The 1,153,433-nt window shown below is 33.7% G+C and overlaps 47 protein-coding genes, 11 long non-coding RNA genes, 1 other non-coding gene and 1 pseudogene across 118 annotated transcripts in view; 29 read left to right on the top strand and 31 right to left on the bottom strand.

Annotated features, from left to right (window-relative positions):
* The window catches only part of LOC117219149 (uncharacterized), a 118,114-nt gene extending 2,704 nt beyond the window's left edge, over positions 1–115,410 (bottom strand). Inside the window, exons 1-10 of one of the 3 annotated variants that reach the window (XM_033468076.2) lie at positions 115,132–115,410; positions 91,009–91,571; positions 87,966–88,160; positions 87,441–87,695; positions 86,916–87,051; positions 86,681–86,794; positions 64,615–64,793; positions 53,768–53,987; positions 35,689–35,803; positions 1–12,511 (exon numbers count right to left, since the gene is read on the bottom strand). The exon at positions 1–12,511 is cut by the window's left edge and continues 2,704 nt beyond it. In XM_033468076.2, the coding sequence (XP_033323967.1) occupies positions 12,460–12,511; positions 35,689–35,803; positions 53,768–53,987; positions 64,615–64,793; positions 86,681–86,794; positions 86,916–87,051; positions 87,441–87,695; positions 87,966–88,160; positions 91,009–91,197 (1,455 nt within the window). In that variant the 5' untranslated portion in view covers positions 91,198–91,571; positions 115,132–115,410 and the 3' untranslated portion in view covers positions 1–12,459. Of the gene's footprint in view, positions 12,572–35,688; positions 35,804–53,767; positions 53,988–64,614; positions 64,794–72,798; positions 84,533–86,680; positions 86,795–86,915; positions 87,052–87,440; positions 87,696–87,965; positions 88,161–91,008; positions 91,585–115,131 lie in introns of those variants that run through there. The other 2 variants (XM_033468077.2, XM_033468078.2) reach the window with 2 other exon arrangements.
* Positions 91,540–92,397, top strand: LOC143260381 (uncharacterized). Its single transcript, XR_013034527.1, has 2 exons — positions 91,540–91,680; positions 91,765–92,397. It is a non-coding gene; the product is annotated as an uncharacterized LOC143260381 (long non-coding RNA).
* Positions 93,674–195,904, top strand: milt (trafficking kinesin-binding protein milt). Of its 9 annotated transcripts, none has more exons than XM_033468073.2 (13): positions 93,674–93,867; positions 112,456–112,678; positions 128,042–128,146; positions 132,888–132,992; positions 186,475–186,551; positions 188,508–188,883; positions 190,014–190,249; positions 190,872–191,062; positions 191,488–191,724; positions 192,079–192,416; positions 192,687–193,034; positions 193,303–193,505; positions 193,725–195,904. In XM_033468073.2, exons 1-13 carry the CDS (start codon positions 93,853–93,855, stop codon positions 194,211–194,213), a joined length of 2,943 nt encoding a protein of 980 aa, XP_033323964.1. In that variant the 5' UTR covers positions 93,674–93,852; the 3' UTR covers positions 194,214–195,904. The 9 variants fall into 9 exon arrangements, with proteins under 9 accessions (XP_033323964.1, XP_033323963.1, XP_033323965.1 ...); XM_033468072.2 differs by lacking the exon at positions 93,674–93,867 and adding an exon at positions 96,192–96,770; XM_033468074.2 differs by lacking the exons at positions 93,674–93,867; positions 112,456–112,678 and adding an exon at positions 123,491–124,167.
* Positions 195,905–197,812: 1,908 nt separating this feature from the next.
* Positions 197,813–198,326, bottom strand: LOC143260444 (uncharacterized). Its single transcript, XR_013034606.1, has 2 exons — positions 198,230–198,326; positions 197,813–197,995 (listed from the first exon to the last, which is right to left on the bottom strand). It is a non-coding gene; the product is annotated as an uncharacterized LOC143260444 (long non-coding RNA).
* LOC117219084 (alpha-ketoglutarate-dependent dioxygenase alkB homolog 4) lies at positions 197,933–201,409 on the top strand. 3 transcript variants are annotated; one of them, XM_076525796.1, is made up of 6 exons: positions 198,328–198,585; positions 199,344–199,469; positions 199,928–200,020; positions 200,277–200,484; positions 200,554–200,707; positions 201,217–201,409. In XM_076525796.1, the coding sequence occupies exons 1-6, from the start codon at positions 198,484–198,486 to the stop codon at positions 201,365–201,367; spliced, it is 834 nt and encodes a 277-aa protein (XP_076381911.1). In that variant the 5' UTR covers positions 198,328–198,483; the 3' UTR covers positions 201,368–201,409. The 3 variants fall into 3 exon arrangements, with proteins under 3 accessions (XP_076381912.1, XP_076381911.1, XP_076381910.1); XM_076525797.1 differs by lacking the exon at positions 198,328–198,585 and adding an exon at positions 197,933–197,974 and having other exon boundaries at positions 200,277–200,707; XM_076525795.1 differs by having other exon boundaries at positions 200,277–200,707.
* LOC117219085 (uncharacterized) lies at positions 201,126–234,378 on the bottom strand. The gene is made up of 8 exons (XM_033467981.2): positions 234,117–234,378; positions 225,854–226,042; positions 223,773–223,943; positions 221,277–221,522; positions 203,372–203,560; positions 203,020–203,190; positions 202,541–202,780; positions 201,126–202,347 (listed from the first exon to the last, which is right to left on the bottom strand). The coding sequence occupies exons 1-8, from the start codon at positions 234,192–234,194 to the stop codon at positions 202,159–202,161; spliced, it is 1,473 nt and encodes a 490-aa protein (XP_033323872.2). The 5' UTR covers positions 234,195–234,378; the 3' UTR covers positions 201,126–202,158.
* On the bottom strand, positions 204,833–215,431 carry LOC143260442 (uncharacterized). Its single transcript, XR_013034604.1, has 2 exons — positions 214,430–215,431; positions 204,833–214,361 (listed from the first exon to the last, which is right to left on the bottom strand). It is a non-coding gene; the product is annotated as an uncharacterized LOC143260442 (long non-coding RNA).
* Positions 216,459–220,075, top strand: LOC143260441 (uncharacterized). Its single transcript, XR_013034603.1, has 3 exons — positions 216,459–217,675; positions 219,064–219,229; positions 219,366–220,075. It is a non-coding gene; the product is annotated as an uncharacterized LOC143260441 (long non-coding RNA).
* TRNAS-UGA (transfer RNA serine (anticodon UGA)) lies at positions 232,701–232,782 on the top strand. The gene has a single exon. It is a non-coding gene; the product is annotated as a tRNA-Ser (tRNA).
* A 5,435-nt stretch (positions 234,379–239,813) lies between the features above and the next one.
* Positions 239,814–249,667, top strand: LOC117219141 (CD63 antigen). Its single transcript, XM_033468058.2, has 6 exons — positions 239,814–240,018; positions 242,987–243,175; positions 243,681–243,851; positions 244,198–244,419; positions 244,769–244,830; positions 246,905–249,667. The coding sequence occupies exons 1-6, from the start codon at positions 239,956–239,958 to the stop codon at positions 246,921–246,923; spliced, it is 726 nt and encodes a 241-aa protein (XP_033323949.2). The 5' UTR covers positions 239,814–239,955; the 3' UTR covers positions 246,924–249,667.
* Positions 249,668–250,759: 1,092 nt separating this feature from the next.
* Positions 250,760–257,205, bottom strand: Ubc2 (ubiquitin conjugating enzyme 2). The gene is made up of 7 exons (XM_033468050.2): positions 256,995–257,205; positions 256,126–256,234; positions 255,852–255,986; positions 255,724–255,774; positions 254,971–255,103; positions 253,907–254,054; positions 250,760–253,633 (listed from the first exon to the last, which is right to left on the bottom strand). The coding sequence occupies exons 3-7, from the start codon at positions 255,980–255,982 to the stop codon at positions 253,536–253,538; spliced, it is 561 nt and encodes a 186-aa protein (XP_033323941.1). The 5' UTR covers positions 255,983–255,986; positions 256,126–256,234; positions 256,995–257,205; the 3' UTR covers positions 250,760–253,535.
* A 1,446-nt stretch (positions 257,206–258,651) lies between these two features.
* On the top strand, positions 258,652–260,862 carry PGRP-S3 (peptidoglycan recognition protein S3). Of its 2 annotated transcripts, XM_076525799.1 has the most exons (5): positions 258,652–258,670; positions 258,914–259,054; positions 259,598–259,817; positions 259,960–260,078; positions 260,533–260,862. In XM_076525799.1, exons 2-5 carry the CDS (start codon positions 259,000–259,002, stop codon positions 260,715–260,717), a joined length of 579 nt encoding a protein of 192 aa, XP_076381914.1. In that variant the 5' UTR covers positions 258,652–258,670; positions 258,914–258,999; the 3' UTR covers positions 260,718–260,862. The 2 variants fall into 2 exon arrangements, with proteins under 2 accessions (XP_076381914.1, XP_076381915.1); XM_076525800.1 differs by lacking the exon at positions 258,652–258,670 and having other exon boundaries at positions 258,895–259,054.
* A 5,414-nt stretch (positions 260,863–266,276) lies between these two features.
* On the top strand, positions 266,277–267,891 carry LOC143260440 (uncharacterized). Its single transcript, XR_013034602.1, has 3 exons — positions 266,277–266,430; positions 266,951–267,078; positions 267,670–267,891. It is a non-coding gene; the product is annotated as an uncharacterized LOC143260440 (long non-coding RNA).
* Positions 267,892–268,407: 516 nt separating this feature from the next.
* On the bottom strand, positions 268,408–273,458 carry Rcd5 (microspherule protein Rcd5). Of its 4 annotated transcripts, none has more exons than XM_033467988.2 (6): positions 273,298–273,458; positions 271,435–271,807; positions 271,145–271,345; positions 270,392–270,811; positions 269,799–270,014; positions 268,408–269,458 (listed from the first exon to the last, which is right to left on the bottom strand). In XM_033467988.2, the coding sequence occupies exons 1-6, from the start codon at positions 273,315–273,317 to the stop codon at positions 269,369–269,371; spliced, it is 1,320 nt and encodes a 439-aa protein (XP_033323879.1). In that variant the 5' UTR covers positions 273,318–273,458; the 3' UTR covers positions 268,408–269,368. The 4 variants fall into 4 exon arrangements, with proteins under 4 accessions (XP_033323879.1, XP_033323878.1, XP_033323880.1 ...); XM_033467987.2 differs by having other exon boundaries at positions 273,001–273,346; XM_033467989.2 differs by having other exon boundaries at positions 273,071–273,346.
* A 429-nt stretch (positions 273,459–273,887) lies between these two features.
* On the bottom strand, positions 273,888–274,937 carry LOC143260445 (uncharacterized). Its single transcript, XR_013034607.1, has 2 exons — positions 274,797–274,937; positions 273,888–274,665 (listed from the first exon to the last, which is right to left on the bottom strand). It is a non-coding gene; the product is annotated as an uncharacterized LOC143260445 (long non-coding RNA).
* A 266-nt stretch (positions 274,938–275,203) lies between these two features.
* LOC117219138 (protein decapentaplegic) lies at positions 275,204–283,441 on the top strand. The gene is made up of 4 exons (XM_033468055.2): positions 275,204–275,755; positions 279,396–279,754; positions 280,353–280,797; positions 281,009–283,441. Exons 2-4 carry the CDS (start codon positions 279,427–279,429, stop codon positions 281,406–281,408), a joined length of 1,173 nt encoding a protein of 390 aa, XP_033323946.1. The 5' UTR covers positions 275,204–275,755; positions 279,396–279,426; the 3' UTR covers positions 281,409–283,441.
* A 126-nt stretch (positions 283,442–283,567) lies between these two features.
* Positions 283,568–292,470, bottom strand: arr (low-density lipoprotein receptor-related protein 6). The gene is made up of 11 exons (XM_033468140.2): positions 292,330–292,470; positions 291,851–291,962; positions 290,543–291,568; positions 289,299–290,229; positions 288,893–289,177; positions 288,454–288,734; positions 288,117–288,368; positions 287,044–287,899; positions 286,724–286,959; positions 286,119–286,628; positions 283,568–285,948 (listed from the first exon to the last, which is right to left on the bottom strand). Exons 2-11 carry the CDS (start codon positions 291,915–291,917, stop codon positions 285,575–285,577), a joined length of 4,818 nt encoding a protein of 1,605 aa, XP_033324031.1. The 5' UTR covers positions 291,918–291,962; positions 292,330–292,470; the 3' UTR covers positions 283,568–285,574.
* Positions 292,346–296,965, top strand: Pp4-19C (protein phosphatase 19C). Of its 2 annotated transcripts, none has more exons than XM_033468146.2 (6): positions 292,346–292,480; positions 294,694–294,860; positions 294,930–295,082; positions 295,165–295,416; positions 295,888–296,126; positions 296,608–296,965. In XM_033468146.2, the coding sequence occupies exons 2-6, from the start codon at positions 294,711–294,713 to the stop codon at positions 296,735–296,737; spliced, it is 924 nt and encodes a 307-aa protein (XP_033324037.1). In that variant the 5' UTR covers positions 292,346–292,480; positions 294,694–294,710; the 3' UTR covers positions 296,738–296,965. The 2 variants fall into 2 exon arrangements, with proteins under 2 accessions (XP_033324037.1, XP_076381909.1); XM_076525794.1 differs by lacking the exon at positions 292,346–292,480 and adding an exon at positions 293,691–293,927.
* Positions 296,966–297,113: 148 nt separating this feature from the next.
* Positions 297,114–301,556, top strand: LOC117219196 (complex III assembly factor LYRM7). 4 transcript variants are annotated; one of them, XM_076525803.1, is made up of 6 exons: positions 297,114–298,487; positions 298,566–298,742; positions 300,059–300,131; positions 300,199–300,269; positions 301,065–301,146; positions 301,251–301,556. In XM_076525803.1, the coding sequence occupies exons 2-6, from the start codon at positions 298,632–298,634 to the stop codon at positions 301,367–301,369; spliced, it is 456 nt and encodes a 151-aa protein (XP_076381918.1). In that variant the 5' UTR covers positions 297,114–298,487; positions 298,566–298,631; the 3' UTR covers positions 301,370–301,556. The 4 variants fall into 4 exon arrangements, with proteins under 4 accessions (XP_076381918.1, XP_076381917.1, XP_033324038.2 ...); XM_076525802.1 differs by having other exon boundaries at positions 298,563–298,742; XM_033468147.2 differs by lacking the exons at positions 297,114–298,487; positions 298,566–298,742 and adding exons at positions 298,794–299,021; positions 299,110–299,152.
* On the bottom strand, positions 301,459–308,964 carry LOC117219194 (glycerol-3-phosphate dehydrogenase [NAD(+)], cytoplasmic). Of its 2 annotated transcripts, none has more exons than XM_033468143.2 (8): positions 308,734–308,963; positions 308,017–308,197; positions 304,342–304,482; positions 304,116–304,257; positions 302,789–302,901; positions 302,483–302,713; positions 302,061–302,260; positions 301,459–301,702 (listed from the first exon to the last, which is right to left on the bottom strand). In XM_033468143.2, exons 1-8 carry the CDS (start codon positions 308,781–308,783, stop codon positions 301,672–301,674), a joined length of 1,089 nt encoding a protein of 362 aa, XP_033324034.1. In that variant the 5' UTR covers positions 308,784–308,963; the 3' UTR covers positions 301,459–301,671. The 2 variants fall into 2 exon arrangements, with proteins under 2 accessions (XP_033324034.1, XP_076381908.1); XM_076525793.1 differs by lacking the exon at positions 301,459–301,702 and adding an exon at positions 301,818–301,995 and having other exon boundaries at positions 308,734–308,964.
* Positions 308,965–309,231: 267 nt separating this feature from the next.
* On the bottom strand, positions 309,232–318,791 carry Gpdh1 (Glycerol-3-phosphate dehydrogenase 1). 2 transcript variants are annotated; one of them, XM_033468141.2, is made up of 8 exons: positions 318,632–318,791; positions 317,863–318,040; positions 314,411–314,551; positions 313,701–313,842; positions 312,832–312,944; positions 311,915–312,145; positions 311,617–311,816; positions 309,232–309,787 (listed from the first exon to the last, which is right to left on the bottom strand). In XM_033468141.2, the coding sequence occupies exons 1-8, from the start codon at positions 318,673–318,675 to the stop codon at positions 309,730–309,732; spliced, it is 1,107 nt and encodes a 368-aa protein (XP_033324032.1). In that variant the 5' UTR covers positions 318,676–318,791; the 3' UTR covers positions 309,232–309,729. The 2 variants fall into 2 exon arrangements, with proteins under 2 accessions (XP_033324032.1, XP_033324033.1); XM_033468142.2 differs by lacking the exon at positions 309,232–309,787 and having other exon boundaries at positions 310,033–311,816; positions 318,632–318,790.
* Positions 318,792–320,073: 1,282 nt separating this feature from the next.
* Vha100-1 (V-type ATPase subunit a family protein Vha100-1) lies at positions 320,074–354,823 on the bottom strand. 4 transcript variants are annotated; one of them, XM_033468118.2, is made up of 11 exons: positions 354,497–354,823; positions 350,088–350,393; positions 339,377–339,489; positions 323,830–323,956; positions 323,572–323,748; positions 323,230–323,442; positions 322,373–323,141; positions 322,057–322,286; positions 321,090–321,306; positions 320,836–321,007; positions 320,074–320,710 (listed from the first exon to the last, which is right to left on the bottom strand). In XM_033468118.2, the coding sequence occupies exons 1-11, from the start codon at positions 354,611–354,613 to the stop codon at positions 320,608–320,610; spliced, it is 2,544 nt and encodes an 847-aa protein (XP_033324009.2). In that variant the 5' UTR covers positions 354,614–354,823; the 3' UTR covers positions 320,074–320,607. The 4 variants fall into 4 exon arrangements, with proteins under 4 accessions (XP_033324009.2, XP_033324011.2, XP_033324012.2 ...); XM_033468120.2 differs by having other exon boundaries at positions 339,377–339,462; XM_033468121.2 differs by lacking the exon at positions 339,377–339,489 and adding an exon at positions 338,650–338,702.
* On the top strand, positions 327,242–330,119 carry LOC143260443 (uncharacterized). Its single transcript, XR_013034605.1, has 2 exons — positions 327,242–328,906; positions 328,989–330,119. It is a non-coding gene; the product is annotated as an uncharacterized LOC143260443 (long non-coding RNA).
* Positions 354,824–358,575: 3,752 nt separating the features above from the next.
* LOC117219177 (sphingomyelin phosphodiesterase) lies at positions 358,576–366,835 on the top strand. 6 transcript variants are annotated; one of them, XM_076525601.1, is made up of 10 exons: positions 358,576–359,180; positions 359,270–359,310; positions 359,383–359,583; positions 362,735–363,045; positions 363,130–363,513; positions 364,757–364,929; positions 365,021–365,221; positions 365,394–365,739; positions 365,839–366,029; positions 366,124–366,835. In XM_076525601.1, exons 3-10 carry the CDS (start codon positions 359,511–359,513, stop codon positions 366,275–366,277), a joined length of 1,833 nt encoding a protein of 610 aa, XP_076381716.1. In that variant the 5' UTR covers positions 358,576–359,180; positions 359,270–359,310; positions 359,383–359,510; the 3' UTR covers positions 366,278–366,835. The 6 variants fall into 6 exon arrangements, with proteins under 6 accessions (XP_076381716.1, XP_033324002.2, XP_033323999.2 ...); XM_033468111.2 differs by lacking the exon at positions 359,270–359,310 and having other exon boundaries at positions 358,576–358,922; positions 359,420–359,583; XM_033468108.2 differs by lacking the exon at positions 359,270–359,310 and having other exon boundaries at positions 358,576–358,922.
* Uqcc1 (Ubiquinol-cytochrome c reductase complex assembly factor 1) lies at positions 366,341–368,297 on the bottom strand. The gene is made up of 6 exons (XM_033468116.2): positions 368,127–368,297; positions 367,670–367,873; positions 367,131–367,203; positions 366,852–367,018; positions 366,571–366,765; positions 366,341–366,497 (listed from the first exon to the last, which is right to left on the bottom strand). The coding sequence occupies exons 1-6, from the start codon at positions 368,157–368,159 to the stop codon at positions 366,414–366,416; spliced, it is 756 nt and encodes a 251-aa protein (XP_033324007.1). The 5' UTR covers positions 368,160–368,297; the 3' UTR covers positions 366,341–366,413.
* A 210-nt stretch (positions 368,298–368,507) lies between these two features.
* Positions 368,508–372,291, top strand: Rabex-5 (Rabaptin-5-associated exchange factor for Rab5). Of its 2 annotated transcripts, none has more exons than XM_033468114.2 (10): positions 368,508–368,660; positions 368,993–369,247; positions 369,525–369,640; positions 369,740–369,997; positions 370,074–370,203; positions 370,267–370,364; positions 370,443–370,699; positions 370,784–370,915; positions 370,990–371,235; positions 371,580–372,291. In XM_033468114.2, exons 2-10 carry the CDS (start codon positions 369,069–369,071, stop codon positions 371,970–371,972), a joined length of 1,809 nt encoding a protein of 602 aa, XP_033324005.1. In that variant the 5' UTR covers positions 368,508–368,660; positions 368,993–369,068; the 3' UTR covers positions 371,973–372,291. The 2 variants fall into 2 exon arrangements, with proteins under 2 accessions (XP_033324005.1, XP_033324006.1); XM_033468115.2 differs by having other exon boundaries at positions 368,515–368,660; positions 368,982–369,247.
* On the bottom strand, positions 372,172–373,984 carry sicily (NADH dehydrogenase (ubiquinone) complex I, assembly factor 6 homolog sicily). Of its 5 annotated transcripts, XM_033468106.2 has the most exons (5): positions 373,731–373,984; positions 373,239–373,461; positions 372,923–373,124; positions 372,729–372,814; positions 372,172–372,613 (listed from the first exon to the last, which is right to left on the bottom strand). In XM_033468106.2, exons 1-5 carry the CDS (start codon positions 373,862–373,864, stop codon positions 372,434–372,436), a joined length of 825 nt encoding a protein of 274 aa, XP_033323997.1. In that variant the 5' UTR covers positions 373,865–373,984; the 3' UTR covers positions 372,172–372,433. The 5 variants fall into 5 exon arrangements, with proteins under 5 accessions (XP_033323997.1, XP_076381721.1, XP_076381723.1 ...); XM_076525606.1 differs by having other exon boundaries at positions 372,729–373,124; positions 373,731–373,966; XM_076525608.1 differs by having other exon boundaries at positions 372,729–373,124; positions 373,820–373,951.
* A 157-nt stretch (positions 373,985–374,141) lies between these two features.
* On the top strand, positions 374,142–379,553 carry LOC117219176 (uncharacterized). Its single transcript, XR_004489963.2, has 3 exons — positions 374,142–374,506; positions 374,983–376,948; positions 377,023–379,553. It is a non-coding gene; the product is annotated as an uncharacterized LOC117219176 (long non-coding RNA).
* On the bottom strand, positions 374,604–382,609 carry LOC117219173 (uncharacterized). 2 transcript variants are annotated; one of them, XM_076525611.1, is made up of 3 exons: positions 382,471–382,609; positions 382,005–382,305; positions 374,604–375,140 (listed from the first exon to the last, which is right to left on the bottom strand). In XM_076525611.1, exons 1-3 carry the CDS (start codon positions 382,526–382,528, stop codon positions 374,909–374,911), a joined length of 591 nt encoding a protein of 196 aa, XP_076381726.1. In that variant the 5' UTR covers positions 382,529–382,609; the 3' UTR covers positions 374,604–374,908. The 2 variants fall into 2 exon arrangements, with proteins under 2 accessions (XP_076381726.1, XP_033323996.2); XM_033468105.2 differs by lacking the exon at positions 374,604–375,140 and adding an exon at positions 381,648–381,879.
* Positions 376,613–378,661, bottom strand: LOC117219105 (piggyBac transposable element-derived protein 4). Its single transcript, XM_033467999.2, has 2 exons — positions 378,522–378,661; positions 376,613–378,415 (listed from the first exon to the last, which is right to left on the bottom strand). The coding sequence occupies exon 2, from the start codon at positions 378,409–378,411 to the stop codon at positions 376,633–376,635; it is 1,779 nt and encodes a 592-aa protein (XP_033323890.2). The 5' UTR covers positions 378,412–378,415; positions 378,522–378,661; the 3' UTR covers positions 376,613–376,632.
* Positions 382,610–383,193: 584 nt separating the features above from the next.
* LOC117228273 (coatomer subunit beta-like) lies at positions 383,194–390,138 on the bottom strand. 4 transcript variants are annotated; one of them, XM_076525600.1, is made up of 10 exons: positions 387,952–388,107; positions 387,377–387,790; positions 386,977–387,310; positions 386,622–386,910; positions 386,204–386,544; positions 385,870–386,131; positions 385,433–385,800; positions 384,930–385,374; positions 384,576–384,811; positions 383,194–384,508 (listed from the first exon to the last, which is right to left on the bottom strand). In XM_076525600.1, exons 2-10 carry the CDS (start codon positions 387,742–387,744, stop codon positions 384,278–384,280), a joined length of 2,874 nt encoding a protein of 957 aa, XP_076381715.1. In that variant the 5' UTR covers positions 387,745–387,790; positions 387,952–388,107; the 3' UTR covers positions 383,194–384,277. The 4 variants fall into 4 exon arrangements, with proteins under 4 accessions (XP_076381715.1, XP_076381714.1, XP_076381711.1 ...); XM_076525599.1 differs by lacking the exon at positions 387,952–388,107 and adding an exon at positions 390,010–390,138 and having other exon boundaries at positions 385,433–386,131; XM_076525596.1 differs by having other exon boundaries at positions 385,433–386,131.
* Positions 389,087–390,594, bottom strand: LOC143258736 (uncharacterized). Its single transcript, XM_076525612.1, has 4 exons — positions 390,463–390,594; positions 389,994–390,297; positions 389,740–389,868; positions 389,087–389,554 (listed from the first exon to the last, which is right to left on the bottom strand). Exons 1-3 carry the CDS (start codon positions 390,518–390,520, stop codon positions 389,865–389,867), a joined length of 366 nt encoding a protein of 121 aa, XP_076381727.1. The 5' UTR covers positions 390,521–390,594; the 3' UTR covers positions 389,087–389,554; positions 389,740–389,864.
* A 1,160-nt stretch (positions 390,595–391,754) lies between these two features.
* LOC143260409 (coatomer subunit beta-like) lies at positions 391,755–394,115 on the bottom strand. Of its 2 annotated transcripts, none has more exons than XM_076525604.1 (4): positions 393,967–394,115; positions 393,392–393,805; positions 392,992–393,325; positions 391,755–392,925 (listed from the first exon to the last, which is right to left on the bottom strand). In XM_076525604.1, the coding sequence occupies exons 2-4, from the start codon at positions 393,757–393,759 to the stop codon at positions 392,551–392,553; spliced, it is 1,077 nt and encodes a 358-aa protein (XP_076381719.1). In that variant the 5' UTR covers positions 393,760–393,805; positions 393,967–394,115; the 3' UTR covers positions 391,755–392,550. The 2 variants fall into 2 exon arrangements, with proteins under 2 accessions (XP_076381719.1, XP_076381720.1); XM_076525605.1 differs by having other exon boundaries at positions 393,897–394,075.
* On the top strand, positions 393,993–394,705 carry LOC143260410 (uncharacterized). 2 transcript variants are annotated; one of them, XR_013034564.1, is made up of 2 exons: positions 393,993–394,132; positions 394,222–394,705. It is a non-coding gene; the product is annotated as an uncharacterized LOC143260410 (long non-coding RNA). The 2 variants fall into 2 exon arrangements; XR_013034565.1 differs by having other exon boundaries at positions 393,994–394,132; positions 394,219–394,705.
* Positions 394,706–395,272: 567 nt separating this feature from the next.
* On the bottom strand, positions 395,273–397,303 carry LOC117219171 (uncharacterized). Its single transcript, XM_033468101.2, has 5 exons — positions 397,075–397,303; positions 396,701–396,986; positions 396,493–396,622; positions 396,075–396,406; positions 395,273–395,958 (listed from the first exon to the last, which is right to left on the bottom strand). Exons 2-5 carry the CDS (start codon positions 396,899–396,901, stop codon positions 395,857–395,859), a joined length of 765 nt encoding a protein of 254 aa, XP_033323992.2. The 5' UTR covers positions 396,902–396,986; positions 397,075–397,303; the 3' UTR covers positions 395,273–395,856.
* Positions 397,304–399,096: 1,793 nt separating this feature from the next.
* Positions 399,097–400,016, bottom strand: LOC117219170 (formylglycine-generating enzyme-like; annotated as a pseudogene). Its single transcript, XR_013034542.1, has 3 exons — positions 399,638–400,016; positions 399,374–399,567; positions 399,097–399,302 (listed from the first exon to the last, which is right to left on the bottom strand). The product of XR_013034542.1 is annotated as a formylglycine-generating enzyme-like (transcript).
* Positions 400,017–404,930: 4,914 nt separating this feature from the next.
* LOC143260395 (uncharacterized) lies at positions 404,931–406,045 on the top strand. Its single transcript, XR_013034541.1, has 4 exons — positions 404,931–405,086; positions 405,152–405,261; positions 405,378–405,410; positions 405,580–406,045. It is a non-coding gene; the product is annotated as an uncharacterized LOC143260395 (long non-coding RNA).
* A 1,527-nt stretch (positions 406,046–407,572) lies between these two features.
* Positions 407,573–423,493, bottom strand: LOC117219169 (transcription factor HES-4). Of its 4 annotated transcripts, none has more exons than XM_033468097.2 (5): positions 423,254–423,493; positions 420,971–421,077; positions 420,573–420,662; positions 409,994–410,278; positions 407,573–408,476 (listed from the first exon to the last, which is right to left on the bottom strand). In XM_033468097.2, exons 2-5 carry the CDS (start codon positions 421,022–421,024, stop codon positions 408,147–408,149), a joined length of 759 nt encoding a protein of 252 aa, XP_033323988.1. In that variant the 5' UTR covers positions 421,025–421,077; positions 423,254–423,493; the 3' UTR covers positions 407,573–408,146. The 4 variants fall into 4 exon arrangements, with proteins under 4 accessions (XP_033323988.1, XP_033323989.1, XP_033323991.1 ...); XM_033468098.2 differs by lacking the exon at positions 423,254–423,493 and adding an exon at positions 420,727–420,835; XM_033468100.2 differs by lacking the exon at positions 423,254–423,493 and adding an exon at positions 420,727–420,803.
* A 55,487-nt stretch (positions 423,494–478,980) lies between these two features.
* On the bottom strand, positions 478,981–487,445 carry LOC117219089 (tubulin monoglutamylase TTLL4). Its single transcript, XM_033467983.2, has one exon. The coding sequence runs from the start codon at positions 485,378–485,380 to the stop codon at positions 483,683–483,685; it is 1,698 nt and encodes a 565-aa protein (XP_033323874.2). The 5' UTR covers positions 485,381–487,445; the 3' UTR covers positions 478,981–483,682.
* A 144-nt stretch (positions 487,446–487,589) lies between these two features.
* On the bottom strand, positions 487,590–528,627 carry LOC143258724 (tubulin monoglutamylase TTLL4). Of its 2 annotated transcripts, none has more exons than XM_076525809.1 (3): positions 528,358–528,627; positions 491,355–491,411; positions 487,590–489,566 (listed from the first exon to the last, which is right to left on the bottom strand). In XM_076525809.1, the coding sequence occupies exon 3, from the start codon at positions 489,545–489,547 to the stop codon at positions 487,844–487,846; it is 1,704 nt and encodes a 567-aa protein (XP_076381924.1). In that variant the 5' UTR covers positions 489,548–489,566; positions 491,355–491,411; positions 528,358–528,627; the 3' UTR covers positions 487,590–487,843. The 2 variants fall into 2 exon arrangements, with proteins under 2 accessions (XP_076381924.1, XP_076381923.1); XM_076525808.1 differs by lacking the exon at positions 528,358–528,627 and adding an exon at positions 522,050–522,208.
* On the bottom strand, positions 499,932–501,483 carry LOC117219090 (enhancer of split mgamma protein). The gene has a single exon (XM_033467984.2). The coding sequence runs from the start codon at positions 501,182–501,184 to the stop codon at positions 500,546–500,548; it is 639 nt and encodes a 212-aa protein (XP_033323875.1). The 5' UTR covers positions 501,185–501,483; the 3' UTR covers positions 499,932–500,545.
* Positions 528,628–551,278: 22,651 nt separating the features above from the next.
* On the bottom strand, positions 551,279–878,617 carry LOC117219088 (uncharacterized). 6 transcript variants are annotated; one of them, XR_013034608.1, is made up of 6 exons: positions 878,546–878,617; positions 875,232–875,288; positions 751,454–751,508; positions 704,004–704,065; positions 619,965–620,001; positions 551,279–551,316 (listed from the first exon to the last, which is right to left on the bottom strand). XR_013034608.1 is itself a non-coding variant. In XM_076525810.1 (4 exons), the coding sequence occupies exons 1-4, from the start codon at positions 878,286–878,288 to the stop codon at positions 652,459–652,461; spliced, it is 204 nt and encodes a 67-aa protein (XP_076381925.1). In that variant the 5' UTR covers positions 878,289–878,537; the 3' UTR covers positions 652,185–652,458. The 6 variants fall into 6 exon arrangements, 1 of the variants encoding a protein (XP_076381925.1); XR_013034609.1 differs by lacking the exon at positions 878,546–878,617 and adding an exon at positions 878,274–878,537; XR_013034612.1 differs by lacking the exons at positions 875,232–875,288; positions 878,546–878,617 and adding an exon at positions 765,523–766,062.
* Positions 769,722–771,359, top strand: LOC117219092 (uncharacterized). Its single transcript, XM_033467986.2, has one exon. The coding sequence runs from the start codon at positions 770,101–770,103 to the stop codon at positions 770,596–770,598; it is 498 nt and encodes a 165-aa protein (XP_033323877.1). The 5' UTR covers positions 769,722–770,100; the 3' UTR covers positions 770,599–771,359.
* Positions 872,203–875,011, top strand: LOC117219091 (enhancer of split m7 protein). Its single transcript, XM_033467985.2, has 2 exons — positions 872,203–873,242; positions 873,461–875,011. Exons 1-2 carry the CDS (start codon positions 873,168–873,170, stop codon positions 874,007–874,009), a joined length of 624 nt encoding a protein of 207 aa, XP_033323876.1. The 5' UTR covers positions 872,203–873,167; the 3' UTR covers positions 874,010–875,011.
* A 1,885-nt stretch (positions 878,618–880,502) lies between the features above and the next one.
* Positions 880,503–889,145, top strand: LOC117219133 (uncharacterized). Of its 2 annotated transcripts, none has more exons than XM_033468049.2 (9): positions 880,503–881,018; positions 881,922–882,065; positions 882,648–882,842; positions 883,651–883,835; positions 883,906–884,026; positions 884,789–884,996; positions 885,789–886,117; positions 887,499–887,666; positions 887,847–889,145. In XM_033468049.2, exons 1-9 carry the CDS (start codon positions 880,929–880,931, stop codon positions 887,979–887,981), a joined length of 1,575 nt encoding a protein of 524 aa, XP_033323940.2. In that variant the 5' UTR covers positions 880,503–880,928; the 3' UTR covers positions 887,982–889,145. The 2 variants fall into 2 exon arrangements, with proteins under 2 accessions (XP_033323940.2, XP_076381664.1); XM_076525549.1 differs by having other exon boundaries at positions 881,907–882,065.
* Positions 889,146–889,266: 121 nt separating this feature from the next.
* Positions 889,267–896,423, top strand: LOC117219161 (mitochondrial 2-oxoglutarate/malate carrier protein). Its single transcript, XM_033468089.2, has 6 exons — positions 889,267–889,733; positions 890,104–890,319; positions 892,471–892,607; positions 894,008–894,178; positions 895,024–895,123; positions 895,967–896,423. Exons 1-6 carry the CDS (start codon positions 889,666–889,668, stop codon positions 896,178–896,180), a joined length of 906 nt encoding a protein of 301 aa, XP_033323980.2. The 5' UTR covers positions 889,267–889,665; the 3' UTR covers positions 896,181–896,423.
* Positions 896,424–896,460: 37 nt separating this feature from the next.
* Positions 896,461–900,237, bottom strand: LOC117219160 (mitochondrial 2-oxoglutarate/malate carrier protein). The gene is made up of 6 exons (XM_033468088.2): positions 900,153–900,237; positions 899,773–899,982; positions 898,900–899,033; positions 898,184–898,354; positions 897,604–897,703; positions 896,461–896,806 (listed from the first exon to the last, which is right to left on the bottom strand). Exons 1-6 carry the CDS (start codon positions 900,221–900,223, stop codon positions 896,602–896,604), a joined length of 891 nt encoding a protein of 296 aa, XP_033323979.2. The 5' UTR covers positions 900,224–900,237; the 3' UTR covers positions 896,461–896,601.
* A 1,021-nt stretch (positions 900,238–901,258) lies between these two features.
* Positions 901,259–909,236, bottom strand: LOC117219104 (IQ motif-containing protein H). Its single transcript, XM_076525682.1, has 7 exons — positions 908,703–909,236; positions 907,759–908,200; positions 906,466–906,952; positions 904,729–905,899; positions 903,897–904,155; positions 902,702–902,903; positions 901,259–901,521 (listed from the first exon to the last, which is right to left on the bottom strand). Exons 1-7 carry the CDS (start codon positions 908,866–908,868, stop codon positions 901,264–901,266), a joined length of 2,985 nt encoding a protein of 994 aa, XP_076381797.1. The 5' UTR covers positions 908,869–909,236; the 3' UTR covers positions 901,259–901,263.
* A 79-nt stretch (positions 909,237–909,315) lies between these two features.
* On the top strand, positions 909,316–914,509 carry LOC117219159 (dymeclin). Of its 2 annotated transcripts, XM_076525547.1 has the most exons (13): positions 909,316–909,668; positions 909,925–910,228; positions 910,339–910,542; positions 910,770–911,014; positions 911,158–911,373; positions 911,462–911,637; positions 911,735–911,860; positions 911,959–912,072; positions 912,148–912,366; positions 912,447–912,629; positions 912,713–912,829; positions 913,132–913,356; positions 914,230–914,509. In XM_076525547.1, exons 2-12 carry the CDS (start codon positions 909,942–909,944, stop codon positions 913,324–913,326), a joined length of 2,082 nt encoding a protein of 693 aa, XP_076381662.1. In that variant the 5' UTR covers positions 909,316–909,668; positions 909,925–909,941; the 3' UTR covers positions 913,327–913,356; positions 914,230–914,509. The 2 variants fall into 2 exon arrangements, with proteins under 2 accessions (XP_076381662.1, XP_076381663.1); XM_076525548.1 differs by lacking the exon at positions 914,230–914,509 and having other exon boundaries at positions 913,150–914,058.
* Positions 914,510–916,457: 1,948 nt separating this feature from the next.
* Positions 916,458–965,785, bottom strand: Cals (calsyntenin 1). The gene is made up of 4 exons (XM_033468082.2): positions 965,524–965,785; positions 938,932–939,211; positions 923,287–924,098; positions 916,458–922,784 (listed from the first exon to the last, which is right to left on the bottom strand). The coding sequence occupies exons 1-4, from the start codon at positions 965,627–965,629 to the stop codon at positions 921,130–921,132; spliced, it is 2,853 nt and encodes a 950-aa protein (XP_033323973.1). The 5' UTR covers positions 965,630–965,785; the 3' UTR covers positions 916,458–921,129.
* LOC117219157 (uncharacterized) lies at positions 932,272–948,103 on the top strand. The gene is made up of 2 exons (XR_004489953.2): positions 932,272–932,460; positions 947,667–948,103. It is a non-coding gene; the product is annotated as an uncharacterized LOC117219157 (long non-coding RNA).
* Positions 965,786–967,218: 1,433 nt separating the features above from the next.
* Fer1HCH (ferritin 1 heavy chain) lies at positions 967,219–970,748 on the bottom strand. The gene is made up of 5 exons (XM_033468086.2): positions 970,497–970,748; positions 968,515–968,630; positions 968,287–968,448; positions 968,051–968,185; positions 967,219–967,961 (listed from the first exon to the last, which is right to left on the bottom strand). The coding sequence occupies exons 1-5, from the start codon at positions 970,564–970,566 to the stop codon at positions 967,815–967,817; spliced, it is 630 nt and encodes a 209-aa protein (XP_033323977.2). The 5' UTR covers positions 970,567–970,748; the 3' UTR covers positions 967,219–967,814.
* A 112-nt stretch (positions 970,749–970,860) lies between these two features.
* Fer2LCH (ferritin 2 light chain) lies at positions 970,861–972,645 on the top strand. 2 transcript variants are annotated; one of them, XM_033468084.2, is made up of 4 exons: positions 970,861–970,999; positions 971,569–971,698; positions 971,779–972,056; positions 972,134–972,645. In XM_033468084.2, exons 2-4 carry the CDS (start codon positions 971,593–971,595, stop codon positions 972,437–972,439), a joined length of 690 nt encoding a protein of 229 aa, XP_033323975.1. In that variant the 5' UTR covers positions 970,861–970,999; positions 971,569–971,592; the 3' UTR covers positions 972,440–972,645. The 2 variants fall into 2 exon arrangements, with proteins under 2 accessions (XP_033323975.1, XP_033323976.1); XM_033468085.2 differs by having other exon boundaries at positions 970,864–970,999; positions 971,589–971,698.
* Positions 972,646–972,785: 140 nt separating this feature from the next.
* Positions 972,786–982,570, bottom strand: sl (small wing phospholipase C gamma 1). 3 transcript variants are annotated; one of them, XM_033468046.2, is made up of 20 exons: positions 982,309–982,570; positions 981,327–981,522; positions 980,442–980,591; positions 980,153–980,291; positions 979,045–979,207; positions 978,382–978,695; positions 977,977–978,183; positions 977,485–977,905; positions 977,105–977,416; positions 976,843–977,024; positions 976,595–976,772; positions 976,456–976,521; positions 976,203–976,394; positions 975,915–976,136; positions 975,629–975,835; positions 975,166–975,547; positions 974,959–975,098; positions 974,775–974,882; positions 974,625–974,705; positions 972,786–974,537 (listed from the first exon to the last, which is right to left on the bottom strand). In XM_033468046.2, exons 2-19 carry the CDS (start codon positions 981,499–981,501, stop codon positions 974,685–974,687), a joined length of 3,579 nt encoding a protein of 1,192 aa, XP_033323937.2. In that variant the 5' UTR covers positions 981,502–981,522; positions 982,309–982,570; the 3' UTR covers positions 972,786–974,537; positions 974,625–974,684. The 3 variants fall into 3 exon arrangements, with proteins under 3 accessions (XP_033323937.2, XP_076381660.1, XP_076381659.1); XM_076525545.1 differs by lacking the exons at positions 980,153–980,291; positions 981,327–981,522; positions 982,309–982,570 and having other exon boundaries at positions 980,442–980,574; XM_076525544.1 differs by lacking the exons at positions 980,153–980,291; positions 980,442–980,591; positions 981,327–981,522; positions 982,309–982,570 and adding an exon at positions 979,844–979,997.
* Positions 982,571–983,603: 1,033 nt separating this feature from the next.
* On the bottom strand, positions 983,604–986,359 carry LOC117219132 (rac guanine nucleotide exchange factor JJ). Its single transcript, XM_076525550.1, has 8 exons — positions 985,945–986,359; positions 985,748–985,878; positions 985,446–985,667; positions 985,181–985,367; positions 984,684–985,096; positions 984,460–984,597; positions 984,186–984,350; positions 983,604–984,114 (listed from the first exon to the last, which is right to left on the bottom strand). The coding sequence occupies exons 1-8, from the start codon at positions 986,039–986,041 to the stop codon at positions 983,947–983,949; spliced, it is 1,521 nt and encodes a 506-aa protein (XP_076381665.1). The 5' UTR covers positions 986,042–986,359; the 3' UTR covers positions 983,604–983,946.
* Positions 986,360–986,821: 462 nt separating this feature from the next.
* LOC117219113 (membralin) lies at positions 986,822–1,145,611 on the top strand. Of its 4 annotated transcripts, none has more exons than XM_033468011.2 (13): positions 986,822–986,999; positions 987,977–988,385; positions 988,481–988,716; positions 988,794–988,947; positions 990,129–990,267; positions 990,388–990,622; positions 990,719–990,809; positions 995,710–995,767; positions 1,015,758–1,015,841; positions 1,045,138–1,045,270; positions 1,118,667–1,118,766; positions 1,131,766–1,132,159; positions 1,137,308–1,145,611. In XM_033468011.2, exons 2-13 carry the CDS (start codon positions 988,113–988,115, stop codon positions 1,137,487–1,137,489), a joined length of 2,079 nt encoding a protein of 692 aa, XP_033323902.2. In that variant the 5' UTR covers positions 986,822–986,999; positions 987,977–988,112; the 3' UTR covers positions 1,137,490–1,145,611. The 4 variants fall into 4 exon arrangements, with proteins under 4 accessions (XP_033323902.2, XP_033323901.2, XP_033323900.2 ...); XM_033468010.2 differs by having other exon boundaries at positions 988,794–989,019; positions 1,137,314–1,145,611; XM_033468009.2 differs by having other exon boundaries at positions 988,794–989,019.
* LOC117219115 (cytochrome P450 9e2) lies at positions 997,667–999,392 on the top strand. Its single transcript, XM_076525569.1, has one exon. It carries the CDS (start codon positions 997,744–997,746, stop codon positions 999,277–999,279), a length of 1,536 nt encoding a protein of 511 aa, XP_076381684.1. The 5' UTR covers positions 997,667–997,743; the 3' UTR covers positions 999,280–999,392.
* LOC143260401 (putative cytochrome P450 9h1) lies at positions 999,900–1,005,577 on the top strand. Its single transcript, XM_076525571.1, has one exon. The coding sequence runs from the start codon at positions 1,002,353–1,002,355 to the stop codon at positions 1,003,031–1,003,033; it is 681 nt and encodes a 226-aa protein (XP_076381686.1). The 5' UTR covers positions 999,900–1,002,352; the 3' UTR covers positions 1,003,034–1,005,577.
* On the top strand, positions 1,005,892–1,011,221 carry LOC117219116 (cytochrome P450 9e2). The gene has a single exon (XM_076525570.1). The coding sequence runs from the start codon at positions 1,005,912–1,005,914 to the stop codon at positions 1,007,433–1,007,435; it is 1,524 nt and encodes a 507-aa protein (XP_076381685.1). The 5' UTR covers positions 1,005,892–1,005,911; the 3' UTR covers positions 1,007,436–1,011,221.
* A 1,578-nt stretch (positions 1,145,612–1,147,189) lies between the features above and the next one.
* LOC117219114 (cytochrome P450 9e2) lies at positions 1,147,190–1,149,493 on the top strand. The gene is given in 2 exon segments (XM_033468012.2): positions 1,147,190–1,147,574; positions 1,147,576–1,149,493. Coding segments are annotated over 2 exon segments (1,554 nt in total). The 5' UTR covers positions 1,147,190–1,147,238; the 3' UTR covers positions 1,148,794–1,149,493.
* The last annotated feature ends 3,940 nt before the right edge of the window (positions 1,149,494–1,153,433 follow it).

Genomic DNA, 1,153,433 nt, shown 5'->3' with positions numbered 1-1,153,433 from the left:
AATTATGTTACAATTTTCAACGAAGAAACAGTAAAAAATTTGGGGTAAGCAACAATCTTCACTTATTCGCTAATTAATCGCAGATTAATCGATGAACCAATAATACAACGCCATCAGCCGATTATATTTCATCAAAAACTGGTTATTTAGTTGTTCGATCAAACGCGAAGCCGCGGGGGGCTTCGCCTTTGAATCATCATTCTCCGCGCCAAAACGACTTAACGCTAATCGCCTATTTAGCCTATTACAATTAAAACGTTTTACCAGAGAACTATTTAAATTATTAAGAAATCAATAAATTAATGAAGAAAGGATTGCTCTTTTTAAATATTTCCACGGCATAAATAAACAATGGTATACGGTAAATAAATATTCGTTATTTGTAATTGTCTTATCACACGGTAACTATGCAGAAGTCTTTCTTTGGGGAAATTAATCAGCTTTTTAAACGTAACCGAACCCTTAAATGTATTATTTAGGCAATGGTTGTTTTGTTCAGAGAATTCTCGTTAAATGAAGACGTTCGCATTAAACGACGTGCGTACCTTCGGGGGGGGGGGGGCAACAACTCTTTCTTTCTTTTTATTCTCTCTCGATTCGGTTTACCGATCGAATACTCTGTTTAACAAATTTATTAATCGTTATTCTTAGAAAATGTTTACGCGGTTTTCACTGTTTCCGTTTTGTTTTTGTTTTTTATTTTTTTTTGTTTGTTTTTTTTTCTATTTTTGGAGACTTTCTAGTATTTCATTACAAACGCGACGAACGCGACTGTCGGATCTCGAACAGTTTCATGAGACAAACGAAAGCACGGGGAAAAAGTTTTCTATGAAACGGTCGGTGGTTTAAAATCTCTCTCTCTCTCTCTTTCCTTCACGAAAAAACCTCGGAATTTAGAAAAGTCTACGATTACTCTTGTTAATCAGCGCCACTCTCCACTCTAATTAGGGTTACAAATTGATTGGAGGAAAAGCGTGGCCAACGACGGGGATCGAACGCGTTCAATTTCCTATCCACGATTTTTGCTCTCGGTAACAATTTCAATCTAAAAGTATACAAATATTCTCAACTATTGTGCACTCGTCGGTGGAAAATCGTGGATGGAAACGCTTTCCTCGAACGGCCGCGCGGTTCGTAGGTCGCAATCGTTTCGCTTCGAATCGTTGAATCGCTCTAAACACCGCACGTAGAATCGTTGAAAACGCTCTTGAACACCGTATGGGATCGTTGACACCAAACCTACCGAGCAGTAAAATTGACTGGTGTGCATCGACTCGTGGAAGCGAGAAGATCCAACTTATTTAGATCCTGTACAGTTTTTATTATAACAGTCGCCCCGGTAATGTAATCTATACGATCGTTTCCAGTGACAGCGTTCTTATAATTTTCGTAATCGTGAAACGGAGAACCGGTCGTTTCACCGCGGCAAGTTTAGACTGCGGATTTTTACGCAAAATAAAAATCGTTGGCATCGATTACAAGATGCGGTAGACATTTATTTCCTTTTTTTTTTAAATCTTAATCAACCGCGAACATAATCGAATATTACTTTTAAATTCTTTCAATGTTTTCACCCTGTTTAATTTTATCCACGCGATTTTTTCATAAACATATAAAATCCGCGATCTAATTACAACGTTCTAAACACCGCACGCGACCATTAGACAGCGGATGTTTATGCAAAATAAAAATTGTCTCTGCCCCGATTGAAAGAAATATAAACGAAATAGTAAGTTCTTTTATTTCGTGATAATTTTATTCTTCTCTTGGTAATTTTAATCGATCGAACGTGATAAAACATTATTTTCAAATTCTTTAAATATTTTCACCCTGTTTAATTTTATGTTTCATAAATATAATATAATATAATATAATATAATATAATATAATATAATATAATATAATATAATATAATATAATATAATATAATATAATATAATATAATATAATATAATATAATATATAAAATCCGCAGTCCAATTATAACGTTCTAAACATCGTACGCGACCATTAGACAGCGGATGTTTATGCAAGATAAAGATCGTCTGCCTCGATCGCAGAAACAAAACAGCGAGTCCTTTTCCTTTCGTAATGATTTGATTAAATTGAAAACGATGCATCGACATTCTCACGTTCTCCCGATCTTTCCGCGATTTGAAGTCGCGACTACCCGATTTCGCGACGAACGCATAAAATCCGCAGTCCGATGATCGTTAAAACGCTCCGAGCGACTCGTGCGAACAGAACAGCACGCGCGCGCGCTTGTTCCGATTCCGAACTTTGAAAATTCAAGCCGGCGAAGTTTCGCGATCAAAGAGACGCGTTTCACGGCGTGCCGGCTAACGAGCTCGTTTCCCATGCAGACGGATCTGAAAAATCTCTGGAAACGATCGGTACGACACCGGGCGGTTCTTAGAAGACCCTGGAGAAACGTGCCGCGTGCTCGTGGATCGCGTCGATCCGTCGTTGACCCGGTCGCGTTTCCTTCGTCGATTTCGATTAATACGTCTAATTAGATACGTCTACTTAGGCTTAGATAATTCTATGTAAGGCATGGAGTATGTCATCTCGTTATCTGGTATCTAGATTATTCGTATATCTTCGTCTCGAAAACATCTTTTCGCTCGTCCGACGTTACACGCGCGTTACGCGCGTCTCCCTCCCACCCTTTGTATTATACGGTTTTGTCTCTCGTGCAACGAAACGATCAATTCTCATCCCGCTAGAAAAGCTTCGCTCCCCCTCGCAAACAATCACGGGGACGAGCGCGCGTCCGTTTCTCGTATCCCTCGAAATATTCTTCGCCCTCGTAAATGTCTACTAACTGTATTTGAACTTTTTTTTACCGTTTACTTTCACTGACACTCGATCCGCGTTTCAATACCACCACGTCCAAATCGCCTGCTCGTCTCTAGCCCGAACACGATTCTTTTTTTTTCTCTTTTGTTTTTTTTTTAACCGGTTCCGTCGAACACGGTCCGCGTACGACGGGCTTCGCCAGAGAAATTCGTTTTCGCGAGATGGGAGTCGCGGGCCCCGATATCGTGTCTTTGCTGAATTCGTTATCGGCGATTTTTCAAACGGTGTGCACGCGCGAACGCGTCCCACGGCAGAGAACAGAGCAGAGAACACGAATCGTTCGGCAACTAAGTTGTTACTTCTAATCGTGCGAGCGTCGCCCGGTCGACTGTCGAACATCACCGGAAATACTTTGTCGGCGAACGGCGGACGCCGGGGTTGTCGATCTGGTTACTTTCGAACACGATTTCTTTGGATCCGCGACGCTCGGAGTTTCGGTTAGGTCAAGGTACACGAGTTCGTTTTCATCGATTGTTATATTATGTGCTGAATTAGAATGAGATAGCATATAGGAGAAGAAATGTCTATTGTTTATATATTATTTATATGCATTTATGTTGTATTCGTGTTGTACAGATTTTGCACTCAGAATTTATTGTTTTGCGGATAATGCAGTAAATTCTCGCAAATTCTCGATTTTTTGTACACCAGCTGGGAGACAATTTCGGAGAATTTCGTGTATTATTTTTCTGCAAATAAGATATTAATTCTTTCGCAGACCATATTCATCTTTTCGCGCTCCGAATTGATCTTTTCAGATCGCATTCATGTTCTTGCAAATGAAATTCAACCTTTTGCTAATTAAATTCACCTATTTCTAGTTATTTGCAATTTAACAGTCACATCAATTTGAAAAATTGAATGACATTTTGTAAATAATCGTTGAAGATAAATTATTTGCTATAGAACTTTTGTTATTTCATAAATAAGTATAGAAATTCGTATTAAATTAAAAAATTGAATGACATCTTCTAACTAACCATTAGTACATTAATTATTTGTGGTAGAATTCGTGTTATTTTATAAACAAGTATAGAAATTCATATAAAATTCAAAAATTGAATAATTAAAGATTGAACGACATTCTATAAATAATCATTATAGATTAATTATTTGTAATGAAATTTGTATTATTTTACAAATAAGTACGTAAATTCATTTTAAATTCAAAAATTGAATGACATTTTACAAATAATCATCGCAGATTAATTCATTGCAATGAAATTTGCATTATTTTATGAATAAGCAGACAAGTTCGTATTAAATTTAAAAATTCAATAAAAAAGACGGCTAAATTAGGTCTGTGAAAGGATTAATTTTATTTGCAAGAAGGTGAATTTGATTTGCAAACAAGTGAATATGATTTTTAGAAAGCATTAATTTTTAGTGCAAAGAGATGAATATTAATATTATATATTAGTATTAATTTTGAGTGCTAAATCTCTGCATAAATGTTATGCTGATCACGATACTTTTACTTACACGGTATTATAAATTATATGATTTACGGTATTTCAAATGTTTTACAAATACCGGAAATTAAACGACGTGCTGATCGAACACTTAAAAAGACAATCTACAATTCTTGGTTCAACCGAAATTCCAAATGAAATATTCCTCTAACACACGAATGCTTGGAAGTGTTGCTTGCATACTAATTATTGAACTGCGGATCTGTTTTTGCAAAATGAAAATTCGTTTTGCATCAATTGAAAAGAACATAAACACTGTGATACAGATTTTTGTCTTCTGTCCACTGTATTAAATGCATCGAATGCCTCTCTACTAATCTACTCTCTCCACTACTCACTTTTAATCTATAATTCCGGACGCACGTTTCGGGAAGTTCCCTAATCCTAATTAATTACGTAGTTGCCGGTTTGAGCGAAGGATTGATTTCGACTGAAATTAGAGGTACATCAAAGGCGAACGTGACAACATAATTGAAAGCAGTAATAGCTTCCTGTTAATTGGACATCGGCTTGACAAAAGAAGTTTATTTTCATCGGTTTGTAAACGAATTTTCATTGCAAACATATAAATTCGTTGGTTCGTCATAATTCACTCGTATACCATTCTAATAAATATAAGAACTAGATCAAGCGCAATAAAATGTAATCATCAGAACGACAGGGAGAATAATTAAAAATAAATTGTTTCGTTAAATTTCACAGTTTTCTGCAACAATATTTCCAAGCATTTTTATTACAGCGTTTATTAGAGTGTTTTATTAAAGCGTTTCGCTTCGAAGAAATTGTACACTAAATCGATTAATTCTGTGTGCAAGAAATTGAATGAAATGCAAAGAAGGTAGGATATACAACAGCAAATTTCTTGAAAACAATGTCTACTTTGATCTAAACCCCGGATCAGCTTGGTTAACATCGAAACGTTTCGCATTTCGCTGATGAAAAGACGACAACCCCGGCTATGACACCCCCCGTTCCGCTTCAATTTCCATTTAACCTAGAGTAAAAGACCCCGCGAATTCTCTGCCCTAAGTAAATTAGCTCGTTGATCAATGACTAATTTGTTGGCGGCCCATTAATTAATAACTAACAACAATTGAAACCCGGCAACGGCCGCGTGCGCCAATATTAATCGTTATTTATCAATCACCGGGCGCGGCCATCCATCACAAAGGTTTCCGTCTTTCGTTATCTCTAATTGTTGTTATTATTAATATTATTATTATTATATTATGTACAATTTATTTAGTCTTATAAAAAATAATTGTAGAGAATTCTATTAATCGATTCTAATAACGGAAATCATTCCTCCGCGAACGTTTGTTTCGAACGAAATTAGGAATTTTGGTCGAATGCCTCGTAACGAATCAATTGATCTCAGAACGGTGCTTCTAGCAAATTTACAAACTATCTTGGAAGATTTAACAATACAACGAACGAGAATATTTATCCACATATCAAATGATTTCGTTTCTACGGTTTTAAGCAATTGAATTATTTACAAAACGGTCTAGAAGAAATCGGAAATTATAATATTGCACGTGAAATCGCTTGAAACTGTTTACATGAAAAGTAAATTATGGAATTATCGAATTTGCAAGGATCGGGCTATCCCCGGGCGGAAAAGAACGCTTGCAAACAGTGGAGAACAACTTAAAAAACGAGGATGCAAGAACAGCTGAAAAGTAACGAAACGTTCACTAAATTTTCACCTAATTTCCTTGACAATTTTAAAGACTATCTACGAATTTAGAAAATTTATTGCTACCTTCGGTTTTTCCTTATTTCGTAAAACATTTCGTGAAAATCCTTTTTCGATATTCGTTTGTCCGTTTGTTCCGTAACAAAACCGACGAATTTCTCGTTAATTCGAATCGAACGCCGATTGTAAACGAATTCCGAAGAAATTATTTATAAACGTTCCGTGTCTCTTCTTGCGAACGTTTACACGAATTATCGAACCCTATTTACGAGCGGTCAATAAATGTTTAGGTTCTTCTACAAATCAGTTCTAATTTATGGCGACTGAAGAATTAATAAATCTGTTAAATCGAAATACGATATTAAAAACGTTTTATCGTTTTACGTAGTACCGTTATGAAATTAATTTATGCAAGAATTTCAATGAAATTATGATGCGTAACAATTTAACGATTGCACTGTCCCAATTTTAAATAAATCATATTTGTACAGTTTAATAGATTTAAAAGGATTCGTGAGATGCTGGTTTGCTGTCGTTGACGTAACACTTTCTACGATGGCAAATTTTTACTGGTTTCTTTTTTTAAATCAGTAAATTAACAACACTTTCCAGTGATATTATACACTAATGGTTTCACTGATTAAATTGCACAACATTATAAATGATCTTATTTGAATCATTTTCTGTGAGAAAAATTCATAAGGTTAAGTATCACATAGTACATTTAAATGTTTGTATTAGTTGAATTAAAAATTTAAAATACATAATTCTAATCGAATGTTCTCTATCTTCAAAAGGATTCCTTGTATTGTATTGCAACTCGTATATAATAAAAATAAATAAACGATATGAACATACGTTTTTTATAAAATTTAATAAAAATGGTAAAAAGCTCCTTTTCCAAATCATAAAAAAAGAAATTAAATTTTAGAAAATCAATTTCAGAAACAGAAAATTAAAATCTATCTATGTCCTTTAGTCTTTGTTTTTTCATTTACCAAAACATATCCGTTCAGTTAATTTTCGTTACTTGTAAATGAATGATACAGAAATTGTTTTTAAATGTTACATTAATCAATTTATAAAAGTAGATATTTAAACAATATAACAACAGGGTTTTGTAGTCACCAATTATGTAATTCTTCTAGCAAACGATATTAATTCCTTTCATACTCACCAATAAATAATGCAAACGTAACAATCCTATATAATAATTTGTTTTGGAATACTAAATTCACTACTAAGTGATTTTGCAACGAATTAAATTTTTCCTTTCACGAATTAAGAAAAACAAAAAACAAATAATACTAATAATTCGATAGTAAAATGTAATAAATAATTATATCGATAATGAAATCCCAATGTTTTTATAACTTTGAATGACGGTAAGTTCGAAAATGCTATGTTAGATTTTTTGTACAACATTAATATAAAGATTTATATTTTTATTCTACGAATGAAATTATTGTTACAAATTTTACTAACACAACAAAATCGATGTTTTGTAGAACGATATGTACATAAAGTGTTCGCGTACATTTATTGAAATATATAGAAAGTTTTTAATAACCAAAGAATTTCTGCTGAGATTTCAAGAATTTCTTGCATAAACTATTGTGCAATTTATACAGGTGCAAATAATTCCTATGAAATAGTGTTTACGCGTGAACCGCTAACTCAATTATTATTGTTGGGCCATCTCGTTAGATAAAAGACGCAAACCAGACTCTAGAGACCTTTTTAAACGTTCCCGGCGTATTATAATTGCTAAACAAAATCTACCGAGATCGACTAATCTCCCGACAAAGTTTCCTTACCCCATCGCATTAAAATTAAAAACTAACATTGTTTCAGCTTAACAGATACACTAGACAATATCATGCGGAAAGAAAATATTATCAGGATAAATGAATGCTCGATCTTTCGTGTAAAATTTGATTATAATGAATTTATATTATAAATTTGAATGATAATAGTTTATTCGAAACGCGTCTATTCTCTCCGTCGAGAATTCAAATATCGGTAGCAGTTAATTTGTTAGCAATTAATCCTGTTACTAATAGTCCTGCAGAAGGTTACAAAGCATACAATAAAGAAAAAAAAAAGAAAACACAGAATTCATACATAATATATCGCTAACGAATATTTCACGGCACTGAACAATTCGTGAAATCTTTCAGTGCACAAGAAACGCGGGAGTAACAGTCGATCTCAGCGGAAGATTTAACGAAACGCAAATAATCGAAACACGACTCCGGCTTTAATCGAAACCTAAAACAATCGACAGGCGGCGGCAAATTAAAAAAAAACGAAGAAATTGACCTCGTGAAAGTGAATAATTGATTATTTCCCCGTCGAAATACCATGTTTTGTTTGTTTAAACCTTTCATAGGCCTTGTAAAAATTATTTAGCTATTTATGTATATATATATATATTTATCTATGTATATTATATATATATATTATCACCAAATCAACAAATAAATATCCTAAATATATTAAATATCGTATAATATATGCTCTCCCAACAAATAATATATAAGTTCTCATCTATTCTCGTTAATAATAATTCAATATAATCAATATGTACGCATACGTATCTGCATATGTACTGTACACATATACATATACCCATACTATACACATATAAATTCATTTATTTATTTATTCATTTATTTATTTATTTATTTATTTGTATTTATATATTTATATATATACTTTTCTCATTTCTTTAATTCTTCGGTTCATTTGTCTATTTATTCTTTTAAACCTTAGGCGTTTATCTATACGAAAACGACTACCCTTGTATCCCGGTAGCTTTGCTTTTACTTCTCTCCCCTCGTTACGTAATTTTCGCAGGGACGCGAAATCATTCAAGAATCAACGGAAAGATGGCGTTCACTTTTTCGATTTTTTTTTTGCTTTTTTTAAACAGCGTCGTCGCTCTTTCGTCGACCAATGGAGGACACAAACAAATCAAATTCATCTATATATATATAAAAAAAAAAAGAAAAAAAAACGGGAAAAGAAGCTACACGGACATATTCCCAGCGCCGTTCTATCTCGAACGCGCTCGTTTGTTGCTCGTTCGTTTCAATGGAAAATCGAGATCGCGTAGCGTTCATCGTATCTCTGAACGTAGAAATCGAACCGGTAAGCGTGGCTCCGATCTCGTCGACGACGCTACCAATCAATCGGTCGGCGTTCCAATAAAATTTATACAAAAAACCTATATCTTAAAACCACTTTCGGCCGCGCCTCGCCGAAGCGTCGAACGCTACGGCAACTGAACCGCCTACGTTTTCAATGTTTCTTCCATCGGTAATCTAAATGAAGCGGGGACATATCCATTGAGAAAAAAAGAAATTAAAACGATTAGATTGATTCTGAATATCTTAGATATTTTATCGCTAATTCAACAGGCCCAGTGTACAGTCGGCTAAGAAACGTTTGCCCGGGCCGCGCGGCTGCACGCTGAAGAACCGCTGACGCGCGGAATCTGTCGGCGCGCGTTCGCTCGCTTCCTTCATGAAAGCTTGTTATACTTCGCGAGAAGGTATTATACATTGACGAACACAAATAGCTGTCCTGTTGCTATCATGCTAGGAATGATCGGAGTGCCACAGACTGCTATAGCGATCGCCGTGCCGCGGGCCTCGATCGATTCAAAATTACTCTCGCTTGCTGGTAGATATCGAGTTTAGTGACATAATTGCGGCATTAATTGGTAACTTCGCGTATTAATCGGTGACTTCGCATACTAATCGGTGACTTGGGGTACTAATCGGTGACTTCGCATACTAATCGGAGAGTTTCGACGCGCAACGACCGCGAGATTTCGGAGATTGGAGCGCGTCCACGGCCTCGGGAATCGAATAATTGAAACTCAAGAGATTGCACTTAGACGTGTTTTATACTTGGAGCTCACGTTCTTCTAATTGTCACGTGTCTAGCCAGTCTTCCGGCGAATCTGTAAAGCTCGATCACTTTTTCAGCCAGTCGTTCCAATGCGTTCGCGCGTTCGCAAAGACGAACGTTTCTCAAACCGACTGTACCTGGTTTTATGCTACGCTCGTGTATCGGTTACTCAAGCAACGGTTCTCCCTTAACGTTTCATTATTCGAAAACAAAAAATAGATCGTTATTAGTTCTCCCTAGAAATCAAGTTGATTAAGAATTAATCAGGCATAAGTTCAATCCGTCTCATCGCCTCCCTAATTAACTCGTTTAATGCCTTTTCTAAGGGGGTTGCTAAGTGCTACGCCGTTCACGTATCATCGCGAACAAAATCTTTCTCTCACCTCCCTTACGGTTTTCGCGTCGATTGAATTTCATCCCGACAATCGCTTCAGTTTCGTCGATTTCTCACGGGACTCGGTAATCAGTTGGTTCGAGGATGGATACGCCAAAAGTGGCGTTCACTTTCTCGCGTTTATCGGAGCTTATTGCACGCTGATTAGATGGGGCGTCTCTCTTCTCGACAGAACTTCCTCGTCCAGCGATTTAGGTCTCGTCTCTTTCCGCGGTCTTCGTTATAGGCGTTTGCAGTTACGCTTCGAATTTTAAGCTTTCCGTTTAAAATGATTATACTTTTACAGATTTTTCTCGTTGCGAAACGTTTGTTTCGCGTTGCGTGAAATTTTTACTGCGAACGCGTCGCGTTTAACACGATCTCAAATTTGCTTTTGTCGCGAATTCGCCTCGTTCGAAGCCGATTTTACTGTTTGTTCCAAGCAATTTTGCTTTATTCGAAGCGGCTGTTTCAATATCGTTTCGTTTTTAAAAGCGCCGGATTAAATTTCATTTATTCCCGGATTTCGCCGCGGATTTCATCTTCCGTTTAAGATGATTAACTAGTTTTCGCGATTTCGTTAATTAAACGAATTCACGCGACCGATACAAATGTTTTCGTATACGCGGAAAGTAGCAAGCATTTTATCATCTAAACAATTTAGCGGGACTCACGGCGTCTGACTAAACATTTACGACGTTCGGGAAGCGACGTTGCAAACGCAGATCCGTAAATGCAGATACTGCAAATTCTGTGCACTCGTCGACGAAGATAAAGAAACTTTCGTTACTCGTGCAAGATGCTGTTTGAACACAGTAGGAAAGGAAGTGTGAGAAGTCGGTTCGCTTTGGAACGAAATTTGTCAACGAAAAAGGAACTAATGGAACGATATAGAAGTTATATCGAATCGAAAGAAAAGTATTGGAAATTCACTTTCATGTATTCTTGCACAAGTTGCGAAATACGTCGGAAATGTTTTGCCAGAAACGATTTATCCGAGCCCCGAGTAAAACGAAAAAAAACATTAATTACTGTCATAAAAGAACTTTAACCATCGTGTTCCCGCGATATTTGTGTCCAAAATGATGGCTACTTTCCAAATTTGTAATTAGACGATTCGTAACAAAAACGGCCTGAAAATTGCATTGGTATTACATCGAACGCTGTATCCGTTTCACTCGATGATACGAAAATTTCCTGGGTAAACGTCATTAATTCGCATTGACTTTGATAATTATACGCTTCGCGCATTATTGACGCGTCATTGAATGACGCTAATGTAGCATTCGCGAATAAATGAAGTGTATAAACAGATCAAGTACACCTGTTGACGCTAGTAATTAAATGCTACATACGTACATACATGTACAGTGATTCCCCTTAATATTTGGACACTTTTTAAAACGCAAGAACTCTTTTAAAACTGGAACAAACGATTTGACTTCTTTTAATTTAGATGATAGAGGGACCAGTATACTAGACAATGACTAAACTACATTGTTACAATTTTGTTATTACTTGGAATGGTAAAACAAAATAGAAGACTCTCATTTTTTAACTTTTTTTTATCTAAGCCTATAACGAAAATTTAAAAAATGCGTTTTGCAGATCTCGGTAAGTTATGTGCACGCTGAAGCATTCTAGTTATGGTCTAGTAGACTGGTAGCTCGATCATCTAAAAAAGAAAAAAAAAGAATTCAAGTCGTTTAGACCAGTTCTAAAAAAGTTATTGCGTTTTGAAAATTGTCCGAATATTAACGGGAGTCGCTATATGTATATGCCGATAAGTCAAGCCAATTTTCCGGAACCAAATTATTTGCTTAATTATGGACAGTTTTCGTTACGAATCCCAGAATCGAAACGACTCGAATATATAAAGCATCAATTCTCGAAGTAATTGCTGGAACTTCTCGACAGATCTCGATGGTTCCGGTCGAGTGCTTCGAGTAACGCAAAGAGCAGGGGCCGGATTAAGCTACCGAAGCAGCTCAGCCGAAGAAAGTAATTTGAAGAGACGATTGACGAGAAAGGTTGATGAATGCAGGCAGGTTAGTCGCGAGAAGCCTTTGGAGTCAAATGAACGCTCCGAAGTTCTTCAAATGTCCGAAGTTCCATGCTCAATGCACTCCTACCACCTCTCACTTATCCTCCTGATTCGCTCTCGGCGATCTTTCCGTTTCCTGTCTCTCACTGTGAACAGACATCAATCCTTCCAAACATCTTTTCCTTTATTTCTATGCCGTATCCTCGCTGAAACACAAGAATTATTTACTCCGGGTCAAACGTGTGCCACGTGAACCCTCAGTGTTCACGAACAGTATAGCAATAAATTGTTCCATATATATGTACATTAATGAATTGTCTAACATACATGTGTAACAATAAATTATCTAATATACATATATAATTATAAAGTGTCTATTATATATATTTAATAATAAATAGTCTAATATATATTAGACTATTTATTATTAAATATGTATAATATACATTATATATAATAATAATAATAATAATAATAATAATAACTAATAATATATACAATAATAACTTGTCTTAGACATACACATGTATAATAGTAAATTGTCTGATATATATATATATATGTAGTAATAAACTAGGTAATATACATGTATAGTAGTAAATTTTCTAACATGGATGTATAATAATAAATGGATATATAACAAAATAATATATGTATACACATAATAATAACTTGTCTAATATACGTGTAAAAATATATATGTGCAGCATTTTCTAATATACATGTATAACAGTAAATTATCTAATATACATGTGTAACAATAAATTGTCTAACATACGTGTATGATAATAAAGTCAAGTAAGACAGTCAAGTCACTATTACTTATATTATCAAGTGGACATATTTATAAATAAATATAAATACATATATATATAATTAATTATATATATTATTAAATTATATATAAATATATATAAATAATAAAATATATATATAAAAATATATAAATAAATATATATATATAAATTATTATTATTTAATATATATATTATATATATATTATAATTATAAATATATTAATAATTATTCAAAATACATCTGCTACAAAGATTAGCAGTATTGTTGTAAGATAAACTTTATACACTTTCTTTTATGAAAAAATACACGGTGTTTAACAATAAAGCGTAGGCATATTTTTAATTAACGACCATGTGTGTCGAAGCGACACGAAAATCAATGAAATTGCGCTTTCGGGTTGGTTTCCAAACGAAAAATCTCTTCGTTTTGAATTAAAAATTAATGTGTTGTGAGTTGAATCACTAGTATCACGAACATCGTATCGATCGCATACCAAGTGAAACACACACACACACACACACTAATATTACCTTTGCAGTTATAATTAAAGGCACCTCTTTATTCCTACGTTTGTTGAGCGACGTTAGTCTTATACATGCGTAACGATTCGATTTGTAACAATGTTTTCTATGCATTACGATAAATTGATATTTTAGAGAACTCTTGTCTGTTAATTAACAAAAGCCATTAGATCATTTGAATTAGATTGGGGCATGTAAATCGTTTTCTATGAAAGAAATATTGTGCGTTGAACAAATAAAATAGATCGCATAGAAACAAGTGGTTAATTTAAACAACCGTTTGCTGCCTGAATTGGCAACACGCTTCATCCGCGTAAGATTTGATTTGAACACCAAATCGTTTGATGATTACAGTGCTCCAATCAAAGTTGTGCAAAATTTTATTTTTATCCTATTCGAGATTTTAATCGATTGATCAACACTGGCACCTAGCACAAAGATATATAATAGAAGACCATGATCGACGTACAATTAACTACACTAAAATATTCGGACGCCTTTTAAAATAAAATAACTTTTTCAAAATTTGACCGAATGAACTTTTTTTAGTTGTTAGAGAAATTGGTTTACTCGAACAAATGTAGATGAAATTTTCAACGTTTATATAACTTAACTCGGATAAAAAAAGTTTAAAAAAAACATCTATTTTTATTTTTGTTGTCATTCCAACCAATTGCAATTTTCGCAAAAATTATTTTAGACATTTTCCTCTGACAACTCAACAACAACAAAATTGAGATCATTTGGTCGAATTTTTAAAAAATTATTCCATTTTAAAAGGTGTCCGAATATTTTCGTGAGCGCGATTGTACTTTATTCAAAGTTAGAAAAGCAAATGTTAGTTTTGCAGAATCGTGCAACGTTGACGGTACGAAAGATATAAAATTCGCGAAAATCGTAGCGAATGCATTTCATGTAAAGAATTCTCGAAAACAGGAATTAGAACACTGTTTACACTGTACAGGATTGAAAATGGAATCAATATACGCGAACGTGACAATCGCGGTGTGTGTACAACATACGTTAACATTTGCTAACGAGTTTGCACTGCGTGTGCGTATGATGTAGATATTTACGAACGGAACGATTACAATGCACATATGTTGACAGTTGGATATCGAGGATAAATATGTACGTATACCAAAAAGACCATTCATGATCCTCTCTCGTAAATGGAATAGGTCTGTACTTTCATGAGTTTCGATATGTAAACAGGCACGAAGATCGAATTTGCGAGAAAATTGCAAAATTAGGGCGAAGATGGATCGTAGAAATTGATTTTCGATATTGCTGTTAACGAAAAATGTTTAACAGAGTATGATCGTAAAAATGAGAAATGCGCGTAAACCTTTCAATATTGTCATATTTTGAATATTGTTAAATGTAGTCAGCTATATTTATTTATAAATAAGTATTTAATAAAAAAATTTAAATTCATATATTTTATTATATAATAACATATTAATTTGATTAAGTATTTCGACAATTTACACATCTATTCAGAGTTGGGCAAAATTTTATTCGGATGACGGATAAGCCATAAAGACTAACGAATAAAATAAATCCATTGCAATTTTTCAAAACAATCTTTTAGCCATTGTTTAATAAACTAATCCTTGTAACATTCCAAAAGAAATTTAAATCGCTCGGCCCAATTATAAACAATTTATTCCGTTCGAAAAGGTATGTGAATACTGTTTGCGCGGACTGTATAAGACGTATACCCCGTTAAAATTTATCGTTGACAGTAAGCTCCAAATTGGCCGATATCTGCCACATGATTTTGAAGATATAAAACTGCTATTACAATGAATGCGTTTTCTGACGAACCAACGTTGTCGCAAATCGGTCCGAATTGCTCATTGAACAAAAGTAACAAGCGTGTTTCAACGAACTGAATGGAGGTGTAAAAAGGTTGCGAACATTCGTTAAAATCTGTCGACCTAACATGGAAAATCTGTTTTCACACGTTATTTGTTTCAGTGATAGGAAGAGAAACGTGAACATGTTCGCTTCGGAAACTCTGAAAATGTAAAGAAATTCATATACAGGGTGTCCCATAATTATGTTACATAATTAACATTTGTCGTTAATAATAAATATTGGTTGGTAAACATGATAAAATAATAAACATTGAGTGTTAAACATTTGTCTCCTAAAAGTATAGCTATAATTTCTTAATTTTTAATTTTTATTTCATTTTTGTATCTTATTTGAGTGTTTTTTTATTTTTGTTCATTTTTATTATCTTTTTTTTATTCGTCGTATGCACTAAATAAGACAATATTGCAATGCAAACGATGTGTTATATGCTTCACTGTACTATGTACTTTTAATTTAATAAACTATATAGGGTGAGTCGCGTAACATAACATCAAATAACTTGGAAAATATTTAATGTACACATTTGTCCCCTAAAATTTCGATTAAAAAAGATATTTAATAATATTATCAAAAACAAGTAAAATATATATTCAAAGTGGTCAAGTTATTTTGCTCGCATCACCATCTCATTTATTAACAGGACCTTTTGGACCTTTTTAACAACAATGTAACTAATGCGAGTGTGCTTAGGATCGTTTATAATATTATTTAGCTATTTATAATGATAATTCTCGAGGTGCTCCCCTTCTAAACACGTTAGTTTTTCTGTTAGGTTTTCATGAAACACGTCAAGATTTTAATTAATTATCAGACTCCGGGTATTTTAAATAACGATTGTTATGCCGTGGGTCAAGATAGACCCGTCGTTCGATCCTCGTTGACCCTCGTTCTTCGAACATTAAGAGAGACTTCTAAAGCAAACGCGCGCCTTGTGCAATACGGTAAGACAATAACAAAGCAAGATCGCATTATTCCAGTGAAAACCAGTAAAGTAAATTAAACGCGTTAGCAGTCACGATAGTCGATTCAAATTGTGGTGTCGACAATAGAAGAGGTAAGAGTCAATTAGAATGTTTGAGATTGTTGCCACAAACTGCTGGTGCAAACAGAGTTGCCACCAAAGAAAAGATCCTAAGTGCAGCCAACGAATACGTCGACGGTCAGATGAGGCCGAGAGGATGAAAGGCAGCTAATGGCCTAGTCATTAGAAAAGTGCTTAAAGCTAACGACTGCAATCTTAAGCCATTGCCGCTCGCGTATTTTTACGTTTATTGGTTTTTGCATCATTCTATTAAAGTGAAGGTTTCACGCGTAAGACTATTCGGAACCGCCTTGTATTAGAGGATTAGTAAGAGAACGATGTCCTAGTAGAAATTCTACTGTTTTCCATTTGCATCTTATTTTAGTTTCGTAGAATCTACTAACAAAATGACTACTAACAAACCACTATATACAAAAGAGATCAAGAAAACAACGATACATGTGATTTACATAATCAATAATGAAAATGTTCCTTCAACTTCTTTTGAATTTGTTTCTCTTTTATATAATCATAAATAAGATCAATATAATTGATAAGTATAGATGAGATAATTTGCAAGTGATAATTATAAATAAAGTCCGTATCATTGATAATTATGAACAAAATCGTTACAAGTGATAATTATTAATAAAGTCAGTATAATTGGTAATTATAAACAAGATCGTTACAAGTGATAATTATTAATAAAGTCGGTATAATTGAGAATTGTCAATAAGATCATTATAAGTGATAACTATAAATAAAGTAGGCATAATTAATAATTATCAATAAGATTATTATAAGTGATAACTATATAAATAAAGTAAACCTAATTTATATAATTGTCAATAAGATCTTTATAATTGGTAATTATTAATAAGATGATTATGATTGATAACTACAAATAATATAATTATAATTGATAAAAATAAATAAAATCATTATAATTGACAATTATAAACAAAACGTCTGTAATAAGATTTAAATAAAATTAATGTAATCTTCCTCTTCCCTTTACTGTGTCCATCTCAGTTTCAATTTCAATTTTGGATCTAACGGAGAATCGTCAAAGAATCAAGTCACGTATCTCTGGTTGCTCACGTATCTCTGGTGCTCACGTATCAGATTTGACCGTTTGTAATACACATTTTGCTTCCAAAAATGAAATTGAAATTGCAAGCAATGCAAGCGGCACTGAAATTTCGAGACAGTTTCTTTTTTATTATTGCCTTCAAAAGTCTTATCCCACGTGGACATTTTCAACAAATTTCCATGTGAAATATTCGCATGAATGTCGATCGAATGTTACAAACAAAAGAGATACAAATGTAGTTAATCTTGAATATTTATTTAGTTTTTTACTTATACATACATGTGTATAGTAAAATATTGGAGAGAAAGTTCAGATAAAAATTGTTCTGCCTTTAATGGTTTATGTTCCGAATGTGCGAAATAGTTCTTAAAATTCAATCACACCCCCTATAATTTGTTGAAGTTTCAGATGCTGCAATACAGGCCGTAAACAACGCTGGATCTTTTAATTTAATTACAATAGATACTTCTCAGTTGAAAAGAAGGGCCACCAAACATAATTTGAGACATGGCAGAAACAATGGTGTCGTTGTATATGAATATCTGTATCGATCTGTCTGTTATAAACATAGATTATTGTACCAATAAAATCTTGATAGACTTCGTCATAATACCTTAGAAGCGTAAGATAAAGTACTAAACTTGAATCTATTTTTTCAATTTATGATTTCATTATTAATTGTGTCCACATTTAACTGCTACTTTATCGTTAATCATTTCTTGGATAGAAATCAGCTTCGATATAGTTCTCCTATTCTCCCATGTCAGTCGTTATGTTAAACGTGAAGTCTAAATTGTTACGTTAAACGTATATCCGCACGTACGTCGAAGCATAGATATCGATGAAAAAGTAGCTTCTCTCAAACCGTAAAGGCTAAATAATATCCGTAATTATTAAATTCTGTTCGAAATTTCTGCTGTACGATGAATTCGATATAAAAATACAAATTCCGATTGTATAATGCAAAACACTTTGAAAAATATTATACGGTTTTTTTCTTGAACAGCAATTTTGAAACGAAACCGACAGATGGCCCACCGTTTAGCATTTTTTAAAAGTGGCCGAGCTCGGCGTGATACTGATCCATAAAGCGAGATCGTAGAGGAAATTTAGAGTTGACATGTGCCATGGTCCCGAAGTCAAAACGACCCATGAGCATACTAGGATTTACGGAAGGGTGAGTTCAGAACGACGTATAGCTGTTCATGTGTGAATTATTGTCAACCGTGGTCACCATGGAATCATCGTGATCAGAAATGAAGGTAGCTGGAACGAGACATGGAGAACGAGGAAATATAAACAAGTCCACGTTGTAGTCGAGAGGAAATAAATAAGATTCTGGATAAATCAGAGTAATACATTTCAGTCATTTTGAAGTAACTTTCTCCTTTGCGAAAATGCAATCTGCGGCTTTGTTTACGAGTTATTAACGGAAAAACACTGACCAATGAGAGGTGACGGCGCGAAGTTCGAGAGCCCGCAGAACGAGGCTTTGACAGAAGGTCGGGACGGCCTCGAGTCGCGTTCGAAGTATTGAACAAGTCACGAAGCGAAAACTATCCGGATTTTTTTTTTACTACGTAACAGTGATATTTTTAAGAAAAACGCTGTTCACCTTTACTTTAGAACGTCCGAAGAATATTTACTAATTTTTCGGACCCGAAATAGTAAGTAATTTAACCGTGACGGCGGTCTTAATTTTCTAGTGTGCACGACACCTTGTGTGTAACATATGAAATTTTTAAGCAAGGTGTACAGTGAAGATTAACAAAGTACGTAAATGGTATTTTAATTTAAATAATTCCGAGTCCGAACACAGTTCAACGAATGATTCGCAAAGCTAATTTAATAAATAATAATCGTGTTAAGGGACGTAAGGGATATGTTTGTTAGAGAAATATGAAGGATATTATCAATAAGCTTGACATAACCTTGACATAACCTTGATATGTCAAGGTTATGTCAAGGACGATTATTATTTATTAAATTAGCTTTGTGAATCATTCATTGAACTGTGTTCGGACACAGAATTACTTAAATTAAAATATCATTTACGTACTTTGTTAATCTTCACCAAGGTGTCATGCACACTAGAAGATTAAAACGACCGTCACGGTTAAATTACTTACTATTTCGGGTCCGAAAAATTAGTAAATATTCTTCGGACGTTCTAAAGTAAAGGTGAACAGCGTTTTTCTTAAAAATATCACTGTTACGTAGTAAATAAAAATCCGGAAAATTATCGCTTCGTGATTTGTTCAATACTTCGAACGCGGCTCGAGTCCGTCCCGGCCATCTGTCAAAGCCTCGTGCTGCGGGCTCTCGAACTTCGCGCCGTCACCTCTCATTGGTCAGTGTTTTTCCGTTAATAACTCGTAAACAAAGCCGCAGATTGCATTTTCGCAAAGGAGAAAGTTACTTCAAAATGACCGCAGCTACCCCTCATTTTCGGCTGTTAAAATAATTGTGGAACACCCTGTATACATTCTTTTGATGCTTTGATACTTATTAATACATATATTGGTGTTTTCGATAGTAGTTCTTATTGACCTACCCTGTACATGCATTAACCAACAAGAATCAAGAAACAGAAGTTACGCAGATGCATATTCTTAGATGTAGCAAACCTATCTGACGTAGAATAAAAATGAATACTGTGTCAACGAAAATATTAATGTTATTTCTTATAATTTTTTAATTTTTAATTCTCGTTTTATTTTCGTATCTTATTTGAGTGTTTTTTATTTATTCATTTTTATTATTTTTTTTATTCTGTACTTTGAGTCTGTACTTTATAATTATTATAAAAAGTATCGATGTTGTACATGTACATATCGAGACAAAAGCGAAGAACATTTTGCCATTGATGCAAAACTATAGCATCACCTTGGTTCCCAATAGACTTAAGAATTTTGTGCGTCGTATTTTGATACAAGAAAGATTTGTTAGTTAATTTATAATATAACGCCACGTGGATAGTTGCTTTCGTGAAACAGTCTAAAGATATCTCGCAGTCAATATTCTCCCAATGTTGTTTCCTAGATTATTGTTTCCGATGACAAAAGATTCGATAATGACGGCCCAAATGGATTTCATTTATGCTGGATAAAATTCATTCGCACTTCATTTAGAATTCAGTATGCGAAGTCCGAAACTCTCGAAAATTGTCGCTATAATTTTCGCCACAACTTGCTTCGCAGTGGATAATTGACGACCGCATCGACGTTATATGGTAATAATATAACGCCATAAAAATAACCTCTTATCGAAGTCAGTCATCCGTTACAGCGCAGTGGCCACAAGAAAATTACACGAGAAGCACGGTTCCAATGAATCGACTTGTGAAAGTACCATTCGACTTCTGGTTAAAAGACTCGAGGAAATTGGATCGGTGATTGAGGGGTCAAGATCTGGACATCCTCGAAAGCATGTAATTTCAGCGGAACGGTCCTACACCTCGTAATACGAATAAAAAAAAAAGAAACAATTTGCCGAGGAAAGTACATACCTCTTCACCATGCAATTTTACTCAATTGCTATGTCGGCTGTCCGCTAAAATCGTGCCATTTAACCGCCTTAAATTTTTGTCTTCCAGTGTTATCGAAAAGACCAGCTTCGCGTGGATGGTCCTCGCACGATTGAGCATCTCAAACACAGGATTCGCGTTGCTATTGGAGTGCACGAAGTATTGTTGTTTACTAACGTGTGCATTGTTTACCGATCAAATTTGTTCTTAAGGTAATTTAGAGTTAAGTTAATTTATAGTAACTTTATATATATCATTTATATCACTTGTCCTTTTAACATTTTGCCATGCAGAGATTACGTTTTAAGATATAAAACAAAATTTTCGAAAATTAGATTCGAAAATCATTACGATTCTAACCCAGTCAAATGCCAGTGATAAGTTTTTTACAGACTTTAAGTGACTCACTTTAAGTGACGATCAGTTTTACTTTTTATTTCTAAAAAAGTCAAATTAGAGGTGACCGCAAGAAAAAAAGCCATTACTTGCACATAAAATAATGTTGCTTTAGGGTACCGAAATGTTATTTTGACGATTATTACACTGTCAACAAATTTACTTATAATTCCGTGAAAAGGAATTTTTCAATTTTTATTTTATTTTTGTATTTTATTTGGTTTTTATTTATTCATTTTTATTATATATTTCTTTTATTTGTCGTATGCATTAGTAAGACAATAAAAAGAAAAATGTTCATCAAACAATGTTAGTTTCATCATCAGTCATTTTTGACCCCGTTCTCCCGTACTAAATACGTATTCGGCGACTAACAAAGGAACAAACAAAGAAAAGCCTTAATACAAATAGAACCAGTTATTCTGCATGCGTTTCGTTCAATCGTGCCAATTCGTTCATATATCTAAGTCGTTCAAATCAGTTTGATTTATGATTCGATCGATTGCGGCTGGAGCTACAAAAACTTCAAATGAATAAGAAACAACTCATAAATCTCATGTTTTCTGAAAACACCACGCACAGCATGAAAAACAAAAAAACTATCTCGATGAAAACAGGAAATGGAGTTTCTCTTCTAAAGAAATGCATACTCGATGATTCGATTGATTCGTTTACTTTGTACTAAAGCAAATGCTTCAGAATTCATTGGAAAATATTTTAGAAATTTATTCAGTTCACATTCGTATATGGAATACGATATTCTATGGAGAAATCGGAAATTTAATTTATACCGATTTAATATCTATATTTCTTCATGACATTTGTAATATAAAGGATTTACCAAAAGATGGAAATAATCAGACGAAGCCATGTTTATTTTTTACAACATTGTCAATGTTGTAAATAAATAAATTTACTTGTGGATACAATTTCATGATAAATTTTACTTTTAAAAGTCATTAATGGACAGTTGACCTTTATGCAAAATAAAAATGGTTTGCATTAATTGCAAGATAAAAAAACTGCATAAAAATTTCTTTCTTTTGTTAATTGCTCAAGTTGAACATACCACAACAGTATTTTTAAATTCTTTAAATGTTGTAATTGTTCTGAATTTAATCATATTTGTCATAAATGCATAAAATATAATTAATTATATATATATATATATATTAATATAAATTTAATGTAAATTAATAGTGAGAATGGAGAACGTAAATAAGAGTGCAGCGTTCGACATACTGATTTTCGTCACGTATCAATATGAAGGAAAGATCTTATCGAGAAATCAGTGTCTCTCACTTTTCGAAGTTGGTCAGTGATCGCGATAATTATAATATTTTAATAAAAGTGAGAAAAAAGATACTAATCTGAATGCTTAAAAATTAATATTAACCCTCAACTGGTACAATGACGTTCACAAAAATAATTAAGGTCATCATAGACCCTAAATAATAAATGCAATAAAATATATTAATCTAATTAATATATTATAACTAATCTAATAAAATATAAGAACATAGAAAATTAAACGTTCACTGCTCAATAAAATAAAAATGCAATGTTGCGATCACTCGTAACTACACTGCGGATTCTATGCATTTATTACAAAATTGTTGCAATTTGAAACGACAGAAAGTTTAAAACAATTTTAAAATATCGATGTATTATTTTTAATCTATTAAAATGATTAAAGAAAGAATAAACCTGTTATTTATTCTCTACACATAATCCCATTATGCCAGTTAAGGGTGAAAATTGTTTTACCAGACTGCAGGGTTTATATTGATCTACTTTGGAATCATTAGATGATATACAGATGCATAAAAACAATGAAATTTATTCAAATAAATATACTATGTATAATCAAGATATTTATCAACATTTGCAACACGTACCTGTCGCATAAACCGCGACTTTTGCAGGGATAATAAAACGTAGCAAGAAGTGCTGTAGCGGAATATACTTATCCGAGATGAGATCAGCTTTAATATTTTTGGGTTTGATGAACAAAAACTAATTTGGCGGGAAGCGTACTGAGCAGCTTTGTGCTGAAAATTTCAGGCCACTGAAACGCATAATGCAAAGAAGTGCAAGCAAATTTAATATTTTATGACGGCCGCAGCAACGTACGAATTAGATTCCATTGTCGAGAATTTTTATGAGAACAAATATTCGGATACTCCGAAAGAAAATTAAATTCAAATACTTATTAACACAAACGTCGGAAATTCATGTTTCAAGCGTAATCATTAGTAATTTCTGAAGCAGAATTTAAATTACGTGTGAATAAGAATAAGAAATGTTTTCGCAGTCGATTAGAATTAATAAAGTTTTTTTTCTAAAAACATGTTCAAATTATGTACATAATCGAAATGAAAATCAAAAGAAAATAATAAATTGATACAACTTTATAAGACACGCATGAAATATTCATATTTCGAGTAAATACATTATGCTTCTTCGAGTCAATATCAAAGCAATATTTTTACGACATCGAGATGAATTGTTGTTTGAAACAGACGAATGTTTCACCGTTAATGAAACGAGTTGATTGATTCCATAAATAGCAGAGCTATATAACTATAATTACTAAGCTACCAAAATATCTGAATATTAATGGTAGTCACTGTATCTCACGGTTGCTTCTTATTATGCAACGTTTGTAATTGGCAGGGTAGTTCCCTTGGAAATTTATTAACTTGATATTTCATAATTTTCCTTGTTGGGAACATTAATGGATCGGTTGTTACTGCACACGCTTTGTATTAAGGATCTTTCGGTAGTTCAAAATTAAATAGACTAGAGAACTTTCAAATTAAGATTGTAAATCTAAACCGTAATAATAAATCGCAAACCTATTCTTGCTTTCTGCTATGAACATATTCGCTGCTCTAATTCAATACTGACACATGTAAAAAACGTGATTTAGAGATATTTTACTATTTTATACTAAATAGTATTATCTGTGGATAACGCAATACTGATATATCTTTAAATTTTTTCAATATATATATTAGTACAAAATTTAGTGAAAATTATATTTCATTATTTTCGAGAGCCAGTAAGCCCATATATAGTTACCAACAACAATTAAGAAACACTGGGTGTACTAAACCTTCTTAACACAGGATAAAACTTTGTATTGTGTCATCGAAAATAGTAATTTTATCTTTTTGTAATTTTATAATTCTGTATCTTTATTTTATTTGTCGTAAGCACTAAACAAAACAATACTGCAATATAGACAATGTGTAATATGCTTCACTATAGTATGTATTTCTAATTTAACAAGACGTTAAAACGAGAAGACGAGATGAACAAATTAAAAATAGAAAATAAAATAAAAAATAAAAAGTAGAAAAATAAATAGAAAAAAAATATAATAAATAATATAATATAATAAATATAAAATATAACATACAATAAAACGATATGTAAATAAAATATGTAAATAAAACGATATGTAAAGTTTTTTTAACTTTTATCGGAAAGTGTATATTTGTCCAAGGCAACCTTCCATCGTTACAATTACAACGCGACGTCCTCTAAAATGTACAACTGCACTAAAAAGTACGGCGCAAATAAAACATCGCGTTATTAGATCCGAACATTAAAATACCACAGCTTCTAAATTAGCATAAATTTCGCACGAATAGCATTAGAACGCGAGAACATTAAAAAATGAACATCGCATTAATATCCTGCCTTTTTATAGGAACTGATTTCCAACGTAGCGACTGCGCAGAAATTCTTTTGATGCAATGTCTCGTAAACCGTGGAACATTTCAGCGATAATATTCGTACGGTAGACCGCAACGTTTCATCCCTTTTCCAATGAAAAATGATTAATGAGGCATTTTTCTCTCGTTTCATCAGTTTAAATATACGACGTTTTTTCTTTTTTTAGCGTTGCGCTTTGACGACCAACATCTCATTCATATTCCGAGGTAAACTTTCAATAAAGAGTACTAACGACGTGCAAGAGTGAAACACAACAAAAGCGAGCACAAGCATTTAGGATAGCACTCCGTTTTTTATGCAGACTCGTTGACCCTCGCAAGGCGGCGGCCAGGTCAATTTTGACCCAGACTATTTAAATCGTTCGGTTACTAAATTTTCGGCAATTAAAGAAAAGAAATTGCTGTTACATTAGGAACAACGGGAAGGCTGATAAATTTGCGAGAAATATCTTGAAAAATATGTTTCGAGAAATTGCCGAATGTGAAGCTCGGAGTTGTTATAAACATCATGAATAGTACAGTCGTGAAAATGGTCCGCCGGCCGAGGCTTAATGCTTCGGACCGTAATGCACGGTCTCGTAGCTAAGGTCTCATTATCCAAAGTAAGTACGGTTGCGTGGTGTTTCAGTTCTACGAATGCATATTTTTAGTACGAACATGTGCAATGGTTTATTTGGGTACAGAATAAATTGCAATTGCGTTTGGATAGGGACTGTTGCGGAAAGGAACACACGATGAAAACGCGAAGCTGTATTTCGCACTCTAATAACGGACCTTCACGACGAAAATACAGCCAAGTGTAACACTCCGAACTAAATGAGATCTTAGTATATTATAGTTTGTTGAAAAATATTTGACACGCGTACTCATATGCGTGTAAAATGTATCAGAAAGATAATCGCTAGTAAGAAGAGGGGGTAACGTAAGCAAAATTCGACGAAAAGGAAGCTGATTAATGATCAACGATTATAACTCGTTAGTTGCTATAATTAATTTATAACAATTGGGCAAAATGGAATCTGATTAATAATTAACAATTATAACTCGCTAGTTATCGTAACTAATTATAGCTTACGCTATACAATTATACACGACAGTTAAGGCATCTTCGATATAACGTGAAATCAACTTTGTCACGAAAACCAAATGTCTCCCTTAATTACTGATCACAACGTATTAATCGATAATAATAATTAATCTTGTATTCATTACATTAACAAATATTGTGTTAGTCAAGTAAAGGGAACGGTGGTGATAACAATTGTACTAGTAAAAGTGACTCTGTAAGCCTCACAAATTTAAAGTTTCACGTATTAAAGTAGAATTATTTATAACATAAGAGTAGAATCAGTACAAACACTGTGCATTTAAATATCAGATAAAACGATTACTTAATGTCCAGTGAAATAACATAATAATAATAATTCCCGGGAAAATCTTTTCATCATATGTATATACATGTACATGTATATATATGTATTAGGTCTACCGGAAAGTTCTGTCCGTTTTTGAATGGAAATATAACACAATTTTCATACATTTAATAATATTTATTGCAGAATATACTTTCCATCGTTACTTATGACTTCTTGCCAGCGTGATGGCAACTTGTAAATGCCATTTTTAAAAAATGATTTAATTTTAGAGGCAAAGAATTCAACTAGTGCTTGATTGACATCAGCTTCAGTTTTGAATTTTTTTTCCTGTAAAAAGTTTTGCAAAGAGAGAAACAAGTGATAATCGGAGGGTGCTAGGTCTGGGGAGTATGGTGGATGTGACAGAATTTCCCAGCCTAGCTCTGCGATTTTCTGCCGAGTCGCCAAAGCAGCATGTGGTCTGGCATTATCATCGGTAGCCATGTTTTCACGATCGCGTCTCACTTAATGATGACATTAGACATCTTTGTTTCAGTTTATTTAGGAGAGTACATGTGTGTAAATGCAATGATAAAGAGAGATAGTCATATGTCTCAAATCAACGTGTGCATATGGATTGAAACTTGAAGTGACACTATCAGACAGAACTTTCCGGTAGACCTAATATATGTATATATGTTTATGTATATATATATATATGTATATATATCTGTAATTACTTGCGAAGGATAACGTTTCGTTCGAATAATTATATACAGAGTACCGTATTAAAATAATGACTAAACCCGTCCGAGATTGGTTGTAAACGTAAACAGTTCGGCTACTGTGTGCGTTATCGCTCCGAAAATTAGTGGATCCCCCGATAACCCAGTTTCGAACACGCGAGGATTAGTCTTTTCATTCTGCTAGAAATAATTATTAAAGCATATATATCTCTCTCAACTTTCGCGCTGGACGCGGCGTCACACGTACACGAAAATCTCATACACGGAGACCACATATTTCCGAAAAATTGGTTGCACGGACAGACAACAAAATAGAAACAACGATTTTTATAAATAACAGAGTCAAGCGTAACGAACGTAGAAAATATGGCACAATTAAAAGTGGACCGTGCAACCAGGTTCTGTAGCTCGTAGATATCCAATACATCGAACGATTTATGGTGATAAATGCTTCTCCTTCTTCAACAAAAGAATCTGTCAAATATTTCAGGCCTTTAACCGTGACGTGTTGGTAGCACAGAACCGTGTAAAATAATATATGATAGCATCTACGAACCGCGTTCAGATTTTAACTGGCCCATCAATCATATGCACACGAATAACGCACGATTCGCCGTTGAAATTCAGCTCTCGTATTGTATTTAAGTCAGCATGACTTCGTAATCTTTAACTTCCTACTATTCAATATAAAACTTTGTGTTCTAATTTTTCTTTATAGATCGCAAACCAATCACAGATTAAACAAATTTTCAATTCGTCAGGCAATTAGACGATTATATCATTAGACGTATCGATGAAGTAAATACAGTATTTGAAAGAATTAGATATTAATTTTTATTATTTCGAATTTGACATATTCGTATGAAATAACAAATATAATAAATATATTAAACAGTTGATACGAAATGATTAGTACGTGAAAGTGAAAAGCGTAAGGACCATGATGAATCTTGATATTTCAGTTTTTATATATATATGTTACTGCTAATAATAATTACTATTAATTATAATTAATAATTTAACCTAGCATATCAATTTTGAGTAAAAATTGTATTACCTGCCTGCAGAATCTACATCGACAGACGCCATTAAATTATATACAGATGCACGAAAACAATGAAATTAATTGAACCAGATATACCATGTATAATTGAAACATTTAGCAAAATTGATAACACATATATCTGTCATATAAATCACGACCTTTGCAGAGTTAATAAAACGAAGCAAAAGGTTGCTGTTATCGAAATGCAAAATTAACGATGGGCAGTGCTACAGAACTCCTTTGTTTTCAGAAAACAAATCTATCCATCTAGGACAATACTGTTCAAGTTCGCGATGCAAACAAAAATAATAGCGGATGCGATTTTACGATCGTTTCATTAAACGAGAGTTTCAGTTCTGTTCACGTCCGATCTTCTCTCTCGATAGCCGTTTTGCTTGCCGTCAGCGAAAATGAAAAAAAGGACCGTCTACTCTTGAATTGGCTTGGTTATTGAAATCGATATTATTGAGACCCTTTGACCCTCTCGTGCACTATTCAAATTTTCGTTACGCTCGTGCTCCTCGGGTGAATTTTATTAATCCAATATTTTCGATTTTATCGGATCTCAGCAAAATTTCGTGCGGCTTTCTTATTAGAAGCATACTCCCGAGGAAAAGTTTCCGATCGCTAGTAACCTAAACTCCGGACGTTTATGCACGATAAATATACAAAATGCGTATGACATTTATGCAGGAACAATGTGCAAAATATGTACGAAAGTATGTAAATATACACGATATTAAATATATGCTACTTCGTATATACTTTAGCACATAAAGTAATTTATAAATTAGTATACAAAAATATATTATATACTTCTAGTATATCAATTAATATATAAATTAGTATATCAAAATATGGTATATACTTTTAGTATATAAATTAATATAGAAATTAGTATATAACAATATAGTATATACTTTTAGTATATAAATTAATATATGGTATATACTTTTAGTATATAAATTAATATATGGTATATACTTTTAGTATATATAAATTAATATATGGTATATACTTTTAGTTTATAAATTAATATATGGTATAATATATGGTAGGGTACTTTTAGTATATATAAATTAATGCTTAGACTAAAAAGAAAGTTCCAAAAAAAAAAAAATGTTTGATCCCTATAACTGAGGACCACTCAACACAGCTACCTTTTCATCGTATCACAAGAGATACTATACAAAATCCTAAGCGAAAGCAGTTTCCGGTACATTGCGTTAAACGACTTTCTAAAAAGATCCAGTTTATCTGAAAATGTAAAAGGAACGTGCAATGTGCATAAAAAACGCGCCGTATTATTACTTGGAAAATGGAGACCGATAATAGATATCAATCGTATTATACGAGTGCGTAAAACCTTTAGCGAAGTAAACATTTCGATGACGACTGTCCGTGGCGGTTAGGAAAGAGTAGCAATAAGAAAGAAATCAGAACTTGGATGCCACACGTTCTCATAAAGCAAGATGGCCTGGATCTCGCGATAGCATACACTCCGCGACAAAACGATAAGAATTATGATTTAAAAAAGCCAACAATTTTGTTTCTATGCGCTTGTTTCAAAACACATGCGGTGTGTGGCGACGTACACAGTCGAATCAAACAATGACAAAAATGATATTCTACAAATCCAGACAATTAAAATTATAATTTCTCATCCATGGATTCTGTCATTTTTTCTTTTTTTTATCAAGACACATTCGTTTTTGAGGTAGATAATTCCTGGAAGATATACCTTGCACTATAACAACGAGTCGACGAAGGAAATAAAAAAAGAACTTTGGCTCTTCTGTTGTAAAAATCTAGGATTTAAAGTAAATTCGTAAATTAAAGAAATTAATAAATTAGAAATAAAATAAAAAAATAAAAAAGAATTGACTGATTTTAGCAGGAGATTCATTAAGAACGAAGCAGTGCTAACCAATGTATTTATTGGTAAGAAAAAGAGAGTTGGACAAAAAGTGATTCGATTAATGATTATAACTCGTTAGTGATTATGACTAATTTATAATAATTGAACAAAAAGTAGTTCAGCAAAAAGTAATACGACGAATGATTAACGATTATAACTCGTTAGTCATTAGCTATAATCATGATTATTTTAATAGTTATCAGTTAGTTGTAACAACTAACGAATTACAATCGTTAATCACTAATCAGATTAATTTTTGCATAACAATCGTAAGGAATCCTAGTGCAAATGGCTAAAACAGTTAACATTTGTTCATAAATTACCAAGGAAGCGATACTCTATATTAATTTATCTATATACATATATATATTTTCGCCCACATTTCGGTGGTTTTAAAAAAAACCCAAAAAATCCAAGGCGCATGGTATCGTTTTGTCGCGGACTGTACTACGCGCTTTTATGTCCTAACGATACGGAACGATTTTTAAAATGAATCCTGACCAAGAATGAGAAGCGAGAGTTCTTTGAGAATTCGAAACGAGAACGGAGAGCTTTGAAACAACTGACACGTCTAAAACAGTGGTGGAAGCGGGATTAAAAAGGAGAACATTTCCCGAACACAGGAGGAGTCGATTTACCGGAAGAAAATTTGTTAAACAAACAAACACAAAATTGCACGCAAGCGGTATCGCAGTGCTACCTGATACACGGGAAAGACTTGTCGAAGAAAACGAGGACTGTGTTCCATCGTAAAAGAGGATACGAAGTAAGAAATAAAAAGCAGAATTGCGCATATAAAACGGCACGAATTTTCCGGGCTATTTAATTACCGCTTTGTCCTCGGTTTCAGTAGATTGCATTTGTGCACAGAGATGTAACCAAGGGTTGACAACGGCTGCGATATCGATTCCGGTTTTTGAAACGGTTATGGCTAATCGAAAAGATCTCGAAAATAGTATAATAAAACGGTATAATATTTTTTAAACTGGACTACACGAATCGAATTTTTCTTTTAACATTAGAGTAACTAGTTCACTGTGCAATGACTAAAATACCTTTGTTTCTTAATTTTGCTATTACTTGTAATTAAAAAGAAAAAGAAATGAAGAACTCTCTCGTTCAAACGTTTTTATCTGAGCTTATAACGAAAATTTCAAAAATGCATTTTGTAGATCTCGATACCTTATATGAACGATGAGAATCCTTATATGAAAAAAATCCGCAGATTTCTTACAACTTCTGATCGAAAGTGTTAAAACAGAACTGCGATTCTCGGGATTTTTAATTATTTATAATACGTTGAAACAGTAAAAAGTACAGGAAAAATACTTTTTGTCATCCGTAAGACTAGGAAGCACTCTTTAATTACAGGCAGACTATGACTTTCAATTATGTACTTTAAGGTCAAGGTGTCGAGCAATTGGAGCTGCTAACTTTCTTCAAGGCTATAAAGGTAATGTACGTTGCAATGTGCACCAGGTGTGAAGGGGTTAATCTTTTATGCGCTAATTCCCTGTCCCGGGAACGCTTGGCCTTGAAACTCGCTCGATAGGCAGAAAAGTTCACACGTAACCAGTCGCTTTTGAGGGTAGCAGGACTAATAACGAAATCCAAAACGATTACTCATCCCTTATAGCTATAAGAAATCAACGAGTTAAAGTTATTATTAAGAATTTCTAACGCATGTGGTAGCTTTGCCATCATCGTAGGAAGAAATTACCTCCGAAACATTTGATCGCTCTCAGAGAAACCCTAATTTTATCATCCAATTACAATTCAGGATGAATCGGACAAGAGATTCCATCAGAAATACGATTGAACTTCGATACGCGTCCGAGAATAATATTGTTTGCCAATCCCGACTTCGTCAATGCTTAGGAGACTTAGCAGATGTGTAACCCTTATTTTTCAATTTTTAGTATACTTTTAATATTTGGTTGGTTTTTTACGTGGTCTATGACGTGGAGCATGGCATACCTCATCAATTCTTAAATTATCAAGCTGCTTTAAACAAAATGACAATAATAATATAAAATAAATAAATAGTATTATAAATAATATTATAATATAAAATAATAAATAGTATTATATTATAATATATTATATTATATTATATTATAATATATTTTATAATATAATAAATAGTATTATATGAATTAAAATTTCCTTATTAATCCTTTGCACTCGAAGCCATTTTAACTCTGAATTTTTTCTGTATATCGTAAGTGCATCTTATATATTATTATATTATTATTTTATAGTATATATATCTCGCGGATCGCATTTTCGCTGAGGAAAAAGTTACTTCAAATGACCTCAGGAATCTTCCATTTCTGAATTGCGCGACATTTTTGGGACACCCTCTATATTGTAAGTAAACTAAGCGTATACGTCACACAATGAAAATTCAATACTTTTCTAAGTTACCGTTGACGCTATCAATCAATGTATTAAAAAATACATCGCGAACAATAAAGCCATGTAACCATTTCGCTTTGTATTGCAGACAGTAATACAATAGACTGCGAATTTTTATGCAAAATCAAAGTTTCCCCTCATTAATTGCTGCCTTTAACTAAAATTTGTTACAATGTTATCGTATAATCGATGCGCACTACAACGAAATCGATGTATCGCATCGTCGTTTGTAAATCGTTATCTACACGTCGTTGTTCTCATCAATATTGCATTCGTTCGGCCTCGTTCAATGTATTATTGTTTATTCATCGTTTTTATTGCATTGCATTTAATATATTTAATCGCACCGCACGAATTCTGTTAACTGCAAAACGCAAGAGCAACGTAGATGTTCATTTTTCTTCTCGATAATTTTAATAACTTGCAAAAACGTGTTCTCAATAACAGATGAGAAGTGAGAGTTGAGAAGGTGAGAAGTGTTCTCAATAACGACAGAACTCTTAAATTCTCTTTGGTATTCTTACGATTTTGTGTTAACCTAAATCCATAATATTCGCAGTCCAATAACGAGTTATCAGCGATGCATCTAAAGATTAAATTCTCGGAGTTTGTAGTTGCTCGATCGCAGATTTCGTGTATTTATGGTCAAAGTGGGTGAAGAAAAACTGAGAACAGTGAAAAGATTCAAAGAAACCGAGAAATTTGGTGTATTCATTTCATGTGATTAAAATCGCGAAAAAAGAAATGAAATTATACTTGCTCCTAAATCTTGCAATTAATGCGGAGAATTTTTATTTCGCACAAAGAATCGCACAGTCTTGTGTGATTATTCTTTCCTCGACGAAGTATCCGTAAAGAAAGATGGCGTGCGAACTATTAGAACCAGCACGCGAAACAAAGAAAAATGGTGTTTCTCACATTTTAAAAACCCTTTACCGCTAACAAAGAGTACTTAGCGCCATGATAGTCCGATTTACTATTCAAACCGAAAAAATAAAAGAGGAAACGAAAGCGCAATCTCATGCAAAATGTATAAGGGTTGGTCGTTAGGTAACGTGTAACGGATGTGCGTTCTCCTGTACACGATAAATTATTGAGCAAGTGCTTTTAAGTGAGTCTTCTAGCTTAGGAGCAGTTTTCAGTCTTTGGAATTTTTCTTCGAAGAATTTGAGGGAACTCCGATTCGTTCCTTCTGTACATCGTTTTAATAAAAATTGGAGATCATAGGATTTGCGATGCTCGTCGAAAGGTATCGAAATTTCAATGTTGTTGCTCATCGAAATGTCCGTAATTACAATTATACTTGCAAGCTCTCGATAAATATAAAAAGCACAAAAGCACGATCGTCGTTGCTCATTGAAATTATTGGCAATCGCAATTGTACTTGCAAGTTTTGGAATGTATCGAATCTCCGATGTTCGGCGAAAAATATCAAAGGTTCAACATTTTTGCACATTGAGATATGTATGGAAAAGTTGCGAAACTTTAAATTATCGAATTCGTGATAAAAGACGAAACATATCAAAGATTCAACATCGTATCTCATTAATAGACTGCGGATTTTATGCATTTATGACAGGAAGTGAATAGATCAAATTTAAAACTGTGACGGCATTAGAAGAATTTTTAAGGACATTGTTACATTATTGTCAATTTCTTATGATTATTAAAAGAAAAAATGCATTCTCATCCAATTTATGTTCCACAAAATTCACTTGGACAATTTTTATTTTGCATGAAGATCCGCAGTCCACTCATTATAATATTCGAAATTGTAATTGCACTTGCAAATTTTTAAGTAAGAGTTTAATATCTACGTAATCTCGATCAAAAAACATAAAATCTTCTGTCTAAAGATCTGAAAATTATTGTACAACTTTGTTGTCTGTGCGAAGAAAAATATAATCTCCGTAAGCCTATGTAGGTGCCATTAAGACCATGTAGATTTGCATGAAATCTTGTTTGTATGATCAAAAATTGACTAGTTGTATGAACCTCTTTCTCAGACACAGTTGGTCCAAGATGAAAAACTAGTAAAATGTAAATAATACATTTTTAGTTAATAGGTTCGCTAAGTTTTGTCAAATTGGTGCAAAATCGATCACAATTATAGAAAAAAGTATAAATTACTGACCTCTGTAATAAGTATGTGTATTGATTAGAGTGATAAAACATATTAGGCTGTCATACATGGAATGTCCGATTTTATAATAACAATGTTCTAAATTGTTTTCATCAAGAAACACTACCATATCTCAAAAGTGCATAATATGTAGACTGCAGATTTGATGCATTTATGGCAAAATTGGATAGTTACAATTTAAAATAGTGTAAAAATTACAAGCACCTTAAAACGTCAATGTATCATTTTTGATGTGTTGAAACGATTCAAGGAGTAATGAAATTGCTACTTGATTTCCATTGCTTGCAATTAAGACAGACAATTTTTATTTTGCATAAAAATCCGCAATCTAATAATGCATCACAGCAAAGCCTAAAATCAAAGTTTCGAAGTGCAGTCTTCATTTCTTTATTTAGATACCATTGTGACTTTTAAGTGGAATTTATTAAATGTTAATCAATCGTCAAATATCTTGATAAATAATGTGTATCGACGAAAACGTCAAAATAGGGGTCAGCTTATTTTTACCCTAGATTTGTCACAAAAAGTTTGATGAAACTCGATGATCCAACGATCGCACACAATGCAATTGTTAGTGGTTCAAAAAGATCTTCGTCTGCAACGGATTAAGAAACTTGAAACTCATATAAAGTTACCGTTAAAAATCGGACGTTCGACACGTAGAAACCTAATAAATAAGATAGTAGAAGATAAATCGAGAATGAAATTGGACTCACCAAATGTATCTGATGGATTTCATCTTGAGTGCTGTCGAATTCTCCTTGCACTTGTAAGCTAGCACTTGCTTCACACTGCTCACGTCCACTGTTGGAAACCTCGATGTCACGTAGGCTTTAAAATTCCAATAAAACATGTACTGAGTGAGGAAATAAAAAACATTCTGTCGCAATGACGCACAGTGGCCAATTTTAACTGGTCAGCAAGTTCCGTCCGCGAAAAAGAAGATATTTATGGAATCACTATTAGAAAGAACATCGAATACCGTAATATGGGTTGAAACATGTTCGAAAATTGAAGCTAATCAATTATTTTGCGAGAAACAACTACAAATTCTGTAATAAAGATTTGAAGATTCAAATATTTCACAAACAATTTTGCTAATAAATCATTCACAAATATATGACAAAAGCAAAGTACTTATCGATCGATATTTTTATATAAAATTGCTAACCAAGTGTAAGAATTGAATATTAAAGTGACGATATCTTCAAAAATTCGGCTCTCTTCCGAAAATTATTCTTACACAATTTTACATCTATTAAAGAAAGGAACAGAAAAACAACCCACGAGCTAATATTCATATATCTTAATTCTCAGTGATTCGACAGAATAGCAAAACTGCAATTTCGCATTATTACAAAATATTCTGATCCGCAGAATTGTCTTGCACGATACTTGTTACGATAATCGCGTTACCGATACATGCGACGTCTTTGAGACCAGGAGATATTGTACATTATAATTCAGTATGAATAATTCGAAGATAGTGAGCAGTGTTTGAGTATGCAGATATAGGTAAAGCTACAGCTCCGAGCATCCTGCATATTTTTCGCAAAAACGATTCTTCCATTTTCACCGCGAATATACCAACTAAAAATTCGCCACAATGCATCAACAATTCTTATATTACATATTTTGCAATGCATCCAGTTCGAGAATACCCTTTACTTACATAAGGAATAGAATGGAACAGCTTATTTAAAATCAATAATTATTAATACGTGGGTTTTCCCTTATAACATTGTCGAATATGCGACCGACCCTGATTAAAAGTACGCAAGGACGTCGGTATGACGTTCCCAACGAAGTCTTCTAGGTCAATTTTCCCAATATAGCTGTTTAGCCAGATCACTTGTGCGATCATCTAATCTCGACGCAACTGATTTGATCACGAGATATTTTCGTATTTCGTTGTTACGTGCTTGATGCATTTACTATGGTTCTGTGTATAATAGATTGCATTGATTTCAGTTTAGTTTCGTGGTTTCGGCGTCGTGAGTTCTGATGTAATCCGAAGTGTTCGACCACCTTGGTTTGAGGAACGATGACGCTGCTTAGGGTTATTAACAGAACGATGGCTTCGTTTAGAGTGAACGCGATATGCTTGCATTTGTCAGCGCTCGTCATTACTTTCCACATGTTTATCCATCGATCCATTTTTAGCCGATGGATCAACTTAGACGGAAGTATTTACTAATACTTCTGATAAAGCTAATTCAGTCATCAAAGGTTTGGTTAATCCATTAACTGCCAAATCTTCTTTTTTAATTTTTGACGGGAAAAATTGCACAAAATATATAGTATATAGTATACAGTAAATATATAGTATATGCACAAAAAGTTGTGTAACAATATAATTATATTCAAATTATGTTTTGTTGTTGAAATATTTTATATTTTTTAAAAAGTCTCAAATGGGGATTGTGTCAGGTTGCATGAATAAGAAAAAGAAGAAAAAATTTCTATTATTGTATGAAAAACAACAGACTGTGAGAGAGAGTAAGTAACACATAGTTACTACAACCTCTAAATTATATATTTATGTATTTAATTATAATATAAAAACCAAACCAAAGATATCATACCTAAAATATGATAATTTTATTGCGTTCAATTTACAGATGATTTCTAAATTTGTTCACTCGTTGAAAAGAAACGAAACACAAAATACACACCGACTGCTATAAACAATATTGATTGATATATATAAAATTACATTAAACTGTCAAACGCACCTGATATATTCTTCGCGCCAAATGGTGTACGTAAAATTCCAAAATCCCCAAACGGGGATCGTGGCAGTTAATGGGTTAATCGAGGTACTACTAAAATATCGTGCGTTTTAGAAGCTCTTTCTACCGCGATCATGTTCTCCATCTTATTATTTGCCTTTGCATGAATTAGATTAATTTGCGTGCTTATATCTTGATTTCTGATTCTCGAAAGATTGTCGACATGTAAACATTAAAATAAGTATTTTAGATAACAAACAGTAAATAAATATTTTATCTTAGATTTTGCATGTATTTCTGAAAATGGAATATTTGATTTGTTCGATAGAATATACTTTTGAAAATTAAATATTCGACTCTTTGTAAAAAAAATGTGTAAGACGATATTTGTGAAAGTATTTTATTTGAGAAGCGGTGAAAATATTTCTGCCATAGTTCGAAATATTTTATTTATTTAATTTTTTAACTTCAAATAAAATATTTTTATTTCACTAAATCATAGTGTAGAATATAATTATTTTAGTAATCGAAAAAGAAAAGAAGAACTATTCCTATTATTATAAACGTACATAAAAGATACAGTTTGTTACGTGCAAATATTTTCTGTAATTACGTATTACACATAGTATTTAAAAGAACCTAATATTGAACGTGATAATAATAAATTTCATTTGCAATTATTATGATTTCTTACATGATCTCGTTTTACGTTACGTTAATCATTTTGACAATTTATTTTCAGGTTAAGAACTATAGGAAGTATTCGATTTTACGCTTTATGTTATTAAATTAACAAATATTTTATTTTACGTTTTAGATTATCAAAATGAAATATTTATTTTCTATTATCTATTATCAAAATAAATATTTTATTTATTGAAATTTTATGTCCTATTTAAAGTACTATTTTATTTTGAATTGTGGACAATTTATTATTTAAAATAATATTTCAAATATATTCTCCACAAATGTCGCCTAGCTTCGATTTAAATTGTTATAATTTCGTAAGAAATAATCGCAGAACAATAAATCTGGACTCATTTTAAAGCTTGGAGCGTCTACCTACTTTAATTTCCTTCGAACATGGTTTTCTGTAATATGTCAATATATTCTATAACATTAAATAAGAAAAAAGAATGAAGAAGATGACTTAGAGCTTTGTTAACAAGTTATATATAATATGCAATACAAACAGTTATAACTTGACGCTTCCACGAGAAATCAGGTAATATTACAATAATATTTTTTTCTTATTTAGTGCCATAGTATATGTATACTGACAAAGTTTGAATATTAAAACGTAGGCAGTCTGCAGTTGCCGAGATACCGAAGACGCTTCAGTTGCTGAGAAATCAACGACGTTTCTTTTCGAAAATATTACCGATTGAAGGGTCTCGAAAACAATTGGAAAATACTTTCTTTGACCAGTGACTGTCATTAATTCGAAGATGAAAGCTTCGTTAAAACTTGCGCTGCGATTCTTTTCAACAGTTTTAATGCGAACTGCGAATGAAAGGTACTCGAAGGCTTTACACGACCGAACTTGTTCCCGAGGATCGACTAATCTTGTACCTGGAGATGGCATGATCCTCCTCATTTCTGTCCGTTAAAACAGCGAAGAAATCATAGATCAAGTTTTACGGGGACATCGTAAAAGAGAAGCTCCAACCTTCGAATCTATGGCAGATTTAACGACAAAAGGAAATCTTCGCCATGCTTTTAGAGACGTCTCAATTTGTAGCATTTTTTAAACGACGAGAGTCTTCAGTTCCTACTTCATCGTATTAATGTAAACAAAAAGGGATTACAATGTATAAAAGTAAAAGCTCCAAGCTTCGGAATGAGTGAAGATTTACTGTTGTACGATTCTTTCCCACGAAATTCTGACAACTTAATAATACCAATTAATAATTTGTAGAAATCGAAAAAGTGCCTAATGGAGTATACAGACTGTCTGGCCATGACTGTCTGGACTGACTCATTAACACTAAATTAATAGTTTGGTGTAATTTATGAATTAAGTATTACATGGCCGATGTTAATGTAATAGCGAATTGGTATAGCAGTATTTTGTCGATACGAATATTTTGTCCATCCAATATTGATGTAACAACTCATTGATATAGTAATGTAATATTTTATCGATATGGATGCAATATACGTCCACTATTGATGTAATAACAAATCGATACAGTCGTATTTTGTCGATATGAATATGATATACGATACATCCGATATTGTTTTGTTATTTATATGTATAGTATGAATATAATATACATATGTTCAATATTGATGTAATACCGACGTAATATTTTGTTCATATGAATATAATATACAACCAATATTAATAAACTACCAGCGAATTGATATATGTAATGGTATTTTGTCGATATAAATATGACACCAGATTGATGCAACAGAGCATTGATATAGTAGTATACAGTGTATACATTCAATATTGATGTAACAGCAAATTAATATCGGAATATTTTGTTAATATTAATATAATATTCATACGTCCAATATTGATATAATAGCAAATTGGTAACGTAATATTTTGTCGATATTAATGTAATATACACATGTTCGATATTGATGTAATAGCAAATCGGTATAATAGTACTTTGTCATTATGAACATACTGTACATTTGTCTAATAGTGATGTAATAGCTAATTGATATGGTAGTACTTTGTCGATAGGAATATATTATACATACACGTCCAATATTGATGTAATAACTAATTGATATAATAGTATTTTGTCGATAAGGATATGCTATACACGTCCAATATTAATGTAATATATATAGCTAATAGATATAGTAGTATTTTGTCGATTGGAATATATTATACATATATTAACCCTTTACACTCGAGTGGTGATTCTGAGGCACCATTAAAATTTATGATGTCACGTTCTAAAATAATTTTTACATTAGCAAAGTCTAAATTTAAAAAGATTGTTAAGAGCGTAACCGTTGTGTGAGTCACAAGAGTCACAATCTCATGTGCATAAAATGCACTTTGTCATGTAAGATAAAAATACTGTAAGTCAGAAAAATTATTTCAGATTTACAGTTGAAATAGCTTCGAGTGCAAAGGGTTAACAATGTTGATGTAAACAGCTAATTAATATAGTAATATTTTACCGATAGGAATATAATACCGATGTAATACCAATATAATAGTATTATGTCAATATGAGTACAATACTCGTCCAATATCCATGTAATAGCAAATTGGTATAGTAGCATTTTCTTAATTCTCTGCCAATATCGATGTAATAAAGAATTGGATGCAGTAGTCTGTTTTAAATCGAAAGAATCCGCGCACCATAGTATTCTGCACCTGGTTTTCATTTTACGTGTAGCTATCTGCCTGTCACTTTTATTACAAACAAACAAGATAAATTGTCCTTCGTGACAGGGACAACGTAATACTTCACGCGATTTAACGCGATTTATTTTTTCAAGGTTTTATCTCTTTTCAGATCGTTATCTGAAGAGAATTTTATTACCGGCAAAGAAAGAATTATTGTTACACTTACAATTTTAGCCATATAACGAATACGGCAGTCTTTACAATCTTTTATGTTCCACACATTTGTGTTGAATACTTAATAAACATTTTTAGGTTTTATTCAACGATGTAGAGTTATCAAAGATATAGAAATAAAAATGATATCCGTCACATGGCTCGAAAATTAAACAGGTCATTTTGTACGTCACTTATTATTGTCATTTTAAACTTAATTATTAAGTGTGCTAATTAATCCTCATACAGATCAATCGATTACAGTTCTGTTTCAAATTTAACATTATTTTTACCATAGAAGACTAAAGACACGTTTTGTAATTTTAATTTAACACTGTATTTGCCAAAGGTGATAAAAGACAAGTTTTATCACTTTAATTTCACATTATTTTTACCAACGGTGTCAGAGGGCTCCTCACAAAATGGCCCAAAGACATTCGTCAAAATTTTAATTCAAAATTATTCTCTTCAAATCAACTCATCCTATGACGAATACAAAATTAATTCCGTACAAGTAGGTATATACAAGAGACAAAAATAGTGTTAAATAACTATCAATACTGTTACAGTTATAAAGTGCTAAATCTAATACTTCAAAACCATTAATCATCGGACTATAGTTACTGGGACATTTTGACCCAGTGCATTCAATTAACCTGTTAATTGGGCTTGACGACATTTTCGTCGTGGAAATTTTTAATAGTAATATATGGAGCGCAATATATTTCACGTCGTTCTTACCCATTGAAAAGTAGCGCGACCATATGTTAACACTTCGAATTTGCACAGTTTAGTTTCAAACACCCCTGGAACGTTTTTTATATGCAGTAGACTAAGGTTGTCAAAAAATGTTCAAGAAAACTGTGTAAAAATTAACATGATATATATGTATATTTAACATTATTTCTACCGATATCTTTCATTATACAATTTACTGAATTAATTTTGTCATGATTATAACAATAGAAAACATAGAACATAGGATATAATTGTTACGAAAAATTATAAAAAGATGTCCTTCAACCCCTTTGGTAAATATAGTGTTCAAATTATTACTGAAAATTATTAAAAGCTGTATTTCGACGCTTTTGGTCGAAATAATGTTAACAACTAAGAGACATTGAAAACATTTAATTGAAACATTTTCCAAACATGACATCGGATATTTTGTCAAAATAAATAATCAACAAATGAAAATAGATTCTTTTTTATTACTTTATTACTATATTTATTACTTTAAACGTGATAATGTCTCGCTGCGAAGAATAAGTGTTCCCATTGTGAAACGGGTTGAACAACAATTAATTCATCAATTAACAAATTAAAACATCAGCTACATACACATTTTTTGGCTATTAAAATAAACAAATTGCTGTTAGGCATATGATATCTTCAATATTATATATAATATATAATATATAATATATAATATATAATATATGATATATAATATATAATATATGATATATAATATATAATATATAATATATAATATATAATATATAATATATATTATATATATATTATTTATAATATATATTATATATATATTATTTATAATACTGATATCTTCAAAAATGTGTTTTAAAAAATCGATCCGATAAGATGGGATACATCTGTGCCCAAGATGGCACGATTTGAAGAACTCCTTGCAGAAAATTGTCACCGATGATCTAACGTGAGATCAACAGAAAGGTATTATCGTGTTTTTAGTGGGATATTAAGGGTCCCGTAAATCACGAGTTACTACGATCTGATGAGACTGTTACTTCAGAGCGTCACCAACAGCAACTCACTCGCACGAACGATGAAATCGGGCGGAAAAAAACTAGATTTACTGGCAGCAGAACTCAAATACATAAGTCATTCTCCAGAATCCGGAAATTTCTCGCTACTAAACCATGGAAGAAATCGACCAAATTCATTGGCGATCTTTCCTTGCAAATACGTTCATCAATTTCTAATTAAACAATGAAACTGTTCCAAATAATAGAAGAAACCACAACAACATCATTTTAACACAATATCACTCGACATCCTAATTAGGTCAATTAATTCGTCCCCTTTCCTCATAAAGTTGTTCATTTACAAACAACTAAATACAATCTATGAAAAGTATTCGATCAAACTAAGTGGTAATAATATAAATAAGCGTATAATCATTATCCTTGCATCTCATGTGGAAAAAAATCTAATGACAGAACTCGTCATGCATGTATCAACAAAATGTTAATACAGTCATGAATATATTTGCTTTTACGTCAGTAGACTGTGCATGTTATGCACACACAGTGTTGCATTATTTTTGGCTTATTAAAATTATTAGACGAATAAATTCGTTTTTCTTTCATTTCTGCTTGTTAGAACAGACTTAGCAGACTTTTATTATGCAGAAATAGAATACAAATATCTTATAATTCGATAATATAATAATTGCAAGATCTTACGTTTTCATTATTGGCGATATAAAATTGTAGATGAATCTTGCAAAGAGTAATTATTTAATCTCAAATAAAAGCGTATTTGATCAGAATTTCGTACGTTCTCTTTTTGTCTTGCTTTAATAATATACAAAATAATAATAATAATAATAATAATAATAATAATAATAATAATAATAATATACATACAATTGCAAAGTCTTGCGTTTTCATTATTGGCGATATAAAATTGAAGAGGAATCTTGCAAAGAGTAATTATTTAATCTCAAATAAAAGCGTATTTGATCAGAATTTCGTACGTTCTCTTTTCGTCTTGCTTTAATAATATACAAAATAATAATAATACTAATAATAATAATAATAATAATAATAATAATAATAATAATATACATACAATTGCAAGGTCTTGCGTTTTCATTATTGGCGATATAAAATTGTAGATGAATCTTGCAAAGAGTAATTATTTAATCTCAAATAAAAGCGTATTTGATCAGAATTTCGTACGTTCTCTTTTCGTCTTGCTTTAATAATATACAAAATAATAATAATAATAATAATAATAATAATAATAATAATAATAATAATAATAATAATATACAAACAATTGCAAGGTCTTACGTTTTCATTATTGGCGATATAAAATTGTAGATGAATCTTGCAAAGAGTAATTATTTAATCATCAAATACATTCTCTTTTTCATCTTGCTTTAAATTAAGCCACGCTGAAAGCAATAAACGAGTGACAACGCAACGTGACATTGTTATACGCATAACACCATTAAACGGATCTCATTTGTTTGTTTCGAATACTAAAACCCGCGTTGAAAAAATGTGCACGACCGACAGAAGCTAGATTTTTCCTTGGATGAATACAACGATTTTATAAACTGTAATCCCGTTGCAGGAACGACCTATTTTCGTCCCAAGTAAATATTTAGACATCGCCCAGAGTAGTCACCGCTTTATTCTCGGATATCCTGTGCTCACCGTGTTTCTTGATTCGCGCATTTCGCGTTCCTTTCCCATGTTTTCGTTCAACCTCGCCCGGATCAATTGTTCCGCGAATCGTGCGAGATTCCGATACCTCCTGCCGTTTCGCAAGCAACACTCGAATATTCGCAATAGCAACGGATTAAAGGAGTACGATCTTTCGTATTTTTCGAAAGCATGATATCCTTTTTTTTAACGCGTTAAGGGAAAAGGCATTCGGGCGAAAATCAACGACCAGTAGTAATTTGCCAGATAAAATTTTGAAAATATGCATTTTGGTAGCAATTTTTACGCTGATTCGTATCACGTGCAAATTATTTTGCCAACTAATGTCCTTGACAATAAAAAGATTATTTTTATGGAAGAAAAGATCGGGATTGAAAAATCTGTACCCAAATCTCTTTAATATACCGTACACAAACTGCAGCAAAAATTTAAGCTCAAAAGCTTTATTATTGTTAGAGTTACATACTTCAATTTTAGTAATAATTATTGACATTATGACTGTTTTTATAGCTATCAGAGTTGGGCAAATTTCTGTTCAGATGACGAATAAGAGACTAACGAACAAAATTTGATCCAGATAGTAGCGGTTAGTTGCCTGGATGCCCTCTCTTAAGTGCCGAAAATCAACCCCAGATATTCCTACAAAATCGAAGTAATTTGATTAATTGAATTGAAACTGGAGAGTTAGAATTTGTCACAGGGGATGGTATTTCAACTACTTCGCATCCTAAACAGTCTAGTAAAATACAGTATGGTCGAATATATTAAGTGCCGAAAATCAAACCCAGATATTCCCACAAAATCGAAGTAATTTGATTAATGAAATTGAAACTGGAGAGTTAAAATTTGTCACAGGGGATGGTATTTCAACTACTTCGCATCCTGAACAGTCTAGTAAATTACAGTGTGGTCGAATATATTATAATGAAAATGAATTTTGAAAACTGTTAAATAATTAGCACCACCCAAAAGCATTATGAAGTCCAGTTTCATAATTATCCTCTGAATTAAAAAAAAAAAAACTGCACAGGTAGTTCACTGAACATTTGGGTCACAATCTGGTATAAATTTGGTTCATTTGTATTAATTATTAACATGGCTGCACGATGCCATAAAATTCCATCGGAAATTGACGGAAATGTGGGATTGTTATTTATAGTGCTTTTATTTTCTTAATGTAACTAATTGCCGATAGGAATAAGAGTACTAGGCATGTATTTGAATTCTGCAAAATTTCCTTTCGATAGCATACATTTTTGTTGATTTACACGTTATTTAATATCTTCATTTCCATTCTCGATTTTTCAGAACATATTCTGGAAAATTCAGTAATTTAATTGATGCCATTGTGTGGAGATAATATGCAAAATAATATGCAAAAAATAGTTGCTGTTAGATGCTATTAGAGTAGTTAGAGGAATTGTTACGTTTATTTATCGACGCTATTTGCAATCTTAATTGCAAAGCTCGTAACGACGTTAATCTTCCAGATTTTCAAAACTTATTTTTTAAATTTTCGTTATAGACTCAGATAAAAAAGGTTGAAAAAACATTCATTTTTAATTATTGCATCAGCCCGACCAATTGCAATTTTTTAACATTGTCTAGCAAAGTAACTCCTCGAAAATCGTAAAAAAGTTTAGATCGCTTAGTCCAATTATAAAGAAGTTATTCCGTTTTAAAAGTGTGTACTGTCAATTGACTATAATTAAATAGCATTTTATTAGATAGAATAATATATAAAACAATATTAGTATTATCGAAATTCAAATTTTCATACTGTACTGAAAGGTTATTCCTTACTTATCGATTTTAAATATTTTCTCGGATGAAATCCTCATCTCTGCCCCAAGGGTACGTTATTCTCTTATGAATTCTTATCAACTGATTCGCTTCCGTCCCGAACATCAAAGAATAACAAACCTTCAATTTCCGGTAAATAAGTAATTTGATAAGTTCGGTATGAGAGAATTTGTAACCCTATAAAATTCTCTCGAGATGCAGTCCTAGAGGTATTCGTGCCTGCACTGTCTCTAAAAAAAATTCTTGCAACAAACTGTTTACTGCAAATAGACACCAAATTTCGACAAAATTGAGTAACGTATAAAGAAAATATCTGAAACTGCCTTTGCTAAGTGTGGTACAAATACTTTCGTTGATGATATTATACATATGTAGCAACGGGATTACAGTTCAAATATTTTGAAACAATTTTAACAATCGTGAAATAAAATAACACGTTATAAAAGACTATATATTTCAAATAATGTTATTTCAAAAGTGATCACAAACACGGAAATAATTACGAAATAAAATAGCACGTTATTTGAAACAATATTTCAAGTAGTAACGCCACTTCAAGTGTGCACAGGTTTTAACTATACATACATATGTATGCTTCTGTACCTTGTAATTACTGTTCTAATTACTTTGCATGAAAGTTCGCAGTCTGCTCATAGCATTAAAATAATACAAAACGCAAGTCCAGTAAAAATAAATTATTCTTTTCTCATGTTTCATAATAGTCGTTAATGGACTACGGAATTTTTCTGCAAAATAAAAGCTGCCTGCATGAAAATTGATGCAGACAGTAATTGCAAGACCCGGGAGCCCGGTAAAAATTTGTTTCTTTTCACAACAAATTTACTGGATTGAAAATGCTACACCGGTATTTTCGAATTCTTCGAGTGTTTCCAGTCGAGTTCGAGTGTTACTATATTCCATTTGATATAGTCATTTTTTTCATAAATCCATGAAATCTGCAATCTAGACACTAATAACGTTTATTCGTTGATTGCTGGTATGTATTCATTTAATATAAAATGACAGCGTGATACTAGTATGGATTCTCTCAACGGAGGGAATCAGTCCTGAAGCCATTACACGTGCGTACACAAAGATAGCGTTTTCAAAACACGTTACCCCAGTGATGAGTTCATAAAATTTTATGCTATAACATGAAAGTGTTACGACTATACTTTACCCATGGTGCATGAAAACACCGAAATTATTGAATCTGAAGTGTGTGAGACTGTATGAGTTTGTTCGGATCAACGACTGTACGCGTCTCGAACAGTGTTATTTAAAAACTTTTATTGCATTGTATCAGCTGCGATAAAAAGACATCTAATTTAACAGCAGCAGATGAACAAGCACGTTTAATTTCATCAATACGAGCTTCTCTTAACAAATCCTTTTGTTGATAATATTTTATTAATAATATAATATAATACAATATAACTATATAATTATTAATATAATAATATAATTATTATATTATATATATATAATGTAATATAATAATTCCACACTTTTTTCACAACACGTTGCTAACACAAATCTATCATACAATAATGAATTACAAGATTTAATCATGTGAAGATTTTGATTTTATCCACTCAAATTTTATTATTCAACGTATACTTTTAAAGCAAAATAACTTTGCTCAGAATTGGACAAAACAACTAGAGTTTGTTTGAAACGTTAGACTGGCTAATTTATGAAACAATAATTTTAAAAAATCATCGCAGAAATTGCAATTGATTTAAATGACAAAGAAAAAGATAAAAAAATTACATTCATTAACTATTTTCTCAGAGCCCAACTGTAATAGATACATAGACGGCCGTAGAGTGTCAATAATTATCACTAAAATCTAAATAATTTTCCAAACCAATTTTCTTTATGTAAAAGAAAAATTTCTGTATTGTCTAAAAAATTTATTGGCAAAATAATTTACACATAATTCGAATCAGCGTAAAAATTGCTCTATCAAAATGCACATTTTCAAAATTTCATCCGGAAAATTACTGGCAGTTGATTTTCGCCTGAATATCCTCCCTTAATTTCTGTTTGCTGCAAATTTGCTGCAAGTTTGCTGCAGAATCTTCGCTATGAGCAAGTATCCGCAGTGTAATCATGAGTGTTAGATGTACAGTAACAGTTGTAACAAACGACATTTATGCTGGTCATGGAAAAGATGTTTATCGTCCCATACGTGCAGAAAATGAAAAATTGTTTTCATAAAGGAAATATTGATCTTGAAGGAGAACCACGTTCCACACGTCTATCTGAGGCAACCGGTGATAAATTTCGAAATTTAGCAGAGGAAAGCACGGTTCGAGAGCTGTCCGAAATTTTGAGTGCCCCGAGATCCACTAACAGCTGTAGAAAATATTGCTGCAGGTTACGAAACAGAGCAAATTAAATTTTTTCTCATCAAAAATTATAATATTTTTCCATTTTATATCCCAGAACATATGATTTCGAGCGAAATCTAATCTTGCGTTTCTCTAGTGTTTCGTAAGGGGTGGTTTCACTGCTTTTTTGTCCACCTCAATCGCCTAACTTTTTGAAGTATCTCGTGCACTCGTCGTACAGTCGCTGGCAAGTCTAAAGTTCTTTTTTACTCTGCTAGAACTTTTATCTACAATTTTTATTTCGTGAAAAAATCGCGAATGATCACGCCTTGTGAGCTTATTATTAATTATTCACCTTATTATTCACCTTGCATGGTCTCTGCCATAGTCTCCACCAAGTTTTAAGAAATTATGAATATAAAATTAACAGATTTATTGACTTTTTTACCTATTTTTCGGAGAGAAAGTCATACATCATGATATGTTTCTATTTTTATTTGTTCTTCCGAGCTTAGAACTTTTCCTAGTGGCATTCTAATAGAAGCGGAATTGTTTTCAATTATTAAATTATTAAATAACCATTAAATAATTAACTGAATAATTAACTGAAGTAGCTATTAATTATTAAAATAAAATATTAAACACTCCTAATACTTACAATTCTCTGAACTACGAACGATGTTTCTCGTGTCAATGATGCTACTGTGCCAAGCAAGTGTCACTGTCCTTATACAAATTTCGTACCTACCTCGGCAGATATCCTTGAATCTGTTTTTGCAGACTCGGAAATCCGGATTTTGTTTACAACATCGCTTCACAGGAAACGCACTGTGGTATTACTAAAATTTCCGATTTATAACCAGTGAAAATACAATGGATTAATTTTTTTTAGTAAATTCTAGTGTTCTTATACAAATTTCGTCCACTGTACAGTAAATTCTCCCTAATAGATGCTCAGATTGTACACAAAAAAATGGACAATTTGGGGAAAGGAGATACAATTATTCGAGCCTTGCAACTCGTTTTTATTTAACTGTTAATAATTATACGTTGTCACTGAAGATTCGACATCGTATCTCATTATTAGATTTTATATATGCGGATTTATATTATATTATATATTATATGCGGATTTTATGCATTTATGGCAGAAAATGAATAGATCAAATGCAAAACTGTGATGACATTAGAAGAATTATTAAAACAAGAAATACATTCCACTCATTATAATATTCGAAATTGTAATTATACTTGCAAATTTTTTAGTAAGAGTTTAATATCTACGTAATCTCGATCAAAAAACATAAAATCTTCTGTCAAAAGAACTGAAAATTATTGTACAACTTTGTTGTGTGTGCGAAGAAAAATATAATCTCCATAAGTAGGTGCCATTAACCCCTTAACGCGCAGAAACGTATTAACACGGGCGTGCAAAACCGGCCAAAATGTGCAGACCCGTATATATACGGGTTTTTCAATATTAATTGAAAAACAGTACGATGGGTACAAAATTCGATCTGCAATGCGATTCAATATTCACTATAATTATTTATCCACTATTTTTATTGAATTTTTAGTAATTTTTGCATTTTTTTTACATATTTATTGAAATTAAGGTCCAAATATGTATATTTTCTCAGATAAAAAAAATTGATTTTTTTTGGTCGGTTTTTTTTTAAATTGTGCATTAAGGGGTTAAAACTATGTAGATTTTCGTGAAATCTTGTATATACGATTAAAAATTGACTAGTTGTATAAACCTCTTTCTTAGAAAAAATTGGTCCAAGATGAAAAACTAGTAAAATGTAAGTACTACATTTTTAGATAATAGGTTCACTAATTTTTGTCAAATTGGTGCAAAACCGATCACAATTATAGAAAAAAGTATAAATTACTGACCTCTGTAATAAGTATGTGTATTGATTAGAGTGATAAAACATATTAGGCTGTCATACATGGAATGTCCGATTTTATAATAACAATGTTCTAAATTGTTTTCATCAAGAAACACTACCATATCTGAAAGTGCATAATATGTAGACTGCAGATTTGATGCATTTATGGCAAAATTGGATAGTTACAATTTAAAATAGTGTAAAAATTACAAGCATCTTAAAACGTCAATGTATCATTTTTAATGTGTTGAAACGATTCAAGGAAGAATGAAATTCCTACTTGGTTTCCATTTCTTGCAATTAACACAGACAATTTTGATTTTGCATAAAAATCCGCAGCCTAATAATGCATCACTTTAAAGTCTAAATCAAAGTTTCGCAGTGCGGTCTTCTATAAAAACGAATAATCGTATCTCCTCTTCCCAAATTGTCCATTTTTGTGCGCAATCTTAGTGTCAATTAGGAAGAAAATACTGTAGTTAGAAGACAGTTGGAGATCACATAAGGCACCAACACCGAATACCAAAAATCGAAAAACGAGACCTGCATCGGCTAAAGCTCATGAACATTGAACGAATTCAGGATCGGCAAAAAATATTATTCTCAGACGATTCGAGAAGTTCGATTGTATTTCTTCCGATAAATTTCGATACGGGAGATGTCGTTCTGGAGTATATTTGCATTCACAGCGCATTTTACCAATCTCTCTCTCTCTCTTGCCTACTTTTCGCCTTAATCTTTTGTCAGCAACTACACGTAACCGAGTGTGTGCTCTACAGCTTTTAGTTAAAGGACATGTTCTTTGAGGGGCCAAGTGCAGCCGATAGTTTCGAAACTTTGGAGCGCATCTGGTTGCTATAGAATCGATGGATAAGTGCTCGAGCGGGAGCCTCGAAAGGGTGAACTGGTAAGCCAGTGATTGAAGGAATGTTTTGGATAGATTCAAGTTGTAGACACCGCTATTGGAATAACATTAGCTGAATGCTGTAGTGCTGCGAACTTCTTAAGACTCCGAGATAGACTACGATTCTCAAGAAATGCGAGTGAAAAGTTTTTCGGTGATCCCGATAACGATCCTTAGAAAACAAACTACAGACGCTCAATAAAATATTCGAATACGGTCTAACACGGAATAACTTTTTGAGAATGGGACCAATTAACTGCAACGTCTTTTTTTTAAACGCTAAACTGACTAGTTTATAGGACGAAATTTTTGTAGAATTACAATTGGTTGGACTGACAAAGGAGATAAATAAATAAATAGATAAGATAGATAGATAAATAATAATAAATAAGATAGATAATAAATAATAAATAAGATAGATAAATTCTTATCTACACATGGAACGAAAATTTAAACAATGCGTTTCATCAAAATCGGTGAACACGGAAAACAAGCTACGATTATTGTAATATGTAACAATCAGCAGGTTTGTTAGAATTATTGGTAAAAAAGGAAACTGCGATTTTTAATTGTTTGTGTACTTTTAATTCTTTGTTCGATGAAATTGTCAACCTATATGTTAATTACGGAGCCTTCGATAAGCAATGTAGCGTTATTACCAGACCGTGGAATTTTATGCAAAATAAGAATTGTCTGAAAATTGTACAGAACAGAAGTTAAAGAAACATGTGTTTCTTCTTTTAATAGCCTCAATAAATTATGAACTGCCTTTTTTATACTAGACTTATAGTCTAAAAATTGAATATGCGAAATAAATAAACAGAACCAGCCAATTGAAAATCTAGGATTAATAAGCCATAAGAAAAGATAATATTTGTACAGATTTCTTTCACATACGTTGAAATAAGTTATCTAAAACTATATTGATCTAAAAATTGAGTTAATTGCAATTGCATAAAAACAGAGCCATTGTCTTGTAACACAAAATGGAACGAACTTTCTACTCGACCTAATTAGTCTGTCATTATGAAAAGAACTCAACGAAGATTCCCAGGAACCCGGGCTTATTTTGCATTAGAAAAAATTTGCAAAAATAACAAGTAATATTGCAGCCAATTATAAATGAGAGGGTCAAAATAGTAGCAGTGTAAGTCATGTTTTCCGCATTGTAAAAAGGATGTGTATCGTTCGCTGATCAAATTCACTGCTAAGATAATTTAGAGTCAAGTTAATTGAAAGTAACTTTATAATTTATTTCATTTGTCTTTTTAACATTCTGGCATGTACAGATCATATTTTAAGAGAAAATGTGAATCACGTTTTTTCATTTTTTTACCTTTCCGAATTATGAAAGTGGCTATATATAATTTTTTGCATATTTAGTTAGCAGACGTTATTTGGAATGAAAATGATATCTTGTTAAAAACTGCTACTACGCGTCCACAATATAACTGGCATAAATTAAAATATCAAACTTATAAGTGAATTTATAAGAGGATTAAATTTATTTATAGATTTATAGTAAAATTATGTATAAATATGAGATCGATAAATGAAATTATAGAAGTTTATAATAAAATTTGCGATTTTATAGGAATCTATAATAAACTTTAAGATTATGTATTAATTTATGCGAAACTTTAAATATAAATTTATGCATTGAATTATATGAAAATATAAAATTTATAAATAAGTTCATATTCTTGAAAACAAAGTTGATATTGAGAGGTTCGGCAGTTGCAGAGAGAGTTCTAGCTTTAAAGACCTAAAAGAAGCTTAAGGACATTTATATAACGTCGATTTAAACAGCCTGAAAATATGCCAGTATACTATATAAAAAATCGAAAAAGCGTTAAACATCGGAGCAATTAAAATATCCGATAATTCACACTCGTTGGCATGAATAATTGAATCGGTTCGTTAAATGCATTATTCATACTCAGAAGAACCGTAAATTATTGGCTGAATTTTAATCAAGTCATTATAAACGACAACATCGCGTTTGTTCCTTCAGTTGGAAAGTTTCCAGGCGGGCAAACCGCGCATTGTGTCTTTTCTTTCCGATGGACGCTTTCAGCTGCGTTCCGGCCGATTGCGAAAATTCACGTTTTGCTAGTTAGAGAGCGGCGAGGAAAAATAGGTGAAAAACTTACATATGATGGCCTGCACTTTGGCTTTATCTAGCGCAGGTTTCACGGGTCTCTCGGTGGCGGTCCCGGCGCGGCTCCATCGTTGTCCGGTGACCGAGCAGGTGGCTAACTCGGTAGGACTGAACAAAATTGCCGCTAGACCGCGAGTCAATTTTCTGTAATCGCTCCATTTCACAGCCCTCAGTTGTTCCTCGCAAACCGCTATTCCCTCCCCTAAGTGCACCTAGCAATCATCACACAGTTTCGTCAGAAATTGATAATAAAACCAGACGCTCGATCGTCTAACCCGAAAAACTACCGAGTGCTAAAGGGAAACTGGAGCGTGATGCTTTTCAAGAATAACAAGACAGAATTTATTTAAGCTTCTCGTCCAGTTTGTTTGTAACGCAGGCTTGACTTTAAAAATTTGGTCATTTATCTCCTGCAGTGTCGGACAAAGAAATGGTACACTTTAAAATTAACTTAATCTTTATTTATTTAACGTTGCAACCAGAGTCTCGTTTTTTATGCAAATTTGTAAATTACCGCTATAAACATACATGAATGAGACAGAATTGAATTTCGCCGGTTTGAAGAATTTTATTTAAAAGAAAAAGAATTCTTTTGGAAATACAGTGAGACAAAATGATGGCAAATTTAACTAAAAATTATGTATAGCAATAAATCAACGAATGATATTTAATGCTTAATATTTCGTGGTTCCTTCTTTACGTTTATTAACAATCGTTATTATCTTTGACTTAATTGCAAATAAAGAAAATTACCGCAATCATGGTCACTATGGGACGATTCCTTTGAAATTCGATTATGTTTCAAAGCAGCCGATGCTAACATTTTCAATCTTTTTTTTTATCCGAAAAAAATTGTTAAATATTATCGGAACATGCATGAATAAAACTCGTGAATGTGACTGCTAAAGGTGTTAGTTTTTTCGCAAGAAAATCACAAGAAAAGTGAAACAAAAACGCAATTTACACTAAAATACAAACACTGAAAAGATGTCTAGAAAATTTGATTGATAACTGACTCTATCAGAGATTTGAACGTTGAACATCCTCCTTTGTAACGACCCCCTGAAATTCGACGTACCATATTTATTTGGTCGTTCCATCGAGCTTTGTACGAAACTTTAATGCCGACTTTACAGGAATATAATGTACACGGCGATGTTACACGGCCGAACTTGTTCTTCATTTTTGTTCCTCAAAATAACCAACTAGAGAATGTATATCAAGTTTCAGGGAGTCGTTGTTAAGGGGAAGCTTCGATGTTCAAGACTACGAATAACGTTCCAGATACGAGACAAATTTGCCGATGTGTCTGGAGATGTCGCAATTTGTAGTATTTTTAACAAGAAGAGAGCCTTCAGAGTTTTTCACTTTGTCGTATTATATAAAAAGATCACAGAAAAACGAATGGATGATGAAAAACGTAAGTAGAGGACTCAAGCTTTAAAATAAGTCCGGCTTCATGGTTTCACGATACATTTTAACGACATTATAGCAGCTTCAATAGGGACACTTTATCGAGAATTATGCAATTACGAAATTACCCACAATTATAGAAAAATGAAAAAATTGTACAGTATTTGGAAAATAGCAAATTATCAAATCATTTTGCAAATGACTGCTTGTAGAATGTTTTTTCTTCCTTTAGTCTGAAGTTATTTTGAAACTGTTTCTCCTATGAGTTGCAATTATAGAGAACCGTATAGAAAAATATATACAAGTATACGTACATATACAACTGTATAAAAGTATATAAAGCTACATTCAACTATATAGAACTATATACACGTAAGAATATAGATCTATACATAATCGTCGCAATCATATAAATGTATATAAATATGTAGAACAATCCAAGGAAAAAAAACTTTAGAGAACTATATGAAATTGTTGTAATAACTATATGTATAGATCTGTATACATAGATCGATGTAGTATTGTATAGAACTACATAGAACCCATATAATTGTGTACAACTAGATAGAAAAAAGAATGTTAAAAATATAAATATAGGACATTATATACATAGTTCTATATAGTTTTATAGTACTCTAAAGTTCTCTTTTTCTATTGTAGTTCTACATAATTATATGGAGTTCTATATAGTTCTATACAGATGTACAGACGGATCTATATAGTTTTATATAGGTCTATAGTTGTAAATAGTTCTATGTAAACGTATATAGCTCTATGTAGTTTTCTATGCTTATATGTAGAACGATATAGCTGTACATATAAGTATTTTAGTATACATAAGTATAGAGAACTATACAGTAGTATATGTAACTATACAGGGTGTTCCACAATTATTTTAATAGCCGAAAATGAGGGGTAGCTGAGGTCATTTGAAGTAACTTTTTCCTTTGCGAAAATGCGACCTGCGGCTTTGTTCACGAGTTATTAACAGAAAACACTGACCAATGGGAGGTGACGGAGCGAAGTTCGAGAGCCCGCAGCACGAGGCTTCGACAGATGGTCGGAACGGACTCGAGCCGCGTTCGAAGTATTGAACAAATCACGAAGCGAGAACTTTCCGGATTTTTTTTTTACTACGTAACAGTGATATTTTTAAGAAAAACACTGTTCACCTTTACTTTAGAACGTCTGAAGAATATTAACTAATTTTTCGGACCCCGAATAGTAAGTAATTTAACCGTGACAGCCGTTTTAATTTTCTAGTGTGCACGACACCTTGTGTGTAACATATGAAATTTTTAAGCAAGGTGTACAGTGAATATTAACAAAGTACGTAAATGATATTTTAATTTAAATAATTCCGAGTCCGAACACAGTTCAACAAATGATTCGCAAAGCTAATTTAAAAAATAATAATCGTGTTAAAGGACGTAAGGGATATGTTTGTTAGAGAAGTATGAAGAATATTATCAATAAGAAACTCACCCATTTAGTTCTAAAATCCACTTCATGTATCCGACGGCGACGAAAAAAGGATATCTCCGGGCAAGCAATTTCAACGTTTACTTTCACGGCATTATCACTAAACACTAATCACTTGCTTAAAAATCTCATATGTTGAACTTGACATAACCTTGATATGACCTTGATATGACCTTGATATGTCAAGGTTATGTCAAGGTTATGTGAAGGTCATTGTTCATATTTCTGTAACAAACATATCCCATACGTCCTTTAACGCGATTATTATTTATTAAATTAGCTTTGCGAATCATTCATTGAACTGTGTTCGGACACGGAATTATTTAAATTACAATATCATTTACGTACTTTGTTAATCTTCACTGTACACCTTGCTTAAAAATTTCATATGTTACACACAAGGTGTCATGCACACTAGAAAATTAAAACGGCCGTCACGGTTAAATTACTTACTATTTCGGGTCCGAAAAATTAGTAAATATTCTTCAGACGTTCTAAAGTAAAGGTGAACAGCGTTTTTCTTAAAAATATCACTGTTACGTAGTTAAAAAAAATCCGGAAAGTTCTCGCTTCGTGATTTGTTCAATACTTCGAACGCGGCTCGAGTCCGTCCCGACCATCTGTCAAAGCCTCCTGCTGCGGGCTCTCGAACCTCGCGCCGTCACCTCTCATTGGTCAGTGTTTTCCGTTAATAATTCGTAAACAAAGCCGCAGATTGCATTTTCGCAAAGGAAAAAGTTGCTTCAAATGACCTCAGTTACCCCTCATTTTCGGCTGTTAAAATAATTGTGGAACACCCTGTATAGTTCTATATACAAGTATAAAGAGAGAGAGAACTGCACATATAACTATATACAATCATATAGAACTATATGTATGCAGCTACATATATACAGACTACAAGAATTACTACCACAAATTAATATTAAACTATGAAACTACTAGAGTCACTATCAGAGATTATTTAATTGTTAATTTATAGATCCTCTGTTGCTGCTTTATAATACTTCTTTCCACATTTTAATGTCACGTCTTTAAATTGTAAAATCGTTTCTCGTAATGGAAAAACAAACTTTATAACGTTGGGATATAAAGCTATTTTAGGGACCTAAGTCGCAGTATGAGGCAGGGATTGAAACGATTCCGAAAATAACTGTTAATAATCGTTACGCAAATATTCTGATTGCAACAGTTGTAGAGAAACGAGATCATGTCGTCACTGTTGATAAAGAAAGAGATTCCTATCTACTACATGTGTAACCTCGGTGAATAAGATAACATTTTCATGAAATTGTTCTGAAAAATTCAGTAAAGAAAACAATCGGAATTAAAATATCGGTATGAATTCGCGGATAAATCGATAAATATTAATTTTATCGATAATCATTTGCACTCGGAGAGTTTTCTCGACTCACTTAACAACAACTGTAACGTAATCAATTCGCTAAGTATTGAGTAACACTTCAAATAAAATATAAAATAATACAACGTTGGAAGTATTTATTCTATTTCTATAGAATTTAGTGTGAAATTGTATTCACACAGATTTTATAACAAATTTTGAATTTTGAAGGTACCATAAGTCTTGTTAGGTCTCCTGAGAGCAGGCATTCGAGTGCGAAGTGTTAAACCAAATTAAGAATTTTTAAAAAATTGTTCAAATGTTAGAATAATCTCATTGCTAAACCATCGAATTATTTAGATTAACATAATTATTAAAATATAACGAACTGAAATATAGAAAATTAGCGAGCTTCTCGAGGTGAATATGTATCAGTTCATTTTTCTAGACATATATATATAACAATATCGGGGGGGGGGGGTACCATTTTGAATGAAACCCTCATTACGAAGCCTGCAACTTGATACGTAAACAACATTTATCAAGTACAACAATGCAACGTCACGAACGTAATTGCAAACAAATTTATTTCCTGTGGTTCATGTCGTACGTGGAATAACAATTACGTGATTGACTTATCGATGCATTCTCGTCTGGTTTTCACGACGTTAATACGGTGGTCCATTCGAATCGATCAATGTAACGAATTGCGGTGTTGACAGTATCGAAATAAATTTGGAATCAAAAACTGATTTTTGGGTAGAGAAAATTCTGTACAATACTGCGTTGATACATTGCATTGTACTGCAATATATTTTTATTTCAAATATTGTCGACAGTCAGTTCCGAATGTGATAACTTTGCATGACATCAGGAGGACTACACCTGCTTGTTTTATATTTACACACCGAAAATTTAACAGAAATTCATAAAGAACGCCGCTCGTGAACCTTTTCAATGAATCTTAGCGAAATTGAAACAGATATGAGGAAAAAATAACGATCATTTGTACAATATAAAATATACATACGTATATCTACAACAAGAATCTGAGCTCACTTGTGTTATTCAATAATCTTGTACCTTTGTGATAAAAAGAACACGAAGTTACGTTTAGTATACATATTTTATCTCATCAATATCACTGTTCGCTAATAATTTCATAAATGAAAGACTATCATAGAAAAGATATTTCAGAGACAGAAAAGATATTTAAGATTATTATAGCTTTACGTGTTTCCTGTTTAGCTGAATAACTTCTTTTCATAGTTCTCATAAGATTTGTTGAAAAATCAATTTGCAGCTTTTTTAACATTCCACGCACGATATTTGGGACGATCTACTTACATTTTTCAATCAGCTTTATCCGAAGAATTATTTCGACTGCATAAAAGAACGTATTAAACGAATAAATGATCGAAATATTCACTTATTCAATCGTGATCTTATTAGTAAAAATGTTACGATTATATAAATGAGAACGATAAACGATTTACAGAGATGTACGCAGATTTGGAATGTTAATATGAAACGTGTGCTAATCTGACACTTGTGTCTAACAAGGAACTAAATAAATCTGAGATAGAGATCGATAATACAGGTCAATAGTGATAGAAAAACCCATATTTTCCACCTGTATAATTTTAACATAGTGAACAATTGAAGTACATAATCAAATGGTTATAATCATGCGGTCAAAATAACCACCGCAATTATTAAATCTTGAAATGTTAACTTATTAATACTAAATGTAGCGTGCCTGTCAAAATGACCAATTTCACATTTTTTATTTAATAGTTGACATTACAAAGTCTCTTTCACAGAAAATGATTGAATACATTTCTTGATTCAAGCATAACATTACAATAAAACTGGCGAAATGTCTAAATAAATTCTCTATCATTCTTATAAAGCGTCGCACACATTAATCATTTTTAGTGCTCAATAGGTTTAACGTTAATCCACACATACAAATGTCAAACTCAATGTCAAACATAACTTTTCAATTTTACGTATCCTGCTTTTTTATAAGTCAATACGTTTTTGTCATTAATAACCTGCAGATTTCATGCATTTATGACGAACAAAGACCTTTGAACAATTTGAAAATGTTACTGCATTATTATCAGTTCGTTACATTTATTTAAAAAACGCAATGAATGTGAACGTAGTTTCTGCATCTTGCAATAAATGAAGACAATTTTTATTTTACATGAAGATCCGAAGTCTAAGTGATTGACTAAAAAACATTCAATTACGCTCATGTTTATAACGGACGTTGACATTGTTCAGATACAATAACTATCCAGACTGCAGCGAAATTGAAACCACGAATTGTGGCCTAAGGCCAGGCAAATACTTTTAAGAAGGTTTCAAAAGAGTTACGGAAGTTTTTAATAAGTTCTATTTAAAACGCGAACCATGGAAGTTTTTTTAAAAAAAAAAAACGATCTCACCTTGTAAGTTTCGATAAGAAGAGATAAAAGGAAAGTTCTTGAAAGTAGCATTTTTAGTTTAAATGGAACTCGTAAAACACGAAACTTTGTTTGTTATAGGTACACGTATCTTGTGCATCAATATGAAAAAGTTCTCGAGCATTGTAACAAATACTGAATACTATTATTACACTTATCTGATTATAATTATATTATGAGATATATATTAATAATATTACATTAATATATATTAATAATATTATATTAATATATATTTAATATAATATTTATTTTTTATTATTTATCTCATAAAATCATTTTCAACAGACGTTCCTAAAATAATTTGTTTCGTGGAACCTTTAGTATACTGATTCCAAAATATCTATTTCAAGAGAACAAAGAAGACGGTACGATCACGGAAGAGGATAAAAATACGAGACACCAAGCTTTTAGATTGTACAGTGTATAATAGTATGTGACAACTATTGTGCATCAAGTATTACAACGACCAAAACAACCTCTCAAAGAAATAATACACGTTTTATCTTTTGATCAAAATAAGATTGAAATAAATAATTGAAATTTACTTTATCAGATGGTAGAATTAATTTATCGTAGTTTCTTAAAAAATTGTTTTAGGGAGATAATAGCTGGGAATTTTGGTTAATTGTTCAAAATCAATGTCCTTTATAACTGTGTCAATGAAATGACAATTATTTTCGGAGTCGTTTCAAGCCTCGATTCTAGGGGTAGATGTAATTCCTTGGGTAAAATTACATAAAGGTATCACATGATAATCTATAGCTGTAAAACCAAGCTACTATATAAAGAAATTTTAGTAAACCTATAAGTATATAATAATACTTTGATTGACAAATTTTTTAAGCATTCATACACGTTATGATTGAACTAAATAATAAGTAGTATTATGTCAATAAGATGTGTTGAGATACAAAGAGAAATGTATTATTTATTTGGTAAACCTGAAGTGTGTCATTCTAAACTGAAAGATAAGGTGTATGATGAAATTAATAAATAAAGAAGATCGTGTTGCATTGAATATACATGTATGTATATTTTTCGTATTGCTTCATTTAATATAAAGTTAACGTCACTATTGGACGCTAAATCATTAAAGTTAAAAAAAAGGAAACTATTGTTTGTAAAATGTTATTATTAAATCAATCCAGCTCTGTAAGTTACTTGTTCAAATTCAGCAACCTAGTTTTAAACGCAAACGAACAATTTGATATGTAAACTTCTGTGTTGAATATTCAGCAAGCTTACTATATATTTTGGGTAAAATTACGTACGCAGTAACTTTTTACCTTTACAAATCTAACGCTTCAAACATACTAAATCGCTAAGATTCGTGTTCATTCAAGACAGTATAAGCGGATAAGAGAACGAAATAGTATTCTCGAAGAAAATTGGATTGTCGATGGACCGTTCAATGGATTACCAGGAAAGAACATTTTCTATCAAGTTTAAACTGCTTTCCATCACCGAAGAGCTAACAATAGAGGAAAATCTGGTTATTCGGTTTTATTTGATTTCTCTTGTTCCACCGAATGTTATTATTTCGAATGAAAATTTGAAACATTATAATCCGCTAGAGAGTCTTCTCTGAATTTTCGATTAAAAAGTGCACAAAATTGAAAATACGAAATAATATGCAGTTTGTTTTTTATGCTAAATAATAATTTTGTTCGACAATTGTATAAAACAAGAGTTAAATAAAAATATATTTGTTCCTTTAACAGTATTTTAATCAATTGAAAATAACGTAACAATATTCTTAAATTCTGTATCAGCTATTAAATTCTGTATTTCTCCTGTCAGCTTTTGCAGCTTTCATAGAAAATGATTGAATTTTCTTATCTCCGGCATACAATATAATAAAAATGGCAAAAGGTTTAAATAAATATAGTCTTTGTATCGTTAAACGTAACACAGGTTAGTCACTTTTAGGGCTCGGTCGGTTCAGCGTTAAAAATGTTGAATTAAAATTTTCATCTGCAGAATTTTTGAAGAAATAAATAAATAAATAAATCTCTAAATAAATGACACCAAGGAATCCTCGGAATAAAGTGTGACTCATTTCTTGGGTGAATTAGTACATGAAATTAATGTAATTAAATTAATAGGATCAACAACGTTTATTTGTATATATATATATTATATAATATATATTTATATTATAGCTCGTAATCATTGTATGAATCATTTTTCGGAATTTTCTACATGTGATTGAATTTTAATTGGTTCAGTTTCTCATTTTATTTCTGCCAGAGGATTGAACGGTTTCAAAACAAATTGTTAACAAATGTTACGCAAAGATTCGAACTGTGACAGTTATGAAGATAGAAAACAATGTTATGACAATTACTAATAAAATTGGTTCCACTTTATTTTGTTCACCTACAATGCACTTTTTAGTGAAACTTTAGAGAAGTTGGAAGAATTAGTAAGGAACATTTTCGTTATTAATTTTTCATAATCGAAATTTTCATACAAAAGCCATAAAAATGTATACAATCTGTTAACAATTCTCATCTGTAACAACACCAAGAACTTTAAAGTAAAGGTATGAATTGAAATAAAATTATATTATATTAATCATTCTCAATTAATAATATAATATACTTATATTATTAATAATATATAAGTATATTATGATATATTATATAATATTAATTATATAAGTATATTATAGTATATTATATTAATAATTCTCATTTAATAATGTAACTTCTTCGCAATTTTTGAATGTGATTGAATAAACAAGAAAATTTTGTATTATCTCTATTCCTATTGTTACACTTTCTCAAAGGATAGAGGATTGGAACTTGGCATAAAATATTAATGTTTATGTTTATGAAGTTATTGGGTCAGTTCATATTTTATTTCATATCGATAAAACTGTAAAATCTGACAAGAAAGTTTGGAAGAATAGTCACGATAATTTCAATAAAAATCTATCAATGAATTTTTATAAAGTTCATTGTATAATTTTACTATATTTCATATAAAAATCTTCAGCGTATGTCAGCTTGAAATACTTCGGGTCCGCTAAGGGTTAATTTTACTTTATTATCGACCCAAGTTTTCATTTGATTTTATTCTACGCAATTAATTGTCCGCGCTACAAAAAAGCGAACTCTGAGTGGAACAGCGATGAGCGGATAAAGGAAAAGACAAATGATAAAGCGATGTATATTTTTAGGTTCTTTAGGACTGCAATCACGAAATTAATTTTTTATATGGCTAAGCAGACGGTGGCAGCTATTTATCAGAGGTAATCGATTAGTCGGATCAGCTTTTCCAAGCAGACGAAATAAAATGTAATGATATTCGAAACAATTAGAATAAAAGCTTGAAACTTTGGCTGTTACATTGTATTAAGAAAATAAAAAGAATTGAATAAAAACATTCGAAAGCTTTTGTAGAAAAAGAATGTCAGACCGATTCGTTTCTATATTAAAGAGTTTTCTATCGATTTGAAAATTCAGGACATTGTTTATAACAATTTAGAATCTACATTGATAGATATTATATTTGTTTATATACACTGCAAAGTTTTACGCATAATATTTCGTTTGTCTCATGTTAATTTCTGCAATATCGTTGGAATTACATTTTCTTTTTTAAAGTTATTCTTACCTTTTTTCTATTTAAAATTGTGTTATTTATCATGACAATGAATTATTAGAACATAAACAATATTAGAAAAGAATTTAAATAGTTTGTAAATCTTGTTCACAATAATTTCAATGATGATGAGAATTTTCCTTAATTTAATTCTATCTTAAAAATATTTTTTAATTTTTATTCAATATTAGCATTACTTCATTAATCTGTTCTATTACAAATTAAATAGTGCCCTCATTGTATATAAATACATTATATAAAAACGGAAATATTTTAATTCTGAACTGTGTCCAAGAGAAGCTCAATAATTTTCTTTTTAATAACAATGTCGAAGGAACTTTATATTATTTAACTATTTAAATTTTATTATCATTGTGGTCTCTTCAAGAAATTCTTGACTGTCGATCTTTGATTTTAACAAAACTATTTTGAAAAAAACTGTCGGTAAATGAAGTGTTAAGCAGGACAAGATGTTGAAAAAAGTGAAGGAATGAAAAAGATAGAGAAAATATTTACCACGCCGTCAGAGGAGGACTCTTCGAATCCACGGAAAGCAGACATTGCAGCTGGAGGTGTAGTCCTCATGTCCAAGGGTAGCCATTCACTCCTAGAAGGCGAGCTACCCTGCACCGATGGGGATCCATGCTTTCCACCCCTTGTCCCAAGTCGCGGTCTGCCACGACGTACCTTTCGACCTGAACAAGTATTATTACATCATATACGCTTTTCTTATGCTATACATATCCTCTATAAACATCGTGATCATTAAATGCATACGATTGCAGAAATGCAACACAGTCATTTTCAGGTATTAACGCTACGACTGCCGCGTCGACAACCTTACAAATTTCGTACAGTTTAAAGTATTTGAATCAATTCAAATTTCATTATTTTTACTTTTTACGAATCCTAATAAAATTAAGAAGATGTATTGGATTAGCGTAAAAATTAATTTTCAGATCTAAGCAAATAATTCTGTCCGACACTTATGGGTGTGTGACGCGGCAGTCGAAATGTTAAATACACGTCTGAAATTATTCAGGAATTATTACTTCGAGTACCTTCCCCTCTCCTTGCAATCCCCAACATGTGCAATACATGTTATTATTTAAATACTATGTAAAAATTAATATCATATCCCTTTTTATATACAATACATTTTAGTGAGTAGCTGTCGCAAACAGCAACGTCCGTAGTTAAAGGTTGTTCCCCTCTCCTTGTCATCCCTAACATGTGCAATACATGTTATTATTTAAATACTATGCAAAAATTAATATCATATTCGTTTTATATACAATGCATTTTAGTGAGTAGCTGTCGAATATTGTAACGTCCGTAGTTAAGGGTTGTTCCGTTTTAGCCCGCTCACCAGAAAAATATCGATTCGCGGAAACCGGTGAGAACCAGATGAATCCCATCACAGGTTAAATTGTGCACAAGGCCGCCCAAATTGGGAACACGAACATCAAAGGTTGAAATAGAAGTTTCATCTCTGGTATAATAATCTGCGCTTCTACATATGTATGTGTGACGCCAGCAAAAGAGTAAACAGGTAGCCAGCTGGTAAACTACGTGTGTAATTGATCATTCAATATACATTATTTACAGATTAAGTCACATCTCATGGATGCCTGAGGCTGAGGCTGCAATTATAGGCGGTGTATTTTCTAACAAATAGACTGCGGATTTTATGCACTTATGCAGAAAATGAGTCGATGAAATACGTAACAGAAAAACATCAGAAGCGCTTAATGTTACTGCTATATTATTTATACAAACCGACTAGAATTATTAACCGACAAAATCATTTTCTAATCAACTTCCGTTTCATGCAATGAATGCAGGCCATTTTTATTCAGCATAAAGATTTGCAGTCTACTGCTAATTTCCCTATTACGAAAAACGAGAAATGTTATTGTTTAGTAATGCGTGTATGGTTTAATGACCAATATTAAACCAATATATATATGGTTTAATGACCTCATTATTAAGATAATTTAGAGTTAAGTTAATTTATGGTAACTCTACAATTTATTTCACTTGCCTTTTCAACATTTTGGCATTTATAGACTACATTTCAAGACATAACTCAACATTTTCGAAAATATGGCTTACACCGTTATGATTGTAACCCACTCCGCGCTGTTCGTCGTATGATCATAATAGATGATGGTTATTACATCTACGTTCTGACGCACCGTATGTAGATATAAAGAGGCTGCAAACGTCTCATAAAACGTTGGACCGTCATAACTATGGATTTTATGACCTTGTGATTAAACTACAGATTTTATGCACTTATGATTAAATTGCGGACTTTATGCACTTATGACTGAGTTGCGGATTTTATGCACTTATGGGAAAATTGAAATAGTAAAATTTGAAACAATCAAGGATTAAACAAATTAGAAACGACTATTTTTATATTACTTTATAAGAGTAACGACAACATAGCTGTTCGGAATGTTTAGCGATTTTTATTGTAATATTTGTTCCAAGTAACAGATTTCACGAATAAATAATTGCTGAACGTATCTTTACAATCTCAATAATCGTAAATTAACAAATTTGTAACCCGTGATATTGACAATGGAAATAATTAGTCTGTTTAAATAAAGTTTGATAAAAGATCGTATCGATACAGATTTAATACAGATTGTTAATTTTCAAAGTATCATAATTATCAGCATTTTTGTAATGTTTCCTCACAGATGGCCTCCGAGTACAGAGGGATAAAATTGATAAGGAAAGAGAGAAATTGTATTTTACATAAATATTTGCAGTCTACTTAGGACAAAATTCAGCAGACGAAATTAGTTAAACAATTAAAAGAATTTCAATATATTACTGGAAACATATTAAAATTGTTAAAGAAAGAGACAACTCTCTTTATTCGATTCTATTTATTGCAAGTTAAATGTATTATTTTTAATCGATTAAGATTGTTGAAGAAAAAAGCATCTTTCTACTCACATTCTATTTACCGCCATTTTTATTTAATTAATAAAAATTGTTGGAGAATCCTAACAAAATTAGGAAGATGCAATGAGTTAACATAAAAATGAATTTGAAAATCTGGACAAACAATTCCATCGCGTATCAGTCAAATTGTTAAGGGGCAAAAGAAATTTAAAAATCGAAAGACATTAATTTCCTAAAAACTCCCGCATTAGTTTAAACAAAAAATATTGTCGATACCAATTGTGATATCAAAGAAAATATAATGGTTTTACTGGCAAATTCCACGTGGTATATAAAAATCGAAATATTGGAAGGTTGAAATCCGTGATTTCCCTCCTATAACTAGTTTTATAGTAGCAGTACGAAAGTCTGTAAAAACGAAGGTTCTTTCATATTACCCTGCCATTCTCGAAAAATTCTGCCCGCGACAGTTGGAACTTTCGAAACTCTGAACCATTTCTGTTCATATATTGGCAGTTTTTATTATTGACACAGGTTTCGCCACGCATTCACCATCGAGCAAAATTAAAAAACGTGAAACATCGATAGCGCCGATGCAAAATAATACGATGTAAATAAACTCAATATATGTACCTACAATTCAGGAAATTTCAAAGCGGTGCATACATAAATGTAATGTACAATATCGATTTCTAGATATTTGAAACGAGATCCAGAGGAATATTATTCTGATGATATTTAGTCCAAAATATACAGTGCACATGCCTCGATGCAGCACTATATTGGATTTGATCTAATTGTCGTGTGAAAGATTAAATATTAATAAAATTGAGAGATCAGTTAATTATTTATAGTTAATACAATTTCAAATTCGAACAGAGACCATTAATGCTTTATAACTACATGTTACTATCCGCTTTATGTAGGTTTTATAACATTTTAATACTTTTAATCGATTGAAAATAATGGAAAAATATTCATAGTTTCTTCTAATGCCTCCACTATTTTATATTGTCCATATCAATTTTTGCAATAAATGCATAAAATCTATTGACCAGTTATTATACATAATTTACTATAGAAAAGTTAAAAATAATATTTCAAATTTAAACAGAGTGCATTGATGTTTTATAATTACGCATATTTATCTACTTTATATAGGTTTGACATAGCACTAATTTTTAGATCAAAATAGCAACAGATAACAGCAATTATATGCCAATTTAATACTTTTATGAGAGTTCTTGACATATGCAGATACAGGAACGATTTTTAATACGAATCTCATTACAGGTGATAATACTTTTCGTAATTATTCTAAATGAGAAATCGTCAGTTGAAATTAATTACACGAGCACCCGACCTGATAGAATTGCCCTAAAAGAGTGCAAAAATTGTAGAATGATTTTAATTGCAAAAAGGAGGCAGATTCAAAAGAATTAATCAAAGGGAAGATCCTCTATCATAATTATAGAACGAAGAGGAAGAGAAGAGATGAAGGACACGAGTCGGAAAGTACTCCTCTGTAATTATTATTTTTTAAAAATACAATCCGATGTCTACAGACGCAAGTTCTTTAAAAATTTCTTTTACGTGTCAGATATTAAATCACTCGAAATTACAAATGTCTCGTCAAAAACACAGTAAATATTTTCTCTTATCCTGTTAGAAGGATAAATATTCAGGTTTTACAAGAGTATTTTTTTACTTTTCTAAGTATTGTTTTAAAGTGCACCAAAGGAAGAAAAACAAATTTTATAATAATAAAATAATAACATTTCCTTGATAGCGATAGTATTATTATTATATAAAAATATCGTTTTCACAACAGTGAAGAGACACAACATACTTTTAACAACGATACTATACTTAAATGTTTGCTCCTCTGTCGAAATTGTTATTTAGTCATTTCAAGTCAAGATAATTTAATGTATATGTAATCTACTCAAGCTGACTTGTAACATTAACATTTCCCCGGCAACTTTCAAGTTTTTATTGCTTTTATTTCAAATTTTTAAGCTAAATCAGAGCTTAAGTAGATTACATATATACATTAAATTATCCTAACTTATAACATTAACATTTCCTCGGAAATTCTCAAGTTTTTATTACTATAAATGTCTAAACAACGATGTCGGCAGAGGAGCAAACATTTAAGAGTATATATACCCAAACACTCCGCGTATGGATAGTGCAATAAAATAATAATAATAAAGGTAATAAAAATTTTAAGATTCTGTTTTTCACCAAGATAAAAATGACAATTTTTTTTAAATTCTAACAAATGAGAGCGCCGAATTCTGAAAGTTTTACCTTGGTCTTTTAATAGTGCCTGCATATTGACAGTGTTTAATTTACACTTTGAGTCAGTTTAGATCTAGATGGCAAATAGTTCAGACCTAAAGTCGACGTAAAAAGGACGTTTTTAAGACGTCGTGTGCCCGTTGTACTCGCACATGGCTCTCGAAACAATTAGAGATCGCTAAAGAGAAGATTAGGAGAAATCGGAACATTCGAAAAGTTCACCCTGTAAACTGCCAGCTATGCTGCCATTCCCACTACACAGGGAATAATATATTTTAGAGCTCTTCGAACGGCAAAGCATTCTCCCGCGAATATGTTAAATACTTGTGCAGCACCGGTTTTCGATAGTTGCAGGCTGCAGATGGTGTTACAATTGCAACCGTTGCTTTTTGTTCGGTCTTGGATGCATCTGTGTACGTGTATTGGTACAGAGTTTGCATATTCTGCACATATTTCATGAAATAAGGGCCTGCGTACTACTGAACTGATTAGCATTTCGTTGTATATGTATAACAAGTTCCGCGTTGACATTCGGTACATTCATGATCTAATAGTGCTATCTTGTATCAGAATATTTGTTCTATAGTAAATTTGTTGTTGGAGACGTTGTTGCATGCTTGGTTAGTATCTCACTGTAAATACATAGCGTTTCATTGGTAATGTGAACTTTCTTTCATGTGACGGAGAACAAAATTGTAGTCGTAATTGCTCATCTTCTAAATACCATTTTATAAGTTGTAGAAAATGCCGAAGAATGTATAGAAACTTAATGACCGTGATTACGATTTTGTATGTCACTTTTGAAACGTGCAGAGCATTAAACTTTTCGCCATTTCTATTGTAATGTGCGCTCGAATCAAGGCGACAACGGGAATAGTGCTATATAACTATTTTAAAAAAATTAAAATTGATGAAAAACTGTAAAAACAACATATGCATAACAACATATGTATTCATTATGTGCTGAGTAATACGATACACTATCGGCCTATTTTTTCTCAAGATTCATCCCAAAAAAGTTTGATCAAAATCGATCCGATGGTCCCTCGGGAGAGTGACCTTGACAACATACATCTAGGTCAAGGTCATCACAAAATGGTGCATTTTATTTTAAATATTGTAAATGTTATAAAAAAAATTTGATATATCCTCGTAGTACCGAAAATTATTTTCTTAGAATGTGCATTCTTCTATCTGCATTATTTTTATTTATACAGTGAGATTTAATTATAATAGATTTTCAATATAAAATTTAACATATTTTTTAATATATTTTATAACATAATATATTTAAAATTTAATATATTTTCGGTAAAAATCTATATCCTATCCTCTATGGAACATATTTATTCGAATACGGGATTTTGATATTAATATTGAAATGGAACATTTAAAAACTGTTACTTACGTGTACCAATGGGCAAATCATTTAAATAAATGCACCAACGATTACGCAGTCTTAGATTACTTCGATTCAAAGTATTTGAAATAGTCAGTGCACCCTAAAATGTTTTTTATAGTCGTCGTATTCTACCGGACCGAGAAAATGTTTCAACGACCCCCGTTTTATGCTCGAATGAACAATGGACACACTTTCCCAATGATTTTCCAATCTTTCAAGAAGCTATACAACGAGATTTTTCCAATTTCGTTTCCTATTCAACATCTTTGAAATATTCAATTTCATCCGAAAAATATTAGTTCTATGTCTCGAAATTATTGGTTAATACAACAGCATTTGTAAAATAAATTAAATGAATTTTGTAACACAATTTGTAAGAATATTACATCAAGAAGTCTTGATAACTTTTCCCACCTCAAAAGCTGTTGACATTTCAAGCGACAGTAATGATATTAAAAATTGCTGTTCCATTTTTTTAAATAATTTACATATTATTAAACTTTTGCATTCGATAAATTTTTAAGAAATAGAAATCTTCTGTAAGCAAACAGATTAAATTTCCAATGCATCGAATAATACCGAATGGAAATACAGTAGCTTGAAACAAATGCTTTCATTTTGGAGTTGAAATAGCTTGTCGACTGCAATGTGGGTTAATTTTTATAAATATATCTAAATATTTAAAGTCGCTCAGCCTCGTTTTACAGTACAATTTGTTATAGCTGAACGGTGGATTTTATGCATTTGTAACAAAAATCAATAGATGAAAGTTCAGTCGGAGAAGTAAGAAAGACATTTCTTACGTCCCACCAGTTTCACGGAGGAACGCGTTCACGTGTGATAAACGTAAAAGAAAAAAATGGTAGCATGTATGTGGTTCGAAGTCAGGGGCTGGAAACAGTTCTGTGATATCGGCTTCGATTCTTGAAACAGTTGTGTAGAACCGAATTCTCATAATCAAATTCAATAAAAAGTTGAAGTTTCTTATTTTTGGTTTTTCATCGATGAAACTTTCATCGCCGTACCTGTCTCACTTTTCTGATTACAGTGATACCAAACTTGATATAATTGCGATCACGACTACTAGCGTAACAAGCAACTCAAGTAATTAAAATCGCAATTATATCGTGTTTAATGTTTCCTAGTTTTAATTTTTCGTCGATGAATCTTTCATCGCCGTATCTGTCTCACTTTTCTGATTAAAGTGGCATCAAACACGATATAATTACGATCACCACGACTACTTGCATAACAAGCGACTCAAGTAATTAAAATCGAAATTACATCGAGTTTTTAATGTTATTTTAATCAGAAAAACGAGACGACTAGGACGGTAAAAGTTTCATCGATGAAAAACTAAAAATAAGGAATTTTGATTTCTCAATTTAAAAGGCTGAGGCACATTGTTTCTCTTTTTTCTAAACAATACGTAATCTAATCATTAAAAAGAGTCTTTTGAACGAGTACTGTAGTTATTTTTCACCACCTAATTCCAAAATAATTGTCTTAAAACTTTAAAAATGTACGTTTATATAACATTTACGAAATGACAAGTTTGACAAATTGTCAAAACATCATTTAAATAACGTGAGAATATTAGTGAAAGTTCATTGAAAATTATTGTGATACATAGCTGTGAAAAAAATCATAGTACAAAGAGTTAAGGCCTACAGAAAAAGTAACGCATCCAGAAGGAGTACCTTAAAATATACGTCGAACGAAATTGCTAAACGAAATGATAAATGATCTACATATAAACAAGTTATATTTTTGCAAGAACAGGTCGCCGTTCGATTGTTAATCCAAAGTTACTAACCGTACTTCGTCTGCACCAGTCTTGTAGCAGAGAAATGTTTCACAATCACAGTCGAACCGAAATATACCCCCACCCATGCTTTCATATATGTATACCCGAGTCATAATCAATGGAAATCATACAGCACGTAATTCTTTTGCATTCGAAAGGGTGATTTTCAGTTGAATAAGACACACGCCGATGGATGGTGTGCCGAGCACACACGTCGCCCGCAAAGGTTTCGTAAGAAAATAACAGCTTGACAAACTCTCACAAATCGAATAAAAAAACATGGTCATTTATTTTCACAATTTTTGGCTTAAACAGTATACGTAGATCGAAGAGTCGAGTAAAATAGGAACCTAATGTAATAAACGTAAAATGATTGAATGTTCCGTTACGGTGAAAAGAATTTCTCAAAAAACATTTGAAGTTCGTCTGGTATTAAATATGCCTCGTTCTAATGATCGTCCATTAGTGAAAATGTTTGATTAAGCATCGAAGACAACGCTTTCTCTTAATTAACAGAACGATTAATGGAACGATTAATTAGTTAGCTAAGCGGCTTAATGAGCGACCAGAAAAAGGAACTCTATAGAAAAACGTCCCAACCATTTGCAGTCTAAGAATGTAACTTAACAACTCATTCAAGTCTTCTATGGCTCGGTATTATACGATTCTTGCTGTTGACGTTTTCGAAATTACGTGTCCGCGTGTCTTTTTCTCTATTGTAATTCTTGACGAACGACACCAAGTTTTTCCAAAAAGACGCCTTCGACAGTCAGAATCGTACGAACACCTTCGCAGCCGACGATTTTTCCAAGTTCCGAAAATCTGTCTCTTAGATTCTTTGATTTCTCGTAAGTTGACTGCGGATCTTTATGCAAAATAAAAATTGTTCGAGTCCACTGTAAAGAACAGAAATTAAAAATAAAATAAATCGCTTCTTTTAATGATTTCAGTAAGTCGAAAATAGTGCGATAACGTTATCACATTCTTCTAATCTCTAGTATCTTTTTCACATGCTCATTTTTATTATAAAGGCATAAAATCCGCAGTCTATGTCAGTGCAATCAACTGTTTCTACGCCATCGTCTGCGAACGTGTTTGGATGCGTGTGTGTGTGTATGTGTATTGGATGCGCGAGAATCTAAATTTTTTTCAGTTCGACAATAAATAATTAAATGCTGGCAAGAATTGTCTGAATATCTTCGAGAAACTTGAAAGATCATTCACAATGGAAATCGAGTTTCGATGAAAAGATTTTCTTCCGATTGGTATGATTCTGGTATAATCACCGCTTAATCATTTATTGTTCACAAATGAAATTATAAAGAGGAAATGGAATCGCGCATAAATCAGTTTACAATAACACAGAAACGTTTTACAAACGACTGCAAAAGGTTTACAATATTATCATCCCTGTTATTATTGCGAAGGTCAATCTGCACAGATAATTGCTCACAGATAAGTGGACAAAGACGAATTTTACGACCGCGATAGAAACAATATTAATAATTATAATACTTGTAACGCAAACGACGTTTAGTTGCTACTTATCACATTGTTTTCATTTAAATCGAACTGAAGCCATTCCAATGTTATCATTTTGGAAAGATCCTACGTTTAAAGTTTGTCAAAAAATACTTTTAACTTGTCCACTTAGAAAAATACATTATTTTTTTTCCCTTCGCCACGTTTCGTTTTTTTACACTTGATTCAAACGACAATTTGCAAATGAAACACTCGCATACATCGGAGGCCCGCAATTATCTGTTCAGAAATTTGTCTAATCGTAAGTACAAAATCTTATTACCATCTGTTATCGTCGACATTTAATGTTTCTTTCACACAGCAAAAAAAGGACAGAAAGCGATTATTCAGTCGTTCGTGTGAATAATTATGAATTATTATTATTTTGTATATATACGCTATGTCACTCGGGACAGTATATAATAATAGGTCCTACTAAATAAAGTCACTTAGATTAAAGCGAGAAAAATTTCTACGTCAGAAGCGAGAAAATTCGAAGAAAATCCACTCGAAGTGTTTCCCCTTTATGTACATGCAAACTTTTGTTTCTCAATGCGAAAATACATTATGTTGTAAAACTTCCATTACCGATTTCGTTTCCGCTCGGCTTCTCCCTTGTTCATTTGTTTTCGTTTTTCATTCGTAATTTTTTATTCACTCCTGGTAGAAATTTTAGAAACAATTTTAATCAAAGATTTCAGCGTCTAATACATGGACTTGTTTCAGATACCTTTACGTAACTGTCAGAAAAGAATTCAATTCATACTTCGTTTTCCTTTGGCAAAATAACGTTGCAAGCATCGCGGATGAACAATTTTCTGTCGCGTACAATTTTGTTCGGAACCTATTCTCGCACCAAGAGCATCCTCCGCGATATACATATATATATATATGTGTGTCTGAATTCTTCGTACCAAATGCTAAAAGAATTGTGCACACGTAAAACTCTTCGTGGACTTTTGCAAATAAACCCCGTTTTCCATATTTTGTTCACACACTTGCATTCAATAGTTCAATTATTTTAAATACTTCACATCTCGAACAAAACTAGACGGTCATTTTGTCCTCGACCTGGCGGTAAAAATTCTATACTCTAGTTCCCCATGACTTTTCGTAAAAATTGTTTGGATCTAATGTTCGCAATCTGATGCAAAGATCTTCGGGTACGATATTTGCAATTATACTCCCCCAAAAAACATGTCAGACGCTTGGTAATTTAGTGTCCAATGTGTGTCTTTTTTTTTCTCTTTCATTCGTACAAATGTTTGCTTGCAATTCGAATTGCAATCCTAATTTCCTTCAGACTCTCTGCAAGAACTTCGAAGGCCCGTTGTTCCTAATCGTTTCGCGAAATCATCCGGAGAAGTTCCATCGGCTTCTCGTGCAATCTTCCTGAGAAACGTTCGGAGAGAAAGTTCTCGGCGTTTATATTCAAAACTCGAAAACTTTCCTTGCTCGCTCGTTTCATTCCCTATGAACTCTGATCTTTCAATGTACACGGGCGCGTTTCCGAAGAACAACAGCCTTTGTTTATTGCAGAGATCTTCAGCTAGCCTAATTGACGAACGCAGAAGTTCCGTTTACCTTAGCCAACAAAGTTTGACTCGTACATTTAGCACTTTCATTCTTCACTTGTAACATCCACTTCTCCTTTAACTCTTTCTCCTTTAACTCTGTCCTTCCCCTTTTTTCGGTTTCTTTCGTAAAAATGTTTGTCAAGTTGAAGATGAAATAGACAGGCGAAGATTTCTCAGAAAACTGTTTGAAAGCGTAGGAAGACGAATTTTTTAAAAAGTGTACGATTCAAAAGTGTAAGTCCGCTTTTCTTTGAAAATGAGTTAGAAAGTCCAAACGCAACAGATAACGGCATTTTGTTCACAAAATTGTTAGAGGGAATTGTTTTCTCTTTAAAAAAAACATTGATATTTTTCTTTTGTTTCTTTTCTGGTTACGTTCATTTGTATGTCATCTTATAATAAAAATTGTGCTTCGCATTATTATTGGCATTGCTATTTCTGTACAGCTATATAATTTTCAAAATCCTTATTTATCTCAATTTTAAGGTTAATGATCTTACATTATTATTATATGTTATCTTATGATTGGCTTCTGTGCCGTCCATATACGACGACGTTTTCAACATTGCTGAAGTATTTGTCAAAGATCTGCACGCGCACAAGTAATTAATAAAATCGTTAAACGTTCGAGTCACGCTTTGTCGTTGAAAATCGGCAGAACTTTCGCGTTCGCCGAATACAAAAATTCCGTAGGTCTACTCGTTTTGTTTGTAGGGATATTTAAGGACATTGTGTAAGTACAATTATCCCAAATAGTTGGAAGAAAAGTATAAAGCAGAATGTTTCCTCCACTGCGATCCCCTCTGCAGCGAGCAGGGGTTAAACGACTTTGGGAATGAATTCGATTGGCCATCGAACATCCGAAAGTTCTGAACATTCTGACTTCTCGTTTTTGTTTCTCGTGAAAAATTCTGAAGTATCGTGGAATCCATTTTTTGCAAAAATCTGAAGCTCTTCGAATTCACAGAAGAAGGTGTTCCGACCGTCGACGTTCCTACCAGCGAACGGAGAACGTCTCTCTCGCGATAATCGGTCTGCAATGAGACTCTCAGTTCAATGAAACTGCAGTTTCGAACGCGTGCTTTTTGCAAAAAGAAGGATTTCCTAAAATAGATTTGCAAAAACTGTTGGAATCTATCACCTTGGATTCTCGTTCGGCGAATGTTCTCTCTCACTGAAATTCGCAACCGGGCTCTTATACAACGCAGAAAGCTAGAATTTACAGCTCGATAATTTTACGTTACCTTTAGATAAATATTAATAGATAGACATCTTACTAGTAGTGCTTAACTTCATTGTAAAATGGTTCGTATGCATTGTTTTCGGAAACAATACCTAGTCAAAGGTTCGTTCAAATAAATAACGATCGAACGTTCGTGATCAATTAAAGGTAGCGACAAAATGCATGCGCCTCGTGAAAAGTCCTTTCGAAATTCAGTAGAATCTTTTAACGAACAGAACACAGAATGTTATTAACGTTGCCAACGGTTAATCAATTATTGCCTGTTCATTATTACCGCACGTAATTTGAAAAAGCTTTCTCATCCGCGAAAGGTGAAATTATCAGCTAGAACGGTTCCTGATCATCTTGATTCAACGAATTAAGTGTAACGAAATTACATGCTATTCTTCATCCTTTATCAATTTAACGCTGATTGCGAGTAATTGAAGCAATTCACGTTCTTAGAAACACGGCGATACGAACATAAGCGGGCATCGAAAACATTTTTACTCAGAAATCTGTCTCAATGACACTTAATATTGTCGACACGTTAACTAACGTGGAGAGGTTGCATTTGTTGAGGTCACTCGATTCAATGAAACATTTTCGTGAACGATCTAGTACGAAACTAAGCGCTCTCATAATCGAACACTTGTGCGTATTGATTTGTAAATTCAACGATGTAAAAGAATTCGTACATTAATGGCGTAAATAAGAGTCTAAAGTTCGTGTGTCCACGTTGCTGGATACGCGATACATCGTTCGACAATTTCTTCAATTTGTACATCATTTCTGGCAGTCATCAAAACACGAAGCAGCTTCTGTCATTTTTAGTTATTGTTATATGTATATCAGTTTTACCAATAAAACGCTTCATATAATCATTTGAACGACTTATATATGGGTATCGTTAATTATTGCTTTTTATTAGGCTTCCATTAGTACCAACTGCTAATAAATGACACTTCTATTATTCACTGCGGTATTATTTAATGTTTTCCGGAATATTATTTGTCGACAAACTCGAATCGCCAACTTCAGAATTGAATGATTTTGTGATCAAGTTCGCTCTAGATTCACTGGAAAAGGTTTCATTGATATCAGTTGCCCGGCTGATTTTATATACCTCTCTCCTTTTAAGCTGATTCATAAATTGCATTTTGGAAAAACTGCGAAGAAAAAATCGAATGCATGAAAACTATTCAAACGAACAATCGCTATTTGATTAATAACATGACGTTAGCGTGCTGATACCTTTAAGCATGTGATTAATATATAATTGCTCATCGATCAATTAACAAATTAATCGACAGATGTAAGTTTTGTAACACTTCAATCGATCTATTATTTCAGTTTCTTTGCTGTCGTAAGGCCGAACATAATTCAGATATACAGTAGACATGTGAAAGGACGAACACAAACCTAGTACGGTCTGTAAATAAAACTGTACACAAAATCGACTGGTTCGAAATAAGCAATAATCAGTTTGTATTCTGAACTGAGACAACAATGTACGACGATGTATCTTTAGAAAAAAGAAGTATATGCGTTTAACAGCATGAAATAAAAAGCAAACAAGATTACAAAAGATTGCACGAAAATTACGTATACCTCTACGTATTTTAATACTGATGAACTAACTACGCTTACGTTCGAAAGATTGCACTATCGATTACTGTTCCTTTACAGTTATAAAAATCACTATTAAAAAATATAGTGAAATACTGGTCGTTTGAGTACGCTATCAAGTAGAAAATCCCTTTTTATATTAGACACAAAAACGAGGGATATAGATACTATGATGAGGAAGAGAAAGAGAGAGAGAGAGAATGTGAGAGATAGAGAGAGAGAGAGAGAGAGAGAGAGAGAGAGAGAGAGAGAGAGAGAGAGAACTAAGAAATATTAGATTAATTTGCAGTACAATTTGCGAATTCTTCGGTCGCAATTTCAGTGAAGTATATTTTAGAAATATACTCTTCCTATCCATGGAGCTCGTTTTCGTCTTATAAAAATTTGTCCTTTCGTTTAATATCACTCATTCGAAAAAGCATTAAAATTATCGTTCGTCCTGCAGACGGTGTCAAAAACTCGAAACGAATTCGCTCGACTACAATTGTTTGCCATCGTCACGTAAATCCTTTCATATCTTATATTATTTTACTCACTAGCATAAAACGCCGGCGTTTCTTCTCGATCGTACACAATTACGATTGACGACGACACGTCCGAAACGCCGGCATTCGTTACAACGAAATAACTTCAATTTCCGAAACGTTTATCATCGTTTTACAATTGTTTTCCCTATTTTTTGATCTTTCTATCATTTTACGTACGCACGCTTCCGTAACATAAAATGATGCGCATAGTGCGATGATCTAACGCTGACTAATTTGATCTTCGGATATTCTGGCAAGACGACAATTCGGCAAATCATGCGCGCATACAAAATTTATAATGTGTAATTTGTAATAGAAGAATCCTCCGGTGGATAAAACCGGGGCATGCTGCAGAATTTTTCCGGAAGTTTCTTGCCAGACGTTTTGTCAGTAATAAACGCGTATACGAGCATACATAACGATACATTTTATTCATGAACAATTTAGAATTTTCTATTTCCTTCTTCTTTCTTTCTTTTTTTTTGACACCCTGTAGAAGTTGCTAGAACGTTTCGAAATCATTTTGCGAATCATCTTTCACCCTGACTAGATTTCATTTCGAGGAAATGAAAAAACGAAAATACTCCGAACGAGAAACCAACCTCCTTCTCCGATTACCCCTAATTCTAGTGCTACAGTTAATTACTAGCTCTCGAATACACGAATCGCTGTAATTTACAATATGTACAACAAATAAACAAATGCACTTCCCTTGAAAAAAAAGAGAAAACTAGACGAAACTAAAGAGAAATTGAAAGTTTCGTCGAAAAGTTTCATTCGAATGCATCTTAAACATTACTTTCAGTAGTGCTACGTTCTGAATAAATAATAATAATAATAATATTATTATTAATAATAATAATAATAATAATAATAATAATAATAATAATAGTAATAATAATGATCATGATAATAGTAAAAATCAATAACAATTCAAATGAATCGATCGATGAAACACAGGAATGTTAATATCCGTATCTACTCGTCGAATGTATGTACTTATTCTTTTCGTTTGTTTGGCTGATTTAATAAAAGATAGTTGAATCGAAAATTAGAAAGTTCGTGAATGATTCCATGCACGATCGTTTGAATTTTCATTGAAAATTTTTCTATGCTCCGTTATGCGCTTTCGATCGAATATTTCAAGCTTACTCATGTCGAAGCCTAAGTACTACAAATCTGTGAAAGTATAATCCGATACTCTCTGATTTCCGTTTTGTCTGAATATTTCCCACGTTCACCTCGTAATCGCGACGAAGCGTTTCAACTTTCCAATTTTCAAATCTCCCACCCATGAGAAGAAAAAGAGTCATATATGTAAGTAAAAAATGAAGAGGACTTTGAAAATGTTGCGAAAAGGTGCTTTCTCCTGACTGAGACATTTCCTAGACAATGAATTTCTGTTTATCTTTCAACGTTTTCACTCTTGCTGTTAGTCAGTTGATTATTCAGCGGTTTCGGTTTGGAGAAATGGAAAAACTGTATTACTCTGTTGGAATGTTTCAATGAATCAATCAATCAATCAATCAACTAATCGGCTGATCGGTATATCACTTTTAATGCCCAGCGAAAGATTGCAAGTTAGAAAAATGGTATCCCTGTAAACTGTCTTTGTTTCATTTTCTTTCTGTTCCGAATCCCGGTTTATGCGGTTCATTGCTTTATCCATTCTATTTCTCTATCATTGCGGTTCGCTGTTTGATTCTGCTTATTGTGTGATATATGTATATGTATATGAGCCTCGGTCCGTAAATCCAATCGATCGATCGATCGCGTCTAAACTTAGAAACCGAAGTGATTCACAAATAAAACTGTAATTTCAGTTGCATCACTGCGATCAATTATAAAACAACTATAAAAGTTCTGTTAAATAACCAAACAAGTGTGCACGTGATTACTAAAAAGAAACAATAGATTTTTATGAATCGATGTGATTATCTAATAACGATAAATGTCCTTTAGAAACGATGGTGTTCGTCAAATTCGATAAAGACACAAGAAAGTTTGAACACCGAAAATCTTTTATAAAATTCGAAGACTTTGTTCGCTTTTTTTGAAATAACAAAAACGGCATTTACTTGAATTTTTGTAAAAATCGCTTGAAATTTAAATGACATTTTTGCATATTGCTGTTCAAGAATTTTCACCAACATAAAGACACAATTATGCACGTGAATATAAATCGTTCGCATAAGAGATCGATACGAAATCGATAAGTCGGATTTTGGAGAAATCAGGATGTCTTGAAGTGAAACTGTAAATCATGATCGAGAAAGGATCGACAGACCGAGGTTTGCAACAGGCTGTCTGTACAACAATCTTAATAACATGATATGCAACATTTATATTCTAATCTTAGATTGAGTAAAAACTATGCGCTGGGCACGAAGCTCTCTCTCTGTTCCACGCGTTGGAAAAAAGAAGAATAGAAGAATCCTCGGAAAAAGTGCGTAACGATAAAAAAAAGACCTGTCCACGTACGAGACGAAAAAATTGGAATTAGTTTGTTTTTCCCATCTCTTTCGTGGTTAATGCTTGTGTAGCTTCAGTTAAAAATTTGATCGGTCGCAGTCGTTGCGACCCCGGCACTGTTGTAAAACGGTATGTAAATATACTTATTATAATAATATATAGCTGCATCTGTGATTTGATTGTAAATCGTGAGGTAAGGAGCCTGTGTGAACGGCGCGATTAATTCGCGAAACATTTCGATTTTCCTCGAACACGGGAGTCTAGACGACGATTCTCAATAATTTGATTATTATAAGCCTAACTACAATCGAGTCTCAATCGCAACAGAACAACAAAATCGCTTGAACACTAATTAATAATCACTCGGTCAATAATTTCAATAAACACCATTAGAGAAGATACATAAAAAAAATCATTTCGAAGACAATCATTTAATATTGACTCTGAAGATACTGAGAGTGAAATAATATTGAAATTCCGATGGAATGAAATTATTGGAAGTCCTAGACTCGGCATGCCGAGAAAAATTTATCGAACACATCGCGCTCACGGAACTATTGTCATCTGTAAAATATAATATAAAAGATCCTGAGTTGTACTGTGTGGTACTATGGCTATGGAGTTCGGCGGTATCTGAGACGGCTCCATCTTCTTCGTATCATCAAATCAATGCGTCTACGTGAATTTATTGAAAAATTTCCTTGCGAACTAATGTCGAACAAGTCGTAAGCCAAACGTTGGACGCTACTCTAAGGTTTACCATTGCAGACTATAAAATTGTTAAGATACTGCTCAACAAAGGTGAATCTGCGTATAAAAATGTATGCGATATTAATCAGTATCTTAAAATGTTATAGTACTATCTGCACAAAGGAATACTCAAAAGGACAAATATTTGAAACATAAAATTCTCCAAAGCGAAATCATAACAATAATAAAATTCAATGTAGTTGACATTAGCTGAACTCAAAATCTCACGAAAGAAGAATACAAAGATTTTTTTATAAAAAAAAAAGAAATTTTATCAGAAATTTGATCAGAATCTTGAAAATGAATGTCCATAATATTAAAATTCTTAGCTGAAAAGAAAAGATTTCGAACTACTAATTGTTGAATGACAAATATTTGTTGTCTGCATGTTTGTATTGTGAAAAGTGAATACTGAATTCAGTAGCAAAGTTATAATAATAATGCTTTATGACTAATAAATTCTCTCGAGTAATATAAGCTAAAAATACTTCTGCAATAAAAAGAAAGTGCTCGCTACAAATACTTTACGATGACATTAAAATAGAAAATCACTAAGAAAAATGAAAGTTCATAAATATAAAAGAAACGTAAGTGAGTTGTATAGCTCTGTAATATCACATTAGAGCATGTAACAGAATTCTACTTAAGAATTCTATGTATGTAAGAAAAGCCATCTCAGACACAAGCCTCTTATAATATATTAAATTCAATCTGCTGCATCACGGTGGTTTCCCATCGATAACTGTCAATAATAAATCCTCTGTAAATCTGCTTGAGCTGTAAAATCGGTTGGCTGTCTATCGCACCGTTAAACTGCTACGTGGTGAAAAATATATTATAATATGTTCGTACGTCATCCTGGGAGTTTCTGTGCGTTGCACCCAGTCGTGTGACGTAATCAATAAAGTAAATATAATCCTCTGTAAGAATATAATATCGTTGTAAATATCTGTAGTTTATATAACACTGTATAGCATCAAATAAAACAACAAGTTATCCTGGCTCGCGGAATAATCAGTACGAGGTGGGATGGCTGCTCCACTTGCGGCAATTGTTTGTAGTTTCTTTCGTGGTATTTTTTAAGGAATACGCTCGCTTTTCCTTACGACGACGAATAGGCACGGCACCTTTTGCGAGTTGTCCTTGACATCTTGTCACTCTTCTTGTCAAGGACATCTATTTTATCAATTACTGCAAGATGCTGCGAGAGACTAATATTTTGAGCACTGTGCTGTATGGAATTTGAAAATAATATTTTCAGCAATTACTCCATCTTAAGTCTGTAAAACATATTTTCTCATTGAACAAAAGAATCATTTTAAAAATATAAAAAGCTCAAATAGTTTTACAAATATTCTCTGCTTTAAAAAAATTGTTAAAGCATATTAGAATGTTCAAATAACTTTTTTTTGTATCTAAAAAGATACAAAAAGAAGACGAAATTGAAATGTATAATATTTCAATTAAACATTGCTTTAAATACCTAATTATATTTAAATTATTATGTCTGCTGTGAACAGAAGCAAATAAAGAGTTTCTGTCAAAATTAAAATGAAAATGTTCTTTTTCGATTAATATGCTCTTAAAATCAGATTAAAAAAATGTTTATCCAACATTAGTGTTATGTTACTGTTCATGCATTAAAAATTTGGTTAAATTCCATTTTCCACTACAGCACAATCTCTTAATCTCTCTGCCGCACCTTGGTCTTTCTTGGAAAGATCACGCTCGACTCCCTTAAGAGTTTATGATTGCCAGAAATAACTGGCATTAATTCTACTCAACCAAAAAACTATCACAAATGGGCCAAAAAAACTAAGGCGCATTAGTGGTATGCTGCATCGAATTGCATCATGTTGCTCTGAAAGTGCTTTGATTCAACACTGGTCTGATTGACCTCATAAGCACCATCTTGAAATGCTCTTGATTTATTTTCCAGAGTCACTGCGGTTGTGCCCTCTTCTGTAGAAACTCTGGGCACAAGGGGTTTGATATTGTCTGTTTGCTGCGCCTGAATTTGCAGATGTGTTTGCGATCCAGTTTGCTGTTGTGCCTTTGGCTGCTGTTGTTGGTAGAGTTCTTCTTGACGGTGTCTCTCTGTGATGCCTAGGTCGTGGAAGCTGACCAGGTGGCGTTTCAGGTAGAGCTCGGTCTTGAATGGCTTCTTACAAAGGGGGCATGTGACACTCTGGGGGTTGTGGATGAGGCGCATGTGCTGACGCAGGTTCGACAAGTTACTGTACATGCGGTTGCAGACAGGACAGGGGCGTGGGTCCAGCGAGTGCAGTTTGCGTAGGTCAGCTGCAACACACACACAACTTGCTCTAACCCGGTAGAGGCAGCACGGAGAAGGAAGTTGTTCTTTTTTCTTTTTGTTTTGTTGAGTGGATTTATGGGTGGGGTCTCCGATTTGCCAGCCACCACCGGACAGCAACAACCAGCTGAGAAACCCTAGCTGCACGATTGTTGTACGCTCTATCTAGTTTAACAATGGGATCGCTTTGAAATTTCAATTACATTCTTTAAATTGTCATTGTTCAAATTTAATTTCTATGGTAATCATGTACTTTTTTTTATTAAAATCTTTTCCCCTTTAATATTTATGATATTTAGAATGTTTTATTTACGTTATTTAAATTCAACTTTGAATGTCTAAAGAACTTTATTACAATTTCAATATGAAGGATAACTTAAATGAATCTTCATATATTGGATTATTGCAAAAATATTTTAAGTATTGTAACGAAAAAATTATATGAATTTTTCATAGTTTTACAATATCATAAATTTTTAAGGTTGGGAAATCGTATTGGTTGATCCCATTGCTACCTATCGTGCGCACTACGATGTCGCGCATCACCAACGTACACACATCGGAGACAAATGGTAAGCGTGTTGTTATTGGGTATATGAGGCGTGAGAGTTCGCGCAGTATCCTCCGACATTTCAATAACTGCTCTTCGACAATAACACCCTTTCGTGTTGAATATTTTTCGCATTATACTTGAATCTGCTAGTACTGAAATATTTCAATTACTACTCATCAATATCGTAACATTATTAATAATCATTTTCAAATCAATATATCTGTTTGAAATACTTTTTCTTACGGATTATGAATTACATCATTGATGATAACAGAGTCAATGATAATAATTAAATTTTATAGTACGCGACTACAAATTACTAACAGTTGCTAATAAAGATTTACTGTAATATTAAATCCTTTATTTAAATTTAACAATTGTAATTTATGGACATGTATTTTGTAATATGATATTTTGATATGTTGAATGTTTTTATGAAACCATCAATTATGAGTACTTTACTTCTTTAAATATGTAATTTATACTGTAAAATATTTATAATGAATTATAATACAATTAGTGAAGCCAATGATATTAAGTTTTTTTTAATTACAACACAGTGATCAAACACAGACCTTGACCGAAAAGCTTAAGTATATTATAGCATCAAGCTCTTGCTTTGTTGTATATATATGTCAAAGTAGGGTGTTCTGCCGTGAGATATACATGGATACATAGAACAAATCACGCCAATTAGACAAAAATAAAATATATATCATAAATGTTAGAATTTATAGAATTTATGAGCATCATAAATATAGTAAAAATTAACATTAATTATTAAGTTTACAAAATATCCAAAATTTTGTTATAAATAAAAACTAATTGGCGTGTCATCTAACGGACAAGAACGGAAAACGTGGAAGCAACGGACAGGTTTACCAGACGGAGGGAATTCATTCCTTGTCTTTCAAAAAGTATTCAAAACTTCCTTCGCTTTATTTTTTCTTTAATGTGCAAATCTTTCGAATTTGAGAAAGTATGATTTAAACTGTTAAGACATTGATAAAAACCTTCAGGTCTTCTCATTTCAAAAAGAATAAATTTACATTTATTTTAAAACTAGAGCTGATCATAATTTAAAATGTAAAGAACTTTTTCTCGATAAATTTTGAGATATGCAACTTCTAACTGAATTAACTAACTATTACTATTGAACTATAATTCTGAGATATACCCTCCAACTCTGGCAAACAAAATGGACAGGTAGAGCCCGAGTATGTACACGCAGCTGACTTTCTCCACACATACAGCCGCAAACTGCACTCCGCCTGGATAATATTATCAAAAGATCGCCTCCGAGTGTCAAATGTCTCTCTCTTTCCTTCTTTTCCTCCCTCTCTCTCTCTTTCTCTCGCTCTCTTTCTCACTCGATCTCTTTCTCTCACTTTCTCTCTCCTACCGCCTAGCAAGAGCTACCGAGCTACACGAGCTTACCATTTCAAACCGAGGTTCCCCTTCTCCTTCCATGTTTCTACTCGCATCCAAAAAATTCTCTCCGACATGATCGGCTAGGTTGTTGCTGTTTGTAATGGTGCTCGCAACTACCAAAGAATTAGGGTTGGGATGGGTGGTCACTTACCTTGTTGTTCTTGATTTAGCTCCATATTGCTGGCATGTGATGGTCCAGGCTGTCCTCCTTCCAATGATCCGCCACCTCCGCCTCCACCACCTCCTCCTCCCCCTGCTCCTCCTCCTAAAAACATTTTTTGATTAGAAATTATTATCCTTAGAATACACACCTAATATATTCTTCTTATATAACTGAGTTTTTCATTAACTTTGAATATCTAAAACGTCTAAAAACATATAATTACCTTGATAAGAAGGCGGATACGATGGCACAACCTCCATGCCACCATCAAGGCTAAGGAAACGACTTGGCAGTGTGTTAACCTCCTGCTTTGGAGAACAATCGTCATCGCTTCCATATTCTGGTAATTCTATTTTTGGCTGGAGTACAAAAAAGTTATTATAAGTATCTGCATGTACTTTTGTTACAAATTACGATTTATCAATATATGTTAGTTTTTCATTATAAACGTGATAAATGTACTTAAATTATAAAAGAAATGAGTTAACGGCTCTACTTTAGTAAGCTACTCCTATTTATGTAACTAATATATCTTATACAAAAAATATCTCATTGGTTTGGAAGGATGAATTGGAATGATCAATTTAAAAAAAAATAGTACGAAAAATACATTAATGATACAAAAGATACATTATGGTACACTATCACTAAGATGAATAAGGAGATTTCAAATCTCTTATGTAAACCACTGGTGATTAGTCACTTTAGAACATAATTTTTATCCCAAAATGATTGAAATAAAACTAACCTCAACAATATCGAGATCTTTGTAGCAGTCGAGTTGAACTTGTGGCTCAATTAATGGCCGTGTGCGTGGCGTTCCAGGAGCACAGGCCACTGCAGCTGGTACTGGACTAGATATCTGAGGCGAATCACTTCGTTTGCACAGCCTTTTCAATGGTGGAGGACTTGAGGCTGGTGGTGTTTTGCTACGGTCCTCCTCCAAACTTGGTGAGATCAACCCACGGCCATTTGATGTATGTATGTTGTTTGTTTTCAAATGCTGAAATTATTGAATTGAAACGAAATTAGCACATTATAACCAATTTTTTACAACAATCATATAATTGAAAGCAACAAATTCAACCATCTAGCATAACATTTATCTTTTACATTGATTCAAATACATTTAAGCTCTCCAAATGTGTCTCAATTGATGATGAAATTATTCAAATAATTTTATATATAACATTACCCAGAAACCTTGAAAGTATTAAAATATGAATTATCATAAACTAAAAGTTTATCTTTATCATCTTTCTAATCTACAAACCTTTTCGTTGTTGTGCTGAATATTTTGAGAGTCGGTGAGGCCACGGATTTGCAGAGACTCAGCAGTTCGTAGAAATGTAGGCAATTCAGCTTGAGATATGTTAACTTCCCCAGCATACATGAACTCCAAAAGTGACTGTAGGTGTTCGAACTCTACATCTCGCATGAATATTATTGGATGCTTGCATGGATTTGTCTATAAAAGTAAATTCATATGGAAATATAAGTATAAGAATGAAATCATATTTTCCTTTTTTATATCTTTTTGATAATAATACATAGATCTATGATCTTAATAAATTTAAGAATAAGTTATCTACATAAAAATAAAACAAATTTTTTGTATAAATCACTCCAACTTCAGACTCTGATTTTACAAGAATTCTATTATGTAAATCAGTATATATAATAGTTATTACTAGTCAATCATACTAAATGTAGATACAAATATGAATAATTTAAACATAAATTCAAACAAGATTGATATCTGATTACTTATATGTATATTGATTCCTGATTACTTAGCTATTACATAGCTATGTTACTTTTCAAATATATATAAGATAAATAACAACAATACATATCAGAACATAAAATTATATATGCAGAGCACATTAAATTATTAATATTTCTACAAAATACTAACTGTACTGAAACAAACAAAAGTTTCTATATTTTGAGAGATAATAAAGTTAAAGAAACTATTAACTTTTGGAAAGACATAAATTATTTTTTATAGACAAAAAATTCATAAAAATTTACGGGAATAAAATTCTGTATACTTGTTTTTTAGAAAAACTGTTGCTGCCATATTAATATCTTTCAATACATGATAACATAATACATGATAACTTATTTCGATTACACATAATAATATTTTCACAAAACTCTTTTCTTTTATGTACAAAAACTATCTTCTTTCAAATATATTTTGTTTTTTTGTTTTAATTTCAAGTAGTATGATAAGTATACTAATGGTATTCTTCATGTTTAAATATACTTAAGATAAAATTTTTGTTTTCATGTAATTCAACATAAAAATGTTTCATTGGAGGAAGCCTATCTATGTAAGATTCATATATATTATATGTAATAGTATAAAGGTAATAAACTAACAAATTAAATTTGTGGAATATTTAGTTTCAAGAATTTATTATTAATTTTAAATTTTAGCAGATACTACATAAACTTAAATATCTCAACAAACACCTTAGCCAATACACTTGAAGATAGTAATACAATGAGATAGTAAATTTGATGGATATCATGAGAGCAGAAAAATGACATCTCATGCAGTGATGTGCAAAACAGCTCCCTTATAAATTAATGACTTATTCCAATCAATTCAAAAAATTTTTGAAATTACAGTTTTATTAAGCCTACGGCTTCAATATATTTACATAGAAATTCTTAAGTTTACAAAAATAAAGCACTCTTATCTCAAATTGTGCATTATATATAGTTAATACGGAGAGTTATATATAGTCTGTATAGTTAACAGAAAGTAATATGGCTTTTATTATCAAAACAATTTCGAGTACAAAAAGTGTAAAATCGCTTATAATTTAAATTTTTTCTATACATAACATTGTTTAAATATCTTAAACATAATATTAAAGTTAATAAGAAAGAAAAGTCCAAAAAAATTATATAGTCCTCTGATGAATGTTCAGTGTACCAAAATAACGTTATTATTACTAATTAGTTAAAAAAGTCATAACTCACAACCTGGTATATATCTATATACTACATTATTTGAAAAGTAAGTATAATAGTAAATTAATCCGACAATTTATAATTAATGAAGAAAATTTATACTTATTAAATTAAAAAATTTTAATCATAATTGTTAACATACATTGAAAAATTAAAGAACTAATTAAAAATTTCAAATAATTACTTATATATTTTATAAATATCAACAATATTGTATCCTACAGTTTACAAAACGTATGTTTTTAAAGTATTAACTTTAGGGGAATTTAATAACATTAATAAGCATCATTTGTACTACTTTATATTTTTATGTTTAATTCTTGTTACTATATTTTTTGAATATATACATACAATGCAATATATATCTCAATAATAAATCTTAAATCTTTATAGCAAATAAATTTGAACATTTTACTAATACTATGGTTAATATATGTATATTACTGCGATAAGTACCTTTCTTTTTAAATATACAAACTTGTATTTTTTCTGCAAAGTTATATAATTTAATATGTTTTCAAGTACAATATGAGATAAAAGGAACAAAATACATATTAACTTTCATCAGTTTATAATCTAATGTATAAGAATATAGCGTTACGATACAACTAAGCTAGAAATTAATGACAGTTTTAGCATACAACACTGTAAATATGTAACGTAATTAAATAAAATTCTACTAAAATGTCATAAAGGTTTTATTTCATTTTCAATACAATAAAATTTGTAGCTAAGAAGATAGGTATCTAATGAATGTAAGTTCCTGTAAATTTGTTTATACGTAAGATTGCTTATATAAACATCCATAATAGACTTATCAAAATTTCTGATACTAGATTTAAAATTTTATTTGAAAAGAATAAGACATTCTATAAATATTGTAAAAATGTTCATACGTATCAAAAGCATATATTGCACATGAATGAAAGACTATCTCAGTAACTATATTTTTATGTTTCACATTTCATAATCATTTTAGTATTCATAGAATCATTGTGGCATACATGTAAAGAATATATTAACGATGCGTTATAGTAAAATCAATCAAAACAAACTTGAATTACTACCAAACAAATAATGTGCAAAAACATGTATCTTATGCAAAACATATATGAGACTACTGCACGAGACGTCACGCATACACATACGGAGCTATACACATATACACGTATAGATGAGAATTTTGGGCAAGTACTTTAATTTCACCGCATCAAATCCAAAGCATGATTCTCAAAGAAGGTAAGAATGCACAGGCGAGGGATGGGGAGGGGGGTGATATCAAGCAAGTCGCATTGAAGAGAGAAGCAAGGCGGGGAAGGTTTTCTAACCTTGAACAACTCCTTGAAGTAAGGGCTGCACGCGGAGAGGACAACCTTGTGCGCCTGGAGACGCCTACCATCGCAAGCGAAGGTGACATCGACGAAGTCCTCGTCATCTCTGAGGGCCTCGAATTGGCTGGTGATGTTAGCTTGAAAGTTGTTCCAACGCAAGCAAAACTGCTGCTGACTATCCGTCATTCTCCTCGCTCGACTCCCTTCGACCTCCTCTGTCTCTCTCTCTTTCTCTCTCTCTCTCTTAAGCTGAGAACCCCCCACCACCCACCCTCTATCCGTCTCTCTTTTACTTTCACCTTCTTCTATTTCTATCCTTGTTCCGCTTTTTCCTTCTTACTGACGGCACCGCTGTTCTTTCCTCGTCGCACACTTTGACTTCTCGAATGTGTATCTTTCTCTGTCTTTTTTCCTTCCAGGAGACACTTTAAGATTTTTTGAAAAATATTCAATTATGGAAGATTCATTGAGACGAAGAGGGTGAGGGTGGCTTCACAGGTTAGGGTAGCCTGTTTTAATGCACCCTCGTGCCAGTAGTTTCAGATGAGGCTCCCATTACTCTGGAAAAAAAATGGCAGGTGCAAAAAGTGCAATCGATGACTGAAGAGGAGATGTGTGCGTGGGGAGAATCGATAGACGGCTTACCAACGTTCCAACGACAAATGTAAAGTGAGAAAGTAAATCCTCTATGTATAGTTTATTTTATTCATTTTTTCATGTACCAATATTTTTCTTAATTTACTTAATTTTCAGAGAAAGTAGTTTACTGTATTTTTGATTATATTTAGAATCATACATCAAAATAAACAAAATAATAGCTTTTAATTTAAAAAAAAAATGTAGGCCTTCCAAGTTACTAGATCTTCATCTAGAGATTTCCTGTGATCTTTACGTATTTGATCATTGACTACATACGGAAGAATCTCATAAAATAAGATATTTTTTAATGATTTAAAGCCGTAATAAATAATAGCAGTTATCATTATTAATGTTGCATTAACCACAAATAATCTGTAATGGATATTGCGCATATGTATAATGTGATATAATATTATATAGAATTTTCTAAAATAAAAATATGTATAGGTGTTTCTAAAAGTTAGAATTAATTATTATACTTATTAACATATACACTGAAAGAAATAATATTTTTTATCATATTAATTAATTAAATTTATAACATTTATATTATTGTTCTATACGCATTGTTAAGTAATTACATTTATGACATCATTTATTGAAAAGTTATATAAACTGCAGAAAAAGTGCGCCATTGTAATTATTTTTGACAATCAATATTTTGAACCATCCTTTTATTACAAGGAGCTACAAATTATCAATACTTTTTATGTTTTTATTGGTTCTCAATAAAAATAATAAACTAAATGCGCTTGATTGCTTAAATTATTTCCCTATCCATATTCATTACATATCTAAAATAAACATTTACTATTACAGAAGAAACTAATATTAAAATAAGTTTAAACTTAACAGTTTGTATGCTATGTTTTTTGTTTTTATACATTTTCGAAAGTATACATACAAATTATTCGATGTTATTTATTTTAACGATTTGTTTTTATTTTTCGTATATATAATAACACTAAATTCTTCTTATGTATAGATATACAACACTGAGGCTGAAATTATAGACAATTAAATATTAAGTAAGATATATGATACAAACAAATTATCGTCTTCGAAATGTATTAGATAATTTCATAAAGCACAACATGTTTCCGAAAATTATGACTAAAACAAGATAACTGTAATTATCAATCCTTTATTTAATATACATATATATTGCATTAGATAAAAGTATATATTTATTCCTCATATTTCTTCAGAAGTTTATAAGAGTACATTGAATTTTTCAATTATTATAAAAATTTGTAAGTAACTGTAGCAAAAGAATATATATGTAGTATGTACGTTAGACTAGTGTCACTAATAAAATAATGGATATGTTGGAATAGTAAATACGTATTTCGAAAATAAAGAAATTATAAATACAAAACCACATTGTAAATAATTTTAAAAAATTTGAAATATGAAACCACCATCTTGTCAATAATCTTCAAAACGAAAAGATGTTAAACGACTTGTTATTTATGCAAATTCATTAGTCATTATTGAAAAGTTGTAAAAAATGTATCAGACATATTACGAAATAAACGTTGATAAAAATTTATTTATTTGTACCTACAGTACATATGAAAGAAACATAATATATCTTCACTAACACAAATAATGATATAGAATATATAATAAGTAATGATATAGAAATAGATTAGCTTAGTAAATATTTTATTTTAAATATATAATAAAAAGTTAACAAAATCTCAATTATTTGTCACTTCTTATTTAGCAGATACTATATACATAAAATAGACAACATCTAGATCCATTAGCATTCTATTTAAAGGAAAGTTAAAATTCTATTAGAAAAGATAAATAACTATAACCAAAAAAGGAATATTTAGATATAATATAAATGTTTCAGTTTATCTATATCTCTTTAGCTACATAAAATATATATATGTACAACTTTGAAGTTGTGTAACAACTGATAAATGAAACAGGACCGAAGGAAAATCTTCCGTGATTATAGAACTATAGGTAGTTTCCACATCCTGTGAATTCAAATACGTTTCATCACCCGGTATATGTTCGTCTTCGCAGCTTCGGACAGCTTCGGCCGTCATGGACGCTCGAAATTTCTTTGGAAAATAATTCTTCAGGGAAATTTTCATATTGTTCTGTTGTGGCAAATGTGAGAAATATTTGATGATAAATCAACCAAATTCCAGACAATTTTCAGTTATGTGACACAAGCAGAAAATGTCGGAAAGACAGGTGAGTCAGATCTTCTTGTTTTCCACTCAATTTCCTTGCTTTGTAACATGTTTTCTTTTCCCCTTCTTGACATTTTATAACTGAAAACTTGTCAAATATTGACAAAATGTATTGGAAAAGAAAAATCAATGCGAATATTATGATTATTGTTTTTAACCTCGTTTCGAAAGGTTACTGCGGACAACTTAATCGATACATTGTCCTCCAATTTCATTTCCTCGTGTAATAACGAACATGATCAACTATTTCCTAATCATTATATTTAATTATATTATTTTTTAAACTTTTTAAAATGAGAATATGTTGAGTTTTCGCGTCTAAATGGTGCATGTTAGAGGTTGAAACGTCGCTGTAACTTTTATTAGGTTAACCTTTCTTCCAAGTATACTTTTATGTTTAATTTCATTCAAATGAATTCAAATATGACCGAAGTTTTATTCATATTTATAAAAGAATATGTAATTTTTTAGAATTTATTGTCATTAAGTATTTTAATATGATTCAATAGATTTGAATTAGGTGGATAGGTATTAAGTTGTGTGTTGTGATGAATAAAAAAATACAAAATCTAATGTACCTAGTTCATCCAATAAAAATAGTGCAGTATATATCATATTATCATGTTTCACAAATATAAGATTGTATGTTATGTTTGCATGATTATTATTTGAACTAGTTCATATCAACTGTTGACAAGGTATATATATTTAGTTTTTATTAATGTATACTAGTTATTTTATATCTATACAGTGTCTTTGCTTACTTACTCTACATTTGATTTTTGTTCTATATGCACAGAAACATATGATCTTAATCTTTTGAAGTACATATTGAAATATTCTATTACTTCAATAACAACATTATTAGGTTGGTATTCTTATTATTTCATTGTGCATATAATTTAATTGTCCTTTACTTTTACAATATCAGTGTTTCACAATATAGAAAATGCATCAGATATCGAAGATCTAATCATTTAGATCTAAAGGTTCTTCTGTAGATAATGAGATTTATATCTATAGACTCCATTCATAAGGCTTATACCTGAGTTAGTTCTGTTTAGTGTCCATGTAACTTAATCAGTATAAATGCTAGATTGTTTAATTTACTTTTTTGAGATAGTTTTAAATATTTAGTTTTTATAAGTTTTGGAATATTTATGAATTATTTTATTTTAATTATTAAATATTTTTCTTTGTGTTTCCAGAATTTGTACAGTGTCTTCTTTTGGTGATCGTTGTGGTTTCCCTAGTGGAAACCAAAAATTACATACTACGCCACGGTGAGTTTATGATTATTTTCTTTTATTTTTTGTGGGATTTGAAATTATTGAACTAATTAAAAATTATTTCATATTTATTAAACAATTCAAAAATTATTTGTGCTTTTTATGATACTTTATCAAAAGTAACTAACATTTGTGTGTGTGTGAACAGGCTATATTTCTAATTCTAATATTTTTTATTGTTTGCATTTATTTAATTTCCTATATTATTTAACTTTGTGTTTGCATATATTGAATAGTACGATTGAGTCATTAATTAAAAATGAGAAGTCGCTAACTATCAGGAAATATAGATACAATGTAGACAACACAACATTCAATAACCAAACTGTTGCGTCTTATCAAACAACTGTCATTTTAATCTTAATATGGACTTCTCTCGCAATTAGAATAGTATCACCTCCAAGAACAGAACGGAAACCATACTGAATCATTCAAATGGTGAACGAATACTAAATTTTCAATATTATTCTATTATTTATTGTATATTAGGATTTCTACAGTTTAGCAATAAATTTGTCTTATAATAGTAAGATACAAAATATTATAATATATTCATATAATATTAACTTAATTAAAACTTTCGGTAAATTCCATTATAAATTTAATGCGCACATTGTTATATCATAGACTTTGTTTATATTGTATTGTATCATATATATTGTTTATATTAACCGGTCTCTACTTTTTTATCATTTTGTATTTGTTTGGTTTAATTGAAATCTCGAACATCACCGTTTTGCTAAATTAGATGTATATCCCGATCATTTTGAACGGGATAGACATTACGAAAATGTTACCAGAGTTTCGAATCTAACTGTACAATTGTTATCAGCATATACATATTAAATGATAACACGGAGGAAAAGATAGAGTGATTTGTAGGGATCGATAAATTGTTCAGAAGGTAGCCAGTTGCTTGTTCGTAAGTTTCGGGATATCTGTGTCCGCATTTCAACGTGATATTTTTATGATACGCGCAATTGCACGTCGCCATTACAAGTGAAATCCATATCCGGAAACCAACAATTTTGCGACAGCGAATCTTACATTTTTTTTTGCTTTCGTAAATGCAAAAGCGTTTATAAACGGATAATTGCCTGTGCGTTCAGTAATCTTCTGCGAACGCGGTAATCCATAACTTTTAGTTTCACGGTTTCAAGTGAAACACGCACGTTTTCGATCGCGAATTATCAAAGAAGCAATCAAAGGCAACTAAAGCGTTTCGCTTTAGCGGGAAAAATTTCTTTCAAAATTTTCCACCCTCCGTTATCGTCAGCAATTATTGAGACAATAGATCTACGCGCGTGTGAAAACATCCCAATCGTAAATCGGGACCAGAGACGAATTTTTATGTCGGAGGATCGGTACTTCTGCAGTGGAAAATATTCTCTAAGGTGACACTCTCGTGATCAGTTCGTCCGAAATGATACTCAGAGGAATCGCGTTCGCCGAAGCCAGGCGGAACTCCGCCAGACGCATTCTGAAACCTCAAAATTCGAGTTGCGAAAAAGACAACGCTGAATTGACCTACGACGGAGTGTTTCATCGTAATTTGGGGACAAAGCCGACATTTTCGCAGTCGTTCGGCGAACATGGCTCAGCATCTTTCGGCTTTGTAAGTTCTTTTACTTGTTTTGCCTTCTTTTTTCAACACGATCTAACCGTCTTTGTTCAAGCAATGGAACTGTTTTCGTTCTCGTACCTTTATGGGACATGTTATTGGTCGAGATATTGCGGTTTGCGAAAGATACGGTGACGTTGCCTTTCATTTGTGTTGTATCTAGTGTTTAGAAACAATGTTCTGTTCTTTGCAATTCGACGAAGCAGAGGTTTTAACGTGAATTGAGGAAAGGTTGAAGCATGCGATCTTCACACGAGATATCAACTAATAAGTAGATTATAAATTCTTTGTGAGAAACTTCGGGAATTTTTCGACAGATGCACCTTTGTTCGTATGGTATGTTTAATCGGTATTATGCAACTTTTCCTGGTTCTCTAATACTATATTAATAGAAACATAATACCGAGAAATATGGAAGTGCTATTCAGATTAATATTCTGTGAACTTAAATGGCCTGCAAGCGATTCATATCTTCGATCTAACCAGTTTCTACAGGTCGATTCGTTGAGCATGCCGTCTCTGTTTCTGTTATCGCGAATTTATATTCCTGATATGTTCGAATTAATTAAAACAGCGGTTTTGTAGCGGTCGGTGTATGGACGAGAAAATTTCATTTTATTACGCATGTGACATTTACGTTGTTGTATTCGTAAATTCGTTAATATTCTAAAGTATCGCTTCGTACAAATATTTTTAGGTATCTGGGCAACTCATGCCTTACATATGCTATAATTACAGAATTCATTAGAAGATGGTTTCTCCAGGATATATTCTTTTAATAACGGTGAACACCTCATGGGGTGTTCAGGTGAAAAATGTATTATGCCGCACCGATATCTATTCATTTCTGTATATTCATGTACGTATATTTAATTTCATCTTAGCCTTCCCAGGCGTGAGATGGGTGAACACATTTTACATATCTTATTTCTAGTATTTTTACTTCTTTTGCTATCTTTTATGGTAGTCTTTTTGTGTCTCTGATACCGCAAATGATTATACCATTCGTACATAATAATTATTTACCAAAAATCGTGAAAGTTTGCTACGTTTTCCATGATTATCCCTGGATTTATTACTGAAACGTGTATCTGCAGTATAATTTTTATTTGGGGAGATATACATCTACGATCCCGTTTTGGAAATTTCCAAGAGAATGTAGCGATTAGTACACCCCCACTCTCGATTGTATTAATTGAGTTGAGTCAGAAGCTTCCACTTCCAATTTTCATGTTTCTCTCCATTGAAGACAATTAACAATTAACTTCTCCCGTATCATATGTCTCTGATTACACAGCCCGATGAATTTGAACGTTCACTGTTTGCGTTTCGATAAATGGCAGATAATTCTTATAAATTTTGTCACGTTGAAACGTAAAATCGTTGTTGGACAATGTTACCATTACATTTAGTAGTTATGGTTAATTTAAAACAATCAGATCAATCGTTATTTTGTTGCAAAAATTTCACATAGAAGCCAAGAATAATTTAATTTCTTTCATTAACACTTTGCCACGTTACAAGCAAAACAATTTTATACAATTAGAGTATTTTATTTAATCAAATTAGAATTGAGAAGTTAAGCTGTATGGCATCAATTACTTTTTCAATATGTTTATGTTTTGCGGATCTTGATAAAATTAGGAAGTTATAATAGATTAGCGTAACAATTAATTTTCAAATCTCAGCAAATTCTATTCCGTCAGTGTGTTAATAATTTGAATAGCTTGAAATTAGTGCATCAACATTCTTAGTCTTTTTTAATCTTATCATGGTTTTCAGTTTTTTATTCAGAGTCCAGTTATTATTTTTTCTTTCTGAGCAACTTGTTCGTGGAAACAATTACAATTATTATATAATAATCGTGTGATTGACATAGATTTGTAATAGTTTCAAGCATACTCACATGTAACAAAATGATTGCTGCTGCCTTTCCAGATTTTGACACTGCTCAACTCTTATTTAACAATTTTCGTACTCTAATTTCTATAGTTTGAAAAATATAAGATATATACACAGGAAATGCATACATCTAACAATACAGGTTTGATGTATCCAAAAATATTTATGTCACTGTGCAATTCTTACGTGACAATTTTCGTACTGATTTTTCCGTTTAGAAGAAGAAATTTGTCATAGAAGAATTCTATGAAAATCACAAACGTTCACACTTGTTAACTCGATACTCCAAAAATTAATCCCTTTATTACGTATTTAATCGTACAGCAAAACATGTCAAAGATGCACATTCTTATTAACTCGACACACCATAGTTTTCAAAAGATGAATCACTTTATTACTCATACAGAACGAATAGGTAAACAATCGCACAACGGGAGAAAACCAAAGCTATCGAATGACGTATGGGACATAACTGTTGAGCAATTGTTATGTGGGAAATTTAAATCGAAATTAAAACCGCGCGAACCTATCCAATAGTTATAATTAATTAAGCGAAACCGAAGAAACACGTTTCTAGCGTTGATCGTTAATCATTGTCCGAATCGTACGAAGTTACGTTCTGACGTCTTTAATTAGCTGTCCAGCGTTTTTACATATTTTAACCATCTGTAACTAGATGTAACTTCGAAGTCACGTACCTATTTATCATGTCTTTTAGCCTAATTTGCAAAGATATCTTGTCCTGTTCCTTCATAATCGAAAGTATTATCCATCATGATCTTCAACTTTTACTTCACACAACAGACAAGATTCGAACTCTTCGAATTAGTTAAGTTGTTGTTAATGTACATGCAAGGTTTAATGTTTCTCGAGTTACATCAATGTCTGTGTACCCATATACAAATTTTGGACTATAGAGAGTCCAAATTTTTGGCGTGTTAGAAATTCGTGTTGTAGGAGAACATGAGTTATACGGGAGCCTGCTGTACCAAATTTTCTCATAAACGGATAAAATCCGCAGTCTACCGATCTGAAGAGAGATCTCTGGAAGATGGAAACTGGTTCGGGCGTGAGAAATTTATTACAGCATGCTACACCTGGGAAGACTTCGCTAACCTTCGAAAGACGAGCGATTTCACCGACATGCAAACTGGGCGATGGTTCCAAACTGACTCATCACGAAATTATCGCTTTTTATGTATCGTCGAACGAGTATTATGCATACATTAGAATCTCAAACACAGCGAGTCGTATTTATGAGTAACATGTTCTTTGAAATCACTACTGTTATTGGCGCAATATTTTTAGGGAGGGTCTGCGATAAAAAGCGGATTTTGAACTGATATAAAGATCACTCCTCATGTTTTCAATGAAAGAGCATATCCATTTTGTATTATTCACGTAACTGTTGTCAAACTGTACGATATTTACTTGAAATTAGAGTTGTGCTAAGATAACGAAGTCGGTTACTGTGGGGGTGATCAATTTTGGCTTTAATTAACTTTATATTTATCGAATAACACATACTGAATCTTTTTATTACGAAGTAAACGAAATAAAAGAATTGTCGCGTTTTTAATGTGAATTTACTCTAATATATGTGGCAGAATTAAAAAATTGCAATGCATAATCTCCTTGATTACGGAGGAGAAATGAAGAACATGGATAAATGAATATGCGATTTCAAAGTTACAGTCGGCTATAGAGAATTAACACTAACAGGTAGGTGCCTCGACTAAAAAAGATCTACATAAAATTGTTCTCAATCAAATTTTCTTTGTCGTTTTACGTTATTAAGTCGAAAAAATAATATCCATATTAGCGTGATCCTTGAGCTTGATCTGCGCTGTAAAGTGTCTTTATTTGAGGTACTAATGTAGTCGATTTTAATCTCATTCCAAATGATTCCATTTTTTTCAGTGATGATAATAATATGATAATAATTGTCTTGCAGAACTAGTTGAAATTAAATATTACGTTTCCGTCCCGTCACAGAGCCATGTCATTGTTCCCTTCATGTTGAATATTGAATAGCGTTTTGACCTCCGACAGCGGATGTGGAGTCACCACGCTGACCCGATCTGTTTGTATAAATTATGTAGCAACTTCTCTGAAATGAGCGAAAGCTATTTATTTATATGCACATAGATAAAATACGTGCTTTATTTCAACGCGCTGAAAATATATGTTTCATTTTAATGTTATGCAGTCTGAACAATGTAATACCCGATGTAATAAAAAATGCGATTTGCATCATACGTACTCAAATAATTTTTTTACTGGGTCGTTTGTGTCCCTGTATCCGCCGTGCGTTCGGTTACAATGACTATCCGAGGGTTAATTTACTGGTCGTTTTGCACAGTGCACACGAACTAGCTCACATTTACCGTCTGATCGATTATAATGTTGCCATCTCATTCTCGGAACGTTGGAATCGCAACATCAATCATTTATTCGCGATAATTATTTTCGAATTGCCCCTGAAATATTTCAAGTTGCCCCTCGATGAGACGTACACGTTGGAAAACACCGCTCTATAGGTCGGTGCAACTTTGAAGTCACATATCGATTTATCAATGTTCTTTTATTTTATTTTATTTTTAGTCATGTTGCAGTAGAAGGAGTAATGCCTAATCAAAGAGATAATGCATCGCAATTTTCAAATTGTACTTACGCTTTCTCTTTCAATCTTGAATTTGCATCTTCTCGTTTCGGAAGTTATTTAGTTACGGAGATTATTTTGGATCCTTGTGTATAACAAATTCGGACTATAGGGGCTCTCGGCACGCCGTAACTAAGTTGCGGATTTTCTGCAGTTATGGTAGATATAAGTTAGTATAGACAGTAGAAGAATTGAAAAATGTTGTTATATTATCCTCGAGCTATGAAACTTGCTAAAAAATAAGACAGGTTTTTACTTTACACCGGTTCGTCGCAATTGAGCTAGAAAATTTTTATTTTGCACAAAGATCCTCAGTCTAATTATAACTATCGAACGCGGCTGAATATTTTTACTTCGAATTTTGCTTGAAGGTCTAGGGTACTGATCTCTATAAAACGGAACTCTGAGATTTTGTCGTAAAAGATACAAAAAGCAATTGTTTTCTAACTGCCACAATATTTGTACAAATTCGAGCAACGAGCGATCAACTTTCTAACTTTCAGTAAAAAGATTATACAGACCAAAAAGCAAAATTGACCTTCCATCCTCGCCTACATCAGAATATTTACAATCGATAGGAAGTAATACTGGGGACTGGTTGATATTCTATAAGCTAATAAATCATCAATACTTTTACTAAAATTGATAGGAATATTCTTCTAACTTCTCATAAATCTTATAAAAATTTCATACACAAATTTAGGAAAGGTTAAAGAAATTCACGCGTATGACACAATTGAAATATGCACATATACAGTGACTTAAAATGAAACTCGGACGCCTATATTTTTTCACTTTCTCAGGTTATTATTAGCATCAAAAAACAAATTAAATAAATAATAGAATTAATTGAAATCTGCACATGTCTCATTAAGGTCTCTAGAAAAATTAATATGTCTAGAAGGAATGCTTAGAATATTGTTAAATAAAATTATAAATGATCCTCGACGAACTTATTGTCAGTTATAGACATTTTTGAATTTCTAAAATTTCGCTGCTGCTATAAATTTTATTCACTCATTTTCATCATAAATGCATTAAATCCACGGTCTAATTATTATGCAAACATAATATGAAAATAATGCGAATCTATACTGTGGCACATATTCTGGCAGTAATGAGAGGAAATTATACTGATATTGTTAAACAAATACGGACGATAACAAATCTAGTACATACAGATTATTCACGCAATTAACCTTCATTCAGCGGATGCCGAGTTCATCTGTGTTCAAACTATTACGTTTATGTCGTACTACGATTTATCTATTATAAGTGAATTTGCTATTAAGAGAATAGACAGAATAGTTTAGTATTTCAATTATCATTCGCGAAATTCTTTTGACACTCCCACGGCGGGCCATGGGTCCATTTGACCCCAAGTATGAACATAGTTATATCACTGTCTAGCTTGTGACAATTGCAATGTTCGCATGCTTCATTAAGTTCCATAGAAACTATTGGGATTATGGCTTGGATTATTTCTCAAATGAATATGATATTAATTCTTTTTCTTAAAAGTTTTATTTTTACTTTTATTTGAGAGAAGGTATATGTACGAAATGACTGAGCGACCGGCGACTGAAAATCGCCTGCTTATATGTATACCCTTTTTGGTGTGGTCTTCTCCACCAATCAAAGACGGTCATTCATCGCGTTTTACATTGTATACGCGATACTGGGATCACTAACAGTCAGAGCACGATGTGCTCTAACAACACCGGCGATGATATATCGCGGTATCTATAATATGCAGTTTACATCACCATCGGTGCGCGCTAACGGAACCGGCGGAAATGTAAACTGATATTTTCGAATCTCAGTCCTAAGTAAACTATAGATTAATTTTTGTCCGAGGCTAAAGTTTCTTTTTCAACAGAAACACCAACATGTGTTGTTTTAAGATATTGATCTGTAAAACTGAGAATGTAATAAACGTTGTCAATTCTGATTATAATAGTTATGAAAATGGGTCGTTGTCCGAGGGTTATGGATTATGTCATACGTCTGGTTTAGCCGTGTATCTTTCGGAAGGCAAATATTTACGGTGTTATCAGTGGTGTTAGTTGACTATGAATTGTAAGTTAGGCTTAACCTAGGCACTGACCCAAAGACAATTTTCTTCTATATTGTTTCACAATAATGACAAGAGCACGTTTTTTTTCAGATTCTCTACCATTTTTATAAAGCTAGACTGGCATAGTTCGACGATATTTTGGAAATGGATTTCTAGACCTTTATCATTTTTGGCAATCTAACGCAGCACTCACAAATAAATTAAAATGGTTGCATTAATTTTTTAATGTGACCGATCTTGAAAAGTAACAAAATATAGCTTACGAAAGATATGATCCATGAAGAAATGATTTAATATATCAGATTTTATTTTATTTATATTTTCTACAATTACGGTTTCTAAACCGCGAATGTTCCCTTTTCTTTGGAACATCCATCGTTAAATCGACATTTATTGTACCATTTTTTCATTTTATGTGTAACTCTGGAATGGTCGCGTGGGGTGCTTAACACCCGAGCTATTTGTTTCTTTATTTTGTAGCGAAATGTTAAGTGGTGTCACCTAGCTGCCAATAGCTGCATGAGCTTTTAATTAAGAGCCACAGCAGCGTGATTGTGTTCTCGGTATTATTTGTGCAAGCCTCTTGGGGTGTCGCGCACCCCACGCGTCGCTTTATGTAATTTTAACTGACGCGTCCGGTCCAGGGTTAAGGATTCAACGCTTCATTCGAGACGTGGCCTTAAATGCAACAAATTTAGATGCCGATGATCTTAAAATCACAAACAGAAAATGATCTTGAAAGAAGAAATTCCTGTTTTTCACAAGTAGACCGCGGATCATCGCGCATTTATGGAATGTGCAGATTTTCAAAATGCTTTTAGTTGATAAAGTAAACTGTTCTTTGATTCTGATTTTTCTAAAATAACGTGTGAAAATGAGAATTTCCATATAGATCCGCAAATTATATAAGACTATATAAGTCCGATCGACTTTCATTAGTGGTAAGAGTAGGCAAACATTTTCATAATCGTTTCAGTAACATCTACGCTTTTAAACTAAAAAATCTTTCAGTCTCGAAAGACAGTTATGAAAGACAAGTCAAATATACGAAGCGATCAAATGATTTTGTTCATCCTGTATATGCTTCATTAAGCAAGTGCATGCAAAATTACCGATTCGCAAAATATGAACGAACAAGAATTTATATTTTTAAGATGAAAGGTTATTGTGTCGGAGAACTTTTTGCGAGAACTCAATTGTAACGATTGCAACAGTATCCCCTTTTGAACAAATGTTCGCTGTTAGTTCCGTGTAATGAAAAAATACATTTCTGCTAATTACAGTGTTCTTGTACCTCCGGCATTGTGCAAAGCTATTTCACCGAACATGTTTTTCACTGATCGTTTTTCACTTTCAACATCGAAAGTATTATTTTGCTCAGAAAGTGTAACATATTCTTCGGAATTAATGAACCCGCAGGGTGTAATTAGAAACGAGTTTTGTACAAGTCATTTAAAAGTTAATGCGCTGGTACCAGGCGTATCTACAAAGTCTTAAGGTCGGCGGTACTATAATTTCTTACGTATAATTGGATTGTATAATTAACAATATTCTATTCAAAACAACTGTCTTCGGTTGGTCCGTCACGATGACTTTGATATTGTCCACAAATAATTAACGTACAAATAACTAACGTGACTAACCACAATTATTCGGGTTAAGCAAAGTGACATAAATGCTCGGACAACAGAACAGTTATGTAGTTAAAATACCAGATGCCATGTTTATTAATTTGTACAATAAATCGTTTTGTATATGATTCGCTTTTGATTGAGCTGATTACAGGTAAAACGTATTTAAATATTTCGCAATAGATTCTGATATTGGAGGATCTATTCGAGGTTCTATCGTGTGCTTTATGTTTGGATTAAGAAATTTATTCAATAATTTTCTATGCAAGAATGTTTATAATTTCAATAATACCAAAAGAAACCATGTGAGAACGATTGTTTTGATCGACTCTGTAGGTTTAATGCTTTCGTGTAATTTTACAAAATTCATTTGCAATCATTGTGACTGTTTGTCGTCGATTGGACGTCAAGAGTTCTCACATTAGTCATATTTTTCTCTGATTTTGAACTTCATAGTCCTGAAAAACGTTTTACACGCGTTCTACATTTTACAACGAAAAACTGAAGACACAGAATATATTACAAATTCAAACGTCTCCAATATCATTGAGAAATTTTGTTCGCGAATAAATCGACCACGGATTTGAAGACTGATGCTTCCCATTTACAATGACCTCTCAAAAGTAGGTGTACGACTATTTTTAGTCGTTTTATGAAACAGAAACGAGGAACAAGTTCGGTCGTATAAAGCACTCGTGAACCTTGTGTTGCTGTAAAGTAGGCACAGTACACCTTTTATTCGAAGCTCAATAGAGTGGCTAAAAACAAATCGTACATCCATGTTTAAGGGGTCATTGTAAAGGGAAGGCTTCAATCTTGAAATCTATGTTAGGATCAGTAGTGAACAAAATTTTTCAGCGTATTTAGACACTCTTCGATTCATAAGAGAATTTCCAGAAAGAACGTATCTCGCAGCTTTCCAGCCGTTAGATTATGCAAAGATCACGTTACAGGAAAATGATTAAGAGTCACAGTCAGTTTTTCAATTTGTCAACAAATCGGAAATACCGTGTTCGAATACTTTTTACGCTGACTGTACCTCGAAATTAGAATAACCGAGGTATTTCGAATTTTCACCGAATTTTGCTACTGTCCCTGGCAAAATGTATTCGAACACTTTTTAAATCATTGTAAATTTTTTTAAACTGGATTAAATGACTCGAATTTTTCTTGTAATATTGAAGGGACCAGATTAGTGTACAATGACTAAAGTATATATTTTTTTAAATATGCTATAACCTGGGATGATAAAAAAAGGTAAAATAACGCTGGTTTTTCAACTTTTTTATCTAAACTTGGAACGAAAATTTGAAAAATGCGTTTCGCAGAACTTGGTAACTTATGTGCATGCTGAAAATTTCATTGGATCCGGTTGACGTTATCAGTAGAGTGCGGATCTTTATGCAAAATAAAAATGTTCTGCATTTATTGAAAAAAGCAGGACTCGTTTAAAAGTCAGCTTCTTTCTTTATTCATTTTCGCTGGTTGAAATATTTACATTTGTAGTCGTAATTTATTCAAATGTTTCTATCAGTTTAGATAACACATACTCAATTTTCTCATAAATGCATAAAATCCTCAGTCTAGTTATCGATTATTTCAATCAAGATCAGGTAATTTTTGCATGTTTTAGTGGTCGACCGATTTCAATGAAATGTTCAGTGTGCATATAAGTTATCGAGACCTACGAAACGCATTGTTTAAATTTTCGTTATAGTCTCGGATAAAATATCTAAAAAACGAGGGTTCTTTATTTTGTTGTTGTCATTCTAAGTAATAGGAAAATTAAAAGGGAAACGTTTCAGTCATTGTAAAGTAGCACAGTCGCTCTATCATTTAAAAACAAATTCAAGTCGAGCCCGTCATTGTATTTCGAATTTTCACCGAATTTTACTGGAGACCTTCGAAACGGTATAACGGAGACAAACAAAGTGCGACTAAAGGAAACGATGTGTGCAATAATGTGTGCTACCAGCTGTTCGTGCGAATATCCATGATAGAGTGAATAATTTCGACGCGTTTCGCCTAGCTCGACTCTCTCTCGGGCTAAGCAGTTTCGCACTTGACGCTCGGCCCGAGCATCTCTCGCATTAAACTGCAAAGAGGCCACTATAAGCAGAGTCCTGTTTTTCAGTCGAATATCTTCGGTCTTGTAACACTGAAGTCTCATCTGAGGGCCTGTACTTCACCGGTTACTCGTCAGTGGGTCTGTATTTTACAAAATTCCGCGATCATAATTTAGTCTGAGACTAAAGAAAGAACCAGAGTCGGGCGGAATTACAATTGAAATACTCGAGGAATTATAATTAGAAAGCGATTTAATTGCATTTTAAATTGATCACATTGTAATTCAGATCTCCATTAAATTAAATTACGATGTAGTTGGTAATCGCAATTGGAGTACAATTACAAAATACTAATTAAATTACATTGATTATAACGTACGAAGTAATTAAATTACATTAATTATAACGTACGAAGTAATTAAATTACATTAACTACAAAATATGAGGGAATTAATTTGAATTAAGATTACGAATTATGATGTAACTGAATTACGATTACAGATTACGAATTACGATGTAACTGAACTAAGATTACGGATTATGAATTACGATGTAACTGAATTAAGATTACGGATTACGATGAAATTGAATTCAAATTACGAATTACGATGTAATTGAATTATCTCTTCACAAAAAGGTGGCAGAGATATCTTTTTTAAAGATGTAATATAAATTTCATTTCTTATATTTTTATACTTTGATGAAGGTTTTAAACATTTTTTTATTTTGTTTCCCTATATCATTTCAACTCGAAATTATCCGTCTTTTATCTGTAGCTTATTTTCTTAATATTATCGCTCGTTCACTTCGGTGTGTTTGTAATCAGCTGCAATATTGAAATTGTATTCATCGAAACAGTAGAAAATGTATAGCATACTATCAATTAACACGCATCTTAATTGACTATAAATTCGTAACACGTTTGCAACAGTGCTGCCCGTTGATTTACAATGTACGCAAAGGTGGAGTCTCGCCCCCTTATTGCATCAGCCCTTGCAATCGTCAATCGATACTTCGTACGTCGAAATTAAATAATTAAGGAAATGTCTCGTTCCGTGTAGTTCTATATTAAATGATAATTTATCAACAGCATAATATTTTATAACAGCACAAAAGAACGTGTAACTTTTTAAAACTGATTATATTCTTTTTACAATGTAGGAATTTTTTCTTAACCTTTGCACTTTGTCGAGCACTTTTATTAATCTGACAAAGAAATGGTTACCAACGAAAGTTTATCGGTTTATCGGCTACATGATACAATATTCAATAAACAAAATTATTACTTTTTCAATAAAAAATCGAGGTGCATTTTTTAAATTGGCATTGCATATTCTTTACCTCATTTACTACACTCCGTGTCAACGCGAGTTCAACGGCCTGCTATAACGCGACCTATAAAATGATGGAATAAATTACAATAAAAAGGAATTTCAAAATCTACCGAATCAACTCTGACCGGCAATTTAAATTGTGTCAGATTTTTAACAGAAACTTTAATTATAATGTATTCTTGTGCATCACGAATTCGATGCATTCATGACAAAAATGAATAGATCAAATACGAAACTGTCGAGACATAAGAAGAACTCGAGGATATATTATTACACTAATATCTAGCTTATTAAAATTTTTTTTAAATAATAGTAATTACGCGAAGTAATAGCGTTCGGTAATTAACATAATCATTTAGCTCTTTGGTTAGTAGTCCTTTTGATTATACTGAAGTAACTGGAAACGATCGGAGGTGCTGCACCGTCAGGTGTACTATATCATTGCAATTACGTAGAGCCCACTTAGTATCGTCATACTGTTGCATGAGTCGAAGGTGATATTTCCTCACTTCGTTCTTATCACGGCGAGATAACAAGCCGACGATAAAATCGCTAGGAAAATTTCGACAAGTGCTTTACACAGTAATAATTAATTACTATTTGTTACCAAGGTATCGTTAATTCGCTATCTTCTACTGCCCACCCAGCAAAAAGATCGGGCTAATTGCGTTTGTCGTAGTTATTACGCTTATCTATCGGGCGTAGAAAATATTTTCACAGTATTTTCGATCAAAGGCAAATAGGTACAGGGTGCCAATAATACAAGTAACATACCACAAAATTCACTTTGATCATGACAATACAAGGACAAAATTAGAGAACATTTTGTTCACATAAATTACATTATTTATAGAAATTTATGAGTAGAATAGAATGACGAGTAGAATACGGTACGGCTAAAAAAATTTTCGATTTTTGACTTTAAATTGTCATGGTCGAGTGCAATTTCCCGAGAGAACGAATGGAAATGCACATGTTCAAAAACATAGTATGCATGTTTTGTTCGTAAATTCTAACGAATGATTTATATAACAATTTTGTCATAAACTGCATCGTTCATTTACATTTAACAATTGTACGCTCAACGTCGTGTTACAAGAATTAAAGTTCACCTTTTCTTTTTTTATTCAATATAAATGCATAGTTCGTTTCATTAAAAAAAATTTTCACCCAATTTTCTGGGTAACCGCAATTTTGTAACATCCTGTACAACGATAACGGTCGTCGTGCATAAATCCAATGTTAATACGAACGCGACTACGTTTGCTTTTCGAATACGTGCAGAATAAGAAAACTGGATATCGATTCGGGGAAGCATTTAATTATCTCCAGGCGATGCGGATGTTTTCTGACATCTCGCCGTCACCATCGTTTATAGTATTACAGGTGCACTTTGTGATATTACGTAACAACTTTTTTATCATTTTTTTCATATGGTCTATCTATGTTTTCTTGAAGCATAGTCAACGCTACTTAGGTGGTTTTGAAGCGCAACGAGATCATTTTCTGCTTTAGGTGTACACGCAAATCATTTCTTTTGCAATAGTGTCCACGATTTTGACGCAACAATGTGGATCTAGTACCGTTCTTCTCGATTTTCTTCACTTCGGTATTGGAATTCTGCAGAATTACAATTGGATTGTTCAAGGAATTATAATTACGAAGTAATTCAATCACATTGTAATTCGCAATTCAGCTCTCCATATAATTAAATTACAATGTATGTAATTCATATGGATATTTTGTACATTAATTTTACAAATAAAATGCTTTTTTTTTATTCGATTTTAAGGGAAAAGCAAATAATAAGCAATTTTTGTTTTCTTTTCGTTTATCGTGTAATAGGTATTAATTTTTGTTTATTATTATAGAAGAATTTATTTCCGAATTCCGATCATTGCCGAATGAATAAATAATAATTAAGAGGTAACAATTGAAATTGTATTTATAAGTAAGAAATCAATTTTATTATTTTAAATAATAGTCTCTCATTTCATCTTCCAGTTAACAAATAATTTTGTATTTAAATAATCGTTTAAATGAACGATATTTTATTCAAAAGATTTCTCAATGCTGTCTGTAATCGACCGGCAGTGATTAAATCTAATTAATATTTCAGATACCATTGATCAGAGTTCAGAAAGAATTGTGTGACAAATTGAAGTTTTTCGTCGGATTTTATTCCTCGACGCTGCGAATGTCTGGAAGCGTGAACTTGGTGTTCGAGCATGGTTCATCGGAAGCGACCATATGTACACTTTTCTTTATTTATAGATCAAGTTTGTTCTTTTGCACATTCCAGCAATGTTTCGTCCTTGCACGAGGCTCGACAGCGACCAACAAGTATTACTACTGTTCGACTGAAGATTCCGTGAAATAAATTTCAGTATTTAGGGAAGCTCGTTTAACATTTTTATTCAACTTTCAGTGCTACTATTTCTTTAATTAGGTATACGGAGCCCTAAAAGCAGAGTTATGCATCATTTAAGTAAATGCTCTTTTAAATGATTATTTAAGTAAAAAATTATTTTCTATTTGGAAGTGTAAATAAAAGGCAAAATTAATTACTTTTTGTTTACATAGATCTCTACATAAATTATTTAAAATAATAAGATTTATAGTAATTCAACGTGGACTATTTAGGTATCATCATTTTTATATTATGTTTCTATTTGGAAAATTCAGGATAAGTTACTTATGTGTATTAAACAGGATATTTTGTCGTATAGCGTAATTTTTACAAGAGCGATTCAAATCGCGGCGTTGCTGGAAGAATTTAGGACGTAGGAGAAAGTAATATTCATTTCGCGCTATATAAAATGTATTCGACTATATATTTCGCGAGAAACTAAGCGCAACTAATCTATATTCTTTTATAACAATGATAAGGTTAAATGTATTTAAACTGAATTGAACTTTTAGAAGATGTTAGACGAACTAGTTTGCTAAGAATTTCTACAAAAATTGCAATTAGTTGAAATCGTAAAAAAGGATTCAAAAATGGTGTTGTTTAACCTTAAATATTTTCCTCATACTTTTGGGATCTCGTGCACTCAAAAATGATTAATTTGTGGTTTAAAATTCTAATTTAGTAATTCGAATAGAAAATTGTAATCTGAGCACAGTTTTCAATGTGTAGGATCGTTCTCTAGGCCTTTCGCTTTCGGCGACCGAACGTTTCGTTGTCGCCAGGGTATAATACCGAAATGAATTTCATGGAACCGACACGCGTTTGTGCTCCTGTTTCTATTTCACCAGCGGGTAAAAGTAGGCGTGTTAGAAGCAATTTTAGGCTCGCGCGTTTGTGAATCAGAGATTTCTAAGGGATGATGCACGCTTAGGGCATGCAAAAGTTAGAATGTACTTTGCAAATTTCTTCGCGGATGGTGGGAAATGATTTTTTATCGAAAAGTTATTTTCGGAACCTTTACAATTCCAGATTTAACATAAATATTTAGTAATACGGTTCTAGCATAAAATAAGCGTGTATTGAAAATTATAGCAAGACTTCAAAGAGCAGTTATAAAAGAAAACACTTAGGGTAGTGGATTTGGTTTGTTCTCGGGCATTAGTAACGTTACAGTTATCGAATAAGACTTACTATATTTTTGTATTCTTTTATTTCATTTATTTTTTAATTAAAACATTTTTTATTATTTTATCTTCTTTTCTTTTCTTTATTTCTTTTTATTTTGACATATTAAATTTTCTTATCTTTCTATTTTATTTATTTTGAATATATTATATTTTTGTATTCTTTTATTTTCTTTGTTTTTGACACATCAAATTTTTTTTTTTTCTTCGTTTACTTTTAAGTAGAAAAATTTGATATGTTTTATTCGTTAAGTATAAAGTCAAAACGAAGGGCACGATTAGCCACTCCACAGTAACTGGCTCCACAAATCCCAGCACCTCAGGGTGCTGTAGTTCAGTCGAGCTGAATAAGTGAAAGATTTCAAAAGAACTAATTGATTTCGTTTATTGTGCACGCATGATTGGTGATAAAGGACGGAGAGGCGAAATCCTTCGTCGCCACAGCGTCCAAGCTGGCCGCCGTGGAAGATGCGGCTCCGAAGGGGCCCGAGGCTTCGATTCGATCGAAGACCACCGCACTCAAAGTATCGCCAACGGCAAAGGCTGCCCTTCAGGCCCTCAGAACCTCGAGAGGCAAAATACCACACCCACTTACCTCACCGTCGGTCACCACCAAAGACGCTGAAACTATCACGGGTGAGTACACGAAATTATTTCTGAAGCGCGTAGATATATTACAGACATGCATAGGGTAAGGATCCCAATTACCGAGGTTCTCTGGAATACCGCCACTTTCATTTATTTTAATGATAATCGTAATAATATGACAAAGAATAATAAACAAAAAATTTTTTTCTCGAGTTCATGTCGCATCGACTTTGAAGAAATGTTAATTTTAACGTTTGTTATTATTTTAATAGAATGTAACCATTTAAATAGTCCATTGTTTTACTGTAAATTCTGAACAAAATTATTAAATGGTACTAGTACCAAATGGTTCCGCTTTACCCTCCGTTTACCGATATGGCTGAGAAATCGAATTTTTTGTAAATGGACATGGTTTTAAATAGCTAGCATTTAGTCGACTAAAATAATGTTCTTATACTATAAGAATCATTTGATTTTATAAAGAAAGTATAAATGTTAATATTTCTTTTGCACTCTAGAGAACTGAGCAATACAAAATGAAATCAAAACTTAATTTTTACGTAAATTTCAGCTAAAAAAATATATAGTATATATAATATATATATAATATACTACATATCATATATATTATAGTATATATACTATATATACTAAAAAATATATACATATATGAACGGAAAATTATCCTTAATGTGTCGGTAATTAGGACTCTTGCCCTAGAGTAATTCGTCCAATCAGTGAACACTTAAGCTGCAGATTAACAGATCTGCATATTTTTTATTAAAAATAAATTTTTTCGTTTCTATAAATAATCATTCCCTAATAATAGTGCATTAAAATTGCCTAGAAGTTTGTATATTATTTAGTAAACGTTTCTTACAAATAAAGCTTGACAATTGTTGAAATTATAAAGATTCTTTTATAATTCTTTTATAATTCAAAATCGCGAAAAGAAAGAATTAAAGAAGAAAAGAAATATTTTCACATTTTACATTTGGTCCTTGTAAATTTAAGTTAGGCACCTTGTCCCTACCACAGGAAATAAAATCGAGCCTACTTTCCACTTTACATACGTTGATAATGAAATTGTGAATATGCAGAAAAACATCTGCAGTCTAGCGATGAGTGTGCAGATGTCAATCGCCATGAGTGACGATTGCGAATAAGATTATACAAAAACGGAGATACATACATAGTTGCGCGTGTAAAGTTAATCTGAAAGCATGGTAATTGAGACGGGGCAAGAAACAAGGTTCGTAGTCCATGTCATAGTAGTTGAGTAGCGAAATAACGAGAGATTATTATAATGAGCGTTCTTACATAGTGGAAAGTGAGTAACGAGAACGATACAGAAAATCTAGTCGTATGTCAAGCATCTGTCCGGAAGAGAATCGAGATTTTTAATCAATTTTGATCACTGTACTTGCATTTTGAACATTTACTGCGTTCTTAATATGTAAATATTAATCAATATAAGAATTTATATTTATATTATTTATTATATTATATTATATTTATGTAAATTAAAATTTGTATATATAAAAAGTATATTGTATATATAAAATATTGTATATATATATATACAAACATATACAAAAATATATATTTTTTTATATATAAAAATTCTAATTCTATACAAATTTTAATTTACATAAATATAATATAAATTTAGATATAAATAATATACATATACATAATATAGAGTTTTATCCGGAAATCCAGAATATCTCAGGAATATTTTATTTATCTCAGTATATATATATATATAAAATACTTTATCAAAAGTTGTTTGGTGTGACAAACAGTTTCTTTGTTGGCGAAAAACTGAAGGAGTTTACAAGGTCATGTTGGTTTTTTTAAGTACAATGCTGTATTCTCGTATAGACTGTATTATAGTACAATTTAATACGAATCCATCGAAGTCATTTATGTCAAAGGAACCGTGGAAAATCGTCGCCTAATCGAGCCATTTTTGGATACGAATTTCTGTAATCTAATTTCGAAAATCTGTATTTGCATGAACCTTGCACGAGATCTTTAGCATGCGAACAAGTTATCAAGGACTTATAATGCCTGCAAGACATTTATACCGCGTGTCACGTCACTTTGCTTCAGTCTATCTGTTTATTCATTTTTTTTATACGTGCTATTACAAATATTATTTACCTTTCAAATTAGTTTCTTACTGAATCCTAAAAAAAAATGCTGAATAGAAGCGGTAAAATTATTATTCTAGCTTATAAAAGGCTCAGAGAAATGATTATACATTATTATATGTAGCTGTTCCAAATGATTTTCTTTTCAAATGTCATTTTTATTGAATTTTGATAAAAAATCCTGAACAGAAGCGCTGAAATTGTAATTACAATTTAGCTGTCACTTTAGGGAAACTTATGCATATTCAATTCTAGGCTGACATCTGGATAGTATTATCAGTGTAGCATAGATCGAATTTTAATTAATTGAATTTTAAGCGTTTGCAGTAATTGATAAGGACTCACCTGTTTTAAAATTAACCACGTTGCACACGTAAACACAGCAAACAGTTGAGATTCACGTAACAATGATATTATAATTATCCTTTTCTCATTCCTGCAGCGATTCCTTCGAACAATTTACACAAGCACCGCACGTTCGCACCAAATGAACATGTTAAATTTTTAATTAGACGTTCCCCAGAAATTCGAGTATACACCGGAAAGAAATGTTCTATGCTTAGTGAAGTCGAAGAAGGTACTATCCTCTCCGATCTTGAGTACGAGTATTTTATGGTAGCCCGTGAACCTCCATGGCGCACAGCATTCTCCGCTGACAAATGATGATTACTTTTCTCGATCATTGTCATCATTATTATCGTTAGGGTCGTCGCCGTCGTAGTCGTCATCATCATCATCATCATCATCATCATCATCATCATCATCGCCACTACCATCATCATCATCATCATCATCATCATCATCATCTCTCTCATCCACGTCGTCGTCATCATCATCATCATCATCATTGTTGTTGTTATTGTTATTTTTGAAGTCATCAAACTGAGATATCCGCTTAACCTTCCTTTTGATTGAAAACAAAAGTGAAAAAGAATTTAGAATATTTTCTTGTTTTAGGAATAATCCATAGTTATATTAATCCAATAATCCTTATTATTTCATAGGAAACAGTTGTTTCTTCATATATAGGGTGCGAAGGAAATTGTCCCTATGTCTGTAAAGCGACGTGCATAATTATAGACATCTGAATGCATAATTATAGATATCTGAACGAAAACTTATCAAAATATTATTTTTCTATATTTCTATGTTTCTATATTCTCATATTTCTATTTTCTATATTTCTATTATTTATATATTGCTATATTTTTATTATTTCTATTATTTATATATCTTTATATTTCTATTTTCTATATTTCTATACTTCTATATACCTACATATCTATTTTCTATATTTCTATTATTTCTATATTGCAATATTTCTATATTTCTATTACTTCTAACATAAAACTGAACGAAACATCATGTTTGTACATTTCTGTTTGAATGCTTACCAAGGAAAAGAGTGCCATAGAATTCGATCGAGAAACATTGAAATTCCGAGTCGTAATTGTTATGATTTTACAATGACGATGTAAGCTCTCGTATCTGAACATCTATTATACAATCATCTTAATAACTGAATGCCCTGCTGCCGGCGTACCTTCCTCTATTCGACCGAGTGAATTCTAATCACCTCGACTTACAGAACGTGACAAAACGATAGCGCATACCACGAAATTACTTGTTTTATCATTTCGAGATAGCGTATATTGTCTTGCTATTTTTAGTAGTGTTTAATAGAGGTAACGCATTATTTTTGACCTTATTACTAGACTGCAGATTTTTACGTATCTATAGTTTAATTATGCGCTTAAAATATAGAAAAACTCGTATTTTTTTATAGAAAAATATGATTAAACGTTAATGACATTTCGAATTCTACTTAGTATGAAACTTTTAATTTTAACATAATTCATCTAATTATTATACCTTTCTACTTTTACCGTAAGGTATTTTCTGATTGGAATTTGTTCCGTATTTTTATCAAATTATCAATAGTAAGTAATTTGAATTTTTAAAAATTATAGTAATTATTTATAATAATAGCTTAATCGCTGATGGCAAATCTTAATAAAAATCCTGCATAGAAGCGTTGAAATTATTACTACAATTCAGTTGCCTCTTCAAGAAATCTTACTCATAACGTTAACAATATTTTGTAAAATTTGTTACATATTATATATTATTTTAATATAATTTTATTATTGTAATATATATTATATATTACAAATTATTTATTTTACTTTTTTATTTATTTATTAATAACTTTACTGAATATTAAGGTACATTAAATGAAAGCAAATTACACAGCTAAGAGAACATATAACGCAGGAGAAGATTTCTGAGAGAAAAGCCAACCTTTTTTGTTCGTTTAAGTAAATAACATTCACCGCGAGTAATACGATTGTTATGCTTAGACTGCGGATTTTATGCATTTATGAAAAAAAGAACAGAAGATCAAATGCAAAACTATGAAAATATTTGTAGAGTTTCAAAGTGTCTACGTAACACCTGTATTTTGTAATTAATACAAACAGTTTTTATTTTTTAACAGTTTTTTAAAAATCCGCAGTATAATTATGATACTTCGAAATGCATTTGGCACGGGTTAATATGGGAAACCTTGGCAATTATGGCGTCAACGAAATTGCTACGAAAAGATAAAATGGTGCATGAAAGCTCTTAATCAACGTCGCCGCGTGATACAATATAAATGAGGCTAGCAAATCCTCTATCGCATCAGTACGTATATTAAGTCATTTTAGATTGTTTTCCTAGACTTTTATCGTACGAAGGCTAACATTACTTATCTCATTAGACGTATTTCTAACGCGAACTTGATAAATGCACTTTTCGCTTCGTTTTATCTTCTTTATCAACGATTCCGGATACGCTACATTTCGCCACAGTTGGGTAAAATCTTACAATTTATTCATAGAGGAATTCACGCGGAAAATATTCGATTTGAATAAACATGATGGAATGTAAAGCGTGAATATAAACGATTTGCAATAGTGGTTTCCTTTCTTAAATCAGTGTGTACTGGCACGATTTATATAAATAACAATTTCTACAAATAACGATTTATATAGATAACGATTTATATAAATAACGATTTATATAAATAATGATGTATATAAATAACGATTTATTTAAGTAACGATTTATATGAATCCTCCCGATGTATATAAATAATGATGTATATAAATAATGATGTATATAAATAACGATTTATATAAATAATGATTTATATAAATAACAATTTATATAAATACTGATTTATATAAATAACGATTTATATAAATAACGATTTATATAAATAACGATTTATATAAATACTGATTTATATAAATCATGCCAGTATATATTGTAAGAAAAATGATAACCTTTAAGAAAATGTGCTGAAGAAGAGAAAACGATGTTTTTGATTTTACAATAGAAAGTCTCCTTCATATCTCCAAAACAATTCAAGTAATTTGATTGAATTTGACAGACGTTATTCCGTGCTCACTTCTGTACGTCGTACTGTACTTACAAATTATTAATACTTCCCATAATAACTGTAATACAACAACAATGTAATCGTGAAGGGATCGTTTCTTTGCAGTGTACACGACGTTTCGAATCAGCTGACGAGATAATTTTACGAATCTGACGGCGGTGCAGAAATAACTAACGCACTTTGTTGCGTGGCTCCGAAAATAGCCGACCTATAAAGGGTGGGTCATTTCATGTTCTCCTAATGTGATATCCATTTGCCCATTCCGTCGCTATCGGTACAGCCCAACTGTTACATGAATGGACTAGAAACTTTGGGGCTAATTTCGTAACATTAAGTAATTACCAATTATGAAGGATCCAAAACGATCCGAAAGCTATTTTAACGGATTCATTCAGCGTAGCGTCGATCTGAACTCATTCAAAATTTTATGTACTCTTTTTGTGTAAGGGTCCATATTTTAAATAATGGGTCGGTGGGAATATAATGACTGTTTTCGACGCTTTAAATTTTAGTACATTGTTTTGACAATATTTGTAAAAATACCAGTCTACCTACGTATCTTTAACAAATTAATTTAATTATCGTTATAGGGAAAATTGAAGAATTTTAAAAAGTGTCTTTTGACCTTATGATAACAATAGTATTATGCAATATTATTTGCTTTTATCGTTTGATGATGTCCATTTGACATTTTTGATTTAAAAATGTAAGAATGCAAATTAAATCAGTTCAACATAAGAAAAAAATATCGAAGCCAAACAATTTTAACGAAGAAACACTTAAAATTGATTTTAAACACTCCATTCGATATATCAAGAATTATTTGATATTTTCAAAATTCTATGAAAATAACAGAATAGACTTATTGTTCGCAATATTATACTCATGTGATTGGTTCTAAGTTATGTACATAACATGTATAGCAACTTGGAACATGAATTTCAATATTTTTTCAACAAACATCAGTTTCACTGTTGTTTCAATGAACATAAGTTTCATTGTTTCAATGAACACAAGTTTCAATGTTGTTTTAGTGAAAAAATGTTGAACAATTGTTGGACAATTGTAACAACGTTAATACTTCAAAGGCCCAATTATTTTTGTACGATCCAAATACGTTAAAAACTTGATCAAGAGATCTAGAAACTTGATTTAACAAGATAGAAATATCTTGTTTTCCGAATTTGATAAAGGTACGTTCCAGAAGATGGAGATTAGGGAATTTGTAAAGTGAATTATGATTCAATTCTTTCCACTTTATATGTCAAGCGAGTCACCATACATTTAATAAATATTACATTAAAGCAAGTTGACATAATGTTATTGAAATGATAAAATAATTAAATAATTAACGAACAAGCTTAAATATTCTATTGACTTGTTTTCAATGCTTCAGATTTATTTAATTTGGTTCACCAGACACAGTGTTTGGTTGGGGAAAATTAAAAGGCGCGGAAGTCTTATCATAATTCCTGTAATTTTTCAAAGTGAATACTTATATTTTTGACGGCATTTGCAATATTTTTAATAGTGACTGAAGATTAGTGTTGGATGACGTTGAACCAATGCATATCTACATTCATGCACTTCTGGGCCTAATGCCATCTTTCAATTATGTAAAACCGCGAGCACATTCATCTTCTATTAAAGAGAAAGAACGTCTATTAAAAGAAATAACACAAAGTTGCATTTTTACAAATAATTACATTTCATTCAAGATAAATATAAGTCAGGCGATGTTTCAATTACATGCACCCACTAATTTCGTTATACATTATAAATTGCTTAATAAAATATCATGTTCGATCAAAACGGTGTCTTCATATAATTCTACCAAAAATTTATTACATAAAGCGTACAGGCAGAATAGTCCAACAAATTCAGCTATCGGTTTAAAGTTGCAAATTTAAATTTGAAAAATATTTCGATGTCTATTACATATTTATACATAGTTCGTATTCATTTTCTTATGAAAATATAGTTTGAATCTTTGGAAATAAATTATAAACATTGTAAGTAACAGATCGAATACGGTCATTTTTAAATGAATAATTAAAAAATAAATATTCAAGCTTCGATAAACATTCTTTCACGTGCTCACTTGATAATAGAGTACTGTTGGTCCTTCGAACTTTCCACGATGTGTACATAAACATGCATTACCTTTTTAACTTGTTTTTTACCTGGTTGATAGAATTTTTATAAAACTTTCATACTAAACAGGACTATTAATAATTCTTGCGTGAATATAGCCGTGAAAAATATATAAAGAAAAAACCATTCAACAATCAAAACTACAATGTTGTATTTTGCCTCATGGTTACACAGGGAAAAGTTTCTAGTTTCAAAACATGTTCGTTTCATTTTATCTATATTTGAGGTAAAACATTGCGGCAGTAACCTGCCAATCATTTTACTTTGTGTTACTGCAAGGTCTGTGTCGAGTATTTCTCTGTAGACTAGAATAGAATACTACCATAACATTAGCATACCAAATACACGTAATACCATGATGCAATGTAAAAAATTGTGTGCAAAACGATATATTTCAGGAATAAATTTAACAATGTCGTTAAGTTATTTTCAATGTATAAAAACTGTTAATAATGAAAAGCTTGATTTATTTCACCGTTGTTTATTGCAATCGCGGTAAAGCATTTTTATTTTGCACGAAAATCCACGGTCTAACAATGGAGAATGTTTTTTTTTCATATCTTTGTCCAAGTGAACGAACAATTGTTAAACATTCGTATGTGCGAGGATTTTCTATTTCAATAAAAAAGAAAAAAATGCGGACGATTATTAGTACTAATAGTGGGAGGTAATTGTGACAAATCAGAATAGAGATCTGTGCTTTCATTTTAAATACATTTGCTGAATTTGATAGACTTTTAATGCGTTCTTTGCAGAAGTAATGTATCTTTGTAGCTCATGTCCGATACGTTTACTGTCTAAATTTGCTTCACAGTTGAAGCAAATAAACGTGATGTTGCTAAAATTTACAATTCCATTATATAATATTACTTTTCATAGCGTTCGGTTCTGCGTCTAATTTAAACGCTAGATTATATAAAAGTCACCTTCGACATAAAGGAATTATTACATGGGCTTAAAGTGCGAAAAGGAACATTAAAGAAACATTACTATTATTATATATATTGTTATTATTATCATTACTTATTATATACGGGTAATATAACCTATTGGTCACATCAGAGGTACAATTCGACTAATAATAGTGATCATACTTTTATTTCAGTCTATACTTTTACATTAAAGTTTTCGATTTTACAAACACATGTACAGTGTGTTGTACATTACGTGTACAAACATACAATATATATATTATATATTTCATATACACTTACAAGTATATAATACAATATATTATACATTCCATATACGCATAGAATATACATATTATATCATACATTATACATATTCACGGAAATTAACGTGAGCCGTACTTTAAACACACGCATAAAACTTTATTTAAAATAACTAACTGGTACAAAACGGTATAATTTACATAATTACAAAACACAAATATGGACGTATGCCGTGCACACAAGACACGAAAAACGTATCGACAAACAAAGAAGAGCGATATCATGAACATACGACAATATTCACGTCGCCATACATGTATAACTAAAATATACATACATATATACATACAAACAATAAAAATCGATAAAAAAATTGTTTATTGACTTATTGTTAGAGCATTTACAATCAATTCCCTCATAGAGTTATGAGTAAATAGACTAGTATAATATTATATAATATATTAAAATATATAATGTACTAGTATAACATGCAATAATAAAAAATCAACTAGCATATAGAAAATAAAAGGAATTAAGAAAACTACATAAAAAAGGAAGATACGTAAGAGATAGATAAACTAATAGAGGTGTGATCGCGGTGCAATAAATTATTGGGTTATTAATGTTAAAAGCAAATACGGTTTAGATCAGGATGTTGGGTAGTATAGCAAGTTCTATGGGATGTTATATGTAAATAATCGATAAGAAAAGTAGCATTATTAAAAATACTGTTATTAAAACAATCAATGTTTTGTATTATCAACTGTGATTATGACATGTGTAAGGTATAAATGTTACATGTGTAATGAAATGAAATTTATCAATCTACATATGTCTAATTCTAGCATATCAGAAGTAGAAATTCACGATAACGTAACCGGGGACGATATATTCATCGAATCGAGATTTAGAAACTGATCAAAGATACGAAGCGCTTGCTCTTCGTATTCTAATATTCTAATATTGAAATTAATATTTCAATATTAATTATTTTATTAATTTAATATTGTGTGGAATATAATATTGGTCAGAAGTTTCATAATACTGACTAAACATCGTTTATTTGTACAAAACCAACGGATTAATACTTACGAGCGGAGGTGTAGTTGTACGAAAATTCTCGATGTTTCTCGTAAACAATTTTAATCTACTTATTAGCTGATAATCAGGTATGTGTTCCTGTAGTTGTAATCAACAATGATCCTCGGAGTGAAGAACACGTACAGTCGGTGTAAAAAGTATTCGTAGTACATCTTTTAAAATGGAATAAGATTTTTTAAATCCGGCCAAGCGATCTAAATTTTATTGCGACATTAGAAGGATTAGTTTACTAGATGATGGCTACAAAATTGTCTTCAAAAAATTGCAATTGATTGGGATGAGAAAAAAAATTAAAATGACATTTTTTCTACTTTCTTATCTGAGCTTATAACGATAATTTGAAAAATGATCGGCGTCGTTACGAGCTGTTAATATTGCAAATTCGCGAAAATAGCTGTTTTTCACGAATTTCAATCGCAAATACGGTTTTTATAATAATTAATTGTTATATTTATATCAACATATTTTCTATATTGTTTTAGCTCAATTGTGAAAAAGTTATTCAGTTTTAAAAGGTGTAACCGATTATCTTTTAAATCGACTGCAAATGTTTTCGCAATTAACATTCTTGCTCTCTCTCTCTCTCTCATTTTGAGTCACGCTTGAAAATTCTTTCAGCATCGCGGTGTCATTACCACGAGCGGTTGATCATAACGATCGAAAATATTTATAGAAATCGATCTTTTTCTGATGGATCTATTCGGGGTTCGGTAAAGAAACTGTATTGGCTGGCGGCCAATAGATTCGTTCTATTTTCTTCTCTCTCTCTCACTGTGTGGAGGACTAAGTTCTATCCCGACTTGTGGATCCACATTGCACGTTTCCTTGACTCTCTCGGGTTTTGCAAGTTTCGCTCTCCGCAAACCGTTCAACACCTGTTAGAAACAATTATCGATGGTGTTCGAATTCCTTCGCGAACACGATAACGTCGCCGGGTCCGGCTATTCGCAAATACTAGGAGTGTTCAGTGACTTGTTCGAAATTTCCATCACAATCGAAAAGTGCAATTGATCGATCGCCGAATCGCAACGAAAATACCGTCCGATAGATCTCCGACGCGTTGTAACGCGCAGGAAATTCTACTACTTTGTTGCTAATTGTAACGCTTGCTAATTGTTATTTTCTGATTAGAGGAGAGCCGGAGGCACTACTCCGCACAGTTACGCAATTTTTCGGTTTATTCAAAATCGGTTGATCTTCTGCCCGACACGGTAAACACTGAGGAATACGACGCGAAATGGATTTTTAAAAGAGAAGCGAACGGAAAGGAAATCGCAGGACAATTATCGTATGCGAATGTGCCCGCGTTTGTGTCGACACGAATTGGAATAATCGAGTGCACGACCTGGGTAGAAGAGACGCAAGTATCCGAAAGATGAGTGGGGATTATTAGCGCGGAAAAAGAGATTATGTACAGTGGTGGTGCATCGACTCGGCCTAGTGGCCCGGCAAAGCTGAAAAAGTTTCTCGAAAAAAGGGATAGGATTCTTAACAAATGGAGAGACGGTACGACCTGTTTCGAAGACGTAGTCGATAAGATTCGTTGAACCAGAAGTCCATTTTGACGACAAGTTGATCGAATTATAAATGCAGATTCTGAGACATTTTCGATCATGCGTTTATAGAACTTGTATAAATTTTATACAATTTTATAGAGCTTGTGCAAATTCTATACGATTTTATAGTACTTGTACAAATTTTGTGCAATTTTATAGTTCTTATATAAATTTTATACGATTGCATAGTAATGATATAAATTTTATATGGTTTTATAGAATTTGTGCATATTTTATACAATTTTATAGAATTTTGCAAATTTTATACGATTTTATAGTACTTGTACAAATTTTATACGATTGCATAGTAATGATATAAATTTTATACGGTTTTACAGAATTTGTGCATATTTTATACAATTTTATAGAATTTGTGCAAATTTTATACGATTTTATAGTACTTATACAAATTTTGTGCAATTTTATAGATCTTATATAAATTTTATACGATTGCATAGTAATGATATAAATTTTATATGGTTTTATAGAATTTGTGCGTATTTTATACAATTTTATAGAATTTGTGCAAATTTTATACGATTTTATAGTACTTGTACAAATTTTGTGCAATTTTATAGATCTTATATAAATTTTATACGATTGCATAGTAATGATATAAATTTTATATGGTTTTATAGAATTTGTGCGTGTTTTATACAATTTTATAGAATTTGTGCAAATTTTATACGATTTTATAGTACTTGTACAAATTTTGTGCAATTTTATAGATCTTATATAAATTTTATACAAATTTTATATAATTTCATAGAATGATACAAATTTTATACAATTTTATAGATCTCATATAAAATTTATACAATTTTATAGATTTCATATAAAATTTATACAATTTTATAGAACTTGCAATTTTATTCGATTTTATAGAACGTATAATTTTATTTAATTTTATAGTAGTTATAACAAAACTGAAGTCTTTCAATTTTTTAAATATCTCTTCAAAGATTAGTGGAAATCACATCGAAAAATGTTTTTAACGAGACCATTTCAAGTTTCCTTCGTGATATTTGTTAAAATGAACTAGCGAGAGTTAAACGGTTAATTTTATAGAACTGCTTAACGTTATTTTTACACATCTTTTGTTTATACCTATTTTGACTAAATTGATTGTATAGTCATTACAGGAACAGTTGGGAACTGATTAAACTTAGAAAATAATTTTTAATTAAAATGTTACAAGCTGTTTTTCTCACTCCTTTGGTAAAAATATTGTTTAAAATATTTTTGAAACGATTTTTTAATTTGTACACTTCTATTACCATTGGAGATAATGATGAATATGTCTCGTGCTTGCTGCAACGACTGCTATGTGGCAGCACCAACAGTATTGTTACATCGACATTAGTCTTACTCGTATTTATAAATGTTACTAATACCTCGATGAACATGCAATTAGTTTAAAATGATGTTAGTTATGTATTTAGTACTCATATAAATATTGTATTATATAATAAATGTATAAAATTGTGTGTTATAATATTAAAATATAAAATATTTATAAAATATTATATATATAATATTATATTCATAATATAATATATCGTAAACTTAATATTTTCATAAATTTAATGTAAATTTAATGTAAACTTAATATTACGATTATAAACATAAATTTAATATAAACTTAATATTTCTATAAATTTAATGTGAACTTAATATTTCTATGAATTTAGTGTAAAGTTATTATAAATTTGAATTTAATTCTACCATATAAAACTCTCATTTTGATATATAACAATGACTTTTAACTTCTCAAAATATGTGCGAACATTAACACTAATGATTTTTCCCTCCGATATCAACGATATTATAAAACTCATGTTGTGTCATTAATCGTTCATTAGAAATGTAAATTCCTAACAGAAAATATTTGATCAAAGTTAAATTTATTATACGATAAATATAGATCCTGAAGTAACCGGCACCGCTACCCTGTAATTCTAAATAAAACAATGGTGCTAACTGGTTCCAATTCAAACCGGGGGTTGAAAACGGCCATCTTATTGATTTCTGTTCTTATATCAGTTCTTTAGGATGAAGGACACTCGAGATGAAGGTTCTTCGTAAGTTTCGACAGCGTACGTGTTAGACGTCTCTACGTCCTGTCCTTCGATTAAAAGAGCGATTCCAATATACAATTTTGTTACAGTATACGATCTGACCAAATTCGTTTTCGACAAATATGTAATTCACATATGTAATTACACACATGTGATTCACACTGTAATTCACATATAAACTTGTTGCTGTAAAATTTCATGTATTATTGATTACAATATTCGCAGTAACCGAAATATTTATTTTATTAAGAAATGTTAAATTATATTTTCTTGATACAGTATATCAATTGATATCTTGATAGAAGAAGCTGATAATCCTAATATTTCATATTTTGATTAGATAAATGCTACTGTTTTCAGAATTGGTCGTTATTATTTTGATTTATTTGAACAGTTATTTCGGACTATAAAACTTAGCACGCTAAATTATATTAACGAAACATTTCTATATCAATGTTATAAAAATTGGATACGTAATCGTTTAATGCATAATTAATTATAATAACGAATAAAATCCGCAGTCTAGTCAATAAACAACGACAACTGGACAATCTGATTAATCCGCTCGAAGTGTTTCGAAAATAATCTTCCAATAAACTCAGATTTTGTTCGATTAATTTAACGTTTACGAAACACTGGTCAATAATACTTGAAGAAGTCGAACGGAGACAATCGAATAAACTGGCATGACTGTAAAAGGATAATAGTAAACCGACACACAGTAGCCGATCAGATTGAGTGTCGGTGCAAGTGGCTTTATGTTTCCAGTTAATTTAGCTCGACAGAATGTGCACGAATCGATTACACCAGTGTTTCTCATAAAGCAGGTACCCTCGTAAACAATGAAAGTTCCCCCCTGATAGGTCGCTCGTTTATTTAAATATCTTCGCAGTCATCCAAACACCACCACTTTTATTTTCTCATTCGACTGGTCACACTCGCTCGGTTCCTCCTTTGTCGATAGGCTCTACACTTTTTCTCCGAATGACCTGTAATAACAGGCACATTTTAAAGCTTCTTCCAGACTCGTAATACCACATCCGCGATAGTTCTTGTCTCGGAGAGCTCGTATATCACGGTTCGACGACCGTATTACAACTAATCGAGCAGTTGTGTAGAAAATAGCCACTTTCTAGTCTCGCTACTGATATTATTCGAGGGAGTATCTCAGCTTCGTTAACAGTCGAACAGTGAACCATTTTGGTTGAACAAATTTTACTACGCTCAGGATCATTTGTCAACTTATTTATCGATTTTTTGTTTGTCAATATATTTGTTAAGCTACGAGAGTTGAGGATTATTCGAATAGAATTTCAAATGAATTCTTCGAATGAAATTTTATTCGGAATTTATTAAATAAACCAAAATTACGAGAAAGGATTCCTCACTCTTTGTCTTTACATTATTTCAGTAAATATTTCCGATAAGAATAACATTTTATACGAAATATTCAGAGAATATATGCGAAATATTCGAAGAATATATTTAGAACATTACAATTATATATTTAAACAATGAAAAACAAAACTAATCTACAGTTAAGCTATATTATCATTTTCTTTTATTTCACTGTGCTGTTGTTTGAACTTGTAATTATCTTTCTTTGGTTTCTACCTATATTCAGAAGGCAAAATATTTAAAATACAAATTACGATAAAAGCTGTGATTGGAATAACGAATGTGTCAATTTTAGAATTAAACGTGAGAACAATATCGAGATGTTTAACGGTTTCATGTTTATTACAGAGGTCTGCAGCGGTGGCGAGCTACCAGAAGTTGAGATCATCAGTTTGTTAGAGGAACAAATACCTAGGTACCGTCTGCGTGCCGATACCCTCACTCAATTCCAAGGTAAACATGTGCACAAAAACTTAGTTGCGATGTGGAAAAGTTCGACGTCGATGCTCGTGCTCGGCGAAGTTCATTGCTTGAAATGAAATCATGGCATCCACCTATGATTGCGAAAATGAATGAAAAATCGGACGTATTTCATTGGTACTTACGATTCTTAGATTTTGTACACAAGATAACCGAAATTGTTCTACTATGTTGTAGAAATTGTGCTTATATGGACTGAACGTTTGCATAGTCGAACCACAAAAAGAATTTTATTTAACCACTTAGCTGTTTTTGACGCGTATACCCGTCGTAATGCAAATGTTGCCACTCCTTCATTACGAGTATACTCATGAAAAACAGCTAATCGGTTAAAAAGGATATAAATGATCTTCCATAAGGCCTTCCATTAGGTCTTCCACCTAAATATCTCTCCCAATAGCTATCTTGCAAAATGTATTGTATAAATATCGTATATCGAGAGACGAATATGATGCAAGAATGTTCTTTTTTGAAGGACATTTTTTTCTATATTTTCTAAGGTCATCGATGTTAATTTGCATATAGGTGCATAACGTTTTTATTAGTTATTTAAGCTTCCAAGCTTCCGTTGTTTAGGCAACGACATTTTCTCGGTGTAAAAAAACAAATTCCATTTGCGTTGTCAGATGCAAAATCATTTTGCCTAACACATAAATTAATTCCAACGGCCAAGTTGCGACAATTTATACGTTATATCTAATTAGAAATCATTTTGATAAGACTTACGTGTTACATGCAATTTTTGTATCGTAATTAATTTATTTATTCAAGCCGTTATAGGCCTAGAATTATTTCTACTTATTATTTCTACTTTCTATTTCCTAATTATTATTACATTTTGGTTTCATTATACATTGAGCTTTCATCTTATTTTATTTCTAATTATTTCCTACAATATACTACCCAAGATTTTTCGGCCAAGCAGGCGAAAATGTTATATGAACATTGGCTAAAAAATGCTTAATTAATAAATTGTTAGAAAAATACAAGATAAGAACGAACTGATTTTCGTTCGATGTACAAAAATAAATGATAGTATTTTTCTTATCTGTATTTAGTTATCTAAGCTATGCTTACTAATTCATTCAATTTTTTGCCTTAACATTTCTCTGTTATTTCGAATTTTTCTTATAAGTTTCTAATAAAGTATTTTTACATCTATGTTTATATGACATTTTTTTATTCTCGTAGAATATGATGATAACTGTTCAGTCGAATAAACCTAGGACATCCTGTATATACAATTTTGCAAAATGGCTCCAAGCAATCATGTACTATATTTATAGGATCATTTTACATTTACATAGGTAGAAAAGTATGAAAACTTCCACGATATTTCCCCCAAAAGAAACACAGGATCCATGGAATAGTTTCAGAACAATTTGTGAATCTATATTAAGATATCTGAGAAGAACTCTTAAAATAAAGTAAAGCAAAAGAAATAACCGAGTTCTTGAAAAAAGAAACCAGAGTGCTGCAAACGGAAGTTGCAGATTATTATTCTACAGCAATGATATTAGTCTTGTTTTAAGGTGTTTACCAGTGCTAAAAGCATATTGTAACAAACAACATTATCTATCATTGATGTGTCAATTAATTTGTCAATTATTGATTTTGGTATAGGAGTCATTTTACATCAAATCAATAATTTTTTGCAGACGATGCCAAAATTTTGACCAAAATTGAATATATGATATAATAGATGTGAAACTGAGGAAATTTTTAGTCATTATGGTGACTATTTTGAATTCGTTTATACAATAACAATTTTAGAACTTTAGATTTTGATCTCGGTAATTACTTATCGAAATAATCGATAATCTTTTTATTTTAATTAAAAAAGTTCAAACTATATGTTGTAGATATATTCGATTATATTGATCACTTAATAATTACGGTAGTGAAAATATCTTAATATTACGTGTAGGCAAACTATAATGTTATATAAAATCTATGTGTAACATTATACATTTAAATGTTGAAAGAAGTAATTATTACGAGATTATTAATATTCTCGATAATTTAAAAATTTTTTACAATACAAAAACAAAGACTAAATTAAAAAGTTCAAACGTTTTTGCTTTTTAAAATTCCCTTTAAAATATAATCAATAAAAATTCTAGTATATACTAATTATGGACATACTTTTAACCTAACAATATATTTTATAATATACATGTTTAATAATAGATTATCTATCATACATATATAATAATAATTTGTTTAATATAAACGTATAATAATAAATTATCTAATATAAGCGTATAATAATAAATTCTCTCATATAAATCTATAATAATAAATTATCTGATGTACATGTATAATAATAAATTCTTTAATATACATATATAATAATAAATTATCTAATACACGTGTATAATAATAGTCTAATATACATGAATGGTAATATATTTTCTAATATATATATATATACAACAATGAATTATCCAATACACACCAAAAATATTTTTCTAATTTTATGTCGTTAAGTCCACCACTAAGAAAATAAATAGAAATAGCTAAGAGTCAATGAAAAGCTTCGACACTCTAATTTCTCAAATTTTAATAAACTCGTCGATTTCGTCTGTGAATTGTTCTGCAATTATGAAGATTTCCAGACGACTACAGTCGTCCTTACATTTTACATTCGCTGGAACAACCGTGGAGTGTCGTCGACAGACCCCCCAGACGGCGATATTGCGGCGATCGCAGAATCGTTATATTTTGGGTGTGTACCACAGTAGTCCTACGTTAAATATAAGTCAAGAGTCGTCACACTTTTCCAGCAACAATACTCACCCACGCAACCACACGTTCGAATCTAACGACAGCGAACAGCTCGTATGAATATTGTACGTCTATGCAAAAGGTTTGGACATTTTGTGTTTCAATATCCGATATTACAATGCAAGAAATTAAAAATATGAAAAGCTAAGAGTTCAGCAACTGTTTTGATACTAAGATTTTAAGAAATTCAAAATGCGGAGTCAATCGATTTGGCTTGTCAACAAATCTTTTAAAACAGAATAACTTTTTTTAAAGTGGACGAAATTACTTGCATTTTATTAGATGTTAGGCAATGCCTTTAAAATTACTTTAGAAATTGCAATTGGTTGTAATGAAAAAATAAAATAAAACTTGCGTTCTCTTAATTATTTTACCCGAGCTTGAAACGAAAATTTAAACAATGCGTTTCGTAGATCTCTATAACTTATTATATGCGTGCTGAAAATTGCATCGAAATCAACCAAAAAATCCAGTCATTTCGTTCAATTCACGAATCACTGTATCATAAATTGATCATTATTGAAAATCAGGTATTCGAATCTAAAATATAATTTCGGTTCGCTTCAGTTTTTGAATTTCATCTCAGAAATATGATAACGATTTGGAAGCAATCAAGTCATTAGGCCACTCTTATATTTCGACACAATACATATTTCGAAAGTAATGTCGTGTTAAAGTGTGCCGCATCGATCGGAACAGATGCATTGTGGAAGACAATACCTTCACCCAATAAAGAACCGATCCATTGACATGCAAGAACCCAATAAATTGACTAACATGCTTGAGTACCGTTTCCCTTTGTTGAAACTCGTACAGATTGTAGTAGTATCGGATGTACAGCTTCCTGTCGCTCATCGTGTTTAACACAACCACCGATCTTTTGTGTATACCTACTCAGGCAAACTTTTATTTTAAACAACAAATAACAAATTACAAATTAAATTAATAAAATAATTTAATGTATTCCACAAATAATTTACTTATTATTTCGTATTTGACAATAAAATAGTATTTCTCATTTGGATTTTAGGAACGGGCAGATAATAAATAACTTTTGCTCTTCTTTCGTCTGTTATATATTATTTTGTATCTTAATTTTTGCAAATAAAATGTTATTAACTTGTGTTTTTTCGCGATCTCATTACATATATGTATCGCTCAAAGCGATTCGAGACTATTATTTCTTGACTGTGGCATATGCTCGACACGTTGTGCCTAATAAATAATAAACAATTAAATGATAATTAATAAGTAACAATTGAAATTATATTTATGACATTTATATAGAATTTTCATATGTTGGATTAATATTTTATATAATACCCTTATGTACAATTTTTATTTCACAAATATCCGATACAAAATAATTTAAAATACAGTTAATCGAATCGAATTATCGAAATGCTTAAAGTAAAGCAATTCCGATTGAAATAAACAAATATCCTTGAAATGGAGCAATTTCGATTTAATCAGACAAATACTTCAAATAAAGTAATCTCGATTAAATTCGACAAATGCTTAAGTAATCTTGATTTGATTAGACAAATACTTGAAATGAAATAATGTCGATTGAAGTATGCAAATACTTCGATTTAATTGTACAAATGATTCAAGTCAAATGGAAAATAAGCATGTAACACACATGCTTGGATGAATGAAAGAATGAATGGGAGAGAAAGAGTGGGAGTAAGATAGTTTAAGCAACTTAGTTGTTTAAGTCAAATTCCTTTTCATAGTTGGAAGGCTGGAAATAAATATTCTATGCGATACTACATATTTATTACGATTTAATTGTAGAAACGTTTCGAATCAAATCATTTCTATCTAATGATACAAAAATTTGAAATCGCACGATGTCCGTTGAACTTTTCACAAACAAATACAAATGACAAATATTTTAACGAATTGTTTTGTTTGTTTTGCACAGGCTACGAAAACGCTGACTGGTTTATTCCGTCACCGGCACTAAAGTCAATTGACACTGATTTGAAATTGTCACCGGACCAAATCCGGGAAACCCTCAACTACTTCAGTAAGTACATGCCACGTTTAATGTTTAGTATTCTTCTGTCATCTGTATCTTTGTGCCCGCGTCATTAATTTTGCTAAATGTTGCTCGTTTCATGTTTCTGTCAAATTTGTGCATTGCACACCGTGCACTCTGTGAAACCTTATACTGTTTTGAAAACAGTGTTTCCACGATTATCAGAATTAACTCGGGTAGGAATTAACAAATTTATTAAGACTTTCGATTACGTGGCGACATAAATAATATAGGTCTGTAAAATCTGTTCTAAAAGACAACCAAGTAGACCCCAACTAATTGGAAATGCCACGTCTTAAAATTTGGTAAAAAAAGCCGCATCAATCATTTATCTACCTCGTAAATCAAATTACAAACCAATATTTTCGTCGATAAAAATCGCAATTTATCGTTCCCTGATAGTACCCATAACGATAATTGGTATTTGATAATAAATGTATTAATATATTCTACATTATTTCTCGTCTGTATTATGCTCCTTTTGCAATCGTCATATCTAACTGAGCAGATGATAATTAGTAGACTGCGGATATTTATGCAGAACAAAAATATTCTCAGACAAGTGCGAGACACAGTTTTGAAATAAGAGTTAATTCGTTGTCTCAATTCTTCTGATAAGTGGAAAATGAAATCATGATACTATTTCTAATATTTCTAATAATACTAATAATATTTTTATGAAATCATTATTATGTAAGTCGCTGCACATCACTGTAAATATTTATATTCATTGTGATCGCAGTTGGTATGGTAGTAGTTAATCAGACTTTTGTAATAAACAATTTAAAACAAACATACAATTTTTCTAAAGTCATTATTATGTAAACTACTGCATAAATATTTATATTTTTCGTGATTGCTAATGACATAGCTCATCAGATTTTTATAAATGAATAACGTAAAAAGATATTTTATTCTGCAATTGTTCTGAAGTCTGTATTACTTTCTATTTAAAATAAACACTTCGGCCATGAATGCATAAAATCCGCAGTCTTATTATTAGCATATATAACAAAATGAACCGTTACGTATCGACCGAGCGTAATTTACTTAGTTGAACTATCAACCTTCGAACAGAAAACGGTAAAGATTACTGAAGCGTCACACGCATGCCGCTGCAATAATTTGCATCTCGGATCATGAATTGCTCAATGCTACTAATATGCAGCTTTTACATCACATTCTCAACCATAACATTTGGCTTTATGAAATAACTAGTTACTAAAATCATGCCTTATCAAATATTTCGGTTTCTCTAGTCAAATATTAAATATTCTGTCTCATATGGTATCTGTATAATGACCAAGGGGATTTTTTCACAATTTTACAGTTTTATAAAACCTAAATTAATTATATTTATGTATTTATATACTTATAATTTTGTATATTATTCATATAATATACAGCATAATATATAAAGTATATTTGCAATTCTGCTCGAATTAATCGCCTTTGAAGATTGTTTAAAAATATTTAAAAGAATAAGAATTCCATAAAAGCATGTTTTCAAAAATATCGAAAACAATGCATTATCTTTTGAGCATCAAAAATTCTGACTAGTTACCGAATACAGTAATTAAACGGTAACTATTGCGGTAATTTTTTAGTTACCGAAGAAGGTAAGCCAAAATGTAAACCAAAATTGTAAGAGACTATACTTATAATACCAAACAAATCTTACATATATATCTACTATAGATACAAAACCATATTCTGAGGAGACTTTCTTTGATAATGTGATATCTTTTAAATTCTTCTGATGTTCATACTGTTGTGTTCCTTGTACTCATTTCTGTTATAAATGCCTAAAATCCACAGTCTCGTCGTAAGTATAAAAATCTATAACTATACGTTATAGTTAGACTGTGGATCTTCATTGCAAAATAAAAATTGTCTGCATCTATTATAAGAAACACAAGACACATAGGAGTTTCTTTCTGTCTTTAATTATTTTAGTAGGTCAAAAGTAGTGTATCGATACCCTCCAGTTCTTTTTCTCTGCCTACTGTTTAAAATTACAGCTATCCATTTTTGTCATAGATGCATAAAGTCGCTAGTCTAGAAATGTGTAACTATAAGCTACAGTTAGACTACGAATCTCCATGCAAAATAAAAATTGTCTAGGTCCATTCTTTCTATCCTTAATTATTTTAGTAAGTCAAAAGTAATGTATCGATACCCTCCAGTTCTTTTCCTTTGTCTACTGTTTAAAATTACAGCTGCACATTTTCGTCATAGATACATAAAGTCCTCAGTCTAGAAATGTGTAACTATAAGCTACAGTTAGACTGCGAATCTCCATGCAAAATAAAAATTGTCTAGGTCCATTCTTTCTATCCTTAATTATTTTAGTAGGTCAAAAGTAATGTACCGGTACTCTCCGATTCTTTTACTCTATCTACTGTTTAAAATTCCATGTAGTCATTTTTGTCATAAATGCACAAAATCCACAGTTTATTTATAGCATTGTCGAGAAGTGTGCATTGGTAAATATTTTGTAGGTAAAACAGTATTTGCGAATCCGTTAAGGAAGCGCAGATCATTCTTTATTTGAACCGCTACTTTACGCGTCATTGATAACGAGTGACGTCTAATTAGCCAGTTTTTCGTTGACCGGCCAATCGTAGCCACCGCCCGGAAGAGTTCTCGACCAATGAGAGCGCTCGACCCGGCACTGCACTGGAAGTTCCATAGTTCGGTTTAGTCGCCGCTCATTCTCCAAGTTGGGAGGGTGTTCTGCGTCTGTTTTCCTGTCATGTAAAGGGACTTGTTCTGTGCTTTTCACAAGTCTAGCGAGAACGTGCGCTTTCCTCTGGAATGTTGTTTATGAAGAGGGGACAAAACGCGTCTGTGGGCATCGTGGAAATATCGTGAAATAACAGTTGAAAAGTGAATCGATGTTTTACTAGTGCATTGTTATTCTACATGTGTTCGTTCATGGCATATACTGGTAATCCATACGTAATATGTTCTTTGTTCTGTTAAATGTTTAACGCAACGAGGAATATAATAAACCGACTCCAATAATGCAAACGTGTCGGCGTAGATTTTCGTAAATGAATCGTTAGTATGGAACTTGAAGAGATATGATCGGTCATTCCACGAGAACCACGAAACGTGTAGTAGTGTTATTATTTACATTATATCCAACTGTAAATGTTATCGTTCAAGGGAGTGCCTGATTGAATTTGTGCTTTAATGGAAACAGCTGCTATAAAATTATTTTGCAACATTGTAATAGCTTCCTCTTATCAAAATTAATACTAATGCGGAATATCATTCAATTAAGACATGTATACGTGATTCGCGTAAGAAAGCATTGACATTTAGGTTAGACTCGGACTTTCTAATAGCAACGCTTTTTGCCGTTCGTTTGAATTAACTTCTACGTTTTCTCCGTCATTTAGGTACTATTATTACATAAAAATGTACCTATAATAGAATTTAATAAAGACGTGAGTTAGAACTCGTAAAAAAAGATGAATTTTGAACGCACGCGCTGTACAGGTTATGTTAGGTTCGATGTGCAAGGGATCGTTGCACAACTTCTTTGCACTCGTTGTTCGTTTCTAATTCAATTCTTTTATGTTTCTATCTTGCATTTTAAAATATGTCGCTGTTTGTATTCTTATGCGATTCGTAATTAATGTTTTCTTTGATCATTTTAGAAATTTTCTCGCACTCTAAGATTCTTTGTAGCAACATCATCGTTATTACATAAGCGTAGAAGATCCTTTTATCTCAATGAATTCATCTTTGATAACAGTACGACAAAATTTATCACTTCTAATTTTAGTAGCATCAGGATATGAATATTTCTTCGAATAAATATCAAGAAAGGAAACATAAATTTTCCATTTTTAACGTAGCAGAATATATAATAAATTTTTCGTGATTCAGAGATGACAACGTTACTCTTACTTTTCAAATATACAAACAGAGGGAAGCAAATTCGTTGCGTTTGAATATTCGATAAAATGACGGTCGTTCGCAAGGCTGTATCACATTGGTTTCATTTTTCCGAGGCGTTTACAATGGTAATCCGAACTTTCAGCTTTTCAACCGTAAATGAAATCAAAACCAAGGACTTTTCATCGAGCATATTAAGCGAGTCGTTTAATAATTGATAGGATTGGTAATTGGACTGTTTATTTAGATGCTTCGCGATTATGCAGGCCGTCTTCGTGATACGGTTATTCATTAACCGACTATATTCATGCGCTCTGATTATTTGATGCATTTAAACACGTGTTACGTTTGATGAACAAGCCGGCGCAAAAATTCAGATGCCTAATCGAGATTTAATACTAGACTGCGGATCTTGATGCAAAATATTAATTGTCTGCATCAATTGCAAGGGATAGATGCTAGATACACGTTTAATTCTTTCTTTAAACTCGTGTCATTTTCTTTACAGTTAAAATGATTAGTACTTTTTGAGTGTGAACAATCTCTTAGAGGGAAAAGAAAATTTATTTTTATTGCGAAAAAATCTGCATTTACTTAAGAGACCAAAATTTTCTTCCGATTTAAAAGAAAAGAACAACATTGGTACTTAACACGTTATTACTGGAAATCTCCATCACGCGGCAGACTTGTCGAAATACGGCGAGATGTTAATCATTTTCACAACCTGAAAACGGGGATTCAAAATAATTGTTATTTGATAAATTTTTGCGAAAAATATCGGTAACAAAATCATGTTTATTATTTAAGTTCGAGCTGTTTATCACGAAATATAAAATATTATCATTACAATATTATCATTACAAATAACAATTACAGTTAACCGAAAATTTTATTCGATGCCAATAATTATTATTAAATGACGGAAATTCTATATTGATCCATTGTACAATAATTTTCGGACAAGGAAATTTATTCCATTTATTCATGACAATTATTGGTGAGGGAGATTCTGCTTTGGTCACTCATGAATAGTTATGAGTGAGGGAAACTGTATCTCGGTCATTAATGCAACTATACCAACGTGTACAATTTATTTAAATTGTTCATAAATATTATCAATAAAAGATATATATTTTATATAAGGACACTATCATATTGTTACGCATTCACAGAATTTAAAACGAATACATTCTTTCTTCCGTGATACTGAACTTTATTAATTCAAAATAAATTCCTTTTTTTTTAAATCGGCAATGAATTTACAAAAACAGAAAATTAAAGATGTGTCTCGTACAACGCATGATCGCACATAGTACATATGTACATACAACATTTTTGACTTGTTTTGATGTGTAGATTTACTCCCCGAAGCATTAACGCGCATTTATAAAGCACTCTGTATAATACGTGATCGGAATACAATTTTTCTCATCTGTTATAAGCAACTGAAATAAATTTTCTTATGGATAATTATTATAAGCAATCAAAATAAATTTCCTCATCAGCAACAAAACTAAATTTTCGTATAGATAACAATTATAAGCAACCGGAATGTCTCTCAACGATAACTATTGTAATGAAAACAATTTTTTACCATCAATAATAATTATTTATAATTAAAAACATTTGCATCAAAATAACAATCGCTACGACTTTGTGCATGTTGATTATAACAATTATGGTACCCGATGGAAAATAGTACATCAATACTCTTCAGTTATTTCGGTTATTTCAATTTGTTCGCTCTTCTAAACCGCATCTATTCGTTTCTGTCACAAGTGCATAAAATCCGCAGTCTACTTATTGCATTCTTCGCGCGTACGAAAGTATTGGTTCAAATTGCTTTCGAAAATGTTTCGAAACTCGCCGGGTTACCGCAGTGCATCTACACGGCGTTTCATAACTATACAACCATCCCGCACTTCCTGCGTCCCACCGAATTGTCTTCCACGATTCAGAATACATAATTGAATAGCAACATTGTTACGTGAAAGTAAACGCACGCACATGGTTTCTTAGAGTCATTATCAGTTTCGTCTATTATTTACCCTATGGTGTGCGAAGCAGAGTTGGAATAAATTTTTTTCGGATGACGAATAGAAGATAAGGTTAATGAATCAAATTTTATCCGACATTATCAAATAAATATTCAACCGAATAAAAGCTTATCTAGACAACAATTTTTCCGATTAAGATTTTATTCGAATAAGAAGTTATTCGTTAATGGAATAAGAATTTATTTGTACGGAAACTAATTCAGAAAATAATCGATTTAAATAAAAATTATAGAATATAATGTTTTTCCATAGTTTATTAATAATTAATTTCCTTCATGTTAATTTTTCCACTTATCTTTTTTCCATCGGAAAGAAATTACGTAAAAAAGGAATAGTCAACAATTAGTAGCAATATTATTTATTCGAATAATTTTACAATCCCGATACGAATAATTTATTGAAATAAAAAGTAACCAATTATTCGAATAATTATTATTGTTATAAATATATTAATTGTAATGCTTCAAGTATATTAATCATTTACTTAACGCTACTAATTAACTCGTTAATACAAAATAATACATAACGATAGAAGAGTTCCGAGAACCATAAGCGTTAGTATAAAATTCTAATGTTGAATACTTACGATGCTTTCATGACTGTAATTTCCGGGGAAATCGTCAGATTCAATGGTGATGTTCATTGCTTGTGTGTGGTTGGTCGATAAATTCATCAAAATGAAAGTCATTCTAAAGCAATTTACTAATGAGCAAACGATTGTAAATATACTGCGAAGTGATCACTCATGCGGAAAATTGCTAAGATAATGGGACAAAGCCTTGAGTTAATCCTCCGAATACAGTGACAAGATAAGAAATAGAAATAATGTCGAAGTTATTGTTGATCAATATGACCCGTATAAGAATTTTCAATCATCTATTTGCATCGAAGCATAAAATTTAATGACTAAATAATATTTTATAGAAATAATATCATCGCATTGTTCTCAGAAAAATTTATTTTTGTAAGGGCGTCTTCTACAAGCACAAGATTTTAAAGCTACCAGAAAAATGTTGCAAAGGTATAGAACAATACACCATTAAATAATATTTAGTGTAAACATTAAAACATCGTCTTTCATTTTCTCGTAGAAGAATGGAATTAATTTCCGAACAATTCAATATTTTCGTTACATTTTCCTTTAATCATCATCACTATTGTATCATTTGTAAATTTTTTTAATGCAAGGAAATGTACAAATTAACAAGCTTTACTAGTATTTTTAGTCGACTTAAAACTCGAATGATCTACATTAGAATTCGGATCGTCGTAACTGGAGTTTTCCCGACAATCAGAATTTAAGACAATTGGATGTTTTCCTGAAGGTACACGCTATGCGGTAACGCGGTTAAATGTGAGAAACAATTTTTCACGTGTTCTGTGATATTCGTCGTTCAGACCCTTGGAAAAATGATGTAACAATCGTCAGACGGTGAATTAAGCCGACCCCGTTATAAAAAGACCGTGTAATTTTTTAAACGTGCTCCTTCTCGCGTGGTTCAACGCTTTCCCATAAAAGCGATCCGCGAATTAAAAGGCGCCCGGGAGAAAATGCGAATCATAAAAGACTTATTGTTTTCTAGACGCTGCCGCGCTGTTAGCGCTCTTTCACACCGGCATATATATATTCCAAATCTAATTACGGCGTGTGATTAATCGGTAACCGTGTTCACTCGATTTTCACTTGCGCCTTATGTCCACGAACGTGTTCAATAATAGAAAATGCTGAGAAAGTATTTTAATTAGGTAGAAAATTGCACGGGCATTTGCATGTTTCTGCGGAAGTACACGTGTCCTTAATTAAAGTAATAATCCTTACTGAATTCGATCAAAATTGTGCAATAATAGTTCTCCACCTTGTATCGCAAAAAATTTTATTTGCACAGGGGTCCAGTTACTCTAAGGTCAGGTTTACGATGATATTAAATTTAAAGATTTTCACTAATATTTCATTATTTGTCCGTATAATAATTAATGTTTAGTTTATATCAGTTTAGTTTCTTCGAGTCCTTAGTTTATTGGAATTAAGAAATTTTCTGGGAAATTTGTTGCTACTTTTAGGTCATTTTCGACAAATCAACACGTTCGTAAGAATTCTCTTTGGAGATATGAATAATTTCTGAATAAATGAAAAAAAAGAAGAAATTTCGAATATTTATACGGTTTCTAACTTTGATGATATGCGCGCGCGCGCGTTGATGATATCAAATACTCAGAATGGTATTTAGAATATCCGTGATTCGGTGTTGAGTTATGTATCTACATTGAAATGTAATTATTTGCGAATATATTTTAAATCGATATGAAATTTGATTCGTTGGCAGATTACATTCCAGGACGGATTGTTGATTGAATGTAAATAATTGATAAATAGAATACAAATAATGTTTGTAATTAAAAAAGCAAACATTTCAGTGTTACGTAAAGATATTAAATTAAAGAATAGTGTTAATATAATATATACGATAATATCGTTGAGTAATAGAGACAAATAATAAACATTACGCAACGATATTAACAATATTAAATATTATGAAAAACAGAGTATACAAAAATGGAGTAGACGAATTACAAAATAGCAAACACATCAGAATAATTTAAGGATTTGCATGTCAGAAGAATTTATTCGATATATTAATTTATATTATTCAAACTTTTCGTGCAAAGAATTTTACTCGATGTAACGATCTTTTAAAATCTAATCTTTTTGTTGCATATTATTTCAAGAATTATTTCTTTTGTCATATCTGAAATAAAAAATAACGAGAAAATTCATTATACTTGAAATTGCAAGTATTTCAAACGGTTCGATAGTGTTTTTATTCTGGAATAAAAGCATTGAAAATAACGATTCGAAATATGGATTCTCTAAAGTAATTGTTTCTTATTTTCATTTCGAATATATATATAAAATTTGCCCGACTCTGGTGCCTACTTGCACACAAAAAAAATTGTTTCGGTAGCACGAGACTTTAGAACATGAAATTCCGGCTATGGTACTTCTTTTACTGTAGCTTCACCTCTCGAAAGTTGTCCTGGCAATTTGTTGGCAGAGATTCGCGACACGTACCATTATATTACAGGTGCATTGACAAAACGACAGTCTAGCAAGGGTAAAAGCATTGTCGTCTTAGTATTCTGTACGGCATGCGATAGATCTTGGTGCATTGCGACAGGTTTCCATCGCGTACCGATGCAAGGATTCGTAGCAACTGCTCCGGAGCACTGCAATCTCTAATGCTTGTGAGCGTTTGCTGCAACGACGATGTTGCAGATGTTCCTGCGAAGCACAAAATTCGCAACATTTAACCCTCTATGGGCCCGTGTAACTTTCAAGTCACAAGCTAATATATCCATATTTTGCCTAATAGTTTTAGTTTTTTTCAGAAGATGATGTATACGTTTTAATTATATAATGCCTCTGAAATAACCAATAACAATATTGACGATGGTTGGCAGCACCATCAATCTGAAATGTCAAAATAAATACCTTGCAAGTTGTCTGCAGATAAAAGCCAAAGGGACCATCTTGTGCAATTGAGATTATTTGTGCTTTCGTCGGTGTTTACTAAATAGAAGAAAGCGTATATAATAGTTCTAGGTTCGTATATCAATAACAATTTATTTATTCGCATTTCAATAATCATTTTGCTACTATTTGTATATGATACCGTTTTGTAACTTCCAGGTTACATTGGGATATTGTGGTAGATTCGAGTGTATTTAGGATAATAGTTGTGCTTTCTTCTATTTTCAAAAAAAAGAGGATTAGAATTAGACGAATTAGCGGTAATAGATCCAAAGATTCTTTATTAGATTCTGAGTCCGATGAAGATCATCCGGTAGCATTTACCAGACGACGCATAAATATTATTGACAGCGACGATGAATTTAGTACCGAATTATCGTCGGACGAGGAAAATTCAGGGCCACAAAAAACTATTTGGCAACCACTTCCAAATGCAACGTACATCGATGTTTAACGCCAAATTCAAACTGCTTTATGGAACTTCACGCTTAAGCATTTATGCACCGAAGTGGAAACATTGCAAGCCGTTGTTACTTCAAAGTTACAAATTGAATTAATTATAATAAAGTTGTTCAAACTGTTAAATATTTTTTTAATTAGCATATATAGGTTTATAATAATAGATTTTCCGTTGCGTAAATCTTTTTATATTTAAGAAAAAAATTCGGCCCATAGAGGGTTAATGATCGCATGACTTCACTAGAAATGATTCGAGGACCTCTGCTCAATAAATGACGAACTCCCTATGAGGGCGACAAACACAGTCGACAATTGAGTCCTTCGTTAAATGCATCGATACATCTTCCGATGTACATTCCATTCGAATATTTGATTAGGCTTCGAACAGTTAATCAAGACGTGAAAGTATAGGAAGAGGATCTGCTCATTTATTTAAATTAGAACTTAAATTGGATTTAGTACCTGCAACTTCCTGGATTGTTGCGTCTGCTTCCGGAAATATAACGTATAATCTTTTCTCATAATTTTTTGCTGTACATGAATAAGCCTAATTAGACACGAATAAAACAGAGAATTATATATGGTTCAAATGAAGTATTGTTTTAATCAATGAGAAGAAATTTCGTCGAACGACAAAATCTTTCTATTTTAACAATCGGATGTACAAAATAGTTATTTTTATTCGATTGTCATTGTACAATATGCCCCCTAATGCAGTACAACGTTCGTTCGACATTCGTTTCAGGATTTTTCGTAAATTATGATTTGGTACAAAACTGTAGTACTTGTCGCATGGTTTATAGTCTATGAGACACTGCTTGAAATACCTGGCGTACAGATATTGTTGAACACTCGAACAATTAATAAAATTATCAGATGTTTATTACCATTTTCAAGATACTTCTTGTAGACCTATTAGTGTTCCTTCTATTTCTAGTTGAACAGTAATTGATTTAACTGAATTTATGTTAAATTAAAAATATGAATAAATGACGGTCAATTTTGTTCTGTGAACGGATTAATTTGATTTTCACGAAGGGTGAATTTATTTTGCAAAAGAATGAAGGAGAACCTGCGAAAGGATAACTTTGTTCTGCGAAAAATTTTTATTCCGATAAACTGTTATCTCGATGAATTTTTATTCGATTAGATATGCGATAATATCGAATAAAATTTGATTCGTTAGTCTTTATCCCTTATTCGTTATCGAAATAAAATTTTACCCAACTCTGACTATAGTATGTTGAATTACTATAGACTGCAGATTTTTGCGTAAAATAAAAATTGTTCGTATTAATTGCAAGATACAGAATCTACATTGCCATTAATTTTTTTGCTTAATAATTTGAATAAGTTGATAGTACCGCAACAGTATCCTCAAATTCTTCAAATACGTTTCCATTTAAACCCTCGAACATGTTTATAGATTCGATGAAGAATGTATGGTTCGCGCTTCGTTTAAATTCATCTTCGGATCGCTTCTAACAGAGAAACGAGGTCGTTCGAACGAAAACCTAAAGCATTAAGATCCGTTGAATAACGAATAATGCGCTATAGCTGTCTGGTATTGCTACAGTAGCCCACAAAAGTGTTCATACACCTTTTAAAACACAATAACTTTTATAAAATTGGACTAAGTGACTTGAATTTTTTTTAGATGACAGAAGGGTTAGTATATTAGACGATGACTAAAATGCTTTTTTAAAATTTTGCTATTACTTGGAATGACAAAAAAATATATAAAAGCTCTCGTCTTTTTAACTTTTTTATCTGAGCCTGTAATGAAAATTTAGAAAATGTCTTTCGTAGATCTCGGTAACTTATATGTGCGCTGAGAATTTTATCGCAATCGATTGACGTTGTTACGAGTTGCAACAAATTAAAGATGTCAAAAATCGCAGTTTTGTCACGATTTTGACCAAAAACTGTAAGAAATCTGCAATTTTTTCAATCTTTCAACGCCTATATCTCGACTATTGGTTAAACAATTTCGATCAAATTTTCAGCACCCATATAAGTTGCCGAGATCTACGAAAGGCATTTTTTAAATTTTCGTTATAGGCTCCTATACAAAAATTAAAAAACGAGAGTCTATTACTTCTTTTCAAGAAGTAACAGCAAAATTTTAAATAAGTATCTTAATTATCATCTAGTAGAGTAGTCCCTTCATCATCTAAAAAAATTCAAGTCACGTAGTCACTTAAAGACGCTTTAAAAAAGTTATTGCGTTTTAAAAGGTGTGTATGAACACTTTTGTGGCCCACTCTATGTCTCAGCACTGACATAAATTCTTTCTGTTTTGGCACGTTAGACGTGCGAATATTTGAGTCCTTCACAGTTTATTTGCACGTTGCGATAGAAGAAATACATGACAGATAACAAGAACAATGATAATGTTATCGGTGCCAGCACACGTCTTATCGTTTCATTGATTGCACGTATTCGACGTTTTGATCGATTGTTCTTTTTATCGATATTACTGCGCATTCTTGCTTGTAGAAATCGAAATGTATGTATTATTGGAATAGTGCCAATGCATCATTGTTTCGCGATAATTTTTTAATGGTACGCGCGACAAATTCGAGTACCGCGATCTCAACTGAGATTAATGCTTTTGTAGCGATGGAATAAAGCTTCAGTGTTTCTTTCCAGTAGTTATTTTGTTTTTCTTTTTTAAATATCGAGTCGATACCAGCAGAGCTTGCCAATATTTATTTATCTCCATGCAATAGTTATCTAATCTAATTGCGCGATATCTCATGTAATGATCGTTTGTAAAGTGTAGACGATCGTTGAACAATTTAAAACATACTTAATTCTGTAACAACCATAACTGAAATGTTTCTTGCATAAGCAAGTGTTTTATTAAAACTGTTATTTTTTTATAATGAACAAATACTTAGGGTATAGGTTGTCTGTGCGTTCCTATGTTGCAAGATTATGATAACAGAAATTTTTATTTATAATAATAAAAACGACTATAAATTCGATATTGTATACAGTAGGAACATACAACACGGTACTATGTCTTATATTTTATAATTTTCGATGAAATTCGGTTTAAACGAAATTTTGAAAAATATATAAGAGGAAATATAACCTTCAGCGATAAATCTTGATCTTAGGAGTATGGCGAAGACGGTGATTATAATTTTAGGAATATACCAGTTCTTTCAAGTTCACAAATAAAAATATGAATCAAATACAATTCAATAATATGAATCAATATGATAATAAATATGAAAAAGTGCCGACACGTTTGCATATATATTTATTTATCAATTTGACACGTTCGCCGTCAAGTTGCTTAGTGGTAATCGAAGTCGAGTTTAATTATTGGCGTTGTATAGTCTCCGACGAGAATTTTATGCAAAATATTCTTTTATCAACCATCATTCATGCTGAAAAGGTGAACACAGCCTCTAAATGTACTTTTTATCGTTACTCGATACCACCCTAATGTTCGTTGATATATGCCAGATCCTACCAACAAGACAAAAACCTCGATTCAATTACCATTTCGAGCACAACCCTGCATAACAACCACAGCGACGAACGTGTCGAGGGAAGGCGTCCAGATGAAAATGAACTAGCAGTAATTTTCCAGATGAAATTTTGAAAATGTAAACAAATCTTTCTTTATAAGAAAAGGTTGGATTAAAAAATCCGTACCCAAATCTCTTCAACATTGTGCACATAAACCACAGTAAAAATTTCAGCACAAAAATTTGATTATTGTTCGAGTTATTAAAATTTATATTTTAAAAAATATATTTAAACATTTTATTTATCATCAGAAAAATTAGTCGGCAAAATAATTCGCATATAATTCGAGTCAGTGTAAGAGATAACATCGATATACATATTCTCAAAATTCTATTTATAAGATTACTTGTATTAAGCCGAGGCATGAATGACTTCCGATATAGCTACGTAGAATCTATTCTTATCTGTCCACTATGAGTCATCGAGACAAACGAGTGTTTGCTTTCATTAAATAGATAAGGGTTCAAAATAAATGAAATTAAAAAAGATCGAAGAAAAATAAATGCGTGACAAAAAGAAAACGGAAGTTATTTATGACTCGACCTAATGGTTGATTTTCTCCTGAACGCGCTCCCTTAAAATAACGGCAACAGAACAAAGCGACTCACGTAAAACTACTGTCCCTTAAAGAGTGTGAATCTGAATAGCGAATAAATATACAGTGTGCATTCGATCAGCGTCGCCGTGAACAGAGAAATGTCGATGAGCGCGCTATCGAGTTGAGGATCGGGCGGTGGTAATGGTGACATGAGCAACGAGCGCGATTTCGAGAAATCCTTCTGGAAGCGAAGCGAGAGGTCCGAGGGAGCTTCATGCCCGGGAACAGGCAGGCAAGGAGCAACGAGCGAAGATCATTCTTCGAGAACGATTGACGGTGTTGATCAGCATGCGTTCCGGGCTCCGAATGAGACAACGCCGTCGGAACGGTACGCGGAAACCTTTGTCGAACCGAGGAATCGTTCCCAGGGATCGCTCGATGATTCCCAGGGAGATTCATCCTGCGAGACAATCGACCGGGCCGCTCCGGTCGCGGCTGGTTCAAGACCGAGCGAAAGTCTTTCGGGAAACGTCGCGGTACCAGGAAGCTCTTCTTGGAGCTGCACGGATTTTTACCAGCGAGTCGGTGCTCTAGACAACGTCTGGTCGTCCGGCGGAGCCTTCGGGAAGCCGTACGGATTCGAGCATCTATTGGGGATCCCGGATAACCAGTCCGCGCGAAACGTTTGGAGAACCGAAGCGGGTTCCAACGATTTCTCGAGAATGAGCGAGGAGGACGGTCAGCAATCTGGCGACTCCTGGAGCCTCAGGAGTCCCGAGAGTCCTCGTCGGAGGTTGGAGACCGGCTCTCCCAGAACCCCGATGTTCACCAGCTTGGCTTTGGACGTCTCCTACGCCGGTCTAGACTCGTCCGGTCTCCTGGATGTGAGAACGCCCAGAAGGACTCGGGAGAACGATCCGCAAGAGTTCTGGCAGGAGTGCAGCGTCGTCGATTATCTGGACAGAAAGTTAGCCGCGAACGACGAGAGCACCCCGGAGGAACGAGTCGAGACTCTGAAAGAGATCCTAGCCGAGACCGACATCCACGAGGGCGACGGAGTCGTCTCGGATTTTTTATTCCACGTCGCCAAGACGAAGCACGGCAAGATTTATATCAGGGTCATTAGAACGATGCTGCTCAATCGAGGTAGGATTATTAATAATGTCTGGAGATTTATTGTAATCGTGGTGAGCGCGTGTAAGTAACGTTGTGCGCGACGTACGGGAGATCGACAGACGGACTGCGAGGCCGAGCTATGAAAGGAAACAATCGCGTTTCATCGGTAAATTAGAATCTTGCAATCGTGATAACGCTAATTGATATTAATACTTTTCAATAAATAACTGGACTTGCGGATTTTAGGCATTGATGGCAAAAATGAGTTGTTTCGATTTGAAATAGTAGGGGGGTTAAACGAATTTAAAAGCAGCTGTTGAAACGGTTACGAAATTAATTGTTCCGATTGGTCCTATATCGGTTCTGAATTGGAACAATTATGCGAACCGAAAGAATTTTATAACTAGACTGCGGATTTTATGCATTTATGATAGAAGTGTGCAATTGAAATATGAAATTGTTTTAATAGTATATTAACAGTATATTGGATAATATAGTCACACCGTTTTCAGTTTATTAAAATGATTGAAAGAAACGGTTTGTGTTTTTATTTAATTTCTTCTTCTTTAATTTCATAATCTTCTTGGAAAATTTTTATTTTGCGCAAAGATCGTCAGTCTAGTTACAACTGTTGTGATAAAATAAAAATTGTCTGCGTCAATTGAAAGAAATAGAAATTGAATAGAAAGTTTTTTCATTTTTAAAATAATTTTAGTTGGTTATAAATAATTCAGTGACACTTTTAAACAGGCGTTAAAAAGATATTATATCGGTTCTAAAATATCATAACCGAAACCGATATTGTACATAACAGTTATAACATTTTTTGTTATTTCCATAACTGTTTCAAGAATCGGAACCGATCTTATAACTGTTTTCAACCCCTGTCTAAAAGTGTCACTGCATCACTTATGATGTAGTAAAATTAATTAAAAAGGAAAAAAGCTTTCCATTTAGTTTCTATTTCTTGCAATTGATGGTAGACAATTTTTATTTTGCGTAAAAATCCCCAGTCTATTAATAACGATTGCTTATCGATTGTTTCGACGTCTCTGCTCATCCGCGCGAATTTAGCGACATAAGTGGGTCGAATATTTCGCCCGAACGATCGGAAAAGGAACGACATCGCAGTACCTATTCTAAAATGTCAGAAAGCTGGCCAATATTCTATACTTATGCTGGAAGAACATTTAAGTGATCGCTGATCACGAATGTGATGTTAACTTTTTGTTTTCATTGAGCGTTCATGTATCAAATGGAAATGTTTTTTTTAAATTAATTTCTCGAAAAGTCTACTTAGTAAACTAAAAATAAAAGCCTTATAAGCTGCCTGGAAATCGCAGATCACGAATATGACAGTAGGAAATAAAGAACAAAGGCCAGATCAATAGAAGTAAAATAAAAATAATTCTTAATTTATTTTATTTATATTGTACTTCATTTTCGGAATCTGACTTAATACATTGTTTGTCTATATAATCAATAATAATATTAATTATTATAGTAATTGTTTATTTATTGTCCATAGTCGAAGCAGTAAATATTTGTCGATTTTTAATGAAAAATAATATAAATCAAGAAAATTATGTGATACTTCCACTTGAAATATTAATTATTTTCGGGTCAGTTATGTTGAAATATAAGTATTATAAAATCTCTAAGGTTTCACTACAATTGGACAACCCTTGGCCATCATTTTCTATAAACATTAGTTCCTACAAACATCTTTTGTTCATAAAACAACGTAAACATGTTACGTTGCGAACCGGTGTACTATTCGATCTTTTCAACTCTCACTTGCAGAACACGCTTCGGATCAGTCTTCTATTAAATTTTACTGTAATTGAACATAATTGTTTAGACATTTCAACGTAGTATAGAGATAATTTTTTGAGTCACTGCGAAGCAGCAGTGACCTTACCGATTTTTATCGTTGATTCGGGACACTGCGCGGCCGAGGGAAATTGGGTTGCAATAGGAAATGCTTGATTGGAACTGGTTTTCTCGGGCGTCAAACGAGGGATCAAATATTATTCGACGTTATGTAACTGGTTGTTCCAATTTGCGACTCGTTCTCGATCGCTCTACTTGAGAGGTCCGTTGAAAAATGAAATTCGCACCATGGTTGCGGCACTGCGCGACGTATAGCGGTGTGAATAATTATAGACTCAAAGTAACTTTAGTGATATTTAAACGAAAACTTAACAAAGCATATTTGTATATTTCTGTGTTAAATATAATGGAAAACAGGAATACACAAATGTAGCTTTTTTCAGTTCTTGTTTAAATATCAGTGAAAGTGTAAAAGTTACTTTGACTTTATAATTATTCACAGCACTGTAGGTGGCCTCGTATAATTAAAAAAAACTTAACAAAATATTATATTTGTATATTTCTATATTAGAAGTAATGGAAAAACAAGAATATACAAATAGGATATTTTTTCGTTTAGATATCGGTAATAATGTAATAATTACTTTGAGTCTATAATCATGCACACTATCGTATTTAGTCGTTATAAGAAACAATAACGTGATTATCTTTTCCATTTTTCCTTATTTTGTACACGATATGTACGTGTATGTTGTGGAGTTCATCGATGCGAAGGATACGTTACGACCAATATCGCGTTATTGTTTCTTTTGTTTGCAGATAAAATCGAGAGATCGCAACTTTTGCGTACACCCAATACACATTTAGAAAAGAGTTTTCGGTGTCTCGGATCGAAGTTGAGAGCATTTGTCGAACGTTGTTTCGCGCAATTCTGTTCCCACCGTTTCGCACCGTCTCAATTTCGGCGAGCACCGCGATACATATTCACACTTGACTGGTCTTACGATCTCTGAATCTTTGTACCCGTGACACCATTTGGCGTCATCAGTTCTAAGCGTGTCAAGACGATTACATTCACAATCCTCTGTCGCACCATTTCTTAAATTCTTAAGAGTATTCTTAGTTGCGACGATCATTTGCAAGCATTATCGTTCTAAAATTATCGATTTAACGCTTTGCATACAATTAAAATATTTATTTAATGAAATACAGTAAAATATTTATTTAACAAAATACAGTAACGTATTTATTTAATAAAATGTAGTGAAGTATTTTATTTAATCAAGTACAGTACTTCATTTAATCAAATACAGTAAAGTATTTATTTAATCAAGTACAGTATTTCACTTAATTAAATACAATAAAGTATTTTATTTAATCAAATGCAAAATAGAAAAGTCAAATGGTACGACATTAATTACTTATTTAACGTTCTTACATTTTTCGAAATCTAATCAAATTAGGGAGACATCATAAGTTATCGTAAAAGTGATCTAGTAGACAGTGGAAATGTATATCCACAGTCATACAACGAAACTACAAGCGATTCATCCGATACTGACAGTGAAAATGAAAGATTTCGTCACGTTTGCATAGAAAAGGAAAAAAAAGTATAAGTTTTCTCTAGCTGTTATTATTAGACTGCGGATTTTTATGCGGAATAAAAGTTGTTTGCATTGATTGGAGGAAACTGCACCCTTGCAGTTTCGTTATGCTTTCGTTATGCTAATGTTAGGTTTTTTCTGAAATGACTTGTTGATTAAAAAAAAGAAAAACAAGTCATTTCGATCAGTTAGGTAGAAATAGGTATACGTGAATCGTCGTTAGTTCGGCTGTTAAAAAGCTGGAATTCTGTATCGTGAGAAACACCGTCGAATACGACCATGAATTAGAATGTATTTGCAGGCAATAGATTGTCAGTGAAGTCCACTTTGACTCTAGGTTTCGCGTTACGTACTACCGTATCACTTATTTACACGTTAGCCTGCCGTTCATACGAGTCTTACAATCTCGTACGTGGGAATTGCGAAGTAAGTGATGCAAAGTCCACTGTCGTACTATATACTCAGTTATTTGTAAAAACTTCGAATTTATGCTCGTATCGAACAGAGCCCTAAAAAGTAGCGATTCAGAACGAAGTAGCAACGCATCGATGACCATACCAACGTGTCTCTTTTTACTGTTTTGAAAAACGTTGAGAAAGAACAAAAAAGAATATAGAATAAAAATTGCGACGCTTCCACGAATTTTAGCAAAATAGAAAAGGTATCGCAGTTTTGATAATGGCAAGAATTAAATTTGATAAATACTTATCAAAATAATTGCATCACTCTAAATAATTTTAAACCGGGCCAAGTTTTATTTGAAATGAAAATAAGAAATATGCGCAAATAAAATTATTCAATTATTTATTCACTCGAATAATAATCTAGATAAATAGTTATTCGAATAATGCCGAACTCTGCGTATAATTCCTAGACAAATTAATGGAAGATCGAAAAATTGCACTGATCGGAAGTAGAAAATTGCACAGCGAGTATAAAATTAGAAATGAACGATCGCATGTATAGTTTTCAAAGGGACCGAACTTATTTTAGTTACGCATTTCGATTGAGTCGTTATGAGACAGATTCAATAGTTATTTTATCTCATTAGTAATCGCGCTTGTCAGCTCTCGTTCATAATCGCGTGGCGTCAGAGGATGACGATCTCTTTGTGCGAAAAATGTTATCCATGAGAAAGATCTTAAATCTTGTGAATCTTGTATTTAACCTTTTTTCCCCATTTCAGTTTTATTTGTGAGCGAATTCGTAATTATCTGCGACACTTTCATTTTGTAATCAATTTAAGAGAATCAGTGCATCCAATATTCGGATCTTGTAGTAAACTGATCGAACGGTCTGTAAATTAAAGCAATCGTCTTGCAATAATTTCAATTTGAATGTGTCTTTATTTTCTGTCTAATCTCGTTGCTTTTATTTATAAGAACAAATTATTCAACTTCATGGACTTGATTTTTATTCTTCGATAGATTTTATAAAATTAAATAACCTTTTAGGAATAAAGTTCACGAACTGAGGTTCTCTTTTTTTGAATAATAAGCTTTATGAATGAAGTTCACTCCAATTGAGTGATCATCGAAGATGATAAAAATAGTGAAGAGTGCCTTGTCTGATCAACAAAGTCACGCAGTTTATGATTCATAGAGGCGCACATTGTTCGAAACTAGCTAGCAATCTCTAAAGCAGTTTGTCAAAAATTGTTGAAGCAATATTATGCAAAATACTGCAAAAGATTGATCAAGGACGAGGATTGTTATGAAAAAAAAGATATAATTCAAACAAGTCTAAGCTATTTAATACTGGCGGCGGACCGGCGATTTTTTAAAATAAAAATATAACTAAATGTGTTTAGGATCATTGCAAATTGAATCTGAACTTGCAAAATAATGTAGTTGGCTTGGAGAAAGGTGAATACGATTTGCAAAAGGATTAGTTTAATTTTGAAAAAGGACTAATTTGGTTTGAAAAAGGAACTAGCTTGATTTGAAAAGAGGATTAATTTAATTTGAGAAAAAGGATTAATTCGATTTAAAAAGAGGATGAATATGATTCGAGAAAAGGATTAATTTGATTTGAGAAAAGGATCAATCCGATTTCAAAAAAGGATCAATCCGATTTCAAAAAAAGATTAATGTGATTTGAAAAAAAGACGAATTTGATTTAAAAAAAAAAATTAGTTTGATTTGAAAAAGGTGAATTTAATTTGCAAACAGATGAAGTTGATTTGGAAAAAGGTGATCATGACCTCCAATTCGATGAATTTGGAGTGAAAAAACTCTGTAATTCGTAGAAGAATTTGAACAAGTTCGATCAGTGTACGAACCCATTACTACCTATGTTTTATTGTCAGCGGAAGAGGAAGGTAGGGCGGGAACGACAGACGGCTCGCAGGTCGACAGTTCATCAGCCCCGGCGGCGTGCGCCATAATCTTATAAAGCGTGCATTTTCCAGGGCTGGCGGCGTTAATGAGCGCATTTGAAAAATTCATTACGCTCTTGATCGTGCATAATTTCGGTATATCCTTCGAGACTTGATTAACGTTTTTGTAGCGGGGATCGAAAACGTTGTATGTATAACTTGTTAACAGCTTCTGTTCTAAACATACATCGTAGAACTTTTCCGAAACACGTACTCGCGTTACATTTGCAGAAAAATGCAGCAAACTGGTTGAAGAGGATATATACATTTGATATTCTTTAATAAATTATATATTCTATAATATAATATAAATCTTATTGTTTTATTTATATATACATTATATTATGTAATGTAAGTATTAAATTATTTATGTATATATTTTGTTATATATATTATTGTATAAATCACATATACTTTATAAAAATGTTGCATTTAAACAAAATGTGAAGATCAAATATATACAGCATTATTACAGTAACTTACACACTTTTCAAGAGAACTGGTTTAAAAAAAATTTAAGTAACATGACAGAATTTGTTGGCAACATTTTCGTAGCGAATCTCCTAAGAGGATAGAAATATTTGTAGGGAATAACCGTTCTACTGTATCCAATAATAAACGACCTTTACGAAGTATCAGAAATATCTTCTAGAGACCATTCTTCCTCCAATTTCTCGCTCATCGGTGGGCACTCTAACTTCGAAAGTGTAAAGTGAAATTATTTGTTATATTATTTTGTTGAATTAATGTTACCGATTAAATATTTGCACTATATAAGAACGAGATAAAAATTTCATAGACAATTTACTAAATACGAATACTATTCATTTCTGTTAAATTGAAACAAAAATGGATCCTAAATATTTTGTTTAAATATAATGCTTTTATAATATATATGTAATTTATACAATAAATTATATTATATAATATTTACATTATACAATGAAATATATGTATCTATAACGTAATAAAATTTATATTATATGTATAATAAAATATATAATTTAATAAAGAATATCTATACATATGTATACTTCTTTAAACAATTAGCCGTTTTTGACGAGTATTCTAGTGACGAAGAAATGACATTTTGTGGTTAAAGACAACCTCACAAGTTAAAAAATACACCGTCTTACAAATTCTCTGTAAGTCGAATTTTCGTTTGTTGAACCTCCCTTACTCGAGAGTCCCATCCCTCGAAGTCGTAGTTATCAAGGTTGCACTGTAGTAATAGTAATCGATACTAGGTAATACCGCCACCACGATTCGAAGCACAACGAAAGTTGTGTTACCATCAGTCAATTGAATTACAAGAAAGTAGGATCAAGCGGGATTACTCTAGCTAATCCTTTTGGCCGACTGACAATAACTATGGTCGATTGTTGCTCTAGTAGGAACAGTAGACGAATAACTTTTTTTTACGTTATTTGAAGTTTTGGTAAAAAAATCTCATTAGTTTTCAAGTGTCATCGTCGCAAATTTTTAAACCAGGATTTAATGAAAATTCATTTCAAAGTTACGAAAATTGAATCTCACGTAACGCGTACTCTTTGTGCCGAAACTTTTACCATTTCGTCGGCGGTGTCGTATTATTTCTCTTTCGCGAGTTTTGGTAGGGGTTTTTTTATGCTTTGTCGTTAGCAAGAAAGAAGAGGAAAGCGACGAGTAAATAGCAGAGAGGAAGTGGAACATCAGGGTGTTTAGAAGAAAAGTTTATATTAGAAACTCTTTCGTTTCTAGTAAAACTTTTGATTTTTCTGTAGTTGAACGAAAATGTTTTCGTCATTTTAAAAGAAAAGTGATTTTTAGAATGACTATCTATATATCTACTTTTATATAGCGTGTCTATTTTGCAAGATTGCGACTGCGTCAGAAAATAAAATTTATTGCTCGACCAAGATTCTATGCACTTGAAACGCGGGCCTCTCTGATAAAAACATAACTGGGAACGCTTTGGATTATTTACAATTTTATTTAGCAATTATTTTCAATATGTTCTTCAAAGCTATCTTAATAAAACGTGTGAAAATTTCAATTAATTGACAGAATCCAAATGATCAAATATATACCAATGTTTCAAAATCTATCAATCACAAAAGAATCTTGCCAAGTGTCTATTGAGATTATGGCTTGGATTATTTCTTAAATAAATATGATATTAATTCTTTTTTTTTAAAGTTTTATTTTTACTTTTATTTGAAAGAAAGTATATATGTATAAAATGACTGAGCGACCAAATTCAACTAAGAGACCGGCGACTGAATGTCGCCTGCTTATATACCCTTTTTGGTGTGGTCTTCGATTTTATTCGATTGAGTTTTAAACTTTTCCTAAATTGATTATACAATTAATTTGGTAAAAATAGATTAATACTAAAGATGTTCTTAGCAATTATATTTTGTAGAAACAAATGTCACAGTCAATAAATGAAATACACACTTATGCAAAAGCATGATAATAATTAAATTGTATATAAAATCATATCGTGCAAAAGTTACTCGTGATATCGTTTTGCCTCGAAAGGAGATTAGATTGTAGTTACTTATTAGCAAAGATGGAAAGATGGATATTGATTTAAAGCTTAACACCTGCGTATGATTATATTATTATGTTATGTATTTCTTTTTTTTTAAGATTAGAAGCGATAAATTAATACATTATACATAAATCATTAGCCAAAAGTAGTATTAGCAGTGCAAAAGAAAATTGTATAAATAGATCACAATTTCAAATAATCAGGTTTTGATCAATATCATTAAGCAAAAAAATTACTAATTCTGCAAATTTTATAAAAATATATTCATCAGTTAAGAAAAGGATAATATTAAAATATTCGAAACAATGGATGGAATTTTTTTCAGTTTTTATTGAAAATATAAATTTGTGTGATACATTTTTATCCATAACTATAATAATATTTACATTTATTGGTACAAAATACTTACATTCATTCACATTCTTCAATATTAAATTACTGTTGCAGATTTGCTTCGTTGTTTCAATTAGTATATTCGACTGTTACAATCTACGTATATAGTATAGTTTCGATTTAACGATTTTGAATATGTGTCAGATAAAAGATTATATTTTTATGAATTTATCAGAAAAATGTACGAAAACACAATCTCTTATTAAACGGATAGCAGGACAATGACGTGTTATATTGTGTGTTTATATACACAGTGCGCACTGATGAATTTAATAAAGCCACTTTTATTTCAAATCAGATAAGCTGTGTTGATAAGCATCCGTTGAAAATCTCACCTAATAATCAAGAAAGCAAGTCGAAACGATATGTTGTACAACGAAATGAGTATAAATTAATGGAAGTGTAGAAATATTCGGTGCGCATTGATAAAATAATTATGACACACCTGGGTTCTTTGTCCTTGTATTTTGTACTTACTCGACGTTTAATTATATAATGTTTATGATAAATTATGAATTGATATAGATCACTTTTTTAAACCATGCATTGCTCTTCGAATATATTTCTTTGACTATTTAACAGCGCCAATTACCGATAACCGATATCGCAGCTGATATTTCAACACATCACCAGATTGCGCATTTAATACATTTACGACATGAATGATTATATTAAATTAAAATCAGCGAACGCATTTCAAGGAGTTAGAGATACCGTCCTACTGTGTTCAACTCATTAACTCTCTATATTCCAACATTTGTATGTAGTAACAACGAAGTTACTGACTAAAAAATTATATTTTAGAACTATGTTTCAATATAATTAAAAAACTTCACATATCGTTAACTATTGCGTAAAATTTGATATTTTAACAAATATACGTCTTATTAAATTAAAAGTATATATTATAGTAAGGTATATAACACATTATTTATATTGCAATATTGCTTTATTTAGTGCATACGACAGATATAAAAAATAATAATACTAAAACAGAATATAAAAAATACAGAAATAGAATAAAAATTAAAAATTAGGAAATTATAAAGAATGAAACTATATTCGTTAACGCAATAGAAATTTTTAACCTATGCGTCTGTGTAACATATTTCTTAACTTTCGTTGGTATGTGTCTATATAATGAAAGAAATTTATTGAATAAATCCCCTCAAAATGTATCTTTTTAATAATCATAAATTAAACAGCTTGAAACGCATCATTCTGACGAGTTCCGTAACTCTGGCGTTAAGAACGAAAAAGAGAGGGTTGATGTTTACGGTAATATAAGAATTTAAATCGCGAATATGATTGGAAATCGGTTAATCACGTTCCAAAGGCAGCATGCCAGAGATTCCTGGCGTATTATTAATAGTATTGCCTTGAGAAGAGAGCCTGGTCTAACTTATTGTAAAACTGTCGAACGAATTGAAAGCGGACAAGCTCGGTTTGCGGAAATCTCCACGTGGAGCTTTGCACGTGTTATCGACAAACGTTAATTCATCGGAGTTCCTTTTCAATGTGCTTACATTTTTCCGTTTGATGCTGCGCAGTAAAAAATAGTCAAGGTGCCCACATTCAGAAATTAAAATTTCATTATTAAGTAATAAATATTTTTTTATTCTGTATTCAAGAGACTTTCGAATAGTGTGATTAAACGTTGCACATTCTAGTTAAACAACTGAAGGGTGACCCTTATATTTCGATACGAAAAGAAAATAGCAACGGTAGAGTAAAAAGCAACAGTAAAATATACGAGTAAAAATATAAAGCAAAAAACAAAAGTGTTTTTAATATACGAATTAATTGTACACTTTTTTGTCATTTTACTTTGTAGTTTGTTCGCTTTACGTCTTAATTTAATCAAATAATTGAACAGAAATGCGCGCAGGATCATGTTCAATAACTAGGTCCTGCACATATTTCTGTCCCAATCACTGGGCCATCGAAAGGGTCTCACATTTTTTACAATTAAAGAGTTCTACCGCATACGAAGGTTTCTTTTGACATGCATTTTGAAAAATAAACGATTTACCCTTCTTGAGAAGCCTGTCCACATATAAATGTGGACTTTAATCTTATTAGTCTAATAAGTGACTTACAACCGGAATTCTTTCTCCAATCGTTCAATCGCTGGGAACATTTACCTTTCCCGTTCGAATTTCCCTCTCGGGCGGCAATACGCTTGTTGCGCGCGCAGCCAACTTCTGACAGCTTCACGTTATGGCGCCGTAACAATTCCGCCTGTGTTTCGCATCGCGCCCCCTCCATGCTCTGTCACGAAAGGAAACGATCCTCCGGTAGAAAATGTGCTCGAACATCACGCTAGTGCACCGACCAATGTTCGCGTAAACAATTCGCGGTTTATCTCGATCGACTGACCGAAAGCTTGTGAAATGTGCCCGGTGACTCCTCTGACGTCAGAGGCGTAAAACCAAGTGTGTTGAATGGTAAGTATTTACTTCGACAATTCACGCGATAAATGGTCCGCGGTGCGGACCGATCGATTAACGAACGCACGTTTCGCGATCTCTCGGTGTATTTCTTAAGTGCACGTTCGCTGACGATACAGTTCGTATCGCTCACGGACAACTTCCATACACCTCGTCGCAATCGGAAATATACTTGGACAAGGATAAATCCGCGTTCTCGCCAGCGGTCACATGTTTTATCCAATTGACGTTTTTAAAGATTCTTGGGAAGTCGACAGCGTCCCACGGCTCCGGGACATGTGATTCCTCCGAGCAGACAGCAACTGGTCATGCCTCCGACTTTCGGGCTACGTCACTGCGTAACCTTTGCAACCGGACGCCATTTTTAAAAGCCGCAGCCTATAATCCGTTCGTCGCGAGGTTCTCTTTTCGTTTATTTCTACTCTTGTTTATTCCACGATGAGAATTACCACACGATCTTCCTGCAAATCCTACCAGAGATACATTTTGTCGTTGCTTAATTAAGCCGATGCATTATGCGGTAGGAGGCATCCACAAGCGATAAAATGTCCCATCTTCCACAGGTATCCTTAAAATGAAAAAAGAAAAAAAAGAAGAAACTATAAGGGTAGTTAATTAATCATTAGAGTCACAATGTGGTACGATTATTTCTTATTTGTATCAATTATTAACACGATGATGGGAATAAGTGTACTTAAACATATGTATTTGAATTGTACAAAATTTCGTTGCGATGGTATTCGTTTTTGTTGATGTACATGCCATTTAATATTTTTATTTTCATTCTTAATTTGTGATACATGTTTAGTGGAATTTAGTTATTTTAATTGTTGGGCGACGTCTTAACCTATTGACGTCACTGCACGCTGCAGGAGTTTCGTATAAAAATGTTTTGCAATACTGGAATTAAGTTCTTTCAAAATTCATTTATATTGTATATTGAATATTTGTTCTGCTATACATAATATTTGTGTTTTATAGTAATATTGTTATTTATAAATATTATGAGATTAATTTCATTATCTATTCTGTTAATAAGTCTATGGAATAGATAAATAATATAAATTTAATAATATGGAACAAAGACTCGTTGTAAAAGATGAAAAAATTAGGCATAAATATGTGATTTCAATTGGAAAATATTATAGTGAGACGTTCAATGTGATTTCACGGTTTACAGGTGACCATAAACCAGGGGTTGAAAACAGTTATGATATTGGTTTCAATTCTAGGAACAGTTATAATATCGGTTTCAATTCTAGGAACAGTTATGAAAAACTGAAATATTTTGATACCTGTTACAAGGTATATCGGTTCTGGCTTATACATATAGGCTTCGGTTTGAGTTCTTCAAAACCATTATTATTTTCAAAACCATTTTTTTAATTTTCAAACCATATTTATTTTCGGTTATGGATTTCGGTCAGAACCTTCTTAATTCCTGCCATAAACGCCTGCTTTGAATGTCGTTCAGATTCTAAATCCTCTTCGGCCTTTCTTTCTTCTCACTTTATTTCGCAAAAAAGGAAATGTTAAGATTGTGCTGATTTTATAATCACCTGTCGTGAACGATTCATTTGGAGGAATATTCTCGCGGGTACTCGGGATGATGTAATTTTGCAAGAGGATGCATACGTCCAATTATTATCAGTGTTTGATCGTTTTTATATAATTCGGTGGTTGTCGCACGCGATTACCGAAGCACGTGAACTAAGTACATACTTCGTTTTAGCTGGACCGTGTTAATGTTTGTTTATTGTTCTTGCAACTTCATTTGCGATGACACTTCTACGGGTTTTCAGGAACATTTTTGTTTAGCTTGATCGCGTATGTGCTTTAGTTAACACTATTCTTACCAGATCTATGTCGAAGTCAGGAACACCTTACAAAATTGTAATTTAAAATTATCTTCGAAATTTAAATGCTTTCCCACTTGTCCATAAAATGATCATAAAATTAATTTGTTAAAGATATACAAACGGTTTGTAAACATAGCGTTAAATAAAAACGAATATTTCCAAGCAACGAAACACTGTTATTAAAGTGTCATGTGAAACGTCAGCGTTGCAGGTGATTCAAAGAAAGGAAATAAAAAAACGCAAGGTTCGTTTCTTTCCGTCGTAGTAAATCGTAGGAACATGTTCAACGAATTGTGACGAACACGCTGGCTTAATTTGGAGGTCGTTTGTCTCGGTATGATTTGTTATGCAACAAATTGTTGCACTCTTCCACGCGGTCTGTCCACAGCCGCGAAGTTCTAATTGCTCTTATTTGTCATTCGATAAAGCTATCGTATCGGTTTGCAGAAAAAACTGTAGATTCCAGCCCGTCTTTTAACCTCGCGATTTCATTGTTCTATCAAACACGTTGTTCTACAGGTGTTTGCATTTTTCACACGCTTCTAACAGAATAGAAAAAAAATCCAGAGAAAGATAAGGTCAATCGATAATGCATACGCCGTGTCAACAAGATAATTTTTGAGTTTACAATATTTGTTTTGTTTTTTCCTGAGTATCGCAATAATATCCTCAAAATTAATTCGATTAGTAAAGCTGTTAACAATCGAACGGCGGATCTTTTTGATAAAAATATAACCGGCTTAAATGCTTAGCATGATTTATAATTTTATTTATCAGTTGTTTCAACATATTCTTTAAACTATATTATTGTAACGTGAAACCCGTGAAAATTTAACATAATTGTCAAAAGTCGAGTAGTAGAACAACGATGTTTATACTCTGGGTCAGATATGAGCATATTTTATTCATTGAATTTATTCGAATATTAATAAATTTATTCGAAATGTTGTTCGAATAAATTATTGTTCGAAAAATTTTATTCGAAGTATTGGAATAAAATATTATTCGAATAATGCCCAACTCTGTTCTGGATCTAAATGGACCCGCTATTCGAATGTGAAATATATGAGGAAGTCTTGAAATTGTTTAATTTAGTATTTTTATGATCACAGAATCGTTGTTGCTCCATGTTATATTGGAATTAATGCTTACGCAATGTTGCATGACTTAATGGGACTTCGGCAGCTTCCGCGCATCCCGGAAAAAGCAAAGCTATGCTCATCCAATTATTGTTGATCTGTAATATTGGGTTATTCGGAAACTGATTTTGTTTTCTTACCAACAGAGGTATTGGTTGTATTTTTAACCAGTCGACTTTATTCTACAACGTAAATTGTTATTACTCGATTGCGAATTCGGTAGTATAAGTTCGTAAATTAACATTACAATTTTTCTGACTTTCATTTATGGATCTCGAGAGAGATCAATTATTTCAATTATTGTAATTACTTAACTTACTTTGCTTATTTATCTTCTCAGTAACTGTTATTTTACATTGAAATTATGAGGACGATTTAAAGCATGGAAAATCTATTCAGTTAATTAGCTCCGCTAATGCAATTATAAGACATCTTGATTAATAGATAAATAGATTCTATGCATTTATGACTAAAGTGAATGGTCTGGTATTCAGAACAGTAAATGCAAGGAATAGATTAAACACTGGAACTACCAAACCAGGCAAAATGACTTTTTTCTGATCTTTTTCTTTCTCGGTTACGGAAATTAGAGGAACGTTTCTACGGGAAATTGTATACTAACCTTCTTCACTAAACCATACACCGTGATGCAAGCAATCATATGAAGTAAATCGAATCTTGTCATTGTTATAGAACAATACTAGTTATAGTTATAGAACAATAGTAGTCGCGTCTCGATAGATCCATTGTTAATACTAGAAATACGAGCGGCAAACGTGATTAGTATGTGTTGCCTAGTAAAAATTTCAAGATAAAATGTATATTGATTTCTTGAAATTTTTATAACAATATATGTTCGAATGAAGAAATTTATTAATTTTAGCAATTGTCCAATAAAATATATAAAATCAGCCTTTTGTCTGGCAATTATTTTCGAATTATTCATATATAAAACCAATCTTTTGCCTAGCAATTATCTTCGAATTATTCAAAATATTCGCATCGAAAATAAATGTTCATTAATCTCCTGCTTGTCGCAATAGAGGTGCAGAATTTCCATTCTGCTTAAAAATCCGCAGTTTACCAATTGATATTCTGATCGCTAGGAAGTTTTACATTAACAATTAACATACGTCTAACATCGAAATGTGATTATTATTTATTTAGTAAATGAGCTAATTACCCTCTAGATTACAAAATACAGTACAAACAATGATTCAATTGTAGAGTACAAAAGTTCGGTGTAAAAGTTTATATTTCTAATCATTCTGTTGATACAATTATATTGACCATAAAGGGTCGAACAACTATGTATTGACATAGTTGCAGTGTGCTGATATAGCAGAGGTAGATAGTAACGTGCGAACAAAGAGCTCTGACGAAATTGGTACATTCGGAGATCAGCAGAATTTATTGGCAAAAGTTAAACACAGTTCGCAGAGAGGTTTGTCCAGCGATTGCATCTCTGTTCTTTTAATAAAAGATGAGAGTCGCGGACACGGTTTATCACTTCGGTACATGGTCTTATGCAAGCCTGAACCTGTGGAAAAATCAATAATCACCTGCGACGTCTCTACTCAAGACACCACGTCAGAATAGTTCGGGGGTTTAGCTTCCAGCTCAGGTTGCTCGCACGACTGTCTTGCTTAATCGAGCGTCTATTCTCGATTGTCATTTTCGGAGTATATGTTGGTATTTTCTTTCAAATAAACCAATCAAATAACTAAACTTATTTACATGTATTTACAGTTTGTTAGAACAAAACAATTGTGTATTTCGTTATTCTTAACTCCTTAAGGATGTCTTCCGGTTTAGAGGGTTATTTTCTTCAGCTTCTTTTCGTTAAATCAGTGGATTGTGTGGTTCTGTGATCTTATTGCACATATTTGGCAATGTTTCAAAAGTGTAAGATTATTTTTTCATGCAAACATTTTATTCGAGTAACATTTCGATATAAATTCGCAATATTCGAACAAAATTCGATTCGAATTTATTCGAAAGGTTACTCGGATGAAATTTTACTCGACGAATTGATCCGAAACATTGCCGAAATAAAGCTTTATTCGAAATATTACTCGAATCAAATTTGATATCGAAATGTTATTCGAATAAAATTTATATAAAGTCCATCTAAAAAAATGTAGCTTCGTGGACGCCATGATTCAACAAACGAAGTAATTTCGGCAGTTTAAATTTGAATGTACGATTTTTTAACGTTTCTCCGGCCCTCGACATATAAGAAAAAAAATGGTAAACGTCAATATTTGATTTGATTTTATGCTCAGCGAACAACACTTTGCAAATTCGAAGGTAATTGGCCGAGAATTCGAAGGTAACATCGTGCGAGTCATCCGAGCGGAATTTTTTCTTCTTGGTAGAATAATTGCTACAGTTTCCTAACGTATGAAAATTCATGACTAATACTCGAATGCATATAGATTAGCCTGCAACGTTTCGAGGAACAGCATCTTCATTTTATTAATCCTAGCATGCTTAAGGGAGGGTCAAAAAATGTCCACGAAAATTTAAACATGTATTTTTGTCCTAATAGTTTTCATTTTGGAATATTTTATATTTTACTTCGGAAATTAATAGCTACATCAATGAATTATTTAACGGTATTTTGTAAATAAATATACCGCAAACAAAAGAAATAATATTTATAGCACGTTTTCTTACATGAATAAGAAATGACCGTCCCCCTTGGGCAGACTCTTTAAATCTTCCAACACCTTAAGCGCCCTAGGATTAACAGAACGAGGGTAAAATGCATTGTTGAGATTGTTCGAGGATCTGGAATGACCCCTTCGAGAAGCGGAACTTAAGACGGGTCTGACCTTTGTACTTAGAAAATAGGATTTATAAGAACAGTTATTCCTAGATGGGATCGAATGGGATCCTTTCTCTTCGCGCAGCTGCTTAACATGCATACGTTACAAGATTGCTTCTTCTATCGACTTCATCATCCTGCAACGCGAACTGTGAAATTTCCTTCACAACGTGGAAAAAAGGAACAATGAAAGAACCACGACGATTTTCCTGGTTCATGATCCGTTGTTGCTAATTGCCGTTGTTAACACATTCAAGAAAACGACGTAATTAATTTACTAAGACGCGTTGCCACGATGAACACTAAATCTAACCGTGTCTATCAAAATGGCTTGTTTCGCATTGTTTATACAAAATTGTTAAAACCATAAAGATTCTTTGCACGGTATGAATGAATTTCTTAATTCAAGAATACTTCATAATAAAAAACGAAAAGTCTAAATCAATTCAGTCTTGTTTTCAAGGGGGCATTCTAGTATAAATTGCGTTCTAGTGTAAATTTCTTTTGGATCTTTTTTTGCGAAGAAACTATAACATTCTTTGTAGTCACATTTGCAAGGTTTATTTATGCATATTTCGATAACGTCTAAACATGTTTTGGGATAAAAAAAAGTTAAAGTTGGTGGCAATGGCTGCTTTGAAACGTAGTCGAATTTCGAGAAGATCGTCCCACGGTGACCATGATTGCAGCCATTTTGTTTATCTGAAATGGAAAGACGTGCAAGATTCTTAATTAGTTTGGCTATAGCCGGTACTGGAATAAAAGAGAAATGGCGATATTTTGAAATTTGATTATCGATTTTTCCTGATTAATAATATTTCAATATTAGGAGCTTAAAAAAATGTTGAAGATAGAAAATTTGACTGAATTTATTGGAACCTCTCGCCATTTTTATTGTAGTACACTTAATCATTTTTTATAAGAGAATAATTTCGGAAAGTTTCAAGTGGAAAATGTAAAATCGGTCATTTTGATTGACACACGATAGGTTTAGTGTTAAATGTTTTTAAATTCAGCTTTTGTCTCGTCAAATTATACGACCTTACTAAAGTCTTATTTTCATAATCGTAAATTATTTATTCTATCGCCGATATTTCTGTCAGATTAAACTATGCGTTACTTAGGCCACTTAAACCTGATGTAACTAAATGCACTGAATTTGCATGAAAATTATCGTTGACAATAGCAAGCTGTGAATTTAACGGATTTCTGTCGTTCCTGCGAGCGAAAACATTTTTGAAGATATCGAATTATTTGCTACCTTTCATTAAAGAACGTGAATGCTAACATATACATGGAATTACACTTTTTCTCGTTATTTGGTTTGATCTTTTTAAGAAAGGCTTTTACGATAGTTTCGTACTTAGAGAAAGCCTTAGCAGAAAGAAATATTTACTTTTACTCAAGTATTTTACGGGTGTGTACGGTATCATAAATATCTGGAGTTCGCCAATTACGGAACCCTGTAAAAGTTGCAGAGGTAGATCATCGGCGAAGAACGGCAATTTTACAAAACACAGTATTAAATGTTGCACGATAATAACGTAAATCAAAGTAACTTGACGTAAATTAAAAAAACCGTGTCATCCGATATGCCAGTGAATATGTGGCTTATAATATGTTAAGGTACATAACATACCAAATGTGTTAAATAATAAACAATTTTAGTGGCTCGCAATCAGAGAATTTAACGCTTAATAATACTGCTACACAATGCTCTGGGAATTTTCCTTTTCTGTGACCAAAATTATTTTAACGTTATTTCGGAGTTTAAGGTCGTAGCATAATAGGTTGATGAATTCGTCTCGTCTCCAGCTTGAATATTATCAAGTCTATAATACGTGTTTACACTTAAAAAAATACTGGTGATTAGTATTTTTTACGAAAAAAAATTTCTTTCCAAGAGTTGTTGTATTCTGATTTGTAGAAAAGTGAATACCGACCAACTTTGGTTGGAAACATTTTTTTTGCCGTATCATCAAAAATGTCCGAAAAATTGTGATTTTCTTTTTTCAATTGGATATAAAAGTTCGGTGAGGATCTCGTACTGAAAATTATTCTACACGCGAAGGTGCAAGAGGTTGCACCTAACCTTAATATTCTCTTCTTGGCAATTGTTTAAGCTTTCATATGAGAAAGCTCCGATGATACAACTTTTTATAGTTTCGTTTTAAAATCTCCTAAAAATTTGAATTCTTATGCATTTCACGCTGTTTGTACATGGATTAAGAAATGATTAAAACTAGATTCTTTTTATAATATTTCTAGTACTTTCTACAGTTGGTGATTAATTTTTCATTGAATTTTGTGATCTCGTATATTTTTTGTTCGTCATCCAATAATAAACGATTGGATGTGTTTCGTTTAATTCAGAACCAGATTTCATTTAAGTGGTCGCATGAAAGAAATTCTCAAGATTTTAGAAAAATATCCTAATCTTTCTTTTTGATACACTTAACATACCAATAACCAGTAATTCTTAATAAAAAAAACATTTCTGATAAAAATTGCACAGTTTTTAACAAATGACAATGCTAAAAATTGATAAAAGATTTGTCTATCCGATAAAAAACCAAGATCATCTTTTTTCACAGAACTGCATATTATTTATGTAGAAATCGATGCATCTTGTCTAAAGTTATCTAATTAGTCTAAAAGTTATTATTTTCGTTCTGAAACAAGAATTGTTTTGTTCTCAGCACAGAATCATATGAAACGAAAAATATTTTGGATTTAGAAGGTCTAGAGTGCTCTCAGTTTACAGCAGAACGATTTTTTTCAATATATTCAACTTGAGAAATTGAATTTTGGCCACGGAAAGCGGGTTATCAGGCCATTGTGCGCTGGCGCGTGGGAAATTTATCCGCTAAAAGTTTCACGATGAAAGCGCAACTGTGAACTTTACGAATCGGCGCTCGACTTGATCTTGCACGTCTCGCTACAGCCACGAGGAGAGAATCGTGCAACGGAAACGTATCTCGTTGCTTTGAAGACTGTTCTGCGGCTCTATGCTGGTCAATAATTGCAACGTTCCAAGCGAGTTCGCACCCCAATGCACGTTGCGTCGCATTTCCATGGGGGAGCGTACGTAAACGAAGGGTGTATTAAGATAAGCGCCGGCTAAAATAGCGTGCGGACTATCGATCTTATGGAAAAGATGGAGAGAAAGCACCACACGACATCAAACGCAGTAGTACACTGTGAAACATGACCGTAACACCAATCTTAAAAGTTTCGGCCAGTCGCATGGGGTGGTTCTAGTAACTTTGCCGAGCTACAGCTCTGTTCCAGGTGAATTCAGAAAAATATTGTACAGGACTATTTTACGCTATTTAACAAGCTCTGTTATCCCGTAGTACAGGTTTTTTCACAAGTGCATCGGTGCGCTTGCAAAGTGCAACTGCACTTTAAAAAAATAGAATTGCATATTTTATTGCAGATCGATTCTCTGGAACATTCTCGATGAAAAAGTATACGGGTACGATGCCGAAAAGATTAATATTTCCCAAGATACGTCAAATTTTATACAGAATTTCCTACGTCGAAACTTTACGATAATAAAAGTAAAATATTTTATAAAATATTAATCTTTTTGGTATTGTGTACCTTAATACTTTTTTACCAAGGATGTTTTGGGGAATCAAACCACTTTGCAAAAAAATATGCAGTTCCATTTTTTTCTTTAAGTGCAGCTGCACTTCGCAAATTCATTATAAGAATGTTCTATTGGAGGATAATTATTAAATCATTTTAATGAGGACTGATGAAATTTAAGTATGATCGTTCGTTTTCTAATTAAAATGTCTAAAGTAATAGAAATGAGTAAAATTGTTCTATTGAATGAGACCAGTAAACCAATGGACGAAATAATATTTCGGCAATAATAAATAATAATAATAAATGTCCCTGGACACAGTTCTAGCATCTTATTTGTGGTTATAGCTTTTGTAAAAAGTGAAACATAATGTTGACTGCGGATTCTTACGCAAGATAAAAATCGTTTACGCATCATCAGCAAGAAATATATATATATAGAAACCAATTTTTCTTTCTTCCTTTAATCATTTTAATAGCTGAGACTGATACATGCTTGTCCGCTTTTTCATTTCATAATAATTAATAATAATTATTATTGTCAATTACAAAGGTAGTTGATTACGTTCTCGTACAAATTCTATAGACGTCTTTTTAATTCGTTTCAAGATTGTTTTCAACATCTGTCTGTCACTTGAGTTTGCGGGGCGAAGATTTACCGCGCGCTGAATCATATCGCGATTAGAGTTTATGATGCGTTAATTGGTTTCACACGAGGACTTCTGAGAATCAAAATTAACTGGTCTCCATACGCATTGCAACAACGACAGAACTACGTTTATTCTGATTTCGCGGGATTTTGATTGCAATTTATGCTCGATTAACATAACTCCAAGTGAAATCGTTCAAATTTCAGTGATCGTAAATTAGTAAATCTAATCAACGCGTTTGTTACAATTTCTTTCACGAAGAATCTTCGTGCAATTACACCACAGTTAGCAACAACAGGTTCCGTTGCATCATATTTCGCTTCGCAGAATTAGTTGCGTTTTGTTTGAAATGCCAATAAAAGAACGACAATAATGAATTGGTGAGATAATGATTCCACATAAATGTATTCGAACCTTCAACGTAACACAGTGCTGAATATTACTTACTTGTAGATTATAATAGTATTTCCCGTTTGCAAAACATTTTATTGCTCTGAGGCAATAATCTATAATAATAAACACAATTCGTTTTCGAATGCGATTGAAGAATGTTTAAAGGAAAATTGATTCGCACAACGGCGTTGCCTTGGTATCGTCTTAGGTCACGTGAATACTTTATCAGCGCTTCAAGACCGACGTGTTACTTGTTAATGAAATAATTCCTTGTGAATCGATAAAGCTTCGTTCACGCCAGTCGATCGAAAGTTTAAAATTTCAGGTGTACCTCACTATAGCACCCATATTAATTCGCTCAATTTACGTTATTTCTTCATTAGCCTTCTACGGTTCGAATTTTGTAATATGGATATGAAAAGGTTGCAATTATCAATTGCGGTGCATAAGTTTCTTGGTCATTTAGGAGTAACAGCAAAATGCGATATTGCTCAAAATGAAATTTGATTTAATAATCTGACACATTTGTATGTAAATACAAAATTATAATGATCTATAGAGGGAGCGTTTAGTTGAAAACCAAATATGTACTAGTAATTCTCCAGATACAATTTTGAGAAGATACATTTTTATAGCATTTTTTATACTCAATCGAATCATGTAGAAATTGATTTTCCACCTTTTTTTTTTATTAAAGAAAATATTTTCTGTGAGAAAATTATCGGATTGAAAAATCCACATACAATTCTCTCTTTAAAAAAAGTGGAAGTTGGAAATTTACTATTTCTGCATAATTTGATCGAGTGCAATAAAAATACATATTTTCAAAATTTGATTACCAAACAATTATCGGTACTTTGTTTTCAAGCTAAATGCGCTCCTTTAAAAGTACACTATGGAAATACAATTCGCGTCGAGAATAAAATAATGCACAATGTTTATTCCACATAACAATTCACCCTCTGATTTATAATTAATTATCCATATACCCTTTCCTCCATTGTATGGAGAATTAAACATTGTCGGCCGTTTGAATATCTTCGTTTCAATTATGACTGTCTGCGTTTGTAAGTATTGTTCCCTCTTGTACATGTGAACAGCTGGCGGATGTACAATAACATCGATTACGAGCACGATAATAGTAAATGAATATTAATGGTATTATGAATATTATTAAACACGTCTTTGTCCAAGTATATTTTCTGGCACACAGTTCCGGGACCTTCGTATTCTGTGGAACTATTACAAAAAAGAAATGCCTTCTCGCACTATATTCTAATTGCCGTGCGAACATTAGGGGTTTATGTCTGTGTCGTAAATGCGACGAATATAGCCAACGAAATTCTCGATTATATGCAAGCGGTGCATGTGACGATGGTACACGTGCAGAACGAGTTACCTAAGACTGGAATTTCTATTTCTATCGATTTGAGCAGTGTGTGCTGTCGGAAGGGGTCAAAGGACACCTTTCGAAATTTTAATTTAGAGCTATTTTTTAATGGAAGGGTTAAAAGACAGCCTCTGAGATTTCAATTTAATACTATTTTCAGCAAAGGGGTCAAAAGTCACCTTCTGAAATTTTAATTTCACTCTATTTTCAGCAAAGGAGTCACAAGACATCTTTTAAGATCTGAATTGAACACCACACATTTTCACCAAAAGGGTCAAAAACCACCGTATAAAATTTTAATTTGACATCATTTTTATCAAAGTGGTCAAAGTTCGAAATAACTCTAAAATTGTGCTTTTTATGAAAAATTCTTATGAATATTCTATAAAATTATTAATATTATTAATACTAAGAATACTCTAGAAAACGCATTATCTACAATTAGAATGCTGGTTTCGCTATAATAAGAAGCAAATATTAATGTCTACGCACTAATTGTTCTTGCAATTAATGCAAGCAAATTTTCTTTTGCATAAAAATTCGTGTAATCTATTTATAAGTTATTTAAACTTGAGTTTATTACAATTGTTCAAAATTGGGATCATGTCCTCGTAACGCGACACTCTGCTCACCCCAATGATTCAATTCCACGTTTTATTTCGTAAGGGAAACGGACATAAGGCCATCGTCTTCAAACTAGTTCCCTCGAGACTATACATCTATGTATGGAATCCAGCGTGGGATCCATTGATCGCAACGTTTCTAGTACACACATTCTCGTACGTTTTAATCCTCAAATAACGAATCGTTTGCAGACGGGTCATGCGAGGTGGATCTAATAGGTTCCTAGTGAAATTTCGATGTTTAAGATTCTTCAGGTACAAAAATGCATTAGAATTTTATCCGTCTGCTTTTTATGCACAGTCGGCAAGAAAATTATACTATCAATTTTCGTTTTTCGAAAATTATACCATCAACACGAGCTTTATTTGTTATATATCCTCACAGTGCGTATACAATTTAATGAATAATTGGAAATCATATTTTATAGATAAAGTGAACAATTGGAGATAATATTGGAAAAATAGTTTTATGAATAATTGGAAATAATATCGTATAAATAAAGTGAACAATTGGAAATAATATTGCATAGATAAAGTCAGTAATTGAAAATAATATTGTACAGATAAAGTGAGTAATTGGAAATAATATTGCATAAATAATTTAGCGAGTAATTGGAAATAATATTGCATAGATAATTTTGCGAGTAATTGGAAATAATATTGTATAGATAAAATCTCAGTAATTGGAAATAATATTGTATAGATAAAGTAAGTAATTGGAAATAATATTGTATAGATAAAGTGAACAATTGGAAATAATATTGTATAGATAAAGTGAACAATTGGAAATAGATAATTTAGTGAGTAATCGAAAATAATATTGCACAGATAATTTAGTGTGAGCAATTGGAAATAATATTGTATAGATAAAGTGAACAATTGGAAATAGATAATTTAGTGAGTAATCGAAAATAATATTGCATAGATAATTTAATGAGTAATTGGAAATAATATTTATTATATAGATAATTTAGTGAATAATTGGAAATTATTCAATGAGGAAGTTTCTAAAATTTTTAGAAATATTTTTCTTTTGAAATTTGGAGAACATATTTTTGTCCCTCGACGAACAGTTGACATCTTCGTTAGACATAGTTTATTTATCCAAAAGTGTAAATGTTACTTTAAATTCACTAAACAATATTGGAAGCATATAAGGATAATAAAGGAAACTTAGACCTATGACAGTAATATTAATTCGATTTAATTTTCTCTTTCAATTGTACAGTATTCGTACAGTATATTGTACAGTATATTGGATAGCCGGTAGTACTGATTGGACAGAAACTGCTCGTTTGTAACGACGATGAAAATATCGGAAGGAGACATTTGTTTCAAATCAGAGATTATCGTAACGTCAAATTTTCTTAAGTCTTCTCTTGAAGATCTTAAAGTCATCTATCTGTCTATTTAACGTGATGGTATCATCATTGACGTCAAGGCTAGTTCAACGACCTATGATAACATGACGTTTATGTAGCTTCGAGCTCGATTATTTTCAATTTAATAACTTCATTCGGAATATTCCTAATCGCTTCCATTATTTTTCGATATTTTTCCAAAAAATGATTACATACTACAAGACTCAGCATTTTATGCATTTAAAAATGCATTTTGTAGATCTTGGTAACTTATATAGTTGTTTGTATTTCTCTTATGTTTCCGTCGAATTGTGGTTCATCTATTCAGTTTCCTCATAAACTCAAAATCCATAGTCTGCATGTAATGTATGCAAACAAATACGAGACACGTGTAGAAACATTAGTAATTTCTCGTGGGAATAGGTGTGTAATAGTAGGTGTATAAACTGACAACCACAATGGCTAATTACTTTCTGAATTAATAACCAGATACTAGATACTAATACTAGAAGCATACGTTGCTTGATCAAGCTCGTCTATTGTTTCCATAAAATAACGACGATAACGGTACCACGTATTTGAGGGGATATTGTATTGCAAATTGTGTTTTTGTTGAACTTTCTTTGGGATTTTTTTGCGAAGAAACTATAACACAGTTTGTAACTTAAAATAGTAAAAAGATTAAAAGAATTTCAAAGTGTCAATGTATTATTTCCAATCTATTCAAATGATCGAAGAGAAAACGAACATATTATATCATGAACATCATATTCCCTATATTATTTCGTTAATTTTAAGCCTATATTCTTCAATAAATTAAAAAAACATCGTTTTTTTCGAAGGTTCACATTAGAATGCCCCTTTTAAAAATTCAACAAAATTGTTAATACTCACAAAACGAATACGAAACGTTCAATCGAGGTAACGAATAGAAAGCTTAAGAATGCTTTGTTTTTGATAATGTAATTTAAAAAATGCTGCATTAAGAAATATGACTTTCTCTAATCGGTTAATTGCGTTCACTTTTGAATATGCGGACAAGTTGCACCCGTAAATTTTGTAGAAAAGATTGAATCGAGCTTAATTATACATCGTTGCCGCTTTCACAAATCAGCATATCGATTTTTTATACCGGAGAAAATTGACCCAACGGTGAGAACTGTGGATTGTGGAGTTTATGCATATATGATAAAAACAAAAACTAGTAGAAAATATTGAAAATCGTGTAAAATTATTTTCAATTTATTAAAAGCTATCAAGAGACAATATAAATGTTTATTTAATTCCTGTTTCTCGCACTTTACACGGGAAATTTGCACAACGATCCGCACTCCAATTATAATTATCAAAATTCAGTAAGTGTTAAACATGTACGATGTCAAAAAAATGTTCTCGTTCGAACAAAGAAAATATCGGTGATTTTGTTTAACGATAAAAAGCAATTCACTCTTGCTGAAATATATGAGGTGTTAAAATCATGTAAAAAAGAAGACGTATCATTAAAAAACCAGTCTTAGGTAATTTATTATGCACGTCGAAATCCTATTTTAGGTACCACGTGAGAGACACCGCAGATTATGTAACGATTAACAACGTAATCTTCGCAATGCATACATGTAGTAATACGAACTACCAATTTGAAAACTGCGCATACATTTTTCCGTTTACAATAGACCATCGAGCAACACGAGTGTACTTAACGACACATGTAACCATTGATTATGGGTGTACAGTATTTACATTTTTACGAAACAACTAAACAAGATACGGCGTGCTATTAGTAACACATTGTTGATCGAAGATGTCATTTGTGGTCTTCCGATTGTCGAAAAATTGGAGACCGAAGACGCTAATTGCAACCTTTTATTTGTAGAACATTAACCCCTTGCACTCGAGACTATTTTAACTGCAAAATGAAGACACGCCCGCATTCATTTTTACGATTCTGATAAAAATGTGCAGATTTCGCGTTGTGGCATCAGATGCGCAATGTGTTAACTATGGTTATTTCAGCTATGGCTGAACATAATTTTATTCGGATGACGGATTCGAGATAAAGGCTAACGATTAAAATGTTATTCGACACACTATTGAATAATTTATATATATAGATAACAATTGATCCGAATTTATTCGATTAAAAGAAATACATTCGTAGAGGAATTCATTCAGAAATTAATCGATTCGAACATTAACTTTTCATCTTTTGAAAAAAATGCGATATAGCTAAAAAAAAACCCAGCTATTTAATGTGTCGAAAATTCCGGATGTCACTTTAACCCCTTGAGCGACATGGTTCACTAGTGCAAGTCATAACCACTATACGAGAGTGTCCTGTACGTCACAGCCACTACGGAAAAAAGATTTATGCATTTTATAGGCACGAAAACACAATACAATCTCGCAAATAAACAGATCTAACATAAATATTGAGATATACATAGAATATCATTGCATATGTATACGTCATTGCCGCTGTGAATAGACTTTGACCATGACGTATACATATATATACGACATAAACGCTCAAGGGGTTAATGGGCACAGTAAGTGATACACTTATCCTACTCCGTAAATTTTGTACGAGATCCTGATCACCGACTCGTTACAGCGCAAGGGTTTTAAAAAAAAAAGTTACTCCACTTCGGAAATCGTCTGGACACTTTTTGGGACGGTGCATGTTCACGATGCATTTGCCGGTGAATCGGTAGACGTGTTAGGAGTGCGTTCGGCGATAAAAACGCAAACAAAACAGGTATCAGAGCGTATAACCTGCGCGCGTTTTGTGTAACACGCGATTCTCAACGATCGAACGCGAATCGTGTTTTTTCTCGTGTTGCGCGAGAAGGTCTGTTGTACACACGTTGGCGAATTGTCACGACACGCGGCACAGGTGCGGGAGAAACGGAAGGTAATTAGTGCCCGAGGGTCCCGGAGGATAGTAGCAGAGTAACATTTAAGTACAGCTAACGAATCAGCCGTTGCTCCCGATCCTCCCTGGGTTCCCGGCCGATCCTGGCGGAGGAAGAAAGACCCGGTTCGAAAAACTCGCTCCTGGCAACGGAAGATACTTCCGACCAGGAGCAACAGGATTCTCAGGAGGATGATCCTTACGAGTACGATGAGGACATCAGACCCTCGAACAGGGTGTCGCCGGAGAACGAGACTTGCCTGGCCGGGAATTATCCCAGTTCCTCTAGGATACCCGCGCCGTATTGGGGATGCAGCGATGCAACCGGATTACGAACGCCGATCTTCTTCCTGGCTACGTCTCCGACGGAGCTGCCTTGCACGTGCGCCTCCTGTCAGTAATTCTTTTAACTTTCAGGACCGTCTGAGATATGGCTTTGAGCTTCTTTTTCTTTTGTCGTTTCCTTGTTTTGCGAGAGGACCGCGATCGCTTCGACACGAGCGGAGTACCGCCGATTCGATTACATTGTAATTCAATGTTGCAATTTGATTACATTGTATCTCGATTGCACGAACTACATTGTAATTCAATGTTGCAATTTAATTACATTGTATCTCGATTACACGGACTGCATTGTAATTCGAATACATAATTCAGAAACTCTCGGTTCATTCGATTGTTAATTATTTGAATTACGAGCGTGATTCGAAGCACAGATTGTGCACACAAAAAATGGACAATTCGAGAAGAGGAGCATATCCTTGCGGCTCGTTTTTACAGTTATCGATTGTTAACAACTATAAAAACGAGCCGCAGGGCTCGAATAATCGTATCTCCTCTTCCCGAATTGTTCGTCTTTGCGTACAATCTGAGCGTCAATTAGCGAGAATTTACTGTAATTCGAATAAAAAGCGATTGAAATACAATGATATTGGGAAACAATGTAATTCAAATGCATATAGTGTAATTCAAATGCAAAATAATTGAAATACAATGCAATTGAAATGCAGTTCTTCAAATTACAGCTCAGAACTTTGAAGAAGCGAGATATATTTTGACGTTTTTCTTTCGTATACTCATTTCTTGTTATTTATTTCCGCTACATCTATTAATTTATTATTTTTTAAATCGTAATTTTAATTCAATTACATCGTAATTCGTAATTAATGTAATTCCAATCACTTACTATTTTGTAATTAATGTAATTCAATTGGTTACTATTTTATAATCAATGTAATTCAATTGGTTACTATTTTGTAATCAATGTAATTCAATTACTTACTATTTTATAATCGTACTCCAATTGCAATTACGAATTACATTGTAATTTAATTGAACGGAAATCCGAATTACAGATTATAATGTAATTAAATTACTTCGTTATTATAATTTCTTGAGTAATCCAGTCGTAATTTCACGCAGCTCTGAACACGAGTCGCTTGATATGATTTCTGCACTCCGCGACGAAACGATAGCACGCTTTTAAATAAAAAAAAACACGATTTGGTAACCGATCGTGTTCGCAAGCATTTATGAAGTGACTGTATTACGTTTGCTTCCTGAATAAATATGAAAGGTGATCCACAGCCGCATAGTAAATATAACAGCAGACATTTAGAACGTCGGACACCACCCTGTACGTTGCGGCGTCGAAAGGTTAGAGTTCATTACTTCAAAGGTTCCAATAGGGATCATCTGAACTTCTGATAACTCTGGCAGCGATGACGTAGCCCGATGCCGTAGCTTTTACACGACGGTGTAACGAGATTTCTGTTCGCCCCGCAACATGATCCTTCCGCGGTAAATACTGAAGGATGTATACCGACAACTTGCTTTTAAAAGGTTCTCACATTTTCGCAAGAGTACATCCAAAGATCATCCCTCTCGCCAGAAAATTTCTGGTAAATTTCTTTGCCTCCGCAGCTACGAAATTCGTCTGTTAAGTATACAGTCGCTGTAAAAAGTATTCCTACACTCTATTCCCTATTTTTGACAGATTGTCAGTACTGTTATAATTTCATAGAAAAGAATCATACCACGATAAATATATGAAATACATACTCCATACATTTATGGAGAGTTTATTCGATAAATTTGTTTCATTGGCCATATATATGGAGGGCTCAGAAGGCAATTAGTGCAAGTCCATTAAGCTTAAAATTGTAATAAATTAGGATTTCGCAAATTAACTGTAAAAAAATAACAATGCCACTAATAAAGTGCTGTTTATTTTATTTTTTGTTGAAAAAGAAACTTCAGCCTCGGACACAGAAATTAATCTATAGTTTACTTAGGACTGAGATTCGAAAATATCAGATTACGTTTCCGCCGGTTCCCTCAGCGAGCATCGACAGTGATGTAAACTGTATCGTTAGATACTGTAAACAGTATCGTATACAATGTAAGACGCGATGAATGACCGTCTTTAATTGGTGGAGAAGACCGCACCAAAAAGGGGATATAAAGCAGGCGATTTTCAGTTGCCGGTCTCTCAGTTGATTTTGGTCGCTCAAACAGTTTGTACATATACCTTCTCTCAAATAAAAGTAAAAATAAAACTTTTCAGAAAAAGAATTAATATCATATTCATTTGAGAAATAATCCAAGCCATAATCCCAATATTTTTAATTTCATTTTATATTACAAAAAAAAAAAGATAGAAAGTGTCAGATATAGAACAGACAAAAGTAAGTGTAAAGTGACAAGCGGTAATAAATATAATTCACTACGACAAAAAAAAACAGAATAAAAAAATACAATGCCAAAAGTTGCAGAATTATTGCTTATCCTAATTTGATGAGTGTGATACGGTTAAATGCTTCTGTCAGGTCACCAGATAAAAACGATGTACTATCCGCGATCCGTTATATCGACAGCCTTGTACCGATCTTTAGAAATCACTACACGCACTTCAACTCGACGTGTCGTCCGATTGTAAAGCTTATCACGTTCTCTTGCAGCATCCGCGTGTAAGCGACGTTTCCCCAATTGACTTCTACAATTCCACAAAGGAAATTGACATAAGCGACTACTTTTTGACAGTGAAAATCATACTTGCACCTTTTTAACCGTTCCTGTACGGATGCCGATGTAGCAACAACATCAGGATTATGTGTCTTATTCTAAAATGTGGTGCCAAACGTATACAATAAACTCTCCCTAACTGACGCTCAGATTGTACACAAAAGTGGACAATTTGGGAAGAGGAGATACGATTATTCGAGCCTTGCGACTCGTTTTTATAGTTACTGATTGTCAACAACTATAAAAACGAGCCGCAAGATTATTTTTGTGCACGATCTCAGCGTCGATTAAGGAGAATTTACTGTAATTAAATTACAGTGAGGCGCCCGATAATTAAATTCTAATAACTAAATTTCTAAAACTACATCATTTTCAAAACAGGTGAATACGACAATCGAACATTATTACCAAATATGCGGCACAGTTATTACTAAACTGCGGATTTTTATGCAAAATGAAAATTATCTTCATTAATTACAAGATGTAGAAACTATATTGATATTTATTAACAATTAGACACAAGAACATTTTGAAATTGTATAAATGTTTCTGCTGTTTTGCATTTGATCTATGCATTCATTTTTATCGTAATTGCATTAAATCCGCAGCGTTTAATAATTAACGAATACAATGATTTCACGTAAAATAGGATAAATTTAAAAAGAACGTGAGAGAACATGCAAATATACATACCTACTGTTTCAACAGTGTGGTGGCTCTCGCCCGTAGCATGTATAGACTAAACATTGAAAGGGTTGACCGAAAGAAACCAGAAACGAACAGCTGTTTCGCTTTTGTTAACGTCGAACATTTATACGACACAAAAATAGAACTTATCCCGTTCGAAGTGTTATTACAGCTTGAAGCTTCGTTCCCTTTCTTGATGGTGAAAACGAGTTCATTATCTCGAAAAATTCCAACTGACTAAATGCAGCTCTAGGTGGTAGCTGTCGGACGACATTCCTTGAGGAGTGTATGCCTCAGAGGCATGTTTTCTTCGGTTACTAACTAGACACTTCTTGTCCGTGGTATGCGAAGACCACGGTCAAGAGTGTCCCATTTTGATCCGTAAACGTGTAGTATCTGATAAAATAGACTAACTCCATGAACAATTATTTTGTCGACTCGGAAACTATCAACATTAGAACTAGCGAGATTGTTCTAATACATATATATATATATATATATATATATATATATATATATATATATATATATATATATTTTCTTTCTATATTTTTTGTCGATCACTTTGAAGCTTCCGTGGAGGGTAACTTCGTCTCTTAAAATGGAAATCTATATTTTTATTTACAGATTTTTATTCTCCTCGAGAAAAGAATAAACTTTTGTATGAAATATCTTTTAATCAGATTTTATCTTGCAAGAATATTTAATTAAATGAAAAATTTGTATACATACATTAGAATAATCATCGCATAATTCTTGCAATAATTCTTAATAATTTCAACTTTGCGCATCCGAAATCTACGTTTCTTTAGAATAATTGGAAAAATCGATGTCTCTTTAGACTAATAAAAAAAGATCGACATTTTCGTAGAGTAATTATAAAATCGCCTATTGTATGAAATAGTTATAAAATCGAAGTTTCTTTAGAATAATTGAGAAGTCAACGTTTCACACACACACACACACACATTGGAATGATTCAGAAATCAACGTTTCTTTGGGATAATTAAGAGATCAACGTTTTGTTCGAATAATTGAAAAGTGATCGTCTCATTTATACTAAATAAATAGTCGACGTTTAGTTAAAATAATTGAAAACCCGACATTTCATCGGAATAATTGAAAAATCGATGTTTGTTTGGAACATTTGATAAATCTTTCGGTACACAGTTCTTCGAATCATCGAAACAGAAAGAAGATACGTAATTCTCAAAGTGCCGAAACTCTTGTAATTGCAACGATTCGGATGGCAACTTTCTAATTACTAATCGTCGAAAACTGATTGCTCGTCGTTGAATGCAATTCGAAAGGAAAAGCGGATGCAGCGCATTCATTCGCTGAAAGCGTCGCGAGTTATCTCGGTCTTTTCTTGGTATTCGTAGATGACTCATTTGAGTACGGTATTCGACTTTTAGTATCCCTGTTTCTTCTCCGAAAGTTCGCACTTGACCTTGTACCAGCCATTTTGTGCTGTCGCATAGAACGATCAGAAAAGCACCATTTTGCTACAAATTGCGACACTGGAGCTTTTAAAAGTCTCCTTCAATCTTGAATCCCTTTCACAACCTCTGCAGTGGAATTTTACTGTTCGGCAGATTCCATTCTATCGCACGAATATTCCACGCGAATAATAATTTTATTTTATTGAATGCGTGGTCCATCGATTTGCCGAATACTTTTGGTAATTTCAATAAGCAAAACAAATTGCGATAGCGAAGCTTTTAAAAATCACTGTCAACCTTGAAACCATTTCACGGACTTTTATCAGTTGAATAATAGTAATAGGAGATCGGAAATAAACAAAAATATAATTAATAATAACAATGCAGACACAAAACTAATTGTATACCACAATATAACACAGATCAATTAAATAATTTGAGAAAACGACTGTCGGTATCGCGAATTTTTGTTATTAAAAATGTGTACCACCGTCCAAACACGTGGTAGTAAAATCATAATTCATTCCCTCTTTCGATCTCTTATGCTATAATAATAACGATAATACCTTATTTAGTGTATAATGCATCAACTTGCCAACAAATATTTTTAGTCATTTTCAATAAATCTCTCTTGATCCCGAATCCCTTTCACGAATTCTGTCAGTGGACTTTTACTAATCAGCACATTTCCATTCTAGGCAGCTTTTACGTGAATAATAATAATCATAATAATATTTTATTTATTTCGCAGTCCATCGATTTCACTTTGTCGGCCATTTTCCTATTTAGGATAAACGTATACTCTGTGTCTATCGAAAACACGTAGTAAAAAGTGTGATAAATATTGAATTATGTAAATGCTGTGATGAAAAAGAAACCGCGAAAAGCATTTACGTCCGCTGGTTTCAATATGGCTGCCGTCTCTTACGTAAAGTCTAATTCACTGGAAAAAAGTGACCGACGTGCTTTGTATAGACGCTATGCTAGTTTAAGAAATTTAATTTTCCCATTTCGTCATCGTATATAAATAATTATGCATTTGATGCGTAATTACTAGGCTATGAATTTTATGTATTTACGACAAAAAATGAGTTGATCGAACACGAAGCGGTAAACACATTTGAAGACCTTAAAAATATGTACTGTTGCGCTATTGTCGCTTTATTACAATGATTAAAATAAGTGTTAGTAATAACATTTGATCAATTTATTAAATATAGTATCGAAATGTAAACATAAGTTACTACGCTATTTTTGCACGCAATTTTACATTCAACAATTTCAATCGTTTCTCACTTCATTCACACCATTCGATCATTCAATTAATATCAACTTAATAGAAGTAACCATACAACAAATGTCTCTGTAGCTCCTGTATCTTGTAATTAGTGTAGAGTATTTTTGTTACGCATAAAAATTCGCAATCGAATAATTACAATTTGTCTTCATTGTTATTTTGTTTTTGCGAATTTAGTGCATCGCAAGCAACGCCAATTCTGACCATTTACGCACGCTTTTAAGTAGAAAAATATCGCTTTTACTATCATAACTGAACATTTTGCATAAATTGAATTCATCGAATGTTTAGTTGTCCGTACGTTTTTCTCAGCACTTGCATAGAACTTTTTAATGCAAGCTTTCAATAGAATGTAATCATTAATTATCGATCTGGACAAGATATAGTTAATGTTATAATTAGTTCGACGTCTGACATTAATTTCTACCGTTTATTGTTTCGCTAATGTAGGTTTTGCACTCGAAATGAATCTTTTCGTAGCTCATATTCACCGTTGGACTTCAAATTAATCCATTCACCTTTATAGATATTCACTTTTTCCAAATAAAATTAACCCTCTCACAGTTCAAAATTGGCTGTCTTTTATTGATTTAATATGAATTTATGCACTTAGCATAAAATAATTCAAATTATTTAATTTAAGGACTTCAAAATAACATCTTGAATAGAAATTTTTAAATTCTACCACAAGATTAATTTTGTAGAAATGTACATAAATAAATAATTTTCATTATTTCATGCTAAAATAAATATCATTGCAAGCAAACGATCTTCATTGCTAAGTTAATTTCATCTGCAAAAGGGTGAATTTCATTTGTAAAAAAACCATTAATTTGTAAAGACCTTTTAAAAGAATTAATTCGATTTGCAAAAGGTTGAATACGATCTACGGAAGGATTCGTTTGGAGGAGAAAAATGTGAATATAATTTACAAAAGGAGATTAATTTGAAGTGCAGTTTGATACCTTGTTATAGCAATTATATCGATGCTCGGGAAGTCGAATAAATCTCGCGTATCAGATTACTTGTAGTCGACTGTGTGCACACAGTTCTATGCAGGGAGTTATTAATTACTGCACTGAACTTGTCGCATGAACCGAAGTAATATGTTCGTCAAACAAGTTCTGCTACGCTCGAGAAACGCAACGACCATTACCGCGACCTGTAACGTGATTACCGATCGGTGTTTTGATACGATCGATTCGAGCAAGTCAAATAATCGATTAGAACCGCGAGTTCGAGGAAACCAGATACGTATAAGAAATATTTTTAAAAACGTCGTTTGAAATTGTAAATTAGTTTCCGGAGGTAAATCATACGAGCAAATTACACTTAAGGTAATTATACTAGGTGAAAAAGCAAGAATGAACATTGTCATTTATTTGTACTTTCTCACTGAAAGTGTTACTTCGAGATGTTACTTGTGGGAAGCTATAAAATTCTTTTTTGTCGTTGTTATTTTAGAGGCTAGAAAGTAGACATTGCTGCACATTGCAATAATTAAAAAACAATGTGACATTTATTAGACATTTTCTCCTGTTTTGTCTATATTTGACTTCTCCGATGGTTCTAGTAAAAATGTATAAAAATATTGTGTTAAATAACATTTTCAATCGTTGGTATTACTCAGATTAGTAATAATAAATAATACGATACAAATTTCCATAAATTATTTGTGATTCGATATTTGAATACGCAATGTATTATTAATCGCAAGATGCGATACAATGATCAAGCAAAGAGTGATTATTAAGCGATTAATCGTTAATATTAATGTTATATTTTGTTGAGATTTCGTATTCACGTTTCACATATTCAAGTGACACAAAACGACAAAATATATTAATGGTTCAACTCTCCTTTGTTTATAATTTTTCAATCATATGCCAATTGATAATGATGATTATTAATGGAAACGCTCACACATACTTCTCACACATACGATACCAATTAAATAATATGAAAAAATTATACGTTTTCTTATAATCGTTATAGTATGCAAGGTTTCTTGATCCTATTGTTAATTGTAAGTTTTTCAACCTATTATTAACTCTTCCAAATAATATCCTCATATTTTACACGATCTGATTATTCTATTATCGATTCATCACACTGTGCAATGGTTGGGTCGAAGCGAATACGTTTTTTTCTTTATATTTTTCTTACGGTTGATCAGCATGCTGTATCTCGAAAAAATAATATTCCACGTGGATAAAAAAATAGTATGATAAAAATAATATTCCAAATGCTTATTCGAATCAAATAAATCTGTGATCCATTTAGGGTAAATCGCCAAAATTGGATGTGTTATTGATCGATTATCTTACTATTTTATCGAAAATATATCTCTATGCCTTTTTAAAGAAACAAATTCATAACACTATTCGATAAATTTCACTTGTTCACTAACGAATTCTAACTTAAAATTTGCCGAGCTAAATTGTGCCGAGCAGTAAAACGTAACTTGATGTGCATTGCCTCTTAAAAATGAGAAGATTCAATTTATTTAGATTTTCTACAAGTTTAGTATTCAATTATATAATTTATTCAATGATTTCCCATGGAAGTGTATATAATTTGTATAATTGTACAGTAAGAAACCGTAGTAAGAAACAGTAAATCTAGAGAGTCGGTTAAAATCGATAGGTTTCACGTTCTTCGTTTTGCAACAGTCTTTAATACGATATTTAATTCTAATGAATTGTTAGAATTACAATAGATTTTTAATAGAGAATTTAGTCTTATTACATTTTCAATAGAAATTTAAATTAGAATTAATTTTAAATAGGGATGAAATTGATTATATATTTTATATAAAATTTAATTGTAACGAATTTTTATTATACATTGAAATTATGATAGATTTTTAATAGAAATTTAATTAAAAATTTCAAATTATGATAGAATTTTAATAGAAATTAAAATTTTATAATAGTATAATAGTATATTTTATAATAGTTATAATAGTTTTTTTTTTAATAGAAATTTAAATTTTAAGTTATAATAGAGTTTCAACAGAAACTTAAATTTTTGCATTCTTTTTAATAGAAATTAAAATTTTAGCATATATTTATAACAGAAATCAGAAATTTTTAATTACAACAGAGTTTTAATAGAAAAAATTAATTGATTTTAAATGGAATTGTAATAAATTTTTAATATGAAGTTCACCAAAAAAAAATTGCCGGAATGATGAAGACTCTTTCATAGAAAATAATTGAGAGAATAATTTCTTAATCCAAATTCTAAAAATTACAGTAGGTCTATATAACTACAGTCTATCGTCGTCATAAAGCAACACACCTTAGTTACTTTTAAGGCTTGGTATCTATAAAATTATCAATTGTACATGTATAGATGATATTTGAAACGATCTGGACACCTTTAACGCACCAATTTTGTCGGATATTTTTCAATAAATTTTGAAAACTAAGGGTTGCTTTTTAACCAGACTACAGATTTTACATCGAATTAATAAAATACAATATATCAATCTTACAAAGTCCGTGATTCGAATTTGTTAATTACTGAAATAACAATGTTTTTATCGTAATTTTTATGTCAACGCCAACGAACACAATTAAACCACGGCGCGCTTTATAATTGCAAACGTATTAAAAATAATGGTAAATTCGATCCATGAAATTGTACATCAATTAGTATTATTAGGACAGAATGTTAGTTACGAATGCTATTTAAGTTAGTATACAGATTAAATTAAATTACTGTGAATTTCACGTACTTAATTTTTTGTCGCTCCCGTTACGTTACTTTGATTGTACTGCTTCATCGTTACCAAATACCAGCTTGCCAATCGTTTTACGTATATGTATATAATATGTCAGTTTCTATCGATTTGATTCATTATGAAATTATATTATTGTTATAGTGCACTACAACGCTGCTTATTTTTTTCCTTTCAGTTCTATGTAGCAGCCGGGTGAGCCAAATGACCAAGACGTATAATGACATAGAAGCAGTTACACGGCTTCTGGAAGAGGTAAATTACATCAGTTTGTAATTGACATATCTACGGGGTGATGTTAAGAGTAGTGTACCGTTCGAAAGTACGGAAAATACAGAACAATGGGGACATTAATTTCAGTTGTTCGAGTGGTCGTGAAGGAACGTACATTTGCATGTGCGCCGTTTCAAATGGAAATTGCTAATCATTATTATTATTAGACTGTGGAGTTTTACGCGAAATAAAAATTGTCCAAGTTAATTGTAAGAAACGTAAGTCTGATCAAAATATCTTTCCCCTTGTAGTCATTTTAATAAGTTGCATATAATATAAAGATATTCTCAAATTCATGTAATGTCTTCAGTTTTATATTTCACCTAATCATTCTTGCCAAAAGTGCATAAAATTCGTAGTCTAATTATTATATTTGTTACAAAAACTTTTCATTCACTTTTTTTTTGTTAGATTTTAACTGATTTTATCAGATTTTAACACAATTTCTTAAATATGAAACGACATATATATTAAATATAATTAATAATATTTCCACTCGATTGTTGAAACTATAGGAATTTTCTAATTGGAAAATTTAATTTGCTCCTCGTCCTGCATTTTATGATATAATCATCAAAAATTGAGATATCCACATAAGTATCCACAGTCTAATATTCACCGTTATTATTATATTACATCATATGTAACTGTTTTTGGAACACCCTTTATAAAATAAGAAAACTTATTAATTAGCAAGGTCTGGTACCATCTTCATTTTGTTTTTACAAGGAGTAGTCGTTTAGTTGACGAAGCAAACTTTTCCATAATTCTAATTTTTGTAAAGTGGCGTATAAAATTGAAAATTTGCATAAAGATCGAAGGTCTATTTATTATTCCTGAAGAAGAATGGGTATCGATCTTTTCGCTTTTATCTGAAATATTTTTGTTTGATCATAGCAACTGTACTAGCAATTGTTTCAAAGGTGTACATAAAATAAATCTAGACTTATTGCAGCAACCACGTGGAAATTTTCTAATATAATATCTTCCATTTTGAGAATCAAGAAACATCATCTTATGGTCACATTTGAAAATTCTATTCTTTAGGGAAATGCAGAAAAATCGATTTCTTTAAACATCCTGATTACAATAACTCTTCAAGACTATATTATCTCGTAAAATTAAAATCCCAATTAAACTTCATTGGAGCTACTAATACCTCAACATCTATATAATAAAATTGCATCAAATGAACTATTCAACGTTGATGTCCTCGAATCCTTCGGTTAATGGACCGATTGAAACATTTCTTTCTTGACTGTGATTTTACAGAGAGCTCATCAAAATAATTACACTTTATTCGTCTATAATAATGATGTATATATTACTTTTACGGCCTTGTAACTTTTTATACTCATCTTTCAGCAGTAATTAAACGGAGTATAGTTAGTGTCAGGAAATAGTTCTTTTGCAATCGATGTGTTCGATAGAACATTATTATGTGTGTTCGGTAGAACATTATTATTTATGGGCAGAGTAATCTAATCGAATTTAAATTTCTATTCGGTCCAGTAATATCATAATTTGTAAAAATTCTTTGCATATACTTGTTTTGATCAAATTAATTTTATGATCAACAGGAAAAAAGAGATTAGAGTTAAAAAATTATTTTAAATTTAAATTTTAAAAGATTTCTTTTAAATTCTTCGCTTTAATATTACTTGTAAATAATGTTAACATTTTTATGAAAAATAAAAATGTTGATGAAATTTAAATTAATAAAAGGATCGAAAGCATTTAAAAATTTCAATGTGTTAAGGAAAGAATGGTGTTTCTATTTGGCTCTTGTTCCTTATACTTGATGCGCACAATTTTCATAAAGTTAACAAATATAGAGAGCATATATAATATTAGAGCAAATATAATTATAATTAACATCCTTATCTATAAGAATTCGAATACGTGATTTTATTGTCAAATTGTGTTTCTATTTTGCAGAAAGAGAAGGATTTGGAACTAACCGCGCGCATTGGAAAGGAACTGTTATCGCACAACCAGAAACTCGAGACTACGGTTACGAGTTTGGAGTCCGATTTGAAGGAAGCTAACGAAAGGATCACTCAACTAACGCACGAGCTTACGAAGAAAACCGAGATCATCCAAATTTTAACAAATGACACCGAAGAAACAAACTCTGAAGCCGGTACGCCCACCGGACTTCGTAGTATCAATCTTGAAATGATGCAGAAGAAAATAAACAGTCTCGAGGACGAGAATAAACACTTACGGACGGAATTCGCGAAATTAGTACACGACACCGACAATTCGGAGGAACAAGAAGCGAAACTTGTCAAGGACATTGCAGCTCAACTTGGTTAGTCAATTGTAACGTTCGTAAAGTTCAGTGAAATACCTGGCTTATTTGCATAATTATCTTGAGAGTCAAGATCATCATATTATAGATTGCTGAGTTTGTCTTTGCAACGTGGCATTGAAAATAAATGTGCATTGCCTTTGAGAAAACTCAAAACCGCCTTGATACAGATATAAAAAAGATTTTTTGATGCAACCAATTCATACAGAGTTATTTTTAATAGTTGTTCTCACTAGCTGACCCCGTATAACCCTCGTTAGCTGCAACAGTAGCATTACACAAAACTTATAGTTTTTGAGTTATTGATCCAGATGAATCTATTTTTGTTTATACTTTGCACAAGTAGAATTGTGCGAGTTCCCTAAATTCACATTAATACGTTCAATCCAATTGAAAATAACATTTTTTAATTTTTTTTACATTTAAATTTCAAGAGAAGTGTCACATTTCATATCATTATTTTCTTCATCATAATATAATTGTATAGCTTAATGTTAAGTTAGCCCATTATATTTTGTTTAAATGGATTTAAGCAAACAAGTAATGCAAGTTGAGAAAATGTTATGATTCATAATAATAAGTATACACAAAAAGAAGTATGTATATTTTATGGATCTCAAAGATTATACATTGGATAGCTAGGGACCACCCAGTATGAAATGTGTTATTCAATACTACATTGTTCACCGGTGATCCAGAGAGATGTGAAACCATGTGACACGGTTCAACTGAAATAATCAATTACATAGCTGTGCATGTTATATTATAGTAGAGTTAGTGATTGTCCATTAACTATCTCCGTACCTTGAATATTAACTTAAGTTTTTCAATTAAAAAATAAGTTAGTTATATTTCATCTTTTCTTAACCTTTATACTGTTAAGAATATCTCTGTAAAGCAATTTTATAACAGTTAATTTTGACATTACCAGATACTATTTAGTTACCATGCAATTTGATTATTATACCTGTTCATTACTATTAAATTAAGGTTGTAGTGATACAAAAATAAATACACATGCTTCATATTGATAATTGGTGACCTACACGGAATATACGTATTTGAACTACTAAATTATTGTTTTTCGTTTATAATGAGCCAACATTATTAAAAATAAATTCTTGATACAGCGAGTGCAAACATGGAGGTAGACGGGATTGCAGAGGAGCTCGACAGGCAGAAAGAAGAAAATCGATTACAACACGAACAAATTATTAGTTTGACGGCAAAACTGGCGGAAACGGAATTGAGATTGGCACAGTTGATGGCTGAACATGACGACGTTGGAGCAACTTTGCTCATCACAAGGGACAACCAAAATACTCTCGCGAGTGAGCTGGCTGAATTTAAGGATCGATATGCGGAGGTATATCACCTAATTCGAATCAATTCCCAATTTCGTATATTTGTCTCATTCTTTCCTATATTTAATTTACGTTATAATCTGAATTTTTGGAAGCGCTTAAGAGACTAATTGAAACTAAGAAAAAAATTTATGAATTCGATGTCAATGTTAATAGTAAGATTAATAATAATTGCAAATGCTAGTAGATTTGATAGTTACATAAAATAGTGAATGGTTTCAATTTTCAATATTTTATTTTGGCTTTAAACAGGAAATTGGGATTGTGCATCAACAATTTTAGTTATTCAGTTAATTAGACGAATAAGTTACCAACAGCAATAATTATTCAATCCATATTATGAAATATGAAAGACGTTACTTAATATCATTAATTAGTTTGTAAAATGTTAACGATACTGGTTGAAAGTACTATTATTGATCATGTTTTATATAATATATATAAGTTCTTCTAGGAATCGTAAATTTAAAATATTTCTCTTAACTATTCACAATATTTCTATACTTGTTTTACTGTTATCATTTTTACTACAATGTTAATAAAGTATGCTATCAACGTGAATAAAAGTAATTCATGTAAAAGAAATGTTATATGTTCAATAACATTATAATTTTCTTGTTAAAGGTGGTGAATTTGTTAGCGGAAACTCAAGAACAATTACGAAAACAGAGGAAGAGAGGAATGCCAACTGTCAGAGGAGGATCTTTGTTTCCTTCAATGGGGGCTGCTCCGCAACCGGATTCCATTGCATCAGAATTAGAATCCTCTCTTTATTCCGAACTCAGCTTAGATTCCGGTATCAGCACTGACAGAGTGTACGTTATTTTATTTATTTACATTGAACCCGTTATAGCATTTTAAGCTACTATTGTATACTGTTAAAAAGCTAAGAAGTCTTCTTTCTAAGCTTACTTTACTTTTGAATAATGATTAGGCTTGTAACTGTTTTGAAGATTTATTTAACGCAATTATTTTTGTATAGTATAATACATTCGATTATACACGTATTGAATTTAAATTTAAAATTACTTTGTATTGAATAACATCTCAGCATTAGAGAATATAGATAAAAACTTCTTTAATTCAGTAAGCTACTATAAGTTCAACAATATGTCTATTGAAAGATACAAACCTATCCTGGCTTATTTAAAATAGATGTATTTAACATAAGTAAAAGAGGTATTAGTATTTGTCATTTATTATCTGATGTTAATTGATTTACATGTTTGTCATCATACAGGCCTACATACAAGAAAGTTTTCGAAACTGTTAGAAGCGCTTCAAGGAATTCTTATGCAGCTGATAATAATCAATTCCCAAGAATAGGATCGATGACTACCTCAACATTATCAACTGGTTCTACTGGACCTAGAATGAGTTGTGGGCAAATTAGACCTCCAGCGTCGACGTTCCCCAGTTTGGATTCTGGCCACAGCGATTCGGAAGGCTCTCTGCTTACAGATTCTGAAGAATATCCGTAAGTTTGTGAATTCTCCTTAGAACTTCTTCTGTGGTAATATTTTGTACCAACAATTGATTATCAAAAGACAGTTGACATCGTTCGATTCCTTGTGTAATCTTTGCTAAATTGTGTATTTCTGTAAGACATGTAGTGTTGCAGGGCTAATTAAATAGGAAATGTAAATACATTCAGTGAAATATTTTCGTAAATATATCACTAATTTAAAGCATAACTAAAGTTATTAATTATCTATAGAAGATCGATTCTGATAGTTTGAATTTCTATAATTTTTGATCTAAATATTTCAATACGTTTTTAACAGAGTGATAGTGATAGAGATTTATAAGAAGAATTCGAATGAACTTTCAGAGGACCTCAAAAAGCGGGAATACCCGGAGCTCCTGGTGCAGCAGATCTCGAAGCAGCTCTTCGAAGATTAACACCTGCAGAAGTTATAGCTCGACGTGCTTGCCTTAGCACCGGTACAGGATACACATACGATTATGATGCTGGAGTAAATTCGCCGTCAGCCTTCGTGCCTCTTGGTTGTAGAACTCCAGACAGCATCATGTCCACAGGAAGTAGCGCCAATTTAAGTGGTTATAGCGGAAATGCTTGGAGACTTCCTGAAAAATTGCAAATAGTCAAGCCGATTGAAGGTTCACAAACGTTGCACCATTGGACACAATTAGCTACACCAACATTGGGTAAACATCATATACTCATTTGTCTCAAGTATTCTTAACACTTCCTTTTTTATATCAGAAAGTATGTAAATGTGAATAAACATATAAATTAAATAGTTTCGAACTAATAGAAAATTTGATAAACACAGTTTGGTAAACAAATCAACAAGACATTTTGTTATACTTTTCAATAATAGTGGGACTTTTATCCTAACTAGTATTTATCACTATGGTGTTATATATCATTTTTGCTGGGGATTTAAGATATGAAATGCGTGTCGTATTTTTCAGGTGGACTGTTGGAGGAACGACCTGGGGTGATGACTCGAGGAGGTCGTGGTCTGGAAGATTTAGGCCTAGTCACATTTACTTTAAGCGATCTTGAGGAAGATGAAGAATATACCAATCCTGGAAAACTCTTCCAAGACACAGGCTCCGTGTACACATACACTAATAGTACGGTTCTCCATCCAGACGATCATACTAATGTAACTTCAAGTCTCGTTGGTAGCAGAGTTGCGACTGCACCTAGTAGTGCTTTAAATTCCGGAATGAGTACTCCAAGAACTTTAAGTAGAAGGAACTCGACTTCAACATTTTCGACAACACTTGGACTTGCGAAGATGCTGAATGAAAGAGGTAGATGTACAGTAAATTCTCTTTTCAATTGTCCCCCAGCTTATAAACAAAAATGGACAATTTAGGAAGAGGAGATGCGATTATTCGAGTCTCGAACCTCGTTCTTATAGTTGTTAACAATCGGCGACTACAAAAACGAGCCGCGAGGCTCTTCTCAAATTGTTCATTGGAGAAAATTTACTGTACATACAATCTTTTCAAGAATTTACACGAATTATTGAAAATGTTATACTATATAAATTTTGTATTATTTATTTTGTTAAAATAGGTATAAAAGCTGTAACGCCTTCTTGCGTTGGTACTCCAAGTGGAGAGAGAAATTACACACCTACTGCAACACCTTGCAATAGTCCTGATGCTAGTCCGCCAGATAGTCGATCCAGTTCACCAACTCCAGAGAGTGGGATTTCTCTTGGATTGTTATCCACTGGAGCAGAATTATTAAAAAGAACGTTTGGTGGAGAGACAGTGGTACGTACAGTATTTTGTTGACCTTCTCGTAAAAACATGTTTAAAATAATTCAAATACAAATGAACGATATACAATTAAAAATAAAAATTTCTAATTTAACGACAAAAACATCTAAATAAAGAAAAACTTACCTATTTATTAGAGCTCAACTCATAAATTTTGTTACGTGGCGCTAATTTCATTGTAATTCGAACAAAAATTTTAATTTTATTTTGCAGCAGTCGAAAAAGAAGCGGACAGTACTTTCAAGATCCGAGAAGAAGGCTCTCACTGGTATTCGGCTAGTAGAGAAGCTCGAACGGATTGGCATTGATACTATTATGGCTACAACAATTGGTTCTTCTATCTCTCCGTTAGCTTTTCAAGGTTCTTTATACACCAGGCGTGCTACTGACAGTCCCATGACTCAGTTAACTTTCCTAAGAAGCTCCATGTCCTCAAGTGGAAGTCAGGAGAAACTTTCACCTTCTTCCTCTGTAAGTGATTCCTCATCAACCAAACGACAACTTGCTGACAAGAAACAAAATGAGTCCACATCGGGCAGGGAGACAAACAGACAAAGGAGAACTGGTGCTAGGGCCACGAGGCCCGATCTTGGACAGGTTACACCTGCGGTCCCTGTCACTGTTACGAAAGAATCACCTGCGCAATCCGCTTTGGGAACTATTAGTTCGCTTTTATTTGGGCGGAAGGGTGGTTTACTTTGAAACCACTGTTCCTTGCGTGTTATATATATTAATACGGAAATCTTACTTAGATAAAATTTCAAGAGAATCAAATAAAAGATTGTCGGAGCGATGAGAAAATTGATTATTTGTTTTCTTCCATGAAGTTGTTTCGCAGTATTCTTCAGCATAAAATAAAAAAGATTTTACATTTTAAATGTAAACAGAAATATAAGATAAAATATCGTATTACAGAGAATGAATGATGTAAGCCTTAAATCTTTACTTTTCATATAATATATATATAAGATAATTTGTTCTGTGATCAATATTTTAACATTTTTTGGACATCCGGTAACATAATATATTTTTAAAGATTACTTTGCATACAAAATATTATGCATGTTCTCTAACATTTGTTTCAAGATACAGTACTTTGTATCGAATTTGAAAGTCTGATGGTTTTGTTGTGCAGTGAAATAATTTTCACCACAAGATGTAACTTTTTATGTATTAATTATTAATATTTACATATTTTAATTCATATCATGAGGTATCAACATACATACAAGTCATACTGGTACTACTGAGTAGTGACTAAACATTCCTTATAATGCTAGTGTTGACAAATATATTTTAAATAATGCTTTTATTAAAAAATGGGTTTTCTAATCAAATACTTACGGATTACGTTTTAATCCTCGCGATACTACCAGGATCCGTACACATTCTCGTTTAAAGAGGTACTTTCTTACGTTTCATGTCGTCGCTCAAATCGATAAAAGTTTAGTTATATCTTTTAAAAATCTTATTAATGTGATAACTCTTTCATGAATTTTGGGCAAAAATAGCCATAGTTTAAATTATCAAATTAAAGGATAAACTAAAATTCAAAATATAACAAATCAATTATATGTTTTTTTCTGAAATTATATTCTACACTGTCTATATCTGCATTTCGATTCAAATAGATCCTAAAGTCATACGGTGAGGGTTAATAGTGTGTATGAAAACTAAAAATGGTTTGTTTCTACAAGAGAACGTAGTTCAGTACAGAGTAAACTTATAGTCAGTTCCAAAAATTACAGTATTATATGTAATCTACATAATTTTATATTCTCTAGATAATTAATTTTTCAACGCTCCGACAGTTGACAATTTGGGGAAATTTAACAACATCTTTTAATCGTTTTATTTCTCAAACATGAATTATTTCATTTTGTAAATGATTTATTGTACATAAGCGATTCATATTTGAAAAAAAAGAATAAAAATATTCCGTAGTTACTGCGTAGCATGAAAACCAAAAAAAATGTATATGATTACTTTTAGTGCTCTTTGGATTAGTAAAGATTAATTCAAGCACGTACAATAAAATAATTTGAAATTGTTAGTTTCTACATATTCAAGGATGCCGAAGGCTAGGGAAGTGTATTATGTAAATTAATTTACATTGTATAGAGAATATCACGATGTAGAAATTAATACTTAAAAAAATGACTTAGGACGTTGCAGTCATTAAGTAATTATGAAATGCTACAATTTATTCAATACGAATTTTATGAATGATAGTGATGTTTTGTGTTACCGCAGAATACAAGTAATTTCTTTTTAAGTGAAAGTGTTCAATTTAATCAATAGTATATATTAGCTTGATTTACTGAAAAAGTCACCTCTTGCGAAAATTCAAATATTAGTAGTGTACAAATAAAACAAAATTAGTTAGCGTTAAATTGGTGATCTATTTTATATATTTAGTTATTTTTTAATTTCGTACGCGCCGGTGTGTCAACAATGACACAACAAAAACTACGAAGAAATGCAACAATTAATATTGCACTTTCATGTAAAAGCAGATACGTGACTTTACGTCTGAAAAATAACCACGATAAATAGAAATGAATTTGTAACCGAAACGATGTGCAAATTACAAGAAGAAACATCCTCAAAACAAATATCGAAAATATTTGAATAAAGTTGCAGCGAGTTTTGTACGTCGGAGCACAATTTTTAGGGACAGAAATTTTAGGGTGCTTTAAATTAATTTATCTTTGGTTCCTTAGTAGTAGGAATTTACTATATATTGATCAATTATGGTTTAGATTAATTGGTTAATTGGATTACTACTGTTGGTCTTTTGTCTAGAGATCGCACAGATAGTACTGATAATTAATTAATTATCGGTTAATTAATGATCGTTCGACTGAAAGTAATTATTTTTAATTATGTCGCTAATATATTCCTTTTAGAAAATGATCTCTTGTAAATAATCTAATAATGAATTATTACTAATTAATGTTTTCAACACAGACTGGATAATACGTCCAAAGTTGACTTTTACAAAAACTGTAGAGATATTTGCATCCAAATGCAGCTATCAACGCTGAAATTTTATGCGACTTATAATCACAATTATAATCAACTTTTTTATTTCAAAAGACACTTCTCAAAAAGATTAAATTATAACTTGATTATAATAAACCGTTCAAAGAGTATTTGAAAGGAAAGTAGTGATACTGATTACTTTTATAAAATTAAATGAAATTAATTTTATAATTATGTATTGTTAAATTAATTGATCAATAATTAATCGATCAATGATTGATCAATTGCTTCTGTAAATAATAATGTGGGATTTTCCTTTTACTTTGCCTCTTTTTTTTAATCGATTTTGATTAAAAAAATTGATTGCGATGTTTGTAGCGTGTTTAATCGTGAACCGCTGTTGTATTCGTGGAAGGACCTCTGTCTTGTATTATAGGGAAGAGGAATGTTTAGCAGGCGCAGCCTTGTACATAGACAAGTATCGATTAATAAATTAAATTGAAAAAATCTTGCAGTGTTTTTATTTTTCTCCGAAATATTAGGTGGATTGGAAAATTTTTTCGTTTCTTTTTTCCAAGAAAAGAAACTAATTTTGTTAATGACTAATATACTTATTAATTTTGAATTCAAACTCCATTATTGTGTGATTCTTTTTCAGGATTCATATCATTTGATTGAAATATTTTGAGCCATTTCTTGCAGTTGCATATGACATTCTGGTAGGAAATACAACATAATTTGTCCACCACTTTCAACACAGATTTCATCGCTAGATATTTTTACTGTGTAGATATTAAATACAATATTAAAATATATTGTCTCATAAAATACCCATGTTTTTTGCCTAAAGCTATTACTTAAGTTAAGACTATAATAAATTTAATAGACACATGGTGTAAAAAGACAAGCTGATACACATCTTGCAGTATTTTAAATAGAGATACTAGTTCTTTATACGTAAATGTTTTCAAAATCATCTTGCTTTTTTATTGTGAATCTATATTTTTTATTTCGAAATCACATTCTATGTTGACAAATGCACAACATTTGTTTGTAAGTCCAATATTTTTTAAGATATACAGGATATTCAACGAAAAGTGATACAATGCAATATCTCCGTTATCATTAACGATACTTAAAAATGCTGAAGTGGTGATGAAATGCCATGGTAAAACTGTAGTCTACATACGAGTATAAAAGAAAATATCCTGTTGCGTATTGTTCGGGGGGATTAGGGGATTTTGAGAGATTTGGATGCCCGTGGAATTCTACTCGTGAAGGATTACTGTGACAACAAAATTAAACGAGAAAATAAATTGAGAGAATTAAAAAAAGACTTTATTGTCGAAACTTTAAGATGTGTATTCTATGATCATAAAGTTTGACGTTTTTCGCGGAGCCTTGAATCTTCTTCCAGCTTCTTTTCGACAGGAAGCAAAATTGGAGTCCTGATGATTGGTGGTAGTGGTGCCTCGACGGTGCATGCACGAGGGTGAAACCTGCCAAAACGAAAGTTACGGCAATTTTTATTTAGATAAACATTTTGCCCAACTCTGTCCACCAAATGCTATTTTGATCGGCCATAGGTCTTCTTCGAAAGTACAGCCAATAACACACTTACAAAAAACAATACATAAAATTACTTATAGAAAAACATAGATATGTATGTAATTAGCATTCTATTATTCATTTGTAGTGTACAGTATAGTATAGGTATGTAACTACATATATACATGTTCTAAGAGAGTGATGTTTTGAAAATAAACACAATCATATGTTACATCTTCATACATATCTTCATATCCCTCTGGTTTATGAAGGAGAATTACAATTACGAGTGCGAGTGTGACATACAAATATACAATATACGATACATATGTCATATATGTAACATAACAGTGGTTGACTATGTTATCTGTAATTGATTCTATGATAATGCTTTGTGAGGATATTTTGTTGATTGTGTAACTAAATAATTATTTTGATAATGGAAACAGTTCGACCTTGTGGTTGTAAAGGAATAAGATCTTGTCTTTTCTGTGAAAAAGAATATAACATAACGAAACCGAATCTAAAACTTCAATTAGAGGTTAGAGTTTCTTAAAATTTAAATAATATATTTTTTTTTGTATCAAATGAATTATAAAAAATTTGTTCCTTACATGAAACTTTATTTTGACCGTATTTAAGATATTTATTTTATTTATGCGTTTAAATGTTTTATAAAATATTCAATGTACTTATAGTACAATTTATATGTTAATGTATAGGTTATGTTTAATATGAGTAACGTATCATTATTTTTAATAATAAATTCATGAAATTGTTTAAATGATATTGAATAGTTTTACTGTTACAAAGTACAAGAGTATAATATAATGTTCTCCATTCCGAGTATTTAAATTAGTAATTAATAACATCATGTAAATAATACACTCTTTTTGCTAGAAAGGCTTTTATAATGCTTGCAATTAATTTCAAATTTTCCAATTCTTCTTTCCAATTCTTTTGTACATATTAAACAATATAAAAACATGCACGTTCATTCTATTAGGTACATACTTCTGGTAGCAATAAAATAAGCTTATAACTCAACATCAAACATCGATTTTAAAATTTATATGTAATTCAACAAGTACAAAGTGAATTCTAGAAACAACAACTATACAATATTAACATTAATAATTTCTGTAACACTGTAGAATTCTTAAACTTATTAAACAATATAATTATATTTCAATTGTCTTTAAAAATTATAGAAATATTATAAGTAGATTTGTTTTCTTTTTAACTTCTTTGATGCATTCATTTTCTTACATAATAAATATGTATTCTTTCTTATTGTAGAAATGGACTTCTTATGTCTATTGTGTACATTGTGACAAAGCATGGCCTGGCTGGGACATTGATCTTTATAAAAATCACCCAAATCACCAGGGTAATCCTATAGAATTTCCTGGAGTCTATATAAAGGTATTTATTTATAAAATTAGAAAAACTGGTTGCAAATACTTATAATTACTATTTATAAATTACTATGTGAGTATTACTACTACAAAGGGAACTGAAATACAAGAAATAAAAGTGTTTGTCTTAGGTATTCTTCCAAGCAATATTAACTTTCATTAAATTAGGTAAATTATTTACTTCTCAAATTAATATAGGTACACAGTATAATAACAATCACACAGTATAATACTAATACAATTATAATACAATAATCTATCAATTATTTATATAATAATTTTTAAATAAAGCCTGAAGTTAATCATATTATTTGGAACGATATATTCTGTGGTAAGATTAAAAAAATGTAAAAATTAATTTAGCAATAGAGAATCCCATCACTTGACCTACAATATACCCTAACTATTCAAATATGTTGATCCTAAAATGTTAAAGAAGTTGTATTTTTCTTCTTTAATACATAGCTGAATTTCTTAAATTCCCATGAAATTGCTTCACTGATGGAAGCCCTGAATAATATTCCTTGGGAAGCTTCACAAAGCGGAAGAAGAAAACAGGTATTTTCAACATAATTATTTTTGTAAACATCACTAGAATAATGTGCAGAGTCTTAAAGTACTGTTGAAACTCTTTTTATACAATAAATACAGTCCTGAAAAAAAAAATAATCACACAAAACCTATAACTTTAAAATTAGATTTAAAAGATATGAAAAAGACTTCACTGAGTTCTAATATCAATGACTAGCGTATAATATTAAATTAATATTAAGTAAACAAAAAATCATATAGCGAAATAATTTTATGAATTTAGAATTTTGGTCCAAAATGCAATTTTAAGAAGAAGAAATTACGTTTGGGTTCCTTTAATGGTTTTCCACATCCTACTCAATTTGTGCAACAAAAATTCTTAGAAGAGCCTGTACTTAAGGATTTTCAAACAGTGGAGCAATGTACTTTAGAATATGATCCATTACGAGGAGCTTCTATAGATCCACATATTGATGATTGCTGGATTTGGGGTGAAAGAATAGTTACTGTCAATGTAAAGGCTGATTCAGTTTTGACAATGACTCCTTATCTTGGTCCAGATACAAAATATAATTTGGAAAGTGTTGCTGAGTATTCTACATCACATGACAATGTAAAATTTGTTGAAATGAATGAAAACAAAGATATTCACAACATAACTGTGAGATTACCAATGCCAGAAGGATCTCTTATGGTTCTTTACGGTGCTGCAAGGTAATAAAATTTATCATATAACTGCAGTAAGGATACATTTCTTGCATGGTTAAATATTTTCATGATTCTTTAGAGATACAATTAGGATTGGCTGTGTTTTAAAATATTTATTTCTATAGACAAACTAAAACATTACCTTAATATCAATTTTCAGTGCATGATAACAATTTTATTACATTAAATGTAGAACATATGTATTGCTAACATTTATTAAAGTTTTTATTTTTTCATATTTTGTATATTTACATATAATACAAAATTTTAACAATAATTTAAAAGGATCTTTTTTAAAGGCATTTTTGTAATCTAAAATAACTACATTTTGTAGTACTTATAACAACATATTAGTAGCTTAGAATATATTTATTTAATAATATCGAGTTTACGAAGAATAATTTATAAAACCTGTGAGGTAAAATACAATTGAAAAAAATTTATTGTTTCATAACCATTAATAAATAATTGTTACATTGTTGAAACAGATATTAGATCTTAATTTTTTTTTGTAGGTACAAGTGGGAACATTGCGTTCTGAGGGAAGATGTAAACTCTCGACGAATTTGTTTAGCTTATCGTGAACTTACACCTCCTTATCTAAAAAATTTATCAGAGAATGAAGAAATAAAAACAATTTTACAAAGAGCATTAATTTTTCAATGAGATTGGAAACAATTTTTACTAGTAAAGAATGCAATTTTAAAATGTCGAAAGTTATTTAATCACACATTTCATTGTATAATCTAGAAACATAATTCATTTTATTATGTATATTCTCTACATGGTAAAAGACATTACCGAAAGAACAAGAATGGAAAAGCATTAATGTACAAGAAAAGAAAGTGCAACAGTTGTTGATTTGCTATATTAAAAATGTACTTGGGCTTAAGGTAAGTATTTTAGAAAAGTGGACCTTTATAGGAATGTTATTCTAACTAAAAAATTTAAAATATTCTGAAATGTGACCATTTTGAATCTATGATTTATATTTATACACTTGGAAAAAGTTCTTTTCAGCATATGTTGCAAAAATTATTCATGATTTTTTTTTAATTATTGTATTTAAGAATAGAGAAAAAGCGTGTAGCACAAGGTTTTCACGTCATTACCTTTTAGGTGAAAACGGTAAATTGAAAGTTGGTACAAAATGTTTCTTTATAAAATGGTTTACTTTAACATGCAATTTGGTTTAAGAATAACTTTTATTCTGTTATCCGATTTATCTAGTTTTTAATTGTATAACATATTAGCAATTGAAATTTATACTATTCAAACTTGAATGTAAAGAAACGATTTTTTAACGTTTACCTTTTGAATAAATGAAGAGCTTAGAAAGTACAGGATAATGCTAATATACTTTCGGAATTTAAATATACGGCATAATAGGAGGTTTATGACAAATGATTAAATAAAAAAGTATTCAATGAAAAATCTATAAAGAGAAGAGAAAAATACTAGGCGGCATTTTTTGTAGGTTCAGGGTACATATAAACGACAGGAAAAGTTGTTAAAGGATCTGATTTCCCCAATGGTTCATAGCCATTAACCAAGCTTTCTCGAAGTTCCCATCTACGACGCTCTCTTTCAGTTTTCTGTTTCCTAATTGCTTTACCTAATATGCAAGCAAACATTATTCCAGTGAACTGAAAATAATAATATACAATTAATTTTCACGTACAGATAAGTAAAAGTACGAAATATATAAGAAAAAGGATTTTTCTAATAATTTTTAAAACCTTGATTGTTAAAGTTAATTAGTTTCGAATTCATCTTTCAAAATTTTACTAGGATGTAATTTGTTATACAGCAAGAAATAAAAAATCTACATATATTTACCTGAATAAGAGCGATGGCCACAGCACCAGTACCAATGTAAAGTACACTTCTATGAATGAGAACCGAAAGGTTTCTAACACATCCTATTCCGTAGACATTACATCCATCGCCAGTAACATAATCACATGGTATGTTGTCACTAAATATTCCGTGAGGACGACAAGATTCTGGTAAACGATCTCCTGTCTCTTTCATAATTTCATCCCAATCGTGATAGTCATTGTATCCGCAACAATAAAGCTATAATTACCAGAAAAAAGATTTATTTAATGATTTTACGATTATGTATAATGTTCATAGAAAGGTAGTGATAGTTGTGATAGATATCACAAAATGCCTTATTGGCTGAGATAAATGCATTATGTTAGAACAGGCTCCAATTAATATTACAAACGTTAAAAATTTGATGTATATTCTGTACATGGTAAAAATACAAGCTACCTATGTACTCCTATTCGTTAATGAACCATATACATTACCCTTGACTGTAAAAAGTCAATAGCTTTTTTAGCATCTTTATCCGTTGAATATTCGTGCATAGTAGCATTAATATTTTCAGCTAAGACACTTTTTATGTCATCCTGAAGAGCATAAGCTGTAATTGCAGCAGCTAATTCCAGTATGAGAACTACAGAGAGCGATACTGCAAACTATAAAAATACTTACTATTATCAAACTTGTTTACGTTATATGTATAGACCATATAAAAGTATATTAAAAAATTTTGATAAATCCAATAGAAAGAAACGGAGAGAATTGATCCAAGTGAAGTTAAAAGCGAATATTTAAATAAAGAATGTCAATTATTAAAGTAAATTGAAGGGTACTTACTATAAGAACCATGCAAGTACTTTCTTTAAGAGCTCCAAAACATCCTAGAAATGCGATTACAAACACAAGGATGCCTACTATGATCAAAAGAGTTGCTGGAGATATGTATTTTGGATCAAGAAACTTCGAGAAGTCGTCATTAACTGCATAAATTGTTGTTCCAACAGATATTATCATAATACCTGTTAACTGCAATAATGAAAAAGAAATTATAGGACTTTGAATTAAACATATCACACATAAAATATCCAATAAAATGAATTCAAAATTAAGTAAACTTGAATTTGAATTTTGGTAACAATTTTGTGATTGTAAGCATGCCAAGCATAGTATGAAATAGATAATTATTTTAAATATATATATTCAATTACCAGTATACACATATTTAGTAACTTGTATAAGACAGAAATATGAATATTCTTTATCTGTCTTACAAGACGTGATATTATTGTAAAACGTGATATTATTCTTCAAAATGTCAGTGTTTATACTGTTTGAGAGAAAACAATGATTTTTTAATTGCTTTGTGTAAAGACTACATCATAAGTTAACGATTGTGCTGAGTTTATTGTCGAGTTTCATTACATAAACTTAATTTTCAAATATTTGTGTAATAAAATCTTTATTTATCTCAACATTTATTTTTTGCAAAATATCTCATTGACGATATGACTTTGTTCAACAGTCTTTTAATACATAATACTTTATTTTTAATTACAATCAAAACTTGTATAACATTTTTTTCGCTTTGAGATAGCTTTAAGGTGTGAGGTTGAATTGGTCTAATGAGATCACTCATTATTTAAGCGCAAAAGTTTACTAATGAACAGTTCTATTAATTAAAATGATTGTCATATACGTTTTTAATGATCCAAAGAAATAGTGCAATCGTATTTTAATGTGGTACTGTTAATAGACATTACTTTCACATCAAGAACAATCATTTTATATAGCATTGGCAATATTATAACGTTATACTAGAATGCAATCACTTTGTTAACGTTCAAGGCCGCTTCAAAGTCATAACTCGGACATTCTTGAACTCATTTTAATACCCGCCGTAAGATAATATGCAAGAAAAATGATACCGCCTTGAAAAAACAACGCCGGCCTTAAAAAGCTTGGAATAACATTAATTTAAAAAGGTGTTTATATTAAATCGCGGACGATGCATGAAAACGTGGGAACAATTTGTTCTCTATAGAAACATTATTTTGAAAGCTTTTTACGGCAATATTGAAATACGTAGATTGTAATATAACATTAAAACAACAGCTGCAATATATGCTATTTAAGAGAAAACACTATACCATTTTTTTTATTACTTCTGTGTATAATTTTTGAATTTTTAAGAGTTTTATCATATGGATATTATTCGCTGCAGTGTTAATACTTTATTTTAAGTTGAAAAATAGAGATAGGAACGCAAATTATTAATTATTAATAATAAAAATAAATAAATTCAAATTATTAATCATTTTTATTTAAAATTAAGGCTCCCACCGAATCCTACCGATATTTTTCTCCAGTTAAAACCATATGTACCACATTTAACTCTTTGCAGTCGTATTAAGTTTATACATAGGTATCAAGATCAATATGGAGGGGAGGGGTTAAACATTCGGGTTTCAGTTCTGACGAGCTAGTAGGTTTACGTTATTAATCGGTACGAACTATTCGTGATAATCAACAATTATGACATTCATGCTAATTGCATGTTTTGTGCAGTATCGTGCAGTCTAATCCAGCAGACTACACATATCCAAGAAATTATGCATATCTTAAATTACGGGTACGCGCAAACTATTAGACTTGGGCTATGATATGAACTATTTTACATTGCTACAAATTATATATATAATATAATTTTATATTATATAATATATAACATTTCATCATGGAACTCCAATACAGGCAATTTTTAAATAAAAAATATTAAAAACGCATCTCACAGAAAAGTGAAATAATTGCCAAACTAAATACAATAACAATCAAAGTTCACATGCGAAAGTTCACATACGAAACAGTGTGTCGACCAATCAATTTCTGACAGCTCGCTTCGGACATATTTATCTTATCCGAATGCAATATTATAGTATTAAGAACAATACTTTTCGTTAGTCACTGAGATATTGTTTTCAAATTGAGGATAACTTGGAAATTTTGCATGTGCGCATCGCTCGAAAGTTGGATGAACGGAAACACGACGGTTCCATCGTTTCGTGTGTGCAACACGACCCGATGATTCGTCGGTTTGGTTTTTCGCAAACGGCACGGGGATAGGAAATGGCGAACGCTTGGGCGAAAGAAAGATTGTAAAGAAGCAGAGACATCGACGAGTTGCGGCGTTGCAAACTGTAATAATCTGCACGGTAATAATTCATCGGGTCGACCTCGCCCAGCCGATATCGATCCTGCTGGCCGTCCGAACAATACCGTGGAGCTCTATGATCCACGTCCATATCGAGGGTTGACCTAACTTGTTGAATCTCAGGGCCGAGTATGGTTATTCTCGTTACCTTTCCTCCTCGGCCGGCAGGAAAAATCGACGTCGCCTGCGGTTATCGTCGCCATCGGCCTCGACCGCATTTATTGTTCTCCTTTTCTCGGCTACGACTTGATTAATATAATGCGCATACACGTACATAGTATTTCATGCAGCACCGACGAGAACCAAATACGATCGTGGAACACAGGCCTCGCGAAATGAGCGAACGACTCGTTCGTTCGCGGGCAAATGGCAGAAAGTGCGACGTACGTGGCGGAAACAACCCTCTGAAAGTACTTGTGCATTTGAACGCATTTCAAAACGGAATGAATTTTTCTAAATTGGAAATTATCCCAATAATATTTCCAGTTAATGCAAAGAATAATAATAATTGTGTGAAACGAATACCATAGCCTACATCAATCGAATATTTATTTCATTTTCAACTTAATATATTCTTTACTGAAAAACAAGTTGCTTTGTTGAAAATTAGTAAACAAAAATAGTGCAAATATCTCATTTTGTCGGTTGATTATGAACAGTTATTTTTGTTGACAATTGTAAGCGATCATGTTCTTTATTCTTAACACGTTATTTACCAATAGCTTTCTACCAGGCCTTAGAACATTGAAAATCCGCTTTAGAAATTTCGATAAAAAAGTTGAAAAGTTTTTGAAAGATTGTCCAAAGGCAGCAATGATTTCATCCATGATCGAATATATCGTTTGAATTAATATAATGTAACAATTATTATTAAATTATTATTTTATACTATTGAATTATTATTTTATATTATTAAATTATTACTTTACACCGTTGAATTATTATTCAAAAGCAAAATATTGAGCTTCTCGTTAGGCACATTTCAGTCATTGAAAAGCGTGCTAATAGGCATCCGATAAATAGAGTATTAAGATATGCCCATGCTGTGTGTGTGTGAAAGATATTTCTAGATTACTTCGGTTTCAAGGTAATATTTATCGCTGGCAACAAGGTGCTCACAGACAAGCGAGCTTATTCCAAGCTGGTAACAATGATCGACGAAGATTTCTTTCTAACACGTACGGTTATCTATCGTTAATAATGGACTGCAATCTTTACGTCAAAATAAAAATTGTTCGCATCAATGATACGGAACAGAAGTTACAAATAAAGATGCATTTCCTTCTTTCAGTCGTTCCAATTGAATTGAAAATTGTGTAACAACATTTTCGCCATAAACGCAGAGAATATCTGCAGTCTGGTTGTTAGTTAATAAAAACGAAAGAAACGGACAGCGTACACTTCGTGAATGTATGAAGATTCGATGGCTGTACTGTCTAATTGGAATGGACAACACTTTCGAAACTTCTCAACAACACTTTTTCAACTGTGTTTTTCAATTGCCGATCTAACACGTCCGCTTCAACGCTTTTTGATTCTATTATGCGGAAAGCTGGCAGAGATTGCAAACATTCGCGTAGTCCGCGCACTTCCATTAACTTGATAATGAGATCATTATCCCACTTCGCTGTTCCAGACATTTTATCATACCGTAGTCGGCATTGATGTCGACTGCGATCATGCATAAGTTAGAATGAACGTAGTCGTAGAGTCGTAATCCAACATGAATACTCGAGGAAGGAATAGTAGTTTCCGTTGCTACGAGTTTCCGTGTATTTCTTTTTTTTCTTTGGTTATAGAAAATAAGTGTTTTGGGCAGGTCTATGAAATACCAGCAAAACGTGTAAACGGAATAATGTTGCACTTATCAGTTGCTAATTCAATTAATTTGCAAAACTGTTAAGTTCCCTTTTAACACCCTGACTGCCGTGTCACTCGTACGTGGGTGACGGAATTATCACTCTCAGATTTGAAACTGAATTTTTAAGCTAATTTATTAGGATCCTTCCTAATTTTATTAGGATCTGAACAACGGAAGAATCGTTTAGTTTTAATTTGATTATATAAGATACATTAATTTTATGAATTTTTTTGGTTCGATGGCGTGACAAGGGAGGTTGTTAACCCTCATTCATCCCTCACTGCTACAGTTTAATTCTGTCTCTCTCAACCATTTTTGGACAATGCCCAATCTCAATGATTCAATGATATCAATGTTTCCTTTCTGACGTAATAGTAGACCGAGTTCTGAACAGAAGGCACTTCAAATAAAAAAGGCGAAAGTTAATTCAGATTTTTATAAAGTAAGGTACACAGCTGGGAGAACTTACAGTGGTGTGTATAATTATAGACTCGAAGTAACTTTTACATTGCTGCTGATATTTAAACGTGGACTTAACAAAGTACCATATTTCTATATTTCTATATTTCATTGTTTCCAATATAGAAATATACAAATATTTTGTTAAGCTCTTTGTTTCGAATATACTGGGGATCTCAGCTAAAGGTGGCCACCTATAGTATTGTAAATAATTATAAACTCAGAGTACCTTTGACATTTTTACTGATATTTAAACAAAAACAGAAAGAGAGATTATATTACTATATTTCCATTTTTTAGTATTTCTAACATGGAAATATACAAATATGATGTTTTTTTAACTTTTTGTTTAAATATTAGTAAAATATTGTACACATTATTGTACATAAATGTTCATAGCCCAGTAATTATTGGAAATGGCTTCTGTTTATTCTCACTTTAACGACTTTGTTTTAATGTCTGAATTGCAAGTGAATTTCGGTTTCGCACTTTCACTTTTTTATCTCCGAGTCGAACAACACAATCTTCTTGCAAGCAATGTCGTTGAAGATAATAGAAGGAAGGCTCTACTTGAAAACATTACGTAAAAGAAAAAGTTTTTATTTCATTTCTTGGAATTAAGAAAAAAATCAATTTTGCAGTGGTTTAACATGATTCATATAAGGAATTGAAACACTTTAAAAAATCGGTTTTTCATTTTTATGTCACAGTGTCTAATTCAATTTCTAATATTTCGTTATATTGAATTGAAATTTTCACTGTTTTATGAGCTTGGAATCGATTCAGGTATCTCGTTTCGGGACATTAAAGCAGGGGTTCGAAAAAATTTAAAATACTGTGATATAAAATCGTAAACATTGAGATATTTGCATAAATAAATATTATTTGGAAATACCATTCCGTTTAATCTTTAAATGAAGAAATGAAATAGTATTTCCAAATGGTCCTAACTTCTGTAAATATTTTAATGTCTTCTATTTTATATCGCAGTACGCGTCAAATTTTCCCCAGTCCTACGTTAAAGTAACAAATTCGAACTTTAAAGCTTGTTTTCCAAAACTGATATTTTTTAAACCGACAGCATTAAATATATCATGCTAAATATTTAAACTTTCTTTAGCTTCGGATAGTTTCATAATTCATTTCTTCGTGAAATAAATTAATTTTTCATTGAAATATAGCTATCCATTGTAAAAACGAACAGAAAAATGAGAAGTCCAGAAAAGTAATATTAAAGAGTTGCTTAACGAAAGCTATACTCTAAGTTCTTCTCGCAAAAAATTGTAACAGAATTTTGCACATTGAAGGTGGCTCAACCCCCTAAATGAAAACATTCGTGAACTGAAGAGTTGGCTACCCAAGGGAACAATCGCAGTGAAACATCGCATAGGTTGCCCGTGCGCCCTACCATTTAATGCTTAATACATAAGTTCACGAAAACAAGGGATTGCACTTATAACCACCAACCCGGAGGTAATTTTATGCCACTGTCAACGTGGTCATATTAATCCATGCACTGAAAGCTTCAACGTTGCGACCGAAGTTTACAAGGGCCGTTTAATTCAGTAAACTTGTTCAAGCCTTTTCTACTTGAACAATACCAAAAACTCGGACGTATTTATTCGTGAAATAGTAAACGACGTTTCAAGTCTTCTGCATATGTAGTAATTTCTCCCTAATTGACGCTCAGATTGTACACAAAAATGGATAATTTGGGAAGAGGAGATACGATTATTCGAGCCTTGCGTCTCGTTTTTATAATTACCGATTGTCAACAACTATAAAAACGGGCCGCAGGGCTCGAATAATCGTATCTCCTCTTCCCAAATTGTCCATTTCCACGTACAATGTGAGCGTCAATTAGGGAGAAATTACTGTAATCGATCCAGAACGTGTATCAGGTTCATACAATCTTTCTCATTATCACCTTATTGGAGTTTTTATCGAATTCTACAAATAAGAAAACCGGAAAAACGCTCTTGTAATGCTGATAGTCAATATCTTGTCGTCCAAGGTCAAGTTCCAACATCTCCGTGTAATTTGCTGTAAATAATCTCGGTGTAATTAGCTGTTCCTTTTTATTTCTTTTCATTTCATCGTTTTCTTTGAAACGTTGCAGGAACTCGCGTTGTAGGATCACGTTATACGGGAGTCTACCGTGTTCATTTCGGTTACGCCCGCCATTTTGGATACGTCTTTTTCCTTCAATTTTGAACGAATATCGCGCTAATGACAGCTTATGCGTGCAATTACATGACTCGATCAATTAACGAGCATGAGGTGTCGATTCTTCAAGTCCTTAATTACGATATTATCACGATTTCGAGGCAATATTTATTAAAATCGTCAAAGCGATGTCATTGTCTCCTTGCGAAAGGATTCATCCTTTGTTATCGATCACTGTTTTTGCAGGATCGGGGAAATAATGAGTATTAGATGTTATTACTAGTAATCGCAACTAACCAATTTTTCCATAAATGCAGTCTGATTATTACCGTTTAAACGAGATTTTTGTTAGAATCGTCGTGGTTGTATCGGTGTTTTTGCGAAAGGACCAATTCTTTGTTATCGATCACTATTTCTGTAAGATCAGAAAAATAATAAGCATTAGGTGCTAATTCTTTGAGTCCTTAACCCCTTGCCGCATCATTTTCTTCTCAGTCACAATAATTAGATTGTTTTTCGATTGTAATAATTTCTAAGAAGAAAAAAGACAATTTAGATTTATCGCGTGTCTACATTTAGATAAATGTTTAAACACTGACGACAATAAATTAGAATTTTATTCAGACTAAAACGAACGGAAGCATTAACAAATTATTACTAGAAATCTTCGTCAGACTGTTAATTAGTAGACTGCGGATCTTTATGCAGATTAAAAATTGTCCACATTAATTTCAACATACAGAAGCTATACAGATATTTCTTCCTTGCTTTAATCAATTTATTCAGTTAAGAGTAACGCAGCGGTTTTTCTAAATTCTCCAAATGTTTCTGATATTTTTGTATTTGATTCGCTCATTGTTATCGTAAATTGCGTCAAAACCGCGGTCTACTAATTACTATATCATTACTAATAATGAAACGCAATTTTTATTAGAATTATCGAACCGATGTCACGGTTTGCTCATGATGGAATTCATCCTTTGTTATCGATTATAGTAAATTCTCCCTAATTTTCCTTCAGCTTGTAAACAAATTTACAATTATTACGATTTATTATATTATATTATTTTTATATTTTATTATTATTATTATTTTATTTTTATATATTATTTTTATATTTCATTTAATTATACGATTATCCAAGCCTCGCACCTCGATTTTATAATTGTTGACAATCGGCAACTATAAAAATGAGCCACGAGACTCGAATAATCGTATCTCCTCTTTCCGAATTGTCTATTTTTGTTTAAAAGCTGAAGAAAAATTGGGAAGAATTTACTGTTCTACTTTCGCAGGATTTGGGAAAGGATACAAAGTTACCGGTGACCGATTCCGATGTCTGCAATCCATTTGCGGCCGTTTGTAACGCTAAGACACGACGTCTAGACGGGATATCCCTGTTTCCCGCGAGTCAACCATCTTCGCTTTCGCTTGGCCTCAAAATGTCATTTCGAACTAATCGCCGGCACTCTATTGTCCGATTCTCTCCGTTTTTTACACCGTGACGATACAAATCGAAGGATCGAAATCAATCGATTTCATCGCACCCGAATATCAATATTTACACATTTTGGTAAGCAAACTCTTCTTTATCTGTATTTACTTTAATTGGCCGTACGATGTGAACCGGTGGAAGTTTATCGTAGCTGAAAGTCGGGGCAGTACCGACTTCTGTATAGCATATTACGCAGCCGGATTGTTTATATCCCATTGTCTCCGCTGTTACGACGCGTTAAACGTATTGTAATTCTAAGGAGGGACGTTTGTTAATCAATAAAATCCAATAATTACTGGAAACTTTGCTCGCAAACAGAAGTTAACCCTTGAACGAATTTCGATATTGTCTTTTGCGGAAGCTGTCTCAAGAACAGTGAATGATATTAACCTTTGGACGACGAACAATTTTGAGCATTTATGACAGCCACAATTAGATCCGTTCAAACCTTTACGATTCATTTTCATCTGTATATTATTATAAAATTTTTGTTGAGACTAAAGTTAATTCTTTTAATAGTTTCAATATTAATAGTTAATAATTACATATGATTGTCACAAAATTAGAATTTAGATGGAATGTTTGCAAATCCAGGTCCAAATGGACCCGGCACCTGCCATGCGAGGGCTAAAAACAGTCGAGACACGAAGTTACATCGATTGAAACGATTTGACGCAATAAAATTGTCTGCTGTTCTCAAAATGTTTCGCGAAAAATACAGAATTGAAATTTTTTCAAGGGCTGATTTTAGCCCTTTAAAAACAGTGTATCGGCACCGAAAAGATACAGATATATTAGGTATAATTATAAATAAAAGACATTTCACACAGAAATGTGTCTGAAATTACATAAATGAATAAAGGCAATTGCATTTCGAAAACATTGGTTGATCGAAGCGCAAGGTTTGTAGAACTGAAGTTGAAGTAAAAATCATTTATTGCGACAATTATATTAATATTTTATTTTAACATTATTAATGGTTTAGATCGAGAAAATTTACTAATTAAACAATCGATCGGTACTGCCCGACAATTTTTCGTTTCCTTTCAAATTACAACCCTTTTACCCCTGCGAATTGCCAATGCTTATTATAAATTTCGCAAAATTAATTTCTGCCCTTTTATTAACCCCTTGATATATATATACCATTTTCTTCGCACTTACTGTGATTAGAAATCTTTCGATTGCAATAATTTCTTAGAATAGGAAGAAAATCGCTGCTTATTGCGTGCCTTTTGCTTGAATGCTTAAATATTGATGACAAAAGATTAGAATTTTATTCAAATTTTAAAGGACAGAATAACATCTATACACAATATATTATTACTAGAAATTTTCATGACGAGATGGACTCGTCAAAGTACGGCAAGGGGTTAAGTGACTTTTGCACAACAGATTCGTTTTTCTAATTTTGATTTTCATCGACTTTAGCTCAAGATAAAATCTAGGTCGGTATCGTTCGATCATCCCCTATTTCATTTGATCCGTTCGCATGAGTTTTTATTCACTTTCCGTCATAATTATTCGTCCGTATGTTAACACAAAACGGTTTTACAACGCAGATAACCAGATTAACGAGTTATATTGTACAAACCGATCCACGAATTGTACTTAAACAGAGTCTTCAGAAAGATTTCAATTTCAAGAAAGAAGAAGAGATATCGCAATCTGCGAGCTTTTATAAAGATTCCAAGAATCAAGAAGTGATATCGCACACTGAACGAGTTTTATTAGACCAAAAATAAAATAATGATCTTATTAAAGTTCTTTGAAGCTACAATTTTATCACAATTAGCCTGCAGATTTTATGCGTTTTCGACAAAACTGACTTTCGTTTCTTCCAGTTAAGTTGGAGGATTTTTACATTTCGCATAAAAATCCATATTCTAGTCACAACGAATACTTCAAAGTAAGATAAAAGTTCCTAAGTATCTTTAGAGATTAACCAATTTTAAGGCTTCATGCGGGTAGCTATTCTTTTTTCATCCAAAAGTCAATCCGAATGATGCAATCGTGGCGACAGTTTGTACGTTCACGCTACGTAATACTACAGAGTGTTCCAAAAGTTATTTAAAATCTGATGAGAGAAACAGCTTTCTGTAGCCATTCGAAGTAACTTTTTCCTTAGCGCAAATGCAATCCGCGGCTTCGTTTACGAGTTATTAACGAGAAAACAGTGGCCAATGAGAGCCGCGATCAGCTGACGCGAAGCGGCCGAGCTCGCGTCTCGTTGGTCAGTGTTTTTCGTTAATAACTCGTAAACAGAGCCGCGGATTGCATTTGCGCTAAGGAAAAAGTTACTTCGAATGACCTCAGGAACCCCTACTTTCCCGACTTTGAGTAACTTTTGGGACACCCTGTACCAATAGCGCTAAATTGAACGAGCAGGTGTCACAATTGAATCTTCGGCGTATAAGCATTCGGTACACACATTCGAATCCCGTGTACACTCCAGTATAAAATTAATCCTCGCGTCACCTTGTATACGCCAATTACTTGCATTTGTCATACCTGAAGTCATTCTCATTTCTGACTCTGGATACGTGTGCGTAACCGAGCACCTATTCCCGTGCCTTATTCTTGCGAGGCACGCACTTTTATCGCTTAGTAAATACAGGCGTTTATCTGCGCCCCTTATCTATATACATTTATCCGTTCAAATGAAACGTTTCACGAACCGTTGTAAATATATGTATTGCGACGTACCTGCGAGCTCCGAGTGCTTGAAACGAGTCATTGTACTCGAACAACAATCGTTCATTCGCACGTTTGTGTTGCACGACCTCGAGTCGTATACACATGGAACACGTAAAATCGAAGGAACGTCGCAAATGTACACGAATATACAGGGTGAGCCACGTAGAAACAGGCCGCCCGAACAGCTGTTGGTCTGCTGGCAGAAAACAATGCATTAGCTGAAACTCAGTTGACCACCACGTGTGTTCACCTAATCAAGAACTATTAACATCAGGTTATACGTCCTTCGATATGCCGAGCATGTTCAGCCTAATGTATGTTTTATTCCATCAAAAAGTGGCCTGTTTCAGACGGCTCACCCTGTATACACGTACAATAACGGCGGCAAATAAAAGATAGTGTAAAACACGAAGATGGTAGTTAAACGCAACTATAATGGATAGGCTGCGGATTTGTTGGATTCGTGGTAAAATGAAATAATCGTAATTTGAAACGATGACAAGATTAAATGAATTCAAGAATTTGTTAGAATCATTCAGGTGGGAATGAAATTTCTATTCCTCTGTATTATATGAAATTAGTGCGGCTAATTATTGTTCTGTTATTTCGAAATGGAGTCAACAAATTGACTGATAAATGAAAATATGTTATTGTGAAAACGACGACGGAGAACGATACATCGATGAGATCAAATAAGAATAAGAATTATATTACGTTAGAGAGGTATTATTAATTTCAGTAAGAGGATATTATCGATTTCAAGAAAAAAAGAAGCTAGTAATTTTTGTTAGACATGTGTAATATACACTTGCCAACAAAAATTAAGAAACTTCACGTATCGTTAACGTTCGAGTAAAATTTGATATATGAATAAATATACGTCTTATTCGATTAAAAAGTACAGTATTTAATGCATTTTATTTAATGCTGCGGATATTATGGATTTATAGCAAAATTGAGTTGCAGCAATTTCAAATAGTAGAAACATTTGAAGAATTTAAATATGTCCATGTATTATTTTTAATCCGTTGCATTTATTAAAGAAAAAAGAAACAGTTTTCTTTCCAGTTTCTATTCCTTGCGATCGTAACAGACTTATGTTTCGTTGAAATCTACAATCTAATAATGAAGATGATAATAACGATTGAAGATGATAATAAAGATTCTATCGAACTGTCAATTATAGTTTATACCGCGCGTGAAAGTGGCAAAACGCGAACTCTATTTCTACAATATGGGAAGACAAAAAAATATATAGCAAATTAGCTGGATGCTAAATTGACGCATCGCCGAGGAAAAGTATGTTTAACGTATGCCTCGTTCGCGTCGGTAGCTCGAACGCAGAGTTTCGCGTATTATATTGCCACGTGTTATCGTTCGAAGAACTGAACGTCTCTGCCGACAAAGGAGCGAAGCCAGACGTTAAAGACGATTGTTTCGGAGAGCGCAACTCGCGTTCGTGCAGCCCAAAGCAGGAAAAAGTCGCGGCTTCTACGAGAACCATTTTCCGTCTCCTTCTTCCGAGCGCGCAAACAACGAAGCTGTCTCTGTCACTCCGGGTTCCATGACGAAAACCGCAACGTTAAGAAGGGAAGCATTTTTTCCGTTGTTCGTTCGTAATCAACGAACGAAATTAAAAGCACGAACGCGCGCGATTGTTGCAACGGATCGGCAAACGTAAAACGATTGTGGATTGTATTTAAACTTTGGTTATTGATAATACGTAGGAAGCGCTATCTCGATACAAGTATCGATCGACAAGGCTGTTGGTGACGTAATTTCAAGGAGAGGATCCGGCGATCTCTGGCGCAATAGAATTTCGCTGAATCCGTGACCGACCAGGGCGAAAGAGACGTTCGCGAAAAATTGGCTCGCGATTAAGCTGACAGGTACCGTTTCCGTCGAACTGCGACCAAACGAGTGCTCCCGCGTTCCCGTGGCCCGGAGTAATTCGACGGAACGATTCGTCCGACCGTAAAATTTCAAGCGGCACGGATTTTCGTTAAACGGGCGACGAAAATGATTAAAGATCACGGGCTACAGACCACAAATAGCGAGTTGACTGCGCATAGCAGGTATTTGATACAACGTAGCCCAACGTCGAGGTGCGTGGCAGCCATTTTGGTGCACGTTCGCCGTGAATCCTCTTGCACGCAGGTGCACTACAGAACGATACTGCTCCTTCTCTCTCCCGTGCCACGAGGAAGAACCGACTGAACGCGGAAAACACCTAAACTCGATTCGATATATCGCATTATCTACTGATAAAGACGTTCACATTCCGGCGACACACGTAACGCTGTTTAGTTACCAGTTTTTACAATGGTTTTTGCGACACTTTTCGATCCGTGCTCCGTATCAGGCGTTACCTTCTCTCGTATAACGTAGTTTTGTCAACAAGACGTGAATTGAGATTCGAAAGAGACACGACAATTTGGACTATTGGATACTACTGTTCAATTATTGGGCATTTCTGGATATTAATGATACGGATTATTTAGTTTTTGAATGTTCGACAGTACCTATCATGCTTCGTGGAATCGAATTTGTATCGATATCTTATCTACGTGCTTCTCATTCAAATGCAACAAATAATCTTTTGATTACTGATAGAGCCGCGATACGCGATATTAAACAAACCGATGTTTCTAATTTATGTATTTCATATAAACACGCGTAAGTGCTAGAAACATTGGGAAAATAAATCGTGGTTGTATTGCTTTTATTTTCAATTTCATTTTTTCATTGACAATTGCATCAACTGATGTAATTATAGTATATCCAGTGTCATACTTGGGTTTTGCCAAATGTAATTTAGCAAAATAAATTATAATTTATTCTCTGAAATTGATGATATAATTCTATAAGAAGCTAAACAACGAAATCGTTTCACGAATAATCGCTTTTGATCAACAACAATTATTGACGATATTTTTAGCAGAGGGATCAAGAGGCACGTTTTAAAATTGTAATTTAAAAATTACTCGATCGATTATTGTAACGCCTATAAAATTAATTATGAGAAGTATATGTGTACAGAGAAGATCGGCAAAAATAACGTTAATGTAGGAAATAAAAAATTATATTTTATTTCAGTCGTACAACTGTACACTATAATAATGTACGTATGCATGAAATTCGTAGCTCAGCAGCTTCGAAGGTAATACAGTTTTCTTTATTACACAGCGAGACGTTATCGAGGAGCAAACGTTGTTTCCTATTGTCTAACGAGTTGGTGATGTTTATTGGTCAGAGGTAAAGAAAAGTGCCATTGGATGCGCTATGAAACGAGGAAAATACTACTAAACGATATGCTCGTTTTAATATCGATGAACATAATTTGTAATTCGTTAATGTAATAATAAATCGTATGTCGTGTAGTAACACTCCTCTTCTCGGAAGTCATGACTTGTACTCTTTTGTATAAGGAATATAAAATCATAAATGTACTACATTGAAGGAAATAGATGGAAATAATTATTTAAATTATGTATAAATCAACTAAAGAATAATTTGATGTTAACATACATTTTTCAAGACTTCTTAATAATTTTGAATACCTTTTCGGAAACACAAATTTATTTTACCACATGTTTGAATCTTTGTATTACTTTATATGCCAATGAATAAATTTTTAGTAATCAACGAAGTTAAAATATCTGCTTAATGAAAACTATATAACTTCAAGATACTTTCGCTGCAGTAATTTTATAATGCACTAACATTAAGATCGTCAGTCTTGTTATAAAATAAATATTAAATTTAATATTCTTCATCCAAGTTGTTAGCAAAGAAAACATATTTCAAACATGGCTTTCCTGTTGGTAATAATTGTTGCGTCATGGTAGTGAAATTATAAGTTTCTTTGTTATAACTAATTATACATATCTGAGTAAAAATGATCGCTCAAAATCATTAGTCGCATTTCAAACAAAAGTCTATCTATTGTATATAAAATTCTACAGGTTTCATCAATACAATATTGAGAACAAAATAAAATTGAGAGTGTACTGAAAATGGCTTCAACTGAATTGTTGAGAAAATGAGTAAAGTTTCATACATAAAAATAAAAATTGTTCTGTAGGACAACAATTATTATACACATAAAGAAAGGAGTTTTATATGCTGATTATTAGCCATACTCGAAAACAAACATATAACCATTACATAGTGGATATCCGTGTGAAATAAAAGTTAACAAAACACAAAGTTAACATTGAATTTTTCTAATCAACCATATATGTTTAAATTCACAATAGTATTGTCATTGTTTAATTTGTTAACATATATTGTATAATTTTTCTAAATTTTTATAGTATTCTTTTCGTTATGCAACGGAGGTATGATATTTTATGTTAAACATTAAGATGTACTGTTACTATCTACTGCAAATACGTATGTGCATACTAAACGCTAAATTCTTAAAAAAGAACATGCAAAATCGTAAAAATACGTGGCGCATAAGAAAATGAAAGATTAGTTTTAAAAGTTTATTTTGAACAAATTCATATTAAAATATTAAATTACTCTTTTCATGGTTTTCATTGACTTAATTAATAAATTTTCATTCATTGATTAATAAAATTATAGAATTAACATTGAGATAAAAAATATATGTATATAACTATGCATTCTATTTCTAGTTACACTTCGCACATCGAGTAATTATAATGTATAATGTGAATCCCTTTTGCATTTTTGCAAGCTAAAATATACAGACATTATCTCAGCCATTAGAATTTTATAAAAAGACTAATGTTGATGAATATGTATATGTATTTCGCCTTCCAAAAACATGAGATATTAAAGGTATCCATAAATAATATTTTTTTTTTTATATTTATGCATACTTTATGTGACATTTAGTGCAAATTAATTTTACAATAAACACTCTAAATGTCAATAAATCTAATCATGGTTACGCAATAATGAATCACATATTTAGGTACCCCTAATTAAATTGCGCTGTACATAATTATGGAATGACGTAATGCAGAGAATTTGAGAGTCACCAAAATATTATAATGGTAATATAAGCATTCCAAATGTATAAAAACTCCATTGATGGATTACATGTAAATGAAAAAAAAATCTCTCCGTTGGGAAACGTTCCTCTTCTACCACTAGGGGCCTCGAAATGGTCGGCACTGGCACATCGACCGGTTCCTACTTCCATGCGTGAAAAATATACAGAATATGACTCATGCGTATCGTCGTGTGGGTAATTCAGCACACGTTTATTATTCATAGGTAGGTATGAATTACGGGCACGTATTACAAACCACGGTAAACTTTATTTCAAATTAGGAATCTTTCCTTCGCTACAATATTGCCTCTCGTGTGAATCAGCTTTTGCACACCGGATACGAAATTATCTTGGTTCGATATGTTTTATCAACTCTATCCTAAAATGAGAAGGCAGCACACATGTAGAATGTCGGTACTATTCCTCGGTACTAGTTTTAACAAATTTACTCGAGAAACTCGTGAGAAAACAATCTGAGGGAATAAACAATTGATACTGTATAAGTTGTATTGGTAACTTTGATTAGAAATAAAAAAAAACTGATTATTCCCAAGCCTAAAATTACATTTTTCTGTTCAAATAACCAGTATACATTTAAATATTGTTTATTCAGAGAAGAATTCACAAAAGAGATTCTGATTTCAAGAAACTTCCCAAAACCGCTACGTGTACGCCAATTTTCCTAATGAAATTTTCAAAAGTTACTTTCGAAAGTATACACTTTTGAATGTCTTATATGTAATATCAATAGCTTTAACGAAGTACAATGTTTATAAAAAAAAAACACAATTTTAAACATAGACTAGTAGAAGACTAGTTATTACAAGAATCTTTTCTTATGAAATTCAATGCAGAACATGGTAACATTATACCTATAATAAAACATGGCAGTTTGCTTGTCGCAAATATCGTGTTTCATATACCGCACATGTAGTGAAAGGTTAGTAGATCTACAGCTAAGCAAATGATAATAGTTTTATTTATCATAATAGTTTTAACAGAATACAAGAAAAGTAAACTAAAAGCCTGAGAAGAAATATCTGAGATTTCCATACAAAATAATTCTTTGAAAGGATTACTCGACGATTTCCGAGAACATTTGAAGAAATTCGTGCATAGATTGATTAAATGGTTTGTAGCAGCAGAATTGTCAAGTCGCACTGTACAAATCCAAGGTTTGCGAGGATATTTGTTGTAAAAGTAATTATTTATCAATCGCATACTTAAAAGGAACAACTTGAAAGGCTCCGTGCAATTTTTCTTACAAAATACCACGAATAAGTTTCGTATTGTTTATTGATAAGAGATCCTCTTACATACAGATTCGTTCTTAGCTTTTCTTATCAAAACGAAAAAAAAAGAACAGTCTACGTAGTCTACTTTTTCGAGCACGATTACACATACATTACGCATACATCTCGACTGCTCCTATGGATTAAAAAACGGAGAATTTTCGTATTCTACTTTTGGAAATACAAAACATCTTACTGCTAATACACAATATTTAGTATGTAATTTAATATAGTTTGGAATAGACATTTTTTAAATCCTTCTGCATTATCATTCGAATTATCTATACTTGATATGCAGATAGTCTACAAGCTCGTTGCTTCCACTCTTAAACGCTCTCGTAGGTGTTTTTAATCGACCGCGCCAAGTAACTTGAAAACCAAATCCCGATTGCCTGAAACAGAATTAGAAGAAATGTCGAGTTAGTGACGATCGTCTTTTTTTTTTAAATAGGAACACGCTATCGACGCAAGAATAAAGAAATTAGAAGTCGCGAAACGCGGTTTTTTGAACGACGGGAATATGTTACGAGTGAATTACCTGAACAATGGCAATACCAATGCCAACGCCGCCGAGTTGCATGGCATGAGCCGCGATGTAAGCCAGGAAACTCTTGTAACAGCCCTTCTGGTGCAGAGTCGGCGTGGTAAGGGTGCAATTTACCGATCCTACGGTTCCCATTTTGAAGTCGCAACACGAAATGGGAAGGTTTTTCACGGTTGAATTAGATGAGGGATTCAAAATGTCGCTCCAATCGGTCGCATTTTTAGTACCGCAACAGTCGAACTAGAGAAAGATTCACGACATTAATTCCACTTCGTAAACGGTTCACTTCAAGTTTCGCTCTTTACCCCTTGCCCTAGGATTTTTATCGCAGACACAGTGACAACTAGTATTTATTTTATTTCTACAACTAATTTTTTGAAAATTGAATCAATGGTAGAATTGTTATCTCTGATTAAAAGATTAATTGACCTAAGCTGAAGATGTTATTCAGTTTTGGTGAAATAAGGAATTTCTAGTATGTCATTTTGCACTTGCAATAAATGCATAAAAATCCATAAATGCGTAAAACATAATATTAAAAAATTCGTACAACTTGAAACCAATCACTAAATGTAATTTTTAAGAGAATTGAATTTACCTTGATGCATGAATTAAGGATTTGAAGATCGCGATGTATAACTATCTTGATTACGTATGAACAATAAGAGAACAAAATAACACTTTTGCCACACTGTGGCTAAAAGTGAAATTAGGCTTAAAGACATGATGAATCAGTTCGTGACCTCAAAGGTACGCCGAACTATACGTATATGAAGGGTTAACAACTAGACTACGAGTCTTCGTGTATTTATCGAATAGTATCATGTTTATCTTACAATGTAATCTTTTAATCGATGAAGGGAACCTTTTTCGAATTCCAATTTTTTAAAAGTAAGATAATCGATTATCCTCTAGTAAAAACAAGAAATTTGTATAATTATCTGAATTTAAGATAATAAATGTACACAATTAAACTAAATGAAACCAAGTAACTGTTCCATTATCCGAACATGCATGTCACTCTCCTTAGCCCGAATAATCAACGTTTTCCGTTGTATTTTATGTCTACATTTATCACGATGCTTATATATTGATAAAAAAAAATTTGTTTCTTACGATTTGACAAAACATTAATAACATTCATATTTGGAAGGTTCTAATTAAGGCAAGGGTTGAATAATCCTAAGTCGTGAATAATCCTAAAATTTTGTATTTCTATTTTATTATGTAGTAAAAGCTTAATTTTCCGGGTTGTTTATTATATTATGCACTAGCTAAGAACAAAATATAAATGATAAGTTTATTCTAGAATTAGATTAACACATTTCTCACACTTTTATTCTGGGGTCTATCGTGATCCCAGTATATGAGTCATTTTTGTGAAAATCATTAAAACAGTTAAGGGTTGCCAAGTATGTCGTATTTTTTCAAAATGTAAGGAAAAATCTGAACAGTTAAGAATTTCTTAATCAATTTTTCAATAACAGTAATAATTTCAATTGTAAACTGTGAAGTCGAACTCCAATGGCGTAGGTCAATCGTTTCTTTCGATATTATCATGTAAAAGAAACCTGTTAAGCCCCCTTTTGAGGTAACACAATCATTGATAGTTCTATTAATAGATCACCGGTAGGTAAAGTTACATGAAAACTGCAGAACATTTCATAACATGACGAAATTGTTCCTACAGCACAGTTGTATAATCGTAAAAGTATTACGTTAGCCGGACAGATAAATATCCATCACGTTAATTATCCCCACTCTGTTCGAACAAACAATCGAACAGTCGACAGTTCGACAGTCTTTCTTTCTCATCGCTCCCCACTTGCTTTGTTCTAGCAAAGATACGACGAACAAACGATCGATATGAAATAAAATGTTACCCGTTATTCGTCGATTCGTTGTAACCTAACGCGAATTTGATCCGACACCGGTACACAATATTTTGCGATGATATCGAGTGATGATATTTGTGATCGTATTTTCTCGCTGCGATTTCGTGTGAAAATTCGATGCAAATTCGATGAAAATTCAATGAAAATTCGATTGCCAACTAATCGTATAACAACGGTAATTGTGGAACCGCCGATTTTATGCATTTCCGAATGCATAAAAGCATGCAAAGCATTAAAAGCAATCAAATAATTTAAACACGTTATTGCAATATGTTCAACGTATCGAATTAATTAGAGAATGAAATGTATCTTGCAATTAATGCAGACAATTTTTATTTTGCACGAACGTACGTTTTTCTATATATTATCTGTCTGCTAATTATATATATTATTGAGATTTAATGTTTAATATGTTTCAAGATATTCGTGAAATTTAATGGCAAAGAAAAAGCTTAGAAGAAAACTCAATTGTTAATTGAAACTAATTATTGAAGCGAACTATAATTAACGCGAGAAAATATCATATTCTTATATTTTCATATTCCTCAAGAAGACCATGTTAAAAAGGTAACGTGTAAAAAGTAAAATATATTACTTTGCGTTGCAGGTTGTCCCAAATCTCTGTTATGCCTTCGGTAGTCTGGTATTCCTTCATAGTCTGCTCCATTTTGCCTTCAATGATAGAGGACGCCCTGGCCCTCAAAACATATCCAGAAATACCACCTGCAAGTTCCAAAATGAAAACGATGACCAGCAAAGAGGTAAACTGCGAACAAAAAGCAAACACAACGACCGATTAAAGTGTGGTGGATAATTCATTCGATTTGCAGAAAGTGTGTCCACTTATGCGGAACCTAGAACACTTCGTGGAAGAACATCTCATAAACATGTCGATATTAGTTATTACTAGTATTTATTTATTCTTTTAATTATTAGTCATATAGTTAACGCTTCGATGCTAAATCAGGAAACGAGAAATAAATAAAAATTAAATTCTGCACTGTCTGTCTACGCACGGAACGCCATTTTCAAGGTTCCGTAGTTCCGAAACAATGCAGTTATGGGGAGAGAGCAACGTAAAAATAGATTTTTATCAGGACACGAAACTTACGCGAATCGATACCTGACGATTCCTCATTGAGAAACATGTGCGGTGGCGGACAGTGTCCACACGAGCTTACGAATAATTATATTTCCATAATCTCTATTATTCTGCCTATACGATGGCCCCCATCTTTTAAAACGCAATAACTATTTTAAAACTGAACCAAATGACTCGAATGTTTTTTTGGATGATAGAGAGACTAGTCTACTAGACGATGACTGAAATGATTTTCTTTTTTAATTTCGCTATTATTTGGAATGACAAAAAAATAAAAATCTCTAAATTTTTAAATTTTTCATCTGAACCTATAACGATAATTTAAAAAATGTCTTTTGTAGATCTCGATAACTTATATACATGTTAAAAAGTTTATCGAAATCGATTCACGTTGTTACAAGTTACAACAAATTAAAGGTCGCAAAAATCACAGTTTTATCACGATTTTGACCAAAAACTGTAAAAAAATCTGCAGTTTTTACAATCCTTCAACGTTTGTAGCTCGACTCTGGATTAATCGATTTCGATCAAATTCAGCACGCATATAAGTTACTGAGATCTACAAAAGGTATTTTCTAAATCTTTGTTATAGCCTCGGATAAAAAGTTAAAAAACGAGGGTTTTCAATTCTTCCTTTTCATTCCAAGTAATAGCAAAATGTGAAAAAAAGCTTTTTAGTCATCGTCTAGTAGACTAGTCCCTCTATCATATAAAAAAAATTCAAGTCATTTAGTTCAGTACGAGCACTTTTGTGGGTCACTGTATGTATTTCTCTAGTCGTTTCTGGCTACGCATACGTTGCGAAAAGTTACGACATTTTAATAAGGAATAACTTGAATCTTTTTTCTCAGATGACAGACATTACGTTCTTTTTGTAATAGGTACTAACTTAGTTGGCGAACGAAACATTTCTTTAATTCTAATTTTTGTTAATGCTACAAAAAATTATTATTTTTTCTTACGTTTTCGTAATTTCAAAGTTATAAGAATTCAATATTTTCTTTGTAGTCTCATTATTTGAATCTTTGATTATAGTTCTCTGCGGAAAGTATTCTTAGAACATCGAAAAATCCTCGATCGCAAAGGGTTAATTTCCAAAAATGTACGTCATTTAAATCCTGTTGATCCACGAGGCAATAAAGATTTTTAGGTGGTCGGAAACTTTTCACTGATAGCGGCATGCCATTTTGTTTATCAATACTTATTCAAGTCTGCGGGGAACATTAATCTCCTTTCAAGGGTATCAAGAATTATGCTCGATTCTATGTACAGTAAATTATTCCTAATTAACGCTCAGATTGTCAACAAAAATGGAAAATTTGGAAAGAGGTGATACTATTATTCGAGCCTTGCGGCTCGTTTTTATAATTACCGACTGTCGACAACTATAAAAACGAGCCGAAAGTACCTCCTTTTTCCAAATTGTCCATTTCTGTGTACAAGCTGAGCGTCAATTAGGGAGACTTCACTGTACACACATACATTATACAGATAATTGTATCTAGAGTGCTGCAATAATACTTAATTAATATTATCGGAGGTGGTCAATTAATACAATATAAGGAATACATTACCGTCACGATCATGCAATAATTTTCACGAGCAGCGCCGCAGCATCCGAAAAATGCGATGAAGAAAATAATGGCTCCGATTGCGATGAGCAGCGACGGCACTGATAAGAATTTGCTATCCAAGAAGTGCTGGTAGCTATGGTAGATGCCATGCATCCCCACGCCAATCGATAATAAAATTATGCCCGTTATCTGAAACCAACAACGTTCGAATTTGTAAGTCAAATTGCAAGAGTCCTGTATAAATAAAAATGATGTTGCAACAATTATAAAAAATATAATTTGAATGTTCTTTCTTGTTTTCGCAATTTTTAGTAAATTTATAACAGCATAATGACATTCATAAATTATTCGGCTGTTTTTGCTATTTTGCAATTCCTTTACTCATTTTTGTCGTACAAAATGGAAGTGGAAATGTAGTCTGTGAAAATGTAGCCTGCTCCATGAATTATTTAATTTCTTTAATTTCTCTTAACAATGGGGATTACATATTTTTTGTAATCAATCTTTTCAAGCAGTCCTCGGATAAAAATTCTGGCGGAATAAATTGAAATTCATGAAAATTGACGTAGTTTCATATATTAACTAAAAGTGAGACTCGTGGTGGAATTTTCACACAGAATCTATTAAATACGAAAGTTATTTATTCCTTCTAAATCGAAATAAAATTTGATTCTTCTTGGATTTAGTGGTATCGACTGCCGCATTATCATGTGGCCGAAATACATTCATTACCCGACAATTAAATAAATAATAAATCAATCAATCAAATCCGCAATCTAGTGATGACTTTTGTTCGACATGTATAAACTTTCCTTTCGCAGTGCGAATGAACAGTGTTGTATGGCGTATTTTAAATGAGAAAACTTTATGTTGACCCGTTGTCGTTGTTCACAGCAATTGGCATTTTTTTCATTTCGACACGTGCCTGACAACGTACCACGTATTTATTAACACGGTGAAATATGATGTTCCAACATCATTAAAAGTTACTCAGACTATTTTAGACGCTATATCCATGTTTGCTCTTTAAGGACTTTTCTTTACAAAAGTTCATAATGCTTTTTTGTATAGATTTATTGGCTGAAGTATGTACAGTGGTGTTGCATAATTATAAACTCAAAAGTAATTTTTACATTGTTACTGATGTCTGAACGAAAACTTAACAAATTATTATGTTCGTATATATTCAGTTTGTCATTTTTAAACGGTTAAAAAATTATCAACACTCTTTCATAGAAAATAATTGAATAAGATTTTCCACTCAAGCATACATTGTAATAAAATTGACGGAAGATTTAAATAAATATAGCCTTTTCATCGTTATAAAGCTACACGCGTTAGTTACTTTTCGAGCTAAAAGTGGATTTAGTGTTAAGTAATCTGAAGATTTTTATATCTGTAGCTTTTTGAATCCGCGTCAATCGATTTCGATGAAATTGTCAACATGAATGTACACGTATAATGTGTGTATGAATGCATATGTAAAGACATTTTTTTTTTAAATATCTCAAGAACTAATGATCTTTTTGCAATCATACCCTAATCATTTTTTACACAGAACAAAAAGAGGAATCGATCTGCGTAATAAAAAATATGCATTTCCATTTAAGGAATTGACACAATTGTTAATTGTACATGCACCGATGCGCTTAAGAAAGATCTAAGGCCCTACAAGTGTAGTGCTGTTCGAGCCATTTATCTTTCTCCTTTGGCATTTGTTCGTAAATGCATTAATAACGTAGTTACGACCTCAAATAATTGCATAGACCACCCTGTATGTATATGGACGGTTCAGAAGACAATCAGTGTCTTTCCTTCGTAACCACTTTTCTATGAAAATGATTTACACAGTGTAAATACATCTATCATCATATAATCGATTTATATATCGACCACGGAATGACAAAACAAAATAAAATAAAAAATGATAAGAGAAATGAAAAAATTAAATAAAATAATTATATAAATATTAACATTAAAATAATTTCTTTTTATTTATTTATAATAAAAATTGTGCTTTGCATTATTAGCGACATCGTTATTCTTTTACAGCTAATTTGCAAAATCCTTACTTATCTGAATTTTAAGCTTAATGGACTTGCCACTGATTGGCTTCCGAGCCATCCACATGACCGAGATCTACGATAAGTATTGTGTATGTATGTATGCTCGTCGTGTAGGCTCAGATAGAAAAATTGAGGACACATCATTTTCTTATTCTTTCAATTTTTACAAAAATCTTTGCACTCATTGTCTAGTAAACTAGCCCCTCTAACAGCTCGAAAGGGTTTAAGTCGGTTGATCCAATTTGAAAACAGGTTATCGCGTTTTTAAAGGGTGTCCACGAATATTATCGCTACCCACTGTATGTTCGTTGTACTGCGCAAAATCTATCGGTATTTTTTGAACTACACATTCACGAATTTTCGCAGGTCGTTGTTATTTACAGTATTAAGAAGAGAATCCCGAGATATATACATATTCTCGCAACTGACAGAGAAAGAGGATTACTTCTTTAGAGGCTTCCACGGTTGAATGACCAGTAGGCTTTTCTTATCAAAGCTGAGCATCGATTCCGTCGTGAACGTACGGTAATATTTGTAATGCGATTTATCATTACTCGTGTTTGCAAATACCGAACATCTGTCATCAACCAGTTAGACATGGCGTCCTCTTTAAAAAGTGCATATCTAAAATATGTCGCAAAATGTAAGCGATGTAGCGATGACTAATACAATATATGACCATACAGGGTGTTCCATAATTATGTTAACACCCGGAAATGGGGGTCCCTGAAGTCATTTAAAGTAACGTTTTTCTTGGCGAAAATGCAATTCGTGGCTTTGTTTACGAGTTATTAACGAAAAACACCGACCAATGAGAGGTCAGCTCGCCTAGCGCTAAGCGGCCGAGCCAATCGGCGGAACTGGGTTTCGACAGTTCGTTGGTTCGGTCGCCTTGCGCCAGCTGAGCTCGTCTCTCATTGGTCAGTGTTTTTTAAGTTATTTCAAATCACCTCAGGAATCACCCCTTTCTGTATGTTCACATAATTATAGGATACCCTGTATACAGTTCTTTCATAATAATTATTTATATTTTTTTATTCGTTCGTTTCATTTTGTTTTGGCATCCAAATATTCAGAACGTCTTAGAATCTACGAATATATTTTAGTTTTCAGTAAAATGACAATTTAAACAGCAAATTGCATCTACTTTTTACGCACTACGAGTGTACTCGTCGTAACTAGACTGAGGACTTTATGCATTTATGACAAAAATGAATACGTGATATGCAAAATAGGTAACAAATAACAAACAACTAGAAATGTAGAGATGCATGAATTCCAACTTATTCAAATTATTTAATTCTGATCGATGAAAATAATTTTTATTTTGCGTTAAGATCCGCAATCTAGTCATAACCCAAAATATTGCCATTTCTTCATGACAAGCATTCTCGTCAAAAACAGATAACTGGTTAACTCTTTTATAAAACTGCTTAATTGAAATGTTCTTGCAAGTTTTTCTGTGATCCCTAAATCATTGAAAAGCTAAATACAAAAATTCTCTATTAATTACTTCGCCAGTAAAACGCTCTGATTTAGCCATATTCTACGTAGATGTGCATTCATACAATTCAAACAATAGAATGGACAGATAAATTTACTGCCAGGCATTAGGGTATTAAGACGCCTGGAGCCAAAACGCCAAATACATAGTGGTTGTTATTAACTTTCTTGTCGAAACGTATGCACTTTACACGTTCGCTACCAGCTGAAGCTAAAATGCTTCGTTGAACGCAATCTGCCTTCTTCATAAATCAATACAATTTTCTTTTTTATAATATCCTAGAACCCTCATAATTTATCCCACGGGAATATTTTGTAAATTGAAATAGATAGTATGAAAAATAGAAAAACGAAAATTCAGAGTATCCCAAAAATGTTGTAAGCCAATAAAAGAGGTAATTGCTGACGTGATTTCAAGTAACTACACGGGACTAAAACTCCACCCCAGAACAAGTAAAAAGTGTCTTATGAGTATGATATGTATGAACTTGTGCTGTACGAGGTATATTTTTTATTTTACATTTTTGTAAATTCATTGAAAATTTAAGGAGATTTATTTTGTATTATTTGGTATTATTATTGTATTATTTATAAATTGTTTCAATCCCAAAACTACAAACCAAGTTGTTAAGTCGCATCATATATGTACAGGGTAAAATTTTCGATGTATTGGAATTGTTATTTGCAATCGAAAATTGTAGCTGTTTGAACAATTTATTTTATATTTTGCAATTAGTAGTTCCAACTTGAATGACGAACATTATATTCAGGGCCTCGAAACAAAAAAAACGGTTTCACCATTATTGTTTAATTATTTTTATAATTATAAGAAAAGTTAAATAGTCAATTAGGTTTATGACCATCCCAGCTTTTTTCATTATCTTTTTCAAACATATTTTTGAAGATACTTCTTGCAGACCTAATGGTCTTTCTGTTGTTTCTAGCGCAAACGAAATTTATGTTATTTAATTGCCAAAAATTAAGTAATTGGGTAACGAATTATATACACCGGGTCAAAATGACCCGGTTGCCGCAGTACAAAGGTAAAATGTAGAAAATTATTTTACATTAAGTATTTCATAGGTTTCTTTTGACCCTTTTGGTGGAAACACTGTTAAATATAAATTGCGAAAGGTATCTTTTGACCTCTTTTTGGTGAAAGCAGTGTTGAATCAAAAGTTTGAACGGTGTCTTTTGACCCCTTTGGTAGAAAGTGTTGAATTAAAATTTGAGAAGGAATCTCTAGCCCTCTGGTAAAAATAGTGTTAAGTACTTATTGATCGTCGGCGAGACTGCTCGCGCCGTCCATTTATTCATCTTCATTATCACTAGACTGCGGATCTTTATGAAAAATAAAAATTTCCCGCGCCGAAAAAATTGTTCGGGACGTTGAGTTTTAGATACGACATATTTAATTTCTTTCAAAATCGATGAGGTGCAATCTTTTATGAATAATTACCCTTGCATGCGTACATATATACCTACGTACCCCACGCATTAAATATTAGCAGTTTGCGAGAGTTTCCATAATACTTGCGTGAATTTCAATGTATGCAACATTTCTTAAGGATTAAACCAAAAAGTAGACGTGTGGGGTTAGGTGAAAACGCACGAATGGTTGAACCGATGGGACATCGCTGCGCAACTCGTATTAATAGCTTTCTAAATCACTCTAATACAGAATAATTTATCAAAATTTGCTCCGAACAACTTATGTTTCTCTTGTAGAGGCTATAAAAATTAATTTAATTCGATTGTTAAACAATCGCTATTCCTTCTTCGAAACTATACAATAGAACATTAAAGATCGTCTTTTTCTTGCATGCTGTACTTCGATATTTATTTCAAATTAGTTTGAATTTTCGATTGTCAATAATTTGAGATAATTATAAAATGTATTTATGTACAGGTATAAATAAGTCCGTAGCTCTTGCAAAAATATTAGGGATGTCAAAAAGAAGATCATAATTTTCGTACATTTAGTTTGTTTATATAAATAGAATTACTTTTATTTTCCTCATACTGTACTGAAAGGAATCATAAATGGAAAAATGTTTTGGATTAATATCTAAATGCTTATATATAATAAGACAAGTTTTCTGTTTTGACCAGGAATAATGAATTTCTTTCCGATCACCCTACATGTTACGTAGCTTATCAAAAATTACTTAGACGCTTGCAAAGAAAAGACCCCAAATATATGTATACAATATACATATTGTACCATTTAATATTGGTACAATATGAAATATTGATACAGGCCGAGAAGTGTGAATACACGCATATTTCTCCCTCACTTGAAAGTTAATATCAATTAGTGTCAATTTAAGCGTTGAACTGATTCAGTTGCTTTACGGTAAACCGTCGGTCTCAATAGGTTTTGCATCGCAAATTGGATCAATTCGAAATGAGATTGAAAGTTCTCTATATCCAATTACTAGCAGTAAGAATGCGGCTAAAACACAGTCGTGTCTAATAAAAATGAAACGTTTTATTTAAATGCATCTAATTTTTCTATTACACGATGATTTGTTTATTCAAAGTAACTGTATCACATTAACAATTTCGTTACGTACATATATATACTGCTAATAATTGTATAGTTCAAGGTATAATACATAGAAAATAATAAATAAGTTGTTAAACGATATTGAATTTGATTTTTAAAATACCTTCCGTAGATAAGAGCTTCTTTTACGTTATAAAACTTTAATTTCCAAAATATTCTGCATTTCTCATTGAAAAATAACGATAACATTTACCTGAATCAATACACGAAATAGTACTTTCTGTTACACGCGTCCATTCATTTTCTCCCAAGGCTAATTTTTTATTTATCGTTACATTCACAATTAACAGCGTCTGGTATGCATAAATACATAGAACATGAACATTATTGTATAATTCAACATATACAGATTTATCGATTACTGATATGTTTAAAATATTCCCATTTTACCAGTGTCATATTTAAATATTTTTTGTATCTCCATTTCTTTTATTTATATAGATTCATAAAATCATTTCACAATTTGTTTTATTCATAAAGCTCAAAATATATCTGAGAAAATCTAATTGCGAATAATAGTTTGCATATTTCTTTATTTCGGTAAATAAACTTATTCATATATTATTTTCTTAGAAAACGAAAATAATTGTCCACGTTTAGAAGCAAAATCAATAATAAAATACAATATACCGAGGCGTATAAACATAAACGTAGAATGGTGAACGTGCACGCGAATAATATCGCGAAAAATGGCCACGAAATTTCATCTGCTGTGGTGTCCGAGCGGTTAAGGAGGTGGACTTGAAATCCACTGGGTTCTACCCGCGCAGGTTCGAATCCTGCCCGCAGCGAATTAATTTTTTTTTCCGGCAAAAAGATTTAACGGCAACTAAATCGCTGTAGATCAACTACAATGTATATGAAACAACGTTATCACTTGAAATTCTTTGTTAAATATTCGTTATATAGTGTCGAAGTTGATAAACGAAATAAAAACTCATGCAGTGGCAAACTCAGTAAAAACTGAGTCTCCAATTATGATTATGGCTGCGATCCATGTGTAATTTTTTGTGTTATCTTCTTAGCAGATACCTTTCTACAAGGAGAAAAACAAAAAGTTTGAAATATAGATGAAAAATTGCGTGATTTATTGGATCTGTAATATTCCTTTGTTTACGCAGACTGTCACACAGATAAAATGACGTTAAATTGCGTGTAGAACTTCCTCGTTGAAATACAACGCAAAAATGGCATTCGTTCTACCGGTCCAGTATGTTTTACTAAAGTGTAGAATAATATTTAATGAACAAACGTATAGAAATTATGGACACATAATCTCTTAGCGAGTTTTGCATTTATGTTTATTTTTATTATCTATTCTACGTCTGCGATACTAAAATTTTACGTGTCAGACATCTTTCCCTATCTTAAGAGAAGAAAACAAGATTCAAGTGCGTACGCATGTGTGTATGCTATAGCTATAAGATGCATCGATATATCGGATACAGCATGACGCATCGTTGTATGATCTACGACGATAAATGGATCATTTACCATTTTACCATATCGGCCATCTGTCGTTTGATAAATTTACATCTGTAATTTTTAATTTACATATCTCTATTAATCTTATTTATAAAATGTTTTAGCAATAATAACAAAATCATCTTACATTGTTCGGACCTAAATTTAGGTTATACTCGGTTTAACACATGTCATACTTACTAAGATCAAATGTAATAAAGTATGTATTTGATAAGTATTACCAAATTGGTATGAAAATGATCACTAACTATGTTAAATTACGAAAACATGAACAAAAAATGAGGAATGCTAGTATATGTTCGTCCTAGATGAACTTATTATCCATGAAGTATTTAGTAAAAGAAAATTTCTGATACGTAATATCGAAATATTCAACCACAATTTTCACATCATTACAGAATAAACCAGTATACATGTGTATTTCTAATTGTATACGTGATTGAAAGGCAATTAAAAAATAAATTCGATCGGACTAACATTTTCCGCGTAAGATATAACACATAAGACGGAAACTTATCTGGCATATGCGTTAACGATCTTCTAAACTTGTCTATATGGCTATATGCATACGCATTTATAGGAATAGACAACGATATAAATGTAAACATTATATAAAAAAAACAAAATAGATGGTACTTACGACGAAGAGCAGATTGAACAGAAAGAGCAATAATTTGACACATTGTGAACCAAGAGGCAATTTCATGGTACCAATCATTAGATCTAACGAACTAACTATATTTAATTAACGATCGCGAGGATCACTATTTAATGGTTTGTAAAAAAAGAAATAGAACGATGGAAGTACGTCGGAGATTTTCGCGGTTTTTCAAACCGTTAACAGAAAACGAAGAGACCGGCCGAGAACATCGCAACAACGATTCACTGCTTTCAGACAGTTATCGCGTGGCTGCGTGTCCGCGCGCATGCGCCGTGCGTAGCGTTTAGCCAAGGTTGCGAAACTTCAAAGATTGCCAATCACAAATCTGTTTTCATAGTTCAGGATTTTCAAATTCTCTGTTGTGCTGCCAATGGTTTCGAACGCTCGAGATTTCTACACATTCGATCGCTTTTATTCTCAATCATAACGTAGGTTATACGTAACGGAAACTTAAAATTTCATATTTCGTTGAAGCAAAATTTATAAATTTCAATGTTGAATTAAATTGAACAAACCCTTTCTGTTTACACTATTTACTGTCGCCTATAATTACGGACTCTGCCTCTAAACATATGTGCATATGATCATACTTTTACTGTAATTTCGAATTACATTTCGAATTATCCATACATGATAATTTATTTGATGCTTTCAAATTTCTGTAGACAATGAAGCTTCGAGTAACTTTATCTTTATATTAATGTGAAATATGATATTTTATTATTATAGAATTCATCAATATAGTGATAATTTATAATCTATTGTGTAATTTTGTAGACATACATGTCTGTCTTCTGCAATATCTCCCAGGTTTCATAATTTTTTTCGAATTTGCAAAGAAGAAAGAAAAATAATTTGTTTTATGTGCCACTTCGCACGGTAAATTTTCTTTTCTTAAAAATGTTTTGTGTTCGTTACGCTGTCTGCCTTAAGTAGATGCTCAAGTCTATCTCCTTAAATATATCTCATTTTTATTGGCGATAATGAAAAATGTAAAGAAATATTGATAATGTAAGTAAGGAATTTTTGTCGAAGTCAGCGATTGAGATTTTATCATATAGTGATAAGAAAAGGCAAATAATTTCCACAAAATAATGGTCGCATTAACTTCCCGGATATCACGATATTATCATTAAGATGATCATTAAGATCATAATATTACACCTTGAGATATTTTGTTTACTCGTTAAAATTGACCCTTTGCCCTTAGTCATGTTTTCCTTCGGTATATTTTTCTATTGTCAATAACGTGCGAAACAATCAAGATGCTCAAACAGGGCGAGTTATCCTATAAATAGTTAAAATGAATACAATGATATCTTTGTTCAATGTGAATTAATATAATTTGATCGATATTTTAATACTATTATTTTTAGGGGAAATAGTTATTGTATAATTATGATCACAATTATGATTATGGTTATGATTATTGTCGTATAATTATGATAATTATGAATATATCATTCTTAAATATTTAATCGAAGAAAGATTTTACTTTATTTAGATGAAAAAACAAATTAAATTCTCATTTTTGTATACAAATAACTATCCAATGATTAATGCAAAGAATATTGTTCACTTAACATTCGGGTTATTATTATGTTTCGCGTAATTGTAATTGCTAGAACTACACTCTGTGACAAAATACTAGGACTTCTCAAAACCAATTGTCTGATTGAAGATTTTTTTTATGCAATGTATGTGAGATTTCAAATTCTTTATTTTATAATTATTGAGATTGTAATAATGCTTTTGTACATACATCTATTTATTTAAGGTATATTTTATGATAAAACTGGTGCAACAGCTTGATGAATACGGTCTTATTATGTTTAAACGAAAACATTGATAAAACAAATGTCTAAAAGATACTGTTGTTACAACAATCATTGTATCATTGCATTAAAAATCGCAGCAATGGGCCGCACAGTTAAGCAGAACCAACATAAACGTTTTAATTATATATATTTAAATATAATTCGAGTTTATATTTTCTAATTAAAGATGTTCAATTTTTAATAATATACAGAGCTAAATTCTCACTCAGTAGCGAGATAGAAGCATGCAAGATAAATCATTAATATAAATTAACTATTAGTTGTGTATCTAGGCACCACTACAATTAATTAAAAATAAAAATGTATTCAAAGAAACGGCATGACGTCCCGTCAAACTTTTCTATGATATGAAAACGTAACTCGTAACTTTGTGTCTCAATGTTTACAAAATGGTTGAGAATTATGTTGTTTGTTCCTTTTAAAGCCTCACTTTCTGAAAAATTGATTGCTGACCATCTTTATTACAAAAGACTGAAACATCTCAACTACAAAATAATAATCACAGCTAGAAATGGAAGAACTTATTTTTACTGAAAAAAAATCAAGTTTAAATGTTTCTAAATAATTACACAATTGAAACACGGAAAAAACATGAACAACATTGCAGAATATTTTCTCCAAACGTCAGAATCGAACATGTAATAGAATTTTTGCGTCGACCAATCCAAAAGACATAGTTTCGAAAAAAGCATAAGAGAAGTTTATTACTATCGTCTATTATGATATACTACGTTTCCTTATATGTGTGTACATTACTATAGATTCCTCAACATACCGGACAAAATGACAGGTTTCATATGTTTTATTTTGCAATTTTTAGATTTCATTAGGCATATACTGTTGAAAAACCTTAATAAACAAATTTCTGTTACTTTTATAAGGTAATACATACTAGTCGCTTTTAGTGCTCAGAAGATTTAGCGTTAGACGTAAGAACTTTGAAAAATCATTTTAAAAGAACTTTGTTCTTGATCTACATATAATATGTTTGTGTCAAATTTCTCTTTGCAACTTATTCATTTCTACACTCAGTTATTTTCAACGAGCTTATTATTGTTGTCTTTTTTTCTTTTCTTTAAAAAATTGTTAACAGTTTCAAATTTTGTATCAACTTATTTCTATAACATGTTTCCTCCTTGAATCGTATACTTCGCAAACAAATATAAATATAAATCATATACTTCGAAACCGCAAAATATAAAAAAGAAACATGTATTGAATTTATTTTAATAATTTAAGATTAATAATTTCAGTTATTCGAATTTATTTGCGGTTTATTTTTTTTACTACCGTATTTTTGTATGTTCTAATGATTCTGTAACTATTTTCTGTATATAGGGTGTCCCAGATAATAGAGACCACCTAAATATCTCTATTGTTTTCCATGTTATGAAAAATGTTTAGGGCACAATTTAAATGATTTTCAACCAGGAATATCGTAGAATAAAAATGATTTCTTTACGTTCAGTTTTTCTATTGCATCTTGTAGCCGGTAAAGAATATATTTGATTATGCATTTAATTCGAGCATACATTTGAAATGACTTTGAACATTAGACGGAATAGGACAAGGGAATGGTGTTAGAACTTGTATATTACTTACATATGTGTTATTATTTAACAACGGGTTTTATACATTTGTAGAAATATGAAAGGAAATTTTATAAAGTCAATGCAATTTAACATCTTCGGTCAGTGGCAGATTAAGTAATGGACATACCTCGCCTAAGATTCTGAAATCTAGGAAGGAAGCCGACGAATGTCGTCAAATAACATTTTATTTGCATTTGAATTGTAAAAAGAATCCATGTCGTGAAACGATCGATGAACTTGTCGTGGTGGGGCCCCAGGACATATGGGGTCCGAACTGACTGCCTCCACCAGCTGCGCCGTAATCTACCACTATTGTTAGCCTATCTTTTCTTTGCATGTAACCCATCAAAACTGAAAAAATTAATTATAACCAAACAGATTATGTGACCTACACGTTGTTCAAATAATTTTTTTTATAGCACTATTAACATAACGATACTGGAATTTTAATAATTATTTCCCAATAAGATACTTCATACTTCCTGTGGAATGGACCCTTTTGGACTCATCTTCCGGAAGAAACTACTAATTTGAAAAACAACTCTTATTTTTATAAAATAATGTACAAGCACTTTAACTCTCACGAACACTTATCCTTTTGCTACTGTTATATGGTTATAGTTTTCATGTACATTTTAATACTCGACTTATAACTAACATAAACAGTAAAATAATTTCAGACTCATATAAGGTAAGCGTTGTATTGAACTAGCAAAGGTGACGTGCAGTGCATCGTCCCTACTGCTACGCAGAGAATCAATGTTAACAGATCGTATAAGGACAAACCGAAATATAGATTATTATACCACAGCTATACAAACACTCTATTCCCGCGTTCATTTTTCATCCTGCTGTTTTATTACAGACTTAGGGTTCGTGAAAATTTCTTCTTAGAAACGAAATAAATTATGTCTGTGTGTATAAAGGAAACATTAATTTTGTGACACCAAAGTGTACAATCTAAGAAGATTGTACAAATTCTCAGTACAAACACAAGAGTGTTTGTTAATTCATTGGCATCAGTGTTTGCACTAAGAATTTGTTTATGAAAAATATATGTTATCTAGGGCGATTTTGATTTATAATAGAATTCATCGCTTTTGTGTTGCAGCAAGCGAGTAAACATTACTGTTTCTTGATATGTTTAAATATAATATTCTTTATTTAGTTTGTATTTGTTTAAGCTGAACGCATTATAGTTAATCAGAAATCGTCTCCTATCCATTCCTTCAAGTTTCCGATTACAGGTAGAACAAGGAAAAATATTTTAACGGAAACACGACGATTAATCTCTCTCTCTCTCTCTCTCTCTCTCTCTCTCTCTCTCTCTCTCTCTTTCTTTCTTTCTTTCTTTCTTTCTCACACAAGTTAAAATTAATTTTAGGACTAGTGGAAAATCAATCGGAAAATGTTACAAAAGCTATAAAACAACAAGACAACAAGATTTAATTGAAGAATCAGTTTTCATTGACATTGTCTTTTTAATACGTAACGCTAGAGAGACAGTTTCCATTGACACAGTCTTCTTAGTGACGAAGGCCATGACAGAAAGACACCGCAAAAGGTACTCATTTACAAAGTAAACTGGTTTAGAGTTTGCAAAAAGGTAGGATATAAATTATTATTAGAACTTTTGAGATAACATATTATTTTTGGATACAGTAAAATGTCTAAAATTCTGCTACCAAAAATTTCAAGAATGTCTATAGTAACTGTTCGTTTTTTATTGATCGCAATAAAATAGCAATGGCATCATAGTATTTTTTATTTCGAACTCGTGTGAGTTGTAAATCTGAGGACTTCGGTCTGGGTTAGGTCTCGAACGCACAAAAAAACAATCTAAAACATTAGATTGTAACTTTCTTTGCGAATATCTCAAAAGCTAAAAGAGAGCGCCTATTATATCTATAAGAAAATGTTGTTTAGAATGAAGAGATCTTGACAACATGCTACATACGTATGTATTTCAAAGTCATGGAAATCGAAAGTGACTCCTATAAACTGCATATTTATCGTTATCTCTATTCTAATATTATTTTGAATATGCGGATAATTTAATTGAGTTAATAATATAAAATTTGTCGAAAATATATGAAATTAAATTTCAGATTTATTTCGGAATGAAAAAAGTTGTCATTAAACCCTGGTTCCAGAACGTGTGTGGTCGGTTCTGAGTAAATTACGGGAAAGGTGCGCACGCATCCGAGTCAGCCTGGGAGGACCGATGAAAATACGATTATTCCTTAGCGAGCCCCCGAAGTGAAGAAAGCCTCTTCGACTATAGAAACGACTCGCACGGTTCTTGTTTCGTTACCTTTCGCCAATACCAGTACGTTTTGTACTCGATTTTTCTTCTGATTGAAACCAGTGAATCAGTGAGTGGCAAAAATGGTGTCCGGTGGAATGACGTGTATTAAATACCTGACGTTTCTCTTCAACTTGATATTCGCTGTAAGTACTCCATGTTGTATTCGCGCCTTCCGTCAATCTTTATGTTATTTCCTGTCACGTTACCCTTTCTATCGAGGAAACGTATTTCCTCAAGCGTTACGAATGTCTAAAGAACTAGTACTACTACTTGATAAACTCAGTTCATTATTTGTATTGGAAACTTCGTCGATATAAATTATTCAGTTTATTTAAATTTGTTATTCAACTACACTTGCTTTGATCAAAATTATTGCTTCACGAACTTGTAAATATTCGAATGTTCTTTTCTCTTTTTTGTTTGAAATACGTTTCATAAATTTTTAATATTTGTAGAATTTTCAATACAACATTTATGATTCATTGACAAACATTATATTCGTATATTTAAAAACAAATTTGGTAAAACTAAGTTAAATCCAAGTAATTGTGAATACATGTATACACACAGTCAATTTTACATTAATTTTGCTCCTACTATAGTTGAAATACTTCAAATACAATGTCTTTACGTTTCTCCGCGTCAGTCGATCGTCAAATTGGAACAAAAACATTCGCTACCTACATACTTGTATCAAGTATATAAGATGTATACCTATACCTGGCATACGACATACATACACGTATGGGCAGTATTACTGGCTAAACATCTCAAAGCTCATAAGATTTTTAATCATGAATTGTTTTCATTATGCAACTAAGGGTAAAATAGTTTACGCACAAACATATGAATATTTGTTTAGTCTCGATTGCGCGTAGCAAAAACTAATATAATTAGTATTTTAATGATTTGCAGGATAATCGTGACTAATTCCAACAGCTTTTAAATAACGAGAAATCAACTTAATTAATATTTTTTCAAGTAGTAGTTCTATTTGTGATATACATTCCTTAACTTATATTAAGGAATTTATAATACATGCAACCTGATATTTATTTTAGTGTGACCATATGTGTTCAATAACACCAATATATGGTGATTGTGGTATTATTTTTATTTCTTTTGAGCAATTATACCGATATTCATGCATTTACCAATAAAAATTCCAAACTCTCCGCACATTATATTATTTTTTAATATATATTTTATTATTTTATTTTCTCTGTGCTGTAATCTTATCATAAATTATAAGATATAAAGCACATTAGATCATGATTCATCTTAAAAAATAACACGTTTTAGAAGATTAAATTGTTCATTTAAACTTTCCTTAAAAAGTATTTAATAACTTCAATTCGCTTTTCCCATTTCGTTTATCAATACACACTTTATTTTAGTAACTTGGGCGTGATTACTGCTTGTTTCAAATAACCTTCTGACACTTGCATCATTATTATTCTTCACTTCAACAGCTATAATTTTAATTCAATAACATAAGAATAATTTTTGATATTTTCGTAACTCACCGCACATTTCGAAATTTATCTTTTTATATAAATCTTGTATTTACTTCTTTTTATATATTATATTTTAATATTTTGAAATTCATAAACGTATGTAATAAGTATTATTATATTTATAATTTCTAGAGTAACGAAGAACCAATTTTGGTTTCCTAAAACTAATTTGCACAAATATATTTTAATATTAAATAAAACCGTTCGAATAAAATAGAAAACGAAAATTATCAACTAATAAAGATAAAGAAACCGAACGTTATTGCAGCTTTGCCACACTGTACGAATTTTCAGAAATCGACGATTTTGACACTTTGTTTCCAAATGTTATTTAATTAATTTTATATAAATTAATTCTTATTTTGCAATGTATTCCTATTGAATAAAAATATGTTAATATCTATGCGTGTAAACTATTTTTTCCTAATGATATAATGAACAAAAGTTTACGATGTGTGTACGATCACAAATGACATTCGCTGTACATATACATACATATGTGAATTATTCTCATGTTGCGTGGGTTAGTGCTTCTATGCACTTCTTACGTGCATTCAGCTTTACAAATCATCTTTACAACTCTATGAATTACATTATATCAACTTCTTCCTATCCAAACATGTTTCATACTAAATATCAGTTTCGTCGTTAGCAATTTCAGAAATTTGAACAAATCGACAATTTTACTTTGTTATTTTCCAAAATTATTAATTTTTGAATGGATAACGGGATACTAATGTAACCGGATTCGGTTACTGTGGGGTAACCAATTACTGTGTCTCTGGGTTGTTTTCGGACGTAATTAACTTTATATTTCTCGAATAAGACATATGACATTTTTTTATGCAAAAATGAACAAAAGAAAAAAGTAAACAATGTTAATATGTCTATTCGCTAAATATAATGTTAAGTATGATCAAAAACAAATCAAAGGCACAGCAATTGGTCACGCCACAGTAACCGGCTCCACTACCTTATAGTTACCCTTTTCTTCTAATTTTTGTTAACAAACATTTTTAAAAAATTTATTTATTTACTTTATGATTTTTTAATAAAAATGAATGCTCTTACGCTCTGGAAATATTTATACACTTTGCTTGCCCGCGCCAGAATAAATATTTATATTACACAAAAAAAGATTAATGAGCATATGCACACAAAGGTTTAAATTAAAATCGTGTTAAATATTCGTGTTTAATATTTAATATTGTCAGTAAACCATGAATATTTATGCAACATAACTTTGTTGTAAATTAGGTTGCAACATTTGTTTTCTATATCAATAATTTTATTAGGTTTAAAATGAAACTAAAATAGTCAGTTTTTGTTGTATTTCATTTTTACTTTTTTCATAATAAATCGAAGAATTTGTCTATTAAAATTGTATTATATGTTTCCTTGTAAAAATTTGTATGTAAATATTTAAAATCTGTATTTTTTTTTTTTTAATTTTATGAAACTATTTTAACATGTAGATATATGTTAATATATTTGTAACAGTAAAATTAAAACGCTAAATATTATTTAAGTTTATCACAAATATTTTGTATATAAAATATTATTAAAAACAGTCATCAAATTTCTATGATTACAGATAACAGGAATTGTGTTCATAGCTGTTGGCACTGTAATCCTAGTAGTTTACAAAGGATATAATAATTTTATGGATAGTTGGTTCTTTGCAGCACCAGTTTTCATGATCGTAATAGGTGCTGTAGTATTTATTGTATCATTCTTTGGATGCTGTGGAGCTGTGAAAGAGAATCATTGCATGATAATAACGGTATGAATACATTTATGATTATTATTATTATTATCATTTTAATATTTTATTTTAGTCATCTTTTTAAGCATAGTACAAATTAAGTCTACAGTTATATTCTTTGATTAAAATAATTTTAGTACTAAAGCTGTGGAATTTTAAGTATTTTTCAAATTTGACGAAGCAAATAGTTCATTGCCAAGTTAGTTTTTCATTGAGTACTCTCGTATTTTCTTATTTAATATAATCATTAATAGAGTAACTATATGCTATAGAAAAATTGAAGACTTTAATTGTCACCCTATGCAACTTTTGAAATATACTTTAAAGTTATTTACTTTTGTGTAATTAAAAGACTAAATATAACATAATAATTGGTTCAATTTTTATATATTATAAATAATTCTTAGAAGTATTATAATTTAGCATAAAAAAAAACTTGAACTGTATTATATGAGTTTAAAAGAAATGTACTTGGAAATACAATTAAAAGAATACATTATATATATAGAATTTTGTTATATAGTTTTCAGTATTACTACTCCTAATCTTTGTACTGGAGCTCGTTGCCGGTATTTCCGGATATTTGATGCAGAGTGAAGTTCGGCAAATGGTAGAAAATAGAATGACCAGTACTATGAAGGAATATCAAACTGAAGCAAGCACTCGCAAGTCATGGGATATTGTACATCACGATGTAAATATACACAATATATGTTTTCAAAAATTAAATTGAATTTCTGTTCCAGATAAGTATACATTATTAATAGAAAGAGTGTATTTATGTTAACATAATTATTTATTTGTCTACAATTCATACTTTTCTAGTAATATTTAACTTGTAGTATTTAATTTAATATGATATAGATTGATAAAATATACCTAGTCGAAAAAATATCTGTAACTCGCAAGAAAACTGAAATACAATGTTAACAATGTATGAAACCCTTAAAAAACTAATAGTTAATTGATAAATTATTTTGTTCAAATTTCGCTATCTAAGTGAACATACAATTAATACAAAATTGATCATAAAATTATAGCTCCAATGTTGTGGAAAGAATGGTCCTCTGGATTGGGCTGAAGTTGGTTTCTCAGACAATACTTTACCAAATTCCTGCTGTAGGGAAGTACCAAAAGGAAGCAAATGTGACATAAATTCAATTTACATATATGAAGGTGGATGTATGCACAGTCTCCAAAATGCTATTGAGCATAATGCATTAATTTTGGGTGGTGTAGGCATTGGCATTGCTATTATTCAGGTAATTATTTTATCTACATGTGATAATGGATATTAATTTTCTACAGTTCGCGTAATTGTTGTTTTCAATAACAGGAGTTTAACTGAATTGCTATTATAATCTTTTGGATATAGTTTCTTTTACCATTTTTTATCCTTTGTGTTCTCAATTTTGTTTGAAACTTTATAATAGCATACTTTTTAGATGTACATTATAGAAAATCTCTTCTAATATGTTTATATACATTCAGAGTACTTATATTGTATGTATTTATCAGCTCAATGGTTAAACTAATTAAAAATAGACAGTAAACTAATATTAACAACTGTATGTTAAATTAACTAATATAATACAATTTTTATGATTATAGTTGGTTGGAGTAATCTTCGCATGTTGTTTGGCACGTTCAATACGTCGCGAATACGAAACTGTGTAAGCAGACAGTTATCCACAGTTATAATGCCTAAAAATTGCACTGAATCTTCAAAATGTGCTCTCTGTCTTTCGCTGTTACACATTCATGTATCAATTTTCTTATCTTTCTTTTTAAGTAACAGAATATTGCACAAATTGCACATTGTACTCTTCATTTATCATGCTGCACAAAAATGGTAAAACAGAAAAATCAAATGGCCAATACACTAGTGGCAACATTGGATTTTATTTTATGAAGTTATTATAATGATTTGCTTTTATTGTACTTTTATCTACATCATTGCCATTATTACTATATCCATTCTCAGTCATAGCAACGTTAATACAAACGAAATATTAGTACTGTTGGTACTTTTTAGTACTTTTTAGTACTGTTAATATATTACTTTAGATGTTGAAAATTTAATGTAAGGAACAGGAAGTATTTTTGTGCAGTATGTTGTCTTTATGACTGTTTCTTTAAGACTGATCATTTTTATACTATAACAGTGGGAAAGATTTTGTACTTTGTTAACAAACTGCACGCGGATACACAAGATTTATAAATGGAAAGTAATATATTTATGTTAAGATTTCAGTGTTACATACATGAATATTAATGTATTCTTTGTTACAACTAAGTTTCTACAATCTGGTTTAATTTTATGGAAAATGATCTTCAATGTCAAAGTATGTTATTTCATTCTTGTTTTATTGAACTTAATACAAAGAAATATTGTAATGGTTAAAAGTACTATGCTTTCGTTATTTAGTATTTTTAGCTTTCTTTCAGTGAGCCTAAGCTTACAAGCTTTTTAAATTATGTTTTTTTAAACTTTGTATGATACTTTTTCATTTACCTACGATTTTGAAAAAATGTCAAACAAAAATAATAACAATGAAGGCAACATCTAAAAGTAAACAAGCATAATATATACACAGGGCATTATGGTTTAATCATCAGACTAATTAAACATTTCTAACACAATAGTTACAAAATATTTATACATTATTTCAAGATGTTTACACCATCATGTTACCTGTAATTCAGTGAATGGGTTTTACTTTAATAATATAGATAAATAGACATCACACAATAAGGAAGCGTTCTATTGTTCATACAAAGTTTACATAGTGTTTACACTATAAATTATTATTGAACTTGTAAATTGACAATATGATTACACAATTGTACGTTGGAGAAACTTCAAACTCTATATGGAAATGGAATAGCATGATTTTTACATTCATGCAATTTCAATACAATTATTAAACAGTCTTGTTAAATTGACAGTACCTAACGCTATTTGTTTCTTTAGAAACTTAATTCTCATATCTACGCTTTCCTTAATCTGGACATAGAATTAATTTTAATTTTTAAAACTATATTATTTTAATTTTGTTTTCAAAATTATATTCTTTGCTAGGATATGAATTTGGTTTATCATATACACGTGATGAAATATTTAATTATATACACTCTTCAAAATTATACTTGCATTATTTGAAAAGTGCATAGAAATTTGTATTAAAGGTATAGACATACATTTATTTGTACAAATTATATTTCAAAATTATTAAAAGATTGGTAACTTGAAATATATAGATTGTACAGCATGTTCTATGTAACTTTATCTTTTAAAGCATTTTACTTTCATAATTTCATATTATATGGTAGAAGAAATGCAACAAGTCTGTGACAATTAGGTAGTAAGAATAGTTCTATACTTCAAGTCATTCTTGAAAGGCTTACAGTGTACTTTACTTGAATGTAAATAATGTATTAATTAAAAAGAAGAAAATATTTACAAACAATTTAATCACATGAAACATGCTGTATATGATATCTATGTATATTTTTGAGATGTTGATAGTTTATAGTAAATTAAAAATTTTAATGTTAACAATGAAACGAAAGCGCAAACGATGTGTAATTAATAATATGATACAAATGATTCTAATTGTCATTGTCTTATTTTGGAAAGCGTAAACTGTATATGCACCTTCTTGCTTTGCCACGTGCGACACTTGGTGTGTTTTATCAGAAAAACGGTGTTCTGTTACGGACGATTTAATTAATTTATACTTGCAGCGAGACCGCAGCGCACTGATCTGACACCAATTAGGAGGTATTATAACTCTAAGTATTGTTCGTCGTGAATTCATTCAAAGAATAATTCTAGAGTCGTCGCAAAACCATTTACTTAGAACCTTGGCTGCAGAATAACGAACATTTATCTGCGCAGTCTAGATTCAGAAGAAAGCAAATCATTGGAGAATCTAATTCAAATTACTGCCATTATATGCCAAATGGTTGAAACCAAACTTCTTCTTAGATTGTGTTTTACGTGGAGCTTATTACCATACAAGAATATTTCAAAGGAAATTGGATAATTATAGATTTGGTTTTAGACGTCTGTCGCAGTCTAAAAGACTCTTTCAGTGCCTCGATTTGTCGCAAAGAAAAACACTTTATGCATCCTCACTCTATAGAACATTTTATATTCATATAGTCAGTCATAGATGTATGAAATATATTTTCATCGTGCACAGCAGAGCTGGATAAGTATATCATCCTAATATACATATATATTTCGATTTAAGCAATAATTCATTTTCGATATTCTTTTTACTTTAATCATTAATACTAATAATTAACGGAAATACTTTATCTTATTAACAACCATTACCATTTAATATAATATGTATACCTCATTGTTCTCACATTTTCACATATCCTCAGTATTCTATACCATTTTGTTGATCTCTTCTAAAGTTGAAAAATCATAAATGAAATATACTTTCTAGGCGATATGAGTTTATCTACAAATAAAGTCATACATAATAGATGAACATAATAAGTTACATAACTGAATATTAAACACATACGTATACATGAAATGCTGCAATGCAAACACATTAGTCTTGAATAGTTCAAAATTTATTTGTACTTATTTCCATAAATATCAGAAATGTTTTTTACTAGCCCTAGAAATTGAAACATTACCATAGATATTATTTAGAGAATAGCCTATACCATATACAATAGTCAAACAAATGTTTGTAAATTCGTTGCACATAGCACACAATATGTTAAATGTATATTGTTGAAACAATTTTATACATTATAATTGTAAGTACTAAATAATGCTTTGTATATGACTTTAATTTAAAATTGACAACCAAAAATTAGCTTCATCATTTTCAAAATAATAACGTGTCGAGATATTGCGAAGTCTGGATTCAAATATTTTTTTCTTGTAAAATCATTCTACGTTGAGACCAGAATTGTTTCAGTTTTTACAAGCAAATACATTTAAAACAAAATTCATTAAACAGTCGGCTGGCACGAAAGAACCAATATTTCGCGACAACAGATTTTTGTCATTCTTTTATGCGAAACTACTAACCGAAGTAGAAAATAAAAATATGAGCTCATGGCATTGCGTCGATTTGAAGAATTTTATTATAATCATTGCAATTGTAATTGCAGTCCGTTAATTACAACTTTGAAATCTCGCATATTTTGGTACAGTAAATTAATTACAACGAGATAGTAGTTTAACTAATTCCGGAAATATACACAATTCGAATGTAATCGTTATTTTTAATGAAAATAATGATTACTCTTTTTGCTGGCCATGATAGTGTAATGTATTACAAATCATTAGAAATAATTGTACTCTTATTTTATTATTAATTTTCAATATTTTAAAACATTTAGCTTACACGTCTCACAAAACTAGGTAATACCTAAATAATAATTTTGATTATTTAGACGATTTCGATATATGTATTTGTTTTACTGGCTAAATAATAGAGTAATGAGAGAGTAATGATTGATTATAAAAAGTTAATAAACATTATTATTACAATATAATTATTTTGGAGCGATTAATGTTGCACATTGTACCAATAAATAAGCGAGGTTTCAATGAATGATATATTATTTACAAGAGACAAAATTGGGATGAATATATTTAATAGGTAATACTGAGATTTTCAAGTGTGCCTAATGTTTAGCGATGTGTTTGAATTGTTAAATAATTCATTAGCATTAATTTGAATAATTGATTAATTGTTCAAAACTTAGAAGTTAAAATTAAGTGTTCCTTTAAGCTATACATTAATTAGGTATGAAAATTTCCTTTTTTATTCTTTGTTTTAATATCAGTTCGTTAATTCTTTGGTTACAAGATTGTTAAAAAGTAATAATTTTTTCATATTTTAATTCTGTTGAAGTTCTTTGGAACCATTTACACAATTATACCAATCATTTTGATTCATTTTTAACTTGTTTATTTAATTATTGTAATTTCTGTTATTTGATACGTTCTCTCTCATTAATATTACATAATGATATTTTAAACCATAGTATTAAGTCATATAAACTTATATATATATAGGATGTCCATGTTAAATTAATTTTGGTGTATATGCATTTAATTTTAAACTATATAAAATTCTACACATTGTTAAATTATAGAATTTTTATATGCGATAGCGAATGTTCTCATTTAAGAGGAAATCTGACCAATATTAATTTATATAATTTCGTGCAAAAAAATTGTATACAATGCGAAGCGTAATGGAAACAAAAATCTTATCCGGATGTTATACTTTTCATAATCGGCTAATAAGAGAAGACTGACGATAACGTAAGAAATACAAAAACAAAATCAGTATTAAATGAGAAGAAAACGTTTGCTTTTGTGGCGTTTAGTCTCTTACGATATTTTTGTACTTGTAATTTAATTAATTAATGGATATATTATTATCGTCCTTTAGGAGCTGATCACTTTAGCACATTTTGTCGTATAGCTTTTATCTATATTAATAAAATATATTAAATAAATATTGTGTTTATTTATTGTAGGCCACAAACGTTATTTTTACTAATAAATAGTATGACCTGAATTGATGTAATAATTTTGAATCATTTATTATGTCTCATCTATTCATCCTTATTTACAACTATTATTAATGCGATAACTGTAAATAGCAAATTTTGATACGAGTTCTCAATTTCACGTTTAATTTTCTGAAAATTCAAATTTAAAAGAACTATTTTCCCTTGGCTGGAAGATTTATTGTAGTAAAAGTCAAGTAAAGATATCATTAATTTTTATTCGTGTAGACATTATCTTCTATTTTAAAAATTTGAATAAATCATAAATGCATAAATATTCGCACTCTACAGATAACATCACAAATTTTAATTTCAACACATTTAATTACTTAAAAAATTTGTTTATGTTTATATATAAAATATACTTTGAAATCCAGTTTCTTAAATATAAGAAAGTAAAAATCGCGCTATTCCAGTATCTAAATATAATTATTGCAGGTTTAGTTTTGCGGTAGTCTGCAAAACTCTCAAGAACTTTAGGCAATAAAGCGAATGATGTAGTCAGTCAACATTTTTTCGTTTCTCAGAGCATGAAATGCGGTTTTTGTTCAATAGTTGAGGTAACAATAGCACACGGATCCAGCAAAGGATGTTGTCTAATTTTGTTGAAACTGAAATATTTTGTATTTTGAAGATTTTTATATAATACAAGCTCAGTTATTTTTTACATTGGATAAAATTTGAAGTTTTACTTTTGAAAGAATAACTACTCAAACTTTATTACTAAATAAATCCAATTCATGTCTTTCTCTTACAAAAATTGTAAATAAACTCTCTTCCTTCTTTTATCATGTGAATGTCACTTATGCAAGAATCTCACAATTTTACCTACTTTGTTTTGTTATTTTAATGTAGACAATTTATAAATTATCATCTGCACTAAGATACAACTTAATTGAATTTTTGAGGAAAAGATTAGTATGATAAATAACATATTATTTGAATCACTCATAGTTATTTATATAGATTGAAGAATAAAAAGATGTTTAATTTAAATAAAATTCAATTGGTAATAAAAAAAAGAAAGGACAAAAACTCTTTACAATCAGTTTTTTTTTCTTTTATTTCGCTCTATATTCACTTATAGGATTAGCAGACTAACATTCAATAATTATATAGGATGCTCTCTTGCACAGTTCTATAACTATATTTATCGTTAAAAGGAATCAGGACAGAAATGAATTCGCAAAAGATAAGAGGGTAGGACTCCGTTTAAACGATCTTTTCTTTTTAACTTAAAGACATTTCAGAATAGTTTTGAATAATCTTGAAACAATACAACGATTACAAAATTTTCCGAGTAATTACTTTTGCATGCCACAGTTAAGATCTAAGTTATATTACTTGTAAATTTGTTGAACAATTAGTCGCTTTTGATTTTCACACCAATTCAAAGACTCGTTTAAACAATTTCCCTCACAAAAATATTTTAATGAAACGCTGTATGAATAAAAATCATTCCTTTTTTGTTGTATACTTTTAATTACAAAAGAGCAGATTCTACGTGCAATTTATATACAGTTTCAGAGGTCTAAAAGATCTATATATATAGATCATTTCTTCAAGAACTTCACAGAATATATTTACAAGAACCTTAACGATAGTAACTGAAATCAAATAAAAAATTAAAGTTGTTTGCGCGATATGAACTGTACAATTAAATCATGAATTAAAATAGTAAATACATCCTTTCTGTTATCATTAATTCTGCTTGTGATATAGTCGTATTAATCAACGTATATTTTTTTCTGGAGATCGATTTTTCACCAGAAGGAACCATTAATAACGTTTCATAATCTGTTAAAAATATTTGAATGATGAATTAATATAAAACTTCATTACTTTCATAATTCAAATAGTTAATTTCTTTGTTCATTTAATGCAGTTTTAACAAAAAGAAAAATTCTATGAGAAGACCTTTTAGAAGACATCACATCTGTATTCAGTTTGTTAATATAATAATCAATACAAATTTGATGAGAATTATGGTTATGATTTGTCACTAATATACAGAAAATTATGTTTATTTACAATCGCAACAATTTAAATATTACGGGCCCGATTAACACATAAATTTGAAGAGGAACCCAAGTGAGCGAAATTCTATTTTTGTTTAATTACTCAAGTGCTACGCCTATTTAATTACAATGATCACTCGTGTATGATTTATCACTAAATTTGTAATAAATCAGTAAAAAGTAATTTATTATGATTAACATTATTGTTTAATAAACGTAACTGCAGTTACATTTTTGTCAAATGAACTTAAATTATAGACAATTTCTGCCAAAAAGTCAGATTTCTTTTTCCTTTCGGTACCTGTCTATAAAGAATAAATATTATTTTGTACAACAAAATTTTCGTTCGCTTAATGCAAAGGTAAGTTAGTAAAAAAAATGAATAGGGCCCCTTAACTAGTAGCCTAATTACTTACTTACATTCGGATTATTCATATTGTTCATAATATTGCCTAAACTATCAATATTATCTGGTACTGTCATTGGATGTACCCTTTTAAATACTATTTCATCACGAGTTCTTAAAACGATCAGATGAACAGAACAAACAAAAGGCAAAAGAAAAATAACTAAGGGCCCTCACTTTTCACCCTTTTCACTCTCGAGTCACATTTTTCACAAACTAGTAAGAATTCAGAGTTTCTCACAATTAGTAAAACAATTGATTGTACTAAAACTCAGAATTTTTATTATTTTAAAAAATCTGAAGAAACAAACTACTTCTATTTTTGGAAGACATTCTGCAATTATTTTTATCGAAATACTTTTAAACGTTACACTTCTTGTTATATCTGATGTAAAAAATATTACTTTCTTTTTAAATGGGTATATTAGAAATGTAAATTAATGTATTTAGTAAAAATGTATAATTCTATTAGAAAGCACTGTTTACAAAAGTTTCTAGGGTCCTTGCAACACTTCGAATTGACTGCATATAAATTTTGATTCATTATCAAAAGGATTAAAGAAGAGAGTGTAACAATGAAAACACAAATAAATGTCTTATCAAATGTATGATAAAATAAATGAAAAAAGTGAGCCAATATCATAGATATAAACATAAATTGTGGAAGATGTACTGCTTTTCTCAAGAGTTACAGAGTGAAAAAGAGAGTATAGGTTACACATACACGCACATTCATTCATCTTAGGCACATTTACATACTCGATATAAAAGCACATCACAATGATCGAATCGACGATCTTGAAGAGTCTTTCGTTTAAAGCGATCCTTCGGTCGATATACATATACATACAATAAGTTTCTCGAAGATGCGGAGAGCCAAAATTGACTATTCGAACGATCAATATTAATGATTTATTACTTCTGATCGCTTCGTAAAACATAGTTTAATATAAGAAACAAATTAATTAGATTAAACATATTTTTCGACATCTGTACTAATGTCATATTTGCAAGTGTTCATTAATAAAATAAATATTATTGACCTTACATCGAGATCGAGTAAATAAAACCTTTTCGAGAGACTCAGTCTTATGTTGGTAAATTATGAATATATTTTAAACAATTTTAAATGTTTTTATTTGTATGTGAACGAACAAAAATAATAATAATATTTGGACCAAGATATAATTTTAAAATTGAAGTGAAGAAAATGTCTCAGAAATAGTAAGTGAAATATATATCCAACTAATCGAAGAAAACTGCTTTTAATTTATTAAAAACAATTGATCAATTCGAATATTCAAAATCTGAATATAATTAGGTTGGCTCCCTTAAGTGGCCGTTCTTTGTTTTGAAGGAATGAAAAGGGCAGCGCTTTTGAAAAAATCGTTCATGTTGCATAACGTTTAGTCCAAAGTCGTGCTATACGATCGTGCTCTTCTCTATTCTGAAGATACTGTGTTGCTATACTTCCTACTAGAGGATCCGCTAAAAATGTAACAGTGAACAGTGTTACATACACATTTATTTCTAAAGACGTATGCTATAAATTGTGCAAAAATCTTTCAATTTACATTTAACGTTTTCCTATATAGTATTTAAAAAAATATGTAATATTTCTCGTGAATTATATCAGATGATTAATAAAAATAACTAATTAATTAGATATATAATAATTTCTTTCTCTTCAATATTCACATAATGTTGACCACTATAATACAAAAAATTAATAATGTAACACTTATATATGTTAGAATTTACCTGGATTGCAGTCCGTCAGAAGTGAACAAATAGACAATAAGACTTTAGAAATAGTAAGTGCAGGCGACCAATTGTCTTTTAATATGTCCAAACAAATGACGCCTTGACTGTTTATATTACAATGATAGATACGTGTTCGGAATGTGACCTAAAACAATTTTAAAAAATTTGATTACTCATTACTGTTATTTTCTTGTTATATTTTGATTTTCCATTAATCTATACAGGGCGCCTCACGGATGGTAACTATACAGAACATAAGTCTTTGTGAAAAAATAAAATGTTATGCACAACACAATTTTCTTCTGTATTCCACAAACAATTTTTGTCTGTATTTTCGACTTATTTTTTCATATGAAATCATACTCCTCATGGTTGTATCATCATCCATTCGATAATATAAATTTAGCAATATTGAAGCTACTTCCACACCTTTAACATGGATATTCGTCGATGTAAAATTTTATGCATGTACTATAAAAGCATTAAAATCGCAAATCAATTGGCTAATGTCCCTTATTAGTTGATCTTAAAAGACTTCTATCAAGTAGTTTCTGGTAGTAATGGTATAGCAGTAAATGCTAGCAGCTTACTTATATTTCGTTCAGGAAGCAAACATTGACTGATTATGGAATTCATACAATTTGAAATGACAATAACTTTTATATAGTGCACTAATAAATCCAACATGTCTCTTAACACTCGAATGGTAGATCTTTTTATTATTTATAACTTTGTTTATCAATGTTCTCGAACGTATTTTCTAAGATGTTCCTTCTAGAAACTTTAATTTTTCTATAGACCTTAATGAAACATTTGAAAATTAATATTAATTGCCTATAACTAGATATTTATACTTTTGATCCAAATAGACCCGAATTCTGCAGTCTGAATATTAATACATATGTCATACAATGCTATAAGATATATGAACTATATATGTCTTCTAATATAATTTATTAATTAAAGAACTCAACTTTTTCGATTTATATTGAAGTTGTATAGTATATCATAAAGTAATCACAGGAAAAGATTAATAATTAATTACATTATTACTACAATACCTTTGGTGGTTTGAAAGGGTATTCCGGGGAAAAATGTATGTCTAGGAAGAACACTCCTCCTTCATAAACTGAACCTGGTGGTCCAAGTATAGTTGATACCCATTCATATAAATTATCCCCTTTAGGTCCTGCACTATAAAACACAGAAAATAATGATTAAATATTTATAAAATGTATAGTAAAATATATGAAGTTTCCATGAAAAAAATTTCCTAAAAGATCACCTATATCAAACAAAATCAAATTTTCATTCGCTTTGAAATAATGCTATATGGAAATAGAATGAAGTATCTATTAAAGACTAAATAAATAGAACATATTACATATTTGCCTTATTCTAATAATTTAGGTAATTAACGACTTAATACATTGTTTTTATAATATCTTTTTAGTTTTTTTGAAATGAAGTCATGAATCAAATTGTGGCAAGATTCCGGATATTGTAGACACATCAAAACTAATTCTAAATCTGAAAGTTTTCGTCTTAATTAAGTGACAAATGGAAACGTGAAATGGAGTGTCTACCTATTCATATAATATTGTATATGAATATAGATACTGTTTGCAGATATGCATGTTGTCATTGAAGTAGACTGCTGTAAACAATTATCAAATCTGTTATGTCTATTTTGTATTTTTTAAATACCATGTTTGCCATTAATTCCTCTATTGTAATTCAAACTCTTAGAGTCTTACTCATTACTTCTAAGAATAAAATTTACATTGGTTAAAAGTTAATTAATGAGTGCGAACCTGCAATTTGGAGGAGGGTCTAATGTGATTTCTGCCAACTCTTTTTGTATCCTGTAATAGAAGATTAATTTCACAATTACAGATTTTTATAGCAAACATGTCTTGATTTTTTATTATAATTGTGGTACCTTTTGGCAGACGTTCCTAAAGCTTTCGACATCTTTGGATTTGGCTTTGCTTCTTTGTTCTCTGGTTTATTGTCTGCTAACGATGAACCACGCCCTCTGCTAGTTCCACTAGAACCTGCACCCGATGACATGGCTCTAAAATAATTTGTATTATACTACACAATTAAAGAAGAGTTGATAAATAACTACAACTTGGTACGTAACAAGATTGTGACTCAATCAGAAATTCTAAAATAATATATTAATAAATCAAACAAGAAAAATGTAAATATACCTGATGCCCTGAGCTATGGGTGTTGAGAACTTCTTACGATGATGTCTAAGTGCTCTTATAACAAATCCTATATTTTCAACAAGAACCTCTAAGTGAACAATCCTCTTACCTAAAATCAAGATATAAGAGATAATGAAAGTATAGTCCCTAATGTTTAATATACATTAATTTGTATTAGGATTGAAGATATTATTTGGAAAATGACTACCAAATGAAAACACAATAAGCATATACAAGGAATAATCAACAAAATTTATTTATTTATTTACTAAAGTTTTCAAAACAATTTCATGTTATTTAATTTACACTATTGACAGAAGTAAATATTTAATAAGGTTATACTTTCTACTGTGATTTTTACTAATCCAAGAATATTAGATTATTAATACAAAAATACAAAAACTATTTATAATATTAACATAACGTTATAATGAAATAAATCGGCATATACAAATATAAATTATGTCTATTTTCTAAATTAAAGAAGGAAATAATTGCCAAATTTTACAAAAAGAAAATTTATTGTAGCAGTACAAATGGCACAAAATAGAAGCTGAGGACAATGTCAAATAGGATAAATTAAGATCAATCCATTACCAAATTAACGTTATAAAGCCATTTGAATAGAATTAACATGGTAATAGAAAAAATAATAGGAAAATATCAAAATCTATAAAAATGGTACTGACTTTACAATGGAACAAGTGGAAATGCATTAAATGAACTTAATCATCAGCATTGATAGAAGTTTCATAAAAGATATTATTTCTAAAAAACAAAGGGATTTAGTGATTGGTAGTCAACAATAATTCCTGTTTGAAAAAGACTATTATAGAGCCATATACGATCAAGAGGAAGAGGTGTGTTACCTCGTTGATAGAAAGGGTAGCTTCCCAATCGTTTCGGGATCAAGTTTATAATTGTAGGTTGATCCTATGTAAATTCTGCGTAAACCAGCCGGTTCCGGTTTCGTGCGTACTGCTAGACGCAATTGTGCTACTCAGGTGCTGCTCTGCAGGCTGGCGGGCTTCATCGTCGCTCTCATGTCCCAAAGTCACGATCGCGGCGTCCCTTTTCCCTCGGCGAGCGCCGAAACGTGCGCATCTCTGCGTCGCCGGATGTTGACTCTGTCGCCGCTGCGGCGGACGTTGGTAGCCGACATTCCTAGATGGCTGTACTATCGACTTCAGTATTTAGGGATATACAATACCAATACCTCCACAAAAATCTCCTAGGACAACTTATCCTTTTTCTATTTTTTTACTATTACATAAATCATAAAGAATACCACAAGGAAAACTTCAATGTTTTTTGAAAATCATTTTCCATCGTGAATTAATCTCACATTCCGCATTCAATGAACATATTTTTATGAGACATTATTCATTGTTTTTTGTACTTATCTATATACAATATACTTTTATTACTTAAGTAAATCGTCTATAGAGTTGTAACTCTGAATAGAACTTGAGAAATACGACACTGTACAAAGTACAGTGTACATAGTACAAAAGTACATGCATACATACATATATATTTTTGTTAATATTGCATAATATAGTCATATAGTACATATATGCAATTGCATACATACACATATACACGCCTTTGTGGAAAAATTATGTTAAAGGTATTACATAGGTCCTTTTAATAATATTGTTAAACAATATGTAAACATGCAACCAACGTAATTATTTTCTCGTTAATAATGTATTACGCATTAAGGTTTTGCTTATTTAATCACACAATTTATTTCGTCCAAAAACTATTCTGAATTCATAATGTAATTCATACTCAAAATTTGTTCCACCATCGCCGATTTCACATTTAAGTAAAAAGTATTCAAAAGTTAACCGAAAGATCAATAGGAAATGCAGTATCTAAAATGAATAACAAAATTAAACAAACATAGAAAGGGAGAAAAAATAATGAAGAAAGGATAATAAATTTGATACAGTAAAAAATAACATACACGTTAAAAATCATTTCTCGAGTAATATTCAATTCATGAAATTGTCCATATCTTTTTAGACATGACTTTCTATCAAGTCATACTTCAAATATTACCGCGCTTTTTAGCATTTTCAAATTCTCATGAGCAACTTTTTCTTTATTTTTCATCTGAAGCAATAAGCACGTCTGTATGCAAGTTGTCAAGGTCACTCAATTAAAAGATACAAATATTAAAGGTTTGAAGAAGAATTTCATCTTTGATAATTCTATTTTATAAAATAAAAATACAAATAACAAACGAACTCGATATATGTTAAAGTGCATACATAATAATGACGAATGCATTCTCATCACGTGATGTATTTGTTATTAGCACATTCAATTCTAATCGCTAATATTAAATTGTACTGTCATTACTTAAGACTTAAGTCTTAAATAATGTATATGTCTATCCCTTCTATTAAACCGAAGTAATATGTTCTTTCAAAACTACAATTTCCACGTTCATTGACGTACTAACTACATATTGTACTGCGTCACGAAAAGATGAAACAAATTATTGAAACTATAAATAATCTACAGTTTAATTCTTGTTAAGTATACATAAATATAAATAATTTTGCGCATAAGTATTGCTCATCTTAAGTTGCTCTATTATGATGTGTAATACGTAACAATTTTAAATTTAATAAATTCTTCGCTTATTCGAAATATGCAACGTTTTATTAATAACAAGCAAAGTAGCAAAACATATGAAGAGTTCGAGACTGATTGACCTATGAACTTATATTACACAATTATCTGTAGCAATATAACGATAATTCATTACTTACAGATTTCACTTAATCGACGTTATTCAGATCACTAGGTAGTATAGTTTTAAATTTTAACAAATAAAAAGTTTGTTATAATTATTGAAACATGATAAACAAAATTTGGACAACTTTTTTCTTGGTACTTTATACTTATACAGCAAGTAAGTTTTTTATTTAATTTTTAGGGATACAATAAAATTATGTTACATATTATTTAATTTTAATAGTTTTTAAGGTTTTACAATTACTGACCCTTATGTAAACCAAATTTATAGAGAGTTTTCCTGAAAAAGTGTAGAGCCCAGAAACAGCTACATAACTTCAGAGGTGTTTATGTACATGTATATGTACATATATTATCTCATAATGCAAAATATGTAATTTTTTAGAATATTCTTCCAGTGAAATTTGAAATTGTAAAGATACCTATTATATAATTATCGTACTACAGTGTTAATAAAAGAGTTGATTATTTCCAAATACAACAATGATATTATGAATTACACATAAATTAAATTTTAGTGTACTAAACTATATACACTTTGTTGAATTAAAAGAGATAGTAATGTCTTTGATGTTTTAAGAATATTATTAAAATTAAATAAGTACAATCTCTTGAAATAGCATGTGATATAATGTTTCTTATTGTACTTGATAAGAGCGAATATATATTTGTTATAACATATTTAATATAATTAATACAGAAATAGATGCAGATAATAATTGTCCTTCAATTATTAAACGAAGCGAATGGAGTACTGTAGAAGCAAAAAGCATCAATTATTTAATTCTTCCTATTCCTTATGCTATCATTCAACATACTGTTACTCCAGAGTGTGACACTAAAGATGCATGTAGTACAACCATTGAAAGTATACGTTCTTATCATATGGAGAGTTTGGGATGGCACGATATAGGATATTCGTAAGTATCTTTTACTTAATTTCTTCTAATTTTTTTATCTAATTTCTTTTAGTTAATTAAGTATTTTGGGAAACGATGTCATATAATTAATCATTTATCATACTACATAAGAACTCATTTCAATTTTATATTCAATTAACAGATTTCTAATTGGTGGTGATGGAAATGTGTATGAAGGCGTTGGTTGGAATCGAGAAGGAGCTCATACATACAGATATAATAAAAAATCAGTTGGAATTGCTTTTATAGGAAATTTTCAAGGTAATGCATTATATTTTGTTACACTTTGAAGTTTTTTCATATTCCTTTATAGATTACTCATCTTCAGCATTGAGCATTTTACTTAATAATATTGTCGCTACAGCATTTATTTTATTTTTGCAAATGTTTTTCATTTAAAAAATATTAAAGAATTAATAAATAAATAATTTTTTCATACGCAGTAAATAATGCTGGAACTAGATTAGACAATAATGTGCTAGATTGTAGTTAATTAACTGATGTTTAATAATTTAAATATGTACACATGTGCATTGTATTATATGTATATATGAAATTAAAACAAAATTAATATATATATATATTAATTATGAACAAATGATTACAACACTCTAACTATGAACAAATGTGATTTTAATAATATATATTCTATAATATATAATTTATTTAATATTTATAACATTATTTTCTTTGAACACTCTTTTTACAATTTTAGATAAACGTGCAAGTGATAAAATGCTTAATGCAGCTCATAAATTAATTATTTGTGGTAAGTCACAAGGGGTACTTAGAAATGATGTCCGTGTAATTGGTGCTAGACAAGTTATAGCCACTGAAAGTCCAGGAATTAAACTTTATAAACAAATTAAAGAGTGGCCAGAATGGTCTACGAATTCTTAACTTTCCTTATATTTCTATAATTGAAGTTATACGCAGTTCTTTAGGCTATGGATATAATTAAAGGTTAATATTTTGATACGAATATAATATAGAATTTTAAAAAAATGTTAAACAGTGAACATTAAATAAATTTACGAGATGCATACTTATTGTGTTTTTTTTCGCAGATATATAACTAATTACATATTCCTTAAGCAGCTATTTCTTTAAGAACTTTATTGTTATTTATTAAATTATTAGTTCAAATTTATTTAAAAACTGTGCACTTTACAATAAAAGTTTGCCTTCTGATTTATTATTATTTATTATTAACCAAATGATTTATTTAGCTTCGTTGGAGTTCTAAAAGTACAACAACGATAACCATATTAAATTTCGGGAAATGTTAACTTGAACGAAAAATATCATACATCGTAATATTAATTGCCGCACCTCACAGTGTATCATTTATATGAGTGTCCAGGATAAAAATCATAACTTCAAAGTTAAATTAATTCTCGACCAAAATGCCTTAATAATTTGTCAAAGAAAACACAAACATGCTTCGATTTGCATACAAAAATTACACGATCTTATAAAAAAATTCCCTTTTATTGAATAAAAACTACTTTCATGCAAATTTTCATTAATACAATTTATTGTTAGCCAAATGCTAAATAACTTTTGTCGGAAAGATTTTTTCATTAATTTAGCATTAGTGTTTGAAAATTCGTTATTTGTTAAATAACTCTAAAAATCGCAACTTTTCGCAAAAAAAGTTTTTATAATACCAAAATGTACTATCTGACGAATAGAATCGAAATAGAATCGAAATAGAATCGAAACGAATAGTCGGAATAAAAATCCTAGGGTATTTTCAGCCGTTTTTTTTAAAACCTTATCTGAACTGTAGAAAAATAAATTTAATTTAATTATTTAATTTCGGAATAATTATTATATTGCATATAAGTATTATAAAATTTTTGTAGATTAATTACAATCATATAATGCCTGACCATCACTTTCTACACAGATTACTTCGTAAAATGACCTTTTGTTCGTAAGACAAGTTGCGTTGTGAACTAACGCACTATTTACGTTCCTAATAATCACTCGATAAACTCACTTCAAATTAATCTCCTACTGAATTTTTTCATCATTCTAATATGATTATTTAAATGTTTTAATACGTCATACATATAATTTTTAATAATTATTATTTTTAAATTTTGTCCATTGACGGCCTCACTGTGCATCGAATGGACATATTTTCCTTTATATACATTTTCCTATATTATAAAAAACAATCGAGATATTTCAGGTGAAGATGCTATGCGTAGGTAACTCAACTTGAATAGACGCGTACAGTACTATGTTTCATTAACACTATAACACGACGATACCTCGTTACATTTAGTGATAGGCAGAAATACCAAAGGAGGAAATTGTTTGGTTCCATTCGATAAATATTATGAGAAGCACGTTTTTCATGAACATATTTTTAGAAATTTTGTACCTACTCCTATCATTATTATGCTGGAGGTAAATGAACTTATACCATTATGATCTCAGCGTGATCTTGAATATATAAATTTGAAAATTCTTGATAATACATACAAACCGGTAAATTAGTATTAAGTGTAACGAATCTATGTATAATGTCCTACATCCTATGAAAATAACAGGAATGTGTTTATTAAACATTTGTATGATTATATTTTGAATACGTACACGGATAAATAAATTCATTTAATAATTCTCTACGAAAGTATTTCACAATTTTATTTGTTCTATAGTTCTTTATAAAAATATTAGTGTTTATTACAATCTTTGATATTTATGAGGAATACATACTCATAGTTAACGTGATATTTTATAAATAAATATTGAAAATTTCAACAAAAAATTTCAATTGGTTTCATACCACTGTGTAGTAATTATTTATATCGCAGTCGTACTCGAACTGCGTGAATTATATATTTTTATTACTACCATAGTAATTGTAATCTGTAATCTGCGAAAAACTCGGTACAAATATAACTACGAATTGTTTGCGTTAATTTTAAACATAAAACCAATACGATTTAAATTAGGACATCATAATTTATTAATCTACAATTATATATCATTGTTTATAAAAATGACATGTTTTCTACTGATCTCATTTAGTGTTTTATTCCATTTTCGATTATTTTCTTTTTACAAATAATCTTTTTCCTTTGTACAGTTCTCTCACCTTCCGCTGTTTTTTCCTTATTTTCATTAGTTTGATAAGCATTTCACACCTTCCTCGTATAAATCTCTTTTCGCTTTAATTTTTCTTGCTCGTCTTTCTTATCTCGCTACCACTGCCACAGATGTTCAACGAGAAGAATTTATCATTTTTTCGGGTCAATATCCTCTTTCAAACTTTTGTCGAAACAAATATTGGTAGCTAAAGATTTATATGTATCTATTTTATTCTATTTCTTTTTGCTGCATTTACTGATGAATATAAATCCAAAAATAACAGAATTTAGAATAAATTATTCTGCCATTTATATATAGTGGAATCGTCGATTTCAATATAAAATTGGAAATAATTTTTTACGCAGAAATATCAGATCCTCGTTTTCTGTTTCGTTAAATCCAACGTTCGACTCTTTGATGGGCTGTATATAAATCTGAACATCAATCTCGACGAAAGATAAATTTTCGACTTTCACAATTTTCTTTTTTGTATTTCAATCGTAAAAGCTATATAAATGTTATTTACAGAAAATGGTTTCATCCAGGACTCTGATATAGCTTTTCAAAACATTGTAAATATTTCAACGTTTTTAAACAATATTTTAGGCAAACGTGCACAATGAACTCGTCAATTTTGTCAGGTACACTTTTATATTTTTTTAAAAGTAAAGTTCTAAGGCAGCATCGAACTACACCGTTCAACAGAGCCGACCTTCCTCCATATAGAAACCATTAAAGCAATCATAAAATAGTTTTTATATTCGATTGAGAAAATAAAATAATTCTGCAAGAGACGCAACGTCGTCAGTGATCCTCAATGTCAACAGTCGATTCGTGTTCTCTGCAACAATCATTAATGTTTACTGTTGGATCATCTTCAGCGGTTGTTAAAACAAAGTGACAACAGCTATGTATAAAACTTACAAGTGCATGTGTAATGTCGATACACTGCGGTGAACACAAGTGAAATGATAGCATTGAGGATCACTGATGGTACCCGGTCTTCTGCGAAACTATTTTATTTTCTTCAACGAAAACAAACCTGCCTTGTTGTTTTCTCAACCGTTATACAGGGTGATCCACGTTAAGATAATCACCTAAGTAAATACACATCACCTTTTATTCTAACGTACAAAATATAGTTTACCGATATTTTTCCTTGTATATTGTAGTTGAGATTGAAATACGTTCCAAGATGTCAGTGACTTAGCATAACGTTTTTTAAATACTTGTAGATGGAGGACACATATTTACACCTATAATATGTATACATTCGAATATTCACAGTTCGCATAGTATTGCCAACGGTTACTTCAACGTCGTGTCATTAACATACAGACACAAAAATATTCTTTATAGCGTAATCGCAAATAAACGCAATAAATTCAGAAAATATATTTTGTATCGTCACGACTTGTATCGCACCTTCGGATGAGGCACCCTGTATATGCAGTATGAAGGCGGTCTGGGATTCCCTCTTATAAAAAGGGTCCGTTATATTGTGCGGTAGAGTTGTGTTTTGTTTGGGACTCTTAATTTTCAGATTAAATTAAAAAATGTTGAAGAAAATTGTTTCATTGTAGTATTACAAAAAGATGTATCGTCCAATACCAAACAAAATGGCTAAACTCATTGTGTACAGGATCACTATCAACCAATATTTATGCAAACCAATATTCAATAACAAAAAATTAGACTACGGATCTTTAAGTAAAATAAAAATTATTTGCATCGATTATACGAAGCATGAGTTTAATAAAAATGCATTTCTACTCTTGATGATTTTAATAAGTTGAGAATAACATAACAATGTTCGCCGATTCTTCTAATCTTTATAAGTCTACTTATAATTTGATTAAGGACATATTTGCGAATATACTTAATCAAATAATAAACTTTTAAAAAATGTATTTTAAAATACGGCAAATTAAGCCGTGAACCGTAAATAATTAAACACATATTAACAAACACACACAACTTTTCCAAATATATTTTCCATATACATTTTGGGGGCATACAAAATTGTTGTGACTGCACTGCGTAATAAAAATCAATGAGGAAAAATGTCCATCCTTGAGACTGACCGTTGATTTTTCTTTTAGAACGTATTTTACGTACACTGCAATGTACAGGGTGATTCTACTGTTTGTCAAATATTCGAAATAGTACACATGGTATTTTTCCGTCTTTCAGAAAACTGTTTTTATTTCGAAATAGAACGCAGAGTTGATTTCGATTTTGTGGGCATCATTAGCGAAAATGTGTCACTTAATTTAACGAAGTGAACAGAGAAATGTTTTCGGTGAATCATAACAATGGCGGATTTAAATCTATTTCTTAAAATATCTAACGCATATTGAATTATTTTCAGTTCTTTGTTTCCATCACCACTTTGGTTTTTCGTCGGTTCGATGAGATGAGAGTATACTATTCGAAAATGAGAAGATCATTAGGGATTCATTATATATTTTATGCAGAATCACCCATAGACAATTTTTATGTGCTGTCAGAAAAAGCATAGTTATACATATCTTCCACCACCCTTAAAAAAACAAACGAGTTTGACTGAACAAAGCTGGAATGTAACCAGCCTACCTTGAAATCTGGCGCGTATTCGCTTAATATATTGACCCTGAGTATGTTTAAAACAATTTAGAAAAAAATGTTTGTTAAAGTTGATAGTGGCGATTTTCTTTTCTTTATTAAATTTCAAACTTGAACATCGCGTAATCATTTTGGTATTATTTCTTATTTATCGTATTAATGTTTTGCTACTCCGGTAAATGAAGCAGAATACAATAAACAAATGAAAACGTGCTTATATATACATTGTTTAAAATAAAATATTACATTATTTTATCACAGCTATAACGATGATATTATAATTACGAGTACACACTATCATTTAACTCAATCATATTAGTGTGTTATAAATTACATTGTCAACGAATAGTAAATTGAGTTTTTTTAAACAATACTTATACTATAAATATTGCTTTACGACATTTTAGAACAATATTTCCCAATATACAATGCACCTACGATCGCCCCCTTAGAAATTCAAAATTATGTTACTTCTGTACGCAAAGTTTTATTTCAAGAAATATACTTTGTAAATCAAATAATTCGTTATAATCCAAGATACTACTCTCCAGATACAAACTCCAAATACTACATAGTCCATAAACTTGTTGAATAAATTCGAAATTTAGAAGAAATTTACAACTAATTGTAAATAACTCAAACAAGAATTACTTCGGATAATGATTGCAGATGGAAACTTTTGAAGGATCGTATAAAATGATGCGACCGACTGACAAACAAAGTTGTTCTTATTTGGAAATTATAAAAGCAAAAAGATGCTGCTCTTTTAATGTATTCAGAAGCTCAGGCACGTTCTCAGTGATCCTCCGCAACTCTTTGTGGTCAAGGCGCATATATAAATCCCGCCTTGACCGATCAGAACTCAGTTCTCACAGTCAGAATGTTGCGACCGGTGCACTTGGTGAGTTAACAAACCCCCGAGATTTCACAATTTGTTCACTGCTACATGTCACATTTTGACGAGAAAATTTTCTATAATTTTTCTTTTTCATATTCTTTTACACATTTACCGCAGTCAGCGAGTACGGAAACTAGATAAAATCAAAACATTTATTTAACACTTTTCACCGATCTTCTGTATATACCTATGTGTACCAAATTAATTTTATAATCATTCTAGAAAAATCCGAAAAGTTAAGCGAGGAAAGTGATTCAACTTAGAAAATCAATTTAGATTGAAATTTTCAGTGGTGTTCTTTTTATCATTTTTGTGATTATGTAATTCATTTAGTCAGTTGTTTAAAATTGTTTTAATACGTGCATCTTCTTAGTTAATCTGATTTTGTATAGTAACGTTCATAAAAAAATTATTTTATATTATTATGCATATAATATAAATATTATCAAATAATATAAATCTACCTTACACAGTTGTAAAAGTATCCAATTAAATAGAATAATATGTATCCTTTTGTAATAAGGTTGTTCTCCTCTTCATGGTGGTTTTGGTAGCGTCGTTGGAAGAACAAGTAGATCCTGGCCGTCCAGAAAATGAACCACCAGCCGTAAATGCACCGAACGATTTAGAAGCTGAGCCATCCAGTTGGGGGTATGTTTTATTCAGATAATAAATAATAAGAAACGTAAACAATACAGATGATAATATGTAATGATGAAGACATCAATTCAAATAATAGATCTTTTTAATTGGTGCGAGTAGATAAATATTACATTGTTTATAAAAATATATAATATTGTTAGTAACAAATATAAAATGTAAAACAAAATGTTGTATGTCGAACTTCATTTCCAGAAAAAACTAATGTATATCAAAATATACCTACTACTTGCTATTTCTATTGGTAAAAAATACAGCGACGATATACGCGTAGTTATTTGTTTCTCCTTGTTTTGTTATTAACTTTTTCATTAAAATTTGGTGCTTTCGATCGAAATTGGAGTTTTAAGAATGTGTTAGTTTTCTATCTATTGAGATGTATTTAAATATGCGCTTAATTTATATTTAGTTATAAATAGTTAGAATAATTATATATATAATTAATATTATTATATTAATATTATTAATATAATAATTATATATTATAATTATATATTATATTAATATTATTATTAATATTATTATTACATATATAGTAAATATTTAGTTATTTAATGCATTTTGCACATTACTGTTTTTAAGGTATTCTGCACCGTGGCGTTATGGTTGGAGGAATGGCTGGAATGGATGGAAAGGAGCTGGTTGGGGTTGGGGAGGAAGAGGATGGGTCGGAAGAGGTGGTTGGTGGTGAACGTGGGACAAATTATAAATTCAATCATGCAGATGAAAAGAACCAGAACACATTTGTAACTTCATATTTCTCAATCATTGCTAAATAAAGTTGGAAACCTAATTACATATAAACATTGTTTCAAATCGATTTTAATTTTTCATTACCACTTTTCTTAGTACGTTTTCGCCTACAATATGTCTGCTTTAAATGTACACATATGTATGGTCACAGGAAGAAGTCGCATGGCGAATAGCCAAAATTAAGAATTGTTTCAAAAACACCGTAACAACAAATGACATGGTACCGCGTCAAAATGCGTATTGCTTTCTATTACGAATGACACGATAGGTCAAATTGCATCAAGTACAAAAAAATAACCTTCTTGAATACTGGCCCAGGGATCCAGTGATAAATACTTCAATTTTTTATAACACAATGTCTCGGTGTAGATTTTAATAAATTAGGCGATATCTGCATTTTTCAAATCCTGTTGAAGACTCATATAACACAAAGAGGCTATTCAAAGTTCGGAAACTAATTGATTATTTTATACATTTTGTTACGAACGTGGAACAATTACAAAAATAAAAGTGTAAATAAAGCAACAAATATTACTGATTATAATAAATAAATGAAAAACGTTGATGTTATAGACCAATATTTAAAATTTATTGTATATTTCGGAAGACAAGAATATGGCATAAGAAGCTGCAATGTTTATCTTTAACTGCGTACTATTCAATTCTTATCGAGTCTTTATAAGAATAAATCAATCACAAGAAACTACATACACCACTTTTTCATGAAAAGTCCTTAAATCTTTACTGGAATATCACAAAAAAAGACAATATCGAGTTTGTTATATTAATAAAAAAACGAACTACACAAAATATAAATGCTTCTTCTGTAAAGTTCCATTACATGTGAAATTTGTTTTTATGAATATCATATAAAAAAGAAGTATTATGGAATAACCTATTATTATTCTCAAATGTGTTCGCGTACCTGGTTATACACATGCATCATTTCTATTATATTTGCAAATACAAATAATTTTCCTCTTTAGACATAAATTCAATAAATTATGAGTTTTTCTATTAAAAGATTCCGCAGCACATTTTTGTATATTTTACCTTCTCATAATAGATAAAGTAAAACTCGTAATCAAGGCGTTGACACGCTATATACATACGTAAAAATATACCGCAAAAATAAAAGGCTAGAATATACAAAATTGAGCAAATTTATTATTTTCTTAATTTAATAATTATAGACTACTTTATACAAAACTTTCATTTATTATATTAAATACGTCTGAGATAATATTTTACTTATAATAATGTGGTGAGTCCTAATTAACCTGTTAACTGAATGATTTTTTAAATCTAAACACTTATAAAGATGTAACATAAGTAAAACAATGTTTTGTTCCAATGAATGTAAATACCATATAGTTTATATCAATTGCGACTTCTATGAAGGTGCAACATGAAAGAATTATTGCTTGAATTACGAAGAAAATGAAAATGTTGAAAAGCGACAACGAATGCGAATAACGAGTTAATTCATTTTTCCTGGTTAACAGGTTAAAAAATTAAATTAGAATATTCACGGCTTCAAATTTAGTTTCACTGCTTCCTGACGTATGACAGAAATAAGTTCTTGATTTATTAAAAATATAAACCTGAGACCTGCAATCTGAAAAAGAACGAAATATTTTTAAAATAGAAATATTGTTAACGAACTATTTTATAATTAATTTTGATCTTTTTGCTGTGACGCACTTAAATTAAAACTTAGAGACAATTTATTAAGAAATATTCACACAACGATTACTAATTATATATTGAATTCTTTTAAAAATTATACGTATTTTAAACAAAATTGCAGAAATGATTACTAAAACTTTCCGTGTTGTTATTTTACATAATATCTAACCATTATACGTATACTAATCAGTGATTTTTTAGATTAATATAATCGGCATTCACAACAGAAAGTTATCTGATATAAAATACTATAAGTGAAATATGAATACCTCTATTACACTATTATTATTAAGTTTCATTTTATTTCCAGCAAGTATAGGCCTACTGTCCACAAAAATAGGTCGCTTTCCTTCTGAAGAAAGAAAGAAGTCTCCGTTATTTCTTAAACGAATTGTTCCTTGTCTACGAGAAACTTTCCAGGCAGGTCCTTCCAATGTCAAATCTACGTCTACATTGTGGTCTTTTGCTGAACGACCTACAGTAATCTAAGAATAAAAAAAAATAAAACATAAATTTATGAGCTATGTAAGAAGTACATTTTAATAAAATCTATAAAATATACATAATATCTCCAAAGAAATAGTACTTCATATAAATTATTCAAACATACTTCTTGAAATAACTTCTTCATTTTAAATATTACGAGGAAATGTGTAATATAAAAGCTTCCCTAGTTAGTATTCAAAAAGTAATAGTAATCATTAATTGCTGTAACAAATGAATGCAGGTGGTTTATCATGGATACAGAGGAGTTAATTATTTTCTTGTAACGTTAAAAATGAAAGAGTTATTATAAAATGCTAAACCATGTGTATTGAAATAAAATATTACTAGTAATAATTTTTATTTATTCTGTAATTACCTCTCGTGACCTCATTAAATATCTAACAAGTCTTCCTCTAAGTATTGCTAAAGTTTGATTATCAAAATCTGGTGGATTTACTCCTGTTACACTGTCAACTAAAACCTGCCACCTACTTAGTTCGTTTTCTAACACTCTTATTTCTCTTTTATTTCTTCTATCAGCTGCAACCAGTTCCGCATCCACAAACTCATCCTTCTGTTCCAGTAACTCTGTGTCATTGATCATTTCTTCCGCATCAGAAAAATTAAGAACATGTTCACCACGGGGTAAACTTTGTGCAGTTTGATCAGGAAGAAGGTGATACTGTTTCATTAACTGCCAATGAGCTAATAAAGCTTTAGCAGTTCTTGCTGAGTAAAATGTGTGTGCATTTGCTTCAAGCAGTTCCTGAAAGACTTCTAATGTTGGTTGAGAAGTCTGAAAAAACATAAATAGTATAAAATATAAATAAACTGAAAATTTGAAAGATGCACATTTCTGATGAACACATGATCTTGAGAGTATATAGATACAGACTTAAGTAAGGTATTATGAACTGAAAGATTGACTAAGGTTCTTAAATGCATCAAAATGAATATCTGAACAACATGAAAATAATATCATCTGTCAGCACTTTTTATATTTTTTATATATGAAATAAATATTTTATTTTATTTTTAATCAAACAAAACTCTAAGTAAAGCATTAATATCAATCTCAATAAAGATGCCCTAAACTATAGTTTTCTCAAACTAAACAAAATTTCATTACCGATTTTACAGTACCAAGAAGATCTTCTTCTGCTTTACTGTATAAAGTTCTTGCTTGTACACTAGCAATTAATTCTGGATGTAAATTACGCATGGCTTGTACTGCCACTCTTGAAACTGCACTATCATATAATAGAGCATACCACCTCTGCTGTATTTCTTGCAATGTGAACCGACATGAAAATTTTGTACCTCTGTGAACCTGTTTTATGAAATAATTGCTTACAATAGAAAAATAGAGTAAAAAATTACAAACAATTTATATATATTTAATAAAATACAAATAAATACCATTCTCAAATCATTTGTCTGCTGTACGCCAGTAATTAATGCTAAATCATCTGTAGGTTTCCATCTTCCCAGATCTTTCGTAGCATTTACAGAATGTGAGTGGTTTTTATTCTTTTTGTTTTTTCTGCCAGGAGCATTTGAACCCCCTGGTCTACTTGTTCGTCGATTGCATCTATCTGGATGAGATACATTTGCAGAAATTGGAATGGGACTTGGTACATTTTGTTGTGGAAGACATTCCATTGGAGCAGTAGAAATTGAAACAGTTCTAGACCTGGAGGCAGACTTTGCACTCGTAGCAGGTGGTTGTAAGTTGAATGTTGTTTCAACAAGCTCATCATCAAACTTTCTGCGTTTTATTGTACGTGAAGAACTATAATTTTAATAACAATACCATATAATTACCAGCACTCTTACATATTATATAAATAATATTAGAGCACTAATAATTAGATAGAGAAATATCTACTTTAAAATATTTCATATTTTGATTAATTTCTTTATATTAATATACAAGATAATTTGTATAACTAGAATAAAGTATATTATCTCTTGTCTAATTACAATCAGAAAGAATTTTTAAATAAGAAGATAAATAGAAAACAACACTTTCAAGATTCACATTTCTATTGTACAACATGTGTATAGAATATCACTTTACATATGGGGAGTACAATAGAAGCAAATTCAACATACTAAAATAAGCTCAAGAGTTTGTATGAACATATACCCGGGGTGATTTTGTCTTCAAGTTACAATATATTTTATGTATAAACAAATGATAAAAAATGTATCATTGCAAATCAATGCAATTAATCCAAAAATTGTAATTCTGATTTCTTTTAAATTTTATTTTTCAATCAGAATCAGAAAAGCGATATAATTTGATCCAGTTAAATTAATTTTTCTGCATATACAAAGAAATAATATGCCAACAGAATATTTTTTATATTAATCATAAAAGTGGCTTTTAAATCAATGATACAAACAATTTTCTGATTATTTTACACAAGTTAATGTTCGTGACAATAGAAAATGTAGATAATAAGACAACTAAGATATATAAAAAATGTCTCATTGCATTCTATATGTCGCATTATTTTGAAGTTCATTGTACTGTACAAGATTATTAACAAAGATCTTCAATACTCTGATAATCTTGTAAACAACTGTTTTCGAATGGTTCATCACAGGCATCTATTAATAAATACAATTAAATCTTACACAAATATAGTGTTCATTTCAAAATTTAGTTAATATTACTTTTTAATTATTACACAATAGAGTAAATTATTAACATTTTTTTAATATCAACTATTTTACTTTCACATATTGAAATTACTATTAATAATTTTAATTGTCGTAATTATTATTAGATTTTATTATTGCAAACAATTCTTTGAAAATGATAATTAAATAACATTTTTAGAAGTTTTTAACATCATTTAAGTTTAATGATACGTTCATTTACTATTTGAAAATTATACACTTCTTTGTATACAACAATATTCAAAATAAAGCATATAATTAATGATTACGTATAATTTGTTAAAAATTTATAGGCACCTTCTACGCTTTGTAGACAATGAATCCAAACTTGTTGATTCAATCGGTATATTTAAAAATCCATCATTACCGTGAGAAAACCCATGATTTATATTCGAAGGAGTTGGAATATCCATACTTTGCTTTTTATGAAGCAAGAAGGTTAGTTTAACATAAACAAAATACTACGACTACGCATAAATGAATTACGCTATGACACAAATACTGATATTATATTCACAATAATTTAAAGCATAAAACGGGAGTAGAACTTTATTGCATAATACTGAGCATTAATTTAAGTAAAAAATCTTTTACGCTTTATGTATTGTAGGCATTTACAGTGATTTACAGTTTGGAATTTCGACAGAACGACACGGTACGAACACTCCAGTAACTACAATTGTGGTCGTGGTTTGTAGTAGATTAATGTGATATGGTAAGTTTGTTCATTATTTTGTTAAGACGTCTCGAATTCCCTCTACCGACATGTATTAATATTAAATCATCAATGGCAGCATTTTGAAATTTGTGTGAATGCGAAAGTACAATTTATTTATAAAATTTTTTCTGGAATGAGTGTGTATATATTGATTTTTAAATAGAAAGTTTTTACTTTTTTAATATTGAGACATTGTACATAAATACTTCACTTGATATTGTGTACAAATACGTCCTGAAATATTAAATAAATAATATTATAAGAATATTAAAATTTCAGATTCTATATAATAAAATATGCATGTTACATTTACAACAATTTTAATTTAAGCAAGAGATAAGACAATAGAATTTGCATTTTTATATTTTTTAAAGTCAAAAACATTGTGGATTCGTGAAATTAATTACATACGTCCGATCGAGGAGGGTTAGGTGGGGCTAGGTCTCCTCAAATTTATAATCCAATATTAACTTAAAAAATTTATTTGTTGCTGTACATATCAGTGTTCATTTCAACTTATAACATTCCGTGCCTTTTATATTCAGTTTAGCTAAAGTATTTGTATAACTAACATGTTTTACAAGCATTATATATAAATAATATCTTTTATTGCCAAAAGTGTCCCATAAAATTGTTTATATTCAAGGATAAAGTAAATTCCATTTAATTTCATTCAGTTGTTAGTAATTATATATATATATGTACCTAAAGTAAAATCCTTAATAATTAGATTTTGTAGGTTAAGAACTTTACTTTAATTAGATGTACTAATAATATTGCATGAAAATATTTTTTGCTATCAATTTACCATTGTGGTACAAACACTATTATGGGCCACTATAGTTAATAATAATAATACAAATATCTTAATTTAATACTATGTGAAAACTAGTAATATTTAGGAAAAGAAAACAGTAAAATTTAAAAAGAAAAATATAGTGGGTGTAGAAGGTATTGACTAATGTGTTATATACAATAAAAACCACTGCCTAGTATTATATAAAGTATGTCTTGGATCACCGTGATGACTCTTTACATTTCATGAATGGTATCATGAATCACAGCGTCTATATTGACATTCTTAAAAACCACTTCCATTCTAGCGTAAATAAAATGGAACTTGACAACATATTTTATATACACCCATCTATTCATATAATGTTAGGCAGTGGCATTTATATCATATACCACAATATTTGAAAACTTTACCAGACATGGATCCTATTGAACGTCTATGGAATTATCTGTAAAAAATAATTTAAAGGAAGTTTAAAAGCTGCTAGAACACTGAAGATTAATATCTAACTTAGTAAATATCATGTCAAGAAAAGCTATTACAAAATCAAAAGACAATCCCACAGATTATAAAACTTACATATTTAGTTTAGTTTCATAGTCTATTTCTGTACATTTGCCTGTTTTTGTTCATACAATTTTGTTTACAGTAAATTTATTCTACAAACATTTAAGAACATTTATTAATAATTTTGACTCTTAAAATTGATTACTATTTATTATAAAAATGTGAATATACAGTTTTATTTTAAATTGGTCACTGTATGAATACTGTCCACACAGACTGTATATTAATTAAAATACATTATTTTCAATATACAAAAATAATTATTATTATTATCTTTTTCTATCCGCTATAATAGCAGTAAACAAACGAAGTCATAGTGATGAATATAGAATAGTAAAATATATAAAACTTCGTAATAATGAAGAATCATTTAAAATTTAAATCGTAACCATGTTAGAATACTGGATCTTTAGTTTACAGACTATTCGCACGCGGCGCTAAACTTGTAACGTCTACTATTAGAGGAGATTGTACATAGTGTCTTTTTACAAATCTCTTGCTCCATCTCCATCTGACTCCCTCTTTTTCTATCTCCCCCTTCCAATATCCTACAGTTCTACTCTTCCTCTCAACTTCTCGAAGATTTCCGCGTATGTATTGAGTTAAGCTTAAGATCAGTGCGTACCATCTTAAATGTTCTCCATTTGCACAACAATCACAGTGTTTGGAAAACTAGTCATTACGTAGACCACGTTCACGGTCCCTCGTGAACCACCCTATATAGAAAGTTTCAACAATAATTTTTACAGACTTTTTTTGTCTCTCTGTCTGCTTTCTGTTTGTCTCGGTTCCTCTTTCTCTTTGGGTGCGTGAGTGCGAAAATATCAGACAGTGCAAAGGAGTTCCACATCGATGTATCGATACTAAGGACTCCCGGGGGCGAGGTTTTGAGACAATAGTTCCTGAGTGAGGTTACATGGACTCGTTGAAATGTCGTGGTTCCTTAAACGGCGGACTTACGATTAGCTCGGGTGAGTTTAATTTTCATTAAATTACAGTGCGGTAGATTCTGTGCAACGGGAAAATGCGCGGTTTCCATTGGTTCAATGGAGTAGATTTACCCGATCGTGGCTGGCCCGATTATTTTAGACGATGACGTGCTGCTTATGTACACTCAACACCTTGTATCCTTACTCTACCCGTGCCGCATTCCTTTGGCGATTTCAACTGTGCGATATTTCAGTTAAACGGGATATTACCACTCGCTGCTCTTTTCTATTCTTCGATGTGTGGACGAAAAGTCGAACAAATGATAACTGCTCGATATCACATCATAAATGTAACAGCAAAAGAATTACGAACAGAGATATAAACATTTTAAGATACGTGTAATTTCAAATAATTTGTGTGTGCTGATATTATTTAAAGAATTTATACTAATGCAAAACAATTAAACATATTATCATTAAATGTTTCATTATAATTATTTTTATATTATTTGTGATATAAATGCACTGAAACATTCAGCATCACATTCACCATACCCTTAGCTACATATCAATATAAAGTATCATGTTGAGTAACATCTTTGACAAGTATATTTTTTCTGTTTATTTTGACATTGTTTACGTTTGGTAACCTACAAATTCATTCATTAACTTTTTACTTCGTTTTCTAAATTATAATGACGTGTAATATATTGAATTAATAAATGTAAAAAATGAATGAAAAATAATAGGTACCATATTATTTATTTGTTACTAATGCATACATATTTAACTATCTTATATCCATTCATTATGTTTATATTACTCGCATAGTAATAGTTAATACGTTCGTCAAATTATTAAGAGAATTCTTCAAAACAAAAGTAAACATTGATCACGGAATACAGAAGCTTTGATCGAAAATTATTAAATAAACCAACTCATGTCATCGTATTGTATAAAAAAAATATGTGAAATAAAATGTAATGTAAAATAAATATGTGCACTATTATAATTTATACGAAGATTACATCTTAATTGGTTATTTTATTACTAAAAAGTTTATTTTTTATACATAGAAATTCAAATTTGTTTTATCTTCGCTGAAGATTTTACTTCCGAATTGTCAGAAATATTTAAATTACATTTATTAATTTAATTCTTTTGTAACATGTAATTAATACCAGGTTAATATTTCGTTTTATAACGGAAATATTCAATCGGTGTTGTTCAACATAACATGTTATTTTATGATTACTATGCCGAGTAGGTACTTCCTACGTTCAATTTATTCTTATCAATGAAATTATTCACTACCATCCACATCGTCTCGTTAAATCTTCAGACTTGATTAGTTTGTCAACCTATTCTTTGTTTGAAGAAAGATTCAATTTTATTTAAAAAGGCTTGAATTTTTATTTAATTGTAAATTAAAATTAATTTAATTATAACTTCAGATTTCTGTTTTACGATAATATATATTTTTAATTAATTGATGCAAATTTGAATGAAAAATTTGTATCTTATTAAAATTTTTGCAAAATGGACTTTTTAATAAACATTACGCATAATAAAGATTCAAAGTATTCAAATGTGAAGAGTTGCATTATCGCCGTGTTTCAATAAAATCTAGTATTATTTTAAATTGTAACAAAAATTTTTTCATTTGAATAGCAAAAAAAAAGTAGACAATCTACGATTGTCTATAATAAATAAATTCTCCCTAGTTGACGCTCAGATTGTGCACAAAAATGAACAATTTGGGAAGAGAAGATTCAAGCCTTTGTTAGTTGTTGACAATCGGTAATTACCGATTTATAGTTATAAAAACGAGCCGCAAGGCTCGAATAATCATATTTTCTCTTCCCAAATTGTCCATTTGTGTGTACAATCTGAGCGTCAATTAGGGAGAATTTACTGTAATCGGAAAGCATCTGTTATTACGATCTATTTTCGAAAAAAGATAGCTCTAATCATAATAGCAGTCCTCTCTAGCCTCATATCGCAAATTTGAAGTAATAAGAGAGAGCTTGCCAATTATTATGACTAAAGCAATTTTCTTTCAAAAAATAGACATTAAACAATATTGTGCGAAGAGTAGAATATTTGGGTGTAGAAAGCTTCTCCAGTAGTTTCTACCTGCTCCTTTACGAAAAAAACCGAAAGGGTCGAAAAGAAATATGGGAATAGTCGGTTGAATTGTTTCCTATGTAGGGAGCAGGTAAAGTTCGATTCCTGAAAGCAGAAAGGTTTCCCCAATACAATCCTAATAGATTTAAGTTGAAGTCGTGTTAGGTATGTCGAATATTTTGGGTGGTCCTGTATTTCCATACCTCGGAAATAATACGTGCTCTTTTGTGTTATTTTAAACGACATTCCTTTTTTGGCTGTTTAATATTTATTTTTTGTTTGTCAACCATAAATTTAACTCACTTAAATGCAATTAATGGGAAGAAACAACACGTGTTAGAAAAGAATGCGTACTGTTTCAAGATTTAACTAACGGTTAGAAATACATATTTCGGGTATCGTAAATACTGTTTTTATATATCTATATTATATATTATTTTAATATACGCTCAAATCTTTAAAATGTATTTAATGCAGTTACAAATTAAGATAATTAGAAATAGTGCAATTAAATAACTGAGAAATGTTTCACGACATAGATTCAGACAAAATATTTTATCGGACATTATCATTAACATTCCTCGTTTTCGTTTTAAATAGTTAATTACACAGATTAAGTATTCTTGAAAATTCAATCTAAACAATGCTCTATTATATTATTTTATCTTTAAAAGTATGAATTGACCAACTTCTGAGAAAGACGCGTGAAATCGAAATATTTCAGTTCGAGAAAATTGTAAATGTTATCAATTATGTTCTTTAAACATACATTTTTTCAAGTTTGCAAATTTTACGAAATTGTTCTTAGATTCGTTAAATTTGAATTGTATTCAATGCTCAAAGCAATTCAACGATTTTCTTTGTCATGTGATATGTAAATTGTACGTATAAAATATATTTGAGAAAATTTTGTCGCAACTTATTTGATTTACTGTTACTCTAATAGTAAATTGAGCTCCTCAAAATCATACTTTGAAGATCCTTAATACTATTTTTATAAATTCACTCTTGAAACTTTTCAGATAATGCAAAATATACATGTTCATATTCATTATACCTGATTAAGCAAATGTAATGATCTTTTCCTGATTTGTACAATTCCCAAAACAAAAATAATGTTCTTATTAGCTAAAATATGTTAAGTTAATCTTTCATTATTGAAAAATTATCTATTATGCAGTTTTAATAGATTTACAGTCTAGTAATTTGATAGAAACTCAAAGGATTAATTTAAGGTTTTGTTTATAACAAAAGTACTATTAATTTTAATTATTAATGACTACATATTTTTTAATTAATACTAAAATTCTATTAATAAATTGCTGCAAATAAGTTTGAAATAAGTTACATAAATAAAATACTCAGGCATGTATATAATTTTAAAGCAGACATACTCTGATCTACATGTTTATCTTGCTATTAATATATTTGTTAGGAAAACATGCAAAACATGCAATTAGATTATCAAAATATTATTACTAACAAATACAATACATTATTTTCTGCTTTCAAGAAAATTTATGTCAAGGTAAATGATTTATTTATTTGTTATTAGGGAGGCAACATCCGTGAGCAACGACATCACAATGCGCATGTTGCTGCCACTGAGATTGGTTTTCGTCGCAGCAAATTTGCTGCTGGCAGCTACCAAAGCAAATGTTCATATGCACTTGCATTCTGACACTGCCAAACATTTTTCGATTGGAGAACATGAACAAGCAATTGCTGGAATAGAGGCTAGCCTATTGTCACTTCTTGGTTTTGCTAAAAGGCCAAAACCACAAGGTCCAGCTTATGTTCCAGAATCTTTAAAAAAACTTTTTGTTAAACAAAATTCCATTGGTATGGCTGATATTGCTAGACCAGGTATTAACGCTAGATCTGCTAATACAGTTCGCTCCTTTTCTCATATTGGTAAGTATAGTTTATATTAATAGAATATATTTTACGTATATTTAAAATAAATTAACATTTTATTTACTATTGCAATGTACAATACTTATTAATAAGCTATGAAAGTAGTAGTCTAAAAGTGTTATAACAGCATTATATTAGTTACTCTTGTATTTATTATATCAAAATTGATAATGAAAGAGCAGAAATCTGGGAATTTGAATTTTTATTGCAAATAATTTATTTTTATGTCATCAATGGTGTATTTGTTTTCACTAGTTAAAACTTAATAAATGAAAGTTTTAATGCTATTTTCAATCATATAAAACTATCTATAGGTATGGACAAAGTTTCTTTATACTGTTTGCTTCTATAATTTTATCTATACAATATTATATTAGCATAAATCGACGATCTAGATGTAATATTATGCTACCTTACCCTAGAGATTTGACCACCTCTATTATAAAGGAAGTACTTTTATTTAAAATCTTTAGATATTTATTTATATAAGCAGCTACTTACGTATTAGTTTAATTATTAAATGTACAATGCAAAACATTCTTATGAATACTACTAATTACAATAACGAATAAAGTGTTTCTTTTTTTTATTACAGAAAGTGACTTGGATCATAAATTTCAATCTCCAAATCGCTTTCGTCTTTCTTTTGACTTAAGCAGTATACCTTCAGGAGAGAAATTACAAGCTGCTGAATTAAGTGTTTCTCGCAAATCCATATTGAATGAAAAAGATTCCACACAAAAGTTGGGTAGAATACTTGTTTATGATATTTTACGTCCTGGTACAAAGGGACATAGTGCTCCATTACTGCGTTTAATTGACAGCAAACCAGTTAATACTAGGAAGAATGGCACAATTAGTTTAGATGTTCACCCTGCTGTAGAGAGGTGGATAGATGATCCTAAGAATAATCATGGACTCTTGGTGCATGTGCATGGAAGTAAACAGGAGCATGTACGTTTAAAAAGGAGTATAAATGAAAGAAACGAAACATGGGTTATTAGTCGACCAATGTTATTTACTTATACAGATGATGGCAGGTACGAAATATCTTGATTTCCTTCTTTTTGAAATAACATAATTTAGTATACATAATTTAGTTTCATTTTCTGAAAGTTTTTTCTTCGTAAATATTTCTGTTGCAAATATTTAGGTAATGGGAGAACCATATTGATTAAAAATGTTTTTATTTATTTTTAATTAATATGTTTTACAACAACTAATTTAACATATTCATTAATTATGTCATAGGTATAAAATGTCCTCTGCAAGCCAAATAATGGACCGCCGTGCCAGAAGAGCTGCACTTCGAAAAAATCGACGAAAAGATGGTCGTGAAAACTGTAGACGACTCCCACTCTACGTTGATTTTGCAGATGTTGGTTGGAATGATTGGATTGTAGCTCCTCCTGGTTATGATGCTTTTTATTGTCATGGCGATTGCCCTTTTCCTCTGGCAGATCATTTAAATTCTACTAATCATGCAATTGTTCAGAACTTGGTCTATTCAACAAAACCAAGCATGGTGCCAAAGGCTTGTTGTGTACCTACCGCGCTCAGTTCAATATCCATGCTCTATCTTGATGAGGAGAATAAAGTAGTTCTGAAAAATTATCAGGATATGGCTGTTCTTGGATGTGGATGCCGTTGACCATTCACTGACTGGTTTAGTGAAATATTTTCATAATGAAGTATTTATGTGCAACAAAAATGAAAATGATTTAAAAGACATTAGCAAAGTGAGATGATAGAGAATTAAAAGATTTTGCGAAATTTAATGGATAATAAATATTGCCATGTTTGAAGAGAACGTTGAAGTGTTCTTGAGTGTTTGTACAATTTAGACACACTTAAGAGATCTTAAATTCATTGAATGCAAAAGATCAATTCATTATTAATTATACAAGATTATAGTAGTCCTGAATGCCTAACTTGTCTATCTATGAAATTACCATAGATAGGAAGGATTTATATTATATATGTTTTTGATACATCACATTATTATACAAAATTTAGATAGGTAGGAATAATAAAAAAGTTTGGTAGAAAATGTTTAACTTTTTAAAAATATATGCACATAGATATTGTTGAAATGAATAATTATTTTGCTACATATGATCGACTGATCTAATTAATGATATACAATTGAAAAGAGATACGATTTTAAGTAGATTATAATCCTTATTGTTGTGCCTTATTTTGAAAACTTTTCTTTCAGAAAAGAGAAACATTTTCTGATGACGATTTAAATCAAGGTAAATATGCGTGCCAAAATTTGAAGTAAAATTTTTAATTGATCGAGTCATCATATCTTTCGTCATTGACGGCAGTAAAAAAAACTAACTTTTTAAAAGCAAGAATTTTCTAGTAAACTCTTTTATAGAATAATTACTCCTTTGGTACTTGAAATTTATCTTTTATTAACTTTACTTCTTTTGTGAAAGTTAATTTAATAATTATTTAAATAATTGCAGTATTCTAAGTTTATTTTGAACATATATCAAACGTATACATTAGGCTTTTTTAATGCGACAAAATGCATTGAAGCAGTTTTAAATAATTTTATAAAGGATCTTTACACGCGAAAGAAATTATTTTAAGATGCTCTCTTTCATTATGATTGTATTGTTATTCATTTCGATTAATTCACATTAAGTGTAAGCCATATTACATTTTTATGAATTATAAATAATATTTTTAACTTTAGGAGCTTAGTGCAACTAAAAGTTCGGACAATAAATAGATAATTTCGTAATTGTTAGTTTAGTCTTCGAAAATATGCATAAACGAATAGCAAGCATTGTACTTTTAGAAAATTTCTACTTGAAAATACAATTAAAAATTGTTAGATACATTCGAAAATTCTCTCTCTTTTATACTCTAACCAATGAGTACCACAGAATCTAGGACTATAATGTAAAAATGTAGAAATAATGGAAATTATTACTCTATATTCAAAAACCTAAATTAAGTACATACCAAGTTGTATTTCACAATAGACAGGTTAAACAATACCGTAAGTTATCTTGATTGTGTATCTCGAAAGCAATTCGTCTATTGCAATATTTTAATGGATACCATAAAAGTGTAAAATTTTAACTAATTATTCGAAAAAATCTTATTATAGAATAATAGTTTAAATAGAATTTATTTTTAATTAATCAAAATGTCAATCTATTTTAACTTTATTCTGTAAAGAAGTATAAAACATTTAATATTTCGTCCGTCGCATATGTTGTCGAAATTATGTGTAGTAATTATGCTTTTACTTTTCTTTATTTTAATGACGATAATCCAATTTGATAATATACGAATAGCATAAATACATGTTGGAAATCCAGCTAATTTATAAATTAACAACGTCTGCCGTCGGGAAGGACCGTACCTGCGTAAGGAACAATTATTTATTCTGTTAACAAAGAAATCTAAGCGTATGTATATTTGTACAAAAACAAACAAGAAAATTGTTAAGAATCGTAAGTAATTATGGCGCGCGTCGGCCTGTAAAATCTGTAAAATAGATAGAAATAAAAAGGACCTGTGTAAATAGTGCGTCTGTATAGTGCATTAGTATATATAGTATTTTATTCGATGTTTTATTACTATTTCTACGTTCTTCAATTGTACACAGATATTGCGTGTGTAAATAGTAAATAAATATTAATAAATAGATATATTAAATTACATTTATGCTTTTGTACTTAAAAAAAATAATAAACGATTACAAAGGAATAAAAAAATATCAATTTTAAATATAAGTATTTTTCTCAATAGTTGTTGATTAAATACAATAAAATAACAAGTCATATATAAAATATGTAACAAAAGTTTTATTTTTTTTATACAATTATGCTACATACATAGGACAATGCATTTATCGTTGTAAATGTAAAAAAAATATAGAAGAATTATTTCAGTCTTTAATGCTAAAAGAGAATAATAATTTAATAGAAGATTTATTCTTCAAGGCTCATATATAATGGCAGTGCGAGGTAAAAACCATTTTCACAAACATGATATGTTGTGTATTTTGTACACAAGATTTTGAATTTTGTATTTCATTTTCTAACAATTTCGTATGTTTTATGGCACAACTCGATTATAAATTGCGAAAACAGTATCTTTCTCACTTACTTAATATTAAAAAATTACGACTTGTGAATTTCTGACGTTCTTATTGACATTTACATAAAAAATGCAAATAAATGCGAGCATTTTCTGTTTTTATTGCAAACTTTTCAAAAAATGCAATACTTTCTACGAATATATATTTTAAATATTTTTATGTTATTTATTTTTATCGTTTATATTCTCATTACTATTATTTTGATTTCGTTTTTGTTAGAAATAATTTTTAATTCTATTATCTATTTGAAAAGATATTTCCTAATGAGTATTATACTTGTTACTTTAATTTGTAATACAGATTTTGATATGTTTCTGTTTTAGGTATGAAACTTAAAACGTTATTTTTTCATTTAATTAATGTATGTGCATGAGTAAGAGTATAAATGTTTAAAAATCTAAAAATAGTACTTATACAAAAAGAAATCATCTGTTTAAACAATTTCTATAGTAGTGACTAAGAGCAATTTACAGTCTTTGTACATTCTTACAATATTTACAAGATTTTATGATTAAATCACTTACATTATAAAGTTAGTAGGCACAATGGTATTAATTTCTTTACAGGAATAATTGTAAAAAATTCATTTATATTAAAACGAGATTGAAACCTGACGTCATTGTATTAAAAAAGGTACTCAACAAATTTTTCATTTTTTTGTTTTTGCTGCTTCTCTTGTAGCTGCCTCCATGTAAAGTATTTTAATATGGAAGTATTACTTGAAAGTACTGAATACTAAATACAATATATTTTTTTCTCATCATTTTTTTTAAGGGGCTACTTTACTTTGAAACTGTAAAGAAATCGAATTTTTTTTAACTTAAATCATAATTCATAGCTGCAAGAACAAATCTCACTGTATTCATAAATTCTACATATCTACGACGTACTGTCATCTTTCATTTAGACTAGTTGGTTTCGTTATTATTGCTACAATTATTAAAAAGACAACAAAAGTTTTGGTCGAACAGTTTTATAAAATTTGTTTACTATGAACGATACTGTTTTTTTAAATGTTCATTTCCTCAAAACTTAAGATTCTAAAAACTTTCTATGTACGTTATGTAGAAAATAAAAAAGTCTATTATAACATTTTTGATTCAAATTGTTTTGACTGGAACAACATCAATCGATCGGTAGATTAAAAATGGTAACATAAATGTTAAGCGTTATGACGTTAAGATTTAATATATAACTATCCTTCTTTCAGAATTCAGTTCGAGCAATTAAAATCGCGCTGCATCGCGCATAATACCTGCCTAAAAATGCATGAAATAGTTTCGATTTTTCTGGTCAAAGTGGAGTAGCCCTTTAAATTAGGCATAGGCGCAGATTGCAAATTGATCAGTACTGCTTTGTAATCGAAAGTAATAAAGCTGCACTCATTTTGGGCATTCTACAAAAAGTGAGCGAAATGGAAATTTTTTTATCTCTATTTCGACACGATTTATCTTGAATTGCCGCTTCTAAATATAATTTAGAGCGTTTGTTGTCCATTTTTACTTCACAAGAATGAATAAATTTAAAAGTTAACGTTTGTCGATGTCAATCATTAAAAAGGAATACATGCTAATTCTCTTTACAAATAAATTATAAACATTCTAACAAAATCTCAAGTTTTCCTAAAATCTTTTAAAATTTTGTAAAAAATACGATTTTATGGAGGATAAGATTTAAAAAGTGCAGTATATTCAAGGAACAGGAGAGGGTGGTGGCGGAAGTGGACTAAAATATGTCGATGATCTTGAGCTAGGAGATGGAGGACAACTAATTCCTGCATCACTTTGATAAACAGACCTTGGAGTAGGAGGCGGAGGAAATGGTTCACTTTCATATCTATATCTCGCTGGATAATTACTATCCGACTCGTCACAAACATCTGTACTGCAAGGAGTCGGAGGTGGAGGTTGATTAATACTTCTATAATGTCTATAAGGTTTATATCTAGACGCATTACTGCTTGAGCATCTGGTAGAATTTGCTGTTGTTGCTGGACTTGGAGGAGGATTTAACGTTTCTTGAGGATAACCTCCTGCTGAACTTCCTCGTGTTGAACTCGATGCACCTTAAGAAACAAATTTTATTTTACTTATATGTATTTACCGAACTGTTTACCTAATCGAAATATTTTATCGTAAAAATACATAATGATTAGCTTTGCATAATCATAAACGTAATGTAAGGTTTGTTTTCAATTTGGTAATTATACAAATTTATTAAAGGAAAACAACTTACCAGTAATATGACTTCGATCATAACTAGATCCAATACTACTTCCATTTAGCATCGACATCCCAACAGTCTCCATTCCTATTTTTAGATCTTTCCTACAATTTTTCTGTGCAAACATTGGTTTTGCCAACCTTGCTGGTTTTGGTGACAAAGGATCTCCAGCGGAATCGTGTAAAATATCAGGTAACTCCTCATTATTTATGAACTTCCTTCTGCAATAATAAAATCCAAAAGCAACTGCAGCTATTGTTGCAGTCAATGCAATAAGTACAACAATAACGTAGGTAATTTTTCCAGATTCTAATGAATTGCTTTCTTGTCGAGGATTATTTGCAGGTGTACACAAGGTTGGAAATTCATCGCTACCATCAGCACAATCCTCCCAACCATCACAAAGATTTGAAGTGGAAATACAAACACCATTTCCAATGCATTGAAATTGATCAGGACAACAATGAGCTTCATCTAGACCATCATGGCACTGGGCTGTTCCGTCACATACCCATGACATATCTAATATGTACATAAACATTTCATAATAAGTCATGGTTTTCTCATTTTTAATTTATGATGAATAATTTTTGTTAGCGTGATGGATTACTTCTTACCAATACAATGACCACTTTGACATTTGAACTGTTCGCGACTACAAGCCGGGCATCCTAGTTCATCGCTTCCGTCAGGACAATCCGTTTGGCCATCACATTTCCATGTTGCAGGTATACAATCTTTTGCCATTGCAGAACTAGGTGCCGCGCAAGTAAAATGATCTGAACCACAAGCTGGTGCTGCTCTACAAGTTTTCTCATCTTCAGAAAGAACAAGAGATTTCGGACAAGAACACCTGGAAGTAACATTGTCCAATATTATTCGAAATATATCAAATCACAAAAGATGCATATCGATAAATAATAAATATATTTCCTACATAGACGTAGTCGTTCCAATGCAAAAATGAGAACATCCTCCATAATCTCGAAAAGGACTACAAATATGTGTCTTCATTATATCATTTTGAGGAGCATTTACTGTAATTAAATCTGTAAGCGCTTTGTTCATAACTATTTTTCTTCCATTTCCAGATTTGTTAACACGTTCCAAGCTCAATGCATCTTTATCAAACCAGTAAACAAAATCGAAAAAGACTGCCAAATAAATTATTGATCCTTGTTTAACAGGAGACACCAGTATTTTTCTATCATTTCCATCAAAATCTGCACATTCGATTCTATTTCCATGTGCCCAATATATAACATTAAACACTGCATCAACTGCAATACTGGTTGGTTGCTCAAGATCAGTTGCAATCACAACCCTTTCTTTTCCATCCATTTTACTACGCATAACTCTCATTTTCCTTCCGACATCTGTCCAGAAAAGTAATCTCTTTTCGGAATGTATAGCAATATTTCTTGGTTTTTCTCCATCACCTTTAACAACAATGCCTAATGCAGAACCATTATCAAGCTTTGTAACATTGATAGCATCATTTATAGCACAAGACCAGAATAGCAATCTTCCTAGAGAATCTAAAGCTAAATCCACAGGGTGTCCAGAACCTCCAGACACAACTATTGTAGAATGCGTTTTATTTTCCAGAGTTTTCCTTATAGATGAAGTTCGACCATCTATCCAATAAATATGCTGGGTTATTGGGTCAAATTCTATAGATCTCACATTTTTTAAACCCTGAATTCGTAGAACTATATCTGGACAATCGTTAGTATCGGGAAGAAAACGATAAATTGCATTTCGTAAACTGTACATCATAAATGTGTTTGGTGCTGTAAATAAAATGTTCCACTTAAATTGTTACCATATGTACAATGTATGCTATAATTAAAAATTTATTTCTAGTTTTTTAATTTAAAACATTAGATTATATCGCAAATATTATTATATATATATATCATTATTATTATTATATGTATATTGGAATAATGATATTGATAAAACACACTACTAATATACAGTCTAAAGTTTCGATTTAAATATACAAACCAATGCAAGATTTATTATCTTCTCCTAAGGTATAATGTGTTGGGCATTCGCACTTGAAAGAAGTAGACACACTTTCGTTTTCTCCAGGTAAAGCAACACAAAGATGACTGCAATTTCCATTTTTCAGTGTACAAGGATTCCATCCTGCTTGTTTGGAAGCATGGAAAACTAACAGATCTGTCACAGATTCTAACTTGTTATGAATTTTCACTCTACCTGCTCCAGTAGTTTTATTAGCTTTCTCTATATCACCTACAAATTATACGAACACTTATATTATTTATATGAAATAATAATGTACGCATTTATTATTTAATTCTATTTATATACATCTTACCTGTATTCCAATCTGTCCAGTAAATGTAATCTTGATACTGAGTAATACTAAATGGATATCCAATATGCTGTGTTATAATTGCCTCCTTTTTCCTTGTACGCAAATCAAAACTGTCAATGGCTGGAGTATGTAAATCTGCATAATATAATTTCTCTGTTGAATGATCGATTGTTAGACCATTTGCTCTGCCAATATTGAAAAGTATAATTTCTCGGTTTGTACCATCTAAAAATGATCTTTCTATACTTCCGGTATTTCCCCATTCTGTCCAATACATGTAGCTAGAAAATATAAAATTTTATCTTCAACTATGCCACTTTTTGATATTTTATCAAAAATAATGAAATGTATTGAAAGAATTATTTCTTATTCTTCTTATTATTATTAATGTTGATAACACTGCTCAGACTTGGAATGAAAATTAATATAGTGTAATTACCCTCGACTAGGATCAAGAGCCACACATCTAGGTTCAATTATGTCATTCCAAATAAGCACTTTTCTACTGCAACCTTCTAATCTAACCATTTCTATTCTTCGAGTTCCTGTATCACTCCAGTACAAATTATGAGCAATCCAGTCTATTGCTAGACCTTCAGGTGTTTCCAAACCAAGATCAACTACTCTTTCCATGTCAGAACCATTTATAAATGCTCTTGTAATCGTCTTTAACTTAACGTCCGTCCAGTAAATGCGGTTGTCAGCTATGCTAAAATCTAAGGCGCTGATATAATGAAAAAATATTTCAATTAATAAATTTGTATCAAGATAAAATTTGAAAATTAAATAAAGGAATATTTTATACTATATTTACTAGATATTGTACTTGTAATTACAAAATTTACCTTGCATCTTTAACACCAGTCAATGGAATAATATTATCATTATTTGCGTTTTCAATACTAATTCTTCCAATGTTCTCCTTCTTTGCAAATAGCATAAATGCATCTGGAACAACGCAAGTCCTCTTATCTTTTGTTAGCTCATATCCAATCTGACAAGCACAAACATATTTATTTTCAGGCCTATTTAAACATAAGTGACTACAGCCTCCGTTATTTTTTGCACAAGGATTCGAACCATTAACTTTTCCTAAATGCACTGCTTTTAAACCCATAACATTTGGAACTTGATCAACAATAACTTCTCTTTCACCACCAGTGAGTTTATGTGCTCTATCTACACTTCGTCTTTGCCAATCCGTCCAATATAAATAGTCTCCTAATAAGCTCAATCCAAAAAGATGTGGCAAATTGTCTGTAATTACTTCTCTTCTGTCTGTGCCATCCATATTACAAACTTCAATCTTATCTGTTTTTGCATCACACCAGTAGATTTTCCATCTAGCAAGATCTAAAGCAATTCCGTTTGGCCAAACAATATCTTTAGTTATTAAAAGAATACGTTCTGTACCATCAAGGTTACTTCTTTCAATTTTCGGACGTTTTTCATTCCAGTCAGTCCAGAACATCCAACCAAGTTCTGGAGCTAGAGCGATTGCTCTAGGTTCTATTAAGTCTTCATTTATTAATACTTTCCTACTTGTACCATTTAATCGAGCTACTTCAATTCTATCTGTTCCTGTATCAGTCCAGTAAAGATTCTGAGCTAACCAGTCAACAGCTATACCATCAGGATTTTCCACCTCTGTGACTATAATATTTTCTTGATTAGAACCATCAAGTGAGGCTCTACGAATTGCACAAGCTTCTTCATCAGTCCAATATAGCATTTCTTGCACAGGATCAAAATCAATTGCAATTGCATGTTTGATCCCTAATTTTGTTTAAAAAAGATAAAAAAATTTCATCATAATTTTAACAAAAAATGATTAAAGATTAACACGTTAAGCGCGGTGTCAGTTGTTAAGACAACGTTAGTCCTTATGATCTGACACTATCAAAGTTAAAAAATTATATACTTCTGCATTTATTTATTGCGTTTATTATTGATATACGCCCCTTGAGCGGAAAGCAGAATAAAGTCGGCTCTGCGGTTATCGTGTTAAAATTGATACTTGTATGTTTTACAAATATAATTCACAAATAAGCATAAAAGAATAAATCATAAATTGAAGATAATCACATACCTGTTAGTGGTAAAACGAAGTTTGTGTAATCGGGAGAATCCAAAGATATGCGGCAGATCTCATTTCTTTGAACTATTAATAACAATTCTTCTGGTCTTTCAGCACAAGTAAAATTATCTACTAACTTAACACCTGTAGGACAAGCACACGTGTAGCCGGGTTCTGATGAACTTAGGAGACACAAGTGCGAACAATTTCCATTATTCTTGTCACATGGATGGCTTCCTCGTGGTTGCCTTCGAATATCCCATACTTCGATGTCACCAGGAATATATTCTCCATGTAATAATTCCCTAGGATGCGCTTGATTTTGCTGTACATCATAAGAATGTATACACCATGTTTTCCAATCAGTCCAATATAGTCTATGATCAAAAAATGTTACAGCAAAAGGATAATCTAACCCTTGCTCTACAACTTTTCGCCTATTTTTTCCATAATAATCCATTACTGCAATAAATTTGAGTCTTCCATCTACCCAATAAACCAATTCACTTTCGTAATCCACTGTCAGACCATTTGGCCAAAATATATCTTCAGAAATAATTACTTCTCTTGTTGATGGATCTCCATTCATTGCAGCTCTTTCTATTTTAGGTACATCACCCCAATCTGTCCAAAAGAGTATACTTTTCATTGGTACAAGAGCAATAGCTCTTGGTTGATAGATATCTGTCCAAAAAAGAACTTTTCTGTGACGTCCATCAATACTGGTTACTTCTATCCTATTTTTTTCCCCATCTGTCCAATATAGTTTTCCTGTATACCAATCGCAGGCTAAACCATCAGGTGAAATTAAACTTGAATTCACTACAATCATTCTTTCACCAGGGTGAGTACCATTTGTTTGAACACATTGAATTATTTCTAGACCACTATCTGACCAGCAAACCAATTCTTGTTCAAAATAAAAATCTAAAGCTGCACCTTCAGATAAGTCTTTTATTATAGTAGTTATTTTGTTAGTACGAGAAGTATTGGCCATTCTAATATCCTTTTGTGTGACAAATAGAAGTGTTGGCGATCCTAAAAAATTAAACGATCTTTTTTAACAAATACAGTTATAGTATCAATACATACATATATAAAACTATGAATAAAGTAAACTAAAATAATAATTATGATATTGAAGTAATAATTTTAATTTCCATGTAAATCTACATCGATAAATAATAAAGAAGACACATTTTACATAATTGCTATAATAAATAAACTTCAATATTATGTGTAACAATTTCATGATACCTAAGAAATCATATCATAACCTTTACTTAGTAGTTACTTTAAAACAAAATAAATATGACTTACCATTCGAAAAAAGTACGAGTTTGAAAAAGGACGCAGTCAAGATAATTATTAAACTAATGACAGCCATTCTAACACTTTTAAGAGGATTTTTAAGGCTGGGGCTCGCGGCACACTATGACGACCCACACATAGAAGAAAAACATATACATATATTAGTTTGCAAAGGTTACATCCACTAGCGCAGACGCTTTAATATCGAAGTGTGTAGTTCAGAAATGGAAAATTTAGATTCCCAAAAGACTAAACTCGGGGACTTGGGTTGTAAAAATGTCCGCTTTGTGGTTATTGTGGAGATATTTGCAATATTCGGCCAGCGTAGTGTGTGTCAATCTCACGAGCATGACGTCACAAGATGGCCGCCGCTGACAGTTTTCGTAAATATCGAGAGATTTAGAGTTCGAATTTAAAATTTACAACCGCTGCTACCCAGTTAAGAAATGTACAAAGGCAGTGGAGTGTATTTTTAGTCGATTACTTACTTAATTAAGACGTACGGCTAGTGGATGTGAAACACCACCTCGAGGTTCCGACATTTTTCACTACTAGCGCCTAAGGCATCGTTCGTCAATCCTCATTCATGACGAACGATCGATCCGCTCCCGTGCACTTTATCGGACGTTCATTTATTGAGTAAGTTTTACGTTTCTCTCAACGTAATATCAAGTAAAAGATACTCTCCATCCTTTGAACAAACTATTATTTAATCAGACGCTTCGATAGAAGCCAGTGGTTTCCATAAACCAATCATTACTACCCTTGCACTTCCAACTGATAATGAAGCTTAACTGAATGTGACGTCACAAAAACAAACTGTAGGTTAGATCATTGCCACCGAGGATCTTTGTAGAAGCGAAACTCTAGCACTTCGAATTGATGTTACGTACAGTGCACATGCGTCTCTAAACTGTACCACTAAGTACATAATGTACATATACGCAACAAATGTATTTGATTCACAGTAATTTCTATACGCTGCGAATACAAAAATACATACATATATGTGCCTCTACAGAACTTGTAGGATAGATGGTTGAACTAGGAACGAAATTCAAAATTTAATAAAATAACAATTGTGTATGTTACTATTAATTTAAATATGCGAAATGTACATAATACATTGTGTAGTATGATATATGTATTATGTAAAATTCGGTTACACATGCAACAGAATTTCGTTTTTTTATAATATACATTTATCATTGAACAATCACTAAAAAATTTCTAGAAGACTCTTAATTTCTGTATATATATATATATGTATATTATATTTTTGTTGAAAACTACTCCGTCCAGCATTGATTTTACGTCTCAGTAATCAGTAGACAATTTTCATAAATGTTAGTACACTGAATACGAATCTGAAAGAGGTTTTTCTCCACCACACTGTGAGCTTTGGAATTTAAAAAAAATAAAATTTTTAACTTCATGAACTTTATGTATTTTAACCGTAATAACTATATAAATAATTCTTGCATAGAATGATTTCACAAACACGTGATTTTAAACATTTATACATATTTAAACAATGTCAGAAGAGAACAAGCTGCTCAATTTACTCAAACATTTTTAAATTAAAAAAATATTTAGACTGTGTACGAATATCGTTACTCTGAATATAATTCGCATATGATTAACATTAATTAAACGAATAATATTTTAGACATAATACAAATCTATTAACTTTGATAAAATAGTTACATTACATTAAGATTCGCGCCTATATTCTAGCAATATTAAGGCGTATTTTCAACACTTTAACATGTTGTGTGCGTGTAATCTAGAATGGCAACAGTAAATTCGGTTAAATTTCGTTTCTCAATTTGCTCTAATCCATGCTAGCTTACTCGATTTTATTCTCGGCTTCCTTGGTCTAATGGTAATGTCTGGTAATGTCAGTTATACGGTGATGTTCAGCGTTTATTGAAACGAATTTTTTTTATTATTGTATCCAATCGCCAATGTTTTAATATATACACACATATATGAAATAAACCAAGAGAATTTTAATTATACGTGTATTATTTAGATGCGTTTTATTTACTGAGTGAAATAGCCCTTGATTTCTTTATACGATCAGGTACGTTCATCTTTTTCTTCAAAGGCATTATTTATTTGTATATTGTACAGTTATTTAGGTTAGCTCTTCGTTAAGTTATCTACTATTTTATGTTATGATAATACTATGAGTATCTTTGTATATAAGTATGTCTATTTATGTGTAACCAAAATTTGTATTGATTAAGTTTTTTTGATATGTAGTTATTAAATAACAAAGATTTTTAATTGAATTTATACAAGAGTTTTTAAAAAGGTTTCAAAAATAATTGAGCTAATAAACAAATTTATTTCCATATTTGTTTAATTATTAAACAATTGTCTGTTTAAGATTTTGTTCTGTTAATATTTTAAGTATTGCATGTTAAAAAAATAATTGGAATAATACGATTATTATTGGAGGTCTAACTGTTTCATATCTAACTTTAAAATTCTATCACATATTATATCGAAAGGATTGTAAATATCATTGCTTACAATCGTTGTTATATTTTAAGAAATTAAAAATTTTTATTAAATGAGAACAATTTAAAACCTGTGTACTTTGAACTTATTTTGTGGCTCAACAATAATTGAGACAATTTGATCTCATGGAAGGATTTTATGATTTAATAAAAAAATATATTGAAAATACTAATACTCAGAAGCAGTTATAATTCTAATTTTTATGTATTTGTTCATGAATTAGACATTTTATTGTATTTTAAAAAAGATTATAGTATATATGTATCTAATATGCTGCTGTGTATGTATTCTATTGCTAATATATTAATAAATTAAATTTTCAGAAAAGATACATTTTAAAATGGCTGAGTCCAGTGATTTGGATCGGCAAATAGAACAGCTAAAGAAATGTGAAATTATTAAAGAAGTAGAAGTTAAAGCTCTTTGTGCAAAAGCAAGAGAAATTCTTATTGAAGAAAGTAATGTACAAAGAGTAGATTCTCCAGTTACGGTATGTTCAGTTTAGAAAAAGAAAAAACATAATGAAACTTTACATAAATGTCCTGTGCTTTCTTTTTAGGTGTGTGGAGATATCCATGGTCAATTTTATGATTTGAAAGAATTATTTAAAGTTGGTGGAGATGTGCCAGAAACAAATTATTTGTTCATGGGTGATTTTGTTGACAGAGGTTTTTATAGCGTCGAAACATTCCTTCTTCTTTTGGCATTAAAAGTAATAAACAAAACCTAAAAGATGTATATGAATAGAGAATAAATCATCGCGATTATAGTTATTAATATAATACTAATTACAGGTACGTTATCCTGATAGGATTACATTGATAAGAGGAAATCATGAGTCCCGACAAATTACACAGGTTTATGGTTTTTATGATGAATGTCTACGTAAATATGGTACTAATTCAGTTTGGCGATGGTGTACTGAAATATTTGACTATCTATCTCTTTCTGCTATAATTGATGGAAAAATATTCTGTGTTCATGGAGGATTGTCGCCAAGTATTCAGACACTTGATCAGATAAGGACTATAGATAGAAAACAAGAAGTGAGTGTAAAACATGTTCAAATATACGTGGTAGTTTTTGATTGTGGCAAGTGAGTATGTAAAAGAGTAATTTCAGTTGTTTTCAGTTAAATAATTTGCTTTATATATTCATAAAAGTGTTATATAGTAGATTTTTAAGTTCTTTTGTGTAATAAAATTTCAATATAATGCAATTCAAACTATTCTTACATATCACTAATAATAGTTTGAAGAATATTGTAATTACTAAGATTCATTTGCACTAAAAAAAATTTAGTAATTTATCAAAAAACTTTTATGGAGATGCATTTGAAAATAAGAAAATATTTATTTTCTGTCAACAGTATATATACAACTGTTGATATGTAACATGTACATTGCAGTTAAGGTATTGATATAATTAAGTCATTATAAGCAAATCTTGTAAAATATATATTATTTTCGTATAGTATAATATAATGCTAATTAAAATAAAATTAAAAATTTCTATAGGTTCCACATGATGGACCAATGTGTGATTTACTTTGGTCAGATCCTGAAGACACACAGGGTTGGGGAGTTTCACCACGTGGAGCTGGCTACCTTTTTGGAAGTGACGTTGTAGCACAGTTCAATTCAGCAAATGATATTGACATGATATGTAGAGCGCATCAATTAGTTATGGAAGGATATAAATGGCATTTTAATGAAACTGTTTTGACTGTTTGGTCAGCACCTAACTATTGTTACAGGTAATATAATTTTTTTTAAATGTTCAGTAATGTACAAAATTTAAAAATAATTGTTTTAGTAAAACTGATAATAAACAAACTATACGTTTTCGTATCAGATTGAAGTGAAACAAATCTTCTCACTGTGCAGAAGTTTATTTCAGATTATTGAATTCAATAGATTACTCTACTAAATACTATTTTTATTTGTCAAATATTGTGTATAGTATTTAATATTTACACACTTCAAAAATTTCATTAGATATTTCTACAAAAATTCATTAAAATAATTTCAAAATTTATTTTATAATTAATATTAATTTATTACATATTCTTTATTCTTTATCACATATTTACAAGTTTAAAAATTCTCAAATCTTTTCCTCTGTAGTCAAAGCAATACATTAGAAATTCTGAAATCATTATTGCCACATAAGTAGTATTAAGTAAATAATTAATTTCCTTAAATTCCTTAAAAATTATTTGAAATTTGTTTTCACAGATGTGGAAATGTAGCTGCAATATTAGAATTAAATGAACACTTGCAACGAGATTTCACGATATTTGAAGCAGCACCACAGGAAAGTCGAGGAATACCCAGTAAAAAGCCTCAGGCTGATTACTTTTTATAAAGAAATTTCCATTAAAAATGACTGTATAAACCAAAACATCTCCAAATATTTGTTAAAAAAGGAAATCATTTCAGATGATTGCATGATATGTATTTAGGAACATGTAAGCATGTCAATCAAAGAAGGAAGTTCATTACAAGAATATAATAGACAAATGACAAAGTTGATCGGTTTGTAATTGAATGCTATTTAAGATACCACTTTGATATAATAAATATTATGAATACATGTTTTTTTCACTATTATATGTTACTTAGTTATAGAATTGATTAACATTTAATACTACAGTACACGTTATATAACTTCGTTTCCAATATGCATATAAACGTTCATGTTTACTTTTACATAGATTCAGTTAAAAATTTATACTTAGAATAAATTTATGTGAAATGTAATAGGCAAAGTACAAATGTTCGTAATAGATTTACTACAATATTTCTTTTCCAATTTCTGTTTGTTCTCATAAACTTGATATATTTAGTATGACGACTTATTTGGAGGACAACTGTATGATATTGTATATTTTGCAATTATGAGCATGCTTCTACACTTTTAATTAGTGGAGAAAGTGTTCATAAAAATATAATTGTTCTAAAATTCGTAATTTTTATACTGGCTGAAAGAAGTATCATAACTACAATAGCATATTTTAAATAAAACATCCGGAGGTATGTCGTATTGTTTTCTTCAAAGAATAAAGGATAGATTACATTATTAGGGTAGTTATTCTATGCTGGTCTGTAATGTGCCTTCTTTCAACTTATTTCAACAGAAGTAATTATATGGTCTTACCATAGACTACTATTAGTAAATCGAATTTTAAACGTGTTTTTTTTAAAGTTGTCATATTTTAATGAATTATTATGTAATTTTTCTATACATGTCTCAAAGTTTTTGGTACACTCATAATATCGTAAAATTAATATGCGTCGAATTTTGCATAATTTAATAGAAATGAAAATTAGATGGCTCAAGAAGGCAAACTTTCTAACAGATATGATTTTTATTTTATATTATTAACAAAAGTAAAACATAGCTAAACGTAAGATCTGTTCTTTTATACATTTTTTAAGATGATTTGATAATACGTTAGAAAATAAATGTAACAATTTACGAAATATTCTTAGTACTTTTGAAATATAACTTGCTGGTTTTCGAGATATTACTTTATGACGAAAATAGAAATATCTATGATTTATAGATCTATTCCACTACTTAATTAATTTTAATTCACAATATCTTAAAGAAACCATTAAAAATCTAGTATATATTTTAAAGATGTTGTAGTTTTCTTTAAATATACCAACTAATCAAAGAATTAATTTACTTAATAATATACAATAAATTTAATTTGCTTCAAAAAGTCTGCCCGCTTATACTATTCAATTTTCATTCAAAAGTTTTGTATATATTCAATAGTTAAAAAATAATCGACTTTTATGCATTTAGCTGGAACACTGTATATTAATGAAAATCAAAATATCATTTTTTGTTCTATCTGGTACTTCTTTTATTGCTGTCCATTTGTCATACAATTCGCTTAGCCTAAATATTGTGCTGATCGTTTTTCTTCTTCAATTGAGATGTTGAGATCTTCCATGACAATATCCCTTGTAGGAATATTGTCTCTTAATGAATGGTCAAGACTGGAATCTTGTTTCATCTGTCGTTCATTTCTAGCATTAGTTTTTCCACGACTAGAAGCTACGTACGGTGAAAAGAAAACTGACTTATATGGAGTATCATTATTGTGAGTTTCTACAATAATGCTACTTCCAATGGCCTAAAATTATAGTTAATAAATACAAGGACTCTTTCTTTTTAGAAGGCCGTGGACATTTTGTTGTCACTTGCTGCCTTTTCTGCCTATTCATTACGCATTAGTCTCTGATAAATGTGGTCGAGAATCCTACGAGGCGACAAGTACAAATCGAATATCGTGGCGCGAGTTTCAGATAAACCGCTAGGCGAACGGATGCGTGAAGAGAGTGAGACCGCAAGCAAGGTAAAATGAGATAAGCTACATTGATGTCGTGCGATCTTGCTCACTTGCTATTTCCTCTCTTTGCCTTTGACTATGAGGACAGCACTGTTCGGCTGTGAATCGTCAGCCAATCAGAGCAAAATAGTTTTTCGTCCTTCCCTACGAACAAGAACTTGGCTGCCCCCGGTTAGGGTTCTTGTTAGTAGGGATCACACACTGTACATGATTATATCAACCATGTATCACTGCATTCTGCTACATATGTAATATGTACATATGTGCATTAGTAGGAACAAGTAGGTAGGAACGTAGAAACTAATAATGGTTACAGTAGCTATACATTTTTTGTAACTCAAATATGTATTAAATAAATAAAACGTGTTGTCAGTTTCCCAAGAAAGAAAATAATGGGAGACAGCCTTCGTCGACAAGTTAGTACTATGATTTTATATTATTATATCTGCTGATAAAGTTTGTTGACTAAAAGTTGTTAAATTCTTGGTGCTTTATTCATATCCAAACTACATTAGTTATAAATATTAACATAAAATAGTGATGCCATATTATAATAAAATTTACTTTTAACCAAATATGTAGTTTATGTATCTTCATTGAAAAAGATACTAAACAAGTGTATTTAATACAAATAATACAATAGATAACAGGTAATTTTAACTTTTTCTTAGATACATGTATGTAGAAAGAAATTTTTTATTTCTTTAAAAAAAAAGTAGCAACATTTTCAATTATAACATTTCAATTATTATTTATATGGCAAGATATAGAAGTATAGCAAGAAATATATACTCTTTGCAGTTTATTAGAGACTTTGGATACAAAACAAGTTTTACATTATTAAATTCGTTTAGTAAATTGCTAAAAATTAAGTGTAACATGAGTATGCATATGCATTAAATTTCATTTCTTCTTGTTTATAAAATGTTCTGATGGTACTATGAAGATTATACAGACGTCTTTATCTTTCTAAGTTTTTCCTTTATAAATTTTTTTGAATTTTGATTTTGGCTTTAGAAATCTTTATATAGCTGCCAACTTATTTTATCTATTAGATAATCCATATAAATTATGTTATTTAATAATGTTATAATTTTTTTGTTTTTCTATACATAAATTGATCCATAGTATATGTATATGTATATCTAAGATCTTTACTGGCTTTCGAAATTGTTTTTCTTATAAAGATTAGAAATGAAATTCATTAATTTTTGTTTTTTCTGTTACTATTTTAATTATATTGGACATTTTAAATGTATGGCGAGAGAGAATACATTCATGAAAGAGAAATTAATTTCTTGATTTTGCATTACTTTGTTTAGGTACTAGAAACATTTAAAAAACTACATCGTACCCGCATGAAAACTTTCCAAGGGGATGAACATGCCTTGACAGGTAAATTGTAAATGATAAATTTTTAGATTTAACTAAGATTATCAATATTTTAATATATATCATTTAGATCTAAGGAACAAGATAAATGAGGAATATAGGAAAAATAAGAATGTTACAAACACAGCAGCTATTGAAGAGGTAAAATTGATTTAATAATTTTATTTCATTAATATTTCTTTAGATTTTAGATGACATGTGATTAAAAATAAAACTATTTGAACAAATTCTATTTGCATATTTCTTTATTGTATATATATATTATATATATACAGTTGCGGACAAAATTGAGTGGACACAGTGGAAATGGTTATAAATAATATAAACTCGCTGGAATAAGTCGGGTGTCCACTCATTTTTGTCTGAAAAATTTGCTAACTTTGCCATTAAGTACGGTTTCTGTGTACAAAAGTATAAACATTAACTTGAGTTTTGCACAAAATATTCTATGTACCATAAGAATATGCAATATACAAAACTTGTGTGTATAGTAGTAATACTAGTTTGACTAAATTTTATTTATAACCATTTCCATTTACATTTAAGTATGAAAACTTTACATAATATACTAAACTCTTTTTAAATTTTTCTTGCTTAAGGCTACACAGTGAATGTGATTGTTCTTAACCTTGACTATTTCCCAACAATGATTTAAATAGATGATTCTGTTAAATAAAAACAAGCCATATTTTATAATAGATTGCTTTACGTTTCATGAAGTAAACTTTATGTTATTATAGATAATTATGTAATTATCATTTAAATGATAAAAGTGTATATTAAAATATAGAACAAATTGTATAAGAATCATCTATTAATAATGTATCTAAATTTAATCCTTTTTCTTTTTAATTATTCGAAATTATTCACATTCATACATTAAATCACACACACACATACACATGGTATGAATATATAATATGAATATTATTTTAGTTGAACAAATTGGCCCAACAAGTGGAACATGAAGTGCGGACAAATATAATACAGGCAGTTGAAAAAAAGCCAGGTGTATTTGGTAATCATTTTTAAATAATAGTATTTCATGTAATGTAAAATAATAATATTTTATAATGGATTTTATAATTCAATTTAATTACTAAATATATCATACAATTTCAGCACTTCGAATCACACCAGACACTGAAATGTTGGACAATATACCTTACAAGGACTCTGATGAACAGCCTTCTAGTGGTAATTGTAATTTAAAAAAAGATACAGAGGATAAAACGAAATAATAGTTAAATATTATTTAATGATTAATTGTTATAAGCTGTGAAAGATTATTTTGTTTCATGCATCTTAGAAATTAAAAATTAACGTGAGCCTCGTTCTTAACTTTTTATTAAGTAATTTATAGTACATTTATATTCGTAAAGACTGTTGTACTGTTACAAGAATTAATAATAATTTATTACGAATTTATTCGAATCGGTGATATTAATTCAATAGATTTTATATGTAGTCAAATATGTGTAATGTTTCTAACATTGAAGATAATATGAAAATAGTTGCATATTAAGTGATCTTGAACGCACAATTATGATTCCTCAGCACCTTCTACTTTCATCCTGAAAAACACATAGACATTTGAATATATCGTTACTACACTATTATTTAAGAAGTAAAGTAAGTTTCCTGAAAATGTGGAACTCTTACACACACAACTTACACATTTGGTCTCTGATGCGACTTGTGTTATTGATGCTTCATTAATGGAAAAGATATAAAAATATCTCAAGTTTGTGAGACATTTTGTCCCGATATACTTGGGATTTTTTAGCCATTGTAACAGTTTCAATGTTACTTGAACTTATAATATCGGAATAGTGGTTAGTACATGTATAATGTTCTTGGTGCAAACCTAAGATATTAATCGTTTCACGTTATTCGGTGTTTAATTTCAAACAAAATAAATTATATACTTACACATGCTCAGGATGGTTACGAATTTGGTCAAGTAAATCTGCTGGTCTTATTTGATCTGTACAGATACGGTGTACGGCAGTAAATAAGGGGAATTTCTCTGTTAAATTACGACCCTTTAGCATTCCATGAACTTCATCAGCTGTGGCAGGACCTTGTAATTTCTGTCCACCTAAAAGTTCGTCTTCAAGTGTTTTAATTGTCTGTGAAAAGATATTTATATTTTTAATTTTACATAGTCTACAAAATAAGTTCATTAATTTTAAGTACTTGGAAATAATTTTCACCGTTTTCACTTATTTTTATTTTTCAATCATAAATATTCCGAGAATTACAATGAATAAAAACCAGCAAATACTTTCCTATGTACCCGTCACTATTAAAGAAAAAACAAAAATATAGATATAAAGTAATGTTTCTCGTACTTTGCCAGTTTTTACATATTGCTCGCATACTCTGCGATTTCTGCCTCCATAGCAAGTAGTGATTAAATCTGCTACACCACAACTTTCAAAGAATGTTGATAGCTTTGAACCGGTATAGAAAGTGTCTACAAACTTAACCATCTCCATCAATCCTAATCTGATCACTGCTGCTTTTGTGTTATCTCCTAGACCCATACCATCTACGAAACCAGCTGCGCAAGCCACGATATTCTGAAATAAAAATCGTAGTTCATCTCTAACAGTATTGAAATTCTATTTTAATAATATTACTAATTTTTAACTTACCTTCAATGCTCCGCATACTTCAACAGCTTCGCAGTCTTCTACAACTACTACTCTGAAATTGGGTGTTTGAATGAGGTCTCTTAATAATGGTGCTAGCCGTTTGTCCTTGCAGCCTAAAACATTTCAGATAACATAAATAACAATGTCATTTATTCATTGTTATTGCTCTAGAATGATCACGTATTATTTAATACGAAACACTTCTTCTATGTAATTAAAATATTGACAAAGACATCTTTAATAGAGGGACAAAATATATTAGAACTATTTTACACCATTCTCTACATTGAAACAGTATATTTACATTGTTGCAACACAAAACAATGACAGTAGATTGAGATTTTTGCATATGCATGTCATGTACAAATGAATTTTCACCCCTTTAATATTAGGTAATTACTATTCAAGAATCCCAGATCAATATCCACAAGGTTCCAGTAGAGACACGAACATCGGTAAAATCAAACAACGTTAAACTTAACAAATGATATGCAAATTACACAATATACAGAAACTACATTTATTATAACTATTACTACAATTGTGTTATAAATGGTGCCTAATTTAATCACACCTATTTCTAAAGATCTCTGCGATATTAATTCTGCTATTACAACTTGTACAGCATGGGATTACTACGAGTAAGGAACAGATCACTCCGCATTATCGGAGCTGTGCCTTCACATATGTAATACCTAACATTAGATTTACGGAATTGATCAAGGGATTATTTTTTTTAAATGTCAAAAGCTTCAGTAAATTATTCTAATAAAAATGTACACATATATCATGTGTAATAAAGATTAATTGTTGCCGCGAAAAACATTTTTAAACATATTTTCATCAAGAGTAAAAATAAAAGCCATCCTATTGTGCATGGATAGTGTAACTCTCAAATGATCTTGAATATTAAAATTATATGTTATATTTTAAAATAATTAAAAGATCTTTGGACTCAAAAATTGTATAATTAATATGAAACTTACTTCATATTAGATTTCAGATATAGTATATTTATTTATATCTATTTCAATAAACATATATACGCGAATCCGTAAATCGAGTGTTATAATGAAATATTAATTTTATGATAACATACCTATAAAAAAGCAAATGTTGATTTTTTACTGTTTCTAATAAATATATCAAATATAACGTTATAGACATTTATCGTTAGACACAAATGAAAACGAAATACAATCCACAAAATCATATCTACAACATTATATGCCTGTATAATAGTGGGCATATAATTGATTCATATAAAAGTGACTCGAAACCCTTCAAATGATTATTCAATATTTAATTTTAGCTACGTATTAATTACCGATGGTAGTTTCGCAGAATTTTTCCTCGGCCACTTCATTAGCCAAATTTGCACCCATTAAAACATAACATTGAATTCTCAAATTTTTTTCAATAATTTTAGAGATTAGTTCAATGTTTGTTCCATCTCCTCGATCGAAACCCTTAGTACAAATTAAAATATGTTCATTACATTCGAGTCATTCGGATGTTCTTTACTAATATAAAATTTCTGTAAGTCAGCGTACCTTAATTAATGATAAACCAACTGCCGTTGGTTTTATTTTGTCTAGCAATGTTGCACACAATGTTCGTATGAATTGATGGGGTATTACAAATATTAGGATATCTGCATCTTTTGCAGCCTCAACGACATCGGGAACAGCAACCTGAAATTTATGCATTACTGTAAATTGTGATCATTCAATAAATGACATTTATTTATCTTGAACGTGAAGGAAATCGAAGTTTTAATTTTCGACTGATAAAGGTAATACACGAGATGTTTTGTTCTAACATTTATCGTTTTTATCGTTTACGCTAATAATTATAATTATAATAAACTACAAGTTTGTATATAAATTAAATTCATAAATAGAAGAAATATTATTTCTCTTTCGGAATGAAACTTTTGGTATCAATATTTTATATCTACAGTGTTTAATGGAAAGCGTGAATCTTTAATTCGATTGTGGATGTTTATGGTAATATATAATACTCGTCTGTAAAAATTCGTAGAATTGAAAATTAATAGTCAATATCAACAAATATTCAACAAGAAATGTTTTATCATTGACAAAAATATTAACAACAAGATATGCCGTACGGGCATATGAATATCATTACCAATTATAAAAAATTTTAAAGGTTGTTTTAATCTTGAGAAACGTTAATTTATTTGTTGTAAAAAATAACGAGCAATATTTGTGTGCAAAATTTTTTCTATTTCCATTTATTTTCAAGATATTTCACAAAATGTGAAATATTCTTAAGTTTGAGATTTAATTTCGTGTTCTGTGCTGTTCCTTGTGCAATGAATGTGAAAAGTATTGGCACACTTACAAAGTTCAGTGGCAGTAATGTAAGTTAAAAAATTTTTTTTAGTATTTTATAATGATGTGCTCGTCTATAGAAACATTAATCATTTTTATTACAAAATAGTATAAAAAACTAATATAATAAATAAATAATAAAATATATATAAATAATATAAAAAATAATATATATATATATATATATATATATATATATACATAAATTCTTATGGTTAAAATAGTTTCGGGTTTTCAATATTCAACTTTAACGCTAAATTATTAACATTTTTATCTAAACTAAAATCGTATTAATATGCTATATTTCGAATTTAAAGTATATTACGAAAAAACTTAGAGCGTCAATAATTTTCTTAATCCACCGTAATTAGAATGTAATAGTTGTATTGTATAGATTAATGTGGTGAAATGCGGACGGATTATGTCCCATGTATCATGCTGACACGTTCGCAGACTCAGAGTCGTTGTAAAATTAGTCTAGCGTCAGGATGTAAAGACCGCGCGTGAAAATCAAATTCAAGAGCAGAAGACAACATAACAAACGCTGCGATAACAATCAGTGTCGATTCTGAAAGTGTCATCTCGACTTCATAAATCTTGTGTCTCAAGATAAATCTTGTGATTAAGTTAAGCTGTAAATACAGTTTCGAAAGTGTCTGTGCATGTCATTGCAAGTCAGTGCAAGTCATCGTACAGCATGTACTGTTTTACGTGCTTATTCATTTTTTAATTAAAATGTATAAATTCAAATTTTTAAAAGGTGTCTCTAAATCCCTTTGATAAAGATTAGTGAATAATGTGTGCTGCTTTATAAGAATCACTAGAGTAAACTTATTTAGACTTTTTGCCATTTTTATTATGATGTAATTAATTTATAATAATTAATAATATTCTTAATTAAAGTATTAAAAAATTGACGACTAGCAAAATTTAATGGACTATGATTTGTATCAATTGGTAAATTGTGTGAATTTCTATTTTCATAAATCATCTCTCTTGGAATCATATCTACCGAATCGATGTTACTATTTTTGTACTTCTTTTGGTTCCAGGATCTGTTCATAATTAATTATTGTATAGTGCAGATCCGTAGCAGGATTTCAATACTAATTCAAAAATTCGTAGAAGTTACAGTTGCAATTCTAGAAACACGTTTCCAGGAAAAAGTAATGTTAAAACATTATTAAATAACTAAACATTACTCGAGCTTATTGTTAGTATGTATTGGACCGTGCTCGAGCGGTTTATACATCTAATAGGTGTCACCTATCGCTACTCATAGGGGAATAAACTGTGAGGTCCGTGGCCCGCAACAAACAGATTCATGCGCCAAATGTGACTCACAAATTCCTAAATCGAAGCCGTCGCGTTAGTGACCCATATAATGGTCATTTACACCGAATTTGTGCTAATGCAAGTGCAAGTTTCTAATTAAGAAATATAGAATAAAAACGTGTAAAAATTATAGAATTGTGTACTGTCTATCTCGAAATTAAAGGGATAACGCGTGCATAGCAGCGCCTATATGTAGATACTTCAGTCTTCCCAATCCTTTCGATGCTGTTAAATTACTGATTGAACAATTTTGAGGAGTACATATCTCTTGTTTATGCACCAAGAATCGCAAAATTTGTGAACTCAAAGACTCCACAAAACAATTAACAAACGCAATATTCACAATTTGTCATAAAACTACTAAACAAAGTTGCAATGATACTCGGATTGGAATTAACAATAGAATTAATGATCAAACGGTACAGAAAAGATTAAACCAATTAATGGAACACGTACATAACTCGCAGGAAGGATACGTTGTATATTTGAAATTTGTATAAGGAAAAAATCTAATTAAACATCTAATAAAAAAGCATGACGAACAGTGATATTGCAAGGTGTTTTTATATTTTCGCTTGAAGAACCACATCAAGTTCTACTGAAAAATATGTATCAACTTTAACATGAGGCCCAAGACTTAAACCTGATCGAGATGTTAGGGATTACTGTAGAAATATCGTATTAAACTTTTCTACAGTAGGTTTCTGATCCTTTCTTTTACAGTTATTGAAATTATAAAAATCTTTGAATGAGAAACTTTTTGATAAACTGTTTCGTTCAGGCATATATTATAATAGAAATCGTACAAATTTTGAATAAATCCAATTTTGTCATTGTTACGACGAAACAGTACACAGTACAGTAATTGGTAACTACAAAAACGAGTCGCAAAACTCGTATAATTGTATCTCCTCTTCCCAAATTGTCCACTTTTGTGCGCAATCTGAGCGCGAATTAGGGAGAAATTACTGTATTCGCGTTTAGAGTTCGGTAGTTAACTTCGTTTGGCTCTAACAATAAAGTAGTTGCCCATTATGTTAATAATATGATGGAAAGAAATATAAGAAATATTTGTAATTTATTGATAAAAAAAATTGGTACCATGTTATGTAATATACAATATGTATTACTCCTAGGTTTCATACGTGAAACATGATGTTTGCAAAATATTCACAGTGTTCACTTCTGTAATTACAAAACGGTCTGAAGTTGATTATGGCTGTATGTTTTCCTTTTATTATTATTCTTAATTCGTCATATCAACGAGGAGACTATTATATTATTTGTAATATATAATATATGTATTTGTAGCACACATTAAAAACGTTTATATAAATATCGTATACTATAAACATTATAATAAATAATCAAAATGTCTACTTTTTGAAAGTATATATTATACAATCCGCTGGCTAAGGCTAGCTTTTTCCGAAATTTCGATGAAGTATGTGTTAATATTATATGTATAAGTGAATATTATTAGTTTATTAATAACGTGTGGGCATTCAAGAAAAATGTAAAATAGAGAAAACTCACAATATTTTCAGGAAGCCTGTGTCCGGGGAGATATTTTACGTTTTCATGCATCGTATTTATAATTTCAGTCAATTTTTGGCTATTTACTATCTCTTCGTAGACATACATTGTCACACGTGTTTCGAATTTGTTGTTATATTTTACAACATTGGCGCCCACAATTTTTGCAATAGCTGAACCCCTAATGATAATATAAAAGTTAATGTGTATGCCATAACCGCCATTTTTAAACATTATCACGAAGATGGTCCCCCGGATGGGTATTTCTTGCAAATTATAATATTTTATTTCAAATATAAAGTATAAAAGTCTAAAGTATTCACACAATAATGAATATTATATAAGTGCTTAAATCTTATTTTACGCATCTCCATTTAATGAAAATATAAATTATTAATTAAAGTCATAGTTCATTATTACAGAGTCAATATAATATGTCGAATTTTTAAAATTTTAAAAATGTCAGTTATATCAGCTAAACTGTTTCAATAGTCACAGTAACATAAAACTTGTTAATTAGGTCAAATCGAAGATATTTTCATATCAAATTTAATAAGCTTTTTAATGGAGAATTTATTGTTACAGTACTTCTCACATATCAAAATACATATCAAATTTTCCTGACCACTGTCGAGAACAGTGTCTAATGAATTTGGAAAAGCATTTTAATTAATATTTCATTTTAATTGATATTTCGAAGAAAAAGTATATGTATACCAATTGCCACTTCCAACAATGCATATTCTTTTCTTCGCTGGAGTAGCCATTTTTGCAGAATTGATAATATCACAGAATTAATGGTCACGAAATCGTAAGGGGGTGAAGCACTTAACGTAGTCCAATGTTACAATCCGCTTATTTTCGGGACGCCGATGTACGATTGACTGACTGACCGATTAACTTACAAACCAACTTCAGCCTTCTTTGACCTTAGCGGCGATCACAAATTATTTTCTAACGGCTGGCGTATGCTGCTGTGGCTCAAGGCCAACATGAACGCAATCGCAAACTGTGGCCAGGTAGAACGATAAAATTAGCGATAGTTTGATAATACATTTGACATATTGTAAAGTTTTCAATGCAACACGTTAACCTTGAATTAAAAATTTATACCATATCCATTGAATTCAACCGATCGTTGCATTTTTGGTACCGCCGTAGAACAACAGATCAGCGAATGTAGAAGTAATAGTAAATAAAGATGTACACAATACATTCAAAAAACAAATTTATTTAAAATTTTTTAAAAATGTATAAAATTAAGAAATAATTACAAATAGGTCTGTACAAATACCTTTTGGCCGTTAACGTTTCCTAACGGTAGTTATGTAATTTTACATTGCAATCAGAAGTTAAATATAACTAAAATGTATTTCTAATAAAATATAATTTTTATAGATTTTAGTGACCATAAAAAAGAAATGAATCAATTACATTAAATTTATATAGACAAGTGTCTATATAAAGAACATAATGAAAATATGAAAACTGATGGCTTTATCAATAACATAGTTTTTCGAGACTAAAAGTACTATATTATATTGTACTTATGATTATAGTAATTGTTATCTCTGCATTGTTTCAAATTGGTATGAACATTTCGTATGTTAAACATCTATCACACCTCAAAAATAATCTATAAATTTGTAACAATTTTTTAGACATTAATACGCGAGCATCATCATCCCTCTTCCGTGTCCACCAATATAATCTTCACAGATGGCATCTCGGTGCAGGTAGTTGCAGCATTGATGCATTAACGTCATCGTTCCTAAATACGAAGCGAATGCAATTAAAAATAGACATCTGTTAATCGCAATAAACAATACGGCCGAACATCATGTATTGTTACATGCATAAACGTACGTTACTTTCTCTATGTATAGAGAAATGTGTGTCTAATTGCAACAATTCAAAATGCAGGAAGATGTTCTGACCGTATTGTCTCGATCTTTTGCAGAAATATTAATTTTGGTTTTGGAATAAGGGCAAATATGACTCTAAACTAAACAAATGTAAAATAATAAATAACAGTCATATATTTAACTCTCATATTACATTGTTTATGATAACTTCGATTGCATAATGTAACAGTTTACAATAATCTACAATTTAACAGGTGACTAAACAATTGATATTCTTGGTACATAAAACCTACATTACCAACAAAAGTCGCTGATACATGTTTGTTCATAAAATCTTTATATTTTATATAACATGTCTGATAAAATTCTCATTAAAATATATAGAGTAGCGCATACTGTGCTTTCATAAATTATCTAACATTTCATTATACTAACATTTTACTAACATGTACAATAGTGTTCTAAACATAATTTATTAGTTTAAAGAAACTAATGATGCTGTAAGGGTGTATTGAAAATATTCTTGTGTGCATTATGATACATAATTCAAATCATAAAATGGACGATAAGAGCTAAAAGCAAAGAGATTAATGAATAACAATTTAGGTATTAATAGAAAAATTTTCAAAAATTACTGATGAAAACATCGTAAGATAATATTAATTACCATGGTCCTCCTTCTTTTTCTTCTTTTTCCGATTCCATAATATTATTCTTAATAATTTGTTTATTAAACTACGTAAAAGAAATCACATTTTTTAGAATACAATCATTGAATATAATGCACATGTAACTTTTTAACCATTTAATGACAAGAATATGTATGCATTTGTATAGTATTTGAAAAAAGCTGCTCCATATTCAAACGTTTTAAGTTTCATACACCCCATAAAGCATAAGAGTAATAGATATGCATGCAAAATAAGGCACCTAATTTTACCATTTACAACACTTATTTTATTTGTATCAGTAAAATGAACGATTATTAGATAGTATATATATACTAGAGCATATCTTCCCAAATCATTTTGTTTTCAAACATAGCTACTCTTTTTTTTATAACTAAATCTGTTCGTGACATTAAAAGCCGTTTTCATATTATGTCTTCTTTGTCACCATATTCATTGTGGACGTATATGAAATACTTTACTGATAGAAATAATTCAAGTTTCATCTTGTACATAATAAATGCAATAAACGAGTTCTTCAGAAAAATATGTATGTACCTACTTTTCTTGTACATAAAACAATGACTATTTTTTTACATATATGTACACGTTTTTACACGTTTTTACATATCATACATATCAGTTTTAATTATTTGGTGTTTTTGAGTACAGTACTATCCAACTTTTTCAATGTTTTGAAGGAAAACCAGCAACATTAGCATAGCTAGGACCATGGTTCAAATAAGTATTGTATCGTCAAACGAAGATTTTTAAATTTCTTACTAAAACACTAAATTCTCTAACAAATTGCAAACGTAAGAGCTATACCTGGCACGTGTATCGCAATCACAATAAATTAATTTTAACATGTATTACATATTTACATAACATTCTTTTGTTGATATGCTCAATTTGTAAATTATGGCACAAAAATATTTGTAATCTAATTTGAAAATTAAATTGTACAGTACGTCAAATAAAATAACTATCAGCCTATATCATATTCAGATAAAGGTCAGATATTTCAACTAATCCACCATTAGTTTAGTGGAGACAATTAAGCTTACATGTGTTCCGGATGGTTGCGTATGCATTCAATTAGTTCCTGTGGTTTAATCTCACCAATACAAATCCGATGTACAGATGTGAAAAGAGGAAACCTGTTTTCCATATTTTTTGCTTTCAGCATATAATTTACTTCTTCAGCAGTGAAGGGACCTTGTAATTTCTGTCCGTTCAACATTTCCTGTTCCAATTCAACAATTGTCTGTAAATAAATAAATGTTGTATTTTGCATGTTCTTTTTCAATTGGAGAATAGTACAGTAAGTACGTCATATTATTTTTTTAGTATTATTGGTCTAACCTTGCCAGTTTTAACAAATGCCTCTGAAACTTTACGATTACGCCCACCATAACATGTTGTAATAAGATCTGCTACACCACAACTTTCAAAAAATGTAGATAGTTTTCCACCAGGGAAAAATACATCTACGAATTTAATCATTTCCATAAGTCCCAATCTAATGACAGCAGCTTTTGTATTATCACCTAATCTTAGACCATCAACAAAACCAGCACCACAGGCAACTATATTCTGTTAAAAATTAAATATGAAGAAACATTAATAGTTAGTATCTCAACATAATTTGTTTTAAAAGAAATTTATTAAGTAATTTATGCGTATTAACTAATTTAACAATTAATAGAAAATGTTTTATTTACTATACATAGAGAAAAATATTTAAAAATAATATATTTTGAATAGTTTCGGAAAGGACATGCATTTGTGGAAGTGTTTTTTTATATGTTACAAAGATTATGGTCATAGTATATCTTTTTTAAAGTATATATTTTCACGTTCATTATGTGAATGTGTATGTTATTATTTATATATATTATTTAATAATAATTCTTCATAACAATATAATAGGGTGAAAGTCGAAGTAAAAAATTACGGTTTCGGCTTTATTTTCAAATTATTGAAATTGAAGATTAATCCTTTTGTTCTCTTTGCAGAAGAATTTTCAATCGAGAAAGAATAAAAATTGTATAATATTCTCCAGTAGAATTTTTGCTAAATTGTGTTCCTTTCACCGCATAATTTGTCACATGTAGAAGTTTTAAATTACTTTGTAATAATTCATAGTTTGTAACTAAAGAATTGAATCCCAATTCATAAATTGTATATGAACTTTTTCTTCATTACTTCATTAAAAGTATTATTAAGGATATTATTGAGAAGATTAAAAAGTATAATACAATTATATAATGCATAATTACCTTTAATGCACCACAGCATTCAACTGAATCAACATCCTCAACAACCACAACTCGGAAGTACGATGTTTGTATTAGATCTCTTAATGTCAGCGCTATATTTTGGTCTTTGCAACCTGAGAATGAAATGCAATAAATAATAATATATTTCAATATATTTAATTAAAAGATTTATTTTCATTGAATGGTCTCAACAAAGATCATTAAAATTGGTCAACAAATAAATTACATATCATCTGTAAAAATACAAATAAATAAATAATTTTGTTTGAACGTTACTATAAATTAACGGTCATCATATTAAACTGATGACTGAGAAGACTCTAATTAAAAGTTTTTGCCAATAAAATCCAGATAACAGTATATATTATAACTACCAGAGTTGCCACCTTAATATTGTACATATCAACGTTGCGTTATGATTAGTTTAAAAATATGAGCAATATCTATGGAATTGAACAAAACCTGTGTTTCTATTTCTTTAATATTAATAATCACTTTAACCATGAGGTAACTGACACTTCTAAATAGAATTTTGATTCGACCTTTTTGTGTAATTGTTACTTTGAAATCTAAATAACGCATTTTTAATAATATGATGAAATTTAAAAATAAATATAAAGTGTAAATAAAAATATGTAGACGAGATTTAAATAAACGGGTAAATGAAAATATAAAAAAAAGGACATAAACATAAATAGATATAGTCTCTTCCTGATGTAACACTAGACACTGATCATAGAACTGTATTTTATATAATACATACATATAATACATACATATATTATCAATCCAAATATAAATAGTTGTAGTTCTGGGAGACTTAAATATAAGCTACAAGCATTGAACTTTATAAATAGATTATACATTACCTATAGTTGTCTCACAAAACATCTCTTCAGCTACTTCAGAAGCCAAGTTTGCTCCCATTAAAACCGCCATTGGAATGTTCAGTTCTCTTGCAATTATATGGGAAATAAGTTCAATTCCACCACCCTCTTTTTTATCAAATCCCTACAGAAAATAGATATAGAAAACAGTTGGAATAATTACCTTAGGTAACTATTATAATACTAAAGATAAGCTAAATCTGATTGAATAAAAGCTTTAGTGAGAGCATATAATTCTGAATACTCTCTCTCTCTCTCTCTCTCTCTTTCTCTTTTAAATAATGTAGAATAGTGCATTGGTGTAACAGTTATTAATATGAGATATTTTTAGTAAATCTAATACCATGCTCGATGTCTTAACAAAATTATTTTATTTTATTTATTTTGAAACCTTATCTATTTAGTGAAAGCAAAAAAGATTGTCCTGGTGATTCATAGTGGGTAGATACAAATAATAAATTCTACCTAACTGCATTGGAAGTTATTTATGACTCGATCTAATCCATACTTATGACATAACAATGACTTCATAAAGAGCTATCCATCCAATCATATCAATATTCCATTGATACAATATATGTTATCATTTTATCACTACCTTCTAATAAATAGGTAGTTCTGACATACTTTGTGGAACAAATAAATATGTGTAATCCTTAATTTTCAGTTATACTAATAGTTAAAATTTGTACCTTTATCAAAGAGAGACCGACTGCTGTTGGCTTAATATTCCCTAATAGTGTTTTACATATTCTTTGAATGAATTGATGTGGGATTACGAAGATGAGAATATCAGCATCTTTTGCAGCTTCTACTAGATCTGGAACAGCTACCTAGAATATAACACATTAATTTTGATATCAAAAAATTTATCTCTGAGAAAATGTAATTACTTCTATGTTATATATATATATACACATAAATACATATATCTATCAAATTATGTGTATATATGTAATATAAATCTATCATAAAGTATCTTCAGTTGGAATATATATATATATATATATATGTGAAATGTATATATAAATGTGAAATGTTTCAGAAATATGTTTATAGTATCTCAACATAAATTCAATTTGCTTTAATTTAATTTAAAAATGAAAAAGCTATCTGTGTGTGCTGTCTCAGTATATAAGTGCGATTCCTCAGACACCGAAGTTTATAATGTTATTATATTTTATTTCTTGACTATACATATTTTAATCTTCCCAATTTAAGCAACAATCCTTTGAAAAAAAGTCAATATGCTGCATATTATGTTAATGTTTTATCCACTACCCTACTGCCTTATGGTCAGTGTTTCCATAGAAGGTGCCTAAAATGCACTGACAGTTATAATAACTGCTCACACCATCCCTATGTTTCAAGTCTGAAGTAATAATAATAATCTACCTTTGAAACATAGACTGAGCTGGGTTTCTTCAGATTTATGTCAGGTCCTCGAGATAAAAATAGTCTTTACATTTCACAAAATTTTCAAAGCTGGTAAAATTGAATATTTCAGATAGAACTAAAATCTTTTAAAGACTCAGAATTCGGGCATTACTTAATGAATTACATTTTTTAGATGTTGTCTCTTAAAATAAAAGTATCATAAATACATGAGTAAAATACAGAAAACTGAATCAAGACATATGCTTAATAAAATTATATCTACATTCAACTAATACTACAAAATTGTTGGTAAAAGAACAATCTAATACAGAAACAGAATAAGACAACTCATATCAAAATGTATAAGAAAGAAGTTTAGCAAGAACAAACAATATCTAAATTTCCTTTTCTCTTGATCAATGAACACTTCTGTATCAAATCGAAATTACTAATAGCAATAGGATTGCACAATGATTAGTGCAATACTACTTTATTTCTATGCTATCAATCAAATAATAAATATAAAAGTTTATGATGATATCTATGTATCTTCTAGTTATATAAGTCTGTGTTACGTTATTCTTATATTGCTTACTTTTATTTCACAAGGAATTTATTGTCTGAGATTATATATTAAGCTTTTTTTTATCAAAGCTGATAAATGTTTCTATCAATCATCGAACAAAACATTATTTATATAATGCAATAACATCTGTTATCTCTTGCAAAAGATTAGATTTCAAAGATAATTTAAACAGTTTATTATTTCAAGAGATTAAAGTACAAATGTTTTAATATAATTTTTCATGCATTAAAAATCTTCAATATTGTAAATGTTGATAGATGTTGATATTGTGGATGTTGATTCAATATTGTAACTTTTATTTTGGCAAATGATATATAGCCATCATAAATAATATATAGCCATTTATTGTTTTCCAATGATAATAATCATTTCCTAGATATCTTTGAAAGAGTATAATAGTTGTAAGCTCAGATTAAACTGAGCAAGGACATACAAGGGCAATAAATGTGTAATTTATTCATTTTGTAAGGGATAAGATTTTAAATTGGATGCCAAGGTAATTGTTCACTCAAAGTCAGTTCTCTGATTGCAGGGGACTCTGTGAGTTGCATAACAGACTATTTTCACTCCTGAGATATGTTTCTTCTTCCTGCCAAATTATATTAAAGACAAAAGATTCTTAAATTAGCACAAAGACTATACAATAAAATTTGTTTCTCACATATGATTAGAATTTTTGTTATGCATTGTAATATTGTTTAAAAATTCTAAACTATATACATAAAACTATTGCTTTATTGTTTAGTTATATTGCCTTTTGTTTTTCTCTAGAATATTAAAACTTTAATCGACAGAAATACTTTGCTTATTATTTTAGATAGGCATTATTCTAGTTTGTAGGTTTTTATTTCGTTTTTACTTCTTTTTATAAGAAGTAGCATGTAAATAAATAGGAATCTCTAAACATTCTAAATTAAATATGAATAATTAAAAATCTACTCAAGACAAAGTTGAAATTGTTTAAACTTCTACTTATATTCAAATATAAGTACTTGCTGATAAATACACATATCTTTCATTACATAATTATTTGATACATTTTATTAATATTATTTTAATAATAATACTATTACTCTACATTTAATAATAAGCAATGTATCAAAAATTATGTATGTATGTGATAGAAACGAATTCTTATCAACATCATTAGAATTTGTTTAAATTGTTAGTTTTAAGATAAAATTTTTATATTTCAAATTTAGATATCCCAATTGAAAGTTGTGAAGATACGCGGTAGATATAAAGCATCTAGAGTCTAGAGTTACGAATCAATATAACCTCAGCCGCTTTGGTCGCGGTCAAGGTTCTGTTCCGCGAAAGTCATTGGTATTGAAAATTCGGTAATTATGTATAAGAATACGTGTGGTATACATATTTATCTGAATTAAATCAGAATGAAATTAAAAAATCATTTTATTTTATTCGAAGTAAATATTAAGCGAAGATGTCTAAAACATAACAAATTATTTAACAAATTAAGCAAAATTTATTCTGCTGTATTATTCCAGAATAGCTATAACTGGTTACAAGGCTATTTCTTTAATTACGAATCTAAATAAGCAGGCAAAATATTCATATGTATAGATACATGCGTACGCAGATAAACTATACTTAAATATATATTTCTTATCTCACAAGTCACGAGGGTTACGTAAACGCAAATTAAGCTTGCGGAAGAATGTCTACAGTCTACGGTAGCTATTCAACATAAAGGACACACCTAAGTATTGCGAAATGTCTGTTTTGTCTATTTCCTAGCAAACAGATTGTACATATATTAGATTGGAATATAAAACTTATCGGGAAAATGTGTCAAAACCGTTATATTAATTCAGTCATAAAAAACTATGTGTACCTACTAGTAAACAATTTACTACTTTCTAGTCTGTACATGTGATCTGACAGTCCAACACTTGAAGTTAACAACATGAAGTCAACTTTATTTAATATAAAGATATGACATCATTTGTACATGTGTTTACTTGAAATTGATAAAGTGTGTGTCTCACGATTATTTAAACTTTTACGATAAAAATATATGAATTCCTATAATCTCATACTTCCTATTAAAACACATATAGAACATATTAACTTTTGCAAGTTATTAAATTGCAATTTCTAAATTAACGAGATAAATGAAGCAAATATTTTATTAAAAAAGTCTCATAATAAATTACTTACCACATTGGGTGGAAGTTGATGACCTGGAAGATATTTTACATTTTCGTGTGTCTCATTGATAATTTCAGTTAATTTTCTTCCATTGATAATTTCTTCATACACATACATTGTAACACAGTCATCAAAAATGCTTTGTGTACTAGCATTTGCTCCAACTATCTTCGCGATAGCCGAACCCCTGGAAAGCATATGAGATGAAATTGAAAACGCTAACAAAACTATCACTTATACAAATTTAAAGTTTACGCAAATCTGTATGCAACTAAAAAATGTTTCATTAAAAACTTATGCTCCCTAAGCTTCTTCGAGTAACTTAATTATACAACATGCGATTTTCATCGATTCTTTATAAGTAAAAATCTAAGTATTTAAAATAATAACATTCGTTGAAATATAATCTGAAATGTGCATCATAGATACATTTTTTACAGCATGATTTTCTATGCAATGTGCTGTTATCATTATTTGCGTAATTCTTAACGCATGTTTCTATAAATATCATAAAAGTACTACGATAGATTCTGAGTACGGCAAAATCAGTGACACTTGTTCTAAAATAATAGTAGGCACCAAATACGAAAGTATATATGTACTTCGTAAGAATAATAAATAGGAAGCAATTTTACGTCCGTGACATTTCAGACGACTTGTACAGACAGCACGTGTAAATAAATCGCAATATTGGCTATTTTAACGAAATTTGCTAAATTGACGTTGGAGATGTTTTCGGTTATGGAAAATAGAGGTTTTAGTATTTGCGGCAGCGTACCAGTTTCCAGATCCAATAATACAAACACGTTGTTTAGCTGCCATGGTCTTGTTGCTCCAAATGTCGGAGACACACGTTTAAACAATGTAAAGAATAGAGGAGTGTTAGACACGACCTGTGCAACTCTGAAGCAAAGGGACGACTGGAACAGCTTCGCACATGAGAAGACTTGCGCTATTTTCCGTGGAAGTGGCAGCGCACATATACATACCAACGATCGTGTTGATATTAACGAACGTTGATAGCTGAGACATTATCGCAATTCAGATTGCTTCAAGATACATAAATACACTCTGATAAAAGTTGTCGCCTTCCAATTGTGTTGTTTTATATAAATTCGAAAGCAATAGTTCTTTTAAACAAAACACTAAACGATTTTAATTATTTTAAACGTATATTGCTTATTGTTAATAAGATATTATTGTATGTACATACCTATTTTATTGTATTGTTAAATGTGTGTGGAATAAAAGAAGGCAATATTAATAGATATCACATTTGCATATTGCTGATTTTTCATAACTGAAAATCAGTTGTAATTCGACTCTGTGTTATTTTTATAATTTACGTGATAAATTACGTGATAAATCAAGGTCTGTTGCGGAAAAATGTGAAACGATATTAAATAACTTACGCGCATATTATTTTCTCTTTACGGTAAAATATTTGATTCTGCATATAACAAAAGAATATTTTATCTGTTTCAGCAACGTCTAAAGCTATAAGATATGTAGTGCATATTTTCAGTTTACATAATTTAATAACTATATAATAAATGGATATTAAAGTAGCAATGAAAATTAAGAATAATATATTGTAAATATTTGCTTATGTGCATACTATAAATATGGGAGTATATTAAATTCTGTTGAATTTCTTTACATTTAAGCTTCAGGAAACACTTATAGCGAAAAAATGTATATAGTACTTAATTTTATTAAGAAAAATACTTTTATCGAAATCTCATTAACTGTATATAGAGCTATTTAGAGCATGCCTAATCTGAACGCATACATATTGTTCGTCTTATTATCATCTACTGTTTGCTATCAGTGAAACTTTACGAAGGAAATTGTTTACATAATGTTTCACCTTCAAATTGATAACAAGATAGTTTATCAGATACATACCTGATGACAAAAAAATTCATTAATAAAATTAATTATGAATTTTTTAACGGTTCAAGCATAACGGCGCGACTATTAATTATTTTGAATAATTCTTATTATTTTTAGTTGATTGTATGGAAACGAAAAGAACCACATTTAAATCAATTTTAATAGATAGTATGAATAGTTACGTTTTATAATGACGTCACATGATTATGAGACTAATGATAACAGAAATTGATTCCTCTATTAATTACTAATTAAATGATATTCACCTTATATTATTTTAAATAAGTGATAACTTGATTTATGTTTGAATAATTTGTACACATGAACTTTTATTATTGTTTATTCAGCAATATAACACGCACAAGTAGAGGTGTATTACGGTTTTAGCTACAATTGCTTAATTTCTCATTACTCTTGTATTACATGAGCAATAAATCGACGAGATATAACATGTTTAGTACATATAGAAATTAAATACACATGCCTACGTATAATATTTATTTACTTCCATTATATGTTTCAGATCTAATTACAACTTTTATTTTTTTATATTCTTGAATTCTCTAAGTAAATACACATCAGAGGAAGTGTGATAATTGTAGCATTAAAAATTAAGTTTAGTTACAATGACTTCTTGAATAGTATACTGGATGTCATTTAGCGTACAACTGTAATTTAGGAAAATAATTTCATAATTTTTAGAATCGTAATCAAAATGTTTAATGTTTATACTATTTCTCGTATAGTTGACAATAGCAACAAAAATAGTGAAATATAATAATTGCTATTACATATCACAAAATAACAATACTAAGAATGCGTTCTGTAAATGAAGTTTTTTCATGGTTTAAACTTGTTTTAGTCTTCTGTAGTAGATTGCGCAGCGTCTAAAATAATTTCAAACGAAAATGGTTGGAAGCTGTATCCTTGTCCAGCATAAAATTTGCTTTGGAATTCGACCCTGCAAAAATAATACATGAAAAAATAAGTTTAATACGAGAAAATTGGAATATATCAATTTTAAAATCAACTTTCTTAAAGTAACACTACGTTAAATATAATTTGTAATATATACAATCTTCATACCAATGAAGTCGGAGTGTATGTAGGAAGGCTGATAACCCTTCCATAAGTACTAGAATACCAATGGTTAAAATAGCCCAAAATGCAAACACAGCCCATAGAATAATACCACCTGACCAATGCTCTCGTTGTAATCCATTTCTCATGACCATGTTCCATAATACTTCTGATAATTCTAATAAAATAAATTAAAAAAATACGCATTAAAAATTTGTGTATTATGGATTATGTAATAGAAAATTGATCTCTTAGCTTACGAGCATGAGCAAGTGATAAAGCCCACAAACGTAAATATGACGCAGTATGAGAAACACTGCCAAGAACATATTCAATAGTGTGAATTCCTTGATGAATAAACAATTCACTCATGTCCTCTTCTTCTTCTTTATGTCCCCCTTGAACAACACCGCTATTTGGCTGGATGGAATCAACTCCACCTTCTACATCACCATTTTCAGTTCCATGATTATTTAACTAAAAAAAAAATACCAATAAAGTTAGTTTTCAGTATATAAATTCATTTGATTAATAATATTATATCATCTAGTATAAAAATATGTACGAACTATAAAGAAATATTCAAATTCTGTTAACGTTCTCATTTTTCACATTGCGATGTGCATTATTTATGATGTTTTACTTTGAATGGAAATTTCTATTAATATTCAATTATTATACTTAATAAAGTTTAATAATTAATAAAGTAATTATTAATAAATATATATTATTAATAATTATTTTATTTATATATTATTAATAATTATTTTTATAATTAATTATTATTAATAATTATTAATAAAAATTAATATACTTAATAAATTAAATACAATATATGCATTTTAACTTAATATTCAAGGTTGATAAATATTATATTCATATTATACTGTATTGAATATTTAATTAATTGGAGATTAAATCAATGTAAACAATATTTGAAGATTAAATCTGTGATCTTCGTGTAGATAATAGAAAGTTCTAAATTAAAGATTGTCAATTAAAGATTCTATGCATAAATTTCCTTGAAACTTGGTATTATAAACTACAGTATCATCTTTAACGGAATGTAGTTTTATTAGTAAAACGTTGTTATGTCGACAACTGGCACGTGAAAGTACATACTCGTGACACAAATATTTATTCAAATTTCCAGTTAGCGTAGTATTTCATAATCCATCTGATCGAAAAGTTACGAATTAAAAAATTCTTTGCATAAATTTCTGTTACCTGGACATGTTGCTTCTTTTTGTTGTACATTAGCATAAAAGGCCTTCCGAGTAACATCCACGGAATGCAAAGAACAGCCAGAACTACAAGAAGTTTTTGTATTCCTTCTTGACCAGCGTACATCCATGGACTGCACCCTTCAGGCGCAGTTCCACCGCTAAACAATACCATGTTAATAAACGTAATTAATACGGATGGTGCGCAGAAAGGACCATGTACTTGGTCCGTTTCTGTAACAATGAAAAAGCATGATATGTATAGATGATACAGACGATATTATATTATGTATTTTCATCAGACTCAAGGAAATACTCACTACCGCTATCGGGACCATACTTTATCCATTTGATAAACATAAGAAGCACCATGTACAAGAAAAGGAACATTAAAAATATAATTTGTGGGATAAATTCACAAGTTATGTTAAGCTTTCTTTTAAAGTACATATGATTCCACAATCCAACAACTACACCGAACAACATGTGTACAACGCCAAAAATGATTGATATTTTCATTTTGTACGAGTTCAAAAAGATGATTTTGTTGTCTGCCAATTGCCATACAGGATCCATTCCTATCGGGTACGGGATTTGGTAGTATTCATCTTTGTTACTAGGATTTAATTGTAAATTCGCATTTGAATTTATTGTGCTATAATTGTAGGAAATTTTCCAATATGACCCAAAGACGTTCAATGATTTAGAAAACACGTCGTTGTATATAAATCCAGTGTACATTGAAAACAATCCCATGAGGAAAATAATGTATCGACCACCGAAGAAGATATTCGCGATTTCATTGTCTGTTTTCTTTGCAGCAAGCCCTTTCTCGTTCAGTATCATCCATCCACCAAAAAGGAACATGATCAGTCCATGACCAGTATCGCCGAACATTACAGCAAATAAAAATGGGAATGTGATTATGGTGTAAGGAGCTGGATTCATCTCCCTATAAGAAGCAACACCGTATGCATCTATCAATGCCTGAAATCCTTTCGTAAACTTATTCGTTCGATTATATGTTGGAGGATCTTCGAATGTTTCCATACGATTCAAGATTGGCGGCACAGAACTACCGCTGCGTTCCTAAAACAGAAAATCAGCAAACACAATTTATAATATATATATATAAATGACATTGATTACAAATGGTCACATTTAGGAAGGTACTCACGGTTCCACGACGTAACGCAAGTTGAATCGTTTCGATATCTAACACCGGAACCCAGCATTCGGCAATTAAACATTTCTGTGTCACGTCCAAGTTGAATAAATTTAAGGTATGATAAATCGCCTTGATCTTGCGGACTTTGACAAACCAGTTTTTGATATTTTTTGCAGCAGCGACCAGAACTCGATGACGATGATCTTGAGTTTGGCCAAGAACCTGTACATCGTATAATAATAAGCTATTAAGAAAACGTAGAAGATGATCATCGTGAGCGTGGTGCAAAATCAATGAGAACCGTGTATATGTAATTTTACGAAATAATTCAGACAGAGAAAAATGACTAACTGTATTTAAATCTTCGATTCGGGTCATAACACCCATTGACATTTCACGGCGATCAGCTGGTGCTTCAGGGCACGGGTACAAAGTAGCTCTGAATCCTTCACAGATCTTTTTCACGCGGGTTTTAAGCTGATCTCCTTGGAAGAATATGATAAATACGGACTTGAAAACTTGGTCCCCCTAAAAAGGATACAGTGAGACGTTGATGAAACATTCTCGGTGGAAACAATGTACTCGATGAAATTGTCGATTTTTGCTTACTGTCGAAGGATCTTCAAGAGGTGTTTCAATTTCAGCTTGACGTAGGAATACATTACCACGACAGGCTCGCCACAGCATACGTTCAAATGCAGGGATCCGTTCCCTTAGAATCACTCCTGCCACGAAACTATTTTAAAGGATAATTTTAGTAAGTCACCTGATTTTCGAGTAAATGAAGCGAACATTATGGCTAGTACTATGGTTAATTTATTCTATGATAATGTGAATCGATCTAATGCACACATACACGCAAACTCACGTACATACACACAGGCACACGCACACACATACTACACATTCGTCATAAGTATAAACTTAATATAATAGAAAAATTGTTCCCACGTGTTGTTTACCAAGAAAACTGCCGTATTGAAAGTTCTACGTCAATACCATTTATATTATACATATTATTTTCAACCTGTATCGTGTAGCATTTCAATGCATTATTTGGCGGTTTAACCGTAAATATCTTTTACATTTGTACGTTACTACTGAAAAATGATGATTAGGTAGCCATGGTCCTTTATAATCTCCTGATAAAAACACCTGTTATTATTAATTACAAACTTGAAATACATTGGAATTCTGGGTAAAGGTATATTATAATGTACAGAGTAGTTGAATGTCTTACTTTATATATTAGAATAACCTATAATATGGCAAATCGAAAAATCGTTTGTCAAACGAAAGCAGTTTATTAATTTTTCGAAAGACTTTTTGTTACGTTGCATATATTGTATATCGTATATAAATAAACATAGTTATAAATTATGTGCTAATGGAAATAAATAAAAAGTGTTTAGGAATAGAGTCAGAACTGGCATGATCGATATATATACATTGATATTGTGGCTCTTGGATAGTTCACTGTAGTATTAATTCAGATTCACTGTGTTACGGAATGTTAGAGGAATAATATGTTAAGTATTAAATAGTTTAATATCGGCTTTGTCATTCCTGCATCATACATCTACAATTACTGGCTATCAACAGGAAGAAAATGCATTCAAATGATGAGTTCAGATAAATAGAGCTACAAAGAGGGGGGAGAGTTATACAATACCGACCAAAGCTTGTCCTAGATTTTCTTGTTAGTTTATTTACTGTATTTTCTATATATAAATAAATTTAAACTATTGTTTTACTATTCTTCTTTCTTCAATTTTATCAATGTTCTCGAACGTTTACGTTGATATTCGGTGTACAAAAAGTTATATTACAATGTAGGTCTGTTATTTTATATTTTTTTTTGCAGATTGCCTATAAGAATTAAAAATTCTTTCTCGCTTTTGTATCAGCCATTCAATTATCGTTCAATACCGACCAAACTTTTTCTTATAAATTCTAAAAGAACGGAATTTCTCATAAATTGGAAGAAAACGACTCAAAGAAAGAAGAAATTCGATCCCGCCGATGAAGTTATGAACATGTCATTTACAAAGACTCATTCGACAAAAATTGGGTATAGTGTGTTAAAAATGCGAGTTGCACACATGCCAAATGCACGGATCAGGATAATAACGTCTAGACTGCGAATTTTTATGTAAAACAAAAATGGTTTGGATTAATTAATTGCGGGATACAGAAACTATACGTAGATATCTCTACTTTCTCTAAATTATTTCGTTCAGTTGAAAATAATGCAAAACAGTATTTTGAAATTCTTCAAGTGTTTTTACGGTTTTATATTTGATATACTCATTCTTGCCATAAATGCATAAAGATCCGCAGTCTAATAGTGACCGTTTTTTTCTTATTTTGGAATTCATACGTCTCTCTACGAATGCTATTAATAAATTCGATCTGAAAATATAATAATCATGCAGTTGGTTGGCACTGGACGACAATTCCTCAACCGTCGTAAATTGCAGACCGTAAATATTGTTAATTATTAATTTTATTCATTTATGCTACAAATTGCATTTTTCAAATTTACAGCACAAAAACTCAAGACGCCCGGTACTGCACGACTCTCCCCTATGCACTTCTTATTTGATCGTTACGGACGTATAAAAGAAGAGTAAAAGGCGTATAGTATATTTGCAATAGCGTTTATAGATTTTTAGATTCGACGTTTACATTTTCCGCGATCTTTGTCAGTGATAGGATTAGTAAAGGAAAACATTCATAAATTCAGCAAAGCAAGGTCTGTATGAAACGTTCAAAGTCGTTTTATGGATAACTATTGGAGATACGTACGTGTAAATATATCAATAGATTTCAGAATTATATAAATCTATTAGATAGATTGCAAGTAAAGTGTGTTCGCACTGAAGAAAATGATTACGTAATAGTTATATGACAGGAAGGGCGGATAATCAATTTATTTTCTGTGTTATTAGTTGATGAGTTGCGATGCTTAAGTTTGGTTTTTGAAGGGACCTACACATGTTAATAACACTTTTGAGAACAAATACAATGATTTTATCATTTAACGAAGACTTATATAGATTCCCAAAATTCAGTCTTCAAATATACCATCACATTATTCATAAAATCATTAATAAAATTTGATCATATCGTCCATTGAATTCTTTTCTTATAATTGAATTACTTTATATAATCATAATTTTTTAATTCACAAGTATAATATTCTCGAACAAAGATAAATAGGACATTTGGAAATTATATAAAATAATAGGAAGATGTTAATTTTTTATTACTTCAATTTAAATATTGTTGAAAAATTTGTATTTTTTGGTACTACGTGAAATCACTTTGACTCCATATGACTTTTTACATTTTATACGATATTTTGTGGAACATTGATGTTGGATACAAACGTCAAAAATAATTTGCTGACCTCTACCTTATAGACATACTAGTTACGTAATATGTTACTTGCGTATACATAAATTTTTATACAATAATTTATTGAAACAGTTTAACTAAAATAGAAGCTTTACTATATCGCAATGTTTTACTATACTTTACTGTAGATGACAGAAGATCAGGTCAAATTTTATAACATTATATCACAAGATTTCGAATTTGCAATTGTGAGATAAAATAGAACGTTACATCAGTTATACAATTACTGAAGGTCGAGAATGATATTTCAATTGTGAAATTAATCGAGGGGTCATTCGAGTTAGGCAGCAATGATCAATTGAAAATCAAACATTATTATATGCCAAATAATACAAATAAAAGTCTAGAGATCGAAAGATCATTCATTTACAAAAACGTTGCAGAGTCGAAACGAAGAGTCTCACACAATTATAAGAAAAGACAAGATAAGAGTCTCCTTCTCCTCTCTAACAATTTTCTAATAAAACAGCTTTTTAGAATTTCATACAGACCATTCTCTATAGTAATTTACATTCCATTATATGGGATACTTTTGGTGGATATTATATAATATGGATATTAGATAAGTTTCTTAAAAAACAATAAGTACAAATCTAATAGTTACACTTCCTCATTAAAATATTTGGTCAGATTTTTGATTAATTTGTTGGTCACTATTCTAAATGAGACTTCGTATTGCTAATTAAATTATTGAATTTGGTTTAACTGCGATCATAAGAGTAAATGTAAAATTGGATTTGTTTAAGCTGCGATCACGAGAATGAATCTAAGATTGGATTTGTTTAAGCTGCGATCCCGAGAGTAAATCTAAACCTGGATTTGTTTAAGCTGTAACAAACTAAATGTTGTTCTAATAATACGTGGAGAAAGATACACGGTTGAGTATTTTGGAGCATAACAATTTTATATGGCCAACTGTTCCATTTCTATGTAAACACTTTATAATAAAAACACGTTATACAATCGCGGTCCCGTAAAAATTTCAGTATCTGTACTTTCGAGAATTGTGGCAACTTTTGCGATAGCCTTTACACTTTACACAACGCAAGATAAGGCATTGACGAGACAAAAAATTGACGCGACCACTTTTAAAGGGTACGATAACGACAACGATGAAAATCTGTAAGTAGTTGAAATGCTGCAATCTCAGAAGGAGACTCTTATTGCCAGTGAGACAATTACGAGTGCGACAATACATTTCAATTACGTTACATAATACTTTATCGGTCTATTTCCGCAACGTTAATCATTTCTCTACGCGTAGATTTGTAAGATGTAAAAAATTCATCGCACAGTTAACGTATCTTTCGCCACAATTTTCAAGAAAATGTACGCGAGGAAAATAAAACGAACCGATTTGTGACTATGGAAACTACGCGGTAATAGTTATTGAATTGAATTTCGTGGAAAGATTATTACAGTTGTTACAGGAATTGTTCCGAGTCGTCGACTTTTAATAATAGAAAAGTTAATGGTGTCAAAATCTGTATTATTATTTTTAGCTCTGCATACCAATTTGAATTATTATTTTTAGTTATATCAGAATTTGTGTTATTATCTTTTCGATGCTTCCCTTTGTTCATTTCATTGCGGATAATAATAATAAGTTTTTTCTTATCTGTTATATCGGAACCTGCAACGATCAAAGTGCGTCTTCCAAAACAATTATAATGTTCGTTTAACAACATAAGGTAAAGATTCATCGACTGATTATCGTAATGTACAGTACCGCATGTAATTACACAATAATTATGCAATAATTACAGTAATAACACCGTTTATAATTATTCGATTTAGCTCTTTAAAGTTAAACACGAACAAACCATGTAATTTTAGCGGTTAAAGTGTTTTATTAAATCTTTACCCGCAACGTTTTCTTCTGCCGCATTTTTATTAATATGGTCTGCATAAATCGGTTTATCATTCTCAGTTTTGAATTGTTATAGGTGGATTTGATGCATTTATAAGAAAAATAAATAGACAAAGCAAAAAAAATGACGCTACTAGAAAAACTTAATGATTTGACCGTATTATTTATAACTAATTGAAATTATTCAAGAAAGGAATAAATGTCTATGCAATTTTTATTTCTTGCAGTCAATGCACAACGTTTATAGTCTAATATAAAGATCCACAGTCTGATCATAGGTTTGGACATTAAACATTTAATTTAATAATCAAAGGGATACTTTAGTCAAATACTCGAACCTTTTTGCCAAATAAATACATATATTCGGTGTAAAAATTAATTCTTTTCAGTTTTGAGGTAACATAAAAATTTAATTGAAAAGTGATCACTAGACTTCAGGTTTTTATGCATCATTAAAATTGTCTGCGTTAATTTTAAGGTACTTGTTCCGTTGTATGACGGAACCCCTACAAATCAAACGAGGAAAAATGTTGTCCTCGAGTCAAACATTATTGACCATCTACGTCCGTCCCTGGGAAGAGGAAAATTGCCAGATGTGGATAACCCAGGGACCGAAGGCCCTAGGAAATAGCATATTTTGGACAAAGCAATCGAAATGCCAGAACACCCGTAGCAAACAATTTCGTTGAAAGCCATTTCCGTCTTCTATTCAAGTATTTCTTTTATGACCCACAGTTGGTCACCAGATGTCAATTCTAGCCGTTTTTTACGATATGCATGTTCCACCGAGAAGAGGCATTTTCCGGATCATTGTTTGCTACGGCTTATCCTTGGGACACTCGGATTACTTCGCGGGCGTCACCCGAGGGCACGAACACTACCTGCGGGTGACCCTTAGTTTGGGGCGGTCACCTTTCTAATTTTGTACTCCAATCAGTCAGGGCGACCGTTTCCCTCACTCCTCGCAAAAATGAATAATCCACAAATCCGACTGTCCCAAATTTAAAACACGCCCACACCGAACTTACCTCCGAGAAGACACAACACACAACTTTCTTTCTACCATCAACCCGAACACGGAATAGTCTACACTCTAAAAATTATACTCCAAGTTAAAAAAAAACGAAACTCAGCTTATTATCCCTAGCATCTTGAAAAGTCATAGGGAACCGCGAATATCAAATACGCGGAAAAACAGTACTGGAGCTAAATATTTATTTCATTTTTTTAATCATTTTAATGAGTGCGTACAGTGTAAACAGTGCACACAGTAAATAAAGCAACAGTATTCTCAAATGTTTTAAAATGTAATTTTAAATGTTTTTAGTGTTTCGAATTTGATCTATTCAGTTTCCTCATAAATGCTTCATATCCGCAGTCTTTTTTATATAATCACTACACCTTGATCATCAAAGTATTTACTATTATCGTGATTAACTCGATGATCTTTTTGTGGGAACTTGAACATAACTCACGATAAAAAGCGACGACATTGAATAAATAAATTTGTTGAGTCATTTTTGAACATCGTTAACGGTTTCGAAACATATGTCTGTTAATTGATGTTTTAATAACTTGAAGAATAAATTAAATATAATTTTGAGCAAAATTTAATCAGCCAATTAATGCGTACACAAATGTATGTACATACATGAGATTAATTATATTTATTATAATATATGCACGTGTGCATTTAATTAAACTGAAAATGGTTCAGGGATTCGTATAATGTTCAACGCAAATGTGTACGTCAGCCATTTATTGACGGCAATGCGGAAAAATTCTGCTGATTGAAACGTCCGCTACTATTGCAGTATTTTCGCGTTTATCTCTGGGGGTCTTTCACACGTTCGTCGTCGTTGTTGAAGCATCGAAGAGTTGCTCAATGACTCAATATTGGAAATCGATATCACTATTTTCGACATCAGCTAACATGAACCTTCCTTTGGCACTGTACAATTCGAATCGGTGGCAGACGATATTGTTCCTCAATGTTGTTCTATCCGTACAATTTTCAAATATCTCGAAAAATATGGAAAATACAAAAAATGTCTCGGACGATAATTTTGGTATAATCGTTCAAACTGTAATTTCGAAACTAATCGTGCCAACATTTGTTCTTATCATATCTGTAGCTTTAAATAACATTGTCATATCCATCTATATCTGAGTTAGAATCTCTGTTTTCTAGCAATTAAAGCAGTAATTTTATATTTTTGATAAAGATTACGCTGCTCATTTACTCCTCTTTCCACGTTTTTAAAAATAGCAACACCAAGTTGAAGTCGCTTATTTCTCCTCGCATACAGAGCTCGTTGCTGGAAGTAAATATTTGCCATTTTGATGCTGCTGTTTTATTTCCCTTTTAATTTGTTTAAATGGCAATGATAAATTCAAGTTGCACGTTCCTACTCAACTTCAAAGTTAATTGCAGGAAGCAAACATTTGCTCTTTTATTTCCCTGCATGTTTCTAAAATAGCACTAGCAATTTGCAGTAGCCGTTCCTTTGCTAGTTTAGATTCAGTTATATTAAAATACTTTTCATAATTATAAACTCGTCTGCCTGTATTCTCAAAATCAACTAATTGGTGAAAACGCAATTAATGGTAGAAACGCGTAACAAAAATTCAAAGTGGAATAAGAAAAGAAAATTCAGCGTCCATGAGACGATGTAACGCTGCACAAATATGTAATATATGTAATATCTGAACGTTAAAATTACCTAAAACATTTGCTACCAAAGAATTAACATTCACCTCATAGGATATATGGTTTCAGTATATTTGTACAATATCAAAATTCCTGTAACAACTGTAATAATCCTAAAATGGGCCTGTTTAAAAATATTTCATCTCACCATTGGAACAGTTTGAAACCCTACATTTTCTTACAAAAACGTACTGACAGTGACGTTGTTAATTTAGAGACGGATGTTTATTAACATTTGATTAGTTTAGAAAACGTTTCTTCTATATTGATCGATTCTGATAAATCTCGCGGTGATTCCCGGACATTCTAGGCGTCCGATAGATTTTAGGATCTCGACGCACAATTCCCACGAACTCAATAGCATGCAGAAGATACGATGATCGCAGTTTTGTCGGATCACGTTCTCTTTTGTTTTTCTTTATTATTTATTTATGAGGCTATATCGCGGATTCGACGAGTGGATATTATTATGCGTGATTGTGTTAAAACGAGGGCAACGTATATTTCCGGTATAGTTCGCATATTGTGTATGTTTATATAAATCGTGAAGTCTCAGAGGGATGCGATTTGCAATAGAATAAAGTGAAGACGCAACGATGCATGATAATTGTTTGTTTTTTTCTTTTTTTCTGAGAACCGTTGGATTTCGTATAAAAATGTAGTTATTAGGGTTAATAATAAAAAGTTATTTTAATTCGATTCGGGATACAATAATGTACGGGAAGGATTAACTAGTCATGGAGTACATACCCCAGCTGGACAGGACCAAGGGCAGACTGGCGGGCGATATTATCATCACTAATCAATGCACGTGTCATGGATTCGGTGGGATTCAAGCCTGCGTGCTCTTGCTAACGACACAACAGACAAGACACAATCACATTAGCACACTAGACATCACCACAATGCTCAAATGCCATTCTGTTGTTGCATAAATCCCTTGCGTTCAACGCACGCACAGGTGTGACTGAAGATACCTTTAACGATCCCTGCTACGATACGCGTACAGCTTTTGGTTCGGTGACTCTCATGGAAACGTGGGAAATTTTGTAACAAAATGGTCAGAATTGCGTATTTTTACGTAGGTTACAATTTGTTTAAGATCGTTGTAAGAAACGTAGGTTAGATGAAAAATTTCCTTTCTTCTCTTAATAATTGTGATAAGTTGAAAGAAATGTGTAACGATATCCTTAAATTCTTTTAACGCTATAGTTTTGTATTTGATTTATCCATTTTTGTCATAAATGCGTGGATGCAATGGATGTATGTATATACAGGATGTCCCAAAATTTTGATATTTTCGAGAAATGAGAGGTTACTGGGATCATTTGAAGTAACTTTCTCCTTAGCGAAAATGCAATCCGTGGTTTCGTTTACAAGTTATTAACGAAAAACACTGACCAATGAGAGGCGAGCACGAGTAGACGCGAAGCTCAGTTCATTGACGTGGTCGCCTCGCGCCAGCTGATCTTACCTCTCATTGGACAACGTTTTTCATTAATAACTCGTAAACGAAGCCGCGGATTGCATTTGTGCTAAAGAAAAAGTTACTTTAAATGATCTGAGGAACCCCTCATTTTTCCGGAAGTACCATAATTTTAGGACCATAATTAAGTACCATAATTAAGATATTGTATTTACATATATCTATGTACATATGTATCACAGATTTAATACGAATAACATCGGTTATGTTACTATTTCTTAAATGAAAATGTACCTCCTTAATTGTTATTCATATTATATCCACTCATTTGCAAGGAAAAAAGAAGTGGGACTACAGTAAATTCTCCCTAATTGACGCTCAGATTGTACACAAAAATGGACAATTTGAGAAGAGGAGATACGATTATTCGAGCCTTGCGGCTCGTTTTTATAGTTACCGATTGTCAACGACTGTAAAAACGAACCGCAAGGCTCGAATAATCGTACATCCTCTTCCCAAATTGTCCATTTTCGTGCACAATCTGAACGTCAATTAGGGAGAATTTGTAGGTATTAAACGAGTATACAACGAGTTTTAAACAGAGAAGATGTTGATAATGTTTGTACTACAGTTTGTTGTCTTATATTAACTATCTTAACACGTTTGGAACTATTTACATTAAAGGAACGAGCTCTTTCATTTCAGACTGGTACTCATCTTTTTGTATCGCACAACTTCTTGAGGAATGTTATATGAGTCGCTGAATCATTGTAAAAGAAACCTCAATAAACTTAGTAAAAATATGAAAAAGCGACGCTATTTAAAAATTTTCTAGATTGTTTGTTTACTTCCATAAACATTAATGAAACTGATGCTGTTTGTCAGCAGCAAGTCATTCAAAACTGTTTCTCTAGCTTCACGAGCATTTAGATTTTAACAATTATGATTAGTAAATAAATATTTTCTATTTATGAAAACGTTCAAGAATAGTATGTGTGTCCGACTTTTGTCAGCGCTTATCATATACGACGATTAGATAATGATTTTTGTGAATCGTCGGTTTATTGATGCAGTTATGTTCTTCTCGTGTGCACCGGCATAATAAAGTCAAAGAACTATTCACTATGCGCCGACATTGTACATACGTAACGCTTGCGGGTATCAGGAAAGTTCAAGTGAAACAAAAGCTGTTTTGTGAGACGTCGTTTGACCTATTTCAACTTTGTAGTATATCAATAAATTGACGTTAAAATCGTATTTCCACCGAACGAGTAATTAGAAGGTTTCGTACGCCAGATTTATTACAGAAAAATAGTAGGACACAATAACTAAATTGATGTATACATATATATGAGTATTTGGCACCAAATATTTGATTCAAACCAGTTGATACATCTAGATAAACAGTCTGTTTGGATGCGTATCTCTCCCTGACGGGCAGATCTTTACGCGAAATAAAAATTTTAGGCATCAATTGCAATATTCAGGGGAAATAGACATTTCTTTCTTTCGTTAAAATTTTTTTATCGTTATTTTGATCAAAGGAGTTAACTTTTTGAAATTTTCATTAACGCTATTTTTAGTAAAGGAGTTTAAAATTAACATTTTTCATCTAGAAAATATAATATAATCTTGTAACATCACAAAATGGTCCCCGTCGAGTTGCTGCCGAATATTACAAATTACTCCACAATTACGAAGAAAATGGCATTTTGGGGACCGAAGCGTTCTAGATCGAACGTTTTGGAAACGCAATTAACCATTTGCGAACTGGTTATTGTGACATCGAAGGGTTAAAATGAAATATCTGGAACCCTTGCAAGCTGCATATGTGTGTGTGTGTGTGTGTGTGTGTGTGTGTGTGTGTGTGTGTGTGTGTGTGTGTGTGTGTGTGTGTGTGTGTGCTAGATAGACAAAGCCACACTCTTAAGAGTGAATTATGAAACTCATTGTTTTGTGCATTACACATGTTTTGGCCTCATTTATCCAGATACTTTCATCGCAAATGCAGATGAAACAATTTTAATTTCATTCTGCCAACAAACCATCGCATTGCCGCAACGTGATCGTAAAATGTCGACGCGGTTCGAATCGAAAAAGATATCTTCAGTCGATCATCATTTGTGTTTCAATAATGGATTACCAAACAATACTACATTATATCAAAGCTGTTAATATTCATAATTGTTTCTATTTCTAGGAGAGAAGAAATATAAGAGTGTGTTATAAGCGCGTCAAATTCTTACTTAATAAGATTATCTGAAAAATCAACTTATGGAAGATTATACCTGGTTACATTTTTAAATACTTAATAATTAAGAGTCGGTCAGAAAAAAAAAGTCCGTATGATACATTTATATGGAAGAATGAATTGTTTTGATCTACGAGTAGATATACTTTGCGAGAGTAGATTGATGTAAAAGAGAATGATAGGACGCTTTAAATAGAGGCGAGATCCTGTTTAGTATAGTAATGTCTCGTTGCTAGTCCATCTATCGATCCTCCATTGTTGCAACCAGCTGTCGGCGCTAAAACAAGCGTTGGCAGCCGTTCGCTAATACCAACAGATCAAACTACGTCATTTATTATCGTCCAATTGATGAGGTAAATTGCCGTAAGAATTCGTGGCTCGTCGCCGATTTCGTGCCGTGAACTAGTAACGAGACACGACCGTGTAGATTACAGAATGATAGCGAGAGGTCGCTTTATCCAGGGGTTACAGCACGTAGAACTGTTTTAGAAATACGATGGTAAAAAAGTATATTTCGGCGTTCGTTCTGTCGGATACAAGACGAACGAAATTTCTCGTCGAAAATTCATGCCACCTCGAACGTTTCCATTCGTAGTAGTACACAGAACTCGAGACACGATCGCGTTTTAATCTTATCGTGCCTGTCCACTCGTGCTACTAGTAACGTAAACTTCGTTGCACAAATATTCGACATTGTTAGGCGATTTTCAAATTCTCGTGTGAAGATATTTTTGTCACATGTTTTTTCTTTTTTTTCCTGTTCGTTTTTATTCGGTTTCACGCGTTCTCTGAGACGGAGCTCATAGACAAAAACGAGCCACCTTTGCAGAACCAAGAAACACAATTTCCCGGTAAATCGCATATTTCGTTCTGTCACGCTATTTTCTTCGTCTGTATAGCTTTTTTTTTTCTTTTATCTCTTGTATCTGTAAAGATTCACCGATGTACCTTACACGGCCAATCGATTGTTCGTCGAGTAACGTGAAGGGAATGAAAAACAATCCTCTGCGAAGCGTAAAATCGAAAAGGCAAGCGAAACAGCAGCATAATAAACACCGATCAGTTTTTGTTCGTTTATTCTAAGGATAAGAATGATTACTGCACATTTAAGTAGCGCTAGTCATTGTGAGTACAACGATCCACTCTAAACAATCGGTTTAAACATTAGTGTACAACATGCAACTGAAGCGCACTACGAAACATGTTAAACAAAATACGTACATTATTATACATACCCATGGCCAGACCATCATCATTTTTGTTATTTACAGAAAATGTGACTGCATAACGATTTTGATATATGTATGTGTACATAAGAAAAATGCTGTTGTCGATATGTACATAGAGAACAAGTACGATACACCGACACGTGTACTGTACTGAAGCAATTATTATTTGTAACACAAGTGTTCGATACAGTTTGAAGGGCTGAATTCTTAACGAACTTCAGATACGTTACGTGGGCGATATCAAACTGTATCAACTGTTATATACAATAAATAAATAAATATATATATATGTGTGTATTTATATATATATATATGTTTGCTAATATATGTATTATACTATCTCAATTTTATGTCGTGATCATTTCACATATATACCACTTCTAAAACAATTGTTAAGTGAATGTTATTTAATCAAGCAAACAGTTACGTCTGTCATTGAACATTTAATGTTGCTGAAGCAGTAATATTTTTATGATAATTGCCTTTCACTACCATTATACATAGAAGCACTGGCAAGTAAGTCACAGAAGTATTCGTATTCTCACAACTATTAATTTCAACTAGTATATTTATAATATAAACGTGACGATAGTAATATTTCTCGTATTACAATTGTACGTGGATTAAATGTCTCTACTTGAACAGTGAAAATAGTATCCGTAGCGTACGCTGAAATCTCTGCACGAACACACGGTCAAAATATGATTTCAAGATTTTTCTACAACGCGAGAAACAATTGTTAACCTCCAAACATGTCTACAATTTTTCTCATTTATAATTAAATTATTGTTTTATGATTAATTAATTAATTATGATTCCAATCACATTTTTTACTAACTTTCCCACCACCTTCCGTTACCGTCGTGCATTTTTCTTAGAGTATACCTAATATCTAGTGTTAACGTTATACCAATTGCATACAGGAAATGCACTGTAGGTTTAACAAATTTAAAACATGAGCAAACAATTTAGTGAGTAGTCTTGTATTTATGTTTGTATCTGGCAGACTTATTTTTTTTTTAGAAACTATCAATTATACTTAATATTATAACTATTAATATTTTTTAGAAACTATATATATATATCAAAAATATATTTTCTTTTTATATGATCTTCACTAATTTATCAAAATTTACTTTACTATTGAATATAGTTATTAAAAATGGATGGTATTTATGCCAAGTTCGCCTTATGCGCCAAGTTCACATGGAACAGCTTAGAATGCCTCTAATGAATTCCATAGTTGACATCTATTTACTATTCTCTCGACGTTCTTCGACTCGTGATAAGAAACGCTAATGAAACTATTCGAGTCGATTTCTCCCTTCTTCTTAACTTCTTAGGAACAAAATATTAGGTTGTTCCATATGAAATGTCCGACTTTACAATACTAATATTACAACGTATTTTTGAAATTATTTTATAATCAATTGATATCAATTTACTAATAATCAACGTGATCTTCGTATACGACTCTTGTGTAAATGGAAAAATACGAAAATAACAATTTTGTAAACGGAGTATGTGAATGACTAAACAATGTAATTTCTATTACATCGAAAGATTTGTAATTTATTGACAAAATATGTCGATTACGATCATGAAAAATTATGTTTGCTTAAATGACTAACCATTTTAAAGAATCTTGGATATTGTAAACAAATGATCTTCAAATATTCTACTGACTTACTTAGCTTAACACAAGTTAAGAGGGATTGTATAAGAAAATTGTATCAGATCAAGAAATAAGAAACAGATTTTTCTAATCTTTGTTAAAATTGTGGTTGAATGGAACATAAAATAATTGTGCATGCACCAAACGTGTAACAATACGATCTAATTGGGGGATCAATTTTTTATGGTTTACTGTACTCTGATTTTTATTCTTTAATGCAGGGCTCGGGATTATCGAGCACGCAAAATACAAATATAAATTGCTGAAAAAATACTTGTGAGCCTAAAAATAACTCTGCAACCGACTGTGTATTTATATTGTCACTTAATTTTTCAATGTTCGACGAATGTACCTAATTTAGTAAGAACAGGAAGCATTGATTTTTCTGAACACGATTACGTCAATTCTGATCAATAAGTGTCTAACTATTAATTTTATATTGATGTAAATATTTCTGACGACATAAATGTAATAACTACATTAGTATCATCAACTGCATGTAGATATTAAACGACACAGTAAATAATATTTTGCAGTGTCTAATGATATGAAACAATGGAATAAAAGTATCTAAACCAATTTATTAGGTTTAGAAAATTAAACAAAAAGAAGAAGAATTTGATCATAAAGCGCATCCCATCGTCGCACTTGATAGCGAACGTCTGTTCATTGTTAATATTATAAACATATCTTTTTAAGGAATTAATAAGTGTAAGAAAACTTTGAATGTTTAGTGACTATAATATTAGTGTTCCTTTTCGACTAAAGGACTTAGCTAGGTAGCTACTGGCAAAAAAACATAGATCAAACAAATTTGCAAATTCAAATAACGGTTGATAACAGCTTGCCTGAGGGGATTCCTATAGTGTGCTCCTATGGTGTCTGCCGTAGTATACAGGTGCTGTAACCACAGAACACACTGACGTATTGTGCCCTCTACTTAATCTATATTCGTGTGCATATCCTAATTACACAAAAAAGGTATTATAAGCTCTACAATGATCTGAACAGACCCTAACGTTCTCTTTCTTTTTTTTTCTTTTATAGAATACACAACAGTATATTCACAAAACTGAACATTTCATTATCATAATATTCTGCGTCTTTTAACACCGTCATAACTATAATCTGACCCAATACCATAGCAGAGTGGAGAACAATCAATTAAATTAGTCAAAAAAAAAACTTGGAAGAAAAAACAAAATACAGTCTATAAAGTATTCGTGAAGTACAATGATTAGCAACTCTTGGTGCTTGAAATATAGGACGCAAGGATTTTCTGGGATCGCATCGTTCGCCGTTGCACCGTTCGATGCGTTCCGAATCTCGTGGATGCAATTTATCTTTCAAATATCGAAGACATGGGACGATTTATCAGGTCGTTGAAAGACGTTGTTTTTTTTTCTTTTTTCTTTTAGACGAGTACGATGCAGTTGCGATCACGTGGAATTCTGTAGGTGTCCTCGTGCAACGAATCGGCGGAACGATGGTTCGAAACAAAACGTTACAGCGTAACGAACGAATGTTGAAATCGTTACGTCCTATATTAATTGAATTTACACCGCATTTAATTACCCGAGCTTGAGAGCCTGGCCGCCAGCGCGGAGGCCCTCTTCACCCAAGAGAGTGACTTGTTCTTCCTCACGGCTGGGGTCTGCCATCTGCGACACGACACCTCCATGCTCAGCCTGGCAACAGACACATGTCACCTCTCTTTTGCCCTATCTCCCGATTGGTCTCATCATATATCTCGTCAACAAAATTTATAAGACTCACCAATCTGAATACAGACGATTATTAAACCATTCGGTCAAGGAATAGAAAGCGGACAGAAAGAATGATGAAGGATTAGAGAACTTGCTGATCATACGTTCCTGATGATTAACAACTATATGGCATTGTTTAGGCTCTGTTTAATATTTCATTATACGCTCGACTCGATCGATGATGCAAGAATAATACCGATACAGTATGCAAGAACGATCGGAATGATCGGAACAAAAGACTAATCGGAATGGAACATGGGTATTGTGAATTGTGCGTGCACGAGCACTGAATTCGAATCCGTGCAACTTTGTTTCGCGTGCACTCGAAAGACGATTGATTTCGAAATCATTAGAAACAACGATCATTTTCAATGAAAATTCGGTGGTTTGCGAACTATTTAACGTAGACGAAGTTTTTTTAGTACACATTAATACAGATACACAGTAATGCTGGATAAAAACCTTGATTTCTTTTTATTTCTAATTTTTTATACGTGAAAATTTGTCTTAACATATTGGCGAGGTTCTTCCAATTGGCATAAATAAACGGCAGACGGCATCAAATGTCAAACGGTCAAGGCAGGTCCCTCGAGCTCCGGTCCGCAAAAACTCAGACGCGGTGCGGCGATGCCATAAGTTTTGAATTTCTAATTCTTTGCATATGAAAATTTGTTTTGACATATTGGCGAGATTCTTCAAATTGACATAGACAAACGACAGACGGAGTCAAATGTGAAACGGTCAAGGCGCGCCTCGAGCTCTGGGTCCGAAAAAATCCGGCGCGGTACGGCGAGGATTGAGAATCGAGGATTACTAATCGAGTTGCGAGCATCCGTTGCGATCCATTTTTCTCGTTGAACAATAATTTCATTTTTGGAAAGAAGAAAAGCGAATCACAAGCAAGAATGTCACTCACCAGATTTACTTCCTTGTGCCTTTTTTTTTATTTCCAGAAATGTAATTGTAATGTAAAGTGTAGCAAGTGCTCGTCTTAATAGTTTGTAAATAAAGTCTTCCAAAATCAATTTGTCACATGGCGGGAATGAGAGAATTGCTGTATCCATAAATTTTGTATAAACTCAGCCACGTTTCTTTTTGATCGTAGCGTAATCCAGGCAATTTATTACCAATATCATTTATTGTAATTGCAAATATCGTATCAAAATAGTTGCGGAATAGTAATAGTTGCGGAACTATTAGGGAGAATTTACTGTAATAAGTATAATTAAATCGAGTACTTGGGAAAAGTGTCCAACGCTGATTGTGAGTAAAGCTTTATTAGGTTGCCCGGGCCCAAAAACTAATAATTGCTATAAAATAATTTTTTAATTACATCCATTACAATGGATATCTAGCAATGGATATCTAACCAAGGCGTCTCTACATCTTGATAAAATAGCGAAATAGCAAGAAATTAATAATTAGATTGTTTGTCTAGCTTATAAAATTTTTTACATGAAATATAACATAGACATTGAAACTAGTCTCCTAAATTCGATCATTTATGTAATTTTAAAAATATTTTTAACCAACTACGTATACGTATAGCGTTACAATCTATTATAGCAGATTAACGTGTTAATCACATTCCCAAAATTATTCTCGAATTTTTCACCCAAAATATGAACGTATTTTTGGAGATACATTCTCAAGTGGTCCACAATATGGAAATCTTCCTTACAAAATATTTTTCAAATCATTTTCCATGCAACTTTCAAATATATTCATTCTACGTAGTAACGTCGATATAAATGAATGTTCACATTTGCAAAGAGCTATTTTACTATATAAAACCTATTTTTAAACGCAATAAATTGTACGATTTCAGCTGTGACTCAAACTTTATTCACTTTACTCACTGCGAGCCTATTAATAGACTTTTCAATAACCGAGATATCTGTATCAGCAGCTCGATAAATTTCATTTAAGTAGCAACTTCAGAAGAAGTTGTTACGTTGTATTATAGATAATTTGTTGAATTATAGATAAAATTGTTATATCGCGTTTTTCACCTATCGATCTTCGATTTAAAAGATACTTTTAAAAATTTTAATTGAAGACTTTTTTCTAAGATTAATCACTTTTCCCTCGATTGATAAAGCTGAAGTGTTAAAAGAGCTATTAGAAAACTGCCGAAAGACAACATGTTAATAGACTTATGTCTTTAGAAGAAAAATACACTGTTTTAATCAGTTAAACTTTGCTAGAGGAGATAATATACCAACTCATTGTTTCTACTTCATCGAAAGCCGTACGTACTGTTTCCCAAAGCACTCGTATGCATAGTTGTGCTAAACAAATTACGATACGAGTACGTAAATACTTGTGTGTATGCTTATACTAAAAGGTGCACGGATTAAAATACAGTTACTTGCACATATATACCAATCTTCAAATACCCACGAAATGGAGTCGAACCGAAATATTGTTTTTCACGCATCAAGAACAAATGCACGTTACAACTACGACTGTCATAAAAAAACTTTTCGAATCTGTCAAAAGAAGGTGACAGTCATTATACAAGCTACTATTGAATACCGTATTTGAAACGTAAGCCGAGCAAATTACGTGAAAATATGTTCTTTTCGTTGGGAAATATTCATGTTTGCATACTAATTCTGTATAAATAGTAAACTATACATATGTATATTACTGGACAGAAGTCTAAAAGAATTACTAGAATAGTTTCATTAGTTATATTTTAGTATAGAATATTATACTAGAGTTCTATTTTAGTGTAGAAGCTTTAGTACACATAAGTACTATTCTTCAGACGAGATATTTGTTTTCATACTTCTGTCTGGCAGTAATACACATGTGAACATTATCACTATATTTTAAAAATTGTACTCTATCTACTGACATGAGTTGAACTAAACGAAAGGTATATAACAGTATGTATTATCATTATTTACCATGATAATAGATAATATAATTCACAAATCCAACTGTAATGTAACAGTATTATTATGAAAAGCAGAAATTTGCGTCCACACTATACTATGTATAATGAAAGCTGATTACAATCAATAATACAAATATTACCAATATATATGTATGTTACATTCTTCGATATTGGCATAAATATTAGATTCGTGGAATATCCTCTATATAAGGTAAACCCAGCTGATTCTATTGATATTGTGAAATTTCTGCTTTTTATAACTGAAATGGGGTGAAAATAAAGAATTGTCATTCTACAGAATTATCCTGTATGGTAAAATTAGTTCTAAACATAGTACTGTTTCAAAAATCGTTCATTTGACATCATTTCTAATTTTAGATGTCGATCAGTGTTGTGCTTATGTATGTTATATTCAGTAGAAAACAGCTTATATATTGTCAAAGCTTATTTTGAATTTAATATTCATTTGGACACAATCCAGCACATTGATACATTACTTCCTTGACATAAAATGACCATTTCAATCAAATGTAGGATGCATGGAAGATTTTTTAATTTTTAATAAAAATTAAACATTATCGATCGTAAACTTGCGGTTATTATTATATGTATAGAAAGTTAAATCGAAGTTTGAATATGACAAAGTATTTTTCTAATGAAATCGGTGTTTACACAATACTCTGTGATATAAGAGAAAAATAAATTGGAAAAAGTTTTGTTGACAAGCTGAACAAAAACGTTTATAAATTGTTCAGTATCATTTCGAATAGGTAGAAAATATCATATAACAAAATATCAATAGATAAACGATTTTTAAAGCATTACTGCATAATATTTATATTATAAGTTATAAGAACGATTCAATAATATAATTATTGTTATAAACAGTTAAAAAATTGAATTAGTATAAAGATCATGCATTCATATCTCGAATAAAAATTTCAGTCCAAATTGAAGACCAGCTTAATTATCTGTACAAATGTAGACACTACTGTTTGATGTACACATAGCATAGTACTGTACACTAAATGTTAATAAGATTGATGACTATGTAACTAGTCATAGATTGTAATGTCGGTATAATTCGTTTATACCCAAACGTTCAGATGACATCCATGAGTTTTTGATAATTTTTAATAATGAATGAAACGAAATTCTATAAATAAAATTATAAATTACTTGATCAGTGTCAAATTATAATAATTTAATAATTTCGATTCAATTTTAATTGATTGTCTCGCTTTTTGCTTACGGGGTTATTAATTTTAACGTAGAATTACAAAAACACGTTATAAAAATAACGAGCCTAAAACAGGAATTTATTCTTTCAACTATTTATATCAATATTCCTTACATTTATGTTTCTTGTAACTGTAATTATTGTCTAGAGCATACAGCTAATATTATTGGATTTGTTAGATTATATAAAAGAATAATATATAAGGTAATTGTTAATCAAAATGATTTTTCTATACTTTAGTGAAAAATTTTATCTTTTTATGATTTGTATTACACTTATTCCTTAAATTATTAAACACTGAATTATTTCGTTTTCAACTTTCTTTTATTATCGTAAATTATCAAAGAATTCATAAATGTCAGTGAAATGGAGATTCTGTTTCTATATACATATACGTAATTGTATACATACGTATACATATAGTTTTTATTAAATTTACATTAAAACCATGCTTCATGCAATAATCTATGTAATCAATATATCATATGTTATATTCAGTAACTGTAAATTTTTTTAATTTAGCCTGAATTCCTATTTCTACATATTTTAGCTCTAGCTAATTGCATGCATGCCATTTGCTTCAACATTCGACATATTAAACAAGCTTAAATATAAGATCTTTCATATACAATATAATATGCTGTTATTAAGCAATTTATTCTTAATTGTAGCACAATAAATAGTATATAGAATACTTGTATTATGGAGAGAATAAATATTAATATGAATATTAGATTCAATAATGACTTTCACTATTTAGGAAATAAATAAGAATATTGTCAAATATGTATATTAACAAATTCCAACTTTATCTATAAGTTTATAATGAAATAATATAGGAGTTCTGCACAACAGACACGAAAATAATGTTTATAGATTTGTAACTCAGTAATATGATATTTGAAAATTTTTATATAAAAGGTGTATAACATCATTCTCTTATGTAGCAGTAAAATACATGTATGTTGAGTGTCCCATTTTAATCAATCCATGCAATTACCAATGATATACAATCACTGTAAAGAATATTTTGTAAGAATATTAACCATTAAGAAATACTTTTTGTAATAAGCGATTGTAAACTTCATATATACCATAATAATTAAAATACTACAGTGAAATATTGAATACTCAAAAACAGTGTTCATATAGAAGCAATGTAAGAAACAAATTAACTAGCTAGAATTTGATTGTTTTAATACCATGCAGGTTTTGACTACAACACACTGCACATGACAAGAAACATAAGTAATTCATACACGTTTCTCTTTCAACTTTATAGTCATTTAGATCATTACGCACGGGTAATATTAAATTAATGTTTGAGAACATGATGTCAACTATCTTCTGTCAATATTGTATAATGGGCACCTACACTATTGTCATAATTTTAACGAATTCAATTAAATTCTAATATATAATAAGATTTTTAACGAAAACAATATTTTTCTTCTAACATTTATCTATGTAAACTGTGTTAATAAAGCTTCTTGCATTTAAAAAATACACAGATAGCATTACAGCTATTAATAATTTTGAAAATCGTTGAAAATCTACGAAATTATATCAGTATGTATTATGTATAATCGTGTACTTATAAATAATCTTATATGAGATATAGTTAAGATAATTAATGTTTCTATTAACGTAGTTCCAGATTACACTAAACCAATAAGGATTTATTTGTTGAAACTCTTTTTACTATTTAAGATAGTGAAAAATATGACAATCGACTTTTTTCAATATTTAAAATAAGATGAATAAACTTCGAATAGAGTATTAGGCAAATTTCACATACTTTCAATATCTTCTTCAGTACCGTTTAATATCTGACTGATTAAAAAAGTCTTTATGTAAATTACACTTATATAACCATAAGCTTATTGGTAAAGTTTTATTGATAAGATTTTTGATATCTTTATTCATTCTATATAACAAATTTGTAGCTGCAAAATGTGTTACAAATTATAAGACACACTGTATGTAATAAAAGTCTAAACAGTATACTGGACATATTTTCTCTGTTATATCTCCATCTCCCCGTTGTAAAAATTATGTTCTTACTAAGATTGCAGCCGCTTGAATGGGTTCAATTTACATAGTTCATATATTTGAACAATCATTTATTAATTTTTCAAAACTGTTAAAGTAGGAAACATTTCATTCATAAAAGGGAATGAGTATTACAAATAACTATGAATAAAAGAACGTATGTACTAATGCTTTAATTCAATCAACTGAATGCATGATAATATAATAAAGAATTACATATATCAAGTTTACTAAGGAACATGTACATATATGTATATTACATTTGAAACAACAAATTCTAAAGGTGCAACTTAATACTGTCACATACAGACGCAAGGAACTTTTTAAACACAAAAATTTGAACTTGAAAAAATTAATGTGATAGCATTTGCACTTACACACTTATACCTGAATGCAAAATGTTTTTGATGCATGTATTGTTAACGGATAACAAACACTTAAATGATAATTACGAATGTAGTCTGTTGCACTTTTTTTGAGAATTGTATTGTAAAAATACAATATAAGGGCTACAGGGAGATAGGGCTTATATATAGTGACTTGTGTCTTTTGCAATTCTGCAACTTGGTTAGTTGGCAACACTAACACATTAATAGTCCTAAAATCACTCAACATTATTATTAGTAACACAAAACAAACACTTCCTAATCTCAATGGTCTTTTGACTTAGTATTATTAGCATATTTAAAATTCTCTTTAAACTATCTTTTCATATAATGTAATATAAAGTTGCACTGTTGTACAAAATCGCAAAGCAATTGCAAAAAAAGGCATTATTATTAGACACATATTGCACAATTTCCATTGTCATGCACTTTAATCATTTGTATAGCTTGCAATGCTATACTCGCATCTACAAATAATTATAGAATTATATGTGTCAAAAGTGTATTCCTCCGAAGTTTTATTTAAAAAATCGTTACTATTGTAATAATAACATATTTATATAGTTGGCTGTGCAAGGTATTAACTTGTACCACGTTAAGTTATCGATTTCTGTAAATCGAAATAAAAATGCGGTATTTTCACAAGTACAATCTTAACTCAATTAATATGTGCTACAGTAACTTTAATCACATTTAACTCAAACGATACCAACTAGTATATTCCATCTTTTCTAAAGCATTAGTTTTTGTAAAAATAGAATATATCAATTACTATTCCATTGGAAAAGTCATTGCAGTCAATGGTGCATGCTTGACTTGATTAAATAAAACTTATTATTTTTATTTCAACCTACGACAATAGCAATCACAAATGGTACAAGTTAACATTGTACTGTAGAATGCACAAAATATAAAAACAGTAATTATATGATATCATTAAGTATTTATTGAATTTGTTTTTGTTCTAAATAAATGTAATAAATTGAATATATGCAAGCTACATCCAAATTCAATGTGAAAGTAATTATTTCCTTTCTAGTGTAATAATTCAAAAAACATATTATACATACGTTTGCATAGTTCAACAGAATGAATGTGGTATAAAAAAAATTTGTTATTAAACTACAATATAGATGTCCATTAATCTATTAATATAATGATTAGTTAAGTTAAGTTAATGATTAGTTGGTTAAGTTTATTGTAATTTTTATTTTTAATTTCTAGAAGTTTCAATTTTTTAGATTCACACTAACGTGGAGTAAAATTTATTAGAAAACTCAACAGATCGATATAAAATAAATATAGCGCTTAAAAAACTTGGCAAACATGTTTCATTTAAAAAATAGCTAATAAAACGCATAAGATGCGATATATTTAGCATATTATTTATAAGCATAATATTCAAAGTAGTTTCTCTTATCACACATTCATCTTTCAAAAAACCACCAAATGCTATGCATAAATGTTTTTGTCATTACACTTTAAAAAGACGCTTAAACAATCTGCATTTGAAAGACACTATATAAAAATAACAATTAAATATTTTAGATTAAGTTGGTGCTTATGAAATTTCTATTTCCTTCAACTAATTTTCAATTTGACGAAATAATCAAGATGATTAGTAATAAATACAAATAACATTGCAAGAAAAATTCTTGTCTTCATGTTTAATAAATGTAATGAAAAATGATATGTATTTCTATATTTTTTAACTATTGTATACGTAAAATTATTCTTAAATATAATTATAATGTAATATTTATTATTATTATTTGCACCGTACGTATTAATCAGAACGACTTTTCTTTGAAAAAGATAAATTTGAATTTTCAGAATACTTATCATTTCCCAAGAGGAAATGAGATTATTTTGATGAATATATCGTAAACAAAATACTTGCGACGATGACAGTATTAAAAGATATCACAAGTATATCTACTAGAATCTAAAAATAAATTCTACGGAATTTGATCACATTTTCTCAAAAATTTGCTTAAATTTTGAATATTTTAAAAGCAACATGAAACTATTAATTTATTCGTTTAAATATTTATTTACTATTTATTCGTTAAAACACTGTAAACTCAGTTTTACAGTTTTAACCCTGCATATGATGTATGCATAATATTTATTATATGAAAAGTGTGTAAAAAAACGGAAGTTTTTCTTTTATAATAAAAACAAATCACAATCGATTTCCAAGAAGGACAATACGAAGAACAACTATACATGTATAAGTTTGTAAAACACAAGTACAATATTCTTTACTTCTAAACAAAAATTATTATAACTTTAAAATCCGTATACAAGGCCCCATAATGTCCATTCCATGCAAACTCGATCTACTCGATAAATTCTCACGTTTGAGCTATTCATTGAAATTTATGTTATAATTATTCACGTTTAAAATTATAAATCCTTAAATATCCTCAAATCACCGATTTATTATAAAATCTGACTTTGCAAGAGATAGTTGATACGTATAAATATTAAATCCATGAAATTTGATTTTCTCTTATTGGTTCCAATTCTAAAATCAGAATTTCGTTATTTTTATTCATAAAAACTAAAATTCAGTACTCTTCTAATAGGTTCAAAACATCTAACTGTATCGTGTAAAATTGATGAAATAAGAATATTGCAAATATTTCCGCGTTGCAAAGTTTTATGACTAGAAATAAAGAATTAATTAAACACCGTAATTCGTAAGTTCAACTATTATTTCATGAAAACGGTTTCCATAAGCCTCATTAATTATTTCAAAAACAATTTGCAAATAATAAAAAGAATAATAATCTTTCTTTGTTTTGGATTTGGAACTACCTTAACGTAATATTGTAAGTACCATAGACAGATTGTATAATTTTTTTGTTTAACTTTCGCGAAAGCTTTAGTCAGCTAGATGTCAAAAATCTACATAATTTCCGAAAATTTATACAAAGCATATTTCTTTGAAGTGGATTTGATAAAAATGTCCGGAATGTGAATATGCAATACTAAAGTTTGCAAAGCTTTTTCTCATATTTTTATTACGATATTATAATAAATTTTATTACTCGAACAACACGAACTGATCAATAAGAACTTCAGACACATCTGGTTCCATTATAACTAACTTAATTATTTGTCTATACATCTCACTTTAATTTAAACAAAATTCCAGATATCAAATACGAATGTAATCAATTTCGCATGGAACGGACAACCAAACCTAACACACCATTGTTGTTGTAATTTATTATGTTAATTACTTTAAAAACAAAATCTTCGTTTATAACCATTTGTCATTAAATCGATATTTACATTATAGCACAATTAAAATAATGCCGTATATCCAACATTTTATTTTAATAGTCTCTAAATTAATTGATAAAGATATATTAATATATAACAAAATTATGTACTCATTTTATTCCATGAATTTTTAGCGCTGTAAATATTTTCAAAATATATATATATATAATATTTTTCAAAATTATCAATATAATGTATTCTAAAATATTGAATTTTAAGTAGTAAAGAGTGGATATACTTCTTGATTTTGTTATGATGAAAAATCAAAATATTCTGCTTTGGTAATATTTAAAATTATGAAAATAACATAGATATGCACGTTTATGTTTCCGAACATCTTATAGAAATATACATTGTATATTCAGTATCAAACAGCGATTTGTTCATCATTTCAATTTCGGAAAAAATATTTCATAATTCAAGAGAAGAGATGAAGAACTTTTTACATCTTTTTAACAACTCGCTTAACGTATAGTCTATGTCATAAGAAATACTGTGTTTTTGTTACATCTGTGTAGTCGTATGATATTTGTTTATTATATTAAAAGCAGCGTTGATTATTATATTATATAAATTAGAGAAGACAAAAAGTAAACATTTTTCAGTTATGTCATAAAAATAGGTTTGAGGGAATCATTCCTACCTCGTCGAAGAAAACTTGTGTCTTCCTAAGTATATGCTTTAATTCAGTTAGCTCCAAGAAATTTCGTTTGAGAGCTTCTGCATTCTGATTCACTTCTCGCAGCTCATTCTCCAATTTCTCAAACGTTGCTTCGAGATCTATCATTTCCCGAGGCTGCGGGGCTTCTGGGTTTTCTCCGGTATCAAGCATGGGGATACCGTCTTTTTTAATCTCTTTCTCCAAATACCGTAATTTACGTTCCATTTCATCGCAGCGACGCACTTCATTAACGAATTTTCGTTGGAAAGCATTGACATCAGGATTGAGCTGCAAATAGAATTCGGAAACATTATTATGATTCGACAAATATATGTATACATTCGGTCGTAAAATCTAATAATCAAGATAAGAATGAACAAAATAAAACTGCAGATATTATAGGAATTACTTTTCAACGTATTCAAAATACAGTAGAATCTCGATTATATGAATCTTTTATTATCTAGAAAAGATGGAATCTAGCACTTTAAATTAGTCACTGTTCTATTATCCGAATAGGGTGTGTCATCTAAGACTTCGAATCGATCGAAGATATAGACATTGTTTTTGAGAATATATTCAAACCGAAATTTCAAGTTTATCATTGTTATACTTTTTGGAGAATAACTTCAAAAATTTATTTTTAATAACTTTAACTAAGCAAAGTTTACGAATTTATGCATAGAGCAATGAATACATCAGAAGGATTTAAAATTGTTGCTACGTTATTTTCAATTTATTGAAACTATTAAAAGAAGAAATACACTGATATCTGTCTCCTGTTTTCTTGTAATCTCATTTTTATATTGCATAAAGGTTCCTGGTCTACCTATTGTAAATATGAGATTCTATTCAAAATTTCTAAAACTAAGATGATATCTTTTTTAAATACAGCCAAAATCGTAAATTCTCTCATTCAAAGTCCTAATAATTTACCAACTTAAATTTTTCAAGTTTTCTAGACTTGTGTTTCTGACAGCATATTTCTGAATAAAAAAATGATCCCTTGAATTTAAGATAAATTGTCCTAAATGTCTCAAGAAGAACCACTTCATAGTCTCTTAAGAAGAAATCGCAGAAATCATTTTATCGTTAGCATTTCGCTCCGCTTCCCGACGGTTTTATAGAAGAGCCGCAACCTATCAATCAATATCAATTCTTAAAATTTCATTTACGCATTTCCTTATCTTGAATTGTGGAGTGGTCTCAAGAGTGTCAGCGTGCATGAGGTGACATATGTATCCGGCTCATTTTTAAACACCCGTGTGTATCTTAATTTTCGCGCAAAAGATCTAGATGTAGTATAAACAATTTCATTTTTTTTTCTTAAATTATACTATTAAGTCTTTCAAAAATCTTTGCTAAAATAAGTAATTAAAATTAAGGAAATGCTATGATTCTTACATCTATAAACAAAACTATGTATTTAAATTTGATTTTCTCTTTTTATTATATGCCTGTTTAATAGGTGACAAATGTTGTATGTAAATCGTACAAAAACACTGAGCTAACATTGAGTTAATTTTTGTTTATCAAAATTAAAGCAAACTAACGAATTACGTTTCTATAATTATTTAGGTATGTTATACCTAATTCCTGCTTCATATTATAATTTTCAGTCTTATGCCGCGTAAATAATGATGTGAAGGAAAAGAAAGCTTAATTTACACTTAAAGACATGCAATTATTCAACGGATACTGCATAATTTAAAAAAGAAAAATGAGAAATAACTGAATAATGTATTAAATAATTTTCTGTACAAAAAAGATCTATTTTATTAAGTACTTATCATCGGCTTTTTTCATTTTATTGGAAATTTACGATTCCTTTACCATTTTCATTTTCATATTGATTTACGAAATTTTATTTCAGTATTTTCGAAATTAACATACACTTTTTTGAAATATACATACATTGACATGAATTTGGGGCAAGACTGATTAAAATTTAGAAAACTCATATTTTAGATATTATTGCACATACTATAATATTGAGATAAAATAATCATTTACACAAATAAAACCATTTGCGTGTCTATATTCATTTTCTTAATTTATTATAATTTGTCTCTTGAAAAATCAATGTTGTGGGAAGGTAAATAACACACTTTGTTAGTTGATACTTTAAAAATTAAAATCTATGGTAAGTAAAACTTTATTTCAAATATATAAAATTATTCTTATTACTCACGAAGAAATAAGTGCAGTAGATGCTATTTATATTTAGGATCAGTGAGAAATGTGTCAAATTCATATGACAAATGAATAAGGATATTCTCTCTCTTTCTCAAATATACATAGAATCAGTCTAGTGAGAGTAAATAGTCTTTTAACTAGCATAATCAATAAAATTAACAAAACATATTTTAATAATAATTATTTCATATTTACACATCACAACACAGTAATATTCTAGAATATTATGATGACTTTAATTTACTGATCTCTCAAAAAAAATAAATCCTCTGGATTCTAATTTCTTCCATATTGCACAAAAGTATCTGTGTTCTTATATGTAACTTAATATTAAGTCATCATCTTTCTCTTAATTCTAAACTGATGATGCACATTCCTTTTTACAACAAGTACTTCCTCAATTATGTTACATTTATGTTATTCATCTTTTTGTTTCTATATTATACACTTGTCAGTGCATTTATAAATGCTCATATATGTATTATTATTACATGTTCATGACTTCTAAAAAAGTAATAAATTTGATGTTCCATTTAAATTGTTTTTAATATAAACAACTTTTACATTTTATCAGAACATAAGATTGAATTATATTGTGAATTTCTTAATTTGATTATAATTCTAAATAGATTTTGAATGTTACAAAACTATATTGCACAAATACTATATTTTAAATATCTTACAATTGGTATAAGAGACTGATACAAATCTTTATGCATTTAAAAATCATGTAAAATCAACGAAATTAAAAGTAAACACTGAAATTAGGGCTCAGATATACATGGAAGGAATTAAAAGTAGCAAAGTGAGAAGGATAGTTAAGGGAAAACATAGATAATGGAGAGTTTAAGCAGAAGAGACATCAAAGTATAACAACAAAAGCAGCATGTATAATTTAAATAAAATTAATTTAAGCTAAATTAGTGCTATCTACAAACTAATATTATAACATTATGTAAACATTTTAGTCAGAAGAATGGTCATAAAAAAAATTTAAATACTGTATTTTGTGTTACAAAAAATTCCTTAACTTAAATATTACAATCATGTTATCATCTCACTTCTATTTCAGACTTACAATATAAAATATATAGCTGGCTGTATAAATACTACTATTTACCCATGAGCATACTTCGCATGTCATTTTTTTCTTAAATAGGTTTTTTCTTAAATATTTTTTTCTATGAGCTAGTTAAAAAAGTAATTAAATGAAACAGAAAACTTATCGAATTTTATCATCTATAATATATCTATAACATTAAAATATTGATGTCAACTGCAGTAGACTTAGATTTTATACATTAAACGAAGATAAAACTAAAAATTCTACATACAAATAAACATATATATTATGTTATAAATTAGTGTTATAGTTGTCAATTGATAGTTATTCTGCCAATAATGATAATTAATCACTTAATGCACACATTTATGACATTTAGGGTATCTTCTGTATGTGAGTACAGTAGAACTTATTGGAAGAAATTGAAGTTACAAAAAAATGCTCCTACAAAAGTTATTTGATAGGGCTATATCATCTAGTATTAATAATTTTGTTGGATAGATAAGTAAAAGATATTTCATGCTCAACTTAATTAACAGAATACTATATTTTGTTCTTCAGAATATAACAGGCAGCAGACAATGTCAACATGATATTAAGCGGTAACTTTTTAGATTTGTCTGCTGTTATATTCTGAAGAAAAATATATTGCAGTCCATTAAAAAAAAATTAAATTGACTTTGAAATTACTTTTAGTTCTCCGCCCACAAAAAAGCTATTAATACTAGATGATGGAGCCTGTCCTACCAAACAACTTTTGTACAAACATTTTTTTGTAACCTTAGCACCTTGTAAGACAATTCCAATCTATCAAATTTCAATGTAAGAAAGTTACACTTTATGTATGTACATAAGAAGTTATTACGCAAAGTGTCAAAACATATTAATTTGCTCTGGATAATCAGACAGAAATAAGACTATAAAGTAATCTGAAATTTGCACTTGGTACATGTACCAAAAGTAACCGTATGTTAAAAAGTTAAGAATTGTTTAATGTTAACATATTCGTTTTATATTTTGCATAAATTTGAAATTTTGCATTGTATCTATATACAAAGATCCCACAACAAATTTTGTGGTAGAATAATATGTCAAAAATTACATATAATTAATATTATAATATGAAACTTACATCTCGAAATTGCACAAGTCCTAATTCTCCAAGCTCCGAGACACAAGCATAAGCTGCTTCACTTTGCAAAAAGAGTTGACACAAGGTCATCTCCTCGCTTCGAAAAAGCGATCCCATATTTGATTTTGATTATGTCTTAACGATTTTCACATTCGATTGATTGGATCTACTAAGAAGACTCAGTTCTTTCGAACTAGAGTCAAGAAAGAGAAAGAATTACAATAATATACCAATAATCCACTAATTTAGCACAACTTCCTTTCGATCAACGTTGAACGAAGAAACCAATCTCGTGATTTCTTCTATGTGTATGTGACTAATAATCAATGAATAAGTCACGACGTAAGGTAGCCATAAACTATACATTGATGGAACACATTATTGATTCTCACATTTTTTGTTAACGCCCATGAACACCACTAGCGACAACGACAATTCGCGAACTTCGATTCGATATCAAACAATCGAAATGTTTGTCCATCATAGTTTATAAAAGTTACAAGATTCAGGCATTTGTAACTGTTACATAAATCAGAAATTGAATATTTGTGTATTAATCGCAACGGCATAAAATCACCGTACAAAATGAAACGTATATTTCATACTACTAATCTTGCCACCAGGTAGCAGCACGTACACGCTAGCAAAATTGTATATTTCTAATTGTATCCTGTATACCCTAATTGTATTCTATGGCATATATTGCATGAACATAATGTATATAATTCGAAATATTTGAAGTTTAAATTTTGAATGAACAAACAATGCCTCGAAGTGTAAAACTCGATTCCAATCTCTGTTGCTGCTATTATGTTATATGTATGTCAAATAAGTATAGGAACTTATTATTTTTTGCAAAGCTTAATCTCGATTTTAGAAAATAGGAAGATAACTTTGACAAACGTGTCATTGGAAATTCGCGTCTAACAATGTGTGAATACAGCATTAGAGTCTTGTGTACACAGTTCGTTATGTGAATTTGGCTTTACTACATTGTTTCTTCATAGAGGACATAGATGGCTCTCGCAGTATGATTTTTGACCGCGTTAAATATAAATTGACGAGCTCTTCAAATTACAGACATTTTTCAAGACTTTCCCTTATTTTAAGTATAGAACTTTTATACACTGTAGATCTTATTTAGACAAAAGATGATTGTACTGAATGATTTGCAAAGGCTTTTATGAAACTTTTCAAAAAATGCCAACACAGAAATTTTATCAGTTTTTATTTTAATACTTTTAAACAAATATGTATTTTTTGCATCTTAAATAAAACAGTATTTAGAAACACTGGATCGCATTCAGTGATCTTTATTGGGAAAATGAAGAGTGTAACAACATGTTATGTTTCTTTGTAATATATTTAATTGGACACTGATTAATTATCGTACAACATAGCTAGTTGTAATTTCGAATACATATATAACTTTTATTTTACTTAATACTATAATTAAGAGAGATTATCCTTATAATACGATATGTATTAAAATTTTTTATATGAACTCTTAAGTAACTAATTCGAATTGCTTTATAATAACGAAAAGACTGCATTCATTTAGAGCCTTCGCCAGTTTTACTATAATGTATACTTGGATTTAAAAAATTGTTGAATTATTTTCTATGAAAGAATCTTTGACATTTTAACAACTTTAGAACAAAAAAATGTGAAACCGGTCATTTTGACTGGCTTGGTAGGTTTAGTATTAGCATCCGGACAACGGACGCGGGCTCGTTTAGACACAGGCTTTAAAAAAAAAATTGTTATTTGAATATTAAATTTTTGACAGTTAATTTAAATTTTCACATATATTTCATAAAGGTCTATAGGAAAATTAACGTATCTAGAAGTAATACCTTACAAAATATGTTGACAGAAATGAATAAATAAAATTATAAATAATTTAAGCATACTTTTAAGTACACTCAATTATATTCTTATCAAAAAGATCCGCTATTCGAGTGTCAAATGATATTGTTGGCATTGTTTGTAAGTGTAAAAAATGTATCTTCTCGGCTGCCGTATCAGCAAATTTCGTTATCGATTGAGGAAATAAAATAATTTCACAATGATCGCTTCATCGTTTATAAAATGCTAAAATATGCTAAAAGTATGCTAAAAATATGTATATTCTAATAACAACTGAAGTAAGCAGTTTTATCTTGCAGTAAATACTGCAACAGAACGTAGCAGCAAGCGTTCTAAAGAATAGGAAGCGATCGTTATCATTGATGATTGTTATCGACACCTGATCTTTTGCGAAACTATTTTAATTCCTCAATTGATAACGAAACCCGCATTGTAACTTTTCCAGAAGATTTCCGCATGGATGAAATGATCATCCATCACACACGTGGTGAAATTAATGTTTATCTTTAATCATTTTTCTAAATAAACTGAGAATAAGAAAATTATCTGGACAACGTTACCGAAGTCTCATTCGTTTCAAAGATTGTCTGAACATGCTTAAAAAAGTATACTGTTGTTTTTTGAAGAATTTGTAGAATTTTTGTTTGCAAGAAACGTTTATGTAACTTTCACGATTAAAGCTCAAAAAATTCCTTTTGGGAGAAATGAAAATTTTTACATTTCTCTAAAAATAAATTTCTCAGGTAGTGAGAGCGGTGGAGGAATCGCGAACATTAACCATTGTGGGCGCTATCTTTACCTATTACGTTGGCGGGCTTAGAGATTTAAGACGATTGTAAAACTTTTAAGCAACAGCACAAATTCGGAATTAATAATTGACAACAATAACTGTCAACACTGATTTATGAAGTTTTATTTGTACTTTTCGTTTATCTCATGACTCAGATCGAGCTGTTAACGTTCTTTTGAAATTGTTAATTCTGTATCTGTGCATCGTTTGATCGAGCGTTTAACTATCTGAGGATATCAGTCTTAATGTTTCATAATCAAAAGATCAGTTTGCGACATAGTAAAAAGATTCGAGATATATATTTACGCGGAACATACACTTTGCAACGATACCATAAACTACTAAACGTGTAAAATGATATTAATTATTTTTTATAAGCAGAATCTCTTTCTCTCGTATACTAAATCATATTTTTGATGTGGAAATTAATATTTGTAAATGATTTTTATCTTGTAATTAATATGTCTAACAATTACGAAGTTAGAAGAAGATAGATGATAATACTATCTATTAACCACGATAGATCTAAATCAACTACTTGTTACTTTTTCGATAAAATTCTCGAACTCTATGGTTTTATATCACATATTACATTGAAGTGAATTTGATGAATTTCATATTATGAAATGATCATGAATTTCATATTAGATTTCTTTTGGTGTAAAACAAAGAAATAATAAAATCGTTATTTTCAAAATAGTAGTTAATTTTCGAGAACAAAACTTCAACTGAAAAATTAGATAGAAACAACTATGTATCCTGTAACATTCAAATTATTAATGATAAATATAGACTCAAAGTAACTTTTACATTCTTAGTGGTATTTAAACAAAAACTTAACAAAACGTCATATTTGTATATTTTTATATTGAAAATAACAGAAAATAAAAATACTTTGAGTCTATAATTATGCACATCACTGTACTTTATTTGTAAGAAATACTGTAAGAAAAGAAGTTAAAAATCAATCAACATAAAAATTTAGTAAAATATTTTTTCGGCGACAGGAGCACTGACAGAAAAGAATGGAAGGAAGTTATTTTTTCTAACGAAAAAAGTTATAATGATAATAATATTATTTCATTAAAATTTTCGATGCTGAGAAATATTTTGCTTATTACTTAATTATTGCTGCGATTTAAGCAAAATTTAAATAATGCTTACATTTAGGAAAGCAACAAATACGTAACGGCGGTATTATTCTAGAAGTGATGGCATAACGCAAAAACAATTCTAAACTTTATTCGCATAAAAATGAATATGACTTATGTAATATTCGTCGTCTCGTCAAGAAATGACTATTAAAATATGGATATTTTATTCTTCAACGTGACAAGGTCGTTTGGATACATTAAAGATAGTAGGAGCTCATTAGAAGCCAAAAAAGAAATAATATACATAGAAGGTTATTGACAAGAATACTAGTTGACAAGGTATACTCTAGAGAGGAAAGCAATTTTTGCATTGAGGAAGTAGAAATGTGTCCGCCAGTGAAGTGAAAGTGCTTAAAACGAAAAATAATTAAAAAATTGCATTTTATATCAAAAAGACTACTAGAGATTATACAAAATAATATGACGGTACATGTTCAACGAACAACAGAAATGAGCATTTAATTTTTACAACAGATACTATCTGCCTTCGAATTTTGTTGCGATTAAGAATATGTTCATATTTATTAATTACATTTTTTATTAGCATACATTTTCTCACGACGAAAATATGTACAACCAAAATTTTCATAGTATAATTGTGTTTTCACAAAAGGTATACACGACATGTTGATACATTAAATCGATCGAATCAATATTTTTATCAAATTAAAATAGTCAATAGCAAAAGTTAAGAAGTCAATAGAGAAAAGTGATTGAACTTAGGAAATAATTTTAAATTAAAACATTAAAAGTCGTTTTTCAATGCCTTCAGATAAAATAGTGTTATATCATTTTAGTGGATGTATTGCATCCCGTTTGTTAAAAACTGTGTTAAATCAAATTTTAGTAGGCGCCTTTCGAACCCGTGTTGGTACGTGTCTTTTGATCGCTTTGGTAAAAATAGTATTAAAAAGAAATTACTTTCTTTCTTATTAAAAAGTTAAAATATTTATTTTGCAGTTGATATTTTTCCTGGTATAATCGCGATTATATATGTATATGTATGTGTGATTGCTATCTAAAGTTGCTTTCTTAAAAAAAGTTCTTATATTAATTGAAATGTTTGACAATAGATACATCCATTGAGATATCAATCTTGAATGTTATCAGTAACCGTTTAGTCAAGATAAAGTAATAAGAAGTCGACAGAACAACCTGGGCTGCTGCAGAGATCGCGGTGTAACCGTAAAGTGAACTAAAGATGTGGTTAACAAAATTAATACTTTTTGTGCTCTTCGTAGCCGTCAACAGTTCCTCCATCCAGTATATAAATGGTGAATACATTAAACAATTTTCAACTTCTTAAAAACTTTTTTCTTTAATTACTTCTTAACTATATTCTGTATACCTATTTAATTAGCTTCTTAGATGACGTATTTTAATGTACTTTAAATACATGGATATTCATTCGTCTCAGCTAATGTACGAATGTTTTTAAAAACTTATAGAATGTTAGAAATTAATATATGATTTCTTTTTGTTCATAAAAATGCAAATTATTTTTCTTTAAAACATGATGCATTGTTTTGGAAGCTAGTAGGAATAATTGCTGGATTTGTATAATTAATTTTGAAAAATGTGTAAGAAATAGTTAGTCAGTCAAGCAATAGTGTTATTCACACAACACTGTTGATTTGTAGTTCAATTTAGTAGCTTAACTTTTATTACATTTAACTAGTTTAACATTTCTATATATGTAATTATCTATGTAATGATAAGTTCATTATAAATTCTAACGTGTGAAAATGTAAAGAATTTCAATAGAAGATATTACCTTATTTTTGATTTTTTTTTCAAATGTTCGATCATTTTTTGATTTTGAATTATTCATACATTATTTTGATTTATTCGTACATACGACCGCGTATTGATATGTATATGTATACAAAATTGCATAATACAAATTTAAAAAAATCTTACACAGTTCAGGAGTTACTGAATCTTTATGTCAATAAAGTCTTCATATTTGTCAAAGATTTTAAGATATAAAGAGATATGTAAAAGTACATATTGATCTGTATAATTTGAATGTCTATTTTAAGAAATCAATTGTAACCATTTAAAAAGACTTGTTAAGATCGAAGATAGTGAAGATTAAATGCAATCTCAATTGACTCTCTTTAGGCATACATTATTATGTAAATACGTCCTGCAATGGCATAATAGGTATCATTTTATTTAGAATCTATTTTTTATTTTCGTAACACCATCTTTATACGAAAATTGTAAATAAGTAATATTACATAACTATATTATGTAATATATTACATACTACAATATGCATATTGCAATTTCCTTTTTTTCTCATTTGAGCAAATTCTGTTTGTCCAGCTGTCTTGATTTAACGATTGTTTTGATACGTATTACTGACACTTCAAATACTATTTGCCACCTGCATTACGAAAAAATATAAACTCTAACTAATAAGAAATCGATTAATACACTATAATCGTGTAAAAGTTGTTCGATCCAATTATCGCCACGATGAATTACAAAGTAGTTGAGTGGTTACAATTGTATACTGAAATCTCATGTTATAATTACTCAAGATACGCACAATGGAGTTTTAATTGCTTTATTATCTATTTACAAATAATATAAAAAAATGCAGCCATGATAATGTAATATTCTACAAGGATGTGTTGGATTCGTGTAGTAATCTTCTTTCCACAAGATTTAAATTTGCAGTGTGTCTGCTCGTGTATGCGAATGGACCATTATCTCTTAACATAATGAGAGCAGAAGAAAAGTATAAAAAGATAAAAATTCTACTATGGTATTATGTAATAAAAGAACATTTTCTCATTTTATTGATTTATGTAAATGCAATATGTCGAATGCAACCAAATGCTGCCATGTCAGCCGTGTGTGGTTTAATTTTAATAATAATTTTAATGTGGTTAATTTTATTAAGATCCGCGAATGGTAAGAATGTTAGAAAGGTAATTGATGTCATGTGCAACTTTTCTTCGCAATTTTTATTTAATTGAATAAAATACTTCGATTTTATGAAATAATTGAGGTTTTCGGCGCGGCTATCAAAGTGTTAAAAGCAATTTGGAAACAGGCAATAAAGCTTGTCTAAAACGACGTCTCGCGTCGAGTGTCTTGTTTACATTTCGAATTCCTACATTTAAGATTAAAGAATCATATATACGCCTGTAGATTCCGAAATAAAAATAATTGAATAAATAAGCAACAATTATACAATAATGGTATATCTGAAATTAAAATTCATCGTCTTTTTATGGCGATATGTATGACCTTATGTATGTGTACACAGAGATTAGAGATGTTTTTTTTAGTCTGGCCGTCAGAAATTTTACTTGCAGCACTTGAGTACACAATTCAGGCTGTTATCGATACATACTCCCTTTTTTGCCAGGTGAGATTTATTTGAACTGTTTCGTAACTTTGGCTGTTCTATAATTACACGTAACATCTCGAAACCCAGTATGCTAACATATGTGCCAACACACACACACAAAAATTATATTTTCAGAGTAAAGAACGAAACTTGTCTGTCGTATTTTTCAAATTAGTAATACAATTGTATTGGTATTTCCCATTTGGGATATTATTATTGTTTTAGAAGTTAACTTGCACGCATGCTTAAGAATCCTGTTGTCATTCTTCATGCATATTTTTTAATAATTATGTGACTTTAGATAAATATATTCCAATTTCCATTCTTTCGTGATAACGAAATAATTTCTGAGACATTTAAAATTTAATTGTTCAATGCACGGTAATTAGTTACTTTACTTTACCAACACTGTGATCAATGTTTGAATTTATACATATATGTACGTAAATCTATGTATAATCTGAATTCCATGTTAGTTTAGTTGATAATCTGGTAAAGAGGACATTTAAGGTGACTCTGTGAGTTTTAACGAACTCTCAAGTTGGGCTCTTAAAATGATTTAATAGTTTTAAAAATCATAGTAGATGATAATACTAATTTGAAGATATTTGAGCGATCAGATCATCAATGATAATAACGTTATCATAGAAGAAAACGATTCTTTCAATTCCTTAGCTAGATACTTAATAAAATTCATTCCATAATAATGAGCGCTTTTTGATATTGTGTAACAACGTGTGCAATCGCGGGAAATACAATATACATTGTATGTATATATGTATACATAGACATTAAATCCTGCCATTTTGTAGGTAGCAAACAAACGTGAAATTTCGACTTTTTTATTCAGATTTTCTTTGAGTCAACGTTAATTTTGAAATTTTCGCCAACAGTAAGACAACCATTACCGTTAAATTAAACAATGCAATTTATCTGTGATGCTGTATAAACTAATTTGTACCATTGAATGATATGATACGTAATGAATTATTTAATTCTCGATATGATTTATTAGAAGCAGTTATACGAAATGTGCATTTCGCTTTGTTAACACACAGATGTAAGTGTAACTTCATTTTCTAACGAAATTGGACTTTGGGCACTAACGGACCAGGAAACAGTGGCGTTTAAGCAAATGATACAATACTTGAGAATCCCGACAGAGATACAAAATAATAATTGGCGAAGTTACAACGCAGGACCAGACAACGCTATTTGTACAATATGTCGAGCAATAGTGAAAACATTTATGGATTTCCGAAGAAAGGGAATGTCAGAAGAAAAAATAAAGGATAGTGTAATCAAACTGTGTGTATCACTGAATATACAGAAAGAGCCAGTTTGTAAAGGAGTTATCGAATTGAATATGGTAGTACTCCTTTTATTGAAACAACCATTGAAATACATTTACATATTATCATAATTATTAACGATTATAACGTAATTTTTCTAGCCTACTATTATATACATAATAGATTCGAAACCAAATTTGACAGCTGATACAATTTGTGGTGTTATCTTCGAGTCTAAATCATGTCCTCTAACTAATCCTGAATATGAGTGGAGCATTGGTATCAGCAACAGTTCTGTGAAACCATTCGTCCCGAAGGAGACAAATGAACAATTAAAAGTTTTGCAAATTACGGACTTTCATTATGACCCATATTACGAGCCAGGCGGTAATTCACAATGTGGAGAACCACTTTGTTGTCGGAAAGGACAAAACCAAACAAATACAGGAACATCGGTTGCTGGATATTGGGGAGACTATGATTCCTGCGACACACCCTGGAACGCTATCGTTGACGCTTTAACTCATATAAAAGATACGCATCATGTAAGCCAGTGACATCAGTCACTTCCGAGAATATTAATATAATTGAGATTAAGCTTAATAATATAATTCTTCCATTGCAGCGATTTTCATGAAAAAAATTCAATCCTCCGCATAGGATAAGAAATTATGATCGCTAACATTATAGAAATAAAAATTTGCATTATTTCAAGTCATTTTTCTTCTACGTATATTTTTTTTACTGTACTATATAATATAATTACAAGCAAGAGTAAAAAAGTTATTTCGTGGCAAATTTGTTATAGTTGTCGTAAGGGACTTCATTTAAAATGAAACGCGATGCAGCGTATATTAAATTACGACAGAATGGGACATTATTTAGTCGATCTCAAATATTTTTGTATTATAAAATACTAATATGACAATTTTGTAATTTTTATAAAAACAGGCTGTACTTGCAAGTTTTTATTTCGCGAAGAGTTTGTCAAATTACGTTCAGATTGAATATATATATATGTATTAGACTTTTTTGGAGTGAAGCGCGGTTTTCCAGACATTGTTAATTTCTATTCATTATGCAATGGACGATATGAATTTATAGAAAGAAAGAAACCAAACTCGTGTAATATTTTTTATATGAATTGAAAACAAGAGTGAAGCATCAAAAACTCTACGTAATATTAATCTTGTACTTATTCTACTGAGAAACAATCAACAAATTTTTCATTTATTCACATTCCCGACTTTTATTCCATAAAATAAAGTCATATCAGAAGCTATGTAAATTGTATAGAATATCGTGGATGTTATTTTGATTACATAAATTAATTTTAAGTAAAATCCTCTCATATATTATAGGTCAAAATTGAAATAAATTGAAATAATAAGTTCAAGGAAAATTTCTTCAATTAAGATATAAAGTAGATAAAGGAATACAATAAATTAGAGCTGAGATTAAAATATTCATATCAGAAATCGACAGAATACTAAATTAATGGTTTTCTAAAAAAGTTTTCTTGTCGTACGTTTTTCTATTTAAAATAAAGATCATACAAAGTAAAGACAAAGAGAGTGCCCCACTATTAGTTTTCAGAATAAAAATATTTTTATGAACATGTGTAACCACCAAAATGATCGAAGAAAAAAGCCGAACTACAATGACGGCACATGATTAGCAAAGCGTGGAATGATATAATAACGCAACAATAGTATACATACTCTAATCAAGAGATAAATATTATAAAATATAAATTAAATGTTCAAAGGAATCTGTTATAATTTACAGGATATAAAGTACGTATACTTTACCGGCGATGTGATAGATCATGGAGTATGGGAAACTTCAAGAGAAGGAAATACAAAAAGTCTTATAGAAATTTATAATAAAATTCATGAAATGTTTGGAAAAGTTCCAGTATATCCAATACTTGGAAATCATGAACCAAATCCTTTGAACCAGTAAGTTTACTGATGTATATATTTAGAATAATCCAATAGAAATATCTATTATTCTATACAAAACACATTAATTATGTTGCGGTTTTTGTAGATTTGCACCAAAAAACATAACATTAAATAATATAACCACAAATTGGTTGTATAAATTAATAGCGGATTTATGGATTGGTTACGGTTGGTTACCAGAATCGACACGTTCTACAATACTACAAGGAGGATATTATACTGTTTCTCCAACAAAGGGATTCAGAATAATAGCTTTAAATTCCAATGTTTGCTACTGCTATAATTGGTATGTTAAAGATTTCATCTCTTTAAATTAATTTTGTAAATGTTCAATGAACATTTTATTCCAGTAATTGATAGATTTTGTTTTTCCTTCAGGTATTTTATTTATTATAGTTTTAGTATGAAAAAGTATACCAAACAATTGCATAATTTACCGAAATATTTTCTACTTATAGGTGGCTGTGGTACACCCCAAGGGATCCAGACAATCAATTACAATGGCTTTCAGATACACTTCTTAATGCAGAAAAAAATCAAGAATTTGTACACATTTTGTCTCATATTCCTGCTAATAGCAACTCATGTTTAAAAACATGGGAACGAGAATATCTAAAGATAATTAATAGATTTTCTCATTTAATTAAAGCAGAATTCAATGGGCATACCCATAATGATGAAATGACAATAATTTACAATTCAAGTCCTTTACCACAAAACATTGCTTGGAATGGTGGTAGTATAACTACTTACTCGAAGTTGAATCCAAATTACAAAGTTTATAATGTAAATGCTAGTAATTATGTAAGTCACTTTATGTTTAAGATAGTAGAATTTATAACATACTAGTAGAAGAAGTACCAAATGTTTCAAAATGGAATACATTTAAAATAATTCTTATAGGCAGTGACTGATTATCAGAACTGGATGTATGATCTTGATTCTGCAAATAAGGATATTCATAAAAGACCAACATGGTTTAAATCATATTCCTTTAAAACAGAGTATGGTCTTCCAGATCTGTCAGCTGAATCAATAAACAATTGGCTACATGTAGCAATAAATAATGAAACACTTCTCAACAAGTATTATGTGTAAGATAAAATTATGCAACATATTATTACTACTTCAAGTAATATTAAACTATAATTCGATTAATGTAAAACTTTTAATCATTGTTTGTTGTAGCAATTTTGTCAAGCGAGCTAAGCCTTCATTGCAGAGAGATTGCAATCTAGATTGTAAGAAACAACATCTGTGTCGGGCAATTGTGAGCACTGAAAATATAAATCAATTCTGCAGTAATACTTTAAATGACTATGACATTTCACTAGAAAAATAAATTCAAACAAGTTCAAATAAATTCAAACAAGTTCAAATAAATTCAAACAGTCAAAATATGATATTTGATCATAAAACATGTTTATTATATGAGTTTCAAGTAATATTTACAAGTCTATTTACAAAAATATTAAACTCTACCTTACACTTCTCAAATCAATCCACTCGAACTTTGAATTACAAAGAATTTGTTGTGATGATATTTTATCTAATATGCTAATCTAAACATAGGAAAAATTAATCAGTCATAAAATTATTTGTACGTTTTTTTATTCTTATAATAAATTCAGTTACCTGTTTCCTCACATAAATTAGAATTTGTTCAACCTGCTCTGGATTGTTACACTCAGAACAAAAAAATATTCTCCAAATTGCTCCAGCTAATACTTTATCATCTGATAAAAGTCCTTCGTCATAATCAAGAAGAGCAGTATTGAATTGTGCTAATAGTTGAAGCACTTGCTTCTTTTTTATTTTTGAACTAATGTGCTGATAAAAAAATTTGTAAGAATTATACAATACTAAAATTGGATCACAATTAAATGTAACTAACGCATGATTTATTATTTACTTACACCAAGTTTATTTATTCTACCATCAACATCTTTCCACATGGCTTCTACCAGATTATGTCTAACAAGTTTACCATCCTTTCCTTCACCCATATAACGTACCATTAACATCCAAACATGCAATTCTGTGACCAAAAACCAAGAGAAGAATGTGTCTGGCATTTTAAAAACTAAAAAATCGAACAAAATAATACAATAAAGTTAGAATTTGTCAAGTTAATTAAATTATTTCAATTCAATGAAATATTGATAAACACTATTCATATTATTAATGTGTCATACCTTCATAAAATGCTGAATAGTTGAGTTTGTCAACTATATTCCCATACATGACATAACCTAATGACATTAATCTCTAAAACATGTACAAATCTAATAATCATAAATATGTAAGATATGTCACAAATAGCGATACAAACATGAAAACTAAATTGAGTCTTTAAATAAGCAAACACTGATTTTTAGTAGTGTATATAAATAATCCAGTACAGTAATACATATAAATAGTATTTTATAAAATCTTATAATATAAATAGTATTTTTCATAAAAAATAAAGATTACATCTCCTGCAAAATTCTATTCAGTTTCAAAAACACGTTCGGCAGAATATAGTGTATAGAACACATTTTTATGTATTTTTAACTGTAACAAGTGCAGAAACGTCAGTTTAAAGCATTATTAAGAAAAAATCTTTGCTTTCTTGATTGCATCATTACTTGTGATAGATATTAAATCTAATATTAAATTATAAAAAGATAGAGATATTGATGTATATAACTCTTACACATTAAATGTAGTAATTATTATCAGATGTACTTACATATTTGTTGAAACCCATTTTGATAAATAACTTTTTAAGTCCCTGGGGTCCTTCTGGTATCACAGTTTCATTTGTAGAAGTAGCAGTTGCATTAACATTTTTAGAAAACTGACAAAGTTGAGGCCTCGTTGAAAAATCTGTACTTGTTGTAATGATACATTGCTGGTCCATAATATACCTTGTTGTGGAAGAAAGTAATTCTTTCTGAAAAAAAAGTTTCAGAATATGTATCACATGCTGCTATGAATAAATAATTTATAAATCATTAAAATGCAACAATAACAAAATAATAAAAACTAACTAAATTATACTACAAGTTATCTTAGAAAACAAAGTTAATACATATTTAATGATTCTTTTATAACATTAAGTATATCTGATATTGAAATGGAGTGTATAATGTTTATACATTATACATTAGGTTATATTAAAGTACTTTTATTTTAATTAATCACACCTTTCGAAGAGTTAACATTCGTGTACAATACATTTTTATATTTTGTGTAATAAATGAAGGTATCCAATTAATTGTTAAAGTCTTCAAATTTATTTACTTTCTGAATAGGAAATCATAACCTTTCTTTTTCTGAATTAAATACAACATGTAAGTTTGCACAGTTTCTCAAGTTTCACACGAGAGGCGGTAAAATCGAAGATCGTGTATGCATGGTATTTACGTGTGCATACATACAGCCCACGACTCAATAAACTGTGGCTAATCCTGTGACACTGATATAGTGACACATCTGTGCAAAAATAGTATCTATGTTGTATGTCCAGCATACAATATAGATGTCTTATCTATGATGATACATATGTAGAACTTATTTATGTGGCGTAACGTCTCCTAATTTGGACATTTCAATATCAAAGGTTTTGCTACTTGCTACAAGTTCCGAATTTGTAAAATGTAAAAAATAATGAAAAATACTCTGTAATGAAGATATCCATGGAAAGGAAGTGACTCCTGCATCGCGAATACATTACACATGTAAATATATATCTTTAATTAGAAATATTTTAAATAAACCAAAAGAATGTGTTATGATGACAGCTCTAAATTATCAGATGAAATAGAAAGCTTTTCGTTCGATACATTTTCAAAACATATTAATTAATCGATTGCTTTTAAAAAAGTAACTATCATAAAAATAGATTTTATATCATTTAAAAGTAATTTCCAATCAAGTTTCCAAGTATGTATGTACATATACCATGTGTTCCACTGAAATCTTGTTTATCATTAGAATTCGGTTGGCATGGTTTTGACATTTACCCATGATTTATCGTAATATGTAACTAAGTTAAATAGTGATGTTATAGATGACAAGTGGTTCGTACATGTAAATTGTACAATGTATTGAAGAAATAATTGTAACACTAAAAAAGTGGCGTCACGATGTATTCAACAAAAACTCCTTCCTTAAGAATTGATGAAGCAGATCTTAAATGCAAAACTGGTTGTGGATTTTATGGAAATGCTGAATGGGAAGGTTATTGTAGTAAATGTCATCGAGAGCATCTACAAAAACAAAGATCTCAATCAGAATCTAATGCTTATGGACAAGGATATGACACGTATGTTTATTAACTTAATTATAACTTGTTACAGTAATTGATATTTTTAATAACTTAAAAAATCAAATCTCGAATGTAATACATTTATGTTATAGCTTATCATTTCTGTATTGCATGGTAATAAATTTTATTTAGCTTATTTATTTATCCTTTTTTGATATATTCAATCTAACACCAAGATAAACGTATGAAATATTTAATTCAATCGAAGTATCAAATTAGTTTATATATTGAAGTAATAACGATGACTATCTTAAATTTAAAATTTATGCTATAGCCAGTCTACGAATCGGAGTATAACTAATGCTCAACAGAAATATGAAGAGAAGAAAGTACAACAGGAAAAGAAATACAAATTGTTAAACATATCTTTTCGAAAAACAGTTACAAAAGGTATGTACATATTTATTTTGTCTTTTTTGTTTTATCTAATTTTCCTTTTAAATTAATACAATGAACAATCTAATCTAAGATGTAACTTTCTGTGAGAAGCGCAGGGATATCAAGAGTTATTATATGACTTAACAAAAGACAATTCAGATTTGGAAAAAGTAAAAGCAGAAAACCGAGAACTAATAACCGTGATTGCTAAAACACCAGTAGAAAGAGATGTTAGAAAATGTATGCATTCCTTTATAATTGATATACTTCAAAATAAAGATGTAAAAAGAATAGAGGAACTTTCAGAGATCATACAAAACTTTTATCAAGTATTTGCTAAGCGTTTAGAAAGTAATGCCAAATATGCAGGTATTTTAAGAAGTTTGTTACAAATTTTTTATGTATTTATAAAATAATCGTATTAATTATTTCAACATTATTTTAGATATTACACCAGAAATTAAAGAAAAATTGCTAGATTATGTTGAGAGATATACTATGACTTTACTCTACAGAATTCTCTTTTGTCCTCCCTTTACGAATGATGAAGAAAAGGATTTGGCGATACAAAAAAGGTTGATCTCATTTAAAACTTATAATAAAGACTAAACTTAAATTAATATAACATATGTTTACAGAATCCGGCAGTTGAATTGGGTAAGTGGAAAAAATTTAGAATGCAGAATACATGAAACCAGTGCAGAAGTTAGAGAACTTGTTTACAGTTCAATAACAGGTTTGCATATGAAGGATTTAATTAATTTAAATTTAAATTTCTAAACATTTTCTTAAATAAACTTTCCTATTGTTATAGATTTATTAAACATGGATTCTGCTAAAGCTCCACAAGAAAAACTGTCTTGCATTATTTATTGTTGTAGAAATATATTTTTAATGTTACAACAATCTGTTGGTGGACCTGCATCAGCAGATGACTTCCTTCCTGCATTGATTTTCATAGTTCTAAAAGCTAATCCTGCACGTCTTAAAAGCAATATTAATTTTATTACTAGATTTTGTAATGCAAGCAGATTAATGACAGGAGAAGGTGGATATTACTTTACAAATCTGGTACAAGAAAATACTTATTATTTACGTTTTATTAATTATAAATTTCTATAAGAAATATAAACTGAAAGAAAATATAATTTACAGTGTTGCGCTGTATCATTCATTGAAAATTTAACAGCTTCATTATTAAATATGGATGAAAAAGATTTTAATGCTTACATGTCCGGAGAACGTGTACCTGCCAACACTTGGGAATCTGCTCTAATGATATGTGAAGTACATATAATATGTTTAAATTGTGTTGTTCTTAACAAATTTCTTTTTTTGTAACAAAGTTAAATTCTTCATAGAGCTTACATTTAATGTGCGAAGACATAACACTTCTCGATGAAATGAAAGCTAAAACAACAGAAATGATGAATGAAACATTGGACTTGAAGGAAAGAATGCTACGATTTCAAGAAGAAATTGAGTCTGAAGTAAATACAGTTCTAGAAAGAACCCCATTACTGATTACACATAGTCAACGATTACCAACTAATTTGGACTGCGAAGATATAGAAAGTTATCAGTTACCACCTCCAATTATTCCACAAGTAAATCATTATTTATGACTACACTTTGCCTCTTTTAAATTGCACATTGTATTTTTGATTTCATGATATGTATTTAGATTTTTGAATTCATGGTCATTTAAAGGTCATACTACTGAAAATCAATGAATTCCTCTTGATATCAAATATACTATTATGAAATTAAAAAGTACCTTGTGCTATTTTGAAAAAGCAAGATGATCTTTTTCTCAAAGCAATTTTTATTACCTTCAAGTATTGCAATTCATAGCTGATTAAAAATTAATTATGTTCTGTACCAAACATTTTTTGTTAGATTGTATGTTTTATTTATTATGAAGAAATTAACTTTTAAGGATCCCTTTCAGGTTTGTTCTACTACAGTTAATAATTCCACCCAACAAAACGATATGAAAATCTCTTTAATGGACGATTGTGTAACACCATCTCCTACTTTCGATTTTCCTTCTTTCATGGGCGATGACAGCTTTGATGTGAGCAAGGCAGAAGATGAAACTAGTCTTATAAGCTTAGACGCACAATGCGATTTTGATGTCCAACAAGAGAAAACTTCAAATGATTTATTAGTCCCAGCTCATTTACATTTGGCTTCTACAGCAGAACCAGAAAAGGAAAATTATCATGGATTTACTATACAGGGTACAAACATACCTACAATTCCATGTAGCACTGGGGACTTATCCCTTAATTCTACAGAAACAGATTCCGAAAATTTTTCAAGCTATTTCCATAATGTATAAAACACATTATGTAAGTGAAGTGCGATTTTTAAGAAATATACTTTTATGTGCAATCCTTGCAAAGATACTAGTGAAACATCATAGTTCCAATGTAAATAACATTCAATAATTTAAAATATAAATTTGATAGAAATTATTAGTAAATCTAATTTATCGACTATCAATATTTCATATATTAAAATAATTTCAACCAATGCGCTTATGTATCTTGTATCAGTTTATTTTCTGTATTTATTTAAAACACTTAGAAGGAACTGTTTTAGATTCAATTTGAATGTAATTAATCACCTATGTATAAATAAATAATTGCTTCTACTTATCAATGGGTTACTATATGTACACTTATTTTCCTATCAAAAAATGATCCTTTTTTTGGCATTTCTAAATATATATTATATTAATTTACAACAAATTTTCTAATCATTATGTTACGCATATTATAATAAATTTATAAACGAATTTTAAAGTAACAATTTTTTCCAAAATAAATATATAGGTAGTAAACTATTCCTTTTCTGCAATCTTTTGTCAAATACATTGAAATCTGTTTTTCTTAGTTCACCTAAATACTGCTCTAGGGGCACTACTGGTAAAAAAATTAAGCCTATATTCTTTTGCAGTTTTTTTTTAAGGGATATTGCCTGTAAACAGTACAATATTTGGAATTAGAGTTTATATAGTAATATGTAAATGTTTAATTTTATGAATATTTTGGTTATTTAAATATATTAGAATCAAATTTGATAAAATATTTACCGTGTCTAAATGCTGTTTTCCATAACAAGCAACATCATATATTACATTTTGCAGATCTTGACTGATTTGACCCTGAAATACAGCTTCTGTAGAAACACCATGCTTCATTAAAATATCTTGTGGGAGAACGTTCACTCTATTTTTAACATTGTAAGGAATTGACCGAAGTGAGTTAATTATTCCATGCGCTTTACCCATATGACTAGCAGCATGATCTGCACTAATATTATGAATATCATATGCTTCCAACACTAGATAATAAATAGAAGAAGTACTATACTCTGCATATTTTTCTAATGCATTCATATCAAGAAATGTACAATTCTTTAGATATTCTAAACGAGCATCTATTAAACGTTTGAAATAATGTTTAGAAAGGGAATGCTTTTGTAGAATCTGTAAATGTCTTCATTATAAATACCATAATATTAACACTACATTTATAGTACAACATAATATAATATGATAGATCATGTAATATTATAGATACAATAAATTGCAAAATCATACCCTAGCTAACTCCAACATAACAGGACTTCTCGGTGGATTTCCTTTAAATGTATTATTCAAGGCATCTGTCCAAAATTTTAATCTCATTTCTCCTATTTTACTGTCATTTGTTTGATCTTGTATTTGTGCAACTTCAACATTAAATGCACGAATTGCAAATGCTGCTGATCTAGGTTTAGATGGTAATGATAACGTGCATAAAAAATTTTCATGATCATATTTTCTGCAAAATATTTGAACAGTAATAGAATACTAATACTTAACACTATTTTCATTTTAAGAACATTTCATAATTTTATAAAAATCTATTTTCACTGAAGAAACTACATACTTTTATTAAATTGTTATATTAATTTAAACAATTACAAATCTAATTGCCTTTCACATTGTAAGGAAAATAATTAAAAGTAAATTTTGTAAAAGTAATATTACTTCGAAAACATGTAACAGTCGAAAAATTACACTCATTTGTTATGACTTGTCGTTATGTACCTAACTAATTCGAAACAATATTCGGCTGGTGTTTGTTTTGTAACTACATGGGAATATTTTGAAATGTGTAAGAATGCATTTCCACTAACATTTAATAAATTTCTTCCGTTCATACTGAACTTTCCAATGTTCATTCACCTTACACATACTCATACATACAGTGATACCTAAATTTCTACAAGCTCTCCGGCTGCATCACGCTCCGTTAGCGAGAATAGGAGTAGACATTTCTTTGCTTTGATTAGCTGACGATACAATGCTAAGACAGGATTCAATGTGGATTGGGTGCGCAGTAAAATGGTGGGGACGTTTGCAAAAGCTAAAGGAGATAGAAAAATCGTGCAAAACCAAGTACATATATACATATTACTCTCTGTACACATATAGGTTTCATCAAAACAAACATGGCGACTGGCCGTATCATATGGACCATTATTCATTGAACTCTTTTGCGTATGAATAAATTCATTTAAAGTATAGATAAACTTTACCCAAATATTAATTGAAATACTTTTATTTAAATTCGAAAGTCTTTTTAAACGTTTACTACATTTTAACTTGCATTCAAAAATATTTGAAAATATCTGTTTATTGTACAGGTAGTGCCAGAAAAAGTGTGGAAAGTAGGAAAAAATTTAAAAATAATATTAATAAATCTTATAATATCAAATGTGAGAGGAAGACAAATTCAAGAATAAATTAAATGAATTAGATAAATAATGATTGGATAAATATAGATGAGGAAGCCATTAAAAAATATCCGAGAAGCTTGCAATGTGAGCATGACAACTAGAAACTAGAGTACCGTTTTTTCATATTTATACTGCATTTCATTTTACTCACGTACATTTGATAAGTACAGAAATACAGAAATATTGTAATATTAATTTTATTATTTATTTATTATCCGTACAAAAAGTTAATTTTACTTGTTTAAACATTAATTGCACATGATAATACGTTTGTATACTTAGTCTACGACCTACTCTACTCACATCTACAGTTCTTTGGTCAACAATTGCTACTTTGTTCTCTTGTCCTCTTTTTGAATGTCTTACTATGTATACACAGTTCTCTTTTTACATTACCACTTAATAACTCATTCATTTCAGCTTCCCAATTTACTTTCCTCACCCTTTCCTTTACATATTCTTTTACTTCTGCCTCCACTTTACCATTTATCTCTTCACATATCCATACATGCTGAAATGTTTCTTTCTCTCGACTAAAAACTCTACATTTAATGTAATAGTTGGGTGTCGTGGTCGTCGCCGGATTACTTGGCCAGTGCTATCTCTTTCCTCGATTTGTGCGCACAGGATGTTTTGGATGAGATCTCTCACACGAGAGATCCCAAGAAGCGCCAAGGAGTGCCATATGGAGAATCTTGGTCCGGTACGATACACGCTCCTGAAATCAAGAAAAGTGATATCAATATTTGTTGATTTGGGTGTAATGTCGATAACGAACATACGATTTTGAATTCTACAATATACAGGGTATTCCACAATTATTTTAACAGCTGAAAATGAGGGGTAGCTGAGGTCATTTGAAGTAACTTTTTCCTTTCCGAAGATGCAATCTGCGACTTTGTTTACGAGTTATTAACGAAAGACACTGACCAATGAGAGGTGACGGCACGAAGTTCGTGAGCCCGCAGCACGAGGCTTTGACAGAAGGTCGGGACGGACTCGAGCCGCGTTCGAAGTATTGAACAAATCACGAAGCGTGAACTTTCCGGATTTTTTTTACTAGGTAACAGTGATATTTTTAAGAAAAACGCTGTTCACCTTTACTTTAGAACGTGTGAAGAATATTTACTAATTTTTCGGACCCGAAATAATATGTAGTTTAACCGTTACAGCCCTTTTAATTTTCTGGTATGCATGACACCTCACGTGTGCCATATGAAATTTTTATTCAAAGTGTACAGTGAGGATTAACAAAGTTCGTAAATGATATTTTAATTTAAATAATTCCGTGTCCGAACAGAATTCAACGAATAATTTGCAAAGCTGATTTAATAATAAATAATTGCGTTAAGGGACATAAAAGATTTGTTAATTAGAGAAATATGAAAAAAATTATCAATAAGAAACTCATCCATTTAGTTGAGGATGCATTTGCTGGCTGGAATTGTGGCTCACGATGTCGAAGGGCATTGACCTCGTACAACGTACAGCTGATCTTTCACTGCACTGTCACCAAACACTGATCACTTAATTAATCACTGATAATCCGAAACACTTGTGGATATCACGAGGGATGACTGAGACTCGTTCGCGGATAATCGTTTATTCGACACGTTCGTTCGGCAGTCAACGTTTCACTGCCAAAAAAATCAGGCCTCGACCATGGACCCTTGTTGTTCATCGTTCGGTCGTCCGAGGAAATGACACCCGATACCATCTTCTTTGAAGCGCAGGGTACCGTCATATGAAATAAACAAGATATGCAGAAACGTAAACTGCGGCCGACCTGCTGTCACCGACGGTACCCTGCGCTCTTAGAACGTAATTAATGTAAAATCTAAAAAATTAATCTAAAATAGTTATTTCAAATGACCTCAGCTACCCCTCATTTTCGGCTGTTCAAAGTTGCAGTCATCAGAAAGTCGTACGGTTGATTCATATACCTTTGTGATTTAATAGAATCAATTGTCAACATTACTCAACGCATACTCGCGGAAGTACGCGATCGATTCAGTTTAACCCTTTGCATTCTGAACCATTCTGGACGTTGGCTATCAGCTACTCAGCGCTACTTTGTGGCAGAAACGGGCATTTACAGACCCTCGTATTATTTAGTATGGTTTTGGATCTAACTAACATGTTATAATGATATTGAACTTATATGAATTGGTTGAAATCGAGAAATGTATATTTGCAAAAAAGTCAATATTTTATTTTTTATAATTTTGTACAGTGTGATAAACTTTAAAACACTCCCCAATATGCATTGCTGGCTGATTAGTGCACGTTTGACAATAATAAGTTGTTTGACGCCTGCCACCAGGTGTTTTCCTGTCAGAACAAACGATGCAATCCCGTTTTCTTTGTCCCACATCGGGAACATGTAATTTATTCTCTAATCTATTGTCCGTAGAAGATGTGGATGGACGCGTTCTCGATTCACGAAAATCACCCCTCAACTGGTCAATGAGTGCCTTGACAAACTTGTGGTGCGTCATTGGGGTTTCATTATTTGTTTGTTTTGAGGTACGATAAATAATGTATGAGTTAATGACACACATTTCCAATCCCCAAAAAAATAACTTCCTCCACCATTTCAGCGACTGACGGAGAAAACAATACGTCGAAGCGCATTGATCCGCACGATCCACACCACCCATATTTGCCGTGTATTCTAACACCATTTCAGGCTTATTGACTGTTACAACATGTCCACCGCGTAATGTTCTGTGGGTAGATTGTAGTTGTGTGTTGTAATAATTAGTGAGCATTGTGATAATTCTTTTGTCTTTCCACGCAAGAAGCGTAGTGCTATTCTTCCTGTATGCAACTGTTGTTTTTCTTGAAAATTTTGGTTTTTTTATTTGTGTCGGTACGCCTTTTCGATTAACTTGTATGGTGCCAGTAAGATGACAATTCATCTTTAGCAATTCTTCTGCTAATAAAATGCTGGTATAGTACCTGTCAGTGTACATGTGGTATCCTTTTGCATCAGGAATTCTGTCTAACAACTTCTTATATAAATGTAGTGGAATCCTGGTGGTTACTGGAAGATCAGGCCGATAAATGTTATCGGAAGTTATGCTGCCATAGTACGGAAGTATTGTAAATAAATATCCAGTTTTTGAATCCGCTAGCGCATATATGCGTATACCCCATTTCGTTGGCTTGTTCGGATTATAGGTGATAAATGCTATTCTGCCTTTGAATTTTACAATAGATTCATTCACAGCGACTGCTTTATACGGTATGAAGTAGTGTCTAAACTTGCCATCTATATATTCTAAATAATTGCTAACCTTTTGGATACGAGTTCTTATCGTCGCATTTCTTTGCGTGGGTTTCGTCAAATGTAGCATCCAAAATATTTGCATAAATCTGGCCCTAGTGAATGTTTCCGGAAAGAAAGGGATTCTACTATTGGAAGCAGTAGACCAGTATTCTTGAATACTGGGCAGTTGAATCAATCCCATATTTAGGATAACGGCGATGAAAGCTAAAAATTCTTCTTTAGTAATATCATGCCACTTGTGCCAAGTTGATTTCCGTGAAAGTTGTTTCTTTTTAATTTCTTCGTTGGCATAATTGTTTGTTTCTTTTATTATGCTGTCTGCTAATTCTTCAGTAAAATATAATGTAAAATATTCTATGGGTTCTTTTACATTATTTGGTAGTTGTGGTCCGGCTATTTCGTCATGTAAGTCAAAATTTATCGTGACTGGAGGAACGCCTGATTCAGTGACGTCTTCCCACTCTTCGCTTGACGATACGTTGTCATGTTGCGGTGTGTTCTCTTCCGTATCACTTTCATCGCTATCGCTATCTATGCGAACTCTTCGTCGCCTTGTTTCTTGGACGATATCACTATCACTGCTATCGTTTACTTCTACAATTAGTCTTTCTAACATATCTGTATAAACGTCTATCTGGAGCTCATCTTCACTACTACTTGTGTCATGAGACTCATTCGTGTTTGAACGTTTTGCCATTGTTCTAATAAAAAATATGAATAAATACATGGGTTGAAAATTTCCAATTGTTATTACTAACTCACAAGATGATATTTACAAAAAAAACTTTTACCAAACAATTTATTTACCAAGAGAAGAATCACTTTTCCGATTTTCTCACTCGTTAGATCTATCTATACCGCTCGACGCTTCAAACCAAACTGAGTTCAGCTTTGAAAATCTTTTCCTTCAGATTTAGACTTGCTTATTTATGATTATAAATCTCGCTATACAGTGCGTGTTATGTTCGCATACCGACCTTTCTTCTACAAACTTGCCTTATCGCTCTTTTCAAATGGCGCCTTTGAAGTGCTCGGACCGTCGTGAGCACGCCTTCTCACGTTCTCGTCCGACACAAAACCCGCTGACGTTTCTTGTATATATTTTAGTAATTTTACTATATTTTGATTTGATTTCTTATGCCATATCAAGAGAAAACTTCAGGGAAACATGCATGTCTCAAAAAATTGCGCTGAAATAACTCAATTACCCGTAATCACTAATCAACTTTAATGTCCCATGACAGGGGACATCCGAGTGATATGCTGGAATTACGATGTCCCATGAAAGGGGACAGCGGAGTGTAAAGGGTTAATGTACTTAACCCTTTCGCTACGGAGCGCTTGCGTCAAAATGTGATCGCTGTGAACGGAGCGTATTATTGAGTAGTTGGCACTGAAGTACGGAATGTATTTCTGGTTCCAAGTTTTCCGTAGTCCAAATATATTCAGATTTTTGTGATCTTGAGCACGTTACTGTTTGTTTTGCATGGCAAACGCTTTCAGAAAAATATTCTCCTAAATTTTCTTTTCCCCATGATTTGATAATGGGTCTAAAAAAATTAAATACTTTAAAACTCAACATATTATCACAAAAGCGTAAGGAAAGGTGTAAACCTTTTAATCACTACTATTATAAATTACTGATATATATCCCTCGCTGGCAATGTTCTAAAGAAGACTGAAACTGTGTATCGTTAGAATAAAACACAATATCGTTTTGTCAATAATGTTATATTTCATGATAGTCAATTGTTTAAGGCATGCAGCGTTACCAGATACTCGATTAACAAAAGTATCTCATGTAAAGTATGAAATAAAAGTATATATGGTATGAACGTATATATACGCTCTTCGTACCCGCGCGCCCACTTTTCTAGAGCGTATATACAGGGTGTCCCACAATTATTTTAACAGCCGAAAATGAGGGGTAGCTGAGGTCATTTGAAGTAGCTTTTTCCTTTGCGAAAATGCAATCCGCGGCTTTGTTTACGAGTTATTAACGAAAAACACTGCCCAATGAGAGGTGACGGTGCGAGAGAGAGGGTCCGCGAGAGAGTCCGCAGCACGAGGCTTTGACAGAAGGTCGGAACGGACTCGAGCCGCGTTCGAAGTATTGAACAAGTCACGAAGCGAGAACTTTCCGGATTTTTTTAACTACATAACAGTGATATTTTTAAGAAAAACGCTGTTCACCTTTACTTTAGAACGTCTGAAGAATATTTACTAATTTTTCGGACCCGAAATAATATGAAGTTTAACCGTGACAGATGTTTTAATTTTCTGGTGTGCATGACACCTCGTGTGTACCATATGAAATTTTTATGCAAGGTGTACAGTGAAGATTAACGAATGATTTGCAAAGCTGATTTAATAATAAATAAGGGACGTAAAGGATTTGTTTATTAGAGAGATATGAAAAATATTATCAGTAAGAAACTCACCCATTTAGTTGAGGATGCATTTGCTGGCTGAAATTCATGATGTCGAAGGGCACTGACCTTGTACAACGTACAGCTGATCTTTCACTGCACTGTCACTAAACACTGATCACTTAATTAATCACTGATAATCCGAATCACTTGTGGATATTTAAGAAAGATCACTGAGACTCGTTCGCGGATGATCGTTTATTCGACGCGTTCGTTCGGAAGTCGACGTTTCACTGCCAAAAAATCGAGGCCTCGACCGTGGGCCCTTGTCGTTCGTCTTTCGGCCGTCCGAGGAAATAACACCCGATACTATTTTCTTCGAAGCGCAGGGTACCGCTAAATGAAATAAACAAGATATGCCGAGACGTAAACTGTGTCCGACCCGCTGTCACCCTGCGCTCTTAGAACGTAATTAATGGCCGTGCGAAGAAAATGGTATCGAGTGTCATTTCCTCGGACGGCCGAACGTAGAACAACAAGGACCCACAGTCGAGGCCTGAATTTTTCGGCAGTGAAACGTCGACTTCCGAACGAACGCGTCGAATAAACGATTATCCGCGAACGAGTCTCAGTGATCTTGCTTAAATATCCACAAGTGATTCGGATTATCAGTGATTAAATAACTGATCAGTGTTTGGTGACAGTGCAGTGTAAGTGAACTTCGCAAATAACCATACCAGAGGTTCCACCGACAGTATCCCTCGAATGTTGCGGTCATCGACCTGGGATCAGCTGTTCGTTGTACGAGGTCAGTACGTACGAGTCAGCAAATGCATCCTCAACTAAATGGGTGAGTTTCTTATCGATAATATTTTTCATATTTCTCTAAAAAACAAATCCTTTACGTACCTTAACGCGATTATTTATTATTAAATCAGCTTTGCGAATCATTCGTTGAATTCTGTTCGTACACGGAATTATTTAAATTAAAATATCATTTACGAACTTTGTTAATCTTCACTGTACACCTTGCATAAAAATTTCATATGGTACACATAAGGTGTCATGCACACCAGAAAATTAAAACGACTGTCACGGTTAAACTACATATTATTTCGAGTCCGAAAAATTAGTGAATATTCTTCAGACGTTCTAAAGTAAAGGTGAACAGCGTTTTTCGTAAAAATATCACTGTTATGTAGTTAAAAAAATCCGGAAAGTTCTCGCTTCGTGACTTGTTCAATACTTCGAACGCGGCTCGAGTCCGTCCCGACCTTCTGTCAAAGCCTCGTGCTGCGGACTCTCTCGCGGACCCTCTCTCTCGCACCGTCACCTCTCATTGGCCAGTGTTTTTCGTTAATAACTCGTAAACAAAGCCGCGGATTGCATTTTCGCAAAGGAAAAAGTTACTTCAAATGACCTCAGCTACCCCTCATTTTCGGCTGTTAAAATAATTGTGGGACACCCTGTATACGCTCTTCGTATATGAATGGCCATTCTTCGAGGGCGTATATATACGCCCATCGGAGCGAAAGGGTTAATGTAATATGTATACTTTCTTACATTTCCCCACGTAGCATATTTTTTTATTTTTAATGTATCAAAAATTTGTCACTGCAAGTTGGAAGACAGATAAACTATAAGCATACCTCAATGACATTTTTTATATTGTTCCAATAAATAATTTTCATGTTGTTATTCATTGTCACGAGCTTGATAGAAATGCAATTTTTTTTCTTATTTTTTTTTTTTATATAATTATTCAATTAAGAATTCTCCGGCCTGAGTTGCTTTACCTAATGTAAATGGAACAGATTTAAATTTTACACGAATTAAAGTCGATTTTCTTTGGTGCAAAAGTACTTCCTCACAGATGAAGTCCGTTTGACCTCTGCAAACGTAAGATCTTACTTTTTCTTACCTTTGCCTACACTTACAACATTTACAATTTTGTTGGCGAGCATGATTACTCCACTGTCTGCGTAATTCAGAAAAGTTTGAAAACCATCTGCAGTCTGGTTTAGGTGGTACACAGCTATTCCACATTATTTCTTTGGCACATTGACATGGGTTTGTGTATGTCTTGATGGTAGTATTAACATTGGAGTGACAATTGTTGCCATTATCGTAAGCATAGCATCCTCCGCAAATTTGACAAAAGCAGTAATGAGTTTGGGGATTTGATATCACACATCTTCTATCTTCAGTATCACAGTTGTTCACTACATAAATAACCAATTATTAATGAACTTTGAATTATTAACATTCCGAGGTCGGATCGTTACTTATAGCATCGCATGTCTACTAAAAATGATTTTTCTGTTGTTCATTTCACATTACACTAACACACTAGGAAGAAAAGAAAAAGTTAAGAACATTATACTAACCACAACAACCGTCGCAAGGAAATTGTTCAAATTTCTCGGTTCTTCTGCAGCAGGACATAATTCTCGATCAAACATTAAGAGTAAACTGAACTTTTATATAACAAGCGTATTCTGCCATTTGTGTTCCGGTCGTTACGTTTATACTATTGTTCATGAAAATTTGTTTTCCATTTTTGCAATTTCTGTTAAAAGCAGCTATAAATTAGAAATGCAAAAATGAAAGTGCTGTTAGAACTTCATTTATCTAAATTAATGTTTTTTTTTACATTATCAATATGGAACGATATTATTTTTTTGACAGTGGAGGTTAAAACAATTGTTTAGTTAAATATGTTTGTCCAGTTGGAAAAGTTAATGGCCTTTCGCGTGATGTGTGCATTTATATACAGAGTTTGATTTTTTGAAATCCATCTCTGTTGTTAATGTAATCAATAATGTTGATATTTTAATAAAGTTCATTTCATGTGCAGGCTCCGCGAATTGTTTAAAATATTGTTAGTATTTAAACTGTTATAATTTCGCACACAAGAATCTTACAACTCATTTTGAAGCTTGTAGCCTCTCTTTTCACAACCCCTTATTCATTTTCTTGCAATATAAGAAACTAAAGACTTGTTTTTCTTTAAAAATATTTTAAATTGAAAAGTTAAGTCTTGTAGAACAAAGAAAAAATGGAAAATGATATTAAGATTATAATTGTTAACTAAAAGATCGAAGTCCGTCTAAGGCATAGGACATAATTATGATTGTTTTATTTTAAACAAAATATTTTACAGTATAAACAGATTAGTAAAAATAGTAAAAAACAGTCCCAAAATATTTTTGGCTTATGTTCATTTGCTTAATGCGTACGTATTAAATACTGGACTTCGACTCAATTACATTATGTTCTTAATAACTTTTATATTGTTTACAGTTCTATTATACATATTATTCGAAAAAATATGTACCAAATAAATCAGTTTCGATCGAACGAAATCCGGACTTACAGGTTAAAGTATCGTGTATGTACATATATTTCTTCGCTGGTGGATACATAAGGTGTGTAGCAGCCATTATGCTGCAACTACGCGCCCGCCTAAAGAAACTTTCATTTTTATGGCGGTACACGGCCGGCGGCGGAATAACAGTTAGCGGATTCGCTTGCAGAGGCCAAGGACGAAGTAATAAACTTTCCCTGGCCGTTGCAAGTCGAGAAGGATTTTAGTAACCTTTTTTGACAACCCCACGTGTACAGCAGATGTTGCTGAAAAATAATTACCGGCCGCCTACCGCTACAGGGCTACCTGGCCGCGCGTTTAGCGCGGCCCGGGAAAACCCTGAGGAGAAACCGTCTCCTTGGACAAAGGAAGACGAGGTTCCGCCGAACGTATATAAGCGGCAAAAATCGGCCGCCCAAGGATCGAACAGGGTAGTCAGTTCGGAGAGTCCGGCCAGGACAGTCCGGTCAGAACAGCACGGTTCCGGGTAACGCATAAGTCCGCGAACGAGTCAGTGAAATATTATAATTGAGGGTACGGAGCATTTCGCGTACGCAGCTCCCTCAGGTGTATCGTCGTTCGACGGTGCTGGCGACTGACGGTACAGAAAGGAAACAAACAAACAACAATGGCGCTGAAATTAATACGGGCGTACATTTGTAGAAAACATACTTCAACATCTAATTGAAGAAGAGAATCGAAGTTGTGGAATTGACGAAGACAAATGGGAATGGCCGTCATCTGCGACACCCATAAAGTCCAATTGAGTCTCTCGTAATAATTCGAATACTGAAGATCGATGTGAGTTCGATTAGAGACTACGTGCTTTAAGCAGCTTGTACGACCTTGCTCTGCGGGCCCTTTTGCGTGGAATTGATTTTATCCCCTAACGACAACGCCATCCCCTGACTCTTTGCTCTGATACGAATATGGCCGACCACTGGGGCATCCGGTTTGTTTAATGGTTTCTCAATGGACATATTCGCTAATGCATCCTCGCCGAATATCGATTTCGCGTACATATTCGCAGCCATGAAGCCACATTGTCCGGAAAGTGCCTGAAACATCGAAACATGTCGCAGTTACACTCCAACTTTCCACATAATCCAAATAAAATGAACCTACCTTTTCCGGGGTCAGACAGCGCATATTCGTGGACTTCAGTAAATGGGCAAGATACTCCCTCAAATCTGATAACGTGGTATTTACAGACACCTTATTCTCCCATTCGAATTCTGCCCACATCTGCCGGAACTCCGCGTCGGTACAGGTTGCTGGAACTATGTAGTCCATAATGTCGATATGTATGTCGTTCAGTACTACGACACTCCTGTCGGACCCAGCACCGGATATATCGTAAACTAGAAATAATTAAATAAAATTAGGAGGCATTCGAAGGAGTCCGAGATATTTTTCTGTTGTAATAGCTTCTTCTACTTAAAAGCTCGAAATTATGAATGTCCAACTTAATAACTGCACCTATATTGCCAAATATAATTCCGTTTTCTGTGGAGGCTACTTTCACGTTGGCCTTGATGCTCGCAAAGTCCCTCGGTGCGAGCACGATAGGCTGCGGCCTCTCCACGAGTTTCAGGTCACCCATCGTTGCTAACTCCAGAGTGCAATTCTGAAGGGTGTCCTCAGTTTGATTCACAATTAGTACATCCAACACGATGTCGTATTGGTTGACGTGAACCAGAGCTTCTGCGTACACTGGGTCCGAAAAACCAGTTAACTGGGTGACCTTGCTCAAAGCACTGGGAGCTGGGATGTCTGCACCGGAACCGGGTCTTCCTGCAACGGCAGCGCTGAGACTTTGTTCGAACATGTCTGCAGCTCCACCCGTCAAATCCGATCCACGGCTTAATTGTAGGAACTGTATGGCGTCGTCCACTTGGACGATGCTACCTGGCTTTTCTTTAGCCTGCGAGAACAAAAATGTAAATTGGTTGCAAAGAACCACATCATCAAGAGTGCACTACCTTCTGTGTTTGCGAGTCTTCCTCCGCTTTAGCTGTCAGCATTCGTCCAAGGGCCTCTCGACAACCCTCGATGAATACCTTCTGTACAAGCGGTGTTGGACAAGCTAGAGATCTTAGACACAGGAACAATCGTTCAGCGTCATCGTGAGTCATTGCCTTGGCGGGTAAACCGGAGCGACCCAACTGCAACACACTGGTCATTATTAACATAGATTCAGCTTGCATGTGATTGCGCTTTTGTTCATCACTTTCGAGGCCCTTGTAACGAAGCGCCAACTTGGCTAAGGTCGTGCCTAATGATGCACCAATGAAGAAGTCACCCTCCATCATGTACTGAACCAATGCCGGGCGTTTCTCTTCCTCCTTAGCTGAATAAAATAATTTTAAAATTGATATCGACTTATTTATTTCACGGAAGTATTTTAAAAGATACGTACTAGTAGATGCAGTGCTGAATGCACTCTGGGTCGCGTAAGTTCCATCCGATGTGACCAACTGTGCTGGAGTGGCTTGAGTATTTCCATCTTCCGTCTTCTCGCCAGCTTGATGCCTGTTCTCTGCCTCTAGTAATGGTAATTCTCCTAAGGCAGCTCGTATTCGACTCATGAAGGCTTCAATGTCTTCTTTCGTTGTAGCATATTCACCCAAAATCCATAGAGCCGCTCTGTGTACCTTTACCGATCTGATATGTGGGAATACCTGTAAGGGAAAGATTATTTCGTTACGATCTGTTAAGCTATAAAATGTAAATTATTTACTATAGATATTTACTTCAAGTAGCTTTTGAACTATGAGCGGTCTAAGATTCTCGAATCTTTGAATAGCTTCACGGACGAACACTAGCACATCTGTCGCAGCAGCTTCGTTGTTTTCTGATAAGAAGTCTGTCAATACAGGTATCAGCGTAGCTGCCACGTCTGAGAATTTTATTGAACAGGCATGCAATGTCCGCACAAGAAGTTGCCTGTATCTACCAGCATCTTCGTGCTCCCCGCCCACAGTTCTTAATACTTCTTTCTTTAGGAGCTGAACCATTTCCTCTATGGTACGTGTGGTTACTAAGTCCATGGCCAGGGCTAACGTTTTAGTTCTGACTTCTAATGCCGGTGAACCTGAAGGGATAATATTTTTAGCGAAATTCCGACTATTGCAGCATGGTTGTTTCTTCATTTATTTTTCGAAAACGTACCTAGAACTCTAAGTACGTCCATAACTAAATCTTGAAGAACTCTTTCGTAAACAGGACTTTCTTTCATCGCGATTAAACGATCAAGCACGATCAGTTTAACATTGTTGTCACTTTCTTTGACAACTAGCTCAATATAACAGGAGGCTGCAGCTTTAATCGCTGTGGGGGCATTAGACAGTGTTACCAAGGTACCAGCTGCTTCATAACGTACAGCAGCACTTGGAGAGTTTAATAAACTATAAATGCATCTAATGAAACGTGCTCTTTCTGATGGATTTGCTAGACACACCTATCAATTAACGACGTTTGTTAACATTTGAAATCAATAGGGAAATACTTCAAAACGTATATGCACCTTGTAGATTAGTTCAACAATAACCAGCTGTAATATATCACCAAAGCTGGGCACTTGGTCCAAACAAGCAGCTAAATAAGCTAGTGCTCTGTTTTGATCAGCATGTAAGAGCATCAAAAATGCATTTCTCCTACAAGACATGTCCTGCTCTCCTTCTAAATATTTGGCTATTAATTCTGGAGCATCAGGAATGAGGAACTCAAAGTTCCTATAAATTGTAAAAATTGCCAGCACAGCGTTACGTCTGACATAGGAGTGTCTGTGCTCCAAACAAGTAATAATTGCAGGCATCAGCGGTTCCAAAAGTTCTGGCTCTTTCAATTTACACAGGAATCTGAAAGATGCAACATTCTATTGTAATTGTTCAACCAATAAAGAAATGCGTTTGTTCGATCAATACCTGAGGGTCGAGCCTCTTACGAATTCATTAGGATGCTGCAAGTCCTTCCTATACGCATCGCAAACTAAAATCATCTCTTGTAGAAGCTTGCCATCTGGAGAAGTTTTCGGCACTATCTCCCAAAATATTAAAAGAAGCTTTTTGATTGTGTGATCTTGCAGCGGCAGGACAAACCTGATGATAGTCATCAGAAGTCCTGGCAGACGTTCTCCACTGAGGATCATGTGGATGGTCTTCTTCAGGGCTTCAATCTTTGTCTGGGCATCGCCCTTCTCTAGATCCAGCTTCAACTGGAGCTCGTTTAAAGGCTCTGTGTCGGTTGGAATGTTAATCAACGTATAACAAGGTTGCTCTGCGATGGTGCTCATTTTCGTCACTGCTGTACAATCTACCAGGGAGACTTTCTCTTACGAACTGCAAATTAAAATCGCATTAAATGTAGCGAAAATCCAACTACTTTGACTGTTTTATTTACGAAACTGATGGGCATTGAGGTTATGTTGACCTCGGATGTAGGTTTCGTGTGTCATTCGAATGCTATAGTAATCGCATGGATATTGTCGTGTTCGATGTACCTGATCACGATAAAATCACGCAAAAATGAAAGGCAACGATATCTTCCCAGTGGTCAACTGACATTTATACAAATCCGGAAACAAGGGACAAGCATACGTGTCAAACCCCTATATCAGGGGACTAGTACTGAGCCAAGTTTAGGTAGCGCCACCGTCCACATCTTCCAAGTATGTAGAACATTTTGAAACTCTCGCGTTGTTTGTTTCGTAAAATTTCCATCAAACAATGTCGATTAGGCAATTTAACTCTCCAATCTCTTTCTTCTATCTCCCGCCACCAATAATACAATTTTAAACTTAGCTTCGTTCAAGAATTCGTTATCAATTCCATATTCTATCAAAACAAACACAAGGTGCTCTAGAATGAAAATATTCGTGCAGTAAAAATTATCCGACACTCGATTATCCAACAGTGTTTGATTACAATGTAATTGTAGTTCTATCTGCTCTGTTCTGATTCCGATTTAAAATAGAAGTGTAGTCTAATTATCTGGTACTGTTTTGATCCTGTGTGTTTCTACAGTATTTAATTTTTGTTTGACAGCAGAATCTAATAACTAATGAACATCTTAGAATACGGAATTATTCGGAAGACTCTCCTGGATCTGTCTCACGAGAAGAATTTTTGTTTATTGTTGAAAATGAAGAGTATAAATTATTATTACTGCGTTTTTCATAATCATTGGCTGTATAAAAATAACGTTATTACACGAGATGCAAGAAACAATCATTACTGTTTTTCCGAAGGCTTTGTTTAGTGGCGCCATCTGTAGCACTCTCACAGTTATCATTTGTGAATGGTTTTGACGAACGGTTTGAGTGTTTTGCCATTACGTGTATTGGCGCTATATTAATATTTTCTGCAGCACATAATTCATGCCGGAATTTATATTGCGTCTTATGGGAGTTGCGGCAAGAATCATCTGTACTCCATATTTACAATAACAAATGACCTTTTCTTGCGTGATATCAATTCAGGAGATTGTGTTCCGTTCTTTCCGATACGTATTTGTTATAAACTATTATAACTGGTAGGAGTCGAATATCAATGCTAAGATCGATAAACGCACCAAGTTGCATTATACATAAACAAAAGGTTTGCGTTTCAGTATCCTAAATTCTGTATGACTATAGATTTTCTTCCTCTTTAGTTTTTATTTTAAGTAATCCTAATATACGGTACATCATTTTACACATTTATGATATTAATTGATACCAGTCTCTGTGATTTCGGTGAATTCCTGTCGACCAATTCTATTGTCGATTTCAACATAACTCTATATAGTTGTTATTGTTTTATAAGATAAATTAAATGTCAGTTTATAACAACAATATCGATCTTAATAAATTATAAAGTGAAATAAATGTAAGTTACGTTTATTTTAAATGTATACCAAAAAGAGTAAAATTTGTATAGAAATTAATTAGAAATTAAAATTAATATAGAAATTCTTGGAACATTCCTTTTATGAATCGATCATTTTGTATATTAATTCCTTTTGTCTACAATGTGTTACGATTTTAAATCCAGCTACTGAATTTTCATTAGAATTTTTAAGGGTGGTAGGTAAACTACGAAATCCACTTCTTTCTAAAAAATCATCTGGAAAGAATAATCTTTTCATAAAAAATATACTATGGCCACTTATTAAACGATTCAACTATATTTTTTTCTAAAAATGTAATATATATACTTTCTTACATTTCCCCACGTAGCATATTTTTTTATTTTTAATGTACCAAAAATTTGTCACTGCAAGTTGAAAGACAGATAAACTATAAGCATACCTCAATGATATTTTTTATATTGTTCCAATAAATAATTTTCATGTTGTTATTCATTGTCACGAGCTTGATAGAAATGCAATTTTTTTCTTATTTTTTCAATAAAAAATTCTCCGGCTAGAGTTGCTTTACCTAATGTAAATGGAACAGATCTAAATTTTACACGAATTAAAGTCGATTTTCTTTGGTGCAAAAGTACTTCCTCACAGATGAAGTCCGTTTGACTTCTGCAAACGTAAGATCTTACTTTTCCTTACCTTTGCCTACACTTACAACATTTGCAATTTTGTTGGCGAGCATGATTACTCCACTGTCGGCGTAATTCAGAAAAGTTTGTAAACCATCTGCAGTCTGGTTTAGGTGGTACACCGCTATTCCACATTATTTCTTCGGCACACTGACATAGGTTTGTATATGTCTTCTTGATGGTAGTATTAACATTGGAGTGACAATTGTTGCCATTATCGTAAGCATAGTATCCTCCGCAAGTTTGACAAAAGCAGTAATGAGTTTGGGGATTTGATATCACACATCTTCTATCTTCAGTATCACAGTTGTTCACTACATAAATAACCAATTATTAATGAACTTTGAATTATTAACATTCCGAGCTCGGATCGTTACTTATAGCATCGCATGTCTACTAAAAATGATTTTTCTGTCTTTCATTTCACATTACACTAACACACTAGGAAGAAAAGAAAAAATTAAGAACATTATACTAGCCACAACAACCGACGCAAGGAAATTGTTCAAATTTCTCGGTTCTTCTGCAGCAGGACATAATTCTCGATCAAACATTAAGAGTAAACTGAACTTTTATATAACAAGCGTATTCTGCCATTTGTATTCCGGTCGTTACGTTCATACTATTGTTCATGAAAATTTGCTTTCCATTTTTGCAATTTCTGTTAAAAGCAGCTATAAATTAGAAATGCAAAAATGAAAGTGCTGTTAGAACTTCATTTATCTAAATTAATGTTCTTTTTTACATTATCAATATGGAACGATATTATTTTTTTGACAGTGGAGGTTAAAACAATTGTTTAGTTAAATGTTTGTCCAGTTGGAAAAGTTAATGGTCTTTCGCGTGACGTGTGCATTTATATACCGAGTTTGATTTTTTGAAATCCATCTCTGTTGATAATGTAATCAATAATGTTGATATTTCAATAAAGTTCATTTCATGTGCAGGCTCCGCGAATTGTTTAAAATATTGTTAGTATTTAAACTGTTATAATTTCGCACACAAGAATTTTACAACTCATTTTGAAGCTTGTAGCCTCTGTTTTCACAACCCCTTATTCATTTTCTTGCAATATGAGAAACTGAAGACTTGTTTTTCTTTAAAAATATTTCAAATTGAAAAGTTAAGTCTTGTAGAACAAAGAAAAAATGGAAAATGATATTAAGATTATAATTGTTATCTAAAAGATCGAAGTCCGTCTAAGGCATAGGACACAATTATGATTGTTTTATTTTAAACAAAATACTTTACAGTATAAACAGATTAGTAAAAATAGTAAAAAACAGTCCCAAAATATTTTTGGCTTATGTTCATTTGCTTAATGCGTACGTATTAAATACTGGACTTCGACTCAATTACATTATGTTCTTAATAACTTTTATATTGTTTACAATTCTATTATACATATTATTCGATCTAATTAACCTGTACAAATAAGTCAAAAACTTCAATATCTACAATTTCTAATTCTAATTTTCATTTTCAAAAGTCAATGTAAAAATATTCAAGGAATAATAATTTAAAATATTATTGCGATATTTTTACTAGAATATAACAAAATTATCAAACAAAAATATTATGCGCATAAGAAACAAAAAACAAGCGATAACTAGAAATTATTGACTAACATTAAATAAATACAAAGGATAAGAGGCAAGTAAAAACGTGAAGAAAAGATTAGATAAAGTAAGGGAAAAAAAGTTGCACGAACGAAATTTTTTTACTTTTGTTTGTTGCAAATGTTTACATGTTGAATCATCGTAAACGAACATGATGAATATATCATTTTATTTTATCGTTTGTTTTTACAAAATTGAACATTAACATTACAACTAAAATATGTATAATTCTTAAAACTATTTTACAATTTAAAATTTGAATTCAATTCATGCTCTAGTTACAAATTTACGTGACAGTTTACAGCTAAATCTCCTCTTTTGATGAAATTTAAAAAATGGTTTGTAGAACTAAAATATCGATGTTTTGTTTGTTTGAGATTGTGTTCTGAAACATTTTTATCATGCGCGAATAAAATGGCATGTGAAGGGCAGTAGTGTGTTCGTTCTTTATTTCTTAAAAAATATGTACCAAATAAATCAGCTTCGATCGAACGAAATCCAGACTTACAGGCTAAAGTATCGTGTATGTATATTTCTTCGCTGGTGGATACATAAGGTGTATCGTCGTTCGACGGTGCTGGCGACTGACGGTACAGAAAGGAAACAAACAAACAACAATGGCGCTGAAATTAACCCATTAACGCCCAAAATCTTACCTTGTATGTCGTGTCTGGACTCCGTATTTTATTACACAATAAGTGAAATTTGTTTTCCTATTTTTATTTATTATATGGTAACTAGTGTCATCTAGATTTGTAATTTCTAACTACTTTCAACACTTACCACAGATAAAATACATAATTTATCGATTAAGTAGTTGTACCTGTGCAGGTACAGTGGGCGGTAATGGGTTAATACGGGCGTATATTTGTAGAAAACATACTTCAACGTTTAATTGAAGAAGAGAATCGAAGTTGTGGAATTGACGAAGACAAATGGGAATGGCCGTCATCTGCGATACCCATAAGGTCCAATTGGGTCTCCCGTAATAATTCGAATACTGAAGATCGATGTGAGTTCGATTAGAGACGTACCTAGAACTCTAAGTACGTCCATAACTAAATCTTGAAGAACTCTTTCGTAAACAGGACTTTCTTTCATCGCGATTAAACGATCAAGCACGATCAGTTTAACATTGTTGTCACTTTCTTTGACAACTAGCTCAATATAACAGGAGGCTGCAGCTTTAATCGCTGTGGGGGCATTAGACAGTGTTACCAAGGTACCAGCTGCTTCATAACGTACAGCAGCACTTGGAGAGTTCAATAAGCTATAAATGCATCTAATGAAACGTGCTCTTTCTGATGGATTTGCTAGACACACCTATCAATTAACGACGTTTGTTAACATTTGAAATCAATAGGGAAATACTTCAAAACGTATATGCACCTTGTAGATTAATTCAACAATAACCAGCTGTAATATATCACCAAAGCTGGGCACTTGGTCCAAACAAGCAGCTAAATAAGCTAGTGCTCTGTTTTGATCAGCATGTAAGAGCATCAAAAATGCATTTCTCCTACAAGACATGTCCTGCTCTCCTTCTAAATATTTGGCTATTAATTCTGGAGCATCAGGAATGAGGAACTCAAAGTTCCTATAAATTGTAAAAATTGCCAGCACAGCGTTACGTCTGACATAGGAGTGTCTGTGTTCCAAACAAGTAATAATTGCAGGCATCAGCGGTTCCAAAAGTTCTGGCTCTTTCAATTTACACAGGAATCTGAAAGATGCAACATTCTATCGCAATTGTTCAACCAATAAAGAAATGTGTTTGTTCGATCAATACCTGAGGGTCGAGCCTCTGACGAATTCATTAGGATGCTGCAAGTCCTTCCTATACGCATCACAAACTAAAATCATCTCTTGTAGAAGCTTGCCATCTGGAGAAGTTTTCGGCACTATCTCCCAAAATATTAAAAGAAGCTTTTTGATTGTGTGATCTTGCAGCGGTAGGACAAACCTGATGATAGTCATCAGAAGTCCTGGCAGACGTTCTCCACTCAGGATCATGTGGATGGTCTTCTTCAGGGCTTCAATCTTTGTACGGGGATCGCCCTTCTCTAGATCCAGCTTCAACTGGAGCTCGTTTAAAGGCTCTGTGTCGGTTGGAATGTTAATCAACGTATAACAAGGTTGCTCTGCGATGGTGCTCATTTTCGTCACTGCTGTACAATCTACCAGGGAGACTTTCTCTTACGAACTGCAAATTAAAATCGCATTAAATGTAGCGAAAATCCAACTACTTTGACTGTTTTATTTACAAAAGTAATGGGCATTGAGGTTATGTTGACCTCCGATGTAGGTTTTGTGTGTCATTCGAATGCTATGGTAATCGCATGGATATTGTCGTGTTCGATGTACCTGATCACGATAAAATCACGTAAAAATGAAAGACAACGATATCTTCCCAGTGGTCAACTGACATTTATACAAATCCGGAAACAAGGGACAAGCATACGTGTCAAACCCCTACATCAGGGAACTAGCTGAGCCAAGTTTAGGTAGCGCCACTGTCCACATTTTCCAAGTATGTAGAACACTTTGAAACTTTCGCGTTGTTTGTTTCGTAAAATTTCCGAATTTTAATTACAGTATTTAATTTTTGTTTGACAGCAGAATCTAATAACTAATGAACATCTTAGGATACGGAAATATTCGGAAGAGTCTTCTGGATCTGTCTCGCGAGAAGAATTTTTGTTTATTGTTGAAAATGAAGAGTATAAATTATTCTTACTACGTTTTTCATAATCATTGGCTGTATAAAAATAGCGTTATTACACGAGATGCAAGAAACAATCATTACTGTTTTTCCAAAGGCTTTGTTTAGTGGCGCCAACTGTAGCATTCTCACAGTTATCATTTGTGAATGGTTTTGACGAATAGTTTGAGCGTTTTGCCACTATGTGTATTGGCGCTATTTTAATATTTTCAGCAGCAGATAATTCATGCCGGAATTTATATTGCGTTTTATGGAAGTTGCGGCAAGGATCATCTGTACTCCATATTTACAATAACAAATGACCTTTTCTTGCGTGATATCAATTCAGGAGATTGTGTTCTGTACATTTGCCATAATAAATAAATTTATTTGCATGATATATTCAGAAGAGTCTTCTGAACATTTCTGTGCTCTCAGAATATTCTTTAACCATTGAATTTATGTGAAAATCCTTCTGTTTTCGATCATATCCTTTGAATTTGCCTATTCTCGATTCATTTCTAACATCGATTAAAACTTGAAAATCAATTGTCAATGTTTCTTTTATAAATATTTTGATTGTGCAAAATATCCAGCGTCTCCTTGAGATCTTGAAAAATGTGTCTTGACATCGCCTTGTATATAGTAACTAGCACTGTTGAGATACTTTGGCCAATAGTCATAGAAATATTTTGGCACATCAGATATATATTCATGCTAGCGATACTTGGACATACAGCAAAATATATATCCTATTTAATGACATACTCATCAGAGGGAACTATTGCCAGTTCTAATACTACCCAAACCGATGGATCAACCGCCTGAATTTAAAGTGCACCCGCGATGTAAATGTTTCGAACATATTCATATAATTACGTTGAAATATCAATATGTTACTCCAATATGTTTGGCCTGTTGTATGATTTCAAATGACATGAGTGAAATGAAAGAATTGGAATACGACAATTATACGGATAAGCAGATTTATTCAATAAAAAAAGATATGATAGAAATCATTATATTATGTATACAAGAATTAACTATATAATAATAATCTAATAATTAATATCTGTTTCTTTACAATATCTTAATCTTTACAACAGAGATACACTCTGTTTGCCATTACTCTCGTTGTATGACATAAATCGTGTAAAACATGATTACACCTCAACTCACTTTGGACGGACTTCAATAAAAATGGATGGATTGAATTGGATGCGCATCGCGCTAAGGCAGTATCGTAATACTAGCAAATGTGTCGCGCTTCACGTGGCACGTTCTTCATTAATATCGCATTAAATGACAAAGGCATCTTCACATTGGATTGTTACCTTTTAATGTGGTAATAACCGACAGCTGCCACATTGACGGCAGAAGCTAGGGAAGCGAGCAGCCTAAGACACGGAACTTGGGTCTGGACATCACAGGACCATATCGTTCCAACATTACTCTTGATACGTTTTAGTTTGCGCTTGATCTCCTACTTCCGCAACGAATATCTAGAGTTTTTTTCCGCAGATAAATAATAACGGAGATGGAAATCTTTCCATTTAATTTGCGGGCATTGTTGATACCGCGCTGTGAGGTGTTGTTGGTCGAGAACCAGCAATGGACTGTGTGGTAGATGCGTTCAGTGATTGCATGGTACCAATCTGAAAATTAAGATTTACTACATAATTTGCATCAAAGTGTAAAAAAAGCAGTACTTATGATAGGCATTAAATTAATTCATTTCGTAATATGAGAGAGGGTTCGATAGGAAACTTACTCTCAAATGTGCAAGATCTTCCAATCTTGTGAGATCGCTCAACTCGATATACAAAGAGTACACTATTAACCATCCATAGATGGAGATACAAGTAAATATAGACCACAGAAGGCACATCATGATGTTGTAAGCAAATATCATGTCATTTACTGTACTGAAGAATACAAAAGCAAACAGTCTAAAAGTACTGAACGCAGCAAAACTGTACAACCAAGGCACCATTTTCTTCTCGTATTCCTTTCGTAAAGCAGTTATTAATATTAAGGATGTTACAAAAACTACTATCCCACCAAGCATGGAGAACAGAGCAAACACTACGAGAGCATTGCGAACTGAAACAAGAAGAAAGATAAATTTTTTGTAGATTTATACTTTATCGCTTATTTTACGAAACGTTTAAATTATGTACTATTCTTACCATGTTGATTGCCTACATATACAAATTCATACGATATCATGTAGTATCCATAATGCGTTGAACCTGGAGCAGCTTGAGATAGACAATAAAGGTCGAATATCGCTGTGCAGACAGTGAAAATGGCTAAAACCTGAAGATAAGCATTTATTAAGAGCAAATACGTTTGCAAATTGATGTATATTAGATAATAACGGAACGTAATACATACCAATGAAAATATTCCAGTAAACAAGGCACCTCTTTGAATGTCAAGAACATAAGCATGTGTTAATATTGGTTTTTGATACCATGGCGTTGTTTTGACACTGCGTACTGATCGCGAAGATCTTAAATTTGCACTGCTACGCGTAGTAACATGCGAGTATACTGAAGGCGTTCCCATACTTGGAGATTTCTTCCCGTAATTCATTCTTTCAATACATCAATAACACAGCTCGTCCAAGTATGACGAGTATCTTGTAAGTTGTTCAGAGCTCTATAGTGTTTCTGCTTTCCTATACGTTTGATTAATTAATCCTTGTTATATTATGCAGTGGGTTACACATTCAATCAAAACGATATTTCGAAACGTATTTGACTCACTCTGCGTCGAAACAGGTTAAGTTGCAAATACTGTTATCAAACTTTCCATGCAACGTTCTATTTTGTGACGATATAGTGATCATTCACTGTCTGTAAAAATACACAGAATTTTTACTACAAGTACTCCTCCCACGAAACAGGTTGACCCATTTCTCTGTAAACGTAAACATAAAGTCGTCGCATCTACACATGTCGACGCCCGACTGTTTAAATTGAACCGAGACGTACCGATAACACTGTCTGACAAAATCAAATTTTTTTCTGGTTTCCTATAGCCACTATGAAATTCTTGTAGAGCTTCACTCCCCGAACAAGAATCCGAAAACCGATTTGTTCCATCACCCTCAGTTTTTGAAAAAAAAAACGAACTTTTGTAAAAACCTAAAATTTTCGACAAAAATGAGGCATCACATGAAAAGTACAAACGTCAGAAAGTTCTAGTCGGTCTCAAAAGATAGAGGAAAGTTTCCCGAATATAGTGGCATACAATTCATTAATTGTTTTTGGTCCTAAATAACTATAAATTAATGTCGAAGTTTAAAAAAGCGTCGACGCGCGCAGTTTCTCCGCAATATTTTTGTATTTTTACGAGAAGTTCATTGTTCAGCACGAAAACTCTACCCAGGATCGGATTCTGTAGATATTTCTAAAAAAGAAACGGCCCGATAGAAGCGTCGGAACGATGTACATTTTGAGTAGGTCGAGAAAATGTTCGTCGGCAACATGTACACGATGTTTTACCGCCATGTGCTTCGCTGCTCGCTTCTCTCTGTCCGACAGGGCCGAAGCTATGCGTAATTAACACCGATGGAGGGATCCAATGGGGCACCCACTTAGCGTGTGGGGCGTGCTACTTTGAATTTTTTTTTAGTACTTCAATGTGCTGTTTTCTTTTACATATTTCTGTAGATAATAATCACTAAACTGTGAATCATAAATTAAAAGGTACGAAAAACATGGTTTTAGGAACATAGAAGATTATTAATTTTCAAATGGAGAATTAATAAAAGAAAAATAATAAACAAAAATATTCATTTAATTCTGAATTTGTTCGAATTACAAGTATATCATGTATACAGTTATCATTTAAATTATAGCGATAATACGATCATGAATAAATAATAATTTTCAAAACGTTAAACTTCTTGAAACATATTGTTAAATATATATTTAAATATTTATTTAATTATATGGCGTAGAAGTCAAAATTATAGTAGTATTAGAATATCTTCGTTACCCACTGCAAATACCCTGGTGTGATTTTTAGTGTGAAAAATATCACAGTTTTGTGATTATTACCCACAGAAATATATAAAAAAACAGAACATTAAAGTACTAAAAAAAATTCAAATATTATTTACGAAAAGTGGGTGCCCCATTGGATCCCTCCATCGGTGTTGATTACGCATAGTTTCGGCCCTGTCGGACAGAGAGAAGCGAGCAGCGAAGGATATGGCGGCAAAACGTCGTGTGCATGTTGCCGTCGAACATTTTCTCGATCTACTCGAAATGTATATCGTTTTGACACTTTTACCGGGCCGTTTCTTCTTCAGAAATGTCTACAGAGTCCGATCCTGAGTAGAGTTTTTGTGCAGGACAAACAACTTTTCGTAAAAGTACAAAAATATTTCGCAGAAACTGCGCACGTCGACAATTTTTTAAACTTTGACATTAATTTTTTGCTACTTAGGACCAAAAACAATTAATAAATTGCATGCCACTATATTCCGGAAACTCTCCTCTATCTTTTAACACCGATTAGAACTTTCTAACGTTTTTACTTTTCATACAATACCTCATTTGTGTCGAAAATTTTGGGTTTTTACAAAAGCTCGTTTTGTTCGAAAACCGAGGGTGATGGAGCAATTCGGTTCTCGGATCCTCGATCGGGGAGTGAAGCTCTACAAGAATTTCATAGTGGCTATAGGAAATCAAAAATCGTGTCGGACAGTGTAATTGTCGAATATGCCCGAAGCGTTTAATGTTCACAAATCGAACAAGATCAAGGAAACAAAAACACAATTTAAAAGACACACGTAAAAATTTTATTTCAAGAAAACGTTTCCATGAAAATCAGGCTGACGGGCACATCTAAAGCCAAGATTTCCAGCTGAAGAGTCAGGGGTATTTTGACTTCTGGCGGCACACCTGTATCTAAAATAATAGCTCTCGTGACAAAGATAGGATCCACCTTTTTTTACTTTGTCTGTTCCATCAGGTGGTCCGGTCTAGAAATGTATTACGTGAATAAATATCGTCGAGTTGTAAAGGAGAAGCGAAAATGCGAATTAAAACATACAGGATTCGTAGACCCGCCCCCCTTTTCGCGGCATCGATCGTCCACCAATCAGACGTCCGTTCCCACACGTTTCCTATCACGTTGCACAACCCATATCTGTTCGGCGGGAATTCTGTAACTGGCGCAGTACCAACGTATCCATCTTCCATGGTATAATATTATCATTTGGAAAGTCACCCTGTCAGGTGTTTTTGCTCTAAAATTCGTTGAGACTTTCATCGTAACATCTCAAAGTTTTAACTTGCAATTGCTCGTTCAGTTTACCTGTGTTTACCATTCGGAATGAACTTATTGTCCCACGGATATAACCTATCGGAAAGCCCGCCACGACAGGCCACTTTTCCCATTCCACTTCAGTAGGTAATCTTTTTCCTAGCCATTTACAACACGCAGTAGCATCGTTCCACGATGCGTGTACAACGGGATGATCCATCCTGTCTGGATCGTTCGATTTAATCTGTTCCTATTATGAACACAGAATATACGGGAGGCAAAACTTTTAAAAAACACAGATTAGTACCTATTATAACAAATGAAAAGAAAAAATATCCTCACCGTAGATGCAGAGTATGCTCTGCAAATAAAAAATCGGGTTATACCCGATTGTAGCGCCGTGCTTTTACGGCGCCCTTTTTTGACGCGCGGGGATCGAACTTCAACCCTACCGGGGTTGTAAGGCCCGGGCTTCACTGTTTGAAGACGCGTCGGTTTGTAATGATTATCGGTCCGATATTGACCGATTTCGAATGAACGAATCGAATGAGTTCCCGAGTCGAATGAGTCTCCGGTTGCGACGAGTGAGTCTCCGAACGATTGAGACTGTTTGAAACGCACGAGTGAGACTCCGGATCGAGAATATATGTTAGTGAATGTGACTGTAATAATAATACTACTCGCCTCGACTGCTCGCGTTTTTTATACATTTTTCCCCACTTGAGATCCTTGAAAGAACCTCCACCTCCATGCCGGGATGCACTGATTGGTTTTCTAAAAAATTATGATTTCCCAATCAGCGTCCTCCAAACGTTTTCATCACCACCCTCTCGTACCGATCTGCACGGGCCTTGTCTTGGAGAGGGGTGCGACACGTAATTGCGTGGTCGGGGAGGTCCTCTGGGCCTTGAGAAGTCATCCCCGCGACGGTTGGGACTAACTTTCCCAAGACGCGTTCAAAAATCTCAAGTGTTATTGCGGGATTCTTTTTCGGGCCTTTTGGATTTACGACGCGTCGCGATCATTAGAAAAGACGGAGACACTGCCCAGATGTTCGGCAGCTGCAGAAAAAGGTCTCCGTCTCCTCAGATGACCCACGCTTGTCCGTGCCATAAACCCTCAAGCGAGAGAGATCTGCGGGAGGTCCTACGTGACGGAACACCGATATATTTGCGAATTTTGTAATGTGCCATTACATAAACTACGATGTTTTGAACGATACCACACAAAAGACAATATCAGAATATATTACCAGCCAGTCGGATCTGGCTGGTGGACAGTTTAGACCCGATCTCGGACGAACAAGGGTCACGGATCCAGCCATGACGCGGGTCACGGCCCAATCTGATAGATTCTCGATTCTCATGGAAAATCATCTACGGGCTCTGGAGCTAGCGTCCAAGAAACAAGGCTGGCTTCTTGGATACAAATCAAAACTTTCACTAGAAAACAAAATTTTACTTTACAAAGCTATTATCATACCGATATGGACCTACGGACTAGAACTCTGGGGAAGTGCCAGCAAAACCAACATAGCCATCATCCAAAGAACACAATCCAAGGCACTTCGCACAATTATTAACGCCCCTTGGTACGTTACCAATGAAACAATTCATAATGATCTTGGTATACCCTTCGCCGTTGACACCATCCATGAAAGAAGTAGGAAGCACTTCACTAAATTAAGCGAACACACAAATCCACTAATTATGCCACTCATACAACAACAATACAGCAGGAGATTAAAAAGAAGATGGCCAATCGACCTTATATGAGGTTCAGGAGGACTTTTCATTGGGAAAGCCCTCATCATGTTATTAACGGACTATACATCAAGTCCCCAGCGATCACATCGGCCCATAGAATTTGTATTCTGATTGCTGATTTCTAATAAAATAAATAAAATAAAGAAACAAGGAGGCACAGAGACAAAGCTGGATCGAGCGACGGTCGGGGGAGTGCAGGATTGCGACAGGCTCTCCAGCCAACGAACGAACCGATGGACAACAGCCAATGAACGACAACGAACCGTTGGAAAAGGGAAAGAGCCACCCCAAGTCGGGGGGAACCACAGGACACCCAAGTCTAGGAGGGAGAAGAGAGACCACAGGCTGGGCCTCGGAACGGTATTTAATAATAATAGCGACTGACAATGACTAGTTGTATCGTGCGCGATGTAATTTCCACTTGTGTGTGTGTATGTGGCTAGGCAGTGGATTTTGCGTCGTTTTTTGAAATCGAAACTAGTTCAAATCGAATATATTCTATGTACACGATTCGTGTCATGCAACGTGGATCGGTATGGAATATGTGTGCACAGAATGTTCATTTTCTATTCTTATGGGATGAAATGAATTAATAAAAGCTCACAAGAGTCTTGATAAATTCAACTCTACCGAAATGGTATTTATTCTAGAATGACCAGTATTACTTGTCAATTAGAATCTCGTCCGGGAAAGTAACTTTCGATTAGAATTTGATTAAATCGCAATGATCGCTACCATTGTCAGTCGATTTCAGGAACTAACGTGTACCTTAGAATGGGAATGAATGATTATGTTGGAATGCCAGAGGCGTCCCGGGACGTTCTCCGTGTGAGAAACAGCACCTCAACGCATGAGTAAAAACCGTGGAGTGAAAACCGTTGCTGGCGGAAGCAGCGGCGGAAAGGCGGAGGAGACATTAGACGAAATTCTGGCCAGGCAACGAGAAATCGCTGCGGCCTACAATTGCGGAAAAGCTGTAAGTATATGCAATATATGTGTACAATAGAATGTATATTTATAATATATATACTTCTAATTCTGCTTTTATGTTACAGTCGCAGTGGAAAAATATTTTAGGCCAATTGGCTCGGGGGACCGCTAGGCCGACGCTGGTGAACATGGTGGCCGCCCATGTAAGTAAATGTAAAATAATAAATGAAAAATATTTATAGATATACAATATAATATAATAATATGTATAATAATAAATTGTAATAATAATTACAATAATTACAGAGAGCTAAAAATATTATTTAAAGAAAATATATATGGCCCCCGAAAAAGGGGACTTCCAAAGAAAGATGGAGGAGGACGAGGACAACACAAAATATGTCCTGAATTTTTATTAAAGATATGATATATTTAGTTAATTTTAATAATAAAATTAATTTTATAAAATATAATATAAAAAATATTTCTGTTATTTATTTCCTGATATGATGCAGGAGTTTCACGAACTACCGATTGTGCACAAAGATTTGGTCGAAGCTCAAGGAAGCGCATTCCAGGCAGAAACCACAATATAAGTGAGAAGCGACGACTTCGTGTCTCCCAAATCTGTACAACCGCACCCGCCGTGAGAAACTACGAAAAACCGCGCGTGAACATCTCAAGCGCAAACACACAAGTGAAACCGCGAGATATCTGTTGGACACTAAAGTGAATCTTTCCATAAAAACTGTTGAGCCCCAATGGGAGAGTTTTTGGGATTGTAATAGATTCACAAATTCACTGATTCATGTCGATCGAATCAGCTGAGACAAACGTAGAGAGATTTTCCATCAGGTCTTCCAAGTACTGTCTTGTTATTCTTCACTATGTGATTAATGTTTTTTCTCCAATTTATCAAGGATGAATCTACTGAATGTTACAGTTCTTGTTAGGTTCATCACAATATTTGAAATTTAGGACTGTGAGGGTGCAGTTCGACTTGGTGAAACTTTCATCGTTGCAACAGCAGTATTTCCTAATGCATTTTACGTGCTCATCGAGCAGTCAGTTTTTCCAAATACTTGGGAAAACTGTGAAAGTCGATAGTTCTGAAGTGAACAATTCGTACAACAGTTCTACAAAACCTCTATGTCTGCCCACGATTAATACTTAGGAGGTCATTGTCCTAATATCAAAGGCTGCGGGCATGTATTTATGCTTTCTGTATCTCAGAATTCTAGGGTTTTTAATTGACAGTTCCGAAATTTTAGCCATTTAAGGAACTCCTCGTCTTTTTCTATGTGTATGGTACAAGAAATGGTCCACAAACTACTACGAGCATACGCAGCACTGCACTGATCAAGAATAATGTCCCATTTAAGAATGCAACTCTTCATTTGTAGTAAAATATGTTGGCGATTCCATTACCGAAGATTAGGAATCTTGCGAGCAACAACCCGACCCAACTGTGAGTTTTACAATACAATGATGCTGATACTGATGACGACGACATTGGGCAGGAACGTACACAATTATAGTTCCTATCAATATTGGTGATTCAGTGTCATCCCTTATCCTCAATAGACTCAAGAAGGATCCCATGACATCACATTTTCAATCATTTCGAAAAGCTTTGTGTTTACAAGTTTGGAAGATATAGTTGCAAAGATATTTGAAAATTCTCAGAGAAATAAAAAAACTAGTTCTTTTTCAAATTGTTGCATACTCAACTTATTTCTGCATTTTATGAGCCTTCTCGAGTATTATTTACAAATGTTCTCACAATGCAAATACAATAAACTATATACAGATATGGTATATCTGTAACATGACAATTGACATAAGACGTGATCGTGATTCAGATTCTGACAATACTCTACATTCACATTAAAACCCATGATCTATAACAATAGAAAGTGTTGATAATTTTGCAGGTTGCTTTCGCTATACTAAGCATGAAAGTGGTGTGGTAATACTTGTACAACCCACTCTTTGATTATATATGATTCATACTGAAGCCTCTATGGGTACGATGATACGAGTTGTAAATGCCATCTTAGTACATTAATCATAATGTACTTTGCGTCAACATATTTTTAGAGCAAACTTATATCATATGGTCCTGATCTCAATATGCTGTCACGCGATCCTATATTGCCATCCACCTGCACTCCAGAAGAAGTTACTAGCACGTTGGAAGATCACGGAATTCTGTCGTCTAATGAACTGAATATTTTACTTCGCAAAATTGTCTATTTTATTTAGCTTAACAACTTTGACCTGTTTAACCCTTTCGCGCCGCATATATGCGGCATCGAAATGAAGTGTATACAGAAGACGCGGATGTGTAATTTGTAGCAAAAATGATAAAAGAACGGATTCGCGGTACGAGTGCAAAGATTGCGATGTTGGCCTTTGTATGGATCCTTGCTTTCAAATATATCACACAGAATTATATTATTAGTTTTTACATATTATTATCTTTTAATAATTTTCGTCCCGTTATTAACTATATTAAACATTTAATCGTTAAGCTTTGTAATTATATAAATACCTATGTTACCTATAATTTTGTAAGTCTTTTTAAATTAAAAATGTAAATATACTTGTTACATTAGAGTAATGATTGTTTTATTCGGCACAGTTATTATTTAAGACTTGGAACAACATGTATACAGAAACCACGTGCACTGTGCATATTTCCGGAGCGAGTTTCCGTTCAGTGACGGTACTTCGGCGGATGGAGCTGTCGTAGCGAAAGGGTTAAACCGACGAATGAAATACCCTGGTCCCTGTGAATGGTGGTAAGTCAATTACTTTCAACTATAACTTAGGGTCGTTTATTAAATGGTACATAATTTTTGTACAGAGTCTGATTGCTCGTCCAAGGGACGGAGCGCGTATTCGAGGTTGTGTCGGAACAGGAAGATGTGTAGAACAAAGCACAGCGGATGCAAGACGATGTCAATTTCACGTACCGTACGGTGTACATGTGACAAAAAAAAAAATATATATATATATATATATTAATATAAAAAATATTTATATATAAATATAAATATTTTAATATCTCTGTGCTTTTCTTTCTGTTCCAGGACAATAACGCAGCTCCCTCCTCCCACCAAGTAGTAAGTGAACATTCAGAATACTATTTCTTTTTTTTATTACGTAAAAAAATGTAGAAATTTTTGACGAGTACAGTGATCAAAGGATTGCCCGGCAATCCTTTGAGTGGTAATCTGTTTCCTAGTTAGGTAAAGTCTTTTTGCATGTCGCGATTTCTTACGATTGTTTCAGGTTCGAATGATTTTATTGCGAAACTGCCAAAAAGTGAATCTTTTACAATACGCGATTATCATAATACGAATGTTAGAAAAATTATGTTGGTGCATTTGCTGCACGAATGCATCGAATTAATTTCATGATGAAATTAAAAAATTAATAGAAAAAGAAGACCTTTGAAGAAGAAAATGATAGCAGTAATGATGATACTAATAATGATGACAATGATGATTGATGATGTGATATTTAAGAAAATGTTTTAGATAAGAAAAAAGGATCTACTACAAAATTTAGTATCTACATTACTAAAGAACATTAAATAACAGATTTCTACAATAACAGACTGTTATGTTTATTTATAACATTTTATAAAAATTTGTTTTTGCTTCTGTTAATTTATATATTTCTTATATTTCGATTTAAATGTACCTATTGCTAAATTGTAATATTATGACAATATTAAATAATAAAACCTATTACTTCAAGAATTATCAATTATTTAGTTTATTTCAAAGCCACTTTTCAATTATTAGTCATTATTCGCACGATTATTCAGACATTTCTGATGGTGTGACAAAAAAGTAAGTAAAGTTCCTACAAAAAGTAATCAGTCTTCTATAAATATCAATATAAAAACCTTAAAAATTTTTATAAAATGATTATTTGTTTATCACATTGATTATTTATTTATAATAATTTATTCAATAATGTTATAGCTGACACTAAGACCAGTTCAACTGCTATCAACGATGTATAATATGATATAATATGGTCTTTGTCTTGAAATCATGCTAAAATAGGCTCTGTAGCCTACTGTGTGTTACAGGAAACAAATAAACAAGGACCCCAACCTTGACGCCATATTATAAAAGATATGAATACACAGATTTTATGTAACGGTAACAGTCAGCTAAATATTTCCGAGAAAAAAGATTGTTTGAAATCATGACCCCAACAACATAACAATAACCTAATGAATTCATATCACGTTGGTATATGTATTCGAAACTAGTCACGACAATATATTACGTGACAAAAAATTAGGAATGTGCTGTAGAGTGGTAAAGGAAAGACTTGACAAATCAGATTGGATAATACTAATGGATTCTATTCATAATCCATTAGAATTATCCAATCCTATTTGTGAGATCTCCTCTTTTTTATGCATATTTTTTATACATATTCGTTACATGTGCGACCGTTTCTGCTCACAAAAATGGGGCGCTAGTGTTGCATTATCAGTTTCGTATCGCACTCGTCGCGTTACCGATATTTCAGAAAATTCAGCTTCTTAGTAAGAATCGAGTATTTTCTATACCTCATATGTATTACGACGCGTTTCATAAAAATTAAATTTTATATTATGTCAAATTAATATTTTATAAAGTGTGAACAATGTGTAGGACATCTCTAAAAGAGATGCTATAGATCGTATGCAAGAGATTGTAAATTTATCATTTGTAAATGACGTCTCTATATTTATTATTAATATTTCGTTGAAAATATTTATATTATAATTAAACGAAAAAATAAATTCGTTGAAAATAATATTACTTCATTCCAAATAGATATAAAATCGTGATATAATAAATGAAATATAAAATATTATATCGTATGCACCTTGCAAAAATCTAGGCAGAAATCACGTCTGTTGGTTGGGTTGCCACTACAGAGGGGTCACTCCATAAGAGAAGATCACAATGTACACTCGCATGATTTTGTGCTTTTTGCTTACAGAAGTTTGTGAAACATCAGAACAATTTATAGACACTATTATGCAATACCAACGTTTTGCAATTAACCCTTTGCGGTCGTATTAAGTTTATACATAGGTGTCAAGATCAGTATGGTTATATGACCGCAAAGGGTTATTACGAATTGTTTACCACTTTACAGTGTAGCGGTTAATAAATACTTAAATACACCACATATCTTGAAAAACTCGGAGGGGGTGTCCTTATCATTTTGTTGCGGAGTGTATAAGCAAAATGAGTAACAAAGACAAGAAAATCGTGAACTGCATACTTTTATTCTACGTTGGCATGTTCTGTTTCTTTTCTAATTATTTTATTCTGATTGTTTATTTTATAATTTAAAAATGATATAATAACGGGTACTTATACATTTCAATGTTTTAAATACATGGGAAACATATAGAAATTATTTGTTTACTATAATTTATTTTAACTGTATACGTGTTTACATGACTTTTAAACATTGATATATTGAATATCATTTTACATAATGAATTATTTAATATATTTGAATTTATATCAAGAAAAATTAAAGTATTCTGCATTATTATGTCGAAATATACAAAATATTAAGTACTAAGAATTTGAATCACAATATGTCGCAAAATATAATGAGTTTACAATATTATTTGTTTCAGAATATTTTTAGGAATATGATTTTTTAGGTTTCTTCATTAGTTAGATGACATATTGTATAAATTATATGTTTCCATGTTTGGTTATGTGTGAATTTAATTTAAATTAAAGCTATTGTCTTACATACTACATAATTTCTTATGCAATTAAAATCACATACACAATACTATCAAATATACTATTCTATAAAAACTACCAAGGCCGCCACATAGGATCTTGCTTATCAACGTGTTCTACGTCAATTTCTTCTTCATCCTCATCTTTATGTTCCACTTTAATCTTGTCTAATGTACGTTGATACCTCAGCTCTTTCGTATTAAGAACACTGTCTGAAGTTAATTTTTTACTGTTGTTAACATTAATCATTGTGTTACATTGAACCGGAACACTGGGCACAACTCCGTTCTGTTTAGTCTCACAGTTGATTGCTGTATTTTGATCGGAAGATGTTACATTGGTGTCTTGAATTATACCATTTTCAGTAGATGTTCCTGGTACAGCTGGTAACGGACTCGATTTCAACTGAAACAATAGGAAAACTATGCTTGAAAAATTCTACAATTATTATAATAATATGTATAATTATAATATAATGTAATTATAATGTAATAATATAATCGTTTGTACTGTTATATATAGTCGCAATTACTTCCTGTATGAAACAAATATATCGTATTAATAAATGGATCTGATGGTCCACCATTATAGTAATAAAAATTATGTGTATAGATTCTGTCGATTTCATAGATTACAGATGAAAACTCAGCTTCGAATATCTTAGCTCTATGTTTATCGATCTTTTGTGCATATTAAAATTTAAACAATGCTGTTTAACGTTGTCTTTCATTCACATTTTTTGGTTTCCACGATTTCCGAAATTTCCGACCGATAAAACTTTCAGCATGTTCAATAAATTAGCGAGGCTTCTCAATCAGTGAGTTTTCTTATTTTTTTTTTTTGTTATTCCAAGTGATTGAAATGTAAAAAGAAAATGTTAACTTTGTCTAGTGAATTAGCTATTGGAAACGGGTTTAAGATTAAAGGAACACTGGCTCTCGATTGTTACATACAGTGGTCCATAAAAGTGTTTGTACACCTTTTAAAACACAATAAATTTTTCAAAACTGAACTAAATGCCTTGAATTTTTTTTTGCATGATTGACGGACTAGTCTACTAGACGATGATTGAAACGCTTTTTTTTTTTAAATTTTGCTATTACTTGGAATGACAAAAAAATAAAAATCTCTCGCTTTTTAACTTTTTTATCTGAGCCTATAACGAAAATTTAAAAAATATCTTTTGTAAATCTCGGTAAATTATATGCATGTTGAAAATTTTATCGAAATCGGTTAACGTCCTTACGAGTTACAGTTTTATCACGATTTTGGCTAAAAAGTGGAAGAAATCAGCAGTTTTTTAAATCCTTCAATGCCTGTAGTTCGATTCTAGGTCAACCGATTTCGATTCAATTTTCAGCACGCATATAAGTTAGCGAGATCTACAAAAGGCATTTTTTTAAACTTTCGTTATTGGCTCAGATTAAAAAGTTAAAAAACGAGGATTTTTAATTTTTTGTTTTCATTCCAAGCAATAGCAAAATAAAAAGAAAAGCTTTTCAACCATCGCTAGTGGACTAGTCGCTCTATTATCTAAACAAAAAAATCAAGTCATTTAGTTCAATTTTGAAAAATTTATTCCGCTTTAAAAGGTGTACGAACACTTTTGTGTGCCACTCTAGTTAGAACCCCACACAGCCAAAGCCTTGAGATTAAGCATCACATCAACACATCCCATACTTTCTTACATTTATTTTCAAGACGATTTTGATAACGCCGAATTGTTTCTGCTATCGGACAATAACCTTTCGCAACAGCATTTCGAAAAAATTTAAGCGATCTGTTCCAATTCGAAGAAATTAATTCCGTTTTAAAAGATGTACCAACATTTCGTGATCACTGTATGTGTTTCAAATCGATAACTGTGCATCGAGAAACCTTCGCTGTGTGCTGTTTAATTTAATATCCCGTGAAATAATTACCGATAAATTCGTTGGCCGGTTCTTTTGAAGACCAGCTGTCAAGTATCTTGCTAACTTTTCCGCACCTTCATTCGAAAGGGCTGAGAGAAATCTGTACGCCTCGGCTGCACAGTGCCCGAAACCAGACAACCATCGGCTTTCGGCAGAGATCTCGTCGTTCTTGGCAACGGTGCTCGACAATCCGAAAGAATGCAGACCTTGTAAGGACTGCAGTTTTTGTAAATGGCGAACTGTTAGCTCCAGGATATCCGCCTTTTCCAGTTTGCTAATGTCCTCTCCTTCGGTCTGCAAATAAGAAAAATTGTCGAAAATTGAACCGACCTCTAAAGCTCAGATTTTCCTGGAAAATTCTGTATCATACATCGTCACGAGTTTCCTTGCTAACACTCGTGCGAACTGCGTCGCAGATGTCGTCGCAATTTTTGTCGCAAATTCGTTACAGCGGCCAAGGTTAAATTTGTTTGAGAATCCGTTGCGTATATTTCAGAGAATTTAATCGTGGGCTTCGGTTATCGCATTCGGTTGACAGTTACACGAATTTTCTTCGAAATCTAAGAAGCTTAATATCGCGCTTGAGTCGTAAACGAGCAGCGGGTTTCGACCTGCCTCAAGAAAAAATCGTTATTGTTGTATTCTTCGCGCTGACTCGAGGCCGCCCGCTACCCTAATTAACTCGGCGCGGTTATAATGCGTCACCAGGATTTCGAAAACATAATATGGTATCTCGAAGGGCAGAGTTTAATTACGCGTCGCCCTGTCGAAGGAGTGGGGCGCGGGGACCGCGGGCCATGACCGCGAGTTCAACATTTGTGAAATCATTTGCGCGGCAGCCTCGGATCAGGAAGGGTGGGTCCGCGATATTTTCGGTCAGTCGTCCTAAACTCTGGAACAATCGGCGTTCGGAAAAGTCTATTCTTGGGGTACTACATATCGTTGAAATATTTAGCTGGTACATCTGGCCGTTGGAATATTCAGTCATTTGGATATTCGGTTATTGGGATATTTCGCACTTGAGATTGCGTTTAAGATCGCGTTTGAAATTGCGTTTGAGATCGCATTTGGGATCGGGCCCATGAGTCGTAAAAGGCATACAGACGTTCAACAAGGATGAACCGCGTTTAACGCAATCCATAGTGATATTCGCTTCTGATCGCTTCTTCTCGATAAGATATTTTGTTCGACTCGAGCTGAGCGAAGCCGAGCCGAGCTGACCTAGTCGATGCAAAACCAAGCGAGCAAAGCCGACCTGAGCAAAGTCGTGCCGTGCTGAGCGAAGCCGAGTCGATCGCGCTTGAGATCATGCTTCAGATCGTACTTTAGATCGTGCTTGAGAACGCGCTTCAGATCGCGCTTCAGATCGCGCTTGAGATCGCATTTGAGATCGCGCTTCAGATCGCGCTTCAGATCGCGCTTCAGATCGCGCTTGAGATCGCATTTGAGATCGCGCTTCAGATCGCGCTTCAGATCGCGCTTGAGATCGCATTTGAGATCGCGCTTCAGATCGCGTTTGATATCGCGATTTTCGTCGTAGATTCCTTGTATCGGCCAAGGTGAATTTTGTTTGAAAATCCGTCACGTATATTTTGGAGCATTTAATCGTGGGCTTTGGTTATCGTATTTGGGTGGGTTTTTGGCTGACCTCTTCATGAATTTTCCTTGAAATCTACGAAAGAAAGAATCACCACGTCAACAAACATCGCCACGTGGTACGTCGTAGTCCTATCTTTATTCATTCATTATTTTTACACTGTCTTGCGATTGAATTTAATCGAATTTCGTGTTATTGTTACAGATCTTGAAATCACATGCGAGTCAGAGATCGTGAAGCAACGCGATCGGGCTTCGTCGAGGAGGTGCCGATCTAAGTGTTATCTTTATCACCTCATAAAAAATCTATGACCTATAATACATAATCTATTTTCACGTTTAATAGCGACTGAATTTAATCGAATTTCTTACTATTGTTACAGATCTGGAGACTATGTGGATTGCTGAGATCGAGAGGCAACACAGTCGGGCTTCGTCAAGGAGGAAGGGATGTAAGTAGAATAATTTTACAAACTATGTTGGACGTATTTTAATATCTCTGTGCTTTTCTTTCTGTTCCAGGACTCTAACGCAGCTCCCTCCTCCCACCAAGTAGTAAGTGAATATTCGGAATACTATTTCTTTTTTTATTACGTAGAAAATGTAGAAATTTTTGACGAGTACAGTGACCAAAGGATTGCCCGGCAATCCTTTGAGTGGTAATCTGTTTCCTAGTTAGGTAGGGTCTTTTTATATGTCGCGATTTTCTGCGATTGTTTCAGGTTCGAATGATTTTATTTCGAAACTGCCAAAAAATTAATCTTTTACAATACCCGATTATTATAATACGAATGTTAGAAAAATTATGTTGGTGCATTTGCTGCACCAACGTATCGAATAACTTTGTTCCGCCTAATTACATTAGAGATCACGTGTAAAAAGACGTTTCGCGGTAGGTGTAAATCGTATTTTATTAAAATCTGAAATAATAGAGTTTCTTATTCGTTACGAAAATTCTTATTAAATGTATTTGAAATTATTGTTATGAAATTATTACTAAGTAGACACATTTTTCAATGAATTGGAAGAATCTTAACCCGAGGAACTAACTACTCTTTTTAGTTAGGATTTTCAGAGATCCGAGGTTCCATGTTCGTTGCTCGAATCCTTCCTAGTATCCAAGCGTTACTCGGTAGGGTGCGAGCAATGGCACATGGAACGGTATTTAATAATAATAGTGACTGACAATGACAAACATATCGTGCACGACGTAATTTCCACTTGTGTATGTGTGTGTGTGGCTAGGCAGTGGATTTTGCGTCGTTTTTTGAAATCGAAACTAGTTCAAATCGAATATATTCTATGTACACGATTCGTGTCATGCAACGTGGATCGGTATGGAATATGTGTGCACAGAATGTTCATTTTCTATTCTTATGGGATGAAATGAATTAATAAAAGCTCACAAGAGTCTTGATAAATTCAACTCTACCGAAATGGTATTTATTCTAGAATGACCAGTATTACTTGTCAATTAGAATCTCGTCCGGGAAAGTAACTTTCGATTAGAATTTGATTAAATCGCAATGATCGCTACCATTGTCAGTCGATTTCAGGAACTAACGTGTACCTTAGAATGGGAATGAATGATTATGTTGGAGTGCCAGAGGCGTCCCGGGACGTTCTCCGTGTAGGAAACAGCACCTCAACGTATGAGTGAGAACCGTGGAGTGAATGTGTTGGTACGATCGCTTTGCTATTTTTTAAATATAGCATTAGGCAGGATAGGTAACTTGCTTTAACGGAGTGTGTGAATTGTTAGGTAGCGCTGGGGCTGACTATCGTTCTCTTTTCGGGTAGGCCGCGAATCGCACGATAGTCGGCCACCGGTAGGGCTCGAAGGATTCGATTCGAAGTTGATTCAAACGGTGCATGACGTTCGATAACGGCTCGAAATCGATCCTTCGAGAATTCTCTTAGCTTCCGCGGTCGCGAACGCGAACGCGCGGGAATTAGGGTTTTCGAAACGAAACGATACCGGCTCCATTGGACCAGCAGGATTATCGACTTTTTTCGAGACTTTGTTATTTTGTCTCGGAATTCGTTGATCTTCTACTAGCTGCGGAGCACGTGTAAGGTTCTAGGTTCAGCAGGCGTATCGCCGAAGAAAAGAAGAGGCTATAAATGCCGAAGAGACCTCTCCGACAAACTGTCGAGAGAGGCCAATTTATTGTCGTTGCCACTTTGTCACTGTACTCGTTTGTAGAAGTAGTAGTTGTAGCAGTAGTATCGTAGTTGAATATGGGCAGGCCTCGCCGCCCCAACGATCAGCGCAGAAGGGCACGTCCGCGACTTGCAATAGCGTTGCGAAATAATCACGTGTTGCTTTAATTGATTTTGAGCAGAGACAAAAATGAGCGTTGTCAGTAAAAAATAGTCGCGACTTCCATTGGTTTTGAAATTGATTGTTTAGAGTGTAGGGTTGCGAATGAAATAATCACGATTTCATCTTGATTGTTGGGCACAGTAGCTCTAAATATAGCGTTGCGAATAAATACGACCTCGCAGAGATAAATTAAAAAATAAATTCTCGAGATTTTTAAAGTCCACTTTAAGCTTCCGGAAAGCAGTCTTTGGATCTCTGTTCATTGAATTAGCGTTGCGTTAACATAATCGCGTTGCAATAGTTTGCTTTTCGACTTTTAAGACGCCCATGCTGCGACTGCAACAAAGGGCAGGCCTCGCTGCCCCAACAACAGCTCAGTTGGGCACGTCCGCGACTTGTGCGTTGCGAAATGATCACACGCGTTGCTTTAGTTAATTTTGAACAGAAATCGAAGTTAGCGTTGCGAATAAAATGGTCGCGATTTTTCTTTGTATTATGAAGTACAGTAGCTTCGAATATAGCGTTGCGAACTAATCGCGTTTCGACTTAGCAATTCTCTTAGATTTTTCAAAGTCCACAGACTCGTTCTTTTTAGAAATTAAATTAATCTTTTGGATTTATGTTCGTTGTATTAGCGTTGCGACGAAACAATCGCGTTGCAATAGTTTGCCTTCCGACATTTCAGACGCCCACGCTGCAGCTGCAACAATGGACGAGGTCCCAACAACAGCTCGGATGGGCACATCGCGATTTTTGCATTATAACATCTCGAAACGAATTATCGCGGCTTGTCTTTGAATCGATTTCAAAGTTAGCGTTGCGAGAATAATCGCGTTGCCAGTAGTTTCGTTCGTCTTTCAGAGCCCATGCTGCAGCTGCAACCCTTCGCAGTGTGGCATTCGCGATGTTTCTTTAGAGTCGCGAGACGATGTAACAACGGTTGAGTTTAGCATAGCGATTGTAAACGTGTTTTTATAAACGAGATAGTTGGAGGTACCGGACCTCGCAGCATAAGACCATAAAATACCATCTCTGTGTAAAAAAGACAGCGTTACTAGACCTCGGTCTATATCCGGGGCGGCCGGCTCGTAGAATTTTCATTCCGCGGGCCGGAACCACCGTTCTGGATGAAGGGGCGCATCCGTCCTGGCGTTACGACGTCCAGGTGGGTGGGTGGTGCGTAGCGTAGGAATCCGGGGTGGATTCCAAGGTGCTGGGGGCAGCCCTTGTCGCTAGGCTATCTCGAAAAAATAGTGTTGCAAAGATTCTTCTACGCGTTGTCTTAGCGTCGCGAAAATTGTTAACACGTTGTGTTAGAGTTGCGAATTAAATGCCGCACTGCGAGTAGCCGTTCCAAAGATCGCTGCATCATCGTACAATCGCCGTCGATTCCTTTTAGCGTTGCGTGGAAACAGATCAAAGTGCGCGGGAGTTTACAATTTCGAATAGAACAAATTAACATCGAAATTATCAATGCACTGCTCGCGTTGCTGTTGAGGTTTTGAACTCTAAATCTTGTAGATTAGCGTCGCGAAAAATAAGTCCGCGTTTCTTTACCCCTTTGTCTTCGATCTCCTCTCTGCGTGCAAAATATAATTGTAATCTTCCTGCTCGGCATCGCAATGAAATTGTTCGATGAAATTAGAATGAAATTACGATTATAAAAGTATGCAGGGAAGATAATCCACTATAAATTCAACGGTTCATCGCGTTTTAATTTAGAGTCGCGGTTTCCATTTCGTGTTGTGCAACAAAAATGAAAGTGCACGGGAGTTTTCCATTTTCAATGAAATAAATTAGCGTCGCGATAGTGAATGCACTGCTCGCGTTTGCTTGTCTATTTCTTAAAATAGTGTTGCGCAAGAACACGGTCCACTCGCGCGTTTGTTTGGAATATGTATCGAGTGGACCACCATTTATCGAATGTGTCTGCTCTTTTTTTTTTTTCAGATGTCAATCCAAGCACACACTCTCTCTCTACAGGTCACAGATTGAGCCTTACTTAGTCGCCTAGCGGGTTGAAAACCAGTGTGAGGTTTGAAAAAATCCACTTCTTAATAAATATTTAATATTTTTAGAACTAACGACAACAAGATCTTTTGATAATAGGTATGTAACAACCATTTTTAGAATTACAAAGAGCTTCTTTTTCAAATTTTTGAAAAGGTATTAATGCTAATGCCGACGATAGTGTGTTTAGTCTATTTCAGATTTTTATGCAAACGAAATAATGGAAGAAGGGTGCCACCAATTTAATTGAAGGCATGGTCTTGTTAGATTTTCATCGAGGGATATCATCGAGGGATGACGCACATAATTAAACGTGTGAGATTATTTATTTACTTACTTATTTATTAAGTCGTTATTTAGTAAGGCGTTATTTATTAAGGCATTATTTATTAAGTCATTATTTATTAAGTCGTTATTTATCAAATCGTTATTTATTAAGGCGTCATTTATTAAGGCGTCATTTATTAAGTCGTTATTTATTAAGGTCTTAGTTAGTAAGCAAAACTTGTTGTTGTAAGAAAGGGAGCTATAACGAATTCTTGCTTCGTTCTAACTCCTCTTCGGGTCTCCAGTCACGGCAACCTCCACGTGGTGAGACTCGGGCAATCAATGTAATTTTCGATTTCCGATCAGTTATAAATTGAAAGAAAACTCGATCATTCTATAACAGATTCGAAATCGATAATTACATCGAGCTAATGGCTGTGAAGCAGGACTGGAGAAAAAAATAGATTTTTTAAACAGTAAGTAGATTATAAATAATTTTATCTTTCTATGTAATACAGAATTTGACTAATAAACTGTTTTTGAAATAGTAGTTATACGTATGGAAATAACATTTCAAATATATTTAAGTACGTAATAACCATGTGTAACTAAAATATTTCAAAAATTTCCAAATTCTATATTACATGAGAAGATAAAAATATTTATAGTCTATTTGTCTACTTACTATTCCGAAAATCTATTTTTCCTCAGCTCTGCTATGAAGTAAACGATTTAAATGGGAATAAAAAAACGTTCCAAGCTGAGGAGCAATATGAGCGAAATTACTGTAAAGCCTTAATAAATAACGCTTTCATAACTAATAACATATAAACCTCTACTACGCAAATAACATTAAATAATATTTTGTTATAATTATAGATACGATATCTGTTGTGCAATCTGTTCTGAATTTTCAAGTACAAACGTCGTCTCTATGTTGTTGCAAATGTAATCTCGGTTTACTAAATAGATAGCTTACAAAAAAACCTAAATTACTTTTGTAACAACTCTATGTCACAGAATTAAAATCCACGCAAGCATTGCATGCAATGCCTTCTTTTGCAATGCTAGCACTGTAAAGTTTATAAAATTAACATTGTAAATACCTATCTGCAAAACAAAACTATTGCTATGTGTGAACCATTACTAATTATCTAATTAGTAAAAATAATTGCTCAATTGTCCATTAAAATAATTACACCTTATATCATATTTCTACAGTACATGTGTTTCATGAGTATTATTTCTAATATTTAAATGTTTGTGTCGCATGCATTTATTGCCTCCAAATAATATGCAGCACTCGTAGTAGAAATGAAATATATAGGATATTCGCTTCTTGCTAACGTGTCTATGTTTTGTGAACTATCGTATTGCGCTGAGCACAACACGAAATGGTAAGGGCCCCAATAAGCCCCCCCCCCCCCTCAACTGAGACAGAAAGGCCCAATAAGATGTGTAATGTTTGTACGGATCATAAGTCTGTGACCACAGCAATTTTCTAAGACAAATCTTTTGATGGTAAAGAAATGGTAAAGAACGTGGTAGTTCCACGACTTGCCAACAGAGGGCAGAAATCAGGATTAAAAGCAGGGTTGGGAAAAAACAGATTTTTGAAAAATAGTATTTCTATCTTCTCATGTGTAATACATAATTTGGTAAACAAATTTTCCTTGAAATGTAGTAGTTACATACGGAAATAGCATTTTCAAATATATTTAACTACGTAATATTCATATGTAATTACTATTTCAAAAATGTTTATTTGCCATTCTGTATTACATGATTAGACAAAAGAAACTTGATTACATGAGAAAATATAATTTATAGTCCATTTATTATTTAAAAAATCTATTTTCCCCTGGCCTGATTAAAAGCATCCATAAAACAGGAAATCATAATTTTCATTTCATTATTTCAGGTCATTACTCCGGTACTGATAAAAAATTTAATAATGCATCGTGTACCGCGCTTCATTCGAATGATTTAAAACAGTAGTTTCGAAATTTTTTTTAACGATTATTTTAGAGTTTCCGGCTTTACAATTCGAAAATGGACGTAGAGATTAATTTAATATTTTGGAAACTGAGAAGAAATAATTAAGCAAAATTTCACAAATAATACTTACATAAAATTTATGTAAATTAAACCGACAACTACATTTCGATACCGACAGCAATTAGTGTTTATTATCGTTTGAACAATTAGCAAAACTTTTCCTCATATAAACGTCCTATTTGCTTGTTCGAAAGAATATTTTATTCGCCACTATTGATTGAAGCGTATCTCCTCCGTAATAATTACCATCTGGAATTAGCGCTAATTAGTTATAGAATAGTGACTATGACTAATAATTGTAAATACTGGAAGAAAGAGGCTGGCAAATACGATGCACCGCCAGCAAAACTTCGATACAAAGTATTCAATTTTCAATATTTCCTCGACTTCGGTTACGGGTGCTTTCATCATGAATAAAAACATAAGCCATTTTCTCGATGATTTAGTCTTATTGCATTTACAAGAGACACTTATGCATGCGCATGCGTTACATATTAATTTAATGAAAGCGATCCGAACGATTACGATCGCCGCAGCTCGGTAACTGCAGTGTAGTCGCGTGTTTACTTGACACTTTCGCAACAGTTCCCACGCTCTAGGAATATTTAAACATAGAATCGATTGCACGCGTAGTTGCAGTCGGAGAATGCGTTTCCTGTTGCGAGTAATTCATAAAATTACAGGGGGGCAAACGCGGCATCGTGCGGTCTGTAAGTCGAGCAAGAAACCGTGCGGCTTCCTTCACTGTTTCTTTCATCTGATCGATGGAATTGTGGCACGTGTTCGCACGTCCGACCTGTTTGTGCTGTTTGTGTTAACAATTTCATCGTTTCGATCAAATACACAATTGCTACAAAAAGTATTCGAGAAGCATTTAAAAACGGAACAACTTTCTTGAAATCGGACCGTCGACTTGAAACTTTTTCAGATGCTAAAGGAGTGAGTTTACGGTGCAACGTCGAAAAACGATTTTGCAAAAATTTCAATTGATCCGAGTAACAATAGAATAATACCTATATTGAAAATGTAAACGACGCGTTCTAAATAATCGTCTAAAGTAATCGTTGAAATTATATTGCAAGTACAGTAATTTCTCCCTAATTCGCGCTCAGATTGCGCACAAAAATGGACAATTTGGGAAGAGGAGATGCGATTATTCCAGCCTAAAACGAGATGCAAGGCTCCTCTTTTCTTTTTTTTCGCAATCTGAGCGCGAATTAGGGGAGAAATTATTGTATTGAAATTGAAAGATGTAAGAATCGGCAGATTTCTTACAGTCAACGAGATCTATGAAATGCGTTGTTCAAATTTTTTGTTCCAGCCTCACATAAAACAGGTTAAAAACACAATTTCTTCGCTTTTTCTTTTTGACATTCCTACCAATCGCAATTTTTGCGAAATTCTTCTTAGGCATTGCCTTGTAAACTGGGGTCTCTCTAGCATCTAATTAAAAATCGAGACGTTCGGTCCAATTTTGAAAAAGTTATTCCGTTTTTAAAGTAAACGAGTACTTTCTGGAATCGTACTTATTTAGAGATCGTAATAAGAATTTCTTTTAAGTACATTTTACACAGTAGATACATTTTTACATAAATCCAGATTTGTATGAAATATTTTACGAAAACAAAAGTCACGAGAAAATGTTTCACATTTTAAGCACTATATCGTTGACTAGTACTGTATATTTTGAAAGAAATGCGATGATGTAACTAAATAATCGTACAATACAAAAACTGCTGCACTATTCATTTGTTAATAATAACTGCTGTCAGTATAAAATTCACGTGGATGTCAATGTTCTTGTCGAAGTTCAACTATGATTGATTAAAACTATTCAAATATTTTGCTATTCTACATTTAAACATTTGCAACCTATGCACAGGTTTTAGGAAATTTGAATAAAAATAAATCTGTATTAATGAACTCGATTCATTTAATTTAACAATATTCCTCGAACCAAAACTTCAAACGCACAACGTTCATTAATAACTTGAGACGCGTTTATTGTCTCTATTAAGTGAATTCTACTAATTTAATTGGGCACAATATTTATTACATTAATCATATTACCAAAATATTTATGGTTTATAGTATATTATAGTATATATACGTATATGTATACGGCCATTATAATATTATTATAGTATATTATATATAATATATTATAATTTTATTATTATATGGTTTATAATGATATATAAACCATAAATATTTATAAAGTACAGTAAAATGAACGCTCGTATCCACTGAAACGCAATAGCGTTTTATTTCATGTAAAATTATTAGAAATGATACTAATTACTATTTATATGTATAATAATAGATAAATACCTCTAAAGCATCCACCATAAGATTCTTCAACTCGTCGAGACACTTATTTATTCGCGCACGCCTTTTTCTTTCCAGGAGTGGTTTCGTTATCTAACATAAACAAAACGATTGGATCAGTTACGTATTACAGATGTAGTCGACTAAATTTAATTACATTTTTTGAATCCGCAGTCTACTCTGGTCACGTGCCGTGGCTCCCTCTGTATAATAAAGTTATCTTTCCATTCTCACCTGGTGTTTATTTCGAACGTAAATTATACGTACTTGTTATAGTCGAGACATTATTTTCGTGTCGTAGGTAGCATGCATAGAAATCGCCAAAAAAGAAAACAGCTTGTTAAACCAGAGACAAGGAGAAGAAAGCTAATTATCCGATATCGGAACTTCTCTTCACTCACCTTTTTATACTGATATGTCCGAGATACGGGGTGAGGATAATTGAATGACATCATTGTACCAGTTGGGAAGGTAGACGAAAACCAACGGAAGCAACTGTATTTCGGACCTAATTGTAAATACATTTTTGATTACTATGATACGTAAACCAAAAAGAGCGTAAATGTGTGTACATATTTCGTGCAAATGAAACGTGTATTTCTCGTGTGTTTGTTCTTCCTATTTAAGTTTTCTACGTGTAATGTAAGGATGACGCGCATTGTTTTACCCCGTGCCGAATTAACTTCAAAATTTCGGTAAACAATTGTTTTAACATTTCTTTCTTTTTTTTTTACCGATTCCGAGAACACATTTCAGATGGAGATTGTGTGAGCGTGTGCCAATGCAAATTATGATTATAGTTATGAAATTATTTTTATTATTCAAGTTATGGAAAGAATAATAGTAGAATTAAATATTTGCTGTTCAAGGACAAAATAATTTTGTCATTATTAAAATTACATATTTAAATATTAGACTTTAGGAATTTTTAGGCATTTATGTGCTACATACAAGTCTATAAAATGCAAATTAAACGTGTATATTAATAAAGATTAACTATGCTTATTCTATGATTTCTGGATGGGATTTTCTAGTCGATGCAAGACAGTTTTTTTCTTCAGATTTTCATGAAATATTTAGTGAAAATACATATTTGTCTAAAAATCCGCAGTACATTAGTTACGCATGCTAATATATACTATATTATAACAAATCAATGCAATTAATATACAGGGTGGTCTACGCAATTGTTTCAGGACATAACTCCGTTATCAATGCAAGCATCAGTGCATGTGCAATTAACAATTGTATGCACAGTTCGATTCCTCGGTTCATTCAACGTAAAAAATGATTAGGATGTCATGGCCAAAAAATGATTAGTTTTCGAGAATAAATTTTGGAGAATGCAGCAATAATTACAGAAAATTTAAACTTTAAATGTAGTTATAAAGACATTTTTTTGTCACGATAACACGATACATTTTCATTTAAAGAAGAGATACAATTGTTAATTGCACGTGCACTGATGCACGTTAAAAAGATGTAAGGACCTTCAGATGCAGTGCTTTTCGAGCCATTTATCTTCTTCTTTTGATATTTTTTCGTAAATGCATTAATAACGGAGTTATGATCTGAAACAGTTGCCTAGATCACCCTGTATAAAAATGAATTGTTATAAACACTACGTATTGCATTTTAGTGGCACATGTTCGGATATTAATACAGCAGGACACTTATGAACTGTTAGTACACAACATTTTGTTACTAACAATAAGTTGGGTGTACATATAATTATGAAGTTTAGTGTGTTAAAGCTAAAAAAGTGAAAACATGTAATATTAAAAAAGAATGAAAGAAAGAAAAATTATGACTCTTTCCTCGATCTTATGAAACCCTGTCTAAAATAAAATCCACGTATTTTTATAAGTCAGTGGTTTTAAGAAATGAACGACGAAATTATCTTGAACCTTCTGAGATTTGTGACAACTAGACCGAGTAGATTTTATGCATTTGTGACAAAAATGAGTTGATCAGATATAAAAGCTCATTGCAAGAAGTAAGAAAAATCGCACACATATTTAAGGAATATATTAATTTCGATGTATACACGTACACGTGTACGTCGTATATACGTTATCATATATATATATATATATATGTCTTCTTTGTTAAAAATTTATTAAAAATTTATATTATTATTGTACGAATTAAGAGTTTCGATAACTAAATACAGTAACATCACTTTTAATTCCCCGTATGAAATTTATCACGTACCATTTGAACGGAAATTGATGAGCTACAATTAATTGAAATAATCGTATGTTTTATTAAGATCTATACAAATTAATTATCTCTATAATAAATAGTTACTTTTTGTCATCTGTCTTGCTTACCCAACTTAATTTACTTCTTACCATCAAATTGTTAAAATGCCAATAAATCAATATCATGGAACTATAAACTGGTACATTTACGAATCTCTTTATCTAATACAAAAAAATCTGTCCATTCAGGCACAAAGTAATTCGCATAAATAATGTAGTAATTCAGGCATAAAGTAATGTTATTTCACAAATAACAAATAACGTTTGCATAGAATATATTCTATTTTGATAATTGTTGCAACACGCGATCTGAGCAAGAAAAATATACTTAATCGACACATAGTAAGACCACCGACCATAATTCATAAATTCACACATTTCCTAGATTATCCTTAAGAAAGTAGTTATTGTGCTTCTCACCTGTCACATTAACGCATTTTTGGAGCGGGAGATCGTCCAGAGCAATGTATAGAAACACATCGTCGCACGGTAATTAACATTCGAAATTAGAGGAACATCGTAGACGTCGTAGAATTCTTGACACGTAAACAGCGAACGTCAGTGATCGAACCATGGCAGTGCGGAGCAGGCTTCACTGACATTACACAAGCAAACGCACGCGTTGAAGTCTCTAGACAAACTGACTCTCCCTCCACTGCCATTCAACCAGCGGCTACCCTCACCAACTTCGAACCCTCTACCCGAACCTACTGCTCAAGCAGATCTCACTAAATGCTTTGAATGTGTTCCACCTATACACCTCGCGATCTCCAGTGTCTTCTCGCAGTGTCTGTTCACCGAGGAACTGCACGATTTTTCTTCGTAGCTATAATGATTGAAACGTATTCGTGGCACTAAATTTCCACCGGTTCTCGAAACTCATTTCTATCGTAATAATATATTATATTCGAATAAACGGAATTCCACTAGAATGTTCAGGACGTGAAATAGTTCAAATATTATCAACACAATGTTAAATTTTAACTTTTTAATTACAGTTTCATTAATTGAATTACATTTGGATATTGTGGGAATTTTTGGGGTTGTTTTTCGGCATTTAACGTGACAACGATTTCGTAAAAGGAAAATTAAGCATGCCGATATTTATATTAATGCCTAATTGCTAATAACATGAGACTAGAACTTTATTTCCAACTACGAAAATGTTAGAATTGTTTAAGGTAATCTGAGCAGATGATTTGTAAATGATAGAGATTAAGGTAGAGATTAAAACTGAAATTATAATTAGTAAATAATAATTGAATTAAATACAGCAGTTGCTAAATACATCAAACGGTTTTAAATTGTTTGATTGAATAATTGTTTAAATGCAGTAGAACCTCGATTATACGAAACTATGATATTTAAATTCTCTGTTATACAAATACGTTTTACACAATATTTATTGCTATAGACTAGCTCCTCTATCATCTAAAAAAGAATTCAAGTTGCTGGGTCCAATTTCAAAGAAGTTATTCCATTTTAAAAAAAGGTTTCAATATTTTCGTGGCCGAGTTTACGTTGTGCCGATTATTTTCATCGATGTTTTGAATGTATTTCAAAATAAGGAACAAAATTTAAATTCACGATGAAGGTCTATAATTCGTAAAATGTGCAAGAAATTGTTTATAAAAAAAACACATGATTAAATTTTAATTTTTGGTTCCGAATAACGATTGCAATTAATTGATAGTTCTATTGGTGATAATAATTAATGACGAAGACAATTCCATTCTGGTTATATGTAACAAATTTCTATGAAGAGGAATTATTTCAATTGTTCATAACAGTTATCAGTGAAGGAATTCTGCTTAGATCACTCGTAATAGTTATTACCTTGAAACTGTCAGTTATAATTTTTACTGATTTTTTGTATATCAGTTTTACCAAATTAATTTTGTAATCATAGCGAGGGTGGAAAAGTTAATTGTGAGAAAGTAATTAATTGTAGAAAATAATTTTAATTTACACAAGAACTATGTACGTCGAAGTTTGGTTAACGAATCTCAGACAAATTGGTAACGAAGACAATGTAGTTGAATGTATATTTTATAGATTATACGATAACATTATAATATACTATACAGGGTGTCCCACAATTATTTTAACAGCCGAAAATGAGGGGTAGCTGAGGTCATTTGAAGTAACTTTTTCCTTTGCGAAAATGCAATCCGCGGCTTTGTTTACGAGTTATTAACGAAAAACACTGGCCAATGAGAGGTGACGGTGCGAGAGAGAGGGTCCGCGAGAGAGTCCGCAGCACCAGGCTTTGACAGATGGTCGGGACGGATTCGAGCCGCGTTCGAAGTATTGAACAAATCACGAAGCGAGAACTTTCTGGATTTTTTTTACTACGTAACAGTGATATTTTTAAGAAAAACGCTGTTCACCTTTACTTTAGAACGTCTGAAGAATATTTTCTAATTTTTCGGACCCGAAATAGTAAGTAATTTAACCGTGACGGCCGTCTTAATTTTCTAGTGTGCATGACACCTTGTGTGTAACATATGAAATTTTTAAGCAAGGTGTACAATGAAGGTGTACAGTGACCTTGACATAACCTTGACATATCAAGGTTTTGTCAAGGTTATGTCAAGGTTATTCATAATATTCATCATATTTCTCTAACAAACATATCCCTTACGTCCTTTAACACGATTATTATTTATTAAATTAGCATTGCGAATCATTCGTTGAACTATGTTCAGACATTATTTAAATTAAAATATCATTTACGTACTTTGTTAATCTTCACTGTACACCTTGCTTAAAAATTTCATATGTTGACCTTGACATGACCTTGACATAACCTTGATATAACTCGTAAACAAAGCCGCAGATTGTATTTTCGCAAAGGAAAAATTTACTTCAAATGATCTCTGCTACCCCTCATTTTCGGCTGTTAAAATAATTGTGGAACACCCTGTATTTACCAGGTTATGTAAGGTCCTTTCAATCGGTCTTGGTATGCGAAATTTAATTTCTAATGAACATCATATCCGATGTCAGATATAATATTAAGAAGAATATTTATGCATAGTATACTGCTATCACTACTTTCCGATTCATTAGCCCTTCGTGTACCGAAGGTACAACGTCGATCTACCCAGTTTTATTAACGCCGACCAAAAACAAGAAATGAGCCATCCGGAGTGTGTTAATGAATATCCATGAATATGACTCCGAATATACGTTGCTTACTTCGAAAACATGCTGCTGATCGAGTTACTCGTCCCTCGCTAACGCAGTGTAATTGTGATGTTTTAGAAACGCGGCTCTAGACGCGCTGCAATCGTTCGCGCAATGTTGATCACCGAATATCAAACGCTGCATAGTTTACGCTTCGATTTTCCTTTTTACGAATTTTGCTATTTTTCCTACTGGACCCAAAGACATCTTCTACAATTTTCATTTGGCACTACTTTTACCAAAAGGATCCAAAGTCACCCCCTTCACAATGTTAATATAATGCTATTTTCCCAAAGGACTCGCAAGACAGCTTTCATAATTTGAATTTAACCACAAATATCAACGAATTCTCATTATAACATTTAAATTTAACGTTAATTTTATCAGAGAGGTTGAGGGACACATTTAAAAATTTTAGGTCAATCCTATTTTTACTGAAAGGGTCGAAAAACGCCTTTTAAAATTTTGGTGCTACGCTATTTGAACTGAAGAGCACAAAGGTTACCTACCAAAATTTTAATTTGATGCGAATGCTACCAATTTAACGCTATTTTTAGCTTAAGTATATTATATTATATAGTATATATAATATAATATAAGTATATTATATAAGTAATAATATAGTATAAGTATATTAAGTATATATTATATTATATAGTATATATAATATAATATAATATATATATATATATGTATACCTTTACATTCGCGATTTTTACATGCGAGGTTCACAAAATACGACGGTCTTGTTTGGGATTATCTAACGACAGAGAAATGTTTACAATTTTTATATATTCTTTCGATAAATGCATAAATGCAACAGCATAAATATTCATATTGATCTAGCAATCAAAGTATAATATCAAATATAATATAAAAATGTAGAATACAAATATGAAAGAAAAAATAATGATTACAATAAAGCATTCAACAGTTCAAATAATAATTGAAACAATTAAGCAAAGCCACAAAAAAGGATTATTATTTAACGACGCATTGTAACACGTATATTTATAAATAAATAAAATGATATGGAGACACGAAGACAAGGTTCAAGCTAACCACATTCAACTCTAATTTAATGACACCGCATTTGCACCAGTGTTGAACAAATTGGTAACAAGGACGCGACTGAATGCTGCATCGAACGCTCGTTATATCTAGTGCGTGTAATCAGTAATTAACAACGGTACCTTATTGACGAAGTCACAGCCCCTTTCGGACTGGGCACCATTGCTGCAAAGGATACTTTAAGAGACTAGTCGAAGAGTTAAGATAGACATTACTCGATTACAGCTCTGTGGCATTCAAGAGAGTTCTTTGTAAATGCTCAAGAAGTTTCGTGCCCTTATCGTCGGAGTCTCGACGAAGCCTCTTCGGTGCGCGTTTGATAAAATAGCAGACGAATCCCTCCATTAACATTATCTCTTGTCAACCAGACACACCGACATAAGCCACGCAGACGCAGCTCTTTAGCAGAGGCGAGTAGGGTAACTCCCTCGAAATGCTGCTTAACAGAGTGTTAAGAAAAAGATAACGTTTGTTCGCAGCTTAATAGCTTTGACTTCGAACTCGTATGAACGAAGGCAAAACCAATTGCTACAACCACTTTGCTCTAGTTCGACTGCAACAAATAGAGGTTATACAATCGTCTGTTTTCATCATTCCCATTTTTATTAAGTCGGGAATATTGTAACAGTATCGTTAAATTTATTCCCTGCATTTACCGTTTCACAGAAATGCATAAAATCCACGGTCTAGCCGTAACGATATAATAAACGTACAGTGTTTTAATCCTTTGCGCTCGAGACCATTTTAATAGTTGAATCCAGGATAGTTTTTCCGAATTGCAGTATTTGCATTTTATATGAGTTATTGCATTTGATGCATACGAAATTGAGTCTCGTTCGAAACAGGAACAGTCACGCTCTTAACAGGTTTTAAAAATAAAACGATTTGGAACGTGTATAATAATTTTCAGAGTTGCCTCAGAATCATTGCTCGAGTGCAAAGAGCTGACAAGTATGTATGTATGTATACATATAGAGTGTGGCCAGATTATTGTAGTTAAACAGAAAATTTCGCCTTTTGTATGTTAAGTGATGCAGTAGAATAGATGTCTTTAATGTGATGTACTATAGTAATATTTAAATAATTTAAGTATAATTTAAATAAGACAGCATTTCCGCATTTATTTTGTTCTTCAGAGAAGGTGCCTTCTTGTTGCGCGAGGAATATATAATACTTATTTCTAAGATTTTTGTTTTCAGTCTTTGATCTTTTAAATAAACAGGATTAGAATTCGAGTAACATATTGTAATATATTGAGTTGGCCAATAAGTCGTTTTGTTTTATTGCTGTATTGCCATCTAATGAGAAAAAAAAACGCAACGACTTATTGGCCAAACCAATATATTACACTATGTTACTCGGATCCTAACCTGACTTATCTTCTTTTTTCGAACTATTAATTTTTTTATTTGATATTATATTATATATTATATACTATTATTATTATTATTATTATATATATTATGTATTATTATGTATTATTATATATATAATAATATAATTATTAATTAATTATATAACTTAATATAGTTATATATATATATATATATATATATATATATATATATATATATATATATATATATTATACTATTATTTCGATTCCTATTCGTGATTTTTATTTAAGAGATCAAAGGCAGAAAACAAAAATCCCAGTTAATATAATAATAAATATTGTCCTCACACACACGCTAAGAAGGCATCTCCGCGTTTACATTCTCCCTCTTACTAGCTGCGACAGTGAAGTAAGAGGGGGAATGTGAACACAAAGGTGTCCTCTTGCCGTCTGAGGACAATGGATATTTTAAACCATACTTGTGTCAAACGTTGAACAATGAAATAAATGCGGAAATGCTATCTTATTTAAATAAAGATATTTCAATGACCGTTTCGAATACTTTTTGCCTGAAATGTACCCTACCTTGTTTATAACTCACTGTGCTTTTGATTAAGAACATTATAAACTGAAAACAAAAAAAAGGGTTGCAAACAAAAATCACAATTAACATATAATGAGACATATAAGACATAACGTATAAGATGATTTATAATGTTTTTGCACGTAATGCTGAGAAATAAAATAAATTTGCCAACGTTATCTTATTTAAATAAAACAATCTCCGATCATCGTTTTCGATACGTTTCCTTGAAATGTTTTTTGAATTTTCTTTGAAATGTACTCGGCTTGCAACTCGTCGTGATTTCGAATAAGAAGCTTATCAAATTGAGAAGAAAAAGTGTTCTGTATTTTTATATCCGGACAACTTAACGGAAATGTAACGGCGTGCCAGATAAAGACTTCGTTATTATTTTCCAGCAATTATTACGCACGCTTCCGGCCGCTTCCACAGGTCTCGTGTGACTTTTCGTAGTACGCCGTGAAATACCAGGAAATGTAACAATAATTAGTGATGTCACCAGCCGTCAAAAGCCCGTGCGGTATCGCTGTTTCGTTATCGCGGTCGTTTATCGTTTGTGCCACCACGCAAACCGTTATCACCGAGCGAAACGCTCCGCGGTCGAAGCGTGCGAATGTTTATGAGGCTCGCGTCTGATTCTTGATGCTTTGATCTCTTCAATGGAACCAGAAGACATGTTCCGCCGGTTCGACCGAGCTTATTAAATGACGCCACGCATTCATATTCCATTAGTAAACGTAAACACACCTCGTGCTCGACGAGAATCAAATAGTGCTGAGATGAATATTACAGTAGAGAGAAAGAGGAGAGAATCGTGAGAATGAAAACGTTCAGACAATAGCATATTTCATTAGATACGGCGCACATAGTACATTAAATCTTTATTGATTTTTGTAACGAACAGTGTAGTTACTTATGGATTGCTATACAGTAATTTCTCCCTAATTCGCGCTCATAATTTCTCCCTAATTCGCGCTCATAATTTCTCCCTAATTCGCGCTCAGATTGTGCACAAAAATGGACAATTTAGCAAAAGAAGATACGATTATTCGAGCCTTGCCGCTCGTTTTTATAGTCATTGACTGATCTGTAACTATTAAAACGAGCCGCAAGGCTCGAATAATCGTATCTCCTCTTCCCAAATTTTCCATTTTTATGTACAATCTGAGTGCAAATGAGGGAGAATTTATTACCGCATATAGATCGTGATATTTACATATGAAACGTTTTTAGACAAATAGCGAGTTCAGATATCACAGATTTGGATAATTGAGGTTCTGTTGTATTTTGAACAGAAAATACTGTGCACACACGTTTTCGTCGTTGGGCTAAGCGATATGAATTTTTTCGGCACGTTAGAGAGATCGGTTGAAGCACAGTGAGCTGAACAAAATTATTTTAGCGTTATTACAAGCTGCAAAATCGTAGTATAATAGGTCATTGTATTCGCCTCGGCACTAGCTATAATGTTATGAAGTATATGTATAATAACAATGTATAATATGTATGTAATTATGTAACTATGTAACTGTTATATTATGTATAATATAATATGTATGTAATATATATATGTATGTATAATAACATTAGTATTAAAAAAATCGATGTTACTGCCATTATTTATAACAAAAATATCGTTTCCGGAATTTTATATACTAAGATTTGCGAAGAAATGATTACCGTTGAACTTTCGTTGGAGACATCATTGGAAATGTATGGAAAACCGTTGTAAGTTTCAGTCCGTACGCAGAACCCTCGTACATACTGCGAACGTCTGCTTGTAAAAATACAAATGTACAATTAAAAACTGCAGGTAAGTGCGCTTGAAAGTTACGCGTACATGTTAGCGATGGCACAAATTTTCAGTGTAATTTTACCGATTTAGTTTCATTCATTTCGAACAGTTATTTAGGCGCGCGATTAAATCTTACAGATTTTTACAATAAACAATGTTGCACATGGATCACTCTATTTTTTCAGATTCAGCCATTTGTATGTGAAACATGATCGGTTAAATACTTTCTTTGCTGAAAATCTATTAACGTTAGAATCACCGAGCCATAAATGCGATTAATGTACATTGTTTCATAATAATGAGAAAAGACTGGTTTTATTTGAGCTTCGTAAAAATAAATAATAAATTAATTAATAAATTAATTATTATGTATAGAGATATTTATTAATATTTAACTATATATTTATTAATTATCAATGATTATTAATTTATTAATAAATAATAAATTCGTAAAATATTTCTGTAAGGAAGCTCGATGCGATTACGAAGACTAATATTTTTATTTTGGCGAACGATTTCGTACAAAGTACGGAATACAATAAATTCTCTCTAATTGATGCTCGGATTGTACATAAAAATGTACAGTTTGGGAAGAGGAGATACGATTATTCGAGTCTTGCGCTCGTTTTTATAATCACCGATTGTCAACAGCTATAAGAACGAGTCGCAAGGCTCGAATAATCGTATCTCCCCTTCCCAAATTGTCCATTTTTGTGCGCACTCCGAGCGTCAATTAGGGAGAATTTACTGTAACGGGCAATGTTCATTTTGCGCCGTTACCAAGGCCATTTTTGTAAATTTCTTGAAAGTGTGCAGCTTATGTACGAATGGGTGCAAAAATCGGTGGTCACTTCCTTTCTCCTTGGCCTCATGAGTGATTTTACAAGCGAAGACTTGCGTGCGCGTAAGAAGCTGTAGCCCGGTTTCCTTCACTTATTTCTTTGTATCTTTACGCAGCTAATTGCGGGGCCAGGACCTCGACTTTATATTACACGTCAATCAGGACGGATGGTTCGTCCACTTTGAGGGAAAATCATACTAGTTTAGAAAAACGCTCGAGTAAATTGCAGAATGGCAGAATGAGAGAAAGTAATCGTACACGAAGAAGTTTGCGGTAATTCTGTAATCTTGCGTACACGTGAGCAACGGTAAGAAGGCGAAAGTTCAACGAAATCTATATTGCATCAAATATATTGTAACTTCGTATTTAGTTTACGCATTTTTCGATTGGTCGATGTATTGTTCAAATATGAAACTATTATTCCGACAGTTTAGTGATGTTTTGAAGCACGTGTTCTAAGACGTTCGAGAAAGTTGGGCTGACAGTGTTGGTATTCAAGTTATTATATTCAAAAAGTGATAAAAAAACACAGGACGATTCTACCTAAAAATGGAACAAAAATAGAGATGAAAACAATTTCCAAACAGAAATTGTTTAACATTAAAACTAACAGTTTGTATTGCCTTTTGAATATAGCTAAACTGCATTTACAAAGATGTTACACGATTTTTATTACAAAACATATTTGAACAAATAGATACGTACAATCTATCCCATATAAGTATTCGTTCTCCCGTTGCTTATAAAAAATTTGTTGAAATCAAGTGACGCGCGTTTAAGATTTTGCAATAAATTGTTTCGCACTAATGAACACGTGTATAAAGTTTAATTATTGCTCAGTTTAAAACTGAGTAATCAGTAAAGAAAATATTTCAATTTTAATTTTCGTGCTACAAAATATCAGTGTACAAAAGCTATTCCTACCACGTTTAACAAAGGCAGTTTTGTTTTTTGCTTACATCGTCGTTTCACGTAGAAAATGAATTCTGACAGCTTATAATCGGTCGTGCGAGTGCAGCAATGGGCCGAAAGAAGTCGGACGCTACTCTAGAAGAACGTAAAATAGTTTTAAAATTACACCAAGGGGTCAAAAGTTATGCTGCTGTCAGAGAAATAATCTGTGAAAGTAAATCTAGTATCCAATATATCTTTAAAACATTTTAACCGTTCGAGACTCGAAAATCCTGATACGCGAGTTATAAAAATATTCACGAAGGTAGTGCACCGAAATTAGCTGCAATTTAAAACAGTATGTGCAATAAAAAGGTTTCCGCTGAAACATGCCGAAGATGATTGAGAAATGGAAATTTGTGTGCTCTAGCCCCGAGGATGAAACCCTTTGTCGATTAGATAAACAGAGCGAAGAGATCAGCTTTTGCAAAAAATTAATTAATATAATAATAATTAATATAATTAATTAATACAACAAATATAATCGGTCCTTTCGTACAAAATTATATAAATATATAAAAGATAGAAACCGATCTGACTCACGTCGATCTGAACTCAAATCATGCAAGATATTAAAAGTCGAACAGACTTAATAATTAAGCTACTACACTTAATCTAATTCTTAATTCAACATCGAGGTCACAAACATTTTTATCGATATGAACTCTCCAAAAACATTATGCTGTTATCCCTAAGGTAATTTATCTACTTATTTTCAATAAACAATCTCGCTTCATACATAAAAATATGATTATAATTTTTTAAAGTTATTTAAATTTAAATATCCCCCCAATCAAATAAATATATCATAATTTATCATTATATTAATATTAATAAATAAAAACTAATACGTTCAGTAAAAAAAGTGATTTTCTCCGATCAGTCGAAATTCAATCTCTTTGGATACGACGGAAGAGGAAAAATTCGGTGAAAACAGAACAAGGGACAAGAATTCAAAAAATATACATACAAGCGACGATAAAACACGATGGCGGCTTGGCGGTGGTTTGAGGCTGCATGACAGCATACCGAGTGGGTAATAAATAAAGCATCGCGATGGTTCGATCAAAAACTAAAAGATTGGCATAAAATAATAAAGTTACGTAAGTTATAAAATTGATCGAAGTTTATTACGTAATCTAGAAACATCAGTCTATCGAACGGTAGTATAAACATTCGACGATAACAGTTTTCAATTGTAATAGAAACGATGATAATCCTACAGCCCTGAAAAGCGTTCCATAATAGGTGCTTTTACCTTAGCACTGTGCGGCATGGTGTAGCAGGAGAGAAGGATAGACGGCGAGAAGAGAAGCTGCCGGCGTAAAAAGAAACGCGGTTTATGCTCGCGTCTCGGTCTCGGGGGCCCCGGACGTGTGCGAGTCGCGTGTGGGGCTCGCGCCTGCCGTTGTCTCTGTCGCGAGCACGGGCCTCGGGCCCCGGACGGCCGCTCTCGGGCCGTGGCTTGACCCTTCCGAGTGCGCCTCGCCTCGCCTCGCCACGCTTCGGCTCGCGGCGCGTCGTCGTCCTCTCCCCTCTCCCTCTCCTATCCCGAGTCCCAAGTTGCCGCCGCGCTTCGTCTTCCTTCTCCTCGACGCGACGCGACGCGGCGGGTCGCGTCGGACCCGACGCCGGTCGTGGGGTCCGTCTGGGACGGGAGGTCTTGCCTCGTTCTCACGGTAGCCTCTAACAGGGGCCCCCTTTTGCCCACTCGGCCCCCTCTTCTCGCGCTATTGCTCCGTCTTCTCCTGACTTCGAACCGATTCTCCCCCTTTTTCTTTTCATCCGTGTTCCGACTCGCGTGCAAGGAAGCGCGTGCGTACCGTGGTAAGCACGCGTCCTCTCTCCTCCGCCGCGATTTACCGCTCCGCATTCAGCTTTTCCATTCCGCGTCACGGACGCTTCTGCCGCGGCTGCTTCTTTTCATCTTGGCCGCAACCGTCAATGGGATTTACTGCTTCCTCCGCTTCAGCCGAATTTCGGACCGGTCCAGGCCAGAGCTGCGACTTACGAGTAAACTGCGAATTTAATACGTTCATGGCGGAACTATGGAGGCGAATCATCCAATCGCGGTAGCTTATTTTTAATTAGATTTGTTCTTTTTATTATTTGTTGTTTCTAGCGTGGTTGAAGGTAGAGTGAAAAGAATTAGGGTAAGTCCGGGCGAGTGCGACCAATTTTTGAAAACAGTATCGTATTGCTGTGGTTTTTCAGAATTTTATTGCATTTATATGTTCTGCGTCGAGCAGTTTTTACTCGAGTTTTTTCACACTGGCTATTCGATATTTGATATTTTACTAAAACCTGATATATGTAATCATTGATTATCGTATGTATAACAATGAAACGAACTTAGTGTGAGCCATTCTTGTGACAGAAATTAATTCTGCAGTTCTAAATTTGTAATAAACTATCCTTTTAGCGCATTAAATAGATATGTAAGCATGTACCATCGGTGGTACACGTGGCAACGTCTAAGTAATTTAATATATATATAAACAATATTTTGCGTCAATTTAAAATATATCCTATCATTTTCAAGCAAAAAACAAAAATACTGTTAGTGGACGATCCCACCCGCATCATCGAGTTAGAGAGTCCACTTACTACGAGTGAGAGCGCTTTCGAAAAATAGCCTTCACTGTAGTTTATAAAAAGAATTATAAATAAATAAAGTAATTCTTATGTTATTTTTTCTTCAGCTTCCCACATAAATTGCAAAAATTCTCATATTAGGAGCATTCCTTGTGATACCAACGACTACATCTCACTCATTTAACCCTTTGCACTCGAGTGGTGACTCAGAGGCACCACTAACACTTGTTATATCGCGTTTTAAGATAATTTTTATATTAACAAAGTTTAGATTTAAAAAATTGTTAAGAATGTAACTGTTGTGCGAGTCCCAAGAATCAATTTCATATGCATAAAATGCATTTTATCATGTAAAATAAAAAAAATACTATAAGTGAGAAAAATGATTTTATATTTACAGTTAAAATAGCTTCGAGTGCAAAGGGTTAAACCAGTCGTCAGTTTTTGTGCTTTCGAAGTAGTCCTCTCTGTATCTCACGCATTCATTTTGGTTCCATTGTTCTAACGACGTGTCACTTTCTTGTTAAACTGGATTATCTTTAATATGATTTAATAATGATTGTTAATGATGATTTAATAATGATTTAATAATGATTGTTAATGATGATTTAATAATGATTTAATAATGATTGTTCTAATTGTTTTTTTACGTTTCTTTACATTCTTCCTCCCTTTTAATTGAAACATTGCTATGTTTCTTTATAGTTCCCTTGTTCTTCTTTGTCTCAACGTTCTCTGAACTATTTATAATGTTTGCTAGTTGTCCACCGCGTTTTCTGACCATAACAGTTGCACTTGTTTGTGGAAATACGGGTATTGTCTCGCTAAGCCAAACGGAATTCTTGGGAAATTAAGCTATTTGCAACTTGAACAGAAAGCAAATTCGCTTCGAAGAAACCTGGATGGAAGAAGAATACAAACTCCTTTGGAGAACGGAACAATTAATATGGTCGAACTCTCCCGGATTAGTATGGTCGGTCTATATCAGAATTGCGGGAGAGATCGACCGCATTTTTAATATAAAGTAGAAATGAATACATGCGTACTGTTGAGGTTATACAGTAGTTTTATGCATAATATAATCCTTAGAAATAAAATAGTGTAAATAAACTTACCTATCTGGTCAATTACTGCTAAGAATATATATTAGTGAAAGAATTTTCAGATCTGCTTAAAGCTTCAAACGCAATTCGCAAGATCAGGATACAGTTTGAAGACAATTGGAATACGTGATCAACAATCAATTTATTTTAATAAATAAAAAACATTTTAATGTTTTCCGACTTTTAGCATAACACCACATGGCGTCGTTGTTTCGAGATAGAGTAGATTCTCCCTAATTTTGACGCGCTCAGATTGTGCACAAAAATGGACAATTTGGGAAGAGGTGAATGCTCGAATAATCGCATCTCCTCTTCCCTAATTGTCCATTTCTGTGCACAATCTGAGCATCAATTAGGGAGAATTTATTGTATTTACACTGGCTTATTTTAAACTCGGACACACTTATGAACGGTTTATATGGAATTGTACTGTTCGCTTAAAAGTTTACCTAACGTTTCGCTTATTGACAAAGAAGTAATCACAGAGTCAGTGTGTCAAATGAATCAGAGCTGGTAACGTACCACGTGGCAATCACCTATTGCTTTAGTACTCTAAGAGATGTTGCGATTAGTCTGCTTAGTATATGTTACGTGTTTCTACACTATTATTATCATTGTTATTACAATTGTTCCAATTATTATTATTATGGTCATCAGTTATCACTGTAAATGTTATATTGTACACCAACGTCATTCCACAATTATCACATATCATTGTAAACCAAGGTCATTCCATTATCTTCTTAACGAGCATCCCAAAATTTTCTGCACTTCATGATTTCACCCCTGATTCATCCTCAAATTCTGCATCATCCTCGAACTCTGATCATGCCACATCCTATCCGAACCTTTGCTTCGCTACGTCATCTTCAAAACGTTGATCTTAATATACTAGATCTTACACTTTCTATCTGTATTATATTTATAATATTTATATTATTATATATATATTTATTTATATATATATTATATTTATAATATTTATATTATTATATATATATTTATTTATAATATTTATATTATTATATATATATTTATTTATATATATATTATATATTATATTTATATATATAATTTGAGTGGAGGAGGTTTAGAAAGTGTAAGACCTAGTATATTAAGGTCAACGTTTTATATATATATTTATTTATTTATATATAATATAATATAAATATAATGTGTATAAATATATAAATATATATATTTTCCTTCAAATCCTCAGATTCCTACCGGACTACAGATTTCTTCACATTATTCACGCGCTTGCAGAATTCATTTAGGGGAAATAAATAATCGATCTTTTAATGTTTCTTTGTCACATCTGTACCCTAATTTTGAACAAAATCGTTTCGATCCGTTTCTTCATTTGGCAATGCAAATACTGGAACAATTTGTCTCTCGCGATACTTCCGTTCCCATTTATTTCGTGGCACGTTATAATGAAAGCTCTAGATTGATTTTGTTCTGGAGAGAACGAACGAGTTCGTGTCAAGTTAAGAAAAATTATTATAAATGAAATAATTGCTTACCTACAGTGAGGTGTGCCGTTTTATGTTAAAAAATTAGAGTCGTTAGCCATGTTTAATTAAAATAAATTGATCTTCTTTCCTCGTTGTGTGCGACCTTTTTATTATGGTTCTTAAGCCAAGAGAAACTTCTTAATAAGCGGGTATATCGGCTTCGTCTCGGTATCACAATTTATGTTACTTTCTTCAGTTTGGAACACATACTCGATCATATTGTGCTATACGCATAGTATAGAGCACGTTTGTTCCTTTTTGCCTACTTGTGCGCCGATCTTGACTCAATAATTTGTCTTACGTCCGATATATTGCGTTTGATAATTGTAAAATACAATTTTCGTTTAATGTCTCTATGTCGGAGGGTCGTTAAAAATGTGTTTTAATAATACGATTATTAATACTAAACTCAACCTGTGAAAATGACCGGTTTATGTCAAACCGGTTATGTTTTTTGCTCCAAATTTTTGTTCCGATTTATATTTTTGTTTCAAAGTTGCTGAAACAAGACGTTGAGAACTACCATTTATGCAATAATATATGAGCCATTTATTTCGAAAGTGGCCTAAGTCCATTTATTTTAAAATCCAGATATTTAAAGATTTTGCTTTTTAATAAATTTAAAAATATTGACGAACTGATAACTATAACATAAACAGTATAATGTTTTTGTGTTTCTAAGAGTTATTATATTATATATTATTATATTACATTATATGCATAAACAGTATAATGTTTTTGTGTTTCTAAGAGTTATTATATTATATATTATTATTATATTTTATTATATATAAGTTGTTATGTTTCCACAACACAACGAGAGTGTTTCCCAAAAAATGTGAGCGTTCTTATTCCGATCGGAGAATTTAGCAAGACTAATTCTGGCTTAAACTCCTGTTATTTTTAATAATGATTTCTGAGCATGTTGATAATGCGAATAGATCTAAGTAGGCGCACGTTTTGAAGGAATCTAATCTCTGGTGAACATTTTGAAGGTATATATTAAGGTATATAATAAACCCTCACTATTCAAGTTTATATCTTTAATCTTACTTGTGTGAGTGGTGGGGGTTTAGGAAATTATAAGGATTAGTATGGTAAAATCAGAGTTTGAAAAATGACGTGGCGAGGATAGAGGTCGAGGATGCGACGGAGTTTGAGAATGAGTCAAGGGTGAAATCATGGCTTGCTGAAAATTTTGGGATGTTCGATAAGAAGATAATGGAATGACGTTGGTATACAATGATAAGTGATGATTGCGGGATGACGTTGGTGTACAATATAACATCAACAATAATAAGTGATGGAAGAACAATGATAGTAACAATAATAACAGTAATAAGAAGAAGAAGAAGAAGAAAAAGAAGAAGAAGAAGAAGAAGGAGAAGAAGAAGAAATCTAATTAGAATTAAAGTAAAGGATGCATCAATAAGGTAGAAATGTAAATATTAAAATAGCTAGCTCGATGTTTTTGAAAAATAAACATAGGCCATTTTCAAAATAAACATGTTACAATTTTTTAATAGAAAATAGAGAAAATCTATGTCTCTTTACAATAAACTGCACATTGGTTACGCATGTAATATATTAATTATTTTGTCTCGATTCGTAAAACAGAACGTATAAAAAAATATTGCATAAAACATATGTTCACAGTCTCGTCGAAAATATCAAAAGGATCAAGATCGAAAAGATCGATCAAGAACCAAAGAATGAATCAAAGAGGTCATAGCGATTTGTGTGAGTCTGAAATTCTTGCAGCCGGTCTTTTGCAAAAAAGTATAACAGGAATGCACGTATGCCAGTGATCACGGATCGCGAGCAATGCCAAATAACGAGATAGCGAGCACCAAAAATTACATATTCTCACGCGAATTTTTAATTCCCGGTCGGAAATAATCGCGCGTTTGATTACCTGACCGGTAGGTAGAAAATTGTAACCTGCATCCTCAGTGCAGAGATTTACTTAACGTATTTATTTTATTATTACGCTGTGGATCTTTGTGCAAAATAACAATTGTCCGCATCAATTGCAAAATACAGAAGTGAAACAGCGATGTATTTTCTCTTTTAATTGATAACATTGAATTTTTCTGAATTTTTTTCTGGTGCCCTCGTTGCTCGGTATTTTCACTTATCCACTTTTGCCATAAATGCATAAAATTCGCAGTCTATCATAATCCTTGCCTCTCTATTTTTTGTATTACTTTATATGGTAAGATCTCGTCAGTTTTTGTCACGAGTACATTCCGGATTTTTATGCAAAATAAAAATTGTCTCCATTAATTACAGGATGTAGAAACTACATAGACATTTATTTCTTTTCTTAATCATTCTAATGAGTCGACAGTAACTCGATAATATTTCGAAATTGTATAAATGTTTCTGCTATTTTGCATTTGATCTATTCATTTTTTTTTTATAAATACATAAAATCCGTAGTCATAACACCAAGATTCTCTTCAAATACCACGAAGTAAAATATAGAAGAGTGAAATGTTGCAAAAATTACGCTACATTTTAACACTATGCCGTCCGCAGATCTTAGATATGATTCTTCTGTTTGACGCCGGCATAATAGCTTGGAAATTGTAGATTTTAAAAAGAATTTCGAAGATGGCGGTAATATAAATTCCTAAAATTAAGATATGTCGTCCAAGAATTTTCGTACTTAATTCTTAGTTAAATAAGCACAATGCTATAGTTAGTTTGCTGCCTTTTAACACCCAAGAAATATGGTTCAAATGTTATTTCAGTTTTTTAAAATGCCACCAAAGTGGTACCACCGGCATACAACAGATAGTTTTTGCACTTTCGTCATTACAAATTTATGATAGTTGCAATATGAGATTTTTCAGGTGGTCAGAAATGGTATTAAACGTGGTCAGAACTAGTACTTACAAGTGGTCACAAACGTTGAAAAATGCGTATTTCACAATTTTTGTACCGTCGTAACTATTGAATCATTTTGTTATCCTATTGCAAACTGAAACTATTAAAAAATCGAATGAAACATTTCTTGTGTGATACAAGAAGACTTTCAGGACATTTGCATTGAAATTCGTATAAATCCTGAACGCGGCCTCAACCGGCACACATCTATCCCTACGCTCCCTTCCTGCATTCTGGATAGCAACCCTCGTCCATTCACAAGAATCAGATTATCGTGAATCGGAGGGGTTGCCGATGAATTGATGGAGAAGAAAGGGATACGTTGTGCCGAGAGCGTTCATGAATGAAGCTCGCGTACGCACGAACCAGGAAAAGAGGGAGCGAAGCAATCAGGATATAAGCTAGGTGCTTCTGGCCAAATTCGAATTCATTGTTGTTTCATAAATATTCATTAATGTCTATCGCGCGGTGTGTTTTTGAATGGGCCCACGTGTTCCACGATCGTGGGAATCGCACGGTTGCGTTCATACACGAAAAGTCGGTTACAGGTGGGCATACGCGCCGGCGATTATGAAAATCACCTGAGTCATTGTATCATCCGATTCGAGATGCTCGAAGCTATCCAGTCGAAGTTTCAACGAATCTTCATCAACGTCAAGCCGACCGAGCGCTAAAAAATGATTAACGTGCATTGCTTTATAAAAATGCTAGGACTGAATTTATTTGTGCTTCGTACGATTTCCATTGTGATGTTACATGGGAGAACTAGCATGAATGGGATACACATTGAACGAGATTATCGCAGAAATTAGAAATTACTAATAATAAAATTATATTTGTTTTGTAACCACAGTAATTTCTCCCTAATTCGCGATCAGATTGCGCACAAAAATGGACAATTTGGGAAGAGGCGAAAGCTCGAATAATCGCATCTCCTCTTCCCTAATTGTCCATTTCTGTGCATAATCTGAGCATCAATTAGGGAGAATTTATTGTATTTACACTGGCTTATTTTAAACTCGGACACACTTATGAACGATTTATATGGAATTGTACTGTTCGCTTAAATGTTTGCCTAATGTTTCGCTTATTGACAAAGAAGTAATCACAGAATCGGTGTGTCTAATGAATCAGAGCTGGTAACGTACCATTGGAAAGAGATACGATTATAGTCGTTTTTATAGTCGTTGACAATCGGTAACTATAAAAAGGAGCTGCAAGGCTCGAATAAACGTATCTCCTCTTCCCAAATTGTCCATTTTTGTTCGCAAGTTGAAGGACAATTGGGGAGAATTTACTGCATTACCACTCTTATTATTGCTTATAAAAAAAATATGTTGGAATCGAGTGATTCGTTTAAGATTTTTCAATGAACTGTTTACTGCGGACGAACACAAATGTATAAATTTTTGTGCAAGATCTGAGCGTCAATTAGGAAGAATTTACTGTATATTGTACATCTCTAATCACGCCTAATTTTAATCCGCTACCAGTTAACACGTTATCATGTCTGACAGATTAATTCTTTTCTTCACCGATTGAATAAATTACCAAGCATTTTTATTTTCCTTCGACGACAAATAATAATTTAGTTGACCGCGCAGAACTTTTCTTAGTTCAAACGTTTGCAAAACGTGATATGAAAACGACAATTTGCATAATGACCCGGAGACTGCGTATTACCGACACATGTCCAACATTTTACTTTCAAAATGTTTACTTGCACAACGAGTCGTTTCTTATTGTCAATAAGATTTATTATTATTATGTATGTAAGAACAGCAGCGACGCGTACGTACGCACGATACGATACGAAATCGGTGGCGCGATGACTTACAGTAGTCGTAATTATCTCGGAAACAAGCAATTATCCGAATCGGTAACCACCAATTTATTAAACGAACACGCACTTTGGAAAAGAGGGAACACTGTAATTCGAAAGATTACCGGTCACGGTTCAATCGGAACTTTCTCCTGCGATCGCCTCGCGTTCATTAACAAAGATCTATTGCCCGGCGACGACACCGACGATTAAGCCCGTTTGTTCCCGGTATTATACGTCACTGAAAAATAAATTTCGACGCCGGGCTGCTTGCCGTCATCGTCGTTCGTAATGCATCCGATCCTCGTCCTAGGGGCACATCATTCGCGTGAGCCGCCCTGATACCCGTCAAAATACCAAGCGCGAGCAGGCAGGTGCGCCCCGATAAACGATCATACATCAACTTCAGCGATCCGCCGTACATCCGGTACACATTTCAGCTGATAAGTTGCACGAACGCGTTGCTTCTCGCTGTCGCATACTCATTGTGCTCGTACTCGTACTCGCCGGGGATTTACGCGAACGCAAGCGCGTCCTCATTATGCGGCGGAGTAGAGTAGACGGAAAGCGGAGGCGTCCGTTCTCGCCGTGATTAATGGTCGACGATAGATCGCATCGCCGACCAGGATGATACTGATAGCGATCGATAAGAGAAATCTCGCTGACGGTGGCAATTTGGTAACCTGAAAATTCCGATTTCTGTTCGAGATCTTGAAGGAAGAGTTTCGAGCTACATTTTATTGTCGGCCCGAATTCGTTTCTTCGGGCCTGTCTACTACACAGGGTGTCCAATTTAAGTTCAGATTGTAAACAAATCTCGTAGACACGCGATTGAAAAAACAAAAAAATTCCGATTTCTGTTCGAGATCTTGAAGGAAGAGTTTCGAGCTACATTTTATTGTCGGCCCGAATTCGTTTCTTCGGGGCTGTCTATACACAGGGTGTCCAATTTAAGTTCAGATTGTAAACAAATCTCGTAGACACGCGATTGAAAAAACAACGAATTGACTATCCTTTAGTATTTCGAGTAGGTAGACGAATGCCACTAGCAGTTTTTTTCAAGGTAATGTCGAGATCATCTTGTCTTTTTTTAAATCATAAACTTATATTTTTTATTTCGGAATCATATTCTACGTGAAAAAGTGCACAACTTTTGTTTGACACATTTTTTGTTTGTAAAAAATATGATGTTCTTCTTAAGTGAAATAAAATATGTTCTAGAAGAAAGTAACGCGTTGTCATTATTTTAATTGAAAAATAAAATTATCCTTGACACGAACGTGAAAAATCAGCTGAATATCTTACAAAATGTTGAACTTGTATAAAAATGTTTCGAACAAAAGTTGCGCATTTTTTTGCATATTAACATTCTAATTAAGCAAATGTTTTATTATTCGAACACCCCAGTTTCTTGTATCATGACTGGACTACGGATTTTATGAATTATGCAGAAATGAGTAAAATACAAAACATTATAGATAGGGGAAGATTCCCAAATTCTGGAGAAAAGTTTTCAAAACTCACGAAATCGGAGAGTTAACGAAACTCTAACGTTATCAATGACTACATTACGAATATAAATAATTAAGATTAATGTAAATTAATTAATTAAGATTTTATACTATTATAAGTAATCAAATTAAATAATTAAAAATTAAAAATTAATGATATCTTCATTAAATATTAAATTTTATCTTATTATACAAATTTAATATAAAAATTAAATGTATACACAAATTTATAATGAAAATTAAATTTATATATAAATTTATAATGAAAATTAAATTTATACATAAATTTATAATGAAAATTGAATTTATACATAAATTAATAATGAACATTAAATTTATTCATATTTATTATGAAAATTAAATTTATACATATATTATAAATTAAATTTATTCATATTTATAATGAAAAATAATCAATTAAATTTATATACGAATTCAGGATAAAAATTAAATTCATGTTATAGATGATCTAACAATCAATAGGTTATGGCAGTAAGTTGCTAATAACATTTGCTATTGAAGTAACGATAAAATTTATTTTAAAAAAGTAATTGAAACGATGTGAATAACGCAACGGATTATTCAAACATTTCTAACCGAGTTAAATCCCGTATATTTTTCATGCGTGGAGAACGTGTACTTATGATTCGCTGTTTGTGTTGCGAATTTTTTCAGATACGGTATAACGTGGGTTGTAAGATGTGTAATTAGCTCTAATTACATGATTTCGGTTGGTTGATCGGCGCGCTGGTGCCTTTGTAAAGATTACTTTCTCGCGTGGCTTATACCCATCGTTTTGATGCCTCTTACATGCGGATACGTCGCGTTGTCACGCGAATTCGAATTTACGGTGACTTAATGAACAGTCTCCGGAGAAAAATCGTTATTTTTCTTTATACATTCGAAAATTTTTTTTTCCGTTTCTGTGGAAGAGCCAAGGATATCATTGGTTTATGAATGATACGATTATGATTTCGAGGCAGAAATATCCGATCGCTGCATCTGTTTGCGAAGTCAGAATCTCCTTAATTTGTACGGAAATATTTAATTACACCAGGTAATTAAATTTGGTAAGTATTACATTCTATTACCAATATTTTATAATAAATTCATTCTGGAATTATTTTTGATCTTACAAAATAAATGTGAAAATTAAATCAAATGAATGTTCAATGATGTTTCAGTTTACAGTCGATTAGATATAAACAATTTCTAAAGAAAATCAAATTTTATTGGATATTAGTTCCCTCGAATTTCGTTAAGATGATGCATGTTCGCATAATTATGTTATTTATTCGTCCTTATAATGTTTGCATAATACCAATGACTTAACAAATTGTTCGCCACGATATTAGCAATAATAAAATAACTATTCAAATGAAAATAATAAGTCAATTAAATGGAAGGGGAGATCTATGCATCGTAGAATTTTATGCGACAATCGAATACTTTTTAAACGGTGTAAATATTGCATATTAATCCTGCTGCCAATAAATCCAATTATTTCGATGTATAAAATCTGCGGCGAACGAATCCGTTGTCTCTATTTCAGAAGAATTAAAGTAACGAGTTTTCGAGTCAAATGAAACAGGTAAGACTGGAAAAGATCGCTTCTAACAAAATATTAGCCAAGATAATAGAACCGAGTTGACGGAAACTCTGAGATAAACCATTTATTTGGATAACTGTTTGAACGAAAGTTTGTTTCGATAATGCTCGCCTCCGATGATAACCAACCCCCGCTGGACAACAAACCTCAGGACCTATATTCCTGTAACTTTTGAAGTTAGAAAACCGTTTTTCACGGTGAGAAACTTGTATTATTGTATGTACGTTGCGCTCCTACAATCGAGATATAATCGCACACGTGAACTAACCGAAACTTTATTATATTATTTGTTTAATATACATATACTGCGAGGTTATAACATAATTATTTATGTCCCCGCACAATTTGCTAACTTTTTCGTTAAGTACGATTTACGTGCACGAAAGCGTAAGTATTAATTCGAGTTTTGCGCTAAACATGTGTCCGCAACTGTGTGTCCGAAATAGAATTTGCCAACATACGTCGCTTTATACCATTGATTCATATTGCATATCATTTGTTATACATGTTATCTCTTTGTGGGGCACAGGATTTCAGAAAATAAAATAGACCCATGTTGCACAGAAATTTTATTGCGCATTAATTAATCCCATCAAAAAGATGGGACATTTTTAATCCTATCGTGCCCCAAAGAGTTATTCTATGTCACTTAAATGCCCTCATACTTGTGTACAACATAAACGGATGACAACAAACCTCAGGACCTATATTCCTGTAACTTTTGAAGTTAGAAAACCGTTTTTCACGGTGAGAAACTTGTATTATTGTATGTACGTTGCGCTCCTACAATCGAGATATAATCGCACACGTGAACTAACCGAAACTTTGTAAAATGAAAGTGCACGTGCAAAAATGTTCACATGACATACTTCGGTAAACTCACACGATGAAAATCGAAGCAGTATTTTTCGTTTCTCATCGAATACTTTTTCGAATGAATCAGTTTCCTTCCGACGCAATTGTCCGATTATTTATAAAGATTCTCTATCAATTTCAAGGTTGTTTCAAAGATAAAGTTTTATATAACATAATTCATATATCTGATAATTCATATATCTCATAATTCATAAAGATGAAGTTTTTTATAATGATTTGAACAATGTTTTCGCAGAGAAATCGAATGGTTCATAGTTTGCGATTGAAACTTCTACATTTTCAGTGATATTTAAACAAAAGCTTATCAGAATACCGTATTTGTATATCTCTACATTGGAATAAGACATTAATAAATAAATTCTGCAACTAATTCAATATTCATAAGTACACGCATATATTGCCTTATCGTTAAATACCAAAAAGTTGGACATAAATACAGTGGTGTGCATAATTATAAATTAAAAGTTACTTTTACATTGTTACTAATACGCGGACTGCGGATCTTCGTGCAAAATAAAAATTGTTTTACTTAATTCCAAGAAACATAAATTAGTTGAAGATGTCTTTCTTCCTTTAACAATTACATTAAATTGAGGACAATGTAAACAATATCAATATCAAATTCTTCTAATGACCTTACAATTTGATATTTTACCTACTCATTTTTGTCATAAATGCATAAAATCCGCAGCCTACTGATAGTACACGAAAACATAACGAACTATCATATTTATGTATTCCTATTTTCTATCGTTTCTAATGCAGAAATAACACAAATACATATAATATTTTCCGTAAGCTTTTGTTTAAATGTTATCGAAACCGTAAAAGTTATTTCGAGTCTATAATTGAGTCGTTTATTTTGAAAGTGGCATAAGTCACTTTACCGTAATGAAAACTGGTGATTTTTTAATGTTTATACGAAATTATTTATACCGAGAGAAATCTCAGTATCCTGAGATAACAAATACAAGTAAATCTTCTCGAAAGTTAGCATCCATATTTTTAAACGTGTTCAAACGCAAACCTTTAAATATATCGACTTAAAAACAAAGTGACCGACTTAAAAACAAAGTGACTTATGCCACTTTCAAAATAAACGGCTCATTTGACCCACTCATTTTTGTCATAAATGCATAAAATCCGCAGCCTACTGATAGTACACGAAAACATAACAAACTATCATATTTATGTATTCCTATTTTCTATCGTTTCTAATGCAGAAATAACACAAATACATATAATATTTTCCGTAAGCTTTTGTTTAAATGTCATCGAAACCGTAAAAGTTATTTCGAGTCTATAATTGAGTCGTTTATTTTGAAAGTGGCATAAGTCACTTTACCGTAATGAAAAGTGGTGATTTTTTAATGTTTATACGAAATTATTTATACCGAGAGAAATCTCAGTATCCTGAGATAACAAATACAAGTAAATCTTCTCGAAAGTTAGCATCCATATTTTTAAACGTGTTCAAACGCAAACCTTTAAATATATCGACTTAAAAACAAAGTGACCGACTTAAAAACAAAGTGACTTATGCCACTTTCAAAATAAACGGCTCATTTGACCCACTCATTTTTGTCATAAATGCATAAAATCCGCAGCCTACTGATAGTACACGAAAACATAACGAACTATCATATTTATGTATTCCTATTTTCTATCGTTTCTGATGCAGAAATAACACAAATACATATAATATTTTCCGTAAGCTTTTGTTTAAATGTCATCGAAACCGTAAAAGTTATTTCGAGTCTATAATTATTCACGCCGCTGCATACGATTTCGTTCCGAAAATGTTTTCGTCCCGCTTTTGGGTGCCTCTTGCACGTGGCGTGGGCGCGCAATCGAACGACGGCAGAGAGCTACCCCTGTGTGTAACGTTTCGCGGCAGATCTCGCCGCGCTTTCTATCGCGTCACTTACAGCAACACGTCCAACCGTAAAAAGCTTGTCGCGGGTTCGAGCTCTCGTAGAGCGACGCGCGATAGAATCTGCGGGCAGCACGTTACTAATTAACGCGCGTCGCATATGAAACCCGTCCGCGTGGAAGAGGCATTAGCAGCAACATGTGGCAGAAGAGGCCGTCGGGCAGGACAGCACCCATTTTTCCCGAGCGATGAGGAAGCTGATTGGAGCGTGGGCGTCGTCGTAGCGACTTAAGCATGAAGAAGACGAGTCCGGGGCGTCGGGACGGAGGGCGCGCGGAGCTGTTAAGGACGCCGGTGGTGGCCGCGGGAGCGGAACACGAAGAGCTTCCTGAAACGCTTCAGCGCGAACGGCCGCTTCGTTCCCACGAGTCGCATGATCTGTGCCTCCTCCCGCTACACGCGTCAACAGACTATCCGAGAAGATCAACGCAGATAAACGGACAAAGAGAGCCGATATACTTATCAGGGGCTAACCGACGCGACGGTACGGGAGGGGATAGGAAGAAGGAAGGAAGGCGATCCTATAGCAATCGCCATCGCTGCCGTCGTCCTCCTCGTCGCTTCGTTCGAATACCTGCCCTGCCCAGTCGCTGATTCATAGCTCGTTTCAAGCCTAGCTGTCATGCGGATCGTACAATTTTCTTCGATTCGTTGTCCCGTAACGAAAAACGGTTCGTTTCATAGGGTTCCAGCCTTTCCTTGGTTATCGATGAATCTTCAAGTTGCATCCACAATGTGACAAGTAAAGCCTCTCGAACGTTAGGATTTATCTGTAGACCGTCTAGTTATTTTAACAACGCGAATACAGTAATTTCTCCCCAATTCGCGCTGAGATTGCGCACGAAAATGGACAATTTGGGAAGAGGAGGTACGATTATTCGAACATTGCGGCTCGATTTTATAGTTATCGATTGCATAGTTAACGAGACGCAGGGCTCGAAGAATCGTATCTCTTCTTCCCAAATCGTTCATTTTCGTGCGCAATCGCAGCGCGAATTAGGGAGAAATTACTGTACTCTTAGAGTGCTGTATCGATGAAGACAAATACAGTCGGTCAACAAAGTCTTCGTACACCTCTTGAAAGGCAATAACTTTTTTAAAACTGCACTGAATGACTTGAATTTTTGTTAGATGATAGAGGGATTAGTGTACTAAGAAATGATTTTTTAAAATGATTTCCTTTAAATTTTACTGTTACTTGGAATGACAAAAAGAAGGAAACTTTTGTTCTTCAAATTTTTAATCTGAGTCTATAAAGAAAATTTAAAGAGAGATTTCGTAGATCTCGGTAACTTGTATTTGTGCTGATTGTTTTTTAACTATATCATGGTTAAATTTCATTAAAATCTGCGCGTGACACTCGGAAATATCGATCGGTATTTTCATAAAAAATTAGCTGTTGCGACCTCTTCGTATACTATCCAATCTAGACATTATACACAGATTTTCATAATAGTTATTCATATTTTTCTATTTGTTCGTTTTATTTCGTATTGCCCTCCAAATATTCGAAATATCGTCAAATTTATAAATATATTTTACTTTTCATTAAAATCGCAATTTAACCAGCAGACTTTTACGCATAAAGTGTATACTCGTCATAACTAGACTGTGGATCTTAATGCAAAACAAAAATTGTCTATATTAGAACAATACGTAACAATATCTTTAAATTATTCTAATGTCCTTTTAATTTTGCATTTGGTTCATTTTTATTATAAATGCATCAAAATCCGCAGTCTAGCCAGAACACAAAATATTGCCGTTTCTTCGCGACAATTATACTCGTTACCTAACTGTTTCATAAGTATACATGCACATAATAAACGAAACGTATAGTTGTGAATACAATTTTACAAAAATATATAATTTTACAATAACATGCAATGTTGGTAGAAATAAATATTTATTGATCTTTCTTGAAAGTTCCTTGAAAAAAGTTCGCTTTACGTTTGTAGTCTAAGAAAGTAGACACGCTGACAGTAGCAATATGTAATTAGTATTCGAAGAAAGTATTTCAGTGAGCTCGGTAAGGACATAATGATATTCTTATATGGCCAGTAAAAGGGTCATTTATCTCGTACTCATAATTAGGTTGCATTGCGGCGACTTCAATGCCGGAGTCTGTCATAAAGACGCGAACATATTATTTTGTGCACGACGCAATAATTTCGGTCCAAATTATTTCTTGTAAAATACCTTCGGTGGATCAAACACCTCGCCATAAAATCATTCCGAAAATGTTTATTATGAAAAAACAAAAAATCGATTTTTTTTTAAAATCTAGAGTGGTGTTCGTCCCCTTAATCTGCCGCTTAAATTTTTAATTATTTACTTAAATAATTCTTACTTACTTAAATAATTCTTCTCTATATAAATATTTACTTAAATAATTTTTAATCAGTCAATTTAATACTGTTAGATGTTACACAGAAGATGGTATACATATACAGTTGTGAACACAATTGAGTGGACAGCTAGTGAAAATGGTTATTAAAATAATATTATTGTTAGTACTATTATTAGTATTATTATTATTATTACTATTAGTGCTATTCTTAGTATTATTATTAGTACTATTATTAGTACTATTATTAGTATTATTATTAGTACCATTGTTGGCATTATTATTAGTACTATTATTAGTATTATTATTAGTACCATTGTTGGCATTATTATTAGTACTATTATTAGTATTATTATTAGTACCATTGTTGGCATTATTATTAGTACTATTATTAGTATTATTATTAGTACCATTGTTGGCATTATTATTAGTACTATTATTAGTATTATTATTAGTACCATTGTTGGCATTATTATTAGTACTATTATTAGTATTATTATTAGTACCATTGTTGGCATTATTATTAGTACTATTATTAGTATTATTACTAGGCCACGAATTTTTATGCGAAATAAAAATTGTTTATGTCAAATAAATATTAGTACAGCTTTTCAGATCACGACATCTTAAATTTTTCACTGTATCGTGCGTTAATTACTTCTTTTAAATTGTTTATAATCTTTTGCAGCAGTCCGAACAATCAAATGACGAACTTGAGATGGAATTTCTTATCTTTCAGAAATTGTGTCAATTATATATTTCATCTTGTACAAAAGTCTAAACTTCCCTAACCTAAGTAGATGTTTTGCTTGATTTTGCAACTGCTACGCTTTTTTATTCACGTTTGGTCACGTTTCTCGCCAGAATAATCAAGCGTCCATTTATTTGTTTTTATTGAACAGTACAAAGAGGTTATTCTGCAGATATAAGTACATTCATATATAATACATAAAGTGTGGCCGCTACAACTTTATTATATTATTTGTTTAATATACATATACTGCGAGGTTATAACATAATTATTTATGTCCCCGCACAATTTGCTAACTTTTTCGTTAAGTACGATTTACGTGCACGAAAGTGTAAGTATTAATTCGAGTTTTGCGCTAAACATGTGTCCGCAACTGTGTGTCCGAAATAGAATTTGCCAACATACGTCGCTTTATACCATTGATTCATATTGCATATCATTTGTTATACATGTTATCTCTTTGTGGGGCACAGGATTTCAGAAAATAAAATAGACCCATGTTGCACAGAAATTTTATTGCGCATTAATTAATCCCATCAAAAAGATGGGACATTTTTAATCCTATCGTGCCCCAAAGAGTTATTCTATGTCACTTAAATGCCCTCATACTTGTGTACAACATAAACGGATGCCAGCTACGAAGAAGAAAGCTGCCACCCATCTTGACTTTAAATCAACTTGTCAAAATGTTCCGTAGACAAATTGCAAGGAATTATATCAGGGGATAACAAAACGAATGGAATAATATAATGTATGATTTTGAATAAACAATCTTATCGCAAGGGAGACACGAAGGAGCAAAGCGCCGCGGACCTGCAGAAACGCCACGTGGCCTCTCCAGTAAACTCGTTTCCCTCGCGTGAAGCGTGGCTGACACGTGGTGGTACGTGCCGGCATTCCAGACATCTTCTGAGATTGCGACATTACGTAGCGCATCGCCTCGGTAAAGAATCCGTAATAGTAATCTTTAAGCGTTTTTATTTTCCACATGGCAGGTCTCTCGTGTCATCGCGAAGCCGCCGCGCGTCTTTTACTCTCAGCGCACTCTGGTTTATCGCTTCTAAAAAAAAAATCGACTTTCTCTCATTGTATTTTCTCGTTTTCAACGATTTGCGCTCGAAGATTCTTTTTTTTTCAAATCACGTACCGACAAAGGTGGGATCAAGTATACAGGGTATCCCTCGCAATTTGTGCATCACCTACAACTTCGAAAATATTCGTCGGACAACAAATTTTATGAACAAAATCAAGACGATATATACTTATGGTTTCTCGTTTGCGGTTGAAACCGAAGTACAGTGGTGTGAATAATTGTAGACTCTCAAAGTACATAATATAACTTCTACATTTTTAGTGTTATTTAAATAGAAACTTAACAGGATATCGTATTTGCGTATTTGTATATAGGAATAATACATTAATAAATTGACATTAATAAATTAATTCAATGTTCATAAATACACACATATATTATCTTACCGTTAAATACCATAAAGTTGGACATGAATACCGTGGTGTACATAATTATAGATTCAAAGTAACGTTTACATTGTTACCGATATTTAGACCGCTTATCTTTATGCGAAATAAAAATTGCTTTAGTATATACAAAAGTAGCGTGATTTAAAGGGGCGCACTATGTAGGGCTTTTACAATCTACTGGACAATAAAGGAAAACAAATTCCGCTTCTTCGTAATAATATGGGTTCTTAATATGAGACCCAGTTTGGTTTTTCCAGGAAATTTATTCTTTTTGCCTTTTTCACACATTGGACATATCAAATTTGTTTCTTCGGCACCGCAGTCTTCGTGGGCCCATCGGTAACACTCTGTACATCGAACCTATTGTTCTCGGTGTGATAAGAACTTCCAAAGCTCTTTTTGGAAACTATAACGTGTCACACAAATACTAAGAAATTTTTTTTAGATTTTTCTACAGTTCTTTTAAGTTGTTACTTGATAGATATGTTAGATCATTGAAGATTATAGAACTAATTAAAAAAAAAAACTAGATCATTAATTATACAGTTTATATATAACTATATATGAGTAATAATAACTTTCGATAACAAACAGAATTCGAATATACCCAATTATTTAACAACTGTTAAATAACTTTGGATAAGCAAACTAATTACGTGAATGACACTGTCAACAATGGTCCATTATTTATCATTAATTGTAGTGTAATTAGCAAAGAGAAATTGGGTCGGGAGTGATAAGTGGAAGGGTGAAAGTATGACGTTCCATTATAAACCAATACAGATAGCAGATGTCGTTTTCGGTTTCCACATTGAACAGTTCATTAAATTTTTTTCTGATATCGTTATTCGTCGTTATTGTATTCCCTCTGTTTCGCATACGGTCGACTCACAATTATCAAATTGGACCGGAAGAAAACTTTAGCTCTTTTTTTGCCCGGCGACACAGTAGTTAAAGTGGGCCGCAATTTGCGCGTTTCGCAAATCACTGTGATGTGCGATCGACACGAAACATCGTTGTCCCTGAGTCCAAATGTAGGGCCATCGATTCGATGAAGCCATTATCTGAAAAAGTTCGCCGCACCGTCCCCGCGTAAATAAGCGAACTCTATGAGTTGACGGAAAACATAAATGATTTTTTTTCTGCGGTGCACAATGTTTAAAATGGACCAATCGAGCATATTTTGTTCAGTTGTGATTGCACGAAAGTAGTCTATATGCAATTTAGGTTTAAAAAGCACCATAGGACACAGCGATATCAGGAAAAATCCTTTTGTATTACAGTAACGCCGAATTGTTCTCACGAGATTCTAAAGTATTGTTATTATTATTAATACGTTTATTGTAGAATAATATTTATTTATTATTTATATTTATTATTTATTATATATATTTATTTATATATTTATATATATTTATTTATTATTATATTTATTATTTATTATTTATTATTTATTATTTATATTTATATTTATTAATTATAATATTGTAGAATAATATTTTTGTTATTATTAATACGTTTTGTACGACCTCTACAATAATCTTTTTTATTAATTTCAACTAATTCACAACTAACTCACACTTAGTTTCATCAACTTCTTTAACTAATGATAGATTTACGAACATCTGTTGTTTAAACCTTAACCAGATAGATGTTTTTGATCAGTATTCTCGTTTCTTCGTGACGAGGATACTCGCAATTTATGAAATTATTGTTGTATTTGAACAATATATAAAGAAAATCAAACATGTAGAGTATAATTACAGCAACTTACATAATTTTCAAATCGATTGCAACAGCTTATTGTGTTACAAGGACCACGTTTACTCAGAAAACAAGGTATCAACACTTGAATTTTTCTAAAAATGTTGTAACAATTTTTCGGAATATTCTCAGATATATAATTTAAGACTATAATACCCAAATATTTCAAAGAAGTTAAAGAAACTTCATGTTTGAAAAATGTAATTAAGTACGGTTAAAGTATAGTTAAAATATCAATATGTTTAAAAAACATGTGATAAATAATCAACTTTTTACATGGTTCCGTTACAAACTGTTATTCCATGTTTCAAAAAATAAAACATTATAAATAATAAGCAATTATGAAAAACGTGTGCAGAGTGTTCTATCAATTTTTCTTTTTACAATTCTCTGCAACTTTTCTAGACAAAAAAATATTGTTTCTGTTGCTGTTAACACACAATACTTTAAATCTTCAAAAAGTATAATCAACCAGAATGAATTTTATTTAATTACTTCAATACTTAAAAAAAAAAAAAAATAATTAGTACTTTAATACTTTACTGCTTTACTAATTTTACTTTAATACTTTAATTGCCAAACTAACAACCACAATTCCATGAAATTGAAGCACTTCGTTCAATCAAATTGAAACTGAAATTGAAATTGAAATTGAAATTCAAAATTGAAATGTTAAGTTTTGCGATACCAATTACTTACAATCCTAATCAAATTAGGAAAATGTAACAAATTAACGTAAAAATTAATTGTCGAACCTGATCAAATAATTTCGTCTCCACAAATGGGTGACGCGCTAATCAAACCGTCGAATTACAAATTACGCGTTCAAAATTTCAACTTTCATACTACGTACATGTTTTCCAAGTTTCGTTTTAGCTCGAATAATGAGAATAATGAGAACGTTTAAAATTCTGCTTGGACACGTTGGTCCTCTTCTTGACGTGTTAAAAGTATTCGAGTCTTTTGATCGAATTCGGAAAAAGAAAAGATTGTTCCGTTCGAAAAGGCGTTTCACAGTACTTTCGTGAGCCACTGTATAGGAGCTGGGCCGTGCATCCTGCAATATCGAGAGCAAAATTTCATCTCGGGAAGAATGAGGAACACGTCTGCCGCGCAACAATGAACCGAAGACATAATGGAAACGTTACGCGTCACCGTTGCGATTCACTTCCATGGGAAAAATCGTGCGAAGGGAACAGCTTGTAGCTGGATTCGAACACCTGGATTTTCCAGAAATGAAAGGGCCACGCGACTGTGAACACACGCAGATCACGCCTCGGAGTCAAGTGCCTCGTTACCAAATCGTGGGAATCTCCTGAGACCTGGATCAGAAATTCGGCTCACAACCGGGGCCAACAGTCGGATTCGAGATTCGTCCCACTTGTTATCCACGCGATCGCCACGCTTGCTGCTCGTTGCCTGTTGCCAGATGCCCCCACCACGAATCCGCCGACCGAACATCCATTAGGCTACGTCAAAAAACGAACGAACAGATTTCTCGATTAACGGAACGGAGTATTGAAGAAAAAGGGAATTAAACATCCGCAAGGCAAAAGAGTACCTATTATGGAACGCTTTTCAGACGGTATAAAATTATCATCGTTTTTATTACAACTCAACAGTGTGTTATTACTGAATAATTATACTAATATTTATATGTAATATATAAATATTTTAGTATATGAATATTTATATAATATCATTAAAAAATAATACGAATAAGATAGCGAAGTACGAGCATGTACCTATTTTGAAACACCCTTTTCGCTCCACGTGCTCGTGTACCATAAATCGGGACAACGAAATAGTCAAGTACACGATATGGAACAGTTTGGACTTGCTTAGAAACATCTATAGACGAATAAACATTTTTTTTTATAGTTGACTGTTACGCAACAGTATTCGTAGGGATGAATTCGTAAAGAACAACGTTCAAAAATGTGGGTAGAATTTTTACATCCACTTTTATATGCTTTGTATATTTTTTATTGCATTGTTTGTGCCACTGTTTCACAAAGAGGATCAGAATTGAGCGGTGTTTCATAATAGGTATTTTTACCTTATGAGACTGCGAATTTTCATGCATTTTAGACATTTCAAGTGACATTATTTGTATGTATTATTTCAAATAACATGTTGTTATGTTTTAATTTATAGTTATTTCCATGCCTGCGATCACTTTCGAAATATCGTTTTAATCAGTTAGCTGTTTTCGACGAGTATCTCTTAAGGATGAGCTTTTTCAAGAAAGACTTTTGACATCAAATTTCTCTGTTGCATATCATTTCAAGGATTATATCTTCGTGAAGAGAGAGAGAGAGAGAGAGAGAGAGAGAGAGAGAGAGAGAGAGAGAGAGAGAGAGAGAGAGTTTTGCTTAAAGCAAATTGATGTATAGAGATTTCTTGAAATAGAATCTGTTGTTTACATATTAATTCAAGGATCATATCATCGTGAAGCGAGAGAGAGTTTTGCTTGGAGCAAATTGATGTACCGACTTCTTAAAATGAAATCGATTTTTGTCTATTGCTTCGAGGATTATTTCCTTATTGTTAGCCTTTGAACAAAAAATTAATGAAATAATTATTCGATATTGCTGTTATTTCAATCGCTGATCAATCAATCATGAAATATATCAATTCAATTTCATCGATATCACTTTCATTTTCGAATAACAGCACCGAAGATAACGGTTCGGGATAAATCAATTCAAATAAAATTTCGCCAGGTCCGATGCAATTACGGTCCACGCAAATTTCTGAAAGCATGAAAACTGCCGATAGTTCGCATCAAATTTGAACGCGTATAACTTTCGAACCAATAGTTTCCGCACCATGGTACTTGATTTCTTTGCGTCGTCTCGACAAAATCTACGGGAATATGCGTAAAAGAGCCAAAAATCTCTGGACCCTTAAAGTAAAGATTAGCCGCCAAATACTTTACAACTTGTTTATTGGACATTAGACAAATTCTTAAAGATTTCTAATAATTCTAATATTCGGAAAGAGACCTGCAAATGCAATAAACAGGAAGAACCAAGTAATACGAACGAGACTAAGAATCGACCACACCGATCACACCCATGCTAATCCAATTAAAAAAGCATAACCCAAGGAATGCGACACCTGCAACAGGAACATCACTATCAAGCACATCCTAATCGACTGATTGAAATCTTTAAGCAAAAGAAGGCAAGACGAACTCCCCAACGACCTCGAGGAAGCAGTCGATAAAACTGTAGCCATAAAACATAAAACCCCTTATGAAATTCCTAAGCGACATTAATCTTATACGATCAATCTAGACTGGCACAATTAGCACACTGTAATCGTATATATCAATATGTGCGTCTTATGTAGTCGCTAATAGCCCGCAGAGGTGGATGCGACTTTAAATAAATAAGTAAATAAATAAATCCTTATACAGTAATTTCTCCCTAATTCGCACACGGATTGCGCACAAAATTTGGGAAGTGGAGATACGATTAGTCGAGTCTTGCGACTCGTTTTTACAAGTATTGACAATCTTTTATCTATTTATTTAGAGATTATTCAGTTACGGTGGTTTTGTTGTTCTCTAGAAAGAAAAGAGGCAATTTATATTCATCGCGTGTCCACGTTTACTTAAATGTTTAAATATTGATGACAACAAATCAGAATTTCATTCGGACTTAAAAGGAACGGAATACGGTAAATTCTCCCTAATTTTCCTTCAGTTTTCAAACAAAAATAGATAATATAGGAATAGGATTATTCGAGCCTCGCGGCTCATTTTTATAGCTGCTGGATTGTCAAAAATAATAAAAACGAGGTGCAAGGCTCGAATAATACCAAAATTATATAATATTATATTATGTATAATTATATATAATATTATAATATAATAATTAATAATAATTATATTATAATTATATTATATATAATATATATATATTTTTTATATATAATTATATTATATATAATATATATATATTTTATATATAATTATATTAATATATATATATATATATATATATATATATATATATAACCTCTTCCAAAATTGTCCATTTTTGTGCGCAATCTGAGCACGAATTAGGGAGAAATTACTGTATTTCTGTCGAATTAAATATCGCGCAGACGATTCCTTCACCGAGAAACCGTCCATGTCTCGGTGGACAGATAATTCGGTAGACTGCGGATTACGCGAAATATGTGGAGCGTCTTATTCTTTTGTCCCAGCACCGTATTAAGTATCAATGAAACCACGTCGGTGAAGGCGATCGTCAATGAAACGACAATCGGGGCGAGGGTAAGGTTGACCCGAAAATTCGAGCGTGCATTGGTCCGGCTTGATGGGGACACGATATCATGTTGATCCTCTCCCCCGAAAAGTAGACAATACAGTTTCCCAAGCGGTGGTCGGCCAAACGATTCCCCTCCTTAAGTAGCCTCGGGTTGGGATTCAAGAAAGAAAGAAAAAACGGAGCTGCGGCGTAGGTATAGAAACGAGAGAGGGGGGGGTGGAGGGAGAAAAAAGGACAGGGAGAAGGTCGGATGGCAGAGGCACGAGATCCTTCCCACGTCGACGAAACGTGCTGAAAGCGTGCTGCTCGCGTGGCCGTTAGACCAGAACGTCGGGGGGAGGAAAGGAGGGGCATCGGTGCATCGAGCCGGAATCTTTCTCACGAACGAAGAGGACGTCAGGTGCAGGACCTCCTTCAGGAAGTACAACGGTTCCTTACAAGGATTCGCGACTTCTGCCTTCCCACGCTCCTCCAGTTGTAACGGCCAGATTCGACTCCTCTCCCCTCCCATCCCCTTTAACCCTGCCTTGTACCCGGCTGCCATTTTTTTTCTCTTTTTTTCTTTCCTTTTTTCTTTTTTGTTTATTTCTTCCACCACTCCCGGTGTTTTTCTCCTGTTTTACCACGGCTCGCTTTTCTTCACGCCGGCCGATTAACGGCTTCGGCGCATCGGCGTATGATCGAATAGGTAGGAAGAGAAATTAACATCCTCGGGCCATTACTTTCTTCGGGGACCCGGGAACCCGTCAATTTCGCCGAACAGTCGGACGCGCGACGGACGTTCATTAGGCCGCGAAAGCGTCACCTCTTCGGTAAACCACTCGTCCGAGGAAATTGTAATCGGATTCAAATTACGCGATTTTACGGCGATCGTAAAAAAAAGTGTCGGCGGCCCGCGAAAGTACTGCTCTGTGTGTCGCTTTAATTGTTGCCGCCTGATGAGCGATAATGAATTTATTCCGCAGATGCTCCGCGAATGAGACCATCGACAAGATTTCTCTTGTACGTCGGCTATATCGTGTTATTAACACTCTGCGCTTGATGTTTCGTGTAATTTTGAACTAGTAGTAATTTTAAACTAATTTTTTAATCTACTAACTGTGAATATATTTGGTATTGTAAAAACCGTTTCGTACGATAGTGTGTAAAGGTTAAATTTACACTTGTCAGAGTGTAAAGGATTCTTCGCCCTGTATTTCGAGACGTAAATATTGCTTTTCAGTCAATTAGTTACGCATATTTCAATTAGTATCGCGAGGTGATGACATAGCCTAATTCATTTATTTCAGTTATTTATATATTCAGAACAGAATATTTCTTCTGGCTCGGAGCCAGAAAAATTATTCAACGACGGACATATCATTTGACACTGTTGAAATAATACGTTAAAATATTAGCACTTTGTTTGTTAAAACAATAAAGCAACTACGACAATCATAATTAACACTGCAGAATAAAGAAATCCAGTTGCGCATTTGGATTGTTCCATTTGCGTATAAGTTTCTGAGATTTACGAAAGACAATTTTCGTTATAGCTTTAGATAAAAATGATAAAAAACATCTTTTATTGTTTTTTTGTCATCCCAAGTAATAGCAAAATTAAAGAAAAAGCATTTTAGTCATTGTCTGGTGCACTAGTTGCTCTATCATCTAAAAAAAGCTCAAATCATTTAGTGCAATTTTAAAAAACTTTATTGCGGAGACTTTTTTGACTGATTGTACAATATATTGTTATTTGATTATATAGTTTCTGACAATACATTTAAATTTGTTCATGTATTACGTGTTTAACATAGGCATACGCATCGACGTATATTGAGGAAAATTGCTAAATAAAATTACAAATGATCCTAAACGTACTCAGTTACATTTCTGTCAAGAAGCATCTTAATAATTTTCATTTACATTAAAACATTACTACTGCGGTAGACATGGTTCACAATGCAAATTGTTGCGGCTGTTGACAAAATTGTCGAGTCGGTTGTAAAAAAACAGAGTATAAATAAATGCGTCGAGTGATTAATTATATATCTGTTTATCATACGTTCAATTTTTATTGTAAATAAATTCTTCATTGAGAAGAATTCTGAAAGAATTTCTTTCAGAATTCTTCTTCATTTTTTTCTCTTTTCCACTCTTCTCCATTTTTTTCTCTTTTTCATTCCTTTCCATTTTTTCTCTTTTCCATTCTTCTCCATTCAGAAAAACAAAGAAATCTGAACATTTTGAATTGCAGCATAAAAAGTAGCGAACCTTTTTTAACATATTTTCGTAAGAGCCCTCTTCCTGCCTGACATTCGAGTAGCTTTAACACGCATCGGTGCGCAAAATGCTTCCACCCTAGCGAGCAACTTCCGTATAAACAGAAAACATGCGGTTTCGCCGTAGAATTTTCATACAATCGCGGAATTTGTTCGCTAGCCTTATGAATATATAGTTAATTAAAACGCGTTGGTGAAAGAAAATTATCCACAGACCTGTCGGTACGATCGTATCTCTTGTACGAAAAATTTACATTACAAAGACTATCAATTCGACTTTACGATTGTCGTAGAAATTCAAAATAGAAATTAAAACTGCGATTGCACACAGATTTCTCCTTATACATATGCATACTTGTCTAATATCTTGTCATACTAACGCCTGCCGGTACGGTACGAATAGTAACGAAAACGATAAGTTTACTGTGTCTCTAGAGACAAAGCTGTTTCCCTTAAACAATATAATTGGCTGCATGATTATTTTTTAATATGTATAGTGTAATAGTGTATAATAATATTGGGTTGGCAACTAAGTAATTGCCGATTTCAGTTACAGATGTCTCTCACTCCCATTTTTATGATATCCGTAAATGTTATATTATAAAATTATTATTATTATTATTATTATGTTATTTTTTATTATCCGTGAATGTTAGCAACTGGACAAATTGAATGCAGCGGTCAAGGAAAAGCGACCAGAATTGGTCAATCGTAAAGGTGTCATTTTCCAGCAGGATAATGCTAGGCCGCACATGTCTTTGTCCACTCGGCAAAAATTGATGGATATTGGTTGGGAATTGATGTTACACCCACCATATAGCCCTGATTTCGCGCCATCGGATTACCACTTATTTCGATCCCTGGACAACTCCCTTCGTGGTAAAACTTTGAATGATGATGCTGTAAAATCTCACTGAACTCAGTTTTTGGCCGAAAAGGATCAGACTTTCTACGAGCGTGGAATTTTCAAGTTGTCAGAGAGATGGCAAAAGGTCATCGAACAAAATGGAAAATACATTACAGATTAAACTTTATTCCAAGTAAAAAAAATTTTTTATTTCATTGAACAAATCGGCAATTACTTAGTTGCCAACCCAATATATTGTCCCAAAAGATCGTTTTGCTTTTACGTCTCTCGAACTTAAATTATTAAAGACATTTTATTGACTTGTAAAGCACCAAATTTCAATTATTTTTAGACGCGAATCCTTTTGATTTGTCCTTTCATTTTTCTCAAGAAAATATAGTCATCGTTAGATTTTATGTTAATATTGTAGTAATAATTAAGTGAAATACAAAGCAAATACAACCATACATTATCTTCGACGTATTAATGTTATTAAACGAAGAAATACATTTTTATCCGGCTTTTGTGTTTTACAATCCACGTACAAACATTTTATTTCTCATAAAGATCCGCCGTCCAGTCATCGTAGGTACTTATGGACACAGTTTATGATAGTTTCGCGATTGACCGCATCTTGACTTTGTTATTTTCTACGATGACTGTTTTGTATCAGGCGTTTTATACCCACGGAAATCATTGCGTCCGCATACGAAGACGTGAACGCGTGGATGTTGCGTGTTGAAAATAGTGATGCGATGGCGCCAGGGGGTTTACGATGAGGTTTACGTCTATTTCGAAGGGTAAAGAAAGAGAAGGCTGCGCGCACCCCACGCTAACCACCTGACGCACCCCGCTCGTGGGAACTGAAAAACTGTAGGAATCTTCTACTTTCACGGTTCTATGTGCACACGTGTACACGACGTATTTATAAAGTTGTAGTTGAAATCCTTAATGGCAGCAGGAACTTCTTCGTGCCGGGTAACACTTGTTGAACTTCGCGCATCAAACTCTTAGTATAATCGAAGTTGCTCGGTCAACTCGCACCGCGTGTCCGTCCTCTCTTAACCCTTCTATGTAAATGTCATCTATTTAGACCAAAACGGAGCTACGGAATCTTAATCTTTCGTTGTTGAAGCATTACATGAATTGAAATACGTATATAAAAATGTATGAAAAACGTATATAAAATATTAATTTTTGCAGAGAGAACAGTAATAATTTGTAACCTATTTTTCAATTAAAAATAGTTTTTTATCGACGAGGAGTCGTTTCTTTTTATTCTGACCAAGGAAGAAATTTATTTATATTGCAATTATATTATATGTATTATAATAATATATATTATTATATAATATAGTAATATAATAATACTATATTAATATAATATAGTAATATAATAATACTATATTAATATAATAATATATATAATATTAATTAATATAATAATATTATATAATATAATAATTATATTATATGTATTATATATAAAATATGATTAAAATAATAAATTGCAACAATTGAAAGAACTGTATTTATAGTTTCTTTTTACTCCAAGCAAGTACATTATTATTTATTTTACAATTCTATCACACACACACAATTCAAATTCTATTATTAAAATTATATCGTCGAAATTTAAATTGATTGATGAATGATTAAAATAATAAATTACTACAATTGAAAGAACTGAATTCATTGTTTCGTTTCACTCCGAGCAAGTGCAATATTATTTATATTACAATTATATCATACACATTAAAATAATATTGTGTCTAAAATATAATTAAAATAATAAATTGTAAAAATTAAAGGAACTGTATTCGTCGTTTCTTTTAAATCCGAGTAAGTATAAAGTTATTCGAATTAAAACTGTCATTCTCTTTGTTCGTTAGCCACCGTATATTAAGTTGCGTCGACCCAAACAATGCACGAGATGCAAAAGACACTAATTATTCGTCGATACACCTAACGCAACACGTTGCCATCGACGTGCATTTTATTATGAAAATTTTATTATTTCATTTCCGTCTCACGAGACTCTCTGAAACAAAAACCATGGTTCTGTAATCGAAGCCGATGGAACTTCCGGTTTACGGTTGATTTCGTGCGAGCACACGTGCTGTGTGCACGCGCTGGTAACTATTCCTGTGAATCTGCGTTGCATACATGGGAATATGGTGCGTGACAATATTCGTCGACTCACCCGAGAAAACGAGAGATGTTTAATGAGCGTCTACACGGCGTGAAAGTATGCGGGGAGTCTATTACGATTCGAAGCAGCGATCGGCTGCTCTGGAACAATGTTATGCTTAACAGCGTATAGTATTACGCAGCGGCAGTTTATTAGGGTGAACGGCAGCAGTGGCAGCCTTATGTCAATGAATAGATGCAATTGATGTACACTCCCGTGCATTTTCGCACGGTACGTTAATACCATGATTTATTAACACGTTTCTTTTACTTTTACCGGACATACATACATATGAGCCGTTTATTTTGAAAGTGGCATAAGTCACTTTACCGTAATGAAAAGTGGTGATTTTTTAATGTTTATACGAAATTATTTATACTGAGAAAAGTATCAGTATTCTGAGATAACAAATACAAGTAAATCGTCTCGAAAGTTAGCATCCATATTTTTAAACGTGTTAAAACGCAAACCCTTAAATATATCGACTTAAAAACAAAGTGACTTATGCCACTTTCAAAATAAACGGCTCATATATGGTATTTTTAATACCTCATTTTTGTAATTTAACAATATCGTTATTATTATTATTATTATTATTATTATTATTATTATTATTATTATTGTTGTTGTTGTTGTTTTTATTATAGTTATATTATACCAATTTTGATGAAATTGTTTCTATGGTCATTACAGGAAATGTTGAAAAGTCAATTGAGAGAATAGTGAATGAAAAGAGAAAAGTGCTGAATTAAAATTTTGAAAGGTGTTTCTCTTGACCCCTTTGGTAATAATAGTATTAAATCAGCCCTTCAACCGCAGGCAACATGGAAGTCACGTTCTAAATATTTTGCAAAATTTAGCAGAGAGAACTGAATTTAAGATTTTTTATTTTTTCTGCTTCTTTTTTTATATTCTTCTTAATCTAATTCTTAGGAGGCGTCTGCATAATAAGTAAAACTAGCCTGTAAAACGGAAAAATTAAAAACACGCTCTTAAAATATAAATTTTAAGAGATCTTTTGACCCTTTTTGTAAAAACCATTGGTCGACTAAAATTGTAAAAGATTTTCTTACCAATTTGGTAAAAATAGTGATTTATTATAATATTAAATGGAGTTCTTGAATGAGTCCAGAAATAGAGTCGTCTACATTTTAAATGAAATTAAATGAAATTATATGAAATTAAATGAAATTATATGAAATTAAATGAAATTATATGAAATTAAATGAAATTATATGAAATTTTAAGTTATATTAAAAAAACACTACGATAGAATCATATCTGCGTGGATGCATTTCTCGAGAGGAATGCTTCGATTTTCACTTTTGTCGAGACAACATTTTCGTTTTTCATATCTTACAAGGTGTTTTTAAAAAACACGAGATTTATGAGTTGCTCATTATTCACTTCAAGGTTTTGTACCTTCAGTTGCAACAGATCAGATGGAAGATCAAACTGGTTTGAACGACTTATGAATACGAACGAATTCGCAGGAATGCAGATAAACAAAACCCACAGAGTACAACCGCTTTCTTTGGGCGGCAAACTTGCCGAAGTGCGTGGACACTTTTCAAAATTTTATTAACAAAAATAAGAAACACACACACACGCGTACATTAATTATCCGTTGAAATAATTTTCAGCCATGGTTCATCGAAACCTTAAAAGAATAGTATTCTCTATCGTATAGTGTCACTTTTTAGGCTTCTTTTGACATTTTCGTTACAGAAATCAGTATACTGGTTTATATCGATTTTTCTGTATACATCTTCTGCTTCCTTAGAGTATATGATATATTTTTACAAGTAAAAATACTTGGAATTGCGTGAGTACATTTTATTGAACAAGCTTATTTATAATTTAAATTTATGTTATATATATATATATATATTATATATATTATATATATTATATATGTTATATTATATTGTAATCAATTAGCTGTTCTTGACGACTATACACGTCATAACGCAAAATGTTGCCATTTCTTCGCGACGAGTATACTCGTCAAAAACAGCTAATTGGAATCATAAGGATATACGCTTTGATATTCTTTATTTAATTAGATATTTCACAAAAGTGTTGTATTTAAATAAAATATGAAAATAATCAAACACATACAGTGTAATTATAGTAACTTACACACTTTTCAAAGAAAATTGCAACAGCTAGCTGGTCTTTGTAAAATCCTAAAATAAACGTTCCATTAGTATGAATGGAATTATGATGCGAACCAAAACAATTAAGATATATAATTACTAGACTGCGGATCTTTATGCAATTATGCTATGTGCAGATTTTTTGAATGCAAGAAAATTTATAAATTAACAAGTTCCAATAGCATTTTTATTTTCTTCTCACAATAAGTAATTTTTTAATTGACAAAGGAAGATTTTCTTTTTATTCTGATTTTTGTAAAAATAAGAATTTGCATGAAGATTCGCAGTCTAATAATTACTTAAAAAGATGATGACACTTCGTGCTTGAGTTACAAAGTAAAAAATTAGAAAATATCGAGGGTCGTTAAAAATTTTCGTTTACACGATACCGGTAAGTCTGCGGACCATTCTCTGAAAATTTGAAACCTGTTGGGCAAGTAGGTCTAAAAATAACGAGAAAACAACTTTTACAGCAAAAAATATAAACTGCATGTTTTGCATAAATTGCAAAATATATGTACTTCTAAATGAAATACATTTTAAAACAAAGTGCAATCATTGGTTACTAAAAAAATTCCTAAACCTCACTTTCTCTTGAACTATTAATTAAGCATGATCCATTAAGTGCCTAATTGTTTTTTTGTATATATTTTGTAAGCTTACATGGATCTCGAATGCACGATAATCCGTAATGCAAAAATACGTGGCAATCTAGCAAGGAAGAATAAAAGTGTTCCCTAACAAGGTGTTACAGAGAAAAGCGAAACAAGCGTGATGTGAAAAATTTTAACAAAATCTGTGGCAATTCGAAGATCTCCGAGACATTGGACGCACATCGCACGAAATGGCAGCAGCGAAATAAAAGATAAAACCGAGACGGAGAAATAAGATTGCAGAGAGCCAGGAGCAAGATTATTGTAATGCTGAAACAATGGCCCAGTCTGTATGTAAAGGAACATTGTGCTGTTATAGAAGAGAACGTGCCGTGTCGCACGAGAGCAGCGTGCACGCGCGAATCTTGTGTACACACCGTTGCAAAAGTTATGGAGCTCCTGTTTCCAATTGAATGGTAATAGGACTATTGCGGACCTGTTGTACGACTTTATTTCAAATTGTAACGATTTATTCTCGCAAGTACGGTGTAAATACTTTATTCAATTAGCAATAAATAAGACTGGAGACCTTTGTGCAAATTCTCATTTACGTGAAAATTTTTTCTGATCTCATCTCAATTCTTTTCTAAAAATTTGTAGAAGGAAAAGATTCTTTGCACAAACCAGAAATTTCCTTGTGCCGAACGTAGAACGGTAATACAATTAATTGTTGTTAATATGCGCGTTTACTTGCATTTTAAAATCTTGGAATAATAATTAAAAATCTTAAAATAAAGATTTGCATTGAAATAAAAAACACTCCGCGATAAAAAGATGGCACATTTTTAAATTAAGTGATTTTTATTTATTTAACATTGCAATCAAGGTTTTTTTATGGAAATATAGTGCGACAAAATAATAGCACACTTAACTAAAAATTATGTATAGCAATAACTCACTAACTGCATAGCAATAATCAGTGATATTTATATGATTTATATTTTATGGCTTCTCCTTTGCCTTTATTAATAGCCATCATTCTCTTTAGCAAAGATTTATGGAGTTTTTAAATAGTTCTTCGCTCCAATTGCTCACACTCATCTTGAATACATTTTTTAAATTCGGCAACATTTCCAAATTGTCTGCCATTTTCATATACAGCTCGGTCAAGATTTCTCCAACAATTTTCTGAGAAGTATATTTCGTGTATACGGAGTACGTGTACTTGTTCCTTGATCATTTCCAAAATAAAAATGATTATTTGGTGTTCACAGCGATGCTTTGCACGTTCGTACAAAAACAAAATCTCGACTGCAACGTTAAATAAATAGGGATCACTTAATTTAAAAGTGATGATATCTTTTTGTCGCGGAGTATACGATCTATCCATCGATCTCGGCTATAAAATTCTTTTTGAGACAATTATTTATCTAAACGCGATCCTGCAATTTTCTGTATGGCCGGTCGTTCAAGAAATGATCGGGGTGTTCCCCTTGCGAGCGATCTTAACGAGCGAGAGAGCCGGGCAAATCCTTAAAACTTTCGAGAAAGGCGGTTCATTGGTCTGCGGGCCACGAATCAAACGCAATTTTCAATGGTACGGGTCGCTCATAGAAATACGTTCGGCCGAATGACAGTCAATGACGTTCATCGGCGCTTCTGCTGTGCCGAGATTGAGACCACGGCTCGCAGTATACATCACGGGCACGTTCGAGCGCGAAATCCGTGGCGCGCAACGAATTCGAAATCGTCGGCCGTGGCGGCGTGGCGGCGTGCGGAAGCGTGGGAACGGACGCTGTTAAGCCTTCTCAAAACAAAACACGAGCTAACTACGTGCCAGTAGAAGGGGGCACGCGACGCACCTGACTACCGACACGGCACGGCACGCCGCAGCGTGGCGCAGCGTAGCGTAGCGTGGCTTTGCTTGGCTTGGCTTAGCTTGGCTTGGCTTAGCTTGGCTTGGCTCGGCGTGGCGCGATGCGACGCGACGTGGCATGGTGTAGCTTGGCGGGGCATAGTGCGGCTCGGCGTGGTGCGGCTCGGCGTGGCTCGGCGTGGCTCGGCGTGGCTCGGCGTGGCTCGGCGTGGCTCGGCGCGGCTCGGCGACCCCTTCCAAGCCGGCTGTCGCGGCCGCAACCTCAACCGCAGCGGCGCGGCGCGCAGTACACGTGCCTCTTCTCCCCTCCCGGCGACTCCTCTTAGCGAGCTGCGCGCCTACACCCAACACATCGCCTGACTGAACGGTTTATTAAGTCGTTACTTGGCCCCTAGCACGCCCCCGCATGCCGCCAAATTCCGCTCGCAACTACTCTTTCCTTCGCTCCGTTTCTTCTTCTGCGTACCACCACCTTACGCGACCTACGTTTCTTCTTTCGTCGCTGCTAATTTCCCACCTTGTGACATTCAACGATACCGCACGAGCATTCGACGAGTATTCGATCGCGGATTTTTATGCAAAGTAACAGTTGGATAGGAACGTCGAATGAGGGCCTGTAGAGTAGACTCTCGTAAAACGCGAGTATTTACAACGCGGATTCTTCAGGGATACCGTCTGATCTCTCTCTCTCTCTGGAGGGCATGTCCTCCTTTTTCATTTTGTTCTCGCGTCCTTCTACCTTAAACCCCTTGTCGTACCATTTTCTTCACGGTTACGATGTCTTGAAGTTTCTTGATTGTTTATAATTTTCTAGAAGAAGTAGGAGATTTATATTTAACACGAATACTTAACACGTTTAGTGCCGAAACTCATCCCCAAAAATTCTCACAAAATCGAGGTAATTTAATTAACCCTTAAATGCATATTGTTGCCAATTGTCTACATTCCAGTTCCACTTAATTTTATTCAAAAACCTGAGTATGTGCGTTTCCGAACACACGTTGATAACAATAGACAATAGACCATGCGTGAAATAAAAGACTTGACATTACTTTTGGCGAGTAAGTTATATGTTTTTTGACATTTGAATGTGGTGGGTGATAACCTTCAATGTGTTACTTGGAGAGATATTTTCTTTTTTCGAGTTTCCTATAAAGGAGTGATTTATCTAATTGAAAAAAAAAAATTACTTCTCATCTGTTGTCAGGTAAGCTATGAATGTTTGCTGTTGCATTTGATTCCTATACTAATAGATAATATAAATACATGACCATTTGTTTACGTTTACAATAATTTTAGTAATAAACGCATATTGTTGCCAAAAGTTTACATACCACTTTTTTTCAAAATAAGTACTCAATATTATTACCTAGATTTTTTTATTTTTTTTTTACGTAACCTATGACTACATTCCTGTAAAAAACGATTTTTTAAAATTCAAAACAAAAAATCATGCATTTTAGGGTTAATGGAACGGAAACTAGAAGGTTCAAAGTTATCATAGCGGATGGCATTGACCTCTTTTGCATTCTAAACATTCTAGTAAGATTCAGTTTGTTCGAATCTATTGTAATAAAAATTAATTTGGAAAACTAATTTAAAAATTAGTGTTACCGAAACGTGAGCAACGCGGCATTGAACGTGTTAAATATTACGGAAGGAAGAATAGAATTTTATATATAAATAAAATGATAAAAAATATAATAAAGTATAAAATATAATAATAATACAAAATTTTATATATAGATAAAATATAATAAAATAACGTTCATACTTTTAACAAGTTCTTACTAGAAATCTCCATTACGAGTTAGATTCGTTGAAGTACGGCAAGGGGTTAATAATTTTGGGAAATGTCCTGGTTCCTCTATTGTTCATTTAAGACAAAATATCCTATATTATAATGGGAGATTTTAAGTGAGTTTTATTTTGCAATTCCTGATTCCAATTGCATCATCGGAAGAGTTTTTTCCTTCACCCCTGCGACGATGGTATCCATACAAAATACGAACCTGTATTTTGCATACATTGATACGAAAGTTACGTTATAATCTCAATAACATTAACATTATGATATTGATTTTATAACATCGACATAAAGTTATTATCGTATAAATATAGGCATTATAAGGTATTTGTTATTATTATATGGTTATACATTTAAAATAGTGTTTAGATCGCTTGGTCGAATTATAAAAAAGTTATTCCGTTCTAGAAGGCGCTCGAATACTTTCGTGTCTCACGGTATGTACAGAGTTGGACATTATTCGCATTGTTTCGATTAAATATTTATCCAAGATAATTGTCCGAATGAATTGCTTTCAGTTGAGTACTTTATTCGAATAATTCATTACTCGTCATAAATTATTCCATCTATTCATTCGAGTATTCCTTTATTCGAATAATTTTTTATTCGAATAGTTCTGAAGAATTTGTTATTCATCTAATTCGAATAATTCGAAAAATTCGATTCATTGAATACAACATTTTTCGGGTCCATTCGAATGAAAGATTATTCGAATAAAGAAATACTCGAATTCTTTATTCGATTAATTCGATTAATAGAAAAGATTCTTCGCTTGAATAATTCGAAAAATTCTTTATTCGAAATAATTTAAATTTACGAACAATTCGAAAAAGTAATTAATAAATTAATAAATTATGAAAAAACAATTTATATTCTATCATTTTTACTCAAATCAATTATTTTCCACGTGAAGTCCTGCACGAATAAATACTTATTGGAATGATATCTTATCGCGTTATATTTTATTCGTTATCCGAATTTGTCGCAGTATGCTGGTACACGATTCAGAAAAGACCGGCGCAAATACTGGTATAAATAGTGATCCAGCTCAGTACAAAATAAGGAAGTTTCGGAATTTTTTTGAAGCAACCGCACAGCTGTTTAATTTAGCCTTCGGCAGCACAATTGCTTGATATCTGGCCGAATCTTTCTCTCTCTCTCTCTTTTCCTCTCTCTCCTTCTCTCTTCTTCTCTCTCCTTCTCTCTCTCTCTCTCTCTCTCTTTCTCTCTCTCGAAATGTTTGTGCTGGCATTGAAGACAAAAAAATGCAACACGCGCATACTTTTGATCGCGCAATCGGCGCAAGTGAATAATGTTACAGCCGAGAAGTGGCGAACTTTCGATAGATGTGTATCGGTTTCACAGACATTCCGCGGGCCACTCGCTGAAAATCACTACGTATACCTCGTTATCCGATCTATCTTCCCCAAGAATATCGGTGTACAGGCGGTCGTAAAGATTGTTGAGAAATGCATCGCGATACACCGAACTACCATCCGACTTCGACGCGTGTATAAACTGTACGCGGACGGAGTAAAAGATTCGCGTAAATTTCGCTACCGTAGGTCAAGATTATCTTGAAGACCGCCCTGAATCTTTACGACTACCAGGTACGATAAAAATGGTAGTTAATGTTGTTGAAACGACTATGGGCTACGACCTTTCAGCCGCTACACCTACCGCGTTACGCATCGATGATGATTTTTCTTTTTTTTTTTAGACAACTCACGATCTGTAACCGTGGTAAATGCGCGCGCGCGCGCGTCTCTCGGGTCGATTTTATAAATGCGTGCATACAGACGCCAATGAAAGTATTCCAACGCCTTTTAACTAGAGTTACCTGCTGCAATCTTTTTGAGAGAAGTGTAGGTTAGTGTTATTATACTTCATAAATTGTTTAAATATGATACTCTTTTGTAAAATATATATTTTCATAAACAATATTAAAGTATATACGGTAAATTCTCCCTAATTTTGACGCTCAGATTGTACATAAAAATGAACAATTTGAGAAAAGGAGGTACGATTAAACGAGCCTTGTAGCTCGTTTTTATAGTTGTTCACAATCGATAATTATAAAAACGAGTCGCAAGGCTCGAATAATCGAATCTCCTTTTCCCAAATTATCCATTTTTGTTCCAAAGCCGAGCGTCAATTAGGGAGAATTTATTGTATATGGTTTATCGCAACTATAAAAACGAAACTATTTATAATATTCTCCTACCTCTTTATATCGCCGCTACATTTTACTATCACTACAAAGTTGTAAGTATCTGCCACTTACACAATCAGCTCACCCATTCGTTGCATTTTGTGCAGTGAAAACGTATGCCGAGTTCATTTCGTACGATATGTTTACGAAATACAGTAAATTCTCCCTAATTTTGACGCTCAGATTGTACATAAAAATGAACAATTTGAGAAAAAGAGGTACGATTAAACGAGCCTTGCAGCTCGTTTTTATAGTTGTTCACAATCGATAATTATAAAAACGAGTCGCAAGGCTCGAATAATCGAATCTCCTTTTCCCAAATTATCCATTTTTGTTCCAAAGCCGAGCGTCAATTAGGGAGAATTTATTGTATATGGTTTATCGCAACTATAAAAACGAAACTATTTATAATATTCTCCTACCTCTTTATATCGCCGCTACATTTTACTATCACTACAAAGTTGTAAGTATCTGCCACTTACACAATCAGTTCACCCATTCGTTGCAGTTTGTGCAGTGAAAACGTATGCCGAGTTCATTTCGTACGATATGTTTACGAAATACAGTAAATTCTCCCTAATTGACTCTCAGATTGTGCACGAAAATGGATAATTTGGGAAGAGAATATTACTCCCTTACTGGTTATAAAAAAATTTCTTGGAATCGAGTGATTCGTTTAAGATTTTGCAATAAAATGTTTACTGCAAACGAACACAAATGTATACAGTTCAAAATTGTATATAGTGTATATTGTATTTGTATGTAGCAGTAAAATTGAGTAATGGATAAAAACAATATTTAAATTCTGATCTTCGTGATAGATATAATATTAGTCCACGAAAATATTCGCACCACACTTAACAAAAAGGCGGTTTTGTTTTCTTTACGGCGGCGTCGTGTTGCAACAATTTTTGTTTTAAACAGCGAGGATCCGAATACTCGTAGGACTGTGACTGTATTTGTACAAAGTTACGAAATTGTAACTCTGCATCTTAGCGCATATCGGTCATTTATAAGTATGTAACCTTGTACTATCTGAAACAGAAACAGAGGTCGAAGATCCAATAAAGACGCATAAGAAGTTAATTGGGGTAACATCGATTCTCCTTTGACTTCGCTGAAGTGTATCTTCCTCTCGCCATGTTATTATCATACAAGGACATATAATTTCGACGGTGAATTAGACCGGCAGCGTACCTCAGATTGAGGCTTCCGAGAAACCAGCTTTCATTAAAGACTTTTCGTAGAGTCAATTTGAGCAAGTGACAAAGCGCAATTGTGGACATTAGGCGGCGCCGAGTTTAATGGACCAACAGCCGAGACAAGGAATCGGCTTGCTCGGTGGGAAAACTTCTTCGACGGAGAATTCACATTTTCTGTCGTCTTTTTGCCGCTAATGTTCAAATTGCTTCGGTTCCATTCGAGCACAGGATATATTCATTTCACGGAAAGAAATTGAAGACTCCGCCGCAAAAACTGGGCAAGTTCGGATTTTGCAAGTTGTGGGAAACTGAGTAAAATTGAATCTTTACTTTTTCTCTTTTGATACTATTATACATTCTGTCTACAACTGGTTCTATAAAACCGTTCGGCAAGATGACTGTGACGATTAGACTGCGGATTTTAATCAGAAATGAAAGGAAACAATTAAAATGAAAGAGAAGAACTTCCTTCGTCGATTGAAAGACTCGTTGTAGAAAGAAAATAAAAATGCTATCAGACCCTATTAATTTATACGCTTTTGTATGTGATACGTTTTCTTGTATTTGTGATAAGATTTTTGGGATAAATGCAGAGTTTAAAAATGATGTTTAATATATAACGTGATATATAAAAATATAGACAGAAAGTCGAGAACAGAACGGACGTCTTCATATCAAGAAATATAATTGGAGCATCTTCTTACATCGTACATTCGAACATACATATACACGGTGTGCCGATAATTATTCATCAGTTTAAAAGATCTGCACATGCAGTAAATGCAGAAAGATCCGCAGTCTAGCGATGACTGAATGAAATAGTACTTGTTAAAGAAATTACACTTAATGCACATGGGTTTGAACACGCCCCATTCGGTCCTGTTCTTGACAGCATGTTAATGGAGCTATTAAAAACATTGTTAAATACTATTATTAAAGGCTTCATGAACGTAATGCAACGTTTATTGAATAAAAAGTGACAAGCATTTTCCTCGGCATACATATGTACATTGAAAGTACATGAAAAATGGTGTCCAAATTTAAAAATGTAACATAAAGTGTGCGCACGAAAATTGCTCAGAATTTGATAATTTTTCTGTTGGATAAGTCTACCGAAGTAACAGCATTATTAACACTTCATTTACCGGTAGCTATAATATATAAAATATTATATATTAATAAATGATAAATTAATAATAATATTAATAATAAATATTATATTAATATAAATTTATATATATTATATATAAAATTTTTGATTATTGTACTACACTAAAAGAGGTATTTCAAAAGTCTTTGCTGTCGCCATTGAATATTTCATTAAAATGATTTCAAGAATAAATTGCAAATTCCCAAAAATTGCTAACGACGCGTTGAAAATGAAGAAACAATAAAAAACGATAAATAATCAAAAAACAACGACAGAGACAACATGCAAATAATAACGTTCTCGGTATTACTTTCGCCTATTTTGACACGATCTTCCAAACAAAGAGCGAATTAGTTGGATCGCAGCAAGTAAAAACTACAAGAAACGAGGCAGGAGTATAATTTAGGCGAGCGTGGGGTGCACGTTCATCCGCGTGGCACACCGCGTTCGGTCACTAAAATCTGCCGTTTCATGCGCGGCAACCTAGCATTTCCGAAATCGAAAAAAAAAGAAAAAATGATAGAGCCACTTGTGCTTCCGTTCGAAATAACATGCCAGTTTTTGCCGCGGCGGTAATTATTAAGGCGCAGCCGAAATTTTAAATGACCTTTGAGCGAGAGACCGGGGTCCTTAGCCTTACATGACAACTTTGTAATAATTGCGTAATACATACATACGGCTCGCATGAATGAATGTATTCATAAAGGCGACCCGACGCGGCACGCACGTTAGAGACAGAGTGGACTGCAATCTCAATAAGAAAATATGTCTATTATGTTGTTACAATAACGATATCAATTCATTGACTATCGTGGCACTGTGCGAGCCCATTGTCTTCAAACAACAGTTGAGCGTCCGTATTTGACAGGCGGTGCAAGTCGTTGTCTTTTTCTTGTTGCCAGCAAACGGAGTCCCTTCTGCATCACGGTGGAACGTGTACTAAATCAGAGAACAGAGGTCGGTCGTTAAAACAATTAACAGGACATTCGATTATTGAAACATCGATCAGCAGTCGAATTTTTCTCGGACCTTTTTAACAAACTTATTAACAACTACTGCATCAATGAAATTCTTAGGATTGATTCTGATCAACAGACTCTGGATTAGATATTATGCAAAATAAAACTTGTCTGCATCGATTACGACACATAAAAACTAAACGGTAAGTTCAGTTTTTCTTTATTTATTTGAATAGATCAAAAATAATCCATCGACATTTTAAAATTGTTTTATTGTTTCTGCTTTAAATTGCAACTTTCAAAAATTTTAATACAGTACCTACTTTTGATTTGATTATTTATGATTTTTGAGTAATGTTTTTATGTAACATTGTTATGCTTAATAAAATTTTTGTCAGCGAAGTTGAGAAAATTTTTCTTTAATCATATATAATTATTAAAAGACTGGCCGGAAACATTACTTAATCTTCATCGTTGTACACAAACACCCTCGTACATTATAAAGCTACTACTAGAAAATAATAATAATTTTAATAGCAATAACACTTCAGAACAATAATCGATTTTTATAACGATATTACTATTGAAATGATATTATTAATAAAAGAATTCTATTTCTGTCAACATTAGTGCAATGCAAGAATAAAACGATGCTCATTTAATTTCTTTAAATATTGTAATTATTATATGTACGAAACACAGAGAGTACTAAATTAATTAATTAATTCAATAACAATACACTATTAATTGACGTAATATATATAATTACTTCTTAATATGCGTGGTATTATTAGATGCATGAATTAATTCGTGATTCTTAAAATTTAAATTTTTTACCCATCATGTTAGACATTTATTAATTACTTTTATAATTAAGTAAATGTAGAGAAAGCAGCTAGGAATTGTCGTCAAGAAGAGAATGTATTTTCGTTGTTTGTGAATAATCAACGAATTCGTGGACAAAGGTCTACTAATGTAATTTATACAACTAATATTTTCCTTTGGTTTGTCATTATTTAACTCTTTGCACTCGATGCCAAATTAACGCAAAATTTAAAATAATTTTTCTAACCCACGGTATTCCCATTTTATATGGCCTAGTGCATTTTATACATATGAAATTAAATTTTATGACTCGCGCAACAGTTATACTTTTAACAGTTCCTTAAATATAAACAAGCTTGATTAATAAAATTATTTTGAAACGTAACAGAATAATTTTTAATGACGTCTTGAAGTCGCCACTCGAGTGCAGATGGTTAAGATTGGTACAGTTACAATCTAAAAATAAAAAGACTAACCGAACATTATTCGCACTCGTTACATTTGTATGCAGCAACGTATAAAAGCGTGTAAAATTTATATGCGAAAAATGTATAAAAAAAATTACAATTAAAACTATGCGAATATCTTTATCGGTGACTATACATGCAACATAACAATTCGCAGTACCAATACCGTGGCAGACAATAAAAACAGCAGCGCCTCGGTTTCAATGAAACGTCTGAATCGCTGCGTGGTAGTTAGTCTCAAGGCACTTAAATATGAAACTAATTTACTTTTGGGCAAAGGGTACGACCCTCGCCCTTGTCAAGGGTCAATAAGTCGATGTTATTATTTCTGAGGATAATTGATTTCGTCGGCTCATCACGAATCGTACTTCCTGCGGACAAAGCTGATATATGATGTTTTAACTGGTGGAGTACGTCCTGGTAATTGAATTTAAAGAGCGGAAGCGAAGAAATCTGGTCCCCTTTCGTATTAACCTAATCAAGTTCAGTCGGCGGTACCGTTGTCCGTCGCGGTCACAATAGAGACATTAAATTGTCAGTACGGATTTATTAAACGCGGCGCTGTCATAGAGCCATTATTTTATCTTAGATTCCGCGGCTTATGGCACCGCGATTGCCAAATTCCTCTCACATTCTCGATGCTCATTAGCGTGTCAAAAATTGGAATCTCTTAAGGCAGGGGTGTCAAACTCGCGGCCCGAGATGAACATTTTTGATGTCAAGTATCAGGACGTAAACAATAATTTAACTTTATATATGTGTTTATTACAATGTACTAGTCAAAATAAAAATATTTGTTTCTATGAACATTGATTTCTTTTTTTTACGGCCCACCTAAAGTTAAGCATTGTTTATTTGGCCCAAGTTAGCTTTTGAGTTTGACACCCCTGTCTTAAGGCATTGATCGCCCGCGCAGACGACTTTTATTTTGCGTAAACACCCGCAGACCAGTTATAATTAAATAACATTTATTTAAAGTCCAATTAAATTTATGGTTCAGAAGGAATTGCATGACTGTTGTATATGTTCTAAGATTGTAAAGATACATTTTTGAGTTATTTATTTAATATATGTGTTGCTTGGGGCATGTATTACAATAACACTTTTTAAAAATCAGAATAAATGTCTCATCGTTATTTTTATAGATTTATATAAATTTATATGAAACAGCTGCTTTTACTGCTCTGTAAATCTAGCGTTAAAGTTTGTAGAGTTATTATGTTGTGTCTAATATTTGCGTTTAGCAGTGTACGTTGTGATGAATAAACATTGTATAAAATATAGGAAAGGGAGACAATTTTGAAGTAACAATTTTATTTGTGTACGGAGAAATAAGGAGACGATCAGTTTCGTAATTTTAATTTATTTCTGTAAAAGCAAGTTCTGAAAAATTTATTTGTCGAGCTTGAAATAAACTTTTTGCTAACTCTTCAATACAACATATATACGAACAAATTAAATTTAAGGTTCAAAATTAATTGCAGAGATATTATTACATGCTTGGTGCAAGTTCGCAGAGTTATTCCTAATAGTTGTAGAATTATTGTAACATGAAAACGATCGCGCTGTTTACATTCTTCTACGCATTGTACGCGTAATTTTTTTGACAAATTAAAGCTGCATCAGTGACGTATTTTTAACAAATAAACGTCCGACTAATTAGGTATAACTGTAAGTTATTGTTTCCCGAACGAAACCATGTTTACAATTAAATCGTACAACACTCTTTCTCGACATAATTAACATATCAACCTGTTTGTTCTTAATTATTCTACTTCTTAAGTGCTAATAGCTTACGGTCTCTTAAAAATAATTCCGCAGTTTTTCGATATCAATAAATAAAAATTTCGTGTACCGTACTGTTCTAATGTTCTTAACACAGTTTATTCGTGATCACGTGTAAATCATGATAAGTACAATTTATATATCGATATTAGCATAATACCGGATATAAACTATCACGAATTGCTTGGTTGCTGCAAAAACAATGTCCAATTTGAAATGGCAGCTTCGAAACGCCGTACGGCATTTAAGTAAATAAATGTTAAATAAACTTCATTTAAATAAACGTTAGAAAAGTTATTTCATTAGAAAAATTACTTAAAAAATACACACAGCAATACGTATAAACAATCGAAAATACAAAATTTATTTGTAGAACGCAAAGAGCAGTGAGAAAAGAAACCAAAAAGCGCGAGAGATTTCGGCCATTATTTCTTAACCAACCTGATAAGAACTTTCACGTACTATAGTAAGCAAAAATACATATTTGTTCAACAATTTTCGGAGAATATAGGATGTCTTAGAACTGTCGTTACACCTGCCAAAGGATGATTCCCGAGGAGATTTTAAGGAACTTTTTCTTAGCAAAAATATCGATTGCGGCTTCGTTAATGAATTATCCACGAATAACACGAAACAATCGGAAAGCGAGTAGAATTAGGTAGCTTAGGAATCACTCTTTTCCAGGTGTAACGGAAGTTCTGGAACACCCTGTGTACTTTAAAATACATATGTAATATATTGACAGATTAATTATGCAAATAACGCTTATATGTGCCGAGCCGACGCGTTTATTAGTGTAATATTGACAATTTCGCAAGGAGCGTTAACCATATTTAACAACCACCGGATGTTCGATATAGCATAATTCCGATCTTAATCTGCAGGTGTGATATGATCGTTCTACTTCGTGGCTAATATTGTTTTATGTAAATATCTATAACATGAAACAAGATTTACTAGTCGACAACATTTAATTTCTATCGAGTTATCAGTCTGCTGTATTAATTCTGTTCAGATATTTGATTTTCAATTACCTTACTGTTTTCCATATTTTGTCATTTTCTCTTCCTTTCTTATCTTACATTGATTTTTATGTTTTCTTTCTCATCTATTTTTCCCGGTTATGGATTTAATATAATTACTAGACCGCGGATCTTCGTGCATTTATGGAATTTATCAAAATTGACTAAATTAATTGTATAGGACGCGTAAGTTACATGAAAACTTTCCTCTTTTAACAATTGCAATAAATTGAAAATAGTAGTAGACTCACAATTATATAAATGTATAGATATAATATAATTATAAATATAAGGTGTAATATAATATAATATAAAAAATATAATATAATTATAAAAACATATAAGGTATAACCTGAACTAATAGAAAAATTTAAATAATTTACGACAGTTACTATTTTATGCCACTGGAAATGATTAAAAAAAGAGACATTTTTTGTAATGAAAGCAGGACATTTTCATTTTAAATAAACATCCGTAGTCCGATCGTAAGGAATCACTTAGACAGCAAAATACATTTTATCCTTATCCTAATTTTTACAAAACAATCGACAAAACTGGCAAAAAGATCCGCAGTCCAAGTTATCGCTAACTTTGCTACAATTAGAAAGAACTCATGGTGTAGATGCATTCTATAGTTAAGGAAGATATTTCTTTCACAGTAAACCGCAACATTCACTGGCATCGTGCAAGAAATCATGATATTTTCGTCTTGAAAATTACCCAGTCACATCGCAGTGTCAGCAAATGGCACGTGTTCTGGTGTCACTTGAACGTATAGTTGCGTGTTAAAAAAAAAAGAAAACTAGCAACACGGTGGTACATAAACGCCACATTTGTTTTACAAATCCAGTTTAGCTATGACAACATTTATAAATAGGAATGCATATACTAAAGCGTTCGTTAAACGTGCACGGATCGATTCGATATAATCTATTTTGATATTTGTCAGACTTACACGCTATAATAAAAGTAGAATATTAATATCGCAACATGAATATAGATATCGTAGCACTTTTAATCCGTAGGAATAGTTAACATTTTGACCATAATCGCAGTGTCGATGATTTAATTTCTGCCGACTAAAGTGCTGCATCATAAAATACATACTTAGAGCGAATTATTTATGCCAAAATTTTATGTATATCTACATAATATGAACACGTATCATGAACATTTATACCTTGCTCTTTATAATTCGTTTTTTCGTTAATCGAGTTTAAATGCTTACACAAAGATCACATTACAAGGTATTATAACTTTCATCGATTCAGAGATTAAGAGACAAATACTTATGCTAAAGGATTTAAATATGTATTGATTAACTCCTCGCAAGTTCTACCCGGAAAGAAAATTGGAAATGTTTAGTAATTAATTTTTCTTTGCTTTCTTTTTCAATTGTTTGCTTTCTTCTAATCTAAATTGGAATAGTACTGCTATTATCAGTTATTGCATAACTATGAATATTTTCGCAGCAACGCGTACGAGGTGCAATAATAAAACATTATTATTAACATATTAATAAAACAATTTGTTTTCAACAATGTAGAGTATTTCTTATTGATCATTTGATATCTATTTTATGTCGTAGTATTATCTGTTACAATTTCAATCCTATGTTCGTTCTATAAATAAACTTCAGCTCGTATCTTTTCGCTTTGCTGCTAATTAATTATTATCTATAACGATTATAGAAGAAAAATTATTGAAAAATAAAGCTATTGTAAATGTAACGATTCTGTAACACATTGATCCACTTCGTATCTTTTGTAAGTACCATCAAGAGATACATAATTGGCCGAATGCAAAGCAAATGTTTCATCATTAATAGTAATGATGATGATAATTCACTGTTAGCCTCCCGTAATTAAACTGCGGATTTCATGCATTTATGACAGCAATGAGTAAGTAGATCGAATGCTTAATAACAGTATCATTAAGCAATTCGAAAATCTTATTGTGTCACTGTCTCTCAACTCATTAAAGTCATTAATACAAGTAATAAGTGTCTATGCAGTTCTTGCATCTTGCAATTACTAAAGACAGATTTTATTTGCACAAAGATCCGCAGTCTATGATAATAATAATTTCGACCTTGTTTCGTATAATTACATACATGTGCGGAAGTGTAAAACGGAAGTGTAAAACGGAAGTGTAAAACTAGATCGAGCGAACGTTATATACAAAGTTTATCTTATCTATTCGAATTCTAATATTTGGACATTTCAAAAAATAGTTTACAGCTTTGGTTAGAACTCGCAATAATGCTGCTTCCACACGTGTCATGCGCAACTGATGTTACTTCTCTTGATATTTTCGGTGAACTGACAAAGTTTGATACAGTCGGTAATAACGTGTATCCCAAACGCGAAAAACAGTTACACGATTCAATAATTTCATGTTGATTGCAAAATAATGAAGACCGACGAAGGAGAAAGAGCAATAATCATTGTAATACGAGATGTTGAATCATTCAAAGAGAATGAAAAATATCTTTTTTTTTTCAAATAATCGTTTCATCGATCAAATATGCTATCGAAAAATAAACAAGATCTAGCTCTTAAAGATGTAACTTGAACAATCAATTTGCGGCTGGTAAGAAATCCAACATTTCATGCGATACGACCTAACGATGTACTATTATACTTAATATTTGAACGGCGGATATTGTTTACAAAAATGGAACCGAGTATCTTTAGAATCATATATAAATTTATTTTGTAATTTTATTACATAATTTTATTTTGTATTTTTATTTTATAATTTTATTTTGTATTTTTATTTTATAATTTTATTTTATAATTTTGTTTTATAATTTTATTTCGTATTTTTTTATGATTTTATTTTGTAATTTTATTTGAGAGAGAGAGAGAGAGACGATTTTGTTTTATTATATAATATTTACGGTCTGGGTCCAAAAGGACCCGAGCACCGCCGTCCGATTATTAAGCATACTCTAGTCACAACTAAACTGCGGATTTTTATGCAAAATAAAAATTGCCTGCAATCAACCATAAGAAATAGAAGGTGAATAGAACGAGCTTTTCTTCTTTAATAATTTCAGTGGAGTGAAAATTGTACACTGAGACTTCTCAATTCTTCTAATGTTTCTACTACTTTTAATCGCAACTATTCAATTTTCCTCTAAACGCACAAAATCCGTAGCGTAGTCATAAAACGCGTTTACGCCAAGTTCACCTGTCAATTCCAACGTCACCGTCTAACTTATTGACAGAGGATCGTCGTCAAGCGATCGTCAAGTGATACTTTTTCCTGCAGAGTTGCCTCAGCCTTTCGATGCCTCTGGACCGATCGCCGCCGTGCTCGTGTTCCCAAGCGTCCAGGAGCATATTGTAATACCTGAGCTCGTCGAAGAGCTCGAGATACGCGTGCGTGTGGCACGTGGGGAAGATGGTCTCGAAGCGGCCGGTCCGCGCGATTTCGTCCTCGTGCCGTATCAGCACCCTGACGTCACCGGGCGTGAGCTTCTTCAGGATCGACTTCAAGTACTTCCTTCGATTGTTCATCTTCGCGAAAGCGTACTGTTTCTTCCTGTCCGTCCACGTCAACGCCCTGGAGTACATCTGCTGGTTGTAGCAGACGGCGTCCTCCTTGTAGCTGGTCCTCAGGATCCTCAGCTCCTTGCCGGTCAGCACGTTCGGCACGTGGAAGCCGACCAGGTTCAGGTAGTCCTTGGTCAACTGGCACTTGACGATCCTGCACAAAGGCGTGTCGGGCTTCATGGACGGGAACGTGTTGACTTCGAGAAGCCACGGATGATACTGCTGGTCTAGAAGAACATCGAACCCGAACAGCTGGTAATAGTTGTACGAAGAGACCGAGTTCTTCTTCCAGGCATTCACCAGGAACGGTTCGGTAGAGATGACGGTCTTCACGGCGATGTCCTTGATCTTCGTCCAGATATCGATCGGATTCGCATCCTCCACCGTCGACAGATAACTCCAGAGGCAGCTCAACGACCACATGTTCCCTTTGCATTTCGACGGGTCGTCGTTCGCCACGAAGTCCGGGCTGCACTTGTTCACGCTGGTGTTCGTCAGGTGCATGAACTTGTTGGACAAGGTGCTCACGTGGTTCACGTACTTCACGGTCGCGAGCCTCACCAAGCCGTCGTTGTAGACGTAGATTCGGAGGGGATCGACGCTGGTCAACAGCACGTACACTCGTATGTCGAACTTGATGCCGTCGATCAGCCGGGGCTCGGTGATGTAGCGCTGAGCGACCAGCAACCGATCGTTCGGCACTTCCTGCGGTCGGGACACCAACTTGATGCCGCTGCCCGCGCAGGAGCACGGCGGCTTCAGGATCCAGATGCCGGGATGCTTCCTCGCGTATCTCTGGAAGTCGGTCTTCTCGTCCGGCAGGACGAACGTCAACGGCATGAAGTTGAAACGTCTGCCGCCGTGCTTCCTCCTCATCCTCTGGAAATTCTTCCAGAGCAGCATCTTGTCGCCGAATTGCACGCTGCTCGGGAACAGATTCACTTTGGAGAACAACTGGGTGCGCTGCAGCTTGGAGGAGAGCTCCTGGTTGCTGCACCATGTCCCGCACCAGTTCGACGCGCGCTTCGTCGTCGTCCGGAAACCGGACTTCGCGATCGTCGAGGAAATCACCTGCGGAAAATGCCGATTTGCTTGCCACCAGAGCAGGTGTCTCGTGATCACTGGCGGCAGTTTGTCGGTGCTCGCGTTGTCCCGGAAGATGATGAACGGCGGCACGTGAGCGAACAGGCTCTTCCGCATCGGTAGCCTCTGGTTCCTCGATACGGTTCGACGGGGTGCTACCCACAACTCCGACACAGATGCTATCAGCTGTTCCGTGATCTCGGTGTACGCGTAGATTTCGTCGTCCTCGAAGGAATCGTTCGCTGCCAGTTTACCGAAAGTAGTACACGTTCCATTTTCGCTCGACTGAATTTTCATGTTCGTTGGTAGCTTCTTGCGTGCTGCGGCGGCGTTGGCTTGATCGGTGATTGATTTTTGGATGGGTTAACGGGAATTTGAAGGGTTTGGCCGAAAGATAGTGGTAGGTTAACTGTTGACGGGTGGTGGGATTCAAAGCGGGTTGAAATGTGCGGTTCATCTCTCGAGCAGCGTTGTACCCGGAAGTTGTCGAGTTCGCTTGCGATGTTACAATTATCGATTAATCTAGCTTTTTAATCCGGTGTTTTAACCCTCGGACTACGGACGGTTTTCATGAGTATATAATTGACGATGTTTGCGTGTAGATAATGGATTTTATACACTTAGAAGAAACATGGTTAGATATAATTTGAAACGGTGAAGAAATGAAAAGGACTTAGGGTGTCGATGTATAAATTTATCGAAATTGTTGCAAAAAATTGCGATATTTTCACGTAGCTTCTGGTGCTTTCAAATTGGCGGGGCTATTTTTATTTTGCATCACAATCCGCGATCTATTTGTGACCATTCGCAGCTTTAGTCGCCAATTTTTCAAAATATATTGGAAAGCTTGGAAATTTAAAAGTATCAATGTTCCAAAATTTCACAGCCGAGAAGGGGGTGATTTTACATAAAAAGACGAATCGAAAATAAAGAAAAAAATTTGATCAGTTGAGGTTTTGCTGTCGCAAAAATCGATTTAGAAATTAAATCTCCATTTTTATCATTTCGTAAATTTTCTTTTCAAACGCACCCGTTTGCATACATATTTTCGAAAACATTTTTTGTAGACCTATTAGTTTTTTTTTGGGTCCTAGTTTAATAGCAATTTATTGCATTTAATTTTCGAGAGTTACGTAACTAAGCGATGATTTAAATACGTTGGGTCAAACTGACCCGGCAACCGCAGTACGAGGGTTAAATGTAACGCGTTTTTGTAGGTTACTATAAAACAAGTCTCATGCGAGTCTTTTAATTTGATTTACATTCTTGAAGCTGCGAACACATTTTTAACAATTACAGTTTAGGCTTACAAGCTAACGAAGGATTTTTATGCATTCGTGGCATATGTTGTTTGGGAAAATTCTTTGAGGGTGTACACCACCTGGTCGGATTCAATGTGAACTTTCATACCTTAAAACTAACTATATAATAGAAGGATTTTTTCAAATTCGAGTATATCAACGCCGCATATGGAAAATTACTACTTTTGAAAGGGAGATGTTTTTAGACTGTGTTAAATAAATCTATTTTGCCAAATGGCTTAACTAAAACTAATGATTTACTTTTATACACGCGTTCCTTTTTATACCGTGGATTTAGTGAATGTAAGAATTTTTGATTCTTTTTATTCCTATTGTTTCGTCGAATAATAATAATAGCATACTAACAATGTTTTCAAAGTTCGTCGATGAATTTCTCAAAGTTTTAAAAAATTGTTAAATTTGTGTATATTTATCAAACTAGACGGTGGTGTACTCCCCTAGAATAAATGTTTTCAAAGTTAAGACACACTGAGTTAAATAGTACATAAGAGATAAAGTGTTGCTTAAGAAACGTTTATTAATTGATCTTCCAATTTTTTTTTATCAGTTACTTTCTGTAAATGTCGATTTCACAATCGAAGCCTTAAACAAAAGTAAATAAGTTCGATGTAAACCGTTACATTTTAGCACTCAATGCGAATCGTAAAAATAGTAAGAAACAAATGTAAGCACATTTGCGAAAATTTATCGAGTCAATAAATCGGCGTGTAACCTAATTATTTAAAACAACACGAGTATACATCATGTATTATCTTCCCGAGGAACTAAAAAAATTTCGTTCAACATGGAATGCAATTAATCGTATCCGTATAATTAACATTATTTACGTGAAAGCTCCTTAAACCTTAATATATAATAATAATTGTAGTTTCTGTAATTTCTAAGTATGTATTATTTAACAGTAACAGTAAAAGTTATTGCTCTTTGCGAGAACGATACTTATATATGGCAATTTCTTTACATCTAATTCTGATTCTCCGACGGTATTCAACATTTAATTCGGAAAGAAATGTTCTTCCTTCTTATCGACTAAATTTTTATCAAAAAATGAAATCATACAAACCTGGTGTGTATGCTCTATGCGCTGTTTTTATACATATTCTTGCGTAGAACGAAATGTCTTTGTCTCTACGACGACCCGAAGACCCAGCGAAAAAAAACGAAAAAAATCTGTCGACGCATCGTTTCATTGTAAAATGATTTATTAGTATAGAGATTTAATACATCAAAATAAATTTGCACAACCGTGGAAAAAGGCACATGATGCGGTCGTATCGTAACATGTTACGGTCGGTACTATAGTAGTAACTCGCATTATAACAAGACGTTGTATAGCTTATATAAAAAAAAAAAGAAAGTGAAGGATTTACAGTGTTCGCCGGTGAACGTGGAAGACGCCAACGGCAGAGGAATCGATGCCCCTAATTCAAAGTCACGATCATACTTGCTGCGCCAAATGATACTTTGTCTCGCAAAGTTTCTGTAATCTCGTTACTCCTTTCTCGCGGTTGTCACTATACTTTGATTCCCACGCGTCGAACAGCATATTGTAATACCTCGGAACATCAAAATACTGCAGGTACTCGTGGCTGTCGACCGTCGGGAATATTTTCTCGAACTTGTCCAGCTGCGTGAGCTCATCCTCGTACGCGATCAGATGTCTGACATCGTCCGGCGTTAGAATATCTATGATATCGTCGACGTAGTCGTCCCTGTTCCTCAAGTTCGCGTACATCGATTGCTTCGTTCTCTCCTGAAAACTGATGGTCGGCCTGTGCAGCCGAAAGTCCTGGCACACAACGTCGAACTGGTACTTCTGCGCGATCTTCTCGACGTCCTCCGGCGACAGATTATTCGGCAGATGATACCCGACAATGTTGAACACGTTCTTGATCAGCGGCCCTTTCACGGCCATGTCGAGGGGCGACGAGGATTGCAGGGACGGCGAGATGTTCACTTCCAGCAGCCAGGGTGTCAGATTCTCGTCCAGGAGTATGTCGAAACCGAACAGCTCGTAGCAACAGTATCTGGAAGTCGTGTTGGTCCTCGTCAGGGTGGTGATCGGCGACTCGACGGATATCATCGTCTTGACCACGATGTCTTTCATCGACTCCCACAGCTTCGGTACGTTGACGTGCTCCTTCTCGAGATAAGACCAGAGCGTCCTGAGCGTCCACTTGTGCCCGGAACAGGAGTCGACGCAGTCGTTGCTGGTGTAGGTAGCGCTGGTCTTATTGATACTGTAATTGGTCAAGTGCATAAAGCGGTCGCTGAGGTAGTTTATGTCGTCGTTATACTTGACAGAGGCGAACCGGACCAGGCCGTCCGGATAGAGGTATATCCTCAACGGATTGAAGCTCGTCACGAGAACGTAGAGGCGCAGATCGAACTTCGCGCCGCTGATCAGCTTTGGTCTGGACAAATACTGTTGCACGACCACGGCCCGTTTCTTTGGTATCTGGGACCAGCGGTGCACCACCTTGATCCCTGTGCCCCTTGCAGAGGCCGGCGGCTTCACGATCCACTTCTCTTTCTGGCCCCCGAGCTTCTTCCAGACTTGCCGGAAGCAGTTGAGGTCCTGAGGTAGTACGAAGGTCCTTGGGACGAAACCGAACTCCCTGATCCCGTGCTTCATCATCATCCAGCTTAGGTTCCGCCATAGGCGGTCCTTGCGGCCGATCTGGAACGTGCCCGGGAAATGATTGATCTTCTGCGATTCCTTCAGCGTCTTGAAGCAGACCGACTTCATGTGCTTGCCCCACGTGCCGCACCATTTCTGCGACTTCTTGGTCAGTCGAAAACCTGAGTTCACCAAGGTACGACGTACGATTAATGGTGTGATCGTGCTCAGACGCCACCTCAGGTGTCTCGTTACTTCGTATGGCGCTGTTGGTCCCTTATAGTCGAACGACTGGAATTGGATGAACGGCGGCACGTGCGGGAATAGGCTCCTTCTGAACGGGCTCTTGTCACAATTGGCAGCGGTAAGCTGGTGGTCGGTGATCGTTAGGTGAGCTCGGTCGATCTCGATATATGGCAGTATGTCCTCCACTTCGTCCTCGTACTGGGCATCGACGTCACCTCCGTCGATGCTATTACCGATGCTCGCGATCTCGTGGTGGTTGTAGGCGATTACGTCCATTCCGATCAATCTGTAACATCTACCGTAACATGCGTGTCACTCTTATTGTATCTGTGCCACGAGCGGGTTCGTCGCGACGCTATTTACGGTGGCTTCCTCACTTTTTTCTCAACCCCCGTTTCAACCTATAAATGTCACTTACGCTTACGCGGCCGCAACATATCGATAATCGTGCGACAGGCGACAACTTCTGCTGGACATTCGGATTATCGTTGATCCTCGAACACGAACGTTTCTCACGATCTTCTCGGGCATGATTCATAATTACATAACCCTTCCACGGTGTTTCCGGTCTGTACGACCAAGACCGTTTGTCAGGATTGTACAGATTTTCCGCTCAGATTTAATCTTTTTACATATCGTGTTGACATTTTTTTTTTAGATCATATTTACCTTTTTGCAAATCGAACGAACCTCTTTCGCAAATTAAATTAACCTTCTCGCATAGCAACGGTACAAATTTCATTACAATTAATTAATATTCATTAATCTTTGATAACTATTCGCAAAGTGTCATACGGTTTTTCAATTTTATATGTATTTTATTAGAAAAATTGACGAATAAGAGTGAATCTAATTCGCTAAAGGCTGAATTTCATTTGCGAAAATGTGAATTTTACTCGCGAAAACGCGTGGATAAGACCTGCGAAAAGGGCTCATTTTATCCGCGAAAAGAAAATATGATCTACAAGAGACGAAGTTTCGAGTGAAAAATCTGTAATATCGTTTTTATCATTTATTTAGTTAATAGATGTTTACTTTCTCTTGTATATTTACATTAAAATAGTTATATTCTTTCAATTAATAACCTTAAAAAAATCATATTGCACATATTTACACAATGCAGTTTTCGAAGATATGCACTTACTTTTTACGGTTCCGGTCTCTCAATTTAACTTTTTACGGACACCGTAGAAGGGTTAACGCATTTTTCTTAATACCAAACCTACCGTGTCGGTCACAGCGATCGATTTTTTTCCTTTCGCTTTCAAAACTGTTCAAAATCGTTAACTCTTCCTTTGTGATTAACACAATTTTCTATTTGATCAACCTTAAACCTACCGAGGCGGTCGAAATGACCGATTTCGCATTCTGTATTTTGATATTGCTGAAATTGCAAAGACTCTTTCACGCGAAATGATCGAACAAACTTCTTAATCAACGTACTCGTTGTGATCAAAATCGTGGAAAGTCTAAGCAAATTCAGTCTCGTCGTTCTTACAAAGCAACGCACACATTCGCGAAACGAAACTGTTCATTGAAATTGACTCGGATTCGCGAGCATCGTATCGAACTCGATCCCATCCCTACTGCCGGATCAAGTTTTCTAGATGCGTAAAGGAATTCCGCGGGCTCGAAAAGCGAAAAATCCGAGGGCATTACGGTACCGTATAATTTGCCCGAACACAGAACTGTGTTGCACGCGATTTTAATAAGATAACGCCGAACCGCGCACAATTGCCTACGAAATCTCATTTGTTTTTATCGCTATTATAAGACGTACAAAGTCGTATGCGGGTCGTATTAAACGGTCCACTTTCAAGGTATGGTAGACGCAGACATGGTTACAATTTCCTTTGAACGACGGCGGGGCCAGTAAAAACGGTCACCGATGCGTCGCCGTCGGCCGCGTTTTAACACCGCCGGTTAATAAGCTGTATCCAGACGAGAAAGTTTATCTTCCGCGTGAATCGCGCCGGCCAAATCGTTTATAACATTTTAATATTTCCAGGGCTTTCACGGAGACGCGTCGTCGCGCGGCGGCCTGCACGGCCGATTTTTCGCCGCGAAATTTTTCCATACGTACCTATTCAAATTATATAAACAGCAGCTGTCAGCATTCTATGGACGGAATTATAAATATCTGCAACAAAAAAAAAACCAGAACGTCATCCTGTATTATTCAATCGATTGAACGCGCCGCACTTTATTTGGAAATAAAAACTCGATTAATGCAAATGGGGGCCCATTCATCCGACAATTAAGCGTGTAGCAATTAAAAACGATGATTTTGGATAATTTTTACATAACTGTATGGGAGTGCGCGTGGATGGATTGCGCTCTTGTTTATTACAGGCGACCGCGCGCAGCAGACGTTTTCTCCTAGGATTAATCGAATTTTTCGATTTGCGGAGTTAACGGAGAGAACGTTTCGGAACTGCAGGTGAAATTTCGCTTAATTTCGATGTGCATCAATAATTGAAGCGAATATTATCATTCTTATGACTTTATCACTGTTTTATAGCATTCTGTAAAATCCAATTAGTTCTTTATCGAGCTGTACGCGTCGATATAAATGAAGTCATCCTCTCAGAAATGATTTTTCAGCCGGGCGCCATAAACGTTTTAATTGAACCGTGGATTTTTATGCAAAATAAAAATTATCCGAGCTAATTATAAGAAACTTAAGCCCGATAAAAATATCTGTTCTCTCTTTTAGTCATTTTAACAAGTTGCTCACGTTAGAAAGACGCTCGAATTTTTTTCACAGTTTTGTATTTTACAATTATTTCTTCAAATTTCAGTATGTCAAAGCGATCTTGAAAATTATTGCTTCCGAATGAGAGACGTTTCACCTATCTTCTTGTCGCTAATACAATTTTGTTACTGTGTCGATTAGGGCTTAACTCTAAATCTAATCGTTTGTTTTCATGAAAGCGTTTCTTTTTAGTCCCCAAAAATTGCGGACTAAAACTTTTCAAATTTTGGTTCTATGCAGCACGTTAATGCGAAATTTAAGGAACTTATTTATATATATAATATATATATATATATATATATATATATATTTATTATTTATATATTATTTATATTATTTATATTAATTATTTATATTATATTATTATTATTATTATTTATATATATATATTTATTATTCATGCATTTAATCGTAAATGTTATAAACTTATTTCTTATAAAATGATCTGCTGAGTAGCATACGATTTTTCAATGAGTCAACTCATTGAGTTTTCATAACTTTTCAACGTTGAACTCTTATAATATTTCAATGTTGAATTTTTTTAGTTAGAAAACCAGAAATTGTTACTTTTCATCATTGTCGTGTCTGCTATTCTTGAATTTTTAAAAAATTGAACGTTACTTCAAAGAAGTTGTTTGTTACCAGTGGATGTAAGAATTTTTTATTCTGTTTATTCCTATCGTTTCGTCGAATAATAAAAGCATACTAAACAATGTTTTCAAAGTTCGTCGATGAATTTCTCAAAGTTTTAAAAAAATTGTTAAATTTATGTATATTTATAAACCTAGATGGCGGTATACTCCCTTAGAATAAATGTTTTCAAAGTTAAGACACACCGAGTTAAATAATACATAAAAGATAAAATGTTGGTTAAGAACAAAAAAATTCATAAAATCAGCAGTCCAGTTAGAATTAATATGAAAGAGGTCATCATAATGATTATTTCGATTCAAATATTGCTAAAGAGAAGTAATAATTATACGTGATCGAAATTTTTGTTTTCGTGGTCCATAATCGCAAGGGGGAAAAAAGAGAATAGCAAAAAATTCATTGTTGCCGTGTTCGCGACTCTTTATACCGAGAATAACTTTCGTTCGAAACATTCTTTTGCACAACATACGATTTACGAGAAATATTAAAATGAAATAGTTGTTGCATGACTCACATCCCCTATACTGTTATTTATCACCAGAGTCTCTATGCAAAATAAAAACCCCTAACTCGATTGTAGAAAGCCTAAAACGAAAGTAAAAATGTGTCTCCTTGTTTAATAATTTTAATAAACCGAAGAGAAGATAACGTCATGGAAATTTTTCCAATGCGTTTGCATCTGCCATTTTTCCCAATCATTTTTATCATAAATGCATGCAATCCGCAGTCTATTTGTCGCTGAATTACATTTAATCCACATTTCCTCTGCATAGAAATGCGATAAACTTTCGTCCGATGCTCCGAATCACGATTTAGCGTACTCTTTTAATATATCCGCCGAATCGCGGCAAATAAATTCTCCAACCACAGTTGTTAACGGAACACGCTCGTTCTCGAGTAGAGTTTAACAAATCAGGAAGCTAATCAAAAACGCAGGAAACGCTTCGAACTCTGAAAATATTGTTGGCCAAGGATTTATAATGGAGCAATTTCCGATGAAAATGATCGAAGCGAAGCGCATATCTGGACGGGCTCGATTTCAAGTTATAAGGAAGTCCCGGGCATTGAGACGGATAACGCGTAAACCGGTCAATTAAAATATCTCCTGCGCTTTAATGGTTTTCAGTACGGTCGATATATGCGTGCGATACTCACGCCGATTCTCATTATCGATCGATCAAAAGCGGACCCCGTAATAAAAGAGTGGCCCGCTCGCCGCGGCGACTTCTGTGCCACGCATCGACGTCGTTTCTTATATAAAACTGGAGAAACGTCCGGCTGGCTGGATGTTCCGGGGAAATTTCAGAAAAAAGTGTGACGACTTTTTAACTGAACAGCCCTGGCCGTTTAATGGCCAATGAATCAAGCATCGGCGATCGCTTGTAAATTCGACACGATTAAAAACAGTCGCCGCGCTCTTTATCCGGTGCTGAGGAAAACATCTGGCGGTCATTTAAATAAAATTGTCAATCTGGACGCGGGGCGATCATTATTCATGTGGATTAATTGAATCCGTGACCGTACGATTTTTGAAAAATGATTCTCTGCTCTAGATTCGTTCGGCGATACGGTTGACATATCGTTGAAAGTAACGAGCTGTCGAAGACGGTTTTTGTCTAATTGTTTTTTGACAACGTTGCACAATATTTATTTAACAAGCACGCGTAATATTTGCAACTCTGCTGCTGGAACGCTTACGCGGTGCTGGAAACTTTCTCTAAACGGATACAGGTCGAAATGAAATTTTGAACGATAAATAGAAAATTGTTTTAAAATTTCTGTTTTATTTCACTCCATAGAGAAGAATTATAGATAAATATTTCGTAGATGTTATGTAAATTTATCGACAAAATGCTGTTGTAATTAGACCGCGGATCAGCGACGGGCGTCATTGAAATAAATGTTCATTTGAAAGATTGTTTAAATAAAAAGTTATTTGTTATTTGGAAGTTCAAATGAAAGACAAAAACAATGATTATTTATATAGATCTAAAGAGATTACTGATAGTAATAAAATTTATTTCTTATTTATAAATACAATTGAAATAGAATTGATATATTTCGAATAAAATGACTGACTAAATATTGTAATTGAATAAATAAATTAATTGTAAAAATATACGGTTCACCAGGATGATAAAATTATCATAAAATCATCCACCTATTCACTTAACACTTAACTGACGGGGAGCTTTTTCTCTGTTTTCCTCGATTCCCGGGCATTTTGAAAAAAAATTAAATAAACATATACGTATAGTGTTTTAAAGCGTTGCAGCTTTATTAAATCAACACTATTTTTGATAAAATTTCATAAAGCTGCTTATTTACGTGCCTAGTATTAACAAATATCAATAAAATATTAATAAAGTATTAATAAAAATTCAAGCAAAAAATCAAAATGGAAAAACGTAAATTTACGTTCAACAAATTAAATTTGAACGAAATTAAATTTGGCCCATCTGACAAGTATTAACTTTAAATTATCTTAACAATAATCATAACAATCAGCTGAACAATAAATTTGGTTTCGTAAACGATGCGTTAGTAAACGATAACGCTCCATCTTCCTTGGAACGAGGAAAAAATGTGATTTACGCCATTATGATCTTAACCCACTCGTTCAGCAGATTATGCATGAAATCTTCGCCACGAGTCTGACTCGCGTTGACACAGCGGAAGGGATTAATAAATACATAGAGATGAATCACGATATGTAAATTTTTCATTCCCATTTTAGAAAAAAACTCGCACCGCAGAAGGTTAATAGTTTAATGATCGTCTTCATTAAACGTGCCGCCTTTGTCGCGTCTCACGCACGCAAACACAAGTAAACAGCCATTTATCGCGGTGCGTGTCACATGCCGCATTTTCACGTTCAATGCATAATACATTGACCGACTACATGAAGTTGCGTGCCGTCTCCGTAAGCGGACCACACACGCAACAGATCCCACTGAAAAGCAAAATGCAGGGACAGAGAAAACGAAAAAGAACTTCGTTGTTGCGTTTTGATTGAACAATGTCGTTCACCGCGCGTCGTGGCGTGAGTGCACTAAACAAATGCATAAATACGGCAAAGTAATGTGATCTGTGACTATCCGTTGTTCTCGAGAAAAAAAGATGCGAACGAGCAACGAGTTAATGGTATACGGTGGGTCAATTCTAGGATTATTTCTTATAATTCAAATTTTATCATTCCTTACTATGCATCGTTGTCGTAATATAATACAGTAATTTTGTCCTAATTCGCGCTGAGATTGCACACAAAAAAATGGACAATTTGGGAAGAGGAGATACGATTATTCTCGTATTGTATAGCTCGCGTTTTTATAGTTACCGATTGCCAACAATTATAAAAACGAGCTGCGAGGATCGAGTAATACGTATCTCCTCTTCCCAAATTGTCCATTTTTGTGCGCAGCCTCAGCGCTGTACTGTACATGCTTTTGTAAAAACTGTAAATTTTGTGTGATTAATTCGATTAGTTCATATAAATGGTGTCTCATTTCTTTTCATAATTATATATATTCACAATTGGACGTGGTATTTATTGTCATTGATTTAAGTTAACCTCAGTTTGAAATGTAAGAGTAATTATTATAATAATATATATATATATATAATATAATATAATTATTATAATAATGAGAGAGAGATTATAATATAATATATATTATTATAATAATATATAATTATAATATATAATAATATATTATATATAATATATTATATATTATATAATATATAATATATAATTATAAATTATAAATAATATTATAATAATATATATTATAACTGCTTTTCTTGACAATGCCCTACCTTGAGGAAGTACCGTGAGGAACTACCTTGAGGACAAATATCATTCAGAGGGGCTACAGTTATCACTAATTTACTACCTGCTTTACCGTATGCTGCTTCTATATGTATAAATAGAATAAATTTGAGGAGAATTTTCTATTTTAATAATATTATTAATAATACAAAGATGTATACGTAATATACGAAAGGTATTTCAGTTGCGTGTTGTACGAATATTCCTGGGCCCGAAGCAGTTCGTCGATGTATATTAAATATCAGTTTCTGTGAGCTAAAAATAAACAATTCTAAATATTTGAACGTATTACTTAGCTCGTGCTGTTTTGATTTACACAGTGCAATAATGTGAACTGTTCAATTAAAGTAATAGAAATATTTTAATGGTGAATATATATTAAAATAGGCCACACAGAGCTGAGAGTGAAACAGATAATTGAAGCAGTCAAGATGTTTATGTTCGAAATGAAAATGTTCGTTTAAATGTAGCAAAAAGGTGAGAAATTAAAATTGATACAGAATATAAATGAACCGACGTATTATATGTATACAACGACCACATATTTGTCACGAGTAGGTTGCGTATCTGTGTTCAACCATAATTAATTCAACTTTAATTCTATCAATCTCATTTCGAAATTCTTAGTTAACCCCTTGTCGTGAACTCTTTGACGAATGTAACTCGTGATGAAGATTTGTAGCAATAATTTGTCAAGTATAAATGTTATTCCATTCTTTCAAGTCGGAATAAAATTCCGTTCTCCTTTCATCAGCAATATTTAATCATTCGGGTAAATGTCATAACACGATCAATTGTATATATTATCTTCTTCTTCTAATAAATGATTGCAATCAAAAATGTTTGAACCATTCTAACTGTGACAAAATTCACTTATTTTCGTTCTTTTCAAGTAATCTATACAAATAGAATCTGCAAGAAAATCCATATGTAGAAGACACTTAGAAAGCAATTTCGGATACACAAGGTACGAAAACAGAAAAGAGTTATTGACAATTATAACATAGTCACCAATAGACTGCGGATTTTTATGCAAAATAAAAATAATCTGCATCAATTGTACAAAACAGGAGTTAAATAAGAATGTATCTTTTCTTCTAGTAGTGTTAATAAATTAAAAATAGTGCGACGACATTCTTCAGTTCATCCGATGTCTTCCCTATTCCGCATTTACACTTATTCATTTTCGTCACAAATGCATAAAATCCGCAGTCTATAGTCATTGATCGCACGATCGAATACGCAACGAATTCTTTAAAACAATAAAGCTGAAAGAAAGGAAGAACTTTCCAAACGTTTATGCAATATTTTCCACATCATTGAATACCGCTGTTGTTCTTACCGAAAATATTCGGTGCCGCAAGCTTGCTGCAACACTTTTCCATTGTCTTAAACTGGCTAAGCGAATAATTCGAATTCCGCTAGTTGCACTAACGTACTAAACCGAATTGTCTCCGTTAACTGTTTTACTTCGGACCGTCACCGAAATTCGGTGCTGCGCCGACGCGCGACCGCATGTTTCAAAGGAAATTCCAGCGAAATTGGAGGAATTTGCCGATTATTATATTCGGTATCGCAATAATTGAAGGTATACATCAGAAATATTCTCAAAGGACATGTCTGGCACGGTAAACCCCATACTTTGCAAATACGACCACTCCCTTCTCAATTGTACCCGAGGTTACAGAACGACTTATTCAAGGACTTACAAACCGATCGTCCGCCGGAAGACGAACGAGACGTGTTCGCGAATGCGAAGGACAGCTTTGACGATGATCCATCGAAATTAGGTTATCGTACAGATCGAATTCTTCGTCGACGTTTAACAACTAAAGATGCTTTCGTAAGAAGCACGTGCTTTTGCGAAGTACGTGCGAATTTCAATACTGCTGTTATAAATCGAAACGTATCGGACAATTTTTGGGAACATCGATCGTCATCAAGCGACTCGTCGAACCTCGAAAATCGTCCTAAAAAATTCTTACAAAATCGAAGTAATTCAATTAACGAAACTGAAATTAGAAAGATCTTCGCATTTCAATACGTCCAAGTAAAATTTAGTTCGTTCGAGTATGCAATACAACGAAAATGAATTTCGTGGAAGCTATTGGGTTGGCAACTAAGTAATTGCCGATTTCAGTTATAGATGTTTCTCACTCCCATTTTTATGATATTCGTAAATGTTATATTATAAAATTATTATTATTATTATTATGTTATTTGTTATTATCCGTGAATGTTAGCAACTGGACAAATTGAATGCAGCGGTCAAGGAAAAGCGACCAGACTTGGTCAATCGTAAAGGTGTCATTTTCCAGCAGGACAATGCTAGGCCGCACACGTCTTTGTCCACTCGGCAAAAATTGATGGATATTGGTTGGGAATTGATGTTACACCCGCCATATAGCCCTGATCTCGCGCCATCGGATTACCACTTATTTCGATTCCTGGACAACTCCCTTCGTGGTAAAACTTTGAATGATGATGACGCTGTAAAATCTCACTGAACTCAGTTTTTGGCCGAAAAGGATCAGACTTTCTACGAGCGTGGAATTTTCAAGTTGTCAGAGAGTCGGCAAAAGGTCATCGAACAAAATGGAAAATACACATTACAGATTAAACTTCATTCCAAGTAAAAAAATTTTTTTATTTCATTGAACAAATCGGTAATTACTTAGTTGCCAACCCAATAGTTAAAATACAGTGTCACCCATATGCGGCTGACAGACACGGCACCCATGTTGAACGACTTTGTGTTAAAAATGGCAACTCGAACACAGCTATGATGACTAAACTGCGGATTTTATGCATTTTTGATAAAAATAAGTTGATCGAATTTAAAACGGTGAGGATCAATGTGCGTAACTCATTAAAGTGATTATAAAGCAAGATAAATGTCTGTTATGCTCCTGAATCTTTCAATTGTTGCAGACAATTTATATTTTGCACGCAGTCTAATGATGACAGTGGAACAGTAGGTGACAGACCTGCATTCAACAGGTCGATACGAACACCTGTTGCCCGACGGTGTCATTGAAAGACACGAGTTTCTAGTAAGAACGAGGATCCTAATTTTGAATGATCTTGAAATATCGTACGATATTTCCCAATTAGAAGTTTCAAGGTAGGAATGTAAGCAATGGGTAAGAGTGTAAACAATAAGTAAAAGTGTAAACAATAAGCGAGAGCGTAAACAATATGTGACAGCGTAAACAATAAGTAAGAGTGTAAACAGTAAGTAAAAGTGTAAACAATAAGTAAGAGTGTAAACACCAAATAAGAATGTAAACAATAGGCAACGGTGTAAACGGTGGATAAAAGTGTAAACAACAGTTAAGAGTGTAAACAATCGGTAGGAACGTAAACAACGGGAAAGGATCGAGGTGGAAGGGTGCGATCGAAGAACGACAATTCGACAAAAGTATGGTTAAAACAATCTGTTTATTCCAGTATCGCGTGGCGTGCAATCGATTTTAACAAAAATAAAAAAAAAAGAGGGAACACGCCTAGCATCGTGTCGCGTACGCAAAGTGTTTAAAAATGAATCTTAAACATAACAAATTAAAATTTATATAATAATAATCCTTCTACATTATGAGAAAATAATTATTTCAGGTACAAAATTGAACCCTATCACAGACATCACTTAAAGCTTTATCACCTATATACAGTGAGTAGAAAAAGAAAGAGAGAGAGAGAGATAGAGAGAGATACATATATATAGAGAGAGACAAGAGAGAAAAAAAAACAGTTCGACGGTGCCATAACAATACAGCTTACAAAAATCGTATCTCTTTAAAAGTTAATAGATAATATACCCCGACGGCGCGAGGCTCAACAATATTCGACGTATGGAAGACAAATGATTCGTCGTTTTCCCTCCTATTCGCAGCTCGCTTCTGCATCGACGATGAGAGCTTCTTCACCAGGAAGGAACAGTACATTCGAAGGGTGCTAATAGTAATAGTAGTAGCAGCAACAGCAACAGCAACAGCAGCAGCAACAGCAGCAGCAATGAAATCTCGCTGGTTCTCGATCACCAGGGTCTCCATACGGCGTTGGAGGACTCCGAGGAGTCGCCGGAGGAGCTGGCCACGCTGACAGGACTCTGCGGCGGCGTGTAAACGTTCTGCGGCACGTTGACCATGACGTTGGTGGCCGGACTGGCAGCGGCGGAAGGTTTGCTGACAGCGTTGACAGGGGTGGAGGCGGTATTCGTGCTGCCGACGGAGTTCGTGGCGGGACCCTCGAGTCGTCGTAGACAGCCGCCGAGGTGTCTCATCAACTGTGCGCCGGCAGCGGGATGAACCGCGGCGGCGACGGGTGTGGACAGGAACGAGGAGACTTCCTGGGCGCACTGGGTAAATCCTTCCCGGAATCTGTCCGCGTAGCTGTTCTCCGGGGTGAGGGTGAGCCTTCTGGCAGCGCGGAGCGTGTGAAGATGACGGACGGTCAGCTCGAGGATGTCGGCCTTCTCCAATTTGGCGACGTTCTCGCCCTCGGCCTGAAGCGCCGTCACCATCAGGTCCTTCAGCTCGTCGAGGCATCGATTGATCCTCGCCCGCCTCTTCCTCTCCAGCATCGGCTTCATCACCTTTCTGTACTGGTAAGTCCTGGACACTGGCTCCTCGTACTCCATACCGCCGACCGGCGTGTAACTGGTGTGCGGCGCCATCGTTCAGGCGGTGATAACAAACGTCTCTTCTACGGTCACTCGACGGAACTGGTCACTTGACACAACTAGGGCTCGCAACGAGCGGATCTGATCGAACCGTGTATCGATGGGGGTGTGCTCGTTCGAAAACGGTAAAGAGAGGCTCGAACTCTCTCGTATATGACCGGAATAATGTGCGTGTTTAAGGCGTGGGTGGTTCGCAAGGCTTATAGGACGTCTTCTCGGAGTGCCGAGAGTGCGTTCGCTACCGTGTTTACGACGGTTCTGAGTCTTTGGAGGGGACTGACGCGGTACTTATACCCTTCCACCGTGTCCCCACCACGCTGCTGATGACTCCGGGGACTCTACACGGAACGGAGAGAAGGGTGTAGGCCGCTGCGGGGCGGGAAGGGGGAGACGCACGACGCACGAGTGAACCCTGCAGCCCGTGCACAGCCAGCCAGCAGCCGGAGCGTATCGTGGGAAGCTCGCGGGCCGAACAGTTCCCACAGATCGGGGGCCTGTTGGGCCCGGCACAGGTTCCCTCCATGCTCCACGCGTCTCTCTGTGTTTGTGTGTGCTCACTCGACTGGCGCAGGGGGCCCCTTCGGTGGTGCCAGCGCGGGAGAGGACCTTTTCGTGCACACCTGCATGCTCTCTGCCTCGTGGAGAATGGGGATCTCGATACCGCCGCTGTTGCTGCTTTTGCTTCTGCTTCTCCTACTATTCCTTGTCCTGCCCTGCTCCCCTTTCCTCCCTCTCCGAAGTCCCTCTCCTCTTTCTCTCACTATCTCTCTCTCTCTTTCTTTCTCTCTTTCTCTTTCTCTCTCCTCGCGCTGCAGCTCGTGGTTCTAGCCCCGAGCGAACCGAGGGAAAAAAGAAGCGGCGAGCACACGCCATGTCGCGCGACCAGCACGAGGACGACCCGCGCGATCCTCTTCGATCCTCACGCGCTCCACTCTTCCGTTTGTCCTTCTTCTCGGTTTTCCCGCCGTTTCTCTTTTGCTCTTTCGTCGCGCGGCACGCTCGTCGCCGACATCCACGATACCACCGCGACTCGCGCTGCTACTACATCGCGGTGAAATATGCTCGCGGGAACATTGTTTTCATTCAGGCTAGTCAAGCTGGTTCGCACTAGCCAGCCAAGCCACGCGCTGTTTCTATTCAGGGACTCGAGATCGAGGTAGGATTTTTTTATACCGGCGTTGAACTATTTTAACGCTTTGCAATCGAGTGACGACTTCGAGGCGACGCTGAAAATTGCTACACTATTTTCCGAAGAATTTTCACGTAATTAAATTTCTCTGTATTCGAGAAATTGTCAGATAATAGAGAAGTCTTCTCTATAGTCGTACGCGTTCAATTTCAAACGTGTCAAATAAACACGGTCGTACCAAATGGAAATTACTGATTCCACTCGGAAACATTTCAACAATAAATCCAAAATTGTTTTTCCGAACTACGGTATTTGCATGGTGGATGTATATTTATTGCATTTTATGCAGATGAAATTGAGTCTTGTGAGATCGTGGCTAGACTTGTACTTTTAACAGTTTGTTAAATATAAAATGTAAAAGTTAGTTTAGAATGTAACAATGTTCAGTGGTGTTTCAGAGTTATCTACTCGAGTGCAAAGGGTCGAGACTGCACCGAAACTGATACATATCGAAATTGTTAAGTTATCAAAATGCATGAATGACGAAATTATGTTTCTCAAATTGGAATAAATGCCGGTATTTTTTCGGTTTTCCTTTTGATGACGTGACAGATTTGGACCCTTTAACCAATCAGCTATAGCAATCTCTTTGAAAAGTACATAAGTTGCTGTAATTACACCGTTGGTATATTATATACATATAATATACTATATATTATTATATAATATAATATATATAATATATATAATATATATATATAATAACCTTTTACATATTCTGTTTAAATGCAACTCTTGTAAAGTATATAATATAATAAAGAATATCAAATTACCAGTTAGCTGTTTTGACGAATATACTCGTCATGAATGAATGGCAACATTCTACGTTACAGTGACTAGCATATGATAGTCACGGGCTCGCGTAACGCACGCATTCTGCTCAATAACATTCAATAAAAATTTAAATTCAAATCCAAATCAAATATTTTGTTTATTATTTTTATTATTTGTATTATTGTTTATTATTTGTATTATTATTTTTTATTACTTTATATTGTTTATTATTGTTTATTATTTTATTTGATCTATTTCTTTACTTTTTATGACGAACTACGTTACGTTGCGAACCATTTAATATCAGAAAAGAACGATAGGCAATTTTAGCCTAGATTTTTTAATTTCGCAGATCACTTAAGGGACTAACACTGCATCTACCGGCAGTTTCTCAATAATTCTTTTTAAATCGAAGATCAACAGTTAAGAATTTTCTAACAGGTTTTTTTCTTCTCACAGGCTCTCTCAACTAAAGAAGGCCACCCACAGTGCTGCAAATAATTATAAACTCAAAGTCAAATTAGATAAAAAAAAAAGAAAAAGAAAAACTATATTTGTATTTATTGTCTATCATCTTTAATATAGAAGTATAGAAATATGAAATTTTTTCCTTAAACATTATTAAAAGTGTAAAAGTTACTTCGAGTCTATAATTGTTCACGTCACCGCATATTTATCCAGACCGCGCGAATTTCGTCGTTTAAAAAATCGGAGAATCATCGGAAAATACAGCAGATATTTTCAGAGAATAAGAAGCATTCCAGCCGACATCAGAGAATATGACGAACGTGTATTCCCGTGTAGTCGTCATTGAAGTCGCCGATTGAAAACATTTTAAGCTGTAATGTCGAGCGTCGCTGCTTCGAGATTTGCGCCGATGAATAAAACATCGGTGGTTTCATATTTATGGAGGAAACCTTGCGAAAAAATGTGTTCCTCATGCTCGGCTTGAAAACGCGTGCAGCATGCTCCTCGCACGCATCGCGTGGGAGTCGTACCGGTCGGTGTCCAAGTGAAGTACAAGCAGAAGCCGCTGCGTTTATACTTGTTTGACGTGCCGAGTTGCATTATATTTCGTTTAACGCGCGTCGTAGGCGAAACGACGCGCGCCATCGTCGTCCGCCGAAAAACATTCGCACGATCGTCCGATACACGTGCGCGGCGTTTAATGAACCGTCACGGGTTTACATTGGCAACATGACGTTCGTCTCGGATGGAATTAAAGTACCGTTCGTGTTTTGCAACTTTCACAAAAACGGTTTCGTCACCGGTCAATTAAAGACGAATTCGAATCCATCAGGACACGTTTACTACTCCCAAATGCGCTTCTCCGGCGCTGCATTCGGCCCATAAAACTCCCGGAGTTGAACAAGCTTTTTTAATTGCTGGGCACGTTTTCATCCAGACGAAGCCGGGTTTCGCATATAATCCGACCGTCGGCGATCCGAATTTTCCGCTGTATTCGATCAATTCGGTTCAATTCTCGCACATTTTCACGCTTTTCAAACGACTTTCGGAATGCTCCGAAGCGATGTCCTCGCCACGCGCAATTAACGGAGTGCGAGTTTTATAGCGCGATGCGATCTTCGGCGCGTCTGTCGCCAATCTGAAAAACGGACTTCTTCAATTCTCGGTACGGTAATTTCAGCTTCTTCAAATTTCTTTTCTTAACAGTGAGCCTACAGAGTTCTGAAACTGATGCGCGTTGCTTTGTAATAACTGCGGATTTTTATGCAAAATTATCTGCATCGATCGCGACAAATAGAAACTAAATAGCAAGTTCATTCTTCGTGCAATAGTTTTAATAGATTAAAAATAATTCAATGATACTTTTCAAGGCTTTTTGAATTTTTTTAGTATTTTATATTGCATTTTGTACCCAATTTTGCCATAACTGCACGAAGAAGTTCATCGTTACTTGTCAAAGAAGTTCCATAGCTGTACTAATTTTACAATAAATAATGTGGAACCAACTTTCATGTTTTCGCTGATATTTAAAGAAAAACAGAAACCACTATTATTATAAACCACCATAATTATTAATATAAACCACTATTTATATCTCTATTTGCTATTATTCCTAATATAGAATTATAGAAATATGATGTTTTGTTAAGTTTTTCTTTAAATATCGCTGAAAATGTAAAAGTTACTTCGAGTCTATAATTATTCACACCGCTGTAAAGCCATGTACACGACAGAACGAACTGACAACATTATGAACGTGTCACGTAAGTTACTCGAATAAACTGAAAATTCCTTTCTGATAAGAGCTTCTTCGTTTATTCGTCAATTTAGAACCAAGTTTGTACCGTGTTTGCACAGTGTTTGAACCCGTCGAAATGACGAGTTACTACTTTCTTGATTTTCAATTATTCAGATTCAATTGTATTCAACTATTTCCATGAATCGAAATGAGACAAATGTTATTATGAGTTACTTAGTCGATACATGTGTTGCTTGCGGCAAATATTGTAATGACATTCGTTAAAAATCAGAATAAATGTCCAATTGTTATTTTTATAAACTAAAATAAAATTTACAAACTAATAGTAGTAATAACTAAAATAGTAGTAATAAAACTAAATTTATAAACTCAACCCTTTGCACTCGAACAGGGAAAATTGTCGTATCACGTTCCAAACTAATTTTAGCATGACCGAATTTGTTTACATTTAAAAAATCGCGGGAAGTGTGACCGTCGCTTGAGCCATGAAATTCAATGTCGTGCGTATAAGATGCTGTAAATTATTTGAAATGGATAATGCTATGTCAGGAAAACTATTTTAGATTTCGAGTTAACTCTTTAGGGCACAAGATCTCAGGAAATAAAATATTGCTATATTTTTATTAACACTAGATTTACGCAGCACAAACAAAACAGCTGTTTTATATTAGTTTATAAAAGTAATAAGACATTTATTCTGATTTTTAACAAGTGTTATTGTAACATTTGCCACAAATAACGTATAAATTGAATAAATACCTTATAAATGAATCTTTACGATATGAATAATCGTGAATTAAAAAATTAATGACCCGTCATCTTGTTGACGGGTTCCGTAAATCTAGTGTTAACAAAGGAATTGCATAATATAAAAACATAAGAAAATAATAATAATTCAATGCAATTTGTTGTTATAGCGTGGGACTCAAATAGACCCGCCGTGCCACATTTGTTCACGAATGCGCATGCAGCTATTGTAATATTTTGAGGTGGGTTTAAAAATTACCGTGCGTCAAAAAGATGGGACATTTTCAACGCTAAACCTACCAAGCCGGTCAGAATGATCGATGTTTTACATTTTGTATTTTAAAATTGTTGAAATTATATTATATTTTATATTATATTATATTATATTATATTATATTATATTTATTATTATATATTATATTATATTATATTATATTATATTATATTATATTATATTATATTATATTATATTATATTATATTATATTTATTATTATATTATATTATATTTTCATAGGAAATTATTAAATGAATTTCACAGTCCGAGTATTCATTCTAATAAAAATTATGGGAAGTCTAAATAGATTCGATTTTATCGTTTTTAGTACTCGCGGTAGGTTTAGTGTTAATCCCAGCGTGCTCCAGAGAGTTAAAACAGCTTCGAGTGGCAAAAAAGATCAACTATTGTCAGATTCAGTCTACCGGGGAACTGCAGAATTTCCCGGATAACCCTTGAAAGAGCCGCGAGAAAGCTTCGTGTACTTAATCTCTCTGCGCGCTACTATCGATCGAAATGAAAAAAGCATCGGTTCGTCGAAGATGGTAAACCGGATTGCCCCCCTCCCTCCCCCCGCCCCCTCGAAAAAAGGATAATGCGTTTCGATGTGTGTCATGCGACATCATCAACGTCGGCGAGAGGAGCGTCCGAGAGGCATTGACCAACAGCAAAGGCAGAGGCGACGCGCACGCCGCATCGGCACTTGTCAGCACGCTAGGCACTCGCATCGACATCGAATTTTCGATAAGGAACGGGTTTCTTTGAATTGTTTTTGCGCGGCGGGGAGCGGCCGAGAGTCGGCGGCTCGGGTTGACCGGTTTATTGGAATCCAGGCTGAGTCGTCGGCTGGCGTATCGCCGCGGCTAGACCCGCGACACTTGTTGATTCACTGGAATACCACCGACGCGGAGCACGTGCAAGCGCGTGTCGGCCACCACTCCCGACGCGACGCGACGCGACGTCCCCGACGACACTCGGCGCACGGTGGTGACCGCGACCGCGCGATTCCGCCGAGTCAAAAGTTGGACGCGATATACACGCATGTCCAATTAGTAGAGGATGCTCGCCGAATATGGAATACCATTTTGTTTCTCGCATTGCGTTCTTACAAATCAGCCGCGACAAATAAACGATCTTTATGCGTGTCCGGTCGCATACGGTCCGGGACAGATGCAACGTGAGAGATTATTTTATTGATAATTGGGAACTTGGTATATAAATGTTAATTGGCGAGTGTCGCGTGAAAGAGCGTCTTCGGCGAATGTAGTTCCAAATGGGAGAACAAGAACGTCGAATGCGTATGAATTGTTGATTATGCTAGCTGACACGTGTGTCGAAAGATTTTATTTTCGATTTGTTAAATATTTGAAGATATAAATTAAGTTTAATTATATAAATTATATTATATTATATATTATATAAATATATATTATATTATATATTATATAAATATATATTATATTATATATTGTACAAATCCAGTACCTGCTTGTACCCGACGAGTCGAAGTGATCTCCATAAAACAGAAAGTGGAGAAATGTGATGAAATGATATATTAGGTCTACCGAAAAGTTCTGTCCGTTTTTGAATTGAAATATAACACAATTTTATAATATTACATTTAATAATATTTATTGTAGAATATATATTTAATATATATAATAATATAATATAATATAATATAATATAATATAATAATATATATAATTATATATAATATTATTATATTACATATAATATAATTTTTATTGTAGAATATACTTTCCATCGTTACTTATGACTTCTTGCCAGCGTGATGACAACTTGTAAATGCCATTTTTAAAAAATGATTTATTTTTAGAGGCGAAGAACTCAACCAGTGCTTGGTTGAGATCAGCTTCAGTTTTGAATTTTTGTTCCTATAAAAAGTTTTGCAAAGAGAAAAACAAGTGATAATCGGAGGGTGCTAGGGGTGCTCTGGGAAGTATGGTGGATGTGACAGAACTTCCCAGCCTAGCTCTGCGATTTTCTGACGAGTCGCTAAAGCAGCATGTGGTCTGGCATTATCATCGGTAGCCATGTTTTCACGATCGCGTCTCACTTAATAATGACATGAGACATCTTTGTTTCAGTTTATTTAGGAGAGTACATGTGTGTAAATGCAATGGTAAAGAGAGATAGTCATATATGTCTCAAATCAACACGTGCATATGGATTGAAACTTGAAGTGACACTATCGGACAGAACTTTCCGGTAGACCTAATGCATTGCTTTTTAAAATTCCCTTTAAAATAGAAATTGAAATAAACATTATATAAGGCATAAATACAGATGTAGCTTTCATATAAGTATATGTAGTATGAATGAGATAGAAGAGCCTTGGCATAATTGTTGTTGGCAGAAATAAATTATTTATTATTTGACGACCAACAAAATTTTGTTGTTTAATAGCGCTAATCTGAATTATTTGAGAAATTTTTATAAATAGAAAAAGTTATGATCGTTCCAAGTGCTTTGATACTTAAATTTAAGATATTTCAAAAAGTGGAGTTGAACGATTTGGTCTGTGAATAATTCATATGTTTTCCTAATTTACGAGCGAAGATTGATTGTAAACTGGAATAGTAAGAATAATAATAACTGGAGAAAACTTGGTCTCTTTTCCTTTTTCTATGCGAACGTCATTTAAAAAAGTCCAATTGTACATGGTGTTGGATAAATCGTAATTTTGTTCGAATATTTCAAGTTAAATAATTAATTAATATTTCAGTATTAATTATATTACATATATATATTATATTATATATATTATTATTATATTATTATTATATATATTATTATACTATTATTATATTATTATATTATTATTATTATATTATATTATATATATTTATATATTTATTATATTATTTATTATGTTTCAACACTTCAGCTTTATTGTAGAAAGATAGCATCGCTTTATCTAATTTCTACCAAAAGTTCTTCGATTTTGACAGAACATTGACATTTCACCCCACTGTGCGCCGCAGTCCATCGCAACCCGTTGTTAACCCGTGGCAACCCACGGGTCAAAGCTCGCTTGAATCACGAGTTGGCGAACGGAGGCTGATCGGACGAAGCCGACGTCGCCGTCCGGACCAGTTTCTATTCTTCCCGATGTAGAACAATTGAAATAGCGTGATCGCGAATCGTCCCCTTTAACCGATTCCGTTGACCAAAATACTCGGGTTAAAGCACCTGTGACAGCACGCTGCCTCGCACCCTTGCCCATAAGCGTTGGGACACCTTGCCGCTTTGGCGTTGCACTAATTGTAAGCGTTGCGCAAGTTTGCTAGAGCTCGTGAACAAAAGCGACGTATTTCTTGTTTAACACTAAATAACGAACTGGTCATAATCTAGATAATTAATCTGTAAGAATAGCGGAGTTAATTATGGAATTATGTAATTTTCGCTGGTCCGTTTACGCCCGGGGATTTCCTACTTCTGATTTTTATCGGTTGTTCGAAGTTTTATCTAGGATGAAAATTGAAAATATTTTTTTATCATTATTTACAATTTATATTATTTATGATCTATATTAAATAATTAAACAAATAAGTAAGTAAATAAATAAGTAATTAAAATACATTTAAAAAATACTTTTTTATTAGAAAATGAATTGTTATTGTTTTAGCAACATATTGCAATGATTTCGAAGCTTCGATAAGTAAAATATGTGTACCAATTGAAATTACTGAACAAAATTGTTTAGGCATTATGCAATTGGCATTGTGTGACAAAATTCAAGTAATCTGTTCGAATTTTCAAAAAGTTATTCCGTTGTAAAAGGTGCTCGAATATTTTTGTTAGTGCATTGCGGACTTTATACATTTATGATAGATATAGATTGGTGAAATTTGCAACTATGGAGAGATTAAAAGAATTTCAAATAATCTAGCTATTATAAATAACTCGCTAAAATTATTAAACGAAGAACGATGCAATTTATGAAGAAGATACTTATTATGCATCAAATCGCCTAAAATTTTCATCCAAAAAATATCTCCGTTGTTTTTATTTTGAAACGAGAAAATCTCTACAAATAAAAATGTTCGATTCAAGGAAATCATTATTGTAACAGAAGAAAGCTTCCTCCCAAGGTCACACTTTTTGAAGAACATCGTCCTACATTCAAGTGGAATAATGAATTTTGATTACTATAATGGTATGGCTAATGGAAGCATAAATTCAGCCATGTGTAATATGTTGACCATCAAATGACATGGGTATCTTGCCATTTATATTTTACTACAGAAAAATAGTAAACTCATTATCAATAATAGTGAGCCTAAAGAATGAATTCCTTCCGCTAAATAGCTTCCAAGATAAAAATACGCACGCACATGTAGCGTTTAATGTTAATTAATGAGTGAATGGAAATTCCGTCCTTAACGAGCAAAATTACTCAGTTATTTTATTATATCTTGATAAATTGCCATAGAATCAGAGATAACTCGCTGGTCTTAAAACGAAAAGGAATTGCTGTTGTGCGTTGATAGCCGCCGCCTCAACCATATATAGCTGGTGCAATTAAATTAATTTTTCTGTTGATATATAGGCCGTGCCAAATTTGGTTAACATCTGTGGGATGCAAGGAGGTTAAAAGTACAGCCGCTATGAGATACAGTCGGCCACGAAAATATTTGGACACCGGTAACGGAGTAACGAAAACATGCTATTTTCGCGATACTTAATTGTTTACAGCTCGCAACAACGTTAAACAATTTCGATGAAATTTTCAACGCGAATACAATTTACCGAGATCTACGAAATGCAATATTTATAGAGTTCAATTATTCGCTCGCACAAGGAAGTCAAGAAATTTGAGTTTATTTTTTATTTTTATGCTATTTCAACGAATTTTAGTTTTTGGCAAATGTTTCTTGACGATTGTTCAGTAGACCAGGCACTTTAAAATTTTTAAAAAGCTTCAAGTCATTCGGTGCAATATTGAAAAATTTATTCCCGTCTTAAATGGCGTCCGAATATTTTCACCACCGACTGTATCTTCACTTTCCCGTTTCCGTTTCAACAAACTGATTGCTTCGGTTTTATGGGATTGTTATTAAGTGGGGTCGACCTTTGTAGTATGGAACACCTGAGCCCAAGTACAGGAATTATCAAAAGTAGAGGAATACATTTTTTTTTTAATCAAATCTATATTAATTAATGCATAAATATACCTATACTGTTACACATTAATCATATTTCATACTATTTAAAATGTTTAATCTCAATGTATTTATATAGCGTGATACTAATTGTTATGTACCGTCATAAATAATTATTTCGTAAATCTTCTCCCACCTAATATAAAATATGCTGTTCATTTTTAACTAAAATATTTAATATCAATAATTGGAAGCACATATTCGTCGTTTTGATAAGAAGCCTACGATGAAAATTTTCTATAATCTAATCTATCATACAGTTTTAATTGTTATGGTTCCAGTGCCATTTAGATAAATATTGATGAAACAGCTTATTTTGCAACACATTCAATTTCTAAATCATTTAAAGATTCTTCGTCAATAACTTTTACGCTTATAACACATGTACTATATCACATTCTACGATAGCTTTTTTGTTTATTTAATATAGAAATAGTGATCAATAAAATCGTTTTTGTTATTAACTAAAATATTAGTTCTAAATTAATTTAATATTTCGTTTCGTTTTCGTGTCAAAAACACCGTAATTATTTTGAGGATGTCGGAAAGATTAGTTTGTTGCTAATTGTCTAACACGTTTCACAATTATGTAATAAATGTTTCTCGGATATTTTAGAAAAAATTATGGCGATTGAATATAAAAATTAATCCGACAGGAGTTAAACAATTCCTCGCCAATGACTATCATTAATTCAAAAACTGATTTCTAGGGTTTGTTCACAGTTTCATTTCGAAGCGTTTGTTCCATAATTTCTATAACTTAATCATGTTGACGCGTTTCATCTCGCGCGCATTGTTGTAATGCAAGCGCATGATAACTTGTGACACGTACTCCAGGATGTTTCGATTGAGATCACTGTTGCCGACAAAAGCTGTTACCGGAAAGGTTCGTCGGCGGCTAGATTAGATTAAATATATGTATAATTATGTAATTTAATCGTATTCGGAATCAAAATTTTATTACACGTTTCCTTGTCAAATCTGAATATTCATTGATCCGAAGAGAAGCGTAACTATTTGGAAAAATGTTGTTTCATCATTTAAACAAATTATAACATTTCTAACAAATGGAAGCAAAGAATATTTCTGTGCTACTTATTTTAAAAAGGTACGAGAAGTTGAACAGTCAACTAAGAAGCTTCTTGTTTTATTATTAGTTACGCTATTATTTAAGGTATATAAATTAAGTGAAAATGAAATAAAAATGAAATAAAAATGAAATGAAAGTAAAATAATGAATAAAAATTAAATGAAAATGAAATAAAAATGAAATAAAAATGAAATGAAAGTAAAATAATGAATAAAAATTAAATGAAAATGAAATAAAGATGAAATGAAAGTAAAATAATGAATAAAAATTATATAAAAATGAAATAAAAATGAAATGAAAGTAAAATAATGAATAAAAATTAAATGAAAATGAAATAAAAATGAAATGAGAGTAAAATAATGAATAAAAATTAAATGAAAATGAAATAATAAATGAAATTTTAATGTGAATGGATTAATGAATAAAAATAAGACGAATAAATTGATGAATAAAAGCTAAATGAAAAGATTAATAAATGAAGTATTATCACATAATCGTACAAATTGAAATTTATCAGGATGTCGATTATTTTAACTGTCCCAAATCTTGCAATAGTATGTTTAACATGAACAATAATGTCGAACACTCAATAAATAGCGTTAGATACTTGTGAGAGAGTAACATAGTAGTCGAAATGAAAAGTGCTAGAGAATATTGAGTTTATGCAATTGTGTTTATGGATGTAGATCAAGCATCTGAGACGGTATCAAATGATAGTTTATCTGCTCCCCTAACAAGAACAACGAAGCGAGCATATAATGCTTATTGTTAGAACGCACTTCACATTTCAACAGAATAATACCACCTCTGCCGCCGCCCACGGTGCCAAATTCGTTAGCGAATAGCTTTCACGTGGGAATATGTTACTTTTGGAACTGCCAACATTAAATATCACCGCGTTTCGGATATCCAAATGCATAGTCGAGAATAATATGTAAAAGCACAGTGGATTTTTATTAACAACGCGTTACTAAAAAAAAATAATAAAATGTAAGCTTCATTGGAGTGCCTTAACGCACACCAATCTTACGAAACCAGAACAAACACATAGACATACTATAATCCACAATAATTAAAACTAGATCCACACTATCAACGAATTTACTTGCAATTCCATAAGAAAAATTAACTGCAAATGCTTTAAGTCAATAAACAAAAAAATGTGCTCGGACTATAGTCACAAATAGACCGCGGATTTTCATGCATGTATGGCATTTGAAAATTTGTTAAATGCAACGAAACACGTATAAATTGACAAGGTTTAATAGCACATCTCCATTTTCGTTCTACAATGAGTATTTTTTTCAGTGACAGAGGAAAGTTCTCCTTAATTCTATTTTTTGAAAAATTACATATGACATAATCACGAACGATACATTAATAGAATTGCAAATGCTTTTATATTTTTAACAAAACAAATAATAAAAAATCGAACAGATAAAATAGATGGTAATAGAATAATGAATTCATGGTAACTATAAAGAACATAAATTAATGCAGTGTCTTTAGATTTAAAAAAATAGAACGTGACAAAATCTGCTCTGAGTATTTGTATCTTCTGAAAATTGTCAATAAAATTATAGCTAATAATAACCAAATGACTTGAATTCTTTTTAGATGTTAAAGAGAGACTAGTTAACGAGACAATGATTAAAATATTGTTTCTTAATTTTGCTATTTCTTGGAGTGACAAAAAAGAGATTAAAAACTCACGTTCTTTTCTCAATTTTTTTATCTGAACTCGAAGAAATACAATAATTTAAAAAAAGCATTTTGTAGATTTCGATAATTCATGAGCATGCCAAAAATGTTATGGAATCGGTATTTTTAAAAATAAAATTAATTTTATGAGTTGAAAACAATTGAAGATCGCGGAGATCGCAATTTTTTCTCGGATTTCAACCAAAAACAGATCATTTTTACACCTTTACACTTTACAGCTTTCAATGGCTGTAGCTTAACAATGCATTCATTGATCTGTATGCAATATAAAAATTGTGCAAGGCGCAGTGGGATAAGTGCGTAAACGCGGCGAGTGCATTAAACAATTATATTTATTATTAAACGAGCGAAATAGTAATATCTAATTTGTAGAATCCTCTCTCTATACAATAAGTTAGTATTTCCTCTCGAGCATAAATCTCGCGGTGAAACATGCAATTCTCGCCTACTTTATCACGCGTTTTGACTCGACATCTATTTGTGGTGACCACTAAAACTGTATGTGCTACTCTTTCATTACTTCATGAATTAACGGTTTATTTACCGGAAGCCTATTATTAGGCTTTTCAATGACTAAACTGTCTGCAAGAGGCGCTCGATAATTTTCTTCGAAACAATCAATTCCGAAGAGCTTGTTACAACATATAATATTAATCTAAAAATAAATATAATCTAAACGATTCGACAGATTATACTGAAGAGGGTATTCCAGTGTGAACTTTTTGAAAAAATCCATTTTTCTTTTGCATATTATTAAAGAATATAGTTTCAAAAATACATATTCGGAAGCTTGCATGCGGACTCGTAAAATTAACAAAGTTATGGTTGTTTGAAGGACGCGACGATGTACTAAACTTTAAAGGCATTTTTTCGAAACTACGTTTTCTCTAGAACGGCGTGCACGATATCTCAAAACCTAGTTGACAAATTGACTTAAAATTTTAATTACGCATTCAGCACACGCCTAACTACAGTCTCGACTAGAATCAAGCAAAAATGTTTACTTTTTTTCCCATTTTTTAAGCCTCCGAAGTTCAGCGAAACATGCAAAAATCGCTAATCGAATTTCAATAGTAATCGTCACTTTTTTAATTAACGACCTTTTTCTTTCGCTCTAGCACCTGCTACAGCCAAATTCATACTAATTAAGGAACTTTCACGTTTGTTTTTTTTTACTTCAGACACACAGAATGACCGGAATCATGGACACCGGGAGACGACCTTTTTCAAAAGCGACACTGATTTCAACTTTTTTTCGTTCGAAAAAATTTGGAAACGTCGTCGAAACACGTACGAATATAACCTCGTCCATTTGACTGCGAAAGATACAATAGTTTCTTCACAGGAAATTCCCTGACAAAGTTAGAAAAGCACGCACTTCACGCTAGAATGCCCCGTTAAATATAAACAATTACGAGATACGTCGTGTGTCCTGTCGTTTGGTCCGGCACTGTACCACTGTGCACCGTGTTGTTCCCCGGCCACTGTGCGATGTCTTGAGATTCGAATCGGACCGAGTTTTACAAGGGGAACACGCCGGGTACCTACGGTTAGGGGACGGCGTTTGTTCGGCATTAGAGAAGGATTCCCCGGTGATGAATCGTCGATGCAACCGGTTCTCAAGTCGCCGCGATCGACCAGATCGGCAGTCGATTTTTCGAATTAAGCGTACGATCTTAATGACCCGCCCATCCCCGGTCGTCAGCAGGACAGGTTTCGCTTGCGGGGCTTAACGAGGTGTTTCGCCCTTTTGGTAGCCGGTAGGCCAAACAAGGGTCCGGAGTGGGCCGGCCGAGTATTTACGAGCCTTTAGCTCTAAACGCGAAAGGTGGCCGGCAAAGGTAATCTCGCGGCGCAGATCGGCCAACGATGTGTCGCGTTCGTTAAAGAATTCGCTCCTTTCGGATATACACGGGACGCCTTAACTGCCAATTGGCCTGGCTTTACGGTTGTCTGCGCGATCGCCGCTAGAACTGCCGTGTTACCGAGAGATCTTGGAATTGTTAACAGCTACGCCGGGAGACAGCGTAATGTCTCTTTAAGCGGGAACGCGACCCGATAGGATCGGGCCCCGGGCCCGAATTTTCGAGATAGGTCCTCGCCGAAACCGTCCGTCCGGCAGACTCTCGAGCGGATGGAGAGACCGTTTCGATCCCGTAACGGGTTTCTAATATCGAATTTATTCAAACGGCGTCATAATTATGACCGAAGGCGGCTGGCGAAGTCCGTTTCGCGTTCAAACGTGTGCCGCATAATGAAGTCACGACTTTTGTCCTATTTTTTGGCCTTTGCGCGCGAAACGCGAACATTCGACGCTCATTAGCAGACTGCGGACAGAAAATAAATTTAACGATGCTGTTAGATTACTTGCTACTTATCGAGAACGTTGAGAATGAGAATTTTGGTTCAGCTCCTGTTTGTTCCAATCGAAGCAAAGAATTTTTATATTTTGCAGAAAGATCCGTGGTCTACTCATATTAGCGTGAACGTGGATGAATATAATGAGTGAAATTTCTTTGTCTGTCGATGTTGTTACGTGATTTCTATCTACTAGTGTACACAGCTTAAAAACATTACAGCATAGAAAAATTTCCGATAACAATTGGCCAAATTTGACGGACGATAGCTCCACAAAAAATCATCGTAGGATGATGATCTTGTTTCTAAATTAAAGCTTGGAACCTCTACTTTAATATAATGTTTCTGGACTTCAAGTTTGATGCACTCTCAACGCTGCAAGCCTTTAAATGCGAGGACATGTTTGTCATACTGAAAATTGCCAAGTTTGACAAAATGCACGGACTTTATAAAAACTTCGTAAAATCCTGTAACACTTTGTGAAATTGTTTAGAGAAGCCGATTGCAGCCGAATTAATTTTGATCTTTTTCCTTTAATTAAAAAAAAAAAACAGAAACTTGGCTGCAATTTTTGTCGCAAAGTTGGAGCACTTTAAAGCAAGCATGATGCAGTTTTGGCATCATGGTCAACCGATGTCGGTGAAATTTTCAGCAATAATGTACAGTAAATTCTCCTTAATTTTCCTTTAGCTTGTAAACAAAAATGGACAATTTGGGAAGAGGAGATACGATTAATTCTTATAGTTGCCGATTGTCAACACCTATAAAAACGAGGTGCAAGGCTCGAGTAATCGTATCTCCTCTTTCCAAATTGTCCATTTTTGTTTGTAAAGTGAAGAAAAATTAGGGAGAATTTACTGTGTAAGTTACAGTAAGAATTTTTGAAATTTCTGTTATTGCCTCGAATGAAAAAAATTTAAAAACGCGAGTATTTTTATCTTATTTATTTCATTTTAAGTAATAGGAAAATTAAAAAAAAATGTATTTTGGTCATTGTCTAGTAGTTTAGTCAGTCCTTCTGTCATCTAAAAAAAAAACCATTAAATCGTTTGGTTCAGTTTTAAAAAAGCAACACACCGTTTTAAAAGGTGTTGGCTCGGTTTTGCTCCTCTCTGTATGTTGCAGTTATCATTGTATGTGAAAAATGAGAAGAGAACAGTGAGGAGAATGATGGCTAAGATGAGCGAAATAATACGAGAGAACATTTGTGAATTTGCGAGAAGCAGAGAGTGGAGTATTGTAAAAGCTTGGTATTGTTAACCTTGCTGACATTATGTAAGGATATGAAACACATTTCACAGTTCGTAAATTTAGTGTGTTGTTTGTTTTGATTCTTATGCATTGCCAACAGCTATGCTTCTGTGTTAACCCTCGAACAGCGGGCCATTTTCACAAAAACTTAACTCAACGCGCTTAGGATCATTTATAATTTTATTTAGCAATTTTTCAACAAATTTCCTAATGTGTCTCTTTCGGACACGTTAGATTTTCTATAAAGGTCGATGAATCTGTTGACAATTTCGATTAATTGTCCGAAATTAGATAGTTAAATAATATATATATATATATATATATATATATATATATATATATATATTATTATATAGTTAAATTATATATATATATATATATATAATTAAATATATATATATATTATTTAACTATCTAATTTTTCGGACAATTAATCGAAATTGTCAACAGATATATATATATATATATATATATATAGAGAGAGAGAGAGAGAGAGAAAGAATATATATAATATGTATAATATATAAAATAGAATATATATAATATATATTCTGGGTCCAAATGTGTGTGCACCCGTGCTTCGCCGTCGAAGCGTGCGAAAACATTGTTGTTTTTACTTGGTTAGGCCACTACGATCACTTGCATCGTCGAAGGTTACCAAGGTCATCGATAGATACTATTTTTAATCTACATCGGATGCAATTATTCGTAACGAACTTCAGTGATTTCAAATATCTATTATGCAGCTAATTATCGCAAATGGAATACTAAACACAGAGATAAAGAAATCCGGCGATTACACTGAGAATCGGCTTGTGATTTCCAGTTTGTAGAAAATAAGTTTTTAAATTTGCGAATTTACGAAGATTAAATTGAAAAAATGATTACGAGTGGAAAATTAACTTACACAGATCAATTCCATGGAAACAGATTGCGATTCAACACATATTTCGAAATAGATGAACGCCTCTTCTGAAAATTACGATTCAGAGATTGCTACTTCCGCAATTTTCTAACGAAATCCTCAATCACCATGTTTATAGTACACGCTTTAGAGTAATGAATCAAAACTATACTCGAACAATTCTATTTTTATCGTTTCTATGTAGCTGTACGTAATTGTTTAACATTTTACCAACCGGAAATCTGCTAATATGTTTTTCAATGCCTTTGCTATATTTAAGAGAAAGCTTGATCATCTTCTTTACAATAATATCCTGAAAAAAGGTCATCACGTAATATTATGTAAGATAAATTATTGATGTATAAATGAAAGTATTATCGCTACCGGAGAATTGATCGAGAAAATCTGAGCTATTTATCGTTGATTTACGAAGAAACATGAAGTAATTACGGTTAGTTGGTAAAAAATACTGCACCTAAAAAAATTGCGAAAGAAGATCTAAATATTGAGAAAGTTATAGAGCTAAAGTTGAAATTAACCTAGAAGAGTGCATAATGACGTAATGACGGAATTTCCAATGCAACTAGAGATATGTAAGCATACTATTTTAAAGGCACTGTCATAATTCCTACAAATGGTTTTATATGCAATGGTATGCACTGCGAAAGTATAGTGTTACCATAGCACTTCTTTGTTCCAGTTAATACGATTTTCTTTCATTCAGTGTATATGTATATGAATATACGCAGAATTCATACTAAAAGCATGTAACGCGTGATTTCACTTTTTCTGGCTAAATTTATTAGTGTGCTCTTAATATATTGTTAGTTATACTAATAATCCAATAGCAATTCCTTTGCACTTCATGCTTGCTTATAAACTAATCCATCAATTTAGTCCATCAATTTTATTAACTCAAGTATGGTTTCTATAATAATCAGTGTGATTTCTATATTTTCATAATTACACTAACAATTCGATGGCAGTTGCATTATACATCAATTTATGATTGTCTTAAATGCATTAACTTAAATTTTGAACATATATCTTCAATTAAATAGCTCAAAATATAGGTGTTTTTTTTTAATTAATAATGTTATTGTATAGCTCAACAAGTCAACAAACAATTCAACAATACAGTACAATTCGGTGAAACGAAAGACTTTAAATTTAATTGAAAAATTTTATTAGGCCAATTTTTATTAGCCAACACCGTAAATACATTTGTTATCTCTTACGAAAGATCAACCAAAAACATTTGTTCTTTTCGTGTCAACATGTTGTTCTCTGTGATGTCACTGAATAATTTATGTCTGAAAAATACATCTATTGTTAAACACATATAAGAATCTTCAGCAGTATCTTAATAACTCTATCACACACACACACACACACACACACAATAATCAATAGACTGCGGATTCATACGTAAAATAAAACCACTGTCTCTGCTCTTAATAATTTTAATGAGTTCAAAATAACACAACAGTACCTTGAAATTCTGTAAATATTTCTATTGTTCTACATTTCATCTATTCGTTCTGATCGTAAACGTATAAAACGCGTAATCTCGTAATCACTTTCTTCTGATCAACAAAATATGTAGAAACATTAATACGTCACAGTGAAATCAATATAGGTCAATACAATTTGTAGTAAATTAATGGATCACAAAAAACCGAATATATGTCAAGAAACTTTCTCATAAGTAAGGAAACTATTAATAAATCATAAAGAAACGAATTTATGCCAATAAACATTTTTATAAAGTAGAAAACCATTGATCAATCACAAAGAAACGAATTTATGTCAATAAACCTTTCCATAAAGTAGAAAACCATTAATCGGTCTCCAAAAAAAGAACGAATACTTGTCAAGAAACTTTGCCATAAAGAAGGAAGCTATTAATAAATCACAAAGAAACGGATATATGTCAATAAACACTTCCATGAAGTAGAAAATTATTAATAAATCACAAAGAAACGAATATATGTCAAGAAAGTTCGTCATAAAGAAAAAAATCATCAATAAATCACGAAGATACCAACATATGTCAATAAACTTCGTCATAGAAAAGAGGACTTAATAGATCACAAAGAAACGAATACACGTCAAAAACTTTCTCCCCCAAAAAACAGAACTTAATAAATCACAAAGAATATATGTCAGTAAACTTTGTCACAGAAAAGAGAACTTAATAGATCACAAAGAACGGAATATACGTCAAGAAACTTTGCCATAAAGAAGAAAACCATTAATAAATGACACATAAACGATTGTATGCCAATAAACCTTTCCATGAAGTAGAAAACTATTAGTAAATCACACAGAAACAAATATATGTCAAGAAACTTTGTCATAAAGAAGAAAACGATCAATAAATCACAAAGATACCAATATAAGTCAATAAACTTTGTCATAGAAAAGCGCACCTAACAAATCGCAAAGAAACGAATACACGTCAAGAAACTTTCCCAAAGAGAACAGAACTCGATAAATCACAAGAAAACGAATATATGTCAGTAAACTTTGTCGTAAAGAAAACCATCGATAAATCACGAAGATACCAATATAAGTCAATAAACTTTGTCATAGAAAAGCGCACCTAACAAATCGCAAAGAAACGAATACACGTCAAGAAACTTTCCCAAAGAGAACAGAACTCGATAAATCACAAGAAAACGAATATATGTCAGTAAACTTTGTCGTAAAGAAAACCATCGATAAATCACGAAGATACCAATATAAGTCAATAAACTTTGTCATAGAAAAGCGCACCTAACAAATCGCAAAGAAACGAATACACGTCAAGAAACTTTCCCAAAGAGAACAGAACTCGATAAATCACAAGAAAACGAATATATGTCAGTAAACTTTGTCGAAAAGAAAACCATCGATAAATCACAAATATACAAATATACGCCAAAAGAAACTTTGTCACGGAGAAGAACACTATTAATAAATCACAAGGAAACCGCGTAACTCAATAGATTTTGTTTGTACAGAGAATAAAGCAATTTTCAAAAAATTCTGACGAATCGGAGATGATCTTTCAATTGTTATTCGTTGATGCAATTAACAAGCGATCGCACTAATAAAGGCGGGAAACATTACGTGAACACGTACGATTACCTTTTAGGCGTTCCGCGCAAGAAACGCATGACCGGGCTGCAGGCACACGAGACACGATCACGTCGCTGAGTGCGCGAAGTATTTTTCGGAATATCGGGGAGCACTCACATGTTACGCCGATCGTACGTTATATTACACTGGTGAATGAATCGTGAGACATAGGACGACTGCGAAACCCGCTATCTCGTTCTCTATTATCTATGACACACGGCGTCTTCGATACAATTGTGCCGGAGTCAGCACAATATATTTTCGCGTTCGTTTTGGCATTGTGCCGGACTTCTCAGTTACGCTGAAATAATTTCGTCAGCCGAATACTGATGTGTCATCTATTTATTATTAATACGCAGGCATCGATGAACATCTCGTTCGGCAGTCGGGCCGCGGATACAATTTTAGTTATGGAATTTTATTATAGGCGGGGTACGAGATGGCGTGGCGTGATTAACCCGGGATTAATGATTCATCGACGATGCTAAATAAAACCGTGATATTATTGCTCGGGCTTTTGATTAGGGCCGTGGTTTCATTCAGCTGTCAATCGTGTCAACTACCTTTCCTATATATAGATTCTAGTTCGATAACACGACAAAGTTGAAACGGAGCGAGAACTCGAAACGGTATTGGAGAAGACTATGAACATTAGATGAATCTGATCCGTTTGAACGTCGCGGATTTTAATTGTCAAAGGAAGCGAAATTTTATCGTGTCCAACAGAAAAATGTCCCATTTTTATTCGATTAATTATTCATCACTAGACCGTAGATATTTCCACGTTCATGAAAAGTGCAAACTTGCAAATGAAAAGAACTTTTATTCCACTTAATTGTTCGCAAAAATTGTCAAAGGAAGCTTTTTGCGAACAATTAAGTGGAATAAAAGTTCTTTTCATTTGCAAGTTTGCACTTTTCATGGACGTGGAAATATCTACGGTCTAGTGATGAATAAATTAATCGAATAAAAATGGGACATTTTTCTGTTGGACACGATAAAATTTCGTTAATTATAATATGTTATTATTGTATTAAATTATTCAATGTACATGTATTCAAAAGTTGTCAAAAAATGGATAAAATGTAAGCACGTGCAGATTGTTCAATAGAAAACTTTACGTCTAAATATCTCTAACATAGTACATGTTTTTGGAAAATGTTAAATACAAAAGTTACTCGATTTCAAGGACCAAGCACAACTATTTTATTCATCTTTTCCTTGTTGATCGCTTCGAAGATTATTCGGATGGTAACTTCCTTTATTTAAATGGAAACTTGTATTATTATATACGGATTTATTCTACGCGAAAAAGAATTGCACTATTGTACGAAACATTTTTTCTTTTTTAATTGGATTTTATCTTACAAGGATATTTAAGAAAATGAGAAATTTGTTTTCTTCTGAAACTTTTTTCTTTTCTTATAACTGAGTGCCGATGAAGCGATAACAATTGTTCGTCTGAGCGACTACTGCAATTCTTTATGTAGTAAAGAAGTCGCACGAAAACCTGCAATTGTGTGTTGTGTGTGTGTGTTATTGACTTATCAGCATTCGGTCATAAGAGGATGAAGAAGTTTCATAAGTGAACAAATTTTTAATTTATAATATATTAATATCCTTGTAAAAATAAAAAATCTGATTAAAAAATGTTTGTTCTGTAACAGTTTATTCTGTAAATAAGGATATAGGTGTCCATTTAAAGAAGCGATCAACAACAAAGAAATTAATAAAATAGTTGTATTTTCTTGTTATTATCTCTGCATTGCTTCAAAGTAAAGAGAACCGTGATATCATATCGAAGATAAAGATAAGAGATTCGTAAAGAAGAGCAAAGCTTTTATAATTCAGCATTACGCACACTCCAGAATCACGTATATTCGAGAGTTTTATTTATACGCGTGAAATGAATGAAATTGTTGGATACGGTTCAAACTGTGGGTGGTTCGTGATTAATCGTAGTTACTAATGATTATGCAAGCTGCCGTGACTAATAAACTAGCGTTAAATTGTATTCGTCCCCTGGAATTATTCGTGCGCGCGCGATATTCTTGGAATCGGTTTGGGAACCGTGTAGAGTCGTGTGCTATGTTTATTTATAAACCTTTTAATCTATAGCGATATTTATCTTTGCGAATACAATTCGAATAGTTTGTATTAATCATAGATTCTTTTATCAAAAGACTTGTTTCTATATATGATTTTTTCAGAATTTCAGTTTAGAATTTTTCCTGTCTTTTGAGATTTTCTTGTTAAGCGATCGGAAGTTCGTCTTTTTGTGCTGATATTTATTTATTTATATATTTATATAGTTATAGAATATTTATTTATATATTTATATAGTTATAGTAAATTTATTTATATATTTATATAGTTATAGAATATTTATTTATATAGAGAATATTTTGTATACTAATAAAAACATCGTATTAAAGAAATTTTTATATTTTCTGTTCTTTGATATTTCCAAGTAATTAGCGATAGTTCGGCACTTTAAAGAATCGATACTTTTTAGTTCTTTCTACAACTAGAATGTAACACGTACAGGCTTCTCACTAAAAATAATTCTTTTCTTCACAAATTTATGCACTATTAACGTAAGAAATAAAAAAACTTTGTTATGTTTTTAAGCTATTGAGGTCTAAGTTGCATGTAAAGATAAAATCAAATCAAGATTTGTCAATAGCTTGAAGGTAACAGTGTTCTCTCTTCCACCAAGAAAATTACATTTTTGGCAATTACATTGTTTTCTACAAAACTTAATTATTTAAAATGCCAATCATTTTGTGAAATGTCAATCAAGTATGTTTTTCAGCGACAATACGAAATAAATATAAAACTTATAAAATGTCAACACTGTCGAAAACGATGTTCTTACGATGCATACTATTCGAGATATTACGAAATACATATAAATTAGAAAATGAATTGATTTAGAAACAAATGTATAGAAATAAGAAAAAAAGCCGAAACAAAAAGGAAATGTTATCTCGTGTGAGAATTGAATTCCAGAACCTTGTGATACGAATCTACCAACACCAACTTCACCGTTATAGGCGTCGCCGCTGCTCTTATTGTAAGAAACTCCGTGCGATGTTACAAAGAAATTGAAAAAGATTATGTGCAAAATAACTCCGTAAAAAAAACAGCATTGGCAAAAAAGAAGAAGCTCGGACGCGTTTCTACTTATTTTGTCTTCCGAATCGCCAAAAAGAAGTTTCATTAAAATCTGCGACCCCACAGGTGTGCGACCACCCCTTGCGCGTAAATTACCAACGAATTTCCAATTTTTCAAACGGGTGATTTTACGGTGACGTGCGTAATAAGATTGAAAAATTTTCCCGGTCGAAAATCTTAATTATCCGGATATTTATGGCGGACGCAGCTCGCGTACGAGGTATAATTTTAATCAAGAGATCTTCGTCGAAAATGTCGGGCATTCGCATCCGGATAAACGTGATTTTGTCCAGATTGCTCGGTATAATATTCCCGATGTCGAAAACGAGGCATTAGCATGAGTATATATGCTGGTAGAGACCGGTAGGATAATTACACTGATTGGTCGTCCGAGCCGGATGTGATGCTGCATGCGAGCAAGAGCGAGCGTTCGGTCGCTCGCTCGCGCGCGCGCGCGCACGCACGCGATCGCGCGCGTGTTAAGCTGAACGTAACAAGCGTTATCCGCGCTCCAACGCCGCTATCATCGAGACAGCGCAACGGTTGCGTTATTATTAATCGCGTTAACGACACTGATACTTCCCTGAACCGGGAGAACCTGACGACCGACCAGATTCTCGAAACGTTTCTTTCGCCCGTCCGCCGTTTCCCCGCGGACGGCTTGATCCTTTTTAATTGAGCAATTGCTAGGAATTACTCGAGTTTCTTTCGTACGTGGCTACTACCGTCCCTCGGCGAAACTGTTTCAGATCGATAGAAACAATTATGCGCCGGAGTCCAACAGTTTCGATATTTAATGAACGGCTCGTAATCAGTGTTTGCAAATAAACGGACTCGCAATTCTCGGGCAGATGCGTTGGTTACTGTGCCCTCGGATCATTTTTAAATCTAACGAAATCTTGCTTTAAAAGAATCAATTAGAATTAATAAAAAAAAATTAATTAATTATTTTTGATAAAAATACATCATTTATTACGAGATTGACGGTATTAATTTCTTTAGAATAAAACAGAATTTTTAATTTATGTATTGTGATCAAAAACAGTGTTTGTTAGGGAAGTATTAATATTGAGGAAGTATTATTAAGAAAGTATTAATATTGAAAGTATTCATTTTTTGTAGCAAAACAGAATTTTTAATTTATATGTTGTGTTCATAAATGATATTTATTAAGAGATTGGAAGTATCACTTCCTTTTAAGAAAACAGAATTTTTAATTTATTTGTTACGATGGAAAGCATTATTTATATACACTTCCAAAATGTGAGAAACAGTATTTGAAATTAACATGATATATGACATTTGATATGGCGTGATTGTATGGTTTTCGACAAGCATTACGGTAAAATCACGCCGTATCTCATATCCAATATTTCAAATACTGTTTTTCAGATTTTAGGAATGTAAATGAAAAATTCTATTTTGTGAAAAAAAATGAATCTTCCAAAGCTAAATTTTGTTAGTTTTAAAAATGATCTGAAGGCACAGTACAATGCTTCATTAATACTGCATTTCCAGTTTGTCGCTATATAACGTATTACTGTGAGACAATGTTTACGTACCATATGTAGAATTCATAATTTATTCTTGACAACTAAATGACAGCACGCGTGTGCTATATTTTTGTCCAGGAGTGTATAATGGTAATTTGTCAAATATGCATGTCTAATAATAAATTGTCCACTATACATATAGACTGTATAATATAAAAATTCTTTAGTATGCATGTATAATAGTAAAAGAAAATTGTCCAATACACACGTGTAATAATAAATTGCCCACTATACATATACAATGTATAATATAAAAATTCTTTAGTATGCATGTATAATAGTAAAAAAATTGTCCAATACACACGTGTAATAATAAATTGCCCACTATACATATACAATGTAGAATATAAAAATTCTTTAGTATGCATGTATAATAGTAAAAAAAAAAGAAAAAACTGTCCAATACACTCGTGTAATAATAAATTGCCCACTATACATATACAATGTATAATACAATAAATTGCCTAATGTACATGTATAATAATATATTCTCCACCACATACAATGCATAATATTAAATTTTTTACTATGCGTATACACGTATATAATATACAGGTATAACAATAAATTGCTAAAAGTTTCTAGGAGCTAGAAAGAAGCTAGAAATTTCGGGAGTAAGATGTTCCGATGATAATATAGTAATTTCTTCCTAATTCGCGCTCAGATCGCGCACAAAAATGGACAATTTGGGAAGAGGAGATACGATTATTCGAGTCTTGCGTCTCGTTTTTATAGTTGTTGACAATCGGTAACCATAAAAACGAGCCGCAAGGCTCGAATAATTTGCCCACGACGGGGTAAGAAGTTCTGCTTAAGTTGTCCACAAAAAAAAGACTGTGAAAAATTTATTGCAATATATTAAATTGAGTTGACAATCTTAAAGTAGAATAAATTTAACCATAAATTAGTCAGAAACGAAAAAAGCAACTGCATTATTTCTTAGTCAATTTTGATGTTTTCTCAAAATCGGAACTTCCAGCCTCGGCTTCCCTACCCATATAACAATAAATTGTTTAATATACCCACATAATAATAAATTGTTTAATATACCCATACCACAATAAACTGTTTAATATACCCATACAGCAATAAATTGTTTGATATACCCATACGAGAATAAATTATTTAATATACCTATACAACAATAAACTGTTTAATATACCCACATAATAATAAATTGTTTAATATACCTATACAACAATAAACTGTTTAATATACCCATACAGCAATAAACTGTTTAATATACCCATACAGCAATAAATTGTTTAATACACCCATACAGCAATAAATTGTTAAATATACCCATACGAGAATAAATTATTTAATATACCTGTACAACAATAAATTGTTTAATATACCCATACAACAATAAATTGACTACCATACATATAAAGTAATAAATCGTCGAAATCGTAATTTCCTGACGTAAATCACAACCATAAGAAATCTAAGCCCCGATGACAAAGATCTAACCGCCAAAAAATTGAAGCGTGTTGAATCGCTTTTGGCTGAATACAGCTCTAAGACGGAATGATCTCGTTATGCCGTCGAACGAAAGTGTCGGTCGAAGAATCGAAAAACTGTTACCTCGACTGTAATCAATAGCAGCCGGCGGCGGCGGCAACGAGGATGGCGTCCGTGGTTGTTGAATGGTGGATCCAGCGGCGCATGGTTATCGGAAAAGTGGCACGGTAGATCGAAGCTTTCGCTGGGGCCGGGGGCCGAGAGAAGCGGCCGGTCGCGCTTCGAATCACGAGAGAAAAGGTGTAAGAAGCCAGTTCGGCGACGCTAATTCGGAACGTGCTGTTATACGGAACGCTTCCGCACTGTTCCTCGTCTCCCTCTTCATCCGTCGTCGTTCGAAAACAGTTGTCGATGATTGTCCCATCGGTTCGCTCTCGAAAGGACCCTCTCTCTCTCTCTCTCTCTCTCTCTCTCTCTCTCTCTCTCTTCCTCTCCAGTTCGCTCCTTCTCTCTCGCTCCTTTCTCTCACGGTGTTTGTCTCTCGGTCTCCCTGTTTTCGTCGCAGGGCCCCTTCCCCCCGCGGCAAGGATCACGGCGGTTCTCGGGCCGCAGAATGGGTAGCTTCGCCTCCGAAATTCTTCGCTTGTACACTCTTGGCTCGTGCTACGAGAAACGTGGGAAGATTCTCAGGCCTGGAAGCCGTTCATGCTCCCACCACGTGCAGCCGAGCAACACGCGTTGCAACGGCCTCCGCGCGGTGTGCGCCGTGCAGGCACGTCTCCTTAGGGGCACACGTACGGCTACCCATACAGCACCGCTTTTATATGGGAATATACGTATACATATACAGAGAGAGGCGTCGCGTTCTCCTCTTTTTCCTATCGCATTGTGCAGCGAGCTGTGAGTCCTCTTTATGCGGCAGAGGAGCCAACCTGGCCTGTAATGTAACCTTAACGTGGCCCTATTGCCGCTTGTTGTGCACATAATACGAGGCTATTGTACCCAGCACGGGCCATATTGTTGCCCACATCTCTGCCGGCACCCTGCCACGACAGCGGCTACGACGATCCCCCTTTCCTTATTCCTTCCTCGTCCCTCCCTTTCTTTCTCCTCCTCCTCTTCTCCCTCTATCTTTCATCTTTCCTGCTCCTCTCCCGGCTCTTGGTCCCCTTCTTTCCTGCTCCAGAAGAACCGGGGACCACTCGCGCGCCCCGTCTTTTCTCGCCCAATGGTTCCTCGTCCTTGTCCATCCAGCCCGGTCAACGCCGATGCGAAACGAGATCGAACGCCGGGATTTCGGCAAGAGTTCAAGCGACGCTGATACGATTAATCCAGCAGTGATCGCGTTTGCGTAACAGATGTTACGCAGAGATTCTTGCTTCCGGTCTACTCTTTATCGACCGATCCTCTTACGGCGGGCACTCGCTCGTTCGATCGCACCACGTTTATCTCGGCCGCGGAGCAAAGTTCACGCCGTCGGGCTGCTGGTCCACGTGGAACGCGAAATTTAGGAGGACGCGGTCCGGAGCGTTGGGATTCTACGCTCACCGGTGGGTGGGCCGGGAGGAACGAATCGGTTTCGAGTCGTCGGGGAGTTCGTTGGGGTAGTAGCGTACACCGGAGACTGGGGTATGTTGACACTTTTTTCAATTTTTGATATGAAGTTTGATATAAGCGAGTTATCAAGTTGGAATCGATATGAAGAGATAGTATTTGATATTCCTTATAACAGTTGCGAAACTTTTTTTTAACAGTTATGAACAGTTGTGAAACGATTCTTCACAATTGTTCGAGGAATCGAAACCGATGTCATCACGGTTTTCAATCTCTGACGTGTAGTCGGTTCGGTCCTTATCGATTACATTCGTTTACGACGATATTTATTATTGATAATACCGTTAAAAATTACCGAATAGGGAGATCTACCCGTCTCAGATTCAGCCGATTGATGACCGAATGGGGAAATCTTGCACTTCTAATTTCTAACGATTAAAAATAATTTCTTAATTTTATTCAGATTTGCAAGAGGTACGAATGTTGAAGAAGTTATTGATGCTATATATGGCTTATAAGTTTGCTTTGCAATGTTTATTTAATTGAATGAAATACTTCGATTTTATGAAATTTTTGCGGTTTTTGTCGTGAAAAGTGTTAAGTTGGAGTGTGTATGAAATGTCGTTATTGATGCTATATATGGCATATAAGTTTGCTTTGCAATGTTTATTTAATTGAATGAAATACTTCAATTTTATGAAATTTTTGCGGTTTTTGTCGTGAAAGTGTTAAGTTTGAGTGTGTATGAAATGTCGGATTTTGATCGCACGTAAATGTTTGTCTCGCTGCTTAGGTTATGGTGTTGCTTATGACGTAACCTCTTTTACAGTTTTATTGTATATTGTCAGTGTTATGCATCGCTGAACAAAAATTATAACGTAGACAAATTTTTGATAAAAATTGGCCAACTTTGACTGGCGATAAATCTGCGAAAAATCATCGTAGGGTGGTTAACCCTTTGCCGCATCAATTTCTTCATAGTTGAATTAGAAGTTTTTAGATTGTAATCATTTCTAGGAAGAAGAAAGATTACTTATATTTATCGTGTGTCTACGTTTACTTGAATGTTTAAATACTGGTGACGAGAAAAAAAGAATTTTATTTAGACTAAAAAAAAAACAGGGTAGCATTCGTACTTAACAGATTGTTGCCAGAAATATCCATCACGTGTCAGACTCGTCAAACTATGGCAAGGGATTAAAGCTTGAAACCTCTACTTTAAGATAATGTTTCTAGATTTTAAATTCGATGCACCCTCGCCACCGTCACCCTCTAAATGCGAAGCCATGTTTGTGATATTGAAAATTGCTAAGTTTAACGAAACGCAGTTCGTAAATTTTTTTAAAAAACTGACAAACCAATCGTTCAGAAGTTAGAAGTATACTAAACAACTCTCTACTAAAAAGATTCACTAAAAAAGTATATTTATAAAAGTTCACGGATGAATCACAGGTCGATTCAAGTTTCGTTAAAAAAGTACCACTTCAACCCTTCGATGGTAGTATCTGGGTCTGCATTGTCCAGAATTTTAGAATCCCACAACTTGTCGGCTTGAAAAGGCTAATTGGATCTCGTGTGACGGACCATTCTCACAACTGTGTTATTGACGACATTTATAAAAATTTCGAGCTTTATTCAGCAATTTTTCAAACCATATTCTCGACGACATTTCTCGCAGACTTATTAGCCTTTCTGTCGTTCCGAACGGGACGGCAATCTATTTTATTCAATTGCCAACAATTGGGTAATTAAGTGAACGATTTATATACTCCGGATCAAAATTGACCCAGCCACCGCCTTGGCAGGGTTAAGCACTCGTTCGAACTAGATGAAAGAAAAGAAAGAACGAACGTAATTGTTAGAAGTATGAAATAGTTTTTCGCGTTTTTTCTAACATCGAAGTCCACCGTATATCTCCGTGAAAAGCTTGAAAGCTTTAAACTAATACAGCTTAAAAGTAATAACAGCTTAAAAGTAATTGCCCGGCGGCATTAAAACCGGGCATCTCGATTCATTCAACTACAACATGCAAATAAAATCGGGAACTTGATAAGATTAAGCTGATTAAACGAATTAAGCCTATAATGATTATAGCCGTGCAAGATGCAAATTAGCTCTTTCGAAAGCAACGACGAAAGCTGCTCCGCATGCATATAATGGCAAACGTAATGGCAAGGCGTCGGTCATCGAAATGATTTTATTTGCAATCGAACCGATAGACCGGCGAAAAATCGCAGAAACTGTCGGCTCGTTAGATCTTTCGCGTTCACCGCGATGGAACGTCGTTGCCTCGAAAAGCGTATAAAGACGGCAGAACGAATGCAACGCGCGGATAGGAGCTAGGTCGGTCTGGATTGGTATTAATTCGTGTTGCGTAATCGACTCCGAAAAAGAACGCGCACGGGAATCTTATTTTCCGAATGCAACTGTCGATCTGGCGAGGACGGTACAAGCAGTTTATGTCGAGCGCGAGAGTGAGAAGCTCGCAAACCAGACAGAATTAAGCGGGATACGATAAGATGTCATTAAGCCAGGACGCGTCGTTTTGCTCGTGTTCGATGTAAAATGCGGGCAAGGGAGGTACCCGCAGCAATAATTAATTTTCACGAACTTTATTGAGGATTCACTGTGCTTTTCATTTCGAGACCCCGTAATTAATGGCGGACCCGCTCTCGGTCCGTTCCATTTTTCTTCGCTCTAGATGCAATTACCGGTCGGGTAGATTAACACAAAGTGTTACACTACCCTTAATTAAGAGTCGGGTAGATTGTCTCCTGAAGCTATCGCTTCGATCTACAGTTTTTAAACGAGCTCGGCGTTTTACACGACGGGTCTTCCAGCGTTTAAGAAAGTGCGCTCGAAACGTTGTACGCGTTTGTTCTGCGCCCGAAATTAATGCTACGGTCAACGTTTTGCAAATGAAATTCACCCATGCGGGTCGCATTCATCTTTCTTTTTTGCGAATCGAATCGAATCTTTCGACGAGTTAAATTCGCTTGTTTGTAACGAAATTAGTGTTACGTTTAAAAATTGAATAAAATACGGTCACGTATGATCTGTGAAAGATTTTGTAAAATGTTCATTTGTAAAATGTGAATTCGATTTGCAGAAGGCTGAATGAAATTTGTGAACGCGTCAGTCTGCTTTGTAAAAAGATAAACGTGATCTACGGAATGGTTAATGTTGAATGGAAAAACATGGATATGATCTACGCAAGGATTAAATTCGAGTGCAAAAACATGAATATGATCTATGAAAGAATTAATTTAGAGATGCGATCATATCGATAATTCGATTTATCGATAACATCGAAATGTTATTGTTAAAGCGAATTGCAGAGACGAAGAGAGAACGTAACGAATTAGTTGTAATCAAATCATTTTAGATTCATTTATTTTTATCAGATTTTACTCGAAATTATGTCGCGTGAATAAACATTTAACAAATAAAATGAATACGAAGGTTAAGGTGTTCTTCATGCGATAAATTGTTATTCAAAGAATTTTTACTACGAAACTGACAGATTCTGCGACTTAAATTCAATTATAATGAGTTTCTATTACAAATCTGTGTTATGATGTATAATATTCTGAAATTTATTTCAGTTATTGTATTAACTTTAAATTTGATTACGAATTTCTATAATTTCGTTAAGATATTCGGCAGGATGTTTGAGATAAATGCAGAGTTTTAACGATAGTATCGTTAAGATATCGATAATGTCAATAATTTTATTAATAATTGGTAATTGTACTTCAAAATTAATTTCGAGCGCACATTGTCTATACACGAACGCGAGCCATGTAAAAAGAATTCTAAATATTTCTCGATAAGATTCTAATGAAATTACGGATTTTTCTAGACTAATTTGGAAAGTGCAGGAACTACTGTGGCCACTGGAGGATAACTACCTGTCAGATAACTATCTGCTAGAAACGCCCCCCGATTACACGCATTGCTCGCCATCGCGCGTGTGATATACAATATATGGTCCACGCCTCGACGCCTAGAAACGTTCATCGACTCGCTAAAGTATCAGAGGACTTCCCGTAAAAAAGATTATACCAACCAAAACTGTGGGTTGTGCAACATTTTCTAAAATACACCGCACGTCGTTTATGGAAATCGTGAATAATGTTACCGGGGTAATTATTCGTCATGATGTGTTAAAATATTGAAATTAATAAATTAATTAAATATGCTCTCATCATTTTCGCATAGAACAGGCTGAGCCTGAACGATTATTTAGAAAATGATTCTATGGCAATCGTATTTTTGTTATCAATTTTTTCGGATTTGATCCGTGTACTTTTTTAAATTCAATTTTCCATTTGTTCGTCAATATATTAATACATGTATATACTTATGTAGAATAATTACATATTCATGTCCAAATTTAGTTGAAAGTATATTATTTATCCGTAACAATATTAAACAATTAATCCGTAACAATATTTAATTGTTAATATTTTGTATTATATATTGTATATATTATATTATATACTGTATATTAATTGTTAATATTTAGTTATTTAATTTGCTTATTCATATTTTTATATAATTTTTTCTAAACTTTATTTAGTCATTCCGTGGCCAATATAAGTGCTGCTATCTATTGTTTATTTATGAAAAAAATCGACTGTACTGATTTATCGACCGAATGATCCTACGATAACGATGAACTTTCACTGCGTAACTCATTTTCAAAAAAAAAAGTGGTCTTGCATGTAAGTCGACATGTATGTACGCAAAATTCGAGCTCGATTGCTCGCCAGTAAATAGTTTAAAAAACGATGTCAAAGTTTTAATTACAGCGAAAACAAGCACGAACGACATAAATAAGAACGTGCAAGAATATTCGATAAATAAATGACTTTCCTTGGCGAAAAACACAAGTGAAAAAAAACTCGGTTTCTCCGTGCCGCGCATGCGAGTTTGATTAGCCCGGGTAATCAAAGTTCTTCTGCATTTGGAACGTAATGGACCCTAAGCTTTATGTAACGCCGACAGATTGCTGCTGGCAGATTGTACGCACGCGTGTTACGTCAATTTAAAAAAAAAAGGCCTTTCCTGGCCGTGATTAATTGGTCCCCGTGCAACTAGGTCCCACCATTCCTTCGTGTGCCCGTGTTACGTAAACATAATCGGCTTTACCACTCAATCTGGCGAGGTGAAAGTTTTTCGTAGTTCGCCGTCATGGAGATGAATTCGACGACGTCCAAATTGGGCGGCCGATGTTTCCGATAATTAATTCGAGACACGACAGACGTCGTCCCGCGGAAGTCAACCTGTTTCAACGAATGAGAACTCTGTTCGGCTAATTAGAGATCTTTGCATTGCTTTATTTTTTTATACTTTTAATCAGATGAGACGGTTCAATTAAGTGGCACACAGTTCAATTACCTCCGATCGGTCCGATCGAAGAAAAAAAAATAACTTATCGCGAGTCATAAAGGAAAAACATAAACTGCGTTTTCACTTAGAAGGGGAGGCTAAATTATTTCTTTGTCCATTTAGAGCAGACTCGGGCACGACTGAGAAGATATTATTTGAGAAAGAAATTGAAGTGAATATTTATTTGAAATATAAATTTAAATAAATATCTATTTGAAAAAGAAATTAAAATAAATATCTATTTGAAAAAGAAATTAAAATGAACATTTATTTAAAGTAGAAATTGAAATATACGTTTATTTAAAGTAGAAATTAAAATATACGTTTATTTGAAATACAAATTAAAATAGATATCTATTTGAAAAAGAAATTAAAATGAATATTTATTTAAAGTAGAAATTGAAATATACGTTTATTTGTGAAATATAAATTAAAATAAATATCTATTTGAAATATAAATTAAAATAAATATTTATTTGAAGTAGAAATTAAAATATACATTTATTTGAAATAGAAATTAAAATAAATATCTATTTGAAATAGAAATTAAAATAAATATTTATTTGAAGTGGAAATTAAAATATACGTTTATTTGAAATACAAATTAAAATAGATATCTCTTTGAAAAAGAAATTAAAATGAATATTTATTTAAAGTAGAAATTGAAATATACGTTTATTTGTGAAATATAAATTAAAATAAATATCTATTTGAAATATAAATTAAAATAAATATTTATTTCAAGTAGAAATTAAAATATACATTTATTTGGAATAGAAATTAAAATAAATATCTATTTGAAATAGAAATTAAAATAAATATTTATTTGTAATACAAATTAAAATAAATATTTATTTGTGTAATACAAATTAAAATAAATATTTATTTGTGTAATACAAATTAAAATAAATATCTATTTGAAATAGAAATTAAAATAAATATTTATTTGGAGTAGAATTTAAGTAGATTTTTGCTTAAAGCAAATTGATATAAAGGTTTCTTGTAATATAAACAAAATAACATATTAAAAAATAAATAGTTATAAATTTTCCCCTATAGCTGATACTTTTCACGGCGAATCGCGGACTGTATCAAACGGCGTATTAAAAATGTCATAATTTGAAAAAAAAACTGCTTTAATCGTGCTATACATATTCCTTGGGTATCCATCTATGAAAAAAGTATTTACAAATGTATCTATCGACTCAGCTTGCAGTTCTTTAAAGCAAAAGTGCGGAGCCGCTTATTATTGAAAGGTATTATTGAAAATTAATAGCAGCAGTTTCTTTTGAATCGATTAGAAGCGATCTTTCCAGGCATATTCGACTCGTCGAGATCTTCGCGTATATCTTACGAGGTCTTCAAAGTCTTCGGAAAAAATGATCCACAGAAAAACCGACGCGTAAATGCCGTTTTGTCTGTTCGTTTTCGGAATGTACAGTTAGCATCCCTTGAGACCGACCTTTTCCGTAAATATGGAGGGTTTCGGGAAAAGTAACTCTATATTTATGTTAATACGAAGAATAGCAATCGAATTAACGTTAATAACAGGCCCTTAAATTTTGAACATTTACGACGCATAATCTGTACCCGAACCAGTAGCCGTTAAAGTTTCGTTTACGAACATAGTCGCATAACTCCCGAATAAAATTTGCATCTCTTAAGGATAAATGAAGCTTAAGTGCCACACGTGCAATTATTTATTCCGTGTCCACGACGGAACCGTTATCCTTGCAAATTAAGTTAACATAATGGAGCTCATCAATAAGTGTCATCGAGAAACTGCAAGATGTCCGTGCACCGAAATTCTTGTTTGCGATGTCGTATCGCTCTGGTGCATTTAGATGATTTATAATTTGTTTGGTAGAATCGGGGGATTCGAATTTACCGGTAAGAACGCATTTAACGGTAGATTTACAGGGCAACGAAAGCAGCTGTTTTATATCAGTTTGTGCAAGTAATAATTAAATATTTATTCTGATTTTTGATGAGTGTTATTCTGTAACATTTGTCCCATGTAACACATGCCTGTATTAAGAATAAATAACTCGTAACGAAAAATATTTGTCTCATCTCGATTCATGGAATCGTGAATTATGTGACTACGATTATTTCAAAGACATTTTTACACATTTTGTTAATCGTATATTAACTGAAACAAACGTATAAAATGAAAATCTGGAAGACATTCGAAGGAAGCAACGCCACAAAATCGCATAATATAACAAGCTCTAGTAGATTCATATTTAAAGTAGAGAAGGACACAACGAAACTCTCTTATTTAATTAAGCAATAATATTATCGTTCGTCATATTCGTTGAAATAAAATTGATACATTTCTCAATCTGTGATTTAAAATCGATATTTATCCCTTTTGATATCTTTCGGAGGTTCGTATTTAGAAAATATTTTCAGATTATGTTAGTCGCTATAGTAAAACAATAACTATACAGAGGAGGAGAATGTATTAAAAATATTCCAATCTGCAAAAGACTGTAACTATGTATTTCAGATGCGAAAGGCGTTGTTAATATATTCTGGAAAACTTAGTCGATTATCGTCGGCCCATCGAACATTATTTTTTAATAAATTATAAACGATAATTTTTAATATAAGCTGTATATAATATATTGTTAACACAAGAGAATGATTTTGATTTTACAAAAATACTCGAAGAAAATATTAAGACGTTATAAATATTTCAAAGCCAAGACGAAGTAGAATGAACAAATGTAAAATATATGAATAATTATTACGAAAAAACTGCATATAGCGTGAACAAAGTAGCTACTATGCTTCAATATTTAGGTACATCTTCTTCATCTTCTACATCTTCTTCATCTTTAGATACATCTTTTCCGAAGAGGTTGCAAAAGCTAACCGGTTAAATTTCATCAATTTTTACAGTGATAAACATTTATAAATCAATACAAATTCACGAAATATTCCTACGAGAAACTCGATCTGCCATCAAAATGTCACTAAATTCTCCGATCCGATCCACGATGGCGGTGGCCGCCATTTAATGTCGATCTTAGGCGATCGTAACCGATTGATACCAACAGGAGCGTCCATTTTTCACCGGATCCCCGGAACGATTCCATAAAAGCGAAACTATGTAAAAGAAGTGTACATGACCGCGCATCGATTACGCTCTGGACACGTAATCACGCGGCAATTATGAATTCGTCTCGAATAATGTGTATCGTCGCATCGCCGGCGCGTCTCCCGGCCATTGTCGGCAGCGGATCCCGAAACGGGAGTGAACCGAGCGCGATCTTACACGAAAGGGCTCTCGGCAAAATTGCAGTGAAAAAAAGCTTACGGTAACATTTTTTACGGAACTGTCAGTATTGTCGGGCGTTCAGGCGAAAACGCGTCTCGGTGAATTAAATGCTGTCGGTGGGAAGAAAGAAGACCCGTAATCCGTAGGGAGGATCACGCGAGCTACCATCATTCGATAAACATCGAAATGACCGCATGATCTGTTTAGCTTGGTTCAATTACGAGCCACGCAGGTGGGGTACGTACCACGGCTGGAGGTAAAATTTGAAATAATTTCATATATATTTCATATATATAATTTCATATATATAATAATTTCATATAATTTCATATATATAATAATTTCATATAATTTCATATATATAATAATTTTATATAATTTCATATATATAATAATTTCATATAATTTCATATATATAATAATTTCATATAATTTCATATATATAATAATTTTATATAATTTCATATATATAATAATTTCATATAATTTCATATATATAATAATTTCATATAATTTCATATATATATAATAATTTCATATAATTTCATATAATTTCATATATATTTTCATAAACATTGAAATATATTTGCATAGAAGTAAAGACTATTTCGACATACTATTTCATTTAATGCTTAAATCTGCCAAAAAACCTTTAATATGTACGAACACCAAGTGGTTGAGTTCGGTTTGGACTCTGTTTCCCACAAAAGGTTTCCAATAAATTAATCGAAAAAAGTCTCCCAAAAAATTAATTCAAATAGCATCCAAAAAATTGAATGAAGTATTATTCGGAGATATGATTTCATGAAATGTTTAAATTATGAGAAACTAGTATTTTACTATTTGTCCTTGGATTTAAATTTAGAGTAATGTATTCGATTCGAACGTTGATGCGGGAGATTGCATTGTTGTGTGTCATTTAAAATGGAAGTTTCGTTGGCTATCTCAAAATCAAGGAGACAATGAAACATTGTTTATTAAATCAAATTAATGAAATTGCGGCTAAATGGAAATATCGTTACAGTTGCGAGCGGATCAGATGATTACGTTACTAACAATGAACGAAGACTTTTCAATTTGTTCAATGTTCCATCTACATCTAGTTTTACGAACAATGGTAACCACTCGATTGAAATGAAACTGCTTCGGTATCGCAATGATAATGATACAACGTCGCTTCAAAGTTTTAAGAAATACCCCACGAATAAAAATTTATTTCTAGAATATAATACCGAAATTTCTAAAATTCATCAACGAAATTCATTAAAAGATAGCACGTTTGAAAAGTGTGTTTTGTTTAACGCCAAACCTGCCGAGGTCTAAAAGCGACTAGCAAGCGTTGCCTTATGAGAATCACGAGATAGAATATATTTAAATTTTTCTCGATTTTTATAATAGTGCGTGCCCGAATAAAGAAATATATTCAACAATTTCTAATGGAAGCAGCTCTACGGCAACAATAATTATGAAATAAAAGATACGAAACCGGTCATTTGACCGGCGATGGTACGTTTAGTGTTGAAGCAAAGTGAATCTGTAAGTTATATCGATTACTGTTCTACAATGTTTCCAGTTATTTACCCAGAAAATAAACATCTTATGTTATCGATACTATTTCCAGTCGCTTGGAAACAAAATTACTGTCTTATATTATCGATAAAAGTAGGTGCGTGGTGCAATAAAATGTTAAACGGTAAGAACCTGTTATTTGCAACACTGTTACAGTAAAATCTCCTCTTATCAGTACGTTTATTTTGTAATATCCCGATATCAAAACATTCTATTTAAAAATTTCATTCGAGTTCTCTACTCGGTGATAACGTATTTAAATAATAGAATGATTAGATAATAAAATGTTTGGATACCAGAATATTGTATAAATAAATGTTCGGATAAAGGAGTCTCCACTGTACTTGGAATACCATTGCTCCAACTACTATTCTGTGAAATATTATATTATAATTATAAAAAATGGAGAAGAAATAAAGATTATTGAAGAAATAAATATTATATTATATTCGATGAAATTTTAATAAAATACTCTCTTATTTCAGAATAGTACAATTTCCATGAGCCGCTATTAAAATATATTTGAAATGCTGTTTTCATATGTAACTGTTGTTTCAAAAGAAGAGATCATCATCTGTCAAATTCTGTATCATCATGAGAAATATTTATAATTCATATAGTTCGTATTTATACTTCAAAAATCTGTTCTCGCCCAACCCCGGTACATACACATTACACCTGCTGTCAGGATCAGAGGCCGCAGGTAGGGTGACGGTTACGATTCACGGAGGTGGCTGCTGCGTGTTCCGCCGCCGAGAAAAAGAACGAAGAAAAATGCACGGTTACGGTAAAGCAATGGAGACCCGAGGTCGCGGAGGGGTGCAATTTTCGCGGTTCGCATTTTTCGCCATTACTGTACATACCGTTATTTCACGGTAATCGTGTCTCATCGTTCCTCGGCCTGGTTCCACCTCGGAGCCACCTGCTTCGCGTACACCGACTCGAATTAACGTCGATGTTGACTTGAAAGGTTACTCGAACAACGGTCCCCTACCGGGATGCGTGTTTGAACTTTATTTTTAACTCTGTCTGTCGTGTCCTTTCTTTCTCTCTCTCTCTCTCTCTCTCTCTCTCTCTCTTTCTCTCTCTCTCTCTCTGTCTGTCTGTCTCTCTGTCTGTCTGTCTCTCTCTGTGTCTTCTCTGTAACGGTCACTTTTTCGGCAAACGAAGAATACCGAGCACACGTTCAGAAGTGGTTGCTGGGAATATTCGTACGCTGAATTTACGATTTACGAGAAATTTGTCGATACCAACAACAAACCTGGACTCATTTTAATGCTCGAAGAATCTGTCTGTAGAATTCATGTTTTTTTTCCTAACATGCTTTCACATGATAGGGTGATCTGTCCGACGAACATTTCCAGTATATATATTCATTTTTAATATGTGACGACAATGTGAGTAAAACAAAATTTAAAGAATGCTAAACCAATTAGCTGTGGCGCCTCGTTTTTAACACTAAACCTACCGCGGTCAAAGTGACCGTTTTCTTATTTTGCAATTTTGCAAAGTTCTGAGACTCTTTCGTGGAAAACGCTTGAATAGGTTATATTATTGGAGCAAGTTTTATAATAAAAACTTTACAAATTCTAAATAAGTTCGATCTCCTCACTTTTGTGAAGCAGTACATGCCAGTTAGTATTACTCTGCTTGGTAGGTTTAGTGTTAAAGATGACGAGTATGATCGTTAAACACAGAGTAAGCCTCGCTGTTAAAATATTGGATCAAAAAGACGGTTTTATTTTATAAAATTGACAATTTTATTACTAATATTTATTTATTCACTTAACGTTAACACATATATATTTATATATTTTTCATGCGTTTTCGTTTATTATATATATATTATAAACGAAAACGCATGAAAAATTAAATACTTATAAAAGTTAAAAATTTTAATTGCTGTTGTAGAGTGATATTCAGCAAAGCAAGCAATGATAGATAATGGCACTTTGCATGTCGAACACCAATATCGTGAATCATTCATATAATTATTCATATTATTTATTTGTTTGTTTTATTCTGGCCTGGTCTGAAAATATTCTGAACATTTTGAAATTTGATAATATGTTTTTGTTTTCACTAAAATTACAATTTAAATAACCAATGGTAAGTACTTTTAACGCACGACAAGTATACTCGTCAAACACAGCTAACTGGTTAAGGGAGGATCAGAAAATGCCCACAGAATCTTGAACATGTATTTTTGTTCTAATAATGTTCTTTTATACATTTTTTATATTTTACTTTTGCATAAATAAATATTCCTCGAACGGAAAAAGCAACTGAAAAAGCCGATCAATTTGAATTGAAAAATTCAATTATTTATTTTTCAATTGCTATCGCTATTTGAAAAATATTAAAAAGAAATCTTTATCTTACTCCTGTAATTCGCAAACTGGTACAAGATAGAAAAAGAGTCTTTCAACAAAAGTTACCTATCTCATTCTAATCTATCATACAGCATACGCTTTGTTAATTGTTTAAACAATTGCAAGGAGTTACAAACAAATAATCGATATTTTTATATTGTATTTGGACGAAAGAAGTAACTTTTGTTCGAAGGCTTTTTTTCTAGCTCGTACAGTTTGCTAATTATAGCAATGAAATAAAAAATAACCGAATATTGAGGGAATTAATTTCCAAATCTCTGAAAAGAAATTCCGCGAGGAAAAAAAATTACGCGATACATATCTGCGTACGCTCTGCATATCCGTAGAAGTTTCAGAATCTTTTGAATTTACGGGTGGTATTACATCATCCCTTGTAAGTTGTAAACTGACAAATTGTGTGCTTTTGTTACCGTTGACATTAACGAGTCTCCTATCGCTCGCGATAAATCTTGCGGTGCACAGGTGTGCGGGCCGCGTCGATCACGCTCGAGCTCCTGAATCATCCGAGATTAATTCATAGGAAATTGGTCGCATAAGACCGCGATAATATTTCTTGTAAGGTTCGGATACAACGAAGGGCATCCGGATTACACCGAACAAGTTGTCCTTCGGTATTCTTAAGAGCCACTCTCGGGACGCGCTCATAGAGAGAACACTGTCGCTTAAGAATTCGTGTTTCACTGATTTTTTTGCCGTGCGATCGGTAGGCTTAAACGATGAGGGGACTAATTAACAACGAGGGCCGTTTCAGCCGCGGGCGCTACACGTTTCTACACCAAAGGATATATTTCTCTTTTCTCGAACACGCGGTGCCATATTTTTTGTTGCAAAGAAGACGCCGGCTCCGCTTTCTTGCCCCTCTCGCCCCTCCGCGCCGTTAACGTCCCGACTCTTAATTATACCCTTAGTTTCCCATTAAAAGTGTATCCGCTTGTTGCGGAGGGACGGAGAGCCAAGCATAAATTCAAATAACGTGAATTCATACACGTGAAATTAATTTTATAGAGGGCAGCCCCTCTTCCCGTCGGGTTAATGGAAATCGTTTGTTTTCTTCCACGGCGAAACGGCGAGAATTTGGTTTCGCGATGCGAATGGAACCGCCGCACGCTTCTGACTAGGGGTGAGCGCGATTCTGAATCAATTTTCTGAAGAATCAATATTTTTCGAACGATTTTCGATTCTTTCGAAGATGACATTCTCAGCGTGCAAATGAGTTACCGAGATCTAAGAAACGCATTCTTTAAATTTTCGTTATAGGCGCGGATGAAAAAGTTAAGAAATGAGAGCTTTTTATTTTCATTGGTCATTTCAGGTGATAGCAAAATTTAAAAAAGTAGTCTATCCCTCTGTCATCTGTAAATGAAAATTGTGCAGCTGGAGCTGGAGCTTACAGCAACGATCATAAAAAGATGATGTATATTAAATTCGGTTAAACGCGTATCGTGTAACTGTTATTTATTTATGGACTGCGGATTTTATTCAGTTATCGCAGAAATAAGTAGAAGAAACAGAGCACAGTAGGGGGTTTTAAGGTATTTAAGGATATCGATGCATTGTTTTCGGTACTTGTTGTAATTGTTAAAGGAAGAAAGAAACTTGTAATTGGCTACTGCTTCTTGCAAACGTTTCAGACAATATTTATTTTCCATGAAGATCCACAGTCTACTTATTTATTCAGTTTGTATCGTTTCGAAATCTACGGACGCACGTTTTACTTTCTAAATCTGAAACATAGAATTGCGAAATTTCAGCAAGACACAGCTGTTTCTATGTTTCTGGTATCCTGACTTGTAAGAACAGTTGTGCAGAATTATAATTGAATTTCTCTACGAATTATAATTACAAAGTAATATAATTACATTGCAATTCAATTACATTATAATACAATTACATTGTAATTCAATTAAATTGTAATACAGATACAATGTAATTCAATTACACTATAATACAATTACATTGTAATTTAATTAAATTGTAATACAGATACAATGTAATTCAATTAAATTGTAATATAATCACATTGTAATTCAATTAAATTGTAATACAGATACAATGTAATTCAATTAAATTATAATATAATCACATTGTAATTCAATTAAATTGTAATACAGATACAATTTAATTCAATTACATTATAATACAATCACATTGTAATTCAATAAAAGTACAATTATAAATTACTAAGTAATTCAATTACATTAATTACGAATTACAGCGTAATTTAGTCGAGTTTTATGAATATAATAGTTAATTCTTTTGTTCTGTGGAAAGCATCATTTTTTTTCTCCTCTATTTGTAACGTGTTTATTAAATCTTTTAACAATATCGAGGCAACAACACATGAAAACATTATCAGAAATTAGAGAGGTTAGTGTCCGCATTTTATAGACCTTAAGAAGTTAAACTTTTGACTCGTTTATGAAAATTACACATCAAATTTTCTTGAAAAATGTCAATATCATTAATTTAGTAATATCGTTTTTAGATATAAATGAAATTATATATATATATTGCGAAGGCAACGGTAACCAGGGGGTGGTACAGTAATTGACACACTTACCCTATTGGCTATAAAATTAACTATTGCTAATGGAGCATTTGAATTGCAACGATCGGAACGACAGTTGTTAACAAAACCTATAAAATCGGAGTTTGCGACCAGGAAAACTGAAAAGTCGAGACACAAGGACCATCCTGCTTCACGATCGCCACAGGAGACCAGCTCCCTCCCCCCAAATAAAGACCGAAGCGAAAAGGCAATCACCCCTTCGTCAAAGTCAATCAAATCCATCAAAACACCCTAAATATCTAAAACTCGCTGGCCCCAAATTTTCGGCGCTGTGAAGAAAGTTCTATCACGCAATGAAGAAGAAGAAGAAGAAGAAGAAGAGGAAGAGAAAGAAGAAGAAGAGAAAAAGAAGAAGAAGAAGAAGACGAGAATAGAACAAGCCTCGTACAGCCCCGTGCACCCCTGACCCGATTGTCTCAATCACGTGAAGTCTGCTCGTGACAGGTTGTCCGTAAAATTGGATCCCCGTCGAAGAAGAATCGCAGCCCTGAGCCAGCAAATCATTTAACACCCCGCACGCGGAGCAGACCGCGCCGCGCCGGGTGCGCGTGTAGCCCCAATCTCTGAAATTAGGGTCGAAAATCATGACACGTCCTCTTGGTTCTTTCTTTGCACGGGGTTGTACGGCCTCATTCCGACGCACAGGTGGTGCGTTTCCCCGTGGGAACCCGGCGAGCGGAGTCTTCCCGTGTTAGAGGAGGCACGGCTCGAAGGGTCTGTCCTTTCCTCTGCAGTCCACCCCGCGGCGAGGGCCACGAAAAGCCCCGCAAGTGTGTCCTACCCACCCTGAATCGGGCCACTGTTCTCGGGCTCGTTCGCCTTTACACCAAAAGGGGATACCTTTTCCCGACACAGAGAAAGAGAGCGAGAGAGTGAGAAGGGGGGGGGAGGGGAGAGAATCGAGATGGATGCGGGGGCATCGACAACGGGGATCGAAAGGTGCGTGCTGAGGAAGTGTGCTGCTCGTGTGCTGCTCGTGTGCTGTCCTTGTGCCACGCCAGATCCTCTTTACTCGCCGGCCGCGGTTCTCGGATTGCTTGACGCCCCATAGTGGTCGCCGAACACGCTCTCTGTGGCCTGAATTTAATTTTTCAGTTTAAACAGAGTTCACACCGGATAATTAACCTTTGTTCTACGATCGTCGTTTTTGAATTTCATAGAATATAAGGAGATGCGGTACGGTATGGACGATGTGCGATTTGACAATTAGGTTGTATAATGGCGTGTGGGAGTCGATGAATGTAAATATTCCGGTGAAATGTATGATTTGTACGAGCACTAATCAGAACGATGATCGAGGGTGGAACAGAGTTGGGCATTATTCGGATTGTTTCGAATAAATATTAGTCGAAATATTTATCCGAATGAATTCGTTTTAGTCGAATTTTTTATTCGAACAATTCATTATTCGTCATCAATTATTCTGTCCACTTATTTGAATAATTCATTGTTCGTCATAAATTATTCTGTCCACTCATTCGAATAATTCATTATTCGTCATAAATTATTCTGCCCACTTTTATTCGAATAATTCATTATTCGTCATAAATTATTCTGTCCATTTATTCGAATGATTCTTTATTCGTCATAAATTATTCTGTCCATTTATTCGAATGATTCTTTATTCGAATGATTCCTTATTCGAATGATTCTTTATTCGAATGATTCTTTATTAGAACAATTCCAAAAGTTCTTTATGCAAATAATTCGAATAATTCTCTGATGAAATAATTCGAAAATTTCTTCATTCAAATAATTCGAAAAGTTTTTTATTCAAATAATTCGAATAATTCTTTACGCGAATATGCAGTTCAAAACGTTCTTTATTCGAATAATTCGAAGAAATAATATGGAAGGCATATGAATCGATAAACTATGAGAAAATACTTCATATTCTATCATTTACGAATAAAGTCTTGTTCCTTCTGAATAACACAATTAGTATGTATTTAATATAACACATATAAACAACGTTAAAGTGGTGTTTGAAACTAACCCGAGGTTGATATTGCGGCTGTAAAAGTGCTAAAACGGTTATCGAGAACCGAATCTGGTAAGGGTTACGTTTTTTGTCTCTGCTTTTGGGGGACCTAGTACATGTTCGATCTCATTCTCTATCATGAACAATTACGCAAGTATTGGGTCGGCAACTAAGTAATTGCCGATTTCAGTTATAGATGTCTTCCACTCCCATTTTTATGATATCCGTAAATGTTATATTATAAAATTATTATTATTATTATTATTATGTTATTTTTTATTATCCGTGAATGTTAGCAACTGGACAAATTGAATGCAGCGGTCAAGAAAAAGTGACCAGAATTGGTCAATCGTAAAGGTGTCATTTTCCAGCAGGACAATGCTAGGCCGCACACGTCTTTGTCCACTCGGCAAAAATTGATGGATATTGGTTGGGAATTGATGTTACACCCACCATATAGCCCTGATCTCGCGCCATCGGATCACCACTTATTTCGATCCCTGGACAACTCCCTTCTTGGTAAAACTTTGAATGACGATGACGCTGTAAAATCTCACTGAACTCAGTTTTTGGCCGAAAAGGATCAGACTTTCTACGAGCGTGGAATTTTCAAGTTGTCAGAGAGTTGGCAAAAGGTCATCGAACAAAATGGAAAATACGTTACAGATTAAACTTCATTCCAAGTAAAAAAAATTTTTTATTTCATTGAACAAATCGGCAATTACTTATTTGCCAGCCCAATAGTTTTCCGATAACAAAATGACTTGAAACGAATAACATATATGGAGCAGAAGTGTGCCGAATAACGACGACCTAGTTGGGCATTAAAATCTTGTACCGGGAAGATGAAATATTTGAATGGTGTTGGAGGAAGTTGGGGCCCCGGTTATTGACACAAGGATTAATAACGGCAGTAATCGAATGAGTACAAGTTACTTGTAACTGTTGGCTCGACGACGTGTCCTCGCGAGCATCGCGCAGCAATTTTCGTCCGAGCAAGGTAAAAATTTACAAATTGAGCGTCCGTTATAAACGAGCGATCAGCGCGACAACTGGCCACTTCCGTCTCGAATAGGCTGTTAACAAAATGTTGCGAGTCGTTTTCGGAAACACTGTAATTCGCAATCGCCGCGTGAATTTCCAGGTCGCGTTGTACACGGCTCGCGCAGTAAAGGGGTTAACGGTCTCTCCCGGTCCTTGTAATCGTTAAGAAAAAAGCTTCCATTACCGTATCACTCCTTTCCCGGCCGCAAAGACTTAATTTAGTCGACGCAAGAATCTGAGCATGTCTGTTATCTCAATCGGGCGTTCTCGCTTCCGAAAATAATGGGCACCGATAAAGAAGGTAGAAGCGATCCTGGCCAGCCGCCCAAAGGAAGGCGGCACAGCATATTTATTGATCGTTACGAGGATTCCAAATACTCGGCGAGTCGCAGCGAGCTGTCTTCTGCCACGGTTCGTTTTCTGTCGCGGTTTCACCGTAATTTCGGCATGATTTACAACATCCGATCGGAGAAAAGGGAGGAAGCACGCGATCATTCGGATTTACTTCCACCGTTGCTATTGCGGGTGAAAACTGGAGTTGGATATTGTTCGAATAAGTTCTTCGAACAAGACTTTATTCGTATATTTCGAATAAAATTGTATTCGACGAATATTTCAAATAAATTTTTCGAACCAAATTGTATTCGAGTAATATTTCGAGTAAAATTGTATTCGAAGAATATTTCGAATAAAATTGTATTCGAGAAATATTTCAAATAAATTCTTCGAATAAAATTGTATTCGAGGAATATTTCAAATAAATTCTTCGAATCAAATTGTATTCGAGTAATATTTCGGATAAAATTGTATTCGAGGAATATTTCGAATAAAATTGTATTCGAGAAATATTTCAAATAAATTTTTCGAATCAAATTGTATTCGAGCAATATTTCGAATAAAATTGTATTCGAGGAATATTTCGAATAAAATTGTATTCGAGAAATATTTCAAATAAATTCTTCGAACAAAATTGTATTCAAGGAATATTTCGAATAAATTCTTCGAATCAAATTGTATTCAAGTAATATCTCGAATACAATTGTATTCGAGAAATATTTCGAATAAATTCTTCGAATAAAATTGTATTCTAGTAATATTTTGAATAAATTCTTCGATTATTTCGAATAACGTTTTATTCGTTTATTGAATAAATCAAAATTGTGAAAAAAGTACTCCAGACCTTTTTTCCTTTACGTTATTTCAGTCAATCAAATTTTATTCGAAATATTCGAATAAAATTGTATTCGAAGAATTTATTTGTCCTATTTCTCGAATATAATTTTATTCGAAGAATTTATTCGAATTGCAAAACCTGATAGTCGACAGAATTTTAACAGAAAATTTTACATTAGTTGGTTATGCAGGTCAATGTTTTCTATAAAAATGTATTGATTTATGTATGTTCAAATTTTCGTTGTGGGCTCGAATGAAAAAGAGAGCCATTGCAAAATTTATTTGTAAAACTCAGAGGAAAGAATATATTCGGACCTCGTGTACGCAATGTGAATAAAACGTAACTAAAAATGTAATATACATATTTGCAAGCATTCACTGTTATACCGAATTCCTTCTATGAAAACGATTCAAGTGCACTTATGAACAGATAAAGGCCAATTTCATGTGATGAATATGAGGATCGGACAAGGTTGAAAAAATTACATGTCGAATATGTCCCGATGCTTCGCATGTCTACCAAGTTTCATTATAAGCGACAACTTTGTGTCGGATGTTGCCTCTTGTAAGTTTAATGCGACCGAACTAATTGAGACGATATAATGAACATAATTGAATTTCAAAAAAAGATGCAAACTTCGATATCTTAATCAGACCTTTCATCGTGAGATATTTTTACAAGTTAATATTGTTGAGATATTTTGTATGCAGAAATGGCAAGATTGAATTTACGATTATTTTCAGCAGTTTTTATTACAGTACATAATATAAATATAGAAGCATTTTTACGTAACTTCGAGAACTGCAACATCAGAAATCTCAAAAACCGTCGATTGACGGTGAAAAGTTTCGCTTAAATAATCATTATCGCTGGATTGCGGCTTTTATTCATTTATGACAAAAATGAGCAGATCATTTCAAAAATTCAAAGATAATGTTGTATTGCGTTTAATTTATTGAAATTATTAAGGAAAGAAATAAACGTCTACACGGCTCCTGCATCTTGTAAACAATGTAACAATTTTTAATCTGCATAAAGATCCGCAGTTTAATTATCACGTTATATTGCGGGATTTCCAAGACTCCGTAATTCGCCTAATTAGAATGAAACCATATATTAGGAATCCAGAGCTGCAAGAGGATTGCTTGTATTTTGTAAATATCGTTATTAATCGAAAACAAAAGTGTTCGAATAAAAAGTTAGCAGTTTTAGCAATTTTTTTCGGGCATGTGAACACCGTCGAACGTTTCGTAAATCGATGTTCCGATAATCAAACTCTCCTCTCATCGATTCTCGTTCATTGAACGGTATCCGGATAATCAGCCTTCTACTGTACACGTAAACTCGCGCTCGATCGGAAGAAGTTTCTCTTTAAATCGCAGATTATATGCTTGAACGGGTTTAATAAAGCTTTCGTTTTGATATGCATATTGGAACAGTATTGAAATTGCGCGCGTCTCGATCCGGGATGCGACTTTTGTACGAATTTATTTGCAAATTTTACTTTGTTGGAACTGTGTAAGAATGAAAGTGTTTCTTTTTTGCACCTAATTTGTAAGGGTAAATTTATGCACCTGCAAACGATTACTCTACGAATAATATTATCGATTATTATTATTTATTAAATTTATTATTAATTAGTATCTTCTATATTTACTTACATACATCGGTATGTGTCATTATACCGTGAATTTTTGTAAATTTTCAATTGTGTAGACCGATACTGAAAAGCTAATAATAATAGAAAAGAAAATTGCATATGTTTGGCAATGACTTTGTTGTATTAAAACTTCGAAAAGATACGAAATTAACCATTTTTTAACTTTCCGTGTAATTCTTCTGATGCATTTCATTCGACGATACTTCGATTTTAGTCGTAGCTGTAATATACTTCATTAATTACAGCAAGGTGGAAATATGTAATATCAATTGTTATATTTGTCCCAGGTTATTTTAAAACATTATTGTCTTTGTACAATGGCGTTCATAGGATAGCAAATGTGGTAACTTTTCTTACCTTTATTCTATTCTTCTGTATTTCCGAACTCTTTCAATTCCAAGTGCTTCCAGACCACTCGCTGCTTGGTTATATTCCAATCTTTGGCTTCGTATTAATTTCTGTAAAATAACAGAAAACAATACAGATGCAACAGCAAGGAGAGATTTCGGTAAAGAGATAAAGAAATTTAACAGTTTCCTCTGATTATCGGATAAAGATATTGTGATAATGAAAAATGTAATTTTCTAAACAAATTAATAATTTAACGATAATGTTTGTAATTTTAACAAATTCATCTACAACTTTGGAATCTTTCCTAAAATGACTGAATATGGAACGGCAATTGCTATTTATAATTGAAAGCAATTAATATCAGGTATATTTTTATATTGTAATATTTGTTAATTAAAATGTAAATATTTATAGAATATCAAATTGGAAATATTTTCTAAAGTAACAACTTGAACTTTATGAATTTCTGTTAGAAACGAGTACGTGAAAAATGATACAGACGAATATAAAAATAAAAATATTTTGCGTTCGAGTAATTAAAATCATTAACAGAGGAAATAATTGCTTGTTTTACTTCTTCCTCTTGCAGCTGATGCATAAATATTTTATTTCGCATAAAAATTCGCGGCCTGTGTTAAATATAATACTAACATACTTTTGATAGAATATAAAAATTAAAAAAAATATATATATATAAATATTAATATAATATATTACTAAAATATTAATAATAACCCAGTCTAAATATTTTATGCTTGCAAGAAAACAAATAGTAAATTATTCATTGGTCGTATATCAGTCATTTAATAATTACGAAATTATTTGATGCATCCAATATAATTTCACAATCATTAGAAGCAATTTCATAATTATTAGAAACAATTTCACTATTCGAAGGTAATACAATTCAATGTGATATTGTTATTTTAGGCATCCATTTCACTTCAATAATTTTAATCGATATTGCTCCGCGATTATCCTCCCGTGTTATTAATAGTTAATTACTTGCACGTGAACAGGAGATTCCTGTCGGAAGCAAAATTTAACCGAAAATAACTCGTAACTTTCGGAAGCTATCACGTAGTAATAAGTAACTACTGTGCTGTCATTAACTTTCTGAAGCGTCCCAGAGTATACTTTTATAACACGGGCCAACTAAAAAAGTTAAGACTGTAAATAAAGGGTTCCTGTCACTTTGCCAACAATTATTTCATCGACAGTCATCTCACCGACACGATTTCATCGGCTATGTTCACACTAACCGGCACATTAAAATCTCCGACCATCTGTTAATAGTTTCACAGACGCGATAATTTCGTCGACAGTCCACCTCGTCGACACCCAATTTCGTGTAATTCTAACCCAAACCTATCCCGGAGTCAATTCGAGTCTTATATTTCATACTAATTATGTACTATTAGACATAATTAAATCGCTGATTTTATGCATTTATGATCAAAGTGAGTGGCTGGAATGCCAAACAAATGCAGGAACCGCTTTAAAAATGCTGACAAATTATTAACAACTTGTTAAAAATGCTAAGAACGATACTGAATATTTATTTAACTCGTGTTTGTTAGAACGGAGTCGGAGAAATTCTATTTTGCATAAAGATCCACAGTCTGGTTATAATAATTACTTTAAATTACTTCATTATATTTGAACATGTTATTTGTAGACTGCAAACTTTTATATAAATTAATTTTCATTAATTGTTCGATAAAAATCTGAGATAAGAAAACATTTCTTACATCGACTAGAAAATTTCTCGTCGCGAAAGTCGAATAATAATACAAATAATATTGTGTTAGTGTGCACGTGTACTTGCATTTTACAAATCCGCGGTATACTTATGAATAACTTAAAACTTATTTCAAATTCAAATTACTTTACAATATTTGAATGTGTTATTTGCAGGCTGCAAATCTTAATGGAAACGCGAGCAATCTTCAAGCATTGTTTTATAGAAATCAAAAGAAAGGAAACATTTCTAACGTTAACTAGAAAATTCCTCGTTGCGAACGTTGAATAATAATAAAATTAATTTCGTGTTAATACGCGCGTTCACTTGCATTGTAAATACAGTAATAAATATATATAATATATAATATAATAAATATATATAAATAATTATATAATATAAATATAAATATAAATATAAATATAAATATAAATATAAATATAAATATAAATATAAATATAAATATAAATATAAATATAAATATAAATATAAATATAAATATAAATATAAATATAAATAAATATATATAAATATAATATATAAATACGGTAATAAAAGTTACGGTAATTTCTCCCTAATTCACACTCAGATTGCGCACAAAAATGGACAGTTTGGGAAGAGAAGATACGATTATTCGAGCCTTGCGTCTCGTTTTTATAGTTATTGACAATCGGTAACTAAAAAACGTTATCTTCCAAGGCTTCAATAATCGTATCTACTCTTCCCAAATCGTCCATTTTTGTGCGCAATCTCAGCGCGAATTAGGGAGAAATGACTATATTTCGCGAATGAAGTCTTTATTGGGAGTAAGGAATTTCTGTCGGATCCTTCTTCTCGAGAACTGTGTCAGGATAATTTGAGCGGCGGATAACCCAAAAATGTATAAAATTTGAACGAAAGAGCGACAGCTTCCTGTTGATTATGCTGCAAGGGGCATTTTTGACTTCACGGAATGGACGATTAATTATTTGAAGTACGCCGTAACGGAGCGTGATGGCGGTTAAGGTAGGGTATAACGCTTTTGGTGTGATGGTCCGATAAAATCAGTCGGAGCTTAATATGCACGTATCGTGATAACTTTAATATAGATGAGATATTACAATGTAAAACGGGACATTCAATTCGAGACAGTATAAGATTTAAGGCAGAGCGTTTATTACGGATAAACGATCCCTGTGTGTACGCTCTTCCCCATATAAACATAAACTTTGCGAACAATTTCATTTCAAACCGATCTCCGGGTTTGGACTTTCTACTCGTAATCGTCGCCAGAAGATGCATGACAGGTGCGGCATCAATGTATTTTATTGAGAAAAATGTTACTTCTTCGAGAACGACGCGAACCGTAACTTTCCAAAATGGCGTTGCTTTGATAACGATCTGGGCACGGTGCGTCGCACGTTTCTAGCTCATTCGAGATTCAATTCGATTCCCTCGAATTCGTCGCACAATTTATTTTCGTGAAGATTGAAAGATAAAAACTAAAACGAACACAAATTTGTATTCGACACTGACGAACAAATATTCGATCGAGTGCAAATTTGTCTGCAATAAAATTTATCCGAACCAAATTTCATTCGAATAAGAATTCATTTGAATTATTTCTTTTCTGTAATAGGAATTTATTCGCACAGGAATTCATACGGAAAATAATTGATTTCGGTAGAAATGATAAAATATAAAATGTTATTTCATAGTTCATCGACTTATTTCCCTCATAATACATTTTCGAATTGTTCGAATAAATAATTTTCATAGATTTTCATCCCAGCGTTCGCAGCATCGACGGATTGCTGAGATGATAATTAACTTACTCGACAAGTTCCGTATCATCGAATCAATCATCGCGCAATTGCACAGACATAATGGAAATTTCAATCTGCGCCACTTCTGGCATTCGCGGAATGAGGTTAATTGAACTTTTTTTTATCAAGTTGCGAACAGCAATTAAAGCAGCAGCACGTGCTTGATTAAGTATTTTGTTCTACATAAGCATCTGCAGCGTACAAATTAATGGACACATTTCGTTTTGTAAATGCGCGGATGTCAATGCAAATGCACGGATTTAACAATGCAAGTGTCACGTCAGTCGTGTGCACGCGACACGATTGTTTTTATCGAGCTTGAAAATTCATTTTTATTGCAATCTACGAAGAAAGTCGAAAGCAATTGCTATGATGAATCTTGTCTCTCGTACTTTTATATTGATATTAATTACATTAATATTTGTACTAATATTTATATTAATATATTAATTTATATTAATAATTATATTAATAATATTTATATTAATACTTTTATATTTATAAACCCTCAACCGGTATACTGAGGTTATAAATCTGGCATTGTAATTAATTTTATTTCATCTTGTAGTAACAATTTAATTTTCCATTATTTTATCATTTTGTACTCTATCTAAAATAAAATACAATACAGCGTTTATCGACGACGATTTGCATAAAAGTGCACATATTTTTATTGCATCGTGTAGCTGACGTTAAAATATATTCCTTTCAAATGATTCCTTTGACTTCATATTTTTCATATTTTTATACATTTTTCAAACATGAAAACGAAACGTGGAACTATAGTCTATTAGTATCCCAAGATTCAGATTCAAAGCAGCAACATGCAATACTACACAATGCGATAAAAATATATTTGCACTTATATGCAGATGAACATCGACGACCTTAAAAAAAATCCAACAAGATGATCTAGAAAAAGATACTTTTTAAAACGTATTCGTCTCTTGATGCCAATCGAATTCCATAAAAGAAAATTTGTTGTATCATCACTATTGGAGGACATAATTAGATGGCAATGTTTAAGTGCACCCTGTACATTCCTCTAACAGATAAATTAAATTTTACTTCAATGGAGAATTTTCTAAAAATCTGTAAAACTTTTATTACTAATATCATATTATATATGTATTGGGTTGGCAACTAAGTAATTGTCGATTTGTTCAATGAAATAAAAAATTTTTTTTTTACTTGGAATGAAGTTTAATCTGTAATGTATTTTCCATTTTGTTCGATGACCTTTTGCCATCTCTCTGACAACTTGAAAATTCCACGCTCGTAGAAAGTCTGATTCTTTTCGGCCAAACACTGAGTTCAGTGAGATTTTACAGCGTCATCATCATTAAAAGTTTTACCACGAAGGGAGTTGTCCAGGGATCGAAATAAGTGGTAATCCGATGGCGCGAGATCAGGGCTATATGGTGGGTGTAACATCAATTCCCAACCAATATCCATCAATTTTTGCCGAGTGGACAAAGACGTGTGCGGCCTAGCATTGTCCTGCTGGAAAATGACACCTTTACGATTGACCAATTCTGGTCGCTTTTCCTTGACCGCTGCATTCAATTTGTCCAGTTGCTAACATTCACGGATAATAAAAAATAACATAATAATAATAATAATAATGATTTTATAATATAACATTTACGGATATCATAAAAATGGGAGTGAGAGACATCTATAACTGAAATCGGCAATTACTTAATTGCCAACCCAATATATAGTGATATATTAATGCTAATATTCATGCATAATAATAACAATAATAATAATTTTATAATATAACATTTACGGATATCATAAAAATGGGAGTGAGAGACATCTATAACTGAAATCGGCAATTACTTAATTGCCAACCCAATATATAGTGATATATTAATGCTAATATTCATGCATAATAATAATAATAATAATAATTTTATAATATAACATTTACGAATATCATAAAAATGGGAGTGAGAGACATCTATAACTGAAATTTCCGCTTTCGTCCAAAGCCCTTCAATTTTGCCGCACCACGGGTCATCGAAACAAAGACAAAACAAAACGATTCAGAAGAGAAAGCAGAAATAAAGGAGGCGACAGATTCCAGTGCCGGTCGTAAGTTAGTTTTAAGCATTCCATCAATTTGAACGGACCCGGTCGGCAGAAGCAACGGTCTCCGCCGTTCAACGACATGACCAAAAAGAAAAGAACAACGCCCAGGAGAAGTTATCGGGCGCGGATATCAAAGCGGCCGCGAGCGTACATCGCACTATCCGAAAATTGGTAGAACAGCATTTTGATCGAAGGAAATTATTACGGCGAATTCTTGATAATGACATAGTTGTTCATCGTTGTTCATCTAACTTGGACTACAATACTTCGGTAAAAAACGTGTTTAACTTTTTCTTTCAAATATTACATTCCCAATATTTGGACTAAAAACTAGACTATGGATCTCAGTGCATTTATGGCACGTGCAAATTTGTAAAATACCAGAAAACGTATGATAAATTAATAAGATAATTTTTCTTTTCTTTTTCGAATCAGTAATATATTATAATTGGCGAAGGAAATTCTTTTTATAACTTTTTACTCGTTTTAACGACGTATGAAAATGAGAATTTGCAGAAAGATCAGCAGTTTATTTGCAACATTCGCAAGCAAGAGTTCTTTCATTATCAGATTCAACAATCGTATTTGCCATAATTCTGATCATATAATTAAAAATCTGTTGCCGATTTACGACGATATTTAACGTAAAATACACGAAGACCCATAGATACCTATATAGCGAAATAAGATTGTTATTTTGCAAAATTTTGTTTTAGTCTTATTTAGTTCTATTTCAATATTACAACTTCATTACAATATTGCATGCACGTGCAAGCATGAATGCATTGAGATCGATAAAAGTGCAAGAAGAAGGGAAAAGAGGACGCCGAGGAAAAGTTATCGGGCGCGGATATCAAAGCGGCCGCGAGCCTGCGAAGGCGAAGATGACATGACGGAGAATAGGACATGAACACGAAGAGAACCCGAAGACAGAGATGGTACGAAGACGAAGAGGGCATGAAGAAGAAGAGGAGGACATGATGAAGAAGAAGAGGACATGAAGACGGAGGGGACGTGAAGACGGAGGGGACGTGAAGACGGAGAAGACGTGAAGACGGAGAAGACATGAAGACGGAGAAGACATGAAGACGGAGAAGACATGAAGACGAAGAGGATCCGAAGGCACGAAGACGAAAGGGACATGAAAACGAAAGGGACGTAAAAAAGAGAGGACATGAGGACGAAAGCGGTATGAAGACGAAGAGGATATGCAGACGAAGAAGATATAAAGGCAGAGAGAGAAAGAGAGAGAGAGAGAGAGAGAGCGAGAGAGAGTCTTGAGTCTTGACTCAGCTTGAAGTAATCCTATCACGCGGTGCCGAGTCACCGTCCGCTGGTTGGACCCGGCTTCGTGTACTTCGGCGTACGTCTAGATACGAGGGACCTCTCAAAGGATTAGAATCGGGACTGTGTGTTTGATCAAAAGAGCCCGATGCCAGGCTCGGCGGATTCCTGGCGTGCGCGCACGCATCGCGGGGAATCCGGTTGGTCACGCATCCTGTCCGCAGCCCCGGCGATTTCCTTTTGTCAGGCAAATTGACGATGCGAGTCGCGACACGTCCTCCAACGACCTCGAGAAAACAACACATGCCTTCACACCGCGGGTTCCCATAGACCCATCGTATTGTCCACGTTCCAGCAGCTCGTGCCTCGCCTCGGCTCGCCTCGCCTCGCGCCTGGCATCGAAGAGTCACGCCGCGCCTTTCGCCTCGTTCCCTCACAATAGTCGCGCGTCGCGTCCCGTCGTTCTCTTCCGCTTTGCCATGCCTCCGTCCTTTCTCATTTCCATTTACCGGCCAGCTCTTCCACCCTGTGACTTCTTCATCTTCTTAGTCTTCGCCGCATTCTTTGTTTTCATCGCATTCTTCGTCCCATTCGTCTTTTACGGACCTTCTCGTCTTCCTCGAACTTCTTCAATTTCTTCGTCCTCTTCGTATTCTTTGTCTTTCTTCGTCTTTCTTTTCCTCGTCTTTAGCGTATTCTTCGCCTTCTTCCTCATTTTCTTCGTATTCGTCGCATACTTCGACCACTTCGAATTATTCGACTTCTTCGCATTCCTCGTTCTCTTCGTATTATTCGACTTCTTCGTCTCCATTATCTTCATCGCACTCGTTGTCTTCTTTATTCTCTTCGTTTTCATCGCATTCTTCGACTTCATCGCATTCTTTGCTTTCATCGCATTCTTCGTCCACTTCGTGTTATTCGACCTTTTCGCCTTCTGTGTTTTCTTCGTTCTCTTCGTATCATTTGATCTTTTTATCTTCTCCGTTTGCATCGCATTTTTCATGTTTCCTGCGATTCGTCTTTTCCGATTTTCTCATCTTCTTCACCTTTCTCGCTCTCTTTGCATTCTACGACTTCTTCATGTTCTTTGTGTCCGTCATAGTATTCATCTTATTCGTCTTCATAGTATTCTTTATCTTCTTCGTTCTCACAGTACTCTTTGTCTTCTTCATCTTCATGGTATTCTTCGTCTTCTTCATCTTCATCACATTTTTCGTCTTCACCGTATTCGTTGTCTTCTTCGTCTTCATCATATTCTTCATCTTTTTCATCTTCATCATATTCTTCGTCGTCCTTCATTTTCTTCCTCTTTATCGTATTGTTATTTTTCTTTACTTTCTTCGCCTTGTCATATTTTTTGTCTTCGCTATTTTCTTCATCAGCATGTTATTCGTCTTCTCTATTTTCTTCGCTTTTACCGCATTCTTTGTCTTCGTTATTTTCTTTGCCATTATTGTATGATTCGTCTTCTTCATCTGTTTCGTTTATTTCGTCTTTTCCGTCTTTCACACCTGCTTCATTTTTGTTTTGTATTTTTCGCCTTTCCGGTCTTCTTCATCTCTCTGCGGTCTTCTCCATCCTCCTCGTTCTCCTTCTATTCTCCGTCTCCGTCCCGTCGCTCCGTGTTAGCCGGTTCATCTTCTTTTACGCAATTGTTACACGTATAGCAGCCAGTACAAGCGCCGACTATCGATGTTCCATGAATTACAAGCGGCTCGTTTCATTTAAAGCTGCTGAATGATTTATCGCTTTATGCCGGCGACGAGGGCCCGGTACGTTTTCGTGGAAGAATTCAAATCAAGTGTTGTTTGAACTCGTCCTACGGCAGGGTCAAATATTGTGAATGGGTGTAACCTGCAATTGTAGAGGATGCGTTTTCGAACGAACCAATGCACAATCGGTTTTACATCGAATCAATTGGAGTTAGGAAATTTTTATATAATTATTTTAATTATAGGAAATTTTATTTTTATTTAAGATATAGGCTTCCAATTCAATTATTGTAAAATGAGTTTATTCCATTGAAAACAAAACGACATAAGTTACAGCTACATTTAATACATTACTTTTTAAAAGTATCCGGACAAAGTCTAAATATTTTCTAAATTCAGTTTCTAAATATCACCGAAATGTGTTTACGGAGAATTTATTTATCATCTAACATCTTTGTTTATCATCTAATATTCGTTGATACATTACATTGATTAAATTGTTATAACGAAACTGTGCACATCACTACTGCAAAAAAAGAGTCAACTTTCAGCCGACAATTATCTCTCTTATTATCTTCTTTCTTATCAGTATAACTATTACATAATGATTAACATTATTATGATTATTATGTTTTCTTATTGATAACTTTATAATGATAAGAGAGAAAAAATAAGAGGCAATTATCGGTTGAAACTTGATCTTTCTTACGCAATATAGTTGCATGTACAGTTTCGTTATAACAATTTTTATTTAACTAATTTTTACTTAAATTACCTATTTTGGGAAGCTAGAATTAATTGGAACGAACGTACGTATTTAATTCGAATAAAAGATAATGTATTTATAATAGTTATCTTTTATTCTAATCAAATACGTACGTTCATTTGAATAAATTTGAGCTCCTCAAAATTAACAGTTCAAGTAACAATTACTGAAATAAAAATTGTACGACCGAATGTTGGATGAATTATGAATAAAACGTTTAATTAGATTCTACGTTCTGTTTTTTAGTTCGTTGTTATATCTTCGAAATCGGCGAAGTTACATGTTTTTGAAGTCAATTTTGGTGAAACGTGCGAGTGTGGATGAATTTAATTTTTTTATAATTTAATTTATGATGTGAAAATATGAATATTACATAAGTAACCCATCTACTAAATCATATATAAATATGTACGTTATGAAGTTTGTCAGTTTTTGCGAGTAATTAATTCAGAGAGAACGTGAGAGCCTTCCTAAATATTTAATCATTTTTATTAATCACCATAAAAATTTAATCATTATTTAAATAAACAATCGATTCGTGTTCTAATATGTTGTCTAAGTGTTTTTGTATATAATTTATTGACCTATACCATTCACGAAACGAACTCTGATTTTAATAACAACGAACACTGCAAAAGTTTCTCGAACAGTTTCTCGTACGATAAATACGTTCGGACGAATTCGTGCGACTATCGAAGAAATGAAACACTCGTAGCGCAATCGGTCGCATAAGAATTCATTTGTTCGATTCATGTGATGTAATCGGTAGAGCATTGGTTCGCCAGGAAACGCATCTACTGCAATCGCAGCCTAACGCAGGGTTTATTCACAGGGAATTGGCTATTCGAGAGTTCTGTTATTACGGCAGATCGTCTGGCGGTTGATAGGAGAGATTCGATTAGAACTTCGATAGTCGCACGAAATTGCATGCAAATGTACAGGCACACATAATTTGCACGCCCGATTCCCTTTTTACGCAACTTTCTGTTACGCGAACTCGAAATAACATGGTTTAGAGAGCAATACTAGATTTGCACGGTACATTTTCACCAGCTTGCAACTTTTTCTTCTTTTTAGACTTTAAACACTCTTGCTTGCGAACATTTTAATACTTCGACTGCCACGCCAGCAAGGTAAAAAGTTTCATAAAATGCATCTTTGGTATGACTGTTGTTCGCCGAATATTGAAACAGACGTGAAATTGTAGTCAATGGCCCAAATGCCTTTTTAATTTTTCGACAAAAATTCAACGCAATAATAATATTAATAACAGTAATAATAAGGGTGATAATAATGATAAAAATGAAAATGGAAGCAAATATGAGTACAATATACAAAACAAACACAAACTAAATATCTTAGCTTCTGAGAACATTATAGAGCTTTTATTTTACTTCATAAATTTTCTAAATTTTATATATTTTTATTTTGTTAACATTGTCAATCAAGAACCTGTCCAAAGGATCATTACAGAGAGATCGAGACGCGTAATGATTAGCCACAAAAACTCGGTGGGTTCTCATAGAAGATCGCAGATTGTTAAAATTAAAATTAATAATATTATTATTATTGAACTTATTATTAAACGATAGACTATTAAACACGTTTGATGTTCCATGACTAAGATTATTTTTGTGCTTGAATCTAGCTGAGCAATACATCTGGATCAGAAGAGTGCATAATTATTTGCTTATACTTTTATAAACTTGCTAGGCTCACAGTTTATTATTGCAAACTCTTCCTGTTATGGTTCTGAGAATATCGTGGTCAACGGTTACAGGGAGTTGTGTATTGGAAATACCATTTTTGGTGTGAGAACTGCGACGTAAGGAACTGCGTTACATTGACCAATAATTTTTTTGCATATGCTGGAATTCTCGAAATGATTTTTAACAAGAATTTATTTGGTTAGCGTATAATATCGTAAAAATCACACTACCTGTAAATTGATAGGACTGAATTTTGTTCAAAGGAAATTATCATTGTGAATTCTCGTTAATGACATGGTATAATCATTGCTCAATAGATCTAATTTGAATTACAATACTTAGGTGCAAAATACATTTAGCTCTTCCTTTAAAATGTTATATTAAAGTGTTATATTATGTTATGAACTAAATTTCATAACTAATTTCATAACTATGAATCCTCGTGCGTTTATGTTAAGTAGAAATCTTAGAAATGCAAAAAAACGCGTAATAAATTAACAAGGTCTAACGGCAATTTTATTTTATTTTTCGAATAAGTAACATTATGGTTGACCAAGGAAACTTTTCCTTAATTTTATTCATTGTAAAATGACGTATGAAAATGAGAAATTGCATAAAGATCAGCGGTTTATTCATAACATTCGCGAACAAGAGTCTTTTCCTGTCCGACATACTTTTTGCATTACGTATGATGGTTTTAATTATCAAATTCTGATTGTATAATTAAAAATTTGTTGCCGATTTGCGACGATATTTAACGTAAAATACACGACAACACATAAATATCCGTATAGTGAAATAAAGTTATTATTTTTAACGATTTTATTTTAGTCTCATTTAATTTAATTTTAATATTACAACTATAAATTATACACACGTGCAGTATAAATGTATTAAGAACAATGAAAGTATAATACTCGATCGATGAGATAGTAAATGCATAAAAATCACTGGAAATATTTGATTAATAAAAAAGTAGGATAAAGATCGACGAAAATATTTAATCGACAGAATAGTAAATGCATAAAGATCGACGAGAATATTTAATCGATAGAGTAAAGTCAGAAATTGAGAATAATAATTGTAACGAAACATTAAAAAATTGAGCAACTGTTACATTAAGCTGCAGAAAATACTATAATAAGCTGTATTATAATACTATAATAAAGACGCATTTAAGAAAAAAATGATACATTTGCGCAGACTATAACCAATCTATCTGCTGTCTTTAACAGCTTTATTAACTTCAACATTGATATCCTTCAATCATTATAAACTCTGCTATTTTAGATCACATCGTCTCATTCTTGCCGTAAGAACATAAGATCCGCATTCTAATCGTAACGTAGATTAGACAGATTACTTTGTGCCTAAAAATACGGTCGTGTTACGACTATATCGAAACAGGTTTGAAATGAAAATATATGCGTGCAATAATTATTGATAAATAGAACACGGGACTCGTTCTCCGCTACAAAGAAATCGAATCAATCAAAAGTAGTATAGCGTGAAATTGAACGTGTTCGTGGTCCATAAGTTAATGAATCCCGAGCGTGTCACGATCGCGTCAGGATCTGGATGTAATTTCATTCAGAAAAAGTTTTTCAGGGAGTCCGAACCAATCTGCGAGAGAACGAGCGAATAAGCCGCGATGGCTCGAAAAACGTCGAGGAGGAAATGTTATGGTCGCGTCATTTAGCATACAGGGTGACAGATAAAAATACGGAATACCTGCTATTACATTTTTATAAACCTGCATCACATCCGAACTTGAAAAATTTAATGTACAGCCGAATTAATCGCGAAACCGTTCTAATTTACATATCGGTCTGCTAATAACCTTGGGAAATAAAGCGAATCATCGTACAACATCAGTTTTTATGAAGTACGAAGAAATTACTGTTTCCATAATAATCTACAGTTTTATGATTCATATACTGCAAAATTCTAAATTTTATAGTAAACTATTTTTCGATATATTACTATATATAATAATAATAATAATAATAATAATAATAATAATAATAATAATATAGTAATATATTATTATATTAATATAATATATATTATTATTTTATTATTATTATTATTATTATTATTATATTATGTATATATTAAAATAATATATTATTATATTAATATATATATTAAAATAATATATTATTATATTAATATATATATAATAATAATAATATATATTATAATAAATAATATATTACTATATTATTATTATTACTGCTGCATTGGTTTATATATTATATTAATCATTGCTTTATCTAATTCTTATAAAAAAATTCTTCCATTTTGACACAATTTCACCATCGTACAAGAATGCAAAACCAAATAAATATTAAGTTTATTTCGCACATTTATGATAATTCTTTAAATACAGGCACAAAAATGGAGCCATATTTATTTCCTACAAAATTTCCGAATTTGTGTAATATTGATATAAAAACAGTACCATTAAAGATTATATCATTTAATTAATTATGTGTTTCACTAAATGCAAAGAATAACTTACTAATAACAAAAAAATCAGAGTTAAGCAAATACAGTATGAAATTATTGCAACTACTGTAACTATACGGTTACTGATGCCAAGACTGCGGATCTTTATGCAAAATAAAAATTGCGCTTGCGAATTGCAACAATACGTTGTCACAGGTAGAAACTTATTTCTCTTTTTTAACAATTTGATTAACTTGAAAATAATATAACGACACTTTCAAGTTCTTTTAATCTGTCTACTGTTTTGAATTCGATCTACTCATTTTTGTCATAAATGCATAAAATCCGCAGCCTTCTAATGACCATATTAATGACAATATTGAAAGTAGAAAAAGAGTCGTCAATAATGCACTTGTGAAAATAGTCCGCCGTCCGAGGATTAGTAAAAGCGTTCTTAATCGAAAACTATGATTTTTTTAAAAAATGGAACCAATATTAGACACCTTTAGCTTGTGGGTGCCTAATATACCGTAAGGCTCGAATATAATCGTGTTCTCTTCTTGCCGAATAGTTCATTTTTGTGCCGCGACCTGGGCGTCAATTAGGAAGAATTTACTGCGCCGGTGTTTTACATTTCGGAGAGCGCGGCGGCGCGGTTCTTGCCAAGCGCGGAAAACGCGTTTATGTACGGTGAAGCTGGTTCCCACAGACACGTCCCTGGGATGTTTGGCTTTCGATTTATCGATCGGACAAAAAATCACCGGCTAATCGCGGCGTTCTCGAGGAACGAACGAGAAGCGGCCACGGATACCTCCCTTTCCTAGCGCACTATCGCGGGCATTTTTTACCCGGTCGGCCGAGCGATCCTCTCGATCCTCTCGATCCTCTCGATCCTCGTGCACGATCCGTGGCGAGTCGTTTTTGCGGCCAGTGCCGGCCGTCTTTCCAGACACTTGCGTATAAATATTAATGCGGCCAGGATACTCGGTAACCTAACCGACGAGTTTTTTTTCGGACGCGATTGATATTTATACCGCGCGATCTATCTCGGCTCGTGGAAGGAAGAGGAAGTCGGAGAAAACGGTCGTTTTGAAGATCAATGTTGCTTTACGTCGGCGCGAGGAACGGGGCCTCGCCTCGGCGCAACCGCATTATCGTCGCAGCCTCTGTGGTGAAGCAGTAACGACGTGTTCTTTGGGAAACGTTAACTGTTTCACAACAAGCACGATGAATTTAATAAGCAATCGATCCGCGGAAGTTCGATAGCGACTATTTTGCATCGCCGCTTTGCGAGGGTAATGAGAACGTGTCTGTTCCGATTTTTCGCGACTTTTTTCCGCAACGTACAGTGGAACGGGAAAGTATTCGAACGTATCAGGTCTATAACGGAACGTTCTGTCCGTTTGCGAAATGAAAGAGAATAATAAGTTTTTCATACGCGTAATGATATTTACTGTACAATATAATTTCCGTCGTTACTTATACGACCTCTTGCCAGCGTGATGGCAATTTGTGCAAGTATTATCTTTGAAAAATATATACAGTCGGTGTAGAAAGTATTCGTGTATCTTTTAAAACGGAACAACGTTTTTTTATAATTACGTCAAGCGGTCTGAATTTTTGTTGGGATGTTAGAGGGTTTGGTTTACTGGACAATTGCTACAAAATTTATTTTAAAAAATTGTAATTTGGCGGCACGGTAAAATAATGAAAAAACGACGTTTTCTTAACACTTTTATTTCAGTCGAAAATTTAAAGAATGCACTTTGTAGATCTTGGTAATTTATATGCATGCTGAGATAAATGTTGCAAATATATGCACGATTGTATTAAAATCGTCGTAACTGTTCCGTTTTTTAATGAATCGAAGCCGAGAAGTTTGGAAATTTCGAAGCGTTACGCTTTTAAAAAGTGCACGATCAAAAAGTCTCGAGAGAGAACGGAAAAACCTTTCTGAAAATAATTCCAAGGTTTGGTTGCATATTAAGCGTGATAAATCACTGTGCGGGCAAGAATTCCTTCACGGAAGCCTCGCTGCAGCGAAATAAATGGAACAACTCGTGCCACGAGCATTCTTACGTATTTTCTTTCTTTATCTCCATAATGGCCTGCTGTTCGAGCAGTTGACAGTGTTGAACGAAAGAACGCGTAACGAAAGTACGTTTCACGAAAATTGGAAAGCTTGAGCAATGAGAGGCTTACGAAAGGTAAACCCTATGAGCGTACGAAAATGCGAATATTCAAATAAATCATTCGAAGAAAGAATCGTTCGAATAAACAGCTGGAATAATTTATGAAGAATAATGAATTATTCGAATAAAATTGTCGTCTAAAGGAATTCATTCGGATAATTATCTTAAACAAACATTTATTCGAAACAATCCGAATAATGTCCATCTCCATTTAATAATAATAAATCATTATAATAATACAACAACAATAATAATAATAAATAATAATAGAAGATTGCGCGCAAATCTGCGAAAATTTGCAAAATGTGTGGTGGAAACGGACATTACGTCTCCATTTTTATTATAACGTAAGCATGAACAAAGGAATTTACTCAATCTATGTTCATTCAATTAAATTAAATTAATTAAAAATGGATTTAATTAAAATTGGATCACATTTATCATTTTCAAATTGTTGAAATTACGAAGACTATGCAATCAGAGTCTTCGTAATTTCAACGATTTGAAAATGATAAATGTGATCCATTTTTGATTAGCCGAGCACGCGTGTATCCCTAATTAGTTCGGATAATCAATGTGTCTCTTACGAATGTTAACATTTTCGAACAGAATTTTAATTACCACGCTACACGCGGATAAAATAATATAGTATAGTAAGTAATATAGTATATATGAGCCGTTTATATTTTGAAAGTGGCATAAGTCACTTTGTTTTTAAATCGATATATTTAAGGGTTTGCGTTTTAACACGTTTAAAAATATGGATGCTAACTTTCGAGAAGATTTACTCGTATCTGTTATCTCAGGATACTGATATTTTTCTCAGTATAAATAATTTCGTGTAAACATTAAAAAATCACCACTTTTCATTACGATAAAGTGACTTATGCCACTTTCAAAATAAACGGCTCATATATAGTATTGATACGTTCTTCGAATTCGGAGAAATGTCGAAAATTTCGACGAAGCGCGAATCCAGATGAGCCCGCACTCTACTGCTAATTACTGTCGCTGCTAACAGGTGTGGACTCGGACAGGTACCGTTGTTGCCGTAATTATTGTAATTCGTACCAATATAATCTGATACCGTCCATTACATGGAGTTAATAATAAACGCACGATTAATGCGCGCCTCGGAATGATAAACCAGGACAGCCCTACTGAACGCGAAAGATAATTATGTAGGTGAAAGCTGCGTCGGTTCGTCGTTGGGCCAGCTGTTCATGTAAACAAATTAAGCGTAATCCGTACTTTGTAGACCGCGTTATTATTTTCGTTTTTCTTTCCGGGCCTTTTCTTCCAGATCGATTCAAATTCTAAAAGGAACACGAACCCGAGAGTTAATGGGGAATGTATTGCTATCGAAGTCCCGGTAAGACCGATCGGCAGAGATGGAAGAGAGAGTTGAAGTACAAATTACAGGAAGCTCGGCACGCCGGATTCTTTCATGAATTTCGAAACAGCTGGCCGGAGAGGTGTTAAAACATCATCAGTTTCGGAATTAATGTGTTCAACCGCTGAGGAGAATACCAGTTTCTTACGCTCCGCGCGCCACGCCGAAATTTAACAGCTTATCGTTATCATGATCCGCGGAAGTTACTAACCCACTCGGAGAGATTATCTTAATAACGAACGCGTTACGTTGCAAGAGCGAATCAACATTTTACGCCGAGATGTTTCTGTCCTTCAGTCGAGTATTTGATTACGAATTGTGAATAGAAATTTATTTTAAATTTAATTTACTTCAAATTTAATTTATTTTTAATTTAATTTATTTTAAATTCAATTCATTTTAAGTTTAATTCATTTTAAATTTAATCTATTTTAAATTTAATTTATTTTAAATTCAATTTATTTTAAGTTTAATTCATTTTAAATTTAATCTATTTTTAATTTAATCTATTTTACTTTAAATTTAAACTAATTTCAACAAAAAAATTATATGGGGGTTCAATTAATGGAATTAAATTTCAATTGAATTTAACGTTAGAATTTTGAAATTTAAGTAATTTTTGATTTAATCAAAACAGGTTTACAGTTTTCATATTATTTACTTTATTTATCCATTGCTTTTGGAACGATCTGTATAAATAAGCACCGTCCACCGACGACGTGCGCTGAAAAGTAGTGCAGAAGGTTGTTGGAGGCCGTGATTTTCAGAATGACTGCGTGTCACGTGTCGCGCAACAGTGATTGTCAACGGCATACGTCATGCGGACGACCCTCGTGATTCTAATCACGGAGCACGTGAGTAGAAATGTCTATCAGCTGGATAAGGACTTCCTCGTGGGGCTCTGACCGGCCATGCAACCACTTTAATAATTCACCATTTACCTCGCGATTAAAAGATACTTTAGCTCTCCAATGGAAAAAAAACGCTTCGACGGACAATCTGGAGACGCGTTACATTGTTGCCGAAATCAAATCGTTCCCGTGTCGAAATCACTGACAATTCTATTTGCGAATTCACTGCAATATTCTACAAGTATTAGGTCTATACCGGAAAGTTCTGTCCGATAGTGTCACTTCAAGTTTCAATCCATATGCACATGTTGATTTGAGACATATATGACTATCTCTCTTTACCATTGCATTTACACACATGTATTATCCTAAATAAACTGAAACAAAGATGTCTCATGTCATTATTAAGTGAGACGCGATCGTGAAAACATGGCTACCGATGATAATGCCGGACCACATGCTGCTTTAGCGACTCGTCAGAAAATCGCAGAGCCAGGCTGGGAAATTCTGTCGCATCCACCATACTCCCCAGACCTAGCACCCTCCGATTATCACTTGTTTCTCTCTTTGCAAAACTTTTTACAGGAAAAAAAATTCAAAACTGAAGCTGATGTCAACCAAGCACTAGTTGAGTTCTTCGCCTCTAAAAATAAATCATTTTTTAAAAGTGGCATTTACAAGTTGCCATCACGCTGGCAAGAAGTCATAAGTAACGATGGAAAGTATATTCTACAATAAATATTATTAAATGTATGTATATAATTCTACAATATAAATTAAATATATATATATTATTATATTATATAATATATAATATTATATATTATATATATTATTATATTACATATTATATATATTATATTATTATATAATATATAATATTATATATTATATATATATTATTATATTATATTATATTATATTATTATATATATTAAATATATATTCTACAATAAATATTATTAAATGTATGAAAATTGTGTTATATTTCAATTCAAAAACGGACAGAACTTTCCGGTAGACCTAATATAATACAAAACAAGGAATATCACACACTAGAAATTAGAAATGCAATCAGTCGGTGACCGTGATTTATCGTTGTTATTGATCACGATCGTGATTCAACTTCAGCCACGATCGCGATGGTGATTTTCTTGTTTTGACTGAATGTGCTCTATGTAATGATTACATTCGTGATTACGTCACACCGTTCATTTGGTCTTGAATCTTGATCGATGAATTCTTTTTTATGCAATGCTTCAATATATAGTTTGTATGAAACTCTGCAAATACTCTGCTAAAATACTTATAAATTAATAATGAAAGATAACTGAATTTTTTCCTTATATCTTGTATCATCGCAACCATTCAAGAAGTGAAATTAATTCTTCGTCTTGATCTAGCAACAATGAACCGTTAAAGATATTCGTTTGAACAGTGTACAAAGGTGCAAACAATTTCTTTTATTTAATGTATTTATTGTGTGTGTATGCATTTATTATATTATAATGTAATTTACAAACGCGCTATCTAAATCGGTAGAAAGAAGGAATCTTGAAGCAATGATTTTTCTACGATTATAAAATATTGTATACAATATATAGCATCATTTATTTACAGATCAGAATCAATTTATGCTTTTTGCAACATAATGGGAAATTCAATTATTGAGATTCAATTCAGTCTTCGCTGCAGATCTTGGAAAAACAATTAATTAATTAAAGATGTATTACTTGAGCTAATTTTGTTATTACCAGTACAATCGAAGACTTGAAAAACAATTAAAAAATAATTGTATTGAAAATGAGCAGATATTTTTGGCTCACAGTATAAAATGAATCTTTTTCAAAAATATTAGCTGCTTTCACATCGCAATAAACAAACAATTCTACATATATATTTCTAATAATTAATTTAGACTTAACTAATTTTTCATAGGCAAACAATTCTACATATATATTTCTAATAATTAATTTAGACTTAACTAATTTTTCATAGGCAAACAATTCTACATATATATTTCTAATAATTAATTTAGACTTAACTAATTTTTCATAGGCAAACAATTCTACATATATATTTCTAATAATTAATTTAGACTTAACTAATTTTTCACATCCAATTTTGTGACCTAGCTATTCATATACAAATATCTTTTATTTCATTCGTAGCAAAGATGAATATTATTAACACGTTGTTTAAATGTTATTAACACCGAGTTGTTTTTACTCGCCACTTCACTCTGGTCATTTTATATATTGACCAAAAATTGACAGATTATATGTAATCATAAATTATTGTGTACATAACAATGGCACAATGGAACGAACATTTTACGATCCATTCATTTTAGCGCACTAAATAAACATGTAAGCGTGCACCCGTCGGTGATACACGTGGCACGGAACATGTTAATGAGAAATATTCACCATCGAGCTTTTACGTTGTAATGTAATCTAGTCGCTTACGCTCTCAAAAAATGTTTATTCAGCACTTTTTGTCCTTGTTGCGACGTTTTCCAGACTAGCTGATCTTTATATGCATTTATGGCACGTGCAGATCTTCAAAATGCAAGGAAGCATGCAAATTAATAAGATCTGATAACATTTTCGTTTCCTTTTTTGCAATAAGTAATCGTTCAGCCAAATAAGAAAACTTTTCTCTACTTCGAAGTTTCGTAAAATCGGGCGTAGGATAATCAGAATTTGCATGACGATCCGCAGTCTAGCGGTTACTGTAATACAGTAATTTCTCCCTAATTGGCGCTCAGATTCCGCACAAAAATGGATAATTTGGGAAGAGGAGATAATTCAAGTCATTGAATTTCTCTTTTGAAAACATATTTTATACCTTCTTCAGAGTTAATAAAATATATGAATTAAAAGTTAAATAATGAACAGCGCGATCATCATTTCCATAATTAAATATGTATTCTAATAATTCCGATAGATTAGATAGTTCGTGTGACAATAAATTACGTGCATTCTTTCCAAATTCAACGTTGTCAACTGCTGACGTTTCTCTGTCCAAATTAATTTATATACGAGGAATTCGCATATACTCGTCTACGTTTCACGTCTAATTAAATATTTATGCAGTAATTTCTCCCTAATTCGCGCGCAGATTGCGCACAAAAATGGATAATTTGGGAAGAGGAGACAATTCAAGTCATTGAATTTCTCTTTTGAGAACATATTTTACACCTTCTTCATTAAATAAAATATATGAATTAAAAGTTAAATAATGAACAGCGCGATTATCATTTCCATAATTAAATATGTATTCTAATAATTCCGATAGATTAGATAGTTCGTGTGACAATAAATTACGCGCATTCTTTCCGAATTCAACGTTGTCAACTGCTGACGTTTCTCTGTCCAAATTAATTTATATACGAGGAATTCGCATACTCCTCTACGTTTCACGTCTCATTAAATATTTATGCAGTAATTTCTCCCTAATTGGCGCTCAGATTGCGCACAAAAAAGGAACAATCTGGGAAGAGGAGATACGATTATTCGAGCCTCGCGCCTCGTTTTCATAGTTGTCGACAATCGGTGACTATAAAAACTTGCCGCAATTGGCTCGAATAATCGTATCCCCTCTTCCCAAATTGTTCATTTTTGCGCAGAATCTGAGCGCGAATTAGGGAGGAATTACTGCATCCTTCTCGAGAAATATTTAGTGAACGCGACTGCGAACGATCTTTCTACTTCACGATAAGTTTTACTTATTGCTGCAACCAATTAATACCGGCTTAATGTGGTGCCGACTTATAATCGGCAATTGCCCGTAGAACCGGTTCCATTTTTTATCGGAAGATCACAGCCAGCCATCCGCGATCAATATAAGTCGAACGATCGCGAGTACAAATCGTTAATCGGCTGATGCAAATAGAAATGCGTGTAAAGGCACTGTGTTCGTTATTGTAATATTTTCTTCTTGGAGAAGCACAAAACGCTTTGAGAAGATGAATTGAACATTAATTCTGGTTATAATGGAAGCGTCTTAATACGTATTCAATGCCATAGATCAATTCACAGTCACGTGAAACAAGATAAGCAGACTTTATTAACACGTATACAAGTTTAACTCTGCTACAAGCTTAACTCTCAGGCTAACGGAGAAATCTCAGTACCGAAATAATATTACAGACAACAATGTTAGCTTATTTCAGAATTATTTCCGTGCCTGTGATCACATTTAAAATAACGTTGTTCGAAATAATACCTCAAATAGCATGTTAATTTATTTTAGAATTATTTGAAATAATTAGTTGAAATAATTGTGAAATTCTTCTTGGAAATTGTACGATGATCCAGTGATCAGCTGTATTAAATGATTATTCGATATTAAGTAATATTTTCTCTGAAAAATGACACCCCTATCTCTTACCTCGCATTATTTTCATTCGCGACGGTGTTAGGTGGATCCGGAGAAAAATTTCGTAAGCAAATTGTTGTACAGATTTTTAAAAATAAAATCATTTTGTTGCATGTTTTTTCAAGAATTATATCTTCACGAAGAGGGAGTTTCGCATCTACATGTTTCTTAAAATAAGATCTTTTCGCGGCTTATTTATTTAGAGGATCATCTCTTTTGATACGCTTGAAGTTATTTGTTATTTGAAATTGATGTTATCTTTATTACTTTCGAATAACAGCATTGGAAATAACGTTTCGAAATGAATGATTTCGAACAGTTATTTCTTATTTTCATATCAAAGCCCAGATCTGGTGAAAAGTAACACGAAGTGACTGTAATTGATGCATTCTTGCATCTATCTGCTTGACAAATACACATGCTTGCAGATAATAAATGTAGTAATGGCACATGTTATTTTGAAGGACGTCAAGGTTCTTGACACGGGTGATAAAACAGTTTTTTTCAGATGGTGTTTCACGTCCACATAGATATGATAGCGTAACGCAGTCTATAAATATTCATCGTTTTAGGCAGAAATTATTTACACTCAACGTGGTGAATATTTAAGTCAAGCACAGACGAATTCTAATTTCTGATATGTTATTTTAAAAAAAAAATCATTTTCTTGTTCAGTTATTTAAATAACTGGCTGTCTCTCACTTCTCGATCATTTTCTATTAGCATAATGACAAGGTTGATACTATCGACATCGATACGAATAACGCCATTATTCACAGCGGTGTAGGCGTTATTTACCGAATATTGTATGCCGGGATGAGCTCACTTGAATTTTAATAATGAATTTTTATAGCAAAATAAACATTGATTACAATGAACATGAGTTAAATAGAAATTACATTCTTTACTAATTTTAGTGAATCAGAAATAATACGTAGATGTCCCTAAATCCTTTAAACACTAAACCATAAAAAATGATGACAAGTTTTAATAAATTCAGTATACGTTATTTCAGTATATGAAATAAAACAAGTGAGTGCGTTAGAATTATAGTGGCGTGAGTCGCATTTTTGGAAATTTTGACTTGTGTCTTAAAATATAATCCATACATGCCGAAATGTTAAAAAAACCTAACTCTAAATTATCTTAACAATCTTAAACAGTAAACAATACACATGTTAGTAAACAATAATGCACATTAATGGTCATCATTTGTTATAAATTATTCTATCCATTCATTCGAATAATTCTTTATTAGAATAATTTTTTATTCAAATGATTCGAAAATGTAATAAATGTACTAAATCGATCAACTATGAAAGAACACTTTATATTCTATCATTTTTATTAAAATCAATTACTTTCCGTATGAATATGTCTGTGCCAATAAATTCTTATTCGAAAAAGAGTTTGTCCGGATAAATGTTTAGCCAGATAAATTTTTATTCGACTGAATATGTATTCGATAGTGTCGAATAAAATTTTACTCGTTAATCTTTATCTATCATTCGTTGTCCGAATAAAAATTCTATTATTATATAGTATTATTGTTAGTATTTATAAGAAAAATGATGTGAAACGTAAAATAGTAAAACCATTAGGAGAATATAATAGCATAACTATGTTACTTTCGAATGATTAAACTTACTGAGAAGTACAATACGCAGCTATTCAACCTTTATCTGTCGAAATTACTGAAGATAATCGTTTCGATGAATTCAGCCATGAAATTTTATAAATTTCAAGGTGTTACACTTTTGAGAAGATAACGATAGAAGAATCTTTAGACAGAATAGAAAAATCTTATAATCACTTTATAATTTGTTTCACCTGTTTTCTTCACATTTTTCCATGTACACATTATATTTTAAGACATAAGTGAACATTTCCGAAAATATCACTCACGTCGCTATGGTACTGGCCCACTCAAATGTTGAAATTAAGAGTCGACGAAAATTGAATTCGAAAAATCTGTCCCTCGTCTGTCCATTTCTACTGATAGTTCCCTCCCTTCGATATCAAATCGACACAATGGCAAAAGATTCGTGAAAGAAATAACGAACTTTGTAAATTCCTCCTTGAAAAACCTAAATTGTGGTGAGACAAGTTTCAACGACCACTCACGATGTTTAGAACAAATAAATTGAGCTCAAGTAATAGTAAATCCTGATGAAATTAAAATAATTGAATTTAATAAGGGGATATCATATGGATTGAATATAATAATATTTTTAGGGGGTCAATTATTTCCAATTTCAATATTAGGGGAGATTGAACAATGAATAAATGTTCAAAAAAAAGATAAAAAAAAATAGTTCAGAAATAATGAATAAAATTATCCCAAATTTTATTAATTTTAATACATTTAGAGTATGATACCCTTGTATCATCATATGAACAGATTATTTTTTCGGTACTCCTGAAAACTGTGTAAAATTTACACAATCGGCGAATACGGAAGAATCGTGAAACTCAAGCTTGTTAGGAAACCATTTTGCGTTATTGGATTATTTCCACAAGAAAGGCAGAAGTGAACTTGCTGTGCTGTAATAAATTCAGACATGTTATTTCCTGAACGCGCGCTCGTGCGTCATAAACCTTTACCTAGTTCTCAAGAGTTCAAATGGAGAATCGAAATTTTTCAATTATGAATCAATAAGAATTTCGCATCGGCAACTTTGTAGCACACGCAACGCGTCGCTGGTAGTTACCGTACGCGCAGAATTAATTTCTGCCGACAGAACACGCGAGCAGATCGGCGAGAAGCAAATAAAGCGACACTTAGGGCGAAAGGATCTGACCATGAAATCGCCGAGCTACAATGGAGAATGCAACGTCATTCGTTCTGCATTAATCTGCAAATGTGTTAAGTGCGGGAAAGAGTACCGAGAGGATGCCGGCAAATTGATTAAAAACGCGCCAGTAATTTCCCATGGGTTACTTGTCACGATTTATACGCGTAATTTAAACAGTGTATTCATTTGACGTGCTTGATGGATCTACGAGCCAGTCATTCACTCGATTCAAAAATACACTTTTGCATTTAAATATTTTTTCAATTCGAACGTATTACTCTCTGAATATTTTTATTTGTAACAGAAAATGAACTTTTCATTATATATTTTATTTACAAATAAAAATATTCAGAGAGTAATATGTTCGAATTGAAAAAATGTTATGTTATGTTAATATATATATGTTGATATCCATTGTAGAGTGCAGACAGTAGAAATGGACAGACGAGGGACAGATTTTTCCAATTCAATTTTCGTCGACTATTAATTTCAATATTTGAGTGGGCCAGTACCATAGCGACGTGAGTGATATTTTCGGAAATGTTCACTTACGTCTTAAAATATAATGTGTACATGGATAAATGTGAAGAAAACAGGTGAAACAAATTATAAAGTGATTACAAGATTTTTCTATTCTGTCTAAAGATTCTTCTATCGTTATCTTCTCAAAAGTGTAACACCTTGAAATTTATACAATTTTATGGCTGAATTCATCGAAACGATTATCTTCAGTAATTTCGACAGATAAAGGTTGAATAGCCGTGTATTGTACTTCCCAGTAAGTTTAATCATTCGAAAGTAATATAGTTATGCTATTGTACATAATCTACTAATTGCGAATATGTTATGAAAATTTGAATATGAATATTTAAATATAAATCTAATGATTTATATTTAATTTATTTAATTTAATATATATATATATATATATATATATATATATATATATATATATATATATATATATATTAAATTATTAATATATTAATAATAATAATATATATTATTAATACATTATTAATATATATATTGTAATTAATTTAATATATTTATGAAATTTAAATATAGATATATTTAAGATATATTTAAATTTAGATAAATTTGAGGTATATTTAAATATGAATCTAATAAAGATTTCATAGATAATCTTCTGAATATATATGATCATTGTGAAGATTTCAGACATAATCTGTTAAATGTGAATGTTATGAAAATTTATAACGCAATCTGTATATATATATATATACTATATGTATATGAATATGTTATGAAAATTCGGAACATAATCTATTAAATACGAATGTTATTCATTTGTTCCACGTCGAAAGAAAATTTAATTCTTCTGTTACCAAAACCTAGGAACGAAGACAAAATGAAACAATCATTATTGGACAAAAGATTAAAACAAAAAGAAAGAGAAAAAAACGGTAAAAAGTTTTTACGTCCTCATGCATTGATACAAGAAACAATAAACGGTCTAGTTTCATTTGGAAAATTATTCAGGGCGAAAATGCGAGAAACAAAAGCGATCTCGTTTTATTTCGAAGATTATTTACTTCGAAAATACAAGAGACAAACACTGTATTATTCTATTATTCGTTTTATATGGAACATTATTTAGTTCGAAGATACAACAACAACAAAAATTGTATTATTCTATGTAGACAATTTTTCGAGACGATTACACAAGAAACAAAGATATCTCGTTTAATTAGAAAGAATATTTAAGGACGAAGAATGTAGTTGTGAAAGAAAAACGGAGTAAAAGGGATTACAAATTAATTTTTAGGAATCGTACGATAAGGAATGTCATTGAATAAGATTCTGCGAAGATTAATGCATCAATGGCTGCGGCGAACGAACATAAATCTAAGCATCGATTCAAAATTGCCAGCATGATACATTACGCGAGATGACCACACAGCATGCTCATATTAAAAGCACCTTCTAAACAATCCATTACAAGCCTCGAATCTCTAATCAACGGGCGACCTGCGCAAGATTCGAATAAGATTGCAGCGTGGAACAAATCACAGGCTTGCGCATATCGAATCTGTTGCTACTATGTGAGCTATTTAGTTGAAAAAGCATCGATCATCTTAAGCTGCGTTGAGCAGGCTACACGTACGCCTGCGGAATTTCTCATTTCCCGGATACGCCGCGTATTATGATGCGTTCTACGTATGGAGAACTACACGAAAGATCGACAGCTAAAACGGGAGTGGATAACGAAGGATGAAGAAAATTACTATTGATCGCGCTATGCAACCAGTTGCTCCGGTTTCTTTTAACCCGGTCGTTGTCCAAGTTAAGTTGCGGAAGAAGAGAAAAAAATATCCCGCTTGCAACAGTACAATAATGGTAACCTGATTGAAAATACGAGGCAACAGGATAAATAGTCAAAGAATGGAGAAAACAGTCGTACAACAATGATCACGTTGTTGAACGATGTCAAATAATTAACAAACAATTGCACTCAAAGCTAATCGATCCTGTAGACACGATTCACACACTGCGTTACATTGACGCGAATTAATACCCTATTGTTTTTTTTAGGGGTAATTCTTTCTTGTGGCACCCATAATCAGTCTCGAAATTTATTAACATTCATCGTTTAGAACGAAATGTTTATACATATCGTTATCACTTTTTAATTTTATTATATATTTATATATGATCATTTAATTATATATATCATTACTATTGATATGATTATATATATATATATATATATATATATATATATATATATATATATATATATATATTTATATATGATCATTTCTATAATTTCCGAAGGTTTTATGTATGTTTTGTTACAGGCACATTTTAATATTTTTTTGAAATTTTGTAATAAATTGAAGCTTTATTATTTTGTAATTGTTTTTTATCGGTATTGTTTTTTATACTTTTTACGATCCTCTTTAATATACACTTATAATATCGTATATAATATCGTATATATGTAAATATTGTATATATCATATCACATATCATATATCATACATGATATTATGCATATTATTATATTATATTATATTATTATTATGCATATTATATATATTAGATATATTATATACAATTGGATATACCAAATGAACAAAATAACTTGATCACTTTGAAAATTCTGCTTCATTTTGAAAACGTGAAAGAATGTCAAAGTAAAACTACCTTTCGGTCTGGAGGGGCAAATCTTATGATTTTTCTCGAAGATGCATTTTTCACATTTCAATTATAATTGAATTTAAGAAATAAATTACGTCGTAATTAAAAAGAAAAACATATGAGTTTTGCCCCTTCAAGCCAACAATCTTCATGCGATGTTCATGCGAAAACAAGTGAAACATTGAAAATGATCAAGTTATTTTGCTGTACAGCACATCGTGTGCACAAGAATATATATACTTTACGAGCAACACAATCCTAACAATTTAGTAAAAAAGAAAAAAAAAGCATTTTTGGATATCTACTAAAAGAGAAACAAACGACTAAATCAAACGAACGCAGAAAAATTAAATATACGCTTCTTGCACATTTTGTGTGCTGTTAATATCTTCTGAGGGTGAATATTTTATTCTTAAGAACCGGTAAGGGGCCGCAGTTTATATGGTTTGCAAAACGGTGGTGTAAATTAAGCTGGCCTTGGTACGCGTTTACGAGAACACGGCTTGCCGTAGGAAGGCCTCTTAAATGATCTTGTTTTAATGGGGCAGTGTTCTAGCGGATGATGCAGCAGGTGCATTGGATTCGTACACGTTCATTACTCGCGAGGTGATTCGATGGAAACAATCGATTCGTTCGTCGATCGAGATCAAGTGAAGATCGAGGGGAGATCAAGGCTGGAACATTCTCGAGGGCGATCTGAATGCATTTTGTATTTTTTTGCGAGGTGTCTGTCGCAGTGTCTCGCTGTTGAAATCAATTTACATGCGACAGTCCCATTGAATAGCGACGAGGGTAGCAGAAACGATTCGGCCATCATTTGCATGGCGGACCGTCTAATTGTCACGTTTACCACTTTCCAGCGATCCACGATGAATAAAAACGATCACAGACTGAATATGCACTCTGAATTCGTTTAGTATGTATAATTAGAATTTCGCGTGCAGGCTAGAATCGTATCGGTGATACGACAATTTGAGGTTGATGATGAGTTCACGGATTGAAGTTTTCCAATTGAAGTAATTCCGAATAATTTTGTATAATTAATTTTGAATAATTTATCGATGTTGATAGTTTATACTGTTCTAACATGCCAGTATTTGTTTCATTAATGTAAGTGAATGTAAGTCGCTGCAGTCCGAGCGTGAGATTAGTTTTATTAGCGAAGTTTATAATATATTATGCGATTATTATTAGCTGCTTGAATTCATTCTCGCTATTAACTAACAAGGTAGTGAAGCCGTTACTGTGATCTGACCAATTGCTGTGCCCCCTTGGTTATATATTTATAATAATTTATTTTATACATTATTTTATAATTTAGAATAATAATATATTATATTATTATATTGTATTTATTTTATAATAATTCATAATTAAATTTATATTTATCGAGTAAGATATATATTCAATTTATTTATTCTTTTATTTTGTTCATTTTTTAATAAGACATATTATTTAAAAATCATTATGTCTCTATTTTCTGTAGTTCAAATACGTATTTAGTTTTCCTGATGCTATGCCACTTATGCAATTACTATTTTTACGTGCTGTTGTTTTACTTGATTTTCTTTGAATGCCAAATCTTACATTACATCTCTCGAATATTTGTAATCTACTAATATCTTTAAAATTTTCTGAACACTGATGTTTCAGCAAGATAATACAGTAACATACAAAAATTAGGAAACGTTTGTAGACAGCATTCTCCGTGAATTTTTCTTTTAAATAATTAGTAAATTCACAGAATCATATCATTAAAATGATTTTTCGAAATTACATTTTATAAGTTTTACTTATCATATAAATACACTGACATTTTGAGTAATATGTGAACTTTAGGATGGAGACAGACAGTACATGTTTTAATTAATGTTATTATAATCTAGTAACATATTATATTTTATATATTATAACAATATATAATCTTTTACATGTTGCAACAATATATTACATTTAATATATTCTAAAATATATTATCTAATCTGATGAGGAACTAGATGATGGTTCAGCTATTTTTGCATCGTCATTTTTGTGTTCTTCTATCACAGATTTATTCCATTTATCAAAGATGGAAGGAACATTTCTATCGCGTCCTTTAAGTAAAACACAGATTTTCTATTGCTGTTTTTTCTCAGCCTTGATATTATAGGACCTGACGTAATTAGAAGCTTGTCCATAACTAAAATAATAGTCAAATAATATTGAAGTGACATCAGTAAGTAATGTTACATGATTCCATATGTTTAAAACAAATGTCTCAGCGCACACAACTTAATCCGTTCAGTCAACGCTCGTACGTGCCGGGGCGAATGTCAGTAACAAAATTTTTCAGCAAAAATTTATTTTTTATTCTTCAATCTATTTTTTAACAAAACATTAAAGTGCGACCAAAATTAATACTGCATCACACTGCATTCATAATGAAAAAATGAAATGAAATTTTATAGATATAATTCAAAAAGTAACAGAGACATAAAACTGTAATTTGATATAATTTAAGTACATACCAGGTAACCTTATTTCTATCGCTTGCCATTTAATTTCAAAAAACAAAGCTGTTATAACCAACGATTTTAGTTTCAGATGATTTTGAGATCGACTACTTCAAAGCCCTGCAGTTCTGTTCAGAATAAACATTCAATTTAATTTAATCTATTTATATACACACAGATAAATCCCCATTTTTACAATAGCAGAACAGAAACATATGAGCCGTTTATTTTGAAAGTGGCATAAGTCACTTTGTTTTTAAGTCGATATATTTAAGGGTTTGCGTTTTAACACGTTTAAAAATATGGATGCTAACTTTCGAGAAGATTTACTTGTATTTGTTATCTCAGGATACTGATATTTTTCTCAGTATAAATAATTTCGTATAAACATTACAAAATCACCACTTTTCATTACGGTAAAACGGCTCATATATTATTTAAAATGACAGAGAATCAGTAAATTAGATAAACAGTTTACGAAATGTTATTTTGAATTGTGTGACATTTCCTGCAAACGTGTCTATTTTATTGCTCTTCTCGTCGACAACAGCCCATACTTGTCTAATTAACTATTGGTTAAAATTTCCTTCGCTATAAGCATATTTTTGTAAAATAGCTTTCCACAGCGTTCGTCGCGCGATTGCCACGTAGCGCGGCGCGGCGTTCAGCCTTATCTCTGGATCGACCGATCGTTAGAATCAATCTAGCGAAACGAGCGAAACCGCTAAATGATTTGCACGATGAACGGTGAGTGTGGGTCACCGTGATAAGCCGGTCGGCACGGAAACGGCATTAAAAGCTCGAGTCGTCCGCGTGCACGCGATGCACAGTGTCATTGGCGATTAACCGAGCGTGCGTGCGCGCGACATCGCTCGTTCGCTCGCAATCAGGCTCTCGACTCGGTTCGATTCGGCTCGGTTCTGCTCGGCTCGGCTCGGCTCGGTTTGGCGCGATGCGGCGCGGCGTGGCACGTATCGGGCTGCTACCTACGCCGCAACCCGCAACGTGCCGCGCCGCAACGCATCGCGCCGTGCCGCGGCGTGCGGCGATCGCCGACACGATCGGATCGGTCGGCGTACACGCGGCAAATCGGTCGAACGACGACCGTCAGAAGGCCCACGGGGACGGGGGCCGGAGGGGCGCGAGCCGCGGAGGATCGGAGCGGCGGGCCGAGGGACAGAGGGAGGCTGGAGGCACGCGGCAGGAGAGGCGAAGAGCACGCGATGACGTCACGTCCGGCGCGAGGGCAACGAGTGTGGGAACCGGCGGCAGGTGCGTCCGAGAGTCAGAGAGTTGTGGGCCTCGTTCGACCGGCTAGGAGAGGGGATGAAACGGCCGGGGAAAACGCAGCGCTGCACGCTGGTCTGGGAAACAATAATTTCTGGCCAAAATTCGATTTTTCAACTGTCGCGCATTCGAACAATACTTTTGCTCCTGTATGTATCGACGACTCCTTGGAACTTTGAAATCCGTAATATTAACAACCTCATAGAACTTTCTGATTAGGGGTTGAAAATATTTATAATATTGCTTTCGGCTTTTGAGACAGTTATGAGAATTGAAAATATGTGACAACTGTTATGGGTTCTGGCTTGTATCGCTTTCGGTTATGGTTTTTTAGAACCGATATTATATATCGGTTATTTTACAGTTACTTTTCTCTTCTGTTTCGATTACGGTTCGGTTCTGTGGGCATTATTATCTCGAGTCCATTACGGTTCTTAATTCTTATTATTCGACACTTTAGGGGAGACCCATCGAGCATGTAGACGGTACGAAAAATTTGTTGCAACAATCATTTGCACTCGAATGGCGAGTCTGAGGCACCAGCAGAAACTGTTGTATCATTTTTATAAGTAATTTTTGCGTTATTAAATTGGCTTGTATTTAAGCAGTTGTTAAAAGTTACGAGCAAGTAAGTTCAATTTCATGCGATACAAAAATAATACAAATACAAAATAGTAAACGATGGAAGAGATACCTTAGTTTAAAGTTAAAATAACTTCGAGTGTAAAAGATTAACAAAAAACTCTCTTAATATTGCTATAATTATTGCTCTTAATATATGTATTAATATTGTTTAATATTGCTCTTAAAATAACCTAACGGATTCAATTTTTGTTTGAATCACAAAAGCGAAGATTTTTCTTATTCTACGTGAAATTTCGTCGTCGACGAACTAACAAAATTACGAACACAGTAAAGACTCGAAAAAATATGACGACTTCAAGAAAAACTTACGATTTTCACAGTAAAAATCGACTTCTTTATACAGAAAAGGCTTACATAGCTTAAAATTTTTATGAATGTTTCTAGTTCATCGACGATGTTTGAAGTATAAGCGAACTAAAAATTGGCCGGTGAAGACAATCGATGAAATTGTTTTATTTTCTGTCGTCACGCATTTACTATCGATTTATGCGAAAGAGAAAGATCGAAAATTTCAAGTCCGTAAACCAGATCGCCCCCTTAAGCCTTGGAACAGCGCTAAGATAATTGGAGCCGCAGAAAGCGAATTCCCAGAGCACTGCGCGGCGACGTGCGGCGAGCGTTTGTTGCGGCGGAGGGCACGAAGGAGGCCGAGAAAGGGAGATAGGAGGCAAAAGGAACAAACGGGCAAATGGGAGCAACGAGAAGTATCGGGAAATGAATGGAAAGAAGTGGGAAAAATCGTTCCTCGGGCGGGCGAGCGAGCGAGCGAGCGAGCGAGCCGCGCGACGAGTCGGAGCGAGCGGAATTTCTGACGTCGGCCGGGTAAAAACGAGAGATAAAAAGGGACGACGAGAAAGGCCCTAAAAGTCGGGGATGAGGAGGGACAGGAAGTGATAGGAGAGGATGAAGAAAAGAGGGAAAAACGTGATGCATGAGGAGCGGACGTCGAGTTAAGTAATGGTATCGCGAGATTGTGGAATAGGGTGCGCAACGATACGGACAGGAAGAAGATAAAGTACTACGATAATAGTAGTCGAGAGATGCTTGGTACGTGCTTTGAAAATATTCTATTGTCTAAACGGACTAAACAGGAAAAGCAGATCTTCTCGCGCGTTTTCTTCGAGACGTTTTTCGTTGCTCAGCGAATCCCTGCGACCGAACTCGCGCAACTGGCGAAATTACGATTGCTTCGCGACGGGCATTAATATTACCACGACGATAATTGATAACAATTAGAAAAGCAGGATCTTTCAACGCTAAACCTACGGTGCCAAGAAATAACCGGTCTCGTCGTTTTTTTAATTAACAGTAGGTTTAATCCTCCGCTATCACACTTCCTATGCGAAACATGTACATTGGCGAGCACATAAATAGGGAGACTTGAAAAATGGTATAACCTTTTTAAAACTGGATTAAATAAATTTAATTTTATTAGATGCTAGAGGAACCAGTCTACTACACAATGACTATAATACTTTTTTTTCTTTTGTTAATTTTGCTCTTACTCGGAATGACTAGTCTATTATTTGAATTAACGACTGTAATTATTTGCTTAATTTTGCTGTTACTTGGAATGACAAAAAAAGATAGGAAACTCATGTCTTTCAACTGTCTTATCCGAGCCTATAACGAAAATTTGAGAAATGCATTTTGTAGGTAGATCTCGGTAACTTATACACATGCTGAAAGTTTCATCGAAAAAATTTGATCTAGCACGAACTAGAACGAACCGCAAATTGTTGTTTCTTCTATCTTCGTTAAACCGGCGGAAGTTCAAAAAACGTGGAAAGGTTTGGATTAAATTTCGAAGTGCTGCCATTTATTCAATTCAATTTTATCAATCATCGATTCGTTTAACTCCACTATAAGTTCTCGCTGTGAGCGAATTCGTTCTGGTCAAGTATCTTCTCCATTTTTGATTAATTGGCAAATATAAAATATATGGAAAATACATGGATAATATATGATGGTATGAGATATATGGAATATATGGTGTGTATATATATATATATATATATATATATATATATATGGATAATATAATTAAAAAATGGTCGAGTCATAAATACATTCCGATGCAGCGAAGTATAATCTATTGTATAAGATAAGGGTTCAAAGGGTTCATTGAATAGCTAAGCGTTCAAAATAAATGAAATAAAAAAGAAACAAGAAAAATCAATGAAACAGGAACAAAATAAATGTCCGATAAAAAGCGGAAGTTATTTACGACTCGACCTAATAGAATACCGAAATCACCGACGCCGTGAAACGTCCATTTTTATGAACGATTATTTATAGCAACGTGCAGTGTCACGAATTTTCATTCTTTTTCGACAAAATGACTACAGATCTTATGGAAACGTATGTAAATGTATTCCGAAGTAATCCGGAAAAAAACTCGCGTAGAAACCTTGAGATACTACATATGTATAGGTGACGAATCAGTAAGACTATTTAAAACTATAAGCGATAAATTCTCGCGAACATAAGATTATGACCAATGTGGCAATTATCGAGTCGAGAACTCCAAAAATTTTTGCGAAATCTTCCCGGCCATCTGTCTTCGATCACGCCGGTATGTTCGAGTATGTAGATCTCAAAAACGGAATGAATCACTGGCTGCGCGCGATTTGCATATAAATCAGCACGTGTGCCGTCTCGACACATCCTGTGTACAGCGTAATCTACCTTGTACAGGAGTATAATTCCCTGTGTGTCAAAAAATCCGCCATTCTTTGACAGTGTCCACTGGAATACTCGAATATTATGGAGCATTAGGGGAGCAATTTCTGTTGATTATCAGATCATTATATGTAGATGAGGTGAAAGTAAAAGTAACATCAATTTATTTAACATGCGCGCTGGAAGGATTACGCTGTTTCTTGGAGTAACGCGAGCGAACTGTCGAAAATGAAAATTTTATTGCAATGCTTTTCTAGTGTCGATTTTACTGCGATACTTTCACTCGTGATGGTAATCGCGTTTTTTTTTAAACAACCCAAAACTTAGCACAGCAAAATGTTGGAAAAGGTTAACAAATGTTTTGCTAATAATAAGTAGACCGCGGATTACATGCATTCATTGCAAAATTGACTACGTACAATTCTGAACTTGAATTAGATAAAAAAAGATTTAAGAATACCAATACGTAATTTTCTAATTTGTTAAAATTATTCACAAATGAAAGAAAGTTCTATGCAGCTCTTCTATCTTACAAATCTATGTACAATATTTTTATTCTGCATAAAGATGCAAATGGCGATAAGGAATCTAATGCAGTCAAATGATAAGGAATAATTTATGATTGATCACTCTACAAGTTATTAGGTACTGCAGGTAGGGTTACATGGATTAGACAGATTTTAGTATATTGTATTCTGCAACAGAAATGTTCAGTTTTCAATAATTATAAACTCGAAGTAAGTTTTACACTTCAATTAACATTTAAACGAAAGTAAACTATATTTGTATATTATATATTTATTATATTATATATTATATTATATTATATTATATATTATTATATTATATTATATTATATTATATTATATTATATATTATTATATTATATTATATTATATTATATTATATTATATTATATTATATTATATTATATTATATTATATTATATTATATTATATTATATTATATTATATATTATTATATTATATTATATTATATTATATTATATTATATATTTTATATTTATATATATTATAAATATATACAATATATATAATATTTATAACACATAAATATGGCATTTCGTTAAGTTCCTGTTCAAATATCCGACGGGAATGCGCCCAACGGAAAAGTGACAATGAGCTTACTGTGCGCATTGGACAAACTTTTTCCCAGGGTTCACGTAATGCGTAGGCACGCGTGATACTTGTGCGTCGGTATGCAGGGACGCGTGCATCCTGCAACACGTGTGCCCCGCTTAATCTACGCCGCCGAAGCGTGTGCGTGCGTGTGCACGGCGCGCGACCTCTTTTTTCCATTTCTACTGCTACCCTCTCCCGTCTCGCCTATCGAAGGACGAAGAAGGGCGAGGCGCTAGGAAAGGGGAGATTTCATTCCGCCGATACTCGTCACCCTTGGCTCTGCCTCTTTTTGCTTCCCTTTCTTTCTCTCTTCTTGGCTTGTACTCCGTTTTTTACGCAATGCTTTTTCTTTACCTCGTGCTACCCTTCTCCGCTTTGCAACTTGCTGTCCAGCTACTTCACCTTTCTTTTTATAGTCATCGGCTTATACGCGAACTTTATATGCCACTTGTTGATTTCCCTCGGCGTAAAACGTTTTTACTTAACACGTTATCCGCGGGAGAAGTATACAGCGGGTGGAACCGGTTACTGTGGTATCTCTCTTTGCGATGTTCTCGGTGAGATTGAAAAATTCAATTGAACTTTTTACATATGTACACGTAAGGAATTTGTGTTTGCTATTTTTCAGCACACTCTGTATTGTCGTGATCTGGTCAAGTGTAGACAATTTTTAATTTTAAATTGAATAATGTCGTGAGTGATACGCTCAGTCGGATAAATAAATCGCTGTTCTAATTCATTACCGAGACATTTGACAAAAAAACGTGATGTATGAGGCGAACGCGTTAATCACCATATTTCACTGTTCTGTTTTTAGGTTCTGAGAATTAATACTGGGATGTTAAAATATCTATATTTATATAGATTTCTTTTTTATTATATTTATGTTTATAATTTATATTTATAATTCATATTTATATTTATATCTATATATCTATATATCTATATATCTATATATCTATATATCTATATATCTATATATCTATATATCTATATATCTATATATCTATATATCTATATATCTCTATATCTCTATATCTCTATATCTCTATATCTCTATATCTCTCTATATCTCTATATCTCTATATCTCTATATCTCTATATCTCTATATCTCTATATCTCTATATCTCTATATCTCTATGTATATCTATATCTATATCTATATCTATATTTATATTTATATTTATATTTATATTTATATTTATATTTATATTTATATTTATATTTATATTTATATTTATATTTATATTTATATTTATATTTATATTTATATTTATATTTATTTCACTCTTTTCAACATACATCAGTGCAAAATTTAGTGAAAATAATATTTCATTATCTTCGAAAACCAAATTATTACTAGGGAAATGAAACTTTAAATGCCTCCTTCTTTAACCTTTATTATTTAGACGTAGCTCAGTATTGAATTGGAGCAGTGAAATATCCAATGGATAAACTGATAAATAAATATTTCATAGTAATGATCTTTTGGAATATTTATTTATTTATTATTTTCAGATCTCCTGTATTAACACTGCAGGTTTTACAGCAAATTTCGAAATAAATTAAAAAAATATTATTGCTCTACGCTACAACAACAACCTCGTCGCCCGAATATTAACAAATGCAATATCAATCGATTCGAAAGAGCAGAAAAAACTCGAACGAGAAAAGTCTCAATCAAAATTTCGATCGAACAGCGAGAGAACAATTTCTTCTCGGTCGACTTTCTAACGCTTTCATCGCGCCAGCTATAGCAAGAGCCGCGTCAACATGCTTCCATTAATCGTACCGTGCAACACGTTCCACGATTCTTTCTTCCAATCAACCGCCGCGAGGCGGCAAGAAAAACTCGTAGGCACGGGTTTTTTTTCGGTGACGCAACCTCCAATAATTCTCAATTATTTTTCAAAGACCAGCGCCGGGACGTGTAACCCAGTTCTATGCAATTATCGGTTGAGACCGGGGGCGAACGGAGGAATAAAAAGAAAAGTGGGAACAGGGGGGGAAAAAAGGAGAATGCAACGTGCTTCATTAACGCTCGTAAAAGCATTCGTGATGGCGGCCGATCGTCAACAACGGCACACTTCCAGCCCCGTGGCCTGTAATCACAAGCTTATAATAATCTAGCATCCCCGTTCCCGCAGACCCGACTCTAACGGCTCGAAATTACAAGCGATATCAATTTCATAGTGCTTACAACGCCAGCCTCAATAGCCGACGCACCACTCGAAACGTCGCGTCGGCCAATTTCTTACGAAACGATCCTAATTCATTCAAGATCTTGAGATTTCCTCGTCAGTGGCACGGTCGTTTTTCAGTTAATCGCTGCTTTATGGTGTAAGCATCGCTGCGACATACTCTGGTCCCATTAGTTAGGAGAGACATGATAATATCCCGATATTAAGTTCCAGAATATATTTTTAATTGTAGATTTTGCGGTGAAATTAAACCTTTCGTAGATCATAGGCACCCTATTGTATTGCAAATTGAATCGTATTCACCTTCTTTCGAATCTAATCGTATTCACTTTTCTTTTTTAGATCAAACCATGTTCACTTTTCTTCAAATTAAATCATGTTCACCATTTCCTTTAAAACAAATCATATTCGTCTCTTTTCAAATCAAACTATGTTCACCTTTTTCTATGTCAAGTCATGCTCAACTTTTCCCAAATTAAATTCGTATTCACCTTTCTCCAAATCATATCATGTTCACCATTTTCCTTAAAACAAATCATATTCATCTCTTTTCAAATCAAACCATGTTCACCTTTTTCCAAGTCAAGTCATGCTTAACTATTTCCAAATTAAATTCGTATTCACCTTTTTCCAAATCATATCATGTTCACCATTTTCTTTAAAACAAATCATATTCATCTCTTTTCAAATCAAACCATGTTCACCTTTTTCCAAGTCAAGTCATGCTTAACTATTTCCAAATTAAATTCGTATTCACCTTTTTCCAAATCATATCATGTTCACCATTTTCTTTAAAACAAATCATATTCATCTCTTTTCAAATCAAACCATGTTCACCTTTTTCCAAGTCAAGTCATGCTTAACTATTTCCAAATTAAATTCGTATTCACCTTTTTCCAAATCATATCATGTTCACCATTTTCTTTAAAACAAATCATATTCGTCTCTTTTCAAATCAACCTATGTTCACCTTTTTCCAAGTCAGGTCATGCTCAACTTTTTCCAAATTAAATTCGTATTCACCTTTCTCCAAATCAAATCATGTTCACCATTTTCTTTAAAACAAATCATATTCATCTCTTTTCAAATCAAACCATGTTCACCTTTTTCCAAGTCAAGTCATGCTCAACTTTTTCCAAATTAAATTCGTATTCACCTTTTTCCAAATCATATCATGTTCACCATTTTCTTTAAAACAAATCATATTCGTCTCTTTTCAAATCAAACTATGTTCACCTTTTTCCAAGTCAGGTCATGCTCAACTTTTTCCAAATTAAATTCGTATTCACCTTTTTCCAAATCAAATCATGTTCACCATTTTCTTTAAAACAAATCATATTCATCTCTTTTCAAATCAAACCATGTTCACCTTTTTCCAAGTCAAGTCATGCTCAACTTTTTCCAAATTAAATTCGTATTCATCTTTTTCCAAATCATATCATGTTCACCATTTTCTTTAAAACAAATCATATTCATCTCTTTTCAAATCAAACTATGTTCACCTTTTTCCAAGTCAAGTCATGCTCAACTATTTCCAAATTAAATTCGTATTCACCTTTTTCCAAATCATATCATGTTCAACTTTTTCCAAATTAAATCATGTTCACCTTCCTCCAAATCAAGTCATGCTCAACTTTTTCCAAATTAAATTCGTATTCACTTTTTGACAAAACGAATTACATTCGTCTTTTTCTAAATCAAATCATGTTTACTTCGTTAAAAAACAAATCATATTCGCTTCTTTTCAAATCAAATCATGTTCACCTTTTTACAAATCGAATCAATCTTTACGCAAGTCTTATTCACCGTTTTGCAAATGAAAATCATCCTTTCGCAAATAAAATTCACCATTTCGCGAATGAAATTCACTTATTCGTTTAATTATCAATACCAAAATACATATTTAATGCAAAAATTGTATAGTATTTTATAAGTAATTATTGAAGAATAATATGTTAACTATACCGCGTTCGGGCTACCCATTTGCCGCATAAATGCATAAAATCCGCGGTAAAAGAAAATAAAATTTTTAAAAAAATATTATATATATTCAATTATATATATTCAAAAATATTATATAATATTCAAAAAAATAACATTTTTAGTGTTATGTTTACATCGCCGAAGCATGCACGGAAATACACCGGACACCCTGTATAGACGAACGAAAAATTATCCGCGATACGTCGATAACTGGGACGTAATGATAGCTCGTTCTAGTTTCTAGAATCGGCCTGCCTATTTCTACCTGTTGCCATAACGATATCGGCGAGAAATTGCAGGGTGATTAGTCCGCCCGACGCCAGAACCCGAACTGCAATTAGAAATCCTGTCTGGGAGGGAACGAAAGAGGCGCGCGAGCGGATCATCGAGAGGAGAACCGACGGGGAGACGACGGACTTTCTGCGAGACCTGTGCTGCTCCCGAAAACCGTCCGATATTTTTCGATGGTCGAGAAAGGGGAACGGAGACAAATCGTGGGAAGGAGCCTACAAGCAGACAAATTCGTGAAATTGTGCACGGACGTGGAGAGAAACGGGTTCGTCGCTGGCGAACGCCACCAGACGTTTTGCATCCTTAATTGAATGCAATTACGCTGTGCTCGGGCCGGCGATGCTCCGAGTGGGACTATGTTAACGATACTTTTGCGCAAACTCGGTCCAATTATACCCCTTACCGTTGATACGTCGGCCAACATAAATTTCTGCCGGTCCTAAAAGGAAGCGAGGCAATTGCGAGCGCCGCTGCGCCGCGAGCCGGCCGCCTCCTTCTCCGGCGCTAATTGTTCCTTAAAATCGTTGTTTAATTTGTATTTATCGAAAATCCTATCCAGCACGCTCGTCACTTAGGATCGCGTATGCAAATGACACCGCGGATCGACGCCCGGCGAACGAAAACAGATACACTGTATCGAATATGGGAAACGAAAGAAAACATTACACGGACACGCGGTACGCGGCTAATTAGGAAATGAAACCGCCGATCCCGCGGTGAGTCGAAACCTGTTCTGAATGTCGTTAATTTTCTTCGGGTAAACGCCGCGCTCCGGCACACTGTTTCGTGGATCGTTGAAAAGTGGAATTCACAGCGTGAAGGCGCGGCTTCGAGCTGTTCCGAGTTCATACGGCCCGCAGAATTCGGCTGTTCGTGACGAGATAACATCGAGGATCTTACTTCTTCGGACTTTTCTCCAGTCGATGTCTCCCGAGAACCAATCAACAGACCGCTGCTCTTTATGCAAAATGAACGGGAGCTTATTTAAATAAGAGAACTTATCTTAAAGAAGGGAACGCGAAGAGAATGTGTGTACATTATTGTGCGGAACAAATTCAAATGAGATTTATTTGGAACTACAATACGGGCGAGTCGCTGTTCCGAGCGTTTTTAATGAACTGAGCGAATTTCTTTAAATCGTTGTTTACGGTCCGCTTTTTTTGCAGCGGTCGCATCGAAACCGTCCGTTTCGCGATGCGAACGCATCTCGACGCTGTACAGGGTGTCGAAAAATGTTGGCCAGGGTAAGCGAACTCTGCATTCTTGCATCGGTGAAGATCTGTCAAATAAAGATCCCGCAAACGTGTCCTTGGCCGACCTTTTCCAGGTCAAAGTATTTTTTATACTCGAACAGAAACTTCTTTAATTATGAAATTTTTTTAATAATTAATAATTAATAAAATAATTTAATTTTATAATATAATTAAATAAATAAAATAATGTAATTTTATAATGCAATTATAATATATAGAATAATTTAATTTTAATAATTAATAATTAATAAAATAATTTAATTTTATAATACAATTAAATAAATAAAATAATGTAATTTTATAATGTAATTATAATATATAGAATAATTTAATTTTAATAATTAATAATTAATAAAATAATTTAATTTTATAATATAATTAAATAAATAAAATAATGTAATTTTATAATGCAATTATAATACATAGAATAATTTAATTTTAATAATTAATAATTAATAAAATAAATTAAAAGAACTGCACAACGAGAATAATTTTCTTTGCGATAGGGTTGTAGAGTATAAAAAACTGCACGATTTACCCTGTAAAGTTTTGTCCTACGTCTCAGGCGACAGTGTCAAATGCATTTTTAAAATTTTTCGTTACAGGCTCAGATAAAAGAGCGAAAAAACGAGAGCTTTTTATATTTTTTTCCATTTCAAGAACTAACAAAATTAAAGAAAAAACAAGTATTTTAGTCCTTGGCGCAGTGAACTAGTCCCTTTTTACAACGTTTACAAAAATATTCGAGTCATTTAATCGATTTTTAAAAATACTATTACGCTTTTGAAAGATGCGCGATCACTTTTGCTACTTACTGTACGCGTGATTTATATTACTATTCCTCTCATGATCTGTGAAAAACGAAGACGAACGAATCCATGGCCGAACATGTTCTTCGCAGAATTGATCGGTTTCGATTCGCGGCACCCTGTACACTGCACTTGATCCCATCCCTGCACGCGACTTTCTATCGCGGAACAATTGTGCGAAGAATGATACCCGGGCAGCCAAAAACAAATGTTATCAACAATGCAAATAAAAGACAATGGTGCCTAATAACGAAGAAAGTTGCGAACGATGAGACTGTTTCAGCCTGCGGGCAGCATGATTTTTCTAGGCGGCGAGAGCTTTTCTCACGTTGAACAATTACCGGCGAGGTAATTTCCTCCGTGAGCAAGTTAGTCGCGCGTGGAAATGGGAGAACGCTGAGCATAACCTAAGAAAACAGTCATCAAAGGGCCCGACGTACTCGAGGTAAATTACGTCGTAATTACAGCAAAATTCGTTACGTACTGCGGCGCATCTTTGCGGTGCCAGCGACCACCACCGGGCATAATGCGCGTCGCTTTCACGATGCACTCCGTATATACGGATTCGATTCCTTTGTTCATTTCCATGCCGTTGTTCACTGTCGCTGACCGCGGCTCCACCGATTATAATTATTAACCCTTAAATGCATAGAGTCCCAAAAATGAATCAATAACTTTTCGCGCGGATACCCGACAACAGTTTTGATATCGATACATTTGGCTGAATGGCAGTGATTCCTTTGTCCATTGACTTATCAAAAATTAACTAAAATAATGACATTTGACTTCAATATTTGTATCTTTCTGACGTTATACCAATTGGCGCGCATTTTTGATAGCGGGTTCATTTACGTACTTTTGGAAGTGGATTATTTAGAAATATTTTGGTGTATTCGTTAAACAAACAATAGTTTCTAAAGGTAAGGCTCTTATTTATTAATTTGCTAGTACTTTTGTCTATATTCCGTAACTATCATGTGTATGGAGGGCTTATTTCGTGTTGATGCAAAAATGGGACAACATGCACTAATGGTAATAATTACGACATGTATTTAGTACTATGCTTCCTTTATTGGTTTGTTGGTTTTGTTTTGGTGTGGTATGCATGTGGTTTATAATTTTGTTATAGATATGTCATACTAACTCAAGAATTTTTATGTCTATTTTGCATAGTGTACCAAAAATGAATCATTAATATTTTTCAATAAAAACCCTATAAGATATGACTTATAATTTTCTTAAATATTTTTCCCGATTTCCACTCATTTGAAAAATTATAACCCTATTTTTTAAATAAAATTCATTAATTCATGCATTTAAGGGTTAAACTGCGATTCCGTATGCAAACGTGGCCTTTTAAAAACTGCTCCATGTACGCATAGCGTCTCATAACTAGACTGCGAATAAAGATCGAAAATAAAATGTCTGATGCATCACTTGCAAGAACTGCATAGAGAACATCTGTTCTTTTGTTTATGATACTCTAACAGATCGGTATTTGGAGCAATGATATTTTTTTGGGGTACAGTGAAGACTACTTTATTCGAACATTTATTTTTACAATATTCTGGTATCCAAACGTTCTATTATCCAATCGTTGTATTATTTAAATTCGTTATCGCCGAGTAGAGAACTCGAATGAAATTTTTAAATAGAATGTTTTGATATCGGGATATTACAAAATAAACGTATTGATAAGAGAGATTTTACTGTAACAGTGTCGCAAATAACAGGTTCTTATCGTTTAGCATTTTATTGCACCACGCACTTACTTTTACCGATAATATAAGACAGTAATTTTCTTTCTAAGCGACTGGAAATATTATCGATAACATAAGATGTTTATTTTCTGGGTAAATAACTGGAAACATTGTCGAACAGTAATCGATATAACATACAGATTCACTTTGCTTCAACACTTAAACGTACCATCGCCGGTCAAATGACCGGTTTCATATCTTTTATTTCATACTTACTGTTGCCGTAGAGCTGCTTCCATTAGAAATTGTTGAATATATTTCTTTATTCGGGCACGCACTATTATAAAAATCGGGAAAAATTTAAATATATTCTATCTCGTGATTCTCATAAGGCAACGCTTGTTAGTCGCTTTTAGACCTCGGTAGGTTTGGCGTTAAACAAAACACGCTTTCCGAACGTGCTATCTTTTAATGAATTTCGTTGATGAATTTTAGAAATTTCGGTATTATATTCTAGAAATAAATTTTTATTCGTGGGGTGTTTCTTAAAACTTTGAAGCGACGTAGTATCATTATCATTGCGATACCGAAGCAGTTTCATTTCAATCGAGTGGTTACCATTGTTCGTAAAACTAGATGTAGATGGAACATTGAACAAATTGAAAAGTCTTCGTTCATTGTTAGTAACGTGATCATCTGATCCGCTCGCAACTGTAACGATATTTCCATTTAGCCGCAATTTCATTAATTTGATTTAATAAACAATGTTTCATTGTCTCCTTGATTTTGAGGTAGCCAACGAAATTTCCATTTCGGATGGCACGCCGTTGCAACAATGCAATCTTCCGCGTAATCGTTCGAATCGAATACATTACCCTGTGTTTAAATCCGAGGGTAAATAGTAAATAGTATTTTCTCATAATTTAACACTAGATTTTTAACACTGGAGCGCTAGAAGCACCTGTTTTATATTAATTTATAAAAATAACAATAAGACACTTATTCTGATTTTTAATGAATGTTATTCATTATATTATGTATTGTAATATTTGTCACAAGCCCAACACATATATTGAACAAATAACTCGCAAACATATCTTTCAGTCTGAATAATCTCAAATTGAACAAATTGTGAATTGACCCGTCATTTTGAGAGGTTCCGTAAACCCAGTATCAAACCTTTCCCGAAATCATATTTCCATATAGTACATACACTTTATTTAACCATTGAATGAAACAGTATTTTCACATACCATTTACTTACGCAAATATTTCAACGTTTGCTGTTTAACACGTTCCGTGCCACGTGTACCATCGATGGTACACGCTTGCATGTTTACTTAGTGAACTGAACAAATTGTTTACAAGAAATTTAGAACCGAAGAATCAATCTCCACCGCAAGAATGGGCGTTGATAAGTTTTTGTTACGTTGTTATGTGTACGAGAATTAATAATTGCACGTAATACATCAAGTTTTAGTAAAATATCAAAGTGTGAAGATTCGAGTAAAAAAAGCTCGGCACGGAACGTGTTAATATCAAATTCTTCGAAATTTTACCCCGCCCTAATTATTCGTCATTCGCGAGTAACCAATAAAAGTTGTATAATCGTTATTCGTTAATCGAATCAATTCTGGCCAACTCTGCAAAGTATTGATGTCAAATTCAGTGGTACGACCGTTCGTCCCGATGACACTGAAATCGGCAGTGCCGGTCAGGGTGCGTCGCGACGCCCTACCAGGAGAGCACGCGCCGGTTGTATCGGGCCGGGTGCCAATAATAAAACGTAACGAAAGCATCGAAAGGGGGGGGAACGGGGGAAAAAAGCGGCGGGGCAGGGACGCGAGGGGAACAGAGACAGAGATAGAGTTCGAGCAGAAATATGGATATAGCGGGATACGAGGGAGCGATACATGTGTATAGGCGCTGGTCGAGAGGATAACGGCGTTCGAGTGGTTCCCTGGTGATTCCTCAGGGAGCATATATCGGGCCGGATCACCGAATTTCACGATCGATCACCCGGAATAGAAGGCCGTTCCTTTCCGCAGCTAAGGAAAAAGGGAGGAAAAGCTCGCGATCCCGCAGAGCTTCCGATAAGATGAAGTGTCTAGACGGTTGCTTGCGCACAGCCCCCGTTATCAGGCTCGCAGGAAGCGGGATTTGGTCGCGGCCGCGGCGCTGGGTTCACCGAGTCGACCGAAAAAGCGCGGGCGTCGCGACGCCTGATCGGGAGAGCAGAATGTGCCGCGTGATGAAACTGCGGCCGCGTCTGCTCGGTGGGAGAACGTCGAGCGGACGCAAATAGCCGCGCATTTCGGGCATCGAGTTGCTGAGAGAACGAGGATAAGTCGTAACAAGTCACACGACATCGTTTTCAAAAACTTATTCCGGTTTCGAGAATGGCTGAATGTTTGAACGACTATGATTCCAGTGACTACAGTAAATTCTCCCGAATTTTCCTTGAGCTTGTAAACAAAAATGGACAATTTGGGAAGAGGAGATACAATTGAGCCGTTTATTTTGAAAGTGGCATAAGTCACTTTGTTTTTAAGTCGATATATTTAAGGGTTTGCGTTTTAACACGTTTAAAAATATGGATGCTAACTTTCGAGAAGATTTACTTGTATTTGTTATCCCAGGATACTGGGATAGCAGTATAAATAATTTCGTATAAACATTAAAAAGTCACCACTTTTCATTACGGTAAAGTGACTTATGCCACTTTCAAAATAAACGGCTCAATTATTGGAGCTTTGCGTCTGCACCAAGACCGCGGATCTTTATGCGAAATAAAAATTGCACTTGTGAATTGCAACAACACGTTGTCAGGTAGAGACTTCTTTCCCTTTGTAACAATTTTACTGACTTGAAAATAACATGATGACACTTCCAAATTCTTTTAATCTATCTACTGTTTTAAATTTTTGATCTACTGACTTTTGTCATAAATGCATAAAATCCGAATTAGGAAGAAATTATTGTAATCGTAACTCCTCTTCCTAAATTGTCCAGTTTTGTTTTCAAGCTGAAGGGAGATTAGGGAGAATTTACTGTATTCGTTCAGGTCGCTATAACTGAACTCGTGAAGTTGAAGTAGTTTAGAAGACAATTTCAAATTGCATTTGTCATAAAATTTCTTTTTTTCGTCATTGCATAATAAACTAGTTTCTCCAACGTCTCAAAAAATTCTAACCGTTTGATTCAACTGTAAGAAAGCTATTTCGTTTGAAAAAGTGTACGAATGCTTTTTTTGAGATCACTATCATATATAATATTTAAGTGACCCTCGTAGAATCGCATAAACTTTGCAGAATCCTTCGGGAAAAGAATAATATTTTTTTTATTGAAGGCTCCATGTACGAGAAAAATTAGATTGGAAGATGCGTAAAGTTCGCATGCTTGTAGCACGTCGAGAAGTAGAATTGGTATGTCATGACCAGACGCGGCGCTTGATTTCTACTCAATGATGTTATTTCCTCAATTTAATTTTTTTCGCAAACGGAGTCGTCGATTGCGTAAATTCATTCTATATTTTCGACATATTTTTTGACGTAGATTCAGCGCCTGTGCGATTGTACCATCAGTAACATGACTTCTGATAAACAGCAATTTCAAAAAGTACACTCGTACATTTTTTCAAACGAAATAACTTTCTTAAAGTTGAACCAGACGACTAGACTTTCTTGAGATATTAACCCTAGAAAGATAACCATATGACAGACAACGTACGTAAAAGATAACCATACGCTTCAGTGGCGCATGCTTTTCTAAGGCGTCAATTTTATACTAACAATGGATATTTATTTAAGTTAATCTAGTCATTTTAAAGGTTTGGCATTATTGTAAAAATAAAATGCATTTATATTATATTTTTTTATATTTTAAGTAATTTTAAACTTAAATCACTAGACCTCTATGAAAAATTAACAAAAATCAACAGTCTTCGCAGGCGCCTCTGCGACGTAGGTTATCTTTCTCGGGTTAAAGGGACTTTTATCGGTCGGGACTTATAGCGGCACTTGGGTCGACTCTGACCCAGATTTATACGTTCTGTTTGAATTCTTATTTTTGACCAACCATTTGAAAAATGTTCGAACACCAATTAAGTGATCGATATTGTTGTCAAAGAAGTATTTTGAGTACAATGTAAACGTAATGATTAATCAAGAAAATTGACGAATAAGAATTGCAATTGTTTGCCACGAATCTGTCGAGAACAATCAGAATCAAGTAATTTTGACACATCCGATCGTTTCACCGTGAATTATGATTTAATTTCTAGATTGAAAGTTCTTCACAGAAATTGAATCTTCACGTTTCCAGTCGAAAAGTAAATACGCTCCATACGGTCTCCGTTCAGATCCAACATTTTTACGATTGCCGACGTTCATAAGAATTTTTCAGCAGGATTGCATGAGCCGCGGCAAAGGTGTTCGTTGAAAGCACAATGCGAAACAGGCGAAGTTCCTCATTGTTGCGAGGAGCCTTATAAGCTCCTGTCTTGTTCGAGGGACAAAGAATAAAGAGGGCAGTGGAGGAAAAGCGGAGACTGGATGAAGTGAAATAACCGAGTCGACATCTCGTCGAGCAGTATTTGTAACTCTAGGATTTATGTCAATGTGCATAAAGCATTGCTTAAACGAACGATTTAACACTGGACAAGTCAAAATGCTGGTTTCTGATTCGACTCTTTCATAGTTGCTGATACTATAAAAATGTTCTTACGAGAAATTAATTAGACAAACTTCTTTATTAAAGCACATCGTATCGTAAAAACCTGACAAAGTTTAAGTAAATCCATTTTTATTATAAAATTATAAAACAAGCTACACCAATCGCGTTTAGGTCTCGGCAGTTCCAACGTTGATAACATTTCGAAATAATTTCACGGCGCTAAGTTTGACTAAATACCTTCCATGTAATAATAATTACAACAAGCTGGAGATTATATGTTCAATCGATCCAAGTTATTAAATCGTTTCGCTTATTTTCTCACAGAGAATTCCTTTCGCTTATTCTTTGAAAGAATTCCTTACGATAATTCTTTGGTCGAAGACACTCGTTTAATTTACGAAAAACTGAAATTGTTGTTACAAGAAGGGCTCGAATAAAATATACGTGCACGTCAGAAAGTACAGAAATAATTGTGTTCGCCGGGTGCAAGATGTTTTTAAAGTGAACATCTGGGCTGCATTCATTGACTCGTACTACTTGCGGTTATGGATTTGAAAGACAAGCCCGCTTCGAGGCGTGCATAAACCATGGAGTGTTCGTTACGTTAATTATGTAATCCTGGTACAAGTTTGTTTAGTTTTGTTGCAAATGATTCTTAAAATTTCTGCAATTTGCTGCGTCTCTGAATACCATTTGGCTGGTTTGCCTGCCAGCTACTGTACGCTTCTACTTACGATCATCCGACTTTCCGCGATCATATTATTTTCGAGCTGTTACTTTTTTTATCAAATTCTTAGACGGTATTAATTATTGACTTTTGTTTTTGTTGTGAACGTAGTAGAAATACTCAATATTGGTCAGACGCACATGTACATTGAAAGGCAGATGCATTTTTCCTGCTTGAATCTATTTTTGCGTTTATTTATTTTTACATTCATTGTTCTAATCATAATTGCAATTAAGAAGACACGATACTGGCCCAAATTGGACTGATATCGTCAATAGATCAGTAAGACTGATCGTCGATAACTTGATAGCGAAGACGAAACTACAATTTTGCTGTTCTCGATTCTAAATTAATAAACATTATTGGACATTTTCTCTCAGAAGATATGAAACACGTTGTAAGCGTTTATATCGCGTTTTCTACTTATATGTAATTCAAAAAAAGCATAACATTATTTTAAAGTAGAAGTTTCAAGCTTCAATTTAAAAAGATTGTCATTAGACTGCGAATATTATGTTAAAATCGAGTTAATGTTAAAATCGTTTATGTTAAATTTATGTTAAAATCGTGATTTATGTTATTAATATTATACGTGATATGTGCAATATTAATATGCGATTCATGTCAAAATCGTTACATTTATGTTAAAATCGAGCGGAGACAATTTTGAACAATGGACCAAATTAAAATAATTAAAGATATACTATTGTCAACTCGTTGAAATTATTACAGGCAAAATTAAACGTATACCGGGCAACGATCTCTTACAATCAGTGCAACGAGTTTTTATTTTACATAAAAATCCGCAGTCTAGTCATCGTCCTACGATGATATATCGCGGAGTTATCGACAAAAATGCAATGGTTTCCTTCAAAGTGCTGTAACTTCGTGAAACAAAATCGCAGCTAAGTTTTCCTTCTTTTTGTTTAAATTAGAGGGAAAGAACGTAAAACTGTTCTTTTGAGTAAAACTGAGACATCAACCCTCGTTACCGTCGCGAGCGCAGGAAAGCACAGGGCACCCGGCACTGGCGCGTACGTTCCTGCAGAGAGAGAACTGCCGGCGTCGGGACGCCCGGCGCAGCTTGATAGGCGCCTGGTGCGGCGCCAGCGAGTCTCTCGACCTGTGTAACCACGGTCGCACAGGTGTGCCGCGAAGACTGGCTCCCCGGACCCGCTGGACGCCGTCCTGACGTCGACGGAACCCGGCGTCGGTCAGTCGATGATCGACGCGTGACGCCGACGTCGTTCCGAAGGGACGACGCGTCGATGATCCCGATGAGAGCTGCCCACCTGTCGCTCACCGCTTGTCGCGGCTCGGCAGCAACGAGTTTCCCGAGCCGGCCACCAGGAACACGCAGAAAGTCGTCGACGAAGCAACGACGGCGACACGTCGGGTAACGCCAACGTGGCCGACGGTATCTTGTGGCGCCAGTTCTCGGGCGTCGCGACGCTATATTAGAAGAGCAGCTTCCCGGGGAGGTCACTGCAACCGGTGACTCGTTGCTCGGAGTAACGATGGCATAAAAGCGACAATCCACCTGCATCGACTCCCGGCCTTGCAGTTGCCGGGTCTTTTGTGGCCCGATGTTATTTAAATCGTGGAATAATTGGCCAATCTTTGGCAATTAAATGTGATCAATGGCTGTTACGCACTGGGAACGACAGGAAGACTGATGCAAAATAAAAGTGTTCTGCAACTGTTGCAAGACGTAAGAGCCAATTAGGAATTCTAATGATCTTCTAATCTTCTGATTCTTGTAATCTTCTCTTATTTTTTCGAATTGCGCCCAATTATTTTTGTGATAAATGCATAAAATTCGCAGTCCACTAATAGGTCTGTGTGAAACGTAGACTTCAAAATTGTTGGATAGGAGCACAGAATTGTAAACATCGTCAATTTTATAGTTGTGAAAATTATATATTATATTATAATATAATATATAATTTTCACATATTATATTATAATATAATATATAATTTTCACAACTATAAAATTGACGATGTTTACAATTCTGTGCTCCTATCCAACAATTTTGAAGTCTACGTTTCACACAGACCTATTAGTGGACTGCGAATTTTATGCATTTATCACAAAAATAATTGGGCGCAACAAAAGGAATAACATTTTTTAAATTATATATTAATATAAATTAATATAATATATAATTTATATTATAAATATATTATATTAATTTATATTAATATATAATTTAAAAAATGTTATTCCTTTTGTTTAGTCAAATAATTTAATATAATATATATTATAATATATATTATATTAAATTTATTATATTATATTATAATATAATATATATTATATTAAATTAGTTGACTAAAAGGAATGACAGAAATCAATCGAACAAAAGGAATAGCATTTTTTCATTTAAGGTTTCTTTTTGTAGGAAACTGAGTTGAAAGATGCGCCAAGATCGCGGTGACTTGTAAGTAGTGTGACGGGAAGTAGAAATGGTATGTCATGACCAGACGCGCCACTCTATTCGTATACTGTAGTATTCTTTCTTCAACCTAATTTTTCTCGAAAACGAAGCCTTAAATGAAAAAATGTTATTCTTGTTTTTCGGCGCATTTTTGCATGTAGAATCATCACCATTGTCGGTTGTAGCAGGATTTTGCGAGCATCCTACATGTATATGAATTTCTATAGAAATTTCTACAATATTTGTAGGCCGGTATTGAGAAATTAGAACACAAAAACGTTTAATAATAAATTATATCGGTACAGTAAATTATATCAGTAAATTATATCAGTATAGTTTAATAATAAATTATATCCAACGGTCACATGTGAATTCAACGATAATTCGACAATTTGTTCATAGATACGAACTTTACGTTTCACATTCACAAATCGTACTGATCCGATTATATTTAATAACTATGTGAAACAAATAATATGCTTTAAACACAATATATTTTTGTTAATTTTTCTGGTCGTATGTTAAATTGTTTCCTTGTATGTTGGAAATATGTATACTGTATAGATATGTGATCGTTTATTGTCAATCCTACATAACACTATGTAGAATTGTATAACAATAACATTTGTCACAGTAGAGTAACGTTAAATTTTCTGTAACAGATAAATTGACTATTACTCCAAATTTTTGGACAGAAGTCCATTGTCCCACCAAAAACGATTATATTTTCTATGTAAAAATACGCTTGTAAAAACAGAATGAAAAAAGGTAAAACGCTTGTAAAAAAAAAGGTGTAGAAAATTAATTTATTTTCGAACATGGTATAACTCTGATTATTATCAAAACTATGTAACAGTATCATAATTAACGAAGTACGTATTATTATTAAAACAAACCAAAAGTTGTTAACGATATCTGCAGAAACAAATACAGAGAATAAAACATTTTCCCTAAATGTTTCGTTCGACATATCAGTTACAACTATTAACAAACCCAAAGATACTGTTCATTCAAGCTCAATGAATCTACTAACTATACGAAATCATAGCAAAAACAGAGAAGATACACTCCAAACGAAAAATACCCCATCGAATTTAACGTCTCATTAATTACAATTAACGTGTAGAAATGACAAAATATAAACTGTAATTAAAAATTACGATCATTCGTGCAACAACGACTATAATACAATCAGAAGCGTTTCGAAATCCCGCAATCACGACCTTCGTAGCTAGACTGCGGTTTTTAATGCATTTATAACAAAAATAAATACGTCTAACCCGTAATTTCAAATAATGAAAAGATTAGAAACATTTTATAAAGTTGATATACTACTTTCGACCGATTAAAATAATTAAATATATTATAGTATGAAGCTTCTAAGTTACTCCCGTTTGTTGCAACAGATGCAACAAATTGTATCAGCTCATTAAACCCGGCGCGGACTCTACCAACCACATTAAATTTCCCCTAATTAACGCTCAGATCGTACACAAAAATGGACGGATATGGTGATGACGAGATACTATTATTCGCGGCTTGCGGCTCGTTTTCACAGTTGTTGTCAATCGACGATTATAAAAAGGAGCCGCGAATAATCGTATCTCCTCTCCCCAAATTCTCCATTTTCGTGTACAAATCCGAGCGTCAATTAGGGAGAATTCACTGTGTTTCCCGTTTCATAATCGAGCAGCCAACCGAGTGGCTCCCTGGCTGGAAGTCGAACGAAAACCGACCGGTTGCATGTCGGCGTATCCGATATCGATCGCGCCCGTGACAGCGTCCGTCGGCGCGGCGAAACAACAAGCCCGCGCAAGCTCGGTGGGAAATCAGAATTCAACAAAATAATCGGAAAAAAGTTCCGAATCAATACGTCGGAGTCCCTACGACCGCGGGAGGGTAGGCATCCCATTGGCGAAGACCGAGGAACGTACGGAGAAAAATGTCGCGGCCCCGATCGACGTTTCCGCGGCGTCTCTCGGATCGAGGTGACAGCCTCAAGGTCCTGGATCGAGGCCCGGGAAGAGGCAAGTCTCCGTATCGGCGAGGAAAGCGCCCCTGAGAAATCTCAGCGGCGCCCTAGGCTCGCGACGTGTTATCCGAGGAACATGAACACGAGCTGCGTCGACGTCGGTCTCGGCGACGTCTGACGCGGCTGCCCGTCAAATGGAAGACGTCGTCTGACGTACCACCGAAACAGGGTAGCACGAGGCGGACGGAGGTCGACCGTCCACCCCGGAGCTTTCCGGCGAGCTTTCCGCGCCGCGGACAGCTATCCGAGCACGTGGCCCCGAGGGAAGAAGCAGACGAAACGTTATTGTCAGAGGCTGCGCCGCGACGTCCTTCACAGCCAGGAGAACAACAGGCGTCGGAAGGATCCTCGACGTCTCCTATGAGGCGTCGCGACGGGCGTCGTTATGACGAGGAACTGGACCAGAGCAACATCAACGGCGAAGAGCTGCTCGGCGTCGCGACGCTTTCGGGGGTTAATTTTAGACGCCCGCCGACCGGGATAGAGGCGGGAACGCCCCCGACTGTTGCGGCTGCGTGTTACGCGGATAGATTATCGATTTAGACCTGGCGTGCTGTGCACGTGCGTTTTCTCGAACTGCGGCGACGCTGCGTTCGTTCGCGGTGCCAGCGATTTTACCATAGTTAGATAGGCAACGCCCCTTCCGATTCACTCGAAAGGATTCGTCGATTAGTCTGATATATGGGAACGATGGTGCTATTATTGTCGTCAACTTCACAATCACTTATCAGTAGATCAATGTCTTCAGAACAGTCTAATAGTATGTCCATAAACAACTCATCGCTTGAATTGTCACTCATGTTTCTGGACATTTTTAGGGATATTTTTTCAATACTTCGTTTCACACCACTTGTTGAGAGTCACAGCAAGGAGCTTAGCTTCTACACTAGTATTTGCAAGTTGAGCGGAGTCTTATATATTCGAAAAAGTCGTGAGAGTGGGGTGTAGGTAGCATTTAGATTTCTAATGGGTGTGGTGTTGGTGTACTGGTGTGCATTTTATTATATGTTGTACTCTATAGAAATAAGAAGCTCTATAGAGAAAGAAGCGTTCCTCAGGTCAAAATGGCAGATCTACCCGATCGGTCGGCTACCGACTAGCTTGGAAATGGGTAGATCTACCCGATCGGTCGGCTAAGTGTTAACAACATACAGACAGAATATACAGACACTCTATACAATACATATCAGACTCTGCCGTCCAGACAAATAGCCTCGCGCAGAATTCAGCCGTACCTAAAAGTGCAGAACCATAAATCTAGAAGCTTTCGAAGACAATTTTGAAGCGAAAATTTAACCAGAAGATGTTCAAAGCATACCGCAACGTGTTGCACTGTTTCTGGTCTCATAGTGAGCCTACGAGAAATATCATGCAGTCGTTTAACCTTTTAGGTACGGCTGAATTCTGCGTGAGGCTATTTCTCTCGACGGCAGAGTCTGATATGTACTGTACAGAGTGTCTGTATATTCTGCCTGTATATTGTTAAGATACAGTTATATTGTTAAAATAAAGTCTGTATATTGTAAATCGATTTGAAGACAAAAGAAGTGTGAAACAATGCATATGAAGACGATTATTTGACTCAAACGATGACCGAGTGAGCTACTAGAGTAAGCCACTATAGTGGCGCGTCGTTCGGAGAGATGACATCCGCGAAAGCCACTATAGTGGCGCGTCGTTCAGAGAGATGACATCCGCGAAAGCCACTATAGTGGCGCGTCGTTCAGAGAGATGACATCCGCGGAAGCCACTATAGTGGCGCGTCGTTCGGAGAGATGACATCCGCGAAAGCCACTATAGTGGCGCGTCGTTCGGAGAGATGACATCCGCGGAAGCCAGTATAGTGGCGCGTCGTGTCTAAAAGATTATCCAAACATTTCCATTTTCAGATTGATCGCACTCGCTTGAACTTGTATTTAATCGCACAGTTTTACGTTTGCGTACGATAATCTCGTCATCACTATTTCGGATATATCCTTCAAAATTGTCTAAACAGTCATCGTCATTATACGCTATCTTCAGAATCGGATGCTTCAGAATTCGTTACATTTCGTTAGACGAATTATTGTTCGTTCTTGACATTATCCAAGGGAATGTAATTTTCTTTGAATTGAAATTATTGTGAGAATGCCAAACAGTGTCCAGCAAGCTCAATGCTTGCTGCAATACTCAGCAACTATTGTTAGAATAGATAATTTTCAGAGAAAATAGATAAAAACGAGGAATCGTGTCGTCGATCTTTTACGTCTCAGCATGGAAACGCGAGAAATCTCGTAAGTGGTCGTTTAAGTGTTAAGGTTCAAAGTAGTAGAGCTTAACCTTGATGTGGTGACCACTGTTTCTGTTGAAGAATGCAGTCAATTCTCCCTAATTTTCAGCTTGTAAACAAAAATGTAGAATTTGTAAAGAGAAGATACGATTATTCGAGTCTTGCGCCTCGTTTTTATAATCGTTGGCAATCGACAACTATATCAATGAGCCGCGAGGCTCGAATAATCGTATCTCCTCTTCCCAAATTGAGAGGGCAGTCTAATTGCATCTAAAGAACTTAGTATAAAAGGACTGCACGTTCCAGTGCGAGACACTTCCCAGAGGACTACAGACATCTTCCCAGATGAACTACGTTCATCAGCCTAGAAGACGATCAGTCAGACAGTATCTCCGCGTCTTCACATACAGTTACTCTTCTTTACATAAGATACATTTTGTATCACACATACACGTATCACACATTTTATATCCGCTAGGTGCTTTTTTTAATCACTGTATTATATTTGTATTGTATTATTAGCAAATAAACAATTACTAATTTCAACAGAATTGACTGTAATTCCATTCTGCTGTAAAGAATGCTGTGAATGCGTGATACTAGAGAGCGGAAGAGAGAGAGAGAGAGAGAGAGAGAGAGAGAGAGGCATGAGGGAAGGTGGTTAGTATCGGATCTGATCAGAACAGAATGGTAAAAAGTAAGAGTTAAGCACGTGTGAGAAAGCAGCGAGAGCAAAGTTTAAATTTTTCTCTGTTATATATATTTGTGCGTTCGTTTCATTAATAAAATTGAACAGTTTTAATCCGTCTGGTACAGGGGAAATTAAAAGTTTCCTGTCATATCGGCCAGACTGGGGTAGGGGCTGATTCTGCGTCAAAAAATGTGTCGAAAAACAATAATAACATTTTATCATTTAAGGCTTTGTTTTCAAGAAAACTGAGTAGAAAGATGCGTCAGGTTCGCGAAGCTAGTAGTAAGACGAGAAGTAGAATTGGTATGTCATGAGCAGACGCGCCACTTGATTCCTATTCAACGGTATCATTTTTTCAACGAATTTTTTCTCGAAAACGGAGCCTCGAACGAAAAAAAATTATTCTATATTTATGACTTATTTTTATTTTTTACGCAGAATCAGCGCCTATTGTTAGAAAACCGATTTACAGATTATAGTATCTCAAACATAAATCGAATTATATTCGAACGAAATCATTCATACAATATATCAAATCGTCGTACTAAACCGATCGCATTACGTAGTTTCCAGAAAGAAAAAGAAAACTTTCTGGTGTGTTGTTTAAAAAATATAATATAACTCAAATCTCTTTATAGAGAAACGATACTTTCGAATGCTCTTAATTGCAGCAAACAGTTCGCTGCTCTAAATTCGATACTGAGATACGTGTTAATGATGAAGTTTAAAGAAGAATGCATTTAAAGTTTTACCATCACAATGGTAATTTGATTTTCAAAAATAATGAAATATTATTTTCACTAAATTTTGTACTAATGTACATTGAAAGAAAAATAAAACGAATATAAAAAAAGAGATCTATATAAATATAGATATTTTAATATTTCAATATTTCTCCTTACCCATTTAGAGATCTGTCAGTATTGCATTATCCAGATAATGCTATTTACTATACTATATAATTAAATATTAAAATATTATATTATAATACTATAATATTAAAATAGTAAAATATAATATTATAATACTTTAATATTAAAATATTAAAATATAATATTATAATACTATAATATTAAAATATTAAAATATTATATTATAATGCTATAATATTAAAATATTAAAATATAATATTATAATATAATATTATAATACTATAATATTGAAATATTAAAATATAATATTATAATATAATATTATAATACTATAATATTGAAATATTAAAATATAATATTATAATATAATATTATAATACTCTAATATTGAAATATTAAAATATAATATTATAATATAATATTATAATACTATAATATTGAAATATTAAAATATAATATTATAATATAATATTATAATACTATAATATTAAAATATTAAAATATTAAAATATAATATTATAATATAATATTATAATATAATATTATAATACTCTAATATTGAAATATTAAAATATAATATTATAATATAATATTATAATACTATAATATTGAAATATTAAAATATAATATTATAATATAATATTATAATACTATAATATTAAAATATTAAAATATTATATTATAATGCTATAATATTAAAATATTAAAATATAATATTATAATACTATAATATTGAAATATTAAAATATAATATTATAATATAATATTATAATACTATAATATTGAAATATTATAATATAATATTATAATACTATAATATTAAAATATTATATACTATACATAATACTATACAATACTAATATTATATATTATTATAAATTTCGTTTCTTTTAAAATGTCTCGGTATTGAATTCGAACAGCGAGTCGTCTACGACGATACCAACAAACTTTTGCCTGATACCTATTTTCGTTCAGCTATTGAAGCCAGCCGAAATCGCGTGGCAAACGATTCACTGCACCGCCTGTACATGTGTCGCAACGCGTAAACGACCATTTCAAAAGTTAGTGGAGCTTTCCACCTTCTCTATTCTATCAGGGTCGCATAACGTTAGATCAGTCACTTCCACCGAATGTCTCAAGGACTAGTTGGTGAGCCAGCCCTGCGGCTAACAAGCAGAATATTCTTTAGATTGTCAATTAACAATTAACAATTTCTTAATCTCTTTAGATATGGGCAACAACAATAAATGCTTATCGAAAGCTATCGATATAATTATTTCGTTATTTCTTATGATCTCATTATTATTTCACATTTTCACAGAATACGCGTGGCTCGTAGCATGGCGGGAAGTAGAATTGGCATGTCATGACCAGACGCGCCACTTGATTTCTATTCAATAGTATTATTTTCTCGATCTATTTTTTCTAGAAAACACAGAGCCTCAAATGCAAAAAAATATGTCACATCCTTTTCTTCGACTTATATTTTTGCACGTAGAATCATCCACTGGCCGGTTGCACCACGATTTTCCGAACACCCTGTATATGGACAGATCAAAGAAAGATAGAGCCAGATCTCAATTAATAATATATATATATATATAATATTACAATATAATATATATAATAATTGTAATATAATATATATAATAATTATAATATTATATATATAATAATTATAATATTATATATATAGTAATTATAATATAATATATATAATAATTGTAATATAATATATATATATAATACTTATAATATTATATATATAATAATTATAATATTATATATATAGTAATTATAATATTATATATATAATAATTATAATATATATTATAGTTATAACTATAGTTATGCAATAACTTGTAGGTTTATAAGACACACACGATATTTAAGTTTCTACTGAAATGATTAAAAATATACGTATAAAAGAAATACAAATTTAGATAAGTAGAAAATAAGATTAGATCAAAGAATAGAAATTTAAAAGATCAAAGATTGAAAATGTAGAAACGGTGTTAGAGGGAGTGGTTTGCAATCCCTTCGCACCCTGTCAAAGATAAAGTATCTGTCTCTGTAATGTCTCGAGGAAGCTTCCGAGCTTTCGGAGCATGCCGTCGCGTCGTCGGTAAGCCACAACTGACGCGACGTCGGAGCAGGAAAGTATGGTGACGACGAGGAATAGATGCCAACGCGAGTATTGATTCGCTTCCCTTTTCTGTGTATCCATTACATTGGAGCTGCCATAAGAATTGCAGTAGATCCAAGAAGACTCCGTGCGATTTTTCAATTTTCAATAAATTGATACTTATCGATGTAATACAGAATTTGGCAAACAAACTTTCCTTGAAACAGTAATTACATATGGAAATAGCACTTTTAACTATAATTGATACGTAATATTCAAATATAATTACTATTACAAAAAACGTTTATTTGCCATTCTGCATTACGTGAAAAGATACAAATATTCGCCATCTTCATTTACTATTTCAAAAATGTATTTTTCCTCAGCCCAGTTGATGACTAGACTGCGGAGGTTTATGCACAACAATAAATAATAAATTAAATAAATAAAATTAAATAAAATAAAAATAATAAATACATATATGTAATACGTATATGACATGTAGACACGAAAAAAAACATCGTCGTGATCTCGATTATCATACAGCGATGATACAAATAAATCAAGCCACTGAAAAAACTTCGATGACCATAAAATCTCGAAAGATATAACCACGAACAATTTTTTTTGTCCGCCATAATATTTGCTCTCCTCTCCCCTCCCACCCAAACCAAACAGTGTCTTGCTCTGACATTTTTTTCTATCATAAAATCAAGTGAGATATTTTAGATACTTAGATAAATTAGATCAAGCCCCTTGTATACATATAACATGTACTACAATGAGTGTACATCGCGGATTTTTATGCAAAATGAAAGTTGTCTGCATTCATTGCGACATACAAGAGTTCGATATGCGTTGTACTTACTTTCTGAATCATTTTAATAAGTGCAAAATAACGCAACGATATCTATAAATTCTTCAAAAAATTTCACTGTTTCGAATTTAATCTGCCCATTTTATCATAAATGCATACAATCCTGTAACATATCAGTACATTTGTATATTCATTGAATATTCATAGAAAATGCTGTTCACAATTATTCCAGTTGAATTGCAACAGACAGATCGAACAGAAAAATCAATCCGGCAAGTAGATGGATTATTTACCACCTTATTTACCACCTTATTTACCACCTGTCTTCTCCAACCGGTGTCTTGTTTAATGGAGTTTTAATCGAGTTAGTTAGCGCAGACATCTCATAAGGAGAAAACATATTTTGCGACTTCCTCGGTTAATAAAAAGTGTTAATTAAAAGTTCATTAGTGAAAAGTGCAATTATTGTTGCTGTAACTAAATATAAAGGACCGGTTAACGTTTTTCGCTAATTATGAAGCGAGCACTATTTGTGCATTATACGATACGAGGAAAACAATACCAGAAATGATAGAGATAAATGGGAACGAGCAATTGAAATTGATTATCTGTTGATTAATATGACGCGAACATTAGCGCCGAGGCCTAAAGACAAAAATATTGTACACTGTAAATCGATATTTACGATAAAAAATTAATTTGGAAACCTATAGCAAAATAAATCATAATTACTGTTTGACAAATGCAACAAATATTTTAGTGCCTATAGCTAAGAATGACTATTACTAAATTTCATTGCAATATCTCTAATAGTTCAAAAATTATAACAGAAAGTCATCGAATTTCTCATCGGAGAATTTCTCTTTCAAAAACATATTTTATATCTTCCTCGGTTACTAAAATATATGAATTAAAAGTTAAATAGAGAACAGCGCAATTATTATTCCCATAACCAAATATGAATTCTAATAATTTCGATCGATTACATAATTTCTATGACAATAAATTACGTGCATTCTTTCCAAATTCAACGCTGTCAATTAGTGACGTTTCTCTGTGCAAATTAATTTATACACGAGGAATGACCGCTCCACATTTCACGTCCAATTAAATATTTATATTCAATGATATATAAATATAAATATATATTTTTATTCAATGATATATAAATATAGATATATATTTTTATTCAATGATATATAAATATAAATATATATTTATATTCAATGATATATAAATATAAATATATATTTTTATTCAGTGATATATAAATATAAATATATATTTTTATTCAATGATATATAAATATAAATATATATTTTTATTCAATGATATATAAATATAAATATATATTTTTATTCAATGATATATAAATATAGATATATAATATATTTATATTCAATGATATATAAATATAAATATATATTTATATTCAATCATATATAAATATAGATATATATTTATATTCAATCATATATAAATATAGATATATATTTTTATTCAATCATATATAAATATAAATATATATTTATATTCAGTGATATATAAATATAAATATATATTTTTATTCGATGATATATAAATATAAATATATATTTGTATTCAATCATATATAAATATAGATATATATTTTTATTCAATCATATATAAATATATATTTATATTCAGTGATATATAAATATAAATATAAATATATACTTATATTTATATATCAATGATAGTAGCGTTAATCGATTTAATTTAACGTTGATCGATTACAAACAAATGTTCAGGATTCATGAAACTCGCCGAGATCTAGAAAACTCATTGTTTAAATTCTCCGTTACATAGTGTCACATAAAAAAGTTATTCTTTTCAACATTTCTACTTTTCTTTATCGTCCCAATCGACTGAAACTTTCGCAAAAATTTGTTCAGACATCTAAGATCAAGATATCTAAAAACAGAAATCAAATTATTCGGTCCAACGATTACAAAATTATCCCCTCGTTAAAAAGGGTCCGAATATTTCAGCGAACAACCGTGTGTCGCGAATTATTCAACCGACACTGTGATTTCAGTCGTTCACAACAAACGTTCGCAAGATTGTGTTCCAGTTTAAAAATCATTACGAGGACGACGCGGCACGGCTGCGGGAACGCGTTTTCGACGCGCGATCCCCGGCGTTCCGTGATCGAGCAACAAAAGAATCAGCGCGCGTGTTACAACGCGCACCGGAAATTGGCTCGGTCGGAAGTTTACTCCCGCAGGTGACACACGTTAAATCGGCGCCGCCGGCGAGTAATCCTTTTCATCGTTTGCTGACGCGCCCGATAATAGCGTGTGACGCGGTAATACGCTTATTTCGCAGCCGTCCACCATCGGCGGACAATTCATCTCGTATCCTGCGTTTACGGGTGAAAATAATTGGCTGCGAAAACGGGTCAACGGATAATTACGTGTACACAATGATGGAAATTAGACCGGTTGCGTGGAACGCTACTCGATTTACAATTTCGTCGTTCTTATAAGGAGACTTTCGGGCGACCAGGCGTTTTTTTAATTTCATTCCGATGTTAACGCGAGATCGAAAATTACTCGGAAACCAAATACGAGGTACAAAAGTTTTCGGGGCGTGCTTATGTCCGATACGGAATTTATCATTAACCCTTAGCGGACGACGGCTTTTTCGGCAGAGTCAGGTAGCAGGACGAGGTGATTTTCGCAAATATGTCGAGTGTCTTGTATGGTACAATAAAGTGATCTTACATGTAAATTATCTTACAAAACGTTATATTTCGATAGTTTATCTATATTCACACTTTTATGAATATAATTTTACAAAAATTATGATTTGTAGTTTCGTTTGGTGTGATAGTTTATGAAACATTGACCAAGATGCATTCTTGGTTTATCTGGACATGTATCGTAGAAATAGGTTGTCTCATGTCTTCCCTCTGGTTTGTTTCGACTGGAACAAACTTTGCAAACTTTCTTTGTGCCGGTAACAATTACACGCAGTTTTTCGTTTAGACGAATTTCGTCAGAGTTGGCCATCGAACTTGAGGATCTATCTCGTGGTTGACGAAAATCTCCTCGCAATTTGTTGATCAAAATTTTGCGAAAGTTCAAATGTGTAACTGGCTGTTCGTTCCTCTGCCTTTTTACATGTTCGTAGAGAATGTACGAATTGATTAAACAAATTTCCAGTCCACGGAAAAATAATTTGCGCCACCACTTCAGGGACTTTCTCATAAAACAGTACATTGAATGATGTTAGAGATAATAAAATGTAACATAAACACCGACTGTCGCCTCTCGTCCGCAAAGGGTTAAGTTTGCGGGACTTTTTAATTCACGATTGTTCGGATTGTAAACATTTGAGTTATTTGTTCAGTACATGTGTTGCTTACGGCAGATATTGCAACAACGTTAAAGATCACGATTAATGATGAAGTTTAAAGAAGAATGCATTTAAAGTTTTACCATCACAATGGTAATTTGATTTTCAAAAATAATGAAATATTATTTTCACTAAATTTTGTACTAATGTACATTGAAAGAAAAATAAAACGAATATAAAAAAAGAGATCTATATAAATATAGATATTTTAATATTTCAATATTTCTCCTTACCCATTTAGAGATCTGTCAGTATTGCATTATCCAGATAATGCTATTTACTATACTAAATTAAATATTAAAATATTATATTATAATACTACAATATTAAAATAGTAAAATATAATATTATAATACTTTAATATTAAAATATTAAAATATAATATTATAATATTAAAATATTAAAATATAATATTATAATACTCTAATATTGAAATATTAAAATATAATATTATAATATAATATTATAATACTATAATATTAAAATATTATATACTATACATAATACTATACAATACTAATATTATATATTATTATAAATTTCGTTTCTTTTAAAATGTCTCGGTATTGAATTCGAACAGCGAGTCGTCTACGACGATACCAAACCAGAGTTATTTGTTCAGTACATGTGTTGCTTACGGCAGATATTGCAACAACGTTAAAGATCACGATGGATGTCTTATTGTTAATTTTACGAACTAATATAAAACAGCTGCTTCTAGTGCTCCGTAAATTTAGCGTTGAAATATGGATCCTTTGGCGAACATGTGACACGTATTTTTGAAATTAGTTTTGCAGACAATTCGAGATTGGAAATTGTTCTGAAACCAAATTTGAATTTCCAATGATTCTGGGATGTGATAGTTTTCGACGCTCAATTTAGAACGTGGATTTTGGAGACAAATTGTGACCTGTATTTTTTAAATTCATTTCGAAGGCTATCTACGAGGCCAGAAATAGTTCTGAAATTAAATACGAGACACGAACATGTCTAGGATACAATCATTTTTGATAGTTAATTTACACGTTATAAGTGCGATATTAATCATTTTATAATGGGTTCGTTTACAAGCTCATTTCAAGCAATTACTAGTGCCAAGTTAGGATATTATAAATATTTAATAGTTTATTCATCAGTGTAATTAACCATTTGCTGTATACTTGTAATAGTATCGGTATAGTATAAATAATATACTATACTACTATACTACTATAATAATATACTATAATAGTATAGTATAAATAATATACTATAATAGTATAGTATAAATAATATACTATAATAGTATAGTAAAATAATATACTATAATAGTATAGTATAAATAATATACTTGTAATTTGCTGTATAATTGTAAAGCTTTTTATCTCACGCGTTTTTCTCTCACATTGCGGTATTATTCCTAATAATTCTTGTTTTCGAGTCTTAGATTCTTTTTAGAAATAATCGATTCCGATATATCGATGTCTTACAAGAATCGATTCCCGGATATCGATTTTTCTTACCGGAATCCCCATTTCTAATTCCACCATGTTTTCTTAGCGGCGCCTCGCCGATGAAATATTTATATTTATATTTTATAAAAGGATAAAAATATTGAACATATCTTATTCGATAAATGTAACATTAATTACGCTCGAAAACGCACGGAAGGTTTGCTGTTAACTGTTAAATGTTCACGGTTTACTGTTTCCGATACGACAAAAAATCGGCTGTCAATTCTTGCCTATAAAAATTTCTAAATTAGACACTTTACTTCTCAATTAGATACTTTACTTCTCAATTAGATTCAATTTAGGGGAACACGAGACGGCAGAGAACTCGGAAAAATGGCCGAGTTTCGCGAAGAATGAAAGCAACGCATTCCGCTTGCACAGAAGACTCGAACGATCCGTCGAGCAATTACAACCGTTTAGTCCTTGACACGTAATCGAAGCCGAAAATGATCTGCCAGGAACAAAGCGAAACCAGTTTTCAAATTACATCTGCGAGCGCGTGTCGCATTCGGTCGATTCTCTTGCAAAGATGTTGCTCGGACTCCGTGAATAATTAGGAATGCGTTCCGACTGCAAACAGGTGCGCGCGATCCGAGAAAAATCGTCAGGATACGCGGCAGTGTGCCGTCGAGGAGGCAAAAGAACAAGAAAAAAAAGCCACGAAAAACAAAACAGAAACGCGCGACAATGTCGTATTATGCGTGTCCCGCGAGACGAACGGTGCGCGCCCGCATTGTCAGCGCACCGCTAATTGAAGGTCGGATAAATCATTTTAGCGCGCATTAATTCGACATTTACATATTTCCAATGGATAGTCGCGGAGCACGGCGGAACAAGCAAGCCGGTGTCCAGTGTCCGCTGCTTGATATTCAAGAAAAGTACCGCCAATTTTCGGCGAACGTTTAAGCTCTGTGATAACGAACATCTGCGAACGTCTCCGTCATTGGCGAGATTAAGGGTTCTTTAATGAATTCGGGCCATTTAAGATGACGCCGTGCGAAACATAAAGATTCCAGTCTTCCGTCAAATTTCGACGTTTACGACGGTTCAAAGGTATAATCCCATTAATTTCGTAATACCGAATCGTTTTTTAGACAGTTCACACGCGGAAACTTCGAAAGCGCGATTCCGGGAAACGGCGGCGTCGAGTTTCGTTTGGCATTTCATTGGGCAAGGATGGTCTGTAAGCCGCCGAATGTTCAAAAATTATTTATTTCCATGTTTGCTAAACATACGATTTTTCTTTTATTTCAATAGCTGCTTACTTGAAATAGCTGAATAGTTCGATCGACTTAAGTTAACAATTTTTTTCATTACCAACGGTTCGAATACAGCAGAGATTTTATTCAAGTCTTTTGCTAGGCGATGATGTATCTCAATAATACAATCATTAGATAATGGAACGCCAGAATATTGTAATTAATGCTCGAACGGTGAATCGTTTTAATTTAACCGAGAATTATCAATTTTGTATTATTATTATCAATTATATATATTATTATAATAAAATTATAATATATTATAATATATTATTATAATATATTATTATAATAAAATTATATATATTATTATAATATATATTAATTATATATATTATTTTATTATATATCAATTATATATACATATATATATTACTATTATTATTATCAATTTTGTTCGACATATTTGTTAAGCTACTACTTGCACACACGTTAGTTTTTCTATAAACGTTAATGAAGCATGTGGAAATTATAATTAATTGTCAGAAACTAGATAGACGAATAACAATATTTATGCTATGGGTCTAATTGGACCCAAACTCCGTCGTCCGAGTGTCGAAGGAGTTTAATCATGACAATTATTTAATGATTCAAAATCTGATCCATATTTCACAGAATGTATGTAATAATTATAATTAGACGAGGGATCTTCGTGTAAAATGAAAATTGTTTAAATGAATCGTGAATCAGTCAGATAAAAATGTCTTTCTTTCTTTTTATGGTTGTAATAAGTTGAAAATAATGTAACAATATCTCTACACTCTTTTAATAATTTTTTTTGTATTTAACCTAGTTTTGTCGTAGATGCATGAAATAGGCAATCTAATTATAAATAAAATACGAATTCTTTTCTTTACAGACATTATTGTTCTGTTTCGACAGATTTACATTAAATGTATGTAGTATACAGTTAGGATAATGTAATGGAAATGTGATTAATATTAAAGTCATTTAAGCCATAATACTTGTGCAATAAATGTCTAGCTAATAATTTCAATTATTTCATGTCGTGTACTTTCTGTTAAATAGAAAATTTCGACAGTATATAACTGTCGAAACTGCTAATAAATGTGTATAAACGTAATATAAAACTATTAACAATAGTAAATATGTATTAACTATGACAAGAATATTTCTTTACTTACCTCTAGTGGCAGCACGTATAAGAATGCAGCATACTCCCTAAACAAAAAATATATTCCCATTATTAAAATTATATTACCAGATTCTCTGATAAATACAGAAATAAGGAAAGTTTGTATTTAATTATAATATATTAAATATATAATATAATATAATATAATAATAATACATATATATTATAATAATATATATATAATAATAATAATATATATATATATAATAATAATAATAATATAATATATAATATAATATAATATATTAATTATAATTTGATGACTAGATATAGAAGTCACATAGCATTATTTTTTAAATAAATTTAAAGTACATATTTGGATCGTTAATTTATTTGACAATAACACCGTGTTATTTTCACTAATATAGTAATATAGTAATATAGTAATATAAGATTTATAATCTGAATTTTAATAATATAATTATTATAATTGAATAGCGTATTTAACAAAAATACAGATATTATTTCCATCCACGAATGAAGTTTCCAATGCCACGAATCAACGAAACACGAGAAATTTCGTGAACAGCAACTAAACCAAGATGATTTAAGTCATCGAAGTTGGCTGTACAGTTTGAAATAATTTACCGCACGATCATGCTATTAGACCTTGTATCAGCGATCATGCCGCAAGAATACAACTGCTCTCTGTCGGAATATCTTCGTACCATGAATGCTCGAAGGTTCGCAATCTAGCGACGAATAAAAATTCCGAAAAAAAAACCTTGGTCCGAAAACGCGAAGCTCTGCGTGCCGTGTAACGTTTCTTTTGTTCTCGTTCGGTCTTTACGTAATAAATTTCGTCCTTTTCGTTGCGCGAAAAATTGCCCGGCACCCTGTACCCCAGATTTCTTTACGTCCCGCGGTGGGCTTCGGCGCGTTTAAAGAAATTGCATCCCTTTGAATTACACGCGATCTCGGATGCGACGTACGAAACACTTTAATGGGCGCATTAAGCGCAACACGCGAAACTAACGAAGTCCCTCGAGGTAAAAAATGCCGGACAACAATTCCTCGGCAATCAATACGTCGAACCGTTTATGGGTTCGTATTAAAGCTAACTGTGCATCCGCTAACAGAATGTATTTTGTCGGAACGGTTCAATTACATTTAGCCTTAAATCTTTCTGTTATCGACTCCGAATTAATGACACCGATGTTATCATCCTGGCCTTTAAGATCGCGTTTCGCGTAACCACGGTGCTACATTCAACTGTTACTATGTGAGCCGTTTATTTTGAAGGTGGCATAAGTCACTTTGTTTTTAAGTCGATGTATTTAAGGATTTGCGTTTTAACACGTTTAAAAATATGGACGCTAACTTTCGAGAAGATTTACTTGTATTTGTTATCTCAGGATACTGATAGTTTTCTCAGTATAAATAATTTCGTGTAAACATTAAAATATCACCACTTTTCATTACGGTAAAGAGATTTATGCCACTTTCAAAATAAACGGCTCATATATATGACACAATTATATATATACTATATATATATGCATATAATTACATATATATGTCCACAATTATTTTAACAGCCGAAAATGAGGGGTAGCTGAGGTCATTAGAAGTAACTTTTTCCTTTGCGAAAATGCAATCTGCGGCTTTGTTTACGAGTTATTAACGGAAAACACTGACCAATGAGAGGTGACGGCGCGAAGTTCGAGAGTCCGCAGCACGAGGCTTTGACAGACGATCGGGACGGACTCGAGTCGCGTTCGAAGTATTGAACAAATCACGAAGTGAGAACTTTCGGGATTTTTTTTTTACTACGTAACAGTGATATTTTTAAGAAAAACGCTGTTCACCTTTACTTTAGAACGTCTGAAGAATATTTACTAATTTTTCGGACCCGAAATAGTAAGTAATTTAACCGTGGCGGCCGTTTTAATTTTCTAGTGTGCATGACACCTTGTGTGTAACATATGAAATTTTTAAGCAAGGTGTACAGTGAAGATTAACAAAGTACGTAAATAATTCCGTGTCCGAACACAGTGCAACGAATGATTCGCAAAGCTAATTTAATAAATAATAACCGTGTTAAAGGACGAAAGGGATATATGTTTGTTAGAGAAATATGAAGAATATTATCAATAACTTTGATATATCTCAAAAATTGACATAACCTTGACATGACCTTCACATAACCTTGACATATCAAGGTTATATCAAGGTTATGTCAAGGTCATGTCAAGGTTATGTGAAGGTTATGTCAAGGTCAATAATTCCGTGTCCGAGCACAGTTCAACGAATGATTCGCAAAGCTAATTTAATAAATAATAATCGTGTTAAAGGACATACGGGATATGTTTGTTAGAGAAATATGAAGGTTAATATCAAGGTTATGTTCAAGGTCATGTTCAAGGTTATGTCAAGGTTATTGATAATATTCTTCATATTTCTCTACCAAACATATCGCTTACGTCCTTTAACACGATTATTATTTATTAAATTAGCTTTGCGACTCATTCGTTGAACTGTGGTTCGGACACGGAATTATTTAAATTAAAATATCATTTACGTACTTTGTTAATCTTCACTGTACACCTTGCTTAAAAATTTCATATGTTACACACAAGGTGTCATGCACACTAGAAAATTAAAACGGCCGTCACGATTAAATTACTTACTATTTCGGGTCCGAAAAATTAGTAAATATTCTTCAGACGTTCTAAAGTAAAGATGAACAGCGTTTTTCTTAAAAATATCTCTGTTACGTAGTAAAAAAAGAATCCGGAAAGTTCTCGCTTCGTGATTTGTTCAATACTTCGAACGCGGCTCGAGTCCGTCCCGACCATCTGTCGAAGCCTCGTGCTGCGGGCTCTCGAACTTCGCGCCGTCACCTCTCATTGGTCAGTGTTTTTCGTTAATAACTCGTAAACAAAGCCGCAGATTGCATTTTCGCAAAGGAAAAAGTTACTCCAAATGATCTCAGCTACCCGTAATTTTCGGCTGTATATGTATATTTTCAAAATGACCACGGACCTTGTATTATCTCCGGTTCGAGTTTACGACGCGAACTTGCACAAATTTGTCGAATGCAAATGCTTCGATACATCCATCTTGTATTTTATAAAATCGTAATTTTGTATTTAATTACGGCTATTGAACAATGTTATTTCTCAGCGTAATAGTTTAGGTGATTTAAGCATCTTGCGAGCCAATTAACGATAATTCTATTTTGATTAAATACACGATTAAATTGTAACTATTATATGTATAGGGTGGTTCGGTAGGAATTAACCGTTGATGGAAGGAATTTCAATTTCAATTTCAGTTGGTAAAGTTTAAATAAATAAAATATAGAAAATGTTGAACACGTAAGCAGAAAATTATTAATACAAAATTATACCATAAGTAAAATATTGTATTCACTGCAGCATAAAATTGTGTGAATTCTTTTCATTTTTGTTTACTGTGAGCTATAAGACTTCTCATGTTCTGCCATTTTAGAAAACAATATAAGATACTTCTACTTTTCTGTAACGAGCACGTTACGTTTTTCACATTATATCTTTTCTCTATTCCAAAATAAAGTGTTAATTAATTTCTGACTTGTACAATAATTTCACGTATTTCATGGTACACTTTACTTTCTTTACTGATTGAAAAATCTTCTACAAAATTCCGATACGTACAGTAAATTTTTACCAGTCTACTGTTATTAAAGATATTATTATAACTTAAATTTATATGATTTATCTTTATACTAAAAATAAGTTTTTCATTCTCCGTATAAAAATTTTCTAGAATTTTATATTACTTAAAAAACGTTTAATAAAAGTCCTTCCTACTGTAAATATAATTCTGAATTAAAATTTTTAATAGGTGTATTTCTTCTATTTTGGTAATAATAATGTTAGATTAAAATTTCATTGGTTACTTTGGTAAAAATAGTGTTAAATTAAAATTTTAAAACGTGACTTTTCTCTATCTAGATCGAAATATTATTGGATTAAAATTTCTAAATGTGTCTATTGACTACATTGATAGAAATAGCATTGTTTTTTTATATAATGTTATATGAAAATTTTTAAAAATATCTTTTGACTACTTCGGTACAAAATAGTGTTCGATTAAAATTTCAAAAGATGTGCTCCGACCGTTTTGATAAAAGGAGAATGTTCGATTACAATTTTCAACTCTTTAAAAGGTGTCTTTTAACTACATCGATGAGAATAATATTAAATAAAAATTTCAAATCCCGTCTGTCGATTGCTTCGGCGGGAAACGGTAGTCAATTAAAATTTCAAACGGCGACTTTCGCCCTCCCCTCGATGAAAATAGCGTTATTGTAGCAGGTCCCAGAAAAGTAGGATGAAGTTTCTCGATTAGCCCGGACCACCGTGCAGTGATCAATGGGTTTCCACTTGTCGGCGTGATTCGTTCGATCGATTAGGGGAGTCTCGGGCAACGGTGGGATGGATCTTTGGGAGAGAAGTCGCTTTCACCTGTGGCATGGGGCCACGGGGCACGCGTAAATGCAACGGCTCGCCCCATAAAAAATTTAACGAAGGTTTCGGCCGCCCGGCAGAAACAACCGGAATACGCTCGCGTATTCCGCCAGGAGCGAGGACAACGGGACGAAACGAGAATAAAGAATACGCCTAAAAAAAAGAAAAAGGAAACCCTGAAAAAAGCGATTGGCAGTGGGTGGGGGGATGGGGAAAATTAGCAGCAGCACGTTTCAAGCTGCGCAATAATTCCCGAGGCGCGTGTTACTCGTGGGGTACGATGTTTTCGTTTTAAAAATTTATGGGCGCAACGACTCGTGCAACGGTCGCCGCGAGGTGAATTTGCACGAATAAAAGGGAAAAAGGAAGAGGAGCACTGCCTCTGGAGAAGCGGGTATGCGCCGTTCACGGCAGCACCGGACCAAAGGGAACAAGCGATCCTACCAGCTCAAAGATTTTAAGTACACACAGCATCTTAAACCCTCTGCCTGCTACTGCAATTTTCGTGGTCGGCCTCGAAATATATTTTGTATCCTCTTACACTTCGTAATTCTTGTTTACTTTAACCCTAGAAAGATAACCATATGACAACGTACGTAAAAGATAACCATACGCTTCAGAGGCGCATGCTTTTCTAAGGCGTCAATTTTATACTAACAATGGATATTTATTTAAGTTAATCTAGTCATTTTAAAGGTTTGGCATTATTGTAAAAATAAAATGCATTTATATTATATTTTTTTATATTTTAAGTAATTTTAAACTTAAATCACTAGACCTCTATGAAAAATTAACAAAAATCAACAGTCTTCGCAGGCGCCTCTGCGACGTAGGTTATCTTTCTCGGGTTAAGTTTGTTCCGAGGGATCGTGCGTTCACTGCCAAAAGAATACAAATGCAAAAGTGTTAGCCCAAGAGTACAGGACATTGTTCGAGTAATTGTCCATTTAAATGATTATTTAAATAAAAATTTATCTGTACTGTGACAGTGTGAGTAGAAGGCAAAAATCATTACTTATCTAAATAAATTGCAAATAGAAATTTAAATTATAATAAAATTTAAATAGAATATTTAATTATAATAGATTTTAAACGATTTAGCTGTGGACGAGGAAATGGCAATTTTACATCGTACAACAAAAATATTTCTCCTACGATACTGGTTAGAATGCTTGTGAAACATATTCATAAATATCGCACATTTTAGAATAATTCTAGAACAACTTGCCGAAAGAAACTGCATCCAGTGTGATCGATAAAAAAACGTATACAAAATTGATCTTAAAAATAGGTCGACGCAGCTAAGTGGTGAAATAGAAATTTAAGTTACAGTGGACATTAAATAAAATCGTTGATCGTAACAGATTTTTAAATAGAAATTTAATTACAATAAATTTGAAACAGAATATCTTATTACAACAGATTTTTAAATAGAAATTTTAAACCTTGATATTTCTCGTATCTCTACATTCACTTTAATTTCTAGCTTTTGAAGGCGGAAGGTGCAGATTTTGTTTCGATGTAAAAAAACAAACAAATAATCTTCATCATTAGTAGATCACCGGAGAAATCTGCATCACGATTCCAACTTTTTGTTACGCGTGAAAGGGCTAATTACTGTTTCGATTCTTCTGCAATCGACAGTTGGCAAGAAGATTCGATATGCTCGTTCCATTAGCGTAAAAATGAGCTTCGAAAAGGTATCGAAGGAAGCAAAAATCAGACTCGACGAACGTTCGGCGCTGCAAAGCTATCGGCGATGTTCTTTCGTGAATCGAAACCCCGCCTTGCTCGCAGCGCCGTAAATCTCCAGCGACGCGTTCGAATTTTTTCGGAATTCCTCGCGATACAAATGATATACACGGAACGTTAAGAGCCATAATTTGATCGGCGTCGTCGATAAAGTTCATAAAAAAGCTAATTGTAGGAGCCAGCGAAGTGTTAAGGCCTGGCCGTTTCTTCTTTTTCGCAATTAGACGTTACAATTACGTGCCCGAGTAAAATGCGACGAAAGGATGAGCATTACAGGAAAATGAACGACGCGTACAAACCATCCGCTCCCGGACGAGCGAGAAAAATGTTTCCGCAGATGCGGCTTAACGCGCCTCGGTGTCGCGGAAATGGCGATCACCGGTGATCCACTGAATTCGCTCGCTTTGAGAAGACCCGACGCAATTATCTTCGGCGACGCTGATCGCACCGAAACAATTTATTGGCACGCATTGACCTAAGTACAACCCCTGACAAAAGGTATTCGAAGCGGCTTTTGCAACGCGATTCCTTTTTGGAACTGGTCTAAGTTTCGTGAACTTTTGTTTGAATATTAATGGAACTAGTTTACTCTGTAGTTATTGAAACAATAAATTATAAGAACAATACAATTAATTATACATACAAATATTCGTTGAACAGCGTTGTGTGCAGTTTGTATGTTTAAACTAACCCGAAATGTTTTGTTTAATTTTTAATATTACATTAATTATAATATTATATTATATTAATTAATTTAATATTATATTAATTTATTTGTAATATTTGAGTCATTAAATGAGTGCTAGAAGTTTGGAATAAATTTTAACCGTTTACAGTCCAAATTTTTCATACGTGTGCAAAAAGTTTTGTGTAACACGAAATCAGGAGAGATGCCAATCTTTGCATATGAATTAATAAATTTATAGAGATTGAATTTTCTCTGATGTGAGAAGTAAAAATTGAAAATTACGATGCCTATAATATTCTCGATTATGAAGAAGAAACAACAGACCGAGATACTTCTGATGTTGCTAAAAATTAGATTTGAATAAAAGATATAATAAATCGGTATGTGACGTCAAAGTTACACCGAGACGTAGAGTTAATGTAGAAACTAAATAAGAATTTTCAAAACTAATTTGAAACTAATATGGAATTGGTATTTGGGTAACAACTGTGCAGAATAAAAGGTTCTTGATAACTGTTTTATTTAAAACTATTATTGTTTAGGTTATCATTTAGACAATCATTTCAATTATAGAACGATTCTCTGGACTTACCGGTGATACCAGAAAATTTTTATTTTGTTTGTAAACGTGAAAGTAAATACTAAATATTATATAACACATAATATAGATATTACATAAAAAGATTGTAATATATTTAATGTATATAACATATAATAATAATAATAATAATTATATATATAAAATATATATAAAAAATATATATATATAATATATATATATATATATATATATATATATATATATATATATATATATATATTTCATTACGTTCAAAAATAAGAAATAATATTTTAATTATTATGATTCTATTTTAAATCGCTCGCAACCCCGCAATGTGACTTATGTCAAAAAATAGAAGGGTGTCGTTCCAGAGTTAAAACCGTTTCGAACTCTGTGTTAGGAAGTAACAATGAATTATGTACCGATATGCTAACAATAGATATAAATAGAAAAGTAAAACCTGGTCGTTCCACTAAAATTCCACAAAAAACTATGAACAATCTAGATTCTGATGTAACATCGATTACAATACGTAAACGAACAAGTAAACTTATTCGATGATTTCTCTCAGAACCGCCTACAAACTGTGAACAATCGAAAGAAGAAAACACGAAAACATAATGAACGTCCCGCGGGAAACCGGTCGAAGCCGTCAATCATCCCTACAAGTTTCCCTTCGCATTGTAAACACGCCAAAAAGGTGAACGCTCTACTGACATTTGCCGTTCCCGTTTCCCTGATCCGCCCCGGCATTAACAAGGCGAATACGTGAACATTTCGCGGATCGCAATTATGTCGAAGGTCTCGATCGAGCGGAGCGGCGCGTAGGATCTGCGAGGAGGAGCCACGGAACGAAGGGCTCCGGCTATATGAGATCCGGCGAGATGAAATATCAATGCCTCGAAAGTCCAAGGGAACGGTTTTTTGGTGGGGCGCGGGTAATTACGGTGAAAATAACGACGGTCACGTGACACCAAGGCGGTGCAAGCCGAGCGTAGACACGAAAATAATGACGACCAGGATAATGATGATGAACGCACGGAAAGAGAAAGGTTGTGGAGCAAGCAAAAGCGAGGCCAAAGCCCCGGCCGCCGAGTTTCAAAGTCAACCAAATCGAAAGGAAAGTGCGAGAAGCAATAGAAGGGGTCACTCGCGCGAGAGTGGGGCGATCTGGCGGGAGAAAGGGTTGCCGGAGGGAGGGGAAAGAACGCGGGGGGCCCTAGAAGGACGCGAGCGGTCGGCCAATAGCGTTCCAGCGAGGCTCGAGCGGGCGTGGCCGAGATCTTGGGCCCGATCCCCTCCCGGCCGGCTCCGACCAATCGCGGCGCGACCGGCGACGGGCCCGGTCCAGCGCGGACCCAATTGCGCGCCTTCTTCTCGAACGAAGAATTACAATAGTTTACTGGCTCCGTCGAAATAAAACCACCATTCTGTCTGGCGATCGCTCGCTAAAACCCTTTCGTTGTCCAGTATTGCCAGGCAGTCGATCAGAGACGATCGACTTGCTCGTTTTTCCTGACTGCTCTGCTCACGGCCGGAGCAGCGCGTCAGGCAGATGCGAAGCGCATCCATCCATTCGGCCATCTTTAGTTTAAACGGCGTTTCGCTCTACCAGAACGTGTTATTTCCAACCGAGACGTTTGCAAACATTGTAGCTACGTTTCACTGAACTCGAATAAGGTTCGCGAACACTTGACGCTTTGGTCGCTTCACGATAGTCATGATTAGACCGCGGATTTATGGTTAAATCGAGTAGTCGAAATATGAAATTTGAAGATGTGAGAAGAATTTCATAACATCGTTACACTATTTGTAGCTAATCAAAAATAATTAAAAGGAACAAGTTAATTTTATTTAATTCCTGGTTCTTACAATTTTTATTTCGCATGCGTTGCATGCTGCTGCGTTTTCGTTGCCGCGCATCAAGAAATGGAATTTATTATCATGTTGTTAACGATGTTTATGCCTATTTTGTTATTCTGTGCAGGAATTGCAGAAACTGAAGCTGAATTTGCTAGCGATTTTACGGCTACCGTTGATGTCTTCTTTTCTAAAATTTATTTTAGCGAATCGTTACGGTTATATTCGATGATGGTTCTTTCCGATTCATTTATTTAGATGCTTCGGTTGTTAGTGCGAACATTAAGAAATCACGATTTTATTATCGTTTACAAATAGGTTCTGGAAACATTTTCGTAAGATCTTGTGAAAGTCTCGATTTGCAAGTAGAATAGAAATACCTGTTTGTTTGTTTAAGGTGGTCCGTCAGATATAATTAGAAACTCTAAACGAAACCGCTAATTATGTTCGAAACAATCATTTCGTATTTAAAATCAACTACCTTAAATTTCTATAAGAAGAATCCATTACAGTTTAAATTCATAATAAAAATCTATTATTTATCCGTTCATACAGATGTATAATAATTCGCTTGATTCACTGATATGTGTAAACGACATTCTTTTTAATAATAAATTCCTCGTAGAGGCAAGCCTTTAAAAGCAAAACTTTATTTCCATTGTCACATACGTTATTTGCCAACTTATAAAAAATAGAAATCGAAGTACTTTGACATGCTATCAAATTCAAAAGAGAATACTAAAGCTATCAATCCCTGAGTGTGACTAACATGTATTGCTTTATAAGAATGACAAGCGTGAATTCATTTAGACTTTTCGCCATTTTTATTGGAATGTAAGCTTGAATAAAGGAATTTATTCAATCATTTCTCAACCAGGTTGCTGTCGCGATCTCTGTGAAAAGTGTATGCCTGAAATGAGTCGATAAAAGTAAACGATGACGAGTATACTACATATGAGCTGTTTATTTTGAAAGTGGCATAAGTCACTTTGTTTTTAAGTCGATATATTTAAGGGTTTGCGTTTTAACACGTTTAAAAATATGGATGCTAACTTTCGAGAAGATTTACTTGTATTTGTTATCTCAGGATACTGATAGTTTTCTCAGTATAAATAATTTCGTATAAACATTAAAAAATCACCACTTTTCATTACGGTAAAGTGACTTATGCCACTTTGAAAATAAAGGGCTCATATCCTAGATGCTATGTATACAGTTCTTTCATAATAATTATCTATATTTTTGTATTTGTTCATTTTATTTCATCTCAGCCTTCAAAAATTCAAAACATCTTTTACGAATACATTTTAGATTTCACTAAAATTACAACTTGACCCTCTCAGTGCCGATCAAAAGAGTCATTTATACCTGAGCGAAATAGCTGTCTGATGTAGTTGGTTCAAGTTTCGGAAAGAAGATACAAAAATGTTGTAAAACCTGATAAATTTGAAAATTCAAAGAGGAAGAAGAAATAAGAAGTGAAACTATTATTTATTAAAAATATTGTGGAAATAGAAAATCAAAGAGCTGGAAGAAATAAGAAATGGAACTGTTATTTATGAAGAATATTAAGAAAATAGAAAACCAAAGACGAAGAAGAAACAAGAAACAAGACTGTTATTTATTAAAAATATTGAGGAAATATTAGAAAATCAAAGAGGAGGAAGAAACAAGAAATGAAACTGTTATTTATCAAAAATGTGAAGAAAATATTCTCTCAAGTGTAGCCAACAACGATGTATCGTTGTTCGGCACTGAAAGGGTTAAACAGCAAATTGTTACACATGACGAATACGCTTGTCGTAACACGAAATGTTGTCATTTCTTCGTGACGAGTATACTCGCCAAAAACAGCTGATTGGTTAAGAAAGACTCTCTCCATATATAATTCCAACAATTTCAAAAGAAAATGATTCTAAACGTCTAGAATCTATAGTCGACCAATCGCAAACACGATTCTCGATTTCAAGGGCATCTGTCAACGAAGAATGGGAAACGAAAACGAAACGGCCCGATTATTTAAAATGTAATAAACCGGGACTTATTAAGAGCCGTTTAAAGCTGTAACAGTAGCAGGTATAAATTACGATCAATTAGCGGCCGGCAGATAAGAAGATTCCGGTTCGAATCGGCGCAGAAGAAGCGACCCTCCTTTTCAAGCAGAAAATGAGTCAACCGGAGATGAGTCTCACGGATCGAGAATGCACGAACTCGGCCAAAAACTCGAGACGCCTTTCGTGGAATAAAAAGAAATCGGTCGGGGGACTTTCGTTTCTTTTCGTACGTATCAGCGATTTCTGGGCGGGAAGAAAAATGCGGCGTCTCGCCTGGTGATCGGGCCCCGCCGACCCTCTCGGGGTCTTGCCGTCTAAAAAGGCCCTAATTTTCCTGGAGAGAGGGGACTCGTCGCACAATGCGGCCGTCGATGGACGAAATTCAAAAGAAATCGCTGCTCCCTATCTATAAATAATCATATCTGAATAATCGTATTTAGCAACACGATGTTCAAAAAATAATCGTCGCTATCACTGCGCGTAATTATTAAAATGCATCCGAAATAGTGTTTGCCCGATGTTACAATAAAATTGATTTTTTTCTTTAACAATTTCAAAAAGTTGTATGTAACTATATCGTAGAGAATCCCTTATCCGAACATTTATTTCTACAATATTCTGGTATCCAAATCAGAATAATATTCTGGTTCCACTATCTAATCATTGTATTATCTAGTACAAAACTTGAATGCAATTTTAAGAGACTAAATAGAATGTTTTGGTATTAGAATATTACAAAAATAAACCTTTGGATAAGAGAGTCTCTAATGATCGTATTAAATACATCATATGCTCTTATAAAATGTGATGGAGATGTCATCAAAGGGAAGCTATAAATTCTCGAAACATGCTATGCGATTACAATTTTCAATAATTATATTCGCAAAATGAATTCGATGTTCTTTGCCGGAAATACAAAATCGTGGATGTCACACATGTGTGACGCTGGTTGCGAACGCGTTAATTTCAAGCGCGTTCTTCGAGCGAATATTAGCAAGATAAAATAGTAAGGGAGAGCAGTCATAAAATAGGACACTTCAGTTCAGGACGAGATAACAAAAGACTAAACGACCTTTATAAAGATACAGAACACACGAATGTCGCGTGAAATCATGTGACACTCGAGGAGCGTGAGCCTGATGATTTCTGTTATTTTAAATCTGTTATTAACAGATCAGTATCACGTCACGCTGGTTCATATGTCGTCACGCGAGGACGGATTTCATTGCTACGATTTGACGTGATTTCACATGATCTCGCGTGACGCGACATTAGTATGTTTCTACTTCAATTCTACATAGTTTGAAACATTCGAAAGATCAGTTCTTTCAACATAATAATGCACAGCATCGATGAGTTTCTCTGAAGTTTATTCGATTTTTAATTCTTCCGTTCTGTCACAATCATCAATTGGTTGTATTGAATAGAACAGTGCAACAACTGTGATTAAATCATACATTGTTACGTGTCCATTGCAATTCAAATAATTAAGAAAAGAAATAAATGCATGCACAGATACATAAGTGTATGTCATTTAACTCTTTCACCTTAATGTTTTAAATGACGAAAGTTCGTGGATCAAATTTAAAGAATTTAATATAAAATTAATTTAAAGAATTTAAACATACTGTTGCACCGTGTTCAACTTGATGTAACAATCAAAGAAAGATATTGAACTTTGTCCAAAAAAAAATGAGCTTTTGAAAGCACTTAGTGACGGTTCGGGAACGTCATTCTCCCTCCTTCCAGACCACCCTCTTCACACCCCACCGGGCCCCCCCTTATTCATCGTTTTACATTATGCACTTTACGCGGGCTCGTACACCTGTGCACTGTGGGCTCCTCGAAAACGCACAATGCCACTTGTCCCGGCGCGCAACCCTCGCGTGGGGTTCACGGACGACAATAGGGGTTATGCGGGATTCCTTTGGCCTAAACCCTCTGTCACTGATTTCTAACGAAGGGGAGGACGGTGCCACCGGACGGGCTACGAAATTCCTGAATACAAGACCCGGCCTTGATTCCCCTCGCATCGGAGAAGTAATAAAGATGATGCGTGTCCGATCGAGATGCGAGCCTCGATAGCTTTGTTAATCGCTGGATGCGTGGCATTGTAGCGCTTCGCCGCGACTGGAAACATAAAACCATGCATTACCGGTAATCAAGAATGGAATTTACCGTGTTCTCCAGTATCCGGGTAACCTAATGTCTGAACGCACTATTATACGTGCCTCGCGTTTCGCCTTTCTTGTTATCCTTCGCGTACAGGCTCTGGAGCTTGTCGCTTTCGCGTCCATTATTTAAGTAAACGGAACTGCGAACGGGAATGGTTCGGCTTACGTTGTCCAAGAAAGACGAATTTTTATTGTTCTCGCAAATTATTTACAGGTCACAGGAATTAATGTGGACTGCGTATACGTATATATATCGCAGTTTATTTGGTGAAATTAAATAATTAATGGAGATAATGACATTGAATAATTTATTATTGAAGATTAGTATCAATTAATGGAGATAATGAAATTGAATAATTAATGAAAGTGATGAAATTAAATAATTAATAGAAATAATGCAATTAAATAATTAATGAAAATAACAATTACACAGTTAAGCGATTTACTGGACGACTAATGAATGGAATATCACATGAAGTGTGCTATATTGTACATATATGTATAATTGTGTCAGTGATTAGAAAATGGTGTAAATTATATATATTTCGTTCCGAGATATTTAGACTTTTGCATTCAAGCGTATTAAAAAATATTTTTCCATTACACGACAAAATATCTCATAAATGGTATGAATTCCCAACGTCAAATTTATATACCATTATAACATTTATTTCATAAGAAGCATAATTATAATATATGTACAGTGTTCATATTTATTACAATACTCGTCATACGTGTATCATGAACTAAAATAGTCACATGACATTTTTAAAACATGATCATGTTTTGCATATCAATGAGCACGTTTTATGCATTTACGATAAAATTGAGTAGTCGCAATTTAAAATAGCAGAAAGATTGAAGGAAGTTAAAAACGTCAATGTATTGTTCTCAATCTAATAAAATTATTATCGACAAAAAGAACTTCCTGTCTCTTGCGATTGACGCAAATGATTTTTATTTCGCACGAAAATTCGCAGTCTAGTTATCATTGTTCAATTACCACCACCAATTTTATTTCATTTTTTTATTTTTTTTGTTAAATAGTTCAAAATCTTACACAATTTTGTTCTATTTAAGTAGATGCATATAAATGCAATAATTTGAGTACAATATGCATACAAATGCAGTAATTTTGTTAAATGCATACAAATGCGATAATTTGGTTAAATGCATACAAATTCGATAATTTGGTTAAATGCATACAAATGCAGTAATTTGATAGCAATAATTCTAATAATGATTTCCATAATTTCTATAAATAAACATATTTCATTATATGTATACACAATAAGTACATAAAAGTAAATAATGTTTCTTTTTTTTAATATACACGTAATAATTACATATTTTTAATAAAACAGAGATGTTCGTACGTTCTTTTGGTTACGCTGAAATTATATTTCCGTTCGTGTACGTGTATCCGGTATGCACAAGCGTACGGATGATTTGAATAGAAAATAAAGACCGGTTTTCTGATTTATAACTCGGGGAAACTAATTACGCTTCATTTTATTACAACCACGCAAAACCTTTGTGACGTTATATTATCGCTTAACCGCGTTTCCCTGCACCTGCGCTGGCCCGAACAGGTATAAACGGATATGAATGAAAGTGCATGTTATTCAAAGAAGCTGGAATCCTTGCTGTTTATTTGCTACTCGCGAGCATCGCGTCGATTAAATCAACAGCGAATCGACAAACATGGTTCTGTCGTAAAGAACAAATTCCGAGTAAAAGTGCGCGGTAATAATCGACTTTTTGATTAGTATTTTTGTGTCGCTTTGATTACTTCGTTCGATTATTATTGGCGAAAGCGTAAGCTTCGTACACCGTTCGCGTGAATTTTACCTAAAAACGAAGATTCCTTTTAATCGTATTTTCCGTTATCGAAATCGACAAAGTAACCTTTTATAAACAATTCACATTTTGGTAGCGTCACAGATTGGAGCTGTTAATTTATTACATGTCAAGTTCGATCTCATTTGTTTCGCAACATATGGATGCTGAATGTGGACTCGATTTTTCATTGCTAACTGTATCGTGGAATTATATATATTCGATGACATTGCATCGAAAGAACCGATTGCATGAAACAATTTATCATCGGTTATTACATCGGTTACTGCATCGTCGGATGCTCGCATATTTTCTTTATTTATTTTAACCTTGAAAAAATTTGTTTTTATTTCCATTATTTTTTTGGATTCGTTGAATGCACTAAATCAAACCACATTGCAACATAAACAATGTGCTTATATGCTTCACTATAATATATGTAGGCTTTTAATTCAATAAAAGCCAATATGTATGTACTTTTAATACAATAAAAGTCAATATGTGCTTTTAATACAATAAAAGTCAACATGTGCTTTTAATACAATAAAAGTCAACATGTGCTTTTAATACAATAAAAGTCAACATGTGCTTTTAATACAATAAAAGTCAACATGTGCTTTTAATACAATAAAAGTCAACATGTGCTTTTAATACAATAAAAGTCAACATGTGCTTTTAATACAATAAAAGTCAACATGTGCTTTTAATTCAATTGGATCAAGTAGATTCCATGACTAAAAATAAGACGAAAATCGAGAATAACGAAATCGCGTGGGAGACCTCGCGCGTTTTCAAGGAAATTGAATTAAAATATCAATCGAGTACACGCGTACGTAATTAATAACCGATCATTATAGACCGCTAATACGATCGTTTACATAAACGACAAAATGCTAGAGCTATCAAAATATGATTGCTATCAAGATGCGATTAAAGAATATATTAAACACAGACTACTAAAATAATCAGTGTATTTTTCATTGAAGTTAGTTTATTATTTTCTGACATTTAAATTTGATTTTTTGAGCCCAACCTGACCCAACTTGTCCCACGAATTATGAAGTATACAGAAGTATACAGGTGGGGTCATTGAACTCTCTCATCTTCATTTTTCAAATGCCAAAACGTAGTAAGTCGAATACAGAACAATTGCAACATTTAAGGAATTTAAATAATGTAATTGAAGAAAGAAAAAATTTTCTAATTTACAGATATAACTTTCTTTAATTACTTCATCAAGTTGAACACAACGCAGCAGTATTTTGAAATTCTTCAAATGTACAATTGTTCCGTATTTGATCCACTTATTTTCGTCAAAAATGCACAATGTTCGCAGTCCGCGCATAAGATCCTAGTCGAATATTAGTCGAATCCTTCGTCAAACGAAACGATCCCTCGACCATGACAAGATATCGTCGAAGTATTGGATTACTTCGACGAAAGAACCCGTCAGAATTCCTAACCAGAACGACATCCCCGACTCGAGGTTTCCGTTTTCTTGTTCCAGTTTACATGCCCCCCCCCCTCCCGTCTTTTTATTTTCTCTCCCCGTCGTTCGCGTGTTCTCCCCGTTTTTTCTCTTCTCTTTGCGTTTTCGATGAAACGAACTGCGCCGTGTAATGAACGAACCGTAACAGGAGAAACAAGATTTTCTTTGCGCAATTACGTGTGTCGCGCGGTAATTTTTATCCCGTCGACAATTCCGTGTATTATTCCGCGACGATTTTTTCTTATCTCTTAATTAAGAACTAAGCCGTCGTCGACGACGAACGAAGAACGTTCGATCGACGGACGAAGAACGGATGCATTTTTGTGATTCCTAGTATAGATCGACGGGTGAACCGAGATCGCTGCCTTTAAACCGACGTTATTGTGATGTAAGTCACGTGCTCGCATTAATTTTCCTTTTGCAGAAACGGCGCCACGCACGCACGTTTATAGAATAATTGAATTTGATCGTAAACCATGCAATCTCTATTAACATATGAATACTGATGCGGCATTTTTCTTCCGATCCGACGCCATTTCGATGCAAATTCGCGGACAGTGATTCAACAGCTTCGTCGACGGTTTAGTCCCAATATACATGCATACGTTTATTCTCTGGTCTTCCAGGAATGTTCGTCAGCGTGCGCTTTAAAAAGAAATCGATTGTTCTTTTTAATTTTCTTGAAGTTTTAAGAGCGTGGAATGTTCTGTAAAGCGATATTCCGAAATTTGAACATTTAGCGACCGAAGCTAAAGTTGAAAAAATTTGACTTTATCGGAGAGGAATGTTAGTTTGAAACTTCTTTCATGAAACTTCTCTCGAAACTACATTTGTCAACCTGATCATCACGAAATCTCTGGAATCATACGTTCGATTTACTTCGAATTTTATGGAGATATTCTGCATAAATTAAGTATACTACAATGTAGCATACGATCTTTTTGATGTATCAATTTTTTGTCAGATTTTTTACCTAAGAATTTAAAGTTGACTGTTTGAGATAAAAGCAGCCGTTTTTTTTCCTTCAAACTGAGGCTATTTCTAAAGTTATTAAAATTTTCGTAAACCCGTACGCTACATTTTATAGATAATAGTTTCTAAAATTTACGAATTATTGGAATATCAAGCTATAGATGAATTAAATTTGTCTTTTATACATTTTTTAATGTTTATATTTTATTATGGCGAAGATATATTTGACGTGCTTCCTTTATTGTGAGATTCCTCAGCTAACCAACTCGATCCAATTCGGTGAAACAATACGCCGATCAGAGAAGACAAAATATATCGTCGCATGCCTTCGCGATTAAATCATATCAGGTGATAAATAAGCACCTGTTTGCCAGATTGATTCTCGTATTCGACCTGTCTGTTGCAATGCACCATGAATCAGTAACATTTTTTTAATCCAGACGTCTGATTCGAGATAAGCTGTTAACTCACTATGGCAAACCGTTTCCAATTAGGAACTTGATTTCAAATGTTCCATGGTTTAACCTTCAATGGACGGACCTCGTGGAGGCCGAAACTGGGTCATTTCTGACCAATGTCAAAATCAAACCTACACAGATTCCAAAGTGTACTTTTATTCCTCGAATGACCCACGTTTGTTCTGCGAAAGTCATGTTTTGATTTAATTCTGTCATCTTGTTCATTGATATTACCCGATAATGGTTAATCAAGTTCCGTTCAATTGTATTTATATATCCAATTGATTTCTCAAATAATCCTAACAGGTTATACGTTTTAATCTAATTATATTATTCTGTTGTTTTTTTTTATATTAATAAAATACCATTCAAGTTGCAATCGCATATCCAATTGATTTCTCAAATAATCCTAACAGGTTGTATGTTCTGATTTAATTATATTAACCTGTTGGTTTATATTAATAAACTGCCGCTCAGTTGTAACTGCATATCCAAATGATTTCTCAAGTAACCCTAACAGGTTATACGTCCCGATTTACTTATATTATCCAGTTCGTTTATATTAATAAAGTGTCGCTCGATTGTAATTACATATCCAAATCGTTTCTCAAATAATCCTAACAGATTATGTATTTTTATTTAATTTTATTATCCTGTTCACAATTCTATAAACAATGTGCCGTTCAGTCAAAATCATATGTCCAGATCATTTCCCAACTAACTATAACAGCTTATATGTTCCTTTTTTTTATTATTTAGGCCAAAGAAACTCTGTCCAAGAGTTATATGGCATTACATTAGTTTACATGAAAGATACTATACTCTGTTGCAATATTTACTATTGCTACATTGATTCTGGGATTAAATAATACTCGATACACTATACTGTATACGTTACTTTTCCTTCATTTTAAATTCGTAGGTTGCGTTCTTTTAAGAAATGATATCAATATGAGCAAGCTATCCTATTAGGTTCGCAAACTAGAAACCCCATGGTCATGAGTAAGAAAATTTTACAGTTTTTGAGTCTTTTTATCAGCATAGTATTATATTAGGCACATTGTCAAACTATTATATTTTTGATTTAGTTACATTATCCTGATCATTTACATTAATCAAGTGCCGTTTGGTGCTAATCGCATATCCAGATCATTGCCCAAATAATTGTAATAGATTATATATTTTGATTTAATTATATTATTCTGTTCATTTACATCGATCAAGTGCCATTCAATTCTAATCGGATATCCAAATCATTTCCTAAATAATTGTAACAGGTTACATATTTTGATTTAATCATATTATTCTGTTCATTTACATCGATCAAGTACCGTTCAATTCTAATCGGATATCCAAATCATTTCCTAAATAATTGTAACAGGTTACATATTTTGATTTAATCATATTATTTTGCTCATTTACATCGATCAAGTGCCATTCAATTCTAATCGCACATCCAAATCATTACCCAAATAATTGTAATAGATTATATATTTTGATTTAATTATATTATTCTGTTCATATTTACATCGATCAAGTGCCGTTCAATTCTAATCGCATATCCAAATATCATTACCCAAATAATTGTAATAGATTATATATTTTGATTTAATTATATTATTCTGTTCATATTTACATCGATCAAGTGCCGTTCAATTCTAATCGCATATCCAAATCATTACCCAAATAATTGTAATAGATTATATATTTTGATTTAATTATATTATTCTGCTCACACATTTACATCGATCAAGTACCGTTCAATTCTAATCGGATATCCCAATCATTACCCAAATAATTGTAATAGATTATATATTTTGATTTAATTATATTATTCTGTTCATTTACATCGATCAAGTGCCGTTCAATTCTAATCGCATATCCAAATCATTTCCCGAACAACCCTAACGCTTCCATCACCCCCAAAACCCCGAAGAAACCTCTGAAGGGGTCGAGATTCGATCACGTTACCCCAAAGGTTTCCCTACCAAGCGCAGGCTCGGAGGAGCCTTGCACCGAGTAGCGCGCGGGCCCTTGGAAGCAATTAATTCGTCAAATTGATATTCCTCCCGAGGAATTCTCCCAAGACTCCGCGCCGCACCGCTCCGCGCCGCAGCTCGCAACAGCAGCAGCAGCAGCACCCAAGTGTCCCCCCTTGAAAAACATCGGTGAGGTTCGTCGTTCGAGATTCGTGGTTGCGCAGGGTGTACATCTCGCGACCGCCTGAAAATATCTAAAAATAAATAAGCGTGCCCGTTCCCCTCGCAGCCCGTGGTGCACACGTGTGTTGGCGCTGCCGCTCCGCGCGCCAACAGGGAGAAAGAGAGAGAGAGAGAGAGAGAAAAAGTGAGTGAGAAAGAGAGAGAGAGAGAGAGAGAGAGAGAGAGAGAGAGAGAGAGGGTCAAACGGTGCGAGAGCGAGACGGCGAGTGACGGATAGATAGAACAGGGGGCGGGAAGGGTGAACGGGGGAGAGAAAGGAGGACTCGGGATACTCGGGAATAGAGAAACGAAGAGTCGGCGTTGGGAGGGGTGTGGAGGAGAGGGGAGGAGGAAGGACGAACAGAGGAAAGATGAGGCGAACGTGAGTCTCGGCGTGGGAATAAGCGGCAGGTGCGCGACGGCGCTACCGGGACCGGGGAGTCACTTGTGGGGGCAAAGTCCCCCGGTTGGGCCCCCTCCGTGCCACGGAAAGCCGCGGCACCGGCACCGGGACACGCCGGGCCCCACCTCGGGCCCCCACCTCGCGCCCCTTCCGAAAATAATCAAAAAGTATTGCACGTGTAAAATTGATCGTATGCTCCGGGAGCGCGGCCGCAGACGACTTCGAGTCATTCCCTCCGAAATCGAATTTCTTCTTGTTGTACTGTTACTTTTTATCATTTACGCGCGTGTATGCGTACGTGAGCGCGCGCGCGCGCGCGGGTTCCTTCTTCTTCTCCCCTGCGGGCCCCAAGGGGGCAGGAGGGCCCGGCGCACACGTGCAGAAGCGGCCGGCGGGAACCGAGCACGGTTGAACGTTGATTGTCTGGACAAGTGAGACTACTTATCGTCCGTGACACTCCGCTGAACGCAGTGATATCATCCTGGGAACTGCGCCTCGGACGCTTGCATTAAGGACACCGGCTTTCGGTGGACTCGCGAGATGTTGATGCCTCGCGTCTACGCCGACAAATGATGTCGCGTTTAAACTCTTTCGGGTGTGCCTTTCGCGGCGCGTTGATTAACGGACTACAGTGGACGTTCGATTTAACCGAATTCGAAATTGATGGTCGATTTCTTTTCGTTTTCGATAAATTATTATAATAGTATATATATACTATTATTATATAATATTATACTCTATATTATATAATAATGTAATATAGTAGTATAAAATAGTAGTAGTATATAATATATAATAATATAATATTATATAATATAGTATAATATATATATTATTATTACAGCATTTTACATTTCGGTAGTACAGTAGACCCTCGGTTAACCGAACTATTTCCTCGATCTTTATTATTTAGGTTTCTGATTATTCCAAGCAATAACGATGAAACCATAGAAGAACCTATATATAATAATATATATATATATATATATATATATATATATATATATATATATATATATTATTATTATACTATATTATACTATATATATAATATTATACTATTACATATTATATACTACTACTATTATAATAGTAGGTACAATAGCATGCGATGTGAGTCGAGGTCCAATCGAGGTTCTTCTATGGATTCATCGTTATTGCTTTGAATAATCAGAAACCTAAATAATAAAGATCTTGGAAATAGTTCGGTTAACCGAGGGTCTACTGTACTACCGAAATGTAAAATGCTGTTATTGTTAGTCCGGTATTATGTTGCTATTATTCCGATATTTTTCGGTTGTATCTGCGAACCTTTGCAGAATCCAAAATACGAAATACTAATTTGACGTCACGTCGATATTTGAAAATACAGTAAAGACTCTCTTATCTAAAGGTTTATTTTTGTAATATATCCTGATACCATATATTTTGTAATATATCCTGATGATTCTATCATCTAAAAATTTCATTCAAGTTCTCGACTAGGCGATAACGTATCTAAATAATATAATATGACTAGACAATGGAATGTTTGAACACGAAAATATTGTAAAAATAGATATTCGAATAAGGGAGTCTCTATTGTATTTGTATGTTTACCGGTATTTATCGGTAATTTTCTCGGTTTCCTTATTTCGTTATAATTTCCGTAGTATTTTTAATCATGAAGCGACCCCCTTCGATTGCCAGCGACCACACAAAATTATTGATTTGTCTGCAAACGTTTAAATAAATATTAAAACAATGAAATTGCCTCCTAACTTATACCGTATTTTATGAACGAACAAAAAGAAAATTGAGTTTACTTTTTAATGAATTTCTGGAACTTTCTATAGATCAAAAGCAATAAATAATATTTTAATTATCAAGATTTTATTTTTTGCCCGCAACCCTATAGTGTTACCAATGCCGAAAAATGGTACATTTTCGAAGTTCATTTTTACTGTCATATATTCGAACAAACCGAATGTTGCTAACAGTTTAGTGAATAAGTTGAGTCATTCATAAGTTGACAATAGTGTAACAATATTATTCAATCCTTCTTAAGTCTTCATAATTTTGTATGTCGACTACTCATTTTTGCTATAAACACGTGAAATCATGCAGTCTAATCATTGCATTCACGACAAAATGTGGATCATCTTCTATCATCAATCTATCTTCCATGTATCAATCGGCCTTTTACAATAATTTTACGTTCTACAAAATACATAACACGACACTAAAAACCCTGTTCTATGTAGCGGATTCAACACAGTGTGTAAAAGAAGCATGCAGCAAAAGTGTTTATCTGAAGGTATCCGTAAAAAGATCTTCCCCACCTGTTTTCTCGGCCAAAAACCGTGGTTTCAGAATTTATACCAAACTTTCCAATTTCGGCAAATTTACCAAATTTCTGGATCATCCTGAGCGCCCGCCGCTCTTCCATGTTATTCGCGTGTACCTGATGCAAACACGCGTAATAATTTATTCATAGCATTCGGTATGTCTTTATTGGTCGCGTAAACGCGGCATTGGCACGCAACATGCGTGCCGTAAGCAGTGTTTTTAGTCAAAATATTACGACTTACGTGTCTCGTAATTTCGCGTTCGTATATTCGCTCGTGAATGGCCGAATACTTTCAGCGGCGCGTAAGAAAAGTGCCGGGTCCACACGGGCCTGTAACGGTATCTCCCTTTATCTGTCTTCCCGGATAAGAAATGCATGTTATCATATTGAATGATACTGATTCCACACCACGGGAGGAGAAGAACGGAAAACGTTGCTTTCGGCGGTACAGGAAGACTTCGATTAACTGCCTTCACCCTTCTGTTGTGGTCTCCTAATTGCTGCATTTGTCGCGGCTTTGCCCGCTTACATCGCAAGAGGACAAACATTTGAGACAAAATGATGAGAAAATTGTTAGATAATAAATGCTATAAATGATCGCAAGCATGCGCGGATATATTTCTGCCAAAATTCTTCGCCGTTCGAGAGATAATTGCGGTCTATAATTGCGTTTCGATGCACACGAAGTTATATAAGGTATGTTCGACTTATATATAAAATCAACAAACTTTAACCATAAGAAAGAATTTATAGTTAGACAGCGGATCTTTATGCGAAATAGAAATGTTACGCATCGATTGCAAGAAACGGGAACTGCGTGGACATGTGTTTCTGGCTTGAATAATTTTAATGAGTTGGAATATTGGTTATGAATATAACCAAATCGTTGAATTGTTCTAATAGTTTCACTGTTTTGTGTTTCATTTATTGGTTTCGTCGTAAATCCACAGAATCCGCAGTCTATTTATAACAATTACTCTTTACGTTAATTATCGATATTATTTTAACTACTTATTATTATTTATATTATTATTATATATTATATATAATTATTATCATTATTATATATTATTATTATATATATTATATATATTATTATTATTATATTATTTAATTATTATCGAAATTATATAATATTGATTATATTATATTGATGATATAATATTGATTAATTACATAATAAAATAAAGTGTTCCATATTAGGGCAACGCATCCTATATTCGCATGAAAATATGGTAGCTATTAGAATGTGTACTATTCTAGATTATGCGTAAAGTTTAACATTTAGAAAAAGTTATCGGATGTCTCTTTCTTTGATCGAGTTCGGTTTACACACTGTCATTAATTTGTATAATTTCAGTTTGGGCAGTGAACGTACACAACGACGCATGCTTCGGAAGAGCGTTATACGAGAAAAAAAGAAACAGAAATTCGGATTGAAAAGTTTTTTGCTTAAGCAGCTGTACACGAAAATATTTATGCTACCGCGCTGAAACAACTTCTTCGACATAACCTGTTCAAGAGCGGCAAAGCAAATATTTTATTTTGCAAATCATTTTTGCTTGCTTACAAAACCGACACCTCGCTCCCCTCTGCTTTGTTAACTTTATTTTGGCAATCAAAACTGTAGGCCAAATACAGGACACGGGCACGTCACTTTCTTTTTACAACAACGATTGTACGATCCGTTGATCCTTTCGGACGTCTGCTCTCGTGCGAAAGAATGTTTAAAATAATAAGAAGTTCGCGAAGAAATTGCAAAACGAAAATCTCGAAAGCGTAAACGCCGTTATGAATTTTTCTTAATTATCTATAATTATATTTCTAATTAAGACTGCGGATTTTATGCGTTTATAATAAATATAAATAGGTCAAACACGTAGCTATAAGGACGCTAAAATAATTTGACAATATCATTTTCAGTTTATTAGAATTATTAAGAGTAAAGATATTGTTAACTTATATTTCTTGCAATTAAGTTAAATAGTTTGCAGTTTGCATGAGAAAGACACAGAAGTTTTATCAAAATTGAAATCACGGTTATCAATTTTACTTTCAAAAGAATTGAGTGTGTAACTAAGTTAATCATTGCAATTTGTATTTACTATTAAACGCTCTTACAAATGCATATAATCAACGTTATAAGTAACAAGTGTTTTCATTAGTTGCAATTGTAATTTGGCATGCATTGAATTTCGAATATTTACAAAGGAACAGCAACGTATAATTAAAATAGTAACAGAACATTTATTGTATATACTTGTTTGAATTTATTCACTGCGAAGGATATGTCGAAATGAAATATAATTTAAACAGCGCGAAATAATATATACTTCTAATAACACGAAGTAAAAAAATTAAAACAATTAAAATCTGTACAGTAGTAGTACTGTAGTCATTTCAATAAATTGCACACATTGGAAAGATATTCTTCAATTTTTCTAATGTCCTCGCAGTTTTGTACCTAACCTAGTCGTTCTTGTGAAAAATACATATAATCCGCGGAGAACATGCAGAAAACTTATGATTTCATAATGGGAACACATTTTGTATAATACAATGGACATCGTCATGCAAGAATTAAATTCTCTTCAATGGCGACGCGCAAGCGAGCTCTCCATCTTTGAATCCCATACGGCACATCACGATCTGTAATTTTTCTAACCTAACCTGCGTGCATCATCGTTGATGAATTTGATTTCACAGTCATTAACTTGGTGTCAGTGTGGAGTAGCATGACATAATTCCCACCAATTCTTAAAATTTAAATCTCTTTTAAACGAAATAATAATAATAATAATAACAATAATAATAATAACGACGAAAGTCGATTGAAGATTAACTTGTTGCTGTAACAATGTTAATAACTTAAAAGCAACGAGGCAGTATCCTTGAATTCTCCTGAAATTTCTGGTATTATGAATTACTTAGTTGTTTTCGCCATAAATGCAAAAAAACCGCGGTCTAGTCGTAATAATTCATTAATGTTAATTTTAAATAGAGAATTAATCCTAAAAATATATATTATTAATAATATGCTCTTAACAGATACTTGCACATATCAAATATAACTAGGAGTTAGCGAATTTAAAAAGATTAGAAATATAATCCTTGAGTTAAATTTCAACTAAATTGTTATGATTTTCTGGCAGTCAATGCGATAACAGTACTGGAAACACCTTTAATTAAGTTTCAGATAATATCGTCGTAATGAGGACATGACTGAATAACCAAATTTTTCATAAACTTTTAATAGTTAAGTTTTGTTATAAGCAGACCGCGTAATATTATGCAAAATCAATTATCTGCATTAATTGTAAAATACAGAAACTAAAATTGACGTTTATCATTTCTCTTAGTAATTTTAATGAGTTGAAAATAGTACCACAGATTAATTTAAATCCTTTAAATGTTTCTACTGTTTTTGTAATTTTCTTTATCAATTTTTGTCATAAATGCATCAAATCCGAAGTCTAAAATTATACGTTTTATATTCCTATTAGTTCCAAGAAATTTTTAAGAATTCTACGATCAGATCAAGAATTCATTTGCGTTTTATTTTTAAATAAATCCTTTGACGAAGAATCGAGGGCACTGCGGTCAACGACCTTCGCCTGTGGTAAACACCCTATAGCGAATTACAAGCACGTCAGTTTTTTCGTTGACAGTGTCGAATTGTGCGGTTTCTCGAAGGTGGGAAATAATCTGTCTGCGTCTGAATCGCGGACACTGTTGAATGCAATACTACTGCTGGTCGCGTTGCACAAGACCATCGAAATCTGAAGCACGCAATGACATTCGATAAAATGACTTATAAACTTATTTAAAACGATTGCTCTCTGATTTTGTCTTTCACAATTCCTGATAGAAAAATATTTTCCGTAAAATCTTTTTATCGAACTTCTTTTTTCAAGCAGATTAAACAAGGAGCTGGGCAAAATTGTATTGATTCGAATAAATATTTAATCGAACACAAATTTATCCACATAAACGTTTATTCGAATAAAATTGTATTCGATACTATCGAATAAATATTCAATCGAATAAAAATTTACCTAGGTAAACATTTGTTCAAATAAAATTGTATTCGACACTATCGAATAAATATTGAATCGAATAAAAATGTATCTAGATAAAAATTTATTCGAATAAGAATTCACATTCGAACAAGATTTTATTCGAATAAGAATTTATTTGAACAGGTATTCATACTGAAAATAATTGATTTGAATAAAAATGGTAGAATATGAAATATTTTCTCATAGTTTATCGATTTATTTCTTCCATATTATTTTTTCTAATTATTCGAATAAAGGATTTTTCGAGGTACAAACAACTAAAGATCGCAAAAATCACAGTTTTCTCCCGATTTTTGACACTTTCGACCAAAAACTGTAAGAAATCTGCATTATTTTAATTATTTCAATGCTTGAAGCTTGACTCTGCGTTAACCGATTTCGATACAAATCGAAATTTGTTTTTTATTTTGTTAAGAAACGTGAGTTTTTATTCTTTCTTGTCATTCCATGTAATAAAGAAAGTAAAACAATGTATATATTACGATCGATGTCTAGTATACTACTCTTTCTATCAGAAATTCATTTCGCTAAGTCCAGTTTAAAGAAGGTGATTGCGTCTTAACCCTTAAATGCATGATTCTTTGTTTTGAATTTTAAAAAATCGTTTTTTATAGGAATGTAGGTTACGTCATAGGTTACGTCAAAAATAAATCAAAAAATCTAGGTAATAATATCGAGTATTTATTTTGAAAAAAAGTTGTATGTAGACTTTTGGCAACAATATGCGTTTATTACTAAAATCATTGTAGACGTAAACAAATGGTCATGTATTTATATTATCTATTAGTATAGGAATCAAATGCAACATCAAACATTCATAGCTTACCTGACAACAGATCAGAAGTAATTTTTTTTTCAATTAGATAAATCACTCCTTTATAGGAAACTCGAAAAAAGAAAATATCTCTCCAAGTAACACATCGAAGGTTATCACCCAGCACATTCAAATGTCAAAAAACATATAACTTACTCGCCAAAAGTAATGTCAAGTCTTTCATTTCACACATGGTCTATTGTCTATTGTTACCAACGTGTGTTCGGAAACGCACTTACTCAGGTTTTTGAATAAAATTAAGTGGAACTGGAATGTAGACAATTGGCAACAATATGCATTTAAGGGTTGAAAGGTGTGCGAACACTTTTGTGGTCCACTGTGCATTAGCCCTGTTTAAGAATCGGTAAGTCTACTGTTAAAATAGTATTTACCGAGCTCGGGTTCCAACCGATCAAACAGGACCACCTAAACAAAGAAACAACTATTCCAAGGAATGAGTGCGCAGAATATCTCGCGTCCAGTTTTCGGAAACGTAGTCCGTGGACTGCGTTAAGGCCGCGATTTACAGTAAAAAGTAAATTGACTTCCAGCGAGCTTCATTATGAGTCACCGGCGAGCAAAAGAAACAACGGGTGTCGAATGGGAGGACAGAAGAAAGATTGTTTCGAACGGAGAGCTCGCGCGGATAGAATAAAAGGGTGAAAACACGGAGAAATAATGGCGACAACAGGTGAGAAGATATAACGTCATGCGATTGCTATGAAAATCTGTGCGCTCGCGTTACTCGGGTTGCTGAATTTGAATATGTCATAAGAAATGCAAAATTCAAAATGAAAAATCAGAGACACTACTGACATGGGCATTGCATTTAAATTATTTTCTTGTGAGAATTAATAGTTTTCCAATGTTTAACTATAATTATACAATTAAAATATGAAATTTAATACGATAAACTTAATTTTACACCATTTTTGTAATTAATTATGACGCAATTATGTTTATTTTTTTGATTTTTTGAGAACAGTTTAATAAGGCCATGTAGTACGAATATTTTGTCCAAAATAGTAATAAAGAATATGATTAATTATAAACAATGTAATAATGAACAGCGTAATGAATTATAAATATTGTTTGAAATAAAAAAGTGCCATTTTATGGATAGAACTATATTTACGGTCAAAACGATTTTAATGCTTATAGTGTAAAATTATATTCACAGTTATATTTATTAGAATTATGTATGTTAAGAGTTATATTTGCAATTTTACATACAGGGTGTCCCAGGTTTTAATGTTCAAACTTTATCAGTATATTCTATGGCACGAAGTAAGAAAAAGATGTTATGCAAACATAGGTCATATAGAGCTTTATTAAGAAGTTATAACAAAAATTCGTTCAATGAAATGAAAGAGAATAATGAATGATGTCACTCATGTATTTGTCAACAACGGTAGACATTTTGAAATGTATTAATAAACACAGCTTACATAAACACACGGCATGTGCTGATCTATTCAAGCCAATGCTCGCAGTAACAGCAAGTTGATTACTATTCCTATTCTGAATTTTTGTTATAACTTCTTAATGAAGGTCTATATGACCAATGTTTACACAACATTTTTTTCTTACTTCGTGCCATAGAATACACTGACAAAGTTTGAACATTAAAACCTGGGACACCCTGTATATGTAGGACCGCTAACTAGGAAAGGTTCTAACTATTTCTATTTTTTGATTTTTATTATTTATTCTTTTTGTTGTTTGTTGAGTAAGAAATGTAAATGGGTGTGCTCAATACACTGTTTTTTCAGTTTTTATTATTAGGTGCGGTGTCGGTTACTATGGTAAAATAGAAATCAAATTTGTAACAAGAAAAATAAATAATAAAATGTATTTGGAAATGATTATGAAACAAAGAAACAACAGCATTGCCGGAGAAAAGTATATTTTTTTCATAATTACTAAAACAGAAACATGCAAACGAAACTGGAAACGATCAAAAAGAGTTTAAAGATCATGGAAAACTATGTGAAACTATTGAAAAGTATTAGAAATCATTAAAAAAATACTGCAAAGTATTGAAGTTATTGAAAATGGTAAAAGAAACCTAAGACGAATTGAAAACTGTTCAAAACGATTTTATTTTATTTTACTTCTGAAGTATTATTAGCAATCATGACAAAACTGCGATTATTCTCAACCTTTAATTGTTCATAGGTCATAACAACGTCGATAGATTTCGATGCAATTTTCAGGAGTGCATATAACTTATCGATTTCTGCAAAATGCATCCTTTTTCATTTTCGTTGTAGGCAGACAAAAAGTTAAAACACACGAGTTACTTTTATATTTTTCCTCATTCCAAAATTACGAACGAGTATTTTAGTTATTGTACAGTAAATTAGTCCCTCTAATATTTAATACAAAAATATAAGTCACTTAGTCCAGTGCGAAAACAGTTATTCAGCTTTAAAAGATGTGCGAACACTTTTGTGGGCCACCGCAGGCGAAGCAACTATTTAATTCGTCGACGACTCTGGGCCCCGTTAATTAATACACTTACCCTAGTGGCGAAAATGCGTGGTGAAAAGTGAAAATGCTATGGGTGGGACAGGGAGGCGCGGCAGGTAACGCGACAACGAGCGATGATGGGTACGTTTTAAACGGCTGATTTACGCAGGAGTCGCACAGGTGCGCGTGCATTCGGTTCCCGCTTTGTCCGTGTGGTTGCAACGCAATGCGGGCGCTAATTCCTTTGATTTCCTCCCCGAAGAGAATGCTGCGGGGTAGGGAAGGACGGAGAGGGGGAGGTCAAGGACACCGAGGGTACGCGAGGCCTTTTAAAAAAGGGCATCAGGTGCAGGACGCGTTCTGCGTTCAAGGTAGAGTTTAATTGTTGGCGTAAACTTCCCAGCCAAGGACACGCGTTTTCAGGCTGAACCGGCAAGGTCGTCGTTCCGTGATCACTGGTGTTTTATGCACTTCTTGCAACGCGCCGCGTACGAAAGAAAAAAGAAAGAAAGCAGACGCAGATATCTCCGCGACCGGTATATGTAAGTACATCACCACCTTCGTTCTGAACCGTGGCGACTCGGATTTATACGATGCAACGGGCACCGAAAAAAGAAAGAACGCCGCGTGTCGCAATTCCGACAAATTTCAGCTAACGCGTTAATTGAACTGTAGCACGCAGGATTTATGTTATACGTCAGGGAAAAACGTCGCGAAGACAAATTCTATGGACGCGACAAAAATTAAGCAATTTGGAACACGAGGCATTGGTGATCAGAAACTTTAAGCGACAATATCTCGGAAGTGAAAGCACGTCAGGTGCAAAAACATGTAAATTCTTTCTTCAATCGCAGAATTATTCTCACGATTTGCAGGTTACGAAGATCAACGAAATTGTGCTCGATCAATGACACACACGAAAATTCACACTTTTCGAACTGAACCTGGACACGTTTCAAATGGTATTGTTTGGGACATTATTTTTAATTAACATGTTATTTTATTTCATAATTGAACTACGGATCTTTGTGACAAATAAGAACTTTTCGACTCGATTGTAGAAAACGGGAATGAAATGAAAATGTATTGCTTCTTTTGATCATTTCGATAATAGAATTATCCAGTACAAAACGTTACTAATGTACATATATTATTATCTAACAACAAAATGGTTGGATTTGCTCCAACTTTGAACGATTTCTATTTCAGTATCTGCTTCAGTGAAGAAATTTATTAAAACATTTCTCACAGAAATATTTTTACAATTGCAGTAAATGTGCAAGAGAAGATCAAAAGCTAATCATTCCTAGCTTCAGAGAAGCTAATAATGTATGAAATTTGTCTAATGTGTTTACTTTCTGCTACTTTTTTCTAGTCGCTTTTATCGTAAATGATATAAAATCCGCAATTTATTCGTAATTATTTCCGTGCGTGTGATCACTGGTCTGCAGATCTTTGTGCAAAATCAAAATATTCATAAATATCCTCGAGTACGAAGATGAAACGACAGAACAAGTATTATCGAAAAATGAAAACAGTCCGGAAACATAATAAATCGGTATATGGTTACAAGGTTACAGTCACAGAGGGAGAAGAAACTGACACGGAAGATGAAGAAAAGTTTTTATTTCGAGTCGCATAAATTTTTCCAGAAAGAAATGAACAAAAATCGTCGCCTTATAAACGTCTTCGAGTTATCGATGTGCTACTGTACTTTTATGAAAACTAAATACCCCGGTTGGACTTCCTAATGTTAGACTATCCTGTTACAGGAAGAATTGATATTTTCGATTAATGAACTTTTAATGATCGTATCTTATTTTAACACGAGGAAGACATTTCAAACGTTTTCTCTTCACGAGATCCCGAAGCCAGTGCTAACATCACCGCTCGGAAATAAAGAAAACGCATCGCTGGTTGGTCTGACGATCACTTCTCACCTTTTCCTGGAACCTACGATTATATAAATTCAAATAGAAAGTACAGTAATTTCTCTCGCATCGTCAGTTGAACAATTTGGGAAGAGGGGGCACGATTATTTGAACTTCGTGGCGCGTTTTTATAATCGCCGATTATCCGCAAATACAAAAACGAGCCGCGAGGCTCGGATAATCGTATCTCCTCTTCTCAAATTGTCCATTTTTGTTCCCAAGCTGAGGGAAGATATACATAAGTATACTTATAAGTATACTTATAAGATATACTTATAAAAGTATATCTTATACTTATAAGTATACTTTATAGGTATACTTTATATATGTATACTTTATATAGTATACCTTATAATATATTTGATAACTGTATACTTTATAATACAAAATATTGCGCTGACTGATTTTCGCACCCAGTTTACGAATTCAACGCCGATTACGAAAATAAGCGCAAGTTAAGATGCGGTTCGCACTCGTTTTTCAACACACGCGCAAATTCGGATTCCCAGAAAAACAGGAGAAAACGGTCAGGAGCGCGTACGGTAGCCAGCAAGTTGAAAACGAACGGGTATTAACATAAGCAGACGAATAAAGGTCGCGCTCGCGAGGATTTTGTCAGCTCCGGTAGCCTTATTAAAATAATTGCGATAAGTACGTGAAACATGTGCGGGGGGCTACCTCGTAAAACCGATCTTCGCCGGTATCCTAAAGGAACATATGGCATCGGAAATCGCTCCCTTCGCGTGGCGCATAGCGCCGGAGAGTCCAGGCTCTGAAAACACGGTTTTTTTAATAACGACGCGGTGAAACTACGCTCGACGCACCGCGCGGGGATTACGCTCCGCGAATTTTAATTGAACACGAATTCCGAATATCTCGCGCTCTAAATCGTGTTCGATCGGCGTCTATAAAATTTTGTATTAAGCGTCATATTTTTTGTATTGTTCGCACGAGAAACGCGTGGTCGTGATGTTCCGAAACTTAGTACTCGAGTGTTTCGATATTATACTCGCGAGAAATCTGGTATGCAGAGATCAATGTTTGTAATGGCGGATTCAAATTATGCTGACTAGTCTCAAATATAAGATCGCTTAGCATTGCAACGTTTCTTTCTTTTCGTAAATTATCATGCACTGACACGATATGTATAAATCGTTACTTATAAATCGTTATTTATACATCGTTATTTATAAATCGTAACTTATAAATCGTTATTTATAATAATCATTTGTGATCCACAAGGAAATTAATGAAGTTCATTATAACATATCGGTTCAATCTTAACCGAAATTGTACACTGTTCGGTAAAATACATAAATTTACATTTCTTTTAATAAATAAACATTATATTTATGAACGTAATCATTTACCGCGCGATCCGACTTATTTTTGAATGGGAATAATATTTCATTATTTTTGAAAAACAAATTATCATTGGTAATTGGAGCAGCGATATATTAAATATCATTTATTATATTATTATTTTATTCATTATATAATTTATTATATTATTTGTTTTTTATTATATTATATATATTATATTTTTATAGATTGCGTTATATATATATATATATAGATTAAATTATTATATTTTTATATTTTTATATCTATATTTTTATTATTATATATTATATTTTTTTTATTATATTATTTGGTTTTTATTACATTATTATTGTTTATAGGCGACATATGAGCGCCTGTGACGAAATCTTGAATGAAATTTGTAACAGAGGGAAAGATTCGCTGGTATGAACGCGTTTGTCTCCCAATTAGTTCATATAACGGAGGTTCTATACCTTATCACAATAAATACGATCTTTCGAAACGAAACAAAAATTAGTGTCACCGGTATGTGTGACCGATGCGATGCGGCACTCAACGTGTTAAATCCCGACTCGCGATGGAGTTTACTTAACATCAGATAAGTTCAGAGTACATAACCGCGCGATAAAAAGAAGAAGTGTTGCGCTCGAAGTACGAGCCCCGAGTGTGCTCGCGGTAAACATCGACGCGCCTATTTACACGAATTCCACGTACCGGATATACCGGAATATTATTTCACTTTAAGACAGCTGGCAGAATCGTTCGAACCATTATGGAATTGGCCGTGCGAAATTTCTATCGCGCAAGTGCGAACGTCGAAATACGACGGGCAGAGGTGATATGGAAGGGGTGCGTATCGAAGAAAGGGACATTGTAAATTACCTCGAACATCGGTGAAATGTTCTTTTTGTTTTTAAGCGATATTCGCGCGTATGCATATGCAACAGTCGGTCACGAAAATATTCGGATGACTTTTTGCACGGTGTTTTGTCCGTACGTTCGGTTAGTCGCCTAACGTACATGCGCGACCGAACTATTGTACGCTCGATTCGCGCTTCCTACGGCAAATTAATGACGTGGAAGGGTCTCTAGTAGTCTTAGAGAACTTTATTTTTTGTGTTGTACTCTCTGCGAGCGCTGGTGGAAGAATGCTCTTCCAACGCTGGAAAGTCGTGGATGGAGGTAGATTGTTTATTATTGGTCAAGGCACGAATCACCCCTTGGAGGGGGGTGTCTGCCTTGACCCTTGTTGGGGCCTGAGAGGGTTTCCCCAATGGTGGGACCTTTTTATGGCCCTTGTCTCTGGACGCAACACACGGAATACAAAAACATAGAATCAATTGATATTTTAACCTCTTAGGCACTATGCACCACTATAGTGGCTTTCGCGGATGTCATCTTTCTGTACGACGCGCCACTATAGTGGCTTTGTTTGTTAAATTGTTGAAGTTAAAATGTGTGTATCATATCGTTAAGAAAAATTATAATTTAATCATCGAACACTTCATTCCAATGTACTCGTGTAAAGAACAGTATTATCCGTCACACATTGCAGTGCCGTATCATTTACACGTAATTCGCGTTGAACTCTGCCGTACAGAGAAACAGCCTCGCGCGAAATTCAACCGTGCCTAAGAGGTTAAAATGCTGGTGAAAATGATGAAATTTTTGGAAACGTCGGTAGGCCTGGTTCACTAAATAAACGCCAAAATTGCAGAAATTAATCCTTTGCACTCGAGTGACGACTCCGAGACGCCATTAAAAATTGCTACGTCACGTTTCAAAATAATTTTGTTAATCAAATTTGTTTATATTTAAAGAGCTGTTGAAAGCGTAACTGTCACAATATTGAATTTCATACACAGAAAATACACTAAGTCATATAAAATGGAAAAACTGTCGGAAAAACTATTTTTTAAATTTTGCGTTAAGTCGGCTTCGACTGCAAAGGGTTAAAACTGCTTGAAATAGCAAAGAAATAGAAAGAACTCGTATTATTGAACTGCTTGATTTGACTGAGTAATTAAACATTAAATTCTATTATGCACGCTGAAAATAGCGGGTCTTTAGGCAAGATAAAAATTGTCGATGTTAATTGCAAAATAGATTGCGGAGAAAATTCTCTCCCTTTTACGAAAAACGCTTCGCTTTTTTTTGCAGATGTCCAGCGGCCAAATCTATTTTGTTTATCAAATTCTTTATGTTTTTTTATCCTCTTCCAGGTTGAAAATGATAACCGATAAAGAGAGGGTTGCGAAGAAAGTAGAGAGGGCGGTTGGGTGGGCACCGGGCGGTGAAAAACGCCGAAAACAAATGGCAACAAAATCCGGAGCAGCGGCTGCGAAAATCGTGATGGTCCCTTTTAAAAGTGCGACCGTAAACCGTGCAGCGTTATATGGGTCATGAAAAAACCGCGCAGCGCGGGGAATTCAAATTACTTTTAAAAGGACGGTAGTAAAATCTGGGTTAAGATCCGCAATCTAAGTAATAACAGGGTGTGCGGCGCGCGTCTTCCACGTGTTAGGTTCGGCCACCGCGAGCCTCGGCATCGTTCGTCGAACGAAAAAGAAAATGGTTGGTAGCCGACGAAAAAATCGAATGACGAATGAAGCATTAAAAGGGTCGGCCGACGCACACTGCGATGAGACGACGAAGTTCGGCAGAAAGCAAAAAAAAGACTTTTAATAGAAATGACATAAAGCGATGCTATTTATTTTTTTTATTGAATTCATTTATTTAACCCTTTGCGCTCGAGCGATGACAACGAGGCACCGCTAAAATTATTATATCACGTCCCAAGATAATTTTTATGTTATCAAAGCTTAGATTGAAAAACTTGTTAAAAGTATAACTGTTGCATGAGTCATGAGACTCAATTTCATATGCAAAAAATGCACTTTGTCATATAAAATGGAACTACTGTAAATCGGAAAAATTATTTTAGATTTACAATTAAAATGGCTTCGAGTGGGTACTTCGATCTTCATCTTATTTTTCGATGCTACCAAAGTCATTTATGCGGATTGCATAATTGAACAATTGGTATTCCTGACGGCGTGAACATTTAACCTTGGAAAATGTTGAACTTGAAATATTCCAGCAAAATTGTGATTTATGTTATGATTTATTCTATTTAACATTAGGTTGACAAAACCCGTTGCAATGACGGGTAATTAATGTTTTAATTTGTGATTATTCAGATCGTAAAGATGCATTTATCAGTTATTCATTTAATATATGCGTTACTTGCGGAAAATATTACAATGACACTTGTTAAATGACACTTGTTATACTTTTATAAACTAATAATATCTTTTATAATGTACCTGTAAATTACTAATAAAATAACTAATAATTGAAGTAACTAATAATAAAATAACTAACAATAATATAACTAATAATTAAAATAACTAATAATAAAATAAATTTTGGTGCTCCGTAAATCTAGCGCCAACCATAAATTTCCAATGTTAAAAAAATGTTCGTACCACATTCCCTCTGTATCTCCCTTATTCTACATTTCAGCTGTAACGTAAACAAACAATTTCCATCAAAAGTTCTATAATTTCGGACGCATCTTAGTCGTTTAACCCCAGCGGGCGAGGAATTGATCGAGCAGAGCGGTGGCCGCGAAGAGCGTTAGGGAGACAGGCGCATAGAAGAGACCGGAGGAAATCTCTCTACCGCTCGGCCGATCGCTTCGCTATCTCGCTCGCTCGCTCGCTCGGCTAGCTAGCCGAGCACGGCTCGGACGAGTCAATTCCGGCGACCATGGCCCCGAGAGTCGATGGTTTGCCGGAGAGCGAAAGGAGCCAAGGGTGGCCGAGGACGTCCGAGGAAGGAGCGGTGGCTGGGGGGCAAAGCGATCTCGTGGGAAAAAGGAGCAGGTGTGACTCGAGCGAGACTCCGTGCGGAGCGACGCGAGTCTCTCCGGAGAGCTTGTGACGCGGCGCACACACGCAGCCCAGTGCGCACGCGCACGAGCGTGCGGACGGAGCGTGTGGACGGAGCGTGTGGACGAAGCGTGTGGAACACGTGGTCACGGCGTCCGCGGTGGGCGTGCGTGAACGGAGTCGGAGCCTCCGCGTGGCCGTCGCGCCGCGCCGCATCACTCCGCTCCGCTCCACTCCGCTCTGCGCCGCATCACTCCGCTCCGCATCGAGCCGAGGAACGTTCAGCGAAACACGACGATATCCACCGAACAAAAAGGAGATCGCGACGCACACGCGTACACGTACCCCGGGACTCCGTCCGAGAGCCGAGAGGAGCCCGAGTCCGGTTCCGGCTGGAGGGGACCAGCGATAGATAAGAATTGCCCGAGGGGGGAAACGAGCAACAGGAGTGACGGGTTATTATTGGTCATCATCGTGCGCTGATCGATGGATCACTCCGCGGCAACGCGATTTCACGCGGTCCGTAATTGCTCTCGTTAAAGTAGTTACCGATCGACCGTGCCGTTCGGACCGTGATTCCACCCTCCTGCCCCTAACTTTTCTTCTTTCTTTCTTTCTTTCTTTCTTTCTTTCTCTCCTTCTGTCTTTCTTGCGCCCCGTGCCCACCACCCCTGCTCCTGTAATTGTTAGCAACTAATTTAATAACCGGCGCGGAATTGGTTTCGCGAATCGCCGCTCAATTATTCGGTATGACTGATCGGAGGGTTGAGGGTTCACGATGGAGCTCGGGGATGCTCGGTATAACCGATTTTACCGCGTTCGTATTTCAGCGATTTTACGGTGTTTAACCCCTTGTCGAAATCTTTTCTTCACAGTCGGGATACGATTGAAAGTATTTGTATTTAAGTAAAGTATTAAGTAAAATATTTTAATGAGAGATTTCATAATAAAACGTGATAAATATAAATTTATATATATTATATACACATATATATATATATATATATATATATATATATATATATATATATATATATATATATATATTTATATTTATTACGTTTCATTATGAAATTATTGCAATTGAAATACTTATTATTATAACTATAAATAATAAAGTAAGTATAAATAAGTATAAATACTTATTATTATATTTATTATAATAAATATTATATTATATTATAATATAATAAAAATAATATAAAAATAATAAAACGTAACAGTTAATGAGGAAAAGAAGGGCGAAAGCAGCATGGGACATTTGTAGTAGTTAATCTTTCGCATATACACAGCACATACATAGGGTCTCCTAGACGCTAATAATATATTTTATGCGTTTCTGAAATATCGATGCAACGATTGCATAGGTATGAGCAGAAGACGTCTTCGAAGCGCATAAGTTATTTTTATAACATACAGGGGGTGTTTCGTAATTCATAGTACAAATTGGGTTAGGTAGATTCTACGGCTGGAAATAAGATGTATTCATTTTTAGTGGGTCATGTTCGAAATCGTCGTAACTAGTCTGACTCGTTGACATGGCGCAAGGGGTTAATTATTTCATAAGAAACTTATCGCTGTTCTAATTCAGTACTGGAACATTTAAAGAAGAAAATTTTACTATTTCATAGCAAATAGTATTGTCTGGATAATGCAATATCTTTAAATGTATAAAGCGAAAGCATTAATTACCAAATCCCACTGTTCCATTCCTACGTTCTTTGTGTTTATCTGGAGTAATATTAAGACATCAAAATATCTATGTTTATATAGATTTTTTTCTTATATTTATTTATATTTATATCCATATTTATTTTATTCTATTTTTTTCAATATACATTAGTACAAAATTTAGCGAAAATAATGTTCCATTACTTTCGAAAACCAAATCGTTATTGGGAACATAGAACTTTTTAAATGCCTTTTTTCTTTGAACTTCATTATTTAGACGTATCACAGCACCGGTTATATGTAAATTATCGATTCAATTGCCGTTCTCTGTAATTTCGAAACGCGGTAACCGTCCGAATTCAAAGAAATTCGGCTGCGCCGTATCGTGCGAGTTCGGTAAACCGTAACGTATTAATTTTACGATAATTACGCATGTAAAACACGTGTCTACCGTTTAATTTCTCGCGCTTCTACATATTACGCGGCTTACATGCACGAATTATCGATGTCCAATGATAATCAATTAAGATTAACCACCGTGTGTGTATCGTTGGGTTTCAATATTGTGATATCCGTGCAAAAGTATTTTTCAGGTCGAGAAGGGAAAAGAAGTGGCTGGCTCCATTAATTATTATCGGTGGTCATTAATCGACGGCAGACTTCACAGCAATGCGATTTACGAAGTTTCGTAATTGCACTTCTTTCGAGGAACTGAAATGCGCCGGCGATTATTTCCCGAGGAGCGTGTAATATTTACGCGTTTCATGGATATATGTTGCATTAGTTGCATGCGCGACCGTAATATCATATTTTCCAACCTGACGTTTAATTCGTCGCGATTTTTCGAAGTTGCTCTCGCGCGGACAATTAACCGGGATGTTTTGCGATTCCGTTTAATTATATTTAATTCCGCGTGGAAACGTTTAAATTGCTTCCTGACATTTTTCTGATACCGAGGCGGTGTATTAATTGCACACGTCCGCTGTACAATGACAGAGATATGTTAATAATTACATTGCTCATTTTGGTTTATTGAATTATTAAGAGACACGTAAGGTGTAAGCAGTATGAATTTGTACGATTAATTACGATCGTATTATTTCGATCTTTTTTTTCGTTGAATTCTTAAATTGACGTAATGTTGAGAAAGAACAGATGCGATAACAGAGGGAATATGTAATTATGATAATATATATATATATATATATATATATATATATATATATATGTGTGTGTGTGTGTGTGTGTGTGTGTGTGTGTGTGTGTGTGTGTGTGTGTGTGTGTGTGTGTGTGTGTGTGTGTGTGTGCGTAATTTGAATATACCAGCTTAATTAGAGAACCGTGGATTTAATTGCTCAATCTCCGACAATTAAATCAAATGAATTGCTGTTGCATTAGGGACGACAGAAAGGCTAATAAATCAGTAAGAAATATATTTGAAAATATGTTTTAGAAAAATGCTGAATAAAGCTCAGAATTTGCTATAAACATCGTCAATATATTGTTATAACCATTGTACAGTCGTGAAAATGTTCCGCCGTCCAAGGGTTGATATTCGTGCACCCTTTAAAACAGAATAACTTTGGTCAAATTAAACAAAATGATTTGAAATTTTTGTAGTTGTTAGAGGGATTAATTTACTGTACAATGATTAAACTACCTTTTTTTCTTTGAATTTTTCTATTGAAATTTGAATGACAGAAAATACAGAAAAACTCACGGTTTTTAACTTTCCTGTCGAAAATTTAACGAAAAATTAAAAAATACACGAAACAAGTTTAGACGTTTCCCGCTTAAAATGTGTTAAAATAAAGGTAAAGCTTCAGTCTATAAAATAGACTGCATAGATGACATTTTATAGTCTGAAGCTTTAGCTTTATTTTAACATATTTTATTATTTTTTTTATTATTATATTATTATTATTTGCTAGATGTTGTAATATATAGATACCAATTTTTATAAAATACCGTTTTTATACATTTTTTATTATTCAAAAATTGTTGAATATTTCTTACCAAATACGTAACTATCGCTGTATATATATGCGATTGTTTCTGTAACTTTCGCATTGACAGCTTTTCGCAGCTAGTGCCGTTTTAACGTGTCTTAAGCGGGTGTTTTCTCGACAAATTCTTACCATACAGCGATAGTTACGTATTTGGTAAGAAATATTCAACAATTTTTGAACAATATATATATATATATATATATATATATATATATATATATATGTATGTATGTATATATATATTTTATATATATTATAATATATTGTTAGAAACGCGACACTTTCTTTCGTTTCTTTCGTCTTGCGGCTTTCACGAGTATCGCCTATTGTACGATCTGTTTCATCAAAGCGTTTAACTCGAAGTGTTTGTTGGTTACTCCAATACATATCAACGTTGCATTAAATAAAAGATACAAATAGATACACACGTGATTTAAGATATAAAATGTTGTTTTACCGCGTTCGGTACACAATAGCCCAAACTCGTGCACCGTTAAAATCATCTTTCTTTCACGAACTCATCAAGTTATCGCGTTTTTCCCACGTTTGCTTTCCGATCGACGCATAACTTCTGCGATCCAATTACCGCGCGGCTTATTTTTTGCTACTTTTTTCTAGTCGCTTTTATCGTAAATGATATAAAATCCGCAATTTATTCGTAATTATTTCCGTGCGTGTGATCACTGGTCTGCAGATCTTTGTGCAAAATCAAAATTTTCATAAATATCCTCGAGTACGAAGATGAAACGACAGAACAAGTATTATTGAAAAATGAAAACAGTCTGGAAACATAATAAATCGGTATATGGTTACAAGGTTACAGTCACAGAGGGAGAAGAAACTGACACGGAAAATGAAGAAAAGTTTTTATTTCGAGTCGCATAAATTTTTCCAGAAAGAAATGAACAAAAATCGTCGCCTTATAAACGTCTTCGAGTTATCGATGTGCTACTGTACTTTTATGAAAACCAAATACCCTGGTTGGACTTCCTAATGTTAGACTATCCTGTTACAGGAAGAATTGATATTTTCGATTAATGAACTTTTAATGATCGTATCTTATTTTAACGAGGAAGATATTTCAAACGTTTTCTCTTCACGAGATCCCGAAGCCAGTGCTAACATCACCGCTCGGAAATAAAGAAAACGCATCGCTGGTTGGTCTGACGATCACTTCTCACCTATCTTTCTTTCACGAACTCATCAAGTTATCGTGTTTTTCCCACGTTTGCTTTCCGATCGACGCATAACTTCTGCGATCCAATTACCGCGCGGCTCCGAAATTTCTTGAAACCGTGACGTTTCGGTGGTTTTCCTTGCGGCGGCAACGGAAATACGAAGATCGGGACTTGAACTTCGGTGGAGGAAGAAATAAATTCGCCGGCCGACATGAAATATTTGTGATTCAATTAAATTGGGGGGATATCTGGGTCGTGATCGGTAAGAGCCGGTAGCGCCAGGTGTCCTCGCCGAATTCTCCGGACGTTACGGGAGTTCGCCGCGAGAAAGGATTACACGATCCGAGTAGAAAATAGGAAGGAGCGGCAGCCGAACGAGGGTGATATCGTTCGAACAACTTAATAGTACGTTCCGTTCTCTCGCGGCTATTTATAGCGAGCAACAAGTTAACGCCTACGTTTCAGGAATACGCGCGTTTAATCGGGCAAGGGCGTTTACGCGGGATACCTCCACCGATTATGCCCGCCGGTGGGGAGGAGGGAGGAAGAGCATTTTTTGCGGGGGACAAATTATGCCTCGTTGCTGTAATCACGGTTCGCCTAGAGCCGCGACCGGACGGGCTTTTCTAACGCGCTCGCGGCCGCGAGCAGAAAAATCTGCCCCGATTCAACAGATAGCGGCCGCACCGGAAATACTAGCTGAACTACAATATTTAATGCGCGTACCCGTGTGTATGCATCGACTTTGCAGCCTGTTCGTTGCTTCTGGCTATCGACGAAGTATGTTTCCATGCGAACGCTACTGCTTTCGATAAAGTAACAAAATTGCGTAATGCCTTGCTTCATGGAACGCGTGAAAATGACGGGACACTAATCGTTTAATTTACGATTATTGGGACCATAAAGATACGTTTAAGAGTTGTTTATTCAATGTGCATTAAGAAGCAAAAGTGTTCGCGCACCTTTTAGAACGGTATTACTTTGTTAAAATTGGTCTGAATGACTTCCATTGTTTTTATCATTTTTAGAGGAACTAGATCACTGTACGATGACTAAAATACTTTTGTTTTTAATTTTGCTATTACTTGGGATAAAAAATATTTTTAGAAACTCTCGATTTTTCACTTTCTTATCTGAGCCTATAGTAGCAGAAATTTAATTGTTCTGATTGTAAAAACAGTTTCACAGGAAACAACTGTTGCTCAATGGATTATAATTGTAAACTAATTTAATTACATTGTAATTCAATCATATTGTAATTCGTAATTCAGATTCGATTAAACTATGATGTAATTGAGATCTCCGTTCGATTAAGTTACAATGTATTATTATATGTATTTATGTATATACATTACAATGTATATTATAATTCAATCATATTGTAATTCGTAATTCAGGTTCGATTGAATTACGATGTAATTGAGATCTCCGTTCGATTAAGTTACAATATATTATTATATGTATTTATTTATATACATTACAATGTATGTTATAATTCAATCATATTGTAATTCATAATTCAGACTCGATTAAATTACAATGTAATTGAAATCTCCGTTCGATTAAATTACAATGAAATTCAGATCTGCATTCGATTGAATTACATTGTAATTCGTAATTGCAATTGGAATACAATTACAAAATACCAGTTAAATATATTAATTACGAATTAAAATGCAATTGAATTAAAATTACTAATTAAAAAAATAATAAATTAATAGGCAACAGGAGAAGGAAATACGTATAATATATACGTATATAATATAAGCATAAAAATGTGTCTTCTTCAAAATTCTCGGCGGTAATTTGGACAATCATAATTCAATTACATTACATTTGAATTACACTCGTGATTAAAATAATTGAAATAATTAGCAATTGAATTAACGGAGCGGCTTCGAATTGTGTAATCGGATTACTATGTAATCGAAAAGCAATGCAATTAGATTGCGAAATTGAATTAGTAGAACTTCGTCGATAGGTTCGGTGTTAAATTATGGTGAATAAAATCTAATTGTTACGTTGCATTTCCACGTTATACGCAGACGCCTGTTTTAAGAACACCTGTTTACAGGAAATTTCGTGAGTGCGAAACGCGGTTAATTAAAAGCATTAATTAAGTGTGTATAAATAAAACAACGAATCTTGTTCCGATCGAACCAGACCGGTGACGAGGAAAATCAGGTTTTGTTAATCTCTTAATTTCGGTTCTCGGTCGGTCTACTCTACAGTGATCTCGGCGAACACAAACATCCGCAGTCTAGCAATCATGCATCGACGCAGCTGATTGATATAGAGATAATACTGGGTGTATACAGCTATACGTGATTTGATTACAGGTACGAACCGCGTACACTTCGAACGGTCTGCCAATTTGCGACAACGAACGACAGATGCTTCGGTAATTTGCCACGTGCAACTATAAACAAAATATCGTGGAAAGTGTCGATGTTCATTCCGATGCAAATCAACACCTGCCCGGAATCGTCATTTATATTGAAATTGTCGCACTTGCTCTTTCTCTGTCGTTATCCCGAAGTATTTTGTTTATTTCGTTTTCAGTAAGATTTGTTTCTTATCCTCGCGCGCTTCGTTCTTTAAATGTTCATGTACATCTCGGCCGATAAATATTAAATCACATGAAACATGTGCTCGGATCACGGTCGGGCAGGATTGTATTCCCTCGACGGACAACAAACGGCTAACAAATAAAATTTATTCGATACTATTGTAGAAAAATTTATCTGGAAAAATATTTATACGAATAAAATTGTAATGATATAGAAATTTGTACGGAAAATAATCGATTTGAATGAAAATATTAGAATATAATTTTTATATACTCTCTTTCTATTTTTTATATTATTATATTTATTTCTTCCATATTCCTTTTTACAATTAACTTTCTTTTCAAACGTTGCCTCGGAAAATTGATTGCTTTTGGATGGATTTATCATTAACGTATGAGTAAATAATTTATCTGCGTAAATGTATGTTTGTAAATCGTTGTTTAGCTATAACACAAGTACTAGTAATATTTATGTCACTTTTTTAAAATATAGAATTCGAGAATACTTTACTATCGTAATAATACTTTAAAAAGCGATGCACCTAAGTGTAGATTCTCTATATAAACTAATGAAAATTATTGTTTTAGTTATTTGAATAAATGAAACTTAAGAAGAAAATGAGAATTATTTCAGCTCCAAGAAAAGGGAATCAACTAAAAACTTATTTCATCCTTTAACGACTTCAAGTATATTGAGATTCTCAATTTAATCGTTTCATATTTAACCGTTTAATCCTGAAAATTTCGCCTAAACAATTTTGTCATAAATGCGCAAAATCCGCGGGCTAATTACCAAATTCTAGATATAGCTTTCTCCCTCAGATCCGTTAAATTGGATCGCAGTAACAAAGAATACCTTACGATCCAATTACGATCGAAAACAAAATTACATTTTCGAAGATACGAGGGAGTTGCGGGACGCCTAATTATGCAAACACTTTTACTGTCCAATGCACGCGGAGCGTTCGTCGGATGGCATCGCATAATCCATATCAGCTATGAAAATTCCAGAGAGCAAAATCCCTTGCAGCGAGAAGTGTTGAGCGAGTTTACGCTGCACGCCTTAAGGTATCCTAACTACGTAAGTACGCCTTGATGCTAAGTCACTCTAAACATGCACACAGCATCGGGATTCTAAATAACCCAGCCGATATGGCGTTGCTATACAGAAATGGGATCGGCAAATTGTAACGAACCACAAACGTAAAGTTACAAAAAGATTTCATGGCTGCTTGATCATGCGTATGACGAAAAATAGTACGATTAAAAATGCATGGAACAGAAATTAGTAGGATTAAATGCTTGGGACAAAATTTAGTATGATTACATGCATGGAACGAAAATTAGTACGTTAAAATGCATAGAACGAAAATTAGTATGATCAAACGCATGGGGCACAAATTAGTAGGATTAAATGCACGGAACAGAAATTAGTAGGATTAAAAATATATATATAAAATATAATATAATATAATAATATAATAAAATATATATAATAGAATATAATATAATATATATAAAATATATATTACAATAATAATATACATGGAGCGAAAATTAGTAAGATCAAATACATTGGACACAAATTGGTAGGATTAAATGCATGGAACAGAAATTAATAGGATTAAATAGATAGGACAAAGATTGGTACGATTAAATGCATGGAACGAAAATTGGTATGATAAAAAGCATAGAACGAAAATTAGTAGGATCAAATACGTGGGACGCAAATTAGTAGGATTAAGTGCATGGAACAGAAATTACTAAAATTAAATGGATAGATCAAAAATTGTAATAACTAAACTCAAATATAATAATAAAATTGTAATAACAAATCCGAAATTGAGGAACCTGGTGATAGCTTTGTAATGATTAAATGTATTTTTAACGACGTAAGTCACATTTTATTTAATACGAGAAACAAAGAGATTTACGAAAGACATTTTTTAAATTTTCGTCGTAGGCTGAGATAAAAGCGAAAGATTTTTATTTTTTTGTCATTCCAAGTAATAGCAAAATTTAAAAAAAAACAGCATTTCGGTCATCGTCCAGTAGACTAGTTCCTCTATCGTCTAAAAAAGATTCAAGTTCTTCGGTTCAGTTTTAAAAATAATCATTGCGTTTAACCCTTTGCACTCGAAGCTGTTTCAACTGTAAATATAAAATCATTTTTCTAACTTGTAGTATTTCTATTTTATATGATAAAACGCATTTTATGCATATGAAATTGACTCTTGGGACTCAACGCAACAGTTGCACTCTTAACAATTTCTTAAATCTAAACTTTGTTAATATAAATATTATCTTAAAACGCGATGCAACGAATTTTAGTGGTGCCTCTGAGTCACCACTCGAGTGCAAAGGGTTAAAAGGTGCGCGAACACTTTCGTAGACTACTGGAAATATTGATTATAATCTATAATATCCGTCTTTATGTTATTATCAAGCCATGCGGTCGCCAATGACCTCGCCAGTTAATGCGACCACGGTGAAATAAATGAACCTGCAGGTTCAGAAAAATGTGCCCGTTAACTGAAAATTCTGCAGCCGTGTTCCGGCCGCGAAACTACGTCTTAACCATCGATATACGCGATAGCGAACCGGTGACGACGTGCAGGCGATCGTGTACACTCTAACAGCATAAATATTAGAGTTTTCCTGCCGGGGAACCGAAGGCGATTAAGCCGATTAAGTCGAGCCGGTAGAGAAAGAACAGAGAACGAAAACGCTTTGGCTTTCTTGCGCATCGGCGACGTTCCTTGGCGGAGGAGCCCGTTCTACCGGTCCCCGGCAACGATCTCTTCTCTTCGATCGACCGACACGCGGATATCGGTCCTGTGGATCGAGCTGTCACTCGTTAGACGTCTCCCCTCCGGACGACGAATGGCGTGTTCCTGCCAAAGCCACCACGGGAATAATGTCGCTTCTCATGAATCGCGACGCCTGCTGAATACCCGCAGAACCCAAGTAAGATCCCGATCCGTCGGATGATTTCTTCAGGGCACGTAGAGGGACGTGTTCAACCGGGAGCAATGACTCCGCTCTATCACCGCGAGAGCCAAGGTAAATGTCCTAGTGATTGGACATGCCCAGTGATTAGACATCGATTTACATTTTCATTGATATCGAGCTTCACGTTGGCAATTGGATAATTGGATGTTAGGGTTACTTTGAAGTGCTACAACTTTGCCGAGAAAAAAAGGACGCAGCCACGTTTCTTTTTCTTCGAGATTGAAGGGGAAGAATCGCGCTTCGGTCGATGGCAAACGACGTCTTCGAACAAAATTTTACGAAGTCCTTGAATTTCGTCGAACTTGGTAATTTTCAATACGAGAAACATGGTGTCACATTTAAAGGGTTACAGTGGCGTACGTGAAACTTGGAATCCAGGAACATTGTTTTAAAGTAGAGGTTTTCAAGCTTTAATTTAAAAAAAAGGTCATCGTCCTGCGACGATTTTTCATGGAGTTATCAATAGTCAAAATTGACCATTGGAATAAAACATTGAGAAGATTAAAGGAATTTTTAAATGTCGGCACGTTATTCCCAACTTGTTAAGATTGTTAAACCGAGGAAGAAACTTCTAATTGGCTGCTGCTTCTTGCAATTGATGCGGACAATTTTTATTTTGCATGAACATACGCAGTCTATTTATAACAAAAACGAGTAGGTATGATTTTCAATGGTAAGAGAACTAAACGAATTGAAAAGTGTCGATGTGTTACATTGCTCTTTGAAATTGTTAAAGAAAAAATGGAATTTCTGTGTGACTTCTATTTCTTCAAATCAACGCAGCCAATTTTTATTCCATGATCTTTGGAAGAAATTCGATTACAATTCGCAATTAATGGTTCCAACTTGAATAATAAACAAGATTTTGTTATCGATGGAAAATAATCTGTGCAACGCGCATAAATGTTCCAATACACCTTGGATGAAAAAATTATCTACACCTGCAGACATTCCGCCATCTTGATTATAAAGAATGCTTGGATCGAGAGAATTAGTCAATCATTTTCTGCAAACAAGTCCAAATAATTCCGACAACTTGCGAACAAAAAATGTGAAACTATTTTGAGCAGCTCGGTATGTTTATTACTAATAAAACAATGTCATTTCTACTCGGCAGCAATCTTCACAAGCGAATTCGTCAAATCCACACTGGCTGCATAAGCAGTGTACCGATCGCAATTACAGTAAATTATCCCTAATTTTCCTTTCAGCTTGTAAACACAACTGAATAATTTGGGAAGAGGAGATACGATGATTCGAGCCTCGCGCCTTGTTTTTGTAATTCTTGACAATCATCAACTATAAAAACTAGCCGCGAGGCTCCCGTAATCGTCTCTCCTCTTCCCAAATTGTCCATTTCTGTTCGCAAGCCGAACAATTATGGAAATGCCGGAAAATTATGGAGAATTTACCGCACTTCGACGGAAAATAGGAGTCGCAGGCGATACTCCCGGCCGATCATTAACGCCGATCAGTCGAATTATATTTATAACGCGCGCCGAGAAAGAGATCCGGCTTTTTTTTACAACGATAACGCGTTGCAGCAGTTTGAAAAATACATGGCGCGGCGCAGAACGACGCGCTCGGAACCAGGAGAAGGCGGCGAAACTGCATGAATATTCCGGGTGAATAAACATCCCTTTACCTGTTTATGGCCCGGAAGCAAATATGCGCTCAACTGTGTCACACGTCCGCAACTCCTTTATTACATCGATACACACAGCTCGATAATTTTCACCACCTTAATTACAGTGGATGAGCAGCGTGATAAGCGGCATTCGGCTCTCTCGTCCTTTTGCTTCTCCTCTTCGCTCCGCGGAACGCCCCGAGCGACTCTCTCGCCTCGCCGGCGTAGTCTTTCACATCTACTTGGCCGGTCGGTCCCTATCGTTGACCTCAATGACTTATCATTGGTAAGAATACGAACGGAGTGTTCGAGGATACACGGAAATTACAACATCCGCAGGTAATTTATGGTCTTCGGTCCGAAATTACGGTACCGTGTAACTCCCGGCAACAGTCCGGGGGCCGCGGCACAGTTTCCGTTTCTTCGGGCAACTTTATTGCCAGTTTCGGGGCGACACTGGCACCGGCACCGACTTCTTTTTCTGCGGTAGCATCTACGCCTCGCGCCGACCGTTACGAGGCCTAATTTCTTTTTTTTTCCGACCGATCTCGGAGGTGTCGGTGTCGGTGCATCGACCGCGCATCGCGACTAAGTTCCGCCAAAATCGAAGAGCTTTTGTTAAAATCGCGCGAAGCGATGCCATTTCTTTACGTCGAAGCTGATGCAGTGTGAACGTTTCTCCAGCCTTGAAAATTTATTGTTAACCCTTTGCACTCGAAGCTATTTCAATCTGCAAATCTAGAATAATTTTTCTGGCTTATAGTATTTTTATTTTATACGACGAAGTGCGTTTTATGCATATGAAGTTGACTCTTGTGACTCGCGCAACAGTTACGCCCTTAACAATTATTTAAATCTAAATTTTGTTAATATAAAAATTATCTTAGAACATGATACAACAAATTTTAATGGCGCCTCAGAGTCACCACTCGAGTGCACAGGGTTAAACTTGAAATATTCGAAATTACGATATGTATCCTATGTAGCGTAGAATTGGATTGCTTTTTACAAATTCTCTCAAATTGTCCCTTTATTCTGATGCCTAAATCAAAATAAAAAAAAAGAAAAACAAAGTATGCAGGGACTCGACTTAACACTTGACCTGAAACTTCCATTTTTTAATGGAAGTAAATGATAAATGCAGCTATCTAAAAGTGTTTCGAAGTGTTGTACTTATTTACAAAGTGACGAACGTGTTAAACAGTTCAATACAATAAATTAATTCGTTTAATTTCTAATTTTATCTTCTGTTTATGTTTCAGTCTCTCATTGTCCAATAGTGAGACCTCTTTATCCCATGTGTAGGGCAAAGAGAGCTAATTATTACATGCAGTGTTTATTTGCAGTTTTAAAACTATACTTTAACACTTTAATGACCGCGCGTCTACGCAGTCGAACGTCGCCAAGAGCCGGCAATATTTATGTAAATTCACGAAATAATTCAACATGTGCGAACATACACATAAAACAAAAAAAGAAACAACAAATTTGATATTTCTCCTTTGTGTGATAATTATTGAAGCAATCACCTACATAATTATTAAAGCATCACACACATGTGTAGGCGGTCATTAAAGTGATCCGGTTATTTTCAGATGCGATGCTTTGGAATTATATTGGGAAGGTGTTCAATTATAATTTAAATTTGTTTTAGTATTTTTTCTACCAAAAAGAAAACGTCGTATATCCTTTTTGAAACGTCCCTGCGCTAATTCTGCCCCGGTTTCCCCTACCCGCGCGGCCCAGGGGGCCGATGGGACCCATGAAGCACGCGAAGCACGCGGAACAGCACGCGGAGCACACGGACCCCGGCAGGACCAAGGAGAAAAGGGAGGGTGGTGCGGTCACCGCGAGGGATGCAGCTTCAAAAGGCGCACATGCTTCTCGCACACGACCTCCACGTTCCGTGCACGCTTATGGTTGCCGCCCGAGTCTCGGCCAGCCAGGGGTGAAACCGAGAAAAAATCGACACCGCGATCGGATCACCCGGCATCCGGTGAAAGGAGGGGAGGGAGCAAATGCTGCGAATTGTCAATGTCGAGATTCCACTTTCACCGGGCACGTAATAAATAACTCCGCGTGTTCAATTACATCCCGCGACGAAGAGACAGCGTGTATTAAGATTTCCGTGATTTTTATGTTTATTTCTACGTTGTAACTGCAGTTTATGCCGATACGTCTGTTTCGAAACACGTTTACTAACATAGAGTCGTTATAAAAAATATTCTTGCACATTTTAAAACGGAATAATCTTTTTAAATGTAAATGTAAATTTTAATATAAATAATTAAATTTTATTGAATATTATATATTGAATCTAATCAATAAATCAAATCTATTCAATATTATTATATTGAATCTAATGTTAGAGGGATGAGTTTACTAAACAATGGCTAAAAAATTGTTTGGAAAAATTACAATTGGTTGGGATGATAAAACAATTAAAAAATGATGCCTTCACAAGTTTTTTATCTGAAAATTTGAAAAATGCATTTCGTAGATCTCGGTAACTTATACAAGTTGACCCAGGTATTTCCAATTTTTGGAAACAATTTTTTAGCAATTGTCTAGTAAACAAGTCTCTCTCTAACATCCCAACAAAATTTAGATCGCTTGCCCCGATTATGAAAAAGTTATTCCGTTTTAAAAGATGTAGGAATATTTTTTGCACCGACTGTATAATACTAGAGCTTCTAATGTTGTTAACGAGTGAAATAAAGAATGTGGCATTACGACACTTTTATTTCAATATTTGCCATAATATTACAAACCTACCGTAATGATCAACATGACCGATTCCACATCCTTTATTCTAAACTCATTGAAATTATGAAGACTCGAAATAACTATTTCACTTTGATAATCTAAAACATAAAATAAAATATTTCTTGTTTTAATAGAAATAAAGCATAAAATGGAAGACTGCCAACAGTTCTTAATCTGAAAATAAATTGTGAAAATGATTGACATAACGTAAAACGAATAACGTAAGAAATCATAATATTTGCAAATGAAAGTATACAGAAGTATATTTGGAAGTACTCATCGAAGAACTATATTGAATGCATGTTTATAATGCAGACGAAAAGTACTTCGTTCGTTTTAGATAATCGAAATAATTATTCTTTACGCTACGATTCAGTGAAATAAAAATATTTATACGGTGATAAATTAAATGAATAAAATATTCCGAATTATGGTACAAATATTTTCAGAAATTTCCAAATGAAGTATTATATGAAATATGATTTTAAGAATTTGATAAACAACGAGTAAAATATTTTATTTTTAAAAGTATATTTTTTCGACCGAATAAAATATTTTATTTCTTTTTTCAAAAATACATTCTTCCGAACAAATAAAATATTTGACATTAAATATTTTATTATTTGACATAAAAGTACATTCCTTCGACCGAATAAAATATTTTATTTTAAACGGTACATTCATTCGAAGAAATAAAATATTATACTTTCAAAGATACATTTTCTCAAAGAAATAAAATATTTTACTTTCAAAAGTGCATTCTTTCGACCAAATCAAATATTTGATTCCTAAACGTACACCCTTTCGAAAAATCAAATAGTCTATGTCCAAACGTGCATGCACGAACTAAAAAATAAGACATCTATTTACTATTCGCCATTTAAAATACTATTTCACCCAGCACCGACAGTAACTGGCTCGTCCATCCTGGCCAAATAACAATATTTATGGTGTGGCTCGAATTGCACCCGAACCCCGCCGGCCGAGTGTTAAAGAGCGCGATACTTTCTCCGATTCGGTGAGGCATCGTTCGCCCCTGCGGCCTGGCAAGGCGAGACGAGACGAGGCGAGGCAAGGCAAAACGAGGCGAACCAAGGCGTGATTACTTCGCGAAGGGTTGCAGGCAGCGCGCGCGCGCGCGCCGCGACGAGGCGAGGGGAGGGCGAGAGAAGAAGCAGAAAGAAAAGGAGGACGAGGAAAGAGGGTTGGCAGTCGCCTCGAGAGAGCAGCACAAGGACAGGTGGCGACGAGAAACCAGGGAACCTCGGAGCCACCGAGTTCTCACGCGCGAAACCTCCAGCTGCCATCAAGAGATATACACACGCTGTTGGGGCCGATGGCAGGCAAGCGAGCGAACGAGCCGATGAACATACCCTCGAAAAACGCACCCGCGTGTACCCTGTGTGTCGGTGCGTGCCGGTGCGTGCTGGTGCGTGCCGATGCGTGGATGGTGCGTGCGTGTGCGTGTGCACGCGCTTGCACGTGTAACCTCGCTCGAGTGCCGGACTGCTGGAGTGCTGGGCGTAGATACCGTTGCGCGCACCATTTGCTATCTATGCAAATACTCTTGCTGCAAGCGCCCACTGGTATGCAGGCGTATGTATTGCAGCCATGTGCAACCGTATGTTCCCGTGAAATTGTTCGTCCCCGCGGAACCAACCTCGCGCGAGCACGCTCGCGGACCTCCGCACACGTGTTCGCTCCGACTGGTTCCGTCGTTGGGTCGAATACGCGACCGGCGCGCGTATCCCGCGGCACAATTAATTGATTAAATCGGAAGCAAATTCGTAATGCCGAATGCACGCCCGTACGACGCGTAATGAGATTCGACGGGCTCTCGGATTAATCTCGGATTGTAATCTCGAAGATTCCCCGGAGCCGTTTCGCCTCCGCGAGAGCGTATGTGTAACTTGTTGGAACGCGCGGGGCGGCACGCGGGAAATAAAAGCACCACGGCAGCGTTACTGTTCATAGGTACGGATCGGCAACCTGATTAAAGCGGCGATCGTGTTTTTCTGCGGCCGAGAATCAAAGGGGAAAACGCTCGCGATGTCCTGCAACCATGTTGTTTTACCGAACTTGGCGCAACGTTATTTTCGATCGGATTGTTTAATTAGCGATGCTGATCGGTTTCTGCGTAATTATCGATGGGAACACACAGAGGATGCGGCGGTTTCGTTCGATGAATAGATAAATCGAGTACTGGACTTTTGTATAAACGTAAAAGTTGTTCGCGTTAATTGTATGGTACAGATACCACGGAGACGTTTTCTCCTTTAATGATCTTGTTTGAATGAAAATAATGCAACAGTGTGCATATTTGTATTTCTTAAACGGTTTCGCATTTGACCGACTCGTTTTTGTCGAAAATACGTAAAATCCGCGGTCTAGTGATAAGCGATAAGCAGGGTGTGGATTTTTATGCTACATAAAAATTGTCTCCAGCAATTGCGTGAAAGAGCAACGAAATAGCAAGTTCTTTTTTTTTCTTGAATAATTTGAGCAGCTTGAGAATAATACATCGTTGTTTCTAAATTCTTTTAATTTTCGCACTATTTAAAATTGCAATCTCGGTACTCAATTTCGCCGTAAATGCATCAAATTGGCAATCTAGTGATTAAATACAAAATTGTAGAAACGTTCTAAGTTTAGGCACTGTTTTCTTTACAATTGACATCGTTTTAATTTTACATAAAAATCTGTGGTCTACTTATCGTTAGTAGACAGCAGATTTGATATATTTATGATAAAATTGATTGTTTACCACATAAGACAATAAAAAGACTAAGAGAATTTAAAAGAGTGTCAGTTTATTTTCCATAAATACTGTCTGCATTAACTGCACTAAATATGAACTAAATAGCAAGTTCTTTCTTTTAACAATAACTTAAACAGGTTAAAAATAATGCACTGACATTTTTAAGTTCTCTCAATCTTTCTACTACTTTATATTGCAATTACTCAATTTTGCCGTAATTACATAAAATCCGTGGTCTACTAATCGCAAGTAGACAGCGAATATTTACGCAAAATTAAAATTATCTCAATTGTATTAAACAGAAACGAAACTTCTACTATATAACTTTTCGTCTTTACAACATTCTGTTCCACCGATTTCTTTTTATCAGAAAATCAACAGTCTAACAACTATCACAAGCAATTATCAATTGCACTAATAAGTGTTATAATTTGACAGCGGATTTTATGCATTTACGACAAAATCATAATAAATCATAGTAACGATTAAAAGCAACTTGAAACGTCAAGTTAGTTATTAAATTTAATCAATGAAGAATGCAATCAAAGGAAGAACGAACTTGCTACTGAATTTCTATTCCTTGCAATTGATGCAGAAATTTTAATCTCGCAGAAAAATCCGCCGTCTAGTCATCGTATATTGTTACGTTCCATTTAATTTCATTTCATTTGCAGTCGTATCTATTCGCACCTCCTGCGCAGTGGTGCGCGCGTAAACTTGTTTGCCTGGTTTGTATGAATGCGCATGGCGGGCGGGAAGAGAGAGAGATAGAAACGTTGGACACTAAACGGCCGACAGATGCGTGCGGTTGGTCAGGAATCTAAATATTGCGACTCGAGCAGACCACACCACCCCTTTAATACCACCCTTTGCATCCCATTCATCTCGAATGCGGCTACCATTAGTAGAGGCTATCCTTTTTTTCTCTAAATCCTGCATTGTCCGCAATTTAAATTTCGTCGCAATTTCATGTTTGCTCGATGTAAAGTATATCTTACGGAAACCTGGTATTTCCGAGGGGTATGCTTGTCCAGAGAGTTTGTGGTATCGAACATGCAAGCACGTTTTATTTGTTTTTAGTCACTTAAAACGGGACCTGAATCATTTATAAATTCCGATGTTACGTCGATTAGTATGGCATTAATGTAAAAATATGAAATTTACCCAGGTAGGGAATTGTAAGTAGGGATGTAAAGAAGAATTGTTCGTAGGTTATGCGCTTTTTTTATAATTGCATTGTTCATATGCTTTATCTCGAAATGATTATCTAGTGACAATCTATACTTTGGTGTCCTTTATCGCAGATACGCGGTATTGTAGTAACGCACTCGGTGCGTTTAGCGTTAATATACAGGGTGAATTATGCGACTCTTTCACCTTAATTTTTCTTGCAAACTACATGTTCTGTACATAGATCTGTCGTACAAACGTTTTCGTTCGGTACGAAAAGACGCATACACGACAACAATTAATTTTTTTCTGTTTTCCATCGACAAAATATGAAACACATATGTATGTGACTCGCGTTTTGAACATTATTTGCATTAAAAATCAACTGAAGAATATCTCGACAAACATTAATAGCTGAGCCCTTGCATTTTAATAATTTGTTATTCTGTATTTAATAGACTTCCGAATGGCGCGATTAAATATTGCACGTTTAAGTTAACAAAAACTCAAGCCGATAAAAAATCCAATTCTGATAAAAAAGGAACATAGCAGAAAATTAATTGTCGTCGCGTATGCTCCTCTTTCTACCGAACAACTCTCGCTTGAAACATTATCTTATACAACGTGCAGTTTACAAGAAAAATTAAGGTGAAACAGTTACACGATTCACCCTGTATATTCGCGTAAAGGAAAACATAACGACAAAAATCATTCTGCTTATCCGTAACCACGTTTGTTGATCGAACCAGTCGCCGATCACATCTCGGACGAGACTCGCGCGACACAACGCAGCGTGGAAAATTAAGACGCGTTCGGTTTTCCGTGTGCGAGATCAATGTTCTTTTTTCTCTGCTCATTCCCGTGAATCTTCGGCTCGTACGAAATTACGAAAGACGTCGGAACGTCGATAGGATCGGGGCATGACGTGTTCGTAACTCACGGGGCTTCGTGAAAGATTCGATTAAAATATCTGTCGGAAATGGAATCCCGTCTGGATGTTCGGGTTCGGCGAGGCGTTAATGATCGATAGATTGAGCCCGGCCACTTATACCATCGGATTATCCGTGCAATCGGTCCATCTTATAACTTATTCCAACGATACGGGATCTGATCGGAACTGGGTAATAACTTCTGGTTACCGGTTGTAAACCGAAGCTCGATTGAGTAGAACGCCATGCCCCGTGCACGTGTGTGGATACCCTATCGGCGTTTACCCGCGCCGAGTCTCTATTCCACGCGAGCAGCCCTTTCAGTTTATTGGGTTTCTCAATTTTTATTGCGCGGACGCGACTACATATCTCATCCCGCTCGCCGGAAACACGTTCTACCCGAACGTTAATTCATTAAACAAGGACGTTCGGAACTTGAGAACGTTCGAACTCTTGAGAATGTTCGAAAGGTATTATTATGATAATATATTAGAATTATAGGATATAGTGATTTAAGGTCGGAACGGAGAAGGCTCTGTTACTCGTTTAAAATAAATCAGCTTGTAGATTCGGGATTGGAAGACGGGTCAATTTGTTTATACTATTCCGGTATTAGGACTACGGTCGTCGTAGACAAGTATAGGTGGACACTTTTTAATACTTTATTCACTGGAAGCCCATTAAAATAGGCTTTCTTATGACACAGTTGCATGTAGATAAATTTATTTATAGTTGCATGTAGGTAAATTTGTTTATACTACGGTCGTAGACAAGTATATAGGTGGACACTTTTTAATACTTTATTCACTGGAAGCCCATTAAAATAGGCTTTCTTATGACAGAGTTGCATGTAGAAGCAGCTCGATAAATTTCTTTCAACCCGTTGCACCCGAGGCTATTTTAATTGTAAATCTAAAATAATTTTTCTGGCTTAGAGTATTTCCATTTTGTATGACGAAGTGTATTTTATGCGTATGAAATTGAGTCTTGCGAATTATACGATAGTTACGTTTTTAACAAATTCTTTAAATTTAAACTTTGATAAATAAAAGCTTTGAAAATTATGTTGGTACCGTTCGGGTACAAAGGATTAAATGATAATTTTTGGATCGGGTGTTCCATCTTATTACACCAAATAACTTGTTGAATTATCGATAAAAGTGTTATCGCTTTGTAGACAATGTTTTGATAAATTCTCGACTGTTGATCTCCAATTTTGAAATTACTATTAGAGGGCTGCTGGTACGTAAAGTCTAAAAACAAAATTTTCTAAAATTGAACCAAACTATCGGAACGTTAGCTTCATCCTAATCGCGACATCTATCCATTTACTTCTAAACTACATTCTAAACTACAGTATTATGATTTAAACATTCCTTGCGTTTGACACATTCGTGCGACGTGTAGATGTGTGTGCGTGTATGTGTGTGTGCCCTGCGGCGATACTGTATCCTCCTTTGTGCTCGTTATATCATTCAGTAAAATGATTTTTTGTTCAACGTGAATAGATTTTTTAAACAACTCTCCAACACAAACGACTTGAATTTTTTTGAGATGATAGACCTGAAACACAACAAATTTTTACATATTGTCTATCAAACTAGTCCTTCTAACATTTCAAAAAAATTCAACTCGTTTGGTCCAATCTTAAATCGGTTTTAAAAAGTATACACATATATTTGTTCACGATTGTAATATGTATCAAGTGACAGTCTGCAGATCATTATGTATTTATGGAATGTGCAGATTTTTAGATTGCAAAAAGATCGTATAAATTAACATAAAATATAAGAGTATTTTTATATTATAATCTTTTTTTTTAGTTGACGAAGGAAACTTGCATACTGACGCCTTAAAAAAGAGAATAATATATAATTTAATGAATGTGAACTGCTGATTTTACAATGCATAAGAGAATATTTAGAAAAATAAATTGAAACCTGATATGTCAATTAATTTTCTCGATTGTTATACTTTTTGTAAACTACATTTTGTTATTCCTGCAATGTCAGTTTCATTTACAATAGGTGGACAACCCCCTATTTTATAGCAAAATATAATTTATGCACATCCTATAGTTTACTTTCAAAAAATCGTCAGACTATCCAAAAATTACCTTACATAAATATATCGAAATTGGCAAGTTATTTTAAGAATTCATAATGCAACTGTAACTAATCCTATTATCAATTAGGAACTGTTAATAAGGGAGTTAAAACGAAATGCACCCGATATTCTATGAAGCATGTCTTTTTTATGTCACTCTTTCTCATTATTATTACTACTAGGTTTATTTTAATTGCTTCAATGTATTTAATACTGAAACTACCGAGTTTGTATTTCTATTTCTAAATAACAAAACATTGCACAATTTTTGTGATAATTATTATAACAATTATAAAACAAAAAATCTGAAATGCATCATTTTGGTGGGTTTCGTAGTTCTAGTTCTCCCCCATTTTAAATACAACACGACAGCAGAGTAATAAAAAAAGATATGGTATCTTAAATAAAGATAAATTTTCATTCGAGAAAGTACATGATTAAACATTTAAAACAGAATCATAAGATTTTACCAATGAGAATAATCAATTTGTGAAGAATCGAATAAAAACGCTAAGGCTCAAAAAAGCGATTGTATATATATCTAATATACATATATATATAATTGGAAAAGTATCAGTAAATGCATTTAAAACACACGAAACATTTTTCGCAAGAAAATCCAGCATACACTGCTTTATAAAAGCATGAAACATCAATGGTTTCGTAACATTCGAGAAACTTACTTCTGCAATAAAATTTCGCTAAGGAGTAACAAGCAAAAAAAGAAAAGGTTGCAGCAGAAACAGCGTTCCGTTTCTCGTTTTTGATTTAAGGTTAAGTTCGCGGCATTACGGTCTCCCGTGCAACAAGTTATCCTTCTAACCCCACTCTTTCATCAAATCGACACGTTTCTCTCTCGCTCCGACGCAGTCCCCTTTACTCCGGCGGCGCTTGGCGCACTATACCGACTATACAGGGCGTCCTGTAACAACTATCAAGACATCCCGTTCTCTCCTCGGAGATATTCATGCCGTTTCACTCACCTCCGAGATATCAGGCTCTCTATCCTTTGTTGCTGCTCGAAGTCGAGGCTACTTCTTTCTTGCTCCAGCACGATCTTACCACGTGCTTCACTCGCACTCGTTTCCCTGATCCGCGTCGAGGCTTGTGCCGCGCATGCGCCAAGTGTTACCGTGCGCAGCTCGTGCTGCGCGTACGCCGGAACAAGCGACCTTTTTTCTCTCGCTTGCTCCCGCCCCGTGTCTCTCTCTCTGTCATCGTCCGCTCTACTCCCTCCGCCGTGCCGTGCCGGCTTCTTGGCTTTCATCGTTCGTACCGTCCTCTTCCGACTCCCGTTGTTCCTTTTCTCGTATCTGCATTTTTTTCTACTGCGCCGTTCGCAACTCGTGCTGCGCGTGCGCCGCAAAGTATCTATTTTCTCCCCCTCTCTCTTCATTCCACGCGGCCCGGGCCCAACCGTCTCGCTCGCGTCGACTCCTTTCTTACAGCCTCCGTAATCCCTGTCCTTTTCTTCTCTCGCTTCCTCTCTCTCTCCCTCTCTCTGCTATCTTGTCCAGCTCCCTCTCACGGCCGGCTTCCTCTCCGTCTGTTCGACGGCGACCCGCTCGTGCAGCGCGTATGCCACTATAAAACACCTACTTTCTTTCTCCGTTGCTACCATCGCTCGTCCCTCTCGTCCATCGCCTGGCTCGTTCTAACTTCCTGCTCGGGTTCCGTAATATCTTTTTTCTTTCTTCCTTTTTTCTCCATCGCTTTGTCCTTCGCTTTACTTTCCTCTGCTAACAAAGCTTGTTTTCTTCTCATCTCGGGCCTTTTTTGTCTTTTTCTGGTACCGTGCGCAGCTCGTGCTGCGCGTACGCCACGGTCAACCTTTCTTTTCTCTTTTGCTCTCGTTCGTCACCTCACTAATAGTACATTCTTCTCTCTCTCTCTCTATCTCTCCTTCACCTCTTTCTCTTTCTTCGCTCTGCCTTATCTGACGTCCTCTTTACGTTTCTTATTTTGTTTTCCTTGGATCTTCTTTTATTCTTTTGGATTGCCTTTGCGATCTGCCTTTGCTTTCGAGATGCGCGTAATCCGAGCTGAACGCAACTGTCAATCCTGTTCATATCTGGTTCTTGACGTTTCTGTCTCTCCCTCTCTCATTTACATATTTTTTTTAGTCACTGCCGTATCGCTCTCTCTCTACATTCCTCTGTTTTCAAACAAGAAATCATATTAATTATGCATGACAATTACAAAAAGATTAGGGGACCCATTCAGGTAACGTAGAGATTATTATTGATTTATGTGTTTCGACGTTGCGGCATTTACAAAGTGCACGCAATTACCCGCGAGTAACTGAAAAAATTACGTACGATTATGCGCAAGACATAAAGCGTTGTAAAACCGACATACACTTGGATTTCGATCGTCATTTGCCTTAAATATATTACTGGAACAATTTGAAATTTATAATTAACTGTAATTCATAACTGCAAACTTCGCTACCATGACGATTGGTATTACACAACAATTGTTAGAATACTTAGCAAATCGTGCCTTTATTCGTATACATAATAATAAATATTCTATGAAAATCAATATTTTATACTCTCTGCAGGGGTACACAAGGCAGCAAACACATTAAAGGAAAAGAAGAAAATAAACTATTTCACTGCAATCGAAGTAGAAAATGTGTCAATAATAATGACATATACGTAATAATAATTAGATAATCGTTTTGTATCAATAAACCATAGAATCTAATGCATTCCCGATACAAACGACTGGATCAAATACGAAATCGTCAAGCCATTAGAATTATTTAAAAATATCTTTCTGCCATGTATGCGTTATTAAAACCGCTGAAAGAAGAAAAACCGTCTTCACCGGGTTCACGTTTTTTCGCAGTTCTCTTGGCCAATCTTCATTTTGCACATAAGTCCGCTAATGGATAAAAGTGACCCGTTCGTTTCGTTCCCCGCTAATCCGCATAATTTTTTTCCGCCCCATCGTTCGACCGGAAGAACACCGCGGACCACGGGATCCGTGACAAAAGCTTATGGTCAATAAAAATTCATGTGGCAGCATGTAAGATGCAAATTACGTGGCCGGCGATCGTTCGCCCTTTTTCCTGGGGTGCATCGAAGGGGTGGAAACTACTTGTCCGTCTGCGCAGGCGGGTCGACGCATGTACCTGTGCGAGAGGACGACGGGTGTCTCCACCCTCTTCGGTGCTCGACTTGGTAATGGCGCATGCGCAGCTCCTCGGCTATATAAGAGGAAGACTCCTGATCCTAACTCACATTCAATCACACCTACTCAAAACGTGCGCTTCTCCAGGAAAACAGGAAATCAGATCCGTCCCGTGGAGTTCGCGTTGCAGCGGCCAGTGCACGTGGTTCGTCATTCCGTTTCCGGCTTGCTGTCTCGCTCACTCCGGCACGCTCTTGCGCAAGTTCCTCGCCGTGTGAAACAGAGACACGCGGGGCACCACGCATGCACACGAAATAGCTGCAGGACAAGCGGCCGCACGCAAATGCATACAGAGATTCGAGCGCGTTGACGTGCACGCGGTACAGTCAACGCAAACACAGGCCGATCAACGACGCCGATATCCCAGCCTTGCCAGTCTGGTTCCGAAACGTCAAGAGACGCGACCGGTTTTTCTGCTCTGTCGGCGGCGCCACCATGAAGAGCCCGATTCAAAGAGCGACCGCCAGTTCGATGACTGATCGACGTATTGACAGTGCGCTCTTCACGCGACGCGCTGTCAAGAATGCTCTGTCCAGTGTTCGCCGGCTGTGCGGTAGAATTCATCAGGAGATCCGTCGCGCGGATGACAAGATCCAACGGCAGAACCGTGTTAACGAGATGGGAGGCAGACTGACAGCGCGACGGATGCAACTGGACGAGGAAGAGTTACGGAATCTGAGGAACGAGAACCTGGAGAACGAGTTCAGGGAATTGGCAACGAAAATTACACACTGACACCGGATCAAGATTTCAGTTTTTGCTGTCGGCCACGCCGGGGAAGAGAAGGAAATCATCTCGCCGTGGGATTCTCGCGGGCTTTTTGGGCTCCCGGCTGTGTGCTGTACAGAGGGGGACGACGGTGCATATCGACGCCCCGTTGGATGTCAACATGCAGATTTAGTAAGGTCTTCCATTACACACCGTGGAATTTAAGATAGCTTTAAATCGATTGTAATCGTAGAGTTTCGTAGATTATAAGTTTCCCTCGACGTTCATCTTCTAGAACATTAGCTTTGTAAATTGACTCATCGATTGACTCCTGGTTCGGAGCTTTAATTGCGTTAGCTTTACACAATCGCGACGAGACAACTCGATGGTAGAGATAGCTTTAAGGAATAAACCGCAATATAACGCGTGAAGTACGATTTTTTTTAAGTTAGATAATATCGATGGACTGACTTAAACTGTGATATTACGATTAGCCTTGCAAACGATAGCATTATATACCCTAGATATAACGATATCGAACGTTCGTTCGAGAACATAGGCCGCCCAGTGCATATTCTTTAATATGAACAACTGTGATACTCTGTAAAGAGATTGCATTACTTTTATTCCCGAAAGTGTCGTAGCTGTGATAAACGATTGGGAACGCGAATTTTCCAAGTAAATGTGATAGTAGTAATTAAGGGAATCCGCTGTGATATAAGGTTAATGTCGATAAGGTTAATGTGATTAGAAGGTTAATGTCGATACTGTGATAGAGTGAACATTGATCTCACTGTACGTCTTCCGAAAATTGCAATATTAGCATGTAAGAAGATCTCGTATTTCTAAGGAGAAATATATTCCACGGTATGTCTTCCGAAAATTGCAATATTTAGCGCGCAAGAAGATTTTATCCCTCTATCGAGAAATATTCTGCAGTTTGTCTTCCGAATGATCTTGCAATATTAGTACGTAAATAGAACTCGAACTCTTTGTAACTGTAAATGTTCTCAAGAGAGGTAAATTATGCAAAACTGTGATAATCGTGTAAGGAACGCATAGATGCGCAATAAATTTTAAGGTAGAATAGGGTAGTAGGAACCAGCTCGAGCGATGTCTTGTGATATATGATATTAATTGACCAAGCAGAATCGATCGAGTATGCATCGATGCGCGTTCTGCCTATTGGCTCTCTCAAAGTTGTAATCGGTTTTTCGAAATTTCTTTCTTTTTTTTTTGTCGTGGTTTGAATCTCGAAATTCGTATTTGTATTAGTCTTGATTTTTTTTTTCTTGTCGCTTTCTTCTCATTTGTACACTTTCGTTCGTAATATGTGTTTTTTTTTTGGTTTGTATTCGCACTTTTATGTAATCTCGTCGTGCGTTTTTTCGTTTTTCTTTTTTTTTCGTTTCATTTCGTACATTGACTGCATGATTAAGCTTTACTTACGTTTAAGCTACTCATTGTAATCGTATTAAACAAATATTATGTGTGAGAATCAAATTATTTGTGTTTGATACTTAATACCCGCCTATTACTATGCCCCCAATTTTAGCATTATTGGTATCGAATTAAGCGGAAGGGAAATAACAGATATTTTTTATTTGAGAAAATCAAAATTACAGACATTCTATGATCGAATATTACCTATTCGATTAATTCATGTAAATTACTGATAGTATTTAGTATTCCATTCTACCTTATGGTAATTTCACTGAATATGTGGTTCTATATAGTAATCATTAATAGAGAACCTATATATTTTGTAAAAGTGTGTAGAAATACACTTCGGTGTAATTGGTATTTTATAAACAGTTTTTCTCGACTTTCATACAGTTATAAGGGAAGCAATGAAAATGCAACAGTTGGTAAGTGCACGAAATAAATCATATTACGTAAAATATATTAATTATAATATATAATATATTAATATATAATATATTAATTATAATATCTCTATTATAATAAAAATTTGATCTTTAAAGATTCTTTTTTTGTAATTCGAATGAATTAAAGCATATATTCTTCATTGTATATGTTATTTAATAGATTAGTATGATAAAATAAACAATTTTATATTATTGGATTCAACAAATCTTCAGAATATGATACGCGATTGCATAAAATAGCTAACTAATAACAGTTTCGCGCAATGTACTTTTCTTCAAGCACTATAATTTATTATTAATATATTACTTTTGTTGCAATCGTTAAACTGGGAACTTATAAAAAGAACATCATATAGCAATTTAAAAAATTATTACATGTTGTAAAAATCGTTACTCAAGATAAATATATTCATGCAAGTATAATCATTTGTTTATAGTGTGATTTGTAATATTAATGTATTTATATTAACTTCATTCTATTTTCTAATGTGGGGACAATTAATTATTTTTTTATATATATTGGCAAAGGGTGTTGCACCATCTACCACTAGCTCTTCTAACTTTCCTAAACTGCACAGTTTGGTCCTGCAACGTTAGATGGCGATCCCAAGGACCTTCGCGTCCTTCGTATTCGCAGGACCTCTTGCCGTTCGAGGTGAATAATTCTCACATACTCTATAGTTACATAACTCCCGCAACAAGCCTGAAATACGTACATATGTAAGACGTTCATGAATTAAATATGTAGTGTATAAATTAGGTATGTATTTTTATTTAAAAAAATATATTTCTACAACTCCAACTTTTAAAAGACAGTTTAATAACTCATATATTCTTTTCTATAAACGGAAAATAATTGATGATAACTTTGCATGTGAATTATTTATCGAAAAATATTGCATCAATACAATAATACCTATACGAGCAATAATGAGTACATTGGTTGTTACTTTAATATTAATTCAATCATTTTTGAAGACACAAACAATAAAAACAAAACACATGCGTGTAACATTTAGGATTGTTTACGCGTTTATTGCAGAAGCTGTAATACTTGTTACAGGACGAAAATATTTATCAATTATTTTGAAATGTTTGTAGATAAATGAAATCACACTTTGATAAAATAAATATTGTCTCTAAAAAAAGTGTAATAATTAAGACAATTTATAGTAGGGAAGTGTTAAAATAATAAGAACGATGTATTCATACATTCAGAAATATTTAAGAATTTTTTCGATTGATAAAATCTTTCCTAAATAAACATGCAAGTGAGTATAAAAAATATCAGTCTGTTATAACAATTTTAAATGTACAAACGTCCATCGAATACATATTATTCGAAGTAAACAATAGAGCTTTTGCGTCTTTTAACCATCATAACTATCTCAACTCAATACAGTCTTTATTATTAATGAAGGCGTTTATGCACGTATGCTTTAATCAACCCCCTTTAGAACGACCCCCTTCTATTTTTTGGCACGAGTAACATTGTGAGATTGTTACATTACATTCGACATCTTAAAATAATTAAATAAACATATATTACTCGTAATGTATAGTTCATATATTAACTATATAATATATAATATATATAATAATAATTCTATGGGTTCGCCGACAACCATGCAGTAAATATTATTCGTAGGTTAGAACAGAGAACATAATTTCATTGAACAAAATCACTGTCACCAATAAAAACATTTATGCTCACGAATCAATTTTAAACGTATAAACATTCCTCCAACAAATATTATTTGAAGCGAACAACGGAGAGCTTTCGCGTCTCCCGGTCGTCATAATGAACCGACTGAATAGAATCTTTGTCGCTAATGGAAGCATTTATGATTCGCCAATGGTGTTCCAACATCGACCACAAAGGCGGTCGTGGATCGCAGGATGGAACGACAATGAACTAAATAAAGAAACTGCGGCGCGAGAGATCGGGAGAAATGGAATCACAAAAGAAACCTAAACATTCGATCCGTTTTTAAGGGATCGAGAAAAATCGCCGGCGGAGGTTAAGATTACGTGCATTAACTGTCATTATATGGGTAGCCAACTACCTGGGAGAGCTTTCATTATGTAGCCGCTGATTCAATACAATTTTCCATTTAGATTATCGTGCTGATCTTCGCGCATCTAACCTGTTGCGCAGCCCCCAGGAAGCGCGCAACATGATACCATCACTCGGGGAACGCCAATAGAAGAGCGCTTTCACCGGGGAGATTTTACACCGCATAAAGGAATTCCATTGCTGCACGGGACCCTAATCTCTGCCCCCGAAGTGGCGGAGTGTTGGGTTACGTTTTCGAAACTTTTGAAAATATTGTCAAATATTTGAAGCCCCGATGCGAACGGTAGAGTCTCCTCTCGTGGGTTCGGTGAACGCAATAATGCTTTTAAGAGTTCACGCTCTCGTGGATTGGATATCCGATCGCGATCGCGATCGCGCCTCTCGATCGCCTGGAAACACCGCGGAGCGCCACTCCCTTCCATCATTTCCCGGCCGAAACAATTTGCTCCACCGTGTCCTACTTGCGGTCGCTTTAGTCCCGCGATCTCGGTGTTCACTGATTCGGGGAGCAAGCATTAGGTGCCGGGCAAAAATCCTGCGGTTTCGCGGCCACGTGGATATTTATTTCATTATTTCATTATTTTAAGGTGTCGAATGTAGTGCAACAACATTTGTTAATTCTTTAAATGCTTTCACTGGTTCATGTTTCACGCAGACATTCTACTTATGTACGGATTTTATGCATTCATAGCAAAAATGAGTGGTTGGAATTGCAGATAGTAAAGACATTAAATTAAAAACTAAGAATATTTATGAAAATTATTAAACGAAGAGAGAAAGTAATACTTGACTCGTTTCGTTTTGTAAACGATGCGGGAACAACTTAGACATTGACAGGGCAATCGTGTCACGTGACAATGAGTACTCCAAATATACGACTAGAAGGACGACACTTCATATGCAAGTTTTATAGTTAACGAGTGACATGTGTAAAAAATGCGAGCTTAAAATCTAGCTAGTTTTAGTACTTTTAGAGTAGATGTAAAGTAAATCTTGGAGTTGGTACTAGGTACAAATATTAGAATTGCCTCATTTTTGCAAAAATGGAGGAAGAAATAATAATGAATAATATACTTAAATGTAATAATATAATGATGAACATTTATGTATAATGTGAATTATACATATATAGTATATTATTATAATATATTACATAGTATTAGATGGTATTATATAATATTATAGAGCGTTATATAGTATTATATTATAATATATGTGACAATGAGTACTCCCAATATACGACTAGAAACATATCTGCGACACTTCATATGCAAGTTTTATAGTTAACGAGTGACATGTATAAAAAATGCGAGCTTAAAATCTAGCTAGTTTTAGTACTTTTAGAGTAGATGTAAAGTAAATCTTGGAGTTGGTACTAGGTACAAATATTAGAATTGCCTCATTTTTGCAAAAATGGAGGAAGAAATAATAATGAATAATATACTTAAATGTAATAATTATTTTAATAATTATACATATATAGTATATAGAATATACTATATATATAATACTATATATATATATAATAATACTATAATACTATATATAGAATACTATATATATATATAATAATACTATAGTATTATATAGTATTAGATGGTATTATATGATATTATAGAGCATTATATAGTATTATATTATAATATATGTACAGTGTATTATCATTATACGTTATACATATAGTAAACAGTATAATAATGAATATAATAATGAAAAATAATAATGAAAAATGTGTAAACAGTGGATTTGCTTCCTAATGTTTGTAAACTATTAAATTGCCACTTACTTGCCAAGAATACGGCAGTGCTTTTAAATTCTTTAAGTGTTTCTACCGTTTTGCATTCGATCTGTTCATTTTCACCTCAAATGCATACAAATCCGTGGTTAAATTTTAAGTGTTGCATTTAAGTGACATTGCAAAATTCGTCTTTTTCTCGGATGATCTGAATAATATCGTGAACCGAAAATAATTTCGGCGAAAAGTTAGGAAGGTAAGTAGCGCTGCAACAGATTTCAGGACATCCTGAACGAAGGGGCCTCCTCTCGATTCTTCTGACACTCGTGTCACATTTAGACGTCCTTTTAGTCAGTTGGGCACCTATCGGGGCCTTCTAAAGGAGTTTCTATTGTCGGGGAACCCAGCATTATGGAGTGATTTTCGAGTTATTCCAACTTATTTTCGACAAAAGGCGGCCTAGACTGCGGATCTCCATTGTGCCGCGCTCCGAACACTGGCGTAAAGCGAACGAACTTTCTCGTACTAAATGTTAGCGACAATTTAACGCGCGAAACTATAAAAATACATTTCGAAAAAAAGAATGTAGCTCAACATTGTAACTGCAACAGTCTTATTCATGAAATATTAATATTATTGTTGTCCATTAGTTATCGGAATAACAGCGAGAACGAAAAATGTACACGTATAATACGAACATATAAAAACTAAAAAGTATCAACGTTAATAAATTCTCGAGAAAAATTGTACGAAGTTTGAATACGAAATGCATCGAATTCATAGAGTTACGCCTATGGATCCGTAGGATCCAGGATCCAGGGACGGCCTGACTCCAGGCTCAACAAGCCAAATGTTCGACTACAATATTGTGGGAAGACAAATTTCTTAAAAATGTACCTTTTCGACTCTTAAAAGGGACAATTATTGTATTATTTGACGCCGTTTAAACCTGGGCAAAGCGAACTGATGGACTCCACCGGGCTGGATGAACGTTGGGGCCGCGTCCGGGAATTTATATTCCTGAAAGGATCAACTCACCGGACGAAAATTCGCGTCGGGATGTTATTCTTGCTCGGGGCCACGGAAATATTTCTGAAATAGCCGATCGAAGGAGCCAGACCGCTGCCAGGTGGCTGTATGGCTTATTGGCTCTGATAATAGACGTATTAAGTCACACTCAAAGTCAAACTTGGCTGCTTTTATTCGACGGTCAGCTGAAAATAGTATAATAGCAAAGAGCATTCGAGCCGTCGGAGGATCAACTTCCCTGGAAATTTTTGCTTATGAATGACGAGGTAAATATTTCTTTTCAAGGTTCGAAAGAAGAATTGAGAAATCTTGATAAATTTTTCTTCGCGTGTCCAGCTTGCGTTTCCGAAAGCGGACAGTGAGCTTTTCACTTTTCAGAATTTGCAAAATCCTGAATATATGAACGGTTCTGAAGTCCACTTTTCTTTGGAAATGAGTGACACAGCGCAAACACATCTTTGTCATACGATCTTTCGATGGATAAATCAATATAGTCGGTTTCTTCATAAATAAACAATAGATGACAGTATTTATATCGATCACGGAATAACTAAACAAAATTGTTCGGAGAGAATTTTTTTTCTAAAAAAAACAATGCCGTTTTTCTTTTGTTTCTCTTCTGTTTAAGTTCATTTGTATGTAATTTTATAATACAAATTGTGCCTTGCATTATCGCTGGCATTGTTATCTTTTCACAGCTAATTTGCAAAGTCCTTATTTTTGTCAATTTTGAGGTTAATGGACTTGCACCAATTGGCCTCTGAGCTATCCATATAACAAAAAGATTTTGGTATGTGAACATATTTGTGAATTACGGTATGGCAATTTTTCATGGTGCAAAGGGTTAATTGTTATATCCTTTCATGTAACAAATTTAAAAATATTATGGTATAGAGCAGTATGTATGTATTTTTCAATTGGTTTTATAAGACTCGAACACCCCATTAGTGCAAGTTTTCATGGACACTGTAGGAGGGTTAATTTAGCAGCCGAACATTTAATAAATAGTTGATCATTTAAATTCACGACTCTTGTTAAATTAACAAGACAGCAGGTCATTATGTTAACAAAAAATTGTCGTCATCAATCGCAAGACATGGGAGATACGTGCAATTCTTTTTCTTTTCTTAAATAATTAATATAATAAATTATAATCGTTTTGGTAATCTGAAACGAACGAAGTAATTTTCCTCTGCATTATAAACAAAGAATTTCGTTTACGAATATTATGATCTTTTACGTTATCTCGTTTTACGTTACGTCAATTATTTTCACAATTTTTATTTTCAGATCAAGAACTATAGGAAGTATTCTATTTTATACCTTATGTTATTAAAATAAAAAATATGTTATTTTACATTTTAAATTATCAAAATAAAGTATTTATTTTCATGCTTTAGCTATAGATTACCAAAATAAAATATATTAATTTACGATTTACGTTATCAAAATAAAATATTTTATACTTTAGATTACCAAATAAAATATTTTATGTTTCAGATTATCAAAATAAAATATTTAATATGTTAGATTATCAAAATAAAATATTTAATATTTTAGATGATCAAAATAAAATATTTAATATTTTAGATTATCAAAATGAAATATTTTATATTTGATATTATCAAAAAGAAATAAACTATTTTTTATTTTCTGTTTTACATTATCAAAATAAAATATTGATTTCATGCCTGTGGATTATTGAAATAAAATATTTCTTGTACCGAAATTTTGTCCTATTCGAAATACTATTTTATTCGAATCGTGAAGAATCTACTATTTAACACGTTCCGTGCCGAGCTTTTTTTACTCGAATCTTCACACTTTGATATTTTACTAAAACTTGATGTATTACGTGCAATTATTAATTCTCGTACACATAACAACATAACAAAAACTTATCAACGCCCATTCTTGCGGTGGAAATTGATTCTTCGGTTCTAAATTTCTTGTAAACAATTTGTTCAGTTCACTAAGTAAACATGCAAGCGTGTACCATCGATGGTACACGTGGCACGGAACGTGTTAAAATAATATTTCAAATATATTTCCTCTACAAATATTACCCCACCTCTGAGACCTAGGACATCCATAAACCGTTGCAAATAGCGTGGAAGAAGCCGCGCGTCGGCATTCGTCGGCCGCGTTTCCACCGAATTTTCCAAGCGTTCGGCGATATTCGAAGGCACTTAATGTGGGTAGACACTGGTACAGACGAAGAAAACGTAAGCACGATCAAAAGGATCCCTCGCCACTTAGGTATCGATTTTTCTTGCGTTTCGTGACAATCGCGCCGTGCGGCTAGCAGAGGCGAGCAGAATCCAGCAGAATCGAGCCCTTCTCCTTACAGCCACCCTCCCACGTATCCCGGGCAATTCTTACCGAATAAAGGAGAGAAGAATCGGCCCCGTGCACTCGGTTACACATCGTTCCCGAACGGCGCTCTCTCTCTCTCTCGCTTTTCGAGACGAGTCGAAGAATCCTTTTACAAAATTCCTTTTGTGAACACGTGCACGAGAAATCGTAAATCTAACCGAAGAAAAACCCCCATAGAAAATGAAGAAGAGGGAGAACGAGACCAGTCGGAATACTCGGCGCGCACCCATATATACGGAGGGCTCGTAGAAACCTATACTAAGTGGATAATGGGCCAATGGCGTAGCGTGTTTCCATTCGGGACACCATGGACCTGGCTGCAGAGTTTCCTTGTCGTTCGAGATTGACGCTACGACTGTGTCGGTAGCCGATGCACCAAGGACCACTAAACTCACGAGTCTAAGGCCCATTGTCAGTCGGTCGGTATTGTATAAAACGGCTGAATGATAGAAATATTTGTAACTTCGCGCACCAAGGTTTCCAAGAGTCCCGAGAGCATTCTCAAGCTGCTCCTCGAGAAGTTCGTTGGTTATCTTTCTCTGTGGGGCAGCTTCGAGTGCTGCTGCCACTACAGCATCGCTGACACGGTAGCTGTCAAAGCCTCCTGCATTCGATCGCGCCTAAGAGGTCCTTTGGTAGCAATTTTTTAACTCCCTGTGACGCAACAACGTGTCAGCATCGCGACGAAATTTGTACACAAATTTTAGAATAATTTTGTAACTATATTAATTTCATAATAATATATTATTATAACTATATTAATTTCATAATATGTATTATTATAATTATATAATAATATAATAATTAATGTATTATATTAACACTATGTCGTCCGGTGGCACCACGCTGGTGCCTTGCAAAAACTATCTGTTGTATGCCGGTGGTACCACTTTGGTGGTATTTTAAAAAACTGATATAACATTTGAACTATATTTCCTGGGTGTTAAAAGGCAGCGAACTAACTATAGCATTGTGCTTATTTAACTAAGAATTAAGTACGAAAATTCTTGGATGATATATCAAGATTTTAGGAATTTATATTACCGCCATCTTCGAAAATTTTTTTTCAAATCTAAAATTTCCAAGCTATTATGCCGGCGTCAAACGAAAGAATCATATCTAAGATCCGCGGACGGCATAGTGTTAATATAATTATATAATACTAATTTTACGCTAAATAGAAACATTATTTATTTCTTCGAAATCGACACAGAATTCGATTCCTTTGTAATGCATAAACCGCGAAACAATTTTTACGAGTCCAAGTTTTTACCAATGTCTCAGGTGTCACGTTTTAATTTTCGAACTGCGAGAAACGTCTGAAATCATTTTTGTGAACCAATCTGACGCACATTGCTGCCTCTACAATTTTCAATCGAAGTTTAAATATAGATTTTAAGTATATAAATTTTAAATAGACATTCTAATTAATCGATTTTAAATACGATTAAAATTAATAATATTATTTATATCTCATTAATATGAATATAAGTTTGAAGTATAATAGATTTTTAGTAGAAATTTAAGTCAATTGATTTTAGATTGCATTTGTGACAAATTACACATTCCTGCTCTATATAATTATTGTAAAATACGAAATATCACGTCACAGTAGTTTCGACTGACGAAGCATAAAACAAAGAAATCGTTACCATGAGCATGGCCAGCGATTAAACTCGTTCCTCATCAGCAATTTGATTCGCCGATGTCCTTGGGTCGGGCTCCGTTATTTTCTTACAAACGGCTGCATTATTCATAAAGTAGATACTGCACGTTCGAACAGTTATACGTAAAGTCCAGTATAAAATTGAATACCTACGAGAGGAACATCCGGCGATGACGATGACTCGAGCGCTCGTTCGATGCGCGAATTTCCATAGGCTCCGCGCGAGATCGTATAAAATAGCAATAATTTTTGGAAACACGTCAAAGAATGTGCGGATCGATTGGCCGACTTTGGCGTTCGTCCAAGGAAGAATGTAGATTGCAGGGCCGCGCGCCGCCCCTTTAATAAATCCTAAAGTGATTGGGACTCCTCGTACCGTCGCAAAAATTATAATATAACCCGCCACAAATCGCGTTCTGATTACTCACGCAACGCGTATTAATGAAGCACGGTGACAGGTGGTACTTACAAGAATGAGGAGAAGATCCCAATGGACATGGATCCATCAATCACTTCTTTATGAGATTTAATTCGTTTTTAATTCGAACAAAAACGTTGTCTTCGTTAACTTCTGCCCGTCTTATCCCGGTTCCTTTTTTCTACGGCGAGCGCGGACGAACTTCAAATATAAAATTATGAAGATGTGTCTCTTTTAAAGGCTCTCGCGAGAAAGGAATACGGCTAATAAATCACTCCGGCTGATAACCGGGAGCACGGATATACACGTGAAACTGAAACGTATTCGTGGACGTAATTACTTCGGCGATTAACGCGTGCTTATCAATCATCGGCGGATTTAATGATCGGTAAATACTGTGACCAAACCCGAATGTCCTTCTTCCATGAGCAGTCGTTCGTTCCATTCTAGCCACAGAGATCGTCGTGGTAAAGTCGTTTCGAAATTTCGTGCCGGAGCACGAGATTGCGTTCACTCGAACCTCCTTTTGTCAGAACATTTCTTTTCGCAATTATTTTCTACTTGGAAATCGGATGTGCTGGGCCAGCTGCATAACTCTACCTTTTGTCAATTCAAATACATTTTATCAAGACATTTTCTGTCCACTTTTCTGTCGACTTTTTAGTCTTTCCGGTATGTTTGTGTGTTGAAAATACCCCCTGCGTTCTCTTTTTCTCACTTTTCATGCTCTCTGTCCAACAGCAAAAGAAAATATTCGAAATATTCGAAACCGCGGAAAACTTGTAAATGGCCATCCTTTGAATGATCTGTTCTTTATACATTTATAAGAGTATAATATTTTTAATATTATATATATATAATATTTATAATATATTATAATATTTAATTATAATCTATAATATAATCTATAATATTTATAATATTTTCTTTATACGTTTATAATTAAGTTGTTTAAAGTAATGTTTCTTTTTACTATTTTATGTATTCGCAGGCTTCATTTTGTATGTAAGTTAAAAATTTGTTCAGACGACGTAAAGGCAACAAGGATATTGCAGTGTTTCTTTAAACATTGAACGGACTTCAAAATTTCCCTCTATTTTCATATTGTTAAGAAATATACACAGACATATTGAAAATAAGAAATAAATGGATATGATTATTATCTGATAGAATTATATTTATTAAATATTAATAGCCGTGAATTATACCTGGGAAAATTTAACAGAAAATAATTTGATTTTAACACAAATATTCTGGAAACAATTTGATTTTAATACAAATATTCTGGAGATAATTTGATTTTAATACAAATATTCTGGAAATAATTTGATTTTAATACAAATATTCTGGAGATAATTTGATTTTAATACAAATATTCTGGAAATAATTTGATTTTAATACAAATATTCTGAAAATAATTTGTTTCTAACACAAATATTCTCAAAATAAATTGTTCATAATACAAATATTCTGAAAATATTTTAAAATATTTAAAAATAATGTAACAACTCAGAACAGTGCAATATTTTCCCAATGAAAAATTTGCTATGATAAAACAATTTCGTGCAATTGGTGCATATGCAGGTACATAATTTTTGTCTTGAGGGAAACACGAACGAGTCTACGAAGGAATAAGGAAAGAGGAGTCCGCGGGAGGACATGCTAAAGCATCAATCATCACCCACCTAACACCGGCATTAATTACGACAGACGGAGAATGTCTACTAGACCCTCCTACATTTCTAACGCGACGACTGTTAAACGCGTATCAGGCGAGAACGACGAAAAGCTGGCTGGTAACACGAGCTTTCGCTAAAGCTTGTCATCCAAATACTTTCAACGACTGTTCTAAATATACAGACTGACTGATGCGGTCGTTTTGTGTGCCACTGCACCACCTTGCACCGCACATGCAGCTAGAATTACAGAAACGTGTGCTTTTACCCCACACGAACGCCGAATTTTAATACGTGAACACTTTGTAAACGGAGCTTTTTTCTTGAAACATAATATTCAAGCGAACTGCCTTCATCGCAGTTGCCGATAAACAGCGTCTCGATTTTCGCGTGTAAAACGAATTTTTGACATCTTGTCGTTTAACACTTCTTTTATCTACCGGCGGTTTTACCGCAATAGTTCTTCTAAGATTGAAAATCAATAGACGGAAGTTTCTGAAAATATTTCGCAAAAGCAACAACAATCTCATTCAATACTTCATCAACTTCACCAATAAATTATTTGAATTTATATTCTCAAGAAGCTTCTCCGTTAATTGATGTTTAATACTAGAACTATACTGAATCAGAATGACTGTCTGATATTTTCTTCCACAATTCATGACATAAAAACGTTTCCGTGACCAATTTTTAGGTCAACTTTTTTATTCAAGCATACGTTATCACGGAAATCGCATGAGGTTTAAACTGGCGATAAAAGAAAATGGTTGAGCTTCTCTTACATACAGCACGATCATTGAAGACCATATCTTTTTAACTTATATTTTTAACTCTAAATTCGAAATATTGGGTTGGCAACTGAGTAATTGCCGATTTCAGTTATAGATGCCTCTCACTCCCATTTTTATGATATCCGTAAATGTTATATTATAAAATTATTATTATTATTATTATTATTATTATTATTATTATTATTATCATTATTATCATTATTATCATTATTATCATTATTATCATTATTATCATTATTATCATTATTATCATTATTATCATTATTATCATTATTATCATTATTATCATTATTATCATTATTATCATTATTATCATTATTATCATTATTATCATTATTATCATTATTATCATTATTATCATTATTATCATTATTATCATTATTATCATTATTATCATTATTATCATTATTATCATTATTATCATTATTATCATTATTATCATTATTATCATTATTATCATTATTATTATTATTATTATTATTATTATTATGCATGAATATTAGCATTAATATATCACTATGTATTGGGTTGGCAACTAAGTAATTGCCGATTTCAGTTATAGATGTCTCTCACTCCCATTTTTATGATATCCGTAAATATTATATTATAAAATTATTATTATTATTATGTTATTTTTTATTATCCGTGAATGTTAGCAACTGGACAAATTGAATGCAGCGGTCAAGGAAAAACGACCAGAAATGGTCAATCGTAAAGGTGTCATTTTCCAGCAGGACAATGCAAGGCCGCACGCGTCTTTGTCCACACGGCAAAAATTGATGGATATTGGTTGGGAATTGATGTTACACCCGCCATATAGCCCCGATCTCGCGCCATCGGATTACCACTTATTTCGATCCCCGGACAACTCCCTTCGTGGTAAAACTTTTAATGACGATGACGCTGTAAAATCTCACTTAACTCAGTTTTTGGCCGAAAAGGATCAGACTTTCTGCGAGCGTGGAATTTTCAAGTTGTCAGAGAGATGGCAAAAGGTCATCGAACAAAATGGAAAATACATTACAGATTAAACTTCATTTCAAGTAAAAAAGAATTTTTTATTTCATTGAACAAATCGGCCAACCCAATATTATGCATAAAATTATTGTATAACCACAATAGTACGCATGTATTCATTTCTTCTTTATATTAAAAATGCGGTCGATCTTTTCCGTAATTCTAGTATATGTAGATCGACCATACTAATCCGGATAATCTGTAATTTGGTTAATACAATAAAATTCTAGGAAACAACAGCAATACGATTCTTTTTCCAAAAAGTGGTCGGACTCTCCCGAATTTACCCTGATCTACTAACTATTTAATTCAATTGTAAAGAACGGAGATAAAAATGTATTTCTTCTTTGAAATTCTTCTTTCTTTCAGTTCTTCTGAAATACACTATTTCTATTATTCGTGATTCATAATTAGTGCATTGTGTCTTGTGATACATACAACACTTTCAACAGCTTTTTAACTGTGAACAATTTTTGGCAGTGCCTTAGAATCGTCTCTCGAGTGCAAAGGGTTAATATCGAGTGCCGGTAAGTGAAGTGTTAATTAACTCACACGTATCTCATACATATCAAAGCTTGACTTTGTGTCATAATTTTTGGGTGCAGCGTATCAATTGGATTTCTAAGTTTCAATACATGAAAAAATAATTTTGTTCAAATGAGAAAATATTTGTTATCGATACGACATATGTATTTGTATTTCAAGTAATTTATATAGAGCAATAGAATGCAATATCAAACCGTTTGACCAAAACGATTGAAAATCTTAATTAAAATAAAACGAATACAAAATTAATATACAATGTTCCATCGAGTTCCATGTCACGAAGTAAACTTCCCCCTTCATACAATGGAAAATTACAATCATTTGTTCTCGACAATTATTTTCTAATTGAGCCGTTTATTTCGAAAGTGGCTTAAGTCACTTTGTTTTTAAGTCGATATATTTAACACGTTTAAAAATATGGATGCTAACTTTCGAGAAGTTTTACTTATATTTGTTATCCCAGGATACTGATATTGTTCTCAGTATAAATAATTTTGTATAAACATTAAAAAATCATAATTTCGTATAAAGATTAAAAAATCATAATTTCGTATAAACATTAAAATTCATTACGGTAAAGTGACTTATGCCACTTTCAAAATAAACGGCTCAATTGCTCCTCGAAGTATTAATTTGGACACTGTCCAAAAAGACATTGGGAGGCTCTAATCGTCCGTGGTTTCGCGCAAAGTTCTCGGAACATCTGAGAACGATCGAGCCGAAAATAGATTTAGTAATAGACATCGTCGGTATATGGTGACAGTTTGTAGTGAATCGTTAGGGGTCGAGAACGTCGAGGAGCGTTTTCCTCGTCGGCGGTAGCGAAGGCACAAGGTACAAGGCACAAGTGTCCGGACGACGGTATATTTGTCAAGGGCGAAGAGAAAGGACCGAAGGGAGGGACGAGGCAGTTTCAACTTTCGACCACGTGTGTCTCGCATTACGGACGTCCAGCACTTTTTTCCCCTGACTCTTCGAAATTTTGCGCACATGCCTGAACAGCGTGGCCGAGAGTGCGCGCCTTGCCCTCCGCCGTCAATTATTATCGGTCTCGAGTGACCACTTCCGGTCTTCTTTCACCAGCAACTTCTCCCGCCTAACCGTGCAAACTACTCCCGATCGAAATTCGATCACCTGACTCCGTCTCTTCACGACGGTGATTTCGTGCTTTCTGTTTCCTCTTCACGCGGCCGCCCGGCCATTCACTCTGGCCGGCATCAATTTTTATTCGGCCGTTTCTTTTATCGCTTTTTATGCTTGTACATTCGATGGCAGGGTGCCGATGTCGAACCACGCTGCTTTTCATCTCACCGAGAACGGTCTTTTTTATCTCTTAGTTTTCATTTCGACGTTAATTACCGCCGATTCGTTTTATTTAATCCCCCCGAATTATTGCGGATTAAATAAATGAAATTTAACCGGCTTAATCTCGTACGGATAATTAATAATTAATCGAAGTTTTACAGTGTAAGGTGAAATAGGTTCGTTTCGATATCTCATTCGAATTTATTCGAAATTTTGGCTTTTTTATGTGAGTGAATTATCTATATCTATTATGTATGTATTTATGTATGTGTTTATATAACCAGAGTTCGGCGTTATTCGAATTTTTTCGAACTAGCGTCTACTAGTACAACGATGATTATCCGAATGAATTGTTTTTAGTTTAATAACGATTATTCATTGTTCATCATAAATTATTCTATCCATGTACTCGAATAATTCTTATTCGATCGAATTATCATTTTTATTCGAATCGATTATTTTCCGTATGAATATTTCTGTACGAATAAATACTTGTTTGATTGAATTCTTAATGGAATACAATTTTATTCGGACGAACTTTCATCTAGATAAATTTTTATTCGGTCGGATATTTTTGCGATAATGACAAATAACATTTTGTTCGCTACTATTTATCTCTTATCCGTCAACCGAGTAAAATTTTAGTTACAAATCTTTTGTAACTACATTAAAACAATGAGAAACAATTACAAAAAGTTCATAAAATTTCTATGAACCAAATGAGAATAATGTTAGAAATATAAAGTAACTATTTTGTTATCTTATGAACTCGAATATCGGGAGAAAATTGAGTAGTAATTTCAAAAATTGTTACATCCACTTCGAGGACATGTTTAAAAAAGCATTATCAGCGTGCTTCTATCGTCATAGCCCAAAGGTAGTAAAATATTAAAAACGATATATAATTTCAATTTAGATGAAAAATTACGGTTATAAAACTTATCCATCTTCTAGAAGCATGATACGATATCGCAATAAAAATCTGAAGATCGAAAGTTGCCCCAAATATTTTAATAAGACTGTAGGTTACTCATGTTTTCAATCAGAGGTAGACGTGAGTCACAACTGTTGATTCATTAAGCCTTATGATTTATGAACATAAATATATGAAAATGCGCATTTCATCTTCTCATTCGTTGCACAATCCAGCTCGAATGTACCATTAATTCACGATCCGGAAATGAAACTCTTATTTGATCGATATCCCAGATAATCGATCGTTTTATTAGCCCATCTAAGTTAATCTGTCTTACTATTTCAATTCGAATTTTTATGAAACGCAGTCGTAAATATCAGACATTTTTTACAATAATCGTAGAACTTACGAGAAGAAATTGCTCAGAATGTGATCGTTAGCCTGCGGATTTTATTCGTTTATGGAAAAAATAGGTAAATGATATACGTGGTGATCCACTTGAATCGATCCAGTCAAATATCCTCTAAACCAATTACTTTTCGGAATAAATACCTTAGTACGTTTATAAAGAGAATGACGAGCTGAATCGATTAGTATAATAAAAAATACATGATTCCATTTAAAAGAATTAAGTTGACCTTTGTATCTCCTCGACGCGTTCATCTAGGAAAATCTTATTAATATCAGATTATATGCCACTTAAAACCATTCAAATTTCATTTGAAACATTTGTTAGTATCATCGACGGTTTCGAAGATATTTGACTGAATCGATTCAAATGAGGTCACCCTCTATAGAACAGTGAAGATGCCAGAGGAATGTAAAAATCTCGGTACAATTATCTTCAATTTATTGGAACTATTGAAAAAGGAAAGATCCGAAGTCTAGTGATCAATAAAATTTATATTTTTATTTAAAAAATTAATGTACACAGTTAAGAGCTTTCGCACTCGAAGCTGTTTCAACTAAAAAATTAGGATAATTAAACTTTTAACGTGTAGTACTTCGATTTTGTGTAAATTTAGTCGTACTGTACCTACATTTTTAACAACTCTTTAAATACATACAGACCAATCTGATAATGAAATCATTACTTCAAAAAATGATATAGCAATTTTTAATGATAACAAGGATATTGCAGTATTTCTTTAAACAGACTTCAAAATTTCGGTCTATTCTCATATTATGAAAAAATATACGCGAACATAGAAAAAATAAGAAATACATGAATGGATATGATTATCATCTGATAGAATTATATTTACTAAATATTAATAGTAGTGAATTATACCTGGTAAAGTACAACAGGAAATAATTTGATTTTAGTACAAATATTCTGAAAATAATTTAATCTTGAAACAAATATTCTGAAAATAATTTAATCTTGAAACAAACATTCTGAAAATAATTTAATCTTGAAACAAATATTCTGAAAATAATTTAATCTTGAAACAAATATTCTGAAAATAATTTAATCTTGAAACAAATATTCTGAAAATAATTTAATCTTGAAACAAATATTTTGAAAATAATTTAATCTTGAAACAAACATTCTGAAAATAATTTGGCCATAAGACAAATATTCTGAAAATAATTTGATCATAACAAAAATATTCTGAAAATAATTTGACCATAACAAAAATATTCTGAAAATAATTTGATTTCAGTACGAATATTCTAAAAATAAATTGATCTTAATACAAATAGTAAAAATAAATTGTTAATTGATCTTAAATTGATTGATTGATCTTAATAAATTAAGATTAATATATTATTAATAATTTAATCGATCATAATAAATTGATCTTAAAAATATATTTGAAAATAATGTAACTGTTCATTACAATGCAATATTTTCCGAATGAAATGTAATGTAAAAATTACTTTAAAAAATGCCGCAATGCCGTCATTCGAGTGTAAACGGTCAACCATTGTTCCACTCTATTTTGGAGTGATGGTTCATACCCAGTATGACAAGCATAATAGCGATGAAACCTTTATTTCGCTGCCAGTAAGATGGTTGAACACCGCTACCAAGCAATACGGAAAACCCTGAAGCGCTTGCAGCCACTGGTTCGTGTTATGATTTCGATTTACGTCTAGCATAGCAAGCAGTCGGTGTCCTAAACCCAAAAGAAAAAACGACCATGCGACGAGAACAGAGCACGCTCTCGTCTATTAATAGATAATCTCTTCCAGATCCAACCGCGATGGAAAAAGTGTTCGGAAGAAGCCCGCGAGGATCGGAAAAAAAACCGACTGACCACGTGCAGCCGTACACGTGACGTCGTGGGAAAAGCCGAGATATGATTAAACAAAAAAGAAATGTGGTTTAAAAGAGAGACCGAGAATGACGACAGCGCCGTAACCCGTCATCGCGACCCAAATCTCCAGACTAAATCTGATCATCCCTTCTTTCGCTCCGACAACTACACCGCGCGTCGTCGGTTGACTTTTTTTAACGCTACAGTGATACGTTAGAACTTGTACTTTACAATATAATACATTTTATTTCATGCATAAATGATAATCGATGACCGAATAAAATCGAATTAAATGATAACTGGATGAAATGTTAGTAAATGATATTTGAAGAAAATGTTATTAAGTGATATTTGAAGAAAATATTGCTAAATCATGTTTGAAGAAAATGTTGTTAAATGATATTCGAAGAAAATGTTGCTAGATGGTATTTCGCTAAAATGTTACTGCATGATATTTGAAGAAAATATTGTTAAATCATGTTTGAAGAAAATGTTGTTAAATGATATTCGAAGAAAATGTTGCTAAATGATATTCGAAGGAAATGTTACTAGATGGTATTTCGCTAAAATGTTACTGCATGATATTTGAAGAAAATGTTACTAGATGATATTTGAGGAAAATGTTACTGGATGATATTGGAGGAAAATGTTACTAGATGATATTTGAAGAAAATGTTACTAAATGGTATTTGAAGAAAATGTTACCGAATGACATTTGAATAAAACGTTACTATGAGAAACGTTAAATGAGAGTTATTTAAAGTTATTTAATTAGTTCATGCTCTGAACAACATACGATTAATACGCACAATAACATTTCACTGAAGAACATAAGTAATCTATATGACTTATTAAATTTCAATAGAGAAACTCACCCTGTATCGCGAACGAACACCGCATCAATGAGGTCCTTGATGTCACTGGCTTCTCGATAAATCTAAAACAAAAAGTAAAGATCATATATCTGAACCTACATTCAAGATTTATTAATGTAATAAATGTTTAGTCCATACGTAGTTCAAACCAGAACCAAATTATTTAATATTATATATATTTTAATATTATTTTAATATTTAATATTATATATATTTTAATATTATTTTAATATTTAATATTATATATATTTTAATATTATTTTAATATTTAATATTATATATATTTTAATATTATTTTAATATTTAATATTTATTATTTAATATTATTTAAATTATTTAATCTGTGGTATTTGCGAAACATTCGATCTACCACGATCTTCATATGATTTATAATATGAAAGAGTATAAAAGTGATATACTTATAAAGTTACAAAAACAATATGAAAGATTAGATATTTCTTGCATTACACATTTTTATTTTGGTCAGCACTGAAAGAATTTACGTACATTCGAATAAATTTATTACATTGCATTACATTGAAACTTAATAAAAATGACAGAAAAGATACATAACAATAAAACGTATTATATATATATATATTTACATTTTCAATTACAAACACAAATAAAATAGTTGAAGAACATATATTTCTTATCATTTTTTGTTATTTCAACCAATTATAATTTTCGCGAATATTCTTTTTTACTCGCTGTCTAGTAAACTAGTCAGTCTGAAATTGAAACAAAATCATTCGATTCAATTTTAAAGAAATTATTCCGAGTACATTTTCGTAAATTTCCAGATAATAAAAATGGCACATTGGAAACCCGTCGCATCAAAATTTTTTACTATAAATACCAGGTATTTACAGCATTTAAACAACAGATAATGGATATCTACATGTTTACCATACATGTTTACGGATTTTTTTTCCAGCCGCAGAAATATTCGTTAACAAAAGCGCGGAGCGATCTCGTTTGAATCGCTGCAAGTAATTCGAAGAAGTTGCCATTTTTTGCCGATGGGCCTCCCCTGTAAAATCGGCCATAGTCGTCCATAGAATTGCGCCGCTTGCAGCACGGTTTGAAATTCGAACGCAATTGTCCCGGCCGTAAATTCATCTGGAATATCCAGTTTCATCGTTAAAAACTTAAATTGGGAGAAACCTTTCCGTTCTCAAATTGCGATAGGCAGGTAAATATCACGTTTCAAGGGTTATTAATCAGACGAAACCTCACATCGTAACCCTGTGAAACTTTACTCGCGATTTATTCCGTCGAATCCTTGCTTCTGCACCTTCGTGATTCCATTGATTGCCGAAGTACCGACCCGAAAATCGAGTTGTGCGATCGCCACGGTAGGTTTAGTGTTAACAGAACAAACGATCGAATTGTTTGAGACGTGTTTTGTACGGTTTACTCGGAACATCGTTAAACGTAAATGAAAAAAGCATTCTCTCTATGGATCTTTGTGGTGTTTTGTACGAATTATGCAGTCTACTTGTACACTGAATCATACAAAATATGTTTCATGATCATTTGTAGTAGCATCAAGAAGAATAGTGGCATCGGTACGATGATAAAATAATAGTAATATTAAAGAGAAATACTAATTATATTACGTTTTACAACAGAAATCTTACGGGAAACATATTATTTCAGCTTAGAAATGTATATGCTGCATGTCACTGGATGTTAAATAGTTCAATAAATATTTAGTTAAGGTTATATTGCAATTTTTTATTATTATTATTATATTGCAATTATATTACAATTATTATTAATTATTATATTGCAATTATATTGCAATTATTATTAATTATTATATTGCAATTATATTGCAATTATTATTAATTATTATATTGCAATTATATTGCAATTATATTGCAATTATTATTAATTATTATATCGCAATTATATTGCAATTATTATTAATTATTATATCGCAATTTTATCTGAATATCAGTGTACCGAAAACGATATATTATAAAAATAGTAATTGCCTTACTCCTATATTTAGAAATAAATATAACTACAATTTAAAAGTCGTAGTTGCAAAGTATTAAAATATTTAACCGTGAAATATTTGTTCCAATCGAATCAATTTGAATCGGACGATCGTTTAACAACAAAGCTGGAATATTAATATGGAACGCGAACACAAGAAAAAATCGCTTAAAATATAAAGGTTTAGGAAACATTCCTCAGGAATCGAATGATTATTCCGCTCTTGAGAAATGCGTCCCAGATATGAACAAATCTAGAATATGATTTCACAAATGGGCAATAATCTGTGAACTGTATTCACCCATACGTAGCCCGGGCTCGTAAAAGCTCGGACAAGCCCCGGAGAAGGGTTGGACAGTTATCGCGGGTTGGAATCGAAGAACCTGTACGCTCGGAGTGCAGTTTTTTCTGTTCCCGTGCGTCTTGATTTCCGAGCAAATCCATTACCTACCAAAGGGGGCTTTAAGATCTCGCTAGAAAAAATGAATGAAGGTACCCGCGGACAGCAGCAAAAGGGAAGAGGGTCCACCTGTTGCGGCAACCCTGATCCCGCTTCTTTCTAATCTGGCCTAAAAACATCGTAGATTCACGCATTAGCCCTGCTACCACTGTTACACCTATCCGAGGAGGACCCAGCCTCTTTCATTTCTTTTTTCCTTTTCTTTTTTCTGTTCGTTCTGGTAACATTATACGCGGTCGCACCTGCGATTGCCGCTCCCCGTTGTCGCACGGAATGGAAGAGGTTGGGGAGAAGGAAGGTAGATAACCAAGCGGACACAAGCAAACCATTCCAATCCACTACTCGAATTACTATAATTTCTTCCTCTCGTCGATGCTAGAGGAGCGTTTTCGTCGCCGCCGGCCAGGAAACGTTACACAATACAAACGCGATTCCCTTTTTTTTTTCTTCTTTATCCCTCGCGGTGTCTTCGGCCAAGATCTCGCAAAGATCTGTAATCCCAACATCCGGTTTCACGTTTCTCGACGGTCGGCCGAGTTCGCATTGTCCCCGGCGACTCCTTATTCCCGTCAAATGACTCACGGGGATCACCCGCGGAGACAGTGTTGGACAAATACGTATAGGGCCGGATCGAAGATGCGCGGACGCATCTGCCGGAGCAGAGATGCCACTAATCGATTATCGATATTTAGCCCTTTATAGTGCAGGGTACTTCGAGGAACTGGGCCAGGCTTATTCTGTATATTATAATCATATTGTAACTATTGGGTTGGCAACTAAGTAATTGCCGATTTGTTCAATGAAATAAAAACTTTTTTTTTACTTGGAATGAAGTTTAATCTGTAATGTATTTTCCACTTTGTTCGATGACCTTTTGCCATCTCTCTGACAACTTGAAAATTCCTCGCTCGTAGAAAGTCTGATCCTTTTCGGCCAAAAACTGAGTTCAGTGAGATTTTACAGCGTCATCATCATTCAAAGTTTTACCACGAAGGGAGTTGTCCGGGGATCGAAATAAGTGGTAATCCGATGGCGCGAGATCAGGGCTATATGGTGGGTGTAACATCAATTCCCAACCAATATCCATCAATTTTTGCCGTGTGGACAAAGACGTGTGCGGCCTAGCATTGTCCTGCTGGAAAATGACACCTTTACGATCGACCAATTCTGGTCGGTTTTCCTTGACCGCTGCATTCAATTTGTCTAGTTGCTAACATTCACGGATAATAAAAAATAACATAATAATAATAATAATTTTATAATATAACATTTACGAATATCATAAAAATGGGAGTGAGAGACATCTATAACTGAAATCGGCAATTACTTAGTTGCCAACCCAATATATAGTGATATATTAATGCTAATATTCATGCGTAATAATAATAATAATAATAATAATAATAATAATAATAATAATAATAATAATAATAATAATAATAATAATAATAATAATAATAATAATAATAATAATAATAATAATAATAATAATAATAATAATAATAATTTTATAATATAATATTTACGGATATCATAAAAATGGGAGAGAGAGACATCTATAACTGAAATCGGCAATTACTTAGTTGCCAACCCAATATATAGTGATATATTAATGCTAATATTCATGCATAATAATAATAATAATAATAATAATAATAATAATAATAATAATAATAATAATAATAATAATAATAATAATAATAATAATAATAATAATAATTTTATAATATATAACATTTACGAATATCATAAAAATGGGAGTGAGAGACATCTATAACTGAAATCGGCAATTACTCAGTTGCCAACCCAATATATTATATCTGTATATTATAAGTAGGTCAATATTATTCTTAAACGACCGAAGATGGAACAATAACTTATTAGGGAATTATTTAAAGAAATAGGTTTAACCTTTGTACGTCCTCTACGCTTCTACTCATCACAAAATCATTGTAACCGTATCGTGTGCCCCTTGACGTCAAGCAACTTTTGTCTGGAACTTTCTTTTTTATTGTTAAAGGCAAACGAGTTGTTCAGATGACCTGTTTCAAATGATACGTATAAATCGTATATCGTATCGTAAAATCGTATTTATACGTATAAATACGTATAAATACGTATAAATAATTGTATACGTATAAACGGTGAGTCCTGTGCATTATTTTATTGCGAATTAAATGCGATCGAACATTAAAAATATTGTTACGTTGTTTCTGGTGTATCAAAACGATTGAAAGAAGAGAAATACATTTTTATTCAACCGATATTGCTTAAGGGGGTGTTCTACATTCTTGGTGGTAAAAGAATCGATTTTTTTCTTACTGCATCTTCTTGAAATTTGTGTCCTTGAAAACATATTTGCACAGCCATTCGACGGAATTTGTAAAATTGGCCGAGATTTTCAATGACGATTAGCGGGAAAATATACAAAGACGGACATTTTCAGAAGTAAAAACACAATATACGCTTTATTTGAGTATTTCGATAGTTAATTCTTTGAATGCTCTAGATAAGTTTAAATATCTCGATATTACAAAAAAAAAAAAATTGAAATCTTCAGCCGGAAAATTGCAGATGCCATCGGTATACTACTTCGAACAGGACAATGATCCGAAGCATCCGTCGTATGTTGTCAAGAAATGGCTACTCTTCGACGTTCTAAAGTTATTAAACTTTAACAAGGACGCGGAGGAAAGCGTGGACAATTTTATAATTCTACAAGTAGTTGAAATTGAACTGCATTTATTCGTATAAATTATATTCTTATAAAATCATGTGAACACAAAAAACAAGATTAAAACAAGATTCGCATTATTATTCGAATAATCTTATAATCTCTATTCGAATAACTTATTCGAATAGAGAATTATGTGAATAGATAGAATAAAGAATTATACGAATAAATAGATAGAATATACATATATATATAGAGAGAATTATGCGAATAGATCCCCCATAATATCACCGGATATTAATCCAACTGATCGCCTGTGACAGGGATTAAAATCAAAATCGTGTGATCGTAAATTTAGCAGTAAGTCAGACATAAAAGTTAAGATCGAGGGAATATGGAAGAATATTCCAAGTATTAACATCAGCCCTTGACACCGGAATTTTTCCATCTTCCCTAACGAAAACTTAGAGACATGTGATCCAAGGTTGCCCAAATAAACCCTGCCTCAATGATTATTTACAGCAATTCATCGAAGACATGAAAAAGAAATCTGGAAGAACAAATTAAGAAACACAAAAACCGACTCGGAAGATTTTAATCTTGCCCAAAGATCCATTGCCCACTAATTACAGGTAGACACGTGACACGGATCGCGGGTCGGTTGGCAAACCTAATATCCTGCGATTGTTACGGAGCACGGATCTTTCTCCCTTAGCCTAATCGATCTTAAACGCAGCGAACGGATGAATAGCTGATTCCTCGAGAAATCCTGGCGAGACATAAATTCCGGGGCGCGACAAAGAGACGCCGGAGACGGGTCGAGGGTCGAAAGATTTGACTGCGCCCCCCTCGTGCCCCGTGTACACCCACGCAGCGAGGCCAAACAAGAGACAAGGACGGGACAGATTCCTACGGGTAACCATAACAACCACCGTGGCCTGCCACAATAGGGAGCATGCAGCACTGTTGGCCCCATAGGCTGAATGGATTTTCCGCGAGGTCGAGCAAACACAAGCAAACATAGGGGCGTCTCGTTCCTCGTTCTTCCCTTTTGCGAAGCCTCGCGCAGGGACCCTCTTTCTTACCTTCCTCCATTCCCGCCGTTGAGGAGTCACTCATTGTGCCCACCTATGGGAACCACTGACAACTATTTCACTCGCGAACATGTGTACGGCTGGAAATCCATTTAGCCGGTGATGGATTAAGAGACACGGGACAAAAATGGTGAGTTAAACGAGCTATTCCTACCCGCCGTGCCACTTTTCGGGGGCGAGGAATGATTTAATCGGGGAAATCGTGACACGTTCTACGCACCCGCCAGATTTATAGGTGATCTGGGTGCAATGCTCCAAGTGCAAAGGATTCACTGATGTAATAGTATAAAAAAAAATGGATACGTTTAAAAGAATCGTTTCGAGTATCCACTATTTCGATATTCGTTCAAAGTAATTATCCGAACGAATTCTTTTTATTCGAGAATCTATTCTATCTATTTATTCGTATAATTTTCTATTATATCTATTTATTCGCATAATTATCTATATTCTATGTATTTATTCGCATAATTCTCTATTCTATCTATTTATTCGCATAATTCTCTATTCTATCTATTTATTCGCATAATTATCTATATTCTATGTATTTATTCGCATAATTCTCTATTCTATCTATTTATTCGCATAATTTTCTATTATATCTATTTATTCGCATAATTGTCTATATTCTATGTATTTATTCGCATAATTCTCTATTCTATCTATTTATTCGCATAATTTTCTATTATATCTATTTATTCGCATAATTGTCTATATTCTATGTATTTATTCGCATAATTCTCTATTCTATCTATTTATTCGCATAATTCTCTATTCTATCTATTTATTCGCATAATTCTCTATTCTATCTATTTATTCGCATAATTCTCTATTCTATCTATTTATTCGCATAATTCTCTATTCTATCTATTTATTCGCATAATTATCTATATTCTATGTATTTATTCGCATAATTCTCTATTCTATCTATTTATTCGCATAATTCTCTATTCTATCTATTTATTCGCATAATTATCTATATTCTATGTATTTATTCGCATAATTCTCTATTCTATCTATTTATTCGCATAATTTTCTATTATATCTATTTATTCGCATAATTGTCTATATTCTATGTATTTATTCGCATAATTCTCTATTCTATCTATTTATTCGCATAATTTTCTATTATATCTATTTATTCGCATAATTGTCTATATTCTATGTATTTATTCGCATAATTCTCTATTCTATCTATTTATTCGCATAATTCTCTATTCTATCTATTTATTCGCATAATTCTCTATTCTATCTATTTATTCGCATAATTCTCTATTCTATCTATTTATTCGCATAATTATCTATATTCTATGTATTTATTCGCATAATTCTCTATTCTATCTATTTATTCGCATAATTTTCTATTATATCTATTTATTCACATAATTGTCTATATTCTATGTATTTATTCGCATAATTCTCTATTCTATATATTTATTCGCATAATTTTCTATTCTATCTATCTATTCGTATAATTCTCGATTGCATCTATTTATTCGCATAATTATTCGAATAATTTTACAATCTCGAATAAGTTTTACAAGTTCGAATAAGTTAGTCGAATAGAGAATTATGCGAACAAATACATAGAATAGAGAATTATGCAAATAAATAGATAGAATATATATATATATATATATATATATATATATATATATATATATAGAATTGTGCAAATAAATAGATAGAATATATATATATAGAATTGTGCAAATAAATAGATAGAATAGAGAATTACGCGAATAAATAGATAGAATATAGAGAATTATGCGAATAAATAGATAGAATATAGAGAATTATACGAACAAATAGATAGAATAGAAAATTACGCAAATAAATAGATAGAATAGAGAATTATGCAAATAAATGTATAGAATAGAGAATCATGCGAATAAATAAATAAATAGATCTTGTTTCTTGCGTTCACGTGAATTTATAAGAATACAATTTATACAAACACATACAGTTCAAGTGCAACCACTTGTACAATTATAAAATTGTCGACACCTTTCTCCGCGTTCGTGGAAATTGACACAGCCTATCCTAACCTTGTCAAACATCAGAAAGAAACGATGTCACTACGGAACATACATAGAATCAATGTCGATGCAGTAGAAGGAGGTCGGTCATTTCAGCTTTCGTCCATATCCATATATTAAATCTTAATTATCGCTGTCACCCTAATTCCCCGTGAACGGCTCGTTAATTTCACTTGGCCCATCGGTAATGAAAACTCGTCAGAATTTACGAAAAGGCAGTAAATCTCATTATTCGGTAGTTAAACGAAATTCTTTTACGGTCGTCGTAACTGGATACAGTCCAGCTGCCTCGAAACTGTTACGCTTCCTTTAAGACCAATTAGCCCGGGACTCGTCGATATTCCTTACGCGGCAGCCGTTAGGCAAACGCGCTCGGCTCGTTAGAAACTGGACACTCCGAGTATTCAGATAACAGCTTTACAGGCGACGGAATCGATGACTCTATCCACGACCGTACCTAGTCGCATTCGTACGCCGGCTGCGTACAGAAATTCACGGCTCGATCGTGCCTCGAGATCTGTCCGTTACGAAATCCTCGTATCAGGAGCCGGCGAGGCAAATTCGGTGTTGATTCCGTGTACATCTGTTTTCCTAATCTCGCGACGAGATCTAGTACCCGCCGATATCCACCGTAATTTTTTACGGGCCGAGGAGCGATCGATGATAATTCGATGACGGGAGATCGATGACGGTTGTTAATACTAGTTTGATTTCAGAACACGATTGCTAGACCGCGGATTTTATGCGTTTATGGCAAAAATCTGTGGCTGAAATATGATATATAATATTTTATATATAAATTTCATATATAATAGTATATATAATTAATATATAAATAATAATACGTCATTAATATATTGGGTTGGCAACTAAGTAATTGCCGATTTCAGTTATAGATGTCTCTCACTCCCATTTTTATGATATCCGTAAATATTATATTATAAAATTATTATTATTATTATTATTATTATTATTATTATTATGCATGAATATTAGCATTAATATATCACTATATATTGGGTTGGCAACTAAGTAATTGCCGATTTCAGTTATAGATGCCTCTCTCTCCCATTTTTATGATATCCGTAAATATTATATTATAAAATTATTATTATTATTATTATTATTATTATTATTATTATTATGCATGAATATTAGCATTAATATATCACTATATATTGGGTTGGCAACTAAGTAATTGCCGATTTCAGTTATAGATGTCTCTCACTCCCATTTTTATGATATCAGTAAATGTTATATTATAAAATCATTATTATTATTATTATTATGTTATTTTTTATTATCCGTGAATGTTAGCAACTGGACAAATTGAATGCAACGGTCAAGGAAAAGCGACCAGAATTGATCAATCGTAAAGGTGTCATTTTCCAGCAGGACAATGCTAGGACGCACACGTCTTTGTCCACTCGGCAAAAATTGATGGATATTGGTTGGGAATTGATGTTACACCCACCATATAGCCCTGATCTCGCGCCATCGGATTACCACTTATTTCGATCCCTGGACAACTCCCTTCGTGGTAAAACTTTTGATGATGATGACGCTGTAAAATCTCACTGAACTCAGTTTTTGGCCGAAAAGGATCAGACTTTCTACGAGCGTGGAATTTTCAAGTTGTCAGAGAGATGGCAAAAGGTCATCGAACAAAATGGAAAATACATTACAGATTAAATTTCATTCCAAGTAAACAAAAATTTTTTATTTCATTGAACAAATCGGCAATTACTTAGTTGCCAACCCAATATAATTAATAATATATAATTAATATATAAATAATAATACATCATTAATATATAATTAATAATATATCATTAATATATAAATAATAATACATCATTAATATATAATACTGTTTACGGCTTGTTAAAATTGTTCAAAGAAACGATTTATTTTCATTCAATTTATATTTCTCAGACTCGTGTTGGAACATTTTTATTTTCCATGATAATCCTGCAGTCGAACAATTACGCGTAGACTATTGTATTTACAACGACAATTATTCTACAAACCTTTTATCTACTTATCTATATTTTATCTATTTATCTATTATAGTGGTTTTGTTGTGTATTTATCCCTTGCCGTATCATTTTCTTCATGATTAGAGCTTTTCGATTGTAATATTTTCTAAGAAGAGAAAAGGCAATTTATATTTATCGTGTGTCTACGTTTGCTTAAATGTTTAAATAGTGATTGCAAAAAATCAGAATTTTTTATACCGAAGTTGGTCTAAGAAGTAAATAAAGAACGCGGTGGAAATATCGTCTAGAAAAAGATTTAATCTTCGTATATAAAATTGACGTTATTTTTATTCATAAATTATTTTATTTTATAATGTAAGAAAAGATATACATATATATGTTACGTTATAATACAGCCAACTTTGAAATTTCTGACAAAGAAAAAAAGCAATTTATATTCATCGTGTGTCTACGTTTACTGCGATAGCAACAAATGAGAATTTTATTCAGACTACAAAGAACGGAATAACAACATATATATATATATATATATATATATATATATATATATATATAAATTGAACAAATAATAACAATTTCCTATCGGTTTCTCAAAATTTAATTTCCTGCGAGCGTCCTACTTTTGAAGGGGAGTGTAACAATCCGTAATCCGACTAAAATTTTGCCCAAATCTGTCGAAAATCCGCACTTCCCGTTAAAACCTCTTAAGACCGGTAACCCCCGTGTCGAGAAAGACTAATTCGAAATAAAATGCAGCAAGTCGGGATATCTCGATGCGGTGTATCGAACGTAACGCAGCAAAATGTTGCAAGGAGACCGGTCGCCGGCGAGCGAATCGAACAATGCGCGATCCGGTTTGCACGAAGCTATTGACGCCAGCTCGTGGACCCGGGTCAATAGCGACCCTCGATACAAGTAATCGCCCCCGCGGAGTGGCCGACAGACTGGCTGACACGGCTAATGCGTGCAGGAAGGTTCTTCTGGGCAAGGGGAGGGACACAATGCGACGAAGACCCCGGGGTCTCCGGCGAGTCATCTGCTCGCGCCGTAAGAACACGCGCCGAAGAAAAGAAGGTCGTCGTGTAGGCGCAACGTCACACGGATTGGTCACTTTCAATCGGACCAAACGATGAATGGTCCGGGGTGCCGTGCGTGAAGTGACCGGCTACTTTGGCCCGCGCGTTCTCTGCCTTTCTCTCGCTATTTGTGGAATGGCACGCCACGAGCTGGCCAGTTTCACAGAGATGTCCAGGAGGATGAAAATATTTGTCGGCCGCCATTGTTCCAGGTGTATCGGTAGCTGCGCCTTCCAAGACGCCGTTAAAAGACGACTCGGACGTGGGCTTTTCAAAGAGATCGGTTCTTTACACCGCGCAGAATGGGCGCACACGTGTGCCGGCCGTTTCGTCTGTTAATGATGTATTCGGCTTTTTGTGACCGCGGTGTCCGATTTTATGTGTAATACAGTGATCTAAGAAGTTTACGTTTATCGTATAGCTCTTTCGCAGAAGATCTTGCACAGCAGTTTTATTATGTTGCACTCGACAGCGAAATTAAAGCATCGATCATTTCTGGCTAAAAGAAAGGTCGATCTTTGAACAGCTGTTACTTCGTTAAAAAATATCATAATATTATGATCTTTTCTTTAAATTAAAGCTTGAAATCTTCACTTCGCGGTACCATGTTCTGATCTTTAATATGATGCGTGCTCATCAGTTTAGTATCCTAAATCTGAGGGCATGATTCGCGATACCGAAAAAGTGCAAAATGTAACGCCCTGTATTTACAGGGCGTTTATATTATTTATTTATATTATTATAATTAGATAAAACGCACTTTACACTCAACTTACACTAAATATACGCAAAAGATACAAGTCTGGCCGTGCAACGTCCGCGTGGTGTACCTTGGGTTATTTTAACGCCGACGGCATATTTGTCATTCAAAGTGCTATAACTTTGCGAGAAAAGATCGTAGCGACTTAATTCAGCTCTCAAATTGAAGAGAATTGTACCGAATTCGCGATGCTGTAAACGGCATGCTAGAAAAAGATTTTGTCAAGTCCATAGAAGACGTTGAACTTTGCACTTTTTCGGTATCACGAACATGCTCACAGATTTAGGATACTACAGTCATGGAGATGCATCATATTAAAAATTAGAATATGATGTCGTGAAGCAGAGATTTCAAGCTTTAACTGAAATAGAAAGTCATAATTTTTTGATAGCTTTTCACGGAGTTACGGCTGTTCAAAGACCATTTTTCGGCGATTTAATGATGTTTTAATTTTGCTGTTGAGTGTACTATAATATGCATTTTATTATAATAAAATATATTATAAATATAATATATTTATAACATATAATAATATAATAATATATATAATATAACATATAATAATATAATAATATATATAATATAATATATAATATTATTATGTATATATAATATAATATATATATATTATAACCGTTATTATAACAGTTAGCGTTGCAATCTCATTGGAAAGTGTGCAAGTTGCCGTAATTATGTCCTACATGTTCGAACACTTTTATAAAATATATAATTTAATAAAAGATATCAAATTATGTATCCTTTTTAACCAGTTAGCTGTTTACCTCGAATATACTCGTCGCGAAGAAATGATTTTTGATTGAATAGCACTAAAAAAATGGTCTAAAAGACTTCGTACAAAAATTTGTCGTATGCAATATAAACAAAACTTGTTTACTCAATTTTTCAGACGATTATAAAATGATACAATTATTGCTTCAGCTTCTTTTCAACACCGCCGTCCACAAGATATTTAACGAAAAAGGAAACGCTGACATTTTTCCAAGGGCTATTTCCACCCCATTGAACCGCATGCCTGCACTAAAATGAAAAAACATAGTTGCACCAGGAGTAACTTAATCTACACGTGTACAATATTGCAATCTTCTGACGCTAATAAAATTCATGCTGTGCAAGACACGCTGCTCTTACTTGGCCATCCTTGGTGCGCACAAATGGCCAAAAAGGTGCAGACTGGAATGACCAATCATGTCTCCTTTCCACCATATAATCGAACGGATCCACGGGATCCTGGGCTTAACGAGACGCTTTGGACCACCCGTGTTTGCCCGGCGGTATTCACCGCAGGTTGGCCGGTCCCAAAGAGATGTCCACGTCGATGAAAATATTTAACAACAGACGGCATTGTCCTAGGCAGTTCCGGGCCCGGGTCGAGAGCCGTTTGGTCGTTTTCCACTTCTGCGTCTTCGAAGAGTTATGTCAGGTCGCAAAGTTTGCCGAACGTCACGCTGTTCGGTCGGCCGAGGTTTCGCCCATTGCGCTGTCCTCTTAGCGGCCACGTCGATTCTCGCTCGGAGATTTGTTACGTATTATTTAGAGCTTGTCCCACGCTGTTCGCGATCGCATTGTGCGCCCCGAAAGCACGCGTTTCGTCGGGCCAGGTGTTCGTCTCCCCGCGGAGATTTCCGCAAATTAGCCGATCCGCGCTAACGCCACGATGCGTTTCAATCGGACACGGAATCCACGGCGTTGAAAACACGCGAACAAAGTTGCCCAGCCAGCGGAGGCAGGCAGAATGGCGAACAGTCTGCTAATGAAAGAGCAGCCAGGGAAATGATAACCTGCAAATGATGGGGTAAACGCGCTGGCATTGAACGGAAACACTCGATGGGGCTGTATTGCAGTGCACGGTGGACCAAAAACACGTTGCTTTACGTGGCAATTATCATTTTACTGATATTTCAGGGCTTAAGGTCATATCAACCATCATTTTTTAGTGTTATTATTGGATTTAAGGTCGTTTAATAATCATTTTAGAACTGTCATTTAATAATCACTTTTAGAAGTGTCATTTTAGAACTTAAGGTCACATGAACAATTATTTTAGTGTCATATTAGAACTTAAGGTCATATCAACCATCATTTTTTAGTGTTATTTTTGGATTTAAGGTCGTTTAATAATCATTTTAGAACTGTCATTTAATAATCACTTTTAGAAGTGTCATTTTAGAACTTAAGGTCGCATCAACAATTATTTTAGTGTCATATTAGAACTTAAGGTCATATCAACCATCATTTTTTAGTGTTACTTTTGGATTTAAGGTCGTTTAATAATCATTTTAGAACTGTCATTTAATAATCACTTTTAGAAGTGTCATTTTAGAACTTAAGGTCACATGAACAATTATTTTAGTGTCATATTAGAACTTAAGGTAATATCGATAATCATTCTAGTGTTATTTTAGGATACAAGGTCGCATTAATATTCACTTTAGTGTTATTTTTGGATTTAAGGTCATTTAATAATCAATTTAGAACTGTCATTTAATAATCACTTTTAGAAGTGTCATTTTAGAACTTAAGGTCTCATGAACAATTATTTTAGTGTCACATTAGAACTTTAGGTCATATCGATAATCATTCCAGTGTTATTTTAGGATACAAGGTCGCATTAATATTCACTTTAGTGTTATTTTAGGATTTAAGGTCATATCAATCATCATTTTAGTCTTCTTTCAGAAATTAAGGTCATACTAATTATCATTTGTTGTTGTTATATTAGGATTTAAGATCATATTAGTAATCATTTTAGTGTTATTTTAGGAGTTGAGGTCATATCAATTATCATTTTAGTGTTATTTCATACTAATTATCATTTGTTGTTGTTATATTAGGATTTAAAATCACATTAATAATCATTTTAGTGTTATTTTAGGAGTTGAGGTCATATCAATTATCATTTTAGTGTTATTTCACGATTTAAGATCATATTAATAATCATTTTGGTATTATTTTGGAATATAAGATCATATTCATAATCATTTTAGTGTTTTTTAGGACTCTCTCTCTGTCTTCAGGTCTTATCAATAATCATTCTAGTGTTACTTCAGGACTTAAGGTAATATCATAAATCATGGACCCTAACTGCTATTGGTCGATTAAAATCTTTCAGGTTATATAGAACGATTATAAATAATTAAACAAAATTTTTCCTTGCCGACAATCACTACTTATGATTAAATATCGATATAATAAATTTTACAAATTTACTTCAGTTGCTTGTAATAGTTATCGGTGAGAGAAATGTATTTTGATTTTTTATAAGGATTACCGATAAGAAAAATTTCGTTTCGATCACTGACATTCCTTTATATTTGAATTCAATGAAATCTTCAGCATGCGTAGAAGTTATCGAGATCTACAAAACACATTTTTTAAATTTTCATTAGAGATTTAGATAAAGAAGTTAAGAAACGTAAGTTCTCTCTTTGTTTGTCTCCATCATTTAAAAAAATGTTCAAGTCATTTAGTTCTGTTTTGAAAAAAGTTATATCACTTAAAAGGGTGTCCACATATATTTGTCCCTAACTCTATACAACGATGAGAATTATTACAGACTTAAAGTAACTTTTACGTTTTTAATGATATTTAAATAAAAACTGAACAAAACCCCAGACTTGTATATTTCTATATTAAAGATAATAAAAAATATACAAATATAGTCTTTTTCGTTTTTGTTTACATATCAGTAAAAATGTAAACCTTACTTTGAGTTCATAATTATTCAAAGCACCGTAGGTGACCTCTTCAGCTGAGAACACTTTGTATACTTAAATAAACTTAACAAAACGCCATATTTGTATATTTCTATATTAGATATAGTAGAAAATAGAAATATACAAATATAATAGTTCGTTAAGTTTTCGTTTGAATATCAGTAACAATGTAAAACTTATTTTGAGTCTATAATTATGCACACCACTGTATACAATATAAAGTATAAACTATGCAACGTAAAATATAATCTTTGGTGACACGTTTTCTTATTTACTTACAATAGTATACAATATAAAATATAATCTTTGGTGACACGTTTTCTAAATTTAGTTATAATAGAATACAATATAAAATATAATCTTTAGTGACACGTTTTCTTATTTGGTTACAATAGTATACAATATAAAATTTAATCTTTGGTGACACGTTTTCTTATTTAGTTATAATAGAATACAATATAAAATATAATCTTTAGTGACACGTTTTCTTATTTGGTTACAATAGTATACAATATAAAATATAATCTTTGGTGACACGTTTTCTTATTTAGTTGGGTTATTATAGATTATATTGTAATTTTGGTATAATTGTTATATCTTTTACCGTGCGTCGTTTTATTTCTGCGTGATTTATTTATGCAATTCACTTTGAGGTGTACCGTTCGTTAATACAAGACATAAATACGATATTTTAGAATTAATGTATGTGACTCTGAATAATAATGCAATAACAATGTTTTTTGAAATTTAACGGAGACTTTTATTTTTAATTTACTTTTAATTTATTTGATGACTTTTAGTGACTATTAATGACTTTCAATTTATTTTATGTATAATTTCTAGTTTTATAAGATAGACTATAGTCAATATATTAATTCTGACCATGCGTTCGAAAACATTGCGTCCCTTCGTCACATTCGCATAAATACAGTAAATTCTCCCCAATTGACGCTCAGATTGTACACAAAAATGGACAATTTGGGAAGAGGAGATACGATTATTCGAGCCTTGCAGTTCGTTTTTGTAGTCACCGATTCTCAACCAACTATAAAAACGAGCCGCAAGGCTCGAACAATCGTGTCTCCTCTTCCCAAATTGTCCACTTTTGTGCAAAAAAAAAAAAATACACGATCTAAGCGTCAATTAGGGAGAATTTACTATACCGTTGTTTTCGATCTTCTCTTTCGTAAAACGCGTTCCAGAACAGCTCTATCTTTTCCCGCCCTGTAATCTCGATGCTTCCGTAGCAGGTAAATAGAAGTGTGATGCCTCACGAGATCTGGCAGCGGGCCGACGAACGGTGTCACTTTCGACGCCCCTGAGCTCGATCATCCGCGATGATTCTTATCCACGCATGAGCTGCCAGTTACCCTCGAGTATCGCCGTGCCGCGCCGCGCCAGTTAAGCTCGTCCCGTCCCTTCCCGTAGATAAAAACAGCCCCTTACGACCTTCTTGCGTTAACCACGCTCCGATCAGTCCACGAGAGAAACTCAACAGGCATCGATAAACGTGCCCTCGTAAAAGGTTTGCCCGGCGTAAGAGGGATAAGAAGGAATAAGGAGGCCAAGGGTGTCAAGGAGAGGGATCCTGCTCGAGCGGAGATACTCAAAGCAGACCCTGTTCTGCTTATTCCTGACGTGTGCAATTATTTGCGTAGCTTATTCCTACGTGTCCCGGCTTGCCGCGACGATCGCGCAAAAAGGATACCTTCGATGGGCGAATTCTGTGGTCGCAAGGGAGAACGCCGCGTGTCACGCGTCTTCAGTTCCAAGATATCGTCGCTTGAAGTTCCGTTCACCGATGCTTCGTATTAGCAGCCTATCAAATTGCACGATTTCTTGCCGTCTATAGAATTTGTTTTCACGATGTGCCTTCCGAGAAACGCGTAAATCCTATATGCAACAGTTCGATGAATGCAGTAATATAAACTTTTTGAGATTAAGGAATGCAGCGTTTTTCGTTACAACCGCAGAATAAACTCCTTAAAAAATGCGAAATTTTGTCGGAGATACGCGGTTTCGAACACGAAAAGAAAATGTTTTTTGCCATAAATTTCGGATGCAATAAAGATAGTTTGAATAATTATTATTATGAAGGAGAAATGAAAGTGAATCAAAGGAAGAAATGCTGGACTGCGCGCCGTCGACGGGAGGTCCATATGGAATGACATGTACTATATCGTTAAAAGTCGATAAAACGTAACGAAAAAAAACATTTTGTATCTTGAAATGTTATAGAATATATGTGCCAAGTGGCGATAAATTTCATCGAGGTATTATGTTATTAAAAAATTGCTAAAAATCACCTCCTGTTTGATCGCTTCACACGAATCTTCCCCCTTAAGTAATGCTAACAAGAGATCGTGATTTCATCCTGACTTAAAAGAACGAAATAACATTCATTTTTAACACATTATTGCTAGAAATCTCTATAATGTATCAGACTCGTCAAAGTATGGCAAGGGGTTAACTCTTTCACGTTTTAGTTTCTTCGCATTTAGATTAGAGCTAGAGTTCTTTGTGTTTAATCATATTTCTAGTAGAAGGAGGCAATTTTTATTTCTTGTGCAGATGCGCCCCAGTTACTGTGCACACAAACTAATTTCATATTTCTCGATGCATTTAGATTGTACTTTAGAATTTCTCGCGTTGTTCGCAACCGATAAAGTCTGTTCATATGCTTCCTTTTTCACTTCTTGTAAGAATAGCATTTGCAATATAATTAAAAGAAAATAAAAAATTCATTTATCTGTATCGATACTTTTATTACTGTAGTATGATCAAGGCTATAATAAAACTGAAAACTCAGGAATTTAATTACGTTATCAACAGAGAAGATTGATATTGTCATTAATAGAGGAGATAAAATTACGTATAAATCTTACCAAAAAAATAGAAATTTTAGACAATTATATAAGAACTCTGTAAACCAGTAAATTTATTTATCTTACTTGAATATTTTATTAACGTATAAAACATTTTCAAAACAGACGTTAGTGCACGTTTAGAGTGGCATATCAACGTGTGACGTTATTTAAAAATGTCTTGTTAACAAAAACATGTTGAAGAAATTATTAATTCGTCACAGGCACCACGAAAATATTGCAAAACCAAAAGAAATATAACCTCGCATATTCTGTCGTAAATATTGTTAATTACTTTGTGTTAATCCTTTAAGCGTGTACGTCGTACGTGAGAGCCAAATTGTTTAATTCGTGGTGTTAAACAATAATTCTCAATACATAACTGCAATAAATAAATACAATATATAAATACAATAAATTATATTATTTATTAAAAGATATTTCTACGAAATATAAATTTCCATTAAAAAAACCTATTATAATTCATAATAAAATTTCATCATAATTCTCATCCGTGCAATACAAATATCACATGAAGCCATAAAAATAACATAAAAAATAGGCATTTCTTAGACTATCCTTTCCCAATTTAGTCGACACTCTAAAAAGTTTAACATATTCGATTCACAAAAGATGCGACACCAAAAACAAAATAATAATATAATATAATAATATAATATATAATATAATAATAATATAATAATATAATATATAATATAATAATAATATAATAATATAATATATAATATAATAATATAATATATAATATAATAATAATATAATAATATAATATATAATAATCGTCCTAACAACAAACAAATTTGTTACAGCGGGTACGGCATAAAATCTGACTCTCGCTGCTGCATTAATAATACTCCTGAATGCGGGACGAATAATTGAATTCTTCGATAATAATAATTAACGAATTGCTCATGAATTTCGGGAAGAACGCTGCAGGGAAGTTTCTGACAGTGTCCAATTACTCGGTGGAACGTCTCGAAAGCGTTCCAGCACGCGAAAGAAAAATTGATTCCTGAGAGGTTAATGACATCCCTGTTCAACGTCTTCCACTTTTCCAGCCGGCAGAAGCTCGAACAGTGACAGAAGTCGGGTAAGTGGTTGAAGTGATTCCATCGGTGAAGAGGACCAACGACGAACGATCAAGTATCATTATAAGGCGTCTGTGCACGCAATAAAAACCCGCGGCCCTTTTCGGAGCTGAAAACAGGCCGCCCTTCACCTCCCAAGGTGATCTCGCCCATAAAAGTCCCCGGGCGTTAAAATCTCCTTGCCAGGAAGGACCAGGACATCTCACTCACTCGGCCGAAGATAGTGAAAGCAGATTCTGCGCTTCGCGTCTACAGAGAGGCCCACTTATTTAGATAGAAAGTGTCGTGCGTCGAGCCCGGAGAGGCATAAAACGGCACTTTAAAACAGCGCACGCTAACCTGGATAACGTCATCCGACCGACCGTGTCTCGTTTTTTCTCTTCCCGTTTCACCAAAAATGTATTCCACCCCTCGGGAACCGGCGGAAGGGCGACGGAACGTTTAATGCTGCCGAAGCGTCTTAAACACGCTGGAAATTTGTTTGAAATTTCTGGAACGTTCGTCGCGGCCAATTTATATGCAAAATAAAACCTGCCTGCTGCAATTGCAAGTGACAACCGGTAAATCAGTTTCTTCTTTTCAGAATTATTAAGTTCAAAGTAATTGCAATCTCGTTGCTATGCAATTCGTCTACCAATTTTTACTTAGGACAACGCCTTCAAAAATCACATTTTTTTTTTTACTGATTTGGGTCGGTGTCAGATTTTCTTTGTATTATCGTCAATTATTCTCGTACCAATTTTGAGCCCTTGCAGTAGCGTGATAATTAATAATAAAATATATAATCAATGTAAGCAATAATAAAATAAATAATAATAATTGTTTGCAAGAAATGCAAGAAAAAAACTAACAACCAATATTTTAAATTATAAAAAATTTTAAAGGTTAGGGTAAAATTATTATTATTTAGCAACTAGCAAGTTCACTGTTTCTTTAGTCATCCTAGTCGGGTAAATTGCGATCATCCAATTTTGCCGTGAACGCATAAATAAATAAGCATAAAATAAATAAGCATAAAATAAATAAATAAATAAATAAATACGCATAAATAAACGCATAATAATTAAGATCGCAAGAAGTGTGCCTTTGAAAATAATATTTCAACAGTTGCAGATCCCTTTTACGTCGAAATACAGCGCGTTAAGAAAGAAAACAAATGTTTATCGAATTCCCGTTTGTTCCAATCCAGACAGAGAATTGTAATTCTGCACAAAGACCGGCAGCGTTATTCGGCCGGGGCTGGTGGAACGCAATCAAAAATGGAAATCACGCGGCCACACATCGTTTTCGCAACTCTGGTCCGAAGGAGCACGCGAGGGCCCGGTAATTTATCAATGACTTTTGCCGGTTATAAACGCTGACAGTTCCGCAGTTTGCTCATTAATACACGTAATAGCTAGCCCGCGATCGCGGCCAGTCGAAGATATTAATCGAACCGGCGAGCTAATTGCCTCTCCCATAAACTCTCGCATGGTATCCACGGCCAGAAAACGATCAGACACCCAGAAGACAGGCACGGCGGGTAAATTAGAAAATCATGAAGGAAATCGAGCAGAGTCACGTCATTTAACGGCGCTAATTGGCAGGGGGTAGTGACCTGCGCCGAGGATCGCCGTCGTCGCTCCCCGAAACCCCGAAAAACTACTTCCGGCGGGCGGGGAGCCGGTCCCCGAACGAGTCAAATTAGTTTCGAACGGTAAGCTCGTCCTTTCCGCGTTGCGAGGCCCAGATTGCTTGCCGGAATAGGGGGTCAGCGGGGAGAAGAAGCAGGGTGGCGGAGGGAGGCGTAGAAGGAAAAAAAAAGTGGTGGAGCCCGTAAATTGGGACCGCCGCACGATTTCTATGGGGGGCTCCACGGACTTGTGGGCGGAGACCTGCCCCTGGCAACCGAGAGAAAGGATCGCGTTCAGGATCGGGCCTAACTAACTAAGCCCGGCGCAGGTGTTCGATCTACTCCAAAGGACCCCTATATCGGGCCCGATTCTTATGAAAGCGCGCCATCAATGCCGCGGATAATTTATATGGTGTGTCTGTTTTCAAGTCCGTGAAGCGTAATTGCCGCGTTATTTATTATTATCTCCGGCGAGAGGAGCCCTCGGATGAATCGTCGAAGGGGTGCTACATCGACCGACCAATCACCTCCGACAGCTTCGAGTTTGATGGAACTGTGTTCGAAACTGGGACTCGTATCCTGTCAAATGAATAACGGGAATCGATCATTTAACCATTGGCTACCACAGCTGTTGAAATCTACGCGACCGCTGTCAGCGGTTTTCCTACTTTATCGCGTTATTGTTGATATTAAAGCGGCGAATAAAAAGTAAAAATAGATTGTTCTTACTTCGCACATTGACGTTGTGTAATCGTTTGGAGGCGATTTACGACAATTTTATTTGACGATATCGAATACGTGTTCGATCGAATAACAAATTTATCTGGATAAAAGTGTATTCGAGTAAGTATTTATTCGTACCAATATTCATGCCGAAAATAATTTATTTCAATAGGATTTCAATAGAATATCGATTTATTTTTTCTATATTACTTTTTCGAATTATTCGAATAAAGAATCATTCGAATTGTTCGAATTATTCGAATAAAGAATCATTCGAATTGTTCGAATTATTCGAATAAAGAATCATTCGAATTGTTCGAATTATTCGAATAAAGAATCAGTTGAATAAAAAATTATTTGAATAAAGAATTGTACAAACTATTCGAATAAAGAATCATTCAAATAAAGAATCATTCAAATAAAGAATCATTCAGATAAAGAATCATTCAAATAAAGAATCATTCGAATAAAGAATCATTCAAATAAAGAATCATTCGAATAAAGAATCATTCGAATAAAGAATCATTCGAATAAAGAATCATTCAAATAAAGAATCGTTCTAGAGTAAGCAATCATTCAAGTAAAGTATTATTCGAGTAAAGAATCATTCGAATAAAGAATTATTCGAATAAATCGATGGAATAATTCATGACGAATCATAACACGAATAAAACATTCGAGTAAAAGGAATTCGTACGAATAATTATCTTAGATAAATATTTATATTAGAAACAATCGGAATAATGCCGATCTCTGCATACAATCACCACAAAAAATCAGAACAAAATCATTCTTATCACGTTTTTCACGTCATTCCCTTCAATCGAAACTTTTGCAAAAATATTTCTACTCGTTGTTCGGCGAACCAGCCAGTCTGTCATCTCAAAAAGAGAAGATTCAAGTAATTTGGTTCAATCTGCGAAATGTTATTGCGCGTTTTCAAAGGTGCCCGAGTATAATCCTTACACACTGCAACACAAATGAATAATCGTCGGCGTTTCCAAGAAAAGATCCGATGTTCCTTCCGTAATCTGTTCGTTGCGCGTCACCCATTGTCCGTGTTTGTTAATGTTTTTTTTTCTCCAGTGGCACGGCTCGTCACGCGTGCAGCCATGCGTTTAAGTCCACACACCTTTCGGGGTTAGCCTCCCTCTCTGAATCGTATCGTTAAGTTTCGCCAGTGGCGCGTGAAGATTTCCGAGGTAGGACTCGTGTTTTCCAAATAGTCTGTCGCGCCTGCGAGGCTCCGTTTTAGACCGGGCCATAATCTCCGAGCCCTTAATCTCCCCGATCCGGCCGAGACGAAGGATTGAGATCCGGAAGATCGTCTTTATAGGGGTCAAGAAGCGGATCGCGCATGACCGATTTTTCTGTCGCGCCTATTCACCGCGCACGATCTGCTCCGTGTGTACCGAATTTTGGCAAAACGTGCAAAAGCTCCGGATTAACTGGCTCGACAGCTCCCTATGAAGATCTTCCCTGTATAGCGCCCTTAAGGCGGCTTAGAAGTGGCTCGCGTGTAACGTCGGGGCGCGTACACGCGAGCATCGTGTAAGTAAATCTAGTCAATGATCGACTGACAAATTTTTACCGATTTGTAGATGAACCCTTGACACTCGAAAGATTTTCTGTACAGGGTGTCCCAGTTTTTTCGGTAATACTTCATATAGTAATACATACTGCGACTAAAAATAAGAAAAAATATATTCGAGTAAGAATTTATTCGTACAAATATTCACGCCGAAAATAATTTATTTCAATAGGAATGATAGAATATAAAATATTTTAGAATATAAAGTGTTTTTTTCACACACGGTTTATCGATTTATTTCTTCCATATTACTTTTTCGAATTATTCGGATAAAGAATCATGCGATTTATTCAAATAAAGAATCATTTAAATTATTCGAATAAAGAGTCATTCGAATTGTTCGAATTATTCGAATAAAGAATCATTCCAATAAAGAATCATTCCAATAAAGAATCATTCCAATAAAAAATCATTCCAATAAAGAATCATTCCAATAAAAAAACATTCGAATAAAGAATCATTCCAATAAAGAATCATTCTAGTAAGGAATCATTCAAATAAAGAATCATTCCAATAAAAAAAACATTCAAATAAAGAATCACGCAAGAATCTACGCATAATATATATGCGTAGTTCTTTAAATGCTTTGTTAAAAAATGACGACGAAAGTCCGAAATGATAACGCACTGTTTTCTTGGAAGCACAGTAAACATTGGCGTTATCATTTTGTACTTTTATTATAATTTTTCAATGCAGCATTTTAAAGCCAATGTTTTTTTTTCTGTAACATTTTTTTCTTATTTTTGCTTGTAGAACATGCTCGTAAGATCTTGCACAAATAATAAAATGGGACATCCTGTATCTATCAGCAATTCGGGGTGAATTTTGCAAAAATTGTGATCAAAAAATGATTCTGACAGAGTCAAATCGAGACCAAAATTATTATGCTGCTGTAATATTGTATAGAAATTGATAAATAGTATTATAGCACCTGCGCGAAAAATACCGAACCAATTTGTCGAATTTGCCAAGGTTTTGGGAAACAGCTCGTAAAAACCGAAGTAAGAATGATATTTACAAAATTCAAGAAGAAGCATATTACGAAATAATGGGAGAATAAAACACCGCCAATTGTATTTAAATGTTCGTTGAAAATCATACGAATAATATAAATATAAAACAATATGAAAAATAGAAAAATCAATTCTCTTTGTTAGGAACAGTATTTGCACATAAGAAAGATCATCGTTTGATCATAGTTTCGTGTAGACCACGTGGTACGAAGTATAGGTATTGCACTTTCAATCGTTTGTAACAAAATAACTGATATCGGACCACAAAACTAAAGGATAATGCAAAACATAATACAAAACAAGTGAATCGGTGTATCTAGTATAACGTTACCGAAACAAACTTTAGTATCATAAATATTTATATTTAGTTATCTGGCTATTGAAAAGAAAAAGTGTAATATTTACTTATTATTACTATTTAGCTTATTATTTAGCTTATTATTTCTATATATATCTTTACTTTTATTAGCTCTCTCTCTCTCTCTCTCTCTCTATATATATATATATATATATATTTTATTAGCTTATTATTACTTATTATTACTATTTAGCATTGATGCTTACTAATACATACACCAATGCATGCCGAACAGTTGGACGCCATCGCATACGCAACGATACATCGTCGTTCGACACACAAAAGAGCTAGGAACCAAAGTAAATGAAGACATGCAAAATACAAAAATTGTCTCGTTCTATCAGGGTAATGATTGAGGACGAAGCTGATCGAGATAGCTACAGAAGAAATCACAGTGCAAGGGGGTTAAAACGTATTAGCCGACGCACGATACACCGGCGACATCCCCGACAAGAGAGACAGATAGTTAGATACCACCAGCGGAACGAGTTCCGAAATTGGAATCGAACAAATGAAATTGTCTAGTCCCCTCCGAGCCGGCGCGAGCACACTCTATCGAAGTGGTGTCCTCGTGTAAAAGTATCCATGACGATGTAACAAGGCGCGATGTCGATCGGTCATGGTCTCGGATTCGGCGCGGTGCTTGCCGATCGGCTGGAAGACAGGCCGCGCTACAGAGATCGAATCGAAGGAATTACTCGGATTCGGTTCTAGATCGAACGAATTCTCTACGGCGACTAGACACGGTGTCGCCGCAGAATTTCCGCGGCTGTTTTCCGCGGTGTATTATTAAACGAGGGGTCGTCGCTTCAGCTGCCACGGTGCCGTTCCGATTGGCCACGGGTCCCGCTCGAAGGGATTTATCTCCGTGACGCCCATTGTGGCCGAATCAAGGTGTCCGCTGCCGGGGCCGAGCCTATAAAACACCGTCGAAAAAATCTGCGACATCGAAAAGGCGATCGCGTCACGCCGATTCCCGCGGGATCCCGGGCACGTCGGGCCCGATCTTCGAGGGCCGTTCTTAAAGCAAAAAGGAAAAATCGCCGGCAATGGGACCACCCGTTCCGCCGCGTTAGGCCCAGTCGTTTCCTTGCTCGCGTTCCTGCCTTTGAAATTAGCCGGTACGCCGATTTCGAGCTTCGTTCCCTTCCCTTTCTTCCTGTCCTCTCTATGCGCGTATGCTTCTCGTTCCCGTCTTTTCTTCCGCCGAGGATGCGTTCTCTCTCTCTCTCTCTCTCTCCCTCTCTCTTCTCCCTTTCTCTGTCTATTTCTCTCTCTTTCTGTCTCTCCGTCTATCGCTTCTATCCGACGGCTTTCCGCTCCTTCTTTACGGTGGCATTTAGACGAGGCGGCGCACCACTTTTGTGACACCCTCGCCCTGCCTTTCACGGACGACGAATGCCGCCCTAATATGCCGTGACGACAGGTCACTCGCTGCTTTTCAGATTGTTGCGAACGGTCGCTGTCTACCAGCCTGCCCCCATCCGAACCAACGGTCGAGCGTTATTTATCGCAGCTTCCTCGTTTCGAGCTGCGAGTTACCCTATTATCGAGTGCGGGCTGCTCGTCCGGTCTTCGGAAACCATCGCGAGAACTCAATCTTCCGGATGTTTTACGTGGAGTATCGAGCTGCTATAACTAAACGGCGGATTTTATGCATTTTTATCAGAAATGACTGAGTCGAAAAGAATATTCTAAAAACACGAGAAGAATTTGAGAATGTTTGTATATTATGTACAATTTATAGAAATTGTTAAAAGAGGAAAAACATTTTTATATGACTTGTGTTTCTTATGATCAAGTTAGACAGTTTTTATTTTGCAGAACGATTCGTGGTCTAGTTATAAATAAAGCGAGTCAAAATTGAATTATATTAATTATGTTGTATTCTTGTACTAATTACAAGACACAGGAGCTGCATAGATGAGCCGTTTATTTTGAAAGTGGCATAAGTCACTTTGTGTTTAAGTCGATATATTTAAGGGTTTGCGTTTTAACACGTTTAAAAATATGGACGCTAACTTTCGAGAAGATTTACTTGTATTTGTTATCTCAGCATACTGATATTTTCCTCGGTATAAATAATTTCGTACAAACATTAAAAAATCACCACTTTTCATTACGGTAAAGTGACTTATGCCACTTTCAAAATAAACGGCTCAAATGTGTATTTCGTTTCTTGGTCATTTGAATAAGTTGAAAACAATTCAACAGTATTTTTAAATGTCGTAAATGTTTTTACTGTTTTCTATTCGATGAACTCGTTTTTGTTAGAAATGCATGAAATCCGCAGTCTAATTATAAGCATTAAATTTTGCTAAAATAATATTAATATAATTTTGGTTACCAATAACCGTTATAAATAGACTGCGAATCGAGATGATGTGTCAAAATCATTATGTCGAAACATAAAATCTTAAATTAACGCCCATTTTTACACATTTATCTTCCAAAAGTTTGTCTTTCGAAAAGTTTCGCGATATTTCAGTGATTTTTGTAGTTATAATAATTACAAAAGTAAGAGTAACGTTTTGCAATTATAATTAATATATATAATATATTTTTTGCAATTATAATAATAATATAATATTAAACTTTGTAATTATATAATAGCACGCGTGTTTTTATTTAATTTATATTAGTTCGTGTTAATTTATAATATAAAATAATATCACAAAATAGAATACTAACGTGAGATTAGTATGAACTCTATATTGTTAAACATGATTGGAAGAATATAGTGTTTACCGAATGTTCTCTGCATACACGATTGTTGCATTTCTGACACGTCTCTTTAGCTTTCGACAAACTAATTATACTTCGTTCGTTTGTTTCTTGCCTCCGTTACACGCTGACAGCATCTTTGCTTTTTCGTTGGCTCCGTGTCATTTGCTCATCTTCTTCTTAGTGTTTTTAACGTGTAGGTACTTCAAAATAATCAGAAGGGAAGTAAATCTAATTTTTAATTTTCCGTTTCGAGTTTCCCACCCTTAAGGGCCCGGGTCGCCGCACACTATGACGACCCACACATAGAAGAAAACCATATACGTATATTAGTTTTAGAGGTTTCTATCGACCAAAACTGACGCTTTAATATCGAAGTATGCAGTTCACAAGTGGAAAATTTAGATTCCGAAAAGACTAAACGACTGGACTTCGGTTGTAGAAATATCCGTTTTGCAGTTATTGCGGAGATATTTGCAATATTCGGCCAGAGTGGTGTCAATCTCACGAGCATAGCGTCACAAGATGGCCGCCGCTAACAGTTTTTCGTAAATATCGAGAGATACAGAGCTCGAATCGAAAATTCACAACCGAAGTCCGCGTCACCGTGAACCCTGAATAAGTTGGAAAATATTATCCGAGATAACAATGAAGGAGTACACGACCCTCTGCTATTGATCTCCATCATCTCTTCCGGGGGATCTTGAAATCTAATCTCCGCCAAGAGAAAGCAACTTTTGTCTTTTTTTCTTCCCGCATACCTTTCCGCCCGGAACCCCAACACGCCATTAGAACACGTGCACCCATCGACGTAACAAGTGGCCCGTCGCCGACGTAACCCCCCGAGGGGCGCACCGAAGAAAAAAGATCGACACGGCCCATCGGGGAAGACCCTCGTGTTTGAAATAGGCCACTAGACTATCTTAGATTTCCCGAAACTTGGTAGCTCTGTTTCTCCTCACTCGGCACGGAAACGTTTTTCGTGAGGGGAGTCCTTATGACGTTATTACCATGATCTCCGAAGTAAGTGTAACTTATTTCTTGGTGAAGAAAATTTTAATCGACCGTACACACGTGTACAGATTATATTGTAATTTTGGTGTAATTGTTGTACTTTTTACTGTATGTCGTTTTATTTCTGCGTGATTTATTTGTGCAATTCACTTCGAGGTGTACTGTTCGTTAATACAAGACATAAATACGATATTTTAGAATGAATGTATGTGACTCTGAATATAATAATGCAATAACAATGTTTTTTGAAATTTAACGGAGACTTTTATTTTTAATTTACTTTTAATTTATTTGATGACTTTTAGTGACTATTAATGACTTTTAATTTATTTTATGTATAATTTCTAGTTTTATAAGATAGATTATAGTCAATATATTAATTCTGAATCAGTATAATATTATGAAATAAAATAAATATCATATTAAATATCATATAATAATATATGATAATATATAATAATATATAATAATATATAATAATATATAATATAATATATATATATATATATATATATATATATATATATATATATATATATATAATATGTATAATATATAATATATAATAATATATAATAAAATAGATATCATATTAAACCTAGAATGATCCCTTCACTTTTTGGACATATATATATTTGGACATAACATCATGGCATTGGCAACCTAAAATAAAATTTTAATGATTGAAATATTGTTTATTATTTTCAAAATATTTATAAAACATATTATATATTATGTTTATTATTATATATTATGTCTATTATTATATACTATGTATATTATTATATACTGTATATGTATATTAGATATTTAATAATTGATGTTCTTCATTTAATATTTCAGCACATTCTTATCCTGTTATTTTTTGAATTGCGGATATTTATGTATTTATATTAGGTTGTTGCGCATGAAATAGCGGATTTCTAAGTAAGTATTAATTTGGAACAACTTAATAGCAATAGAAATATAAAGAAAATGCGATTACTAAGAAAAACTGAATAAAATTTATGTTCGATTTCTCTACAAATTAAGTTATAGACTTTAACTGGAAAAACTGAAAATGAGAGGATGAAAGAAAAGAATGTATCAGATGAGATAGGTACGATGTACAAAGAAATTGTAATCCAAGTTCAGATTTCACGACTACAAGGCTGAGAAAATGGTATTAACAAATAAAAGAAGAGTCTATGACAAAGTCTGCAGTATGTAATTTTCGATTGCTATGCTTCAAAATATAGGTATCTTCTGTTGAAGACAACCGAAGATGTTCGTATTGAAGATTCGTCTGATAGTATTCAAGACCCTTTTCACCGCCACACATTCACCGATCGGTAGAAGAAGCTGACCGAAAGTACTTGATCATCTACTTCCGCCTCACGATTGTACAGGCCGGCCTTTTTCTGCTTGCCACGAATAACCATTTCAGGTTGCACAATAGTTTCGGCGTCACCGAAGCCTGCGTAATTTTGTTTCCGCTGTTTAACCATCCAGCTTCTTTTTTTCTCTTTCCCGGTGAAAGAAGCGAAGGAACTCCCGATTCAAAGAAGACACGCAGCCGGTTCTCGTTTAATTCGCCCTCCAGGTACGTAACGCCGGCCTACAGAAATGGCACGCTATCTCGAAGAAAATCGGTTTTTCAAATAATCCAGCATTATGGAACGTTAATGGGCGTCAAATACGGTTCGGCAATGAACCGCGCCGAGGCTCGGGCGAAGAATCATTTTCGAAATTGTATTTCTGGCGGAAAATGTAGCGGGCCTTTGCGAACGGAAATGTATAGCGTCAAAGAGATGAGATCGTACCTTCTCCAAGTTTGATGTTGCTTCTTCGCATTGTTATAATATTTACTATTTTTTGAATCATATTCTAACTATTTGGACTTTAGATATTATACCGGAATACCGTCACTTTTATTTATTTTAACGATTATCGCAACAATTTGACAAAAAATTGTGAACAACAAAATTTTAATATAACATTTGATTATTATAATTAATATTATTATAATTATTATATATTATATATTATATTATTATATATTATTATATTATATTATTATATATTATTATATTATATTATTATATATTATTATATTAATATTATTATATTATATTATTATATATTATTATATTAATATTATTATTATTATAATAATACAATAAAATCATTTAAACACTTCATTAGTTTAGTCTAAGTTCTAAAAAGAATTATTAAAAGGTACTAGTTCCGTCTGTTGTCGCATGAAGATTAACTTGAATTAAGTTTTGTATTGCCGTTTTAAATATTACAATAAATTATTTTTTTTTTAATATTATATATATGTATACATAATAATTATTTAAAGTTATTATATAATATTTTAAATAATTAATATATATGAATGGATTTAAAAGTAAATTTTATAATAATATTTAAAATTGAAATTAGTTTTACTTAGTGTACAAATTGCTAGTCACTTTCATTACTAATGGTGTAAGTCGTAACATTATAAAAATATCGGAGAATGTTTTCGATAAAATATTATTATAATATAAAAATTGTATATTTACAATTGAAAAGACGATTTAGTGAAATCTTGTATATTATTGTATAATATATTTTATGTTAGTATTAAAAATTATTAAATACAAGAATGCTTTAGCATTTATTTAAAAACAAAATAATATAAGATCGACCGTGTATTGAAAAATGTTATCTGAAAATATGAACGAATAATCACATGATCAATGCGTCGGTAACTGGGACCCCTTTGCCCTAAGAGGCTCAATTAATAAATACAGCGTACGTAAAACTCGTTGGAAGCAGAAAATCCGGTTCTCCCCTTCCTCCCCTAATTTTCGAGACAACTAAAAAGTCGCAGTAAATCTCGTTTGTCAGCCGGACGGGCACCAGAGTCGGGGCAATAATTACAGCGGAGGAAAACCGTCGCGTCGTGTCGCGTCGCCTAGGCCCAGAACAAGCTTCCCCTCGTCTCGGAAAGCCACTGGAAACTTGTCCCAAAATAAACAAGAGCCGCCGCGACGTGAAAGGGAAATATTTCGAGGACTTGTCTCGTCAGAAGCAGAAACAGAAACAGAAGACCACGAGGAGTTAGAGGCTACGAGAGGAGAGAGGCAGAGGCTGGTAAGGGCGTCTCTCTATCTCGCCTGGAGATCTTCGGCAGTGGAAGGGTCCCCGCTCGAAGGGTCTGCTCGGACGGGCCCCACCGCGTTTCCTTACCAGGGTTGCCACCACTCCGGTTTTAACCCGGACACTCCGGTTTTTAATAGGAATCACCGGACATCCAGTTTTATTAAGAATGTCTCCGGGTTGGTAGAAAAAAAGACACGAATTAATAAGAAATTATTATATCTTAATAACAGATTCAATTTGAAAATCTTAACCCGAGAAATGTATATTTGAATGCTATGTTATTACTTTTCCGAGTTTGGAAATTTATTTTAATTTCTTTTTTGTTAAATCAGTTGAATGTGTTTAACATTAACCCGAGAAAGATAACCTACGTCGCAGAGGCGCCTGCGAAGACTGTTGATTTTTGTTAATTTTTCATAGAGGTCTAGTGATTTAAGTTTAAAATTACTTAAAATATAAAAAAATATAATATAAATGCATTTTATTTTTACAATAATGCCAAACCTTTAAAATGACTAGATTAACTTAAATAAATATCCATTGTTAGTATAAAATTGACGCCTTAGAAAAGCATGCGCCTCTGAAGCGTATGGTTATCTTTTACGTACGTTGTCATATGGTTATCTTTCTAGGGTTAAATGCGTGTCAGACAACGACGTCTATTTGACAATTAGGTGATTTGAAAAATAAGGAGATTATAAGCGTATTAGGGTACGTTGTCCTAATATTTTACTGTATTGTTTATTTGAAATTTAGTTTTTTTTTATTGAATTTACTTTTGGTAGAATCGTATGCAAAATAAGGTTCGGGTTGAGCGAAGAGAGTTGCTTGGAAGATTAAAGCGTCCACATGAATAAATAAAAATAAGTCGAAAATGTAGAGTGACATTTTTTGTGCAGAGCTTCATTTTCGAATAAATCGATTTTAATCATTCGTAGAGTACGAAACATATCTTTTCAAAAACGGAGTTTAAAATATTTATTACTTTATAATAAATGCTAAGTATTTATCAGTTTATATTAAAAAAGAGATTGTCAAGTTTTTATTAGCTTATAATAAAAGTTCCAACGCTTTTGTACATAATATATAATTAAAAAAGATATGTTTTTTTCTGAACTTATTTATATTTCTTCTACAATGAAAAATTTGCTGTAATAAATAATTTGTTCGTCATTGATAATGTATTTTTGTAAATGAACTTTTCTTAATGCAAACTACTTTTTTCTATTCTCATAAATATCTAAATAATACGTACACAATATTGTTTTATTACTATGTCTATAGGGTGTTTAATTTATCCTGCACGTTGAAATATCTCCGTTATTTTCGCTGATATTAAAAAATGTGTCAGGCTTAGCTTTAGTTCAAAGCTAAGAATACTGTGAACGTTAATGAATTTGTATAAAAAAATATACTTTTATTATATAATTTTTATTATAACATTTATTATATATTAATTATATAATCTTAGTCTACATTCCTTATTATTATTAATACTCGTCTACCCAAAATTGTAAAAACTAATGGGACGGTCAGAGGCCCACGGTCCATTCGTCAGAAAATAAAAGAAAGAAAGAAAATATTGCAACATTTTGCAATGTCCAATTTCGACAACAAATCTCCGGCTGGCAATTCGTGATACTCCGGGTTTTACATAACGATAAGGTGGCAACCCTGTTCCCTCCTGTAGTCTATCACGGGCCCCTTCGGGCCCCAGCTCGTTCCATGAGTCACCCTTGCACGTGTTCGATTTCAGCCCCTTCGAGCGTTCCTTATCCTGCTGGTCAGAAACCTCCGGCGGGATCCTCGGCGGAGCCGGACGAGGTCTTTTCTCGGCAGACCGCTCCGCCCACAGGACCTTTCCCGGTCGAGAAAAGGATCGAGAGCCCAGAAAAATCCATCAAACGGTCTCCTCTAGCGCCTTCATTGTGCGTCACGAGAGAAAAAAAAAGAAGGAAGCGGGAGCAAAGGGAAGCGAAACTGCCGGCGGCGATTTTCGTGCCGTCTCCTCTCGCAAGAAGTCATTGTAGCTTGATGGACCTATCTGCTGAAAGCGTTGCGCCCACGCAGCTTGAATAAGGCCCATCGGGCCCACCTCTGAATTAACCGTTATCGCGAAACCCAGGACAGAGGTGGAACTGGGCGGCGGCAGTTAAGGGTGGCGAAGTCAACGGAAGAATCGAACCGGAGGATAAAATCGGGCGTTCTGTGGGCCCGACACTCGAATGCACGATTTTCAACGCGGACAATCGTTTCGAATGAAACCCGCGGAACGGTAGCGACGCACAGTAACGAATTTCGCTAAAATCAGGGCCAAAATTCAAATAACTTTCTCGTGGAAGTATACTGGTGCATGGTTGGTCATTCGAAAACATAGATCTGGCGAAAATTCGTTTTTTAAGATCGCTAGAAATTGTAACTGTTTTCTTTCCCTTGCTGCAACGTTCTTGTTTAAGTCTACTTTCAACTGGAAGAAGACTCTGCGGCACTGAAAATAACCAGTTAGCTGTTTTCGGAATTTGCTGTTTTGCTGCTCAAATTGCAATTTTAGTGGAAACTAAGACATATTCGTAAATTTTAAGATGTTTTGTATATTTGGAGGCAGAGACGAGCTACTTTAGAAGCAAGTAAATAAATATAAATAATTATTATGGTAAAACTGTGTGTACGTATATGAATACATATATGAAAAACAAGTTGCAGAAGGAAATTGTACGCTATTTAACAAGCTTTGTTACCCTATAGTACGATTTTATTAACTAGAGCATCGGTGGACTTGCAAAGTGCAACTACCCTTTTTTTTAAATAGAATATTATTTTGCAAAAAAATCATTATTTTATGAAATATTTTACTCTCTTAACGATATTATGATGATAAATAAGACAACGTCGAACGCATCATGTCGGGAAGATTCAATTAAATTAAAGGGAGATTATAAATTATATAAATATAAGGGAAAATTATTAAAGGGAAATAATTAATTATAGGATTAATAAATTATTATTATCATAGAATTAAAGGGAAATATAAATTATAGGGAAGATTAAACATAGGAAATTGTGTCGATTATATAGTGTGAAATATAAGATTTTTTGATATTGTACTGTACAAGTGCACCGATGCATTCTTGAATAAAATCGTTACCATAGGATAACAGAGCTTGTTAAATAGTGCAAAATTTTCTTCTACAATTTTGTTCTATACTCGCTTGGAACAGCGTTCCAAATGAATGTTGTTCCGTTCTTTTCAGTCGGGATAAAATTCTGTCCCCTTGTCATCAGTATTCAAGTGTCTTTAAGTAAACGCGGGCAAACACAATACAATATAAACGTCTTCCGAATCAACGTTCACAGCTGCCGTTACGAGTATTTCATAAGACTCGACGTTTTCATAAGCTTCCGAATATGAAAAATCGATAAATGAATTAAAACTGCTATCGCTGTTACTTGTACGTCATAAATTATCAATATTAACCCTAGAAAGATAACCATATGACAACGTACGTAAAAGATAACCATACGCTTCAGAGGCGCATGCTTTTCTAAGGCGTCAATTTTATACTAACAATGGATATTTATTTAAGTTAATCTAGTCATTTTAAAGGTTTGGCATTATCGTAAAAATAAAATGCATTTATATTATATTTTTTGATATTTTAAGTAATTTTAAACTTAAATCACTAGACCTCTATGAAAAATTAACAAAAATCAACAGTCTTCGCAGGCGCCTCTGCGACGTAGGTTATCTTTCTCGGGTTAAACATATAAGAAATCATGAGATTCATTCTTAGAAGATTACCACACTATAAAATGTTACATTTTATTACTTTTATAAAATACCGCAGTATTCGGGGCGTCCGCAGTAATAGCCACAATTACCCTGCACGTTATCAATATTCGTCGACGACCGTATCGATAGTCAAACCTCGACACCAAACGCGACCAATCCCGTCCCGTCGGAACGTCCTTCAAGAGAGCCGAGTCCCCAGCGAAAAGAGGGTAAAAAAATTCGTAACAGCCGGCCGGTAGATCGTGTTTCATACTCTAAACGCAGTGTCTGCCCTCGAACGGCCACGAGATCGGGGGCGAAAACGAAAAAAAAGAAAGAAAAAAGAAGAAAGAAAGGTAGTGAAAACACCGGCGAAGGGAGAGAAAAATGCATGTGGTCCCAAAAGGGTCGATCTCGCGAGTCGCCCTCTTCGCCGATAGACGGAGGATGAAATCGAATAGGCAGGATACCGCGATGACACGGTCCGCGTTAATCCGCCGATAGAAATCTCGGAGCAGCTACCGGTCATCCTGGAGGACATCAGTTGGCTGCAACGGAATAGTATAATTTATAACGATAATCCTTTAAGAATGGATCCGTGCTCCGGAGCCAGATTCACGGTTCTACGACCTTCAATGCGCCGGTGGCCCTGCCTCACCCCCGCGCACCGGGCCGCCGGTTTTTCTCCGTTTCCCATACGTCCCTTTTCGAAATCCTCCCCCTTCGACCCCGTGGACGAGCAATTAGCTGCGACAGTGGGAAAGAAAGTGTCCATTGTCTTCTGATTTTTCGACGACATTTTGTTCAAGTAAAATTCTTCAACAACAGATCTTCTACCAACATTTTGTTATACAGGATGAGTCTTGTCGACATGACGACCTGAAATAACTCATAAAATATTTGTTTTATTATATTTTGCTGGTTTTATTTTGGTTGGTTTTATGTTATTTTGCTTCTTTATCAAGATATAAAGATCACCTTCACTTTTTTTATAGTTTATATTTCTTCCCGAATTCGGGTAAAGCGTTCAATTTTACATAAAAATGTATTGCGCCAAATGGAGCGTATTTAAAAAAATATATAAATATTTTATATAATAAAATAATATATAATATATATAATATATATATAAATACATAATATTTTATTTGAGGTCGTTGTGTTAACAAGACTCACCCTGTACACAGACGAGCCACGATAATTCCTAAATTAATTATGCAATTGATTCACATAATTTTCATCATGCATAGAACTCGCCGAGACCTATAAAACACAATTTTTTAAATATTCGTTACAGGCTCGGTTAATAGGTTAAGAAACGAGAGTATTTCATTTTCTTTTGTCGCGCTAAGCAGTAACAAAATTTCAAAAAAAGCTCATTCTAGCTACAGTCTAGTAGACTAGTCCCATCTAAAAAAAAAAAATTCAAATCGTTTAGTCCAGTCCTAAAAAAGTTCTACATTTCGAAAAGGTGTCCGAATATTAACAGAAGTCACTGTTACGTCAACCGATATGCCAAAAACTGGTAAAAAAACGCGAGATAAGTATATCGCCCAGATTTTACACGAAACTGTAAGAAATGTAAAACGTGCGATCTTTTTGTCCCGGTGTGTACCAGCACTGAATAGGGAATCTGTGCCGCCGTCACGGGGGACGCGGATAGTAAATTGATACAGATAACAGACGAGAATTTAAAACGCTAATCCTTTAAGAATGGATCCGTGCCAGATTCACGGTTCTGCGAGCTCGAATGCACCGGTGGCTCTGCGTCACCCCCGCACCGGGCCTCGGGCCTTCCACCGTTTCCCTTCGTTTGTCCCTTTTCAAAATCCTCCCATTCGACCTCCTTTTTTTAGCCGGCCCGCCAATGAATCCCGGATCGACGGGTCGATCGCGTCCGGGAGTTCTTCGGCCCTCGTGTTTACATAGGTGCAAGACTCGCGAGACTGTTTACTTAACAGCATAATGGGACCTCCTAAATAGAAACGGATCTCCGGCTCCGTCACGCATCCCGCTGGCCCATGAATCTTTCTTCTGCCGTTTCCAGTTAACGATCTCTCTTTCTACGACGACGATCGTTACCCGGGTCACACCGTGCGTCCCCTTCCGCAGACGTTTGCCAACACCCTCCAGCGGCCCGAGGATCGGTACACCGAGCAAACTTTGATATTCGGATTCTCCCCGTGTTCCATCGTGTCGACGATGGCATCGCGAGTTTATGTTGACTTCGGACTCTATCGCGAGGATAGGCTCGAGTGTTGGGAAATAGGATTCGAGGATGACCGGTTCCGTCGATTCGACGCATTCAACGATGTTTTATGTACACTTATGTACGGATCCGATGCGTTCGTGTTGGCACCGCGATTTAGGCGACGCGTGGCTTAGTTCGATAACGTGATCACGGTTATTGCAAATATACTCGTCTTGCTTGGCTTACTCGGCGCTGATCCGTTTACGATTTACCATTGTGCCTGGGTGGATAACTGTCGGCACGCAGCGGCAGTTGGGGCTTGAAATTAGTTGTTAGGTTTTGTCGACGTTTTATGGCATCTTTAGCTTCGTCCTCGTTTTTATAGGTCGCGGCATGTGCGCGATCGATCTGGTTATATTTTGGTTATATTCTGGTTCTAACCGGTCGGTTGTTGCGTATTTTTTGAAAAGTGTGCGAGTTATTGCAATTATATTGGATATGTTCGATTATCTTAATATTTAAATAGAACGCTTTTATGGAATATATAATTTAATTAAGAATATCGTAATTAAGTATATAGTATTCTTAACAGGTACACTGCCGTTGACGAGTATACTCGTCACGGAGAAATGGCAACGTTTTGTGCTATGACGAGTATACTCGTCACGGAGAAATGACAATATTGTATGCTATGACGAGTATACTCGTCATGAAGAAATGGCACCGTTTTGTGCTATGACAAGTATACTCGTCAAGAAGAAATGGCACCGTTTTGTGCTGTGACGAGTATACTCGTCACGAAGAAATGGCAACGTTTTGTGCTGTGACGAGTATACTCGTCACGGAGAAATGGCAATGTTTTGTGCTATGACGAGTATACTCGTCACGAAGAAATGGCAACGTTTTGTGCTGCGACGAGTATACTCGTCACGAAGAAATGGCACCGTTTTGTGCTATGACGAGTATACTCGTCATGAAGAAATGGCACCGTTTTGTGCTATGATATACTCGTCAAGAAGAAATGGCACCGTTTTATGCTATGACGAGTATACTCGTCACGAAGAAATGGCAACGTTTTGTGCTGCGACGAGTATACTCGTCACGAAGAAATAGCACCGTTTTGTGTTATGACAAGTATACTCGTCACAGAGAAATGGCACCGTTTTATGCTGTGACGAGTAACCAGCTAACTAGTTTAAAAATTGCAGTGAAAAAAGTATTATTCTATGGTAATTTGTTATCTGAGAGTTACTTTGGATTGGAATTTGAGTTCGGATGATAGAAATATGAAAAATACATCGCATATTAACTTTGTTTTCTTTAGTAAGCATTTCCTGTTCTGTTTCAGCATCTGTTTCCGTATGATTTTATTGAAATATGTTTCTATTGTGGTAGGAAATTAATTCAAATATTTTATAATATTATTCTGTATCTTAAATATAAAAGATTGCAAAGTTATATTAAACCGTTTGCCGAAAAGGATAATGCAAATTAAGTTTAAAATCAAAGCGTAGACGTAGGAAATAAAATGTGAATTACAAACAAGAAAATAGATATATCTACTGAATTAACAAATGTGTAGGAAAGAACAATTATTGTTAAAAGCTAATGATTATCAAAAAATATTTTATAGAGTCTCTTCATTTTTGGAATGTTTATAGTAATAGATACTACTACACCTTCGAAGGTACTGCATACATTAAAACAAAGTTAAACAAAAATTTAATTATATCTAGAAATAAAACTACCCTTTTGCAAAAAGTAAACTTAACATTTTGAAACAAAAACGAAGAACGTATTAAAAAATGTGATTTCGTAAAACATATAAAATTCAAAATTTCCAATCTGTGGGACACTATATTATTTTAATTCTGTTAAGAGTATTGTCGAAGCTAATACAGTTGTACCGCGAAACAATTATCATAAGAGTATAAATTTCTATATTTAACCCTTTTATCACCAGCACCAGAAATCAAACTGTAAATACTCACAGGTGGAGTTTGTACACAACCGCGAGGTGTGTTTGTGAATTAGCAAGTTGCTACCCCACCGTGTTCGTTTAGTCTACCTGAGTGTAATGTTCAGTTTTCTCAACAGAGGGCAACGATATCCAAGTTCGATGAGAGGTTACGTTTTATTAAATCTGAAATTCTGGGAAATAGCAAACTACGGATTTTTGTTGCGATCAAATGTTTTGCATTCGAGATTTTAATATTTAGTAACAAGGTATTTAAACCTCACAATATTATAGAAGAAACGTTCTTTATATGTATAATATTATACATATAATAATATAATATAATATAATATCTATAATAATATAATAATATAATATCTATTTCTATAATAATATAATATCTGTCACTTTAAAATTATTTTATATAACTGAACTTGATTCTAGATTATTTAACTAAAGTAATGTGGAATTAAACTTGATTCTAAATGATCAGAATATGTACCTTAAGATTCATATTTATAACACACATATTTTTAAAAAATTACGTAAAGAGACGGTTAATAATTATTGACATAATTATTCGAATAATTTTACAATCTCGATTCAAATAATTTATTCGAATAAAGAATGAAAAATTACTCGGATAAGTAGAGAGAATAATTCGTTACGAAGAATGATTATTGTATGAATAAAATAATCGACTAAAAATAAGTCATTCGAATAATTATTTTAGCTAAATATTTATTCGAAAAAATTCGAATAATGTTCGACTCTTATAGAAACTTTCTAGAATGACTGTATACAGTAATATGAATAATTATATAAAATAAACTTTTACATTTTTAGTGATATTTAAACAAAAGCTTAACAAGATATATTTCTATATTAAAGATAATATAAATTAGAAATATACAAATATAGATTTTTTTTCTTTTTTTAAAAGTCTCAGTAAAAATGTGAAAGTTACCTTGAGTGTATAATTATTCACGACACTGTAGGTGGTCTCTTCTAGCTGAGATATTCTATATTTAAACAAAAAATCTTAACAGAATATCATATTTGTATATTTCTATTTTCTGTTTTACTTCTAATTTAGAAATTATAATACGGAAAATTTATGTAGTAATTTCTGTATTAATTTCTATATTATAATATAGGGGTAGTATACATTTCTATAATACAGAAATAATATATATTTTTATAATATGGAAAAATATATTTTTTTATAATATAGAAACAATATAATATAAAATAAATATATATTATAAAAATATATTTTTTTATAATATAAATAATATAATTTAAATAATAAATAATATAATATAATTTTTATATTATAAAAATATATATATTTTCATAATATAGAAACAATTTACATTTTTATGATATAGAAAATTTCTACATTAGAAACAATAAAAAAATAGAAATATACAAATGTAATATTTTGTTAAGTTTTCGTTCAGATACCAGTAACATCAACAACAACATAAAAGTTACGCTGAGTCTATGATCATGCACACGGCTGTACTTGTTAAAAGGGACGAGTCGAGGATCCACTGTCATAATCATGAATCGTAACGCGATGAGTCTTCCCGTTTCACACGTCGCTTTGGAAATTCGCCATTGAACGGTGCGTGCCGTTGCATCAACCGAGAGAGTTAGAAGAAGCCCGACCCTTCGGAAACCTTTTTTTTTCCACGGGATTCCTCCGTCCACCCGCGTTTAGGTTTGCTTTTGAAAACGACGCGGCAGGTTTCGAGGATCCGTGCATCCGGCAGGATCTTTTTCACCGAGCAGAAGATTTTCGGACAAAAACGGTGGACAGTGATCTATGTCCACTCTCGGACAGGTCTGAACGCGCTCCATTTTACTGTGACCGGACTATCTCGCCTCGAGGAGAATTCAATGCCTGGTTGCAGACTCGAGCTCGCACCGATGAAAAGCCGGTCAATTGGAAATGCTATCTGCCGGCGTAATCCTCCGCGAAAAATTCACCTTCTTTCCGGATCGGCGCGCCGAAGGAGAAGAACGTGACTGTCGCCCTGCGAGACATCTTAGCAAGATAATAGATCTTGCAACTTTCGCGGCCAGTGTGTTGAAATTCAAGACATTCCAAAAGAGTCCTGTGTTCGGGGAGCCTTGCGAGTCTCGGGGCGCCTGATATGCGGGTGGCTCGATACAGTTTTATATTTCCTATCTTCCGAACAAAAACGAATCATTTGACACGATGCTAAAGTGTTCGAGCGCTAACGGTCCAATAGGATAGGTGTGGGTATTACTGCGGACGCTCCAAATACTGCGGTATTTTATAAAAGTAATAAAATGTAACATTTTATAGTGTGGTAATCTTCTAAAAATGAATCTCATGGTTTTTTATATGTCTAATATTGATAATTTAAAACATACAAGTAACAGCAATCGCAGTTTTCATTCATTTATTGACTTTTGATATTCGGAAGTTTACGAAAACGTTGAGTCTTATGAAATAATCGTAACGGCAACTGTGAACCCTGATTCGAAAGGCATTTATATTTTGGTGATTAATAATAAACTATTCATTTTTGAACGTTATTTTTAGATAAAGTAATCATTACTTTGATAAAAAATCGACGTACACTGTCGCTATCATCTATCCTCAAATATTATTTGCTAACACAGTATTTTACGCATAGTTCTTTACTATGCGCGTACATTACTGCGGTACCTTCCTATTCTAAGTCGTTAAGAAATGGTTTGGCAATTTTGTATGGATAATTACTGAAGAAAAGGTTTACACTTTCTAAGAGAATATATTTATATAAATGTAAGTTTCAGCTTTGTTTTACAATTTTCAGATAGCATTAAATTATATTTATATTTAGATAGTATTGAAGATAGGATTAAATTCTTAAACAAATGTGATATATTAGTTTATTTCTATCATAAATTTCATATGTATACGTTTCTTTATAGCAACAATAAAATTGTTTTTTACTTTCTTCGCAGATGTTTTAGATGTGCCAATCAATGTTCACTGCTATCAACTTTTCTATTATTATTTTAAAACCTTCGAATTTTCTACACCCAATTATATAAATAGAATGATACAACGTATTATATTATCAATATAATTTATCATAAGAAAAATTCTTCTACTTTTGATATGCATTTTAAATTCATACTAACAGTCATTATTCACTAATTGAAAAGTGCATTTTATCAACATTCATTGATTCATTTAATTAAAAATGTATATATACAGTTTTGAAAAAGAAAATATTTTCAAGCAAAATTATTTGTAAATAGTAAAAACGGACGATTATATTATAAAATTATTATTATTATTATTATTATTATTATTATTATTATTATTATTATTATTATTATGCATGAATATTAGCATTAATATATCACTATATATTGGGTTGGCAACTAAGTAATTGCCGATTTCAGTTATAGATGTCTCTCACTCCCATTTTTATGATATCCGTAAATGTTATATTATAAAATTATTATTATTGTTGTTGTTATTATTATTATTATTATTATTATTATTATTATTATGCATGAATATTAGCATTAATATATCACTATATATTGGGTTGGCAACTGAGTAATTGCCGATTTCAGTTATAGATGTCTCTCACTCCCATTTTTATGATATCCATAAATGTTATATTATAAAATTATTATTATTATTATTATTATTATTATTATTATTATTATTATTATTATGTTATTTTTTATTATCCGTGAATGTTAGCAACTGGACAAATTGAATGCAGCGGTCAAGGAAAAGCGACCAGAATTGGTCAATCGTAAAGGTGTCATTTTCCAGCAGGACAATGCTAGGCCGCACACGTCTTTGTCCACTCGGCAAAAATTGATGGATACTGGTTGGGAATTGATGTTACACCCCCCATATAGCCCTGATCTCGCGCCATCGGATTACCACTTATTTCGATCCCTGGACAACTCCCTTCGTGGTAAAACTTTTAATGACGATGACGCTGTAAAATCTCACTGAACTCAGTTTTTGGCCGAAAAGGATCAGACTTTCTACGAGAGCGTGGAATTTCCAAGTTGTCAGAGAGATGGCAAAAGGTCATCGAACAAAATGGAAAATACCTTACAGATTAAACTTCATTCCAAGTAAAAAAAATTTTTTATTTCATTGAACAAATCGGCAATTACTTAGTTGCCAACCCAATACATATGTACTCTCGATCAAAGAGGAAGTATAAAGTATAAATCACCGTTTCGAAAAATTTCAGAGCGTCTACGATTGGTTATTTATGGGGTTACTATTGAGTTAGCGAGTTCTTTATTGAGCCTGTATTCATTTTCTAACTTCTTTTTTGTGGATCAGGAACGAGCAGGCTCGAACACGTTCGAACACGTTCCTGCAGCTTGCACGTGCATCGTGAAAAGTGAACTGAATGGTGCAGGTTCGAACCTGCACCGAGAAAAGCAGGTCGATTCGTTGCAGCGCGTTTTACCTCCACAGAATCTGCCGTGACCAAAGACCTCTGGCAACGAGGAAACAGCGTGCTCGAACGCACACAGCTCGAACGAATATTACGTTGTTATTTCACATATAGAAATACGTTGTTGGTTAACTTCTCTGCCTTGCGATCGATTCAGACAGACTTTATTTAACCATGAAATAAAAAATTACGACATAAAAATTTACTGGTCTCTTAAAAAATCTTGCATTGTTGTTTCCAAGTTTTAGAAGTCAACAAATAAATACACAGTTTTATAAATTATTTATTTTCAATGTTTTAAGTAACACTAAGTGATCTTGAATGCTCGAACAACCACGATCGAAAAATTCCCATTAATATATTCACTCACTACACATTATTCGTACGTACAATATTCTCAATAAACCATTTCATTTAATTTTTTCTTTTGTTAAAATGCGTATCGATCATCCAATCATATCAATCGACAGAAAAGAAGTGATACATATTGAAGCGATAATACTGACACGATTTAGTGTATAAATAACGATTTATATAAATAACAATTTATAAATAATGATTTATATAAGTAACGGTTTATAAATAACGATTTATATATAAGTAACGATTTAATTCATTAATTCGATAATATAATCTAATCTAATTCGATAACCGATAATTCGATCATCTAATTCGATAATACTGACACGATTTAGTGTATAAATAACGATTTATATAAGTAACGATTTATAAATAACGATTTATATAAGTAACGATTTATATAAGTAACGATTTATATAATAAAGAATCGTCAATTAGGAAGAATTTACTGTACTATCGGCGACATCATGGTCGGTCAAATAGCATCGATGAAAACGTGTTGATGTAACGATTGCGGATGATTCGATACGAACCGCTACAATTCTAACCCACTCATTTGTCCCCGATTGCTAAAATTCCACTAAAATTCCACGAAAATATCAAGTTGCTTCATAACAATTTCGCAGAGAGCACCAGAGCATCCAGAATATCAACGCAACGTTACGCCGTCCGTACCGTTAACAGGATTAACCTGCTGCCGGCGATCCCTTAACCCACATTCTCAACCCTTTTACCTGGTGCCGGTCCGAAAGGGTTAGCGGATATACCGGTCGACAATGCGAGGAAAGGGTTCGGCCGTAGAAAAGGAGTTCACCTGTGAAAGGGTTACGGTCGCGGGACAAAAGAACGAGCGGTCGGGAATCGTCGCGTCGTCGTCGCCGCCGCGGACAAGTGCAACGGGATAGAAAGGGTTAATCGCATGCTCGTATCACGAGGCGATAAGAAACGTTTTGCAGCCGTTCGACGTTGAGTCCGCGCGCGGCCACGTAATCGCAGCTGGTCTTTTCCACAAAACAGGAAAAGAAAGGCTGCACATGTCGGTTCCGAGACAGCTGCGGAAAGCGTATTTTCTCGACGGCGACCAGCACGTCGCTCGACGCGTTCGCTGCGTGCTCAAAGGAGAGAAAGAGTATCGGGTGGTATAGTGGAGCAACCCTTCGAAAAAGAGATCGAGCGCAGCTTCTTTCATCGGTCGATTCGTCTCGTGGCTCGATCGAAGTGTCCCCTCGCGATTGCGTCCCACAGAGAGCTCCACGCACGCACGCACACAGCCGCGCGGGTGCTCGCCGATGCACGTGTGCCCTTTTCGCAGGTTTGACCCTTTTCACCTGGATTTCACCGGTTCGATTCCGGGCCGGTACGCGCGGGGGTGGCGGCGGTGGCCGTTGAAAGCGGGAGATCGAACAGACCCCATCTTGCCTACCCCGTACGGTAGCCCATTCAACGATGCAAGATATGCATCTACGGGCCTGAATAGGCCTGGAAATAACGAAATTCCGCCGGAGAATTTCATGATTTTGAATAATATTGCATCCCCCTTTCACCGGTGTCGGATGAACCTTTCCAAAGAATTGAAAGGGTCCGCGTCCACAGGCTTTACGGCCGCCCCTTTCTTATTGTGCTGTCCCCGAAAGTTCTCCGGACCGGTCCGCGGGACAAAGGATTCTGCGTGATTCCCGCGGATGGACAGCCGAGGTGAACCGTAGAAAGGATTTACCAACCGACGGACCTGTGGCGTTGCTTTCCCGATATCATAGATAGACCGTAGGAAGATGCGAAACTGTACGAGCGGTGCGCGAGCGCGATTCACGATCCTGCGGCTACGATGAAAAATGTTGTAACAGACCGGTCGTGACGTCTGTTAGACACGGAACATAGTTATGCACGTTGTCGTGTAAGCTTTCATTAGGTTATATTTATTTATATATTAGGTTAAATATATTAGGTTAAAGATATTCGGTTTTGTTTAACGCCGCCTCTCTCTTGTTTCGTCAGTCGAACTGTAAACACGCGTCGATTCTACTGTGATCCAAAGAGCGTATTCCGAAGGGTGTCAAATGTATTAATTTATCGAAACTGAAAACTACAACTGAAAACATCGTAGGTCACGATTTCAAAAGATTTCAGTTTATATGAATTACGTATTTATCAGGAGAAATGTTATCGTGACGAAAATGCAACGGTCGCTTCCAAGTGCTGTAACTTTGCGAACAAAAATCGCAGTCGAGTTTCTTCTTCTTTTTTTAAATTGAAGGGGAAGGATCGAACTTCAATCGACTGTAAATGGCATCTCGAAAAAAGAATTTTACAAAAGCTCTGCATTTTGTCAAACTTGGCGATTTTTAACATGACAAACATGTCCACGCATTTAAAGGGTTGTAATTGCGAGGGTGCACGAAACTTAAAATCGAGGGACAATATCTTAAAGTAGAGGTTTTAAGCTTTAAGTTAAAAAGAAAGTCATCATCCTACGATGATTTTTCACGGAGTTATAGTCAGTCGAAATCGACCAATGTTTGTCGAAGATTTTTCGTTTCTTTCTCATTATAATTTGTTTATTATATATTCAAATATTTCTTTTTATAATTTTTACAATTCATTAAAACATTGCAGATAGTTAAACCATGGGTATGAAAAATAATATTCTATATTAATTCACCTTATTATAAGACCCAAGAAATAATCGAATAATGAATTTTGACAGACAAAATTGTTTGACTCACCTACTGATATGAGTATCTTGAACTAGATGATGTTATCACTCCACTTTTTATGTAGCTGTAACAGAATAACGAGAGAAAAATTTGTAATCATATGATTTTTGTTAATATATTCGATTCGTTAATAATAATAATATACAGACAACTAGCATGGAGTAGAAAATTACTCACGCCGCTCACGATTTAAATAATTTTTAAGACAAACTATAATAATCGTTATGTTTTGTAAAGGCGCTATAAATACATAAATACAAGCAGTCGATAAAATAAGAGGATAAATATTACTAGAGATTCCTAGAACATTTTATTAATTTTATCATCATGTGTCAAATGAATAACAAGAAGAAACACAACAATATGATTTAATCTTTCAATAACAAATGCTCTTTTGAATGGAGGTTAATAATTGTTGTTTTTCTTATTTCTTCATCTAGTTTTTCTCAATATCAATATCTTGGGAAAGTGAGAAAATATATTACTTAATTAATATATAATTATTATAATATTATAATTATTATATATTATATAATTATTAATATATAACAATGTATAATATTATATAATTATTAATATATAACAATGTATAATATTATTATATATTAATTATTTGTATAGTTACATCATATGATCTTGGAAGAAACAATTTCCACAGTTTAATTCGTTTCAATGATTTATCAAAAAAGAAAAAGACAAATAAAAGTCAAAGTTAGAGACATAAATTTAAATAAAAATTATACCTTCCTCCGTACAATCACGCAATAAAAGTAGAATCGAGTAACGCATATTACCAAAATGATTAATTTAAATAATCCACAATGTAGCCAACACTTATGCCAACGACATTAACTTCCTCATTGATGATTTTAATCAATTAAAAAATCTACTATACGTATAATGTTACCAGAAGCTGGAATATTTCGTTTGTGTTTGCTTGGTATATTGTCATCATATTGTTTTCATTTTTATTATTATTCTATTATCGTTACTATTATCGTTATTGTTATATTATTATTCCATTAACGTTATTACATTATATATTATTATATTATATATATTATTTATTTTTTATTATTATTATATATATTATTATATTATTAACACAATATTGCGTTAAATTTACGCAGAAAATTCGAAAGCGCATCTGATCCGTTTAGGCGAAATCAATTAAAATAAATAAAATCAAATCACGCGAACCATATTGGGTGTCCGAATACAATCAAAAGAGGACGAAGCGAGCGAAGGATGATGATTGCTTTTCTAAAACGAGATGCCAATTAAAAGAACCACTCGCCCGAGTCCCGATCTGTCCAACAGGAAATTCGAGAAGTGTAATTCGTCGCGATTGCGGCACGGTGCCGCCCTAATAACCTAAAATTCGTATCGATGAGCGCCGGCACATCGAAAAAATATTTAATAAGCGGGGAAAAAAGTGTAATAGGGTCGAGCTACTATACATTTACCCCCGTTGGCCCTAGCGAGGGGAGAGAGAGATATAAAATTCCGATTACGTAGATCTCTATCTCAAAAGCCGTTGCCTACCTGCCGAAAACGATTACCAGCCCCGTACAGGCGAGAAACGAAAAAGGAATACGGTAGCCCGTATTACAGATTATTTTTCGCCCTGAGCAAAACGCGAGAGGCCCGTTTTTTGTCGGTCTTTCTGTTCGTTAACGTACCACCACCGTTTTTCCTTTCCCGGCGACCTTTCTCTTGCTTCTTCCTAATTTCGAGTCAATCATCGTCGATGGAACTGTACATTGTTCTTTTGACAATATATCCACGACCTCAAATTCTAAACCTATAATTTCAATTTAGGTACATTTAGGTGGCCTTCGAGTCAGAGATGTGCGGAATTACAATTGAATTACTCAAGGAATTATAATTACCAAGTAATTAAATTACATTGTAATTCAGTCATATTGTAATACAGTTACATTGTAATTCAGTCATATTGTAATACAGTTACATAGTAATTCAGTTAAATTCTAATTCAGTTACATTGTAATTCAATTACATTGTAATTCAGTAGCATTGTAATTCGTAAATCAGAGCTACATTCGATTAAATTACAATACAATTCGTAATTGCAATTGGAATACAATTACAACATACTAAATGATGAAATTAAATTAATTACGAATTACGATGTAAGTGAACTAAAATCACGAATTAAAAAATAATGAATTACTAGGTAATAAGAGAAGAAAATCCATAGAAGAGACGAAAGAGGAGTATACGAAAGAAAAACGTAAAAATGTGTCTCACTTCTTCAAAGTTCTGGGCTGTAATTTCAATTTCATTGTATCGAAACTGCATTGTATTTGAATTGCACTCGTGATTTAAAACATAATCAGCAATTCATGTAACTGGAATATTTGAATTTATCTAATTGAATTACTGTGTTTACTGAAATACAATGTAATTGAATTATGTACTATGTTTATTGAAATACAATGTAATTGAATTACTATGTTTATTGAAATACAATGTAATTGAATTACTATGTTCATTGAAATACAATGTAATTGAATTACTATGTTTATTGAAATACAATGTAATTGAATTACTATATTTATTGAAATACAATGTAATTGAATTACTATGTTTATTGAAATACAATGTAATTGAATTGCTATGTTTATTGAAATACAATATAATTGAATTGCTATGTTTATTGAAATACAATGTAATTGAATTGCTATGTTTATTGAAATACAATGTAATTGAATTACTATATTTATTGAAATACAATGTAATTGAATTGCTATGCTTATTGAAATACAATGTAATTGAATTACTATGTTTATTGAAATACAATGTAATTGAATTACTATGTTTATTGAAATACAATGTAATTGAATTACTATGTTTATTGAAATACAATGAAATTGAATTACTATATTTATTGAAATATAATGTAATTGAATTATTATGTTTATTGAAATACAATGTAATTGAATTACTATATTTATTGAAATACAATGAATTGAATTATTATGTTTATTGAAATACAATATAATTGAATTTCTATGTTTATTGAAATACAATGAAATTGAATTACTGTGTTTACTGAAATACAATGTAATTGAATTATGTACTATGTTTATTGAAATACAATGTAATTGAATTACTATGTTTATTTAAATACAATGTAATTGAATTACTATGTTTATTGAAATACAATGTAATTGAATTACTATGTTTATTGAAATACAATGTAATTGAATTACTATGTTTATTGAAATACAATGTAATGGAATAAAATTGGTATGTTGTTAGGTTCAGTTCAGAATCATCATCTCGTGTCTGACTAAGTATTATATATTTCACGGCAAGTGATTAACGATATAATAAAATTTATCGAAGTCACTTGATTTAGAGTCACTAGTTGATTTTGCAAGAAAACAAGGAAACTAATAAAGTGACACAGATTCTTGGACGCAACTATCGATGCATACGTTGTTGCCACGATAAGTTAGAATATAACGTATACACAATATTATATTCCATAGATTCAATTAAGCGGGATTTGCATATATTCCGTAAATGAACAAGAAGCGTACGCTTCTCGTATAATGAGAGCCGACTGATTAGCATTGTAAACGCGACTCCGAAGGAACGCGCACGGATTGGCACACGTCTCTGAATGTTATGTCAGTATATTACGAATCGAATGCATCGAGTCCAGATTCTGCACTGAATATTGAAAAATCGGATCTTCTCATTAATACGATCTCGAGTTGATATCGTTTATTTACTCCAGATTGGCTTAAAGTTTTGTCTTTGACAAAAAAAAGGACGGCATTTGCATAAATGAATTCTCGGCTGTCAGGGACCAGTTCGCCAGGATTATCTCTGACATTCAATCGGATAAATGCCGCTGCCTTAGGTAACGGATCGCTTTAATCATTATGTGGTCACCAATAACGAAAATGATCTTTTTTAGTATAATGCTGACTGGCGGCGAGATCGTGTAAAAAAACAGCATAATTGGCAATCTCAGAAGACCAAGCCAATTGCCTCGGTTTCCAGGTTTCAACGATTATTTCAAACGTGGTTGAACTTTTAATAACGGCCGCAATTTATATAAATAAGAGGAAGACGATCATTTCGCGAGTTTATTAATATTATTTTATGAAGAATTTTAATATTTTGCAGTAGAGGAGAAGGTTGACTTTGTCTTTTTTCATAAAAGCATGCACGTCTCGTTCTTGTAATGATAAAATAAAATAAAAAGACAAGAGCACCGGTTACAGAAATAAATGCTTTTAAATGTTAATAATATCTGAAACATTAATTTCTGTTACTGATTTTGTCTTTATTTTTAATTCACTTTATTTTAATTCCTTTTCGTCATTAACTTTCTAAATTTTAACAATTTTTGTTACTGATTTCATCTTTGTCATGACTGACTTACTTTCTCATTTTTAATTTATTTTATTTTAATTAATTTCTATCATTAACTTTCTAAATTTTAACAATTTCTGAAACATTAGTTTCTGTTACTGATTTCGTCGTTATTATGACTGACTTACTTTCTCATTTTTTAAATATATGTTATCCTTAACAAAAGTTACTTGAACGAATTACGCGTACTTAAAAAATTGGAAAAAAATTTCCTTAACTCAGGGAAATGTTGGATTTGCCTTTTCTTAAAATGGTATAATTAAATAATCGAATAATGGGGGAGCAGTGAGTGTCGATGTATTGAATGATTGAATGATGAATGGGAAATGAGAGACGATTGAAATTGTTGTGTCAAGATGTTGTCCGTGAAATTGGTACAAAGATTCGTGTTAATGTTTTAATTTTGCATTCGATAGAAGTATAAAACATTATTGTCAACGAGCAATTAATCTTTAATTGATTGGAAAATTCGTTGCGAAAAAAATGAAACTAAATACATTACTATTTCTCTATCCATATATAAATGATTGCTCGCAATTAATAAATTTTCACGTGTTATTGAATGTATAGAATCCACAGTCCGCTCCTGATGCTAACTTACACAGGCCGATGAAATTCGAGTAACCACCTGCATAAGTACCACTTATTTTTTTTTTTCATTACAAAAAAGACCTAACAGTGTCTTCGACGTTCACAATAGGCACGAGAGATTTGATCTGGCGGGTTGAAAGGGTACCGTTGACCTTGGTCCATTTCTTCAGACTCGTACTTTCATCATCCCCTTCATTTTTTGTTCGCAACATTTATCCCCGTTTTTGCGGCCTCACCTTATTAATATTTATCGAAATTTTAAGGTATGAGCCAGAATTATGACACCGTTAGCTTCGATACATATTTTTATGGATAACGTAAGACTGATAAATAACAAAAAAAAAGCTACGAATCAGTTTTATTAACTAAAATGTTGCCTTTACCTGTGACGTAAAAAACATAATAAATAATTATTACAATTATCAGTTTATTGAAACTATTGAACGTAGAAAGAAGTTAAACGAAATATATTAAAAAATAAAACAACATTTATTATAATGAATTTATATAATGATAAATCCTGAGAATGATAATATACAGGGTGTCTTGTTTGAGTGAGAACGATGAAATATCTCGAAAGGAATTAGATTTTCGCAATTTTATTACATTGTATTTCAATTAGATAGTAATTCACACACACACAACGTTATTGTAATATTCTGTAGTAATTCAACTTTATTGTAATTACGTAGTAATTCAACTTGATTGTAATTATATAGTAATTCAACTTGATTATAATTATATAGTAATTCAACTTTATTGTAATTACGTAGTAATTCAACTTTATTGTAATTACGTAGTAATTCAACTTTATTGTAATTACGTAGTAATTCAACTTTATTGTAATTACGTAGTAATTCAACTTGATTATAATTATATAGTAATTCAACTTTATTGTAATTACGTAGTAATTCAACTTTATTGTAATTACGTGGTAATTCAACTTTATTGTAATTACGTGGTAATTCAACTTTATTGTAATTATATAGTAATTCAACTTTATTGTAATTACGTAGTAATTCAACTTTATTGTAATTACGTAGTAATTCAACTTTATTGTAATTACGTAGTAATTCAACTTGATTGTAATCACGTAGTAATTCAACTTGATTGTAATTACGTAATAATTCACCTTGATTGTAATTATATAGTAATTCAACTTGATTATAATTATATAGTAATTCAACACACTTTATTGTAATTACGTAGTAATTCAACTTGATTGTAATTATATAACTTCAATGTAATCCAATTACACAATTCAAATCTTTCAATTAATTCAATTACTAATTATTTTATTCAATTCAAATACGGAATATTGTGAAAATACAATGTAATCGAAATACAAAGTATTGAAAATACGATGTAATCGAGATACAAAATATTGAAAATACAATGTAATTGAAATAAAACGTAATTGAAATACAGTTCTTCAAATTATACTCCAGAGGTGAGATTTTATATTTACATATCTTCACACACACACACATTATTTCATTATTTACACAATTTACATATTTTCCTACTCCAATTTATGATTTTCTAATTCATAATTTTCATCCAATCGGATCGTAATCCGTAATCTTAATTTAATTACATCGAAACACATGATTTTCATTCGATTACACCGTAATCCGTGATTGACGTAATTAAATTGCTCAGTATTCCGTAATCCTGCCCCAATTGCAATTACAAATTGCATCGCGATTCAATCGAATGATTAAATCTGAATTGCGAATTGGTACGCGATCGAATCGTAACGCGATAGAATTTGCAATTATAATTCCGCGATTAATCGAATCGCAATTCCGCGCAACGCCGACCGAAACGACATGATATCGGTATCGTTGCCTAGAAATGCCGCGAGAAGAGAATGATCCTGACAAACGGCGAAACTAGGTAGACCGCTTTTTAACGGAACGATCTCGGCCGAGAGCAGAGCAACCGAACCGGGCAACGGAGTGACGATTTTAATCTAAAGAAGATTTGGAACGGGTAGTCAGCGAGACGTATAGCTATAATTTTAATCCGCGGTCCCCGAGCAAGAGGGAACCTGTGTCCGACCCGTGCACCGTAAAACAAACACGTAAACAGGCAGCGTCATGTAAGCAGGTAACCAAATCCGTGCCGGGCGGAGGGAAACCTGGTATCTCGATCATGAAATCAGTACGATTACACGGTCGGTGCTGGAGAAGGAAAACGAGCGGGCGCGGCGTCGCGGCGGAACGAGAGGGAAGACCTCGGAGAGGGTGCGAGCGAGCCACCGGCCAGATAACAAGGATGCACTGCTGGATGCACCTGCCGGTGACGTCAGAAGGGATTTCTTGTTTGGTGCTACATAGCCCCGGGGGTCACTACTACTGTTTCAGGCCCGGCATCTCGGCTCCTCTTTCTTCTCTTCCTTTTCTCCCTTAACACGGAGCATTGGCCACACGGAGAACGCTCGCGAAAAGAGCGCTCACCTCCCCTTCGCGGCCGGGCATTATTTATATGCTAATGAAAACTCGTGAAAAGGCGTGATATCGGCTGCCCGCGTGCGCGCGCGCGCGCGAGCGCGTCGCAACCGCGAAATCGCCGCAACGCGGCCGAGACCACGAACACGAATTTCCCGTTGAACGTGGTGTGGCTGACGAAGCATTGAGACGAACGGGAAAGAGAGAAAGAAATTTGTTGTAATTTCAGACGAAGGAGACTTATTTTTGCTTTCGTGTATCGTAATTTCAATCTCATCTATAATACGATACCGGTTTACTGTAGCAAGCCTTGTGGGAGAAAGAGAATTTTGTGGAATATTTATTTGTAAAATCGAAATTTATGGAATATAAAATTATTTACTAAATTGATCGATTAGTACAATGATCGTGATATCCGTTGAACTATGATATAACCTTTATTTAATAAATAAGGTAATTTGAGAAAAGTTTGATGACTATCGGTTAAATAATAATAATAATACTTTTATTCAATTAATAAATAAAGTAATTTCAACAAAGTTTAATGAATAACCGTTAAATTATGGTAATACTTTTATTTATTAAATAAATAAAATAATTTGAAGAAAGTTCAATGACTATCCGTTAAACTATAATGACACTTTTATTTATTAAAGGAATAAAATAATCTGAGAAAAGTTTAATGACTATCCGTTGAATAATAATAATAATACTTTTATTCAATTAATAAATAAAGTAATTTCAACAAAGCTTAATGAATAACCGTTAAATTATGGTAATACCTTTATTCATTAAATAAATAAAATAATTTGGAGAAAGTTCAATGACTATATCCGTTAAACAATAATAACACTTTTATTTATTAAACGAATAAAATAATTTGAGAAAAGTTTAATGACTATTCGTTAAATTATAATAACACTTTTGTTTAATAAACAAATAAAGTAATTTGAAAAAAAATTTAACGAATGAAAGTTTCAATGAACTTGAATTAGGGAAAGACTAAAAATTGAAGTTTAGATTTCTAATCAGCGACCATGAAAACGTCGAACACACAAATTGTTAATTTTAAACACAGAAACATCTTCAGTTTCCGGCGATTTGGGACCACTGTGCGGCAATCCGAGGCGAAAACGGCACACTGACACTCTGATTCGACCAGTTGGCCCGCGATGATGTAACACGGGCTACCGTGATAACGAACGGCCGGCAGATCGCGAAATCGAGGAAGCAAGCAATAAAACTTCTTGTCCTGGCGGCGAACGAGTCCGCGCACACGCGCGATTATGGTTGTTGGCCTCTTCTGTTTTTACTTTCGAGCGGAAACTTCGATTTTCGGCCGAGAAAGCTGACGCGCCGCGCCGTTGTATAATCGCCGCCAGCAGGGCGAATGCGAATTGTTTTAGAGGCTGGCGTCTAATTGTTAGTTTAACACGTTGACAGCGACTGTTTTTTTAAATCATCACCGAATCGCGGATCGTTTCGTAGAACAAAAATGATCTTCATCAATTTTTTTCAATAATTTCAATGTGTTCTAGATAATGCATAGGTGTCTCTGAATTATTTTAATACTTTCATCGTTTTTAATTTCACTTCTCGTTTTTGTCATAATCGATGTGAAAAGTATCCGTTTAAAATTATTCTATAGAAATTCCGATTGCAACAGTTACGAAGAACCAAAATATAAGTAATCGCAGATGCAAAATTGATAATATCAATTATTTAAAGTGAGAAGGGACATTTTAATTGTCTAGAAAATAATATGAACTTATACGATAAAACCAATTTTATTATGCATTTATTCAAAATATTGTAGCATTACTGATTATGTTATTACTTTATTTAAGCTGATATTTACACAATATTAATGTTAAACATACGATTGTATAGTAATTATTTCCATACTTCTTTTCAAATCAATGTTTAATCATTAGACTGTGTATCTTTAAGCAAAATAAAAATTGTCTTCATTAATTGCAAAATACAGGAACTGCATAAACATTTATATCCTTTTTCAATAATTTTAATGAATTAACAATGATACAATAATAGTTTCAAATTGCTTAGTTTTTGCTTTGTCGCATTTGATTTACTAATTTCTATCGTAAGTGCATAAAATTCGCAATTTGCTAATAATATAATTCTTACCTTGTTTCTTATTTCGATAAAAGTTCTTCTCACTTAATTTGCAATCAATTATAGATATAACCAACTATACTAAACTGTTTTTTTTTTAAAGAATGTCTCCAAAATAATAACCAATTTGAAATGATTAGTTAAATCTAACAACTAACAACGTTTGTAATATTATTTCAAAGTAATAGTATTTCAAGTAATTCATAGACACAGATACTGTAATTCAAGTAATTCATCTGAGTGATTCATATCAAGTAATTCATCGCCATACCTGGAACACGGAATTATCCACTGAGCAATTAAATCTGATAAATTAGATTGATAAAAGTTTTTAACGATCTCGCTATGCGTTTAGAATACATCTAAAGCAGATCACAAAATGAATTATAATGATTGCACTGAAACTCTTGTTTCAGTGCAATTTTCAGTGCGGAATTTTTTAATGAATTCGAAATTACATGATATTCGACATCGGCATTAATTATTGAGACAGTTAAATTACATCTCCCACGTACGAATGCAAAATTGTACTGTCTTCGAGCTAAGTTCCGAAACGAGCAAGGGAATTATTCAAATAACAAGATACAAAGCAATTTATCATTCATTTCGCCCAAAGGTAAGTACTGTTCCGCTGCATGAAGCGACGATGCATGACCGACTCGTTCCACATTTGGTATTTAAAACGATCACGAAAACGTCCGTGAATCCATGCAATCGGGGTCTCGGGAACCAGAGTTGGACAACATTTTATTCGGAAGTTGGATAAGAGATAAAGATTAACGCATCAAATTTCAATCGATACTACCGAATGAATTTTCAATCGAGTACGAATTTATGTGGATAAAAATTCATCCGTATAAGAGATTTTATTCCACTAAGAATTCATTCGAATAAGATTTTATTCGATTAAGAATTCATTCGAATCAGATTTTATTTGAATAAGAATTCATTCGAATAAGATCTTATTCGAATAAGAATTAATTCAAATAAGATTTTATATTCTATTAAGAATTCATTTTTGAATAAGAGAGGTTTTATTCGATTAAGAAATCATTCGAATGAGATTTTATTCGAATAAGAATTCATTCGAATAAGATTTTATTTGAATAAGAATTAATTCGAATAAGAATTCATTTGAATAAGATTTTATTCGATTAAGAATTCATTCGAATCAGATTTTATTTGAATAAGAATTCATTCGAATCAGATTTTATTTGAATAAAAATTCATTCGAATGAGATCTTATTCGAGTAAGAATTAATTCAAATAACATTTTATTCGATTAAGAATTCATTCGAATAAGATCTTATTCGATTAAGAATTCATTCGAATCAGATTTTATTTGAATAAGAATTCATTCGAATAAGATCTTATTCGAATAAGAATTAATTCAAATAAGATCTTATTCTATTAAGAATTCATTTTTGAATAAGAGGTTTTATTCGATTAAGAATTCATTCGAATGAGATTTTATTCGAATAAGAATTCATTCGTATAAGTTTTTATTCGAACAAAGAATTTATTCGTACAGGAATTCATACAGAAAATAATCGATTCGAATAAAAATGATAGAATATAAAGCGTTTTTTCCATAGCTCATCAATTCATTTCTCCGATATTTGTTTTTACAATTAATTCTTTTCAAATGTTGCATTGAAAAGTTTGTTACTTTCAGGTAGATTAATCACTGATGCATAACTAAATCCTTCTACTGTTTTATTATGTATTCTACTATCTTTCTATTTTATAAATTAGGAAAAAACAGAAAAGTCAACAATTACTCGCACTATTATTCGAATAATTTTACAATTTCTATTCGAACACTTCATTCGAATAATTTTACAATTTCAATTCGAATACTTTACACGAATAAATAATTATAATTTAAACCTTCACATGATTGAGTAAATGTGACAAAACACACTTTGTGTGCATAAAAATCTACATCAGCCAATAGAGTTCAACACGTTTAAGCCGTGAAATGTAGACTTTTGCTTCACCGTTTGTCTACGTTTTCCGAAACCGAAATGTATATCACCTTGTCCACCCTTCAAATAGATAAGAGACCCAGGTATCTCTATCCAAAATCCCCCCTTTCTTGTTAGTTTCGTCTCTTATCTTCGTCCATTTATTATCTGCGGCTCCACTCTAAGAACCACTGTAGATTACCTATTCGTTGCTACCGTGTTAGAAAATCATGGCATCGAAATCATTTGCCGTTGAAAATCGCGTTAATAGACTTCCGGTAGGTAGCATTAAACATCAGCAGACCTGATCAGAGAAATCTTTCCCAGATACGATACTCTGTTCTTACACGCGGCTACGAGCTTGACCAATTAAATCTGCGCTCTTCAAAGACAGAACGAAAAGGGGCGTCTTCGAATTGGTTATATCCCGGGCGTGTTAGGAACTGGTTACGAAGTCCGCCACAAAGTGGATCGGCATGCAGCATCCGATTTTTTCAAGAGCCACCGAAGAACGCGACCGACGGACAGATGGGCAACTTGAAATGTAACAACGATGCCGCGGCAACTATTCTAACGAAACGCGAAGACACGTCGCATGTTTCTTTGCGAACCGGTTTCAACCCGTCAACGAACAAGCAGCGCAAGAAATCGCGGGATTTTTTTTTATTTTCTTTGGTAACGACCAATTTTGTAACCGAGAACTGCAACCGAGCTGAACGGCCGCCCTTCGTGTTACGCGTACAGTGAGCAACAAATTCGCTCGCTTAGGGCACTCCGCCAAGTGATTATAATAATTAGACTGCGTGTTTTGTGCATTTATGACAGAAACGGCTATAAAAAGATTAAAGGAATTTGAATGTATCGAACATCGTCCGGTAAACGACCATTTTCCATAATATTATATGAGAAAAAAAAGTTTATCACCGTGTACCTTTTTGCATTAAAATGCGTACGGTAGTTATACCGTCCATCTGCAGATGTTTTGCAGATGCTATTTCGTTTTCGCGTGCCACTCGCAACTTATTCTTGCTGAACTTTTCACGAACCTCGTCGAAGGGTTATCCTTGTCCTTTAATATTTTTCAAATACGTTTTTATTGACTGCAAGACTAAGGCTTGTATTTCTTGCATGTCTCGTATAACATTCAACGATGTTTATATTTATTTCGTGTTAATCTATTAGTTCATCAGAGAAATTCTTTGTTAACATTCAAGAATGAACGCACATTAAAAACATACACCGACTAGTCAAGATATTAACTGCTGCATGCATTCTAATATAAAAAAGAAATTTTCAAATCATGTAATAAACTTTTCACTACAAAAGACAGTTCGATCTTGTAATTTCTACAAATTAACAATTCTGCAGATTTTTTTAACTGTATATAATGATTAGTTTGCAGATCTTTATGTATTTAATAATTAATATTATTCATAATAATAATAAGTAATAATAATAAGTAATAATAATAAGTAATAATAATAATAATAATAATAATAATAATAATAAGTATTAATAATTGAAAATTAAACATTAATTTTATTAATAATAGTACGACAGTAATTAAATAAATATTAATTGTAGAAATAATAACACTGTAATAATAAGTTAAATATTAATTGTATTAATAATAATACCGCAATAATTAAATAAATATTAACTACAATAATAATAACACTGTAATAATGAATTAAATATTAATTTTATTAATAATAGTACCGCTGTAATTAAGTAAATATTAATTGTAGTAATAATAACGCCATAATGAATTAAATATTAATCGTATTAATAATAGTACCGCTGTAATTAAATAAATATTAATTCTAGCAATAATAACACTGTAATAATGAATTAAATATTAATCGTATGAATTTTCTATGATTATTACTAGGAATTTTCTAATTGATATAAGAAACGTTTGCCTTCTGCCAATATTTATGAAAATAAATAAACATTTGCATAAAGATCTGCAGTCTGATATTTTCTTTTACAACGTAGTAAACATTTAAACATAATTTGGTTACAATATTGTTTATTCACCAGATCTCATGTTAACCGGACTAATTAAAATATCTAAAGTGAACCGAATTAACGGAACATCCTGTATATTAACAATAAACTCCCGAGTCCTAAACGCAAATAATATATACCGTCTTGTAACAATTTTTATGATAATATAAATGCTGTAATAAAGAAATTTATTTATAGTTATATCAATATCAAGAATCGTAAAAGGAAAAATCGAAAATATATTCATATAATTATCGAATGTTCATAATGTACAGGTGAGTACTTCTTGATAAATTCTACAATTTTGCACTAACTACTACCGTGCTCTTAATATAGTACGGTAATTAAAAATTCGTTTACTAGGCAGATAAAGCGTCGAGAAAAAAAAATGGCGTGCAAGACGCGCGATGCGGGCGTCGCGTCGTTTGCACGAACCGGCATCTCTACCGATCGAAAAGAGGACAGAAGACACGAAAATTATAAACAAAAAAAAAATAAAAGAACTGACCTGATCTGGGCAGCGTGGAAATAACTATCGCTCGATGATCGTGCCTCGAGCGAAACTCCGCACGGATTTACCGAGATCTGTTAGCGCGCAAATAAAAAGCGAACTGACTCCGCGACCTCGTCGAATGTAATGAAGAGAAGCAAGTACACTACGGCGGCGTCTTCATGAAAGTAAAATCATTTCCGGCCGCAGGGAGGACGGTTCTGGCTTAAGGTTTGATGAGTACGTCCGCTTTACCTGCCTTAAACTACGTAGTTCCGAAGTGCAAAGTGAAAACAAATACCCCCAGATCTACCTGTCCGCTAAGAGGGCTGCTAGGGTACCCCACGAAGCGATCCCGTCGCGCCGGAACGGCGCATCGATGCCCCTATGGGATCCGGCACGACCTTCACGAACCCTCTTCCGTACCTCAACAGGTTCACTCAGGTTCACTCAGAAGGGTCGGCAACCGCGCTGCACTTGCCAGATTTCCAAAATGCCTACAATTTCGCCGGCACTTTCCGACCACCGGCGACCATCGGCGACCACCCTCGCACCGTTACGTGGACATTCTTTGTTCGCCATTTTGTCATCGGCCTGTTTTCGTTTTACAAATCGTAGCAGAAAGAGTCGATTAACCATCCAACCGTGGCCAACCTGGAATTCGCGATTCAAGTACTCTGTAAAATTTCGCATTGAGAAAAAGATCTAAATTTTTAATTTCAAGAAAGTTATTAATTTTTTTCTTGTTTATCTTTTATTTCCTTTTTAATATAATTCTTAGGGCGCATGCGCGCAACAAATAAAATATATAATTGTATATTTGTGTTAAGGATTCATTTGGACATTCATTTAGACATCTTGAAGTTTACATTTTAGTCATACCGGTCGTACCAACTTTCGAGAACTTAAGAATAATTTGTAGCTTGCGATTTCACGCGGAAAAATCGAAAACTTGTCCGCGGTTAGAGTGTTGAACGTTATAAGAATAAATATAAAAACTATAAAACGTTGTAAGAAAATTAAAATTGTCTGCGTCAACTGCGACACGTAAGAGCCGAGAACAAATTTCATGATCACTTTGATCATTTCAACAGGTACGGAAAAGGTACATCCATATTCTTACTTTCACTTGAACGTTCTAGGGTTTTAAATTTCTTAGTTTTGTCATAAATGCGTAAAATCGTAGTGTACCGATTGTTACACAATATCATACGAGACCTAATTTTTATTGTTATTATTCATGTAACGTTCAGATGACTATTAAATTACAAATAATTTCGAAGATTAATTTCTTCGCCGGCCAATTATAATTTCTTAATTTTATTAAAATTCGCAAGAGGGTAAGAATGTTGGAAAAGTAATGTATGCCACATAAATTTGCTGTGCAATTTTTATTTCACTGAATAAAATATTTTAATTAACCCTAGAAAGATAACCATATGACAACGTACGTAAAAGATAACCATACGCTTCAGAGGCGCATGCTTTTCTAAGGCGTCAATTTTATACTAACAATGGATATTTATTTAAGTTAATCTAGTCATTTTAAAGGTTTGGCATTATTGTAAAAATAAAATGCATTTATATTATATTTTTTTATATTTTAAGTAATTTTAAACTTAAATCACTAGACCTCTATGAAAAATTAACAAAAATCAACAGTCTTCGCAGGCGCCTCTGCGACGTAGGTTATCTTTCTCGGGTTAATGTTAAACACATTCAACTGATTTAACAAAAAAGAAATTAAAATAAATTTCCAAACTCGGAGAAGTAATAACATAGCTTTCAAATATACATATACATATAAACCGGACAATTTTGTCGTCACTGCCGGGCACATTGTTATTTTACATTTAAGACAAGAGAACCCAGAAACGCGTCTCACAACAGGTTGATCGGAAAGTTCACCTGATTCGAAACTCGAACAGGTCGCCCGAAAAAAGCAGCTCCACCCGAAAAACTCGTTAATTCAATGGACGCCGAGGGGAGCCGACGGAAAAAAAGCACGCAAAGAAACGCGGGCAAAAAGAGCGTACTTTTTATTCGTAGCTTATTACACAGAGTTATGCGCAGGAGGGTGTTCTGGCGCGGCCCTGCAGGGATGCAGACGGGGCGTCGCGGTTCTTCGGGAAAAAACCAAGCCCGAAGCGCAGTTAATGACTCTGACGGGTGTCAGGCCTATCTTGACGCGTCTAGACGCTCGACCCTAAATTTCTCGGCCACTGTGCGCCAACGGAGGAGGACAGAGAGGGAGAGAGAGAGAGAGAGAGAGAGAGAGAGAGAGAGAGAGAGAGAGGAAGAGAGAAGAAGAGAGAGGAAGAGAGAGGAAGAGAGAGAGAGAGAGGAAGAGAGAGAGAGAGAGAGAGGAAGAGAGAGAGAGAGGAAGAGAAAAAGAGGAAGAGAGAGAGAGAGAGGAAGAGAGAGAGAGGAAGAGAGAAAGAGGAAGAGAGAGAGAGAGAGAGACTGTTGATGTCGCGCGTTAATTACTCCGCTTGCAACCCCCTGCGCCAACTTGTTGATTTAAGAACGCCAGCCGCGCCTTGCCCACGATTCGCTCCCCGCGACGAACTGTCTCGTCTAATTGGCCAAATTAATCCCTCTGCTGTAGTAGTAACTTCGCTCGAAAACAAACTGCAGACGGTTCTTATTCCGCAGCTTCGGAACACTCGCAGAAATTAACCTGTTTGATCAACGTTCGTTCAGTGTCATCTAGTCAGTGTCCTCTGTGCAGTTTCGATGTAGGAAATCGTGAATCGTAAACGATTTATTTAGATTTATTTTAGAGAGAATCTAGGATAGAGTGAACGTGTGCGATTAACTCTTTGTGGTCCTTTTCTTTTATATGTATTTCTATTATATGTATTTCAATATGTAGGAGGAACGTGTAATAGCTGTAACATTATCTAACTGAATCATATTTCGATAATTAATTATTTCGATTTGTAGTTTAATGCGTAGTTCAATGTACAGTTCAATGTGTGTGTGTTGTTTGATCTGTAGACCGTGTAGTTCAATGTATAGGTCAATGTGTAGAGCAACATTGTTCAGTTTGTACTATTTATGACAAATTTCATCCACCATCATCTTTGTACATACACCTACTAACAAAAGATAAGAAACATTACATTTAATAAAATTATATAAAATTTCATATTTTAATGAATATGCATATAACACATTGTTTATATTGCAATGTTGTTTTGTTCAGTGCATACGACAAATAAAAACGAGAAAAGAAATAAAGAAAAATAAAACAAATGCCAACCACAAAAATAAAATAAAAATTGAAAATTCAAAATTAGTAATTAAAAATTGAATATTGAAAATTGAAAAGTATAAATTAGAAATTTATAAAAAAATGAAATTAATATCATTGTTGACACAGCACAAATTTGTATGCTTTTATTATACTTTTTTATTTCAAACAGCGGCAACGGGTTTAACTTCGTCAAATCGTTATGCAAATAGTGCAAAACCCAGGTCCAATCCGTGCAAAGACCGGAAAGGATTCGACACGAATTATCCGCACAACGGTAGGTAATTCTGTCAAAGTGCTAAGAATAAGTTCGCGAGACAACAGTATCAAAGACTTCCATAATAAGAACGCACATAATCGAATCATCTCCCCATCTCTACAAACAAGATAAACACTATCGTTATCGCGTTCTTGCAGAAAGGGTTGAAGACGCTCGTCCTTGAACCCGGTGGGGTCGATCGACGGGGCCGAATAAATCGAAACCGATAAACAGTTCGCAACAAAAAATAGTGAGAATCTTCGTCGAGAATCGCGTAACCGTCTTAGAAACGTGTCGAGACCTGTCGTAACAGGTTCGAACTGGTCCAGCGCTGCAGCGGGTGACTATCCACCCTTTTGATCACGGTGCTGCGTAGTAAAAGAGCCGAAAGACCCCCGGCTTCTCTTCTCTCTGTGGAAACCGGAGAGGAGCGAAAGGAAAGGAAAGGAAAAGGAAAGGAAGGATCCACCGAGAGCAAGGTTCTACGAGCACGGGGGTGATCGCGGGGGTGGGTGTAAGGGCCGTGCAGGTCGGGGTGGTAGGTTGGATTAGTGTCGGAGGGTATCAGAGGAGGGAGAAAAGCGGCAGATGGTCGGCGTGGATCCTGACGTGGGAAGCTCCGAATTCTCCAAGTTCCCACAGCCAGAGTGCACCTGCCCTCCCCACTCTGTCACCCCGTCCTGCTCGGCCGGGCCTATATAAGGTCCGGGGTTGCTGGTTTAAGGCACCATTCGCTCACTAGCGCTTCGTTCCAAAGCATCCTCTGAAAAGTCCACGACCGCTACTCGCTTCTCTCCGAGATTTTCGTCTCCGAGAACAGAACAGCAGCAACGAGCGAATACACAGCAGACGTTTTTATTTCCGTGAATCGAGCAACGACGTTGGCAGACGCGTGTCCCTCGTGGGGTCAGTTGTATACGAGACTAACACGGTCGTGTGCAACGCTCCTTTAAAACCGGTTCAGTGCGTGTCGAGCGAGAGAGCGAAAAAGAGAAAGAGAGAGAGAGAGAGATAGAAAGAGAGAGAGAGAGAGGGAGAGAGTACACTTGCATCTCGCCGAAGGACGAGCCCGCGAATCAAGATGGCCGCCACCACGATGAGCCACGTGTTCGAGTACGAGAACGAGCTGAACGACAACCTCTACAACCTGAAGATGTCCGGCAAGAGCAAGGCGAGCAGCATGCGGCTCAGGAGAGCCCTGAAGCCGATCCTGCGGCTGCTGAAGAAGAAGACCAGCAGCGGCAAGCCCGCCAAGCCTGGCAAAGACCAGAAGGCGGTGCCGCAAGCCGAGGTGTTCACCGAGGAGGTCGACAACCAGAACAACGCGAACGAGGCCCTCGAGAGAAGGCTGCTCGCGGACCTGCAGGACGCCGAGGAGGGCGCGGCCATCACCGTCTGCCTCGACGGACAGATGACCGTGGTGCCGGTTGTACCTGGTCAGTGCTACGTGCCGGTACACTTCGCGCACACCCACGCCGGCGACTTCTACTGGACAACCTTGAGCATGGCCGATAGTGATCTGTGCTACAAGGAGCGCGCGTTCTCGCAGCACCAGACGCCCGAGATGCAAGTCGCGTGAGACGCCCACCCCGAACCCGGTTCGGGAACCGACGACGACACACGTCATCTTCTACCTCACACGGAGATATTCGAGAAACTCGATCTCCGGAACACTTCCTGGGGACGGCGCGGTGCGGCTAACGCAACGGAAACAATTCCACGATGATTCGACGGGGAAATGGAACCACGGAGCTTCCGGAGGGGGAGTGGGGCGGGGGCCCCAAGATCGTCGACCAGAAACCAGTTGACCACGAAGAGAATGTTCGACCCCGCGGATACGGGGCAGATTCTCGTTCCGCCAGACTGCCTTTTAGATAAGATTGCTTCGAAACTGTGATAAATAGATTTTAGTTTTTACGATCGCACACGCCAACTGATAGTCGACACGCGCGACGCTCATCGAGAATGACATTGTGAAAAGTTTTTCTCGTATTTTAAATGCGAACGTCGTTCTATTTTTTTTTTTTGTTTGTTTACATTCTGCGGATCAGTTGGAGCTCTCGACGATTTTTAAGATATTCTATATTATGTCGCCGATCATTTTTTTGTCTTATTTTTCTCTTTTTCTTTTCCTTTTTTTTTCTTTTCTTTTTTTATTGTCGCGACGCCGCCGAAACGCGCGCGCGCGTCGCTATTGTGATACTTGTACCTACCTAGGATAATCGTTAGTTAATGTATGACATTGTGATATGGGCTTTAATGCCGTCGGTATAGGCCGACGCAACTTCCTACTGTCTTCCAATTTGTTAAGAGAATAAATTTACTCACGTAACACACGAACTCACCTGTTTCTTCGTCATTCACACCCTCGCCCGATTTTAGCACTTAAGCTCTTAGCTGTAACGAAAACACGGGGCGGCAAGCTTGTTCGCGGGAGTCGAACGATGGAATTCCATTGGACCGCGATCTCTGTTCTATAGCTATGTAAATCGCATCGGGTTTCCGTTTCGGGGAAAACTCGTTTGTTCCAACCGCGATTCCACCTGCGACCTTCCGGAACCGTTTGCCTTTCGAAAGGAAGCAGCGTTTTAGAGCGCGGGGCCTTTGTATAGAGCCTATTCATGCATGGGACTGGTCCGAGAAAGCCTTAGGGGTCCTTTCAGCCCTTCGACGCGGTGAAAAAAGACTCACGAAATCTCGCAAGAGCCTCGGCTTCGCTTGACCGGAACAAGTTTTGTCCTGAAACGCTTTGGGGCGCGGAGAATATTCGGTCGATATATTCGCCGCCGGAGCGATGGGAAACTCGGGGCACGAAATGTTTCTCACGATACGGCGTTTTCCAGCAACGGTCGGCCGAAAGTTTCCAGCGTAAACGGAGAGCGACCCCCTCGAAGAACCCTTTACCGAGAGAATAAAACCACGTTTTCGACAAATTTCACCGACCGAAAACGATCGCACGAGTATCGTAAAAATCAGTACGGGCAGGGTGTCTTTTCTTTTTTATTTCTTTTGTTAACTGGGCGCACATTACGTATCCAATTATCTGTTATTTATACGCTTCGCATAGGAACCCCAACGATTCTCCATTAAGGCGAACTGGTTCCTTACGTAACGTTGAATTAACTTATTACAGCTCGCGGCACCGTTCGACGAAATCGCGAAAATTTTTGTGAAATCAATGTCGTTCAGAAGTGAAACTTTTAATGAGACATCGGGCCCGATGTAGGTAAACATGTTCGAGATAGAGGCTCATCTTATTATTCATTGAAATTAAATTAAACATCGTTTTGCATAATTGATTTTCCTTTCTGATGGGTTTCGAAAGTATGTACACTTCAAAAACTTGTTGATAATTATTTTGAACAAATGTTCCACCACTTTTCTTAACTACGCTTTCCATTTACGTTTTTTCTTTTCTTAGTTTTTTTCTTCTCCGTTCAAACTCCGTCGCATTTACGTTCGTCGCGACCAAGTTTTCGTTAATTCGATTCGCATTACACCTTGACAGGTGTCCGCGGTTGAAAAATCGTCGGATCAATTTGTTCGAAGCGACGCGTTTGTCGAAATCGTGAAAATATTTGTGAAATCAATGTCGTGCAGAAGTGAAATTTTTAATGGAACGTAATCTTATCTCGTAGCAATTAAAATCAAATTAAGATTATCCTTCTTAATGAGCATTTAAGATGTCGTTGATTGTACATTTCAAGATTATTTTGAAGGAATATTCCATCATTTTTGTTAATTTAATTTTACATTTTCATTTGTTTAGTCTTCTTTCAGTTCTTTTTTCGCAAACTGCATTGTATTCGCATCGTTTGCGACCAGGGCCTTCGTTAACCCTTTGCGGTCGAAGCTATTTTAATTCGAAATCCGAAACGTGTCTTCTGATTAGAGTAATTGTGCCTGTTGGCAAATACATTAATTGCAATTTTAACAGTTTTCTTAAGTATAAACGGATCTGATACTGTTACAATTATTTTCAAAAATGGTGTAACAATTTTTAATGACGACCGAGAGCCGTCATTCGAGTGCAAAGGATTAATTCTATGTGCACCTCGATGGGTGTCGGTGGTTGAAAAATCATCAGGTTAATTTATTTAAAACGACGCGAACAGGAAGCGCGGCGTAACGATAAAACGGGCGGTTTAACTCGGTGAAAAGTATACATTATATGATTGACCGGGGCCTGTTAGAACGAAGGGTAGAACGTAGGTAGTGAATGGGCACACGTGTTACCCATATGTGACAAGCACATGTCCGTCAAGGTAGGTAGGGTGCTCGAATTCACATGATTTTCCATGGTCGGTTGGGGGTAACCGCCCCACCGCGCCGAAAAATGACGAAAGATTGTGGTGCGTGCGCGCGCGATGCTCGTGCTTCAGATAATAGGACAATAATATGTGGGGTGAATAATTTGGGGATAGGTCTCCGATAGGGTTATCCGTATTTTCTGTCCATTTAACGGTCAGCAGACCATGAGTGCTCGAGCGGATGGCGAATTCAATGGTGACCTCGATAGGATTAAAAGCGCAGAAGTTCTGCTGAAAATTAGAATAACAAAACCGACAAAGCCACAAATTGGTCATTGTTACCTTACGGTCGCATCAGGTGCAGCAGTATGTAATTTCTTTTCGGACTTAGACGCTGGTCGTTTTGGGATATTTTATAATTAATAGGTATGTTGTTAATCATGTGTTGAACATTTTTTATTATTGTAAAATTTAAGAATCGTTGTACTGAAACAATGATAATTATTCTTACTGTTTGAGTAGTGAGATCATTGATATTATTATAATATATATATTGATATATGTGTATTGATATTGCCTTTGTTATAATAATTTTATCATAAGAATATTATCTTTATTAAAATAATTGTATGATAATAATATTACCTTTATTACATTAATTTTGAAATGATAATATTATATTTACCTTTAATAATATTATAATATTATATTACCTTTACTATAATAATTTTAGCATGACAATATTATTTTTATTATTATAATTTAATCACAATAATATTACCTTTATTATAATAATTTTATCACAATAACATTACCTTTATTATAATAATTTTATCACAATAATATTTTTACCTTTATTATAATAATTATATCACGATAGTATTACTTTAATAAGTTCATTATAATTATTATTAATTCTATAAGCATTGTAAGGATTTAATTTCTTTTTCGTGAAACAATTTGTAAGAATATTGATTATGTAGGTTCATTATTTATTAATTCCTTATTCTAATGCATAATATGTAAATATTGATTGCGAGAAAATATTAGTTAAAATTATTGAACAATTTAATCTGTTAATGCACATGTTCACATTTCCTGCCTTTTTCCAGTGTTACAGAATCTAACTAAATAAATGTCTTTTAAACACAATAAGATGTAATAAATGTACGAATTCATCCCTTTCGAAACAATAATGAATTACTAATACAATGAATAACTATTAATGAATAGAATATATCTCAATTACAAGGTGATTCATTTTAACTCAATATGAAATGTTTTTTTTAACTTAACACTATTTTATTTGAAAATCATTACGAAAACAATGAAATGAAAATTCTCTGCCCAGAAAACTATATTTTACAAAATTGTAATTGTGTTATTAAACAAATTAAGAAACAAATTGCAAGCCTGTACTGTTGTAAAAATAACAAGAATATATTTAATTAATTCTAAAATATGATTTTACTTTCGTTTTCAATTCAAAGACAACATTGTTTCAGCAAAAAGATTATAAAATACAGAAAAATATGTGCTCTCGAATTATAACTACGATTATACTTATTAACAATTCAAAACAATGTTCTACTATTAAAAAGTAATTTAAAATGGCATTTTATTATCTGTTATAAATAAAAACTTCATGTTATAGCAAAATCAAAATTTTCTCTTATTCGCATTACTAAAGTAAATTTTATTTTTGTTAATTTGTAAAATATATTACACGCTCTGTAATGATCAACATTGCTCAACAAATACATTCGGTAGGAAGCAGAAAGGCGATCGGAGCCTGTAGGGTAGGCAACCCTCCACGCAACATTGTATTAGGAACACGAGCACCAGACGTTCGAGGCAAAATAGCGATCGACGAACGATTTAAAGGTGCGCGAAACTGAATGTTAACGTGCACAAAACAAGAAAATAAATCTTGGAAAAATGCACATTTTTCCATCAAATTTATATAACAATGAAATCGTTATCTGCACCTTCCTTATTAGTTGGCAATAAAAAGAATAGTAACATTAAATATGCAGATTTTACTCTTCACGTCAACTTTAAAACCAAATGCAACATACAAGTATGTCACATTTTTACTATTAAATAAAAATAATCTATAAGCTACCATAAGTACAGCTATAACTATAAATATAATCGCAACAAAGATCAATTTTATACGATTTTATTTCGGTAATATTTCGAATAAGTTCTTCGAATAAAATCTTATCCAAAAAAATATTTCAAATTCATTTTTTGATTAAAATCTTATTTGAGAAATATTTCGAATACATTTTTTAAATAAAATCTTATTCGAGGAATATTTCGAATAAATTTATCGGATAAAATTTTATCCGTATATCTCGAATAAATTCATCGAATAAAAGTTTATTCGAGAAATATTTCGAATGTTTAGTAAATAAAACAAAACTGTGAAGAAAAGGACTCCTGACTCTTTTTCTTTGCATTATTTCAGTAAATATTTCGAATGAAATATCGAATAAAATTGTATTCGAACAATTTATTCGCAATATTACTCGAACAAAATTTCATTCGAACAATTTATTCGCAATAAAATTTCATTCGAAGAATGTACACGAAACATTCCTCGAATCAAGCAATAAACATTCAGGCGTCGCAAATTGAAATTACTCTTAATAATTGGCGCGAATGGGTTTGCGCAACGTGTTAGTTTTTCGCCGCGTGTTCTCGCCGGCCGGGAACTTTTTTTCCACGCGAAAAACACACTTTCCACTAATTACAGGTGCACAGCTGGTTGAAATAGCTTCGAGAAAAATTTCATCCGACGCCATTATCGCATCTCATTAAGCCGTATCAAGCGTGCCACACTTCCCCTCCTTGTTGCAAACGTCGAATGTGTATGCTTAAAAGAAGTAAACAGGATAGCCATATGAAATGTATCAATTATACACCCGGGCTCCTCTTTTTTCCCCTCGGCGGCGATCAGCTTAATCGACGGCGTTTCCAACGATGAAATTAATTCATTACACGGCGCACCGTAACTGGGCCGCTCGTTTCTTTTCCCTGCTGTTTCGAGACCCCGGGAACGAGCAAATCGATCGGAAAGCCACTCTGTCGCAACGCCGTGAGACCTTTTCTTCGACTAATTGAGATGATTACGGAGTCCGGGCGAGAAATTAGTTGCCCGACGTGGATCGATTCTTTGCCGAAGCACTTTAAAAGCGTCCGGGCGGACACGTGTGCTCGAGTCGGCTGGCTCTGCTCTCTCGAAAGTACCGATGGCATTCGAACACTTTCAAAAAGCATCTTCGATCGCCGATTGAAACCGGGGAAATCAGAAACATTGAGAAACGGGGAAACAAGCTTTCGATCCTCCGCGACTGCTGTAACGCTAACCTATCTATAATACATACTCCGATTAATTATTCGGGCATCTTTTAAAACGCAATGAACTTTTTAGAATTGGACCAAACGAATTTTTTTTTAGATGACAGAAGGATCAGTCTACTAGACTATAGCTAGAATACTTTCTTTAAATTTTGCTATTGCTTAGGATGACAGAAGAAAATAAAAAACTATTGTCTTTTAACTTTTTTATCTAAGCCAATAATAAAAATTTCAAAGATGCATTTTGTAGATCTCGGTAACTTGTGAGCATGTTGATGCAAAACTGTGCGAATGAATATTTTGTATTACAAGATATCAGAACAATTTTTACAATAGTAAAAAACTGATCATATTATCTTTAATTATGCAAAATATTCCTGTTACTTATTATTAGACTGGATCTTTATGCAAATTCTCATTTTCATGAATGCTGCTTTAACCCTTTGCACTGGAGTGGTGATTCTGAGGCACCACTAAAATTGTTAGTTCGCGTTCCAAAATAATTTTTATATTAACAAAGTTTAAATCTAAAAAATTGTTGAAAGTGTAACTGTCGTCACAAGTCATCGCAAGACTCAATTTCATATGCATAAAATGCACTTTGTCATATAAAATGGAAATACCATAAGTCAGAAAAATTGTTTTAGATTTACGGTTAAAATGGCTTCGAGTGCAAAGGGTTAAAAAAGAAGAAAAAGATTTGTTGTGCGATCTATAAATTTTTTGTAGTGCACGTAGAATAATAATCCAATTGGTTTTTGTTAACATGTACGTTCACTTGTCTTTAAAAAAAAAAAAAAAAATTGTATCAATAAAATAATATATAATAACTAAACAGTGAATTTTATACATTCGTGGCAAATATGGATACGCAAAATATAAAATAATGAACAAACTAAAAGAAACTAAGGATGTTGACGCAGTAATTTCAACTTGTTAAAATTACTTAAGAAAAACAAAATTATGCACCTGTCTTCTACATTTTGACATTGATGCAGACAATTTTGATGTTGCATAAAGATCCGCAAAAAAATGCACGAATATCTATCGTATGTGTCTGTAACTCGTACAAGTACGCTGTTCGCTATCTTTCAAAGTGGTACTAACTAATTATAAATGCATGAAATTGTAATCTTAAATTCTGAAACATTAATTACGCGAAATATTAATTTCGCGAAATATTAATCTCGAAGTGGAGATGAAATAAAGATTCGAAAATTTCCGACCGAGGCGCGGATTGGTCGAAAATTTGCGAGAAAGTGTGTCGAAATCGCACTCCGTGAAATTTAAGACCGTTGTAATGGATTATTGCGACCTTTCGTCGCAGTCACGCGACACCTGTCGGACATTATATTGAATAAGTATCTACATTTTAAGGGCTCACTGTCTCGCACTAAAAATGCAACATAATTTTCGACCGACGAGTTCTCGCGGATAAGGAAGGCAATTCCCATGACAGCGTGTCGATTGACGGAATATTCGCGCTTCTTTAAACACTTTCACCACGACCTCCGCCACCGACGACCGCGTTGCACATTGCTTCCATCATCGCTTAAGCGATCGTAAGTACTATCGCAATAAAGATACACTTTCCTTTTCCAGACCACAAATGGATACAATGTTATGTAGAAAATGCGATTAAATGTTTTGCCGCTTGTAAGAATATGTTGCACGTGTACACCGCCGTTTTTAATTCGGGCGACTTGTGTAACACGCTGAAAAATGACAATCTTTAGTTTTCTTTTTCTTTTTTTAGACAAACGGCACATCCAATTTTTACGTTCATTTTTACGATATCTAGCAATATATTTTTCGAAGCAGAAAACATTTTTCTTTTCAAGAAACCCACTTGCCCAAATCTGCAGAAGTACGGTGATGTGAATAATTATAGACGCGAAGTAACTTTGACACTTTTAATGATATTTGGACGAAAACATAACGGAATATCGTAATTGTATGTTTCGATATTAGAAATAGTAGACAATGGAAATATACAAATATAGGTTTTTGTTGGTCTTTGTGTAAATATCAGTAAAAATGTAAAAATTACTTTGAGCGTGTAATTATTTACAGCACCGCAGGTGGCTACTTTTAGCTGAGACAGCCTGCATATATAAAAAAAACTTAGCAGAATTTAGCATATTTCTATTTTTTATTATTTCTAATATAGAAATTGGCTATATTATAATATAGAGATAATATACATATATTCCTATAATATAGAAAATTTCTGTATTAGAAATAATAGAAGATAGAAATATACAAATATAGTTTGTTAAGTATTTTTAGTTTAGTTTTTATTATAATATAGGAATATAATATAGATATATTCCTATAATATTGAAATAATATATATATTCCTATAATATAGAAATAATATATATATTCCTATAATATAGAAATAATATATATTGTTATAATATAAAAATAATATATATTCCTATAATATTGAAATAATATATATATTTCTATAATATAGAAATAATATATATTGCTATAATATAAAAATAATATATATTCCTATAATATTGAAATAATATATATATTTCTATAATATAGAAATAATATATATATATTTCTATAATATAGAAATAATATATATTCCTATAATATAGAAATAATATATATTGTTATAATATAAAAATAATATATATTCCTATAATATTGAAATAATATATATATTTCTATAATATAGAAATAATATATATTGCTATAATATAAAAATAATATATATTCCTATAATATTGAAATAATATATATATTCCTATAATATTGAAATAATATATATATATTCCTATAATATAGAAATAATATATATTGTTATAATATAAAAATAATATATATTCCTATAATATTGAAATAATATATATATTTCTATAATATAGAAATAATACATATTGCTATAATATAAAAATAATATGTCCGATTAAATTCGTAATCAAGAAACTAATTTGTATAAAACCGTGAAGTGACAAGTTAAGAAGAATGAACATTTACGATTTAATGGTATTCAGTGATACTACTTATAAGATTAATACCAATATTACTTCATTTTCTCATACTGTTCTTTCATGAATGACCAACCAATTGATGAATGGGACAAAATGCACTTTTTCAAAAAGATTAAAATGGAGCAAGTAAACATGAAACTCACTGGCACTATACATTGTTATAGTAAAAAAACTGATCTTTCGAATGCTTCAAACTATAATTAGTTTTATTGCTATATTGTCCCAAATAATAGTGTCCCATCCATGGCAGAGCTTCTTGATCTGTTGTGCCAATTCAAGCACGTTAAAAATAAATACACGTCCACTCTAGGGACCATTGAAGTCTAAACAGCTGATACGAACGAATTAAAGTTGATATGTACAAATTAAAGAATATCCGAATTTCGCATACCTTGAACCACCGAAGCTTCCTGCATACACGCATCGTAGAAGTATAATGCACATTTGTCGCACTGGATAAACAAAAATTCGGAGCAAACATCTAAAACCGGTGCCCACAAGGTAGCTGTATCTTATCAGTTAAATCCGTCCCTTATCAGAAGACGTTTTATATTGTGCGTTGAACTTACTTTCCAACCGGAGTGCACATGGAATCGCACGGTTATCGAAAATCAAAGTCTCGAAGGATCTCTAACGTTGGAATTGGAAGAGGATTATTTTGATAAGAGCTCGTAAGAGCGTACACATCCTCGAGTATCTTAAACTGATAAGTAAAAAGGTAACCGTCTCGATAGTTTCCGATAAGAATGATTTTTAATATTCAATAGGCATAGCAGCCGAAATCATTTTTGTGTTTCTGGGAAACTAGCGTCATATTTCTTAAAAAATATAACGTATTTCAGCGTTATTACTACAGTTAATTTAATTCATTTAATTCGTATTTCTGTTGCTAGCAACAAATGTCGCATCGTGTTGCCTTTCCATTCGAGGCGGTAAAGATCAAAGAAAAATAAGCCAGTATAAATACATATATGACAACTATAGGAAGCCATAAAAATGAAAACAAATGTTCCTCTAGTCTATGCACGCCCAAAATGTTTGAAACGTTTAAGTAGAATAGTTAACAAGTTAATTATAGTGTATTGAAGACGTGAACGTCTGCGCATCCCTTGGAATAAAAATGATAAATGTTAAAGTGCAAAAGAAGATAATTGCTGATAGACAGATACGTGAAGGAATGACGTTTCAGATAATCTATGAAGACACGATGCTCGATGTAAACGCCATCGTTACTTACAAGAAGATAGAAGAATATCCTTGGGTCATCGATTTTGACCGAACTTTTTCTATTTAATCCGGAGCAAAAATAAGCCGATCAATAATTCGCCATAATTGGCGAGTAGAAGGGACCGATGACGGTTGTAACGCTCTGATTTTAGAACACGATCACACAAGAAACTATTGTATTTACAACGAGAATTATTGCTCGAAACTCTCGCCAATTTATCGGAGATTATTCAGTTGCAGCGGATTCGTCGTGCATCGAGATATATATATATATATATATATATATATATATATATATATATATATCCAAGTTATTAATAAAATATGGAAAGCGGGTAAAAAAATGTTACAACCGACCCCGACCTCGGAACGGTTGTAACACAGCACTGCATTGTTTACGTGCCCAGTCATTACAGCCACAACATTGAACCCATTTCTCATTAAATTTGCTCGTGCTACAAGCTTCGTAGCCATCTTCGTATGCTTTTATATCCGCGGTTTCTTTATTAATTTGTTTATTTTCGTATTAAATCGTAGCAATTATAAATTGATTTACCTATTTAGTTAACCGATTTAGTTAATCTAATAACTATAGGTATGTACTTATTTAAATTATAGGATGAAGAAAATAAGGCGCGTTGAAATCTTTTACAATCAACCAGGAATATCACTGTTACAATCGTTCCCAACCGCACTTTCAAACTTTGATTATAAATTGTTATTTATAACACGCTTATTGATGCAGAGTAACTATCGGCATTTCTTTAGGACGTATGAAATTAGAGATTTGAAACAAGACGAATATATTTGCTAAAAAGCACTTGTATCACAATTTTAAAGCAGAAAGTCAGCTTTTAAGTATCAAAAAGTTATTTTCTTTCTTATGCAGATGTATATTTCGTATTTACTCAAGTATGATAGATGAATGTGTTCCAAATGTCATTTTATTGGGATGAAAACTTAAGTAATTGCCGATTTGTTCAATGAAATAAAAAATTTTGTTTTACTTGGAATGAAGTTTATAATCTGTAATGTGTATTTTCCATTTTGTTCGATGACCTATTGCCGTCTCTCTGGCAACTTGAAAATTCCACGCTCGCAGAAAGTCTGATCCTTTTCAGCCAAAAACTGAGTTCAGTAAGATTTTACAGCGTCATCGTCATTAAAAGTTTTACCACGAAGGGAGTTGTCCAGGGATCGAAATAAGTGGTAATCCGATGGCGCGAGATCAGGGCTATATGGTGGGTGTAACATCAATTCCCAACCAATATCCATCAATTTTTGCCAAGTGGACAAAGACGTGTGCGGCCTAGCATTGTCCTGCTGGAAAATGACACCTTTACGATTGACCAATTCTGGTCGCTTTTCCTTGACCGCTGCATTCAATTTGTCCAGTTGCTAACATTCACGGATAATAAAAAATAACATAATAATAATAATAATAATTTTATAATGTAACATTTACGGATATCATAAAAATGGGAGTGAGAGACATCTATAACTGAAATCGGCAATTACTTAGTTGCCAACCCAATATATAGTGATATATTAATGCTAATATTCATGCATAATAATAATAATAATAATAATAATTTTATAATATAATATTTACGGATATCATAAAAATGGGAGTGAGAGACATCTATAACTGAAATCGGCAATTACCTAGTTGCCAACCCAATATATAGTGATATATTAATGCTAATATTCATGCATAATAATAATAATAATAATAATAATAATTTTATAATATAATATTTACGGATATCATAAAAATGGGAGTGAGAGACATCTATAACTGAAATCGGCAATTACTTAGTTGCCAACCCAATATATAGTGATATATTAATGCTAATATTCATGCATAATAATAATAATAATAATAATAATTTTATAATATAATATTTACGGATATCATAAAAATGGGAGTGAGAGACATCTATAACTGAAATCGGCAATTACCTAGTTGCCAACCCAATATATAGTGATATATTAATGCTAATATTCATGCATAATAATAATAATAATAATAATAATAATTTTATAATATAATATTTACGGATATCATAAAAATGGGAGTGAGAGACATCTATAACTGAAATCGGCAATTACTTAGTTGCCAACCCAATACATTATATATTTGAACCGTGGAACAATATCTATCATATATTTTGCATATATTTAGCAAATATATTCTATTTGCTAGAAAAGCACTTGTATCACAGTTTTAAAGCAGCAAGGAGAGTTAGCTTCTAAAAAAGCTGTTTACTTCCTATCGCAGACGTAGATTTCGTATTTACCTGAGCATGATAGACGAGTGTGTCCAGAAAGGTCATTTTACATTATATTTAATTTACGCTCAGATTGCGCACAAAAAGTAGACAATTTAGGAAGATCAGATACGATTATAGTTCTACCGATTGTCAACAAAAAATAAAAGCGAGCCGCGAGGCTCGAACAACCGTGCCTCATTTACCCAAATCGCCGATCTTTGTGCACGATCCGAGCGTCGATTTTACTCTTTTTATCCCCGAACCGTGTTATAATATCTATCATATATTTCGAGACATTCAACGACAGAAGTCCGCGCGCGGTGGCACGGCTCGCGTCGCGTCGGGCCGATCAATGAGCAGGCAGACGAACGTCCGGCGATCCGGCTGGAAAGAGGTCCGGCTTAAACGCGAAACGGATTTACACGCGGCGGGTAACAAGAAACGGATTCTTTCTGTCCGTGGTACTTTCTCGGTAACGTTTCTCTGGGCGATTTACGGCTGGAGAGGAAAAGCACGTGTCACGGTACGGAATCGGCTTGCCTCCGCTCGGAGTGGCGCGGATCGGAGCCGAACGGAGCGGCGCGGCGCGGCGCGGCGCGAGCGGTTGCCTTCCTGGCGGCGAGGCGTGACACGCTGCGGAACGGTAATCGACTGTTCTGTCCCGCTCCGACGCCGCTTTCGCGAAAGTCGACGCTCGTCGCGGCGCTCGTGCCAGAACGGTCGCGGTGTGCCCGCTCATTCCCACGGCCCCGAGAGAACGCCGTATAAATACCAGCGTACACGTGCTCACGCGATGTAAGCGGCTGTGTACGCACGCGTGTCACGTGTGCCGTGTATGCCTGCGTGTCAGGTATACACACCTACGGGCTCGAGGCTCGGAGGACTCGGCTTGATTCGACTCGATTCGAAGCGGCGAGGCCGCGTCCGCTCGCTCGCGCGAGCGCGCGCGCGCGCGCGCGTGCTCCCTCGCGTGCGTTTTCTTTCTACCGGTTGCACGACTGGAGAACTGATTTCTCTATGATCGCCTCGAACAGCGAGGCGATATCGGGATTGATTGCCGGTATCGGCACGCTCATTATTTTCTGAAGCGAAAGCCTCTGTGGATAACTTTGGAATCGCGATTGTTTGACACGCCGCGCAGTGCGCGGTATGCCGCGGAAAGAAATTGAGAAATTGTTGTCCCGACTGGGTGTCCCGCATTTTTCCGTGTACTTGTGCGGTAAATTCGCCTGAATTTTGGCTTCAGCTTGTAAACGAGCCGTTTATTTTGAAAGTGGCGTAAGTCACTTTACTGTAATGAAAAGTGGTGATTTTTTAATGTTTATACGAAATTATTTATATCGAGAACAATATCAGTATCCTGAGATAACAGATACAAGTAAATCTTCTCGAAAGTTAGCATTTATATTTTTTAACGTGTTAAAACGCAAACCATTAAATATATCGACTTAAGAACAAAGTGACTTATGCCACTTTCAAAATAAACGGCTCAAATAAGAATGGACAAAACAAGATACGATTATTTGGGCCTTGCATCTTGTTTTTTACAATTGTAGACAATCGGTGGCTTATAAGAATGAGTCACGAGGCTGGAATAATCGCATCTGCTTTTTTGAAATTGTCCATTTTTGTGCACTAGTTGAAGGGAAATTAGGAAGAATCGACTGTACTTTTTCACTGTGTTTAACGATGGGAATCACGCTGAAATGTTACGTAACGAAGGGTCCGCTGAATGCTTTGTTCAGAAGTTATGACGAAAATAAGAAGAGACGAATTAATTGCGAAAATGAACGTCGCCTGCGGAGCGATTGGAAAAAGTCGCAGCGAATCTGTAGCGAACTGAAATCGACGAATAAATCATTATATTTCATGTTAAAAATATCAATGTCATCAAGTCACGGATCAATTTTCTTAAAAGTAACAAAGTAGTATACTATGAAACAACTTATACTTATGAAAAGAATTTATGTTGTTCGGTTTAATTTTAACCCTCATCCCTTCCTGGTGTCAATTTGGCACTATTTACAAGTAGAAAAGTAATATACTATGAAACACACACACAACTTATACTTATGAAAAGAATTTATGTTGTTTGATTTAATTTTAACCCTCATCCCTCTCTCTCTTCCTGGTGTCAATTTGGCACTATTTACAAGTAGCACAGTAATATACTATGAATCAACTTATACTTATGAAAAGAATTTATGTTGTTTGGTTTAATTTTAACCCTCATCCCTCTCTTCCTGGTGTCAATTTGGCACTACTTACAAGTAGCAAAGTAATATACTATGAAACAACTTATACTTATGAAAAGAATTTATGTTGTTTGATTTAATTTTAACCCTCATCCCTTCCTGGTGTCAATTTGGCACTATTTACAAGTAGCAAAGTAATATACTATGAATCAACTTATACTTATGAAAAGAATTTATGTTGTTTGGTTTAATTTTAACCCTCATTCCTTCCTGGTGTTAATTTGGCACTATTTACAAGTAGCAAAGTAATATACTATGAAACAACTTATACTTATGAAAAGAATTTATGTTGTTCGGTTTAATTTCAACCCTCATCCCTTCCTGGTGCCAATTTGGCACTATTTACAAGTAGTAAAGTAATATACTATGAAACTCTTGAAAATAGTGCCAAATTAACACCAGGAAGGGATGAGGGTTAAAATTAAACCAAGCAACATAAATTCTTTTCAGATATTAAAAGCACTAGTTTACCATACAAATGACTAAACTACTGTTCTTTTTAATTTCGCAAAACATCAAAATGAAATGAATGCTGTACAGATGTTTATGTTCCAGGAAATTCACACTTTTGCAGTATCTAAGAATATAAAATTTTTAATATTGCATTTCCCTTGTTAATAGGCATGTTCACACGTCTAAACCAATTCAGACTAGAAAACTGATTAATCTCTAATCGATTTATGATACAATTAACCCCTTGCCATAGTTTGACGAGTCTGACTCGTGATGAAGATCTCCAGTAACAACCGGCCGAGTATAAATGTTTATCGTTCGTTGAATTCGAAAGAAGATCCATTCATTTGCCATCAATATTTAAGCATTATACTAAGAGTAGACACACACAGTGTAAACACAATGCAAATTTTCGTTTCCTTCCAAGAAATTATTAGAATCGAAGGAGAAATGAAAATGGTACTTGCGATGAAAATAGTACGTCAAGGGGTTAAGAATCTAATTATTTTATTATTATTTCATTGATTACCCGAAAAATTCTTTCTCCCAAATGAGTTAGATAATCGACGCTCTATTGCGCCCATAATTTGCAATTTTCGTAAAACAACGCTTTCAGCGTAGAGTTAAAGTTGAACCGATCGGTTTAACCGTTCTGCACGGGCTCGGGCAGGAAACATGTTGAACAACCGCATAAAAATGACCAATTACGTAAACTTCCGCCGCGTAATAATCGCGCACCCGTGCTCGGGAGCAAACTAGGCTCAGGTGAGTCACGGCGATACAGTAGCGCGCGAGCGAGCGTAATCGCGGCGCGGCGTCTCGTCGAGCCGATTCGTTAAGAAAGTGGCAAGAAATCGGAGGAAACGAGGATCGGTTGCGGCAAAGTGGCAAAAGGAGCCGAGAAACGTCGGACGCGGCGCGCCGGTACGGTCCGGCACGAATCCGCGCGCGTTTCGAGCCGGGCACGTGACGCGAGCACCGATTAGTCCTGCTCGCCGAACGATATGGAATAAAAGCGATAGCAGCCACGAGCGGCTGCTCTTTTTGCGCGCGTTCGAGCCTAGATTTATGCGGCGGCTTTCTTGTCGCGCGGCCAAGCCTCGCTGGAATTCGAGCTGCGACTCGGCTCGGCTCGGCTCGACACGGAATAACGCAGCGCGCTCCTACCGTTTTCATCGAACCCGCTATTTTCGCGCGATTAACTGCGAGCCGCGTGGAGCCCGATATGCCCGATTCATGTATTAAGAGCAGGCACGGCTTCGTGATTGCCCGGTTAACTATCGAAACAGAGCCGCGCGATCGCTTTGCGATTCGAGGACGCGTTCGTGAACGCGTTCGGCGACGCTCTCTGCAATCCGCGGCAAAAAGATACTAGGATTCCCCTGGACATGTTGGTCTCAATGGCAATGAAGCTGCCGATGAAGCTGCGAAGGACGTTTGCAATCTAATTCCCTGGGTTTGCAACTATTGGGTTGGCAACTAAGTAATTGCCGATTTGTTCAATGAAATAAAAAATTTTTTTTTACTTGGAATGAAGTTTAATCTGTAATGTATTTTCCATTTTGTTCGATGACCTTTTGCCATCTCTCTGACAACTTGAAAATTCCACGCTCGTAGAAAGTCTGATCCTTTTCGGCCAAAAACTGAGTTCAGTGAAATTTTACAGCATCATCATCATTAAAAATTTTACCACGAAGGGAGTTGCCCAGGGATCGAAATAAGTGGTGATCCGATGGCGCGAGATCAGGGCTATATGGTGGGTGTAACATCAATTCCCAACCAATATCCATCAATTTTTGCCGAGTGGACAAAGACGTGTGCGGCCTTGCATTGTCCTGCTGGAAAATGACACCTTTACGATTGACCAATTCTGGTCACTTTTCCTTGACCGTTGCATTCAATTTGTCCAGTTGCTAACATTCACGGATAATAACAAATAACATAATAATAATAATAATAATAATTTTATAATAATAACATTTACGGATATCATAAAAATGGGAGTGAGAGACATCTATAACTGAAATCGGCAATTACTTAATTGCCAACCCAATATATAGTGATATATTAATGCTAATATTCATGCATAATAATAATAATAATAATAATAATTTTATAATATAACATTTACGCATATCATAAAAATGGGAGTGAGAGACATCTATAACTGAAATCGGTAATTACTTAATTGCCAACCCAATATATAGTGATATATTAATGCTAATATTCATGCATAATAATAATAATAATAATAATAATTTTATAATATAACATTTACGCATATCATAAAAATGGGAGTGAGAGACATCTATAACTGAAATCGGTAATTACTTAATTGCCAACCCAATATATAGTGATATATTAATGCTAATATTCATGCATAATAATAATAATAATAATAATAATAATAATAATAATAATTTTATAATATAACATTTACGCATATCATAAAAATGGGAGTGAGATACATCTATAACTGAAATCGGCAATTACTTAGTTGTCAACCCAATAGTTCACCGAACACAAAATCTTCTGTTAAAAAATCTGTTCAATCAAATGGAATAACAAACCATACCAAACTGCACGATATGAAGGCAACGGTACAGCGACTCGCATTAATATTTGGACACCCTTTAGGACCAACGAAAGTGGACGAAAGGATCTGTATCTTTTTTTTTAGATATTAGAGAGATTAGTTTATTAGGCGATGTCTACAAAATATTTTGTTTCAAACTACAAGTCGCGCTAAACGCATTGTTTATATTGTTGTCGTAGGCTCAGATGAAAGAAGTTGGAGAAACACCATTTTTAACACTTTATTATCATCACAACAAATTGCAATTTTTGAAAACAATTTTTTAGCCGTTGCTTAGAAAACTAGAGTCCTTCTAGCATTTTAGAAGCAATTCGAGTCGTTTCGTTCAATTTGGAAAAAGTTACACTGTTTCAAAAAGTGTCCGAATAATAATCGCTGGAGATCGAAATTACCCTTCTCCACGACAAATGTTTATTTTTTTGTAGATTCTGTTCACGTTTTTGCAAACGAAATTTACTATTTTTCAGGTTTTATTCCCTCCGTGGAAAATGACTGCAATTTGTATGTATTTAGCATCGCGTTGAAAACATTTATTATGTTACTCGTATCTGTATCGAAACTGTTTAAAACTTCAACTGTCAGGTATTTGATTATTTCATTCTACTTATACGAGCTTTAAAAGAAATAAGCTAAGGAATCTGGAAATTGTGATGATACATTTGTAGGGAATTTATGCAATACATTCGTTTCTCATTACTATTACTTACTATTTAAATGCAAAATAAATATGCTCTTCATTGATTCCATCAAACACGAGTCAAATAGAAATGTCTCCCTATCTCTAATAATTTTAGTGAGTCGAAAATGATACATAATTTTCTTAAAACCGTTTTCATTCTTTTAATTTTACATAGCCGTTTTTATTGCAAATGCATAAAATCCAAAATCTAATTATTACGCTTAAAAATTTGCTGAAAATCTCGCTAAATATATTTTTGTTATCTTAACGAATATATAAAATGGTTGCCGTTAATGCTCCGTAAGCATAGCTTCAATCCGAGCAATTAGAACATTCAGAAACCATGTACTTATTGCGTGGTTTACAATCTGCAACCACAATTTCTGAATTTATGAATTAGATCTTCAATGGAACTGTTTTACTGGCCCCCGTCGCTTCGCGCGTAAGTCGACGATGTGTATCTCCGGAAGCGATGATCCAAAGAAATAACGGAAGCATAAGAAAACCCTTCTCCCTTTTCCGCCGTAAAATGTGGATTTATTTCTCGCTGGTGTGGTACGTATAATTAATTCACGGTGTTTCAAGGAAACGTTGCGGCCGAGAAAAACTTGACAGCTCGACGGGAGACTCGGAAAGAGACGACTATTATATTTCCTCACAAGATAAGCCCCAAGCATCTTTCTTTCGAGGCTCGGGAACCGTAATAATTTATGTCACGCTTTACGTCGCGTTAACACTACGACTACCAGACCCGCCATTTTAACGGATTTCAGATTCTTTATTTTGGAATTGTAGAGAATTTGGAGATACCTTTGTGGGCTATTATTTAATTATTTATTCGTTTATTTATTCATTTATGCATTTATTTAATTATTTACTCGTTTATTTATTCATTTATGCATTTATTTAATTATTTACTCGTTTATTTATTCATTTATGCATTTATTTAATTATTTACTCGTTTATTTATTCATTTATGCATTTATTTAATTATTTACTCGTTTATTTATTCATTTATGCATTTATTTAATTATTTACTCGTTTATTTATTCATTTATGCATTTATTTAATTATTTACTCGTTTATTTATTCATTTATTTAATTATTTATTCGTTTATTTATTCATTTATGCATTTATTTAATTATTTATTTATTTTATTTAGCATTTTTTAAATTTATTTAGCATTTAGTATCATTATAGTATTATTATATTTAGCATTTATTATTATTTAGCAATTTAACATTTAGTTAATTATTTATTGAAATAACGGCACTAAGCCCAATGTAACATACAGAAAGGAAAGAAAATTAATGAGATATTAAGTAATACACATTTACAATTGTAGAAATTAACAAAATTTATTTTATCGGTGTTTGCATTAGCATAACTACAGATTCTGGTGATTGGACTGATAACATTAAAATACGAGAAAGGCACACAGGCAATCTTCAAATAACACCGTTAATTGGCTAAAATTCATTCGTATCGAGTGTATAATATTTTAGTCCAATGCAAGAATTTGTTCTTATTAAAATCGTTAAAAAGGAAATCGAAGCACCATACAATTTGCATCGTTGTTTAAATTCTTCCTTCTCCTTATGTCTGTGAAAAAGATTGAGAACGTATACTGATTTGACATATTTAAGAACTATGTCATAATAGTTTCACAGAACGATGCGCACGTTCGAATGCTTCGCTTATCCTAAATGCTTAAATTACAATACTAAAAATAAAAAAAAATGCTAAAAATACAATAATCACAAATGCAGTTGATAATGTCCTTCATTCTCCTACATCAGGTTATTTAGAATTACTTGAAAATGTATTTACGTGGACCTAAAAATATCGCACTGTTTCATGTATGTACCATTACGCATGAATTATGACGTATGTATTATGCAAATCAACAAGTACGACGTTTGTTTGCTCGAGCAATTTTTTACACCATCACGTGTAAATTGTAGCTGTTTAAATAATACTTGAAACGTGCGTTTGCAGTAATAATATAAATGGCATTTAGTAAAAGACGTACGGATCATCTCGGACACGTTATTTACCGGTGCATTGGTTAACAATTGTCACGTGTTTACGACGACGTTTTCAGAAACCACGAAACAGCCGACACATACAGGCTGTTATCGACGAAAATAACTCGTGACTGACGTTCAGCGAAAACCGAACGCAGCGGTCGCATTGCACCGAATGAATAAATCATAAAGAAACTTCACAATTTCATTCCCGGAGATTGATGGTGGCCTGTCCGATTTCCCATTTGAAACAATCCGTCCGTGCCAGATATTCCCATCGTGCACTGGGAGCTTTTAAAAGCGCAGATTATCTCGATGGCCTTTTACTTAATAAACATCTTATAATAAACTCGGCGTGCATTCCGTCCTTTAAATCACTCGCGGTGCCCACGCGTCAGCGGCTTTAATGAACAGGAAGAGCCTTTGAGATAACGAGAAAGTTGACGAGTAATCTCGAAACGATATCTGACAACCAGCGAGCAACCAGTAGCAGCAAATGCCAGGTAATGACTTTGTCCTTTATCGTGTTCGTTCGCGCGCGCAAAAAAAAGAGAACGACTTACGACGAATTTTATTGAACATCGTCGCCGGAGATACGTCTCGAAATAAGCATAACGAGAAGCCGATGTAGACCTTGCGAAAAGACTGGCACAGCTGACATCGTAGAAAGATAAAATAAACTACCCGCGCATTAAAACCGTGGCCGTTCTGCTACGCTTTTAATGCTTGTTTTCTCGTCCGCGTCGCATTGCCTAATGCCGCATCGCCAGCCGAGTGTTTGCGAATAATACGACGAACAATTTGACGAACATCGATTCTATTTATGACAAAAAATGACATGGCTCTTTTAGGTTGAACGATTTTAGTACAGTCATCGAAAATGTTCACAAGCCAAAAACAGTTTTGTTGAATTCTGACTTTTGACTTTAATTGACAAATGCTAAATAAATTCATTGTATTTATGTTAATACTGTGTGTCCGCCAATGGCATATATAATTAACGAACGCGTACAATTAATGGATAACGTGATTTATTTACCTAATTACTATGAGCCTTTTAAATAACCAGACAAGTTTCTACTGTATAATTTCAATTTATTTGTTCTTGTGTTATGTAAACATTTTTTAAAAATTTGCTCAAGCCAACAGTATCTATCTTCTCTAAATTAGTACCGAATACATACATGTGGCTTACGTAAAATTTTAACAATATTTATGCACTTATATAGACGAATAGAGAAAACAGTCAGTCAATGTTAAAGATAAAATAACTCGAAGAAAAATGAAGTTTTCGGGCTGAAATTTTTACTGTGGTTTGTGTACATGATATCGGAGAAAATTGTGTATGGATTTTACAATCCGATAATTCTTTCACAAAAAATAGCTTTTCCTAATAAAAAAATAGAGGTTAAAAATTCATTACTACAGATTTCGATTCCGCGTAAAACATGCCATAGAAATATTCTATATTATCAAAATTTTTTCTGAAAAGTTACTAGTACAACTTGATTTTCACACACACAGCTAAATGCCTCCCCTTAATAAAAACCAACCCCACAAATTTCTCATAAAATTATTTTTATAATATGAGAAATTGTAAAAGATAAAATCAAAAATCTTTTACTGGTTTGGTAGTCCTAGTGCTAACCTGAATCAATTTAACCCTTTCAGTTTTACGCGCGTTACGTCACCCATAACATTTCACCTAATTAAGATAGTAGCAATTACATCTTTTTAACTTTACACATTTATTTCTGTATTCTTTCATTCTCTGTTTCTTCTCTTGCTTGTCTGTTCGACAATTATCACTTTCTATTCTAATTACAGTGGTGTGCATAATTATAGGATCAAAATAACCTTTACATTGTTGCCGATATCTAAACGAAAACTTAACAAAACATCATGTTTGTGTATTTCTATTTTCTATTATTCCTAATATTGAAATAAACAGATATAATGGTTTTGTTATATATTTTTTTCAAATATACAGGGTGTCTCAGCGAAAGGAGGCCACCTACAGTACTGTAAATAATTATAAACTCAAAGTAACCGTCACATTTTTACTGATACTTGAACAAAAACAAAAACAAAAGCCATAATTTTCTATTATTCCTAATATTGAAATAAACAGATATAATGGTTTTGTTATATATTTTTTTCAAATATACAGGGTGTCTCAGCGAAAGGAGGCCACCTACAGTACTGTAAATAATTATAAACTCAAAGTAACTTTCACATTTTTGCTGATACTTGAATAAAAACAAAAACAAAAGTCATAATTTTCTATTATTCCTAATATTGAAATAAACAGATATAATGGTTTTGTTATATGTTTTTTTCAAATATACAGGGTGTCTCAGCGAAAGGAGGCCACCTACAGTACTGTAAATAATTATAAACTCAGAATAACCTTCACATTTTTACTGATACTTGAACAAAAACAAAAACAAAAGCCATAATTTTCTATTATTCCTAATATTAAAATAAACAGATATAATGTTTTGTTATATATTTCTTTCAAATATACAGGGTGTCTCAGCGAAAGGAGGCCACCTACAGTACTGTAAATAATTATAAACTCAGAATAACCTTCACATTTTTACTGATACTTGAACAAAAACAAAAACAAAAGCCATAATTTTCTATTATTCCTAATATTGAAATAAACAGATATAATGTTTTGTTATATATTTCTTTCAAATATATAGGGTGTCTCAGCGAAAGGAAGCCACCTACAGTACTGTAAATAATTATAAACTCAAAGTAACCTTCACATTGTTACTGGTACTTGAACAAAAACAAAAATAAAAACCATAATTATATATTTCTATCTACTATTATTTCTATAATATAAAAATATACAAATAGGGTGTTTTTGTTTAAACATCATCAAAAACGTAAAAATTACTACAAGACTATAATTCTTCACACCATTGTACGTACCTAACGCAAAGGGCTACTTAAAATATTGAAATAAATAAATAAATAAATAATACAGTACTCCGTAGAGAACATTTTTGGACCTTTAAAAATTCTCACCGCAGAGGATTAACATTTACGGCACATAAATTAGTCAATACCATTGTGCTTGAAAATGCATACAGATGCGCAGCTCGATTACGAGATCGATTCTTTATTCGCCGCGGCAACGTGTAATCACCATCGATCGTAATAATTTCGCGGTGCCTCCAAAAAGAGTATTCGAAAAGGGTAGAACCCGGGACAGAGTGATAAATAAATTAGCCGCGAAATAAAAGACGGATTCCGCAACCTGTTGGCCGCGTGCTTGCCGTATGCAAATTTTGATTACCGGTGCCCCCGCGATTATCCCGGCGCTACCGTCCCACTAACTATAAAACGTCCGGCCATTGGAGCGCACTGCGAAAATAAGCGAGCAACCCCTGGAGGTAGGCAACGGCGGCGCCACCATCTGATCCCTTTCTGCTCGGCCAGACATCATAATAGCGCGGTAGCCGGCCATAAAACGCCCGAAAAGTCGTAAGGAGGGGCAGGGTCTTAAGCAGCCAGAACGAACAGGAACGGGGACGAGCACTAACACGCAGTGACAGCCAAATCAACAGGCGTCGCTGAATCTTAAATCACCGCGAATACTCATTTAAATTATGGCTACCTGCGGACTAATCTTAGCAAAACCATCAACCGAAGCTTCATCACGGCGGCAACTGTTTTCTTATGTTGCCGCATTCACTGACGTTGTCGCATTCTTTCGTCGCATTTGCAGTAAAGTCATTGGCGTACGATAAAGTACTTGACATGACACCCTTATGAATCAGAATCTCTTTTCAAGTGAAATAAGAATACATATCTTGCTCCGAGAGATAGATCATGTATTGAAGTTCTTGTTACACTAACTTAAAATTACTTTATTTTAAGCAATAATGTTCTCTTGACTGTAAGAACTTAGGCACGATAATAGATATTCGCACTCCGCATAAAAAGAGGGCGATGATTTAGCTTATTTACTAATGACAATATAAATTAATAGAGTAATGAAAATATTTGCATGTACATAGGGTAAGTCCAGAAGTGTTCGGCCAGCGGAAGAGACTGGCCAGTGTAAATATCTCGAAACGACGATGCCTTATAATTATTATATACATTTATATACATTTATATATAATATAATAATAATATAATATAATATTATATACATAATATATATAATATATTATTATTATATTATATATATTATCTTATATTATATTATATATAAATATATATATTATATATTATATATAAATATATATATTATATTATATATAAATATATTATATTATATATTATAACATATTATATATAATATTACGCCTTATATTATATTTTCCGCTAAAAGTCGGAAAACACTTTAATAAATTAATTGTTGTTTTGTCACTAATATATATTCTTAGTAGTGATCGACAGATAGGTAACATTACTTACACTATTTTAATTTTAAGGGATACATTATGCATGAAACTGCTGCATAACCGCAATAGTACGCATGTATTCATTTCTACTTTATATTAAACATGCGGTTGACTTTTCAAAAAGTAGTCGGAGAATTGGTACTTAATCTAAGTACCAACATACATAATCACTAGACTGCGGATTTTATGTATTTTTGACAGAAATGCACAAGTTAAATACAAAATTGAAGCAACATTAGAAGAATCTAAAGGTATTGTTATATTAATTGCAACTTATTATAATATTATAAGAGAAAAAGTATTTTTATCTAACTAATATTTCCTACAATTAACGTGAGCAGTTTACATTTTGCAAAAAGATCCGCTGTCTAGTGTAATCACTGTACGATAATAAGTAGACTGCGAATCTTTATGCGTTTATGGCAAAAATATATAATATATATTAATAAAAATAAATATATAATAGCCGAAACTTTTATGAATTTAGAAATACTGATAGTATTACTTAATACTAATAGTATTACAACTTACTAATAATATAACGTAATAAATATTACAACAAGTCAATAGAAGACTACAGTTAAAAGGACATAAAGTAATAAAGAAATCAAGAAATCAAGAAATCAAGAAATCAAGAAATCAAGAAATCAAGAAATCAAGAAATCAAGAAATCAAGAAATCAAGAAATCAAGAAATCAAGAAATCAAGAAATCAAGAAATCAAGAAATCAAGAAATCAAGAAATCAAGAAATCAAGAAATCAAGAAATCAAGAAATCAAGAAATCAAGAAATCAAGAAATAGGAAATAAAGAAATTAAGAAGTAAAGAAGTAAAGAAGTAAAGAAATAAAGTAATTTTAAGTTAGTTTAACGACACGAGTCACGCCATTAGATGTCGCAACATTTCCACAGGAACTTCTTAATCCGAGGCGTACGAACTTCACACGAGGATAATTGAAACTAACCGAACAGACACAAATCACCAGGTTGTGTTTTAGCGACGTTTACAAGCAATCTGATATATTAATACGACAAATCCAATGTAAACCGATTGTTGCAACAATAGGCCATAACGAAGTAATTTACAACGGAGAATTGTGAAAGTACCATTACTTCGACCTGTCTTAACAACCACGTGAAACGTATACTCGATATTGTAAGGCGTGAACTATGGCGGTATACTGGAGAAACGGTATACCGTGTCTTTGTATCCGATGAGAAAATTGTCACGAGATATCTTCTTCTCTGGTAGGGCCTAAACGGGAATCACCCCTAATCCGACACAAACGATGAGGGTGCAGTGCAATGGCGGTTCCGGGCACGTTCTTCACACGCGCGCGACACACGTATACGTAAACCAAGGCCTTGCCGAAGAAACCAAATCCCGTGTATCTAATAAATCATGATAATTGCTACAAAATAGATTATGTTACATAACGTGATAGAGATCGTTCACGATGAAACGACATAAACTCAATTTCATAAAATAAAACATGAAATAAAAAATAAAACTTCTCATGGTGCAATCTATAGCGGGCCTATTGTTCTTTTTTTAATTGTTGAAGAAAGTGGTCTACCAGACAATGACTAAAATTACAGATAAAATTTAAAGTTACAGATTTATTGTTCATAACTCATAACAATATATGTATTTATATTGTACTATATACTTTCTTTTTAGTACCAGATCTTTATAGTTTTGTATTCGATCTATTCATTCTTGTCATAAATGCATCAAATCCGCAGTCTAGTAATAATTATTACTTAGATCGTTAAATAATATTTACCATTTAATATTTACCATTTAATATTTACCATAATATTTACCATTTAATATCCGAATACATCCGTTCACCGTATCTTTGTTTATTGTATAAAGACATATATCTTTTATGTTACAATTCGTTAAATTCTTTATAGTAAACTATTCATTGCCCTCTAGAAATACGCGAATTGCATTAGCATTATTACGCTGTATTGTTTATAAAAATAAAGAAAAATCATATGTCCGAATACGTCGATTTTCCGATTTGTCCGTTGCATCGGTCTGATGTAGGCTAATGGAACCGGTTACTGTGGCATGACCAAGTGCTGTTTGTTTTCGGGCACAATTAACTTTATATTTAGTTCTTAGCGTATTAAATTTTATGTTTTCTTCGATGAGTACCGAGTTAATTTCTTATTCAAGAATAAACAAGATAAAAGAATAAGAAAAAATTTACTATGTCTCCTCTTTCATAAATACAAAGTTGATTTCTTATTAAAAAAATAAGCAAGATAGAAGAATAAGAAAGTTTCATACATTTTCTACGATAAATACATAGTTAATAAAAGAACAATAAAAGAATAAGAAAGTTTAATACGTCTTCTACGATAAACACATAGTTAATAAAAAGAACAATAAAAAAAAATAGGTACGTTTAACATGTCTTCTTCGACAAATACAAAGTTAATTTCTTATTCAAGAATAAACAAGATAAAAGAGCAACAAAAATTTAACACATGTCTTCTACGATAAAAATACGAAATTAATTCTTTATTCAATAAGAGAGCAAATACAAGGATAAAAAAAAAGTTTAACACACGTCCGCATCGATAAATACGAAGTTAATTATGCCGGAAAGCAAAACAAAGGCAAAGCAATTGGTCACCCCGCGGTAACCGGCTCCGCCGGCCCACGGCTTTATTAGCGGAATATCGGTATCAAAATCATACCGGTTTTTTAAGTCGCCGTTCCTAATCGACCGATAAGTGGTATTACCGAACAGCTTTCCAAGAAGAGGGCCGAGAACGTATCATCACGGGCTAGCTCGGAGGCAGGAAAGAATGGGTATCACGGAATCCTTTCGATTCAAGGATATATTCCGCGTAGGTCGATTCTCTAATCCGTGGCGCGCGGACAGCGACAGGAAAGCCAGTGGCGAATCTGAGCAGGGCCGGCCACGTGGACGGGCGCTGCGATGGCGGACGAAACTTTCTCGACCGGCGAGCTCCTGGCCACGGCTTCTCCGGGGCCCGTTCTCGTGGGAACCCGAGACAGATGCGTCGCGCGTGAGAATCTCGGGCAGATGCGGACTTACGCACCTTCTCTCGAGTGCGCCACGCACTGTCTTGTGTATTTATAAGAAGCCCGTGTAGGTGTACGTGTACGACATGCCGATTCGAGTATTATACGCTCGACCGCTTTACCACTTCTCTTCCCATTTTTCCCTCCAGTTCCCTCCGCGCCGCGCCGCGCCGATTCACTGATCCCCCCCACCCTCCGGCCGCCGTCGGGCCGCCGTCGGGCCCCGTGGGTCCACGCCTTGCCCCCACGCTCGCGTTGCTCATCTATCCGCGCGCCGCTGCCTCGTAATTGTAATCTAGGCATCGCGCCGAGGCGTGTGCACGGAACGTGTACGGAGCGTGGCTCCTTTTCTTCGTGTTGCCTTTTCTTGTGCCGCGTCGGCTCGGAGCCGAGCCGAGCCGAGCCGAGCTGCCAGCCGGGACCAGAGTTCGGCACCTTTCGAGACGTTTGGCTGACGACCGCGGTCCCGGACTAAATCATCGCACATGCGTACTATCTTTGATTTCATAGGCTCAGAGTTTTTTTTATTTTCGAACAATAATACGTAAATGTCTCGACGAGTTGAAAGGAGTTTCACATGGAATCGGGTCGTCCACTTTGACCTTCATTGTAAACGGCAGAAGCGGGTCAATTTGGAGGGCGAAGTGATGGCATAAAATTAATACTTGTATAATTAGTGTAAAAAGGAAGCTAACATATTAATAATAATAATATGGAATATTAATAATTAAATATTAATCCCTCGCCGTATTTTGACGAGTCCGACTCGCCATGAAAATTTCTGATAATAACTAATTGTGTATAAATGTTATTCCAACCTTTGAAATTGGAATAAAATTCTAATCTCTTGTCATCGATATTTAAGCATTTAAGTAAATTTAGGCACACAATAAGCACCAATTTTACTTCCCTTCTAAGAAATTATTACGATCGAAAAATTTCTAACTACAGTAACTGCGAAGAAGACGGTATGTCAAGGGGTTAATAATGGATGCACCCGCCTTTGTTCTCAATCACCTCGATCATTCGCTTTGGCGATGATTTATACAAACGTTGGATTGTATTTTTGAGATAAATTGTCCCATTCCGCGGTAACGGATCTTTTTAACTCATCTATGTTGTGTGGTATTGTCTTCCAATTTCTTAAACTGCTCGTGCTAGCTCTCTCTAACAATTATTTATAATATTTAAATCAAGAGAGTGTGCTGGTCATGTTAAAATAGATACATTTACTTGCATTGTTTTCTACACATATGGAAAGTTTACTGTGACAAAGAAGGTTCGAATTAAATTTGCATTTACGAAAGAATCCTTCTCGATGTTAATCGAAAAACATTATCACGTTATCGAATATCCTTACGTATTAATTAACCACCTACCTAGCAAACTTTCTTATTTCATAATTATTAAAGTCATAAAGCTGTTTCCATTAAAAATGGTTGAATATATTTTTTACTCGGGTATACGCTATTGTATAACAATTTTGCAAAATTTAAATAAATTCTACCTTGTAATTTTTATGAGGCATATTCTGTTAGTCGCTTTTAGACCTCGGTGGATTTAGCGTTAACAGTCGATTTTCTGTCGAAAAGGATTGACTTTTGGGCCCACGTTGGACCCACATTTTTTACTCCTCTCGGCGAATATTGTAAATCCTTAAAGTTTCGAACCACTTTCCCCAAATACCCTGCGCAAGCGTACGAAACAGTTATTTTTGAAACGATTTCAACTCCTGATAGTAATCATAATCATTTCATTTCTTCGATTACGTTTCGCACAGCTCGGGCCGAGACGAGCCGCGCGATTTCTTCGAGCCGATCGTTAACCGCGTCTACAGGAGGCCCCGTAACCGTCACGCTACCGCATCGATAATTGGCGTCGACATTGTCGGCGCTACGAGTCATCGTGCAAGGTGTTTCGAAATGCCCGGTAGCGTTATTATACGGCAAATTGTTTTCAATAAAATCCCGGGACGACGCGACAACCTTATATACCGGCGACTTTTTGCTCGAGGCGAGGAGGAATATTGCGCCCGGTTTAACCCGCTGCTTGCCGAGCCGGAACGTCCAGGCCCCCGATGGCCATTTAACCTTTGCCTTAAACACCTTGGCGTATAAAGACGTCCCTTGTACGTCGGCCGGTGCTTGTGCACGCATTCTAAGGATCGTATTAGGTTGTTGCGGACGGTCCTTTTGGAATGCGCGCCCTTGGAGTCGCGGTTAGGTTCGTTGTCGTTTTGGTAATTTTCTGCTTCCTTTGCCTGAAGCGTTCTGGAGCGTTTTAAAAAGCAGTTGCTAAAGCAACGTTGCACCTTTGTTGGAAATAAAATCGATTCTTAGGAGAACCGGACGTTGACGTGGGCTGCGACCTGGGCGTATTTGAAATGACATTATTTGAGATGCTATTTTGAGTAACGTTATTTGAAATGTTATTTTAGATAACATGTTATTTTGTTTTATATTTATCCAAGATAATTGTGAATCGTTTCTTTGAAATTATATGGCGACATAAAAGAAACCTACAAAACTGGTGAAAATTTTAATCAATTGTCAGAAATTAGATTGTTGAAGAACGATATTTATACTCTGCCACTTGATATATATCTAATTTCTGACAATTGTCGCCATAAAATTTCAAAGAAACGATTCACAATTATTTCAAACAAATATAAAACAAAATAACATTATTTATAATATTAATAATATTATAATTATATAATATATAATATTATTAATATTATGTAATATTATATCATATAAATATTATTAATATTGTATAATATTATATAATTATATAATAATATTAATATTATAATATATAATAATATTAATAATATTATATTTTATTTATAATATTTCAAATATATATATTACAACGAAGTAAAAACAACCTTTACGAAAAATTAAGAATTATAGTTACCATTACCACAGTTACACAGCACAGTAATCGGCTCCTCTGCCTTAGTGCACAGGTTACAAGTGATCCAGCCATCAAGTTACAAGGTCGGCGGTGTCAAGATTAATGATGGTATCTTTAAAAGAAATTGATCGGGTCACTTGGATGCACGCATTACTAACCGACCAACCATCGGACGGCAGAAAGGTACCGTCACCCATTTAGCTCGCAATCAGCAGACATTCGACGTCGACGTCCTTACATCTTGTATAACCGATCAGGCGAGGTGTGCGAGAAATAATTTAGGCTCCGTGATCACACGCCGTTTAATCGAACGATCGTGTCAGCGACAGCAAAATTTCTCTCCGTTTCACGTGACGGCTGGAAAGTAAAGCTTTGCCGGTGTCCAAGCGTTAAAACAGCGTGTCCCGACCACGGTGTGTCTTAGCCGGTAAAAGGACAACCGTGTTCCGGCGTCGTCGTTAATCGTGTATTAATAATTGCCGGTATATAAGTACGGGGGCCGCGAGAGAATGCCGATTCTTATCGTGACAGTTCAGGACCGCGCGGGTTTCGTTGAAAAGCACACACGAGCCTGGCATACAAAATAGCTGAAATTACAGGGGAGCCGAGGACGCTGACTCGCCGTGACAGCACGAGAACTTTGACAACCGACGGCGAACAGGGTTCACCAAACGTTCGCCGCGGTGCTTGACGAATGTTACGTACTGCAGCGGCAAATAAACTGACACGCAACAACTATCAATCACAACGGGCTCGCGGTCGCCGCGTGATTGACGACTGGGAACTGGGAAACATTCGGCCGTAGGAAGTTTCAAAATCCACTTTCATGGGAACGATTTAACCCCTTGGACCGTGGCTTATTTTACGATCGCAATGATCAGAATTTCTTTGCAAAGCGTGTTTCTTTTTTCTTTTTGGAGCGATGGAGCTTTCGATAGGGTTATCTGTCATTTAACAGTTGGCAGATAACATTTCGTTTTGACGTTTCTTCGGTCCGGCGATTTGGCCTCCAAGATCGTGCGATCTTACGCCTTTGTATTATTTTTTTGGAGGTAGAGAGGTAAATTCTCCCTAAGCGATATAAAAATGGACAATTTGGGAGGAGGAAATACGATTATAGTTGTTAACAATTTATATAGTTGTTAGTTGTTAACTGTTTTTATAGTTGTTGACAATGGAAAATTTGGGAAGAGGAGATACGATTATAGTTGTTAACAATTTTTATAGTTGTTAGTTGTTAACAGTTTTTATAGTTGTTGACAATGGAAAATTTGAGAAGAGGAGATAAGATTATAGTTGTTAACAATTTTTATAGTTGTTAGTTGTTAACTGTTTTTATAGTTGTTGACAATGGACAATTTGAGAAGAGGAGATACGATCATAGTTGTTAACAATTTGTATAGTTGTTAGTAGTTAACAGTTTCTATAGTTGTTGACAATTGAAAATTTGGGAAGAAGAGATACGATTACAACGGTTAACAATTTATATAGTTGTTAGTTGTTAACAGTTTTTATAGTTGTTGACAATGGAAAATTTGAGAAGAGGAGATACGATTATAGTTGTTAACAATTTTTATAGTTGTTAGTTGTTAACTGTTTTTATAGTTGTTGACAATGGACAATTTGAGAAGAGGAGATACGATCATAGTTGTTAACAATTTGTATAGTTGTTAGTAGTTAACAGTTTCTATAGTTGTTGACAATTGAAAATTTGGGAAGAAGAGATACGATTACAACGGTTAACAATTTATATAGTTGTTAGTTGTTAACAGTTTTTATAGTTGTTGACAATGGAAAATTTGAGAAGAGGAGATACGATTATAGTTGTTAACAATTTTTATAGTTGTTAGTTGTTAACTGTTTTTATAGTTGTTGACAATAGAAAATTTGGGAAGAAGAGATACGATTACAACGGTTATCAATTTATATAGTTACTAGTTGTTAACAGTTTTTATAGTTGTTGACAATTTGGGAACAGGAGATACGATTATAGTTGTTAACAATTTTTATAGTTGTTAGTTGTTAACAGTTTTTATAGTTGTTGTCAATAGAAAATTTGGGAAGAGGAGATACGATTACAATGGTTAACAATTTATATAGTTGCTAGTTGTTAACAGTTTTTATACTTGTTGACAATTTGGGAACAGGAGATACGATTATAGTTGTTAACAATTTTTATAGTTGTTAGTTGTTAACAGTTTCTATAGTTGTTGACAATCGGTAACTATAAAAACGAGCCACAAGGCTGGAATAATCGTATCTCCTCTTCCCAGATTGTCCATTTTTGTGTACAATCTAAGCATCAATTAGGGAGAATTTACTGATGTAGAATCCCAGGTTTATGCTGATAAACCAGCAACAATTGACGCCTTGGAAGCAAACATAACTCGTATTATTAACTAAATACATCCCCAATTACTTGAAAAAGTGGTTGAAAATCGGACTAATCGAATCTGATTCATCAGAGCCAGTCGCGGTGAACATGCGCCGGAAATTATTTTCAAAACATAGATTACATAAAATTATCTATCAAATAAAAAGAATTTAGTCTCAAGTTTAAATTTTGTACATGTTTTATGTCAACTCAAATTCTATCACTCTAAAACAAAACACGCTTTAGTTCATAATTTGCTAGAAGAAAATTTTTAACTATCGTTTTCTTTTAACTATACAAAATAAAATACTATTTCGATTTAAAGGAAATTAATAGCACACCAACATGTTTACTAGACTCTGTTCATAATCTGCATCGCGATGTTTCTAGGGCAAGTGGTTAATTAACACAATATGATGCGGCCTGTTTGTGCGAAAACTTTTGCGTGCAGCCGGCCATATTTTAAGGTTGTTGCATCACTTTACAAAACTGGATATGACTTATAAAACATCAGACAGCGAAATTAAATTGTAAGATATGTTGCTTCATCGAAGATGCGAGATACGTGCCTCTCTGAAGAGGTACATTGCAATGTTTGAGGAGCAGTTCTACTTCATTTATTCTGTTTACTGCAGACAATCAAGAAAATGTCTTAGTCATCCGGCATTTCACGAGCAGCCAAGAAAATGTCATTTTTAGTCGTTCGGACGGGATAATGTGTTAATATTATGTTGATTATCTATCAGGCGCTTTTAGTGCTCGATAGGTTTATCGTTTAAGTTGAAGATCAACAGTTTGGAATTTCTGAAAAAAGTTGTTCCAAAGCGACGATAATTTTAGCCATAATCTAAGAAATAATTTGAATTAATATAATGCAACAACATCTTCTGATATAATTATTTAACGAATAATTATTGAGCCTCCCACTGGCGTAACTCATTCGGTAAGAAGCCTATTGATAGACTTTCGGTAAATAAAGTGCTAAATGTTTATACATTGTGTCATTTGACGTTATATTATAATATCCATGTAAAATATTATATTATAATAATATAACATAAGAGTAAAACAGAGCTCGCTCAAGATAATATTGTTAGGGATTAGAACCCCTTGATTATTATAAAAGAAAATACTACGATTGCAAGTTTTGCTTAAGTGATCGTCATTACCCCATTCTCCCTTGTTTAGCTTCTTAAATATTGAGTTGGCAACTAAGTAATTGCCGATTTCAGTTATAGATGACTCTCACTTCCATTTTTATGATATCCGTAAATGTTATATTATAAAATTATTATTATTGTTATTATTATTATGTTATTTTTTATTATCCGTGAATGTTAGCAACTGGACAAATTGAATGCAGCGGTCAAGGAAAAGCGACCAGAATTGGTCAATCGTAAAGGTGTCATTTTCCAGCAGGACAATGCAAGGCCGCACGCGTCTTTGTCCACACGGCAAAAATTGATGGATATTGGTTGGGAATTGATGTTACATCCACCATATAGCCCTGATCTCGCGCCATCGGATTACCACTTATTTCGATCCCTGGACAACTCCCTTCGTGGTAAAACTTTGAATGATGATGACGCTGTAAAATCTCACTGAACTCAGTTTTTGGCCGAAAAGGATCAGACTTTCTACGAGCGTGGAATTTTCAAGTTGTCAGAGAGTCGGCAAAAGGTCATCGAACAAAATGGAAAATACATTACAGATTAAACTTCATTCCAAGTAAAAAAGATTTTTTTATTTCATTGAACAAATCGGCAATTACTTAGTTGCCAACCCAATATTATGAAACGCTTTTCAAGTGGTACAGGTTGAATTATTATCGATTATATTACAACTTAAAACTGTTTATTGTTGAAATTTATGCTATTGTTGGGATAGATTGATGCTTCTAGTTAACGTAGTGAACTTTGAAATGTTTATTTCATATGAATAAAAAATAAAAATGAATAAAAAATGGAAAATATATTACAGATTAAACTTTATTCCAAGTAAAAAAAAATTTTTTATTTCATTGAACAAATCGGCAATTACTTAGTTGCCAACCCAATATATATTTGTATTCTCTGTACAAAGATTGTGTTTATGTCATACTGACACATTGAAAAAAAAGTAGGCCCTCTCCCCGGAATGACCCTAATCGAAACCTCCACGACGAGTCCGACTCGCCGTTAGACCGCAAGGGTTGAACTAAAAAAGGGAAGAAACGAATCGCTCGCGATACAGCAACAACACGTAAACACGTCAGATGCAAGGTAAGAAACGAGTGCTCTATCGCACGCGTTCCAAGATTCGGATAACGTCGTCGTAATTAAAAAAAACCGCAGAACGAGTGGATCGGCCGGGACCTCCCGTGTGCGCGCGGTTGGTGTCGGTAGCCGTGCGATAAATCGTGTGACAAGCGATGATTTATTGCGTCAATGCAATTACCGGACACTGAAGGCGTCCTGCGAGCGTCGTTTTCTCGGCAAGCGATAATAATTGTCATTCGAAGAATGGAAAGCCCGCGGGCCGCCCGTAGTCGGCCGTGGACGGCCGCGCGCGCGCACGATCGAGCTCTCGCACGCCTCGTTTGCCAACGGGAACGAATAATTACGCGATAATTACTTCTTACGGGGAACCGATCTCGGGCGTTAATCGAGGTTTTCGGTTGCCCTCCGATCCCCGATTATGCGGCCGCATAACGAGAGAGAAATTGATCGAATTTACGAGTAGCTCCGAGCGTGACCTGCTTTCTTTGAGAAATGCGTTGCACTGTTAGCCACCGATAAACCTTGCCCGTGAGTTTTATTGTCCGACAAGGTGTCTTGTAACGAGCACGAAAGTAACAAGATGCCACTTTTTCCGTCCGATTCTTTTCGACGAGGAAAGCATCGTGTTCGCAAATTTCGTTTAATGACGGGTGCCCAGGCAGCGCCACCGGCTGCGTCGGGTTCGATCGAACGTAAACCGGGGATAAAAGGAATCGGTTTGCGAACGTTTTTACGATGTAGACGTCTATTGGTCCAAGCTCGATATGTATTTTTATACGCGAGGCGAGCGATCACTGCGAAGAAATATACAGGGTGTTCCAAAACTGTTTCGTAATCCGGAAATGGAGGGTTCCCGAGGTGATTTGAGGCAATTTTTTCCTTAGAGAAAATACGATCCGTGGCTTTGTTTACGAGTTATTAACGAAAAACGGTGACCAATGAGAGGCGAGATCAGCTGACGCGAGGCGACCGAGCCAATGAGCGGAACTGGGCTTCGTGCGCTCGTTAATTGAGCCGCCTCGCGCCAGCCGAGATCGTCTCTCATTGGTCACGGTTTTTCGTTAATAACTCGTAAGTAAAGCTACGGATCGCATTTTCGATAAGGAAAAAGTTGCTTCGAATAACCTCAGGAACCTCAATTTTCAGGTTGCGAGACAGTTTTTTCACATTTATCGAATTTTCTGTAGGGTCGTAGTACCTTCTGAAGGGAGCGTATGTTTACCTAATGTTGTTATTAATAGCTATCTAATTCAATTATGCAGATTATACATAATATAGTCACTCTGATAATTAAACAAAACATGCAGTTTTACTTAAAAAATTAAAAATAGCTCCGACATTGAGTTTATTTCCTCTGTTATTATTATTACTGTTTTTTATAAATAATTCGAACAATAAATAATTGTTTCAATATCCTACAAATGTTCACAGAAGAACATCGATTTATTCGATTACATTCACGTAACACGACAAAATAACAGGGTAGCTATATTCTAATTGAGTTGCGAAAACTGTTGGAAACAATACCACCATCGTTAATAAATTTTCTTTTACCTCAAACTATACATAATTTCGTTACGTTTCACTGAATCGATTTGTACAACATTTGCACAAAATCAACAGAGATAAATATCTCACAGATTGTTTATCTATTTAGTGACTCTAACGAAAGCGCAAGTCGGGTCCAGCTCGATACAGGATTATCGAGTCAAAACTGGAAGAAAAAACCCGCCGGCGGCGAAGATTCCACCATTAATGCGGTCTACAAACCCAGAAACGCCTGTCACGCCTCTAAAACCGATTAATTAATCATTTTTCTTTGGCGAAATGTAAACAGAGAACGGTGCATGCATTACGACCGAGAAACGATTCCTTGCGCGAGACGTTTAATTGAAGCCAGCGGAGTCGGGCATCAGGTAGAGCAAATATTTGCCCGGAATCAGCCTGGTAACGAGCAAATGGGTTCGTAAATGAGTAATTTCCAAATGAGTGGCACTTCCGTCATGGTCCTCGTGGCCGGAGGCGCGAGGCGAACGGTAGCTGCAGTATTCTCTCCATAACTGTCGCAATTTCGGGCCTTGCGGAGTGACAGTTGTGGTAGAGATAAGATAACAGTATCTATTGGGTTGACAACTAAGTAATTGCCGATTTCAGTTATAGATGTCTCTCACTCCCATTTTTATGATATCCGTAAATATTATATTATAAAATTATTATTATTATTATTATGTTATTTGTTATTATCCGTGAATGTTAACAACTGGACAAATTGAATGCAGCGGTCAAGGAAAAGCGACCAGAATTGGTCAATCGTAAAGGTGTCATTTTCCAGCAGGACAATGCTAGGCCGCACACGTCTTTGTCCACTCGGCAAAAATTGATGGATATTGGTTGGGAATTGATGTTGCACCCACCATATAGCCCTGATCTCGCGCCATCGGATTACCACTTATTTCGATCCCTGGACAACTCCCTTCGTGGTAAAACTTTGAATGATGATGACGCTGTAAAATCTCACTGAACTCAGTTTTTGGCCGAAAAGGGTCAGACTTTCTACGAGCGTGGAATTTTCAAGTTGTCAGAGAGATGGCAAAAGGTCATTGAACGAAATGGAAAATACATTACAGATTAAACTTCATTCCAAGTAAAAAAGATTTTTTTATTTCATTGAACAAATCGGCAATTACTTAGTTGCCAACCCAATATTATGAAACGCTTTTCAAGTGGTACAGGTTGAATTATTATCGATTATATTACAACCTAAAACTGTTTATTGTTGAAATTTATGCTATTGTTGGGATAGATTGATGTTTCTAGTTAACGTAGTGAACTTTGAAATGTTTGTTTCATATGAATAAAAAATAATATGAGTGAGGTACGAGGATGTGCCTGATGTGGAACACCGTCTTCGTACCATGTTCTCGTGATCCATAATTAATGTACTTATTCTTTTTCATTTAGCACTTGGAATCTCGCCTGAAATTCATATTGACATATACCTATTTTGGAACAGGCATCTCTCCCTTAACAAGCAACCACATTCGTACATATTCTTAGTTAGAAGCATCGGCTGGAACCGTCTATTGAGTGCAAGGTATGTTTCTATGTATTCAAGGTATGTTATATGTCTTCTGGTAATCTTACTGTTTTATTCTGTATTATTCTAACATCTTTATACCAGGTTTTTTTATACCACTATATTTTTATACCATTTTTATACCACATATAAGTGTGATTATAAATAGTACATTAAATTGTCTTTTTAGATTGTTTCTTAGATTTGTTGTTTTTTTTCTCAATCAGTGAGTTGAAAATGATAAAGGTTATCCCGTCACTTTTAACTTTTCTGCTCTAAGAAAACAGTTATAAACCTACTGAAACTTCTTCTGACTTATAACAATTATAAATCCACTGAAACAAAGTTGCTCTGACACATTTTTTTATATCAGCAAAAATAACGAAGATATTTAAATATGAAGGATAAAATAAAAATATAAAATATAATATAAATATAAATATTTATTCCATAAATAGGGATAATGAAACAATTGTGCACAATGTGGAACAGTATGCGCTTGGTTAGAAACACCCTCATTCGAACATTTATTTTACAGCCGATTATTACATGACAGTATTTTTCCAACTGCATTTATAAAGAACAATGTTCCTCTCTATGCAAGATGTAGTTCACAAGAAATATTAAGATGAAAGAGTTAAGAGTCTCTCACCCTGTATATCTATCGAACGAAGTTGTTAATTTACAGTATAAATTGGTTAGAACGCGCTATGGTTTTTTCGTTGTTCCCTATCGAAACTTGAAATCCGCGAATCTCTGGACCGGTGTCGCAAAGCCAATGTTAACCCGAAAAGTAGTCGGGACTAACGTTACACCGACTAGTCAGGTGTCGTGTGAGCAAAGTGATCATCGTGGTAAAGAAGACTATGGCTGCACGGCGAGAAACAGGAAAAAAAGAGAAAAGAAAAAAAACGACAAGAAAAGAAAGGTTCACCGTTCCTGGATCCTCTCGCATCCGTCCAGGCGGAGATAACACAGTGAATGGACACCGGATAACCCTTTCCTAACGATCTTACACGGATGAGTAGCGAACGGCCACGAGTATCGAGTGAAACGTAAAAAGTATATCCTGCTTAATAGCCGCACATCCTTCGCTCTATCCTTCGGCCGTCTCTGGTAATATCGGTGCCCCGTTCGACCAATTACTCCGCGCGAAAGGAAACAGCCACTGCTCGATAAGTGTTACTACTTCCATATTCCATCCGCTCCGCCAGCTCGATATAGGGCTTGTTCGTAAAAACGTAACCGAGGATCGTGAAAAATAATGCGATATAAAATCGCGTCGGGGAAAGGAAACCTGCCGAGCGCAAAAAAGAAGCGACCAGATGCGAGATCTTCTTCGAAATTCGTTTCGAAGTCTATCCACACGGTTATTGTTTCGATTAAGATGCCATATATCGAGAGATCGATGATTCTTTCAATCCTCGGACGGCGGTCCATTTTCAGGAAAATGCGATTAACTGTGTCGATGACGATTCTCAGCTTTATGCGTCCGTATTTCAAAACGTATTTTTTGAGATACAGAAATGGGAAATATTTGTAGTTGGACAGTAATTATTATTCTGCTTCGAAAAAGTTGAGGTAAGCGTGTCGATTACTGTGCCCATTAAAGTGACGTCTGAAGGTTTTGACATCATCGATAGTTTCTTTACTATTTTATCATACTCCTTGAAACATTTAAATTATATGTTGCCGTTATTTATGTAAGTAGCAATTTGTTCATAATTTAAATATATGCAGAACACAAAATGTTCGAGAAAATGGAGCAAATCGTTTTTGAGCGAATTACTGTGCCCTTAAAAAGATAGTAAGTTAATTTCTGTACGTTGCTCTAGTTACTGTGTATCCATTCCTGTACACTGTTCTAATTACGGTGCTTCAATTACTGTGATCATGTAGTTGTAGGTAAATAATCCTACAACAAAAATGTAAAAACGTGAAATATTTCGTACTAAATTATCTAGCATAATTTATTATACGTACATGTTTCGATACTTACGATATTATTCAAAAAAGGAAAGAAAACATACATTTCACGGATCAAGAAAGCAAGGTTACGTTAAGATTATACGAGAGGGCTCATGGAAAAAGACGTGCAAAAAGACACGAAAACTTAATCCAGTTTTAGTGCACAATTATAGAAATAAGACGTAAATTTGTTCCAATTACTGAATTACTTTAAATAAAAAAATATATCTACGGAGTCGATTATAGTATTGTTTTTTGTAACTTACAGGAGTTCTATGAATACAGTAGTTTATTCTTTTGTTTCGGAAAACATCATTTTTGTATTTTTTCCATCTTTATTTGCAACGCGTATTTTCAGTGTTTTGACAAGATCAAGGCAAAAAAACAACGAACCTTATATCAGAAATTTAAAAAATTGGTTACCGCATTTTACGGATCGTAAGAAGTTAGATTCGACCATGAAAGTTATAAAATAATTCGATTTTTATTTTACTTGAAAATATCTGTTACGAAAAATCGAATATAAAATAACTGTTAAAATTGAATATCTCTAGCAGGATTAAAGTATTAATGTAAAAGTTAATATATATTTATATAATTTTAATATATTTCTAAAAGTGTACTGTGTGTGTGTGTAGTATTTATTTAATATATTTCTAAAAGTGTACAAATAAATGACAGTTAAATTTCTAAGCCCCGACTGAGAGATATAATAATTATTTTCTGCTTGTCTTTTTAGATTACAATTAAATGCCGCAGGTAATACGTACAGAGCATATGTAAATATATCGTTAAATAAAGTAACGTGTATTTACAAAAATCGATCGTAAGTGGTAATTATGTTCATAAATAAATCGTAATGCATCGAAGTTGAAATGTATTAATAACACAAAACCAGTAGATCGTATCTTCGTTTAAGTGCATATGCAATTGAAGAATGTTGCAAACCAGCAGCCTGCGACTGAAAAATTAAGACCGGTTCCCAAAGAATTTTCTCATAGCAAAACAGCCATTATCCTTTTCTTTTTATCATACTGACGCGTGCAGACATCAAGGTCGAAGAGGAACAGGGCAACTGCACGATTAGCTTCTGAATACATACACATATGTATATATATATGAACACAATATATATAAACTTGGAATTTCCTCAAAAATACTAATACATTTAATAAGGACAGAGAACTAATGCTAATATCCTTTGGTAATGTACAATTTTATGAATTACTCCAGTACATGTTACGCAAAATACTATAATAATGAAATCTGATTAGAGTTAAGCATTCTACACCGATACTAATAATAACATTTTCTATCTTATAACGAGTCAGATGACAATAATCGATCGATAATAATTTTTTAACATTTATTAAAGGAAAATTTCAATGCTGACGTTAATATTTAATAATATAGCGTTTAAGAACTCGGAATTTCGATTAGATAACATCAAGGGAACATCGGAGAATAAAATATATAATAATGTACGTGATTTGTGTATAATTTCCACGTATTCGTATTTGCTAAGAAATAATTGTGATTGTTATTAAAAGAAATCTATTCTCAGTTTGCAAAATTCGAAATATGTATCAGTTTGCAAAATTCGAAATATGTATCAGTTTGCAAAATTCGAAATATTTATCAGTTTGCAAAATTTGAAATACATATCAGTTTGCAAAATTTGAAATATATATCAGTTTGCAAAATTTGAAATATATATCAGAGAAAGAAATAATTGTGCAATTATTATTAAAAGGAGTCTATTTTTAGTTTGAAAAATTTGAAATATACATATCAGTAATACATATCAGTTCGCAAAATTTGTAATATATATTAGTTTGCAAAATTTGTAACATCTTCATATCTGTTTTTAAAATTTATAACATATACATATCAGTTCGCAAAATTTGTAATATATATTAGTTTGCAAAATTTGTAACATCTTCATATCTGTTTTTAAAATTTGTAACATATACAAATCAATTCGCAAAATTTCTAATACATACATATCGATCTGCAAAATTTGAATTACAAAGTGGAAATTCGTTTACAACTCATTCAGATCACACATTCATCGTATCACAATTCAAATACTGAGGCGAAAAGATGACTTTATTTTAGAAAATAAATTATGAAAACATAAAACCAAAAACCGTAATACTCCAGCTAAAAGTATAAACAGCGATAAAAAATGAATGTAACAAGCCACTGATAAATATAACAATTTCCGTACACCCTATTTAAATGTATAAAACACATTTTCTAGTAAAAAATAAATCGAAGCACGCATTAGAATTTATTAACATAAGTAGTAAATCTCTGACTTAGCTTCAAATCCATGCGTGCCGAATGATTTGGCTTCAAATACTTGCGAATATAAGTGATATAGCTTCAACTGCATGCGAAACAAACGAGTTATCTTCAGATCCACACGAAACACATGATTTAGCATCAAATCAATGCGAAGTAGAAGGCTAAGCATCAAATCCATGCGACACAAATTATTTAGCTTCATATACTTGCGAATATAAGTGATATAGCTTCAAATGCACTCGAAACAATCGAGTGAGCTTCAAATCCAAGTGTAACACATGATTTTGCTTCAAATCAATGCGAAGTAGAAGGCTAAGCATCAAATCCATGCGACACAAATTATTTAGCTTCATATACTTGCGAATATAAGTGATATAGCTTCAAATGCACTCGAAACAATCGAGTGAGCTTCAAATCCAAGCGTAACACATGATTTTGCTTCAAATCAATGCGAAGTAGAAGGCTTAGCATCAAATCCATGCGACACAAATTATTTAGCTTCATATACTTATGCTATACATGATTTAGCTTTAGCTGCATGCGAAACAATCGAGTCAGCTTCAAATCCAAGCGAAACACATGATTTAGCTATAAATTCATGCGAAGTAGAAGATTGCTCTTGTGGACGAAATAATTCGGAGCTTCTGAGACGGTTGAGAAATATGCTCAACTCTGATCCTAATTAATTTCCGAGCACCGTTCGATGGCATCCGTGCACCGATGCAACCAGAAACACGTCGTTAAATTTAGCGAAGTAAAGAGGCGAAGATGGTGAACAGGTATTTGGAAACGCGCCAATGTTTCGTGTATTTCGAATAACGAGAACGAACGACCTGTGAAATCTGCCAAGATAATCGGCTCGTCAAGAAAGCACCCGGCTGCTAAAGAGAATTCGAAGATCAAACACCAACCACACACAGATATGATTAAGATTTACGTCGTAGATAATTTCACTAGCAGGGAGAGATGTCTGTTCGATATCTCGAAATCATTTAATTAGCTCGTTCGAGCTAATTTATTAGTTCATCGTTTAATACTGTTTAGCGATCTCAATTATATTTTCAATTCCTGGATGGTGTTATTATTTTCAATTGTATCGAAATCTAAATACTATAATTTTTATAATTTTTTCATTTTTAATGTTATTTTATTTCTGTATTTTTAATTTTTGTACTTATTTGTATTCTTTGTTAACTTCGTTTGGTTTTTATTATTTCTTTTATTATTTCTATATTTATTACATCTTTATTTATTTTTTCTTTCCAATATAAGCTATGCGTTATGCTTCACTATAATATGTACATTTAATTTAACAAGGTGTATATTTATTAAAATATCGAAATGTTAACGATGGGTACAGTTTCTTAACTTCATAAATAAAAGTAGGTAATCCGCTGGAAGCAAAAAAAAACAAAATAAAAAATGTAAAGATATTACGAAAATGACTTTTTCTGTTAATTCATAACACTTGCGTGAAGATGATTGAAGTATGATCACAGAAGTGATGATAATAGCAGCAATTTACAGTTAGACACATAATAGAAAAAATTATCGTAATTATAGTACGGATAATATAAATCCTTTCATTATTATTGATTATTACTTATTTTAACGTGTACTACGGTATATAAATTTAATGCTTTATACGTAAATTGTAAATTGATATCTTACATCAGCCAAAAATATTCTGCCAGTATCACGTTACACTCATGCGTAATGCGTGTACGATAATGAAAGGCAGGAGAAATTGATTAATGTTGCAATATTTAATTTTTACAATTCCCAGTGAAAGAGACGATCGTTCGAAACTGTATGTCCATAAAATATTCGTTAACAAAGATAATGCAAGCAAAAAAGTTGCGATATATCGAGCCTGGGCGATATTCAATTTATGGAAAGTAAAAAATATTCTTTTTTAATCTTCCAATAACGAGACACGTTTCTGTGCCTGTACTGTTATTCATCAATTCCGGCAATAACGGAAAGATTCTACCAACGATAATTCATTTAATACAAACATGTGCAGCTAAATAATATTTACGAGTTTTTTAATCAATGATTCATTGAAAGTACGATCTCGGCGCACGATAAAAGGAACAAACAGTTAAATTTAAGGATCGGATGGAACAGTTAAATTTAAGGATCGAATGAAACAGTTAAATTTAAGGATCGAATGAAACAGTTAAATTTAAAGATCGAATGAAACAGTTAAATTTAAGGATCGAACCAAACAGTTAAAAAGGATCAAAATAAATACGTATAGTCACCGTAGATTTTTAAAAAAATTTTGTTCGAACTTGTACGTTTCATTTAAAAAAATATCAGTTGCATTAATCGTAATTAACTTGCATTAATCGTTTTAATCATTAATGACAATTAATAATTTAAATATTAATGTTAATCGTTAATTACAATTTTATTAATCACAATATCCTTTTACAGTGAATCGTTTATGTAAATATTACAAATAAATAGACTGCGAATTTTATGCATTTATCATAAAAGAGTCGTGTTACATTATAATATATATTTTTATGTTACAATATAAATTCAGCTTATTAAACCTATTCAAAGAAAAAGCAAACTTTAATTTTATTTTAGTTTCTTCCAATTGAAAACTTTTGATTTCCATAAAGGTCCACAGTCTACAAATCATTAACGTAGAATTCATTATCATTATTTTTATTATCAGTAAACAGAAACTATCTATTTCTGTTATAAACAAACTTATAATTTTATTAAGGATTCTCCTTGGTAACGTCACCTTCTTTTGAATTAAATAAACATTGTCACCTTGATCGTGGATGTAATTTATTATCCTATAATCCATTTCCTAATTAAAATTGACTTTTGAGTATTCGCTGTAAAATTAATCTATACTTGAATAAATAAAATAAAACTAAAATAAAACTAGAATAAAACTAACCCAAAAATGAAATAAAATTTTGTGTAAGCATCAAACATCAATGTTACTTGCGAACATTTACAATATGTTGAATAAGTTTACTTCTCACATTTTACTTTCAACAATCTTGCTTGCACAATTTTTGACTTTAAACAACTCCGCTTTCATAAATATAAAAATCCGATGTTCTGTAAGTTCTTCTTTAAATATCACACGAAAACGTAAAAGTTCCTTTGAGCCTACGATTGCTCGCACCATCGTACCAATATAAAAATTAGGAAAGTTCGAAATAAATTCAATCCTCTAATTTTGATAAAGCAAAGCAGACGACCGACTCTGAACGACCGGTTCGTTGAACGTGCCAAACGTCGAGGCAAAGATTAGCACGAGCGAAAAATAAATTTCGTGTAAATCAATGTTTCGCATAACAATTTATTCGAGACAAAGAACTGGTAACGAACGGGTCGAGCCGTCAGTTCTCCAATAAAACCACGCACCCGCGGCCTATCAATTAGCGACTGCAAAAGGAAGCAACAGTCAAGGGACACTCGGGCGGCATAATTGGTGAAAGCGGGTACCGCGATGCCACGCGGCGATCACGAGCTACGGGGGGTGAAAGGAAGAAAGGGAAAGGGAGCGCGCGGGGGTAAAACCACCCTGATTCTCTCTATGCGGCCACGTGGTTAAGAAATCCCCAAATGCGCCAGGTCACGGAATCCCGTATACGTATACGGAAGAACAGCGTGGAAAGAGGGCCCTGTAGAAGAGCGCAAGGAGGATGGGGGGGAGGAGTGGATCGAGAGGGAAAAAAAGGAAGGGAAAAAGGAGAGGGTGACCGGCCACCCCATAACTCGTGCAGCACACGAGCGAGCGGACCGATGCACATGCTCGATATTCCCATGGATTCCTTGCCTTATGGCGGCCAATGTGCCGCGGACAGCGTAGGTCCGGTCTTCCCCCTTCCTTTCCCCACCTGCCGCCTCTCCGTAGCTCCTCTCTTTCCAAACACCACGAGGAGATTTCCCCCTCGTGTGCGGACCACGAGTACGGCGTGTGTAGGCACGCACATGTCCCAAATTCCCACAGTCCCGAGGCATCGGCGTCACCTTGTGAGACAGCCACGAGAAAAGGCGAAGGATGCGCCGCCGTGCCGTAACGTGTCCTTCCCTCCTCCCCCCTCTCGATCTTTCTCTTTCTTTCTTTCTTTCTTTCTTTCTCTCTCTCTCTCTCTCTCTCTCTCTCTCTCTCTCTCTCTCTCCTTCCACAACCACTCCGTTCTCCCGTCGAGCGCAACCCCACATACACGCCAGAACGAAGGACAGCCACGTGCACTCACGTGCACGCGCGACCATTTGCCGCGCTTTTTCGAACGGGAGCTCGCCTTTCAAAACAGCCTCAGCACCACGCTCCGGTAAGTGCTTTTTTGTTTACGGATCACGTGCACCGCTTTCGAGTAGCTGCTGAGGACGACTGTGGAATCTCAGGTGCGATACGATACGGCCGTTGATAGCCGCCACTCTGTCAAACGCACGGACGCTCTCGACTTTGAGAGATGGGTGCTGAGGCGATCGTCGCGCGAGACATAGATTCTGATCGCGCGGTTTGCAATTTGTGTGCAATTTGTTGGTAATTGGTTGCGACGTTAATGCTGTGGAGTCATTTTGACTGCGCGACGTACAGCTGTTAAGGTATTTGCAGTCGGGGGGTGACCCCGAGGAGCCACTGAAAGTTTTGTTTTGTGTTGCCAAATAATTCTTACGTTGACCAGGTTTGCATTTTAAAAAATGACGTATGAAACGCAAGACGGATAAGTCACATAATATGGAAATGCTGCAGGTCATAGGGAACTGTTTTGGATTTCGGGTTAAAGTGGCCTCGAATGCGAAGGGTGGTTAAGTACAATAAAATCTTTCTAATTTTCGTATAATTTTTTGGTACGAAAATGGACAATTTGGGAAGAGGAGGTACGATTATTCGAGCCCTGTACCTTATAATCGTTGACAATCGGCAACTATTGCGAGGAGCAATATTAGCAACTATTGCGAGGAGCAATATTAGCAACTATTACGAGGAGCAATATCAGCAATTATTGCTAGGAGCAATATTAGCAACTATTACGAGGAGCAATATTAGCAATTATTGCAAGGAGCAATATTAGTAACTATTGTGAGGAGCAATATTAGCAACTATTGCGACGAGCAACTATTATTCGCAAGGCTCGAATATTCATATCTTCACTTCCCAAATTGTCTATTTTGCAAGCTGAAGGAAAATTGGGAAGAATTTGCTGCACACTCGATTTTGTTTTTATGCAGTAGATACGTTCCAGAAAAAGGCTGTATAGAAATTACCGTGCAAGAAAAGAGATTGTGTTCATACTTTGAAAAATATTACGTCCTTTAATGTATTTAGAAAATTAAAGTTAATGAAAACAATTGTCCTGAAAATGAAAATCGAATAACATTTTTAAGCATGCTAGATCGAATGAAATCGGGCGAAAAGGAAATTGAATTTATTTTTCTAGACCGTGTAAAAGAAAATGTGAACCGTGTAAAAGCAGAATTAGGCGTTTGCATGCATCTATTATTACGACGCACAGTGTTTCGCTCAATGGACAAAAGTCAGAAACGCGAAGTGTCAAATCTCATCATTTTTCTATGGTAACTGCGGCAGACATTAGAAGAACTTAAGAATTATCGTACATTATTTTCAATTCATTAAAACTGTTTAACAAAGGAATCCACTTTTATTTTACTCCTGTTTCATACAACTGTTGCAAACAATTTTTATTTTACATAAAGATCCTCAGCCTAATTATAAGTAATATATTAACGATATTAAATTCTTCTGTTTTGTGTCTTATTTGTTAATTTTTATCATAAACGCATTAAAATATCTATCTAATTATAATTTAGCTATGTAATTATAATATAGTTTTTTACTATTTAATATAGTAATTATAACTCCAATCTTGTCATTGGTATAAAATAATATGCAGCAGTCAGTAATAAAGACAAAGCTAAAACATCTGCATGTACGTATGTGCATCAAAGCCAAAGTATAGTGCATAGTTAATGACAGTAATAATACTGCAGATCTAGATTAGAAACAGTCACTAATTATAAGCTACTCCTGTATCGCTGTTTCGTATCGATATGTGTAATTTATTTAAAAAAAAAAAAACGCACATTCCAAATGACACAGTTTATACTTAACTAATAATACAATAAATTACTGGAACTTTCCCTCTGCGTTTCGAGCCGAGTCACAAAAGCGGTTCAACAGTCGGGGCGTATACATACGTATGCACACGCGAAAGAACAATTAACGCAGTGTCAAAAAGTTATTGAACTTTTAACGGAGCCACGCACGCCAGTATGCCAGCGAAACAAATTCGCAGGCAATAAACGAAACGAGAATGAATCGTGCAAACAAAAAGCCGTCCAGCGTTTTGCTACGATTACTACGTTTCGCATTGTAACTTAATTATCGCAGTTAGAGCTCCCCCTCGAAAATGCAAATCTCCGGCTAACAGGTTTTCCCGTGGCGCATACGAGTGAACGGTATATAATATCCCTTCGGAGGCAAGCACTTTCAATTTTTGAAACACAGAAACTGAGATACCACTAATTAATATTCAATCAATTGCGGATCGCGAACGCCGGCCGCCCGATATACTTTCCTGCGAAACGCAACAGCTTCCGGTTACGGTTAGGAAAGTTATTGCAAATTAGGTGTGACCAAGCGTGAAGAATCGTCTTATCAATCGCGGCTACCGTGAGAATATCGGGTCGATCTGAGCGGTCGATACCGCGCACTCGATTCCCGTTCATTTCATAACGTTCTCGTTACGTTCCGCGTTAATGAAGTATAAACGCATCGAACGCTCGGCTCAATATGAAACATCATTAGTAACGCGGCCAATCGGATAAGTATCAGATTGCGATCTAGACGGAGTACGGAAATCTTCGTCTTATCCGCTTCTCTCGTTCAATGGAACGGGAGTGTACAGTTATGATGCAGGGCCACGTGTCGCCGAGGATCCATTAAAACGTCTATGTTAATAAACTAAACGGCTATTCCGGAGCAGATTTCCGACTCGTGGTTTGTCAACGTAGCATGTATGTACATACATGTTATCCGCATACGTCGACGCAGCGATTCGCAAGTCTTGCCTAAGTTGCGGCCCGTTTAAAATCGTTTTCGTATCGCAAGATAACGAAACGTTGTTCGCTGTATATCTTAAACTGTGCAAGAAATACCCGAACCTACAAACTAGTTCGGAGTTTTTTATGGTAATGAAGTTATTGATTTTACATAGCAGTTTATAATAGAAAAATTAACCTTCTAAAATTTAACCTTGCGAAGTAACGAAGAAAATTTCGTAGATAGTCTACTGATTATAGGGTGAGTACCGGAGGGTTCGACCAGCGGAAGAAACGGCCTGTGTAAGTATCTCGAAACGACGAGATATGTATCGAAACGCCGTATGACGTTGTAAAAGTCAGAAAACACTTTAATATATTGCTTGTTGATCAGATATTGCAAATTGCGTTTGAAGCTCTAGGCGGATCTGGAAGTTTTTTCATTAATATTATATATGTTCTTAGCAGTAATTGATAGATAGGTAAGTTTATTTACACTATTTTAATTTCAAGGGATACATTGGGTTGGCAACTAAGTAATTGCCGATTTCAGTTATAGATGTCTCTCACTCCCATTTTTATGATATCCGTAAATGTTATATTATAAAATTATTATTATTGTTGTTATTATTATTGTTATTATTATTATGCATGAATATTAGCATTAATATATCATTATATATTGGGTTGGCAACTGAGTAATTGCCGATTTCAGTTATAGATGTCTCTCACTCCCATTTTTATGATATCCGTAAATGTTATATTATAAAATTATTATTATTATTGTTATTATTATTATTATTATTATTATTATGCATGAATATTAGCATTAATATATCACTATATATTGGGTTGGCAACTAAGTAATTGCCGATTTCAGTTATAGATGCCTCTCACTCCCATTTTTATGATATCCGTAAATGTTATATTATAAAATTATTATTATTATTATTATTATGTTATTTTTTATTATCCGTGAATGTTAGCAACTGGACAAATTGAATGCAGCGGTCAAGGAAAAGCGACCAGAATTGGTCAATCGTAAAGGTGTCATTTTCCAGCAGGACAATGCAAGGCCGCACGCGTCTTTGTCCACACGGCAAAAATTGATGGATATTGGTTGGGAATTGATGTTACACCCACCATATAGCCCTGATCTCGCGCCATCGGATTACCACTTATTTCGATCCCCGGACAACTCCCTTCGTGGTAAAACTTTTAATGACGATGACGCTGTAAAATCTCACTGAACTCAGTTTTTGGCCGAAAAGGATCAGACTTTCTACGAGCGTGGAATTTTCAAGTTGTCAGAGAGATGGCAAAAGGTCATCGAACAAAATGGAAGATACATTACAGATTAAACTTCATTCCAAGTAAAAAAACTTTTTTATTTCATTGAACAAATCGGCAATTACTTAGTTGCCAACCCAATATTATGCATAAAACTATTGTATAACCACAATAGTACGCATGTATTCATTTCTACTTTATATTTAAAATGCGGTCGATCATTTTCCGTAATTCTGGTATATGTAGATCGACCATACTAATCCGGATAATCTGTAATTTGGTTAATACAATAAAATTCTGGGAAACCACAGCAATACGATTCTTTTTCCAAAAAGTGGTCAGACTCTCCCGAACTTACCCTAATATAATACTAACTATTTAATTCAATTGTAAAGAACGGAGATAAAAATGTATTTCTTCTTTGAATAATTTTAATAAACTCAAAAGAAGACAGCAACGTTGTGAAATTTTTCTAGTGTGTTTACTATTATTTTGCTATTATGCTTCTAGTCATTTTTATCATAAATGCATAAAATCCGCAGTATAATTATGAAGATTTTGTGAAAGTAATTTACTGAATATAAATGTTATGAAGATATCGTATACAATCTACTAAAAATATTATATGACACCCTCCAACACTCTGTATACGAATAAACCCAGTGCATACAATTAAACCAAACAGTAGTAAACAAAAGAGGAAAATAAATCAGAGATTGGTTTCCTTCAGCATCTCTGAAGCGTTATACAAATTTTGCTGCGAGATGTAAATTCGAGATGACAGATATCCATAGGAAATGATACATAACAAATCGAGACAAAAATCCGATCAAACGTCAGAATGGACGAACCAAAATTTGAACGCGAAACATCAAATTTAACATGAATGTTCAACGTCGAAAATCGTTCGTGCGACCACAGATCATCTATAATCTTCCCTTTGAAACATTTTTTTTCTGTCTCATATCTGTCAAAAGTTCTACGATTGGGCCAGAAACTTGATTGCTTTCCGTGCGCCGTAGATCAGCAGCGACACCGTCGAGTTAATGCGACATTTACATTGCGTAATGGACAGAGATATTAAAGCGTTGCTATAAGGTAATCGACCGAGCTTCATCTCAATTAACGCTTGGACACGATCGAGCGCGGGGAACGTCCATGAAGAGCACGAGAGTCCCACCGGGTATGCCGGAAGAATGATTAGGTACAACCTTAGTAGGTACGCGCACCGTCCATTAAATACCGCCTCCAGATGCGTCTACCGATCTGTTCTCTGCCTTCGTCTCTCCTTTTGTCATTTCTCTTAATCGTCGAGCACCACGGCACTCCCTGTATCATCCCGCCCACTCGAGAAGACTCCGGGTCTCTTACAGAGGCTGCGAGAAGGCGGGAGAAAGAGAGAAAGAAAAAGAGAGAAAGAGAGAAAGAAAAAGAGAGAAAGAGAGAAAGAAAAAGAGAGAAAGAGAGAGAGAGAGAGAGAGAGAGGAGCGGCACGACCTATCGACGAACGGGAAGAAAAAAGACAGAGGAGAAGCAAAGGAGAGCCAATCTTAGCCACCCACTTAATGGCGATTCCTGGCTCTCGTGCACAGGCCCACGCGCGTGCACCGACACGTGTTCGCGCGTGGCCGGCTACACGATCGCGGTGCTCTCCCGACACGATGCAACAGGTTTCGATTAACTCTTCGCCGTTTGATTTAGTACGCCATCGGTAGATTGCGAACCGCCGCGCTGCCTTAGAATTATTGGCACCCGTGCTACCGCTTGGCGACCGCTTTGCGACCACTCCGCGGCCTCACTTACTTTCTAGCTTGCTCCACCTACGATCGCCTAAATAGAATATTCTAATTCGAGACGGTAGATCGGGCGTGGAACAGACCGACGATAGTTATGCATTTTTAGGCACGGTGTTCAAACTTGTGCGTTGGCTCATGTCGGGTGCAACTTCACCATTGTTCTTCAGGCTACGTGTAATAGCAATGTCAATGTCATTGTTCGAATTTTTTCGAATACTTGTTTATCTAGAATAATTCACTCTTTTTAATCGAGCATTTCATTCGAGTAACAATTAGTCGTTGTTAGTAACAACTGTAACTATATTCGATATAACTATTCGAATGATTCTTTATTTTTTATTCGAATGAACTATTCGAATCATTCTTTATTTTTTAATCGAATAAACTATTCGAATGATTCTTTATTTTTTAATCGAATAAACTATTCGAATGATTGTTTATTTTTTAATTGAATAAACTATTCGAATGATTCTTTATTTTTTAATCGAATAAACTATACGAATGATTCTTCGTCTTTTACTCGAATAAATTATAATTTCTGATTATCTTAATTATTTTAATTAGCTTAATTGTGTAATTATCATTCCTAATGAAATATTCATGTGTTAACATCAAGCGGTATTTAATGTACAAAGATTCTTGAACATTCGGAACAAAAATATCGAGCTGTTTTAGCGGACAGAAGCACCATCTATAATTAAATCCATAAGTAAATCTGTGATAAAATCAGTCTAGAATATAATAATTAAAACGAATTAGCTAACTAACCCCATTGGTTAACTAGTCCTGGTTTACCCTACTGGTTTTTCGAGAAACGACGCGCTGCAAAATGACTTCGATCAGTTTATCTTTGGAATACCCGCTGATAACTGCCGCGATAACGATAATTGAGCGATAATATCCTTGAAACCCCTTATTGCTGGCATGGGACGATCATACAGCGGGCAGAAGTAACCAGGTTGGGTACAACTTACAAAAAAAAGTGTCTGAATTATTATTTAAAACATTTTACGCAGACCGGTTCAGATAAAATATTACGTTGATCGGAATTTTTATGAAGTTCCCACATACTTCTCCGATAACGGTACATTATTTTTGTGCAAGCTGTGGCGCGCAATTCCAGTTAATTTGTATTCACTTTTTTCTGTCCGGATGGGTTGGAAACTTGAGGCTTTAGAACTAGTCCAGATTCATTGTCTTACAATCTCTTTCACGAAAATTGTAACACAGAATGACGACTTTCTGAAGTCACTGTACAGTGCGGTAAAATTTGTCCTGCGCCATATTGTAAAAGAAAAGTAGGAAAAATTAAAACTTTAAAACTAGTCCAGGTTCATTTTGTATGACTCCTCTTACGAAAATTGTAACAGTTCAAATGTTACCAATTTCTGGAAGATCAAAAATCTAACGAACGATGACTTTCTGGAGCCACTGAATAGTGCGGCAGAATTTGTCCTGCCCTATATTATAAAAGCAAATTAGGAAAAATTAAACGGTGCATAGCAAAAGTAAAAGTTTCAAGCTTTAAAACTAGTCCAGGTTCATTGTTGTATGACTCCTCTTACGAAAATTGTAACAGTTCAAATATTACCAATTTCTGGAAGATCAAAAATCTAACGAACGATGACTTTCTGGAGCCACTGAATAGTGCGGCAGAATTTGTCCTGCCCTATATTATAAAAGCAAATTAGGAAAAATTAAATGGTGCATAGCAAAAGTAAAAGTTTCAAGCTTTAAAACTAGTCCAGGTTCATTGTTGTATGACTCCTCTTACGAAAATTGTAACAGTTCAAATATTACCAATTTCTGGAAGATCAAAAATCTAACGAACGATGACTTTCTGGAGTCACTGAATAGTGCGGCAGAATTTGTCCTGCCCTATATTATAAAAGCAAGTTAGGAAAAATTAAACGGTGCATAGCAAAAGTAAAAGTTTCAAGCTTTAAAACGAGCCCAAATTCATTGTCGTACGACTTGTATTTACGAAATTGTACCAGTTCGCCGATAAAATTTGTTCTGCTACATCACGTAAAATCATGTAAAAAAAACGAAACCACCCTCATTTCTTAAAATAAAAACCACTGGTTGTTGTCGTAGCTTCAAACATTACTATTATATTCTATTTTATTATCATATTTTTATTCTATCATATTTTATTACCCCCCCCCCCGTTTCTCTATCATATCGTAAAAAGAACATAATATAAAACTTTCATATTCGTCAAACTCTTCGGTATCTGCAAATTATCGTGCCTCCGAAACTTTATATATTGTACGTATTTCTCGTGGTACTTTCGAAGATAGAGAACCGTATGGTACCATCGATAGTCATCGATAGTTCCAGTATACTATCGGAAACCGTCGATGGTTCTCCACCTCTGGTATACAGCGGCTATCGGTATCCCGTGTTTGTTCGGCAACGAGCGTGTTGGAGGCGAACAAGTTAGCCACGGGCGGCCGATAAATCGGCGCGATTACCCGATCTCGGTCGTGCCGGAGGAATAATGGAACCGGCCGAACAATTAAGAGATAAGGAGCGCGCGCGGCGTCCGTCTTCGTCGCGCGTCAGCGTATCGGCGACAGAGCAAGAAGGAAGAGAGTCGAGGACGAGGACGCTAACGGTGGAGGAGCGACGCAACGGAGAGAAAGAGAGAGAGAGAGAGAGAGAGAGAGAGAAAGAGAGGGGGGAGGGAGAGTGACCGAGAGAGGGAGTAGGGAGAGAAGGGAGGAATCCAGGGCACATTCGTGTGCCCGAGTAATACGGCAGATGAGAGGCTGCAGGAGTCCGTGGGAAACATCCTCGGTGGTTCCTTCCTTAGGAAGGCGTGTAGGGGTTCTTGGTGGTCGTGTGCACGTACACGCGAGCGCCGTGGAGGAGTTTCGGGGCAGGCCATCTGCCCGAGTCTCTCACGATTCCAGGCCAGCTGCCGATATCTTCGCATAAGCGTGCATCGTGAAAGAGCCTCCAGGCGCTAAATGCGCGGCGTGCACACTTATTCGCGACTAGGTGTGTTAAACTGCCCGGTCCGGTGGGTCCCCGCCTCGGTCTTCCCGATCGCTCTTCCCGCGCCGATTTTTCGTGACTTTACCACCACCATCAACGTCGGCCAGCACCGTCACCACCACCATCAACGTCGCCCAGCACCGTCATCCTCCACCCTGGGGGTGTGGGGACACCGCGGACCCCTCGGCAACGAGACCTTTTCGGGATTAATGAGCGAAGACGGCCGACGATCGGCCTCGTGGCGACCACGTGCAATCCACGGGCCCACGGTGTCAACGGTCCCGCCGCGCCCCGCCGCCGACGATTCTCCCACCTGTGTCGAATCGCCGCCCCGCTCGATCCTTCTAATCGCGAACTGATCGCACTCTTTAAACCCTTTACGTCATTTTTTACAGTCTTCCGAATAAGTAAGCCCGAGTGAAATTGACCTAGTGTCGCGCGAAATATCGTTTTCGAACGTTTCCGTTTACAGCACCGTTCATAAGTTTCCGGACACAGTTTCCGGGTACATAGTTTCCTCTTGTATATAAATTGGGCCCATCCGTCCAAAAATCAAGCTACAAATTCTAATTGAAAACGTTCCACTGAAACTGCAAGGTATCTTGCAGGTGAGACTAAACTAGAAACGTCCTTGACTTTAGGTGACGCAAATGCCAAAGTTGCGGGTGCCATAAATGCGCAAAAATCCGCAGTCTAATAACAAATTACAAATATTCACGAAAATCGTTCGAATGTCCTTAGAAATATAGTTTATTTTATGGATTAATTGTGCTGGCCTGCAAACTTAATGTTTACTCTTGGGGTAATGTCCAAGATTATATTAATATATAATATTAATATAATTATATTATTATATATTATATTTATATTAATATACAATATATAATATCTGTTGCCTTTACTTAAACTAAAGTTTACTAAAACATCTATAGGTTGATATTAATGGCTCTGACTGCTATTAAATTAAAAAAGTTTTGGAGTATAAATAATTACAGAAAAATATCACAATGAGACGTTACTAAATTGAATGTAATCAAAAAGAAAAAAAAAAGTATACGTTGTAAGTAAGCACTAAGTTATAATAAGTTATGATAAGTTATATAATTAACTTGAAATATTAATTTTTTAATTTATGATTACCAGATTGTGTGAAGATATGTTTATGAATGATTTAACAATAAAATAAATGTAACAATAACATTGTTACTTTTATAAACTAACATAAAACAGCTGCTTTTAGTGCTCAGTAAATCTAGTCTTAAAGAATTAAAACTGTCATTTGTTAAAAATATTGAGACGACAACATTTCCTTTTCGTAACCAACAACAATACGTCGTTCTTCGGTACTGTAAGAGTTAATCCCAAGTGCAATTGCATTCCACAATTTATACAAAAAAGCGGACACATCGCATGGCAGAGAACAATGGACAGAATTCACAGGTTCATCCGACGCGACTCAACATTTACAACCCTGTGCCACTCAACATTTTCCACCCTGTGGTCGTATGCAAATGCACGGCACATAAGCCGCGGTAATAAGTCAGTAATTCGAGCATGCATCGATTTGCATGTGCACGCGCACCAATGACATATTATTCCCTATCCCGTCGCAACCCTAACGGTTTTCTGCCCCTGTGGACACAAAAGGCCGCCTCCGGGAGAGGGTTGTCGTAAATGGATCCCTGACCAGGGAAGACGACTACCTGTTGAATAAACCGTGGGTGCACCGTTCACACCACACGTTCGCTCCGATTCCGGCTGCAATTTTCCCCGGGACACCTGCGCGCACCCCCTGGTCTGCGAAAGGCTTTTTCGCAAGGCTGAACTCACCGACGAATGCGAATACACGCGACGTCCGCGGGAATCTTTTTGTCCGAGTCACAGCTTGCACGGGAAAACACCGCGCGGCTTTCAGGAATTCTGCGGTTCCATGTTTTCGAATGGAAATCATGGCATTCTGTCTGCAACGGAATGGCTTTTGAATCACTGCATATGCGGAAAGGGATGAAATGAACGTGGGAACGATTTAATCGCTTATCGAAAGACAGCAACCCCCTGATGTGTCAGCGTTTGCTGTAACTGGGCTGCGGATTTTTTGCATTTATGACAAAAATAAATAGATCAAATGCATAAAATATATATTAATATATAATATATTAATATATAATATATTAATATTGTGACATTATTTTCAACTAACTACGATTGTCAAAAAAGGAAAGGATACTTTCATCTAATTTATATTTCTTAAAATTGATTTAGATAATTTTTAGAACGAATTAGGCCATCTTTTTTCTTTGGTTTATTAAAATTATTAAAAAAAAAGAAGCACATTTTTATTTAATATTTGTCTTATAGAATTGAGTGGGAAAATTTGTATTTCGCAGTACAATCGAACAATTACCAGAAAAACCAATTAGGATCGTCTGCGATAAAATATACGGCAGTACAACACGCAGCGGCACCGTTCGCATAATCGAGGATCCTTCTTACGGTACCCTTCGTATCAGCGGATCTTTCCATTCACGGTTTAGGGGGAGCAGAAACGAGGACGCGCGAGCGGGAGAGGAAGGAAGATAGGATTTTCCACGGTGCCGAGGGTTAAATTTACAAAATGCGGAAACGGTCGGCTCATTCAATTTCGTGTCCAGCTCGTGCATTACACGCTTCCCCTGAAAGACTTCCTGAAGGGAGGGCGCTTTTAATTTCTATGGGTTCGGAGCTTTCTAGCCTGCCACCCTCGTGGTATGTATAGGGGTAAATTCTTCTGGTGTACGTTTCAATGGCGCGGAAAGTGTGGGAACGTAGTCGCACGAGAAACGGGGCCGAGGAACACCCGTATGGGATCCTGTTACGTTTATGGGAGGCTCGCTCGTGCTAAGAAGCCGCATTGACGTCAAACGAGGAAGCCGCGATTTCGGGGGAGAATACACCCAAACATCGTCTGTGACCAATAGATCGGAAAATAGGAATAAAATTTTGCAATGATTGCAACGATCGAATGGATTAAAAATCATAGCGGAGTACGTCATATTTGTCTCATTTTGAGAAACAGGGGGTGTTATTGTTTACTAACACACGCATCGTTTTTACTGACCAAATTTATTGTTAAGATAATTTAGAGTTCAGTTAATTTCTAAATTAATCTGAAATTGCTTTAGTTATTTTATAATTTATTTCACATTTTTTTATATAATTTATTTCAATTTATTTCACATTTATTTAACATTTTGGGATATATAGATTACATTTTAAGGCACAAATTAAAATTGTCGAAAAAATGCGATTTACGCCACTGTTATTCTATTCCACTCAATTGCGTCTTCGTTAAGTAACTTCTTTTTCTGAAGAAAAGAACCCTTCTTTTTGAAGGGTTTGTTTTTAATTTAAGGATTCTCGCGGTAGTTTTTTTATTTTAACTTGATCTTGATGACGCGATGTATAAATATGACCGCATTATGTTTACGTTAATAAAATGTTAATTCTGTAATCATTTGTATGGTTCTCTGAAAATTTGTGCCTATCAACCCCTTGTACTAAAACGTCGTGTCAGGCTCGCGATAAAGACTTCGAACAGAAACTACTACATGCATAATATATAATTCATCTATTTTCAAACAGAATAAGATCTAATTTGTTTATTATCGATACTTTGTTCAATTTAATGCAGTCATACATTAATATAAATTCCTCTCTTTCGTAATCATTTATTAACGACAAAGAGGTTCTACTTAAAATGTTTATTAAATGATACGAATACTGTAAACAGTGAAAAATTTATTTTCAATAGAAAAATTATATAATTTAGTTTATGGCAGTATCTTCACTGGCGTAATTTTAATAATTTCGTACGAAAACAATGCAAAACGGATCACAATGCTTCGTAAGTTTAGCGTCAATAAAATGAACGCAAATGTTTACAAAATATCGATAAAAGAATGCAAGTGAAATCTCGTGAAAGTTCGTGTTTCTACCGTTCATTTCGTAGGGACGCGTTTATTGAATAATCTCATCCTTTGCGAAGATCATTATCGCGAATTCGAACGGAAGCAGTCGAACACGGCCATGAGATGCACATTTCCCGAGCCGTTAATGAGTCTGAAAACAGTAATATAGGCAGCCAGGCCGCGTAAAAGAGGCGCATTCGCCGCATACAAGTGGCTCGAAAGCATCCTAATTAGGCAATGAAAGGACTCTTTGTGGTCCTCGAAAGAGAGTGTCTAAAAGCCGCCGATAACACGTGCGTCAAGCCTTTCGAGACCAGACGAGACGTATGCGTATGGTGCGTCAGAGCTCTTCCGACCGTTTTACATGACGCAAATGAAGAATTATGAACGTGTCGATCGTGGGATCCCATGTAAGGGCAAATCCTCGCTTTGTCGGCTTCGAAAACGTCGATCCTTTTTGTGTTTTCTCGCGACTTTATGCCCCGAAAATATTCGAGAAATTGGCAGCGTTGCGGAACCATTAGCGTTTCCTTCTTTTTCCATCGAATTATGCAAAACTTTAAACGCGTTTTCCACAGAATCGACGTTCTCCGATGGCGAACACGGTGTCGCGAATACGTCATCCGACGTATTCCGAATTTCTTCGGAATTCTCACTGCGCGTTATTGCTGGACTGCGGATTTTATGCGTTCATAGCAAACATGGATGACACGAAACATTGTCTGACAATGTCCTGATAGTGTTCTGGCGAAACAAACATTTAAGAATAATAATAAAATTAACCCTTTGCACTCGAATGGCGACTCTGAGGCGCCACTAAAAGTTGGTGTACCATTTTTCAAAATCATTCTAAGAGCACCGGACTCGTTTCTACTTGAAAAGGAACTATTAAAATTGCATTGTACTTGTCAAGAGGCTCAATTTCATGTGCATATGTCGCAATAATTTATATAAAATAGAACTACTGTAGATCAGAAATCATGTTTTGGATTTCGAATTCAAATAGCTTCGACCGCAAAGGGTTAATAATAACGAAATAAAAATTACTTTCACCGTACCAATCAAAGAAGAAATACGTTTCAAATGAAAATTTGTATTTTGCACGAAGACCCGCAGTCTAGTTACTATGCGCTGCATAGATTGATCAGAAAGTTCGTGCGATTTCCTGCGATTCTTGAAGTTAAACGTTCCAAAATGCAGGCAATTTCAGTTTGTTTGTTTGAAGCAGGATAGTAGTTTAACAGGTGACACTTTTACCTGACATTATGTCGAAAGATTTTGGTAATCTGATACGATTGGCGAGTTTGGCGGAAATTGAGAGATGGGAAACGAAGTGGAACATTTCCGACGCGTTACGGTGTTCGATTTTTAAAAAGAGGCAGAAACGCGACAGTAACATGCAAGAAGATCTGTAACGAGGAGATTGTAATCGAAGGACGCGCGTGCCGAAAGTGGTTCGCGAGATTTCGTTCCGGGGATTTTTCGCTTCAGAATTCAGCACGCTCAGGTAGGCCTCGAAAGATTGACGATGGCCCAATAAAGCGTCTAATTGACAGGGGATTGTGAAATTGTGTAAAAAAATGAGAAAAAGTCATATGTCGCAACAGCCAATACAGAATTGAATAAAGACATTTCTTTACATAAAAAAAAAGCTTCTCATTTATTTGTTAAAAACCGCACGAACTTTCTGGTACAATCACGTACAATTTTTATGCACAATTTCTTGCACTTCTCAAACTCGCAATTACGATACAGTTACAATTACAATATCATTTTTTTTTTTCGATTACTTTGTATTTTATTAATTTCTAAGTATTTCGGCTCCATAAGCTGGATTCATGGGTGAAAAGACTTCTTAAATCCCATTTGCTTTAGGCAACTACAATAATCGATTTTATACGTTTTTCAACCCTTATGTCGTTAATCAATTAAGCGAGCATCTTAACAATTTCAGAGTTCAAAATTCTTTGCATGAATCTTTGTATTGAAACTGTGAACTCTTTACACTCGGATATCGCTTATCAGGAAACATGATAATACTGATATGATAATTATGGTACTTTCAAGATCAAACATTTTGGTGTCTTAAAATCTACGTGTGTGCAATCTTGTAACAAATTCTAATAAAATAGAGTAATTATTACCAAGATTATATCATTTTATATTTTCTACACAGACGATCTGAGAAAATACTCCAAGTGCAAAGGATTAATTGATTTATTTTATTATTATCATTATTATTTATTTATGAGTTAATTAATGTATCTTATTATTATTATTTATTTATAGCTTAATTGATGTAATAGTATCCAAAGAATGGACATTCAGAGCGATTTTATGATATTTTTTGGACACAAAAAATTGTTAAAGGAATCATGGTAAATAAATAACTTTAACATGCAATTTATTCGGAGAATGGGAATTTCTAGAAATTAAGCTCGATTGTTTTCAGTATCCTAATAAAACACTGGTATCAGATAATTAACCGTATATGACGAATAGGAAGCCTTCTTTTCAAAGCTATGAACACAATTCAAAGTCTAATTAACTATTTACTGTTTACCGTTCGATCCGGTATTCGCAGATACGCGTGCGTGGCAATGCTAATAATGCAAGTGTCGCGGTGGTGTCCAATGGGGCCAACAAGCAGAACATGCCGCATACCGTGAGGCAAGTCACCGATTGCATCGGGAATAATTAGTCCCGATCCGATATAAACGAACGAACGCAATTAATCACCGTCGCGCGTCTGTCCACGTTCCGTGTGAGCCCGATCGCACGTTACCCGTATCCTGATCGGAAGATCTTCGATCCACTTAATGCTGATAAGCTTCGTACAACGTGAAATAAAATTTATATGGACAATTCTCTCCAGATTGCCGATCTTTATTGCGGAATAAAAATCTTCCAAGAGGATTGTATGAAAACGAAAATTGAATAAAGATAAATTGTTTCTTTGAATAAGTTTGATAAGTCGTAAACAATGCAACACAATGTTATTAAATTATTCTTATGTCTTCACGATTTTATGTTTCAGCTGCTCGATTTTGTTGTAAATACAGAAAATCCGCCGTCTAGTTATCGCTAACTTATTTTCCAACACGCATATTCTTTTACATATTTTTTTATATTTTCTTTCATTTATAGTTTTACATAATTCATATTTTACTTGTTGTACATATACATACACAATAAGCTTCCGCATATACTAAAAGTTGTTCTATCGCGTTTTCAAATCAATTTTACATTATCGAATTTATTTACATTTGAAAAACTGCTAAAATTTTCGTAACTGTCGTCAGAAATTAATATAATATAAATAATAATTATAATTTAAAAATTAATATAAATAATAATAATTCATATAAAATGGAAGTACTGTAGGTCAGACAAACTATTTTGGATTTAGAAATAAAATGGCTTCGAGTTCGAAGGGTTACGTTTTCATGTCTTTTTCGATGCATTGATCACTGAGCCCTCTCATGGCAAACGTGTTGCATCTAACCTTACATTGTTACAACACACGATTTTCTTTACTTTTTTTGGATATTATCGTAAGTATTGAAATCTATATAATCATTTATGCTAAATAATTTAATACGGAATATTTCACTTTTTTATGGTTTTGTTATATGATTATTTACCTAGAATTGAGCACATTAATTAGCTCAGTGTACAAAAATGGACAAACAGTAGTTAGATAAGTGTAGAGAAATTGGCACACAGTAATCAGATCAGCGGACAAAAATTGACACACAGTAATTAGATCAGTATACAGAAACTGATACAGAGTAGCCAGAAACGCCTCGTAAACCGGCATACAGTAATGAAATTCTCATATTTTCAAGAACACAGTAACTCGCTCAAAAATTATTACATGTATTTCGTTTTGTTTATTATGATGAAAAAATTAATACATATACAAAAAACATGAACACATAATTGAAATGTCTTAAGAAGTGCGATACAAATAAAAAGAACTATTTAATTAGTAGAAAACTTCGGACGTCACTTGAACGGACATAGTAATCGATATACTTATCCTACGCCCAGCCGTTTAGATTCAAAGCTTACAGGAGATCCTATCTTTACGCATGAAAAAAACAAACATAAAAGTCGCGAGTCTCGGCACGAGTTAAATAATTTAATTAACCGCGAATCCGGGTCAACGTTCGAAACGAAGGCACGCGGCGTACTTAGCCGAAATCGGAAGCGGTTCGCGAAGTTCAGCGAAAACGCACAGGCGATGTTTTCGAAAGCCGTTCCTCAAACTCGTCCGACCGTTTCCCTGTAAAATCGTCCGCAATCGATTCCCCCTCGCCGATGGTAATATTTCGTTGAAAATATCGCGGCGTTTAATCAAACGCCACCGATCGGCCCGTTCAATTGATTGCGACGGGGTACGGCGTAATCAATTACTCGAAACGTGGGCCGGCTCGTTAAAAAAGAAACTGCGGAGTTCCGTGAAACGAGACACGCCATCGGATTGGCCCCGACTAAAAATCGTTATTTACAATTGGAAGCGTACACGAATGTGAAAGCGACACGCGGCGGGCGCAAATCGATGGGGAGCATCTTAACGATTTGTAAGAGCCGTGCCCGGGTATCGGGCGCCGATCGACCGCGCCGTGGTATCGGCTTGTAGGTGATAAGAATCGCGAGGATGTTCTGATTTCACGTGCCCCGATGCTGTTTCGATCCAGCCGCGGACGATCGGCCACTGTTGCGACGCGAAATCGACCGGACTCTTGCTTCCTTCCAATTATCAACCCTCGACTTCGATCATCGGCCGCCGCTCTCTTTTCTCGAAGCGATCTCGACGCTTATATGGACGTTCGGGATAAAAATCATAACTTCCGAGCTTTGCGAAATTTTCGACCAAAGGGCCTTAATAATTGCCAAAAAGGCCTTGCCAAAGAAAATACAAAAATGCATCGATTTGCATGGGAAAAAATTATGATTTCATGAAAAAGATTGTCGTCACTTTTATTTATTTAATGAATAAAAACTTTTATGTGCAGATTTTCATTCACACAATTTATCCTTAGTCGAATACTGAATAACTTTTGATGACTTTTTTGAATTTTATTCAATGACTGACCCACTGTGCACCGCGCCACAAAATCACCAAGTTCGTGTCAAAATCGTGGAACTTCTGTCAGGAATGACACATAGGGATGATACATTTTTTTAAATTAAGTTTAAAATATTCTAGAATAGGGGGAAATTATAGAGAATGCCGCAGGAACAACTTTCGTCATTGAAAATTTATGTTAAATTTGATATTTTTCGATAAAAAGTTTTCATTTATCCTATGGTATATTAGTTTAATTTTTAATGAACGATAATTAAATTTTATTGATGAAAATCATCCTAAAAGTTTATAAAAATCTTTATTTTATACATGATTATTTAAAAAATATATAATTCATACGTAAATTGTATAAAATAAATATTTCGAAATTTTGAAGGGGGAGAGGGTGAATTTTTAAATATCCTTAAAAGTATTTTATATTATATTATAACTTTTCTTGCAAGTAAAACATAGTACATAATTTATTTTTCCATTAAAAATAAGATTTTCTCATTTTTATGGCAAATAAACGTTTCTTAGAGGTAATTATTATAACTTGCGACTATATAACATATTTTTCCGTTAAAAATAACGTACATTTGCTAGCATATCTCATAAATGTGCTTTTTCGGTCATTGTACACCAGCTTCGGCTCTTCTCAAGGCGCTTTTCATCGGCGACGAAAGCGATCGGTAACATCGAATCGAATGTCATCGCTTCCTTTCTCTCCCCGCTCCGGAAAGGATCGGCAAGATCGCAGATCGCTGGCTGCTTCCTGTTCGAAAATATTTAAACGAATCGACATTTCCTCGACATTAATTAAGAAGTTGAGCCGTTCTGTCCGCGTTATCCCGCGATCAATCTGGGATCATCGATTATAAACTGGCTTTTATCCATCGGTTTTAATAAGCGAATATCGGCAAATACAGGCCATGTCGTTGCTTCATTACTTTCCTGTAATTGGGAACTTAACGATTCCACAATGTATACTACAAGTAGCATAATGAGATGACAATAAACGATTTGTACTTCGGTGTGACTGTGGTATCGACGGAGCTGTTTCACTTGGATCACGAATGCTGCTTCTGCATTACGCGTAATAACGTGTAAATTCGTAATGTTGTTGAATTTCAATATGAATTAGTATAATAATTCGTGCTGTTAACCTTTAGCGGTCGGAGCCATTTCAACTCGAAATTCGAAATACTTCTTCCAACCTATAGCATTTCCATTTTATAGAACCCAGTGCATATTATACATGTGAAATTGAATTTTTTGACGCATGCAACAACTACACATTTTACAGTTTTTCTAATACAAACAAATTTGATGATGTTAGAATTACTTCGAAACATGATAATAACAATTTTCAATGGCGCCTTAGAGTCGCCACTCGAGTTCAAAGAGTTATTTGGAAAATGTTATAGAAAATGAGAAGCCGTTGTGACTTCATGGAAAGAAATTGGATAATGATGGATAAAATATCTATTTTTATTCTTTTGAATACTAAACAATCCTGAAGATTCATCTTTTTATTCTGATTTAATATTTTGCAGTTCTACGTACAATAACATTCCGTTTGTCCGACTTGTAAATTTTCGCTGAAAGGTAAATGATACCTTTTATTTCAAAGTTTGCAATCTCCAACAAAAATAAACGTTTTTAAAAAATCATCTTCGTTAGTAAATGCGAGAATCGAAAACATTTTTTTCGTTTAAGTAGTTCAAAATGTGCCATCTACTCGACCGTAAAAATGGCCGTTCAAACTTGTGGTACATTACAAATTTATTCGATTTTTAAGAAATGGACCCACAGGATTATTCTTCGAAATTTTTCTAATAAAAGCTACATTCTGAACGTTCCACTAATTTCATATCTTTTATTTTAAAAAGATTGCAATACAATGAATTCCGCGCGCACAAAGTTACCCCTTAACATCATTCGTAGACCATATCGCGTTGAACTAATTTCACCGAACTTCAATTTTCAATTAATCCGAAGTTGGCAAACCACTGCATTTGTATGTTTTTTTTTTTTATAAATCTGTAGACATTAAAAAACAGCATCTTGGAACGCACTGTTATTCAAATGAAGGACTTGTAGATGGATAGTATGTAAGCTAACGTTAACCCAGCATACGTATAATCGTAAAGATAAACTCAAGAACAAATTCGAAAGCAACTCTGACTCAGGTGTTCGGCCCAAAATGTGTAGGTGATAATTTTGGATTACCGGACGAAGCAAAGTCTTATTTATAAGATAGAGAATGAAAACACGATTAAGGTAAGAACTTTAAAGAAGTAACGGTGGCCCCCGTTTCATAAACAAGGATAAATATGAACTTTATAATAGTATTAACGTACTACCACAAGTGCCGAAATGTTCCCCGTTAATGAACACAGTACTTTACACCCCGATTCGTAATTAAAAGAATATAGGTCGATGAGATTCACTTTCCCGTTCGTTAGGATCGACTTTATTACTCGCCTCTCTCGCGCCTTTATTTTCCCTTATTAAAAATTCCATAATACCGATAACCATCGAATGAAATGCAGCTCGTTTCGCGCAGCACCTTTACAATTATAAAGATGGTGCTGCACGGAGATTTGGTTTTTCATTGTCTGGCTACACTTCGTTGTATCTTATGACTTTTATAATTGCAATGTAAATTGCGTATTTAATGTAGCCAGGTCAGTTTCGAGACGCGTCGATACCGTACAAAATAAACTCCACTGTAATAGCTCGGTTACTTACATTAACCAACGCATTACACAAGTAATTTCGCCGTACGGGCATTCTTTAATCGGCGATCTTTTTTATCATACGAATATTTAACTGTACAAAAATTATTTTTTCTCCTTCTCGGTAATATTTATCGGCTATAAAAACACGAAAATAATACTTTGTGTTGTTAATTGTTGCCCGATTGTCCAGTATCTGACAAGCTATGGCGGTTGCCGCTTCTTCGTCCTCGATTCGACGATTTCCCTAATAAAACGAGATCATTTTTGTCCTTCGTATTTATTCATTTACCTTTGTTCCTAGATTTTTTAACAATGGAATAAAATTTTAGGTCGATTTAGAAGAAACGAATAACGTCCGTATTTAGTAGATTACATTATAATTATATATATATATATATATATATATATATATATATATATATATATATATATATATATATATATTAATATATATATATAATAATATATATATAATAATATAATTAATATATATATAATTAAGATTACATTCCTATTTAATAGATTACGTTCGAAATCTTCATAACACTCATGTTTAGTAGATCATGTATGAAATCTTCGTAACATAATTAATTAGATTATGTATGAAATCTATGTAACATTCATATTTAATAGATTATGTTCAAAATCTTCATAAAATACATGTTTAGTAAATTTCGTTAAAGGTCTTCGTACTATTCGAATTTAATAGATTACGTTCCAAATCTTCATAATATTCGTATTTAACAAATTACGTTCAAAATCTTCATAATATTCGCATTTACTAAATTGCGTTCAAAACCTGCTGAATTTATCTGGATCGATCATCTTGGAAAACATGTTAAAAAGGAATTGATAAAAAAAAAGAAATTATGAACAAGCATGCCGAGTGTTACGCATCGCGTCCAATTATAGTTCCCAAATGATTTTAAACGAGTATTTTTCTGTTATCGTCGTTGTTAAACGAATCGAATACTGGACGGCAATAAGCCATCGCGCGAAAAGAAATGTCGCTCATACATTCTGTTGCGAGGCAACGAATTTATCAGCGACGTTTGGATCGATTACACGGCGTGGCGAGCAGCACGAAGGTAAAAAAAAAAAAGAAAAAGAAAGAAAAAGGTGTATATTCACTTTAGGAAATTAAGCGTTTCCAATAGTTTTCAACCGGTCGATGATGTTCGCGGTCCGCGCAAGGTCGGGTTAATGCGCGCTCGGTAAGAACAAGCGAAATATTAACGAGCCGTTATTACTTTCTCCGGCTCGTCTCACATTTTTAACCACTACCGATAAATTACAAGCGGACAGTGAACGAGCCGACAATTATGTATCTGTTGCATCTTCTCACGGGAAAAGCTGTATGTCACTTTCTCGAAAGCACATTTATGCCGACACATTAATGCGGGCCCAAATTAGGGAGTCAAAATCGATAAATGAGATACAGTCCGTCATGACAACTACAGACAAATTGCCACCTTCGGTGTGGTTTCAAATACAGATGTTCCGGCTCGCGATCTTCGATGCAGGAAGCTCGAACAGGAAGATATACTTCGGGCCACGTTGAAAAACTTGGCCCGCGATAATATTTTACTTAAATACGCTACGCGCCGAAGAGTGCCGAATCTCTCCGGGACTTTTACAAATAAAACGTGACCGAACGGGATTTCAAGCTTCTTTCAAGTCGGGCGCTCATCAATCTTGATTTATGAGAAACCGACGAACCTTGCATGCGACAATCGGAGAAATTTTATCCGATAAGAAACGTCGGGGTACTTTCATGTAAAAATACATAATAAATTATGATAATGTTCACGGTTTGTACGGTTCCGTATCGGAACGTCAGCTTTTAATCGCGTTCATATCGAACGGCGAAGGGAAAATTGATTCATTAAGTCCGGCGCAACAAAGTAATCCAATTTCTACGTTTTCAATTATTTATTGCTTATGAAAGTGCGGGGAAACGCGCATAAATTCGGCCGAAGAATATACATATGTATACATATAATGTTATGCCGTAGCGATGAGTCAGACACGCGATAAGATATGGCCAATAAGAAATGGCCAAGGTAAAGTTAAATGCCTTTTATGAAATTTCAAATTCGATGAGAATATTGTACATTTAATTGTACCGTTGCCAAAATGGTAACAGAACAATACGTAACAAGATGAGTAATTAAATCTGTAAAGAATCAATTAAGCATCGTATATCTGTCTTAATCTTTCACACTCGAATGGCGAGTCCGAGGCGCCACTGCAAATTGCACATCATTTTTCAATGTAAGTGGAAAGTTACGTTCCAAAGGGAAATGCACCTGAGGAGATAGGCTCGATATTATACAGGGTGTTTCATAATTATGTTAATACCCGGAATGAGATGATTCTTGAGACCATTTGAAGTAACTTTTTCCTTAGCGAAAATGCAACCCACGGCTTTGATTACGAGTTATTAACGAAAAACAGTGACCAATGAAAGGCGAGCTCGGCAAGCGGGTGGTGGCCGAGGTAATGAGCGCTGATTGGCCCGGCCGCGTAGCGTTAAGCGAACTCGCCTCTCATTGGTCGATGTTTTTGTTTAATAACTCGTAAACGACGCCACTGATTACATTTTCGCTAAGAAAAAAGTTACTTCAAATAACCTCAGGAACCTCTCATTTCACGAAAGTGCCATCATTTTGGGACACCTTGTATATACATAGAACGGAAAGAATTTTCAAACGTAGAAATTCTATAGGTCAGAATAATTGCTCTGGTTTTCGAGTTAAAATAACTTCGAGTGTAAAGGGTTGACATATTATCTACTGGCGATGGTTTCGTAATTTCTCAGAGTTTGCAATTTACAATTAAAAACTTCTAAATAAATTGTATGTACCAATAATTTTTACCCCAGTAACACAAATAATTCCGTTTGTCAATAAATGAATTTGACTACGTTAAGATCTACCCTATGTTACAACCTGCTACAGTCACCCCTACATTAGGGGTGTTCGATTCACCTCAAAGATTCGTCTCGAATCTGGAATCAATTTTTTCTATAGCCATCGCACAAGTAGGATGCAAAAATCAAATATATATAAATATAATACAAAATTAAGAAGAAATTAAAAATAAAGAAAAATAGAAGAAAATAAAGAAAAGTGAATAGAAGAAGCGAATTGAGTTGTAGAATGGAGATCGTAACCGTAACAATAGTTGTGTACCTAAAAGACGGGTACGAGCTGTGAAAATAATTAAGAAAGAGTCCACAATAATTTGCATTAATCAGTAAAAGATAAATTAATAAACAGTAAATAAATAACGATATTATAATATTGTTCATATTCGCAAATATTGTTAATAATATAACTAATAAGGTAACAAAATTATTCGCGAATAAAATTATTTGCAAATAAAATTATCCAATTATTTATTCGTTCGAATAATTATCTGGATAACAAGTTATTCGAATAATGCCAAACTCTGCTACCAACAATGAATTCACTGTACATCGAACATCCCTACCCTAGACGACTGTCGGGGGTCCGAAACGGCGAACGCGCATCGTTCGCCGCGAATAAACGAAAACCGATGAAACTGCGGACAACAAATGACCAGTAAGCCGCTAACAGTCTCGACCAGCGAGCACCGCGGTGCTTAGCCAGCAGCGATAAAACGAACAGCTTCGTAGCGCGGCGACGGTGGTGTTCAGGTTTCCAGCGTTAAGCCGACGATAAACACTCGGAACAATTCGCCCGGGCCGCAAAATCGCGTCCGACAAACGGAAACGCGCGCTCTCGCGCGTTTCCAGAAAACTTTCACGGGCCTCGATAAGATACGCTCATAGAGGTTCCCTTGTTAGTTTCTGCAAACACCAGCATCCTCCTCGGCCGTGGCCTCTGAGACGAGCCGATATCCCGCGACCAAGCGAATCGACCGGCTCTCGGTAAGTGTTCGACGAAAAGATTCCTCGCAAAAAATAGTCCGAGAAAAAAGACAAAGGAACAGCGCGAAAGAGACGGAAAAAAAGGAGAACTGTTCCCGGGAGAGAGGAGGAGAACCGGAGAAGGAGAAAGAGAGAGAGAGAGAGAGGAAGATCGTGTTTCGATATTCCCGCGAGTCTGACTCACCTCGTGCCAGCACGTGTTCTACCTGCCCGCCTTCGAAGGACCTCTCGGTTCTCCGTATCCTCTCCCCCTGCCCCTTCTCACACGTGCTCGTGCGAGGAAGTGGACCGAAGGGGATACAGCAACCACGAGAGCGTGCAGCTCTTTATCGAGCCGGCGATTCTCGCCCTCCGCCGAGCTCCGCGCGACTTTTATTTATCTACTATTTATTTAGTAATGTCGGCGGCAACTGTGAACCCTTAACCCTTCGCACTCGAAGAGATTTTAACTCCAAGTGCAAAAATATTTTTCCTCGCTTACAGTATTTTCATTTCGTACGACTTGCAATTACTTGCAATTACTTGCAATTACTGCATTTCGCGCATATGAAATTGAATATTCTGTCTCGTACAACAATTACGCTTTTAACAGTTCTACTTAAATATAAACAAACTCTTGATAGTGCACAAATTATTGTTGAACGTGGACAACAATTTTTTAGCGATGCATCAGTGTCACCACTCGGGTGCAAAGGGTTCAACAGGTTATTAAGTGTCGCGCCGTTCACATATTATTACACTAATTATTACACTATTCATTCACTAATTTTTAAAATTCATTTTTATTTCTGTGAGTTCAATGTCGCGTCGATTGCAAAGTCACCAGCGACAGATTTTGCGGAATCATGTGTTGAATTTTTCTGTTATATTTTTTGTTACGATCGGGTTCCCTCGGATAATTTAAGTTCATCAACCGTTAACAATAGTTTAGTTACTGTACGAATGTAATAAATTTAACCTACAAAGACGAAAATATGAAGATCCCACCCAGAAACATCCCTAAATTCTGAAGACCATGTCGTAGACACCTTAAAATTCATCGTCAAGTTTAAAGAAATCTGCCCCTAAGATCCACAGATCTTTGGCGAAAAACTGCAAATTGTTCTATTATATGGATCGAAGGTCATTTAAAGGTCATCGCACAACACACATTCGAATATATCTTTTTATGAGCAACAGAAAAATGTATGTTGTCGATCTTGAAAACTACGAGATAAAACAACCCCTGCAAGATACTGGCCATTTGGCATCATTAAAATTGTACACAAAGGATTGTTTACTCGTCAAAATTAACAAGTTCGCTACCAGCGTCGCACATGTGTGACGACCACGATTTTGTATTTCACGTGAAGAACATCGAAATAATTTCGTGACTGCAATTATTCAAAATTGTAACATCTAACATGGAACAGTAAATTCTTCCGAATTTTTCATCAATTTGTAAACAAAAATGGACAATTTTGGAAGAGGAGATACGATTATTCGAGTCTCGCAGCTCATTTTTATAGTTGCCGATCCTCAACAATTATAAAAATAAAGTGCAAGCCTCGAATAATCGTATCCCTTCTTCCCAAATCGTCCATTTTTGTTTACAAACTGAAGAAAAATTAAGGAGAATTTACTGTATTTAAATCATTTATACCTTCTCTTTGACATGATTTTAATCATATTTTATAAGAAAAATCGATGCATTTAACACGATAAACACAATAAATATATGTACGCTAGTGGCGCTGCCAGCGAACGTGTTAAAGAAAACATTCTAGGGGTCGCATTTAACACTAGATTTACGGAGCCCAAAAAACAGCTGTTTTATATTACTTTATAAAAGTAACAATAAGACATTTATTCTGTTATCGTAACATTTGCCGTAAGTAACAGATAAATTGAATAAATAACTCATAAATGTATCTTTACGGTATGAATAATCTTAAATTAAAAAATTAGTGATTCGTTATTTTGACGGGCTCCGTAAATCTACTATTAAACGAGACACCCTCTGCATAAAACGGGTACGCAGCCAAATGTAACACTCCTTGTTTCGCCATTCTCAAACCTAACAAAAGGAACACGAGAAAGTCCCTCAGATCAACCGGAGCAACCCCTCACCGTCACCTTCGTCGAGATCACTCAGATCTCCGGAGTCACCCTTTACTGTCTTCATTTCCGTCGAGGTGATTCGGACCTCCGGAGCTATCCTTTCCTGTCTCCTTCTCCGTCGAGTTCCCTTGCCTGGACCCACCCCTTTCCGTCTCCCTTTCCGTCAAAGTCCCTTCGATCTCCGGAGCTACCCTCTACCGTCTCCCATTCCGTCGAGCTCCTTCGCATCTCTGGACCTACCCTTCAGCGTCTCCTCCAGTTTTCCCTCCATCCGAGGTAACCAATTCCCTTCCCGATGGGCGTCGCACGCGAGGACACGCGAGGACACGCTCGGCTACTCGAATCACGCGGCAAAAGCCCGCCGCGTCCCTTTCTGCTTTCGTCAACCGAGAGAAGGACACTCCGGCTGATTTCTGTTTCTGTTTCTGTCCGACCCTGTTTTTCTCCGTTTCTCCGGGCCCCCTCCCCGGCACCCCTCGGGGCACCACCCTTCTCCGCCGTGGGCCCCCGTGGTCCCCGTGGGCCCCGTGGCCTACCTCTGCTCGCTGTCCTTCGGAGAGGAGAGCCGGAGCGCTGGCCGTTCCTACACACGCGGTCCGTCGTCGTCTATCTCATCCGTATTCGAGAGGTTCGCTCTCGGAGCTCGTGGGAAAATGAGGCAGGTGGTAGTTAGATCTCGGAGTCCAGAAACGAGAGATGTACCTCTCCGGCCGGCAGCGGCATTCATTCCGTGCGGGTATATTGTACGTGTGGGCCCGTCGGTGTTCGCGCGCGCGCGCGTACACACGCAGGAACGGGGAGCGTAGCGGCGCATTGTGCCTGTGGGCGTGCAAGCAGGTAGAGATAGTCTTGTACGAGAGCCCGGACGGGCGCGCCTATCGATGAGGGGGCCCGGTACATATTTTTGTTCGATCACCAAACCCGGGACCAATTAACGTGCGCTCTTAACAGCAGCTTCCGGCTCGATTAAAATGAAATTATACGACCGACTCGGCGACGCCTTTTTACGCGCCTGTCACAGCGACGTCCGCGTGGTTAATAAGTTCAACGGCGACTGCCATATACGGCGGTACCAGGGGCGACGGGGACCATGTCGGCCCCGCAAAAGGATTTATGACGTCGATCGAAACTTGAGAAATTCGGCTCGCTTAAGTGGCCCGACGATTACCGATCGATTATTCATGCCCGATCGGCGTCCGGGCGACCGCGGCTGGATTTGTAATTGTAGCTCCCAATTATATCATCGTCGCCACGCTCGCACGGATCCTCTTACCTTATCGACGTCCTGCTCGGAGAATTAGTCGTTTCACGGCTCACCGGCGGAGGGTTATGATACCGGTCAATGATATCTTCATTGAAAAGTTATTGACTCGCTCGCCGGCCGCGGTAACGAAGTTAATTTGCAACCCGGACGCGACAGGTGCGGTCGAATTTACTGCTTTTGCAATCCGGCGCATCGTTTTTCCCGCGACGAAACGAGATTTTCGACTCCGGAGTCGGCGACGCGACCGACGGGCCTCCTCTTTGAAGTTCGACCGTGCTGGATATATTTGCTACCGAATTTAAACGACGTCGCGGGTGTGGACGTTATTAACAATACGGCGGTGCCAGGGGGGAGGAGGGTGATTCGGAAGGCTGCGACAGGGGAGACGATAAACACGAGTTAATCTCGTTGACGACCAGGTAAATATCTGCGGCGATAATCATCGGACTATATACATACGTTCGCAGCGCGGACGGAGGGAACGCGATCGGCAGCAACACGACGAATCGCCGGCATGAACGATGTAAAACGTGTGCGTGCGTAACGCAAGCACGAAGCGTGCACTCGAAGTTTTCGGGTAGCGATTCGCTTCCTTATAGGGCCCCGTCTCAATCCCGACGGATACATACTACGAGGAGCATGAGTCAGCGCCGATGGAATTTCGGGGTAAGAAACGGCCACGTCTATCAACCGTGCCCGTGGATATTCGCGGCGTAGGTGGTCCCCGGGCACGTTTTCGAACGGCCGGCCACGGCCAACGTCAAACAAGAAAAATCCACCCTAATCTCTCCGCCATCGAATAGGCGTGCGGACTTTCTTCCGAGGACGATCCGCGTGTCGCGTTATTGCTGGACTGCGGATTTTATGCGTTTATAGCAAACGTGGATGACACGAAACACTGTCTGACAATGTCCTGATAGTGTTCTGACGAAACAAACATTTAAGAATAATAATAAAATTAACCCTTTGCACTCGAATGGCGACTCTGGGGTGCCACTAAAAATTGGTGTACTATTTTTCAAAATCATTCTGAGAGCATCGGACTCGTTTCTACTTGAAAAGAAACTATTAACATTGCATTGTACTTGTCAACAGGCCCAATTTCATGTGCATAAGTCGCAATAAATTATATAAAATAGAACTACTGTAGATCAGAAGTCATGTTTTGGATTTCGAATTCAAATAGCTTCGACCGCAAAGGGTTAAGTACGCCGTCGTGAAGTCCGCCGTTAACTTCTTCTTCGACACGTTCCATGCTGAACCGATTTTAATCGACGCTTCGCTCGGGGTCTTTTAATGTTTTGACTGAACGTTGACATGTTACCGTGCGATTATTAATTATTACGTATTTAACTGTTGAGCAAACTTACTCGCTTCGTTGTATCAGGTCTACCGGGAAGTTCTGTCTGATATTGTCATTGCAAATTTCAATAGATACGCACATATTCATTTGAGAGATATATTTTTGAAAAATGTTGCTCACCGATTGCCATCGCGCTGGCAAGAGGTCATAAGTAACGACGGAAATTATATTGTACAATAAATATTACCAAATTTATGAAAAATCTATTATTTCTCCTATCATTTCTCAAACGGACAGAACTTTCCGGTAGACCTAATATAATGCGTTCTTTTATAACGGCTTTAAATGTACATAGTATCAGGAAAGTCACACAGTTTCGAGAACAATGCATTTTACGGAAAATGTTAGATACAAGTACCGAGATATCGATACAAATTATATTAAATACAAATACGTTATTAAGAGAGAAATGCAATTGTTTTATTTTTTTTTTCGTTGATCGCTTTGAACATTATTTGGCGGGTAAGTTTGTTTCTTTAAGCGGAAACCTGTACTTTTATATTTATGGATTTTTATTCTATATGAGAGAGTAATGAACCTTTTCATTTAACATTTTTTCCAGAAACAGGCTGTTTTCGAGAGACATTTAGATCGAGTGTGTTCAAATAAAACATCCTGTATATTCTTCGGTCTCGAATTTATTGCAAGACGTATCTGTCGAACGCGTTAAATAAATATGTAAGCGTGTACGACCGGTACACGCGTTTCGAATGGAATGTTTAACGTGTACCATGCGGTATCGTGCGGTACACGTGGCGCAGAACGTGTTAATCCCTTGCATTATAACAAGTCGGAGTCGCGATGAAGATTTAAATATGGATATTTTTATTCTTCTGCTATCTAAGGATTAAGTCTAAGGATTAATTCTTTGCACTTGAGTGGTGACTCAGAGGCACCGCTAAAATTTGTTACGTCACGTTTTAAGATAATTTTTATATTAACAAAGTTTAGATTTAAAAAATTGTTTGGAGTGTAACTGTTGTGCGAGTCCCAAGAATCAATTTCATATGCATAAAATGCATTTTATCATCTAAAATAAAAAATACTATAAGTGAGAAAAATGATTTTATATTTACAGTTGAAATAGCTTCGAGTGCAAAGGGTTAAAGCATGTAAACGTAAATATGCGAGAAATAAAAACTCCCCCCTTCTACAGTACTAAAGAAATCTATTAAAGACAAAGAATATTCGAGATTATTAAAGTCAATATACAAAAATGTATGCGAAAGATGAAAGAAGATGCGAAGAAAATAAAATATGATGGGTTCGATAAACATTTAATAAATATTACGTCTACAAAGAGAATTTACTTGGAACTGTTCTTACAGATTGCAACTTTACGAATAATGGTATTATGTTAATGGCTTTATTTAGTATTTTGTTATGCGAAACGGTAAGTAAAATTATGAGAGCAAGCAACAATCAGTAAGTAATTAAGTAACATTAAACACACAAGGTTTACTGTATCAGTTTATGTAATTATGAAAAAGTATAAAATTTAAGCATATAGAAAGTTGAAACAAATGCCATCGAGTTCTTATTATTTTGTCAGCTTGCAATATTTTTCACGCTGGAAACGCAAGGATTTCGTTGCACTACTTTTACATACCTGCTTTAGTGCATTGCCTCATGCATTCGATCTAAATCGTCGACGTCAAAACGTCGAATAAACAAACGGCTATAAGAAGAGAGTTATTAACACTAAAACAACCGAACCCTAACGTATATTGTTTTATAACAATGCCAAGACTGGATTTATTTAAACAGTGTACGATTTATATTATAATATATACTTCGATAAGGAAGTGTAACTAAAAATTTCTCCTAGAAATATTTTTCAAATATCAGGAACTGCAAAAGAAAAAATTAGAAACCAGTGATTCTCACTTTCGTTGATCGCTTTGAACATTATTTGGCGGGTAAGCTTGTTTCTTTAAGCGGAAACCTGTACTTTTATTTATGGATTTTTATTCTATATGAGAGAGTAATGAACCTTTCCATTTAACATTTTTTCTAGAAACGGGCTGTTTTCGAGAGACATGTAGATCGAGTGTGTTTGAACCGAAGAACACGTGTCTAGCGCGAAAGGAAGCTGTAACAATTCCTGTAAAACGACTTGATTTGCGAGAACGGGAAACGAGAGAACGATCTCCCGGAATTGGTCCCTTTTATTCCCGCTACCGGCAATTTGTAGTGGTTATCATTTGCCGTGGGAAGAAAGGAGAAAGACGAAAGTGGGCAGACCTTTAATTTCGAATGTCTCAGGCCCGTGTTCGACACAATGCCCCCTGCCCCTTTCAGCCTCGGCGTTCACCCCTCGGCGAGCAGACCGGCTGCGTGCTATACGCGTGGGAAAACCGAGCACGTGCGCAATCTTGAACCTAAGACCCTATAAAGAACGCCTTTGGGGTCCTATCGGGCCCGGCCCCTCTGCTTCTAAGATGCTAACCCAACCGGCGGGGCCGTTTGTCGATTTTACTCTGGTCACGGCACACTGTGACACCGATCAATCCACGCTTGTCTATTCAAACAACCTCTAATGTTTAATCTTTATGCAAATTCATCGTGCTAAGAGGGAGGGGCGAGGGGAATGTTCAGTTCGCCGATTGAGAAAAATCCAACGATGGAGTTGAAGCGAGAATGTCATTAACAGACTGCGGATCTTTATGTAAAATAAACGTTGTCTGCAGTAATTATATGATAGAAGAGTTAAATAAAAATGTATTTCTTCTGTTAATAATTTTAATCAATTGACGATAATTGAACAATATTCTTAGACCCTTTCATTTTTTCGTATCAATTTTTAAGATACAAGCATAAAATTCACAGTTTGGTTATTAATACTTTAACTGATATGTGGGTGACGGAATTATTTATTCATATTTGAAAATTGTTTTACGCTAGTCTATTATATTTTCCTAATTTGATTAAGATCTGGGAAATGGAAGAATGTTGACAAAGTAATTTTCATTTTATTAAATAAGATACTTTTTAATTTAATTTTTGTGGTTACTGGCGCGACAGTCGAAGTGTTAATTAATAGATTGATGATTTTTATACAAAATAAAAATTGTCTGCAGTAATTGTATAAAAGAATAATTAAATGAATAATAAAGAATAATAAAATAAATATTCTCTAAATATTTTTAGCCCATTGAAAATAATGGAACAATACTCTTAGATTCTCCTACTATCTTCATTGTTCTGTATTTATGTTATCAATTGTTTAAATAAATTCATAAAATCCGCTGTTTAGTCATTAATTATTAATCTGCGTACCTTTATGCAAAATGGAAATTGTCCGCAGCAATTATATAAAAGAAGAATTGAATAAACATGTATTTCTTCTTTCGATAGTTTCAAACAATTGAACGTAATGTAATAATATTTTCGTATGAATTTTTTTCATGAATGCATCAAATCCACGAATTAACTTATGCAGAAAAAAACGATGCAAAGAATTAGAATAATTGAATGCATGATGTCGAAAGTATTGTTTGAAAAATTCTGAAAAAATTGCAACACTATTGTAATTATTGTAATTATTGTATTAGGGTAGTTAGAACTAAGTAATTTTATTGTATCTCTTTCCCTTTCCTAAATAATTTTAACAAATTGAAAACAGTACATTGACGTTTTTGAATAATTTGAATTCTTCTATTAATCTAAATCGTATCTGAAAAATTTGCAAATTGAAAAAATTAATTTCGATAACGTCTTGAAATTCTGGATAAAATACATTAAATGTTTCGCTGTCGACAGCGGATTATTTTATTAGGATTTAACTTGTTTATACGCATTAGCTGATTTTAAAAAATTATGACGTTCTATAGTACCGAAATCAACTTATAAAACCCAGATTAAAACATAAATTTACAAAGTAATTTATAAAAAAAAATACGAAGTATACTAATTGATAAAACATCGAATGGAATGCATTGAATTTCTGCACTTGATCCACAATTTGAAATTTCAACTACAGATTGCGATACTCGGCAAAAACTGCGAAAAATGTTTACAATCGGCAATTTCACCGTTATTATTTTACAACGCGGAGCATTTTCGATCTCTCATTCGAAATTTTTTACCTTTGTCCCGTGGTTCGAAGGCTGCGCGACGTTGCAATTAAAGAACGCTAATTGAGGTTCCCGAGTAAATAAGGGCTGTTTGGCAGCCCCGTGGGATTAGTAGTTGAATCGACAAAAAAAGAACGATGGAAGGAGTGAGGAGGGGGGAGTGGATCTCGGGAGGTCGAAAGTTGCAGGAAGCTAAGCAGTCCAGCTTTACCGGAAGATCCCAAGGATGCGGGGCGAGGTCGTGTGTACACGGAAGCGACGACGTGTGTCGGTATTGTGAGCACGTGCTACGACGTAGCATTCAATTAAAAAAGAGGAAAGGTAGAAAAGGCATTTAAATAGGGCGAAGTGCACACGGTGCGTGCACACGCCGCCGCCAGGTGAACACAGCTCGACATTCCGTGAGAATGCTCTCACTTCTTCGCCCTCTCCTCCTCGCGTTCCTCGTGGTTACTCTGCTCGAGCAGTAGGTCAGAAGGTCCCCGTGGTGTTTGTGTTGGGAGAACGACACGGCATGCAAATTTTATCGTTTCTGAACGCCAATTTCCCGCCGGCTCCGTACGCTTCCCGATATTTCGCAAACGCGGCATCTCGCGCCATTGTTCCACACGCTCCGCAGTGAATCCGGAGAGCGCATTTTCATGGCAGAAATTAAAAATACGCGATCTGTTGTGTTTTCCTGTTCACAATATGCACTTGAAATGATTCGAGTCTACTTGATCGAAGTTTGATTATCTAAAAGTGTCGCTTAGATTTCTCGATTAATCTGCTTGAATTGATGATCGCCGTGATCCTAAATAGTGGCGTCTTAAGTATAAGTATATTACATCATTGAATTAGTTATATTGAAGCTGTACATGATTAAAAATAGATTTAAAATCTACAAGTAATTAAAAATAGATTTAAACTTTGTACATCTGTTAGCGATGTGAACCTAAATAAATGAAATTTAATACTACAAAAGTGAATGATCTGTCATTCGAAGATTTCGTTATCTGAAATCTTATTTCTCTGTTCATTCGAATAATAGAGAGTGTGCTATACTTTCGAAAGCGAGATAAAACAATATCAGGAATCGGACAGGTCACAATCGATGAATACGCCGATTGCATCACTGCAACATCGATGATCATTTTGTAACCTTCTAGTGCACTGATGAAGAGAATTCCCATGCATACATGTGAAAAATGCACAGAATTCGATCTATAGTCAATTCTCCCTAATTGACGCTCAAATTGTCCATTTTTTATACAATCTGAGCGTCAATTATTACTTTTAATACAATTACTTACAATTATAATTATTATTGACAGAAAATTGATTTTTATTCGCATAAAGGGTAATCGCCATTAGATTCCAAAGAATATTTCGAAAAATGCAATGATTAGTAAAAATGAACTTTTATGTATCGTGGTTGCTAATGAATGATTATGAACGATTACAATTATTTTTGGTTACCGATAACAATCATGGATGACGTAAATTGTTTTTTATTACGAATAACTGTTATAAACAACGGAAACTGCTTTTGTTTACGAACGACAATCACGTATGACAAGAATGTTAATTCGTTACAGATAATCGTTATAATTAACGAAAGCAGTTTTTATTTATGAACAACCGTTACGGATAATCGGAATTATATAACATTTACAATGGTTATTGGTAACCAAAACAATTCTAGTCATTTATCATTATTAATTAGTAACCAAAATCTTTAGATATATAAAATATTGTATAACTATAGATTGGATCGTTCGGAAAATTGGTTCGTTCTTTCACGAGAAAATGAAAAACGATTTTGTATTATTCAGAGTAAAAGAAAACTGATCAAAGAAAGTTCACAATTTTAATATTACAAAACAATTTACGAACATCGATGTACAGCTTTCAGTTCATTGAAATTATAAACAAATGAAACTTCTATTCGCTTCTTGTAATTATTGCACTTTGTATTTTGCAGAAATATCCGTATTCTATTGATTATAAATTGTAGTTCGTTACAACATTATTTAACAGATACGCGTTATAAATTGATTAATCATGTTCGTAAATTCTCGAACGAGTTTATATTGATTTGAAATCGTTGAGCTTTTCTTTTTATTACCTTAAAAATCAGGTAAGATTATTAATAGTGATGGTAATCGCTTCGATAATTGAGCTCTCCTAACTATGTCTGAATAAAACGTTGATTAACGATCTTTCAATAAAATGTTCATTTTGCTCTGAAATCGAAACGAGTTCACATCTATGTCGATCCGCGAAAAGTTAAATTCGCACATTTATACGCGGATGACAAATTTAGGGGGTTGATCATTATACCGTACCACGTGGAATCTTTTCTTTAATAAACCTCAGGGGCAACGAAAGGAAAATTAATGACACGGACCTACCTGGGACTAGAACGGCAAACAATAAGACCCAAAAGCCTGCCCATACAATGCGAAGTTTACGATGCCATAACTAGCGCGGTGACGACGCTAGTAATCCCTTTATGACCCGCCATAACGTCTACGGTGTATTTCTTCTATTCTTTAAGGCTAGCTTTACGCGATCCTTTTCTAAAAAGATCTCGATTGCCTGCCATTCCGACGCCCTATACGTATAATTTCTCTCAATATACGTATTTTATACGGGCAGCGGGATAAAAAAAAGCACCGTGTTGCATAATAGACGCGACCGTTGCGCCCAACACAGATACACGAATTGCCAGCATCTCAAGAAGTGAAACAATTTTATTGTCCAGAATTTGTGTGTGTCCGATTTTATTCCCCTCCACTCGGAGAATTTTTTCGAATCGACTGGCAACGAACGGATCGTATCGAATCGTGGACTAGCAACTAAAGCAGATTGATATAACGTTGAAAATAATTACTCTGTTCGAACAGAATTTTTTGTAAAATAGTAACGATACGGATCATGCGAAATGAAAATATTTAATCTTAAAAGAGCCACTTAAGATTTAAAACAACTAAAAATAGTGATAAATTTATAATAATAACTTTATAAAAATTTATATTATGTAGCAATGTAGCAAACGTTTACTGGAAGTAAAGATATTAATTATATTATATTATATTTTATATTTTATTATATATTTTATTATATTATATTATATATTATATTATATATATATATATATATATATATATATATATTATTATATTATATTTTATATTATATTAATTATATATCTATAGAATTTTTCACTATATCTGTAAAAACTGTCTCGATTTTTATGTTGTTCAATAAACATTTACTGCGAGCGAAGATATTATTATAATTTAGATCTACATAATTTATTTTCCAAAATAATTTAAGAAAGAAACAAAATAGTACTTGCGGTGATAAAGAAATCAAAGCCAATAATAATAACAATAACAAAAAAGCATATTATTATTAATTAAACGAACCAATGATAAATCTGTACAAATAAAAAATGAGTCAGACCATTTTATAAAGCGACTAATTTTTGTATTGTTCACTATGTCAGTCAATTTCAAGTTAAACTATTTAAATCCCGTCATTATAAAGTAGATTTTAATATTTTCTTTGCATATATACTGTAAATATTAAACTGTAAATATTATAATTTACTGTACCGATGTCAGTGTTTTTTGTAAAGCAAAAAGTTGCTTCGAATGACTTCAGGAACCCCTTACTTCTCGAAAGTACCATCATTTTGGGACAATAATAATTTTGGGAATAATCGAATTCTCCTTTCCAAATTGTGCATTTTTGCTTACAAGCAGAAGAACAATTGGGAAGAATTTACTGTAAATACTGAAAACATTTAAACAACTAAAAATGTTTAAAAGACGAAAAACCACTTGCGCGTTCTTAAATAAACTCCCAACATAATTATCGTACAAATCGAAAAGTGAAAAACGTATCAAGTTACCCCGAGTGTACCGTACGCTATTTGCCGAAGTACTTTGTTTCTGAAATAATCGACCGCTCCGGGACTTCACGGGGACCCCGTGTATCAGTGTTGCAGTGCAAACATGTGGCCGGTGAAGGGAGAGGTTCGTGCAATGCCGAATTAGGCAACAGTTTCTACGGAGATAAAAAGGTTCTCACGGGGAGGGCGACCGAGTTAATATAAGCGTCCGGTGTTGTTATCTCTGGAACAGCCCCCGTGAACAGCCCTCAGATATTAAGTACGCGCACGCGGAAATCGACGCGTGCGAACCAATGTCCCGTCGGGGGGGCTGATATTCTATGTAGATAGGGGAGGACGGGTTCACGATTTCGTTGGCACGAGCCAAACGGCTCGCGACATATGTTCTCCAACAGCTGATGTACTTGCTAATAAGTCTCCCTCTATTGCCCCGTGTCGGAATAAACGATATTCCAACCGCAGTGCGCTGCACTTGGGAAACTCGTGGAGTCACGGCTGTGAGAACATTTTCACGCGACATGTGCATCGCGAATCGAAATTGCACGTTTCGCGCGACTTTATTTAGCCGATGACTCGCGCGATGCTTCATATGCGTTTATCTCAATCGCTGCCAACCACGACATATCTCGTGGTTCATTGCTAACTAGAAAAGGGGATTTATTACTTTCTACTTATTATTACGTTTTACTTGTGATACTACATTTTATTTGTTATTATTCTTTACGTATTATTTATTTTAAAAAAAAGAGATGTCGGCATCTGTAACAGATTTCTTCAAAAATAGACTTGGCAGTCAATGTGTTAACACGTTACATAATTAAACCTGTCATGCGAGTTAAAACGTCCAGTTTTGCACTTTTGCTTTTAAAATTGTCGATAGTGTGAAGATACTTTTGTGGAAATAATTGAATAAATTTGGTGGCTCGAGCATATATGAGCCGTTTATTTTGAAAGTGACATAAGTTAATTTATTTTTAAGTCGATATATTTAAGGGTTTGCGTTTTATCACATTTAAAAATATGGATGCTAACTTTCGAGAAGATTTACTTGTATTTGTTATCTCAGGATACTGATATTTTTCTCAGTATAAATAATTTCGTATAAACATTAAAAAATCATCACTTTTCATTACGGTAAAGTGACTTATGCCACTTTCAAAATAAGCGGCTCATATTATGATAAAAACGGCAATAAGTCCGAATAAATTCAGGTATGGCATTCTTATAAAATATTAGCATAACTCTTTTGTATTCTAAAAGTTCTAGTAATATTTAGTTTGTGCAATGTACCACAGTAAAAATGAATTTCGAAGCTTAGTTAAAAATTAGTATCAATTAAACCTCGTTGAAATCATCAGTTACATGAAAGACACGTTATTATGTGTACATGTATTATTACATATGTGTATAATATTACTTGTACAAATTTCTACTATATTTGTTTCTATCGCATTAAGTTGCCGGAAATTTCTGTTGTTCCTATTTATAACCAGCAATACATAAAATCAGCATTATATTAAAAAAGGAATTTTCTAAGTGATCCAACGTTCATTATTTTAAAAATTGTGGTCTTTTGCATAGACTGTTAGATTGCGGATTTTTATGCAAAATAAAAATCGTTAGCATTAATTGTATGACACAGGAGCTACGCAGACATTTAATTCTTTTCTTAATCATTTTAGTAAGTTGAAATTAACACAGGAATATTTTGCAGAAAATCCGCAATCTAATAATTACAAAATTTCTTTCTAAACCTAATACAACTAATACTTCATTTATGAACAAATAGGAGTGAAACTTTTAATAGTTTAATCAGATGCGCGCAAATGTGATGTAAAATGTGCACAAGCAATTTAGAAGGTTTATCACGTAAAATCCTTCGCTCCGACGCTTTATTCCGTGGCAATACGTTCTCCTGTTTGCTACGCAGACATTTCTTTCTTTTCTTAATCATTTTAGTAAGTCGAAATTAATACAGGAGTATCTTGCAGAAAATCCGCAATCTAATAATTACAAAATTTCTTTCTAATACAACTAATACTTCATTTATGAATAAATAAGAGAGAAACTTTTAATAGTTTAATCAGATGCGCGCAAATGTGATGTAAAATGTGCATAAGCAATTTAGAAGGTTTATCACGTAAAATCCTTCGCTCCGACGCTTTATTCCGAGGCAACACGTTCTCCTGTCTGCTACGCAGACATTTAATTCTTTTCTTAATCATTTTAGTAAGTCGAAATTAACACAGGAGTATTGTGCAGAAAATCCGCAATCTAATAATTACAAAATTTCTTTCTAAACCTAATACAATTAATACTTCATTTATGAATAAATAAGAGTGAAACTTTTAATAATTTAATCAGATGCGCGCAAATGTGATGTAAAATGTGCACAAGCAATCCTTCGCTCCGACGCTTTATTCCGAGGCAACACGTCCTCCTGTTTCGCGATGATCTTTAGAAGAACATAAAAAATTATTATCGAAATCATAATAAATGATCGCCGACGCGAGGGTTCGTTTCAATAAACACAAATAAAGTTCACCGGCACGTTGGTCTCGTATATCATGCGCATACAAAGAATATGATGATCTAACGAATAACGTACCGACAAACGCGAGGCATTGGAATGCGAGGGCAGAAAAAATTCCGAGCACTCCGGCAGCTCTTAGCCAGATTATTCCGTAACAAATAATCTCGTTTCTGCGCGGACACGGTTGATCGGGCACGGAGAATAAAAAGTAGGAAACGGAGGCTGTTCCTGCCGGCACGGTTCTCTATCATTTGTCTGCTGGACGGGCCGTTAATATTTTCAAAAGGAGCACATTTGTACCGGGAGTACGGTGATGTAATTCATCAGCGCGGGTCCCCCGACTGCACTCTCTTCCGGTTAATACAGTGCATTAATCTACATGAGCCGCGTACAGCTCCAGCACGTGCGGATGCAGCGTAGAAAGATCGCGGCGGCGCGTGTAGCCACGTGCAGGTCGACTAATCGCCGGCCCGAATTAAGTTTATATTATCCGGGCAGCGTGCTCGGAACTGCATAGTGCGTAGCCTGGCTAGAACGTGCAAAAACAGGGAACAATGAGCGGCACGTGAGAGGAAGCTGACTTGAAATCGAGCCGACACGTGGCCGCGTTAGGTTTGTTTCAGCAATCGACTCGACTCGACTCCAGTGGCGTGTCGCTGATCGCGACGGTCCTCGTGGGACATTATTCGACGACTTCGCGTGTCGACCGTGTGCCGGCTTCAAACGTTCTCCGAAACTTTGGACGTTCATCCAGAGGGGAAGCTCGCGACGTGTTGATGTGTCAGCAATCTTGCTTCGCGGATTATGTTACCTCGACGCCGGAACTACCGAGCGTCAACGACTTGGCAGTTCGGTATCGCGATAAAATCGACGCAAAGACTTCGGACGTAATCTAGGAAATCTGTGCGTTGCGTTGTTCTTTCGATCATTTTTTCTTTTTTTGTTTTTAATTATTGAGCTACGGAATTTTTACGCTACTTCTTACGCTACTTTGCATAGGTAACTTTACCGAAAATATATTTAATACAAATGATAGAATTTATCCAAATTATATTTTGGCGTCTACAATCTTTGTTAAGAACGTAAAATTATTCTATGTCTACCTTCTCGATGTTACATTTCGTTTTTAACTTATATTTGATATAAATGATATCCATATTATATTTTAGTGTTTGCAAGCACTTGATAAGATTTAAGTTAGAAAAAATTTTACGTCGACAAATATAATTTGAGCGTTAAGGTCGACATGGAATAAATACACGTTTTCTTTCTAATGTTTAGGAATTTATTATAATTATTATATATTTTAATTATAACCAAGAACGTCGTTCTTCTTATGATTTATATTTATATGTATAATATGAATGCGATGCAAGTACAAATGATCTAATCTGAATTGATTATCATCCATGATTTTGTTGAGGGTGCGTAACGGAGACTAACGGAAATTATATTGTTAATCGAATATACCGCATTCTATGCAAATAATATAGCGACATTTAATAACGTAGAAACCTCAACTTTTATTATATTTAATTCACAAGAAAATATGGACCGTTTATTTTGAAAGTGGTGCAAGTCCACTTTCTTTCGTTTCGAGAAAATTGAATGTTAGCAGATCTGATAATTAAAAAATATAGGTTAATTATGTGAAGCCTGGGAATGTTTGTACTAATTTATCAATATGTAATTTGATTATATAAATATCTTTTAGGCGAATTTAACTAAATAATATACAATTTCCAGGCTGCAAATGGATTTACATCACTTTCATAATTAGTCAATTGTAAATATCATTTAATTTCAATTTTGAAATAACAAATATCACTTAAAATATATCTCATATTAATCCAATTTTGTTTATAAATAATAACAAGAAATAAAATAAGATTAGCATTTTTTATTTTGAACGTTAATTATATTTATATATTGTTAAACTCAACACAAGAGATATTGGTATTATTAATTATTTATGCTCTTCATGTGTGGCAGTGTTTTGAAATATTCATGATGCACAGGAGATATATGTATAAGGTAATAGCTGCTGCATATCCTTATATTTTTCGTATGTAATAGGCTTGGCATCGTGATGGAAATTGGATTTACACCACTTTCATAATCAATGGTAAATATTGGTAAATATAATAATAATGGTAAATATTCAATTTTAAATTGAACAAAGCATTGACATTTTTTCAGATATTAAATACTAACTAGTTATAAACAAAAAGTTTACACTAAATTAAGCATAAATTACGTCATATTTCATTTTTTTTTTAAAAGGACTTACACCACTTTCAAAATAAACGTTCCATATATTAAAATATGTATCAAGTAAATATTCGCGTCTTTCTTCGCTACATTTCTCGTTCTGCACGAAATACATTAGAGCTATAAAACAAGAATCGAATACACTTGGAGTCATCAGAACGGAGAATCAATTTACGACTGGGTACTATAGAATAATAATAGTTGGACAGCGCGCGAGAGCCGATCTGTCAAAAGGCTTTAATACAGCGATCTAGATTTGAAATATTTCCCATAAAACATGGCGGAGGAATTACTTCCCTCCATCGCTAGGAAAACTCGGCGATCTGGTTCTGCGGTGAAAAAAAAAAGAAAAGGAAAAAGCTGGAAGCAGCTAATGAAATTAATATCGTAACGCGATCGTAAAACCCGATCAACGCAGGATGTTCCAGTTCATCATTTTATTATAATGAGATCGGTATAGCCAGCAATTAAATGAGGAACGGACTACAAAAAATAATAATCATCCGGCGGAAATAAGGGGATATTTAATTAAGAACACAGAAAGCCAACGAAACTCTAGACAGATTCCGTTTAGTCGCTTTCCAGTCGGCTAAAATGATCGCGGACGAAGAAGCTGCATTTCCGATCCGATTTATCACTGTCGCCTGAACTTCGTGGGACCCGACGTTTCAACGTTTAACAAGAAGAATCGGGTCCGCGTCAATCGACCCGTGCGCCACATTTGACTCCCCGTCGCGAACCCCTGTCCCTTTATTATGCCAGCAATGTTGCTTGCTATTACACGGGCCGGAGGCTTCGCAAAACCGTCCTGCATCGGGCTTCATCCCGTTCTCATGTTTTATCAGAACCAGATCTTGATATTTTACGTAGAAACGCGGGCTATCGATTATCGACGAAATTATCGATGTTATCGATCTCTTGTTAATTTATCGGCAACGTCGTCCAACCCCTTGCATCGCGATTTCTTTCGTAGCTATGTCGATTAGCAATTCTTCTTCCCTAATAGAACGAGACAATTGAGCCGTTTATTTTGAAACACTCTTATTTGTTCATAAATAAAGTATTAGTTGTATTAGGTTTAGAAAGAAATTTTGTAATTATTAGATTGCGGATTTTCTGCAAAATACTCCTGTGTTAATTTCAACTTACTAAAATGATTAAGAAAAGAATTAAATGTCTGCGTAGCTCCTGTGTCATACAATTAATGCTAACGATTTTTATTTTGCATAAAAATCCGCAATCTAACAGTCTATGGAAAAGACCACAATTTTTAAAATAATGAACGTTGGATCACTTAGAAAATTCCTTTTTTAATATAATGCTGATTTAATGTATTGCTGGTTATAAGTAAGAACAACAGAAATTTCCGGTAACTTAATGCGATAGAAACAAATATAGTAAAAATTTGTACAAGTAATATTATACACATATGTAATAATACATATACACATAATAACACGTCTTTCATGTAACTGATGATTTCAACGAGGTTTAATTGATACTAATTTTTAACTAAGCTTCGAAATTCATTTTTACTGTGGTACATTGCACAAACTGAATGTTATTAGAATTTTTAGAATACAAAAGAGTTATGCTAATATTTTATAAGAAGGCCATACCTGAATTTATTCGGACTTATTGCCATTTTTATCATAATATGAGCCGTTTATTTTGAAAGTGGCATAAGTCACTTTACCGTAATGAAAAGTGGTGATTTTTTAATGTTTATACGAAATTATTTATACTGAGAAAGATATCAGTGTATCCTGAGATAACAAATACAAGTAAATCTCTTCTCGAAAGTTAGCATCCATATTTTTAAACGTGTTAAAACGCAAACCCTTAAATATATCAACTTAAAAACAAAGTGACTTGTGCCACTTTCAAAATAAACGGCTCAATTTTTGTTTCTTGCGTCACGTCGTTTAGGGCGAGTGCGTCAATTACTGCGCCGCCCCTCGGTTACTGCGCCCTTACGATAATTTTGTTTACATTTAAAGCCAACATTATTAGGTTAAATTTATTGAATTTTTCAAACGATATTTGATCTGCAATTTTCATAGCAACCGAATCGAAACTTTCAACTTTTTAGAGCCTATAAAATGCAGCAGCTAACTTTTTTGGTTTTCTGATATAAGGGTTCGATGTGGTTTTTCCCTTGATTTTGTTAAAAGACTTGAGAAATACGTTGCAAATAAAGTTGAGAACAATAGAAAAATCATGTTTTCCAAATCTGGTGATGATGCTTTTCCACTGTATTCATGAAATTCGTCTAAGTTAGAGAAAAACAATAATATCGTCGACTTCTTAGACATATTTTTTTATTTAAAGTGATTTGGCAATTGAAACAAATTATCAGACAATGAATAAAAATAATAACAACAATAATAATGTGTAGTAACGGATAGATCATGAATTTTATGCATTTATAGTACAAGTGAACAGTCGCACCTCTAAGGAACGCGTAAACATTTTTATAATAGAACAATTTCTATTCATTAGTAGAAATGATAACAACAATAATGATGTATAGTAATAGATAGAGCACGGATTTTATGCATTTATGGCACAGGTGAATAAGTGAAATACGATAGTCGCACCTCTAATTCTGTGCGGATTGCTTGAAACGCGTGAACAATAATAGGACATAATTGAACAATTGCTCAGATAATGAGTAGAAATGATAACAACTATAATAACGTATAGTAATAGATAGAACACGGATTTTAGCATTTATGACACAGATGAATAGGTGAAATACAAAACTGCAACGACGTTTGAAGAATTGAAGAATATTGTTACATTATATGCAATTTTCTACAATTGTCAAAAGAAGAAAGACATTTTCATCGAACTTATGTTCCTCACAATTGACTTAGACGATTTCTATTTTGCGTACAGATCCGCAATCTAGTGATAGATTATGCGATTACTGATTTGCATAGTGAACGGTGTCGTATATCGGCTTATAATTATTAGAAATTAACGTTGAAATTAGAGATAGTGACACTCGGACAGCGAACATTTTTCATAATAATGCAGCTGTGCATGCTTAGAATCGTTTGCGATTTAATTTCGCAATTTTGTTCAACGCAGTCTTCGAGGTAATTCTTCCAAGCAAGCCTAATTTTCTTGAAACCCCAATAAAATGCGCAAAGATGTCAAGTAATTGACTGGGAAGCTTGCAATAACGATTTCGATGCCGCGGATCAAAATTCTGTACAAAATAAACATCCTGTTCGCTCGAAATTTGAACGAATTTTCTAGGAACATTTCTAAAACACTTTACATTTGATTCCAACAATCTCCCTAATCGGAATAACGCGAATCATACGATTCACGTGCAAATAATGCCTGAACGATGCGAGCAACGCGATCGCGAAGAAAGCAGAGCAGGTTTCCGCGAAGGCGACGGATTCGTGCAAAGATCGGAACCGGGCCGGGACCTTCAATTTACATCGTTCAGGTACGCAGAGGTAGAAGCTCCGCTCTAAGACTTGAGTAATCGCAATTTCGTGCGCGGATTCAAAGAAACTATCGCGGCGGAGCAATACTCGCGGCGAAGAAACCGGGCGCTCGCGGCTCTAATAACTTATTTCCTTAAAAACTGAATCGATGGGACGGGCATTCGACACAGCGCGGCGGATGAAACAAGGCAAAAACGACAGATTGGAGTTACGCGTTATCTCGGCATCACGTAAGTTCCACGGAGATGCCGGCGTCGTTAGGGACACGTGCAATTGGTCTGCTCAGGGGAGCATCGAAAAAAAGAGGAAGTCGAGGAAGGTATGGACAAGAGGAAGAATACGAATACAAGAAGAACAGGAGCAAGAAGAAGCCGGACGAAGAAGACGAAGGATGGCTCGTAAAGTTGGCGGTAGCAAGAAGAGGGCGACTGGTCGAGCGAGGACTAACACAGGGGAAGAAGGATGAAACTAGCGTGCGTAATTATTCGGTGCGAACGATGTTTAAGTACCGGACTCGCGGCGGAATAAGCGAGGCAGTTGGCAGGAGGAAGCGGGCCGCAAAGAAGGAAAAAAAAGGAAAGAAACGCCGCGGCAGGAAAAAGGAGGAAAAAGGTGAAAAAAAGGAATGCCGACAGAAAATGAGAAGGATAGAGAAGGATTGGACGGGGGGCACCAAGGATATAATTCAGCAAAAGCCTCGGCGAAATTAGTATCTGGAAGTGCTCCAGCGTCCAGGCAGGATGTACACGTTGGAGCGTGCAGAGATATTCATTCGGGACGATGACTACACGAATCGGCGAACGCGATTCGACGGGCGCGCTCGCGGGACCAAACTTCGGGTTACGATGGAATCATCGGCGAGGGCCACTTTCAACCAATTTTCGGTAGCAATCCGTCGATCAGGCTGATACCAAGCTTTTTGCCGTTCATGCGTTAATGTTACAAATCAGCGGACCGCGACCGAACCGCCAACCGCCGGGTTACTTTGTCGCTTAAAAATGATTTTTTGATGCCGGCTACTTGTGATCGCATCGCACCGCCGGCTCAAATTGCAGGCAAAAATCAGATTAACCGGGTGATGAGACGTTCGAGTCGCCGGGGAAATGAATTTTAATGGATCGCGTGATCCATCGACTGGGAAGTCGTATTTCTTCCCGGCCGAACAAATCCAAAAAGCAACGCACGCCTGGCTCGTATTTCAGCGTGTAATAACTTTCTTTCCGCGTCATTCGGAGTGTCTAAGACTACCGATTAGTTTTATCGATAATATTGCCGATGGATATTTCATAATATTGAAATGTTCGCGAATGTACTTCGATAATAGCGTTCGTATATCGTTAACGCCTTGCTCTACGATTTCTTTCGCAACTATGTTGATTGGCTCTTTTCGTTCTTAATCCACTGGAAAATTTGTAGAGTTCGGAACAGTTTTGGAAAGAAATTGGAAGAAGTTTGCAAAATTTGATAATTAGAGAATTCCAAAAGAAAGGAGGAATGAGAAATGAAACTGTCATTTGCGGAGAATATTAAGAAAACGACGTTTTCTAAAGTTTAGCCAGCGGAGCAGTAAACGTGCCTGGCACGTGTTGCTTAAAAGCAGTTAATAAAGCAAATAATAAATTAAATTCCTTTAGACACCTTGCTATATTTATCATAACGTGTGCCCAAATTAAGAAATTTATTCAATCGTTTCCTACGAAAGACAGCTTATAATTTGAACAATTTTGACAGAAAAAACGTCGAACCGCTCATTTAAACCGTTACGGTAGGTTTAGTGTTATTTCATATTTCAACTGCGTTGATTGGCTCTTTTCGTTCTTAATCCACTGGAACATTTGTAGAGTTCGGAACAGTTTTGGAAAGAAATTGGAAGTTTGCAAAATTTGATAATTAGAGAATTCCAAAAGAAAGGAGGAATGAGAAATGAAATTGTCATTTGCGGAGAATATTAAGAAAACGACGTTTTCTAAAGTTTAGCCAGCGGAGCAGTAAACGTGCCTGACACGTGTTGCTTAAAAGCAGTTAATAAAGCAAATAATAAATTAAATTCCTTTAGACATCTTGCTATATTTATCATAACGTGTGCCCAAATTAAGAAATTTATTCAGTCGTTTCCTACGAAAGACAGCTTATAATTTGAACAATTTTGACAGAAAAAACGTCGAACCGCTCATTTAAACCGTCACGATAGGTTTAGTGTTATTTCATATTTCAGCGTTACTTCAAATTATTTTTTATTTTATTTGAGCGAATAACTGAAACAAAAAATTATTTGAAAATAATTTCTTCGAATTGAAGAAGTTTTCTATATTATCTGTGAAATAAAAATTTCGCAATTATATCCGATTCGAAACAATCGGATTATTTCGAGTAATTAATACGTTATCATATTTCAAGTAAAACATATCCAGGCTTGATACGAATAATAACGATGTTGCTCATCCGGTAAGAATTGTTGTTCAAAGTGTTCTTACCACTTTTCGTTACACGACTCTCTTCGCTCGAAATGTTTTACGTGGAAACGAAATTATGCATATACCGATGCACGTGTGCAGCGTTCTTAGAACGAGTTTCTTTGGATAAGTGGCATGCGATAGGATTCAAACGAGTTTGGGACACGTTTAACTTTAATATAGATATTTAATTATACACGTATAGGCGTACTATTTAAAACTGACACAGCTACTTAACAAATAACCGACGAAAGGAAACGTAAAAGAACGTAAACGTAAAACCGGGTCGTGTCCCAGCCAGCCGGCTAATCACGACACGAGCTCGATGAAGAGTAATTCCTCGTCCACTCGGTCGAACGCATCGATCGATGAAACAAAAAAGGCCAGCGAGCCCCGAACCCGTTTTGTCTGAAACCTAAACATCCCGGTAATCGATACTAGCGAGAACGCTTATTTCCTCGTGACAAAGACCTTTACCGCTCCCAATGATACCGATCTTACAAATGTTTGTTTCATTGGTCCATAAAGGTTTAACACGTTCCGTGCCACGTGTACCATCGATGGTACACGCTTGCATGTTTACTTAGTGAACTGAACAAATTGTTTACAAGAAATTTAGAACCGAAGAATCAATTTCCACCGCAAGAATGGGCGTTGATAAGTTTTTGTTACGTTGTTATGTGTACGAGAATTAATAATTGCACGTAATACATCAAGTTTTAGTAAAATATCAAAGTGTGAAGATTCGAGTAAAACAAGCTCGGCACGGAACGTGTTAATGACATCGATAAAACCATTGCCGCATCGTTATATCGGCGGACCGAAGTTTAGTAACCGTATCCATTTCGTTTAAATAAACACTTCGCTTCTTTTATCAAAGAAATCCATCGCGCTGCCGTACAAAGTAGTACAATGTGTATTCCAAGGATTGAAACGCTTCCGAAAATGACTGTCCGAATCTGTTACAATGTTTCGTCCGAGCGCGGTCGTAATACGAATGAGAAAATGTATGGCCCAATTTAAAGGAGTCAAGTTGACGTTGAAACATTCTCGACCATTATACGAATGAAAAAATCGTTAATACTACATAAGGTACCTTTTTATGCTGGACAGTTTTTGTATGAACATTTTTTTCGTAGCTTCATTCCGAGAGATTTCACTGTGCTCCGTTGGACGAAACACCCTGTATGGTAAATTCTCCCCAATTTTCCTTCAGCTTGTAAACGAAAATGGACAATTTGAGAAGAGAAGATACGATTATTCGAGTCTCGAGGATCACTTTTATATTTGACGATTGTCGACAATTATAAAAACGAGGTGCAAGGCACGAATAATCGTGTCCCCTTCTCCTAAATTGTCCATTTTTGTTTTCAAGCTGAGGGTCAATTAGGGAGACTTTACTGTACATTTAATTGCAATATCTGAGAGAATGTAAATTGTTAAAGGAAAATCCTCTGATAAATATCTAGCACGTGTTCTCCCATTGCGAGCATGGAATGCACACATAACCTCACTTTCCATGTATTCCGCACGCGCTTTTACGTATTAACAAATTATTCATTTTTGTTTTTAAACTGAGGGTCAATTAGGGAGACTTTACTGAACATTTAATTGCAATATCTGAGAGAATGTAAATTGTTAAAGGAAAATCCTCTGATAAATATCTAGCACGTGCTCTCCCATTGCGAGCATGGAATGCACACATAACCTCACTTTCCATGTATTCCGCACGCGCTTTTACGTATTAATAAGTTGTCCATTTTTGTTTTCAAGCTGAGCGTCAATTAGGGAGAATTTACTCTATTTCGTATATGGATTATCTGTACATTGGAATCGCTTATCCGCTTGATTCGACATTCCAATCCGTACTGCATGCACATTGCAACGTATAAAAATGAATTACATACATTTAAATGATCTTACGTCCTTCAAGGCACGTAAATAACCACTGCCAACGAGTCTTCGTAAGTAACTTTTTAGTTGGGAACTAATGGGAACTATTTTAATGGCGATTTAATTGCACAATTCCCTTGGTACAATATGTAAATAAGGTAATTATGTTAATCCGCGCTATCTTCGTTGAATTTTATTAATAACACCACACATACCAAATTGAAGAATATCTTTGCAAAATTAAATTCAAACATTAACCCTTTGAAGTTCCATTTTCTTTTTTTATAGTTATAATGATTAGAACTTTTTCGATCGCAATCATTTCTTCGAAGAACGTGAAACTTTATATTTGTCGTGTGTTTACATCTATTCGAATGTTTAACTAGCGGTGACAAGGGAATAGAATTTGATTCCAATTTAAAGAAACGAAACAACATTCACACCGAACAGTTTATTACTAGAAATCTTCATCGCGATTCTGACTCGTTAAAAGCACGAGCGAGACGTTTAACCCTTTGCACTCGAAGTTTTTTTTGAGTCATATTACCAGCAACTCGAAGCCATTTTAGTGAAAAGATCATATTCACATGTAAGTTCATGATATAAGCATTAAAAGAAAAGTCATCGTTGTATGTTATTATTTTTTTAATTGTTTATGGATACAAACGTCATTTGTCACCAACAGCGAAACATCCTATAACTAATTTTTACGATTTGTTTTTGTTCTTATGTTAAAAACTGAAAATTATTTGCATTGTCTCCGTAGCGGAGCCCTCGAGTTTGAAGACAAATTTTAAATGGCTCCGCTCCGGAGCCCTCGAGTGTAAAGGGTTAAGAAATCGATGCAGTAAATTCTCCCTAATTTTCCTTCAACTTCTAAACAAAAATGAACAATTTGGAATGAGGAGATACGGTTATTCGAGCCTTGAACCTTGGTTTTATAATCGTTGACAATCGGCAAATATAAAAGTGATCCTCGAGACTCGAATAATCGTGTCTCCTCTTCCCCGAATTGTCCATTTTCGTTTACAAGCTGAAGGAAAATTAGGGAGAATTTACTGTATATCGGTTTTGACTGGAACAGTTATGAAGAACCGAAAAGATCTCATTACTTGTTGTAAGGTTGCTTTCGGTTATCGGTCCTGGCGTACATCGCTTTCGGTTTTATCCCTTCGATAAACGGTTGTAACTTACTTTTCGGGCTCCGAGTTTCGGTTGCGCATTTCGGTTATATTCGCGTAATAAATTGCATCGTATTTCCTTGCAATATTAACTCTTTTAGTGCCGGGCGAAAAAAGGTGCTTACGCGAAGATAACAGGCCGAATTTTACGATTTTACTAGGATTTGGAAAAAGGCTCATAAAAACCAAACGAAAAGCAATATTTACATAATTCAAAATTCGAATAACCGTATCTCCTCATTCCAAATTGTTCATTTTTGTTTACAAGTTGAAGGAAAATTAGGGAGAATTTACTGCATCGATTTCTTAAACGTCTCGCTCGTGCTTTTAACGAGTCAGACTCGCGATGAAGATTTCTAGTAATAAACTGTTCGGTGTGAATGTTGTTTCGTTTCTTTAAATCGGAATCAAATTCTATTCTCTTGTCACCGCTAGTTAAACATTCGAATAGATGTAAACACACGACAAATATAAAGTTTCACGTTCTTCGAAGAAATGATTGCGGTCGAAAAAGTTCTAATCATTATAACTATAAAAAAAGAAAATGGAACTTCAAAGGGTTAATGTTTGAATTTAATTTTGCAAAGATATTCTTCAATTTTGTATGTGTGGTGTTATTAATAAAATTCAACGAAGATAGCGCGGATTAACATAATTACCTCATTTACATATTGTACCAAGGGAATTGTGCAATTAAATCGCCATTAAAATAGTTAGGACAAAATAGAGAATAAAACAGTGACGCTAATTTTTCTCTCGTAATGAAATTATATATATAGACTATTTATAACGTATTTATTTATTTATAACGCTACAAGGTGCGGGCCGATATGTCGGCTCTGGCACTTTTCGCCAGTGCAGCAAGGGCCGATATGTCGGCCTCCGGCACTAAAAGGGCTAAAAGTATGGATTATAGAAGCCATATTTTTACCGCGAGGAAATTCAGTGTAGTTACAATGTATGCATTCCGGTTTGCAGATCTATTATAGATCGAAAATTCGTGCGGTACGATCGCATCCTTGTCAAATTTTCTATTACTGACGATATTCGACGGCGGACACCGGGCGTTTCTGTCTATCGCACAGAGCCGAAACCAAGAACCGAAAAAAAAAACAATTATCGAACCAATATAACAGGAGTGGCCGGCCAAAGCGTCGATCGTGGTCGACTGGTTGACCGCGTAACAACTATTCCTAGTCGCCCGCCTGTCTGATATTATCTACAGTGGCCCACAAAAGTGTTCAGTTCTTTAAAACGCAATAACTATTTTAAAACTGAACTAAACGGCTCGAATTTTCTTTAGATGATAGAGGAACCAGTCTACTAGACGATTACTGAAACGATTTTCTTTTTAAATTTTGCTATTACTTGGAATGCGCATAAAAAAGTTAAAAAACGAGACTTTCTCATCTTTTTCTTTTCTTTCCAAGTAATAGCAAAATTTAAAAAAAAAGATACTTTTAGTCATCGTCTAGTAGATTAGTCCTTTTATCATCTAAAAAAAAGTTCAGTTTTGAAAAAGTTATCGCGTTTTAAAAGGGGCCACTGTATGTTCGTTTTAAATTTAAACTTATTTTTGGCTTTAAATTATTACTTTTCTTATGATCACTTAACGCACATAGGATGTTGGTATAATATAATTTAAAAAAAGCAGGTTGCACGTAGCGATCAAAAGTTTATCCACCCCTGCAATATAATATCGGTTCCGAAAAAAATCAGAACCGATATAAAATTAGAATCGATATTTCTTATAACAATTATGAAACTTTTTCGATTCTCCACAACTGTTTGAAGAATCGAAACCGATGTCATGACTGTTTTCAATCTCTGACGTAGTCAGTTCGGTCCTTATCGATTACATACGTATACGACGATATTTTATTATTAATAATACCGTTAATCATTAAAATGTATTATTTAATTATATATATATATATATATATATATATTATTATGTATTATTTAACCCTTTGCACTCGAGTGGTGACTCTGAGGTACCATTAAAATTGTAACATCACGTTTCAAGATAATTCTTATATTACAAAAGTCTAGACGTAAAAACTTGTTAAAAGTCTAATTGTTGTATAAAGTCACAAGATTAAATTTCATACGCATAAAATGCACTTTGTCATACAAAATGGAAATACCATAAGTCGGAAAAATTAATTTAGATTTCCAGTTAAAATGGCTTCGAGTGCAAAGGGTTAATAATTAAATAATACCGGGGAGATCTCCCCGTTTTAAATTCAGTTGATTGATGACCGAATTGGGAAATGTTCCACTTCCAACTTCTAAAAATTAAAAATGCTTAATTTTATTAAGATTTGCAAGAGGTACGAATGTCGGATTTCGCAATTCTTATTTAATGGAATAAAATACTTTAACTTTATGAAATTTCTGAGGTTTTTTACGCGGTCGTGAAAGTGTTAAGATATCGATAACGCGAAAAACAGAGAATAGTCGATGCAATCTTCTGTACCACTCGATTTTTATATCGCACAAACTGCCGATCTCTAAAACAAACTTAATAGAAACATCGAAACAATTATTCTACTATTCTATCACAACAAGATATATGTACCTACAAGTAATCGTTAGACTGCCGATTTTGTGCATTTAGACCAAAAAACGTATAAACTCAGCATCGAAAACCCGAGAAGAATTTTAAAACAACGTTGCGCTACTCTCCCTGCATCAACATCATCGAAAGAAGCTAAAACACCTTTCCATCGAACTTCCGTTCTGCATAATCGATGAAGAAACTCTTTCCGTTCCGCCACAAGCTCCGCAGTCTAATAATCCCATTTCTCGCGACAGGATTTTTAGAACCTCCGTCGATCGCGATAAAACGAGAAGACCCGGTCGTTTAAAACGTGTCCGGTCGTTGCGGCGTTAGAAAGCATAAAAAAGCACGATTCCAGCGAAATAATGGCGAAGAATAAGAGGAATCGAGCGGGTATCGTGGTAGTCCTCGTTGAGCAACCGTGTGTAATTACACGGCTTTCGAACGGCGCTCGAACCGCGTTCGAACCGTCGGCTAATTACAAAGTTCGGTAACGTTTGCCGGTCGCGCCCACGCGACAACAACCGCGTTAGACGATTCATCACATCCTTTTCAGAACGTCGGGTTTTATCGCGCGATATTTGTCTCTCCGTGTCTCTGCGGCGGGTTTCTCACGCGACGGTTAATACGTGCAGAAAATGATTGATCAATTACGGAGAGGAAGCGACAGGAGACGGGAGGAAGCGGGGCGGCGCGCGATCAGCGCGCGGCAGAGCGGGCACGGTGTATCGTTTCGCGGTGGCTTGGTAGCATAGACACACGTACCGTGATTCAGTAACGTGTAACTAGCGGGATTGCGATCGAGAGAACGCTGGACTTGTGCCCAGCACGCTCCAACCGGGCTGCTGTTCGGACAAGGACGGGCCGATCGGCCCGCGAGCCGGCCAGACGGAGACGCGATCACGATAAGAAGATGTAGCACGAGTACCCTCTTCGGGTACTAGAATGGAAAAAGGAGGAAGACTAGGTGGAACGAGGGAGCCGCGATCCTCTCCTCCTCCCCTTCGCCGCCCCGTCCCCATCGCGCTCCGTCTCCCTTTGATCCGTCGAACCGTCTCTCCGTCGCTCCTTCGGCAGCTTGAACGAAGGAAAGGACACGACGATATCGGGTCCTTCCGTATGAGCGCACGTTCGTGAAACAGCAAGCCGAAAGGAGCAAAGAGAGAAAGAGAGGCACGTTTAAGCCGTGCATACCGTGGCACGACTAACCGAGGAGGATCAGAGGAGGTAGGAAATACGGGTTCAAACGGTAGGTGCAACGAGGACAAAGAAACGGTGACGATGGCTTGGTGTGGGCGCGTGTCTGGCAGCTGCCGCTTACAGGTGGTGTGCTTGCTTGGGAACCAACCTCTACGGACCGTTCCCACGGAAGGCCTGTCCCCCACTAGGGACCCAGGCTGCAGCCCCTCGCCCCACCCTGCCGAAGGGCCCGTGACTATATAAGCATCGGCCGCAGCCGACAGCCACCACAATCACTGTGATCGTTCACCGAGTTCGAGCAGGAGACGCGTCGGAGATACGAGTCGATACGTTTCCAGCGAATTTCAGTGAACAACATATTTCGAACAGTTTCGAGACCGCTGCGTTACGCAAAAAGGGGCCCTGGTGTGACAATCGAGGACGTCCCGGCGACAAGTGTGATTATTATTGTCGCGATAAAGTGAAAAAGTTCGTCGTTATCGGTGTGTGAAGATAACCAACCGAAGAAACCCAAGGGATTAACAAGCATGCAGATGCACGAGCAGATCATGATTGTTGACGGACAGGAGCAACCGATCTCCAGGACCTATCAGTACAGAAAGGTAAGCGTCCCTTGAATTCCGTAGCAAGATTTCCTCGACGAACCACTTGTTGCTTCGGCTATGACGACGACGAGGCCGTCGCCGCTTCTCGACGATCACCGTCGTGGTTCTCTTTTGTTTCGACGTCGAGTCGGGGTTCCCCTTTCTCTTTCCTAATTACATTCGATTCCGGGATGAACGACGTGTCGCTGTAACGGTTCCCTATTTTCAATTTCCAGGTGATGAAACCTATGCTGGAACGGAAACGCCGAGCACGCATCAACCGGTGTTTGGACGAGCTGAAGGACCTCATGGTGACAGCGCTGGCCGGTGACGGCGAGAACGTGGCCAAGCTGGAGAAGGCCGACATCCTCGAGCTGACCGTGCGTCATCTCCACAAGCTGCAACGGCAGCAACGGCTTTCCGCGAATCCGGTGATCGACGCCGACCGCTTCAGAGCCGGGTACACGCATTGCGCGAACGAAGTCAGCCGCTGCCTCGCCGCCACTCCCGGCGTCGACGTTGCTTTGGGCACAAAATTGATGACCCACTTGGGCCACAAGCTGAACGCCATGGACAAAACCGGCCCTTTGACCATCCACGTGGCCGCGCCGCAGTCCTCCCCGTCCTCGAGCAGCGATCTCAGCTCCGACGAGTACTCGATGCCTCTGACACCGGCCTCCAGCCAGCCCTCTCCCGTCCGAACGGAAATCGAGAGCATATCCCAAGGTCACCAAGGCCTCCTGCAGGTCGCTAAACCCAACGAGCCGATCTGGAGACCGTGGTAATAAGGGAGGAGCCGGAGCAGAATCGACGGGGGAGCCATCGGTAATAAAATCCTGTCGACAAAGCTTCTTGAAATAGCTGGTCGACCTGGCCGGGCCATCAACCAGCAACCATCGAGCTGGAAATCGACACCGGTGTTGCAATTTTGTCTGTGATTCGAGCGAACTAACTCGCGCGCCCTCGAACAAAGGGAGATCGTAAACGCGAAAGAAATAATCTCGGGTAGCCTCGGTCTCTCTCTCTCTCTCTCTCTCTCTCTCTCTCTCTCTCTCTCTCCGATCCTCGAGAAGCTGCACGAGGATTGTTTTTCTAATTACGCCTACGGGGTGTGCAAATACGGATTCGTGATCCGAAGAGGAATAGACTTAAGATTTCGTTTGCTTCGAATTTGCTCAAGACCGCCACCTCGGAGTGAAGGATCGTGGGGGTGCGGCCGGTCGACGGGAGAAATTCTTTCGCCACGGTCCGCCCGGATATTAGGAATTCGTTCGAACGAACCCCGATGACCGCCGACAGCGGTGGACAACGTGTAGGATCTCGATGTAATAAACGGTACGCTCGCGTAACGGCGCCGCGCGGCTGAAGCTTTAATCCACTCTACAGAGATGATATCTATTCTTTATTTCATACTTTTTTTTTTAATCGAGAAGTTTATTTTGCCGATTTCGGCGCGAGACCGCGTGACGAAACCGTCGTGGTTTCCCCGCGTCGACTCGCGCGCCGGTAGAGGAACGACCGACGGACGGGGAGGAACAAACCACCTTCGCTCGCGCCGAAAATGTTGTTATGTGTACATATCTCCTCGGTCGGCTGTAATCAGTTTTACACGCTTGACACGCATTCGAATGTCCGATAATATTGGCGCCTCCCGTTGGGATTGTCGACGGGAGGAGAAAACGTGACCGAGTAGAGGATCTTGTGATAGAGAAACGTGTACCTGTGATATTTACTCTAGACCTAGAGAAATGATACTAGATTTCTAATAAACATGTTTCATTGATCAATTTTTCATTGTTCTCTGTGCACCCTTTTTGTTATCGTTGCAAACCCGTTCATCAAATCCCGCCGATGCGTTCTCATCCGGTTTTTCTGTTTTATTAATAATTGGAAATTTGTTAGGTCGCTTGAATTTTTCAGTGGATAAATACTGGGTTAATGTTTACGTGGTAGGAAACTTAAAATTCGCGTGAGAATCGAGAAACTGAAAGTTGAGAATGTACTCACATTTTCACGTCCTCCGAAAATAAAGCGATACATTCCTCTCCCGCGTATCACCTTCACCTGCAACGAAATGATAGCGGTCTTAATTACGGAGAAGACGAAATAGTATCTCGGGAACTTCAGATTGTCGGAATGTTGTAGTAACTCGTGGATCGATACGATCATGCGAACAGTAATACTTGATCATACAAATTGTTTTGGTTTATTTGGAGGAAATATTTATTTGTTCACTCTTTGCTTGACTTTAATAGAAAGAGCGTTACGTGGTTCGAATAACAAAATATTATAGACTGCAGTGTAATTAAACAAAAGTATCTTAAATAGCCTGATGCAACAGTAAACGACAAACGTGTACTTTGCAAATGTTCGTTTACGTCGTTTTTCATCGTCAGCATCACGATAAAATAGAAAACGATTTGCTGACATTAATTGTAAAAAACCAAGAAAAATAACAATGCGCAAGCAGGATAGTATATTTAACATGAAACAATAATTATTTTCTTATTTAATTATATATATATATATATAAAGAAGAAGGATATAATAATAGAATAATAAAAAGAAGTATAATAAATAATAGAATAATATAAAGAAGTATATCACTGAATTGTTGGTCTAGTATAATTTCCCGTTTACTAAATAATGTTCTTCATGCAATCTGAATTTCGATTTGTTTACACAGTGCGCAAAATATTTTATAAACGCACATTGTACTTCGATGCTTATGAAAGACAGCATATTTTGATTATTATCATATTTTACTCCAAAGATTTCTGATGTATTTAGATTTTTTATAAAGTGACCGAGAAAGACTAAAGTTTTGAATTGACAGATACATACATAATTACAGGCATCATCTATCAATCACAGCAATCCAATAAACAAAGAAATAATTACAAACACGGATGAAATTTAAATGCGTATAACAGCGGTTTATATAAAAGAAAACCAAAGAGAAAAAATTGCAGTAATAATAATATTATTATAATAGTATAATAATATTGCAAATAATAATGTTAAGACAATGGATTTAAAGAACGATATGTTAGATCAGACACGAAACAACAAAACATGTACATAAACGGATTTAACCGCAAGTTATCCCAAGCCAAAAGATAAAGATCACAGTAAATATAATAACACATCTAATAAATTACGTAATGTCATCACTGTGACAGTAACTTCTATCAACTTGAAGTATACACGTACTATGCAAATACATACAATGAATTGAATGTGGATTGTATGAATTCACGCGTGAAAACTGAATGGAAACAATAATATTATTCCTACGAATTCTACAAATATTTTTCTACATCGCGGCCATCGTATTAAATTCTTCGAATAGATCAAAATCGATACACATATTCGGAATCTATCATTTGAGTCGACATTTTCATATTAATTTAATCAAATTAACTATTTATCTATATTTAACGCTAACCGTAAAAATACGGCCTTATTTCGTCGTCAGAAAATTGAGCGTACAGATGTTATATTATACATAAATAACAAACTTAAACGTAATTTTAATATTTTCTTGCGTAACCTTTTGTATTAACAACTGCTTTTAAACGCCTAAACATCGACTCATCTAAGTTTTTTTTTGTTAAACTTGGAATATTCTTCCATATTTTCTCAATATTAACTTTTGTATCTGTTTTACTGCTATATCCACGATCACTCAATTTTAATTTTAATTCCTGCCACAGGTGCTTAATGGGATTAATATCGATTGGGGGGAGGGGAGGGGGGTAATAACTTTGGAACGTATTGGAAGTAGTATTTATACCGATGGCATTTGTAATTTTTCGGCTGAACACTACAAATATATATTTTTTTAAATATCGAGATATTTAAACTTAGCCATAGTAGTTTCAATAAATTCAATTTTTTATCAACTCCGTTGGCTGTCATACATCCCCATAACATGATCGAACCCCCGCGGTGCTTCAGTGTTGGAAGCGTGTTATTCTTGTTGAACTCCTCGTTCACTTTTTGCTAAACGATTATTCTACCGTCTGAATTAAATAAGTTCATTTTAACTTCATCCGAAAAATATTATATTATTTCAAAAACCTTCGTTTCGCGGATTCCAAACGCTTGCGATGCTTCACGTTGGAAATGTAAGGTTTCTCTCTCGCTATTCTACCGCGACACCCTTTATCGCGTAGAACTCTGCGGACAGTTTCCGTAGAGACAGTATGTTTAATTCTTGAAGACACATCCATTGTTAATTTTGGGATCAATTTTAATTTGTCTCACTATGTACCGCCCGTCGGTTTCACTCATTATTTTTTTTCTTCCACGCTCTACTTTATTACGAAGTGTTCCACTGTATTTATAATTATTAATAATTTTCTACATCGCAGAACGAGTCCTTCCTATTACTTGACCAATTTTATCTTAACGATTTCCCTTGACAGTACAATTTTACCGCAATTTTTCGTACAGAAATTTCGGTCTCTGATCTTTGGAAAACATGGCGCTAACATTTACTAATAAATAGTGATAAATGACCTAGAGACAACTGAACAAATTTCAAATCGAAAAAAAGTATCTAATAAGTTTCACAAAACTCAGTGTTTTAAATACTTAATTAACTGTACGTTCAATTTTGCGACGACGAAACAAGCGCACTTTTACGTTTAGTGTTGAAATATAGATAAATAGTCCAATTTAAAAAAAAGTTTTTCAAAGAATCAACTATCGAAACACCCAGATAAAACATATATTGTGCTTTTATTTTTGAAAATATCCGGTTTTGTTTATTTTTCCGTCAGTCATCATTGCCAGCTCAAGTCCACGCTTAATTTTGTGAGTGACTGTATACGCTACGACCTATGCGAACACCATACGCTAGACAGTATCGTATCGATAAAAATTCGTTTTACGTATCATGGCGTTCTATTTAACGGATTCGTTAAGCATCCATACTTCGGGCATACGAGTGCAAAGGGTTAGGTTAGTATCGCAGTCGCATCTGATTCTTCTGCTGCTCGCTTTAATAAGAAATATCTGGCTGCACGGCCAATAATCTTTTACCGTGAATGTTCCCATGACACTCGTATCGAGCGTCTTCTATCAATGAGCACGAGTCTCTCTGCCAAGGTTAATTATCAATCCACAATTTACTCTCGAAACATTGGCGGCACACGTGCGAGCGTCGAGTAAATATAGGACGATTTCGTCGGAGCACGTTGACACTCGTCCGATTTTCGGCACACAATTCAAAACACAAGACTGCCCCGACAACAGGTAGAAGCCAGGTAGGCCTGAGGAACAGGGAAACACCTTTAGAACACGATTATACTCACTTTTCCGAGATCGAGACCGCCACTCAGGTGTAGCACGTGCTGTCATCACAGGTGCACGACCACGCTCCGCGGCCATCTTGTGGCTATATTCGGAAACCGTTGGAACTGAAATGGTTTCGTTGTCGATAAAACGGGAATTAGATGATTATTATTGTTATCATATTTGTCAACATCGATCCTGTTCTTTTTCGTTCTCGGTTTTTGAGAAATGTACTTTAAAAAAAGGAAGTTGTATTTTTAACTTTAAACATTTTTTTTCTCCTTTAATCGTAAAAATCACGCGAATGTTCATTGCGTAATGGATTCTGTAGATTTCCCTAAATATAACGCGCATTTTTGTATAACATTACAAACGTTTAAACATGTTCGAGCAATGTTGAATGACAGCGAGACACCTCTAAGAAATTAATTTTCTTGAGCAGTTTTGAACTCATTTTGTCAATTAAGGATTTAAGGAAAAATTTAATTATATTATAAGACAGAGCTGAAATTCTTTATTTTTTAAAAGCAATATTTAAATTTGTTTGACAGTATTACTGAACATAAGCAAAATAATTCAATTGTTCACAAATTTACCTTTGTTCTGTCTCTTGCAAAGTTTTATCTTTTCGTGTAAATTGAACGTAGTGAGAAATAGAAAAGAAACTATGATAAATAGAAATAGAAATAGAAACTATGATACAAAACTACATGAATTTTTTACCTTAAATTGATTACCCAGTCTTCGATCATTTTTGTCCTTTGATAATCTTAATTACATTATTTTTTTTCTTGAAATTATAAGTTGATATACTGTGTTCTAGTAATTTGTTATATATATAAAATTCGATGTCCATTGAGAATATTGGATGTGCAACGTTTCAAAAAAGTAAATTCATATGTTTGTTATTATATAATAGATACATGTTTTATAACTTCACCGGCTCGATTAAAGTTTATATGTAAAGAAAAAGAAATGTTATTTAAGAAAACACAACAGTCTTTGTTTATTGTTAATAACTTACATTAAAAAGCAGCGTAATGATTAAACAAGTAGTTAAGCAAATCATTAAACACGTTAGGATAATTTTATTATAGCCTTTATTGCACGCGAACCCTATTATGAGATATAAAATACAATTATTAATTACTGATTTATTAAGTGTTACAAAACTGGATCCAGAAATTTCAATATTATTATATAGTAGAGACTCCCTTATCCGAACATTATTCTTACAATATTCTTGTATGAAGAACTTGCAATAACTTGAATGTTTTTCGATAATAATATGTTTTGATATTATTTCATATACATAATTCATTTATTTCTTTTCTATAATAATTTCTTTTCTATTTTAATTGTTTTATTTATTTATTTAAAAGATATTGTTACTACCATCACATTTAATTTTTAATTTGTACTTCTTATTGTGGCACCCCTTTTTTATACTATTATCATTTCTGTTATACGATGGTCTATGATTATATTATATTATATATTATTAGATTATATTATATACCTCGACGTACCATTTTTGTAATTTCCGAAGCACGTATTACATTTGTAACAATTTCATTTAATATTATTTATTCTCAAAATTGCATTCCATAAATAAATTCGTATAAATTCGTATAAATAAATTCGCATAAATTCGTATAAATAAATTCGTATAAATTCGTATAAATAAATTCGCATAAATTCGTATAAATAAATTCGTATAAATTCGTATAAATAAATTCGCATAAATTCGTATAAATAAATTCGTATAAATTCGTATAAATAAATTCGTATAAATAAATTCGTATAAATTCATATAAATAAATTCGTATAAATACATCATATCTGCTGGCAAAGAAGGGTAGTATGTATATACATACATACATACATACGTATTCTTTAATGCGGATTATCGATTGTACGAATTCGGTTACCAAGACAACGATTGCACCTAAAGTTATCCGCAATATCATTAAGAAACGAAATCACGCAGTCCATCACATCCGTTCTGGTTTTTGTAGCATGTTGTACACGTTCTACTAGATTATTATATTTGTATTATTACTGCCAAGTATAGCTACCAAGTTACACACTGTTAGTGCACGATAAAACATATGGTGTTCAATGAAGAAATAAAAAAGAAAAATCTAACGCTTCACATATTTTCGATCTACGTGACAAATACATTGATCAATCGAACTCGTACAAATTTTTGATACACTACAAATTCGAAATTAAAATATTTTCCTCCTTCTGACGTACAGTGATATAGTTTGCTGTTTCTGTCTAAGATCATTAATTAGTGTTTCATTTACATAAAATAACTGATTAACGAATTCACATCGAAAGGCTAATCCGATTAATTTGTCAGATAAGGGTAATTAAGGGTAATCTGTTAATTGTGATATGACTGACGAAAATGATAAAAATGCACAAGCTGTAACCAGTGGAACCTCGGCTTCGAAAGAATCAATAAAATCTTCTCCTTGTTTAAAGGTACACGTTTTACATTATACATTTATAGCGTATATTTAATTTTTTATGAAGCATATATTAAATTTAATCAAGTAGTTTTAAATTTAATCATGTATATATTTTTTATAATGCACGAATATATAATAACGTTATTTTGAACTTGATTACTTTAAACTGATTACTTTATACTGATTACTTGAAACTTATACATATTTAAACAGCTTTCTAATATTTATATTTATATCTAATATATTGTATATCTATGTTATTAGCTTTTTAGATACAATCATTTCATATGGTCTATGAAATCAAGTCTGATAAAAAGAGTTTCGAAGAAAGTTCTTCATCGTGTATAATATAATTACGTGTTTATTATTTACAACTGTTACACACTCGTCACACTCGTATACAATCGTTTTTCTTTTAGCAAAAGAACAAATAAATTCTGCAATTACATTTGTATCTTTGGCGAAATGTGCATGTTTTAAATTTAGCCTGTGCTCTTGATTTCTTGTTTGTTACCGTAATAATGTGCAATATTGTTGTGATGTAATGTTTAAATAAATTTGGAAAATTTATTTTCGGAAATTTTTTTAATTTCGGAAATTTGATCATTTTGTCGTAAAAATATTTTCTCTATCGGATAACTTAAAATCTTTTCTTTTTCTGTGGCTATTTCTTGACTTGGCGTAGATTTGTTTAAAATAAGATATCACGATTCATTAGAAAACTGTAAAAAGTGCAGCGGGATCTTCAGAGTAACTACTTTTTTAAGTACTCTTTTTTAAGAAGCATGTTAGGACTAACGATTATGAATATTCTCCATATTATTTATAAAATTATCACTATACATTGTTATGTTACTATTTATTTCTAAATTTACTACTATTCCATTTCTCCGTTTAAAAGACTGTCCCTAAACAGAAATCGTCAGGTTACATGGATCTTCTACCTGCAATAGAATCTAAAAACTTACAAAGCGATAACGAAAATAATTCAAGAGAGAAGAAAAATTCTAATAATAAGGATGCCGCGGATAATCCAGGAAAGTTTACAACCGCCATAGAGGTACATATTTTCATATTTCGGTAACGCTATTCTAACGCATAAGTCTGATCAATTCATGTAGAACTGCATTACAATTATTCTCCAATGCCTTTGTACTAAAGCCGTGTTAATGCTATTAAATATTCATAATTAACAATATTTTAAATTTTACATAAACTCGGCTCAGATTTATAATTGTCTATGAAAATTTGTTTCGTGAAATCATATTAGTAGTAAATGTTCTGAATTTTGCAAATACCATTCAAACGTATTAACCTAAATTACGGTAATTTTTTAATAAAATACTTTCTACCAATTATTATGAAACAATTACCTCGATTAACAACCTTTCCCTAGCATTAGTTTTAGCGTTCGATAATTCCGATTACTATGATTTAAACAAACCATAAAAATGCTTCGGGGAATGCATTGATTAAAATTCGTTAAAAATCGAGAAGTAAACTGTATTTTACAAAAGTTCTCGACGAAAATTCGTCGTATTTGTTATCGCATAAACAGGACAGTTCAAATTCGAAATATGTACTCTCGTTTCGTTCGATATAAGAGCGTGCGACGTGCGAATAACAAAAAACCTCGAAACAGGACCTAAAAAAGCGAAGAATAGAAGAAGTACTGGCAAAGAAAAAACAAGAGGAAGAAGAAAGAGAAAGATTCGTTAAGGAGTCCGCCGAGAAGAAGGCGGCTGAAAGAGCAGAAATAATAAAACAAGCGAAAAGATTAATCCTTTACAGAAAACCAATGTGCAGACGGATTAATCGTGCTTTATTAGTTTCCGAGGTAATTCATATCACATGTACTACTAAACTATTAATTTGTTTCATTAGGAAGAAGAAATGAAAAATTACTGTTTTGAAATACTTTATTGATTGTAATAAATTGTGTAGTGAGTACGCCTTAAATAAACCACTTGGCTGTTATCCTACAAATAATAAAATAGATATAATAGAATTTCATATAATAACAATATCAATTATATAATAATCATATATAATAGAATTTAGTATAATAATTATAATAATTATATATAATGGAATTTAATATAATAATTATAATAATTATATATAATAGAATTTAATATAATAATTATAATAATTATATATAATAGAATTTAATATAATAATTATAATAATTATATATAATGGAATTTAATATAATAATATCAATTTTGTTCATAAATCAATAAGTTATCATTTAGTTATATAATATTGTTATAGCTTCCGTCGAAATTATCGTTTAAGAGAAAATGATTAAGCTTATTTCAAATACATACTTTGCCATACTTTGACGACTCTGACATGTGATGGAGATTCCTAAGATAAATATTACTCTGTTCTATTAAGTCGAAATAAAATTCTGTTCTCTTGTCATCGATATTTAAGCATTCAACTAAATGCAGTCACACAATAAATATAAATTGTCTTTTCTCTTCTTAAAAATTATTACAATCGAAAAGCTTCTAATCATTGCAACTACGAAGGAGATAGTACGGCAAGGGGTTAATAAAGCTACAAATAGGCTTCCGGTAGATAAAGCGCTAGTGCATTGTCCTCCATCGAACAGATAAGAAACCATAACCGTTTGACAGTGCTACAGAGAGTTGGATGAGCAACTGAAATTTCAAGAAACCCTTAAACGTATGGATGAGGAGGAAGAGACAAGATACGTGAACCTGATGAAAGGAGACGTGGCGAAGTACGAAGAGGAGCAACGACAAACCGCGGCTGAACAACTCGAGAAACAGAGAAAGTATGCCGGCGGATTAAAGGAGCAGTAAGTCCTTCATTGTTTGTATTGTAGTCACCGTAACGTTTGTATGGTTGAAGTTTGCCGACGACCGTAGGATCGAAGAAAACGAAAGGAACACGATCGAGAAGGAAACCGAAGAATTTGAAGCCGCGAAGCAGGATCAAATTAATATCAACAAGTATTTGCAGGATATAAAGGAGCACGAAGAACAAGAAGTCAGAATCTCAAAATTCTGTTTCTTCGTACGGGATGTCGCGAAATTGTTATCGGGACAGATTTACATTATCTTGAAACGTCGAGGTCACATATCGAACAAATTCTATTACTTACATTTTTTTATTGACAGTAAATGTAAATGTAAGCTTCGGAAAGCTGATCTTCTTAATGAGTAGAATGCGATGCAATAAATTTTTGAAATAGATTTTTGAGATTTTTGAGCTCGAGTTTTTTCAGTGTACTTCTAGTCCAGACTTGAATAATTTTGCGACACCCTGTACAGTAGAGCCACGATTATCCGAATCTTCGATATCCGAATATGAAATTATCTTGCATGGAATTATTCCAATCGAAGGCGATCCGACAGAATTTAATTATTGTATAATAATAATAATTTAATGATTATAAATTATATTAATAATAGTATATATATGCTATTATTGATATAATCATTAAATTATTTATAATATATTTATTATAGTTTAATATATATAATTATTATTATATATATTATTTAATATATATATTACTATATATAATATATATAATTATTATAATTATATTTATAATATATAATATATATTATTATATATTATATAACAGTAATAATTTAATTATTATATTGCGCTCAAGTAACTGTTCCATTAACCGAACGATCGCGTCTTCCTGTCCAGTTCGAATAATCGAAATTCGGCTGTATTTGCTATGAAGTGCCTGAAAGAAGCTCGAACATCGTATTTACATTGTTTTATGAAACACAGATGCTGGGCAAGAAACAGAAACTGAAACAATTCTTCCGAGACGCGATCGAAGAGAAGAAACGGTTCGATCTTAAGTTGAAACAGGAGGAAGAGTTTGAAGACCGGGCGATCGAAGCCTATCAGAATGCTAGAACACGAATTAAAAAACTGCACAAGGAGGTTCAAGCAAAAAGGAGAGCGAACATTGAGATCAGAGCTAACGCGATATGTAATTATTTATGATTTTCTTTTATTTAAGCTGAAAGAACGTGGCTAGGCAATAGAATTTATATAATTATACTAATTGATGCTAATTAGCACAAGGTTCGTGAACTACAAATACGATTGGGAATTATTATTTAAGCTATTATTATATTATTAGATAGGTTAAATTAAAATAAGATATAAATATATTAAATATTATAATATAATAATATAATAATATAATAATATAATATTATAATATTTATTTATATATATTTATATATATATAATATTTATATAATTATTAGATATAACATTATAATATTATAATATTATAATATATATATATATATATATATATTATAATTATATTATAATATATATATAGTTATATCTAATAATTATATAAATATATATATATATATATATATTTCATTATCAAATGGAAACTTGATTTGATTTATAGTAGAATATTGTTAACAATAGAAAACTGTTTTTCTTGATGATAGAATATTATTGATAAAAGAGAACAGATATTTCTAATAACATAAAAACGATTATAAAAGATAAGAAACAGAATTTCCAAGATACCGTGCTGTCCAAAACGTTAGGTTCCATGACAAATTCGTTTCGTTTTTAGCAAATATGATGTGAATTCAGAACGATGACTTAAGCAATCAAATAACGTGGTTATAATAAGCGAAGGCTTGCAAACTAACACGGAGCGTTAACAAAATGAAGATCTTAAAAATAGGTTATACATACAATTTGGTAATTTCGTATGGAAAGAGAACGCAAAATTTTATTCCTTTGACAGCGGAACAACATCGAAAGTTCATGTACTCCACACAAGAATCGGAGACGAAACTATTAAGGAAAGCTCTAGAGGAGCAGGAGGCAACGTACCAAGAAAGAAAGAGAAATGAGAAGGAACGCGAGGCCCGGTCTCGAAAGCAGAGACAAGATTTTCATAAAGCAACGACTGCAGCGAGATTGGAGCAGGTTGGCAAGGCCGAGCAGCTGAAAGCTTGGGAAATGATGCAAAGATTCAAAAGGGCCGAGTATAACGAGGAAGTCGAGCTCAAAGAACAAGGCGCACAATGGAAGAAAAAGATCGAGTATGGAACTGCGCTGCGAAGACAAATCGTAAGTAATTTACACCGTGAACCAGTTTACACACACGTAGAGTCTAGGTCGACAAGGTCAAGCCAGGTTTTATACACTGTACGCTATTGCACTTTTTGACTGGCGCATCACAACAACCTGAAAACTTTTCTAAGATTAAAGTATTTTATTTCAAATCAATATATATATATATATATATATATTACAATATATATATTTAAGATTAAAGTATTATATTTCATATATATTTTATATATTTATTATATATAATTTATATTATTCATTTATATATTTCAAATCAATATATATATTGAATATATATATATATATTATTAAATATATATATTATATATATATATATATATATATATATATATATATATATATATATATATATATATATATATTGATTTGAAATAAAATACTTTAATCTTAGAAAAGTTTTCAGATTGTTGGTGCGCCAATCAAAAAGTGCAATAACGTACAGTAATTTTATTGGATTTTTATTTAATACATATATATGTATATATATCACATTATTATCATCAAATTAAAATCATTATTATGTATCATATAAAATCAATTATTATTATCAAATTAAAATTGATTAGTTGAACTGTGCGAGATCAATTACTTTATATAATGATCTAACGTAAAAATAAATTTTTTCCAATCTGAGAAAATAATTCTGTCACCCACGTATGGGTTACGCGACAGACAAAGTGTTCAACAATGTACTTTGTAGATCCCTGTGTACTTCGATTGCATGTAGCTCAATTTTGCGACGATTTTCATAAATGTTTAGCAGGCATGTAAATAAGGAAGTTAAAAAACGCTATGTTCCTATTTTCTTGTCGCTTCAATCAATTGCAATTTTTGCAAACATCTTTTTAGTCATTGTCTAATGTAGTGTACTAATCCTTGTAGCATCTCCAAACAATTGAAATAATTTGGTTCAATTAAATAGACTGTCGAGTTCAATGAAATAGAAATTATTTCGTTTTACATGGCGTTTTAAATATGTCCGTGACTCACTGTATGTGATAGTTGGGAATGGAGATATTAACTACACAAGGTGTCCTAAAAATCACTCGTAATCAGGAAATGAGGTCATTCGAAGTAACTTTTTCCTTAGCACAAATGCAATCCGCGGCTTCGTTTACGAGTTATTAACGAAAATCACTGACCAATGAGAGGCGAGCTCGGCTGGTGCGAGGAACTGGACCCGCCTTAAGTCCACGAGTTATACCTCGAGTTATATATTTACGAGTTATAACTCGTAAACGAAGCCGCGGATTGCATTTTCGCCAAGGAAAAAATTGTTTAAAATGACCTCGGAAACCTCTCATTTTTCGATTGCGAGTGGCTTTTGCGACATCCTGTATTTCGCGCGCGTTTCTAGAGCCAGCAGGAAGCGCAACGAGAACAAGACAAGCTTCTAGAAGAGAAGGCAACGAGCATGAGCGATGTCGTCGAAAAAGAAAATCAGAGAGTACTTGATTATGCGGAGGAAGTTATCAACGAATCCAGGAACGTGCGGCCACTCTATCCAATCCTCAAAGCCGTAGAGGTATGCTAAAAGCAATCAATGTAATTAATATAACGAAACTACTTGAACACCGGAACTTTTCACGTACCTCTTACTCTTTCCGAACTTCTTACACGCTACACGATCGAAAATATTGAAGAATATTCTGAATACTTTTATTTACATATTTATGCTTGCGTTGCCTGGCGTCTTCATTTTTAGGAATGTAAGCGGGAAATGTGTACGGTACCGTTAAGAAAAAAAGAAGAAACGGCAATAGCAACGACACCCAAGAGAAGACAACGTCGCCGTGTTTGTACGAAGTTCGTTCCCGAAGATAAAATTTGTTATTTATAAAAAACCGGAAAACGGTAGAGAAAGCGTTTCAAGATTCCTCATATATTTACAATAAGCATCCTTCGTGCATCCTTCGTGCATCAGAGTTTGATTAACACGTTCCGTGCCACGTGTACCATCGATGGTACACGCTTGCATGTTTACTTAGTAAACTGAACAAATTGTTTACAAGAAATTTAGAACCGAAGAATCAATTTCCACCGCAAGAATGGGCGTTGATAAGTTTTTGTTACGTTGTTATGTGTACGAGAATTAATAATATTGCACGTAATACATCAAGTTTTAGTAAAATATCAAAGTGTGAAGATTCGAGTAAAAAAAGCTCGGCACGGAACGTGTTAAGGAGAAATTATCGTCGAAGTTTTCATGGAAGTAGAGAAATATTAGCGTCCGACATGCATACTCTCTGATAATTGCATTTTGCAGTAAATTCTGTTCGATATCTCAAAGAACTTGTATCGATTAGCTTATATTTACTTGATAATATGCGAGGCACAGTGTTACCTTTTCGAAGGATATAGGAGCAAGACGGTACTATAGTACACATATTACGACACGGTGTGAAATCGTAACCAAGAGAAGTCGACTTCCGTATCGATATTGCGGTTTCCGGTCAACGGTGGTTGTTGAGAGAATAATCGGCAGATCGACGATAAACGTCGACGGAACTAAACGCGCAACATGCTCATTCGATAAATTTATATTAACTTTTTGTTACGGATAGAATAATAGAACTGGCCTTTTGATGCTCAAAAACCAAAAATATGCTCTTATAATTATTTAGTTTATACAAAAATAAGTTTTGAGATAAGTTTCGAGACTTTGAAACATGGATTGACCACTGCCAATATTAATCGATTTATCAGATACAATCTCAAGCACATTACGGCTACATACAGTAACTCACAAAAGTGTTCGTACAGCTTTTAAAAAGCAATGTTGAATTTTTTTTTTATGATAGGAGGACTAGTTTACTAGTCATTCTTCACTTCATCCTTAAAGAATCCATTTGTAGAACAATTTGCCGTTAAAATATACGTTACGGACGTAAACTTTTACGAGAAACAACAACTTCTCACAGTTTACTAAATCGCAGAGTTTACACGTTTATAGTGTCTACGAACGTAGGTAAAAAATATTGTATAATAAAGACTCAAAAATGAACGAACTTCCTATTTCTTTCGTCAACCAATCCATTTAAACTTAACACTTCTATCGATACTATTACACAAACAACAAAATCGTACCTGCAAAATTAAACATTATTTTCATGTATTTATAGAGTCTGATTTTAATTTAATTCATTAATTACTTGAACATTATTTTACCTGCAAAGTGATCCTTAAAAGTACCCAAGTAATTTAATATCCAAATATTACTGCCTTTAAATATGATTTTTATTGGAAAGTCATAGCAACATTTTCGCAACGAGATTTTCGAGAAGAAAGTTTCGTATCGCGTTGCACTGCATCGGTCGATAGTACATCGATTCCATGTTGAAAGTGTGTTTCTTCATCTCGAATCGATATGCAATCGTTACAGCGCGAAATGGACAGCTAATGTATTAGCTCGTTTGTAAGTTAGGTTAACCAACTCCGAGTATGTAATGAAAATTATGACCGATCGCTGAGTTAATCGAAACCAACTTTCAGGAAACTCATGCGCCCGCTCAAACTAAGCAGACATGAGTGAACCGGAGAAGAAGAAGCCGCTGCCACCGGCATTCACATTCCTAAATGCAGGATTTTCTGGGTACTTGACAGAGAATTTTAATAAATATTTTACTATTTTACACTTTTTTAATAACACTGTCCAACGTCTATGCTGTGCTCCTCTGATTAACGATTCTTGCACAGTTTGAAACGTTCGATGCAATTATTATTTATTTATTTATATTATCCTAATTATTATCCTAATTATTATCCTTATCCTTATTATTAATTCTAATAAATTATATTACTTATTATTATATCGATACCTATTATTTCCATCGTCATCGGTCTCCGAGAAACGAAATGTTCAGAAAAAAGCAAAATTTTCAACGTTATTGACCTTGTTGTTTACCATATGCTATGAGAAATATATTTTTAATGATGCCGTGCTGTACATTGTAATTTCTTAGGATGTTGGCAACCTGCTTCGTGCATCCCATGGATGTAGTCAAAAATCGAATGCAAGTGCAAAAAGAAAAAGCGTCGATCGGTTCTGTGATAGGCGATATAGTGAAAAATGAAGGCATTTTGAAATTCTATTCTGGACTGAGTGCTGGTCTTGTGCGGCAGGCGACTTATACTACTGTGAGGCTTGGTATTTATAATCAGCTGCAAGAATATTGGAGGTAAATTGTAAATCGAATTTACTACTTTTATTCTTATGAAATTCTATTGGAATTGGATTCTATTTTATATTATATTTTATATTAGAATATATATGTATATATATTTTTTATTCTATATATATATTTATTATATTATTATATAATAAATAAAATTAATATTATTATTGTATTTATTATATATTATATATTATTGTATATATATATTTATTATATTATTATTCTATATATATTTATATATATATATATATATATATATATATATATATATATATTTTATATTCTATTTTATATTAGAATATATATGTATATATATTTTTTATTCTATATATATATTTATTATATTATTATATAATAAATAAAATTAATATTATTATTGTATTTATTATATATTATATATTATTGTATATATATATTTATTATATTATTATTCTATATATATTTATATATATATATATATATATATATATATATATATATATATATTTTATATTCTATTTTATATTGGAATTCTATTGGATTGGCAACCAAGTTCCCGCCGTTTTCCTAAATTTTTTGAAACTTTATTTTTTAATAAAAATTAATAACTAATTAATCAATAATGTATTCTTCCTTGTTGTTTACATCTTCTTCCCAACGTTCAACAAGATTTTCAATACCTCGTTGGTAGGGATCACCCGGTTTGATATATATTTTTTATTCTATATATATATTTATATATTATTCTATATATATATTTATTATATTATTATATAATTTATTATATATTATATAATATATAAAATTAATATTTTTTATTGTATTTATTATATATTATATATTATTCTATATATATTTTTATATATATATTTTATATTCTATTTTATATTGAAATTCCTTTGGATTGGCAACCAAGTTCCCGTCGTTTTTCTAAATTTTTTGAAACTTCATTTTCCGATAAAAATTAACAACTAATTAATCAATAATGTATTCTCCCTTGTTGTTTACAACTTTTTCCCAACGTTCAACAAGATTTTCAATACCTCGTTGGTAGGGATCACCCGGTTTCGTCTCGAAAATTTCATCCAATCAAGCTCGTTGATTTTTGTTGTTGTCACTTAAAGCATGCAGAACCCATGCTCCACACTTTTGAACCTTTCCCATTGAGTGAAGATGCTTCTGTATAGCAGCGTGGGAGCATTCCATTTTCTCTGCCAGTTCTCTTGTCGTTCGACGCGTATTTTCGTGCAAAAGTTAGTGTTTAATCGCTCTTCGTCGAACTCAACTGGACAGCCAGAACGAGGTGCGTCTTTGAGGTGAAAATTTCCATTTTTGAACTTGGCATACCAATCACGAGCGATTCTTGCAGCTATGGGATCCTCTCCATAGACAGCACAAATGTCGCGAGCAGCTTTTGCGGCCTTAGAACCTTGATTAACCCTTTCGCTACTACGGGCCACTATAGTGGCCCTCCATAAGATGTCACTGAGGTACTACGGGCCACTATAGTGGCCTTTCGTATGATGCCACTGAGGTACTACGGGCCACTATAGTGGTCTTTCATAAGATGCTACTGAGGTACTATGGGCCACTATAGTGGCCATCCATAAGATGCATTATATTGCATAATGTTTTATTTCCTCTCATACTGTAAATTAAAGAGCGCATGCTAAGACGTTATAAATACCCTGGAATACCCTTTATTTATAAATACCCTTTGGAGAGAAATTTTTTCGTACGAAAACATTCAAGCAGCTTGGGTTCTCCGCCGCGGTGCTCCCGTTGACGATCGGCGTTGCGTAGCGTGCAGTGATGTCGCGGCGCTCCGTTCAGCGGAAGTACCGCGGTGGAGAACCCGCCCGTAGCGAAAGGGTTAAAAGCGAAACGAAGGAGGTGACGAAAATGCTCATTTTTCACAACTTGACTTTCCATTTTAATGATCTGAAAATCAACATAAATTAAATTGAACAAAAAAGAAACATAGATTCCGGTAGAACAAAACATCCTCTTTCGAATGTCAAAAACGTTTAATGACATGCGGAATGTGAAAAAATGAAAGAAAAAACGGCGGGAACTTTAATGCACACGGTGAACAAAATAACTCGAGCACTTCGAGCATTCCAGTTGTTTTTAATAATCTGGATGTTACGTTAATTTCCATTTACAAACTGTTAGACAGAGTCATACTGGCAAACCTAATTTCGGTACGTTGGCACTGATGGCTGGCATAGCAGGGTCCATGGGGGCTTTTGTTGGTACACCGGCGGAAGTGGCGCTCGTAAGAATGGCGACTGACGGCAGATTGCCAAAAGGTTCTTACATTGTCTCTCTCAATTATATGCAATCACCGTTACACAAGTATTCCGTAATAAAAAAATATATATATAATATATAATAAATATAATATAATAAAAATAAATAAATTGTGTGTATTTAAATAAAATATATATTATTTAAATATCGTAATAAATATAATAATAATATATATATATATTATTTAAATACACACAATTTATTTATTTTTATTATATTATGTTTATTATTATATTTATTATATATATTATTTAAATACACACAATTTATTTATTTTTATTCGTTACATCCCTCTTTTCGTGTTAGGAACTTCTAATATCCAAATATTTCCATGAAACGACTTTTACATATTGTAAAATTAAACGGTTGTAGTCACTCCAGTGTTATAATTAGTCCATAATTCAGTTCATAATTTGTAAACAATAATGGTGACACAATAATTCAATCAATAGATTTTGTTTGCCTCATTCTATTATTGTATGCATTATGTTTTACAGGGTACGAAATATAAATTCTAAAGATTACAAATTATTATTATAATTATTATTATAAATAATTTTCATCTCAGATAATTTTCTGAAAGGTACAACAAATATACAAAACGTATACATCTTTATATTCTTCAAAGATTTTATATTGTTTTATATTCTCCAAAAATGTTGCACTTAACAACCATCATAGGCCCCATCGTAAAATATTTCTCCTCATGAGTTTTTAATTCTCTAAAATACGAGAAATGTTACATCACGTGATACACTATACACATACTAGACAGGTGGCAATATAAAATGCATTTAATACCAAAACGGATTTATATTTCCTTTCCCACTGATTCGCGAAATTATTCGAACATTCACCATATAACAGTTATACAAAATGTAACGTGCTCATGATAGAGAACTCTTGAAATTATTATTAACACGTTCCGTGCCGAGCTTTTTTTACTCGAATCTTCACACTTTGATATTTTACTAAAACTTGATGTATTACGTGCAATTATTAATTCTCGTACACATAACAACGTAACAAAAACTTATCAACGCCCATTCTTGCGGTGGAAATTGATTCTTCGGTTCTAAATTTCTTGTAAACAATTTGTTCAGTTCACTAAGTAAACATGCAAGCGTGTACCATCGATGGTACACGTGGCACGGAACGTGTTAACACTGTGAATAGATACGACTATGAAAATTTGTGCGATTGAATTTTCAAACATATTCGAAAATATATACAATAACTATAAATGTTAATTACAAACGTACGAACATATGCCGCGACGTACGCGTAGCATCAAATTTTTTGGACATTTTATTGCTTATTATGGGGACGAGATCTCGATCTCCTAATTGTTGGGAAACTAAAAGTCGAATGCTAATGACATCGTCATTGTTTTATTTAGAACAACGGAGAAATTACAAGAACGTGTTTCACGCGTTTGCGACGATAATTAAAGACGAAGGAGTCTTGGCCCTTTGGCGAGGAACCGTAGCAACGATGGGACGAGCGATTGTTGTTAACATATCTCAGCTTGCAACGTACAGCCAGGCCAAGTTTTTGATAGCTTCAAAATGTATTACGATGTACCTGATAACTTTTCATTAATCTTCTGAAATAAGTTTTCAAACATCACTTTACGTTGAACGTTTTCGCTTTAGCGCTGCAGTCGCATTTAACCCCTTGCACTGTAACAACGAATCAAACTCGTGATAATGATTTAATTTCTACCAAATATGAATATTGTTCGTTTTTTTTTTTTAAATCGAAATAATATTTGATTATTATCTGTGAAAGAAATCACAATGTACAAGGTGTTAAAATATTCATATTTTTCTAAAAATTCCATAGAGCACATTTACACAAGGGGTATGATATGCCTAAGCAATTTCAAATGACTGTTTATTATTATTATTAATACATAATATAGATTAATAAATTATAATAATATTATATTATATATAATAATAATACTATATTATATATAATAATAATACTATATTATATGTAATAATAATATTATATTATATATAATAATAATACTATATTATATATAATAATAATATTATATTATATATAATAATAATACTATATTATATATAATAATAATATTATATTATATATAATAATAATATAATATTATTGATAGACTTCTACGATACAGTTTCACTAAAGTGTTGCACACTCCAAGTGTATGTACAGTAAAGGTTAAGATACTAATTTTTTACAAGATTTTTCGAATATTTTGCATTTGCGATTAACTTTCTCAATGTCATTTTCTTTCAACATTTACATGCGTTCATTTGTAGAAATTAGTTTTACAAGTACACTTCTCTAATTATTTAATTTCACTAGATCAAATTAATTTTATTGCATTATATGATACGCAGTCACTAAAACTGTAAAACATTTGTTTTGCAGTAAATATGGAAGACAGTATAAAACTCCATTTCCTTGCATCCATGTTGTCTGGATTTCTCACCACCTTCAATAGCATGCCGTTTGACATAGCTAAAACAAGGTAAAACTACATCAGTTTCTGTAGCACTAAAATCAATTTCAGCAATTCCTTTCAACTGAATTGAATATATGGAAACCAAACTAAAATGAATCTACAGTTACACCCTGTATGTTTAGATTATATTTATGTATGCTTTGTTTCACTTTATATTATAATGTTGTCATACTGCAATTACTTAAAAATAGTTACGGAATTAGTAATGAATTTTACCAAATTTTATGCTTCACATTTTTCGCTATATTAGTACATACACTTTATCGATAAATAAATTGAATATTTCAGCAATTATAGTGAGTAGCTATAAAGTAAAAGTTATAAGTTAAATTACATATCACTAAAAATTATACAAAAATTTGATTGAAATTGGTTATACACAATGTCGTTAGAATCTCAAAAATTGTAATTATGATCCGATAATCATAAAAATAGCGGCTTTCATTTATATTTAAAAACGTTTGCAACTTATGGCAATGTTCGACAATTTTGATAAATTATAAGCTTTTAAATTAGGAGTCAGCCAAAACAATTTTTGCAATCCTTGTCGCAAATTCCAAGCGTTAGCAATTTTCTCAAAAATCTTTCTGCATGCTATGCATATAGTAAATCACAAAAAATCCAAGTCACGCGGTCCAATCTTTGAAAAATTATACCGTTTTAACGAATGTTCGACGATTGTTGATCGACTGTATAATTATTTCGAATAATTCAGGTTGCACTACCAATTTGCAATAGAGTGAAACAGGATTATCATCTCGACAGCAAACACTAATATCAATAAATCCATAAACACGGAAGAAATCATTTTTCCATAAATACTATCGCCCAGTTTTCTTTAAATTTTAGAATACAAACCATGAAGACCGTGGGGAAACCGCCTGGCATCATTTCGGTATTAATGTCCACGATGAAAAACGAAGGCATAGCAGCGTTGTGGAAAGGGTTCTGGCCTACTTACTGCAGAATAGGACCGCACACAGTTTTAACGTTAGTAATTAACGAGCAGATCGTAAGACTGTTCAGGCGATATGTGCAAGGTGAAAACGGAGCATCTAAGTAACTCAATTATATGGCATACATGATCGCGTACACAAGCGACGCTTCTAACAGAGAATTACACGTATGCGGTCGCGAAGCTATAATTGAATGTTCGAGTGTTGTGTCATCCCAGAAATGTATCGAACCACAAGTGAGATTGTGAAAGATGAATCGACAAATTTTTGTAGCGGCTACCAGTTTGTAGAAGATATTTGTAGAAAAATATTTATGCAATAAATAAAAAAAAGGGTGTCGTAACTCGCAATCCATGTACATACTCGAATGTTTCTCTAAGAATTAAATTATGTTGATCACTAGATATAGTGAATTTTATTGATAAATACGAGTACGCGATAAGCATAAGTACGTAATAAAAACATTTCACGTTTCTTTTTAGAAATGAAGAAGATACGAAAACGATTATTTCAGTCTTCATTTAGACTTCATTCTTCAAGCGGCTGGAACAGTTTCATGTATAGACGATGAAGCTGTTCGACGCTTATCATTGTGAACACAGTATTAGGCGCAGCTCGTGCATAATACGGCGAAAATCCTCGCCATAGTGCAAGCATCCCTTCTTTTTGTGCTATGCCGATCATCACCACGAAAAAGCCTGGTGGTTTCGGTGGAGAGACCCAATTTTGTATTCTGTGGGAAGCAATTGTGAGATTAGATCATCTGCAACAGTTATTCATAACCAAAAACAATTTATTTATTTATTGTTATCGGTAACCAAAAATGATTGTAATCATTCGTAATCATTCATTAGCTACCACGATACATAAAAGTTCATTTCTACTAATCATTGTATCTTTTTTACATTTTCTTTAGAATTCAATGGCGACTATCCTTTATGCGAATAAAAATCAATGTTCTATCGATGATAGAAATTACCAAATTTGCATACACACGTTATGCAACATATTAATAGTAATAATTTCTAATAAATTCTCCCTAATTGACGCTCAGATTGTACACAAAGATGGATAATTTGGGAAGAGTATATACGATTATACGAGCCTTGCGGCTCGTTTTTATAGTCGTTGACAATTGGTAACTATAAAAAGGAGCCGCAAGGCTCGAATAATCGTATCTGCTCTTCCCAAATTGTCCATTTTTGTTCGCAAGTTGAAGGACAATTGGGGCGAATTTATTGTATCACCACCCTTACTGCTTATAAAAGAATTTGTTGGAATCGAGTGATTGCAAACGAACACAAATATATAAATTTTTGTGTACAAGATGAGCGTCAATTGGGGAGAATTTACTGCAGATCGTGGATCTCGCGAATTTGTAAGAAGAATGGGTAGCTGTAATTTAAAGCGGTAGTACAAATTAAATGAATTGGAAAGTAATAATACTGCGGTGTGATCTTTCATCAAACAAAGTTATTAATGAAAGAGGAAAATCTTTTGCATGAATCATAGTTGAGTTTTCAATTGTACCTAGTTTTAGATACGTCCATAGGAAGTGAAGCTGTGCACGTCAACAGTCCAGAGATCATAGCTGCACAAAATTGCAATAGAACACCTTCTTCGAAATAGCCTGCAATTATCAATATGTATAATATTGATATATTATATATATTATATTATAATATAATATATTATATTAATATATATACAAACATATTCCGTCGTACGAATGATAGCAGGTAAACATACGAATAACAACATATAGTATAGTTATTCATATAACAACATATAGCAACTGGGAAAACAGTGTTACAAAAATTGTTCACTTTTGTCAAAGTATAATAAAGGTATTATTGTTTGGCGGATATCCAACTGTTACAGAAAGTACAAATTTTACACTTTGCATAGTTTCAAGGTTAGTCATTTTTAGTGCTCGCTAGATATAATATAATAAAAATATATATAATACAAGAAAAACAATTGTTCCGTTATCTGGATCATTTTTCTGCTCTTTTGATTCTAAAGCTTGTTTGTCTAATTATATCACACATTACGTTTAACACATCATTATTATTACCGTTACTGTTTCGCTTACAATTTGAATAGATACCTGTGTCTAACAACATTAGCTTCGACTTGCTGTATGTACCCAATTGGGTTCCATTGACGACGGCTCCCCTGATCATAGTTGGTACTGCTCCCCGCCATAGTGCACGCACACCATCTTTCCTCCCAATATCGATTAACCCGGTAAAGCCATTTCTATAATTCCATCGCTTTTCTAAAAATTGGTCCTTCGGTTTACACACCTTTTCAAAAGTTTGTTCAGTTATGAATAGAGCCTAAACAATTTCACTGTTCATACTTCTATTTTCAGCGCACTTTTAAACAGTGTAGTATATTTATTATGCTACGATCGGATTGATATAATTTAAAATGTTCGTTTTCTTTATTTTATATAATATTTTATATGATTCATAAATATAAATTATGTATTTTAGATAATATTTTATATTAATCAATAAATATGAACGATGTGTTTTATATAATATTTTATGTAATTAATAACTGTGAATCATGTATGCTCTATAATGTTTTATATAGTTCATAAATATAAATTACGTATTTTATATAATATTTCATATAATCAATAAATATGAATGTTTTTTATATAATATTTTATGTGTATAACTGATAACCGATAATATTTGATATAATTCCATAAATATGAATTATACATATATTTTGTATAATATTACATATAATCAATTAATATGAGTCATGTATTTTAGAATGTAATTGTTGAGTAAATAATATTAAACTCACCGGGGGGTAGTTTCATATCTGCTATCATGCGAACTAAAACCAAATCAGTTGGAGTTCCAAGAAACGAACCCACAACGCCGGACACCATTCCGATACCGATCATTGTTGCAAAATTCAAGCGTCCGAAATATTGTCTAAATTTCATTTATGGATATGTATTATTCCAGAATGAACCGTAAATCATTTCAATAGTCCATAGATCAAATTCATTGCCCATATATCATATGACCTTAATGTATATAACTCATAATTAATAAATATGAATTATGTATTTTATGTAATATTTTATATAATTAATAAACATGAACGACGTGTTTTATATAATATTTTATGTAATTAATAACTGTGAATTATGTATTTTATATAATATTTGATATAATTCCATAAATATAAATTATGTATTTTGTATATAATATTATATATAATCAATCACGACAAAAATTTAATATTTAAAATTTTTGGCATGACAAAATCCATAATCTAATCAATTTTCCGACGTACATAAATTAATACTTTTTTGTAGAAAATGTCGTGCTGCATCAACTAATGTTTAAAAAGATATATGATTATAAAAATATGAGTATATAAATCTCCGAAAATTCTCCAACTGCAAGAAAATCATTATGGCTCTCTGAACAGAAAAGCTTTTGTTGATAAAGTTTTCCGATACCTCCAAAAATAACAGCTGAGACACCCTGTATATGTATAACAAATTAACAACTCGTTGTATTCGGAACGTTGCTTTCTTTTCACTTCAAGCATTTCAGAGAAATCGCATTTCAAACAAAATTTCGAATGGCCAATTAAATGCATTTCAATACATTATACCCGTGCAAATAGTGCAAATGAGATAAAACGGGTGCATGTACTCACTGACAAACGTCGTACAAAGTAGTGTATATCCCGAGTCTAGTCGTGCTATATGTTAACTGTCGAAGAACAGCAGCGGTCCAACCAACGTAAAATCCACGTAATCCGACTGTTCGTAAAGTTTCTTTTATCGTCGCACCGAAGCCAGTCTTCGAAATCTGCATTCGCACTTTGGTTACATCCAAGGGGTGCGTTGTAGTCTGTCCCACGACCCTGTTACAATAACGTTCTTATCTTTTCGCTGAAACATTTTTCAATTCAACCCTTCAACGTTTCATCTATACGCGTTACACCAAATCCAAACATTTTTATCTACACGTATCACTTCTTAAAAAAGTTAAAACTTGCGTTCATAGTAGTAGTATAGTATATAGTAGTTTTACCCAGACACTCCACCAATGATAAAGTTGATGAAAGTGGGTACTCTCTTGTTTGGACTGGATAGTAGCGACATCGATTCATATTTTGATCTTTGTGCATCGAAAAGCAAATGAAATAATGTTTACGACAGAATTTCAAAAATTCGATATGTTTCTTAATCTTCATCTCATTCGCGCATCGCCTTCATGTCGCGACACTACTGAATACAGCAGTATTTACGTCTAAAAAATACTTTATTTTTCTCGTTTCATTTATTTTTCGTGTCTAATTTTGATGATTTGGGTGGATGACCGTTGCAGAGGATGTATTTTCAATGCTGAATCGATTAAAATGCTCAGAAAAAATGTCTTTTTGAAATCGATCTTCCAATGAAACAGAGACTGTCTATTTCAAGAGACTGAAGCTGATAACTAGATTGCGGATTTTTATAAAAAATAGACATTTTCTAAGTGTATATTTTGTTATTTAGTAACTTGGTTAAGTCGAAAATAATGTAACATCGTTCTTAAAAATTCGTCTTATTGACTCTACAGTTCTTTATTAGTTATTTATTTTATTATAACACTGGCTTATCTCTAACCAATTAGCTGTGGCACCTCCTTCTCGCTGTTAAAATATTGGATAAAAAAAATGGTTTTATTTTACAAATTTAACAATTTTATTCCTAATATTTATTTATTCACTTAATATTAACATATACTGCATACATAATAAACGAAAAACGCAGAAAAAATCAAATACTTATAAAAGTTAAAAATTTTAATTGCTGCCTGTAGAGTGATACTCAGCAAAGCAAAGGCACTTTGCACGTCGAACACCAAAATCGTGATTCTTTTCTAATCTTATTTTTATAACAATGTAAACACTTTCGCGTAGAATTGGCCTCAAAATATTCTAAACATCTTGAAATTTCAGAATATGTTTTTGTTTTCACTAAAATTACAATTTAAATAGCCAATAGTCACTGCTTTTTACGCACGACAAGTGTACTCGTCAAACACAGCTAACTGGTTAAAGAAAATCGAAAGCTTTCATTTCGTTATTTTTAAGAAACGACAAATGAGCAAACGACATTTATTTGGAACACTAAATCGTATAAAATTGTCTGTAAATTCATCTGCATGGCTGAGATGCATCGTCGTTATAATCGAGAGATAATTTCATGAAATAATCAATGAGATCTGTCATATTCGTCTCTATCTTCTTCGCTGTCTTTGCGAGAACCTGCTGCAGCAATGACAACTTTTCGTGGACCATCGATATCGTTGTACTCATGGCCGGACTGACAGCAACCAGCAAACCATGAGTTCTGAGCTCAGCGTCGTGTAACAATATGGCAGAACCCTCCTTTTTCTCTGAATTATATACGATCTAGAAATCATGGAAGCATCTAGTTGAGCAATTGACAATTTGCGATAGTTATCCGACAATATTTTCTACCTCCGATAGATTTTTAATTTGTTTGAATTTGTCGGACTTGTCGAGTACAACAAAGAAATATATAATAATATATATAATAATATATACATATATTATTATTTATATATATATTTATTATTATATTATTATATATTATATATTATATTATTATATTATTATTATATTATTATATTATATTATATTATATTATATTATATATTATTATTTTATTATTATATTATTATTTATTATATTATTATATATATATAATAATTGATCTAAATCTTGACTGAAATTATACTAACAAGCAGAAGGACGATTTTGATAAAACTTCTTCTAATGGAGTAAAAATCTATTTGTGGAGTAAAAATAAATCAACCGATATCGTGTGTTGAATTTGTATGATTTGCCCAAATATTGAATTAATTTACAGTAAGAAACGTACTGCTCTGATTGTAACAGCGAAGATAATAAAGTGATAAGTTCTTAAATCTTTGTGTCAGAGATTTAAATCGTGGAAATTAATATTTTGTTTGTTTTCTTTTCAATACATATTTTTCATTTTTTATTTCGTAATGTTTGTTAAATTCTTTTCTTTCTTCACAAATTTTCCTCTCTTCAATCTTTCTTTCCCAGTTCACTATAATTTTATTGCAATGTACGTTGTGGAAATAATTTCGGAAGATCAATATTTCATTTATTATCTTTGCGTATTTTCTTTGTTTCAATCTCCTTTTCTCAATTCACTGATATACAATGTGACGCGTGATACGCATTAAAACAATTGAAATAAATAAACAAAATATTAACATTAAATAAAATGTTAATATAATAAAATATTAATATAGATTTAAGAATCTATCATTTACGTTTGTATTTGTGCTACAAAGATTAAATATAAAATATCTTTATAAATAATGTACACGCGAAAATGGCAAAATATAGATCGGCTTATTTTTGCTCAAGATTTATCAAAATCAATGTACCAACAATTGCGACCTCTCGCTATATAACATGATTGATTTTTGTAACAAATTATCCCATAATCATACATAAATTAACAGAATCATAAATAAATCATACATAACAGAAGTTTGGTCTTCAGATTATTAAGAAAATAGTTTGAACGTACGCCACATTTTTCGATCAAATTCTTCAGTTTCGGCCAAGTATAAGTAGCAAATCTTGAATTAACCAGTTCACAAATTGCGATTCCATATCTGTCCGTTGTTTCATTCCATTGGGGCGCTGCTTTTAGGTATTGTTCGTACCCCGACGATACCCTTTTCCAAGTGTGGCGTGGAATATCGGCGACAAAATGGTTCTTCTCTGAACTGTGCAAATAATAATGTTATTCATGCAAAATAAAAACTGTCTGCATCGATTACAAGAAATAGGAGCGAAAACATTTCTTTTTCTCGCTTTAACCCTTTCGCTACGGGCGGATTCTCCGTCGCGGTACTTCTGCTGAACAGAGCGCTGCGACATCACTGCACGCTACGCGACGGCGATCGTCAGCGGAAGTCGGTACTCCGCGGCGGTCGGCGGAGAACCTAAGCTGTTTGAATTGAATGAATTTTTCGAACGAAAAAATTTTTCTCCAAAGGGTATTTATAAATAAAGGGTATTCCAGGGTATTTTATAACGTCTTAGCATGCGCTCTTTAATTTACAGTATGAGAGGAAATAACATTATGCAATATAATGCATCTTATGGAAAGCCACTATAGTGGTCCGTAGTACCTCAGTGGCACCAAATGGAAAGCCACTATAGTGGTCCGTAGTACCTCAGTGGCATCATATGGAAAGCCACTATAGTGGTCCGTAGTAGCGAAAGGGTTAATAATCTTTAGTAAGTTTGATACGCCACACATTCGCGGTTTCTTTGAATCTTTTCACTGCTTATACGACACCTACTCGTATTGATCGTAAACGCACAACTACATTCGTTTCCTCGAAGTATGCAATACGATTATCTATAATGGCCCGCTTTTACTTGTCACTTGATTTCTTCAGGATTCAACAGTTACATTTCGAATTTTAAATGAAGATTATTATAATCAAATCTATTTCATAACATGACTTACGAATATTATTAAAACAAGATCAGTGCATTAAAATGTTCGCAAGACAATTTACATAATAGCTGCATTAATTAACACGTGATAATTTAACCCAGTTTTCATGGAAACCCTGTATGATTACAAGAATATGGGAGAATGTATTTCAGCCTCCAAAAGTCGTACTTATGTAGAATCTCATTATTCTCTTTTCTTAAATTTAATTTTAATTATATTACCGTTTCAAAACTGCATAAGAATTATTTACAAGTATGTTCCTCCAATTGCAAATTTCATCCAGTCCATGTAACTCTGCACGTACGAATAAAATGGGTGTACATTTTCCATCAGGACGATTAATTTGTCACTATGTTTGTCCATGTAGCAATAACATTCAATGGTCATGTAACCGAAATAACCTTCCTTTTGCAATCCTCTGGCACATTTGTTTATATCCGGTTCGAGTTTACTGTTGTTTAATGACGTTTGCGGCATCATGAAAACATTCGTCGCAGAAATGTGAAGGTCTGCCATTGAAATTAATTATTATTTCTCAAACTTTTACTGCTCTAGAAAATCGTTGTACAGTAAATTCTCCCTAATTCGTGCTAAGATTGTGCACAGAAATAAACAATTTGAGAAAAGGATTTTATATATTGTACTAATTTTATATTATATTTTATAGTAGTTAACAATCGGCAACTACAAAAATAATAATAATAATAATAATAATAATCGTATCTCCTCTTCCCAAATTGTCCATTTTTATGCACAATCAGTGCGCGAATTAGGGTGAATTTACTGCAATTGGCATTGGTTATTGAAATTGATTCGGGTTCATGAGCATACAGGATGTCCCAAAATTATGATACTTCCGGGAAAATTAGGGGTTCTTGAGGTCATTTGAAGTAACTTTTTCCTTAGCGAAAATGCAATCCGAGGCTTCGTCAATAACTCCTAAACAAAGCCGCGGATTGCATTTTCGCAAAGGAAAAAGTCACTTCAAATGACCTCATTTCCCGGAAATACCATAATTTTGATTATTCCATCCCCAGAAATAACGAAACCAATAACAATAACGATCCGATAACAGTTCATACCCAAACGCAAGATGTCGGCGGTTCCCAGCCACTTGAGCTTCCCTTTGGTCCCCTTTTTGGGAACAAATAGGCTAACGGAAATCTTTTTCCCATCCTTCTTCCTGGGTGTACCCTGCAGCAGACAGCCGAATTTCTGTATGTGAACGTAGAATTCATTCCAGGAGTCGAAGAGTCTTGACAATCGTGTGCCATCGGCGACCACGGTTGGCAAATGTTCCTGCAGCTTCGCGAGGAATGTGTTCCGCGGTTCGCAGCTCGGTCCCCATTCGTCGCCAAATCTTTCTCGCTCCTTCCGTATGCTCGGCATGAACGGGATGCTAATGTGATTGATAAGGAATTTGCCGCGATGCTTGGAAAGCGAGCCCAGGTTCAGTTTCAACGTCCATACGCAAACTTCCGTGTGATCGATGATCAAGCGGGCCAGCATGGAGCAAAGGGTTTCGTAATTGTAAATGTCGCCGTAATAAGGTGCTTGCGACAGCCCCATCGCGGCGATCATGCTGGCCATGTTCGATCTATGCAAGAACTTGCGTTGGATCTCCATGTCCGGGCTCAACAAGGCGACGCCCAGGTTCCCGGCTAATCTCATGTCGCACTCGTCGATAACCCAGGGTAAAAAGTACGCGGGCTTGCCGGCGATCTTCTTCCTGATCTCGCGAAGGGACTCCTCCGAACAATGCAGAATCCTCGAGACGTTCAGCGTACGATTACGAAAGGTACCGCCTTCGGAGAGGGCGACGAAGCAGATCCGCTTCATGATGTCTTTATCTTGAGACATCGATTCGATGAAGTCGGTATACATCGTCAGCATCTCCGGGGTGGGTTTCGCGGCCATGATGTAGATCACTTCGGAGTTCGGGTTTCGAACGAAACAGATTTTCAAGATATTCATGTTTTGTATCATGGCGAAACGTTTCGGTTCGTACGGCCGACGTAACTCCATGGGGTAGCCTAGGGACGTTAGATGCAGAACCACGTGCGGCTTGTTGATTATAGCGACGAATTCTTTGCTCAATTTTAGGGATAGCTCTCGAGTTGTTTGCATCGATATCAACATATTGCGCAGGTAACGCTCGTATATCTCCTTTTTCTTCTGAACTGTCAGCCAGTTTAACCATAAGACATTGGCGGCTATGTAGAGCTGGTGCGATTCCTTTATCTTCTTCCGTATCTGTAAGAAATAAACGGGATTGAAACATTTGATTCGGGTTTTATGCAAAGATGGTCATACATCAACTTCTAATTTTAAGATTTTGCTTTAAATTTTCATGTAAAGCGATCAGCAAATTCTTCGGTTTAACGATTTCGAGCTTGAAATGATCTTGTTTTAAAAGAATACGACGAAGAAATAACGCTATTTTGATTTTAAAAAAAGTCACGATGACAATAAAAACAAACAGTAACAGAATTATCATTGCTGTTTTTCTGTGTACAATGATAGTTCAGTTTCAGAATTAATTCTTCTGGAGACGAATTGACTTTGATCTTGAAAATTCAAAGTCAGAAATCGAAAATTTGTAATAATAATAATAAATAATAAATATTTATGCACAGAAATTTACGTATATTTAAATTTTGCAAAGTCGATCCTCGCGATGAGTAAAATATGATGCAATGGTCAACATTTTTAGGTATCTGACTCGGAATTTTTAAGACGAGGATCAATCTTGTGACAAATTGTTATATTATAATTTTATGACACCGTACACTTATGCGTATAAAGCAAAAATTATTTACCATGTAACCACGATAATAAGTTTGTATGAGAATTGCCGCGATGACTTGCTTGTGCACTGTTTGAAGCTGCAATTTCCAAGAGGACAACCAGGCACTTTCCTCATCGTCTTGTAAAAGAGGTATCAAGTCGTCCTTAAACAATATAAAGTTCGCCCCATTCTCGTGAATATTGGACAGAAAATTGAAAGTAGCTCTCGGATTGAAATGCAAAGTTGGTATATGACGTTCCAACAGAATCTTCTCAATTTGTGGACATAACACCACATACCACTTTGTACTGTATTGGTTTCCAAGTAGGTCTAACGCTTTCATCCAAAGCAGAGAATCCACGAATTTTCCGTCACTGAATTTTAGATTGTGTATCTTCGATAATTCATCCTTCATGGAAAACGATTTGAACGAATCGTATTCTTTGCGGATTTCACTGAAAGTGTCCGTCTGCGATTGCTTCATTGTCAATCGGCGAGCCCCTTTATGACCCTCGGATCTGAATAGAACCAGATATTTTAGAATAAATATTCTATTGTACTCATTAAATTATCTATTCTTATTGTGCATTTAGAGATTCGCATTGTTGATGAGTTATTTTAAACAAACATTCGGTATTCAAAATTACTACAAATATTTATAATTCGGTATCAACAATTACTAGAAATATTTATACAAATATTCAGTATTAACAGTGTCAACAATGAAGCAATAATGTTTTTACGTGTAGGGTGTCCAAGAAAACATTAAACTTTTTCAATGCGAAATCTTAGCTTCGAGAAAATCGAGTTTGACATTGGATTTTTTTAAATATAAAATTTCAAGGAACAAATTTCTTTCTATCTTTTCTTTCTATTTGCTATTTATCTATTTTGTCTTAAATTGTTAAATGGAACGGCCAATTTTTCATAATGAAATCTTATTGTTACTATGGAACATGATCCAAACTACAATAGTTCATGTTTTATGATAGATGTAATTTCGAGGTGAATTTATTGTGTCAAGCATCAGCTTAAACCCTTCGCTCGATACAAATTAGATTGTTATTGAACAAATCAATATTTAATCAAAATAACAAAATAGTTGAAATAGAAAAATAGGAGTTTTCTACTTTAATATTTAAATAATAACAGAAATAATAATAATATATAATATAATATAATAACATATAATATAATATAATATAATAACATATAATATAATATAATATAATAACAAATAATAACAGAATTATATTGTGACGAGACGAACTTTTTCATTTTCCTTCTAACACGTATTCAATATTTCTTAAGAAAAATTACCTACTGATCGTCTAGCTTTCTAGGTAGACGTAACATTTTTCCTCGGAGATACATCATATCCTGTTTGAACTTCACATCGGACAGATCGAATTCTGATTGCATGGTCTCCTGCGGTTTACCTAAAATATTCTGAATGTTTTCTAGCTTCCATGGTGGTACATTCTCCCAAAAACAGCGGCAGGGTATTTTGTTATCCGTCTCATCGTGCGAATCGGCGGTGACAAATGTTCCGCAAGCTTTCTTTATGTTTCGCAAAGATAGATTGAACGGTGGTTCAGCACGTTTGTCTATTGCTGTCTGCAAATTGATTTTCATCCGTAATAGATGCTCCTCACACGATCTTTCTAGATCCAGGAGTGTTTTCAGCGTATCTTCGTAAAAATGTTGCGTGATTTGCGGATCTCTGGACTCATCTATGATACCTGGTTTACTGTACGCGTACAAAACTGACAATAATTGTTCATACAATAGGAAACAGCTAAATAACTGTTAAATAAAGCTTTACGTTCTGTGCGAAAATTCGTAATTAACTAAATTGTTAATCATAATAATAATATGTAAATCAATCTGGCTCAGTAAAATTACAAAAGGTAACGTAGAAAGAATTGAAGGATATTGATTGTAAAAATTCATTCTTCAGAGACTAATAATTAATAAAATCATAATTAAAGACTAATTAATTAATAGAGACTAATAATAATAAAGAATAATTAATTAATAATTAGAGACTAATAATTAATTAAATCATAATTAATAATCATTAATAAAATAAATACACGATGAAAAATAAACCCAAAAGTATGACCAACAATTTTAATCGTTCGTCTTAGTTTGTTCGAGAAATAATTATTTTATTTTCTACATTCAAAATGTAGTTTATTCCCGCAACTTCAATTCATTAATATAAGCGTAACTACATTTACCGTTACGGCGAAGCTTATAATTAGAAATTAGAAACGAACCTCATCCGTCTAAGAACACGTTCATTTTCATTGCGAAGCAAGTGTTTAGCTGAGCTATATTTCTCTTGAAATGATTGCATAGCGTTTTGCAGCGTTTCTATCCACCGCGTGTAGGATTCGTCCGTTAACAATAATTTATGATGCCGATTCATTTTGATATCTACGGCAGCCTAATTATGAATCATGAATTAAAGCAACGACTTAGAGCTTTGCTAGAGAAAATTCAAATAAGATGCTATACAGAACATTCCACGAATATATATAATACAATTTTCAATAATGAAATATTCACAAACGAAATTTATCAGTATACGTAAGGTCAAGATAATCTTCTTTTACATTTAATTAAAATTGTACCTTATTTTCTTTCCAGGAACCACCTCTATCAAACTTTGATTATATAGTAATAAATAGGGTACGATTTATTTATTTGTAAACGTATTTGAATTTGTGTATATATGTCACCGATAAATAACTTAGGCAACGGATTCGCATAACAGCACACCGGTCATTTGCATTTGCATGCTTCCATTGATACGTCACCTAAGTGATGTGGAACTTGTATGTATCTATGTGTTGCGACAAGTACGCTACGTTGAAACTTTTATATGTTTTATTACACCACCGAATCATAAAACTGAACACAGACATCAATTGATGTCAATATTATAAATTGTAAATAGTTTAATATGTCTATAGATTTAATCAATCTACAAAGATGGCGCTCATTTTGATTTACTTATATGCCTGTGAAGTGCTCGGTTGACATATGAGGAGGTTATATTCCTTCGTGTCTTTCATTTTATGCCTATGAAAGCGCTATAGAAAAGTTTTATAGTTCATTCACCGGGAAAAACAGGCAAAAGTGTGAAGACGATAACGTATTCATCTGAAGTGGATTATTCGTGATTGTTAAAGAACTACTGAGCTTCTATGACAGTAGATTGTCAAAGTATGTTATTCAATGTTTTGATGTATTTAATCACCAAGAATTTTTGATTTCATTTGTCATTTTATTCGACACTTCAGTAAAAAAGGATGACCTACGTTTTAAATATTTATTTTATATTACATTCATAGTTGAAGTATCACAGTACAAAATTAATTAGCACGTACAGACACATTAGACACATAGCAGACACATTAGTTGGTAGCTAAAATACATAAATTCCTTATTTTTCAAATTTGATGCACTACATTATTTTCAGAAGTCTAAGGGACGGCAATGGGGGCAACACCAAGTCGAAATGATGATCTCTCTAAGAATGTCTATTTGGAAAGATTCTGTGGAAAAAAAAGTATTCTGCCAAATGATCCATTCTGGGATACTTTTCTTTCTTACAACATGCGCCCACCTATCACGCGGAATGATCAAATAGAATTAGATTCTCGATTGGACTCTTCTTGTCAACAACTACTTGCTAATAATTTAACCACTGGCAACTTTGGCAGTTTAATACAAGTTGCTCTCACTCGTGCCAGTAACCTGCTGACACCAACGCAAAATCAGAAGTATGATATGCTTTTGTTTCAAGAAAATACATTTAAATGCAAAAGTGTAAATGTGTTTGGTAAATAATTTTGCATGCAAATAATTTCATTTAATATTACTCTGTTCGTAGAATCATATCAGCATGGCAGACATATAATGCATTATTCGCAGTAAGATGTATTTTAAAATATCTAATTGAAACTGTTGGCGAGGAAGAAATGATCAAACACATAGAAGCACCTCAATTACCTGTACCAACTCAAATAAATTCATCTTATAGATTAGAAGACTTTTATGAAGCTTTAGGTGATATCATAACTGATGTACCGTTATGGTAAGAAAGCTGTGATATTTTTTACATTATAACAGTTCTTTAGTATAATCATCCTTAAAAATATTAATAAGGTTCATTCTAAACTTCATAAACATTTACTATATATGCATAATAACAGAAACTTAGAAGTACTTAATACATAATTGTTAATTTGTTTCATATGTAACATTTTATTTAACCATTTATAATAGAAATCTTATTGTATATCAAAATTTTGTTTTTCACAGTGAATTCACATATGTTGTTCATCTAGAAGCAATAAATTGCTTACTTGTACTACTTTCGGTACAATTATTTTCACAAACTGCTGCTGAATACAGCTCCATTTACAGAATAGCAATGCATTCACATTCTAGTGAACATGCACCAGCAATGGTTTGTACATTATTGCATAATTTTGTGCAGCAAGAACATGCTCCTCCAGGGTTGCTTACTCAACAAGCAGGAGGAAGTATTGTCTTTAGTATAGCGGGTATGTTTACTTATAGAATACAGTATTACATTTGTAAATAACTTACTAAAATGATATTAAAAATACAATGTAGGAAACAACTGTTCAATTTTATGTACTTACATTATTTACTTACTGTGCATAACATACAAAACTTATTTCAGCTGGTTTATGGAATGTGATTACAATGGGTATGGGTAGCAGCTTGAAAAATGTACAAGTTACAAATAATAATAGTTCTGAAGCGGAAGAAAAAAAACGTGACACGGAAACACCGCTTGCTAGTCAATCTCTATTATTGTTACTGGTTTTAACGAATCATTGTACTGCAACACAGAACCCTTACAGAAATGCTCTTTTCAGTTTTGTTGACATGCAAGGTTGGTACTACAGCACATTAATACAAATTATCTTTAGTATTAATTATTTTCATATAAATAATTTGAAAATAAATGCATAACTTTTTAGAAGATTATTCTGCGATACAAGCAAAAGGTGCATTTAGATTTAATTTAAATAAATTGTACAATACCATATGTAAAATACCGAACACAGACGAAGTTACGTTATTATTGTATATGTTACTACATAGAAATTCAAGTGTAAAACAAGACATCATGAGAAGACCAGATATACAACTATTGGTGAATATAAAATTTTTAATTCAACTATATAATGATTTAACACTGACAAGTATAATGGAAATCAAAAAATAAATTAGAAATCTCTATGTTTCTACAGGTAACACCAATATTGCAAATATTGTATCATGCTCCAAATAATACGTCACATCATATTTATATGTCTCTCATTATTCTTCTTATCTTGAGTGAAGATGAAACTTTCAATAAAAGGATACATGAAATAGTAAGTATATTTATGTGTAAACATCAATCAATTTGTATATTATTTTTCATTATTGTACATAAAAATATGATTATATTAAATAATGTTGTCATTATTAGATGCTTAGAGGTGTAAGTTGGTACACGGAAAGATCGATAAGTGAAATATCATTAGGAGGTCTTTTAATTCTTGTTGTTATAAGGACAATTCAATACAACATGTTCAAGATGAGAGTAAGATATATAAATTTACAAATATAAATAATCATAGATATAGGTAACAAAATATTTTTTAATTCCTCATTGTAGGATAAATATTTGCACACAAATTGTTTAGCAGCTTTAGCAAATATGTCTGCGCAGTTCACATCTTTACATCCCTATGTTAGTCAAAGACTCTTAAGTTTATTTGAAACTCTTGCGAAGAAACACGTCAGGTTGGAAGCGAAAATACAGGCACAGCCTACCGTTCCTCCACCTGAAAGCACCGCCGTTGCAGTTAATGGAACTACCGCAAATTCAGACTTGGTAAGGTTCAGCAGTATACGTCATCAAATAAATTTATTAAAAGATAGAATCGAATATAAACAATATGCTCTATATTTCAGATTCAAGATCTAACAATACTTGAAGAAGTATTGAGAATGGTATTAGAAATCATAAATAGCTGCTTAACTTACAGGCTTGCACATAATCCAAATTTAATATACACACTTTTATACAAAAAAGATATTTTCCAACCATTCAGAACACACACAGCATTTCAAGATATTGTGCAAAATATAGATTCTGTAAGTGAAATAACTATTTTTAATATTTGTAGTATATATATTAAGTTTGCCATTACGTAAATTAATGACAAATATAATTTTAGGTCATTAATTTCTTTTCTTATAAATTGGAGCAGAAAGATCAATCTCAACTTGGTGTTAGTCAAGTATTAACTACAATTCAACAAGGTACTAGCGAATGGCCTCGTGATCGATTAAGGGTACGCATAAATAATTCCATGTGTGCTTTTCTTTATTTAGACTTTCTTTAGTTCTTAAATTACATAAAAATTTGTTCGTTCAAAGCAGATGATGTTGCCAATACAGTTATGTAAAACAAGTATTCTATTCGACTCGTTATAATTTGGCAAACATGAACTCTTTTTACCTTATAAATTACCCACAAAATTTAAAACATTAATATGAAAATAATATAGGGCTGTAGAAGTATTGTTCATTTATGTATTAAATTTTGAATGAACAAGTTACTTTTCATTGCAACTTTGCTATATAGTCTAATTAGCGTTTGCATATCTTACAGAAATTTCCAGAACTGAAATTTAAATACGTGGAAGAAGAACAACCAGAAGAATTTTTCATTCCATATGTATGGAGTGTTGTTTGTCAAAGTGCTCTCTTACATTGGAGTGCAGAAAACATAAAATTATTTTCACCAAGTAACAGTGATCAAACAACGATTATTGTTTGTTTATACTGAGACACGGGCTGCTGCTTGCAGTAATTATAGGTAATTGTAATCAAGTAAGAAATTTGCGAAGCAATATTTCATAACGAAAGATTTATTTGATACGGAATGGAATCAATATTTTCATTATTTATTGTAAAAGTAAACAAAGAGGATGTATAGAAAAAATTCTAAAAGGTATATATTCATTTTATATTTGTGATCTATTTAACATTACAATTATCTTATCTTTGTGAAAATGTCAGTTAATATTATTAATATTCGTTTTTGTAAAATAATCTTTCGTTAATCATATTTTACAATAGGTGAACTCAATAATATTTGATGGTAATAGTGGGTATTATGAAATATGAAATATTTTAATATTTTTAATTTGTGAGCCTAAACAGTAGGATTAATAAGAAATTCGATTTGATATAACAAAGTTCTGTATTGCTAAGACTGGAGACGTAATTTATTATTCTCTGAAGATGCATCATGTCGTAATAAATATTTAAACATGTTTAGGACATGAAAATAGGGACGTATTCGACTGAGTCATTTTAAAAAGCACAGCGAAAAGGTGACCTATAAATACTAATTATTTCTGTCACAAGAATCTGCTAAAAAAATGTAAACAAACATTTTGCAGTATCCAGTATCATAATAAATGTATCATTAATATATACATATATATGATCGAATTTTTTTATGTAATTTCTCATTGTGCAATACAGTTGAGAAAATAAAATGTTAAAACACGAATTTTCATATTAATTTGTTTAAACTCTATTTACGAGTCCATTTAATTATCAAAAAGATATTAAATACTTCACATCAAAGCAGATATATTCTATTAATTTATATTTATATGAACATATTCTATATAATTATTTATAATAATCGCTAATATATATGTTTGTTTACATTTTACAGGTCGCACGTTTAACTGTAAATATACATACAATACATACTTAAATATATATAAAAAATATTAAGTTAATATCTATTTAATAAAAATTTATTAAAATTCCAAAATGCGAGCCAGCAGTTATATAAACGTGCAATTTATGCTGTTAACAAGTCAGAGATTTTTCATTTTAAAATATTTAATATATAATTTTTAAATATTATATATGTATATATCGTATTCCGTATACTATATATACATATATATATGTATACAGAAATAAAATATTCCGACATTTATAAAGAGTGTCAGTGTTTTTTATCTAGAAAATCCAATACAATAATTTCATGGAGAAAAAAGTAGGTAAGTAAAATGAAAATGATTACAGAATACAATAAAAAAAGATACTTAATATTGCAAATGCGTGAATGGTAGTGCTATACAACAATTAAAAAATTCGGACAATTAACATTAATATGCTGATGTAATATTTCATAAAGTGTGGGCCGCGATATAAAATTAAATGGGTTACCAAAGGATTGTTAAAGTAAGAGAGAAAGTACATTAGTTATAAATATTTATTACTTTTGCAAAATAAATGTTTCTGAATAAGACTTTCTTAAGTATAAAAAACGACAAATATATAACATATAAGAGAGTAAATAAAGTAATATTCTCTCTCGTGAGAAAATGGATGGATCACATTTTAAAATAGTTTGAAAACCACGTGTCTAATAAATACTATTTAATTAAAACAATTTCAAGGTGAGAGCAATTAATATTAAATGAATTATTCAGTTTATAGGAATTATCAAATTCCTTGTTAGTCGAGTTTCTAACTAATTTCTTTCAAACAAATTAATACAAATTATCACCACAAAAATGAACAAAGTAATGTTGCATTTTTTGTATTATTTCAAAAAGATTGGATAAATGGACAATTCTATCATTAGCAACGTTCTTCTAGCACCAGTGTTTTCCAAAAGTTTCAACCAGGTATGTTCCTTATCTTAATTTCGAAGACTATTAGGCAATCCCATCATATCTTATCGCACTTAGACCACACCTTGTTTATAGGAACTTTTCTTTATATCTTTCAGAAGAATTCTCCTGACAGTTTAAAACGTGCACTCAACACGTTTAGAACTATTCTAGCTATTTTAACCCTTGGATGGCAGGACTCGGGTCTATTTCGACTTTGAGCTACAAGAATAAGGTTCCGTTATTTTGCGATACCTAAAATGTATGTATGTGATTTTGCAATAAAAAATTCTCTTTTATCTGATACGTATCATACAGTCGCTGAATATTTCCAAATAAATATGAAGAACACAATTTTTACGGAAATAATTGAATTAACGAATTCGTGGTTAATACACTTAGAAAAAAATAATAGCTGTTATAAATGTTTGTGACGCGTATGAGGATCATATTTTAATTATAAGAAAATGTCAGAGTTTCCATGATAACATTTGCTGACAAAATATTAACAGATAAAAAATTATCAGCGATAATATATATTGACAACAAATTGGAAAATTTCGAAATTTGGGAACGGTAATATGTAACAATTTATAACTATCACGTGTTATCATTCTATCCAAAAAGAATATTATACTGCTGAACGGAACTTCATCTTTGAAAGGTTCTATTGGCATATAGTAAAATATTAGAGGGGCAATTCACTAAAAACTTTTTAAATGGAGGTCAACTGGCAGCAGCCATTGTATTATAATCAATAGCTATCGATTATATGCAGCCCTACGTGAAAGAAGCCCTTCATCAGTAAATGGGAAAGGAATTCACTCCACCACGTAAATGCTATATTATACACAACAAAGGCAACTGTAACGAAAATTTAAAGCTGTAATTAAAAACATGTACGTTACCCACCTTACTGATTTGCACGAACTGATTATCATTTATCTCGATATTCATAAAATGTTTCGACCACAGTAGTATATCAATATTTCAATAAATCAGTTTTTTCATTCAAAGCTTCAAAACTTTAATTTTTTGCTCCGCGTCAAAACGTTAATGATTAATGATAAGCTAAGGCGGCATAAAAAACTGACAGAACTTGATGATTTGAAAGCTACTTTAACCAATTTTCGTACAAATGAACCATTTACTATTGGTATACTGGGGTCATACGTGACCCCAACGTTGCACTTTTTATTTGCGGTCGGATTAGACCTAGACGAAGGTTTCAAACCTAATTGTACCCCCCCGCTGAGTGCAGAAAAACAGTGAATTCGCTTTTTCGAATGTACATCTTTATTAAACAAATACAGTTGACGTCTTAATGTTATTTATAATATGTCGTTATAGATAGTATTTCACTTTCCTAGCCTGTGCAGCGTGTATATGCGGCCGCGTGTTCAGTGTCTTCTGTGTGTATGTCACGTGTATATAGTCTATTGCTAATATTTCTTTTGTCGAACGATTCTTCAGTTGCGGAGTAACAAGGTAATTTGACGTTTCTGTGCGTCCCGTGCAGACGCGCCGAGCAACTCAGTGTGTCACGTTTGCGCCGAAAACGAAGAAGAAACAAAAAATACAGACATCCGTGTCGTAAACACCATCTCCTTAGCTATACCACCTCCACGTTACGACTTCTGAAACGTGCTTAGCGTACTGATAGTATCGTTATTCATATTAATTAAATTCCTTAACTGTACTATATCAATTACTTAATCTTATTAGTTAACACACAATCAATCTGCGATGGGAGGGAATTTAGTCGGCTCGTAATCTGTCGTTTACGGCCTAGCTAGTCGGTAGTTGATTTATTTCATTCATTACAACGTCACCGTAGGATCGGCTTCCTCGTTTCCCACACTTTCCATCTCTTAGAACGTCGAATCAACCCAGACACGTGACTACGCACGCACTTACGCGCGCACATTTCTCAGGCGATTCTCGTTTTCCTTTTTCGTTATCTTATTTCAAAGGAACACGAGATATTTTACGTACCGCGCATTTCTTTACGGATCGGTGGTGAACGTATTCGTGTGTATCATCCTGTCCTGTCGCGCCCCAGGTGCCCTAACAGAGTTCGAAAAATCGAGCCCCTCTCACGGGGACCGGGGGGTTCGCGACCACTTCCGGGTCACGCGCGACCCAACATGATCGCGAACACGCCGTTCCCGCGGTTCGACGCGGCCCGCGCTGTGGTAAAATTCAAAATATGTATTCTGCTGACTATTTAGGCGAACGGTACGTGTAAATGTCGAAGAGTATGTATATTTATATACGTAAACATACATACATACACGGGTACATGTGCATATGTATACGTACGCTAGCTGCCTACAAAATACAATAGTACATTACAAATTCATACCTTCTCTTCTCTGTTTCTTTTCATTTTCTTTTTATATTCATCATTTGCAAACAGCTTAGATATATTTTTATGTATAATATATATTATAATAGTATAATCTAGTTGGATTTGTTCTGCGTAGTTCTTTTCTTTCCCATAATTAATAATTAAGTACATCTTTAGAGCAAATGTGTACACCTAGTTAGGTTGTAGCGGTGTGTCGCTTTCCCTTCTGTTTCTGTTTCTGTTCTGTTCTTCCCTTCCATCCTTCCTTGTTCTCCGTCGTTCCTTCGTTTCTGTTTCACGGATATATCGTCGTTACCAGACGAGAGAGAAGGCTCCTTGACATCTTCCATCCAAACGACTCGTTAGACCGAGCAACAAAAGAACGCTTCCTTCTCGCCGCGCGATCATCGCGCCGCGCCGGTTCCGAGTGTGTCCTCGTCGGGGACGACTTCCGACACAGAATCCACCGCGATTCATGTTCGCCGCGCACAATCTCCGACGCTCTGCTAAGCCACAGCGTTCCTCGTTTTTTTTCTTTTGTGCAGTATTTTTAGATATCATACTTATGCCGTGTAAAAGACTCAAGAAAGGATCTGGCGGTATTGTGCGATCGTGGAGGAATGTATCGAATAGAATCGAAATTTCGCTGTCGGATGAATGCTCACAAGGTTCATTCGGAACGGATTTTCCTGGTCTCTGGCAAATATGTGCGGGCTACTCTCCCGTGAAATGATTGAAACCATTTGTCTTCATTGTATATAGGATCGTTTTCCCGAGTGTTCCACTGTACATAAGTAAAATCTGTGTTGAACGGTCCAGTCGATAGCTCTGTATTTTTTTTTCTTTTCTCTTTTTTCCCGAGGAGTGAACTTAACGCCGCAAAAACCGTGAAGCGAAGAGTATAATAAGATCAAATTAGAGATTCGAGAGTCGTGGTTTTCTTTTTCTGTGTGTCTTACATGGTCTAGTCGCGTGGAAGATAACGAACCAATCGAGATGTGTGCATCGTCTGAATGCATCGGACAACGAAAACAGAGATAATGTCAGCGATATACGTACGTATAGAAGTTTCTTTCGCGCATCATTTTATAGCGAGCGTTCGTATCTTTTCTTTTCTTTCTTTTTTTTCTTCTTTTTTATTTGTTCCGTTTGCCCGTCTGTTTTTGTTCAGCGACAGTATCAAACGCTCGAAGCGCCGTTCGCGTTTCTCTCCTTGAATCCGAGCTTATAAAACGTGTAAAGATAGCGTGCGCACCTGCGTGTTCGAACGCCAGAAGAAACAATGAAATAATCATTCGTCGAAGAGGGGATGAGAAAAATAAGTCGCGATTATGGCAAGTAACATCACGATAGCGTGTAGCTATGTAGGAGCTCTTTACGAAAAGTTTTCAAACTTCCGACAAATCCCTTATAAAAATGATATGATATGCTCGTTGGAAAAATAAATTGTTCATATAGTTTCTATGAATATAGATATTCGTACACAAACTTTCAGTACTAAATATTCGATCGGTCGGTATAACTCTAAATACATAAATACATACACAAGATCCTTTCATTACTTCGTAGCGAGTACAAATGCGCAGTCAATTACGAGATCGTCCATCGAGACTTTGAATTATCCTGCCGGATCCATTGCACGTGTTCGCGGCGTTTTTTCGGTCGTCGAGCGATTTTTTAAGTCCGCGTCGTCTATGAGAGTGAGACGGTGAAATCGAATCGAATCGGACTGTAAATTACCGTCGGCTCGCGAATCGGCCGGTTAATTATCACCGATATCTCTATGCGCTCGTCGCTTAACACCTATGCCATTTCTAACAGTAATGTTTAAAATACAACAACAGTAGAGCAGTTGCTTCCGAGAGCTTACCGGGCGGTACGTCTAACATGCGAGATTACTGATGGGAAATCAGCTTTCGAGTTTCGCTATTAAAATATAGAGTAGAATTCAACAGACTAATTTGCATAAAGGCACGTAAAAATCAGTTTCTCTATGAAAAGAGTGATTGCACAATAATTATTCTCCGAGTCAAAATAACAAACGATACCTCAGAAAAGGTTGATCGCTGCGCATTATTTAGAATAGTCGCGTTTTTTAATACTCCTGTTTCGTCGCGCAGATGGCTGCTCACCACAGAATAATGATCGGACACTGTATGTATATGTAAGTACACGTGTCTCATGCACATACACATGTACTCCATACAGTCTGTATACGCGACGGATTTGGATACAAATCTATATGCATGCGTACACATGTATACAGATATGATATTATACCGTACTTAATGGTGAAGCACTATCATAAGATGCGCGGCAATGTCCTCACTAAGAGCTAAGAGTTCATAGATTGATTAGGAAGGAACATTGTGCAAATTATTACAGGTTTTCACTTACAAAATAAAGATTGTGAAAACTGGGCAGGTATGAATTACCATGGTCTAGGTTCAGCCCGACCCACGCGGTACCGTTCCAGAATGATTTTTTTACATACTTCCCAATTACTCCGTTTCCGTTTTGAATACTAGTCGCGAGAACGTTTCTCCAACACAAGAGAGACACGGTCTGGCCACGAATTAAAAAATATACATTTATGAGATCAAATGTTGACTTTGATATTCATTCAAACGTAAGACAGAACGAGTTCGATTAAAATCAGCATTGCGAAAATTCCAAATACGTTTTATCGGGCCGTCCTGCGCATCAATTAGAATTACAATCAATGATAGCGAATATAGTCGACGTTAGTTAAATTTACCATAGCAAATAGTGGAATAGAATAAACATAGAGTAAATGTCAAAAGAGACAGTTAAGAGTATAAAAAGGTTCCCTTGTCCTGCTACTACTACTAATAATAAAAATAAAAATAATAATATTAATAATAATATTAATAATAATAGTAATAATAATAATAATAATAATAATAGCAGCTGTAATAATATTATTAAAATTAGTAGTAATGAGTGACAAATATAAATTAATTCTTTTCCGTACTTACCGAGAAACACTTCTCGGTAAATGTTAAGTATTTAATTTCTTTTTTTTTCACGTGTTTCTTTCATCTACCAACATCAGCGACATGTCGTAGATACAAAGAGTTTAACTATTCGATAAAGCGTCCCGCACTCTTACAAATTTTGCTGGCTGTTAAGGAGAGTACTAACTAGTTGGTGCATTTACGTTTTATGATGCCAATGTTATGTATGGGGACGGATATTATAATACGATTTTACGCTTCCGCGGTTGCATAAAAATATCGAATCGGTTTATCAAAAATCGAAATATCTTTAAAAGGATAACGTCCACGTTCGAACGTTACCGCGAAAGGTGTATTGGAACGATTCGTGTAATTTATTCGAAGCTCGCTGGTAGGCTAGCGTATGCGTTTTCATATGAATTGCGAAGCGTTGCGAGAGAGGGAGAGTGAGAGAAAGAGAGAGAGATATAGATGGAGATAGAGAGGGGCAGAGAGAAAAGAAATTGAAAAAAATAATGACCATTCGAACGGGAACAATGGAAAGCAATGGTGAGCTAGTACTCCACTTAATCACCACACAAAGAAAGGGGATGGTGAATGCAGAGGAGGGTAGTAATTTAAACATCACGATGATCCCATTCCAATTCATGAGGTGAAGTGTGGCCACGATGCCGGCCGTTGCTCAGTTCGCAATCGTTTTCGCAGTCGGAGCTATCCAGGTCATCGTCTCTGTACGATCCGTCTTCCGAGTCGGAGCTTCCAGAATCATCGACATCCTCGTCTCTCTGATTCTGGTGATGGGAATCGTGTTCCGTGAGCCTCTCCATCGGATTCACGGTGATAGCGAGCGCGGAATCGTCCCAGGCCATCTCGGTTTCGGCAGCCAGTTCATCGCCGGCGGATCGTCGTCGTTTTGCGGCTCCCCTGACCCTGGCGGCGCCGACCACCGCCATCAACAGCAAGAAACAGATACAAGCGGCGACGACGATCGTTACGGCATGACTACCACCAGCACCGAAGCCTCTGGCCCCTTCGCGGAGCACGGTCGTTGCGTATTCCTCCGGCAGGTCCGCGTGATGAGGAGACAACTGTGCGTGTCCAGCGACCGGCTCCATGATTCTAGCGATGGGTGGCTCGTCCGGGGTCGAGTGAGGAACAGCGGTGGTCTTCTCTTTCGGATGAATAACGGCCAGCGTTTGCACGTACTCGTTGCTCGCGAACCGACCGCTCAGCTCGGAGCAAGTTAGCTTGAAGACGCGATCGAGATAGTAAGCCGGCTTGCGGTTCGTGTACATGATTAAGCGGATCAGTTGCTGGTAGTTGTACGGCGTGTCCGCACCCGACAGCACGACGCCGTCTCGGTCGACACGCGCGGTGATAGAATGGAATCTACGCAGAGCGTCGCCAGGCAGACCTAAGCTTTCGTGGTCGGGGTTCAGACTCGGATAAACGCTGACGGCACACGCATCCAACCTAGCCGCGGAACCGGCGGTGACACGAGCGTCCGGGAACACTCGTACCCCTAAACGGAAATCTGCGTACTCCCTAGCTACGTAACCGGTGCCGTTCACGGTGATGCCCGGACGCGGCGGCGGCAAGACAGTAACGTACGATTGAACGGTCGGCACCGGAAGCGGATTGTTCTCGCTACCTTCGCATACAATTGTCGTTTCTAAGCGGAAATTACGGCGGCCTGGGGTCGGGAAGCGTCTAGAGTTCGAGTAACCGATACGCCGGAGAAGCGTTTCGACGTTAGTGCGATTGTCCCCATCGATTCGTACCTCGGTCAGATCGGAATTAGCCAGCAATTGGGTCCCCGGTTGGAGCAGGTCCATGGACGGCACGCGGATACCTTCCTGGCAACGGCGCAGGCAAGACAACACGTCCGGCTTCTCGTTTCGCCCAACCAGAACCGAGAGACCGGCAAGATATCCGCGGAAATGGTGTTTGGTCTTGTTGTCAGAGCCTTGCCAGCAAGCGCCAACGACCAGGGTCGTGTTAACGCCCTTCGCGGGGTGCAACGGCCAGTCGTCGATCACCTCCGGGTTCTTTTCGTCGGTTCGCCATTCTTCTCCGTCGACGTACAGGGTGACATGCGGGAAATCGACCTGGACGGCATAGTGATGCCACTTGTCGTCGCACACTTGGCCAAGCTTCCATCGCCATTCGGCAGGCCGGAAGATGTTCGGGTCACCTTCCGAGAAGTCGCGTCTGAGTAGCAAAATCAGTCTGCAGTTTCTGATGAATAGGGCGTAGTGATGTCTATTCATTTCTGTAATTCGAGACGGTGGTTAGTGGCAAGTAATTGTAGACTGACAAGGAAACCCGACGTTCTTGGAAATTGCGTTTGGGAAAAGAGTATCTAAATCTTGTAATGTGTACTCAGTACTAAAAAAAAAAAATCTTTACAGTTTTCCTCAAAATGGGGTTTTTTGTTCTTGAAGAAAAACAAAGTTAAAACTTTACTCTGCAGTTGAGAAATATAAAAGAGGATTGAGCTTTAAGAAATCCCACCATTTCCATTACATCTTTAACTTTAAATATGTACTTGAATATGTACGACAACATTTCAACTGGGAACTTGCAGCATCACAGGCATACAACTTTCCAGCGGAAATAAATAAAGTAAAATTTAAATTTCGTTTAGAGAAAATCGTCACAGCTTTTCAATCCTGAGCACATGCTACAAGATCTAGATATTCTTTTCCAAAAAGCGTTTTCCAACACCGTCGCTACCTCTTGCGAGACAAGAAGAAAAGAATGTGGAAGCATACTATGATCGTCAGCCGCGCAAAGAATGTGTTCCTTCACGTGAGGATCTTGTCTGGGACGAGGACGGTGTTTCACCCATACGCCGATGGTGAATTTCTGGGCCAGTGTGTGCTCGAGGACGTCGCTGGGCACGATAGCAGCCGAATCGACGCCATCGAACTCGAAGATCTCGTCCGCCTCCCTGCCTTCGTCACGGGACAAAGACGCTGTCCAGGAAGTGGTAGGCCCAGGTGTCGGCAATAAGTCCACGCTATCGCGGGAAGCGCCGCACAGCTTGCGTTGGCTGCGTACGCCGTACGTGTCACGGTCGCAACCTTTCCCTATATGGTCGGTAGCAAGGGTTAATGTAGCTCGGACGTTGCGCAATATACAGGGAGCGTCGCAGAGATCCAGCCTGGCGGAAGGCAGCAACGGTTGAGAACCGACGCCCGCAGCGTAATCTACCCTTTCCGGGATTCCTCTCCAACCGGGCGCGCAGACACGGTTGACCTTAACGGTTACCATGGCCGGAGCGGACTGTTTCATGCCACAGTCGTACGCCACCACGCTCAGGATGTAATTGTGCGAACGTTCGTAATCCAGCGGCTCGGTGTTCCGGATGGCTCCTTCATTGTCGATGATGAATGGCTGATCGGCAGTCAGAATCTCGTATTTGCATACGTCGCCGAACTTAGGGGTGCAGTCTCTGTCAGACGCCTCGACCCGGACCACTTCTTCGTACAAACGACCTTCGTCCACCGTGCTGACATAGGCTGGTTGCAGGAATTGCGGCGCATACTCGTTCACATCGACGACAGTAATGTGCACCGTAGCACTGGAACCAGATTCAAATTATGTATTCTTTGAAGTTCATCCAACGGATCTGGAATCAGAGTTCAGCGTTATTCGTCATTTTCTATATTGTTCAATTGACATTGTACCTAGTATACTTCATGATCTTACCACATGCGGTGGTGTGCATTATTATAAACTGAAAGTAACGTTTACGTTGTTACTGATATCTCGACGAAAACTTGACAAAACATCCTACTTGTATGTTTCTGATTTCTATTATTTCTAACATATAATTATACAAATATAATAGTTTGTTAAGTTTTTCTGTTTTACATTCTTAATAATATTTAAACAAAAACAAAACTATATTTGTACATTTATATTTTCTACTATTTCTAATTTAGAAATATACAAAAGTGATATTGTTTAAATGTCAATAAAAATGTAAAAGTTACTTTGTTTCTATAATTATTCACACCACTGTATTTTTATTTTTATGTCCTAATTTTTAGTAAATTTGGCGGCAGTAATTATTTACTTGTTATTTATGTACGTTGATTATTATTGATGCCTGTTTTGCAAATTCAATTCGCCCGTTTCCAAATTAAATTCATTTATCTGTAATTATGTGTAATTACATTTAAAAATCGAATATTCGATATTTGATTCAAACATCGATTTAACTTATAAAAAGAGGTATGAAACCTGCAAAAGAGTTAATCTGATTTGCAAAATTATGAATATGGCCCATAAAAGGATTAATTTGGAGCGTAAAGAGATAAATGAGACCTATAAAAGGATTAATTTTGGCTGCATAAATCGTATGTATTAAATGTAAATCTGTTTAATAATTTAAGGGCACAGGGGCAGAACGATATAAACCCCCAAGCATGAAAACCGAGATAATTATATCTTTTAAAATGTAATTCTACAAAATTTCTGTGCGTGTAAAGATATCGAAGAATATATTTATTATCAGATAACAGATAAAATAAAATATTGCTTTATCCACTTTGATAAAAATTTCATAGAATCAAAGTATCCTACTTAACAAATTAAAACTGAAAAATTAAATTGTACGACAACATTCTTGAGTTCCATGAATCTTAGCAAAATTAGGAAGATATAATAAATTAGCGTAAAAATTCATTTTTAAATCTGAGACAATAGTTGAGCCATCCATATGTAGGTGACGTTCAATCAAAGTGTTAAAGATAAATCGGAAATAGCCGCTCGAGTATCGACAAGAGAGCTAAATTTGATGCTTCTACGTCAATCTGTATTTTAGAATCAACTGTAATTATTTGGTTTTCGTGACGCTAAAAAAAAACCTGGACGGGTCAAAATAATTTAACTTCAATTTCTTTTACAGTTTTACTGTAATTATAAAAATGTTCGCGTGAGAAATTTTCGTATGGACTTCTTATTTGAGCATTATGAAATGCACAACTCTGGCGTCAAAATTGTCTAATGTTTGAGACTTTTGGATGCGGAAAGGACGTAGCAAACAATGAAAATTAACATTAACAAAAGCGTATTAAAACGTATTTCAAAACTGTGATACCGATTTATTACGTTTTTTGATCTAAATTCATTCTGAAACACAATGATTCGAAAATATTTTGTTCCGATGATTCTCCTTCATAATCGAGAAGATTAGTCGATAAACTTTTTTATACAATAAAAATATACATAATATATAATACATATAATTTAGGCTGCAAATGGATAACGTCAAAGTTTATTTTAATCAATGACACGGCGGAAAATGTTTAAGCGGCGGAGAGAAAGGTGTAATTTTAGCAAGCAGGGATGAATTAGTGTTAGAGAAATTTCTCGTATATTGGGAAGGTCGCATAAGGTTATTTTAAGCTTCTTAAATAATTCAGCCGCGTGCTAAGACTGCAAAAGGTGGGCTGACTTATGTCCTACATGAAAATGAAATTTACATCGTTCTGATTTGCCCAATATGGTTTCAAATCTATATAGCGAACGCTGATCGATAGACTGCGAATCTTTATGCGAAATAAACATTTTCTAATTCAATTTAAGTAACAGGAATTAAGTATAAACGTATCTCTCCGTTTAATAATTTTAACAACAAATTAAAAAGAAGACGTGTTTAAATTTTTCTAATGCGTTTACGCTTCAGTATTTTATCTAGTTATTTTTATCATATAAAATCCGTAGACTGCCGATCAGTTTGCTCGAAATGAAAACTACAGAAAAGGTGCAATATTCTTTTCTCTTCGCTATACGAAATTGCTTCTATCTCTCTGCGAGTTTCTATTCGGGTTTGCATGGACAAAAGAATCTTGCTTCTTCGTCTGCATGTTTCAACCTTTAATACCGGGAGATACTGTTTCTGCTCTTAGAATAATACTGTGATCCCGCAATACACCTGCCGATCATACTTTCCGGAACATTCGATCGACACTCCCTCTTCATTTGTGTCAATAATTTAGTGGGATTGAAAGCAGCGCGAACTATATCACGTTTATCACAAAAAAGCAGTGTACTCGATTGATCTGAACACTTCTTTTTATCCTGATTAAGTCTCTTAGCAACGATAACTTGAAATTACACTTCTGAAATGATTCATTCTTTTTCCCATAATCTAGCTGCAATCTCTGCTCTCAGAGATCATCCATCGTATCATAGAAATTACTTTAATACAGACTATGCAATACATTCTGTTAATAAATTGACATAAAACAAGTATCTACGAAGCATTGATGCAATGATCTGGAAAATAATATCACGAAATAATAGAATTATGTTGACCATAAGTATTATCTCAGAATACAAAGGAACCCTAAACGTAACACACCATTTTCATTAAACACTCGGAATGCTAGAAGCAACTTCACAAAAATACGTTGGTTAAGATTATAAAACTGCTTAAAATCACTCGTAAAAAGAAAGAAAGCGGAAGTCACAGATTCTTTCCGTAAAGCAGAGCAGAGAAAAGATGTCGCACGTAAAAGTGCAGAATATAAACATTTTACGACAGAAAAGTAGATTTTACTTAACAATACACAGCAATAATGGAGATCGAATATAATAATTAATGTTGATAACGAATACAATATTGATAGTATTGCATATCGATAATAAATACAGTACAGATCATATTAATAATAAATATAATATTGAATATTGATAATAAAGAAAAACAATCCCGTTAATTATTAAAACTCAACACTATTTTACGATGGGTGTAGCTAGTCGAGCAGTTAATGCAATGAACACGTTTGGCTATCAGAATTTTAGACGAAATACGATGAACATCGAAAAACGTGCAACTATTAAAACTAACATTACAGATTCAGGAACCGGGATATGTTTCTGCTCGAACAGGGAAATCGGCGCCGAAAGGGAAGCCTTCCGCGTCTCTTAAAAATACAAAAACTGTTTGCAAGCTAACGAACAAAAAGGGCCCCATATGGGAAATGTATCACATGGTCTGACGAGTTGAAATTCGAGCTACGGAACAAAAAGGAAAGAAGCAGAGTGTCGTGTAAATCGCCGAACCGCTCCAGCATCCGAAATATTCAGTGAGCTGTTAAACATGGTGTCGGCTCAGTAACGCTTCGTGGTTGTTTTTCTGTGAAAGGGGTTGTGAATTTAATAAAAGTCGATAGAGCAACGACCGGCAGACGGTGTCCACGACAACGCCTTAAATAACGTGCACAAACTATTTTTAATTGCATACTTAACAAACAGATAAAAAAGTGTGTCTGGCACAAAGATAATATAACATAAAAAGAACGTTTAGGTTCCCGTCGATATAATACTGACAAGACCTCTCTAATGTATCCAGTGTGGTCCAGTAAGTAATAGCAGCGTGATGCGATACTTTTTTTTTATAGAATACTGTTTTTATAGCTGCATAAACAAATGCACAAAAAAGATACATGATCCTATTTAAAAAGGGGAAGATGATCTTGGAATCTCCGAAACACTTCTCCAGCTGCGAGAAAAAAATTCTTATCCCCGTATTATAGACCACCCTATACTGAAATACTTCTGTTCATAAAGTTTCTTCATACCTCCAGAAATAACAGAGACATTCAAGTGCTAACTCTTACTGGTCAACCCTGCATAATGGCATGCACGCTAGTGAGTAGTGACCATAAGTATTTAGACAGCTAGCACATTTGCACAAATAGCACATTAATAGTGTAATAGTGTAATTATAGAATTAATGACTATTCAATAGTTTGTTATTATAATTTTTTAATGTTTCTATCTAAATTTCTCTTCAGCTTGTTTTTAATTGTCATCATTGGACGGTGTATCATTTATATGAAAAGGATGACAACATGAAATAGAAAATAAATACATCAGAATAATATAAGAATTATAAAAAAAACTTAGTGATTATTTAATTTAGTAAACTTAGTATTCATTTAATTAAATTTAATCTAAAGTTATTAAAAAGGAAGCGAACCGATATAAAATAAAGCCGTACAGTTAGCACAGTTTATATGTGTATATCGTGTATTTCAAGGTTACGAATATGAAGTGAAATAATGGAGGCTAAGTGTCTGTAAAAACATAAAGAGAAATATAACATTACGGATAGAAAGAAAATTATTATTTTTATTTTTATCAGTTATCACATTTTGTTTCCAGGAAACACTTGATTCTAACTTTCTGTATCTACTTCATTTCAAACCTGAAAGTGCTCTATTAATTGTTTGTTTATTAATTGTAACATGATGATGCTCAGACTCCTTCAAATGGATGTATTTGTCTGATCTTAATCAGAGAATATTCCATGATTGTCATGTTGTACCACGCGTGTGTTTCATCATACAATAATCTCGGCGATACCATTTATTCATCAACATTGCTTGATTTATTTGATGATAAGATAAAATTCGTAATTTTTTTATACTAATTAAAGACATTTTGTGTTGCTCGTATCTGAAGTATAAGCATGACTTGTAGTATAGTACAAGTTCAAATTAACTCAACAAATGTTGTTTAAATCGTAGATAAATGTTAATATTTTTTTATAAATGTTAAATATAAATGTTAATAAAACAACGGATAACGCTTTACGGCCACGTTAAAACGGATGTTTTAAACTGATCGAGTAATTCACCGAATCTCTAAAGCCGATCGATTTGCAGTAGACATTAACGTTGAAATATCGCCGCATTACGAACAAACAATGACTGTAAGAACCGTTCAAGAACGTTTAAACCGATTTCGCTAAATAAGTACAGCAGTACAAAAGAATCCTCTCGTACCTGAAAAGAATCGATCGACGTGCTGCGCACACGTACCTTTAACAAACGGAGGAACAATGATTCGAAATTATGTCCACGGATGAAAGGAAGTTTATCTGATCTCGATCCGATAAATGCTACGTGAGGCGCCGAGCTGACACAAAAGATATAATGAACATTCTATAAGGCTATCATTCAAGGTCGCACGTTCAGTTTGCGGATGTATGAACGTGAATTGCATTGATGCGGTATTTCTTTGCAGGCGTTTAGAATTACTTTATATGTATATTTAGACGTTCCAAGTAGACTACGGTTTTTGCGCATTTATGGCAAAAAATGAGTAAGAAAAAACTTAAAGCAGCAGCCAGAGATTGAAGGAATGTAATAAGAGAATTATTAATGAATTATTCTAAACTTACTAAAACCATTGAAAGATAAATGTAATTTTTACCTGTTTAGGTTTCGTTGCCATTCATTAAGAACATTTTCATTTTGCATAGAGAATTTGTTAAAAACTGGATGCATGAACGAATGTACCGGACAGTCGACCCAAGGCATAAGAGTCAAGCACTTTTGGTAGAAATAATTGAATTACAATAATTGTTTTTAATTGATAGTCATATGTTGATAACTAGACTGAAGATCTTGAAGTACGCAAATTCTTATTTCCATGAACTCTTTAATAAGGAATAGATTTCCTAAGCGAAATATTCCTTCTAGCGAAAGTAATAATACGATGAATTTTTACTAATATGCTTTTTTACTTGCATTTCAAACATTCGTATGTTCCATAAATGGAAAGATAGCGGTGTGTCGGTAATAAAATACAAAGGTAAAAGCCGAAAGGTATCACGGATTTATTCAATACTATCAGAGAAACATGGGAATTCAATCAGTTAATTCCATTTCACGATGTGGTATCGTAATTATTAAAAAAGAAGCAGCTGCGAAATACTATTTCCAAGCTTTTCAAAATGTTTGAAGATGTAATTTAATATAAATGTATATTAAAAAATCTTGCTCGATACTTGTAAATTAGTGATTTTCGTCTTATACAAGTTTTCGAGTTTTAACTCGAGGTCCGAGTTATCGAGATTCGACTCTATAGTTCAGTTTTAGGTTTTAACTGAAGAGAGTGAGAAAGAGAGAATGAAAGAAAACGCTGTGTGAGATAAGGCAAATACGTATAAAGGTATTGTAAAGCTCAAATCGTAGTCCAAATTTTATGACTACAGATGATATTAATAATATTAAAAATAAAAGATTGGTTGTATTATTCGTGGGTATAATATAAACAAGTAATCTATTTTAAGTGGAATATAAAGTAGGATAAAAGATTAAAAATGCCTGTGTCCATAAGGAAATATGTGACTCCCACTGTAATAATAAACTATACGGATCTTTATATCTATTATATTATCTTTATATCTTTTAAAATTGTTTAAGTAATTGTAAAAAACATAAGTTGGATAATATAATATCTTTCTTCTCGTAATAATGATAATAAGTTGAAAATAATAGAACAATATCCTTAAATACTTCCAATGTCCTTACAGTTTCATATTTGACCTATTAATTTTCCTCACAAATGCACAAAATCTGCTGTTGAATAATAAGAAATGAAGTTCGTATAAAGAGTCGAAGAATTTAGTACGATTTATAAATTTTCTCCTTTTTCTCTGTGCAGATGTTCGAGAACAATGGGTTTATTATTTTACAGAGATATAATAGTGGAACGTAAAAGTATGTGCGAATATTAAAACGTTCATTACTACCATTTATGACGGTAATAACATTACTTTACCTTTATAATTACGATATTTTATGAATCGTAACATAGTCTTTTCACGATCATTTCAAAAATTGTGACAAAGGGGTTTCTTCAACCCCATTCTATGCTCGGATTAATACGTTATGTTATGACTTTATATTTCATGATTTTCATGACTTCATGTTTTAAATTTTCCCGATGTAAACTACGGATGTTACATTTACATTTATAGCTTCTCTAACGTTTATATAAATCAAATAAAACGTAGAGACTGTTTATGACACAATTCCTCTTGTCATAAATACTGAAACGTAAGTTTTTAATTTCAAATTTGAAATAACAGCAAGATGATTATTCAAAAGGAAGTTTGAAAGGGCAGAAGAAAATATCAGAAGAAAGCGTTTATAGTGTACAGTATTATACAATATAAACTATGGATTATATCATACACAGTATTATACATTATAAACTATGTATTATATCTAGACTGTGGATTTTTATGCAAAATATAAACTGACGCAGTAATTACATGGATACTTATTTCATCTCTTAATCACTTTACCAAGCTAAAAACAGTTCAACGGTATTTTTAAATTGCTTAAATATTTTTACTGTTTCGTATTTGATCAACTAATTGTTTTTGTAAATGCATCAAATCCGCAGACTAATTATATCATACATAGTATTAAACATAGTAAACTGTGTATTCTATCGTACATAGTATTATACACATTATAAGCGGTGTATTATATCATACATAGTGTTATACATAATAAACTACGTATTATATCATACATAATATATATAATACTTATTATATAATACTATTATATAATAATATAATAAATAATATTATATAATAATACTATTATATAATACTTATTACAAGCGTTATGTTTAAGAAAATAATAAAAAATTCAACAATGGAAAAGTACCATTAGTAATTATAAAGATTAGAACGGCCCAAGTATCATATTTCGAGTTCTCAGCATTCACTTCTGTAGATTGGCTGATAACACGTTCACACCAATACATAACAAAATGATAGAACCAAACGAAAGAAAAAATGGTGAGCAAACAAATACTTCCATTTTTCTGAACAATGGCGCTGCCTTATCTGAAGACTATTCATCAAGATATCCCTGCTCGAAGATTGAGTTCAGAATTTATCAGATCATTGATAAATTCGTGACTCACAGAAATACGCAACAGATCACTTCGCGTTTCGCCTGAACAACTGTTATAACGTACGTAATACATATATTCTAATAAGACTGTCAAGGTATGCAAAGACGACCTGCTTATGATATAATAGTTCAACAAAAACGGATTCGTTGCGTGTTGAACCGAGTGAGCCGTTTGCTGCTAGAATCGCGTAATGTCACTTGCATGTGAGTAAACGAAGTGTATTATCTTTCGCAAATAATTGTTCTGTGAAGTAGTGTGACTGCAATGAATAGTCCGGAGTTCTGAGAAGTTCTAACATTTCTGAGACTCGGAAAGTATAGTTTACCTGCAAATAGCTGTCTAATATTTCAGAAATATATTTCTCACGACATCATGCTACTGTGATTTTTAACACTAGATCTACCGAGTCCTAAATGCATTTATTATACATATATTGTTTTATAACAACGACGAGATTAGATTTATTCATACGATTTCTATTATAATGTATGTGTTTGAATAAAGAAGCATATGAAAAAGATTCTCGTAGAAAGAGAAAAAATCAGAAATCATTCAGACTTGTTCGGTTGTTGCAGATCTGGGAAAATTTTATTTGAAATGAAAATAAGAAATAAGTATTTGAAGTCAACATTTATTCGACATCACTGAGATAAGTACACGTATTGAAAATAGTTATTCATGTCATAGTGAAGAAAATTATAAATTGAAATAGTATTTTCTTAAGATGTGTTGGAAATAATTATTGAATTTCTATTAAACATTTGAAATTCTAGTTCTTACGATCAATATTTGTGGGAGCAAATAATTCTATAGAAAAAGTAGAAATGCATATCGTTTTGGAAAATAGGCTTTTTCTTATATTTCTCTTATAATTAATGAACGTAACTGACACATTCCACATCTGTTTGCTTTCAACAATGTACGTATCTCAAATAATATCTCAAATGCAAACACTAGTAACGAGACATGCTAGCAGTTGCTTGGCGACGAAATTCCATAGAAATAATATTCAAGCGTCTCATTTCACGCACAATGAAGCAAATAATTATATCAATTCAATATTCTAGCTTCATATTATAAAATACATATATTTTAAATGTGTATTAAACATTTGTAAAATCAATGAAGTATCTCAATTAGTATTTCATTCAGTACAGAAATGAATTACTATTACAAATGAAGCATATGTAACACAGTTAAGAGTAATAATATTTGCAAACAGTTGTGTTTCTTAATTGGAATATTTTAACCCAGGTCCGAGAGAGTGCTAAGTAAACGTTTTAAATACTCAAAATCAAGAGCATAGAAGAGAAACTGCAAACACGATAGAACTTCGTTTATTCGTAACCGTCGGCGTACGCGATGGTTTCGATAACCATGCATTTAGTTCATATAGTACCAGCTCACTAATTCCCCTCTCTAAACTGTACTTGTTAGTTACGACGAGTGCATGCATCTGCAACCGAGCATGGCCTTGTTTCGATAAATGGAGTACAAATAAACGGAATTCTACCGTATCTCATTTTTCGAACGCTTGCCGAAGCTACTCCATGTAAATACAATTATCTCCGTAGCTTTATTCGTTACTCGAAAACTGTTCCGAACGATTTGTACCCTGTAACGAGCGAACTGTGAAATTCATTCGTTTCCAGATGGATGCGTAAACGAAAAAAGAAAAAATAGATCTATTTCATTTTTTATTTGGAATCACATAACTTTCTCACACAAGCCGATGCAACTGCATATTCTCTATTAGATGGCATTATTCTACGTATATCGAGAAACCATCAGTTTGGTTTTTGCACACAGGTGTCGTACCGCTGCCTGTTCTAGTAAAATACACGGGTACACGTTTGCGCTATACAGTTGCGAAGATAATTGAATTTGGTTGTTGAAGTGGGACAATCCGTAGGTATGTACAACGTCCGATAGAATCGACATGTGCACAACATTTTCAATTTTTCTGGATATTGCTGTTGTATTTGTCCAGTTTGTTCATTTTATTTCTTACCGAGCTCTAAATGTGACTAAAATGCGTTGTTTTATGAGAATGACGAGGCTCAATTTATGTCAACTTTTCTTATGAGTTATTCCGAATTTTCTTTAGACTTCTATTTAGAAATGTCAATGGGGGTAAATCAGACTTGGAGCTGATAATTAATATCCAAGAAGAATTCACAATTGCCTGAAATAATTATTTCGAACAATTATAAAATAAAATAATACATTATTTGAAGTAAAATTCTAAATTACGTTATTTTGAAAATGATCACAGGCGTCAAAATAATAATTATAAAATAAACATAATAATAATTATTATTATAAAATAAAATAACATGCTATTTGAAATGATATTTCAAAGTAATATTATAATGTTTGCATCGTGAAATAATTGTGAAATAAAATAACATGTTATATGAAATAACATTTTAAATAATATTTCAAAATAATATAATAGTATGAAGTCTCGGATTTCTGATCTCATTAGACCTAAGAGTTAATGTTATTCTTCTGTAACTCGACTGTGACGTGTCCTTAGTTATCTCTTTAATTAATTTCCGAAGTTCGTTACGCAGTTCTGAGACATTTCAGGCTACGCTGCTGTTACAATGAACGTAAAAACTGCACGAGGAAAAATAGATTTTATCCTAACAGGCTCGAACTACCGTACTTAGTCGAAGTAAGCACGGCAAAGAAATGTATCTCAAGGCAATCTGCTTACGTAAATGGAATTATTGGTAAAAGTTTTCCCAGGATAATACCGTGTAATTACAAAGGGCGACACTTAAATTATCTGGAGGAAAATGTAAGAAGATTTATTTATCTTTGAAACCTACGCTTTTCAAAAACTATTCCCGGGAGCAAAGTCGTTTCACTACAGAAATATTCGCGTATTGAAGTATAAAGACGAGTTCGATGAAAAGCAATTTGTCGCAGGATCTAATATGAAGTCGCAAGGACGTTGTTGCATTACTTGGCCATCGAATAAAAGTTCGTTCATCATTGTGGAACAGGTAAGTAATCTGGATTTGTTAAAAAGAAAATGAGCTGTTTAACCAATTAGCTGTTTTTAACGAGTATATTAGTCGCAAAGAATTGGCAATATTTTATGTTATAACGAGTATACAGACCTGGGTAAAAATATTATAAAAAGTATTGAAAATAGCTCATGGCATGCTATTGTTTGTATGAAATAATACTTTAAGATTTATTCGACGTGTCATAGAGATAAGTACATGCATTGGAAATAGTTATTCTACGTCGTAGAAAAGAAATTTATTAATTGAAGTAGTATTTTCTTAAGATATATATTGGAAATAATTATTCGAAACAATATTTCATGTGTCTAAATTTCTACTAATTATTTGAAATTCTATTTCTTACGATCAATATTTCTGAGAGAAAATAAACCTATAGAAAACGTACAAACACATATTATTTTGAAAAATAAGCTTCTTCTTATATTTCTCTTAATTAATGAATGTACAATAATGAAATTGTTTCTTTCAATTAAGTATTTCAAATTTATTTTATAATTACTATTTCAACGGAAGCATATGTATGTCCTTGGTTGAAATACTTTTATCCAGGTCTGCGAGCATACTCGCCATGCGTAAAAATTTGCCTTTTTAATTGCAATTTTCGTGAGAACTAAAATATATTCGAAAATTTTATGATATCTTGAATATTTGGAGGCCAAAATGATATAAAGCGGACAAATAAAAAGATATAAATAATCATTATGAAAAAATTTTCGAGTTAGTTAATTTATTCGTCGTCGGTTACCTTTTTCAGACATATTTTTAGTACACATTTTGCAGAAAGATTTCGACAGCTAGCTGGTTAAAATAATTATTCAATTTGTTATACTGGTAGATTGTGAAATAATTCCTTTACACTGTACAATTGAAAAAAGCATGTTAAGGCATTCGTCCATCTTGTAAATGCACGAAGTCAAAGCTGCTCTTGTTAAACCGAAAAGAACAGCGTGAAAAGAAAGTACGTTAAGTACTTTCACCACGATTATATAAGTGGCATAGTTACACGTGCATATGCACCTCTTAATTTCAATGTTCTATTTGCCAGAAGGCTGTACACGTACTCCAAAAGCGACAAACGTTGTTTCATAATGATTAATATGCGGCGCATATAAGTCGTTTAAATAAATTTTCAAGTGCTATATAGTTCGTCTTGCATAACATTTTTTCTTTAAAAGAATAAGTATTTAAAGTTAAAAAGATATTGAACAATACATAACACGAGAGATATTGCAAAAATTATGATATCCTTTATTTTTGATTACCATTTAATGTGCAATTGTGTAGAAAACATAAAATATATAATATATAGAATTTAATATTGTCATCGTGATAAGTATTATATTACATTCTCTAAAAGAGTACAATATTACTACGATTTTTAGATATGAAGAATTTAATAGTGAAGAATGAAAATAACTTGATAAAATGTAATTCGTTATTTCTTATTCTTTTATTTATTCTTATTATTTCTTATCTATTTTTGTTCGTCATATACTGATCAATAGTAAAATTGAATGAAATAAAAATGCATCATAAAATAAAGCAATAACTGGGACCTTTTTCGAAGCTTCGATGACGAGCCAAGTTTAGGAAAAACGAGTGAATCGTACATCGTGTCTCGATGATCATCGTGCATTAGTGATATTAATACTTTTAATAATTAATACTATAAATAATATAAATAATATAATATAATAAATAATATAAATAATATAATATAATAAATAATATAAATAATATAAATAATTAATACTATTCCAATACTTCCAACTTTCGTTACTTATTAAATTAATTTCATTAAAAGACGAGTGACTAGTACATTAATTTCCTTAGTATTTTGATTTTCAAAGCATCTTTTGTAAAGTATCAGATCTGTTTATATCCCAAAAGAAACCCACTTCTAATTTTCTTATCTTCTGCTAAATCACGAAAACGGTAACAGCTGTTTCATGACAATGGTCACAAAAAAGTGCCACTGATTCTCATTGTCACATAAAACATTCCTAACGCGTTAATAACTCGATATTCAACATACCTCTACGTTTCGCCAATCAAAGCGTGTTCCGTGCTGGAATGAAAAATATCCCAAGCGAGGGAATATATTCACGGCGAAAACGTTCTCGATCCGTGGACAATATTCGCATGAAATTCAAAGACTACTAATAAATGAATCCTCTGAAAAGGAGACGAAGTCGAGTCTTCCCTGCGTTGAATAAACGAAATAACAGATAGAGGAGGATAACCTCCGGTGCAAATAGACCGGCGGAAAGTGGGACGGACATTGGGAAACTACTGTTCCTCTTAAGCAGCTTTTCAAGCGGGTCTTTAAAAACGTTCTTTTATTAGCAAACATCGAATTTCAGAAAGAAGACGTAATGGAGGTACTCGTTCGTCGGAAATTCAAAGTTATAAATTTCAAATCCGACGTCGGGTTCCGGGTGACACAATTATTGCGCTGGTGTGTGGCATAGTCGATACCCGATGCAGACATTAATAGAGCAGAACCTTCGTCAGCCATATGTTACCAGAACCTTCTATTGTGTGAACAAAATGCGAGCTTCTTATCTTCTTGAAGGATACCCCTTCAACGGCAAGAATTCTGTGTGCATTCAGGCGCCACGATGTCATTAAGCCAACAATACGTAATAACATACCATGCTATAAAAGCAGAGCCGATAGAAGGCGGCGAGATGATACGAATCGGTGCACTCGATTCGAAAATTGAAATCAGGAACACGGGAAACTAGCTGCGCTAAGGGAAACTGGCGGATAGGCTTTCGAATGGACCAGCTGTATCTAAAGGGAACTCAATCATTTTCTTGCAAAATAATCATTTTAGTAGATGTCAACCCTTTCAAACTTGAGTTGTGGCTCTGAGACAGTGCCGTGGACATTGTTCGAGTAAAATATTTCAAATAAACTCTTCGAATCAAATTTGATTTCGGAAATATTTCGGTGCAAACTCGGCGCATAAAATTTAATTCGAGAAATATTTCGAGCGAACTCTGCGCATAAAATTTAATTCGAGAAATATTTCGAATAAATTCTTAGCATAAAATTTCGTTCGAGAAACATCTCGAATAAAATTTTATTCGAAATTTATCGAATGAACCGAAGTTATAAAACAACGGCTGCTGACTGTTTCTCTCTGTATTGTTTCAGCAGATATTTCGGGTAACATTTTATTCAAATATTCCGAGTACATTTCCGGAACCGTATTGTATTCAGATCATACTTTACGAGATCGTATCTTTCCCAATTGTACCGAGATCATGAATGCAATTCAAAGTCCTGCCAATGATCCGAGCGTGTCTTCGAAAATGTCGAAAACTTTCAAAACAAAGCTGCCGAATCAGGATTATGCTGGGGATATTTGGAAATTCTCGATTTCCAATACCCCATATTCCGAATCGAACAGAGTCGGAACGTGTTCCGCGTGCATTTGTACGCGAGATCGATAAATTGTCTGAAATACTGGGTTTCATCAAGGGTTCGTGTAACGAAAATTTCCGCGGCAACTACGCCCAGCTCTGACAGCGACGGTAAATCGCAAAAATGTTAGCGGAGGCTGGAAACACCAAAAAAAAAAGGAGCGTCGATAAAAGTTTGGAATTCATTTCATGCGACTCATACTTTTCCGATAGTGCGCCATTGCATCCGACCGCTTCGATGTCGAACTTGTAGTTGCGCCGTTTCTCGCAGTTCAGAACTCGCAGTGCTCTCAGCTCCGCGATCCCTTTCTCTTTTAAAACAATCTCGAAGGGTGCTTCGCCGTGGTGTTTGTTGGCGATACGGAAGGAGCAGACTTTCGCGCCCAAAGCTCGTATCTGCGGCGTGACCTCGACCAGAGTTTCATTTTCCTTCACCAGGCCGTGGTATCCGCTTTCGAGACTATCCAAATCCAACCGGGGCACTGGAAACACAGATAGAAATGTTTCAAAGTCGGTAACAATCAGCTGAATCTATATATACATACATATATACACGTACGCAATCGCCCACAAGTATCTGAACAACTAGAAAGCGCGAACGGGTACAGTCGATTCTCCCTAATTGACGCTCAGGTCGTACATGAAAATGGGCAATTTGGGAAGAGGAGATATGATTATTCGAGCTTTACGGCTCGTTTTTATAGTCGCCGATTGTCAACAACTATAGAAACGGGCAGCAAGGCTCGAACAATCGTATCTCCATTTCCCAAATTGTCCATTTTTTGTGTATAATCTCCGCGTCAATTAGGGAAAATTTACTAAGATTTACTAAGATGAAAACTATATAAATGTGGAAATATTATCTGTCCTCATAGATATATTTAAATGGATCCATTAAACAAATAATTAAGGTTTAATAAATATATTTATATATTTATATAATAATTAACAAATACCAGTGATTGTTCTTAGAATTACGGTAATAATATTAAAATACGTACGTTTAAACGTACATAATATTTAATTAATTTAACTAATTATTTAGGATTTATCTAAACTTCGTTCGATTTCTATTGTAATGAATGCTCAAATAAAGAGGTTTATCCAATGATTTCTTATAGAAATGTTTCTGTAACTCCAACAATTGTGGAAGAGAAAATCAGAAACCAGTAATTTTATCTGGTTCGGTAGTTCTAATGTTAATATGATACGAACATTGCAATGGGTGCTTGAAATGTATGAGAACGAGAGTCTCGATCTTCGTTCCATTTTTCAATACCACGAAATTCATTTATGCGGATTGTACAATCGAATAATTGGTGTGTCGCCGACAACTGTTTCATGATACATCGTTAGTAACAACTAGACCGCGAATTTTTATGCGAAATAAAAATTGTATAATTCGATGGTAGGAAACGTAAGCCAGGCGAAAATATCCTTCCTTTTTTAATAATTTTAATAAGTTATAAGTAATCTAAGACTATATATTCTCGAATTCTTTTCATGTTTTTACAATTTTGTTCCTGACCTAATTATTTTTGTCAAAAATGCATAAAATTCGCAGTCTAGTAACAACTAGGACTTATTTATAGCTAGTAGTGAGATTTATCTTAATCATGATTAATTAACATTGACCACCATCGATGAAAATAAATCAATTACTAGTGACGACTCTATGATTCGTCACTAATAACATAATTATCCGAACGAATCACTATTCCAGAAACGACGTATTCAACAAACAAAAGATAAATCGTGTTCAAAACATTTCAACGATATCTGCAATCATGCATGTGTCCAGATGCTTCTGGATGGTAATGTAACCGGAGTATAATATCGTTATAAATATTCAGACAATTTTATAAACGGGTGAAGGAGATTATAAATGGCTGCAATGCCGATCTCGGTAAGGCTTCATGTTGTAACTTGGCCCACAATGAAAATCAAATACAATAAAATCTTTAATGTAAATAGTTCTTTTCTTAGTATATGTAGATATATAGATGGAAATCGGTTCCTTGAAATTTGATAATAGACGTTGATAATTAGATAAATTGAAAAAGTTGGAATTTTCAGCAATTAGAGAAACTGTCATCCACAGTAAATAAGTTAATTTGATTAGCCTATTTGCAAATCGTATTTGCAAAAATATCAATTCGCAAATAATACGTTTCGTAACTTCTTCATCAAAATCGAGTTTTCTCTTTCTAATATTATTTTCCCAAAACCGGATTGTTTTTAATCAAATTTATTAGAAGAGATTTCTTCGTTATTAGGTCGACTATCAACGAAGACAAAGAATTTTAAACATTTACGGGTGATATATTAAGAAATGCAGAAATCAGGGCGATTTGTTCACATCGTATACTGTAAAGATAACGACGATAACACAAAAATATCATTTATTTATTTAATAAATAAAAGATTTAGTTTGATTGCACTAAACGTGAACTTATAAGTTTAAGTTATCAAAACAATAGTGAAAGAATAGCCGCGTAGTGTGTTACATAAAACAGTAGTGCTAATTTGTTTATTTATTTATTAATGTTTTAAATCAGATGGATTGTTTAACAACTACACGATTGTTACGTGTACATATGTTCGATATTATGTATTATTAGTTTCTAAATTCTTACTGAACATTGTTCAATGTATAGAAAACACAGTTAATTAAAAGCTGAAACAATGATTGATTTTTTATATTCCATTTATTGGTTGTAAACACTAATTTGCAATAGGATACGAAGTTTGTTAGTGGAAGACAATCTAATTGGGCAAGTTCCACTAACGAGTTTGAGTGATTCGTATAGCTAATAAAGGCACAAGAGAAAAATTTCTTGCGCATTTTTCAAGTCAAGTCCACCCCTTGCTCTAAAACCCTGGTTTTACGGAAGTTGATGGCTTCGAGTACCAACAAGTACTCTTCGCGGTGTGATGGATCGCACCCTAAGATCTGGAGACGCCAACAAGAAGACCTCGGTGTTCGAATGAATAAATAAGCCGCTTACTTTTACAGAAAAATGACGCGACGCTTGAGAATTCAACAAAATTGTTTGCATCAAGAAATCTTCACCATAAACAATATCGTCTTAATTAACTAACAGAAAATAACAGAAGATCAATTTAATCTGTGCCCTTCATTCTCTTGCGCGATAAAAATGGTTGAGATAAAACGCTGAAGAACAACGTCGATAGATACTACGACTGTAAATGTTAAAATTAAAATTCATTATAAATAAAGTTTTCATAAAAATGTACAATTAATTTTATCTTCCAATTTAAAATTAATTTATCTAAATTTCTATTAAAAATTTATTACAACTACAATCTATAAAGAAAATTTATTATAAATGTTTTATAAAAATATATTTTAATTGATTTCGCTCCTCTTTAAAATTAATTTGAAGTATTAATAAATAATCACTTCCCTAATAATTATTTATAAAAGAAGTTTTCTGAATTTTTATATCACTTAATAAACGTTCGTTGCAAGTAAAGATATTATTATAAACTACATTTATGAAGACGTGTACAATGTAACACAGGAGGGAATGCAGCTTGAAATCTAAAAAGGAATGTGTCGATTCATATTATGACGGTTACGATCATTATTCGAGGAAAAATAAACAAGGAAAAGTAGCAGCCTTCTCAGAATCGAAAATACCCAACATTCCATTAACTTGTTATCGACAAAAGTTCAAGATGGATACTTTTCAACAAGGAAAATGTTCGTGTTTAATAATGCTTAGTAATAATAAAAAAAGAATTACGATAGTTTGCATACTATTTTTTAGATGACTATCGATATTTCTAATAAAAATACCTTTCATAATAAAAAATGAAGAGAGGGTATTTTGTTAATTCATCGTATAGGCGGTTAGTAGATGTATTAGTTAATTAGTTATCTTAGGTAGTTACCAGAATCTTTGTGAACATAGTGTTTCTGTTATTGTCGATTTTATTCCGTGAACGTTTCAAAACATTTCATTCAAATATTCGCATAATTGCGAGACTTGTATTACTGAGTGAGCATAATTAAATCGCACGCAATGGAAACCCATCGCTTGAAACTTTAAAATCGTTTACCTCGGGACTGTATTTTTCGAATGGTCTACATTCTACACCATAACTTTCAAATGAATGAATATTTTTACTTCAAACTTCTCTCTCTCTCTCTCTCTCTCCCTCCCTCTCTCTATCTCTCTCTCTCTCTCTCTCTCTCTCTCTCTCTCTCTCTCTCTCTCTCTCTCTCTCTCTCACTTGAAACTCCAATTCTCCATGCAATTAAACTCGGGAATAGCTAATTACGAAATGATTTATAAGTTATTAGCAGACATTTTTATTCACCAGAAACACGGAAAAAATTGTCCAGTGTGTAACTCTCGCAATTTTTGGCCGGATTCGCCAAACAAATTTCGCTATCTAGCTTTGGGTATAGCGATTACTCACGGAGGAGCAGTTTGCTTTCAGACTATTTGTTCTCCTAAAATTGTGCGCACTTTTATCACACATTTATTACCACGTAACTTCAATAATTTCCAACATCCTGACAATTATACGTTTTACAATAAATTATTCATTGTAAATGGTATTAGTATAGTCATGAACCGTTTTAAAAGCGACCCGATTTATAAACGTGAAAAAATAGACGTTGAATAAAACTGAAACAGCAATTATGCTAAAAATATTTCAACTATATACAGAAATAAAAGATAATAATGATACAACTTATATATATAACCGCTGACCAATTTCGTTTTTTTTCTTATACGTATGTGTATAACACTTACCAACAAAAATTAAGAAACTTCATACATCATTAACATTTGAGTAAAAATTGATATTTTAATAAATGTACGTCTTATTAAATTTAAAGTACATATTATAGTGAAGCATATAACACATTGTTTAAATTGCAATATTGTTTTATTTAGTGTATTCGACGACTAAGAAAAATAATAAAACTGTTAATATTTTTGTACAAATTGCAAAAATAAAATATAAATAAAAAATTAAGTATTCATGAAAAGATAAAATTAATATTTTCATTGACACAATACGAACTTTCATCCTGTGTTGAGGAGGTATACTATACCCAATAATATTCATCTGTGTAGAGACTAAGTAATTGCAAAAACACCAAAACTTTAATGCAAGAGTATGAATTGAAATAAAATGACTAACAGTGCAAGAAGTATTGAAATAAAATAGTAATTGCTACGTTAATAATTATAAAGTGTCTTGTTAATATCATTATAAAGTATGAACATTAACTATAGACGGTTTCATATGTACGTGCCATATTTAGTATGTCAGTACTATTATTTTCTGCCATATTCTACACTGCTTTTATATTATTTATTGTCTACAACCGAGGAATCAAATGTTCTACATTTTTCGACTTCATAATATATTATGTACCAGGTTTCTACACAAGTCTTGTCACTCATATTTCAAGCGCAATTTCATCTCAAAAGTACGTTCTTGTTACGTATGCATTTTACGTCATTTTATAATGTCGCTTTTCCTCTCCCAAACACGACCTGAATTTTGTAATCTAGTTAAAAGTTGCTTTTATTTCGAGCCGAGAACAATGCACGAAAGAGAAATAATTGAATATCCTTCTGACACTTAATAACAGTTAATACACATTAATGTATTATATTATATCATATTCGAAGAATTTATTCAATATATTATTCAAGGGATATATTTGAAACGTTGTTCGAATATAATTTTATTCGAAACATTTATTCTAATAATAACTCGAATAATGCTCAACAATACTAAACTGTATGTATAAAGAATGTTCGGACACTTTCGAGAACGAATACAACAGAATGTCGACAATTATTCAACATTTTTCATTATATGAGTCTGCACAATTTTTAATTTAAAACAGAAGAAACTTGAATGCAAACAAAAAGAATTAAAGAATGATTTGGAAGAGTAAACGCGAATGGAATAATATTGCATTTGAAGCACGAGCAACAGGACTTACGCAATCTGTCGCGAATGCATGCTAAACGATATTTAATCAGCGTTCCGATTACGGAATGCGAAGAACGCTGATTTTGTATTTTAGGACTGGTATCTCTGAACTTTTTATCCGACACTGTCCTCCCGCACTATTCTTTTCTTTTCTTTTCTTTTCTTTTCCAGTGGCCGTTGAATGACAGGCTGCCTAAAAGTTAGATAAAAGTAGAATCTAGGTTACGTCTGAGACACGATAGAATTTATCGTCGGTGCACCAAAATCTAATCTGTCCGAGGATATTGTATCTAGAATCTTCAGAAACTTTATTTTCCAATAAGTCCTTTCGTACGAAATAACGTTAATTAACCGATATTTTCAATTTCATCCTTGCACGACAAGATCAACTTACGAGGGATGAAATCCGATCTAGAAATTCGAAAAATTTAGAAACATTAGGGATATATAGAGCATACGTAGATATGTATTATGAAATTATTTTTCTTGCGCAAATTTACCTCAAGGGATGGAAATTAATCCCCAAAATATTTGGCTGTTTCTTATTTTATTGCTATAATTCGCAAATTGTGCGACATAGGAAAGAAATCTTCGAACAAAAATTACTTCCTTTATCCAAATCTATCACGTGCTATACAATGTTTTCAATTTTTTTAAATGTTTATTTTTTTTATTTGTGTGTGTATGCTTGGTTATTAATGTGCACTTTTAATTTAATAAGACGTATATTTGTTAAAATATCAAATTTTACTCAAATATTGACGGTATGTAACGTTTTGTAACTTTTGCCCTTAGGTGTATATATCAAAACAGAAACGAAACAACTCTTTTCATTCTTTAACACAGGTTATTGTTATCGCGAACGATGATGGAGAACAGCTGGTGTAAATATACATATATCCCGAGTGCAGAAGTTCCGACAGAATCTCGATAAATGGCGTGATCGACACTGTTACGTGGAAACGATATACGTAGCCAGTATCTTGAAATATTCACGTCTTCGCAGTAGAGCGAGTTGTCAATTAGAACAGAAATCAACTGGTCTGAACGAACTAGTTGCGCGACATAAAATTCAACATGAATGAAGATAGCTACCAGTTTCGTCACAATGGCACGACGGTTCTTAATCAAATTAACACATTCGATTAACTATTGAATTATAAACGTTACACTTTCACACAAACTTTTGACGTTACACTTTCAGTATATCACGGTTCATGGATTAAACTAACATGGTATTTTATGTATTCTTGTAATCAATCTTCCGGTATATAATAATATGAAAGAAAATAACAATTTAGAATTCGTATTTTGTACGACCTTGAATTAATTTTCTTGATGACATTTCTAATATTTCTTATTAGGAATTTCCAAATATTAGATAAACTGAGAAACTGTGTGGAATTTAGACACTTCAGATTCTTTAATTCTATATAAACTATACTTTATTTTGTTTTACACCGTAAATATTGAATAGTATAGTTATTTGACCTATTTCGATTTTATGTAGACATCATATTTCGTTTTATATTACGTTTGTAGTTTCATCAATACCGAATAAACTGAAAAATTATACAGCACTCAGTTATTTCAGCTTTTTCAATTTAATACTGAATAAACTGAAAAATTTATTGAATTTTAGTTATTTTATAAATCCAAGATATAAAATAAACTGCGAAACCTTTAACTGGTGTAAATATTCCTTCACCGTTCTCATAACATTGTCTCTTCTTAAGTAAAAATTCGGAAGCTGATTTCTTGGTAACACCGGAATTAAGAAACCGTTTCTCACCATTTTTCAGTGCTCTTGTATAAATGATTAGACCGCGGATTTTTATGCGAAACGAAAATTGTCTGTATTAATTGTAAGGTACAGGAGCCCTAGTAATATTCATTTCTTTTCTTAGTGATTTTAATGAGTAGCGAAAATAACAACGTTTTTCAGTTCATTAAATGTTTTTACTGTTTCGTCGTCGATCGACTCATTTTTGTCGGAAATAAATAAAATCTACAGTCTAATAATGTGATCACCGTTAATACAAGTCACATAAGCGACGTGTTTAGAGGTTCAGCCATGTAGATTCCAAGCTGCGAAAGATGGTCTGCCAAATTTAAACGTGGCAATTTTGACCTCGACGATAAACCTCACTTTTGGTGGCCTTCTGCCGCTGATGACGACATTGTGCACAATCTAGTGGATGCAAATCCGCGAGTTGACCAGGCACGGTTGCCGAGGAAAAAATCCGCCAGATGTATCGATCGCGACACAAAGCGAGAGCCATTTTGATTACTCCGAAAAATCAAATTTTACTTCCGCAACGGTCTTCTACCTTGAAAACGTCGTGTGTGCTTGGCAACAGTTCGCAAAACTCCAATTGCGTTTGTCTTTAAACGACATTTCCAAAGTTCGCAGACATATCTCATAAACGAATCAACCGATTGACTTCCAACTTGGCGGACATCCTCGATAAATGTCATTTTGTCGTTTGAACTGGGACCAACAAGTCGATATTTCTAAAATCTGATTTAAAGTTCATAACCTGAACGACGAGCATTTCGTCACAGCTGCAAGTTTCACTTCACATTCTCACATTTGTTAGTTTAAACAACGGCCATGCTAATACAACGTTCAATAACAAACTAGATCGTTTATTAACATTAGAACATTAGGAAACTAAATTTAGCAAATTTAGAAAACTTCTGAAGTTTTCTTGTACATTTCCCGTCATTGTAGAATTGTATCTATGTGAAATTTTTAGATGAACTTCCTTATTCAAGCATATATTATAATAGAAAAGGATATAACGTTTATTTAAAGAGCGGTCATACGATAGAAATAGGTATGTGCAGAATATTAGTGGATTAGTCAAAATTCCCGAAAATGTGACTGACACCACTATGATTCTAACCCATTCAAATGTAGGTGACTGTAATTTGTATTATTAGATTGCACTATCGGAAGGTGACGCTGTCTCCGTCGTGAAGCAGCCAGGGAATTTTTTGCTCTCACTTGCCACACAGTGGTGAGACAATTAATTCGCTAAAGTACTATCAGTTGGAGGAACCGAGGGAAGAAATTCAAGAAAAACGTTCGGTTCTGGCGCCTGGCAAGGATGTTATCTTTCATCATGACACTGGCAGACCGCACACTTCCATGCAGATCCAAAATAAACTTGGCGAATTGAATTGGATCATTGTAATGCACAGACCTCGCCCATATTCGCCAAATGTCACATTTCTTTTAGTCCAGGCATTAGAAAATGGTATAAACCACTTTTCGTTAAAAGTACGAGCACCGAGCAATGAATACCTAGCATTTTATAAAAATACGAACGATGTGTTTATGGAAATTTTGTAAATAAAATGATATTTTAAATGGCAAATAGTAAATAGACATTTGATTTGCCCAAAAGCATATACTTTTAAAAATAAGATATTTGATTCGTTTTAACAAATTTTTAAGATAATATTTCAAATAGTATTTTATGTTGAAAACACTGAAAATATTTGTGCCATAGTTTGGAATATTGTATTTATTCAATTTTATCATCATCGAATAATATATCTTTATTTTATTAAATAATAATGTAAAATAGAATTATACTAGTAATCTAAAACGAACAAAATACTATTTTTCTGCATTATAAACATACAATATAATTCCTTAATGATAATCCCATAATCATTTGCAAATATTATGATTTCTTTTCTGTTTAAGAATTATTGTTAGTTTTTTATTTTATGGTTTATCTATATAAAACAAATTTTATTTTATATTTTAGATTATCAAAGTATATATCATCTTAAAAAATTACCAAAATAAAATATTTTATTTTACAGTTTACTTTATCAAAATATAACTTACTATATAAATACTATATAATTTTATATAGTAAAATCTTATGCCCTATTTGAAATACTAGTTTATTTGAATTGCGAAGAATCTATTATTTATTTATTTTATTTCAATTTTTTTTATAAATAATACCCAGCTCTGATCTTTATGCCTTTAAACAAATCCCGTCAAATTTTAAGCATCATTCTACATGATACGAAAGTGATTAATCACGAGAGAAACTATTTGCACGCAAGTTACTTTAATGAACTATTTCATGGAAATGAAGTCTTTTACATTTTTCATAGTGTAATATACTTACACACTATAACAATTTATTAGTGGACACAAACTGCAATAGAATCGCAGTATCCATAGTAATTATGCAAATATTGAACTTCAATGGTGATGAAAATGTCACTTGTTGCTGCACATTGCTGGTGCCACCTGCGTCATTGATGCTACTTTTTGCAATTGTTTTTAGAGATGACAAAAGCTTCTAACGTTTTAGAATGATAATGTTTGTATTGTTAAACATGTCGATAGACGGCTTATACATGCTAATGACTGCAACTGCAGTGAGAGTACACTGCATAAATAAGCTGGTTAACAAGCTTATTTGATACAAAGACTTTGTACGTATTTCTATGTCTGAAATAAATATGTAAATATCTGAAATATATTTCATTTAACGAACTGGGATATTCATAATATTCAAAATATTCAAAGAAATTCTGCGTAACAGACAGTAATGGTCGAATAATAAGTAGGATGAACGCACGGCTGTTGCTTTTGAAAGAGATGCAACAAATTCATATTCCACTGAATTTTGTTTCAACCGTTTCATGGCACTCATCAATTGCTCGAATCTTCCTACGGTTTCAAGTTGCAGCTACTTCCCTTTATTACAAATCCGTTAAAACCGCGGTCTGGTTATAAACAACATGTTCGTGATCCGTGTTTTCCAGCAAGGTAAAATTATTTTCGACCCCTTTTCTTCCCCAATGGAATGGTGGTGGGTTTTGTAAAATATTAACGGTACACGTTACGGTCCATTACACCGAATACAAAATATAACCCGCCAACACCGGTTACACTCGTGTAGCCCAAAACACACACCACAGAATCGCCACGATGCTTTATCATACGCTGCAAGTTTTAAGCATTGCGTTGTTGATTTTTTCATATCGTATTGCACAGCTACATCTGAGCCAAACATATTTTACTGTCATCTGTAAAAGGTACGGTGTCGGGATCGACCATGTCTGTGTTCCTGCAACTCTTTACGCAGATATTTATGCATTCATAATGATTCATAAAAATTCATATTTACAGAAAAATTATAGGGAAATTATTATTAAAAACTATACCATGATACTAATATTTTACGACATAAATCTGTTTACATCGATCGATTATGCTCCGAATCGTAGATCATGGTGTACCGACAATTTGCAAAATTTCCAAAAGATTTTTTACACCGTTTATGCGAGTTTCTAATTATTTTTCTCTTTTCTTTGCTCCTGCGGCTTTTCTTTCTGCCGTTATTGATACGACTTTATTTTTAACGTTATCGATCATGTCGAAGTCTCCAAATATGTTAATATTATTAGAGAAGTGACTGCCTTTTGTTTGCACTGAAAAACTTCGCAATATAACAAAAACATAGCAGCATACATTATGCCCTTAGTAAACCGAAGCTATGAGAAATTTCCTTGAATATTTTTAATTATGCGGGTATCTAGATTCTTCTTTCATGAAACTCATTCTAAATATTTATAAGAATACGCATAAATGATTTACTTTAAGAAAGCTTGTTAGCAAACCGAGTTACGCAAAGTTTCCTTTGAAATTACTTGCTGCACTAATACTTTGTACACTCACTGTATACGTTACGCTTCATGAAATCAAACACTGCGGTATGTTATTCAATGCCACAGTTTTCGCACACGATACACAGACAATAAAACTGTTAGTCGAAGAAACATAATTTTTCTTGTAAAACATAATAACTAGACTGCAGATTTTATGCATTCATGGCAAACATAGAGCTAGCGAAATTTAAAACAATAGAATGGTTTAACAATTTTAAAGACACCAATATGTCATTGTGAATCTATGAAAATTATCAAGGAAAAAGAGAATTTTCTATTTGCAACTTATTATCCTTGCAACTAATGCAAAATGTTTTTATTTTACTCAAAGATCCGCAGCCTAAACAAAACATTCTTTAAAAACATAGAAGTCGTGCGATCAGAAAATAAAACTTTAAGAATTTCTTTTAACAATATTCTAATAATACTAAAGCGATATTGTTCACCTTCCAACTACCGAGCAAAATCTATTTAATCATTATTTTTCCATATTTCCATATCGGACAATTTCATTCTTACGTTTCGTTACCTGACAGGTAGGTATTGATTATTTTCGTAAAAATAAAAATAAATTTCGAACCGTGGAACCTTTATTTCTACGCGCATTTCGATTTGTATACACAATTTCTTTGAACAAACGTTCAGATATTTATTCCTATTATAAAGTTCATCATATATAGTTTATCTATCGTTCTCCGCAACATAGTCATAGTAATATAAATATCCCCGCACTTGTTTATTTATAAAACAATCTGTTAAGTTATTTTATCTTCAATAAAAACAGTTTTCATCTTAAATGTACACCTCGATAAAAACACGTAAATATTAACACTTTGTTTCCTGGAAGCCTATTAATAGGATTTTCAATTTTTATGCTATAATAAGGGAAATCCAAACACGCTAAGTGCCAAATTTTAACTACAAAAATTCTCATAACCGAAACAAGAAAGATAAAGTTTTCCATAGGAAAATGAGTTTCAAAAATCTAATCAAAAATTAGTGTCAGTCATATGTGACTGACACGACACCACTAAAAATAGCTATGTATATCATTCTTCAAAGTAATTTTCACATTACTAAATTGGTTTACATTTACAGAATTGTTAAAGATGTAAACACTGTACGAGCAAATAATCACAATTTCATACGTATATGATCCAAAAATCATACGAAATGAAAGTGCTATATATCGGAAAAGATGCCTTAATTTTTAAGTTAAAACAGTTTCGAGTGCAAAGTGTTAAATATTTCAGCTTGCATGATAATCCCAAACGAAATTATTTATTTTACCGAGATATATATAAGTCATTGGTACCCGATTGAAGTTGCTGTCGCCGTTGAACATTTTATTAAAATGTTCGTAACTATAAATCGTAAATAATAGTTCGAAACAATCGTTCGGTAAATTTTGCGCAGACGATGTTCGAATTTTATTCGAGTTATTTTAAAATAATTACAGCCTTTAACACTATTTCTATCGAAAATATCAAAAGACGCCTTTCAATCATTTCTATTTAATGCTATTTTCATCGAAGGGATTAAAATATCTTTTAATAATTTTTAATACAAATTATTTCCTATGTTCATCGCTAATGTTCCTATGTTCCTATGTTCATTCCTAAGTCGTCGCGAAATTAATTCGGTGAATTGTATAATACAGAATATCGGTAAAAATGGTGTTAAATCGAACTTTTCAATGCAACTTATCGCCACAGCGGGAAGCATTCCGACACGAACGTGATCGAGAAAAACGATACGAGCCGTTGGGACCGATACAGTATTTTCGTCCGCGCGCATTATGATGTCACCGTTACGCAAGTTTTCGAACTGCATGACTGTACCGAGCAAGTTTTACCGAAAATAAATGTGTTGCTTTCACAACGGGAAAGAATAAGAAAACAGGGATTCATCTTATTAATAATCGGTGGCGTCACACCGTGGACGCCGATGTGGAAAATCGCCGGACTTTTCCTGAGGACGAAAATATCCATGCGTTCCCGACACAATTCCGCAACTTAATCTCGCGGCATTTTCTTTTCGGCCGAACTTGTTTGAAAAAGAAACAAAGATCTACAGAAATAGAGCGGAAAACTTCCGGGAAACTGGAGAAGCCCGGGAGAGCCAACCGACACAAGATGTAATAATTAAAGTTTCAGAACGCTTCAGACAAAACTTCGGCCGGCCGTTTTAATCACCGTGCGAACGCTAACGAAAACTGCGAATGTTCATTATAACCAACCTTATTAAAACAGGAATAAGATTAATAATTTACCGCGTTCGCTCGATGAAGAGACTCTGGTGGCGGCGATTACTGTTCGATCAACAGAAAACAATCTCCTTGATAGAAATTCCCTCGGCCCGCGTTGTTCGGCGTAATCTAATTAAAAATTTAATTGAATTCTTGAAAGTCGATTATGTCGCGCAGATATACACTTTGCTCCGTTCTTTTGTTCGAATCTGTTCCTGCCGTGCCGAATTTATAATCAACCTTCAGCTGCTCTGCACTTTTCATTACCACCAGAATTAACAATGATTGTAACAGCGAAAAATTTATCGATATCTTGTTAATAATTATTCATCGAATATTCGCCGCCTGCAATGCGGATTATTTCCAACTCAACGCCGATACGCAGGCACCATCCGTTCTCGTGTCTCGTGATTTATGAGAATATTTGATTACGCCTGACCCGATTCCTATATTTTCGTGAATTCATTCAACCGTGAAATTATGCTCATATGTTTTATTACACCCTCTCTCCTGTACTCCGCAGCACCTTCTGTCGTCGTTGCGCGAGAAATAAAGAAGTGACGAAAAGCACGTGACATTAGGACACGCGAGAAAATATTGTTAATCCTAAATTCTGGCTTGTTAACGTTCGCGGAATAAAACGAATACTGCGAGAATTTTCAGAAAATATATGAAATTCAACCTTTTTCTTTAAACAGAATGGTTACACAAATTCTAAACATTATGAAACAAACAAAAACTAACAAAATATGACTTTACAATAATTGAAGTTTATTTTATTTGCAATATGAACAATGTAACGAAGAAATGATAAGTGATAATAACTCCTTATTGCCACGGCCAAAAAATGGAAGCTGATATGGATGATCTTTATTTATAGACAACCTCAATAATATTTCATAAATGAAGGACTTATATAATGAGTATGCCGCAGATAATAAATGCTTGTTAATGCTTAATTGGCACACATGAACAAAAACAGTTGGACAAGAAGTATTTTACTCTGAGGCAATAAAATAACGGCAGTAAATGACAGACAGTTAAATTCTTTACGCAAGTAATATTGCTGTCTCATTTAATGATGCTCCAGTGACAAAAGCTTATTATTATTTATTATTACATAAAAATATTCTTATATCACAAAAGATGTGTATTGGAATTAGAGGCTTCTAATAATGTTCGGCCATTTCTTGGAGCCAATAAATTATACCATTTGTTTATATGTATTGTAACGCTATTTGTGTCATTTTGTATAATTATATTCGTAATTATATTAATAATTGCATTTGTACTTGCATTTGTAATTGTATTTGTAATTATATTTATAATTGTATTTGTAACTGTATTTGTAATTACATTCGTAATTGCATTTGAGATTGTATTTCTAACTGTATTTATAATCGTAGTTATAATTGCATTCGTAATTGTAATATTATAAGTGAATATGTTCATACACGTGTTAATTATACCACTTGTGTGTTTATATTGTTCGCTGAAGCTTATTTTTCTCTCCCATTTCGCCTCGTTTTAATTAAAATTACGATGAAAGATAATTAATTCATTCAAAAATAATGTCAGGGACTATTTTGAAATTCTATTTCGTAGGAATCGAATTATAGGAATATTATATAATACAATATTATATAATCGTATACTACTACAATCAGTCGCTTCCATTTGTACAATTACTTGCAATTTTTATTTCTCATCGTTATTCCACATAGAATGTAGCCGCCAGATCCTATTATTTATCGCCTGCAAAATACACATACATATGACAAAGTGAAGTGGTACGATAATAGCTGTTGATATACGCAGGAAATATTTCACGTATAATTCTTTCACCCGTATGCACGTTCCATATTATGAACGCATAAATATTGATCTGTTATCTTGCCGTATATTATAAACGCAGAATTATGAATAAACATTTTCATTATCGATTTTACAATTACAACTGTTCGTATTCTTCTAAATCTAGAAAATTACATGAATATTACAATTTGTTAGTGAAAGACATTTATCTTAAAAATAGGTAATCATCTGTTCTTACTGAATATTTGTCGGAATTTGCATTTTAATAGACTGACTTATGTGAATACCGATTAAGTAGAGAAGCTTTATTAGATCAAGAATAAAAAGTAAAATGTCTGTACAGCTTTCTTTTCTTCAATTTCAGTATATTAGAACTGTCACATTCGCAGTAGCTAAAAATATTGGTATAATTCACAGTCTATTATATTATACAAAACTTTCATACAATCGCATCTTCCTCCAAGCAATTAAATCAATATTTTATTCGCCCTGAATCCACCAATTGATTTTTTCATTTTTTACATTTAACAAAAGGTCTTCTCGCACAGATATTACATAACATGAAATTACTTCCTGTTGTTTATATTATTCTGTTGTTCGAAACATTCACTAAGGATTACAAAAGCTCCCACTCTACATAATTTGTTTTCGAATGACCACACCGTGATACTTTATATAAAATTAAATTTTTATAAATGCAAGAAAAAAATTGAATGTACTCAATAAATGAAAACGGCGATATCAAGCTTCAATTAATATTGCATGTTAATACTTTATTTACCAGAAGCCAATTAAATAGAATTATCTGTGACTTTATAATGTAAAACAGAAAACTTGAAAATATTCTCTTAAACAACCATTCACGATTCAAATTGTCATTGTTTTTGGGAAATGATTTGAGACATCTTTAAGCCATAGATTACTAAAAACTATTAACACTGACTGCCAAGCTGGCAACCTCGGAAATTTGATAAATCCAAAGTATTTTGTTCGATCAGAAATTAATATTGGAATGTCCAGTTGTATGACTTCAATTAGTTACGACAACGAATCCCAATAAAATCTGGAAAATGTAACAAATTAACGAATAAATGAATTTTTATTAATAATACGATTATCCTATAAAACCTACACCTACATATGGATGACGCAGTAAAAATATTATAATGTAACAAATTAACGAATAAATGAATTTTTAAACGTATACCAATAATATTATTATTAGTAAAAATTCATTTATGCGTTAATTTGTTTATACCTACACCTACATATGGATGACGCAGTAAAAATATTAAACAGACGCAGAACGTTATGTTTTATATGCAAGTCCTTCACGATTCTCGCGCACTCGAAATGCATAAAGGTTTGCAGAGTTCCGATCATTTAGCAAAAGTGCACAGGATCGCCAATTATCGCCCGGTAGGAAGCACATATGTACAATATTTTCTGTTAATCACAGGTGATTGGTTTTACATTGGTTTCGATTGGACTGTATCGATTTTCTTGCAGTGCATGTGCATACATATATATACATATATGCACATCGGACGAAATACACCGACTACGTCGATGCTGATTTGTTATCGATTAGATTTCTGCAGCTCTTCAGCTTCGAACACCGAAGAGCACGCCAAAATGAAGTATCCTCGTTTCAAACGTACACCTGCTGTTGTTCCATTAAAACTGATGAAAATGCGGGATTAAATTTTCATTCGGATAAAAAAAAATATTTATATCTTGTAGAAACGTTTCACGAGTTTGTTACTGCTTTTACGATGAACTTATGTTTCAATAATAATTTAATGAGAATTAATTATAGAAACGATACAATGAGTGTACTTAACATTTGTTTGAAGCAAACGATGGCAGCATTTTTACGACACTATTTTTACCATAAGGTATCCCTAGCCGCTGAAATTAATAAATTTCCCCCCCTATCTTGACTGTTATAAAACCCATGAAAACGGAAATTTACATAAAGATCCACGGTCTGCTGATAACGCTCGGCACAATGGAGCCGTGCCACGTTCGTTCGCTTTTGTTTCTCGCCGAGGTTACACTTCGGAAGTATACGATTATCCTTTAGCCGTTTAGTATTAAAAAAAGAAGGAAGACGCTTAATGCGAACACAGTAGAATACAATTACGCGAGCGTTAAACTGGCCATTTAAACGGTTCGAATTGTCTGAAGTGCGAATTTATTGTCGAATTCAATTAACCAAGGGGCGCAATTTCAATGAAATACGTACCAAAAACTATTAAATTCATTTCGGACTTATCGATTTCAGAAATGCTTCAAACCTTTTCCGTTACCTCGAGGATATTAATATAGCCTCGTACCGGAATACTTATCAAACTATAATCTCGTTCGTTTCCCAAGATTGAACAACTTCCGAGGTATTGATTTTTTGGCAACTTATGAAACCTACTTCAATAAAGACAGAGTTCATTAAGCAGAGAAATTTCTGTTATTTAATCGGGTAGAGTTGCCTAATATAAGAACTCTTCCTAATATAACAGTTATTTGTAATCAAAAACCATTTCCGTCGTTTATAACGGTTATTTGTGACCATTATTTGTGAAACTATTTCCGGCATTTATAATGGTTATTGATAACTACAAAACATAAAAGTTCTAATCATTTTTTCACTAATCAGTCAAAAATTCTTCAATATTTCACACGTAACTGTTTCCAGATCTTTCGAAGTTCTCGTTATGATGCCAAACCAAAAAAGAAAAACAATTACAAAAAACCGCTAAAAGAAAACAAATAGAAAATGATAGTTCAACAAGTGATGAAGAAGAAATCATTCTAAATGATGAAAGCGATTTTAAAGCAAATTATTAAATGATGAACAATGGGTTCAACGTATAACAATGGTAACAGGCAAAAATATTAATTTTCAAAAAAAAAGCTACACTAGGCCTCATTTAGCAACCCATTTTCTGTGAAAACCCAGATCTGTGAATTTGCATACTTTTAATTTTTCCATTATTACGAAGAAGCGGAATTTCTTTTCCTGTATTTTCCAGTAGATTGTAAAAGAACGTATATTTTAGTTTCTAAACGAATACTCTACCTTTAATAAAAGTGTTTTTAATCGAAAATTATGATTTAAGAAAAAATGTGTCTCATATTAGGCACCTTTACTCTCTAGCAATTTCCGTTTAAGCTGCAGTCTGTAAAAAGCTTCTAGATTGAATAGAGACCACTCGTTATACGCTTCGGAGTTAACTTTGATCTGCCGAAGCGTAATTTCTTTAATTATTCCCATGTAGTCCGATCACCGTTTGATCAATTAGGCACTCGACAGATCTGCGCGTGAAATAATTGCAAAGTAAAAGCGCGATTCACTGTAAACGAAGGCAAATCTCTCCTGTGACAAATGGACGGAGTTCGCAACATTTGCCGCCCGTTTGTCAGCGTTGCGCGAACGTCAAATTTGATGAACGCAGCTCGTACAACGTGCAACCGCTCGTATTCATTACAGATTGCGGTCAAACAAGCGTTTTTACAACAGATGCTGCGACGGATGTTGCACATGCGTCAGTATAGACGTAAACACGCATTTACGCAATGTATATGTATGATTACTATAAACAATACGCGAACGTTACTCCGTTATCGATATTGAAACCAAGGCCCATGCGGTGCGTAATTATTATGAGCCACGACCATGCCGAGGAACAAAAGCCTATATAGATAGACACGCTCGATTCCATTGTTTCTACGTTATCAGCAGACCGTCGAGGTTTATGCAAATCTGCGCGTTTATGCGCGAATATGGAAAAGAATCAAAAAAATTTCTTTTATCCGGTCCCGATGAATTGACGATCAAACGAAATGCATTCAGTTGTGGGAAATCTCGGACTTCGCAGTTGTTTTGGAACCTTTGTTATAAATTCCGCACCCCAAATTCATCCGCTTGCAAACTATATTCACCTTTTAGTAAATCAAATTCACCCGTTTGCAAATCGAATTCGTTCTTTCGCAAATTATATTCATCTTTTACGCAAGCTATATTTTGCGTAATATTTATTTCTAATCCCTAATAGATTATTATATCCTGTTGAAATTTAAAAAGAATTACTAGTAATAAATTAATAATTACTAGTAATAAAATGACAAATAGGAAAATAAAATATAAAGCGTAAAATTGATTTAAAGCGGCATTATTAATAGAAAATCCTCCTCACATTCATTCTGTTAATACAGGTCCAAAATAAGGTAAAGTTTGTAATAACTGTTGCTCCTCAAAAGGATATTTGTCCTCGTCATAAAACATACCCTAAAAATACAGTTGCTATAGATAGTACAATATTATAACAATAACACCAATATTTCACAATGATATTAATTTAAATGATAGTAGATACCAGGTCAATATGAATCGGAATTCGTTTATAATTTCTCAAATTACAACATTACGTTCACTGAAATTCGACGCGGATTTTTTCGTGGTAGGTATGCGCCGAATAAATTAAACGATTTAATGACTGCTCCGGAATGCAATTTCATGATTTCAGTACGTGCTTCAAACAATTAGACTTTATAAATCATAACATTAAAGCTATTCAAAAATACTATATATGTACATACAAAGTGTGCCACCTGAAACAAGCCATCTAAATAACTAAATAACCATCTAAACACTCCATATCTGTGACGACCTGTATAATAAGTAGATGTAGATGTATCGATAGAAAGCATAATGTAGCAGAAGTTAGAACAGCTATTAGCAAGTCCTGCGTTGAATTTTCAAATTATTCAGACTTCTGGCTCGAGTCGATAATTTCGGGCTATTAATTAGTAAATTTTTTACCTTACTAGTCATTTTTTCATTTTCTATTGTTCATTATTCATTGTTCTTGCCAAGTTTATGAATGAGGGACTTCGAGAATATTATAAGCCTGTACTAAATGATTAAATTAAACATGCGGCCTAAAAAATGTCCTAGACTATTTTCTTTATTATGTCATTAATTTTTAACATATTCCTGTTGAGAAATTTTGGATAATTTGTTCCTGTTTCTTTTTATAATAGATATGTAAAGAAGATTTATGTAATTTAAAATCAACATTTAATATTGTACGAACTTAGAATGAATAAAAAACCGTATGTATAAGATTAATACCAATATTACTTTATTTTGTTACACTCTCCAATTCACGAATACACCTGTCCCATTCGATGCAATAAACGTAAAAGAAACTCATTAACACTATGCATTCTTATAATAAAAGAACTAATCTTTCGTATGCTTCAAACTATGTAGAATTATACAGGTAGTTTAGTTTTTTTTTTTATCTTGTCCTAAATAAAAGTGTCCCATTCATGGCAGTGTCCCCATGGACCTACATAAAACAGCTCAGCATGTAACCGCTCAGCACGTAATATATAGTACTACCAACGAAAGCAAAAGAATAGATTTGTGTCACGAAACGTACGCGTGTAAGTACGTCGAACCTGGTTGAGGGGTTAAACGAACTTTTAATCGATTTCACGCAGTATAAATGTGGTACTTCGCATAAGTATTGTCAGCCTAATCTGCACATTTGACGCACGATTATAATATTATAGAACATAATTTCGTTTATGATCGACGCATAGTTACCAATTGTGGAACGTTGAAACTATTGATTATCTACTATACCAATTAGTGAAGGTATGGTATTGAATTACAGCGACGAATCAGCGGAGTAAAACGAATTCGGCGTTAAATCAATTAGCCTCGCGTGTCGGCAGAATTTTGTAAATAGTTCACGAAAAACTGTGCAACCATTCGTTTTTTAGAATAGGTTTCGAGCTCGTAACCGTGGAAACTTAATAATCTAAGGATACACGGTTCCATTTAGAAAATGAAGTAGCTTTGAAGCATTCGCAACCGGCGAAACATTGGATTACAGTATTCGATTTTATCTATACGCGTTTCCCCTATGAGAACACCAAGAAAATAGACGAGCTGCGTTATAAATATGATTTCCGAAATTTGAAATTGAAATAAATCCACAGACACGCGTATTACAAAGTTTTTCAATCCTTTGAGGTCCAAATTTTTCTACATCGGCGCAGAAAAATTTATGTACACGAAAGCAGTAAATAACAATCTCTGAATATAAATTAACGACGAATTCACGAACTTTTTACAAAATTCAATTTACCCCGAGACGTGTGACATCAAAATTGAAGATTGTAATGTATAATGTCTAGATCGCGGATTTCTTTTGCATTTATGACAGAAATGATCAATAGAAAAATAAAATTGTGAAGATACATAAGAAAGTTTACAATTTTATATTTCTTTTGGTCATTTTTGCCATAAATGTAAAAAAATCCGCGATCTGGACATTGTACGGTACAATTTTCAATACAATTAACAATACATTACGTAAGAAAGTTAATAATATTTTTACACTATCTTCAACTAACCAAAATTAGTAGAAGAAAGAATTTACTTTTACTTTATTTCTGTTCCTTACAACCGTCTTCGAAACTGTTTATTTTGCATAAAGATCCGCAATCTAATAACGTCTTTCATTACGTAGGAGAAACTACAGAACAAGACACTTTTGCCACGTCGTGGGTAAATGTTAGATTAGATTTAAATGATGCGATAAATGAGTATGCGACACTCTCTCTCTCTCTCTGAGCCACAGAGGATGAATATTTTAAGATTCGCGTGTCGTATTATAAATTGTATAACACGAAGATACGTGGATCATTAAAGACGCAAATAATTGAATCTCATATTAATTTTATAAGGGATATCGTCGAGCTATCGATACCGTGACATTGTTTTGATTTTAAGCAATTTATATTTCAGACGATTATAATCTTAGCTACCCCGCAACAGACCACACATTCCACTGGAAGAGTTGGCCATGGTGTTGAATATCTACTGTATTATTTGACAGTGTAACCTGTATCTTGAAAGAGGAAACTCGAGGTATACTAACGGTCAGAATAGTTGTCTACTCTGTTCCAAATAACTCGCATCCTACAAGTAGTCCGAAGTGATAGGAGCGCGGTAAACTAATCACTAATGTATCTCAAGTTCCCTTTTTTCGGTCCACGGGAATTTCATCCCATTTAATTTACACAGATTTCGTGCGTGACATTAACTAATAAAATTTTTCATAATTATAATGAATTTTTATTGCGATAGATCTGTATAAAAAATTAAATTTTAATAGATTTCCAATAGAAACTTATAATTCGAAATTTTACGTTATAATAGATTTTTAGTAGAAATTTAGATTGTAATTAAGTTTAAATAGGAGTAAAATTAATTACAATACATTCTTGTAAAAATAACACTAGAATTATCGAGTTCTAAACGCGACTGATGTATATTGTTTTATAATAATGATAAAATTGGATTTATTCAACAATCGCACGATTTCTATTATAAAATATGCTTGAGTAAGGAAATTTGTATAAAATTTTCTCGTAGAAACATTCTTGTTCTGCAGGGATTGTAAAACAAAATAATTAATAATAAATGTATTAAATCATTAATTGTAAATGAACAAAGTGAATCAGTTGACAATTTGTAAACCAGGTCCAACTTCTAGTCGTTAAAGTAATAATAATAACAATTTTCTTGATAAAACAAGACAATTATTACTTCTTGTACGTCTAGTTATTAAATTTTGTTCCGATTTAAGAGAAATCATTTCTAAATATCATCTATAAAATCTTCATAACAAGTCTGACTCGTTCTTGCAGTTCTAGTGTTAAATACGATTTTAGACAGAGCTTGGTATTTCTGATTATTATTTTCGTAGTAGATTACTCAGGTGTTGGAAACAGGAAATCGAAATAATTTCATTTATCATTTGTACAGGTTTACCTTCCATGTCGTCGTTATAATAACTATTTACTCAGGAAGTGAAATGAAAAAAAGAACTGACTTGTGAAGATGCACGGGAGATAAGAGAGGACACGGTTAACCCTTTACGTTCTGAGGGTTCTTTAAAGTACCACTTTCATTAAAATGCTGCTGCGAACCGAATATGCTTACATTTATATTCCTAAGTTAGTTGAAAGTACCATTACCTTCATTCATTCTCTAACGACTGTAAAACGTATGTATTTACGGTTAGCATGTGTGACATTTAACCCTCGAACGATCATTTTCAAACTTTACAATTGAGCATGTTTATAACAACTTGCAGTTATCAATAAATAAATATATTCATAATAAAATAAATTTACAAAATATATTTTTGAAGACACTTCTTGTACTTCTTTTATTAGTCCTTCTGTCGTTTTTAGTGTAACAGCAACTTATTTCATTTAATCGCCGAAAAATGAGTGACTAGGCGACGATTTAGGGTCAAACTGACCCGATAACCGATAATTATTCTTAAAACGTTCCGAATAAGCTTGAAGTAGTACAAATGACTGTTACTGCCTCTTTACGTGTGTTTTTAATAGAATTTCAAATAATTTTCGTTCATTTTCAAACATTTGCTTTTCAGCTTTCCGTGACACCCTTTTCGTATATATTGTGAATCTAAACAACAGCTGCACCACATCGATGGATTTGCCGCAGCGAGTAAGAGATTTTACTGCTTGACCGTGTGGGTCAAAGATGACCCACCGACGATAATGCATTAGTCATACGTCATGCGTAACCGCCACTCGTTACAGCTGACTTTGATGAAAAAAGCGAACAGATGTCCACTAATGAATTCTTCGTTTCCATACAAAATTAATTTTTCATTCGATAAATTCTTCGATTCTGTCGTGATTATCGTGTTCCGTATGCGGAATATTTCATTATTCGGGAATCGTTACGAATGACAATGGAGATTTGGTAAATGGTCAATTAAGTATGACGGATATGATGGGGTTCCAAATAAATCCACGTCTATTTAACTGATGTCAGTTATTGTTCAACCGATTTTTCGTTGATACGGTTGATTGGTTGACAATACGACGTTAACATTACTGCATCCTATCGATTTCAAAGAGCGTACTCAATTATAGGCTATTAGGACCATCAAAAGTATTTTTTGGTAGCAATGATCAAAGCTTTCGTTAACGTCCAGTGTACGAATTATCTGTCATATGACACAACTAGACAGCGGATTTTATGCATTTATAAGAAAAATGAGTAGATGAAACACAGAACAATGAAAATAGTTTGAAGATGTTAAGAATACCGCTATATTATTTTCAACTTGCTAAATTTGTTAACGGAGGAAACATATTTTTATTCGACTTATTGTAATCTTTTATTTTGCATAAAGATCCGCTGTGTAGACATCACATATCTATTTTTCATCGCAGATTACAATTTTCACCAATTATGCATTTTCGATTGGTTGTACCATGAAAATTGATATTTTGCTAAAAACCAGCCATCAACGTGAATTATGCACTTTTTCATTGAACAATGACCGTTGCTTTGAAAATCTACATACTGTCGTCAATTTAACTCGACGAAACTTTCATTTCATGCGATATACGTATACGTAAACATAAAAAACGATTTTCTTTCGCCTATACTTTACAACATACTTACAAAAAATAATGAAACTGTTTAATTAATAATCGTATATCGCCTGTGATCTATACAGAACACAGGAAACGACAAGCGATGCGCATATTTGATCGATCGTTGATTAAATACTCCACCGAATATCAGCAACAGAGATCAGTTATAATTACCATTCCTGATTTCGAATAATGTACACATTTTTTAATGTTTACATTTTTTTTTATTGTTCAAAACTGATTGAACAATAATTGAAACATACAGTGCGGCGGTGATAATGTTTACATAAAAATCTCTATATTATTATTTTCTCTGTGCGAGCGTTCGATCACTCGAGAAACAAATAACATACTCTTACAAATGCAAAATACAACGATATTGTATATAATTATTCATTGAGGATTAAACGTAAAGAAAATTGTACAATGTTTAGGTTTATAAATAAAATAGAGGTATGAAAATATCGAAATTATGTATCCGTGTTAGCTCCAAATTAATTTTCCCCGAGAAGGCAATAATTTAAAGTTAACTTATAGTATGATGCAAAAATTGTTTGAATAATTAGCATCGCGTACTACAACACAATTAGTTGCTAGCTTTAGTTACTGTACTCCAATTAGTGTATACTTTAACATTTTCACCCCCTTCTCAGCAACCCTCCCCCCTCCTCCTAGCAAGCGCAGTATGAAATCTCGTATCGCGAATAATAATTAAAATAATTTATTGATATTAGAAGGTGTACTTGTATCCAAAATTTTGCGAAAGAACTGTAACTGAAAGAACTCATTTCGCTCAAATAACAGTCGATAGCACCAAATAACCGTGAGTACAGAAATTATAATTTGAAAATAGTCATTGTTGCTCGTACTATATATATGATAAAATATACCCGGTTTACTGCAGACATGTATATAAAAAATTATTCATTACACTCCGAAATAATGTTATTAATACCCGCATCGTGTGAAAATATTTGACACGATTATCATAACAAAATGCTATCTGGTAGGGGAATTATAAATACGAATAGAAAGCTACAGGACTTCGAATATCATACATAGAACAGCTTCGTAAAGCGTACCAAACACCGTAAACTGCTAGTTTGTCGCGTATTAGACAACAATGAGCCCGATCTAATTGATATGCTACTTTGTTATCGCGAGAAAACGTGATTAGGTACTGTCATAAGCGATGCTAAGTAATACATAATCGGTGTTCATATCACGGTAAAATTTCTTTTTCGTGTTCACGACACATTGGCCAGTCGAGTGCAATACAAACACATATCGGAACACCTATTGGGACTAGTCAATGAATTCGCCATAACAGTTTCGGTGACTGCAGGTGCCCCCGAAAGTACAATTCCACCTGTGAGTTATCCATTCGCGCAGTCCTACACGAGAAAATAAAGCGCGATTCGAGGACAAAAGCGAGGCGGATTCGATATGGATGACTTTTGCAAAAGTAAAGGGCCCTGCGAACGGATCAGGTAAATGTAGGACATCAGAAAAGAGAAATGAAATCACCTCCATGATTGTTGAAGGAACTCGGTGTCGACTCGAGGGCTGGGATGCTCGCGTGGGAGAGACCGATGGTCAACCCAAAAAGCACAGCACTAGCCGCCAGTAGCATCGTCCGTGACTTCTCTATCCAGGATACTCCGATTATTAGTTCTCCGCCCAACCACACTTGACTTATCACTTCTAAGAACTCCTTTTTTAAAAGAGCATCGCCGTCTACTGCACGACTCGCTTACGACACCACTCACAATCGCGAAGTCAATATTTGAGCAGAATATCGATTCGCCTGAAAATCTAGTGACGATTCTCGCCGCTAGTTGGCGTCCCAGCTTCAAACTTGTGGCGTTAGCCACGCGCATCTTTTAATCGACACGAACGGTATCGTACAATTTTCAAATATAATAGTAATAAATGCTTACGAAATGAGCATCTTGAATAGGAAACATTTAAATAAAATAGTAACGTAATGGCTTGCATGAAAAGAAAATGTCTGTGCCTTCGAAAAAGATTCTAGAAATTTTGAATAGACAGAACACGGATGTCGATTATGAAAAAGACCGGGATCAATCGAGAGAAGAATAAACGGAAAAAGGAAAAATTTACAAAATATTTCGTGCAGTCCACAGTGGTGTGATGATTGCAATGAAGATGCGTCCATAAATTAAACATTATTTCATCGGTTGCAGTGTTGTTCACGGTTCACGGCAGGGGCTCCTCACGCGCCGGCTTACCCTTCCAAGTATCTTTTTGCGGCCAAAGATGCGATATGTAGCAAGTTTCTTCGTAGTTGTAGCAGGTTCGTGGTGAAAATTGCGCGCGCAATTATGAAAGCGAGAAAAGCGCGCGGGACTAACAAGGTCGTAGATTGCGGAATTTATGCACTAATGACAAAAAATAGATAAGTAAAATTGACAACAGTGAGCAGATTAAGAAAAACTATGAATATTGGTATACTAATTTCAGTTTATTAAAATTATGACGGGAACAAATAAAACTGTATTTGTCTTATTTTTCTAGTCATTGGTACAGAACATTTTTATTTTGTATACAAATCCACAGTCTAGTAGATTTCATACATTTATGGCAAAATTGGGTAGTTACAATTTGAACTAGTGTAACGATCAAAAGCAATTTAAAACGTTAACGTATTATTCTTAATCTCTTAAGATGATTGAAAAAAGAATGAACTTGCTGCTTTGTTGGACAATTTTTATTTTGTATAAAAATTCGCAGTTTAATGACTTTCATTTCACATTTAAAATGTATTTCCTGTTAAATTTCTCTTCAGAAGTGACAGTTTAAAATAAAAAAATGTAGGCCATTTGTGTCAGGATAGTGACCGTACAAAATAGAAAACTAGCTTTTGTCATTGAGGCTCTTCTTGCATGCAGCAGATTGGAATAAGAATTAATGTTAAAAACTTTAAGTGGTAGTACTTTGAAAGTGACATGTGTCATGTGAAAGAGCATGTATATTACAGCAATTTACATTTCTATTCAGCTTCGAAGAATATCAAGCAATAAAATTCGTCGAGATTTTGTACAGCTTATGTCAAATTCAATTTAATTAATTTATTCAATAAAATTATGCTCTTATACATCCACACAAGTAAATACTTTCGAAGTATGTAAATATAGCTATGTATTATAAAAAGTTAGTTTTCCAGTGATACCAACTGAACGAGCGTGCTTTTAAAAAGAATCCCATTGTAATTCTGTTTATTAATTTTTTTATGAACATTTCTTTTATAAAACATAATATACTCTACTAGTCTTAGGCTACAAATTCAAGAAAACGAATTTGTTACTGATAAAATATTTTGTGTACATACGTTGCCATTTATACATATATGTATCTATGTCATAGAATAACATGGTTGTGATAAGTATGCTATATTTTGTATCTCTAAATGGCAGAATAGAAGTGATCAACTATTTTTGTTTACTTACAGCATAAAAATTAGACACAGTAATCGAATATTACATACATATATACATAATATACATATTACATATAATGTAACGAATGTAGCAAATATGTTTATAATTTTTATATGAATCTTAAAATATTTATTTATTCAGTATGAGTAATATATTTATTACAGAGTAACAAACATTTGTAAATATGGATTTTTCTTTATGTTACAGACCATATTTAGAAAAATATACTATATATAAAACAAAATTCATGTATATATCTGTATGTATTAATATAAAATTAAACAAAATTAAGTTACTCATTTTATTCTAAATATGGCCATGCACACTTTTTAAAAATTGTAATGAAAAAAAAACAAATTAAACTTCACCTTTCAAAAGTCTCTTATCAAATAAGAACTCTCCCAACTCGTAATTCATTTTACTTAAAGTTGATATTTTACCAGCAAGATCACGCTGACCTTTATATTGCTCATCCAAGAATTCTGTGGTAAGGTAGTCTACCAGCTAAAATTAAACAGTTGAACGATTAAAATTGAATATGTTTAAAGTAACCTGTTTCTTATAAACATGAAAGTATAAAGAATTTTACTTACATGATAATCATTGAACTTTGAATCTTCTTCACATGTATGGATGACTTTATGAATACTTCGTGTGACATTAGTTTCCAAATCAAGAGCAGATGTAAGGGCTGTAAGACCATTTGACCATGATGCACTTACCGGATCCTAAAATTAATATTTGTTCGTTTCCAATTTTTCAAATTAATTATCAATGTAACATTTACATAAACATCATTAAAATGTTATTTTAATTATGATGTACATACCATTAACATGTTCATAAGTGAGTTGAAGTCAACAGCTGATTCACCACGCATTAACAAGTATTCAAGGATTTTTATTCCATGCTCTCTTTCTTCATTAGCAGATTTAAAAAAGAATTCACTAAATCCAAGTCGATTATATGAATACTCAGCAAACTGAGCTCCCTATAATGGAAGTACATGTAAGTATAATTTTCATTATTACAAAACAGCAAATATAATTATAGATACCATAGCAAGGTAAGTACGAGAAGCTTGAATTTCTTTGTGAAGCTGCTCCTCTAATCCTTTCGTACAGCTTCGGCTCATATCCACCCACCTAGATGGTATGTTAGCATCATGCAAACCTAGAATTATAAATTCACAATATTGTGTAACGAAAGAAATTAAAAAAATCTTAATTTATTAAATAAATCTTGTACTGTACAAATTAATTAGAAATTATTGTATCAGTATGAGATATTGGATTTTATTGATAATAGTGAGTCTTTTGTAGAGTAGATAAGATTGGACTTATATATCTTTAGAGTTACAAAAGCAATTTTAGATTACTGCAATTATCATTATTTCTTTAGCACTTCATTTTGTGTATTATCTTTAGTTCTCATTCTTTATGTAATATTGGGATTTGCTTTTTTACTTTTATAAAACAGCATTTCATAATATTTTATTTTATAATATATTAGTATGTTATGTATTATAAACTGTTAAGACAGAAGAAATACAACTAATATATGAAATAAATATATTATTATTTACAGCATTAAATTCTTAGTATACGATAGGATAATAATAATATTAGTTAATAAGACACATATTCATTTCTCTATAAGTTAATATTACTCAGAAACTCATAACGAAACTATAGAAGAGGAAGTCATTTATGATATAAAGTAGATATCTAGATTCTAGGTTATCAAACTTCCATAAGCAGTGACCGTTACACACACATATTCATAATGGACTTTAGAATATTCAGTTAATCAATATGTTCGCATTGTCATTTGAACCTTATCAAAAGTTATCACTGTGCAAACAAGACCAAACAGTGGCCAATAACAGATAAGTTACAAAATTTTAGAACTTTAAACAGTACAACTTTACAATGCAACTGAGACCTTCAAAATTCCTAAAGTAATAATTCCAATTATTTGCTAAAAATATATATATATAATATATATAATATACAATTTATTTATTTAATCGACATCAAATATATCAATAACTGAAAATATTTTGATCATTAAAGAAATGCAATTTAGAATGATGATTTATAAGTAAAGTAAAAGAAATTAAATATTCGATTCAAAATTAATAGTGTCCAATAGCTTTAAGAAATTTCTTTATTATCTAGGAAATATGTAATAAGTAATATATTAATTACATAAAATTGTATGAAAAAATAAATATTACAATGAACAATATAATTTAATAATGACGTATATCATTTATAGTAACTCCAGAGTGACAAATATCTGATAAAATCAACATATAAATGTAGATAACGGAACAAAGAAACAGTGAAATCACACAATGACTAATAGTTTTTCCCTCTATGAATAAATCATCACTGATAAAACATGTAAATGATGCCAAAGAATTAAAAAAAGGAACAAGATAACGATATCATTTTCCTTCTATAGAAATGACTAAGAGGAATCTATTTATTATAGCCATCATTACATAGGACTTTATACATTGTACAATAGGTTACAAAAAATAACTATACAAGCTTACTACGTAATAAACTATCTGTAGCAAACTGTGAGCAATTCACTGTAGCAATAAGAAGAATGTTTACAATTATAGATAACTATTTGCTACTAAGATTATTTTTATTTTTTAATTCCGCAGATAATATGTGAATTTTATATAAGTATTTACTATACGTTATCTGAAAGCACTAGTATTGACGGAGGCAAGTTGTTTATAACATGTAATGCGTTGTACATATTGTGCAACGCGCAGAATAAATATTAATGTTTTAATTTGAATAGGTTAATAATAGTAAATATTGCGTACCTACGTATTAAGCTCTTTTTTCACAACATGCAAAGGACAATACATCGATCTCGTAAACAGGAAGGACAGAGGACAATGGAATCTACAGCAATGTGTAATGTTAACCTCAATCACCGTTTCAATGGAAGTGTATCACAACATAGGTGCACAAGAATTATAACAAAATTTTTAGAAATATTTTATAAACTTACATGTTAATATTGATTCTGACGATCCAACAGTGAAAAAGAAAGTGGCGAGTAAGATGCAAAATAGCTTCATGATAAACTACTTTTTATACTTATATGTAAAAATGATCACAAGAGAATACACTTATTGAATATCCGTTTAGATAGCAACCTTTATACACACTGGTTTAGAAGGTTGCTTCTAGAGAAACTAAATAAGAGACGTACGTGAACTAAACACGATGTACGTTTGCCATTGATCATTTAATAATTGACCAACAAATGCGTATCATTCGTACTTTAATCGACGGGGAGTAACTGGAATTTTCTATTACATACGTATGTATGTACATACGTACATATGCGTATGTATTCTCTTTGTACCACGCATGCGCCCTACCTGTCAGCTGACTATGACTGTGTTAAAACTACCAACGGACGGTGTTATCCAATGTTCATTGTTGGAAGAACGTCGAAACGAGAGTATTCACGTTCCTTCCATTTAAACGAGCACATCATTTAAACAGGTATGTAACATGGATAATTCAATTTCGTTGTTCTTAGTAACTCAAATAATCGCGCCCTATGTATAAATAGAAAATTAACATAAATACAATGGCGATATATGAAAATCTTTTACTGTTTCATTTCTTTTCACTGAATATATACTGAACTACTACGCATTTCGATGCAATAATGATGAATAATATTACTGTGCAATGTCTGATATCTACAGACAGTTTGAATTTTTATGATAAAGACTCGTGACGTCTGTAGATTACATCCTTCTGCGACTACATTTGGCTTTTATCTTAGATTGCAACTTATTTGTGTAAATATCTATGTTCCTCTCGATCTTGGTGCTAAAGTGCGAGAGGTCGTTAGATTATTATTACTTAAAGTGTGGTCTATTATTTTGTATTTTCAAATTTTATTTATACTTTAAGTTCTTATTTATTATATTTTAATATCTACATCTATTATCTTATTCTGAAGTTATAATGTTTTCTGAATTTATGTATTATGTACATATTCACATACACAAATCATTATTATTTTCGATTATAAACTGATCATACTTGAATTGAATTTACAGAAATTTACTTGAAATTACAGCAAAATGTTGTTCTTTGGAGTGTTGTCTCTTCTATTGGTAGCCGCATCTGGTCAAAAGTGTTACAAAAATGTCACTTCGGCTTGTGAGCGCAATGATAAACCAATTGACGGTATATACATATTTAATGCTATCGTATGGTATTATAAATAAAATTAATTAAATAACACAATAATTAATGAATGTTAACAGGTATAACACTTCCTGAGTGCAGTGCTAAATATGGTTCAATTGCTCTTAATGTTAACAACTTTGAGACTGGATTACAAAAATTTGCAGTTGCAAATTTGCATGAAAGTTTTCATCTTTTATATTTGTCAACTTACTTTGGCAACTATAAGGTTAATCGTGAAGGATTTAAAAAATTATATCGTCATTACTCTGATAAATTATGGGAAGATGCAATTGACATAATGAAATATCTTACGAAACGAGGTGGTAAAATGAACTTCCAACACTCAGTGGATAATGTAAAGTTATATTTTTTACAACAGAATATTTTCTTCCTGATGCTGAGTCATTTTACATTATTATATTTTTATCTTAGGAATTACACATAAAGGGTGATGGCAAGTTGACAACTGTAAGTGAACTAGGAAGTTTAGGTTTGGTACTTGATCATATGAAGGTACTTGCTAAGGCAGCATTTGAAATTCATGCTAGCCATTCCGGAGTTAAACAAAATGACCCAGCTATTGCTCATTACATCGAAGAAAAGTTCTTGGAATCGCACACTCAACGTATACGAGACCTAGCCGGCTACATAACAGAATTGAAGGAATTATCATATACAAACTCCTGTCATCCAACCGCTGTATTCTTGTTTGATGAATTCCTTCAGAAAAGTTTGTAAATTTCTTTTAATTATTATTAAAACCATTAAATATACAGAATTCTATACTTATTACTATTAATATTTTTTATGTTAACAACTTATTCACTAAAAATTATACTTTTTCGTTCTACTTATATAAAATTCTATATGTAAAAATAATGGATGTACCATAAAATGTTATATCTTTTTTGTCATATTTCATCCAATAAAGATCATACTTTATATTTATTTTCTTTAATTCTTACATTATTAAAGTAAGTACAAATTAAATTTATGTTAAGTCAAAATTAAATTGATCTTATAAAAAAAGTTGGTTTTTTAATACACATTTGAAAATTAATTTAATAATGAATAATAAGAACAGTTGTCATATAGCAAAATAAAAGTTTATTCCTTTGGAAATTGATACATTTAATATCTGGGATTTTTTTAGGAGTAAGGTATAGATCTAGCGTGTACAAATATATACAGAACCCAACTCTTTTGTAATAACTATTATATATGTTTAATAAACTTATATTAACATAAAACATTTTATTTGTGTCTTTATTTTTGCAAACTGTTGTGTACATTTACAGATTTGATCTAATTTAGAAGATCAGATAATATATCATTTTAATCATATACAGAATTATAGAAAACAAACATACAATTAATGCCATTATTACATTTTTACATAAACAAGGCATAATTACGCAAAGTGTTCTAGACCAAATGGTACAATTGAAAAAAGGGTGATTTTACATAAGAATATAAATATAAAATACAATTTTTTCAAACAAGACTTCGTTTAAATAAATGTTTATACAGAAAAATATTATTGTATACTTTTGACTTTTTTAACCAGATCTAAAATATCTTGTATTTTCTATTGAAACCATCAATTCTAAAATAAAGGCACATTAGTTAAATATTATTTAATAAGCCTCCTTATAAAAGAAACAATTATATTTATAATTATTGATCTATTGACAAAAGTTAGTTAATGTTGGTGTAAGTTAACATATATAATTGTATATAATGTGGTTAATAAGTAAGGTGCCTATTAAATTATAATTGTAAAAAACATTTTTATTATCACTCACTTGCTTTAAACAAGTAACTTATTTCTAATTACAATAATTTTCAATAATCATAACATTAATAAAAAAAAGAATTTATTTCATGAAATATAAAATATATCACTTTATGCATATAGAAAAATTAAAATAATATTTCTATATAATATTTGTAAAAAATAATTTTTTAATAATTCTTTTTTGTCTTTTATCATTCTGTTAATGGAAAAAATAAATGTGTAAATTTACTATAGTATAAAAGCATTTAAATTTCATGATTTTATATGGAAGACAGTCCATGTATACTTACATCACGTAATAATCAGCCTCTTAAAATCTCGGAAAAACTTATGCTCAGTAATATACCGTCAAACTAAAACTACTTATCTTTGAAATAATAAATAAATAGTATGAACATTGAAATAGTAGTTTGTTAAGATCAAAGAAATTGGAAACACACTATGTATGATTCAGTCCAAGATATTTCATAACATAAGCCTTTACAATTTGCTTTTTTCACTAATTTGTTCTTTCCTTCAAGTTGAAGACATTCATTATTATTAATTACTCTTTACATAATCAACAATATTAAAACGGTTATACTAAGTCACATATTTTTCCTATTAGGTATTTATCTTTTCCTATTATGAATATTCCCAATTAATTATACAGAAAGCAATAGATTGATAATTTGGATATTATTTTGCAAACATTTGCAAAAATCTTTACAGTATAGGACTTTTATAATGCATCACTTTATGATAGAGAATCATTATTGGATCCACTTATAATTCTCTTATACATACGTATTTGAAACAATTATTGTTCAATACTGTAATCACTATTTCTCTATTATATTTTGGATATTGTGTATGCGACAATAAAGTTCCTAAATTACTTACATAAATGATTACAAAAGTACTTGTATTTCTTCTTGTAATCATGAATTTCAATTTGAATTATACTTGTTTGTCTCCAGTTTTCTCGGGAGATATTTTTATCTATGTAAGCATTTGATTGATACATTTCATGTAATATAATTCACATCCATTGGAAATCTGTGTAACCAAATTTGTATTATTATAAGTATATATATATATACAAACGAAATTTCAGAGGAAGTAATATTCTATTGAATTATTTACCTTTTTCCAATCCTACTATGCATAAAATATTTTAAGCCTTCAGTGCGATTTAACATTGATTCATAAATTATGCGAATGCGTCTGAAACGACAAGTTTCCAACATAAAACGTGTACTTGTAAAATCAATTGTAATTAACTTTTAGACTTACACTTGAGGATGTAATTTGCAAATGTATTAATAACGATGCAAGTTCTAGGTCTTCACTATAATTATTTTTTAATGTGACACTTCTGTAGCCTGACCGCAAACATCGTACCTAATTACATCGAACAAATATTTTATTTGTACTCAATCAGTGACTTAAAAATGATACTTCTCTAATTTATGCATACAGGATATGTAGCTTGTCCAATAAAGTTACTATCCCCAAACATATCCTCATCCTGTACAACGAATCGTATAAATGCAAGGTATGGATTAGCAACTTCAAATTCACAAGACTCATTCCACATGGGGTTAAATCCATTATCAGCTAGAATTTGAATACAGTTATTGTGTAAACGTCGAAAGCGTTATGTCTATAATAACATTTCACTTACGTATTGTCTTAGTTGTTAGTTTTGTACCGGTATCAAAATCTGCTCCCATGATTTCAACCTCAACGAAAGGACTAGCTATACCTCTTCCTGATCTCATTAAATGTCTCGCACCAATAATTTTTAAATTAAATTTTAAAGTTTCTATACCAAGTAGGCAACTTTTGTCTTGTGGATTAAAATCATCCCTACACATAAATTCAGGTTTCAAAATGTAACCGCAGTTACCATTTTCTCTAAATTTTGCCTGATTGAGCTGCATTGATTTATCTCCAGTTTGATAATTTAGTGCTACCATTTGACAGCCAGAATTCCATATTGGTACCGGATTATAATTGGACGAATCAATGCGTTGTCCTTTAGGATAGACTCTGCTAAATTGTATCTATAGAATTTCATTTATATTATAATAACTACATCTGATTTTACAAATACAATCATTACTGATAACTTTGTATTGGTTTACCTGATGGTACTTTAAAAAAAATTTGCTCTCTTGTTGACACATAAGTTTCTCAGCCTTTGTTTCGGGAAAACTACTCATTTCATTAAATATAAAACCTTTTGTTCTTATTCTTTCTAAATTAAATGCAACTGATCTACAATAAACGATTAAATTTGACATTTCTTTTGCTATTCTCCATGCACGTTCCATTTCTTTGTGCTGATTTTCCTAAAAAAAATAAGTGAAATAATAAAAAAAAAATGAATTAGTTATAATTTTTTCAAATTACAAAAATATGTATACTTACTCTAACACTTGCATTTTGAGCAGTTTCTTTAATACTAGACATCCATTCTAATGCTGTATCTTTGGATGAAGTCGCGACTTCAAACACTGTACACATACTGGGATTCTGAATTCTTAATATCCATTCTAATCCAGGTCTTCCACCTACTCTTAATTCAACAACAGCGCCCATAATATCCAGTGAACCTTTTTGAAGATTACCAAACATCATAGAATCTGTTGACTGATTGAAATAATATATTAATCATCAGTATATGATATTAAAAATACAAAAATGGGAAACACTTACGTCTCCCTGATTATCTTGAGGTTCTATTTCTTCTACGTAATTGGCAGGAAACCAGTGTTGCTTTTTACCCCCATAATCTCCCCGCCACCAACCACCACTTTCCCGATGTACATTCGTTACTATAGCATGTTTTACTAAGGTTAATTCATCGTCTCTTCGGGCTTTATAATCATAGATAGCTTTTACAGTCACCTTTAAAATAAATTAAATTTGTCAGATTTCCTGAATTTATATGTTTACTAATATAACTCACTTTTGATGTAAAACTTGTAGGGTCCATGTAACCGGGAATACCGTAAACTGAACCATCATCTACATCCTGAATATGAAAGAATAATTCAATAAATATTTTAAATGACAGATATATGTGTGTATAGTATTAAAAGACGTACCAGTCCCATTCTTCTAATAACGTCTTGATTTACAGCATGACATAATTTGATCTTTTTATATAATGGGTGCCTTTCATAGTAATTGATTAATTCAACTAAACTTTCAAACTGTACAGTACCAAAGGTGTACAAACGTCCTTCCTGCTTAATTCTGCAATGTTTGATTTTTTTCTCTGCCCTGTAACGAAACAAAAAGGCTATTAAAATATCATCATTTTATAGAACAGTAAAACTTTAGAATATTTTACCTAAACGAAATGGCATAAGAGTTGCTTTCTTTTTCACTAGGTCTGACTAAAAATGCACCATCTGTAGGAATACGTTTTAACATTTCCTCGGCTAAAGTACGAGTACAATCTGCGTGCCACCATTCTTTCTTTTCATGTTTATTTGGTTGTGGAACGGGCTCTTGTAGCGTGATTAAAAATTCCTATTTTATCCATATGCAAGATTAGTTACTTAAATAAATATGTTATCAGAAACACAAAATAGTATCTTATTTGCCCTTACTTGACTTCTTAGTGGATTATTACGATAATATGTAATTAGACTATATAAACTATCAAAACAATTTGTGTCAATGAGATAATATTGTGTTTGACCCATCTCTTGCTTGAGTTTAATGCGACAATGATTCACTTTGCCTTTACGCCAAAAGGAAAGACAGTAATCTCCTACAAATGTAACGCACTGTCGTACTAAAAAAGTACCATCATCCAGATCCGAGTAGCTTTGTAACAATTCTTCCGCTTCTTCTCTGCCATTTGCTAATTTACCATGAAACCATTTTTCTCCAAAATGTAATTCATCATTAGGCACACCCTTTATTATAAGAAATATTAGGATTCAATAAAAAAATTATTGATAGTATACTTGTAATGAATACATACATCTGTTGGCTGTCGTATGATACTTTCTTCATCATCATCATGCTCAGTTTCTTGAGTTCTAGAAAATGTATCTGTATAAAATAACTTTTGTTGAGTGAGCACAAAAAAGTGTGGATTCCAATCTCTATCAACAGGATCTTCAAGGTAAAGAATACCATTCTTCACGGTATTTCTGAGATCCATTTCTTGCCTGCTTTCATCATTTCGAACGAGAAACGACGTCTCGTCAACACCATCAGGTAATTTTTTATGTTTTAATATGATTTTTCTTCTTAAAGCATGTGGTGATGGCAAACTAGTTTCATTTTTATCTGCAGGTTGTGTTAACAGCATGTCACCAAATACCTCTTGCATTGTAATTGCCATTTTACGTTGTTGAGGCAATGTACAATTGTCTTCGATAGATAAAATTACAGGATAGCTATGCAGAACATACACTTATGGCTTGACTTTTTCTATAAAATTTAAATAAATGAATTTATTTATACTTACTCAGAAGTAGCAAAAGCATGCTCTTTAATGGTTTTAATGACATCCAGAAGTTTTATTTTTGTGGTAAGTGTGTGACCATGAAAAATAAATGGCATCCCATCTGGTCCATCCCAACAATCAAGTTCTATGCATCTGCAACCAGATCTTAAAGCACGTACATATGCTTGACAACTACTTTCACTGCTAATCTGATCTCCCATTAGATATCTAGAAAAACGTTTATTTAATCACTTCCATTTGCCATTGTAATATTTTTACACAATTATTTTCTAATAGAGTTTAATACATTTTGAATATACTTAAATCATTTTTTCGAATAATAAACAATTTATAATACAATTGTATGAAAAGATAAAAATGAGATACCTAAGTAAATTATGCTCATTTCAGAAACAATATTCTTACGTGTTATGTGATGAAGCTATCCAATAATGTGCAAGGGGTTTATTCATGTCCTGGTATATTCGAGAATACTTGGAATCCCAAACAGAATTCTGTTTAGAAAATAAGAAATCGATAAACTCAGAAAACATAAATTGTGGTTCTTGTACATCTCTTAGAGGATCTTGTAAATAATCTCTAATAAAACATGAAACTTCTATCTCATTGTGTCCCAATGAATCCTGCTGTTCAGTTATTAAGAAGTTCTGGAAATCATGAACACTAACAAGTGGCCCTGTTTCAGAATAATTGAGAAGTTTAACCCAATCTGTAAAATTCTGTGAAAACAAATACACAATCTATATAAAAAATAAGCATAGAGATAACAGAATAATAGGAAATTTATATTAACACATTACCTACCAATGAATAATTAATAATTTTTAAAAGTTTACGATTCATAGTTAAGAATTTCGTAATCAATTTTTTAATAGTATCAATAATTTTAATAGTACATCAAGACATCATTCTTGCTAACATAATGTAATAATCTTTTTGGGATTATCATTCAAAAGAATACTTTCAAGCTTCTTTTTAATATAACATAATTATTGAGATTCTTGTTAATAGACTTATGATAGGTAAAGTGTTAAGAAATATCAATAATGTGATAATTTAAAAACTTACGCTTTGATCAAACATAAGTTTCTGATAAAGTACAACAAAATCATCAAAACCAAGTTCATTTCTGCTCATTGTATCTATTTCTTGAAAAAGCTCCCGCAGTCTGTTTGTTGCTACTTTACAATTAACTCTGGGTAAAAATGCTTTCACATCCTTCAGTGTAACTCTATGAATGTAAAGGACTAAAATTAGACATGTATGAAAATAACAAATTTAAGACATGTGTAGGTGCTTTGTTAAAATTTATGTAAAAACATTATAAAGAGATATATGTAAAGATTTATATAATATATATATATACGACACACATACACACACGCACACATATACATGATACCTCATTTGAATCCATCCACGTAATTATCTCTTAAATCATATACAATATGAAAAAATGTTTCAAATAAAACTTTATCTGTTCCAAGATGGATGCCTTATGATGGACTTTAAGTTTGTTTAGGTGGAAGTGCCAACGTTATCTCAAAATGACCGTTTTTTTTTAAATGGAACTATATGTTTTTATTTAGACACATATGTAGTCCAATCTGAGATGAATTTATTGATCTATAATGTGTTGAACTTTAAGTATCACTTAAGAACATTTATTTTCTTTTAAAACTTATCTTTGTTAAATATTCTAGACGTTGTTCTTATCTCCTATATTCAAAAATATGGCTATGAACAATACATGAACATTGCATGAAAAGTGTAAATAGAACTTCCTTCCTATTAAGGTTGTCAGATTTAATACCTCTAGATTTCTCTTGTGCGATTTTATAAAAGAAGTTTATCAAGAAAAACGTACCTCCCTTGATTACATGAATAAATCATTGTATTGATGTCCAAGATTGACCTTTTACATACTTAGTTAAACAAGTATATGCAGCATTGGCAGCCTTTTTAGCTAAATAAATTTTGTGTTCATCATAAGACATTCACCTTGAAACAAAAACAAGTTCTATTGGAAATATTTTCTACAAATAACAAACAGTTTAGGAGACAATTACGTGGATGATTTCAAATGAGACACCTTCTATATAAATATATTCTAAAAGTAAGAATTTAAGTAAGTAAAAATCTAAAAGTAAGATTGAAGAATTATAAATGTCTTTACGTTTCTCTTGAATTTTCCATTGCATAAAACTCTTTTCTTAGCCATCTTTCAACTTGTAAAGGATATGGAGTTTTTATAGTATCTTGAACTAAACGACGTAGCCCTTTTACCCAAAGTTCACATTCTTTCTCACTAAGGGCTGAAATAAATACATAAAAGCAGGTGCATGCAAAAAGTATAGTTGAAAAAAATGTATATATCATACAATAAAAATATAAATACATGAATATTAAAAAGAAATACTGGAGTAATCATTAATACAGTAAAAGATACACAAGAATATATTTACCAGATATTGAAAGTGTTTTAAGTCGGAATTCTGAACCATAGTACACAACAAAACATTTAAGATTCTCTGTTCTTTTTGCATCTTCTGGCCATTTTTCAAAGTCCTTAGAATGTTTTCCTACCTTAATTTCTTTAATTTCTCTAATTTCGACTAAAATCAAAAGAAATATAATTTTCTATAATATATGTATTACATACGACATAATATTCATAAATAAGTAATATATATTTAAACCATAAGGAAATGAAATATCAACAAAATTTCAGAAGTCTGAAGACATATTTAGATCAAAGCATGACAAAATATTATTTTGACACCAATAAATAAAAGTAATTGTATTTTTTTCCCTAAATTAAATACCCATGAAGTCCAATAGGGTGGATTTGTTTATAGATCAAAAATGAGAAGGAAATGTCCACAATAATACATATAGTGTGTGTAACAGCATTTTATATATTATTGAATTATAAAATTACCAAATTATGAATTATTATTATATGAGAATTGTTAATTGCCTTAGGTTGTATCTTTGTCTTAAACTCACCCATATACACTATTCACAAGGACCTTTCCTTCACGTTTTTGACCTATAACTAGTATCCTCAGATAATATTTTGCCCATTTTTGCTGTAGATATATCGCCATAATCATGCAAAATGTATGCCTACAATGTTAGGTCATGTTTAATTTCAACAATACTATTACCAATTAAATTTATACTATTTTTATTAAGAATAGTATTTGTTATACATTCCTTAATTTAAATATATGTAATGATAAATAGTATTACTAAGTAATAGTGCAACAACTATTCCATGTTTTCTTCTGAGCTTATGTTAAACTCTTGGACAATCTAAATCTTTTTACAATACACAATGTTTTTACCTGAACCATCGAAAGGTCTAAATGTTGCACTTCTTGCCCAAACAATTTGCCTAGTTTCTCTTCGTATCATAAGAGTCTTTTTCTCTGGTCTTTTCCTTGGAAAAAATTTTGTTACTATAGTCCCCCTTTCAAGCTGACTAATAACTTGCTCCATTTCAGGAATTATCCCGTTCATATTTAAAATATTTTATGTTCTCTATAATAAATGTATATTACTTTAATAATTTGGATGACATTGAAAATTATATATGGAACAGTAATTGATAAAGACGTGCAGATGTAGGTATAATACAAAATTATTATTAAATCAAACATTTCCATTAAGTAATCTACTACTTCATGTATTAGTTTTAAGTATATTGAAAATATTTTTTAGCATATGCATATCCAAAGGATAATCTGTTTGTAATAAAAATGTGTTATTAAGCGATATATATGTATAACAAAGAAAAGAATTAGTCATCTGCAATTATTTCAATGATGTATGACTTATATATTTTTTATTAGCTTTGTAAGTATTGAATTACATACATGTATTCAATTTTGTCATATGTATATTTATACACAGTGATGAAATGCTCTATATTTTTTATGCTGTTTTTATAATGAAATATTTTTTTCCAAGCGATAATATGTATACATTCTACATATAGGTACATATATGTATAGTATTGGAAACAGAATTGTAAACCTTCAAGATTAATTTTATTATAATATGTAAACATAACCTGTATAAAACTAACTTAAATTTATTATAAATGTTAAGATATATATTATAAAACAAAAAATGATATTTTGTAATATAATAATCGTCAATATAAATATATAAATTATGATTTGACATTAAAATATAGCATCTCTTTATAATAAGATTGTTTGACTTGAAAAACACTCTTTGTAGCATTGGCGATTATTATCTTTCTTACGTGCACGTGTTATCTTTCTTATCTATAGTTATTTACTACTTAAAGATCTGTCCTACCTGATTCAGAAATGATATTTTTTTAACTGTATGATAAAAAATTCGATTCTTTTATCATTTGCAGGTATCGGTCATGACTCCATTTAGACAAGTCTGGGGATTTTCGTTATAAGCCGATATATTTTTATATTCATTAAAATTAAACGAACAAGTTTTTTCTTACAATAATAAATAACGAAAAATACATATTATTTGCATATTTATCTAAATTTGGTGATTTTTTACACCGAATCATATCATACCGTATCGGATTGTATCTTTACCTGCAATAACTAGTTATTTGTTCTTTAACATTTAAAGAAATATAGTTATCCAATAGATTGTTATAAATGAACATATATTACACATATATTACAAAAATATGACAAAAATAAGGTATTTATGCTTGACTTTGATATTTTATTTTTGTATCTTTGTTAATTAGAGAGAAAATTAATTCTAAATTATTCCTTTCAATGAGTTATTTATGTTAGTGTATAAATATAATATAAGAAACTAGTGTACAATTTATTAACTATGTATGTATTGAATTAAGATTTCTTGGAAGTTCTCAAAACAATACAAAACAAAACTACTCAAATAAAAATATATAAGGAAAATAAGAATATTTCAATTACTATGTAAATGAACAATCGTATTATCAAATTGTTATATTCAATTTAAAACGTACCTATATAGTAGCAGACATTTCGATCGACTTAAAATCGATGACAGGATTGAAGGACTTCCGCTAATGCTTAGCGGAAAAATCTTAAATTACTATTATTCTGTTTTAGTTTCAGGTTAATTATACGAATATAGAATATGCATTATGCAACTCGAATAAAATATTATTTATATCGTGAAATGATCGAAAAAAATGTTGTCAATAAGTAGAATATACAGGGTGAGTATAATTTACTTAATTATACTGTATTATGACTTTTGCCACACCCTGTATGTAATGGTAGAAAAGATAAAAAAGATAACGAAATTTCGCAGCTGATATGACGTATCCTTAATTAAAAAGTTTACAATTGTCGGGTTATAAAGAATTGTAAAAATGCAATATAATTTAAAGCACGACATTAGATGCACTAAATTCGAAATGTAAATAAAAAAAGATAGTACATCTCCGATTTTTGTAGGCACTTTGATTGGCGCTAGGTATAAATAGTAAAGCAGTATGTTTTTGTTAATAACATAATACAAAGACAACAAGGATATTTTTTCTGTTAAAATATCAGTATTTTAACATCGTGAAGGAAAATGAATTCTTAAATTTTATTAAGATGGTATTCTGAAATATAAAGCACTTATTGGATAAAAATATATACGTATATTGTTGTATGTGCATATTGTATATACATAGGTAACTTGTTGCATCTTTGTTTGAAAACCGTACATTCTTTTCTTTAGTCTCTTGAAAGATAAAAATTTTGATTAAAAATAAACTGTTAGAATAAATAATTCTAATTTTACATTGCTGTACAATTTGTATAATTTACTGTCAACCTTCCGAAAAAGTGAATCATTCTTATCCTTATCTTCAAAATGTTTTTGATACGAAATTGGTAAATATACGTATCAAATATATATAATCAGATCAATTGTTTCCTTACGACATCATTTCTCTCTCTTGTATCACACTTAACTTTATTATCTAAATCTCAAAAATTCTTTTAATGAAGACCCAATAGATGAAAAGAATTCGGTGATAGATTTAAATGTTGATGTATTTTGTTGTTCAAAATTCGAAGATGCAACAGGAGATAAATATGACGTGGCATTTTCTATAGAATGTTCATTTTCTCTGCCTTCAAAATTCTGTAAAAAATGTGAATAAATAAATAATGCTTATTTCCTTTCTTTACAAACTTAGTAATATCGAAACTTACATAATTAATATTTTGCAAACAGGATTCAACATATTCTGGATGGGTACTGGTTCGTAATCTCTTTAATTTTTTTAATAATACGAAACAATTATTTTCTAAATGGGTACCTGCATCTGCTTCACTATCCTTTTTGAAATACATAATCCTTGATGCATCTAAATTGACCTATTAATAACAAAAAGAAAGTTATATACAAAGTTTATGTTTATATTTGTTCAAAAATGGAAAGTAGCACAAAGAATAACTATTTCAATGAAAGAATAATAATATTAACCTCAGTTTCTTCATTCGATCTTTTCCTTTTACCAGTAGCTACTGGTATATTTTCAGATGGAAATAAATTAAGATTATTATGCCTCAATGGTTTTCTTGAACTACTATCTTTCCGCAAAGTCTGTCTACATTCTGCATACTTTAATATTATTCTAATATTAATACATAGATTCATAATATTAATGTAATAAAAAATTAAGATAACATTAAAATGGTACTCAATACCTTTTTTATAGAATTTTGTACTGCTTCTATCCACAAATTGCTATCATCCTTCTCAGAATAAAGTAAGAGTGTCTCATTTAAGCATGTAACACGAAACAACCCATCACCCAAAACACATTCAATTTTACATTTGTTCAATGGTAAAACGCAACAAACAGTTAATGAATTTTCTGGATCTCCTTTGCAATATAATAAAGTATCACTAAGAAGAACGAAATATCTTCTGTATGCAGAATTTCCTCGTCTTGACACTCTCATTAAAGCTCCTTGTTTGATCAATTTTCTACCAGGTTTTACCAGATTAATTGGGTTTGCAATACATTTTTGAAGTTTTAATAACTTTCGTGCTTCTTCGTGTTCTTCAACTAAAGCATTTATATGTCTTGCTGCTTTTTCCACTTCTACTAAGCACACTATAAAGTTCATTTGATACATATTATTAAATATTTGAAGAATATAATCATACACATGCTGTTTGGTTTGCACCTTATATTTACCTCGTAAAAGATTATATTCTTTATGTTTACTGGGTGTATGTTGTAGGACTTCTTGTAAAAGTAGTTTATATCTAGGTACCCTTTGTATTGGTGTAATTAATAATGAAGGTAATTTTCTACCAACTTCTGGTCTTGATTCTTGTTTACTAATAAAATCTTTGAATGCACTGTCATTCTCCTGTTTTGTCTAAAAAAGATATCACTTAGACAATATAGAGTATATAAAAATAATCTATAATAAAATAAATTACAATTAACACATTACCTGTAATAAAGATAAAATTTGTTCGAAATCGTAAGCATAAACAGAATATAGTTTAAAAAATGGTGCAAGTTTATGAAATGCACCAGCAATATTCTGTGGGTCTTGCTTTAATTCCTTTACTAGTTCTCCACTTACATTATATAATGTTTTTATATTTTCAGATAATGTTGAAAGTAAAATGTGGTCTAACAACTTTTTTTTCATCATGGGTTGTACAAAGAACTAAAAGAATATAACATTAATTAGATCATATAAATAATTGTAAGGATTTTTCAATATGTATAAATACAAATAAATCAAACCTCCATTAATATTTCTAATTGGCGTAAATAAGTAACTTCCGTTGTTAGAATTTCTTGAATTGCTTGAAACCTCAAATTCTTTTCCTTTTCTTCTAAATACTTCTGATTACATTCGTTTAGACTGTTAAGTACTGGAAACATATATATTAAATTTCATGTTTCAAAATTATGATAGATGAATACATTATGTACCATACCTTTCATTCGACTTTTCATACTTAATACATTTCTGTTATTTATAATTGCTTTTAATTCATAACTGAGTGGCGTTTGTGGTGATACTGGCGAATTCATAATTTTCAGCAGTATTATTAACTCGTTGGAAGCTGAAATATGTTTTGTAAATGTATTACAGTTACAGTTTTGTTGTATCTATTATATGTTAAATCATAAGCGCATTTCGGTATCCACCAACAGTATATATCTGTATAAAAATATACAAAAATATATCTAATACATATACATAATAATGTTCTTGTAATACATGAAAGTACATAATATTTTCAAAAATGTACGAATGCAATTGAATATAATAACACAATAGACTGTCTACAATTGTTTCCCGGGAAACCGGGGAACAATTCCCCACCATCATCCACCGGCACGATGCTAGCGGTGCGTAGCGTTAGCAACTCTCTACTAGCGAGTGCAGTATGATAGAGATGAGCAATAAGAATCACCGTCAGTAATTCAAACTTCAGCATTTTTTTGTTCTTTCCATGATCATTATTTACATCAGAAATTCGATTTTATTATTTTATCTGGTGTCTCATAACAGCTACAACAAAGACACAATTGCAATTGTAAGGGGCTCCTATCATAAACAGAATTGAGTTATAATACAAAAATTTGAGGTACGTGATATATTTTAAATCAGTAGATATTTTTATTTCGCGATATTTCACTTGTGGATTTAAAATTATTGCATTGGTAATTAAATTGTAGTACCATTATGTAGTTGTTCAACAATAAAGCTCCAATTAAAAATTGGAATGGAATAGAGATTTTCAGAGTCAGCAGTTTATAAAATTTTCGAGTGTTATAAAGTTGGTTATTTGTCGAAGCTAGGGACTAAATATACGTGTTCCGGAATATCAAAACATATGATGATGAAGTGACAATTTGACGAGAATCGAATTTCTTATTACTTACCACCTGTATTTTCACAAATTTGTTATTATCTTTAGTGACATCCAGAGGAACTATATTGTCGAAATACAGCATCAAATTTATTGTTCCGCTTTCAATCAAGGTACGATATGGTTGATTTGACTTAAAAATTTGTCAGCGGTCCGTGTGTCAGCTGTGAAATGTCATGTCCGGGTTTTAACGATTTATTAAAAACGAAATATATGCATAGAAAAATCTAGAATAAACAATGTTTTCTAAATCTCTTTATAATATGTAATTAATATTTTAAATTACTTAATTACGTAACAAAATATCTTATTGCTACACAAACTATTCCTTTTATGTGTCAGTTATTTGTTTACTATGTGTGCGCTTAATAAACAGTAGGTTTTGTGCGTAATCTTGAAATCATATTAACATATTTAAAAGTTGTTATCAGCTTATAATTAAACATATTATTGTCTGATAGGTTATGGTCCATTAAATAGCTGCGTTACAGGTTATGTTTCACGTTAGTTATGATTATGTTCATAATTTAGTACATGAAATTTATGCTGCCTGTTTTATAAAAGATAATATCTCATTCCTGCTCTTTTCTGATATTAAAATATAAGATACTAGAGAATTTTGTAGTCTTGTTTTCTCGTACACTAAAGAAAAATTATTTATGTTTAAAATGCTGCTGGTAAACTAAAAAGACAGGTTTTGAAATATTGTACAAAACAATGTAAATATTTTTGACATGATACTAATATAAATATGTTTTAGTTTAAATATATATTAATTATATCATGACTCACATTTTTAAATTCATAACTAATATGTTTATAAGAAACAACCTTTATTTTGTATCTTCTTATTAAGTACAAACAGCCTTGATTACATATTCAAATCAAATAAAGCAAGTAATAAAGGAAGAATATATGAAATATGAGAGTACATGTTATTTTTCTATTTATATATATACATCTACTTTCCCATGAGGATAAGAATGTGCAACATAATAAAAAAATAAATGTTATGGCAATAATTAAGAACGTCTTTATGCATTAGGTTGCAATAATTTTGTATTGTGTAATCATCTTTGTTTTATTTCAGAATACTGGAAACTGGAAACAAACAAGTATATCATGTGTACATATTTTTTGAAAGATATAATACATGAGGCTTACGCGTGAACAACCTGTTAAATAAACTATCACCTACTAAAAATAAATATTATATAATATTTAAAATGCCACAAGCTGATGGCGGTGCCATACCAGTAACAAATAATCAGAACGGTGCATCTGTACATAATAACCATATTGGTGGTGATACAACTCGAAGAACTTTAAATAATAATAACATGAATAATAATAACATAAGAAATAATAACAATCAAAACCCATTAGTTAATGTACGAGATAGATTATTTCATGCAATATTTATCAAAGCAGCATTAACTTATGCAAGAACATTTCCAAGGCCTGTCAGACGTTTGATAGAATTTATAGTTTTGTTAAAGGTTAATCATCTTTCGTTTATTCTTTTAATTTTATAAATACATAAATAATATTACAGTAATACAGTTATTATATAATTATGAATTGTGCTTTTCAGGCTATATTAGCATTTTTCGTGTTGGCTTATATTCACATAGTATTTTCACGTGCACCAATTAATTGTTTAGAACATATAAGAGATGATTGGCCACGTGATGGCATATTAAGAGTTGAAATACTTAGAAATGGAGGAGAAGACTATAGTATAGAAAAAAGCTATGCAAAGGAAGAGAAACTGAGACAAGAAAAAGTTGATCATCTAATTAATGCTTTGGGCATATTACCTACAGATGGGTAAGAACAAGAACCAATTTATCATACATACTAATTGTTCTGACCATTTCATTAATTTCTGCATATTTTGTTAATAGGTTTATTAATATTGAATCATCTGCTGTCGATGAAGATAGAGATGCTGTTAAAATATCTAATGACGAGTATCACGACACTTTATTATTATTCGAGAAAGAAACAGTTATCAAAAGTACTACCGTTTCTGGTGAACCACAAGATCCAAATTCAAGTGTAAGTAATGCAACAACAAGTTCTTCATATTCAACAAAACTTTGGAATGAAGTAGATACAAACAGTAAGCAAGTAGGTACCAATAATTGAACAAATTTCAGATAATTTACAGTAACTTTTCAAAATATTCGAAAAATTTCGGATCCTGAAAGAAGGGAATTATTCTAACCAGATTCACAGACCTTTTATTATTTCTGCTTGGACCCTTATCATGGGCTTACCTTCTGAAAAAAATACAAAACGAGACACTCTAGGAGTGATAAGATACTATATGTATATATAGATGTGAAACGTGAAAACTTCAAAATGGAGCTAAATAATTAATTAGTATACTAATTGCTTAACTGCAATATATAAATTATTTTTTCTTCATTATGTTTATACTTCTATAAATGAATTTAATGTGTTTTTCGTGATAAAAATGAGGTCGACTATGACTCAATTCGAAGAACCATATATAATTACTAACTATAAGTTTTATTTTTTGAAATGGCACTTGTATCTAAAACTACAGTTTATTTTGATGAAAGATTCTAAGAACATATTGACATAAGGGTCTTGAAATCAACAAAACATTTCTTAATTTTTATTTTCATTTGGAATGTAAGTTACAAAAATACGAAGGAAGATAAAAAAGTTCATATAACATATTATTAATTCTCACGCTTTAAAAGTTTACGACATTGCTCAAATGTTTCGTACACTAAACATAGTTTTTTTAAATATCGTTTATCAAACGACACCTACTGGAATAATGAAAAGTATGTAAAATCCGAATCTGTTTGAAAAATTTGCAAAGGCTGATTCTTGATTACATATGATTGGACTATACTGAGTATCTTCAACTTAGTTCAACTTGAAAACTAGTGAATTTGCGTAAAAAAAGAGCCGAAAATATAGAGTGATATTTGTTAATATTAAACAATAAACAAAGTTCTGGCAAGTTTTGTTGAAACCTAATCTTTCATTTTTCATGTAGATTCGTCTGTAGTATTGTTTCACTAGTTAGAAGATATTCTGTACGTCTGTTCAGAGTCTATGTTGCTGTTTGGATCTACAGTGTCCCGATTATCGCATGCGAAGATTAAGAATGAAATTGACGAATCTTTCGAAACGTTACTATTTTTATATTTTTTCGATCCATTATTTTTCATTGACGTTACTTCCTTTTCAACTTTCAGACGTCAGATGAGAAAATCATACAACTAATAAGCACATTAAACAATACCGGATCAGAAGACGTAAATAAATCGAACACAGAAGACGTTATCCAACCTTTAAAGGAGCAGAACTCTGAAGCTGACAAAGCATCTAGATCAGGTAAAGTGAAACTGTAATAATTAATAATCTTCAAAAGAAATTTTATTTATTTATTTACAATAAGGGTAATAATACTTGAGTACCTCGCTCAATATTTTTTAAACCTGTTTATGTTTTTAGACGATGGTTATATCGTAGAATATTCACTAGAATATGGTTTCTTGAGATTATCACCTGCTGCCAGGCAACGATTAAAGATTCCTGTAAAAATTGTTACTTTGGATCCCGTCAACGATAAATGTTTTGGTGACGCTTTCTCAAGATTAATACTCGATGAATTCTTGGGATATGATGATTTGTTAATGGCGAGTATTAAGACTTTAGCGGAACACGAAGACAATAATGGCTTTTTAAGGTACAGAATTCATAAAATATTATAAAACATACCACGTGTTTCTACATTTTATAATATTGGATTGAGTTTACAGATTCGTTTCTTTGCTCTTTACAGAAACGTCGTGACCGGAGAACATTATCGATTCGTAAGCATGTGGATGGCTAGGACTTCCTACCTTGCTGCGTTCTTCATCATGTTAGTGTTTGTAAGTACATACGTATTCTCAATCGCAACTACTGTCATAACTCACAATTAGACATTTATTTTCTTGCATGCATTGGTTGCATCATTCATTGTGGCTTAGAAAATAGTACTATTTACGGTTAAATTAGAAAATATTCTTCTTCTTTTGATCAGTTAAATCGGCCTGTGTCGTAAAAATGAATAGAACCATTTTTATTAGGTTGGCCAAAAAGTTCGTACGGTTCCTCGACGGATGAAAGAAAAAAACGTACAATGTCAAGAAACGCGTGAACTTTTTGGCTAACCTATTGTTATAAATTATGTATCGGAGTATCGGATGCAGCAGTAGGGTTGATTTTGGAAAGCTCCGAACGTGCAAGTTAGATTTAGTTTCATGCGTTACATGTTTTCGATCCGGATATATTCTTCCTCGTCGAGGGGATGGTATCATACATATCCACGCGACAAACTGGTACGTGTAAAAGGATACGGCAATCAATTCAAAGTAACGTACTGAGGTAGTCTGCGTTAGACCCTCCCAACCCCTGCGTCCTCAAGTTCTGCGATCCCTTTGGAGTTGAACCGGTGGGCATAAATCAACGTTATTAGGGGCATCGTATTCGTTACAGAGGCCCCAAGCCGGTAATTTCGTATCAAATTGTCTCCAAATAAGTTGCACTGTTACGTTGTTAGTCAAGATAATGATTGCCAGCCTTTTCCAATCGGCGAAGCCCGGAAGCGTCGCCTCGCGTCGCGTTGAAACGATTTGTTTCGATTCTCGTTCGCCAGGATCAAAACGTTGCTCTTATAATTCAAATTTGATCAGTCACATTGTCTGCCGGCAAATAGCTAATTGGTCAACACCTGACGATATTCCCGCGTCTCTAATAGGGATATGTCTTGTGCAACCAAGATTAGTTTTTTGTGTAGGGGTACATTGTCCAAAACCAACTACACATGTCCCCTAGATTGTCCTCATTTAATGGTTACGATAATTTAATAATTCGCGATAAATATTTGAGTCTCGATTATCTCCAATATCAGAATTCTCTGCAGCTCAAGTACGTTTCGCATGCGAATTGCTCGATCTAAGGTAATTCCAAAACAACAGTATTTATTCTACAAATGGACAGGGTCTCTGCTAGGTAGCCTTACCACTAGCAAACCCGGAACGTTATTAGGTGCCACGAGTTGTCACCAATTTTTGCTTTTTCTTCCGCGTCGTTTACAAAGCCGCGAGAAACGTTTCGAGTTTCTTTGATTACCGGCGAGTACATAAAACGGCCGGCTCTGATTAACGGTTAACTTTCGCTGTACAATCAAAGACATAATTATATCAGTGAATTATCCGAAGCCACGTACCAACGTAAACAGCGCGAATGCCAGATGGCTCGTGAAATTTCGGGGTATTCCCCGGGTGTTAGGTAGTGATTGGATCATACACGGACCAACGAATAGCTTCGCTCGTGTTTAATGGGTTCACACCGTCAGTACAAATGAGTAATACTACATGCCACTAACCATGATTCAAATGCAATGCATTGTACGCCGGGCCACATCTAGTCCATATCTATGTATTCACGGCAGATATAGTGAACAGCCAATTACTCCATGCATGAGTAATTTTACCAGAAGAAATGCTGGAATATATTGAACGGTGTGTGCGTGTGCGCGCGTGTGCGTGTGAGAGAAAGAGAGAGAGTGAGTAGGTGGGGAAGAAAGAGTGATCGAGAAAGAAGCAGAGCAGAGAGTTTCGGCGATTAATTATTTATTAATCCGTGTTAAATATTCGAGCGAAACACGTCAAGCCGGCCGCGAGTCGTTGATTTTTCCAATCCCGGACTCGAACGCGAGTCCTTCAAATTTCGATGCACGCTAGATTACATCGCGCGGTTCATTTTAAATTCAAACATGCACATGGACACGGGGAGTTAGTTACAGCCCGTACATCGTGACGCAACGTTCGCTGCGTCATGATTACGTTGATTGGTCTCGTTACGCTCGCGAATCGCGATTCCGCGGGTGCAGCATCGTCCTCGGATGAAAGGAGCATTTTGTTCGCGCCGGTTAATTCTTGCGCCCCGCGGCGAACAAGAATTAGCAAATTGATCGAGCCCCAATTGAATTCTCGTCGGATTCCGGCGATTCAATTTCCTCGACAATTATCGTTACCCGGTATTTTGAATTAAATACGTTGTTACTCTTTCGTCGAGTTTCCGCTTAATATCGCGCGCACAGAGAACCTCGGGAGCGCTTTGAATGTACCTGCTTGTAGCCGGGGGAGGGACGGGGGTGGTCCGGAGCTTGGGGTTTGGGGGACGGGCGGCGGTGGGTGAACCCCGTGCAACAACACGTGAATGTTACTCCGGTGCTTGGAGTGCCACCTGGAACCACCCTCGGTCAACCCTCCGTAAAGTCACGTGTATGGTACTGTCGTTATCCGCGTACTACCCCGTATCTCCTGCGTCATGTGCACACGACATCGGCCGCTCTGTTCCAATACAATTCGGCCTGCAACACTATTCTTCTTCGCTTCCCTGGCCCTACCGGTCGACTTTTTTATTCATCGAACTGTTCTTTCTCTTGCCCCTGCACTCGGAATATTTTTCACGGCACCGTATCGAGTACTATGGGAAATTGGGGCGAAACGCTTCTGGATACATATCGATGTAACTGCGATTTCACTTTGAGGGGATGTTCTAGTGTAATTGGCACTTTTCTTGAATTTTCTTTGTAATTTCTTCGTGCAGAAAGTACAACACGTTTCGCAGTCGCACGTTTACCAGGTTTATTGACGTATGTTTCAACGCAACATTTGCAAGTATTTTGGGTTCAATAAATTAAAAACGGTGGCACTGGCTACTTTGAAACATGGATGAATTTCAGAAAGATGGTTCTACGAATTTGTTCAATCATTTGCTGTGAAATTGTATTCATAATTTCAGCAATCTTGAAAGAAAAACAATCTGTAACTGGTCTATTTTGAGCGGCTTGGTGGATTTAGTGTTAAAAAAGTTATATAAGCCTAACACACGATTTAGATTATATAGACAAAACACCGTACCAGAATTAACCCTCGTATTGCGGGTAACGTGCGATTCGCGTTTTAAATATCTTGTAAAATTTAGTAGAAAAACTAAATTCAAGAAATTTGAAATTTGATAGTTAAAAAAGTTTATTTATTTCTTTTTCGTTTTTCATTTTATATTTTTTTCTAATCTAACTCTTGAGACGCATCTGGATTACAAATAAAATTAGCCCACGATTTCATACGGAAAACTCAAAAACTCGCCCGCCTTTAGAGGGTTAAATGAGATCGTCTTTTTGAGTTCTATGCCGGCTATTTTTTGTCCCGCCACTCTCCTTGCAAATAACACCGGCGCATCTGCAAAGCACGATTAAACGGTCCCGTTGCTAAGGTCGCTCATTGCAAATAAATAGTAAATTATCGGCGGGGGTGTCAGGTGCTAGTTCAATCCGAACCGATCGCAATTCAATTGCACTATTCGCTCCCAACCAAATAGCCGTGCGCGCACCGCACGATTCGCAATTTATCTCGTAACGTGGCTTTATTGTAATCCCTTTTTTTATCAAAAAAACATATTTTCATTAATGCCGGGTTCTGATTTGCGTGACTCAATGATAGGATAATTTTTATCAATATTGCATTTCTGTTCGCGAGTATTTCGGATCGTAATTCTGATGAAAGAAAATTTGACGGTTCGTAGAAATTACGTACCTTTTCATTTTTTATTATTGTCCTATATTAATACATGGATTGTCCATTCATCTCGAATAATTGTAAATCCTTGCACACTAATGCCGACTCTGAGGCGTCACTAAAAATTGCTATATTGCGTTTCAAAATAATTTTGACCGCATCAAATTTGTTTACATTTAAACAATTATTAAGGGTGCTAGTATTGTACGTGCCAATAGGTTCAATGTCATATCCATAAATTGCAGTAAATCGTATAAAATGAAACTACAGTAGATTAGAAAAAAATATCTTAGATTTCGAGATAAAATAGCTTAGAGTAACGGGTTAACTGTCGTCGAATTTTTGTTGGATAAATGTAGATACAATGGGTGTAAATTGTTTATTTTCTTATTAGTTTTAACTTCATGCACTTGATATTATCTTCCTTTGTATCTCTGCAAGTCGAAACATTAATCATGATACCAGACCTGAGCACATTTAATATCACATTATTTGAAATATTATTTCAAATAACATATTACATTATTTCATAATTATTTTCATGCCTATGATCACTTTTGAAATAACTGATAGAACGACGTTTCAATGAAACAGATTAAATTATAATATAAACAACGAATAAACTTTTAATAATATGAAATAGAATTGTTAAACGGAGAAAGGAAACATTTATTTCACATAAAAATCCGCAGTCTTTTCATTAAGGCTTAGGATTAACTAAACAAAGTTATAAATGATCCTTAGCATACTCAGATTTATTTCTATCAAAAAGATCCGCTGTGTTAACTAACTACCGAGGACTGAAAAAAAGTGATTAGTTCTTATTGCTTTTTAAAAACAACAAGACTGTATTTGCGAGGTCATTGATCGATTTTTATAATAAAATACATCCGAATAAATAGACGTCTTATTAATTGCAAGAATTGTAAAATATAAATTTGAAATTCATCATTCTCTCCGGTTTGGTAGTTCTAATGTTAATAGGGTTCATCAAAGGGTTCGTTAAATTTCTATTAAGTATCTACTATAATTTAAAGTTTCTGTTTGAATTCATATAAAAATCTACTATGTAAAAGTATACAGTTCAAGATAGCGTTCAGTGAATTAATACTGTTAAAGTTTAGTTCATATAAATGGAGTTCATTTGAACGAAATCCCATTGTACTGTTTACTCTGTAACATAAAATTATTTGTTTTTCAGACTATTTCCATTTCGATGTTGCTGCGATATTCTCATCATCAGATTTTCGTGTTTATCGGTAAGTGATTACAAATATGACAGTTATATTATAATAGAAGTAGCTTGAACCGACGATCGTGTACATATCATCGCATTCAACTTCATGCAATGTCCATTACCATTGTATAAAACAGGAGGATTTTTTATTTATTTGTTGCATTGCAAGTGCCAATATTTCTGTGTTTCGTTCTCAAAACACGTTTGCGTTTTATCGACGAGTGTTATTTTATTTTTATTAGTCCGTTAGCAAATAATTCAATTACAAGATACAATCAGGAATTGTGGAGTTATTTATAGACTTGTTATTTTCATGTTTTTATTAATTTTCCTTGATTCGAGGGTCGATCGTTGAGAAATACGAATATCTAGAATTTTATATAATTTATTATTTAATAGAAAAGAGTACGATACGTTGTTGATCGGTTTACTGTTTATTTAATCTGATAAGAAATATTTTATATTAGTAACGTAAACGTACATACGACTTTTGTTTTTCAATATACTTCTCGAGCATCTGCAAATACTTAATATAACGGGTAGCCATTTTATAAATTGTAACTGCGAAAAATCCGCGGTTAATTTTTTGATATCGCCTGATCTTCTCGAATGTTTTGCACTATTTAATGATTCTCTCAAATTCTGATTGCAAATTATCCCCAGTCAGAAAAAACATAATTTAATAATCACGTATACCATTATGTTATGGAAACTCTCCTCTATTCATTCATCATAAAAAGAACTTTCTAAAGAGTTGATTAATTAAATTTAAAAAAATATTCGTCATTCTACGTGCAAAACAATGTAATAGTTATTCGTCTTCTAGTGTTGCCCGTTTTTATAAATGCAAGATGATGACGTCTATGAGTGATTCAATTTATATCTGTTTATTGCGTTATTACTAGGCTGCGAATTTTATGCATTTATGGAAAAATAGTTACATTATCTTCAATTTATTAAAACTATTAAAAGAAGAAAGACCGTCTTATCTAATTCCTTTCTTTTGTACAGTTGATGCACAAGATTTCCATTCTGCATAAAAATCCGCAATGTATTTATTATTCGCACGCTACAGTTAACTATCTCAGAAGCAGGTACGACTTTAGAGACCGATTAAAACGATTTGAGATATCTATTGCCAAAATCGTAAGTTTTAGACACTTTCTTCCAGTATTAAAACAAGGTATCACTTAATTCTTTTAGTAGATCACGAAAGTGTTCGAACACGTCTTAAAGCAGAATAACGTTTTCCAAATTGAATCAAATGAGATCTGAGATGGGAGGGGAGATTCGAACGCATAGGAATAAATACTAATTTCGAAAGAAGTTATTACATTACATTAATCCAAATAATATGTTACATTATGAATTAAATTATTGTTGCTTTTGAATAATCCTTTAAGAAATTCTCACCTGTTCATCTTTAATTTCGAAGGGACTGTTATAAAACTGCTGGTACATAAATAAATTGTTGAGACAGAGAAAGGAGAAAGAGAGCGGGGGGAGAGGGGGAACACACACACATACACTCAACAATTAAGTTCTGATTTCTGGTGATTATCACCGCATCCTGTCAAATATTTCTCCGAAGACTGCCTATTTTCCAAATTTTGCGAGCATCAGTTTCTCACCAAATGTCAGAGTTTGGGGATTCAAGACCGGATAAGATCAAAAGTCGAAGCATAAGGACCGCCCTGGGTGTTTATTCATTGGACATATCACCCACGTAAACCGTTTTTGCGAAATATTTCAAGCAGCCGGAGACTCCAATCCGATTTATCACCGCCACGTGTTATTAGTCACAATACTCAAGTTGCGAGTGATCTGTCTCGTATCTAATGGTACGTGATGATCCATGCTATATAAGGTAGTCGCCGATTGCAGTGTATAACGCGTCGCATTAATATCTATTTGCGCGTGGAAATGGAACGTCTGGCGAACATTTTGCGAGGGGTCAGTTAGCAGTTAGTCAGTCATTGGCATCGTACGAGTCGAGCCATGGAGTTCGCATCAAATTCATCGGCATTCGGGATGCTGGTGGTTACTCTCGTCGTCCTCGGTTTGACGAAGCTTGTGGCATCTGCGTACGAACAGTTCACGTATTGGCGGAAACGCGGAGTTCCTCACGTGCGAACGATACCATTCTTTGGGAACGCATGGCAATTGTTATTCGAGCGCATGACATTGCCGGACTACATCAAATCTGTTTACAATAGTCACGCGGACACGAAATACGTCGGGTTCATGGACTTCTCCAATCCGACTGTCTTAATGCGGGATCCGGAATTGATCAGAGAGATGGGTATAAAACACTTCAACCATTTCACGGATCGCCGAAGTTTTGCCAACGAGGCGATCGAGCCGTTATTAGCGAAGAGCCTTTTCGCCTTGAAGGGCGACCGCTGGAAGAAGATGAGGAACACGATGACTCCGATCTTCACGTCCAGCAAGATGAAGTTCATGTTCGGCCTGTTCAACGACTGTTCCCACGATTTCTTCGGCCACCTGTACAACCACCCGGAGCTCTGCGCAATGGTGGACGCGAAAGAAACTTTTAAAACGTACGCGTGCGACGTGTTCGCCACGTCGCTTTTCGGCATCAGCGTGAACACGTTGAAGGAACGGAACAATGAGTTCTATCGAGAAGCGACGGAGGTCAACAGATCCTTGAACTCTCTGAACATGTTCAAGTTCGCTTTATTGCGCGCGTGCCCCCGTTTATGCCAAATGCTTGGGATGAGAGTGTTCCCGAGATCAACGGTGGACTTCCTTCACAGGGTTGTTGCAGACACTGTGAGGATTCGTAGGGAGAAAGGTATCGTCAGGCCAGACATGATCCATCTCATGATGCAAATCAAGGAAGAACAAAATTCGGAGGATATCACTATCGAAGACATGGTCGCCCAGGCGTTCGGATTTTTCATAGCTGGATTTGACACAGTGTCCACGATAATGTCTTTCCTGACTTTCGAGATGGCGCTTAATCAAGACATCCAGACGAGGCTGCGCGAGGAAACGGATCGCTATCTTGCCGAAGACAACGGGAAGATCTCGTACGAGGCTCTGTCGAAAATGGAGTACATGGACATGGTAGTTTCGGAAACGCTCAGGAAGCACGCTGTGGTTCCTTTCCTCGATAGGCTGTGCGTGGAACAGTTCGAACTACCTGCCGCCGGGCCTGGTTACAAAAGCGTGACCATAAATCCGGGCGACGCTCTTTGGATTCCTACTTTTGCTTTAAACAACGATCCAGAATATTTTCCCAATCCGGAGAAGTTCGATCCGGAAAGATTCAGCGAAGAAAACAAGGCAAGAATTGCCCCCTACACATTCTTGCCGTTCGGAATTGGCCCCCGTATGTGCATCGGCAATCGCTTCGCTTTAATGGAAATCAAAATTATGATGGTCTATCTCTTGCAGAAGTTTGTGATAGAACCGAACGAAAAAACTAAACCACTGTTATCCAGTAGAATGAACTTTCAGATGCTTCCGTTGGATGGATTTTGGTACACTTTAAAGAAAAGGGATGTTTAGAAGGCTTTTTTAATTGTAATTATTGGTCCGTGGATTATGGCCGTTTTTATCGTTGTTTTTAAGATGTCCTTTTACAAAAATCGTAGAGAATATAATCATTAATAGACTGTGAATTTTATGCATTTTTGATCAAAATGATTTTTCTGTTATATTTACGATTTATTCAAATTATTAAAATTAATTGGACAGTATATATTTCCCATAAAAGTTCGTAGTTTATCCGCATATCATTATCATCATACACGACACTATTACATTCAGTCATAGATTAAATGCAAATTGAAACCATAAATAGAGATTAAAAGAAATCGTTAAATAAATTAAATATCATTAAATTAAATATTACCGCCTCTGTGACCGTTGATTTCATTTAATGTTACCGTTAATTTGCAAAGATATTTCTAAATTACAAGCGCGCATACGGTTTGGACCTTTGTATGAATGGTGTGGTTAACAATAAATTTAAGACTATGTGATTTAATATACTTACCCCTGCGTATCAAACAATATCACATCAAACAAGTTGTATGTTTGGTACAAGTAGAAATTTTAAATCAGAATGTGTTAGTCCAGGATTAAATATTTATTTACTAATTGTCATTCACCTCTCTAAGGAACATTTGCAATTTTTTGTGCGACGTAAAAGCACTTACCAATATATTACACATTTATAAATTAGAGTGTCACTAATGATTAAAAACCATTTTGATATTATAAAAAGAACTAGACAATTTTTCAGTCGTGGGATAGGAATGGTAACGGAGGCAGTTAAGTGACTTTAATCGACTGATAAAATGGTAGGTACTAGCTAAAGTCAGTTGATTCATGGCTTCAATTTATCGTGTTCAGAATGTCTATTGATTAAGTTAAATGATGAAGGTTATACAATTTTTAATATCAGTGACGAAACAGATGCTTCGATTATGTTGAGAAACAAATACCTATTTTACTATCATACTTCATAACTTGAAGTTTTACTTGAAAATATTTTTCTCAAATCTATGCGCAGCATAACAATTCGTTCCTGTATACACATACCGATAAATGTGTATCTCTTGAAATTGTTTTCATTTATAATAGTAAGTATTAATTTCAGTATTTATACTACGAATAGTTTCATCGTAACATTCTTAAACTTGGTAGCATCGAGATTGTTTTAAAATGAGATTCATTGTAAATTACATACTTCATTTACATGATTGTGTCTAAAATTTAGTGTTGTGATGAATAATAATGCGAATGTAGCGACAATAATTTTCCGCAACAACGTAGTATGCAACAACGTAGTTCGATTATACGCTGATGACGATACTAGATTGCTAGATAACTAGATAAACATAATCTTTGTTTTCTTCGCGATGTATTAAAAAAAAATTTGTTCATCTAAATCGATTCAAGTAGCATGATATTTACTTAGATGTAGATAGAAATACGAAGATTTCAGACATTGTTACACAATGGCCATCACTTTTTTATGTCTGGATTTTTCATACCAACGACTATAAAAATATACTAAACGAGTCAGGTTGAACCTGTTTGTTCGAATTGAAGATGATTAAAATCCAAGACAAATGTTGTATTATTTATCAGAATACGTACGATGATAAAGACCTTTCACAATTTTACTTTTATTATAATCTTTTGTTTGATTGTGTTTGGATGATTCTAGACCATCATAAATCTAGAGTAAAGAAATATTTTCTACTTCCGGGCACAGAGTAGTATTTCATCATTAAATTAATTTAATGATGAAATTAATTTCGGCATTTCCTATTAAGAACATACGATATTGCTATTGGTAAAATCTAGTACTTCAAATAATCAGATTACACTTGTCTGATAATAATGGATCTGCCGATCGAACTTTGTCTTCCGAACTCAAGATTATAGAAGACCAGGTGAATGAACTTTTCAAGGCAAATGATTTCAGAAATAAGATATCAGATTAGCAATAAAAATGCTTTCTGTGTGTAGAGTGTCTAGCTAGACAATTCTCAAATTCGATAGTCAAAGTAACGCTCAGCAAGACAATTTACATTGCGGGTATAAATGATAGGACGTTTGATACACAGTCGTTCATCAAAATATACAGACACCTTTTAAAACGGAGTATAGTAATTGCTCCCTAATTCGCGCTGAGATTGCGCACAAAAATGGACAATTTGGGAAGTGGAGATACTTTATAGGTAGGAGACATTTTATAGTTACCGATTGTCAACAACTATAAAAACGAGACGCAAAGCTCGAATAATCGTATTCTCCTCTTCCCAAATTGCCCATTTTTGTGCACAATCTGAGCGCGAATTGGGGAGAAATTACTATATTTAGATGGACCATACTGTATCTTGTATCATACTAATTGAAAGACATAACACACTATTATGTTTCTTTGTCTATTTCTGCTGTTTTCCAAGAGACCTACGATTCTTCTGTCAAAGTTCGAATTTACATTGTAGCATGATGTTAGATATTGTATAAAACAAGCGTAGAAGACAATGTCTGTTTCCAAAAATTGTTGACAATAAACTGACAAACCAGTCAAGCTCATATATTTTTAGTATGAATGCAATACCGAGTTTCTTTATTCGTGCTATACATATATTACAATAAAAATCACAGAAAATCTCTTTCTACTATACCTAATCCTTCCAATGTTACGAAAATTTAACCGACGCGAATACTAGAGATCGATAGTTATAATCGTAGAAACTAGACACGGGTTATTGAACAATAATGAGTACGACTATCATTGGCAGAGGATGATAATTAAAACTCGCACTGTAAAGTAACACTGTAATACAGTATAATAAACCGATTTTAGCTCACCACTGTTGAAACTGAGATAAATGCTAATATTCTAGAACAATTTATTACACTTTGACTTGTTAGAGGGAGAGTTTATTGGCCGAATTTTTGCAACATTTGCATTTGTTTGAAGCACGAGATCCCGAATTGATCAGAGACATAGGTATCAAACACTTCGTGCACCATCGTTGTTCGAATAATCAACGAAGAGAATGAACCAATATACGGGAGCAACCTGTTCTCTCTGACGGGCGACCGCTGGAGAAGAATGAGGAACATTCTGAGTCCCTCCTTCAGGTCCAGTAAAATGAGATTCATGTTCGGCTTGGCGTTCGAATGTTCCCACGACTTCTTCGACTATTTACACCACCATCCGGAGCTTTGTTCCATGGTGGACGGCGATGCAACTTTTAAAAGATCCACCAACGATGCGATCGGGATGTCAACTTTCGGGATCAGCGTGAACACCTTGAAGGATAGGAAGAACGAGTTCTACGAAACAGGAATAGACATAAGCACGATGTTCGCTCCGATAGTTCGCGATGCTGAATATGTTCCCCCTTTTAGCCAGAATATTAGGATTAAGGCTAAGGACGAAATCGACGAAGAACTTCCTTCACAAAACTGTCGCCAACGCTGCGAGGATTCGAAAGGAGCAAGATATCGTCAGGCCATCCATCTTTTGATACAAGCTAGGGACGAGCAAAATATGGCTACGATCACCGTTGACGACATCGTCGCTCAGGTGTTCATATTCTTCCTGGCTGGCTTCGACGCGGTGTCCACGATGATGTCTTTCATGACTCTCGAACTCGCATTGAGTCATGATGTCCAGGAGAAGCTGCGCGAGGAGACGGATCACTTCCTTATAAAGGAAGGGTTAAATGTGCACGAATATTTTCGTGAGCCGCTGTATTTGTTCGATAAGTTATACAGGGTAGCAGAATGAATTCATTTACTATAATTTCTCCGTAATTCGTGCTGAGATTGCGCACAAAAATGGATTCTATCGTTGATCAAGCGATGGTACACGAAGTGGTCGAAGTGTTTGATACCTATGTCCCTGATCAATTCGGGATCTCGTGCATCAAACAAATGCATATGTTGTAAAAATTCGGCTAATAAACACTCCCTCTAACAAGTCAAAGAAATTCGAGTCATTTGATCCAATTTTTAAAATGTTGCAGTAATTTCTCCCTAATTCGCGCTCAGATTGTGCATAAAAATGGACGATTTGGGAAGAGGAGATACGATTATTCGAGCCTTGCGGCTCGTTTTTATAGTTACCGATTAGTCAACGACTATAAAAATGAGTCGCAAGGCTCGTATAATCATATTCCTCCAAATTATTCATTTTTGTGCACGATCTGAGCGCGAATTGGGGAGAAATTACAGTACATCGGTTTCTACTGCACGAGTTTATTTTGCATGAAGACATAGTGTAGCAGAAGGGTGATGGTTGGTATTTAGCCGTTCCATACGATGGTCTAGCGAAAATGAAATCGTGGGAATGGTGGTATCAGAGACAGTCAGAATGTACTCTCCTGTTGCGTTCATCGATAGGCAATTCGCATTGAAATTTGAATTACCTTCGGCCGGATTTGGTTGCAACGGTGTGTAACTGTACACTCAGGTGAATGAGTTTGATTTTCCGTTCGCGTATTACACCTGAACCTCAACTACTTGCCTGACTTGTATAATATTCTGAACGGAATTCAGCAATAATTAAATTTTTCAGCTAAACGAATTTTCATCGTTTCGCTTTTTAATGCATTCAAATCCGATACAGGAACAACGAAATATTTACCCTTTAGCCAAAAGTGTAATAAATTGTTCTGCAATATTAGCATTTATCTCAGTTTCAACAGTGGTGAGCTGGAATCGGTTTATTATACTGCATTACAGTGTTACGTTACAATGCGAGTTTTAATCATCATCCTCTGCCAATGATAGTCGTACTCATTATTGTTCAATAACCCGTGTCTAGTTTCTACGATTATAACTATCGATCTCTAGTATTTACGTCGGTTAAATTTTCGTAACAATAGGTCTAGGTACAGTAGAAAGAGATTTTCTGTGATTTTTATTGTAATATATGTATAGCACGAATAAAGAAAATCGGTATTGCGTTAATACTAAAAATATGTGAGCTTGACTGATTTGTCAGTTTATTGTCAACAATTTTTGGAAACAGACATTGTCTTCTACGCTTGTTTTATACAATATCTAACATCATGCTACAATGTAAATTCGAACTTTGACAGAAGAATCGTAGGTCTCTTGGAAAACAGCAGAAATAGACAAAGAAACGTAATAGTGTGTTATGTCTTTCCATTAGTATGATACAAGATACAGTATGGTCCATCTAAATATAGTAATTTCTCCCTAATTCGCGCTCAGATTGTGCACAAAAATGGGCAATTTGGGAAGAAGAGATACGATTATTCGAGCCTTGCGGTTCGTTTTTATAGTTGTTGACAAACGATAACTATAAAAATGAGTCACAAGGCTCGAATAATCGTATCTCCTCTTCCCAAATTGTTCATTTTTGTGTACAAGCTGAAAGTCAATAAGGGAGAATTTACTGTACATGGTGATTCACGCAACTTGCACACCTCTGTAACTTCCAAAGTATGCATTGCACGAAAAAGTTTCGTATACAAAAGTTGCATGATTTATAGGAGTACGTTATGTAGTGTATCCATTTTTGTTCTCTAGCTGGAGGCATTTTGGAGATTCGAAGATCAACCTTGGTTTTTTAAATGGAATACTCTATTTTTTATGCCAAAATATGAAGGAATGTCGAATTCTGAGTAAAAAAGTATCGACCTCCATTAGCCCTAAACCTAATAGCTAAGGAGTAATATCGCTTCATTTTTTGAAAATTTTGTCTACGTAATATCAAGTTGGAGATTCAACCTTATCACAGATTTCAGCGGGTCAACGGAAACTGAAGAAAATCTTCAAAAAACGAAGTGAGATTGCTCGTTGGCTATTAGGTTTAAGGCTAATAAAGGCCAATATGTTTTTACCCAGAATTCATTATTATTCCATATCTTGATATCAAAAATACAGCATTCCATTTAAGAAAAGAAAGTTGATCTTCAAATCTCCGAAACGATAGAAGAAAATTGTTTGTAACATCATCATTGGGGAAGATATTTAAGTGGGAACGTTCAGTAGGACCAGCAGACTAAAAAATAAAATTACGCATCCATTGATCTGTTTAATCCCCAAGATAAGTTCTTAAAAAAACACGTTCAAGGTTTTAGGCAAACGTCTCGTACACAACTTACAGCTGTTCCTCCTTGTTAAATGTCTACAGCACACTCTGCTCGTATCTTCGCGCTGTTTATTACTGCTTAGACTTCATCGTTCATAAAGTGCATCGGTCAGTTATAATTTTCCAAATGACGAAATAGCTTCGACGAACGGCGATGATCGTAAGAACGACGATATCAACTTTCGCAGATAACAAAAAGACTGCAGGAATCGTCAATTGTGCACCTTATCTCTGTCAATCTTTAAGACAGTATTACAACCGTGAAATAAATTGATTAATTATAACGGATCGGGTCCCCCGAAATCCTTGAAGGAAGATAACCTTTTGAAGCACGGTTCGTCGATGGCTTTCGTGATACCGAGCTTTTCCAGAAACTTCGGAAGGCATCGACGACTAACAACGCAGATCGTCAAGTGGTTGACGTAAGAGACTTACTCCCTCCTACCGCAGCTACTAATGATAAATCTGTCCCAAGTGTTCACTCACGTTTATAACATTGCTCCTAGTCTCGCGTTCGAGTCACTCGTAACGCATACTCGTCACGATGGTGTACAACCTGCTGGTGGTAGCCCTGGTGGTGATCGGTTTGGTGAAGGCCATCTGGGCGGTCTATGATCAATGCACTTATTGGAAGAGGCGAAGGGCGCCGCGTCTGCCGACGGCACCGATGTTCGGGTCCGGATGGCAGATGTTCTTCCGTAAGATGTCGATACCGGAGTTCTCACAGTACCAGTACGATTATCGCAAGGACGTAAGGTACATAGGGTCGATGGATTTCTTCACCCCGACCGTGGTCATCCGTGACCCGGCGCTGATCAGGGACCTAGGGATCAAGTATTTCGAGCACTTCACCGACCACCAGAACTTCGTCGACGAGGAGATGGATCCTATTTTCGGGAAGAACGTATTCTCGCTGCGTGGCGAACGCTGGAGAGAGATGAGGAACACCTTGAGCCCGACCTTCACCGCCAGCAAGATGCGGTTCATGTTCGAGCTGGTGTCCAAGTGCTGCAAAGAATTCACGGACTACTTGTACGACCATCCGGAGCAGTTCACCACGATCGAGGCGAAGGACATCTTCACCAGGTACACCAACGACGTGATCGCCACCGCGGCCTTCGGGATCAGCGTGAACTCCCTGAAGAACCAGAACAACGAGTTCTATCTGAAGGGAGTCGACGCCTCGAATTTCGGCGGCTTCTTCAAGTTCATCAAGTTCTTGTTGTTCCGCATGAGCCCGCGCCTCACGAAAATGATGGGATTGACGTTCTTCACCAAGGATACCACCAAGTTCTTTTACAACGTGGTCTCCGAGACGGTGAGGACTCGGGACGAACAGAACATAGTCAGGCCGGACATGATCCATATGCTGATGCAGGCGCGCGACAAAGATAAGCCGTCGACGCACCAGATGACGATCGACGACATCGTCGCGCAGGCGTTCATCTTCTTCCTGGCCGGCTTTGACACGGCCTCCACGTTGATGTGCTACACCGTCTACGAGCTGGCCCTGAATCCTGACATCCAGGAGAGGCTGCGCGAGGAAGTCGATCGCTACATGACCGAAGGCAACGGCGAGATCTCTTACGAGGCCCTGACCAAGATGGAGTACCTGGAGATGGTGACGTCCGAGGCGCTCAGAAAGTATCCCCCCGTGCCCTTCATAGACAGATCGTGCGTCCAGAAGTTCGAGTTGTCTCCGGCCGCGCCCGGCTACGATAGTATCACTATTAAGCCAGGCGACGTACTCGGGTTCCCTGTTTACGGAATGCACCACGACCCGAAATACTTCCCGGAGCCCGAGAAGTTCGATCCCGAACGATTCAACGAACAGAACAAGGACAAGATCGATCCTTACGTGTACCTGCCCTTCGGGATCGGCCCGCGGAAATGCATCGGCAATCGGTTCGCTCTGATGGAGGCCAAGCTTCTGACCGCCAATCTGCTGCACAGGTTCTATCTGAAACGCATCGCGAAGACCACGGTACCGATCGTTTACAGCAAAAAGAACTTCTCGATGAACCCTGAACACGGTTTCTGGATCGGTCTGGAAAAGAGAGAGCGTTAGTTAATTTTACCGAGAATTTTGAGAGTACTGATTGATTATATTCGGAATAACATGGTGGTTCAAGGGTTCTGGTGTCTTTGTTTTGTCATAGTCGTATCTACCAGAGGGAACATAATGATTTGGGTGCGGAAAGAATGTATGTTCGAAGGTATCGTGGCAAATCCCTTTGTGAGAATCTTTTATAATTGAAAATTTTTTAGTGAAATTTCTATTAATAATCTGGTAGAATTTAAATTTCTATACAAATTTATTAGAAATCGAATTTATAATCAATATTCATTTTAATTAAATTTTATGTTGAAAATTTATTACAATTGGCTTCACTTCTATTTAAAAATAATTTAATATTCATTCTAACTAAATTTTGTATTAAAAATGTATTATAATTAGCTTCATTTCTATTTGAAATCAATGGATTTAAATTTCTATTACAAATTTATTGTTATTTAAAATTTCTAATTATATCTCTATTAAAAATCTACTACAATTCAAATTTATAATAATTAATTTCGCTCCTGTTTAAAATTAATTACAATGATGTCCACTAAAAATTTATTATAATTTAAAATGTCTAGATAAATTTCTAAAAAGAAATGGGAGATTTTACTATCACACATTTAGATGTTCTTTTATTGAAGTATTCAGTTGAGATTACTGCGTCTGTGGTTTTAGCGTAAATAATGTTATTTCTTAACGTTATTCTCATATTATGGACGACTGAATAGGCTGCTGGGTTTCGTTTCTATGGGTTCCTTGAAATTTTCAATAGGAATCATCACACTTGATAGTATTGAAATTGTCGTATGCTTCGGTTTTCTCTCGAATTTGTGTTTTACTTCAAAAACAGCTGGATTGCGCGGAGTAAACAGGTCAATGAACTGCTCTCAAGGGATATCAAAGACTATCTCCAAGATAATCTAATCTTTTACTGAAATGTGTAATAACCTTTTTCTAGTTCCTATCGAATACTTGAATACGTTACCTTCGAGAGGAATGAAAGGTCATTGAACTCACAGCTTCCGTGCCATTTCTTTTCACTTTTTTTGCAGAAAGTCTGAACCGTGTGCGAATGTGCATCGGTCTTGTTCGAGTAAATTTGCGAGTCTAGTGCGTGTCGAAATAGACGTGTTGTGATTTAGTATTTAAAGAGCTGAATGATAAGCTGCGCTGAGAGATTATGTAATGTCGTATTCAGTGTATGTCGACAAACAGAAGATTTCTATCAGTTTTGTAAGAACAGAAATTCGTGTGAACAGGAACGGATGTATGCAATTGTTTACGAAACATATGTACACGATTTGTGTACAGAATACAGAATGTTGCATTAATGAAACAGTGCGTGTCGTGTAATTCAACGCATCAGTTATAATCGAATAGGAATTGTTAAATCAATTCTACTTCCAGCAGATTTTATGAACGATCTTAGCCTTATATAACAATCTTAGAATTATGTCGACGTATTATTTAGACTTTTATAACAATCTTAGTATTATATTGACGAATGTTTCTTGGATCGCTAAAGAGTATCCTGTACTTGGTTGGAGTTGCTACAAATAGTGTGTTTATTTCAGATTCGCATGCGTTTCAATAGCGCTGGACTATCTGTTCCAAGGACCATGCGCGTCGTAAATCACATTTTGTTTGTCTAGATTTACGCTACCGATGGCCTACATAATGTTACAACTATTCGAACTTCGTATTCGATCGTAGATTAACTTTGTACATATACTTCGATTAATTTCGTAAACGAATTTCATAGACATTCGTAAATTAATTTCATACACGTTCGTAAATTAACGCTTCATTCCGTCGGAAGCCTATCAATCGAATTTTCAATGATTGTGCTATGCGATAATCTGGGTTGGGCAAATTTTATTTTAAATAACAAATAACAAATCGCAAATCGCAAATTGAATTCATATATTTCATTGGCAAATAAAAATCAAAGTTTTCATTTAATTTGCGAAATAAGATATTATTGATCAGAATGCTTTTATTAAATCCTAACATTTTTTTCTCGATGACTATGGTCTTATGCGAGCTTGTGTTAGTTACTTATTGCAGCGATTGATGCATCACGGTGCAGCGTCGCCTTGCGTGAACGTAACACAAAACTTATATATCTAATCGCACGTGGAGAAGTGTAAATTTGTTTATGCGCTCAAGGTTTAACTGGTCTGTTCCCAACGTTCGAGTTTTTTCTCCGTGACTTCCGTGACACACTGTTTCCTTTTCCTTGACAGTATTGCAGTCCGCTGCATTATTATACTGCTTCTTCTTTTCCGCGAACAATTGCTATTTTCCTTGACCTTTGTTCATTGTGTGACTCATGCCAGAGTTGGACATTATTCGAATTGTTTCGAATAAATATTTATCTAAGATCATTACCCGAGTGACGAATTCTTTTTAGTCGAATATTTTATTCGAATAACGATTATCCATTATTCGTTATAAGTTATTCTTTCTATTCATTCGAATAATTCTAATAAAGAATCAATGGAATGAATTATTCGTATAATTCTTTATTCGAATAAGTTGTTCGAATAGAGATTGCAGAATTATTGGAATCATTTCTTTTTTTTTTACGTAATTGTTCATATTACATCATAATAACATTTTTCCGTATAATATTAAAAAAGAAAACATTGATCATGCCTCTGTCGAAATTTCAGCAGAAGTCATTTTGTAATTCGATAAACGGTTGTTTAAAAAACAGATGCGAAGTATTAATAAATATAATATATTATTATATGTTATATATATTATTTATTATTAATTCTCGTTACGAGCCAATTCTTACTGCATCACGTTCGCCTCACACGTTGTCATTGTCCACGATGATTTATGGCTCTACGAACACAATTGTAAGAATAGAATTCAGAGGTTTTGAAGATTCGTTCTTAAAGCACGATTTAATTGAATTAATCGTTATGTAAACGCTATTGATCGTTGCACGCACGTACGCGCAGACATAATCGGATCAAGTCCGACCAATTTAGTTTATCTGAATAAAGTACTTCTGTCCGCGTTATTAACGAACAATATGCGCGTTATTTGCATACGAAGAATTCATCTTTCGCAATAAATTTTATTCCTGCATTAATGTGACGATACGGCTCGACTGTGTGCGATCTACGATAGAAATAGATAACGCTGATTCAATGGCTCATTGAGTACTCTGTATTTGAAAGTTTGTAGATGGTCGGTCGTGATTAGTATTGCGTGATCAATGAACGAGCTGTTACCAGAAATTTATCGAGGTCTCTCTTGTCAGCTCATTCCTTATTTGAACACTACCGATTGGCGTGATCGTTGCAGAAGAAACCGTTCGATTATGCACCGGAACATATTAAATTCACCTTTTGCATCACCTTTTGCATTGGTATGCACCGGTTTTGTCGCGGTGACATATCCAAGCCCCGGTGCATAAATGGTTTCCCCTTTTATTGCGCGGAATATGTACATATATACAGTCGGCGTGCAAAGCATTCGTGCACCGTATTTCCGAAACGTGCATTTTGACCTAATTAATAATCTACAATAATCTATTACAATTCAATTTGCTATTTGAATTCCTACAAGAAAAGATCTATTACAATTCAAGTGTCTGTTAACCCTTTTAGTGCCGGGCGAAAAAGAGGTGCTTGTGCGAAGATGACTGACCGAATTTTACGATTTTACTAGGATTTGGAAAAAGGCTGATAAAAACCAAATGTAAAGCAATATTTACATAATTCAAAAAGCAGTGTATTAAGGACAAAATAGAGAATAATACAGTGACGCTAATTTTTCTCTCGTATTTATTTATTTATAACACTACAAGGTGTGCGGTCCGATATATCGGCTCTGGCACTTTTCGCCGGTGCAGCGAGGGTCGATATATCGGCCTTCGACACTAAAAGGGTTAAAAATCGATCGCAACTTAAATTAATGATAATAATATAATTAACTGTTATATTATAAATCCGTTATAATTAATTGTATCCCTATTTAAAATTAAGTACAATTTTGCATAATGTAACAGCATTTGAGCTGTTCGGCAGCTGCGGTGTTAACCTGCCTCGCAACAGTAAAAAAAAGAAAAAAACAATTTGATGGTACGGCTGGTAGCTCGGTGGTTGGCAGAGTTCAGATTACAGCAGGCAAGATGGAGGACTCGAGAGTTTTAATAAGCAGTGGGAGTGGCTTAAGTGGGTGATATCTTAAAATCTAAAATTCATGAAATCGAAAGAACAAGGTGGCGGCGGAAACGTGTAAGCGACGATAGTCGAGATATTATAAAGAAGACACGGCATATGCGTCGTCGTTTGGGAATAGCTGAACTTCTTAATTATATCGCCGCGGCTCGATTAAGTTATAGAAGAAACCACCAACGGGAAACTTTCAGTCATCCCTGAAGAATTAAGTAACCGGCGTACGGTTTCCCGGTAACCAACCCGGGTTGTCAGCCATTTTTAATTTCGGATCCGAATGAGCTGGTAGAACACGCGCAGCAAGTTTTAATTATACTCAAACACGGCACTACTTCCGCGCATTGCAAATACTTTTCCGTTTTTCATTGGAATCAGACGAATTCCCGCGAACAAAGGCGCCAAGTACAATCAACGAAGTCCGACAATTGAGTCGCCTTTGTGTCTTCATTCTCTAAAGTGAATATCGTGTTTTCTAAATGATAGGTGCTGATGAAAAGAGAATTCAGAGTCGTGGCAGAAGATATTACGGAAAGATATCATCGGGAAAGGTTCCTTACGGGTTTTCATTTTCGAAAATCACTACCCGTTTCCCGTTGGAAATCGTAATTAATTTACTTAGACAACAAACGACAAACCGTCTGAAGTACTCATTCGTATATTTGTTGAAGTAAATAACGACGAAACAATCATTGGAACTGTGATTATAGACAAAACAGTCAGCTATGGTTTTCCTATTTCACATTTGATGGAATCTTGTAGTACTTATATTATTTATCTCGCAATTGAAAAGATAAAAATTAAAAAAGAAAGCCTCGGTATAATTTCTGTCGACAAACCCAACATAATCAATGAAATAAAAAGAAACGAAATTGTATTTCTCGTTCAACAATCTGACTTTGGACTACAGTTACGGAAAACGTATTACGTTTACGATACAAGAACATTTATATCAAAATTTTATATTGCTACTCGACGCTACTGAGCCACAGCAGTTTCGTTTTACGACGAATAATATTTAAATTATTAATAAAACATTGAGACCGGAGTAAGTTTTACAACTGTTTTATAGCCTCGGGCGATATTCGTATAAAGAGAACTAAATCAGATTCTTTAAAAGATTAACACTATTTTCTAACTGATTACATTATTGGGAATAAGAAGTAACTATTTGAAATAATTTATTTCGGACCGATATTTCCAGTATTATTTGAAAATAAAGATAATATCGAATGTGTTCGTTGCCAGATGCCGATAACATTTCTTGGAAAGAAGATGTCCGTTCTTTGTGGTTATTTATTGCATTTGTCACGGAAATCTCATAATAATTCGCAACAAGAAGATTTTATTTTGAAAAGTCTTCGTGGCAATCGGCTTTGAGCAAAACTCATTCTTTAAAAAAGTTCATCTTGAAGAGATTTTTGTCTGGATCTATATAATATTGTCGCGAAAAATATAATCATTCTACTGGCACACGAGATGAAAAAGGGACAACATTCTTCGGAGAAATGTTTCTTATTGTCGGATAATCGTTCAACGTAGTCAGATAAAGCAGACTCGGAGCTGATAATTGAAACACCATATAATTTCTAAGAAGACTTCCATAGTTGTTTTAAATAATCATTTTAAACGATTATAAAGTACAATAACATTATACAAATTTTATTTCAAATAATACATTAAATTATCATATTGGAAGTATTATCATATAATTTCCAAGAAGAATTTCACAGTTATGTTAAATAATTATTCCACACAACTATGAAGTAAAATAACGTGCTATTTAAAATGATATTTTAAATAATGTTATATCGCAGGTGATCACAGGCATGGAAATAATTATGAAACGAAATAACACGTTACTTGAAATACTATTATCATTTTACGTGCGAAGGTCTGGTCCAAGGAGTCCGGAACTTCGTTTTGCAAAATTCATTTTAACAGTTCGTAATTTTTATACGGTGCATTTAATAAATTATTCTAGCAACGAAGATAGATCACGAGATGTGAAAACATGTTAAAACCAAGCGTTCTTCCTTGCGACCACAGATTTTATTAATTGAGATGTTCCGTATGAATCATGCAACCGGTTGGCACGTGATATCGAGCACCAATGCCATGCTCAATCACCGGAATAATTTGATCGTCGGATTAAGGTTTTCTAATTTGTATTCCCAGGAAACTAACGATTACCCGTCGATATAGGGTGGTCATAAAAGAGCGAATGGAATAAATTAATCGGGAGTTGTATATGGATTAGGTGCGCCGTGGAAAGCGAAACCTTGTCTCCCGTCTCAGGACGCCGATCGAAAGTTTGTCGGAACTTAAATCGAGATCGACGAAGTTTTGAAATTAATTCTTATTGAGCTTTGAACCGACTCGTCGAACGCGACACGATTTCTTCGAGACCCTCAACTTGTGTAATAACCTTCTGCACGGAAACTTTTCGTCACTGAGTATCTAATAAATATTAAATTCGTACCGTTCGTCGCCGGGCATAACGATTTCGATACAATATCCTGTCGCTATGCAATTCACCGCGCTAAGCATAAAACGAATTTTTATCAATCTCTACACACATACAGCGTGTCCACGTTTCAGTGTAAACTCGATCATTATCTCTTGGACTATAGTATCTACACGCGATGGAGGGTTCATGTGACAGATTTGTGAAATAGTCACGTATTTTGGCAAAGGCCAACATTATTTATGTATAGCCATTATTAATGTGACACGGTAAATGGAATAAAACGGAAGCGAAATATATTTTCGATGAAGTGTTAATCTTTTCAACACGATTGAATGTATTTATGTCTCCACGTTCGATATTGTATAGTGTATTTATGTCCTATGCACTTTGGAACATTATATTTGAATTGAAATTTGTAGAAAATGTAAATGTTTCTATTGTTTTCTATGAGTAGACTGCGGTTCCTTATGCAAAATAAGAGGAATCCGCACCAATTGCAAAAAGTAATAATCAGTTAGAAGTTCGTTTCTTACTTTGACAATCTTAATAAGATAAGAACAACGTATCGACATTTTCAAAATTCCCTCGACTTTCTACTGTTCTGTACTCGTTGTACTAATTTTTTTTTCATAAATGCATAAAATTTGTAGTCTAATTATGAGCGATAAAAGAGGTGGTATTATCGTAATATCCTGCTGGGAGGAGAATTTGTGTACTGCAACGCATTCGCACGTAGTATCATCAAACAGTAAAAGTTACGTTACTTTTACAGGACATACAATGTTGTGCTGAAAGGGTTGAAGAATTTAGCAACGGAGTTTTAACGGTTTATTAGCCTATCAATAGAATTTTTATTATTTGTGCAATACTAAGAGAAATCGAAACAAAAATCTTTTTCTACACGATAATCCCGAACGAAATTATTAGATGATTAAACTAACTAAAGAATTTATTATGTTTTGAACTATAAATTATCGGAAATTATAAAATCATCGCTGTCATATGCATTTACGACAGAAATAACCACGTCACAGATAATGATAAAAACATTTAAAGAATTTTAAATTACTGTTGAGCTATTTTCAATTTATTAAAGTTATTAAGGAACGAAATAAATATCTACGTAGCTCCTGTATCTTGTAATTAGTAGTCTACCAGTAACCGGACCGTACTATAATCCTGTTTCAACTGTAGACAGAAAAAATTGCGGCGGACGATTTTGAATTGTTCTCAAGCTCTATCGTCGAACAGTTCGATTTGAGTGCACCAGTGCAACTACAATTTATATTCAAAATCGAACGCTACACTTTTTGGAATTATTAGCTTCTTTGTGTTCGTTCCGAACAAAAGCAAAGTACAAGGTAATATCAAGGCAGTGTATAATGTTCGAGAGATATTTCAAATTTCATACAACATCCACTAATCATTCAGCTATAGGGTCGTGCTATTTAAATAAAAATATAAAGATGTGTAACTCACAAATGTATTTTTTTGATGTTTCATGCAGGAAATCGCAATAACTTTCCTGGGTACTAAATATTTTAAGGAATAATGGCCCAGTTACGTTTACGCATCGACGCACTGTGCAATTCTCCGTGTTCAGCGCTCGAACATTTTCATCCGTCGAACCTGTGAAATATACTTCTTTTCGCTTTGTTTCAGTGGACCTGCTTCAAATGTTGGAGCTGAATTTAACGGTATCCTTCCCGGCAACGTCCCTTCTTACCGTGATTCTGGCTCTAGTCGGTAAGTTATGGAAATCCCATTTTTCTTCAATGAAACATTCGGTTAAACGAACTCCTTTCGATTACGAGGGAACAGAAAAATATTGTCAAGGTAATGTATAGATCATGATAGACAGAGAAGTAAGCTAGATTTTTTTTAATCGAAGAAGTGGGGATAGGTCACGTGACGCCCTACTCTTTCGGCTTGAAATCTAGCTTATTCTTCTGTCTGCCATAGTACGAACTTTCTTCTAACAAATGCAGAATTTTGCGGGAACGTCATTTTTCTCATAAGAAAGAAGCTTGTAAGGAAGGTACTCGAATTAATTCTTGTGGATCTATCGTTAGGTACATGTTGCAAACTAATTTCGATAATTAGAGGGAGCACAACATTTGAAATATCGCTCGAACTGCCGACTATCTTAACGCTAAACGTACTGCACCCAGTCAAAATGACCGGTTTTACAGTGTTTGTTCGAAATTTATTGGAATCACGAAGATTCTCTCATGCGAAACGATCAAATAGATTTTTTATTTCAAGCACACGCTATTAATAAGAACGATGAAAGGTTTCGATAAATAGAGTCTTGTCATTTTTGTGAAACAACACACGTCGGTCACTTTTATAGCTCGATAGGCATAGCGTTAACACTAAATGCTTGGTAAGGTAGACTCAGTGTTAACGCTATATCTACAGAGCTGTAAAAACGACAAGTGTTCGTTGTCTCACAAAAGTAAGAAGATCGAATTTATTTCGATTTGGTACCGTTTTTGTTACAGTAGCTGCTCCGACGATGTAATTTATGATAGGTTTAGTCTTAAATTACTTTATTATTCAGAATATTTCAAATAATATTTCCGCACAAAACTGTACTATTCTGTTTCCAATAAGAGTGTAGTATATTCATATTTTTCAAATGCATCGCAGCGATCACGACAAAATGTACGTGTCTATGTTGTTCGGGTTTTTCATTAGATTTTTAAAAATGGTATCTCGTAAATAAATGCGATGCCGGTGGCATCGCTGAAAAGTACTGTTTTCACACAGATTTAATCCGTTTCGTCGGTGTACGCTGTTGCTTGTTTTCATTCTTTCTCGATATTTCATTGTCTATACCGATCGTTGACAATTTGTGTGTTTCATGAACGCAGTGGTTTACAATGCATTTCGTGTATCGTGAATTCGAACATGTGATTTTATATCGGTTTTTAAACGTGGTTACAGACTCGTGCTTTCTTCAGGCTTTGAAACTCTTTAAAATAACAGTTTTATATCAATGAATTTACGAAACTTCCGCATATAATCTTGCAACGAAGTTAACAAATTTCGTTAAAATATTTAGATTATTATTCTATGCAAAAGTAGTTATACATACATATATATATATATATATATATATATATATATATATATGAATTAGATAAACAAATTAGATAAACTTCCTAGTCCGCGAAGTTGAGAAGTTATGCGAAACAAAAGCTGCTATGTAAATAAATAGGTTGATTAAACTGTGTTATTATGATGCAGATCGAAACTATAATTGGTTTAGCATTTATAATAATCTTCACGGTATTCTACCTCCATGCACAGATGTATAGAGTGCTCATTTTGATATATATATATTCAAAATGAGCACTCTATACATCTGTGCATGGATTATTAGAGAATAAACGATATTAAAAAGGAATTTAAATAGTTCGTAAATTTTGTTCGCAATAATTTAAATTATAAGTTCAATTAATAGTTAATCACAATTAACTGTTACATTCATTTTAATCATTAATCTCAATTAACGATTGAATCATTACTGTTAATCTTTAATCGCAATTAGTTAGACACGGTTAACGGCTATAAATATATATATATATATATTCAAAATGAGCACTCTATACATCTGTGCATGGAGGTAGAATACCATGAAGATTATTATAAATGCTAAACCAATTATCGTTTCGATCTGCATCATAATAACACAGTTTAATCAACCTATTTATTTACATAGCAGCTTTTGTTTCGCATAACTTCTCAACTTCGCGGACTAGGAAGTTTATCTAATTCGTTGTGGAGCACACAGTACATAAAGAGATTGGTAAAAAGTTTATATAATGTCGTAGTAGAGCTGCAGAAAAAATAGAGATTATTTCATACAATTCCTCATCAAGAATTGAATGACCGATTCAATCGTAATCGTAATTAATCTTATCAATATGCTATTAAAACTTCGATAAAACTAGACACAACGCTTGCGAAACATTGCAATCCTTATATAGGATTATATCAAGATCGAGATGATTTTTATGTTTGATATACTTTTTCGCGTCGGCTGCAATGATGTTATCACTCGATTGCGGATCATCGTGTAAGACAAACATTTTCTACATCTGCTGCACAGAATAGGAGTAACTTAGAGATGTTGTATTCTTCCTTTAATAGTTTTAGTAGATCAGAAGAAGTGTTGGGCATCGAACAATTAAAATTTTTAACTCTATTAAATGATTGATAAAAACGATTGAAGGCATTAATCGTTGAAAAGTCGACGACGGAATTAATCGATTGATGAAATTAATCGTCGATTGAAGGAGATGATTAATAATTGTTGAATTTTTAATGGAATTGGAAGGATATTTTGATGTAATTCCGTTAAGCGTCCTATTTAGCCGTTAATCGTGTCTAACTAATTGCGATTAAAGATTAACAGTAATGGTTCAATCGTTAATTGAGATTAATGATTAAAATGAATGTAATTGTTAATTGTGATTAACTATTAATATTAGTAATTCAACCGTTCGTCATTAAGAAAAAAATTCTTAACATAATTTAAATTATTGCGAACAAAATTTACAAACTATTTAAATTCCTTTTTAATATCGTTTATTTTCTAATAACTCGTTACAACGATAATGACACAATTTCAGGTAGAAAAAAAGCAAGAAAGTGTGTAAATAACATAATAATCTTTTTCTTCACAATTGGAAGAAATTTATTGCAAGAAATTTAAAATTCACGCCAAGATAAAGATTAATGTTACGTAACTTAATATATCAAAAATCAAGGAGGTAATTTTTGGTAATTTTTTGTAAAGTCTAATCTATGTTGACTAACATTTAACTGAACAAATTAATGGAAATTATCAGTATTTTCAGAAAACGACTTGCCAATTTTGAAGAGAATATTTAGTATTGAATAGAATCTGTAAAAATCAAATTAAAAGCGTACACATTTCTCACGGTGGTAATGATCTGAAAAAATGTATCGAAATTTTGGACACATTTCTAATACCAGCTTCGATAATAAACTAATAACAGCAAAAATTGTGGGTGGCAATACAATCTACGTTCCTTTGTAAACACTTTACGACACAAGATTTAGTGAATTAAACATTTCTGGCATCTGAGTTTTACATATCTTTATTTGTTTTATAGTTTTATAGTTTTTATGGTTTTTTCGAGTTTTATAGCTTTTACACGCGTCACACAGTGTCCTGGTTTCTCGTCGCGACGAAAAGTGAAGCAATTCGTTCCTGGTAGCATTCCAAAAGCGTGAAGTCCTGCCGTCGTCGTTCGGTCCAAGTCTGGAGCGCGTGTCAGGCCACCGAAGGTGCAAAATATTAAAGGCCTTTTTACTAAATCAGGGCCTCGCTCGGTTTCGTTCCCCCGCCGATACGACGTTAGCTCAGTTACAAAGCTGATTGGCCGGGACGGTTAACCCAGGATTCTGCATAAATTTCTGATGAAGGCGCAACAGTTGGGTAACCCGCTCGGAGCCCATTTAGCAACGGTGGTGGCGTCGGTGGTTTCCCTACCACGACGCCCATTTCCATTTCAACCCGAATCTCCTCTTCACGCTCCGCATGTCCGTCAACGCCATCCAATTGACCTGCATAAAGTGAGATATCGCTAATCCTTTCGCGGAACAATCCGACGCCTCTGAAAATCCTGATACAATTCAATTCATGTTCAGCCGTTTTCTTTTCGCTCCTCCACTTCCGCCTCTTCCTTTTCGCGCGTTGAGACATGACACAAAGATTCGCGAACGATGATTAACTAGGGATCTCGGTTTTGGTCGGATATTGCATATGCACCTGTAATTAATATAATCGTGTATTGACTTGTATATTTCTTAACCCTAGAAAGATAACCATATGACAACGTACGTAAAAGATAACCATACGCTTCAGAGGCGCATGCTTTTCTAAGGCGTCAATTTTATACTAACAATGGATATTTATTTAAGTTAATCTAGTCATTTTAAAGGTTTGGCATTATTGTAAAAATAAAATGCATTTATATTATATTTTTTTATATTTTAAGTAATTTTAAACTTAAATCACTAGACCTCTATGAAAAATTAACAAAAATCAACAGTCTTCGCAGGCGCCTCTGCGACGTAGGTTATCTTTCTCGGGTTAATACACTGATACACGTGTAATTAATGTATTCGTGTTTTAAATCGTTCATTCATTTTTACCAAAACAGGATATTAATAGAATGAATTTCCAAATAGCTCGCAGTCGTTAGATTTATTTCTTCATTTACTTTTATTATTTTTTGTCTCAGAAAACAATTTTAAGTAGAAGAATTTGTAACAGATTTTTAATAGAAATTTAATTAGAAATTTTAAATTATAATAGATTTTTAATAAGAAAGAAAACCAGAGACGTTAAATTATAATAGATTTTTCATAGTTTGAATTAACTGATTTTAAATAGGGGTGAAGCCGATTATAATAAATTTGTAATATAACATTTAATTATAATGAATTTTTATTGTAAAGAATTCTAGTAGATCTTTAATAGAAATTTAACTAGATATTTTAAATTATAGTAGATCTTTAATTAGAATTTATATTAATTGATTTTAAAGACCGGTTATAATAAATTTGTAATATAGAATCTAATTATAATGAATATTTATATAAAAAAGTTTATATAAATTTGCGTTATAATAGATTTTTATAGAAATATAATTAGAAAATTTAAATTAGAACAGATCTTTAATAGAAATTTAAATTTTATTTAACCTTAAATGGGGATAAAACTAATTGTGTAAGATTTATAATTTTATTTATAATGGATCTTTACTATAAATTTAAGTAGTAATAAATTTTTAATAGAAACTTAAATCGTATTCGATTTTTTATAGGCATTTATATAGAACATTTAATTGTAATGGATTATTAATAAGATCGTGTACTTTAATTTCGAAATGCACGTTGTCAACGTTCAACTTTGCAATTGCAACGTTCGCGTGGTCGTGGGGATGGTCAATTTTCGTTCCGGGAACGATCAACGATTTCTTTGCTCGAGTTTTATACGATATGCCGAGGAGGGCCACCAGTTGCGCGGCCAGTAGCCGAGTAAAATGGCGACAGAAGTGGTAAATTTCCGGATTCGTACTTGCTACGGTAAGGACCGGCTGGAGTTCGCGCGGCAACATTCGTGTGTATATCGGGTTTACGGGTGGATGTAGAAGAAGGAAAGGAAGCCTTAGGGAAGTTGTTATCTGGAGTAATGGGTTCCGGTTCCTGTGTCGTTTCCTGCCCTCCATCCGTCATCCCGCAGCTCTCTCTCTCTCTCTCTCTCTCTCTCTCTCTCTCCCTCTCTCTCTTTCTCTGGCAAGCTACTCCACGATTCCTCAGCCCTCTGTGTACACTGCCGGTCGAAAATATGAAACCGGGTTCCGCGATTACGCGTGCACCTTGGGATGATTTCTACTTTTCAGCTTTCGATTTCTTCTAGTACTTGGCTTCCTAAATTATAACTAAATTGCTGATCATTATACAAAACCAACATTTTCTACGTCTGTTGCAAAAGATCGGAAGTAACTTAGAAGTTACATTTTTTCGTTAACAATTCTAGTCGGTCGAAAGTGACGTATCGACATTATCAAATGTCCTCCTCTTCCCGAATTGTCCATTTCTGTTTATAAGTTGGAGGACAATTGGGGAGAATTTACTGTACGCTGAAAACAAGCGAGCAAAGACATTCGATCTGCCAGATATCGAGACAAGCTATCAGACAAGACAGATATCAGACGAGCTCAGTAATCCAGACAAGTCACAAGTTGTACAGTAAATCAGTTTCCGCTGACCCGTGGAAATCTGTGATAAGGTTGAGTCTCCAACTTGATATTACGTGGACAAAATTTTTGAAAAAATAAAGCGAAATTAGTCGTTAGCTATTAGGTTTAGGACTGATGGAGGTCGATACTTTTTTACTCCGAACTCGACATTCTTTCATATTTTGGCATGAAAACTATAGTATTCCATTTAAAAAAACAAGGTTGACCTTCGAATCTCCGAAACGCCTCCAGTTAGAGAAAAAATGCATGCTATGCATAACGTACCTCTTTAAACTATGCAACTTTCGTATACAAAACTTTTTCGTGCAACGCATACTTTGGAAGTTACAGAGGTGTGGAAGTTGCGTGAAACACCCTGTACAGTAAATTCTCTCCGATTGACGCTCGGTTTGTACAGAAAAATGGACAATTTGGGAAGAGGAGATACGATTATTCGAGCCTCGCGGCTCGTTTTTATAGTTACCGATTGTCAACGGCTATAAAAATCGTGTCTGCTTTTCTTAAATTGTTCATTTTTGTGCACAATCGGTGCGTCAATTAGGGGAATTTGCTATACTTCTGATCTTCGTTCGAACTTTTCGACGCTTTCGACTCCTTCGAAGAGTGTTAACGGACCAACTCTAATAGTGTTCGTAGATAAATCAGATCCTGTTTCTCGGTGGTCGGTACAAGACTCCAGCGACTTTCTGACGGTCGTGTGATTTTGTATCAGATCGTTTGTTAGTTTGCTACGGTTTTAGGATAAAGGAAGAACCGATGGAAAATACGAGTTAGCGATTCGGTAACGGTTCTGGGTGCGCCGGTGTCCCGATACGGATAGAAGCAAAGTTGTTTCGACGGGGTCGTAAGTAGATAAACGAAATAGCAGCGAGTGCAACGTGTTCTGACCGTCCCTGAAAATGTGTTTACAGCATGTTAGGCGGTTGATCATGCGTTACTGATACGCTGGGGCGCCAGTGACTCCGTTCTTTGACGTTCCATTATGCAAAATCGTCTTGCTCGTCGTTCCCGAGGCCAAATGCTATACGACACGTGGTCGATTTCACGTGAATTCACTCCGATGATACACAGTTCCCGAGAAAATCATGGACGCAACAGCTGTGAACGACGAATGCAACAACGAAATTTTAGAGAGAATACACAAAGGGTGGCGCCGATAGCTGCGATAAGAACAGCAGAAAGTAGAATGAGGACGTTGATTGCAAACGGTGTGTAATACAGGGCGAGCCACCGAAGATTTTCACCTAAAATCTGTTGCCACAAAGAAGAACAGGTCGTCGCGTGTCGCGTCCTTTCGCTATCAAGATATTCTCTAGTAGTGTTTTCTTATTTCTCCGCGTTTTTGAGCCTATCGAACAGTTAACCGGCGATATGTCTTTGACAAGTATACTCGTCATGACGCAAAATGTTGCTCTTTCTCTGTAACGAAAATACAACAGAAATATCTCCGTTGTTTTTAACGATACGACAAAATGTGTGAAGTAATAATGTTTAACCCTAGAAAGATAACCATATGACAATGTACGTAAAAGATAACCATACGCTTCAGAGGCGCATGCTTTTCTAAGGCGTTAATTTTATACTAACAATGGATATTTATTTAAGTTAATCTAGTCATTTTAAAGGTTTGGCATTATTGTAAAAATAAAATGCATTTATATTATATTTTTTTATATTTTAAGTAATTTTAAACTTAAATCACTAGACCTCTATGAAAAATTAACAAAAATCAACAGTCTTCGCAGGCGCCTCTGCGACGTAGGTTATCTTTCTCGGGTTAACTCGGATGACACGAACTCGAGAAAATTTCTTTCTGCTCGCCCGAGACGATCATTTTCCTATGACCACACATTTTCTCATATCACTAACGCCACGTGTTACGAGAATCATCGAAATGACGGGTTCCAAATGAAACAAATTACGATTATTCAGTTTGTGAAGATACATTTAGGAGGAATTCGTTCAATAAATGTTACCCGAGGCAATGATATATTTATTCGGATGTCTAATGATTTTAATTTTTATTATTAAAATCAAAACCGCTAAATATATCCGAATAAATATATTAAGATCTGATTTCTTTGTCCGGCGACACTGATTTATCATACCAACGCCGTTGTCATAAGCACATTTAACGCGGATGGTAGGGGAAGGCATCGCATCTCTTCGCATCCGGTGGAAATGCGCCATGGAATCTGGAGTTCTGCAATAGTTACAGAGCAAGTAGTTAGGGCTAGATAGTTGAATCAACATAGAGAGCGTCATTGATCTACTCGTGCTCGCAGAGCTTGAAACACGTGTACAATGCTCGTACACATGTTGTGGGCAAAGCAAACACGCACGTAAACCTGTTTTCCCTGTTTCTGCTTCCTTTGATCGTGTCTCGCGTTATGTATAATTTGCATAGGTCACGTGTAGTGAATTGTAAGTGTCAAAATGCAACGGCTGGAACCATATTCCCCATTGAATTTGGCGCGCCGATCGATCGACTACGATGATCCCGCGTTGGCAGCGTTCGTGACGGTGAAGAACGGCCGTTGCGAATTTCACCTGGCTCGGTGTATTTTATCAAAAGCTCGCAAATGTCAAATTTCGAATATGATAGTCTTTATTTTATTTTATTTTATTTTATTTTATTTTATTTCTTTTTTTGAGAAAGATTGAAAATTCCAGAAAACAGAAGATTTAAAAAGACTGGGACACATAGAATATTTGTTACTTACAGAAACATTCAGTATAATGATGATAAACTTCTTTCTTTATTATTTTCTTTTTTTATCAGTTTGTTCCCGCATTAACATACATAGGTTATTAGCGATTATTCTATTCGATTTTACGTGTACCGAGGAAATAAGAAATCATCTTGCACAAGCTGACCGAAATTTATATCACCGATAAATGAAATTATTGCAATTTGGTGTTCCATGTCATTGAGTGCAGTTTTGAACTCGTTTGCAATTTTGTGCTTGTTTATAACGCGGTTGATAGTTTAAACAGTCCCGAAGGATATTTATAGCTGCGACATTTAGTATTCTATTTAACATCGATTTACGAGTGCATGCTAACATTTTTATAGTGAAAGGAAGTATAATTTAGGAATAATTAGAAATTTATAGTTAGGAATAATTTAGGAATAATTATAAAAGGAACAGAGACTTTAATAACAGTTTTGAATTATGAGTGTACATTACTGTCATGTCTGCAAAAATTTATTTCACGTTGTTTACAATTAACCCATACACCTCTTGCAAATATGTGTTTCTAATTACGGGGATAATTATGCATGAAAGTATTGAATTCATAGTGTTTAAAATCTGGGAAAACATTATATAATACAAACCTATTATTATATATGAATTCTTCTTGCTCGATTATTTATGTGTTGCATAATTATCGCTTCGACTGCCATGCAAACAATCTCAAACATATTTTAAAATTAAAGTATTTAAAAAAAAATTAAATCAAAATTGTAGAATAACATTTATGCAATTGCAAAATTATACTTACATTTTCTGATTCTTAATCAAATCAGGAAATTATAATAGATTAGTGTAAACATTAATTTTCAAATTTGTTCATGAAGAAGTTCACGAAGATAGACGCGAGTTCTACAATATTAAAAAATGTAATTACCCCATAAACGAAAAAAAAACAAAAATCACTTATTATTTGCTTCTTACCAAAATTCGAATGGAAAATAACATTTAATTTGCAAATAAGAAATAATCAATAAATTAATTGTAGAATTATTGAATTGATTTCTTAATTAAGGTAAATTAGGTAAACAATTTAATTATTACTCGCAAATAAAATATTAATTTAATTTGTAATTTGCTGTTTATTATTTAAAATGATATTTGACCAGCTCTGATTACAATCGAAACAATTCTAATCATTGTATTTGTGAAGAAAATGATACGGCAAGTGGCTAAAGGGTTAAATTAGAAATCGTAGCGGGAATTACGGGAACGGACGAAAAGAATCGAATGCGCGTATCTTCATGTTGATTTGATCATAGGGAAACACGTCCAATCTCGGATTCCATCAAGCTCGAGTGCGCTTAGTATGCTCGGTCAGCAGGAAATATTATGTCCATTAGGTGCTGGATGTTCCGGTTGTCCTGGTGGTCTGCTGGAAATTAGTGTCGGCTAGGCTTTGTTCGATGCCAATGACACGTAAGCGATGGTCGCACACAGTTGACCACTGATTAACCACATTATTAGCAGTCGTTCCTTCAGGAAACGGCGTAATTGTGCGCTACCTTTGTTTCGTATTCGGTTCTGCGAGGAATCCGCGCGTGCCTTTCTGAAAAGAATTCTCGCTTGGTCGTTTGTTTATTGGACAAATACGCTTTAGCATATTTAGCATCGTGTCGCGAAAAACGAAACCTTGGTGGTTCGTCATTCAAGGCCGAACTGCCGATCTTCATGCAAAATCAGAATTGTCTGCGTCAACTGCAAAAAACTGCAGTTGTTTTACTATGTTTTTACTATTGAACCGATCGAAAAGTTCGTTCGTAATGTCACGACAAAATGAAAGACAAAATGAAATGAAATTTTGCAAAATATTTAGAACGCGAATTCCACGTTATCAGCGTTTCGAAGATTGATAAGTCAAATATAAAACTGTAAAGACATTGGTAAAATTTGAGGATATCGTTACGTTATTTTCAACTTATTACAATTATTAAAAGAGGAAAGTCATTTTCATGTAGTTTATGTTCCACATAGATAATTTTTATTTTGCATAAAATAAACCTATGTATAAAAGTATATAGTCTGTTGACGAGAATCTGGTTTTTTCATTCGACGACATTAGTTTATTAAACCCCAACGCTGTTGTCATAAGCAGATTTAACCCGAAGTATGGGAGGGGAGGCTTTGATGTTTAGAATAAAAAAATACTTCACATTTTTCTGGCACATTTGAAATCATTTCTGGTGCTTTTAAAATTATTTTTCTGGTAGCTTGTGCTCGTAGGAGTCTTGTTTTTTATTGGCAAGATACTGAATCAAGTGCATTTTTAACACCCTTACATAACGAAATTTTTTGTTGAGAGAAAACAACTTTCTGGACGATCCAATATTTCAATCATCGTCAACTCAAATTTTCGAAAACTTTGTGAAGCAAAATGACCTGTTCAGTGAATGAACACTTAAACTGCTCTGTTGGAAAATGTTTGTTGAAATGATTGTTCAGAATACAATTATAGAATTTTTTGATAGTTGTAGCTTTTTTAAAAAGTGTAATATAAGATCTAGTGAAAAATACGTCGAACGACCAGTGAATGGGTACAAATTTATAGTGATTGTACAGTAATATTTCAGTGAATGAGTATAATATTTGTTAAGGAAATGTGATGTTTTAAATTACTTATTTACCTTGCTCAATTGTGGCTAGCAACAATATTTTAAAAAACAATATTTTATGAAATTCTGAAGATAAATGATATTCTCCATTTAAAAGATCTTAAAATTCACAAAGGAATTTTTAATATATTTTACCAATTTTTTCAAAAAAATAAAACTTCTCGTGCAAGATTAATTATTTTCTTTTATTTAGAATATTTCATTTGTATGTGTAGACAGCAAGTATTGATTGAAGCGATTCTTTACGAAAGGATAAACAAAAAGTATGCAGTAAAATTTGTATACGTGGAACATTCTTTTGATGAACTCGATCTAGAAAATGTCTTTGTTCTGCTTGCAATCATATAAAATATATGCATAAATAGGCATGGTATGCAATGAATGACCATGTTAGCAGAATTCTTTTCAATGGTTCACGCTTCAGTGATCATTGCAATCTGATTTTCTTTGAAACGATCCTTTGTACATAGAAGCATTCTTCCTTTCTTACTTCTTTATTTATTTCTCTTCTTCGAGAAAAAAACGGGTGTTATTGGTCGGAACTTATGTTAGTAAAAGGGTTGGTCTAATAATCAACGTTTCTACGTATTGCGAGGTGTGGCACATATGCAAATACAGAGAGAGAGAGAGAGAGAGAGAGAGAGAGAGAGAGAGAGTTTTCTACATCAGAATCTCACTTTACATTTTCAAATTAGTTTTTCATAAAGAAATTAATTTCTTTTAAACTGTATTATAAATTCAGTATTGATCTGTAGAAATAGATCATATACTGTAATCGTTTAACCTTATAATATTTCCTAAGTCTTATGTAGTTTATAGTATCAATTAGTTTCATTCATCTATCAATTAGTTTATTATATCGATTATAATACACTTTTAATATAAATTCTAAATGTAACAAATTTTTATTATAAATTTAAATTATGCTAAAGTTTTAATAGAAAATTAAGTTTCATTTGATTTTTAATAGAAATTTCGATTACAATTAATTTTACATGATTATTCTTAATCTTTTTTTAAATCGATTAATCTGTTTAATCATTCAATATGCAGTTTACGGTGACATGACATTATCCATTTTTCATTTTTAAGAATTTAGAAAGGAGGATTAGGTTTCTATTTAAAAACAAAACAGTTAAGAAATAGACTGCGACTTTTATGCATTTACAACAAAAATTAGCGAACAAGAAATGAAACACTAAAAAGATAAGGGGAATGTAGCAGTACTATCTTATTACGTCCAATTTATCCCAATTATTAACCATAGAAATGTATCTCTATTTCATTGTTTTTCCTAGTCATTATGGAAACAGTCTATTAATAATAGTCAACGATTTTCAAAGACGTTCTCATAAATACTGCAGTAAAAAATGGTATCTTATACATATACCGATTAATTCTTTTACGAGAAGTTATCGTTTTTCACAGCAGCCAATTTTTCATTGTTCGGTAAAGCCACGAATCACATACAACTCACTATGCTAATTCACATTTTGGTGCTGCTTGCTTTTCAAAAATATCCATACAGATTAGTAAAGAGGACAAGCAAATACAAATTATATAAGAAGTTCTACATTTTGCAATTTTAGAATGGCCTAACCAAATGTGTGTAATCTGTTAAAAATATCATACAGTTCGGTAAAGAGGACACAAAGCGAATACAAATTGCATAACAAATTCTACATTTTGCAAATTTGCAATCGTATAACGTAATCGTGTAATTTGTTGAAAATATCACGGGTTTATAGAATTTCTAGCAGCAACGATAATTTTACATTTATCCGATCGTGGTCTCTGCAAATTGCCACGATTTTGGATAGCAAACCGGCGATATATAGAAATCTCAGGCGATTCTACGAGCAAGCTGCACGGCACACCGATAAAGTGAGGAATCTCGAAGTTTGCCGAAATCGATGTTCACGCATGATTGATCGGCATCACCGTTTCGTGCGCGTAGGTGCAAGACGGTGTAAAACGGATGTGTCGCGCACAAATACGCGCGCGTCGCACACGCTGCCAACTGTACATCTATCTTGTCAATCACGACTGCGAATTAGTTTTGATGGTGCTGGGTTGTCGTGAAACCAACGTGGCGGAAATTATAATTATGCGATGGTTACAGGCCGTGCCAAATGCAGGTGTAAAGCCCACGAACCCGATCCTTCTGGCTGGAATAATTTAAGCCCCTGCGAACAGACTAAACACCCAGTGAACACAAAAATTACGCGATAAATGCTATTGTTAGGGGTAAGAACAATTTTAGTTTCCTCTTTCGCACTTTTAATTTTCGACCGGACAGAAATTCATACGCTGCGTGCAAATTTGAAGATATTTAGATTATAGTGAATTTTTTAGATAGAAACTTAGATAGAAATTTCAAATTATAATAGATGTATATACGCGTTGTTTCAAGTGGAATTAAGTTGAAACGAAGTCGCTGGTTGCTTCTATGTACACTTTAACCCCTTAACGCGCAGAAACGTATTAACACGGGCGTGCAAAACCGTCCAAAATGTGCAGACCCGTATATATACGGTCGGCGTCGCAACTTATGTTATGTTACCTATATTAATTGAAAAACAGTACGATGGGTACAAAATTCGATCTGCAATGCGATTCAATATTCACTATAATTATTTATCCACTATTTTTATTGAATTTTTAGTAATTTTTGCATTTTTTTACATATTTATTGAAATTAAGGTCCAAATATGTATTTTCTTAGATAAAAAAAATTGATTTTTTTTGGTCGGTTTTTTTTTTTTAAATTGTGCATTAAGGGGTTAATAATATTACAGTCTATACAGCTATGGTGTTAGCGATGCGTTATTTGTGGTTTCGATGTGCGTTCTATCTGCGTTCTCAGAGTTCTATACGTTCTAGGAGTTTTACGAGTTCTACCTACGTTCTAGGTGCCTTCCCTCTTGTCACCTCGGCTTTCTGCTGATTGGTGGATAGTGGGTTTTGGTGGAGGAAATGAAGCGTTTTTGATTGGAGACGGGTGTGTCGGAAGGAACTTGAAATGAGGAGTGGGAAACTGTTCGAAAGTTCGGGTTTATAATTTCTTCGTTTGTCAAATATGGAATTTATGAGTCTGTCGCACGTGTTGTCCGTTCGTCGGGTCGAAGAGTACTTTCGTTCGGATGCATTTTTTCTGTCGCAGGTATACTGCTCAATTGCTCAAGGGATGGCCAGGGACGTTCGACCTTCGGTGTTGCCGTCGCAACAATAGATTTTTATAAAAAAGAAAAATCGTACGATTAATTGAAACGATGGGTAGACCGTGATATAAAAGAAAATCTACCACGAAATGAAACATCGTTGATAATGTGTTAAAATTACGATAATTTCTTACTGCCGTTCTTCGATAGCTACCTTATTACAAATAGAAATGTACTTTCGAGCACAGATATCGCTATCTACACTTGAAAACTACCGCAGCCGAGCTTATCAGTTTTCGCCGTTGCAGAAATCATTGCCATTACCATATACCCAGGTCACCGTCCTCTGCGTCGGCCAGGATAACTTTTACTTCGGAGCCAATGAACTTAATGTGGGTTAACGATTACTTTTTCAAAAATCTCGCTCCGAGGCATCGTGCACGTATTTGTCAATCAGCTCGGTTGCGCAAACGAACGACAACGCATAATTCCGGGAATTGTTTACTTCGAGTCTAAAGTGCTTTGTAATAAGAGGTCGCGTGATTAACTTTGTTAGCGAACTGTGCTACTTTGTAAAATATTGATCGATGGCGTAATTTGTTTCAATTATATCAACGTCTTATCAGTTACGTATGTAATATCATTCCCGGAAATGATAAAGATACTTACGCGCTACGCAACGCGTTCGATTCAATTCGATCGTAAATTGCCCTATGAAATAATTTCATTAGTGCACGCTTATTAAATCTTGTCGCGTGTTTCTGTTAATGCAAATACATTTTTTGTTGAGAACTATGAGAAACAGCTGAAATGTAAAGCAACATAATGAAGATAATATAAAGAAACATGATTTAATTTTTCAGCAATTATTGAAATTATATGATAGATAGTGTAATTTTTTGATTAATGTAATTTTCAAATAGATTACGATGTGCCATACTGTTAATTGCAAAACGGTTTCCAGGTTAATACGATGTACGGTACTTGTCCTCAATTACGTACGAGTTATTCATTTTTTAGTCACAGTATCACATTATGACCCACATACGAGTTATGGAATCGTAAATATGTTAACATTGAAATTATCATAAGTCTCGTACGTTGCATTGGTTTTTGTATAATTCATTTACTTGCCTGTTATCCTTAGACGTTTGTCTTAGTCGATCAGATCGACCTTTTCATAGATAATTTTATTTTCGAGGAAATCAAAGAGCCTGAGAGGTCACAATTTCCACGATCTGAAAATATCGTTAAATGTTATAAAAGATGTGTCTCTTACTATTACTAGACAGCAGATGCAACATATATGCACAAAGCAGTGCAACGCTATTTCCACCGAAGGGATCAAAAGACGTTTTCAAGATTTTAATTATTTCTAAGTTAAATTACATTCCCTGTAATGATTATAGAATTAATTTGATAAAAATAGTGTTAGAACAATAGAAAAGTTCACAAAAGTTTAGAATATCAACGTATTGGAGTTATTAAAGAAAGAGAGATCTCTGTTTGTTTAAATTTCTTACAGTTCAGTCATTACTAGACCGCGAATCTTCATAAAATTTTCTATTCTTGATTAACGGGAAATTCCTTTTCGCTGATTAGAAGATTCGTTGTAACAAAACTACATCAAAAATATTCATAGCTTTTGTTAATATAAAATAAATTCTTGTATTTCATAGACACATGGAATAAATATTTGTATAAAGGTTCACAGTCTGGTCATTACAGATGTCGCTAGAAACAGGTGTCCGGTGCTTTATCAACTAAGTGATACTTGCAACAGTTCATGTAACACATTATATAATATACATATATAGTTGAACTCCATTTATCCGACATGCTTGGGGGACATGACTCTGGCCGGATAACTGAATCTGTCGGATAATAGGAGCCCACCGATTATCCCCACTTTCGCTGTTTATTTATTCATATAATTGGAGCTAAGTTTCATATAACTCGATTTTCGCTTTGAATACAAGGATACAGCATTAATTTTACCATCATTTAACGTGTATGTACGATATATTATTCCATCAAATTATAAATTACAAGTCGTACATACTTTGATATAACTAAGTAAATGAGGACATATCGCTGAAGTAATATTATAATTTGCAATGGTATGATACGAAAGAACTAGTCACATTGCAATTAAACAATAAATAATTGCAAGTTAAGACAGATGTCTATTCTTATACATTGTTAAATAGAGCCCACCGATTATCCCCTCTTTCGCTGTTTATTTATTCATATAATTGGAGCTAAGTTTCATATAACTCGATTTTCGCTTTGAATACAAGGATACAGCATTAATTTTACCATAATTTAACGTGCATGTACGATATATTATTCCATCAAATTACAAATTACAAGTCGTACATACTTTGATATAACTAAGTAAATGAGGACATATCGCTGAAGTAATATTATAACTTGCAATGGTATGATACGAAAGAACTAGTCACATTGCAATTAAACAATAAATAATTGCAAGTTAAGAAAGATGTCTATTCTTATACATTGTTAAATAGAGCCCACCGATTACCCCTCTTTCGCTGTTTATTTATTCATATAATTGGCGCTAAGTATCATATAACTCGATTTTCGCTTTGAATACAAGGATACAGCATTAATTTTACCATCATTTAACGTGTATGTACGATATATTATTTCATCAAATTACAAATTACAAGTCGTACATACTTTGATATAACTAAGTAAATGAGGACATATCGCTGAAGTAATATTATAATTTGCAATGGTATGATACGAAAGAACTAGTCACATCGCAATTAAACAATAAATAATTGCAAGTAAAGAAAAATGTCTATCGTCTTATACATTGTTAAATATTCAAGGATTTCGTAATAATAAGATTGACAGATATTTACATCACTATAATTAGACCGTGGATTTTTATATAAAATAAAAATAGTCGAAGTTGATTGTAAGAAATGTGAGTCAAACGGAACTGTCTTCTAATAATTTTAATAAGTCGCGCATCATATAAAAATATTCTCAAATCATTCTCATGACTTTACAGTATCGTTTTGGAAATTTTTTATTAAATCTCATTTCTATTAAAAATGCATAAAATTCGCAGTCTGTGACTATACTGCGGAGAAACATAGATAAACTGTGTACATATGATGAACTTTACAATAGAGATAAATATTTGTACGTTCGTTTCACATAAAGGACACGATTGAATTCCTCAGAGCAACGAACCTATATATGACAATTTATAGTTTTCTGATCTATTTCCGTCGCTAAGGACCTCCGTTGTCGACGCGACGTTAAAAAAAAGAACACAGAAGAAGGAAAACTGTTAAAAAGCGGTCATTCGATCGCTCTGGTGGGTTTAGTGTTCTACGATGCACATGCGAACATGCTGCGGGCGAACATCCGCGAGTTACTATAAAAATTTGCATTTCCATAAATAATCTTTCTGCCTTTTCACGCTTGAGAAACGCTGGAATCACGGGGATCAGCTCGAGAAAGTCGTGGAGGCAGGTTTCGGGGGATCAATGTCGCAAATATCATCGTTTCGGTAACAACTTCGAGACGCATGAATCAGTTACATACGGGCCCGCGCCGAAATGATCTTAACGCCGGATAATGCACGGATAATGCACTCATTTAAATGCATACTAGCCGGACATTACCTCAGCCCGGTAAGCCCCGGGAGCGGAGGCCCTGACCGAGTGTGCCAACGGAACCGCGCCACGACATTTTCCTCTTCCTCTTGACTTTTATAAAGACGTTAAAATTCCTCGAGCAACTACGACGAACGCTCGATAATCTAGCGCGCCGCTGAAATTGCACGGGGAACGTTCCAATTTATGTCGCCAGCATTTTTCCGTCACGAAAAAACCGATCAAGGGGATCCTCGTTACTTGAGAAAAATGTCTCGGTGTTTCGGGAGACGGCGAGCCTAGAACTGGAATCCGTGGACGGAGAATTTAGCCGACTTTCGCGCGAAAAATACAGGCATCCGCCAACTTTAACCGGTTACATTCACCTTTTGTGACTGCCATTAAAATATTTTAAAACTAGAATTGAAAAGATTTGAATTTTTTTTTAGATATGATAGAGATAATAGTATACTGGACAATGACTAAACTACTTTGTTATTATTTTGCTACTACTTGAAATGACAAAGCAAAATAAAAGGCTCTCGTTGTTTAACTTTTTTACCTGAGTATATAATGAAAATTTGAAAAATGCGTTTTATAGATCTTCGTAAGTTGTATTCATGCTGAAAATTTGATCGGAATCGGTTAATGCAAAGTCAAGTTACAAGCGTTAAAAGATTGCATATGACTTATCGAGATTTATAAGACACATATTTTAAATTTTCGCTATAAGCTCAGATAAAAATGTTAAATAACTAGGGTTTTTTTATTTTCTTTTATTATTCTAAGCAGTAGCAGAATTTAAGAATAGCATTCTAGTTATGGTTTAATAGACTGGTCGTTCTATCATCTAAAAAAAAATTCAAGTCGTTTAGTCCGGTTCTAAAAAAATTATTGCGGTTTGAAAAGTGTCCGAATATTAACGGAAGTCACTGTAGCTAAAGCGAATCAATATTATTTTTTAAGGGATATGTTTAGGCGAATTAATTTTTGTTCGACTCGTGTCACAATGGGACATTTTTCTTCGCATTGAGAAGTTATACAGTGATTAGAACAAGTATTGGTACACTTCGATCTTTTGAAATAACTTTAAATAACCAAATGATACATTAACGAAACCTGCATTAATTAATAGTCTCTCATGTGTAGAAATAATATATGAAACAACTATATATATTTAATATTGAGTTTTAACAGAATAATGTAACAAATATTAAAATTTTATTGTCAAAAAGTACTTTCAAGATCTTTATTACCAGGTGACGTTTTTAATTAATTCATCGGAGATGTATAATGCTTTTCTATTGTTTGCTTGGATATTTTTAATTCCGCAAAATTAATATATTTTTTAAGAGTTACATTTGCCATCAATATTGAATGACGTGATATATGTGTTACATATCAAAAATTGATGAATGTAGCAGAAACAAATGATCTAATTTCATTGAATTATGAATTATAAAAGGTGTTTATAAGTATAAGTCTGTCACTGTACGTTTTGTTCTGACGTTGCAGATGCAGCAAATTAAATACGATGTTAATAATAAAATAGATAGATGTTTAATAATAGATGGATGTTTATGTAAAGGCATATTTTTTTAGAAAATCGATAGAGCAATGGGACCTGAACAGAAATTGATGTCATGATCAAGTGGTTCCAAAAATATATTTTTTTCGCAGTCTAATAATAAATATTTGCGTTAGGAGGATTAAATATTTTTCTATAAACTGGTGTCAATACGAAAGCACTATTTTTGGACCATTTTATTTATTCTTCGCCTACCTGTCCGTTATAATCCCTGGTGTATATAAAAGAATGAACTGAAGTGAAAGAAAATTAAATGGTGCATCGTGTGTTACGTAATTTTTCTTGCTGCCGTCTCGGTGTCAATAAATACGATCGTAAACCCGATCCATTTGCAAGAGTATAAATATCGTCGTGTATGCGTACACCGCTCGTTTCAGTACCACGAACGTACACATACACGTAGATCACGTCACCTAAACAGTTTAAACTGAAACCGCCTCAAACGACCAGAAAATCGAATAAAGCGCAGTATTCTCGATGGATTATCGCATGAAACACCGTTCCGTGACACAATTCTCTTAAGTGACTCGATTAATTTCGACACAAGTAAAGTAATAATGAGCATACTATGTTTACGCGTTTACATTATAGCACGCGTTGCTGAAACAAAACGAAATAAAACAAAGATTCTGATAAGATTTCTTACAATGTTCACTTCACTGCGAATCCATCGAAGGTCTTCAAGAAGAAACTTATTTTCTGTACGATGTTTTATTTGTATTATGGAAAGTCTACGGAAACTGGAGATGCAATAAATCTCTTTGGTGGATAACAATTTTTAAGAATTAATTCGCAAGGACTCGTTTTACGTTTTATAGGTAAATGATCGTCTCTATTAATCGACCTCAAAATGTGTCGTTCTGTTTGAAGCAAGTTTGAATGTCAATATGAGCTCGAGGAAGAGATCTGTACTATAATTAGACCGCGAATTTTATGCAGTTATGACAAATGTGCGAAAGTAGAAGTGAATGCAAGAAATCAATTTGACTAGGCATCTTAACTTATTGTTGTAATCTTACTGTTGTAAGAAAATTTTTAGAAGTTACAATATAAGAATTATTATATTATATTATATAATAATAATAATAATAATAATAATAATAATAATAATAATAATAATAATAATAATATATAATATTATAATATAATATATAATATAATATATAATATAATATATAATATTATTATTATTTATTGTATATTATATAATATATACATTATAAGAATTAATGCCATTAATTTCAATGATTTTTATTAGGAATAACCACTATTATTATGCATTATGTGAAACTAACTATACTAATTGAAACATATATTTTCTTTATTGTGCGTGAGATGAAAAATACGTATATTGTTAGAAGTAAACAGATGTTAAGTGTTTAAATTACATTCACTAATTAAGAGAAATATAAGAAAAAAGCTTATTTTATAAAACAATATGTGTTTGTATAGTTTCTTATAGGTTTGTTCTCGCTGATCGTAAGAAATAGGATTTCAAATATTTAATTGAAATTTAGACGCACGAAATACTATTTCAAATAATTATTTCCAGTACTTTCAAATAATTAGTTCCATCTTAAGAACATACTATTTCAATTAATAATCTTTTTAACACGACATGAACGACATAAATCTTAAATCTATTTACAACATTTTCCCAAACATTTTTACTTAAATCTGATCGCGTTCTGTCGACTCTGATTGCGTTGTACTCGTCATCGGTTCAGTTCTGTCGTGATTGTGTACATATGCATTTGAATTGTGGTGTTGAATGTTCTAATTGCTTTATGAAGTTGTTTAGTTAAGAAATGGCAAACTGCAAATAGAAGTACTGTTTTATCGTCTTGTCTTGTCAACGCCATCATTAATTCGCAAAGGATCCTCGTTTGGATCTGTCTTCGATCACTTCCTACAACAATCACAGACACCCATAAAATGAATTTGTTTCGCCATAATTAATTCGCAAAGAATCTTCGTTTGGATCTGTCTTCGATCACTTCCTACAGCAATCACAGACACCCATAAAATGAATTTGTTTCGAAAATGGTGGCTACGACCATCAAAAAGATTAGTTCGTAGCGCGAAAAGCTATAGAAAGTACACTCATCCCTCTGTAAAGATGCGAAAATAGATGGGCTACATGGCAAAGGTTAAATCTTGGCTAATAGTACCCTATTTCGTATTACATATTCATGTCTCCGCCGTACGTTTCGTATCAGCGTTTACTTTATCTTCGCGAGCTAGCTAGAACGCGTGATAGCCCTAACATTCCCGAGATACGGACAACGGCAGTGTGTGTGCCAGCGTTACTTATTCCGGAGACACTTCTGTTCTCCAAGTTAGCCATCTGTCCATGGACCAATGTAATTAGCTAACCAGACCGCTGGCCAGTAATTCTTCACCGAGCTATTTTCACCAGGGAGAAGTTTGACAGGTTGCGTGCTGGTCGATTTGTACCATTCCCGTGTCGCGTACATTTGGGATGTAAACCGCTGGGAGGACACTCATCAGCATTCCCCCGGCGTTGGCTTCTTCTTGTTTCGTCGCACTCTGTCCGATCAAGAAACTAATTATCCGAGGTCACGCCCTCGCTCCACGAACTATTCATTCTGGGCGTCGCGAGCGACCATCATCCACTACCATCGTCCTTCTTCCTGTTCGACGCATCGGCACCTTTCCGTCGGTATCTATGCTCATATCCATAACCTTTGCGATTCTATTAGCAGATTCACTATTATCTTTGGTGACCGGGCGAAAGAGTACAAGTGTCTAATTATTAGCTGTGCAGAAGGGCACATTTAACGCTTTCACTGTCAACGCAGAAATCTGAAAAAAAATCCCATAAAGTTGATAGTCTCAAAAGGCTGTTTTTTTTAAAACTCTTCTATGATTTTTTGGTTTATTTTTAATATATTATAATATCATTTAATTTTTATAATAATATATATTAATATTATATATAATAATATATAATATATATTAATAATATATATAATATATTAATTATATAATATAATATATTATATATATTAATAATATATATAATATATTAATTATATAATATAATATATTATATTAATAATGTATATATTTATGATATATTTAAAAGAATAAGATACACTGAATTTATTATCTGGCACGCTTCTTTTGGTTTTACAAATTCTCATTCTGATATGGAAGTACATACAATAAATATATAGCGGCGTGCAAAAGTTCTCGATCAGATAATTCTTCTCGTGCGGTATCCCTATGGTATACTTATGTAGTATCCCTGATATTTCTATTAAATTTTGAAAAATAATGATGTATTATCATAATATGTTTGAATTGAGAAATCGAATCAATCAATTCCTGTAAAATAAAAAATGTGAAACCGGTGCGATTGAATAGTTTAGAATGCATTCCGCAAACAATTTGTACATTTTCACACGGTAACGAACCATGTCGAAATCTGCAGGTTGTTTTATTCGAACTTAAAACTTCGTTATCTTCTTACAACGGTTGCCATTGTATACATACGAGGATATGAGAGAAAGTTTTAGTTCAAAAGTAATAGTTGAATAAACAAAGGAATAAGAATTTCTAACTTCTTTTTGGGTCATATAGACCCAACTTTCGTACAAGGGTTAATCACTCTACGGCCTACTTCAACCAGCTTGTTTTGCACTTTCGTGACCTGCCTACGACACGCCCTGGGATACTTTTATTATTCCTGACCGGCACCCCAGGGAGTTTCATATCGTTACAATTCATTAGGAAACGCACCAGCGTGCATACGTCCGGGTTTAATACCCATTCTTCTAATAGATTAGATCTGATGCTTGCAATAGTGATTCAGACGAGAATTCCATACGTTGCAGATCACATTTTTTCAAAGTAGTTTACAAGTGTTTTGCCGTCAAATCAATTGAGGACAACAAAGAAACTGTCTGCATAGTTTGCTTTTGTTAGAGAGGAATGACGAGCACTGATTTCGATGTTCAAACTGTCAAAAATGGGCTCGGAAGGCTTTTACCGATATTAAAAGTTTCAATTATTCAGCGTTAAACTTTATTGTCTACTGGAATGTTCTTTCAAAATCACGATACCAAGACTTGAACTTAATTTAATTTGTTTTTTGACTCGATCTCAATTGATCTGCTGACACGCAATTAATGCAGAATGAAACAAACTAACATATTCTGTTTTCTAACAAATTTAAGGAAAGTCTTATCATAGAAAATGAACCAGCTTTGAGTTATAATTTCTCAGAATCTACAAAGCACAGTTCAGGACAGCATCTATAGTCAGGAACAAAAGAATAAGATACCTTATCTTAATTTGACAATTTTTATCTAATGTGTAACTATAATGGGATTTATTACATGTACATTTTCTTGGAGTATTTTTGTTTATAAGTTTGACTCGGATAAGGTAGAATATCAACGTTCGATGTGATTTTATCTGTGGAAATGTAAAAATTGGTACAAAATGATGTGACATATGTGGATAAAATGAAATTTATAACATGTATTTATCACTTTTGATTAGTAGATCGCGTAGAGAAAATAAAATTCTAAGGACACGAGAAGAATTTGAGAATACTTTTCATACTATGTACAACTTATTAAAATTATTAAAACAGGAAAAAAGACATTTTTGTCCGACATTTAAACTTTAAAAAGACATTTACGTTTCTTATAATCAAGTTGGACAATTTTTATTTTCCATGAAAGTCATAATCAAGTTAGACAATTTTTATTTTCCATAAAAGTCATAATCAAGTTAGACAATTTTTATCTTCCGTAAAAATCCTCGGTCGATTGATTAGTATTCAAATATATATATATATACTTTGTTCGTTCTTGGCGTGTACATCGCCGTGCGCTACCTAAATTCTCGTTCGCAGCTAGTTTGACGGAAGGTCGTTACAAATGAAATAACTTGACCGATGTTTCACCCGATAAGTGAGATTTAACGTTCAACGCCTGTGGAACAATAAAAATCGCCGGCGGAATTCGCCGAATGTATCGTTTTAACAGTATAATGGCCCGTGGGACAGTATGAAATTTACATGGGCCGAGGTCTTGCACACTGTACCACGAACTTTTAATTGTGCGGAAAGTATTCGATTAATAGGACGAGCCTGCCGGTTTGATGGCAGACGATTGCGTGTATCGATCCCCGTGAGTTGTTTCGTTATTTTTAAACCTCAAACAACGCTTTTCCTCTCTCGCCGGACAATTCTCTGCCTTTTTTTTCTCGTTCTGTTTTATTTTTTCGTTCGTTAGGTGCGAATTAATAATCTCGTATATGATTTTTATTTTTTGCGTACCGCAAGGTAAAATCGGAATAATGAGATGGCCTTGCTAGATCCGGCAAATAATTTTTTTTTAACTGATCTAATTAAGACGCATAGCAACGGTTTTATTGGTCGTGTCCATGACGTATGAGATTATTATAATAATTTCGGAAAGTGTAACTCTCATCGATTGGCATTTTATGTGATTACTTAGAGTGGTAACTTTTTTTGAAGCACGCATCATAATTATACTATTAACCAAATTTGTTCTGTTTATATTATTAATATTGTATATCATAATTGCACTATTAAAAAAGTGTATCATTACACTATTAACACTTTGATCGTCGCGACATCCACATGTGGGTAACAGAGTTATTTAAAATTTAATTTAAGAATGTTGGAAAAGTGATGTTTTTCATATAAATTTTCAGTACAATTCTTATATTTTACTGTATAAAATACTTTAATTTTATGAAACTTTCGAAATCTTTGCCGCGGTCGTTAAAGTATTAAGACCATTTGAAAAAGCATATAACATTTTTAAAACTGGACGAAATTACTTGAACTTCTGTTAGACAATGACTAAAATACCTTTTTATCCGAGGCTGTAATGAAAGTTTAAAAAAATGTGTCGATCAACGCAGAATCAAGCTACAAGCGTTGAAAGGTTTGAAAAGCTGCGGATTTCTGACAGCTGTTGGTCGAAAGTGTCAAAACTCGTGGCAAAACTGCGATTTTCACGATCTTTAATTGCTTGCAGCTCATATTACGGTTATCCGATTTCGATGAAATTTTCACCGTGCACACAAGTTACCGAGATCTATAAAAAGCAGTTTTTTCAATTTTCGTTATAGGCTCAGATGAAAATTTGATTTTACCTTCGATGATTTTGCCTTTTAGGCAAAATAAAAATTAACTACATAAATCGCAAGAAAAGGAAGTTAAGTCGCAATTAAGTTCTTGTTTTAATAATTTTAGCAAGTTGTAAGTGTCGAGTTATTTTTATTGAATTTGTATAATCGAACAATCGTATGATATGAGAGAAGAGAGAGTATTCAACGATCGACTGGTGCATGAGATATGAATGAAAATTATTATCAACGATAAGTAACATACTGGTGATATCAAATTCCTATTATATTCTGATATTTTTTCAATTTTGTATTTGTTCTATTCGTTTTTGTCATAAATGCATAGAATTGACAGTCTAATGGTGATCCAAGGTTTTCTCATGCTTGCATTAAAATTAACCAATGCATTTCCGTGGTCCAGAAAAACTAAAAAGCTATTTTATCTGTAAGGGTCTTGTTATCATCGGAACCAACATAAATATCCGTTAATTTATTAATTTTCAAGTATCGAATTTTGTTCAGTTTTAATACTTGTATCTGTATTTACAAAAGGCGCCTATATTTTATAGATTTTTCAATAACAAATTGAACACATGACGTAAGCGCATGTCTAAAAAGTTCGTTTCTTTGTACAACTGTAATGTTGAAATTGAATAAAATTCGTCCTTCGTGAACGGTTTCACTAAATCTCAAACAATCCAGATTTTACAAAACAGATTTTACACCAATTTCCTAGGCTCCACGAAAAATTTATGTCCATGCAGAACTGTCCGAGTTTCCACAACTGCAAGTAACAAGTACGTCTACGCAAGGCGTTTTGTAAACAGCTGTTTCACGCTTGCTTCAAGACAGATGATTGCACGTCAGACTAATTCGGTTTACAATTTCTATCGCATAACAGAGAATATATGCATTCAGGGCTTTAGGTTCCACACCATGTCTCTAAACATATGTGCTCGGCTTGACGCGCGTATGTGTATATAACATATATAGTACACGTTCTCATATGTCCGTATAATATATATGCATATATACATATACGTATATATGTACAAGAGATTCATAGTATTCTTGCGTACATGACACGTTTATGCCAGAGTAACCCGTAAGGAACTGCACAAATTGGAGAAGATTTGGAGTAACGATTTTTGTGTATAAAATATGAAGGCCGATATGTCTGTCATACACGATGATCTTACGGAATTTATTAGTAGCACAGTATCAACGAAACTGTGAAACTGGCAAACACTTATTTAATAAGAAATTGCGAGAACATCATATATGCTGCAGCTACTATTTCTGCTAGACAGTTATCCTTGCTTGATTTATCTCCTTCTTTTCTGACATACATTGCATTCACCGTCACTCCTTTTTTCTATCTTTCGGTTCCCTTTTGTAGTAGTAATAACGATGATAATAATAATAATTCTTTATTTTTGGCCTCATAGTCAAGAAGAAGAACTTTGTTTCACAAACCTAGACGAATCCAATGACCTGCCAATAGCCCTTTTGTAGTAGTAATAACGATAATAATAGTAATAATTCTTTATTTTTGGCCTCATAGTCAAGAAGAAGAACTTTGTTTCACAAACCTAGACGAATCCAATGACCTGCCAATAGCCCTTTTGTAGTAGTAAGAACGATGATAATAATAATAATTCTTTATTTTTAGCCTCATAGTCAAGAAGAAGAACTTTGTTTCACAAACCTAGACGAATCCAATGACCTGCCAATAGCCCTTTTGTAGTAGTAATAACGATGATAATAATAATAATTCTTTTTATTTTTGGCCTCATAGTCAAGAAGAAGAACTTTTCTTTTACATACCTAGACGAATCCAATGACCTGCCAATAGTTTACGCCATTCATCCAGTTCGCAAATATTTTAACAATTGAGTTTATTTCAAGTTAGAAAATTCCAAGATTGCAGCAAAGTGAATGTTGACAATCCGATGGTGTACCCGTTGTATGGAACACCGTGTCCTATGCACTGTGCCTGCACTGTTTTGACGTTTGTAACGAAGTCCGTGTGTAGTATTACCGAGGCGTCGTACATAGAGACACGGTCGTGTGTAAAATTCACGCATGCAAATCTCCGGACGCGCGAGCGTAAAAGTGTCTTATTAGCGTGATTAATCCTGCTTCGTGTTTCGTGCCCACGAGATCGGTTCTCGGCGCGTATAAATTTTCGATCACGGACTGAGGGAATCCATAATCCTTGGCCACGAGAAAAGATAGAAAGAGCAATGAACTGAACATAGTCTCTAGAATTACTTCATTAATCATTCCCGCTTTTCCTCGCACTTTCTTCGGGTAGTCTTCGAAATCTTTGAACAATCGATCGTCTATCAGCGAATTACAGGATAAATGAAAGACGATTACGTAGAGGGTGTCCCAAGAATGTCTCGCAATCCGAAAGTGGTGGGTTCTTGAGGTCATTTGAAGTAACTTTTTCCTTTGCGAAAATCTAACCCGCGGCTTTGTTTACGAGTTATTAACGAAAAACAGTGACCTCGCTCGGCTGGCGCGAAATGGCTGAGCCAACGAGCGGTCGAAGCCCGATTCCACTCATTGGCTCGGCAGCCTGGCGCCAGCCAAACTCGCTTCTCATTGGACAGTGCTTTTCGTTAATAACTCGTAAACGAAGCCGCGGATTACATTTTCGCTCAGAAAAAAGTTACTTCAAATGACGTCAGGAATCGTCTCTTTCCGGATTGCGAGACATTTTTGGGACACCCTGTATACTTGCGTGGCAATAAGCAGAGGTCAGATTGTCGATACCCTTTTTTGATAAATGTGCCGATGATTATGAAAGTGATCGAAGGCGTATATTTTTCGTCTCGAGACATGTACTTAATACTAGAACTGCGAAAATGCGAAATGGAGGTCAAAACTACTTGTTTGGCATTTATTATAATCATTACTCATTCTCAGTACATTTTCATCTTTTAAAATTTTGTATGATTTTTTCTAAAACATGTAAATAATTAATTATGTAAACCAGTTTCTCATGCCTTGTCTTTCTTTTTGTTGCGCAAATGTAACAAGCTTTTTAAACAAATCAATTGTAGATTGATCATAAATCATAGATAAACCTCTGACGAATAATTATCGGTATTGTCTTATCGGTATTGTCTATTTATTTGTTCATGCTTACGGTTAGGAATTAGGCTTGGTTCAATTTTTCCTTACCAATGCGAAACAATAGACAACGTAATATCGTAGCAATTTATACATTAGTTAAGATGATTAATAAGTAAAACGTAATATCTTTAATTTAAAAAGTAAATATATAACTGAGACGACGAATTCTCGTTTTATCGTTACACTTTTTCAATTTTCTGTTACAGGAATGGAGGCAATCATGTCCGAATTCTTCAATGACACTACGACTGCTTTCTACATCATAATGATCGTTTGGATCGCCGATCAGTACGATGCTATTTGTTGTCACACCGCGATATCGAAACGACACTGGCTGCGGTAAGTGATAATCATGAAACATGTCTAATTTATTTTTAAAAAGTCCGCGAATCTAATTTCACGTAATAATATTTTACCAATAATTTTTCGCAATAATATCTTACCACCGCGATGGCATGAAAGTCAATTTGCAAGTTCCTGGTTTAAACGTTACTGGTTGTTTCCCGAAGGAAACCGCGACGATTACGAGTTCATTCGTAAAAGTCTCCATGGTCTTTAGTCGTTTACTCTCGCGGCCAGAATGAAGGGGACGGATGATCGAAGGAGCATTTAATTAAAGGGGATTAAGCTGTATAACGGATTAAGTAGCGAGTCACTTGTAGTCCTTCGTACACCGGTTGTCGCGTCTTTTTTTCTTTATTCCGGCCTGCTCGTGTCCAGCTAAAACTGAAGCGATCAAAGTATCTGCCGCCGGACGGAATAGCCTTTGTCGGATGATGATAAAACGCCTTGCTTGCCTTGTCGGAGCAACTTTGTCAAAGGATTGCCAAGATTTTTGCGTGTCGAGCCGGCTCCCACGTGTCCCATACGCTACACGCGACAACTTCAATGGCTGGCGTAACAATACCTTTATGCTTTGCATATGCCACCGTAAGAGAATCAAGATTGGCCATTGATGAACTTCAAATAAAAAGTGCAAAAAGATGTGTTAATCTAATTCTAGGTAAAAACCATCCATTGTATTTTATTCTTATCTAGTGTATAAAATAATAAGAGAACGTGGGAAATTCAATTTTTACTTCAAACTAAGATAGAGATACAATGTTAGGGTGTCTCGTGATTCCAGCGTACCTGTTAAGGGTTAACTCTTGTTTTGTCCAATTGATGCAGACGATTTTTATTTTGCATAAAGACTCGCGGACTAGTTATGATCCGAGGACAGTAACAAGTGAATTCTATACCATTTGTGTCCTTTTTTTTGCAAATTGCTCATAAAATAAAAGAGAGTAGATGGCGATAGCTGTGTTAGCAACAGGTATGACACTGGCGGTTTAAGAAAACAAATTCTACACTATTCGACATTTTCTTTTCTTTGTTCTAATACGTACACATGTCGGCAGTAGTTAAGAAACTTTACGTGTCGTTAACATTTGAGTGATATTTGATATTTCAATAAATATACATTTTCTTAAATTAGAAGTTCAATATTATAGCGAAGCATATAGCGCGTTGTTCATATTGCAATAGTGTCTAATAAAAAAAAGATAAAAGAAATAAAAATAATTAAAATTAAAATATAGAAAAATAATATTAATACTTTCGTTGACAAAATACAAGTTTTCATCCTATGTTAAGAAGTTCTGCTACGAGCAGGAATATACGAATTTTTATTTACTCCGTGGTGACAGTGACACTTGCATTTCGATTATGTTACAAAAATATCGTGCACAGCATTTATGGGCACGTCAGTGACCCGGTTGCGCGACGGACCTTTGGAGCATTGGGACCCCAATGTAGAAATACTAAACAGGGGCGCACCACGATATTTATAGACCTTGGGCAATTTTATAACCGTCCCGCCTTAGGACCTCTTTTTGTGACAATCCAGTTCACATATAGGGGAGAATCGTGCAGAGCGGTCATTCTACGTTTTTGTACGATAACTTCGGGTATTCTTACGATTAACGAAAAGGTCGTATTTGAACTAATTGTATAATATTCTAAATCGTTTTCTTGACTGCTATTTGCAACTATTATAGAATCATTCATTTCTATACAAATTTGTACGAATAAAAGAATCGCACAGATGACTTCATTAATCATCGTGCGAAATCGTTGAAGAATTAGATTCGAAACTGTGACCAACTATCAACGTTCTTTAATAGGGGTAAATATTTTGGAACCAGAAATTCCAGTCTTTGTCACGAGCGATCGTAGCGAAATTTCAGTTCCTTAATAGACGTATGTAGAATTAGTGACGAATACGTACCTTCTATAATTATTAGAGTTCATTGATTATCATGGAACGCTTACATCACGAGCGCGGTATGCGCTGGGAAATCTTAATTAATCAAACACCGTGGTCTACGCTGGAATAAGCTCACAGGACTGAATCCATCTGTCTGTGCGCATTCCAAATGCAGCACGTATGTATGTGGAATCCTATCGAGCAGTTCATTGTTTCTTTGTCGATCTTTATTAATAATATTTGCGTCTTGAGAGAAAACGGTGTTAATTAGAACTCGGGAGACAGTTTATGGAATACAGATACATTTTACATCAGTTTATGAATACATACAGTTTCTGATTTTTGTTGTTAGTAGATTATTCGTTACGTTGCATTTAGTGAAACATAATTCTTTAAACAATATAATTTTTATTGATATGGTGATTATATCAGCATTACAAAATTCGATAATTTTGTGCGAAATCAATATAGGTTCACTTAATGTTTTTGTATCTGTATTTCTTTTAAATTTCTTAGATGATTTAATTACTTTAATTTCTTATATTTCTTATAGTTAATTTTTATTATTTAAATTTCTTAAACTTCTTAAATTTCTCACACATTTCATTATTTAGATTTCTTAAATAATCACATATTTGTGTGGTTGTAACTTATATTACACGACTTATTTTATTTTACACTCAGACTGGAACTTCATTGATAGTGTAATTAATTAAATGAATTAATTAATAGCCATAATGCCACAACTGCTAAAAGTTATTCGAAATGGAAAACATTTAATTATTCTGTATTATTTTTGCTGAGATATCTAACGCATTATTATTAAAATATGTTCTTCCATGCCTTATAAACAAGATCACACAAAATCTCCTAAAATTCGCCAAAAATTTCTTATGTTCCACAGGCAGATACAAGAATTAAGAGAATGTCCATATAAGTTTCGTGCGGTGCTGTATGTTCGGTTCTCATTTTCCGGACGATTCCCGTATAATTTCGAGTTTGGCCATTGGTCGTTTCGACAGTTATACGGGGGATGTCAAAGTTGGACGGGGATGAGTTACTCGCAATAGGAATCGAGTTTTACGCTCGATGAGGCTTACGACGAAGGAAGGGGAGCTATACTGCAATTTCCTTAGACTGACAAAGGTATAGATCGAGACATTAGGGGCATTAGGTAGCGATTAAACAAAATTGTCGCCGTTGATAGTCCTACTCGCCGGCCTGGATGTTTGAACAGTTCCAGTGACGCGCGAATGAACAGCCACAGCCAACGAAATTGCTCGCGGCTACGGGGCGATACGTTTAAAGCGGAACATTTTAAATTGCCGTGAAACTTTGACAAATAGATCGAACCACGGACGACTGTCCGGAAATTAGCGGGAACAGGGGAACAGTTCCCCTCTTTTTTCCCTGTCGCAGAGAACCTCGCGAGAAACAGCTGAGAGACTATTTCTTCTGAGATTCTATTCAATATCTTTCCCCGGATGTCAATCTTTATTAACACTTCATGTTCCGCTGGTTTTTGTAAAGAGTTGGGTATTATTCGAGTTGTTTCGAATAAATAGTTATCTAAGATAATTATCCGAATGAATACTTTTTAGACAAATGTTTTTATAGGAATAACAATTATTCGTTATTATTGGAAATGGGTAGATAAATAAAAGTAAAACGCAGTGAATTAAACTTATCCCTTTTAGTTTATTAATTTGATGTACGAGGAAGGACCGTCTTTACTCTCCTGATTGCTCCAGGAGACTGAAGACTATTCACAAAGACGAAACCAAAAATCTCTGTTCTATATACATATGAAATCATTGTTTATCTAATGGTACTCTGGCGAGACTCTCGGCGTCGATTCGTTTTTGTAACTTATATGCTAGAAGGAAAAACTTCTGAGTATTCAAAAGAGAGAAAATAATCCAATAGTTATTCGTCATAAATTATTCGAATAGCATTGCAAAATTATTCGAACAATAATGCGAATAATTGTTGATTGTTTTCGCTTTTAATAATATTTATTTATTTATTAGTAATATTTATAAACTCTAATTCGAAGTGTCACGAATTCCTTGATACTCGAACTCTATAATTGTGGTCAAAAGTTTATCGATGATACTGTGTGATTTATATTAAAACGTTTAAATAAATCAACTTACATACTTTTTATCTGAAACAAACAAACGTAATATGAATTTACTATAACAGTTATTCAAATACCGCAAATTCGATATTAGGTATAAAAATTGTCGATTGATTTCACTTCAACGACAAATCTGCAATTTCTGTGACAGGAAATGTTTCAACAAATTCTATTTCTTTTTACATAGATTTAACCCTTTGCACTCGTGTGGCGAGTTCGAGGCATCACTAGAAATTGCTACATAATTTTTTAAAGTAATTTTTACATTATTAGATTGATTTATACTTAAAGAGTTGCTAAAAATGTAATTATTTTGCAAGCAAATAAACTCGATTTCATATGATTGCAATGCAGAACTAACACAACATTAAAATAGAAACTTAAAAAGAAACATCGTAATTTCGATGTTAAAGTAGCTTCGAATGCAATGGTTAATAACGCTGCAAAATTATTCTCAATTTTTCGTAAACATTGCAAAGTGTTTCGCCATGTTTTATTAAACGTTTTCTGAGTTTTATATATAATTGAACATGAAAAATTGAAGACGGCAATGTTGAATGTTTGTGCCAGTTCAAAAAGAAAAGTGATGCGATAAAGGGATTGTTAAGCTTCAACAAATATGCAGTTTAAGATTCTTTCCAAAGAAGTTTCACGAAATTAATAACGCCGGTAGAGGAACTGCGGCAGGTGTAATAGAATTATAGCTGTGTACAGTCAAAATTTAGTGCCATCGTGTCTCCAAATATAAATTAGAACCGAGAAAGTTGCATGCATTCCAGCAACATGGGGAACTATTTGAACAATATTAATAAAGCAGCAGCGACGAAATTAGATTAAGCTATTAAATTTCGTAACACGATCTTGAATAATCTGACGCGACATATAGTGATAGTTATCCATACGCTATTACACGAACAAGTAGTCTACTAATTGCAGTTGACAATATCAGAATTCTCTATTGTCCTAATACGTTTTACATATGATCAGCGGAATCTAAGGCAACTCATATGCGAAATATAGTTTACTGTACAAATCAATAAAGATGGAATCTGGCACTGTAATTAAATAACTGTTCTACTATCCAAACATACACGCCACTCTGCTTAGCCCGGACAATCGAGATTCCACTGTGCAATAAAAACGCTTCAAGACTATACGCATAAGAAAAGAAAACATTAATGTGAATTTTGAGACAGCAGTGAAGTGAGGAACAAATATATGTGAACAACATTTTTCAAAACTGGACTAAATGATCTGAGTTTTTTTGGAGAAAATACTTTTTCAAACGTTGTTAAAGTCAGAGACAAGAAGACAAAACGCCCTATTAATTTGACAACTTTTATTTAATATAGAACTGCGACGAGGTTTATTACGTGTATTATTACGCTATTTTTGTTTCTAAGATTTAGTCGAGCAAACGGAAATATCAACATCCGATAGGATTTTATAAAGCAGCCCGACGCCATAACATTGTACGGAGAAGACGATCGTACACTAGTGACCCATTTTTCATGGCCCGACCGTTAATTGTCTATCTGCGGTGATAAATCCTTTTAGGGCACAATAGGAGAGGAATTACTACTCGTCAAACAGCCGGCGACGGCCAGATGAAAGTATGAAATTATTGCATTACAGTATTATCCGTCCTAATGTCGCTTTTTGCACGAATCCAGCTTGAAAAGGAGGAGCACACGTGTCTTTATGTGCACACTAGCCCGGATAAGTCAGCCAAGTAGAACACCGAAGGAAGAGACAGCCCTTCCAGGCTCAAATGGGACTGAACGTGCGTTATCTACGAACTGCCGGGAATCCAGACCCACATTACGGATCGAAAGTAAAGTGCACACCCCTCGGTGACGACCTAACACCGACGCGTATCGTGAAACTAAGATCCACCCTACTCTTTTCATTCTCTCTCTCTCTCTCTCTTCTTTTCTCTCTCTTTTTCTCTCTCTTTTTCTCTCTCTTTTTCTCTCTCTTCTTCTCTCTCTTCTTCTCCCTCTCTTCTCTTTCTATCTCCCTCTTTCTCTTCCCCTCTCGGCCTCCCTCTTCTTCTCTCTCTCTTCTTTTCTCTCTCTTTTTCTCTTTCTTCTTTTCTCTCTTCTTCTCTCTCTTCTTCTCCCTCTCTCCTCTTTCTATCTCCCTCTTTCTCTTTCCCTCTCTCCCTCCCTCTTCTCTCTCTCTCTCTCTCTCTCTCTCTCTCTCTCTACTTTCACTCACTTTTTACCTTTTTTCTTTGTCCCTCTTTTTTCTCTCTTCTCCCCCTCTTTCTCTCTTTCTTTCATTTTCTCTTTTTCACACACTCTCTTTTCTGCCTTTTTCTTTTTATTTCTTTCTTTCCTCCCCCCTCTCTTCTTTCTCTCCTTTTATTTCTCTTTCTTTTTCTTTCTCTCTCTCTCTCTCTCTCTCTGTTCGTCCCCTTTTTCTTTTTCTTCTCTCTCTCTCTCTCTCTCTCTCTCTCTCTCTCTTTCTTCCCCTTTCTCTCTTTTCGTTTCTTCTCACAAAACCGTATCTCCGACCTCTTTCCTGTTTCCTCACTCGGCCACTACACCCCCTTACTATCCGCGGACAGAAACGCCATAATTCCGTGAAAATAATGATACAACCACGAATGCGAAGAAAATAAAACAGACTCTAGTACGCACGCACTTGAAAACCAGAGTCGGCGAGTAATCGATTATTTTGTGATTACTTTTGTAATTGATCACGAAAAGTAGCTATGGTAATCATAATCATTAATCAATTGATCGTTGCTAGAATAAATCAATAATCACGATTACATATGGTAGTATGTAATCATTAATCAGTAATCTTTAATCGCGGACGTACGATCCATTTATCTTTCCATATCATTTGCTATTGGGTCCAGATGAGAAAGTCTTCCGTTGAGTCGGGAAATAAGTGCAGATTTTCTAAAAACTGTTCAGAATTATTATCAACTATTATAATACCAAATTTTTCAATTAATCATAATTTAAAAAATGTTCATCAATTATGATTATTTGATCACTTAAATTATTCAAATTAATCATCAGACTACTTTTTGCCCAACTCTGTTGGAAACTCTAATTTTGAATATAAAACTGTCTATATTACATAAAGCCTCTGATTCTAGCCTCCAATTAAAAAACAACTGATCATGCTACCGTTGCACAGTTAGAATACTGAAATTATTTAAAAATTCATTGAGCACGACTGACTTTATATTTTAAACTAAATATCATTTTTATGATAAACAGGCGAGCATAATTAATTTGCCGAATTCCGTTATATTATTTAATAAATTGATTAATTATAATTAAAAATTATTAACACGCAATAAATCTTTTTTGAGACACGCGGTTATGTTTGAATAATGAAAACTAAACTTCCAAAAAGTTTATTTCACATCTCAACAAGGCTGGTCAAATTTCCAAAAATTTGACGCATTGAAATCATGCACAGTTAATTAAAACAGTTTATAAGTGAACCTTCTTACAATTGATCATTGGAAAAATGTCGTCGTGACGTTTTTTCTTTAAGAGGCCATTAAAAACACTGTTTTAAGGACGGTGTTCCATGATGAATTAACGTAGGGCTATAATTTCATCCTCTTGACGTGTTTGCGGAAGAAGGAAGTGATATTGAGCTCAAAGACGAGGATATGACGTAATTTCGATAATTTGTTTAAACAGCGAATACTTCAAATATTTGTGAGCACTCGTGAACGGATCATGCCAGTGTCGCCCAGCGATGACAATTCACTTGGAAACACGTAATACGAAACCATCCACACCCTCAGATCAATCATGCTCGTCATTTACTGTTTCTCCTAACTGGCCACGCGACTTTCCAGTTTCCATACTTAATTCGCATGAGAGAATCATTTTCAAATTTTGTAGATAGTATTCAGGATGAGAAATAATTAAGATAGATTAGAGTATCCATTAAAATGAATTGCAAATATTCATCAAAATTCACACATTTCGCACGAAAACAATTAACAGTCTTTAATTAACAGTAATAATTAAAGTCACACCAGATTTTTTCTTTACATTTTATCCTTTTTCTTTCGGTCCAGTCCATATTTTATTCTATAATGCTGTACTGGATTGTTCATCTCGAATGGTTACATTTTCACGTTTACTTTGACGCCGTCGTAATCTGATATTTAAAAATTCTTTCCCGCAAAATAAATTAAACTAACTGTTGGATTTATAATGATGAAGAATAAAATGACACCTGCTTCTATAACAATAATGTATTTAATAACTGACTACAATCGATAATTCAACTATCTTCTTCGCCCATGCATTTCCATTTCTTCACGTTCACTAATTGACAATTGAACAATTTGTTTAATTAAATGTTCTTAATAACGAATAAGAAAGATGAATGAATTACTTTTTATTTTTAATCAAATTTGTGACTGCTTGCTTCGGTTATTAGCAATCATCATGGTGTCATTTTTATATTATTACTAGACTGCGAATTTTACGCGTTCATGCTAAAATTGCCTAATTGAAATGCCAAACAATGAGGACATTAAAAAAATTTAGTAATATTCTTACATTCTCCTCAATTTATTGAAATCATCGCGAGAAGAAGTATATATTTTTTAACTTCTGTTCCTCACAATAAACTAAGAAAATATTTATTTTCCATAAAGATCCGCGGTCTAATTATTCGATTATTATAACTATTCTGTGGATCTTTATGGAAAATAAAACTTTCGTCCATTGTAAGAGACAGGAATCGGATAGACACTTGTTCTTTTGCATAATAATCTCAATACGTTATGAATAATATCATTGGATTCTTAAAGTCGTCTGATATTGTGATTATTTTGTTTTTCACTCACTCATTTTCGTGATAAAGTTCTGTAATCTAGTTACAACGTTTCGATATTACGACTGCGTCGCATGTACCAGAGTCTACAGCGAATTATGCACACGATTTTATACTGATATGAAATAAATTATTTCGATTCTTTCAGGATGAGAGCCCAAAGGGAGATTAATATTAAATACGGGACACTTTATAATAAATTTGAACATCAACTGATACCTTCAATGAAGTGTACAACGATGAGCGGAAAAATGCTTATTATTTGAAAGCCTGAAGCACCGTTGTCGCGTGCGATTACGTTGTTCCGTTAATCTGAATAATAAAGACGTTCGCGATATTAATACCGATTCGCACAGTCATAAAGTTTACTCTTTATCATTCGAACGGGCAACGAAAAGCGCTGCTTGATGACTCGACCTGAAATTCCCGAATAAACCGGATAGCGAACGCTTAACATCTTTATAAATATTCACCGTATTAACGATCGGCTGAAATTAATATCGCTATTCGCGAATAATTATTTTGTAATTTTCTCGTGTCCGCCGACCGACGGCTTTACATGCGCATGTATATTTCTTTCGCGCGCTCAACGCGAACAGGCAAAATAAATAATTCGAGGGAACTGTACGGATATAAATTTTACATAATTACAAGCGAGCGTATTTTTCATTTCACTCGGCCGGAACGTATTCCATTTTTTCCCGCTCGTTTTCCGCCAGTTCCATGTTAGTTTCAATTGTCAAAACGTATCTCAAAATCATCGTTTTTGCTTGCTTTTAGGCCGGAACGCGAACTCGCGGAAATTAAGAATCATTTTGTGAATTTTTCGATAGAAACGGTGTCAAATAAAAACGGCACTGTCTTAAATCTAGCGCATCTTCGTCAGAATCCAAGTCATTTTAAGCAAGAATTTAATGGTTATTCTTCAGTGGATAATAATTTACGAACGGCGATACGAGTCGTTCTAAACGAAAGCAATTTTTACAAAAGTTTGTTTAGACATTATTTGGTACACTAGTCTCTGTAACATCGCAGCAAAATTCAAGCAGTTCGACGCGATTTTTAAAAAGCTGTTCCATTTGATCACATTGACTGTCACGCCAACAACCTAAAAAAATCGCACAAGATTAAAACGTTTCGTTTAATCGAACTAGAATTACACTAAAATGACACACTCACGCACACTCTGAGTGCCATGCCAAGGATCTCAATCATTTCTTAAAGGATTATTTTATTTAATGTTTGAATTGAAAGTTAAGTTGTATTGCATCAACTAATTTTCTAATATTCTTATGTTTCGCGGACCTTGATAGAATTAAGAAAATACAACAGATTAAAAATTAGCGTCCGAATATTTTATCAAGCGGCTGCACCTCGGTAAGCCAAGGATCGTGCTAGGGGTCAGTGGTTGTCGGCGACTGTAAACGCTTTGTATCCGCGAGATGAAGCACTTATTTCGTCTTTGTTCGGGGAATCAAGCGATGAATCGATATTATCCGGCAAAAGGCACACCTGGTAACGTTTCAATGGACCACTTTTCTAATTGTTTTCGACAACGGCCGCGCAAACACAGATGTAGCAGTCCGGCACGGCTCGCGCAGCATCGCCGGCAGACTGCGAATAGCGACCCTTTTAAATCGTTGAACAAATGGATGAAACTCTTACCACTGGGTTGAGGTTTTAACGGGCCGAGCCTGTGAAACCAATTGCTTGATTGCGTTTATTCTCCGCCCTTTAAAAGAAATAAAATCGTATTGCAGATTACTTTTTATGACGACCGGCTAACGTTATCACGTGTTCAACCATCCGACGCGAACGGTTTACGCGCCACTAAATTGTACGTTGATTATTTCGACGCTGCTTGACGAACGTATCATGAACTTACACGGGATCATTCGATCGGACGTTGACGCGACAAAGGCGGTTTCTTTATTCCTTCTTTGCTCGTTCAATTCCGCGAACGGCGGACCATATTCGCAACCATATAATTAACGATGTTTATGATCATTTGCAGCTTTCTTCATCAATTATTCAAAACATACGGCCTTTCTGTTGTTTCTAGTATGGCAGCAATTCGTTTAATTTAATTGTCGAAAAGTGTGTAATTTTTTGACTATTTAAATACTATTTAAATACGCTTGGTCAGTATGACACGGTAACCGCAGTTCGAGGGTTAATCAATCACGGTTTTTAAGTGAGACTCCAATGATTTATCATCGATGACGTTGCAGCAAGACTTCTATAGTTTTTCAGTAATGGACGAAAGTTCTTCGGTGGGAAAAGAACATTCTCGAGAAAAACTGTGAAAATACTTTTTCGTTATAACCTGTTCTGATTTGCCCTATAGTTTTTATAACATAATAATAATAATAATAATAATAATAATAATAATAATAATAATAATAATAATAATAATAATAATAATAAAAAGAAAAGTGATAATTAGATTGCGGATTCTTATGCAAAATAAAATTTGTTTGCATCCTTTACGAGAAACGAGACCCGCTTAGGCGTTTCTTTGCCTGTTCAATGATTTCGGTAAATCGTAAATGATACTTCGATAATCTTAAATTGTTTAAATATTTTTCTGTCAAATGGCAGCTAGTCATTGTTATCATAAATGCGTACAATCCGCAGTCTAGTAATAATAACAAGATAACAATGAGCGGAGATCGAACGAAATAATTAGTACTGATACGAGAATTAGATAATAAATGTCCCCAAATTGAATTGCTTCATGGGAATGCAGGACCCATTTCCAAAGATAATATCCGTTCTTAGAACTGAAGTAAATACTCCCAGGTCAAGCAAACTAATACTGTGACAAAGTAGGTCCCGTTTCATGCGAACTCTAAATTACCGATTGTGCGCGACTGAATGAACCGATTAATTCGCTCGCAGCTGTGATCACTGCATTTAACTATTAACACGGTTCGCGTCGATGTAACGCACACATGACGACCGCGATCTCGTGTTTCTCGCGAAGAAAATAAAATTAACTTAATGCACGCTATTCTTTAAATGTTGTAACGCGCGTCGTAATATTCAGAAAGGTTTTGCGGTGAATTTTTAAATGATTCATAGAAGCAGTGACGTTTCGGTTTAGTAAAATGTTGTGACTAGTGACAAGAAGAACTATTAACAAAACGAATGACGGTAGCAAATAAGAGTAGGAAGCCTGACAGTTCTCCAGCTTTTGTTGAAAAGGTGAAAAAGAAACTTTTATTAAAACAACACTGGCAAAACGGTCAGAAGACAAAGTGATGATACGAATAATTCTAATATTTCGAATAATTCTAATAATAATTCTAATATTCTTCTAGGAATAGAATAGTAAACAGAGATACTTATTAGATCATTATTAACAATTATTAATCAAAATTGAAGCAAAAGTAAGTCAATTCTTTACTAAGTTAATTCCATGTTGTTAAATCATATTTAATTCAATATTTTATTTGATACCTTTTTATTATTTTAAGTTAAAACTTGAAAGTAACTTACATAAAAGACCTGTAACAATTTTTTATTTTATTGCACTTTACGGAACTTTTAATTCGCCCTTCATTATCCGCAGATTATCTTTTTTAACTTACACCATTTTTGCTTTCATCGGCTCATATATACATACATTATGTATAAAGAGGATTAAAGTTTATGTTGCAGATTAAAGTTTACTTGAACAGTTCGCGATGTTGTCCACTCGATAAATTTTAGTTGCTGTAACAATAATGTAATTTACTTTAGTCAATGTAGCGATTGCAACAATATCTCAATTTAGTAATTGTAACGGTAAACTTGAAACTATAAACTGTTACGTGTAACAGCCAACTTTACCAACAACAATGTAATTCTCTTAGCTTACTTTGTATACCAAGGTATGTTATAACATCACACGAAGCAGAGGTTAGCAATCGCACTAGGTCAAGTGTAAATCCATTTTCTGAACTATGATTTCATAAGATATTCTTGGATAGTAGTGGCAGTCAGACTTGTCGACAATTTTTTTCAACAAGATACATGTTTTTAATCATGGTACTTAACATTACACGAAATTACTTATCGTTGCGTAATTAATATTATACTATGCTTAAGAAACGGCACAAGAATAAAGAACAATACACTGATAAACAATATATTATTTCGTAAAGTTTTAAAAATGATTGATAATCAGATACTTCGTGTTGCAATCTATAAAAAAATACGATCAGCGTGAGCTCTGTGGTAAAAAATTTAATTGTTGATTGCATTTATAAAATTTACCATGGAAATTCCATAGCATGGAAAATATTAGCTCCAGCAATAAATTCAATTAATTCAGCGCTTGTTTTTTGTTCCAAAATCACGAACGAAAAGTTATACACATATGTTTAAAGAAATACGTAATAAAAAACAATCATCGATTGTTGGCATGATTTCTCGAATAAAAAATGAAAAATTATTCGAACAAATACATAGAATAATTTATTACGAATAATTAATAATAGTTATTCGAATAAATACGTAGAATAATTTGTTACAAATAATTAATAATAGTTATTCGAATAAAATATCCGTCTAAAAAGAATTCATTCGAATAATTATTTTAGATAAATGTTTATATATATATATATATATATATATATATATATTCGAAGCAATTCGAATAACTTCCAACTCAGTTTTGTGTTGCCTTTTAAAAACAACAAGACTGCATTTGTGAAGTCATTGCTATCCAATCGTTACTAACAGAAACATCTTGGTGATCGCAATAATTGTAAATTAAAAAATTTGAAACCGTCGTTTTGACGTGTCTGGTAGTTCTAGCGTTAATACGACAGTTACAAAAATCGTTCTGGTTATAAAATTGTCCAGAGGTTTGCGAAACTCGAACGCTCGATTCCCATTCAAATACGAAGCCCCTTCGCTCGCGAAACTCGAGAATGAAGGAATGAAAGAGAAGATACGGGTCCCGCTATCTCCAGATATGTGCATTTCCGGCGCATAAAAAGAGCAAGAAACAATATTCGAAAACACCTAACTTCGCATAGACCGAGTATCAGCGGTGGCAATCATTGAACTTTCAGTACCTGCTTGCCTCCTGGCAATATTCTTGTATATTGCCGACGATTTTCCACGCGCGAACGAAGACTATTCCCTGATTTTCCTTCGATGTTTCGATTCGATCTGTAATAAGGTAAATGCCCGTATTCACCACCGCGTTCTTATTACTGATATTCTTCGTTTATATGTTGTCAAAACTGTGAATACATAAACATGCGAAAACAAAGTATTCTACTTTTTAATTTAGTGATCAACGGTACATCCTTGCGTTTAGTGTAGACGAAATGGTAATTGTAGTTTGCTTAAATACGCTATTAAATTCTGACAATTATTTACTTCATAACAATTATATTATACGAATCAGATTAATGCATCTACGATCAAAATGAGTGGATGAAACACGAAACACTGTAACGCTAATGCAAAAATTGGAGAATTTGATTATATTGTTTATAGCTAATTAAAATGATTCAAATCGGAACTAAGAATTTACGCAGTTACTATTTCTTGCAAGGGTTGCATAATATTTTTATATTGCATAAAGATTCGGAGTCTAATAATAAGTGTGATACCAAACGAATTTTGCATATTTTTCGGTGACACTGAATCACTCAAACAGACTAACTTATATTTTAAACATACTATATTAATAATTAATGATTCAGTCGTAGATATAATTAATTGACAAATTTTATATTACATTTGTTAACCAAAAAGTTTAAGTCTTTTATGTGTAGTGTAACGACATTATACAATCTTCTATTGATTATTATGAAAAAGTCAAGTGTTAAGTAGCAACATTATCAATTACTCTATTCTTTCATAAAATGAATTATTCTTATTCAACGTTTAATTTTGTTAAATTCAGTTATTAAATAGAGAAAAAGTATTACCGTTTTTCATCTAGTTTGTAAATTTTGCGATCATCACATGTAGCTTATTAAAAAATTAAAAATTATCTTAATATTGAATATAATATATAATTACATATATAATGATATAATTATCTTGATATAAAATCGAATATTTACAGTACATTTTTATACATTTCGAACCATCAGAATAATTACGCGTTTAAGACGAAACCAACCATACAAAGAAGGACGAATACTGCAGATTTATAATTAAACACAGCGGATTTTATGCGTTTATGACAACATTGAGCACGTACAATTTCATATGGTAAAGAGATTAAATGAGATTTAGAATGACAAGATATTATTTTTAGTCAATTAACAATATTGAAAAAAGAAACAACTTTCTATTTTGTTTCCACTTCTATTTAGAATTAATCAAAGCTTAGAAACTCTTGTTTCGCTCCTTCAGATTTGTTCAATTCTGAATAATTGACTTCAATAGAATAGATTTATTAGAAGAATTATCTTCCATTGGGTTTCATTCGCTGGCGTATAACAAAAGTCGAAGTTTAAACGACGCAATCAAAGCTCGAAAAAGAAACTCGAACCGATCATCCCGCGTATCTATAACTAGACTGCGGATTTTATGCATTTATGGCGACGATATATTTCCGAAACCTTAAAAATGCTAGAAAAATTGGACAAAACATCGTTACAGTATTAAAATGATTAAAAGAGAGAATAAATGTTTATTTCATTTTTGTTTGTTACAGTTGACTTAGAACATTTTTATTTGTCATAAAGATCGGCAATCTAGCAATTACGATTTGTCGAAAGCGTTTCGTGTTTAACTTAGGTCAACCTAGGGGAAACATCGCAACCGAAGGCATACTGTGGCGAACAGTTTAGATACTTGAAGGCGATACTGCACGGTTACTACCGGCGTCAGATCTGCTTAATTGTCGTCTAACATCGGATGTTCTAATGCTCGGTCGTAACCTGCAACTCGGTCGGAGGACACGTTCAATTTGTAAAAAATTAGAAATGATATCCGAACGATAGGAGTGGGCAGACCAAACAGATATCGGTTTTTCATTGCGTTTATAAAGGTATTTATTTTGTCAGAGACATTTAATCGAGCAAGAAAGAGACCGGACAATAACGAAAAGTGAAAGAAAAACGAAAAGAGCGAATCCGGACAGCTTCGATTAAACTCGTCCAATGCTAAGCATTTTTCTGACTTATTTTTTCTGTCGATATCGTGAAAAGTAATTAACAAAACCTTCAATTTTTAACGTTCGTAAATCAATGGAACTGCCACACAGTTACGCGTGCTTGCTCAACGAATTGCGGCTATTTCCAATTTGCAAAATGTTTCGAAAATTTCAATCAGCAATAAAGCTTCGAAATAACAAAGATTTCGGTAAAACATTTTCCAACATGCAGCTCCTGCAAATCAATAAATGCATTTACAGTTGTGCACGGTTATTTACAATTCTGCACAAAGATTTACAGTTATGCACACTTATTTGCAATAATTTACAATTATTTATGGTAACGCACAGTTTTGCGCAGTTATTTACAATGAATTACGGTTATGCGCAGTTATGCATGATTGTTTATAGCTAGTTACAAGTATGCGAACACATTTATTAACTAAATTGCGGGTTTTGCTCAATTTACGATCTAAATTGTCGAACAGCGGTGCAACGTCGGAATGGAAGTCTCGATGAAACATTTCGAAAAGAACCTCCTAGGATGTAATAAAGCTGATATCAAAGTGAAGTTGTAACGAATTTAAACTGCGACTTGACTTACATTTTCACTGTTCATTCGCTCGCCGCTGTGGTTGCTACAATTTCGTTATTAAAAGAGTAGAACGTTACGCGGTCTGCAATCTCTCGTGAAAAAGATGCAAAAGGAACTTTCACGAACTTTTCATGGTCTTTTACGAAAGAGTATGTTGATAAAAATAATTAAAATTGTTCCGATGAGGGGTATAAGCAGCGTAACACACTATAAATTGGTTAGAAAACAGAGAAAAATACAAGAAGGTTGACAGTGAAAAATTCTTGAAAAATTTCAATAACTACAGACATCGTGTATTGTATACAATACTCATTGCGTGTTGTATAAAATTTAATTTACGATTATGTTGATAGGCATCGGTTTAAAGTCATTCTGTCTTCATTAACACGCGTCTCATACAACTTAAACGTGTATAGATTAATTTAGGGTTCTTTTCTCGGAAGTAAATTTGTTGGTCATTAGATTAATTGAAATTAAAGTGAACAAATTGTTTCTTCGTAAAAAAATGATCGCATTGAAAAATCCATACACAAGTTTCTTTAATATCATGTACGCAAACCACAGTGAAAATTTCTGCTTGAAAACCTCGTCTTCTTTCAAGTGATTCTTTTTACGATAAAAATCGCGGTACAAACGGCAAGGGAGTGATTGTTCGCATAAAACTGAGTCGAAAATATGGAATACAATTTTTTCATAATTTTGTAGCTTCAATTACGGGCAAATCGAGTTCGAAAATTCGTTAGATACGCGTGCACTTAAACACAGATTGGTTTGTTTGCCCGCCGACAAACTTCATTGTATCTAAGTGCATGCGTAGGTTCGTTAAGTAACGAATTCCCAGACTCGATTTTCCCGTAATTGAAGCTCTGCATGACAAAATTTTATTCCATATTTTCGGCCCAGTTGTATGCGAAGATGCCTTGCCGGTTGCATCACACGATTTTTCGAATATCCTGAATACAGTTATAGTGTTTAAAGTTATAGTTATACAGTTATATAGTATTTAAATCAAAATAACTCGAACTGAAAATGAAGCTTTCGAGCTGAAATTTTCACTGTGATTTGTACACGTGATACTGAAGGAACATTCACACAGAGATCGTTCTTTTTAATGAAAAGAATGCAAGTTGGAAAATTAATTTCCATATAATTCGACTCATCGTAAGAAATGCTATAAAAATATAGATCTTCAAAATTTTACCTGAAAACTCACTTGTACTTGGTTTTCAGCTAAATGCCCCCCGCCCCCGTAAAGTCTTACGGGCACAAGAGGTTAAGGGCACAGTAACTGGCACATCTGCCCTAACTCGAAAAATTCGAACGCCCTAAACGGCTCGAAAGATCGGTCATTGCTCGGCCCGAAGTTCGAGTATTCGATTGAATCGAGTACCGTCGGTATAAAATCTCCAAAATTTCCAAAAAATCTGCTCCAGTATAAAATCCAGATAAAATCAGGATCTGCGTAAACGCATAAACATGATCGGTCCGAAACGAAATGATCGAGCCCGCCGTATGCGGCAGCGTGATTCAACAGGCACAAGATCTCCGTGCGGGTCACGGCTTGGCGGCATTCCGGTGACACACCGTGCATCAGTCTTCCACTTCTCGTACGACCTGGTCAAAGACCATCGGTGCGTCGATATCGCCTATCGAACCGAATTTCAATCGGAACTCCGGAACGGCGTGCAGTGCTCTCGGTGCCGCGTCATTTCCGTCCCATTCTACTCATTCCGTATTTACATTTCGCCGGGAACGAATTAACGTGGCGAAAGGGATCGTTCTCTCGCAGGAGGCTGCATCCACCGCCCCCTTCGTCGCCAGCTTGTTCCGTACGTTGGCATTACGGGCGTCGAGTCGACGCCGCTCTGCTCGGCTCCACGCCACGCCATGGAGCACAGCATGCTACGCCACGCCACGGCATGCCACGGCACGGCACGGCACGGCACGCCACTCCAGAGCCAACCGAGGTCAGGCCAGGCCAGGCCAAGCCAGACCAAGCCAGACCAGGCGAGGCCACGCCATGCCACGCGTCGCGCGTCGCGACGGGACGCGTCTGGACGCGACGGGACGCAACACGGCGCGACGCCCGCGCCGGCTCGCAAGTGCCGCGTCGAGTGCTTACAATCAGCTGGGCTTGTCCGCAAATAACACCGGAGGATGATTATGATTGAATAAGGCCCGTAATTGAGGCTATTGAGCAATTATATAAATAATAAGCACATCACGGACACCGATGCACGGGCACACGGCCAGACGGGGACCCATAAACGCATACCACGAGTGCGGCCGGACTGCCTGGGGTGTTATTTCAGCGTGATGGGTGGCGAGCTTGCGGGGAGTGGGTCGTTCCACGGTCGTTCGACTCTCTGGCCCTCTCCCTCCCTCACCCTATCTCTTTCTCTCTGGCTACCCAGGTCGCTGTCGAACGGGAGCGCCCGGCGAGTTGGGTGGAAAATTACAGTGCAAACATAACCTATAACTATACAGGGTGACCCATTTAAATCGATCCGGTGAAATATCTTGCAAACCGCCGATCAGGCTGAAAAATGGATCAAATAAAAGTTGAATGGTAGTGTTGTAGGCACACGATCCGGTGTCAGTAACATTTTTCTGGGTCAACGGTTAACGAGGATACGAAGGACAACACCATTATTTAAAATGAAATCGCATTTTGTATTGCACCAATCGATGCAGCTCGTTATTTTTCGCATAAAAGTGCTAGGCCATTCATTGCGCAAGATCATTGGTTATATTGAGAAAATATATTAACATTAGTATTAACACTGGGTTTACGGACTTCGTCGAAATGACGGGTCACTGATTTTTCAATTTACGACTGTTCAAATTGTAGAGATACATTTATGAGTTATTTATTCAATATATGCGCAACTAATAACGCTTGATACACAAATCAGAATAAATGTTTTATTGTTACTTTTACAAACTCGTATAGAACAGCTGCTTTTCTATCGCAATGAATACAGGGTGTCCCAAAAATGTCTCGCAATCCGGAAAGAGGCGATTCCTGACGTCATTTGAAGTAACTTTTTTCTTAGCGAAAATGTAATCCGCGGCTTCGTTTACGAGTTATTAACGAAAAGCACTGTCCAATGAGAAGCGAGTTTGGCTGGCGCCAGGCTGCCGAGCCAATGAGTGGAATCGGGCTTCGACTGCTCGTTGGTTGGGCCGCCTCGCGCCAGCCGAGCTCGCCTCCTATTGGCCGCTGTTTTTCTTTAATAACTCGTAAACAAAGCCGCGGATTGCATTTTCGCTAAGGAAAAAGTTATTTCAAATGACCTCAGGAACCCTCTAATTTTCGATTGCGATACATTTTTAGGGCACACCGTATAATACAAAATATCCTAGGTAAGTGTCCTGCTCCAATTTGCTTCGCTTTCACATACGTTTTAGTGCTTTAAAAACTAAGCGACACGTGGTTTCTAGTGTCGACGGTGGTTCGGTTCAAAGGGATGAAACCCACCCCTAAGAGTTTAGAGTATGACAAGAAAATAATTGGAATTTCTCGTGGAAATACGGAATTCCCTTGAATTTGAATCCTCCGAGTACTGCGCCAGAGTAATTTTTGACTTCCTGATATTTTTAATCCACCATCCCCCTCGCCGCTTCCGCGGCGGAGACACTGGTGCGCGTTTCTGTACCTCTATAGACACTATGTTCTATACCTGTAACTACACCCTATATACCGCAAGCCCTCGCCACTTCGCGTTGCTGCGCGCCGTTAGGTGGAGCCGATGATCTCGAATTGCCTTCGTTTCATCCCCCTAGTCCTCCGTCTTTTTTCAACTGCCGCTTTCTCCTCCGTCGCCTTTCCACCCCTTACCGTCCTAGTTTGCGCCGCCTAGAAAATCATGAGCATCCTGAAATTACATTATAGACCAGGTAAATTGATAGACGGAAAATATCCTGCTCGCTTCCGGGTCAAGCCGCTTGGGGGTTGGACGATGAAGTCCGGTCGGTCGTACGACTATTTGCATGCTCGTCGGCCGGAGCTGCCGTTGTCTTGTCCATTAACACCGTTCGCTATCAGCCGCGCGTGGTTGCGACGATCTCTTTCTTTCTTTCTCTCTCTTTTTCTTTTTCTCTCTCGGTTTTTGTGCGAAGAAAGTCATATTCGTTTTCTGGATTCAACCCCTTCATTGCCATGGTCGAGATATTTCGTTGTGCAATGCTATTTATGAGATTGTGCCGACGATATATTTCGTTGCGAAATGTTGTTTATGAAACGCTGTGGACGAGATATCTCGTTGTGGAGTACCATCCATGAGGTGACATGGATGAAATATCTCGTCATCCAATATCATCCGCGAGATGGTGTGGACGAGATATCTCGTCGCGCAATGTTATTCATGAGATGCTGGGCGACATATGTCGTCGTGAAGTGTTGTCCATAAGCTGCTTTGGACGAGATAGCATTTCGTAAATGTCTTCGGGACGCGAGATAACTCGTCCGACGAAGGGGTTAATGGTAGCCATTTATAGGTCGAATTAACCTCTGCGCACTGGTCGAGTTGAGGGATTACGTGCAACCTTTGAATTACTAAATAATTAACAATTAGAAGTAGGTGTTAACAATTAGAACATTCGTTTTGTGCGCAGATTTATTCTGAAATAAGTTATTTATTGTAAAATTGGACATGTATATTGGAAAACATAAATGAACATAGTTTTCGATTATTTCGGCCATTTGTTTCTGTAAAGAATGAAATAATGAATGAAATGCAATTATTTCACAATATGTTTCGTCACGTTACTCTAATTGTTATCGCAAGTCGTAATTTCGTTTTTAAACATTTTACAAAGGGCACGAGTTCCATTAAATAATACGTGATTTCAAAGATTTCAAAGATTTCGAAGAGCTTAAAATGAGAAAGAACTCTTTAATACTTCCATTTTTAAACTAAACCAACCAATTATGTAAAATAACAATCTCATTATTACTATTATTATCTATTAATTTATTAAGTTGGCTGAAGTTCACTTTAGATTATAGAATAATAAATACAAAGTACAGAGTGCACAGTGTAAATTGCTTCGGAAGATTTGGAAATTTCAGAAGAAATTAATGCTGTTCCTATATATATATAAAAGAGAGAGAGAGAGAGAGAGAGAGAGAGAGTGTTTACATTTCTAATAATTTTTTTGATACAATTGTATTGGCCATAAAGGGGCGGTTTTTCTATTTCAGGAAGAAATTATGCAAATTATGTACATATGTATAAACCTCCTTCGGGTATTACTACCAAAACAAATGCTGACAGCAAGTAGGTTTAACCCCTTCGAAGTATTAATATTTTTTAACGAACGTTATAATAAACTGATTATATCCGTCGACTTCTAGTGTTAATTAAAAGTTCGATAATACGATGATTTTCGGCGCTGAACGGAAAACGCTGAGCACCATGAAATTTCATTATTGCGGTTTAGAATGGTTTCTGGTGTGTGGTATTGATAAATAATGATAATTATTCACGCTGCTGGTATGCGAATTGCGTGTGGTTTCGGTCGGTGTTAACGCCGCGCGCTGTTTTCAAACCTCTCACGCACGTTTACCTCGAATTTTCCGTCCAAACACACCACTTTCATCTTATTGGTTTGTATTGCAAAATACCGTGCTCGCATATTGAATTTCGTTCGAATATCTTCGACCGTTTCGAGTTGATGGAAATGTTTATGCGAATTCACGTTTTATGCTCCCGTTTACAAAAACGATATGTCAATTGTTTTCGAAACAAGTAGAACGAAAACATCTTCGTATTTTTGTTGTTGTCATCAATTCATAATTAAAAATATGCGGACAACAATGATGACGTCCTTCTGCAACTATTTTTGTCTCGATTATACGATCGAGAAAATAGTGCTGCAGCCAGTTGAAATAATTAAACGGTTTAATTACGTAATGACTAACACATGTTGATATAATTTTCAACATGCGTGTATCGTTACTGAGGCCTACGAAATGCGTTTTTTCAATTTTCGTTATAGTCACAGATAAAAAAAGTTAAACAATGTGAGCTTTTTATATCGTTTTTGTCATTCTAAGTAATAGCAAAATTGAAAAAAGTGCATTAATTATTGTACCGATATTCTAACGTCTAACAGAAACGATTTTGTGTTACGACGCGGTCAAACAGACTATATTTTAGTAGGATTTGTGGCATTCAGGAGAATTTAAGAAGCAATCTCTACGATTTTAACTTTAACATACCAGATTCCGTTTCAATTTTTTTAATCAAGCTAATGCGAAGGTGTCGAACTTTTGGGGTTGCGGTGTGGCGGTCACGCTTTAAACAACTATTGTTCAAACGTGTTTCACACATGAATACCTCAACCTAAAGCGATCTATAGGCAACGCTGTTTATTATAAAATTCAGTAAGGCGCTAACCATTCTATGAATTTTTATGACAAGTTAAAAAACATATATTTAATGAAAATAAATATATAATCTAAATGTGGTCTCGCGGGACTCAACAAATAATACGATGTAAAGAAAATAAAAAGAAACAATATTATTTAATAATTTTTATCGAGGTTCTCTACTATACATTTATTTAACGGGAGAAGCATTAAATTTGTCGAAGAAACAGGACAAAAATGGAATAAGAAAGAAATAAACAGATGAAAGCGCACATCGCGCAGGTTTATTATTTCGCGACTCCTTTCTCCACAGTGTCCGAAATTGAGTCCGAAGCGTCAGAAATTTTAAGAAACAGTGACACGCAGCGTTTCCCGTTGCAGCCGGAAACGCGTCGCAAGAAAAATGAAAGTGTATGCCTGGGCAATATCGCCGGGAAATAAATTGCAGCGGAGGAGGCTAAGCGTGGTCCATTGAAACAACAATCGTAAGGCAACGGGGTTGAATCGGCGGCTGGCGAGTGTTAGTTACAACCCCGTGTTGTTCGGCCGGAGCGTGGTGCCTCGGCAAGAAGCTATAATTACTTTCTATCAGCTCCGATGTGTGTACCCCGCGGAGGTGGATTTCCAAAGGAAATAGCGAAACTTGGAGCTCGATGCACACGGAATTGGCGTTTTAATCAGGGTGTCGCGTTCGTCTCGGGTATCTCGAATAGCAGGGGGGTGATACGGGATGCATGGAGGCGAACGGCCGTCAGACAGGCGCCAGCCGTACACGGTGCTCTGGCACCGACGCTGTTGCCCGGACGAAGAGCTGACTTCATTTTCCACGAATCGCCCTTTCGCATTCCGTCTATATACGATCGGTCAACGCTTTTGTTCACGCGACAGGGTGCCAAAACACCCTCCGCAGGGGGTTCCTTTTACTTACGGACTTATAGATTTACGTCTTACCCCGCTACGAAGATCGATAGCCTCGGATATGAAATCGATATCAAAAGCTGTACCTGGAAAAATTCGAGCTGGATGAGCTCACCTGTCGCGAGCCAACGCGATTCAAGTGGCCCCTTCTTCGAGAAGTCGCAAGCAGTTGCACTGTGCGACTCCCATTAACACGTTCCGTGCCGAGCTTCTTTTACTCGAATCTTCACACTTTGATATTTTACTAAAGCTTGATGTATTACGTGCAATTATTAATTCTCGTACACATAACAACGTAACAAAAACTTATCAACGCCCATTCTTGCGGTGGAAATTGATTCTTCGGTTCTAAATTTCTTGTAAACAATTTGTTCAGTTCACTAAGTAAACATCGATGGTACACGTGGCACGGAACGTGTTAATATTCGGACATCCTCCGACACGGAATAACCTTTTTAAAGCTGGACTAAATGACTTGAATTTTTTTCTAGGTATAAGTGTAACTGACTTAATACGTTGCTCATGGTTGTATTTATTTTCTCATTTTTGATGATATAGTTACGAAAATATCCAATTTGGAAATGTATCAATGACAATAAAACGCTGATTTTAAAATGATTCTTTTTTATCTTTACTAATTAATTATCACTTCGTCTTTACTATCTTTACTAATTTAAAATAACGAGATTTCATCGAAACGAGGATACTTTCACTTTTTGTTTTAGGCGACTCGACCAAAAGTTGCAGCGCCGTAGCGTTCGAAAATAATTATAGAGGTCATTATTTTCTTCGATACCAATTTGCGAGAATAATTTTTGGGCGAAACATTCTTTTGAATCGCTCGAACGGGAATTGTAGTAGAAGTAAAAAAATAGGAGATCAAATTAGGGACTAATCCCAGAGAAAATTCGTCTCCATATTCGTCGAATGAATTAACGATTTTAATCGAATTCAAGTTTATTTGTTTCGCGTTCTGAATTATTCAAGACCGAAGGGACGAAATTATGCAAAAATATTCGATATCGTTGTGTTCCGCCGAAACGAAACCGTAGGTACGTTATTTGCCACCCGAGACGCGTGATTAATCGTAAACAGTGAACGGAAAATTAGTCCCCGCTAAATAATTAGCCAACATAATTAATTTTCTTCACCAGCGAGTGCACAGTTTGGAATACTAAACGGAAACTGTCGGTTGGGTTCCGAAAACTGCTTCTTCCAAACGTAACAAGAGTAATCACCTTCGCCTCCCAGCGTCTCGTTAAATTTATAATCGAATATAAGACGTTTAATGTACATAATTATCCCGTATTATAATTCAAGTTATTTTCTGACACGGTAAATTATAACTACATTGGAACTGGAAAATATAGCATTTATAAAAGAAAGTTTGTTCGAGTTTAATTGGTTTCGCAATATACAATTTTAAAAAATGTTGTCAGTTTTCGTATAACTTTAAATAATTGAAAATTAAGATTTCACATGAAATAACTGTTCGTTTCATTTTTATAGTTGTGCAACGGAATACACTTTCCATTAATATCTTTAATTAATCCGTAATGCAATTCGTATCGTTGTTAAATTTCATTTTAATGGCGGATCATGTAAATCCGCAGTTTAATTGTTATTCATTTATGATATGTACAATTACAATTATTCGTTGCAACTGCAGAGTTCACAATTATATATGTTGTTATTTAGCCATCACGCGATACTAATCAATTTTTAGTTGCAATATTATTAATTTTCGTAATGTTCACTATCTTGATGTTAATTTGATCATTATTTTTAAATGCTTCCACTATAAAATATTCGGTTATATGTACCATGAATTCTGTATATCATTTTGTCACACTTTTATACCTTTAAAGATGCATTCAATGTTTATTCGATCGATGAGAAATTTCATGATATTATAGTTCAGTAAATGGAATAAGTAACAAAAACGAATGCAGGGTCATCTTGACTCATAATAAAGTTTGCGTTGGAAATTGCTCTCCTGTCGCTCGCGGGTCAAAATGACTCTGCATTCGACGTGCGAGGGTTAAGCATAATCCCTTAAAATGAACTAATCGCATCTCGATGCGATGATACCTCGAGAAAGGATAAGGTTCTTACTCACTGGTGAGTCACAGTTGTATTTCGGCCACTGTTCGAACCGCAAACCGAAGGAACATCAATCTTCCTGGACCGCTTCGGCACTTAGTAAGCTGTCTACAACTTCGACCATAATAAATTGTCCACGCTGCACATGTGTATCTTTGTCGTTAGCTTCGGCTTTAATAAGATACTTTTCGTTCGTCGACTTTTTTATATCGTTAGGATGCATTCATTTGAGCCGTTTATTTTGAAAGTGGCATAAGTCACTTTTTCAAAAAAATCGAGTTAATGGTAACACTAATTACAATTGAACGGTATCTTTTCATTTTAAAAAAATTTGCAATCAATAAGTTGAGAACTATTGAGATTTGTTCGAGAGAAGTTTTGCTAATTAACGGTGTAACAAACATGTTTATTTTGAAAGTGGCGTAAGTCGCTGTACTCAGGAAATTAATTGCGGGGCTTAGTGTAAAAGAAATAGAAACGTGTGATAAGTGTGTGTGAAGTATTGGTTTGAATTATTTTCAGTATTTTTAAAAAAGTTGTGATCACTGGACTTATTTTTATAAGTGCGAAAGAATAGTGCAGTTTTGTAAATTATATTATAGTGATAATAATAATATAATAATATAATAGAAAAATGGATCCGTTATACGCTGGATCTCGTCCTGCTTCTTCAGCAAAATACAAAGACATGATGGACTTGCTTAATGATATACCCCCAATATACCACAGTTATTTTAAAAATTTGAAACAAAACACGATTTCCGAGGACTTAATCACTCCTATTGATGACGAAAATTAAATTGAACTGACGTATTTTCATATAAATTACTTATACTTATGTTTCAAAATGTACTAATTATTTTTGTAATTTATGAATATTAAAATAAAAAAATCTTAAATCAAACCTTTATATTAAATATGCTCATGGTATAAATTATTATTATATATGTAATTTATTCAACAATTTTAGTAAATCACTGTCCTTTCAAAACATCACTTCAGTAAAATACGTCGGACAAAATTAATATATGTCAGTCATTTTTCTAAACTGGCTTAAGTCCCTTTACCGTAATGAAAAGTGGTGATTTTTTAATGTTTATACGAAATTATTTATACTGAGAAAAATATCAGTATCCTGAGATAACGAATACAAGTAAATCTTCTCGAAAGTTAGCATCCATATTTTTAAATGTGTTAAAACGCAAACCATTAAATATCTCGACTTAAAAACAAAGTGTCTTATGCCACTTTCAAAATAAACGGCTCATTTATAGAATACCAGCTCCAAGATCCGAAAAAATCTAATAAATACGAAAATGAATTGTAAACAGGACTAAAAGAAAAATGGATTCGTATTTATTCAGAATATTAAGAAAAACTTATTTATCATATGCTTAAGCGATTAGATAGTGTTACTAAACAATAACGTATTTGAGCCAAAATATTAAGATTGAAAGTGTTTTCATAACTTAAGTATGAAATATTTATTTTTCTCAAAATGTCTGAATATTCGATAGACATGAAAATGTGACAATATTTTATTTAGAATGTATTCTGTTAATAAACATCATTGTTAGAAAAAAATTATTATTTAACGAGATTATTATTTTAATGGGAGTAACCGTATATCGCTTAAAACAAGAATTGTAAAGACTTTTATAGAACAACAGGTAAAATTTATAATGGAAGCTTATTTTCCGTGCTCTGTCGAGGAAGTAACGTTTTAACTATAGCAAGGCTTACGAAACGAGCCTAACACTTTCTCGCTAACTGTACCAGGCAAATTGAATTTTGCGACGCGTACGAGAATCCACTATTCGACGAAAATTCAGCGGCATTAAAAAAATGAATATCGTCGTCTTAAGGAGCGAGTGTGCGAAGCACGGTTTCCACGGAGGAATGTCCGAACGCGGTTGTCGCTGAGATAATTAAGGGGTAATGAGAATTAACGACGACGATAGCAATCTGCGCGCCATGATATTTTCTTTGTGTTATCGAGGTAGCGCCGCTCACGGAAAGACCGCCAGAATGAATACAGATTCGCAGTGTTTTAACTCTGGATAAGGATCGAAAACGAGGAAGTATGCTTGCATTATCGCCATGAAAAATCTCGAGAGTATTTTATCAAAGGAACTTCGCAATTATAATGGAAATTGTATGGATTAATATATATTATTATGCAATTGATAACATTTGATTTTACAAATTTGCCGATTTGATTTTTAAAAGTGAAGCTTAATAAAGAGGATAATTGTTTCCGTATAGTTCAAGAGCATAATTGCCTTTACGTAGTAAAAAACATTGTACGTGTAAGAGTACGCGTAAAAGACATTGAAATATTTTGAAATTATACTGAATTAATTCAAAGATGAGAACTTCGATTCAAAAATCGAATGCTATTATTTAATATAGAATTTCTAGAAAGAGCTACGAAGAAAATTGTGGATACATTTTGGTATAGAAAATGAGTATTTGTCAAACAAATGATACGAATGAATATTTCGTTTGACAACATTTTTCGTAGCATTCCTTTAGAGGCTAGTTATGTAAATAATATCTCTATATCACGCGCTGCGATGAAACTTCTGTTGTTATAGCGACAGCATAAGCAATCTGCATCGTCGCTAACATTATTATCTATACACAACTTTCCCCCATTTTCATGTAATAACTAACAAGTTTTAATATTAACTGTTTCCACGTGTTCCGCACCGTGTATACACATGCTTTGACGACACGCAAGAATTTTACTAACAAGTAACTTTATCGATGAACTATTTTTGAACAGTCTGGGATCAACATAGTTACTGGTAAATATTAGAAAAGTAAGACTTCGTAAATAACTTTCATTGGAATATTTAATTATTTTCATCTGTTTCTAGAATATCTAATATACTTCAGCACTCACCAAAATTTTATTATTCCGAAAGCTTTGAAAACAGCGTAATTTTTTCCCGTAGATTAATGTAGATTTATCGTCAATTGCACTTTCATCTCCGTCAGTAATAAGCAGATTGATTTTTAGGTAAAAAGCAGAATAACATTTCGTTAATCAGTTAGCAGTTTTTGACGATTATACTCGTCTTGAAGAAATGGCAACTGGCAACATATTGTGTCAGGACGAGTATACTCGTCATGCGTGAAAATTTGCTGTTTAATTTGCGATTTGTTAGTGGAAACCGAAATATATTCGCAAATACTAAGATGTTTTGAATATTTCGAGACTAAGACGATATAAATAAAAGATTGAACAATAACAAATAAAAGATTGTAAGTAGTTGAAGATAGTAAGTAATAAAAGATTGTAATTAGTGAAAATGCTGGAATTAGTGTTAGGTCTCGATTAAAGTATTCCTCGTGGCGAGAGTAAAATGAAAATGTTAATACTTTCGATTAATGCGCGTACGTTTTCCGATTAATGTTTATAGAGTCGCGTAGGTCAGGAATGCACAAAGATCCGCGATCTAGCAATAAATCGCGCGGAATCTTGAAATGAGTTATACACATTTTCATTTCGCCGCGCGTTCTCGCGGGACTATTTGACACGGTAATTTTATCATCCTCGAAAGTTCCACGTGCTTGTGACCAGCCCTCGCGGAATTTTGAAGCACCCTCAACGGCGGCAGTACTTTAAAGTACCTTTCGTCACTTTTCTGAAAACCTTTAACCGCTCTCGACTCTCTCCTCAAGCGAGTTTCAATACACCCGGACGAGGAAAAAGGTAAAAAACAAGGGAACGATGGCGCGGGATCTATCGCGCGTTGCGTCGTCGCAGTTTTTCGTTGCGAGCACACGCCGATCGAGAGCCGTTAATCTTGAAATATTAATACCGTTGGACGGCGGTGATGTGTAAATGTCATTTGTAGAACGCGAAATGAAATAAGCGACGCGGATAGAATATTCTGCAACGAATTAACATTAACTGTCGGACCAGTCCGTCGTGGAATATTGTTGAATTTTATGGACCGTTGCTAACGCCGCGATATTTCCATTCGATTCTGTTTCGACTTTTAAATTCGCTCGTACGCGATTTTCAGTTACTCTAACGTGGGCTAATTAAGACGAAGCGGTCCGCCTGCTGTTTCCATTAGCCCTTGCTTAGCTCACTTTTACACGTGTCGTAGCGATTTCGTACGTTTTGCTTTGTAAAAATCACAAGATTGTATTTACTTGAATATTTTATAACTTTTCTATTAATATTTCTGTTCGAATGAATGAATTTATTTATTTGCCGACTTGCTGAAATCAATGTTTTCTATCAATCTTCTTTTGTATGTTTCTAAACTTGCATCTTCATGATTAAAGTTGATCCTTTTGTTGGATAAACGTCTAAAAATTTAAACTACCATATGTACGAATTTTATTTTATACATTCTGAACTTTTATCTCCGAAATTAACATTTCATCCTTTTGTTGGATAGGGATCTAATAATTTCAACTAGCTTCTCAGAAATAAAAATTTTCTATGAAACGCATGTAGTACTGGATATAAATAATAAATCCATTCATATTCGCATGTATGAATTTTATTTTACACACTTTTAAACTTTTGTCTTCGAAATTAACATTTGATACTTTGTTGGATAAATATATAAAAATTTAAACCAATTTCTAAGAAATAAAAACTGCAATGGAATAGATGTAGTTCAGGATAAAAAAAAATCCAAGACCCGCCGTTCGAAGTACAAGCTCGTTTGTTGTTTCGTAAACGAACGAATTAAAATTTCTATCAAAATTCTGTTAGAATTGTAATTTCTTTTTTTCAAATCTGTTACAATTAAAATTTCTATAGTTAATTTTCGAGAAATATATCGTTGCCGTATTTGCTTGTGCACATTTGCATTAAAACTGTCGTGTCGCGGAAACGTTGAAAATAAAGCGGAGAGTACGAATGAAATATGCCGCGTCTATGGTGGGGCGGGCACATTAGCTTGATTCGCGAGAAATTTTCTCTTGATTTTCGGGAAGGGTGGTCGGCATGGGCGCGGCTACTGTCTCTTTAACGTTTAATAAACTCAAATACAGGGGATGTAGGTATGTTTGCCGATAAATATCTCGTTTAACCAGTCGGTTCCGCGTGTATGAAGTGTCTCTCCCTAAAAAGAGTAATCGTTCGAACGGATATTGCAACATGTCTGCATATTTAATTCGGCGCGTCATTAAAAGCTGCTGCGTAAGTTCGGAAAGGTGCGCGTGTCCGTGCGCGCGCGCGCGCGCCAGCGAGCGAGCGACCGTTCGACAACTTTTATGGCATCGTCGAAATGAAATTTCACTTTATTCACGGTACGAGTAATTTGAAATGACGTTCTACCATCGTGGGCAGATTGCGAACGCTTTACTCTTGCACGTGTTTTTGTGTTTCCGGAAGACACCCACGGTTTGTTGCCAGAATGCATTCGATCGAGTAATTCTCGAGGCCCCTTGAATTTTTCAATGGAGCATCCGAGTACTCTCTGTTTACGTACTCTAAACCGTTTAAATTATTCGAGCATGGGGAACATATGATAGGTTCTCGGCGTACAATGGCTAAACGTTTTGGACGGTTTTGTAATAAATTGATGGGAAACGGAATTTGTTTACTGTGAGAATTGAAAAGTATTGTTACATCCTACGAATTATATTCGATGGTGTCGAACATTTTATGTTGACTTGTATACAGTGGCCCACAAAAGTGTCCGTACACCTTTTAAAACACAATCATTTTTTCAAAACTGAACTATATGACTTGAATTTTTTTTAGATGATAGAGGGACTAGTCTACTAAACGATGGCTGAAAAGCTTTTCTTTTGTAAATTTTACTATTACGTGGAATGAAAAGAAAAAATTAAAAAGCCTCATTTTTTAACTTTTTTATCTGAGCCTGTAACGAAATTTTAACGAAATCGGTTAACCCGGAGGCGAACTACAAGCATTGAAGGATTTTAAAAACTGCAGATTTTTTTATAGTTTTTGGTCAAAATCATGACAAAAGTGCGATTTTTGCGATCTTTAATTTGTTGTAACTCATAACAACGTGAACCAATTTTTATAAAATTTTCAAACATGCATGTAAGTTATCGAAATTTACGAAAGATATGTTTTAAATTTTCGTTAAAAAACGAGGGATTTTTATTTTTTTGCCACCCCAAGTGATAGCAAAATAAAAAAAAACATTTCAGTTATCGTCTAGTAGACCAGTCCCTCTATCATCTAAAAAAAGTTAAGTCATTTAGTTCAGTCTTGAAAAACTTATTGCGTTTTAAAAGGTGTACGAACACTTTTGCGGGCCACTGTACATTTATTAACCATCGATCTGCGATTACCAGCTCATTTTGATCCAGTGCATTTAAATTATCATCTAATTAGTTGATTTTCAACAATTCAATGAAATAAATGGTCATTATACCGCATGAAGTATCTTCGAAAATATGTTTGAAAAAACATGAATAAAGTTGAGTATCGTCATGAACATTGTCAATTGTTCAACTGCGAAAATCGAGAGTCGATACAAACTGCGAGGGTCTATTCAAACAGTAGATAATGGACAAGATTGTATCGTTGCACGTGTTGATTGTACCCTTTCGCTTTTTCGATCGATGATTCTATCATTCTGAGACCTCTCCTATTTTTCCTAATTTCGTTAAAAAAGCTCGCATATAGATAAATCTTCGTTCATTTTAAAGGACAAAGTTTCTACTTTCTGAAACTTGTTTTAATTTTATTTCGGAATGCTCTTTTACTCGAATGCGAGGTGAAAAGGTAAAGGTACTTTCATTGCACAAAAATTCTCCAATTTAAAACCTCTCCACTTGCTTATTACTAACAAAAAAAAAGGATTTGTTTATTACTCTTCGCTTATTATTATTTTTTACTTATTACCATTTTTTACTTAATATTATTTATTTATTTAAAAACAAGAAATGTTGGTGTTTAGAACAGATTCCTCCAAAATAAGTTTGATAGCCAAAATGTTAATGTGAGCGAAGATTTATCTGTTTACGAATTTTTTTTTTCCACTAAGTTACAGCAGCTCAAACCTGACAATTTCTCGATCAAAATCTTTCGATCGTTTAATTTTGCTCATGACTGTATTATTCCATATCGATGATTGATATCTTTTTAACAACTTTTCTTTTGCTTCCGCATGACTCGAAAGATTGCGCTAGGAGAATGTAACTACATGAGAATGTAACATTTCCCAAAAATTCTATAGAACGCACGTAGCTCTCGCATTGATTGCGCAGCCGACTGTATTTTTTTTTCCTTTCGGGAGATAAACGCTCGGCGTTCCGTAGGCGCTTTGTATTTTGGATATTCCTACGTTCGATGGCCCCGCTGACAATATGTACCTAATGTTTGAAATTGTACGCGCATATTTGTACAGAATATTCGCGGAATACAGCGCATGGATTCATGAAATTAAAAATCGCACGTGGTCAAACAACGGGAAAACAAACCAGCAGGGAATACAATACGTGTGCGTAAATAAACTGTAAATCTACCACAGCGAACTTTCGTGATGCTTATGTTGTCGTTCGTGATCCATCTCTCATCGTCCCGTACACACTTTTATCAGGTTTATTCTCTCGCAATACACGATTCATTCACGGTGTGCATGATCAAAAATAAAATGCCGATCTGTATTGAATATGCGAAATACCTCCAAGTTCTCTGCGGTTTAACAGTAACGTTCTATACGAAACGAACCAGTTCGTGCGAAATCATAGTTTGGTTATGGGCCGTCGTCGACAAATTGAAATTATACGCTGGACAGGATTTAGCCTGGAAAATAACAGAGCAGCGAGAACGGTATGTTTCCTTTTCTTGTTTAACATTAATGAGATTTTGCTAACGAAATGAACAGAATTAATCTGTATTATAATCAGTATATAAATTTTACTACGAATATTCACTATGTAAATTTGATTCTGATCAGGGATAACTGAGAAGGATTAACGATTAAAATTTAATTCGACATTATCGAATAAAAATTTATTTAGATAACAGTTTAAGACGCTTTACTCGATATAACTTTACAACGCTATTACAATCCGTATATATTTATTTTTTATTTATTATTTATTGTTCATGTTATTTGTCTTATTTTTTATTTGACCTCTTGTATCAGTCTATCCTTCTTTCTTTGATTTTATAACCAATGCGTTAACCGGCTGCGGCCTTAGTTACGCGTAAAGGTAAAAATAAGTCGAGTCCTGTTAATAGTATAAAAATTATATTTTTGGCACTTACATTGTTTTCTGAAGACGTTCCACAATTAAGCGTTCCATTAATCTGAACGCGAACGCCGATTATTTGAATGAAAAGTTAAAAGTAGCGGTCGTAATCGGCGGACTCTTATTATTATGAATCCAACACGGTCACACGAACTGCTTGTCTTCCGCCGGGTTCATACAAATGGAGTTCTACCGTACTTGAAAACCGCAAAAAATCTCGCGCATCAAGCTTATGCACGGTCGTTGCGTATAGAACGCCCCGCTAATACAGCCGGCCGCTGTTTCTTTTTCCATTCAACAAACGGCGCGCAAATTAATTTCGCGTAAAACTGGTACCGCGTGTAAAAATTACCACGAGCAAACCCAGCGGCAGGATGAGACAGCTGAATTATTTTCCACGCGAGCTTCTTCCCCTGCCGCCGGTTCCCCGCGCGATCGTCGGGTAAACAATAACCGGGTGGCACGGCCGGGGTGCACGGAGATTTGAGCATACAGTAACACTAGACCTCGTTAAACAAAAGAAGCAAAAACGAGCACACCGAGAAACGAAAAAGAGAGGAGCGACACGGCTCGACGCGCGACGGATGATGGGAGGGGAATGGGACAGCCATTAGCAGACAGAAGAAGCGCGGCACGGCAGCGAAGCGGGAAATCCACCCGCGGAGGAATTCCGTGATGTTTCGTTGCCGCGCAATTCGTCCCTCATCATCTCGTTTATATTTTTATCACGTCTATTTCCGCCCGCCCTTTGGGATTCTATCTACGTATGTACGCCCAGAGTTGGGCAAAATTCATTCGATCGACGAGTAAGAATAGAATTTTTATTCGTCTTTCGCGAATGACGAGTAGATACGATTGTTCGGAAAAGAATCAAATTTTCATTCGTTATTCGCTAATGACGAGTGAACTGTATTTATTCGAAAAGAGTTTATTCGTGTAAGAGTAAGATTTTGATTCGTTATTCGCGAATGACGAATAAACTGTGTTTATTCGAAAAGAGTTTATTCGAAGGAGAATAAGATTTTTAGAATAATTTAAATAATTACCTTTTAATATTATTTACAGTAAATTACAATTTTTATTTTTTCTGAATAAATAGAATCCTCTTTCTTCTTTTAGTCTTGTCTGCGAGATTCGCTTTTTCAACTTATTGGTTTTGTTTCCGAATCCTTTGGTCTAATTCATCCCATAGATTTTCTGTGAGATCTAAATCTTGAGATTATGGGAATAAGGGTAAGTCTTGAGGGCATTTATACAGGGTGTGATGTAACTTGTGCTGCAACTAGATAGTGGCTGATTTTGCGACAAAAAGTAAGTCGAAGAGAAAGAGTAACAATTTTTCATTTAAGGCTGCGTTTTCGAGAAAACTGAGTTTGAAGATGCGGTTTGCGTGGCTTCTGGTATGACGAGAAGTAGAATGGTTGTGTTATGGTCAGACGCGTCACACTTCATTCCTATTCAATAGTATTATTTCTTCAACCTGCGTTTTCTCGAAAATGCAGCCGCGAGTGAACAAAATTTAGTCTATTTCGTCGACTTATTTTTTTACGTAGAATCAGCGCTTATTATTGTCTTGGTAAAATTTAAAAGTACTTTGGATAAAGGTATACTGAAAACATTCCAACTAATCTGCAAGATACATCTTATCGAATTTGAAAAATTGTTATAAATTTTATTCTTTTCATTCATCATTATTTTGTTGACATATTGCCTGTAGTGATTATCAATGAAAGAATTACCACCTATTCAAATAAAGCGGAATCGAAATAGTCAGTAATTGAAACACTTTAAAGAAGACAAGCAGTTTCTCGATGTGAAAAATATATATAGTGTTTTCAAGGTGACCAACTATAACACTAGGTATATATAATCCATCAAAGTGATGGGTTACTAATCTTTTAATTTAGGATTATTCAGATTGTAAAGATGCATTTATGAGCAATTTACTTGCGGCAAATGTTGCCACAATAACATTCGACAAAAATCAGAATAAATGTCTTACTGTTACTTTTATAGACTAATGTAAAACAGGTGCTTTTAGTGCTCTGTAAATCTAGTGTTAGTGATTCGTAATAATTTAAGATATTTGTTAAATCTCATTAGTTTTTACATTTTTCAGACTAATGGTTATTTAGAAAGGAATGCAAATTTATTTGACCTTGATATGGACAAATTTATGTTCTTGTCAAGTGCTACAGAATTTCTCGATCTGCACTACTGTCATTTTCCAGTTGCCATTTGCCAGTTGTCATTTGCCAGTTGTCATTTGCCAGTTGTCATTTGCCAGTTGCCATTTGCTAGCTGCCATTTGCTAGTTAACAGTTGACAGTTTCTATCTGTGAGTTGCTATTCGGTATTTTCCAGCTGCCAGTTGGCTGTTGCCAGTTTCCATCTGCCAGTAACCATTTGTCATTTGTATGTCGCCCAGTTGCTAGTTGCCATTTGCCAGTCGGCGTCGCCGTTGCCGTCGACGCCCCCCTTTCAGAAGAGCCGTGGCGGCGTCGGATCGAGTTTCTGTTTCGAGAGCGTACGCGCGCCATATAGGTACTCATTTGTGTACCTGAAATTCCGGCAAATCCTCGGGAATCTGGTTCGCTGCGCAAAAGGCACGCAACGACGTATTCGCTCGATCGCAGAACAAACGTTCGCCACCCCGTCGGTTCATGCATGGACAATTTCATTACCTATATCGGAGCTTGGTGATGGTGTTCCGGTGGTTGTGATGGCGGAAAGAGGGTCGGCCGGCGTCGGGGGGACGACAGAGGGTGGCCGATGGGGGGAACGGTCGGGTTTCGGCGTGGGTGGCTCGATCAGAGGGCTCGGTCGGCGAGCGCGGCGGCGTGTGCAGGCGAAACTACACTATTAAATGGTGTCCTGACGGGCGCCAGTTAGGTGCACCGGGGTATGGCCCATTCTCGTCGTGTCACTACGAATCTATTTGCATAGTAATGGCGCCTGACCGTGCCCCTCTCCCGCATTCGCGACCATCCAGCCACGGCTCCTACGCGCGGCGCCGTTTAACGTATAAATACCGACGCGGAAGCCTTCCCTCAGACCGAAGGAAGTCTCTCGCCTGTTCCTTCATCTCGACAGATTTCGCTCGAACGGTGCCCAGAACTTCTCGGTGGGAGCTTCGATCGCACAGTCGCAAATAGTGGGGATAATCAACGGACTCTTATTAATACGAACCTACCCAGTTTATATGAACCGGATGCCTCCCGCCGAGTTTTTGGCTCACCATATCGAACGGTGCAGAAACATTTTTAAAAGAGGCTTTGTCACCAACGAAACGTACTTTGAAAGAGCTCTGCGACGACTGAAACCGATGCCATAAACGGCTAAGACATAAGCCTGCGTGTTTATATAAATACAGCCAATTAGAGTCACTCATAGCGTGGCGCGGAAGAAACTTATGGGACAACCTAATATATATAAATGAGGTTCTATCGTACTTATAAATTCTCGTTCAAATAACTAAAATTATCGATCGGCTAAATGGATTTCACCGAACAAACAAAAGTAGACGTGCTGAATTTACATTTGTTCACGCTCGCAATACCCGGGCGTTCACGTAATTAGAGTAACGCTCGACAGTAGTTCAGATAACAGCAGTTCGACAGAGGTTCGCTGAATTGGGCATTGTCAAAAATTTTCTTCGAATAAATGGCGTTCAGATAAGCAGAGTTCTACTTTGCTCTACCAGGACTGCTTTTCACAATCGATTACAATAGTAGCCAGAAAAAATCGATTATCGTCCAACTGTGCTAGAAGGTAGTTGATATCTTGGTAAGACCTTACCAAATTCCCAAATCCGGTTCACAATGCGGGGTTCAGGTCGTCGTAGTGTGGAAGGAGCCGTGAGTTTCCTGTAAGCCGCCTACACCAGTGGGAACCAGGAAGCCTGCTGAGCGGACACTGCAGCCGACAACGGTCATTACGTCGAATAGTATTAAATGTGCTTGTATTATCCGCCGTTTGGCACAACGGAGACGACTCCTTAAGAGCCGGATTGGGATACGCCTAATCGATGCGCGCACACATAGACCATCCGTAGAGATCTATTCTAATATTACGAGTAAGACGGTGTGCTGTCAACCATCCGTGTTGGCCGGTGTGAATCCTTTCGAAAACTCTGTCCTCTAAGCACGCCGGCCTGCAATTAACACCAAATCTACCGAGCTCTAATGGTAACTGACGTGTCACGCTTTGCAAATATAAGAGGACTGAATTCATTTACACTCTTCCGTCTTTTTTATTATCATGGTCGCTTGATTTAGGAAATTCATTCAATTATTTTGTACAAAAGACACTTATTTAATATTTTTCTACAACATATAATAACATTATATTTAACTTAATAAATTAAACATACACATTTTCCCTACACATTCAGGTGGCATTAAACCTTGCATTAAACAAATAAAACAATATATCCACGACTTAACATCGTGTGCTGCCAGCAAGCATTGACTGACATTTTGAAAAAAATTACGAACTTTGAATTGGTGCATAAATTTTTCAAATGTTTATAATAACATTATATAACATATATATATATGTTGTAGAAAAATATTAAATAAATGTCTTTTGTACAAAATAATTGAATAAATTTCCTGTAAAATATTGTATATATATATATATTAATAATAATAATGTATTATCATTATATGTTATATATAATATAGGTCACATAATATATAACCTCAATGTTTTAGTATTTATTTACGCGTTTGCAAGCAAATTAAAAATTTTGCCAGGTCACCGGCAACCCCAAGAGGTTGTTCTAAGGTTGAAAATAGAAAATTCAAGATGACCTTTGTATCTCCACAAAAGAGAGCAAAGCAATGTAAATCTAATTATTACACTGTATGACTCTCTTGAGATGCCACCATTTCTGTTCCTATGATCCTTCCATGTAACAGATAATTTGTAAGTGACATTGCTAATAAGTTTACATATAGTTTTACTAAAAGGACTTACCCTAAGTGAAAACAGTGAAAGAAAATTTTTAAACAAGAAAAACCTGCTTGTCTTTTGATCAAAACCAAAACGTAATGTTTCGTAATATCACATTATTGTTGCGTATCCGAGAAATTTGGAACTGAAGCAGATGATTATTGCCATTCAGTTCAGGCTTAAAACATTTGGCCAACGATTGCAGACGTAAGAAAATAAACATCGTGATATTAACAGAGACAACATTACGAGCAGACATTATTCGAATTTAGTATCGATGCTCTCGGATATTATTGTTTCACGAAAAGAGCCCGTTCTTCGCTTTGGGTGAAGAGACCCCCGAATTATCTGTGTAATAGGATTACCACAGCTGAATACGCCGGCTTATTAAGAGTGTATATTTGCTGCGAACCAGGTAATAGTTTGGTGAAATTCTGCACAGGCTAAAGGAGCGCGGTAATAGTATCAGGAGTTTGCTGTTATTCCAAGTATTCAGTAAGATTCTGTCGAAAGCGATTACCAAAGATAATGTATACAGAGAACGGTGGTACTGAGTTGTTGGTAATTGCGTTGATACATTGATACAGTTCTCTAATGCTATTCAATTTGATGCTGTGATCTGCGCTTCTCTCGTATAGATTTCAAATTAGTAGCGTATTATGCACCTAAACACTGTTTTACTCAAATCTGGAATCTTATAAAATTAATAATACTTTTTAGGAAATTTTGTGAAGTCAGAAGGACGAAAAAGGTGATTTCTGGAAAATATTTTTCTCAAAAATTGAGACTTTATTTATTGAATGATTGTATATTTTAAGTGATTTACTTTAGTATGCTGTGTTCATGTTCTTATTTCAAAACACTTATCAGATGACTGCGGATTTTATGCATCGATGGCAAAAATAAATGACTGAAATATGAAATTGCGAAGACATAAGAAAAATGTAATAATTTTACTACGTTACTTTCAAGTTATACGAATTATTTAAAAAACAATATATTTTTATTTCATTTGTGTTTCTTACAATCGTCTTTGAAAATATCTATTTTACATAAAGATCCGCAGTTTATTTATCAATTATAATGTTATCTGCAAAGTTCTTCCAGAAGTTATGTAATTTTATGTCTTTGGATCATTATATAAAATAATTATTTATACATGTAGTCATCATTTCACGAAATCTCATTAAAGAAGTGACACTCTAAAGATTTGAAAATTAAGTTAACACTTTTACATATAATGATGGTTTTGTTTATTGTTTATTTATTATTCGTTATTTTTACTGCATTTAAATAATTCTAACATTGGTAAAAGCCTGTGGAACTGTTTATGAGCTCTGTACTATTCGTAATGTTTCAAGGATATTCAAGATATAAATCAAAGTAGAAATATCCAGTATGTGGTCAGACATTAGAGAATTGATTCGGCAAGGAATTTAATCCGATGGAACGTTATTTAACGACTTAAGCTTATGATCATAAAGTAATGGGAAACTGCAATTTAGTGTACTTGGTACGCTGCAATTCCGCTGAATACATAACAAAATAACTCATTTGTTATTATACGATATAAACAGCGATCTTCAAGCTTTTCATACAAACATATAATTTAAACGAATAACTTATTTCTACATTGTATACAAAAGATGGGAAAAAATTGACATAGTCAATATCTTTTGTTACCATATTTTAGTGGAGTTTGCATTGAAAGGTCAGAAAAAATTAACTTTTGCACTTAATAAATTAAACATACGCATTCTCCTTACACATTCAGGTAGCATTCACCTTGAATTAAATAAATAAAACAATATATCCACTACTTAACATTGCGTGCTGTCAGCAAGCATTGACTGAAATTTTGAAAAAAATTACGATCTCTGAATTGGTGCATAAATTTTGCAACTGAATTTGAAATCTCTTCAAACTGAGTTTCGAGTAAATCATTAGTTGAATTGATGATAGCATTGAGCAAGAATAGATTTTTATTTTTTACAGTTACTACACGACGAAATTTTAATTAAATCATAATGTATTTTTATAGAACTTATAGACTAATAGAATGTAGACAATATTTATTTAAAGCAGCGCAACTGGGAAACAAAGAGACCGGAATTTTCGTAACAATCGAATTCACATGCATTTGGATTGAACCTAATCTGAATTTCAAGCCCATTTCTTTGTCTTTGTCTCGTATGCTACGATCACTTATCAAAGATTGAACGAATCTAGATTTCAAAATTTCGACAATAAATGGCCGACGATGTACAAGAAAACAGATGTTTCGTTTCTCCGTGCGGCATCGGAGTTTTCATGGACGGAGAACGAAGGCTGGCGAAGTTATATAAATCCAGCGTAAACGTCAATCTTCGCGATAATTAGGATTTCATTGTCAACCGTCACCGGTACTCCCCGGTTAGAGGATAATCGGAAGTCGGTCTTGAAGCTCGCTTGAGCAACGAGTTGAGATCCCCAATTATTTGTCATAATCCTAATTATCTCGTTCACCTTTGATTCCCCCGCGAAAATCTGCGACGTTGTGTACCGGATACCCATGGAAATGTATCTTGAGACGGCGCTCGCGATAATTAGGAGATTGCTCGGGAAGCGTAAGACGATTACGACACGACGACGCCGTAGACGACGGAGGAAGAAGGTGAGCGGCAAGGGGCGGCAAGGGGTGGCAACTGGGTGGTAGCGGGGTGGCTCGCCGGGCGGAACAGGAGGCGATGGACTACGAAGATGTCTGCTGCTTTCCATTAGAAGAATAATAAACTATCACCGATACCTACCGCTTCCTAGGAGACCGGCAACTCTATCCCACTCGTGGATCGCGCTGGGGGTGGTCGCAAGAGGGTTGCTCGGTCAGGAACGGGTGGGTAACAGAAAACTGCCGTAATGGAGGTTAATTACGAAGGGGTGATTGCGGAGAGGGAAGATTGGTGGAGGTAAAGAGAACATTGAAGGTCCTCCTTCGTCTCGCTCTCTTGTTCACCCTCCCGCCGCGTCGCCGTCGTCGCCTCCCTCCTCTTTCTTTTCTCTCCCGTTCTCTCTTTTTCAGCTGGATACCCCACCCGCGCGCGTTTGGCACTTCTCGCAGCCCTTCGAAGGTTCTGCGAGAAGGCATGGCCTCGCCTTCGGTTGCCACGGCACCGGCACACCCAGAGTGTCGAAGCTTTCTTCAATTATAAGAATCCGGTTGTCTTCCGCCCTGTAATTCTGCAAGCCTTTTCCTTATTCTTGCCCGGCTGAATATAGTGATTTCGCCAAACGCCTCAGGGTACCGCGTGCCGAACCTCTTGATCGTACAAGGTCCATGGTTCTGGAACGAGAGTCCAGTGGGACACCGTGTTCGGTTCCGATCGAGTGCGGAATGTTTGCGATTGCACCACCTAAAAAATACCTATATTTAATGGCTGTATGACAATGTTGTGCTATACAGGATGCTTCAACATCGGCGGTGCATCAGGGAGGGGGTGATTCTATATAACAAGATCAACCGAAAATAAAGAATACAATGTTTCCAATTGGGACTTCGTTGTCGCGAAAATCGACTTTTGACGAAAACACAAAGCATCGAATTTTTAGATTATGTTAATAGGTGATTGTTCGGTCCCAGATTGGATCAAGTTTGAAATTTATGCTCTCCTATTTTTGAATAACAAAAGTAAATGAACTAGAACTATCGCTATTACACGCTCTCATAATACTATAAGTTCAAAACTATGCAATCTTCGCTTTTTTCCCTTCGATTTCTTCTGAATTATTCTGGATTTGAAATTATGCTCTTGCTACCAAGCATCGCCGCATATAGCGTGTTTGGAGTTCCAAATCAGCTAGCTCGATGCTTCTAAATTCTTTTAGAAGCTCATCTTATTTTCAATTCAATTATGACTTATGCGAAAAACGCGTGCAAATGTTCAACAAACTTGAGGACATTTTTTCCCGGTTGCTGTATAAATCTAATATTTGTAATAATTCCTGGAAATGATAATTCGTTAAATGCGAGCTCATCATAAATTGGCACATCCACACGTTTAACAAGCATTACTTTTATCGAGAAATAACGACTGCAAAGTAAGTACACGATTCATGTGATTTTACTAGTTACCGATCGATTGTTCCAATCTGAATTTGCACATTCTCATTCGAGGCTATTCATAAGACGATCGTTGTACGCCGGAATCAGGACGAAAAAAAGGATGTGTTCGGGAGAAAAATTAGAGAAGACAGTTGCTGAAATGATCCTGTTTTCTCAGAGATCAGCGACTCAAGACCCTTACCGAGGAGCGGAAGCACACGGAGCGAGTTCGTGTCCCAGAACGTTCAAATCCTCCCACTCTTTCTCGAATATCTCACGGCTTGCTGATTACCAGCAAGTTTCGTTCTTCTCTCGTCTCCTCGGTCGTCTTCGGAACCTTAACACCTACCGGATACCTGTCGAGCAGCGTTACCATGGAATCCGATCGTTGTGTTGTACATCGTTCAAATCCTTGTTATTTTCCTGATTTCCGCGTAATCGAGACGCGCCTGACCGACTCGTCCTTCTCGCATCTATTTATACCGGCTAATGATCGATGCTCTTATCGTGTGTCCGTCCCTCTAGCTCGCCGAGAAGCAGAAAAGTCCGTTGAACCGATCAAATTAGCGACGTTCCGCACTTTCGAGTTATCTCTCGCTTGCCAGGAACGCGGTGTTTCTTCTTGCGTGATCATTGACGCCGAGGAGATCAGTTCTGATCGTTTTGTCGTCTAACTGGCTCTCTTGTTGCCGGTTTCCTCGAAATCGATGCTGGTTTTTTTTTTACCCCGGTTAATAATACGGCAGAAGCTGCAGATATACAATTTCTTATCTCGGAGAATCTCGGAGAATCGGTAGAAAAACGAAAGAAACCTACTCTGTCGATCAAAGTGACCGGTTTCACATTCTGCATTTTAAATTGATGAAACTGTCAAGACCTCTTCTTAAGAAATGACTGGATAAACTTGTATTATAATGAAGATGGCAAAAAGTCTAGATAAATTCTGCCTTGTCATTCTTATAAAGCAACACGTCTTGTCAGTTATTATTAGTTACTATTACTATGTTTTATGTTAATTGGACGTGTAGTAAGAGATCGTTATAAATCATTCTATCTATTTATTTGAATCAAATATTCGAGTAGAGATCGTTAAATTATTCGCATAATAATGCGAATAATTGTCGACTTGCCGCTAATAATCATAGCAGTTGATGCGGCGATAAATCAGAAGAAGAAAGAAACCTGTCGACTGGTTTTGTTTTTATGTAATGTGATATGAATATATTTATATGTATATATTCGGAATCAGTTCAATTTCATGCAACATTTGAAAAAAAAGTTAATTGTAAAAAGTAATATGGAAGAATTAAATCGATAAATTATGAACAAAATATTTTATATTCTATCTTTCTTTTTGTTAAAATCGATTATTTTCCATATAAATCTCTACGAATAAACTCTGATACGAATAAAATCGTATTCGGACAAATTTTTATTCGATTGCATATTTATTCGGTTCCGTCGACTAAAATTTTATTCGTTAATCTTTACCTCTTATCTGTCATCCGAATAAAATTTTGCCAAACTCTGCGCCCACCGGGTTAAAATCAGTGAAGTTTGATAAAATCCACTTCTTTTTAAAGGATTTTTAATATTTCAAAGGGGATTTCTTTCAAACATATAATGAAATTTTAAAAAATTCAATTTCTGTGGAAGATTAAAGCATTGAAAAATGTCAATGTATTATTCTTAATTTATTGAAATGATTTATAGAAGAAAGAATCAACTTGTTATCTAGTTTCTATTTCTTGCAATTGATGCAGACAATTTTCATTTTGGCAAAATAATATGCAGTTTCCGACGAGTATTCTTGTCATGAAGAAATAACGGTATTTTGTACTATGACAAGTATACTCGTCATGTGTAAAAATTAGTTGCAATTTGTTATTTAAGTTGTTATTTTAATGAGAACTATAATGTATTCGTTAAGATATTTTGAATGTTTGGAGGCTAAGAGAAAATAAAATGAACAAAAATTGCAAATAATTATTATGAAAAAACTGAATGTAATGTTTGGTATAGCGACGAATGTATGTACGTCATCGCTTATTTTTTGCGACATATTTTAAGTATATTATTTTTCAAAGAAGCCACAACAGATATAATTGTTGTTTTTATTTTGCAACAATTGCATTATGAAACACAATTTAAAATTCTTGTATAAATTCTTCAGAAAATCTTATATCGTGAAGCGTATGATGATTTAGATTTCATTTTATATAGTAATTAATTAATTTGTTTAAGCTGCAAACGAGTAAAAAACGCCACAATGGTTATAGACATAGACGTCTTGCTGCGTGATACGCTCGACCATATACAGTTAGTATAACGAAACGTACGATAATGGACCTTGGTTGGTTAGTACTCTTACACTCACCGTATTCCTTAGCTGCAGCTTCTCTCGATTTTCATTTGTTTAAATCAGAGCGCAGTTTTCTTCGACTAGTTTGCCTGCAAACCATCTAAAATTAGCATTCACAAAATAAGTCAACTCAATGTGTATACAAATTATCTTATTTAAAATATATATATATATATATATATATATATATATATATATATATATATATATATATTTTAATAATATAATATTGAATATTTTCAAAAATATCTAGATGTACTTTGATAAACTTTTACGTCAATATACTATATACTTGTATACTTACGTACGCAATACACTACATGCTTATATCTATACATATTATTAATTAACACGTTCCGTGCCACGTGTACCATCGATGGTACACGCTTGCATGTTTACTTAGTGAACTGAACAAATTGTTTACAAGAAATTTAGAACCGAAGAATCAATTTCCACCGCAAGAATGGGCGTTGATAAGTTTTTGTTACGTTGTTATGTGTACGAGAATTAATAATTGCACGTAATACATCAAGTTTTAGTAAAATATCAAAGTGTGAAGATTCGAGTAAAAAAAGCTCGGCACGGAACGTGTTAATACATATTGATAAAATTTTATTAGAACAATATTTCGAATAAATTCTTCGAATAAAATTTTATTCTAATAATATATTGAATAAATCCTTCGAATAAAATACGTTCAACTCTATTTATGCACTTGTATATGCTGTATACTGTATAGTTATCTACTTATTTAGGCTATATACTTATGTAACTTTTTGCTATATCAAGTAGCAGAATAGTATAAAGAATAGTACATTGCAACAAAGTCTTGCGAATTGTTCTCGGGCAGAGTTTCATTCATCATCCTTTGATAATGATAATTAAGCATGCTTAAAACCAGAATTCGGATTGTTTCGGACAAATATTTATCTAATATGTATTTATTATTCGTCGTAAATTATTATACATATATGCAAGAGATAGATCGATGAACTGTGAAAGAATCACTTTATATTCAATCACTTTTATTCAAATCATTTATTTTCCGTATGAATTCCTCTACGAACAAATTCTTATGCGAATAAAATGTTAACAGAATGATTTCTGATTCGAATAAAATTGTATTCGTTGGTCTTCATTTTTTATCCGTCATTCGAATAAAATGTTGCCCGACTCGGCTCGAGACGTATCCAATCGGCGAGGTAATAATTGTGTACCGTGGGATTTGAAACGCGTCGCGAAAAACATTTTTAATACTGTCCGTTTTTTCCCTCGTCTGTGTTTGAATTTCTGTCGGGGCGAGTTCTGCGAACCAAATAGGCGTCGGTGAGCGTCGAGCTGGAAACGGATGATCTCTGCAAGTTAATTTGTAACTTGAGCATTCCGTCAGGGGGATTGGGGTGGTTTCTGGAAGTGGTTGACAGGGTGGAGACAGGGTACACGGTACCTTGGGGTTGTTTGTTGCGCTAATGTCTAATTAGAGGAGTGGTATCGTGTCGCAACGAAAGCCGTTGTCGACTCTGTTCCTCTGCTCCGTCGTCATGAAAATAGTAGCTGCCGTTGCAACCTTCACAGGATGCACGGCGTTTCTTATCCTTCTAATTTGTGAGTGCTCTTATCGCTATGAATAATGAATTAATGGCTGTGAACCTGAACGATGACCTACGATTTGATTCCCTTTGAAGTATAAATTTCTGTGGAAATGCAAAATTTTTACTCCAATCATATCGTGTACGCGTGACGGCAGTATTTTAATTATACAGGGTGCTTCGTAAGTAGGGATCTTTCTACAGATCAAAGTCAAGCTGAAAAATGTTACGTACGGGAAAGTTTATAACATCTGAAGGTTGTGTATGTTAAACTATGCTATTCGTTCGACGAAAGTAATTAATAGATCGATGCAAAAATCTTCTGTTTTATAAATGCTAATAAATCTTATTCCTTACCAAAACAACAATTTTATGGTGAATTGAGCAACGATTATTTTCTAAGCATAAAACGAAAGATCTCGGTCATTAAGTTTGCGCCAACGCGTAGAAATGATGTATTAGAGTGTGTAAATGTGGATAATTATTTACACGTGCAATAAACGCACTATTTATTAACAAAGAGCATAAATATTGTATTAGAATAATTGTTTGTTATTAGCTGGAAAACAAACTGAAAACGTTTCTACGAAATATTGCGAGACACTCTATATAGATATTTTACGATTTGATTAAATTATGATTTCTGTTCACTTAAATGATTAATTTTAAATGATAAATATTTACTTTTCATTAATTAGTTGTGTTATTTCTAATAAGATGTCGTGTATCAACAATATTTTTATATGATTGTTGCTGCAGAGATCGCATAAATCTTGACTAACATTCTGAATTAGTTCATGTAGAAATTAAATTCAAATATTAGAGAAAGAAAATTAGACTCTCGTAATTTCCATGGTACTCAAAAATCAATTTTAATTTCGTTCCAATTAAACATAAAACTTTCTGTATATTGGAAACAATTTTTTCAAATGATACAAATATTATACGGGTCACCGTGGTTTTTCTCGTATGACTCGCAAACTGTGTCTGACAACAGGCAATCCATTTCCCCTTATTTTAGATTCACTTCTTCTTCGTAATCTAGACGCTCCGAGTTCAGCTTTCCAATGTATACTGCCTTTAAAATTCAGACATGTATGAATGATTCGTTACCGAATACGTCGCACGCCTTGCAATAAATGGTAAAGTAAAGAATTACATTTACTTAATTTCTATAATGAAACTTTCGAGAAAATCGAATTAGAAAATTAATGAACTCTTTAGTCATATTGGGTGTTTTATAATTGACAGTATAATCCAAAAAAAATGTTGGTTATACAGAAAACATAGATTAGTAATTAATCGACCTAAGCAAATTGAAATTACGGGAATACAATACAGTTTTAACAAAAAGAGTACTTCTTAAGAATTTCATTTTGCATAATCAAAATGCAATTTTAGAAATGTGCTTGAAATTTTATTTGTAATTTATAGTCTCTACATATGTATGTAGCTTTAGTTTTAAGCGCTAGTTTTAAATATGACAAAAGAAACTAATCCTCAAAACAATATGAAACGAAAAGAAATCTTTATATCGATTTTCTTTAAATAGATTTTACTTGAAGTAAAATAATAGTAAATAAATAGCAAATAATAGTAAAATAAATAGTAATCTGTAGTCTTTACAGCAATTTGCTTTCAACGAAATCTTTTCTCAAAATCTTTGCTCATGTTTAAGAGATTTTTATCAGGTTACATCTAATATTATCGCGAAAAAAATAATTGTTCCACTGGTGCAGAAGACGAAAGGGCGATGTTATTCTTTAGAAAACTGTTTCTTATTATCGGATAAACATTTAACATAGTCGGATCGATCCTTTGAATAAATCAGACTCAGAGCATTACATTAGCATGATTTCCAAAAACATTTCACAATAATTCTAAAATAAAATAACATGTTCTTTAAATTAATATTTCGAATATCGTTCTTCCGAAAGTAGCATAGAAACGATTATGAAATAAAATAATAATAAAATAACATGAAATAATGTTTCAAATATGCTCAAATCTGCCTGTTACGAGAAAGAAAAATTTCATTTTATTTATTCGGGGTAATTGATTGTAACGATTAATATGTATAAATGCTAACGATTTAAACAAATGCATTGTTTGTCGTCAAACGTTATATCGATTTCGTATATGGCGCGGTGAGCGTGACCCAACAGTGAAGGAAGTTTCGAAGGCGCGACTTTAATGCACCATTCATGTCATTCCGTATACCACCCGGTGATCAGCATTTTTAATGCTTTCGGACACTATACCGTACCATAAATTCATGCACGCGTTAATGAATTTTTCAGTAGAAAGCAGCATGAGTTGTGCGAAAATAGCGTAGGTATATCGCCTAAAAATCTTAAGCAATTCATTGAAATAATGATATCAATTTCAATTTGTTCGTATATCAATAAATTAATATTTACTGATATATTTTCATAATAAACTGAATCAATTGTTTCTGTAAAATGAATCGCTTTATTATTCGTAAGGTATTAATTTTATTTCAATTTTAGCTGGTAGATTCTTCGTGAAACCGTGTTACCGTTCGCAGCAGCACCGCGAGAAAAACGGTTAGCGAAACTGTGGGTTGAACACCCTGTATACAGAGTGTTCCACAATTATTTTAACAGTCGAAAATGAGGGGTAACTGAGGTCATTGGAAGTAACTTTTTCCTTTGCGAAAATGCAATCTGCGACTTTGTTTACGAGTTATTAACGAAAAACACTGACCAATGAGAGATGACGGCGCGAAGTTCGAGAGCCCGGAGCACGAGGCTTTGACAGAAGGTCGGGACGGCCTCGAGTCGCGTTCGAAGTATTGAACAAGTCACGAAGCGAAAACTATCCGGATTTTTTTTTACTACGTAACAGTGATATTTTTAAGAAAAACACTGTTCACCTTTACTTTACAACGTCTGAAGAATATTTACTAATTTTTCGGACCCGAAATAGTAAGTAATTTAACCGTGACGGCCGTTTTAATTTTCTAGTGTGCATGACACTTTGTGTGTAACATATGAAATTTTTTAAGCAAAGTTTACAGTGAGGATTAACAAAGTACGTACATGATCTTTTAATTTAAATAATTCCGTGTCCGAACACAGTTCAAGGATTGATTCGCAAAGCTAATTTAATAAATAATAATCGTGTTAAAGGACGTAAGGGATATGTTTGTTAGAAATATGAAGAATATTATCAATAACCTTAACATAACCTTGACATAACCTTGATATGACCTTGACATGACCTTGACATGACCTTGACATAACCTTGATATGACCTCGACATAACCTTGATATGACCTCGACATAACCTTGATATGACCTCGACATAACCTTGACATAACCTTGGCATATCAAGGTCATGTCAAAGTCATATCAAGGTTACGTAAATACACAGTTGAACGAATGATTCGCAAAGCTAATTTAATAAATAATAATCGTGTTAAGGGACGTAAGGGATATGTTTGTTAGAGAAATATGAAGAATATTATCAATAACCTTGACATAACCTTGGCATGACCTTGACATAACCTTGACATATCAAGGTCATGTCAGGGTCATATCAAGGTTACGTCAAGGTCATGTTAAGGTTATGTCAAGGTCATGCCAAGGTTATGTCAAGGTTATGTCAAGGTTATTGATAATATTCTTCATATTTCTCTAACAGACATATCCCTTACGTCCTTTAACACGATTATTATTTATTAAATTAGCTTTGCGAATCATTCGTTGAACTGTGTATTTACTTATTATATTTATTTATTTTTTTTACTTATTTAAATTAAAATATCATGTACGTACTTTGTTAATCTTCATTGTTCACCTTGCTTAAAAATTTCATATGTTACACACAAGGTGCCATGCACAGTAGAAAATTAAAATGGTCGTCGCGGTTAAATTACTTACTATTTCGGGTCCGAAAAATTAGTAAATATTCTTCAGACGTTCTAAAGTAAAGGTAAACAGCGGTTTTCTTACAAATATCACTGTTACGTAGTAAAAAAAATCCGGGAAGCCCATGCTGCGGGCTCTTGAACTTCGCGCCGTCATCTCTCATTGGTCAGTGTTTTTCGTTAATAACTCGTAAACAAAGTCGCAGATTGCATTTTCGCAAAGGAAAAAGTTACTCCAAATGACCTCAGCTACCACTCATTTTCGGCTGTTAAAATAATTGTGGAACACCCTGTATATCGCGACCATCGAAAAATCGACGTGCTCGGACTTTAAACACGACTGCGTTAAATTCGTTCAGATGTTCGGAAGTATTTACAATCGTTTAAGAGGACATGGAAACTCGCCCAATCCGGACCATTGGCGGTTTGCACGAGCAGCTTGCCAATAGCTGGGGCGATCTCTTAAACTCTAATTCAGTCACGGCCGGTCGCTGCAAAGTGGTCACTGCGGTGCCTACAAAGACGCGTTTTATCGAGCCGCCGACATCGTATCTAGAAAATAAGCAATTCCCATTTTATTCGTCGACATTCGGTCTGATCTATGAAAAAAATTCGGATGGCTTCTCTCTAGTTTCAAGGCTGAAAAATCGTGCGACGTTTTAGAAATTAAACGATTTCGCAATAAAGCATACGTTTCCGAATGGAATTACTATTATTCGAATTACACTTGGTACTGTTGACACATACATAATTATATAGTATAGATTTTTCAAGAAAATTGCTATTACTGAAATAAAAAATGTAGTAAATATATAATACAAATAATAAAAAAATTACATTCAGTAGGCTTGAAACGAGTATAAGTAGCGTACTTATTTGTTTAATTGAATTGGTATTGTTGAAATACATTCAGTAAACTTGAAGCATGCATAATTATACAGCATACATTTGTCGATAGAATTGCTATAATAACCGAAATAAATTTCAATTTCAATAATAATTGAAATATATTTCAATGGTAATAACACTGTCGTACTACATTTATCAATCTCTGGAAATGATAAACAAACTTTTCGATGTGCAAAAATATTGAGTGACCATAGAATTAACCGAATCATATATGTACATGATTGATAGTCCACGAAATTAGCCGAATAACATTTAACATAATAGAATCAAAAAGATAAGAGTGCAGTTAACGTCTGTATTACAATAAAATAAATATTTTTTAACACCATAAGCATTTTTAACACGGAAAAATTGAAATTTCCCAATATCGATTTAGTTTTAGTTCTGGGGGTGATAGAAGTAAAGTAAAGTATGAAGTAAATCGGATGATTGCTTTCCGAAACATCGCGGCAGCCAATTACAAAAATGTCGTTTCGATGCAAGTTTAGAGTTTCAGGTACAGATATGCGTGTACGAGTAACGCTCGACGCTGTTGAACTGACAATTTCTCAAACTCGTCTATAGTATTTTTGAATTATATTTTTAACCCACGTATCAAATCAACATTCGTCACTGCTTCCGGAAAAGTAGTATATACGCCAATCTAGGCATTGTTTATTTCATTTTTATTTATTCTTACTCTTTAGCTTTTGATTTTCAAAGAACGAAATTAAAATGTAGCTATTTATTTTTTTTCTAATTACATTGTCGCGTTGACGTTGCATCGATTTGACGCTAAGAGTCGAATAATTTATAAGGAACAATGAACGATTGTTATTCGAGTAAAATATTCGACTGAAAAGTATTCATTCCGATAATTATTTTAGATAAATATTTATTCGAAACAATCATAACAATGCTCAACTTTGATCGAAAATAACAGTTCGAGAAGTTGTTTCTTGTTATTCATATCGAATAAAATTAGCTATCTATTTTTTTTCTATTACATTGTCGCGTTGACGTTGCATCGATTTGACGCTAGGAGTCGAATAATTTATAACGAATAATGAACAATTGTCATTCGAGTAAAATATTCGACTGAAAAGTATTCATTCCGATAATTATTTTAGATAAATATTTATTCGAAACAATCATAACAATGCTCAACTTTGATCGAAAATAACAGTTCGAGAAGTTGTTTCTTGTTATTCATATCAAATAAAATTAGCTATCTATTTTTTTTCTATTACATTGTCGCGTTAACGTTACATCGATTTGACGCTAAGAGTCGAATAATTTATAACGAACAATGAACGATTGTTATTCGAGTAAAATATTCGACTGAAAAGTATTCATTCCGATAATTATTTTAGATAAATATTTATTCGAAACAATCGTAACAATGCTCAACTTTGATCGAAAATAACAGTTCGAGAATGAATTATTTCCAATAGTTGTTTCTTGTTATTCATATCAACTAAAATTAGCTCAGGTCTGATAAAGCAAACGAATTTTGTTATGCCGATTTGTTAAACGACGGGTTAACTATCTCATGAACGGGGGATGTCTTCGATCAGCAACGGGACGAACGCGTGACCGCAAAGTTTCTCGACGGGGCACCATGAAATATTAACGTTATGCCTCTCGGTTATCGGATCATCGAATCGTCGGTCTTCCCGAATTTGCTTTGCGACCGTCACGAGTTCGTAAATGCGCGAGGGAGCGCTCGTTCCCAGGCAATCAATACGATCCCCTGGGACGGTTGATTACCATCTCGTACATTTTCGAGAAAGTTTTGAGTCCCGTGACTATCTTACACGACGCTGCTGCCGGCTGCCGTTCCTGATGTCCATTTCGATCCGATCAATTTTAATGTCGCTCTAAACGCGCCGGAGTTTGCTCGCCGCCAAGTTCACCATCGGTTCGCATCTTGATCGAGTTTAACACTTTGGTTGCCGATGTTACACGCGTGTCACGACCATCATCCTCTATTTTGCGTGATAGAAGACCAATTCGTTTTATTAACGTCGACATCGGATCGCATCTGTAGACTTGACTCTCTGCAGTCGGAATTATTTTAGGCTGTTTTATCTTCTTCAGTATTGAGTTGGGTTAGTAGCTGGATTTATTTATGAACTGAAAACTTATTCATTTAAACGCATATAATATGGATGGAAATGTTTCACTACATAAAGAACAGAATACATTAACCCTAGAAAGATAACCATATGACAACGTACGTAAAAGATAACCATACGCTTCAGAGGCGCATGCTTTTCTAAGGCGTCAATTTTATACTAACAATGGATATTTATTTAAGTTAATCTAGTCATTTTAAAGGTTTGGCATTATTGTAAAAATAAAATGCATTTATATTATATTTTTTTATATTTTAAGTAATTTTAAACTTAAATCACTAGACCTCTATGAAAAATTAACAAAAATCAACAGTCTTCGCAGGCGCCTCTGCGACGTAGGTTATCTTTCTCGGGTTAAGTATCACATTACATATATAGGGCGAACTACTTAAAACTCTTTCATCGTAATACTTCTTATAAATTACATGCAACATAACAAATTGTTTCGAATGAAAGTTGTTTGATATAATGATGAGCATATACAACAATAATTAATGTCTTGCTACTTTCATGTTTTATTTATATACGAGGGTCGCCTAAGGGATTAAATTCGCAATGACTAAGTTATCCAACTGACATCATTTTTATAGTATCTTTCATTATTTAATTTTCGCATCTAGCTAAGGATTGATGAAGTGTCGCAATTATAAAGACTGTTAGCAAAAGCAATGATATTAAAATTGTTCATCGGTTTGGATCAGTCGGAAGTAGTTCTTGGATTTGCCTGCTTGTGTTTGTTCCAATGAAAAGCTTCTTTGCAAAGGGAATGAAAGAACTGTTAACAACGTGACAATTAATATTGTTTTGTGAGTGCATACACTGATATTTGGGAAGATATTTTCGTATTCATCGTTTGAAATTCTTCTCACGTGCCACTTTCGCGGAACAAACAAGTAGCACGTGTGAATCGACATTCAGTGAGACGCCTTTGGATCTCATTTCCAAGTGTAAGAAATAATCCGTTTATTCTCTGCTAAGATTATTGCATTCGTCCATTTGCGTTCTTTTAAAGGGCGTGGACGGCCGAGTGCTGCAGTCCGATGGTAGACTTCACTTCTGTCACAATATAAATGTAAATCAAGGATATGGGAATAATGGTATATAGTTTGATAGCAATATTTTATCAATTTATTAAATATGATGTTAGAATAAATATTGTAATATTAGTTGTATGCGTTAGTATACAATTTTCTACACTTGTTTGACACGATCATTTGACATGCACATTACAGTTTCAATCGCCATTTATTTCTCATTCATCATTCGAACACTCAATACATCGACTCTCACTTCTCTCACACGAATTGACCATTCAATTATATCATCTTAATATATAAATTACCCGATTATATGAAATAGGACTTATGTAAAACTGTTTTTTAAAAAATACCTGTTTTCACAGTTTTATAAATGAACGGAAATATAATTGAAGCATAAAAAAAGCATTTATATTTATTTCTCACCTTGTCAATTTATTTAATATTTATGAAATTACGGAAGCCTAATAAAATCAAATGTATATTGTATACAACGATAAAATGGACGTATAAATAATTAATATCTGCGATCAAAATTGATTTAATTGAAATTCATATAGAAATGATATAGAGTTTCAAAAAATTAAAATCGATATAAAAATAATATAAATATAAATTATATAATTAATAGATTTTTATATTAAATTTTATAATACAATACTAATAGTTTACTTATAATATAATATATATATTTATATATTATATTATATATTGTATTATTTATATATATAATATAATACTAATAATTTATTTATAATTACAATACTAATTATTTAGTATTTTTCTTTGCGATCTTGAAAAACGAAAAGAACTATACGATAAAATCGCTGTGATAATTTTTCTTTGTCTGGTCCAATAGTTAACACATCCATCCCTATAAATTAGAGTTATTCTTTTATTATGATAATACGGATTCTTTTATATAACTGGCATAGGAGGTGTACCAATGGCCGGATAAACCGACCATACGTACAATAAACGGGCACTAGGTCTGAAAGACCTTTGTACGGCCTTTCTTTTCTTTCTTCCACGCTTTCGAATCTCGCCTGTGTCCCTCATGTTGGTCTACAGCTGCAATCGCGTGATTAATGATTACTGTTAACGCGTTGCCTCTCTAGGGTGTTGGAAAGAAATCATGCTATAATGCTCTGGTCAAGTGATTCGCCTCTTTTGAGAAATCAGTTTTCGAGTACCAGAGTTTCCAAGAAATTGGTTGAACTGGTTTTTGATTACCAATATTTCCAAAAACCTGGTTGAATTGGTTTTCGAATATCAGTGTTTCCAAAAACCTGGTTGAACTGGTTTTCGAATTTGAAAAGGGATGAAATATAACTAAAGCAAGTATTTATACTTAAAATTTGTATAGCTTACTTAGTATATTTATACTATATTACTTAGTATATTTATACTATATTTATACTATATTTATACTATATTTATACTATACTTATATAGAACACAAAGATACAAAAAGTAAAATGTATTCTATACGAAAAGGAATACATAAGAAATGGGGAATATAATTAAAAATAAAAGATCAGTGAACAAATATTTCAACTTATTTAATACTTATGGAATTGCGAGAATATAACAGAATAAAATACACTGTATAGGAAGTAAAATAAGTAATATCCGTATAAAATATAAATTGTAAATTTTTATTTCATTCCGCGTTTCTAGTCAGAAGTATAAAGTAACATAATAACTTTCATTTTATACGAATGTTGGTTTTAGATGTGCGCTGCTCTTTTTATCCATTCAAAGGAAGACCAAAATCAACATTATTTATGGGATTGTCTAAGAAGCAGAGACTGAATGTGATTCGACGTCTGCATACAATAAAGTTTACATTTCGTTAAACAAGGAAATTGTTTCCAACATTTTAAATGAAACATTTCCGGTTTCTGAGCGATTAAAGGGAAGATGACTTTTGTAGACTCACTTAACAAAATTGAGATATTCACTAATCGGAAACATAACATTTAAGCTAACATTTGAACAGTCGAATACAATATATTGAGTCTCCGTCTTGGTAAATTTAACACTAGTTTCACAGGAGGAGTGGAAATATACCTTTTTAAATTTTAATTCAACGCTATCTTTCTCAAAGGGGTCAAAAGAAGACTTTTAAAATTATAATGCAACTATTTTCACCAAAGAAGTGAATAATACATCTCTTAAAATTCTAGATAAACTTATAAAATCTAAATTTAATACTTTTTTTTATCAAAAAGGTCAAAGAACACTTTTTAAAATCGTAATTTAACACTATTTTATAAGTTTAATCACTTCTCCTCAAATGATTTTTTATAATAATAAAGTAAAAATATGTATATACGAAAGGTAGTTAAAAATAGTGTCAATTAAAAATATTTACAGTAGTCTAATAATTAGATTACAGATGCTCCAAAAAAAATTTAAATTTCTGAACATTTATTCGGAGGCGTGGGGTTATCGAAAGAAAGTAAATCTATCGAATAATAGAATAAATATTCAACAATAACACTTTTTGCTTGCAATCAAATCGACGATAAGTTTTACCCCCTGAAAAGCATTCCCTAATAGGTACTTTTACCTTCGTCGAATTTAATAAAACACACGAATAGAAGAAAGCTATAGGAGGAAAACAATAGGAACAGTTTTGCTAAGGCTGGGACGGGTCACGGCTCGAGATTCTGTAAATACATTATCCAGATTTGCTATCCGTTTCAACCTCGAAAAATCTGTGGTGTACAAAGAGCTTTGCCACGTGTTAGGATCCCACGACGTGTCCCTCTTCTATTCTTCTACGTCTTTCCTTTCCAATTTCTCCTCTTCCGTGGCTCGGTTCTTCCTCTCTCGACTCCTTTTTCCCACAGTTCAGTCCGTAAACTCTCTTACGTATTTATCCACGGTCTTTTTGGCGTTCGGTCCCGTGTGTTTGCGTCGATATTATTTCATTTTCCGCTAGTCCGAGCCGCCCTCGTCGACGTTGTGGGGGAGAACTTCTCATTGGGTCACAAGGGGCGTGTAACCTTATTTGCTGGTGCATGGCTGAAGTCATCTACGTTATTCTGCCCGGATAGGACTTATTTCCACCGATGCCACCTATCTCCTATCTCCTGTCCACCGACACCGACTTAATCAGTCTCTTCATCAACAACGTTGTTTGGACAGTTCGCGCCATATGTGCGTTTGCTTTTAACCCTGCCACTCAATGGGGGTGGTAATTTCCTAACCGCGTTTCTTTCCTGCCAATTGCTTTCTCGCAGGCCTTGCTTAGAACATTATTTCGATCTCCTCTGTTGACGTTAATATAGGCACGGAAAACTTTCAATTACACCCCGCGTCAGAAAAGTATGTTAACATATTTTCAAAGAAAATAACGATTTTCAAATTGATCCGAAGGATTTGATTTTTCCTTTGGGAATGTTAGACCGAATAGTTTTCTGGAGGTTTGTTTAGATTGCAATCGGTTTGAATGATAACAAAATGAAACAATGATGTTTTCTCAACTTTTTTATCAGAGCCAATAATGAAAATTTAAAGAATGTGTTTTGTATATCTCGATGACTTGTATGCGATAAATTGTATGATTTGTATACGATAGCTTGTGTACGTATATAAATTTATGATTATATCGTAGTTCTCATTAAAAGTGCAATTCAAATAGCAAATTGTAACTACTTTTTATGCATGGCATACGATATATTGCCATTTCTCTATGACCAGTATATTGGTCACGTGCAAAAATCAGTTACAATTCGCTGCTTAAATTGCGCTTTTAGCGGGAACTAAAATACATATATCCGTAAATTTTGAGACGTTTTAAATATTTGGAGGCCAAGATATCTAATATTTATGAAATCACAGAGATGTAACGAAACAAAATATCCTCTATATAAAACAGTTACACAAGGAGTTAATATTTATAATCAAAATTTATTTAATTAAAATTAACATAGAATTAATGTAGAATTTATAGAATCGCAACAATAATACAAATTCAATATAAAAATATAAAAACGGTATAAATATAAATTACATAATTAATAGAAGTCATAGATAAAGACGAAATAATGCGAGCCCGCGAAAATGTTCATACAGAAGTAAAAGTAGTAGATAAGGTTCATCAATGCATCTTGGTAGTTTCTTCGTCCTTGTTGGTCATTGTCTCTTCCGTCGCGGCGCGGCGGTCGGACCGATATATTTTCCGAGCACTTCGGGCTCCCCGTGAACAGAACACGTCACCTCCTCGAGGACACCCGGGTCTTCCAGCGACATTTTCAGATATATCCTACCATCGGCCATATCCGTTCGGTCACGCTGAGTTCGCTGTACACCGTGTATATATATATATAATACATATATACATACACACATAGACACGCGCGTACGATCACATCTTTAAGCGCGTACGTATACCGGTCGCGCACGCGTTTGCGCGTGTCTATAAGCATAGGTATAGGCACCAGGCAGGAGTTTCGTTTCATCCTACTTGTTGGGCAGGGTCCTTCGAGTGGTCAGAGTAAAGGACTTCACCTTTTCTATCGGGTTCCCTCTCTCGCTCCATCCGTCTCTCGGGGAGCGAGAGGGGATTGTTTGCACTCTCCAACCTCCCTTACTCCACCCCCTTTCATCCTGCCGTTGCTCTCCCTCCTCTTTCTCTCTCTCTCTCTTTCTCTCTCCCTGGAGCCACTCTCCTTTCTCTGCTCGCTGGATCCTTAGCTCGATCGGCCCGTCCACGCCCCACGGGATCCCGCCACCCCGTCGACCGAACCTCAGATTGCTTTTATACCGTGGATTGATTGACAATATACTTACGTTAGTCGAGTGGACTGTACAGTTATGGAGACGGCTACATCTCCCCTCCTTCCTTCCTTATCATCGTCTTCCTCTACTTCTTCCACTTTTTTCAGCTTCCTTCCTCTTCGCTTCGTCTTCCTTCATCTTCCTTCCCTCCCTCTCCCTCTTCTTCCCTCTGCCTTTTTTCTTCTATCCTTTTTTCCGCCTCCTCCGTTGGCCCTTGCCACCGACTAATACGATCCTCTTTCCTGTATCGGTACATCGCTGCGGGATATTCTTTCCCTTCTTCGTGTCCTCTGCTTTCGCTTTTCAGTATCTTTCCTTCGAGCTCTTACTAAATGGACCATTTTCTGGTAATGTGTCTTGGTTTTCTGTAATTGCGTCCTGTGGATGTGGCCAACTGTTTTTAGCGAGCCGTTTCGCAACGTGTGTCCTACAGAGTAGGGTGGTAAGGTCAGTTATTACGGAATAGCCAATCATTGCGCCTTCAATTTATTTCCAAGCATAATTAACTTTATATTTATCGAATAAGGTATATCACATTTTTCTATTTAAACAGGACGGACGATTTATTTGTTGAAATTAAACGTTTAAAAGACGGAAGCTAGAAAGACAAAAGTAATGTATCGATATTCTTCAATTCGTCTAATGTTCCTATCGTTTTTAATTGCAGCAATGCATTTTTCTCATAAATGCACGAAAGCAACAGCATAGAAGTTATCGTAATATTTATTCATTGAAGAAATGCTGATATTAATTATAATATGAATCTCTGTTAATAATCTGCTATAATTCGAATTGATAATAAAAATTCATTATAATTAAATTTTGTATTAAAAATTCATTATAATTAAATCTTACTCCTACGTCAAATCAATTAATTTAAATTCCTATTTAAAATCTACTATAATCTAGATTTCTATTAAAAATCTACTAAAATTTAAATTTCCATTTAAATTTGTATAAATATCTACTACACACAATTTAAAATTTTTATCTAAATTTCTATAAAAATATACTATAATCTAAATTTATAGTAAAAATTCATTATAATTAAATTTTGTATTAAAAATTCATTATAATTAAATCTTACTCCTACGTCAAATCAATTAATTTAAATTCCTATTTAAAATCTACTATAATTTCAATTTCTATTAAAAATCTACTAAAATTTAAATTTCCATTTAAATTTGTATAAATATCTACTACAATTTAAAATTTTTATTTAAATTTCTATAAAAATATACTATAATCTAAATTTATAGTAAAAATTCATTATAATTAAATTTTGTATTAAAAATTCATTATAATTAAATCTTACTCCTACGTCAAATCAATTAATATAAATTCCTATTTAAAATCTACTATAATCTAGATTTCTATTAAAAATCTACTAAAATTTAAATTTCCATTTAAATTTGTATAAATATCTACTACACACAATTTAAAATTTTTATCTAAATTTCTATAAAAATGTACTATAATCTAAATTTATAGTAAAAATTCATTAGAATTAAATTTTATATTAAAAATTTATTATTAATTTAAACTTAACCGTAAAGTATTACGAACACATTTCAGAGATACTAAACAAAGAATATACGTATTACAAAGAACAATACTTACTTGAGATTCGACTGTTGCGTTCATTTGGAAGCGTGTTTCGCTTGTTGTTCCTCCGACTAAGCGAGGGTGGATAGAATCGCTTTGTCAGGCGGGATATTTTATTGTTTCGACGGGAATGAGGATTTTGTATGAATATAAATATCTATTAGATACCAAATCCAGTCGATAGGTTGGACCATCATGAATTGTACCCTCGAAGAAGGTAAATGAAAGACAAAGTATCCCCTGGCGAATCCATTCCGTGTGATCTGGAATACCCAGAGATCCCTATATTGCATCGTAAATCTTACCGGCTGGGGAACGATGAACTGCGAATTACAAATTTCGACCTGTACCTTTGACACGATTACATCGTCGTTTAATAACTTTCGAGGACGATTTCGATGAAGCACTGGTCTCGGTAACGTTCGATTTTAACGCTATTTTCATCCAGAGTTGGGCCAAATTTTATTCGAATGACTGATAAGAGATAAAGATCGACGAATAAAATTGTGTATTCGACGTTATCGAATAAATATTCAAACGAATAAGAATTTAACTTGATAACAATTCATTCGAATAAAAATTCATTGAAATAAAAAGTTATTTGTTATTTGAATAAGGATGTATTTGTACAGGAATTAATTTGGAAACTAATCGATTTGAATATAAATTTTATAATACAGTGTATTGACTACAGTTAATTAATTATTTTCTCCTATATTTCTTGTTATAGGATTATAGATTTTTTTAAATGTTACATTAGATAGCCTGTTACTTTTGGATATGCTTAAAAAATTGCGGAAGGAAGGTCAATTACTGGCATTATTATTCGAACCATTTATTTGAATAAAAAATAAAACATTATTAAAAGAAATAGATACAATAATTCGTTACGAATAGTGATTAATTATTATTCGAATAAAATATTTTCGAAATCTAATGAACCCAGACGTGGTAATAGATAAATTTACGCTAGCAGTAAATTGTATCAATAGCAAAGATCTAAATTTTGTGTATGAAAAATATTGCTTCCGTCGTACAACAATTTCTGTATTATTTTCCATTGTAAATTTTGCCGTGTTAATAATGAGATAGAGCTATTTGTTCAACTATGTTTCTATGGAACGTTATAATTTATAAAATAAATACAAAAATAATGTTCATACAAAAATACTAATTGAAAACGATCATATAAAAATTTGAAAACAATCCCATACGAAGAAAATCGATTTGGTGAATTCGCCGTTATCGTGTTGTGCCAATGCAAATTACATCTCCTTTTATTAACGTTTATAAACGCTAACAGTGACATAACATCATTTCGGTGCAACAATAATTCGACGTAACTCGATACGTTGAAAAATAATAAAATCAATACGGTACGGCTATTATCTCGTCGCTATCAACGTTCATTTCGAGCAGGAATAGCCAGTAACGAGCAAACACATTAATCTGTTACAAATTAATCGGCGCGGTGGATTTTCTCAAGAACGAAGCTTCGTTGAAAATTATAATACTTAACATTCATAATTTCGTGTCTGTGTATTCACAGATGACGATGTATTATCTTGCATAAAATCTACGGCAGAATTAAATTATCTCCCTATAGTTCAATGTAATTTTTAAAGCGCATACCGATTCTATACCGTTTTTTAATTTTATCTCATTTTTAGCTGCAACATTGCACAAACGTATCTTCATCTGTTGTTAATCCATGATAATTGCTTAGCAATTTCCAAATCTGACTTTACACGTCGGGTTGAATTATAAATAATAAATTCGTTGTTCATTTATATCTGAAGATTGATATCGATTGATATCGATCACTATCCTGCCGATCTTTGGTATATACATATTTTTGCCAAATTAATTGTATGGTTATTGTAGTAGAGATTGAAAAGTCATTTGAAGAAAAGTGATTAATTTGAAAAATAATTTTAAATAGAAATGAAAAAAAATTTGATATCTGCGATAAAACTAGCGTTAGATTTAAATTTTGAAATGTGTCTTTTGACCCTCCTGGTAAAAACAATGTTATATTTAAACGTTAAAAGGTGTTTTTTTTTAGTTCTATGGTAACAATAGTGCTAAATTAAATCATAACTTGACTTTCCATTTCTTTCTTATAAAATGGTGTTAAATTAAAATTGAGAAAGAAGTCTTTTTGGCTTTTGCAATAAAAATAGTGTTGCATTTAAATGTTCAAAGTTGTCTATTGACTACTTTGATAGAGGTAATGTTTAGTTAAAGTTTTTAAAGTTGTCTGTTGTCATCATTGTTGAAAACAGTGTCAGTTTAAAATTACGAAAAGTGTCATTCGACTGTTTCGGTAAAAATTGTGTTACATCAAAATTATAAAAGTTGTCGATTGATTACTTCAGTAGATATAGCGTTAAATTAAAATTAGGGAAGGTGTAAATGGTGTTGTATTAAAATTTCGAAAGGTGTCTCTTGACTCCATTGGCGAAAATAGTGTCAAATGAAAATTTAAAACGTGTGTCCCGAAGACTAGCCTCAAACCCATATACAAAACTCGGGCTACAGTGGTTTAAAATGGTATTCTCATCGGTAAAACTCGACGAGATATTGCACGGGGGAGACCGGAAGTTCTAAAAATCTTGCTTAAAGTCCGAAAGTATCCTTCGCGAATCAAGAGAAGGACAGCACTATTCAATGAATTCAGAATGCGTTTGGAGAGTCTCCAGTCCCCTCTTTACCTTTTCCATTCTCGGGAAAGACCTATGAATCGTCGTCGGATGGTTGTGGTTCCCCGAGCGTGGGATACTTTAGAGGCTATGTCTTCGGAATACGTAACTCGGGATTTTGAACGTGCATTCCTTCTCATCCTTCTTTCCTCTGCACTCTATCCTCCCCTCCCACTCTTTCGGCATCTTTATGCTTCTCCATCGCTTTTTTCGGCACTTGCGTTAAAATCAGGTTTCCCCGTTGTCAAAACGTTCAAATTTCTCTTCGACTCCAAGAGGCCGCGTATATGCGATCAACAATGAGAGCAAACCGAAGACATAAAGGGTCGTAAAAAGAAAAGCAAACGCGCCTTCTTGTATTCTTGTATTTGTTATGGATCGATTGAAAATAACGTTATAATCCTAATAATTACGTCATTAATTTTATAACATTAACATAATCTTGTTATCGTATAAATATATTAATAAGAAATTAGAAGGTATTATTTATTAGTGTATGGTATATTTGCAATAAATTATTTTGGATGCAACTAGGTTTTCTTATATGACACCGACGTTGAGAGGTTAATCGATAAAGCGTTGCAATCTAATCGAGGATTATGTTTCCTCGAATATCGTGGCGAAGACTAATATCGAATGTACGTTCAACACGAAAGATTGTTTATTATAGTGATAAAATTGGATTTATTTAAACTTCATATGATTTCTATGATAATATATGATCGAATAAAGAAATATATATATATATAAAAGTTTCTCATAGAAACATTTTTATAATATCAGAAACTGTAAAGGAAAAGATCAGGAACCATTTTAATTAGTTTGGCAGTAGTTCTATTGTTAGACGAATTCACTTATTTATAGAATGCGTAAAGAAACAGCATTTTTTCCAATAGCCTTGTATTTGTTCGAATTAATTCGTAATTAATTGCATTTTTTCGATTTAATATGTGATTAATTGCATTTTTGCCATGTAATATTTTATATAATATATATAATTATATTAATATATATTTTATATATATTATATAATTATATTAATATATATTTTATATATATTATATATTAATATTATATATAATATATATTTTATATAATATACATTGCACGAAGGAGTTTAGAAAGTCTTAAATACTCTATTTACATCTTTTAATTATTTTTTATGTAAACCATCTTAAGCACCTCAAGAATGACAACTGATGTCACAGCTTGAAAGAATCGAATTTCGTTTACATAAATCAATAACACTTGTATCTTGAAATCGAGTTCCAAAACTTTCAATACGATATTCGAAGTATTAACCGAGTTACAATCGATTTTACCGCTGCGCGTCACATAGATATGTTAAAGCGAGTAAGGCATTGATTATGATTTTATTCTATTTCATTGATATACATAGATCGCTATTTTCCGCTTTTAATATGCGCGCACAAATAATTCCTTCGGCGATCTCGTTCACGATTTTTGATCGAATTCTTTGCGTCGGGGGCGCTATTTGCACATTTAGATTGTTCCCGTAAAATATGAAATATTATATACGAATATTCCGGCGGAACTTCCCAATCAAATAGTATCCGTTGTTTTTGTCTCGTGCTGGCACGGCCGGTTAATATTGCATAATAAAAATAATGCGTAACGTCGACTTGCATAAATTGGAGTGCAATAATTGCAGTTGTATCCAAATTGAAGCTGAAACTGCTGTAAATTCTGCTTTCATTGATTGAGTATTATGAGTAGATTTCGGACCTGATGCTTTGTGACAAAATTTTGTAAATAAAATACGAAACATCGAAGACGTCAGGAAAATTTTAGAATGCCACTGCAACATTTTCAATTTCATAAAATTATTAAAAAAAAGACACAAATGTTTATCTAAGTTTTGTTTCTTGAATGCTGAGGATATCTATTTTGCATGGAGATTTGCAACATAATTGGAACATTTCAAATAGTCACTGGTTTCAGACACAAAGGACGTTGATAAAAAGACGGTGCATTCCATTGAAGTAAGAATAGCAAAGATATATTTATTAGAAATTTAAATTTGAGAATGTGCCATATAACGGAATAGAAATATTAATGTTGCTATAAAATCGCAATTAGTTTTCATTTAACACTAGGTTTATGGAACCCGTCAAAGTGATGGGTCATTACTAATTTTAATTTACGATTACTCAGATTGTAGAGATACATTTATGAGTTAATTATTCAGTATATGTGTTACTTGCGGTAAATATTACAATAACGTTACTTTCATAAACTAATATGAAAGTCTGTTTTTAGTGCTTCGTAAATCTAGCGTTAATTACCACTGAATCTAATCCCCAACGTATGAGTGGATTAGAATAAGTATAAGTCAGATTTTCGAAAATTTTGACTCATGTCTTAAAATGTAATCTACACATATCCAAATGTGAAAAAGTCACGTGAAATAAATGATGAATTTACTGCAAATTAACATAGCGCTAAAACATTTTAAAAATAAATGTATTCAGTAAAAAATACATCTCGATTATAATCGACTCATATTTATGTACATGTAACAATACCGTATTTTCTAACTAAGTATCGATAATCAGACGCCCGAGTAAATATATAAATAAATAATGTACACAAATTAATAATTAATAAATACGTTTCACAGCGTAATTTTTCAGATCCGTATGCAAACTGTTCGTGCATATTCGTCATTTTTGTCTTCACGTATTCAATGGTTTGTTTGAGTTACGTGACGTTCGTCCCATTTTCAGATTACAGGTACTTTTAAATTGTCCCGTCGCGTGTTTCCATCCTTTCCGATTTTGTTTGGTCGACACCGCGCGGCACACCGTACACAGCGCGCATTAAATAGTATTCTTTCACGCGGGCAAGGAGTTGCAAAGGATGGATTTATTACGCGGAGTTGCCTAAACTATCTTCGGTCTGATCAAAGCTCGTCCCGATCTACTGGATGTTGGCGCAACGCATACACCGCGCCGAAAACGGAATAGACCGGACGCCTAAACTACATTTTACGACTGACAGCATCGTAAAACGTAATGCAGAAACGCTTTTGAACTGTTCCATGGCGAACATGAATTCGCACTGTGTAAGATTTGGGTCGTATCATGCGTTCCGGACGGAGTCGTTCACTAAGAAGCTACCTCGTTGCACTTTATGCATCGATTGCGATCGTATTCTCACGGACGACTGCATGTTTTTTTTTATTATTATCGGCTAACACATTGATTATTGTTCGCTATAGAGTGGCGCGCATAATTATTACACCGTGGATCTCTATCCACAATAAAAGTTGTCAAAAAGAAACACAAATTAGATGAAAATGTCTCTTCACTTTTAATAATTGTATTAAGTGGGAAATAGTGTAACAGTAGCCATAAATTTTTCTAATGTCTTTACAGCTTTATATTTGACCTGTCGTATTTGTATGTTTCTACTTTGAGTCTATAATTATGCACAATAGTCAATAGTGTAGCGAACAATAGTCAACGTTATATCATATTTGTGTATTTCTATATTAAAAATAATAGGAAATCGAAATATACAAACATATTTCTATATTAGGAATAATAGAACGTAGTAATATACAAACATTGCATATTTCTATATTAGAAATAATCGAAAATAGAAATATATAAATATAATTTTTTTTTGGTTTTTCTTTAAATATCAGTAAAAATGTAAAAGTTACTTTTACAAGCCCCCTTTAATTGAGACGCACTGTATATTTTAAAACAACTCAAGAAAATATCATATTTGTACATTTCCATGTGTATCAGAAACAACAGAAAATAGAAAAATATGCTGCAAAAGAAAATATCTCAGCTGAAGGAAGTGGTCTACAGTGCTGTGAATAGTTGTAAACTTAATTTTTACATTTGTACTGATTTTTAAACGTAAACCAAAAAAGCTGTATTTATATGTTTCTATTTTCTAGTATGATATTTTGTTAAGTTTTTATTTAAGTATAGATTAGAAAACATAGTTATACTAACAAGTATTTATTCGTTTTTCGCTTCACGTTTGAAAACTTCAAAATATCAATTACTGTTGCAATATAACTAGATAATATTACTAGAATATCGATATTTATAGCGATTGGTTATTATATTTGATAGTGCAGTAGAGTTTGTTAACAAAATATTCATTGAATAATGATTTTTGTAAGAACATGAAAATGTTGTTACTATGCCAAGTTCACTGAATAATTATGAGAGTAACGTTTGGGAGGCTTTCTCTGTTGCTCGTCTTTCCGACGTCGAGCTCTGCCCAGGATTAATAACATCTGCGTAAAATGGATGCGTTTAATATTCATACGGAACGTCAAATATAATTATGCAACAGTCGCGCTGTAACTCGCTTATGTTTAATATATAAAATTAGTTGCTGCAGAATTAAATTCGTCATAAAGTTTTCATTACACCGCGCCGAAGGCGTAGCGATAGTCTGTCGAATGTAATAAACATGTTCGTCCCAATATTCCTCTATATTATTTGCTAAGAATAAATTACAATAATAATTAACGGACGGGTTAATAAAGATCTCTGGACAAAAGGCAATGTTGGAAATAGGGATTTTTTTGATAATTACTGGGTTTGAAAAATTTTATCATACATTTTTATATTAATATATGAAAGTGTAACTTAATATGTAAGTAATAAATATAGATTTTCCAAACTAAAAATTAAACTTGTCTGGAATAGATCTTAAAAAATTTTTACATAGGTAAATTGTATAAAATTGTAAAAGATGCATTTAGAATCCAATAGAAAATAATTAATGATAGAAATTTAAGCGTTACAAAAAAAAATCATTAGGAACAAACTTTTGTTTCTGGGTACAACTATTTCGATTAATGGATACAAATATTTGCTAATACTATTTTTCTCGACTTTGTTACATATGCTTCATTCAAAGTAGTAATTTATTTCGGTATTAAATGAAATACTAGTTGAAATACTTCATCGATTTTACAAATATGTAATACGTATTTAAAATACGAACCTGAAATACTTCATTGAAATAAATATTCTCTTTATTGTGCGTTCGTTAATTAAGAGAAATATAAGAAGAAGCTTGTTTTTCAAAACAATATGTGTTTGTACTTTTTCAATAGGTTTATTTGCTCTCACAAATATTAATCGTAAGAAATGGAATTTCAAATAATTAATAGAAATGTAAAAGAATTACAATTAAATACCAAATATAAATACATAATAATAATTTTCTTTATTACACATAAGTAACTATTTTCAATACATACACTTATCACTATGACGTCGAATTAACACTAAACCTACCGCGGTCAAAGTGACCGCTTTCTTATTTTGCAATTCTGCAAAGTTCCGAGACTCTTTCGTGGAAAACGCTTGAATAAGTTATATTATTGGAGCAAGTTTTATAATAAAAACTTTACAAATTCCAAATAAATTCGGTCTTCTTATTTTTGTGAAGCAGTACATGCCAGTTAGTATTACTGCTTGGTAGGTATAGTGTTAATCTTGATTAATATTACTTCATATAAACAGAGTATTTCGTTAACTATTTCCAATACTTTTTCAAATATTTTTACTCAGGTCTGTATATAACTTTGGAAAGTATGTACCCAGTTTTTCGGCAACCAAGAAAATTTCTGTCATTACGCATCCTCGTCTGTTGTATTTAATAGGAAATTTGTAGCTTCTTCTGGCGTGCTTGAAAGTTAAATGAAAGAAAGTTTCGCCGTATACTTTAGGAAATTAGTCACCTTGCTTATCGAGGGGATACACAATACCCATTTTTCCCCCCCTCGAGCACCCTCCGGCCACCCTCTGGCCACCCTACGGCCACCCTTTTCACTCTTACGAGATGGGTGTTGCAGTCTGAACTCCACCCTGATCCGCAAATATTGGCAACCCCGTAACAGCTACTCGTAAAAATCACTTGATTACAACCCCTCCCTTATCACCTTAAGGGTTCCCATAAGATGAGGCTGAAAGTAAAAAAAAAGTCATCTTACGGCTTTTTTATGTTCATTGAGTAAAACGCGGAATTTGGCCCGGCCGAAGTTTGCGCGGCTATTGTTCTCCTCTTCTCCCCCCTCCGATTTTTTTTCAAGTTTAACACTGTACACCGTCGTTCCGTACTTTTCTTACAGTATAACCTGCCTGGCTTCCGTAAATAATAAATGCGTGGCCTTGGATAGGCGGACGAGCAATTCCGTGAATATTTGAATTTTTATCGACGTCTGAGAAATTTAACACTAAAACTACTAGCCAGTCCAAATAACTGGTGTCTGATTGTTTCTTTCGGCATTCCTGATATTATAAAACATTGTAATGATAAAACTTTTGATAAGACTTCTAATCAAAGCAAACATTATGATCAGACTGCAGATTTTATGCATGTATGGGAAAATGGAGTAATTGTAATTTAAAATAGTAGAAAGAGTGAAAGAATTTAATAATGACAATGTATTATGTTTGATCTGTTTCAATGATGAAAAAAAGAAAGAACTGGCTATTTAGTTTTTATTTCTTGCAATTGACGCAGACACAATGTTTATTTTTCATAAAAATCCGTGGTCTGATTATAATAGAAATCGTATGAAGTTCAAGTGAATTATAATAGATTTTTAATAGGAGCTTAAATTTAGTAGATCTTTAATAGAAATCTAAATTGTAATTAATTTTAAGTAGGGATGAAATTGATTATGGTAGACTTTTTATATAAAATTTAATTATAATGGATTTTTATAGAAATTATAAAACAATATACAGCAGTCGCGCTTAGGGCTCGGCAGTTCTAGTGTTAATTCTATTTATTTAGTTTTCACTCGATAGTTGCGTCGTTGTTCGTCTCTAGAATTGTTTGTACTGTTTATGTATAATTGAATTATCATTTGTAGGATTACGTGCTATTTTTAAATAACAAATACGACACCGACAACCATGTCGTGTCGAAAACTCATTTTCTCATGTAAATGTGGGAAAAAGCAATCTGTTCCCCAATACGTTTCGAATTCTTATAATTACGTTGCAGGGTGGTTTCTCTGTGAAAGGCTCTGTGTACTCTTTGTATCGTTTTCAACCTAAAACGAACTGAAGATTAATTATTACACTGACCTATTATGTCTTCCTAATTTGATTATGATCCATAAAAAGGCAGGAATGCTCAAAAAGTAATTGGCGTCATATAGCTTGACTCTTCAATTTTAATTTGATCACATAAACTACTTTAATTGTACATAATTTTTTAGGTGTTTGACGCGGCAGTCGAAGTGTCGAATACTTAATTAATTTCGAAATGGTGTTAACAAATAACCTGAAAATTTTCTGAAAACTTTTTTTCTAAAATTCTGTCTTCTTCAAAAATTTCGGAGAGTGGGTGACAAAAATGGGGGGGCAATGAGGCGATGGTGTTGCTGTTAGCAGTTCGGGGGGGACGGTTACGGAGGGAAATCTTTGCGACTTTATTCATCAAACGGGGCGGCACGAAATACCGTAACAAGTAATTAAGTTAGAAGGAGATTAAGAGATAAACTGTTTCCGCGTTTTATTTACCATAAAGCGGAGGTGGATTAATTCCTACCGCGATGAGAGGAAGTTTCACGATTTTTTCGAGGCTCGGAATCGGAAAGTTTCGCCGGTTTAAAGAAGAAAGAAAAAAAAATACGAAGATGTTTCATTACACCGTAAATGCGCCGAACAACCGGCCATCTTTAACGACTTGCAAACGTTCTAACAAATTGGAACAAATGGGAAGCCCGCAAGACCCATTATAAGTTTAAATTGCTATTTTAATACAAATTAGAACATTCGTTGGCGAACGTGAATATCGGGTTGTTCTATAGAAATTACCAAATTTTTATCTAGCTCTGTGCTAATTATTCGTAAACGCGTTATATAGGTCAGGGGTGCAAGCAATGAATTATAGTTGAGCATTCTTGTATGTAACGATTCCTATTCGAACACTCTAATAGAGTAGCATTGTAGTTTTTAGCAGTCACTTGTTGCGTAAAATATTATTTTAAATTATAAAAGCAGTTTACAATACTTAAATTATGCCGATTGAACATGATTCAATTTACTTGAATAAAATTGTAACACGTTTTGGCTCTATTTTGTGACAAGAAAATCTTCGTTGTAATTGACTATAATTGAAGAATTTTTCTATCTATTGCTAATATAGAGAATAATAAGAAATGTTTAATTAAAATCGATTCAACCCAAACAACGAATAAAATTGACTAAAAGTGTTCGAAATCGGACTATACTAATTATAAACAGTGAAAATATGTAAACAATTAAAAAACGCCGTTGCGTTATTTTCAATGTAATAATACAAGCAAGAGAAAGATAGAAATGTCTATGCTGCTTCTGGATCTTGCAATTAATGCAAACAGTTATTGTTTTGCATAAAAATCTGCAGTCTAGTCATAGTAACTATGTTACGTTAATAAAACCATTTATTCTGCAAGAATGGTAATGAAAAACGTCCAGATTAAAAGAGAATTGCAAAAGATCCTGGAGATGCTTTTAAAACCAGTGAATTATTTACGGAGCTAATGAATTTTCAGGCATACTAATTACTAGACCAGGTATGTCTATGCAAAATGGGAATTTTCTTCATCAATTATAAGATTCAGAAGCTAAATAAAATACCACTTCATTCATTAATACCAGATTGAATTTACTCAACTTACTTCTATTCGAATATCTGCTCGATTAAAACGGTTTATCAGAAAATTTCTCAACGAACAATCTTTACAATTACATCCAATGTAAATGAAAAAAAATCTGAACGTTGCTTCCTAGCTATTCCTATCATTAAACATATAAATACGAAACATATGAATACGTTTGCAATAATACACCAATGTTATTGAATTCCTTGAAATAAATTTTTACTGTTTTATTTCAAACCGCAATTTATTTTTGCAATAAACGCATAAAATCCGCAGTTTACTAATGACAGTCGGTGTGATGCGTTAGACACGATATTTCAATGGGCAGGAACCTGATACGGTCTGATCGATAAAGGGTCCATGTTGTTGCATGACCACCAGTATACCACCAAATACGTGGAGGGAGGGTTATGTAGTCGGTTAAGTAACTTTATTGGCACCGCCAGCCGAAAAAACAATTACTGCTCTGTTATACGAGAAACGTATTTTTTTGTTTGTTTCAGGTTCTTCTTTCTTTATCACTTCTCCTTCTACGCTTATCATTATCGGTTCAACGGTCAATACAGCAGTTTGGCGCTTATCACATCCTGGCTGTTTATACAGGTAAGATCTTTTTTTCATAAAAATATGCTTTCATGCTTGTTGCTTTCCTTAGTGCATTTGATTCGTTATAGTCGTTGTATTTATATCCTTATTATTTGCTAACGTACCACGCCGGTCGAGATGATCATTTTTTAAATTAAATTGTTATAATTACGAAGATACTTTTGCAGCGAATAGTTGAATACATTTTTTAATTCAAGCACTTTCGACTCACTGAAATTATTAAAGGAGGACAGAAATTTCTATCCGACTTCTTTTTGTTGCAATTGTCCGTGATAATATTTATTTCGTATAAAGATTCGCAGTTTATTTATTTATAACAAAAATAGCGAGGGTGGGTTTTGAAAATAGATTTTTACGATAATATATTATATTTTTCTAATTTTACTAGGATCCATAAAACATAAGGATGTTTAGAAAGTACTTGGTATCGTGCAACTTAACTTTTGAAGTTTCATTTGATTAAAGAAAATGTTTCAATTTTATGCAATTTTTAAGATTGATGGCATGTCAGTCAAAGTTTGAAACTGATAGAACTGACTGTGGAAAGGCCTGACTTTGTGTAGACGGTTCCAGATTCTAATTTGGACAATTATATTAGATGCTGTATTCTCTTCAGTGTACGTAGTCACGAAACACTAGACATGGAGAAATATTTGTTGTTTATTTATTGGCATTTATTTATTAATTCATTATTAGAAAATTATTCACGAAGTTCTAGGGAAGTAGAGTCGTACTACTTTAAACGTATTTTTCCCCGAAACAACATTTTTAGAACAAATGTATGAATTGTTCGCGGAATCGATGAACATGTCCGATACCTCCACCTGTAACAAGTATTTTTCGCAGTTAGCTGTTATTTATTTGCATAATTTGTTTTCGTGCAACGGTCAACGGTCTAACGCATTCCCGGCTTACATTTTATTAAAAACTTTTAACAAGTATCCGGAGCGCACTCAACAACACCAGATTGATTGTCAGAAAAAAAGATGAAAAAGTTTTATTCACTGTTCGTGCGATATAATACAATGACATAAAAATTTGTCGAGTTAAATATCAACCGCAAATTAAGTTACATTTTATCTGTTGTATCTTTCATTTGATATTAGAACAAAATAAACTTTTAATAGTGCAAGATTTAATAGCAGAACTATTGTTTTAATAGTAAACTTTATTTATTCAATTAAATCAACAGTTATGCCGACCCTTGACGATGCTAATGGAAATTAATTTTTTTCTATTGTTATCGCATACTACTATAAAGCCATAAAATTCTACGTATTCCGAGAGAAAACAAGTTCATCGATTCCGCGAACAATTCATACGTTTATTCTAAAAATGTTGTTTCGGGAAAAATATGTTTAAAGTGGTACGATTTTACTTCCTTGGAACTTCGTCAATAACTTTCTAATAATGTGAATACATATAAATTATAAATTTATATGTATATTATATCAATATATAATAATATATTATATTATATTAATTATTAACATATATATAAATTATTAATATAATATTGTTATATTAATTATTATAAATATCCAGGACTTTGGACAGATTAATAAACGTCAACAAGAAATCGATTTCTTAAATCGACACACGCATAAATAGAATAAAACCTGTATAATCCAGATTTAACATAGCTCTCATAGCTCTAATAACTCAGCAAAAAGATTAATATCTAAGTTCAGAAAAATAATTTGACATTTTTCCCATTATTTTCTAAGACTAAAGTTGTTATTTTCCAAAACAATTGTTTAAGATTATTTCTACCGATCCTTTGTACATACCTATCTCCGCCAAATTAATTGCATAATCAATACAAAAAGGAACAATCATTGAATGAACTGAGAAAAAGTGATTTAGGGTTTAACAATGTTTCGTGCACAGGTAATGATAATTATTCATCTCAGAAATTGAAGATATGCATGTTATATTTCCACAATTTATATTAACCAGTTTGTACTTACCTCACTTCACGCCAAATCAACTGCAAACCAGTAAAAATATTTCAAGAATTTTGAAATCCTGTTGTATCATCTGGAGTTCGTTAAAATGCTTAAGAACGAAAAGAAATCTCTGGATAGTTTCAGTATCTTGCAATCGATGCAGGCAAATTTTATTTTCCGCAAAGTTCCAAGGATATCGCATGATTAATAATTTTTCTACAATTCTGCCTAGTGGATTCGCTTAAAATATGAGAGAACGGGCGCATCTTACGACGAGCCTCTTTCGTGCAACCGTAATGTTCTCGACGTCATCGCGAGAGTTGGGAGAAAAATAATGTTGACGCTGTTTTCCCGCACGCTCCGTTTACCAAATCTTCTTTTCCGCGAACCCGCGACAATTCCTTAATAACGCACATTATCGCGTTTCCGTTTGACGACAAATGGGACTGTTTAATACCGTCATCGTGGCATAAAAACGCGGACACTCGGTTCGCTTGGAAGAGCGAGGGACTGGTCTCCGGCGTAAGCGTGTACTCTTGGATAAAATGTTTCGGGATTAAGACGCGGACGGTCGTTCGCGGATGGCGAAATAATTGTGCGTCGCGCGAGCACTCCGACGGGAATAGAAAAGTTTCCGCGAGAACGTTTGCTCGTTCGCGCTGAGAACGGGCATTAATCAGAAATACTTTGCGACCTACTTGGGGAACACTCGAGAGCCCGGAATAAATATGTTCGGCCGGAAGTTAGGTGCGGCGCGTGCTGCCCGACACTTATCAAAGAACTCTATCCTCAAACAATGGCCGCGCGTTTCGAAATTATGTCACGAAGGTAGTTCTTCCCTCCGGTTCTCCCTTTCGCCCTTTCTTTCTTTCTCTCTTTCCCCCCTTTTTTTCTGCCCTCTTCTTGCTCTTTCGTCCGCGGTCGACCGATCGGTCATTTCTGACATCGATCGCGAGGAATTTCTCAAGGGGGCCGCAAATGTGTTTGTCTTTCAAATTGCCTGGATCCGGATGTTCGGAGTCACTGCGTGAAAATATGTTTACCCGACCGGCCAACTCGTTCGATTGAACGTTCCGGGAAGTCGAATCGAATCGATAGCCTGCGAACATTGTGACTTACGCCTCCTTGCCCCACTCACCTCTTGATCGTTCTTCGATTTTTGTGCAGCAACGATTTCTTCGCAAAATGGGACTAATGTTCTCCAGCGAGTTTCTCTTAGTGCGATGCTCATCTTCTTTGATATTGCGCGTGTCGTTAGTGTAGGACGAAGGTTTGGGATTAAGCAGCCGAGCTTTTGTAGGAAATTAATTTAATGGGGCACGTGAACTGTGCAATTAGGAAAAAAGGAGAAACGATGTACGAAATCGTTGGAAATAATGGATTTAATATTTTATGTATTTATGACAGAAATGCGTTGGTCAAATAGAAAACAGGAGAAACATTTGAACAATTTAAGGGTATTGTTACATTAATTTCAACTTATTACAGTTATTTGAAGAGAAAAAGTATTTCCATCTGACTTATGTCTCCTGTAATTAATGTAGACAATTTTTATTTGATAAAGATCCGCTGTCCACTGATTGCAAACATTCTTTTAATTTACACGCAATAAACAATGTATTATACATATTGTACAATACACAGTAGCTTTCTAAGATATGATACAATTAGTCTAATTATGAAACTTTGCTATTAGACACTACGATGATATAATATCAAATAAGTGTTTGGTATATCCTTCTATGAATTATATATATATATGTGTGTACCGTAAAGAGATATTTAAGAGATTTATTTAAGAGATACTAAAGATTTTTATTTAAGAGATATTAAAGAGATAATTTAGCTTTTTAAAAGGTTCTTATAGAATGTTCTCAAGGTTCGAAAATCGAAGGAATTAATTGAAGTTAGACAAGAATGATAAAATAAATGTTAAAAAAAATAACCGTAATTTTATCTCATTTTGTTCACTATTTTGCAACGTTACTTCTACGCAATTTTGAATGAAAACCATTATACTTTCACGAAACTGTTGTTTAAAACAGAACAGAAGTACCAAACAAGATTTAGTAATATTTATTTTAAAAAATCAGTAGAAGCTAATGGCCTTGCACTATTCTTAACGAGAAGTTCCTAAAATGTAACACAAAATGTTGCGAATTCTTCATGACGAGTATACTCGTCCAAAACAGTCAACTTGTTAAGAAAGATGTATGCTTAGATATTCGTTATTAAATTAAATATGTTATAAAAGTGTTGTGTTTAAACAAAATATGAAGAAAATCAGACAAGTATAATTACAGTAAGTTAGACAGTTTTCAGACAGATTGCAACAGCTAACTGATTTTTCAGTTTAAGCGAACGTACAACATGATCTTTCATTACGGGAAACACAATAAACTCGATGGTCCAATGTTTAACGAAGTATTTAATTTATACTTTTGTATTTCCGGCTACAAATCCGCAATTGTTCTGTTGTTTTAATTATTAGGTAGTACGGCCTGTTCGCGTATTTCACACGGATTCCCACGAATACGTACACCGTGAATATTTCTTCTCTGCGCACAACAGTCCAATCTGTTATTCATTCGTATCTTTTATCGGCTAATTAGCCGTTCCATTACACTTTAATGGTATTCAATTTTTCCACGCAAAATATGTACGGTACGTATCGAACGCAATTAACGCATCGGCTGCCTATTGTAACGCCATTATAATAATAACTGTTAATACGCTCGTCGCGATGATCTAATTACGATTCATTGGATTATCAAGGTACGCTATCGAATCAGATTACCCGGCTTATAATTGACGCGTTGGAAAGTCCATTTTTTCTTCACGAATAGTCTGAGACGTATTGCGCGCGTCAAATTTTACAACATTTTTTGGATTTTCAGTTTTTACCAACAGACTTCGCGAAATTTATGATTACTTTTCGTTGAGAAAAGTATTATTCACTAATACCTTTACTCGATAAATAGAAGGCTAAAGATAAATAGAAAGATAAATAAAAGGTATTCTATAATAGGATAGACAAATTAAATTACTATATTTGATCCTTTTTCGACGTCGTTTATATTAAAATTATACGATTTTCGAAAAAGCTTTTTCTCTTTTCATTTTGTTTTATGATTTATGCACTTCTGACAAAAATTAGTAGACAGAGAAAACATTTGCAGAAGTAGAAATCACTGACCTATTGTTTTCTGCTGGCTGAAATTATTGATAAAATAAATGAATGTACTTCCTACATCATGCAATGATGCAGATAATTTTTATTTTCCATAGAAATCTGTAGTCTATAGTTATTAGCAACCAAAATAAAATATAATCGATGAGATCATTTTAATTGCGACATAAAGGCTCTTTATTTCCTTCGTAACAAGTCATTTTTCATAAATAACATTTAATCCTTGCTTACACGTAAGAAAGAATTGAAATTATTATCAGCGAATCATAGATTTATTTAAAAGAAATCAATCATATAAATTGTGAAATAGAATATTATGAGACTATATATTATTGTATACATTCAATTTCTGAAATAAACATTTCAGCAGTTTAAATACCTAGAATAAAATTAAAATTTCTTATGCAATTGTAAGTAGACTAACGATTTTATGCATTTATAGTAAAAATAAGTAGCTGCAATTTAAAATAGTTGAAATATTAAAAGAATCGAGAAGTTACACTGTATTATTTATGCTCTACTATAATTATTCGAAAATGAAAAATCTCTGCAAGTAACTGCGATGCAACTGATGTAGACAATTTTCATTTTGCACAATGTTGGATTTGTCAACGTATCTCAGATAGAGAATTGTCTTAAAAGTGACAATTGTCTTAAAAGTGTCTTGAAAGTGACATAAGTCACTTTGTTTTTAAGTCGATATATTTAAGGGTTTGCACGTTTAAAAATATGGATGCTAACTTTCGAGAAGATTTACTTGTATTTGTTATCTCAGGATACTGATACTTTTCTCAGTATAAATAATTTCGTATAAACATTAAAAAATCACCACTTTTCATTACGGTAAAGTGACTTATGCCACTTTCAAAATAAACGGCTCAATTTTACCTATGGAATTAATTAACAGCTGATCTTATCTTATCGCTGCGACTTCTTTTGCGTTATCTCTTCTTCAACGCGTAAAGACCAAACCGGTTCAATTTTTGGAAATAAAAACAGGATTTTCGCAGCACTCCCTCAATTTTATTAGTCGCTTAAATCGTTACGCAGTGGCTGTCCAATTAACCGTGTAGGAATTTGATCGGTGCTAGATTAATGGACAACGTGATAATATTACGTAACGTGTGATTTCCTTGTCCCATCTAACTGGAATGGAATGCAATAAAGAATAACCTGGACGGGACATTAACGGCGGTGACAAGTTCGAACATTTCGCATAATACAAAAGGGATATCGAAATCAACTTGCTGCCAAGTGGATTCGCCGAGACAATATGATATAATTAAAAGACATCCAGAAACGGATCCGATACAATGGAGTTACAAATTGAATGGTATTTATGCTCGCCCAATGAAATCCTTGGTCGGCATTATTCCCATCGATTCACCTGTCATGTGCATTGTCCCAGCTGCGTTTATGTAACTTAAGTTTAAGCGATGCCAGGTCCACGACGGTAAAAGCAACAGCTACCCGACTGCTCTTCATTCGCTACCGTTACTATCAATAACAGGACTTCCACCGGTAGCCGATGGAAATCCTTCGTTACACACCCCGTTCGTTCCATCATGCTGAATTTTAAAACTAGGCTGGAACTGGTTCCCACGTAAATTAGATTGTTATCAATTTCTATTCAGTCGATTCAGTCGACAACACTTTGATTGACGGAACAATTTGCTCAGATTTGAAAATTAATGTTTACGTTAATCTGTTATATCACCCGAATTTTATTTATTTATTTGTTCATAAACAGATTGAATTCTTCGTCATAATGAAATACGGAGAACAAATTTGTACAAGGCCGCCGCAAAGTGGCCTGAAAATTCGCTTTATGCGAGCAAAATTATTTTAGCGTTGTTTCAAGGTTTTTCATTTTTCATATCAGCTGGAATATTATAAAATTTAGAATATAAATATTAGAATACTGATTATAAAATACAAACATTAGAATATAAATTATAAAAATACAGGCGATCAGCATTTTGTATGAACAAAATTATTTTTGCAACTTCTTATACTCTAATTTGGAAAATCAATCCAATCATCGGAAATGTTTGGAAAATCGTGTTTTTTTTAAATTTCAATTAATTGTCACGAACTGGATAGCCGAATAAGAATATTTATACATTGAGTCTAAGTTGACCCGAGCCACATCGTCCGAGTATTAAATAGAACATGAATAAAATGTCAGGAAATCTGATAGAAATTGCGGAAAACATTAGACATAACGTATGGAACGCAACACAAATCAGAGAGCGCTTCAAACTAGTCAATTGTTAAAAGCAATTTCGTAACAAATCGCTGGAACGATGAATTCGTAACCGGTAAGAACTCCGACATTTCGCGTGACATGATCCTAAATGTGATTTCGTCGTGGAACGGTGTCGGTGTCCGAATCGAGCATCCCATTCGCCTCAGTTGTATTCAATAACCGGAAAATACGGTAACCCATCCCGGGTATCGCGAATTTTGACAATATTCCTCGCCGGGCAAATTAAGTTAACCCGGTCCCTGGCCCAGTTACGATTAACATCTGCCGATAGTTAAACGTGGCTCGTTAACAAGCGCAGCCAGCCAGCCAAGCGGCGATCGACAATTATTTCGCGGGAATGAGTTTACGAATAGAGCGGCCCGCTGGAAAATTCGAAAACCCGGAGGGCAACAAGACACGACTGGCTAAACCGGATCGTTTTGATTCCTGCCACGGTCGCCCCCCTCTCTCACCCTTTCTCTCTCTCTCTCTCTCTCTCTCTCTCTCTCTCGCTATTCTCTCCCTCTTTCTCTCTCTTCCCCTCTATCTCTCGCTCTTTCTCTCATTTTCTCTGTATTTTTCACTCTTCCTCTATCTTTCCATCCCTCACCATTTTTCACTCTATCTTTTGCTTGTTTTCTCTTTTTCTCTCTATTTTTCGTTCTTTCTCTAATTTTCTCTCTCTCCATTTTTCACTTTGTCTTCTGTTCGTTCTCTTATAGTCTCTCTATTTTCCGTTCTTTCTCTATCTTTCCATCTCTCACAATTTTTCACTCTATCCTTTGCTTGTTTTCTCTTTTTCTCTCTATTTTTCGTTCTTTAATTTTATATCTCTCTCCATTTTTCACTCTATCTTCTGTTCGTTCTTCTATATTCTCTCTATTTTTCGTTTTTTCTCTATCTTTCCATCTAATTTTTCACTCTATCTTTTGCTTGTTTTCTCTTTTTCTCTCTATTTTTCGTTCTTTCTCTAATTTTCTATCTCTCACCATTCTTCACTCTATCTTTTGCTTGTTTTCTATTTCTCTCTCTATTTTTCGTTCTTTCTCTAATTTTCTATCTCTCTCCATTTTTCACTCTATCTTCTGTTCGTTCTTCTATATTCTATCTATTTTTCGTTCTTTCTCTAATTTTCTATCTCTCTCCATTTTTCACTCTATCTTCTGTTCGTTCTTCTATATTCTCTCCATTTTTCGTTCTTTCTCTATCTTTCCATCTCTCACCATTTTTCACTCTATCTTTTGCTTGTTTTCTCTTTTTCTCTCTATTTTTCGTTCTTTCTCTTATTTTCTCTCCATTTTTTGTTCTTTCTCTATCTTTCCATCTCTTCATTTTTCACTCTATCTTCGGCTCTTTTTCTCTTTTCCTTTCTCCTCTCTATCTTTCTCAGTCTCGTTCTCCCTCTGTCCCGCTTCCTCATTTGCATTCTATTTTTTACTCCTTCCCTCTCTATCTTTCGCTCTTTCTTTCTCACTCCCTCGTTCTCTCTCATTCTCTTTTACACTCTCTTCCGTTCTTTCTCTCTCTTTTCACTCTATCTTTTCTCACTTCTAACCGTTGTTTTATCAGCGAATATGGAGTTCTTGCAGTATATTTTATTTATGTTGTCTTCTATCACCTTAAGGAGAGTGTATTTATAGTACGGTTATTATTATTATTTTTATTATTGTTAGTGTGTTGTTTATGTACGTTGTTTCCTATTATCTTAGGGAGAGTATATTTATTGTACGGTTATTATTATTATTTTTATTATTGTTATTATTATTCTCGCTTTCTTCCTTTATCTCTTTTATTCACTTTCTCTCTCTCTCTCTTTCTCTCTGCCTGTCACTCTCTATCTTTTTCTAGTGGCCATCGCTGCTCTCTATTCCGCGTCCCTTTTCCGTATGGTCAGAGTTCAGGCGATTAGCCCCGCGGCGTGATTATATGCCGGCCGATATCGATGTCATCGGCGTTGATTATCCAGCAAACGAAAATCCGATTTCCTCGGTAACTTGTTTCGTCGTAGCCATCATTTTAACCCGGCTACCGTTTCCTTTTTCAACGGCCGACGGACTCATCGCCGGTCCTCGTCCTCCCTGTCGCCGTCCTCTATTTCTGTTGGCCTCGTCCCCCAACCCCCGAGGAGATCCGACTCCTCTGATCCACCCGCGGTCCCGAGGAGAGTCGTCTTCTTTTTCTGAAACGATGCAGATTCGTTCCGGTATACCCGACGAATCACCGTGGATACCATTTCCTTCATGTCGACGACAGGTGCTCGGTCTCGAGATATCTATTTTCCATATTCAGCCTCTCTCCGTTCACTCTTTCTTCCTTTCTTTCTTGCTGCCGTTTTCACCGTCCGCGCTCGAGCCATCGGTTTGCGCGTTTCATTTCGACGTTGTTTTATTATTATTTTCCCCTCCTGTTCCGCGTCTTCTTCCTTTTCTCTTTCTCTTTTTTCGGACATATCTCCGAACTGGACTCTTCTCTGGCCGTTGACGCTCGCGACGCGAGCCGTCGCTGGATTTCTACTTCGTTCCAGTATCGATTTCGAACACGTGCGTACTGTTGCGGATCCCTGGACAATATTGGTTAACAGTTTCGCCGGCACACCGCAAGCTCAAAAATTTCGCGATATTAACCCTTTGCAGTCGGAGCAATTTTAACTCGAAATCGAAAACAGTTTTTCCGACCTATTTCTATTTTATACAACTTGATGCGTTTGATACGTATGAAATTAAATTTTCGCGACTCGTGCAACGGTTACGCTTTTAACAGTTGTTTTTGAATGTAAAGAAATTTGATACTGTTAAATTTATTTTGAAACGCGATACAACAATTTTTGGTAAAGTTTGTAAACTTTTTAGTAACATTAAAATTTAATAGTTACGTTGTGTGACGTGAATTACTCTTTCAACGATCTTGCATTTTGCGGATTCTAATGATATTAGGAATATATAATAGTTCAGCGTAAAAATTAATTGTCAAATATGAGCAAATTATTCCGTCACCCAAATATTGACGATGCGACGAAAATGTGACTCGGTATGCTTAGGATTGTGTCATTTTATTTATTCTATTTTTCTAATATATTGTTTAAGGTACTACTTCCGCACACGCTAGTTTTAAATAATATCATAAGAATCGTTTACTTGTATTAAGTTGGATTAAATTACGATTTTTAATTTCGATCTTTGTGCAAAATAAAAATTATCCGTACCAATTATACGAGATTGGTGTCAGATTACGATTTAATCCTTTTTTAAATAATTTCAACAAGTTGAGTAATAGCATTAAATTTATTTAATAGTATTAATTACGAAACCTCCGCTTATTTTAATTTGTCCACACTTTTAAATTGCTCCCACTCGCTTGTGTCATAAATGCATAAAGTCCGCAGCATAATTGTGAATATACGCTATACGTGACTACTAAAATTCGAAATTTACAAAATGCATGTATAATTTGAAATGTGTTTATTGAAATAACGTTAGTCAATTTGGTCAGTGTAGCGAATGGAATAAATTGCCTACCGTGAAAATTAAAATAAATTGTCCACGAATTTAGAAAACAAAACTTCCTAACGCAGGATGTAAAACTAAACATCCGCTAATTAAGTAACTTAATGTATAAAATAAGATCAAACATCCACTAATTGTCTTAATAACTGTATAAAATAAAATCAAACATCCATTAATTATCTTACCGATCATAGAAAATAAAATGAAGCATTCACTAGTTAAATAACTTAATGTATAGAATAAAATCAGACATCCAATTATCTTAAATGTATAAAATAAAATGAAACTCGCTAATTATTTTAACGATTATAGAAAATAAAATGAAACATCCACTAATTATCTTACCTAATATAGAGAATAACATGAAACACCTATTAATTATTTTACCTAACAATGGAAAGTAAAATAAGACTAACTGACTCAGTTAATCTCACTAATTATCTCAATTAATGCAGAAAAAAATGGAACATCCACGAATTTTCTTGGGAACTGGAAATATAATAAAACAATGAAATTGTATGCGCGTCTACACCCGTTGATTAGTTGTGCAATTAGAATGTCGATAGAGGCACGGTTGTTTTAGCCTTGTTTCAACAATTTCCGAAATTTCTTTGTTCGCCGCGCGGCGAGAGGGAAATTATTCATACCCCACATGTGCGTGTAGACCGTTTGCAACTACGGTGAATAAGGGTATTGGGATCGGCGGCGTGTTCGGTAGCAAATCGAAGAGGGAGAAGGAAAGTCAGATTGCCGCGTGGGTTTCCGAAGGGTGCGAAGAGAACGAGAGAAACGGTATAGAACAAATTTGGTGGATTTCCATATAAATTTGCTGGCCACGAGCGACATACACGCCGTTCGTGGAAACAAGTGATATCGTCGAGGTTATATGTGTATATACACCGGCACCGGCTTTGTGTAACGCCTTCGACGGCAGTTGCGGCGCCGCTGTTATTAGATCTATCAATAAGCAATCCTATGTTTGTTTTAACAAACTGCAATTTCCAACAATCTCTCCGTTGTTTTCTTGCGGAAAATTTTTAGAGATCTGCGGCTGTCCGGTGCGACCGGATTGACCAGTCTTTCCATAAAAATCGGAATACTCGCCATCGATGTTTAATTGTTGTTAGGTATTTGTGAAATGGAAAATAAATAATTCAAATTTTAGAGATTTTAGTACTAGTCGCTGTTTCATCATCTGATATTTTCTCGTTCGGCATTTTCGGATTCACTCGTGTTGATCTGCAAATCAAAAATTCTTGATTGCATTGACTTCACTTTTTCATCTGTATACGGAACAACTTTTTACAAATTGGACCGAAGGATGCGAAGTTTTTCGAGTTATTCGAGGGACTAGTTTACTGGACGATCTCTATACTTTCTGCGAAAAGTACAAAGAATGATGTTCTTTCAACTTTCTTCAAAATAAATAGAAACGTTTTTTAGCTTCGAAATTAGCAGTATATTCTAGTTAACGATTTCGTTGAGAAAACTTAAAAAATATGTTTTCATTGTTGAAAGTATTATTGCTCTTACCTCACGATAAACATATATCTTACATAATAATGAAGTATAGTTGATATGACGTAATACTAAATGAAAACCTCAACTTTTTTGGTTCCGTGACTTAGGCCACTGCCATGGTCAACGAGTTAGAATCAGAGTGGCGTAAGTCCCATTTTCGAAAATTTTAACTTGTATTTTAAAACGTAATCTATTCATTCGGTAATGTTAAAAAAAACAAGTGAAATAAATTATAAAGTTACTATAAATTAACTTAACTCTAAATTATCTTAACAATGTTGATCAGCAAATAATACACATGTTATATTATAATATATTATAATATAATATTATATATTATATAAATATATAAAATTATAAAATTAATAAAATTATATATTATAATATATTATAATATATATTACATATTATATATTATTATATATTATATATATTATAATATTATATATTATAATATATTATAATATAATATAACCATAATACTCATTGTTTCTCACTCATATGTCACTTCATCGATAATCGAAATACAAGATCGGTATTAAACAATGTAATTAACGAACGATCCCGATTCTGTTCTGGTTTCAGCACTCGATGGTGTACTTCTTTCACCATTACGAGCTACCTGTGATCCTGCAACAGGCGCAGTTGCAGAACCTTGTCTTCCACAACAACCGGCAGTCCAGCAGGATTCAATGGGCAGAAAGGGTGAGCTTTATGGAGACCACCAGGGTGAGCTCCAGGACGATCTCCAGGTCGAATTCCAGAACAAGCCCGACACTGGTGAACGGTGCGACTGCAGCGGAATCTTCAGAAACGCAGGAAACATTGGACACCAGGGTGTCCGACACAGCAGGAGAAGCATCTTCGTCGAGTCCGACACCAATTCAGTCGGACTCCGGCTCATCTGAAGTTCAACAGGAGCAGCAAGCCAGAAGTACGGAAGAAACTTCCGTAGCAAGTACGGAGCAAAACAACGAAGGTATGACGGAATTATTCGTATATTGAGTCGGTGAAAAAGTGCGTGCTCGATTTCAATAGGTATCGCTAAAGTATTGAGTTATTAATTCTGATTAAATCGCGGATTTTATGCATTTGTGACAAAAACGAGTGGCTCGAATACAAAATAGAATGAACATTTAGAACTTAAAAATACTGTTTAAAAAAACAAATGAATATTTCTATACCTTCTGTATTTTGCTGCATATGCAGAAAATTTTTATTTTGCATAAAAATACGCAGTCTAATAATGATGCTATTCTCTATTCAGTAAATTCAATTTTAATGTTTAATATATCGGAAAAAAATTGTTTTCTGTAAATTGGCAACACTTTAAGTCGATTTGTATGTAAAACCAAAATTGTGTCTAAGTTGATTGTCTTTCTTCCTTTCATAATCGCAATAAATTAAAAGTAATGTAACAATATTCTTAAATTCTTTCAATGGCTTTATGTTTTGCATTTGTTCGTTTCATTTTTGTTATAAATGCGTACAAATCAACAATCATGCGTACAAAATCATAAAATTTAAAGTAAAACGAGACTTGTTACATTTATAGAATTTTAGAACATTAGAAAATAGGTTCTAATTATGATTTTATATGTGTTAGCACATGTATTTCAAGCATGCGATCTTGTTTTAAACATTTTTGAATGCATATACAAATATATACAAACGGTATAAACTTTTAACAGTATCAACTGTGGGGAAGGTTTCGAGAAACTGTTTAATAGTGATCGATTCCGGACCACTTTTGTACAAAAGGTTATCGAATTGTTAATAACATAAAAAGTAAATTTTATTTGGAAAGAAATTTCCAGGAAACTTAATATTGTTAGCACGATTTTTCAGACATGTCTGATGACATAGTAATGATTATTTAGTAATCACTGAAATCGGACACAAACATATACAGTGACTCAATATTAGTATTATGTCATCCCATAAGTTTATTATCTCACTTCATTGAATTGTACTATCCAAATTGCTTGTGAACTGTTTGTTGCACAGAAAAATGGTTCACCGAAAAGTTTTTACGATATCAATAATTATTTCACTTTTCCTCCAAATATGGAGGTCGCATTGAGTTTTTTAATTGCAATAGATAAAATTGAATTCTACAGTTGAATAGGGTGTAGTAAATTGAGTAAAAATCTATTACAATGTTTAACTATAAAAATCTGTAATTACGGAGACATTCTCTACTTGATTTTTTTTATAGGTATTGTATGATAGATATATAATTATTAATAATTATATAGATATAGATAATAATTATATAGATACACAGGGTGTCCCAGGTTTTAATGTTCAAACTTTGTTAGTGTATTCTATGGCACAAGGTAAGAAAAAAATGTTATGCAAACATAGGTCATATAGAGCTTTATTAAGAAGTTATAACAAAAATTCAGAATAGGAATAGTATGCCGTGTGTTTATGTAAGCTGTGTTTATTAATACATTTCGAAATGTGTATTAATAACCGTTGTTGACAATACATGATTGACATCGATCGAAGATCTTGTTTTATTTTTTATTTTTTTTTTTAGTTGATTACTATTCCTATTCTGAATTTTTGTTATAACTTCTTAATAAAGCTCTATATGACCTATGTTTGCATAACATTTTTTTCTTACTTTGTGCCATAGAATATACTGACAAAGTTTGAACATTAAAACCTGGGACACCCTGTATAATAATTTGTTCAGATTTTAAACATTAAAGGATGATCATTTTATATCAAAGAAGACAGCAATGTACTCCTTTATATTCTCGAATATAATAAAGATGAAAGAACATAGACCCGATTGGTTGTTAAGTAGTTAGACTAGCTGTTTACTTTATTTCTCGGGGAATTGAATCGCGCGATAACCTGATGGCTGTTCGACGTTTCTCGAGGTTTAACAATCTGTCAGTATTTAATAAAGCGAGTAAAATGCCTCGCTAATTACCAAGTTTACGATCGATACCGGTTAAACGAGTTTCACTGGATAGACATCTTTGCGAATACTGACAGAAAAATTCAATGTTACGTTTGTAAAACGACGTTGATGTATTCGCCACTTCGTATAACAAAAGTGCGTGTAGTGATTGTCGCGTTCGTTCGCACCTTTAAAAGCGAAAGAATGAAATACTGAAATACGAAAGAGATGATTAAACCTTCGACACCGATTTCATCTTCGGTTGACTTCGGAGATAGGTTTTTCTGAATTATAATACATCAGGTTTCAGATTTCATTGAACACAACTAGATTTCACATTTTCTATATAACGATTATTTCTCAAGAAATCATTAATTTCATGTAGCATTTCTACATGAAAAGTACAAATTCTGCAAGACTATTTTTCATTTATCACAGCTTGAAATAATTAACTTAATAATTACTAGTTACCGAAATATCGCTGAAATATCGTACCTTCCGAAAATATTATAATTGTCAAGAGAGAAATTGTTGAATGTAGAATTATTTTTAACGAATTCTGACAGGGCGAATTAATGCTCGTGATAATTATTTTTGTAGACGAGCTTCTCCTTTTAACAAAATCTCTTATCTCTGATCAGAAGTGATTTTGGTCACCTGATTATTCGATTCGTTTCATTTCGAAATTATTAGCGCAAACGTGAACGTTATTTCTCGCAATTTTCTTGTTTCGTTCGGAATACAAAGCTGCGTGCGAATTTTCGAAGAGCCATATTTTACGTTAATCTAATTGAAAGTAACATTTTCCCCGTCGAAGCAAAAATGCCCTTTTAACGTTTTCCACGGCCGGTTTTGTTTCGGATTCCATCACAACGAGCCGAATCGGTTGAATCATTTTACAACGTCGATTGTGCACTTTGTAGATCTTGTAACGCCAACACTCGTCAGACTAACGCGTTCGCGTATTGTTTGGCATACGATACCTTTGGATCGCCTTTCCGCGCCCATTGTCGAACTGCCAACGATTATTTTCGCCGGTTTTAATTTCAAATACCCTTGCATTCGACGATCCGCGCTATCGGTAATCCTTTTAACGATGGAAACTGATATGTCAAAGGATTTAGAGAATTTAAAGTGGTGGTCTGACCTCAATTTAGAGTGATTGTCACCCGAAACCACGGCTCATCCGAGTGACTGTTTATCCGCCAGACATTTACACACTTGAATTATTGGAAAAGAAATGTCCCAGCTTGTCCCGAAAATATCGTTCGAGAACGTTTCTATGAGATTCCATTTCGTTCGAAGTTATTTGAATTACTTCAGTTGAAAATCGCATTCACATCGGACTCCCATTAGCGATCATTAGATCGCGGATCTTTATCCACAGGATGGCTACTGAATGACCGAACGATATGAAACGAAAACAACACTCACAAGCACGTGTTCTTTTTACTTTTTTTTTATTATATTATTTGTAAATATAATTAATGGATACTTTTCAGTATTACACTCCGTGACAAAAAATCGCGCACTTCAAAATTAACGTGATCTTTATTTATTTAACATTACCGTCAAGGTTTTGCGTTTATATAAACTTGCAAAATACCGCTACAAACACACACACAAATGAAATAGAATTGAATTTCGCATATTCTTTTCGTCGATGTACCCGTCGCGCACTCTTGAAACCGTTTTTACTAATTTTAACATTCTAGCTATCAATTTTTCCATTATATCTGAAGAAATATTCTCCCATTCGGCTTCTAATATTCACGGAAGTGCGAGATAAGGAAACCTCGACGAACAACCGCACGCGGGGCGACATAGTGCAATCTTAATCCGCCGCTTAAACTTTTAATTACTTAAAGGACTTAAATAATTAAATCACTCAATTTAATACCACCATGTCACGGGGTATATGTATATCTGAAACAGAGTTTGCCGACATACATCGTTTTGCAGCGTTAGTTCATATTGTATATCACTTTTTCATTAAAAGTGGTAAGTGTCCACGTACTAATGGCCGGGGGCGTACATCACTGTACATCTGCTTCACCCTTTGGTTTATTATACCGTACCCAGACTTGGGCAAATGTTATTTGAAAATAAAAATAATTTCGGTTCATTCGAAATTAAGCAAATAATAAATTACTCTGTTATTTCTGCCTTTCACATTGGTAAAAAAAAAGATATAATAATGCTGAAAATAATAATGGACAACAAGATTTTGCTTCAAAAAGAAATAATCCACGAAATAATCAGCAATGATAAATAATCAGCAACGCTTTCTTCACAAAGGAAAAGCTTTTATATTATAAAATTTTTACAAGAATATATTTAAAGCAAAAAGATGTAAACCAGGCCCAAACATTAAATTGAATTTCACAATTATTTAAAATAATTATAAAATAAAATGGCACGTTATTTGAAATAATATTTCAAGCAATGTTATTTCAGAACAGACAACAGGCATGCAAATAACTATGAAGCAAAATATTGGGTTGGCAACTAAGTAATTGCCGATTTGTTCAATGAAATAAAAAAGTTTTTTTTACTTGGAATGAAGTTTAATCTATAATGTATTTTCCATTTTGTTCGATGACCTTTTGCCGTCTCTCCGACAACTTGAAAATTCCACGCTCGTAGAAAGTCTGATCCTTTTCGGCCAAAAACTGAGTTCAGTGAGATTTTACAGCGTCATCATCATTAAAAGTTTTACCACGAAGGGAGTTGTCCAGGGATCGAAATAAGTGGTAATCCGATGGCGCGAGATCAGGGCTATATGGTGGGTGTAACATCAATTCCCAACCAATATCCATCAATTTTTGCCGAATGGACGAAGACGTGTGCGGCCTAGCATTGTCCTGCTGGAAAATGACACCTTTACGATTGACCAATTCTGCTCGCTTTTCCTTGAGCGCTGCATTCAATTTGTCCAGTTGCTAACATTCACGGATAATAAAAAATAACACAATAATAATAATAACAATAATTTTATAACATAACATTTACGGATATCATAAAAATGGGAGTGAGAGACATCTGTAACTGAAATCGGCAATTACTTAGTTGCCAACCCAATATTATCATTTGAAATGATATTACAAACAATGTTATTTCAAACATGACCAGATCTTCCCGCCTTCAAATTCGTACACCCGCAATCGTCACGAATCATTGTCAATAACTGCAAATTCCATTGCCTGTTAGCAACAGACAGACTCCTGAGCACGATCGAGAGCACGATCCAGAGCATGATGGAGGAATCGCAGTCGGCCGCGGGGATGCCGGGCAGCGGCGATTCCTCTTCCTCGGAGACGTCGGAAGGTTCCGAAGTGATAGAGGCTGCCGAGGCGAGTCGGAAAGAAATGCCGGCCTGGCAGACCAAATAGGAGAGCCGAACGCCTCGAGCCGTGCCAGTCGTCTAAGTGGACAGCCGGGAACCGGAGGCTGTCATTCCACCGCGACTGGATCCGCGAGCGGAGCTGAGCTGGATCCGACTCGCTGCTGGGTCCATCTCATTGCTGGATCCGTCTGAGGGCTGCGGGATTTCGAAGCTGGCGTACAATCGGGATGGGCTGGGGTATCGTTCACCGTGGACCACGCGCGAAGGCGAACGGCTGAAGAACCTATACATTTTCGAGCATGCTGGACCGAGTCACGGGCAAGCTGGACCTTCGTTGGTCTTTCGTTGATCCATCGATGATCATTCGCGGGTCCATCGTTGGTCCGAGGTAGCCGGGCGTCGACTGGTAGTTGGGTTTCATCGTGCACGGGATAGCTAGGCAGCGTCTTCCCGGGCTAGACGATACCCTATACGACGACAGGTTTTGGGAACGTGGATTGCCAAGACTGCGATTAGATTAGACTCCCCGAGTCGAACTGTTTCGGACGAGCTGATTCGCTATGCGTGACCCTCGCAACGGTTCGCCAAGTTGTCGAAGCTGCGTAGGTCCCGATCGTTCTCCGCCGACGGAAGTTTCTTTCGGAAGAGCCCGAAACGCGTCGAAGGCGAGGCGAACACACAGCACCTGGGCGCAACAAGTTGGAGCGTCTCCGACGAGTGCTCCTTCTTTCCGCCGTTTGCTTGCCACGCGACGCGCAGATCCTCTTCCACGGATTGATCTCGGCACGACGAACGACGGACCGTGTGCGGAGAACGCGTCTGGCGGAACACCTTGCTCGCTTTTGTCCTCCTTTAAGCGCGTTCCGCTTCTGTGGAGCGGTGTTGTCCAGGGACCGGTTCCTACGCACGCTTTCGACCCCTTGCGCATACCTTTGCTAACAAAGGACAACCTCGCCGGTAAAAGACACAGGACCCCGTGGTCCCGCGTTCTATGCAGATGGCAGTCAATGACGTCGCGCTTTACGTTTTGGTTTCTTTGACGGCAGACGAAGAGTAGGGAACGGTCGATTCGGTTGCTGGCGAGGCTTCGACGGCGTTGATAGAAGCCGCGCCCGTAGTTAGGGAGAGAATTGGAGACCGACGAGAAGAGTCAATTCTGATGGAGTAGAATAAGGTCTCTAATCTCCGGAGCCTACGTTAGACGGCTCTGTTCTGCATTGCGTCGATCACGGGAACGAACGAACGTGTGATTCCGATTTCTGCAGACTGGTGCGTAAACTTTTGCATTTGTATGAACATCCGATGGATATTTCCGATCATGTTTAGGGCTGCTAACGGAGACACGAGAGCAGCGGTGGCTGGGGAACAGATGTTACACGTAGTATTTTTGCAGATTTTTCAAGATTGATGAAATATTGATATCTTGTTACATTATATGTGATATATTATTTAGATTAACCAGGTGTCTTGTTTTATTATTGTAGAAAATGCGAACTGAACGTTCCTGCGAAATTGTTCAGAAAAGCAGGTATTACCAAGTGGTGATATATAAATTTTTAATATTTTTCATATTGCAATTTGTGTTCATTTGAAACACGCGTGCTGATGCTTCGTCGACTTAAAATTGGACACTATTTACGGTCTTCTTCAGGGTTTTTTTGCAAAATGGTCATGCCTATGGTCATATGTTCCTAATAAAATTTACTATACATATGGTAACATAAGTCTAGAATTTGATGCATCTCCGTTCCTGATGGTAAAAATTTAGTGACATTTTAAAACGCAATTAATTGCAACTCAAAGATTTTTCTTTCACTGGCTTATATTTTTCCAAAATTTTCAATTCTACGATGTAATTTTTATGCAATCTTTTAATATGTTGATTGGTGTAGCTTGTTAGTTCTATGAACGTCATTTCTAAGCGAAATTAGTTCACTTCAATTTATATTAAAATTATTCTAATATGAATACTATGTGATAATTGCTTATGATTATTTTAGTCTCAAGATTTTTGGACATGTTAAAATTCAAATGTTTTGCAAACTAAACTAATGACTGTAGAACGGAAGCTGCGTCGAACAATGCATTAAAAATTGTTTTAGTCCATACCACTACGATGGTAAAATATAGTCTCCAGAGGAATCTATTGTATTGTAATCTCTGTTACTATAAAACTCTGATTTCCTGTTTCAAATATTTTAGATAAATATCTTAGATCAGATATTTTCAGATAAGGAGGTGTTTCAGATTCCACTCGTACGTGTCTAACCCTTTCTTATTAGTAAAAAATATTCACTGATATTTTGTTAATATTGACAAATATACAAAAGCATGAAATGTACCATCTTTCTTGTAAACCACTACACAAAACAAATAGGAGAATTGTCCAGAAAGAATAAATTCATCAATGTGGTCGTAAATTTTCTCGCAATGTGAAACAGATGTAATATTTTCGCGGGTTCAGCTGCAAGACTGAAAGAAATGGTCAACAAGAAATTTTCTCCCGCAACATCTTTTTAATCACAAACGAGACCAGTCTGAGGATGTTTATATAAATTCAGATTTTCGTCACTATTCCGTAAAAACGGGAAGCCAACACGCAGCTTCGTTTTTTTTACAGGCGTTGTTTTTTTTTTCTAGAGTTCCGAACGAAAAACTAATTTTCGGAAAATTAGGGAAAGAGGATATATGCAATCGGTAAGTCTCTTTTAGAAAAATGGAATTCCATGTAATAGTTCGCAGGTGTAGACTCTTCGTTAGACAGGTTTTATTATTGCTGGAAACAGCGAAGGTATGATTGGATGAATTGAACGGTATCGCATAACTGTCTTAGAAAGATGTATATAAAAAGTGAAATACAATTAAGAAAATTATTTAATGATTTGAGGAGACACGGTTTTCAGGTTTGAACTCTGTTATATAAATTGTACTATTATTGTATTCATATTATACTAGATTTAGTACGTTATTTTTCTTTTTATTACAGCAGGTGTAGGTTTTATGTTTAAACACAAGAACTAAACTGATTTCGAACAGATTTATAATCGTTTCTACCGTAAATGTAAATAAATTTTTAATGTTACGTAGCTGTATAAGGTGTGCCTATCTTATTTTCATTCGACGCGGAACGAACTTTTTTTTTCACTAATCTTAAGGAATCATGTTGAACATCTAATTCACAATGTACTTTGACTTATAAACGGAGCAAAATTTGATTTACGAGCGAATCATGCTAGTATGTTTACATTTACATGCGATAATTACTTTTCGTTACGTTTCTGTCTTGTTCAGAGTATCGGATTTTGGAATCGTTTAAGGTTTATGTAATTGTTGACAAATTACTTAATTTCTGTAGCGTCCGGAAAATTGTCGAATTTATGTTTGCATTTTACATGGATCATAGAAAAGGATTTTACGAATCAAGATTTCGAAGACGAATGAAATCAAGTAATTTAACGATTTTAGCAGATCATTATTATATTACAAGCATATGAACAAATTTGTAAATCATGGTAGGTAAGTTAAAATATAACAAACAACCTAGAGTAAATAGTCTAATTTTTAATACAAAATTAGTTAACGAATTTTAACTTTCTTTTATATGTGCTGATGAACTCCTCTTTAGGCCAATTTACAACAATCGCTTTCCATTCACGTAACTGTCAGACACCGGAGTATTCGAAAGCCAGTACAAGTAGTAAAATTGTATTAGTTATATTAGCGAATGAAATTTGTTTAGATAGCAATTAATTTACTGGTAATTTTCGATAAGAGAACAAAATTTGTGACTTTCTATAGGGCACGTTTATAGAAAAGAAAAAGAGACACAAGAAAACGCACGGTACACGGATAGGTATTAAATATTAGTCTTTAATTATGTAGTCGCTGAACTCCGTTGTCCAACAGTTAAACTATGTCGTCGTATGTTCATGTACCTCTTTACCGACTGATTTATTTCAAGTTCACACGATAAATGTAGAAAGTAATCGTAGGCTGACTTCCAAATCTGAAATCTGCTGAATGCTTTTTAGAACTGTGGTTTATTTAATTATTTCTAATCCAATTATTGCAAGAGGATGGGTTCGTACATGTTTTCAGAATTCCGTAGAGTAGGTAACATAACATAACAGTTATTAAGTGATTGTGCAGTTTGCGAAATTAACAAAGAAGTGTCGAAATGTTAAATCTTAATTGCTACAAAAATATCAGTTAATGCTAAATTAATATTTCGCAGGACTCTCGTTTGAGTTTATAATAGATACAATTCCCCTGGGGGGGGGGGGGGGATGATTCTCCATGAGAATATTTTTTGAATAATTTTTGAATTATTATGAATCATGAATTATTACTACCAGTTGAACTAGCAGAGCTGCTACAACAGTTTCAACTTCTTAGAAAATACCGTTTAAACGGTGAATAATTTCTATCGCATTCCTTTCTTTTTTTTTTGATATCCTTTAGTTATTCGAATGAAAATAATTTGTACCTACTTTATCGATCTGTTCTTAATACTAACTTATTAATTATGTTTTGCACGATGGTTTCTGTTGAAACAAATTTCTACAATGATCACGTAAATTTTTAGAAATTTCTCTTCTATTATAATTTCTGTATGACTGTATCTTATTATTTGATAATATTTTTTTAAGTAATTAGTGTTCAAATAATGTATGGGATAACGTAAAATTTTCCCCTATAGCAATTACGATAAACTTGACAAGTGTGTTCATTGCTCGTACAATTCTATCGACTTTCCAATTTTCTTTCGTAATTTCACAAATTGTACAAGTACTGTTTTATGATGACGTCTCTTCCATAGAACACTGAAAACATGCGTGGTTTTGCTTGAGACTGGCCGGTAGACTATGAATTCTATGTGTTTATAAGAAAAACGGATAGGTTAAAACGTTGAACACAAATATCGGAGAAATTGGAGAAATCCACTGTTATCAACATATCACGATCGCTAAGGGTGGAAATGCTAACTGTCTCCAGATTCTCCGAATCGATGCAGATGTTGGCAATATCGAAGCCAGAAAACGACGCGTTCAGAAGTGTTCACGCAAAATGAAGATAGTCTGCATTAATTGTAAGATACAAAAGCTGCAGAAACATTTATTTCTTCTCTAAAAATAATTTTAACGAGTTGCGAATAACACAATAACATTTTCAAATTCTCTAGATGTTTAAATTGATCTACTCGTTTTCGTCATAAATGCATGAAATTCGCAGTCTAATCAACGATCCAGCGAACCCATTAACGGCGGCCATTTGAATTTCACTCATGTTCGTTAGAATCGTGATAGAAAATTTGAATTCTCCACAATGATCCACAGTTTATCGATCCGTGTACGAATACTTTTTACAGCCAGTGTGGTTTCAAACGTGGTTTTCGCGTTCACGTTTGCTCAAGAATCTCCACCCCGAGCTAGCATCGACTGTAGCCACATGTTGTATCGATGACGCCGTTCGTGTGTACAGTAACAACCGTGTACTTCATCGGGAGCGTGTCATTCGCGTCTCGCGTTGGCTCTCCTCCATTGTCCTTAGGCTTAATTAATTAAGTCGCTTAGCTGGTAATTTAGCCTGCGGTAATTGTGGCGTGCTAGGTGTGTCGTTATCGCGGAACGAATTTCACACGTTGACGATCGGAACGATGGTTAAAGGTGTACATTGCAAACATCGAGCTGGAGCGGGTCAGGTCGCGGATCGTTCGAACGTTGCGTCGCGCCGTCGCACGTTAATACAAAATGCCACTGCGATGCTCTAAAATCATAGCGCTCTAACGATGGAGCACGATCTAACAAAATTGATGGGCTTCAATAAATTGTATTCGTAAACTTTTGATGAGTGTGTATGCAGTCAATAATTACTGAAGCCTGATTTCTCGCCCGACTTTTGTCTTTAATGTGAAATTCTTTAATTTACCGACAAATGTATAGTCTTCACGCGACAAAGAAGGCATCTTTGTGTTTACATATTCCCCCTCTTACTAGCTGTCCCACTGCCGCAGCTAAGTGAGTGGGGGGATGTAAACGCAAAGGTGCCTTCTTGTCGCGTGATGACTATACCTGATTTGACAACTACTTTATTGCTTCAAGTTGAATGAACGCTCACATTTGGAGCATTAAATTATTTTTAGTAATTGAAACTATTTACTACCAGAACTATCGAGCATTAAAAAAAAAAGTAATTTACGTTTCTTTTTAATATTGATAAGATCGCGTTGTTTTTTCAAGTTTTGAAATTGTGGTGCGCGTTAAAACTAGTTCGATGACCTGCAACATTAATCATCAAACTAGTGCGACTTTTTCGTTGCAGATCATAAGTGGTAATTAGAGTTTTGCCTGCCAGAAAGTCGACTTCAACGTGAAAAGCATGTCGACGACTTTCAGAAGAAAGATGCAAATGGGTGTCAGGATAAATCGAACACTCTGTAGATCTATATTTTATTGCAACATTAATTCCATTCTGTATCGAAGTGTATCAGCCAATATTCGGTTACTTGAAGCGATCACGTTTATTATTGCTTAAATTTCGAATTGAAGTTCACGAAAAATTGGAATTTTTTGGCGAACGAAGATCGAAAGACGTAGCGGTTTCTATGAGAACCAAAGAAGCTTCTATCTTGATTAACGACAAGCTTATCAAACAATTTGTTGCCCAACTGAAAATTGATTCCCGACGTAACAATATGAAACCGTTTCTAAAACGGATCTGTTTGCTTGAAATCTAAAGTCGAGAAATAGATTTTCGATCACCGAAATGGCACTTCGTTCCGTCGTGCATCGAAGACGGGTCGCCGCGTGAGAGAATAGCTGTTGTCCGAAGCTTGACCGCTGATCCCTGTAAAATAAGCTTTATTGTAACATACACATAAATACGTCGCCGCGGCACGTTCCCCTTTTCTGTTTCGTTCGAGCATGTTCTTGGCGATCGAGACGACCGATTTCACGAGACAGCGTTCCGTAGATTAATAATGATCAGCTGGCGACCGAACTTGTTAAAACGATACTTACTGCACATAATATTTATTCATTACTATCAATGTTCTTCTATCGATGTGTACATGCAAGCTGTGTCGCACGGTGAAACGATGAATCGGGTTCGGGTCGAGTGTTATGCCGCGTGTCCACGCGAGAGTTATTATCGAGAGTAGCTGAGCGCCCACGTTCGATTCACGGTAGAATTGAACGCGCATCGAAGAGCCAGTTTTCGATCGGCTAGGTTAGTTTCTACTCTCGATGCTAAATATTAACGCGTTTGCACCGGATGGCTCGTATTTTTACCTGCGATACTTTAGACTCGATGCAAATTAAACGAATAAAGCGCGGCAATTGTTTGAACTTCTCTCAATTAGGGTCGCAGCCATACGACCAGGTGATTATGCCAGACCTCAAATCGAAGTAGTGGGGCTAGGTCACGTGACACGGCGGCCGTATGAGAACACTCCTCGTTATCCCCACTCCGCTGCACGGTGGGAAGCAACGCCGCGTCACGTTACCTGCCCCCACTACTTCGGCTTGAAATTTAGCTTGTTTCTCTGGCTACCGTGGTCGTGACAAAAATCAAACGAATCATGGAAGAAACGAAACTGTTTAACACTGGGACCAGTTTCTGGCAATTCATTCGGATCTTCGCATGTTTGATTAAGGTCTATAGAAAAGTTAACGTTTCTATGATTACCTTAAGAAATATGTCGCGGAAAAATTAATAAACGAAGTTACAAATGATTCAAAGTGTATCGAGTAATATCAAAAAGATCGAAAAGTTCGATTGTTGATGTAGTCTTGTATTGCGATAAATACGAAACAGACCGACGCTAATGTGTTAAGAAATATTCTCAAGTGGAGACCTGGCGATAAGAATGTTTTCCCGAACGCGATTAGATTTATCACTGGCGATTAGTACACGCTTTCTTCACTATGTAAAGGACTGCGGATGAAATTCTAACGGTTGTAAAGAAGCGAGGATCGATTGTTGTTTTTAAATGTCTCTAATTCGAATTCCATTGATACCCATCTGTGTAAGATATTTTCCTAAGCCACTTATCTTGTAAGAGTTTCTTTTTGGTTGTACATAATACTGCGTCGTATTATTATCATTAATAATTATACTATTGCTGTTCTTACCGATAGATTACAAATAAAGGTAAATAAACTAATAAACGTGCGGAGAAATTGATTTCTGCGATCCACTCGTTTCCCTGTCGACTTCTGAAAACTGTGCGGACACAACGTTTGTACCAATTATGTTAACGGTTCTGTTTGACGGCTCGTAACGTTTTCTTTTTGTATTTTTATCGATCTCGATGTATTACATTCAGAACCATACATGGACGTATAAGACGGTGTAAGTCCGTTAATCTTAAAATTCGGACAACGAAGGATTTTACAAATATAAAAAAAGATAATGATATTATCAATAATGCAGAGCACAATTTTTGTTATAAGATCACATACAAATGAACTTTGAGAAGAAGAGGAACAAAAGTGAAATGAAACCGATCGAAGTGATCAATACCATGATATCGCTTTCGAATTAATGCTTCCTTAACACTAGAATTACCGAGCCCTAAACGCGATTAATGTATATTGTTTTATAACAATATGCCAAGACAGGATTTATTTTAACTTATTTTATATATTATATTATATATTTTTATATATATTATATATATTTATACTTATTTATTTAAATAATGTATATTATAATATATACTTCAATAAACAAGCGTACTTAAAAATTTCTCCCAGAAATATTTTCATAATACAGTAATTTCTTTCTAATTCGCGCTCAGATCGCGCACAAAAATGGACAATTTGAGAAGAGGAGATACGATTATTCGAGCCTCGCGGCTCGTTTTTATAGTTGTTGACAAGAAAATAGTCCATTTCTGTGCGCGATCTGAGCGTGAATTAGGAAGAAATGACCGTATCTAGAACTGTAAAAGAAAAAATCAGGAGATAGTCATTTTGACTGATTTGGTAATGTTAAATGATTTGTATAAATAATATTATATATATATAATAATAGATTAAAAAATTATATCGTAACGAGATTAAAAGTCACATGTACAGTGCTATTTAAAAAAGTAGTGATCTTTAACACTAGAAATCATTTATTATACAAATATATATATTATTATATAATATTATTATATATTATATTATATAATATTATAATATAATATTATAGTATATAATATTAATAATAATAATATTATTATATATAATATTATAGTGATCTTTAACACTAGAAATCATTTATTATACAAATATATATATTATTATATAATATTATTATATAATAATATATATATTTGTATAATATTATTATATATAATATTATTATATAATAATATATATATTTGTATAATAAATGATTTCTAGTGTTAAAGATCACTACTTTTTTAAATAGCACTGTACATGTGACTTTTAACCTCGTTACGATATAACCGGTACCGAGCCGAGCTCAACGACCTAGGACGTGATGACCTTGAACTGAACTTCGAGGTAACAAGCGTACACGAGAGAGAGAATATCTTCGCTTTATTTTGATGAAATGCTTGCAACAGTTTTATCGCTGGCACACGAAATCAGTCGCGATAAAAAGGTCCCAGCTGTCCCAACTGTGTCTATCTATCTCCGGCGATACGACCGTGATTCATACTGTCGTCGTATCAAGCGCATGATGCTACGTAATAGCATATCTACAGTCCACGGAGTGGGGAACGTCTGTTGATTGTTTGAGACGCCAGTCAGCAGCCGTCATTGGCATCATACGTATCCAGCCATGGAGTTCATGTTTAATATGTCTGCGTTCGGAGTGTTAGTGGTTACTCTCCTCGTAATTTGTTTGACGAAGTTCCTTGTTTCGCAGCACCGGTCTTACAAGTATTGGAAAGAGCGCGGAGTTCCTCAGGTGCCAGCGTTATCATTGCTTGGTATCACATGGCGGATGTTCCGGAAACGTATCACAATGTTGGACTACGTAAAGTTGCTTTACAACAGTCACGCCGATGCAAGATACGTCGGATTTATGGATTCGTTTACCCCGACGCTTCTAATACGTGATCCGGAGTTGATTAGGGAGGTCGGTATCAAACAGTTCGACCATTTCACGGACCACCGAGTATTTCACGGACCACCGAGTCTTTATCAGCGAAATAGTGGAGCCATTATTTGGGAGGACCGTTTTCTCCCTGAAAGGCGAAAGCTGGAAAAAAATGAGAAACACTCTCAGCCCATTCTTCACGTCCAGCAAAATGAAATTCATGTTCGGCGTGGTCTCCGAATCGTCCCACGATTTCTTCGACTATCTGTACAACCATCCGGATATCTGCGACATGGTGGACGCGAAACAAACTTTCACAATACTGACGAACGACGTGATCGCTTCCTCGGCTTTCGGCATCAGCGTGAACACATTGAAGGATCGGAATAATGAATTCTACAGAGTCGGAACCGATTTGTCCAACTCCTTCAACAATATGAGCATTCTCAGGTTCATGTTGACGAACGCGTATCCCCGTTTATGCAAAATGGCCGGGATAACGATGTTTTCGAGAGCATCGACGAACTTCATTCAGAAAAGCATCGCCGACACTGTGAGAATTCGGGAGAAAGAAGGCATCGTTAGGCCAGACATGATCCATCTTTTGCTGCAGGCTAAGAACGAACAAGACTCGAGCAATATCACTATCGATGATATCGTGGCTCAAGCGTTCGGCTTTTTCATAGCTGGTTTCGACACGGTGTCCACGCTGATGTCTTTCCTGACTCTCGAGATGGCACTTAATCAAGACGTTCAGGAGAGGCTGCGCGAGGAGACGGATCGCTATCTTGCCGAAGACAACGGGAAGATCTCGTACGAGGCTCTGTCGAAAATGGAGTACATGGACATGGTGATTTCAGAGACGCAGAGGAAGAATACTGTGGTTCCGATTCTCGACAGATTGTGCGTGGAGGAGTTCGAACTACCTGCTGCCGGGCCCGGTTACAAAAGCGTTACCTTAAAGCCTGGCGATACTGTTTGGTTTCCTGTTTCCGCGTTGCATTACAATCCAGATTATTTCCCTGAGCCAGAGAAGTTCGATCCGGAACGGTTCAGCGAAGAAAACAAGGCAGCCATCGTACCCTACACGTATTTGCCATTCGGAATTGGCCCCCGTATGTGCATCGGCAATCGATTCGCTTTAATGGAAGTCAAAATTATGATGGTCTATCTGCTGGAGAGATTTGTGATAGAGCCGAACGAGAAGACGAAACCGTTGTCACTCGATAGAATGACCTTCCAGATGTTCCCAAAAGATGGGTTCTGGTTTACTTTGAAGAAACGGAATGCTTAGATGGTCTTTGTACCACTGGAATCACTGTCGCCTTCCGTGACTACAGTAAATTTTCCCTAATTTTGCTTCAGCTTGTAAACAAAAATGAACAATTTGGGAAGAGGAGATACGATTGTTCGAGTCTCGGGGCTCGTTTTTATAGTTATCGATTGTCAAGAATTCTAAAAACAAGGTGCAAAGCTCGAATAATCGTATTTCCTCTTCCCAAATTGGCCATTTTTGTTTACAGGCTGAAGGAAAATTAAGGAGAATTTACTGTATCGATTTCTTTAACTGCTTGTTCGTGTTTTAACGAGCAGGACTCGCGATGAAGATTTCTAATAATAAACTGTTCGGTGTGAATGTTGATCCGTCCCTTTAAGTCGGAATCAAATTCTATTCCCTTATCACCACATTCGAGTGGATGTAAACACACAACAAATATAAAGTTTCTTGTTCTCCGAAGGAATTATTGCGATCGAAAAAGTTCTAATCATTGTAACTATATAAAAAAAAGGTACTGCAAAGAGTTAATGTTTCAACGTAATTCTGCAAAACTATTCTTCAATTTTGTTTGTGTGGTGTTATTAATAAAGTTGAGCGAAGGCAGTGTGGGTCAACATAATTACCTCATTCACATATTGTACCAAGGGAATCGTGCAATTAAATCGCCATTAAAATAGTTCCCATTAGTCCCCAATTAAAAAGTTACTTACGAAGACTCGTTGGCAGTGGTTATTATTTACGTTCCTTGCACGATGTAAAATCAATTAGATATATGTCATTCATTTTTACACGCTAGAATGTGCACACAGCACGGATGAAAATGTTGAAGGAGCCACGTTTGTTTGCAAGTTGCGCGACAATTGGAGATAATTCACTGTATTATCTAATCATTGTATTATTTTGATACGTTATCATCTACTAGAAAACTTGAATGAAATTTTTAGATGATAAAATGTTTTGCTATCAAGATATTACAAAAACAAACCTTCGGATAAGAGAGTCTCTACAGTATTTCAAAAATTGTGAATCATTCTATATAATAAAATGATCTTTGTTTCATAATTATATTATGCATACCTAATCAAAATAATTTGAAGTCGCTACCAGTTAATACGTAACTACTTTTGAAACAATTAATTTCTCTTATACTCGAAAGTAATAGTTTTCCTTCTTGTTCTGGTAATGTTCTACGTTCCATAAAGTACTGTTACATTTGATTCAGTTTTTATTTATTGCACTCGATCGGCTATTTCTTCAAGAATATTGACATATAGCATCGGATAATCTTTGTAATTAATTGGAATTAGTATTTCAAAAATTGTGAATCATTCTATAATAAAATGATCTTTGTTTCATAATTATATTATGCATACCTAATCAAAATAATTTGAAGTCGCTACCAGTTAATACGTAACTACTTTTGAAACAATTAATTTCTCTTATACTCGAAAGTAATAGTTTTCCTTCTTGTTCTGGTAATGTTCTACGTTCCATAAAGTACTGTTACGTTTGATTCAGTTTTTATTCATTGCACTCGATCGGCTATTTCTTCAAGAATGTTGACATATAGCATCGGATAATCTTTGTAATTAATTGGAATTAGTATTTCAAAAATTGTGAATCATTCTATAATTAAATGATCTTTGTTTCATAATTATATTATGCATACCTAATCAAAATAATTTGAAGTCGCTTCCAGTTAATACGTAACTACTTTTGAAACAATTAATTTCTCTTACACTCGAAAGTAATAGTTTTCCTTCTTGTTCTGGTAATGTTCTACGTTCCATAAAGTACTGTTACGTTTGATTCAGTTTTTATTTATTGCACTCGATCGGCTATTTCTTCAAGAATATTGACATATAGCATCGGATAATCTTTGTAATTAATTGGAATTAGTATTTCAAAAATTGTGAATCATTCCATAATTAAATGATCTTTGTTTCATAATTATATTATGCATACCTAATCAAAATAATTTGAAGTGGCTACCGATTAATACGTAACTACTTTTGAAACAATTAATTTCTCTTATACTCGAAAGTAATAGTTTTCCTTCTTGTTCTCGTAACGTTCTACGTTCCATAAAGTACTTTTACGTTTGATTCAGTTTTCATTTATTGCACTCGATCGGCTATTTCTTCAAGAATATTGACATATAGCATCGGATAATCTTTGTAATTAATTGGAATTAGTATTTCAAAAATTGTGAATCATTCTATAATAAAATGATCTTTGTTTCATAATTATATTATGCATACCTAATCAAAATAATTTGAAGTCGCTACCAGTTAATACGTAACTACTTTTGAAACAATTAATTAAGTAATAGTTTCCCTTCTTGTTCTGGTAATGTTCTACGTTCCATAAAGTACTGTTACGTTTGATTCAGTTTTTATTTATTGCACTCGATCGGCTATTTCTTCAAGAATATTGACATATAGCATCGGATAATCTTTGTAATTAATTGTAATTAAATAAGTTAAATCCTTTATTTTGTTAGCAAGTTTATGAATGGGACGTGGGCTCGAATAATCATACCTCCTCTTCCCAAATTGTCCGCTTTTATGTACAAGCCGAGAGCCAATTCGAGAGAATTCGCCGCACCCCTTCCGAAATAGCATCGTACGAATAGACGCTGTCGATATGATCGGCGTGCGCGTCGAAGCTAAAATTCATTCAGCGAGCCAGTCAATCGCACGACAACTCTACAACAGAAACTATCACGGTAAAGATTATCGCTGCGGGCATTCTAGGTTGTTCGAGTAACGGGAACGCGTCCGTCAACGGAAGTCCCCGACGGACACGGTCTCGGGGTGAAACACGGAAAATGCAAGATTTAAAAGAGATTCCCGTGAAATTGGAATTGATTGTTCAAGCGGGACCGCCGGGCTGAGCTCGGGGGTACAAGACGGGGGTTGAATCCTGTCGAAGACGGGGATCGGGACGGGTGGCGTAGAAAACGCCGAAATAGACAAATAGATACCGGTGTACCTTGGAGAGAATCAAACAGGTGGCGCGTGTAGCTGGAAGAAAACGAGCGGCCCTCGATGGCGGTGGAGGGCAACGGCGAAACGAAAGAGGGAAACGATTTGCGAAAATGTCCAAAGAGACGCGCCGCCGCCCGTACAAATGCAACGATTTATTTTCATTACGACATAATTAGGAACGGGAGCCGAGGTTCGATGTCGTCCCCGCCGTGTTCCCGTCTTCTCGAACGCTCACCGACACCCTAGCACGGATACGAGCTTTGGTCAAGTGTGTGCCGGAGATTTCGCTGGTAGATACAGATGAAAGGATAGCTCATGGCATCGACGACAATTTCATTGAACAATAAAGATATATATATAGTACAGTGTTTCACGAAAGTGTTCGTAGACATTTTGGAACGCGATAACTTTTCCAAAACTGAACTAAATAAATCGAATTTGTTTTAAATGCTAGAGGGAGGATGGATAAAAGGATTTTTTTTTAAATTTTGCTATTACTTGGAGTAAAAAGAAAAAATTAAAAAACCTCGATATTTAACTTTTTCGTCTGTAACGAAAATTTAAAAAATAGCAAAATATAAAAAAGGCTTAGTGGACTAGTCTCTCTATCTATTCAAGTTATTTAGTTCAGCTTTAAAATAGTTATTGCGTTTTAAAAGGTGTACTAACACTTTTGTGGACCACTGTATATTTAACTTTCTTTTTGTACTGCTTATTTATAAAGATCGCAATGTCCTCATTAGCGACAAGTGTTGTCAATTCTTAGACGTTCCACACTTCGAATTGATACAGTTTCTAAAACAGTTTCCAACAAAAACGTATCACATCGTTGATTTCATTTCATTCTTTTACGTCAAATGTAAGAAATAAATAAACAAAATAAACGAATATTCTGATATAAAGAATATAAATGATATAAAGTAAAATTAACGATACCAATAATATTGTAATACATAACGTATAATCAAAAAGAACAAAGAATTAGCTTTATATTTATCGAATAAGACATTCAATTTTTTTATTAAAAAAGAAAAACAGAATAAAAGAATGGAGAAATTTAATGTCTTATTCAAAACTGAACAAAATAAAACAATACAAAAATTGAATGTCAATGAAAGTTAATTAGGAAACAAACCAAAGCCACAGTAATTGGTCACCTCAGAGTAACACAGTACTCCACAAGGTTTCAAATGTTCAAATAAATCAGAAAATCGAACGGTAATCAAAATAAACGTTTCATTAACTGTATACTGTACCGTTCCGACGATTATCGATTCAAGCAGGAAAGGAAATTCAATCCCAGATTTTCCCAAAAGATTAATCCCTTTTTCGCGGTTCCTCCGAAGTCCGGAACATCGATCTCGACCAAGAAGCGAACGGTACACTTTTTCATAGATCGAAATTGGTAGGGGTTGCATCGGACAATGGGAGGGAGGGGGAATATACATTACCAGTGGGCAGCTAGAGGATTTTCGTGTGTGTCCCGGAAGCTCGTGCACAGATTCGACCGGTCCAGGGGCCGCAGTAAGAGAAAAGCCATGAACGGGGTGATAGAGGGGGGGAAACAGAAAGCCCACGGGAGCCGAATTTGCATCCGGCAAAGCAACCTCAGACTACTTTATTTGATTGGCTGCCCACAGGGTTACTTTCAACCCCAACACGGAC

The sequence above is a fragment of the Megalopta genalis genome, chromosome 12, assembly GCF_051020955.1.
Source record: "Megalopta genalis isolate 19385.01 chromosome 12, iyMegGena1_principal, whole genome shotgun sequence".
NCBI classification, from domain to species: domain Eukaryota; kingdom Metazoa; phylum Arthropoda; class Insecta; order Hymenoptera; family Halictidae; genus Megalopta; species Megalopta genalis.
This window is presented reverse-complemented; position numbering and strand designations above follow the sequence as displayed.

What these genes read in the sequence shown, in the direction of transcription:
- LOC117219091 (XM_033467985.2), top strand. Translation starts at nt 873,168, where the DNA reads ATGCAGATGCACGAGCAGATCATGATTGTTGACGGACAGGAGCAACCG. An exon ending in GGACCTATCAGTACAGAAAG is followed by an intron (nt 873,243 to 873,460) that starts GTAAGCGTCCCT and finishes TTCAATTTCCAG; the next exon opens with GTGATGAAACCTATGCTGGA.
- LOC117219088 (XM_076525810.1), bottom strand. An exon ending in TTTTCGGAGGACGTGAAAAT is followed by an intron (nt 704,066 to 875,231) that starts GTGAGTACATTC and finishes TTTTTGTTTTAG; the next exon opens with ATTTATCGAGAAGCCAGTGA. An exon ending in GTGTTCGTTCGCGATACAGG is followed by an intron (nt 652,529 to 704,003) that starts GTGAGTTTCTCT and finishes ATATAATCGTAG; the next exon opens with GTTCCAGGAAAAGGTGAGAA.
- LOC117219173 (XM_076525611.1), bottom strand. Translation starts at nt 382,528, where the DNA reads ATGTCCTGCTGCAGAAGAACCGAGAAATTTGAACAATTTCCTTGCGAC. An exon ending in TCCTTGCGACGGTTGTTGTG is followed by an intron (nt 382,306 to 382,470) that starts GTTAGTATAATG and finishes TTATTTATGTAG; the next exon opens with TGAACAACTGTGATACTGAA. An exon ending in TGTTGTAAGTGTAGGCAAAG is followed by an intron (nt 375,141 to 382,004) that starts GTAAGAAAAAGT and finishes TCTTGATTTCAG; the next exon opens with GAGCGTGTATCGTACCGGAC.
- Fer2LCH (XM_033468084.2), top strand. Translation starts at nt 971,593, where the DNA reads ATGTTGTTCTTTGGAGTGTTGTCTCTTCTATTGGTAGCCGCATCTGGT. An exon ending in CAATGATAAACCAATTGACG is followed by an intron (nt 971,699 to 971,778) that starts GTATATACATAT and finishes GAATGTTAACAG; the next exon opens with GTATAACACTTCCTGAGTGC. An exon ending in TCCAACACTCAGTGGATAAT is followed by an intron (nt 972,057 to 972,133) that starts GTAAAGTTATAT and finishes TTTTTATCTTAG; the next exon opens with GAATTACACATAAAGGGTGA.
- LOC117219196 (XM_076525803.1), top strand. Translation starts at nt 298,632, where the DNA reads ATGTGGTCGAGAATCCTACGAGGCGACAAGTACAAATCGAATATCGTG. An exon ending in AGAGTGAGACCGCAAGCAAG is followed by an intron (nt 298,743 to 300,058) that starts GTAAAATGAGAT and finishes TACTTTGTTTAG; the next exon opens with GTACTAGAAACATTTAAAAA. An exon ending in AAAAAAGCCAGGTGTATTTG is followed by an intron (nt 301,147 to 301,250) that starts GTAATCATTTTT and finishes ATACAATTTCAG; the next exon opens with CACTTCGAATCACACCAGAC.
- LOC117219138 (XM_033468055.2), top strand. Translation starts at nt 279,427, where the DNA reads ATGCGCATGTTGCTGCCACTGAGATTGGTTTTCGTCGCAGCAAATTTG. An exon ending in TCGCTCCTTTTCTCATATTG is followed by an intron (nt 279,755 to 280,352) that starts GTAAGTATAGTT and finishes TTTTTATTACAG; the next exon opens with AAAGTGACTTGGATCATAAA. An exon ending in ACTTATACAGATGATGGCAG is followed by an intron (nt 280,798 to 281,008) that starts GTACGAAATATC and finishes ATTATGTCATAG; the next exon opens with GTATAAAATGTCCTCTGCAA.
- LOC117219171 (XM_033468101.2), bottom strand. Translation starts at nt 396,901, where the DNA reads ATGAATTACGGGAAGAAATCTCCAAGTATGGGAACGCCTTCAGTATAC. An exon ending in TTACTGGAATATTTTCATTG is followed by an intron (nt 396,623 to 396,700) that starts GTATGTATTACG and finishes GCTTATCTTCAG; the next exon opens with GTTTTAGCCATTTTCACTGT. An exon ending in AAGATCTTGCACATTTGAGA is followed by an intron (nt 395,959 to 396,074) that starts GTAAGTTTCCTA and finishes CTTAATTTTCAG; the next exon opens with ATTGGTACCATGCAATCACT.
- Uqcc1 (XM_033468116.2), bottom strand. Translation starts at nt 368,159, where the DNA reads ATGTATTGTACACGAATGTTAACTCTTCGAAAG. An exon ending in GAATGTTAACTCTTCGAAAG is followed by an intron (nt 367,874 to 368,126) that starts GTGTGATTAATT and finishes CTTTTTTTTCAG; the next exon opens with AAAGAATTACTTTCTTCCAC. An exon ending in CTATTCAGCATTTTATGAAG is followed by an intron (nt 367,019 to 367,130) that starts GTATGACACATT and finishes TCGATTTTTTAG; the next exon opens with TTTTTAAAATGCCAGACACA.
- LOC117219115 (XM_076525569.1), top strand. Translation starts at nt 997,744, where the DNA reads ATGGAGTTCGCATCAAATTCATCGGCATTCGGGATGCTGGTGGTTACT.
- LOC117219141 (XM_033468058.2), top strand. Translation starts at nt 239,956, where the DNA reads ATGGTGTCCGGTGGAATGACGTGTATTAAATACCTGACGTTTCTCTTC. An exon ending in ATCATTGCATGATAATAACG is followed by an intron (nt 243,176 to 243,680) that starts GTATGAATACAT and finishes TTTGTTATATAG; the next exon opens with TTTTCAGTATTACTACTCCT. An exon ending in GGGATATTGTACATCACGAT is followed by an intron (nt 243,852 to 244,197) that starts GTAAATATACAC and finishes ATAAAATTATAG; the next exon opens with CTCCAATGTTGTGGAAAGAA.
- LOC117219133 (XM_076525549.1), top strand. Translation starts at nt 880,929, where the DNA reads ATGACTGACGAAAATGATAAAAATGCACAAGCTGTAACCAGTGGAACC. An exon ending in AGGAGCACGAAGAACAAGAA is followed by an intron (nt 884,027 to 884,788) that starts GTCAGAATCTCA and finishes TATGAAACACAG; the next exon opens with ATGCTGGGCAAGAAACAGAA. An exon ending in CAATCCTCAAAGCCGTAGAG is followed by an intron (nt 887,667 to 887,846) that starts GTATGCTAAAAG and finishes CTTCATTTTTAG; the next exon opens with GAATGTAAGCGGGAAATGTG.
- LOC117219113 (XM_033468009.2), top strand. Translation starts at nt 988,113, where the DNA reads ATGCCACAAGCTGATGGCGGTGCCATACCAGTAACAAATAATCAGAAC. An exon ending in AATTTATAGTTTTGTTAAAG is followed by an intron (nt 988,386 to 988,480) that starts GTTAATCATCTT and finishes TGTGCTTTTCAG; the next exon opens with GCTATATTAGCATTTTTCGT. An exon ending in TCGAAACGACACTGGCTGCG is followed by an intron (nt 1,045,271 to 1,118,666) that starts GTAAGTGATAAT and finishes TGTTTGTTTCAG; the next exon opens with GTTCTTCTTTCTTTATCACT.
- LOC117219085 (XM_033467981.2), bottom strand. Translation starts at nt 234,194, where the DNA reads ATGATTGGTACCATGAAATTGCCTCTTGGTTCACAATGTGTCAAATTA. An exon ending in TGTTCAATCTGCTCTTCGTC is followed by an intron (nt 226,043 to 234,116) that starts GTAAGTACCATC and finishes TGTTGGTTTCAG; the next exon opens with ATAACGGGCATAATTTTATT. An exon ending in GTACTTGCATGGTTCTTATA is followed by an intron (nt 203,191 to 203,371) that starts GTAAGTACCCTT and finishes GTATTTTTATAG; the next exon opens with TTTGCAGTATCGCTCTCTGT.
- LOC143260401 (XM_076525571.1), top strand. Translation starts at nt 1,002,353, where the DNA reads ATGAGGAACATTCTGAGTCCCTCCTTCAGGTCCAGTAAAATGAGATTC.
- Rcd5 (XM_033467987.2), bottom strand. Translation starts at nt 273,116, where the DNA reads ATGGATATTCCAACTCCTTCGAATATAAATCATGGGTTTTCTCACGGT. An exon ending in TTGTCTACAAAGCGTAGAAG is followed by an intron (nt 271,808 to 273,000) that starts GTGCCTATAAAT and finishes TTAAAATTATAG; the next exon opens with TTCTTCACGTACAATAAAAC. An exon ending in TTCTTGGTACTGTAAAATCG is followed by an intron (nt 270,812 to 271,144) that starts GTAATGAAATTT and finishes ATGTTTTTTCAG; the next exon opens with ACTTCTCAACCAACATTAGA.
- LOC143258736 (XM_076525612.1), bottom strand. Translation starts at nt 390,520, where the DNA reads ATGTCCTGCTGCAGAAGAACCGAGAAATTTGAACAATTTCCTTGCGTC. An exon ending in TCCTTGCGTCGGTTGTTGTG is followed by an intron (nt 390,298 to 390,462) that starts GCTAGTATAATG and finishes TTATTTATGTAG; the next exon opens with TGAACAACTGTGATACTGAA.
- Gpdh1 (XM_033468141.2), bottom strand. Translation starts at nt 318,675, where the DNA reads ATGGCAGCTAAACAACGTGTTTGTATTATTGGATCTGGAAACTG. An exon ending in TCGGTCTCTCTTTGATAAAG is followed by an intron (nt 313,843 to 314,410) that starts GTACAAATTTTA and finishes TATTTTCTGTAG; the next exon opens with GGATTTGATAAAAAAGAGGG. An exon ending in CATTTGTTAAAACTGGCAAG is followed by an intron (nt 311,817 to 311,914) that starts GTTAGACCAATA and finishes ATTTATTTACAG; the next exon opens with ACAATTGTTGAATTGGAACA.
- Pp4-19C (XM_033468146.2), top strand. Translation starts at nt 294,711, where the DNA reads ATGGCTGAGTCCAGTGATTTGGATCGGCAAATAGAACAGCTAAAGAAA. An exon ending in TTCTTCTTTTGGCATTAAAA is followed by an intron (nt 295,083 to 295,164) that starts GTAATAAACAAA and finishes TACTAATTACAG; the next exon opens with GTACGTTATCCTGATAGGAT. An exon ending in GCACCTAACTATTGTTACAG is followed by an intron (nt 296,127 to 296,607) that starts GTAATATAATTT and finishes TTGTTTTCACAG; the next exon opens with ATGTGGAAATGTAGCTGCAA.
- LOC117219089 (XM_033467983.2), bottom strand. Translation starts at nt 485,380, where the DNA reads ATGAAAATTCAGTCGAGCGAAAATGGAACGTGTACTACTTTCGGTAAA.
- Rabex-5 (XM_033468114.2), top strand. Translation starts at nt 369,069, where the DNA reads ATGTATTCAACAAAAACTCCTTCCTTAAGAATTGATGAAGCAGATCTT. An exon ending in AAGTAATGCCAAATATGCAG is followed by an intron (nt 369,998 to 370,073) that starts GTATTTTAAGAA and finishes ACATTATTTTAG; the next exon opens with ATATTACACCAGAAATTAAA. An exon ending in GATTTGGCGATACAAAAAAG is followed by an intron (nt 370,204 to 370,266) that starts GTTGATCTCATT and finishes ATATGTTTACAG; the next exon opens with AATCCGGCAGTTGAATTGGG.
- LOC143258724 (XM_076525809.1), bottom strand. Translation starts at nt 489,547, where the DNA reads ATGGACGTAATCGCCTACAACCACCACGAGATCGCGAGCATCGGTAAT.
- LOC117219116 (XM_076525570.1), top strand. Translation starts at nt 1,005,912, where the DNA reads ATGGTGTACAACCTGCTGGTGGTAGCCCTGGTGGTGATCGGTTTGGTG.
- arr (XM_033468140.2), bottom strand. Translation starts at nt 291,917, where the DNA reads ATGGCTGTCATTAGTTTAATAATTATCTTGACTGCGTCCTTTTTCAAA. An exon ending in CTTCGTTTTACCACTAACAG is followed by an intron (nt 290,230 to 290,542) that starts GTATGTGATTAT and finishes AAACAAAATTAG; the next exon opens with GGATCAAACATGCAATTGCA. An exon ending in GCTCTTGATCCTAGTCGAGG is followed by an intron (nt 288,735 to 288,892) that starts GTAATTACACTA and finishes TATATTTTCTAG; the next exon opens with CTACATGTATTGGACAGAAT.
- LOC117228273 (XM_076525599.1), bottom strand. Translation starts at nt 387,744, where the DNA reads ATGAGCACCATCGCAGAGCAACCTTGTTATACGTTGATTAACATTCCA. An exon ending in GTAAGAGGCTCGACCCTCAG is followed by an intron (nt 387,311 to 387,376) that starts GTATTGATCGAA and finishes TGCATCTTTCAG; the next exon opens with ATTCCTGTGTAAATTGAAAG. An exon ending in AAGACTCGCAAACACAGAAG is followed by an intron (nt 385,375 to 385,432) that starts GTAGTGCACTCT and finishes TTGTTCTCGCAG; the next exon opens with GCTAAAGAAAAGCCAGGTAG.
- Fer1HCH (XM_033468086.2), bottom strand. Translation starts at nt 970,566, where the DNA reads ATGAAGCTATTTTGCATCTTACTCGCCACTTTCTTTTTCACTGTTGGA. An exon ending in GTCAGAATCAATATTAACAT is followed by an intron (nt 968,631 to 970,496) that starts GTAAGTTTATAA and finishes TTATAATTCTAG; the next exon opens with GTTTGCATGATGCTAACATA. An exon ending in CACTTATGAACATGTTAATG is followed by an intron (nt 968,186 to 968,286) that starts GTATGTACATCA and finishes TATTAATTTTAG; the next exon opens with GATCCGGTAAGTGCATCATG.
- LOC117219084 (XM_076525795.1), top strand. Translation starts at nt 198,484, where the DNA reads ATGGAAACAGTTCGACCTTGTGGTTGTAAAGGAATAAGATCTTGTCTT. An exon ending in ATCTAAAACTTCAATTAGAG is followed by an intron (nt 198,586 to 199,343) that starts GTTAGAGTTTCT and finishes TTCTTATTGTAG; the next exon opens with AAATGGACTTCTTATGTCTA. An exon ending in AAAGCGGAAGAAGAAAACAG is followed by an intron (nt 200,021 to 200,276) that starts GTATTTTCAACA and finishes TTATGAATTTAG; the next exon opens with AATTTTGGTCCAAAATGCAA.
- LOC117219161 (XM_033468089.2), top strand. Translation starts at nt 889,666, where the DNA reads ATGAGTGAACCGGAGAAGAAGAAGCCGCTGCCACCGGCATTCACATTC. An exon ending in CAGCTGCAAGAATATTGGAG is followed by an intron (nt 890,320 to 892,470) that starts GTAAATTGTAAA and finishes ACAAACTGTTAG; the next exon opens with ACAGAGTCATACTGGCAAAC. An exon ending in TGACGGCAGATTGCCAAAAG is followed by an intron (nt 892,608 to 894,007) that starts GTTCTTACATTG and finishes TGTTTTATTTAG; the next exon opens with AACAACGGAGAAATTACAAG.
- LOC117219132 (XM_076525550.1), bottom strand. Translation starts at nt 986,041, where the DNA reads ATGAATTCGCCAGTATCACCACAAACGCCACTCAGTTATGAATTAAAA. An exon ending in TATGAAAAGTCGAATGAAAG is followed by an intron (nt 985,879 to 985,944) that starts GTATGGTACATA and finishes ATATGTTTCCAG; the next exon opens with TACTTAACAGTCTAAACGAA. An exon ending in AATTAGAAATATTAATGGAG is followed by an intron (nt 985,668 to 985,747) that starts GTTTGATTTATT and finishes ATATTCTTTTAG; the next exon opens with TTCTTTGTACAACCCATGAT.
- LOC117219105 (XM_033467999.2), bottom strand. Translation starts at nt 378,411, where the DNA reads ATGGCAAAACGTTCAAACACGAATGAGTCTCATGACACAAGTAGTAGT.
- LOC117219169 (XM_033468097.2), bottom strand. Translation starts at nt 421,024, where the DNA reads ATGATGTCATTCAATTATCCTCACCCCGTATCTCGGACATATCAGTAT. An exon ending in GGACATATCAGTATAAAAAG is followed by an intron (nt 420,663 to 420,970) that starts GTGAGTGAAGAG and finishes TGTTTATGTTAG; the next exon opens with ATAACGAAACCACTCCTGGA. An exon ending in TTATGGTGGATGCTTTAGAG is followed by an intron (nt 410,279 to 420,572) that starts GTATTTATCTAT and finishes TCTTATTTGCAG; the next exon opens with ACCGAAGGAGAGGACATTAG.
- LOC117219160 (XM_033468088.2), bottom strand. Translation starts at nt 900,223, where the DNA reads ATGTCGCTACTATCCAGTCCAAACAAGAGAGTACCCACTTTCATCAAC. An exon ending in ATCATTGGTGGAGTGTCTGG is followed by an intron (nt 899,983 to 900,152) that starts GTAAAACTACTA and finishes TTATTGTAACAG; the next exon opens with GGTCGTGGGACAGACTACAA. An exon ending in GCTAATGTTGTTAGACACAG is followed by an intron (nt 897,704 to 898,183) that starts GTATCTATTCAA and finishes TGATAATTGCAG; the next exon opens with GCTATTTCGAAGAAGGTGTT.
- Cals (XM_033468082.2), bottom strand. Translation starts at nt 965,629, where the DNA reads ATGCTACTGGCGGCTAGTGCTGTGCTTTTTGGGTTGACCATCGGTCTC. An exon ending in TTCCTTCAACAATCATGGAG is followed by an intron (nt 939,212 to 965,523) that starts GTGATTTCATTT and finishes CTGTGTTTCCAG; the next exon opens with TGCCCCGGTTGGATTTGGAT. An exon ending in TTGCGCGGCTGACGATCATA is followed by an intron (nt 922,785 to 923,286) that starts GTATGCTTCCAC and finishes CTCGAATTACAG; the next exon opens with AAATGAATAGACATCACTAC.
- LOC117219159 (XM_076525547.1), top strand. Translation starts at nt 909,942, where the DNA reads ATGGGGGCAACACCAAGTCGAAATGATGATCTCTCTAAGAATGTCTAT. An exon ending in CAGTTTTGTTGACATGCAAG is followed by an intron (nt 911,374 to 911,461) that starts GTTGGTACTACA and finishes ATAACTTTTTAG; the next exon opens with AAGATTATTCTGCGATACAA. An exon ending in ACAACATGTTCAAGATGAGA is followed by an intron (nt 912,073 to 912,147) that starts GTAAGATATATA and finishes TCCTCATTGTAG; the next exon opens with GATAAATATTTGCACACAAA.
- sicily (XM_076525606.1), bottom strand. Translation starts at nt 373,864, where the DNA reads ATGAACATTGGAAAGTTCAGTATGAACGGAAGAAATTTATTAAATGTT. An exon ending in TTATGTTGGAGTTAGCTAGG is followed by an intron (nt 373,125 to 373,238) that starts GTATGATTTTGC and finishes AGACATTTACAG; the next exon opens with ATTCTACAAAAGCATTCCCT. An exon ending in GAAAACAGCATTTAGACACG is followed by an intron (nt 372,614 to 372,728) that starts GTAAATATTTTA and finishes TACTGTTTACAG; the next exon opens with GCAATATCCCTTAAAAAAAA.
- LOC117219177 (XM_033468111.2), top strand. Translation starts at nt 359,511, where the DNA reads ATGTGGTTAACAAAATTAATACTTTTTGTGCTCTTCGTAGCCGTCAAC. An exon ending in GAGTTATCGAATTGAATATG is followed by an intron (nt 363,046 to 363,129) that starts GTAGTACTCCTT and finishes TAATTTTTCTAG; the next exon opens with CCTACTATTATATACATAAT. An exon ending in ATATAAAAGATACGCATCAT is followed by an intron (nt 363,514 to 364,756) that starts GTAAGCCAGTGA and finishes TATAATTTACAG; the next exon opens with GATATAAAGTACGTATACTT.
- LOC117219194 (XM_076525793.1), bottom strand. Translation starts at nt 308,783, where the DNA reads ATGGCTACTCCAGCGAAGAAAAGAATATGCATTGTTGGAAGTGGCAAT. An exon ending in TTGGTTTATCATTAATTAAG is followed by an intron (nt 304,258 to 304,341) that starts GTACGCTGACTT and finishes ATTTGTACTAAG; the next exon opens with GGTTTCGATCGAGGAGATGG. An exon ending in ATTCTGCGAAACTACCATCG is followed by an intron (nt 302,902 to 304,115) that starts GTAATTAATACG and finishes GAAATGTTTTAG; the next exon opens with GCTGCAAGGACAAACGGCTA.
- LOC143260409 (XM_076525604.1), bottom strand. Translation starts at nt 393,759, where the DNA reads ATGAGCACCATCGCAGAGCAACCTTGTTATACGTTGATTAACATTCCA. An exon ending in GTCAGAGGCTCGACCCTCAG is followed by an intron (nt 393,326 to 393,391) that starts GTATTGATCGAA and finishes TGCATCTTTCAG; the next exon opens with ATTCCTGTGTAAATTGAAAG. An exon ending in TTGTTGAATTAATCTACAAG is followed by an intron (nt 392,926 to 392,991) that starts GTGCATATACGT and finishes GTTAATTGATAG; the next exon opens with GTGTGTCTAGCAAATCCATC.
- Vha100-1 (XM_033468118.2), bottom strand. Translation starts at nt 354,613, where the DNA reads ATGGGATCGCTTTTTCGAAGCGAGGAGATGACCTTGTGTCAACTCTTT. An exon ending in TTGCGTTACGTCGTGGAACC is followed by an intron (nt 323,142 to 323,229) that starts GTGAGTACCTTC and finishes TTTCTGTTTTAG; the next exon opens with GAACGCAGCGGTAGTTCTGT. An exon ending in GTATGGTCCCGATAGCGGTA is followed by an intron (nt 322,287 to 322,372) that starts GTGAGTATTTCC and finishes TCATTGTTACAG; the next exon opens with AAACGGACCAAGTACATGGT.
- Ubc2 (XM_033468050.2), bottom strand. Translation starts at nt 255,982, where the DNA reads ATGTCATCGGGTGCAGGTTCTAGTGGAACTAGCAGAGGGCGTGGTTCA. An exon ending in TTAGGAACGTCTGCCAAAAG is followed by an intron (nt 255,775 to 255,851) that starts GTACCACAATTA and finishes CTTCTATTACAG; the next exon opens with GATACAAAAAGAGTTGGCAG. An exon ending in TCTGACGGACTGCAATCCAG is followed by an intron (nt 253,634 to 253,906) that starts GTAAATTCTAAC and finishes TTACATTTTTAG; the next exon opens with CGGATCCTCTAGTAGGAAGT.
- LOC117219090 (XM_033467984.2), bottom strand. Translation starts at nt 501,184, where the DNA reads ATGGCGCCGCACACCAGTTACACGCCGGTCGGCGGTATGGAGTACGAG.
- LOC117219092 (XM_033467986.2), top strand. Translation starts at nt 770,101, where the DNA reads ATGGCCGCCACCACGATGAGCCACGTGTTCGAGTACGAGAACGAGCTG.
- milt (XM_033468071.2), top strand. Translation starts at nt 147,252, where the DNA reads ATGAGCAACGAGCGCGATTTCGAGAAATCCTTCTGGAAGCGAAGCGAG. An exon ending in TTACACGGCTTCTGGAAGAG is followed by an intron (nt 186,552 to 188,507) that starts GTAAATTACATC and finishes TCTATTTTGCAG; the next exon opens with AAAGAGAAGGATTTGGAACT. An exon ending in GGTATCAGCACTGACAGAGT is followed by an intron (nt 191,063 to 191,487) that starts GTACGTTATTTT and finishes GTCATCATACAG; the next exon opens with GCCTACATACAAGAAAGTTT.
- PGRP-S3 (XM_076525799.1), top strand. Translation starts at nt 259,000, where the DNA reads ATGATAAACAAAATTTGGACAACTTTTTTCTTGGTACTTTATACTTAT. An exon ending in ACTTTATACTTATACAGCAA is followed by an intron (nt 259,055 to 259,597) that starts GTAAGTTTTTTA and finishes TAATTAATACAG; the next exon opens with AAATAGATGCAGATAATAAT. An exon ending in TGGCACGATATAGGATATTC is followed by an intron (nt 259,818 to 259,959) that starts GTAAGTATCTTT and finishes TTCAATTAACAG; the next exon opens with ATTTCTAATTGGTGGTGATG.
- LOC117219104 (XM_076525682.1), bottom strand. Translation starts at nt 908,868, where the DNA reads ATGAATCGGCATCATAAATTATTGTTAACGGACGAATCCTACACGCGG. An exon ending in GATGAGGTTCGTTTCTAATT is followed by an intron (nt 908,201 to 908,702) that starts TCTAATTATAAG and finishes AATTATTGTCAG; the next exon opens with TTTTGTACGCGTACAGTAAA. An exon ending in CGCCGACATCTTGCGTTTGG is followed by an intron (nt 904,156 to 904,728) that starts GTATGAACTGTT and finishes TTTCAATGGCAG; the next exon opens with ACCTTCACATTTCTGCGACG.
- sl (XM_033468046.2), bottom strand. Translation starts at nt 981,501, where the DNA reads ATGAACGGGATAATTCCTGAAATGGAGCAAGTTATTAGTCAGCTTGAA. An exon ending in TCTTATGCCATTTCGTTTAG is followed by an intron (nt 976,773 to 976,842) that starts GTAAAATATTCT and finishes GTTTCGTTACAG; the next exon opens with GGCAGAGAAAAAAATCAAAC. An exon ending in ACTAACAACTAAGACAATAC is followed by an intron (nt 975,099 to 975,165) that starts GTAAGTGAAATG and finishes TTCAAATTCTAG; the next exon opens with CTGATAATGGATTTAACCCC.